This window comes from Eschrichtius robustus, chromosome 7, assembly GCF_028021215.1.
Source record: "Eschrichtius robustus isolate mEscRob2 chromosome 7, mEscRob2.pri, whole genome shotgun sequence".
Lineage (NCBI taxonomy): Eukaryota > Metazoa > Chordata > Mammalia > Artiodactyla > Eschrichtiidae > Eschrichtius > Eschrichtius robustus.
The window spans coordinates 132,867,493-133,790,580 of NC_090830.1; the positions used below are offsets into that span (position 1 = coordinate 132,867,493).

Genomic DNA, 923,088 nt, shown 5'->3' on the forward strand with positions numbered 1-923,088 from the left:
GCCGTGTGGGAAGGCGTGTTGGACCTGGAGGGGGATGGGAAGATGGCATCACAGCTCAGAAGAAGAATCAGCAGTTCTTGGACACTCAGTGTGGTGCTGGGCAGCCAGGGTGTGAGGGGTCTGCGATGTCACCAGTGTCCAAATTCACTGTAAAGGCTTAAACTCAGTGACCATAGAGTAAGATGGCAATAGAGCCTTTCTGCAAAGAAAGACCCAACTTAAAAATATCAGACTGTTTTAGTTTAGTTTTTTGCTGTGCCTTTTCTTAATCCACAGATAGGACAGTGATGCCAATGGGCTCTTGTGCTGTAACAGACTTGATTTTCAAGTGAACAGCTCCAATCCAGCATCTTTGAAAATCTGAAATGTCCCACTTTCCCTGCCAACTAAAAGTACTGCATTAAAAAAAAAAAAAAAAAAAATCACCATTTTCAGAAAGTCTTTTTAGTTTTCCTATCAGGACAAAGATTTCTGAAAAGACAGAGGCAACCTCCTTTAGACATCACATAAAGCTAACTACGCTCAAGGGACAATTGCAAATGAACTAAGGGAAGCTGCGGCCAAACAAAATGCGACAAACAACTGTCACATTCCAAATGGTCAATCAAAAGCTGGAACAACTTGAATGTAACACAAGTTTATTATGATGAAAATAATGATCTCAGGACAAGAGATACTTAATGATTTGCAGATTTAAGTACGAAATAAATATTCATCCATGTCCAACGGTAACTTTCAAGCTCTAACCATTTTGTGTGGCTGAGAGTATCACCTGGAACTGTGGGGGCACTTTTAAAGTGAAAGGGGAAGCAAATAATTCATCTTCATTTTAATTTCAATACAATTGCAGAATACACTGCTACACTAGAAACATGAATGATACACTGAGGGGTATCTTTTTTACATTCCAGAGTATCTCACTGTTTGGGCAGAATGGTTCTCTTACTGGAATTGTTCACAAAGCAACCTATTATATGGTGAGAGGTACCCTCCGGGCACCATTGAAATTAATATGAAAGGAACAATCAAGAATGCCAAGTGCAGTGCATAAAACGCAGGTAGGTGGTGGAAGACAGATAAGCAGCCTAGGAGGTTTAAGTTGCAGAATCTGAGGCTGCAGAGAGATGTGTTATACAATTTACATTACAACCAGTCACAATTTTAGAATGGGCAATGAAAAGCTCATATAGTTAAGTACTGAGTCCATAAAAAAACACAAAAAGCTTTACAACACAAGGGAACTAAATGATGGATAAACAGACAAAGAAGATAATCAGAGAGCAGGAGGAGAAAGCTTTCACAAAATTCCTCTGGTTTTGGCAACTTAACCCACACATCACAGGTAGCACTGTCTCTACAGTGGGATTATTTTAAAAGAGGCTTTCTCAGCCTTGGAACTATTGACATTTGGGGCCAGATAATTCTTTGTTGTGTGGACTGTCCTGTGCATCATGGGATGTTTAGCAGCATCCCTGGCCTCTGTCCATTAGTTGCCAATAGCACCTCCTCCCTCAGTTGTGACGACCAAAAATGTCTCCAGACATTGCCAAAGTCCCCTGGGGAAGGGGGAATTGCCCCCATTTGAGAACCACTACCTTAGAGAAAGCAACAGTATAAACTACTCCAGTGAATTATTTCCCCCTGGAATCATATGCACTTTGCCCTTTAAAGAGTATTAATTATAACCAAATGCTAATTTTAGTCAAAAAGTCCCATTGCACACCAAATTAATATGAAGGGTAACCTAATAGTAGTTTAAAATAACCAGTTTCCATGAGGTCTAGAAAATCTCTTTGCTGCTTTATCCCTCAATCTATCTTAAAACACTGGGAAAGTATTTGGTTTCCTATCCATTTGTGGAGCAAGCAATACTTTTTTGTCGCAAAATAAAACCCCAGACCGGCACCCTCCTAGGATATAGCAGCTAAATAGTAGTTCAACACTTTCTCCACTTGATGAGATATAAAGAGAAAGCCAGGTGTATTTTGTAGATGAGAGAGTGAGGGAGAGGGGTTTGCATTTACCCTGAGACACTGAAGCAGCAGCAATAGTCCCGTGGTCATCAGGCTATCAGAGATTTCAAGAAGCCATTTTGATTTTTCCTTGGAGGTTACTTTCTATTCATTTATTTTTTATTTTAAATATTACCGTATTTTTATTTGTCTCACTGATGGATGTTCCTTCGTTGCGGCGGCAGCGAGGTGAAAGAGGACAGCGGGGAAAAAAGGAAACAAAAACAAAAGTCATCTTTCTTCATGCACGCACAAGGGTGGTGATATTGGCTGAAGGTGATGGCGAAAATCTGTCGACGTGCTCGCGCCGGCTGAGGTCAGCCTGCTGTAAACCTTGGATGGAAGCGCATTCCGGGGCCCGGAACTGGCCCAGCATGGGGAGTGAGGAAGCCGTTCCCTCCCCAGCAGTCAGTCGTACCTCGCCCAGCGACGGTCCCGGTCCCCCGTCTCCGGCCGTGACTGAGCGGAGAACACGCACCAGGAGGATGGGGTCTGGCAACGAGTCCCCTCCGCCCTGCTCTCCCGATGCGGCCCGCTCACTGGACTGCCGGTTGTTGAAGGTTACTTTTTAAAACTGCATGCTGTCTGCATGGTTATTGCTGTCAGTTAAGCTCGTTTCTCCTGGTCTTTTTTCTAACCTAGCAATAGGGCTAGATTTTAACTCTTCGAGGGCAGGGATCATGTCTTGTGTGCCTTGCTCACCCCTCTATCCATAACACCTAGCCCAGTGCCGGCACTATAGCAAGCATACAACGCACGTTTCTTGAATGAACGAGGACAGAAATGCCAACTTTGAAGCAAACAGATTAGGATGCCAGCTCCTTAACAACAGGGGCCTTTTCTTATTTCTGTGCCACCGCCAGCTCTGTGGTTGGTGGTTGGTGCACAGTGGATGGTCAGGAATGTTTGTGGAACTCGTCTGAATGTCAGGTCTCTGCCCGTATCTTTTGGGCAGCAAAGCACATCAGGGCAGCACAAAGCCGAGGCAGGCGTGCTGCCTGAATCTGGTGACCACGCTCATCCATTTGGTTCTGTCCAAGTACAACACAAAGACATATTCCACCATGAGGAAACAAATCAAGACATCTGAGCGGAAAGATTTCAATACGCGCTTTGCAAAACCACATTGTCACCCTTCTGACAGATGAGGAGGTGGATTTGGTCCCTCAGCATCATGGTCTCACTCCTGGAGAATTTCTCAAGTGCCATAATAGCCACCCATAGGGGATGTGCTATCGTTGGTCGTGCTGCAGTCTAGGCAAAGGCTGGGAACATACTGTGCAAATTATATCACCACAGGCATCAAGGAGCTTATCCTCATCTTAAAAGGCATTATCTCTCATGTTGAAACTTTAACAACACATCTACAACGAAAAATCAAAAGTGTGGGGCTTCCTTGGTGGCGCAGTGGTTGAGAATCTGCCTGCCAGTGCAGGGGACACGGGTTCGAGCCCTGGTCTGGGAAGATCCCACATGCCGCGGAGCAACTGGGCCCGTGAGCCACAACTACTGAGCCTGCGCGTCTGGAGCCTGTGCTCCGCAACAAGAGAGGCCACGATGGTGAGAGGCCCGCGCACCGCGATGAAGAGTGGCCCCCGCTTGCCACAACTAGAGAAAGCCCTCGCACAGAAACGAAGACCCAACACAGCCATAAATAAACAAATTAATTAATTAATTAATTTAAAAAAAAAATCAAAAGTGTGCCAAAACGCAGAGCTGCTGGAGGAATAAGATGTGGCTCTTGGGGAAGGCGTGGATTCTCTCTAAGCACAGAGGGCCGGGCCCGTGGCACTGGGGTATGCACTAGGCTGCTGGAATGACAGTGCCCAGAAGCTACTGTGAATGGTAATGACAGGCAATAAAATACCCCTTTAAAAATCCAGCCAAAGATAAAGACATTAGATTGTAGCAATGCTCCCAAAACCAACCATTAGTACGTTAGCATAGACACAATGAGAAGACGCAACTAAAAATTACTTTCAATCTTACCAAATACTTGCAGGGAAACTAGGCCAAGAAAGCAATCAAAATCAAATAGAAGCAACGTGAGTTTATATAATCCAGAAGTTCAAAAAAATCAAGAAATGCATCGCAAAGATATTTCAAGAAAAAAAAAATTAATGAAAGCTTCATTAAGATGAAGAAAGAAGAACACAATTCTTCTCTATTCCCCCCAACCCAACCACTGTTACTAGGAACAGTGTCATATTTTGTGTGGGAATTCCAGGACGCGATCATAAAATACAACACCAATTTATGCAATTTGAGTTAAGTTTGATTATACAACATATGCAACAGACCTCTTGAATTAACTGCATTAAACGTTTTCAGTTATAGAAAGAAGATTCATGACTCACAGAGGCCGTAAATGAAATACGGCACAGGTAGTAATGACTTGAATTGCATTCTTGAGTCTTTAAAGATAAATTAGCCAACAATGAGAATGTGATAGGTAACGTTGCAGTTAGTTACAGGGATAACGCGGCGACCTACATAACTTACTATTTTTTAAAAATTTTAAATTTACACAGGTTAATAGCATAAAAGACTCTTCACTCTCACGGCAGCAATGCAGTTCTATTAATGCACTAGTGTGGCCTTCTTATAATTGCTTAACTCTTCACACGCAAGTAGAATTACTCATGTTAATTCTCTGACCAGGAAAGGCGCAGATCAAACTAACGTTCGCTGAACATCGCCTCATCCTAGGCACTTGGACAACTGACATCACATTCGATCTTTCCACTGCTCCTCTGTGGTTATGTCACCGGCAAAGCCCATTAACAATTCCCAGGAAATAAAAATAGAATCTGGGCAATAAAATAAAGTCTAACCTTTTTTTTTCTCCTTATGCTCAGTCTGGTATCACTTGCTCACAGGGGGTCGCGTGCAGACAGAAGCCTTGCACTCGGCGCTTCAGACCAGAGTTCCCGGCGCGGAATGGCTGCGCCGGTACCTCAGAAGGCGCCACACCACACTCGACTCAAGATGGCGGCGGCAGGCCGTGCGCAGAGACACTGCGCCTGCCGGGCGCTGGATCTGGAGCGTGAGCCGCGCACCTGCCCCGCCTCGCGAGAACCCCGCCCCCTCCCCTCCCCACTGACAAGATCCCTGTACAGCAGCCCCGCCCACGGGCTGTCAGGAGAGCGCGTGCGCCAGAGCCCAGCTCGACCCAAACTTGCTCTCGTTCTAGTGACACGAGCAATACCAGGCAGAAGGACCCTTGTTGGGGACTGACTCGGGCGGGGGCGGGGGGGTGGTGTTGGTAAGTTAGAGGCTCTCCCATCCTGCAGATGAAGCAACGGGGGTGGTGGTGGTGATGTGGCTTTCCCGAGGCCACGTGTAGCTGCCCTTCAAGCCCTCTTGTCACTGGGCTAGATTTGGGTTGTGTCATACTGTGTCCCTTCTTCTGGGAAACCAGCTGCCCTCAGGCTCCAATAATCTTCCTGGTCTATGTGTAACTGACGGCTGAATCTTAGTCCAGGAAGAAACAGCTGACCCAGGCAGGATGAGGTATGGACAACTGGAGAATCTATTCTGGGTTCTCAAGCCGACACGGACCACATGTGCCTAAGCTGCAGCAGCCTCATTGCTTTGAGTAAGATAAGTCTGCCTGAGAAATGACCAACACGGGGAAACGATGGAGAGATGGGGAGAGAAACATTATCAACATCATTTTCATTGTACCCTGAAGGCAACTCTATCTCAAAAAAAGAAAATTTTGTTGATGTTAACTGAATTCTGTTCTCTATTACAATTTCGTTAGTTTTCCTCTAATACCCCTTTTCTCTTCTAGGATCCCATCCAAGATTCCACATTACGTTTAACCTTCAGGTCTTGGACCTCTCTGGGCTGTGATAGCTTTCCAGACTTTCCTTGGTTTTTGTTGACCTCGGCAGTGTTGAGGAGGACTGGTCAGGTATTTTGCAGCCTGTCCCTCAGTGTTGGCTTGTCTGACCCTTTTCCCATGCTTAGTCTGGGGTTGTGAGGTTTGGGGAAGGAAGACTGCAGACTCGTCATATTTTATCGAGGGTACATGATTGTCACTGACGATGCTGTGAATGCCCTTCAATCAGCAACCACCAAGAACACTGCTGCAGTTAAACGAGTTAGGTTTGTCACTCCCTGCACTGAGGGAGCACACACCATGGAGAGCTGTGGGAGTCTCAGCAGAGGGTGCTAGAAAGAACCTACCACAGACTTTGGGCTTTGGTTGGATGGTTTGGGGGCCGGTCTAAGGAACTGAGGTTTTCCTCTACACTGTAAGCTCTAGATGGTCAGAGAGCAGGGCAATTCTATGATTGGTATCTATAGGGAGAGGATTCTAGCACAAAATTTTTCCTCCCCATAATTAATACTTTGTTGAAAAACTGACAGCAAAATAGAAGATCACGGCTGTAAAATAAAACTACACTATCTGGTTAGATTAACTAGAATTACTGAACTGATGAAGCTTTCAGCAACAGAACGCAGTCAGGAAGGAGTGTGGGTGACTACTGTTGCCTTCTTCTAAGTGAATAGCCTTCCTTGAGCCTGGCTTTTCCTTCTGCCAGCCGGCACCAATACCGCTGGACATCCTGCAGAAAGAAGTGCTGTCTGAGCACGGCTGGACATGATGAATATAAGCTGTATTCATCTTGTAGCAGCCTGGACACTTTACATCTATAAAATCAGAATTTGGATTTTAAACTAGCTATTTCTTTTCATGCTTTTTCTTTTCCTCTTCCAAGGATGGATATAGTAAATCTCTAGCCAAAGGCTATTGATCCTTATCTATACTTATCTACCTACATAGACAGATAACAGCTATATCTACATCTTATCTATGGGGAGGCTGCACACGGAAAAAGCTGTCATGGTGACGAGGTGCAGTCACTCACTCTGGCTGAGAGAGCTGGGGTGTGTGGTATTTTGTGGGCGGCATAGTGACCTCGTTTTTGCCCGTGCTTAGATAAAAGTATAAAGTGGCCTTGCTTTGTCTCACTTAATCATGGTCTCAGAATAACTGAGTTTGGTATCTGTGAGACTGGATCTCATCAGAGAAGAGCATGGTCTAACTGTGAGAGCCAGACCACCTTCTGAATGTCAGGGCCGTCTTCTCTGGCAGTGGTAGCCTCCATCACCTCTGTCTGCCAAGTGCCTCTGCTGCATCTTTCCTTCCCCACCCCAACCCCTTTCCACACTCTATTCTTTGGAAGGAAGTCACAAAGTGTAGGGGTGGAGGAGGATGTCCTTGAACTTTGAAATCTTTTTCACTTGAGCTGGTTTGAGTTGGATTTTGGGAACCCCGGACAGTTCTGATGAGTGTTCTCAGGCCTCCGTGTTCTCGTTATTAGGCCCGTTGTGCTTATTTCAGGTCCTCTTCTTTATGAAAACTTTACAACGAAGTCACCCAGGAGATTTCTTTGGAAACAGATTAAGGAAGACGATATGTCTGGACTGATGAATTGGGTTCTAGGTCTTTCCAAGGTTTCCTGTTGGCAGGTCCCCTGTATCAGCTAAGAACCAAATGTGCTCCTGGGAGGCTGGGTTGTCCATCATGCTCCAGACAGAAACTTACTTCGAAAATTCAACTTGAACAGAAAACCAAGTACTACTCAATGTGTGTCCGTCTAGAAACAACAAGATGCCATACTAATGGGAGAAGAGTTTCGAACAAATGAATGAAGCAGCATTCTGGCCCTGAGCTGGAATGATCTGAAGAAAACAGATTGCTCTTGGAAAGAAAAAAAAAAAAGGCGCTTTTGTTCTGCACTAGAGTTCTTTCACTTCAGCAGTCAGTTTCTATTCACCACAAGCGTTCTCCTGTGTAGGAAAATCAATAAGGACAATAAATAAATGGCAATCTTATTGAGGGCTGCTTACTAAGTGATTAAATGTTTCAAACCCCCAATACTTGCATGCTTCAGGGATACAAATCTAAATGAACATATGTAAATGGAATTAATGCTCAAATAATTTTCTAGTTACTTAGCACAAATGTGCAATTATTAATATTGCCATAATTTATGTTTGAATATTTATCGCCATTTTCCTAAGCATAAAATCTTTAATCTGCTTTTCTGACATAATTTGAAAATAGACCTGGGAATCTTTTTAATTATCTTTTCCTTTGTAGTGGAGAGAGAAAAAAGACCAAGAAAAGGAAGACTTGCAGGAACGCTCATTCTGAGGTGAGGGGGGATCATTTCTGATGTCTCCATTCCCCCCACTGGAAAGGGAAGCATACGGTCTTCCCAAATCCATGATGAATTTGGTACTGGGATGTCAGTTTATACTTCACTCTTTGTTGCAAAGACCATGCAAATAAGGGTTTTACGGGTTATTTTTAAGAAAGGTTCTTTGAGTTATAATGAGGTGCCTGCAGGAGGGATACAGTAAGAGTCTTCTGACACATTGAGAGGAAGGTTTACACCGCAGCCAGGAAGGTGTTTTCTATCTGCTCTTACCACCTCCCACCCCCCCACTCCCGCCTCATGCTCCTTGGTGAGCGTGAAACCGAGCAGCACCCTGTGGGGCTCCTGGGCACGGAAGCCTGTCCGTGTCCCTCATTCCTTGTTCGTAGGGAACAGACTCCAGCCTCCATGACCTTCCCTGAGTCCCAAAGGGCAGATTCATAGCACAGGTGCTAATCAGGGAAGGGAGGGGATGCAGAGACAAGGGAGGAGCAGCCAGGAAACGATGGTGCAGCCTTGGGACAGGGTCCTGGTTCCCCCTCAAGGGATACACAGAACAGTATCTTTGAGCTCTTTATAGAACTAAAACCCCCAACACATGGAAGATGTCAGCATTCTTCATTCCAGAGAAGGCCACCTGAGGCCAGATTATAGGAACTAGAGAAGCTCATCAAGAGATTACCTGAGACAAGATTAAAGGAGTGCAGGCCCAGCACACACCCTGATCTTATCGGCAACCCTGCCCTTGACCAATTGCTATAAACACTCCTCATCAAAACACACAGTTTTCAAGGGCAGGAGCTCACTGTCTCCCCCTCTGCCTGGCAAAGCAAGAAAGCTATTCTCTTCTACTTCACCCAAAACTCTGTCTCCGAGATTCGATTCGGCAGCAGTACACAGAGGCCACGTTTTTGGCATCAAGCACAGGTGGGCCCTGAAGGCTACCTTCTTGGTCAGTCTGCATCATGCCTAATGCCAGCAGGGGTTCGTGTCCTGTTTATCACTCCCAGCCTGCAGTCACAATGCCTCAGCTTGAAAACTATGGTCCTTTAGATGCTATCCAACTGTTTTCTAGACTTTGATACAGGACAGAAAAGCCTCCATGCCCAACCTCTTCACCTACCCTTCCCTGCCTGCCATCCCCACTGGAAGGGAAATAAAGCAGACACTGAGAAAGGTCGAGAAGACAGGGGAATAGCCTCTTATATCTGCATCCTTTTTCTGAGAAAGAAGACTTGGGTCTGAATTCCCACTCACTTGCTGGATGATGTTGGAGAAAGTTATCTTTGAACCTCTGTTTCATCATCTCCTAAGGAAGGAGGGAGGGAAGGGAGAGGGAGAAGATGGAAGGACAGAAGAGGGAAGCAGGGAGGTGGGAGGAGAAAAGAGGAGTAACCTGGATAGTCTCTAAAGCTTCCTTCCAATGAGATTCTATGGTCCTGAAATTCCCAGATACTTCAATCCTTGTTTGCTATGCCTTCTACACTTCTCATGTGTCCTGCCAGCCTCATCTCTCCCATGTACTGGCTGCACGGTGGCCATGGTCCCACTCTTTAGGAAAGTCCAACAAGTTAAGATTAGTATGCAGAATTTTCATTGTCTACAAGCCTCCAAAGTCCCAGGCACCTAAGGACTGGAGGAAGTGAGCTGGGTTTGGATGTCAGTGAGATAAATGTAGTTCTAGTTTACTGAAAATTAAACTATACAGGATCAGGAAATATTGTTGACATTGACTTTAATAACAGAGAATGGAGAACCAGGTAAGAAGAGAAAAACCACAGAAAGTTGGTTTGGTTATAAAAAGTAAGTAATACTGTCATTTATGGAAATTCTAATCATATCTCATTACTACACAGATACTTGTTATCTTGAAGTATATGTTAAATTGTTTAAATTTAAAAATGTGTATTATTTATTTTGAATTAGGCATTTCATTCACTTTGTTCAAAGTACCAAAGTTTCAAAGTGTGTACAGTGAAGAGTCTTCCTCTGACACTCTCCCTCAGGGATGCAGTTCCCCTTTTCAGGGGCAAACAACATTACTAATTTCTTATGTGTCCTTGTTTATAAATGCAAATATATAGATTAAATATATAGATTATTTTTCCTCTCTTTTTACACAAATGATGATACACCATAAGTTGTGTACATTTTATACCATTAAAAACATCAGCAGGTCACATGGGCTCAGCTTTCATAATTGCTCATTTGCTTAAGAAATACTTGGCATATTTTGATTGTCATTGACTCTATTTGTTTATGTATATAATAAATACATGTACAGAGCTTACAACATGCCATGCCTTGTTCTCAACTCTTTATAAATATTAACTCATTTGATGCTCAACTACCCTGTGATCTATTAAAGGTACCCTAAAGGAGGACTCAGTTTATTTAATCAGTAGCTCTTGAGGGAGTTGTCCCACCCCCTAGGGGGCATTTTGGAAATTTCCAGTGGTGATTTTTGCTCATTACAGTGATTGGTTGGCACCACTGGCAGGTATTTGGTTAAGAGGTCCTGCAATACTGGGCCCGTGAGCCACGACTGCTGAGCCTGCGCGTCTGGAGCCCGTGCTCCACAACAAGAGAGGCCACGATAGTGAGAGGCCCGCGCACCGCGATGAAGAACGGCCCCCACTTGCCACAACTGGAGAGAGCCCTCGCGCAGAGGCGAAGACCCAACACAGCTAAGAATAAATAAATAAATAAATAAATCTATTAAAAAAAAAGAAGCAAGGGAACTTACATAGAGGCTTGTCTTGGGTGGCTGCAAGATAAGTAGATTCCAACAGCCCATTATAGAGCACAGAGCAAAAGTTCAGTGACATTTTAGATGTCTGGGGGCAGGAAGAAAGGAATGAGCTGAAGCAGTAGGTCCTTGAGAGCAGGGAAAGCCCAGGCAAACAAACGGAAGGCAACGTTTTTGAACTGACAAGCTGGAGGTGGTGGATTCCGGAGGCCCTGGGAAAAATGATTGCTGGCTGCCTTGGATCATGAGTATTAGGCTGTGTTTCTCAATCTTCTCCCCTTAGTGGTCTCACCACTCATCCTATGAGACCACAGTCCAAGGCTATCTACACATGGATTGAGTGAAGACTAGTGTTAGCAAAGCAAACTTTGTGGGGAGGCCATATTTTCAGATTTCCTTGCTTATTCTCATAGTGAAAATTTTATTTTGTTAAATGTGTGCTATGCAGTATTAAAGTTGCCCTTTAAAATAGAAAAAAAAAAAAAAAAAGAGGTCCTGCAACGGATGGGATGGTCCCACTTGACAAAACATCATCCTATCCTTGGTATGACCTCTAAATGTCCTACTGCACATTCAGGTAGGTAAACACCCCACTCATGATTATCTAATCTTAGAATCCAGCACTGTTCAATGCAGAAGCACAAAATACTTTTTGCATGGTTTTCACATACAAAGCAATGTCCAGGAATGCAACAATGATGAAAACTGAGGGAAGATTGTATTTTGTTTCATTGTTCACTTTATCACGAGTGTTCCCCTATTTCAGAAAATCATATCACTGACAACAATTCACCTTATGAGATTTGAGTCCTCAATGCAGTACACCTGTATCAGAGCAGACCATGTCCTTGCTAAACAGTCCACATCACCAAGTGGCTCGGGCGCACTTTTTCTCTCTAACCATGATTTGGAATCAAGATACCTAGAGATAAGTGTCAGGATATGCTTTCAAACACTGGTCAAATGTTTTCAATTCAGTAGACCATGACAACACCAAAACCAGGAGTCACCCAAGAATTGCAGAATGTGTGGGGCTGTTATCTTAGGACTCGCAGTGTGCCTTGCATTGCTCCTGAGAGAGCGCCTCACCTCTGGGCAAGTGGGAGCCTGGGGTTTGGTGCAGGCAGGACTTATAAAAGCCAGGGTGTGCGAGGGGGCAGGACCAATTATGTTTCTCTCCCTGGCAAGAGTTGGCCCTGGAAGAAAAGAAGGACCCAAACATCTAGAGTGAGTGGACTGGAAAAGGGAACAGAAACTGTGGAATCAGGAAGCAGAGCTGAAAAGACTCTCGGAGAAAGCAAAGGTGGAGTGACCTTTGTGATAACCTGAGGGGGAACCAAGGAACAGGAGGGAGCTGCAAGGACCCCGGGGGTGGTTCCCCTTCCGGAACCAGCCTGGGATGTCAACCAACCATGAGGATGCACACGGCCACTTGCTCTAACTAGCTAAAGCCAAGGTTAAAGACTTCACAATCTGTTTTCGCAGAGGTGCTGGTGGTTTAATTACCATCCTCTACATGGACAATACTACTGCTTGAATTTGACAAAGCACTGGAGATAAAGGAAATGAACATTTAACTTAAAAAGACTGACAACTTTTTAATCGACTCTTTAGGGATTTAAACGTAGGATGAGCTATTTAGCCAGTAGTGTGTGTACATTTCTCGTAAATTTAACCTAAAAACGCTGGACTATTCTCCTTTAGTGTAAGATTGAAGATGAGGTTAACGTTCCTGGTATTTGCATCCCTACTGGTTCCATCTCATTCTCGCTTTCCTCTCCAATCCATCCTCAGCGTTCAGCAAGAGTGAATGTTTTTTTTAAACATACATCATCATGTCCCTTGCTTAATACCATTCAGTGGTTCCCCATTGAACTTAAAACCAAGACAAAACACAATTCCTTAGCATGATCTGTAAGTCCCTGCACAATCTGTCCCCTGCTTCCCTCTCAAGCCTCAAATTATACTGTTCTTTCCCTCACTCACCATTTTCCTGTTATATAGGCAACCATCACCTCTATTCATATGTTCCATAAATGTTCCAAGCTTTCTTCCACCTTGTGCCTTCCCATGATCTGCCATCTACAAGCTGGAGAACCAAGAAAGCTGATGGTGTAATCTAGTCCAAAGGCCTGAGAATCAGGAGTACTGGTGTCCAAGGGCAGGAGAAAACGGATGTCCATTTCAAGCAAAGAGCAAATTTGCCCTTCTTCCACCTTTTTTTCTATTCAGGAACTCAGCAGATTGGATGTTGCCCACCGGCATTGGTGAGGGTGGTCTGTCTTAGTGTGATTTAGATGCTAATATCCTTTGGAAAGACCCTCACAGACATACGAGAAATGTTTTACCAGCTATCTGAGCATCCTTAGCCAGAGAAGTTGACACACAAAATTAACCATCATACTGTCCATCAAATCAGCTCACTAAATACAATGAAAAAACAATGATCAACTACAGGAAGATATATCTGGGGGAATTTATTGAACTTTAGAAATAAAGAACACTCCACACAGAGAAAAAGATAAGACAAGCCTCTCTGAATGTGAAAAGTTAAGCTGGCCTCAGAGCTCAGGTCAGCAATATTCAATGCCAACAGACAGTAGAGCATCCATTATAGATTCTGAGGAAAAAGATATGTGACCCAAGTCTCTATGTGCAGCCAAACTGTCATTCATATATTATGACAACACAAAGACAGTCACAAGTACACAAGGACTAGGGAGATAAATTGCCTTTCTATGTGAATCAAAAAAGTCTGCTTAATGAAGAGGGGATGTAAAATGGAAGCTATAGTTCTAAATGATTAAAGGTGGGCATTGAATCCACATAAATAAAGTTAAATAACGTGGTAGTGATGTTATTAAGTACAGAATATAAATTTATATGTAAAAATTTTTAATTTTTTAATGAAAAAATGAAAAATTTTACAAAAACTGTTACAAAGAGAATACAAATGTTTCATGCAAAAATAAAAACATAATGATAATAGACTGAGATTTAAAAATATATACCAATTAAATATACTAGAATGTACCAATTAAAATTAGGAAGAAAAGAAGTGAAGCAAGCAAAAGAAATGTAAGGGTACTAATTTCATCATAATGTTTTCATTTTCTAAATTGAGAAATGAAGAAAGATTTTAAACTATTGTTTAAAGTTGCAAAGGTAGCCATTTGTTAGAAATTAAAACAGATTGTGTGTCTTCTACATGCCTCCCAGGGCAATAAACAATCAAAAACAAGCCAAAATATATAGTGAAAGAAAGAACACAAAGAAAAAAATCAAGGAAACAAAAACCCCAGAAAACATTAAATAGAATTACAAAATTGAAATGAAACGTAGTTATTATAAAATTCAATGCAAATGGAATCAAAAACTAAAGCCAGCTATATGTCCTTAGTGACAAACTTTGAAAGTAAAAGAATGGCCAAGGATACACCAGGCAGCTGCAAACAAAATAAAAGAAAGCAGGGTTTGCAATATTAATATTAAGTTGAATTCAAGGAGAAAAGTATTATAATGCTGAGGTACAAAATTCAAAATTAAAATATACATTTTATTCATTTTTATATACTGAAATATATAGCATCTAAATAGATAAAGTAAAAATTGCAGGAAATAAAAGGATAAACTAATTGAAACAAAATAGTAAGGGGAGACTTTAACACACTTTTCTTAGTCACTAGTGACTTCCATAGACTAATATAAGTAAATAAACAGACACACACACACACACACACACACAGACACACACACACACAAACCACTGGATCTCATATAATTAATAGCAATTTCTTTTTAAGTGTCCATATATTTTTCAAAACTTGGGTAACAGATAAAACCTCAGCAAATTCTAAGAAAAATAAAAGGTACAGATTTTCTGACCATAATTCAATAACAGTAAAATAGAATAGCCAAGAAGAACAATAAAAATAAAAAGCTCTCTGTGGGATTTCCCCGGCAGTCCAGTGGTTAAGAATGTGAGCTTCCACTGCCAAAGGTGAGGGTTCAATCCCTGGTTGGGGAACTAAGATCCCACAGGCCTTTTGCCCAAAAAAAAATAAAAAAGCTCTCCTCTATTAGTAAACGTACAAACATCTCCTAAACTACTCTTAAGCCAAAGGATAAATCAAAACCATAAATGTAGAATAGCTAAAAATAATAACAACAACAATGCAAAATAAATCCTAAAGCTGTACCCAGATGAAAACATGCATTTTAACTTCTTTCACTACCAATCATTAAAAAATGAAGCAAATGAATTAGGCACCCAAATCAAGTGTTTAGAAAAATAACAACAAAATATACACAAACAGCAAAAGTAAGGAATTAATAAAGATAAATGCAGATATAAATGAATTAGCAAACAAAACTCGAAGAATTGATACCTAAAATCAAGAGCTGTTTCTTTAAGTGGAAAGAGAAAAACTCCAGAGTAAAATAAATAAACTACTTGATAGACTAATCAACAAAAAAGTGAGAAAGCATAAAAACACAAAATTAGAAATAAGAATAGAAAAATAACCATAGATACAAAGGGAGTTAAAAGAATTCAGAACAATATTTTGCACAACTCTGGCTAATACATTTGAAAACCTGAATGAAAAGTCAATCATTATATTTCTGTCCCCCAGGTTGCCAGCCTCCCTTGCCAAAGGGACATCTGCTGGGGGCTTTTGGGAAAGTGTCTGCATTCCAGATAAAGGACAAACATGGATGCCGTAGCCCTTCCTCTTTTTGAACACAGATGTACTCCCAGAGATGCCGCAGTTTCCTTGTAACCTTGAGAGAAAAGCGGAGACTCAGACGCGGGGCAAGGTTGAGTCACCGAATGAACTAACACCTTCTACCTCCAGGCTTCTAGTTGTTCATTTATCATTATGCTAGAAGTTTTAGTCAATGTCATTAGACAAGTGAATTAAATAAGAAATATAAACAATAAATAGGAGAAGGAAAATTATCATTATTTTAGATGCTATGACTGATAGAGCACCTGAGGGAATGAACTAAAAAATATTATTAAATATATAACTTAATAAGGCAGCTTGCTACAACATTAATATACAAAAATAAATGGCTTTATCACTTAAATACAATCACTAATTAGCAAATATAATGAAAGAAAATATTGGGACTTCCCTAGTGGTCCAGTGGTTAAGACTCTGTGCTTCCAGTGTAGGGGGCGCAGTTCAATCCCTGGTCAGGGAACTAAGATCCCATATGCCAGACGGTGTGGCCAAAAAAAAAAAAAAGAAATAAAATATCCCATTTATAATAGCAACAAGTTGATAAAATAACTAGGAACACATTTGGAAAAACAGGACTTAAGACTGCAAAAATTTACTAGATATATGCAGAAGTATGTGCCCAACAAATGGAAAATTGTCATTCTCCTCAAAACCATTTCAAATGTTCATGTATTATACCATAAAGAAATCTCAGTTCTCAAAGGTAGAAATCATAAATTCCACTTTCTGACTATAATTGTTAAACTAGAAATTAGTAACTCTAAAACTTCGGACATTAAAAATTCTTTTCTAGATAACATAATTAAAAAAGAAAATTAAAATTAAATTATAGACTATTTAGAAACTGACAAAAATCAAGACACTACAAATCAAAGTTATTGAGATGTGGTCACAATACTATTGAAAAGAAATTGTATTGCCTTAAGTACATTTATTAGGAAATAGTGAAGACTAAAAATAATAAATGACTAAGCATTTTTTAAAGAACTAGAACAAAAAAATCTTAAAATTTGTATGGAGACACAAAAGACCCCGAATAGCCAAAGCAGTCTTGAGGGAAAAAAACGGAGCTGGAGGAATCAGATGCCCTGACTTCAGACTATACTACAAAGCTACAGTAATCAAGACAATATGGTACTGGCACAAAAACAGAAATATAGATCATTGGAACAGGATAGAAAGCCCAGAGATAAACCCACACACCTATGGTCAACTAATCTATGACAAAGGAGGCAAGGATATACAATGGAGAAAAGACAGCCTCTTCAGTAAGTGGCTGTTAGAATGGGCATCATCAGAAAATCTACAAAGAGCAAATGCCGGAGAGGGTGTGGAGAAAAGGGAACCCTCTTGCACTGTTGCACTGTTGGTGGGAATGTAAATTGATACAGCCACTACGGAGAACAGTATGGAGGTTCCTTAAAAAACTAAAAATAGAACTACCATATGACCCAGGAATCCAACTACTAGGCATATACCCAGAGAAAACCATAATTCAAAAAGACACATGGGCTTCCCTGGTGGCGCAGTGGTTAAGAATCTGCCTGCCAATGCAGGGGACACGGGTTTGAGCCCTGGTCTGGGAGGATCCCACATGCTCCGGAGCGACTGGGCCCGTGAGCCACAACTGCTGAGCCTGTGCGTCTGGAGCCCTCGCTCCGCAACGAGGGGCTGCGACGGTGAGGGGCCCGCGCACCGCAATGAAGAGTGGCCCCCACTCTCCGCAACTGGGGAAAGCCCTCGCACAGAAATGAAGACCCAACACAGCCAAAAATAAATAAATAAATTAAAAAAAAAAAAAGACACATGCACCCCAATGTTCACTGCAGCACTATTTACAATAGCCAGGTCATGGAAGCAACCTAAATGCCCATCAACAGACGAATGGATAAAGAAGATGTGGCACATATATACAATGGAATATTACTCAGCCTTAAAAAGGAATGAAATTGGGTCATTTGTAGAGACATGGATGGATCTAGAGACTGTCATACAGAGTGAAGTAAGTCAGAAAGAGAAAAACAAATATCGTATATTAACGCATGTATGTGGAACCTTGAAAAGTGGCACAGATGAACCTGTTTGCAGGGCAGAAATAGAGACACAGATGCAGAGAACAAACGTATGGACACCAAGGGGGGAAAGTGGCGGGGGCGGGGGGTGGTGAATTGGGAGATTGGGATTGACATATATACACTAATATGTATAAAACAGATAACTAATAAGAACGTGCTGTATAAAAAATAAATAAAATAAAATTCAAAAATTCAAAAAAAAAATTTATTTAGGTACTCTGCCCTCAAAAAGGTGGAGCATAACTCCCTATTCCTTTCACGTCAGCTAAGTAGGGTAACTTCCTTCCAAAATGTACAGAATGGAAAGGGGGCAAAGAAGAGTAGCTTTACGGTGGAGATCTCCCAAGTACTACCTCAGCCAGGTAGTCAAAAGAGCAGCATCTACGATCATAAATCATGTGGAGAAGATGTCGTCTTGACATGAGGTGATGAACACGGCCCTTTACCTCTATGATCTTCCTCCCAGTAACCCATAACTCCAGTCCTATCATGAAAAAAAAAATCACACAAATTTCCAGAGAGGGGCACCCAACAAGATGCCTGACCTACACTCTTCAAAACTGTAGAGGTCATCAAAAACAACGAAGTCTGAGAAACTGCCACAGTCTACAGGAGCTCAAGGAGACACAAGGATTAAATGTCATGTGATGTCCTGGGTGGGATCTTGGAACAGAAAAAGGACATTGGGAAAAAACTAAAGGAATCTAAATAAACTATGATCTTTAATAAAAAGGTATCAATATTGGTTATTTAATTGTTACAAGTGTGCCATACTATGTTAACGATAGGAGAAACTGGGAGCCAGGTATATGGGAACTCTCAATCTTTCTGAAAACCTAAACTGTAATAAAAAGTAAAGTCTATTTTAAAAAGACTGGTAATTGATGGAGCTAGGATATGGACAAAGCAGCTTGACTCCATTGCTTGTGCTATTAACAGAAAATAATTTTCTAGAAAAATAAAAATTATCACAATTTTCTTAACAAAGAGAATAAAAAAACCTAGATAGAACACTAAGCTCAGATAAATGTAACAGGCTGTCAAAATTGTATATCTCCACTTTTCCCCCTCCCTACAAAAAAAGGCAACAGGCCCGAACAGTTTAATAAACAAGTTTTTTCCAAAAGAACCAATGACTCCTGTGACATTTACGTTGTTCTAAAAAAAAAAAAAAAAAAAAGGATGGAAGTTTTCCCAACTCATTCAAGAGAGCCAGTATAATCCTCACACCAAACAGGACAAAAACAGCAGACACACATACAATAAACCAATGCTATTTGTGAACACATATGCAAAATTTGATGTAATAATCAATTTTATGCTGAGGAAGAGCAGAGGTAGGCCAGGGTGTTACCAGAGAGGCCTGGGGGCTGCTGCCATTTAGCAACTAGTACAGAACTAGTTCAATATTTAATAGCTTTCCTTATATTCTGGCTGACTGTCAGCCCTGGTATCAGCCCCTTTATGTTGTATATCTGAGCATACCTGTGTTTTCAGGTCTGTAAGTACAAAGATCAGGGGCTGGAAGGACACAGACCAAACTGCTAACAGGGGTGAGAGGACTGAGACCAGAGCCATGGCTGGTAAAAAAGGGAACTTTTGCTTTAACTCAATAATCTTCTGTTATTTGGGGAGTACAAAACTTGCCCTAACAGATATTAAGATATATTATAAAGCTCAGCATTTAAAAAAGTGTCATACTGACTCAGGAATAGGTAGAAATGTCAGTAGATCAGAATACAGTGTCCAGAATAGACTTGAGCATATATAGAAATTTAATGCATGATAAAAGTGGCATTTCAAATCAGTGAGGAAATGATGGATAACTCAGATGTCTAGCCATTTGGAAAACATAAAGTTAAATCTCTATCACATTGTTTACATTGAAATAGATTCGATGCTTCAAAGATTTAAATGTAGACGTATAAAACCATGAAAGTACTAAAAGAAGTCATGAGTGACTTGTATAATACTGGCATGGGGAAAGCGTCTCTGATACGGCAAGGAAACTAAAACCCACCCAAAACCAGACAGTTAGGCTCCCGAAAAATTAAACACATTTGCACAATAAAGAATACCATAAACAATCAAAGATAAAAGATAAGCTTGGGAATGTATTTGCCACACATGTAGGATAAAAATGTGTATGCATTGTAAAAAAATAAGAAAAAGTGAAAAATCCCAAGACAAACTGGAAAGAGGAAAAATGGTGGAAGGAGAAACAGGCAAAATCCTGCTGGAGTGCCATTTAGCGATTCTTCCTCACATATAAAACATGCATGCTCTTTGGTCTAGGCATTCCACTTCTAGGAATCGATTCTCTAGACACACTCACAGGAATTGTGGCATTGTTTGTAATACGAAAAAAATGTAGAAAAACCAAATGTACACTCTAGGGTATTGATTAAAGAAATTGTAGTATATCAATACAATGAAATACTCTGCAACCATCAAAAATAAAAAGGTAAATCTAGGTGCACTGACATGAAAGTCTCCAAGATAATTATTTAAGTGAAAAAAAGTTACATAGCAAAGTGGCCACATTTTTATAAAATAATTAGAATACATACATTTGCATAATTATAGAAAAGGATCTTGGAGGAGTATATACCCATCTGGATACAAGGATGATTTCTGAGAAGTGAGAAAAAAGTGGAGCGGAGACATCTCTATTCTGCTTCTTACACTTATGCATAGTTTGAATATTTTTACAGTTTGCATTATACAATAATTAAAATTCAAAAATAATTTTAAAATTGTTAAGATTCTTTTCTCCCTTCCATCTTCTGCATTATTAGAAAAATTAAATTTCTAGAACAGAAAAAGGCAATCAACCTCATTGATTAGTCAGCTGAAGGAGTTCAGCGTCACAGGCAGTCTCAAATTTTCAGCCAGAGTGCTAGCTCATTCATAAAGAACATTCAGAGATGGGATTAGGAGAAGAGCCCCAGGGAAAACCATCACAATCTCCCCTACAAACTGGTCCCTAGTCCTTCACTCTCCAAGCAGACTGATGGCATTAGCCAGGGACAATGAGTGGAGAATAAACGGCTTTGGACAGGAAGCTGCCATTCTGAAAGGAAACTTGGCAGGAGAGCTGAACGAATGGAAGCTTTGTGAAGTGGAGAAAGCCCACCAGCTGTGGAGCACTGCTGACGACTGTGGTGTATGAAGAAACACTGGACTTGAGAGTCATGATATTTGTGTTGAGGATCTCCATTGATGCTTGAGTTAGAAAATCAGATAATCTCTTTGGGCCTCGTTTTCTTCATCTGAAAAATGGGATGAATGATACCCATCTCCCAGGGCTGTGATGAAAGATTAAATTTAAATATGTATATGGAACACTTTGTCAATAGAAAGACAGTGGGCATGTGAAAACTGTTTCTCCACTACGTGTGGAATGCGTATGCCAGTAGAAGGCAGTGGCGGGACCATAACTCTCAGCCCATGAAGATAATGCACCATGGAAAAGCTAGGGCTGCTGGATAAAATACAGGATGCCCAGTTGAATTTGACTTTCAGATAAACAATAAATACTTTCTTAGTATAAGTATGTCCAATGCTAACTGAGCACAAGTTAGCATTTAGTTTTAACTGCTTTCTAGTGTTCTCTCCTCATTTCAAACAAATTAGACACATCTCCCCAAGCATTTTGAAAGCTCTGGGGGAATACAGATCATATCATATATTTATCTTGGATCCTCCAGGATGCTTGAACACTGCGTCATGCACATAACTAGTGCGAAATAAATGACAATGAGAGCAAGGATTTGGTTTGGGTGTCATTAGTTCCACTAATACCTTCAGGGCTTGAAAACATATGCTAATATCCTCAGGGTCCTGCCTCTCATCCAGCTGCCCCGAAGCCTGTGAATCAGCTAGGGTTCACAGGCTCAAATACTGGCCCATTTCTGAGTTAAGGAAAGAAGGTCTCAGAAACTTAGTATGATATAAATGGCACTAAGCTCATTCTTATCTGCTCCCATACCACTGCATAACTTTGCTGTGACTTGGGTTACCCACACTTGGCTTAAAATCTTAAATTCTTCCTATACTCTGTTTTAGCGTTGCGACTTGGTCATGTTTCACTAAGAGATAAATAGAAAATTTTAGACTCTTTTTGCTTTATTAAAAAAGAAGAAAGATAATTTATACCTTTAAACATGGAAACTAACTCAAGTTTGGCTGGGTTTTAGGCTACCAGATTTTGAAAAGAAGGCAGCCTTTCCCTGTCCCTGTCATTCTTCTTCCTTGGCTCTTTCTTGCTGAAGTTTTCAATGAGGTTTTGGAGCTGTCACAAATGTCCCTGGGTTAAAAGAACATATTAAATCCGTGTTTGGTTAGAAGAAGGGAGAAAAACCAAAGGATATAAGAGTTACTCTATCCATAGCCAAGATGATAATCTGGATGCACTCTGCATAACACGTGGTGTTTTTTTTTGTTTTGTTCTGTTTTTTTTTATTTTTTTGTTTTCTGAGAGAAGATACAGAACTTTCTCTGGAATTCTTTGATGAAATATACACTTGAATCACACAAAAAGAAAATGTGATGAGGAAATACTTTGCATACTGAGTTGTGGCCATGATTATGTAGGAGTGTACACCATTTCCAATTAAACAAAGAAATAGGCAGTAGAAAACACTTTCTGAAAACCAGAGAGTCTCTTTGAAAGAAGAGTGGAATTTGCACTCTACCTTATTCATTAACGTTAGAAACTGCCATCCCTTTAATGAGCAGCCTGAGGGCGGAGAAAGTGTCTTGAATAGCTATATTCCAGGGAGCACTTGGCATCGTCACTGAAACATAATGTGGGATCGCAATTGTGTGGGTTTTTTTCCCAGTGAATAGGAAGTGATCAAAGATAACATTGCCTGAGAAAGAATTAAAATAGTGTAACATTGCATCAAGTTATAGCCAATGCCAATCATTATATGGATGAATGAACAAGATCCTTCAAATAATGGTATAGACGTGCTGTGGCATTCAAAATATAATGACCAACTTCAGTGGGGTTTAAATAAAAACGCGAAAGCATGTGCCCACTCATCTGGCCAGAACGTTGAAGTATAAGCACGTCTCTTTAAATAGATCTGTAAGCCACATCCTTCATTTACATCATCTATAAAACATTGGACTACAGGAAGTAAATTAATTCAAAAAAACTGCCTTAGGAATTTTATCTGAGCAATGGGAAATGTTATCTACTAGGAGACTGGAAAAAACTAGGGGCACAATCAGAAAAAAAATAAAGTAAAAAGGACTTCTATAATTACAGTGTGATCACCTTTCCCTCCGTGAAAGGACAGGAAAGGAAAGCACAATACAGGAATTGAATTCATCATTGTGTAGATGAGAGTTCCTGGCATACAATGCTAGACGGAGCTATTTACTGGAAGAAGTGTTGGTTTATTTACATGCTTAACAGCACCACCTTCTAGCTTCGGCCAACTGACAAATAACAGCACAGCAAGGAAGAGAAAGAAAAGGCCATCGTCCCTATTCCAGAGAGAATCAGAACAGAACAGACAGGGGCTGTCACAAATCCATACATCTTGACCCGTCATTATAAAATGGAATGTCCAGCTTCTCCAAACATCTCCAAAGAGATAATCTTTCCTTTTTCAGTAACAAGAATCATAGCAAGGAAACTTGACTCTGCATCCAAAAGGAGGGATGAGAGAGGGGGAAAAAAATCGATACTCGCCTAATCTCCATAGCACAACTCTTTCAAAAAATGAGAAAAATAAAATTTAATCTTTGTCAGAGGACTCATAAATAAGGCCAAATGCACCCTTGTGCACTTGACTAAAACAAAGGTGCAAAATATCTGATTTGATGAACAAAGATTGGCTGATGAATGGAGTGAATTGTTTTAATACAGTAAACAGGAGATCTGAATAAAGAGATCAAAGGAGACCAGAGAGCACAATGCACCCACAATTGCAACTGCTCCCCAGGGAGTGACAAGAATACAATTGGAAGATTTTGCTCAGAGAGATACTACCACTGATTCTAATCTAGTTGTCTATGCTAATCAAGGCACAGCCTTTGAGCTTCCTCTAAAAGTTTCCACTTTTTTAACTTAGAAAATAATGCTTGAACTTTCAGTTGTTATATATAAATTCTGACAGATATCAAGAGGGGAAATGAGGGCAGGAAAACAGAACATTCAGGACATTGTTCTAGTCTTGCTATTCCTTGCTATGCAAGCTTTGGCAAGTGATTTTTATCTCTGGGCAACGATTTCTAAATTTTACCTGTTTACCTTATCCTAAATATTTGTATTTAGCAATAAAACACACTACCAAAAAAAAAGGCTTATTTTTTTTTCCCCATTCAAAACAGACCTGAGTAGAGAGAAAATTCACATGAACTGTATTGACAGGGTATCTATATTTTTCTCTTCTTGTTTGACATTTAGTTTGCTGAGTGGGATAAAGTCTATAAAGAGGTTATCTGGGTAACATTTACTTGTATTATTTTAAAATTTGTTAACAAGGCTATAGTTAATTGGACAGAGATAAAAAATGAATGTGCCCACAATTCTGTTTGAATTTCAGTTGAAGTGGCCCAAGGAATGATGATAAGCCCACAGTGAAGCAGCGCTTGGGAAGGTGGTGATGAAAATGGCGGAAAAAAAGGGGGCGGGGACCGGTCATTACCTTCCTAGAAATCGTTAATGCATCCTTCACAGATTAAAGCATTTAGTGTGTTCAGGAAGGGGCCTCACAGACGATAAGCACTCACCAAGGATGTGCCGCATGGGGAACTAAACCCCATGTGGCCATCTTACCCATGACGCAGGCTGAGCCTAGGCTGGGCCTAGGCCAGGGGCTAGGCCATTGCCTGGCAACTATTACCCAGCAGTCTTTGCCCAGCCGCCATTGTGCAGCAGCCATTGCCCAGCAGTCTTTACGTGTCAGTCATTACACGGTAGCCATTAACTGCTGCCGTTAGCTGCCCTGTGACCAGGAGGCCACTACCTCCTGCCAGGGTGCAGCAGCCATCCGTGTCCGTCCCCAGTGACCCAACTGCAGCCGCAGAGCCACCCATGCCCCAGCTGCGCTCCCGCAGGAGGAGCTGGCTGCGGAGTCTCCCTTCCTGACCCAGGAATCCTTTAGAGCGGTAGGGCCCAGCCTGAGGACCCGGGGCCACTGTTCCCTGAGGAGTTCTGGCAGTCAGGCCCCACTGGGATGTTTTCACAAGGGATCCCAGGTCCTGAGGGGGATGAACTCCTTGGGAGGGAGAGAAAGTGACTTCTCACCTGGGCAGAGGCTGAGACCGAGTGACGCCTGACCACGTGGGCAGTTGTCCAAGGCTCCAGCTTGTAAGCAACCATAGGAAGGTCTGGATCCTTCCAGAATTCTAAAGAGAGTCATATTTACCACTATGCATCTCACTTCTGGGGTTGGATGATTTCTTTGAGATGCTGATTTTGGTAAGATTATCTGCTTAAGGAGGTAGATTAACTATAAACTTCTGACTTGCCCAAATAGGTGTGACCTCAGCCTGCCAATCCCCATCATCGGTGGTTGGCCCACTTCTGCCCTTCTTCCCTCCACCCCTTCACCTCTGCAGTGCTGTCTCACCTGTAAGTAGATGCCGGACTAAACAGTTATAGGATTGTGCTACCCGTGGAGGAAGAGGACTTGGGGGTTAGCAGGAGTGTGTCATTTTCATTTTACCCCAGCCCAGAGCTTTGTCACTTGGCTGTGGTGGGACAAAACCCAGGTCACCATGAACTCAAAGAGAACTTGGAGCAGAGCAGGGCCCCAGAGCAGCAGGAGACCTCAGTCACAGCAGCTGGAAAGGAAGGGAGGAACATGGCAAATAGTGCAAGGGCTTCTCGACTCCGTAGGTGGTAGAATTAGAGAAATCTGTTTTGTGACTGTCATTGTGACTCTTTTCTCCCCAGGCTGGGTGGCCTGGGAAACATGGAGAACTGAAGCTGCTGTGGTACCTCAGAACTTGGACGTTTGACAGACAAGTGCTGGCAGAGAGACTGCTGGCTTTGGGAGTCATTTTGTAAATAGGCCCCTGTTTGTGCAAGTGTTTGTGGAAGGTCTTAATATTCAGCTTCTTGTGCAGAATGGGTGACTTAGGTTTCAGAACCCTGGACCAATCCAAGGCACCACACATTCCCAAACTCCTATGAATGAGCTCGCCCGACAATCTGAAGGGGTAGACAGACTTCTATGAAGAAATCAACCAGAAACTGGATTGTTCCTATTAATGAACTTTCTAAATCCATGACAGACCTAAATACACATCATGGACCAGAACTGTATCCTAGAATGGCATAAAAAGAGGAAAGGTTTTGGGTAAAAATATGGCACTTCCATCCTGGAAACAGAATTTCATCTTGGAAGCTTAAAGTTCCAAGCTTTAAACATTAAAGTTACAAGCTTATCACAATATTTCCAGCGTTGACTGATTATGCAAATAAAGTGGTGAATTTATCATTTCATTTTTAAAAGAAAATGTTCTACATCATTTACATCCCTTGGGTTAGGTCGATTTTTTGGTTTTGTTTTGTTTTTTACATTTTTAGGAGAAGGCATTTCTGATGAAAATAAAATTCACGAGGAGAACTCCGTAAGCTCTAGCCCCGAGAAGATTAGCTGCAACTACAAAATAGCATGCCTGACAAGGTTACTTCAAGTTTGTGTACATCCTATTCTTAACACTGTATTCTCTAAAATCGGTGATCTTCAAACAGGAAGAGTGAGACAGAAAAAGTGGAGGGCATGTTGCAATTTCCAGGGTAAACTCCATAGTGTGCCAAAGAAAGATTATACTTTAGACTTAATACTTTAATTTTTTTAAAGAAGTACTTTTTAAAAAATAATATTTATTTACATCGTTGCACCAGGTCTTAGTTGTGGCAGGTGGGCTCCTTAGTTGTGGCAGGTGGGCTCCTTAGTTGTGGCAGGCAGGCTCCTTAGTTGTGGCATGCAAACTCCCAGTTGCGGCATGCGTGTGGGACCTAGTTCCCCGACCAGGGATTGAACCCAGTCCCCCTGCATTGGGACTGCGGAGTATCCTCCACTGTACCACCAGGGAAGTCCCTAGACTTAACATTTTTGTCATACAAATTACAGAAGTTAAAGCTTGACAAAATCTTTCTGGCTTATGGAGGATATGCAAAGGTTAAAGAGGAAAAGTTAAATTAATTAAAATAAAAAAGACTGAGGAACTATCTTAATACTAAGCTGGTTTGAAGAATTTATCTACTAAGAAGAAAGGTGGAGAAAATAACCATGTGAAAGCCTAAAATATGGTACAGACTGATGGAAACGTCCTGATATCTGAATTAAAAATCAATATTGCATTAGAAAACTTCAACCATAGATGTTAAATGATAGATTGTAGATTTCCAAAATTAAGGGACTAAGATGATTAAATTCACCTTTTCATTCTCATTTTTAGACCAAAATAAACTTAGATTTAAATTTGAAAGCACACAAGTGTTCAGGTCCTTAATACTGTGATTTCATTCTGAATAATTGCCTTTTATTTTTGATGCCTATTGTGTCTTTACCTCATGTCACAATTTAATTTCTCTTTAAACATAATTTAATGCCCAATTTAATCTCAATATGACAGCCAATAATTAAGAGAACTCATGTTGTGTAGCTTAATGTTTGGTTGTGTTGGTCATGTATATGTGTCATGTATGATATTGTTTCATACCATGCAATTTAATGAACAGCATCACTTGATATGTTTATTTCTAAAGAACAAAAAACCAAGCTACCATGTTTTGAGAGTCAAAACATAGGTTTTCATGGTGATGTTGTGAACAGCAAGATATTTTATACACTACACTTTTAGTATTTGTACATTACATATAAGAATGTATAAACCTCTAGATTATGTGTATTTTACACATACAAATCTGAATATTATATGCACAAATATGAAATAACCATTTTGTAATTACAGTAATTACTTGGATTAATATTTTGTATCAGTGGTTTTCAACCTTCCTCCCCTTTTCATTCAGTGAAATCTTTCAAAGGAATTCTTATTTGGAAGCCCAATTTGCAAAACAGACAAAGGTGGCTCTGCTCTGATCAAAGTGTTTGTAGGGCCCAAGAGGCAGCAGCCTTTTAGGTTCGGTCTCAATGGCCCTCCAGCCCTTTCACAGGGTTTCTAGTTCTGGAACACTGGAAACCACTGTCATATATAATGTCCTACATTTGTAGTGGGCTTTTATATAGGTTACAGCGTTTCATCCTCATAATATTGTCAGTGTCATTCCATTTTGCAGATGAGAAAATGGGAAGTCAGATCAATTCATTTTCCCACTGCCACATAACTATTGAGTGATTAGACCTAGGACTTGAACTCTAACCCCTGACTCCAATGTTATTCCCGTTATTTCCTACTGTCTACAACAAGAGAAACGTGTTCAGAGTCTCACCACAAGTAGGATGAGATAGAATTCATGTAAAGCATCTTTCTTAATGTTGTCTCTCTTCAGCAGATATGACTGATGGTCTGCACATGGGTCACACCTCTGTGGTTTACCCAGATTACTGATTGCAGAGGCTGTGTGATGTGTGTAATTCCCAGCCCGTAAACCTGGCCCTTTCTCTCCCACTTGAGAAACTGTACGGGACTAGAAGGCATGACGGTGATGTTATTATCTGGATCTATTTTTATTTATGAACAAGGTGAACAGTTCACAAATTTCGGTATTTTAATTAATGGTGGAAACAATTGATTTTCATCATCCTAGTTGAGAGACAGTATATCTAAAGAAGTAGAATTAGTGATCATCATCTTGAAAAATATTATTAGAATATAATAATAGAATCAAAAATTACCTTGGTGGGAGAAGAGACTCAGTAGGGGCCAAAGAAAAGAGGAAAATTAAGAAAGAAAAATAAACTGCTTGGGTGTAAGATGGGAAGGGTTTAGTATAACTGGAATTAATGTAGCAATCAGAATTATAACATTTAATACCAGTCAGTGATGAAGCACTTAATTTTGCATGTGGCAAATATATTCAATACTAGTCAGATGTTCACCAAATGAGCTTTCCCAGTTCTACATTTTTTCACTTCTGAGGATCTAAAAGGATCCTGTAATGGAGTAAGAAGGAGCTACAACTATCAAGGAAATGCAAAACAAAACCACAAGATATCACTTCACACCTGTTAGAATGGTTACTATCAAAAAGACAAGAAATGACAAGTGTTGGCAAGAATGTGTAGAAAAGGGAACCCACGTGAACTGTTGGTGGGAATGTAAATTGGTGCAGCCACTGTAGAAAACAGTACGGAGGTTCTTCAAAAAATTAAAAACAGAAGTACCATATGATCCAGCAATTCTACTTCTGGGTATTTATCTGGAGGAAATGGAAAAACTAACTGGAAAAGTTATATGCACCTCCATAGTCATTGCAGGATTATTTACAATAGCCAAGATATGGAAGCAACCTAAGTGTCCATCGATGGATGAACAGATAAGGAAAATGTGAGATATATATATATATATAATATATATATTATATATATATATATATATATATATCATGGAGTATTAGTCATAAGAAAAGAAGGAAATGTTGCCATTTGTGACAACATGGATGGACCTTGAGGGCATTACGCTGAGTGAAATAAGTCAGATAGAGAAAGACAAATACTGTATGATCTCATTTGTGTATGGAGTCTTAAAAAAAACCCAAAAACTGAACTCATAGATACAAAGAACAGATTGATAGTTGCCAGAGGTTGGACAGGAAAAATGGGTGAAGGGGGTCAAAAGGTACAAACTTCCAATTAAAGTCACGGGGATGTAATGGACAGCACAGTGACAATAATTTATAATATTGTATATTTGAAAGTTGCTAAGAGAGTAGATCTTTAAGGCTTTTATCACAAGAAAAAAAAACTGTGACTGTGTAGAGATGGATGTTAACTAGATTTATTGTGGTGATCATTTTGCAATATATACAAGTATTGAATCATTATGTCGTATGCCTGAAACTAATATAATGTCATATGTCAATTATATCTCAATAACAACAACAAAAAGGAGCCACACCTTAAAATCCCTGAGAAAAAAATAGAATGATTTGAGTCTGGAGAAGGGAAAGCTGAGGTTTCAAGTGAACCAGTTTGAGGAGAGAAACATAAAAATTATGAAACCATCTTGTCTCAGTCTCTTGAAGGGCAGGATGAGACGTTTATAGGAAATAGATAAGAGAATTTTGCCACGATGAGGGTGGCAGACAAAATAAGATGGGTGAACAAGTGAAGCTGCGAAACTCACTAAATACAGGAAAAGTTCTCACTTATCTAAACAATTGAAGTTTGTTCTTAAAGACAAAGGTACGGACCAATGAGTCCCTTTGGATCCCTTATATATGGTTTTATGACTCCTGTGGCCAACAGAATACAAGAGAATTTGTAGCGGAGGAATTATAGACATGTGGCAGTAGTCATGTCCCATGGTATGTTAATAGATGCTACGGGAAAGTTGGTTCTGGTTCAGATAATTTTGGGGAGTACCAGGTTTACAAAAGGTATACAGGTGTCTTCAGGACAAGACTTCTCAGAACCCTTGATATGTTCATGTACGTTGTAAAGCTGTCAACACAAGAGAACCAGAAGCATTTTACAAACTTAGTTAAATAACCTTTTTTCCTCCCTCTTTATAACTCACAGAACACTAGAGTTCTGGGGAACATAGTTTGAGAAATGCTGATGTACAGCACTATTCATAAGCAAGGATGCATAGTCAGAAAGTTGGCAGATTGCTCCTAATTAATAAGAAAACACAGTATGTCTGGGATCAAACTTAGTAATTTCACACTATCTTTCCCTACCCCAAATCACACAGAACTAGGGTTCTATGGAATGCCCTTAGTCCTCTGGGTCGTGCTGTTCTAGCCCAACCGTTTTTCCTCACCCAACACAACTTACAAATTCCCACCTTCCTTCGTTTAACAGACTTTCCCCAGTTAGAATGTCCCGCACTGAGCCCTTGCTAGACACAAATAGAGCACAGAGCTGGTGGCAGGAGAGAAAGAAGGAACTGAAGGATCCTGTCCTGAAGAAGCTTCCAGTCAACACACAGCCTCTGACCTGAAGCCTTGCCAATGTTTCCTCTGTGGATGTTATGTTTACACCTCTCTTATAACTCTTACTATATTGTGCTTTGTACAATAGTTATTTTAGATTTAATATTAATTGAGTACATTTTCCATGCCAGGCACTGTGCTCAGTGCTGTAGAGGACAAGAAAATGAGTCTTGTCTTCAGAGCAGTTAGCATTCAGGTAAAAAACAATATGTTAGAAAAGTCGTCTTTTTTTTTTTTCTTTTTTGACAAATTGACAAATAAAATTGTATATATTAAAGTGTAAAACATGATGATATGTGTACATTTTGAAATGATCACCACAATAAAGTTAATTAACACATCTATCACACCCTATAGCTACCTTTTTTAAAAAAAAATAAAGGAGCTTCCCTGGTGGTGGAGTGGTTAAGAATCCGCCTGCCAATGCAGGGGACACAGGTTCGAGCCCTGGCCTGGGAAGATTCCACGTGCCACGGAGCAACTAAGCCCGTGCGCCACAACTACTGAGCCTGAGCTCTAGAGCCTGTGAGCCACAACTACTGAAGCCCTCGTGCCTACAGCTCGTGCTCCGCAACAAGAGAAGCCACTGCAATGAGAAGCCCGCGCACTGCAACGAAGAGCAGCCCCCGCTGCCCGCAGCTAGAGGAAGCCCACGTGCGGCAACGAAGACCTAACGCAGCCAAAAATAATAAATAAATTAATTAACAAAAAAGAATATGGAATGTGAATTTGCATGTCATTCTTAATGAAGGGGCCATACTAATCTTCATATCATTCTAATTTTAGTGTATGTGCTGCTGAAGTGAGCACTAGTCATTCATTGTTAACACAAGTCTTAGGTCTCCTGACTTACGTAAAATTTTCCATTAGTTTTAGACATGTAAGTATACAGATACACCCTCATGGCTGTATTTTCCTTCACCACGCCCCTCCCAGCCTCTAGTCCCATACAGGAAATGAAAGGCTGTTTCCTAATATAGCTTCGAATACGTTTCTTTGTACACAGAAAGTGACCATGTCTAACATGCCCTGAACATATTTTTAAATTGATTTGAAGGAGAAGTAGGAAATTTAATATTAACGTTGCTCAATATTATATCCTTTTTTCTTTACAATCTTTTGGGCTTACCCTTTATTGCTTAGTTATTTTCTTCTTCCATATTTTTTCCACTTAAAGCTAAATAACACTATTTAGTTACTATTCCACTTAAAGCTAATAACAGGAAGTGAAAGTGGAAATATTTTAAAAAATAATTATCAGTATTACCCCTTAGAATTTTGCTTTATGAAAACATTTTTAAAGCTATTACTCATGTTGAAGTTTTAGCATTCATTAATATATGTATTTTGTGCAAACTCTACATTCCCGGTTTGGCTGTTATACACACAAATTAATGAATGTACTTTAATGAATTTGATTAATATGCAGCAGTTTAAGATCCATTTTGTATTATTAGTACAGAAATGTTCCTCATTGAGTGCTGCTGAATCGGAATGGTGTGTTTGCCTGGGAAGGCTGACACGCACGCACACATGCACTTCACAAATAATGTAAAGCTAAGATTTTCGTAATTATCATAATTCACTCATTAAGATATTAGCAAACTGTCGCATCCACAAAAGATTCTCTATGCATGGAATTTTCCATCTTTTGCCTGCACCCAAGATATACATGCAGTGCCAGTGCCAGAGAGTGCAAATGGAAACCCTACTTCTGCATTTTATTAGCAAATTTTGCAAACTACAAACAGCTTGATTGTTGTATAAATTTATAGTTGTACTTGCACATTTGTGATGGTGGTTTTCAGCATGCAAGTTTTATCTAAGAGCTTTTACTTGGAACTGCACAGAGCAATTCCAAAACCTCAAAACTAAAGGAAAATAAAATTGAAGTGCCTTTACAATTGAGTGATTTATACATTAAAGTATTTTTTTTCAAACAAGATTAAAAATACTGCGCTCCTAGAAACATTCTCTCCTGGTAGAAGCCACTCAGATGGAAAATTTCATCTATTTCAAACTGATTTTTTGCCTGACTGACTCTCACATATTTTCCTAAAACCTGGTCATGGCAAATGATTTATTCTACTTTAACAATACTGTGCAAGTAGCCAGGAAGAGTCAAGTGCTGAAGTGGTAGAAGGCAGTTGTCCAATTAGGTGCTCAACTATATTTTGACTTTTTTATGCTTACACATACTTATTCTTTTCTTACCTTCTGATCCCCTACTCAGCAGCACTTTCTTCTAGATGAAAATATCTGCATATTTCTGTACTAGGAATACTTAGCCAAATCTGAACTATAGAATGCATTTTAGATCAAAATTCCAAATAAGGATAAGGTGGGAAAACCCATTTTCCTATAGTTTAAGAGCTAATAGAGGGAGCTCAGGTATGGTGTATAAAGGGTGCACATATTTTCAATGTCCTTCCCATAGTAACCCTCCCCCCTCCTCGGCGCAGTGCCATCTGTGCCACCACAATGCCCCTAGTGACGGGGATGCTCTGCATCTTATTAAAGATGAATGGTCTAAACGGAGCTACCTGGCTACAACACACAAGGCCATTCTTCACTTAGATAACTGATGCTTTTCTTCAGATTTTAATCTGTCTTAATTGAAAAATAACTTTTTCTTCAACTATTATTGTCATTGACTCACCATCCTCTGTGGCGACATATATTCCTTTTGAAAAATTGATTTTAAAGAAAACAAACAGCATGCAAAATTTTCTTATAGAAACAATTGCTAGGTGAAAACGTTAATGGGAGTCTGCTATTCTCTGAATGGGTTCATGTCATAATCTTAAAATAAAAAAAGAATTATGATCTCAAGTAGTATGTGAGAAAGCTACAAAAGTAAATCCAAACTTTGATATTTGGAATTTTCTTTGGCTATAGCAATGGCTGGTGAGTTTTCTCCAGGGGTAGACTCTCAGCTATTTTGATTCTACTAAACAAATCAAAGGAGCCACCATTATTTTTGTAAATAGCAGTACAAAACACACACACACACACACACACACACAAAAACAAAAACAAAAAAGCCCCTCACATTCCAGAACAGGTTCTTACCTTGATCCACTCACACTCATGTAGAAATTCCTTGAGTGAAGGAATGTGGAGCTTCCCATGGCTGCACTGGGCAAGCCACAGAGAAGGGTGACTTGGTCAGTCAAGCCCGCCTCAAATGACCATGTAACTCATTTCCTGATGACAGAAAATGAAAAAAGGCATTAAGGCTCAAGCTTCTTCCTTTATAATGCCTCATTTGAAATAAAGAGGTCAAGAAAAAGAATTCTTTCTTGCTACCCTGACACAGGCCATCAGGGACTAGAGAGAGATAATGTGTTAATACTGTTAACCAAATGCTACTGTGGCCCTTATTACCTCAGGACTGTTTTACTAATTCCAAGATACTTTAATTAAAATGAAAAAAAAATTATGATGCTCTCTAGAAAGTCACTTTTGTCTCTTTCCAGCTGTCCAGTGACATTTTTAATCTTGTAAAGTCACTTGTTTATAATTTAAACTGAAGTTTAGTTACGCACAGCTTGTTTACCTGTACATACTGGCTAATCTGTAATGACAGAAGAGAAGGATAACAGAGTACCACTAACTCTTGTGAAGAAAGTACAATTAATAGCATTCTGCCCCTGATTTGGGGAAATATATGTTGTGCATACATCAATCAGGGTACTGTTGTAAATAATAGAAGGTACTTTTATTATTTTAGGCAGAAAGGGATGTTATACAGGGAATTAGAAACTTAAACATTCATTAGAAGCCTTAGAAGAGCAGGCTCTCCACTGACCTTCAGGAATGACTCCCAGGACAGTTTTGTAGAACCTAGCTTCCAAGGGCAGTGAGTCAGGAAGCTGCAGCAGTAACTGCCACCCCCAGGGTCACTGCAGATCTCCAATTTTAGTGGCTTTCCAGGGATCACGAGGCCACCACTGCAATTATTGGCTCTAGAGAGTCACCACTTAGGCTGCAATCTGCTGATGAGAAATTGCAGCCAGAACTCCTAACCTCAGGACCGCACTGTGCCTGCTAAATGCACAGGAGGAAAATGGATGTCTCCTTGCATCCCGGCCTCTGTCTCCAATGAACTCAGCTCCGCATGCAGGTCTCATGAAGGTGCATCTGATGGGTCAGACCTAAATCACATTGGTTTCTTTAGCTGCAAGGGAGTCTGGGAAATGTAGGTTTTGTTTTCATTTTTTGCCGTGACTCAAAGCTTAAAGATCTGGTTCTGCTGTTCAGTTTCTCAAACTGAAACTCATTGGAAAAACAATGTATAATGTTACTTGTTTTATTACAGCAATTCCTAATTAAAGCAGTATTTAATGCAATTTCCAGGATTTTTTTTTTTTTGAGTATTCTGTTATTACTGCATTACCTTGGGCATTGGGAAGATGTAGTATATGTTGCTTGTTCCTTATAAAAATAAGTAAGCACAATAAAGAGGATGCTAAACATCAAAAAAAAAAATTTTTTTTCAACCCAAGAAAGCATACTAGCAGGAGATAAGAACAGAATTGAGATATTCAGCTTATCAAATCTACCCCCAAACTCATAGACTCTCTACTATGTTAGCCATGCATAAAATCCTTCATAGTTTCTTTGCTTTTTAAAATTGGTATTATTCCTACTTTTATCTTTTGGGGGCTCTTACAGATAGTTATTGTAAAGTGATTTTTGAGATGGCTCTATCACTCCCATTTTGTCAGGAGCAAATCGGTCTCCTGATCTAATAGAGAGAATAATGTCCCCCTACAAAGATGTTTACATCCTAATTCTGTGAATATGTTACATAACATGGAAAAGGAGAATTAAGGTTGCAGATAAAATTAAGGCTGTTAATCAATGGACTTGAAGACAGAGAGTTTATCCCAGATTATCTAGGTGGGCCTGATATATTCACAAGGGTCCTTAATGTGGAAGATGAAGAAGACGAGTTCAGTGTGATGCAATGTGAGAACTTGACCCACTGTTGCTGGTTTTGAAGGTGGAGGAAGGAGCCATGAGCCAAGGGATGCAGGCAGCCTCGAGGAGCTGGAAAGGGCAAGGTAATGGATGCTCTTCAGAACCTCCAGTAAGGAATAAGCCTGCCGGCCCCTAGCTTTTACCACACCGAGGTCCGGTTCAGTCTTCTGAACTACAAAATTGTAACATAATAAATTTGTGTTGTGAAGTCACTGAGTTTGTGGTAATTTGTTACAGCAGCAATAGGAAACTAATACGTCTGACATTTGAGATTGGGGGGCTCCTTTTCTGAGTGTCGCTTTTTTGACATTTTAGCTTGCAGGTTCACCTTGAGTGGTGTTTTCCCCCTCGCTATATACTTCCCCTATCCTGTCTCGCTGTTTGCGGACATTAGGAAGCTCCCTGGGACCCCAGGTCTTAACCTAGTAATTCAGTGTCCATTCCCACAGTGACACTGGCGCTGTCCCAGGGCCAGCCACTGGCCCAGAGGACAGCTTGGCCCAAGAGTTGCCAGTGCTGTTGCTCTGCTTCCTTCTGCCACTGCCACAGTCAGTGAATGGCAATTAGGGGCTTTGGGGGCTCCTTTCACATATTAAGAGCATGACCCGGCTCTTAGTTGTGTGCAGAAAGCCCAACTTTGTCCCCAACTGTACGTAGGATACTCCTGTCCAGGTTACCCCACAGGAGTCAGATCTTTACCACCCTGCCTGCTTTAGTGCTCAAAGCCCCGGAGACTTCTGGCTCATGACACTTTCTGCTTTGTAGTTCTGTTTCTGGTCTGTTAGGATGTTTAGCTTATTTTTCAGCTTAGCCATATTCTTACATTTATAATATATATTTAACATTTAATTTAATTTGTAAAATACATATGAAATATTGGCTGCGTGTCTTGTCATTGCTGTGTTTGGAGCAGAGGGGAGACATTCCAAGCACCACCTTCACCACAAGACCACCATATGCTGTATGTACGATTAACACTTCACAGAGCACTGTGTCCCAGGTCTGCACCATGTTTTAGTTGAAGAGAAAATACAGTGAGGGGTTAGATATTTCCATTGCTCTCAGTGATTTGCTTTCTGTATTCTCAGGGATGTCACTTTCTCCAACAAATAACACCCTCTTGGCAAAGGCTTGGCTGGTTGAAAATTATGAGAAAATTTCATTGTATGGCACCTCAAGGAGGTTGTTCCAGAAATTCACCTTAAAACTTGCTATTTCAGGGAACTGGCTCAGCTCCTCTGCTTTTTCTGTGGTCCGTCAATTCCATAAATTGGCTAGGCGTTCCTGGAGGATGATTGTTAAGGTCAGGAGCGGGGAGGAACAGAACACCAGGTGTTACGTTAAAAAAGGTGGCATAAGTCCCTGGTTTCGTCATGTGCTTTAAGAGTGTGGAAAATAGCTGTTCACAGTTAACACCAGAAGTGCTCATTAAACTGATTTTCTGTTGACAATGATTCCCCCTCAAATGTCTCAGGCTATCAAGTAGCTAAAATTCTATCAGGATTATGATACCCACCAAGTTACAAGTTATAAGAAATGATACTTGAAATAAAGGCTTTGCAGGCAAATTAAAATAGTAATAATTTCAGTTAATGTAATGGCATCTTTTTTTTAATCCCTTAATATTATTCAGCCAAAATTACATATTTGCAAAAAAAGAAAATGAGCTACTAAAGAAGATTTCCTAATTGTATGTAACATGCCTGAAGGCATAATGTAATTCAGATGCCTGGACAGAGAGGAAGATGGCTCTGATGATGATATTGTGCAATAGAACTACATTTCAGTCACAAACAGTCATAACGTAAAATAATTTCCCAGAAAAAGGAAGCTGGGAATATGTTACAGCTTCCACAGTAAGCTCTGTAATCCTGGCTACACTCTGAAGATCACAGAACTACATGCGCAGGTTTCTCTGTAAGCCCCCTAACCTTGCAGATCAAATTTTGACATCTAACATCTCAGTATTTCTCAAGTGATAGCACTTATTTTTCCTGAAATTCAGTCGAGTCTCTTGCCTTCTTTGATTAGTTTATGCCAATGTGGTATTCTCTCAGCTGGCTCATTTTGACTCATCCCGCCTTATCTACAGCGAACACAGCCCCAAAGCTGTTTCTTGAGGTGAAAGGAGAATTAGTTAAACCAAACATGAATCCTTTTAACTATTTATAAGTAGGAATAACTGTTTTAAGAAGGTTTTTTTAAAAAATTTTATCTTGTTGAGCTACACCATGTTATCTATCCATCTATCAGTTAAAGTGTCTACATTTACAGTTCAATGGCCACAGGCTTTTGCATAGAATTTCAAAAAGGCATACATGTGATCTTGACAAATGACTAAAAACCAAAACTTTAGGAAACCGTATACTGTTTTGCAGTCTAACTCAGGTGAGTAAATCTGGAATATTTTTTTAATGTTCAGGCAGGGTTCGTAGACCAGAGGGGCAAAGGCTCCTATAAAATAAGTCTCGTGGTGGTGACCCTTTCCCTTCCCAAATCCCATGGTTTCTTTTCTTGCCCTTGCTGACTCAGGGGTCAGATGCCATCACCTCTGATTTTAGAATTCCCAAGATAAAGGCTCAGAATCCATCTGGGCCACACTGTTGTGAGCTCTGCTTCCTCACTGGCCTCAGAGCTCACCATGGTTCTTTCTCCTTCAAGGAGGCTGACTCCCTTCCCACCTTCCCATCTTCCCCTTACACTGGGCCAAGTGCATTCCTCTGGGGTGGCTGGGACAATAGAGGCTTCTGGGGTAGCCTGAGCTTCCATACAGGCTTCTGGGCTGGTGAGTCTGTGTTCACAGTCGTCTTCCTACTGGGCCTGTAGTCTATTTACGCCTGTCTCCACAAACCCTCAGGGCCAGCTTCATGACTGCTTTTCAGCTGGGTCTCAGCACTAGCAAAGCACAGCTGTGGACTCTAGCCTGCTATTTGGCCAGGGTTGTCACTGGCTTGGGCTTAATACACCCAAGGGAGAGACTGGAGATGGGAGAGCAAAAAGGAATAAACAGTTGTTTCTCTGGCCTTGGTCAAAAGTCTCTCCAACGGTTTCCAGACATTTGGAGAAGCACTCAATGTTCAGGATCAGCTCAGGGCTCAAGTCTTTCCAGAAGACAAAGGAAGATGGACACCTGTCCCTAACTTCAGCCCAGACTTTGTAAGAAGGCCTCCACCTCACTGCAAAGGCTGGGCAAGGTACCTTCAGAACAGAAAAGGTCCCTGCTTTTGCTTGTTTCCTAGAAGGGCCCCCTGAATAATGGAATCATCCTAGCTAAGAGGAGGAGATAGCTAACACTAGCAGGCATAACCAACACCAGATACTGTATGAGGATCAAGCTGTGGTTCTTCAGATGACAATGGAACACTCAGACCAAGGCCAAGAATCAGGCTGAGCTGGGATGGTACAGAGCACCCTCTGACCTCTTACCATTTCATGATACCAGAGATCTGCCTTCCTGTCTTTACTTTCCCTGTGAAATAAAGATGATGGATATAATCCATTTTTCCTCACAAGAGAAAGGGTCTGTGCAGATATCTATCTACAGTTTAACTTCTTGTTTGTCAAGCTATATGTGTGGAGCCTTCTGTGTGCAATGGGGGAGGAAAGAGAGAGACATTTAGTGTTGGGAAAGAGTCCTGCTCTGAACAGCTAGGACTGGATTTGTCTCTCATGAGCCGATGCTCCTGAGTTCTCACTTTATTCCTCTGCAAAGAGGGTTGAAAATAAAAAAGCTCTGTTGACTCCCCGATTTTGTCAGGAGGAGCAGGTTGGAAAAGGGATGTGTAAGCTTGCAGAAAAGTTTACAAACATGTTTAAGAAATATCTCGTGAGCATCTCTGTGCCAGGCCCTGGAGATCAGCAATGAGGAAGACCCTGACCCTACCTCCTGGAGACCCACGGTCTCAGCCATCGAGAGGTAAAGTCACTGCCCGCCAAAGACATGACATTATTAGTATTATCCTCTGCTAGTGACTTTAGTCCAGTGTCCATACTGCTGCAGGGTTACTTTTTTTCAGTAATGATCCAGAAGTTTTTTTCCCCTCCCCTCTGCCTAATTCTTTCCTTGTGTCTTCCTCTTCTTGCAAAACTGAAGGTAGTGCTTGGGGGAAATAAGGGACAGTTGGTTCTGGGAAATACTGCAGGGATCAGGGATGGCTTGCAGGCAGAAGGGACATCTTAATTGAGGCCTGAAGGATGAGCTGGATTTGATCAGGCCGAAGGGGGTTGGAAGTGACAGAGGAGGATGTCCAGGCTGAGAGAAAACAGCGTGTGCAAAAGCCTAGGGCCGAGAAAGAACATTGGGCATTTGGAGAAATGTTAGTGATTAGGGGTGATTGTAATAAAGAGTCCAAAGGATCGGGGAAAAAGGGGTGAAAACGATGAACATTTTCAAACATCTGGACGACAGGCACATGGAAGAGAGATTAGCAGCTAGCTAGCTCTAGGGGGCAGAACCAGAATCAAAGGGTAGAAATCCAGTGAAAAGGACACTGACTAAAAATTAAATTATAATAATGGCTTCCACTTAGCTTTTACAATATGCCGGAAACTGTGTTAAGGGTTTTATATCCATTATCTTGTTGGCTCCTCAAAACAACCCTTTGAGGTAAATGCCATGAGGAAACAGGGACAGGTTAAATTAAATAGCTCAGGGTCACACAGGGAGGACAGTGCAGAGCTGGGTTTCCAGAGTTGATGCTCCTAGTCTCCAACCTCCAACTGCTTCCTTGTGAGAATTATGCAGTCACAGAGCAAATGTGTAACTCTGAGAGTTTCCCATCACTGCAGGTGTTTAACCATGTGGCTGGGGTATTGTGGAGAATCCAGACATCAAGGATAACCAGTAACTTTCTGAGAGCCTTCCTTTTGTGAGATTCAGGGATTCAGTGACGTGTCAACAGCTACATGTGTAAACTAGCCCTCAAAGACAACCACCTGCTGCGTTTGGGGCAGCTTCATTGTCGTGTGCAATGGGCTCTCCTGGGGTACCTTTAAGGGGGGCGTTTGTTATCAGTCTCCGTTGCAGAAGAGAAGGACATAGTGAGCACCAAAAAGGAGGCAGAGTGAAATGGACGGAATTAGGGCAGCTCAGACCTCCAGTAAAGACATGCATCTTTCACAAACATCTGCTTTAGCTAATGCTGGCCTTGGGCAGGATTAAATTATGTATTCAGCTCCTAAACTATCACAGATTCATGTTTCAAGAACATAACCACGAGAAAATACTGCACCAGTAGCAGAAACAAAACAGTCTAGCTCATTTTGGATTAAAAAAATTTTTGGTGGATTTCTATAATTCTTCATTTTCTTTCAAATTAAAGGGCATTGTGGGAGACCAAATAGGCTAGAATGCATAGAATTTTTTGCACTGACTTGTTGAAAAAAAAGAATAAAAAATCGTTTCTTTTGCTCACCATTCAGTGGAGGGTATCCAAATAATAAACAACAATAAATTACACAATGAATTCGGGAATCTTAGGGATAGAGCCACCTTAGAAAGCATTTTGATGTATTTTCTAGAACGTGGGAACTGCCTTTTATTTATAATGAAGTGCTCCTCTAAGGTCTCAAATCATGATCTATGTAACCTGGGTAGCCCAACTCCTATCCTTGTACCAGCATTTTCTTAAAACAGAAAGAGTCATACACTATCACAGTATGAGGACTTTACCTGTGAATTAAAGCTGGGGGGGGAGGTGGATGGAGGAGGACTCTCTTTTATCATCAGTCTTGACACATTTAGTGGTTGGTAGTCAGAGAACAGTATCTGAAGTTTACCAAAATGTGTGTTTTTCAGAAATCCCAATAAATTAAAACTGAGTCACCGACAAAAATCTGCTTTGTAATGGCAACCCGAGGTCCTTGTATGCTGATGGAAGATATCTTCCAGAGTGATAACATGCCAGGTGTTATCTCAAGCAAAACTCAGAGTTGATTCTCTTCTCTCTTTAGCATGAGCAAGATATTTTCATTCCCTCTCCCTTTCCTCTCTCTCCAAACACATAACAGCTTTCATATCCCCTAAGTACTTACTCATTTAAAATCCTGCCTTCTGAACTCTTTCTGGTTCTTTCATGAAGGAAAAAATTAATCTCTTATGTATGTTATCAGCAATACGTGCAGAGCATATGCTCTTAAAAAAGTTGGGATAAACCAAATTTTTTAAAACAACATTCAAAGTCATTACTCCTGCAGCAATCGTTTCTTACTTTACTCCTTCCATAAATACTTAAATAAATGTTTAGATCATTTTTGTTTAAAGAAAGATATGCCACTAGCCTTATAGAAAAGAATTTTTCTGGCAACTTGAAAATGTAGTTATTTACAATAAATGGATAGTAAAGATTTTACAATAAGCGTCCTATAAGTAACAAAATATCTCAGCTGTCAAGGAGCAGGCAGGTGGGCAGGTGGTTCTCCTTAAACAGAATTCAACCCACTGACGCCAGACATGGTCCAAATGAGGGGACCGCTGTGGATCAGGGCAGGGAAGACAGAGTTCTAAGGAGACAGTTACAGCTGCAGCGAACTGAAAACATCTCTGCTCATTTCCTCTCTGGTCTAAAGCGCACAGGAGAAGGATTGATCTTTGCCAGCCAGCCCCAAACACACACTGGAAGAGGAAGATGAATTAAACTCAGCAGAAGCGCGCTTGCTCCCATGGCTGCTGAGGAAGCAGGGAGGATTTTGGTGTGGGGGACGGCAGGACTGACGGTGTCTGAGGTGGGCAGGTGGGGTGATGCTGGTCGGTGCCCAGAGGCCATCAGAGGCTGGGACTTTCGGGCCTGCCCCCACGGGTGCCCAGCAGCAGTGTCTCAGCACGGCCGTCCGACCTTCCAGGGCTTCTGGACACCTTGATGCCTCTGTGCCAGGGATTACGTGGCTGGAAGAGGTGTAGGAACCAATCAAGGTTCTTTCTGACAATGACATTTCTCTCTGAGGTCTTCCACTGGTTTAAGTGACTGACCATCACTGAATAGTATCAGTCATGTCAAGCTGTCCAAACTCACATGAGTGTCTCCGTTAAGCACTTTATTCCTCCAAGTCAGCACAAAATTTGAGGTCTGAAGGATGTTCTGCCAACGTTTTTGTTTCCTTTTTTCCCCCAAAAGCCATTTTTCAGGTTGCGTATTTGTGTATGTGTGTTAAAACTAAAGACGTCTGTCAAACATGGTTCATTTAAATGGTTTTTGTGTTTGTCTCTTCATGGATAGGGAACTGTTTTATTTTCCTTTGCTGTTTGTATCCCTTCATTTGGCAAAGCCGTCCCCTCTTGCCCCAGTGATTTAGAACAGAGAGGAAAGTAATATCAGGCCTTAATTTAACAGCGGCACTACATCTGCCATTAGACAACTTTTACTTCCTCTCCGAGTAGCAGAGAAACTGTCTTTCCTCAACAGAAATGTCAAATGAACACAGTCTTCAAATAAGAACACGAATTTGACCTTTACCGGATGTCTTTATTCTTTAACATTCTTCAAAGATACGCACTTGAAAAAGTTAAGACTTAACTGATACCCAGCATGGATGTTTTATTGTCTGTTGTTTCTAAGCTGCCAGAGGCTTTCTTATGTGGACAAAATGACTATTTCTGTCATAGTGGAGCACAATTATTTATTCACCTAGCGGAGCAGAGGAAATAATTTTTAAACTAAAAACACAAAATGGGTTGTTTCTACCACAAACTTCCCACAAAAACGGGAATCTTACTTCCTAAGTAGAACCAGACCCTCGCTCCATTCTCTGCCCAGCAGAAAAATTACATGGCTTTTAGCTTTAATGGCCTTTTAGGCTTGTCGCCAAAAGAAGTTCCAAAAAAACTTTTCTGGTCCCAATTTGCCCTCTCAGCCCAGTTCTTTCGTAAGCAGGGAGGAGAGATCCTGGAGAGTATCCAAAGCCAGGCTCTATGAAACGAAGCCCGAGGCCAAAGAACCGCTCCACACAATTGAGAGGAGAGAAAAGGGAGGCCCACGACCACAGAGAGTCCAACTCTGACAGAGCAGGTTTCAGGGTGGTGGGCACGGCTTAACTGATGGAGTGACTGCCGGGTATGTGTGTTATTGACGTTGTACAGACTGATACGTGGCTGCCGAGGTGGGGCTGGGGGAGCACCTGGACCAAGTGCATGTAGACATGTGGCTGACGCCCTTGTCTGCTGTCGCTGTGCTGTGTTATCGTCCATTTCGGTCTTCAGTAAACAAACACTGCTTTATTTTTTTCTTTAAAGCTTTGCATTTTTACCTGAACATTTCACATGTCAGTCCTGAGCTGTTCCTGATGATGAAGCAGAGAACACTTCTCTGATTCTTCACAGGCATCTCCAAGCTACAGGAATTTCAGGAGAAGAACATAAGAGTATTCAAGCCAAGGCCACAGGGGAATTTGAGAGTAACGCCCATACGTGCCTGGTTAGACATTATTCTGTTAGCTCAGCTTCCTCACTCTTAAGACAACTGTAACTGTTACAGCTGTAGCCTCTGTGATAACTATGTCACACGTAGGCTTCACCCTCCAAAACTCTGGCATTCCGTCTGCTTCTCTTTTCTTCATTCATTCAACACCTGTTTCCACGCTACTGAGGCACTGTGAGAGATTCAAGGTCGAATTCCGTTCAGTACCTGCCTTCAAAGAACTTAGAGTTACCCAGGGAGATCATAAGATAGCACAAAGGACAGGAGTAGCCATCACGATTTGCCCAAAGCAGCGAGGGCCATTAGGAAGGCACTGGAAAAGAGCAGTTCTTCAAAGGAGGGGAGGGTTGCTTCCGCTGTGGTGATCAACGATGACTGCAAGGAGGGACCTGCACCTGAGGAGGCCTTGAAGGATCCCTGGGCTGAGATCTGCAGAGGCTGAGGGTGGGCATTCCAATTTGAGCTGAGGAAGCGTGGAGCACTGTTTTCTTTCCACTTCCTCCAGCCAGGTCGGTTCCTGACGGAGCCGGGAAATGCCTCAGTAATGCTGGTGGATGTGCTCCAGGCACTTGCTTCCTCCAACACAGCCAGCCAGGTTAAAAAAGTGTAAAGCTGACACGAATAGACAAAAAGAAAACAAAAGCTTGAAATGATCTGGATTTGAGGAACTTTAAAAAATCTCTCCAAAACAAAAAAGGGGGTGCCCTGTAGTATCAATGCGTAATTTGGCTGGGTTCTAAGTCATGCCTGAGTGCCCCCTGAGCCTGGCTTCGAGTGACTGGAATGTTCCTTATGTCTGCGGGATTCTCAGACACAACAGGAAGATGAGAGCCCTGCCCTGGATGCCTCTGGAGATGGAGCATGTGTGCCTGTTTTCAAAATAAAAGATGACTCCCGAGAATCAGAAAGCTGCAAATGCTGTGACAAACTTACACCTCGGGTTTTGTATGAACAAATCTGAACTTGTGACTGGAATGTTCTCACAGTTATTTAAGTTCCCAGAGTGTGTCGAGTCTTCCTCCTAACCATATCATTATTGTTGAAATGTAAGAAAAAGAAAGCTGAGAAATGGCATCCTTCAGAATAAGTGTCAGAGAGCCAAAAATGTAATAGTCCATCATAAGCATTTCCAAACCTTTCAAATATAAGACAACACAGTTAAATCATTTTTATTACAGGCATGAAATAAAAATTAGTATAAAATATTAAATGTCTATGAGCACAGACTCTGCTTTTAACAATCTACAATTTAGATGGGATGATTTAGCAGTTAAATTATCCCATAATTACTCTCCTTGATACATTAAGTTCACTAAATTTCACCTTCAGTCATTTAATGGCAAAAGACAATGGTATTTTTAGTCCTATTTAAAATATTAGATCTGTAGTCAAGAGAACGCTTCAACCAGAAGCCTTTTCCTTCTCAGTCCACTAGTCTCTAAATGGTGCACAGTGAGACAACGACAAGGTTTAAACCCCTGGGGTGGGGGGTGGCAGTGGGCAGAGAGTGCATTCCATTTCATGGCCAGTATGGCAGCTACACCCTGGAATTTCTGTCTTCCACCCAACTTAAGAAAGAGTGCCTTGGGGAAAGGCGGCATTTGCAATGCAGAGAGTTGTGAAGGTTGCACAGGCCCTTTGTGCGGGCCTCCCAGTGCACAGGAGCAGCTGACTGCTCACATTTATATTACATGTGTAGCAGGGTGACAGCTTTCATTCTGGTAGGCCAGGTGGAGCAGGAGAGTGGACTGTTTCCTTCAGGCCATATTAGAAGGCTCCATTACCACGTCCCCCCCACCCCCCTTTCTGAGACTATGCAGCCTCCAGAAAGTCCACTTAGGTTATTACAATATCTTACTAAGGCAGTACGAACAGGTAAAGAGGTTGATAAAAATCCAGTGCAAAAGTTGGTCAGTGGGCTTGAGCAAAAAAGCATCTGTGAGTGGTAGGTGGAACTGCAGTGTCCCAGAGCAGGGGCTTGCACTTGACTGACATGAGGAGGGTATCCGTGCTTCCAGGAAGGCAGTTGCCCAGTGCAGGATGTCAGGATGGGCAAAAAAGGCATCTTTGTGGGAGGGCAGGGGGTGGAGGTGGGCTGATGAAGAGGGTCAGAGACTGAATGAGTGAAGAGGGCATTCACATTGGATTCTGATTAACTAAATACTGTGTTAAGGATAATGGGAGCTAGGTTTCTCATTGTCTGAGAAGGGAGTTACAATTATGGAAAAGAAGAGAGCTAAAAGTTTTCACATGTTGGTGTGAACCATGGTTTTCAATACATCTAGAGAGATATAGAAAAAAACAACATGTGTATGTATATGTATATATATTTCCTACTTCTGTCCACCAAAAGGACCTGGAAACAGGGACATCTCAATAGTACTGAGCACATCTAGCACTCAGATATTGGTTTCTAAATACCATTCTTTACTGAAAGAAACCAGGGCACCTTGGGGAAATGGTTGATTCCATGGCTGGTACAGAGAAAGAACAAAATGAGCTTGGAGTTTCTTTTTGTGCCCAGAAGTAAGAAAGTGCCTAAAGAATGATGAGGACATGCCAAAAGGACACAGGAACCAGACTGAAGGGGCTCTCACTGGCCAAATCTGGTATAATTTGAGGATCAAACTAAATAATTTTAGTAATAAATTATAACCCATTACATAAAATAGGAAACCATGAGTTCACAGTGATATAAATAAATGAATGAGTAAATTGAAAGTATGATGAGGAATTAGATGTTTACATAGTCTCAAAACACCTCCCCCCAAAATACTTATTAATTACAAATAGAAAAAGAGAATTTCCACAGTGGAGAAGCCTGGCAGATTCCACCCTAATCAAAGGATCAAAGTAGGCAATATCAGTAATGGAACAAACTGAGACTGTATGCCACCTGATAAGATCCAAGAGAAGAACACAGCATCATGCCTATGGTTTTCCTGCCACAGATATGTATTGTGACTCTAATCACGAGGAAATAGGAAACCCAAATAGAAGGAAATTCCACAAAATAACTGGCCTATAATCTTTAAAGTGTCCAGGTCATGAAACTCAAGGAAAGACCAAAGAGATGAAAAGAAATGACAAGTGGGACTTCCCTGGTGGTCTAGTGGTAAAGAATGGCCTTCCAATGCAGGGGACATGGCTTCAATCCCTGGTTGGGGAACTGAGATCCCACATGCCACAGAGCAACTAAGCCCTCGCACCACAACTACTGAGCCCGTGCATCTCAACTGGAGAGCCCACATGCCACAAACTACAGAGCCCACGCTCTCTGGAGCTTGTGCGCCACAACTAGAGAGAGGAAACCCACACGCCACAACTAGAGAGAAGCCTGGGCACCAGAACTAGAGAGAAGCCCGCACGCCACAATGAAGATTGCTTGTGCCGCAATGAAGACCAAACACAGCCAAAACTAAAATAAATAAAGATACCTATACCAACCAACTTCTAAAAGAAAAAAAAAGAAAGAAAGAAATGACAACTAAGCTCAACCTGTGACTGTGAGCTGGATCCTTTTGCTATAAAAACGTTATTGGGATAATTAGGAAGACTTGAATGCTGCCTGACGGCCAGATAGTAGTATTATATCAATGTTAATTTCCTGATTTTTTTTAGTTGAATTGTATTTCTGTTGGAGAACATCCTTGTTTGTAGGAATACACAATACATTCAAGATATTCTGGGATGTTGGGAGCATGATGTAGGCAACTTTCTCTGAAATTGTGCATAAAAAGAGTTATTTGTACCATACTTACAATTTTTTTGTAAGTTTGAGATTTTTAAAAAGCAGTTAATTGAGGGAGGAACCAAGATGGCGGAGTACAAGGACTTGCTCTCACTCCCTCTTGCGAGAACACCAGAATCACAGCTAGCTGCTGGACAATCATTGACAGGAAAACACTGGAACTCACCAAAAAAGATACCCCACATCCAGAGACAAAGGAGAAGCCACAATGAGATGGTAGGAGGGGTGCAATCACAGTAAAATCAAATCCCATAACTGGTGGGTGGGTGACTCACAGACTGGAGAACACTTATACCACAGAAGTCCACCCACTGGACTGAAGGTTCTGAGCCACACGTCAGGCTTCCCAACCTGGGGGTCCGGCGACGGGAGGAGGAATTCCTAGAGAATCAGACTTTGAAGCCTAGTGGGAACTGATTGCAGGACTTCGACAGGACTGGGGGAAACAGAGACACCACTCTTGGAGGGCACACACAAAGTAGTGTGCACATCAGGACCCAGGGGAAGGAGCAGTGACCCCAGGGGAGACTGAACCAGACCTACATGCTAGTGTTGGAGGGTTTCCTGCAGAGGCGGGGGGGGGGGACCTGTGGCTCACCGTGGGGACAAGGACACTGGGAGCAGAAGTTCTCCTCAGTGTGAGCCCTCCCAGAGTCTGTCATTAGCCCACCAAAGAGCCCAGGTAGGCTCCAGTGTTGGGTTGCCTCAGGCCAAACAACCAACAGGGAGGGAACCCAGCCCTACCCATCAACAGTCAAGTGGATTAAAGTTTTACTAAGCTCTGCCCATCAGAGCAACAGTCGGCTCTACCCACCACCAGTCCCTCCCATCAAGCCTCTTAGATAGCCTCATCCACCAGAGGGCAGACAGGAGAAGCAAGAAGAACTACAGTCCTGCAACCTGTGGAACAAAAACCACATTCACAGAAAGACAGACAAGATGAAAAGGCAGAAGGCTATGTACCAGATGAAGGAACAAGATAAAACCCCAGAAAAACAATTAAATGAAGTGGAGATAGGCAACCTTCCAGAAAAAGAATTTAGAATAATGATAGTGAAGATGATACAGGACCTCAGAAAAAGAATGGAGGCAAAGATCGAGAAGATGCAAGAAATGTTTAACAAAGACCTAGAAGAATTAAAGAACAAACAAAAACAGAGATGGACAATATAATAACTGAAATGAAAACTACACTAGAAGGAATCAATAGCAGAATAACTGAGGCAGAAGAACAGATACGTGACCTGGAAGACAGAATGGTGGAATTCACTGCTGCAGAACAGACTAAAGAAAAAAGAATGAAAAGAAATGAAGACAGCCTAAGAGATCTCTGGGACAACGTTAAACGCAACCACATTCGCATTATAGGGGTCCCAGAAGGAGAAGAGAGAGAGAAAGGACCAGAGAAAATATTTGAAGAGATTATAGTCAAAAACTTCCCTAACATGGGAAAGGAAATAGCCACCCAAGTCCAGGAAGCGCAGCAAGTCCCATATAGGATAAACCCAAGGAGAAACACGTCGAGACACATAGTAATAAAATTGGCAAAAATTAAAGACAAAGAAAAGTTATTGAAAGCAGCAAGGGAAAAACGACAAATAACATACAAGGGAACTTCCATAAAGTTAACAGCTGATTTCTCAGCAGAAACTCTACAAGCCAGAAGGGAGTGGCATGATATACTTAAAATGATGAAAGGGAAGAAGCTACAACCAAGATTACTCTACCCCACAAGGATCTCATTCAAATTCGATGGAGATATCAAATGCTTTACAGACAAGCAAAAGCTAAGAGAATTCAGCACCACCAAACCAGCTCTACAACAAATGCTAAAGGAACTTCTCTGAGTGGGAAACACAAGAGAAGAAGAGGACCTACAAAAACAAACCCAAAACAATTAAGAAAATGGTCATAGGAACATACATATCGATAATTACCTTAAATGTGAATGGATTAAACGCTCCAACCAAAAGACACAGGCTTGCTGAATGGATACAAAAACAAGACCCATATATATGCTGTCTACAAGAGACCCACTTCAGACCTAGGGACACATACAGACTGAAAGTGAGGGGATGGAAAAAGATATTCCATGCCAATGGAAATCAAAAGAAAGCTGGAGTAGCCATACTCATATCAGATAAAATAGACTTTAAAATAAAGAATGTTACAAGAGACCAGGAAGGACACTACATAACGATCAAGGGATCAATCCAAGAAGAAGATATAACAATTATAAATATATATGCACCCAACATAGGAGCACCTCAATACATAAGGCAACTGCTAACAGCTATAAAAGAGGAAATCGACAGTAACACAATAATAGTGGGGGACTTTAACACCTCACTTACACCAATGGACAGATCATCCAAAATGAAAATAAATAAGGAAACAGAAGCTTTAAATGACACAATAGACCAGATAGATTTAATTGATATTTATAGGACATTCCATCCAAAAACAGCAGATTACACGTTCTTCTCAAGTGCGCACGGAACATTCTCCAGGATAGATCACATCTTGGGTCACAAATCAAGCCTCAGTAAATTTAAGAAAATTGAAATCATATCACGCATCTTTTCTGACCACAACGCTATGAGATCAAAAATGAATTACAGGGAAAAAAACGGAAAAAACACAAACACATGGAGGCTAAACAATAGGTTACTAAATAACCAAGAGATCACTGAAGAAATCAAAGAGGAAATCAAAAAATACCTAGAGACAAATGACAATGAAAACACGATGACCCAAAACCTATGGGATGCAGGAAAAGCAGTTCTAAGAGGGAAGTTTATAGCTATACAAGCCTACCTCAAGAAACAAGAAAAATCTCAAGTAAACAATCTAACCTTACACCTAAAGGAACTACAGAAAGAAGAACAAACAAAACCCAAAGTTAGCAGAAGGAAAGAAATCATAAAGATCAGAGTGGAAATAAATGAAATAGAAACAAAGAAAACAACAGCAAAGATCAATAAAACTAAAAGCTGGTTCTTTGAGAAGATGAACAAAATTGATAAACCATTAGCCAGACTCATCAGGAAAAAGAGGGAGAGGACTCAAATCAATAAAATTAGAAATGAAAAAGGAGAAGTTACAATAGACACTGCAGAAATACAAAGCATCTTAAGAGACTGCTACAAGCAACTCTATGCCAGTAAAATGGACAACCTGGAAGAAACGGACAAATTCTTAGAAAGGTATAACCTTCCAAGACTGAACCAGGAAGAAACAGAAAATATGAACAGACCAATCACAAGTGATGAAATTGAAACTGTGATTAAAAATCTTCCAACAAACAAAAGTGCAGGACCAGATGGCTTCACAGGTGAATTCTATCAAACATTTAGAGAAGAGCTAACACCCATCCTTCTCAAACTCTTCCCAAAAATTGCAGAGGAAGGAACACTCCCAAACTCATTCTATGAGGCCACCATCACCCTGATACCAAAACCAGACAAAGACACTACAAAAAAAGAAAATTACAAACCAATATCACTGATGAATATAGATGCAAAAGTCCTCAACAAAATACTAGCAAACAGAATCCAACAACACATTAAAAGGATCATACACCACGATCAAGTGGGATTTATCCCAGGGATGCAAGGATTCTTCAATATATGCAAATCAATCAATGTGATACACCATATTAACAAACTGAAGAATAAAAACCATATGATCATCTCAATAGATGCAGAAAAAGCTTTTGACAAAATTCAACACCTATTTATGATAAAAACTCTCCAGAAAGTGGGCATAGAGGGAACCTGCCTCAACATAATAAAGGCCATATATGACAAACCCACAGCAAACATCATTATCAATGGTGAAAAACTGAAAGCATTTCCTCTAAGACCAGGAACGAGACAAGGATGTCCATTCTCACCACTATTATTCAACATAGTTTTGGAAGTCCTAGCCACGGCAATCAGAGAAGAAAAAGAAATAAAAGGAATACAAATTGGAAAAGAAGAAGTAAAACTGTCACTGTTTGCAGATGACATGATACTATACATAGAGAATCCTAAAGATGCCACCAGAAAACTACTAGAGCTAATCAATGAATCTGGTAAAGTTTCAGGATATGAAATTAATGCACAGAAATCTCTTGCATTCCTATACACTAATGATGAAAAATCTGAAAGCGAAATTAAGGAAACAATCCCATTCACCATTGCAACAAAAAGAATAAAATACCTAGGAATAAACCTACCTAAGGAGGTAAAAGACCTGTACTCAGAAAACTATAAGACACTGATGAAAGAAATTAAAGATGACACAAACAGATGGAGAGATATACCACGTTCTTGGATTGGAAGAATCAATACTGTGAAAATGACTATACTACCCAAAGCAATCTACAGATTCAGTGCAATCCCTATCAAATTCCCAATGGCATTTTTTACGGAACTAGAACAAATCATCTTAAAATTTGTATGGAGACACAAAAGACCCCGAATAGCCAAAGTAGTCTTGAGGGAAAAAAACGGAGCTGGAGGAATCAGACACCCTGGCTTCAGACTATACTACAAAGCTACAGTAATCAAGACAATATGGTACTGGCACAAAAACACAAACATAGATCAATGGAACGAGATAGAAAGCCCAGAGATAAACCCACGCACCTATGGTCAACTAATCTATGACAAAGGAGGCAAAGATATACAATGGAGAAAAGACAGTCTCTTCAATAAGTGGTGCTGGGAAAACTGGACAGCTACATGTAAAAGAATGAAATTAGAACACTCCCTAACACCATGCACAAAAATAAACTCAAAATGGATTCGAGACGTAAATGTAAGACCGGACACTATAAAACTCTTAGAGGGAAACATAGGAAGAACACTCTTTGACATAAATCACAGCAAGATCTTTTTTGATCCACCTCCTAGAGTAATGCAAATAAACCCAAAAATAAACAAATGGGACCTAATGAAACTTCAAAGCTTTTGCACAGCAAAAGAAACCATAAACAAGACGAAAAGACAACCCTCAGAATGGGAGAAAATATTTGCAAATGAATCAATGGACAAAGGATTAATCTCCAAAGTATATAAACAGCTCATGCAGCTCAATATTGAAGAAACAAACAACCCAATCCAAAAATGGGCAGAAGACCTAAATAGACATTTCTCCAAAGAAGAGATACAGATGGCCAACAGACACATGAAAGAATACTCAACATCATTAATCATTAGAGAAATGCAAGTCAAAACTACAATGAGGTATCATCTCACACCAGTCAGAATGGCCATCATCTAAAAATCTAGAAACAGTAAATGCTGGAGAGGGTGTGGAGAAAAGGGAACACTCTTGCACTGTTGGTGGGAATGTAAATTGATACAGCCACTATGGAGAACAGTATGGAGGTTCCTTAAAAAACTAAAAATAGAATTACCATATGATCCAGCAATCCCACTACTGGGCGTATACCCTGAGAAAACCGTAATTCAAAAAGACACATGTACCCCAATGTTCTCTGCAGCAGTATTTACAATAGCCAGGTCATGGAAGCAACCTAAATGCCCATCGACAGACGAATGGATAAAGAAGTTGTGGTACATATATACAATGGAATATTACTCAGCCATAAAAAGGAGCGAAATTGAGTCATTTGTTGAGACGTGGATGGATCTAGAGACTGTCATACAGAGTGAAGTAAGTCAGAAAGAGAAAAACAAATATCGTATATTAACTCATGTATGTGGAAACTAGAAAAATGGTACAGATGAACCGGTTTGCAGGGCAGAAGTTGATACACAGATGTAGAGAACAAACGTATGGACGTCAAGGGGGGAAAACTGCTGTGGGGTGGGGATGGTGGTGTCCTGAATTGGGCGATTGGGTTCACATGTATACACTGATGTGTATAAAACTGATGACTAATAAGAACCTGCAGTATAAACAAACAAACAAAAAAAACCAACATACTAAACTTTGGGTTATTTGTATGGAAATATGTTAATATAAATGTTTCAGACATTACATAAAATTTCTAAAAATCTTACATGTTCTGGTATAATGTTGTAAGTCATAATTGTAGTTACTACTTTAAAATGTATATCTCAGAAATAACTAAATTTCCTTGTCAATTGCATTATTATGAACTTTCATCAAATCTTTAACCGTGGTCATTTTTAAGTGTTTTGTCATTTACAGACAGTTCTGGGTGTACTCTGATGCTTTTGCAGAAATGTTCCTATAAAAGGGTTTCATCTTCAAGGAATTCATGTAAAAGACTCTGACAAGTACAGGTTTCTGGTAAGTGACTATACTGCTGAACTGAATGAATAAGCATTTTCAGAACTATAATGGAAAACTGATGAATTCATAAAAGTGATAACAAAAGATCAGGATAAAAATAAAATTAATTACATGGGACTGAGTGAAATGATGAGGATGATTATAATTTTTGTGACTTTCTGTTTGAGTGGAAAAAAAAAATCCCACAAGGACTCAGAGGCAAAAACTATACAAATCAATTTTCACTGCAAAGTAAAGGAGCTGTTACAGTGGAGGATTACTGGACTGAATGTCAATATTATGACATAGTATGAGTGTGTTTCGTGTTTGGTAATTGCAATCATTGTTGCTTTTGTTGTGGTCATCCATTTACAATGCTTGGTGTCAGTTTATTTATCTCTTGTAAAAATAAAATACTGTGTGTGTGTGTGTGAAAAAATAAATAAATTTTTTTAAAAAAGCAGTTAATTAATTACTTCTCTCTTCAATGAACGTTGACTCTCATTGTGAAATAGGCGATGGTTACCCTCATCAGGATTTGCACAATCCGCCATTCTCAAATACACATGTTGATGAGAAGATGGAGTTTGGAAACATTAGGAACATTTGGCTGTACAAACAATTCAATTTCTTTCCTTATAACAACAAATAGATAATTTTCTTTGTTTATCCAGTCTCTGTTTATTATGGATTGTTACATTGCAGAAGTTTTCAAGCTAGTGACTATGTTCATATGAATGCATCATATCATACTGAATATAATTCTTCAGTAGATGTGTTAACAGATCTTTTTTGAAAAATGATATACTAATGATGCAAATTATTTAATTACAGCATTATGAATGGGCCTATCATCTTGATTTACAGAACTTTGTATAAATTCTCCTGGTTTATGGAACTTATGTACATGAGCCTTCGAGCCTGATATTCCCACATAAGTAAAAACTTTTTGGCAAGCAAATTTGCTAGCCATTTACTACCTTCTTGATCTAAACTATCATTTATCTTAAAATCACATTATAAATTTTGGAGATTAATCCTTTGCCAGTCGCTTCATTTGCAAATATTTTCTCCCATTCTGAGGGCTGTCTTTTTGTCTTGTTTATGTTCTCCTTTGCTGTGCAAAAGCTTTTAAGTTTCATTAGGTCCCATTTGTGTATTTTTGTTTTTATTTCCGTTTCTCTAGAAGGTGGGTCAAAAAGGGTCTTGCTATGATTTATGTCATAGAATGTTCTGCCTATGTTTTCCTCTAAGAGTTTTACAGTGTCTGGCCTTACACTTAGGTCTTTACTCCATTTGGAGTTTATTTTTGTGTATGGTGTCAGGTAGTGTTCTAATTTCATTCTTTTACATGTAGCTGTCCAGTTTTCCCAGCACCACTTATTGAAGAGGCTGTCTTTTCTCCATTGTATATCCTTGCCTCCTTTGTCATAGATTAGTTGACCATAGGTGTGTGGGTTTATCTCTGGGTGTTCTATCCTGCTCCATTGATCTATATTTCTGTTTTTGTGCCAGTACTATACTGTCTTGATTACTATAGCTTTGCAGTATAGTCTGAAGCCAGGGAGTCTGATTCCTCCAGCTCTGTTTTTTTCCCCTCAAGACTGCTTTGGCTATTCAGGGTCTTTTGTGTCTCCATACAAACTTTAAGATGATTTGTTCTAGTTCTGTAAAAAATGCCATTGGGAATTTGATAGGGATTGCACTGAATCTGTAGATTGCTTTGGGTAGTATAGTCATTTTCACAGTATTGATTCTTCCAATCCAAGAACATGGTATATCTCTCCATCCGTTTGTGTCATCTTTCATTTCTTTCATCAGTGTCTTATAGTTTTCTGAGTACAGGTCTTTTACCTCCTTAGGTAGGTTTATTCCTAGGTATTTTATTCTTTTTGTTGCAATGGTGAATGGGATTGTTTCCTTAATTTCTCTTTCTGATCTTTCATCGTTAGTGTACAGGAATGCAAGAGATTTCTGTGCATTAATTTCATATCCTGCAACTTTACCAAATTCATTGATTAGCTCTGGTAGTTTTCTGGTGGCATCTTTAGGATTCTCTATGTATAGTATCATGTCATCTGCAAACAGTGACAGTTTTACTTTTTCTTTTCCGAGTTGGATTCCTTTTATTTCTTTTTCTTCTCTGATTGCGATGGCTAGGACTTCCAAAAGTATGTTGAATAATAGTGGCGAGAGTGGACATTCTTGTCTTGTTTCTGATCTTAGAGGAAATGCTTTCAGTTTTTCACCATTGAGAATGATGTTTGCTGTGGGTTTGTTGTATATGGCCTTTTTTATGTTGAGGCAGGTTCCCTCTATGCTTACTTTCTGGAGAATTTTTATCATAAATAGGTGTTGAATTTTGTCAAAAGCTTTTTCTGTATCTATTGAGATGATCATATGGTTTTTATTCTAAAATTTTTAATATGGTGTATCACATTGATTGATTTGCATACATTGAAGAATCCTTGCATCCCTGGGATAAATCCCAGTTGATCATGGTGTATGATCCTTTTAATGTGTTGTTGGATTCTGTTTGCTAGTATTTTGTTGAGGATTTTTTCATCTATATTCATCAGTGATATTGGTCTATAATTTCCTTTTATTGTGATACCTTTTTCTGGTTTTGGTATCAGGGTGATGGCTTTGTAGAATGAATTTGGGAGTGTTCCTCTCTCTGGAATTTTTTGGAAGAGTTTGAGAAGGATCATGTTAGCTTCTCTAAATGTTTGATAGAATTTGCCTGTGAAGCCATCTGGTCCTGGACTTTTGTTCGTTCGAAGATTTTTAATTACAGTTTCAATTTCACTACTTGTGATAGGTCTCTTTATATTTTCTAATTCTTCCTGGTTCAGTCTTGGAAAATTGTATCTTTCCAAGAATTTGTCCACTTCTTCGTGGTGGTCCATTTTATTGGCATATAGTTGTTTGTAGTAGTCTCTTATAATCCTTTGTATTTCTGCAGTGTCAGTTGTGATTTCTCCTTTTTCATTTCTAATTTTATTGATTTGAGTATTCTCCCTTTTTTTCTTGATGAGTCTGGGTAAGGGTTTATCAATTTTGTTTATCTTCTCAAAGAACTAGCTTTTAGTTTTATTGATCTTTTCTATTGTTTTCCTCATTTCTATTTCATTTATTTCTGCTCTCATCTTTAGGATTTCTTTCCTTCTACGGACTTTGGATTTTCTTTGTTCTTCTTTCTCTAGCTGCTTTAGGTGTAGGGTTAGATTGTTTATTTGAGATTTTTCTTGTTTCTTGAGGTGAGATTGAATTGCTATAAACTTCCCTCATATTTATTTATTTATTTGGCTTCACCAGGTCTTAGTTGCAGCACACGGGATCTTTGCTGCAGTGTGTGGGATCTTTAGTTGCACCATGCGGGATCCTTAGTTGCTGCATGCGGGATCTAGTTCCCTGACCTGGGGCCCCTGCATTGGGAGCGCAGAGTCGTAACTGCTGGACCACCAGGGAAGTCCCTGAATCTTGCTTTTTTGAACTCAACAAAACCTCATGGAAATCCTTCCAAAACAACTGGTATGACTTTAATTCATTTTAAAGTGTTGCATAATATTTCATAATGTGGTTGTGCCATAATTTATTCAGTCACTCTCCTACTGGAAGGGTTTAATTTAATTTCCCCCTTTTATTTTTTTGCTAAACAATGTACAAATAAATATTCTCTTATATATGTGCTTATGTCCTTCTGCTTTTATTTCTGTGGATTAGATTCCCAGGAATGGGATAGATGTTTCCAGATAGCATCTTAAAAAAAGGGTTGGAACAATTTATAATGTGTGCATATCTTTTAATGCTCATCCCTAACAATATTAAGAATTAATTTTGAGTTATTTAAACTTCTTGCTAGTCCAGTGGCTGTAAAGTGATTCACTCACTCCTTCAACAAACACTTACTGAACACCTATATACCAGATGCTGTTGTTGGGAGATGTATACAGCTGTGAACAAAACAAAGCAAGTCCTTGTGCTCACAGAGCTTCCACTCTGGAGAGGTCGATGGACAACAAACACGTAAATACATGGAAGTCAGAGGGGAGCTGAAGAGAAGGGGACAGGAGCGACAGAGGCAGTGGAGCAGACAGTGCTATTTGAGACAGGGTGCTCAGGAAGGAAATCTCCGAGGTGGCATTTGAGCAGAGACTTGGAGAAAGTGTGGAACGGGGTCACGGGACGAGTGGACAGCTGGTGAAGACTCTGAGGTTGGTGCGTGTTTGGCACGGCTTGCTGGAGGAACAGCAAGGGGCCAGTGTGGCTGGCAGGGATCTCTGTCACTGTATACCTCGCAACTCCTGGAAGCCACCTGCTGAAGTAGGGCCACTGAAACTCACTGGGGGTGGCACCACTGGTGTACTGTACACTGCTGGCTGCTGCATACAGCAGGAGCATGCTGAGAATACACTGGAACAGGAAGAAAGACCTCTATCTGCCCCAGTTTTGCTCCAGAGTTTCCACTGGCAAAACTGGCACCTAAATACATTACAAATATTTTTTCCAAAATTACCATTTGTCTGTTGGCTTTGTATAGAGCCCAGTTTGTTTTCCCAGTTTTAAAAACCGTGTGTGTGTGTGTGTGTGTGTGTGTATATATATATATATATATATATATATACACACACACACACAGTTTATATATATATTTATATATATATAAAATTTATACATATATACATTTTGTCTATAACTTCTAGGTTTCCAGTGGTGATTAAGAAGGCCTTTTCAGTCCCTAGATGGTATGCATACACCTCTAGATTTTTTTGAAATTTTTAGAGTTCCACTTTTTTACTTTCAAATCTTTAGTCCATCTAGATTATATTTTTTAATGTGATGTAAATAAGGATCCTGTTATATCTTCTTTCAGACATCCATTGTACTGACACTATTTATTAAATAATCCATCTTTTTTCCACTGAAATGAAACCTTGTCATCTATTATATTTTTGTACTTGCTGGGATCTAATTTTGTCTTCTCTGTTTGGTACCACTGATCTCTTTGTCTCTTCTGGAATCCATGCCGACTTGATTGTAGAGCTTAGATCACGACCCATTATTTTGCAAGGAAGTGTACTCACTGTTCTTTTCCATAATTTTCTTAGCTATTCTAGGGGCACTTATTCTTTCCTTTGAGCTTTAGTATCATTCCATCCAATTTGGAAACAACTCATTGATATTTTAATTAGAATTAGAAGACTTTCATATATTAATTTAGAATTGACTTTTTATGGTATTAAGTTTTCCAATCCAAAAAGAATATTTGTTCAGATCTTGTTTTATATCATCCAATATGAGTCTTTGGTTTTCTCCTTTTAGAGACTGCATTTTTTTGTTAAATTCATTTCTAAGTATTTGTGGCTTTTGTTACCATTGTGAAATATATTTTCTAGTTTCTATTTCTAGGTGCTTGTGGCAGTGTCATGGAGAGAAACACATGGTATACTGAAGTGAGGTAGTGAAATTTAAAAAGAAAGTGTTTATAAAGGTGTGGGCATAAGTAAGAGAAGTCAATGAGTGAGTGGAGAAGCGTGCCAGGGTGAGCCAAAGCAGAGTTGGAAGGGAGTTGGAAGGGTTGGAAGGGAGTTATGTACAGAACTTGGAGGGAAAGCTACAGCTTCAGGGGAGGATAGCTGGAGAGGAGCTTTTGGTAGAGGAGCAGCCATTGCCCATCCACAGACCAGCAGAAAGGAAGATACCCTGTCTCCCCCTCCTGCCACCCTGCCACCTCTGGCCAGTGGTTCCCATTGGCTGAACCCAGCTGGAAGCCAGAGGGCAAGGAAGTCCCTGCAGGTGAGCAGAGCCAGGCAAGAAGGGAGGGCAGAGGATCAAGAAGGCAAATGGAGAGTATCCAGCACAATGCTCAAATTTAGAAGAAAGGAAAGCTGGTGAATTTTGTGACTTCATCTTGTATGGGGCCACCTTACATATTACCTTATGAATTCTAGTAACTTTAAAAAAAAAATCAGCTCTCTTGCACTGTTTGTGGGAATGTAAATTGATAGAGCCACTATGGAAAACAGTATGGAGGTTCCTTAAAAAACTAAAAATAGAACTACCATATGACACAGCAATCCCACTAGTGGGCATATAACCTGAGAAAACCATAATTCAGAAAGAGTCATGTACCACAATGTTCATTGCAGCAGTATTTACAATAGCCAGGACATGGAAGCAACCTAAGTGTCCATCGACAGATGAATGGATAAAGAAGATGTGGCACATATACGCAATGGAATATTACTCAGCCATAAAAAGAAACGAAATTGAGTTATTTGTAGTGAGGTGGATGGACCTAGAGTCTGTCATACAGAGTGAAGTAAGTCAGAAAGAGAAAAACAAATACCGCATGCTAACACACACACACACACACACACACACACGTATATATATATATATATATATATATATATATATATATTCTAAGAGTTATTTCTTTTCATTTAAGTCTAGAATAATCAGAAATTTTGTAGGCTGTCTTGATGTCTCCTGAAATGATCACTAGATATTTTCCTAATCTTTCAATGTAATGATTTACATTAATAGATTTCTTAAATTGTCTTTGCATCTTTAATTTATTTTACACCCTGTTGTAATTGATATGCTAAAATTTTCCTTTGGATTTTTGCATTTTTGTTTAAAAGTGAATGACCTATAGTTTTTCTATCTTGAGCTGCACTTGTCTGGTTTTGATATTAGGGACACATTAGTCATTTAAAATGTGTCTGAAAGGCATTCCAAATGTGTTTTTGCAAAAAATATGAACTATTCTAATTCTATTGAAAAGTGTCAGTCATGCTAATAAATTCTTGAAAAGAAAGGATTCCATGGTCCAGCAGTTCTGGGAAGTCTATCCCTCTGTTGGAGATTCACAATACATCATGTACGAAGGCTCTGAAAATTCCTGCTGGGAAGAAGCTTATTTTTTCAACCCAGCCTTTACCAAACTTATATGAGCACAGAATACTTTTTTTTAAAGTTTATCTATTAAAACATCCTACAGGACATCTCTAAAGAGATACCAGTTTTAGAAATGCCATTTTAAGCACAAAGACATTTCTTATAAATTATTTACAATAAAAAGATTAGGAAACAACCTAAACAATAGGGGAATGTGTAGGTGAATTATAGTGGAACAGAACATTATGCAGTCATAAGCTGCTGCGTGCAAAACTTTCATAAAGGCATGAAAATGCATTCATTTCAATGTTAAGTGAAAAATCAGGATAAAAATATACTATGTGATCACATGTATATTAAAAACAAACAAAGAAATGCAAACAGAGAAAGTGATTAGGAATAAATTCACCAAGATTCAAGTAGTCACCTTGGATGGTGGTTGTTTTGTTTGTTTTAATTTTCTTCTTTCTGTTTCTATAAGCATGTATTGCTTCCATATTTGGGGGGAAACGGTAATACCAAGATAATAGAAGCCTCCAAGTTTTACCCGAAGGGAGCACGGAGGTGGGAGTTTGTTGGCAGAGGGAGGACTGTCAGCAGATGTTGGGTGCCAGGGCCTCTGCCTAGGGTTCTTTCTTGCCTCCTGCCAGTGGGCTTCCCAGGGCTGGCCATGTCCCTGGTGTGGATGTAAGTGTGAGCAGCCGCTCCTACACTGCAGTGCCAGGTTCTAACTTAGCAAGACAGGCTGCTGAGCACATATTCCACCCCTCCCTCACTCCCTTTCCATCTCATTTTTGTACTAACTATATAAGACTCTCTTTCCCTTTTGACCACAGCTTCTCCAAGTTTAAGGGCAGTGTCTGATGGACCTCTGACTCTTACTGGCAATTAACACAGGGTGTTATGAAGGACAGAGGCGGGCACTTGTCTGTTCATATTCTAAAGTAACGTAAGTGGCGTCATCCTCTTTAGACCCCCCGCCCCCCGCCGCCAAGCCCTGCTCAGCAGAGTCTAGAAGGAAGCGAAAGGATTCTACAGCTCCAGGAAGAACAAGTGTTAAGAGGCACAAGGAGCTCTATGGGGTCACTGAGGCCACTGCAGATTCTCCCTTCTAATCCAGTTTCTCCATTCCTGCACACTGGATCCCCCACCCTCGAAGCAGAGATTTTCTACATTATGGAATTTTAATTGATTACACATGACTATTACCCAATTTCAGAGTAACAGCGAAATGCTGTATATTGGATAATCACCCAGCAATGGACTTTTTTCATTACAGAGAGAATGGGGATATCTAGTAACAGCTCCAACTCCTGCTATAATTATTAATGGGATTCTGATTCTGACTAATTACACAAAGGTTTACGTAATTCTTGACCTTTTCTAACACAGAGAACATTTCACTAGGCAATTTTTGAAGGCTAAATATACAGAATCTCCTATAAGGGCCGAGTCCACACACACACAAAAAGATCAAGAGCTAATTTTTCAAAGAGTGATCTCTTTCCTGCTTTCAAAATTCACATGTGCATTCCAGAATCTATTCAACCACTACCTCACTCTGTGTTATTTTTATTGTCTCTGTCAGATTAAGACAAAGCCTAGTTTTCCTAAGATTTTAACATAGTTTTCACAAACGACGACTTAATCCCGAGAACAGGATGATCTTAATGGCTTCCACGGACTGAGTTCTTCCTTGGGGCTGTGCACCAAGTGAGTGCTCCCTTGTTTCATCCTCAGAACCCCTGGGTGGTGGGTTCTGCTATTACAGGTGAGCAAACCAAGGCTCAGGGGGGTTAAGTCACTACACAAGATGGCACAGCTAGTGAGTATGCACTAGATCAGGGGTTCAGGCACAGGTCTGACGTTCTTCAAAGCCAGACCATTTGTCTGTAACTGCTACGTGGGAAAACTGGAATTAGCATATGAATTAGACAATACTCGTACAGTGTGGCAATAATAGGAGGAAAACTCCAACTCTTTACCCCCTGAGCAGCACCAGGCACTGGTCTAAGCACTTGTCAGAGATGAATTCATTACCTTCTCAAAATAACCCTAGGAGGTGGGGACCACTATTGTCTCTGGTTTACAGGGGAAACAGTGGTTAAGTCAGACAACTCGCCCAAGGCCATGCCTCTGGTGGCAGCCGGGCAGGGCTTGGATCCCAAGGATTCTGGCTCTAGATCTGGGGAAGAAGTAGCTACTCTCCCCTGCATGAGAGCAACAGAAGCCCTGGGACTCTCTTCTCGGCTGTTGGTCATCTCCATTAAAAACTGATTAATCTAACTCTTGCTCTGCCATCCTCAGCTTGAAGAGATTTTTGGATTATCTTTGGAAATTGGCAAGACATGTCTGTTCTGGGCTAGTCAAGCTATCCCAGACTCCCTTCAACTGAATGTGTATCTTCAAGCACCCTTAGGGGTAAAAAGCAGTGGGAAAAATCTGGCTCTTGACTCAGTATTTGTAAAATCTGCATGTCACTTTGGTATAAATTGGGCTTTGGACTGAATTCTTGGTTTAATCAAGCATCTATACCCGTGTGTGTGTGTGTGTGTGTGTGTGTGTGTGTGTGTGTAAAAGGACTTTCCTTCAGATTTTTTTGAATCCAGCAAATAATAAGATGGTTAAGGAGGAAAAGGAAAGTTCTGTACTTTAGAACTTCACATTTTGGGGCACCAGCTGCGTTAAAACCATATTAGTGCTACTTGTGAAGTGCTGTTTTTCCAAGAGATTACTATCATCAGAAGAGCACCTCAAGTTAACATTTTCCAAGAGTTTCCCATCCCCTTAGTATTTATCATTTGGCTTCAAATTACCTCAGTCAATAAAATTACGATTGTTGGTTCGCACCTTTCAGAAATTTTGTGTGCATTAAACACTTTGGCAATATTTATTTATTCTGCCATCTGTCTCGCTATCTACACATGCTCAACAGTCTGGCCTAGAAAGCGCCCAAAATCACCTGAGCATCATAAAATTTGTCCATGGCTGTCAGAGTAACGCATGGAGAACACAGCTGCTGTCCTGCTGCCTGATTTAATGAGGTTCCCAAAGTATGTGGACAAGGATCCTTTCCCTTGGTTACCATGGAAACAGGACAGGCACTCAGAGCAGGTGTCAGCAGCATCGAAATCAAGATGAATCAGCTGATGGCTCAGTCATCGGGGGGAGGCGATGACCAAGCCGAGGTGGTTCCAGTGTGCGCATCTTCTCACCCTCCTGTTCCTTCCTTCAGACAAACTCCAGGACAGAGACCCAGACTCCACCCGGCCTTTTTTCTGAGCATACTGTGTTGCCGTATTAGCTCTGAGTCTAAAAGGACTTACACTTTGAGAATTTCAAAATTAGAAATGCCTGGAGTACTTCTGTTCTTTCAGAGACTAATTAATTGGTGATCTGTTGTTTTATCTGAAAAGACATAAACAATTATACAATCCACCCTGGCACTTCCCTTCCTCCAACATTGGTTTATTTGATTTCATTCAAAGTCAAACTCACCTCTGAAGGAAACTTTGTTTTAATGAATAGAATAGGATATCCAGTGCTTCTGGCTAAATTCACCATCTCTAGGGTCAAAGGCTTTTTACCCAAAGCTGGTTTTCATCTTAAATTATGTTGTCACCAGTGAAGCAGCATAATTTATAAATTTTAGTGTTAGCTCCGTGAGTCACTAAAGTTTATATTCTTTACATCACTTGTAAAGAACAGAAAATTGAATATAAAATTATTCTCTACAATTCATTCTATATTTATGGAAGTTTTCAGGTGAGAAGGTATGAATGGAGAATGCAGCTAACTGAGCTGAAATATTACTGGAGAACTAGGAAAAGGCTTGAACCCCATTCTTCAGAAAGTTCCAATTTGGCACCAGAAACTTGAAGCAGAATAACCTTTCGTAAATATAGATCTCTTCCAACTTTTGCAAAGAGAAGGCATCTTTAACTTCTTGGCTTCATCTTCTTAAGATTTTTCTCCCTCTTTGTACAGGGTCAAATAGAATTCATTAGCCAATTAGCTCAGAGAAAATAAGGCAGCATATATGCTATTTCATGTAGAAAAAGAGCAAAGTGTTCAATTTTTCTGCTTTTCGGCTGAACTGACAGATATTCTTTGTTCTCTAGGAATGTGATGATTTAGGCTAAAATTCTGCTTCCTGAATAATTCAGATAATTGCCTCAACCCCACAGTTTGCTGGAGCTGGAAAGACTTGACTTCAAAAGGCAGGTGATCAAATTAAAATCACGTTTTGATGGACCTCATTTGAGCTGTTTTTGAAAGAAAAAAGATAGATATTCACTGCTTAATTAAACATTTCTGTGTGTTTTGAAAACATAGATGAACCATACTGAATGTTATTAGTCTAATGTTAAGTGGTGAGCAGTGAAAAGTCTCTTTTGAAATGGAGTGGAGGGTATGTTTGACATACTAGACTTTGTTCCATTAGAATCATCCAACCAGACGTTTTTTGTCGAGCAGATGTTACAGTTTAGATGTTGGAGGAGACAAAGCTTTCATCCTGGCCCTTAGGAGTTGTGTGCACAAAGTCATGCTTGTTACGCAGCTCTGTAGCTGCCAGTCTGTGTCACGTCACTTAGTGCCATTGTCTTGAAGAGTCTGAGGGCTAGAGTTATACCAAGCATTTCTTGGGTGTTATTGACATAGGAGCATCTAATTGCACATGAAAAGAAATTTAAAAGATTTAATTTAAAGAAATGGTATCGCTGTCAAACTTGCCTCCTGTGATAGAATAAGAGCTTCATTTTGGTATCATGATGAGATTGTTTACTCACTTTGTGGACATATTCTCAAGCCCTTGGATAATGCGCCTAACTCAGAACTGTGGTTTGAGCACAGGAGTCGTTTGCCCGGAGGACACATGATTCAACCTGTGCCATACGCACACCTTGTCCCGAGTGACCCAAGTGCGGGTTTGCTGCCTGGGGAAAACGTACACTTGTAGCTGCAGAGCAGAACGAAGCCAGAGAGAGCGGAAGCAAAGGGACTCATCTGTCCGTGGTGCCTGCTGCACAGGCCCCACCTTGGACACACCCAACTCTGTGCCAGCTCTCTGCCGGGCCCTGGGCTGCTCCTTGGTGAGGTCATACCTGTGGCAGGTTGGAGCTTGGACTTGGCGCACCTAACCTCAGCTGGGCTTCAACACTGCCCCTGAAGCCCACAGCCTTTGAGGGGGTGACTCCCCCTCAAACGCTCAGTGAAGACCACTTTGAATCTTGGCCTCCTCCTCAAACGTCTGCCCAACTCTGCCAGGGTGGCCCCTCCTCTCAGCAGGTGACCTTGCCCCCCAGTTGACAGAGAAAACGGAAGCCCTCAGGCAGGAATATGACCAGCCCTACAGACCAACCTGCCTTCCTCCATCCTCTCTTCATGTTCTCCTGTTGTAATGATAACACCAACAACAGATAATGCTTACGGACTGCTTAACATGAAGTCTCTACATGTGTTACTTAACCCTCATGATAACCTGATGATGTAGGTGCTCGAGTCATCCCCATGTCACAGGCAAAGACCTGAGGGACACAGAGGTTGAGACCCTTGCCCAGGGCCACACTCATAGTGTGTGGCAGAACCAGCATGTGACCACTGTTTAACCACTATGCTAAGATGCAGATCAGCTTTTACTCTCAGGCCAGTTCCTCCCCCAGGCCCTGGATCGTAACCCATCCCCCCTTCTGAGGGACTCTCTCCGAGGACTATTTCCACCTGATCATCAGCCTCTCCTTTCCTACTGGTCCCTTCCCATCAACAGTTAAATACACTCAAGTCCTCCATCCTTCAACCCGTGTTTTAAAAATTCTGGATCCCTCTTCTATTGTCTTCCCATCCTTCCCTTCCCTTCCTTTCCCTTCCTTCTCCTCCCCTCCCCTCACCTCCCCTCCCCTTTTCTCTCTCTCTCTCTCTCTCATTTTCTCCTACCCTCCTCTCCACAACCAACCTTCATACAAAAGTCCCCAGCACTCATGGGGCCCATTTCCTCGCCTCCTCTTATTCAGCAAACTGGCCTGTGCTCCCATTGCCGTATAGAATGTCCCTCAGGTTGCCAGTGACCTCCATTAGGTTGTTTCAGTCTTTTTCTTGGCATGTAATTGGTTTTAAATGTTTATGTAAACTAAATGAAGAAACGGATAAACAAATAGGTGAATATATAAAATCTTATAAGAAAACCTCAGCTGACTTCTCTCCACTCTGTTCCCCGTCCCTCTAACCAGCTCAGTTCTGGAGATGCCCCAAATCAGCACACCCCCATATCACAGTTTCTCAACCTGAGGACCTGGGGCCACCCGCATGGGAATTTCATGCCCACCGCCGCCCCCCAAGACCTGCTGAGTAAGGTTCTCTGGGTGGGGAGTATATGCGCGCTGTGAACAGACACCGGAGGTGGGACTCAGGCACATGACAGTTGGAGGGCCAGTGCTCCCATGTCTGCCCTTCTGTTAATCTTTACGATTCAGTGCTCTCCTTATAAACAAAAGATTTAAGACTATAAGAAGGGATTATGCCTTTGGAAATATTCACAGATACAAAGGAAAAATAAGTGTTATCTCTGGCATGCAATAATGCTCGTGGAATTTCATCAGTCCCTGCCGTTTGCTTATGACACTTACCCTTTTCATCAAGGCTGTTATTAAAGGCTGCCACAACAGAACAATAGCAGGCGCAATCAAGACTTCAGACGTGCGCTCTGATCAGCTTCTGCCTGGGAGCTGACATCTTGGAGACTGATGATCTATTTTCTCTGCTCCCACTTTTTGGAACAAGAAAGTCTTATTTAGAAGGCAGAATTGCTTCCCAGACAAATGCAGATCAGGGAATACTTTCCCCTTATGTGAAAATGCTCAGTGTTTTGCGTTCTGTGTAATTAATAACTCTGCTCTTCCCGCTTGTATGTTAGTTTGCCATTTACACCACACACTGTGTACTTTAGCATATTTGACTCTGGTGACAATACAGAGAAGTGGGCAGGGCCTTCGAGGCACACGAGGTTCCTTCCACAGAGAGATGCCTGACAGGTGCCTGCTATGTGCCCAGCCCCAGCCTCGGTACCATGGCAACAGGGAGGAGGGTCTGACTTGGATGCCTCTGCTGTCAGACACCTTGCAGGCTAACGGAGGAGAGAAGCCATGGGTGCAGCATCTGGTACAATCTAGAAGGTGCTGGGGCCTTGAGACTAGATTGTAAAAGTCCTGAAGGCAAGAGCCGGCTCCACAATTTGGACCTCAGTGCCGAGCACAGGGTCTGGCAGGAGACAACGCTCACTAAACAGGGTTAAATGAATAAGACGGATCAAGTGCTTCGGAAATTCAGAATCAGGTTGGGATTGGGGAGTGGATCATGTCCTACTTGGGGTGGGCCAGTGGATTGGGGCTTCCTGAAGAAGGGGATGTGTGGACCCGGCAGCTCTCGCTATCCCATAGGACTTCACTGGATCTCTTTGCTCTTTACAGATTAAGTGTAAATTCATGGTATCCTTGGAAAGACAGTGTCTTTCTTCAAATGTCAACCTGCATAGCTTACGGCTTGTATTCGGGTGAAAGGCTTTCTCCACCCCAGTGCACACCCAACATTCAGTAGTCTCTTGGTATTAATTTCAAAGGCTTTTCTCCTCCTTTTTTTGTTTTTATTTGTTTTTACCTTATTTTCTCATAAGAAAAAAGTAAAGCAGTCTCACTATAAACAATCTGGAAAGTAGAGAAACATTGGAAAAATTAGGGGGGAAATCAACCATAATCCCATTACCTAGAGGCAACTATGATTATTATTTTTGGCGTATTTCTTTACAGCATTCATGTGTGTATGTATTTTTAACATTGTTAAGCACTATTAAAAACAATTTAGAGTCCTTTCCACTGTCATTAAAAACTCTTTTTAAAACACCACAGAATGTGACATTGTTTGATTATGCAATAACTTAAATTTCCATCATGTTTGATATTTGGATTGTCCAATTTTACGTTAATATAAATAAAGCTGAAATGAAATCTTTATAAAGTATTGCCCACACTTTGAGTTATTTGCTTAGAACAGATCCCTCAACCTATTGGAATGGTGGAATCTAATGGAATCAGTGGAAACAAATATCTTAAAATCCTAATTAGGTACGCATTACCAAACTGCTTTCTAGAATGTTTTCCTCAGTGTTTCCTGCTCCCACAGGGTTTGAGAGTGCTTTCAACACTCCACTTCACCAGCTTTTCCAGTTATATACCACTCCAGAACAAAACATCCCCAAAGTAAGCAATTAAAGCTATAGGCATTTTATTCTCTGACAATGGTCAGGAATTCAGTCAGGGCTCAGCCAGCCAGCTCTTCTGCCCTGCATGGGCTCCTCTAAGGACTGCCATTTCTGAGAGGCTCTTGGAAATCTTTATGTCTAAGTGATTGTATAAGATCAGCAATAATGAATATATAATCTCAAAAGATAAATAAAATATTCTTAAAAGGGGAGAAACTCCAGTACTTTGGACTGGGGTTTCTTGGAGGTGTTAGGCTGGCAGCTGGTCTTGTCTGGAGGTTTAGGGTTAGGGTTAGGCTTCCCCACATGTCCCGCACGCTTACAGGCGTGGCTGGAAGGCTGGGCTCTGTCAGATCCTTCCCCATCTCTGTGTGGTCTCAGGGCAGTCAGACCTCTTACAGGGTGGCTCAGGGTGCCACAGGGGAGCCAGGGTTCCCAGAGACAGGAAGTGGAAGCTGCCAGTGTCTTAAGGCACAGCATCACTTCTGTCATATTCTGTAGTCAAAACTGTCACAGAGCCCACCCAGGTTCAAGGAGAGGGTTCCGAGACATCATTTCTCAGTGGGAGGAATGTCAAAGAATCTGTGGCCACCTCTAATTCACTACATCAGCACTGAGTATTATTATAAGAAATATTTATTTGCTTGCTAATGTGACAGATAAGATATGGTAAACCAGTGTTGCTTTCATTTTAACTTATTCCAGTCTTCAACTTTTTCATATGTTTATTGCCACTTGAATTTTCCTACATGTGAATTGTTTGGTCCTGCCCTTGGGTCTCTGCTAGCTCTGCCACTTACAACTTGGAGATGTTGGACAGGTTATTTAAACTCTATGAGCCTCCACTTCTTCATCTGTAGAATGGGGGTAATAATATTATCTATCTGAAAACCTGCGAAAGTTGCTGTGAAGCTTAAGTGAGAGAAAGAATCTCAAGTGTTTAACCCATGCCTGACACCTAATAAATACTCAGTACACACTGGTGACTACTGCTTGTTCAGAATCTTGTTGTAATACTCAGGTGCCAGCCTGGGAAAGTGCACATGGAGCGGATGCAGGGGTCCTGGGTTGCTGGGGGCACCAAATAACTTCAGGAAAAGGAAAAGCCGAGCATCCTCTGTGTTCTGCTCGATGCCAGTTTACAGCCCCAATTCCCTGGCACCTCTGCCCAAGGGCAGGGAGCTGATGGCTTGTGAGTGGGCACAGTGCCATTCTACGAGATGGGAATGAGAAACAAGCAGCCAGGGGCACATGTAAGTGTCCTGCCGTGTTTGTTAAACAAACCATTCCCAGCTGGGGAGCACTCAAACAGCTGTCAGTCCTCGTCTTACAAACCCTGGTAACAGGAGGCATGCAATCATTAATCCAGTTCTGGGAAGAATTACCTTTCAAACTTTTTAAAGAAACAGTATAGTACACTCAGCAAATGCAGAGAAGTTGATTTATACCTCATCCATCAAACTGAAATAAATGTTATTCCATGGAAACGAGACCAACACTTTGAGATTGGAGGTAGTAAATTCATTTGCTGAGCCCTACTGAGGGGTACTCACATTTGTTACTTTTCCCTCTCGTCTGAAGGTGACACTCTGCACCCTGCCACCAGCAGTACAAGTTCTTTTAGTGGCTTTTCCTTCCTACGAGTGATAACGGGCCAGGCACACACTCCTTTTCTGATTTGAGTCCGGTGGTGCCTGGCCACAGCTGGTAGCCCCTTTGGGTGACATTTTGGACCACAAGTAGACCAAACGTCAGCCTTGAAAGCCTTTGTCAACTCAGGATGTTTTAGGCGGGTGATGGGCCTGGACAGAGCAGACAGGTGCTGGATGCAACAGGGAGGGAGAATCAGGCCATGAGGACTCAGAAGGCAAGGGCTCCCCTATCATCTATCAATCATGGAACTTCCTGAGCCTCAGTTTCTACACCTGCTAAATGGGGACACAAATGCCTGCCCCGCCTACTTCACAAGAATGTGAAACCACACAAAGCAAAAACCTTACTACTGTATGACATGTAATCATAACTGAGGCAAACACTATGTATTCTTTCTGTATTGTTCTTTTATGTCGACTTTCACATCTAGTATATATTTTATTCTTTAACAGCTTTGGAAGGGTTTAATAAATATTATTTTTCCATTTTACAAAGTAGAAAGCTGAGGTTCATTGAGTTTGACTCCCCAGGGTCATAAAGAGGAGCCCAGTTCTCCTGGTTCCCAGCAATTCCCACTGGACCACACTGTCTCCAAATGGCACAAGGATACTGGGGCCTGGATATCCTTCCAAGGCCTTGTTTTCATGCTCCTATAGGTCAGTTCCAGCCGGGCCTCAGGGAGCTGGGACTCAACTTGTATGACTGCAGGCTTCTCACCTGCAGGAACTCCTAGGAGCCTCATCTTTCTCAGTCCACAGAACTCTGCACACGGACAACTGGCTTGTTCAGAGAGGCTCAGATTGGCAGTATGGCATGAGGCTTGGACAGGCCAGTGCCCTGCTGTAGAGAGGTCAGATTTGTCAAGCAGGTAGAACTGGGTTTTAATCTCTCCACTTACTGGTTGGGTAAGTTACTCAACCTCTCTGAGTCTCAGTTTCCTCAACAACTGAGGAAATCACGTAAATCATGAGTGTGTGGTTATTGGAGGACTTGAGAGCATTCAGTGTGCGAAGTATCAGACCTAGTGCCTGGCTCAGGGCAGGTGGACGATGTTGTCTTCCTTCTTATCTCGCCTTCTTTCTTTCCTTTCTTTCACTTTTTCTTCCTTCCCTAGGGGTCTGGAAAATATCTCAGATATGCACCAGACATAATGTGAACTTGGGGATTTCTTGAGCAGATATGTTCACATTCATGTTCCGCAGATACACAAAGGCAGCACCAATGGTCAAGTAGATAAAATGGAAAGGGCCTGTTCCGCAGCCTCAGGAGGAACCAGGCTGGCCTCCGAAGACAGAGACAGAGCAAGAGGGACCTGGTTGTTCAGACAATTCAACTCACATTCAGGTATTTCTTAATTGGTCCACAGCTCCTCACATGCAGGGTAGCAAAATAACCTCAGAAGCCCTGGAGGCTGCTCCAGCTTTTCCAAGACAACCGTGGATAACCTGAGTAAATCCTGCGGCCTCACACCGTCTACTCTCAGACACCGTCATGTTAGAAACTGTCAAGCAACAACAAACGACTACAAACAACTCCAATCTCCTCTGCAGGAATATTGGAGGAAATCCAAATTACAGTATCTGGAAACACTTCTGAAAACCCCCTTTTCCTTCCTCCCCTTCTTCTCCAGTTTTTACATAGTCCCTGCAGGGGCTCTCAGACTATAAACACTTCACTCTCAAAATTCTGCTTCCAAGTGTCCCAGATCCTTAACCCACGTGGCTTTTGAGTCTATTCCTGCTACCGAGTCCCTCTTCCCTCTCACCACTGCAGCCTGAGTCTCTCTATCCAGTCTTGGAAGTCTGGGAAGCACGTGGGGAAAGGCAGAACCCTCCCTGGAGGACAGAGGAAGAAGAGAAGAGGAGCAAGGGACGTCAGGGGGATGCAGGGGGTGTGGATTGTGGCAGGTGACAGGGGGCAAGCGTCGCACATGGATATCTTGTTTCCATTGCACACGCCTGTGGACCAGTAGAGCTCCCCAGCGGGAGTGGACACAAGACACGGTGAGCTGGTGCCCCTGGACTTTCCCCTCTGTGGCTGCGGTGGAAATGGCACACAAGGGTCCTGTGTGCATAAAGGGGCTGCAGTGAGATCCCCAGGACCGTACAGACGGATCAGAATTCTTCTCATCTCTTCTTTTTGAATAGAGGTACTGGGTAATTTTTAAACTACCTGTGTAACCAGGAATTCGCTTTGTAAATTTCACCAAGACTTAAGATACCCGGTTTCTAACCCAACCAAAGACCTTTTCATAACTCCCTGAATGTAATAAAGCTAAATCAAAGCTTATCCTATTCTGGCTGGAAAACAGTCTTTCCTCTGCTGGGTGACTTAGTAATTTCACCTGTTTCAGGCCTTGTGCTCGCTGCTTGCTGCCGCTCCCAACTTCTGCCTTCAGCTTGATTTTGCTGCCTTGAACTGCTGCACTTCACGCTGCTGAGCTGAGATTCGAGAACGCTGGCTCATGAAATCCCCTGCCCTTTCATCGACCTTAATGGTCAGTGAGCCTAGGTAGGAGCAACCCTATCTGAAAGGATGGGGGATATTACGGGTACCACTGGATATTTTTAGAATGGGGATTTTTTTGGGGGTGGGGGGGAGAATGTAGCCTTTTTGATACTAAATATGCCACATAAGTAACATAGTGTATTAAGAGTGTTCGTGTGGTGTGCATGTTTGTGCACGTGTGCGTGTGTGTGTGTGGGGGGGGAGGGTTCAGTAGGCTAGGAGGACAAGCGGGGTCTGGCCCGTTAAGCTCACAAACGGCTTTATTACCATTGCAGTCACTACTACTACTATCTTCCATTGCTAGGGCACTTTATGTTAGAAGTATTTGACCTGCATTATCTCATTTGGTTTCCTCAAAAGCCCTCAGGTCTTTCTGCTGATATTCTCTTTTGCAGAAAGTTAAGATGTTTAAAGTGGGCTTGGGAGGAGGAAGGCTGTACCTCATGTTCTAGGCAGATGTGTCCCCCCAGACGTTTCAGGTAAGCTGCAGACTTTTCCTGCCTGAGGGGGCTATTGTGAGCTCTGGCTCGGCCACCTACTGGCCAGGCCACTGGTGTGGCCCCAAACCATCACTTGGTCCCTTGGTTTCCTCCCTGAGAAATGAGGGGTTCAAACTGGATCCTGTAATGTTAGTGCCAGAAGTGAATTTAAACTCACTTAATGTAAAGACTGAGAGGTCACATGATTTGCCCAAGGTCACACTGAGGGCTGTTGACAGGGCTGGGACCAGACCCCTGCTCTCCTGGTTCCCACTGCCCTGGGCGTCTTCACGGCCTAAACACACAGTAGGCACCTTTTCAAAGGAACTCATAATTACACCTCCGGAGATGCAGACACTCACCCCAATTCTAACCACTTCTGCATCTGGGACGTCATGCTTTCTAAAAATGCAGCGCTCTCCTTTTTAGCCCTGACCCTGGAGTGTTTTTTTATCCTCTCCTGCCCCCAACCTGCTGAACGGTTTCTATTGTCCCACTTCTCCCCACTCTAATCTGCAACCCAGAGGCTCCGAGTGCTTGGTCGGGTGTGTGCTGCTCTCTCTCCTGCCCCCAGGGCTCGGAATCGCCCCACTGCTCTAATTTCTTAGGACAGACTGGGCCTTCATCTCACAGCCTGCTGCTTCCTCTGGGTACAACTCTGCCCCTCATCCATCTTCACCCAGCTGTGGCCAACTCGGCGTCAGCTCCCCAGGAAGACTCTCCGACCACCCTCATCCCACCCAACCCCACATGGTCCAGGAGGGGAGCCCCTCCTCGGTCGGCTCCTCCCGATGTGAGGGCCCTGGGCTGGGCAGGCAGATGCAAAGATGAGCAAGACCTGGCTTCCGCCTTCAGCGAGCAGTGAGGTGGGGGAGACGGACCGTGCTGTGCTCGCAGCGATTCCTTCCCCTGCAAGTCACGCTGGCTACTTGTCTGTCTCCCCACTGTGCACCCCTGGAGCCCGGGAGTGGGTCTTAACCTGTCTGTGTCCCTGCACCAAGGACAGGTCCAGGCGTATGCAGTCCTGTGCCCTCAGCGCATGCACGAACCACTGAATGAGTGAGCAAACTGACTCAGCCATGAAGGTACGTGCAGGTGCGTTAAGGCGCCGTACAACCCTCGGTGCTACCTGCAGATGGACTGTCATGCTAGAGGCTGATAGCCTGTAGGGCATATGTGCTGATGGAGAAATTCATACTTTGGAGTTCCCTGAGCAAACACTCTGCGCAGAAACAAAGGGGTCTCCCTTCTCAAGAGATTCCTGCTGAAATACTCACTTCCTGCAAACGTGCACTTTTCTTACAAACTGGAGTTATAGGTTAGGTTCGTCCAGGATAAGAATTCGTGTGAGGGATATACGAAAGGAGTGCTCCTGGGGACCCAGGTGGCAGTGGGACAATTTCAGGGACAATCCCAGCCCCAACCCCAGTCCTGCAGGGAGTTCTGGAGCATGCAACATCTGTGATGGCTTATTTTGTGTGTGCACTTGGCTGGGCTAAGGGGGCCCAGATAGCTGGCAAAACACGATCTCTGGGTGAGTCCGCGAGGGTGTCTCCAGAAGAGATTACTGTTTGAATTGGCAGACAGAATAAAGAAGAGCGCCCCTCCCAATGCAGATGGGCATCATCCAATCTGTTCAGGGCCCAAAGAAAACAAAAAGACAGAGGAAGGGCAAATTCTCTCTCTGCATGAGCTGGGACATCCATCTTCTCCTGCCCTTGGACATTGGCTCTCCTGTTTCTTGAGCCTTCAGACTTGGACCAGAACTCACACCATCAGCCCCCCCTGGTTCTCAGATCTTTGGACTCAGACAGAATTATACCACCAGCTTTCCTGGTTCCTCAGCTTGTAGACAGCAAATCTTGGGACTCAGCCTCCATAGTCATGTGAACAATTTCTGTAATAAATCTCCTCATACCTATATCTGTATTTTTATCTGTATCTATACCTATACCTATCTATCTATCTTATTGGTTCTGTTTCTCTGGAGAACCTGACTAATGCACCTCAAAGCTGACTCCAGGGGAACACAACCTCAAAAGCCCTTTGGACCCCAGTAGCTGGCAGACAGGCCTCTAAAGGAGGCTGGGCCAGGAGAGGCAAAGGCCAGGAAGCTGGGGGTCTATGAGGAACATCTACACTTTGTGGGGACAAGATTGTTCGAGAGCTCTGGGGTGGGGGACCCCTTGCTTCTATTTTTACTTCAGAGTCTGTTTGACAAATGCCGACAGCCACATTCGGCCTCCTACATGCTAAACACCCTGTACACGTCCTGCAATCACACCATCTGGTTGGACAGCGAAGGTCGATGCCACAGGCATGGGCTGAACCCAAACTTGTGCTCCCTTGTCCAGTACTAAGAGGAACGTCAACTGTGCCCTCAAGTCCTCTGCTAAGGACTTTATCACACTGTGTCAGAGTAGGCGGGGTGGCTTGGGTAATCCAAGAAGGCAGAGAAAGGTCTTCCTGAAGATCAAAGCAAGTCTCTGAGATACCTGGTAAACTGCCAGAGATGATGAACGAAGAAGGTCGCCACGGAAGCCCTGAGGGCTAAGCACAGAGAGATCAGAGCTCTCTTTCCTTCCTTGTGAGTTTATTTCTAGAAAACATTACTGTTTAAAAAATCATGAAAAGCTATATCCATGGAATGCCGTGGCCAAAACATTTTAGTAGGTTATACCGTTCACCTCACTCCCTGCTGTCTCTGGGTCCTAGGAATGAAAGCGTTTTTCTCCAGAAAAAATGAAGGCTAATGTAAGAAAGAAGTGCTTGGGGAATTATACCACTTAACTAATTTCTTAAGTGTTTACAGCAAACACAGCCTCAGTGGAAACTTGGAGAGGAAGAGGAAGCCTTTCAAAGCCTTCATAAAAGGTAGCAGCACCCCCTCTGACACTGGGTAGGAGGCGGGCATCACGAATAAAAGTGCATCTCAAAATTAAAAAGAAGGAAAGGATAGCTGGAGCGGGTGAGGGGAGGCAGAGAACACATGAAAAAGACATCATTCCCACTTTGCTGATTACAGACCTCAACCAAATCCTCCCAAGCTGGAAAGAACAAAGTACCCTTTTCTAGCAACCCCAGAGGAGAAGAAGGGGATATTGGCAGAATCCCTTCTTATTAAGGAGCAATTAAGTTATTAGGAGATTTCAGATAAGTTCCAAGGGAATAGAGCCATTTTGTTACATTACAAACTACTTCTGAGCCCCTCACAAAATCACAAGATACAACACTGTTGTGTTACTTGTTATTTTTTGGCCGTTATGTTCATACATTCACTCAACAAACGTTTATCAAGTGACTTCTATGTACAGGCCATTGACAACGATTTTAAGGACCCACCAAAATGCTGTAGAAGAGAGAATCCGATCTGGAGTTAGAAAACTAGATTCAAGTCCCCACTCTGCTGGGTGCATGCTTTTTCACAGGCATTTAAAACTCCAGGGTTTCAGATTTCTCCCCTGTAAAGTAGTAACTCTGATAATGCTTCTCAGAGCAGGTGAAATGGCTCTGTAAACCATAAAGTCCTTTACAAAGGTTAGTTATCATTATTTTTGTAAAGCTCCCTGACGGGGCGGGGGGGGCGGGCAACCACATACCCTGGTTTGCCCAGAAAAGTCCCAGGTTACACGTGTTTTCCCAGCCCCTTTTCACTCTTACAGGTGTCCCAGTTTGGGAGATAAATTATACGATCCCCTACTGGTAGGATCATCTGTGCAAGAGAAAAGCATGAAAGGAGGACCAGGGTTCCAATGTGATGTTCTGTCGCAGGAAATTTCCATATCTCACTAGCTATTCACAGAGGCTCCTCTCTGCCTGACAATACCTGCTCTTTTTGAAGTTGCAACCAACTCAGGTGTGAAAATTAAATGTGTTCACAGAAATGAGTACTCTGCTGCACACTTGCCTAAAGGTTTCTAAAAAAGAAAAGAGGAAAAAAAGTGATTTGTGGAACACCCATTATGAATGCAGAATCTGGGCATAAGGAAACGTTTTCCTGCACAAAGGCATTCTTGAGTTCATAAACCGAAATATTGTATTTCAAGGCAACAGTGCTGCTGGCCTGGGCAATAAGCACAGAGCACTGGCTGAGTCTGGCTGCAGCTGAAACCCAGGAGATTTGGGGCTTACCAAGCGGAATTAGGCTGCTGAGTTGTGGTCAGGTGGGAGACACTGCTGAGGTTGGGTCTTGGATTTCAATTCGCGGCTCTCCGGCCCTTGGCTGTGTTTCTCAATCCCACTTGCTTCTGTTTCCTGACTTGGGGAGCGGGTATAGCTAGTACCTACCTCTTAGTGCTGTTTTGAGGGTTAGGAGGGCTGGTGCATGTAGAGTGTTTACACAGCCCTTGACACAAGGCAGATTGTCTGTCAGTTGTAGAAAGGCTTGTCATTCTCAGTTTCTGCTACTCCCAACAGAGTGGTCTGCAGGGGTCAATGAGCATTTTCATGGGTAACAAATACATGGCAGAAGTAAGGGGCCAGCCCCTGCTATACCTCCTCTCCTTTGGCCTTGATTCCAAACACCTGTGAGTGTTGTCCAGAACAAAGCCTTTCAAATGTGGTCAGTGAATTTGGATCCTATCTGCATCAGTTACCCATTATCCCAATAATGCTGTGTAACAAAGAACCCCAAACCTCAGTGGCTTAAGACAACAGTGATTTATCCTCACCAACGTGTAGGCGAGCTGGTGTCGACTAATCTAGGCTGAGCTCTGCTTCCGACTGCTCTGGTTGGGGGAGATTTCAAGGTAGCTCTGCAAGGACCTGTCTCTCCTCCTCCTCCTCCTCCTGCAATCTGGGGCTGATCTAGAGGATACTCCTCCCATAACAATGGCAGGGGCTAGAGGGCCCGTGGAAACCCCCCAGGTCTCCCAAGGTCTAGGCTCAAAACCAGGCACTTGTCACTTCTGTCCACGTGTCACTGACGAGAGCAAGTCACAGGGCCAAGCCCAAAGTCAGCACTCCCCCAAAAGGGCCATGACAAGAATGTGGTGGGAGAGAGGAGTAAACAACTGGGGCCAATTCACAACATCTCGTTTGCAGAAAACGATGGAGCAAGCAAATTCTGAGCACCACTCATGGGCTAGGACTCGTTTCAGCTTCAAGAAACCCTATGAAGTAAGTAATTTCTCTCTGCTTTATAGACGAAGAGACTGAGGGCTAGGACTGAATCAATTAGCTTTTGCTACATAACAAAGCCCTCTCAAACTTAGTGTCTAAATGGCACCATTTATTCAGCTCACAATGCTGCCTGTCAGCAACTTGGGCTGGGCTAGATGGACTCTTGCGAGCTGATCTCAGCTGAGACCACTAGGCACCCATGGTCAGCTCGCAGGTCAGCTGGAGGCTGGCCGGTCTGAAATAGCCTCGCCCACCTGTGTGGTGGTCGGCTGGCCATCGGCTGGGCAAGAGAGATGGCCTGAGCCATGTGTCTCCTCACCCAGCAGACAAGCTGGGGTTTGTTTACACGTGGACATCCTGGTTCCAAAGGCAGCAAAAGAGCAGTTCCCAATGGGCAGGCACTCTTTCCGCCTTCACTGGCTTGTTTTCTAATGTCCCAGTAGCCAAAGCACGACATGAGGCCAGCCTAGAGCCAGCGTGGGAGGGGATGCTCCAGGGTGGTAGACAGAGGAAGTCAAATAACTGATGGCCATCTTGGTCATCTACACAAGTACCTTGCTTGGGGCACAAAATAAACGCATGGCTGGCTTCCTTCTTTGGTGCTTTGGGCGGCCAGGCATGTGGTAAGCACAGTCTGCGAGTCGTCTGTGTCCCTGATGTGTTCCAGGCATGCATCACCTCCCACAGGGCCACATAAACTGCCTGGTCCTCACTGGACTCATACGCGGCCCAAGAGGCTCACGTCGCAGGAGTTAAATAAAAATTAGACAATACATGTATTTTCATGACCTTTAAAAAAGCAATGTGAATGTCTTACGGGCAAAATTTACTTTCAGAAAAAGAAATCTTGCATATGTGATTCTAGATTCATTCTCAAAAGGCATTTTTATAAATGGAAGTAGGGGATTCTGTAGGTCTCTGCCCTCACGCCCCAACAGGGCACTAACTTGTCAGGCTATTGCTGGGCCTGGTTTCTAGAGGAGTGCCTAGGATTGGCTAAACGTGCTCAGGTCTTAGCATCTGAGCTTTTACTATGTAAATATGTTCAAATGCACTCACCCGTTTTGCATCATATATCTGGAAAAGGGTAAAATCAGTTTCCAAATTGGAGGGAACACGGAGTGTGGGAAATGTGTTCAGTGTTATTGCAATTAGTCACGCTTTGGAATATCCTGGGGAAAGCCTACTCTCGGGTTATTATTGACATGGTGAAGTGGAGGAGGTTAAAAAGAAGTCTGCAGGCACCATTAATTAACCTCTCCATTATTTTTATTTCCCCATGCATTTTTCTGACGGATGGGAGATCACGGGGTCAAACCCTGTTAGAGCTGCAGGCATCCCAGCATTCTCCTGCTTCCCAGAGACGGAAGGAGTTGAGGGCAATCTACACAGTCACAGCGGGCTACCAGGTGGGCACAGATCCTGGCCCCACATTGTCTGTAATGTGGTTCCTCCTCCAAATCCTACAAGTCCTCCAAAGGTTGCTTACATGCTACTTCTCCAGGAAGCCTTCCTGGAACGGAGTTCTCCTTCTGTAACTCTTTGTGCCTCCTTGCAGTGGATACTGGGGTATTCTGCCCAGTTCCACTCTTCAGGACGAAAGCATTCGTCCCCCAGCTGCTCACAGCAGCAGCCTTCACTGGCAATTGCCTTTGGCCACAGAGAACAGACTTGCTCAAGGTCACATGCCTCAAGCGAGCCTGCTGCCAGTGACAGGCTGAGGCTGGGAGACCAAGTTCAGCCTATTTCCCTTGATTGGGGCAGATTCTGGCTTCAGAGCTCCTGTAGGATCGTCTGGGGCCTGTGCTACACCTGCATGGTGGGCCCACTTCTCCTGCCCCATCCCTGCTTTCTGAGATCCAGTTCCCAATGATACTCTCCAGGACATGTCTTCATGCAGCTCTCCCTCTCAGAGTCTGTTTCCAGGGAGTGTGACCTGGGACACTCCTTCATGGCACCTGATGTTTATGTTTGCTAACTGAGTGCTCTGGGGCTGAACTCACACTGATGTTTATTTTTCTGAAAACCTGATGGCTAAAAAGGAGGAAAACTGCAATTTTAAAGTGGCCCCCAGTTTCCTCCTTTGCTAGAAGTGGAGGCTGACCTTGTCCCTGGGAAAAGATTGTGTGTCTGTTTGTTTGGGAGCGGGAAGGACATGTCAGTGTCCTTGTGGTCATGCAACGTGGAGCCCCAAGCCTGCTCTGGGCTGGAGAGGCTGAGGCCACAACACAATTAAACACCGTGTGCTGATGTTCCAGGATGTCTCTGCCAGGCAGGGAGCTGCATCTTGTCAGTGAAACCAGTCAGGGGGCTGGGTTTCTTTCCTCCTCTGGGCTGAGAGGAAGCACACAGCCTTGAATCAATTCTTATTAAAGGAAGATGATCAAAATCATCCCCTCACTCCTGGGAGGAGCCAGCTGGCCCTGCAAAGTGTGGCCGTCTGCGATGGACACCTAAGGCGAGAGAGAGCCAAAAGGGGGCCCCTGCCAAGGGCATGGCCAATGGACTCTAGGAGATATTCGTTCTGGGGTCTATTTAAAAGTTTTCTTCCTTCACACTGCGGCCCTGATGTTACCCCCAAGCCTCCATGGCCACGTAGACATAAGGGAGGAGCCTGTGTCTGCAGCTGGGTGGAGGAGGAGTGCTCCAGCAGGCGGGACAACAAGAGTGACGTAGGGAGTGACTGCACCCAGCCCAGGCGGTAAACTGTAATTCAGTCAAGAGTCTCCTGGGAGCAGACGGCTGGATGAAAACAGGACTTGTTGGCTGAGTGCTGTTGGAGAACTGGGTCTGTGGACTCTGGCCGGTGACCTGTATCCCTACTCAAGGTCGTAAGCTCCTTGAGAGCAGGCGGCATGCCTCATTCCTTCCTTGGGTCACCTTCATTGCCTCGCAGGGTGTTTGCACACGGTAGGACCTTAAAAGACATTCATATTTGGATTCTAAAGCAGTTATCCACTACAGAGAGCACAGTGATGCCACCTGCCCAGGGTCCCAGAGTGAGTGAGTGGCAGGGCCTGGGCTAGAACCTGGATCTCCAGATCCCTGGGTCTGTGCTCTTTCCATTTGGCCATCCTTTATTGCTTGGGAACTATGAGTGGCCTGAGTAGAACTAGGTTCAGCTTCAGCCTTCTGGGAGAAAACAGTTAGTGGGTTCTCTCGAACCAAGGGTGCACCGCTAAGCACTCAAGGGCCAGCAGTCCCAGCCCATGGTCTGTGGTGGGCAGAATTCTAAGATGACCCTCACTCTCATGTAACCCCTGCCTGTGTATATGACGAGCTGTCACTCCTGTGATCATGGTGTGTGATGTGGCAGAGGGATTTTGCAGCTCTAATTAAGGTTACTAATCAGTTGACCTTGTGATAGGGGGGGTATCCAGGTGGGCCTAACATAATCTGAGACTTTTCTCTGGCTGATGGCAGATAGAGAAATCAGAGAGGTTCAAAGCACAAAAAGGCTTCAATGCATTGTTGTTGACTTTGAAGGTGGAGAAGGCCACATGCAAGGACGGGAGAGTAGCTGGGAGGAGCCAAAAGCAACACTGGCCAACAGTCAGCAAGGGCATGGGGACCTCAGTCCTACAACCACAAGAAACTGAATTCTGCCAACAACCTGAATGGGCAGATTCTTCCCTAGATAAGAGCCCAGCCAGCTGACACCTTGGTTTCAGTCTTGTGAGACCCTAAGCTGAGACCAGCTGAGCCCAGTGGACTTCTACTTATGGAATTGTGAGATAATGGGTGTTTTTCTAAGTCACTAGATTTGTGAAGGCTTGTTATAGAGCAAAAGAAGACTGATACAGTCTTCTTTGAAAGCTCTTTGTGGTAGGTTTTGGAGCATGATAAACTATGGATGAATTCCTGTTATTCTTATCAGCTGTACAACCTCTGAGCCTCAGGTTCCTCACCTAAAAGTGATGGATATAACTCCTACCTTTCAAGGTGGCCCCATTTACTGGAGTCTGAGGTAGGTGGCTGCTCTTGGGAGAGTCCTTAACCATTCCACACCTCAGCTGTCTCCTAGTAAAACAGGGCCCCATTAATACTCACCTTACCATTGTTCTAAAGATCATATCACATGAGACAATGGAGAGCGCAACACCTATGTTTTTTATTTACACCACCAGCCTCAGCACAAACCACAGACATCACACACCCAGAAACAGGCCATAAAGGACCATTTCTTGCAAGCATATCATCAAGCACCAACATTTTTGTGTAGTTTAGGCCCCTCTAATTAAGAAATTTATTGAACGTTCAAGAAAAAAATTCCTAAATATCATATAATCCTCTTGAGTAGCCAAATATCTCAATGCAATGTTTCATTTGCATCAAAAAAATAAGACACCATGAAAGTTCAGAGGAGGTCCTAGGCTTTGAGCCTCTCTCAGCAGTGAGCACGACTGGCTTCGTTATTTTATCAGGAAAGAATCTTCACCAAAGAAGCCCCATCACCAAAGAGTTTTTGCCATAAGAAGTCATCAAATCAGAAACTATGTTGTCATCCATCTTTTCATTCAGATCCCATCCCTCACTGTCCCACAGGGAAGCCTCCTAACTAAGACACAGGTGGGCAATAAATTAGGAGAAGCCGCTGACACGTCAGCATGAAGAAACCACACGGCTGGCGGAATGAGCTGCTCCGGATGTAACTGTTTCCCACTCGCCGTGCCGTATCTGAGCGCCCGTGATTCATGGGTGCCCCGATCACAGGCCCCATGTTATCTAATAGATTTCTGAAGTTTTCCACCAAGCATTTTACTTTAAATGACAGTTATTTCTATTAATGGGTGGGCCCTGTCAGTTTCCTGACCCTGGTAGGGAAGGGCGTCTTTCTGTTCAAACGGCAGTCATCATTGCTGTGAAGTGATACATGCCAAGGAGACAGCCAGTGCAAGGCACCTCGCGCGGGGCTGTCACTCACGTTGACATCTCCGTGTCGGCACATTTTCTTGAAGTTTTCTCCATGTGACCTGCAAGTTAAAGATCAGGGGGCCCCTTTCATCTAAGCCATCCATGTGCCAATCATCCTTACCTAAAAATGAAAGTTACAAATAAGCCGGAGCGACTATTTATCCTCTTCTGCCTGGCCCATCTTTTTCCTGTCAATCTCACTCCTTCATTATGGATACATGGGGCCTCTTCTCCCATGCTAGATCACAGACCAGCTGCTCCCGTTCTTCTGCTATTTGTTTTCCCTTACCTTCTGTGATGATTTATAAAATAATCGTGTCCTACCGGCCTTAATAGGAGAGGAGGAAATTTTCCTCTCCTTCTCTTCCTTCCTTTCTTCTCTCCTCCCTTCCTCCCATGTTTGCTCCCTCTCTCCTCTTTTCTTCTTTCCTTCCCTTCTCCCGTGTCCTCTTCTTCCTCTTTCCTCTCCATTCCTTCTTATTTCTCTTTCTTTTTCTTGTCCCTCCTTCTTTATTCCCTCCCTGTCCTGATGACTTCACACCAGGAAGTTAAGGTTTGGCCCTGCTCTGCCCAGCTCCTTTTTCTTTTTTTTAAAGATTTATTTATTTATGTATTTTTTTGGCTGCATTGGGTCTTTGTTGCTGTGCACGGGCTTTCTCTAGCTGTGGCGAGCGGGGCTACTCTTTGTTGTGGTACGTGGGCTTCTCACTGGTGGCTTCTCTTGTTGTGGAGCCCGGGCTCTAGGTGTGTGGGCTCAGTAGTTGTGGCGCACAGGCTTAGTTGCTCCGTGGCATGTGGGATCTTCCCAGACCAGGGCCCGAACCTGTGTCCCCTGCATTGGCAGGCGGATTCTTAACCACTGCGCCACCAGGGAAGCCCCCCCAGCTCCTTTCTATACACCTGCCCACTGCCACCCCGCACGCACCTGCCCCAGGGCCTCTTCCGCCTGGCAGTCTGAACCCCTGGCCCACCTGACGTCTTCCTCTTGTCCTGACTGAGCCGCCCACTTGTGACTGACTCCCTTCCAGGATGAGGATTTGCCTTTTCCCTTGGACCAGCCTCACCTCTCCACCCCGGGCCTCTGCTTCCCTTCACAGCCACCACAGAGAGTCTTTCTTAGCTCCCCCAGTAAAAATGGTCTTCTGCTCATTCATTCAACAGACACCAAGCCAACATCTGCCAACATGTGTTCATCACATGGTGACATGTGTCACAAAGGAAGAGTCTGCCATCCATCCCACATGTGTGCCCGCTCCGTCAGGGTCACCAAAGGTGCTGCTCCTTGAAAACCACATTCTGCTTTTAAGACCCTCCCATCCCTGAGGATGGAAGGAGGGCCCATCCTCATGGGTGGACGATGGCCTCCACTGTTCTCGGACTTCTTCAGGATGCTGAGCTGAATGCCACAGGCTGGAATGGGGAAAATAACTGCTCTGTGGTCCTTCCCTCGGGAGGGAGCTCATCCTGTCGCCACCCCCAAGTGCTCTGTGGGACTCAAGTGTGTTCTCAAGTGCTTTGTGAACACGGCCCATTTTCCCAGCCCTCTTTCCCACTCCAACAGCTGCCTCCCAGCCTTTGCCATTTGCCTTCACTGGGGCAAAGCTTGACCATGAATTTGAGGACACAAGTGTGAACACAGCTATGACAGTCCCAAGTTCCTTGCTATCACAGAACGAAGAAAAAAGTGAGAGTCTTTAAAAGCCTAAAAATAGTGAAGAATGGGAAGAAAATCACTAGCACCGTCGGCCCCAGTTTCCCGTGTGTGACATGGGATGGTGAGAGCACAAGATACATTTCCAAAGCACTGTGCACATTGTTTGCCCCCCAAAATGTCGACCCCCTTTCCCTGATACGTGCGATTTCAAGGTCCCAATTGAGAACCTTATGCTAACTTGGGGGGGGACGGGCTCTGGAGGCGCCACCAGCTGGGAAACACGCACAGATCTCAGCACCTGAACAGCGCTGGGAGGGAGAAGAAGGTGCGCACATGCGCGGTATCCTTTTTCTAATCATCCTCCCTTGTGCGTGATCACTCGGAAGGAGGTAAACTGAGGGACGTGGACCTGGCAGACTGTGGGAAATGAGGTGTGTGCTTTTGCACACTAGCCTTGATGTCTTCTACACAGATACTGGCAACGTGAGATTCGCGACAACTTTATGAACTTTCCACGACACGAGTCTCCTTGCAATTCAGAAATTCATATATGTGCAAAACTGCAAGGAGGCCAACGGTGCTGACCCCACTGACCAGGTGTCATTGGGAAATGGAATGCCTTACCTGGACGACCGGCTTGAGGACATTGGGAAATGGAATGCCTTACCTGGACGACCGGCTTGAGGACATTGGGAAATGGAATGCCTTACCTGGACGACCGGCTTGAGGACACTAGGAGTTAAAACAACAAAACAGCACTACTCTTAACCTTTACACTAAAATAGCAACCCGAAGTCAGACAATTAAACAGGGAAACCCTGCACAAATGTCATACACAGAGGAGGAGATCAAAGCAAACGGCGATCTCTGATAAAGATCAAGAGGGACAACTCAGATTTTTATGGCATATGCTGACAAATGGCTGAAGTGGAAAAAAACACCCGGTAACTTGATTTCTCAGTATGCTGCAGAGATCAAAGGCTGACCTCAGAAGCGAAATACCACACAAAATTGCATACCCTTTGTTTTTATTATTATTTTGGGGGGGCAGTTTGTATTTCAGACCCATAACTCAAGGGCTGGAAATTCATGAGCCAGTGTCAAGAGAGCTCAGTCAGCTGGCTGAACGGCGAGGAATATTGCACTTAGAAATGCTTTTCATGCCTCTCATCCTACCCCCTCCCCAGTAAAGAAGGCAATACAAGACCACTGTAAACTATATGGGATCCCAATTAAACCCTCCATGTCCGAGAATGCTGCTTTTTCTGAGTTCGACACTATGTGACTGTATGTGTATATGTCAAATATCCCATCATTATTACTTTCTGGAATATCATCCTCTCATAATATATCCGTATCCCCTGGACTTGTCTCCCTGTAACTTTCTCTTCAGCATCATCTTTATCATCTTCTAAGGGTGGTCTTCTTTGAATCGCCTATGGTTACATCTGTGTCCGCAGCACTGAAAATGATCCATCTCTCTGTGATCTGTCCAAATGTATAGACATTTGGACAGCAGGTAAATAAAACATCCAGATGTGCACTCGCTTCCATTTGCATCTGGAAATTTGGCATAATGTAGAGATACTTTGGATGAAAGCTAGCCTATCCTTTCAATCTTCCACATTTGGTTAACATTACATTGTTATTTATTATTCTTTTTATATAATTTACCAGCTCACCAAGGTAGCCATCAACGGGCATAATAATGTGGTTAATATCTTACACAAGTAATTATCCTTCAAATGTAAGTTACTAAATGGATTACGAATGAATCCAAGAATATTTTGGCAAATATCCCCGGGAAGCTGCACTGGGACTAAAGCCATGGTAACAAAGCAACGTATTCAGGCTGGGGGATCAATGGTGTGTTTGAAAAGCTTAATAAAACATCAAGACTGTTGATATTGCTGATTCCAGGAAGGTAGGCAGAGAGTTTTCATCAGGTATCAGGTAAATAGAATAGATCAGAAATACATGTCCTATAATCAGTTTATTTGCGTCTCTCCAATAGAAAACTACAGAGTTAGGGTGATGCGCAGATTATTGTCGGGTATTAGAGGAACCTGAGAAGTAAAAATGGGCTGCCTACTGTTGCTGACTAGGTTCCTAGCAGGTGTGGTCCAAGGTCTGATGGGCAGCGCTGAACTCTCTCCGTGGCCGAAGGTGACCCAAGTGCAAACCGGTGTTGCAGCCCATGCTCACGCGTTCTCAACCCCTTTGGATGTTTCAGAAATCCAGATCCTCAGTGGATCCTCAGAAATCCAGACTTCTCAGTTACTTTTTTTACAGAAAATTCAAGCACTCTAAAATCGAGACAGCAGCCTCATGAACCTCTGTGAGCCTCCTCCCATCACTATGCTTCACCAACTAGCAATCTTTTACAATCTTACAGCTGATTTCTTTTTTTATTTGGTAAAAAATTCATAACATAAAATTTACCTTCTTAACCATTTTTAAGTGTACAGCTCAGTAGTCTTAAGTATATTCACATTGTCGTAAAAGAGATCTCCAGAACTTTTTCACCTTGTGAATCTCTATATTCATTAAACAACATCCCTCTTCTCCTGTCCCAGTCCCTGGAAACCATCATTCTGCTTTCTGTTTCTATGAATTCTACTACTTTAGGAACCTCATGTAAATGGAATCATACAGTATTTGTCTTTTTGCGACTAGCTTATTTCACTTAGCAGATTGTCCTCAAGGTTTATCCCACGTTGTAGCATGTGACAGGTTTTCCCTCCTCTTTAAGGCTGAATAATATTCCATTGTATGAGTATACCACATTTTCTTTATCCATCTGTAGGTGGACACTTGGGTTGCTTCCACCTTTTGGCTATTGTGAATAGTGCTGCTATGAACATGGTACTCAAATATCTCTTCAAGACCCTGCTTTCAACTATTTTGGGTATACACCCAGAAGTGGGATTGCTAGATCATTCAGTAGTTCTTTTTTTTTTGAGGAGCCTCCATACTGTTTTCCATAGAGGTTGCACCATTTTACAATCACACCAACAGGGCACAAGGGTTCCAATATCTTTACATCCTTGCCAATACTTGTTATTTTCTGGCTTTTTGATAGTAGCCATTGTGATGGATGAGAGGTGATACCTCACTGTGGTTGATTTGCATTTTCCTGATGATTAGTGATGTTGAGCATCTTTTTATATGCTTGTTAATCATTTGTATATTGTCTTTGAAGAAATGTCTAGTCAAGCACTTTGCCCATTTTTTAATGGGGTTACTTGATTTTTTAATTGTTGAGTTGTGATTTCTTCTTTTTTTAAAATTTATCTTATTTATTTTATTTTTGGCTGTGTTGGTTCTCTGCACGCGGGCTTTCTCTAGTTGTGGCGAGCTGGGGCTACTCTTCGTGTGGTGCACGGGCTTCTCATTCCAGTGGCTTCTCTTGTTGTGGAGCACGGGCTCTAGGCGCATGGGCTTCAGTGGTTGTGGCATTCAAACTCAGTAGTTTTGGCTCACAGGCTCTAGAGCGCAAGCTTGGCAATTATGGTGCACGGGTTTAGTTGCTCCGCGACATGTGGGATCTTCCCAGACCAGGGCTCGAACCTGTGTCCCCTGCGTTGGCCAGAGGATTCTTAACCACTGTGCCACCAGGGAAGTCCGTGATTTCTTCTTAAGTAGAGACATAAAATGGTTTCTGTTTTGTTTTTAACCATAAAAAATTGTAAAAGAAAGACAATGACTAGATTCCTGTAATGGAGATCCAGATAATTATACAGAGGTGGTTGCCAATATAAGCCAGAGAGAATTAGTAGGTGAATATGAACTATCCATATGGCTAATGTGAATCATCATTCAGTCCTCAAACATTTACTGGCACCCTGCCAAGCCAGCCCTCCTAAAGGCACTGGGATACTAGTGTGTTCAAAGAGCTTACAACAATTGAGAAGGCAGGGTTTTTCCTCTGATTTTTTTAACAGCTTTACTGAGATACACCTCCCATAACCATATAATTTACCCATTTAAAATATATAATTAAATGGGTTTTTGAATATTAAATTTTAAGGTTATGATAAAATATATATATAACATAAAAGCTGCCATTTAAACCAGTTTTGAGTGCAGGTCAGGGCACAAGATTTGGGGGTATACACTCCATAGGCTGGCCAGCAACCTTCTAAGTGATTGGGGGTTCTTCCTGCTACCTCAGGCTCGATGGTCAAGTTTTCTTCTTGAGTTGCTTGGGAGAGAAGGCAAATGCGTTAGCCCTTATTTCTGCCTTAACTGTTCCCTTCAGCCAAGGAACAAATACTAGAGAGAAGCTGGTAGGGTATCTAAAGGTGCCCCTCCTTTGTTTAGTCACTAATCACCAATTACTTGGTATGGAGGTTTTTAAATTAAATAATTATTTGTTTTTTTGTTTTTTTTTGCCAAATTATTCATTCATATGGTTCAAATGTTAAAAAAATCCCCAAAGGATGCCAATTCCTCATCTCTCCCAACAAGGGAAAAGCATTCTTAGATTTGTTTTTTGTTTTTGTTTCTTTTTCCTTCCAGAGATTTTTAAAGCATTTACAATCCAATGCAGATATATATTCCTCTCCACCTACTTTTATCATAAATGGCAGCATATTATGTACCTTGTTCTGCACCTTGTATCTTTCACCTAACAATATATTTGGAGTGCTTTCATGATGAGTTTTTTTTATTTTTTTATTTTTTAACATCTTTATTAGAGTATAATTGCTTTACAATGGTGTGTCAGTTTCTGCTTTATAACAAAGTGAATCAGTTATACATATACATATGTCCCCATATCTCTTCCCTCTTGCATCTCCCTCCCTCCCACCCTCCCTATCCCAGCCCTCTAGGTGGTCACAAAGCACCGAGCTGATCTCCCTGTGCTATGCGGCTGCTTTCCACTAGCTATCTATTTTACGTTTGGTAGTGTATATATGTGCATGCCACTCTCTCATTTTGTCCCAACTTACCCTTCCCCCTCCCCGTACATGATGAGTTTTTGATCATCATAAATAGTAAGAAATCAAGACGTCTGATGGGAGCAATTTTTTTCAAAGTATTTAGTTATTACTGGATGACTAATGTGTGAGTCATTTATAATCAGTGTCTACCAGCGCACACCAAAGTTCATAGCCTAAATTACCTGGATCATTTAGGTGAAAAGAGACCGCATTTCTACCTGAATTAACCAGGCAATTGTGGTTGATTAGAGTGGATCTAAAAATACATGGCCCCTTTTCCCTTTCCCATCAGGGACATACTGCTTCGTATTTTGATCCCAATTTATTTTCAAAATCAGCATCGCTGTGGCTTGAATTGCTTCACGGACACGACAAAAGTGAGGCAATGGGTCAGAAAGATGAGAAATGGCTGAATGGGGAGAATTTTGTATTCTAGAACACTAACTGAACTCTCTGAAGAGGAAATAAGGAGCACCCAAAAGGTGAAAACCATTCACTTGGAACGTAAGCTCCTGAATTCCTGATCCTGAATCAGTAGATCAGCTCCTCCAAGCAAAATGGCATCATTAATCAAAAGGGAAAGAAATCCCCTTGCAAGAGTGATATGCACTGTGGGAAACTGAACTCAACTTGAAAATTCACTTCCCCACTGCAGGTGGGCTCTTCCTGAGGAGAGCTTCTGAGGATTATCAGCTGGAGAGCTCAGGACACACCAGGAAGGTGAATGGAATTAACTGCATCAAAGGAAACAGTGGGGTACAGAGAGAGGTTATTGAGTATGAAAAGGGACTAAATTTGTTAGATCTCAACTGATGGAACTTTCCTCTTGACCTTATGTAGGGAAATAAAATAAGAAACTTGGAAAGTATCATTTTTGGCTAAAATATTCCATCTACGGGCCTCTGTGATAACACTCCCCATCACCCATTAAATTATCCTCTCCTTGTTAAATTATCATATGAGCCAGACCACCAGCTATCTCATCCCACCCCCCTTCATTCATTCATTGCATCTCAGCCCCCAATCCTTTTGAGACAGATACATCCAAAATGATCCATCTCCCTTTAGTTCTAATGAAGTGGACAGGCTTCCTACAGGTATGCATGTCCTAACCCAGCATGGACCCCGATCCCGAGGCTCTGTTTCCATCTCAGATTAATGGAGCCAGCTGCCTTGTTCGTCAGTCCTACACGCCTCTACTTCCAGTCTTCCTCTGGCATGCTCAAGAATTCGCAGAATTTTAATAGCTTCCCCCATATGTCCCACAACTGTGCCAATTCAATGTTTTAAAAATAATCTATATTTTATTTCCTTAATTCCATTAACAGATTTATGATTTAACATTTCATCAATAGCACGAACTTGTGGGTTTTTTAACCAGAGAAAGAGCGTCTAATCACTAGAAATTGCTGCAACATACTCTTAAACCTCTAGTGGGAGGAGCTGGTTGGAAGTGCGGTGCCTTCCTGGGGATGGATCCGTTTGGGCACCTGCCCCAGAGCTGCGGCACGCACGGCTTGAGTGAGGAGAACACTGGGGTTTGTGAGCGCATTGTTTTGGAGAAAGATAACGTGGCAGGGGGTTGTTACTTAATAACCAGTTGCCTTCTGAGCTGGAGAGTTAATCACTACCATTAAGTAGTGATCGCTCCAGGTGAGATGATGAGAGCTGCTTCACGTCTGAGAAAGTTTGGAAGACGAACAGCTAATGGGCTGATGCTGGGGAAGCTTGACAAGAATGCTGTTTTCAGTTCCAATTGTGTTGGAGCTTCAGCGCCTTCACAATTGAGTTCTTTTATTTAAATGGAAATTAAAATAAAACAACTTGATATTGGGGACTGCCCCTTTCTGGGTTTCACCTGTCCATCATGTTTGAAAGTTTTTACCATCAGCCTGTATAATTTCTGTAATTAGAAAAAGCAGCTGACATTTTTTAACACAAAGGAACACAACTTGTTTTTTCACGCTTGCTTTTTGTCTAGCTCGGTCTTCTGTGGAAAGCAGTAGCAGCTCAGGGTTCAAGGATGTTTACCCAATTGTGGTAAACAACAGCAGATTTTTGCTTTTGCTTTCTGACTCTGTGAGACAGCAAAATCACAAACAAGGAAGATGGAGATAAAATGGTCATGATTTCTATCCTGTTGGCGTCTGTCTTCAGCTTGTCTTTCAGTTCCCCAAAGCCATTCCATGCACGCTGCCGGGAATCAGCTCTGACGTTAAAAGCCAGAGAACTTAATGTACAGGGATGGGAGTGGTGTGGTTATGGAAGGGTAATCCGCTGATACTGGCTCAGAGACACGGCCATTCAACCTTACCTGCAGTTTTAACCACCTAGGGAGCTTTACAAGACACTGATATCTAGGCCCACCCCCAAAGATTCGGATGTGATTGCTCTGGATGCAGGCCAAGTGATTCTACCGTGCGGCTGAAGCCAAGAACCTTTACTCTTCTCCTCCCATCTGCACCTCCTGCTGTGGTGAAAGCCCTCCTATTTAGTGCGGTCCATGGGCCGCCAGCATCAACATCGGGGAGCACGACAGACATGCAGAACCTCAGGCCCCACCCCAGTCCTTCTGAACCAGAATCTGCATGTTTACAAGATCCCCAGATGCGCCGTGTACACGTTACACTTTAAGAAGCACTGATCTAAGCCTCAAAATCTCTTGCCCGAACTCATCCACAGTGTCCTAGGGGGTCTTCTAGATTTCTCTGTTCTCTCCCATTTTAAGGCAATCACCACAGTGTTGAAGGGGTTCAGAATAAACCACTGTAAAATTATTTTGAGCTGAGACATCTGAGTTCCTGAAATCTCCTATCTGACTAAAAGCAAAGCCTCCCACAAGAACTCAGTGGTCATCAATCCCCTCTCCCAGAGCAACTCTAATCTTCCCTTCTCTGACCCAAACAGACATTGCCACAAGACTATCATATCTCCCATCTATTCTCCCAAGGGCCCATTTATCTTTCCAAAAAGTCATTTGCTTTTCCATAAGTGCCCTTTTTTCCCCTCTTCTAAGGAGTCATTTGTTCTCCCAGAAGTATCCCTCTGCCCCATCCCATTCCCCCAGTAAGATGGTATATAAGCCACAAATTCTAACCACCTCCTTGAATCATATTTCTTTGTGAACTCGCCTGTATGTATCTAATGAAATCTGTTTTTTCTTTTGTTAATCTGGCTTTTGTGAGTTTAATTTGCATGATCCCCATCACTGAACCTAAGAGGGTAGAGGAAAAGATTTCCCTCCCCAACACTATGATCATGTCATGCTGGTGCCTGTAGGATAAAGTACAAACTCCTTCACCTGGCAGCAAGGCCATTCAAAAATAGGCTCCAGCATACCTCTCTAGATTTATTGTGTGTTCCTGGCTCCGTGGAATACTGCCCTCCAGCCTTGTTCAAACCTAGACATCAAAGTCCTTTCATGAATCTGTACATTTGCACAAACTGTTCACTCTAAATAGTCTTTCTCCCTCTTCTCTCCCTGGGCATCTCTCACTCCCAAAAACATGTCTGATATTGCCCCATCCATACAGCTTTCCCTATTTTCTTCCAAAAAAGGGTTCTCAATGCCCCAACCTCCAGCACCTAGCACAGTACCTGGTACACAGGAGGTACTCAAAAAGTAGGGTTTTTTTGAGTAAATGAGTGGAAGAAAAGATGGATGGATTGATGGATGGAGAGACTAAGTTTCTCCATCCATAAAAGTATTTAAAGTTCAGTACCACCCTTAGTTTCAGGCAAGAGGGGCCTCTGTCCTGGATTCCGAACTTCTGAGGGCTCTGCATATCACAAACACACACACACAATGTTTTAAAGAACACATGGGTGCCTCTGTCACTGGAGATCTGACAGGTGATGCTGGTATTGTGCCACCGGCAACTCTAAACATCCGCTCAGGTGAATAACGTGGCTCAGGCCCTAGGGAAACACTTCTTTACACCTCTTGCTCTATGTCCTTGAAACAAAAAGTACCAGAGCTCAAATGCCATGAAGGTCTGGGGTTGTACCTGTAGATGTCGGAAATAGACACAGCTTCAGAACAGGGGAGGATTTGAGCAGCAGAAATGCTTAGGTAAGATAAACAACTCATTCATTACCTTGTCAAATGCATTCTCCTAGACAGGACAACCAAGAGAGGTTCTTGCATAATGAAGCATTCTGTGTGATGCTGACAGTCCGTTTTCCTGTTTCTCTTCATATTCCAATTCGTGACCCAGACGTTCTGAAAAACATTTTGCAATAGTTAAATAATTCACATTACTTTTAAATTTGCATATATATGGATCAAGATATAACATGCATGAAGTGTGGTATCAACTCCTGTGCTTGCAGCTAACTGGACATTGAACACTAGAACGGAAAGTAATCCTGTATTTGTGAACTATTTAATATGAGTAGCTAAATTTTCAAAGTTAAATAAAAATTCAACTTTAAAAAATACTTTCACGGGCTTCCCTGGTGGCGCAGTGGTTGAGAATCTGCCTGCCAATGCAGGGGACACGGGTTCGAGCCCTGGTCTGGGAAGATCCCACATGCCGCGGAGCAGCTGGGCCCCTGAGCCACAGTTACTGAGCCTGCGCCTCTGGAGCCTGTGCTCCGCAACAAGAGAGGCCGCCCGCGATAGTGAGAGGCCCGCGCACCGCGATGAAGAGTGGCCCCCGCTTGCCACAACTAGAGAAAGCCCTCGCACAGAAACGAAGACCCAACACAGCCATAAATAAATAAATAAATAAATTCAAAAATCTTTTAAAAAGTTATTAAAAAAAATACTTTCACTTTTTACACTCGTTTATGATAGTTTCCATTTTCCCTTTTAATTGTAATAGATATTTTTACTATTTTAAAAGAAAGTAACTTAAAAACATATGAAAAATGTTGATTTTTTTGGTCACATTTGCTTTCATTTCCTTTTTGATATAAATATATTTAAATTACATTTACTTTAAGTACAACTACATTCTATTTTTAATCTTTAAATCACTGAGAATAAATATAAGGCAAGATCATGATAGGAATAAAAAATAGAAAGGGGAGCTCAGAAAAACACTGAAAAGAAAAAATAAATAGAATACCTTCAAATAAGTGGTCTGTCTAAATTTTTTAAAGCTAAGAATAATAAAAGTGAGAAGTCTGTGTCAGGCATGACCCATCTAAAATTTGCTAGTAAGATATTTTAAATTATATATTTAATAAAGTTTTAATTACTGATCAAAACAATGAAAATGAGCAAGAAAATTATTCAAATAAAATTCACAACTTCAAGAGCTTAGATGAAATCCCTGGAACCTCATATTCTTTACTACATGAAGATTTAATTACTGATCAAAGCAATGAGAATGAAAAAGAGGATTGTTCATAATGAATTCACAACTCAGAAGCAGCAAGTGCAATTCTGGCCTATCCATTGGAAGATGTAGAAAAATCCATTCATGACATTAGCAAATTGGATGAGACAGATGAACTCTCTGGAGTGTCACTCATTTATTGTAGGACGATCCTAACACTGGTGTCAAACCCTCTTTGACAGCATGGAAATGTTTCTAGCAAAACACAATCCAATTCAAATCAGCTAATACGATTTTTCATTGGATGAGTATGGCAGAAAACTCAGAGTTTTAATTTTATACCAAAATTCTTTCAAATGGAAAAATAACCTCTGAAAGCAGGTTTTCATATTCCAAGGAGAAAGACAAAGTGTGTTGTTACATAATGTTACATAATTCACAACCAATTTTCAAGATCAACTTTGGCCAAATAAGTTACTTGTGACCAGAAACATTTGGATATTTTATTAAAATAATAAAAAATGTCACTTGCACACATTGAAAAAAGTACACATGCAAGCACCAGAAATTTAAAAATAGGCTGAATAAATAGCAAACCACCAATCATGGTCAACAATGACAAGTAAATGCCAGTTTGGAACTCTGATGTGATGTTCTGAAAAAATATTGTTTTGGGTCCAATATTTATCCAAGAGTTATGGTACTTTTTACTGTAGTAACAGCACAATATTTATAGAAGGCAATACAATTATTCTAGGTTTAATAGAAATAATTCCAATTTTTATGTTAGGGTGGCCAAAAATTTTTATTTATGTTAGGATGGGTAAAAGTAATAAAACAAGCAATCACTATCTAGGATGAATAATTTTAAATGAAATTACTAATGTAGCAGGAAACAAAGTGAGAGAATCAATCATATGTAACATAAAAACATAAGGAAACATTACTCAATGCAACTAGCTGTCAGTGCAACCACTGACAAAAGTCATATTGAACAACAAACATTTGCTATATGTGTTGTTGAAGAAGAAAACAAGAACATATGGCATTGTTTTCACACCTAGAAGTACAGTTTTTGATTTAAGTAAAGAACTGGAAAAAGAACTTTCAATTTTAGGCATTGATTTGAAAGATTGTTGAGAGTAAGTCTATGAAAATGGCACAAACATAGTTGGTAAGGAAAAAGGTGTATGGGCCAGAATTTTGTCAAAAATTCAGAAACACCCCACATGTAACTCACAGTTTGGATTTGTCACTAACACATGATCTCAAGTTGGTCCCTAGTGATGTGTCCTTCAGAATAATTAAGCAAGTATAACAAGTATTTTCTGGATCTTCCCAAAACGGGAAGAGCTTGATCAAACATACATCAAATTTGACCTTACAACCTCTCTCAGGCATACAATGGGAACGCCAAGAAATTGCTGTTCAGTTTAAACAAAATATGAGAAAAGTTAAGCAAAACAACAAAACCTCCACCAAAAAAACGAATGGGTAGAAAATGAAATAATCTTGAATTTGCATTATCCACTGTTGCTTGGTATATATTATTGCTTGCTCTCAATAATAGTATCAAAAGCTTCAAAAAGAATAGTTTGTGTAGCTACTTCATTTTTTAATTATTAAAAAAAATCAAAAGAAAATACATGTGAAATATGTGGCATTGCACTAAAATATAAAGAAATTAACACAAGGAAAAAATAATTGGATAACTATGAAGATCTACATAAAAGTAATTCCCAAATTAGTTTCTATAGAGAGTATTTTCTGGTTATTATGGAATAAGGAATAGTCTCAGTTGAGTAGAGATGTGAAAAAGTTGAGCCATTTACTGATATTTTCAGTTTTCTTTATAAAAGCCCAGCACTGAAAGACTTGAAAGAAGGAATTAAGAAATATTGAATAAATCTAGACACTGCTTTAAGAGATGGCTAGAATTGCTAAATAGATGATAGTAATTTATATGATAAAATTATATTTTCTGCAATAATTTATCATATTTGATGCCATTATAATATGTGAACGTGACATGTACAGTTCATGATCATTTTGGACTCTGTTGCTTGAGGTTTATTGATGACTCTAGTAGTTATCACTTCACAAAGTTTCTCCAACTTGAAATTAATAAAAATCTAAGAACTATGGTTAACTCGAGAAATGTCTAATATGGCATTATTCCATACAATATGTAAGTTATATGAAAATCTCTATAATGACAATAGAATAATTTTGCTGAAATAAAAATAAGAAATATAAACTTTATGCTGTAAGTAATCTATGAATTACGCATCTCTATTTTATTACTTACCATCCATTACTGACCCATCAGCAAAATGTGTACACATACACAATAATTAAATTTGGTCATCTTTGATATTTTGCTAACTTTCTGTCATGTAAAAACTATAGTCAAACATATTTTTAACATATTACAACATATTTATTTTAATGGGTTAATATTTAACATATATCTAAAATTTTAACATATTTAAACATATTTTTAAATTTTTCTTATGACGGTGCAGCTCTCAAGTGAGGAGGATGGGACATACTTTAATAGCTTGTTAGATTGATGGTATTTTGAATGATTATCATGGACATGTGGTATGAGGGCTTCCACTTGTGCTCTTGTCCCAAGAAGAGAACTTTTCTGATCCAACGACAGAGACATCTATCCCCAGTTCATTCAGTGACATTCCTGGAACTCCAACAACCCTTTCTCTTCTCCTCACCTTGACTGGTTTTAACTCAGTGTCTGTGAGGTGGAAACAGGGGCTGGGGGAGCATCCAGCACTGGCCTGTCCCCAGACCCCTGGGACTCAAGCTGCCCGGAAGGAGTACTCAGCACCAGCCCCTGGACCCTTCAGCTGACCTCCTGTCTGCTGATGGCTCCCATACAGCGGAGCCCCTTTGCCCCAGGTGCCCTATTCCTGCAGGACATGGTTGGGAAGATGGCCCACTTGTGTCACCCAGAGTGACTGACTCTCTCTCGCTTCAGTTCATTAATCCCAGGGCCCAGTGTGTACCCCTAGAACTAAAACTGTGTGCTTGGAGCACCAACACTGACAGGTCCCCCTGAATATCGTAGCTGCAATGGGGAAGGCGGGGTTCCCCCAAATCCCCCCCAAGGTGGGGTCTGCAGCCAGCTTGTTGCTCTGCCTTGGCGTCCTGACAAAGCCCAGGCTCCCCACACATAGAGGTGGCTCTCTCCTTCTGTATGAGTTTCCTGCTGCTGCTGCAACAAATGACCACAAACTTAATGGCTTAAAACCATACAAATTTATTTGGAAGCCAGGAGTCTAAAATGGGTCTCACTGGGCTAAAGTCAAGGTATTGGCAGGGCTGCTTCCCTCTGGAGGCTTGAGGGTGAGTCCATTTTCTTGCCTTTTCAGGCTTCTGGAAGCTGCCTGCATTTCTTGTTCTGTAGCCCCTTCCATCTTCAAAGCCAGCAGTGGCATACTGAGTCTTTCTTACAATGCATCACTCCGACCCTCTTTCCTGTCTTCCTCTTTGACTTACTAGGACCAGAGGACGTACTGTGTGTGACCTGGCTTGATTCCTATGCCCGTGCCTGAGCTGGGCTCAGGGAACGGGGTGGCATTACTAGCTCAATTTGAGTCATGTACGTGTCCATCCTTCCAGCCAGACAGGTAGGGTGCAGTAATGGGCGGCCCTCAGCAGGAGCACAGGGTTGAAGCAAGGGAAGAATTTTCTGAAAGGTCTCACATGCTCTTTCTGAACGAACAAAACAATACATACCTACTACAAATATTCATTATCTAAAATCATGGGAAAATATTAAAAATTCAGAGTAAAAATAATCCTGTCATCCCAAAACAACTGTGGTTAACACTATGGAATATTTCCTGCAAGTCTTTTTTCTTTTTTTCTAGGCACGTGTGCATGTTGAATGCAGTCTTACCAGACTGTATTGGCAATTTTGCATCCTGCTCTTTTTACTTGAAATTATAACAGAAGGATTTTCTCATGTTGTTTCCTTTGACTCTGTGCCCTGCACAATCACTTCCTTTCCCACTCAGCTCTTTGGCAGCAGAATTTGTAGACTGCACAAATAACGGGAAGGAGTAGGGGCTTTTTTTGATCTGGGGGAATTTGAGCAAAGAGAGGAGAAAGAGGGAATAAAAGGACAAGCCTCTCTGACCTCACAGAGCTGCTAAGATGAACAAATGACATATTATGTGTGAGAGTGCCTTGGAAATGGCTTATGTATCAAAGGTATATTCATTAATCACCAAATGCTTTTTTCCAAATTTTAAAAATAATTGTGCCCACCGGAGAGTCCTGAATGCCAATGGGAAGCTGTGCTCCCCCAGCACAGAGTCCTGCAGGGAAAGGAGTGATTTCCCAGAGAATCCATGGATGGCTGTGTGTGGTGGAGGGAGGGGGAAGCGGGGAGGTAGTAACAGGGTTTTCCAAAAGCACTTTCAGCTTCAGGTGGGGAGAGGATGCAACTCTGAGAGCTGCTGATAGTACATGCATCCAAACCCACAGGCTTTGAAGCTCCTTAATTGAAATTCACATCAAAACCTAATTCTGGCGTAGCTCAACTTGACTACTATGAATGATGAAAATAAATCCCTGGGTCACTCAAGGATAGTGGTTGAGTAAAACTTGTTTGCTGGCACAGAGACAACATTTCAACTGGAATTAAATTGTCTTCATTTAACAGCACTAAATTTTCTGTCATTCTCTGAGTTGGATTTTCTTTTTTCTCAAGATAACATGGACAGGACCCAGGTATTGTCAGTGCCTCAGAGAAGACAGTTCATATATGCAGCCAAATGTGGCTGCAGGCTTAGCTGGTATTCAGTGGGCTGTGTTTTCTTTGAAGAAGAGCCAAGGGAAGCCATCCTCACCCTGTCCATCCCACCCATTAACAAGTTCTGCCACTTCTCTCTCTAGATTCTCCTCTGCTACCACCCGTAGCAGACCAGACCAGTAGCTGGACCGTGCTCATCCTACCTGCACTCCTGCAGGCTAGCCTCACAAGAGCAAGAATGACCTTTCAAAAACCAAGACCACATGTGCCATTCCCCTGCTCACAGCCCTCCAATAGCTTCTTGTTGCAGTGAGATCAAAATCCCCACTCCACCATGGCCCTGATCCTGCGATGGAATGCCTTTCTGACCACCCCCATCTCCCTTTCCCCACATACCACAGCCCAGACACTTGTGCTTCCTTTTTAGTTCCTGAGCACCCCACACTGCTTCCCGCCTCAGGGCCTTGGCACTTGCTGGTGCCTTGCCTGAGCTGCTTCCCCCCAACTCATCACACCAAAGACTCAGATTATTTAACTCTTGACTCAAAGTCCAGATCATCCTTAGTGAGACTTCCTTGAACACTTCCTGTTTTATTGCATTTCTTGTTTTTTCATTCATGCATGCTTATCTTCTGTCTCCCCAACTCAAAGTAAGCTCCTTGAAAGCAGGAATGTTATTGATCCCTGTCAACACAATTTATTAAGAACCTGCTGGATATTTAATAAATATTAGTTGAAGGAAAGAATGAATGAACGTCCAATTCTGAGAAGACACATTTCTTATTAGACATGGAAAATGATATTCTGGAGAATCAGTTTCACTCCAATCAATGTCCCTTGGTTTTTACCACTAGTTTTCTGCATATTGTACTTGTCTTTGAGCTATGAAAGGATCCCCTTAACACTCACTAGGTCAGGCAAGTGAAAGTCTTATTTCCAGTAAGGGAAGAGAAAGCATGAATCTAACTAAAATGTCAATTTGCCCTACTACGGTGTGAAAAACATTTTTAAATTCTCCATTCACTCTTTTGTGGTAGTATCCTTTGTCAAAATCTTTTCTCCAAATTTTGTTCATGCCTGATAAATGGAAGAAGAGAGTTTCCCCAGTATACCATAAAAACATACCCAGCTAGATGGGGTTTATGAGTTTTAAGCACCTTCTTAACTTGCAGGCCTTGGTCAGTTGGAAGTAAAAGTGGAGAGGGGGGAGAAAAGGGCTAATTTAACTTTAGTGTCCAGAAGCCTTCTGAGAAGGAAGGGATCAAGGCCCCAAACTCTCCTTACCAAAGTTCAAAATGTCTGAAGCCTGCCAGGTGGGCTGTGTGGTCCTGGCCAACATGTAATGGGGAAAGTGCCCAAAAGCTTCTTCTGGCCTCACATTTCCACTTCTGGGAACATACCTCATCCCTCTGGCCAGGCGTGGGTAAGTGACCCATCCTGGGCCAATTATAATCCTCCATCACCTGGACTGCCCAGGGATGGTCACACGATCCTACCAGGCCAATCAGAGTCCTTCCCTGGGACTTTGATGGCTGGAGCCAGAAGAGAAGAGTCCTCTGTGATGGACATCAGCCCAGAGGGGCTTGAGGTCAAGTTCCCTGAAGAAAGCCTTCTTGCTGTCAGAAGGAGCAAAACAACCAGAGAGGCCGACAGACAGACAGGAGACAGAGAGTCCCTAGGGCACCTGGGCCCAGAGCAGGAGGAGCCTGTGCCCACTCCAAAGCCTCTGGCCCACCTGGGTTCTCCAGCAGCAGAAGCAGCATCCTGGGGCCAGCTTCCCACCTCGAGTCCTGGCCGCTTTCTTCTTCTCTGCCTGGGCTTTCCCCAGCAGACAACCCCAAGGTACAGCGAAGCTTAGGTTCCCAGGGGCAGCCCTCAGTCAGCAGGGGAAGGCAGTTGGCGGATAAGTGCCTCAGCCTCCCCAGCCTGCACTGGAAGAGTCTGGCTTCTCCAGGGTCCCTGCCAGAGAGCCCAGTTGTCCGAGGCAGTAACTCAACACTCACGTGCGTCCTCATGGCTGTTCTTGCTTCCCTGTTGTACTTTCCCCTACATCCTCACTCGGGCTTTCCGGAAACACCTTCTAAATAAATGACCTGCAGCCATGTCCCTGTCTCAGGCTCATCTTTTGGGGAACCCTAACCACAAGTGGCCTGGCTATGGTCATCCCCGCAGCCAGTCTGTCTATGCCCTTCTGGGGGCTGTATTGCCTGAACCTAAAAATTCCCTTTTGGCCTAAACTTGTGGAATTGAATTTGGCTTCTGTCACTCTCAAGGAACCCTGAAAAAAACAAAAACAAACACAGATGGACAAGTCACCGCAGAGAATGGGCTTTGAGGGAAGTGGCCGTTTGCTAGAGGTGGGGAGTGGCGAACTTCTGACCCTATCCGGGCTCATGCATCCCCGTCTGTGGAAGTAAGTGGGTCTGAAAAGCAGCAGCCCTGGGAGCACAACCAGCTGGACACAGTCTTGCGTGGGGAGGGGACTGTCCGTCCTCCCACCAGGAGGAACCTATGGCCACAGTGCAGCAGGGAGACTAGGAGCCTGAGCTCCACTTACGAGGCTTCAGTGACACGTTCCACAGGGCAAGCAGGGCTCTCCCCAGACCGCGGCTCCAGACGTTGGAGTCAGAGATGGAGTGGCACGCCTCCTGAGGCAGCCAGCTGGAGCAGGCAGGTCTGAGTGCCCTCCAATGGCAGAGGCAACTGAGTCAGGAAGCAAAGGGACATGTGGCCCCTCGGGCCTGACAGCTCACGGCCAGGGAGGTGGGCAGGCAGGGGTGGGGTGGTACCTGCCAGGTCACTGCTGGGCCTGTAGCTTACATCCTAAGTGCTATGTCATCCATAGGAAGAGCCATGGCTTTCACCGCCGGGATGTCTAGCAATAAGGCACTTTCACACCCATTATCCAACTCTGTGTTCTCAACCTGGAATCTAGAACACAGACTTCAGGCACATTTCACAGAGGAGCAAGCTAAGGCTCTGGGAGGTGAGGTGGCTGCCAGCACCCCCTGGCTAAGGTGCGTCCCTAAAAAGAGAAAAGAGAAAGAAGCTTCCCCAGGCTCCAGAACTTGGGCAAGTCTTTCAAGTACAGGTGAGTAATTTCACGGTCAGTTCTCCCATTCAGCTGAGTGCATACTTACAGATTGGAATTGGTGACCAAATGTACTACATTTTACTGTTTATTTGTGTGAACTTGGCTATTTAATTAGCTGCTTAAAAGTTTAGAGAGTGACTCAGCTGCTAATATACCTATAGGCACAAATCTACCATTTGTTCATTCAGATAATCCACAAATAAGCCCTAGGAATTTACTTGGATTAAGAGCCCAAAGTCTTCTTGAGATGTCATTTTTCAGTGCTTATTTCACTTTGGGTTGCTAGGAGATAAATTGGTGTTTTAAAAAAGCAATTTGCATAAAGACCAGGAAAGCATTTTAATAATGTCAATATATAGCCAAATGGACTGAAGTGCTAAAGTAACTATTTTTCACTGGATAATTAAGCTTCCAAATTTAAATGTTATAAAAAGAGATATACTTGTATTCCATGGAGGTCTACCCACTTAGGTAGCTAATTATTTCTCAAGAACAACACTGAGTCATGTTAGACATCTTCTTGCTAATCTAATAACATTAAGCTATGGGGAGATGGTTCCTATCCTATCACGTAATCAGGAATGGAAAGCGGGTACGGTTTTAATTGCAGATTTGTGAGAAATTCATTTTTCTGATCACTAGCACAAATCTGACAATCTGTCTGGCAGCCAGGAACTAAATTAAAGAAGTTTTCTTTCCCTGATACATATGCTGTAAATCTCACTAATTCAAACTGATGGAGAGGAACAGCCAATCTATTTTGGTGAAAAATATTCACCGCAGGACTTGCTTAATACTTGAAAATTTTTTTCTTTCAAGTCCAAACACAATCTTGAGTCTGGTACAGAATTATCAATACAAAAGTGTTAACCATTATTATTGTCTCAATATAGGTACACAGACTAGAAGAAACTTTTAGAAGAAGAATCCCTTAAAATGGCACAGTAGATTGCTTGCAAATGTTTACCAAGAGAACCTGACCATTCCTTCCATCCCTGGACACTAGCCTCTTCACACCATGACTGTACCACTTCTCTCAGACAGAGGAGGGGTCTGCTTCCCCACCCCGGAATCTGGGCGGCCTTGTGACTTGCTTTGCCCAACAGACTGGGGTGGAAGGGACACTGGGTGACCTCAGAGCCTAGGCCTTAAGAGGCCTTGCAGCTTCTAGCTCTACCCTCTTGGAATGCTGCTGCTGCCGCCCTTTGATCAAGCCCCAGCCGGCACTTTGGAGATGAAAGAGCACTAGGAGAGAGAGGCCTAGCAAACGGTACCCACCACCAGACATGTCAGGCTACCTTGGACCAGACAGCCCCAGGAAAGCGCTAGACCACTGGAGCCACATGAATGACTCAGGAAGACCAGCAGAACCACCCAGCAGAGCCCAGCCCAAACTGCAGACCTGCAGAATCACGAACAAATAAAACATATTGTTTGAACCCACTAAGTTTTGGGGTGGTTTGTAATACAGCAATAGATAACTGGTACAACTGGTTTTTTTTTTTTTTCTATTTTTTTTGGCCGCGTCACGCAGCACGCGGGATCTTAGTTTCCCGACCAGGGATTGAACTCGTGCCCCCTGCAGTGGAAGTGTGCTGTCTTAACCACTGGACTGCCAGGGAAGTCCCAAATGCGTTTTTTGTTTTTTTTTTTTAATAAATGTAAAAAATTCAGAAATTAAAAAAAAGCACAAAGAAACAATCTTACCTCCAATGTTAATTACCATTAATATGTCAGTATTTTTCTTCCAAATTTTTTCTTTTGTGTTTATTTTTTACATGAATGGAAACATATTAATGTTGCTTTATAAATGTGCTTTTTGGATAAAATGTGAATGTTTTTCTGGGTCATAAAAGTCTTTGTTCAGAGTTCTTTTATGTGATGGTCAGTTGGGTACAGACCCAAGAGGAGCTGCAGGAGAGACCCAGGAAAACAAAGTTATTACACTCACAGGTCTCAGACACGGGAAGCACCCCACACCACACAGGGCCACACAGGGAAGCACCAGGGTGGTCAGGAGGCAGAGGGGCAGAAGCCAAGGGAGAGCAGAGGCCACAGCCTTTATCAGAGTTTCCTCAGGAAGAGGAAGGCAGGGCAGGTAAACAGCTTAGGTAGGATTGGCAAATTTGAATAATTTTGGCAGGCTTTGGGCTATGGGGGTGGTCTCCAGTTGTCTGGTACCTGGCCCTGGGAGGAGTAGGGCCAAAGAATACTGCTTCCTGGGGTCTGCAGGCTAAGTTTGTATGTCAAACATATACTCCCAGCTGAGCCCTTTGCTATCTCTAACAACTGGCTAGCCCCAGGAGGGACAGCCTCTCCCCAGCCAGAAAGGTTCTTAAGATATCAAAACATCACAATATATAGAAGATAAGAACTATATATAAACAATACAGTCTTAACATCACTTCAAATAATGGCTTATTGTAATGTCTTCACATGGGTCCTCTAGAAAACACAGCCTTAGGCAAGGATTAAAATGATGATGGTTTATTTGTGAGGTGCAGGCCCAGAGCCCAGACAATGAAAAGAAAAAAAAAAAAAAAAAACACAAGGTAATGCCCTATAATGAGTCACCATATGCTGGCCACGATCTCAGGACAAGCTGCAAACTGATGCAATAGGTCCCTCAACAGACACGTTCCCTGGGCATTGGAGCTTCCCAGAAGGGCTGCAAGGAGGAAGCTCACCATAGGGTAGTTCCTGAAGGGGAGAAAGAGGATGGGATGTATCTGCCCTATTCCCTCCTGTTTCTCATCTCCAGTAAGTCTAAGGTCACCCCCATAGGGAGCCAGTTCTCCCATACTACCTAGTGGTGTTTGCTCAGGAAGTTCTAGCTTGTGGTGTTTTGTCTAAGTTCAGTAATAGAGGGTGACTTGTGCAGATGGGATGCCAAGCCCAAAAGACAGTGGTCATCCTTATCTTCTACTTGACTTTAATGAGAAGGCTTCCAGCATTTCACTAGTAGTGAAATGATACTGATTGACAGTTTCAGGTAGACACTCTTTACCGTTTTAAAGGAGTGTCCTATTCCCCATTTACTGAGAAACTATTAGTAATGTTTTTTAAATATAATCAATATTGGACATTAAATTTTATTAACTATCTTTTCAGAATATATTCAAATAATCTTTTTTTTTGTCTTACGACAAATTATATTAATAGATTTCCTAATCCTGAACTATATTTGCATTCCTGGAATGGTGCTTTTAACAGGTTTTTAATATAGTATAAGACCCAATTGCCTAATATTTTATTTAGGATTTCTGCATCTCATATATATTCATATGAGAAGTTACTGTATGGTTTTCCTTTTGGTAATATCTGTAAAGTCTGGGTATCACAATCTATTAGATTGTTCTTGAGCAATCTTCAACTTTGAGCCTCATTTTGCTTTTTCAAATCTGCATAATTTAGGCCCAGGTCTCTTTTTTCACAATCCCCATCACCTGTCTGCAGAGTGTCAGCAGACATTATTAGGATTGTAATGACTTCAGGCAAGTTCCTAATCTCTCTCAGCCTCATTCTCCTCTTTTATTTAAAAAAAGGGGATGGGGTTAATAATAAATACTATCTCATGGTGACAGGACTTTGTGAGGATTAAATGAAATAATGTTTATGAAAGCCTTTAGCACAATGTCACAGAGTAAGTGCTCAAAATGTAGCAGATATTATTATTATCATTAGGCTAAAGGTTTTTCTTGATAACCACTCCCACCTGATGGAAGTTCATGTCAGTAATGTGCTAAGTGTCTGCTGAATGCTCAAATATGATGTTCGTGAAAATACATTGGAAACGAAAGCACTATACTGATGTTAGCTACCATCAATGACATTGTCTGGTGAAGAAGTATGATTCACATTATGCTGATCTTTTGAACGATGTGGTTTACAGGAACACACCGTGACACCACACAGAGATTCATTACATATAAATATTAAGCAATCGCGGGTACAAAAGTGCCAAAAGTTCTCCTATTGCACGGTTTCAACGTGTCTCTGCAGTTTTGTCCCATTAGTAATTTTTTTTTAAATTAATTAATTATTTATTTTTTATTTGTCTGCGTTGGGTCTTCCTTGCTGCATGCGGGCTTTCTCTAGTTGTGGTGAGCAGGGGTTACTCTTCGTTGCAGTGCGTGGGCTTCTCATTGCAGTGGCTTCTCTTGTTGCGGAGCAGGGGCTCTAGGTGCGTGGGCTTCAGTAGCTGCGGCACGTGGGCTCAGTAGTTGTGGTGCATGGGTTTAGTTGCTCCATGGCATGTGGAATCTTCCCGGACCATGGCTCAAACCCATGTCCCCTGCATTGGCAGGCGGATTCTTAACCACTGCGCCACCAGGGAAGCCCCTCCCATTAGTAATTTTAATGGAATATGTTTTTCCCGAACATATGGCCCAGAGGTAAATAGTCTCAACAACAGAATTGGCCTGGGTCTCACTACACTTAAGAGACAGTACAGCTCAGCAATTAGGAGCATGAGTTCTGGGACTGGGGTTCATTTGGTGGGGGGGGGGGGTTGTCTTGTTTTCTTACTTGTAAACTGTGAATGATGACGATAGAAACCACGTCATTTGCAATTGTGAGAACTGAACACTTTACTGAAGGTAACATGTTTAAAATAGTGCCTGGCCGATGGGACGTGCCCAATGAGTGTCTGATGTCATTCATATTCTTCCTATGACTGCACTGCACTCTTGATTATCAACAGGAAGAAAGATGCAGGGGGTGGGGTGGGTGGTGGAAGTTTGGGAAATTGTATATAACTGGCTTTCATCCGGGATCCCAGTCCCCAAATCCCCAAAAGGCTGGCCATTTAGTTCTACCTGTAGTAACTGGGAGGCAACAGGGTCCAGACCCAGAGGTGAGGGGCCCCAGGCTACATGGATTTGGCGGTAAGATCTCTCCCACAAGAGGCAGTCGATGGCTGCCTGGATGCCTTCACTCTGCGTGCAGAAACACGCTGGGAAACCCCCCTGACAGAGGCCCTGTGTCCCCACAGTTCTCCCTACACTCTGGTTTACTTAAGTCCATAGAAAATTAGTATCCCCGTCTCAAAGCAGATCTCAGTCGTAACACTGAAAGTGTATGTACCTGGAGCTGCCATATGAAAGAGGAAAACCCCTCAAACTCAGAGGATCAAAGAATCAGCAGGTGCATTCATGGTGGTCTGGCTTCCTCTGCTGTTGTCGACTGTTCTTTGTTTAAATCAACCTCCCCCCCACCTTCATGACAGTCTTTAGTGCCCAACGAGGGAAGGTGGACCTTCACATTTCACAAGTCAGCGAGCTTTCATTTCCCAGCAGGGTTTTCACAAAGTGACAGCTATAATCAATTTCTAACAAATGACCGTCCTACACAATAGAACTGCAAATAAAACTCTAGATGTTGAATACGCTTATTGTCCTTTCTTGTTTGCAAACATGTATCCAGTGAGGTCTTGATTATTTCAGAGTTGGGAAAAACAAAATTATCTTCCAGCCTGTTTGTGCACTAGTTGATTATTCTGGCTCCTGGAGAAATGCCTTTTTGGAAGAGCTTGTACGTCCTAAACCCACCCCCTGGAAGAAAACCCTGGTAAAGACGGTGGGCCTGAAGAGCGTGAAGGTGCAGGCGGCAGGTGGAGACCATCGACATGAAGACAAGATACCCACGTGGCACCTCTGGCCCACATCTGGCCCTCCACCAGTGGGTTCTGACCCTACATAACAAGTCTCCCCTAACCACATGCTCATAAATTCAACATGATTCTTCCTTTGTTTGTACAAAATGTAATTACTTGAACTTTATGTTTAGATTCCAAAGGAAAGGAATCATTCCCAACCTCTGAGAAGTTGCCAGACTCTAGAGAAGATAATAGAATCTGAAGACCTGGGCTTCTTATCCTGGTTTGGCCACTTGTTGTGTGACTTTACACAACATAATTAGCTTCTCTGGACTTCGGTCTCATTAAGGTAATAAGGTCTGCTGTGCTCGCCTTAAAGTGTCGTTACGATACTCAAACAGGCTAATACATTAGAAAATTCTTAAAAGGTACAAAGTATCACACAAACGTAAGGTATTTTATAATGACCTCGTGTGAGGTTAGCTCCTATGAAATGCTTTGATGATGAAATATAAAATAAAATTTAGAAAATGAGCAGATGCACAGAGGACAAGTATTATACTATTCCACTTATATGAGGTACCTAGAATAGGCAAATGCACAGATACAGAAGCAGAATAGGGGTTACCTGGGGTGGGGGAAGGGGAATGGAGAGATAGTGTTTAATGGGGACAGAGTTTCTGTTGGGATGATGAAAAAGTTCTGGAGATGGATGCTGCTGGTAGTGGTTATACAACATTGTGAATGTTCTTAATGCCACTGAATTGTACACTTAAAATGCTGAATTTTATGTTATATACATTTTCCCACAATGCAAATAAATAAATAAACAAACAGATGGCTTTGGAGACACAGGATTATTTACAAGCAAGGAATTTAACTTACATGTAATCAGAAATGGTTGTGTCCATGTTGGGCATGTTCTCTTTCTGTGGTCAAAGCATGTAAGTAGCCAAATCATCATCAGAAGACATTTATTCTTTTGCCTTTTGACTGGTAATATTCATGTTCATTGATGACCATCCCTGCCCTTATTTCCTCATCAAGAATGGTCTGGCTCCATTAGCCAGGACAAACTCTCCTTCCTTAGATGGACATGAACAAATACCACCACCGTTTGCTCACTCTCTCCTTTATTTCGTGTCCAGGGCTGACCACGTCTCCTGCACAGAAGAGTCTCTTTCCTTAGACTGGTTGTAATTGAAACAGGGAATGCACAAACTCCCTAGTTATAGATGACCTTATAATTTATCCTCCAAAACAGGGTGTTTTCAAGAAAGGGGGACCACAGCCATAAGTTGGAACTGTCTCAGGAAAACCACGATGTAGGATCATGCTGTATCTCTCCCAACCCATCGATGCTGCTCTTACAGATAAAATCCTGGCCATTTCTTTCCCTCTTACCTCACTCTGTCCTCTCTCCAAGGAGGGGATCCAGGGAGAGAACTGAGTTATTCAGACGAATTTTGATAAACACCTTGGAATGGAAGCTGAAACCCAGGAAGATGCCTTGATGTGAGTGGGAACGGTCTGTGGCCGGTGAGGTGAAGAGCATGTCTGTTCTCCAGGGAAATGGAGAATGAAGAGGGGTACGTGGGGTGAAACCCACAGAAAGGCAGAAGGCCGCCTGCTCGGTGGTTAGAACACCCCAAGCCCAAGCACACACACCAAACGCTGAGTGAAGCTCCCAGAGGCAGGAAGTGTCATGCATCTGGGTGTTTCGGGAAATCAGTAAAGATGGGGGTCTTTACAAGCTACAACACGGATGAACCTCAAAAATATGATGCTAAGTGCAAGATGCCAGACACAAAGGCCTCATATTACATGATTCCATTTATATGAAACACCCAGAACAGGTAAATCCACAGAGTCAGAGTGCAGATCAGTATCTGCCAGGGGATAGGAGGGGAAAGGGTGAGTGACGAGTTAATGACACGGGCTTTATTTCGGGGTGATGAAAATATTTTGGAGCTAGATAGAGGAGGTGGTTGCACAACACTGTGAATGTAATTAAATGCCACTGAATTGTTCGCTTTAAAATGGTTAATTTTATATTATGTGAATTTCATCTGAATTGGAAAAAAAAAAAAAAAAAAAAAGACCTGGTCTCCCTAGCAGAGCCGGCGCAGGAGTGTGTTGACAGAGGAGCACACAGCACAGGCCAGCAGGGCTGGACTGGGAGCTGAGGGTCTCACACGACCAGACTTCCAAGAAGCGGGAGGCCCAGCTGCCATCTGGGTTAGGCTGCAGGGAGAGAGGCTCATCTCACTTTAGCCCACAAGAACTTAAATGTTAAACTTCTGGTTTCCCACACATAGTAGCTAGCTGTCTTCTCAAATACATAGAGCAATAGACTGTTTGCTGGGTACACATTTAAACAAGAAAAGGTTGAATGTAAAGGTATGAAAAAAAAGATGTCCCAGCTAAGCGAGCACAAAAAGAAAGCAGATGCAGTAAAATTAATACCAGACAAAATTGAAAATCATTAAAGGAGGCAACAGGGATGTTTTATGCTGATAAGAAGTTTAAGCCTGAGCTTTTATATACTTGACAACATAGCTTCAAAACTGTGAAGCACTTAGAAAGATCAGAAGGGATTGGTAAGCCTGCATTATAGTTTAATACGCCTCCCTCAGAAATTGATCAAGTAGACCAAAAGTTTTTCCCCCCAAAAGAACACCCAAACCCACATTTTTAGAAATTTTAAAACAAAATTCAACACAAAATATCAAAATCTATGTGTTTTGCTAATGTTTTACCTAGAGGGAAAGTCAGAGTTTTAAGTATATATATATTAGAAAAAAGAAAGATTAAATATGGATAAACTGGCTTAACAAGTGAGAAGAAGAACAGCAGCATAATCACAAAGAAAGCAGAAGAAGGAAATTATAAAGCCGGCAAGAAATACATAGAATAAAATAATAGAATCCACAAAACCAATATCTGTTTTTCAAGAGATTAATTTAAATAGATAAGTTTATGGCAAGTTTGGGTGAAGAAGAGATAGAAGGAGATAAAGAAAAGGCACAATACAAACTGTCAGGCATGAAAGGGGGAATATAATTATAATCATAATTAAGATTTTAAACATCAGAAGAATACTTTGATGTAAAAAAGTATTCTTTACACCACGGTTTGAAAACTTAAGTGAAAATGACTAATTTGCTAGAAATACGTATTACAAATAGTAAATTTAGAAAAAAACAGAAATTGGAACAGATCTATTAAATAAATTGAATCATAATTAAAACTCTTCTCACACAAAAGGCCTCTGATCCAGCATGTTGACAGGTAAGTTTTACCAAACCTTCGAATGATAAGTAGATTATCTCTCACTGCTGTAAACTATTCCCCCTCCAAAATACATAAATAAGTAAATAGAGGAAAAGTTGCCCCAAATCATTTTACAAAGCTAGCATCATGTTAACGTCAAAACCAGACAAGAACATTTAGAAAAGGAAAAGTATTGGCCAATTTTACACAGCAGCTTCCTGGCTAAAACTCCTGCTATTCTTGCCCCCTTAGTTTATTCTGCTTGAAGCCCAGCATGATGCATTTAAAGTATATCAGATTATGGCACCACCTATATACTCTGGCCCCCGGCCACCTCTCTGTCCTGTCCTCTACCTAGCTCCCTTGCTGCTCGTCATGCTCAGCAAGAGTACTCCTGCCCCAGGGCCTTTGCACTGGCTGTCCCTCTGCCAGGACCACTCTTCTCCCCACATTCACATGGCTCTCTCCCCACTTTCATTCAGCCTCTGTTCAACTGTCCTCTGCTCAGAGGCCTCCCTGACCACTTTGTCTAAGATAGCAGTCATCCCCCACCTCTCTCACCCTTTGTAGAAAGTATGGACTTTCTACACCATCGACAGCATTGTCTATTGCTATGGTCTGAATTGTGTCTCCTCCCCCTCCCTCCACAAATTCATATTGAAGTCCTAACCCCCAGTGTGATATTTGGAGATGGGGCCTTTGGGAGGTAATTAGGTTTAGATGAAGTCATGGGGGTGGGGCCCTCATGATGGGATTAGTGCCCTTATAAAAAGGGACCCTAGAGAGCATAACTGCATCTTGACCAGGTAGTATTTATCTCAGGAATGCAAGAATAATTTAACATGAGAAAATTTGCTGATGTAACTGCTATGGGCTGACTAATGCCCACCACCTCTACTAAAGATATCCATGCCCTAATCTCTGGAACCTATGAATATGCTACCTTGTGTGGCAAAAGAAATGCTGCAGGTGTGATTAAGTTAAAATGTGGAGCTTGGAAACCTATCCTGGATAATCCAGGTGGGCCCAATGTAGTCACAAGGATCCTTATCAGAAAAGACAGGAGGGTCAGAGAAGGAGATGTGAGGACAGAAATAAAGATGTGAGAGAGAGAGAAAGAAAGGGATGGCGAGAGGTGTTGCTGAACTGTTGGCTTTGAAGATGGAGGAAGGGGCCATGAGCCAAGGAATGTGGGCAGCCTGTAGAAGATGAGAAGAAAACAGATTCTCCCCTAGAGCCTCCAGAAGGAATGGAGTCGGGCTGACACCTTAATTTTAAGGCTTTTGACCTTCAGAATTATAAGGTAATAAATGTGCTGCTTTAAGCTACTAAATTTGTGGTGATTAGTTAGAGCAGCACTAGGAAACTAATACAGTAACTTACATTAACAGATTAAAGGGAAAAAATCATCTCCATAGATGCAGAGAGAGCACTCAGCACCTGCTATGACGTGGGCAGGGCAGGCCCTTGGTGCTACTGGCAAGGCCAAGGTTAGACATTCGTTACGGAGCACTGTTCCCTGTGCAACTGAGTATAACGGACGACCTGGGACTCTTGATTCTGACATTTCTGGGTGGGAATCTTGGCTCACGATGCAGAGTGTAAATTTGGACAAGTGACATAATTTCTTGCATTACTTTTCTCATGTGTAAACAATCAACCTACATTGAAAGCCATCATGGGGTTACATGAGGTGGACCACGTAACACTCCTGGAATGCAGCCCATACTCAGTAAGTGCTCAAAACCGGCTAGCTCCTGTGGGCTGCCTGCCCTGGGATGGTGCCCTGCGGGTTTAGGGGAGTGACCCCATCACACTGTTGGCTTCACCGTCCATCACCCAGATCTGCCAAGTGCCGCACCGCCCAGCTTCCTATTCCATCCAGTGCAGGTGGGGTCTGGACCTCAGGCTTGGGCTGACCCTACTTCCCTCTGCAGGTGAAGTCAGCGCACTGTCCCACTGGATGAGGCCCCTCCAGAGCCCAGGCACCTCCTCAGGCTTCAGGCCACCTGCAAATTTGATTCCAGACTCTTGTCCAGCATTCGCAGGACACGTGGATTTCCTACCCCTCCCCCATGTGGCTGTTTGCCATATTCTCCAGACTGCCTTTGAAGATCCCAGTGCCAATAACAATCTAACAATGACAATAATAACATGCATTGGTTGGGTTACAGCCCAGGGCAGGCCCCGCCCATCTGTTATTTGTTAGCTCACAGCAACCCTGCAGTACAGCAACAGTGGAGGAAACCAGGTCACCTGGGTGACACCCAGGCCAGTGCTCTTTCTCTCTTCATTCCCCCCACCCCTTGGTCGGGGTTTGCACAGCTCAGCAGCCAGTTCACATTGATCAATAAAAAGTGGGACCTTAGGAAAGTCTGTGCTTGGGGCCCATGACAAGGCCAACTCTCTCCAAACCCACAGAGCCCAGCTGATAAACATCTATCGCTCAATGGGCCTAATTTTTGTGCTCAGAAAAAAAACCCCAGAAAGTGCATTCCTGCCATTCTCAACATTTAACTCCATACTTCACTAATCAGTAGATCTCACTGATTTTTCACTTGAAGGTTTTTAGAAACCCAGTGGATTGATTACAGGAAATCAAATCCACTCAGAGAATAGCCGAGCCCTGTTTCATCACTGGCCAGGGTCAGAATTGTTTCAACAATAACTGACTTTACCTGAATTAAACAGCACATTTTCTGTAGGAAAAAAAATGACTAACACTAAATAGTCTTGAAATTTCCATACCATTGTTGGAACTCCTAATCCACAATTATTTCTTTGGTCCCACTGACCAGCCCATTAACAATAACGTGGAGCTAAAGGTGAAGTTGACACTGTCAACCATGTGCTTCCGAAAGTGGAAACTCTCTGTGGAGTCTTATCTCTCTAAACCATCACCTTGCTGCCCTTCTCGTGTACTCTCTGTTCGTCACCTGAAAAATCACTCACTTAACGGTTGAAAGGTGTACTCATCGTGGATTTTTCTTCTTAAAAAAAAAAAAAAGAAAAAAACACTCTTTCATTATGAAATGTAACCACATTAAAGAAAATTTGCAAAATGGAAAAAAAGAAAACAAAGAAACACCCATAATCCCAGCAAGATGAGCCAGCTAATGGTTTGCGGTGAATGTCCACATGGTGATCCTTGCAGATGTCCACCTGAGGTCCACCCGCGTGGTGACAGGCCCCACTGCTTCCCAGCAGGGGTGGCTTCCTATTTGGGGTGTGCACATGCACACACGTGCATTCTTGTTGGTGATGCTCTCTCCTATTCATTTTTCATTTTTGGTCTTGTTCTTCTGCCTCCCCTTCCAGGCAAAGTTCTTTAAGAGATGACTCTCTCATTAACGTGCTCTCAATTCCACACATGCAGGAGGAAATGAATACAGAGCGGACGGAACCTACCCCTCTGCCTGCGGGAAGAGGGCCCACGTGTGCATAGGGTTCACCCACCCCTAGGGGCCACACGACTCCCCGGAATTAGTAACACCTCACTGCTTCAAACAACTTGATGAAAAATCCTGCAATGAAACCTCCCCCGAGTTTGTGCAGATACAGCATGGTAGCCCAGTATTTCAGGGTGAGCACTGGCCAGAAGCCCCCAAAACGTGAATCAGAGTCCTGACTGTGATCTTCCACAAGTGGCTCACTGCTCGGAGCCACCTGTAAATGTGAGCATCAGTTTCCCCATCTGTAAATGTGAGAAGTCGCTAAGGACCCCTGGGGGGGCTTTCCCGGGCTCCCCAGCCGCCGCAGCTCTCTTGTGGGAGCTGTGACTGAGACACCCACCCCACGCTGGGCCCTGCCCTGGACTCCAGGACCCATGCTGGCCTGAGGACCAATGAAGCTTCAGCTCCTCGTTCCAGGATGTGCCATGTGTCCAGCCCTGACATCCCTACCCCAGGTCAGGGAACTGGGCTTAGGTCTGATTTATTTAGGCAGCAAACACAATTGAGCTTCTGCTCCGAGCTGGGCACTGTGCCAGGATGCACAGAGAAGTGGTCCTCGTCCTACTCAGAGCAGCCAGGGGGAGGCAGACAGGACAGCACAACACTGTCCTAATGCCTGCCTCTCTACCTGTGTCCCTGTGCCCAGCCCAATGAGCGGATCTGCCTGGCTCCCTGGCCTGCAGCTGTGACCTGCCTAGCAGCCACCCCACACTCCCACTCCCACCTTTGACTGTGACCTTCTTCCTGGGAGACTCCGACTCCAGCCCTGAGCCTGGGTCTGGGGGCCTGAGGCCAGGATTTCTAAGAACTCACTCCTCCCAGCTTCCCTGACTCTGAGCTGCCCTCTCTTGATGAGATCCCAACACTCAGGGTTAGGCATCCTGAGCAGCTCGCAGCCTGGGAATAGCCCCACACTGTGGGGCATCTGCTTGGACCCTCGTCTCTCTGAACTGTCCCTCTCACCACAGGGGCAGTGCTCCCAGCAGCCACTGCACCCTGGCCCTCTGGCCATAACTGACCAGCCTAAGCGGGAACATGTGGCCTAGGTTAGGACTGCCAGAAAAACACTGGATGCCCAGTTAAGTTTAAATTTCAGATAAACAATGGGTCATTTTTAGTATAAGTATGCCACTATGTAGTATTTAGGCATCCTTAATTTTTATTGGCTAAATCTGATCACTCCACCCAAGCTAGGCCAATCAAATTCTCTCTGGCAGGATTTTGAATCTAGAGTTCAGCAAGACTACAAGGTAATATCTTGCAGTGAGAGTGGGGCAGGTAGAGTCCACCAGGCAGGAAGAGAAGAGAGGAGTTAGATCGGCAAAGAGAGAGAATGACGCTGAAGGAGGCAAGAGGCAGCCACTTTCTCCTGTGTCATGATGGGGACGTTTCCTAAGAACTGGCCCATTCCTGGCTTCAGTGCCCTAGGATGCCCTGGTGTCCTTGTAATTAATACCCTCTTCAGGTGAGGGGTCTCGCCCAGCATGTTTTAGGTATAACTCGTCCCTTGGAATCCGGACAGACTAGCTGGTATGAATAGTGCTTTGTTTGCTGCTTTCCACCCCAAACACCAAGATGGTCCCCTCCATGTCCAGGCATCACTCTAGACTCCTCTCTCCCCTCACCACACCCCGCATCCAAGTCCTGTCTACTCCATCTCCCAAGTCTATGTCAGCTCTGTCTTCTCTCCATCCCAATGCCTACCACCACCCTGCTTCTGGCCACCAGCATTTCTTGCCTGGATTAGTACAATGGCTTCCTATTTTTCTCGCCTCCAGTATTCTCTACCCTCCAGCCAAAGCAATCGTCCTAAGACGTAAATCTGACTTGCTCCCCAAACCCTCCGCTTGAAACCCTTCAGTGGTTTGCCCTCCAGAGGCACAGAGGCTCCTCCGTGACCTCGCTTCTGGTGAGCCGTCCAGGTTCACCTCTTACCTTGTTGTCCCCACACCCCATTCCAGGCTCTGGCCACAATGATCAGCTTTCACATCCTCCTCCAGACTCTCTCTCACCTCAGGGCCTTTACACCTGCTGCCCTTCCTACCCCTCTTCACCTGGCTCTCCCCCACCTTTGGGGGACCCAGTCTGGGGTCATCACCTGCCTTGACTCTGTTCACCCTCTTCCTAACGGGTGCTTCCCCTGCATTGTGCTTAGTGTGTCCTCCGTGGTCCCCGGATTAGCAGCAGCAGCACCCGGGAACATGTTAGAGATGCAAGTTCTCAAGAGCCCCCCAACCCAGACTTCCTGAATCAGAAACTCTGGGGTGGGGTCCAGCAAGCAGTGTTTCAACTAGCCCTCCAGGTGGGTCTGACGCTCACCAATGTTTGAGAACCACTACTATCCTGTAATTGTATAATTATTTGTTTGGAAGCCTTGAGAGGATTAGAAAGGCCATAGCATCTTCATCAGCAAATATAGTAAGTGGCACGTGACAGATTCTTTGTAAATGTCTGTGGATGGAAGGAAATGGAAGAAAAAGTGAAACGAGAAGGAAGGACAGGACGAAGACAGGCAGGCAGCCACAATCCTGCCAACAGCACACTTGGTCTTTCTGACCCTCCAAGTGTTTCTAGACACAGCCAACCCCATTCTGACATTTCCCTGGATCTCCCCTCCGCTTGCCATAAGGCTGGGCATAGAGACAGTGCAGGATTTGGGCTCTGGGCACCTGCCATCTCTAGCTCAGAGGGGGCAGCAGGACTTGCCCAGCTACCAGTGGGCCCCACAGTTCTTGCATGGAGTTGGGTGCTTGAGGAGGCCCAATGAGCTCTGCATTTGCACAAATGGCTGGAGATGGTGTTGGAGCTTGTCAGCAGGAAGAGTCTACCGCTCTGTTGCCCCTTCCCCCCAAGGCTACTTCAGACCGTGTGCTCTGGCATGTCTTCCATCTCTCCCACCTGCGGCAGGAAGAGGGGCTCTGAGACGAGCATCCACTCCTTCTGTTCTCGGTGGCACGCACTGACCATCGTCCCTGACTGGGCGGTCCACGGAACCCCTGATGTCCTGTTTCCAGTCTCCACTCCCCAGGCCTGCTTCTGAGTCATCACATCTCTAGTTGCCAGGCCTGAGCCGTTACCAGCATAGCTAAAGGGAGTGGGCAGAGGTCAGCAGGAAAACTCAAGAAGTGAGTCATCCACAGGGGAGGGAGAGGGCTGGCCTCTGGTGCAGAAGCTTCCGGAAGGGATTTCCCGACTGGCTGCCATGAGCACCCCTCCCTCACACAATGAGAAGGCCCTAGGAGTACAGGCTCAGGCCCACTTTCCCAAAGAGAGGAGCTGGGAGGACATGGGGGAAATCATTTGCTATTGAGTGGCAGCAAATGGACGCTTCTGCAGAGGAAACAGCAGCCGTCTTCCAACTGGCAGTAAGACGATCTGGTCCAGTTACAACCACAGCCCCCACCCCTGTGGAAAAATGAGACCCTCACTGCAGAACTCCAACCCCGGGTGGGGCTCCTCCAAAAGGAAGAGGTTCCCTTCCACTTTCCCCTGAGTTGTTAACGATAAACTCACACTTGAAAAGCTCTTCACCAATTTCAAAGCCTGTATCTCACCTAATCCTCGCCAAAACCCTGAGAAGATGCAAGATTTCAATACATCCTGTAATAGATGAGAAAACTGAGGCTCACAGAGAGTAGGGCCCTGGGTGAGGAAGGAAAGGAGTAGAGAAGGGAACTCCTCTTCGGATGCACAGGCCGATTCTCATTCCCCTGCCCAAGCCCCTCACTCAGACAAGGGCAAAACTAACACCACAAAGAAACAATCAAAAAAGCCTGCATAGAGCAGGCACTGATGGAGCTGGTCCAAGTAGAGAGAAGGCTACAGAGGTTTTCTTAAGTGTCAACACCCTCTCAGCATATGGGAAGGAGGTGGGAATTGGAGGATATAAAGGCAGGACTGGTCTTTGGGTATTTTCTGGCTGGGTTTCACGCTGCTCGCCCACCCAAAAGCTTGTGGAGGGAAGTGCATCCTCCTCTCTCCACCCCAGGCCACAGCTGATCACCCACCCCTCCCCCCAACCCCGGGCAGGCAACTGATCCAAGGGGAGCCCTCTACAGGCTGGTCGGTAACTTAGGACCTATGTCCTTCGTTTGATAAAACAAGCTGGGCCAATCTGATTCCTTTCTCAAAAAGTCAGCATGAGAAAACTAAGAGATTGGGACAGTTGCCTGCAGGGATTAATCACGAGTTTGTGTAGAGGGGGCCGGGGAGGTCGTGATGGATCCCGTGTGGCTGGTGACGGAGTGGAGACTGGGAACCCACGGAAGGGAAGAGCGAGATCTGGGCAGATGCACAATGAGATGGAGGGGGGGGGGCTCTCAGGAAAGACCACATGGCTGTCCCACCGCTGTCCCTACTCCTGTGAGAACCATTCTACCTGGAAACTCGAATTCCTGAGCCTTCCTGGCTGCGCTTACAACAGACCTTCCTCTGCTGAAGCTACTGTGGGTGAATTTTTTAAAATCAGAGAAAAGGAAGCACTCAGTTCCAACCCACTTTCAACGTCTGTGGAAACCAAGGACCACAACTAATCAAGGAGCTTGAACCCAGGCTGCCCAGTGATACCCCAGGGTCCCAATCGCAGCCCTCACGGTGATGGCCTTAGAATTACAGAGCTCAAGAGGGCAAGATACAGGCTTCCATTTTTAAACTAAACACAAATCAGTCTGTTTCTAAATACAACCCCATGGAAAGACTTGAAAATCTCTTGGCATCTCATTAGTATTTCAAGGAAGCAGGACATGAAGCATTGTCTATGAAGAAGTAAGAGGACTTGATTTTGTAAATGTGAGATGCTGAATACCACCTGGCCATTTCTATTTGGGTCTTACCTGAAACGCATGAATAACAAAATCCTAGCTGATGACCTTAGCCTACAGGAGCAACTGCTGAAGAATACAACATATTTGCCAAGTCTGAAAGCAGTTTTGTTTTAGCTTTCTTGCTTGGCCAGAGGAGTTGGCATGTGTAAGTGTTGATTCAATTTGGCTCTCTTGTTAAAACATAGGACTTGGAAAAATTAAACATATTTGTGAAATCTAAGCATGCTTCTATCTATTAATGTTCACATCCTAATATTTTTTATTTAATTTTCAGTTAATAATAGCTAACATTTATTATGTGCTTAGTATGTGCAAGGAACTTTTAACTAATAATCCTATTTAATCCTCACAGTAACCCTATGGAACAAGTATACTACTGCAGATATGAAAATAATTATTATATGGGTACCTCCCAGGAACCTGCCCAAGATGCACGGCCAGGAAGTGGCAATGCCAGGCCTCCACCTCGGAGGCCCAGTCTCTCTCAACCTTTCAGCCATCTCACCCCAGGGGAGGTTAGCTAAGGAAACAGATGATTGCTTGTTTGTTTGAGGTACAGACAGGGAAGATAATTCAGGAATTTGTAATTGCTCATCCCTGCTGGGGGATATTAGCTAGACATTAGCCGTGACACGTGAATCATGACACTTGTTTCCGGCTGAGTTATTACCTATGCACAATGCTGCTCACCAGCTTGCCCGCTTGCTTTAGAATATGCTGGAAAAAGATGGTCCTTGATGCTTCCAGCTGCTCCCCAATGCCGATGGCTCAAGCAGGAATCCAGGAACCGCCCCACCCTCCCCGGACAACCACCACCCTATGTTGTTAACGGGCAATCCCTGGCTTCACTTCTACATCTGTAGGGTGAGCTGCGGCCCTGGTGCATTTTTTAGGGATGTCGTGAGATACCTTCTGGGAACACTGACTGCAGATCTTCGGGAGCAACAGCAGATGCTCAGCAACCCTGGATGGAAATGCATCGTCAGGGTCCTCAGAGTCCCCTCGCCTTGGCTCTGGACGGGGCCCAGGCGCAGGAACTGACCTCTGGGAGCCTCCTTTGTCCCTAGTCCTGATGTTCTGTGGGAGACCTGGGCCACACATCCAGGGGCCGCCCTGGCTGCCCCCGAGAGGGAACTGGACAGGTTCTTAGTGAGATCCAGCGGGGAAAGGTCTGGCCAGGTGCTGCCCCTCCTGCTGGGCAAGTCACTACCCCTCTTCTGTCCTTCAGCTTATCTGTCCAAAAGAAGGGGTGGCAGTGGCCTGGGGGAGGGGGAAGGGTTCAGCTGTGACTTAGTGAGGCAGAGACACTGTCCTGCTTACTCCTGGGATACAGGGCAAGCCCAGGGCCCATCTCCTAGCAGATCCTCCACCAATATTTCTACCCCATTTCTGGGGATACGCTAGCCCTTCCCTTTCATCATAAAATCTGGAGTGAAAATTGTCATTCGTGCTTTAAGATATAGCAGGGGAAGCACTTTTTATCTATTAAAAAAAAACTCAGCTCCCAATACATCCCGCCTGGTGCTTTCCTGCCCTTTCTCATTCTGCCCCTCCTCCCTGCACTTTAGAAGTCAGCCTGAAGCCCCCTGTGAAGCTCCCACCTCTGGAAGCCTCTCTACCTGGAATTCAGGCATCCTCCTGTGTGCCCCCTGCAGGGCATTGTATTACTCTGGCTTGTATTTGAACCATTCAGTCATTCATCAAACACACCGAGTGCTTCTTCTGTGCCCAAGAGATGCTCAACAGAGGCCAGAGAAGCCACGTGGCATCCAAGGCGGGTAGAGGGCACAGGTGGAAACATAACCAAATAAGCCTACATATCCCGAAACTCTCTCCATCCAGTTTATATTCTTGTTTGTATTTCTAAGCTATATAGAATTTCACTCCTTTTTTTAAAAAAAATTAACACTGTTGTTCTTTCCATGGAATACGTTTCAAAGTGTACCATCCGAACGTGGCACAAATGAGGCCTTCCAGTGGAGTCTGATTATTAAAGGGCACCTGGAGATTTCCTTCTCCCTGTATCTGCATCTCCTGGGCCCAGGCCCTCCTGGTGCCCCACCATACAGGAAAGGCATGAACAGCTCCCCTGGGCAGAAAAGGGGCAGAAAGAGATTAGGACAACTTCTCAAGTGTAAGTACTGACTGGGGCAAGGCCGAGTGGTCTTCCTGTCACTAAAATGATTTAAATACAAGTACCACCACTCCTCACCTCTCCCCTCTAGAAACTACAGAAACAGATGGTTTCCACTTAGATTTCTCCGACATCCAAGGACCCGACCCTCCCATCCCCACACCAGAAACCTGAAGACAGGGGGGTGCGGTTCATAGGAAAGCCCTTGCCCCCCATTACTCCCCCTCTGTCTCCCGCATCTTCCCCCCCTGCACCACCCCCCAGCCATCCAGCATTTTTCTCCTTTAACACGACCCCCAGCCATATTGATTAACACTGAAACTTCACAGCCTACAGGAATAAGGCTGTGGGATGATTCTCACCTCTAAAAGGTTGGTGGGGGTTGATGGCAAAGTCGGGGACCCGCTAAGCCGCGGCCGGAACTCAGCAGCGGTGGAGGGGGTCCCGGGTTGGGGGTGCACGGCCAGTGCAGGGACCTCGCGTCCGGGGGGGCAGCGGGGCAGGCCCCCGTCTCCTCTTTCCCCTGAAGGACAGAGCGCCCACGGTTCCCCACCACCATCCTAGTGTTGAAGATGACAGCCCGCCCTCCGGCTGCCAAGCCTGAGCTGCTCCTGCCCTAGCTGAGAGCACATGAGAGTGGGGCCTCAGGGGTGCCCTGTGCCTGCGAGCAAAGGGGGCGCTAATGGGGCGCAGAGGGCGGGGTGTCGGGGGGAAGAGGCTGCTCCTGGCCCATCTCTGGTTCAGTCCAGGCCTCTCCCAGGACCCACTAGGGACGTGGAAAGCACCTGCGTGAGGAAAAGAGGCACGATTTCCCCAGGGAGAGGGGAGGAGGATGTGTGGAGCGGCCAGGTGCTAGCCCCAGGCCAGGGCACCACACTCCCTTGCTGTCCTCTTCCCCCTCCCATGACCTCCTCTCACTTTACTTTTCTTCCCAGACAGACTGTACATTGTGAGGTCAGGACCATGCCCTCCCAGTTCATCTCAGTATCCAGCATAGTGCAGTGATGTGTAAGTTCTTACTAAAATTTTTTTTGAATGAAAAAAAAGTGTACGAAGGAATGAATGAAGGAAACTCCTTGAATCCAAGATTGGCTTATGTTTAGATTCTAGTTACAGAGAATCTTCTCCTTATTTATCAAAAGCAACTTTGTGGGTTAAAAAAAAAAAAAAAAAGATGCATTTAATTCACTCATCTACCAATGAATCACCTACTATATGATTTTTGTATTTGGGAGTTTATTGGCCCTGAGGGATCTTTGTATCTGAGAACAGTCTTAGACTCTCCTGTTGCCCTAAAACTGAACTCCTGGAATCCCAACAGTCATATAACCAGGAGTAGGAAAGAGACAGTCCTTTTAACTGAGCATCCTTGTAGGATTTTTTCCCCCTATAATGAAATATATTCAAGAATGACAAGATGTCAATAGATTCCTGTTTTCAAACCTCTCTCCGAAAATTCAAACCCTGGGCCACATCTCCCTGTCTGTCTAAACAGGTAATTATACTTTGTGTACTAAAGTCTTATATCTCTGACTTATCCAGTGCACAAAAAACAGTTTAACCTTTAAACCAAGTCATGTACACCATTTTACTGCTAGAAAGATCAATTTATGTTACTCCGTCAAATCAGTATCAACCTGACCTTTAAACACATCAGTGTTTCTTGGAAAAATATTATGGCTGGGATGCCTACCGATGTAAATAATATTAGCTGCTCCTACCCAGCGCTGAGCCATGCTGCGCAGAGGCCTATCAGAATAAGGGGGCGGAAGGCAGCAGGGCCCAGAGCTCTTCTGACAAACTCCGCAGGATATGAAGAACAATGTAAACGCACCAGAGTTGGCAGATATATTTCTACATTACTGTTCCAGAGATAACAGCTAAGGTGAATCATTTCCCACCACCTACCATTCCAAATTATTTCAAATTCTGAAGGGACCCTATTTATTTCATTGGTAGCTAGCAATTTACTTAGCTGAAGATCATTATATTTATGTGTCTGTGAAATCCTCACAATAATTACACATTTGAGCTGCCTCGGATGTGCTATACGTAGTCTCATTAGTCATATACTTGGAAGGATGTTATCACATTTTGTAGCAACCTTAGCAACGTACGTGTAAAGCATCCAACTGGATGTGAACTTTGATTCTCGTGCTTTCCTTACATATCTGATTTATCAAACAGCAGGACAGCCTGCATTCACAAGCAAATGCTTACACAACGCTGGGAAATTGTCTTAATTTCTCTTTTCCCTAGATCGCTTCTGTGCGGCAGCCCGGAAAGATATTGTATTGGGCAGCAGGGAGAACAGAACTAGCTGAGATCTAAAATTACTTGAGGAGCTTACCAGAAAGTTCCATAATGGGAAATATTTATAAGACAGTATGCTTCTTCCCTGACCGTAAAGTCACTGAAGTGTAGGGGGAAGGCAGTTGAAATTTCCAGTGTTCTCAAGCAAGTGTCCCCAGGTTGAATTCTCAGGACAACTTCTGTGAGGCTGCTGGGTTTATCTGAAAGGTCTATTTTGTCATTTTAAAGCCAGAGATTATTAGAGGGAAGCGACCGCCTGCTGGTTTTGCCCATTTCTGCCTTCCACACATTTATTTCAGAAGAATCCACTATTATTATAAACAGGGTGATTCTCAGAACATCCCTAGCCTTGATAGCAAATAACCATGATAGAAGACAATTCCCCTCCTGAGCAACGATTCTAACATGGCAATTCATGCGCCAGAGAACATTACAGAACCATTTAGCTCAGGACTGGGGGGCTTCTATGGCACGTACCATCGTTTACCAGGGCACGTAATCTGTGTGATCATTGCATTAACATGTGATCCCCCAAGTAGCTGGTAAACTCCATGAGCACACGGACCGTATCTGCTTATGTTCCCCTTCACATCCTCAACACCTAGTACACACTAGGTGCTCGATAAATATTTATTAGAAATTGAGATATAACTGAGGGAGTTATCTGGACCAGCTCTGTGCCTTTCGCCTTTAGCTGGGTAGTATGACTATCTGATATTCAAACGGCACGAGGCTGAGCAGTCACGTCACTTTCTCACGCATGATTGAAGCCGGAGTCTCCAGACCATCAAGCTCCATCACATTCCATTTACTAAACAATGATTTAATGAGCACCTGCTATGTGCCAGGAACTATGCTAGGAACAACTATGCAGCCCACACAGAGCTTCTGGTCTAATAGGAAAACAGACCTTTAGCAAGAGCTCCCAAGAGAGGAGATTCCCAGAGCAGGAAAAACAGTCATCAAACGAGGACATAATAGAGCCAAGAGAATGTGCTCCCTGTTACTACTGCTGTGTGACAAAGTAGCCGAAGCTTAGTGGCTTAGGAGGGGACTTTGAGGGATGATGGAAATGTTCTATCTATCGGTTGTGATGGTGGTTTCATGACTATACATTTGTCAAAACTCACCAAACCATACACCTAAAAAGGGTGAATTTTACTTAATGTAAGTTATACCTTAATAAACTGACTTTAAAAGTGAAAACAAATAAACAAATACAACTTCAGAGGCTGTAAACAACAGCCATTGATTATACTCATGGATACTTTGGATTGGAATCTGGGCTGACCTAGCAGGGAGGCTTATCCTGGGGCTTCAGCGGGGAAGAGCTATAGGCTGGACGTGTCTAAAATGGCCGAGGGCTGAGTCACTAGGAGGCCCCCGCTCTCACATGTTAGGCGCCTGGGTTCTAGGCTGGGGTGACTGGAAGAAGGTCACCTGGAGCACCTCCATTCAGCACATCCTTGCTGAGTGCCTGCTGTATGCCAGACATTGCTGTGGACACTGAGACTATAGCAATTACCGTAACAGACAAATATCCTTGCCCTGTTGGAGTCGACAGTCAGATGGAAGACAGACAATAAATAATAAACATTATAAATAAGTAAACTGATGGTATGTTGGGGGTAATACGTGCATGGAATAAAAACTTAAACCAGGTGAGGGGGATGGAGAGGTGGAGGAGAGACTATTCTATGTGCATGGCGCCTCGTCCAGTCCTGATACTTTGCTCTGCCAATGCCGTGGTGTAAAATGATGTCTTGTTGTGGTTTTAATTGCATTTTCCTTATCACTGGAGAGCTGAGCATCTCTTCAGATGTGTGGCAGACTGCTAGCTGGTCACCAAACGAGGTTCCTCTTTTTCCCGGGTCCACGTGGATTACACTTCCCAGCCCCCCGTGCCGTCGGCTGTGGCCTCATTGTTCCACCCGGTAAAAGGCGATCAGTAGTGTCCTCCCCATTTCCAGGTCCGGCCCATAAAAACCTCTTTTCTTCTTCCACCTGCCCAGTTCCTAGGGCACCTTTGCAAGTCCCATAGTGAAGATGGCAGGGCTTCCAGCAGCCTGGGCTCCTGGGGGCTGTGAGGGGAGAGCCCCGCCGCTGCCCCTCACCTGCCTAGGACATGTACCCCGTTTACCTGAGCAAGAAATAAACTTCTATCGTGGGGCCTCGATGTGACAGCAGAAGCCCATCCCAACTAAGACGCTTTAACGGCTCATTGGGTTTGTCCTGTGAGCTCTGCCTGCTCAGACCCTCTGCTGGACGTAGGATGGGCTTATTTCTTCTTTCTTAGTCATCTGTAGGAGTCCTTTATATCCTTGCTACTCAAAAGGTGGTCTGTGGTCCAGCAGCATAAACTTCACCTGGGACCTTGGTAAAAATACAGACTCTCAGGCCCCACCCACACCTGCTCAACCAGAACCTGCATTTTCAAAAGTGATTGATTTTGTGCACAGTAAAGTTTTTTTTTTTTTTTTTTATAAATTTATTTATTTTATTTATTTACTCTTCGTTGCGGTGCGCGGGCTTCTCATGGCAGTGGCTTCTCTTGTTACAGAGCACAGGCTGTAGAGCGCAGGCTTAGTAGTTGTGGCGCACGGGCTTAGTTGCTCCGTGGCATGTGCGATCTTCCCGGACCAGGGCTCGTACCCGTGTCCCCTGCATTGGCAGGCGGATACTCAACCACTGCGCCACCAGGGAAGCCCCACAGTAAAGTTTTGTCACCTGCAAAGCCCATTAACAATTCCTGGGAAACAAAAATAGAATCTGGGTAATAAAATAAAGTCTAACCTTTTTTTTTTCCTTCGTGCTTAGTCCGGTGTCACTTTCTCACAGGGGGCCGCGTGAAGAGGCCGCGAACTTGGCGCTTCAGACCAGAGTTCCTGGTGCAAAATGGCCACGCAGAGACCTCAGCCCGAGGGTCGTGGGCAGAAGCACTGTGCTCGACACCACAACTCAAGATGGCGGCGGCGGGCCGTGCGCAGAGAGGCTGCGCCCGCCCCGCACTGGATCTGGAGCGTGAGCCGCGCACCTGCCACGCCTCGAGAGAGCCCCGCCCTGCAAGAACCCCGCCCCCTCCGCTCCCGGCCGACAAGACCCTTGTACGGCGGCCCCGCCCAAGGCCTGCCTGGAGAGCGCGTGCTCCGGAGTCCGGCTCGCGCACCTCTCCTTTCCATGATAGAAGAATAAAGCTCTCCTTTGCTTCTGAACCAAACTCGATCTCATTCTATTGACTTAGCTGACACAGAGCAGAAGGACCTTTGCTGGGGATTGATTCAGGACAGTCGGTACCAGTTTGAGCAGCACTGCTTCACACATTCTGCAGTAATTCATCTTTTATGTGCATTGAATTCATTGCCTTCCAGTCTGTCGCTCTTTCCGTTTTTTGGCTCTATTGTCTCGTACAGATTTTTTTTTTTTAATTTTATTTATTTATTTATTTATGGCTGTGTTGGATCTTCGTTTCTGTGCGAGGGCTTTCTCTAGTTGTGGCAAGCGGGGGCCACTCCTCATCGCGGTGCGCGGGCCTCTCACTATTCGCGGCCTCTCCTGTTGCGGAGCACAAGCTCCAGACGCGCAGACTCAGTAGCTGTGGCTCACGGGCCCGGTTGCTCCGCGGCATGCGGGATCCTCCCAGACCAGGGCTCGAACCCGTGTCCCCTGCATTAGCAGGCAGACTCTCAACCACTGCGCCACCAGGGAAGGCCCCAGATTTTTTTTTTTTTTTTTTTTTTTTTTTTTTAACGTTTAACATTGTAGTATTTACCAAAAGTTTGTTTTATGGTTTGTATGTCCTCTTTGTTTTTTAGGAAATTCTTCTCTTCCTGAGATCATACAGACATCATGCTATATTTTCTTCTAAAATTTTAGTTTCTTTTCACAGATTGTCCTTCCACCTGGAATTTGTTTGTCTGTGGTGTGCCGTAACACTCTCATTTTATTTTTTCACATGGATAATAATTACCCCAGAGCCATTCATTGAGTTATCCATCTATTCCCTACGGGTTTGTAATGCCACCCGGCCATAGGTCATATATCAAGTTTGCATACACGTGTAGTTCATGTCTCTGGTCTCCCTACTCAAATTCTTCTGTTGTGTAACCTGCTTTTTTCTCAGGTAACCAAATATTGCAACACATTTTGTCCCCGTAATGAGGTTCTTTTACAATGTAAATTTCAGTGGCTGCCTAGTAGTCTGCCATCCTTCATTTTGTTAGGCTGTTAACGTTTTTTCAGTTTTGCTCTGTTGTAAATAACATTGGGGGTGAATATCCTTCACACGATCTTTGCTCAAACGCATATTGATTGAAGGTAAATTCTCTGAGTGAAATTAGCAAGTAGGCATATTTTTAAAGCATTGGATAGATTTTGCCAAATTGCCCTCCAGAAAAATTGTACCAATTTATATTCCCACCTGTTCCCTGCCACCTTCCTAACATTTTAATTCCTCAGCATTTAAATCCCTGCCAATCTCATGGGCAAAAACAAATAAATAAAGACATACTGTTGTAATTCATGTGCCTTTTATGACAACTGACGATGAACATTTTGTATGTTTATTGGCCTTTTTATTTACTTATTTTAACATACATGTGTGAAACTGTCCTGTTTGAAGCCTATTTATGTGTAGGTGCATGTGTCTTTTTCTTGTTTATGGATAAAGCTCTTTATATATGAAAAAATGACAACTCTTGCTTATGTAGATTGCAAATTGTTTTTGCAATTTGCACTTTACTTTTTACTTTTGTGGTAGTTTCTCAACATGAAGAAGCTTTAAGTGTTGATATGGTCAAGTCTAGCAATGTTTTCCTTTAATATTATACTAAGAGAAAAAAGAAAGTCCTACCCAAAATCATTCCTTGATGTTTTCTTTCAGTTCTTTTAGATTTTGTTCTTCATTGTTTAATTCACTTGTTAGTTACACTCACTCTGCAGGTGGCAACTGTGTCTTTCCTGACTTCTCCAGCGTGGTGAAATCCCCTTACTATATGCTTGCAGAACCCCGGGTACCTTCCCTCTTACCACTTTCTCGATGGTTATGTTTCATGGTGTGTGATTCTTTGACTAATATCTATGTCCTTCCATGGCATGCAAGTCCCATGAAGGCAGGATCTCTGTCTCTCTTCCACTTTTGTGTCCCCAGCACCCATAAAAATGCCAGGCACCTGCATCCACTCGTGTTACCGTTCTAGCTTTGTTTAGGGCACCTGATAATTTCCACTTATTCTTACCGGCCCTTACCTGTATCTATTTAGCTTAACTAATATGCACGTATACACACACACACACACACATATATACACATATATATGTTTATAGTTTTATAGTTATATAGTTGTATCCTATCCATCCTTCTTATGAGTCTGCAGCCAGACAAGGGGCTGCCTTGGCTCATTTGACCGTGTCATTCTCTTCTCTGCAGTAGTTCTCTAGGTAGTGCCCCTGGGCTTTATAAGCAAGCAAACATAATATCTAAAAATAATTTAGTTTGTCTTATTTCTACCACTCATAATTCACATTTTTGATTTGTTTATTGCATTGGCTAAAACTTCCAGAACTTGTGGTTCTTTTATAAACAAGAAAAAAAAAACTATATAAAACCAAAATAGAAGATGGCTATATTGTATTTAGGTTGCAATTTCTTTCAATTTTAAATTTCAAAAGATATCTAGATGGTCCCCTGATGTGCACATGAAGATAATTTTCATCATTCTCATACCAGTACTAAAAGCAGCCACCACCTTCCCCCACGTTCCCAGCAGCCTGCCCTGGTCTCCTTTTGCACCACTGCAGTGAGTCCAGTGTTCCAGGGGAAAACGAGGGTCATGCCCCTCCAGCAGCACCAGGGTGCACACCGCCTGGGTGTCAGGAAAGCTAGCACCGAGTCCCGGCTCTGGCCCTGAGCTGGCATCCTGTCTGGGACAAGTCACTGCCCCGCTATGGGTGTTTCCCCACTTTCCAATCAAGGCACCTGCCTCCCAGCTCTGCAGCATGGGACTCCAGGCTTGTGTTGAAATGGCCCTTCAGGCAGTGTGGGTCCTGCCACCTCCTAGCCCCTGCTCTCTGAGCAAAGTGATCCTTGCCAGGGTGGATGCAAGCCAAGTGATGCCTTAAATAAGCACTGACGTGAAAGCCTGCTGCAGCCATGGTATTAAGGAGATAAACCTTGTAGAATATCCTATGTTGGCTGAGTTGAACCTACATAGATCACAAGAGAGAATAAACCCTAAAGCACTGTCAACCCACCATAAGAACAGAGTGCCCAAGACGAGCGATGTCAGGGAAAAAGAGGCAGCGGGAAGCACTACCAAGCCCAGTGGAAGCAGAGACAAAGGTTCAAATCCTTCACGGCTGCCCAAGCACCGCCCCTCTGCAGAGACTTCCCTCGCCCTGTCCAGTCACCCGCACACCAACGCTCCTAGCATCATGGTGGAGGCCTCCCCACCCTGCTGTCTGCTGCTTGATGACAGGGACCATGCCTCGTCATTTTTGCCTTCCCTGAGCCCTTTTAGATGCTTAGATGGTGACATAATTTGTATGGTTTTCTAATCATATTTCTTAATTAGAAAATATCAAATGCTTATTTTAGAATATTTAGGTGATATAGAAAGGTACAGGAAAATCAATACTAGTCACCTCATCTAGAAATCAAGCATTACATTTTGATGTATTTCCTCTCTGTTTTCAATGTGTGTTTTTTTTTTTTACAAAACCAGTCTTATTACATGCATAATCTATATGTATATATCACTGTAACAATTTCTTACATCATTCAATATTTTTCTAAGATATGATTTTTAGTAGCTACAAAATTTTTCATCTCGTACCCAGGAGTTTTCCATTTGCCAGATATTTAGCTCTGGTCTTTGAGCTATTATAAATGACTCTGTAATAACCATCTTTGCCCCTAAATCTTTGTCTAAGTATCTTATCAATTCCTTAGGATATGTTTTTAGATAGGGAATTATTGGGTCAAAAGATACGAATTTTTATAAGAGCTGTTCATATGTACCACTACATTTCTTATAGAAATGTATCAATTCTGTCTGAAGTTATCCATCTCAACAAATCCTTGCTAGCATTAAGTATTTAAATTATAATAATAAAAATCTTTGCTCATTTCATGGTGAGAAATGGAAACTCATTGTTTTTTTTTTTGTTGTTTTTTTTTTCACACACACTGTATTTTATTTTTACAAGAGATAAATAGACTGACACCAAGCATTGTACATGGATGACCACAACAAAAGCAACAATGATTGCAATTACCAAACATGAAACACACTCATACTATGTCATAATATTGACATTCTGTCCAGTAATCCTCCACTGTAACAGCTCCTTTACTTTGCAGTGAAAATTGAATTGTATATTCTTTGCCTCTGAGTCCTTGTGGGATTTTTTTTTTTTAATTCAGACAGAAAGTCACAAAAATTATACTCATCCTCATCAGTTCACTCAGTCCCATGTAATTAATTTTTTTTTTCATCTTGATCTTTTGTTAGCACTTTTATGAGTTCATCAGTTTTTCATTAGAGTTCTGAAAATGCTTATTCATTCAGTTCAGCAGTACAGTCAGTTACCAGAAACCTGTACTTGTCAGAGTCTTTTCCATGAATTTCTTGAAGATGAAACCCTTTTATAGGAACATATTTGCAAAATCATCAGAGTACACCCAGAACTGTCTGTAAATGACAAAAGACTTAAAAATGACCACGGTTAAAAATTTGATGAAAGTTCATAATAATGCAGTTGACAAGAAAATTAGTTATTTCTGAGACATACATTTTAAAGTAATAACTAGGATTATTACATATAACATTATACCAGAACATATAAGATTTTTAGAAATTTCATGTAATGTCTGAAACATTTATATTAACATATTTCCATACATATTTCCATACACATACAAATATAAGATTTTTAGAAATTTCATGTAATGTCTGAAACATTTATATTAACATATTTCCATACAAATAACCCAGTGAAAGTTTAGTATTAGTTGTTTGTTTTTTTATACTGCAGGTTCTTATTAGGCATCAATTTTATACACATCAGTTGCTTTAACGGGCTTTTCTTTGATTACTGGTGAAGCTGAAACTTTTCTCCTTTGGTTACTGCCCTTTTGTAATTTATCTTTTGTGGATTTTCTATTCATTCCTTTTCCCCTTCCTCCCTCCCTCTCTCCCTCTTTTCCTCAGACATTCAGTAAAAGTGTGCTGATCACCTATTTGCCAGACCCTGTCCAGGGACCATGGTGGGCATGGGTCAGGAAGATACAGTCAAGGACTCAGCACACCTGGGTGACACACACTTGAGCGGGACACTCCTGGATGGTCAATGACAATTACAGTGGGGTGGCAACCACATGTAATTTTTTAAAAATTATGGTAAAATACACATAACATAAAACATACCATCTTAACTATTTCTAAGTATTCAGTTGAGTATTGTTAAGTGTATTCACATTGTTGTGCAACCAATCTACGCAACTTTTCATCCTGCAAAACTGAAACTCTGTCCCCATTAAACAACAACCCCCCATTTCCCCAGCCCTGGCAACCACTCTTCTACTTTCTGTCTCTAGGATTTTGACTGCTCTAGGGTCCTCATATAAGTGGAATCATACAGTATTTGTTCTTTTGTGCCTGGCTTATGTCACTTATTGTAATGTCCTCAAGGTTCATGCATGATGCAGCATGTGATAGGATTTCCATCCTTTTTAAGGCTGAATAATATTCCATTGTGTATATAATATATATATATATTTCACATTTTCTTTATTCATTCATCCAGTGATGGACACTTAGGTTGCTTCCAACTTTTGACTATTGTGAATAGTGCTACTATGAACTTAGGTGTACAAATGTCTCTTCAAGACTCTGTTTTCAATTCTTCAGGATATATACCCACAAGTGGGATTGCTGGATCATAAGGAAATTCTATTTTTAATTTTTTGAGGACCCACCATACTGTTTTCCATAGCAGCTGCACCATTTTGCATTCCCGTTAACAGTGCACATGATTTCTCCACATCCTCACCAACACTTGCTATTTTCTATTTTTTTTGACAGTAGTCATCTTGATGGGTATGAGGTGATATCTCATGGTGGTTTTGATTTGCATTTCCCTGATGATTAGTGATGTTGAACCGGGTGCTTGTCGGCCATTTTTATATCTTTACGATAGGTGATTTTTGACATCGCATTTGCCGTCATTGTATGTAGCATTAACAATGTTGGGAGGAATTGTCTTTCTGCGTTAGCTCATTCTTTTTTTGTAACATCTTTAATATGAAGCTGACTTGAAATCACCCCTATGATTGGCCAATTTCAAAATGTGAGAGAAAGCTTGTGTCAGTCCCCGATCAACCAAATCCTCCACAGACCCTGAAACATCAAGGTGTGAGGCTCTATAGAGAGCTGATAGGTAGGTTTGAAGTGACCCTGTAGGTGTGTGAAAAGTATTTTAGGTTCATTCCAGCTCTTTGCAGCCTCGCTATGACTGTTATATCGGCAAATTTGTACACAGGGATATAAAAACACATTAAAGAGAAGATTTGAGGTCAATTACTTTGAATGGCAGTCTACGCAGTTTGAATTTACAAATAATCAGTCGCCTCCTTGCTCTGGCTCTGGAGATGGGGCTCTGGAGGGGACAGACATGTGAGAATCAGCTGGGTTGACGTGTGTGGGCAGGCTGGAAGGCTTTCTATGGCAATGATTATTTTCCCTCTTGGTATCATCACTTCTTAAGTCTCAGCCTTTCAGAATTATCTGCAGTGACTTTTTTATTCTAAGCTGGACAGATGTTGTAGTCCTGGATCTCTTTTCCCAGCTGTGAATTGCGGCAGGCTCAAGAAAAGCAAATGAATTCCAGGGTTTGTGGAAACAAAACACACTCTGGGGCTTCCCTGGTGGCGCAGTGGTTAAGAATCCGCCTGCCAATGCAGGGGACACAGGTTCGAGCCCTGGTCCGGGAAGATCCCACATGCCGCGGAGCAACTAAGCCCGTGCGCCACAACTACTGAGCCTGCGCTCTAGAGCCTGCAAGCCACAACTACTGAGCCTATGTGCCACAACTACTGAAGCCCGCGTGCCTAGAGCCTGTACTCTGCAACAAGACAAGCCACCGCAATGAGAAGCCCACGCACCGCAACAAAGATCCAGTGCAGCCAAAAATAAATAAATAAAATAAATTTTTTAAAAAAATTAAAAAAAAAAAACCACACACTATGGCTGCTGAGTGTCCTCATCTCCCAAGACCCCCTGCTGCCCAGGATTACTCTGAGAACTTCCCAAACGATAGTGAAAGGATGCGGGGACAACGCCTGATGCTCCAAAGATCGTTGGCAGGACACTCCTTCCCCTGGAGCTGGGAGCAAGGCTGTGGGAGTGTTGGGAGTGGGCAGACAACAAAGTGAAAAGCCCAAAACGTCACCAGTGTGTGTCCTGTGGTTTTGAGGCTGTTTGGGGTCTGAACGGAAACAAAAGATCTGGTTCTTTACACCTTCCTGAGCGAAGGGATCAGTGGGGCTGAAGGAAGAGGTGGGAGGGTCATTGCTGGTCAGGCTCAGTCTGAAGGTGTCACTCAGGCCCTCAGGTCCCCCAGGCTGCCCCGCCCACCTTGGTATTGTGGGCTAATCTTACATGGAAGTTTAAGAGGACTGAGATGAGGAAGGAACCTTCCACAAGGTGAGATGTACAGTTCTGCCGTTTAAAAAAAGAGACCAGAGAACAGTAGCTGACGCTGTATGAATTTAATGGAGCACCGACCAGGGAACTTGGGGACCCTGCAGCGAGGGCTTTGTGAGAGGAGACTCGGGTGCAGAGGATTCCAGGGGAAGCCACTGGCCCTCCAACAGCAAGCCCGGGGATCTAAGGGCAAGCGCCTTTTTGCACAGAAAGATAAGGAAGGGCGTACAAAGGCAAGAGTACAAACGCACAAAGGCGACATAGGAGCCATCACCGTGGAGTGGCCAGGGAGATCTGGAGTTTGGAGAACAAACACAAGCAAAATGAGGTTTCCAGGAGACAAGCCAGACCATTTAGATCACAGTTTCTCCAAACTGGCAAGGGAGAACTTATTCCAGAAAGTCCATGCTGATCCTTGTCTCCCCCCAGCCCACGCACCCAGCTCGGCCACTGCATAGCTGGCACGTGTGCATGGAAGCTCCCGTGTGCCCCTTGTGGGCAGGGATTGGGCCTCATTCACCCTTGTTTCCAAGCCCAGAGCCAGAGCAGTGGCTGGCAGAGTAGAGGCACAGTGAAAGTTTTGTGAAAAGAACTAAAAATAGTTGCAATCCCAACTCCCCACAAAAAAAAGTTTTAAATTTTTCTTTTGAGTGAGATGGGAGGCTGTTAAAGGGTTTGAGTAGAGAATGGAGAGGTGTCCAAATGTAAAGTGAAATTCAGCTTTGTGCCAAAGATTATTTTGACGTTCTGGCTCAGCTCATAGTTTAGTTTTAAAGTGTTTGTTTCCATCTGGGGGTTGGCAGAATTGTGCGTCATAAAACCCCAATGATGTTTTCTCTTTTAAAAGGAGAAACAGGAGGCAGACTGGAAGATTGAACATGACACATTTCTTGCAAACTTTTAAAATAATTTGAAGAGCATTACTGAGATGTAGTTTACATAACGTATATAGGAAAGTCAATGTCATAAGTGCACCACTTGATGTAACCCCACACTCAGAGCGAGAGACAGAACGTTCCAGCACCCCAGAGGCCCAGTCTTGGACTACTGAGGGTCCCAGCACCTGGCCTAGTACAGAACCACTTTAGCAGCAAAGACCCGCCCCCCGCCATGTATACACCAGGCTGTGTTTTTCAAGCTCAAGGCTGCCTCCACTGTGGGTGAAGGATTCACCAAGCCCAGCTTCCTCAGCTCCAAGTATGCTCCCTCGGGTCATGGATTCCATAAGAGCAGGTGTAGTAGACTCTGTAGTGCTGCCAGACATACCCCCCGCCGCACACACCTTTGGGGATTGAAGGACTGCCTGGCCCAAGGTCGTGCCCCTTCCTGGGCGACCCACATCCGATGTCTGATCAGTGCAGGGGCTAAAGGCCAGGCCATCTTGACCCAAGTCAGAACAACTCTGAAGGGCCATCCTAGCTCAGGTCTCCCCATGGGGACAGCCAAGGCTGTCATTGGGCCATTAGCGTCACAGCCCGACTTCTCCCTCTGCCAGTCCCACTTCCTGCTCCTCCCTCCCAGAGGTCTGGTGCCACAAGCTCTCCCAAGTGAACATCTGCACACTGAACGGCACCGGAGTCTCTGCTTCCTGGGGGCCCAGCCTGCCGCCGTGGGCTCCCTTCAGCCTTCCAGACTTCATTTCCAAAGATGGTGCTGAGCTCCTGCTCTGTCCTGGGCAAGGCCCTGGCAGTGGCGGATGTAAAGAGAATAGTCACTGATGTTCATGTGCTTCGCCTAGTGCTTTGCTGTTTACAAAGCACTTCCGTGCACACTCTCTCGTTTGGTTTCTGCTCATTCATTCGTTCACTTTTCCAGCTAGTGAAGGGCCTGCTCTGCACCAAGATTAAAGATCTGAAGAAGAAAGCGAACTTTCCCTCCCTCTGAGAGCTCACAGGCTAGAGTAGAAGGCTGATGCCAAAATGGAGAATTCTCCCTGGCTCTGAAGGCCACGCTAGGAGAGGCCACGAAGTGGGGAAAAGGACGGTGACCAGAGAGCGGAGATTTCCCGGGGGATGAGCTACCCGGCTGAGCCAGGAGCTGCAAGGCAGCACCAGTGAGATCACTCAACCCAATACCAACACTTACAGTCAGGCCCTGGCACTGATATATCTGCATACACACTGAGCCACCCTGAGGTCTCCACGGGCTTACCCCAGGATGGCACAGTCTGCGGAGCCCAGGGGCCTCCCCCTTCCCCCTGTGTGACCTCCCAGGGGTCTCCTTTCCTGCTTGGCACAGGTGGTTGGGACCCCGTGCAGCTAGATGGGAAGAAAGAAGAGAGGAGAGTAAGAAGGGAAGGAGGGAGCTTCCTGGCAGTGGGTGGTGGGTGGTAGGATTCCAAACAAAAGAATAACATGATCTTGGCAAGCTGCCCCGGGTCCCACTTCAAGCACTGGATTAACTTAAATCCGTCTTTGTTACTTTCCAGAGTCAACAGGATTTGTTGAATTTTGTGTCTCCAGTCGGGGAAGAATCTAGAGAGAACAAGGTTAAAAAAATACACGTAAGTGAGATGTTGTCACTAATCTGAATTTGGGGCATATTGACACTTGGAAAAAATTTCGATTGCTTAATTGGGGGGTCAGACCGTTCTTTAGAACATCTCTGCATAGAAGAACAATGAACATCAGATTATGCTTTTAGATGTTAAAAAGATGAAAATATATCTTGGATATTTATCAAATTAATCACCCTATAATCTAAAGACAAATGGGATTCCTAGGGCAGTATTCAGCCAGTAATTTAATACCTAAGTTTTCTGATCAATAAACCATTGGCCTGTTAGAATATTTAAGTCATGCTTAGAGTCATTCAGAAAAAAAAAAATCTATTAACTCAAGTTCTTTGAAAGCATGACTTTAATTTAAAATGTCATTTTCTATTTAAGCATTGCATTTTACATTATTATAAAACAACACCAAACTTAACTGGAATAAAAATATTTAAAAAAGTTTTGAATCAGGAATATGTTATAATTTATTAAATGTCTTATTCAACAAGTATTTGAGTGCTAATAAGATGGGCCACCATATCGTACAACTCCAGCGGGCACCATTCATGTTGTGATCTTGGGAAATGGTCCAGGTCTGTGTGAGGCTCTTGGGATACTGTTTTGGACTGCATGTTTGTGTCCCCCCAGAATTCATGTGCTGAAATCTTAACCACCAGTGTGATGGTATTTGAAGGTGAGGCCCTTGGGAGGTCATGAGGGTGGAGCCCCCATGATGTGGTTGGTGCCCTTATAAGAAGAGTAAGAGACCAGAGTGCTCGCTCTCTCTTCCTCTCTCTCTCTCTCTCTCTCTGCCATGTGAGGTTACAACAAGAAGACAGCTGTCTGCAAACCAGGAAGAGAGCTTTCACTAGAACCCAACTGTGCTGGCTTCCCAGCCTCCAGAACAATGAGTAATAAATGTTTGCTGGGCTTCCCTGATGGTGCAGTGGTTAAGAATCTGCCTGCCAATGCAGGGGACACGGGTTCAATCCGTGGTCCAGGAAGATCCCACATGCCGCGGAGCAACTAAGCCAGTGCGCCACAACTACTGAGCCTGTGCTCTAGAGCCCGCGAGGCACAACTACTGAGCCCACGTGCCACAGCTACTGAAGCCCGTGCACCTAGGACCTGTGCTCTGCAACGAGAAGCCACTGCAGTGAGAAGCCCGCGCACCGCAACGAAGGGTAGCCCCCACTCGCTGCAACTAGAGAAACCATGTGCGCAGCAACAAAGACCCAACGCAGCCAAAAATAAATAAATAAAATAAAATGAATAAAATCTATCTTAAAAAAAAAAAAGAGCCCCGATTTAAAAATAAATAAATAAATAAATAAATAAATGTTTGCTGTTTCAGACATACCAGTCTATGATATCTTGTTACAGCTGCCTGAACTATGACAGATGCTACAGTGGTAAGACACAGTCCCTGTGCTTGAGGAACACACCGTGGAGTGTGAGACTAACCAGTGAGGAGAGCCTCAGGGTCAGAGGAGCAGCGCCCAACAGAAGGGAGCCCAGGGCACCCTAGAGCCCAGAGGAGGGCACCAACCCCGCCCACCGTGGGATTTGGGAAGTGCCCAGTGTGACTCCGGGAATGTTAAAGCCACAAAAGTCTCTTCAAAGATTCTCCAGCTGAGAGGTTAAGAGATTTGTCCAGGCTAACCCAAGTGGCTTTAAGACTAGAGTCACAATTTACTGCCTGTCCAAATTTAGCATGTTTACACTCACAGGTTAAAGGTTATGCAAGTTACTGGTGCTTTAAAAAAAAAAAAGCTCATAGTAAAATATATTTGGGACCATGAAATGATAAGAAACATTTGGCATGTTGAAGGGGAAAAAATGCAGCTGTTGTAGAATTCTCCTGTATAAAAACATCTGACTTTGTGTGCTGGCCTGGAAGGGAGCATAGCTTTAAAGAACTCCATTTGGAGTCACTGCACAAACCAGGTCTGCTTAATGCAAACAGTGCATGTTCTGTCGTAAATGATTCCCACCTCAGCACCTCGGACATGGAAACACAGCTAATGTCCCTCTACAGCTAATTTGTTATTGTGGCCTCTGATGTGGGTTTGTGGCAGTTGTGTGAAATCTTCCTAGAATCCCTTTGCAGCAAACCTTCAGAGGGGAAACCAGCAGATGGGCTGCTTTGGAAGTCGCTGCCTTTTGTAATAGATCAGTGTGTCCGTCTCCACCATCACCGACCAGGAAAATGGGACTCAAGCCTTCATTGATCTGGGAGTTTTTCCAGTGGTAATAGTTGTATCTTCAGATGCAGCATGGAAGCATGGAAAGGAACACCCGTTCTGGAGGAATCTTCTAGAAGACTGTAGAGAGGGCATGCATTTGTACACAGCTAGTAATGGAGATGCAACACTTGTTTAGCATCTTCGCTTTCGAAATCATTTTTAAAGATGTTTATAGAACAAAAATCAGGGCAGTAATCATAGCTAACTGTCTGCCAAGTGCTGCTATGTCCCAGGTAATGTAGTAGATGCCCCACAGGTGGTGTGTGGTCACAGGAGAAGCATAGCTGGGGTTGGGGGAGGTAGAACAGCCTGCTATATGCCAGGCACAAGGTCAAGTGCTTTACATCCGTATCTCATGCCATCCTCACAACATCCTCTTGAGAAAAACAGAAGTAAGAGCTCCATTTTACAGATGAGACATTCAGAGCGGCTACTGAGTTGTCCAAGGTCACAGGACTCCTAACCCCAACACTCTACCGCTAAGCTCTAGGGCCTCCACTCGGCAGCTCTGGGTTGGTGAGGGGCAAATTGCAAGTGAGCAACCCATTAAAGCCTTCAGCGTTTCAGCGCTGTTGGTACCATAAGTGCAATTAAACTGTGCACTGACCAGCCACAAAAAAGTACTGAATGCGTAATGTATAAGAAGCACTCCATGAGCGAGGCTGTCTGGAGTTTACAAGAAACATTTTGAGTAAGACAATTTGCAATCAGTAAAACCCCAGGGTCTGAGAAGCCTATTTCTTCATCTTTCTGGAGAAATTGAGGCGACTTTAAATTACCCAACAAATTAGTTCATTTTAATGCCAGAATGCATTGAGGGAGGGGGGCTCTGAGGTGAACGAAAAATAAGTGTAATTGCTTCTTTTTTCAAAATCACATATTACTTTGTTCATTATGAAATAATGAAGCATTATTTAATCCCATTATGAAATAAATGAGATTGAGTAAATAGCACATCTGCATTCATGCAGTGATATAAAGTCAGGAAATGTTTATCCCACTGACATTTAAAAATAGCAGCTCAATTTTTCTTAGTAATGAAATTGTAGGTGTTTTCATTACAAAAATATGTTTTATAAGAAATACACATATGGCTTTGTTAAATTAACTGTTAGGGAACCTTTCCTACTGAAGTCTTTCCTAGATGGTTGCGTTTTGAAATGTAGATTCACTTCTTCAAAATGAAGCCCATCTGTAGGCAGTGATCAATATCTAACGAAATCATCAGTGAAATGTAAAAAAAAAAAAAAGTCAACATGAGAGACTAGGGTTAAGTCCATGAAAGCCCTATTTCCATATGTACACCTGCCCTCTTGTGGTATTCATCTGTATGGTCGCCTACCATGCATTTTTAAGACTTTGAACATGGGTATCTTAACCAATATCCTACGCAGCTGTCTGTCTATACATCTAACTACAGAGCCTCGTCTGTGAATAGTTATTCTTTCCAACAGGCATTTATCAGACATCTCTGCTTGACCTTAGAGCCTGTGAGGCATGCTCACATTTGGTGATCACAATACTGGGGAAAAATTCTAATTACTGGCTTTTCACTATCTTGGTCCAGCTGCTGAGGCTGCATAAAAAATTACCCCAAAACATAATGGTGCAGAACAACCATTCGGTGAGTCAGGAATTCAGGAAGGGGATGGTTTCTCTGGGGTCTTGTGTGGAGACTTAAAAACTGAGGGCTGGAAACATCTGAAGGCTTCCCTATTCAGATCTGGTGGTGGAAGCTGGCTGTAGGCTGGGGGCCTCAGTTTCATCAGCACAGGGCTCTTCATGAGGGCCGGTTTGGGCTTCTTCAGAGCCTAGCGAGTGTCCTAAGAGACAGAGAGAGAGAATGCCAGGCAGAAGCTCTATCCATTTTCATGACCTAGCCTCAGAAGTCAGTATGATCACCTCCACCATTTCTGTTGGTCACAAGAAGCCAGCCCCGATTCAATCTGGGAGGGGACTACACAGGGCATGAATACAGTGAGGCATGCATCTTTGGGGACCGTCTTGAAGACTGACTGCGAACATTTCAATAATGAACCTACGTTGTGTTTTATTTTTAGGTGAGGTATGACTGTCATCATCTTCTGCCCCTAGTCCTAACATGCTCTCCAGCCAACTGTGGGTCAGCATGTAGGATTGAAGGCCCCTATCCTTCCTGATCAAGTGTCTCTAGAAGAAGCACCAAGGGAGAAGTCCCAATTAGAGTAAATCATCCCAGAGAAGAAGTGAAATTGTATAGGATTTTGTTCTTGAAGGAAAAAAGGGAGGGCAGTGGAGGGGCTCTAGCACAGATGGGTGGGAGGTGGTCAGGCTCCAGGAAGGGAGGGAATGGGGACTTCTCTCTACTCTCCTCTTCTGAGAAGTGTCCCCCCACACGGCCCCTGCCCCCATTCCCGACTCCCACCTCCACCTGCACTTTAAGAGGATTTCATCAAGGACTCTGGGAGAAATACGAATTACTAATACACATTGAAACACACACACCTCAATTTCATTAGTAACCCTGGAAACAGACATTGGAGCAACAATCAGATACCCTGAAAGGATTTTTTTAGGCGGGAAAGGTGTGGTCAGAATGCTTTCTCAATGAGTGCAACCTCATTTAATCTGCAAATTTACTGCTGCCTATAATTATCTGAGTATATCTTGAGTCTTAATTAAGATTTTTTTATTTTTAAAAACATGAGTATTTTTTAATCTTAAAAAATTTCCTAGTACTCAGAAATACCAAAGCCTGGTATCGTGATCCCTACCCACAAGCTTTGCCGGGGACGATTCTGTAGCTAGAAGCTCTCTTGGTGTAGCTAGAAGATCTCTTGGAGATCTCACTCCTGATGGCGAACACTTTCTGTGTTTTTATCAGAAAGGAGACACCTTAGGGGCAGGACTGGGGAGTGAGAGGATCCTGAGAAGATGGCACTGGACTTGGGACCCGAACAACAGACGAACAGGATTTTTCCCAGGATTGCTTCTTCTGATAGGATGTGGGGGAAGCAGTCTAGGTAGAGAGAACAGCATGAGCCAAGGCTCAGTGGTGTCCGTGAGTGCCATGTGCTTGGGAAATGACAGGCACTCAAGGCCCAGAGGTGGCGTAGGAAGTGTGTGGTTAGAGGCTGCGCGTGGAGGTTGACGTTAGTGGCTGAGGACCACGGCAGGGAGGTGAACTTGATTCACTGCCTGGAGCCTTCAATGTTTTTCAAGCAAGGGCACCATGCAGTTAGGCGTGTTTTAGAGTAATTACTCGGAGCCTGGTGGCCATGGAGGAACAAGAGCATATGACAAAAGATGATGGCAAATGAGGGACGGCTGTACCCCAGTTGTGGTGGGAATGGAAAGAAGGAAATTATTAAAGAGACGTTCCTAAGGCAGAAAGACAGGATGCTGGGGGTGAGAGAAGGGAGGGAGGCATCTAGGTTTGGGCTTTGGTGACTAGATAGATGGTGGTGTCTTTAACCAAAATGTGGGGTACAAGGGGGAGGGGAGCTTGAGCTAACATTTGGACTTGCTGAGGTACGTGTTTCTGGGACATGTAAGGAGCCAGCCCAAGCCAGGCCCTGCCTTGGGGCATGTATCTGGTTAAAGTTAAATCATTTCTGCTGGTCTGCATGTCTCCTCCCCACGGGAATGTGCCCTCCCAGAGGGAAGCCACTCTCCTTTTTCTTGAAGCTGCTGTGCACCTGGAGAGGGTGCAGCCAGTTTTGCTGAATAAATGGTTGTCTAGCTGAGTAACTGACCAACAAAATGCATGCAAGTGAGAGGAGGGAGGGGAAGGAGAGGGCGAGGAGCGGAACTCTAAGGACCACCCTTTGAGAAATGGTTGGAAAAAAGGGAAGCCAGTGAAGGTGATGGGGAATAGCAGAAAGGAGGAGGCAAGAGAGCCAGTCCAGCAAATGCGTCGCCTCCAGCTCTTCCATGTCAGCTGACACAGCGGCAGCCAGCAGTGAGCCCCTTGGACATAGTCTCTGGATGGAAAGCTGGCGCTGACCTGCTCAGCCTGACAGTGTGGGCTGCAATAAGTCAGTGCATGTTCTGTCCACTTTCATGCAGGGTCTGCTCCCTGTAAACAGTCCATGTGAGCAATCCAGCTAGTCTCTCCCAAGCTGTTTTCTAAACAATGGGAAATGACGAGAGATAGGAATTATACACCCGGTTCATTGCCTCATCTTTCCATATCAAACTGAGGGAGAAAAAGTTTCCTAAATATTATTAAGTACCTGATAGAATTCAATAAGTGGAAAGACCTGATGAAGGATTATTTTTTATTAATGGAGTTACTTTGGACATCTGTAAAAATCAACCGTCCTCCAGATGAAAGCTAAGACGCTCAGTCCTCCGAAACTTAATTGAATTTCTTGGTTTTTAGTTGATTCGCTTAACGTTGGAAGCCTCATGTGACGCTCTTTGTTCTGAGGAACAAGATCTGCTAAACAATTAACTAATTGTTTTACCGATCGATGTCTAATTTTTTGTTGCTGTTGTGAAACGAAAATAGCAGCAGAAAATTTAGAAAACAGGGAAAACAGTCTCCCCGAATCCTGCCCCCATCACGAACGTCTCATAGCAATTGGACATTTCCAGTCCTTTGCCCTAAGCAGATAGTTTTGTAGTTGTAAACACACGGGACGTTGTACCCTGCTTTTTTTTCACTTAACATAATCTGATTCTCTTTTACGAGCAATGAAATTTGATACGAGGTGCTGCTCACACGGTTTTTTTTAACAGACTATCATTGCAAGAATTGGTGAGTATTTTCTAAGCCCCATCGACTTCAGGGAATCAGGAAATTAAACTTTTTATTTATTGGTCTTTGACTTTCCCATAAATGGACACAGTTCTACCTAGTTTGACTGCATTGTAAAAGCAGGCACTGGCTGAACAAAGGCCATGCCGATGAGTAATTAGGTATCAGGCAGAGGCAGGGCAGTGCTTTATGGGTCCATTAGTACTTGCCCAGCTGCTTTCAGGTTTCCAGTTTGCTCCTTGGGCATTAGGTACCTTTAGTTTCTTTGGTTTAAAAAAATTACCTATGTGGGTTTTTTTGTTGTTGTTGTTGTTGTTGTTTTTGTCCGAATGTTTAAGAACAATGAACTGATCTTTGTAGTCATTTAAGGGAAAGGGTAAAGGGAGTTTGCTGCATATGTGATTTTTTAAAAGCCACGTTCTGAATCTGATTAATCTTGTGTACACTTGAGTGCTTAGGGACTTAAAATATAGATGGAGTGATTCATTCTGCAGAGCCCAGGAAGGCAGTTCCCAGCTTTCTGGTGTCTCTTTCATGCTGAATGGAGGAGGTGGTCTGACCTCCGCACGTTTTTATGACATCCCTGAGAGACTACGTTGTTATGACATGTTCCTCTGAGAGCCCACTGGGGTTGTTCATCTTAACCAGAGTTCTGGGGGGAAAGCGGTTTTTGCTTTGGGCACTTTTTCTCGTGAAATGTATCTCTTCATATATATTTAGTCCAGAGCAAAAATTGTTATCTTCTCTACCTGTGATCACAGCTATTAAATAAATAACTAAAGGGAATCTATTTTCAGAGGAGAAAAATTGGAGAGTTCTTTTCCACCAATATGACCTCAGTAAAACGTTGTCATCTTTGTAGACCCATCTTTACTTTACCTGCGGCAGCTTGGTAAAGCAGAATGATCATTGCCACTTCTAGAACGGAAAATGTCCATTTTGTTAAAATTAAGAAGGTTAAAAAAATGCCCATATCTGCATATACTTGTTTTAGTGGTTGGTGTTTTGAAACACTCCCTCGTTCATTAGTGCAATAAATCGTTGGTGAAGGTCAGACAGAGAACTAAGTGCTGTGACAAGGTAAAGGTGAAAGGGATGGATGTGAGCCTGTCCCTAAGGCCCTGCAGTCTAGGAGGAAAATGAAGTAGATACTTAACAAAGCAGTGGGCTCAGGGCTGTGAGGGAGCTCAGAGGAGAAAAGAGAAACGTTACCTCCAGCTGGGGGTCGGGGTGGAATGGCCAGGTCTTCCCTTAGCAAGGCAGGATGAGGGGTCAAGACCACATAAGACCCAACACCCACCCAGTGTTCCTCAGTTCTATAGGAACTAATGCAATCCACTCTTGGTGCAAGAGAATTTAACTAGGGACCCGATTTTGTGAAGATTTAATGGCAAAGAGTCTTGATAACAAGTGGGCACCGCCCCACAGCACCATGCATCCAGGAGAAGGGACCCAGAGGGGTCACCCTGCCAGCCTCACCGACTGGCCATTGGAACCTTCCAGGTAGCCAGAGTGCCTACCCGCAGAACTCTCACCCTTTCACCCGACACAGTGAAAAACACTTTGCATGCATCCTCTCATGTAATCCTTAATCCTAGGAGGTGAGTTTTATAAGTAGCCCCAATATAAGAATGTGAAAACCATACTTAGGAGTAACTTGCCAGATTCCACAAAGATAATAAATAACCGAGCTGTGTACCAAAGCTGCGCTAACCCAGCAAGCAAAGACCAGCCTTCATAACTGTCCACTGCAAAGACACTCTGGATGCTCTTTTGGTAGTCCCTTTCAAGAATGCCTGTATGCTGGGCAGGTGTGGTGTCTTGGGGTCTGGGGGTACAGCATAGAGGGGGAAGTGCATGGTCTTCTTCTGTCCCCAGATGCTGCCATCATCCAGGCCTGAGAACCTCGTCATGTCCTGGTGTCATCTCATGCCCCAGCACCCCACCTACTTTCTCACATTTCCTCCTGTTTTCCTTGCACACCAGCCAACGCTCCTTCTCTGAGTCATGAATGAGTTTGAAGCTGGGAGTTCCTTTGCAGCGCAGACTGGACCCCAGTTTCCAGGACTCTTTAAATCTCTCTCCTTCGTGATGGGCAGCCTGAACTTCTAGGACACTCAAATATTTACTCCTCATGTTTGCTCAAATATTTTATAAAGGTGATTTGTTAAATGAATAGTCAAATGAGATTCAGTTTTGATATCTTTGTAAAAGATCCAAATACACTCACAAATACACTTTTCTCAGTCCTGTGCTCCAGTTCTACAAATCTGCTCCACGTGCTGAGCCACCGTCGTACCACTGCTTGTGTGCACACGCATGCGTGTGCACACACGCCCACCACTCACTCCTGTGCATGCTCAGGTGAGCTCCTCTCATTTCCTCCCATCTTCCACGGCATCCTCAGTCCCCTTCTAGCTTCTCCAAAAGTTCTGGTGTGTTGACTGTGCATTTCCTTGTGTCCCACCAGCAGTTCTCAGCTCTGACTGGCCCTGGAATCACCTGGGGAGCTTTTAAAATACACCAAAGCTGGCTCCCACCCCAGACACCTGACTTAACTGATCTGGGTGGGACCCCAGCCCTGGCACTGCCGAAGCCTCCCCAGGAGACTAACTGGGCAGCCAGCCTCAGGAAGCTTGCCCCCCGGCCTTCTCGTGGCTCCATCTCCTCACTTTTGCCTGCAGGAATGATTTTCAATCCCCTCCCATCGTTTTCTCCCGTCTCACTCCAGATCTGCTGAACCCTGTTAGGAAACCCCAAAGCAGGATCACGGACCCTCTCTAAATCCAGACCACCTCCCAGCTCCGGGGCCTCCTCCAGCTGGTGGCGCCGCCCACCTTCTCCAAGGTCCCACCTGAGGCACCTTCTTCTCAGATGAAGACCCACCCTCCACCTCCATATGAGGAAGCGGTCACTCCAGAGAGACTCAAGTCCTCCCTCTTCCCCTGAAGGTTTCTCTCATCTCCTCCCCCCACCCACTCATGCCATGTGCCCCTCACCCAGAAGCGGGTCCCCCTTCCAGGAGCACACCCCACCCAATATGCACCAGCCTCACCTACTCCTCCTTCATCCTTAGGCAGCCTAGTGTGTCCACTTCCATTCTCTCCTTTGCCTTGGTCTGTAAGCACCACTCTTTACTATGTTTAAAAAAATCCTAAAAAAGAAAAATAGGGGGGTTGGAGGGGGAATCTGAATACAGAACCAGAGAGATGGTCGTGTGGGAAGGACTCAGACAAACACTGCTGGCCTTGAGGTAGGAGGAAGAGGCCACAAACCAAGGTTCTGGAAGCTGGAAAGGGAAAGGAAATGGGTTCTCCCCTAGGGCCTCCAGAAAGGAGTACAGCCCTGCCTCCACCTTGATTTTTGCCCATTGAGACCGATTTTGGACTCTGACCTCCAAAACTGTAAGATAATAAATTCGTGTTGTTTTAAGCCAAAAAAAAATCCTTCTGCTGAACCTTCCTCCATCAAGCTATCATCCCATCTCCTCCCTCATATCCGGTCCCCATCCTGAGCTGACCCTCCCTGCCCAGCTGTCTGCTGGAGGGCTCTCCCTGGCTCCCCCAGGCACCTTAAATGGAACCCAGCTGCAACCACACTCATCACCTTCTCCCCCAGCTGGAGCCTTTTTCCATTTCTGAATAGCTCGATTTATTTGAACAGTGGCTAAATGCTGCGTGACTTTACCCAAGAGCAAACCCTGTAACTTCACATTCCCAGCTATAAGGAGGGAAAACAGCAGACCTCATTCCATCTGCCAAATAAACCCTCACTATTACACTATTAACTCTTAATTTCACCTATCATTATGCTTTCAGTAAGCAAAGGAATGAAACCCAAATAACTGCTTATATCCATAAGTAATCAAAATGTATTTAGTGCTTTAGTAGTTTGTTTTTCTCATTCTCCTTTTTAAAAATGTTTATTATTATTATTTTATTTCATTATTTATTTGGTTGCACCAGGTCTTAGTTGTGGCTCGTGGGCTCTTTAGTTGTGGCACTTGGTCTCCTTAGTTGCAGCCACGGGCTCCTTAGTTGTGGCATGCGAGCTCTTAGTTGCAGCATGCATGTGGGATCTAGTTCCCTGACCAGGGATCGAACCCAGAGCCCCCTGCATTGGGAGCACAGAGTCTTAACCACTGCGCCGCCAAGGGAGTCCCTCTAATTCTCCATTAATTAGCAGAGAAAGAATTAAAATCAATTCCTCATCCAGCAGATAAAAAAAGAAAAATAGACTCGGCTTTTGCCCTTAAACATATCCAAATTTTAATGTACACAAGATACACAAATTCATAATTGTTCTGTAACGTAGTATGTAACCAATATTAAACACATTTCTATGACATTTATCTTATCTCCCTGATCACAGCTTAATAAAATTATAATTATGACCTTTCAAAGCGTTATCACCTGATCGACATTTAATTGGCATTCTTGGCTTGAAATCTTGGCTATCGCAAGGGGGGTTGCAGCGTTTTGTCCTCGGACAGACAGTCTAGATTGCACACATTTTGAGCAAGGACGCGTCTGTTGCTGCTCACCCTTGTAGTTCAATGGCCAAAGCAGGGGCTTGAAAAATAGTCACCGAATGATAAGTAAATACATGGGGTGTTCGGGCATGTCTTACGTGTATCCACATTGGTACCCATGAGAACGTGGCCCAAAAGGAGTGGGGCAATTGAGAGAGGGTTTGGGGCAGGGCCATATTAGGAATGAGCTGGAAATCAGCCCTGATTCTGTTGGCCAACATACCTGCTTTAACCAGAACTATTCTGATTGACTGAAGACGCTGGAGGCTCAGACGGCTGTGTACCGGCAGAGCCAAATCCTTCCTTTAAAGCTCTAGAATGTCACAGATATTAGGCATTTGTTTCGATACAAAATATGCTTTGGAGGAACAATAAGATTTCTCCCGTGGGATTATGTTGAGACTTTCCCATCCTCTTTTGGAACCGCAATGACATTTGTTGGCGAAGGATTGGCTATACCACTCATGGCTGGTAACAGTCACAGAAGCTTAGACGAAGGTTATAAACAGCAGGAGAATGTTTAAGACAGGTTCAGTGTTTCTCTTTCAGGCCTAAGGAATAGATAGCAATGTGTTCTCGGGCAGAGAAGGCTGTGTTCCGCTATGGTCACTTATAACCCTGTGAACAACTGCATGGCACGTGGGTAATGGGAGGAGTTGTTCTTTCTTCTGGGAACTAGGATTGCCCACTGCAAACGATGCAGCCCAACCGGTGATCAGGTAGAGTAGAAATAATGGTCCTTGCATCTGAACATTGTGCTGCTAGCTCCTATTTGGGCAGGAGGAGGGGTAGAAGAGAAGAAAATGTGATTTGCACTCCTGTGCCTGTATTACCCGATTTGGGAACTTGCAGATCTGTTTGATTTCGATTGGGAGAGAGAATAAAGCATTTGAAGTTATTTTGGTAACTGTGTGCAGAAATCACACGCTACACCTAACAAATTCAACAATTTCATAGAGCCGTAGTCAAACGCATGAGTTACAATTTTATTCATTCCATTTATTCAGTGAGTCAGGCTCTGACAGGGGGTTGATTTGTTGTTTAATATTTGGGAGGATTATTTTGGTGTAGCCGTAATGTGTTTACTTAAATACTGTGTGTTAAATGAGATGTTTTCATTTGTTTTGATAGGTACTTATAAAGGCAATGTACAGCATTTCACACTTACACAGCCCTTCCGAGTCCGCAACGCGGCACCAGGATTCCCACAAAAACTACCCTGTGTGTTTGGGAAGTGCCAGCCTCGTTTCACCCAGAGGAAAGCAAGGATTGAGCAGTGCTGTCAAATCCCAAAGCCCAGAGCTGAGCTGAAGGGGGTCTTCCCCCCATTGCTGGCTCAAGACACTACGCTGGGACCAAGGATTGTGGGCGGCAGCAAAGAGCTCAGATGAGGAAATTTATTCTTCTTGCTTGTTTTATGGTTCTTAGGGTGTTACCATAACAGCATGGATTCTTCCCTGAACTCAGCAGAACATATGGGAAACCTATACTTAGCTTATCATTTCAAACTCTTCCTCCCCCACACCTATTTCCCCCCTCAGAGGCCTCAATATGGTACCAGTTCTGTAGGTAAAAAAAAAAAAAATGTTGAATTGAGTGAAATGTCTGTTCCCCTTGACCCATGGGCCAGCAGTGATGTGTCCTGAGCTTTGACCGGAGTTACAATTGGCCACTAACCTGCAAAGAGGAAATTGTTCACACAATGGTTGTCGTATCAGCCGTGGAAGGGAAACACAGCCACCACATCTGACTCAAGTGTGGAGCCATCAGAACAGAGACGGCCGTGGCCAAAGACAGCCACAAAATATGCAAAACAAAGAGAGGGCACAGAGCAATCTTTAAAATTAGTCATAAAAGTCAAAACAGACCAAATGAGAGTGTGCTTCTCTGCCTAAAAACAGAGTTTAAGAGTTGGTCTCATACAGGAAATCATCACTCTGCTCTTTAAACTATCGTGTCTAAGGGTCTTTAGATCTGATTTTTGCAAGTATAAATTAGAAAGAAAAATAGCTATGCACATGCCTACAACATGCACAGTAATTAACTGAAGCTTCCTGGTTTGGGTCTAGAATGGATACAAGGCAGCATCACTCCAAAACGTTATTGCTAAGTCATCAGCCATTCTTTTAGTGTCTAAGTCATTTCTAGGATGGCACAAGTCCAAGTCTAATTCATTAAAACAGAAGAAATCTATAAACACCTGCATGTAACTGATTAGTAAGTTGGGGTTTCTTTAACTGGTTGTTTATTCCTCTGTTCAAAACAACACACTAAAACAAAGAACCAACGATGGCAAGTCACTGACATTTTGCCAAGTTTCTTCCTTTTTTTTTTTGAACATCTTTATTGGAGTATAATTGTTTTACAATGGTGTGTTAGTTTCCGCTGTATAACAAAGTGAATCAGCTATACATAAACATATATCCCCATATCCCCTCCCTCTTGCGTCTCCCTCCCACCCTCCCTATCCCTCCCCTCTAGGTGGTCACAAAGCACCGAGCTGATCTCCCTGTGCTATGTGGCTGCTTCCCACTAGCTATCTATTTTACATTTGGTAGTGTGTATATGTCCATGCCACTCTCTCACTTCGTCCCAGCTTACCCTTCCCCTTCCCCGTGTCCTCAAGTCCATTCTCTGACATTTTGCCAAGCTATTAAAGACTTATTTTTGCAAAGTGGGTTATTGTATTTGGGGCATCAACCCCGGAGCCCCTAAGACCAACCCCTTCATTAAAGTGCTGTATCCTTTTGTTCTTGGTTCATTGGACTGAGACCTGTGAGGTCATTGAACAGTGTCATTTATTTTTTTACATAGAAAACAATTAAGTGGAAAAAGACTAGTTTTAAGGGCAAATTATCTAATTTGTGTTTCTAGAGACAGTAAATATACTCTTCAATCCCAAAGAGTAGAGACTGATCTTCCCCATCCTCACATCCCTGCTTCACATACTTGCAGATTTGGTTCTATATACCTTTTTGGTAATTTTTTGAATTTCATCTCCAGTACGTTGAATTTGGGGTCACTCTTGTTGGAGATTGTTGGCATTTGAGCAGAGAAAGGTGAGGCAAGGCAGGGGTTCAGTCAGTGAGGATTTGTGAGGAGACCTTGGGAAAAGAAAACGAAATAGAAAGAAATGTACCTGGTGAAGAACAGCAGTCCTGAATGTCAGGGAGTCAGACGGTGACTAGCAGAGAACCTACCCCAGACAGAGCTAACGTCATGTAACCCTGTGCGTGGGGATATGGACTTGAGAGTCAGGTACAGTGCAATCCCCCCAAAATGTTCAAGCATTCAATTATTTTGACTATCTGGATCAGGGATCCAAGAAGCAGCACTGGACATCAGAAGCAGCTCAGGTATCATAAAATCTGCCTGTTAATAGAATCTGGCATTCTATTAAACCAAAACAAAACAAAAACAAAGCATCTCTTTGAAACTGGGGGCAACAGGGATCACCTACAGTTTTCCTCAAAAAAGGAACAGTAAATGGAAATGCCCATGATTTAAGATGTATAATGTGTCACTGGATAGTCTCTTTATTTTAGTGTGTCATTTAAAAAATTTTATTTAGTGACTATAAAAACACTTTGTAAAGGCTGTGACAGGGTTGACTATGATTCCACTGTCTCATTTCTATTTTTCTCCTAAGATTGGAAGTTCTTCAACCGTGAATTCTACCAGAGGTGGGGCCGAGGTGAGCCCAACCCTCCTTCTTAGATGGGAAGTCACCACTGTAACTTCAAAGTCAACACAAAGAGTCTAAAATATTTGGTTTGCTAAACATTATGTAGTTTTCAGGGTAAAAAACTGTTATTCACTCGATTGTCCAGATGTGAAATCATATATTACAGAAAAGAAACCAACGTTTAAGGGTTTACAAATTACTCCCAGCAAATTGTGATTAACATCCACTGAGCCTGCCCTGCATGTGTCACCTGTATGCCACAAGGATGGGGGTGTCCTGAAGTGTAACTGAGAGCAGGGAGCACCTTCAAGGGGAGGGACATGACTGGTACAGACAGAGACCTAGTCTTTCAGTGTCAGAAGACAACTTTGAGGACATCCATTCCCAACCCTTTCCTGAAGTGTAGGAGACACGTTTAGGTGGCTGACCGATGCAGCACTCAATAATATTGGCTTACACATTAAGAAATTTTTTTCTTTTTCTATTCCATTCTAAACCTTATGTTTGAGCTGGGGAGAAAGCCCTGGGTTTGGTGATAGCGTGTCTAAACCTCCTAACACTTACTAACATCCCTTTTCAAAAATCCATGGGCAGGCCTCAGACAAGAAGTCTTGAAGAAGCAATGATGTTTGGGTGGAATTTAATCACTTTGGATTCATTTTTTTTTTTCCCCCACTGCATTTACTTTTAGGTTACTTTCTATTTATGACACGTGATCTTGATTTTCTATGAGATGGAAGGGAGGAGTGAAGTGTGCACGTCAGGGATGCTCCAGACTTGGTAACTGCTCCAAGGGTACTAGTGTGGTGGTAGCGGATTTGGGAAGAGGCAGCACCCAGGGCACTTGGTGGGGTTACTTACAGAGATCATCTGTCAGAGCTGGTCCTCATCACATTCTCTGTATCAAGCAGTGAGTCGAATCTGAGTCTGTGCCAAAGCAAAAGGATTGAGAGTGCATGTTTACCTGGGCTGGGGGTCAGGGCAGTGCGCTAGGAAGAGGGCAATAGATGAACTGGGAACCCTCTCCCAGAAGCAGAGCTGGTGGCCACACCCCAGGCAGTATGTCCTATCTCTCACCCATCCTCATGCCAACAGTGTGAGAAGAACATACACACTGTTCACATAAAACCAAAAATCACTAAATGTTTGCACCACACTAGAAAGGCAAACAGACATAGCAATACCCGAGGCAACAAAATGGAGAAAAATAAGACATTAGAATAAGTAAAATTGTTATCAGACAGAAGTAAACATTGCATCCATAAATAAGAGCCAAATAGAGACCTTGAAGATTAAACTGTTGTTTGGTTATAGGACAATCTTAGTACACTGGCTAAATAGCAGAATGGGTCACTGAAGAGCCCATTAGTAAACTGGAAGACAAAGTTTAGAGGCTCTTCCAGAATTCAGTGCAAATAGACAAGCAGATAGAAAATATAAAGGAATGCTGGAGAGTCAAGGAAGAGAGATCCAGATATTTCAATATCCATCTAAGAAGCATTCTAGAATAAAAAGGAGAAAATGGAAGCAAGAAAAAAAGAAATAATTGAAGAAAATTTTCTACAACTAAAAGAAACCCCCTCAAAATCATAAAATTAAAAATAAAAACCCGAGGATCCTAAAAGTGAAATATCCCACCCAGTTTCCAAGTATATATATCATGTAAATGTTAGACTTGATTAGCCAATCAACAAGCTAAGTATAATCTATATATAATTTTGTAGCCAGAAAAGGAGGCTACACACATAAAAATATAAACACACACACACACGTGCACACGCATGTAAAGTTGGTAAAATCTGAATAAGGTCTGTGGATTGTACCAACATCAATCTCCTGGCTGTGATATTTGTGGTAGGTAGGATTCTAAGATGACCCTGTTGACCCTCATTTTTGTGTAATCCCCTGGATGTGAGTGTGGGCAGAACCTGTGAATATAATGCAATATAATTCCCATACTTAAGTTATATAGAAAAAGGGATTTTCCATATATAATTAAGGCCAAAGGGATTTTCCATACATAATTAAGGCCCCAAGTCCATTGACCTTAAGGCATGGAGTTTGCATTTCTGCCACGTGAGGTTAGAGAGAGCACAAACACTCACCAAACACTGAACCTGCCCCGCCGTGATCTTGGACTTCCCAACCTCCAGAATTGTGAGAAATAAATGTTTATTGTTAATAAGCAAACAAACAAAAAAAGATATGGAGATCATCCTGGGTGGGTCAGATCTAGTCATATGATCCCTTAAAAACGGACTGGACTCTTCCTGGTGAGAGAGGTCACAAAATGTGAGAGGGATTTGAACTCCATCACTGGCTTTGGAGCTGGAGGAGGCCATGTAGCAAGGAAAGCAGCAACTTCTAGGAGCTAAGAATGGCCACTGGCTGATAGCTAGCAAGGGAGCAGGGATCTCAGTCCTACAACCACAAGGAACTGAATTCTCCCACAACCACGTAGGTTGAATTAGGACCCTGGAGCACTGGTGAAAGTGCAATACAGTCAACCCTTGGTTTTAGCTTGTGAGACTGAGCAGAGAACCCAGCTACAAGTGCCCAGACTTCTGACCTACAGAACAGGGAACTAGTAAATGGGTGTTGTTTTAAGCCACTAAGTTTATGGTAATTTGCTGCACAGCAATAGAAAATTAATACACCCATTTACTATACTTATGCCAGATGTTATCATCAGGGAAAAGTGGGTGAAAGAGACACAGAATGTCTCTATACTATTTTTTTTACAATTTTCTATGAATCTATAATTATTTCAAATAAAAAAGGTTTTAAAATGGAAGATTGCACATTCTTTTCAAATACATGTAGAACAGTTACAAAAATTGACCATGTGTTAAGCCACAAGAACATTTAAAATTTTTCAGTAAGCAGAAATCATACAGTTCTTAATCACTGACCACAATGCAAAAATTAATCAATTAATAAAATATGGGCAATGAAAAATAACAAGAAAAAATAAATTAGAAAACACCCTTCTCAATAATTCTTGGATTAAGAAAGAAAACAATTACAAGCTACTTAAACAATCATGAGAGGCCCATGATGTAGCTACACAGTGGCATTTGAAAGAAATAGCCTTACCTGCATTTACAAGAAAACAGGAAAGTCTGCAAAGAATTGAGTTATGCTTTCACCTTGAGAAGCTAGAAAAAAATCAAAATAAGCCCAATAACAGAATTAGTAAACATGAAAGCATAAATTATCAAGATCAAAAGCAAACAACAGCAACAAAAATGTAGTTTTGGTGAACAGAGCAAAGATATGTGAGCAACATACAGCATGTCAAAGGACAGGATGTAACTTTAAAGCATTAAAAAGACTATATTAAAACATCCAAAATTTTAAAATCCATATAAAACAGATGACTTCCTCAAAAACTAAAAATGTCCAAAATTAGGGAAAAAAGAAATAGAAACACCATACAGACCAATCTCCATAAAGTATATTGAAAATATTTTCAAAGATCCACACCTGGGGCTTCCCTGGTGGCGCAGTGGTTAAGAATCTGCCTGCCAACGCAGGGGATGTGGGTTCGAGCCCTGGTCCAGGAAGATGCCACATGCTGCGGAGCAACTAAGCCCGTGCGCCACAACTACTGAGCCTGCGCTGTAGAGCCCGTGAGCCACAACTACTGAGCCCGTGTGCCACAACTACTGAGCCTGCACTCTAGAGACTGCGTGCCACAATTATGGAGCCCACGTGCCACAACTACTGAAGCCCATGCACCTAGAACCCGTGTTCCACAACAAGAGAAGCCAGCGCAATGAGAAGCCCGTGCACCACAACGAAGAGTAGCCCCTGCTCGCTGCAGCTAGAGAAAGCTCGCGTGCAGCAAGGAAGACCCAACGCAGCCAAAAATAAAATAAATTAAATAAAATAAATTAAAAAAAAAAAAGATCTGCATCTGTAAACAACAACAGGTCCAAGAGATTTCATGGCAATGGCAAATTCTATGGACATTTGCAATTTATATAAGCAGTGTCAGAGCATAGTAAAAATACATTTTAAAACCCTAAATAAAATATTTGCATATGAAGTCCTGAATTTATCAAAAGAACATTACATCATAAGCAACTAGATTTTGTCTTAAGAATGCTAAAAGGGCTCAACATTAGAAAATCTATTAATATATGTTATTACATTAACAGATTAATATAGAAAATTTATATAATCATCTCAATAAATGCCAAAATACCATTTGCTATAATGTCACCTGATACATGAACAATAAGAACTACAACAAAACTCTTCAAATTATTTAATAATCTCAAAAAAAGGAGGTCCTAAGTAAGGCATGATATCCAGAAGCCATTAAATAGGAGACTCATACATTTCACTGCATTATAATATATGCTGGGCTAAAATATGGTATACACCACACCAATGCAAGATGTTAATAACAGGAGAAACTGTGGGCGGTGGGAATAGGGGGGAGAGTGGGTATATGAGAACTGTCTCCTTTCTGTTCAATTTTTTATAAACCTAAAAGTGTTCTAAGAAATAAAGTCTATTAACATAAAATATATATGTATATGTATGTATATGTACATATATCAACAAAGAGGAACAAACAACAACAAACTACAGAAAACACTTGTAACGCATCTATCTCATGTTTTGTTAGTGAAATTGTAAGCTGAAGCATGGCCTCTTTTAGAAACTTTGAATTAAAATTAAAAATCCACATGCTCTTTAGTTGAACAAGTTTATTTTTATGAGTTAACATATAGAAATACTCATAGATGAATACAAATGTTTACGTATAAATGTGTTTATTCCAGATTGATTGCTTATAGTAGGAAGAGGCTGAAACTGCCTAAATGGCCATCAAAAGATTATAGGGACTATGACATATCCATGAAATGAAATACCAGGCAGTCATGTTTTTGAAAAAGAAGTAGATTTATAAGCACTGATATGGAATGACATATTCAAAAGTGTAGTTGGTAGTGCTGTGGCAGAAAGCAACAGTGGCATGGAACCATTGGTGTTTGTTAAGGGTGTGTGTGTGAGAGAGAGACAGAGACAGAGAGAGACAGAGACAGAGACATAGAGAATCCATGCAGAGCCTACCTAGAGAAGGATGCACATAAAAAAATGTCAACAGGCAGATGAATGGATAAAGAAGATGTGGTTCATATATACAATGGAATATTACTCAACATAAAAAAGAATGAAATAATGTGGTTTGCAGCAACACAGATGGACCTAGAGATTATATACTAAATTAAGTAAGTCATACAAAGACAAATACCATATAATATCACTAATATGTGGAATCTAAAAAAATGATACAAATGAACTTATTTACAAAACAGAAACATACTCACAGACATGGAAAACAAACTTATGGTTATCATAGTGAGGGAGGGATAAATTAGGAGTTTAGGATTAGCAAATACAAACTACCATATATAAAAAGCTAAATGACAAGGTCCTACTGTATAGCACAGGGAACTGTATTCAATATCTTGTAATAAACTATAATAGAAAAGAAAATGAAAAAGAATATACATATACATATAAATTTACATATGACTGAATCACTTTGCTGTACACCAGAAACTAACACAACACTGTAAATCAACTATACTTCAATTTAAAAAAATAATAACTTAAAAAAAAAAAGGCGACAGAACCAGTGCTGGGAGAGAAAATGGGGACTGAAAGTCAGGGATGTGAGGAAATTATTTTTCACTGTTTATTTTTATTTTCTTTGAAGTTTTCCCATGTACATATACTTAAAAATATATATCTTAGGGGGAAAAAAACCAGGAAACTATGAATATAAGAGAATATTCTTAATTAGATAAAGGTTATCTATCTCAAACCCACAACAACAGTCAGACATCAGAGTGACACATTAGAATCAGTCCCATTAAATTCAGACATAAAATAAGGATATGTACTATTTGTGCTAATATTCAAATTTTACCTGATGCAATAAGATGAGGGGGAGGTATAAATGCTAGAAATGATAAAAATTATCACTTTCACAAATGGTATAATTATCCACATAGAAAATCCAAAAGAATCAACTGAAAAATTATTCAAACTTTTAAATTTTATTAGAATATTTTTTATTTATTGTAAGAAGTTTATCCAGGTAGTCAAATAAATATAAGATTCACATACAGAAATCAGTAGCTTTTTTATGCATCAGACAAAACCAACCTAAAAGTGTAACTTAAACACACACACACACACACACACACACACATTCAAGAGAGCCACGTTTCAAAATATACAGGACTAAACACAGAAAAGAAACATACCATACTTATGTAAAAACAGTTATAAAGCTTTACCAAAGAACAGAAAATAAGATTTGAATAAATGGGGAGATACACCATGGTATAAAGATGTCGATTCTCCTATAAATTAATATCTAAATTCAGGGAAATTCCTATCAAATTGCCAGTGGATTTACTTGACAAGCTTATTCTAAAATTCATCTATAAGAAAAATATTTAAATAGAAACAAGAAAATTTTGATATAGAATGATGGTGACATTGCTCATTTAAAGGGCAATATAAATGGCCCCTGAGTGGGAAAAGATGGCCAACTTCACTAATAATCAGAGAAATGCAAAATAAGAAAATACAAGATACCATTTTTTTGTCCTTAAATATCCTTAAATATCTAAAAGATAATTTGAGGGGGGAGAGAAACAGAAACTCACAGATACTGTTGATGGAAGTTTAATTGGTCCAGTCTTTTTTGAAGGTGGTTTGGCGGTGTTTATTAATACTCTGTGCATGTGGGCCAACTTGGCACTAAGAAGGTAACTTTCAGAGATGACTACAGAGCACATTTAAACATGCACCCAAAGAGCCCGGTAAAGCATGTTCAAGTAGCACCACGTCTGGCAGCCAAAAATTAGACATAATTCAAAGACTCATTAGTCAGATAGTTTTTTAAAACATGGTACATCCATATTAGGGGATACAGTGCAGTAGTTTATTCATACTGACACTGCAAGAACTTCAAGATCAGTTATGTACTCCAAGAACATATGTACTGTGTAATACAGTTTATGTTCAAAATTTGTATGTATTAATAGTTATGCACATGCATCTGATTGTAAAAACACAGAATAAAAACAAATGGTTAGGGACTTCCCTGGTGGCGCGGTGGTTAAGAATCTGCCTGCCAATGCAGGGGACACGGGTTTGAGCCCTGGTCCGGGAAGATCCCACATGCCACGGAGCAGCTAAGCCTGTGCGCCACAACTACTGAGCCTGTGTTCTAGAGCCCGTGAGCCACAACTACTGAGCCCGCGTGCCACAACTACTGAAGCCTGCATGCCTAGAGCCCATGTTCCACAACAAGAGAAGCCACCGCAATGAGAAGCCTGCGCACTGCAAGGAAGAGTAGCCCCCGCTCGCCACAACTAGAGAAAGCCCGCGTGCAGCAACGAAGACCCAACACAGACAAAAATAAATAAATTAAATAAACAAATTAAAACAAAACAAAACAAATGGTTAGCTTACTTCTGGGGACAGGACAAGGATTAGAGATGTGGTGAAATCAAAGGGGACTCCTGCTTTCTCTGTTTGTTTGAAATTTCAAGATGAAAATGTAAGCCTATATTAATTATGTAACTTAAAACCTCTCCCAAAAGTTAATGTGGCAATTTCAAAATTTAAGCACATTTTTGTTTAAAACACATTCATTTAAAATGTGTATGTCATCACGTATCTTTATTTTATAAGGACCTGAATATTTTTCAACCTTATTAAAATCATAAAAATACTTTAAAGGTGGGGGAGTGGCAACATTACCTGTTGCCTTTCTGGTTTCTCTATATAAGGACTTTATGTTTCTTTATGTTATCACTGCAAGAAAACTTCACCTCAGCATTGAGGCACATACAGTCTATATTCTCTAATCCTAAACAAATCTTATGTCAAACCTCAGTGCTGGATCAGAAAATACATACTTTTAGAATGTGCGATGAAATAACAATATTGCAAAACTCATCAAGAATCTTCTGGAAGGGTTAGGGCTCCAGTGGAGAACCAGCCTTTTTGTTAATCATGAACCTTACTTTTGGATTCTTTTTCAGATACTCTGTATAGCTTTGCTGGGGAATAAATTTAAAAGTGTTCCATAACTCATTGTAATGTCTTGGAAAGCGTCTGAAAATTGGGACCACCACAGCTTCCTGACAGACATATGATATTTGGTTATTTGAAAAGCCATCGAGACAAGATGGAACATAGTCACATGCCCAAAGATTGAAATTTGTTGAAATGTGTTGCCTTTTTTCTGGGGAGATCTTCTTACATCCCAGGCCCTGGAGAAGAATCACAAGAAGGTTAGGAGAAAAATATTCAAGGTCACACAGTTCAGATGTCTTTAGTAAAACCACCTTCGTGACACCCTATCTCTAAATGCACAGCATGACCACTCTTACAAGAGACATCCTTTATCAACCTGTTGAAGGCTATAAATTGACACTCACAACATCCTGGTTCTCGCAGCCTTCCACTCCCACCAGGAGGACTGGACTTCTAGAGACATGGAGGGCAGAACCGGAGAGACCACAGCCTGGACTCCCTGGGACCCCAAGTAGGTTCTCTGCACCCAGGTGGCTCCTCAGCGTATCCACCCCAGGCTGCATCTCCAGCACTCAGTGGGATGGTTCTTACACCGAGAGATCCATAGATTCTTTCCCATCCCAAAGGATTCCCAATGAAGAAAGCAGCACCTTTGGGTCTCTGATCACAGGTTTCCTCATCAACTCTTACTAAACTGGCCATTAGAAAATTTTAAATTACATATGCGCTTGCGATCTCTTTTCGTTGCCCGGTGCTTTGTTAACCGCCACTAACCAGTGCTATCAGACTTTATTTTCTTCAGTGATGGGGAAACACCACCTCTGGAGAAAAGACAACTGCAGTTATTAGGACGTCCTTCTTTATATCATGTAAGCTCCCCATCCATTCCTTTGACTCCTCAAAGATCCTGGCTCTGCCATTCAGAGACACACATAGGCAATCCGTCCTTCCCATGACAGATCTTCACAAGAAAGCTCACAAATGAGACAGTTTATGGGAAAGCACATTGATGAGCATGAAATTCACAAAAACCTAGGCAGAAGGAAGGCTGGTGTAGATTTTGAAAGCTACGTGGGACTCCGAGAATTTTATGCTTTTTTCCCCCCTGGTAACCTGTTATGAGGCTTTAATCTTGTTCCAATTTTGAGGTCAGTCCTCTATCTTCAACATGTCTCAGAAAATCAAGAGCCCTAATGTCGCTCATTTTATTAGCAACTTGGAGAGAAATACTCACAGAGTCAAGGTAGAATCCAGAGTTCTGAAAGCTGTGACGATTGTCGTGTACAGAGAAGGCGAAGTTGTTATTTACTTCTTGCTGGAAAAGAGCAAGGGAAGAGATAAAAAGGCACACATCAGAACCCCAGTATGCTTCCAGAACCGACCTATAGTGGCATGGAAGGAAGACGGAGGAGGCAAAGTGACCTCTAAGTAAGAATTAAACCCATCAGGGCTTCCCTGGTGGCACAGTGGTTAAGAATCCACCTGCCAATGCAGGGGACATGGGTTCAAGCCCTGGTCCGGGGAGATCCCACATGCCTCAGAGCAACTAAGCCTGTGCGCCACAACTACTGAGCCCACGTGCCACAACTATTGAAGCCCGTGTGCCTAGAGCCCATGCTCCGCAGCAAGAGAAGCCACTGCAATGAGAAGCCCGCGCACCACAACGAAGAGTAGCCCCCGCTTGCCGCAACTAGAGAAAGCTCGCGCACAGCAACAAAGACCCAACGCAGCCAAAAATAAATAAATAAAATAAATAAATTTATTTAAAAAACGAAGAATTAAATCCATCGACAGCGATGGCACACACGGCACAGGGTGAGGTCTTGGGTGTGTGCATCAGCTCAAGGCTTTGAAACTCAACCTTATTGCCAGCTTGCTGAAAATCATAAAAAATTCTCTTTAAAACATCTTATTGAGAGACAAGGAAGGGAAAGTCTGTAGGCATGGAATTGAAAGCTGGAAAAGAATTTTGAGGCCATCTTCTTCTTCTGCCCAATCAGGATCCTAGTAGACCAGAGCTCTCTGGTTCAGGGCGGCTAAATGTGAAGTTAACCCTGTTTCTCCCTCCGGCCACTTCATGTCCCTAAAGTTGCTCATGAACTGGCCAGCAAGGAAGAATGTGCATGTTAAGAACTCTGTCCATAGGGACTTCCCTGGCGGTCCAGTGGTTAAGACTTCGCCTTCCAATGCAGAGGATAAAAGTTCAGTCCCTGGTCAGAGAGCTAAGATCCCACATGCCTCACGGCCAAAAAAAACCGAAAACATAAAACAGAAGCAATATTGTAACAAATTCAATAAAGACTTCAAAAATGGTCTACATCCAAAAAAAAAAATCTTAAAAAGAAAAGAAAAGAACTCTGTCCATAGAGGAGCCTAACTTTATTGTCTGGACCAGAGGTAGTTCCTTCTAAAGACTATTTGAGGTATCGTACTGAACAGTGTATGAGGTAGGATGCTACCAGAATTTAGGGGTCCAGGGAGGGCAAGTGAGCAGTTCCCTCCGAGAAAGAGTTGTCTGGTGGCAGCGGTGCCACCCCCTTGAAGAGCCAGGGGGGCACATGGCCAGCTCTCAGGACTCACCTTCTCCCGCACTTTGTAGATTGGCGGTAGCTTCTCCTCCACTTGCCGAGATAAACGTGGACTATTGGACTCTTTTAACATTGTATGTGTGATGGATTCTGGTGTCTTTTGCATTAGTCCAATGTGAGGGAACTGGAAAAACAGCACACGCCTTGATTAAAACCAGACACATCTGAATCTCTAAGCCAAGTATCAGGGCTTCCTCTGTAAAGGGATTAAAATGCAATTTGGGTGCTTCTGGCATGCGATGGAAATGGCATAATTTTTGTAATTTTCAAGTATTCTTTCCAAGACAAAAAATATTGTCATGGCCCGAGGCCACCACTGCCGGTTGTTTCAAGTTACAGGGGCCACCCTGCTGCTCGGAGCCTGGAAATGTTTCCGAGGCCTGGTGAGGAGGGTGTGGCCCCGTGAGAGGGGGTTGATGTACTCTGAGGAGACAATGATTATTTGAGATCTTCCTTGTGGTAAGGGAGCTCTCTGCACTTGGGGCCAAGGATTCAGCCCATGTTCACAGGGGTGAGCCAACCTCCTGCAGGTATGAAGTGGACCTTAGGACACGGGGAAGGGGAGGAGAGAAGGGTCGCGTTGAGTCTCCACAGAGAATGTAGAATGGTAGAGGGTGGGAAGATTATTTGGATGGCTGGGGGTGGGCTTTAGTATCTCTCTATGAACAGAAGGGAAGGAAACAGGACTGGGCCTAGGGAGGCAGTCCCAACAAAGGCCTGGACCAACCCCACAGGGAGCTCTAGACATGGGATGCCTTCTCAGAGTCAGCCTGATGGAGTGAGAGGACTGGGCCTTTGTGAGCCTTTGTCAATCAGTCACTGGGTAGAAGAGGACAGTGGGGACCCAGGAAGTGACCTTGGGGCAGCAGCTCTTTTCAGCCAAGGAATATCTAGGGGTGGGCCTCCCAAGCCACACTTTCAGCAGCAGCACAAGTAGTCCATTCCCGAATTCCCCCTGAAGAGGGATGCGAGTGGTGCTTGACAGCCACTGTAGCTCACCTCAATTTTATATAAACAGCACCTCTTAAAAGCCACCCCAACAAAGTGGACTTTGAAGCAGGGATCTCAAGGAGAGGAATATGAATGGAAACTACAATACAAACAGAAGGCAAGACCCTGACTCTTAGCGAAAATTCCTGAAAAGGGAGGAAGCATAATGTGGTGGTGGGTCACAGAGAGTAGATCCAAATGCCCTGAGACCAATCCCAGCTCTCTCTCCCATGAGGTCAGCCTTCCGCAAGAGACAATTTTTCCAGGCCCCAGTTTCTTCATCTGTAAAATGGAAATAACAATACTTACTTGATAGGGTAGATGTGATTAAAGGAGAAAATGCACGCACCCAGAGAGTGTACAATAGCTGTTGGCAGGTTCTATTTTTGCTCACAGCTGTCCCCTCCCTTGTCACCAAACCCATTGTCACACCCAAAGCCAGTCTTTCCTTCTCTTTGGGATTATAATGGTATTGGCTAACACTGCCATTCTCTCCCATTCCTTCTCAAGTCATGATATAACTGCACATATAAGTATGGTTTTTGTTTAATTTCTGCACAAGAATGCATTTAGTATGCTACTATTTATGTCAAAAGGTAGAGAGATTATGTCATCTATGTGGTATACTTGGTGGGGCATTGTTGGCAGAGAAAAGGAGAACCAATCGTCCAGATGACACATAGCCTGAGAGAGATCTTGTAAACTCAGTGCTGAGTGGAAAGAAGAAACAAAATGAGATCTATAACCCAACACCATTTATGTAAATAAATAATCCATGCACACAAAACAACAATACATAATTTACAAGAACACATCTCAGTAAAAGAACTCCCATTAAACACGTGTGAATAGCTGCCTGTGGGGCGAGCAGAGTAGGAACCGGGATCAAGGGCAAGGAGACAACCACACAAACCAACACACCATCATGTGGACGGGCTCTTCCACGGCCGAGCAACAGGGTCACCTCGGAGGAGGGCACCAGGGAAGGAAGAACACTTTTTTTGCCGTAGTTTATATGTTTCTTAATGAAGCGCATCTATTAATTGTCTCGTTTTTCCAACGAAAATAATTGTATTTGTTTCTGATTAGAGTTGTAATACATGCTTATGGTTTTTAAAAGTTCAAACAATAAAGAAAAACATAAGGAAGTAGAATTCCCTTGAAATCCCATCACTCTTTCCCCTTAACTTTTTCTTATCTATTTTACTTTTCTTTTCTTTTTTTTAAAAATTAATTAATTTATTTATTAATTTTTAGCTGTTTTGGGTCTTCGTTTCTGTGCGAGGGCTTTCTCTAGTTGCGGCAAGCGGGGGCCACTCTTCATCGCGGTGCGCGGGCCTCTTACTGTCGCAGCCTCTCTTGTTGTGGAGCACAGGCTCCAGGCACGCAGGCTTCAGCAGTTGTAGCATGCGGGCTCAGCAGCTGTGGCGCACGGGCTTAGTTGCTCTGCGGCATGTGGGATCTTCCTGGACCAGGGCTCGAACCCGTGTCCCCTGCATTGGCAGGTGGATTCTTCACCACTGTGCCACCAGGGAAGTCCTCCCCTTAACTCTCTGGTGACCAACTTTGTCATGCATCCTTGTGCAACTGTACACCCATATATATGCATAATTTGCATATATAGGATCGTATTATAAATGTGGCTTCAAAAATTATAAATTTATAAAATTATAAATGTGACCTTTTTATTTTTCTGATCTTCTGTTTTATTTTTTTATTTGAATTTTATTTATCTATTTTTTATACAGCAAGTTCTTATTAGTTACCTATTTTATACATATTAGTGTGTATATGTCAATCCCAATCTCCCAATTCATCCCACCATCCCCCCCAACCCCGCTTTCCCCCCTTGGTGTCCATACGTTTGTTCTCTACATCTGTGTCTCAACTTCTACCCGGCCAACCGGTCCATCTGTACCACTTTTCTAGATTCCACATATATGGGTTAATATATGATATTTGTTTTTCTCTTTCTGACTTACTTCACTCTGTATGACAGTCTCTAGGTCCATCCACGTCTCTACAAATGACCCAATTTCGTTTCTTTTTACGGCTGAGTAATATTCCATTGTATGTATGTGCCACATCTTCTTTATCCATTCATCTGTTGATGGACATTTAGGTTGCTTCCATGCCCTGGCTATTGTAACTGGTGCTGCAATGAACATTGGGGTGCATGTGTCTTTTTGAATTACAGTTTTCTCAGGGTACATGCCCAGTAGTGGGATTGCTGGGTCATATGGTAATTCAATTTTTAGTTTTTTAAGGAACCTCCATAGTAGCTGCACCAATTTACATTCCCACCAACAGCACAGGAGGGTTCCCTTTTCTCTACACCCTCTCCAGCATTTGTTGTTTGTAGATTTTCTGATGATACCCATTCTGACTGGTGTGAGGTGATCCCTCATTGTGGTTTTGATTTGCAATAAATGCCTTTTTATAATTTAATAGTAACTTTTGGTTTCTGTTTCCTTCCCCTTCTTGTCACCCCCACCAACACCCCAGATAACAGTGATAACAATAGTAATGACAATAGCTCTCGTATGATCCTTTACAAACACCCGTACCTACAAAAGGGACTTACACTGCTTTATAAAAATTGGACCATATGATACATACTATTTTACACCTTGCTTTTCTCACTTAACAATATACCCCAGAAATATTTCAAAATCAACCTATACATTTCTAATTCATCCTGTATTATATATTTTTTAATGTTTTTAAACAATTTTTAAGTAAATATAAATAATACAGAGGGCCTCCAGACTCAGAACCTTTCCCTTTTCCCCTCCTCCAATCTGATTTTCCAAGTTATGGAAAATCAGGCCAAGGTGGAGAGTTTTTCTACATCACGAAGGATCCCTCTCACCAGCTAAATGACAACTGACTTGAGTTCATTTGTATTCTGCAAGTCTGTGGACTGAATCACTGTAAAAAAATAAATGGCTCTAGCATTTTAATTTCACTCTTTTAAAATATATATTTAATGGCTATAACATGATAGCTGTGAAATAAACCCTTCTGTTAGATATTGTAACCGTGAAATACAGCTTTTTAACTAGTTGGCAGTGAAATTTTTGCTGCATTCAATCACTCAGTGACTGAAATATTAAATAGGAAGGTGAAAGTGCGTGCAGAGAGCCTTTTCTACCTAGCAACAGCCAGGTTACCACCAGCAAGGTCAACTGCGAAATGACTGTCACCTCCAATGTGGCAATTAGTCTCCCAAAGGGGCTGCTGCTGACGCAAAGCCAACAATTTCTTTAATTTTCCCAACAAGTTACTTTGGGAAACTTCACGTCAGCACTATTCTCTTTACGCTCTTAGGTGCCGGCAGCAGAAAGGACCCACACCAAAGGCTCCCCACTTAAACTGGGCCCAGGTACTTTCCTGGGACACCAGTGGGAGATGCAATGTTCTTCCTCGATTTCTGCCTTATAACAGAACCCTGACTTTGTTTGGGGTGGCAACGTGGTTGGTTAAAAAATACCCCCCCAAACTCCCTTGCAGCTAAATTGGCCATGTGACCAGTTGAAATGAAAGCAGAAGTCTGTGGGTGGGGTTCGTGGGAAAGAGATTGTTTCCCCCAGAAAAAGGGGCCGACTTAGCTGACAGGTGCCTTCCATCTATTTATCCGTTGACTTTCCTCTCATTTACCTGCCTGAGTTGACACACTGCACTAAGGATGACAGGACAGGAGGCTGAAAAGAACCTGGGCCTTTGACAACGCCCTGGGGCATCTGTACCAGCCCTGAACTGCCTCCCTCTGGACTGATTGTTACTTGAGAAACACAGACCCCTGTCTGGATAAGGTACTGTAGTCAGCTTTCTATAATATTCAAACACAGTCCTAACTGATACTGTAGGTGATAAAAAGAGGCCAAGCTATTTAGTCTGAGAAGCTTACGTTGTCTCTTCCTAACCAATTAGTGTATGTAGTTCACATTATTTCCCATTTTACTTTGGCTTCCAGGAAACTCAGAGTCAAATTTGATGTCCAAATAGCTACTGTTTAGGCCATATGGCCTGCATATCTATGTTACATACTTTCCCAGTCTCAGCCTCTTAAAGTATATTTAAACTGGTTCTGAATTCTTATTTTTATATACTTTACTACTTTATTGTGAATATTTTCCATTCATTACTTTAAATCTGTGAAATAGAGCAGGGTATACAAGAAAGAATATCAGTATAAATATATACCCCTTGGAATCTGTGGGGGATTGGTTCCCCCCATCCCACCCTGTGGGTACCAAAATCCAAGGATGCTCAGGTCCCTTAGTTTCCCTTCAGTATCTGTGGGTTCTGCATGGTGGACATATATACATATATATATTACATATATTATATATTATCTATATAATAGTTAGCAAGTATTGAGTGGTTACTATGTTTCCATGCATTATACTAAGCACCTTTGTACAAATTATCTCATTAATCCCCACCATGGCCTCTAACCTTAGTATATTATGCTCCCATTTGACAAAGAGACTGAGATTTAGAAAGACTAAGTTGCTTAGGGTTTTTAAAGCCTTCAGCCGCAAATTTTCCAAGATGTTTTCCATTTTTATTTTTCCTTTTAAACAAACAAATTTTTAAAAAAATTTTCTATGTATTACTGCTTTAGAAGAGGCTAGTACCACAATTTTCTCTGATACAACCAGTGGGGAAAAAAAAAGACAAAAAAAAAAAAAAAAAAGACAAAGATAACCAGCCTCATGGAGTTTATATAATAAATTATATAGTATGTCAGAAGATAGATGTTATAGAAAAGAGAAAAAGCAGGGCACACACCAATTACTGCTTAGTGAACAGTCACAAGTTGCCAGCCTGCTGAGCGTTTTATACTCAGATTAATTTCATTTGGTCCTCCCAAGGATACTATGAGATTCCCATTTCACAGATGAAGGAACTGAGGCTGGGTGAAGTGATTTGTCAGACGTCATACTATAGTAAGTAGCAGAAGTGGGATCCGAACTCAGTTCTGTGTCCTGACCACACCCACGTGACCTGAGAAAGATGAGAGAGGGCACCATCCTTCTTACCCATCTTCCATCCTTGTCTAAAGGTGGGTTGAAGCGTCTCCCTTTGGCCATTTTCTGCAGGAAGCTGAAGGGGGCTGAGGTTGGCTCTCTTATCCCTCCATCGCCTCACGAATTCTACACCTGGGAAGCCACTCCTCCTTGTTCCTGATCTTTAATTCTCAGCCTCTACCAGGAGGGGAAGTCCGGGAGTGGTCCCTGTTGTCATAGCATCAGAGCCCACCCATCACAATGGGGGAGGAGTGCGGGTCTTCCAAGCCCCCCAAGGGCTCCTGCCTCGGGTCCCTTGCAGCTGTCGCTCCCCAGTGTGTAAGCCTCCAGGTCCCAGGTGAGGAAGCCATACACACAGGTCACACAGGTGTGGACCAGACAGCCTTGAGACAATGGCGAACTCTGTACCCTCCAAATCCTCTGATGACTTCTGAGTTGAATATCCTCATGGTAACCATCTATTCCAACCTCTTAGTTTTCAGAGAAGTGAGTTGACTCTGCCTTGTCTACACCCAGCCAGGCCTCAGGCCTCCCCACGTGCTCCTTTCCTGGCTGCCTGCATGTCCCAGCTCACTCACTGTGACTCCCCTTACTGCCCACTGCTGAGGCCATGACGAAGCAGCAATCGTGAGTAGTTATTAAATACCAGGTGCTGTGCTGAGCGCTTTCACGTGTTTTACTTTTTCTCCATGAACCTTTGGGGTTTACAAATGAGGAAACAGAGCCACGTACCCAGTGGAGGGGGCGCCGGGTCACGGGACAGCTCCAGGGCTCGCAAGCCTTTCGAGGGCCACCTGGCGTCTCCCAAGTTGCAGAGGTGGCTCCGGAGAGCTGGCCTTCCTCTTGGGGCCCGGACACTCAAGTCCTGCCTCACTTCTACTCAGTCACGTGATTTCTGCTTTTCTTTCCCCTCTTCCCTCCCTCCCTACCTCCCTTCCTTCCTTCTTTCCTTCCTTCCTCCCTTCCTTCATTTCTTTCCTTCCTTCCTTTTATAAATTCTGTGTCTTGACAATTCTCTTGGCTACTCCATGTGAAAATAAGAGTAAACACCAATGGGAGAATCTGTCCAACTCTCTTTTTTTTGCTAAGAAATTGTGTCCTCAAGCCCCTCTTCCCCTAATCATCGGCGAGGGTGTCCTAACAAGAGTTGCCGGGTTAGTGATATGGGACCTCTCCTCTGGCCAGCACCGACGGCCCAGAGAGGTGTGTTCCTGGATGAGATGCCTGAGGTGGAACACGGACTGAAACTGAGCAGGTGTTAGTAAACATCTCCACTTACAGATGAGGAAAGGGAGTCTCAGAGAGGTGGAGGGACTCACCCATAGTCACATAGCTAATTTGTAGCAAAGTCTAAACTAGAACCCAGATGTACTGAGGCCAATTTCAATGCCAGCATCAAACAGGATTCGTTTCACTGCACTTCCCTGACCACATTAAATTATTGGGCAGTGAATTTTCTAGGATTGCTTTTAACCCCCTTTCTTTAATCTGCATGAAACTGGGCCTCTTAGCCATGATTCCTCCCCACTGTGAGCTCTGGCAGGCCAGGGGTCAAATGACTGCCATCATGTGCTCCTCCGGTGGCCCTCCCTCCCCAGTAGATGTCATGCCAGGGAGCTCTGCACAAATGGAGGGGAAGGATGAGTGCAGAATGCTGCTTCTCCCACATCAAGAGACTGAAAGTAAAGCAATAAGGAGGCAGGGAGCCTGAGACTAAAAACCTAGAAACAGTGCCATTTCCAAACCATAGTATTTCACAGACATTCCCTTTGTCTCCACCAATGGAGCGGAAAATCCTTTAGATCTAAAATCTCGTTTCTAAATATATTCTGCATCTCCTCTGTATTTAGTCTTATGCTCTATTAAACAAGGTATACAATCACTGGTCAAGGTGTATTCCAATTTTCCCCTTTTGAACGACTGTTTAAAATTCTAAAAAATTTGTCCAAGAAAATCAAAAGCAAATAAAGAAAACCCGGCCAGCAAAAATGAAATTCAATTTTTCTTCAGCTAGGATTTCCTAGCTGCAGATTGGGGTGGGGTTGTTCATTGTTGATGTTATTCTTTTCAGAGGTTTGAATTACTGAGCTGAACTTGGAGACCGATTCTGAAAACCAGTTCTGTAGCACTCAGGGCACTAAGATCACTGGGGCTGAGAACACCGGAGGGTTGAGCTCCATCCTGCTTTGGGTCTTTGCACGAGCTGGGCCCTGCTCGGAATGCAGTGTTGCAACACCGCCTGTTAAAGGTAGCTGCGAAGGCAGTGCTGAGACATGGGCGTGTTCATTCAACAAATACTGACGGAACACCCACTATGTGTCAGCACTGTGTTCAAACAGTGGTAAGACAATCACCAAAATCAGTTTTTCATAAGTAGTAAATCATGGATTTGCCAATACATCAGATGACTAGGACCCCCAATTATTGATTAACCAAAAATTATTTTCAGTGAGCTATCTACAACATTTGTATCTAATTGTTCCACCCAGTGTATTTTTCGAAATGACAGCTGTTGTGTACTTTGACTTTTAGATCTTTTACATCTGAAGTGTTAAGGACCTTATGAAAAGCAGCTGTGCCTATCTCTTCCATGTGTTTTCAGTGCACTGTGCCATTCCTTGTTTTAATTAGCAATTTGCTGTCTTTGGTGGGAGAGAAAGTGGTGGAACCACGGGTGTGTTTTCACACACGCATCGGCCACGTGCCCAGGTGTGCTGCCCGCACAACTCTCAGACCTGCACACACAGGCATGCTGCAGTTCATCATGCCACCAAAAGTTTCACATCCACCTTCACGTCCACAAATCCCGGACGACTTAACTTGCATACGGGAAAAGCCGAGCCATCTGCACGTAAAGTGTTAAGCATCTGAGAAATTCTCAGGCATCTGAATTATAAAACACATTTTCTTTTCACCCTGCAATGTAAACTATCTGGATTCTTTCTGCAAATAGCAACAGAATTGAGGTGACTCAATTGTACGTTTTTATTATGGTTCATGATTCGTACGGAACTCATGGAAATTACAATGGATGCACAACCCATTTGCACATCATCTTGAAAAGTACTCAGGCATCTGTCACGTGAAGCACATTGTTTGTTTGTTTGTTTTACCCTACATTGCAAACTATCTGGAAAATTAACTGCACCTCTCTCCCTTCCACTCAAGAAAACAATTCCTGGATCAAGACAAGTAAGACGAATTGAAAGACAAGAAGGAGAACTTGACCAACCTGGAAGTTTGTTCAGTTGAAAGGTAGAAACAGTAACATTTATAAAAATGCTTGACTCTGCTGACACGCATGAGTTGGTAAGGATGTGAGACATTGCCCAGGTAATGACAATTTTTGATAACCTTGCTGAAACGTGAATTGCTATAAACTTTTCAAATCGTGTCTAGAGAAGCTTTTGGTTCATTGATAACTTGGAGAATTGGTCGCTCAAAAAATTGCTGCAATCTAGCAAATTGTACTGGACACAGTGAAGGTCACAGTAGATACTGTCGCTGTCCTCACGAAGCTGGCTCTCTTGTGGGGAGACAGACGTACCACCCAGATAATTGGTTATAGTTATGAGAGGTACTGGGTGCTCAAGACCATGTGACAGTGGGACCTGCATGAATCTGAAGGGTGACCAGGAAGGTGATGGGGAGCATGTGCCAGGTGGATGGAGAGCCCGTCAGAGGCCCTGATATTGGGTGGAGCTTGACTCACTCAGGAACCAAAAGGAGGTCAGAGGACCACGCAGGGTGGAGATGATAGAGGAAAAAGCAGAAGGCGGGCCACTCAGGGCCTCCAGGCCATCCGAGAGCTGTGGACAGGCACCTTGCCCTTTGTGACCTTGACCAGCTGGCCAGTGTCGGTAGCAGACAGAGACTTGAGGAACAGGTAACAACAACACACCAGTTGAAAACTTTGGCTTTTTTAGAAAAATCACCTTAGAAATAAGACGCACCCTTAGGATGCAGCAGGCGCGCCGAGTTTATTCTTTCTCCAAATTCTGAAAAAGACAGGCAGAAATGTTTAGTTTGATTTCCATTTCTCCACTGGATGCATTTATTATTCCTATTTTCACTTCTGTGTTTCCGTGTTTGTTGAGGTTTACGTGAAGACTCGATGCTATTGTTTCCACCCCCTGGAAAGACAGCAGCTTTTGTCCTCTCACAGTTTGAATGGGACAGTCCTCTGAAGACACAGAATAAAAGACAGCAGTAATTACAAGTGTGGTTCAGAACGGAGAGCACTGGAATGGAAAATGCCAGCCTCCACAATCGTAAAGCAAAACAGCCAAATAAATATATATTTTTCAGCTGAAGAGGAAATGAACAGTGCCCTGGAACGTGATGGTAAGTTCATCTCCATCCCACGCAGGGAGAAGAGAGAGGAGGCGAGGTCCCTCAATGAAGAAGAGATCTGTAGGTCTTTTAAAATCTCCTCTCTCCTCTTACCGTGTACCATAAAATATAACGGCGATTTCATCAACTTGGCAGCAAACTGTGAGCTAATAAAAGAGCCTTGTTACAAAGATAATAAGAAGACAAAGTCATAAATGACAGACGTGGGCTGAGTCCTGACGTTAGACCCCAATTTCTCCAGCTCGACCGGGATCCGAGGTTCATCAATTCAGTTAATCGTGCGGATGACCACCAATTTGTCCTTTCTTGCTTGCTCTTTCTTCACATTCCAGGGTATTTCTGTCCACCAGGGGTGCCTTGAAAAGGCAAATAGGAAATGTACACAGCATCTAGGCTTGCGATGTTGCCTTCGCAAGGTCTTTTTTTCCCTACTTCCTTCTAAGTTGGCTGTGAGGTAAGGAACCTTCCCACCACCAAGGCCTCACTGCTCCAGGTGTGGTCCTTGGACCAGCAACCCAAGCACCACTTGGGAGTTTATTAGAAATGCAGAGTCTCAGGCCCATGCCCAGACCTACTGAATCCGAATCTGCATTTTAACAAGACACCCGGGTGATCTGTGTGCACATAAAGTTTGAGAAGCACCACCCTGGAGAATCTCAAGGCCCTGTTCAGTGCTTGAGACTTTCTCGGTCTTTCTGTGAAAAGACAGAGGATTCAGGGCACCCGTGGGCCCATTTGACCTTGTACCTACAGAGAAGAATTGCAGCCTAATTCTTGGACAAGGTTCACTGTCCTTTTAGACTTTTAAAGATTTGGAAACTCAAGTAGGAGGCTAAAAGAGTTTACATCCTATTTACCTAGGAGGTTTTCCCTTCGGCGCTTAAAACCTTTTTAGAAGGCATAACACCGACCTCAGTGTGCCTGATATGGAAGTAGGGAAGTAGAGAAGGTTTTCCCCCAGAGGACCCTGAGACACATGCTGTTTCTTTGCACAGTTATATAAACAGGCTGCAGTGTGGTTGTCTTAACGTTTCATTTAGATTCCTACCCCACTGATTCAACGGTGGCTCAGGCAAGTGATAGTAAACCAAACTCATGGTTCTGCCATGCCACGGTCCAGTCGTTTTGACGGTGGGAGAATGACCCCGTCAGGGCTGTGCGCCGAATTAAGTACCTGGTCAATAACCCGCTCCCGCTGGACCAAGCCATTTGCTTTCTCTACTGTGGGAACAAGATCAAACTGGGCAGTGAATGTGGGCAGTTCATGCAGGAAGAACTCATATGAGGTGAGGACGGATTGATTGGAATTAGTTATTTCAGAACCAGTGCTGGAGATGGCAGAGAGATAGCGCTTTCCTTCCTCGGGTGATTCCAATCCTCCTTCACAAAGGTGAGACAAGGACCACGTCCAGCTCGCCAGGGGCACACGCATGTGGACCATTTAGAGCAAGCATCCTAATGTGCAGGCGTGTATCTCTCCAGGGAGGGCTCAGAAATTTGGGAACAGACCGTCGTTGGTATGTTGGTATGCACACAGCTCACGGCTGCACGAGGTCTCTGATTGTTTTGCAGTGAGATAAGAACCCTCCGTTTTATCCGAAGTCTCAGGACAGCTTATTGACTGCACTGTCTAGCTGTACAGCACATAACAGCATTGTTAGGGGAAATGTCAGCAAAGGCACTGAAGGGTGGAAAAACATGAAATCAGATTTCTCACATGACGAGGGCTTGGACAGTTGCTGGGCTTTGGCTCCCACTGAATGGGGCCGAGGATTCTTTTCAGGCTGATTCAATCAGACACCGCATAGCGTTTGTCCAGCCAACCCACCGCGCAGTTAACACATTTTAACAAGTCACCTCCTCTTCCTCCTCCCAGAAAGAGGTCTGTAACGGGCGGACACTTTACCAGTCGCTTCACAGAGAAATCATTTTCATAACATCCCGAGCCTCCTAAGACTTCATGTTGTATTCTTACATCAGCCATCTGCTAGGGTAGATGCATCCATACGACATCTTCTTCCGCTGGCACAATTAAAAGAGATTCTCTCCGTTCGAACCTTGTGTTACATTTACATTCAAAGTTACGTTGCTCTCTCTTTGCCCTTGCCATCAAGGAATTGTGGGAATTCAAGTTAAGAGGCTTTTAATGGTTTTGTGATAACTGTGATTATAAACTGTGAATCAGGTTGCGGGAGCATCGAAGTTCAGCTGCATCTCAGGCAAAGACGTCACCGTTGCTTTTGATCCTCGGTTGAAATTTGGTTTCCAGTGTTCAGACGCCACCATTGTAAAAAAAATAAAAAATAAAAGCCACCTCATTTGCTTTACAATTGCTTTGATAACAATTTTAAAGCCTCTAAACACACATTTTCCTTTTGATATATTAGCAGTATTTAGAAACACATCCTGTTGCTAAAAATTAAATTTCAAAGGCTACAATTGTATTTCCTGCTTCCTCTTAGATGCTGGGTTTATTTAAAACACATGCAACATGTTAGGCACGTGTGTGCGCACACACACACGCACTCACACGTACTCACGCGCTGCCTTCAACATTTCACTGCCAAATATTTAGAAATAAATTTTTACTGAGTTCTCTGAACATGTAATTACTGCTTTGAGGCTAGTTAATGAAAATATACTTTTCTTTGAAACATGTTGGCTCTACTAAATGAGACTTTCCTTGTGAGTCCATAGATGAATCGATGGTGAGCCTCCTTGAAAAAAAGAGGCATTCTGATCATTGTTGCCAGATGTCTCAAGCAAGCCTGCCAAGCTGGGGCCAGAAACACAGCCTTAAAATAGTAGGCACGGAACTGCACCATCAGCCAATTAGGGCCCTTAGAGCAAATTAGCTCTCATTTCCCATTGGCCAGAGCAGCTGGGACTTGTGCACGGACAGCCCGGGAACATTCCAGTGAGCATCTCCTACTGTGGCCAACTGTTGCTGGCATCCGAAAAAGCCGCAGAGAACAGTCAGACCCCAGTTTTAAAAAACTGCCTTGCTGAAACACCTCAACTCCCTTCCCAATAAGATCCCCATGGCCATCCCTGGAGAGCAGGGCATTGTCTAAGGCAAAATAATCCCTGTGGGTAGAATAGTTCCAAATGGCAAAGCCCTCACAAAGTTGGCCCCTAGAGAGAAGGTCTTACTCTCAGGTAAGAGAGCCCTTACCTACGGGCCATCCTTGAGGAGAAATCAATGAGGTTGGTTCAGTGGGAAATCCACAAGAATGGAAGCTGAGTGATCGAGCAACAGACAGTACATGATCTCCAGTTGGAGGTTGCATTCAACATCAATTTTAAAAGAGACATTTGAACAAAAAGCCATGGGAAGCATCGAACCCTTAAAGACCAGTTCATCTGTAAGGAACAAAGGACCACTGAAGCAGAAAGTCGCATCTACAAAGGTCAGCTCTTGGCAACACATACCCCACTGGGCAGCCAGAAGCACGTTAGACACTGTCCAGCGATGCCGCCAGCACTGACATCAGGACCAAGAATTAAGAAATTACTATTGGCAGCAAAGAGTGATTTGGTTGCAATAGCTCTCCAAAAGCCTTAAAAATATCCATGTTTGTGATCCAGTAATTTTACTTCTGAAAATTTACCACAATACCCACATGTTTGCACAAAGATGTATCCCGAAGTATGCTCATTATACTATTTGTTAGAGAAAAAAAAAAAATCGAAACATAAAGCTGAACCCAATGCAGTCATGAAAAACATAGAAGAATGACAACAGAAAAATGTTTACATTCCATTGTACAGTCAAAAAGAAAGGTAAATACTTCTACAGGATGATCCTCTTTTGTAAAAATGTGCATACGTATTCATGGAAAGTGGAAAGTTACACTAAAATTTTAGAATTAATTGAATTTCTTTTTTTTCTTCATTGAGCTTTTCCAAATTTCCATAATGAGCATGTCTTGCTATCGTGGTAGGAAACAAAGCTAAAAGAATTTAAAAAGAAGGTATAGCAAAGCAAGTAATGCACGATCAATGTCTTGCAACAGTTCAGGCCCGGACAAGGAGAAGGGCACGTAAATTAAGCTATAAAGTATACAGAATCCGTGATGTCTGCTTAGAGCAGAGAGGGCTAGACTGACTAAGGTCAAATCATGAATTTACATGTGTTCCAGGAAAGTGTTTTACAGGCAATCCTCCACATTGCGTTAGGTGCTGAAGGTACCACGGTCAATTATCAGTGGTTCATACTCTAGAGGGCCCACGGCCTGAATGAGGAATGCGTCCACACTTCCAAAGAAGCATTTCATTCCACCCTGGTGGCAGGCAAAGTTCCCCCGTCAGCTCTAGTGGAATCCACCTTAATAAGCTTTGCATTATGGAAAGTAAAATCATATAAAGCTTAAAGTCAGCAGCAGCATGACCCTTGGCCTTAACCCAGACTTTTAAGAGTAAGACCTTGAAGTCAAACAACGAGGAATAATGCAGTTCCAAGTTCCAGCAGTAGCTCTGGAAGCTCTCTAGCTGCTGAGATCTTTAAGCAGGAATGCTAAGACATGCTCAAACGTCTTCACGGGCTCTTCTGAACACAATCTGAAACTTTCAGTGCTTCGCATCCTCAAGAATCAGACCCCAAAAAGGTAGATCACGTCAATTTGGGATACCCCTCCTCTCCACTACTGAAAAGCTTTTGCCATGATTTCTTCCATACAAGCGTTAATTTTTATAGTTAATAGATCACCTGACAGACTTCCACCTGACAGGGGGTTAAGGCAGGCCCCAAGGGCACTGGCCAAGTGATCAAGGCCAAGGCTCAGTCCTAAGGACCAGAGTTGATAACTTCCATATTTGATTTATTCCATTATTAATCACCCTATCAATATCATTAACATAAAGTAACATATTTCTCTGTTAAACAAAATAGGCATTTTCATCCTGCATCTTTGTTGACCATGTTTTCTGGATTTTAGTGCAGTTGGACTCTTTGGTCTGAAAATATTGCCAACCTCTGTTCTAACCCAATCCAGTGGAGTAAAACAGAGTTTTTAAAAGTGTGTCTTGAATTATCTGTTGTGTGTTCTCTAAGTTGTACAGTAAAGCAAAAGCCACCTGAATGCTAATACCTCAATATTTCTCTGTATTTCTCAATATTCTCAATATTTCTCTGCAGGACAAAAATTCCAACATTTAGAAATGTATAAGCAGTGGCAGGGATGGCGTCTGGAGGCAGCGTTGGCCGGTGGGTGAGAACACAGCATGGGGTGCTTGCACCCCAGCACCGCTACTTACTTGGTGTGTGATCTTGAGCAAGTTACTTAATCTCTTTGTGCATCAGTTTTATCACCTGTAAAATGGAAATAAAAAACTAGTACCTACCACTTTGGGTTATTGTAAGGATTGAAGCTATTGATACAGGTCAAATGCACACAAAAAAGTGCCTGACACATAGTTAGGTGGAAATAAATGTTAGCTCTTTTGACTATATGTTAGTGGTCCCCCGAAGTGCATGAATTTTGTCAAGAGGCCCATGGGAACTCAACTCAGTGGTGGTGAGGGCAGAAGGAGGAGGGGGCCTAGGAAATCAGAGATGGGCAGGACCAGAGCTAAGGACCCGTTTTGAGGCTCTGGAGGTCTCTCCATAGAGTCGGGGCTTTGGGATGTAAAGGAGGCTGTGGCAGAGGCAGATGCTCTCCGGGCCAACCAGAAAAGCCCACCAAGAAGACATCCTAATTCTCAAAGATGGCTTCTCCAGGATTCTCCCAGGCCCTGACCTTGGATTCTGCCTTTCATTCTCTTCCTGGTTCAGACATGAGACCCCATGCAGCTGTGTTGGCATCTGTTCTTCTTATGACTTGGAGGTGGGGGGTGCAGCCAGGTGGCATGTGAGTGGGTTGAGGGCGAGGAGGAGTGCTGTGCAGAAGGGGCCCCCCGAGCACCACACGGGGAGCCTGGAAGTCTCAAAGGCAAATACGGATTCTGCACAGCTTTGCTAATGGAAAGGCTTGCTTCGGTCTGAATTGAGGTCTTCCAAGAAAAATCGCCAGCAGTGACAGGCTCTTCAATATGGGATCTAGCCACAGGCCAAAGATCAAGCTTCGCTGAACCAGAGAGAGGGAAGAAATGACAGTCAAACATCTTCTTTTTCCGCACACAGACTGTAATCAGCTCTCCACAAGGTCATCCTGGAACTCCAAGGACAGTCCAGAGCCTCCTGGCTCTCCTCAGTAATGGACGGAGGCAATGGTGCAGATAATCCAGCCAAACGGTGTGCAATCCAAAAGCCATTTCCATTTGGCCTTGGGAGAAGTTTCCGTGCTCATTCTGAGTGTGGGTGTATGCGAGCCTCCCCGCCAGATCTGGGGCGCACGTTGGGGTCTGGGCAGGTCCCAAGCTGAGGCTACCCTCAGAGGGAGGCATCTCCCAGCAGCAGTTGTGTGGACTCTGGTCACTGCAGAGCACGGGCGGCTTTGCCGGCCAGTCAGGATAGGATGTGGGTAGGGGTTCTCCACCTGCCCCCCTTCCCTGGTCCATTCTCCATCCTTGTCTGACTTGTCCAGAGGGCTGACCCTGCCAACAGCATCACTTGGGCTCCTTTGCCTTCTGGCTTTCTGGCAGGTTTGAGTGATAGGACGCGGGAGAAGAGAAAGGAGGGAAAACCTGGGATATCTCTTCCCTACTTCCTTCCTCTTCTGACATAATTTCTCTGGTAACCTCTATTTTCCTTCCACCTCTGCCCCAGTTCCAGTCTTCACTGAGCTCCAGAACACCACTCCCTCCCTTATGCCTTTGGTCCCCTGGTGGTAGGGACAAAGCCTTGTAGTCCCACGTGTGTCCATGAGTGATGCCTTCATTAACGCATTTTCACTAAACCATCTGGAGTGAGCTCTGTTTCCCGCTGAACCCTGGCGGACAGAGGGTGGTACAGGATGGGGCTGAAGTTGGAGCTGGAGCTGAGAGCCTGGGAGGGCTGAAGCAGAGAGGCATCTCAATACCTGCTCAGAGCACAGCCCCTCCCTAGATCTGACTGAAGCCCACTGCCCCTTTTTGTGTAGAGGCCGCTTGGCTCTGCCTAGCCTGCCCCCCATTCCAGACAAGTGGCATCAGGTACAACCCACCTGAATAATTCAGTGTTGGAGGCCAAGCCATCTCTTCCTTGTGATCATCTGGGATGACCAACTTCCCTTGGAAATGGAGACATCACATTTTAAAAGGAGAGACTTACATGCGGAATCTAGAAAAATGGTACAGATGAACCTATTTTCAGGGCAGGAATAGAGACGCAGACGTAGAGAACGGATGTGTGGACACAGGGCAGAGGGGAAAGGAGGGTGGGATGAATTGTGAAATTGGGATTGACATATATACACTGCTGTGTGTAAAATAAATAGCTAGTGGGAACCTGCTGTATAGCACAGGGAGCTCAGCTGGGTGCTCTGTGATAACCTAGATGAGTGAGATGGGGGTTGGGGAGGAGGCAGGTCCAAGGGGGAGGGGATATATGTATACATATAGCTGATTCACTTCATTGTACAGCAGAAACTAACACAACATTGTAAAGCGACTACCCCAATTAAAAAAAATAAAAAGATAAAAGGAGTGACTTACCCAACATCCTTGAATTTTCCTTCTGAGCCCCCTTCTCTAATCCTGTCTTCTTAAAACTGGGATTGGGATTGTATGAGAGGATCTTTCATTGATCACCAGTTCCTTGACCTTGACCCTGACCCTATCTTCTATAATCACCACCCGCGTTCTTTCTCCTTAGTCTGCTCAACTTTCTGGCTTCCCGTTGGTTGAAGCCATAGCTGCTCCAACTCTGCCTCTGTGACAATCCATTTGCTTGTTCTATTGCTGGACAATTCAGTTGTTTCTGATAGTTCTAACATCTAGTTATATTGCAGAGCTTCTGGCCTCTGTGAATGGCACCACCATCCATCCAGTTCCACACACCAAAGACTTGGGTGTCATCCTCGTACCGTTCTTTCCTCCACTCCCCAAATCCAAGCCATCCCCAAGTCTTGGCATATCTCTCTAATGAACCCACCTCTCTTGAACTCTGCTTCCAACACCCTGGTTTAAGTGACACTATTTCTCAACTGGGTGGCTGCCTCCTTCCAGGAATCCCCACATCCACACTGCCCTCCTCACCAAGCCATCCTGCACCCCGTGGGCTTTGAAACTGTAAATCAAACCATGTCAACTCTTAAAACCCCTTCAGAGGTCTCCATTACGCTGAGCACAAAGACAGTCTTTCCTGGGTCCATAGACCCCTGGCCGCTCTGGCCCCTGCCCTTGCCTCCGGCTGCGTCTTGCACCATCTTCCCCTCCCTTTCTGCATTCCCTCCACAGACCTCAATCTGTTCCCATTGACCTTAGTACACTGCTCTGCCCCATGCCCACCTTACCCCTTTATCTCCCTGACTCCTATTCATCCTTCAGATCTTAAACATCACGTCCTCTAGACCAAGTCGGTTCGCCCAGGTAAGTGTAGAAACCTGAACCTTCCTTCAAAGCTCCCATCACAGTTTGTAATACGTCATGTGTTCTACTAGCTTCATAAACCCAGGAATTACCTTTGGTTTTGCTCTCACCCCCACATCCTGGTACATGGCAGATGCTTAATACTCTTGAATAAATGATAGGTTTTTTCTATTAAAAATATGCTACAGACAAATTTCTGGGTCAACATGGCCAACTTACCACATGCTTCTATTTCCTCTCGTTCTGGAATCCCTCCAATAAAGGAATTTTTCAAAGGTGTAGACCCACAAGAACGAAGAGAACTAAAGAAGAGACAATAAGGAAAGAAAGATTCAGCAGATTTTTTTGGAATATACAAAGCAGGTGGAGAAACAGTAGCAGATGCAGCAAAGAGCAGCAGTTACATCTCAGGTGCCACTAGGAAGTTAGCCAGGTGACACACACAGAACTGGGAGACACAGATAGTGTGGAAAGTGGGGGCAGGGCAAGTCGGGGGCTGAAAACAGAGGATTGGTTGAAAATTTGTAGACAGAAGGGTTAAACCCTCACTCCTTTCCCACCCTATGTAGCCAAGCAACTATTCCTCCCATCTCCACTCTGACATCACCAGCAGGCTAGCAGAGGCTTATCCTCCAGATAAAATGAACCTGAGAGCCTCCACAGGTGAGACATGAGACATGGAGGTGAAGGAGCACAGGACTAAAAATGGGCAATTCAGTGAAAGGCTAATAATCACAGTTAATCTGGAGAAAAGCCCTTAGGCACAGGGACACAGCTTCTGGCAGCCACAAGTTGGCCAGAGCACACTGAATGGTCTCCAGACAGGGGCAGGGCACAGATAGAGTCCATTACAATGAACACATGTGATGTGACAGCCGCAATTTGATCCTGGATCAGCAAAAGAAGTAAGGCAGCTATAAAGGATGACATGAGACCATTGGGGAATTCAAATACAGACACTATATTGGATTTTATTTTATGATAATAGTATTATGCAAATATAGGTGAATGTCCTTGTTCTGAGAAGAGCTATGCTGAAGTATTTAGGATGGAGGCATCACAATACCTGTACCTTCCAAATATTCAACAAAGGAAATTACACTCATATAGATATACATGTGAATATATGTATAGAGAGATAGAAATATAAGTGGGTGGATGGATGGATGATAGACCAACTGACCAGGAGAGAAAAAGACAAAATCAGAGGAAGCTGATGTGGCAAAATGTTAACAATAATGAGGCTAGGTGTGGAGTATTCAGGTGTTTGTTGTTCTGTTCTTTAGGTTTTTTTAATAGTAGGCTTGAAATTTTTCAAAATAAAACAGAAAAAAAAAAAAAGAATCCAAGTAGCATAACCATTTCTCAGCAGCAGCACTGAAAGCTACAACCAATAACAAGGGTACCTTATACTGAATGATTTTTCAGTTCAGGTTTCTATTCCCAGCCAAACTATCTTCCCAAATAGTAAGGGTAAAACAAATATATTTTTAACACATGCAAAAACTCAATATTTTTATATCCCATGTAAATTTTCTCAGGAAACTATTGAAATATGTGCTTCGAACAACACAGATGGGATGCGGGAAATAACAGGAGAAAGCAGGGAAGACACAGGATGCAGTGGTGCAAAGAAACATCCACTCCAGACTGGAGCAGGAGGATATTGGGCTTCTGCAAAAAGACGAAAAACAAAACAAAACAAAAAAGAACTCTTGTGCCTGCCCCAGTGGAACTTGTTATCAGTAAACATGTAGCAGGGCATTAGGAAAATGTAGTGATGATAGTACATACAAAACTGAGCAAATGTAAAGTTGATGTCACTGTTAACTCCAGAAAAAAAAGAGTATTCCGGAAAATAGACAAGGGGCTAGAGCACGTCTGGCTCAGCAGCTGACAACATTTGTAGTTACAATAGACAAAACACTGATTTATTATTTAACCAAAACTATGCGAGGGTGGGGGTGGGGAGTGTGTAGAAAAGTAGGGAGTTGTTGTAATTAAGTCCTCACATGTCTGATTTAACATGTCTGGAAATTAAAAGATAATGTTAAAAAATGATTAATCAAGAAATAGCCATCCAAAACAACTGAAAGCAGAGGCTCAGATGGATATTTGGATATCCATGTTCACAGCAGCATTTGCAGCAGCCAAAAGGTGGAAACAACCTAAATTCACAGGCAGATGAATGCATAAACAAAATGTGGCATATACATACAATGGAATATTACTCAACCTTAAGAAGGAAGGAAGTTCTGACACCTGCTGCAGCATGGATGAGTTTTGAAGACTTTACGCTCAGTGAGATAAGCCGGTCACAAAAAGACAAATATTGTGATTCCACTTCTATGAGGTACCTAGAATAGGCAAATTCATAGAGACAGAAAATAGAGGTTATGAGGGGCTGAGGGGATGGGGGAGTGGAGAGCTATTGCTTAATGGGCACAGAGTTTCTGTTTGGGAAGGTAAAAAAGCTGTGGAGTTGGATGGTGGTGATGGTCCCACAACATTGTGGATGTGCTTAATGCCACCGAACTGCACACTTAAAAATGGATTAAATGGATTAAAAGAAATACTTGTATAAGAATAATATTTGGAGTTACAGTGGGAACCAACAGGAGCAACAGCCAGGAGTTGTGAGTGACATGGGGAGACGGGAGGAACGTGGCCAGAAACTGCTCCTTTTTATTACAGTCCTTTCTGCACAGTTTGACTTTTAAAAGTACAGTGTTCACATTCCTACAGGCCTGCTTTAAATACTTTATGTATATGCTCATTTAATTCTCGTATCACTATGAGGTAGGTGTCTGTTCCACATTTTGGAGAAAGAAAACAGATCGAGGGAAGTGGAGAGGGCTCCAGCCTGGGCAGGCTGACTCCAGAATCCCTGCTCTCAATTATTCTACTTTGCTGCCTTTAATGCATTTGTATTACTGTGATACAAGTAAAAAATTAATTTTAAAAATATGCTTGTATACATATTTTATGCGCTAGTGTGAGAATACCAGATTCCTGGGAGTGGAACACCCCCAATATCTATAAAAGATGAAACATGGCATTCAGTTCATCATGTGGGCATAAAAGCTACTGGAATAACACTGATACTGACATTATGCTCATTTTATTATGGAACTGAAGCACAGAAGCAAATGACTTGTCTTTGTATTATAATTTTTTTTAACATCTTTATTGGAGTATAATTGCTTTAAAAAGGTGTGTTAGTTTCTGCTTTATAACAAAGTGAATCAGCTATACATATACATATATTCCCATATCTCCTCACTCTTGTGTCTCCCTCCCACCCTCCCTATCCCATCCCTCTAGGTGGTCACAAAGCACCAAGCTAATCTCCCTGCTCTATGCGGCTGCTTTCCACTAGCTATCTATCTACACTTGGTAGTGTATATATGTCCATGCCACTCTCTCACTTTGTCCCAGCTTACCCTTCCCCATCCCCGTGTCCTCAAGTCCATTCTCTATGTCTGCATCTTAATTCCTGTCCTGCCCATAGGTTCTTCAGAACCATTATTCTTTTAGATTCCATATATATGTTTTAGCATATGGTATTTGTTTTTCTCTTTCTGACTTACTTCACTCTGTATGACAGACTCTAGTTCCATCCACCTCACTACAAATAGCTCAATTTCATTTCTTTTTATGGCTGAGTAATATTCCATTGTATATATGTGTCACATCTTCTTTATCCATCATTCATCTGTTGATTGACATTTAGGGTGCTTCCATGTCCTGGCTACTGTAAAGAGAGCTGCAATGAACATTGTGGTACATGACTCTTTTTGAATTATGGTTTTCTCAGGGTATATGACCAGTAGTGGGATTGCTGGGTCATATGGTGGTTCTATTTTTAGTTTTTTGAGGAACCTCCATACTGTTCTCCATAGTGGCTGTATCAATTTACATTCCCACCAACAGTGCAAGAGGGTTCCCTTTTCTCCACACCCTCTCCAGCATTTATTGTTTCTAGATTTTTTGATGATGGCCATTCTGACTGGTGTGAGGTGATACCTCATTGTAGTTTTGATTTGCATTTCTCTAATGATTAGTGATGTTGAGCATCCTTTCATGCGTTTGCTGGCAATCTGTATCTCTTCTTTGGAGAAATGTCTATTTAGGTCTTCTGACCATTTTTGGATTGGGTTGTTTGTTTTTTTTGATATTGAGCTGCATGAGCTGCTTGTAAATTTTGGAGATTAATCCTTTGTCAGTTGCTTCATTTGCAAATATTTTCTCCCATTCTGAGGGTTGGATTTTCATCTTGTTTATGGTTTCCTTTGCTGTGCAAAAGCTTTTAAGTTTCATTAGGTCCCATTTGTTTATTTTTGTTTTTATTTCCATTTCTCTAGGAGGTGAGTCAAAAAGGATCTTGCTGTGATTTATGTCATAAGAGTGTTCTGCCTATGTTGTCCTCTAAGAGTTTTATAGTGTCTGGCCTTAAATTTAGGTCTTTAATCCATTTTGAGTTTATTTTTGTATATGGTGTTAGGGAGTGTTCTAATTTCATTCTTTTCCATGTAGCTGTCCAGTTTTCCCAGCACCACTTATTGAAGAGGCTGTCTTTTCTCCATTGTATATTCTTGCCTCCTTTATCAAAAATAAGGTGACCATATGGGCGTGGGTTTATCTCTGGGCTTTCTATCCTGTTCCACTGATCGATATTTCTGTTTTTGTGCCAGTACCATACTGTCTTGATTACTGTAGCTTTGTAGTATAGTCTGAAGTCAGGGAGCCTGATTCCTCCAGCTCCGTTTTTCTTTCTCAAGATTGCTTTGGCTATTCGGGGTCTTTTGTGTTTCCATATGAATTGTAAAATTTTTTGTTCTAATTCTGTGAAAAATGCCATTGGTAGTTTGATAGGGATTGCACTGAATCTGTAGATTGCTTTGGGTAGTATAGTCACTTTCACAATGTTGATTCTTCCAATCCAAGAACGTGGTATATCTCTCCATCTGTTTGTATCATCTTTAATTTCTTTCAACAGTGTTTTATAGTTTTCTAGGTCTTTTGTCTCCTTAGGTAGGTTTATTCATAGGTATTTTATTCTTTTTGTTGCAGTGGTAAATAGGAGTGTTTCCCTAATTTCTCTTGTATTATAATTTTTAACAGGTCTCCCTGGTTTTTGCAGCCCCCCCAATTTTCCCTCTCAGCTCCCCTGTCACAGTGATCATCACCATAATGGTACCTGTGGAATAAAACACAAGAAAAATGAGCACTGAGACAGTAAATCAAGCTTCCTTTACAAATAGAGGAAAGCAATTTTTCAGTTAGAAAACATGTTGAAATATTATTTTTACAGTGAAAATAGTTACATCACAATTTAAAATTACATTTCCACTTGAAATGGAGTCGATTTGCACCACCTACTGGAATATACGGATCTATATATTCAGAGGTTTCAAAATTATAAAACCACTTTTAAATTTTAGAGTTACATGTCTAGTTATCTTAAAGAGATCAGCCCCTTTGACATGCTGGAAATACCAAATGCTAATTTACTTCAGGGACCATTTTCTAAAACAAACTTTCTTTAAAAGCCAAATTTAATCATCTAAATTAACAAATTGTACAGCTGCTTATAAAAATGAAATGATTAAGCCAAATGCATCAACCAAAGAGATAAAAATGTAAATTAGAAGCAAAACTGAAATCAATACACATTATCAGTTGCTAACTCACTATTAAAAAAGAGGATTCAAACAGACAAATGGAAAATGGCAGGAAACATATGCAAACAGGATAATAAACAGAACATAACTCAACATTAATTTAAAAATAACTCACCCAATGAAAATTTGATAGTGTTTATACCCAAAGTAATAATCATTGTCATGGCTTAAATACAGCCAAACATCAACACACAAAGTATTTGTATTTAGGTTTTTTGACATTTTAAAGGAAACATCCACAGAAAATTTCATGTTTCATTACAAACTACTCCAAGCAATAAACTTCTCAGAGAGAATTTCAAGATGGCAGAGGAGATGTGGAGATCACCTTCCTCCCCACAAATACATCAGAAATGCATCTACATGTGGAACAACTCCTAAAGAACACCTACTGAATGCTGGCAGAAGACCTCAGACTTCCCAAAAGGCAAGAAACTCCCCACGTACCTGGGTAGGTCAAAAGAAAAAAGAAAAAGAGACAAAAGAATAGGGATGGGACCTGCACCTCTGGGAGGGAGCCATGAAGGAGGAAAAGTTTCCACCCGCTAGGAATCCCCTTCACTGGCAGAGATGGAGGGTGGCAGGGGGGAAGCTTCGGAGCCACGGAGGAGAGTGCAGCAACAGGGGTGTGGAGGGCAAAGCGGAGAGATTCCCGCACAGAGGATTCATGCCGACCAGCACTCACCAGCCCGAGAGGCTTGTCTGCTCCCCCGCCGGGGCGGGCGGGGGCTGAGAGCTGAGGCTCAGGCTTCGGAGGTCAGATCCCAGGGAGAGGACTGGGGTTGGCTGCATGGACACAGCCTGAAGGGGGCTAGTGTGCCGCAGCTGGCCAGGAGGGAGTCCAGGAAAATGTCTGGACCTGCCTAAGAGGCAAGAGACCATTGTTTCAGGGTGCGCGAGGAGAGGGTATCAGAGCACCGCCTAAACGGGCTCCAGAGAGGGGCGCAAGCCGCGGCTATCAGCGCGGACCCCAGAGATGGACACAAGACACTAAGGCTGCTGCTGCTGCAGCCACCAAGAAGCCTGTGTGCAAGCACAGGGCACTATCCACACCTCCCCTCCTGGGAACCTGTGCAGCCAGCCACTGCCAGGGTCCCATGATCCAGGGACAACTTCCCCGGGAGAACACACAGTACGTCTCAGGCTGGTGCAACGTCATGCCAGCCTCTGCCGCTGCAGGCTCGCCCCGCATTCCATACCCCTCCCTCCCCCCGGCTTGAGTAAGCCAGAGCCCCTGAATCAGCTGCTCCTTTAACCCCGTCCTGTCTGAGCGAAGAACAGATGCCCTCAGGCAACCTACACACAGAGGCGGGTCCAAATCCAAAGCTGAACCCCGGGAGCTGTGCGAACAAAGAAAGGGAAATCTCTCCCAGAAGCCTCAGGAGCAGCGGATTAAATCTCCACAATCAACTTGATGTACCCTGCATCTGTGGAATACCTGAATAGACAACAAATCATCCCAAACTTGAGGCGGTGGACTTTGGGAGCAACTGTAGACTTGGGGTTTGCTTTCTGCATCTAATTTGTTTCTGGTTTTATGTCTATCTTAGTTTAGTATTTAGAGTTTATTATCATTGGTAGATTTGTTTATTGATTTGTTTGCTCTCTTCCTTTTTTTTATATATAGATATAGATATATTTTTTCCTTTTTCTCTTTTTGTGAGTGTGTATGTGTATGCTTCTTTGTGTTATTTTGTCTGTATAGCTTTGCTTTTACCATTTGTCCTAGGGTTTTGTCTGTCCATTTTTTTTGTTTGTTTGTTTTTGGTTTTTTTAGTATAGTTTTTAGCACTTGTTATCATTAGTGAATCTGTTTTTTGGTTTGGCTGCTCTCTTCTTTCTTTCTTTTTTTTCTTTTTTTAATTTTAATTTTTTTAATTTTTAATAATTAAAAAAATTTTTTATTTTAATAACTTTTATTCTTTCTTTTCTTTCTTTCTCCCTCTCTCTCTCTCTCTCTCCCCCCCCCCCTCTCTCTCTCCCTCTCTCTCTCTCTCTCCCTTTCTTTTTTTATCTCCCTTTTCTTCTGAGCCATGTAGCTGACAGGGTCTTGCTGCTCCAGCTGGGAGTCAGGCCTGTGTCTCTGAGGTGGGAGAACTGAGTTCAGGACATTGGCCCACCAGAGACCTCCCGGCTCCACGTAATATCAAACGGCAAAAGCTCTTCCAGAGATCTCCATCTCAACGCTAAGACCAAGCTCCACTCAACGACCAGCAATCTATAGTGCTGGACACCCTATGCCAAACAACTAGCAAGACAGGAATACACCCCACCCATTAGCAGAGAGGCTGCCTAAAATCATAAGGTCACAGACACCCCAAAACACACCACCGGATGCAGTCCTTCCCACCAGAAAGACAAGATCCAGCCTCATCCACCAGAACACAGGCACCAGTCCCCTCCACCAGGAAGCCAACACAACCCACTGAACCAACCTTAGCCATGGGGGGCAGACACCAAAAACAACAGGAACTACAAACCTGCAGCCTGGGAAAAGGAGACCGCAAACACAGTAAGTTAAGCAAAATGAGAAAACAGAGAAACACACAGCAGATGAAGGAGCAAGGTAAAAACTCACCAGACCAAACAAATGAAGAGGAAATAGGCAGTCTACCTGAAAAAGAATTCACAGTAATGATACTAAACATGATCTAAAATCTTGGAAATAGAATGGAGAAAATACAAGAAACGTTTAACAAGGACCTAGAAGAACTAAAGAGCAAACAAACGATGAACAACACAGTAAATGAAAATAAAAATTCTCTAGAAGGAATCAACAGCAGAATAACTGAGGCAGAAGAACAGATAAGTGACCTGGAAGATAAAATAGTGGAAATAACTACTGCAGAGCAGAATAAAGAGAAAAGAATGAAAAGAATTGAGGACAGTATCAGAGACCTCTGGGACAACACTAAATGCACCAACATTTGAATTATAGAGGTCCCAGAAGAAGAGAAAAAGAAAGGGTCTGAGAAAATATTTGAAGAGATTATAGTTGAAAACTTCCCTAATATGGGAAAGGAAATAGTCAATCAAGTCCAGGAAGCATAGACAGTCCCATACAGGATAAATCCAAGGAGAAACACGCCAAGATACATATTAATCAAATTATCAAAAATTAAATACAAAGAAAAAATATTAAAAGCAGCAAGGGAAAAACAACAAATAACATACAAGGGAATCCCCATAAGGTTAACAGCTGATCTTTCAGCAGAAACTCTGCAAGCCAGAAGGGAGTGGCAGGACATATTTAAAGTGATGAAAGGGAAAAACCTACAACCAAGATTACTCTACCCAGCATGGATCTCATTCAGATTCGACAGAGAAATTAAAACCTTCACAAATGAGCAAAAGCTAAGAGAATTCAGCACCACCAAACCAGCTTTACAACAAATGCTAAAGGAACTTCTCTAGACAGGAAACACAAGAGAAGGAAAAGACCTACAATAACAAACCCAAAACAATTAAGAAAATGGGAATAGGAACATACATATCAATAATTACCTTAAATGTAAATGGATTGAATGCTTCAACCAAAAGACATAGACTGGCTGAATGGATACAAAAACAAGACCAGTATATATGCTGTCTACAAGAGACCCACTTCACACCTAGGGATATATACAGACTGAAAGTGAGGGGATGGAAAAAGATATTCCATGCAAATGGAAATCAAAAGAAAGCTGGAGTAGCAATTCTCATATCAGACAAAATAGACTTTAAAATAAAAACGCTTACAAGAGACAAAGAAGGACACTACCTAATGATCAAGGGATCAATCCAAGAAGAAGACATAACAATTGTAAATAATTATGCACCCAACATAGGAGCACCTCAATACGTAAGGGAAATGCTAATAGCCATAAAAGGGGAAATCAACAGTAACACAATCATAGTAGGGGACTTTAACATCCCACTTTCACCAATGGACAGATCATCCAAAATGAAAATAAATAAGGAAACACAAGCTTTAAATGATGCATTAAATAAGATGGACTTAATTGATATTTATAGGACGTTCCATCCAAAAACAACAGAATACACTTTTTTCTCAAGTGCTCATGGAACATTCTCCAGGATAGATCATATCTTGGGGTCACAAATCAAGCCTTGGTAAATTTAAGAAAATTGAAATTGTATCAAGTATTTTTTCTGACCACAACACTATGACACTAGATATCAATTACAGGAAAAAATCTGTATAAAATACAAACACATGCAGGCTAAACAATACACTACTAAATAATCAAGAGATCACTGAAGAAATCAAAGAGTAAATCAAAAAATACGAAGAAACAAATGACAATGAAAACACGATGACGCAAAACCTATGGGTTGCAGCAAAAGCACTTGCAAGAGGGAAGTTTATAGCAATACAATCCTACCTCAAGAACCAAGAAACATCTCAAATAAACAACCTAACTTTACACCTAAAGCAATTAGAGAAAGAAAAACAAAAAAATCCCAAAGTTAGCAGAAGGAAAGAAATCATAAAGATCAGATCAGAAATAAATGAAAAAGAAATGAGGGAAACAAATGCAAAGATCAATAAAACTAAAAGTGTTTTTTTGAGAAGATAAATAAAATTGATAAACTGTTAGCCAGATTCATGAAGAAAAAAAGGGAGAAGACTCAAATCAATAGAATTAGAGATGAAAAAGAAGAAGTAACAACTGACACTGCAGAAATACAAAGGATCATGAGAGATTGCTACAAGCAACTGTATGCCAATAAAATGGACAACCTGGAAGAAATGGACAAATTCTTAGAAAAGCACAACCTCTGAGACTGAACCAGGAAGAAATAGAAAATATAAACAGACCAATCACAAGTAATGAAATTGAGACTGTGATTAAAAATCTTCCAACAAACAAAAGCCCAGGACCAGATGGCTTCACAGGAGAATTCTATCAAACACTTAGAGAAGAGCTAACAGCTATCCTTCTCAAACTCTTCCAAAATATAGCAGAGGGAGGAACACTCCCAAACTCTTTCTACAAGGCCACCATCGCCCTGATACCAAAACTAGACAAGGATGTCACAAAGAAATAAAACTACAGGCCAATATCACTAATGAACATAGATGCAAAAATCCTCAGCAAAATACTAGCAAACAGATTCCAACAGCACATTAAAAGGATCATACACCATGATCAAGTGGGGTTTATCCCAGGAATGCAAGGATTCTTCAATATACGCAAATCAATCAATGTGATAAACCATATTAACAAAATGGAGGAGAGAAACCACATGATCATCTCAATAGATGCAGAAAAAGCTTTTGACATAATTCAACACCCATTTATGATAAAAACCCTCCAGAAAGTAGGCATAGAGGGAACTTACCTCAACATAAAAAAGGCCATATATGACAAACCCACAGCCAACATCGTTCTCAGTGGTGAAAAACTGAAACCATTTCCCCTAAGATCAGGAACAAGACAAGGGTGTCCACTCTCACCAGTATTATTCAACATAGTTTTGGAAATTTTAGCCACAGCAATCAGAGAAGAAAAAGAAATAAAAGGAATCCAAATCGGAAAAGAAGATGTAAAGCTGTCACTGTTTGCAGATGACATGATACTATACATAGAGAATCCTAAAACTGCCGCCAGAAAATTACTAGAGCTAATCAATGAATTTGGTAAAGTAGCAAGATACAAAATTAATGCACAGAAATCTCTTGCATTCCTATACACTAATGATGAAAAATCTGAAAGAGAAATTAAGGAAACACTCCCATTTACCACTGCAACAAAAAGAATAACCTAGGAGTAAACCTACCGAGGGAGACAAAAGACCTGTATGCAGAAAACTATAAGACACTGATGAAGGAAATTAAAGATGATACCAACAGATGGAGAGATATACCACGTTCTTGGATTGGAAGAATCAACATTGTGAAAGTGACTATACTACCCAAAGCAATCTACAGATTCAATGCAATCCCTATCAAACTACCAATGGCATTTTTCACAGAACTAGAACAAAAAATTTCACAATTTGTATGGAAACACAAAAGACTCCAAATTGCCAAAGCAATCTTGAGAAAGAAACACAGAGCTGGAGGAATCAGACTCCCTGACTTCATACTATACTACAAAGCTACAGTAATCAAGCCAGTATGGTACTGGCACAAAAACAGAAACATCTGTCAATGGAACAGGATAGAAAGCCCAGAGATAAACCCACTCACATATGGTTACCTTATTTTTGATAAAGGAGGCAAGCATATACAGTGGAGAAAAGACAGCCTCTTCAATAAGTGGTGCTGGGAAAACTGGACAGCTACATGGAAAAGAATGAAATTAGAACACTCCCTAGCACCATATACAGAAATAAACTCAAAATGGATTAAAGACCTAATTGTAAGACCAGACACTATTAAACTCTTAGAGGAAAACATAGGCAGAACACTCTATGACATAAATCACAGCAAGATCCTTTTTGACCCACCTCCTAGAGAAATGGAAATAAAAACAAAAATAAACAAATGGGACCTAATGAAACTTAAGAGCTATTGCACAGCAAAGGAAACCATAAACAAGATGAAAATACAACCCTCAGAATGGGAGAAAATATTTGCAAATGAAGCAACGGACAAAGGATTAATCTCCAAAATTTACAAGCAGCTCATGCAGCTCAATATCAAAAAAACAAACAACCCAATCCAAAAATGGGCAGAAGACCTAAATAGACATTCCTCCAAAGAAGAGATACAGATTACCAACAAACACATGAAAGGATGCTCAACATCACTAATCATTAGAGAAATGCAAATCAAAACTACAATGAGGTATCACCTCACACCAGTCAGAATGGCCATCATCAAAAAATCTAGAAACAATAAATGCTGAAGAGGGTGTAGAGAAAAGGGAACCCTCTTGCACTGTTGGTGGGAATGTATACTGATACAGCCACTATGGAGAACGGTATGGAGGTTCCTCAAAAAACTAAAAATAGAACTACCATATGACCCAGCAATCCCACTACTGGGCATATACCCTGAGAAAACCATAATTCAAAAAGAGTCAAGTACCACAATGTTCATCACAGCTTTATTTACAATAGCCAGGACATGGAAGCAACCTAAGTGTCGACTGACAGATGAATGGATAAAGAAGATGTGGCACATATATACAATGGAATATTACTCAGCCGTAAAAAGAAATGAAATTGAGTTATTTGTAGTGAGGTGGATGGAGCTAGAGTCCGTCATACAGAATGAAGTAAGTCAGAAAGAGAAAAACAAATACCGTATGCTAACACATATATATGGAATCTAAAAAAATAATGGTTCTGAAGAACCTAGGGGCAGGGCAGGAATAAAGACGCAGATGCAGAGAATGGACTTGAGGACATGGGGATGGGGAAGGGTAAGCTGGGACGAAGTGAGAGAGTGGCATGAACTTACATACACTACCAAATGTAAAATTGATAGCTAGTGGGAAGCAGCCGTATAGCACAGGAAGATCAGCTCAGTGCTTTGTGACCACCTAGAGGGGTGGGATAGGGAGGGTGGGAGGGAGACCCAAGAGGGAGGAGATATGGGGATATATGTATACATATAGCTGATTCACTTTGTTATACAGCAGAAACTACCACAACATTGTAAAGCAGTTATACTCCAATAAAGATGTTAAAAAAAATAAATTTCTGGATATATAGTAGCCACATTTATTATTGTATAATTGACAGAGATTCAGAAAAAAATTACATCTACAATATCTACCATTCTAGATGAAATTGCTTTAGAATAGAAGCCTAAATATATTACATTTTAATTTCTTGAAACTTATTATAGCATTCCACTTATTTTATGGGTATTTTGTCTGAAAATTGATTTTATTTTTATATGTCAATTAAATTAGATGTCAACTAAATTAACTGAAGCATAAAATATGCCAGCAAGATATATTTACAAATACACATGGCAAAATGGTGTGCATGTAACAGGAATCTGATTTAAACTCACAAGCACAAAAAGTCCCCATGCAACTGTGACCAACTCATCCCTAATCCTCTTCGTTGTTGCAGGTGATTTGTGCATGACAAGCCTGTTTACAGTGACCAATGTCATGAGCAAGGTTGCTAGAAGGTTTTTCTTTGTCATTTTAGTTCACAGCTGGTGTGATTCCATTCTTAAGGTTCTCATCTGCATCAGAAAGCTTGGGTTGTTTAATTTCTACCAGGTGAGTGGACAGTCTCTCCCCAGACATCACATCCGTGGACCCTAATCCTAAGCCTAAGGTTAAGGTCGGCTCACCACCTCTGTGGAGATGACTCCCACACCTAAATCTGCAGCCCTGGCCTCTTTTTACTGCTCAAGTGGTATATCCTCCTGCCTGCTGAGGACCGTCCTAGGTGCCCCAAAGGTACCTCAAACCTATATGCCCCAGAGCCAACTCATGACCTATCCCTCCAACCTCACCTTCTTTCAGTGTTCCCAGATCGTCCACCCCATTTATCTGACCAATTACCCCGATATGTATTTCCCACTTGTCCCTAATCCAATCCCCCCGAAGCCCTGGCCAGTTTACTTTCTAAATCTCCCTGGAGCCTGTCTGCAATTCGCCATCTCCATCACTATCCCACTGGTCCAAAGAACCATTATGTCTAGCCAGGACCAATTCAAGATGGTGTAGCCTTGTTTACCGTGATCCTGTGACCCTTTGCTCAAAGCCTTTCACTAAGGATCCTGAGAAATTCCTTAACAAGGTCACGGAGACCTCCCCTGGTCAGTGCGCACCTGCCTCTCCAGCCCCGCCTCCCATCTCAAGCTCCTGCGGCTCCTGTCCCAGCCTTACCACCGTGTTCCCCTGCCTCACAATGGCTGTGCCTCTCTCCGCTGATACCAGGACTTCACCTATGCTTTTCCCTCTGCCTGGAATTCTCTTCTCTGCCCTTTTTGCCTAGTTACCTCCTCCCTGACTTTATTGACTGGGTCAAGTCATAGTTGCAAGTTCACATTTGGGAGAGGGAACTTACTTGACAACTTCTGCATATGCCCCCACTAAACTGTTTTCACTCACCTTTGTGTTCCCAGCACCCAGCACACCACCTATACATAGAAACATGGAATAATTCACTCAAATCAGAGTCAGAGGGGCGCCTGCTCTGGCTTTCCTCTGGCCACCCCTGCCCTAACTCCCCTGCAACACACAGGGAGACAGGCCCACCTGGAGCTCCTGAGAGCCTGCCCTAATGGCTCCAAGCCTGCTTCGGGGCCCACACAGTGTGCTTCCCAGGCCTGACCCCCAGAGGACCTGGTGTTTGTACCCCTATGCCCAAGGGGTGGCCAGGGGGCACCTGTTAGAAGGGTCAGAGGATAGAACATTTTAATAGTCTCCAAGGGGTGGCTGTGATGAAGGTGTACTAGCCAAGCAAGGAGGAGAGGACATATGTTATTTAATAATTTGTTGGCTTAATATATAACTTAGATATTTAGCCATATGCTCAGCAGACTCCATTTACAGTCTTCCCCAGGCCCTGCAAAAAAAAAGCAAACAAAACAAACGAAAAACAAAACAAAAATCAAAAAACAAGCACAGGGCTGGTTTCATGCATATCTGAGAATAAACTTTCTCTCTCATTCAATATCGAGATGATCCCCTGTATCCCATCTGCAATCTGAGCTCAAAGGATGATTGACTCTTAAAGTCAACAGAGATAGAAATATTAATGCCAAAACTCGATAAGCACAATGAATGGGGTGGGGAGGGGGGCGGGGTGAATTACTGAAGTCATTCAGTATCAAAAACATGTTCCAAAATCGTCATATGACACAAAAACATTAAAAATTATGTTCTTTGGATAGTGGGATGATGCATTTTCTTGCCTTTTTGCGTTTTGCTACGTTTGAATTTTCCAACATAAACGGGCCCACATTTGTAATGAAAACCTTATTCTTTTGAAAAATCAAGTTACTGTTCTGTTTCATTTACAAAACATGAACGTTTTGCCAAAGCTCACCATCTTCTTTGCCCTCTCTTACATGGAAGCAATGCTAGGAATTTTCTGTCCATGTATTTATTTCACTGGCAGAGACAAAAAAAAACCCCATATTTTCTCAGAACTCAGCAGCAAAAGACTACAGTCATACTTACATTTTATGTAGTGGGGAATCACAATAAGCCTCATTTATAGGTTTAAAAAATGCATCGCCTGGCTAGTGGAAGCTGGGTCCACTTTATTTCAGGCAGCTACCTGAGTTTTCTTATACCACCCCTGCTGCCTAACTTCCATTAAGCCCACCTTGATTTCTTCCGGTTTCCTAAGTGTGGTCTGCAGTATGTTTTTCATAGCCATGCCCTAAAAATCCAGTTTTGGTTTTCCTTACTTAGAAATAAGTATTATCTAGTTCTTAACCTAAGAAGAACCAATTGCCCTCCTCCCCCCGCCACCCCTCCTTCCCCCGTTCCTCCCACCAAGCCCCTTGCACCTTGTGTTCCAGCCAACTGGGGGACTACCACAGCTCCCTCAGCTATTCCCACCTCCACGTTTTGGCAAGTGTTTTTCCTTCACTGTCCCACCCCACACTCAACCCTCCAAGTCCCTCCTCAACACCTCAGGCTCCACGGCCCTTGCTGACCTCCCTGAACCCTCACCCCTCCCAGCCCAGTGTGTCTATCTCAACCTGGAATGTCCCCCACACCTGGTCTTTTCCCTTCCTCAGTGGTTACATCCGCCTTCTATTGCTGACTACTTGCTACAGCCCTTGTCCTCTTCCCAGAACTAGATCATGTGCCTTTGAGGTTAGGAACCCTGTTCTGCTGACATCCTTAACCCAGCACTGTGCCTAGGACTAGACGCCTGTCTGTCGGGTGGAACTGAATTAAGCCTACGTCGTTTGGCCAGTCTCAACATTTCTCCCTTGAGAAATGTCTGCCTAGGGCTCCCTTGAGAAAGGTGTCTTTTCATAGCCAATCCAGGAGACTGACTTAAGACAGTGATTGACAGAAGAAAATGGCCAGAAAAATGCAACAGGGAGCATTAAATTAAAAATAATTAAGGAAGGCTTCCCTGGTGGTGCAGTGGTTAAGAATCTGCCTGCCAATGCAGGGGACATGGGTTCGAGCCCTGGTCCGGGAAGATCCCACATGCCACGGAGCAACTAGGCCTGTGTGCCATGACTACTGAGCCTGGGCTCTAGAGACCACGAGCCACAACTACTGAGCCCATGTGCCACAACTACTGAAGCCTGTGCACCTAGAGCCCATTCTCTGCAACAAGAGAAGCCACCGCAATGAGAAGCCTGCACACCACAACGAAGAGTAGGTCCGGCTCACCGCAACTAGAGGAAGCCCGCGCACAGCAACGACGACCCAACGCAGCCAAAAATAAACAAATAAATTTATTTAAAAAAAAAAAAGTATGAGCTAATTTCAATAATCATCAGAGGAAGGGGAGGGTGTGTGGAAGGAGATTGGATGGTGTTGGTCATTTTTCAAGGTGGATAATGGTGATGGGTACATGGCGGTTCACTTTACTGTTCTCTCTGCTTAGGTATATATTTGAAATTTTTGTGATGAAAAGATTTGAAGAAGGCGGCAAAGGAGGAGAAGCAGAAGCTGATTTGCAGATTCAGAAGGGATCCTGGGCAGAGGAAAAAAGGCTTGGCATATGGGTCTCTCCCTTTGGGAACCATCTCTCCTGGTAGCAGCACTCCTGCTCTCCAAGCATCTCTCCTCCTGCATCTATACACACCGCCCCACCACTCATTTATATGGCCCCCCACGCTCAGACCTTTGACCTGAGTAACACCATCCCAGGTTCTGTCTCTTGGGTAATGCCCCATGTTCTAGAACATTCCCAGAGGGGCATGGGAGCCCCTCCAAGCCAGGCTCTACTTTAACTAATCCAGTTGGCAAACCCTCATCCATGTGTGTGATGTCACACACTGAGATCTTCTGGGGCAGAAAGTCCTTGATGCTTCTTAAATCATACCAAGCAGGGCCCCTGCAAGAAAGGATCTGCCACGGGTCAAAGGAGCCATCATGGTGGAAATTTCTCCACTCCGGAAGCTAGTAGAGAACTGACCACCCTCTGCCCAGAATGGCTCCATTCTAAATGACCCCTCAGAAGCTCTTCCCTATGGCTGTGATTCTCCCATGAGTCACTGAAGTCAGATAATACACATTCACTGCAGCCAAGATGCACAAAGCACTGTATTGATTTCATACTCAGGTCTTTCCAAAACAATTCATGACATCCACAGCCATCATGTCCAACCAGTTTTAGGGATAAACAAGCAGGAGACCCTCCAACATGAGAGCTCACTCTTATGCAGTCCCTTTCTTACTTCCAGACCATTAAAGGAGAGATATTTGTAATGTAGATGAGGCCAGTCCTTTTGCACAATGTTGACAGACACGAGGAAGATTCCAGAGAGAAATGCCACAGCAGCAAATGAATATAAATGATGCTTTTTCACTCTGTGCTTATAAAATGCCTTTTGTACCTGAATCTCAAAGCGCTCCAAGAAGCAAGTCTTTGGCACTTCCACTCAGGGTAACTGTGAATGGTCAGATCTTCTCAAGTCATTTGTGATAAGAAAGAACAAAAGTCCGGACACTTTTAAAATGCAATATTCTTGCCTTCTGGGTAGTAAACAAAAGCGTGCAGATGGATAATGACATCTGTGGATTCTGGCTTCATTTCCTGGAGAGAACAAAATGTAAATAAATATGTAAAAAATTGTCATATGTGGATAACACTCGTGGTCCATCCAGTAGTTACCATTCTGTCCAACATGCTCCTGCAGTGGATTCCATTCCTGGGTGCAGCCTTGTGACTGCATTACACTGACAAGGTAAAATAGATCTCTTCAATGTCCACAGGAAGACAAATATAGAAATGTTTAGTGAAGAGGTCCAGTTCTGACACCGGACACTTTTGCACTAAGTGATACCTTCCTTTTGTTCTCTCCACTGGAAGCTTCCTTGGAAATGCTTAATGGCTAAATGATTCATTAGGGTCTGCAAAGGCCAAGCCCTTAACTGGAAAGGCAGAGGCCTGCCTGAGGGATTGATTTGAAGGTTCATTTGAGAATTCTTTCCTTCTCACCCTCAGCCTAAGGTGCGTGCCCAGCATGAATCACCACTAGTGCTCCAGCCACCAGTGAGGTGCCTGGAGAGCAGTCGTTAGTGAGTTTGGAACTGTTGCTAAGATTCGTTTAGAGTAATAATCAGCTTCGGAGGATAAAACTCACAAAGACACTAAGGACGTTTCTGCTGGGAAAGTAACACCCAGCAGAGACAACCTGCCCCTACGATCACCTGTGTTCGATTCTGAAAGTCAAGGCTAATAGCTTGCAAAAGAATTTGAGTTCATCGTGTATCTAGAAAAGTATCTGCATTGAGTTCAAATGCAGTCGAAATGATTTCCAAATAGTTTCAAGTATTTTGCTTAAATGTTATTAGTCTACAGAACAACAATTAAATAATTATCAAGAATAACTATGTAAGGTATCCTGTAATTGTAACTGAGTGTTCCTTGCTATTACACTGGTAAATTGCACATCAAGGTTTGCATTATCTTATACTCTAAAATTTTTCTACTCTGGTCAAATTAAAGTATAAAGGAAAATATAGATTATTAATTTACTAACTGTTCTTGACCTAAAGAGTAGCCAGCATGTGGTTTTTGGTTCTAAAAAGCAGTGGTCTATAAACTCTTATCATATACTATTATTAGCTGAAAAAAATTCTGAACATGTAGCCCCAATATATGCATCTTAATTTATTTGTAAATAATATACTAGCAGTAATACATTAGCATAAAAACACAAAAGTAGAAAATGTTTAAAGTCTAAAACAATATTTTAAATATTTTAATTTTATTTGTTGATTGCAAACTAGTTCTGCTCTCACTAGCATTTTTTTAAAGAGAGTAAAGTGGTCAAATAGGTTTATTTTTGTGACTCTTGGCTGAAAATTCTGCGATATAACAATTTGAAGTGTGCTTCTAAGTTCCGTTTATTTTAAAACTTGGTTTTAATGGCTGTCATTGCTTAAAATATCTCAAAAGATAAGTAAACTAACTAGGAAGAATCACACCGCTTACCAAGTCAAACTGCTCATTTCAATTGTTTCCACAAATCATGCAAAGGTTTTAAATGAAATGTGGCTAAATTTCCATCTCCTCTGAAGTCCACCAATCCTCCTTTTACAAACCAATTAAATGGTGTCAAGGAATAATTCAGAGATGCTTAGCTAGTTGTTTTACATGCAATTCATTTACTTGTACATGAGGAAGAAAGGTCAATTGACTGTTGTCATGGAACACAATTAAAAACAGGATGTATAAAATAGAGGAGAGGAAAAACCCTGCTGGCAGCTGGGAATGGTGAATCTTACACGCACATTTTGGGGGTAAACAAATCAGTTGGAGGCTGACAAAGAGATCAGTCTGGGCGTTCTGAGTAGGCCAACTAGCAGTATCAAAGAAAACAATTACGACGTGGATCCAAAAACTCTCCATCTGGGAGATCTCCTGGTGGCGCAGTGGTTAAGAATCCGCCTGCCAATGCAGGGGACACGGGTTCGAGCCCTGGCCTGGGAAGACCCCACATGCCGCGGAGCAACTAAACCCATGCGCCGCAACTACTGAGCCTGCGCCATAGAGCCCACGTGTCACAACTACTGAAGCCCGTGCTCCACAACAAGAGAAGCCAGCAGAATGAGAAGCCTGCACACCCCAATGAAGAGTAGCCCCCACTCACTGCAACTAGAGAAAGCCCACACGCAGCAACGAAGACCCAACGCAGCCAAAAATAAATAAATAAATTTATAAAGAGGTGAGAAATTTCAGTTTCTAAGTTTTGTGTGGATATTTGTCTTTTTTTTTTTTTATATAAGCGATACATGTCATTTTTAGCAACAAAATCATGTAACACTGGAAAGATCTGCAAACCTCTATTTTCAAAAATGCTCCTCCTGAGAAGAGAAGGATTCAATTCTTTTGAAAACCAATGAGTTTCTCACTCATTGTTAAAAACATCACCGTTATCATGAAGGAACAGATTAAGTCTGTTTATTTTTGTGAAACTCTCTCCTACACCATCCTAATGACAGCTACTTGTCATCACAGAAAAGATGAGGAAATGTGGAATACTTTCTGTAAAACAAAATATAGCAACTCATTTTTTAAGCTTGACAATTCTTTCAAGTGCTTTGTCACAAGATGATCTGTGATCTGTGTGGTACATGAGATTTTCAAGGTCACCCCTCATCTTATTACAAAACTCTGAAAAGATTCTTCTAAAGGTCTTTTTTTTTTTTTAAGTCTTTATTGAATTTGTTACAATATTGCTTCTGTCTTACCTTTTGGTTTTTTTGGCTGTGAGGCACATGGGATCTTAGCTCCCCAACCAGGTATCGAACTTGCACCCCCTGCATTGGAAGGCAAAGTCTTAATCACTGGACCGCCAGTGAAGTCCCTAAAGGTCCTGTTTTGTCATCATATTTTACCCTGTGGATGGCATTCGGTGGCCCACCCAAGCCACCATATGCCGTGGTAGACTGCATAATGGTCCACAGACACCCAATGTCCTTCCTTAGGGGACCATTAGTCTTCACCACTACCTGGATGCTAAGCTTGGCCATGTGTATCATTTTGGCCAAAAAAAGTGAGAGGCAGTGTGTTTGTCACTTCTGAGCAGGAGCTTTAGGAGCTAGTTTACGGTTCACCAATCTCTTTGTTGCCCCACCACCCCTACTAGTTCCAGATGCAGGTTGCTTCATCAACCTGGGTTCTGGAGTAAAAATTACCTGGACCAGTGAAAGTCTGTCCCAAATGTCACATGTGACATACTGCTACTAAATATTTGGAAATTCTTACCCCCAATTTTTTCTGTTTATCTTAAATTTATTTATTTTACTTGGCATCCCTAATTTAAGTCACTGACATCTGGGAATCATTTGTTTTGGCTGCATAACCCAATCATACTGGACTGATACACCAGCTGACCATGGCCCAAGGAAGGGCACCTGTGTCAACCTGTATGTTAAGCATTAGTAAGGCTTAATTTTGCCTTTACTTTCCAGATTAAAACACAAAACAAAACAGAAGCCACAGTTCTTCCTGCACCCCAGGGGATAATCCTTGGAGATCACTGTTCTAAGTTGTGGTCTGCAGGCCAAGGCGGTCAGACACTAGTAACTCACTAAAAACGCAGATTCCCCAGCACTGGCCTAGCAATACTGACTTAGCATCTGGAGGTGGTTAGAGAATTTGCTTGCTTAACAAGTTCCTCAGGTGATTCAGAAGCAAATTAAAGTTCCACTGGCCAGTGTTTGCAATTTGACTGTTTTAAAGACTAAGTGTACTAACTAGTACTCCGGGACCTGGGCACCAGTCCTGCCTTTGCTATTTAAACTACCTTTGCACGATATTCAACAGGTCAAGTCTATCCTCCTTTCTGGACTGCACTGCTCTCATCTAAAGAGGGACAGGATTGGCTCAGATAATCTCAAATCTCTCTTCCAGCTCAAAGTCCAGGACCAGGAATCAGAAAACCAGGGACTTTCAGTGACCAGCAGGCAAAGTACACAAGCGAGGCTGAGTAGGTATAAGACACTAGGTCATGGAGGGGACGGTGGCAAACAGACCAAAGGGCCCAAGCCTCAGTCTAAGCGCTCCCTGAAGTTTCCCTCTCTGCAGGCGGGGCTGTTCAGCAATTCCAAGGGCCCTAAGCATATCTGCCTTACATGCAACTGTAAAAGTTTTAGAAAAGATTTCGAATTTTGCTTTGGAAAGTACTGTGTGCTACGAGTAACTAAATGAATTTTTGATTGGCATTTCTCTGAAATCATCTTGGGTGCTGGGAGGATTTATATAAGCAGAGAAAATCTAACATACAAATTGTTTTAGAATGGAACAAACTGTGTGAATACTAACTTTAATAATTAATGACAGTGACACTGCAAATTTTGTAGCTACTTCATTAAACATTTTAGCTTTCATTTTGCAAGATTAAAAATATGTATATCTTGGGGCCAACAACATTGTTTTTATGTCTCGAACATTTTGATAAGCATTTTAAAAGCCTGTTGGCACCAGTCATTTTACCTGCACTAGCCTAAGGGCTAAAACAGTTCTGTGGGCTGATGCTGCTCTGGCGTCGGTAAAACAGATGATCAGACAGAACATTAGCCCTTGAGGAGCTCACAGTCAGCAAGGGAGGTAGATACAAGTAAGTAATTTTTCTATAAGGGGGCAAGTGCAGGAAAAAGCTACATACAAGTTTTGGGAACAAAGAAAGGGACTCTATGGGGTAAGGAGAAGGAGGTGTCAGGAGAGACTTTTTAGGGATGATACCTGTGACGGATGAGTCTTTAGGAATGAGCCAGATGAGGAAGGGAAAGGTATTCTAGGCAAAGGAAAAGCACCAGCAGACACAGGTTATGGGACAACTTGTTGAAGCAGCAAACTATAAGCAGTTCATTCATTCAGCAAACATCTCTTTAGCGGTGATGGCATCAGGCACTGGGGAGAGGTAAACACGTGAGAGCACTGATTGGTTACAAGATCCAGCATAACTGCCCCTGCAGGGCAGAGCAGGCCACAGATGATGAAGTACACCTTGACGGGGGCTGGGAGCTGGGGGGCAGGGAAGGAGGGGAAGGCAGACACTGGGAAAATATAAAAATGAACATAAATAAGTGTCTTAAAATGTGAAGTTCTGGAAGTAATGACCCATGTTTTCCCACATTATATTTCAATCACAGACATTAAAAACAATGATATTAACTTAAACCCAGAGCACATAAACGTTTTTGAAGAGGGAAAAGAAAAAAATTAATAAGCACTTAGAGCTAGAAGAATGTGTCAACTTTGTGTAATTCAGATGTGCTCAGTTTCTCCTGCCATCAGGGACCATCCTCCTTCACTTTCTAAATCTCTCTAGTCCTGCCCTGTGAGAGGCCCCAGGATATCTGGTCCCTCCTCAGGTTTCCTTCCACAAACAGTTCCTGGGCGTCCCTGGTTCCCCCAGCCCAACGCCTGCTCTCATGGTCCCCTTGGCCACTGACCTCTCTTTTTCTGTGCTGCGTTCCTGGCTCTCTGTGTTTCATTCTTCTCGCTGCCTTTTCACAGGCTGTTTCCAGCACATTTTCTCCCTAAGCATTTATCAACAAGGGTTCAGGCACTTACTTCTCAAGCGGCCTGCAGTATATATGAGTCCTGAAGAAAGAATCACTGCTACGTCAGGAAATCCCTTCTTGCAAACACAGAATTATACAATAAAACAACAGAATTCAAAGATCATTAGAAGCTAAATTATATATGTATAAAAGCTTAATAAAATGACATTTTACTATAAAATAATGCATAATCAGAAAGAAAAATAGGAAAATGAAGCTTTAAAGAATAAATTTTAAATCATTTCATTTTACCCCGTAGAGATATGTTTTTATGGACATTGACACAGAAATAAACATGTCTGTGAAATTAAGATCTTATCATAGGTTTGCTTTAAATTTTTTTTTTTATCACAACATCACGCGCGATCTTACAGTACAGGTACACTTATAGTACCATACAATGTGCAATTTAAATGTTCTTGAATATTCTTGAAAAACAATTTATTGATAATAGTTGCACAAGTTAATGGTATTATGTACCAAAAGTAGACTTAACCATCCTCCTAATGTCCTTAGACCTTTAAGTTGTGTTCAACTTTTTACTATAATGTAAAATAACGTGTTACTTGCAAAAAACGAAAAAAGAATTGACTGCAAAATATAAACAGAAAATTATAGATATCAAAACCAATACATGTTGATTTAAGTGCTACAAAATATACTATGGTATTAAATTCACTGTTAAATATAAATCATAAAAATGTTTTGTTACAATTGAAAACAATTTGTAAATTGAGTTTGCTAAGTTACAAGGACTTCTAAATCTGCAGATAATTAGTGTATTATCAGCACCTGATGTAAATTACAAATTGAGACAGCCAAATAATTGCAAAGGCAAAACTAATTTTTCAAGCAACTTTCAATATTTTACTGCATAACAAAACAGTTTTATGAAGGCTGTGGCTGCATGGAACGATACGATACTGGGTTTCGGCTCAGAGGATAAGAGAGCCTAGCACCTTCGAAGCTTTAAAGCGGCCTTGGCTATTTCTCTACCTCTTTGCTACTCAAAGCACTGGCATCATCTCCTGGGGGTCTGGTAGAGATGCAGAATCTCAGACCCCTCTCAGACCAACTGAATCAAAATCTGCATGTCAACTAGATCCCCAGGTGTTTCCTGAGCCCTTTAACGCTCGAGAAGTCCCTGGACCACCGGAATGCCCTCTGCTAGTTCCCTGGGGCCCGACAAATACGGGGCTCTCCGTAGATGCTCCAGGCGTCACTAAGCAGCAAACTCTGCACCTCTGGGGGTGCCGTCTCCTCTGAAATCCATCCCTTCAGCAAAGGCGGAGGGCCTCCTCTCCCCGCGGAGCCCCGCCGCTCCTACACTCGGGACCGCGAGGCCCATGCACGCACTGCGATGAGCGGACAGGACGCCGAGGCCCGGCTGGCTTGAGTCTGGACGGCCCCTCACCTAGGCATGTCTTTCCCTTCCTGGGCCTGTGAGCCCGACTGCAAACCGAGGGGGCACTGAAAGCTGGGGCGAGAAGAGTGCTGACACTTCACTACTTTACGTGCCGGGAGCCGCTGGTTCCACCTACAGCCTCTCTTCCCCGCCCACGCAGAGAAGACCTCTAAGGCTTTGACTCCGCCCAAAGCCCAAGTCCCGAGGACTGTTGGCCAACAAAGACCGGCGTGCAAGGGGTGGAGCCTGGGAGTCAGATAACGCGAGAGGTAGTTTCCCTCTTTCATCGGCGCACGACAGTTCCCGCCCCCGCCGCGAAGCTGGTCTCTACCGGGGGAGGCGGGGCCGGGCCTCTGGAGCAAACGTCGCGAGATTTGAACGCGTCCGCGCCAGTTCTTCCTGTCAGAGGCCGGAAGTGCGGGGCGTATCTGGCGCCTGCTCTGCTGGGCAGCGACGCCTCTGGGCCCGGCAATCTGCGACGGCTTCTCGGGTCGAGCCTCGCCTGGCCTCGCCTCGCCTCACCTGGACCGAGGTGATGGGGGACTCTAAGGAGGCCGGGACCGAGGCTCCGCAGGCCGGGACCGCTGTTCGGGGAGGGCTCAGCCTCTTGTCCCAAGGAGAGTCCGAGGAACCTTCAGCACAGGTGAGTCCGCGGTGGGGCGGGACCTGCAGGGCTCCGTGGGCTGCGGGCCCGCTTGGCCCGTGAGGGATGTCACGGTTCCCGGCGGCTTCTGGCGCCTTCTCCACGCCTACCCGACGGCCCCCCAAACGGAGTGGAGGTCCGTGTGCCTGTCGGTGAGTACTCAGGCATGTACTTGCAGGTCATTCGTATCAAAAGCAGTCCTGGCTTCCCAGTCGATGATAACCGACAGGTGAGTTAGACACGACCTCCGCTCTCAAGGAGCGTACGTGTAAATATGTGGTTCCCAAGTCGGCACCGCCTTGCAGAGCTGAAGGGAGAAGAGAGCGAGCTCACCGAGATGGCACTGAGCTAATTAATGTTAGAAGGGCGCAAAGTGTTTGCCAGGCCGAAGCGGGGCTGCGTGAAGGAAGGTTGGAAGAGTTAACTTAGACCCTGAGCTTTCTTGGGGGTGTGCAAGTGAAATCTGTGCGCACCCCCCAGGGACTTGCAATGAAGTTAGACATTCAGAGTATGTGTGTCGTAAACTGACTAATCAGTTTCTAAACGCTTACTTAAAAACAAAAAAGGCCCAGGTATCTCACCACAAACTTTCTAAATGACGTGTGTTATTGAAATTGAAATACATCTTTAATATTGAACAGAGGTTTTATTAAATTTTGCACTTAGTTAACGTGCTACTCTTGACTCCTTGGTTTCTGCTTCTACACTTTCTTATGAATGTTTTAAAAGATAGTTCGGTTGGCCTGTTTCCTAGCTAATAACCGTACCCATCACACTCCTTGACTCACCTTTTTTTCTTTGAAATTATGTGAAAAAGAGCTAAGTAAATGGTACACATTTACGCTCACATTTATTAACTGCTGTTAGTAACATGTAGTATATGTTCTTGTAAGCCTGATGTGGTAGGGTTTTTATTATTATTATTAAGGTGGGGTTTTTTTATTCCTAGTAGTGTACGTTAAAATTTCATTTAATATTTTAATCAGGGATCAGCTTTATTTCTTGGAGGCAATGAAGTGAAGAGCCGCGCTGTGGTGAAATACTCTTCTGCCCCTCCTCGGACAGCATTTGCACGCCTCCAAGAGAAAACAGACTTGAAACTCCCACCTGCCAACTGGTTACGAGAGAGTGCCAAGCTAGGACCAGCAGGAACTACCATTCTTGGCAACAGTAGGAAAAGCAAGCCATTTTCAAGGTAAATATTAAATGATGGCATTTTTACCTGACCCTCAACCCTCCACCTTAAAACTCTTAATACTTGCTGTTCAGTTTAATTTGTGATGCTCATCAACGTGCCAAGATTTCGCTTTGGTAAAAGATTATATTTGACTTTCAATGTTCTTTTTCCCCCTGATAATAGGACTCTGTTAAAATATGAAGATATCAATCGCATATGCTTCTTTCAAGTCTGCATCATGTTAGTAACAAAGATGAGTTTTGACCACTAAAATTCCATCAGCTGTTTTAATTTTAGCCAATTTACATACCTTTTGAATATGTGACTGCAGAGAATCAGGGTGGCACATGATGAGGAAAACCCTTAACACTGCCTAACCTGTCCTGTGGAATTTTTCATTAAATGGTGGTGGATTGTCTGGGCTGAAAAAGCAGTGATGTAAAAACACAGCATGTCCAGTGATGTACACCCTTGACTTTGACACTTGCTGGTGGTATTTAAAGTTGAAAGAGTGGCCTGGGTCTTACAGAGAAAAATGTACTGATGTCCATATTCTTGTAGACCGTTTAATGTATGGGGTTCTCTTTTTTCCTCTCAGCGATTGAACCTAAAATATTTCTGCATAACATATAGCAAGAGCCATAAATACATTAGTACCTTATGTGCCAGTAGTTTGGAAATTATCCTAATGACTCAGAAGGTAAAAGTTATATTTGTAAAATGTTGCTTGTTTGTAGCATTATTTATACTAGCAAAAAAAAATTGGAAATAGTCTGCATATCTTCTTTTAGAAGAATGGCTTAATAAATTATAGGGCAAGAGAATTAAATGTTATAAAGTGATTTAAATGATAATTGTGTACAGACACTGTGCTGAGTACTTTATATGTTTATCTCATTTCATTCTCACAACAACCCTTTGAGTTTGGTACTGTTAACTAACTTTCCTGCGGAAAACTGAAGCTTGGAAAGGTTAAGTAACTTGCCTAGACCACATGGTAAATCATCAGCATGCTTTGAAGTGAGGCAGTCCTAAGTAAGTATCTTGACTCTCTGCCACCTACTAACTGAAAAATGGTGACATCAGCTGCCTTTCAGGCTTGCAGATTATAGATGTGCCTCATGTGGTACCTGGCACGAGTTGGGTGCTCAGTTAGCTGTTTTTTCTCTTTCTGGTTGAATTGGTTTCATGTGCATTTTTTTCTCATATATTTTTTAAAAGGGTAGTAGTGTTTATCACTGGGAACATAATCCTAGAGACTAAAATTCTGATAACTGTTTCTGTTGCTATTTTTCTCATCTCCCCACCTAAAAAGAATACTAACTCGAACTGACTGTTTTCTATTGGATATTTTTTAGACTTCATGACTACAAAAATAAAAATAATTGTTAATTGTTTTTATTCTAAATATTTACTATTAATTGCTTCTATTACTATTCTGTTATTACTATCTTTTATAAAATCCAAGATGCCATTGATTTTTAAGTCACCCCATTATTTTAATTTTTTTTAACTTATTTTTTCTTGAACTATAGTTGATTTACAATGTTGTGTTAGTTTCTGGTGTACAGGAGAGTGATTCAGTTTTATACATATATATACACACACACACATACACACACATATGTACGTATTCTTTTTCATTGTGGTTTATCACAGGATATTGAATATAGTTCCTGTGCTCTACAGTAGGACCTTGTTGTTTATCCATTCTATATAGTTTGCATCTGCTAATCCCAAACTCCCAATCTATTCCTCCCCCACCCCCCTCCCCCATGGGAACCACAAGTCTGTTTTCTATGTCTGTTAAGTGACCCCATTATTTTATGTACCATTAAGAAGGAAAAACTAGCCAACTGTAATGGTGATAGGCATACTGATTTCGGAGGTGTTAGAATGTGAAAAATGTGTATCCAAGAAGCGATGAAATATAGTATTCTATTATAAACAATACCTGCACCACCACGAACGTGATTTTTGTGGCCTTTGTTTTCTCCTTCAGCTTTGGGATGGCATACGACTTTATTGATTCAGTGGGAAACGATGTGGATGTTGTCTCTGACTCTGAAGTAAGTGTCCTTATTGCAAATGTAGTTGGGATGTTTGTGCTGGGGATTTATAGCCTGCTTTGTCTGCAGTCTTGGAAAATTAGTGATGAAATAAGCTACAACTATCTGATTATTGAATACCTTTTTTATTAAAGTGACACTGTTCACTGCATCTTTCCTCAAAGAGGAGGGAACAACCCCCCAAATAGTGGCAGTGGTAATTAATATTAGTATTGATGGTTGTGTTTTAATGATAGCAGTTTTGATGATAGCAATTATAACGTTGGGTTATGTAATGTTACTAGTTGGGAATTAGATGTGATACTTCTGGTAAAATCTATTGATCCTTAGTTGGCCAATTTTATCTGAGATGCTAAAAGCCTGGGTCAGTGCAACAGTGTGACCTGTACATACTTTATGAAATTCCATCGTGTACAAATAAATCTTTGTCATTTACATTAACACAGGGTGACTAGTAAAGTGTAGGTGATTTTGGTTCTAAAGCTCTGTCTTCTATGTGTTTATAGGTAGCTCTTTGTGTAAAATACAGTTTGTATGACCTTAAGGAAATAAGGTTTATTATGCTTTAAAGTTGAGTGAAGTTAAAATTTGAAAGATTCCAGATCACACTACAAAGGTCTTTCTAAATTGTTTTTTCCTCTTGATTTTTTTCAAGAACATAAAAAAGCTCCTGAAGATTCCCTACAGCAAATCGCACGTGAGCATGGCAGTGCACCGCATAGGAAGGACTCTCTTATTAGACGAGTTAGATATTCAAGAACTCTTTATGAGATCATCTCAGGTAATACTTGAAAAATAACAAGAAAAGCACTATTTTAACAACTTAAGGGAACTAGAAATGTGATTTTGTTTCAAAGAAAGGCCAAAGTGGAAACGTGGTTGAGTACTTCAACCAAGAAGTGAAAAGTTTCGCTGAAGATAAAAAAGCTTTAATAAAGAAAAAATAGGAAAGAGAACGGTGAAGAAACTTACTTCATTGAAACCAACAGCCAGGATTCTTGCAAGGAGAAGGGTGAAGTGAATGAAGGAAGTTGTGAAAAATCTGAAATTTAAGGGACTGGTTAAATTTTTGAAAAATCCTTTGATGTCTCCATTAAAGACATTTTCATGAAACATGGCTGCCAGGAAATGTGAAAAATGTTTAAAAAATTATTCCTATGAATATATAGTTATATTAGAATTAATTGGTTCTCTTCAAGTAGAGCTTCTCAAACTGTATGTGGTGAATGACTATTACCCCCGTTATTTTGTAAAGTATAATAATGTAATAATATTGCAGTTTCTGAAAGCTTACTCGGTACTTCTGTATTTACCTTGTCATTACCAATAGTTCATGGTTGCAAATAGTTCATGGTCTTGCCACTCCCATAGTCTACTCTTTAAAGAATATTCCTGCAGTGCTTTGATAGAGGAAAATAAGTTACAGTGATTTAAATTGACGTTTTGAATAAATGTTTTTCCATTTGAAAAGACCACAGTTCAGTTCAGTCTGTATATGTTAGCCCCTGGGCAGGATCTTGAGAATCACAGTACTTGCTTCCTAACGGCTTATAATTTGGGGGTTACAAACACACAGATAATTTTAATGCAGTGTGCATAGTGGGACTGATTCCAGGCACTGAAGAACATGTTATAGAGAAGAGTCACCTCTCCTTGTCTGGCTTAAGGAGAGGAGGAAGACAGGGAGATTTCCAAAAAGAGGTGATAGGGACTGAGTCTAGAAAGGTAAATGTTTTACGAGTGTAGGTTTATGAAGCGGTATTTAAAAAAAAGTATTTCCTATAAGAGGGCAATAGGTAACGAATTGTTTTGACTGCAAGCTTGGTTAATTTATCAGTTTCTTATGTTTGTTCTATTTATCAATTTCTTATGTTATTCAGACTGGTGATTGGACGTGGTTAAAAGAGTTTTATCAAAGACTTATTGATCAGAAGTGGCAGAGGAAGAAAAAAAGCAAAGAACACTGGTATCAGAAGGCTATTCTTTCGAAGTTTTTATATTACAGGTACTTGGCTACTTGTTTATTTTTATCTTAAGAGGAAAAATGAAATTCTGATCTAAAACGTAATTTGAAGCCAGCAAAAGTAATTTAAGTTTTGCTGCTATTATTGTTGACATTTGCCCTGTATTGCTTTTTTAACGAGATTTGTGCTTGATTATAGAATCTGGTTTTTAAAAACCGGTGGCCTGTTACATAAAGTTAACTTCAGTAACAGTGTGGTATTTTTTCTTTCTGATTTGGCCAGTATCAATGGTGATGGAGCTGCTCAGCCTGTCCCATCTGCCGCAGAACAGCAGGAATCGTCCAGCGCAGATCAGACAAACGATTCGGATGGGGCTTCTTGGCCCGCCCCCTTTGAAATGCCTTCTTCAGTCTCTGAAGACCCCGGTGCTTCCAGCCAGGTTAGTTAGTACCTAGATGCTAATTCAGCAAGCTCATCTAAGGAGACAAAATCAGTTATTCTGTTAATAAAAGTAGACGAACCAGAGTGAAAAATATTCCATCAATTTATGTCTTCACAGTTACAAAAAGTACTTTTTTTAGTTTTTCAATATGGAGTTTACAAGGGCTGTCGTGAATGGCTAGATGTGATGTTTTTTAAGAAATAATTCAAAAGCATTTAAAAGTTTTTACCACATTTAAGATAGCTTATCAATATGTTTATCGATACTGATTATCTCCTTAAAGTCATAAGGAGATAATGGTATATTTAAACTGTAGAAATATTAAATGCCTATCAGATATTGAGACTCACAGGCCTGTTTGTAATTTAAACACTGATCTTCTGCCTTAACTTTTAGTCAGATTGTTAGGCCTGAAATAGCCCTGCAGGTTTTCTAGATGAAGTTGTTAAGACTTAAGCTACATTAATGTTATAAAGCTTTTAGAAAGGAAGAGAGAGTAGACTGTTATCTCTTTTGTCTCTTATATTCTTGGTTCTTATTGTTCATTTGTTTTTGTCCTTATTGTGTCTATCAAAGAAAAAAATAACTCCATAGATGTAAATTGTGCATGTTTATTTTTAGGAAAATATATTGACAAGCTTGAGGAAGGTAAAAATAAGATCTTTAACTTGGTAAATTGTGTTTTTCCTCTTGCTGTGTATTCTCACACGTTGAACATTCAGCATTTGTCCAGGTACTATCTATCGTCACACCTTACAAGGTTATAGGGGACAAATAGCTTTAACTTGATTTTAGTTTTAGTAGGTTTCAGATAGAGATGCGTCATTAAACTATGTAGTGACCTTAATTTTTTTCCAAAGTTGGGAAAACTGTAAGGAAAAGGAAGGGAGTAATTACCATGCACGTCCATATAGTGATAACTGTAGGAGGTGGGTATGTCACCTAAATGAGAAGGGATGTGGGTGCTGGGTGCTAGGAGGGTCCCATGTCATGACTTGGGTAGTGGTTACATAGGTAATTTGCTTTCTAATTAGTCATTATACTATATTCTGTATTATTTGTTTTATGTATTTTCCTATATGTGATTGTACGTCACTAAAGGAGTTTCTAAAAAATTACTTAGTATTCCTTGACTTCAAAACACACACATTATAAAAAGACCACATAATAGAAATACTAGTGTTCTACCACCCATTTCCTCCTTTATGAGCCTTATCATCTGTCCTTTAAGGGTTACTATGAAAAACCTTGGAGGCTTTTGAGAATCTGCAGGCCTGCATGTGGAGGAAGTGAACTGGAATCTACTTAATGCCTCTTAGGCCATGTACTTTACTCCACGTGTGGCGTATAAACTTGTTTCATCCTTGGAGCTGCATATGTATTGTGTTGATGGTATCATTTTACAAATAAGTAAATAAAGCTCATGAAAAGTAGATGTTTGAAGTTCCAGCTAGGGTTTGAACCCTGATATTTCTGACTTCAGAGGCCTGTTCTCACAGCATTACTCCAGTGTGCCCATGTATTCCACACATTTAGAAGGGCCCTGTAAGCAGTCGGGTTGTCTTAGCAATGGCGTATTCCTAAGTAGAGCTACCCTGCCTAAAAATAATCTTTTACAGAATACTTTTTATAACATATTTAAATCTTTAAATTTCAACATTTAGAGATTTATTTTTGTTCGTAAGCTATCACCTCACGATTTCTTGCTCCCAACACTGAAATGGCTAGTTTGAGGCCTGTGTTAGGCAGTAACAGAGTTTAAGTAGGTCTCTGGGGTATGGCCGTGGAGCCAGACCTTTATCAAGGACATTATAACCTAGAGCCCGAACTCCCACTAAAGCAGCTGCCTGGCAAATACAGTTTTGGGGGTTGATAACTTGTCTGTGTAAATAAACAGTATAATAAATGTTTGAAATCCTTTAAGGACCCTTTGAGAGGAAGACAAGACATAGCAGAAGCACTGGAGATTTCCCCCCATGCTTGCAGTTATACGTACTTTGCCGGCGGGTGCTAGGCCTGTTAGCACACACATAGGAATAAGCAACGCACACGCATGCTCACGTGTGCATGCACATATGCATGCTCATCTTGGTTTAAAGTATTGTTTTTTAATGGCAACTGCCCTATGGTTGGAAAGTTGAGTGGTGGACTGCGTTTACCCATGTCAAAGATTCCTCTTCCTATGTGTTTTCAAAATATATTCCACAGAATCTAATAAAAATAAGAAAGTGTTATGAGATCAAATAAATGTGAGGACATTGGATTATACAGAGGCGACGTAGGTTTTCCAGTGCAGGACCTCTTAGGGGCTTTTTAATGGTAATAAGAATTGTTACTCTCCAAAAGCAAATCCTTGGTAAGCAGTGTTTTTCAAACCTGACTCTAGAAATTTTTCACCCAGTGACTAGACTTCTGTGAAACACACACTAGGAAATGTGAAACTGGAGGCTGTTCTGATGACCAGTGTCTCAAAAATATGGCTGAGTTTTCTTAGGAATTTTTTAATCCAATAGGGATGGGGTATGCTGAAAGAGCAGTGCTATTCTGATTCACCCAAAAAAAGAGGAAAAAGCTTGGAAAGCTTAAAATAATCTTTCATTGTTATTTGAATAAGATCTAACTGTGATTAGCTTATTATAGTAACCGATAATTAGGAGCTGAAGTATGTCACCCAGTGATGAGAGTTAATGATTTGTATTAGCCCTGATTTACAAGAGTAGATTTGAGGTGTACACTTTGAATGTTTAGGTGATACTCTGTAACAGTAGGCCATTTTAAAGTAATTACGGCAGCAGAATCACTCCTTATCCTTGCACTTTTCACAGGGAGGTGAGCCTCTTGAACCCTCATACATAGTGGGGCATGTGGCCTCAGCACCTAAAGAACAAACCCTGACTACTTTATTCAATGACGGGGAGAACAGTCAGGTACGCTTTTCGTGGTGTCCAAGGTGAGACACCTAATCCCCAGTCTACTTCGTCACTTAAAAACTAGTCTAAATTGGATTCATAGGGGAAGAAATCCACTTGATCCTGAATCTCTTTCTAAGCATCTCTGTGATCTTATAGCTCTGTGGCTTTAATTTACCTTGCCTCCCTTGTCTTTTCCTTTTTCTAGTCTTTCTGTGGATCATGGGGGGAGACTACTGATCTCCTGTTTATTATATAATCTTTCTATTTGATTTTAAATCACAGGGTCTTAAAAATGATTTTGCTCGGAATATTTTATGGACGTTTGAAGACATACATATGCTAGTTGGCTCCAACATGCCTATATTTGGAGGAGGCAGATATCCAGCAGTCAGCCTACGTCTCAGGTAACCAGGCTTGTGTCCCTTTAGAATCAGCCTTCCATCTGCTTTCACCTCTCCATTCCAGCATTGTTTCCTTTTCTAGTTTTTTTTCACTTCCCTCCTTGCCCCACCAGTTGAAATGGCTGCAGTAAGGAAGGAGTGTTTTGGCAAATGCTGAAAGCCCTCTGGCTGGCTTTTCATTCTAGTCCTCAGTGAGTGGAGTCAGAGATCTGCTGTGCTGACCTAGTCTTAAGTCTGAATCTACAGCTTGTGAGAATATAATGTAGTTTATTTAACTAGTCAAGGAGATGGTCTCCCAGCTTTCTGTTAACTAATTGTGAGCATTTGTTTAATGTTCCAGGTGTATGTGTTCGTACTAGTCCATGTGAATTCTGACTTGGGCACTGTGGTGCACGCTGGTCAGTCTTTCACTTCAGGTTGTGTGAAGAGCGTGCAGTAGGCTCCCGGTCATCCGGTCTCATAGTTCCTCCTATTCTTGCTGAAAACTCTTACGGACACCCATTAGAAGTCCAAGAAAAGCTTGTGGAAGGATGTTAAGTACAACACACCACATAAGCTACATGTGCGTGTCTCATCAGAAGAGAAAGCATAAATGGCATTCTCCAACTAGGGAGAATAGATTAAAATATTTTAATGGGGGAGATAAGTCTCAGATGATTGATTATGGAACAGCTTAATTAAATCAAATAACGCTAGAAATGTGTATTTTTAGGGATAACAACAAACCAATTAATGTGCTAACTGGAATCGACTATTGGTTGGACAACTTGATATGCAATGTACCAGAGCTTGTCATGTGTTTTCATGTAAATGGAATTGTACAGGTAAGATAGATACAGTGTGACTTTTAAAATAATGTCTCAAATACAGATTGGAGCAGAAAGTACCTCACTAAAGTTTTTAAGGCTCTTAAATACTAAGGTGTATTTTGGCAAGGAAGATAGCTATGGATAAACTCAAATTTGAGTGTTTTCACGTTTGAGTTGGTGATATCAGAATTCTAGATGTTATAGGAGTCTAATTTTACAGGTAATTTGTGGGCAGGTCATAATACAGTACTAAAAACTATATTTGTAGCCAGAGAACTGTAATTTTAATGCCAGGCACCCATAGTAATTACCTGAAAGTGTCTAAACAGTGGAGGTGTTTAGTCAGTATACAAATACCTACTCAGTTTATGCAAAGTTTTAAGGAAAGGCCCCAGCATTGCATAAAAGTAAATAGTTTATATAGCAAATTGTTATTGAGCATATTCTATTTATGAGGGACTTTGTCCCCATCAGAAATGTTGGAGGAGGCTTCCCTGGTGGCGCAGTGGTTGAGAATCTGCCTGCCAATGCAGGGCACACGGGTTTGCGCCCTGGTCTGGGAAGATCCCATATGCCGCGGAGCAACTAGGCCCGTGAGCCACAACTACTGAGCCTGCGCGTCTGGAGCCTGTGCTCCGCAACAAGAGAGGCCGCGATAGTGAGAGGCCCGCGCACTGCGATGAAGAGTGGGCCCCGCTTACCACAACTAGAGAAAAAGCCCTCGCACAGAAACGAAGACCCAACACAGCCAAAAATAAATAAATAAATAAAATTAAAAAAAAAAAAAAAAGAAATGTTGGAGGAAAAACAATAAGGTTTGGTCACTACTCAGAACGGTTTAACCTAATGGGAAATAAGAATGCGCAAAGAGAAAAATTGGAGACAGTGGGTGAAGGATTCAAAGTGTAGTGCACACAGCAGTCTGGATGATCGGAGAACGGTGAGATCACTTCTGTTTTGATCTGGTCTGTTTTCCAACTAATTTGTAGTTTCTAGTCTTAGAGTACTTCAGAAAATATGGTAAGAGGCCTTTAGGGAAGTGTAAGCAGAAGACAAGCTAAAGCTACAGAGGCGCTTTAAAAATCGTGATAGTAATAGCCTTGCAGACTTTACTCTTACTGTTGCCTCCACGCTCCATGCTCCATTTCTGTAAAAGAATAGAGTCCATAGCTCAAGGGGAAAAGAGGATATACTGGAGACACCGCCCAGATGACTATAGTGTCAGGGGAAAGAAAAAGCCAGAAATACATATTTTGAGAAAGCTTACTGGGCGAAGTCTGCCTTCATTTACCACCTTCCCAGCTGAAAACCATTAGGGTAGAATAGAAGAAAGTGTACAGCGTGACTTGTTCCATGGTTAGGACAGAAGTGAGATCCTGCCTAAGTGTGTGCTTCAAAATCTGGTGATGACTCCCCCTTGAGAATTATTCCTGTGGTAAACCACCACATTGCTGGCAGGGATGGGTCAGATTTCTTTGGAGTATCAGGGCAGAAAAAAGACCAAAAACCAGTGCCTTAAACTCTCATGCTGCGTAGGTCTCTAGCTGTGGGATTTGTATATTTGGTCACTTTTTAATAGGAGAAGTGTTGCTGTGTAGGTTTTCTCTTAAACTATCTTCTGTCTGTTTTACAGAAGTATGAAATGATAAAGACAGAAGAGATTCCCAATTTGGAAAACTCTAATTTTTCTACTAAAGTCATAAAAGATATTGCACAGAATATTTTATCATTTTTGAAATCTAATTGTACCAAAGAAGGACATACCTATTGGCTATTTAAAGGTAAGCTAATTCTTGAATGAATAGTAATTGATTTGAGTGACAACTGTAAAGTGAGGTTTATTTGGTTTTTTTGGTTTTTTTGTTTTTTCCCAGCAAGTGGCAGTGATATAGTGAAGCTCTATGATCTCACTACTCTTTGTGAAGAAACTGAAGACAAATACCAAAATCCATTCACAATGCCAGTGGCTATTCTCTTATATAAGTGAGTGCTTTAAGAAGTTAAGATGAAGAATTAGCCTTACTTACAATTGTTAAGTGTATAGCCACATTATCTACGCCAAGGTTTTAAATACCTTTTAGATTTTCATAGTTTAAAAAAAGTGTATGTATGTATGTATATATACACCTATATACTGTTCCAAAATGGGAAGGGGGAGGGCAGGTGTATAAAACACAATATTTAGTTGTTTCTTATGGCCCTTATTCCACTGGCAGGAAAGAAGAGCGTGCCTAGACTTGAGTATTGTAGAGAATGATGAATGGGGAGTAAAGTTGATATGAACTTCTTTTAGGGTTGCTTGCAACATGATGATGAAGAAGAATCAAAATAAGAAACACTATGGGACTGTTAGAACCCTGCTTCTGAATTGTGTTAAATTGCTGGACAAAAGCAGGCATCCTCAAGTAAGATTAACGTATGCTCTCTAAAAGAATTCTGGCATTCCGATAGAGAATTGTTGCCTGGACATTAAAGCTGCCTAATTCATAGTCTGTAACTGCCCAGTGGATCCAGTTTGGTAGCCAGGTACCGCGTGTGGCTCTTGAGCACTTAAAATGTGCTTCATCTGAATCGAGATGTGCTTTCAATGTAAAATACACACTGAATCTTGAAGAGTGTGTGTGCGCGCATGTGTGTACACATTACATGATGAAATATTTTGTTTATTGAATCAAATGTAATATTAAAAATTGATTTCACCAGATTTTACTTTTTTTAATGTAGCCACTAGAAAATTTTAAATTTTGTGTCTGGCTCTCATTTCTCTTGGATAGCACTGTTCTATAAGTTTAGAATTCACATAATTTTAATAAAGTAGTGCTGTTTTTCCTTTGTATTATCACTGTTAGAAGGTGGGAAACTATGGTCTCTTGAAAGATCCATTTACATGAATGTCAGTATGAATAAGGTCCACATCCTGTACCTCAGTATGTAAAAGCATCTCTTAAAACAACCTCAGTTCTGTGCCCATGGTTTTACACCACCCTTATTACCCTCAGGTGCCTGAATTTGACAACTGTATGTTTCAGTGTAAGGATAGTTGTTGTGTCCTGTTTAAATCAGAAGAGATACGTAGTATCTGTGATTTTTTTTTTTAAAGATCCAAGTTCATTTTAATTGTGGCCACATGCAGTTTGGAGATAAAGATTATCCTAGAGACCAAACCAAGATAAACTGTTTTTGAAGAAAAATGGCAAAGCAATTTCTGGCTTAAATATCTAATTGCTGATTAAGGTGATGGTGGTTAATAAGTTAAAAATAGTGTTAAGACTATTGCATGTCTGAGACTAAGAATTACTTAAACAGTAGAGTAGAATAAATGCTAATTTTAAGAGAAACCAGATTTTCTGGACTTTTTCCTCATTAAGCTAGTGGAGGTTTTCCCCCTGGAACCATATTAGTTGCCTATTAAAGATAAACTAATTAGTTAAACTAGTTAGTTCATAGCTTGTAAAGAGATAAACTAATTAGTTCATAGCTTGTAAAGAAAAATTCTGGTTTCTTGGTTGATGAGGAGTGATGTGTTGCTAACATTTTAGTTATGACACTTTACACATGAAAACTTGTCTCCAGTGAAATACATTTGCCACTTTTTCTTAAGAGAGAGGGCTGGGAATGGAATAATTTTAGGAAATAAACATATCAACCCATGAGGATTTTACAGAGTATGTTCAGAGTATTGGTACTTTGAATCAGGAACATTTCAGTGTGTATTAACAGTCTGTGGTGGAAACAGCCTGTCTGCAGGTCTCCTAAAATTTGTTAGTACAGTAGTAAAATTCATTCCACTTTAGAATGCTCAATTTTGATGAGTTACTTATATTTTTTTTCTTTTTGTAAGATTATTGCTTCAGCCAATTACATGCTTTCAGAACTTTTCCAATTGGATGAACCTAAAAAAGAAGAAAGTTCAGAATCTCCATTAAATGAGAATTCTGATGAAAGTTATAGTGAAGAGGAGGAGGAGATGCCAGATAGTGATGAAAACGGATCCTACAGCACCTGTTCTGATCCATCAGATGATAACAAAGCAGTAGCTATAATTAAGTCTGTTGGAGAATTGTCAGTTCCAGAAAAATACAAATCCATTCATCAGATCAGAGTAAGCATATTGAAATTTGTATTAAAATTTCATCAGTGGAAAAACAAACAATTGTTAATTGAATACAGTTAGCATCTCAAAAGATGGCATTACTTCAGTAAATCTTTTACGGTCTAGGGTCTAATAATCATTAGCTCTATGAATTCTGAAACTTGGTTTTATAATTGTCCCAGGGTAACTGATCCACATGCAGACCTATGGTGGGCTGATGTGTAAACCACATCAATATGTTAATTTTTATGTGGGAGATTTTCCTTTACAGTGACCAGTGTGCAGCCCTGGCTGCTCACCACAGTACTTCTTCCCGGTTGCTGTGTTGCTGGGAGACTGAATGTATAGGTTGCTTGGTGAACGTAGAATCAGAGCATACGGGTGGCTCATTGATCCATATGTGGAGAGATCTGGCACATTGTCCCTGAACTACAGGACGGTACTTTTCAGTGACTGTGGCCATGTCAGCTGGATTGGACGTGTCTCTTCTCCGGTCACAGCCCGATAGACCCTAAGAGCTTCCTGCCCTTTTGGTTTCTGTTGATGTCGATTGTGTTGACTGTCATACCATCCATCTTTTTCTAGACAGTGTAATTATGTTTCATTTTTCTAAACTATAATTACTTTCCTGTCATATTTATAGATAATCTCTTAAGCTCTGAGTTTAACTTTCAGTTGGAAATTTTATATCCAGATAGGTTTTTAGAGGACACCTCTGTGTCACCCCAAAACATTGCCTGTCCTTCTGACCTTCTCTTCCTTCATTTCTCCTCTCATTTACCTTAGCCCCACTGCCTTTTTTTCTGTCTCTCATAAACCATCTTTCTGAATTTTAGTGCACTTGCAGCTTGAACCTTGCAGTACAGTAAAAAAATGTTTCTGATTATAAACAAAAACATTGATTGTAAAAGGTACCTGTATTTGGGAAACTGCATTGTAACAGAACGCGATTACATTTGGAGAATGGTATGCTTACAGATTTTTTTTTTTTTTTTTTTTTTTTTTTACAGAGACAGCACTTTCTATCAATATTGAAAGCACTCAGAAATACAGTCATAGTATTCATATAAACATGTCTTTCGTGGTAGCTTTGCCTTATCTCAGTACTTTTTGAAGTACAGACAGCATGGCTCCAGAGCCCCGGCCTCAGCACTCGCTCACTGAGTGCTTGAACACATTACTTAACATCTGTGTTTACTTCTCTGTATAACGAGAATGGTAATTCCAGCCTCATAAAATTCACCAAATGGAATGCCTCGCAGAAGCTCTTACACATGATATCACTTAGTAGATGGAGGCTATTAACTGGTTCTCCTCCTAATTAAGTATATAAATTATACAGTGAGACCATTGGCAATACTTGTTAACTTATTGCTAAATTGATATTGTTAACTGTGTGTTACCAAGAACCAGTGCTGATTAGGAGTCAAGCTCACCCATCGGATTAGGTATACATTTATTTAAAACATTACTCCTTCCATTCTTGCTTTTTTTGTTGTAATAGAATTATTTTTTTGAATTTTAAGTACTTAAAGCAACATGTATGCTGGAAGATGTTTTTAAGCAAGATTTTTGTTGATGATTATATCAGTTTACTCTGCAATTAAACAGTGCATTAGCCTTAAAATGTCAGATACCTCACTAAGCTGAATATACAGAAAATTACAAAATTATTGACTTGCAGAGTTTTACTAATTCCCAGGAGATGGAATTTGCATATTGGTGCATATTAATAATTTTACATGTTTGTTTCTGAAGCCCAGTTGTGCGTTTCCAGTTTGCCATGACACAGAAGAGCGCTGTAGACTTGTGCTTAGCTACGTTCTGGAGGTAAGTTTCAGTGTAGACTGCACCGTTTCAGTAAAACTTGTACTTGATATGCAAATAGTGTTTGTTTATTGGTGCCTAAATGTTATTCTGAGTGATATTCTACTGTGATTTTCCCCCCCTTTAAGCATAAGTTGAAAATTAATGTCTCCTAATTTTCAAGTCAAATGTAGTAGTTTTTTAAAGTCTGTTTTCAAAATTTAAATTCTCCTAAATGTATCTAGTAGTCCAGATATTGCCTTGATATTTAATTTCCAGTTGGTGTTCAGTGACATGTATAGTAAATGTTTCTCTTCTTTTAAAGGGTTTAAAATCTGTGGACAGCAGCATCAAAAAAGAAAGTGACCTCCCTGCCGCTGACCCCAACACCCCAATCCCACTAAAATATGAAGATGAATCCACAAGGGGGGGTCCTGAGGGTCTGGAGAAGCAGATGGCCTTGTTTTTGGACAAAAGTAAGTTGAATTGAAGTGCAAATAAGGCCTTTTCAGTGGAATAATATAGTAGGCCTTTTCAACAGCAGACTTAGGTCAATTAAGGCATTCATTGAAAGGAATTCAGAGAAAGAATAGCATGTGAATGGAAAGTAGGGGAAGATATCCTTTCATTCGAAATATAAAATAAAACAGGATAATTTTGATCCTTTATAGATAGTTCTAAGAAGAACATAAGGAACCTGCTTCCTCCTGTTACCTGCTGTGAGGAACTAATGCCTTCAGCGCGGTGGGGTTCTCCTGAGAAAGCCCCGCTTCAGTAGACGCAGTCAGGGATTTAAGCACAAGGACTTCGGAACCAAACCGCACAGCTTCAGATCTCGGCTTCACTAGGGCAGGTTGTTTGACTTTTTTGAGCCTTGTTTTCTCTCTCAAAGTAGAGACAATAGTAGTCCCTACTTTAAAGGGCTGTTACATGGATTCAGTGAGTTAATGTATGTAACGTGCTTAGAACTGTGCACATAATGAGCACCTTAGGAGTGGTAGCCGTTGTCCCCTCACGGCACTTGAATAAGCTGCAAGAGTCACTTATAAAGGGTCTGATTTGTTCCTCAAGAACATCACTTCATGAGGAACATGTGGACTTTGAAGTCAAAGTCCTGAATTTCTCGTTTATTTTAATCTAAGTTTTGTTTCTTTTTCCAACCTTATCCCCCTCCCTTTGTTTTTTTTAATCGGTTTCAGTTATTTTAAAAAGTGCTTTGAAAGCCTGTATGTTTAAAATAGTATCAAGTGCTTTCTAAAAGGTCTTTTCTTCCCTTCATGAACATAAGGGGGCGGGGGGCAGCGTGCGTGGCAGGATTCATTTCCCCAGCATTTATGTAGTGCTTCCTGTGTGCCAGCCTGAGTCTCCCCACAGTGAGGAGGACCACACCAGCACTTGAGACCCCTGTCTCTCTGCTTCCTTCATGGTGTTCTCTTCTCTGAAATGCCTTTTCTGTCTCCTCCTTCCTCCCTATCTCAGCTGTTGAAAATCCTGCTCTTGTTTAAGGTCTCCGTCCTCACCTCTATCCCCAGAATTCCTTGGTTCCCTCATCACTCTGTCCTGTGAGCACTTAACTGAAGCCCGCTTTAGTCATCGTCAGCTGTGTCTAATGGTTTTACACACACACACGAACACACTTGTGAGCAAAACTTCATCTTCTTCATCTTTGGTTTTCTCACAATGCCTCACACACAGAAAATGCATATAGTAGCAGAGGAAAAAGAAATACATGCACAAATAAAACCATAAGAGACTAAGTACTTTTCATTGCTTTGAAAGACTCAAGTGTTGGAGCTGATCAAAAAATGAGACATCTTGAAGCTGGGAGATGATGGGGGGTGGGTTCCCACAGCATTTTGCTCTTCTCTCTGTCATTGCACTTAATATATTTTGTTGTGGTTTATGTTATTGGCCCATCTCCACCCCTGGTCTGTGGGGTCTTCAAGGACAGAGGCCATATAACTTCATGTCACTGTTTCTGGTGCCTAGCACGGTGCTTGGCACAGAAGTGGTCATTTGTTGGCTGAAGTGGGTAGTAATGGGCTGGACTTTAGAAAGTATTCCTGGTGGAGGAAGCAGTAAACCCAGATGGGATACAGGGGAAACAGGGTCTATGTAGGCAACAAGCTGCACCTTGATTTTGGTTGGTGGAGAGTAGGCGTGGAGTACAAGGAGGTAAGACTAAAAAAAATGGAGCTTAGGAAGTGGGCTAAGATGCTGAGACATGATTGAATAAATGGTGAGAAGCCATTTTAATGTTGTAGAACAGGAATTCCACTGTGATTAAAGCTGTGCTTTAGGAAGGTGAACTTTTTGGCAGGTCGATGCATAGACTAGAGAAAGAACGTAGATGTCAGTTATGAGCTTAGTTATGTTAGTGACCCTGAAAGAGTGACAGAGTTGACAGCTGCGGGGAAGCAGGCCTTTGGAAATCCCAAGTGAGAATGTCAAAACACTGCTATTCTACTTCATTGCATTTAAGTAGTAAAATACAGTATTTACCAGTTTTGTTGTAGCTGTTAATAGTACCTAGGCCTGGAGTGTTTTTATCAAGAAGCAAAATTTTTTTTACAGTGAGACTTATATTCAAATAAAATGTGCTGCCTTTTTTCCCTCATGTCGTAGTGGGCTCCCTTCAGAAGGGTAATTATTCCAGTCAGTCTGGAATGATCCCTGGTTCTTGGCAACATAAAATGAAACTCCAGCTGATTCTCAAGTCATCAAAGGCCTATTATGTTTTGTCTGATGCTGCCATGAGTCTTCAGAAATATGGAAGAGCGTTACGATACATTAAATTAGCTTTGCAGAGCCATGGTAAGTCACTATAAATGAAAATATTTAATAGGCATTGGGAGGAGAGAATGGAGAAGGCATCTGAATCACAGTGAAATTTTAATCCTATTTCTGTTTTAAATTTAATTAAAATTTTTTTTTTCTAATCTTGTGTATGTTTCCTAGTATTTTCCACTTTGGTTTAGCATTGCTTCATTTTGAAATACATGAAGTCATATGTGATATCTGACATAAAATAAACTTAGATACAGTGGTACAAAGCTTTCAGCTGGTAACAGATTTTCTTAATTTTTACTGTATTCCTTCATTTTTAACATGCTGTGTTTTTTCTCCTTCCTACCCTTTCCACATAGATACTTACTGCTGCCTCTGCACCAATATGCTTTCTGAAGTGCTGCTATTTCTTTCTCAATATTTAACACTCTGTGGTGATATCCAACTAATGCTGGCCCAGAATGCAAATAATAGAGCGGCACACCTTGAAGAGTTTAATTACCAAACAAAAGAAGACCAGGAGATACTACACAGCCTCCACAGGGAGTCCAGTTGTCAAGGTATGCCAGTGAGACTCATCGTTTGATTCAGAAAAATGCTAGCAATGTTAGTGTTTCGGTATTGCTGTTTTGTTTCATCATTTCTTAATGTTAAATTGAACGTGATCCTGTGTATTTGTATATAAAGTGGTTTTGAAGTATTTTATAAGTACTAATTATACAACTAGAACTAATTAAAAAATAGTCTCTGGAGACAATCGTATTGACTTTTTACACTTCTCTTTTTGTAAGGTTTTTCTGGGAAACCCTTTAGTCAACTAACCAAGCCATGATTTTCTTTTGAAAAGAGTAACAGTTGGTAAAAGTGGATGAATTACTTTTTGAATGGTTCACCTTTTGAATGGTTCCTGAGGGCTAAGATACAGTGATCATTATTTTTTAAATGTAGTTCACAGCTGTCTGTTTTTGGAGTTGTCAGATTTTAAACCTGGAAGATAGGAGAATTTAGTCTGCAGAGCAGTATCCCTCCCTCTTAGCTCAGTACAGTTATATAAGCACCTTGCAATTAGGGCAGTAAATGAGACATGAGGTGCTTTTGTAATGTATCATGGAGTTGTTTTATTATGCTCTTAAATCGTTTGTATCACTTTAAATCCACATCCCAAAAAACTTTGGACTGTTAACATCTAGAGAAGTATACTGGGGGAGGAAATGTATTATTGTGGGGTTTTTTTGCCCTCTTTCTCCCCTTCTCCCCTTCTGAGTTTCTCAAATAATCATTTGATTTTAATAGACATGGTGATAAAATCCTTAGTTTGTTTTTGCTATTTCCATCATGTTAATTTCATATAAGGTACTTCTTTGTAAGAGTGATGTGCTCCTTGAAAGTTATCAGCAGGAGTACTACCCTTTTTCTCCCTTGAATTTTTGGGCCCTGCACCTGAGTTTACTCCAGTCTCCACTAGATGGCACGTTTAAGTCTTTGAGAACTTATCTGTCAGCTTCTTCAGTGACTTAAACTTACATTGGCAAACTCTAATGCACATAACTAGCCTCTGTAGCAATCCGAACTTTATTTCAAGAACTGTTTCCAGTAATTAAAAAGGAAAAAATGGTTTACCTTGTATCAGTGGACAACTTTAGGTCTGTACCAATAAGCAGTGGACCTGGTAAAATCTGGGTCTTGGGAGTTGTTTTTAGGCAGGAAAATATTTCTTTTAATACAATATTAATGCCCCAAGAAAATATAGTTTTTTAAATAAATTCAGAGATCTTTTCTTTTGAAATTTAAAATTTTAGTTGTATTAATTGAATCTTACTATGTTTATACTATATTGCATATTATAGTATAAGCATAATTTTACTATATGTTAGTTTGTCTTAAAAGTATTAGATTACTTAGATACTAAGGAGGAAGTGTTCATATGACTCATGGTGATGTTTCCTTTTTTTTCTTTTAAGGATTTGCATGGGCAACTGATTTGTCTACGGACTTAGAAAGTCAACTTTCAGTTAGTTGTAAATGTTACGAGGCTGCTAATGAAATCTTGCAGTTTAGTGACTTAAAAAGTCAAAATCCAGAACAGTATATACAAGTATTGAAGAGAATGGGTAACATTAGAAATGAAATCGGTGTCTTTTACATGAATCAGGCTGCCGCATTACAGAGTGAGAGAGTAGGTGAGTACATCTCTGGGGTCCTGTCTTTATTGCCTGCTCTCTTAGAAAATCATGCTGATTTTACATGGTTCAAGCCAAGAACTGTGGCATTTGATTTTATGTCATAAAGGGTGCACTATTAAAGAATCTTTTATTATTAAATTCTCAAGGAATACAAGTAGGAAAAGACATTATTTCCCCTTGGGAGTCATCATTTCACTGTCCTCCATCCTCCATCTGGTCAGTTCAGAAGTGAGTTGGACAGTCAGCCATGTGCTAGGCTCTATACTGGATGTGTAATTGGCTAAGACATAGTTCTCCGAGCTGAGAAGCCAGATATGAATACAAATCTCTGAAAAATGCTGTAAGTACAAATGGCGTACAGTAGAGGAGTGGGGAAAGGAGACGTTCCTTGAAGTTGTGGTGTTCTTGGAAGGCTTGTGGGAAGAAGGTGTAGTTTGGGCAGATTGCAACATGATATGATTGCAGCAGGCAGATGTGGGAAAGGTGGGATGTCTCGACCGGAGTAGGCAACATTAGGAAGGAGCCAAAGATATAGTGTCCAATGGGTGTTTAGAGGAGCAGCGAGTGGTCTTCAGTGATTCAGGCAGAGGGGGTTGGATTCATCTGCGCCCATGTTGAGTTTGAGAAGCCAGTGGACATGTACGTGAATGGTATGATTTAGTAGTCAGTTAGAAATGTGTGCTTAGAGCTCTTTCGGTTAGCAAGGCATAGGTTGGGAACCATTCACATAGGGGTGATAGTTGAAGCCATGAGAATGGGTGAAACTGTAGAGGCTGTACACACAGCATGGGAAACCAAAAGGGCTGAGATAAAACTGAGGACAGCAGGTAGGTTGAATAAGTTATTGTGTGCCTGTTGATCTGTGAGCTGTACTTGGCACAGGGATACAGAGGTCATTGCCGGTGGGAGACCCTGTGCTTTTTGTTGTTGTTATTTATACGTATATAATACATTTTTAAAATTGAGATATAAGAACCTATGCTTTTAAGGTGCCTCTGGAGGAGGAAGTTGGTGAAGGTGTATGAAAAGTGGTTGTCAGAAACCTAGGAGAATTAGAGAAGACACAGACTGTGCCTCTTGAAATTCATGGGACCATGTCTTTTGAATCTTTATAAAATAGTGCTTTGCTCGATGTTTTTATTTGCCCGCTTTAATATCATCTGGTTAATAGAGAAGAGGACTCCGAGTGTTGTGTCAGTCTGCCCGGCTGCCATAGACTAGGTGGTTTCAACAACAGAAATTTATTTCTCACAATGTGGAGCTGGAAGTCCAAGGCTGGGTTTCTCTGAGACTTCTCTCCTTGGCTTGCAGGTGGCCACTTTCTTGCTGTGTCCTCACCTGGTCTTTTCTCTGTGTGTGTTCCTGACGTCTCTCTCTCTCTTATGAGAACACCAGTCATTTTGGATCAGGGTCCCACCTTATGACCTCATAAATGAGACCTTAGTCACATTTGTGGTTAGGGCCTCAACATGAATTTGGGGCGGGGGGCGGGGGGACACAGGTGTGATGAGAATAGTGCGCTGCAGCGGGTCCAGGTGGCTGGTGGTCCGCTAGACGTCCTGTCACTGCCACGCTCTCATCATCTCATCGAGAGACAGTGGTGGGTTTATGCTGATATCTGCTTACGCAATTGTTTTCTTTCTTTTTTTGTGAAGTGAGCAAAACTGTGTCTACTGCAGAGCAGCAGTTGTGGAAAAAAAGCTTTTCTTGTTTTGAAAAGGGAATTCACAACTTTGAGTCAATTGCCGATGCCACAAATGCTGCCCTTTTATTATGTAACACGGGACGACTCATGCGAATTTGTGCACAGGCGCACTGTGGTGCGGGCGATGCATTTAAACGTGAATTTTCTCCAGAAGAAGGCTTGTATTACAATAAGGTAACTTGCTTACATGTTGGACCGCATCTGTTCACACCTGATTGTCCTTTACACTTTGCTACAGTGCCACTAAAAGGTTATAAAACTAAAATAATTAACAACTGTGGTGATGGCACAGGACTAGACAGATCATTAAAACACTTAGAAACTGGCCTAAGAATACTGAGAATTTAGTAGTGAAGATGACAGGTTGAATTGGTAGGGAAAGATGATTGATCAGTAAATTACATTGGTGTAGTGAGAGCACGTCAGATGGATTAATGATCGGCACGGAGAAGTGAAACTCTGGAAGTTCCAGAGGAAAATACAGGTAGGCGGTTATCTGATGGGATGGCAAAGGACTTTTGCAGCATAACACAAACAGCAAAAATTGCGACATAAAAGATGGATAAATTCAAATGCATAAAAATTGTTTTTTAAATGCACAACAGAAAGCAAAATTGAAAAGCAGTCCACAATCCAGGGAAAATACTTAGAGCACACATGACAGATCAGAGGTTAATAAACCCTTAATATATAAAGAACAATTAAGAATCATTGAAAATAAACTGCCCCAATAGAAGAACAAATAACCTTGAACAAAAAAGTCATACGTGTAAAAAAAAAAAAAAAAAAAAGTAAATGGTTAATATGTAAGAAAAATTTCAAAATTTAAACTTTTATGAAATTTAAAAATCAAGTTTTTTTAATCAAATTGTGAATATTTTTTGGCAACGCTGGTAATATCCAGCGTTGGGGGAGGTACAAGAACACTCATTAGTCGAGAACTTTGAAGCTGTTTAAATTACGTTAGTGAGCAATGTTCATTGCATAGAGAACTTAAAAAAAAAAAGTGATCTTGTTTTTCTTTAAGCCTACATATACACAGAAAAAGTGGATAAGTACACACCAGAAATGTAGAAATTATTGCTGGGTGATGGAATTCAGTGTGATTTTATTTGATTACATACAATGACCATGTATTTCAGCATGGTGGTGACAGAGGTGGGAAGGGTTGCTTCTTTATACAATCAAACCCAGCAAATTTTTTATCCATAGACTTGTCAGATTATTTTGTCTAGTTTGCTAGTTATATAAGCTGTAATTCTCACTTAGAAAGAAAGGAAAACAAACGAAAAAAATGCATCCTCATGCTTCACATGAGTCATAAAACACTCAGATGGGCTGATGATAGACTCGAGAGGAAATGTGGGCAACATGCAGTCCACTTTAAATCACTTTCTTCATTGAAATTGTGTCACTGATTTACTTTTTTCCTTTACTCATGATATCGGTCTTTTATAAATTCTCTCAAATTAATGTTGGGGTGATTGTGAGGCATGTTTTACTTTATGGTGTATATTTAAACTGAGTCACAACGGTCCTCTTTCCTCCCTTGCAGGCTGTTGATTACTACTTGAAAGCTCTAAGATCCTTGGGAACACGAGACACACACCCAGCTGTTTGGGACTCAGTGAATTGGGAATTGTCCACTACTTATTTTACTATGGCAACTCTACAGCAAGATTATGCTCCGTTATCTAGAAAAGCTCAAGAGCAGGTAATATTTGCTGAATTATAAAGAAGTCTTAACCTTATTTATTCCTTTGTTTGACAGATTTTGAGCATCTGTTATAGTCTTTTCGTTGACAAGCAGTATTTAAATGTTTTTAAAATTCTTACATAAGATTATGGGATTGTCATTTTTTTCCTCCCCCTTAAAAAAAATACACAGATTGAAAAAGAAGTCAGTGAGGCTATGATGAAGTCCCTGAAATACTGTGACGTGGACTTGGTGTCTGCTCGACAGCCTCTTTGTCAGTACCGAGCTGCAACCATCCATCACAGGCTGGCGTCCATGTACCACAGTTGTCTGAGGAATCAGGTATTGCCATTTCGATTCAAGTTAAGTGCCAAGTCCATTTAAAAGTGTTCTGGTGCTTTTCTTACATTTCTGTAGACATTTAAAATGCCATCTATTCTTTTAGCCATTTGAGAAAAACTTGGACTGTAGGTATTTTTCCCCTCTCTCCTATGCTATATATTTTTCTATTATAATTGGGTCTTAGTTTGCAAAATTATGTGTTTGCCTGGGTGTATTATTTAGATTTTTTTAAAATGTAGTTAGGCTTTATAGCAACAGTTCTATGCCAATTTTAAAGTATGCATTGCTCATTTTAAAAAATTTTTATTGTGAAATAGAGCATGCATATAAAAGCACATAGAAAATGTATGTGAAGCATTTATACAGTTTAAAGAATAACAAAGGAAACCCCTGTGTACCTCACCTTGAGGTTAAGGAACGGAAGAGTCCTTCAGGGATCCCCTGTGTACCCCTCCCTGTTGAGTCTCTCTCAGTACCCACCCACATTAACTACTGTCCCTGATTTTCTATTATGTCTGTACCTTTTCTGTCTTTTACCACCTAGATTAACTACTGTCCCAGATTTTCTATTATGTCTGTACCTTTTCTGTGTTTTAACACTTAAACAGCATGTTTACATTTTACCTGGTTGTGAACTTTATAGAACAAGTCATACTGTACATATTCTTCTGTGGCTTATTGCTTTTTAGTTAACATCATGTTTTGGAGATTCTTCCAGGTTAATACACGTAGCTGTTCATTTTCTCAGCTCAATAGTATTCATTAAATGAATATATCACAGTTTATTTATCCATTCTATGATTACTGAACTTTGGGGTTGTTCTAGTTTGAGGCTGTTAACAATAATATTATGAACAGTCTTATACCTGAATCCTGGTGCTCAAATGCATGTATTTCTAAGGATAATCTGAGGCCTCAGCTGAAGGCGCCTTCCTTCAGAGAGGTTGCCTTGCTCCTGCCAGGAGTCTTGTGCGTATAGTTTCTCAGGGATATTTTTTTTATTGTTTTGTTGTTCTCCCTTTCTTACCTCAGCACCAAGACAAATTATCTTGCAGTTCCTTGGGTGTGGGTTTACTTCTGGGACGCCTTTATCCTGGAAATACTGTCCTTTGGGGTCCAGCTGAAACTGGAGAGGGTTTTTTTCCACTCTGAGCTGGCCCTAGACTCTTTTCCCCTTGCCACAGAGGGCCCCCAACCTAAATTCACATTTGTCCAGATGGCCTAATATCCTCCTGGCAAAAGCAAGCTTGAGAGAATTCCAAGACAGTTCACTGGGGGAAGAATTGTCTGTTCAGCAGATCATGCTGGGGCAAGCGGGCACCTGCGTGCAGAAGGATAGGGTTGGACTCCTCCCGCACGTAACATACAAAAATAAACGGAAAGGGGCTTCCCTGGTGGCGCAGTGGTTGAGAATCTGCCTGCTAATGCAGGGGACACGGGTTCGAGCCCTGGTCTGGGAAGATCCCACATGCCGCGGAGCGACTGAGCCCGTGAGCCACAACTACTGAGCCTGCGCGTCTGGAGCCTGTGCTCCGCAACAAGAGAGGCCACGATAGTGAGAGGCCCGCGCACTGTGATGAAGAGTGGCCCCCACTTGCCGCAACTAGAGAAAGCCCTAGCACAGAAACGAAGACCCAACATAGCAATCAATCAATCAGTCAATTAATCAATAAAATAAATCTTTAAAAATAAATAAATAAATAAAATAAACGGAAAATGGATTAAAGACCTGAATGTAAGAGGTAAAACTCTAAGACTTATAACAAAACACTAAGAAGTATTTAGTGGTCCAGAGACTTGCTTAAGTAGTTACTGTGAAATCAAAGCCTTAGGATTTATTTTATTTTTGGTTCTAGGTTGGTGATGAACATCTCAGGAAGCAGCACCGGCTGCTAGCGGATCTTCATTACAGCAAAGCTGTAAAGCTTTTTCAGCTTCTGAGAGATGCTCCATGCGAACTACTGAGAGTACAGTTAGAAAGAGTAGCATTTGCAGAATTTCAGATGACCAGTAAGTCTCACTTTTTTGTTTCCCAGATTTGTATGCATTGGCTTAGTGTTGGACTGTCTTAGAGTGAGGCAGACTGTGGATCTCTCTTGGATGTAAGCAATATTGTTTTCTTTCGAATCTGCCCATAGTTAATGTCTTTGGGTAGGGACAGTTTTTGAAATGCTTTTTAAAACTTAGAGAAATGCATTAGCTTATGTTTAGTGACTAGAAATACTGAAATATAGCCCAGGATTTCTTACTTGAAAAAAAATTATGACAAGTTAGTTTAGACAATTAAAGATTTTAAGCATCATGAACAAGATGGGAGTGGAGAAGCAGTGATGAAGAAGTGGTGGGCCTCACTGAGTCCCTTTGAACAAAGAACCAAGACTGGCAGCTTTGGATTGTGGTTCTAGAACAGACTTTAACTGCAGATCCTGAGCAAGGTGGCGATGAAGTGGGAGGGCAGGGAGGGCGAAAGCGAGGCGCTTCACTTATCCTTTCCCACGGCGGAGTAAGCTGGCCCTCCACCGCTGCGCCATGTTTTCTAAGTTCCCTCCTCGCCCTTGTTCACCTGCTCCCCTTCTGCACAGGGATCTTTTGAGAAATCTCTCTTGTGTGGTAAAGAAGCAAGAGACATTTATTTGAAGTACAGTACAGCAATTCCATTGGTTTCATTTCAGTTGTTTTCTTCTATAAAATTAAAATAAATTTAATATTTAACATATGCATGACTATATAGTATCTCTGGAAGGATGGACGAGAAACTGACGGCATTGTCACTTCCGTGGCTTTCAGTGTATGCCCATTTGGACCTTATACATCTTGACAGTGTATTACCTATTCAGAACAGTTTTTAGAAATACTTTTTACTAAAAGCATCTTTTTAAACTTTTTGCCAGTATATAGTGCCTAGCTGAATGTCTTGGGTGGTCACCCAGGATTAATAGTAGCTCTTTCTGGGGGCAGTCTGGGGTGATCTTCTTTTCCAATTTGCATCTTTGAATTTTCTGCCATGTTTGAATTCCTTAGAATGAGCAGACATCGTTTTTATTAAAAAAAAAAAAGTAGATACTGCGAACAAATTTGCTAAGATGGTAAGTATGCTTAATTCCCTTTTTAAAAAATGTTTAATATTGTGACTGTAAAACCAGATAGTGAGGAAGGGAAACAATGATTATTTATTGCCTTGTCTAGTCTTACTATTTTTCTTTAGGGATAATTACTGGACAAAAGTTGGATTTAGAAGATTTCTTGGGGTGCTCATGAGCTACCTTTACAGCATTTGAAAATCGGAATTTTCATTAATACATTGACATTGGATGGGTTTCTAGATTTATATTTAAAGGAATGATCATTTTGTGTTTGACACTCTAGGTCAGAATAGCAATATTGGAAAATTAAAAACACTTTCTGGGGCTCTTGATACAATGGTGAGAACTAAGCACGCATTCCAGCTCATCAGAAAGGAGCTTGTAGAGGAATTTGACCAGGTAAATGGAAAAAAGATTTATCATTGTTTTTTATGTGTCTTAAACTAAATGCTACATGACTGTGTATAGTGGGCATATGGGATGCGTGTATGTGTATATATGTATCTGTATATGCATTGTGTGTGTACAGATACATACATAAATACATATGCTCTGCATAAAAACATGTTAACAGTGATTTATTACATTTTCTTGGTGGAATTATTAAACTCTAATTTACAAGTGTATCTTTTATATTTTAAAATTATTTCTTGTGGGCTTCCCTGGTGGCGCAGTGGTTAAGAATCCGCCTGCAAATGCAGGGGACACGGGTTCGAGCCCTGGCCCGGGAAGATCCCACATGCCGCAGAGCAACTAAGCCCGTGCGCCACAACTACTGAGGCCTGTGCGCCACAACTACTGAGGCCTGTGCGCCTAGAGCCTGTGTTCCACAACAAGAGAGGCCACCACAATGAGAAGCCCGCACACCGCAATGAAGAGTAGCCCCCACTCGCTGCAACTAGAGAAAGCCCGCGCACAGCAATGAAGACCCAACACAGCCAAAAATAAAATAAATTTATTAAAAAAAAATTATTTCTTTAAATAACCACATAGACCTTGGTTAATAATAAGGCCCTGGGAGTATAAAGTCTGTTAAGTTTTGCTTTTGTTTTTTTGTTTGTTTGTTTTTTTAAGAGAAAGGTCTGTGCCTTCTTTTATAATTTCCACTAAACTGTCTGCAGTTGAACAGTGATTGGGCTTAAGCAGGCTCCTTGGGAAGGCCTTCCCGGTTTGCCAGGCATTCCCGCATTCATGCTGCCTTCTCCTGAAAGCTTGCCTGAGTCCCGGTGGCCTCCAGCCTATTTCCAAACTCTGGTTCTCAAACCATACGGTACCCATTTCCATCTTGCTCCTTGAGCGTCTGACGATGGAAAGTCAGGAGGTTTTTGTTCAGGATTAGTTTCTTCTACGTAAGTGCCTTTTAGGTCTGAGACATTTTTTTAACGTGGTTTAGTCTATCAAAATGTTCTCAGGGGAGGGAGGAGGAGGAGGAGGCCGTGATGAGGCTGCCAGCAGGCTGGCCCTGAGGGAAAAATCATCTCAGGTTTGCTCTGTTTTGCTTTTGGTTTAAAAGTTTACTGGATTATTGAAATGGCGGTTCCCTCACTTTAGTATGAAACTGTGAGGTAGCTTAGGTGAAATAACTTTTTGTTGCTTCTAGCCTAAGAGTGAAGAGACCCCTCCAGCTGCTGATTCTTCTCCTAGTCTCAATCGAGAAGAAGTGATAAAACTCCTGGGTATATTTGAATCTCGCTTGTCATTCCTTCTTCTTCAGTCCATCAAACTGCTGTCTTCAACTAAAAAGAAAACAAGGTAAATTTTGTGGAAATTTCTTTCCAAGCACCTTACCTATATACTTTTTATTACTGATACTGTAAAAGGATGGGCCCCATTCTTTGCTGTGTTTTTTAAGTGGTGCTTTTTTGTGATTTGTTAAATTGAGTGAGAATCATCTCCATGTGGCCTACTACGTGTTGAGATTATAGAAACAAAGAAATCTTGCTGCCTAAGGATAAATACCCTATAGGTTGTAATATTTTCCCTGAGAGAGATGAATGACCTGGAATGAAGACCTTGACTGTTTCTTGTAACGCTTCTGAGCATTGTGTTTAATGGGAAGTCAGAACTATAGTTTAGATACTCAGGGCCAAGCGCATCATAAAAGGTAGGTGACAGAACATCAAAGTCTCTCTAAAGCCCAGGAAACTAGTGAAGAGAAGAGTGAGCATCTCGGCAAATACACCTATAACATCTTATACAATTATGTTGTTTTCCAGAGTTATTAGGTTGGGATTAGTAATTTAATTTGAAATTCTGGTACTAGATCAGGAAAATAATATAAACAATATGCCTTTTTTTTTTTTTTAGTATAAGTATAATCCAGCCATATTACAAAATTTGAAAAATAGAAAAAGGAAAATCATTTATCTTAATATATTCATTCTTGTCAGTTATCCTGTGCATATTTTACCAATTTATAAAATTGGGATACAGATAATTTTTGTCTCTTTTTATGTTTTAGTTATATATAGTAAAATTCATCCTTTGTGGTGTACAGTTCTTCAAGCTTTGACAAATGCATAGATATGTATGTCTACTGCCAAAATCACGGTACAGAGCAGTTCCATCAATCCAAAAATTCCTTCTTGCTGCCTCTTTATAGTTAATTCCTCTCCTGATTTCAGTTCCTTAGTATCTCAGGGAGAAAGCATTCTGTCTCCTGCTATGAAGTGTGACATCAGCTACAGGTTTTTGTAGATCAAGTTGAGGATGTTCCCTTCTATTCCTAGTCTGCTGAGAGTTTCTATCATGAATGAATGTTAAATTTTTGTCAGATGCTTGTGCTATATACGTTGAAATGACTGTATCATTTTCCATCTTTAATCTGTTAATATAGTGGATTACATTGATTTTTTTTTTTTTTTTAATGTTAAACCAGCTTTGAATCCCTGGGATAAACTAGTACTTTGTTGTGGTGTATTGTTTTTTTTTATGTATTGTTGGATTCCATTTGCTAATATTGTGTTGAGAATTTTTGTGTCTGTTTATAAGGGGTATTGGTCTATACTTCTCTTGTAATGGTTTTATCTGGTTTTGGTATTCAAGCAATGCTGGCCTCATAAAATCAATTGGCAAGTGTTCCCTCTCCTGTTTTTTGAAACAGATTGGAATTTATTGGTGAAACCATTTTAACATAGAGTTGGCTTTATGAAAAGTTTTAACAATTAGTTTAATTTCATTTCATAGATATAATATTATTCAAGTTGTCTTTTTTTCTTCTTGAGTTTCATCTGTTGTCAAATACATAGGTTCACAGTATTCCATTGTTAGCCTTTTAATATCTAAAGGAGTTTTTAGTGATAGCCCTTCTCTCATTCCTGATATTAGTTTTATCTTCTCTTTTTTTTTTTGGTCTGGTTAGAAGTTTATCAATTTTATTGATCTTTTCAAAGAACTAGCTTTTGGTTTGGTTTCTCTTCCTCCATTGTTTTTTATTTTCAGTGTCATCGATTTCTACACTTATCTATATTTCCTTGCTTTTGTTTATTTTGGGTTTAATCTGCTCTTTTTCTGTATTTATTTATTTATTCATTCATTCATTCATTTATGGCTGTGTTGGGTCTTCGTTGCTGCGGGCGGGCTTTCTCTAGTTGTGGCGAGTGGGGGCTACTCTTCGTTGCGGTGCATGGGCTTCTCATGCTGTGGCTTCTCTTGTTGCGGAGCACGGGCTCTAGGTGCATGGGCTCAGTAGTTGTGGAGCACGGGCTTAGTTGCTCCACGGCATGTGGGATCTTCCTGGACCAGGGCTTGAACCCGTGTGGTCCACTCTCTGGTCCTTCAGTGCTTTGTAGCTGTTAGGGAGGGGAGGGGGAGTTGGCCAGGCTTCTCACTTGTTTTGGGTAAGCCTCAGTCTGGGGCCGACCCTGTGTCCCTGAGTGTCAGGGGTGTGGCCTTCCCCCTGCTCCCGCCCCTCCCCCAGGGCTGGTGTTTCTTCTCTTCCCTTCCCCCGTCTGCACTGACCTTCACCACCAGCGCTGCTCCCTCCCCACCCCCGCCCCACCTATTCAGGCTTCTGGTTCCTGTGGAGAAGGGTCCGGTGGGTTTGGGTTGCCTGCCCCGCCCTCTCCCACGCTGCAGCAGCTGTCCCCCTTGCCCAGGCCTGCACCACAGGAGCTCGGCCTGGGACTCTCACCAGGCTCTTACGGCAGCTCCTGCTGGGGCTCTCGAAAGCCCCCTCCCTCACCAGCCCTCTCTCGACTTCTACCAGCTCATTAACTGTTTTAGCTAAATTCTTCTTTCCGTGTCCAGCTGTGTCCGCCCCAGGTGAGGAAGAACTTTCCTGTCTCTCCCAGTGTTAGCCTCTCTGTCCTTAGTTTTCAGACTAGTTGGTGGCCCTGCAACCCCAGCTCTCTGATGGGTTCAAGCAAAGTCATGACCTTATAGGTTGTCCTGCTTTTATTGCTGTTTTTGTCGTAAAGGTGGGAATGATACTTTTTCCAGCTCTCTACATCCTAAGCAGAAACTCCCTCTCCTAATTGTTTTTGAGTAATTCTCTCTGGTCTAAGAAGAGCATTCGTTTTGAGAGGAGCACTGCGTATTGGGTGCACTGCCGTCTCAGCCCCATTGTTAACCCTGGGCGGCTGCTCCGGGTCCTGTTACTGGTGCACAGCAAGGGTAGCCGACACACCCATCTTCTGAAGAACCAAAAGGCAAAGGAGGTGTGCGTGTAGTGACGCACAGTTGGAAAAACTCATGGTTTTTCCTGTTTAACAGCAGTGGGTAAATTTTGAGAAATTTTTTACTGGTTTCCACAAAGTGGCGGTATAAATATATATGAGATGTGAGAAACATAGTGATTCATTGGTTTTCACAAATCCATGGTTTAAGTAATTGGCTAACACGTAACAGTTCAGTCTTATAGTATCCTTTATACTCATTAACAGTCATATGTGTATGACCTAAGTCATTTTTATTTTAGTGGAGGGTCCTCTAACCTTCTGTTTATTCAAGTTATTACTATTCTAGTTAAAAAGTTTTAACCTAAACTTTTTACACGTGATGCATAAAGTCCTATTTAGCTAATCTGTGTTAGTTTCTTAAGGTTTATTAAATAAAAGACACTTAAATGTGCTGCATGTGTTAATACGGTTAGTATGTTGACAGGTTGCACAACATAAGAGACGTATTGACTAGTAAGTCAATGACTGTTTCTCTCATGTTTCACTGATACACACATGAACATCTATAATTTTATTGTGGAGAGGAGAACATCCTGTGCTGCAAGCCCAGTTATTTCACCAGGAATTAATGAACATTCCTTTTTGGAGTAAAGGGAAATCAAAATTAGCCTTTAAAAGAAAGGAAATAGTCATATGTTTTTATTTTGACTGTTTCTTCCCTTCCCTCCCACCAAAAAAAAAAAAAAGAATAGAATAAACTGAGCTTGGTAATTTAATTCTTAGAATCCTAAAGAATTGGAAAGAAATCTAAGAAAATTAAGATGCATTTAATTTAAAACAATTTTTGTTTTCCTTCTGAGATTGTGTAGGCACTTACGACGGCTGTGTCAGCACTGTCCTGCCAGAAATACTACTTTTGTCTGTTGGGTTGTGTTTTTTCTTTTTGGATCAAGAATTTATTTGCTCTTGTACTGCATTTTAATATTCACTGCTTTAGCCTCTTGACCTTTTGCTGGCTTTGGGGTTTAATATAATGAAAAAGTATAAAAAATAGAAGTAGTCTCTGAGGGTTTGGATGCCCTCTGCCATAGTTAGAGAACAGACCCTTTAGATTTGTGGGTTTTCCTGGCCAGGTATGTCCATCTAATATTTGGTTAAGAATAGTATAAAGGAAAATAAAAGAATGTAGGTTACCTTCTTTTGGAAAAAAGGTAACCCTATGAAATAATAGGACGCCTCAGAATACAGAGTTCATGGTTTCATTCACTTTGTGTGTGTGTGTGTGTGAAGATACCATAATGTTTATTTCTGCAGGAAAAATAAACATGAACAAAAATCAATTATAAAATTAAAAAGGACAATACCATTGTAAATCCTAAATAACACAGCTAGAACTATACTTCATGTCAGTTTTTAATAAGCATGGTCAATTTTAAAATGGTCAAATACTGGCAATTTCATACGGTTCAATAAAATTTGAAGTACATTATAGAGAGCTTAATGGCATAGGATAAATTCTTTTCTTTTACTTCAGGTTGGCTTTTTCACCTTCCCAGTTTCTAGACTGAACGATATGGCTGTTGACAATACCTAAGTTTTTGCAGTATAGAGAGAGAAAGAGAGAAAAAAAGATACAGAGAAATGGAAGCACAGTGAGACTAAATGATAGAGAAGAGAGACTGAATTTCTCCTTGGCCTGAACCTGGTTCCTAGAGAAGCGACTTTGAGCAGCTCCTGCTCTTGGACCAGTCAGCACAGCTAGTGCGGGGTGAGGGCAGAGCCCCTGCGGAACGGGGCTCTAAGGGTTCACCCCTGCAGGTCAGAACTGAGTGGCGACCAGGACGGTGATCACTGACAGGTGGACACACAGCCCCATAATCGTCCTCCAAGGATGTGAGTCTTGGAGCTGCTGTTCCACTGCTCTGTTAGGGCTCTGTATGAGCCCTGAGATAAAGAAGTAATACTGAAAATATTTCACATCAGGTAGCAATCAATCAGAAATCAGACCCAGGTTGTGAACAGCTGGCTGAGCCATCCCAGTGCATTCCCCTGAAGAGAGCGTGAGGTCCTTTCATAAACAGGAATATCACTGTTCCCAGAGTTAGTTATTTTGTGGACCTGGGCAGGTTTCATTAACTGTTGACGAGAGTTGCTTAAGGAAGGGAATAATTTGTAGAAATTGGAAGATAAAGATTTAACGTTCAGAATTATGATCAGAACAAATCAAAGGGTTCTATACTTACGATCTCAGAAGCCCATCAGTTATGCTCAGGCATCCCGCTGAAACGACGGTGTGATGTCCTTGTCCACAGAGACCAATTCATATTTCAGCCGGTGTTTCTAATTGCTAAGTGCTACTGCCTTGATTACTGTCAGATAGGAGTTTAAATGTCTTATAAGGTTATCAGAGGTTTGTGAATGTTAACCTTCCCCCCACAAAAAAAACCAAAACATATCCATCTTAGGCCTGACCTGCAGAGAGTGAATACGTTTTGAACAGTCATTTTTACTGTGCTGCGGGTGGTGTTGGGTGGGCGTGGGGCGGAGAGAGGAGGAGATGTGCCTGGTAAAAGTCGGAGCGAGCGGGAAGGAGAAATGGGTCTGTAAGAGGGGAGTGTGAGGGGGCTCTCATTGGCTGCCAGCCCGGGCCTGTGGTCAGGCCGGCCGCAGTGCGGAGGAGGTGGGTCCTGTCGAAGAGCAGTAGTGGAGCTGTGAGAGAAGGGGGGCTCCTGACAGCCTGAGCCTTGATTTGGGGCAGAAGGGAGGGTCCAGGCTGCTGGTTTGCTCTCTGGCAGGCCTGACCAACAGGCACTCGGGCAACGGTGGAAGATTTGCATATTGGAGAGTGGAAAGAACGTAGCATTTGAAGTCAGAAAACATTTTGACCTTGAACCAAATTATTTAACCCTTCTGGGCTCAGTTTTCACATCATGTAGTTTTTCATTACAAAATACGAATACCAGTCCTTGCTCTCCCGTGGTGACAGGGTCACGGGCAGATCTCGTGTGCATGTGCGCACTCTCAGCTGTTCTCTGTATGTGTGGCCAGGGCTCTGCATTTATTATATCCGGACTCAAAAAATAAAAAGGATGCTAGAAATGAACTGCCGTGTGATTACTAGTCTTTTTCAGTAACATAAATATAATCCATCGATCTACCCTACCGGGGAGATATTTTCAAAATAAACTGCAAACTTAAGAAATTTTTGTTAAGACAGTTGTGAAATGGAAATTCCCTCTAGAACTCTCCAGCCAAGGGGCACTCTTCACACAGAAGCTGCGCGGCATTTCAGCTAGATGCGGGGCAGCGCGTCCGTCTCCGGCAGTGCTCGCTCCAGGGGAGCAGTCCCGCAGTCGCTCTAGGTGTGTGCCCGGAAGCTTTACCGCGTGGCTTCTCGCCGTCGCCTGGCCCCACTGTGTTTTCTTCACAGCACGTGTCATCTCACAGTCTGTTCTCTTCACCGTCTCGACGTGTCTTCCCCCAGCTCTTCCCTCAGTAGAATGTGGATTCCATGAAGGCAGGGGCTCTGGGTCTGTTTTGTTCATGACCACGAGTAGTTCCTGGTACATAGTAGGCGGTTGAACATTTATAAAAAGAATAATCATTGGCTTTAATTGATGTTTTGAAATAAATGTTTAAAAAACGGGCCCATAAGCAGTCGATGGAGTCGGCATTAATAGAACACCTGCTTCCACGTGAGAAGTGATGACAGGGCTGCCCGTGTTCAGTTTTTGGATTTCTTTTACAGCTCTTGGTGGGCATCACTCTTTGCTTCATCGCCCTCTCTCTTTTTTTAACCCAGTAGTAACCTTGAAGAAGATGTAGTCCTCAAAACCAACAAGCAGATTTACTCCCAGCTTCTAAGAGCTACTGCGAACAAAAACGCATCTCTCCTGGAAAGAATCGACGTTCTCGTCCATTTGCTGGACCAGCTGGCTCGTGGCAGCGGCGGAGGCGGCGGTGCTCTTCAGTGACTCCGCCTGGGGCTGCACTCGCAGAGATGCTGTCAGTGCCTTCTGCACTCGGGGGCTAGTGTGTCCATTTGGTGCTTCGTTTCATTAAATACGAGGGAAATACCCACTTAAAACAGGCACGGCAGTGGAAACAGAGCTCTCATTTCCCATGGCAAACAGTCATGGTTGAGTTCTTTGGCTTCTTCATTGGAGGTGCCAACATCAGAATCAGACCTAGAGCTCCCACATTCGTTTCTTTGAGAAGCATGTGGTACCTCAGTATTAATAGACTTGCTGTGAGGCAGTTAACACTTTTAAATATTTTTGAAGTATGTTAAGCTACATGGGTTTAAGAGATAATTATCTTGGATAAATGTTACTTTGGTCAAGGGAACTTTTATCCCAGTGATTCTAGTGGTTCAGGTCAGTTAAAGAAACTTCCTGTACGTCCACAGTGTTTCCTTCTCAAGTGCACAGAAAAAGCCTGCCCTTTTTAAGCTTCAGTACAGGATTTTTCGAAGACTGGCCATTGTGCAGTTCTCTCTTTAGTGCATGTTCTGAACGGATCTGCTTTTCTCTGACTTTGTATGACAGTTGATCAAGAATTGGTACTCCCCCCCCCTTTTTTTTTTTCATTTTAAACTTGAAACTGTGAATAAGGTAAGAAAACTATTTTGAATAAATAAATTATTTATTTAAAATGTCTTTGTAGTTTTCCATTTCACATTCTTCACATTGAGTTCTGATGTGAACTGGCTTAATTAATTTTACAAAGTGAAGATTAAAACATTAAAAATAAAATTCTGCCATCCACTAAATTCTCACTAGGATATTATACTTACTACTTGCTGCTACATGGTTCTTGTCCAGTTGCTTAAGACATACTCTATTTTTCCAGTGCCTACAGCATGCAAGGCTGTACTTGTCATAGTTAGTTAATTAATCTCATTTTCAAGAAAGATAACGTAATCTACAGATCCAGCATACTCTTTCCTGTTGGGTTGATGGTTTGGATTTACGTGCATGATGCCTCTGTAGGCAAGAGCCTGCCCCGCCACCAAGTCCACTGGCCTGGCCTAGTGTGGGAAGATGTGCTGCTGCCGACCCCCCTCGGTGCCACGTGCAGATGATTTTCACTGTGCAGCCCCCCTCCACTCACTAGCCACACACTTCTGAAGAAATCTGAACTAGACTAGAAAACTGTCTGGAATAAACTTGTTTTAAGCTGAATTTTTACAGACTCCTTTTTCATACACTGAGATTTTCAGATGTTTTCCCTGGTGAGTTGACAGCTCTCATAGCCTGGCAGAATTATCACTTGCCATTTGTCCACTTCCTTGTAATTATGCAGTTTGCATAAATCTGTCCTCGGGACAGATTTGCATCAACTAATCATTGAAGCATTGAAAGTTTTGCCTAAATTGTAAAGCAGTTGTACAATATCAACGATGTCTCATGTCAGGACAGCTGTCATTCTGTTTCCCCTTGTGGCAAGCACACACACAGAATAAAACTCTTGTTGGTTAAACCGGGACATGTCCATTGATTATACCTAATTTTGGGGTTAATGAATTCCAAAGGATATTCTGCTTAGGCAGAAAGAAGCTGGAGTTCACGATATTAGAGTTGCTCATCTTACCTCTCTCCTTAGCCAACAGCCTTTCAGTCAAGAGGAAGATGTGCTTTAAAAGCAAGAAGAGATCAATTCCAGCTCTCTTCATTTGTCAGAGCAATAACATGAAAGTTCCTACAGGGGAAGAAAAGGTCCTTTTAAAATGTTTTTGTCATTTGCTGATTTTAATTTAAATTAAAGCTTTTTAAAGTGCCTGTGTTTTAGCTGTGTCTTTAGAAGTATGGGGTATTTGTGGCCTGATCGTTGAGAGTTCTTTTTCAGTTTAACTTCAGTGCCCAAATTTTGTCCTTATTACATATGACTTTGGGGGGTTTGTTTACGTTAAGAACAGGTAATGGTGGCCATATTATGTATTACGTAAAAGTTAAAGGAGCATGATGCCTGAGATAACTGATACAGGAAGAATGAAGTTATCCAATTAGCTTCAAGAGTCTCATTTTGGTAGTCTAACCCTTGGAACATAAATAAGCTGCCATATAAAGTGTTTCCTGCCTTGAAGAGGGAGGAGCACATTATAGGAGTTACAGCGAGCTGGAAAGCTGTTCTGTTGACGGCCATTTGGGATGCAGGTGTGTATATTCAAACAGAAGAGCACCACGGGAATGGAGACAGAGTGCAAGGGCACTAGGCTGGGGTGAGGAGAAGGAGGGGCAAGACCGACAGTGGCGGTCGACGTTTGGCCAGACACAACTAGGGAACTTTAGCTTCTTTACCTAGAAACGTGCACAGCAGTATCTGTCCTGCCACTGACCAGAGTTGTGAAGAGCAAGAGAGAAATACACATGAGAACCTTTTGTACACTGTCAAGTATTAGAAAAAGATAAATTGTTGTTAGGACAGGGATTTTGGAGTGTAGTTAATTCAAATTCTCTGATCTTTTCCATTGAATCCCCGAGTTTTCTCAGTGCAGTAAAATCATTTCCATGCCCTTGGGGTTCAGGGGGCGAGTGGCATCTCCCGTAATTGGACCCATGGTTATGGCTGCCTTCCTGTCTCCCGGTGAAATTGGGGCCGAGGTGGGTGGAGGGACAGATGGTGGGTGTTGGGAACGTGGCTACAGAGCCCTAGACAGTGGAAGGCAGACAGCGATTCCTCAGGATGCTTTTTCTAACCTTTCCTAAAATTTTTGTAAAATTATTTGTCGAGAAATTTGATTTTTCAATCAAGTAATTTAAAAGCTCAAGTAATGCTTTTCCCATTGGGTTTTAAGGAGGCATGTTTGCTTCAGTTACTAAAAATCTGGTTTGTTTTCTTTGTAAAAGAAATCGGACTTTTTCTCTTAGAAATCCTCTGGCTCTCCATTTGCCAATTTTTCTCATTACGAGTTCAGGATGCAGGAATCGACGTCACAGACGTCAAGCCACTGCTCTGAGCTAGACTGCTTGGGAAATAAGCCATTTGAAGGGAGCCAGGAATCTGTTGTTTGTCCCTGCTATTGACAACTTTCCAGCACATGCTGCCTTTGCAGAAGGCGAGCGGTGGAGTGCAGGAGTAGTCAGCTGAGTCTACATTGACAGAATGGCTTTGTGGCTCTATTCCCGGAAAAACCTTAATAGTCTTCATCGGATAAGGGTCAAGGACTTGATTTCTGTTCACATCGATGCAAACACTTGCAAACCAAAGTTAAGACTGGCTTTTCTGGAAGTCATTGATTTTTAGGTTAATTTATAGCAATGAGGTAAGCAAATCTGTGGCTTTGCACCAAATTTTTTGGGCTTGAAGTTCTTAGTAATTTTCTGTATGACGGGATGATCTGCCGTGGCCGTATATATAGGTCTGCAGTAATTGAAAACAGCTTTTAACTAAGAACTTGGTCATCTGACAAATTTCAGTCAAGGATGACAGAAGCAACACCAGGCTGGAAAGCCTTCTATTACCAGGGACCCTTTGAAGAAGTAAAAGAACTGCTTGCTTCGGTCATAAAAGGCATCGTCCAGGGACTTGGGATGCCAGGAAATCCTTCTGAAATCAATCTGGGGTAGCTTCTTCCCCGTGCATCTTCTGTCTGGGCCTGGTCCTGGTCACTGTCATATCTCTGGTGTTGATTTTCTGAGAGCCAAACAAGTTGTAATGTGTTCTACTACCATTAAGTCACAGGAAACGACAGAGACAGCTTTCAGTGTGGGCCCCAGCCATCCGTGCTGTTCTGCCATGATTCCAGGAGAAAGCAGGACTTGCAGCATCCATCCGAGTGGCCTCTGCTCAAAGCAACGACTCCCCAGGCCTTGAATCACCTCTAGATTTAAGCCCAGGAGTCGATTTCTCTCTCACGTCTTCGCTGCCGCTCCCAGCCCACTGGTGCACATCAACAGCAAAAACAAAACAACAAAACCACGCCGTCTTCTTCACATCAACGTCTTATTTTTCTTCTCCTTCCTTTATAGTCTAAAGATTTTTCTGTCACATGTTAGGGGCCCATGGACTGTCCCGAATCATTTTCCTATCCTAATTAATATATCCTCTCTTTTTAAAGAAAAAAATCATGATGCTTATTATTGGATTCTTCTTTATTCCAGGGTTTTAGAATCATCTAGTTCCACCACCAGCCCCGTTTTTGCAAATGAGGAAACTGGGATAGAGTTGGAGCAATTCACCCCAATTCAGACAGCCTAGGTTGAAGCAGGGATACAGCCTGGGACTCCCAAATTTTACCCAGGTGACTTTACCCACGGTCCTATGAATATTTTGTAATTTTGCTTCGTTTCATTTTAAGATCCAAATGCTAATTTCATGCTCTGAAACAGCGTAGGATTATTTTAAGCGGTCCTTATTTGTTCCTTGCCCTGAATATTTGGTATATTGTCGGCGTGCAATAGAATAAATCCACTGAGTTAGATACTTTTGAGTTCACAACTCACAAAGCATCACAAGCAGTTACGTTCCTCAGCAACCAAATATTCAATCTATTTGGAAAAGTTTACCACTGAGAAGAGCGTGACACGTCTGGCTAAGGTGCGATTCACTCTAACCGGGATGATTTTTGAATTTAGAGTGTTCACAGCAAGTTAAATTTAAGATGTTTTTTAAAGCTCCAAGAATGAAATACAGCTGTAATTATAGAAACCCCCATGATGACCTAATTCTGTAATTGAGATTCTTTGAGTGTTCCCAATATAAATTCTGGACTTCTTAAGGCACAGAAAGATGTGCTTCCAACTCCGAAAGATCTGAACCATCAAAGTCCACTCTGAGGCCATTTCTTTATGTCACTGAACTGAAATAATCCTTCCTCTGTGTGATGTGAAGGAAAAGGACAACCAGATTCACGCACAGGTCTCTTATGGCAATAGTTGTGTGCAGAGTTCTTTCAGTTTGGCTCTGGCCTCAACTCTTTTTGAGCAATTTAAAGAAATGTTCTATTACTAGGATTCAGGTCAAGGGAGGGCCCACGACTTATTTCTGGGTGGCCAGAGGAAGGAAAAGCAGCAAGCACAAAACCGTGTGTGTGATTAGACTGTGCGCATCTGGTTTGCACACGTGGCCAGCCTCCGCCCCGGGCACGGAGGCCGGGAAGGCCCCCGGCCGCCTTCTCTGTGTCACCGCAGGCCCCACCTCAGCTTCTGTCTCCCGGCCAAACACTGCTCCTCCCTGCTCAGAAACTGCCACTGATTCTGCTCAGTGAAGTCCCCCCGACCCTGGCGTTCCATTTGCCCAGGCTGACGGGTCTCTCCAACCCGGCCTCACCTGGGGTGAGGGCCCTGCCGCCCCTCCCAGGGCTCAGCTGTCTCGCAGCTGCGCCTCATTCCTGCTCAGCTCTGAGGCCTTCCTTCTGCTTCCTGAGTCTGTACCCGGGCCTCACCTCCCAAGACAGACTGAAGAAAAAGAAAAGCATCTGACCTACCATTACTGTGCCTTAAAACTTAGCAATAACCCTTTAATCGTATCACGTTTACCCAGGCAGCATTCACACTTTCAACTGTGGTCTCGTTCTTTATTAAATTTGAAATTAGCTCTTGATCGGAAGCTAAAAACTTTCTGTAAAACAAAAACTACGAAGATGAAAGGCAGAATGAAATTACGTAAGGTGTCACGCCGGCATCTTGTACTTCCCATGTGACTGTGACATGCGACATTTACACAGAGCCAGAGAGAGATGGCCTGGAGCCTGCTGGCTGCCGGTCCCCATGCCTGTGCCCGTGAGGTCCGCTCTACTCCCCGCCTGCCCCTGGGCTTCTGTGAGGAGCCTCATGTAGCTAAATGAACCCCCTCGTCTAGTGGAATTGGCTTGGCAGGCTCTACATACCTTGTGATCAGAGAAACGTGACCAGAACCAAACTCTAGCTGCTTCTCACCGCACGGTATGTTATCGACGTCAGTGTACAGTTCTCAACTATAGTGTCAGTTGTATGCTCTTTGTATAACGTAGATAACCATACATAGAACTCTGACATATATGTCAATTGTATGTTTTATATATATAGTCATTTATAAAACTATGTATATAGTTATAGGGACTTCCCTGGCGGTCCAGTGGTTAAGACTCTGTGCTTCCACTGCAGGGGGCATGGGTTCAATCCCTGGTCAGGGAACTAAGATCCCACATGCCATGTGGCACAGCCAAAAAAAAAAAAAAAAAACCAAACAAAAATTATGTATCAATATATAGTTATACATATCAATGATATATGTCAGTTATATTTATCAATTTACTTAATCAGATCAATATATGTCAGTGAACACAGATCTGAGTTGTGATAAGTGGCTACATAGTGTCCACCATGTGGCCATAACTCTTGGGTCTAAGGACACTGTTTGACTCCCCCCCACGTGGCAGGGTTTTTCTTCCATCTTTTTATCAAAATCTCAAACTATGTTTTGGGAAGACAAACCCTAAATGTTTTCTCTGAGGGAAACCAGAACATGCAAAGCTGCAACACTTAGAACAAAATGATGCAAAAATTTCATCTAGGCATTCTGCATCCTGGGAGGCGAAAATAAACCTAAATGCAGGACAGAATTGAGAAGTCTGTGATTGGGAGCTGGTGTTCTGAGGGCTGATGTCACACAGCCTGCGTCCTGACGGGTCTCAAAGCCCCAGAACCTGCCTGTCCCCCCCTTGAGCTCTGGCGGAAGACGGCGCATCTGGAAGTCAGGTCTCCCTCGAGATGACAATGAGATCCTTCTTAGGATCATAGGAGCAGGGGATTTATTACTGAAGGGTCTTGTTCCCTACAATTCATTTTATTTTTAATTTATTTTTATTTGGTTTCATGCAGCTCAGGACGCCTGGACTCAGGGAGGTATTGCTGACCATTCGAATCATTGGCTTTTCTCAGGGAGTTACTTCTCTCCTCTCCAGTGATTACCAAGCCTTTGAAGGGACTGGCTTCTCAAGGTTCAGAGTGTTTGAGTAACCAAATTGCTTATTCCAGGTAAATTGGATTTTGAGGAAATCAGTTGGATTTCAGAAGAAAACTAGCTGAGGGAGGCGTGTGATCTACAATAAAGAGAGAAGAAGGGAGAGGGGCTCCTGGCGAAGGTGTTTCCTGGTCTGTCTGTGCAGGACACTCTCCGCCTCGGAGCCGGGGGAAGGGTTTGGCGGGGAGCTTCTAGAATTTCCTTAAATACTAAGATGGCATGACCTACTTGTCATTGGGAGAACTGACATTTTTTTTCCCCTAAAACACATATCATTTACAAAGTGGGTTTGCACATTCTCAGCACTGCACACACAACATTTTTGAAAAACAGACATTCCCTTAGTTATTCCCACAGGAGATTTTTAAGCCTGACTCTGAAAGTGAACATATTTCAGGAGGCCCGGGGTTTGGGGGCAAAGCCACTGGCTCAAGTGTAGGTCTGTCTGTGATTTGCAACTGCACGTTAACTGCCTGTGAAAGGGGAAAAAGAGTCCTCCCACTGTGTGTCCTTCTGATTTCCTTCTCTCTAGACTTCGCATTTCAGTCCCTTTTCATCCACAAATAAACCCTTTACCCACCCTGGAGCAGCTTAGGAAGATTTATCCACGTTTTACACGCACAAGGCACTGTGGTTTGGGCTCACGCTCCCTCCACTGAAGGAGGCATATTGAGGTTGCTAAGTGGCTGGGGCACGGTTGAGGGCACTTTCACTGCTTCCCAGCGCTTCTCTGCCCAGGTGTGTGCTTGACGTCAAGATGATAATTGAGAGGCTTGACTTCAAGATTATGATCGCCATGGCTGGAGGCTTACTGATCGTTGCAAGCCTGCTGATATGCTGTGTCATCTGTCTTAGCTGCAGAGTGACTAGGGCACTGAAGTGAGCAACGAGGGTAAGAGTGGCTAAAACCCCCCCAAAGGGGATCCTGGGGCTCTGTGCTGAGCGGGGTCATCCCTTGCCCTGGTGGCCGCACCCCAGGTGAGGTCAGGAACAGCAGGAGGGTCTGAGAAGACAGAGGCAGTGCGTGTAGAATCTTGGCTTTTCCCCCTTCTGGTTTCGGGCTGTGAGCTCATAAGTAGAATGTTCTCAGCCGGGTAGCTCTGTGCTGCTTTGCTGTCACTTGGCCTCATTGAGTTTACCCTCCGCTGGCTAATTCCACAGCACTGCAGACTGAAGACTGTGTGAATGAGTCTCTGCCTCTGTTCACCCAGAGGACAGGCCGAGCTGATCTCCTCTTGCTTGAGTTGGGGAGCTCTCAGGGTGTCCTCTCATTCATGGCCTTGGGGACGGTGAGGTGGGCCTACAGGACTGGGGAAGCTGAGCGGTGTGGAGCTCCTGGCTGACCTGACCATGGGGTGCAGGTCAGGATCATTAACTTGCAGCTTTTTCCAAAATGTTTTTCACTTTATCTGGAGCTGAGGAGCAATTTTCCAGGAGGTAAAATGAACGTTTCCAGTTTGGGGGAGTTAAACCTGTGAGGAGGACGGGACCCCAGGAGCCCAGTCTGGCGGCCTGCGTGCTGCCTGCCCTTCTCGCCTGCACCTCCTGCCTGGAGCTGGTGCACACCAGGCACTGATGGTCAGGCCCGTCAGCCCTGGCGCCACGTCCCTTCTCACTTATAAAATGTTTGGGGAGGAAAGGATTGGGTAAGGACTCGGGAGAGGGGCAGAGAGGTATAATCGAGGGCTGAAGTCACATGATACCATTGCCCAGCCAAGAACCTCTGACAATTGTAAGAAATGGATTTAAAGAAAAAAAAAAGAAACCTAATTTTTAAAATAAAATCTCTGAAGGAAAATATGACAGTCAATGACACTGACACAACAGGCAGGCGACTCGGTTTCGAAGAAGGCCATCCTGGGACTCCACTGTCAGGCTCCTGGTGACAGAGCCTCGGAGAGTGAAGCTGTGGACTCCCCCCCCTCCCAGCCAGTCCTGCCGAGTGAAGTACAGACCAGCTCCGCTGAGCTCAGCTGCCTCCTGACTTTGTCCCTTCACAGTGTTTGCAGCCCCTTGAGGGCAGGAGCCGTGCTGTCTCTGACCCCCAGGTTCCCAGCACATGGCCCAGACTCATTAGGTGTCAGGGGTCATGACCTGACGTCACCTTTGCACCAGATAAACCTCTCAGACACAGCAGTAAATCCTGAATAGCATTATTTTGCTTATTGGTAAGAATATGTTACACATTAGAATTTTTAGTAAAATGATTTCCTGCTAGTTTATTTTCTAAAAAACCATATACATCGCAATGTTTTTATTTTACCTTCCATATTCACAGTTAACATAATTGCATCAACATTTAACATAATAGTTGGCATGGAGCCATTATTTTAACTCGTTAAGTGAGTTATTACACGTAACTAATGAGTTAAAGCATCTAAAACTTGGAACAGCGCCCGAGAACGCATCCCATAATTACGAGCTCAGCTATAAGGTCCAAAGGGAACACCTTCAACTCACTGCTGACCACCCCGGGCCCGAGGCCCAGCACTGGTTCGGCGCGCAGATTCCCGCACGATGCTTTTTACTCTCTTCCCAAAGGTCTTCCTGCACCGACACTCTGCGGCACCGGCTGGGGTGGGCGCACAAGAGCCCATGTAAAGAGCGAACGCAGAATATGGCGAACCCTCTACGGCACCTCTGTTCAACGTCTGCTCCCTGATCTGTCCTCTCGCACCTCGTGTTCTGTCCCTTCTGATCTTCAAGGACACAGGAAACTTGGGGCTGGGGGCTCTATCAGGGTCGTGTGGGACTCGTGCCTCATGCCGGCTCCACGGCCTCAAAGCTAACCCTTCCCAGGCTGGACCTGTGCCTGTCGAGCTGCTGTCCTGAGGCTGCCATTCACTCTCTTCCACCAGCCCGCAGACAACGAACCAGCGTAACTCGGGGCCTTAGGAGGAACTGTCAGCCTCTGGGAAAGGGTGAGCAGAACCAGGTGTGGCCTCTCTGGGTTTAACTTTCCCGAGCTGAAAGTTACCGAGACTCTGCCTTCTGCCGTCCCAGTATCTGCAGAACCAGGGGTCCTTCCCCAGTCACTTTAAAACTCATGTTTGCCTCCTCAGCCCTCACGTTCTAAACTGCTAACAGGAGTCACCAGCCCAGCTGCCAAAGCCCAGGTTCCCCACTCACAGCGATGGCCAGGAAACCTGCACCCTCGATGCCTGGCTCACCTCCCTCCGATGGACTGAGTCGGCTGCAGCCCTTCCAAATCCCAAACCGATCTCCATCTTTCCAAATCTGCCCCGCCTCTCCTTAAACCCTGGTCACCTCCTCTCCAAAAGGTCACTTCAGGCTGCCACGCGGATGAAAGACATGTAGCAACTCCTTGTCGCCTGTGCCCAGCCCCGCTCTCACCCTCCCTGAGCCTCCTCCCGCCCCTGCCCCCGTGGGGTGATGCGGCCCCTCTGCTGCAGCCCACGCACCCTTTCTCACCTTTGTCTCCCCGCCCGCCTCCAGCCGGGTTTCTCGTCTCCTCCACTGCTCAGCGCCTGTTTCGTACTTCTCCGGCTTCTAGACGCCACCAGGGACTGCACCCTGGCCAGGTGTGACGGTTTTCAAACGTGGTTGCAGATGAGAACCACCTGGAGGGCTTCTAAAACGCCTGCTGCTTGGGCTTTGCCCTAGGAAACAATTAAGTAGAATGGGGGTGGGCGAAGCAGCGCCCTTTGCCGAAGCGCGTCACGTGGTTCTCACGTGCAGCCAGGGTTCCTGATTCGTGGTCTAACCTATCTCACTTTGATATTACAGAGAAAAACGTGTGTATAACGCAGTGCCCTCCAAATTATTTTACGCAGTCCTCCGGGACAAATGGCCTCCCTGTGCGACCAACGCCACGATCGGTTCTAGGACACGCCCGTCGCCCCACAAGTTCCCTCTGGCCCGCACCCTGCGTCCCCCTGGTCTGCGTCGGGCCGGCACTGCACCGCACTGCCCCCCATCGGCTAACCCAGTCCTTCTGTGGAGCTCCCGTCCCCACGAGGTCCCCGTTCCATTTCTGACGGTCTGCTGCTCATCCCAGCTGGGACCACAAGCTCAGACTAGCAGCGCTGCAGGTTTTCACATTCTCTTCCTACGGGGTTCACCACCTTCCACTGAAAACACCCTGGTTTTCTGCTCCTGCCCGGATCGAGGGCGGCAGAGCTGCTGGTCCCAGCAGTGGGTACACAGGCATAAGCAGCATCTCTAGGCCACGAGGCCACGCCCGCTGGTCGGACCCAAAGAGCGGGCTTTCGAGAGTAAACGCTTCTCCATCTGTTGTCTGACTCAGGGCAAATTCCAGAGCCCTGAGATGGTTGTTTGTAACCATTGTGCTCCAATGCTACCTTTGTTTTCTACTGGAGAGGATAAGCCTCCCCCTCCCGGCCCTCGGTCCTGCACGTATTCAGTGACGCAGTGAGGCGCGCACGGGGCTCCGCCCCGGGTCAGAACAGATTCCCTTCTGCTTCCTGCGCCATCCACGCCTCTGCTCTCAGAAGGGCTCTGAGGCCATGGCAGTGGCTTCAATCCTTGAGAATAATGCAAAGAAAAGGAAAAAATTAAAAAGGAAAGGAAAACTATGTTCGTTGCGCTTAGTAACAAAGCAGACTCCCGTGGTTCAGCATTATTAAAAGGATTTTTATACACAGCTTTATAATTTTCAGTTCTGCTCATAATCCTAAAGGTTTGTGCTTGCTACTCTGCCTTAGCCAAAAGTACAGAAACCGCTGTTTCTATAGCAACTTAACCTTGCTCTGACCCCCAAGCATGTGATCAGGGGACCGGCTCACCCAGTCCGGGCATCATCGACCCCACAGGATAGTCTTTTATGGGACCGAGACAGGCTGGGACCTGGGCCCTGGGACCCTTTGCTGCAGTGCTTGCACCTGGACAAACATCTCCTTGAGCAACAAAATACAAAGAAACTATCAGGGACTAAAAATAACTGCGTGCATGAGCAGTTGGGGCGAATTCTGGGCAACAAGATACAAAAAGACCCCAAAAACCCAACTGCAACTTCTGAAGAGCCGGGAGCAAAAAACAGGGCACTGCGCATGCCCCCTGCACTCAGCACCACCAGAGTGGTGGGCAGACCGCCTAAGGCAGCCCTGCAGCCCGACCCCTGGTCACACCCCTCCCCTCCCCCCATGTAAGGAACCAGACGCCCCCGCCCCCCTCGAGCTAATGTCCATCTGACGCGAGGTGGTGTATGAACGTCACCGGTCCTGGTCTACGTGCTGAGTCCACAAACCCCTTCTAATTCATCCTGGTTCTGTCACTCACTAGCTGTCACTTAACTTCTTGAGTCTCCTTTTCTTCACCAGAGAAATGGGAATACTAGTGACATCCACACCCGAGGGCTGTTAACTGGAATGGACATCGGAGAGGCAAAGCCCCTGCACGGGGCTGGAGTCGCTCAATAGAAAACGCCTTCCAGCGGGACCTGCCGCGTGTGGGGAGCACAGGGGTCTTTCCTACCACAAGCTCACGTGACTGACAGGCAGACACGGCTTTCATTCAACCCAGCTCAGAAACCAGGCCAAGATTATAAAAATGGGAATAAAGTTCGGGGACGGATTCCCGAAACCCCCCTGCAGGCCCTGCATCTGCACAGGAGCCCCTCGAAGTAAATCAGCCTCCCCAGCCTCTGGGAAGCCCGGCTGACTGACGCGGTTTTTCTGTCTCTGAGGGAAAGAAAGCCTCTCTGTATTCGAATTACAATTGTCCACAAAGCAGGAATTTCGAGGTCCTTCTGTAAGATGAATAAAACTCCTTCACACACAGCAGACTTTATTATTCATACCAGGTTTGTCAGTTCTCAGAACGTGGGCACCAAACACAGCTTTGCACTGAAACCACAGACAGCAAATAACAAGGCACAGTCAGCATGAGTGGCCAGTGCACTTTATTTGGTCTCCTTCCTGCTGCCAGAGGAGCCGCGTGCGCCAGGCGGGGGTCCGAGCTGGACTCCACGAAGGGACGTCAGGCGCACGTGGGCCTGACGCGGCCCCGGGTCCCGGCCCAGCCTCGGTGTTGGCGGCGGTTCCCCCGGGCGCGGGGCAGGAGTGTGAGGTGGGGCGGTTTCCCGGGAGCCCCTGCCCGATGCCCGGCTCCCCCGGGACGCGGTAGCACCTGGCCCTGGGCCCACAGGGGCAGCTCCGCCCAGGGAGGGCGCCGGGGCCTCCGACTCAGCATCCGTGGGGCTGGAGCGCCGTCCTGATGCCCGCGGCCAGGGCTCGCGGCGTGGGGCTCTCTGCGGTGCAGCTCACGGGCAGGCCCTGCGCGGCCAGGGCGTGGGCTGTGGTGGGCCCAATGGCCACGAACTGCAGGGAGAAGACAGAGGGGCCTCAGTGCACCAGCAGGGCGCGATGGGAGCAGGGCCTGTTGCCTCCTGTCTGTTAGGAGATCGCTCTTCCCTCATGTGAGAGCTTATAAACGAGATGACACCTCCTGAAGTGAACCCAGCTCTACCGCCTGCAAAAAGCCTTCGTCTCTTTACAGCCTCACCATCGGCCTGAGCAGCTCTCGCTAGCCCTGCGGCCCGGGCGCGGGGCAGGAGAGGCCTGGAATCAATCAGCGCCTGCCACGGGCGGGGCCGGGCGGAGCACAGAACAAAGTCTGAAAAGGGCTCTGCGTGCCGCATGGGGCGGTGGCTGGGCCCTAGGAAAGCAGAGCAGTCAGCACCAGGGCCCGGAGCCAGAGGGTCGGGTTCACATCGCAGCTCCACAGGACGGTGGCCTCAGCAAGTGACCCACACTCTCTGGGCCTCCGTCCCCTCCTCCGTGAAGCAGAAAGGTTAAGAGGTTTCCTCATCAGGCTGCTCTGAGGAGTAGATGAGCAATGCGTGTAACCACTCGCATGGCCCCGTGCCTGGCACAGACAAACGCCCAGTGACCATCAGTGGCTGCTACCTGTAGGACCATCGTTATGTTATCCCAGATTAGAAGCTCCAACGGCCTGGGCCTCGTCAGCAGGACGCCCCTCTCCAAACAAGCTTGTGTCTGATGGTCCCATCCAGAGCCTCACTTTGGGCTGAACAGGATTTTTCGTTGTGACTCTGGCCCTTGCTAGCTGTCATTACAAATCACTTGGCCTTTTTGATCCTCGGTTTCCTCATCTGTGAAAGGGGCACAATTACCCTGCCTCTCAGTTGCCAGAGCAGGGCTGAACTGAGCAGATCGACAGCTTCTGGCAGAGAGAATGTGCTCATCCCCACCCACCTCTGGACTAACACCGCGGACATGGACCCGCCTGGGAGTGGTCTGTGAAGGTGAGCCCCCGACAATGGCAGCCCCTGCCCAGCACCCCCTTCACCGCCCTCCCCAGCCAGGCTGGCGGTAGTGCGAACAAGATACCGCCCTTGCACAACCTCAGGACGCTGTGGCCTCACACTCCTCCCCAGGGCGTGTGGGAATGAGAGGAAGAGGCTGCTGTCTCACAGAAGCTCGGGCTCCTGTGGCTCCCACGCTCCCCCCCATGAAGCAGCCAGCCCTCAAGAAACTCCCCGAGGAAAAACATGAAGCTGGACCCCCACCTCACATCATGTACAAAAATTAACTCCAAATGGATCAAAGGCCTAAATGGAAGAGCTAAAACCATAGAACTAGAAGAAAACATAGGAGTGAATCTTCATGACCTTGCATTAGGCAATGTTTTCTTAGATACATGACGAAAAGTACAAATAATAAAATAAAAACTAGATAAAGAAAACTTCTGTGCCTCAAAGAACACCGTGAAAAAAGTGAAAAGACAACTCACAGAATGGGAGAACGTTTTTGCAAATCACATATCTGATAAGGGACTTGTATCCAGAAAAAAGAACTCTTACAACTGAACAAAAAGGCAACCTAGTTAAAAAGTGGCAAGGATGTGAACAGACATTTCTCTAAAGAAGATATAAAAATGGCCAACAGCACATGAAAAGATGCTCAACATCACTAGCCATTAGGGGAATCCAAACCAAAACCACAACAAGAAACTACTTCTGGTATATTCATAGAATGGACTGTTACCTGGCAATACAGAGGAATGAAGTACTGACACATGACGATATGGGTAAACCCTGAAACCATTATGCTAAGTGAAAGAAGCCAGTCTCGAAAGGCTATATACGGTATGATTCCATTTATATGAAAAGTCCAGAATAGGTAGATCCACAGAGACAGAGATTGGATTAGTGGTTGCTAGGGGGTTGGGGAGTGACTCTAATGGATATGCAATTTCTTTCGTGGCTCTGAAATGTTCTGGACCGAGAGGGTGATGGTGGCATGCCTCTGTGAATTTACTAAAAACCACTGAATTGTACACTTTAAAAGGGTACATATGCAATTCATAAAAAGTGAGTTTTATCGTACATGAATTATATCTCAATAAAGCTATTTTTTAGGGAATTCCCTGGTGGTCCAGTGGTTAGAACTCTGCGCTCCCACTGCTGAGGGCCTGGGTTCGCTCCCTCGTTGGGGAACTAAAATCCCACAAAGCCGTGCAGCGTGGCCAAAAAAAAAAAAAGCTGTTTTTTTAAAAAAGAAACATTAAAAAGGAAAGAAAGGTGGTCTTTTCTCCATTTTATATTCTTGCCTCCTTTATCAAAGATAAGGTGACCATATGTTCGTGGGTTTATCTCTGGGCTTTCTATCCTGTTCTGTTGATCGATATTTCTGTTTTTGTGCCAGTACCATACTGTCTTGATTACTGTAGCTTGGGGGAAAACTGGACAGCTACATGTAAAAGAATGAAATTAGAACACTCCCTAACACCATACACAAATATAAACTCAAAATGGATTAAAGACCTAAATGTAAGGCCAGACGCTATAAAACTCTTAGAGGAAAACATAGGAAGAACACTCTATCCCATAAATCACAGCAATATCCTTTTTGACCCACCTCCTAGAGAAATGGAAATAAAAACAAAAATAAACAAATGGGACCTAATGAAACTTAAAAGCTTTTGCATAGCAAAGGAAACCATAAACAAGACAAAAAGACAACCTTCAGAATGGGAGAAAATATTTGCAAATGAAGCAACTGACAAAGGATTAATCTCCAAAATTTACATGCAGCTTAATTATCACAAAAACAAACAACCCAATCCAAAAATGGTCAGAAGACCTAAATAGACATTTCTCCAAAGAAGAGATACAGATTGCCAACAAACACATGAAAGGATGCTCAACATCACTAATCATTAGAGAAATGCAAATCAAAACTCAATGAGGTATATCACCTCACACCAGTCAGAATGGCCATCATCGAAAAACCTATAAACAATAAATGCTGGAGAGGGTGTGGAGAAAAGGGAACCCTCTTGCACTGTTGGTAGGAATGTAAACTGATACAGCCATTATGGAGAACAGTATGGAGGTTCCTTAAAAAACTAAAAATAGAACCACCATATGACCCAGCAATCCCACTACTGGGCATATACGCTGAGAAAAACATAATTCAAAAAGAGTTATGTACCACAGTGTTCGTTGCAGCTCTATTTACAATAGCCAGGACATGGAAGCAACCTAAGTGTCCATCAACAGATGAATGGATAAAGAAGATGTGGCACATATATACAATGGAATATTACTCAGCCATAAAAAGAAACGAAATTGAGTTATGTGTAGTGAGGTGGATGGACCTAGAGTCTGTCACACAGAGTGAAGTAAGTCAGAAAGAGAAAAACAAATACCGCATGCTAACACATATATATGGAATCTAAAAAAAAAAAAAAAAAGGTTCTGAAGAACCTAGGGGCAGGACAGGAATAAAGACACAGACGTAGAGAATGGACTTGAGGATGCGGGGATGGGGAAGGGTAAGCTGGGACGAAGTGAGAGAGTGACATGGACATATATACACTCCCAAATGTAAAACAGATAGCTAGTGGGAAGCAGCCGCATAGCACAGGGAGATCAGCTCGGTGCTCTGTGACCACCTAGAGGGGTGGGATAGGGAGGGTGGGAGGGAGACACAAGAGGGAGGAGATATGGGGACATATGTATATGTATAGCTGATTCACTTTATTATACAGCAGAAACTAACACAACAATGTAAAGCAATTATACTCCAATAAAGATGTTTAAAAAAAAAAAAAAAAGAAAGAAAGAAACTCCCTGAGATTGGGAACCAGCAAACAGCAGACAATTTCAGGAGAAGCAGTTTGGTCACAAGATGACTTTTCCCCGTGAGCCTTTTATTCCCTCTGAAATCGTCTGGTCACAGGAGAGAGGGCGTCTGGAGAGCTCCGCTCTCGGCCTCCCCACCACGGGCCTGGCCGGGCCCGCGGAGCCTGCCTGCAGGGCTGGACCCGGGCTGCAGACAGTGCCCCGGACAGCCCTGTGCTGATGCCCGTGCTCCGTCTCTGGGCACCGACCGGAGTGAGCATGCCAGCCGGGGAGGAGGGAGGGGCCGGCAGTGTCTATACAACTGAGACAGTCCTGACCCCCCAGGGGTGCTGGGAGCCGCACCTGTCATGAAAGGTAAGGGCCTTCACTGCTGGCTGTGTGAGTGCCCGCGATGCTAGCGGCCTGTCCTGGGCGCTCCCAGTCATACCCGCGCCCCCTCCTCAGTCCCCCTTGAGCCCTTTGAGATCATCCCCATCCCAGGCACCACAGGGCTGTGACTACTTGTAGACTCCTAACAAATAGTCCCTAGAGAGTGCGAATGGAAATCCTTTGAATTAAAAGACGTGAAAAGGGGAATCACTTTTAGAATAATTTCAAGACAGTTAGATGGGAAAAAAGGGAAAGGATGCTAATACCTGTGCCAGGCCCTGAGCTAAGGACTTTGCCTGAATTCTTTCATCTAATCCTGAGACTAACCTATCAGGGAAGACCATACACATGTCTATAAAAGCCACAAAGGGATAATTATCTTCATGTTACAAATGAGGAGACAGGCTCAGAGAGGTTAAGTAACTAGTCCAAGAGCACCAGCCAGGAAGTGGCACTGCTGAGCTGCAAGCAGGGGCCTGGGACTCCTAAAGCCCTGCCTTTTTTTTTTTTTTTTTTTTGGCCATACCGTGCAGCATGTGGAACTTCCCGGACCAGGGATCGAACCCGAGCCCTCTGCAATGGAAGTGCAGAGTCTTAACCACTGGACCACCAGGGTAGTCCAGCCCTGCCTTTTCTACAGAGCTTCCATCAGGGCGTCTGTGAGATCAGGAGTGCTTTGACTTCACAAGGAAACTCTAGGCTAGTGAGTAAAAGTTAAAAAAAAGAGCATCTGAAAAAGATCAAAAGCCCACTGAATACCTCACCTTAATCTGGTCAATGTTGTCACCAGATAATTCTTGAATATGCTTGAGACTGTGTGTCAGGCCAGAGGGACTGAAAAACGTGATGCTGGCTGGAATGCCCTGCAGGCAGAGAGAACAAGGTCAGCCCCTTGCCTTGGGGCCGAGGAAAGAGATGCTCCCCACCCCGTCACCATCAACCCCCAGAGCCCCAGGAAGCAGCCCCAGGCAGCCCAGGTACATTCACAGCAGGAGGGTCCCCACTGATGCTGGCGTTCTGGGCTCCACGGAGGCGGAGTTCAGGTCGGGAACTGTTTAGAGAGGGGAGCGATGGGAGAGGCTGGGTGCTGTTCCTTGGTCGCTCTGCAGGCACCCAGATCAGAGGGCACAGGCACCGGGGACCCAGCGCCCAGGAGAGTGGACAGTGCCTCTAGCTTGTGCGGCCAAAGTGCACTGATCAAGTAAGGCAGCAGCCTGGTCCCCCACCAACTCCCTGTCCCTTCCGGAAATGGAGCAGACAGCAGACAGACTGGCCCTCTTGGCCTTTCTGAAAGCTTTGGTTTGTGCTAACAGGGTCTCCGAGTACCAGCCAGGCATTCAGAAGCCCGTCCTGGGAGAGGAAGGGGAGGCGTCTTACTGGATACAGATGTGGAAAACCCCGATCAACCCAAACAAGAACCGTTCACCCTTCTGCCTGAAGCCTCCAAAGGTTCCCGCGGCCTCCCAAATTCAATCCAGACTCCCCCGTGGGCCCTGAAGGCCTTCCCAGTGTGGGCCCAGCCCCTCTCCAGCCTCTGCCCTGCAGCTCCACCAGTGCCCCACACCATGAAGAATGACATCAGGGCCACTGTTGACCCCAGGCTGTGCAAAGGGCTTTGTATAAATTATCTCCTTTAATCCTCGTAAAAACCTTATGGATAGGTCTATTCCTACTTCCCAGATACAGAGATGGAGCCAAAAGATGGCCTCCTCAAAGTGGCACAGCTGGGGATGGCAGAACCAGCGTCAGGAGGCTTGCGCCCCTCCGCCCTGCCCGCCCCAGTTCCCTGGAAACCCCACACACCTGCTGGGAATAGTAGCTGTTGAGGTTCCCCTGGATTCCTGGGTGTGGGATCGTCTGGTAGACAGTTAAGCTCTCCACGGGAATCCCTGGACACAATCGGGACACAAACCAGGAGACAGACTTCACTGCCCCGGGACCACACTGCGGGGCACAGGTAGTGGAGACCCCCCAGTGCTGCACGACCCTCCCGGAACAAGCCGCCGGGAGCTGCGAGGTGTGGGCTCAGTGCCAGCAGACTTGGCCGGCCCTCTGCAGCCTGCTTAACACTGCGGAGTGGCTCAGGCGGTAGAGGAGGCTGAGATGACAGAGGAAGGACGAGGATCCTGAAAACTCAGCCTTCCTTCATACCACGGACGCCTTTTGTTCCCGTGTTTGCGTGGGTTGCCCACAGGATTGGCCCTGGACGCTCCCCCATGGATGCTGTCCGTGTGGAATCCCACACTGAGGGCCAGGGCTGCAGGCAGAGCTTGGAGGGGGTTTTACCAGCCTGGGGGCTGAAGCCACGAGCCTTCTAGGTCCTGGATACCTTGGTCCCTGGCACCTTGGGATGGAGCCCGGGGGGATGGAGTTGGAGCGAGCCTAGGTTGGCCGGGCTGGCGGACGCTGCTTTGAGTGCGTGATGAGATCAGCTCCCGCCTTGGACTGGTTTCCACACGTGCCCGCCCCGGGGTCGCCACCACGCCACTGCCCACCCGTCCTCCTGGGGAAGGCTCCGTGCCCCTCTGCATGCTCCCAGCTGAGCTGAGCGGGTGGACGGGAGCGGATCTGAAGCAGGAGGGAGGCCTGCACCCCGCACCTAACGTGAGGGGCGCCCGCCTTCCGGCCTGGCTGGTCCATCCCAGGCCTGCTCTCCCTGTAGGTCCCCAGGGCTGACACCCCGCCACCGCGAAGGCTCTCGGTGGACCCCAGAGAGGCGGGGGAGTCACCTTTGTCCTTGAGCATTTTCGGCAGGATTTCTCTTTTGAGGGTTCCACAGGGAAACAGAAGAGGCAGTGCTGACGACTCCCCTGCGGATAAACAGGCAGACTTTGTAGATGGAGGGGCAGCCCCGGGCCCTGCCCTGCGTCTTTGGCTCCAGCACCGTGAGCGGGAGGAAGCTCACGGGGGTCACGTGGGCAACAGCGCGTAGACAGCTAACATCCACAAGCCCGGGGCTGCTGTCACCCCTGCTCCCTAACCCCCGCCCGTCGTGGTGGCTCCAGGCAGCGGTCACCACTTAGAGTGCAGTGACCAGAGTCAGGTTAGAGGTCAGGCCTGGTGGCGGCCTTGGAGCCACAGTTTCTGCCTCTGGAGGAGCCCGGATGGGCCGGGAGGCGTTTGGAGCCTGGGCTCCCGCCGTGAGGAGGCAGGAAACGGCAGCCGCTGCCGCAGCAAAGACAAGCTGCAAGGACGCTTCTCGGCCGCCAGGCCAGGAGCCCGAGGGCTGAGGGTGGGCCGCGTGGGGGCCCAGCCTCTCGCGCCCGCGCGCATCTCCGCCCTGGGAGACTGAGCCGCAGGCCTCGCTCTGCAGAGCCGTGGAGACAGCATGCGAGACGCCACCTCCCGGCAAAACTGACGGGCGGTCAGATGGGACTCCTCCGCACTGTGAGAACAAAGCACTTTAGTGGAAGCGACCGCTTTCCCCTTCCGTCTGTCCATCAGATGTAAGGAGCCGTAGCGAGTGCTGGTCAGGCACAAACACGCATTTCCCCACATCCGTAAGATCTCTCTGAACACATCCCCTTTCGGCGCCTGCAATCAGAGGGAGGAACAAGCCAAGCTCTCCCCCTCCGGCACCATCTCCACGAAGGCCCAGCTAAACAACAGGAATGACTGTAGGCGTCCTTATTTCAAGTTGTCCAATAATTACAAACCGGCGAGTGTTTTCTTTATTTAAACGGCTCTGTAAGTATCAGTACCGACATAAAAGAACACAAGCAATTGGAAAACTTTAAAATATACTGTAGATAATAGATGCTCACCGCTTTCTCTTTTCCAGTGTGAGGAAATGTTTTCACGCAGTACAGATGCCACCCCTCGTGACACACTTTCAAAGCCATGACCAGGTGCTATTCTGAGCCAGAGCCCAGGCGTCCCTCCAGTGTCTGTGTGTCCGTGTGTGTGTTGGGGGGTGGGGTGTCCAGGAGCCTAGGGGCCAAAGCGGCTCCCACAGACCCTTCCCAGCACCTGCTGTGGGGCAGCTGTAGGACCGGCAGCCAAACCAAGGGCCTACTTTTCCTGCAGGCTCAGCCCCAGGGGTGTGCAAGGGGCTTCCGGAAGATTCCAGAATCGGCCCTTCGCAGCCTCTCTTCTGCGGGTGCAGCAGAGCACTGAGCTGCTCATCTGTGTGCTCTGACTGCTGGTCACTACTAGGGAGACGGGGAGCTGGACGCACACCCCGGTGCAGGGCAGGCATCTGTCTTTTTCCCACTGCACCCCCAGTGCCCGGTGGAGAGGCAGGCCGAGCAGGACCAACCAGCTCAGCTGGCTTCATGGAAAAGCACCACCGTAGCAGCACAAAGGAGGAAAACCTGAAAATGTCCTGGTTGAGACCTGCCGCAGGGGAGGGGAGACATCCCGTGACTGTACTTCCTGGGTGCTAACCTCCCAGAAGTCAAAGGCAAATAATCAGCACTCCCAAATGGATTGTGTCCTGAGCAAAACTCCTCATGGGACTCTCACGTGACGGAAAGATGTAGCAGATTACTTGTTACATTTACGGGAAACAACCTCTGGTGGATGAGGACGTCTATGGCCCATCTCATCACCATGTAAACTGACAGCATCTCCAAAAACGGCCAAGCTCAACCACCCAACCCTTCCTGTTTGTCATAAGATCGTTTATGGAAAATAAATGATTCATTATTTAAAAAAAATTTCTTTTTTGGGATGAGCTCACTGCTTACTGATTTTTAACCCAAACAGGCCAAAGCTAAATAGGCCAATGTAAAAGCCGGTTGATTACACAGGGGTGAGAGGTGGGGTGTCCCCAGGACGACAGGGGACGACAGGGGGCGACAGGGGCCCGGCAGGGGTCTAACCCGACGCGGGATGGTGAGCCACGGGGCTCAGACGCTCTGCTCTGTGTTCCTTTAACGGGAAGGGGGCCTGGCCCGCTGGGCTGTCGGGCTGAGGACAGCAGCTGTGCTGAAAGGCCTAAGAGGACGTTACGCAGCGGGGGCGGGGGCTCTGCAAACAGTCACTGCTGGTGATTAAGAACTAGACCGAGCGTGTAAATGTCATTTCGCTGGAGGAGATGTGCGAGTCTGTGAAACTCTCGCACCTTCCAGGCCTGCGATGACCGCGCCCTCTCAGGCCTGCTGCGAGGGAGGGTCCAGTCATGCAGGCGGTGGGCACTTAACGTAGGTAATTAGGACCACGAGACTGACTGGGGGACGGAAGGAGAGCCCAGCAAGTGGGCGAGGCTGCAGGGACGAGCCCTTGGTCAGTCAGCGCAAGTCCAGGGGGACAGTTCAAATAACCCGCACAATCTGTCTGCCTCTGACACCCTCCCCCTCCTCTGCTTTCTCTCAAAATGTTGAAATTGTCTTCTACCTTGGACCACTTAACTTGTATTGATACTTTCTTTTCCCTTAGCGGAGATATCCCAGGAGGGAAGAACTGTCTGTCAGAATGACGAGCTTTCAGATTAAATGAGGTAATAGCTTTAAGCACTTATAACAGTGCCTGTCACAGAATAAATAAGTGTTTAAGTAAAATAAATTAGCAATAACTATGAACTGGCCTGTTTACTCCAAGCACTGGACGTAGATTCTTGGCTATTAAAAATCAAGCTTCAGAGTTGATTGGGGGAGAAAATCATGAACGCCTGGGTAAAACCAAGGTGAACGTCCTCGCCAGCAGTCAAGATGGACTCTTATTTGGATGTTATTCCAAGTGCGAACTGAAGATTCATTAGGACCCATGGGGTGAACACTGGCCGTGCCGTGTGGAGTCTGCCCTCCGGCCTGTCCCCTCACAGCTCTGGGACCTTGGATGGTCACTCGGTCCCCGTAGCCTGGACAACAGCACCGTCGAAAAGAGCGCTGGGTGATGCTGGGTGCCCCTGGGCTGTCCCTGGGGTGCCTGAGCCGCCAGTGACGGCTGAGCTGTGGCCTGTGCCTGGTGTGACGGGGGAACCACATTTTTATTTTTTTTATTTCGATTAATTTAAATTTAAATAGGCACATGCGGCTCCTGGCTGCCATACTGGACCGTGCAGCCTGCAGTGGACGGTAGTGAGGACCAGATGAGACGAGGCAGGGGCGTGCCAGGGACACGCTGACCACCCAGGAACGTCTCGTCCTCGACGTTAACACAGCGCATACAGTGACCCAGGAAAGAGGAAATAAAATTATTCTTAAAAGAAAAGTGGAAAAAGGAGAGCCAACTGGGAACGTGGGAAGTCCCTCTGCCATCCCCTGCCTGAGCTCCAGGGGTCCTGGTCCCCGGGGAAGTGGAGGATGTGGGACTTTTTCAGGTCCAGCTCCTAGGGGTCAACAGAAGCACACGAGCTCGAGAACCTTCACCAACAGCACTGGCTCGTGACAGGAGGCCTCCTAAGACTTGAGAGGTCGTTACCTGGAGAAATGCTCTTACCCACCGCGCCCAGACACAAACCCACGCACCACGGTCCCAGAAGCCGTACAAATTCCTGGTTAAGGTGTCCTCGCCCCCTGCCCACCCTGAAACCACCACCCCAGGGGCAGAGAAGACACCCCTCTCCCGGGACCACCTCGGAGCAAAACCTCAGGCGTCAGCAGCCAACCCGGCCCTGTCTCCTAGCTCAGCAAGTTCTAGGAAGGGTCTGCAAACCGCAGCCCCAGGTCAGAGCCCAGCCCACGGTCTACGGCTGCTCTCGGGCTACGACGGGCAGAGGCTGTGGCTGCAGAGACGGCGTATCTGGCCCCTCATAGACAGTTCCACAGCCCCGATCCCAAGGAGTGAAGCTCCGATTCCCTCTCAGTGACAGAAGGCAAGCTGGTTCTATGCCATCTTTCACGTCACACATCTCTCAGGGAGGGGCCAAAGTGACAAGGACACAAGAGCATGTGTGTGCAGTTGGATCAGACGTGTAGGGGAGAGGCTGGGACACACAACTTGGAGGTGGGGCTCCCTTACACGTACACATCGAGCCTCTCTGTCCTCTCTCTCAGAGAGCTCTGCTCCAAAAATCTTGGCTCATATTTCGTCAGAAGCCGAAAATTTCATAATTAATTTAAAGCTTAATCCTTATTTAAATACAAGCATCCCCAGAACCCTTGCCATTTTAAGTCTCAGCCCATACGCTGCCCAGTGATGAGCTTATGGGGGGGGGGGTGAGTGGGCTCTTTAGGGGGAGCGGGCTTTGGGGGAGGGAATTAGGAATTTGGGGGAGGGAAGAGACTCCCACCAGGAGGGCGGGGAGCCGGCAGACGGAGGGACGGTGCCGGCAGCTTCTGCTGCTTCCTCTCCCCTTACAGCCCCTGCACAGGGTCTTGCTTCTGGTTTTGTCTCCGACCCTTTTATTCTGTGTCATGTTCAAGTTGCCTCAAGTCCTTGGGTGGAGGGGGTGGAGGGCAGTAGGCTGGATCTCAGACCAGCACAGACAGATGCAGGTACAAGGCAGCCACGGTCTCACCAGCCACGCCATCACCATCGTCACCGAGAAGGCACCGAGGACGTGGCCCTTTCCCGAGGTGCTGGCTGTGAGACCAACCAACAAAAATAAATGGGCTTCATTTGGGGCGACCTTGTTCTACTTACTAGAACAAATGTACTCTGCAAGCTTTTCTGCATTTCCACAGTTTTCTCCTTCTGTATGCAGGCCAATTTTATTCACTGGAAAACAACAACAACAGAATATGTTTCTTTACATGGTTATTAAAGTCCTGTTCCTGTGTCATTTTTTAAATGTGCAAAGACAAAGGCACATGCTTTGCAAATGACATGGAGCAAGTCTCCCCTTGGAAGCTGGTGTAGGGAGGTGAGAGGGAGCTGGGTCCCAGCCCCGCCCTCCCTAGACCTGTGGCTGCGGATGGTGAAGCATCGTTATCAGCAACTTAGTCTCAAAAGGCTCAGGAAAAATTGTTCTTTGCCTTGTATTTACAACTTCTCTGTAAGTTTTCTTCAAAATAGCTTGGACAGATTACCAGAAAAGGGATTAGTGGGCCGAAGGGTACAACTATTTTGGCAAAGCTTTTGAATACATGCCGACCAAGTACTTCTCAAAAGAGGTAAACCAATTTTCAATGCCATTTAGCAATATTTGAATACATTTGTTTCACCGCACCCTTATCAGCAGCATTATATAGTTAACTAATTAATTACTTTTTGTAAATTTAATAAGGAAAAAAAATCACGTTTTAACCTGAACTACAGTGTCCAATGAACAAAGCTAAGTCAGTGTGGAAGGAAACCTCCTCTTTTCCTTCTCTCCTCTGCTCTCATCACCACACCTCTGCACTCTGGTTACCCAATGTGTGGGTTTTCCACACCAGGCAATCCTCCAGTTCTCAGCTGGGTGTCCTACAAGTGGACTCAAGTCTGACACTCTCTACCGGGAGGTAGCGTCAAATCCCGAGGATGGAGGGCCCAGTCCCACAAACTGCTCCCACTTCAGACCCAGGTCTCTGCTTGTGCTTCTGACTGACCAGCTCTAAGTCGGAGGTTCTCACAACCCACTCCTTGGGTTGGATCATTTGCTAGAACAGCTCACAGAACTCAGGAAGATGGTTTACTAAGTACTGCAGATTTATTACAAAGGATATTTCAAAGGGTGCAAATTAACAGCCAGAGGGAAGAGATGCATCAGGCAGGTATGGGGGGAGGGCCTGGGCTTCCATGCCCTCTCCTGGCTCCAGCCTCCCAGCACCCTCCGTATTACTGCCCTTCTGGATTTTTATGGCGGCTTCACACATAGGCACGATTGATTAAATCATTGGTCACTGGTGATTAATTCAACCTCCGGCCGATGTCTTCTCCCTGGAAGTAGGAGGCAGGGAGGGCATGAGGCTGAAAGTTCCTACTCTAATCGGAGGACCGGTTCCCATGGCAACTCGCCCCCAATTTAAGGGGCTTTCCAAAAGTCACCCCATTAAAGTCAACTCAGGGGGAGTTGAAAGAGGTTTGTTATGAATAACAAAATACACCCTATCTTTTTTATCACTCAGGAAATTCCAAGGGTCTTAGGAGCTCTGTGCCAGGAACAGGGACAAAGACCAAATATATATTTCTTATTATAATCACAATATCACAGTCATTCTTTGGTGTTTTATTTGTACCTTGACTGCTTACCTAGAGAAGCAGTAGCATTTCCCACCACATACACTGACTTAGCATTCCATTTTTCTTTCAGAGACTTTCTCCAGACTGTAAAACATGAAATTTGATGTGAGTTGCAAATACCAAAGTGGCCATTTGGACTGCTGCCCAAGGCTGTCTGTTCATCCTAAAAAACTTGTGAGCAAGGCAAATTATTAATAACCAAATATAAAAAACAGCATCTCAAACTAAAATCCATTTTTATATTCTGTTCATATTCTGCAGGCAAATTTTTAAATCACTTTGGCAAATGTTTCAATATGCCTTCCTTATTGAAGGCATTAAGTATTAAATCATTTCCACAGTTGCACTAGAAGCATTTTTAATGTATACTAGTAAACATAACTTGAAGAATTAATTTGCATGGTAATATTAAAATTAAAAAATCTAGACTTTTTTCTTTTTTTTGGGGGGCGTGCCATGCAGCTTGCAGGATCTTAGCAAGGGACTGAACCCGGGGCCATGGCAGTGAAAGCGCTGAGTCCTAAACACTAGACAGCCAGGGATGTCCCCCCAGCATCTAGACTTTTAAAGAAAAAATTACTGGTCGTGAAAAAGAGGCAACTTAAATGTCTAATAAAGCAATATGACTGGTTTTATTTGGGATATAAATCTGAAAGCAGTCAAGAAACTGTCATCTCAGATGGGAAGGCTCATCTATCTATTAGGTCAAAGAAGAGAATAAATTACAGGTTCATAAACAAACACAATTTAATAGAGAACACTATCATTTTATGACAAAAAAATAAACATCTTTAAATATGGATTAAAGAAAAACCAAGAGAAAATGGATAGTATAAATGTATCACAAGGCCACTTGGCATTCAACATCCTTTTAGAAGATAAGGAAACATTAGTTCTTCCTTCCTAAGATCTGACTATGAGCATAATTTTCCCTTAAATTCAATAGTGTTAATCTACCCTTTACACTCCTACGAGAAATTCCCTTTTAAAAAGCAGTAAAAGACTGAGTTTCACCTTCTTTCCTTTCCTACCCCACAAACGTAAATAATATTTATTTAAACATTATCTACAGCATGTGAACAAACCATTCTCCAAGCATCATAGTAGATATCAGCTGGAGCAAGCCCTGGGTGAAATCAGAATGCCCGGCTTCAGAGCTGGCTCTGCCCCTTAACTTGGGTTCGTTCCCGGCAAGTCAGCTGACCCACCTCCTCTGTTACCCTGTCGAGATAATGGGGATTAACTACACCTCTCCTGCCTGTATTCATAGAGCTGTTGTAACAATCAAAATAAGAAAATGTATGGACTATATTGCACACCTGTAACTTATATAATATTGTACATCAACTATACTTCAATTAAAAAAAAAGAAAAAATGAAAATGCATGGGAAAATGCTTTTTAAACTATAAAGCACTATAAAAAGTTATGGTGTCCATGCTGGGTTTTTTTTCTTTTTCATCATCTTCATCCTCAAAACACATACAAAAGGGAAAGCACAACTGTGAGACCAAGACGCCCGAAGCACCACTGGGAGAGAATACACATGCTTCTCCATCTCGAGTCTTCTTTCTCCATTTTGGAAGTAACAGTACTTCCGGTTCTGAGTTGCCTTGTGGATTGGACAGCACAAGTCCTCATCCCTAAGAAAAGCGTTAGACTTTCTCCTCAACGGGAGGTACCTGTGTATGTGAAATCACCGAGGTGGTGATTTTTCTGGCTATGGTGAAAGCCTAACTAACTGTAAAGAGAGCACATAATGACCACTCTGCACTGTCACCTACTCAGTGCTCACCACGCACCAGGCGATGTCCTGAATGCTTCACTCTGGGACTCAGACTCCGCAGCTGGAATCATAGACCTGTGACTTAGAGACCGCGTGGTCTTGGAGGGTTTCATGCCCTCTGCTCTACAGGCTCCTCATTTGTCAGGTGGGGATACTAATCATACCTACCTCAGGGATAAAGCATCTAGGGCCCGGTCTGGCACAGAGTAGGCCCTAGAGAAGCTCTAACTAGTAGTAGAAGTGACGATCCTGGGATGCAAGTATTATTGTGCCCACTTTACAAACAAGGAAACTGAGGCTCAGCGAGGTCAAGGAAGCCGCCAAGGTCAGAATGGCCATCTGAGGCCAGGCCTAACTGGCCGCAAAGCCCTTTGGTAACCACCCGCCCCGCTGCCTCCACCTGTTAGTAAAACTGGAGCTGGTCCGGCCTGACAGACTGGCTCCAGGGCCTTGGACAGGTGCTGACTCTCCCCAGGCCTCAGCGTTCTTATCTGTAAAATGAGGACCATGGTAGGTGAGCCTCTGGCTGGTCCAGGGTTGAATGAAATCGTGAATGTCAAGCTAACATAGAGCCTGGTATACAGCAGGCACTCCATACATGTTAGCTCAAAGCTGTCTGATGGGACAGACTAAGGTGGTGTTCAGTCTGAGAGCCGGGCCCTGACAGAGAAGGAAGGAAGCGAGAAGGAGGCCTGAGCGGGGTCACATCATCGAGTGCTGGCTCGGCACACACTGTTCTCACGTGCTGTTGGACCTTCCCATCGTCCCTGTGAGGAAAGAGACTGGTGCCCATATACTGTGACCACCTGGTGGGTGCACATGGAGACCCTCCCAGCGGCACCTGTCTGGGCGTTTAGGAGGTAGCACCGTCTCCTGCTTCCTGGTGACACAGTGCCACGAAGAGCTCACCCCCGTCAGAAGGCTACCACGTAACATATTCTGTGTGGGACACTAAGAAACAGCTTAGAAGAAGGAATTTCATCTTCTGCTCCCTCCAAAGGTTCCACAAACATGAAGTAACTTGGTACCTAAATACTTTTTGACTAAAAGTCATTGTACTTTCTCAAACCTGAAGTCCAGCTATTTCTGGAATCTAGTATCACCAATGGGAGAAAGCAAAGTCCAGTGGCATTCACAGCAGACCCACCCTTACCTTCGGTCTTATTGTCTTTCTCCAAACACAGCTCCACTGCTTCCACTGCTCTGGGGCTGGTAAAAATGAGGCCCCCGTAACCTTCAGGGTGAGACAGCTGCACATCAAACAACAGCAAAGGCACTTTATATGATGGCCAAGTTCAACATTTTCCAGAATTCTAAATGCTTCACAATTAGTAGTAGGCAAACTAATTCCATCCATCCATCCATCCACTCAAGACATGAGAGCTTACTATGCGCCTGGAACTACTCTAGGCCTTTAAGGACATAAGGTAAATTCATAGCATTTCCCTCAAGCAGCTCACAGTCTTGGGGAGGGAGAGGCCAGTGTGATGCAGGGTGGCAGGTGTAACGGAGCCAAGGGACAATGTGACGCAGCCTGGGTGTGGCTGGGGTGCAGGCAGGACGGTAGACTTGACCTGCATCCATAAGAAAGCTGGAATATTCAAGGAGCGATATCCATGCTGAAACCCTGGTTTTTGACGATAAAAATGGTGATAAAATCTACTGAACACGTTTTCTGAGCTGGGCACTGGGCTGTTATACACATAATCCTGCACTGAATCTGTGAAAGTGCCCTGTGAGATGGGTGGCACTATTTGCATCGCACGGATTAAGACACAGAGGCTTGGCGAGGATAAAGAACTAGTCCAAGGTGAGGGGCAGAGCCGGGACTCGAGCACACGCCCCTATGATTCCCAAGCCCGTGCGCTCGCTCACTGCCCAACGGGAGCTTCAGAGAGGGAGTTCAGGAAGCCCCTCATGAAACAAACTGGCTGGGGGTGATGGAGAAGCTCCCACAGAGACTCTAGTATTCTTCTGAGCACAGCGTCCTAGCAAAGATCTCAAATGATGAGCTCTGGTTCCCTGTTAAAGCTGCTTACAGAAGAGCATGCGATGTGGGTCCCTTACATAGTCCTCACAGCACACAGACCCAGGGCAGATGCCAAATCAATGTTTGCTGAGTAAACTGTTGAATGAATAATTCAATCTTCAGCTCAAAGCAAAGGGAGATAGCAGAGAGGTCCTCCACAGAGTGACGGGCAGGCTCTGACAGGCAGAGCACCTGATGCTCACAGTGGCCCGGGAGCCCGGTGGGCAGGGCTGGGCACACCAGTCCCATGAAGCCGCCCTGGCTCTGGGCCCACGTGTCCAGAACGGTGCCCCTGGGGAGATGTCCGGTGACGGGGTGCACATTGATGGGGCCTGGGGTGCTGGGCCCTGAATCTTTAATCGGAAGCATTTGGAGGGCTTTCCTGGGACTGTCCCTGGCCATATCTATCGCTCTAATACATGGAAGCAGTCCCAACTCTCCCTCTTATCTGCTGGAGAACTCCGCCACGCTGCCCAACCTGGGGAAAAACAACAGCTGTTCGGTGCTTTGCTGAGGTCAGGGGCGTGGACTGAATGACAGGAGGGAGGTGGAGGGTCTGCATGGCCAAGAGCAGCACAGGCGTGGGGCCTCAGCACGACTGGCTCTCCCAGGCCTCCTTACGGGCCCACCTCCAGGTTGGGTGGCTTTCTGGGGGCGCTGGTAGAGGCTCAGACTGAGGATCCAGTAGCGGCCACGTCCTGGAGCAGGTGAGCTCGTGCCGTCCTTGTTTCACAGTTGGGTAGTGAGATGAGGGCTAGCAAACGAGTCCTTCCCCTAGAATTCTGTAGGATTCTACAGAAACCAAACGTGTCTCATTCAGAAACGACGGTGCTCAGACACTGATGAATCTTACCTTCTCCGAAAAACTGGGAACAGACAAAAACTCAAATGATAAAACAGGGATCAAAGTGGCTTCGAGTCCATATAATCCTAATTCCTGCAGGTAAAAGAATATAGTTTTGAATTGGCCAGGGTTGTTTGGGAAATAAGGAAAAGGTCCTATTTCACAACTTACTCTGTGCCAGTTCCTCAGAGTTTTAGCAGATGGACCCTCCCCTTGACTGCAATCACGAGGCAGTGTTGGGCTCTCAGGGACCAGGCGCGTCAGGTACTTACCCTGATGTAGGGATCCTGGCCACAGTCGTCCTCCTTAGGGTCTTTCAGTAAAAGAACCTTCATTATTGCCTGGCGGTCTCTACAGGGCGCTGTGACAGAGCAGGGAAACGGATCTTAATTAGATCTCAAAGGCTCTTCCTAAGCAGCGTCAGCTGGCCTGGGCGCCAGAAGCAGGTAATCAGCTGCTGGCTGAAGCGGCCTATCCCTGGCACACAATGACACGGCGTTTATGGGCTTGTTCCTTCTGAAGACCCTGTCACCGATAAGGCCCAGGGACAGCATGCTGGCACTTGATATCACTTGGAAAGGCAGATGAAAGCCATTAGGGAAAGGCAGTGTCCTAGTTAAACATTTAAGGTTCACAGAAGAGAACTGATGCGAATTCTGGGTTGTATCTACAACAAATATAGAAATGAGCATCTTATATTTTAAGGAAATAAATAATTACTTCCATTTCAAGATAAATACACTCAGTTGCTCATAAGCTCTTTAGGAAATGACTATACTGACTCTTCTATTTCTCAAATGATGTTTTATAAATGTGGTCGAGCATCATGAGAGAATTTTTCAAAAATTTTCTAACAACCCAGAAACCAGTTGGTTGATATTTATCAAAAGGCTTATATACTTCATACCCCTTCTTCCTATAATTTCACTTCCAAGAATAAATTCTAAGGTGACACTCATAAATGTGTGCAAAGATTAACATAAAGATATTCATCCTGGTATTCTTTTTTTTTTTAATTGACATATAACATTGTGTAAGTTTAAGGTGTACAATGTGATTTAATACATTTGTATGTTGCAATATGATTACCACCGTAGCATTAGCTAACACCTCCATCACCTCACATAATTATTTCTTTTTTGTGGTGTGAACAATTAATATCTAGTCTCTTAGCACCTTTGAAGTTTATAATACAGTATTGTCGACTATAATCACTATGCTGTGCGTTAGATCCCCGCCCCCTACCCCCCCACCCACCCAGAACTTATTTAACTACGAGTTGCAAGTCTGTATCCTGGTATTCTTTATAATTGCAAATAGTTGGAAACAATGTAAACATCTAACAATGAGAGAATGGTTAAATAAATCATGGTACAGTTATATGAAATCATTAAAATATTCATAAACAACTTAATTATATGGATTATTTAATCACAAAATAATGTTAAGTTTAAAAAAGCAGGATTCAGAATTGCATTAAGGTACGATTTATAGATTTTATATATACATATATATGAAAGAATATTCTTTGGTGGTAGGTTAGGGTGATTATTTTCTTCTCTACCTCTTTCTGTTTTACCCCCCAACTTTTTACAATAAATATTAAATTCCTTTTGTGTCAAGGGGGTAAAAGCACATTATAACCATCCCAAAAGCCTCAAATCAAATACTGTCGAAGACCTGTAAAATAAACTCTGCTGGAAATGCAGACTGTATCCCATAAGTAGCATTAGACTACCAGTTAGTTACTTAATAAATATTACACAGGGGTTGATAGTAGTCAAAGAAAGTATATTGCTTGGAGCAGAAATGTGTTAACTCTGGGAGCCATTACTTATAAATTATTACTGAACATATTTCTGGGACATTATAATATCTGTGGGACATCTTAGGAAAATTGTCTCCAAATGAATTGCTTTGTATCTAAGCAACCAAACCTGGGTGAACTAATAATAATTACGAAATCAAGTTCAATTAATGCTGCTGTCGAGCTGTTAGCTAGAGAGACGGGGCATTTGGGGAAATGGGCAGTAGCGTCGTTTCTATCACTTCCTGAAGTTATTCAGAATGTGTCTCCCACAGAAACCAGGAATCTCCCTTTCGGTGATGGTCACTGTTAGGTGTCAACTTGGCGAGGATATTTTCCCCATTTATTCACAAATGCTAACCTAGGTGCTGCTGGGCAGGTATTTTAGAGATGTGATCAAGTTGACTTACTGAAAGGATCACACAGAACAAACCAAGTGTTTAGGTGGGATTCAAAGACGGAAGACATTTATTTTCATTCTGGTCCCAACCATTTCAAACAAGGTTGTGGAGAGATGGTCTCACGTGGAATTATGTCGGTACATCCTGCTAACTCTGCCTTCAACATGAATCCACGGTCCAGCCACTTCTTCACTTCTCTGCTCCTGAGACCACCTGCACGCTGGCTTGTAGTAAAAGGGATGATCCTAGGTAATCAGGGAGGGCCTGGTTCAGTCAATAGAAAGGCCTAAAGAGCAGAACTGAGGTTTCCTTGAGGAGGAAGAAATTTCGCCTGTGGCCACAGCTGCAGCTCGTGCACTAGCCTGGCCTGCCCTTCCCATCAGCTTGCATGGTGAATTTCTGCCCTGCCTCGCCAGCCCTCAAGGCTGCACAAGGCGATTCCTTGCACTAAGTCTCCTGACATATATCCCCTACTGTTCTGTTTCTCTGTGGACCCCTGACTGATACACCTTCCAATCTGGGGGCTGCAGGAGTCTGGCATGTCACTGAGTGGCAGGTAGAACTTGGCATTTTCTGCATAAATCTTTCTGCGGCATGCAAAGCAAGCAACTATTGTGGGGATTAAAAAGTGGGAGCGTAATGCTGTGAAGCAGGCATCCTGCGGCCACAGACCCCTACTCAGCCCTATCATGTTCCCCCCACCTTGGTTCTAGGCTCCAGAATACACATCCCCAAGTTTCCAGAGCATCTGTTACTACTGCTTTCAGATAGCAGGAGCCAATCTCTCACACAAGTGTTTCTACAGTGGTTTCAGGCAGTGACGCCTGGGACCCCCCTCAGGGAGGTGCGGTCTGCATTATTTGTTGGAGGCGTGGACAAGTTCAAGCACTCCAGGCTGTGAGGTGACATGGCAGAGGTGACTGGGGTGTGGGTTTACGTCTCCAGGGCGACCTCTCTGAGCAGGAGAATCTGAGTTGAGATCTGAATGGTAACAGCAGGGGCAGAAACGTTCAAGTGTCAGAAAGGGGCTCGGGGTGTCCCCAGGGGAGAAGGGTAGGCGTGGCTCAAGAGCAAAGGATAAGGGAGGCTCTGGTTCCATGAGAAACGGGAATCCACTGGAAGGTTGAAGCAGGAGCGACAGTGGTGGGATTTACACTTCAGAGAGACCTCAGGCTTTGGGGCAAGGCTGGCCACCACAGACGAGGCGTGCAAGTGGCCTCAGGAGCGGGGAAGTTAAGATGTGGCTGGACCGTGGATACACGCTGAAGGCAGAGCTAACGGGAGGTACCGACGTAACTCCACGTGAGACCGTCTCTCCACAGCCTGGTTGGAAATGGTCGGGACCAGGACGAAAATAAATGTCTTCCTTCTTTGAATCCCACCTAAACGCTTGGTTTGTTCTGTGTAATCCTATCAGGAAGTCAACTAATATTCGTAGACAGTTACTGTGAACCAGGCACTGGGTATATAATACGATTCCTGCCCTCATATTAATGGGAGGGTAAAACAGATACATTACAAATAAGTGAAAAGAGTGACAGAGTCACAGTGCAATGAGCATTAGGAAAGAAAAGTCAGGATGCTGTGGAAACATAACTGGCAAGTCTTATCTGGACTAGGAGGGGTGGCAGGGATTGCCACTTGCCCCCAAACATCCACTCTTCCCTTCTCCCTCATATGAATGGAACCCCTCATAATAACGGGGCACGTGGTTGCCCAAGATAAAAACGTGTAGCGGGATGTGGCCAGGTGACTAGGTTCTGGCCGACAGGATGGACGTCGAAGTGACGTGCACAATTCCAGGTCCTGCCTTAGCAGGAAGTGCTGCGCCCCTGCCCTCCCCTTCCGGCCTCCCGCTGGCGGGAATGTGGGCTGGCTGGAATGTGGACCAGGTGGCCAGCGCCTTCTACTGCAGGGGAAGGTAACGTCCTGGGGGTGATGGAAGGAGCAGGACCCCTTTGTATGGCAGAGGCACCAGTCAGCCAGGGCTTTTACATCAGAGAAAAGGAAAGTTCTATCCTGTTTCAGCCATTGTTATTTGGATTTCTGTTAGAGCAGTGAAACCCATACCCTAACTAATACAGAGGCCAGAATGGCTTCCTTGAGGACCTATCGCTTAGACTTAGACGTGGTGCCTGAGTAGGATTAAGCTCCAAGGTTGGCATGCCTGAGGGGTGGAGAGGTCTGCGGCAGCTGGAATGTACAGGGGAGAGTGGGGAGACAGGCCTCATCTGGTCCTATTAGGGAGTTTGGATTTATCTTAGTACCAGTGGGAGGCGTCTTGCTGATGGATTTACTTCTCCTCTCCTTCTCTCGTTTCTGCTTGCCCTTTTCTCTTCCCCTTTCTCTCTGGGGCAACACAAGGAGGGACGTGTGGGGTCACAGAACAATCACAGGATGAAGGGCCAAGAGACCAGCTTTACTGTCCATGATATGATCTTCTTTTCTCCCCTGTCAAATGGGAATAACCTCTGCCCTACCAAGGCCACTGAGTGACTCAAAGGAGACAACAACAACAGCTACCCAGTTATTGAGCGCTTACTACATGCCAGAGACTGTTCTAGGAGCTTTACATGCATTAAAGCTATGAGGTTTATCCCACTTTATAGATGAGGAGACTGCAGCATATGGGGGACAAAACTCACCCGAAGTCCCCGAACCAATGAGTGGCAGAGCTGCCACACTCAGGCAGCCCAGCCCCAAAGCCCGTGCTCTTACCCCTGCGCTGTGCTGCACACCCAAGTGCTTGGGAAGACAGACAGGTATAAAGACATAAAGGACTCCCCTGGTGGCTCAGTGGTTAAGGATCCGCCTGCCAAAGCAGGGGACACGGGTTTGAGCCCTGGTCCGGGAAGATCCCACATGCCGCGGAGCAACTAAGCCCGTGTGCCACAACTCCTGAGCCCGCGAGCCACAACTACTGCAGCCCACGTGCCTAGAGCCCGTGCTCCGCAGCAAGAGAAGCCACCGCAATGAGAAGCCCGCACACAGCAATGACCTGGTCACCGCAACTAGAGAAAGCCTGCACAGCAATGAAGACCCAACGCGGCCAAAAATAAATAAATTAATTAATGATAATTTTTAAAAAAGACATAAAGTATCACTCTAGTGCAAAGTGCTTCGTTTGGTAACGAAAACATGTGAGAGCAAAACCAATCTACCCACTGCAAACAGAAAATATTCCTTCTGGGTTCTACTCTGTGGTTCTCTCAGGTAATAAAACTGATGCCTTCTGGACAACAGTTAAGAAATTCCATGAGACGGGCTGCAGGACTTGACAAACAAAAATCAAATACTACCCTTGTCCCTTTTCTGCCGTCGCTCAAAGCATCTCTAACGTAAAGTTAAGAGGAGCCGTTGCCGATGCTTCTTGGCCACGCCAGAGCCCATGTCGGCAGGTTCACTGAGAAAGGGTCCAACTAACAGGTGCACACAGATGGCCGTGCTAACACCCTGGTACTCTTCTCAGTAACTGAGAGTTTAAAGCTGACAGTGTCCCCTCACCCCGACACCCCGTAATGGACAGGTCCTGAACTGCTGGGCACACCGAGCCCAGGGCAGGATCCAAAGGCTCAGAGAAAGGCCTACAGACACCTTCTCAAAAAGGGAAGGGCATTCCCAAAAGGTCCTGCAGTGCCCAAGGGTCCGCAGCAAAGGCCCAGGGACCGGGTGACAGAAACAGCTCGTAGCGAAGGAAACACTCGCCAGGGGAGGCCTGGCTCCCGGGGCAGCTGGGCCCCTGTGAAGGCACACGTGATCACCAGCCGCTCTGTGAACCAGGAACGACCTCCCTGCCTGGAATCCCCAGCTTCTGTTCAATGGCTTGCTTTCTACAATCATGGGGGCTTAGATGGTGGCATTATTGCAATTTCTCACAGGCCAAAGGAAGGACCGGGATATTTCTAGAGCTCAGCGCAGACTGTCATTCCTAGCTCAAGAAATCCACATTCCTGTCATCTCCAAAATGTAGCCAGCAAGAGTGAGAAAGACAAACATTGCTACTTCTCACCCACACAGTTTCCCATCCTTAGGACCACAGAGGAAACACAGCCAGCCCAAAAGGTGTAGGTGCCCTAGCTCTCATGGAAGACACAATTGATTGAACTGGGTTCCCTCCAAAGAAGTCCTAACCCTTGGTACCTACAAATGTGAATTTACTTGGAAATAGGGTCTTTGCTGATGTAACTAGGTTAAGCTGAGGTCATGGTGGATTAGAGTGTCCTATATAACTATGACTAATCCAACACGACTGGCGTCCTTAGAGAAGAAAATCTAGACGCAGATAGAGACAGACAGAAGGCCATGTGAAGGAGGCAGAGACTGCAGAGACGCTGCCAAAGCCAAGAAACACCTGGGCCCCCCAGCAGCTGGAAGAGGAAGGAAGGATCCTCTCCTAGAAGCTTCAGAGGAGGCATGCCCCACGGACACCTGGACTTCAGACTTCTGGCCTCCGGAACTGGGAGAGAATAAATTTCTTTTGCTTAAGCCATGTGCTCTGTGGTATATGTTACAGCAGCCCTAGGCAACTAGACAGAGGTGAACTGATTTTTGGTGCTGTCTACAGGACTATGTCTCCTAAGAAAAAGCACCTGTGTGTGTGCTCCCAGCATGGCCAATCCTTCCTTTTCAGCTGAGGAATTTGAGGTTGGGGTGTGGCAGGGGGACCTGCCCGAGCTCACACGGGAAGTCCGAGGCAGAGCCAGTACTGAGCCCAGGACTTGGGGTCTGAGTTCAGTTCCCCCCACCAGCTCATGCCCATCACACCTTCTAAAGACTGGAAGAAGCAACACAGCCTTTCCTGGTGGGTGATACAGCCTCCATGTGAACTAGTACTTAGCATGACATTTTCACTCAGTTATGAAGCTTTTCATTTGGGGTTTAACCGTAATTATTTTTTATTTATTTCCCTCTACCCCGAGTCCCTGCAACTTAACACAGGAAGGGATTTTACCACAGCCCTCTTCTATTCTGGGGCAGGAAGAGTGGGGGAGATGTCAGAATTTTTATCCTTATAGTTAGGGGGAAGTTCAGCTGCACCCTGAAGGCTTGCAAGCCCTGTACTTGCCCAGCCTCAAGACCGAAGAAAGAGCCCAGAGTCAGCGACAGACATCAGGGGTTGAATGGATGGGGGATCTTACGTGTCTGAAGCGGGGTCCTGGAGTGACACCCCACCGTGTGTGGCAGGCTGCGGGAAGGACATGGCAGCAGTCCTTGCTACCTGGGGAAGAGGGCGGTTACCAGTTATGGGGAGAACTGACGTCAGGTTGGCTCATCAGTTGCCAGAGAAACCAGCAGAGGGGCCGCCCCTCGCCGCCCCTTTGATAAATTATCATAGTGGAGATAGTTCTGATTCAAAGATTTCAAAAATCACTAGCTGGCGCCAGGAGCAGGTACGGAGGCATTTACTGATTATGTCATAGGCGCTGTGACTGAGAGGAAAGGTCAGTCAGGTGAGTAGGGTGTAGGTGAGGCAGGCAGGGCTGGTTGAGCAGGGGACGTGCAGAGAGCAAGAGAACAGTCATCTGGGTGGCCTGATCATACAGGTGACCATGTATACCAGTCTGTCCAAGACAGTCCCAGTTTACAGCTGTTGCTCTGGTGTAATTACTGACAGCACCCAACTACACTCTCAAAAGTCTCCCATTTTGGACAGTAAATTATGGAGTCACTTTCCTTATAATAGCTATGGATGTTCACAAATGTTTTACACAGCTTGATGGAATGGAAAAAATGCAGGACTAGAAATGAGGAGACTCTTATTCCTGTCCAAGAAATATGAGAGGTTTCAGTAACACAGTGTCTGGCAAGTATGAGAATGGTGGCCAGGCAGTAGGGCCAGAGCGCAGGGAGCTCCAAGGGGGAGCAGACGGGCCCCGGGCTCAGAGCCACCGTGCAGGGCCATTCAGGCTGTGGTGAGGACTTTGCCTATTATCTGAATGAGATGTGATACCACTGGAGGATTCTGAGCACAGAACTGACCTGCTCTGACTTAGTTTCACAGGACCACTTGCAGGTGTGTGGAGAAAAGCCTGAAGGTAGAAAGGAGTAAAATAGGGAGGATGCTGGAACAGTTTCGGTGAGAGATGATATGGGCTTGGACCAGATTGGCATTTGAAGTGGGGAAAAGTGATTGCACTTGGATATATTATGAAGGTGTAGCCAACAGCATTGACTTGGACTGGACGCAGGGTAGAGAGAAAAAGGAATCAGGGTGACTCCAACCGGACAACTGCGAGAACGGGAGCACCACGGCAGGACGTGAAGAACGACACAGACTACACTCGAGAATGCCTCTTCTCTGCCAGCGCACCGCAGCCCGTCAGAGTCCTGGGAATGGGTTCACAGGTGTGCCTGGGGTCTGGGTCCTCTCAGCCCTTGGGGCAGCTGGGTAGAGCCCAGGGCAGCCAGAACTCACTCCCACTGCCTCCACGCCCACCCCAGCCAGGGCTGACTGCCTTTAGCTGTAAACTGTAAATCCTCGTCTATTTATGGAAATGTGCTGAATGCATATTACCACTTACTAGGTGTGCCATAGTGCTAAAAGTTGAAGCGTACTGGTATTAGACGTCCAAATGGAGAGATCAGGCAGGCGCTTTGGGCTTGGGGAAGGAGTCAGGTCAAAGGACAAAGATTTGGGAGTCATCAGTGTACAGATGGTATTTAAAGTCCTGGGACTGGGTGAGATTATGGATAGGAAAGAAGGGGGCCCAGGACAGAGCCCTAAAGCACTCGAACAATGTCAGTCAGGGATGCAGGGTAGAAGGGATCCTGGCAAAGGAGAAGGAAAACAGATTGGAGTGTGTCTTAGCTTGGGCTGCCATTAACAGACCACCACTGACTAGTGGGCTTAAACAACAGACAGTTATTTTCTCACAGTTCTGGAGGCTAGAAGTCCAAGATCAAGATGCCATGAGGGTTGGTTCCTGGTGAGGCCTCTCTTCCTGGCCTGTAGACTGCTGTCTTCTTGCTGTGTGCTCACATGGCCTTTCCTCTGTGATTGTGCAGAGAGAGACCCCTGGTGTCTCCTCCTCTTCTTATAAGGACACCACTGGTCCTGTAGGACTTGGGCTCTACCCTTAGGACCTCATTTAATCTTAATTACCTCTTTAAAGGCCCTATATCCAAAAACAGTCACACTGGGGGTTAGGGCTTCAACATAGGAGTTTGAGGGGCAAAATTCAGTTCATAACAGAATAAGTTACAAAATAAAGTGGACATAGAGATGTAATTGTAGATAAGAAGAGTACTGCTATTAAGAAGAGTAGGAGAAATAAGGCCATAACTGGCAAGGGAGGCAGTGAGGTCAAGAGAGGTTCCAGAAGCGTCCCCCCTGCCCCACATACACACGTGAGAGACACCAGAGCGAGGGTAGGCGTGGAGAAGGGCATTCCAGATTATAAGCAAGTCAGGGAAGAATGCCATGCAATGCACTTGGGGAGCAAATGAGCAAGGCCCTTTGGTATGACTTTCTCCTTGAGGTTCCTGGTGTACCTTGTTCTGCCTTGTCCACCTTGTAGAAGCTCCTGAATTTTAGCCACAAGGAGAACTAAGAAAGGACAAGCTGACCCTCCAGGCCAGAAAGTTGGCTCTCAATTAGGCAGGACAGGGGCTCTGCCATACTGCTTTCATTTACCCAAGAAACACTGAGGCCCTTCTTCGTGATGCTGGGTACTGGATGCTGGGCAAGGGACAAGTCAGACTTAGTGCCCACCCTCAAGGAACTGCAAGGCTGGTGGGGGAGGATGGACAACCACAGAACTGTGAGTGAAGTATTGAGAAAGAGACAGTCAAGGTACTTCCTACTGCGAACTGCCAGGATTTGGAAGAAAGGCTTCCAAATCCAAAGGCGCCTCTGGGTCTGGGGCTCCTCTAATTCAGATTTTGTATTCTGCTGGGGTAGATGATTTAGGGTGAAGTATCCTTATTCTAACCACTTTGTATAGAAGGTCTGTTGGGATTAACAAATAAAGGAGTTCAGCATCAAACTCATGTGGAATACGTTTAAGATGGGTAAAGCCAGCTAAGATGCTTTTCATTTACTAGAGCCTGGAGTATTCTAGGGATTGGGGCAGGCAAGGGGGTTCACAGAAAGTGAACAAACCAACCTCTTCTCAGCAATATGTCGCTGTGGCCAATGTACACCTTCACACAGAACTCCTTTAGCTGTTCCCATCAAGAAGTTCAAACACCAGTCATCCAGTCACTTGCTACGAAGAGCAAGCAGTGAAAGGGCAAGTCCCTGTACTTGGTCTCTGTGGTGGATTGAATCCAAGATTTATATTTTGAATTCTTTTAACCCCCAGGACCTCAGAATGTGACCTTATTTGGAAATAGGCTCTTTGCAGATGCAGTCAAGTTAAAATGGGTCATTAGGGTGAGCCCTAATCATTTATGACTAGCATCCTTATAAAAAAGGGAAATTTGCACACACAGATACATACAGGGAAAACGTTAAGTGAAGATGAAGGCAGAGATCGGGGTGATGCATCTACAAGCTGAGGAATGTCAAAGATGTGCCGGCAAACCACCAGCAGCAGGGAGAGGGGCCTGGGACAGATTCCCCCTCACGGCCTCAGAAGGAACCCACCCTTCTGACATCGTGATCTTAGAACTTTAGCCCCTGGAACTGTGAGACAGTACATTTCCTTTTTTTAAAAAAATTTATTTATTTTTGGCTGCGTTGGGTCTTCGTTGCTGCACACGGGCTTTCTCTAGTTGCGGCGAGCGCGGGCTTCTCATTGTTGTGGCTTCTCTTGTTGCGGAGCATGGGCTCTAGGCATGCGGGCTTCAGTAGTTGTGGCATGCAGGCTCAGTAGCTGTGGCTCGCGGGCTCTAGAGCGCAGGCTCAGTAGTTGTGGCGCACGGGCTTAGTTGCACCATGGCATGTGGGATCTTCCCGGACCAGGGCTCGAACCCGTGTCCCCTGCATTGGCAGGCGGATTCTTCACCACTGCACCACCAGGGCAGCCCGAGACAGTACATTTCTGCTGTTTACGCCATCTAGGTTGTGGTACTCTGATAGGGCAGCTCTGGGAAGAGAATACAGTCTCGTCCAGGTTGAAGCTGCAAGTGTGGTGGAAATACAGCACGGGAATTCCTTTCTCCCTGCGCTTCTGTGACCAAGTTGAAAGCTCCCTGCTGTAAGAAACTCCTGTGCTAGCTGAAGAATGTCGTTCACCCTCTGCCTCTACAAGAGTGAAGTTACCAGCCACTGCAGTTGCTGACCTCTGACACACCCTGAAAGGAGTTCAGGGCAGAGATCAGGAATGAGGCGCTCTGAGCTCTGGAAAATCTGGCAGAATAGGTCTTCAAATAGATATTTTCAGGAGGCCATGTTATGAACGCAATTTCTTGCATCTTCTCGTACCTATAAACGCACTCAAATCAGTCACGGAGATGTCAGCTCCTCGTGACTAGCAGCATCCTTCTACCGGTGTGTGTGCTTGGCTACATGTACCCCCTTTACCAGAATCATATATTTGCTGACCTCCCCCCTACCTCCTCCGAGAAGCTCCTCCAAGCTATCTGAAAGGCTGTCTCCTGGGCTACAGTCCTCAGTAAGCCCCAAATGAAACTGAACTCACAGCTCTCATGTTGCGTGGTTTGTTTTTTTTAAATAAATTTATTTTCTTTTATTTATTTTTGGCTGAGTTGGGTCTTTGTTACTGTGTGCGGGCTTTCTCTAGTTGCAGCAAGCTGGGGCTACTCTTCGTTGTGGTGCGTGGGCTTCTCATTGCGGTGGCTTCTCTTGTTGCGGAGCACAGGCTCTACGCGTGTGGGCTTCATTAGGTGTGGCTCACGGGCTCTAGAGTGCAGGCTCAGTAGTTGTGGCGCACGGGCTTAGCTGCTCCGTGGCATGTGGGATCTTCCCGGACCAGGGCTCGAACCCGTGTCCCCAGCATTGGCAGGTGGATTCTTAACCACTGCGCCACCAGGGAAGCCCTGTTGCGCGGTTTTTGTTTTTGTTTTTCAGTCGACACCTGTTACCTGTATTGCAGCAATACGAGGAAGCCAGGAACAGAAGGAGAGGCAGGGGTATTCTCAGGCTTTTAGACAAGGAGGATTGTATGTGAGCCACTTTGAACTTTGACGAGAGGCCTGGTGGAGTGGAAGAAGCTTGTGCTAGAGGGGCTGAAGCCTGGGTTCTGGTCTATGTTGTTCTCCTCTTGGTCTCAATTCCTGCATCTGTAAAATGGGCTGGGTCCTCTGAACCACTGGCTTTTCTGAGAGACTTTCTTCTCCATAGTAGATGCTCAGTAATATTTGTTCGCACTTTAGATTTACCCAGCGACTTTTGGAGCAGGGGGGATGGTCACTTTTCCTTAAAGAGACAGGGAACTGACTTGATTAAGGCCTCTTTGCTGGTAAGAACGAGCCACACCTCAAACCCACACTTTTTAACCATGTCCTGCTGCTCTGAGATCAGCAATAACAGCAGCCACCCTTTTACCCAGCACAGACTCTGTGTGATTTACCAGGCTAAGCATTTTACATGCAAGATCTTAATCTTCATTTAAACCACCAAGGAAGGTATTATTATTCCTTTTTTACAGAAGAGGAAACCAAAACTCTGAAGGTTGGGTAACAGGCTCAAGGTCACACAACACAGTAAGTGGCAGAGGTGAAGTTTCACCTCTTTCCAGGTGAAGTCTGGAGCCCATCCCCATTCTCCCAAGCACTTGCTACCACCTCTCTGCTCCTTTAAGATAAATTCTGAGCTGAAAGTGAAGATTGGGCCAGCAGGTCAGCAATCTAGTCTCTGACTGAGCGAAGTTCCCTGGGGTCAGTACCATATTTTCTTGAATGACAAAACCATGGTAGTCCATTTATTCACATTTGCTACTCATTCACACTCTGACCATGAGCTCAACACTGGGTACTAATCCGAGGGCACAAAGTAAGGCTTTCCCCCCCTTCTCATATCAAAGCAATACATGCTTATTGTGGAAAATTTGCAAAATACAAAAAAGTATAGTTCCTCAAAAAATTAAAAATAGAATTCCTATAGGATCCAACAATTCCACTTCTGAATATATACCCCCCAAAATTAAAAGCAGGGACTTGAACAGGTATTTGTACACCCACGTTCATAGCAGCATTATTTACAATTACTAAAAGGTGGAAGCAACCCGTGTCCATCCATGGATAAATGGATAACAACAAAAATACATACAATGGAATATTATTCAGCCTTAAAAAGGAAGGAAGTTCTGACACATGTGATGGCAAAGATGAAGCTTGAAGACATTATGCTAAGTGAAACAAGCCAGCCACAAAAGGATAAATACTATATGATTCCACTTATACGAAGTCCTAGAATAGATAAATTCATAGAGAAGGAAAACCACTTTCCAGGGACTAGGGTAGGGGAGGTTGCAGAGTTAGTGTTCAATGGGTACAGAATTTTGTTTTGCAAGATAAAAACTTTCTAGAGAGGGATGGTGGTGATGGTTGCACAAAAATGTGAACATACTTAATGCCACTGAACTGGACACTTGCTTAAAATGGTAAATTTTATGTTCTGTGTATTTTTACCACAAAAAAAGTGTAGAGAAACAGGGAAAAAAATCACCCATGACATTTCAGTGCAGCTCTATTGATAGGCTGGCACAGTGCCTTCTGAGTCTTTTTCTAATCGTAGCGTTTTATAGGTCTTTCTTTACAGCTACCTCTCTCGTGCATTACTGGAAGATGTTTTTACATTGTTGTAGGACCCAAAGAGGCCATTTTAAGCTATGCCATCATATGTGAAGCCCTCATGTTTACACGTATTATATTCCATGTTGTGGCCTGGTAGACAAGACTGCTAGGAAAGACAGAACTCACAGAACACAATCATGGGGACTCTGGCTCTGAGGACCCTTAAGGTATCCTGCTTCCATTTCCTGCTGCTGAAGGATCATTGAGAGGTTATCACACTTCTGCTTAAACTTCTCCAACATCCAATCTCACAACTTGGGGACAGCTCATTCCATTTTTGCAGTCACACTCATCCAACCTACTCTCCTCATTTTACAGACAGAAAAAAAGGAAAGCCATAGACCTCACTCTCAGAAAGCAGATGTCTTCTCTAATTTGTGACTTTCTCTCCAAATAGTATTCTTTACAACAGGCTGCAAACTGGCAGTGTGTGGGATAAACCTGACCGGTAGATGAATTTTATTTGGCACAAGTTTTACAAATCAAGATTTTTTTGGTAAAAGTCCAGAACTCCAGGTTCTCTTGAAATGTGAGAACTGACCACACTGGGCGGCATTTCCACTCGGCCACAGCTGGCAGCAGCTGCCCGGTACACGCTCTCTACCTTGCCAAAGTCCCCTGCACTCTGTTCTCTCCAAAGAGGCTCAGGTCTAATTTAGAAATCCCCACTGGCCCTGAAGCATACAAGGTTGATCCCTGACTTTAAACTTTCAGATTGAGAAATGCACTCAGGATCGGTTTCATTCATCACTGACAGAGCTGTGCCACCGACTGTGCTGGGGCACGCCCGCAGGGTTGGGTCTTAACCAGGCGTGAGGGCATCTGCACAGATCCGGCGACCTTCCATTCGGGGCCGACCACTGCCCGCGGACTACGGCCCAGCACCCAGGCCAGCACTGGCCTCAGGGTTCCGCTCCCGACTCGTCACACACCGGCAGGGCAGCAGGCTGGCTCCTGCGGAATGCCGCGTAGTCGTCGGTACCGTGCGCGGGCGACACCTACCTCGTCTGGCTGATGAGGCACTCGGCAGGCGCCCAGTCGGGGGCGGAATCTCACGGTTCCCACCAGCAGGCAGCGAGGCTGCGGGAGCGACCAGCCGGGAGGGCGGCCCCCTCACCGCGTGGCCGGCGCTGCCATGGCGACGACCCTCCCCCGGCCCCAAGCACCGGCACTTGCGCCGTGGGTCGCGGAGCCCCGGCCGCGCTCAGCTGGAGCTCACGCATGCGCACCGACACCCAGGCCCCCGATACCTAGCGGAGATGGGTCGAACCACTGCACGAAGGGGAGAGAGAACCTTGGAAAGGCTTGAGAATGGATGGAAGGAGGAAGAAAAGGCCAAGATAGGAACCCAGATTGGACTTTACTCTTAGGTATCAAGGCTGTGGAATCCACCAGGGGCAGTGGGATTGACGCCGACTCCGCGCCGAGGGTCTTCGTGACCTCCTACCCCCTCCGCTTGTAATGGGTGGGTCCGGAAGGGCGGGCTCATGGCAGTTGCGCAGGCGCAGAGGGGCCGGCAGTATGGCGTCCAGGCCCAAGCGGCGTGCCGTGGACAGCGGGTCTCCGGTTCCTCGCGATGAGGACGAGGATGATGAACTCGAGGATGAGGACGAAGACAACGAAGACAGTGACGAAGAAGAGGATGAAGACGACGAGGTCGTCAATGAGGTGAGAAACACACGCGACCCCGGTTTGGCTTATGTCTGGGAAAAAGCTTTCCGACAACCAAAGCCATGTGAGTGTGTGAGCTGCTTGGAGTAGCGACTTCCCCGTACCTGAGGGTCCTTAAGCAGAAACTGGAGGTGAGAAAAGCTTCTCACTCAGGTTTCACTTCGGTCTTTTACACATTGCAGCCACAGAAAGTTATTTTCAAAAGTCCTGTCCCGGCCGGGTGCGTGGGCCCTCCCACCGCCGCAACGGCACCGTCCTCGGAGGCCTTTTTTAGTTCTCAGGCTAAAGCCCCAAATCCTTCCGGGCTGCCGGGGGCCCCGAGTTCATCCTCTGCCCTCCCCGCGCAGCCCCCCCGCCGGGTTCGCTGTGCCTGCCTCCCTCACGGCGGCCCCCTTCTTCCCGTTTCTCGAAGGCCAGCCTCCTGCTCCTCTCTACGCGCTGCGTTTTTCCTGCAGTGTTTTCCCTTCCTTGTTCAGATCTCAGATAAGCTGTCTTTTCTGCCCCTCAGACCAAGTCCTGGTGATATGTTCTCCTAGAATTGGGTCCTACCGTAGAGCCTGGCATTAGAGGTAGTTAACACTTGTTGAATGAATAATTAGGACGGAATGGTCCTGAAGACCCCGGAATGTCTAATAGGTAGCCCCGAATTTAACACCTGCCAGGCAGGATTGGTAATTTATGCCCCTGCTCCTAATCTTTGCCATTTCTCTAAATGTTACCTGAAAACTGGGTTCACCTCTTGGTGGGTGATCGAGCCAGTAAGCACAACCAAGCTGAAGATTAGGAGAAGGAAGGATTTATTACTTGCAGCAAGTAAGGAGAACACCGGGGGTCTTTCCCAAAGCAGTGTCTCCCCCAAATAGCAACGCTGCTGTTTTAAGCTAAGGGTACGTGCATATTCATGAGGGGGCTTGAGCAGGGGCGAATTCAGCATAAAATTGGGGCAAAGGTCAACAGAGTCCAAGCTTTAGCTGATTGAAGTCTAGGGGGTCAGCATCATCATTCGGTTCTCCACCTGGGTGGGGGCCTTAGTTCCTGCAGAACTCAGATATTACGGATATTATTTGAGGAGGAACTAGGACTTTTATGTCAAGAAAGCGATTCCTGGTTCTTTTTCTCAGGGACCCCCTAACGTATCTGCTTACATAAATGGTTGCCAAATTCACCAGCTGCTCAAATCCAAATCCCGAAAGTTAAGTGTAATTCCTCCCTTTTCCTCATCCCGCATCAGTAAATTCTGTTGGCTTTACCTTCAGTATCCAGACGTTTCTCATCAGTGATTCTGCAATGGTCAAAGTCCACCCTTCCACCATCTCTTGCCTGGACTTATGTAGTAACTTTTAACTGGCACGCCTTTTCCTGTTCTTGTTTCCCTACAATCTCTCCTCCACCCACAGCAGAAAGATCTTTTAAAAATGTAGGTCTGGGGACTTCCCTGGCTGTGCAGTGGTTAAGACTCCCCGCGCTTCCATTGCAGGGGGCATGGGTTTGATCCCTGGTCTGGGAACTAAGATCCTGCGTGCTGCACTACGCGGCCAAAAAAAAAAAAATGTAGATCTGTTCTCACTTCCCTGCTCTGACCGCTCCAATGGCTTCCCATTTCATTTGTATGAAAATCCAAAGTCCTCATGGTTATTGGACAGAGAGACAGCTAATACGGCGGGATCAGAATAAGGAAGAGAGTGACGGGGGAATAAAGTCAGAGATAAACATGAGCAGGGCAAGCATGGGTGCAGGATTAGTGCTGTGACTGTGGTGTGGGTATATAAAATATTTTCCATGGAACAGAGCTTTCCCTTACAAAGCAGCTCTTTACTTTGGCCCATTGCCTTAAATGTGGTCTCACCATTTTTTATTTAGATCTTTAACTGGCTTTTGCTAACTTTGGGTTATAGAACTCAGCGCTTCTTGCGTTAACATGGATAATCTGTCAGTTTGCCAGTGGTTGGAAATTTGTGTAGTAACCGTCACTGATGATAGTGTAAGAAAATAGGCACTTAAATATACTGCTGGTGGGACTATAAATTGATGCATCCTTTTTGGGGGGCCATTTGACAACATCAAAACTTTAAAACGTGTATAAATCCTCTAATTCAGTAATTCTGCTTGTGAGAATCTACCCTCCAGCAATAATAGTAATACTAATAACGCATGATTTAGGATCCTCAAGGACTGATCTTATTTAGCACTTAAAAGCCTTTAAGTTTTTTTTTTTTGGAGTGAAGTAATCCTTTCATTTATTTATGGAATATTTCAGTGGCATTGCTTCTTAGAGTCTGTTATTATTGTTGTTTTACAGAGATAGATCAGGGAGCTACACACACCTTTTAGTTACTTGTACTCACCGTATTTCCTCCTGCCTCAGGGCCTTCGTCTGTGCTGTGCCAGGAACTCTCTTTACTGGTCCTAGGTTCCCAGCTCAAGTGTCACTTCTCTAAGGGAAGCCTTTCCTGAATTTCCAACCTCTTATTTCTTAAGCTGTTATAGCACCATTCACCTGTGTTTTATAGCATGCATAGTTGTAAGCTTATATTTATTTCCATGACTATTTCCTTAATGTCTGTATTCCCACCTAAACCGTAAGCTCCAGGAGGGCATGATCATTCACGTCTGCTTTGCTTACCTTTTCATCTTGAGTGCCTGGCACAGTGCTTGGTACAGAGGGGTACTCAGTAAATTCTTGCCCAGTGAATGAAGCGTGGCCTCAAATGCATGGGCTGAATCAAGCTCTAGGCAATGCCAAGGACTTTTGAAGTGGTTTTCTTCTTTGCTCACTCTTACTGCAGTCAGGTAAATAATAATTTCTCATTTGCTTTATCCAGAACAGACTTTCTCAACATCAAAACTAGGTTGCTCTGAATGCTTTGTTCTTCTCAGGCTTTTGTTTCAAATGAGGAGATGGTGTGAAGGTGCTTTGTCATCTGTGCAGATGGCAGTCTTGGCAATGTTTGCTTATTTTGAAGCCTAGGCAGTTATATTTCTTTTGGTAACATTTTCTTCTTCTTGTCCTTTTTCTGGCATGTTCCGTAGATGGAGGTAGAGCCAAAAAGAATGAGGTGGGGAGGGAAAATAATGCCTGAATTATCTTAGTGAGTTATGTATGATGACCTATTTTGTGTGTCATTTACAGGAAGTGAATATTGAATTCGAAGCTTATTCTATCTCAGATAACGATTACGACGGAATTAAGAAACTACTGCAGCAGGTATTGTCTTTTATTCATTACACATGCATTTGCTCTTCTAAGAAATTCCAGGCCATTCAATATAAGTTGTGTCAGATTTCATTTTTTCTATTTTAGAATCCCCATTCCTACCGTCTCCACTTGGCCTGGAAGGAAGAGTTGTTTTCTTTTCCACGGCTGGCTCCCCTATTTGTGCCTCTGGTCCCAGACCCCTTCCTTTGCTTAAAATATTTAAGTATTCTGTGTTCTAAATTACTCTCCCTTTCATATTTTAATTACTTGAGCTATTATTCTGTTTTTCTCTAATTCACTTCTAAGCTTTGTGGGGTTAAAGGAATTTTCACGTAATGGCCCTGTCACTGATTCCACCATCTGGTGCCACAAGCAGCAGGCTTGCTGCTTCTCCGTATTCCTTTACTCCACATAAGGTGGCTTTGGTTCGCCACCCTTTAGAGCCTCCAGTGTCCAGCCCACCCTCCTCCCCTCTCTTCTCCTCTCTGTCCGCTCCCGTCCCCAGCACCTCCTGTATTATCACCACCTGCCTCGTCTCACATTTCTGTGCATTGACTTCTTTGATTTGCTCCAGCTTTTCTTTCCTCTTGGGATTGCTTTTCTGGGTCATCTTCCTGGTCAAATCATTGAAATTTCATTATTTTTATTTGAATATGGAAATTAGAAGTTTTATTAGAAATCATACCTTGGTGTTTTTTTTTTAGGTTTTTTTTTTATAAATTTATTTATTTTTATTTACTTATTTTTGGCTGCGTTGGGTCTTCATTGCTGTGTGCAGGCTTTCTCTAGTTGCGGCGAGTGGGGGCTACTCTTCGTTGCGGTGTGTGGGCTTCTCATTGCGGTGGCTTCTCGTTGCAGAGCACAGGCTCTAGGTGCGCGGGCTTCAGTAGTTGTGGATCTCGGGCTCAGTAGTTGTGGCACACAGGCTCAGTATTTGTGGCTCGTGGGCTCTAGAGTGCAGGCTCAGTAGTTGTGGTGCACGGGCTTAGTTGCTCCGTGGCATGTGGGATCTTCCCGGACCAGAGCTCGAACCCGTGTCCCCTGCATTGGCAGGCGGATTCTTAACCACTGTGCCACCAGGGAAGTCCCATACTTTGGTTTTAATTTAAAATATATTTTTTTTTCTCCTTTTAGCTTTTCCTAAAAGCTCCTGTGAACACTGCAGAACTAACAGATCTCTTAATTCAACAGAACCATATCGGGAGTGTCATTAAGGTAAGCAGGACAGTTGTGTTTATTCTGATTAAATTAGTTCTTTATCCTAAGTTCCTCCTGTTTTATAGCAAGTAGGCCAGAAACTCAAATTGGAAAGTATTACTGGTTAGAAGGCCATCTCAGCAATTCAGGGTTATTAAATGCAGTGATCTAGGTTGTGGCAGCGGATAGGGAGAGAAGTGGGCTGATTCAGAAGATATTGGGGAGGTGAAATACGACGGGGCTTAATGAATGGTTGGGTCTGAGAGTGAGTGGAAAGGGAGTTGAGGATGATACCCTAGTGTCTGGCTGGAGAACCCAGATAGCAAGCATGGAGGAGGATCAGGTTAAGAGGGGAACACGAGTTTGGATTTGTACGTTTTGCGTTTGATTTGCCTGTGATACGTGCAAGTGAGATGTTGCGCAGCAGCTGGAGCCTGGGGCATTTTCAGCACATAAATGGTCACTGAAGTCGGAGTAGTTGAAGTTGTCCAGGGAGGGCAGGGACAGAGTCTGGTCATAACAGCGTTAGTTGGGGGGGTGAGCTAAGTGGCAGAACCTGCCAAGGAGACTCAGGAGTGACAGGAGAGGGAAAAGGGGGAAAGCCTTGAGCGGTGTCATGCAAAGCAGGGGGTGGCACTCGGAGGAGGAGGGAGCAGGACTGGGACGAATCCCGCCTCTGCGTGTACCCTCCGCTGGCTCGACGTTTCTTCTGCTGCCTGACAGACTGCCCTGCAGCTTCGAGTCTTAGGACAGCAACAGTACTCGTTTGGCCCGTGACTCTGCACTTTGGACAGAGCTCAGTGAGGACAGCTCGTATTCGCTCCGGGCACATTAGCTGCAGAGGCTCAGCGCGGGGCTGGCGGATTTCCTTGCCAGATGGTTCACTCCTGTGTCTCTGTTGGGAGCCCAGCTGGAACCATGGGCCTCAGTCTCTGTAGTGTGGGCCTCCCTACCCAAGAGAGCCAGGCAGAAGTGCAGAGCCTCTTATGTTACCAGGTGATTTCCACCATTCATTTGATCAGCAGACGTGATGGCCTGTGCAGGTCCAAGGGGAGGGCGCATGGACCGCCCCCCTCGGTGGGAGGAGTGTCTAGGTCACTTTGTCAGAAGAGAATGTGGGTGGGATAGGAAAAATCGCTTCAGCCGTCTGTGGAAAATACAGTCTGCACGGTGACCTTCATCTTTCTCTGCGGGCATCTCTGACGATGAGGATGGTGCCTGCTTCGTAGGTGGGGGGGGGTGGTGAACGAGAGAAGATGCTTAGAACAGCATCTGGCGCGCGGCTCATGCTCTGTATGCGTAACTGTCCCCGTTGAAGTCTTTTTTTCTATTCCCAGCACCTATCGTCTAGCTTATTGTAAAAAAGCAAAATAAACAACTCCACCTCAGTCTAAGGTTCCACTCAAACGACCTCACCTTCAGGCATCTCACTTGGTTTTCAAAGCCAAAATTCTTGAAAGATATTTTGCGTTTGGTTTCCACCTCCTCTCCTCCTAAACACCTTAATCTGGCTTTTACCCCCAACACTCTCCTGGTGTCCTGAAACTGATGGGATCACCAACATCTTCATGACTAAATACAACAGACGCTTTTCAGACCTGCTGCCAACATTCAGAACCTGTAGCACACAACGTCAGGAAAATGGGAGGGTGACACCTCGGCAGCTGCCTGCTCTGTCATCAGACACACGTGAGCTCTAGCTGATTGGTGTCCCGAGACCTGATGCATACCGATGAGAAGCAGTCGCTTTTATTTTTGAAAAAGCTTAGTATTCTCTAGTCGGGGGATTCAGCCTTTCATTGGATAATTACACAAATAAGTCTAAATTACAGTTATGGCTTCCTTGGCTTCCAAGAGACACCTGAGGTGTCCCAGGGACCGAGGCTTCTTGTTCCTAGGACAGGGACTGCCAGAGCTTTCTCTGGAGGCTGTGGAGCTGGGGGGATTTGGACTCTTCTAGAGAAGGCGTTTCCGAGAGAAGGGGACGGGGGCTGGGGACTGCGTGTGCGAGGCTGGGCGCGAGGCTGGAGACTCAGGGCCCGGGTGTCATGCAGCGGGTTGCTCAGAACTCGGCTGCCACGAAGAACTGTGTTGAGCGAAGAGGCTCGGGAGAGGCAAGGGGTGGGCTGGGAGGGGGAGGCCTCGGGCCAGGCGGGGAGGCGGGTTGGGGGGGGGGGAGACGGGGGCGGGGCCCGCGCCTCTGGAGCGGCGGAGCCGGGGCTGCTGGCGGGGCGTCTGGTGGCCTGTCCAGGGGAGGAAGGCCGAGTGGGTTCCGGGGTGCTCATTGCTTTTCACCGACTGGGGGTTTGGGGGGGTCTCAGGGCTTCACACTGAGGGGCCTTCTTCCTGCCCGGGCTTTCTGTCCGTCGGCACCACGCAGGTTTTGCCACGCTGGCCGGGGTCCCCCAACGTGCACGAGAGCTGCCGTGCTGCTCTCGGAGGACCAGGGCGGGTTCACGCAGTACGTTCTTCTGCGCTCCTCTCCCCTCTCCTGCAAGAGCCGACGTGCCCTTGGCCCTCTCGCCGGGACTGCGTCAGTCTCTCCTGAGCTGCCTGGGCGCCCTCCTGCGTTGCTGAGCTCCAGGCACCCCCGCGTCTGGCAGCCCCTCTGGCGGTGACGCAGGCCTTCGGGGCCTCGCCGCAGCCGCCCCCCTTCGTGTTCCCGCACCGCCAGCTTCCGTGGAAGTGTTCTGCTGTGAAGCCTGGTCGCCCCTTCGCCTGAGGCCCCCTCCGTGGCACCGTCAGCTTGGATCCGGGAGCCCAGGCCCCTCCCGCAGCTCTGTCTGCTTCGACTTCCGCCCCTCGGGCAGGCTCCGCTCCGCTCTCTGTTCCTGCCCTGAGGCCCCGGCCACCGGGGGGCACCCTGGCGCTGCCGACCACACCTGGCTGAGCCCGTGGGCTGGTGCCCCTTCGCACAGAGCAAGTTCAGGGACGGACGGGCCGTCGTGGGTCCCTGCTGGCCTTCGGTGGAAGAGCAGCAGCCTCATTTTATGTCATTCATTCAGCACTTGTTCCCCAAGGACTTAAGTCTGGCCTGGCTCCGTGCTGGGGGCCGGGGATGCTGCGAGAGGAGTTTACAGCTGGGACGAGCAAACAAGCAACAGGTAAAAGAAGATGTGGACTCTGCGTAGAGTACAGCCGAGCCAGGAAGTTCAAGGTGGAGTCAGGCATCTCACTCTTAGTTCTGTTTTCTCGATTCCTCATTTCCTCTCTTGCCCTCGTTTTCTTCTCTCCTGCCCATGCACACGGAGGCATTGCTCACCTTCAACAGTGGTCGGGACCGGCCGGTGCTCAGGAAGCACGGGTTTCAGGTGAGACAGTGTGGCGGACCCACCGAGAAACAGGGCCGGGCTGGCTCCAGCCAGACCGCTCAGAAAACAGACTAAAACGGTTTCCTTCATGAGGTCTTATCTGTTCTGGATTTATAAGACATTGAGGAAAATGTCTTAAGAGTCTAGTAAAAAGAAATTTAGAGCAGAAGGAGATCATCCAGAATGTAAGAAGAGGACAAAATCAAGGGAGGTAAAGTGATGTGAACAAGACCACACAGTTTTAGCCCACGGTGCTTTTCTGAGGTGATGACAGTAAAACAAAGTTATTGTTTGAAAACTGGAAAGATAAACGAGGCCTGGATTCCAAGACTTGGTATTGCACTTCTCTCCAGCCAAATATAAAATTAATTTTTTTTTCTTTTTAAAATAGCAAACGGATGTTTCAGAAGACAGCGATGAAGATGTGGATGAAGATGGGATTTTTGGTTTCATAAGTCTTTTGAATTTAACTGAAAGAAAGGTTGGTTTCCCTGGCTGGCATCAGAATGGTTATTCCTTAGGCCAGAACCTCAGGAGTTAATTTTATTTAATGCATGATAAAAGTATCTTTTATATCAGACAATGATATTAACTATAAATATGTGTGCTTTTGTGAAATCTTATTGTAATCCTTTTTTCAGTATGAAGGTGTTTTTGTTTTCCTTTGAATACTTTGTACCCAGTTAAAGTCATTTACTGCCTGTGGTATAGAGAATCGTCACCTGGCTTTTCAGGAATGGTGTCCTGATGTTGGTGTTGACACAGGAGCTGTTTTGCTGTCTCTGCAGCTGTTTTGATTCTGAGTCTTTGTTGCTTTCTGAAGTTGAGGACACTTACTGACATTTATTTGTATTTTCATTCATTACTTTTTATTGACTCATTGATGAGTTCTAATAAACAACCAGCAGCTTCCCCTCCTTAGAATAAGATGCAGGCTATACTTTATCGTAATTTTTAATTGAACTTTTCCAGTTACTTCCATCTGTCTTTATGAGATGGATTAGAATTTCCATCCCAGTATGTCTGAGTGTTAGTATAACCTTCTCTGACCCCTGATTATGGGCTGGTAAATAACCAGGTGTAGTTACTTTAGAGAAATACTTAAGCAATCAACACTGATGATATATAAGGTTTTAAAGGTTTTGGCAGAAAACTGCCCTTACCTGTAAGATAAAAAGTGATAGCTCTCACTTTGGAGTTTTCTCCTGTAAGTGATGGCCTGTAATAAAAAGCGAGCCTTCTCTTTGCTTTCTAGGGTACCCCGTGTGCTGAACAAATTAAAGAGTTTATTTTACGCCTCTGCGAGAAGAACTGTGAAAAGAGCATGGCTGAACAGCTGGACAAGCTTTTCAATGACGCCACCAGGCCTGTGGGCTTTCTGCTGAGTGAAAGATTCATTAACGTTCCTCCACAGATTGCGCTGCCCATGCACCAACAGCTTCAGTAAGACACTTTGGAAAATGCCTTTGAACAGTAGTTTTTTCCCAAGTGGATTCAGAAATGTGATTCAAATGGAATATGTTGTTATAGAAAGAGTTCTGCCCTTGGTTTGAGCACGAGTGGTGAGAGTGCCTGTGAGATGCATGCATTATTAATAATTAGCTTTTTAAAAGAGTTTTAATTACTTAGGAATATTGTGACAGTAGGCTTAATAATCTTAGAGATTAAAATGGTATAAAGATAGTTGAGTTTCATGTAGACTTTTTACCTCCATTTGACTAAAGCTTTTAACCCTCTTCACAGATAGATTTCTGTAACACAAATAAAATGTTGAATAATTACAACAGTAACAAACAGTACAACTCCTAAATTTCACTGGGATATTTTATGACTAATGCAGCCATGGTCCTGATACTGCATCTCTGGCTTCTCAGGGTTTGTTATTTTGTTTTTTAATTCAGGAGTTTTAAGTTTACAAGAATATTTTAAATGTAAGAAGGGCTAAGAATTGACATTGCCCATGCTTTGAAATAGAGGAGGATAAAATTACAGGCAGGCCCCCAGGCTTTACAGAATATTGTTTCTCAGAGGTCATGGCACTTCTTTGTGATCTCCCTGGAAATAGTTGGTGCGAATGTAACTATAGTCTGAAGACCTTCAGGTTTCCCATTTTTCCTTTATAGATGCATTGCTTTTTAGTTTTACTCTCATACTCCTCCTTACCCCTCAGCTAATACTCATATTGTACTTCTGGTGCCTAAGTGTTTTTTGTTTTGCGTTGTCTTTTTTTCTCATCAGCTGGAGCTCATGTTTATTTGGTTTCAGGAGAGGGTGATCTGCTTTCTCCCCATCCTCTATTGAAGAAAGCTGCAGTGGGTTGTTCTGAGTTTCTTTACATTTTTGTTTAGTCAGATGCACAGGGTTATTGTATGATTTAAAGAAAGGAAGAAAAGAATTAAAGGCTTCATTGCTATCTCATTGACTGTGGTAGTTTGGGGCATCTTTCTGGCCATTCCTGCAGGAGGTCAGAAATGAGTCCCAGACGTGGTGATTGGAGATTGTAGCGGTCACATGCTGTAATGGCATTGGCCATGGCCGTGTGCCTTTGTGTGCTTCAGTTAAATGTTTGTTGTTTTAGAAAATCCAGATCCTTAGGTATTTTTACCAGAGCAGTGACGTGTGAACTTGAGATTCCTCTGTTAGTTGCTGTGTATCCACAGCTCAGAGCATAATCTGAGAGTCATCGTACCACTTATTATAAAAGGCGCTGCCACAATCAATTGAATGTGCACCTGGATGCATAAAGAAAACTCATTGCTTTAGAAGCGTCCAGATCTAATGTCTGTCCATTAAGCCTGCGTCACAGCAGAGCCCAGAGAAGAGGCCTCACCGGTTTTCTCTGTGCTCTGGTTTGTTGATGGATCTCGCCTCACCCATCAGCCAAACCTTGTGTGTGTGTATGCCTCGTAGGAAAGAACTAGCAGAGGCGCACAAAACTAACAAGCCATGTGGGAAGTGTTACTTCTACCTTCTGATTAGCAAGACGTTTGTGGAAGCAGGAAAAAGCAATTCCAAAAAGAAATGGAGCAGCCGAAAGAAAGATGAGTTAATGTTTGCAAATGCAGAAGAAGAATTTTTCTATGAGGTAAGACCATCCTGTTCCATCTCTTTGTTTAGATGTAAATAAGGATTTTCTTGATAATAATCAGGATTTATTGCTCTCCCATTTCATGTCCAAGTCCTGCGACTGTGGCCATTCTGTTTTGAAACCTCCGTATCTAGAGCAGCCAGGAGCTAGTAACACAGTGAGAGTGGGGAGGAGGTGATTACCATGCTGACGACATGCCTACTGTGAGATCTTTATTCTCAAAGCGCTCTGGGAGGTGAACATCGGCCTGTGTGCACAGACGGGGACGTTGAGTCCGGGGAGCTTGGAGCCGCTGTCTGGTCGGTGTGGAGGACGGGGTGGACCCTGCTCTCCTGGTGCCGGCTCATGTGCTGCCCTGTGCCCTTAGTCCTGGAGGCCACCCCATGGGTGGGATTTCTAGCACTTTCTCCCTGTAAAAGCTTGTGCTGTGACGGACAACCAGATACCAGAGCATAAACTTTCTTATGCTGCCTTCCTCTCAAAAATGTTAAATACATCTCTGAGGAGGACATATTTTCCTGGATTGGATGATATCACTTATTTTAAGGCGTCCACTAAAGACTAAACCACTAAACATTCAGCTCTGCCCTTGTTTTTCAGGAAGTAAATAAGTGAAAATTAAATTTTTAAAAATGTGTGCCTCAGTACTTCAGGCAGACCATGTCAGGGACGTACGTAATGGGTGTTTTAAGATGGGCTGGTTACGCAGACCTCCCTGTCTTCACACAACAGCTTTATGCTAAGGAAGCAGCTGGGACAATGGGTAAGACCAGCATTTAAAGATGATTCTTCTCATTAACTGTCAGATTTTATGAGTCTTAATTTCACTTGTGTATCATGAGATTATTTTGAGAATCAAATGAGATTATGAATGGGAGCGACTTCAGAATTATAAACAGTATATAGGTGGGTAGTAGTGTTAATATTACTTAGCTGCTTGTTCCCCTCTTAGAAATGGAACACTTCTATCCATACTCCTCATGTAAGTTAGAAATCTATTTGGTGAGCGTTTTATAACGTCTGCCTGACTGTCCCATTTGAGCTTCTTTGATTCTGTGTTTTGCTTCCTTTAGCTGTCAGTCTTATTACATATGCCAAACATAGTATTTTTTGTTATCAATTAAGTGAGTTTTGCCTTTAGCTTGTCTGAATTTTAAATTTATGGTTCTTTGGTTTAGAAGGCAATCCTGAAGTTCAACTACTCAGTGCAGGAGGAGAGCGACACGTGTCTGGGAGGCCGATGGTCCTTTGATGATGTACCAATGAAGCCCCTGCGAACTGTGATGTTAATTCCAAGCGACAAAATGAATGAAATCATGGATAAACTGAAAGAACATCTATCTGTCTAACCCATTTCCCATGGACAGTGCTGGGCTTGTTTTTGTAAAAATTACCAGAAGACTCAGTGGAGATTTACTGAAAAACTCATGACTTTATTCAGATTAAGGTCCTCTACAAAAAGTAGGGTTCTGTCACCCGTGTCTGTGACACATTTACAAAATATCTTTGCTTTTTAAAATTTTGGTCAAATTAAGAATGGTTGATTAAAAACTTTTCCAATAAGAAGAAAAACATGGAGTAGTAATTTAAAGAACTCAATAAAAACTTCTATTTTTAGTTGTTAAATAATATGCAAAAAGTGTTATTCTTTTCAAGACTATCCTGTGTGGGGTATGACATCCATCTTCACGTCGTGTCTGCACATCACTTCAGTGGACCAGCTGTTAGGCTGCCTTTGGGATATTTATTGCACATCAGGTTTTGTGTAGAAGGTTCTTGAGAGTCACTGTATAGTGCATCTTTGTTCAGTAGTTTCAGGGCAGTTCTCACACATTTTCTGTTCCTTTTTCATTGTTGAAATGGGTGATAAGTGATCCATCACTTGCTGTAGAATATCCTTACTTTCACTAGGAGGCAGATTACTGAAATAGTATTGTGGTGCCAATTGCATAAATCTGTTTAAAACAAAAAATTATTATTTTTGGTGAGAGGTACCAAACATGACTGGACACTTCCCAGGCCTGGAGAATCTGCTTGTAGAATTTTGATTAGTTTGAACTTCTCAGTGGCTTGGTCTGCCTTTGTAGAATGAATACTTTCTGTGGTTTACATGGAAACAATCCAATTGCATTTCTAGGATAAGTTGGGTCCTATAGGGTTATGCCACACAGCGGAAGTGATACCACCCCCCCTCACCACCGGGGGGAACGGGTACTTCCCCCAAGGCCCATCACAATTTTGCAAGAGATCAGATCAGATGCTTGGGAGAACTCTGGGTGCATAAGAGGGAGTATCTTTGTGTCTCGTACTAGTACCATACCATATCCATTTGCTGAAGCTGGACACACCTGTAGTTAGTCCTGGTTCCTGCCTAGAACATCACACTGCCCAAGCGGTAGTGGTACCTTCACAGTGGGTCTAGCATCTGCAGCAGCCTCTGAGGCTAGTCTCCATTCTCACTGCTGTCCCTATAGCCCATTCACTTAGCAGCCAGAGGGATCTTTAAAATATATGGAGAAGAGGTTACCCTTGCTTAAAACTCTCCAATTGCTTTGTACTGCACTTAGGATCAACTCCAAACTCTTTATGTGGCCCGTAAGCCCTACACCTCTGCTACCTGCCTGTCTTCAACCTCGCCTCCACCCCTTCTCTTCCCCACTTGCTCCAGTCTCAGTGGCCTGTCTGTTTTGAGAGGTTGCCATGCTCCTCAAGGCTGCACCTGCTAGCCCTGTTCCTCTTAAGGTGCGTCACGCTTTGCTGTACATTTCTATACTGTGTTCTCTCTTTATGCTGTAATCTCAGAGGCGTGAACATTTCTTAGTCATCTACGGAGACCTGCCTTTAGTAGGTACTCTCAACATAATTTAGATTGGTAGCAGTATAAACTTATATTGAAAATGTAAGAAAAACCAAATTTGTCATTTGCTCTTCATGTATGAATTCCAAGAAACCCCCTTTTTCTCCGTTAAACTTACAGCTCAGGAGAGATTTCTGAGGCGATCCTGATGTAGTTGTTGTCAGATATGCTGAATTTATGGAAGAGAACCCACTCTGGCATCTTCTTGGTGACACAGTAACAAGAAAGGGGATGCAGCTGTGCAACTTGCTTGTGCGTCAGCATTAAGTAATTACCTGACCCATCAACATCCCGAGCAATCTAAAAGGCAGCGTTTTAAAGAAAAAAGGATTTTGTATTAATACGGAGATCGATACACAAAAATATTTTGTTTTAAAAATTCCAAAATACTTCATACAGAATGGTTAAAACTACAAATTTGCTGCCCATGTTTTCTAGTTTCAGATATAGAAAATAAGACATAAACATGTTTTGCTCAAAACTTGGAGCCAGTGATGATGATAATGTTAACTAATTTCATCAATTTCAGGGCAGCATGCCAAAATAGTGCAGCTACAGAGGTGAATGTTTTGGTCAAGAAATAAAGCTAGCACGTTCCCTGTCACATTATGGACCACGCTTGCAAACGTCCAGTGCTTTACACTTGACGTTTAAGCTCATTTAATCCTCATGATAACCCTGTGATGCAGGTAACCTTACTTCTTCCATACAGATGAGGAAATCCATGCTAAAATGTCCTTTTTCTCCATTAAGAGTGCTTTAGAGTTTAGGTGGTGCATACTTATTCTGTAACGTGCTTTAGTTTAGAGGCGCTACGTTAGTCAACCTCCACGCTGGGAAAGAAACAAATGGGCTGTTGCCTTTACTTCTTGCTGGGCATTAATTACATCACCAGGTACCTGGGAGTAAACAGGTGAGATGCGGGGCTGTAACTGTTCAGCCGGAGTGCTGTGACAACTCCTCTGTGATAGAAAAGGTCTTCCGGACAGAGAGAACGTGCTAGCTTAGTCCTCCATTCCCCTCAGGGGAAGTGTATTTAAATACCAAATCTTTAATAACATAGAAGGGTTTTTAGTTTTATTTTAAAGTTAACATCAATACAATAATCATCCTAAGTGGGAGGTTTCTGACAGGATGTCCTGAATACGTGAAATTTTGTAAAGCGCACACTACAGGTGGCCTTATCCATTCTTACCTGCATAAAATAACCAGACAGAAGAGCTTTCCTTATGTTCAGAGTGTTTTCCTTTGAGCCAAAAGCAGGTTCTGTGTAAGGAAGCTCGATTCGCTTGATGATTTCTAAGAGTTCGGCTCGGATAACATCTGCCATCCTGAGTGCAGAGCAGTTGAGGAAGTAATCGTGACACCACTTTTCAACACAGTCTAGGAAGGAACGAACAAAAAGCTATTTAGAAATGACTTGTCATAACTGAGAGAGCCCAGGCGGGAAGGCGCGCTGCCTCTGCTTCCCTCTGTGTCCTCTCCTAACAAGGTTGTCACATGAGTGAGTGGGAGGGAGGCAGCAAGGACGGGGACCTCCGGTGGCCGCGGGAGTGGCTGTCCCTGGCACCGCTGGGAAGGGAGAGGGTGCCGGCTGGCAGGACCTGCAGTGGCTGCGGGGGACTCCACGAGCCCACCAACTGTAAAGTGCAGGTCCCTAGCGCTGACCAATACTATAGCACCCTCATCTGGCTTGTAAGGGGCAGAAGAGACTGTCTCAAGATCAACATTTCGTCCAGTGTGCGTACGGCGAGGATGTACGTGCCCACGACATTCAATCAAACTAGGAGGGAAAAAGCTTACAGTACAGATAGCTCTGATGCATGAAAATATCTCACATACTTTACTTAATTATAGGAAAAGGATTACTATTAGGCTGATGTGGGAATTAATGATGTCACAGTTAAGCTCGCCTACCCTAGCTGCAAATTTTGTATCGAAATTCAGTCCCCCGGATCAGTGTGAAGTTATTCTTTCTTGCCGTCTGTGATTAGCTGGACCCAGAGTTTTGCCGTGGCCTGGAAGCGCACGTGGCCTCGGCGCAGCGGGCCGCAGACCTCCGTCGGTCCTTCCCGTCCACTCACTCAGGCCCGTCTGGAGCCACAGGAGTGCGTGCACTTGGTCCAACGACGACCGCCACCGACTTGCCCTCCAAAGATGCCAAGGCCCTCACGTACTTTCTGGCTCCGCTGACAACTTTTTCTGCTCAGCTTTGAAAAACTAACTCCCTGCTCTGCCACTCTGACTGCTGTCATACTTTTCACTTCACTTTAAACATTTTTCACACCATCTGCTGGAGCAAAGGAGGTAAAAGCAGCATCGTGGAGAACAAAGGTGAGAACAATCCTCCTGGTAGGAAGGGAGCTCCCCTCCGGCTGTGTCCGCCTCACTGCTTTGCCCCGTCTGCCCCTGGAGACCCCCTTCCTGTCTTTAAGGCCCAGCACGGGAGTTTCACGTGCAGGAGTTTTCTGTTCCCGCACCACTGGGAACGGGAACATACCCACCGTGGTTTAGACGTACCCAGGACTTCTGCCGCAGCTCTGCACCAGGCCATTCTACTCCCCTGGACGCCCTCCCCGCCCCTCTCCCCTCCTCGGCCAGGCTCCAGCCTCCCTCAGCTCATCAGCCTATTCGTTACTATTACCTGGAGCTGGGGGTTTTGTTTGTTTTGTTTTGAATGCTCCATATTCTCTCTCCATCCAGTAGTGAGCATGCCACGTTATGAAAGGCACAAAGCACAGCTCTGGCCGGTGGGCACCTAGAGATGGCAGTTCCTTTCCTTCCTCCCTGGACCCTAGAGGACAGGAGCCGTGCTGTGCAAGTCTGTGTCCCCCGTCCCTGTGGCCCCAGCGAGCTCGCTCTGAAGGCTGCCGGGCTGGGTGCCGGGTCCGTGGATGCAGGGCCGCCCTCTGTGGGAGCAGGAGGCGTGTCTCTACTGCTCACCTGCGGGTGTCTGAGGGCCTCAAGCGCCATCCCACTCAAATGACCAAGGGGGCTGGAGAGAAAGGGTGTTGGACGAATAACAACCCAGCTTTGTCTGGGGAAGGAAAGGTGGAATTCGGAGGTAATTTCTGAGACGGCCAAGCATTCACTTACGTTCGCTGGTGGAATTCAGAGCCATGTCCTGGTAGGCCTTGTAAATGTTGATGAGGGTGAAGTGATCTCCTTCAGGATGTAAGAACTTCTTCCAACAAGACAAGGCGCCCTCCTCCGCTCCCGGGGGCAGATGCGAAAAGCAATTAGGAGCTTTAAGATGCAAAAGGACAGAAGGTCAGCAATAATGAGATGTGCCCTTTAGCCCTTTGGCACGACAGGCTGCGGGGGGAACGGATGGGGGCTCACTGCTGTTTGTAGCCCTGCTCCTGTCTTACTCTGTGAATAACATGCTATCCTGTTTACTTAGAAATCAGAGAACTGTAGGGTGGGCTGTCATCTTGTGCTTCTCCTTGCTCCTGTGTGTTAGCTTTTCTCAGGTCTGCTCAGCACAGTGGACACCCTGCTTGTAAGTATTACAGCCCCTGGTCCAGGGACAGGATTAGAACTCAGGTCCTAATGCAGCATAGCCTTTGGTTTGTCCTGCCAGTAAAAGAATCAATTAAAACCTATAAACCAAGATGAATGAGGTGGTGGGAAATAAAAAACACACACACGTGACACGTTTTTCTTGATCTGTACTGATTACTTCAGCAAAAGCGAACTTGGTATGCTTTCACCTGTCTGATTTAAGAAATTCACTGGGCTTTTATTTAGGTTTTTTCATATTAAGGCAATTCTTATAATTTTCTACATTTTTAAACTACTAAAATATTTCATTATCATTTCTAATGGATCTCATTTAAATCTATACCTGCTGCAGATACACAGTACAAAAGAGCTGTCGAAGGAATACCTGTTACCATGGCAGCGATTGTTAGCATTTCATCTACACAGTCAAATTCACAGGATGCTAAGATAGACTTGGAGAGTTGTGGATCAAGAGGAAACTCTGACATGATGATTCCAAATTCGGAAAGATTTCCATCATTGTCCAGCGCTGCCAGATAATCTAAGTCTTCCAAAGCCTGCATCAAACTTTCCGGTGCTAGGGAAGACAAAATTAATAATTAGAAAGTCTCATACAATCAAGATGGAGTAACAGGTACTGGATTTTCCCTCCCACACAAAACAACCAAACAATGAACAAAATATATGAAACAAGAGTTCGCAAGACAGAGAACATCAGGCAACGAAGGACAGTGATTCCTGGGAGGGGGACACCTCAAGAGGTAAGCCTGAGGACTGCCCAGTTTACTGCCTTGAGAGAGTCTCCAGGCTGTGGTGCTGGGAGGGGACCCAAGGGGAGCTGCCAGACTCCCCGAATTATGGAGAGGGTGCTGAGGGTCCAGGGAGACTAAGGTGGCCAGAGCCTGCAGGTCGGACCTCCTGAGAGGAGAGAGCTCTAGAGCGAGGACTCAGAGGATGTACGAGAGCCCCTCAATCAGTCAGCAGGGCCCATTCACTCCACTCCAGGCCAGAGAAGGAACCATCCAGAGCAGCAGAGGGTCAGTGCCTGGTGCTCACACGGGATCCAGATATATGCCCGTTCCCACCAGCCAGGCTGCAAAGCCTCATGATTCATGGGACTCTCAGGGGGAAACACAGAATAACTACACCCCACATGTACACTGTTCCAGTGCCACCTAACTAATCCTAAAGTCAAGACCTGAAAGGATCACTCTGCATCCCGGGACAAAGCTCAAGAATATTTACAGGAATACAAAATATCCAGTATCCAACCCAGTAAAATGTACAATGTCTAGCATCCAACAAATATCATGAGGCATGAAAAGCAGGAAAATATAATCCCATAATAAAGAGAAAAACGAATCAATTGAAACTGACCCAGATGACAGAAATGGTAGACAAGGATGTTGAAAGAGCTATTTGCCAGTACAAGTAAGGACCAAAGGCTAATTTTCTCCATCCCTTTATTTCCCTTATAAGTTTATATGACATCAATAATGGCGTAGTTTTATTATATATGCTTAATATCCACCTACAAAGATAAATCCATTTATTCAAAGTGAGGTATTCTCCTTGTCCTTGCAAAATAAAGTCACATTAAAATGAATACATGTGTTTTTCACCAGGCCTCACAAAGAAGCAAATCACACAGCATGAAGCTGCTGGATTGTTCTACCCAAGAAACGGAAGGATTTATGAGCTACTCAACGGCTTTCACTTGTCTCACTTCCAACATGTTCCTGGCAGGCGGGAGACAGAGCCTGTGGGGACCTGAGAAGCAGTTTAACCTCCTTGTAGCTGGGAGTTCAAGGTAATGAACAGTACAAATTTACTTATTTGCTGCCCAAACTTTGACCACTAAGCTATTTGTCAAAATTACAAGCAAACTGTGTAACTCAAAAGGCAGTCCCAAATTCAGATTTGATAAAGTCCCCCCATTCCCATCAAGAGACCTGGGAACACTGGGAGAGACCCCCGCTGCGGGCTGGGTAAGGACCCCCGGTGCTGCACGCAGCTCCTTGCATCCCCAGGCCTCCTGCCGGAGGAGAGAGCGTGGAATGGGCCTGGCCTCCACCTCTGACACATGATTTGCCAGTGAAAGATCAGTTACTGGGAAAGCAAGTAAGTGTTGGGCTGAGGGGGGCTATGAGCAAGCCTGCAGAGAACCCAGGCATCTGCTAGAGGACTCGGGCGTGGCTTTCACCCCACCTGGGAGAAAAGAAGCTGAACGTCCCTGTTTTTGGTTTCTTTCAACAAGATTTAAAACTGAGAAGAGCACGGCCTCAGGGGATTCTGTTCTTGGATTCTGACCCCTTGGCCTCTCCAGGGCACTAGCCAGGAGCACTGGTGGACTCCTTGTTCATTTGGAGACCCTGCGGCAAGGATGAGACCTTGAGAAATCACAGTCCCGGGAAGTAAACAGATGGGCTATTTAGAAAAAAAGTCCGAGCCATCAGTGAGCCATGAAATCAAAAGTAACAGAGATGGCCTCATCCACCAGAGGGCAGACAGCAGAAGCAAGAACTACAATCCTGCAGCCTGTGGAACAAAAACCACATTCACAGAAAGATAGACAAGATGAAAAGGCAGAGGGCTATGTACCAGATGAAGGAACAAGATAAAACCCCAGAAAAACAACTAAATGAAGTGGAGACAGGCAACCTTCCAGAAAAAGAATTCAGAATAATGATAGTGAAGATGATCTAGGACCTCGGAAAAAGAATGGAGGCAAAGATCAAGAAGATGCAAGAAATGTTTAACAAAGACCTAGAAGAATTAAAGAACAAACAAACAGAGATGAACGATACAATAACTGAAATGAAAACTACAATAGAGGGAATCAATAGCAGAATAACTGAGGCAGAAGAACAGATAAGTGACCTGGAAGACAGAATGGTGGAGTTCACGGCCGCAGAACAGAATAAAGAAAAAAGAATGAAAAGAAATGAAGACAGCCTAAGAGACCTCTGCGACAACATTAAACACAACAACATTCGCATTATAGGGGTCCCAGAAGGAGAAGAGAGAGAGAAAGGACCAGAGAAAATATTTGAAGAGATTATAGTCGAAAACTTCCCTAACATGGGAAAGGAAATAGCCACCCAAGTCCAGGAAGCACAGTGAGTCCCATACAGGATAAACCCAAGGAGAAACACGCCGAGACACATAGTAATCAAATTGGCACAAATTAAAGACAAAGAAAAATTATTGAAAGCAGCAAGGGAAAAACGACAAATAACATACAAGGGAACTCCCATAAGGTTAACAGCTGATTTCTCAGCAGAAACTCTACAAGCCAGAAGGGAGTGGCATGATATACTTAAAATGATGAAAGGGAAGAACTTACAACCAAGATTACTCTACCCGGCAAGGATCTCATTCAGATTCGACAGAGAAATCAAAAGCTTTACAGACACGCAAAAGCTAAGAGAATTCAGCTCCACCAAACCAGCTCTACAACAAATGCTAAAGGAACTTGTTTGAGTGGGAAACACAAGAGGAGAAAAGGAACTACAAAAACAAACCCGAAACAATTAAGAAAATGGTCATAGGAACATACATATTGATAATTACCTTAAATGTGAATGGATTAAATGCTCCAACCAAAACACACAGTCTCGCTGAATGGATACAAAAACAAGACCCATATGTATGCTGTCTACAAGAGACCCACTTCAGACCTAGGGACAGATACAGACTGAAAGTGAGGGGATGGTAAAAGATATTCCATGCAAATGGAAATCAAAAGAAAGCTGGAGTAGCAATACTCATATCAGATAAAATAGACTTTAAAATAAAGAATGTTACAAGAGACAAGGAAGGACACTACATAATGATCAAGGGATCAATCCAAGAAGAACATATAACAATTATAAATATACATGCACCCAACATAGGAGCACCTCCATACATAAGGCGAATGCTAACAGCTATAAAAGAGGAAATTGACAGTAACACAGTAATAGTGGGGGGCTTTAACACCTCACTTACACCAATGGGCAGATCATCCAGACAGAAAATTAATAAGGAAACAGAAGCTTTAAATGACACAATAGACCAGATAGATTTAATTGATATTTGTAGGACATTCCATCCAAAAACAGCAGAACACACTTTCTTCTCAAGTGCGCACGGAACATTCTCCAGGATAGATCACATCTTGGGTCACAAATCAAGCCTCAGTAAATTCAAGAAAATTGAAATCATATACAGCATCTCTTCCGACCACAACGCTATGAGATAAGAAATCAATTACATGGAAAAAACCCCATAAAAAACACAAACACGTGGAGGCTAAACAATATGTTACTAAATAACCAAGAGATCACTGAAGAAATCAAAGAGGAAATCAAAAAATACCTAGAGAAAAATGACAATGAAAACACGATGATCCAAAACCTATGGGACGCAGCAAAAGCAGTTCTAAGAGGGAAGTTTATAGCTTATACCAGCCTACCTCAAGAAACAAGAAAAATCTCAAATAAACAATCTAACCTTACACCTAAAGGGACTAGAGAAAGAAGAACAAACAAAACCCAAAGTTAGCAGAAGGAAAAAAATTTAAAAAATCACAGCAGAAATAAATGAAATAGAAACAAAGAAAACAATAGCAAAGATCAATAAAACTAAAAGCTGGTTCTTTGAGAAGGTAAACGAAATTGATAAACCATTAGCCAGACTCATCAAGAAAAAGAGGGAGAGGACTCAAATCAATAAAATTAGAAATGAAAAAGGAGAAGTTACAACAGACACCGCAGAAATACAAAGCATCTTAAGAGACTACTACAAGCAATTCTATGCCAATAAAATGGACAACATGGAAGAAATGGACAAATTCTTAGAAAGGTATAACCTTCCAAGACTGAACCAGGAAGAAATGGAAAATATGAACAGACCAATCACAAGTAATGAAATTGAAACTGTGATTAAAAATCTTCCAGCAAACAAAAGTCCAGGACCAGATGGCTTCACAGGCGAATTCTATCAAACATTTAAAGAAGAGCTAACACCCATCCTTCTCAAACTCTTCCAAAATATTGCAGAGGAAGGAACACTCCCAAACTCATTCTATGAGGCCACCATCACCCTGATACCAAAACCAGACAAAGAGACTACAAAAAAAGAAAATTACAGACCAATATCACTGATGAATATAGATGCAAAAATCCTCAACAAAATACTAGCAAACAGAATCCAACAACACATTAAAAGAATCATACACCATGATCAAGTGGGATTTATCCCAGGGATGCAAGGATTCTTCAATATACGCAAATCAATCAATGTGATACACCATAATAACAAATTGAAGAATAAAAACTATATGATCATCTCAATAGATGCAGAAAAAGCTTTTGACAAAATTCAACACCCATTTATGATAAAAACTCTCCACAAAGTGGGCATAGAGGGAACCTACCTCAACATAATAAAGGCCATATACGACAAACCCACAGCAAACATCATTCTCAATGGTGAAAAACTGAAAGCATTTCCTCTAAGATCAGGAACGAGACAAGGATGTCCACTCTCACCACTATTATTCAACATAGTTTTGGAAGTCCTAGCCACGGCAATCAGAGAAGAAAAATATAAGGAATACAAATTGGAAAAGAAGAAGTAAAACTGTCTCTGTTTGCAGATGACATGACACTATACATAGAGAATCCTAAAAATGCCACCAGAAAACTACTAGAGCTAATCAATGAATTTGGTAAAGTTGCAGTATACAAAATTAATGCACAGAAATCTCTTGCATTCCTATACACTAATGATGAAAAATCTGAAAGAGAAATTAAGGAAACACTCCCATTTACCACTGCAACAAAAAGAATAAAATACCTAGGAATAAATCTACCTAGGAAGACAAAAGACCTGTATGCAGAAAACTATAAGACACTGATGAAAGAAATTAAAGATGATACCAACAGATGGAAAGATATACCATGTTCTTGGATTGGAAGAATCAATATTGTGAAAATGACTATACTACCCAAAGCAATCTACAGATTCAATGCAATCCCTATCAAATTACCAATGGCATTTTTTACAGAACTAGAACAAAATATCTTAAAATTTGTATGGAGACACAAAAGACCCCGAATAGCCAAAGCAGTTTTGAGGGAAAAAAACGGAGCTGGAGGAATCAGACTCTCTGACTTCAGACTATACTACAAAGCTACAGTAATCAAGACAATATGGTACTGGCACAAAAACAGAAACATAGATCAATGGAACAAGATAGAAAGCCCAGAGATAAACCCACACACCTATGGTCAACTAATCTATGACAAAGGAGGCAAGGATATACAATGGAGAAAAGACAGTCTCTTCAATAAGTGGTGCTGGGAAAACTGGACAGCTACATGTAAAAGAATGAAATTAGAACACTCCCTAACACTATACACAAAAATAAACTCAAAATGGATTCGAGACCTAAATTTAAGACCAGACACTATAAAACTCATAGAGGAAAACATAGGAAGAACACTCTTTGACATAAATCACAGCAAGATCTTTTTTGATCCACCTCCTAGAGTAATGGAAATAAAAACAAAAATAAACAAATGGGACCTAATGAAACTTCAAAGCTTTTGCACAGCAAAGGAAACCATAAACAAGATGAAAAGACAACCCTCAGAACGGGAGAAAATATTTGCAAACAAATCAACGGACAAAGGATTAATCTCCAAGATATATAAACAGCACATGCAGCTCAATATTAAAGAAACAAACAACCCAATCCAAAAATGGGCAGAAGACCTAAATAGACATTTCTCCAAAGAAGACATAGAGATGGCCAAGAAGCACATGAAAAGCTACTCAACATCACTACTTAGTAGAGAAATGCAAATCAAAACTACAGTGAGGTATCACCTCACACCAGTTAGAACAGGCATCATCAGAAAATCTACAAACAACAAATGCTGGAGAAGGTGTGGAGAAAAGGGAACCCTCTTGCACTGTTGGTGGGAATGTAAATTGATACAGCCACTATGGAGAACAGTACGGAGGTTCCTTAAAAAGCTAAAAATAGAATTACCATATGACCCAGCCATCCTACTACTGGGCATATACCCAGAGAAAACCATAATTCAAAAAGACACATGCACCCCAATGTTCACTGCAGCACTATTTACCATAGCCAGGTCATGGAAGCAACCTAAATGCCCATCAACAGACGAATGGATAAAGAAGATGTGGTACATATATACAATGGAATATTACTCAGCCATAAAAAGGAACGAAATTGGGTCGTTTGTTGAGATGTGGATGGATCTAGAGACTGTCATACAGAGTGAAGTAAGTCAGAAAGAGAAAAATAAATATCGGATATTAACGCATGTATGCGGAACCTAGGAAAATGGTACAGATGAACTGGTTTGCAGGGCAGAAGTTGAGACACAGATGTAGAGAACAAACGTATGGACACCAAGGGGGGAAAGCCGTGGGGGGGTGGGGTGGTGGTGTGCTGAATTGGGCGATTGGGATTGACATGTATACACTGATGTGTATAAAATTGATGACTAATAAGAACGTGCAGTATAAAAAAATAAATAAAATAAAATTCAAAAATTAAAAAAAAAAATTAAGGATTTCTGTTCAACAAACAGCACAATAGAAAACCTTAACTGAGCATAAGATTTGGGGAAAAAAAAAAAAGTAACAGCTGACATGCCAGAGAAGGTGCAAGAAGCAGCAGCAGAAATAAGCATCTCAGATTAAACAGAGTAGGAGGGCACTGGGAGCACAAAGTTAATTATTGAAAGTTGTGTAGAAACCGATTTCCATAAATCAGCAAAGCTGCTGCATTGTAAGTTACAGGATCTCTGGCAACTGTCCCTGTAAGCGCATCTGGCTTAACGGCCAGCCTCTGTCCCCAAAGGGCACCTACTTCTCATTTTTATGTCCTGGACTGGAGTTGAGTTGGCTGCACACAGAGTTACTAACGGACAAACTTCATGATTCGGCTCTCGGTCCGAACACCAGAAAAAGACAGGAAGTTCTTGGGGTTTCTTTATATTAGAAAGAACAAGTTAATGAATGCAGATTATACAGGTGAAGGAATAATAATAAATAACCGAATAGGATTTGCTAATATTACATTCTGCATTTTAAGACATCTCCCCAGTATGGCCCATAAAATTGTCTTAGATAAAAGCAGAAGGGTTTAGATGAGGGTTCTTTATGGCAGTGCTATTTAAGTGTAATCCATGGTAAATAATGCTGACAAATGGAATATAAATGTTTCAGTGTGAGGCCTCTTCTTTACAGCAGTGCAAAATCACACTGCTTTATTCCGAAGGCAATTTCAATATGGACAAATCATCATTTTTATTAAGTTCTATTGCCAATGGCAGCCGTACTCCCTGTAGGATAGCTCACTACAAGGTCACACACCTCCCCCACTGCCATCACTCAAAGTAACTTGAAGGGCAATTATCACACTATTTTGTTACAGTGCCCTTTTTCCATGGAACCCCAAATGCCAGGCTCCAATACTGGATCTGCGTTTTCCTGCCACGGCATCTGCAGAAAGGCTGCTCACAAACAAAGAGGCCATTAATCTGGAACAAGGGTTAAGTCCACCAGCCGGAGGGAGGGACTGACCCAGTGCTGATTCTAAGCAAGAGTGCAGGTCAGATGAGGAGTGCAAGGCTCTGCTGTGTCATTTCCAGAACCAACGGCCTCACATGGCATCTTTCCTATGGCCTTGAAAAGTCTTGCCAACATTTTAGATGTCACATAGCAGGAATCACAGGCTGTTCCCCTCCCCGTCACGGGGACATTTACTCAGGCACTCAGCAGGAGAGAGAAGAACCAAGAGACAGAGACGAGAAGCTGAGTACCAGTGCTGTTCAAGCCTCTGTCCTTAGGTGTCCCTGAGGCACTGCCACATTCTCATCTTGGATTTCATATGACACCCCAAGTTCCTTATCACAACGCACTTTGGCTTATGCCAGTTTGAGTGGCATTATGGCACTGGCACCCAGAAGAATCCTATACATCAGAAATTCTGTCACAAAGGAAGGGTGTATCAAAGTGCCACTGGGACTTAGAAAAGGCAGGGACGAAGCTGGCCCGGGGAAGGATAGCTGGGCTCACACAAGGCTTGCCGTGTGCCTCGTACACATGTGAATTACACACACGTACACATGTGCAGATGGACATGGAGAAAGAGAGTGACAGCTGGACAGGGCGGAGGCAGAAGATGAGGTTTCTGGCCCGGTGGGTTTTAGGACTGCAGCTTGGGCACTGTGTGCACGGAAGTAAAGAGCCCACACAGGGGAGAAACGGAAGAATCGAGACGGTGCTGGTTGGACGGTGTAGATTCTCAGTAGTCTTGGGACTTTTAGGGAATAGGGTTAAGAGTTTGGCTCTGAAGAGGAGAGAAAGGAAAGGCCTCTATTTCGCTTAATTTCACAAGGACATGCTCACAAAAGCTGGCACGTGCCCACCTCCTACCCTACACGGTACACAGAGCACTTCTGCATAAATAATCTCATTTGAACCTCTCAACAACCCCCACGATACAAGAGGGCAGACCCTCTATCCTCATGTTACGCGAGTCCCGACAAAGGCGGCAGGTCCGCTGCATCTGCGTATTTCATTCACAAGAGGAGCTACATGCGGCAGCTGCAAGCATCATCTTTTTCTTTTTCTTTCAAAACGATGAGTCAGAGTTAATCCACAGTTACATTTCCCCAAGCACAGCAGAAAACAGTTATGTGCGTACTGTCAGGGGACAAAAATAAATTGTCACCCTCACCCTTCTGTCCCCCGTTATCAGCTCTAAGCCCCGTGGAGTGAGCAGCAGAGGTGACCACTGAGAGACACGGGAATTCCTCTGCACGGCTGTGGTTTGCCGTTTGCTTTTGAAAATCTTCGCTGTTACGAGGCCTGCTCTTCTCTCTTCGCGCTAGTCCACCAAACAGCGACTATCACGACAAGAAGATGTCCAGGCAATCAACACGTGGTGGTTCTTGGGCTTAAGAGGCGAGCAGTTTTCAAAAATGAAACCTGTTTCTTCAGGGGGTGGTCTCTGGAGTGGTGACTGGCCAGCCGACGACAGAAGCCCTGGGGTCAGCGGTGAAAGTCGGGAGAAATGGATGCAAGTGACACACCCTCACCTTCTAGACTCCTTTTTTCTCAGGGACCGGAGTGAAAGCCAGGAGCAGAGTGGCTTCACTACTTGAGAGTTAAGGGATCACAGCTAAAGGAATCCTGCAGCCCGTGTTTCCCAGCCTTTCTGGGCCGCATCACCCTGCCCCCAGCCCCCCACCCCGGGGCCCCAGCCATCCCCGCCCCCTCCGCTCCCCCCCAGGCCCCTGCCTACACCCTAACTTGCCACAGTCCTGTCACTCTGGCCATTGCTATCAAAGAAAAATGCACTCAGCCTGAGTTTGCTACAGATACTTTACCACCTTACATCACATCCTATGACTGTTTCTTTCCTCCAAGCTACTCCCTCCAGGTATATTTATCACTAGCATATTCATCCTTGCAGCTAGTTAGGAAGGGGCCGGGCCTTTTCTGGGACCTTCTCTCGGGTGGGGACGCTCTACTGAAGCCAAGCTGGCTAGCATCCTCAGAGGCGGGCGTCCGGCTGAGACTACTTGGCGGTTCTCCAGGCGATGTGCTAATCTCCCCAGGAACCTAACTGCCAAGGCCTTCTTGACATGCATTCGATTTAGACCTCTCTTTCCCGCATGCCTCTGAGCTTCCGCTGGAGAACAGCAAGCCTTTTCCTGCAAGAACAGACAGCGCCAAGGGAGGAGAGGGCTCCAGAGGAAGGAGATCAATCTTAGACGAGATAGGAGCTCACCTGGACCCTTTCCTCCTGGAGATTCCACTGCTCCTTTAGGGAAGAGTCTGTTCAGAACGTTAGATTCCAAAGAGTTTCCCAAAGTAATTGATTTTCCAAAGTGTTTGCTGGGAGAGTTTCAATATAAAACTCCCTGCGGTTCTAGGGGAGGACTCGCATCGCGACCTCTAGGTGAGGCCCTGACACTGCCCCTCAGGACCATCCAGGGTTGGAGTCTTGGACCGTCCCCTTGGCTGCTCTTCTTGTAATGAGAAACTGTCTCCTCCACACTCTATTTTCTCTTCTACCTTTTCATGTCAAAGGTTAGCTTTCTTAGGGGGCCCTCCTCTTACTTAATCTACTCCAAATTCTATGCGCTATTTTAAGAAATACTTGAGAAAGAGTAACTCTAATATAACCTATATTTCTCAAGTGCTTGTAATCCTAATGGCACCACTGGACAAAATGACTGAAAAATATAGGAACTGAGACAAAGTACAGCAAAACAGTAGAAATTCTTCAGTTTCCATTTTAAGTACACTCTGCTTACAAGGTCTTTTGGCTGGCTGCTCTCTCGTGCAAATTTGATAAATGCCATGAATATCCTAACACTAAGATTAATACACTGCCCATCACCCCCTTTGACAAACACAGTGAAAATTTTAAGCATGGGCCTAACGTGTGGAAAGAATTAAGGATGTTTTCTTTTATTAATGCACGAGTGAAAGCTAAACATCAACTGAAGGGCAATCAGTACTTAAACCAGAAACCTTTGTACAGGGACTCGAGTACCCACTTGGTTGCAGTGAAGCTAAGCTGCCGCTCTGGCAGCCTCGCCACACGGGAGGAGGGAGGAGCGCCTGCCCTGGAGCTTCCTTAGCCTTCTGTCCAGCATTCCTGGTGGTTCCCGCGGGAGCAGCCCAGGTCCCAGCCGGGTCTGACACTAGTGGGGAGGACGCCAGCACCCCTCCCATGGTAGAGGGCCCTCCTCAGTGAACTGGACGGCAGGGGGGAGCTCCCCAGGAGACGGACGCTCAGACTGTAATTCTAAGGCCTCAGTCCTACGCTTAACAACCGTACCCCCTTCATATCTCCATTCACCCTTAATTACAAAGGCGTGAACTTCGAGTGGGTTTTCCCCAGGTGACAGCATGATTCATGAGGAAGGGCCATTTGCCTACAAGTTTTCCCACCGAGAAACACTAACGCTGCCAAGAATCCTCCTCTGTTCGGTTCGGCCTTACACCCCCTTAGCCCACTATCCCCCGCCCCCCCGGGTTTCTACTGGCCTGGCCCCATCTCCCTATGTTCCAGTGGCCAAGGGCAGACACTTTTCCAATGTCAGAATAGATATTTCCTAGAGGGTAGCTTTTTTAAAAAATTTTTAAAATTACTTTAGGGAATGTTTACCTCTAGTGGGGAAAATGCTTCAGGACAAACCAACGCCCCGGGCTTGCTTGCACCACCAAGGGCCACTGCTCTTAGGACTGGGGACGGGCAAGAGGTACGAGGGTAAGGCTCAGCCAGGCGCCTGCTGACCCGCGGGCACACGGCTACCTGGTCTGTTCACGAAGTCACAGTGGCCTAAGCCCGCGATGTCGATTCTCTTCATAAAAAGCACCATGCTGGTTAGGTTGGCTTCCTGCATTTCCGCCGGCTTAAGTGGCCGCATGTCTTCGGAGGCAAATTCTTCAGAGTACAGACAGAAAAGTTTTCCTAGAAGAAACCAAGGAAAACGGTTTTAATGCTTCTGTGTTGCCTCCGGACAGGAACTTACGTGAGTTGGTTTTGGGGTCTGCAGTGCTACCTGAAGAAGATGAACCGAGAATCTGCTTGCGTATCTCTGCTTGGCTCTGGCTGATGGGCTGCATGACGAGTGAGTTTGCTCTTATTCTAGGGTTGTACACCTTTAAACGAAAGACAGCATCTTAAGCATCAGCTCACTCAAGATTTAGCAGGCTCGCTGGCCCTGAAGTGACTGCTGTTTGCACACTTTACTTCACGAAATGCTCTGCTACTGACTCATTTCTTTTGTACAATATTTATTATTGTTTCACTTGCCTTGAGATGGAAACTGCAAGAGCTTTGATAAATGGATTTAAGGGTTGTCTGCTTTCATTGTAGCTTCAATAAATATGGGAGCTCTGTATCGTCTGCTGAAATACAAATGCCACTTCTCAAAGCGCTATACTGCTGAATGATGACAGATATTCACTCGTGTGCCACGTGGAGAAAAGGATGATCATCTGACAGTGCTGCATTTCCTCAAGGTTCTATTCAAATTGACTGTGATCCCAGGGGTCTCATCTTTATTACATATGCTGGGTTTTTCCAGTCCTATCAGCTAACACAAAAACTGCAGGTGGCACTAACAGTGATTTTTCTTAGGCGTAGTTTAAAGGTAAGTAATAACCCTGGGTTCTCTGAATGGTGGACTAATTCAATAAGATCAATCCAAACTGGTTCCAAGGGAACCTTCCTAATGGCTGGAATTGCTCTGTCACAGTAAACAAGGATATTTAAGAGACCCATAGTTTCCTGGAGGGGTAAAAGCTACATAACATCTAATAATGGTAAATGGATCAATACTTGGGTAGATTCTTCTCAGTTTAAAGGCTATGATTTCTGAAGTCCCACTGTCTTTGAGAGTTTGAGATATCCTATTTCCATTTTTCCTAATTTTTAATTTAAGGATAGTGATTAAAAATATACAGACGTTTTTTAAAAATTTAGGATGGAATTTTATCATGTCAACTGTAAAGCCAAAATTTGCGAAAATTAAACTCAGGGTACTTGAAACTAATTTCTAGTAAATCACCTGGGGGGAGATGCTAATTACTTCGATAAAGGGGCTACCAAAAATACCCAAGGGATGTTTAGAAGAAAAGATCAGTTTAGGAGTCAAGTAATTTGCTTTAGTAGTTGTCTTTCCTTAAAACTTTTTCCTCTGGCCCCTCAACCAATTTAATTTGTTTCCAGACTACCAACCTGCTAATGACAGGCAGTTACATGTGCTCAAGACTTTTGTTACTGGATGCAATAGTTCTTCTTTGCACACATGGCCAAATAAGAGAGAAATCCCCAGATCATAGAGTTCATCCTCACTTTCTGGTCAGTAAAACGGTAGGAGCCCAAGACAATTAGCAGCAGTCTATTTAACCTCAACAATAATTACCTTTCTTCTCTCCACCCCGACATCAATAACAAATTTGACTGTGTTGCTACAGATCAAAGCTTCTCCGGAGCTAGCCGTTAGCACCACTCGTCTCTGATAAACTTGGCATCTTTTTTCTGTTTCATCATTTGGCTTGAACGACGCACATTTCTCTTTTGGATACAAAGGAACAACTATCAGCTCTCCGAGATCTGGGTTTAAGTTAGATCCTTCTTGACAGATAATTTCATAGGCTTTTTCAATATCCTAGAGTAAAAGAATAACATCATCCATGAGGATAAAGTACGTTACAAACAACTTTCTCCAAATTATATAAAACTATAGGCAAAAGCTGCATAATGTATACAGGGAAAGAAATACTTGTGTCATTTTCTATAGGTATCGTTAAATATGAAAAGGAGATATAACTGCGTAAGAACATGTCTTGGGGGAAGTTAAATATAATTTATAAATAATTTCAGTGCTTTTAGTCCAAATGTCTCTCCCCTTGTGAAATGTACCGTCTTTGCCTTTATGCATTCATCCTGCTATTTTTCTAGCTTGGTGCAATTTCTCATATCCATTAACAACGACAGGTGAATAAAAGTTACTCTCACATCAGTGACGATGCATCACTGTGCTCTGATGGTGGCAGAACTAAGAATTCTAAAACAATCTCTAGATTTCCAATAGAAGCATAGATGCATCCACATTCCACAATCAGGGTCTCTAATCTGGGCCATCTTGAAAACTATTATTACCCATTAGCACTTCAAAAAAAGCAGAAATGCAATGAAATAGGCAGGAAATATTCACTGCTATTTATATATTTGCAAGCTTCAGGAATTTAGAAATACTCTTTAAAAATGCTTCACTGTCAAATATACTGAATAAAAGAGTAAATTATGTGCCCTAAAACCACAAACAAGTAAGTATATTGGTGTAAAATGCTCAAAAAGCAAGACATTTTACACAGTACTTTTTAATTAATTAATTAATTTATTTATTTATTTTTGGCTGCGTTGGGTCTCCGTTGCTGCACGCGGGCTTTCTCTGGTCGCGGCGAGTGGGGGTTACTCTTCATTGCGGTGAGCGGGCTTCTCACTGCGGTGGCCTCTTGTTGTGGAACACTGGCTCTAGGCACGCGGGCTTCAGTAGTTGTGGCTCGCGGGCTCTAGAGTGCAGGCTCAGTAGTTGTGGCCCACGGGCTTAGTTGCTCTGCGGCATGTGGGATCTTCCCGGGCCAGGGCTCGAACCTGCGTCCCTTGCATTGGCAGGCGGATTCTTAACCACTGCGCCACCAGGGAAGCCCTGCAGTACTTTTCTATTTCTCAAATCACAACCAGATTTTTAGGACCTCATATAAAAAAGATGTCACTTAATGTAATTCTTACTCCTCTTAAATTTGTTTCCAAAATTTCTATTTTTTTAAGGGCCTAACTCATTACCAGATGGAAGAAGCCCCATTTCATTTCATTACATACATTAGATTTCACTAAAAATCTGAGTAAAAAAGATGCCTTCCCATGACTGTTAAGTCTGAGTCCACTGTCCAGCGCTCTAGCTCACCTCTCCTTCCTTCCACGCCACCTGTATAGTGGGATTGAACTAACTCAAGGGCTTTGTAGGTGCACAGATCTGCCTAGAAAAATAGTGAGACCTCGCGTGAGCTACTTGAAGGTTATTCCTGAGCTGCTGAGAGGCCCCAGGAAGCAGGGCAGAGGCTGCCCCCTGGGGCCCACACAGCAGTTATCCCGGTACCTTCTCCTGTTCACACTTCCCTTTTCTGCAGGGTTGGTTTACTTGGGGCAGATTTTTTTTTTAACCAAGCAAAGAGTAGGATTATTGACCGTAATGAATGAAAAATTGCCGGCTGGAATAATCAGAACAAAGCGATTTCTTCCAATTTTTATAATTCTAATCATGTCATCATTTTAAGTGAGGAAAGCTTAGAAATTTCTACGGAGGAGAACAAGTCCTCGAGCTGCGTCTCCCTGCACAGGACGTTCACACATTCCTCCTGGGTGGCAGGTGGTAACCTCCGCACGCGGTGCTTCATCTTCCACAGCTACCCTGGAGCTGGAAGAGATTTGATTCCAGCAACCCACTCACAAATTTCCAATCAAAATAACCTTCAAACTGCACTGAAATATTGTACCTAGTTTAGATTCCTAAAAAGCTGACAGAAAACTTTGAGGCCATAATCTTCAGAATTTAAAAAAAGTACTTAAAATATTCATTCAGTGCTTCAAACTGTTTACTCATTTCCTTTCTATTCAATGTGTTCAGAGCATTTACGTACGTGGGGCTTTCCTACAGTACCTGCAAAACTCAGGAAAACACAGCAACCTGCATTGAAGGAAGATATCTGCCCCCAAATGAAAGGCCCACAACTAGATGGAACATTTCACAGGAAAACCTTCAACCAAGAGCATCTTCATTGTGACAGCTTCAAGCTGCTCGATAGTCTGGCTAGATAGTGTCATTAACCTTAATTTGTTTTCTATTTAATCTATTTCACTTTTTTTTCAGGTTACAAGATGGTGAAGTGATAAGGAACAACACACTGTAAACATGCAGGGCTCCAAGTCTCAATTAAGCGCAAGAGCCAGGGGAGCGCGGGGTTGTGGGTATTAATTCACAGCAGGTGAGGGGCTAAGTGAGCAGTGCGAGAAAATGTGAGGCACCTAATGTTCACCAAGCCAAACGTGAGAGTATTTCTGCAACTTTAAAAGGATTTCTTAAGAGAAAAAGCGACAGTTAGTACACTTTTGTTAGACTGCTTGGGTTTGTTTTCCTATGACATTTAGTTGCTATGGCAGATTTTAAAGTTTGATATAGAAATCAAGAAAGCTTCAAACAGCATGGGGAAAAATGATCAACAGCTGTTAACATGGATTTCGGAGCAAGACAAAACTTTCCAAAAGACAAATTCCAAGACCATAGGAGAGTGTTAATCCTGACGTAAGTAGTAAAAGAGAAGAAAGTCCATCAGCATACTGAACTATGTTCAGCTGTTTAGGTGGTAGATGGGGAAAAGAAACCCAGATAATACCTGTGGAATCTGGGGCTGAACTGTGAGGAAAAACACTGGTTCCCAGAGAAGGTATGCTCCAGCCCGCAGAACTGCTGCCCCACCCGCTGGGCAGCCTGCTGGGAGCCTCTAGGCAAGGAGGACCCCCCCTGCCCCCCGAGATTCCAGTGCTGGACCCGGGCCACATGAGCAGCCCCTGCCAAAATGACGAATCCGCATTCTCAGAGGCTCAGAATTGCAAAACCCGCCCAGAGCTTTCACTACACCATCACGTCCATGACTTTCAGGACTGATGGTTTCTTAATAGGAAATGTCTTTCTGGTCTGACTTCGAGGAAGATTATATAATTTTCTAAGCCCTGTGGATTTTATAGTTTCTACCACTCTCCTAGGCAAAAATGCATCTTCTAAAGTCTGACAATTCAGAAGTCACTATGCCATTAATTATAGCTTATATTAAACTTGTAGGAATCAAATACTTTAAGAATCAAATACTACCCCCAATTCTGTTATGAGCTTTATTTTTCAAAAATCAATTTTGGAATTTGACTAAAGATGACTACTACTCATCCTATCAGTCTTAATTATACTGTCCCCCACCCGATCCACCCCGAAATGTATGCCTTCTTTTCACCTGGCAATTCTAACTTTCAAATGTTTCAGACTTCTAATTCTGCCATTCCTCCCTTCCTTAGGCTTCAGCCAGTTATACTGAGAACCTCTAATTGTTTTCATAAATCCTTCTTCTGTCTCCTTAATCATTTTGTTACTTCCCTCAGGACTTTCTTGAGTATCTTGAATCATGCGGGATTAGGGAATGATCATAGAATAAATCACTGTAATCCGTAGAAGATTTACTATTCAAGAAACTGTGTATAATCTACACAGGAAAAATTGAAAATATGCTGTAGTTATCATATATTTGAGATTCTAAATTACTTTCTTTATGGAAACAGATAAAATCTAAGTTGTGAGAAAACTGTCTAAAGTTCCCCAAACTAAAGGATCAGTCATCCTTTATGCTTTGACTATAAAGCAGAATAAATACTCCTGAAGGTACTTGTGAAAGCATGTGAATACTTAAGAAACGGCTCTGGTAGAGAGCTGAGGTACTTGTCTTTGTTCAGCTGGTGGCTCAGCCAATATCATACAGTTTCCTTTTGGTTTCTGTTTAATCACTGGAATCACTACATATCTGGGTCATGGTCTAAAAGCTAGTGCTTTTTTTAGTCTCTGAGTGAGATGACGGGTAGGGGAAAAAGGCCAGGAAATCAGTCTCTAAGAAGGAAGGTCTAACTCTTCAGATTCTGGAGGCTTTTAGATTTGGTCCACAGAGCAGTGGAGAGAGAAGCAGGGCCACAGTAACTGCATTAAAAAAAAAAAAAACAACCCCAAATGACATCTTGACTCTATAAAAGCAAAAAGAGACGCTCAGCTGTACATTTCCCATTGTTCTTTTGAAAGACATTGTCAGATATCGAAGTGAAGATTTTTCTCATTCATCTTTTTAAGAAAAGTATAGGGAGATAGCCTTCTGACTATGCTATAAATTATATTTTCCTGCCTAACACTCCACTGACTGCTGTAGGAACATTGTGGGTACTTTTTTGTTCCCTGACTCTATGCCGAGGACTTAGCTTATGTCCCGCATCTCCAGCACACGTGCCTGCCATGAGGGAGGTGGCCGTGAGTGTGAGATGAGTCAGTGTGTCTTCTCTACCGAGACAGTTCACAGCAAGCCTTTGGGGCAGCCCAGGATCTCGCCTGATCCTATGGAAGGAGATCAGCTCTGGAGATCAGCTCTGGAGATCACCCCCAGGAATTCCTCAGAGTCCCCACCTCCCCACCCCCATTCTGTGTTTCAGAACAGCTCCTGGGGTGGTTGGTTGGTTGGTTGGTTGTTTATGTATGTAGGTATGTATGTATTTATTTATTTATGCTGTGGCTTGTGGGATGTCAGTTCCCCAACCAGGGATCGAACCCGTGCCCCCTGCAGTGGAAGCACAGAGCCCTAACCACTGGACCTCCAGGGAAGTCCCCAGTTCCTGCTTTTAGAAGCACTTCCTTGTTTGCCTTTCAGCATAGGTTTTATTTACTCTATATCAAGGATTCTTCTAAAGTATGAAAAAAGAGGTGTGATGGAACCAAATAGCAGTTCCACCAGTTAATTAGTAAACTGAAACCTGTATGTTAGTTATTAAAAGCTTCCCAACAAGGTTAAAAGGTTCCCAATAAGTAAACTTATTACTCTCTTAGGTTAGAATGAATATTACTTACTTACTTGTTCACAGGCCAGAAAGACTACAATGTCACCCTTCTCACCGGAGTGGTGAATTTCAAAGATAAGGCGTAAAATAGACTCAAAAGACTCCTTTTGAGCCCCACTAAGGTACACAACCTCCACTGGGTACTTATTTTTCACTTCTATGAGAGGCACGTTTCCATAATAAGAACTGAGTTTGCTGATCAGGTGAGGTGAGGAGTTAATTATGAGCTTCAGTTCCGGTCTTGCCAGTAAAACATCTTTAAGAAGTCCAAGTAACACATCAGTTGCAATGCTTCTTTCATGAATATCATCTAAGATGATGACCCCATAGCTACCCAGAAAAGGACTGGACATCATTTCTCTCTGTAACATATCATCAGTACAATACCTACAAAGAAGAAACATGAAAGTTAGAATACTCTCATGAAAAAAATCATATAAAAAAACTCCTAACATAAACAACAAAAATGCCTTTCCTATATCCTTTTGTCTAAATCAGGAGTTTAAATCTTTATCGGGGGCCAAGATTTCTTCAAGTTGATAAAATCTACAGGCCTTCAAAATACAAAAATACACGTGAACAAATTTTAAGCAGTTTCCATGTGTTCACAGACCCTCTAAAGACCGTCCCTGAGCCCTAGGTTCCAGACCTCTGCCTTACATGTTCACTACAGATATTAACAAGAGCTACACTTAACATCTGCCCTGAGCTTTTTTAAAAAAAGTAATTCAGCAAAATACCCTTGTTGGGTAAGAGTTCCCCCGGTTCCATCAATGTTAGAGTTTTGAGTCAGAGTACACACTTCAAGGGAAGGATACACGGATGACTGTCCTCTCTCAGGCTCACGGCCCAGTGAGTCCACTAGCAGGACTCTGTCAGTGGCACATTGTGGGAGATGACGTCACCAGGGTGTTAGCACCAACGAGTTGGAAATGTCGCCCAAATAATAACCACACGAAAGCATCTAAAAAGTAACCACCTATTTGAGGGCAGCGTTCCTGGAGGAGGAATGGGTCATTAGTGATTTTCATGGATTTCCAGTAGTTCTTGGGGTGTAGTTAAAAATAATAGTAAAAATAAATACCTATTAGTCATCCAGCACCATACAAACATCACCTTTCTGACACTGTTTACATATCTACCTATATTATTCCTTGAGGAAGCCAATTTCATAAGTTTTCTACCCATTTAAGGTATTTATTTTATGTGTCCCTGTCTATGGCAGGTCTGAAACTGCTATTCTTAGAAAGGCCTGCTTGCAAGGTTGGCCCTTGGCTGGCATTTGGAAACTTAGATTTGGGAGGGTTCTCACCATTCCCAGAACTGATGCTTACTGTTTGTAATATGGTCTAACCTGCTTTCCTTCTGAGAGTCTGGGACTTTAGAATACAGTAGGAGGCAGAGGGTGCCTATGTGACCAGCCCCCAGTAAATAGCTGGGCACAGTCTCTAATGAGTTTCCTTAAACTCGTTGCTACAACTCACAGCTGGAGGAACTAAGCATATCCCGGGTGAGTCCACTGGGAGGTGCTCTCGGAAGCCTGTGTCTGGTCTCCTCCGGACTTCACGCCTTGCACCATTTCCCTGTGCTGACTTTGCTTTGTATCCTTTCACTTCAGTAAATCTGAGCTGTGGATTAACTATATACTGAATCCTACGAGTCTTCCTAGCAAATCATCAAACCTAGGGGTGGTCTTGGAGACTCTGAAACAGTCCTCAATTAACCCTTTTCAAGGAAGAAAGAAAAAGGAGAAAACATTTATAAGTTCCTACCTAGTGTGCGCCAGGCATTGTGCTGATAGAATAGTTCTCATTTAACCTTTAGAATAAATCTTCAAGGTAGACATTACTATCCCATTATTTATAAATGAGGAAACAGGTTCAGAAAGGTTAAGTACCCTGCATAAAGTCATAAAGCCAGGGAGAGAGTCAAGATTTAAGCCTGAATGTCTATTACATCTCATGCCACTGTCAAATTATAAAGACGGGTCCCTTGGCCGCCATGGATTGGTAACAAAGCCCATGTTCTCCCTCTCTGCACCTTGACGAGATCAGAACATTTGCTCTCTGCCTTCCTCCTATACTTGTTCTCATTCTGTGTCTGTCTTACCAAAAGAGCAATGATAAGCTGCTGATTATTCCTTTTCTCAAACTTAAGAAAATATATTGAATACTACAGTATTATACTTTGTGCAAGATGCAAACAAACAGAGATGCATCCAAAATCTAGGTTCCAGGTCATCTTCTGCTGAGGGTAATTAGTATGATATAATAATATAAGTACTATTGACTCTTGCCTGAAAACAAGTTGCTTTAATCTATGCTACTTCCTTAATGTTATTCCCTTCTGAGCAAAACTCATCTAAGCACTTATCTGATAGGAAGAAATGCTTCCTCTCTGCCAGGCAGAGGAAGTGTGTGTGTTATGTAAATACATCCAGGCTTAATTAAAAAGGGAGCAGATGTGACTCACCTAAAACTCTATGAGACTCAGCAAGCTAGACCTGGCCTTCCAAATGATTATATAAAACTAAGGGAATACTAAGGATCCACCCTAAAACTTACCATACAAACCTCCAGTTTTCTACATAAGACAGAGATCTATTTCTTACCTTTATATTAATAAGATCATGTGTACAGTGCTTAAGAAAATACTGTTCCTGATAACTATGTAAAAAGATGGATACATTTTGGAAATGTAATTTATTTTTTTATTTATTTTTAAAATTTATTTTTATTTATTTATTTTTGGCTGCATTGGGTCTTTGTTGCTGTGTGCAGGCTTTCTCTAGTTGTGGTGAGCGGGGGCTACTCTTCGCTGCAGCGCGTAGGCTTCTCATTGTGGTGGCCTCTCGTGTTATGCAGCACGGGCTCTAGGCATGCGGGCTCAGTAGTTGTGGCGCACGGGCCCAGCTGCTCCAGGGCATGTGGGATCCTCCCAGACCAGGGCTCAAACCCATGTCCCCTGCATTGGCAGGCAGATTCCTAACCACTGCGCCAACAGGGAAGTCCCTGGAAATGTAATTTATATTCTAAATTCTTAAGACTGAAATTTTGAAAGCTACGAATATAATATAGGAAAGTTTTATTAATATTTTCTGAAATTATATGTATTGAATTTGACCTTAAAAATCTGAGTAATTTCTAAAAAATTCTGTGTTCTAGAGGGTCCATATTTGAAATGTATGTCACTTCCACAAGATATTGTGATATCTAGTTCAGAAAGACTATTTTAGGTATATAATATTCAGGTATCCACTGTTTTGAAAAAGGCCAGAAAAAAGCTTAAAGAAGAACTAAGCTGTTCTATATAGAATCCAGAAAAATGGTAGTGGCATAAAGATTATATTTACTAAGTGCCTATTATGTACCCAACAGACTAGATGCTAAGGAGTTACAAAGAAAATGAAAACGACAATATCAAATACAGAACACTACCGTCTATAATCAAGTCACCCTTAGATCTTCTTGTTTAAATAGCTATTCAATCTGAGCTTATCAAAAATAATGGCTAGGGCTTCCCTGGTGGCGCAGTGGTTGAGAGTCTGCCTGCCAATGCGGGGGACATGGGTTCGAGCCCTGGTCTGGGAAGATCCCACATGCCCTGGAGCAACTGGGCCCGTGAGCCACAACTACTGAGCCTGCGCGTCTGGAGCCTGTGCTCCGCAACGAGAGGCCGCGACAGTGAGAGGCCCGCGCACCGCGATGAGGAGTGGCCCCCGCTCGCCGCAACTAGAGAAAGCCCTCGCACAAAAACGAAGACCAACACACCCAAAAATAAATATATTAATTAATTAAAAAAAAAACTTATGGCTAGCACGTGTCTCCAAGGAAATGAATGCGGCCGGAATTTACCTTTTCACCCAAATCACCCAAATCGCTAACAGGTGCGTCGTGCTCCCATCCACCAGTCTTGGGCAGCAGCTCCCTGAGTCCTCACAACAGCCCTGTGAGCTGGTGTGTCAACCACCGCGTTTCACGGACGAGGAAGCGTAAGCAGAGAGGCTGGGGGACTTGTGCAAGGTGACAGGTGGGTGGGTGGTGGAGAGACTCATTTTACAGCCATGCCGCCTGCTCTTCAGAGCACAGAGCACCAGGAGGAAAATAAGGGACGACTTTCTTTTCTCGTATCACATAGAGCTTTTCACTCGCTTTGGCCCCTTTGCTGCAACTCAAACCCTGTTAGCAACAAATCAGAGTATCTGCTGACTCTGCACTGGTTGGGGGATGTCAGGGAGGAAAGTGCAGCATCCCAGCAACAAGAGTGACTGTAAAGTAAAGATGAGACGACCGGGCAGCCCGGCAGAGGCAGAAGGAACCAGAACCCGCAGTGGCCGAAGGAGGTTGCTAGTTCCCTTCCACCTTCTAAGGTGTACCTGCGGTTCAGCTCCTCCACACCTGAAGACTATTTTCTACATTAAGGAAGGAAAGCTACATGCAGATAAGAGCTGAAAAAAATTTTCAACAGAAACTATAGTCCTTCCTTGGGCTGTTAGGATTGAATGCTTGCAGGGTTTTCACCATAAAGCAATGAAAGCCAAGTCCCAACACATAAGAGATGCTTAAAAGGTGAGATGTGTCTTTGAACTACTCTGACAACATTATTGGGTTACTCCATAATTATTTATCTCTATGACTTTCTTAAAAAAAAAAAAAAAATATATATATATATATATGCACACGATACATATCAATAAGATAAAAAAAATCATAAGATTTCATTTTAAAAGTGACTACATCCAAGAGTCCTTTTCAAAAGGTTTCCAAAGTCTAGTCCATCCTTTAATTAAAACCATGACCACTTGAGAGGTCACTTCAAAACGTAAAGGATGAGGAATGAATCTGCTAGGCGTGGGGATCCTTCACCCTTTCAGGGTTGCATGTCCTGTCCTGTCCAACTCTCCAACTAGTCTGTGAGTTCCCAAAAGCAGGGAGGTTTTTACGTTTATTTGTATCACTATTGGACCATTTGCATAATAAATAATTTATAAACATATACAATGACTCGGGGACATCATGGCTAGAATAACAGAAGGTTACGCATCTTCAAGAAGTTCAAGTCATAGTGCTACTGATCGAAAGATTCCCTATGGTTTAACACCAGCCTGAAGACCGATGTCCTCTATTTTTGAAGATAACATTTGAGGGAAAGCAGCTTAGTACAAACCAAATGAGTTATACAGGCTTTCTGAATGGGAGAAGAACTGCACCAGAGTCTGCAGCAGCCAGCTGGGACCAGGCACTCGTCTTTCCTTCCGTTATCAAGTGTGTTAAACATCTTCCATGGGACAAGCATGTCAGATGCCGGGGATACGAGTATGCAAAAACCATCCCTGCTATACTGTACTGTGCTATGCTGTGCTGTGCTATACTGTACTCTGCTATGCTATGTCATACTATCCCTGTTACACTAGCGTAGGACGTCCCCAGTGATGTGCCAGGGCACTCTGGTGTGCCCCACAAGAGGGTTAGAGACACGCAGATACACTGAGGCTGAGACACTTGTCTCCTCAGACCTTGGGGCAGTCAGGCAGTGCCTGGGACAGCTGAAGCCCTTGAGATGGTCATCTTTGGCTGCAAGCAGCTTTGACCATTTCCTTAAGGTGCCATAAGATACTCTCACTTTCAATGACGGCTATGATAGAAAACTGCTTGAGAAACTGGCCCAGAGCAGTGATTTTTTCCACTTCTCTTTTTCCTTCTGTTAAGCTCTTGGAAACCACTGTGTAAAGGAAATCTCACAACTGTGGTAGCTACTGAGAAGGGTCCTTGGAACCTGTAAGAATCTCAAAACTAGAGTTTGAAAAACACTGACCTACACTGCCATGATGAAGGCTGAGACCAAGTTTTACAGAAGCCCAGCAGAGAGTTTTCTAATTTACACTACGGGAGGGTCAGGGAAGCTTTCCTGGAGCAGGTGACCTCTGCATGGGATCTTGTATGACGGGGAGGAATTAGCCAAGCCCGGAAGAGGCACAGACATTCCTGTGGAGGGAAGATCATGTGTCAAGGCACATGGCACATGGAGAACGTGTGTCAACACAGCTGGCACACAGACAACGCATATGGACCCACTATGAGGCGGAGCTCCGGAAGCACAGCTTGAAGGTATTTGGGGCCAACCTAACAAGTCATGACTTTTTCCTGAGGATTATGGGGAGATACGGAAGAAGTTTAGACAAGGAATCCCTGACGGTGCCAAGGTGGGAAAATGACTGGTGCGTGTCAGGCTGGTGACAGAGAGACGAGTTACTGTCACACGTTACAGGTGCGTAAAGCAGAGAACGCAAGAATACGCTCTTCTAGGATCGCAGAGGACAAGTCAGGAGTCATCAGGTACAGCAGATGAAAGCCCCCCAAACCAACCTCAAGATCGTTTCACTGGTGCAGCAGTTCTCAAAAGGAATCACGTAGCCGACTTCATGACCGATGTTAACATCCATTTCGTCTGCCACCCGGAGGGCGAGCTGGACCGCAGTCTGCTTGTGGACCTGTGTGCACACCACGCCCCCGTGCTGGTAGTGGATGGAAAGGCAATATTCAGCACACCACTGAGGAACCTTTAACGGGGACAAATGAGACAGGATCAGCCCCGCTAGGAAAACAACACCACCACCACCACCAAAAAACCTCCAAGGGTTCATCTTATAAATGATTTGTTTTCTTCCACCAGTGAATCACTGGTGGGCTGCATTACAGCTTAGTTAGTGAAACTGAAGAATTTGTATTTATGCATAGAGTTAGTACTAGTAAATAAAGTTAGGAATAAATAGGAGTTAGCAGGGACTGTAAAAGTTAGACTCCCAGATGAAAAAAAAGGAAGATAAAAATAAAAGGCAAGGTAAAAAAAAATTTTTTTAACCTCAGCTGTTCTGAAAAGACTAATGTATTTAAGGTTATTATTTTCTTTCTGGTTAAAAGAAAACACCATCAAAGATATGGCTTCTGGTATCAACTCTTATGCTTTAAGCAATGTAAATATTAAATAGCATTTAGATGAAAAATAGTTCAAAATTAAAACATTTACATTTAAATCTAAATGACCATAACAAAATAACCAGATAAGCCTACTTTACATTTCCCTGGCAATAAAAGCTAAAATACATTGCATTTATCATCTAAATACAATGAAAAATAAGCTCAGTGAGATAATTAACCAATCCATCCAGATTTGGAAAGAGCCAATTCCAAGACTGCTCTTGAGTTATTTATTTTTAAATCCTTTTACTGAAAATGTATTATGGTTCAGCTGATTTTAAAGAGTTCATTTGCATAAGAATTATTACAGTAGAAAGTACTGAATTCATTTGTATGCTGGAATCTTAGGGCACTGTCAGTAAGTTACGCTTTGTTACATGTATTTTTAAAATAAATCATTCTGAGTGTTTTTTAATAGATCCAAGGTATTCAAAAGTTTTAGCATTTTTAATTATCTTCAGATTTGCTATTTACTAGACCCATCGTGGAATTCTTAGATTTTTTTTTTAATATAAATTTATTTATTTTTGGCTGCGTTGGGTCTTCCTTGCTGCACGCGGGCTTTCTCTAGTTGCGGCTAGTGGGGGTTACTCTTCGTTGCAGTGCGTGGGCTTCTCATTGCGGTGGCTTCTCTCGTTGCAGAGCATGGACTCTAGGCGCACGGGCTTCAGTAGTTGTGGCATGCGAGCTCAGCAGTTGTGGTGCATGGGCTTAGTTGCTCCGCGGCATGTGGGATCTTCCCGGACCAGGGTTCAAACCCGTGTCCCCCGCATTGGCAGGCGGATCCTTAACCACTGTGCCACCAGGGAAGCCTGAATTCTTAGATTTTAATACTCACTATAACTTGAAAAATAAACATAACTTACTAGAAATCAAGTAACTCCAAAATGAACACCTGCTGCAGACTGCAGAGTCCCGATGATTAAAAGTGTAAATGTAGTTCCTCTGTTTCAAGATGAGTGTCAGCCTTGTCAACAGGTTGAAAACTATCAGCAATTATTTCCTCAATAACCCACTTTGTTCTATGAAAGATGAACATTTAACACACTAAGCTCAGGAAATCTGGAATCAAGGTACACCACAAGTGACCAAAGTCAGGAGTTCTAGAACTGGTGTGCCACTAGTTTGTTATTTGTAAATCACCATTTCTCTAAGCTTCAGTTTCCTTTCCTGTAAAATGGGTTGAACGGATGAGACCTACCCTTCAAGTCTGAGCTCCTGTGCCATTTTCTCCCCAAGGCTTGCTGTGATACCTCCCCTCCACCCCCCACCAGGAAGGAGACCCCACAGTGTACTTCCTGACGACCATGGCATGGACCACGGACCACACTGACTGCAGTTGCTGGTCTGTTCCAGTGCAGATCTGTTCACCCCACTAGACTATGAGCTCTGGGAGAACAGAGATCTGTCTTGGTCACCAAATAATCTTAAATAAGTTTATTCAATAAATATTTGTTAAATGGACAAATTAATTTCTTACACTTTCCAGAAATATTTTTAAATTCTATGATTCGATATATTCTACCTTGAATTGCTTCACAATCACACCTAACTGGGAATTCACATAAAAGTTTCTATCTCCCTCATTCCCTAGGAAGTTATTTTTTATCCTTGTCAAATCCTTACTTTTTAACCCGATTCCCTATTCCCTTCATATCTAGGTCCTCAGCTGAGACCTCGAATAACACTTTTGTGAGAAATTATATTAAAACTGTTTGAATCTTTGTCTCCCCACTAGAGTGGAAGATCCTTAAGGTGGACATGCGTGGTTCATATTCCCCCCACTACTTAATAGAGGACCTGACACATAAGAGGGATAATAAATATTTGGATGGAAGGATGGATGAAGACATTAGAATAATTGAAAAGAAGGGAGAGAAAGGCTTAGACTCAGGACTTAACATGGGAGAGAAGTAATAAAACCAAGGGACATTTATTTCTAAGGAAGGATGAACAGTACTCACTAGCAGACTAATTATGCGTAAGAGGAAACAAATATTTTAAGATCTCTGACTTAAAATACTAGGGTAATGGCATCGTTAACAACCAGAAATTTAAAAGTAAAATAAAACAGAATGAATGAATGAAGCTAAACAGTAGCATAAAGTGCTTCAAGGGGGAGCGAGGTGTTCAAGGGGAGGGAGAGAACCTTCAGGAGAGCCGGGAAAGTGGTCAGGGTTAAGGTCATCTTGATGGGAGGACATCCAGGTGTAGCCAGCCTGAGATCAACTGCAAAACAGGCCAGGAGCCTAAGTGAGGGGCCAGAGCTAGAGATACACACAGAAGTCCTAGAATTTCAGAGCTGAAAGGAATCTCTGGAAGGCATGTAGGCCACGGCCTCATTTTACACACGAGGAAAGTCTTAGAAGGGTGACTTGCCCCAGTCATCCTGCCAGTAAACAGCACAGCCAGAACCGATCCAAATCTTCCAGTTTCTCGTTCAGCATAATCTCCGCCGGGCCAGGTTGCTCCCGAGAATCTTTATACAAAGGTAGTAACATAAGCCATCAGGTTCTCAACAGTCACCACTTTTTACTACTCTTTCTAGCCTGATAGCAATGTCAGGGGACAGTACTACGAGGACAGCGGGCACTACTTTACACAGCTAGAACTGCTGCTGAAATGACACCATCCAGTTTCACTAAAACACCTGGATATACTCAGTCTGGTTATTATTCTAAGATCCAGGATAGCTGCTTTCAAACTCTAGAATTCTACATGATTCAGATGATTATGGGCCACGTTCCCAAGGTTCTGATTTTGTTTTCTGAGTACACTTCATTTATTTCTATTTACTCACATAAACAAATTCTGCAAGATTAGACTATTACAGTATGTTTATAATGTTATAAACATCATATAGGCCTGGCAGTGGAATAAATATAAACAATCCAACAGTCCTCACTGTTCTTTTTGCCCTCCTCCACAATAGAGCAAATTATTTCACCTATGAGGCAAAGAAAATAATTCAGAAATGGGACAGCTCTTCTAAACATCAGTTCAAATAACCAGCAAAAGACTGAACACATGCATATTGGGCTTAATGTAGGGATGTCTGCTGACACAGCCAAGCTGAAAGTTGAGCACAAGTCACAACTAATTGCAGAGCACTCACCCCATGCAGCTCTGACTGCGTACGATGTATTGCCCCTTTCAGTAAGTCACACATGGATGACGACAGTAAGTGATGCAAATGCAAACTGAAAGGGTCGTCTCTGAACAAAAAGGAGAGACATATGAAATCACCTCTCCTAATTATAACAACTTCCGTGCTTTAGCAGACCTTCTGTGCTTTAGCAGACCTTCCGAATCACTCCAAGCAAGCTACGGCACACTGTGAAGTCTGACGCCTTCGCAAACTCAAAGTATCGGCTGAAAAAAAGTATGATTCAGCAAATGCCAGAAATGTGAACATTTCGTCATTTCAAGGGGCACTAAGATTACAGCTTCACAGGGAACTCTTGCATTCTCTGCACTTATAGCAAATACCGTACCATTCTGCACCCTGATTCTGATTCTCCTCTGGGAGTGGCTTTTTCTTTGTCCCAACAGTACCTTACCCTTCTCACCAATGCATTATGTGCCTTGAGATTTCATGTCTCTCTCTATAGTTTCTCTTTGGAAGATATGCCCCCCCCCCCCGTTCCCTGGCATCTAGAACATACTTTAGTACTTAGCAAAAGGTGTGCAATTTGGTGAACAAAACAGAATACTGTTCTTTTATAACTGAAAAAAACAAACCTATTTACAAATTTACCTGGGCCTTTCAGCAATAGATAACACCCACATTTATATATTTGGTCTAGGAAATTTCCCTACTAGAAATCACAGCTTCACATATTTTCATTCTGAACTCATCCAACAACTTTTTCACATTCTCTCAATCCAGTTTTAAAGGCCATTTTCTGGACTGTGTGACGTGCCACACGTGCTAAAGCCTGAGCGGCGAAGCGGGCTCCGGGTCGCGCAATCAGGATCAGCACAGATGCTGACAGAGCGCGACCGGCTCCTGGCTCTTATCTCCTCCCTGAAAGCAAATCACCGGGACTCTGGCCCATCTGCCGCTACGAGAGTAGGTAAGAGGGGTCCTCCAAGTAACCAAAACCTAATCTACATCAAGGCTTCACCAGCTTGACTTCGTAACTGGAGCTCTACAAGTTGTACAGATTCGGAACGCGAAGCCAAGACGCTCCATGCCCACCCCGGGCAACAGGCAGGAGGCTGGGCTGCTGGACTCTGGGAGGCTGGGGCCCAGGATCCTCGGCTGGTCCTGATCCAGATCGGAACCAGGAGGGCAGCAGAGCAGTCTCATTGCTGCCACCGCAGCAGGAGGACAGCCACATGAGTCACACTGGTGTGGAACCTCCTGCCCCTCCGTCCACGGCTAGAGATTGCGTCCCCTCCTCTAGTGGATATACGAGTAAAGGACGCGAGACAAAAGTCATCTGTGAGACACAACGCTACTACAGTTAAACAAATTCTAGTCCCAAAGGCCCTCAAGCCCTTGTTTTATGTCCCCGGCCTGCCCATGGTGACTGATTCCTCTTCTGGGCCACCCAGGGCGTAGCTGTGCCAAGGTCCCAATCACTCACTTTTATTTAAGTACCAGAATCATGAAATCCAAAGTTGAAAGGAACCATAAGGACCAGCAATTCACCCAAAGGCATGAATCTCTACAGCAACATTCCTGCAGGCGCCCTAAGCTGCCCGATGTGAACCAGAATGTCAGAACTCACTCCTGAGGTGTGGGTCCCCTTCTGCATTAAATGTCACATGTCCCTGGATACCATAATTTGTATACCTCTTGAGTGAACACAGGTAGACTCTGCCAGCAGAAAATGCGGGGTAAGTTACTCAGCTAATAAGGTGGAGTTGTTCTATACCATCCAGCTTCTTAATTTAGGCTAAAGCTCAGGTACGTCATGCTTATTCAGCTCACTAACCCAACCATTTCAGGGGAAATTTCAGGACAAGTAAGTAAATAGATGGTTCTAAAAATATTTCATTCTCTTTTAGACTTTTTCATAAATCTGCCCCAAAAAAGGTAACAAGAAAAGGCTCTATAAATGTATGAAAAGTTGTCCTCTTTTCCAGAGGGCAGTCACAAAATAGCCTTCATACCATCTGCACTAAAGAGAGGTGGAATTTTTAGGATCCAGCAAAACACTTGTGGTCCTCTTTGGAAAGCTTGGGTCTAAAGACAGACTTTTCTTTGAAAGGTTTAAAATGCTGAGGAAAAAGAAAATAGTCTTAGAAGCTCTTTAAAAAATAACCAAGTTGTTTCCAGAATTAAGAAAACAACTGATGCTCCCATTATTTAAATTGGTTTAGAATTTGATTTCTCCTACCCTGAAGATACATATTGCCTTCACACTTAACAGAAACAAGCATGATTTATTAAAATGATCAAGAAGTTAGAGATGACAAGAGAAACCATTGCTAGGTATTAACATAACATATTACATGATAACAACTCTTGCCCTTTAAGATCACAAATTCTAAAAGAAAACTCAAGGAGTATATATTAAAAAAAAAATTTTTTTAAACAATATTGTGGGTTAGCAATTCTGAAACTAAAATTTGAGCATTCTAAAATTGAACAAGTAAAGATATTATGAATAATGAGTGCTAAGTTTCTCATAGTGAAGGGAGTTACAAATATGGAAGTGCGGAAGGCTAGAATGAACGCTGTACAGCTGAACTGGAATCAGAGACATCAGTAGGAACCCATGGTTTTTAAGAAGAGAGAGACAGAAATACAGATAAAACAGAAATATACATAGAGAAAGAAATACAGAGAAATAGAGAGAAACAGAGAAAGACAGAAATCGAAAGAGCTAGAGAGATAGAAGGAGAAGCAGGAGGACCTAGAAGCAACGACAAGTCAATGACCAACGGGCATTTAGCACCCATCTCCTGGTTTTTAAATACAATTCCCCACTAAAAGGAACCACCAGGGCTCCTTGAGAAAAATGGCTGTTTCCAAGACTGGAGCAGGGAACATACTAGATGAGCCTATAACATCTTACTGGGCCAGAAAGCAAAGAAATGCTCAGAGAATGATGTCAAAAGAACACAGAAGGCATCCTGAAGGGGTTCCCATAGGCCACATTGGGGACAATTTGAGCAACAAAATAAATGGGCTTCGTAATGAATTATCACCTACAGAATAAAATAAGAATTCATGAGTCCACACTGACATAAATAAATGAATAAATAAATAAGGAAGAAGAAAAAGCTCAGTTTTACGGAAGAATTCCAAATATTAAATGTATTGATAGAAGGAATTTCAGAAATAGAAAAATCACCATTTGGTTACTACCGTGTAATAACGTCAAAGGTAAGAATCATCCAAGGATGCTAAAATTAGTAGCTGGAGGCACGACAAGAAGCAGACTCTACATAGTCTCCAAGTATCTCCCCATATCTCTTAAATGATAGGGGGGGAATTGTAACTTGACGATAGAGATCAAGACAGTCACCACCTTACCAAGTTATCAAATTTAACATCACCAGTCATGGGAAAAATCTTCTGTCTCCTGCTACGATGTCCTGAGGAGGACACATAGCACTTCCTGTGCTCTTCCTGCCACAAACGCAAAATTGGAATCTAATCCAAAGGAAACACCAGACAGATTCAAACTGAGGGATGTTGTACAAAATACCTAACTTGTACTCTTCAAAAATGTTGCGGTCGTGAAGGACAAGGAAAGACTGAGAAGCTGCTTCAGATCAAAGGTGATTAAGGAGAAATGACAAAGAAATGCAATGTAACTTTGGATTGGATTCTGGACTAGAATTTTTTTTTTTAATTACAAAGGTCCTTAGTGGGCAAACTGATGAAATTTGAATGTTATAAGTTAGATTTTGGTAATTATATTGTGGCTAGCCCTGTTTTAGTAGATATTGCTGAAGTATTTGGAGGTGAAGGGTATCATATCATCAACTGACTCTTAAAATGTTCAGAATAAAAATCTGTGTGTGTGTATGGAGAGAGAACGATAAAGCACGTGTGGTAAAATGTTAACTTTGGTGGAATCTGGGTGAAGTATATGTGGAAAATCTTTGTACTATTTTTGCAACTTTTTGTAAGTCTGAAATTATTGCAAAATAAAAACTTTAATTTTTTTTTTTTTTTTTTTTGGCTGCGTTGGGTCTTCATTGCTGTGCGCGGGCTTTCTCTCGTTGTGGCGAGCGGTGGTTACTCTTCATTGCGGAGCATGGGCTCTAGGCCTGCGGGCTTCAGTAGTTGTGGCACGTGGGCTCAGTAGTTGTGGCTCGTGGGCTCTAGAGCGCAGGCTCAGTAGTTGTGGCGCACGGGCTTAGTTGCTCCACGGCAGGTGGGATCTTCCCGGACCAGCGCTCGAACCTGTGTCCCCTGCATTGGCGGGCGGATTCTTAACCACTGCGCCACCAGGGAAGCCCCTAAATAATTTTTAACTTGCCACTTGTCCACAGAAACCAGGAAAATTATAACCCTTCAGTTTTCATCATTAGCTTCTTATGACAAACTAAATCATTCACTGTAGCAACAAGTCATCACAACAAACAGAAAATCATAATAAACCCTTGATACTGGCAGCTATAAACAAGATTAAAGAAAAAAAAATACCTATTGTCCATTTCACCCCTCTTCAAGTTCCATTTAGAACAAGTAAGCCTCAGAGGTAATAAAAACCTTAAAGCAGCAAAGTATAGTAGAAAGAGTTCTTAGAATTCCAGCTCAGAAAGTTATGTGACATTCATTAGACAAATTATCAAACCCCTCTGGGCCAGGGTTTCATCATCTGAAAAATGAAGGGGTTCTATCAGATTATCTCTGTGGTCTACTCTAATTCTTACATCATGAGAACCTACAAATGAATTTCATAATAAAAATACTTATTGCTTGCTTTACAATTTAAGAGTAAAATAGAGATCTCACTCAAATCAAACTTCAAGTTCAAATATAACAACAATAAACTGGCCAGTAAATAGTCATTAGCTATCTATCCTAATTCTTTCCTCCTTTTTAGATCCTGAAGTGTGTGGCTCTAGGCCTGGATCATATTTGGCCATTCAGTTATTTCTTACAGTCTGGAAAATAAGAATTTCCTTGTGCTTTTGACTTTCTGTAACTTAACCAACTTCACCAATAAGCATATCCGCACATCCTGATTATCAGACTGCTGGACATGTAAACATGGCAGTTAATCCCAAAACCTATGGCAGGCAAATAACATCTATCACATCTTTTAAAATATAATATGCACAACAAAATAATTTGAATAGATTTTTCTGCTATTCTAAAGAACATTCAGTGGTACAATAAACATAATTAATATCCACATAAGTATTAACTTTTATTCAGCTGGCTTTCATAAAGAAATTTAGGGAAGCAACTTAATTGTTGTGCTTGAATTGCTGATGCTCTTTTTTGTTTTGTTCTTTGGTTTAGATAATATCATTATTAGAACAGAACACTATGCTGTGACACTGTAATTATTTAAGTAATAAAAAAGTACAACATACAAAGCAAATGCTTTTTTGTAGCGGCTACTCACCTGAGAGCTCTTGCCACATTTAGCATCTCCTGAAACGATCACAATTTGACTTTGAAGCAGATTCTCCATAAAGGAGTATTTTTCCTTCCATATTGGAAGATCTTCTCTTTCTTTCAGAAGTTTATAATAACGTGATGAATATGGCAATCCATCAAAAGGGTTAAGTTCCAGATCCTCACAGGCCAAAATCCCCTCCTCATCCCCCTCACTGGAATCGAGGGATTCAGGAAAATAGCGTTTTTCAGAGGAAGAGTTTGGACATTCCAGTTCTTCTTCCATCTTGTCCAAGTGAGCTTAAGCAGGTGGCATTCTACAATAACCCACTGCAAATAGAGTTGAAAGTCCACATATACAAACTCAGATGTCCCAATCTCTAGGACTTCAGTTCAAGGTTTTAGCAAGCTGAATTCCTCAAATCTGCGTCTGTTCTTCTTTGCTGCATTAGCTACTGTGCTGGCTCACCAGCACTCTTCAGCATGTTAAGTGATTGTCAATAAACCACGCTAAACAGAAACAAAAAAAAGAAGGAAAATCAGGTACATATACATACAAGATGTTCAAAAGAAAAAGCATACGCATTCAAAAATAAAACATGATTTTTCCTGTTAACTGGTTACTGTCTGTCATTTCTGCTGTCTGTTTAAAAGGCCAGGAATAATATAGGTTAATTCTTAAAGTCTGGTTGGCTGCAGTTTTTTCCTGGCCAGTTTGGAAAACAATTCCACACTGGACCTGGTGCTCTCTGCCTGATCTGCCTCTATCACAGGTCCCTGCATCTTGATTGGCAGTGAATAGAAAGCAACAGGGGGACATTGTGAGTGTGAGCCTCAATCACGTGGTCACTAATCCCACTACAAAAGAGATGCCAGACCCTATAAAAGGGAAAATTGTGAGGGCCTGGGGAGTGTTCTCCAACACTGGCTACAAGAGTCTACTATTTATTTATTTATTTAGTATTAAGAACTCCTCTAGTTTAAAGGAGAATATTAAAAAAAATACTTCATTTTACATTTGCTTGTGCCAGTTTACAAAGTCAAGTGAGTGGGTTTCTTATTTTTTTCCATCTGAGGCTATGGCTAGCTTTTGTTAATGAGGTCTTTGTTTGCTTAATTAAACCAGTAACCTCAAGCATATTTCTCGAGATTCCTGGGTCTTGAGCCCAGTAATGTCATATTCAAGAGGCAATAAAATACATTTAATTTAAATGAAGAAGTGAAAAATTGCCTAAGAAAAGGTAAAATTTACGCTAGTAACACTCCCTACGTGTCAGGTAAGGGGTCCTTCCTTTTCCAATCACTGGTGATTTTTTAAAACTCTAATCAGTATTGCTGGAAATAAGCACCTTTTCACGTCAATCAAGGGAAAACTAAAAAGACAGAAAAACTCGAGTATGAAAGAACAAATAATAAAATACATTTCATGATATCTTGTCACTCAGATCACTCTTTTTACAGCACCCCATTTATCGGAACTATTGCTTTTTTTTCTTTTAATGTATAACACACCACTTTATTTTTTTAACTTCCTTTTTAAAATTTTTTTCAAATTTATTATTTTTTAAATTTATTTGGCTGCGCCAGGTCTTAGTTGTGGCATGCGCAGGGTCTTTCTTTTTTAGTTGCGGGATCTTTTTTTTTTAGTTGCAGTGTGTGAACTCTTAGTTGCGGCGTGCGAACTCTTAGTTGTGGCGTGCGAACTCTTAGTTGCGGCGTGTGGGATCTAGTTCCCTGACCAGGGATCGAACCCGGGCCCCCTGCATTGGGAATGAGGAGTCTTAGCCACTGGACCACCAGGGAAGTTCCGGAACTATTGCTTTAGATTGTCAGAGTTAGTGGGCTCAAACGGCTAGCTCCTAATCGTAAGTAATAAAAAAAAAAACCTCCCCATTGGTCAAGCCAGGCTCCAAGGAAACAGTCAATCACTTAAGAAACATTCGCTGAGTGCCTTTTCCGGGCTTAAATTAATAAACTAGGCACCGGACACCCACTTACTTTGGGGGTAGGATGAAGAGTAGGATAGAATTTTTAAAAAGTCACATACAAATAGGCCAAAAGAGGGAGAAACCAGAGCGGGGAAAGGACGTTTTGGCTCTATGAAGGTAGAGTTCTTCAAAATTCATTCTAAAAACCATTGTTTCAAAATTATAATGGAATTATAATGTTGTGATAACACAAATGCAACATGGATTAACTCTACAATTCTTCACTGCCCCATGGCTGAGACCAGATCCACAGAATAGCTCCGAAAACACAATAGCCTGAGATCACAGGACAAGCTAACTTTGAGAAGGTATCCAAGAGTCAGAAAATTCTACTGCTTAAGAGAAGTTAACATTTAGTTTTATATTCAATTTTTGTTTTGTTCTGATTAGAATCCCTTCCAAGGATCTCATCGTACATGTAAATTAAATTACTGTAATGACCAATGATTGCCTTAGGTACTATTTCTGAATTGTTTTAACTTAAAAACAAACAAAAAAGCAGAGCTATTATTTTTACCAAATATGTGTCCTTGAAATGTTTCTCTTAATTTTATAGCACTCCCTAAAAGTGTAATGATCTTGTAATTAAAGTAAAATCTTACTTATAAAGTATTTACCACTTTGAATCCTCGGGGAACAGTCACGTTTTCTGAATAGTCATCTTTCTAGAGATGTAAGGCTCATCTAGCCCCTTCATAACACATACAATGTGTACAGATACATCACCCACTTCTCTGTTATGGTGATTAAAAGATGACCACAGATTCTCTACCACTGCTCCCATGGAGAGGTGGGGCCTATTTCCTTTCCCCTCGAGTCTGAGCTGGCCCTGTGACTCACTATGACTAAAAGAATGCAGTGAAGTGATGATCAACTACTTCCAAGGCATTCACATGCTTGAAACACTTCCCGTTGGAGCCAGCTGTCATTCTGTGAGATGCGCAAGGCACAGGGAGAGGCCACTGGGAAGAAACCAAAGGTTGGCGTCTGTTTTCAGAAAGCACAGACCGCCAACCATGTGGGTGAGCCGTGGAAGATGCTCTAGCCCAGTAAAGCCTCCAGATGACCACAGGCCCAGCCAACAGGACACCCAGCAGAAGGAGCCAAGTCAACCCAAAGAACCATGGGAAGGGTACATGGTCACTGTCATAAGCTGCCAAGTGCCAGCAACAGATAACCAGACTTCTGCCTACTAAACAGAGTACACTCAGAATTCAACGTTTTCTTCATAACTCAACATCACCAGTACATTGGTTCCTATAACACAATGATGATTTCAAATTTCCCTGAAGTGACAGGGGTCAAACCCAGACTGCGGCCCCAGAGTCCTCCTTTCTCTGGGGATTCAGTACCCACGTCACACTGTGGTCAGCTCATTTACCTGGTGAGGCCATTCTCTGCTTCTCTAACCTGCTCTCCTACTTGGCATTTAGAAACCAGTTAGGCTTGTTTGACAGAAATACTTGTAATGGTTGAGTCCACAAAGGGCTCTACGCTGAATCCAATGAATCTGAAGGGTAAAGCTATGAAGTCTGTGACCTCTATTTCCAGTTCTCTCAGGACCTTTTTACTGCGATATAGACTGAGTTCCAGATTTGGAGGGGGGGAGTGGCTGAGTTTTGAGCCCACCCGACTCCCACGACACACCTCTCCTCATTTACCCAGCAACTGGCATCAGTCATGTCAATGATTTTCTCCTAGATGTAATTAAATACATACAAAAGATCCATGTCTTAGCCTTTGGCAAATTTAATAGTACTAACCTAAATAAAGGAAAACACATAATACGGTAGGCTACATGCCACTCAAAATAGAATTTAATAAAAACTGTTATCAGTATAAACAACATTCTACTACAATAATTTTAAACCTGAAAGATTGGCATTTGCTCCTTTTCAAAGCTATGCTACCTGAGATTGTAGATTACAAAACTCATCAAAGACTGCCCTTTGAAGTGAATCTATTACAACTCTTCAATGAGTATTTATGATAATAATACATATCTAGTGTAACATGAAACCACCTCACCAAGGAAAGAATCAGAAGTTGATGTAAGATGAGCTATGTGTTAGCCATTTATATTTTGGCTCTGGTCCAGTAATTCTAGTAATGTAAATGTAGTTCATAGACAACGAAGGATAGTTTGCAAGGGACTAAGTGAAACAAGATTGTGAAATTTGTCCTGAATAACTGTTTCACTGTTCAATGCTCCTCTTCAGTATTTCTCTCCATGTTCAATTTAATATAAATGTGTTCTTCAGACCTACCAAACTCTCAAATGTACCATTTTAGCAATTGCAGAGATCTGGAGATTTCCCAACACTTAGTCTCTGGACCTCTTCCCTTTTCTCTCTATAATAGGGCCCACATGGTCTCATCCTGTTTCATGGCTTTAATGCCATCATATGTGGAGGACTCCCATTTATACATCCTGTCAATCCTCTCTCCTAAACTTCAGGTCTCACATATCCAACTACCTACTTGTCATCTCCAACTTGGATATTTAACAGGCATTTCAAACTTTACGTATCCAAAACTGAGCTGTGATATTTGCCCCAAAGCCATAAACCTGGTCTTCTCATCTTCTTCCTTTTAATTGCTCAGACCAAAAATTTTGAAGTTATTCTTCATTTCTCTTTATCGCAAATTCCACATCTGGTCCTTCAATGGATGTGCAGAATAACAGCCTCCAAAGATGTGCACGTCCTAATCCCCGGGATTTGTGAATATGTACTTTGCTTGACAAAAAGGGCTGCAGATGTGATTAAGTTAAGGACCTCGGGGATAGGGAGATTATCCTGGGGGGTCCAAGCTAATCATAAGAATCTGAAACTCAGAGAGCCGTTCTCAGCTATAGTCAGAGGGAGATATGACCATGGAGGAAGGGTCAGGGAGATGCAACGTGTTGGCTTTGAGGATGGAGGAAGGGGCCGTGAGCCGTGATGTGTGTGACCTCTAGAAGCTGGGATTCTCTCCTACTGGCTCTAGAAAGCAGCACAGCCCTGCCGACCCCTTGACTTTAACCCAGTGAGATCCTGTGATGGACTTCTAACCGAAGCACTGTAAGATAATAAATTACCACTAAATTTGTGGTAATTTGTTACAGGAGCAATAGTGAACTAATACATCTGATCATGTCAGCTCTACCTTCAAAATACATCAAGAACCCCATACGTTCTACTGTGAACAGCTGGTCTGAGCCACCATCCTCTCCCCTGGATTACTGCAATAGCCTCCTGACTGGTCTTGGTTCCACCCTTCGTCTCTTGGAGTCAAAGTGATCCTGTTAAAGTCAGCTCACGTCTCCTCTGCTCAAAAATTTCTAATGGCTTCCCATTTCATCTTACTCCAAGGAAAAGCCACAATCCTTAATAGGATCTACAAGTCCCGTGGGACCTACAGCCATCACCTGTCTGCCCTCGTTTCCACCGGCTCCCTCCCTTGCTCACTCTTCTCTACCACGTGGCCCCTCACTATTCCTCAAACACACGGCACATGCCTGCCTCAGGGACTTCACGCCTGCTCTTCTCTCCTTCTGAAATGTCCTTTCCTCAGATATCCAAATGGCCAGTTCCCTTACTTCCCAAAGATCTTCATCAAATGTCAACTCTGTGAGGGCTTCCCTGCCACCTGGCTGCCCTGTCTGAACTTCTATCCACACCCCCGTGCCCCAAACCCACTTCCTAGCTTCTTAACCTGCATTATTTTACCTCTTTATTTTGTTTATTGTTGGTGTCCTCCACCAGATTGCAAGCACCCTGAGTCAGGGATGTGTCTATTTTGCTCCCCACACCTACAGCAGAGCTGACACATAGAAAGCATTCAATAAATATCTGTCGAATGAATGAGTGAATGACGTTATTAGCACGTCAGGGATACTGTTGTTTGACTTTCCAGGTTGCCCTCGATTCAGTCAGTGACCAAGTCCTTCAAAATTCGGGATTCTGTTCCTTCCATCTCCCTCGTCTTTCATCCCCAGATGCCCGTGACCACCTACCTTTCTCCTCAGTCTCTCCACCGCAATCTCTCTTGCACAGATTTGCACTTTCATTATTTCACTCTCCTCAAAGTTCCAGTTAGCTTGCTACTGCTGAATGAACAGAGTTGAAACACTTCTGTCAGGAACTCACTATGTTTCTGGATTTCGGTTACTTTTCTGTCCCCTTTCATTAGTGATATAGAATAGACCCCTGCTGTTTTTAAAGCATATGGCCTGAAATTTTGGTGAATCACCACAACCATCAACTGAAATATTTGTGCAAGCTCTTGAGTTTTCCCTTGAACCACATACCCAAACCACAGATTAGCTCCTTTTGTAACATTTATTAAGGCTGTTTCTTTCTTGGTGACTTGAGAAGAGGGATTGTGTGGAAAATCACAGAGCTGCACTGAGATTCACATAACAGCGTTGTCATGCTTGCTCCAGCAGACACCTGATCTTTCGGGCCCCTTGTAAATAACCAGTATGAGGAGGCAACATCCCTAAGTATTAGGGAACTACTGAACTATCTGTACTACTTACTGTCTTTCCCCCATATTTTCAGTCTCTCTACTTGAACCATTATTGAGCTATACCTTCTTTGGCAATTTCCAGAGTCTGAACCCAAATATATGGGTACTCGGTTAGCAATTAAAGGCTGCGTAGATAACCAATCACTTTCTGTTCTTTGGGGGTTTTATGCTTTTAAGAGTAACATCTGATTGTATTTTACTACAGGTATTATTCTTAATCTAATTAAGAATTAAGTTTTCTCTATTCTCTATTCTCAAGTTTTCTCATCTTCAATGCCTATATTTTCATGGCTTCCATTTTCTTATTCAACCAATACCTGAGTGCCTACTAAGTACCTGCCCTGTGAACATGGGGGTGACACATGTGAACAGGCAGGGCTGGGTCCTGTCCTCATGGGGCATATAGTCTAGCTGAGGATGAAGGTGAGGTGTGAAACAAAGACTCTTAATCTTATAGTCAAGTAAGTAAAAGAAGGAAAAATGGCAGGTATAGAATAGGAAAAATAAAAAGACCCTGGGACAGGTAAGTTCATAGATGAGACAAGGGCCACATCACAATAGACTTGATATGCTATGATAAAGAGACTGTGTTTTATTTTAAGTGCCATGGGTCTAACTCACCGAGTCATTTCTTGATCAAAATTTTTATTTTTTTACTCTTTTTGCTTTTCTTTACAATTTTCCAAAATCTAATGTATTACTCAATTTTCTAAATATTATCTATAATTTTTCTAACACCTACCTTCAATTTTCTTAAAGTTATTACTGAGATCAAGTTCTAAAAGAGTTGGTGACAGTTGAATGTAAATGGCAGAATAGAACAGATAGTGGGGTTATGAGCAAGCTTACCAAATAGGGCAGTAAGAGAAACCAATGAACCATTTTCATGTGAAAAATTATAAGAATTATTAAAAACTAAGTAACATTTCTTGACTTTGAGTGTTTATAATTATTTTCACTTAGGTCTGGGAAAATAGGCCTCTTCTATGATCTAAGTCACAGCCAATCGTTTTTCATCTCCATTGTTTAGGGAAAGGGTTCTTTCCCTAAACACACCCAGACTTTGCCTTTTAAAAAATTATTCTTTTAATATGACTCCCAAATTTGTTTTGACACTATTTACCAATGCATTTTTCTTGAAGAATCTGTGCTAATTTTTATTGAAAGTTTTAAAGTAATTTAATATCTATTTAATGTCTCTTCATATTCTGCAGAACAGGAAATTATTTGTTATTCAAATGTTTGCAAACAGGATCAAATAGACAATCAGTAATGTCTTAAAAATCCTAGAACCTAAGGATGAATCTTCTATAATACTAATATCAAAAAGTTATACTTTTGTCAGTTATATTTAAAAACTAAGATATTCCCTAGTGTTGCAGATTTCTGAATCTCCCAGGAAAAACACAACCTTAATAAAGTAAACCCTGATCTCCATTATGAGAGTACAAATGCTGAAAAAATAAAGGCATTAATTCTGTCCTTTTACAGGCGCAGGTCAGCAAAAGGAGACATCTGCCTACGTGGAACCTTTGGAATGAAGCTGTAACACTAACACAAACACTCACCACACGTACTCAACACATTTACTCAGGTTTTCACTTTGTGTCCTCTAGCTCTAGGTTTATGATAGACTTCCTTAGGTCAAGATCCGTTTCGGAGCCATCCTTGCGAAGTCTACAATATATAGGGCTTTGCACAGATTATGTGATCAATAAATATTATCTGAAATAATAAATGATATACTTGTGAACCACGATTATAATGTTTAGAAGAAAGAAGGTTAATGAGGCATTACGAGTGAATAATAACTCTTCAGGATAAAGGGCCATTATTTTTTTTGGAGAATGGGATCATTAGTCCCATATTCCATGCCAATTCTATTCAAAGTGCTTGTTTGCGGCAAGATAAGGAGCTTAAACCAGAATGTGAATTAACTCACTGCTCCCTTCACTGAAGAAGTCTTGCTGTTAAACTGAAATAAACAGTATGATTAGTGCCATAGTCTATTTACATGCTGGTACCAGCTCCTAATCTCACTGCAAACCAGTAACAGTTTGTGGACGGGCACTGGTCTGCAGACCACACTTTGAAAAGAAAGGTTCTATACAACCACTGAAGTTGGACTAGTACTAATGATAACAATAATAATGATGAGAATTCTACCAATTAGCCTTTACAGAGTGCTTACTGGGTGCCAGATGCTATAAGTACTTAAGCACTTTATATGGATTACTTCATTTAAACTCTTAAGGACCCCATGAGGGTTTACTTTATTATTTCCATTTTTTCAAATGAGGGAATTTAAGCCTTCAGGAGCTTAGTTAATTTATTCAGCTTTGAGATGCTCATCTGTGGTGCTGCAGGTGCTGAAGTCCTGCAGTCTGAGCTCAGCTTCGCCCCAGGTACGTGTACAGCGTGCGCTTAACGACATCGTACCACACTGCTTCCTGACTGCGCTGAAGAATGTGGGCTCCCACTGCAACACTGTGGGGTGAAGAAATACTTGATATTATGGGAGATGTCAGGCAGGGTGGTCTGCAAAAAATACCGTAAAACAAATAATGTGCAGTTCTTTTACGGGAAGAAAAACATAGTTGTAATCACCCACGTGAAGTTACAGTCAAATACCTAATATGTAAACTTTATTTTCTAGGCGTGTTATATTTTAATTGAAACAATGGACTTAACGTTACTGGGAGTTTTAGAAGATTACCCCTTTGCTTTCCTTTGTTTTAATTGGCTCAGAGCTCCCAAAAAGCACATCCTACTGGTTTCTAGTATCTACTTAAAACCTTTCTTGAACAAGGTAAGGTAAAAATTCAGAACTTATTTTAAAAACCTTATTTCTAGACTCCTAAAGTTGACTTTGTCTTGATTTTAAGTAAGTAAATCAAATTAATCAGCTACTTAAAAATACTCAAATGAAAAATGATTCACTTTTAACTCAATATTGGCTCATACCAAATACAGCTTGAATAACCAATCCTGCACAATTAATTTGTTAAAGAATCCTACATTCTGCTGGTAGTCTGCATCTACAGAAAGACTTCCCAAGCTCAAGCAATGCTTATGTATCATAATAACATATTACTCCCCACATATAAGTTTGTAAATCAAGGGTTTGGTTAGACTCTCAAATGGCTGGGTCACTCAGTGCTTTTCAATATTATTTTGGTGTTTTTTTAACTGAATAATTTTCTAAAAACTAACATTTGAGTAAAAGCAGAGTTAATGAAGTATGCTAAAATATTAATTTGGCTCATGTATGTAGTCGAGTTAGCTATCTGAGCAAATGGGTGGGAGCCAATCACAGCTGAAATCTAAAGAATAGGTTACTGCTGGCCTCCCCGGGGAAGTCAGCGTATTTATTGGACCTCCACCGCACACGAAGCCAACTTTGACCCATTTTTTTTAAAGACAGTATTTGCTTGAGGCATTATCATATCTCCTGGAGTTACATTTTGCTCTAAACGGAGATCATGAAAAAACCACAAATCAGGAAGTTTTGTTCTTTGCGAACAAAGCAATGGGTAGCCGTTTTGCATCACCTTTAACAAAGCAATAATAAACTGATAAACTGTGTTGTGTGCTCTGGGGCAGGTGGAGGGAAGCACTGGGCTGGCCAGAAAGTTCGTTCTGGGTTTCCCATAGGTGCTATGGAAAAACTCGAACGCACTTTCTGGCCAGCCCAGTGTAATCATTTCAGGGAATGCTGGTACATGAGCCCTCTAACAGCAGGCATTCTGTTTTATTAATCTTTCCAGATTTTCAGCTTACTTTTCTGGTCCCTCCTCTTTAGTCTCCTTGTGTTCTTCCACCGCACCCTGCTCCTCATACAAGATATCTGTGTACCCCAGAGTTCTGTCCTTGACCCTCTTCTCGTTCCACACCATCTCCCTGGGGAATCTCATCACATTTTAACTTCAATTACTGAATGCTTCATCCAAATTTCTATCTTCATCCCAGGCGTCTTTCTACAGTTCCAGACACACATGTCCAACTACTGCTTATGGGACACCCCAACTCAGATGACAGGCAATTGCAGTGTTAACATTCGGAACTGAGCTCATCATCTGCCCCATTCCTTACACTCCTGAAAAAGAAAAAGATGTCTTTCCTTCTTTCCTGTTCCAGATTCAACAATTGACAGAACAATCCCCCCTCAGCGGGGAGACAGCCCTGGCTTCTCCCTCACCTTCACCCCCTCCCCAACACCAACTCCGCCTCTCTCAGCCGTCCCTCCTCCTGATTCCCACCAACACCGCCTTAGTTATGTTAACATTTTTTCACGGGATTACTGCAAAATCTCCAATTTTTTTTTTTTCTGCATGTACTTTTGGCTCTCCATCAATGTCATTCACAGGCTGCCAGTGATCTCCTTCAAATGCATAACTGATCATGTCGCTGACTCAAGTACTTTTTATTGCCTTCAAGATAAAACCTCACTCCCAGGTTCTTTCTGATTTAGCCTGCATTTGCCTCTCCAGCCTCACTTCCTTCCACTCCCTTCTAATAAGTTCTCTCTGCTCCAGCCACAATGAACTTTTGCCTAGAGTTGGCCTCCCATGCCTCCCTGCCTTTGCTCAAGCTCCTCCTCTGCCTAGGAAGCCCTCCTGCCCCCACATACAATCCATCTGGGCATTTCCTAGTCCCTTTATGAACAGCGACTCCGGAACCGAGGAAGCACCTAACACACTATGGATGCTCAAAATAAATGTTTGCTGTATGCTGGAATCAATAACAGCCCTCTACATTTAATAAATTCTTTGCAATATAGAAGGTATTTTCATTCATATCTATAATCACATTTACTTTATTTCTATTCTCACAACTTGACTATTAGACAACCATTGCAGGTTTTATTATCCCCAGTTATCAATGAGGAAATAATAGCTCCTGACTTTCCCAAGGTGGCAGACCTAGAAATTAATGCAATCATCCCTGACTAAAGGCTTGTCCTCTTTCTATTCTTATTCTACTTAAATTATCAGGTACATGCCGAAAACCCACTATGAGCTAAAAGGAATACAGAAGAAGCCTAGGTCATGGACTTAGCTCTAAAATGTTTAATCTAATCAGAGGCCAAGACCCACACACAAAAAATGAAAGAAAACTACACGAAAGTAGAGTGTGTGTGTGTGTGTGTGTATATATATATATATATATATATAAAACAGCCAACAAAGACCTATTGTATAGCACAAGGAACTATACTCAATATTTTGTAATACCGGTAAGGGAAAGAATCTGAAAAAAAAAAAAAAAATATATATATATATATATGGCTGAGTCACTGTGCTGTATACCTGAAACTAACATGAAACTAACACGATATTGTAAATTAACTATACTTCAATTAAAAAATAATATTCTAAGAAAAAAAAGAAAGTATAGTATAGTATAGGGATAAGTGCCAAAGCGCCCCCAGTAGGAAAGAGAAATGCATTCAGTGGGCAGTCCCCTAACCTGGAAGACTTCCCAGATGGGAACTGGGGGTGTGGGTGCCATGGCTCTGTAGCCCGATTATACTACGAATGATTGAAAGAGCTAAGAGATGGGCATTTCTTGAGTCCAACAATTTGAGTGCAGACCATGACAGGTCTGGAGAACAGAAAGGAAACAGCAAAAATGGAAATATAATTGTTTTCTGCCTTTGACTGAACTCCTTATGAGTTTCAGAAAGTAACAGAGAAAGAGGAAAAAGTATTCTCACTCTGGCAAAATAACAAACAAAAATCCAAAAACAAAAATGAAAAACTTCCTCTGACTTAAGATAGTAAGTTTACTAAATGGAAATAACACATTCATTTGCTTTGTTTTCTTTCCTTCCTTCTTCTTTTTTAAATCATCCTACTCGGATTAAATAATGTTAACTTCCTACTGGAGTTACTTTTACTTTGAATTCTGATGTGGACAAGAGATTTAAATAAGAAAAACAAAGGCTACTCTTACTGGCTACCTTGCTATTCCCTGTGACAGTGCTTTGGCTTGCTACATTTAGTTGAGCATCAATCAGCAGAGTAAATAATAATGTAACTATTCTATCCAGTGATGAGCTTGGAAACTTTTCTAAAAATCAGGACTTCATTGTTTTTAACTTGACCACCAGTAACACCCTGAAAATGACAGTGAAAAGAAACAGAAAACAAAGTAGTAGAAAATCCCCAAAGGGACAACCAATACCTTTACCATTCATCTCTACTCCTAGGACATTAGCAACCTTCTGACCTCAGGATATTTCCTCCAAAAATAAAGCGCATCCTTTACCTAGAGCGATTTCTCTAAAGCTCTTCTCACTCATTCAACAGACATTTAACAAGTACATTGTACTAGGGCTGGAGGAAGAGAAACTGAATGTTGTCCCTGCCTTAGACATCTTTGTACCTCCCCCTCCTCCCACTCCCCCCCCCACCACCAGTCATTTCTTCCATTGGTACACTATCCCCTAAAATCCAATGTTGCTTTTCAGTTGCCAAAGTCACCTGTTACCTAAAATATTTCAGTGCAAGATTTCCTCAATGTCAAGTTCATAACTACTGATAAAATCATTCATCTATAATACAAAGTATTCACCAATGCATAGCTCCATTTTTCCAACCTTAAAAATCTGCATGCAACTACTAAACTCCTGAGTCCTTGTTACTCTGGCACGAAGATCTACAATGTTGCTTCTTATTTTTAAATACAAATGCCTAATCCTTTACTATATGGGAAATTTTAACCCTACTTCTTTTTTTTTTTCCTGCTAATAAAAGCCAAGTTTTCATCACTATCTTATCACATTGACTAAGATATTATTAATGAGCACCATTATGTTTGTTTCTTGGATGAAAAGACCAATTCATGATTTTGCTAATGATGTGAAAACTAGAGTTTGAAAAGACTGTACTACCAAAGTACTGTTGATCTTAGATGCTTTCTGTCTAAAAACCCATCCCCTGTCTCTACGTAACAGGAACAGGTATTTAAGGTACCATGAAGTGTTTACTTTCCAACCTCAATTTATTACTTTAATATTTTAGCTTATGAATTACGGATTCTGTATATACCACACTGCTTGTCGATATCCACACAAAAACCTTCTTGCTGTGACAATTAATCTGAAAATGTCCCCATATAGTCTGGGAGGGGAAAGCCTAATTTGGTGGAATATAATAAATGTCCCTTTTCATCACAGGATATATGCTTCTCAGGTTCAATTAACCTCTGAATGATTCTAAGAGAAAAGTAATTCTCCTTGATGTTCCTTGTCTACAGAGTGTAAATCTCTCTAGCGGCAAAGAATGAGTAATCACTTACATGGCCGCAAAAGGCCTCTTTTCATTTCCCTCAAGTACTGTCTAGAGCAGCAGGAGGAATTGATGGAGGGGCCATAATCTCCAGCATGAGTACTAAATCAATCATGCCATTTTCCTCCCACCTGCACTTTCATTCTCGTCCTTTTCCTTCTCTCTTCTCCATTTTTCCCTCCTCCTTACAATCGTTTTTCTTAACCTACAGCACTCTCCCCGTGGTTTGAATTTTTACAACCTACCAGATAAAATCCCTGGTGACCCTCAAAGCTTCCTTACCTGCATCAGTGTTTTAAAAACAAATATTAGGAAAGACTACGGTGTGGGATCACGTTACACTTGTTTCACATACCTATAAAGTTTTGGTACAGAACGTGTGGGCTGATGCCACAACTCAATCGAACACCGGGAGGGCTGAAACAAACACACACACACAAAAACTAACTCAACCGGAAAGATCCGACTCGGGCCACCGCCTGAAATGTGACACTTGGGATGACAGTGCAATGCGGAGTGAAGGAATTCTCCCGGGTTTCAGGATACAAGGGACACACTCGGCCCACTGCTGACGACAGAAGAGGCTCTCATGTGCTCCATGCTTCCCGCAAATGTGACACGAGTGACCCAACTCTTCCCTCCCAAGGCGGGGCCGGGGCCCAAGCCCCCAAACCCCACCCCCGCGGCCGGGGCCCCCTGCTTGGAGGGCTGGTGTGCACAGGTTCGCTCCCCGCGCCGAGACGCGGCTCCGGGAAGAGCGGGGGGAGGCCGCTTCCTCCGGAGCGTTTTGCAAGTCGGGGCGGGGTCGTCCCGGGCCAACGGGCGGGCAGGGGGCCCCAAGCGGCCGCAACAGGTGCGCCCGGGCCGCCCACCCGCCCCTCCCGCCGCCGGGCCCGACCTTTACCTGCAGCGGCGGCTCCCGAGTCCGGGGAGGGAGGCTCAGGCCCGGCCGCCCTTCCCCGCGGGGCAGGCCGAGCTCGCCGGATGCACGGACCGACGGACCGACGGACGCCTAGGGTCGCCGACGGAGGGCCAGCAGGCCCCCAGCCGAAGGCCCGGGCACCGGCCCCGCCGGGGGCGCGAAGGCCGCCAGGGAGGGCGCGACCGCCCGATCAGGCCTCAGGGGCAGAGAGTCTTCAGCCGGCGACCCCGCCGCCACCCTCGCTCAGTGCTCCGGCGACGCGCGGGTCCTCGCGGCCGCCTGCGTTGCCTCGCGGTTTTTGGTCCCTCCCTCTCGCCGTCCTTCTTGCCCCTCCTCCCCCGCCCTCCGGGTTGTCAGGGCAACCGGAGAGACGCCGGCCCTGGAGGAGAGGCTTTAGGAGAGGCGGTGGCGGCGGCGGCGGCGGCGGCGGCGGCGGCGGCGGCGGCGGCGGCGGCGGCGGCGGCGGCGGCGGCGGCGGCGGCTCGGGGGGCTCGGCCCGTGGGGCCCCAGGAGCAGCTGACCATGGAGCCCCAGAGTAAGGGGGCCGGGACCAGGGCCGGGGCGGGCGGCCGGGCCTGCCCCGAACGGGTGTGGGCGCCCTGCGCGCGGCTCCGCAGGCTTTTAATGCTTTTGACATGGAAATACGGTCTCTTCCTTGAGCTTTCTTCTCTTGGAGAGACAAGAAGGGGGCTAAGTCCTGCTAAGTGTGTCCGCCGGGAGCCGGAGGGCCGGGTGAACTCGGTAGTGTGGGCAGGAGGATGCAGCGCCGCCAGTGTGTTCCTGCCTGAAATGACCCCCAAGCAAATCCATTTCTTGTTACTATTACTGTCATTGTTGTTGTTATTTTGTTTGGTAGTTTGATTCATTAACTGTAAATAGCCATTCTGCTTCTAAAATGCCAACAATTAAACATGCAACAAGGCTAGGTCTTGTATTTATTGGAAGAGATCCCGTCCTCTTCCCAGTGGTCGGAGATTTGAAGGAGAAAAAAATTTTTGAGCTTTGTCCAAGACTGTTAAATTCGTTGCTAGAGGTTCTACGAGGTAGGCTTGGACACAAACACAAAATTACGATTTCTTTTTCTGTTTCCCACATTGTTTGACAAAAGGTGGGCAGTCTGGAGTTATCAGATCTAACACAAGCTTTAACTTACTGTGTTGATTGTTGTTGTTATTATTATTATTAACTACGACTACTACTACTCAAACCTCTCTAGAAGGGCAGTGCTCCGTCCTTCTTTCCCAAGCTAATGTTTTATTGCTCCTTTTGTTCTTAAAATAAGAACAGTGTTTTATATGGATGGACACCAGAAAGCCCTTGACATACATACATACATACATTTATTTATTTATTTATTTATTTATGGCTGTGTTGGGTCTTCGTTTCTGTGCGAGGGCTTTCTCTAGTTGCGGCAAGCGGGGGCCACTCTTCATCGCGGTGCGCGGGCCTCTCACTATCGCGGCCTCTCTGGTTGCGGAGCACAGGCTCCGGACACGCAGGCTCAGTAGTTGTGGCTCACGGGCCGAGTTGTTCCGCGGCATGTGGGATCTTCCCAGACCAGGGCTCGAACCCGTGTCCCCTGCATTGGCAGGCAGATTCTCAACCACTGCGCCACCAGGGAAGCCCCCTTGAACTTTTATAGAAGGATGCAGTTTGACTCTCAAAACCAAGTCATCTTTTCTTGCACAATTTCAGAAATGGAAGTACTCAGACCAAATCCAAATTCTCTGGGGTATATGCTGACATTATTAAAGTTTCCAAGAAGGTTTTTAAAAACTTTTGCCTTTCTTTTAACTCACTTGCTGAGGAGAAAACTTACAAGTTGAGAGAGTTGTTTAAGTTGATTTTATACAGTATTCTGTCACTTGCACTTGTAACTCTCTGGATTCCACATTTTATCTAACCTATTGAAAGAAATTTACAACAATACTAAAATTTTTGTTTCATTTCAAACTGATGCCAAGGTGTGTATGTTTTCTCTTTAGAGAAGAAATAAATCGAAGTGAAATACATCTTTTAAAACAGTAACTTTATTTCTTCAGATTTATGTTACTGTTTAAATGTGTAAACTATAACTTTCAAGTCCATCAGTGCTCAGACTGTTTATCCACTCACTTGTTCATGGTATTCGTTATGCTCCAAACACTGTCCTAGGGGTGGAGGATTGAACAATGAATAGGACCATGTTGGCTTTGGTTATCCCTGGAAAACTGAGCAGACACTTGCCCAAGAATTTCTGAAACCTCTCTGGGGTCTGAGATTGGGGAAAAAGAGATGGGCAGAAAGCTTCCGGTAGGAAGCAATAGTAGGCCTGCAGAATGACCCAGCAAAGAATGAGGGAAAGGGATTCCAGACAGAGGGAATCCCTTGGGTATAGGCCCTGAGATCTGAGAGAGCAGTGTGGGTTTGAGGCTCAGAGTTCAAAGATCAGTAAAGCTGTAACTGAGAGAAGCCAGAGGGGTGGAGGGGAGGAGAAAGAAAAGAGACAAGCCTGGAAAAGTGAATAGGAACCAGATCCCAGAAGCTCTGTAAAACTGTGAGAAATTTATTACTGCTATGAATTACACATTTATATCTCATCTCATTGGATTTTAAGGTGGAAAATATTTGTTAAGGAATCTATGCCTGGGACACAACTATAAATTTATTCTTTCTCACATACTCTCAAATGCTGTTATCAATTTAATTTTAGATAATTCAAACAATAACCATTTACGATAGGGAATTCTTTCACAGCCTAATACACACCATTTCGGGTGTTAGTAAATATTTAAAAGGACAAGATTAAATGATCTTTAAGGTCCCATTTAACTTGAAGATTCATACCCAACCAGATTTCACCTGAGACTCAAGTTGCTATTTTATTCTCTCAAAGGTATTGGAGAATGCCATGGCTATGATATTAACAAATATTACAGTTATAGGGTCACCATATATTGTTGTGCCAATGTTATCTGACATATTTTAAGCCTCGTGTGTACGTGGTACCTTTTGTTATTGAGGGGTTTCAAATAGCATTTTACAAGGGTAGTTGAGTATAGCATCAGTGACTTGATTAAAAGGAAGGCTCCTTCTTAATTGTTTTTAAGGATTAAACATATATCTAAGGACAACACCAAGGAACTACTAGGAATAACCCCCAAGTCAGACTTATCCATTCTGTTTCCACACACTCAGTTTTCTATTACTTTTAGCAATGACCTTTATTAACTGAGTCATTAAAATCCAATAAACATAAACGCTTCAGATCCCACAGCTGGATCATACTCTGGCACTAGGCAGAGGGTGACAAGGGCTACCACTGTTTTACAGAATGATAATAAGTCAATGATCCAAGAAGTGACTCCTCGGGGAAAGGGCAAATAAGCTCACAACCTTGGGCTGTTCAGAATGGTTTTGGCTCTTGGCTTACACATTTACATCTTTTTTTTTTCCTCACATTTACATATTTAATTATTTTCTTCCTAAACTAACAACACTATTGGAAAGCTAACCCATGTATGAAATAACATGGCAAATGTACATCAAATTTTTTTCTTTTTTAAGAAAATATTTAAGTTCAACAGTACTATCTCTTCCCTAAGTTTTTAGTGAGTGACAATGCCAAGGGGTAGCTTTGGGGGTCTTTAACCCTCCCCCCCATGATCTTCCCTAGTCCACCAAATCACCCTAAACAAACACATAATCTGAATTTTAAAATGTATATATATATCAACTGCAGCATCAAGATAACTCCCCAGCTCCCACTTACAACCATATTGCCACCTGTCCCCTAAACTCTCCCTATATAGAATAATCTGGGCCTAGTTTAGGCCAGGCAGCAGTTTCTTGATACACACCTACCTTTTAAAAGAAATGCTAAATGGGATTCTAAGTTATTCCAATGACTAACAGACTGAGGCATATCCTTAAAGGAGTGAAGACTTCTTTCTCCAAACCAGTTTTCCCACTGGTCTTCCCCATATGTGAGTAGGATTTCACCACCTTCCCAGTTACTCCAGCTGGAAATCTGAGAGTCATCCTTAACTACTCTCTTTTACTCGCCACCCCTCCTACTCACCCCACCCACCAGAATGCATGTTTATTTTATTTTTTATATATCTTTATTGGAGTGTAATTGCTTTACAATGTTGTGTTAGTTTCTGCTGTACAAAAAAGTGAATCAGCTATATGTATACATATATCCCCGTATCTCCTCCCTCTTGCGTCTCCCTCCCACCCTCCCTATCCCACCCCTCTAGGTGGTCACAAAGCACCGAGCTGATCCCCCTGCGCTATGCAGCTGCTTCCCACTAGCCATCCTTTTTACATTTGGTAGTGCATATATGTCAATGCTACTCTCTCACTTCATTCCAGCTTCCCCTTCCCCCCTTGTGTCCTCAAGTCCATTCACTATGTCTGCATCTTTATTCCTGCCCTGCCACTAGGTTCATCAGTACCGTTTTTTCAGATTCCATATATGTGCTAGGTCCATCCACCTTATTCCAAACAACTCATTTTATGGCTGAGTAATATTTCATTGTATATATGTGCCACATCCTCTTTATCCATTCCTCTGTTGATGAACACTTAGGTTGCTTCCATGTCCTGGCTACTGTAGATAGTGCTACAATGAACACTGTGGTACATGACTCTTTTTGAATTATGGTTTTCTCAGGGTATATGCCCAGTAGTGGGATTGCTGGGTCGTATGGTGGTTCTATTTTTAGCTTTTTAAGGAACCTCCATACTGTTCTCCATAGTGGCTGTATCAATTTACATTCCCACCAACAGTGCAAGAGGGTTCCCTTTTCTCCACACCCTCTCCAGCATTTATTGTTTGTAGATTTTTTGATGATGGCCATTCTGACCGGTGTGAGGTGATACCTCATTGTGGTTTTGATTTGCATTTCTCTAATGATTAGTGATGTTGAGCATCTTTTCATGTGTTTGTTGGCAGTCTGTATGTCTACTTCGGAGAAATGAAACAGGAAGAATAGAAAGGGGAAGACCTGTTTAGGTCTTCTGACCATTTTTGGATTGGGTTGTTTGTTTTTTTGATATTGAGCTGCATGAGCTGCTTGTATATTTTGGAGATTAATCCTTTGTCAGTTGCTTCGTTTGCAAATATTTTCTCCCATTCTGAGGGTTGTTTTTTCATCTTGTTTGTGGTTTTCTTTGCTGTGCAAAAGCTTTTAAGTTTCATTAGGTTCTACTTGTTTATTTTTTATTTTATTTCCATTACTCCAGGAGGTGGGTCAAAAAGGATATTGCTGTGATTTATGTCATGGAGTGTTCTGCCTATGTTTTCCTCTAAGAGTTTTATAGTGTCTGGCCTTACATTTAGGTCTTTTCTCCATTTTGAGTTTATTTTTGTGTATGGTGTTAGGAAGTGTTTATTTCACCTTCAGAATACACCCCAAATGTACGTCTTTCTCTCCCTCCCTGCTGTAATCACTGGTACTCCAAGCCATCATCTTGACTAAACCATGACAGGAGGCTCTGCTGATTTCTGCATGCCCTTTCCCCCAGCTGTGCTCACCTGAGAGCCAGAGTAAGCTTTTCAGAATACACAGGTCATATCAAAAAGCCCTCCAGAGTTCTTATCTAGCTGCTTCTTCAAACCACCGTGTACATGATCTTGGATACATTATGCCTCAGGCATATTGGTCTTTTAGTCCCTTAAACATCTCAAGCTCCTTTCAGGACTGCAGGTCTTTGCACAAGGTTCTCCCTCTGCCAGGGATACCCCTCCATCCTGCTCTGGCAGGTCTGATTCAATGTCCTCTGGTTTCAGCTTAAATGTCACTCTTGTTGAGTAAGCTCTGACTCCCTAAAGAGGGTTGGGCCCCTCTCTATGTCACTCCTATCTCTGCTATGATCGCAATCTGTAATTCTTTTGTTAATTTTCAAAATCTGTTTTCTCCGCCGGGGTGTAGGGTGGTGGAAGAGGGCCCTGTCTGCCATTCTGTCTCCAGTGCTTAACATGGAATGAGCCCCAGACAAGCATTTATTGAATGGATGGCACTGCTGTTAACACCTGGGCGCCTTATTTAATTTTATTTCCTTAAGAGCATTGCAGTGTGCTGAAAAAGAAAACCATTTTACTCTATAACAGAAAGGGCTGTGCTCCAGTGAAACTGAAGTACCTCTTGTGGAGTACACTTTGGGTAAAGTTCATTTAAATCAGGTGCTTATAAATGTTAGGTGAATTACAAGTATGGCATTCCTTTTTCTTCACTAGCTTAAAAGAGGTGTTTTAAGTATCTCATTCTATCCAGTAAAATTAAGGAAACAGGAAGGTAATCTTATTTGGGGTACTAAAGGACTGCCAGATCATAGACTCGACAAAATCTTTGCACTGCCATGGAGTACTTGTTCATTAATTATCTGAGAGACTGGTAGGAATTTAAGAGTAATAAATTACTGAAGCCCAGGAGTGTTTTTAAAAGTCTGTGTAGGGGCTTCCCCGGTGGTGCAGTGGTTAAGAATCCGCCTGCCAATTCAGGAGACACGGGTTCGAGCCCTGGTCCGGGAAGATCCCATATGCCGCGGAGCAACTAAGCCCGTGAACCACAACTACTGAGCCTGCGCTCTAGAGCCTGTGAGCCACAACTACTGAACCCATGTGCCGCAACTACTGAAACCCACACGCCCTAGAGCCTGTGCTCTGCAACAAGAGAAGCCACCACAGTGAGAAGCCCACGCACTGCAACGAAGAGTAGCCCCCGCTGCCCGCAGCTAGGGAAAGCCCACGTGCGGCAACGAAGACCCAATGCAGCCATAAATATAAATAAATAAATAAATAAATAAATAAATAAATAAATAATAAATCTATTAATAAAATGGTAAACTAATTTTTAAAAAAGTCTGTGTAACAATTTTTTGTCAAGTAGTCTTAGTCTCTAAAAAATATTAATTCTATCAATTAGGTTATAATTCAGAGGTTATTATTAAGAAATAAAGGCTTATATAAATCAAGTTTAAAACTTAAAAAAAATTCAAAGCAACACCTTTTAAATAGCTGTAGTTTAAAATCCCCATCAAAATACTAAAGTTCAGTGCAGTCCTGACCTTGGGATGCTCAGCCCGCAGGGCGGGGCAAACCGACTTTATGGGTGCAGCTGTGTCTCACCAAAAGCTCAGCATTATCCCCAGACCTAGTCTATACCTGATAACTTGGATTTCACCTCCTCTTGACAGGAAAAGGAAGCACTACTATAGCCTGCTTGGTCTGGGGAACCTGCCCAGACACACCCAGGAACCGAACTAACCCAACCAGTTTACTGCAGGGGCTTTGTGCCTAAGCATCGCCCAAGAATGGCCTGAATGACTCATTAAGTACAGAAGGTGGTGCAAAGTCATTAACAAGCAAACAACTCACACCAGTGTTCTGTGCCTTTCCCTGCTCACAGCGCTGGGGCAAGCCAGGGGCAAAACTGGAGACGCTTATCCTTCGGACCCTGCAGAACTCTGGGGACATTTCTCTCCTGAGCGGCAGAAAGAAACGAGGAGGCATTTCTTGCTTTCAGATTCCTTTAGCTGTGACCCGCCCCCTTCCAGGTTGTCAGGGACCCTTCCCTGGCCTCACCTTCTTGGGAGGGTCCTCTCATTCTCATACTTTCCTGCCTGCTTGTTTCTGCCTGGAACCTACTCACTGCGCATCCATGTATCCATCCTTTAAAACATCTCTATAACGTTACCATCTCTTAAAAATGTTGCCTGTTTACCCTCCTCCAACCCAAATCAGAGTTAATTTCTCCCTCGTAGGCACTGTGTCTGCATTTTATTACTACTTTTATTATTCTAACACGTTGTAATTGATATATATTTATATGTTCAACCCTCCCGTTAGAAGTTAACTTGAAATGGATTAAGGGCTTAAGTGTAAGACCAGAAACTATAAAGCTAGAAGAAAACATAGGGAAAGAGCTCCTTGACATAGATCTTGGCAATGGTTTCTTGGATATGACACTAAAAGCACAAGCAACAGAAGCAAAAATCAGCAAGTGATTAGTTTGGCCACATCAAAGTAATAAGCTTCTGTACAGAAAAAGAAACCATCAACAAAATGGAGAGGCAACCTAAGGCAAAGAAAATATTTGCAAACCATCCATCGGTGAGGGGCTGATATCCAAAATACATGAGGAACTCATACAACTTAATAACAGAAAAGCAAACAATCCATTTAAAAAATGGACAGGGGACCTGAATAGACATTTTTCCAAGGAAGATATACAAATGATCAACACATGAAATGATGTCGAGTGCATGAAAATGTGCTCCACATCACTGATCATCAGGGAAACGCGAATCGAAACCACAATGAGATACCACCTCACACCTGTCAGAACGGCTGTTCTCAAAAAGATAAGAGATAAGTGTTGGCAAGGTTGTGGAGAAAAGGGAACCCTGGTCCACTGTCGGTGGGAATGTAAATTAGTACAGCCACTATAGAAAACAGTGAACAGTGTGGAGCTTTCTCAAAAAATTAAAGATAGAACTACCATATGATCCAGTAATCCCACTTCTGGGTATATATCTAAAGGAAATGAAATCAGCATCTTGAAGAGGTATCTGCCCTCCCACGTTCATTGCAGCATAATTCACAAGAGCCAAGATATGGAAACAACTTAAGTGTCTGTCTGTGGATGAATGGTTAACGATGTGATATATATGCATGATAGAATATTATTCAGCCACGAGAAGGAAGGAAGTCCTGCCACTTGCAACAACATGGATGGAACTTGAGGGCATTATGCTAAGTAAAATATAAAATAAGTCAGATAAAGACAAATACTGTATGATCTCACTTATATGTGGAAGCAAAACAAGCTGAACTCATATAAACAGAGTAGAGTGCTTACCAAGGGCTGGCGGGGTGGAGGAAATGGGGAGATATCGGTCAAAGAATACAAACTTCAGGTTAGAAGTGGAATAAATGCTGGGGATCTGATGTGTATGGTGACTATAGTTAACAATACTGTATTGTATGTTCAAAAGTTGCTGAGAGAATAGATCTTAAATGTTCTCATCACATGCAGACAAAAGGTAATTATGTGAGGTGAGAGAGGTGTTGCTGGACCTACCATGGTAATTGTTTCACAGTTTATAAGTGTATCAAATCATCAGGTTGTAGATCTTAAACTTACACAATATTATGTGTCTATTATATCTCAATAAAGCTGGGGGGAAAAGCTGTGAGGTCATCATTTTCTTTCCTGGAGCTCTCTAGAGTACTGGAAAGAAACTAACTAGCCCTGTTATACCAATTACTTTTCCTAAAGAGTTCTAACACAGCAACTATTTGGTTATCCTGAGCCTTGCTTTATACAGGATTGGATTGTAGGTAGCTGGTTTATATATATATATATATTTTTTTTTTTTTAAATGAAGCGTGCATGGACGTTCCCAGTCTTCCCTCATTTGCTAGCATGGTTTCTTTCTTTTTTTTTTTTTTTAATTAATTAATTAATTAATTAATTAATTTATGGCTGTGCTGGGTCTTCGTTTCTGTGTGAGGGCCTTCTCCGGTTGCGGCAAGTGGGGGGCCACTCTTCATCGCGGTGCGCGGGCCTCTCACTCTCGCGGCCTCTCTTGTTGCGGAGCACAGGCTCCAGACGCGCAGGCCCGGTAGTTGTGGCTCACGGGCCCAGTCGCTCCGCGGCATGTGGGATCTTCCCAGACCAGGGCTCGAACCCGTGTCCCCTGCATCGGCAGGCAGACTCTCAACCACTGCGCCACCAGGGAAGCCCTGGTTTAGATTTTACGTAACTTGTTTTGCTACTGTAAGCAATGGACTGCCAGGGTCCCTTTAGCACTGGGGGTCATCAGTGTCTTTAAATCAAATCAGATTGAAGAAACAATTGTAGATAATCCAGTGCCAATTCAGAAGACAAATCCTAAAGGTTCTGTTCTCTGGATCTCACTTTTGTATTAATATTCGTATCAGTCAGGGTTTAATCAGAAAAGCAGAACTACTGTGAGTGATATAGGAGAAGGGGTCTAGAACAGAGATTAGACTTTGTATAATTGTGGGAGCTGGTGAAGAAGTCAGTGCAAACTGTCGTCTCTGTGACTCACGCTGGGCCTGATGGTGCCCCAAGCGGGCGGGACCAGCAGTTGGGGCGGAAAGCTGGATGTGAAGGTGGGAACAGATTGGAGCCTGCCAGGTCAAACTGGAACCTGCAAGGATAAACTGGAGCCCATGTCTGTCTCTCAGCACCGGCAACATCAGTGATATGCATGACCTGCGAGAGAGCTGGCCACCTTCCCTGAGGAGCCCTGCGTGTGTCTGGCACAGTGCTCTGAGAACTTGAAGGAGGAGATCTGTCCAAATTTCAGCCGCTGCTTCCCACCCACAAGGTGAGCAGCCGACGAACAACCACATGAGCCTGGTGCCCTGTACTGTCCTCTAGAGAGTAAAAAACAAAATGGGAAATGCTGTCTCGCCCCCACTGCTAAAGCTCACCTGTGTGACCCAGAACCGAACAGGGAAGGGAATTCTTCAGTGTAGCCAGATTGGCCCAGTACAAAACCACCAAACCCTTTAGCCCATTTATCAGGTTAGGGAAGTTCCCTTCTAGTCCTAATTTGCCAAGGCATTATTTATTTATATATTTTTAATCATGAAGAAGTGTTGGATTGCATCAAATGCATTATTTCCTTTTTGTCTCCATTAGTGTGATTTACCTTGATTGTGTTTCAAATGTCAAACTAACCTTGCATTAATGGGATAAACCCCATATGGTTATGGTGTTCTATGTGGTGAATAGAGTGCTGAATTTAATGCTCTATTTTTTAAAAGGATTTTTGAGCTGTGTTCATATGAGGGATTGGCCTGTAACTTTACTTTTTGTGATTTCTTAGTCTAGTTTCAGTATCAGGGTTATCTTAGTCTCAAAAAAATGAGCTTAATCTCAAAAATAGAGGCTGTATTCCCTCTATTTTTGTTCTCTTTCTGTCTTTATTCTCTTAAAAGGTTTTGTAATGCTGTAATGTTGGTGTCATTTCTCCATTACATTGAAGAATATACTAGTGAAACCATCTGTAACTGGGGTTTTTCTTTGTGGGGAAAGCTTTTAATTGTGAACGCTATTTACTTACTAGATGTAGGGGTACATATACTTCTATTTCTTAGTTTTGGTAAGTTGTGTCTTTCAAAGACTGAGCTCTTTTAATATAAATTATCTAATTTATTGCCATAAGTTTGCTTATAATAAATTCTTGTCTTTGTAATAGTATCTGTAGGATCCGTAGTGATAACCCTTTTAAAAAAAAATTTATTTATTTAATTAATTTATTTTTGGCTGTGTTGGGTCTTCGTTGCTGCGCGGCCTTTCTCTAGTTGTGGTGAGCAGGGGCTACTCTTCGTTGCGGTGCGCGGGCTTCTCATTGCCGTGGCTTCTCTTGTTGCAGAGCACAGGCTCTAGGCACGCAGGCTTCGGTAGCTGTGGCACACAGGCTCAGTAGTTGTGGCTCACGGGCTCTAGAGCTCAGGCTCAGTAGTTGTGGCACATGGGCTTAGTTGCTCTGCGGCATGTGGGATCTTCCGGGACCAGGGATCGAACCTGTGTCCCCTGCATTGGCAGGAGGATTCTCAACCACTGCACCACCAGGGAAGCCCCCATAGTGATAACCCTTTTAATTCCTTATGTTATTCATTTGTGCTTTATCTCTCTTTTTCTCGTTCATTCTTGATAGAGATTTATATTAGTTGTCTATCACTGCATAACAAATTATCCAAAACTTAATGTCTTCAAACAACAAACATTTATTATGTGTGGTAGCCAGACTTCTAAGGTGGTCCCCATGATCTCCATGTCCTGCTGTTACACCCTTTATAACCTCCTCCCTCTGAGTGTCGGTGGGCTCTATGACTTGCTTCTAACCAATAGAACATTGTGAAAGTGCTGGATTGTTACTTCTGTGTGTGTGTGTGTGTATGCATGTATCTATGTGTACGTATAGACATATATACATTTAGATATATAGATGGGGAGGAGGGAGAGAGAGAAAGAGATAATACACACATAAATTAGACTTCATCTTGCTAGCATGCACTGGAGACACTCTCCTTGCTAGTTTGATGAAGTGAGCAGCCACGTTGAACATGTCCAACTGCAGGTTGGCCTGTGGGACCTGAGGTTGGCATCCAGTCCACAGCCAGTGAAAAGCCTGGGTATTCAACCATACAGACACGGCGAAATGAATTCTCTCAGCAACTTGAATGAGCTTAAAGGTGGATTCTTCCCTGAATGCCTGCAGATAAGAATTTAGCCCAGCTGACACCCTGACTGCAGCCTTGTGAGACCCTGACAGAGAACCCACTTGAGCTGAACTCAAATTCTTGACTTGCAGAAAATGGGGGACAATAAACATGTGTTTTCTTAAAATGTTCACGTGTGGTAATTTGTTATGGAGCAATAAAAAACTAATGTGTTATCTCATGTGGTTTCCGTGGGTCAGGATTTCAGGAATACATTAGCTGGGGGTTCTGTCTTGGATTGTAGTCAGTATGTTGGCCAGGGATGCAGCCTTCTGAAGGCTTGACTGAGGCTGGAGGACCTGATTTCAAGATGGCGCACTCAACATGGATGGCAAGTTGGTGCTGGCTGATAGCAAGAGACCTAGTAACTGAACACGTTAACCGCTCTATAGAGTTGCTGGAGTGTCCTCACAACATGGTACCTAATTTCACCCAGAGTGAATGATCTAAGAGAGAGCAAGGTAGAAGCTGTAGTGTCTTTTATAGTCTAGCCTAGGATACCATACTCTGTCATTTGCATTATTGTCTTAATAACAGGTCAACCCTCTTCAATATGAGAGAGGACTACACAAGGGCACGAATAGCAGCAGGTGAGAATCATTGGGGGCCATCTTGGAGGCTGGATATCATAGAAATTATAAATTGTGTTATTCTTTTTAAAGGCTTTTATATTTTATGTTTATTTTCATATTTTTACATTTACACTTGTATTTTATATTTTCTCCGTTATGCATTTGTTTTCTATTTCATTGATTTCTGCTTATATCTTTATTTCCATCATTTAAGTTTGCTGTTCCTTCTAAAAAGTTTTGTGATAGAGATGCTTACATCATTGCTTTTAGCCTTCTTTTTCAAATAAATGTGTTTAAGGCTGTGAATTTCCCTCTGAGCCCCAATTTAGCTGAATTCCACAAGTTTTCTTTTTTTGTAAAGTTGTATAGAAGTATGACATATGTATAAGAAAGTACACAATATTAAATCTCCAGGTTGATGAATTATCACAAAGTAAACACACTCAGTTACTAGCACCCAGATCAAGAAATGGATTACCACTAGTTATTTTAAAGTCTGAGTCTCATAGTATTGCAAACTGCTTTAAAGTTCATATCTGATCATTTCAACACCTGAATCACTTATGAGGTTTGTTTCTCTTTTCTGTTTTTGCTCTTAGTTTTCAGTCATTTCGTCATGTATCCTGGCATTCCTGGTAATTTTTGATTGAATGCTTGACATTCTTTTTGAAAAATCATAGAGGTTTTGGTAGACATTATCCATAGAGGATTTTATCTACTTTTGGTTGGCATTTAGGGTACAAATAAATCACTGTACTTTAGTTGAGGGCAGTCTATGTTCAGTTTGCCCTTATTCCTAGGATGTAGCCAGCCATTTCAGGGATGTTGGCTGAAAACCTGGGGTCTTCACTAGTGCCCTTCCTTTTCAGCAGGACTTATATTTCAATTTTTGATCCCCAGCACCATGGTATTGCCAAAATCTCTGCTTGCCTATGGTCAGCAAACTCCTCAAGGAGGAGTTGCTGGGCTCATTTCTCTATGTACCCTTTTCTCTAGGATCTTGGCCCCTTAAGCCTTGGTTGCTTTGGCAGTCTTCAGCTCCAGTGTTTCTGTGTGGCTGTTGAAGCTCTACGATACCACTTTCTACTTGTCTTGCCCCAGCTGTGAATCAGCAGATTCCCCAAGGACCAATGTAAGGGAAATATATGGCCAACCTCAGTGCTCTTTTCTGCTCTCTGGGACCTTGGGCCCAAATCTCGTCTACATTTTTGGACCTTGATGCCTTCGTACAGCTGTTTTTTATGTTATCCAGTTTTTGTGCTTTGTGGAATTATTAGTGTGATACCTGCTGGAAGCAGAAATTGGTAATTAAAATTTTAACAGAAGATCCTTAGACATTTAATTCAAAAGAATTAATCAGTTTTCAATATTTATTTCATAGCCTTCTATTTTTCTAAGATCTGAAAACATATGTAAAAAATTTATTAATCCAGCAGCAATTCCTATCTTTTAATCATTCAATATGTAGTTCGCAAGTGAAAAAATGAATAAATTTAATACATAATATCTGTGTCTTCCAGTTTGTGATCAAATAGCATAAGTCCTAGTTAATAAAGATAACTTGAAACTTCAGTAGATGATATTTTTTGTGCTAATTCCTTGAAGATTAAAAGAGACTTTTATAACTATTTTATGTACATTTCATAGAAAGCACTTTTGATGGTTAAAAAATTATATATATCAAAAATAAAGTAAGGCCAAAGATGACTAATGGGATGGTTTCTCCGGGGGAAAGTAGTCTCTGCTATTTTTAATATTTTTTCTGTTAATTTCGTTTAGAATGTGTTCGGGATATTCCCTGAGTTGGCTAAATGTGTTACTTCAGCCTTTTTTTTTTTTTTTTTAATTGGAGTACAGTTGCTTTACAATGATGTGTTACTTTTTGCTGTACAGCAAAGTGAATCAGCCACACATATACATATATCCCCTCTTCCTTGGATTTTCTTCCCATTTAGGTCACCACTTCAGCCTTCTTGAATCTACTCAGATGGTGGTGGTCTCTTCTCTCTTTCTCTGTTGACTGGCTTCCTCTCTCCTCTGTGCATATTTTGTGATAAGGACACCACTAGCTCCCAACTATATATCATCAGTTTCAACTGCCCAAGGAGAGACTGAATTTTCTTTCTTAATTTGAATTGTAAAATCCAAGGGCAGGATTCTTACTAGACCCGCTGTATCGTGTGCCCACCCCATCATGAAGGATGGAGGGGAGGGATGTCCGTGACAGCTCGTGCACAGGGAAGGCTGCAAGGATCTGGAACGTCAGGGCGTCATCAGCCAAGGTGACTGTGCAAAACCACAGTGGTTCTCTACTGTGTCCAGTGGGTCGGCTACTAGTTGCTGTGGTTCGTCAGAGGGAGGCCTGTTCCTCATTGATCATCTCCTCCAAAACTGTTACCATAGGCGCAGCAACTCACTCTTCATTGAGTTACTTCTAAGATCCATTCACAGAAGCAGGGACTTTTTTTTTTTTTTAATGACTCAACTGCTTTATCTTAAGGTGACAAAGATGAGTACTGCTCTAAAATCAAAGTATTATTGCTGTCAGGTCTTGCTGACCAGTAGAAAATCACCTCTTATTCTTTTATTCAGAGCACTTCAAACCTAAAGGTATTCAATCTCCAAACCAAATTTATTAAAAAGTCTCCGTTCTTCCCATTTCTCAGAATAAAGTCCTCATGACAGTGCTCTTTAGGAAATTCTCTGGGCTTGTACCTACTTTCTTGTCCTCTGAGGTGAGAGAGTCAAACTGAAGTTTAAGAAATCTTTTATACAGATTATCATGATGAATTTAGTCAGGCACAATGAAATCTAAGACACGAAGTAGCCACAGTATTCTCCCTTTTTGGTCTGTAAAGTGAAAATGACTTGTAGTTCAATTTACTATATAACCCTAAGAATGAGGCTGATCTAAGTATCATAACCCTGGCATCACAGCCTACAGCATGGGAAATGTTCACTTACGCCACAGCCTTCTTTGAGCCGGCACTCTCGATACAGTGCAGCTTTGTCTCTTTCACCATTAAAGACCAAATATGACAAAGTTCAGGACAAAACTTCCTGGTTTAGTTCAGCAACTGTGTGATTCAAGTGAACTTCGAGTATTTGGAACATGTCAACTTCACAGAAGGTTGTGTATCACCTGTCCTGATGGGATAAATAATAAGGTCTGCATCCTGCCTTCCAAGGCTCAGGTACTTCATGGCAGTCTGTTTTGGGGTTAGTAGTGCCCCCCACTGTGAATTATGAGGTGGGATTTTCAGATCTTTAAAGGAATAACAATTGCTATTCAAGACGGGCATTATCCCATTTGTGCTCTATATCTACGTGAATATGAAGCTTGTCTTAACTTACGCTTCCTAATATTACAAATATGTATTACACAGAGATACATAAATATGTACTTCTTATTTTGAAACTTTTCAGAGTTATAAAGTAGTTCAGAGTCATACAATGAATACTTTTATTCCCTTCATGGAGATTTGATTGTTTACATTTTGCCACACTGGATTTCTCTTTCCAACTCTCTTTTATTCTTATTCTCTCACTCTGCCTCTCCCCACCCCCACTCCCACTTCCTGTACACACACACACACACACACACAAACACACCCTTTTGCTGAACCATCTGAAAGCAGTTGCACATATCACGATGCTTCAGTCCTGAACACGTCAGCACGATATTCCTCAGAACTAGGACATTCTCCTGTGTAGTCACGATACAATTACTACATCTTCCAAACTTAACGTTAATAATATCTAATATGTGCTCCCTATTCATAGTTTCTCAGTTGCCTTAATAATGTCCTTTATGGCTGTCTTTTTTCCTTTTCAAGTGACCAGAACCTAATCCAGGATTATGCACTGCATTGAGTTGTCACATTCCTTTAGTCTTTTTAATCTAGAACAGTCTCCTGTACTTTTTTTCTCTCATGACACTGACAGTTTTGAAGCGGCCAATTGTCTTTACAGAACGTTCCATGCTAGATTTGTCTGATTGTTGCCTCAAGACGTTTTAAGTCAGATACTTTCTCAAGGAATGTAACATTACACTGATGTGGTGTCCCTTCCATTGCCTCATATCGGGAGGCCCATGATACCAGTTCTGTGTACTATTTTGATGCAGTGTCATTGCTGCAGCTGAAAAGGAAGAGACTAATTTTCTGGAAAGCAAGGGAATTACGAGTTGGGGAATCTCTGTTAAGAAGAGAAAGACTAGTTTCTCCAGGTTGTCAGGACTGTGCTACAGGAACTGGTCAATTCTCATTGCTTAAGCCACAACTTGGTGCTTCCTACCATTGTAGGTACGGGGCATCAGGGCGGCAAGTAGCGTGGAAATGAAAGGCATGCCTGTCTTCTCTGAGAAATCTTCTCCTAGGGCTTCCCTGGTGGCACAGTGGTTAAGATCCCACCTGCCAGTGCAGGGGACACGGGTTCGAGCCCTGGTCTGGGAAGATCCCACATGCCACGGAGCAACTAATCCCGTGTGCCACAACTACTGAGCCTGCACGCCTAGAGCCCGTGCTCCGCAACAAGAGAGGCCGCTGCAATGAGATGTCCACACACCACGACGAAGACCCAACGCAGCCAAAAAATAAAAAATAAATTTATTAAAAAAAAAAAAATCTCCTAGCAGAGGAGAGAACCTGACAGATATGAAATTATTTTCCAGTGGGATAAGACAGTGTTTTTCAGCTTAGGTCCAGGGCATAGATATGAGCATGGCAAGAATCAGTGGCTTGTAATTGGCCAGTGCCGCTCTCTGTATCTGTTTTATACTGCTTCCCAATCTACACTTATGACTCTAATTAGGCCTGTCTCCTTGCTGCCTTGCACACTCACCACAGTCAGTCACCGTTTTATTCCTTCACCCGGTGCCCTGCCCTCCAGTGCTCTCCACTATCTCCACTGGTAGCCAGCCTCTAGGACGGCCCCCGGACCCCTCCCCCCTCCAGTGTTCCCGCCCTGGTCCCCTGCCTCATTGCGCCAAGGTTGGCCAGTGTGGCCAGTGGCGTGTGGCAGAAGTGCCGATGCCGCTCGCTCCGTTAGGTTGTTTCTGCCTCGGGCGGATCTTCAGCCTCTCTCTCCCTCTTGCTTTCTCTTACTCTCTCTCTTTCCCACCACCTGCCAGCTGCCGTGGCGTGAACCCATTCAAGCACCCTGTGGAATGGCTTACCTGGTAAGGAATAGAGGCCTCTGGCTGAGCCAGCGAGGACTGACTCCAGCGACTCAGAGAGCGAGCTCCCAGCCAGATTCTCCAGGCTCAGCTGAGCCTTGAGGTGAGGGCAGCCCTGTCTGACAACTTGACGGCAAACTCACGGAGGCTCCGAGCCAAGTCTACCCAGCTAAGCCATTCCCAGGTTCCTGACCCTCAAAAACTGTGAGATAATGTGTATTTGTTGTTCTGAGCCATTAAGTTTCGGGGTAATTTGTTATGCAGGCTTGGAATCAGATACCGTCTTGTATCTGCTACTGTAACCCTGGGCTTTCTGATTCCAGGCTGCACTGATCTCTCCCAACTAGAACTCCTTTTGCACTTTGCTTTCTTTTCATTTTTTCTAGAGTTTATTATTTTACTTTTGAGATAATTAATATAGTTAACAAGTTTCAAAAATCCAAAGTTATAGAAGAGTCCATAGTAAAAAGTCTCCTCATTCTGTAACACTGCCCGCCAGTTCCTGCCCTGCAGGCAACCACCATTGTTGGCTTCTGGTATATCATTCCAGAAATAGTTTAAACATTATAGATACAAGCCAATTATGTATACTGTATTCCTCTCTCTGTTCTGTACTGTGATTTTTTTTTTTCACCTATTTTGGAGAGCTTTCTGTTTAGTCCATAATAAGTTTTTTTCATTTATTAAACAACTGCATAGTGTTCTATTGTATGAATTTACCTAATTTATTTAACCAGTCCACTACAGATGGGCTCTCAGTTTGTTTCTAGTCTTTTGCTATTGTGATAGGCAAAACGAAAGTTGTCTATATCCTAATCCCCCAAACCTGTGAATATGTTATTACCTCCCGTGGAAAACGGGGCTTTGCAGGTGTATTAAGTTAAGGATGGTAAAATGGGAAGATTAGCCTGTATTATCCAGGTGGGCCCAATGTAATCCACCACAAGGGTCCTTATAAGAGGGAAGGAGGAGCGTCAGAGGTTGGAGTATGCTGTGGGGATCAAAGTGGGTGTTGGAGCGATACCAGGTCAGGAACCGAGGACGGTGGGAAGCCTCTAGAAGCTGGGAAAGGCTCGGAAATGGACCCTCCCCTAGAACCTCCAAAAAGGACAAGCCTTCGATTTTCATTGGGCAAGACTCACTTTGGACTTCTGACCTCCAAAATGGTAAGATAATACATTTGTCTTGTTTTAAGCTACTGTGTTTGAGGGAATGGGTTACAGCAGCCCTAGGAAACCAGTACAGCTTTTGTTACCAACCACTGTAAACAAAGTTGTACTAAAGTTGTGCACCTGACGTTTTGCATTTGTGCTGGTATATTCGTAGAATAAATGTCTAGGTGTGGAATTGCCCCGTCAAAGGCAGTGTTAGTGGTATAATGTTCACATCCTCCATAGGGCTTAACACTAATCTACATTTCCAATAGCAGCATAGGTCTCTCCTTTTCCATACCCTCTATACCACGTGCGTTATCAAACTTTTGGATTTTTACCATTCTGCTAGTGAAAAATTCTAATTTGCTAGAACGACATGCTTATTAACTTTCTCTCATCTGCCCAACACGTTTAGAATGTCCTTCAGAGTTAGGATTAGGTGCTTATTTCTATTTTATCTTCCACTGTTTCCCTTTGTGTCCCTCCTACTACCTGACATAAAGTAGGTTCTCCCCATAGACTGGGAAAAGGAAATAAGTATCTAGAGACAGGGATAAGAAATGTGGTGTAGAATCCATTTTCTATATTTCTCTATCCATCAAGTTCCATTTAGAAAACAAAGTGTCTGTTTTGGACTAAAATATCTTAATGGCAGTCATTGATGAGTGAAGCGTTAAGAAATGGTTGCCTGGCAGTGTTGGATCTTTTTTGCCGTTTGATCGACATGGGGTGGGATCAACAAACACAGCTTGTGTATGGCCACACCCTGCCTCTGACTGCAGACCTTTCCCTCAAAGGTCAACACAATCCAGGCTCCTGGCCAGTCCTTGGCGATTGTTTGCACACCCGATAAAACCTGTTTGTTGCGCCCTGTTCAAGGACTAAGAGCTGCCCCAGAAACTGTAACTCAAGTGCTTTTCCAGTGAAGGAAACAAATGGGAACTTCTACCACTTTCCTCCTCTTCCCTTCTCTTGGGGCTGAGTTATACTCCAGTCCTCATGTTTTCTACTTTATTTGTACTGCCGGCATCTTTAGAAGAATTTCTTGTTTCCAGTTTCCAGCATCTTTATTTACTTTTTTGAAATCTTGAAACTTAAGGGAAAGGAAAATCTGTCACTGTCTTAAAAACATTGGAGACTTAAGTTAGTTGCTTTTGTTTATAATGTAGCCTGGTTGGTTTGAAATTTAATAAAAAATGTTATAGTGAAAGTTCTGATCCAAGAAATCTCCTGGTTAATAATTTGAGCTGTTAGCTAAAATTTTTTTTATCCGTTTAATACGTAGTGTTCAGCTTCAGTGTGAACCAATGTTAGAGTATGGGTTTAGGATTTTCAAAACTTCCAAGAAATGGCAAAACTGAGTGAATCAAATAAATCACGGAAGGACAAAAGAAAATCTGACAATGAGTCCAGTTATGAAATATTTTTGTTTCTTGAAAAGGAAAAAGGATACCAAACGGTGAAACCTTTCAAGAGAAACATGTACCTTCTGCCTCTTTGCTACTCTGAATTGGTAATTATTGACAGAAATACCCAATACATGATTTTAAAGGTAGACCGGTGATTCTCCATTTTTTTCCGATCACGCGTCCACATTTTCATTGGCGCTTATTCTGCATGACACCTAAACTTGAGTCCTTTAGCGTCTGCCAGAAGGAGGGCACACCCGTGACACAGACGCTGTCTGAAGGCCTGGCTCTCCAGGTGCTCCATTTGCTAATCAGTTGTCAGATGGTCACTTGATTACAGATAACTTAGCGTGAGTCAGGCTGATTTGCCACAGCTGTTTCTACTAAAGCTTTCTTATACTAGTCATTGCCACCACTACTGCCCAATGGCATCTGTTTTACTTTTGCGTTGATTTTAGATAAAAACAAATTGTGATAGTGCCAACAGCTCAGTAAGGCAGGGCAGCACGATGGCATTGGAGTCGGTCAAGCCTGGGTTACTGTTTACTGGCTGTGAGGTTTGGGACGTTTCCTGCTTCCCCTGTCTCAGGGGGATGGTAAGCTGACCTTGCAAGGTTCCTGTGAAGGTTAAATGAGATAGTGCGTGAACTGTGTCCACCGTTGTGGTGCCTGGCTTGTTAATGACTCTGCAGTTCACGCAAAAACACTGCACAAACTATGAAGCAAGGTTTGGAAGAAAACATAACGTAAACCCAGACTGATCAGACAAATGAAAGGCTGTCTAAGAACCAGCAAAAAAGGGAGCTCCTGGGCTGAGTAGGGGCAGATCCATCATGGGGTGTCTTTACCTGAAGTCAACTCTTATTATAATTGTTCAAATATTTTCTGTCAATTAAGTCACCATTAGAATGATTATTTCTAAACTCCCTAGTGCCCATGACAGTATGGGACACTACTCTCTTTCCCTCAGGAAAACAACTTCCTATGGATAGTTCCCTCCCTCCCCCAACAGACTATGTCACAGTCATTTTCTGAGATGTCACATTCTAAATTTGCATTACTTTTTCTTCATTTTCTAAAGCTTCCTTATGCATCACTTTTTATATTTTTAAAAAATCTGAGTAGTCTCTTTATGTGATAAGTTGCTCACTCATCCTCAGCTAGACTGTAAGCCCCGTGAGGACAGGACCCAGGCCTGCCTGTTCACATGTGTCACCCCCATGTTCACAAGGCAGTTACCAGGTAGGCACTCAAGTATTGGTTGAATAAGAAAATGGAAGACCTGAAAATGTGGGCAGCATTGAAACCTGAAGATAGAGAAACATCATAGAGAGATGGGTTAAGAAAGGTTTACTTATGGCTGTGTTTCTTAACCATTTTCACTATCCCCTAAGGAAAAGAAATTCTCCCTAACAAGAGAAATTAAATACTAAGGAACAACATGTTTTCATGTATGGTTGAGCTTTGACAGGCCACAGCCATGGTGCTGTCCAAGACCCTCCCCTCCCCACCAAGAACAAATTTGGGAGGATCAGTGGGAAGTGCGTGATGATCTGAGGCCTGGTCTCTGTCTCTGTGGGCACACTCCCACTTCCTGAAGGTTCAGGTCGCTGTGGGAGGGCGGGAGGTGGTGGTGGTGGTAAGAAGTGTGGTCTGTGGCTCCTGGGTTGGGCTGGGCGTGGAGGTGAAAGGGGAGCGCGCTTCTGGCAGTGACCTCGCCTCCACTCAGAGGGAGGCTTGCTGAGAAGGAGCCAGGAAGGCAGGAAGCCGCTGTAAACTCCCTGGGACGGAATGGCCGAGGCTAGCAGAGCCAGTCATCCCAGGCTGGGAGGTGAGTGAGCGATGTGTGTTATAACCCACTGCAGCTCTCACTTCAGTGTGTCCTTAAGGGGGGGGTCCTGTTAAAACCCAGTGCTTCTCGTGTGGGGCCCAACTGTCTGCATTTCTAACAGAGCATTCCAAGGGGTGCCCAGGATGCTCTGCCACAGGCCGTGTTTTGAGTAGCATGGAATTAACTCACCCAGAGTTGTTGCTTATATTAGCTAAAGGATAATTTTGCAAAACACTGTAAAATTTTGACTCTCATATAGATATAAAAATACACGTTAAATATTTAATTTATTAATGAAATAACCAGTAAGATGTTATAACCAATGCAAAGGGGATCCAAAGGGCAGACACATCTGTGATCAGAAATATTGAAATAAAGTTGAAAATGATGCCCAAGTGGCTGTGCCCTGTGGAGGGAGGGAGGGTTGCTACTCCATGGGACAGTTCATTTGCATATCCGTAGACCAGAATCCTTTGCATTGCCATCTGTTCTTTTCAACTTAACCCATAAAACAGGTGAAAGGCAATGCAGTGCTAAACTGGAAAACCCAAAAGGGTGTGATCTGAGCAATGTGTAGTTTTCCCGTTGAAGCACAGATCTTCCCCTATAATTTGTAATTGATTGGCATTTTCAAATTTTGGATTGCTCTGTGTATTAACTTGACAGATTGTATTAACTCTTTGTGATTAGCAGTTTGTTTCTTTCCTCATTTTGCTCCTGTGGGTAGTATGAAAAAGTAAAGAGCTCTTAAATAGGATTTCCATCAACAGAAAGTAGGAGGTATTAGTATTCCCTGCAGATAGGCTTATGAAGATATTCTAAAAAGAGAACCTTTGTGAGCCTGGGACAAACTGTCTTGATTGCTTAATCTGTTTTTTTGACATTTAAAAAAAAATCTAGTTAAAACACTTGCCATTTGCATTATTTATAACAGCTAAAAGATGGAAGCAACCCAAGTGTCCATTGACAGATGAGCAGATAAAATACTATTCAGCCTTTAAAAGGCAGGGAATTCTGACAAATGCTACCACTTTTTGTATTTTTTTAAAAAAATTTATTGAAGTATAGTTGATCTACAACATTGTGTTAATTTCTGCTGTACAGCAACGTGATTCAGTTATACATATACGTACATTCTTTTTCATATTCTATTCTGTTCTGGTTCATCCCAGGATACTGAATACAGTTCACTGTGCTCTGCAGTAGGACCTTGTTGTTTATGCAGACACACACTACAGCTTGACAGCATTATGCCAAGTGGATAAGCCAGTCACAAAAGGACACACACTGTAGGATTCCACAGTCAAATGACAAAAATAAAACAGCTTAGTAATCAGTCTGATGTCCTTTATTCAAAGAGAAAAGAATCCATGGATTTGGGGGTTCAGCACCTCACAAGCAGTGGAGCACTCTTCCCCAGGGATGTCGGGCAAGAGCAAGTTTTATGGAGTTGGAAGCAGTAACGTGGAGACAGGGCATGGTTGGCTGGGGGTGCATATCTGACCTTATTTAGAAATACCAGGCAATGAAGAAATCAGTTATAGAGCCTGGAGCTGGATTGGCTAACTGGATACAATATGTTTCTGGTCAAGTGGAACATTTACAGGAACACGAAAGTTCATTTTGCTGACCTGGAACCCTGGCAGGAGTGGCTCCATTTTGGGCCTAGAAATTTATTTCCACACCTCTTACCTGGAGTAGTTAAATTCATAGAGACAAGGTAGAGTAGTGGTTGCCAGCAGCTACGGCAGGGGTAATGGGGAATTTAATGGATGGGTACAGGGTTTCAGTTTAAGATGATACCAAGTTCTGGAGATGGGCAGTGCTGATGGTTGTACCACAGTGTGAATGTCCTTAGTGCTACTAAATTTTCCACATAAAAATGGTTTAAATGGTAAACACTGTCATATGTGCTTTTTACCAGAATAATAAGATCCTTAAATATCTGCCATTTAAACACCAAGTAAATGCTACGTGCTTCATATACATTTCCACTGACTCTAAAAACTGCCTTGCATAGTAAACATCATTCCCAGTTCACAGATGAGGGAAATGACCCTCAGAGACTAGTTATATATCCAGGGTCTCATAACTGGTGTGACTTAGGCCTTGGTAATGTTAAATCACATACTTTTCCTACCCTACCGCACTCATCTCCAGATAGCTGGAGAAATTTCAGTGGATAATCCCAAAAATAACTAATAGAATTGAAAATGTAACAATAAAGAAACAAAAGTATATTGTTTGAATAGAGACCAGCTAAAGATGGCTGGGACTGGTTTAAGTCTACATATCATTGAAAAGTAAATCAATAGGAAAAGGAAGGAATTTTCAAGTCTTTGAGATGAAAGAGAAGCCATGAGAATTGCATAAATTTAAATCCTAGTTCACTGAAGAGAGCTAGGAGTTAGCTACTGTTTGTCATGGAATGTTGAGTAAGGAGCTAACTTATATCATGGACATAGGGGATTGTTTAATATCAAATATAAACAAACGCTGCAAAACACTGGAGGTAAGAATACTCCTTTGATTCTCCTTTGCCTGACCTGGGAGACCTTGAGGAATGAGGGAAGGAATCATGCCTTAGCTTTCGATTCACATGAAGCAGTTAAGACGAGCCAGCCCCTCAAGCTAACGGTGGCTGCAGCTACTCCACTGTGGGACTTGTGAACCATGACATTTAGAAAGGTCAATTCTCTGTGGGATACGAGGGACATGAAGTGGGTCAAAGGTGTGCAAACCCAGCTGACCCTCGCTGACCTTAGCTGGTGGAGGTTCTGTTTTTCTGGCTGGGATTCTGCTGGGCCCTTTAGTGCCTTCCTTCCTCCTTCTGTGACCCTGGGTCCATCATCTGCCCACAGCTGCTGTAGACTCCTTACCCTGCGTGTGTGATGAAATGCTCTGAGGTTGGCCATAAACCTTCAGGTGAGTTTTTCCACTGAATTTGATTATTTTCTGATTTCTTCTTTCTTACCTGACTTTTTAACCAACCACAAAGCTGTTATGGTTTTACTTTCGTAATTGTATGAATTCTCTTGGGGCTGCTTATTCTTGATTCCTTACTTCACCACCCAGTGAGTATATGACTTACTTGTTCCTGCCTATACTGCTTCTGGAGTTCTTTTTTTAAGTACTGTGACTTTTCACAAGAAGAATATAGATCTTGCTATTGCTACAATCAGTATTATTTCCTTTCAGTTCAGATGACACTGAGACCATGTCAAATAATACAGGGGAAGAATATGGACTTAGGAGATATCTACTGCCTCTTATGCCGTCTATGCCTGGGCTTTTAAACATTTTATTATTTTCAGCTTCGTTTGTTTTTCTCATTGCTGAAGAGCATTGTCAAACATAAAATGGAATTTCATAGTACATCGAAGAAGCATGATATAGAATGCAGAAGAAATCGGCCATCATTTGGCCTATACATTTTGCTTTTTATTTTCCTGGATTTAAGATAGGGACCAAACCTTGCAATCTCTGGTTTGAGTCTTTCAGAACTGTGATGGTACCTTTAGCTCAGTTTGAGATATGACATTGGACTAAGTGTTTCCTTACAGCCATCTTCTTAAGGTGTCCAAATGAATTGATACTGCTCATCAGAATTCACTAGATTTCTTAAGTAGGAAATTTAGGGTAGTTTTTCTCTTTCAGTGAAAATGTTTTTCATAAAGCTTCTAATAAAAAGAGAATTTTCTGTCTCTTGGAGTAGTCCTAGTAATAAGTGCAAACCCTCTGGAATGATCGTTTTTCGTCAGAAGGCCATGTAAACGTGGCTATCTCTCTGTGTGATTCATGGGAAGGGCTGCCAAACATGGTTAAAACGGTGATCATAAGTAGAGAGTGTGTCAGAGTTTGGGCTCAGCCACTGTGGGTGCTGTCGGCCCAGAACAAGCACTGGGAAACCGATAGGCCAGGGGGCACGGAATTTACAGCAATGGTTTTGCAGCTTGGTGGCCAGAACTCAGATCCATCAGTAGGCCAATACTTCATGATATTAGGTGAGGCTTTTTGGTTAAGGTTTCTTTTTTTAAAAAGAGGCTTAATATGGGTTTATATCCATTTATAGAACAAACTTGGAATAGTTATAAATGCCTCCTATTGTTCTTTTGTGGTGTCACATACTGGCTTTGCTGACCATCTGATTATTTCATTCATTAATATGAAAACATTTGTGTCTACACCCTGCTTCCTCTCCCTCGACCTTGGCCGCTCTTGGCGTTTTGCACTTAAGTAGAAATTTTGATGAAACTAGGGACTTCTATTGGGATTAAGTGGATAGGTCATTCTGGCGAGAACTTTAGAGTATCGAATCTTCTAATCCATGAATTTATCGCACCATTTATTATGTTTTTGCATTCTAAAATCATGTGATTGTTCTCTGTGAAGGTCTACACGTTTTGTAGATTTGTTACTAAGTTCATTGCTTTTTTGGTGTTTTGTAAATTATATAATGAAATATAATTTTGAATTGTTGGTTGTATGACTAGCTAACTTGCTATATTTATCTATAGAATTTTTAAGATTATCGATGTACATAATCACATTATCTATAAATGAGGTTTTTTTCCTTCGTTGGCAGTCCTTTTGCTTTTTATTTTCCTTATTGCACTGACTAGGACCCACAGTAAAATGTTGACCAGTGGTGCTGACAGTGGTCATCTTTGTCTTTTCAATTTCAGAGAATACTTTCAGTGTTTCATATCAAGAATGGTATCTGTTATTTTTGATCTCCTTTATCAGAATAAGGGAGTTCCCTTCTATTCCTAATTTGCTTAGTACTTTTTAAAATCATGGAATGGGTTTTGAATTTTAACAAGTACTTTTTATGCATCTGAGATCATTTTCTTCCTCCTTTAATCTACTGATATGTTGATTATCTTTATTATTTTTCCATGTTAAAATCAATCAAGCATTCTAGTATAAACAAAACATATTATCCTTTTTATATATTGTTCACTTTAGTTTGCAAAAACATCTTTAAACTTTGTTTTCAAATTTACATACAGTACATGTTATCCTATTTGGTGTATCGCTCTATGATGTTGCCAATTTTGTGTGAACATAGGTTTCCATTTCACTTGGGTAAGTACCTAGGAGTAGGATTACTGGATCACATTGTCAGTATATGCTTGACTTCATCAGAAACTGCCAAATTGTTTTCTGAAGTGGCTGTACCATTTCAGTTTCTTTAAGGATACAGGAGTATTCAAGCAATCTATTCTTCAGTTTAGTAGTGTAGGTGAGGCAATACTTCATGTGTTCCATCTTAAGTTTCCAGCTGGGGCTCTTTAACAGAGAGATTAACAAAAGAAAGTTTATTAACTTGCACAGTGTACATCACACAGAAAAAACTTCAATGAAATGTAACTCTAAGTGGTGGCTTTGAATTCTGGCTTACATAGCATCTTCAACAAAGAGCAGTACCTTTGTAGAGAAATGACAGGAGAAAGGAAAGCAGTTTTCAGCTTCCAAGGGCAGCAAACTATGGTAAGGCAAATACATGAAAGGAAAACTTAACGGAGTAATTTTATCTGTAGATTCCTCTGGTGCCATCTCTGGCTGTTAAGTCTCTCTCCAGTAAAAGAACTTATATCCTGCCTTTAGGCAGAAATGGGGGAGGTTAGAGAGCTTTTCCTGTCTATGCTACTGTTTACTTGCGTTCAGCTCGAAAATAATTTTTATTTCAGAGAGGCACATTTTTGAGGTGACATTCTGGTTTCCTTCAGTAATTTGCCTTTCAAGCAGTTGATCTATATTATCTAATTTGTAGATGTATAAACAAATGTATTTTATTTTAGTATCCCTTATTAACTTCCCTAATATCTGTAGGGTCTGTAATGATGCTCCCTTTTTCATTCCTGGTGTTGATTATTTGTGTTTGCCCCTTTTTTTCTTGCAGTCTAACTAGAAGTTTATCAACATCTGATTTTTTTTTTTTCTTTCTTCAAAGAACAAGCTTTGGGTTTCATTGATTTTTTTTTCCTCTATTGACTTTTCTGTTTTAAATTTTATTAATTTAGTCTCTTTATGTTTAATTTTCCTACTGCTTGGTTTAGATTTATTCTGCTCTTCGTCTATTTTCTTAAAGTAGATACTTAGATAATTGACCTGATATTTTTCTTTTCCGATGTAATAATTTAGTGCTATAAATTTCCCTCTAAGGAGAAATTTGGATAAGTTGATGTTTATTCAGTTAAATATTTTCTAATTTTTCTTGAGACTTCCTCTTTGACCCATGGATCATTTAAAGTATACTGTTTAAGTTCCACATATTTGGTAGTGTTCCAGAAATGTTTTTACTGATTTCTAGTTTAATTCTCTTATTAGAGGACGTACTTTATTTGATTTCAATTCTTTAACTTTGTTAGGGTTTGCTTTATGACCCAGAATATAGCCTATTGAACCCTGGTATACTAATCATTCTTCAAGTTTTGACTTCTTTTCCCAATCTGCCTGCTATTTACCTTTCAGAATCCCCAGGTCATTGTTTATATTTTGTCCAGAGTTTTTCTTTTAATCAGTTTAAAAGAATGACAGGAATGACAGGCTATAACACCCATACTGCATCTTGGGTAGCACCACAGATTGTCAATACATTAAAAAATTTTTTTGATCCACATTGAATAATATCGGCCGATAAATATCTTTTCTCGCACTTGCCTTGTTGGGTTTTGGTATCAAGGTTATTTTTATTTTAATCCTATAAAACAAATTGGAGTGTTTTTCTATTCTTTGAAAGAGTTTGTGTTGGACATTTTTTTTAAACTTGTATGTTTTGTGGGAAATTTTGGTGAAGCCACCGGGGCCTGGAAATTTCTTTAAAGGAAGATTTTTTTTGACTACTGATTCAATATATTTAATATGATAAGATTTCTCATCCTATTTTTGGGTCAGTTTTGATGTTGCTTTTTACTAGATATTTGTTTTCCATATATACATTAAAGTCTATTGGCTTAAAGTTATCCATAATCGCAACTTATGTTTTCAAAGTCTTCAGATCTATAGTGCAAGCCTTTTTTAATGCTGTATATTTATTTTTCTACTGCTTTTTTCCCTAATAACCCTTGCTAAAGGTTTGTGAATTTTATTATGCTTTGTAAAGGACCAGGTTTTAGCTTGGTTGATTCTATTGTGTGGGTGTATGTGTGGGGTTTTGTGTGTTTGTATTTTATTCACTTCTATTATGTCTTCCCTGTTTGAGTTTATCTTGTTCTATTTCTAATTTGTTGACCAATGCTTAGTTTATAGGTTTTTGCTTAGTTTATAGATTTTTGCTTGAAGTTCCTTTTCTAATGCTCATATTTAAGATTATAAATTTTCCTTTAAGAATGGATTCAGCTGTATCCTATAGTTTTTGAAATGTATAAATGATAATTTTTCTTATAATTTTATCTTTGATCTATGGGTTATTTAGAAGTGTGTGTCTCAGTTTCTAAAAGGTGAATTTTCTGGTTTAGTCTTTTGTTTCCCATCGTTAACTTAATTATGTTATTGTCAGAGATTGTGATCTGTATTATTCTACTTCATTGAAATTTATTTGCTTTACCATACAAATATAGGGTTAATTTTTTGAAAGTTGTTTCACATTTACTTGAAAGGAAGTATATTTCTGGAATTGTTAGATCCTGTGTTCTAATATGTCCATTGAGTATATTTTTTTCATAATCTGTTAAAATCTTCAACATCTTAATTTTTATATTTTTTCTATTTGCTGAGAGATATTTTTCTTTCTCTTTATATTCTGTCAAGTTTTGCTAATTTTTGAGACTATATTTGGGTACATATGATTTAAATATACATACATATATAATTTTTTTTTCCCCCACACCGCACAGCTTGTGGGATCTTAAGCTCTCCGACCAGGGATCAAACCATGCTCTCGGCAGTGAAAGCGTGGATTCCTAACCACTGGACCTCCAGGGAATTCCCAAAATATATATATCTTTGTAATTTGAACTTTTATCAATGTTTTTCTTTTATGTATGTGCTCAACCTTATGATTCATATAGCTACAGTAACTGGTTAAACTGTGCTGTGTGTATGTATTACATGTATATTTACATGTATTTTTACTTTCAACCAATCTGTATCTTTATATTTTAGATATAATTTTGTAAACAGCATAGAATTGGATTTAGCAATTTAATAATTTTTAACTGGATCATTTAGTCAGTTTGCATATATTATGTATCCTGATATGGATTCTGTACTTACGGTTGAGTGTCTGATATGTATGTATATGTGTGTGTATGTATGTGTTTGTATCATCCTATTTTATACTTTCTATTTGTCCTACTTTTATGTTCTCTCACCCCCATTTTTTTGCCTTCTGTTGGATTACTGTGATATTTTTTCTTTAGTTATTTAGGAGTTTTTGTTTGTGTTCTTTCAGTGGCTATCATACTAATCTAAACATGTATATGTAAGTTATAAGTGTCTAAAGTTGGTTATCCTTCTGGGTGATACGAGAGCTTTAGAATGCTTTAATTGCCATAACTCTTGAGTTACGCTGTTATATTTACATTTATTTTCAACTTTTTATTGAGATAATTGTAGAGTTACATGCGATTGTAAGAAATGGAGATCCCATATACCTTTCACTCAGTTTCACTCAGTTTCTCCCAATGTTAACATCTTTCAGAACTATAATATTAACACAATATCACAACCAGGAAATTGATGTCAATGCAATCTACTGATCTTACTCAGATGTTACCAGCTTTACATGTACTCATCTGTGTGTATTTAGTCCTATGTGTGTTTATCACATAAATGAACACTATAATTGTCCACACACAGAACGACTCCATCAGAAGGACCCCTTGTGCTGCTCTTACAGCCACAGACACTGCTCTCTCCCCCTCACCCCTGGCAACCTCTAATCTGTCCTTCATCTCTATAATCTTGTCACTTCAAGAACATTACCTGAATGAAACCATACATAATCTGATCTTTTGAGACTGACTTTTTCATTCAGTCTAATTCTCTTGAGATTCATTCAAGTTTTGATATACTTTACTTTTACCATTTTTCATTTTATATTTCATGGGAAATTACATTGTTTTACATATTTAATATTTAGTTTTAACCACAGTTTCACCATTTTTTTGTTTTTGTTCATTCCTTCTTATATCTCAGATCTTCCACTTGGGATTACTTTCTTCCTGCCTGAAATACACCCTTTAATGTTTTGTTTAGTAATGGTCTCCCAAGGCAAACTCCCTAAATTTTTGTGTACTGTAAACTGTCCTTGTTTCATTCTCAAACTTTTAGAGAAAATAATTTTAAGGTACCTATGGGTAAGTACATACAGGTATAAGAAACCTACAGGTGAGATTATACATGTATGACTTGATGGATTTTTTACATAGTTAACATACAAGACTTGGAATATTACCAGCACCCCCAGAAGCCTCTCTTAGACACCCTTCCAGTTGCTACTCTCACCTCCTCCCCAAAGAGATCTCCCATCCTGACTTTCTACACCATAGTTTAGTTTTGTCCATTCTTCACTTTGTAAATAGAATCTTACTTTTCTTGTGTCTGGCTTATTTTCCTCAATGTTGGCCTTGTGAGATGCATCCATGGTGATGCTCATGAATAGTAAGTTCACGTTCATTGTTGTATGCGTTTCATTTTACTAATATTCCACAAGGTCTTCATCTCTTCTGCTGGTGGTGGACATCTGGGTTGTTTTCATTTGGGTCTATTATAGGAATGTTGCTGGAACCTTTCTGTACACATCTTCCGGTGCACACGTGTACACTTCTGCTGGATATGTAGCAAGAGTGGGAGGGTGGTTTTTGTTTTTTTTTTTTAATTTTTATTCTTGGCTGTGTTGGGTCTTCGTTTCTGTGCGAGGGCTTTCTCTAGTTGCAGCGAGCGGGGACCACTCTTCATCGCGGTGCGCGGGCCTCTTCACTATCGCGGCCTCTCTTGTTGCGGGGCACAGGCTCCAGACGCGCAGGCTCAGTAATTGTGGCTCACGGGCCTAGTTGCTCCGCGACATGTGGGATCTTCCCAGACCAGGGCCCGAACCCGTGTCCCCTGCATTAGCAGGCAGATTCTCAACCACTGTGCCACCAGGGAAGCCCGGGAGGGTGGTTTTATAGAGTATCTGTGTGCTCAGTTTTAGGAGATAACTGCCAAAAATCCTCCACACGGTTCTGTCAATTTATACTCCCACTGCTTGTGTATGATGTCCCAGTTTTTTCCCCGTCCTTCCCAATACTTACTATTGTGTCAGCTTTAAAATTTTTAAAATTTTGATTTACTCGTTCCAGTGGGTGTGTAGTGTCTCACTGTGTTTGTAATTTGATTTTCCTTGATGTCTAAATAGGTCGATCATCGTTTCATGTGTTTTAGTACTGGCCACTCGGATATTCTCTGTCGGGAAGAGCCTGCTCGAGTCTCTTGCCTAACTTTCTATTGAGTTGCTTGTCATTTTTATTACTGATTTTTTTATTATATTGATTTGTAGGCATTCTTAAATATATTCTAGAACAAAGTACTCTGCTTATATTTTCTCCCACTTAGTGGCTTGCTTTTCTGTTCTCTTCATGGCTTCTTTTGATGAATAGAAATAATTTTAATCTATCAATCTTTTCCTTTATGGATAATGTTTTTGATGTTCTTTATAGAATTTTTTGTCTAATCACAGGTCTTGATATCCTATGTTTTAGAAGCCTTTTCACATATCTATAATCTATATGGAATTTTATGTATGGTATAGATTTAAAAAAAAAAAATATGGCTGTCTGTTGACTTAGTGCTATTTATTAGAATGATCATCTTTTTTCCATTCTTCAGTGTACATTTTATTATAAATCAAGCACTATATATAGATAGAGACCATAGAAATGTCCATATCTAAGCTCTTTCATTGGTTAATTTCTATTTTCTTCAGGGAATAAGAAACATAATAAAACCGTCTCTGCTCTTCAAGTGCTTACAATCTGACATAGGAATCAGTTAAGTAGATTGCTAATTTCAATGCGATGGGGGTATAGAAGGAAAGCATGTTAAAATTGTGCTTGCATTTAAGTTTAGAATTAAACTGTTAAGACTCACTTTAGTAAAGAAATTATAATTCAGTAGTAAGATGATTCTCATAACTGAAAGATATTTTGCATTTCGTTTCGTAGATTTTCTTTATAGTTCACCATACACAGATACATCCCTAAACAGACATTGTTTAGTTTTTGCCTGTTTGGCTTTAATGTAAAACAGCATCAAGCCACGTATATTCTGTACTGTTGTGGTTATGGTTCAACAAGCTTTTAAGACCAATTACATTTTAGTGATGGAATTTCAGGCAATGGGAAAAATTTTGTGCCAATTGCTTCCATTAAATCAGTAGTTCCTAAAATCTGGTACATAACGTGACTTTAGGCATTAACATTTTAAAATGTTGATCATTTTACATTTATTTTTTATAGCTACTTTCTGGAGTTGATTTTTAAAAAAATGGTGCCAGCTTTTTCATTTACTTATGGCATAAAATTTCAAGATGATTGTTCAATAAAATAATTAAGTGATATCTTAAAAAAAAAAAATTTAAGAACACTTAATTTAAGAACACTTAAGTCAAGAATTTTGCAGGTGGTAGATGCTGTGTGCGTCTATGTAGCGTGACAGAAGTTTGAGGTGGTGTGGGAATGACATCCTTAGGTAACCCTGCCTCATATATCCAAGTAGGGCCTTTCTCTGGCCCCGGGAATGGGCAAGGAGGATTTATCATTGCTTCCTTTTGGCCGGGGCCGCTCTCTGGCCAAGGCAAAGTTACTCCCTAGGAAAGTTACCGCTGGCTGTGACAGCAACAGTACACTAGGCAGTATTGTGAAAAAGGTGAAAGGTAGCTTAGGTTTGCCATTCTTCTGCCATGAATGCCTGTTAAGGATGCTCTTAATTGAATGTCAACAAGTTTATTTCTTTGATTACAAGATTAAATACCACCTGTGTCTGGTCTTCTTCCCTGACAGATGGGGAGGTAAAGGGTGGTATTGGGGTACTTGTTAGCCTTTTGGATTGAGGAGTGTATGTGCTAAAACTGAGCTCTATCCTGAGCGGGGGGAGCCTCAGTTTCAGAAAGAGTGATGCTTGGAGGGCAGTTGTCAAAGGACACAACAGAAGCCAAAGGTAAGGCACAGAGCCAGAGCAGGAGGTGGGGGTGGTGGAGGAGAGTGACCTTGGAGAATATTCTCCATCCAAAGTGAAAACGTGAGGCCGCAATGCATTTCAGTGGTAAACTAGAGCAGATTTTATCACGTGCTTAAGGGGCATGGTCATCTGCCTGTAGGAAAGAAGCGAGAATCAACAAGGCCTGTGACTATGGATGTGGGAGAGGAGAAGTACAGTTAGTTTGGGAGGGATAATAAGAGTTCAAGTGTGGGATGGTGGAAGCATGATGATCTATCCGTGATAGCAGAGAGCTAACTGGAGGGGAGTTGATGTGGACGGAAAGATAAGTCCAATTTTTAACATAGGAAGTTTGAGGTTATTGGGGGCCAGCGCAAGAGGCTAAAACGGTCAACAGCACAAAGCTAAGCGAACGTGCCGGGGCGGGGTCTTAGCCGGCTGGAGACCGTAAGGCAGAGCTGTGGGGTCGACATAGGAGGGAGACAGATGGACAGACTGCACGTAGCTCGGGAGAGAAGCAAAGGCCACAGCTGGTGGAGCTGTCTAGTACGATGCCTTCTTGCACATAACGTCTCATAAATATTTGGTGTAATATTTGTTAAATACCTGTGTAGATGTTGGATGTTAGAAATTTAAGAGATGTGGTGAGAATTCGACTTTGGAGGTGGAGCTTGTGGCAAGCGTAACCTTGGAATGTGGTCCTTACATGTGGATTAAAGACCCTTCAAGTTCTTGTAGCAGTCAGCTTAACTGAAAGAGAGCCCGGAGCTTGACTCCCACTCAGAACCTCGTATGGCTCTTATTTAACACATACTTTTTATTTGTTTAATTAATTAATTTTTTTAACATCCTTATTGGAGTATAATTGCTTTACAATGGTGTGTTAGTTTCTGCTGTATGACAAAGTGAATCAGCTATACGTATACATATATCCCCATATCCCCTCCCTCTTGCGTCTCCCTCCCACCCTCCCTATCCCACCCCTCTAGGTGGTCACAGAGCACCGAGCTGATCCCCTTGTGCTATGCAGCTGCTTCCCACTAGCTATCTATTTTACATTTGGTAGTGTATAGATGTCAATGCTACTCTCTCACTTCATCCCAGCTTACCCTTCCCCCTCCCCGTGTCCTCAAGTCCATTCTCTGTCTGTGTCTTTATTCCTGTCCTGCCCCTAGGCTCATCAGAACCTTTTTTTTTTTTTTAGATTCCGTATATATGTGTTAGCATACGGTATTTGTTTTTTTCTTTCTGACTTACTTCACTCTGTAGGACAGACTCTAGGTCCATCCACCTCACTACAAATAACTATTTCGTTTCTTTTTATGGCTGAGTAATATTCCATTGTATATCTAACACATACTTTTAAATCGGCATGACTTTCTAGTGCCCTTTTCCACAGTACATTAGAAGTCAGCAGTAGCTGTTTATAGGCCTGAGGTGACAGCTGGCAACCTGGTTTGGAGAGAGGAGACAGGAAACAAAATCAGGTTGCGCTTGATGACTATACGTTTCTAAGGATGCTGGGCTCTTCCAGAGGTGAGGCAGGTTACCTGGTAAACAGACTCAGCAGGATGGGATGAACAGTGGGCCAGGTCCAGCATGCAAGTCCTCCAGGTAACCCTGCCGGACGGGCCAGCAGAATCTGACAGTGCTGGGGAAGGCCTGGGAGGAACCTGGTCCTGAGGGAATCTAGCCTAGGCAGTAGGTGGCAATGTCTGCAAGCAGATGAAGGCCTCAGGGTTGCTCGGCTATTCCTAGGGATTGAGTTGTGGGCAGAATTCCAGTCCCGGATGAATTAAGGCTGATCCCAGAAACCAGTGGAATGGACAAAACAGACTGGGGGAGGGGAAGGGCCACACGGAGGGCAGCTGCTATTTATTTAGCATTGTGTGTGCTGAGCATTGTGTGTGCTGAGCTCTGTGCAGAGCACCTCGAGGATTATCATTGCAGTAACTCGGCTCCCCCCAGCCAACAAGGAAATTTCAAAGGTAGTTGAAATGGGGCAGAGCCAGGATTCCATTCCAGTTTGACTGTCTTCATCACTCTTGCTCTTCAGGACGCCCCTGGTGGTCCAGTGGTTAAGACTCCGTGCTTCCACTGCAGGGGTCACGGGTTCGATCCCTGGTTGGGGAACTAAGATGCCACACGCTGCATGGAGCTGCCAAAAATTAAAAAAACAAAAAACAAAAAAAAAACACACACAAAAAAACTCTAGTTCTTCATCACCAGGCGATAACCGTCTCTTGCTGGAACTGTCCGTTGTTGCAGCTTGGGTACAGTTGGTGCCAGCCCTGCAGGCATGTTGCCACGGACCTTGCTGAGCTGTGGATCTCAGCATAATGCTGTTTTCCCCTCCAGGTCTGCTCAGTGCTGGAGCCCAGCTGGGTTGAGACCACCCCCTTCTGGCATCTGTGGTGGTCTCTACCTGGGGGTATGGGCAGAGCTGCTTTTTCTTTTTAAAGACTGGGGGGCTTTTATATTTTTTAAATTTTTTATTTATTTTTTGGCTGTGTTGGGTCTTCGTTTCTGTGCAAGGGCTTCCTCTAGTTGCGGCATGCGGGTGCCACTCTTCATCGCGGTGCGCGGGCCTCTCACTATCGCGGCCTCTGTTGTTGGGAGCACAGGCTCCAGACGCGCAGGCTCAGTAGTTGTGGCTCACGGGCCTAGTTGCTCCGCGGCATGTGGGATCTTCCCAGACCAGGGCTCGAACCCGTGTCCCCTGCATTAGCAGGCCAGATTCTCAGCCACTGTACCACCAGGGAAGCCCCAGAGCTGCTTTTGTCTCTGCTTCTTTCACCAAAGACCTCCTCCTCCCCTGATAGAGAGACCCTGCCAAGGGACATATCCCCCTCCACCCAGCCGACCTGCTGCCCCATTCATTCCTTCCCTGAAAGTCATCCAGTTTACTCTGTGATGGTCTTCTGTATAATCTTCCTTCACTGCATTGATCGTTGTTTGTAATGGGGAGATTATCTGACTCTTCTTTCTTTGCCCCGTGGAACTGTAAGTGTCCTGAAGGCAGAGCCTGTCTGTTTGCTCACCTTCATGTCACCAGAGCTGCGCACACTGCCTGGCACCGAGAAAGCATTTAGCACTATTTGGTGAATGAACGCACGAGTGACTGCCTCAAATTAACTTTGATCATCCTTTAGTTGCCAGGTGGTATATTATCACAGCCCTGTCTCCCTAACTGTGTTCAACATGGTAAGAAACTGAAGGCTTGCTAGTAACTTAAATTCTGTTCAGAGGTAAATCAAGCTTTTGTGGGTTCTGATGTAATTTGGGGAGCCTTCTTTAAGAAAAAGAATGCAAATTATAAATACGAAATTGGTTCTAAAGCTATATGTTTATAATGACAAAAAGCACAACTAATTAAAAATATAAACAGCTGACAAATAATATCACAAATGTAAAAATCCAGAAAATAACATTTTAACTAATTTCCCAATACATTTGTGTTATATTTTGTCCTATATATTTTGGCTGCATGTTACTGTATCATCTTTTGTACAAAAATGGTTTTATAATTATATGACTAGAATAGAAAGATAATTTAGTCTTTATTAATATAAACTATTTTGGTCTAAACTATTTGGTCTAAAATTATTAAGCTTATTGCATAATGTTCTTGCTATATTGTATAATAACTGTAATTTTTTTAAAGCTAATGAAGGCCACCAGCAGGAGAAAGGTTTGCATTCTTTCTTTACCTTCTCTGAATGCATCATTCTGAATGCAGGGAGTAGTTAGCACAATTGTTTTCGAACTACAGGAAAAGCATGGTCTCTCTTCCCGGAGCATCAGTTTTACTTGTATACTAACAAGTATACACACTTGTTAGTATACACACTGAAACATTTTTATATTAAGAGTTAAAAATATCCTAGACTTGAATGAAAACTACATTAAATTTTAAAGCTCAAACACCAGGCTTCATGAGACTATAATTCTGAGCTAATATGTCAACACTTTTGATTCTATGATAGTCATCTTGGTTTCTGTTATAGTGCTTCCACTTATTTGTAGATCTTTGGTTATTTAATTTAGTGATCTTATTCTTTTACCTCATCACTTAACTGGAATTTAAAACGTACTTTTTCTTGAAGTACACAGCATGCACAGGAAAATGCACGTATCAGCATGTGGCTTGCTGAATTTTCATAATGTATACACACCTGTACATCCTGTACACACCAGAACTCAGGTCAGGAGACAGAACATTGCCACTACCCCAGAAGATCTCCTCACATTCCCCTCCAGATACTGTCTCCACTCCTGGCAAGGTAAATACCCCTGAGTTCTAATAGCAGAGCTTAGTTTTGCATGGTCTTGAACATTATGTAAGTGGAACCATCCAATTTGTACTGTTGTATCTGCCTTGTTTCCCCCAACATTCTGTTTGTAAGATTCATTTATATTTTTGTGCACAGTTGCAGATTCTTCATTCTCATTGCTATTCCCTTGTGTGATACCACAATTCATTTATTCTGTTGATGGGCATGTGGGTATTCCTAGATTTTGGCTATTAGGCATAGTACTACTATGAACGTTGCACTCCATGTCTCTTTGTGAACATATGTATGCATTTCTGTTGAGCATATAACTAAGAATGGAATTGTTGGATTAAAGGGTATGCATGTGACCAACTTTGGTTATTGCCAAATATTTGTTCAAAGTTTTTCAAAGTTACGATTTATACTCGGCAACAGTATTTGAGAGTTCTGATTGTTCCCACTCTTCACTAACACTTGGTGTTTTCTGTCTTCTTAATTTGAGACTTTCTAGAACCTGTGTAGTGTTATCTCATTATGGTTTTAATTTGCATCGCAACTTTAAAAAATTGACAGTTTAGAAAAGATTCTGCTTCACAACTTGTTTTTGATAATGTGTAGATTTTCAGAATTGTCAGGTATGGAAAGACCTCTACCCATCTTCTTTCATGTATAAGCTATAACAATTCAGGGTATTTCCCATACATAGGTGTCTGGATGAATAATCTGATACATTGACACTGTGGGGTACCATGAAACTTTAAAAAAAAAAAAAAAAAAAAAGATCTCCATGAACTGATATGGAGTGACTTCTATAATAAGTGGAAAAAGCAAGCTGTAAGATTATAAATAGTATGCTACCTTTTGTATATATGTATATTTTCAGAATATTTACAGTAAATATTTCTGTGTATTTACAGAAATAATTAAAAGAATCAGACACTAAAGAAATCAAACATTCACGACATGAAGTGAGTGGGAAGAGTGGGGAAGGGACAGCTAAGTGAGATTCAAAACTTCCTATAAAGGTAACTACTAGCTGTTAAACTGTGTTAATGTTTTACATATTAAAGCATAAAATAAAATTTACAAGGATGGGTAAAACTAAAATTTAATACAAATAGAAACAAGTGGACCTGTTTATCAAATTAACAAACTACACAGAAAAAGAATTCATTTAATCTTTGAACACACTTTTCAGTCTACAGCTCAAGTGGTATATACGCTAAAGAGAAAGACTAGAGGAATATCCGACTTGCTTAGTGAGTTTGTTGATATCGATTTTGATACTCTTTTGGATAGATTCTGAGACTGAGCAATTGAGAGAATAAATTGATGCCGTTAGAGTTCTCCCCATGGAAGAAGGGATATATAAAGGTGGAAGGAGCAGAATAATCTCATGTGGATCCAGTTATCATTATGAACATATTTTAAAAACTCCTGTCTACTGAAAAGTCCTGGAAACAATGACTTCAAGTAGGAATGAGCACATTTAGTGTAAGACCTTGGTTTTTCTAAGTGTTTCCCACTAAAAGGAAGTAGGAGAAATGGCTTACGGAATCAAATAATACCGGTATTGGAGCATGAAAAGAACAAGTTAAGCCTAGGACATCCAAATGTGCCCATAAACGGAAGAAGGTGCTTAATCTATACAGACAGGCGAAAATGATACAAGAACCAGCTTGCAGGGACTCTCATTAGCCAGATTTGGGACAATTTGAACATCAAAAAGGATAGTGGTAATACATTTCCAATGGAGAAATCTGGCAAACACCACTGTAACCAAGTAATCAGACTTAACATCACTAACAACAGACACTCCAGCATTACCTGCCACCTGACATGCGTGTAATTAATGCACAGGAAATGGGAAGCATTTAGTTTCACCTATGCATTCCTTTCGCTAAAAATGTTCAATGTGAATATAATTATGAATATGTAATCAGACAAGTTCATATTGTGGCACATTTTCCAAAACAACTGACTTAGACTCTTAAATGTGAATGTAATGAAAGACAAAAAAGGAGATCTGTTCAAGAAAAAGGGAGACTAAAGAAGTAGCTAAATGCAATTCTTGATAATTGATTGACTCCTCAATGGTTTGAGGGGGAAAACCTAGTTAAAAATGACACAAATGGGACTGTTTGGGGAAATTAGAATACAAACTATATATTAGATAACATTAATTCAAAGTTTAACTTTTTGTTTAGGAGAATACTCCTCTTCTTAGGATATATATTCTGAAGCATTTAGAGGAGAAGTGTTATGATTTTGTAACTTTTAAATGGTTCAACAAAAACCCAAAGAGAATATATACATATCTCAAAATATTGCCATATCTGGTTTATTTTAACAATTCATCAAACTGTTCTTTCTGTAAGTTTGAAATTTTGTGAAGTGAAAAGTTGGAGAAAAATTATTGCAGGGCATTTCAAGTGTTAGTGCAGTGACTGACCCTCATATCTCTTTAAATTAATACTCATTTACCAGTTTGTCATTGATGGTTCCATAACAGGAAATCTGTTCATGTAAGTCACAGTATTAATAAATCAAAAGAATGGTGATAAAGCATTTCATGAAAGTAAACATCCTCTTCAGAGTTAAACACCTTTAAAAGTAGGAATATATAGATGATTCCTTTACATGATAAAATTATATTTCATTCTTAAATGCCAGCATCCTGCTTAAGGAAGCAGCACCTAGAAGCATTCTCATTAAAGACAGGGTCAATAAAAGAATTTCCACTGTCACTATTCATTCTTATAATTGGATGGTAGTAGCTAATACAGTTAGACAAAAGAGAATAAAATTTGGAAAGGAGAGAGACATTTTTCATTGGAGATATGAATATTTAGCTAGAAAACCTGAGAGAATTAAACCATTACATATAATTAAGATGTCCAGATTAAAAAAAAAAAATAACAGAATTCTGCTTTCAGCATTATGGAAAACAAAGTATTTGGAAAAATCTTGCCTCCCCTTATAAAATAACTAGATCCTGGCTATGATTGATGCATTCTGGACTTACAGGAAGTGAGGGAAATTTCCAAAGACCTGCTCCCCTTCTGAAAAGGGAGTACCAAACCATGAGGGTGAAAAGTGGAAGCAATGAGCTTTAAGCTCTAAGACAACAGTGTTTAAAGTTAATATCACAAACAAGTTGTGTTGCTTTCAAAAGAAAGCAAAGGGGCTGAATATCAGAAAATCTATAAATGACATTTACTACATTAACAAATGAAAAAACATCATTTGATCATTTTTTTTAAAGTGTTACTTTAGTAATGATTATTGTAGTTAACATTTTTTTTTTAAAGATTGATTGATTGATTGATTGATTGCTATGTTGGGTCTTCGTTTCTGTGCTAGGGCTTTCTCTAGTTGTGGCAAGTGGGGGCCACTCTTCATCGCGGTGCGCGGGCCTCTCACCATCGCGGCCTCTCTTGTTGCGGAGCACAGGCTCCAGACGCGCAGGCTCAGCAGTTGTGGCTCACGGGCCTAGTTGCTCCGCGGCATGTGGGATCCTCCCAGACCAGGGCTCGAACCTGTGTCCCCTGCATTAGCAGGCAGATTCCCAACCACTGCGCCACCAGGGAAGCCCCATTTGATCATTTTAATAAAAGCAGAAAAATCATTTGAAAGTCAACCCTCAAATATGGTTTAAAACGCTAAGCAAATTAGAAATTAGGAGTAGGAAGTTTCTTAACCTGATAAATGGTTTATGTACAAATTTTTTTTATGTTAAAAGTATTCCCTTTAAAATCAAGATCAAGACAAATATAATGTTTGAGCATTGCTGGATAAGAAGAGCAAAGGCTAAAGACTAGAAAGGATGAAACCACCAAATGGTACTTTTATTTTTTGCAGATATTATGATTGTCTACCAAAATGGTAGTTTATGTCATATACTATAGAAACCAAACACAAATCATCTCAGAGTGTCACACGGTAGCTACCAGAAGATCAACGTGCAAACATCAATTGGTACGTTTCTATGATACAAGTAAAAAATTGTTAGGAAGCACAGTTTAAAATATCATTATACAAAATTAAAAGGAACCTTAGGAGTACACGTTTTGTTAGATGTAAATCTGGTATGCATAAATCTATCCAACTCCACTGAAAAACAGCACAAAAGACTCACGAATATATTTCACAGGTAGGTAGACTGAGAACTGTAAAGTTATTAATTTCCAATCAAAATTGTTCTGGGACAACTATCAATATGTGGGGGAACCTATGAAATTGGATTGATAGCTTTATATATAAAAATCAATACCAAATGCGTTAAGAATTAAATATGAAAGGTAAAATTTTAAATGCTTGGAAGGATATATAGGAAAATATATTTCTAATCTTTTTTTTTTTTTTTTGGCAATGTTGCTGTTTTCTTTTTTTAAAAAATTTATTTATTATTATTATTATTTTTTGGCTGTGTTGGGTCTTTGTTTCTGTGCGAGGGCTTCCTCTAGTTGCGGCGAGTGGGGGCCACTCTACATCGCGATGCGCGGGCCTGTCACTATCGCCGCCTCTCTTGTTGCGGAGCACAGGCTCCAGAGGCGCAGGCTCAGTAGTTGTGGCTCACGGGCCCAGTTGCTCTGCAGCATGTGGGATCTTCCCAGACCAAGGCTCAAACCCGTGTCCCCTGCATTGGCAGGCAGATGCTCAACCACTGCGCCACCAGGGAAGCCCTATTTCTAATCTTGAGATGGGCAATAACCTCTTTCATAAAGAAACCATAGAGCAAGGAAACAACTCAGTCTTGCAGAAATTTCACATTTGCAACCTATCTGATGAAGGATTAGATTCCAGTATATATAAAGAATTTCTACAAATCAATTAAATATAAACAACCCAATGGAAAAATAAGCAATATATAGAGAATGGACACTTTGCAGAAGAGGGAACATGTTTGGCAAATAAAGTCACATGAAGGCACTTAATCTCTTTGGTAAATGGAAATAAAAATTAAGATCACAATGAGATATCATTTTGCATCTGAAGGATTGGCAATAATTAAGTCTGAATGGTGTGTTGGATAGATTAGGGGTCAATAATTTTTATACTTCTAGTGAATGTAAGTTGTTATAAGCACTTTGGGAAACAATTTGGCATTATCATATAAGGTTAAGTACTGTATACTTACAATCAGACTTCACTCTTAGGTCTAGACTCAGAGAAACTCTTGTGTGTAGACATCAGGAGGCCAAAAATGTTCACAGCTGGACTGTATGCAGTAGCAAAACTTGGAAACAATCCCATGTCCATTGTCAGGAGAATGGCTGAATAAATCATGGCATACGCACATAATGGAATATAATACGATAATGTAAAAATGTGAACCACAGGTACTCACAGCTTGATAAATCTTAGTAACAACATTTAATGAACCAGCCAATTGCAGAAGATAATGCAGTTTAATATCATTTTCATAAAGTTAATGTACCAGCAAAACTAAACAAGTAGAGATTCACAATACAATGTTAAACTACTTTTACAAATCATAGGAATAGTGAACAGAAATTGATAGTGTCTTTGGAGGGTTAAGGGCCAGCACGTAAGTAGAACAACTGGAATTGGTACTGTTCTAGGTCTTCAGAACAGTACTGGTGGTTGCTTTCCAGTATCTGCTTGATTGTTTTATTATATATATTCCACATACTCTTATGATATCAAATATCAAGATGAAAAAATTACTAAGAAATAATTAGCTTTCATATATACAAACAATAACCAATTAGACGATATAGGAAGGGCACTTCCTACGTGAAATGATAGGAATAAATCTCATAGGAAATGTGCGAGATCTATGTGAGGACAATTTCGAAAGGCTACTAGAGCCATTAAAAGGAGACTTGAAAATGGAAAGGCATAATTTGTTCTCAGAAAAATTGATTTCATAAAAATGTCAATTCTCCCTGAATCTGTATATTTAACATTTTGTAAGAATTCTGAAGTTTGTTTTCAGTTCAGACAAGGTAATTCAAGAATTCACATGGAAAATGTGTATAGGAACATGCAAGGAAATTATGAAACAAGTCTAGATAGAACCAAATATAAAGCTTTAGTAAACCCATCTGGTATGGGTATAAGAATGGATATAAGGTGCAGAAAAAGACCCCTAATCTTATTAATATTTGACAAAGATAACATTTCAAATCAATGATAAATTTGGGATTGTTCGATACATGATGTTGAGAGGACCAGATAGCCATATTTTAAAAGTTTAATCCATACCTCATTTCTAAATTCCAGAAGGATTAAATATTTAAATGTTAAAAAGTAAATTTTAGAAAAAGAAGAAAACATGAAATCAAAATAACCTTGGAGTGGGAATGATCTTTCTTGTCATGAGACAAAGTGCCATAGAAGATTGATAAAATTTGACTGTATAAAGGTGAAGAAAGTATGAAACAGTAAAAATGTGACAAAGTTGGAAACATTTAGTTCATTTCATGAAGAACTAATTTCCTTAGTATTTAAAGGATTTCTACAACTAATACGACCAGCTATACAATAAAAAGGCAAAAGTTTCAAACAAGCGTTTAATACATTTTCTAAAAGGACATGCAAATAGCTTTTAAACATGAAGAAAAGTTCAGTCTTAGTAAGAGAGGTCAATTAGAATGACGAGGAGTACTCAAATAGGAAAATGAACAACCCAATTAAAAATGGGGGAGGATCTGAATGGACATGTCATCAAAGAAAATATACAGATGGCAAATAAGTGTACGAAAAATGCTCAACGTCGTATGTTATTAGGGGCTGCAAATTAAAACAACGAGATACCACTATATACTGTCAGAAGGATGAAGACCCAAAATGCTGGCGAGGATGTGGAACAGCATCAACTCTCATTCATTGCTGGTGGGAACCCAAAACGCTGCAGATGCCTTGGAAGACAGCTTGGTAGTTTCTTACAAAATTAAACCTACTCTTATCCTATGGTCCATGTTTACCCAAAGGAGTTGAAAACTTACATCCACACAAAAACCTGTACACAGATGGTTATAGCAGTTTTTATTCATAATTGTCAAACTTGGAAGCAACCAAAATGTCCTTCAGTAGGTGAATAGGTAAACTGTGGTACATCCAGACAATGGAATATCATTCAGCGCTAAAAAGAAGTGAGCTATCAAGCCCTGAAAAGACTTGGAAGAACCTTAAATGCATATTGCGAAGTGAAAGAAGCCAAGCTGAAAAGGCAAAATTAAGGAGACAGTAAAAGGATCAGTGGTTGCCAGAAGGTAGTGGGAAGAGAGGGATGAATAGGTAGAGCACAGAGGGTTTTTAGGGCAGTAAAACTACTTTGTATGATACTATAATGATGGGCACACGTCCTTATACATTTGTCCAAACCCATAGAATGTACAACACCAAGAGCAAACCCTAATATAAACTATGGACTCTGCATGATAGCAATGTGTCAATGCAGGTTCATCAATTGTAACAAATGTACTACTTTGGTAGGGGATGTTGACAGTGGGGGCAGTGAGGGCATATGGAAATTCTCTGTACTGCTCAGTTTTGAAGTGAACCTAAAACTGCTCTTAATAAAAGCATATTAAAATAATGTCACGGAGATACCATTTAAAAATGATCTGGAAGTTTGACAACATGCTCTCTTCCTGGGGGTATGGCAGTAGGCATAGATTTTGCTGGGGTGTGGAGGTGGAGTCATATTAATCCAATTTAACCATGTATGTTCTCTGGCTTAACAATTGTCCTTCTAGGAATTTATCCTCCGGATACATTCTTACATGAATTAAAAGGTATATGTACACATTGTTTACAGTAGGAAAAGATGGAAAACATTCTAAATGCCCTATAAAAGGGAACAGGTTAAATATAGTGCATTCATATAATGGCATACTTTGTAGGTATCAAAAGAAAAAGGAGGATAATTCAGTCTTTGGTTGATTGGGTTTTATTTTTTAATGCTTTAGAAGAGTTTCATCTTTGCAACTCATTATTCGTAATTCCACATACATTTTTAGGATTTTGCTGTCAAATTTGCTGAAACTTCTATCAGGTTTTCTTCCTATTTGACCATTTCACATTTTCTTGGGTCGGGGTCATCATAAGTACTCATTAAATAGAGGACATGTTGTTAAACAGTTGGTCACCAATGTCTTCATAATAGTGGCAGTTATGAGTTTCATTTTATCTTTGAGTTGTTATTTTAGGAAACTTCAGCAAAAATTTCAGTATTTTCCCAATGTGTTCCTCTGACTCACTTCCCTCTGTTAACTGGATTATCAAAAAATCCAAGGGTCTATTCATTGTGATTGAAATTTATCCCTTCCCTTTAATTACTGCTTTCATTGAGATCTGAAAAATCTTCTCTTACAATTTAGTTTTTTTGTTTGTTTTTCATACTGCAGGTTCTTATTAGTCATCAATTTTATATACATTAGTGTATACATGTCATCCCCACCGCACCGCGGTTTTTCCCCCTTGGTGTCCACATGTTTGTTCTCTACATCTGTGTCTCAACTTCTGCCCTGCAAACCGGTTCATCTGTACCATTTTTCTAGCTTCCACATACGTGCATTAATATACGATATTTGTTTTTCTCTTTCTGACTTACTTCACTCTGTATGACAGTCTCTAGATCCATCCATGTCTCAACAAATGACTCAATTTCGTTCCTTTTTATGGCTGAGTAATATTCCATTGTATATATGTACCACATCTTCTTTATCCATTCGTCTGTCGATGGGCATTTAGGTTGCATCCATGACCTGGCTATGGTAAATAGTGCTGCAATGAACATCGGGGTGCATGTGTCTTTTTGAATTATGGTTTTCTCTGGGTATATGCCCAGTAGTGGGATTGCTGGATCATATGGTAATTCTATTCTTAGTTTTTTAAGGAACCTCCATACTGTTCTCCATAGTGGCTGTATCAATTTACATTCCCACCAAGAGTGCAAGAGGATTCCCTTTCTCCACACCCTCTCCAGCATTTGTTGTTTGTAGATTTTCTGATGATGCCCATTCTAACTGGTGTGAGGTGATACCTCATTGCAGTTTTGATTTGCATTGCTTTGGGTAGTATAGTCATTTTCACAATATTGATTCTTCCAATCCAAGAACATGGTATATCTCTCCATCTGTTGGTATCATCTTTAATTTCTTTCATCAGTGTCTTATAGTTTTCTGCAGACAGGTCTTTTGTCTCCCTAGGTAGGTTTATTCCTAGGTATTTTATTCTTTTTGTTGCAATGGTAAATGGGAGTGTTTCCTTAATTTCTCTTTCAGATTTTTCATCCTTAGTGTATAGGAATGCAAGAGATTTCTGTGCATTAATTTTGTATCCTGCAACTTTACCAAATTCATTGATTAGCTCTAGTAGTTTTCTGGTGGCATCTTTAGGATTCTCTATGTATAGTATCATGTCATCTGCAAACAGTGACAGTTTTACTTCTTCTTTTCCAATTTGTATTCCTTTTATTTCTTCTCTGATTGCGGTGGCTAGGACTTCCAAAACTATGTTGAATGATAGTAGTGAGAGTGGACATCCTTGTCTCGTTCCTGATCTTAGAGGAAATGCTTTCAGTTTTTCACCATTGAGAATGATGTTTGCTGTGGGTTTGTCGTATATGGCCTTTATTATGTTGAGGTAGGTTCCCTCTATGCCCACTTTCTGGAGAGTTTTTATCATAAATGGGTGTTGAATTTTGTAAAAAGGTTTTTCTGCATCTATTGAGATGATCATATGGTTTTTCTTCTTCAATTTGTTAATATGGTGTATCACATTGATTGATTTGCGTATATTGAAGAATCCTTGCATCCCTGGGATAAATCCCACTTGATCGTGGTGTATGATCCTTTTAATGTGTTGTTGGATTCTGTTTGCTAGTATTTTGTTGAGGATTTTTGCATCTATATTTATCAGTGATATTGGTCTGTAATTTTCTTTTTTTGTAGTCTCTTTGTCTGGTTTTGGTATCAGGGTGATGGTGGCCTCATAGAATGAGTTTGGGAGTGTTCCTTCCTCTGCAATTTTTTGGAAGAGTTTGAGAAGGATGGGTGTTAGCTCGTCTCTAAATGTTTGATAGAATTCACCTGTGAAGCCATCTGGTCCTAGACTTTTGTTTGTTGGGAGATTTTAAATCACAGTTTCAGTTTCATTACTTGTGATTGCCCTGTTCATATTTTCCATTTCTTCCTGGTTCAGTCTTGGAAGGTTGTGCTTTTCTAAGAATTTGTCCATTTCTTCCAGGTTGTCTATTTTATTGCATAGAGGTGCTTGTAGTAGTCTCTTAGGATGCTTTGTATTTCTGCGGTGTCTGTTGTAACTTCTCCTTTTTCATTTCTAATTTTATTGATTTGAGTCCTCTCCCTCTTTTTCTTGATGATTCTGGCTAATGGTTTATCAATTTTGTTTATCTTCTCAAAGAACCAGCTTTTAGTTTTATTGATCTTTGCTATTGTTTTCTTTGTTTCTATTTCATTTATTTCTGCTCTGATCTTTATGATTTCTTTCCTTCTGCTAACTTTGGGTTTTGTTTGTTCTTCTTTCTCTAGTTCCTTTAGGTGTAAGGTTAGTTGGTTTCTTGTTTCTTGAGGTAGGCTTGTATTGCTATAAACTTCCCTCTTAGAACTGCTTTTCCTGCATCCCATAGGTTTTGGATCATCGTGTTTTTGTTGTAATTTGTCTCTAGGTATGTTTTGATTTCCTCTTTGATTTCTTCAGTGAGCTGTTGGTTATTTAGTAGTGTATTGTTTAGCCTCCATGTGCTTGTATGTTTTCCAGAAGGGTTGTGGTCAGAAAAGATACTTGATATGATTTCAGTTTTCTTAAATTTACCAAGGCTTGATTTGTGACCCAAGATATGATCTATCCTGGAGAATGTTCCATAAGCGCTTGAGAAGAAAGTGTATTCTGTTGTTTTTGGAAGGAATGTCCTAGAAATATCAATTCAGTCCATCTTGTTTAATGTATCATTTAAAGCTTGTGTTTCCTTATTTATTTTCGTTTTGGATGATCTGTCCATTGATGAAAGAGGGGTGTTAAAGTCCCCTACTATGATTGTGTTACTGTTGATTTCCCCTTTTATGGTTGTTAGCATTTGTCTTATGTATTGAGGTGCTCCTATGTTGGGTGCATAAATATTTACAGTTGTTATATCTTCTTCTTGGATTGATCCCTTGATCATTATGTGTAGTGTCCTTCTTTGTCTCTTGTAATAGTCTTTATTTTAAAGCCTATTTTATCTGATATGAGTATTGCTACTCCAGCTTTCTTTTGATTTGATTTGCATAGAATATCTTTTTCCATCCCCTCACTTTCAGTCTGTATGTGTCCCTAGGTCTGAAGTGGGTCTCTTGTAGACAGTGTATATATGGATCCTGTTTTTGTATCCATTCAGCCAGCCTGTGTCTTTTGGTTGGAGCATTTAATCTATTCACGTTTAAGGTAATTATTGGTATGTGTGTTGCTATTACCATTTTCTTTTTTGTTATTCGTTTGTTTTTGTAAGTTCTTTTCTTCTCTTGTGCTTCCCACTTGGAGAAGTTCCTTTAGTATTTGTTGTAGAGCTGATTTGGTGGTGCTGAATTCTCTTAGCTTTTGCTTGTCTGTAAGGCTTTTGATTTCTCCTTGGAATCTGAATGAGATCCTTGCTGGGTAGAGTAATCTTGGTTGTAGGTTCTTCCCTTTCATCACTTTAAATATGTCATGACACTCCCTTCTGGCTTGTAGAGTTTCTGCTGAGAAATCAGCTGTTAACCTTATGGGAGTTTCCTTGTATATTATTTGTTATTTTTCTCTTGTTGCCTTCAGTAATTTTTCTTTGTCTTTGATTTTTGTCTGTTTGTTTACTATGTGTCTCAGCGTGTTTCTCCTTGGGTTTATCCTGCCTGGGACTCTCTGCGCTTCCTGGACTTGGGTGGCTATTTCCTTTCCATGTTAGGGAAGTTTTTGACTATAATCTCTTCAAATATTTTCTTGGGTCCTATCTCTCTCTCTTCTCCTTCTGGGACCCCTATAATGGGAATGTTGTTGCGTTTAACGTTGTCCTAGAGGTCCCTTAGGCTGTCTTCATTTCTTTTCATTCTTTTTTCTTTATTCTGTTCTATAGCAGTGAATTCCACCATTCTGTCTTCCAGGTCTCTTATCCGTTTTTTTGCCTCAGTTATTCTGCTGTTGATTCATGCTAGTGTGTTTTTCATATCAATTATTGTATTGTTCATCTCTGTTTGTTTGTTCTTTAATTATTTTAGGTGTTTGTTCTTTAATTCTTCTAGGTCTTTGTTAAACATTTCTTGCATCTTCTCGATCTTTGCCTCCATTCTTTTTCCGAGGTCCTGGATCATCTTCACCATCAGTATTCTGAATTCTTTTTCTGGAAGGTTCCCTATCTCCACTTCATTTAGTTGTTTTCCTTGGGTTTTATCTTTTCCTTTATCTGGTACATAGCCCTCTGCCTTTTCATCTTGTCTATCTTTCTGTGAATGTGGTTTTTGTTCCACAGGCTGCAGGACTTTAGTTCTTCTTGCTTCTGCTGTCTGCCCTCTGGTGGATGAGGCTATCTAAGAGGCTTGTGCAAGTTTCCTGATGTCACGGACTGGTGGTGGGTAGAGCTGGCTGTTGCTCTCGTGGGCAGAGCTCAGTAAAACTTTAATCTGCTTGTCTGTTGATGGGTGGGGTTGGGTTCCCTCCCTGTTGTTTGTTTGGCCTGAAGCGACCCAACACTGGAGCCTACCTGGTCTTTGGTGGGGCTAATGGCAGACTCTGGGAGGGCTCACACCAAGGAGTACTTCCCAGAATTTCTGCTGACAGTGTCCTTGTCCTCATGGTGAGTCACAGCCACCCCCTGCCTCTGCAGGAGACCCTCCAACAGTAGCAGGTAGGTCTGGTTCAGTCTCCTATGGGGTCACTGCTCTTTCCCTTGGGTCCCAATGTGCACACTACTTTGTGTGTGCTCTCCAAGAGTGGAGTCTCTGTTTCCCCCAGTCCTGTCGAAGTCCTGCAATCAAATCCCACTAGCCTTCAATGTCTGATTCTCTAGAAATTCCTCCTCCCATTGCCGGTCCCCCAGGTTGGGAAGCCTGACCTGGGGCTCAGAACCTTCACTCCAGTGGGTGGACTTCTGGGGTATAATTGTTCTCCAGTTTGTGAGTCACCCACCCAGCAGTTATGGGAATTGATTTTATTGTGCTTGTGCCGCCCCCTACCGTCTCATTGTGGCTCCTCCTTTGTCTTTGGATGTGGGTGTCTTTTTTGGTGAGTTCCAGTGTCTTCCTGTTGATGGTTGTTCAGCAGTTAGTTGTTATTCCGGTGCTCTCGTAAGAGGGAGTGGAGCACGCGTCCTTCTACTCCGCCATCTTGAACCAATCCAGGACCCAACAGTCATTATTAACTTTTTGAATAAACATTTTTGTGCCATATTTGTGTTCAAGTTTTCATTCTCACTCATAGAAAATATGTTTTAGAGTCATTGAAATGTCATTGTACTTTACAGTGTTGTTGTGCTACAAGATTTTACTGCTTTAGAATGGGCAAACGATCTCACTACCCTTAGACTCTTTAAAAGAAAAATACAGTTTTGTGTGGATGTTTAAAATACTACATCTAACCTAAGAAAGAAACCCAAGAAAAGAGCGTAAGGGGTGTAAGATCCTGAGGTAGTCAACAATTTCAGGTATTGGGAGGCAGCTTTTCCTGATGTGATTTAGGGATGAGCAGCATCCAGAATATATTTTAAATACCTACTAATGTTTTTCAAGCGTGCTTGAAACTAACCCCTCTCCTGCCAGTCATATTGTCATTGATGAGTGGCAGGTGTGGAATGTAGGTTGTTGTGTGCAGTTCAGAACTGCATTCATTCTGTTGAAAGGCCAAAGCTGCATTTGAATAATTCTTGCGTGTGCCTTAATTTCAGATGAATTTTGCCGAAAACTTAAAAATGGGTTTTCTGCACAGCAGATTGGTTTCCTGTCTTAGAGTAGCACACATAATGGCATACACAAAGCAGTTCACTATTGTAGAATCTGAAGCAATAGAGTGTTATTTGATGTTGGGTTTGTTTATTTGATTTCTCACTTCATTTAATTCAAGTTTTCCCCTATTTTGATGAATTCTTTATGAGCTGTTTTGGATAAATAAGTCACATTGGTCCTTTTCATTTTGATGGTTTTCCAAGTGCTCATGTAAAAATTGATCAAACCCAGTAGTTTGATTCTCTGAAATTTCTGTTATTTGAAAGCATCAGTTTTCACTGTGATATCTGATGGGTAAACCTTTTTGATTTAAGCATTTAATATCCTCAACTACTATTTAATACTTCACAATAATGCTGAATGTTCTTTCTTGTCTGTTCTTCAAGGTAATGGTAAAGTACAGTTTAATTCAATTTATGTGTAATCCAAGTAAGCACAGACTCCTTGTGATCTGTGACATCTGATTTTTGAGAGCTGTCAATCAATTTAATTCCACCTGAAAACGTATCTGGTGTAAGTAATACGTCTTATAAAAATATTTAAGAGTATCAGCAAAAAACCCAATATATACATTCATCAAAAAAACCAATATGTACGTTCACCAGTTGTGGAAGAGACCAAACAAGATCTGATAACAATCTGTTCGTATTTAAATTTGTTTTATAATACCTGTTTGAGAAGCATTTTAACAAATTCTTAATATGTTCCATTTGATTCTCTGTGAATTGGGATAACAATTTCGGTTGGAAAACACCTTCATTCACAGTATGTAACAGACCAGGATGAAAGTTCAGGGTACTTATGGAAGTCAACGAATTCATTAAAATGACACTCTGCAGACAGTAGTAATAGTTTACTCTTTGGAAATTCTGTTTCATCTTTAGGAATACTCCGATTCTCATAATCTTATCACTTCTTTTGTCGTTGTTATCAGTACTTTCTTGGCTATCATGATTCTTTTTGAAATACCTAGTTCTGCATACCATTTCAGCCATTAGATTTTAAAATTGTATTGTTAAATAGGTTCTGCCAATCTTCATTTTTTTCAATTTCCTCCTTTAGCTTCTGCTAGAATCCTTGCTTTCCACTGTATTTGAATTTGGGAATGATCAATAATTGTAGAAAAAAGTGGAAAATTTATCTGAAATTAAGGTAAACAAGAGAGCAGTTCAAATGCATTTAAAAATTGCCACTGTGGTAATTGAGCCCCATAATTGTATAATCAAATTATTCTTATACTACAAATATTGAATTATCGATGGGATACATGAAGGAGTTTTTCACTGGAACATTTGTTTCTTCAGGCTACTTGGTTGTATTGGTGGCAATTTCGCATGCCGTTTTATCTGGAACTGTCAGACTTTGTGAGGACAGGATGCATCAGATAAGTTAAGGTGTGCATAAGGAACGCATAAATCATGCAGCCTCGTCTTTAGTTATACTTGCTCTTTGCAATAATACTTAGTGTCCTACAAAGCAAGAATTATGACGAATTTTATTTCCTGTGATTTGCTGCAAAAAAGAAAGTGTGGTGTGTTTATAATGGTATACACTGCTCATTGAATATATTTCTGACAGGTGAAAACTTGTGTTTTAACTAGATATTAATGAGATCCAAATCCTCTGCTTGAGATTTTAAATATTTGATGTTTGGAAGAATTTTCCAGAGACTAGCTACTGAAGCTATATACTTCAGTCTCCTCTGTTGTTCTTATGGCAGTAGGACTTTTCACCCCAAACCCATGTGATGGGGTATGAGCCCAGTTAGATGGTAAGGAGTATCCTTGGAAGTGATTGCCACAGAGGGGGAGGCCAGCAGGACCTCGGTTAGACGTGGGAGTGACTGCAAACTGCACAGCTGTACCTTATCAAACCAAACCAAGTGCATTTCCACCTCCACGTCCCTTTAGTCCTGCCCCAGGAATACCATTTCCTGCCATACACCAGACACGGGGAGGTGGCTAGAGGGGAAGTTAGGGTGGGAAGGGGGTGCTCTCCTAACAGCCTGGAGTTCAAACATTGCAGATTTTACAGGAAAATTTTTTACCACGTGAACACATTGCTAGGACGCCTCCCCGAGCCTTGCAAGGGGCCTGTGCAAATGAGAGACCCCAAAGATTCAGGCTCCATTAGCTTTATAGTATATCTCTCTCTGGTCTACTTATTTCGTGGCTTAGGGACCACCCCCCTCTGCCCCACCAAAATACTTAGTAAATATGGGTTCAGCTGGACAATATTTGACTACTGGGCCCACGCAAAGTCCAAGATCCCTCGTGTAAGCATTGTGTGCTCCGCCGCTGTGCTGGGGAAGTGCTTTCCTTCATGCTGCCTCTGTCTCCTGCAGGATTTTGCCCCAGTCTGCTTAAAAGTTTGTGGACAAAGAGCCTTAGCCCAGTCTTGGGGTCTGGGGAGCAAAGCAGAACCATTGTCTGTAACAGGAGAAGCCCCTTTAATGACCAGTTCTGGTGAGGAGCCAGGAACCACACTTTGAGAACCGCTCAGCCCATGGCTGCCAGGGCTCCCTGTGCTGGGTCCGGCCTCTGCTGGGCAGGCTCCTGGTTTGCATCAGCTTCCCTGGCTGAGGTGGAGTCTCAGAGAGAGAGAGAGAGAGAGAGAGAGAGAGAGAGAGAGAGGGGCTGCCGCAGCACTGGCCTGGCCTGGCCTGGTGGCTGGCTAGTGATTTTCAAACTTTGCTCTCTATACCCCTGAAGTAGAAAGGAGCTGCCTCAGGCTGACCTCTGGGGGGTTCTGGGAGATTGTGTGGGCATCTTCAGACACCCCTCCTCCGCCCCTCACTGCCTGCTTTTTCACTACATCAGCTCTTGTTCTGTGCCTTGTGTATTGGAATCTTAAAGGTGAATATGTTTGCAGAATGAGTTCCACTGCAGGCAAAAAAATTATTGCAACAATCTGGTTTCTGGGCTCTGGATAATGAGCAGCTTGTGAAAGTTCTCTGAGATCCAGGTCCCAGGGAGCCTGCAGGGCCAGAATCCCTCTTGGTTGCTAATTTGTATTCTCTTCATTTCACCCGGAGCCACACCCCAGATCCAAAAGAGCTTTGTGGTGTCTGGAGTCGGACAGACGAGGGAAGGTCTCTGTGTCCCAGGCTGTGATGTGGGTAAGGGTTCTGCTTTCCTGCTCCGGTGTCTGTGAACCTGAGATGAGATAGTGGCTCCAAAGCACTTAGACGGCATCTGGCCCAATGTAAGTGCTCAAATAAACATTAGTATTGCCACGATCTTTTGTTACTGTGGTGAAAAGCAGAAAATGATTCTTATTAGAGTCAAGAATTTTAAAATAAAATCATATAAATTTGATATTTCAGAAGAATTTTAATACTTAATCGATTTTTTTTTTCCTGCGCTAGGCAAAGTGGATTTTTAGTTTAAAAAGACAGGGAGGGCTTCCCTGGTGGCACAGTGGTTAAGAATCCACCTGCCAAGGCAGGGGACACGGGTTCGAGCCCTGGTCTGGGAAGATCCCACATGCCGCGGAGCAACTAAGCCCGTGCGCTACAACTACTGAACCTGTGTTCTAGAGCCAGCGAGCCACAACTACTGAGCCCAAGTGCCACAACTACTGAAGCCTGCACACCTAGAGCCCGTGCTCCGCAACAAGAGAAGCCACCACAATGAGAAGCCCGCGCACCACAATGAAGAGTAGTCCCCGCTCGCCACAACTAGAGAAAGCCTGCACGCGGCAAAGACCCAACACAGCCAAAAAAAAACACAAAAAACCACAGTGCAAGGGACTTCCAAGGCAGTCGGGTGGTTAGGACTTGGTGCTTCCACTGACTAGGGCTTGGGTTCAATCCCTGGTTGGGGGAAGTAACATCTAGCAAGCCACACAGCATGGCCAAAAAGAAGAAAAAAAGACAGGGAAAGGGAAACTAATTAATAGAGCATTTATTTAACTAAGAGTGAAAGATAGTTTAAAAAGAACAGTTGCCTAGAATGATAACTTCAGCAGAAATCACTGGTATTTTTTTTTGTCAGTTGCTTTGCTTGATGAAGAATTTCTGTGAAACACTTACAATGCTCATTTGATGCGACTATCTTATTTTTAATGACATTTTAATAAAAACCCAGTTATATGCTTCATATCACGTGATTATGTAGCTCCCAAACAAAATCAACTTTCTTCCAAGTCAGAAAAAATATACCACCTACAGCAGTGGAATAATGCCGGGGAGGCAGGGGTGGTGTGGAGGGAATATATCATACTCAAGGAAAATTCAAATAATTAAGGTTTTGAAAGTTTTCTATTCAAATGAACTACAGTCAATTATCCTGATTGTGGCAGAATGCCATCTAAGGCCACATTCTTATTTATTCACATCTTAAAGGTAGAATCAGGAGGAAAATGGAGTTTGATATAAATAACTTTGCTGTATAACAGTTTGGCTACAAGGTATTTGTTCTTACGAAGAATGCAAACACTTTACACAGAATACATAATAGTAGCTCTTAAAGCTTAAACCAGTACTTTCATGGTACTTTTTTTAAGGTAGAAAGGGGCAACAGCCAAGATGAGGATTGAATATACTTGAAGGGGGATTCAAAGTGATGTTTATTGAGGACCTCACTTTAAGAAAAGCAAAAAAAAAAAAGTCTTTCTTAAAGATTGTAGAGAAAATATGATTTATTGGAGATATCCCTTGCTTGCATGCTCTAATATGAAGCCTCCATATATAATGCAAGTTATACTAGTATAGAAAATGGAAAGGAACAGTCAGATTTATTATGTATGAGCATGAATAACTTTTCTTTTTATTGCTTTCCCACTTCAGATCAAGTTGGAATTTTTCACTTTTGACCAAAGGCTTTTGTTGGGTTTGCAGAAAATATAGCAGAGGTACAAGAAATGTAATATCTATTGTATATGTTTGTAATGGTGTAAAGTAATTGAAGTAATAATTTAGTAGTTATGGTTAGGAATTTTAAATAAATTTAAAGTGATAGTTTAGTAATTAACTTATAAGAGTTAAATAATTGTGTGATAATCTGTGAGTACATTCATTTAGTGATTTCAGTGACCAAGAAGGGACACACTCAGGCTCCTTAAGAAAATATCTGACAAACTAGAGGGAGATAATTTTCATAAACAATTCAGAGGGAGAAATGAACTACTATAAACTTGTATAAGGGTGGGTCCTGGGTAGTAGCGAACCTACCACAATCTTTCTCTAAATAATGCCATACCATTTTACATTATGCATAAGAATCTTGCAATAGCATACTTCTATCCTCCATATCCTTTGTACTCGTTGTATTTTTCTCCTATATATCCTATTAACCTCCCAATACATTTCTGTAAATTTTACTTTAGGCAGATGGTATATTTTATATTTACCCACACATTTGCCATTTTTAATGTTCTTTATTCCTTTGTGTAGATGCAGATTTTCATCTCGTATGAATTCTCTTCTGCCTGAGAAACTTCCTTTAACATTTTTTATAGTTCAGGTTTGCCGGTGGTGAATTCTCTTAGCTTTCGTTTATCTAAAAAAGCCTTTGTTTTGCTTTTATTTCTTAAAGAGATTGCCACTGGGTAAAGAAATTCAGTACTCCATGCTTTGACGATGTCTCTACACAGTGATCAGCTTACGTATTTCTGAGGAGAGATCTGCTGTCATTCTTATCTTTAGTTTTCTGTACTTAATTTTTTGTTGACCTATGGCTGCTTTCAAGATTTTTTACTGAATTTCAACAATTAGATTAGAATACTATTTGCCATGGTTTTCTTAAGTGTACTTTGCTTGAAGTTCTTGAAGTTCTGTGGGTTTATACTTGTCATCAAATATGGGAAAATTTGGGGAAAAAAATGGGAAACTTTTGGCTTTTTTTTTTTTTTTTTTTTTTTTGCTTAAAACAACACAAACTTACTATAGTCCTGGAGGCTCTGCTCCCCCTGAAGCCTGTAGGGGAAGATCCTCCCTTGTCTCTTCCAGTTTCTGGTGTTCTCCCGGCAATCCTTGATGTTCCTTGGCTTGGAGATACATCACTTCAATCTCTGCCTCTGTTGTCACATGGCATTGTCCTTGTGTCTGTCTGGGTCTCTTCTACTTAGGGCATCAGTCATGCTGGACTTTGGTCCCACTCTACTCTGTTATGACCTCATCTTAACTAATTACATCTGCAATTACCCTATTTGCAAATAAGATCACATTCTGAGGTTCGGGGGATTAGGACTTCAACATACCTTTTTCAGGTATACAGTTCAACTCATAACAGGGAAAGAAGCGAAGATGTAGGTAAAAGAAAGTCCTGAGTTTAGTTTTCTATAAGAAAAGTAGAAAAGCTAAAATTCATAAGCAAAATTAAGTGGCATATGATGGGCAGTCAGTTTTTAGTACTTTACTTTGTATTTCCAGCTTACTTGCTGAAATGTAGGAAATATTTCCACATGTTTTATACTTTATTTTATTAAAAAAAATTTTTTTTGGCTCCTTTATTTAACATCTTTATTGGAGTATAATTGCTTTACAGTGGTGTGTTAGTTTCTGCTTTATAACAAAGTAAATCAGCTATACATATACATATATCCCCATATCTCCTCCCTCTTGCATCTCCCTCCCACCCTCCCTATCCCACCCCTCTAGGTGGTCACAAAGCACCGAGCTGATCCCCCTGTGCTATGCAGCTGCTTCCTACTTGCTATCTATTTTACATTTGGTAGTGTATGTAAGTCCATGCCACTCTCTCACTTCGTCCCAGCTTAGCCTTCCCCCTCCCCGTGTCCTCAAGTCCATTCTCTACATCTGCGTTTTTATTCCTGTCCTGCCCCTACGTTCTTCAGAACCTTTTTTTTTTTTTTTAGATTCCATATATATGTATTAGCATATGGTATTTGTTTTTCTCTTTCTGACTTACTTCACTCTGTATGACAGACTCTAGGTCCATCCACCTCACTAAAAATAACTCAATTTCGTTTCTTTTTATGGCTGAGTAATATTCCATTGTATATATGTGCCACATCTTCTTTATCCATTCATCTGTTGATGGACACTTAGGTTGCTTCCATGTCCTGGCTATTGTAAATAGAGCTGCAATGAACATTTTGGTACATGGCTCTTTTTGAATTATGGTTTTCTCAGGGTATATGCCCAGTAGTGGGATTGCTGGGTCATATGGTGGTTTTATTTTTAGTTTTTTAAGGAACCTCCATACTGTTCTCCATAGTGGCTGTATCAATTTACATTCCCACCAAGAGTGCAAGAGGATTCCATTTACTCCATACATTCTCCAGCATTTATTGTTTGTAGATTTGTTTGATGATAACCATTCTGACTGGTGTGAGGTCATACCTTATTGTAGTTTTGATTTGCATTTCTCTAATGATTAGGGATGTCGAGCGTTCTTTCATGTGTTTGTTGGCAATCTGTATCTCTTCTTTGGAGAAATGTCTATTTACGTGTTCTGCCCATTTTTGGATTGGTTTTTTTGTTTTTTTGATATTGAACTGCATGAGCTGCTTGTAAATTTTGGAGATTAATCCTTTGTCAGTTGCTTCATTTGCAAACATTTTCTCCCATTCTGAGGGTTGTCTTTTCATCTTGTTTATACTTTCCATTGCTGTGCAAAAGCTTTTAAGTTTCGTTAGGTCCCATTTGTTTATTTTTGTTTTTATTTCCATTTCTCTAGGAGGTGGGTCACAAAGGGTCTTGCTGTGATTTATGTCATAGTGTTCTGCCTATGTTTTCCTTTAAGAGTTTTATAGTGTCTGGCCTTACATTTAGGTCTTTAATCCATTTTGAGTTTATTTTTGTGTATGGTGTTAGGGAGTGTTCTAATATCATTCTTTTACATGTAGCTGTCCAGTTTTCCCAGCACCACTTATTGAAGAGGCTGTCTTTTCTCCATTGTATATTCTTGCCTCCTTTATCAAAGATAAGGTGACCATATGTGCCTGGGTTTATCTCTGGGCCTTCTATCCTGTTCCATTGATCTATATTTCTGTTTTTGTGCCAGTACCATACTGTCTTGATTACTGTAGCTTTGTAGTATAGTCTGAAGTCAGGGAGCCTTATTCCTCCAGCTCCGTTTTTCTTTCTCAAGATTGCTTTGGCTATTCGGGGTCTTTTGTGTTTCCATACAAATTGTGAAACTTTTTGTTCTAGTTCTGTGAAAAATGCCAGTGGTAGTTTGATAGGGATTGCATTGAATCTGTAGATTGCTTTGGGTAGTATAGTCATTTTCACAATGTTGATTTTTGCAATCCAAGGACATGGTATATCTCTCCATCTGTTTCTATCATCTTTAATTTCTTTCATCAGTGTCTTATAGTTTTATGCATACAGGTCTTTTGTCTCCCTAGGTAGGTTTATTCCTAGGTATTTTATTCTTTTTGTTGCAGTGGTAAATGGGAGTGTTTCCTTAATTTCTCTTTCAGATTTTTCATCATTAGTGTATAGGAATGCAAGAGATTTCTGTGCATTAATTTTGTATCTTGCTACTTTACCAAATTCATTGATTAGCTCTAGTAGTTTTCTGGTAGAGTCTTTAGGATTCTCTGTGTATAGTATCATGTCATCTGCAAACAGTCGCAGGTTTACTTCTTCTTTTCCAATTTGGATTCCTTTTATTTCTTTTTCTTCTCTGATTGCTGTGGCTAAAACTTCCAAAACTATGTTGAATAATAGTGGTGAGAGTGGACAACCTTGTCTTGTTCCTGATCTTAGGGGAAATGGTTTCAGTTTTTCACCATTGAGAACGATGTTGGTTGTGGGTTTGTCATATATGGCCTTTATTGTGTCGCGGTAAGTTCCCTCTATGCCTACTTTCTGGAGGGTTTTTATCATCAATGTGTGTTGAATTTTATCGAAAGCTTTTTCTGCATCTATTGATATGATCACATGGTTTTTATCCTTCAATTTGTTAATATAGCGTATCACATTCATTGATTTGTATATATTGAAGAATCCTTGCATTCCTGGGATAAACCCACCTTGATCATGGTGTATGATCCTTTTAATGTGCTGTTGAATTCTGTTTACCAGTATTTTGTTGAGGATTTTTGCATCTATTTTCGTCAGTGATATTGGCCTGTAGTTTTCTTTCTTTGAGAACATCTTTGTCTGGTTTTGGTGTCAGGGTGATGGTGGTCTCGTAGAATGAGTTTGGGAGTGTTCCTCCCTCTGCTATATTTTGGAAGAGTTTGAGAAGGATAGGTGTTAGCTCTTCTCTAAATGTTTGACAGAATTCGCCTGTGAAGGCTTCTGGTCCTGGGCTTTTGTTTGTTGGAAGATTTTTAATCAGAGTTTCAATTTCAGTGCTTGTGATTGGTCTGTTTATATTTTCTATTTCTTCCTGGTTCAGTCTTAGAAGGTTGTGCTTTTCTAAGAATTTGTCCATTTCTTCCAGGTTGTCCATTTTATTGGCATAGAGTTGCTTGTAGTAATCTCTCATGATCCTTTGTATTTCTGCAGTGTCAGTTGTTACTTCTCCTTTTTTATTTCTAATTCTATTGATTTGAGTCTTCTCCCTTTTTTTATTGATGAGTCTGGCTAATGGTTTATCAGTTTTGTTTATCTTCTAAAAGAACCAGCTTTTAATTTTACTGATCTTTGCTATTATTTCCTTCATTTCTTTTTCATTTATTTCTGATCTGATCTTTATGATTCCTTTCCTTCTGCTAACTTTGGGGTTTTTTTTGTTCTTTCTCTAATTGCTTTAGGTGTAAGGTTAGGTTGTTTATTTGAGATGTTTCCTGTTTCTTGAGGTAGGATTATACAACTTATTATACAACTTCTAAGAGGGATTATAAACTTCCCTCTTAGAACTGCTTTTGGTGCATCCCATAGGTTTTGGGTCGTGTTTTCATTGTCATTTGTTTCTAGGCTTTTTTTTTTAAAATTTATTTATTTATGGCTGTGTTGGGTCTTTGTTTCTGTGCGAGGGCTCTCCCTAGTTGTGGCAAGCGGGGGCCACTCTTCATCGCAGTGCACAGGCCTCTCCTATTGCAGAGAACAGGCTCCAGATGCGCAGGCTCAGTAATTATGGCTGACGGGCCCAGTTGCTCCATGGCATGTGGGATCTTCCCAGACCAGGGCTCGAACCCATGTCCCCTGCTTGGCAGGCAGACTCTCAACCACTGTGCCACCAGGGAAGCCCTCTAGGTATTTTTTGATTTCCTCTTTGATTTCTTCAGTGATCTCTTGGTTATTTAGTAGCATACTGTTTAGCCTCCATGTGTTTTGTATTTTTTTCAGATTTTTTCCTGTAATTGATATCTATTCTCATAGTGTTGTGGTTGGAAAAGATACTTGCTACGATTTCAATATTCTGAAATTTACCAAGGCTTGATTTGTGACCCAAGATATGATCTATCCTGGAGAATGTTCCATGAGCACTTGAGAAGAATATGTATTCTGTTGTTTTTGGATGGAATGTCCTATAAATATCAATTCAGTCCATCTTGTTTAATGTATCATTTAAAGCTTGTGTTTCCTTATTTATTTTCATTTTGGATGATCTGTCCATTGGTGAAAGTGAGGTGTTAAAGTCCCCTACTATGATTGTGTTACTGTCGATTTCCCCTTTTATTGCTGTTAGCATTTGACTTATGTATTGAGGTGCTCCTATGTTGGGTGCATAAATAATTACAGTTGTTATATCTTCTTCTTGGATTGATCCCTTGATCATTATGTGTAGTGTCCTTCTTTGTCTGTTGTAATAGTCTTTATTTTGAAGCCTATTTTGTCTGATATGAGAATTGCTCCTCCAGCTTTCTTTTGATTTCCATTTGCACGGAATATCTTTTTCCATCCCCTCACTTTCAGTCTGTATGTGTCCCTAGGTCTGAAGTGGGTCTCTTGTAGACAGCACATATATGGGTCTTGTTTTTGTATCCATTCAGCCAGCCTGTGTCTTTTGGTTGGAGCATTTAATCCATTTACATTTAAGGTAATTATTGATATGTATATTCCTATGACCATTTTCTTAATTGTTTTGGGTTTGTTATTGTAGGTCTCTTTCTTCTCTTGTGTTTCCTGCCTAGAGAAGTTCCTTTAGCATTTGTTGTAAAGCTGGTTTGGTGGTGCTGAATTCTCTTAGCTTTTGCTTGTCTGTAAAAGTTTTAATTTCTCCGTGGAATCTGAATGAGATCCTTGCTGGGTAGAGTAATCTTGGTTGTAGGTTTTTCCCTTTCATCACTTTAAATATGTCATGACACTCCCTTCTGGCTTGCAGAGTTTCTGCTGAAAGATCAGCTGTTAAGCTTTTGGGGATTCCCTTGTATGTTATTTGTTGTTTTTCCCTTGCTGCTTTTAATATTTTTTCTTTGTATTTAATTCTTGATAGTTTGATTAATATGTGTCTTGGCGTATTTCTCCTTGGATTTTTATCCTATATGGGACTCTATGTGCTTCCTGGACTTGATTAACTATTTCCTTTCCCATATTGGGGATGTTTTCAACTGTAATCTCTTCACATATTTTCTCAGTCCCTTTCTTTTTCTCTTCTTCTTCTGGGACCCCTATAATTCGAATGTTGGTGTGTTTAATGCTGTCCCAGAGGTCTCTGAGACTGTCCTCAATTCTTTTCATTCTTTTTTCTTTATTCTGCTCTGCAGTAGTTATTTCCACTATTTTATCTTCCAGGTCTCTTAACCGTTCTTCTGCCTCAGTTATTCTGCTATTGATTCCTTCTAGAGAATTTTAATTTCATTTATTATGTTGGTCATCATTGTTTGTTTGCTCTTTAGTTCTTCTAAGTCCCTGTTAAACGTTTCTTGTATTTTCTCCATTCTTTTTCCAAGATTTTGGGTCATCTTTACTATCATTACTCTGATTTCTTTTTCAGGTAGACTGCCTATTTCCTCTTCATTTGTTTGGTCTGGTGGGTTTTTACCTTGCTCCTTCATCTGCTGTGTGTTTCTCTGTCTTCTCATTTTACTTAACTTATTGTGTTTGGGGTCTTCTTTTCACTGGCTGTAGGTTCTTAGTTCCCATTGTTTTTAGTGTCTGCCCCCAGTGGCTTTGGTTGGTTCATTGGGTTGTGTAGGCTTCCTGGTGGAGGGGACTAGTGCCTGTGTTCTGGTGGATGAGGCTGGATCTTGTCTTTTTGGTGGGCAGAACCGCTTCCGGTGGTGTGTTTTGGGGTATCTGTGACCTTCGTATGATTTTCAGCAGCCTCTCTGCTAATCGGTGGAGTTGTGTTCTTGTCTTGCTAGTTGTTTGGCATAGAGTGTCCAGCACTGGAGCTTGCTGATTGTTGAGTGGAGCTGGGTCTTAGCGTTGAGATGGAGATCTTTGGGAGAGCTTTTGCTGTTTGATATTACGTGGAGGTGGGAGGTCTCTGGTGGACCAGTGTCCTGAACTCAGCTCTCCCACCTCAGAGGCTCAGGTCTGACACCCGGTCGGAGCACCAAGACACTGTCCGCCACACAGCTGCTATTAGAAGTGCCAGAAGGCTCCTAACTGTGGTCTCAGCCATGGAGTGTCAGCTTACTGCCATGCTCTGTGCCTTTGTAGGAGCCGTGACCCCTGCCTGGCTGCGGGCTCTTCTGGCTCCGCACCAACCCTCCTTTCTCCAGGTGCTGGAGGCAGCGCCCTGGGCCCTGTATGCCTTTTACATGCGGTAAATGGAGGCTCGGAGTGCAGGTCAGCTGAGGTCACGCCCCGACCCAGGGCCAAACGAATGGGGAGTCCACTAAGCTTGAAGGTCCTGCCCAGTTCACAGGGTCGGCTGGCTACAGTGAGCTGGAAGCTGGTGAGTTCCACATGTTTTCTTTTCACCAGCTGCTGTGATAATGACACTCTTCCTCTGTATGCATATTTCTATTGCATTTCTATGGATTTAATAATAATAAACATTACCTATAATGGAGACAAGAGTGATAAGGAGTTTCCTACACAAAGTTGTTATGATAATCTCACCTTGGGAAAAGAAGAAATAAAAGATTAGACGAAAATGTTTTGTTTTAGAACGTTATGTTGAACACATCAATTGAAATCAGTGCTGCTACTGCTCAGCATTACCTGGCCATGAAGATGCACAAGCAAGATTTGAACATTTGAGCCAATAACGACCCTCAGATCTCTGAGTAGGTCTTAAAAGTATGGCTGTTATTTCTTTAAATAATTTTCTGTCTCCTTTTTCTCCTCCTTCTTGAACTACAATTACATGTATGTTGAACTGCCTGATGTTCTTTCAGGTCAGTGATGCTGTTCTCATCTTTTCTCTCATGATCCTTCATTTTATCAATTTTGTGTTGCTATGTCTTCTAGTTTGTTGGTATATTTTCTGCTGTGTATAATCTGCTGTTAAATCTATTCAGTTTTTCATTTCAGATTGTATCTTTCATTTCAAGAAGTTCCAATTTGGTATTTTTATGTCTTCTGTCCTCATCACGTTCATGTTTTTCTTTATCTTCTTGAATAATAGTTATATTAGGTAATGTACTTGTTTATGAATTCTGGCTCTGTTATTTCTGGGTTCATTCCTATTGTTTTCATGACAGGTCATATTTTCTGCCTTTTGCATATTGGTGATGTCCTTCCTAAAATAAAGATTTTTTTTTTATTACAGCTTAAATTTACAAAAAAATTACAAAAATAGTACACGATTCCCACATAATCCACACCCAGTTTCCCCTATTGTTAACATCTTACATGTATATGGTACATTTTTACAAATAATGAACCAATATTGATAATTATTATTAACTAAAGTCCACACTTTATTCAGATTTCCTTAGTTTTTACCAAATGCCTTTCTTCTAGTCCATGATCCCATCCAGAATACATTACATTTAGTTTTTGCGTCTCCTTAAGTTCCTCTTGGCTGTGACAGTTTCTCAGGCTTTTTCTCGTTTTTGATGACCTTAGCAGTTTTGAGGAGTGCTGGTCAAGCGTTTTGTAGAATGCCTTTCGATTGGGATTTATCTGATGTTTTTCTCATGATTAGATTTAGCTGATGTGTTTTGGGGTGGTAAACCAGAGGCGAAAATGCCATTTTCATTACATTGAATTAAGGATACACACTGTCAGCATGACTTAGCACTATTCATGCATTCATGAATACATCATGCATACATGAATACACCTCGTCTGAGGTCCTGCTTGTCAGGTTTCTCTGGTTAATGGTAAAGTTACTCTCTTTTTTCCCTACTTTCCCTACTGAACTCTACATGCAGCCCACACTGAGGGAGAGGAGTTCTATTTCCTTGAGGGCAGAGTATCTCCATAAATTATTTGGAGTTCTCCTGCATAGATTTGCCTCTTCTCCCACATTTATTTATTCATTCCTTTATTTATATTAATGTGGACTCATGGATATAAATTTTATACTTTAAGTTATAGTCCAATACTCAATTTATTTTGTCACTCAAATGTTCCAGCTTTGGCCTTTGGGAGGTTTTTTGTTTTTTGTTTTTTTTCCCAGTTGCTCCTATGTCTCTTTGGCATACCTTTTGGCCATGGTGTTTCTTTGTTTTTGTTTTTGTTTTTCCCAGCATTAACTCACTTTCTGGCACTCTAAGATGCTTTAGACTCATCTCATCCTCCATGTTTCCTGCCCCATTTCTAGAATCAGACCTTTCTCCAAGGAGTCCTCGTTTCCTTAATTGAAGAATGGTGTTAGAAACCAAGATCTCTGTGCTAGATGAGCTTGTTGCTATTGGCATGTCTCTGCTTTTAGACCCTCTCATCTGACAAAGCAAGGAACTATATGAGTGTATATGCATACACCTAATATTTGTGTATGTAAGTTAAGTTAAACATGTGTTCATACTGACGTCTCCAGCTGTATTCACTAACATATGGATCATTCTAACCTCCTCTCCCTGCTTATCTGTAAACGCCCACTCCAACAGAGAGAAATCTGGCTCCTACCATCTGCCATCCACTTACTTAACTATCTACATCTTATATGCATGCACATCAATATCAGAATGGTTAACCTGTACCCGTGTGAGAAAAAATGTTATCAACTAGCGTATAGTGCTTGTGTACAGTTTCTTTGGCCTGTAGTTTTAGAGACTCTGCTTGTTTCCAAAGTTACTTAGGGCAGAACCCTTTCCCCTACCTTAATTAGGTAGTTTCACACATTTGTAATAGAGTTAGATTGTTTTGTCACATTCTGTTTTCCACCTTGAGATTCTGCAACCACCTGAATGATTTTTTTAAATTTGCATACGTTAAGCTTCACTCTTTGTGCTGTAAGGTTCTATGGTTTTTGACAAATACATAGTGTCATGTGTCCACCTTTACGGTACCATGATAGTTTCACTGCCATAAACAATGCCCCTATGTTTCACCTATTCATCCCTCCTTCCCTCTCCTGAAACCTCTGGCAGCTATCTTTTTACTGTCTCCATAGTTTTGCTTTTTCGAGAACATCATAATTGGCATGATACAGATGTATCTTTGTCAGACTGGTTTCTTTCATTTAGTAATATGCCCTTAAGATTCTTCCATGTTTTTTTCACAGCTTGATAATTCATTTCTTTTCATTGCTGAATAACATTCCATTATAGGGATGTACCACAGTTTGTTTATCCGTCAAAGGCCCTATTGTTTCTAGTTTTTGGCCATTATGAACAAAGCTGTTGTAAACATTATCATGCAAGTTTTGGGTAAACATAAGTTTTCAAGTCAACTGGGTAATTACCTAGGTGCATGATTGCTGAATCATATGGCAAGACTATGTTTAACTTTGAAAAAAAACTGCCAAACTGTCTTCCAAAGTGGCTGTACCATTTTGCATTTCCACCAGCAGTGAATGAGAGTTCCTATTGCTCTGCATCTTTGCTAGCTTTTGGTGTTGTCAGGCTTTTGGATTTCAGCCATTCTGACATATAGTGTATAGTAGTGTCACGTTGTTGTTTCAATTTGCAATTTCTTAATGATGTATGATGTTGAGCATCTTTTCATGTATTGTATGTCTTTTGCCATCTGTATTGTATGTCTTCTTTGGTGAGGTATCTGTTCAGCTCTTTTGCCAGTTCCTTAATTGGGTTGTTTTCCTATTGTTGAGTTTTAAGAATTCTTTTTGTATTTTGGGTACGAGTTCTTCATCCATCATGTGTTTTACAAATATTTGCAAAATGCTTTCATTTTTTATTGGTAAGTGTGTTTATTCTTGTTCCTGAAGGGAATTTTTACTGACTATATGGTTCTAGGCTAACAGCTAGTTTTTCTTTTCTCTCTGAAAATATTACTGTATTGTTTTCTGGCTTCCATTGTTGTCCTTGAGAATTCTGCTGTCATCCTGAGGTTCCTTTTTAAGGGGATGTGTGTTTTTTCTCTAGTTGCTTTTGGGGTCTCGTCATTGCCTTTGATGTTCTGTTGTTTCATTTTTGTGTCTAGGCATGTTTTTTCCTATTGATTCTTCTTGGGATGTGTTTTGCTTCCTAAAGTTGTAAATTCATATTTTTAATTAGTTATGGTACATTTTCAATGATTATCCTTTAAATGTTGCCTCTCCTCCATTTTCTTTATTCTTCCTTTCTGGCACTTTGATTAAATATATGTTAGATCTTCTCATTCTATTTTTTTTTTAACCTCTGTTTTATACATTCAGTCTTTGCTTTATTCTGGGTAAACTGGGTAAGTTCTCCAGATATATAATTATCTTTTCATTTCTGCTTACTTTGCCATTTAACCCACCTACTTAGTTTTGTATTTCAACGATTATATTTTCACTCCTAGAATTTCCATTTGCTTTTTTCCTCAGATATTTTTGGTTATTCCTAATAGTTTTTTGTTATATATTCAACTTTGGAAATCATTCTTTTATTTCTTTAAAACTTTTGTACCTGGCTCTTAGATATTCTGAATGTGACAATTTCAACCTCTTCAGTTCTTGGAGGGTGTTTTTAAGTGGGCTCTGGATTGGTTATTTTTTCCTAGGAAAAGTGCACTGGAGGGCAAATTCACCATCTCCAGGAATCAGCTAGGCCTGGGAGGGGCGGTCTCCCCAGGGTCAGTAAGGCCCCAGATGTCTGAACAACAGAATAAAAAGACATGTTTACTACAAGGGCCTATGTCTCTGACTCTGTGCGCCTGCTTGCCTTCCTTTGTGTTTGGTGATCTTTGACCTTAAAATGTGTGGCTAAGCTGGGGACTCTTTCCTTAGGAGATCATTTGCTTCTGCCCTGGAAGCAGCAGAGGGGCTTGTGGGAACTGTGACCGCTTTGGAGCCCCTGGAGACTCGTTCAGAACAGGAGTCTCTGGCTCAGCTGCTGCTGTGTGCTGCTTTCCAAGTTCAATATCCCGGCAGCATGGTCGCTGTGTTACTCTGGCCTCATGGTAACCTCATGCCCTGCTGCTTACAGGCCAGGCCAGCTCTGGTTCTCCATCCCTCTGACTCCCTGCTTCTCTGGTCCTGGTTCTCTGCCTCTCTAGGTTCCTTTGCTCCTGTTTTCTGGGTGTCCCTATACAAGCAGACCTCAGTGATATTGTGGGTTCAGATCCAGACCGCTGCAGTAAGGTGCATATCACAAAGTGCATTACTCAAATGTTTTGGTTTCCCCGTGCATATGAAAGTTATGCTTCAAATATACTGTTGTCTATTAAGTGTGCAATAGAGTTGTGTATGAAAAAAACAATGTACATACCTTAATTAAAACATACTATATTGCTAAAAAATGCTAACTGTCATCCGAGCCTTCAGTGAGTTGTTGTAACATCAAAGATCACTTATCACAGATCACCATAACGAATATAGTGATAATATAGAACAGGTTTGAAATATTAGGAGAATTACCAAAATGTGACACAGAGACATGAATGAATAAATGCTGTTGAAACAATGGCACAGATAGGCTTGCGCAGTGCAGGGGTGCCACAAACTTTCAATTTATAATTATTTTTTAAAGCCAAATCTGTGAAGCACAGTAAAGCCAAGTGCAGTTGAAAGGAGAAGCAGTATGCCTGTCCTGGCTTCGGGAAGTCGAGGCACAGATTTCTGTTCCCTCTGGTTCCTGAATGATCTGAACCCTGCTCATATTTTAAAAATTTTTATGGGGTGGGGAGATGGGGAAGAGGTGAGCTGTCTCTGGGTAATTCTACCTTTTGCGAGACCAGCAATGTCTCAAAGGATGTGTCCCATCCCAGGTCTAACTGTTGCGGAGTGGAGGGTCCTTCAGAGAGTCTGCTAGTTTTTGATGCCTGAATCCGATCACTTTTCATGACCTGTCCCACTACCTCCAGAGCCCTAACCGACCACCATGATCTTTCCACCTGAATTACTGCAGTTGCCTCCTGGCTGGTCTCCCTGCTCCAGCCCTTACCCCACTTTGGTCTATTTCCAATATGGTAGCCAGAGGGATCCTGTTAAAACCTAAATTGGATCACGTCTCTACTCAGAATCTTCAAATTGCTTTCCATCTCATCAGAACAAAAGTCAAATATTTTACAGAGACCAAAAGGCCCCAGATAGCACTCTCCCACGCTCTCTCCCCTGGCCCTCTTCTCCCGACTTCTCTCCCTCATCCCCTACTATTGCTGCTTATGGTCCTATGATACCCTGTGCTCCTTGCAGTGCAAGGACCATGCTGGACTTGCTCCTGCCACAAGGGCTTTGCACTGGCCGTGCCTGCTGCCCAGGGGGCCCTTCCTCCAGATGTTTGCGTGCTTTGTGCTCTCAGCTCCATGAGCTGTCAACTCAGAAGTCATGTCTTCAGTGGAGCTTTCCTCTGCTGCCCCAATCTAAAACTGCAACTGACTCCAAACTCCCTCTTCCCATTCTCTGCTTTATTTTTTTCCTTAGCACTTAAATATCATCTTATTGATACATACTATATATTTTCTCTTTTAAAAATCAACTTTGAGATATTATATAATTTACATATAATAAAGTGTAGCCATTTTAAGCATACAGTTAGATGACTTTTGCCAAATGTATTCACCTGTGTAACCACCATTGCAGTCGAGAGAGGGCATTTCTATCACCAAAAAAAAAAAAAAAATCCCCTTAGGTCTCCTTACTACCTTCAGTCACAGCTCAAGGCTACCACTGACCCGATGACTGTCCCTATCAATGTTTGCCTTTTTTAGAACTTCATATAAATGGAGTCAGTCTGTATGAACTCAGGTATCTGGCTTCTTTTACTCAGCATCATGTTTTTGAGCATCTATGTTATGGCTCGTATCAATAGTGCAGTAACTAGTCATTAATTATTATGCATTAACTGATCATTCTTTTTTTTTTTTGGCTGATCTGATTTCTTTTATTTATAACAATGTTAGATGCAATTTTCTTTTTTTTTTCTTTCACACACACACACTGTATTTTATTTTTACAAGAGTTAAATAGACTGACACCAAGCATTGTAAATGGATGACCACAACAAAAGCAACAGTGATTGCAATTACCAAACACGAAACACACTCATACCATGTCATAATATTGACATTCAGTCCAGTAATCCTCCACTGTAACAGCTCCTTTACTTTGCAGTGAAAATTGATTTGTATATTCTTTGCCTCTGAGTCCTTGTGGGATTTTTTTTTTTTTTTTAATTCAAACAAAGTCACAAAAATTATAATCATCCTCATCGGTTCACTCAGTCCCATATAATTAATTTTTTTTTCATCTTGATCTTTTGTTAGCACTTTTATGAGTTCATCAGTTTTTCATTAGAGTTCTGAAAATGCTTATTCATTCAGTTCAGCAGTACAGTCAGTTACCAGAAACCTGTACTTGTCAGAGTCTTTTCCATGAATTCCTTGAAGATGAAACCCTTTTATATGAAGATATTTGCAAAAGCATCAGAGTACACCCAGAACTGTCTGTAAATGACAAAAGACTTAGAAATGACCACGGTTAAAGATTTGATGAGAGTTCATAATAATGCAATTGACAAGGAAATTTAGTTATTTCTGAGATATATATTTTAAAGTAATAACTAGGATTATGACTTATAACATTATACCAGAACATATAAGATTTTTAGAAATTTCATGTACTGTCTGAAACATTTATATTAACATATTTCCATACAAATAACCCAATGAAACTTTAGTATTAGTTGTTTTGTTTGTTTGGTTTTTTATACTGCAGGTTGTTACTAGTCATCAGTTTTACACACATCAGTGTATACATGTCAATCCCAATCGCCCAATTCAGCACACCACCATCCCCAACCCACCGCGGTTTTCCCCCCTTGGTATCTATACATTTGTTCTCTACATCTGTGTCTCAACTTCTGCCCTGCAAACCGGTTCATCTGTACCATTTTTCTAGGTTCCACATACATGCGTTAATAAACGATATTTGTTTTTCTCTTTCTGACTTACTTCGCTCTGTATGACAGTCTCTAGATCCATCCACGTCTCCACAAATGACTCACTTTTGTTCCTTTTTATGGCTGAGTAATATTCCATTGTATATATGTACCACAACTTCTTTATCCATTCGTCTGTCGATGGGCATTTAGGTTGCTTCCATGACCTGGCTATTGTAAATAGTGCTGCAGTGAACATTGGGGTGCATGTGTCTTTTTGAATTATGGTTTTCTCAGGGTATATGCCCAGTAGTGGGATTGCTGGATCATATGGTAAATCTATTTTTAGTTTTTTAAGGAGCCTCCATACTGTTCTCCATAGTGGCTGTATCAATTTACATTCCCACCAACAGTGCAAGAGGGTTCCCTTTTCTCCACACCCTCTCCAGCATTTGTTGTTTGTAGATTTTCTGATGATGCCCATTCTAACTGGTGTGAGGTGATACCTCATTGTAGTTTTGATTTGCATTTCTCTAATAATTAGTGATGTTGAGCATCTTTTCATGTGCTTCTTGGCCATCTGTATATCTTCTTTGGAGAAATGTCTATTTAAGTCTTCTGCCCATTTTTGGATTGGGTTGTTTGCTTCTTTAGTATTGAGCTGCATGAGCTGTTTATATATTTTGGAGATTAATCCTTTGTCCATTGATTTGTTTGCAAATATTTTCTCCCATTCTGAGGGTTGTCTTTTCATCTTGTTTATGGTTTTCTTTGCTGTGCAAAAGCTTTGAAGTTTCATTAGGTCCCATTTGTTTATTTTGGTTTTTATTTCCCTTACTCTAGGAGGTGGATCAAAAAAGATCTTGCTGTGATTTATGTCAAAGAGTGTTCTTCCTATGTTTTCCTCTAAGAGTTTTATAGTGTTCGGTCTTATATTTAGGTCTCGAATCCATTTTGAGTTTATTTTTGTGTACGGTGTTAGGGAGTGTTCTCATTTCATTCTTTTACATGTAGCTGTCCAGTTTTCCCAGCACCACATATTGAAGAGACTGTCTTTTCTCCATTGTATATCCTTGCCTCCTTTGTCATATATTAGTTGACCATAGGTGTGTGGGTTTAACTCTGGGCTTTCTATCTCGTTCCATTGATCTATGTTTGTGTTTTTGTGCCAGTACCATATTGTCTTGATTACTGTAGCTTTGTAGTATAGTCTGAAGTCAGGGAGTCTGATACCTCCAGCTCCGTTTTTTTCCCTCAAGACTGCTTTGTCTATTCGGGGTCTTTTGTGTCTCCATACAAATCTTAAGATGATTTGTTCTAGCTCCGTAAAAAATGCCATTGGTAATTTGATAAGGATTGCATTGAATCTGTAGATTGCTTTGGGTAGTATAGTCATTTTCACAATGTTGATTCTTCCAATCCAAGAACATGGTATATCTCTCCATCTGTTGGTATCATCTTTCATTTCTTTCATCAGTGTCTTATAGTTTTCTGCATACAGGTCTTTTGTCTCCCTAGGTAGGTTTATTCCTAGGTATTTTATTCTTTTTGTTGCAGTGGTAAATGGGAGTGTTTCTGTAATTTCTCTTTCAGATTTTTCATCATTAGTGTATAGTAATGCAAGAGATTTCTGTGCATTAATTTTGTATCCTGCAACTTTATCAAATTCATTGATTAGCTCTAGTAGTTTTCTGGTGGCATTTTTAGGATTCTGTATGTATATTATCATGTCATCTGCAAACAGTGACAGTTTTACTTCTTCTTTTCCAATTTGGATTCCTTTTATTTCTTTTTCTTCTCTAATTGCCGTGGCTAGGACTTCCAAAACTATGTTGAATAATAGTGGTGAGAGTGGACATCCTTGTCTCATTCCTGATCTTAGAGGAAATGCTTTCAGTTTTTCACTGTTGAGAATGATGTTTGCTGTGGGTTTGTCATATATGGCCTTTATTATGTTGAGGTAGGTTCCTTCTATGCCCACTTTCTGGAGAGTTTTTATCATAAATGGGTGTTGAATTTTGTCAAAAGCTTTTTCTGCATCTATTGAGATGATCATATGGTTTTTCTTCTTCAGTTCCTTAATATGGTGTATCACATTGGTTGATTTGTGTATATTGAATAATCCTTGCATCCCTGGGATAAATCCCACTTGATTGTGGTGTATGATCCTTTTAATGTGCTGCTGGATTCTGTTTGCTAGTATTTTGTTGAGGATTTTTGCATCTATATTCATCAGTGATATTGGTCTGTAATTTTCTTTTTTTGTAGTATCTTTGTCTGGTTTTGGTATCAGTGTGATGGTGGCCTCATAGAATGAGTTTGGGAGTGTTCCTTGCTCTGCAATTTTTTGGAAGAGTTTGAGAAGGATGGGTGTTAGCTCTTCTCTAAATGTTTGATAGAATTCACCTGTGAAGCCATCTGGTCCTGGACTTTTGTTTGTGGGAAGATTTTTAATCACAGTTTCAATTTCATTACTTGTGATTGGTCCGTTCATATTTTCCGTTTCTTCCTGGTTCAGTCTTGGAAGGTTATACCTTCCTAAGAATTTGTCCATTTCTTCCAGGTTGTCCATTTTATTGGCATAGAGTTGCTTGTAGTAGTCTCTTAGGATTCTTTGTATTTCTACGTTGTCTGTTTTAACTTCTCCTTTTTCATTTCTAATTTTATTGATTTGATTCCTCTCCCTCTTTTTCCTGATGAGTCTGGCTAATGGTTTATCAATTTTGTTTATCTTCTCAAAGAACCAGCTTTTACTTTTATTGATCTTTGCTATTGTTTTCTTTGTTTCTATTTCATTTATTTCTGCTGTGATCTTTTTGATTTCTTTCCTTCTGCTAACTTTGGGTTTTGTTTGTTCTTCTTTCTCTAGTTCCTTTAGGTGTAAGGTTAGATTGTTTACTTGAGATTTTTCTTGTTTCTTTAGGTAGGCTTGTATAGCTATAAACTTCCCTCTAGAACTGCTTTTGCTGCATCCCATAGGTTTTGGACCGTCGTGTTTTCATTGTCATTTGTCTCTAGGTATTTTTTGATTTCCTCTTTGATTTCTTCAGTGATCTCTTGGTTATTTAGTAATGTATTGTTTAGCCTCCATGTGTTTGTGTTTTTTACGTTTTATTCCCTGTAATTCATTTCTAATCTCATAGCGTTGTGGTCAGAAAAGATGCTTGATATGATTTCAATTTTCTTAAATTTACTGAGGCTTGATTTGTGACCCAAGATGTGATCTATCCTGGAGAATGTTCCGTGCGCACTTGAGAAGAAAGTGTAATCTGCTGTTTTTGGATGGAATGTCCTATAAATATCAATTAAATCTATCAGGTCTATTGTGTCATTTAAAACTTCTCTTTCCTTATTTATTTTCATTTTGGATGATCTGCCCATTGGTGGAAGTGAGGTGTTAAAGTCCCCCACTATTATTGTGTTACTGTCGATTTCCTCTTTTATAGCTGTTAGCAGTTGCCTTATGTATTGAGGTGCTCCTATGTTGGGTGCATATATATTTATAATTGTTATATCTTCTTCTTGGATTGATCCCTTGATTGTTATGTAGTGTCCTTCCTTGTCTCTTGTAACATTCTTTAAAGTCTATTTTATCTGATATGAGTATAGCTACTCCAGCTTTCTTTTGATTTCCATTGGCATGGAATATCTTTTTCCATCCCCTCACTTGCAGTCTGTATGTGTCCCTAGGTCTGAAGTGGGTCTCTTGTAGACAGCACATATATGGGTCTTGTTTTTGTATCCATTCAGCCAGCCTGTGTCTTTTGGTTGGAGCATTTAATCCATTCATGTTTAAGGTAAGTATCGATATATATGTTCCTATGACCATTTTCTTAATTGTTTTGGGTTTGTTTTTGTAGGTCCTTTTCTTCTCTTGTGTTTCCCACTTAGAGAAGTTCCTTTAGCATTTGTTGTAGAGCTGGTTTGGTGGTGCTGAATTCTGTTAGCTTTTGCTTGTCTGTAAAGCTTTTGATTTCTCCATCAAATCTGAATAAGATCCTTGCTGGGTAGAGTAATCTTGGTTGTAGCTTCTTCCCTTTCATCACTTTAAGTATATCATGCCACTCCCTTCTTGCTTGTAGAGTTTCTGCTGAGAAATCAGCTGTTCACCTTATGGGAGTTCCCTTGTATGTTATTTGTCATTTTTCCCTTGCTGCTTTCAATAATTTTTCTTTGTCTTTAATTTTTGCCGATTTGATTACTATGTGTCTCGGTGTGTTTCTCCTTGGATTTTTCCTGTATGGGACTCGCTGCGCTTCCTGGACTTGGGTGGCTATTTCCTTTCCCATGTTAGGGAAGTTTTCAACTATAATCTCTTCAAATATTTTCTCTGGTCCTTTCTCTCTCTCTTCTCCTTCTGGGACCCCTATAATGCGAATGTTGTTGTGTTTAATGTTGTCCTAGAGGTCTCTTAGGCTGTCTTCATTTCTTTTCATTCTTTTTTCTTTAGTCTCTTCCACAGCAGTGAACTCCACCATTCTGTCTTCCAGGTCACTTATCTGTTCTTCTGCTTCAGTTATTCTGCTATTGATTCTTTGTAGTGTAGTTTTCATTTCAGTTATTTTATTGTTCATCTCTGTTTGTTTGTTCTTTAATTCTTCTAGGTCTTTGTTAAACATTTCTTGCATCTTCTCGATCTTTGCCTCCATTCTTATTCCGAGGTCCTGGATCATCTTCACTATCATTATTCTGAATTCTTTTTCTGGAAGGTTGCCTATCTCCACTTCATTTAGTTGTTTTTCTGGGGTTTTATCTTGTTCCTTCATCTGGTATATAGCCCTCTGCCTTTTCATCTTGCCTATCTTTCTGTGAATGTGGTTTTTGTTCCACAGGCTGCAGGATTATAGTTTTTCTTGCTTCTGCTATCTGCCCTCTGGTGGTTGAGGCTATCTAAGAGGCTTGATGGGAGGCTCTGGTGGTGGGTAGAGCTGGCTGTTGCTGTGGTGGTCAGAGCTCAGTAAAACTTTAATCCACTTGGCTGTTGATGGGTGGGGCTGGGTTCCCTCCCTGTTGGTTGTTTTGCCTGAGGCAACCCAACACTGGAGCCTACCTGGGCTCTTTGGTGGGGCTAATGATAGACTCTGGGAGGGCTCACACCAAGGAGCACTTCCCAGAATTTCTGCCGCCAGTGTCCTTGTCCCCACGGTGAAACAGGTCCACCCCCTGCCTCTGCAGGAGACCCTCCAACACTAGCAGGTTGGCCTGCTTCAGTCTCCCCCGGGGTCACTGCTCCTTCCCCTGGGTCCCAATGCACACACTATTTTGTGTGCGCCCTCCAAGAGTGGGGTCTCTGTTTCCCCCAGTCCTGTCAAAGTCCTGCAATCAATTCCCACTAGGCTTCAAAGTCTGATTCTCCATTAATTCCTCCTCCCGTTGCCGGAACCCCAGGTTGGGAAGCCTGATGTGGGGCTCAGAACCTTCACTCCAGTGGGTGGACTTCTGTGGTATAAGTGTTTGCCAATCTGTGAGTCACCCACCCACCAGTTATGGGATTTGATTTTACTCTGATTGCGCCCCTCCTACAGTCTCATTGTGACTTCTCCTTTGTCTTTGGCTGTGGGGTATCTTTTTTTGGTGCGTTCCAGTGTCTTACTGTCGATGATTGTCCAGCAGCTAGTTGTGATTCTGGTGTTCTCGCAAGAGGGAGTGAGAGCACGTCCTTCTACTCTGCCATCTTGGTTCCTCTCCCTAATCATTCTTTTTTATTGCTGAGTGATATTTCCTTGTATGGATATACCATAGTTTGTTCATTTATGTGCTGATTGGCATTTGGGATTTTCAGGTTTTATTGATTATGAATAAAGGTGCTCTGAATGTTCAAGTCCAGGTCTTTGTGTGGACATATGTTTCATTAACTGTGAATACCTAGGGGTGGGATTGCTTGCTCATTACACAAGTCTATATTTAACTTTTTAGGAACTGTTGAACAGTTCTTTAAAAGGATGGCACAGTTTTGGATTTCTGCCAGGACCGCGTGAGTTACAGTTGTTCTGCATCCTCGCCGACACTGGATGTCCTCAGTCTCTTATTTTAGGCATTCTAGGCGTCTCATCATTTTAATGTGCATTCCCTGATGACTAATAATATTGAACATCTTTTCATGTCCTTATCAGCCATTTGTAAATCTTCTTTTGTGAAATACCATGTCAGTTTTTATGCTTGTTTTTAAATTGTGTTGTGTGTCTTCTTATTACTGAGTTGTAATATAAAATATATTAATAATTATATTCTGGACACAAGTCATTTGTTAGATATATGTATTATTAATATTTTCTCCCACCCTATATTATCTTTTTATTTTACTAATGGTGATTTTCAAAGAGTAGAAGCTTTCCATTTTTTTGAAACTCAACTTATCAAATTTTTTCCTTTTATGGTTAATGGTTTCTGTGTCCTGTGTAAGAAATCTTTGTGTAGTCTATGGTTGTAAAGATATTTTCTCCTAACACTCGATGTATTTTGCTTATTTGTTAAGTGTCTTTTCCCCCCAACCATTAAAACATAAACTCCCTGAGGTAGAGATTTTTGTTGAATTTGTTTATTGCTCAATCCCCAGTATTGCATCATTCATAGTAGACTCTCAGTAAATATTTACTGAATGAATGAAAGTATGTTTTTATAATTTTCTTACACATGTATATATAAACAATACATTAAATTATTTTGCATATCTTATAAGGTAATATAGTGAATATGAACTGAAGAAAGAAGCACAGTGGTTCCAGGTGGCATCTAAATAGAAGATACCATTTATTTTTATATACAGTATTCTGTAATATAAATGAACCTCACTCTATTTGTTCTCTTGTTGAGAAGGCTATTTCTAGTTTTTCATTACTATGTTATTAATAATGTGACAATGGTTTTACCAAGTTGTCTTGTACATTTGTGTGTATATGTTTCACCTCACACCTGGTTTAGGGGGTTGATAATATTCTTGTTTGCCTGGATGGGAGAAAACCAATCTGTCCCACACAGTTCGTACATTGATAATTGCTCCTTTTAAAGAGCAATTTGACAATATGCACCAAAATTAAGCATATACACATCCAAAGACTCAACAATTCTACTTCCAGGAATTTGTCTTGTAAAAATATTTGCATCACTGTGTAAAGTTAAATGCAAAAAAATTTTTAATTGAAGTGTTGTCTGTAATAAACGATTGTATACAAAGAGTAGTTTGTTTTTAAAAATTGAGTTAAAGTCACATGTATTAATATGCAAGAATCTCAACCAATAGCCTGTTAATTGAAAAAGGCAAACTGCAAAACAGTACCTTGAGTATAATGCTATCTTTGTAAAATTTTATATATCTTTGCTAAAGAAATCTTTGAATTTTCACCAAGCTTTTGCTGGTGGTCATCTCTGGGGAGGAGGTTATGAGAGAACTTTTATTTCCTGTTTCAATATTTCTGTATTGCTTGATTTCTAAAAACTCAGTGAGTAGGTATTGCTTTTATATTAGAAAAAAGTAATACTATCACCTTTTGGGGAAAATGTGCTTCATTGAGAGAATTAGTTTTTCAAGTTTCCAACATCTGAGTAACTATCTTTGTTTCTTTTTCGAGATAGTACAGCATGCTTTTTGAACTTATTTTACCAGACGGTATTTATTAACTTCCTTGTTAATTGAGGTTATACTTGAGTGCCTAACATGTGCCAATTTTCATTTGTTGGATTATTCTGTAATTTTGGTTTTTGAAAGGGACATACATTTACATGCTATAGTAAGACAGTGTGAATGAAAACAAAAGCTATGGGTTAAAGATAATTTCAAGTAGAGATCTCCTAAATAATTTTAGGAAGTTTAAGGAAAGAGTTAAAGGTTGGGGACAGGGTAGGTGTGAGAACAGTGGGAGGAGGTTGAGGGGGGAGGGAGCTGGAAAAGGGTGAAGAGGGAAGCAGCACCCGATGGGAAGATTAAAAAGATTTACTTGTGTTCAAGCCGAGATCAAAGCTACACATTTGTAACTAGTGCAGAGAGAGGAAGTAAATCGATTTTCAAACCGTTCCTTAGACATTGGAGGAGAGACTTTTTGGAAGGAGAACTCTAACATACTAGCTGCCTTTGAATTTTGTTCGCTGAACGGGTTTACTTACTATTTATAGTGAAGGGGCTGACAATGAATCTTGCCTGTTAAGACATGCTTAGAGGCAGGAAACAGGTGAATATGAAAGCAGTCCCATAGTAGAAGCAGGGGATTTCTTATTCAGGACTTCATTCTGATAAATGCAAAGAACAATGACCATTCTTTATAATTAATACTCGATTTATGATCCTGGTTCTTTCATTAGTGGCTTTGAAAGTACAATTTATTTTTCCATGTACACCCTGGTAACCTATTTAGAATGAGTTTGGAGAAATTTATGGTTAAAAATTTGTTTTTATATGGTAAGTTCATTCAGCCTTTCTGTTTGTTCTTTTTATTGCAAACCATTGCTGTTGGAGAACCAGGGGCATGGTTATAAGTTCTAAAAGAACCTCATTTGGAAGCACACAGTATGTGGCAAATATTATGTATTGACATATAATGAAAATTGCAGTGATTTCATTACAACTCTTAAAGATTCCTATTTATCAGCTATGTTGATAATGAGGGTTGAATTTTTCTATGGAGGTCTTAATGTTAATTGGACCACTCGTCCTTTTAAAATTATCTGATTTATTTTCAGGTTTGGATTTGCATTCCGAGAAGGTTGCACTGCATGTTACTGTCAGCGTTAAGTGGAATGATGTGTCCTTTTTCTTGCTGTAATGTTCTTCATAGCCCTTTCTGGGCTGCATCTTTGAGGCATCAGCTCAAATGTCTCTTGGCACCTTGGTCTTTTTTTCTTTAGAGCAATGATCACAATTGTAGGAATTGTTTTGGGTTCTCTTGTCATACGTTTGCATCAGCTGCAAGACCAGACTCAATGAGAACTGGACCCGCCTGTCTTGTCCTCCCATACTCTCAGTACTGAGCAGGGTGTCTACCACATAGTAACATTCAAAAAAAGATATTGACAACCAAAGAACAGAGAATGGTTAGAAAAAGGGAGATTGGTGGGAGAGGGAACAGAGAAGGAAAGCGGCGGTTGAGAGAAATTTAAGACCATAACCCCTGATGTAATCACTCTTTAAACTGCAAAATGTGCTAAAAAGCTGTAGGGTTTCAAAGATTTTTGTGTCAGTATGCTTTATTCCATTATATTTGTGTGAATAAGAGAGGTCCATAACAATATAGTCGATTTATGCTATGAGCTGGATTGAGTTAGTTTTTATAGGGCAGCATGGAAGGCAACTGACAAACATGAGAGTCAAGACACAAAGCATCACATCCTATGGGGTGACCCATGTGAACTAGAAGATGGGCAACATGATGATTCGAACTCATGAGACAAACACTGGAGACCTCTCTTTGCTTATTGGAAGTTTCTATTTTTCACACCTACTGGTAAATAATATGCAGTCTAAGTATTGATAAGCATTGACAGCTGTAGAATAAAATATGCTAAGTTATATATTGTAGGTTAAGACACTACTTATCTTTCATGGTTAAATTATTTGCAACATATTTTAAGGAGTAATACAAAATCCCTTGAATATTTGAATAATGTCAGATCGGCTTGGATCAAACAGTAATTGAATGGTTTTGGGGGTAGAAAGTGAAGGGACCTCAGCTCGTCTCCTCAAGGAGCTTAGAGTCTAGTTGGATTGAATGTGTCATTGGAATGTAGAAAATATTCTAGACTTGAAACTCCCAAGGATTTCTGAATTTTAAACTGGACCACCTTTATATAACATTTTAAGGTAGTTTTGAAGAACAGGTTACCTGGAGACCCATTTACTTGGGAGATGAGTAAGACAGTAAGGATATAAATACATCCATGCATGCAGTACCTTGTTCTGTTCTCTTTTTTTTAAAATTTATTTATTATTTATTTATTTATTTTTGGCTGCATTGGGTCTTTGTTGCTGCGTGCGGGCTTTCTCTAGTGGCTGCAAGTGGGGGCTACTCTTTGTTGCAGTGCACGGGCTTCTCACTGCGGTGGCTTCTCTTGTTGTGGAGCCCGGGCTCTAGGCGCATGGGCTTCAGTAGTTGTGGCACTCAGGCTCAGTAGTTGTGGCTCACAGGCTCTAGAGTACAGGCTCAGTAGTTGTGGCGCACGGGCTTAGTTGCTCCGCGGCATGTGGGATCTTCCCAGACCAGGGCTCAAACCCGTGTCCCCTGCATTGGCAGGCAGACTCTCAACCACTGCGCCACCAGGGAAGTCCCGTTCTGTTCTTTTATTAAATAGCTCAGGCATAACATATATAAAATAATAAATATTCATGTGCCACCACCCGGCTTAAGAAACAAAACGTTGCCAATAAAATTATTTTTCTGCCATTCCATTCCTTTCTCTCCCTCCTCCTTTTGATATAGGTTTGTTTTCTCGAGGCTTAGGTAAATTGTATCATTCTGTACATATCGTTTCACAACTTGCTTTTGTGATTCAACCCCTCTCTGCCCCGATTTATTAATGTAGATATATCTAATTGTAACTTTAATCTTAACTGCTATATAGTATTCCAGTGTGTGATTTTATTCATAATTCATCCAGTCCTCTCATGCCAGCCATTGAGCTGGTTTTCAATTTCTCCCAGCTGCAAACTTTCCGTGAATATTCCTGCATATCAACGACTGTAGCTGGGAGTGGAATTCCCACTTCCTGAACTTTACTTCACTTTGCCAAGTTGCTCTCCAAAGAGATTTCCCAACTTGTGCTTCCACTAGCAGTTTAAGAGTGTTGCCTCTCTTTCTGTTCTCTGCCATTGGCAGATTTCAGTTTTTGTAAGTTTGATGACTGTGCAATCTCACTGTTTGAATTGCATTGTCCTGATCATTGGTGAGACTGCATGTGCTGCATTTGTATTCTGCTTCTGCTGAGTGGCTTGGTCAGACCCTTTAGTGGTGGGGTTTTCTTAAGAATGTATGTAATCTGTAAAAAAAGAAAAAAAAAACCCCAAATAAAAAACAACCCAATCAAAAAATGGGCAGAGGACTTAAATAGACCTTTCTCCAAAGAAGACGTACAGATGGCCAAGAGACACATGAAACGATGGCCCACATCGCTAATTATTAGAGAAATGCAAATCAAAATTACAATGAGGTGTCACCTCACACTAGTCAGAATGCCCATCATCAAAAAAATCTACAAATAATAATTGCTGGAGAGGGTGTGGAGAAAAGGGAACCCTCCTACGCTGTTGGTGGGAATGTAAATTGGTGCAGCCACTATGGAGAACAGTGGGGAGATTCCTTAAAAAACTAAAAATAGAGCTACCATATGATCCAGCAATCCCACTTCTGCACATATATCCAGAGAATACTCTAATTAGAAAAGATACATGCACCCCAATGTCCATAGCAGCATAATTTACAATAGCCAAGATGTGGAAGCAACCTAAATGTCCATCAACAGATGAATGGATAAAGAAGATGTGGTATATATACACAATGGAATATTACTCAGCCATAAAAAAGAATGAAATAATGCCATTTGCAGCAACATGGATGGACCTAGAGATTATCATACTAAGTGAAGTAAGTCAGACTGAGAAAGACAAATGTATGATATGATTTGTATGTGGAATCTAAAATATGATGCAAATGAACTTATTTACAAAACAGAAATAAACTCACAGATATAGAGAACAAACTTAAGGTTACCAAAGGGGAAGGGGGCAGGGGAGAGGGAATAAATTAGGAGTTTGGGATTAGCAGATACAAACTACTATGTATAAAGTAGATAAACAGCAAGGTTCTACTGTATAGCACAGGGAACTATTATTCAATATCTTGTAATAAACTATAATGGAAAAAAATCTGAAAAAGATACATATATAAAACTGAATCACTTTGTACACCAGAAACTAACACAACACTGTAAATGAACTATACTTCAATTAAAAAAAAAGAGTATGTATGCTAAGCAGACGTGTTGTGAAAAATGCCCTATCACCACTGTTAACACATCCTGCCATTTCTCACTATAAATTCATTTTAAACTTCAGTGACATGCTCTGTGTCAAAAGAAAATAAACAGCAATTTGATTTTGCCTGTCTGATTGTGGAAGATGTTGTCGTCTCACGGGGATTCATTGTTGGTTTCCATTGAAGAGCTCTGAGGCTCCACACCACGAAGCCTGAGCCTGAGAGCACAGACTCTGAGTTAGAGGCCTGGGCTGACAGCCCTGCTCCCCACTTGCGGGTTTTGGGGACCTGAGCAAGCTGCTTTACCTCTTTGAGGCTTGGTCAGCTCCTCTCCCTTCCTTGTTGTGAGGTTTAGACACATGGTTGACTGGTCCAGTACGGTGCCTGCTCTGAGCCAGCCCGCAGTAACCTGTAGTTATTATAATTAGGCAAAAGAAATAGCTTGGAAGAACACTTCTTTACCTATTACCTATTAAACATATAGAATTCCAAGCAGGGTTTCCATGTAGCAAAAAGTATAAAATAGGTGAACATTTTCAAAATTGTTACCACTACCTTATATCTGTGAAGCCCTTATCCATGTCAAATCACTTTTCAGTATTTTTTAAATCACATTATTTTTTCTTTGCAGTAAATCTGACAGGGAGGGTGGGAAGGTATTATCCCTGTGTTCCTGATGAGGAAAATCTGTGGTGGAGTCAGGGCAAGAGGCAGTGTTTCCTGATTCTTTTACTCTAGGAGGTTTTGTCTTTTGTTTTTTGCTTGTTAGTTTAGTTTTTTTCGTTTGGTTTTTGTTATCTGAAGTGACTTTTGCCCTTGAAGAGCTTACTAGCAAGGCTGGGAGAAGCAGCTTCCAGCAGTTTGCATTTTATATTGTTTTCTCTTAAAAGATAAGGATGCTTGGGAATAAAAACATGAGAGAATTTTCTAAGGAAACTAAAATGTTTTCAATAAATGATGTACTGTCTGCCCACAGGCTCTGCTAGACTCATCCCCCTGATCCTTCAAAACTCACTTAAGGGCACCTCACCCCCCAGATTAGATGAGGGGCCCCCTCTGCACCTGCCGCCTCCCCTTTCCCAGTGGCACGTCTCTGGTTTGTATTTGGTGCCAGGGTTCCCTGCTGGTCCCTTAGCACCCTCCCCCCTCCTTGGTGGTGCTTGGGCCCTTGGGACACAGAGTCAGTGTCCCACCAATGTGCTGAATGAATGGATGAAAACTTACTCCTTGGAAATAAATGTGATGTAGAATATCTGCTTGACATCAAAATGGTCAATAAATTGAACCAGAGGGTAATTGAAATGTCTCATGTATGAAGCACCCACGTTGACTTAATTCTTGATTTACTTTTATCAGACTTGTTTTGGTTATATACATACAAGCTCAGGGAGGAAGAATCTAGACTGCTAGTTTATCTTGGCTGAATTTTGTTTTCATTAAGAATAAGTGAAAATGCGTAATTCCATTTTTCTTATTCAATGCTATTACAACATTAAAATTTACCAAAAAATGAGCCATAATTCTACCACTCTAATTGTATTTCAGTTTTCTAAATTTTTTTCAGTTCTTCTGTCCATATGCATCTGTAGATTTTGTCATTATAATCAGTGTCTGTGCAAATCTGTATTCCTCCCTCAGCATACCAAACGTACTTACATTAGTATATATTATCCCATGTGGCTTTTTAGTGGCTAAATATTTCTGCATTTAAATGATGTACTACAGTGTATATAACAAATTCTATATTCTTAGACATTTATATTGTTTTCAGTTTTTATTGCTATCAATGATGCTAAAGTGATTCTCTTGGTTTTTATTTTATGTTATCATTTATGTATCTATGTACTTAAACACAGGCAGGTAGTAGATCGCATGTAGAGAGCTTGAGGGCATGGTTCTGGAGTCACGTTGCCTGGGTCCAAATCCTTGTTCTGCTGATTCCTGGATGCCCTCCCTGGAAGGCTGTGTGACCTTCGTGTATCTATGGTCCATCTCTAAAATGGGGGAAATTCAAGTGCTTCCTAAGGTTGCTATGAAGATTAAATGATAAAATATATGTAAATTGCTTAGGACACAGTCTGATACAAAGTGAAGGCTAATTAAAATTTAGCTATTAAAACAGCACTATTTACAATAGGCAAGGCATGGAAGCAACTTAAATGTCCATCAACAGATGAATGGATAAAGACAATGTGGTACATATATACAATGGAATATTACTCAGCCATAAAAAATGAAATAATGCCATTTTCGGCAACATGGATGGACCTAGAGATTAGCATATAAAATGAAGAAAGAGAAAGATAAATATCTTATGATATTACTTATATGTGGAATCTAAAAAAAGGATACAAATGAACTTATTTATAAAACAGAAATGGACTCACAGACATAGAAGACAAATTTATGGTTACCAAAGGGGATAGTGGGGGAGAGGGAATAAATTAAGAGTTTCGGATTAAAATATATACACTACTACATATAAAATAGGTAAACAACAAGGATCTACTGTATAGCACAGAGACCTATACTCAGTATCTTGTAATAACCTATAATGGAGAATAATCTAAAAAAGAATATATATACATAAAATGGAATCAATTTGCTGTACACCTGAAACTAACACAACACTGTAAATTAACTATACTTCAATAAAAAATTTTAGCTATTAAATACCTCCATCCGTCCCTCAAACGTGGATTAAGTGGAAGTATAGATGAAATAAGATGATTATCAGCCATAATCATGCTGATAATTGACGAAGCTGGGTGTAAAGTACAAGGGGATTCACGATACTATTGTTTCTACTTTTTTATATGTTTGAAATTTTTTAATAAGTAAAAGTATACATAATAAAAACATTTTAGCTTTTATGTTTATTTTTTGGTTTTGAATTATTTTCTTTGGACATGTTTCTAGGAGTGGGGTCACCAGGTGGGATATTTTCATAATCATTGTTTTGAATATGGCCAAATTGCTTTAGTAAAGGATTGTTTGATATATGGTGCTATCCACAAACTCTAAGAAGCCAGTTTTATCACAATCTTAAACAGCATAAGATATTACCATTACATGTTTGTCATCCAGTTTTATAAATAGAATGACACGTCATAGTTATTGCCCCCCTTTTATTTTTTTAAAATATTTGTTTATTTTTGGCTGCGTTGAGTCTTTGTTGCTGTGCGGGCTTTCTCTAGTTGCGGCGAGCGGGGGCTACTCTTTGTTGTGGTGCCTTCCCATTACAGAGCACGGGCTCTAGGTGCACGGGCTTCAGTAGTTGTGGCACACGGGCTCAATAGTTGTGGCTCGTGGGCTCTAGAGCGCAGGCTTCAGTAGTTGTGGCGCACGGGCTTAGTTGCTCCGCGGCATGTGGGATCTTCCTGGACCAGGGATTGAACCCGTGTCCCCTGCATTGGCAGGCGGATTCTTAACCACTGCGCCACCAGAGAAGTCCTCCCCCCCTTTTAAAGTTAGTAGAAACTTCAAGCATTTTGTTAATTGTGGTTACTGGTAGTTACCATTTATAAATTTTTAAATTATTTACTTCTATCCTTGGTCCTTTCATCTATAAGGGTTTTATAAGATTCATTTTATGAAAGCAGTATAATAGGTTGGTGGAATTAAACTCATTTTAACTGACTGTCATATTTCATTTTTAAGTGAAAGGAGAAACTGTCATCACTATGCAGGTATTGTGATATTTGATTGAAAAATTCCTTCTTTAATATGTATTCATGGCAAACATATTTTTTGACACTTTTAATGATGATGATCTCCACATCTTATTGATCTGGAATATGTTCTTGATTTATGGCTGCTATAAATGTGTGGTCAAGCTATGATGAATTGCTCTGAGGTGGCCGCCACCACTGTTCTTTATATAGCGTCCCCTCAGTGTGCCGTCATCCTGATTGTGGACCATCTGCCACCAGAGACCAGGCTGCAGATGTCCCTTGAAAATGAAATTTGACCTCAGTAAATTTGCAGGTGTCTTTGGAAGGGCAGGGAAACTACCATTCTGCTTTTACGGTATTCCACGTTTATAATGAACATACTCATGTTTGCTTTCTCTCTTCATCAGTCCCTGCTTCTCATGATACTAATCAGAATTGCTAATTCCAATACAGATCATGATCACAAATTCTCTGTAGCTCTTAAAATGTGTTCAGCTGCCTATCATTAAGATACTGAGTAATGTTTTTACTCATCTTTTCAGTTTCCTCCTATGGGGCTGGCACATTTCTGTTATATCATTACAACCTACATATTTAAAATTTTAGAATGCTAAGACCTAATATTGTACAGTGGTTTATTTAAACTTTATAGTTTTCTGTGTTTAAACCTATAATTTGTAAATGATAGCTTTTAAAAATGGATTTCTGGTGTACTGGAGAGCCACATTTTATGCCATCTTCGTAACCATAGGGACTGAAAGGTGACAGTGTATGAAGCCCTCTATATTTCATTTTCATATTATTTATTACTTGGCAAATGGCAGAGGGGCATAAAATTGTTTTGTCAGATTTGCATAAGAACTTTCTTACAAAAAGCTTTCATAGGGGTTCCCTGGTGGTGCAGTGGTTGAGAGTCTGCCTGCCAGTGCAGGGGACACGGGTTCGAGCCCTGGTCTGGGAAGATCCCACATGCCGCGGAGCAGCTGGGCCCGTGAGCCACAACTACTGAGCCTGTGCGTCTCGAGCCTGTGCTCCGCAACAAGAGAGGCCGCGATAGTGAGAGGCCCACGCACCGCGATGAAGAGTGGCCCCCGCTCGCCGCAACTAGAGAAAGCCCTTGCACAGAAATGAAGACCCAACCCAGCCAAAAATAAATAATAAATAATTTTTAAAAAAAGAAAAAAGCTTTTATAGTACGTAAATTCTCATATAATCGTCCTTTTGAGATCAGCCTGGTAGTTTTGTTGCTGTTTTTTTCTTTTTTCATTTTTTTGGAAAACTTTTTTTTAGTATATATCTATATTTATTTTATTTAGGAATAATTGACACCAGGTGTACAACATAATGATTCGACATTTGTATACATAGCAAAATGATCACCATGATAAGTCTAAGTAACATCCATCACCATAGAGTTATAAGCGTTTTTCCCTTTTTTTCTTGTGATGAGGACTTTTAAGATCTACTCTTAGCAGCTTTCAAATGTGCAATGTTAACTATAGTCACCATGCTGTAGGTTACATCCCCGTGATAATTATTTTATAGCTGGAAGTTTGTAACTTTTGACCCCCTTCACCCATTATACTCCCCCCCTCCCACCCACTCCCACCAACCCCTGGCAACCACTGTCCTCTGTTGAAAAACTTTTTAAAAAAAAATTTATTTAAATTTTTGAACTTTATTTTATTTTTTTATACAGCAGGTTCTTATTAGTCATCCATTTTATACACATCAGTGTATACATGTCAATCCCAATCGCCCAATTCATCACATCACCATCCCCACCCCCCTGCCACTTTCCCCCCTTGGTGTCCATACGTTTGTTGTCTACATGTGTGTCTCAATTTCTGCCCTGCAAACCTGTTCATCTGTACCATTTTTCTAGGTTCCACATATATGTGTTAATATACGATATTTGTTTTTCTCTTTCTGACTTCACTCTGTATGACAGTCTCTAGATCCATCCATGTCTCAACAAATGAAATGAAAAGAAAATCTTTTAAGATTAAAAAAATCTGCCATGATGGAAAGAGCCTATCAGTTGTTTAAAGTAAAGATGCGAAATTGAAAGTAAGACTTTTTCCCCCGCTTTTTTGTCAGTAATCTTTAGAAAAGTTCAAATAAACTTTAAGCCTGAGTTTGACATAAGATTATGTGTTTGGCTAAATGTGGATACTGGTTATGAGACTTAAATAAGCAAAAGCACCTTTTAAAAGATCTGATACTTACAATCAGGAAAAATAGAGTTCTAAAACTTCTATATAAATCTAAATTGTGTCTACGAATATGTGTTTGTGGGTATGTTGTATATATATTTTATAAAACTTATGAAAACAATTCCCAAAATAGTGCTTCTACTTAGATAAATATAAATACAAATGTGGATATAAACATCCTGGTTAAACAAATTAATAGCAAAAAGGTGGGCTTTTGAGGTTTTCAAAATGTTGATTGTAGTCATTTTAGGAAACATGTATTGTTACTTGTCAAACAGCCAGTAGGTTCATCCCAGGGTAGAGTGAGTCAGGGCTGTCCTCCTAGATATACTTACCTCCCCTTGCAATTCTAGCTTCACTGTGAAACTTGACGATGATAACATTTAAAATAGAGGAATTTATAGAGGAATTTGTTCATGCGTTGGTAGTAAACTCAATTTAGCATTCTTTCCTGATATGGTCCCTGTTCCTTGCCCTGGTACACTCTTCTCAGATTATCAATGAGTTATCTCACTAATTGTTTTACCCACATTCGAGGACCTCTCCTCCTCTGCATTCCATGCTGAACATAAAGAGGCACCTGTCTGACTTCCTACCCACTTCACAGCGTCAAGGTGAGTGTGGCCAAATCTGTCTGCTTCTTGGCCTCCTGTGGTCTTCCTAGACCATCTTATCTTCCTTTTTATGGACCGAATCCCTGAAGACAAGCAGCCTCCTGACCCCGGGGCTGAGAGGGAGCTGCCCTCGCTCCCTCCTCCTGCTTGGACATCCCCACACTTCATTCATTCAAACAATCACCTGGCTTTCATTGTCTTCCTTTTCACTCGTTAAGTTCTCTTGGTCATTTAAAAATACGCTTGGGGTTCAAGCGGGTTCACAGGTCAAACCTGATTTAAAATGAGTGGCTGGAGGAAATCTGGAGATCTAACCAGTAGTAGATTTTTCACTCAGGTCTGCATATTGCATCTCTGTTGCTGAGAGGGAGCCTGTGTTTTAACCCTGGTTCTGCCAGGTACTGCGCTGTGATCTTGGGCAACTTGCTTAAACTCTCTGTGTCTGAGATTTTTTATAATGGAGATGATAAAAATCCTTATAACGTATAGAGTTGTAGTGGAAATTAAATGAATGAATAAAGCATCCATGATGGCGCCTGTCAGAAAGTAAGTGCCACGTAACTTGTACTGTAGTCATTGCTGTTCTCCTCCCAGGAGTGGGCCTGTGACTTGTCCTTTCTGTCAGCTCTCCTGGAGGCTCGGAGCTGACCCGGGCCTCTCTTCCCTTGGCACAGTGATGTTTGCACTTTGGCTAGTGACCTGTTCCTATGTTTATTTTAGAATCCATCCTAAAACTAACATCCTCAAATACGTGTATTAGCCGGTCACGACAAAAATACCAGAATTTTTATCAAAGAGAAAACACAAGCTGCAGTATATGGGCACAACGCTGTAAGAGTTAAAACACACCTGTCAAATGACTCTAGGCTGGCTGAAAACCAAAACAAAACAAGTTTGCTTTCATCCCCTATTTATTTTTTGGCCACCTAGAAAGCCATCAGCTGTCACCTGATGAGGACATTCACTCATGGGCTGACCGTCTGGGTCCTGCGTGGCGTTAATAGTTTTCTGCCCAAAGCGGCTCTTGCCTAGATGGAGAACTGCATCTTGATAAGCTGTGCTTCAAAGTAAAGAAGACGTAGAACATCATTGCTGGTCAGCACACTAACCTTCAGGGTCTGGGCGAGTAAAGTGGTGCAAAGTGGTGTCTCGGGGTCAGCCAAGTCTGTGCTATGACGGCCGTGCCTTCAGTCAGTTTTCATTCATGGGTGCTGAACCTCAGAGAGGCTGTGGGTCTGAGAAACTTGGATCACTCCTTAAAAAAAAAGTGAGTAACAATAAATCAACTTTCTAGCACCACCGCTTTTCCGGTGTACCAGATCTGGAGGGGGTGACGGCTAGCAGGGAGGGCTGTGACTCTCTCCTGAGCCTGCAGCTGGCGGTGGGCATGTTGCCGGGGCTGGTGGCGGTGGACATGTTGCCGGGGCTGGTGGCAGTGGACCGTCTGTGGCCAGTGCCAAGCTAACAGGTAGAGGTCTCTGGTTATGTGCCTGTATCAATGATTAGTAAAGAGCAAAAGGCATGAGAGACACGTGCATAACTGGGAATAGTATCTTTTTATTCCTCATATAAATTTGTGGTGAACCATTTGGTTGGTCCCTTTGGAGATCTGGCATTCGTTGAGAATTTCTTACCTATCTTAATTTACAAAGGGATTGTTATTTTTCTCTCTCTTTTATAAAATTGAAGTATAGTTGATTTACAATATCATGTTAGTTTCAGGTGTACAGCACAGCGATTCAGTTATACGTGTGTGTACATATATATATTATATATATATATTCTTCTTCAGATTCACTTTCCTTATAGCTTATTACAAAATATTGAGTATAGTACCTTGTGCTATACAGTAGGTCCTTGTTGGTTCTCTATTTTATATACTGTAAAGTAGTGTGTATATGTTTTTTTTTTTTTTTTTGGATACAAGTCCTTTATTGGATATATGATTTTCAAATATTTTTTCCTAGTTCATGGCATGTCTTTACTTTTTTTTTTTTTAAACATCTTTATTGAAGTATAATTGCTTCACAATGGTGTGTTAGTTTCTGCTTTATAACAAAGTGAATCAGCTACACATATACACACGTTCCCATATCTCCTCCCTCCCGCATCTCCCTCCCTCCCACCCTCCCCATCCCACCCCCCCGGGCGGTCACAAAGCACCGAGCTGATCTCCCTGTGCTATGTGGCTGCTTCCCACTAGCTATCTATTTTACATTTGGTAGTGTATATATGTCCATGACACTCTCTCACCCTGTCACATCTCACCCCTCCCCCTCCCCATATCCTCAAGTCCATTCTTTAGTAGGTCTGCGTCTTTATTCCCATCTTGCCACTAGGTTCTTCATGACCTTTTTTTTTTCCCTTAGATTCCATATATATGTGTTAGCATACTGTATTTGTTTTTCTCTTTCTGACTTACTTCACTCTGTATGACAGACTCTAACTCCATCCACCTCATTACAAATACCTCCATTTCGTTTCTTTTTATGGCTGAGTAATATTCCATTGTATATATGTGCCACATCTTCTTTATCCATTCATCCGATGATGGACACTTAGGTTGCTTCCATGTCCTGGCTATTGTAAATAGAGCTGCAATGAACATTTTGGTACATGACTCTTTTTGAATTATGGTTTTCTCAGGGTATATGCCCAGTAGTGGGATTGCTGGGTCGTATGGTAGTTCTATTTTGAGTTTTTTAAGGAACCTCCATACTGTTCTCCATAGTGGCTGTATCAATTTACATTCCCACCAACAGTGCAAGAGTGTTCCCTTTTCTCCACACCCTCTCCAGCATTTATTGTTTCTAGATTTTTTGATGATGGCCATTCTGACCGGTGTGAGATGATACCTCATTGTAGTTTTGATTTGCATTTCTCTAATGATTAATGATGTTGAGCATTCTTTCATGTGTCTGTTGGCCATCTGTATATCTTCTTTGGAGAAATGTCTATTTAGGTCTTCTGCCCATTTTTGGATTGGGTTGTTTGTTTTTTTGTTATTGAGCTGCATGAGCTGCTTGTAAATCTTGGAGATTAATCCTCTGTCAGTTGCTTCATTTGCAAATATTTTCTCCCATTCTGAGGGTTGCCTTTTTGTCTTGTTATGGTTTCCTTTGCTGTGCAAAAGCTTTTAAGTTTCATTAGGTCCCATTTGTTTATTTGTGTTTTTATTTCCATTTCTCTAGGAGGTGGGTCAAAAAGGATCTTGCTGTGACGTATGTCATAGAGTGTTCTGCCTATGTTTTCCTCTAAGAGTTTGATAGTGTCTGGCTTTACACTTAGGTCTTTAATCCATTTTGAGTTTATTTTTGTGTATGGTGTCAGGGAGTGTTCTAATTTCATACTTTTACATGTACCTGTCCAATTTTCCCAGCACCACTTATGGAAGAGTCTGTCTTTTCTCCACTGTATATGCTTGCCTCCTTTATCAAAGATAAGGTGACCATATGTGCGTGGGTTTATCTCTGGGCTTTCTATCCTGTTCCATTGATCTATATTTCTGTTTTTGTGCCAGTACCAAACTGTCTTGATTACTGTAGCTTTGTAATATAGTCTGAAGTCAGGGAGCCTGATTCCTCCAGCTCCATTTTTCTTTCTCAAGATCGCTTTGGCTATTCGCGGTCTTTTGTGTCTCCATACAAATTGTGAAATTTTTTGTTCTAGTTCTGTGAAAAATGCCAGTGGTAGTTTGATAGGGATTGCATTGAATCTGTAGATTGCTTTGGGTAGTAGAGTCATTTTCACAATGTTGATTCTTCCAATCCAAGAACATGGTATATCTCTCCATCTATTTGTATCATCTTTAATTTCTTTCATCAGTGTCCTATAATTTTCTGCATACAGGTCTTTTGTCTCCTTAGGTAGGTTTATTCCTAGATACTTTATTCTTTTTGTTGCAATGGTAAACGGGAGTGTTTTCTTAATTTCACTTTCAGATTTTTCATCATTAGTATAAAGGAATGCAAGAGATTTCTGTGCATTAATTTTGTATCTTGCAACTTTACCAAATTCATTGATTAGCTCTAGTAGTTTTCTGGTAGCAGTTTTAGGATTCTCTATGTATAGTATCATGTCATCTGCAAACAGTGACAGCTTTACTTCTTCTTTTCCGATTTGGATTCCTTTTATTTCTTTTTCTTCTCTGATTGCTGTGGCTAACACTTCCAAAACTATGTTGAATAATAGTGGTGAGAGTGGGCAACCTTGTCTTGTTCCTGATCTTAGTGGAAATGGTTTCAGTTTTTCACCGTTGAGGACAATGTTGGCTGTGGGTTTGTCATATATGGCCTTTATTATGTTGAGGAAAGTTCCCTCTATGCCTACTTTCTGCAGGGCTTTTATCATAAATGGGTGTTGAATTTTGTCGAAAGCTTTCTCTGCATCTATTGAGATTATCATATGGTTTTTCTCCTTCAATTTGTTAATATGATGTATCACGTTGATTGATTTGCGTATATTGAAGAATCCTTGCATTCCTGGGATAAACCCCACTTGATCATGGTGTATGATCCTTTTAATGTGCTGTTGGATTCTGTTTGCTAGTATTTTGTTGAGGATTTTTGCATCTATGTTCATCAGTGATATTGGCCTGTAGTTTTCCTTCTTTGTGACATCTTTGTCTGGTTTTGGTATCAGGGTGATGGTGGCCTCGTAGAATGAGTTTGGGAGTGTTCCTCCCTCTGCAATATTTTGGAAGAGTTTGAGAAGGATAGGTGTTAGCTCTTCTCTAAATGTTTGATAGAATTCGCCTGCGAAGCCATCTGGTCCTGGGCTTTTGTTTGTTGGAAGATTTTTAATCAGAGTTTCAATTTCAGTGCTTGTGATTGGTCTGTTCATATTTTCTATTTCTTCCTGGTTCAGTCTCGGTAGGTTGTGCATTTCTAAGAATCTGTCCATTTCTTCCAGGTTGTCCATTTTATTGGCATAGAGTTGCTTGTAGTAATCTCTCATGATCGTTTGTATTTCTGCCGTGTCAGTGGTTACTTCTCCTTTTTCATTTCTAATTCTATTGATTTGAGTCTTCTCCCTTTTTCTCTTGATGAGTCTGGCTAATGGTTTATCAATTTTGTTTATCTTCTCGAAGAACCAGCTTTTAGTTTCATTGATTTTTGCTATTGTTTCCTTCATTTCTTTTTCATTTATTTCTGATCTGATCTTTATGATTTCTTTCCTTCTGCTAGCTTTGGGGTTTTTTTGCTCTTCTTTCTCTAATTGCTTTAGGTGCAAGGTTAGGTTGTTTATTCGAGATGTTTCCTGTTTCTTGAGGTAGGCTTGTATTGCTATAAACTTCCCTCTTAGCACTGCTTTTGCTGCATCCCATAGGTTTTGGGTCGTCGTGTCTCCATTGTCATTTGTTTCTAGGTATTTTTTGATTTCCCCTTTGATTTCTTCAGTGATCACTTCGTTATTAAGTAGTGTATTGTATAGCCTCCATGTGTTTGTATTTTTTACAGATCTTTTCCTGTAATTGATATCTAGTCTCATAGCGTTGTGGTCGGAAAAGATACTTGATACGATTTCAATTTTCTTAAATTTACCAAGGCTTGATTTGTGACCCAAGATATGATCTATCCTGGAGAATGTTCCATGAGCACTTGAGAAAAATGTGTATTCTGTTGTTTTTGGGTGGAATGTCCTATAAATATCAATTAAGTCCATCTTGTTTAATGTATCATTTAAAGCTTGTGTTTCCTTATTTATTTTCATTTTGGATGATCTGTCCATTGCTGAAAGTGGGGTGTTAAAGTCCCCTACTATGATTGTGTTACTGTCGATTTCCCCTTTTATGGCTGTTAGTATTTGCCTTATGTATTGAGGTGCTCCTATGTTGGGTGCATAAATATTTACAATTGTTATACCTTCCTCTTGGATCGATCCCTTGATCATTATATAGTGTCCTTCTTGGTCTCTTGTAATAGTCTTTATTTTAAAGTCTATTTTGTCTGATATGAGAATTGCTACTCCAGCTTTCTTTTGATTTCCATTTGAATGGAATATCTTTTTCCATCCCCTCACTTTCAGTCTGTATGTGTCTCTAGGTCTGAAGTGGGTCTCTTGTAGACAGCAGATATATGGGTCTTGCTTTTGTATCCATTCAGCCAGTCTGTGTCTTTTGGTGGGAGCATTTAATCCGTTTACATTTAAGGTAATTATCGATATGTATGTTCCTATTCCCATTTTCTTAAATATTTTGGGTTTGTTATTGTAGGGGTTTTCCTTCTCTTGTGTTTCTTGCCTAGAGAAGTTCCTTTAGCATTTGTTGCAAAGCTGGTTTGGTGGTGCTGAATTCTCTCAGCTTTTGCTTGTCTGTAAAGGTTTTAATTTCTCCATCAAATCTGAATGAGATCCTTGCTGGGTAGAGTAACCTTGGTTGTAGGTTTTTCTCCTTCATGACTTTAAGTATATCCTGCCACTCCCTTCTGGCTTGCAGAGTTTCTGCTGAAAGATCAGATGTTAACCTTATGGGGATTCCCTTGTGTGTTATTTGTTGTTTTTCCCTTGCTGCTTTTAATATGTTTTGTTTATATTTAATTTTGGATAGTTTGATTAATATGTGTCTTGGCGTGTTTCTCCTTGGATTTATCCTGTATGGGACTCTCTGTGCTTCCAGGACTTGATTAACTATTTCCTTTCCCATATTAGGGAAGTTTTCAACTATAATCTCTTCAAATATTTTCTCAGTCCCTTTCTTTTTCTCTTCTTCTTCTGGGACCCCTATAATTCGAATATTGGTGCGTTTAATTTTGTCCCAGAGGTCTCTGAGACTGTCCTCAGTTCTTTTCATTCTTTTTTCTTTATTCTGTTCCGCAGCAGTGAATTCCATCATTCTGTCTTCCAGGTCACTTATCCGTTCTTCTGCCTCAGTTATTCTGCTATTGATCCCATCTAGAGTATTTTTAATTTCATTTATTGTGTTTTTCATCATTGCTTGGTTCCTCTTTAGTTCTTCTACATCCTTGTTAAATGTTTCTTGCATTTTGTCTATTCTATTTCCAAGATTTTGGATCATCTTTACTATCATTATTCTGAATTCTTTTTCAGGTAGACTGCCTATTTCCTCTTCATTTGTTAGGTCTGGTGTGTTTTGACCCTGCTCCTTCATCTGCTGTGTTTTTTTTTGTCTTCTCATTTTGCTTATCTTACTGTGTTTGGGGTCTCCTTTTCACAGGCTGCAGGTTCGTAGTTCCCGTTGTTTTTGGTATCTGTCCCCAGTGGCTAAGGTTGGTTCAGTGGGTTGTGTAGGCTTCCTGGTGGAGGGGACTAGTGCCTGTGTTCTGGTGGATGAGGTTGGATCTTGCCTTTCTGGTGGGCACGTCCACATCTGGTGGTGTGTTTTGGGGTGTCTGTGGCCTTATTATGTTTTTAGGCAGCCTCTCTGCTAATGGATGGGGCTGTGTTCCTGTCTTGCTAGTTGTTTGGCATAGGGTGTCCAGCACTGTAGCTTGCTGGTCATTGAGTGGAGCTGGGTCTTGGTGTTGAGATGGAGATCTCTGGGAGATTTTCGCCATTTGATATTACATGGAGCTGGGAGGTCTCTTGTGGACCAGTGTCCTGAAGTTGGCTCTCCCACCTCAGAGGCACAGCCCTGATGCCTGGCTGGAGCACCAAGAGCCTTTCATCCACATGGCTCAGAATAAAAGGGAGAAAAAAATAGAAAGAAAGAAAGAAAGAGGATAAAATAAAATAAAATAAAGCTATTATAATAAAAAATAAGAAAAAAAGAATAAATGTATTCAGAAAAAATTTTTTTTTAATTTTTAAAAATAGATTTATTAATTTTTTATAGTAAAAAATAAGAAAAAAATTAAAAAATTTATTAAGAAAAAATTTTTTTTAATTTTTTAGAATAAAAAATATGAAAAAACTTAAAAATATTTTTTTTAATTTCTAAAAATAGAAAATAAGGAAAAAATTATTAAGAAAACATTTATTAGGAAAAAAATTTTTTTTAAGTAAAAAAAAAAACAAAAAAAAAACGGACGGATCTAACCCTAGGACTAATGGTGAAAGCAAAGCTATACCGACAAAATCTCACCCAGAAGCATACACATATACACTCACAAAAAAAGGAAAAGGGGAAAAATTAATATATCCTGCTCCCAAAGTCCACCTCTTGAATTTGGGATGATTCGTTGTCTATTCAGGTATTCAACAGATGCAGGCACATCAAGTTGTTTGTGGAGCTTTAATCCGCTGCTTCTGAGGCTGCTGGGAGAGATTTCCCTTTCTATTCTTTGTTCGTACAGCTCCTGGGGTTCAGCTTTGGATTTGGACCCGCCTCTGCATGTAGGTTGCCTGAAGGCGTCTGTTCCCCGCCCAGACAGGACGGGGTTAAAGGAGCAGCTGCTTCAGGGGCTCTGGCTCACTCAGGCCGGGGGGAGGGAGGGGTACAGAGGCGGGGCGAGCCTGCGGCGGCAGAGGCCGGCGTGACGTTGCAGCAGCCCGAGGCGTGCAGTGCGTTCTCCCGGGGAAGTTGTCCCTGGATCACGGGACCCTGGCAGTGGCGAGCTGCACAGGCTCCCGGGAGGGGCGTGTGGAGAGTGACCTGTGCTCGCACACAGGCTTCTTGGTGGCAGCAGCAGCAGCCTTAGCGTCTCCTGCCCGTCTCTGGGGTCCGCGCTGATAATCGCGGCTCGCGCCCGTCTCTGGAGCTTGTTTAGGCGGTGCTCTGAATCCCCTCTCCTTGTGCGCCGGGAAACAAAGAGGCAAGAAAAAGTCTCTTGCCTCTTCGGCAGCTGCAGACATTTTCCCGGACTCCCTCCCGGCTAGCACCGAAGCCCGAGCCTCAGCTCCCAGTCCCCGCCCGCCCCAGCGGGTGAGCAGACAAGCCTCTCGGGCTGGTGAGCGCTGCTCGGCGCCGAGCCTCTGTGCGGGAATCTCTCCGTTTTTCCCTCTGTGCCCCTGTTGCTGTGGGATCCGCGCTGATAGCCGCGGCCCGCGCCCGTCTCTGGAGTTCGTTTAGGTGGCGCTCTGAATCCCCTCTCCTTGCGCGCCGCGAAACAAAGAGGCAAGAAAAAGTCTCTTGCCTCTTCGGCAGCTGCAGACTTTTTCCCAGACTCCCTCCCGGCTAGCACCGAAGCCCGAGCCTCAGCTCCCAGCCCCGCCCGCCCCGGCGGCTGAGCAGACAAGCCTCTCGGGCTGGTGAGTGCTGCTCAGCACCGATCCTCCGTGCGGGAATCTCTCCGCTTTGCCCTCCGCACCCCTGTGGCTACGCTCTCCTCCGTGGCTCCGAAGCTTCCCCCCTCTGCCACCCGCAGTCTCCGCCCGCGAAGGGGCTCCTAGTGTGTGGAAACCTTTCCTCTTTCACAGCTCCCTCCCACTGGTGCAGGTCCCGTCCCTATTCTTTTGTCTCTGTTGTTTCTTTTTTCTTTTGCCCTACCCAAGTACGTGGGGATTTTCTTGCCTTTTGGGAGGTCTGACGTCTTCTGCCAGCATTCAGTGGGTGTTCTGTAGGAGCAGTTTCACGTGTAGATGTATTTCTACTGTATCTGTGGGAAGGAAGGTGATCTCCGCGTCTTACTCTTCCGCCATCTTGCCCCTCCTCCCTAGTGTGTATATGTTAATCCCAGTTTTCTAAGCTAGATGTCTTTGGAATAGAAATTTTACTCAGCTTCTACTTGTACTGAGGGTAATCCACAACAGTCTACCAGTACTGGTCTTTGAATGGTTTTAGGGGGCTCTGAAGGAGAAAAAAAAGAGTTGCTCAGCGGCAGTGTCATAATGTAAGGGTGTGGGTCACCATTATGTTCCCCAGTCAGAGTTGCTGGGACAAAATGAGATGAGTCATGTTGAAAGACCCATGTCTGACACGTGGTATGTGATCGTTAATTCCTCTCCCCACGGGGTTAATTAGTACTTAGAACACTGAAATAGGTTTTGCTAAGAAAACCAACAGCTCCATAAGAGTAATGTATAGCATTTCTTTTTACAGTTATTTCTTAAAAATCAATATTGCAAACATACCAAAATAAATGAAAATCAGCGTATACCCCAATGTACCACATAGGTTTCAAATGTTAACATTTTGCCATAAATGCCTTAAATTCTTAATGACATGAAACCTTACAAATATAGTGGTAAGTCACCTTCCCTCCCTTAGCACACACCTCATCCTTTCCCTGACTTTTGCGAGAGAACTGTATCCTGGCCGTGTGCATTCTTCCCATCAGTGTTTTTAACTTAGACTACATACCTATGTATTCATACATAATATATAGTGTTGTATGTTCTAAAAATTTTACATAAGCAGTATAATAATGTAGTGCATCCTTTGAACCTGTGTTTTTTACATACTCATTTGAGGTTTGAGTGTAGAACTACTTCCTTTTTGCTGCTGTGTAGGATACCATTGCCTGAAATATTCCATAACTGATTTAGATACTTCATATATGTTATGTATTTATCACAAAACACTGTGAGGTGTTTTCAACTTGGTTTCAGAGCATGTATTCAAACCCAGGTTTCTCCAATTCCATTAAGCCATGCTTTCAATAAATATCAGGAAAATAAAGTTGGAAAGAATGAGCTGGCAGGCTGTCTGCTAGTGTGTATCTCTGGGATCTGAATGTAAGGGAAGTTGGTGATTATCTCTCCTCCTGGCCTGGGGCAGGCAAGATCAGGGCAGCCTAGTCTGCACTGGGGCTGCACTGGGGCTGCACTGCAGGAGGGCCCAGGGTCGGCAGAAGTCAGCTGCAAATGTGGTAAATCAATGACATTTAGAAAAAAATTGAAGTTGATTTACAATGTTGTATTTCAAGTATACAGCAAAGTGATCCAGTTATACATATAAAATGCGTACATATATTCTTTTTCAGATTTTTTCCATAGATACTGAGTATAGTTCCCTGTGCTATATAGTAGGTCCTTGTTGTTTACCCATTTTATATATAGTAGTGTGTATATGTTAATCCCAAACTCCCAATTTATTTCTCCTCCCCACCCCTACCCCCTTTGGAAACCATAAGTTTGTTTTCCACGTCTGAATTTATTTCTATTTTGTAAACAAGTTCACCTGTATCGTTTTTTTAGATTCCACATAAAAGTGATATCATATGAGACTTATCTTTGATTTTTTTCACTTAGTATGATAATCTCTAGTTCTATCCTGTTGCTGCATATAGCACTATTTCATTCTTTTTAATGGCTGAGTAATATTCCTGTGTGTGTATATGTGTGTGTGTGTGTGTGTGTGTGTGTGTGTGTGTATACACCACATCTTCTTTATCCATTCATCTGTCAGTGGACACTTAGGTTGCTTCCATGTCTTGGCTATTGTGAATAGTGCTACTGTGAACATTGGGTGTATGTATCTTTTCTAATTAGTGTTCTCTCCAGATATCAATAACATTTTTGAGGCCTGAAAGACCCTGAGGGACAGAGAGAGGTTTTAAAAGAAGTGTAAGTCATGGACCCAGCCCTCAAGGAATTTAAAATCTAGCAAGGGAGACAAAACTAACATGAAACAGAACAACTGGATGCAGAACAGCTCAGGTGCCTGCTGTGCCCCCTGCCATCTTTTACGGAAGTGGGATATCCTGTACCCTGTTTTTTTCTCCACATCTTGATTCCTCCCTCAACAGTACCTTCTGGAAATCCTCTCAAGGCATCTAGCATAGAACTAATTTATTTTTAAAGCCTGTGTAATATTCCATGCTATGGACATATCATCATTTATTTGACTATTTTCTTATTAATGGCTCATCTCCTTTTCACTGTTAATGGCTAAAAAACTGTAACAGTTAATGTCCTCGTATATATGTCCCTGTGTGCTTAGATTTCTGCAGGAGAGTTTACCAAGAGTGGCATGATTGGAGGGGAGAGTATATGTATTTTTAATTTTAATTGATGATGCCAGATTGCTTTCTAAAAAGGCTAGAATTCATATTTCCCCACCACCAATGTATGAGTGTCCTCTCCTGACATTGTCACTTCTAACAGTTATATCTCTTTTTACATGTCTGACAGTATATAAAGTTATATCTAATTATCATCATTTTCTACAGCCACTAGGGAATATAAATGCCTTTTTTGGACATTATGTTGGTTATTTTTGCTGTGTTGTCTACTGCTTGTCTTTTGCCTGATTGATATTATTAGCCTTTGGGCTTTTCCTTGGTTAGTTTGTAAGAGCTGTTTATATAGAACAGATATCAACACTTTGTCATCTGTGTTACAAATATTTGGACCAGCAGTATCATTTGTCTATTGGCTTTGTTTACCAGCCAGATCACTGAAGGACAATAGCAGCAAACTGAGTTTCTTCAGCTCAGAGAAAAATCTAAATAGTTCCATAAGTTAAGTAACCTTTTGGAAGGGTCCATGAGTAAAGTATGATGTCAATGGGTATGGTACAATCTGCTCGTTGAGGAATGTGGTAACTCACTGCATCAGCTGAATTTTCTATCACTCATGCTTTTCTGATGTTCTTCAAGCCACAGGGAGGAATACTTACATGTGTGCCTGATGTATAGGAAAACACAGTTTGATTTTCAAGCAGCTCTAATGCACTCAGCTGATCTCACTTCCTTATGGAAATAGAGTCCTGAAATACTGTATCTTTTAAAATTTTTATCTTTTTAGAAATCACACCATCCTCAAAGCCTCATCCACCTGTTGTGGGCAAAGTGACTCATCACAGCATTGAATTATACTGGGATCTGGAGAAGAAAGTCAAGCGGCAGGGACCCCAAGAGCAGTGGTTCAGGTTTTCTATTGAAGAAGAAGACCCCAAAATGCACACTTACGGTATCATTTATACGTAGGTGCAATGTTGACCTGCTTAACATTTTGCTTTGATTTCTTGATTAGCTGGAATGGTTTCTATTGTCTCCAAGAAGACTCATTTTGAAATTGAAGGAATGAGTCAGCATTATTTGCATTCATTCTTTTCATGAGTGATGACTTTTGGAAAATAAGGGTGAGCAGTCGCTTTGAAATTAAACCTCCTAGACCTTTGAGAGCTCCTTAGGCTTCTGAAATATTCTAATGGTATATTTTAAAAATCCAAAACGTAGAGACAGAATCAAAGGAGAGTTGGATGAAATCAGATGAGGTTCCCCTAAGGCTGTTCTTTCTGTTCACAGATGTGACAACTTCCCGACCTCGGGTCACACCACTGTTCCCTTGTTAACTCTTTCCAACCAACCTGCTACCTCTCTCAGCCTCCATCAGAACCTGTCTTTTTTGCCTTTTCCTTGAATGCATTTCCTTCTATTTTTATACAGCTGGTTCCTTTACATCATGCACATATCATATCAAATACTGGCCCCTCCTCAAAAGGCCACCTGAAGTAGCCGTTCTTCCACGCAGCTGTCCTCTCTGCCATGACCTTGTTTCGTTTGCATTGTGAAACCTAGCTCTGCTGGAGTCATTTTACTGTTTACTCTTCGTTTTCTGTCTCCCTACCAGCATCTAAACTCCACGAGAAGCAGGTAAGATTCCTGTTTGCTTGAGTCTCTTTCCCCAGCTCCTCGACAGCGCCAGCACATAGGAGGCCCTCAAAATATTTGTTGTGTGAATAAATAAATGAATGCAACAGGAATAATCAAGAGGTCATTTTTTTTTTTCTTAGCCTTCACATCAATCCTTATTTCTTCCTTTGACAGCTTTACTGCTTGCAAAATGACTTTGTGTTTTAGGAAGAAGACCAGAGATGAGATGCAGATACGGTTTTATATTAAACTTTTAATTTTGACATAATTGTAGCTTCACATCTGGCTGTGAGAAATAATACAGAGAGATCCCAGGTACCTTTTACCATTTTCCCCGGTGGTAACATTACGGAAAACTGTAGGGCAATATCACAGCCGGCATCCTGGCACTGCTGCAGTCAGGGAACAGTTGCAGCGCTTTGCTGGACTTTTCTCCAGGTGGCATTGTGGTAAGGGTGCTGATGTGAGGGTACCTACGCAGGCTTCGACTGTTACCTGAACCATGGTATCCCTGCGATTTGATGAACGATTCTTTGTACCTAGAAAGGAAAACATGCATTTACCTGAAATGTAGTTGCCATATGAAAATAATTCCTGGCCCGACTACTTGAAATGTTATTTTAATCATGTCATGTCATGTGTTATTCTCTGGTAAGTAGTTTCCACCCAAAAGCATGAATGATGATATAACAAGTATTTCCGTGGAGAGAGAAAAAGGTATTTCATTTCGCCTGTTTCTCTTGCACCACAAGCCATGCTTGGGCAGGTTAGGTGGGGCTGTCCTGGGTGCTCCTTTGTGTCTCCGTTTCTCCTTTGCTGGGTGATCAGCCATGTCCACTGGCCTCCAGCCTGTGTGTCTCTGTGTTGTTATGTTTTCCCCAGAGACCTGAGTGCTGTCTGGCCCGGGAACTCACCTGGATGGTTGCCTGGCATTGCAGAGCCAGCAGCGAGGCCTTCAGACCCCCAACTCTAAGCGAGGTTGTGAGATGCTCACGTTCCCTCAGAGAATTAGCACAAACCTTGACACTAGGTGGCAGAGTTAGACTGTGTTAATCTTGACCTCTTCTCTCCATTATATCACTTTTCCCTAGGTGTATCGTTAAAACTAGCAAATGCCTTTCTTTGAAAAAGCGATTATCTAGACTATCTGACCCTGGGATTGTGGATTTAAGAACTTCGTTTTGACTTGTCAGTTTCTGATCATCTTCTCCAACAGCCAGTCTTGAATCAGTGCTGTTGTCTTTGACGTGGGCTCTCCTCACAGCCAGTTATATCTAGTTTTCATGACCTCTCCCTTTGCACATCCCTTCTACGCTTTCCCTTGTTAGATTGTGGCATTTCCCCTACTAGGATGCAAGTAGGATCTGTTTTCTGACTAGTCATTGCTGAATCCCCAGGTCCTACAACCGTCCAGCTTATTTGCTGATTGAATGAATTGGCCATATCCCTCTTTTCTTGCCCTCTATCCCTTTCTTCTATCTTGTTAGGTTAATTTTCTTTTTAATCTTCCTTTTGTCAGATTGTCTTCGATGGGTTTCCATTGCTTGAAGAATGAAGGTCCAACTCCTTACACTAACATCTGATGCTTTTCACAGTTTGCCCACAACCTGCCTTTCTTGCTGTTTCTTATTTCTGGGCATAAACCTTCCGACGAAATCTGCTTTACTGTCCTTTGAGTATGCCTTGACTTCTCCTGCATGTGTGTTCAGCTGTTTTCTCTGTTCAGACAAATCTCCCCTGCTCCATCCTTTCTTCCACCCAAGTCAGATTCTGCCTCGACTGAGAAGCTCCCTTTACTATCCTATTATCTACCCCTCTAAATTCCTGTGATAATTGGTACCCTTATCATGCATTTCATTCATTCAGTCAGCACCTACTATGTGCAACACACTGTTTTGGATGCCAGGGATACAGCACTAGACAAGCAGACAAAAATTCGTCCCTCATGATGAGGAAGACAAGTGATAAATAAGATACATAAGTAAGAATATAGTGTGTCAGATGGTGGTAAGTACCAAGTGGAAAGCAGAGGAGAATAGTTGGGGGCTTGGAGTGGAGGTGAAGAAGCCTTCACTGAGAAGGTAACATCTGTGTAAAGAAGCACGTGATGGGTATCTGGAGCCTCGTGAGTATCTGGAAGAACATTCCAGGCAGAAGACACAGCAGGCAAAAGTGTCTGGAGGTGGGATCCTGCCTGGCGTTCCAGAAACACTGAGGAGTGAAGTGAATGAGTAATGGGATGGGGCCAGTGTGGGGACGGGTCTTGGGGGCTGTCACTCTGTGAGGTGAGAAGCCACTGGACACTGATAAACTGGGGAGGGGTGTGGTGCTTATGCTACATGAGGGTCACTCTGCCTGCTGAGTGGAGGACAGGCTGTGAGGAGGGAAGGCGGCCAGAGCAGGGAGGACTAATTAGGAAGCTTCTGCAATAACTTAGGTGGGAGATAACAGAACACAGTGTGAAAAGTGGTGAAATCAGGGCTTTTTAAGATTGATTTGAAGAATTTGCTGGTGCACCAGATATGGGATGTGAGAGAAAGAGGGTAGTCAAGGGGCCATCAGTAGACATCTCAGGATCGGCCCCATTGGGCTGCAGGAAGCAGCAGCTCCAGAAGCTCAGTGGCTCCCAACGGCAGCTGCGTATTCCCCACACGGAACACCCGTGGTGTGTCGCCAGGCTGGTGGAGTGGCCTCTGCCTGAACGTGGCTAGTCATGGTGCCAGCAGAGGCAGAGATCGGGGCTCCCCGTTTCTTGAAGCTTCCACCTGGAATGACACACTGCACCTCTGTTTATACTTCATTGCTCAGAGCAAGTCCCGCCACGTCTGAGCTCAACAGCTCTGGGATATAGAATCCTTGGGGGAGGGCACCAAGTACCTGTGAACAAAGTCCGGTCTTCCACAGGTGGCACCAAGGTTTTGGCCTGAGCAGCTCAAACCACGGAGACTCGGGATGGAGCGGGAGCTCATTTGGGAACGATCAGGCATCCAGGTGGAGACATCAAGGAGGCAGCTGGGGAAGAACCAGCCAGGGGAGAGTCTGGGCTGGAGAAATGGATTTCAGAGTCATCAGCAGGTGGCGGGATCGGAAAGCTGGGGGTGGAACATAGTGGGAGAAGAGAAGTCTGGGAACTGAGTCTCTGGGCATTTCAGTACTTACTTTGTTATGTTTCATGTTTGCTCCGCTCTTGCATCAGGTATTTGCTTTGGCTGATAACAGAAATAACGGTATGCTTTATACTTTGATATCTTTCCTCTACGGGAAATAGAACTTGGAAAAGTTCTAAGATTGCTTCATCCTTTGAGCTACCATGCCTGGGCTGTGTAAAGAAGTTCGATACACAGCTGCTCTGAGACGTCCCTGTGTCTGTGCTGCAGTCGGTGTCACCCTTGTGTCTGCATTGTAGTCGTGGAGGACCCCAGTGGGCAGCTGTGTCTCTGGTCCTCTCTGTGGGGCCACCTCTACTGATGCTGTGAGAGCCTCCAGCCTCCAATCGCTGTGCCCAGTGGCGTCTGTTTTCTAAGACAGTTCTGTAATTTATCTTTCCAGGGGTTATGAAGGTGCTGTTTGCTTCATGGTGATCTTATGATGTTTAGCACCACTGGATTTTACTGGGGGCACTTTTATTTTGGTCTAAAACTATGTTAAGTCTTTGCCACCTGGCAATTAAATTCCATTGAGGTTTGAGCATTGCAGTCTCACTGAGCTCCTAGAGATCTTTTCAGATGCCACAAATTGAGGGCTCAGTTTCTGTGATTCAAATAGCTATAGTTATGCACCTCTGCTCATGTAACAATAAAACCCACCCACTCACAAGATTACTTTGTGCCAAGCTGATATATTTTAGTTTATTCTTGTTGTTATTTTTTTTTAGACCATGCAGTTTTTCTGAACATTTATCTTGGTTTCAGAGCTTTTTCTTTCATGGTAAATATATTTGTATCTAGTTTTAACACTTCTGTGCTTTTGGCTTCTTAAGGCTGTTGGTATCATTTCCTAATTGTCTTTATTATAGTTTCTTTGTTGTTGGTACATGATGTATCAGTTATCTATTGCTGCATAACAAACTGTCCCAAACTTAGTGGTTTTGCTCAAAGTGTAAAATACACGCTTGCTCATGATCCTACAATTTGGGCAACGTGGGGAGGGCAAGTTTCTGTTCCACGTGGTCTTGGCTGGTGCAGCTGTTTTGGGGCTGAAGGATCCAAGTGGTGTCACTCATGTGTCTGATGCCTCTGCTGGGGCAGTGGGGACAGTGGGCGGCTGACCGGGCTGCTGTGTTTTCCTTCATTGTCTGGCATCTTCCAGTGACTCTCACCAGGCAACCTCTCCCTCCAGTGGGGAAGTTGAACATCTTTACATGGCAACTGGCTTCCAAGGGAGCAAGAGCAGAAGCTACCAGGCGTGTTAAAGCTGGGCCCAGAATTGCACAGCATCCCTTCGCCACATCCCATCCTATTTAAGGGGAGAGGAATTTGACTCTTAACAGTGGGAAGAGTACGTGCACCTGCAGGATGGGAGGGGTAGCTAGAGGCCACTTTGACTGACGTGGCTTCTTTAGGTGGAGAGAAATATGCTTCAAGGAAAGGTAGTCTCAGTGAAGAGGGCTGCGTCCACCCTCGAAGGGCAGGAGAACACAGACGAAGGTCAGAAGGGCCTCAACGTCCCCCGCCCCCCCCCCCACACCATCTTTTTCTTGGCTCAGTTAGAGCTCCGCCCAAGAAGTCATTTAGGTTTTGGTGCCTGGAGTAACTTGTGATGCAGAAAAGGGGGATCTCCGAGTATTCTGGACTTCATTTCAGCTTAAAATTTTATGTTTTGGATAATCGACAAAGGGAGAGAAACACAAAGGGCAAAGGGTCTTTGGAAATCATTTCCTGTTTTCAAACATGGTCCTCTAGGTCTCTGAGCTGAGACTCCTCTCAGGAGCGCAGATCCAGACCTGCCTGATTGCCCGGTGCTAGATTTTTCTGTCAGTTACCCTTTGCTCTCACCTAACCATTCATCCCCCTGGGATTCCTTGTCTTTCCAATCCTTGTGGCTTTCTCAGACTGCCTGGGTCCTTCCTTCCCCTGCCTATCCTCCTGTCTGTTCTGGAAGTTGCTTGCCCCGTGTCTCACTTTACATCAGAGGCCTCTCTGCTAAGGACACGCTTTGGGGCCCCCTCTCCCCTCACTCCTCACGGTAGAGGAATTACTTGTCTGATGGGTGAGTTTGGGAGATAGAAGGCCTTCTGGGTCGTCTTAAACTATCCTGAAGGGTTCTCCTCCCCCTGGAGCAATGGTGGGCTTGGCTGTCTATGCACTGGGCACTGTGCCTGCATCTTTGGGCAGACACTGCTTTTCCAGTGGGTTTATCAGTAATGATGGCAACTCCAGCACTGTCATTTCAGCCTGATGCAGCTGTCACCCCTCACTGTCCTGGACTGCCCCTGTTCTTGCACCCATCAGCAAGAGTTGACAGATGCATCTCGGCCCTGAACTGGTCCAGGGCTGCGTCCCCAGCCTGGCCCAGCACCTCCCAGGTAGTGGGCACTAGATAGGTTTGGTGAGTTGCACGGAAAGGAATTGATGTATAACTATTTAGGTAGCACATCAACATTTTTGAAAGATTAGTTGTGAACCCCAAAGTATGATTCTGGCCTCTGTACAAGTCTGCTGAGAATGAAGGGAAAGTTATAGACAGAAAATGGGAAAAACGATGGTAAGCTTGGCATCCGAGGGGCTGTGGAGAGTGTCCTGAAGGGAGGAGGGCAGGGCCTGGGCTCGATGTGGAAGCAGGAAAGAAGAAAAGAGCTGGAGATAGTACATCCTCACCCCCTCTCCGCCCGCCCTGCACACACACAGATCAAGTCTTTTGAGGTGTAAGGAAAGAAAGATTTAGATGAAGGCTTTGAAAAGAGATACATGGAATTTAATCAGATGCTAATGAAGGTTTTTGGCAGCAAAGGGGAGCTGAGATTTTGGGACTGTTGGGATAGACATTCAACTCCTTGGACCTTTGGAGACCTGGTATCCTAGAAAGTGCGGCAAGTCAAAACCAGACCCCCAGGCCCTGCTTCACGGGCAGAGGGCCGGGGTCTCGGCACCTTCACTGGGTCTCAGCGTCTCCTGAGCCGGCAGCACTGCCCGCCTGCGTTTTCCTGGTGCTCGTTTTTCAGCTCCAAACGATCCGACTCAAGTCTTTCTGCCTGGAGGCCTGCAGATTTCCATCGCAGCCTCTAATCAGTTTTCTGTTCTCCAAGTGTTCAGCACCTCCTTCCCACAAACGTTTTCCTAGGTGAACCTGACCGTGTGGCGTGATAGGAGAGTCATTTCTGTGCTGCCCACCTCCCCAGCTGCTCGGGGGCTCTGAGCAGTCACGTCCTCTCCCTGCAGTGGGATTTTGCCCGCAGTAGGTACACAGCGGCGCCCATCCACCCGAAGACCCCACCCAGCCATCACGTATGTGCTACTTGGACTGCCGAACTTAGCTTTCAGTGGTGAAACTTTGCCATATGAGGACAAAAAAAACCAAAAAAGAATCATGGGTTAACGTGATCATTTCTCCAAAGTACAAAATCGCGAGCCAGCTGTGTGTCAGCCCTGGGGGAGGGGGGCTGCGGCATCGAGGGCACCTGCCGGGCAGGGGTGGGCGCCTGTCCTGTCCTTCGTGCTCAAGAGTTCAGCCCAGGGTGAGAGACGGACAGCCACCAAGGTCAGCTCTGTACCGGGGGTAGACAGTGCTCAGAAATCCCTTCCACCTGCTCTTCTAATACCTTTCAGAGGACGCTGCCCCGATTACCTGGTGTCATCATCATGTGTGTCTCCTCCCGTCTAGGGGATACGCGACTAAGCATGTTGTGGAAGGTCTGGACCCACGGACCCTGTACAGGTTTCGACTGAAGGTCACCAGCCCCTCCGGAGAGCATGAGTACAGCCCGGTGGTCTCGGTATCTACGACCAGTGAGTATGCAGAACTCGAAACTCATTTATCTAAAGGTGACAAGCAATGTGAAGGTGAAGGTATTCTGCTTTCTGCTTGGCCTTACTGGAAGCAGAAACCATTCCATTTTTAAGCGCTGTGATAACATTGTTCACTGGCCGGGCCTGGCCGTCGCATAAGGGAAGTCTAATTATGCTTGAACAAATGCAAGAGCTGTTTTTGTGCCAGCACTTCCCTGGGAGGGCACGTTCAGAAAAAAAGGATGGAGTCACCTTTCTCAGGAAACGGGCCAGAGGGGTGCGGGCCGAGCAAGGGTTCCCACGCGGAGAAACAGGCTGCCCCCCGGGCGACCTCAGGTGAGAGGTCCACTCAGCGTTTCGTCCCTTTTGGACAGCTTCAGTGTATCCGTCAAGACTTGACACAGAAGTCTGATCCCTGGGAACCTGTGGGTGAGGAACAGTGAACAGCGCTGCTTCTGTCCACAGGACGCGGGGAGGGGGCCCACACAGAGGTGGGGGACAGAGGCCGCATCCTTTGCCCAGGGCAGATCTAAGGGTACAAATATTTTCTGGGATCAGTATTTTATTTTTTTTAAAGATTTTTTGTTTTTAATTGATTTATTTTTGGCTGCGTTGGGTCTTCGTTGCCGCACATGGGCTTTCTCTAGTTGCAGCGAGCGGGGGCTACTCTTCATTGTGGTACACGGGCTTCTCACTGCGGTGGCTTCTCTTGTTGCGGAGCATGGGCTCTAGGTATGCGGGCTTCAGTAGTTGTGGCGCGCAGGCTCAGTAGTTGTGGCGCAGGGGTTTAGTTGCTCTGCGGCATGTGGGATCTTCCCGGACCAGGGATCGAACCACGTGTCCCCTGCATTGGCAGGCAGATTCTTGACCACCGTGCCACCAGGGAAGTCCCTGTGATTGGTATTTTAAAACATTTTGAAGGTGTGTGTGTATGAAGTCCCATCTTTGAACTAGAATATTGTGAAGATGAAAACGGTCAGAAGTGTTTTTCACTTCTGAAAATACCCACCCACTGAAAATACAGACAAATCTTTTTTTGATTGCACAAAGGGAGTTAAACATTATTTAAAATGTTTGTGAGTTAAACATTATTTTAAAATTTCAGTCAGTGTAGCATTTGGCCTGTATACATATATTTTCTGTGACTTTCAGTTGTGTCCTTTAGGCATTTACTGATGGACATTTTTGTGCAGATGAAAGATAATTCAGATTTTGAGTTGGTTCATAACATCTTCCGTTGCAAACAAGGCATTAGGGGATTGGATCTCAGTTTAGCGAACTGAGAATTTAGTTAAAGCTGAGGGTGGTGATGCCATATACATCCCCCAAACAGTGCCCAGCTAGCCGTGGAGAAATAGAGCTTCAGAGGAGACTTTTGACGTGAAATGGTCGATTCCAGAGATGCAGGTCAGGAAAGAGGGCTTGGCCCTGAATCTGGTGAGGGTGAAAGCATTTGCTTTTCTATGGGAGATATTGAGCTCCTGGAGTTTTTAGGGGCAAGAAAAGAAGGCAGAGCAGCAGACCATGCCTTACTTCTTTGTGTGTTGAGGGAAGGCACAGAGAAGGGAGGAGAGGGGGCAGGAGAAACCTGGGCAAAGGGAGCCCAGCGTGTGGAAAGAGACTCTGGAGGGCGCTCCTCCAGGCCGCCGTTCGGCTCCCTCCCGTCCTCCCTCACCCCCAGCCAGTGCTGCCCTCCTCGGGCTCTGCCCCTGCATTCTGGGGTGCCCTCCCTCCCCACCGCTGGGCCTACCGAGCCCACGCCGGGACAGAGCTCTGTTCCAGGCCATTCCTCGTGTGGCTTCCCCTTGTTTGCCCCGCACTCTGCTCCTCCCCGGCACAGAGCGGTGTCTCACCACCTCTAGTAACGCTCCTTGCCTCTTATTTTACGTATTCGTTCATCTCCTTTGTCTTCCACCTACCGTGTGTGCTCCTGAGGGGCCAGGGTGATGGGTCAGTCATGTCTAGTTATAGAAGATCCTTAAGAAACGGTTGGATGGATGGCGAACGAAAAGCCCCCAGTCTGTACTGGGGGGAGGAGGAGCTCTGATTGGCTCAGCTTGCCTTCCTGTCTCTCGGGAGATGGATCTGGTTCCCACTGGCTGGGTAGAGGCCCCCTGAACCTGCCAGGTGAGGGTGAAGTGGGCATAGAGCCCATTGCGGTAGGCGGCCCCTAGGATCCTTAGTACCACGTCAAAGCCAGGGCAGGGGCTCCTGGGCCTTTGGCCAGAGGTTACATGGAGTCAGGGCACCATCTGGAGCTCTTCTGGGAAGGCAGAGAGCGTCATAGCGCTCGGTCTGTCAGCTGATAAGGGTGGTGCCTGCAGGCCAGGTGTGCCTTTTCCTTGCTGAGCTGGCTTCTGAGAGGCAGCCGTGGAAAATTGGTCCAGTGGTCCAAGGCCTTTGTCACTGCAGTCCGTGGCTTCCGTGGCTCATCAGACAAGACCTCCTGTGGGGACGAGGGTGGGCTGGAGATGAGGGTCCTGGTGATGCCCTGGGAGCCGAGTGTCAGGTCACAGCACACGTGCCTGCAGCCAGGATGCGCTCGCAACCTCAGGACGCTCTCCTGGGTGGGAAGGATCAGGTAACCCTTCCTTCTGGCTGGCTGCTGCTTCCTTAGGCTGTTGCTGTTATAATATCCAAAGCAGACACTCTTAAGGAGGCAGATCATGCTAAACAAAGAATTAAAAATGTGCACATTATATAAAACAAGTGAAAATGCTTCTGTGGGTTGATAATGTGCATTCGGTTTGAAAGTGCTTTAATGAATCACAAAAGCATGTACTTTGAATAAAGGATGCTCAGCCTTTTTCTACCCCCCCCCCCGCCCCCCCCAGGTAAAGTACATAAGACTCTTGTTTAAATGAGGCAGCATGCAATGTTAATCAGTTGGGCCCTTAAAAAGAAAGGAAAACAGCTGCTGCTTGTTAATTGGCAAATATTTTTTGCCAATGAGCTCATCATTTATTCACTGTTTTTAATAGAGACTTAAATTCCACCAGGAAAGGTGTCATCACCACATTTTAATATCTGTCGGGACATCTGCAGCTACATGACCCTCGTGCAGAGCGTGAGCAGTGGTTTACCGTAGACCTCTCTGTACCCTGCCTGCTCCTAGCCAGGCGTCCCCTCCCGGGGTCCTGCTCGACGACGGGCGTCCTCACCACGGGGCAGCATTAGTTCTATATTTGTAATAATGGTGACACCCGGGTAACCATTAGAAAAGCAAACCCACAGAGGCAAAGCCTGCCTTTTTCATATCCCATTGCACTTGCCGATAGCAGTCCCTTGGGCCAGGCCCACGAGGTCTTGAAGGATTCGGGGGCGGAGGACCGGAACATTCTGCCCCCACCCCGGAACGTCCTCTCTGTTCTTCATGACCCCCGCCTAAAGTGGGAGTAGAAAGAACTGCTCTGCCCTGCAGACAAGAGCCTCTGCACTTCTTTTCTGTTCCCTGTCAAATTCCTGTAACCTGTGAGACTGTGTCGTGCCTCGGTTGATCCCTCTCTGGGCTGGCGGTCGTCCTCAGTACCTCGTTGCCTTCCTGGCAGGGGTCTGAGAGGGTTAATGAGTTAATGCTGAGAAAGAGCTTTCATGCCCCAATGATAGTTATTGCTGGAACTCAGCAAGCAGGGAATGATGAACAATTATGTTGTCTTCCTTCTCTTCCGTGACATGTCCCTTTGATCTCAGAATAAGTTGGGAGGGCGCTGATCTCCCAGAAACTGGAATAGGCAATACATTTATTGAAATTATATCGTAATATCAAGATACCCTGGTCTCTGCTATGCACGGTCCTCAAGCTTCTAAGCACGAAATGAACTTATTCTGTTTTCTGATATTTGCACGCTGCAGAGCTCCCTGGGTAGGATGGGAAGTGCCCGTACCGGGAGAGCCATGCTGGGCAGGTAAGAGGGATGATGTGGACAGAGGTGGTCAGGGCGTAATGTGCCGGGTGCTGCGTGTGCTTTTAGAGCTTTCCCTCAAATGCCAAGAAGTTAGCACTTTTCCGAAGCTTTCTAAGCTTTAGGCCTCCCCTTGCACTTCGCACTTTGCAGGGGCTGGGGGCTCATGTGTGTGTATTTAAGATGTCTGCTTGTATACAGAATTTAGTAAGAGTGGAAGCATAGAATGGATTGGTCAGCTACCTCGACATCTATTAAGCCCCAAACGAAGGAGTGTGGCCTTTCGGAAGACCTCCCTTTGAGCTCTGATGTAGCCCCCTCCTATCTGGGTGACCTTGGACAACTCACTCAGCCTTTCTGGCCCTGTTTTGTGGTCTGAAGGAGATTAAAAGCATCATGTGATGCTCTCGAGACAGCTTAGTGAATAGGATCTAGTTAGGATTCCATACTTTAAAATTCAGTAGAAATAGGATGAGCTTCCTATGCTCTTCTAGATGATTCTGTGCAAATCACTTATTTTGGTGTTTTTAGTGGCATTCGACATTTGAGAGTCACAGAAGTAGGGGCCGTTTGGTGGGATAATGGAGACTTTCCCACCACACCATCCTTCTCCTCCTTTCTGGGAAGCGAGAGGGAAGAGGAACTTTCCATGGGTTTCATTTGCCCGCTAAAGTATGAGTCATGTTAAGTCTGTATGACTCTAGTGCAGGGATTCTCAGCGTCTGTGCGGTCGGTGACTGGGGCTGCCCCGTGTCTGTAGGACGTTTAGAGGTATCCCTGGCCTCCAGCCACTAGATGCCAGTAGTACCAATCCTTAAGCTGTGACAACCAAAAATGTCACTCGACTTTACCAAATGTCCTCCAGGGGGCAAAACTCTGCCCCCTCCCGTAGCCCCTCGTGAAAGACATGACCTCCCTCAGAAGGCCAGGGACTGCCGTGGGCCTTGTCCTCTGGTGGGTTATCATGATACATTTATTTAGAGGCTTTTGGTCTAAAACTATGTGTGGAATGATGAAAAGGAAGTATAATATGGCTAAGACATCTTGAGGAGATTGGCAAGCTCAAGCAGACAAAATTGTTATTTCAAAACAGTTTTAACTTGGCTTGAATTTGTTTTTACCAGAACAGAAGAAAAGGGTATCAGCTAAAGGTCACTCTGACAGGGATCCCTTCATTCTTCTGCCCCACTGTTTCCCGGTTTGTACTTTGTCCAGCGGAAAATCCTCCAAGGAAACCAGGAGAAAATCGGCTCCTGTGCCTGGGAACTGACGTCCCAGAGTTTTTCCACCACGAGGAGCAGGGCTAGGAATTTTACTTCCCAGCTGGCTGCGATGGCCGGGGACCTCTGCGGGCCAGACTGTAAGAGGGAGGTTAAGGGGTGGGGTGAGCCCCAGGGGGTAGTCTGGGGTGCGGTGGGAGGATAGGGTGGAGGGGATGTTTCCTCTCAGGGTTGAGACTAGGAACAGCTGAAAGTGGGCCCTGCAGTGTGAAGGGCAAGAGAGGGACATGTGTGTCTCATTCTCTCTGGGGCTCCCAGTGTCAAGACTAGGCATGTAAGGTATACATGAACCTTTGTTGGGGGGCACGGGTTTGATCCCTGGTCGGGGAATTAAGATCCCACATGGTGTGGCCAAAAAACCCCACCACCAACAAAAAACGAAACAAATTTGTTGAATAAATGAATGAGCCCTTTGGAGATGGCTGAAGCCAGGGGTTATCAGCCCAATACCTGTGAAGGCTGGTAGGGTGCTAAGTGTGGGAGGGGGCTGGGCACCAGGCAGGAGAGAAAGGTGGGCTGCCCGGGACCAGGGCAGCTGCCACTCTGTTACTATCACCTTGACAACAGATACTTAACGACGTGCAGGTGCTAGTCTAGCACTTCACTTGTATTATTTCATTTAAACTTAATCCTAATCATCAAAAAAAGTCAGAACGTCATGGGAGGTGAACCAAATGAAGCCATGAAACAAACATCCTGATGGACGGGCTTCTTTCACTTGGTCCTGAGCTCACGCACTGCTCATTTTTGGACTTCCGCCCCATTCTCTTCCACGAGGAGTCGATGCACGAAGGGCTGCCCCTCTTCCCATTGTTCCTTTACTGTTTCTCAGAATCCCTCGCCTGCTCTTCTCCACTTGGCAGGCTCGCTCCCACAATCAGGCTTTCTCACAGTGTTCCACCTCTCCGGGTATGAGCCCTTCTGCCTCCACAAGCTCACAGGAGGCAAGGCCAACGTGAATGTTATGTTCCCGGGAAGGACTGAAATTGTGGATTTCCAATGTTGAAGCAATCTGTCTTGTTTCGTTTGTTGTTCACATAGTTTAGTGACTCCTTGGCAAACAAAACCAGCACAGCGTGACAACGGTAGAGCTTTCCCTTGCTCGTAAGAGACATTTATTATGTCTTATGAAATCTGAAAGGATTATTTTCAAATATCAAAATAACATCCACACAGCGGTACTTTTATAACTTGAAAATGTCCCAAGCCTTTAGGACAATGTAAATGTTCTTCTCTTAATATGTGAAAACAAGGTCTATTTTCAGTAAAAGGAGGAGTGGAGAGTATGTCATGTAAGAGATACTCAGCGGAATTGCCAAGTGCCTTCTTGAAGGTGAACATGAACTTCCACTCGAGGCCACAGGAGGAACAGAGCTGGAATGAACCTTCTTTCATTATATTTTGGATGACTGCTTTCCAATCTACTTTCTTCAGGAGAACCCATAAGTAGTGAACACTTGCATAGAGCTGTCAACGTGAACGATGAAGATTTGCTGCTTCGAATACTACAAGGAGGGTGAGAGAGCTCTGCCTTTTAAAAACTTAAATTTTTTTTTTTTAAATGCCCAGCAAGTGTTTAGAAATGCGTTCATGCAGCTTAACTTTATTTCCCTAAAATTCCCCACGGCTTTGGCTCCAAAATTGATCTCAGGTGACTGGTGTGAGTGCAGCACGGCTCATAAAGATGACCGTAGACACAGCCCCATGTAAATGGGATATTTTGTCATTATTTAATGAACATTGAAAACAGACATGACGAGTCTGGGTGTCATATATTCTTCCCAGAAATAACTTATGACTCTTGCTTATATGCCGTAGCATTTAGGCAAATTTTGCCCCTAAATGCCCACCCACGTCTAATTCCTGATGAAATTAAGGAATCAGTAAATCAGCTGTTTCTAACTCAAAAGGCTGATAAAACCCTAGAGGGGAAATGTTGAATACAGTTGCCGCCAATGAGATACTTGAAGCTGTCTCCCAAATGAAAACAGGACAACGTTATCTAGATCGTTTTGGGATTGATAGTTTTGAGTGCCTTAGAAGACAAGTCATGTGTGAATTGAGGCTCTGTAAGTTGGAGAAGGTTCCCGAAAAACGCCACAGCTTCTAAGCTGCTATTTAAGAGCTGGGCTTTCTTCTTTGAGCAGCAGTGCTTTATGCCCAGTGGGTGCGATGGGGACCAGGCTCGTGCTGGGTGGAGCTGAGAGCCTGCAGTGAAGCCACTGTGTCCCCCGCTGGTTTAGAGGGGCCGTGCTCGTCATAGAGGATTTTAGCAGATTATGTAATGGTTCTGAATTGAAGGAAATGCCTACTTTAAGTGAAATTACAGCAATTTCCTCTTCTTTCCTTGTGAATTTGAATCCTTTAAAATATTAGGCAGGGCAGTCTAAGACAACAAAAACTTAATGGCGCAGAAGGAACTGGAATTTTCAGGAAAATGAACCATTTTAACCACCTGTGCCCTGAAAGAGAAGTCAGCTGTGAATCCGCAGGGAGCCGTGTGGGCACGTTCATCTCTTTTTTTCCCTCTGTGTTTCCCCCAAGCAACGTGAAGGTTGATGTTCCCAATAAGTTTGGCTTTACCGCTCTGATGGTCGCTGCCCAGAGAGGATACAGCAGGTATGGCGCTTCCCTCTGCATCCCTTAGGGGAGGGGTTGAGCCCCTCGCTCCCCCCAAAGGCTCCTCTCAGGACCGGGATGGGAGGGGAAGGGCCGTGGGGGGGGGGGGGAACCCAGCTTCAGTTCTCTTTCCCAAACTGAGCCATGTAGGGGCTGAACAGAAGCTCAGCTGCTTTTATCATAAAGTCACACAACATGCAGGAGAGGGTATAAAAACGTATAATCACGTGATAAGGAAGAGAGGTAGCCATTTTAATCACATTTTGCAAGGTATTTTTTATGTCCTGGGAAAACTGGTTATTGGAATGTGAATTTCTTTTTTTTTTTTTTTGTTCATACACACACACTGTACTTTATTTTTACAAGAGATAAATAGACTGACACCAAGCATTGTACATGGATGACCACAACAAAAGCAACAGTGATTGCAATTACCAAACACGAAACACACTCATACTATGTCATAATATTGACATTCAGTCCGGTAATCCTCCACAGTAACAGCTCCTTTACTTTGCAGTGAAAGTTGATTTGTATATTCTTTGCCTCTGAGTCCTTGTGGGATTTTTTTTTTTTTTTTAATTCAAACAAAGTCACAAAAATTATACTCATCCTCATCAGTTCACTCAGTCCCATGTAATTAATTTTTTTTTATCTTGATCTTTTGTTAGCACTTTTATGAATTCATCAGTTTTCCATTAGAGTTCTGAAACTGCTTATTCATTCAGTTCAGCAGTACAGTTACCAGAAACCTGTACTTGTCAGAGTCTTTTTTCCATGAATTTCTTGAAGATGAAACCCTTTTATAGGAACATATTTGCAAAAGCATCAGAGTACACCCAGAGCTGTCTGTAAATGACAGAAGACTTAAAAATGACCACGGTTAAAGATTTGATGAAAGTTCATAATAATGCAGTTGACAAGAAAATTAGTTATTTCTGAGATATACATTTTAAAGTAATAACTAGGATTATGACTTATAACATTATACCAGAACATATAAGATTTTTAGAAATTTCATGTACTGTCTGAAACATTTATATTAACATATTTCCATACAAATAACCCAATGAAAGTTTAGTATTAGTTGTTTTGTTTGTTTGTTTTTTCATACTGCAGGTTCTTATTAGTCATCGGTTTTATACGCATCGGTGTATACATGTCAATCCCAATCGCCCAATTCAGCACACCACCATCCCCACCCCACCGCAGTTTTCCCCCCTTGGTGTCCATATGTCTGTTCTCTACATCTGTGTCTCTACTTCTGCCCTGCAAACCGGCTCACCTGTACCATTTTTCTAGGTTCCACATACATGCGTTAATATACGATATTTGTTTTTCTCTTTCTGACTTACGTCACTCTGTATGACAGTCTCTAGGTCCATCCACATCTCAACAAATGACTCAATTTCGTTCCTTTTTATGGCTGAGTAATATTCCATTGTATATATGTACCACATCTTCTTTATCCATTCGTCTGTCGATGGGCATTTAGGTTGCTTCCATGACCTGGGTATTGTAAATAGTGCTGCAGTGAACATTCGGGTGCATGTGTCTTTTTGAATTACGGTTTTCTCTGGGTATACGCCCAGTAGTGGGATTGCTGGATCATATGGTAAATCTATTTTTAGTTTTTTAAGGAACCTCCATATTGTTCTCCGTCGTGGCTGTATCAATTTACATTCCCACCAACAGTGCAAGAGGGTTCCCTTTTCTCCACACCCTCTCCAGCATTTGTTGTTTGTAGATTTTCTGATGATGCCCATTCTAACTGGTGTGAGGTGATACCTCATTGTAGTTTTGATGTGCATTTCTCTAATAATTAGTGCTGTTGAGCATCTTTTCATGTGCTTCGTGGCCGTCTGTATGTCTTCTTTGGAGAAATGTCTATTTAGGTCTTCTGCCCATTTTTGGATTGGGGTGTTTGTTTCTTTGATATTGAGCTGAATGAGCTGTTTATATATTTTGGAGATTAATCCTTTGTCCGTTGATTCGTTTGCAAATATTTTCTCCCATTCTGAGGGTTGTCTTTTCATCTTGTTTATGGTTTCCTTTGCTGTGCAAAAGCTTTGAAGTTTCATTAGGTCCCATTTGTTTATTTTGGTTTTTATTTCCATTACTCTAGGAGGTGGATCAAATAAAGATCTTGCTGTGATTGATGTCAAAGAGTGTTCTTCCTATGTTTTCCTCTAAGAGTTTTATAGTGTCCAGTCTTACATTTAGGTCTCTAATCCCTTTTGAGTTTATTTTTGTGTATGGTGTTAGGGAGTATTCTAATTTCATTCTTTTACATGTAGCTGTCCAGTTTTCCCAGCACCACTTATTGAAGAGACTGTCTTTTCTCCATTGTATATCTTTGCCTCCTTTGTCATAGATTAGTTGACCATAGGTGCGTGGGTTTATCTCTGGGCTTTCTATCTTGTTCCATTGTTCTATGTTTCTGTTTTTGTGCCAGTACCATATTGTCTTGATTACTGTAGCTTTGTAGTATAGTCTGAAGTCAGGGAGTCTGATTCCTCCAGCTCCGTTTTTTTCCCTCAAGACTGCTTTGGCTATTCGGGGTCTTTTGTGCCTCCATACAAATTTTAAGATGCTTTGTTCTAGCTCCGTAAAGAATGCCATTGGTAATTTGATAGGGATTGCATTGAATCTGTAGATTGCTTTGGGTAGTATAGTCATTTTCACAATATTGATTCTTCCAATCCAAGAACATGGTATATCTCTCCATCTGTTGGTATCATCTTTCATTTCTTTCATCAGTGTCTTATAGTTTTCTGCATACAGGTCTTTTGTCTCCCTAGGTAGGTTTATTCCTAGGTATTTTATTCTTCTTGTTGCAATGGTAAATGGGAGTGTTTCCATAATTTCTCTTTCAGATTTTTCATCATTAGTGTATAGGAATGCAAGAGATTTCTGTGCATTAATTTTGTATCCTGCAACTTTACCATATTCATTAATTAGCTCTAGCAGTTTTCTGGTGGCAGTTTTAGGATTCTCTATGTATAGTATCATGTCATCTGCAAACAGTGACAGTTTTACTTCTTCTTTTCCAATTTGTATTCCTTTTATTTCTTTTTCTTTTCTGATTGCCGTGGCTAGGACTTCCAGAGCTATGTTGAATGATCGTGGTGAGAGTGGACATCCTTGTCTCGTTCCTGATCTTAGAGGAAATGCTTTCAGTTTTTCACCATTGGGAATGATGTTTGCTGTGGGTTTGTCATATATGGCCTTTATTATGTCGAGGTAGGTTCCCTCTGTGCCTACTTTCTGGAGAGTTTTTATCATAAATGGGTGTTGAATTTTGTCAAAAGCTTTTTCTGCATCTATTGAGATGATCATATGGTTTTTCTTCTTCAGTTTTTTAATATGGTGTATCACATTGATTGATTTGCGTATATTGAAGAATCCTTGCATCCCTGGGATAAATCCCTCTTGATCGTGGTGTATGATCCTTTTAATGTGTTGTTGGATTCTGTTTGCTAGTATTTTGTTGAGGATTTTTGCATCTATATTCATCAGTGATATTGGTCTGTAATTTTCTTTTTTGGTAGTGTCTTTGTCTGGTTTTGGTATCAGGGTGATGGTTACCTCATAGAATGAGTTTGGGAGTGTTCCTTCCTCTGCAATTTTTTGGAAGAGTTTGAGAAGGATGGGTGTTAGCTCTTCTCTAAATGTTTGATAGAATTCACCTGTGAAGCCATCTGGTCCTGGACTTTTGTTTGTTGGGAGATTTTAAATCACAGTTTCTTTAAAAAAAGAAAGGGGAGGGATATTCCTTCTAGAAAACAAATTTCCCTGATAGGTTGCTCAGATATAATTTCCACTGACACAATCTATTTTCTCTACTCCTCACGGAGATACACATAAATACTAAGAGCTTATTTTTTCCAACATATTTACATTTTAACTACTAAAATGCCATTTTTAAAGAAATAGAAATGGATTTTCATTAGATTCTACCATTTGAAAATGTATTTCCAATGGTCATTAAAGTGAGAGTGAGTTAGTTTCATAGTCTAATTTGTTTCATGTGGTATAGTTTTTTGTTTTCAATGAATAATTCACGTAAAGGGTAAAAAACTTGTTCGTTTTTGTTTTTTTTTTTTTGGTGTGGAGAGGCAGTTTCCTGGTTTAGTAATGCCCTGTCTTTAAAGCCAGCTGCCTCTGAAGATGGAGAAGAGAGAGTTGTCAGGACAGGTCTTAAATATAGAGTTGTTCATTTTTACTGGGTTATCGCGGGTTCCTATTCATCAAAGCTGCTTATCCAGCGACTCTGAAATTTGTCTTGTTTAGGCTTGTGAAAATCCTCGTTTCTAACGGCACAGATGTGAATCTGCAGAATGGAAGTGGCAAGGACAGGTAGGTATGAAACATGCCCTGAACTGTTCCCATACTTGTGTTACTAGGCTTGGGGTTTTGATTTACCCAAATATTTTCTTGTTTCTTTTGACAGTACTGAGAGGTGATAGGTCTCAGAGGAACGATGGCAACTCAAAAACTGGCTTATTCACTTGTCCACTTATTCTTCCGTTCAACAGGGTATTTTGGGGGATATCCATTATAATGCGTCTGCCTTCCCTAGCTTGAGCCCAGCAGACACTAAGCACTCAGTAAGTGATAGTTATTGAAGCAGTTTTCTCCAGCCGGGTGCTGGGCATTTGGTTGTAAGTGCCTGTGGCACTTTGTACCTCCCTAAGGGCTCTCATTGCATTTCGCCTGACTCTGTTAACTAGAAGTCTTAGGTGTTTCCAAGGAAGCAAAAGGCATTCACAAAGATACAACCCAATTACTTCCCTGAGGTGAAAGGGCTGAGTGCCTTGCAGGAGAAGTTTGTGGAAAGAACATGATACTTGGAAACTTGTTCTTACAATGATGAGAGAATGTTTTAGAAAGACATAAAAATAATCACTAATCTAGTAATTAAGTTTAATTAATTAATTCAAATCAACCAATATTTATTGAATGACTACCACATGCCAGGCTCTGTGCTTGGCACTTGGGTAGAACAGTGAATAAAATGCAAAGCCTTTGCTCAAGGAGCTTATAGTCACGTGATGTATGCCGATCAAAGGTTTACGCACTGCAAACTAGTATGTAAGGAGTAGCTACGAAACACTGATCAAATACGGTAGGCCACAAAGAGAACATCAATTTCTAAAATCAGAAAACCTACCTACCACGCTCTCTGGACATAGTGCAGCAATAGATTTTAGTAACATTGAAAAAATCACTTATAAGTTTAAACAGTAGTTTTTCAAATAACTCAGGTAGTTTTGGAAGTAAGCCATCAATTCAAGAAGTTTGAAAAAATAATAGTGCCATTTTAAAAAGCAAAAAGAAAAACTTGAGAGGTATGAAAGAGAAGAATTTTTGAAAAGTAGAAATTGTTTATAAAGTAACGATCGTTGAGAAATGTAAGAGCTACCTCTTAAACAAAAGTTACACAATAAAATGGACCAATTTTGTAAATCTCAGAGGAAAGAAAAAATTAGAAATCTGAAAGGATTCATAACAGTATAGAGCAAATTTAAGCATGAAAAGAAAGTGATACATTTGCATCTAAAATAGATTTGATCAAATCATTGAAATGGGTACTTTTTTAGAGAAAATTTAAACTATCAAAATCGACTCAAGAAGTAGAACATCCAAAATAACCAATATCCATACAAGAAATTAGAAAATTTATTAAAAGATCACTTCCAAAATAGGTTCTGTGGTTTGTCTGTTCTACCAATGAGCTTGTTCAGATTTTCTAGGTACTGATAATAACCTTGAACTTTTCCACAGCAGAGAGGAAGCTGGAAAGCTACAGAGGATAGCCTTATTGATAAAATCTGATAGAAAGAAAGCTATTTGTACATCTTTATGTGAAGACATTTATGTATCTCTTCCATCCTAGTTAAGGGATCATGCCAGGAGGGTAAGGATGTCTAGATTAGGAAATTTCTTTTTTTTTTTTAAGATTTTAATTAATTAATTAATTATGTATTTATTTTTGGCTGTGTTGGGTCTTCGTTTCTGTGTGAGGGCTTTCTCTAGTTGCGGCAAGCGGGGGCCACTCTTCATCGCGGTGTGCGGGCCTCTCACTATCGTGGCCTCTCTTGTTGTGGAGCACAGGCTCCAGACGCGCAGGCTCAGTAGTTGTGGCGCGCAGGCTCAGTAGTTGTGGCGCTCAGGCTTAGTTGCTCCGCGGCATGTGGGATCTTCCCAGACCAGGGCTCGAACCCGTGTCCCCTGCATTGGCAGGCAGATTCTCAACCACTGTGCCACCAGGGAAGCCCCCAGGAAATTTCTTAATATAATACTTCCCATCAGTAGACTGAAGGTGAAAACCTGTGTGTGCGTAACTGGTCCTCTGTCTCTTTTTTTATTTAAAGAATTTTTTCTTATAGCAATGACTTTTGAGGAGACGGGATCAATTATCTCAGAGGATGCCCTATGTTCTTGATCTGCTCAGTTGTCTCCTAGGTGTGAAGGAGGCATTTAACTTGTTCATTATTTCCAATAAAGTTAAAATTAGGCTTGATTGGATTCAGGTTAACATTTTTAGCAAGAGCACTTCAGAGCTGGTGTTGTGACTTCAGTTTGCCTCTGTCAGGCCTGTGATGCAGGTTGCCCCACAGTTGGTGATTCTAGTTTTGATCCTTTGGTGAGGGTGTAACAACTAAATCTTTCCTTTGTAAAGATATAGCTTCCCATTGCAATTAGAAAATAATCTATGGGTTAGAAATCCAGTACAGTGTGAATATCCTGTTCTCCATTAAACTTTCATCCAAAAATTTTAGCATCTACTATGATCCTTGCCTGAATCAATTATTTAATTGGGACTTGCCAAAAAGTGATTTTCTAATTCCATGATTCCTCCTTTATTTATTAGCTGTGTAGTCTTCTGTTGACAAGAGCTTTCCCTCATCAACTGGGGATGGACTACATTGTATTCTATAAAGACAACATAAATGTTTATTTAAGTACCAATATTTAGAGTAAGGAATTGGTTTAATAGTTATCTCTAATAGTGTCCAATGAGATTTATTTCTTTTTCTTTTTTGAATATCATCATGGACTGGTAGATGTTTTTAAATCCAACATTTTACTCAATTACAGTGATTATTCATTTTTTGGAGGTATAATTTCACATACCCTAAAATTCATTCTGCTACAATGTACAATTCAGCATTTAAAAATATATGAAGTCTATTTATCTCTTGTAAAAATAAAATACAGTGTGTGTGTGTGGAAAAAAAAATATGAACAAAGTTGTGTAACCACCATCACTATATAAATCCAGAGGATTTTCATCAACACAGAAAGAAGCCCTATATTCATTAGCAGTCGCTTACCATCTCCTCCTTCCAGCTTGAGCGACCACTAACCTGCTAGTTCTGTCTCTATGGATTTGTCTATTCTGGACATTTCATATAAATGAAATCATACTATGTGGCCTTTTGTGTCTGGCTGCTTTTATTTAGCGTAATGTTTTAAGGTTCATCTACATTGTAGCATATATCAGTACTTCATTTCCTTTTTATGGCCAAATTATATTCCATTGTATGGATATACCACAATGTGTCTATTTCTCAGTTGATAGACACATACATTTTATGTCAATGATTTTCATGGCTTTTCCACCCAAATTAGGATTTCTCTCTTAGGTTTAAGCCAGGGAGGGTAAATGTAGACCTGAGTGTGGAGACCGCACTTACAGCCAAATGCTTCTTCTGCTGTGTGTTGCAGTCTAATGCTTGCGTGCTACGCAGGACACCTAGATGTTGTGAAATACCTCCGAAGACACGGTGCTTCTTGGGACACTAGAGACCTAGGAGGCTGTACAGCTCTGCACTGGGCTGCAGATGGAGGCCACTGCAATGTGATCGAGTGGATGATAAAGGACGGCTGTGAGGTACGGATTGTCCTTGTTAACTACACACGTACAGTTAAGAACCTAAATGCTGTTCCATAGGGTTTAGGACAAGCAGGGCCTTATGTGGATGTCTTTTGAGTTGTTGAACCTAGAAATGCTGGAGAAAGTTCTCTGACTTATGAGCAAGAAAGTTCCTGAAGCCTTGGAAAAAAAAGATCATTATAGAATTGTTATGATAGTGAGGCTTCAGATTGTCATGGAGGTTCATCTCATGTGGGGGAAGAAGAAACAGTGCTGAATCCAGAGCTGGACCTGATGCTTCTTCTACTTTGTTTATCCCTTTGTTCATTCCCTATGCCAACAAAGCTTGATGGGTGCCTCTATAACACACCAGATAATGTCATAGGTGCTGGACACACCAAGATGTTCAGAACTCTTACAGCCATAGTGCTGCTTATTGCTTTTAGAATTAGATTATTTTTATTCTTGGTTTGCTTTAAAGATTAGTCATTAAAAAAAACTTCCAAAGAGCAAACACTATATCAAGAATAGAGCATTCCAGCTCTCGTGTCTTTGCTTTGAAGCAGGCAGTTTGGTTTGCTTCTGGTTTCATGTCATCAGAAAGCACAAATTCTACTTGGCAAATAGAAGTAGAGTTGTTTGGACTTCTACAGATATTTGAAGATGGGCAAATAGAATTAGCTCAATTAGGGTAACTGCTGATACCTTTGAAAACTTTAGTTCAAGATTTCAAAGAAGTTAAATAAAAATTTCAGGGCATGGAAATAAGGAATGATGAACAAAATTCTCTCCTAATTGTGATTGCCAGATGGTGTAGACTACTGAGAAGTTAAACTGATGACCTGGAAAATAAACTCGAATGGAGAAGAGTTATGTCTCCCGGATGATGTCTGTAGATTTGTCCTAGTTTGTCTCTGAAGTGTGATTGAGCAAAAGCAAGGCTTAAGTTGTGGGATCTCACTGGTTCCTGCTGCTGCTTTTAGGGGGCTGAGAGGAGTGCCCCTTGAAGGAAGAGCCTCAATCAAGATAAATCCCTTTTATTACATTTCTTGTTTTGTTTTAGAGACACGCACAAAAGGTCAGAAGGACCAGCCTGCGCGCCTTGGTGGTTCGGGCCCACACCTGCCTTGGGTGGTAGTGACAGCCGCATTCCTCTTGTTTGGTTTATGATGAATTCTGCTCATGCTTTGGACCCAGTAAAAGTCTGTAGCTGAAAATGAAGTTTGACCTTTGCTGAAAGAAGGGCAGGTCTCTGCCATCAACATTTAAATACTGGAATTTTGGAAGTGTAGGCTCTCTGGTCTTTAGTTATGGACACACTCATTTGGGGTGAATTCCATCTCTTTCTGTAGCACTGGAACTCCATAAATGTGTCCACAAAAGATTTCTGTGTGGCTGGCAGGTGGCTGGTAGATGACGTCAACACGAGTCCCTCTCTGTTCCTGGCAGGTGGTTGATCCGATGCTTTGGAAGACAGTGGGTTGGATCTGGGAGCAAAGTGGGACATTGTCACCCTCTTCTCGAATCGAATGATCTATACTGAGAGCGAGTTATTTGCATGGGGGAAGCATTTCTACATTTAATGAGCCATGTGACCTCAGGGAAGGTATTCGACTTCTCTGAGATTTGGTTTAAACATTTGTAAACCAAGAATAAAAATAGCTACCCGTTCAACCCCTCAGGACCAAAAGAGAAAATGTGTGTGGAAGTGCGTTGAAAATGCATAAAGTACCTTGTAGTACGAGGCGGTTATTTTATAATTATTTAAATATAATGGAGTTTTCTGCCCAAAGGTTATTTGTTATTTGCAAGAGGAAGAGCTGCACATCTTAACGGTGTTGGCAGTGGCTAATCTCATACACACAAATCACCTGCAAGGTCCTAAGCCCCTACTGGCAGTTCCTTGTTTGTTATTCCGGTCTGATGCTTCATACGAAAGCTGCAGATAGCTCTGAGTAATTCTTCTGTAAGTAATTCTTCTGAATTAGACCTGTGTGTGCATTCCATGCATCCGTCTGTGCACATGTGTATATGTCTACTTCAGAACCACTCTTCATGGGTGGATGAGGTCTTCGTTGGGATTGGAGGAGGCAGTATCTACATTTTATCATTCTAGAATATGTCTTAAAAAGCATGAAATTGAAGGATCTTAATGTCGGGCAGATTATTAGAAATGGCCCATCTTACTACCAGGCAAACTACATTTTGGACAAGGCATTAGGTTGGCTAACTTTTCAGACTGATTTCATGGAAGAGATCTGGTTGCTTTGTATTTACTCCAGCTGTAGTTCTCCTGCTTAAAATGAATACCTGTTGGTAAGTATCAGGGTGGGTGTTTATATTACTGTCTTGTTCCAGAAGGGATTTAAAGCCACTTACAAAAGACACTTAAAAGTAAGCAGCAGACACTCTTTAAAAACCAGACGAGGAAAGTTAGGCACGAGAAAATAAGGCAGGGCTCACATGGGGCAAAGGAGAAGGTGATTATGTTTCATTTTTCTGTCCCATCTTTTTTCCATTTGAACAAAATGTAAATGAAGATGCCAGTGGGTGGGGAGGGGCCTCCTGGGGGCCTCTCAGCACCCTCTAAAGTGGTCCAAACACAGCTGCTCACTGTGTAAATGTGAATGAAATCAGCACAGTCCAATCAACTCTCACCAGGTCTAGGAAGACTGCTATCTAAATTGGGGGAATTTGGGCAAGTAGACATTTCTTTATAAGTTTCTGATGAGTGATTTTCAGGAAAAGAAAGTGGGCTAAGAGCCGCTCTCCCTGTGGCTCTCCAGGTGGACACCACGGACGCTGGCTCAGGGTGGACCCCGCTCATGAGAGTCTCTGCGGTCTCGGGGAACCAGAAGGTCGCCTCTCTGCTGATTGACGCAGGCGCGGATGTGAACATGAAAGACAAAGACGGGAAGACCCCTCTCATGGTACGCCTTGCTCCACACAGCAGCCTGGCTTGACAGGTGGAATTAAGGTCAGAGCTGCCCCTGTAACAGAAATTCTTGCCGGTGCAGCCACATAAGAGCACGGGGTTTTGGTTGCGTGTGTATTCCCTATCGGCCTGTGAATTAAGATATGGCAATGTCACCGTAGCATTCTTTTGGGAGTGGGTGGGGGGGTCACTCTAGTATTTTTGTTGTCTTTTGACAACTTTCTTGAAGGATTACCAACCCCAGTCCCTGGGGCCATTTTAGGATAAAAACAAAGAAGTGCTATTCTCTGTCCTGGTTTGGCCTAGGACTTGTCAGGTCATCCTACATGGAGAAAAGCAGATTTCCTTTCCTCTTCCCTTGCAGTTGCCATCGCTGTGCAGCGGGGCACACGCACCCATCCTGCAAAGCCACAGCGGCCCCAGACAGCTCTGACTCTTGAGCATGCTGCTGGTGGGTGTCCTGGACCTGTCCCACCAGGCACCCCCTTCCGCTCACCCCCGCTGTTTGTCTTCTAGGTGGCCGTGTTGAATAACCATGAAGAATTAGTCCAGTTACTTCTCGACAAAGGGGCAGACGCAAGTGTGAAAAATGAGGTATGTAACTCCATCTCCAGCTAAGGACTTTTCCTGGCGAGGAGGAGAGAACATAGACACAAAAGAATTTTTCTTGTTTTCTCTTGCAGTTTGGCAAAGGTGTCCTAGAAATGGCCAGAGTTTTTGACAGAAAGGTTGGGATGTTCTTTCTGCCCTTTGAGGCTCATTTTGCAGCACTTAAAAAAAAAAAAACAAAAAAAAAAACCCAAACCTTGGATCACATGCACCTGTTTTTGTTTATCTAGAATGTAGTCTCCTTATTAGAAGAAATGAAAAAAAAGCAAATGCCGAAGAAGTCATCTGTTCGCTGACCGCGGGGCACCTCTTACCTCCCTCCGAAAGCCAAGTGAAACGAAGCAAAACGGGACTTGAACTAGAGAGATGAAATTCTGCATCTTTGAGGGCTATACATTTGATTAATTATTTAGTGAAGATTCACAGTACTTTTGTAACATACAACTGTTCTCACTTTGAAATACATCTTTCTACCTAAGTACGCGTGGCGGTGGTGTCATCATCGGGCGTCTGCAGAACGGGGATGTTTTCTTGTGCTCGGGCCTTTTGGAGTTAGACGTGAAGCAAAATATTTTTGTCCCGGAGCTGCACAAACATACACGGGTCTCCCACTTCCCGCTCCTGCCCTCCAAGCTGTCCTCCGAGCCACTCCAGGACCCGGTGGAAATTCCTTCTCCCATGTGTTTTTAATTATGTCCTTCCTTCCCAACCTAAGGCCTTCCAGGCCGTGTGGTCAGGCTGGTGCTCCCTCCTGAGAGACGCTCCTCCTGAAAGCCCAGGAGGCCATGTGAAGAGTTTTCTGCTCAGCCGTTGGCCTCACATCAAAGCACAAGATACGTATTTCAAGACCCCGATTCTGCTCCATTAGAGCAGTGCTTTTAGAACAGACCTGTCTGAGGACGTGTTTGCATACACTCAGGCCCTGACAGTGAAAGAGCCGGCCTGCTGGCCTGTTGACAACTTTGCTGAAGAGGAGTATATTATTACATCGAGTCCTCAGAGCAGAAAGGGTTTTGATACTGATCACTCAGTTCTAAGACAAGTAGGAATGAACAGGTCTGCTGGTTGGGAGCTCAGACACAAACGTGTTGGAGCTTTAATTTGGCAGACACACTTAGAAATCAGCAAAGAGGGGAGCGAGCCGACCGCGTGCATTTCGCGTCTCCAGAGACAAGCTGGTTAACTTGACCCCAGGAGAAGACCAGCTACAGAGGTCTGCACGGGACTGGAATTGTCTCTGCAGGGAAAGAGCATTGAAAAGGTTATTAAGGTGCCAAAGCTCTGGGGGAAGGGCATAGAGAATAAAACACACCATCGGTTTTTTGATGTTGGCAATTCTCAGCTCTATTCCATACAGCTTATAGACTGTCCACCTTAGGAACTGGATCTGTGGATCATACGCAGTCCTCTCCTTAGATATTTCACTAGCGTTTTACCTTTTGTACAAATGCTTATTCCTTTAGATTTGCTGGACTAGATTTAAAAAAATCTCTCTAAAAATCAGAGCATTGTCACGGCGTTCCAAGGCTCCTTTTCCCCCACCATGATCAATGTTGACTCTCACCTCCACTTCACTCCTTGGTCTGTTGTGTATAATATTCATGACCTATGGGAAGAGGGCACACCCCTTCTTGTGGAGGTCAACCTTGGCCATATAACGGGGCTGACTTTGGTCAATGAAACGTGAGTGGAAGTGGCTCCTGTCCCTCCGAGAGGAAGCTTTAAGAATCCCCAGGTCCCTCTTGCCTCTGCCACAAGACCAGCCGTGATCTGGATGGTGGCTACTCCATCAGCCCAGGGTCCTGAGACAAGAGCCAGAGCTCCCCCAGGATGGACATGACATGTGAGTGAGAAATAGCCCTTTCATGTCATAAGTCGCTGAAATTTAAGAGTGGCTTGTCATCGCAGTGTAACTTAGCCAAAAACGACTGCTTGTAAGGTCCTAGCTCGTATCTGTGAATTTAATTTTCCACTGAAGCACCTCTCAAGTCCTTTGGTTTCCAGTCTTATTTTATTCAGACTTTAAATTTTTATCTCTCTAATTTTTATCTATCTACCTACCTTTCTTACCTATCTATCTATATTCGGACTTTTTAAAATTCAGGAATGGATGTTGAATTTTATCAAATGTCTTTTGTAGCATCTCTGGTTATCATAATATGGCCTGTTTCCCTACAAGCTATTAATTTGCTGACTTGGATTACTAGATTTTTAAATATTGAACCATCCTTATACTCCTGAGATGATCTCATTGGGTTACAGTGGGCTGCTGAGTTCTATATGCTCAGGTGCTATGTGTGTTTGCTTTTTAATATTTTTCCTTAATAAGATTAGATTGTGGTTTATCTTGTGTTTTGAATTTTCCCAAGGAAGCAACCCATGCTTTTATTAGCTTCATTTTTCCCAAGTAATTTATACTTTTTATTTCTGAATTGGAATTCCCTCTGGATTGGAATCTCTCGGGAAAGGGCATGAGCAGTGGATTGTCACAGGCATCCCAGGTGAGTGCTTATAATTCAAGGAGTCTGAGAAACATGGCTGTAGAGTGTGTTAACACAAATGGTTCCATTTGCTATTTGCTAGATAATCTGCTATTCAGCTTTGACTCAAGAGTCATTGCATTTCTAGGGCATAGATTGTTTTTCTACTTTCAGTGCATTATTTTATATATATATATATAAAATCAATTGAGCTACATTATTAACTATGAGGTCTTCTATGTACCTATTTTTTGCCTGCTTGGTTTGTCATGGGTAGAGGGTGGTAAGAATAAGGACACCTGTTACCATTCTGTAAATCTATTTTTCTCGGTATTTACTGCAGTTCTTTATGAAATTGGATGCTAGTTAAAAAAAAAATGTGTAATACATTCCCATTGCAATTAGATTTTTATTCTGGATATGCCTGATGTAAATGTTTCTAATCCTGCTTGCTTTCTATTTGAATCTCTCTCTTCTATAAATAAGGTGAGTTTTAAAAATTTATTGGATAGGTTATGTATCACATCGTTCAAAGAAGTATTAGGTTCCCCCCCGCCCCATAGTGTGTGTGAAAAGGCATAAAGGCAACTTCTTCCATCCTTGTCCCATCACCTGACTGGCTCATGTGGACTTGCAGCATGCATCCCCCGACCCTACAGCTCACCATCCTTCTCAGTTTCTTAGGCATCTATAAATGAATGCGAATATAGATACATTTTTCTACATGAGAGTTCCCCTCCCCCCCATTTTGGTAACATGCTCAGTAATGAATGAGACACATCTTTATATTAACCTGTATACCATTTATTGGATATAATATGCGTAACATTGACTTTTTTCTATGGAAAAGCAGGTTGTATTACCTGTAGACCCCCAATATGAGAAATGTGTACAAAGGTAACAGACCGTAACATAAAAAGGTATGTGAAAAAAATTAGCAAACCAAAGCATGATAAATGGATGAAGCACTATAAAAATGAATGTACTGGTTTAGTAGCTGTAACTTTGTACTGTGCTGAATAGCCTGTAGCCAAGTTTTACAGAGTTATACTTATGTGCCACACACATTCAAACAGTGCACCTTCCTTAAAACCTCCCCACTTGACCTGATAGACGGTACAAGAGCGCAATGAACTCTGACGCTACTTGTTCTCCTTGGACTCTTAGAGGGTTTTCTCTTTCTAGTTTGATGTATTTTTTTCTATCACTGTCCTTCTTACTTAAGTACTTGCTTTTATAGGCCATGAACATAGATATCATTCCACTTCTTTGTAAAACTAAAACGATCACATGAGATTTATCCTTTTTTCTGGATTTACAGTGTGCTAAATTGAGAACTAAAAAATTATCTCATGGAAGGAGAATCACAGGGAGAATACAGGACATGATTTTTGGAGATGATGTGGAAACATCAGGGTTGGTTACAGAGTATTGAGCCTGGAAGAGCCAAATCACATTGAGAATTCCTTTGTGTGTTAAATCTTATGGCTAGCACAATCCATTATTGAATATTATGACAATTTTATATGCAGTGTTTCTTCCCCTGATTTTTCTCGTATAGAACAGGCTCTTAATGGCTAGATTCTAAGCCACCCACTGCTGTCCCAAAAGTAAAGAGGGGGTTTTCTTTAAGAAAGGCAGGGAAACAGTTTATTCACGTGCAGGTAAATGGCTTCTGGAAGCATCACTGCACAGAAATGGTTCTCAGCCTGGGGCTCACGAATCTTTCTTAGCTTGTTGTTACTGGTGTGACTATCAGAGTTTTCAAATAGGTTTAAAAGAAAGAGATGTCAATGGGAACTGTAGAGTGCGTCAAGAGAATTTTGTAATTAGAGGTGAACTGATTTTCTATGGCCAACTCCCCCTTCCAATAGATAGATAGAAGTCTTTAGCATCCCTCCTGGGGGAGGGACGCTGCTGGAGTCCGGGCTGGCGGGGGAGCCGGCAGGGCTGCTCCAGGCTGCGGCGCTGGAGAAGGCTGGGCTTTGGGTGTCCGATGGGTGGACTTGTGGGGGAGCCACCACTCTGGCTGACCTGAAGTAGCTAAAAACGCAGAGATCTGTCAGAGATTGGAGAGGCCTCGGTGCTGGGTTGGGCCTGGGGAAGGAACTGGTGTCTGGGTGATAAGGAGTGGCCAAGGGACGTATTAGCCTAGGCTGCCTGTGTCCAGATGTGTTCACGGCCTGCTCGTGAGTTGTGGGAAGGAGAAGAGATGGCAGCTGCCAGCCAGCCATCGTGCGGGGGACCCACAGCCTGAGTCACCCCTGGGGGTCAGCATCGGCACCGGGAGACTTCCGGGTGTGACGTTTATCTGGGTTACTTGTGTTTGGTTGGGGTCAGTTTGCTAACAGTGAGGAAGGATCTCCAGACCGAGTCTGCCCTAGGCTTCCTGCTCCCTGCGCACCTCGGGGAGCCCTCCAGAGCAAACGTTTTAAATGAAATAAGCCTCATGCTGAAAGCCTGCGAGGGGTCAGGTTGCTGCCCAGGCATCATGCCCTCTTGGGTGTTGGGGTCTCAATGGCTCAGAGTGCTTTGTAAACAGCAGTGGAGAGATGGCAGGGAGATGCTTGAGAATTCCCGCCGGGCCAGCACCAGGCTCTGTTTAGCACCACGGAGATCACAGGCTCCTAAGAACGGTCCGCCACAGAGCAGAGTTCGAGATGTTCTGCTCTTAGGGGTTACGCTGATGTGTCGTATTGATTTGCCGGAACGATGGGCTCTGGTTTCAGACTAAGAATTCCTAATAAAGTTAAGAAGGCATAAAATTGTCCCCTTTGAGACTAGTCAGGAGTATTTATTCTCATGTAGTTTAATTTGTTGCTCTTGTGGTTTTTTTGTGATGTCATCCCACATGTGTAAGCTGGAAAAATTCACACTGGGAAGTGTAATCTCTATGTGCATATTTTGACAATGGAAAATGTTATGTATTGTTTCTCTTGGTTGCTACACATCTGATTCCATGTGTCAGGAAAACACACTGTTACACAAAATTTCAGGCGATAAACTTTTCAGTGGAATGCCTGGAAGATTAGCCATCTGCTTCCCAGTAAAGTGGGGTCATACAACCTACAACAACTCTCATAAGATGGAGGAAGGAAAGTGACTACCCTTAGGGCCTGCTCTGTGTCGAGGCGTGCTGACTTTCTCAGCGAGGGCCTTCTAAGCCCCCATCAACTCTATTATTCATGCCTATACAATTAAAAAAACTATTAAAAAGAGACTGCCATTGAAATATAAGCATTAACTTTTGTTTCTATCATCTATGAGGATATAAAAAGGGGGAGGAATAGCTTCCCCCCCCCCCCCAAACAACCTGGCTATTGGTTACTTTCCTAAGTTATATTAAAATGAAAGTTGTTTAATATGCTTCATTTGATAAGTATTGCATTGGGAAGTATTGTTCCTCTAATAATATTATCTGTGTATTGTAAGGGGATATTAGGTTTAACTATGTTCTTTTCCAGAAATAAATTGCATGGCTCTATAGAAGCACTTAGTACTATAGAGAGAGAAGAATGTGTATCAGCCGTGGCCCCTAAGTGGCCATTGATGGTGCAATGTAAGATCACAGCATTAATCTCCTTTAATAGCAAACTATTCCTGGTTCTCTGAAATAGAAGCATAGGAACTATAATTAAGGACAGACAAAAAAAAAAAAAAAAAAAAGTTCACATCCTCTTCCTTGCACTAGGAGGAGGGGCTACAATGCCAGATCCAAGGATTTGGGCATCTACAAAGACAATACCCACATAATGCACCATAAAAATTCTGTAAACTTTTCAACAGCATATGTTTTGGCCTTAGTATAGTTACCAAATATAATACCAGTGATAGTAATTCTGTATGTACTCATCAGCAGTAATAGTTTCTAACATGGCTTTATAGTTTTAAGAAATTAATAAATGTATAATGAACAGTTGCATGCTATAAGAGTTGGAATGTATTAGAGCCGAGTTCCCTTTTGTGTGTGTGTGTGTGTGTGTGTGTGAGACATGGATTTATTGAGTTTATCCATGATCGTGAATACTATGTTCCCTGGATACGGTGGGAACACGCGGAGAGTTAAACGCACTCTTGTTTCTGGAAGGCAAACCAAGATTCTTGGTACGTTTTGTCTTTCTGCTTCAAGGCATAGAAAGACCACTGAAATGACCCCAGATGAAGTCCCTGTCATAAAACAGAGTGGATTATGGAACTGCTGTCAATTGCCTTCTAATGTGAAAACCAGTCGCATATGACCCCACTAGAAGACAGACAGAGGCATAATGGCATTTTTACCTTGTCTGAGTCATTTTGTCATTTTCATGCCATCAGATACAAGCATCTTCAAGATCTCCTTTTGGAAATGGCTCCCCAGTCAGACCTCTAAAGGGTGGAAGGCTGATGGGGCTGCTGCCCAAGACTGCACTTCGTGAATCCTGAGGATGAGGACTTTGTTTCCTTCGCCCATTTCTGTGATGCTCAACAGGTAAGTTGTAAGTAAGTGCTTAGGAAACAGATTCAGACTCTGTGCCAAAAACATCTTTCAAAGATTTCCTCAGCCAAGTTGGGAAAATAAGATGCCCCAAAGAGAACTTACTAGTAACTTAGGGTTCTTTGTCCAACATATACTAACAAGGATAGCAGACCATAACCTGTCCCAGTGAACACAGCGTTCCATTTGGTTGTAGTTTTTGCAAGCATAGGGATTCTGCCTAATTTTTAATAAGTTGAACCTTGCAGTAAAAGGAGATTTTTATCTACAGAATTGAGTCACTAGATCTGGTTACTGGTTCACATCTGAAAATAGTTAGTTATACTCTGTGGAAAGCCTCATCTATCTGTCGGAACACAGAATCATTGTATTACAGTCAGTCAGTCAAGAACACAAGGTGGTAATTTGTTTAGCTCCAAACAGTACAGGGAGATGGAGGGTTGCAGTGCTTGGGCAGTAGCTGTCTTTGTAGAAACACACCACCTTTCCCTATCTAAATAAGGTGCGGATGCCAGCACTCCTTAAAGGGCAGCCAGCGAAAGAAGTTCTTGGTGTTTCTATAAAGCAAACTTCTCTGCCTGCTCTCCAAATGCGCTCAGGGCTGGTGAGCTCAAGGTCAAGTTTCTGCCTGGCCTCGTGTTCCAGTCTCTATACTGGTGTGGCCACACCTTAAAATTCCTTTCCGCAGCCCAGGTTCTCTCCAAAGCTTCCCGGCCAGAAGCCAGGCTCTGGGGTTCCAGAAAAATCACTCGAGGTCCTACCTGGGGTCTCTTGAGCTGTGTCTGGTACCATAACCACAGCCATGGGTAGCTGGGGAACTGCTGTCCAATAAAGCCTCCTTCAAAAAGTAATACATCCTGTCCAGAATCCCAGAAAGCATGATATTTCAAGTTCACTAAACTATTAAAAGCACAAAAAGCCTTCCTTCCATGGAAAACTCAGTGATGGTTTAAAAAAAAAAAAAAACAAAAAAAACACGCCCACTACAGCGCACTGCGCTGTAGCAAGCATTCTGCATAAATTAATAATTTACAAGTACCTGAGCAAGTAAAAGTATACAGAGCACCATAGCACAGCACAGCACCGACGGCAGTAGCTCAAAGTTCTTCAAATCATGGTGTTTGAAACATTAAAAAAATTCTAAAAGTTGGTACAAAAAATAACTCCAACTGGAGTTGAGAGATAGATAGTGCAAACTTCTGTCTTCATTGTTGAACAACGGTGTTGGCTTGCTTCTCACTTTGCATAGGCGATGTGGGTGGCTCTGGGCACTTGATGGGGCTGTTTGGAAGCAGGTCTGCAGGAAGAGCAACCAGAGAGGAGAAAACAAAACAACTGTAGTTAGAGGCCCTGCCAGTGATTTCTGCAGACACAGACGCCCGGGTTGGAGATGCCTTTTCTTGCACTGTGATGTCCTTCCAGGATCAGACCCCCCCACCCCCTGCCCTGGGGGCTGGAGACCCCTCTTGCTTTCATCAGGAATTGCAGGTCCCAGAAGGGATCTCGCTGAGAGCTGCAGCATCTTCAGCCGTTTATGACCCTTTCCAAAGCTACTGCTCCCGTCCGTCCACAGGAGAAGAGTGCCATTCAACAGAAAAATGGTGCAAGCCACAAAGGTGAGCCTCATGTGTAACTTTAAATTTTGTAGCAGTCTTAAGTAAAAATAGATAAAACTAACTTTAGTCATATGTTTCACTTAACCCACTCTATCCAGAGTAATAGTATTTCACTGTGTCACCAACATACAGATTAATGGGATAGTTGACATGTTGGGGTACTGACCCTTCAAAATCCAGTGTGGGGAATTTCCTGGTGGTCCAGTGGTTAGGACTCCGTCCTTCCACTACAGGGGGGCACGGGGTCGATCCCTGGTTGGGGAACTAAGATCCCTGGTTGGGGAACTAAGATCCCGCACGCTGCGAGGTGTGGCCAATAAAAAAAAAAAAATCCAGCATGTATTTGCATTGCCAGCATATCGTATCTTCCACCAGCCACAGTGTGCCCAGCGGCTACTGTATTAGTGCAGCTCCAGAGCAAAGCTGGGCCTGTGGGATCCCTTGGAAATGAACATACAGAGGATTCTCCTTCCAGGAGGAGACCAAAACCAGCTCGCACTGACGTCAGCAACTGGCCGCTGCTTGAGGTCATTTAAAAAGAGAGCCTTCCCCAGAGGATCTAAACAGACATTTCTCCAAAGAAGACACACAGCTGGCCAAAAAGCACATGACAAGATGCTCAACGTCACTAATTATCAGAGAAATGTAAATCAAAACTACAATGAGGTATCACCTCACACCGGTCAGAATGGCCATCACCAAAAAAATCTACAAACAAATGCTGGAGAGGGTGTGGAGAAAAGGGAACCCTCCTACACTGTTGGTAGGAGTGTAAATTGGTGCAGCCACTATGGAGAACAGTATGGAGGTTCCTTAAAAAACTAAAAACAGAGTTGCCATATGATCTAGCAATCCCACTCCTGCTCATATATCTATCTATCTGGAGAAAACCATAATTCGAAAAGATACATGCACCCCAATGTTCATTGCAGCACTATTCACAACAGCCAAGACGTGGAAGCAACCTACATGTCCGTCGACACAGGAATGGATAAAGATGATGTGGTTATATACACAATGGAATACCACTCAGCCATAAAAAAGCATGAAATGCCATTTGCAGCCACACGGATGGACCTACAGATTATCATACTAAGCGAAGTAAGCCAAAGACAAATATCATCTGATATCACTTATGTGTGGCATCTAAAATATGGCACAAGTGAACTTATCTACAAAACCAAAAAGACTCACGGAGAACAGACTTGTGGTTTCCAAGGGGGAGGGAGGGTGGGAGAGAGAAGGGGGAGTTTGGGGTTAGCAGATACAAACTATTATATGTAGAATGGATAAACAAACAACAAGGTCCTACTGAATATTCAATATCCTATGATAAACCACAATGGAAAGAATATATGTATAACTGAATCATCCTGCTGTACAGCAGAAATTAACGTTGTAAATCAACTATACTTCAATAAAATAAAAAAGAGAGGCCCTTCCCCTCTTCATGTCCATGTAAAGTGGTGTTTTTTCCTTTTGAACAAGAAAAGTAACTTCAAGATCAGTGTACAAACCACAGTGAAATAATTAGGATGCTCTGCAGTTTTTCTGTACTTGTGTAGTCGGGAATTAAACCACTGTCCTGACCCTTTGACCGGCTTTATCTGAGCTATATTAGGCAGCTATCTCTTTCGTGGGCCAAACATTTTTCCTAAGAGCTGTAATGAAATCACGAGTGTGTGCGTTTCCCTTCAGAGATGCTGAATTATTACTGAACCCAGGGCCTGGCCAACACCTACCTTTGGTTCTTTGGAGCTCACAAAGCAAGCTGCCTGCGAAGGGGGTATATGTTTTGGCTGAGGGTTTAACCCATCTGTGTGCTGGTAAATGTTTAACTACCCACCACAGGGGGGAAGGAGGAGGGCCTGATCTATAGCGTTTGCTGATTTCCATGGTATAAATACTCATGCTCCCAACATGATGTGGCTGAACATGGAAGAGATGTGCAGTGGCCACCATGGCATAGCATTTTCATCACACAGGAATGGCAGATACAGTAATCTCAAGAATGTGGGTTGCGAGAACTACCATATGACCCAGCAATCCCACTACTGGGCATATACCCTGAGAAAACCATAATTCAAAAAGACACATGCACCCCAATGTTCACTGCAGCACTATTTACAATAGCCAGGACATGGAAGCAACCTAAGTGTCCATCAACAGATGAATGGATAAAGAAGATGTGGCACATATATACAATGGAATATTACTCAGCCATAAAAAGAAACGAAATTGAGTTATTTGTAGTGAGGTGGATGGACCTAGAGTCTGTCCTACGGAGTGAAGTAAGTCAGAAAGAGAAAAACAAATACCATATGCTAACACATATATATGGAATCTAAAAGAAAAAATAAAATGCTTCTGAAGAACCTAGGGGCAGGACAGGAATAAAGACACAGACGCAGAGAATGGACTTGAGGCCACGGGGAGGGGGAAGGGGAAGCTGGGACGAAGTGAGAGAGTGGCATGGACATATATACACTACCAAATGTAAATAGATAGATAGCTAGTGGGAAGCAGCTGCATAGCACAGGGAGATCAGCTCAGTGCTTTGTGTCCACCTAGAGGGGTGAGATAGGGAGGGTGGGAGGGAGACGCAAGAGGGAGGGGATATGGGGATATAGGTATACGTATAGCTGAGTTACTTTGTGATACAGCAGAAACTAATAGTTCTTGCAAAGCAGTGTGGGCTGGCTCCAGCACACCACTGGGTTAAACCTCCCTGCCCAAGTCCAGATTCAGGGCTGTGCCTTCCTCATCCCCTGGGGGAGGGCGTAGGAGATGACCACAGCTGCAGCTCAGTCTTCAAAGGTGATTGATTCCTTTTGCCGGCCGAGGGGGAAGCTCCCACTTACCCCCGCCCAGCAGCTTCTTTAGCCTGACTTCTTACATTCCCCCTTATTTCATCCATGACCCTCCAACCTCACCTCGTTTCTCGGGATCCCAGGGCTTGGGCAGAGGCCATCAAGGTCCAAGTGGGGTTTCTGGAGGTAGGTGTCCAGCCTTCATAATATCGCACCACTTGCTGGCTTTCTCTCCTTTGGGGGGGGCATGGCCCAGCCCAGATCAACAGCCACAGCTTTGAGGGAGCTGTTCTACTTGATCTTGAGTCGATCTCATGGGTAGGCTGGGATCATTGCTACGAGTGACATGTGATGCCTACGATTATAGCTCCCTGCTGCTTCCTGCTTATTCTTTACATCCGCCCTCACGTGTGTTTTATATTGTTCCCAGGGGTGGGGCGTGCAGGACACACAGCCGCCACTGCCACCCCCATGTCCTCCTGTGGCTTGAGAAGCATGGCTCGGTGCAGCTGCGCCCACATAGTTTCGGGGAGAAAAAGAGGGACATGGGTGCATCACACCAACCTGATGGGCGCCAGGCGGAGCCCAGACTCCTGCTGTCCCAGGGTCCTGGCAAGCCGGGTTGTCCTGTTCAAAGGATCTGCAGGCAGAGGCTTCTGAGGAGGGTTTGGCTTACGAGTTCCCTGCAATAAAACCACAGGATTATGTCTGATCACCATCTCCGTGAACTCGGACAAGACACTGACCTCAGGAGCTGTTAGAGTCCCCTGGAGAGTGGGATAGGGAGAGGAGAGTGGTTAAGTTGCTACACAGCCCAAGTTTCACTTACTGTAAACTTTCTGAATACGATCCTCTAACCATACAGGTGTGGTGGTGGTGCGTGCGTGTGCGCGTGCGTGTGTGTGTGAGGGTGGGTGACCTGTGTTAAAGATTTAACCATAGCATCGTTTAGTTTCGTTTAGTCACTCAAATATGGGTCTTCAGCTGCCATGCTGTTCCCAGGCCTTGGAAGTATAGTTGATGCTGGTGTTTCTGGGCCAGCGTTACCCAGGGGATGTAAACTTTCCTGTGCTTTTAGGCTTCTTTTCAACTTATAAAGGCCTAACGTGAGAAGTTGGTGAAAATCTTTTCAAAGAACACATTCATTGCTTCAAATTTGCCAGAATCCCGTAACAGAACTTGTTCAGCTGTGGGCGAACCAGACAATGAAGGTGACCATCTTTCACCCATCAGTGTGGGGTCGGTAACATCCCTCCATGAAATACACAAAGGTTCTGCTACCAAAAGATTTTCTAATAGTTCGTTCAGAGAGTCACAAACTGGCTTGGAAAATGACACCCAGAAGGAAAACCCAAGACACCGTGGTTCGAGGGACAGATATTGTTCTGTAAGGAAGCTGATGGGGGCGGTGCTGTATCGACCAGAGGCCAGTGAGGGAGTTGGCAGTAGAAGGTGGGCAGAGCATGAACTTGGAGTATCTGCTCTGGGTTTTGTACAAATACCAATACTCTGGGACTCGTGCAAGTCACCTGACTTCTCTGAACCTCAACTTCTCTGTCTGTAAAGTGGGAGAAAACAAGACCCATCTCATAGCACTGTTATGAGGACTAAATAAAATAATGTATGGGAAGCTCCCAGAATATAGATAACAATGATTAAAAGTCACTTGTGGGACTTCCCTGGTGGCACAGTGGTTAAGGCTCCGCGCTCCCAATGCAGGGGGCCCGGGTTCGATCCCTGGTGGGGGAACTAGATCCCACATGCGTGCTGCAACTAAGAGCTTTCATGCCGCGACTAAGGAGCACACCTGCCGCAACTAAGACCGGGCACAACACCCCCCCCCCCCAATAAAAGGCACTTGTGTTCCTGGGGTCCCTTCCTTGGCTACTGTGAGAGTGGGGCTCACTGGAGCCAGGCTGGAAAGTCAGTGAGTGTTGATAACACTCTCTTTTGGGCCCAGGGTGAACATAGGCATCAAGGTACCACCTGCGCTGGTCCTTGGAGCATAGACGCACTCACACATGTACAGAAAGTCTGTAGGAAATCGTGCTAGAAACTCAAGGAAGACAGGACATCCTAATAAACAGATGACCTCATCCACTGTCATGGAACTCAGTTTTCCATACCTCCAGAATACTCAAGATGATTTAAACACATACGAGCTGAATTTCTCATAGTACTCATCCCACTAAAATTATATCTCCGCAGCAATCGGAGCTCAGTTAAAAGAAGGCGACAATATAGTCACAATTTAACGTAGCTTTGTAAAGCAAAGGAAGCTACCACAGGAGTCTGTCAACCACAGCTGTATGGAAAATACAGCAACTTGAAACAATGGGGAAACTGGGATAGGAAAGAGCCACCGAACAAGGAACAGACTTAAAAGTGCCATTTCTACATCAGCTCTCATTAATGGAAATATTAACAGCCTGTTGAATGTAAAATAGAACACAACCTTCACTAGAAATACAGACCATACAATGAGCACAAGCACCGAAGTCAGGACGTTTGTATATCCAACCAGGCTCTGCGCTTACAAGCTCTGAGAGCACACAAGTTATTTAACTTCCTTAAGTTGCACAGAGGAGATGATGTGAGGGTTCAGGGAGAGATTATCTATGAATCTCTTAGCATAGAGCCTGGCACACAGCGACCAATAAGTGTTAGCTGCTACTGCTTCACAACTACTATTATTGAAGAAGTGAATTTAACCATCTAAAAGCACCATAATCTTCCCAACAAACACTGGGTGATAAACCATGGCACTAAATCAAGCTCCATTTCCTATAAGGTGGTAGAAAACAATGAGCACGCTAATATGTGCAATGTAAAAATGAATGCACGCACCCACATTTGAGGATTAAATAATTCATTACTAAATGATATTAGTTTTGCCGCTAAGTATGAATAAATATCTAGCCTTGGTAGTAAAGACAATGTCAGGTTTTTATTACACGACTGGAGAAAAAGGGAGATGTATGTTACAGTGTATCACAATATATTTGGATTTATCATGGACGCTTAGGAGATAGGTTGGCCATTCATTCTGGTTTTGCCTGGGACATTCCCAATTTACGGCTGTGTTTTAATTTATTAATCATAGTCTTTCTCATGTGCCCTGGTTTAGAGGACAAATTATATGGTCACGATAGTGATAAAAGCCCAAACAGTTGAGATATTGATTGAAAGTTCTGATTCAAACCTGGGCTCAGCAGAGGCACCAATTCCCCTCCCTCCTGCCGTGCCCATGACATGGTTTTGATGGAAACATGAAACAGGTAGCTGCCTAGGTAAGATGCCAGCTTCCCACCAGGCCCAACTGGGACAAACTGGCATCATGGAACACCGGGGTTAGTCAAAGGTGATGTATCCTCCCTCCTCAGGGATCAGGCATGGAGCCCATGAAATATTTGGGTAGAAGCACCAGCTGCATGTGCCTTGACCTTGCAGAAAAGGGTGGGGCTTCCACACTCCCTTTTAGGCATTGCTCTTCAAGCTGCCTTTGCAAAACCTGAACCTGGGCTTTCCCAGTGACGTCCAATCCAGCCTGGCCACAAAGAGCCATGGGAATGGAGCTGAGGAATGACTCCAGGCCAAGTTGCTCACACTCAATAAACATTTCTTTAGATTGATTTTCATTTTAAACAAGGAAATGAGTTCAGACCCCCATTTCTCTTCCCTCTCAACTTCTAGGTACCGGAGAAAAATCGAGATCTGTTATTACATAGAGTTGTCTCATTTCTCCATTTTTCTGCTCATGTTTTAGCAATAGCCACATATTTAAAATATTATAGAGGGATGAGAACAAGTTTTTAGATCCAAATATAGCCCCTTGCTTTGATCATCACAGAGAATTCTCAGCTGTTATCTCCTGCATGATCAGCAAGAATAAGTGCATCCTGCTTATCCAGAGGGATCTCCCCAGGAAGACTGGGTGTTATCACAGGAAAACGCCAGAGATGCCACAGAGATCCCTGGTGAGCTCGTGCAGGGCCGGGGGGCAGCATAAACATTGCTCACCATCTGGCCCATCCCTGGCCCTGTAGAAATAGACACTTCACGATAACACCAAGGACAACTGGTTCTCTGGGAAATGCCTCAACTTCTTTTTACTCTTTATTCAGAAAAAGCAGGGGTCCCTTAAAGAGCACTTTTACACCTAGCTGGAAGATGTCCCTGGTCCCTTCTTTCTGAAACCACCTGAAAACAGTAAAGAAAATGCACAAGAAGGAGCAAAACTCCACCTCTGAGAAAAACGTATAGCCCCACATGAATATATGAGAAAAGGATGCAAAGTGTCCAGCAGGCTGGGCTGAGGAGAGACCACGGAAGGGACACCTGCGTGGCCAACCTGGTGAAATGCAGAGGGGGAGACATCCACCTTGCCTGCCAGGGATAAGAGTAGAGAGTGAGCAGATGATGTGTGTCAGGGCTGAAGGAGCAGCAGATGAGCCCAACCATCTGTGCACACCTGGAGCAGGGGAGGGGACCTGGCAGGGTCTCTGCTGAAATCAGGGGAGGCCAAACCACCACCATCCCTCAAAGCCCGCTGTCCCATGGTCCCCCATGAGGTGGGCAATTTGGAGGTGGCCCTGAGCTCTGACCTGGCCTTTCCCACAACTGTCCTGCAACTGGTCGTTTTTTCCAGGAAGACCTCGCTTCGTTTAAAGAGGAATTTAGATACATTAATCAAAACTACTGAAAGAAGGAAGGAAGGAACCATGATAAACAAAAGGCAAACTAAGAAGCCACTGGCAAAAATGTATACATAAGGACATGAAAAAGGAGCTGGCAAAAGTCAAGTGAAAAGGGAAAGGAAAAAAATAAAGCAACAATGCAAACCAAGGACCAAGACAGTACTGAACACAGTCAGGGCTGTGGGGACCAGCTTGAGGGAAATGAGGAGGAGTTCAACGGTAAATGACAAAGACCACAGACAAAGGTGATACAACATATACATAAATGGTGTCACTTAAGGGATCTGAAGAAATAGTAAAGAGAGAAAAGATACCCAGATTTATTTTGTAAAAACTTTTCTGGAAGAGTCAAGTCTATGGATTGAAAGTATACACTGTTTCCCTGGGTCAAATGAATCAGACTCATCAGAATTAAGACATAATTAATAGGATACAGAGTCATGTCACTTACAAGGGAAAAAGATATAAGCCAGCTTCTGATTTCTTCAGAGCAGATAGAGGAAGCATGCATCTAAGAGTTTCAGGGAAAGAAAGTGTGATCCATTAATTTTATGCCTAAACTATCATTGAAAAAATAAAGCAACAGCCAAGTGTCTTTGAACATACAAAATTCGGGGAATATACTTCCTAAGAGCTCTTCTGGAAGGAATTCTGGAAGTCCAATAGAATGAACTTCAGCCAGCCAGGAAAAGAATGGCTCAGTGGCAAGGAGATTAAGCACTAAATCCCTTCAATGTAGACCTAAGGGTAACAAAATTGTGGGAATTATGGCTACAAAACAGAAAGTAAATGTTATTAGCCATAATAATATAGACATTCTAGAACTAACCAAAGTTGGGAGGTGGATCATCCGTTTCCAGATATATGGCAGGCTGAGTTATTTTGACCTACCTTCTCTCTAAAATTGTTGGATAAAATGTATTTAATAGAAGAAATGGACAAATTCTTAGTAAGGTACAATCTCCCAAGACTGAATCAGGAGAAACAGAAAATATGAACAGACCAATCACAAGTACTGAAATTGAAACTGTGATTAAAAAACTTCCAACAAACAAAAATCCAGGACCAGATGGCTTCACAGGCGAAGTCTATCAAACACTGAAGAAGAGTTAACACCTATCCTTCTGAAACCCTTCCAAAAAATTGCAGAGGAAGGAACACTTCCAAACTCATTCTATGAGGCCACCATCACCCTGATACCAAAACCAGACAAAGATACCACAAAAAAAGAAAATTACAGACCAATATCACTGATGAACATAGACTCAAAAATCCTCAACAAGATACTAGCAAGCTGAATCCAACAACACATTAAAAGGATCATACACCATGATCAAGTGGCATTTATCCCAGGGATGCAAGGATTTTTCAATATCCACAAATCAATGATACACTATGTCAACAAACTGAAGAATAAAAACCATATGATCATCTCGATAGATGCAGAAAAAACTTTTGACAAAATTCAACACCGATTTATGATAAAAACTCTCCAGAAAGTGGATGTAGAGGGAACCTACCTCAACATAATAAAGGTCATATATGACAAACCTACAGCTAGCATAATACTCAAAGGGGGAAAGCTGAAAGCATTTCCTATAAGATCAGGAACAAGACAAGGATGTCCACTCTCACCACTTTTATTCAACATAGTTTTAGAAGTCCTGGCCATGGCAATCAGAGATGAAAAAGAAATAAAAGGAATCCAAATTGGCAAAGAAGAAGTAAAACTGTCCCTGTTTGCAGATGACATGATACTATACATAGAAAATCCTAAAGATGCTACCAGAAAACTACTAGAGCTCATCAATGAATTAGGTAAAGTTGCAGGATACAAAATTAATACACAGAAGTCTGTTGCATTTCTATACACTAACAGTAAAAGATCAGAAAGAGAAATTAAAGAAACAATCCCATTTACCATCACATCAAAAAGAGTATAAAATACCTAGGAATAAACCTACCTAAGGAGGCAACTACTCCAAAAACTATGACGCTGATGAGAGAAATCTTAGATGACACAAACAGATGGAAAGATATACCATGTTCTTGGATTGGAAGCGTCAATATTGCCAAAATGACTATACTACCCAAGGCAATCTACAGATTTAATGCAATCCCTATCAAATTACCAATGGCATTTTTCACAGAACTAGAACAAGAAAATTTTAAATTTGTATGGAGACACAAAAGACCCTGTACAGCCAAAGCAATCTTGAGAAAGAAAAACAGAGCTGGAGGAATCAGGTTCCCCGACTTCAGACTATACTACAAAGTTATAGTCATCAAAACAGTATGGTACTGGCACAAAACAGACATATAGATCAACGGAACAGGATAAAAAGTCCAGAAAGAAACACACGCAGCTATGGTCAATTAATCTATGACACAGGGGGCAAGACTATACAATGGAGAAAAGGTATTCTCTTCAGTAAATGGTGCTGGGAAAACTGGACAGCTACATGTAAAAAAATGAAATTAAAACATTCTCTAACAGCATAAACAAAAATAAACTCAAAATGGATTAAAGACCTAAATGTAAGACTGGATAGGCAGAACACACTTTGACATAAATCGCAGCAAAATCTTTTGTGATCCTTCTCCTAGAGTGATAGAAATAAAAAGAAAAATAAACAAACGGGACCTAATTAAACTCAAAAGCTTTTGTACAGCAAAGGAAACCATAAAGAGAATGAGAAGACAACCCACAGAGTGGGAGGAAATATTTTCAAATGATGTGACCGACAAGGGGTTAATCTCCAAAATTTACAAACAGCTCATGCGGCTCAATATCAAAAAAACAAACGACCCAATCAAAAAATGGGCAGAAGACCTAAACAGACATTTCTTCAAAGAAGATATACAGATGGCCAAGAGGCACATGAAAAGATGCTCAACATTACTAATTATTAGAGAAATGCAGATCAAAACTACAATGAGATATCACCTCACACCAGTCAGAATGGCCATCATCAAAAAGTCTACAGACAATAAATGCTAGAGAGGGTGTAGAGCAAAGGGAACCCTCTTACACTGTTGGTGGGAATGTAAATTGGTACAGCCGCTATGGAGAACAGTGGGGAGGTTCCTTAAAAAAACTAAAAATAGAGCTCCCATATGATCCAGCAACCCTACTCCAGGGCATATATCCCGAGAAAACCATGGTTCAAAAGGATACATGCACCCCAGTGTTCATTGCAGTGCTGTTTACAATAGCCAAGACATGGAAGCAACCTAAATGTCCATCAACAGATGAATGGATAAAGTTGTGGTACATATTTAAGATGGACTATTACTCAGCCATTAAAAAGAATGAAATTTGCAGCAACATGGATGGAACTGGGGACTATCATACTGAAGGAAGTCAGACAGAGAAAGACAAAAACCATATGATATCGCTTATATGCAGAATTAAAAAAAATTATATAAATGAACTTATTACAAAACAGAAACAGATTCACAGGCTTAGAGAACGAACTTACGGTTACCAGGGGTAAGGGTGGGTGGGGGAGGGATAGATTGGGAGGTTGGGATTGACATATACACACTACTATATATAAAATAGATAACCAACAAGGACCTACTGTATAGCACAAGGAACTCTGTTCAATATTCTGTAATAACCTTAATGGGAAAAGAACTTGAAAAAGAATAGATACACGTATATACATGTATAACTGAATCACTTTGCTGTACACCTGAAACTAACACAACATTGTTAATCAACTTTACCCCAACATAAAATAAAAAATTTAAAAAATAAAAATAACACTAATAACTCATTACATGTTAACATGAATAACATTTCTTAATGAAAAACTATAGTTTTTGATATAAAAATAAATTCAGTGAGGAAAAAAAAAAATTAAAATGTTTCTTTAAAAGCATCAAAGAGCTACAAGATAGCAAGATGTTATCAGGCCAACAACTAAGTGAAAGGAGAAGCCCAGAGGGGTAAGTAGTACACTGAAACTATCGGCATTTGCCAAATTAGGGAAACCTGGGTTTTGGTTTTGATACCCTTTTAAGGTGAGGGATGCAGGAGTCGAAGGTCAGCACCAGCCTCAGTTCAGTAGGGCACCATTCTCTTCCTGACCTCTCCTTGATAAAGCTGGGCCCTGCAAAGGACTGTACCTCAGGGTAAGAATGTTCTAGAAGTAAACACATACTACTGTCCATCCCTAGCAGACACAAGGAGAGTTCTCTTGGTGCTGGGCAGACCAACCTATAACCACAAATTGCTCCTGAGGACCTGAAGCTGACATCACATCATGTGGGTGGCTCCTAAGCCCTGAGCCATTTCAAGGGGCCTCAAGCTGGTGCTGCCCTGGGCACCTGACAGAGGCAAATTACACACTCTCTGGAGGAACGGACTTCATCCTAGACCTGAAAGAGCTCCCAGAGAATTTTCCAGAAAAGTAAGTAGCTCACAGTAAATGACCAAGCACCCAAAGAAGCAAGGAATCATGAGAGAGAGAGACAGAGAGAGAGCGAGCAATAAAAAAAACTCAGCAGTAACACACCCAAAGAGTTTAGATTTGGGAATTATTGGAACAAATTTTCCTACTGTATTTAAAATAAAAGACAAGCCTCATGCCTGAATAAGAACCAAAGAGAACGTCCAGAAACAAAAAGTAAAACACAGCTGAGTTTAAGTACACATTTTGTTATGCTTAGTTTCATACCATTTATATAAACTGAAAAACACAAAATACTATATATTTTCACAGATACCTATTTACCTAAAAATATTTGAAAAGTGCTATAGAAAATCAACACCAAACTTAGGACAGAGATTATACCTGGAGGGGGGCTGAGGTAGTCTATATTGTTTAATTTTTCCTGTTTTTTAAAAAAGAAATGTATGCATATTATATATCTGAAATTTAAATAGGTGTATACATAGAAAAACAGGTAACAATGGTTATTTCTATGTAGTATAAATATGGGTGAATTTTAGATCATTTTTACTTTTACATATTTTAAATACAGGTATTCCCCAATTTTTGAAAGTTTGCTTTACCTCACTTTTACAAAAGACCTACATTAGTACCTGTTTTCACTTAACTGAAAGAAATCCAAAGAGGATCTTTGCTTTTACAAAAACGGGCAAAAAGCAAAAAAAAGCTTTCAACGTTGTTTTGGGGCAGCAGCTGCTGTAGAGGCAGCTCACCCTGAGCAGAGGGAGGGGCCCCGCCACGCTCCTTCCCCGTGAGCATCAAGCTGCCAGGGCTTCGAACCGTGTCTGTGAGCATCTGTGCTTTATCGCGATTTATTTTTTGCATCCCTTAACAATATGTGTCCCAAGGTAATCGCTTCTTTACTTTATGCCATTTTGGCTTATGAAGGGTTTCACAGGAACGCTCTGCTTTCAGATAGCAGGGAAATCTGTATTTAAAATATTAACAATAACAGAATTAATTTTCTTTTTTATAAATTTAGTTTATTTTTGGCTGCATTGGGTCTTTGTTGCTGCGCGCAGGCTTTCTCAAATTGCAGCGAGCGGGGGCTACTCTTCGTTTAGGTGCGCAGGCTTCTCATTGCGGTGGCTTCTCTTATTGAGGAGCATGGGCTCTAGGCACGTGGGCTTCAGTAATTGTGGCACACGGGCTTAGTTGCTCCGTGGCATGTGGGATCTTCCCGGACCAGGGCTTGAGCCCATGTCCCCTGCATTGGCAGGCAGATTCTTAACCACTGTGCCACCAGGGAAGCCCCAGAATTAATTTCAATCTTTGGGCCAAAGGAGAAAACAAAAGAGAAAACATAGACTATTTAAAAATTATAAATATGGAAAACACTACAAATTAGAGTAAGTACAGACAGAGCAGTGTTTGGGAAATTCCTAGACTTACATGCCGTGTAATCAAGTATGAATAAAAGTATGAATAAAAATGAAATAATGATCTAAGAAGTTAGAGAAAGAAAATAAACCTAAAGATGGAAGTGATAAAGATAAAAGCAGAAAATAATTAGTAAAATAAAAAATTAATTACTATCATTTAGCAAAGACATTACAGACATTCTAATAATGTTAGATATTTTCATTTAATTATCACAAAGTCCAATGAGAGAGATACTATCTCAGATTTGTAGAGGGGAAATGAAAGTAATGAAAGTAATGTTTCTGTGGTCTAACAATAGTAAAAGGAAAGTCATATATAAAATCTAGAGCTGGTTCTTTGGGGGTAGGAGGAGTTGAGGAGAAACCAGGTAAATCTAATAAATAAAAGATAAGCCAGTAATGGACAAATAAGTACACAAATACAATGAACAGTGTTGAGGATTAGTTAGGTGGTCATCTAGAAAAATAAAGTTGGATTCCTACTTCATTTTATACACTAAAGAGCAGATGGGTCAAATATTTAAATGTGAAGAAAAGATCATGAAGGTATAAGAAATAGAAAAACATACTTGTAATCTTTGGGTAGACAAGCCTTTCTAAACATGACAATAAAAAGTGGCAAAGGAGGGGCTTCCCTGGTGGCGCAGTGGTTGAGAATCTGCCTGCCAATGCAGGGGACACGGGTTCGAGCCCTGGTCTGGGAAGATCCCATATGCCGCGGAGCAACTAGGCCCGTGAGCCACAACTACTGAGCCTGCGCGTCTGGAGCCTGTGCTCCGCAACAAGAGAGGCCATGAAAGTGAGAGGCCCGCGCACCGCGATGAAGAGTGGCCCCCGCTTGCCGCGACTAGAGAAAGCCCTTGCACAGAAACGAAGACCCAACACAGCCAAAAACAAATAAATTAAAACAAAAAACAAAACAAAACAAAACTATGTAAACTTTGATCTTTATAAAAAAAAAAAGTGGCAAAGGAGGCGACAACACAGTTTATGAAAAAGGGAAAAAAACAAATGGATTTTAAACCTGTGAAAAGATCCTCCATCTCATTTTTAGGAAGAAAAATGTAGATACTTTTTTTTCCAACCTGTCATGTTGGCAAAGATAACAAAATCTCTGAACGCACTATATTGGTGAAGACTTTGGGAACAGAAATTGGGACGACTCCTTTAGAAGCATTTCTGCCTCATCTACCAAATTTCTAAATGCATATGGCCTTTGATCAGCAATTGTGCTCCCAGGAATTTATCCCACGTCCATCGTCATGCATCGGCCCAAGGTACCTGGGCAAGAATACGCCTGTTTGAAGTAGCAAATGATTGGAAACCACCCATGTGGCCATCAGTAAGGGACAGGTTAAAGAATTTACAGTGTGGTTCTACCATGAAATACTACACAGCCAGTGAAAAGGATGAGGTGGATCTGGAATAACCAAAGTGGAAAGAAGTACAGATTGTGCTGCCATTTGAATCCAAAATAAGGATCTAAGGTTTGAAATAAGAGTGATAGCAAGGTGATGGTTGCTGAAGATGCGTGACGGGCGGCCAGGTTTCACTGTACCTTCCTCTCCAATTTTGAGTGTCTGAAATTTCCAAATTTTCCATAATCTCTCACTCTGCAGAGAGAGACAGGTAGAAGAGACTTTTCACTGTATTCTAAATTACATTTTACAAAAGCCTAGTAGCAATGATTGCTCCTGGGAAGGGAGCCTGGTGACAAAGGTGGGAGAGAGACTGTTTTCTGAATAACCCTTTACACTGATGGAATTTTTTACTTATAGGCATCCATTGCCTGTTACGAAATATAAAGGTAAAGTATCAGGCATCCATTTTTTTCATGTACAATCTGGGTGTTTATAATAACAGAAGTGAGTGGAAAACAAACATGCCGTTGAATACTGTGATGAGTTAAACAGCTTCCCTCTGAAGTTATTTCTCTCCAGGGAGATAAGGGTGCTTCCACGTGCAGTACCTTTAGAGACATCAGTGGGTTTGTCATGTAAATATTAGTGTATTTTCTACAACACTGCATTTCTTGTGGTTGTACTGTTACTGGTATAAAGTCAAGTGCCTTCAATGCTATAGGCTCAGAAATTTTTCTTAAACTGATTTCATGTCCTATGCAAGTGTTTTCTACAACCTGCATGACTAGTACTTTGTAAAACTTGTTTATGCTTCAATTGTACATAGTATTTTTTAAAGAAATGTATTTTTATTTAGATGCCTTCAAAGTTGAATTCCTCTGTGTGAAGCATTGTAAAATGATACATTTCTCTTTTGAGTATCATTACGGTTGTACAAAGGTTTTCACTGGTTCTGTATTTCTACAGTTACTGACAAGCATGTAACACTGACTTTATCCTACATATAGTTGGCGTTTCAAATAAATGGCTTGGATAGAGAAAAAAAATCAGTGTATCATATGAAACCCAAAAAATTTTAGCTGAAGTTTCTGGAAGTACTGGGCAGGCAGAGGTTAGCAGGAGTCCAAAACCTTGGTAACTACACTTTACATTTATAGGCGTAAGTGGCTCAAATTTCTGCTAACTCATGACTCACTGATATGGCAGCCCCTCCCGCCCCCCCAGGGAGTAAGTGAGCCAGTGACAAGGCTTATTATTGACTACTGAAAACTCACATCAATTCAGCATATTTCCTACACGTCTACTGTGTTCAAGGGCCTGGGTTTAGGTGTACCTGGAGATGAATAACTCAGTCTTGTGCCTTCTGAAATGGGGCAGGACAGGTGTCCGGGTAACTCTGGGCTGAGGCAACAGGTGAGTACGGAGGCCCCTGAGAGGACTGCAGAAAGGGTCAGGAGGAGGGGGTCTCAGAGAACACCTGGGCAAAAGGGTGAAATCTGGGGAGCAGAGAGAAGGCACAGAGGACGCTTCCCAGCACGTTTTCTCAGTTATTAGCTTTAGGTTTCCCTGTAGTCACGAAGGCTTTTATAATGATTAGTTTTCTTGTATTTCATCTCACTTCCTTGGGAGAACATCTTGGCGAATGGATTCTTGCGAGTGCTGGTTTAAGTATCGGACACCCACACAGGTCACAAGGGTGCAAATCCTTTTTCAAATCCATTCAGATACTGAATTCATTCTGTTGAAGGTGACTTTGAAAGTTTGGGCTCAACCTCAGAGCGACCAGCTATCACCTGATGGTTCCTAAATCATGGTCTAAATTAATTTTTTTTTGCTCCTATTTATATCCTTATAAAGCATTTATGAATGAGTAGTTATTGCTCACGAATAAGAGCCTGTGTTAATTGTTCATCACTCTTTGTGTGGTTTGGGAGAGGGAGGGCTCCTTGAAATAGCTCTCCCCCGCTCCCTCTGAGGCTACTTAAGCCAAGTCTGATTGCTCTACAGTGTTAGAAGAGACGTACAAGATTGGCCAGTCTTGTTTTACAAAATACGGTGTGTTGTACGTTCTACAGACACAGGTAAGGTGTGGATGAGGAGAAATGTCATGTTTGTCAGAAACGCTGAACTGAAAATCTCCACCTCTCCAAAAAATCCACGGAGGATTTTTCATTTAAGATGCTGCGAATATCCGGAATGCAATGCAACTACTGCTATGGTTCTGAACAAGGGCTGGTTCCAAGAAAGACAATATTAGACAAGAATGGCTGGAGTATGATGCTGTTACAAGCAAAAGCAAAGAGAAATGCAAGACTTTCTCGTTACAGTCTGAGGCTCTGCACGATGCCAGAAGGTACCCCCCGCACTTCACCTTTATCTCTGTGGCAAATGAATTAAAGGTCATAAAGGCAGCTAGTGATCTGACACATGCTCACCATCCTAGTCTTCTGCAGTTTCTGCCTCCCTCCCCTCTCTCCATCCACCTGCTCGGGCACCCATTTTAAGACTGCAGGTGGAGAACATGGGTTTGAGCCCTGGCTCTCCTGCTCTGGGGGGTCTTGCTATTTAGCCTCACTTTGCCTTGTCTCCTCCTCTGTAAAATGGGGCTGTTGGCAGTATCCGCCTCCTAGGCCTCCTCGAGAGCATTAGAAATGCCTGCAAAGTGCTTAGCCCGGGAGCACCAGCCACATAACTGGCGCTCAGTACGTGCTCGCTATTTTATAACAATTCAAAACACAGCTGAGAAGCTCCTTATACCAAAACACTTAGTAAAATAACTCCAACACACATAGGCATTTCTAGACCACTTGGTTATAAGAATAAAAATAGAAATTAATTCTGCCGTTGCTGAAATTTCTGCAGCACAGACCAGTTGTGCCAGAAATAGGGTTGGAAAATATTCTCACAGGCCCATCTGCTGTCTCAGGAAAGGACTTTAATTCAGCAAAAATCAATCTAAGAGACAGATGCGGTCGTCGTTTTTTGCTTCCTATTGTTCTAGTGAAGAAGCTAATCTGACTGGAAAAACAATCTTAACCAGTCATGTCAGTAGTATAACTCACTGATAAGATTCTACGGAGAAAAAGCACGTCCTAACGTTTTCCAGGAAACTAAGGGCTTAAAAAAATAAAACAGTCCAGATCAAGTATGACCACACATCAGCACGTATAGTTCAAATGCCATTTTAAGGGGCAAACCTTAACAAAAATACAGATAAATGCTAAGTGATGCTTTCATGCGATTTTTACATGTTAGAAGAATGGCCCATCTACGGATTGAAGGTGCCACTTACACTCCCATTAGAGTCATGGCACATTTCAGACTGACAGCAGAAAACTGCGTTTCGATCTCCAACTTCTTAGCACAGCCGTCTCTAGACATAATTCTGTGAGCAGAGAAATCTGTTTCGTAGATGTGACATTGAACGTGTTTTTATTTAAACTTTAAATAAAACTTTAAATGAATGAATGAAGCCTATTAATTATAATAAACTGCGTAAAGGATTTCAGTTTGCCACATCCTAGAAATTTAACGAAACTCCCAGAGTTTGTCCCCGATCCTTTCCTTTTCTCATCTGGGAATAAAGTTAGGCACACTGGTGTTGGTGGGTGAGAATGTCACCTGAATGTCTTCACATTTTCTAGTCTTTTGAGTCACACTTATTTTTAAATTCATATTTAGTAACTTGAGACCCTCTCTTGTGTGATGGTATCAGGGTCCCTGGGTGGTGTCTGTGTTGGGGGGCTGCGCCTGCCACCTCCCACCCTGGGCTCCTCCAGGCTGCTGTCTGTCTGGGTCCTCTCCCTGCAGCTCAGGCCTGCTTCTGCAGGAGGCCGTCGTCCCCCTGCACACGTGCCCCTGGTGAGACTGCAGCCTCTCCTTCATCTGCCGACCAACTCAAGACCGGCACGAGGCCGCGATGGTTAGCCCCCCGCACTGAGGTTTGGGGATGTACGGGCAGAAAAGGGAAACGTAAAACTCGGTGTCCGATGTTATTTCTCCTAGAGTCGCTGGCTCGGCCCAGTGCTTCTCGGGCCCCCTTCCCTCCCGGAAGTCAAGTCGGTTGACTTTACAAACGATGTCTGGGGTGAGGGAAAGTGATCCTTTCGCTCTATGAAGCACAGCTCTTGAGCTCACGTGCCCCCATCTCTCCCCCTACCTGGGCGTCAGAGCTCAGGCCTGCTGCCCGAAGATGCCCCTCCAGAATTCTGCTCAAGACACGTGTTCGGTGTGCATGTGTATTTCCTCCCCTTATTATACATTACTCTTTAAAAAACGATCATACAGTAAAATTGACTTTTCTGGGGTACAAAGTTGGATGATTTTGAACACTTTTGTAATCAGAGAAAAAACATCTAAAATACCTTAAGATTAACCATCGTCAGAAAGCCTCTCAAAACCCTCTGGGATCCTTCTTTAGCCACTCCTGGAACTTGCCCTGTTTTCCTTTCCTCCTCTTTCCCTTCCAGAGCCTGAGATAAACTCTCTATCCAGCAGCTGTCAGTGCAGAAGACCTCCCCTGGTGCTTCTGTTGTGGCTTATAAGATGGAAATGGATGCTGGTCTGTCTGATCTCCTCATTTAAGGGCCCATTCCTGGTGGATTGCTAACCTAATATACAAGGTAGGGCAGGGCCAATGCAATGCCAAGCAGAGCAAAGATAGTCTGTCATGCTCCCTGCCTATGCACACAATTGTAGGTGACCACACACCCTGTGACCTCTGATTTTTTTCATCATTTTTCTAGCCTTTTCTCAAGCCCACACTTTGCCTTTCATGCTCAGGCTGTGGTTCAGGAGAACTTGGCAGCAGTCAGCTAAAAGCTAGATGAATACACTGAATTATTTTCCTCTAAAAGAGCTGACAGGATGAAAAGGAAATGAAAGTTCGTTTCCTCCATCAAGGCTGAGGAGTTAGTTTGAGAAGCTTGAGTTCCAAGGCTCATTTCCCCGAGAAGGAAATGGTAGCCCAGAAAGGCCCATTTGTGGACAAGAGAAGGAGTTGATTCAACTGTCCTTGATTTTTAAAAATCACACAGAACATTTGATGGAAAGATCAAACATTTTCTATAAAGAACTAACTCACCCTTCAGATGTGAGGCCGACCACTATTGTGGTGTTTATGATAGCACTTTCCTTCCAGAAAGTGTAGATGGTAAGTCTGGATGAACAAAGCAGGGCTGGCCATGTAGCTGTGTGTCTGTCATGTCATGTGGGACAGGGCACTAGTTAATGCTAAAGTACAAAGTGTCAGTGGATTCAATCCGTGTTGCCGAACCAGAGCCACCTCCGAATAGGCACCGCACTTGCATGGAATTAATGCCAGTTCCCTGTGTGATGGGAGGGAAAGTGCGAGCTTAATCTGTATCATATGTCTCGGAAAAGCTCCAGACAGACAGACACCAGCCTGGAGTGAGAAGTGTGGATTTTTCAGTTACTAATGTTTAAAGGGTAACATTTCCTCAGTTTCATAAAACAGAATGAAGGCCTTTTTCGGGGCCTGTTTAAAGGAACTCTTGAAGGCGTCGCTTCTGTAGGCATTCACTGCTGGTAGGAAAAAAGACACCAGCAAGTAGAAATATCTTTCCTATTAGAGACAGTCCTAGTTTCACATGGTACACAGGCAAGCTGCTTAAACAGAGACAGGAAAAGCCTCAGTACCAGGGAATCCTTGGGGAAGCGGCTTATGGGCTCTGTGAATATCTGAAATTTGCATACAAAATATTGAGTAGTGGTGCATCTTCTGACGGTTCATAGCCTTCATCAGATTCTCAAATAAGTCCAGAAGAGTTTAGAAGGTGCCCACCCCTTCCACCAATGTAAATCCAAGACAGGTTCAAAACCAGTGTTGACAGAATGGTCAACAGACAACAAAATAAACAGAAGTTATAGGTGGATCTTAACTGACTGAAATGGGAGAGGACTTCGTAAGCACAAAAGGAATGGGCGAATTCACCAAAGATTAATAAATTAAATATTAAAAACTGGAATTCCTTTTATACCAAGAAATGGCATAAATAAATAAAACTGAAAGACAAATTAGATGTTTACAGTAAATTACTGGAAAAGGGTAAATATTCTTAACCCATTAAGAAAATGAACTCTAAAAAGAGGGAGGAGATATGTATATGTATAGCTGATTCACTTTGTTATAAAGCAGAAACGAACACACCATTGTAAAGCAATTATACTCCAATAAAGATGTTAAAAAAAAAACCTAACAAATCAGGAAGAAAAACTCTCTCTCACAGAGAAAAAAAATAGGCAAAGGATGGGAACAGACAACTTACAGAACAAATACAGTTAATAGCAGCTGTATGCTGGAGCCGGCTGTAACCAGCTCATGTCAGCTGATTCTCTACTTCTTGTTCAGTGACATCATGTTAATAACTTGAAATTGATCATGGTGGAGTTTTTACAGCAGAGAAATCACCTACAAATCAAGGCTTTTTTTTTTTTTTTTTGGACAGCCAATTTACCAGCACACCATTTGTTAATAGATATACAAAAAGCAGTTCAAGTGTCCTGGCAATCAAAGAAATGCAAAAAGAAATGAGATCTGGACAAGATGGAATAAGCACATTTCACCCTATTCCTCCTGCAAATTATAACAAAAAAGCCTGGAGAAAATTCATAAAGCAGCTGACACTCTAAAAGTTGCAGGAAAGTAAATGGACTGGCTAGGGACCTCAGAACTCAAGGAATGACCCAGTAGTGAGTCCTTGTTGTTTGTTTTCCCCTTCTTTATATTTCGGCCTGGGCTCTGGAGAGCCCCCCATCTGGAAATGCCAATAGCACTAGACACACACACACACACACACACACACACACACACACACACACACACACACACACACACACACACACACAAAAGCCTGCTATCTTTAGCTAAAAGAACAGGAGAAGGGTGACCCAGTAAGAGCAACATTTGACCATACCTGACCTTACTCTACCTCTGGGTGAGCACTAGGAAAAAGCCATGCCCTGCTGTCCCCACTGGGCACCACATCCTGGAGCTGGCAGAGCCCTGCTTTCCATCCCTCCTTGCAATAACAGACCTCATCTCTTCCCTGGAACAGAGACTGTGGATGGAATTTTTCAGTGGATTTCTCATCACCATAAAGGCCAGAAGGAAGCAGAACAACAGTTTTCAAATGTTGCAAGAATAAAACAGTTCACCCAGAATTCTATATCCATTGAAAATATTCTTCAGGAATAAAGGTGAAACAGACATTTTCAGATGAAGGAAAACTAAGAGAATTTGTCACCAGCAGACCTGCTTTCGAATGGCTAAATCGAATAGCTGAAGGAAGTTTTTTCAGACAGAAAGGAAATGATAACAGAAAGAAACCTGGAACATCAGAAGTGAAGAAAGAATGGAAAGGGTGACTATACGAGTAGATACTGTAAACCATTCTTCTTAAGTTTAAAAAATTATGCTTGGGCTTCCCTGGTGGCGCAGTGGTTGAGAATCTGCCTGCCAATGCAGGGGACATGGGTTTGAGCCCTGGTCTGGGAAGATCCCACATGCCGCGGAGCAACTAGGCCCGTGAGCCACAGCTACTGAGCCTGCGCGTCTGGAGCCTGTGCTCCGCAACAAGAGAGGCCATGAAAGTGAGAGGCCCGTGCACCGCGATGAAGAGTGGCCCCCGCTTGCCGCAACTAGAGAAAGCCCTCGCACAGAAACGAAGACCCAACACAGCCAAAAATAAATAAATAAATAAATTAATTAATTAATTAATTAAAAAAGAAAGTTTAAAAATAAAAAATTATCCTTGATGTTTGAAAGCAAAAGTGACAACATCTGAAGTGGTTCTCACTACATAAACGTAACACTTAAGACATCCATATCTTAAAGGGAGAGGGATAAAGGGACCTAAAAGGAGGTAAAGTTTTTACTTGAAGTGATGAAATATTGATACTAGTAGACTGTGATAAATTATGTACCTATATTGTAATCTTTAGAGAAGCAGTTTTCAATCAGGGGTGATTTTTGTCTCTCAGGGAACATCTGGCAATGTTTAGAGACATGATTACACATGCTACTGCCATCTATAGTTGGTAGAAACCAAGATGCTGCTAAATATTCTATGATACACGGGTCAGTCCCATACAACAAAGAGTCATCCAGCCCCAAATGCCAACAATGTTGAGGTTGAGAAACCCTGCCCTAGGGCAGCCATACAAAAAAGTGCAGACAGACATATCTCATAAACACTGTTGATGAATCAATATGGAATAGTGAAAAATGTTCAAGAAACCCACAGGAAGTCAGGAAAGAGGAGTATGATAAAAACATTAAAATGGTAGACTTCAATTCTAACATATCAATACTTTCATTAACAGTAAATGGTCTATACACATCAGTTGAAAGACAGTGACTGACAGAACAGATGAAGAAATACACAACCCAACTATATGTTGTCTCTGAGAAACTCATTTCAAGTAAAGTGACATAGGTAGATTAAAAGTAAAAAGATGGAAAAACACATACCTTGCAAACCCTAATCAAAAGAAAACTGAGGTGAATGTATTAATGTGAGATAAAGTAGATTTTAGAACAAAGTCATCAAAGCTAAAGAAGGACATTACATAATGATAAAAGGGTCAATTCACCAAGAAGACACAATAATCCTAATTGTTTTGTACCACGAACAACAGAGCTTCAAAACACATGAAGTAAAAACTGATGGCTGAGAAGAGACACATTTATAGTTGGAAACTTCAACATCCCTTTCAGTAATTTATAGAACTACTACACAGAAAAAGATATTTTGTTTTATGTATCAAATGTGCAAAGCTTTGAAATGTTAATACTTAGTACTAGTATGCTCTGTACTAGTATGGGAATGTAAGTGCGTATCCATCCTGAAAAAATGTTTAATTTATACATTAAGACGCTTAAAATGGTTATACCATTTTTCAACCCAGTATTTTCACTCTTAGGAATCTCTCCAAGGGAATAATTAAAGTGGTCCAAAATTTTATCTATCTAGACCTTCATAAGAGAGCTATTTATAATAGCAAAAATTGGAGACATCCAAACATGCCCACTAATTGGCAAGCACTTAAAAAAGTATTCTATATACACATACAGTGCTGTCGATAAAATAACATTTTAAACAATTTTTAATGCCATGGTAAATGGGAATGACTTTAAGGCAAAGAAGTAGTATATATATAAAGCACTGTACATATAGAATAATCTAAACTATGTTAAATAGACATTTAATTATAAGTATACAAAAATTGATAGAAGAAAATATAACATTGATAGCAATGAAAAATGACCAGCGATTATACCTTTGTGCTTTTCATTTGGTTGCTTTTACCTTTTTCCCCACCTCCAGTTTCCTGTTGTTCATGTTGTTGTTTACAACAAACAAACTGTTACTTCCACAAACAGCATAAAAATGAGATCATATACACAAAGTATCTTATACACTCTTGCATCTGGTATGGAGAAACTAAATCGGTGGTAACATTTTTGTAAATAATTTTTGAAGGTGAAAAAGGTAAGAAAGTATGCCCGTTATCATTCCTAAAGTGATCATCTCTGTTTTATTGCCCAGGCCTAATTATTCACAGTGCCACCTGTCATTCTCAAAAGTGTCATGGTCTAGATGACAAGTTGAATGGGCACCCTCACTATTCTGAATAGAAAAGATAAAAATATTCCTAATAATAACTAAAATATATTGCACCGTAACTAGACACCAAGCACTGTACTAAATGCTTTACCTGGATGATCTTGTTTATCCATCTCAGGAGCTGAATTATCTCCATTTTATACAGGTGCTGAGAACTTAAGCAACTCGCCCAAGTTCAGACTTTAGCAAGTAGCAGAGTCTGCATCTGAATGACCTCCATCAAATTAACAGCTGAGGGCGTACCTGGGCCTGTCTGAGTGCAGGGTTGGCCGGCAGGGGTCTGGCAGGGACGCAGGGCACACGAGCAGCCGGGTGCAGGGGCGGGAGTCCTCGCTGAGGAGAACTGGGCAGAGGGGCGTCAAGGGCTTTGAGGGGTCTGCTGATGTCCACATGCTGACACTGTGGCAATCTCCTGGGATTGTCCTGTGGGGTCAGAGCAAAGAGCCATGATGTGGTCATTACTGTGTAATCCTTGGAGGGACAAGCCGTGCAAACTCATCTGCTCTAGCTGCAGGGGGAGGGCAGGTGGAGGAGGGAAAGAAATCAAGGAATTACAGCAGAGGGAATCTATTATTATTGATGTCAGCTTCAGAATTCTAACAAACCACCCTCCCCCACCCCCAAACCTGGAATAGTGGGATCGCTTTCTATCTAAATGTTTAAAAACTGGTTTAATTCGTTAACAAGTAGGTGCAAGGCAACCTCAGGAAGCACCAACACGTATGAAGACACAGACCAGATCTTAAGGAAATTCCAAAGGGCTTGTGAAAATGAGGCGTAGTTCAGCGTACACAAGGCTCGATGAGAACTGAGGAAAACTCCTGGGGAAGGAGCATCGGGGCGGAGGTGAGGGTCTGGGTCTGGAGGACCGTCTCCTGCCTGGTGGCCTTGTTTTTAGCGACAGATGAGAACGGATGCAGCATGGGTCTCATCATGCCCCCTGCCCCTCCCTGCCTCCCTCTTGTCTTCCTTTCTTTCTATAAATAGCTTTATAGAGGTCTCATTGACTATTAATTGCATATATTTAAAATGTACAATTTGGTAAATTTTGACATAGATTCACACCCATGAAACCATCACAGTAAGTAAAGCGATGAACATATCCACCACCCCGTCATCCTTCCCTCCCACCGCCCCCCTTTCTCCTTCTCCCAGCAACTATTGATCCGATTTCTGTCACTATACATTGCTTTGCATTTTCCAGAATTTTATATAAATGAAATCATCATTTTTGGTCTGGCTTCTTTCACTCATCATAATGACTTTGAGATTTATCCAAGATGTAGTGTGTATCAATAGTTCAGTTTTTCTAATTCTGAGAAGCATCCCACTGTGTAAATATACCAAAGTGCGTTTACCCTTTTACCCGTTGATTGATATTTGGGTAATTTCTGGTTTTTGGCTCTTCAAAATAAAACTGCATCTTTGGCTCTTGCAAATGAAGCTGTTTTTCCTGTCTCCCACGGGTAGGGGTGAAAGGTGACAATGCTCATTAGGAACGGCTGTCTCCTCTTTGCAACCCAACCCTCTACACTTTTTGGATCAAGGGAGATAAAACAGTTTTTTATTGCTGTTGTGGTTGTTTTTTGCTTACTGAATACCTGATGATGATTTTAAAAATCATTTGTCATTTTCTGACACCAACACCTTTCCCTGCTACAATCTGGACTCTTGTTGAATGAGTTCAATATTCAAGAATTCTTACAGGTACATCAAAAACACTTGGTGGGGGAACCTAAATATCAGAGTGAACACTAGTCATAATTCACCAAGGTAGCAGGAAAGTGAAGGGACAGTAGGGAACCATGAGGTACTCTGGTTTGAGGATCCAGCTCTTTGGAGCCATAGGTTGGACAGAGCTTCCACAGCCCAGGGCTGGAGCAAAATGGGCCCGACCAAGGGTTCAGTGTAACTCTCAGAAATACCCTGGGAGTAGCAGCGGGCCATAGAAGCTCTCCCAAACCCAGTCAGTGGCATTCTCAAATCACAGAAGGGGTCCAGCATCAGGACCCTGCCTGGTCAGCATACCCAGGGGGCCTCCTAGGAATGTGGCCACCTGGGTGACCGGAGGGATGATGACCATCTAGCATGTCCTGCAGGGCACATGGCCTCAGTGGCACCTGGCACCGTGTTGCCCCTAGGGTGCTGACCCAGCGTTCCACAGCAAGAGGCTGCGGGGTCTAGTCCTGCTCAAGCTCTTATTGAAAAACCCGCGTCTTCATGCGCTTGCTCGCTTCTTATGTTTGTTCAAAACTCACCTTAGGTGTGTTGGAAGGTGGCGGCTTCCTCATCGGCCCTTTGCTGAGGTGGGTGAGGTGAGCCTGGCTAGGCTGGGAGCCACTGGACGGCCGGGAAGGGCGCACACACCTGCAATGCAATCCCAGACACGCTTGCCGAGGGCGCTGTCCCCTCTGCTTGACTTGACTTTTTCTATTTTGTTCACAGTGACACTCAAAATGCAATGCACTTCTTTTAACTTAGTGTGGTAAACATGCACGAGAAAAGTTATCTAACACTCTTACAAGATTAAAACATAAATATTGAGTTTTTTCCCCCCTAAGCCATTATTCTGTTAAATTAGTTCTTGCAATCCAAAGACACACAGCTTGGGACACCTGGGAGACATTTTGCATAAAGCTGGCATTTTAGCAACGATGTCTCGGAATATATTTGGATCGAAAGCTACCCCATCTGATAAAAATGTTTTAATATTCCATCTTGTAAAAAGTACCAAAGTAAGGGTGGGAAAAATACACCAGTGGAATTAATCAAAACCCTGCTTATTTATGTAATAAATTGCAAATAGTTTGAAGGGAAAGTGAAGGGGGCAGCTGGTCTGGCAGAAATGTTAACACACCAAACCAACAGAAAATCTGACCTCTTCTTTGCTAAGGAAACACAGTGAGAAGCAGCCCATTGCACATTCTTTCAAATGCCATTTCTTGAAAAGATGACCCTAACCCAGGGTACCTTAGCTTTTCAATGGTGGTTTTTTTATCTGTAAACAGCAGTCGTATCAATGTCTTCCTTTTGAGATAAACCACAAATCCAGCAGCAAGAAGACACAGGATGGTCACCAGAATTCCTATCGTTAAACCTTGGTTATCTGAAACAAAGCACATTTGACTCAGAGAAGGAGGCATATAACTAAAATATGGGGAGTATCAAACTGTGACATTTACGGCAAAATGAACTTTGAAGGAAGGAACAGAAATGGAGTGAGTAAATCCCTGAATGGTGTACTGATAAATTAGTCTCACTTCAAAGGTCATGTCTGAGGTGCAATCTGCCCTGCCATTATTCATTTCTGACAAGTCTGGAACTTGCTAAATGGGAATACAGTCTGGCCAGTGGGACCATATCCCTGGTCACATGGGCCCCCCAGGCATGACAACAGCAGGGGAATGGTGGCGAAAGTAACAGGGAGCTGTCACTAGAATCCCATCAGAATTAAAGTGGTCCCCAAACTGAAATCTTCCCAGCCCCCATCACAAATATGCTCCTGCAGGCTCTTTCCTTCTCTCATTCTTTGTTGTTGGCGTCTGTTTTTTGTTTTTTTGTATTTTTTTTTAGACCAAGACCTTACTTCTGGGTATCATCCAATTAGAAGGTGAAAAAGCAAACTCAGTTTAAATGCCCTTGGGTTCTGTTTCGTTATGTTAGGGACTTAAAAACGCAGCCTGTGAGGGGGGGGGCAAACCCCTTTCTCTGGGAGGATGCTGTTTATTTTATCTAAGGAAACATCCCCCCTTTCTGTGATATGATCCCATTCTGTTTAGTGCAGAGACACGAAGACTCCTCAAGGGTGTGGAAAGGAAGGGAAAATCAAACCATCCCGTTGGTTGCTAACTGCAGCCGCGGTCAAGGGCCGTCTGCGGAGGGCTCTAAATGTCGGGATTTGGAGGACCTGTGTTTGCAGTTTCACCAGGGCGGTGAACTCCTTGAGAGCACAGGTCTCAATTCATTTGCCTCTGTTCTCCCGCCGGCAGCCATCCGTCTGTGCGTCCCCTGGTAGGTGCCCTGCAGTCCTTTCGAGCTGCTGGTGACGGCTGTGGAGGTGGCTTCTGTCACCAGGGCTCTCCCACCCCACCTCCGACCGGGACATTCGGCTGGCTGGGAACCAGGGCAGTAGCAGCCCCCACCCGGGGGGAGAAAGCCTTCATACCCTGTTTCTGGACTTCGTCCCCAGCTGACAAGTCCTGAGAGGGGTGTGTCTGAGTCTAAGGCAGACGATCAACACAGGACCGTCTTGATTCACTTGTATTACTGGAAAAGACTTGCTCTGGTTTCCTGGCCCAAAGGTCCCTCTTTCGAGGCTGTGAGCTGGCAGTCACAGGTACCTCTGGTTAGGATTCTGTTGTCTCTTAACACAGCTCATTAAAAAGCGAGCAGCAAGAGGCTTCAGCCATACTTTCTAGTTCCGCACTTCCAACTTCCGAAGTCTTAAACAGATGAGTTATCAGTCAAACACCGACAGGGCCGCCCGCTGAGCTTGCCCCCCCTGCCCCCTGGCTGCCTGTCTCCTCGAGCTGCTCAAGCCAGAGCCCCAGGCAGTGCCATCCCCGCATCCAGTGCAGGCGCCGTGTCCCACTGAGCCTGCCCCCCATGTCTCCTCCGTCCCGTGGCCCACCTTCCTGAGTCTCACATCACCCCGCCCATCACAGCTTCTCGTCCGTGCTGTGCCCGCTGAGTGTCTCCCAGGGCCCGGAGGAGCGGCTGGCAGATGCCGGAGAAATACTTGCATCATGAACTTCTGAGCCCCAGTCGGGCGGGCGGGCGGGCGGGCGGGCTGGGGGCAGTGAGGCCCAGGGCGCGGCTGTGCCCCATGCAGCCATCAGCCGGCTTCTCGTGGCCCCTTTTTAGTAGGTGTTTTGGGGGGAGGTGTGTAAACTTACTTTCTTTTATGATACGACGGCAATGGTGGATGAGTCCGGCTCTTCAGTTGTTTCCATTTTTAAAATATTCTTACTTGGTACAACGAAGAATTGGCAACTCTGTGGGTTCCCCCAAAGTTTAGGAAACCCCCAAACCTGAGTCCCCCTGGTGTCCACACCGAAAAGGGACCCAGAGCATGTGGCCTGTCTCCCGCCATGCTGTCCAATTCCTTGAATGCCATCTGGCTCACTTGGATGCGGAGGACGGAACAGGTGGCAGGGTCCCCGATGCATTAAAAACTAAAATGCTGCTATTTTTTAACAATAAACTCTTAATGGCCAATTAGAAAATTGACTAAGTTGCAGCAAGAGGCCAGCCATCAAGGCGGGGACGCTGGGCCAGGCCTGGCTTATTACCCCCTGGGATGGATGTGTGCTAAGAGGAAAGAGACCTTGGCGCCCTTTTCCCACTTGCTGCGGGGCTGGAGCCCGGGGCGGTCTCGGGAGCAGTGTCGAGGCACGACCATCTTTAAGCAGAAGGATGACCGGGAGCTCACCTCCCATCCTCACAGCACTGTTTCTCCAGATGTGGCTGCCCAGAGGGTCTCTCCCTCCTGGCCCTGTGCCTCCTGCCTGGTCCTGTAGAGCAGTGTTGTGTCTGTTGTCATGGAAACAGTGGCCAAGCCACAGATTCAACCCCGCCAGTCACAGCGGGACTCGGGACGTAGGACGTCCTCCGCAGTGGCGTTAGCCACCGTCCGAGCGTCCAGGGGCTCAGGTGGGCGCCGCACAAGTGGCAGCACAAGCGTGCTCGGGACATTCCTGCCTGCCCACACCCCCCCACCCCCGGGCTCGCGGTGGGCTCTCTGCACCACTGGCCTCGCTTCTTTCGCTTTAAGGTGGCATCACTCAGGCCTGCCCCTTAACTGGCTGACAAGAGCTCAGAGAAGACAGTCCTGCACTAGGAGACCACCTCTCAACGTCTTTGAGGAGGAAAGGACCGACAGTCCCAGCACAGCCACCCTTAGGGGCTTCTTCACGGGTAGACTGTGCCTCAGTCTTAGCTGTGTGACTCTGTGAAAGTTGCTTAACTTCCCTGAGCCTCGGGTCCCTTGTAAGGAAAGAAGAATACTGCCAACTTTTGTAAGGATTCGATGAGCTAATACATATAAAACGTGAAGCACGGCAGGTAACAGCAGCACAGCAAAGAGAAACTGCTGCTATCTCTGCTGCTACTGCCGGGACCGGTCCCTTTATGAAAAGGAGGGTGTCTTTCTAGCAAGAGCTTGAAAAGGCATTTGACTTCACACCTCTTAGCCCTGGTAAACAGAGGCTGGCCTTGACAAAATCCTTTGATCCGACAATGAAGTTCATACCCAACTTGGCCGTCTGCGGTAGAATGACCTTAGCTAAGAAAATGTCACAGGCTAAGACCCGGCAAACTCAGCCTCTGAGTAAAGCAGAGCGAGGAGTCTCTGCAAAGATCAGGCAAGGACTAGGGAGGGTCTGGAAACGGAGAGGCCGCGGGCTGTGTGAGGTCTGCGTGGGGCCCTCACTGGGTTTCCGGCTGTGCACCCACCCGACGGCTGGTGAGCCCTCAGTCTTGCTTGGAAGGATCCCCCAAGGGCCTGGCTTCCCACTGCCCCCAGGAGCTCAGCCCACTCCCTGGGACGCGCCGTCACCACTAACCTGCTTGCCGGGTGGGGCCACTGTCCTTGCTTCCTCCAAAGCCAAACTTGTCACAGAAGGGAGGAGCCCAGTGGGCCTCGCAGTGACAGTTCTTCCTGTTGTTACACACCTTCCGGGCAGCAGAGGAGAAAGACACCAAGAGGGAAGCAGGGTTAGGACGCACCTCCCCCTGGGGCAGCGCTAAGTCTCTGAGCCCTAATTGAGCCCGAGAGCAAAGCAAAGGCCCTGTGGTCAGAGCCCCCATCACACCGATACAGTCAGACTCCGTACATGCGGCTGTGAGGATAAACCCTAAACCCAGCACCACACAGGTGAGCCCAGAGCCCGAGGCTGCAGATTAACATAATGCGCTGTTGTTACATCAGCAGCTATTGAGAGAAGGATCGAGACTATTAGGGCTCACCCACTCCTTTCAACCCCTTTTTCTTCTCAATCTGCATGTCCTTCTTTTTAAATCCAGGAAACCCTCCTGATCTGGCCGAGATGAGAAGCCCTCTCAGTGGTAAGGAGGGGCCCTGCTTCAGGGACATGGAATCCATGCCCTTGGGCATCATGGGCCCTACAACCCTGGGTACCTTCAGATGGGAGGCTCGGGGAGGCTGTCACACATGGAATTTGCCGAACTACTACCGGAACGAGTGGAGTACGAGCGTGAAAACGAGAGAGAATTATTTCTATGACAATGAGGCTGAACGCTTTGGGAACGCTGGAAAAATGCAAGTCACTAAAAAGAACTTTTGACAAATTTGGAATGGGCGGAACAGCTGAAAAATGGTCAGGAAAAGCCGCAAAAGACAGGAAGGTTGCTCGTTGAGTGTCTAAGTTTCCCTTCCGCTTAGAGAAACAAACGGTACATCATAGATGGTGCACGTTGGATGATTTGTATACTGGAGTCAGGGCCGAGCTACGGATGCTGGATGAAGCCAAACACACACTTTTATATTTTAAGACACGATAAATGTTCCGGGCATTTCTCTCATTTGTGATGTTTCCCTGCTTTCACAGACTCTTTTTTTTCTGAATCAACCACCCGCCCCAGATGCTTCCAACAAGAAGCCCAACAGCCAGGAAAGCCTGCGATAAGTGAGAAAGTGTGTTTCCATGAAGCTGACGCTAAGCCGAATTAACTACCGTGTAGCATAGCCCATGTTGCCTCGAGTCTGCGTGTCTTGCCTGTCTCCTCAGAGATGGTGCTGCTGAGGTACGACTCCCTGGGATTCAGGCAACTGTCCTGCCCGCACTGGTCTCCTGATGCACATCACAGTCATGTGCCCTTTTGGCAGCTTGTGGCAGAGAGATTACAGCCCTCACACCCCACTTGGAGGCGCTGCTGGTGAGCCCAGCCTCGCGAGGGAAGGACCGGGGTCCTTACTTGTTCCCAAGTCATGGCCTTTCCAGTGCGTGGATGGGACCCAGGATGTTGGAGAGGGAGGAGTCCAGGGTCCCTGGCACAGCCTTGCTACTAACTGGTCATGTAACCTTGGACGTGTCACTATCCCCACCGGGGCCTGGACGCCTTCATCAGCCAAATAATAAGGCTGTGCTAGGTCATTTCTTCCAGCCATTAGAAAGAAATCTATGATCCAGTGAAGACATGAAAGGATTCCATTTTATATAGACAGTCAGCTACACTCACCATCAACAAACCCATCTGAGGTGACACTGCAATCCTTTATGGTTACAGCACAAGAGTAATTTTATGCAAACCTCCATAATTCTATGTTACAATCATTGGTGAGTGTCTATTTTAAAAGTAGAATTTGGAGCACAATATCTGTAGAAAAGCTTTCAGAAAAACAAATGAACCCCTGGCATAGCTAGGCAAGATTAATATGATTCCACTGGAAACAATTAAGCCCATCAGAAAAAATAAATTAGGTTTTAAACAATTAGAATCCTCTTCCCCCCGCCTAAAAATTCTCTGAACTAAAATAACAGCCTTCTTTAGTTGACACCCATTGTATGTGATTTCAAGAACATGTGGTCAGTATGTTCTGTCTTCTTTGTTTTAATTCCTTTTGGAAATATTTCAGTTCAGACACATATTCTGAATCTTGGCTGTAGGAGGGACAGCTCTGTTTGAAACGCTAATGAAAAACTCTTCATGAAGGAAGGTTCATGTTAAAATTACTTTGAAGATGACAAAGTCCTTTTTAAAAAAAAATCCAGAATGTTAATTTAAGAGATAATTATCACTCAATCTGATTTTCTTTGTTAAATAAAAATCCCATTTCTTACGCTATGTAAAGGTCAAAGAAAATGAATGTCTTCAGAAGAAAATATTGAGGAGACACTGACTGCTATAGTTTTACAAAGTTATGGATGCCAAAAATCCTTTACAAAGGAATGATTTAGTGCTGAACTTGCTGTGGGCCGGCTATACAAAGGCAGTTCACCTACTTACCCCTCTGCCGTGGCATTGCACCGCACATTCGTGAACACCAAAGACACTTACGTTCTGACACCGACGACTGAGGCAAATCTGGAGAGGAGGGAAACACAGCAAATATCTCAGTCTGTCTACAACCACACGCACATGCATCTATCTGTGTATTTAAGAACAGAGGAATGGATAAAGAAGATGTGGTACATATATACAGTGGAATGTTACTCAGCCATAAAAAAGAACGAAATAATGCCATTTGCAGCAACATGATGAACCTAGAGACTGTCGTACCTGAATGAAGTCAGTCAGACAGAGAAAGATAAATATCATATGATATTGTTTATATGTGGAATCTAAAAAAAGGGTACAAATGAACTTACCTACAAAACAAATAGAGTCACAGATGTAGAAAACAAACTTATGGTTACCAGGGGGTAAAGGGGAGAGAGATAAATTGGGAGATTGGGATTGACATATACACACTACTATATATAAAATAGGTAACAATAAGGACCTACTGTATAGCACAGGGAACTCTACTCAATACTCTGTAATGACCTATATGGGAAAAGAATCTAAAAAGGAGTGGATATATGTGTAACTGATTCACTTTGCTGTATACCTGAAACTAACAGAACATTGTAAATCAACTATACTCCAATAAAAATTAAAAAAAAAAAAAAAAAAGAAGAGAAAGCAAAGGAAAGCTTGGGGAAGACGATCTTTCATTTAATATGAATAATGCACTTTGCCTTGGACCCGGATATGGAACCTGATGCCTGCCTCCAAACTCAGCCCGTTTCAAGACTCACATCAATGTGGACACTTTGGAAGTCGTCTATCTTCATGGCATTTTATATGGTTTTGGTCAATCCTGAAATTATGGTGACTGATTTTCTCATGATTTTTGTTTAGAGCTTGCAATGAAATCTGCATATTGCAGCATTTCCCCCCTCCATTAAAAGATGTAGGAGAGAACAAAAGAGACTAGCCCTTCACCTGGGCCTATGCAGACTCAAAGACTCCAAGAATCCGAGAATCTGGTAAGGGAGATATTAAAATACGGGAAATTTTCCAAAATACCGACTGACAAGTACTATCGTCGATGACATAAACCATCAACAGAAATGCTCAGCGAGTAAAACAGACGCTTCCCTTGTATTTCTCAAGCCTCTGCAGAGGCAGCAATTTGCTAAATGGTACTGGGCTGGTTGAAAAAGTTTAGTCTTATTTCAAAGGTGCATAATATAGTCCAGACTCAAGGGATCAGGTTCTTTATCTCCCATAAGATGTTACAAATTAGTGGAGTCAAAGGGAGAAAAGTCTCATTTTTAGATTACAGAAGCATTTTAAATCAAATAGGACCTTCCTATGAGACATTCACCATCTGACCCCAGCAGTTTATCTAAGGCAAGATTAACGCCCTTTGAAAAAAGTGCTGGTCCAAGCAGCTCTCAGAGCTGGTGGGAATCTTGGCCAAGGGGACTGTCACATTCCGGCTGAGAAAGGAAATTGTCTGGGGTTGCAATGAACACAGCAGGAGCCCAGGCAGAATCACAGCATACGGGTGCTGCCCTCCCCCAACCCATGGGCTAGGCTAAGGAAGGCTTTCAAAGAACTAGTGTTCTGCAGGAAGGAGATCAAAGCACATTGAATCCTGCACATGAAGGGAAAAGCTCACTGATAAATTGAGTCCTTGGAATTTCAGTGTTCAGATGCACCTGGCCTTAGCTGTTCAGACCACAGTTTAAATGGTGTCAGTCTAATGTCAAGGCTTGAACATAAGCGAATGGGTGTGGTTCAGGAGACACCCAGAATGTATAACATGTTTCACTTATCATCCTGTTTCCTTAAGGATAAAAGCATTTGTGGGGGAAGGGGGAGGGGGTGCCGTGGAGGGAACTCCTGTCCTGGGGACTCTGCTACAGGAGATGACTCAGCACCTTTCCTTTCTGCTCTGTGACCTCCATGTTAGGAATGATTTCATAATCATTTTGAAAAGGAGGAGCCTAATGAAAGCATCTTCTTTCCTAAAGTGTTTTATTAACTTGCTGTCATTCAGTCCGATGAGAAAGTTTGGTGGGAAAAAACAATGTGGCAGAATAGAAAAATCTCAAAAATTTTTTTTGTCGTTTTGGACTTTATTTCTAACTGCCCGCCCCCCAACCCCCAGTATCTCAGTCTACCTTTCCCCCTGATCTCCAAAAGAACACCCTTTGGCTTTAAGCTTATCCTATCTCGTCGCCTCTCCTGTCCCTGTATGGGGGGTCTCTGAAACTACATCTGACTTCCCATTCTGTCCAGGTGAGAACAAGTCCCCACCGTGCCAAAAACCCAAACCACGTTTCCAAAAACAATATAATATGCTGCTGTGTTTCCTTCCAGAGTAATTTCCTGGCTGGAAACTCTCATAACATCCAGAGTGTAGACATGACTTATTAACACTAAAGAGCTGAGAAAACAAGCTTGATTTTCCCAAATCTGCATCTCAATGGTCAGACCAGAATCTAGGATTTATTGACTTTTTCTTCTAGGTGCAAAGAACGGAATTTCAGAGGCAACATTCTGAGAAGCGGATTTAGGAAAACAAACCAACCCTGCAACTCAGTTCTCCAACAGGACGTTTCTCAGTGGGCCCCCTTCCAGACTTACATTTGTGATGCAAGCGAGCATATGGGTCTTACTTTTCCATCTGCACACTTTGTGCCGGCAAGCACAAGCCCTGGGTCCGGCATGTCATCGCCCAAGTACACGTGGGTCCCACGGCACAGAATCCGACCTCCTTCCTGCAGGGGGATATTCGTTTCTATGGAAACGGCATTTGTACCGATGACTGGTCGGCTGGCACCTCCTTGACACTGGATTTTTCCACATTTAGCATCTCTGGAAAGGCAAGAACAGACAGCGCTCAAAGAGGGAAAGTCTGGAAGCAGCCCTAAGTGATCTGGGAAGTTCAAAGCCACGGCGCGGTCAGGAGGCAGACCCCACCTCATCTCGCACTTGGCGAAGGAGCTCTTGGAGTCTTTGCCGCAGTTGCCATAAGGGTCGCCTGCAGAGTTGACTCTCTCGAAGCAGATCCCGGGGGCAGGTTTAGCACCTGAAACAGAAGCAAAGCAGCACTTTCACCTCCTGCAAGTGTTTTGAACATTTTTCTTGGAACAGCACGAGGCTTTCAGGTTAAGGGAAGATGTGTTCAGCATCCCGAGAAATCACACCTGGCATCTTGGCTGATGCCTGATACAAGCCCGCCTCAGCTCACAGCAAAGCATGCATTTCATCCCTCCCTCTTCTGGAGGGCTGCTTACCGGGCCCATGGCACGTGCGGCCTCTCCAGAGATGAGGCCTGGCTCTGGGGCCACACCTGACCCAACCCCAAAGTGGGTGGCTGGCCGGCTGCGGGGGAAGGGGAGGCTTGCTCTCTTGAACAACTCCCACACAATTCTGGTGAGAAAATGCAAGTTAAAGCAGGCTCCAAGGAATAATGATGACTCATGTGAGGAAGCAATGAGAGAGAGAGAGAGAGAACGAGCAACGCAGAGGTCTTACACCACGTTTCCAGCCCCACAAAGCTCCCTACAGGAGCAAGCACTGGCTTCAACGAATGCCTGTGTTTGCAAGGCAGAGACTGCTCTCAGAGGCCATGGAGGCATAAAATCTGATGGTCTTTTTACACAGCAGGACAGTGCCTGGAACAGAGGGGCATGGAGCCAGAGAGCTCAGGAAATGGCCATTTTTAGCACATCTTCCGGTCAAGGAAAGAGAGAACATGTACCTGGGGTTTGCGTTGCCAAAGTTCGGAGGGCTCTCGAATCCTATCATAGTGGTATCTGTTGAAGACTATGTGAGAAATTCAGGAAAATGGTCCCCACTCTTCAGATAAGCTGTGCCCTGTGTGGTGCCCTGGGACTGCCTTCCTGCCCACACCGGTGTCCTGTCTGGGCACTTCCTCTCACATCAGCCAGGATGCCAACTTCCCCAAGCCCAGCTCTGCCCCCTGCCCTTCTCTGCATCCTGCTCTGGGGAGGCTCCGCGCACCTTCCAAGGTGACAATGTCATGATGGGCAATGCTCGCCTCCTCCCAGGGACCAGATGGTGTTCTTACTACTAAAAAGTCCATCTTTCTGCAACCTGATTCCTCATCAGACACGTTCAGCATCTCATTAAACAAACAAAGAAGCAGACAAATCAAACCAAACCCCTGCAGCAGTCAAGACCAGCAACAGGTTCAGCCATTGACCTCTGCACTAAGTTGCCCCCGTCCTGGACCTCTTATTTTCCCATTCTCTGTTTTTTTAAAAACCATTTAAGAGAGTCTCCCAAACTCCTCCCATAGGGCATTTCCCTGAACTGGACACAAGTCTCTGTCCTAACCAGATTAACAAATGGGCAAAAGAACTGTTAAGACATTTCTCCAAAGAGGACATTCAAATGGACGACATCACTACACATTAGGGAAATACAAATCAAAACAACAGTGAGCTATCACCTCATGCCAATTATGGTGGCTGTTATCAAAAAAAAAAAAAAAAAAAAGATAACAAGTGTTAGTGAGGATGTGGAGAAAAGGAAACCCTCATACATTGTTGGTGAGAATATATACAGCCACTGCAAAAAACAGTATGGAAGTTCCTCAAAAAATTAACAATAGAACTATCATATGATTACCAGTTCAACTTCTGGGTAAATATCCAAAGGAACTGAAATCAGGATCTCAAAGAGATACCTGAACTCTCATGTTCATTGCAACATTATTCACAAGAGCCAAGACACAGAGGAGACCTAAGTGTCCACTGACAGATGAATGAATAAAGAAAATGGTAGTATATATGTACAAGTGAATATTATTCAGCCTTTAAAAAGAAGGAAATCCTGCCATTTGTGACAGCATGGATGAACCTGGAGGACATGATGCTGAGTGAAATAAGTCAGATACAGAAAGACAAACACTGCATGATCGTGGAATCTAAAAAAGTTGAACCCATAGAAGCAGAGAGCAGAATGGTCATTGCCAGGGACTGGGGGGAATGGGGAGGTATTAGTCAAAGGGTACGAAGTTTCAGTTGTGCAAAATGAATAAATTCTAGCGATCTACTGTACAGCATGGTGCTTATAGTTACTAACACTGTATATTTAGAAATTTGCTAAGAGGGTGAATCTTATGTTTAGTGTTCTCATCACACACACAGAAATCGTAGTAAATAAAGAGGGTGGGAGCAATATTTAGGAGGTGGCGGATATGATTACAGCATGGACTGTGGGGATGGTTTCACAGGTGTACACTTACCTCCAAGCTCATCAAGGTGTACACACTAAATACGTACAGCTTTTTGTATGTCAATCGTAACTCCATAAAATGGTTAAAAAAAGTCTTTGTTTTCCACAGCACATTCCCTTCATTCACAGCTTATTTTGACGCTGACCCTTTTATTCTGTTGTGATGCTGTCACGGGGAATCTTATTTTTAGGCATAAGTACCCACTCACCGAACAGTGAGTCTTTTGATTTTACTTTTTTCTATTTGCTCAGTGGGTGTATATTCATGATCTCCACAACCTAATCACCCATCCTGTCGCTTGCCAAAGTGAGCTTTTAAAAGCTCTTTTACCTGAAAAAAAAAGTGGAGGCAGGAAGTCACACCCTAGGAATAATAATTAAACACGTGATAAATGTTCTTGTCTTTTCTCAAACCCAATTTTGTCAGTTGACCTCAACGAGCCTCTAAACCAGCATTGACACAGGTTCACGAGGTCCAACGTGCTTTCTCAGCTGGACTGTGAGATTCAAAAGACACGACTGAGAGATTAAGAGGTCAGTGCTACTCGGCCATAAAAAAGAATGAAATAATGCCATTTGCAGCAACATGGATGGACCTAGAGATTATTGTACTAAGTGAAGCAAGTCAGACAGAGAAAGACAAATACCATATGATATCACTTATATGTGGAATCTAAAATATGACACCAACGAATCTATCTACGAAACAGGAACAGACTCACAGACACAGAGAACAGACTTGTGGTTGCCAGTAGGGAGGGGGCGTGGGGGAGGGATGGATTGAGAGTTTGGAGTTAGCACCTACAAACTATTATATAGAGAATGAATAAACAACAAGGTCCTACTGTAGAGCACAGGGAACTATATTCAATATCCTGTAATAAACCATAATGGAAAAGAACACGAAAAGAATATCTATATATGTATAACGGATTCATTTTGCTGTACAGTAGAAATTAACACAACATTGTAAATCAACCATACTTCAATAAAATACATTTAAAAAAAAGAGGTCAGTAGTAAACCATTCTTTCCGATGCCGAATCTTTTGGGAAAACTGTTTTATATTTGCGCATGTATGGGATCTAAGAAAAACAAAAACAAATGTTTATCAAGTCTCAATTCCTTTTGAAAGGCGGCCTCCTGTTTGATTTCTACACCCGGTGGCCGTGCTGCAGTACTGGAAGAGCCGGGGCTTGGGACTCAGAATAATGGGCTGATCTGGTGTCAACCCTACACACTAGGAGATCCTGGTCAAGTTATGGGAACTTTTTGAGACTCTCTTCCCTCATTTCTATGATGGGGACAAGGACAGCACCTGACCTGAGGTGCTGTGAGGTTCAGTGAGTCCCCCAGGCTCTCAGTAAACCTGAGTTACACTGAGGATGGCCATTGATCATGGGGAAGGGGACAGCTTGGCCCCTGAACATTAAGGATGTGAGGGGAGGAGAGCTCCTTGGAGCTGACCTTGTTTGCAACACTTGCCGTGTTTTAACACTGTAATAGTTCAGGATGGTGTCGGTAAGGGCTTCACACCTGTTTCCTTCACAGAGGGGCGTCCCCAGTTACTAGCACATCACAGGAAGCCAATGAAGGCTGCTGAGTGACTGGGTGAGGAACTCCTGGACCCACCTTGGGAAACGAGAGGGAAGAAAGAGAATCTCCTCGTCGGAAACCCTGGGAGGTTCTGTACATACTTTGTATATTAAACAAAAAGTATAGTCATAGCTCAAGGATCTCAGCTTCCCTGCATCCATCTCCTCCTTACTTGTTTCAGTGAGTGAGGTCCTGCTTCCCTGAGTCCTGTGCTCATTCTGGGCGCCCCCCCAGCCAGGCTGGACTGGTCCTCCAGAACCTCACCACACCGCGCAGATGCCGAGCACCATTTTGAAAGGGGCAGTGGGAGACCTCAAGGAAAGACACCTGAGTTTGACTCCTCTTTATTCCACTGAACTCTGGGAACAAAGAGCGTCTTCCCTGTAATTCCCTTCCTTGCCCTTAAACCAACAGACACGCTTTGGATGAATGGGAACGTTTGGCTCACTAACATGCCATTTGTTGGGCATCCGCACTATTAGTCACTGTGCTGGGCACAGCATGCAGTAGCAGTCAGTCCATAAAGAAACAAAGCTGAGTGGGGTCTGACCAGTAAAATTTACTCCACTCTGGTATTAATTTGCCCAGTGGCTTGAACAATGCAGAGTTCTAAAGGTTAACTTTCTGTCTCTTGCAAGAAAGCAGTAACTGTCTATTTCCAAGAGTTTTGTTCATTTCAGCTCTTATCCCAAACTCAAGGGAGCAGGAGATGCCACATCACACTCTACTGTTGATGTATCGGCAGGACATGTCATCGGTGGGGCACAGCAATGACACTGCTGGCTACAAAGTGGCAAAGGAAACTCACAGCTGGATGAGTAGCGGGTCATGATTTCATCAGCTGCATATGCTTAGGGATAGGCTGGATAGATCTCTCTCTGTGAAATCAAAGACCAGAATGCATACCTGATCCCTTGCCACGTAATTCCTTCATTCTTTTATCTGGAGGATTGAGGGAAAGTACACTATGATGGGTAATTCATGGTCAACCTTGATGCATAAGCTCTTTTGCATCTCCACCCTCAAGTACTTAGGGATTGAAAACTTCCATCAACTCCGATCAACTTTCATCAATACTCTGAAACTGCTGTTGTTTCAATAGCATGGGGGAGGTGAGTGACAGAAGTGAGAGGAGGATGGGGCAGAACCCTATTTACAATGCTCATTCTCATCCAGTTGACGTACATTTTCTTACCCTGAAGTCACCATGTTGGGATGAGAAATCTTGCATGAGAAACATGATGCTTAAAGACCAAGGGGTTTAATAAATGAAACTTAAAATAAATGAAAAAGTATATAAGCAGTTGAAACTTGATCCAGATTACAACATGCCCTATTGCTGCCTCACCTCCAATTTCAAGCTGTAGGACACTGTCACGCAGGGTTTCGGGCCACCTCCTGGGGCCAGCAAGCTCCCAGCTAGAGGTTGGGCACTGCTCAGCCCCACCTAGTACCACCAGCGGCCCACTGGCCACGCCCCCTCCTAGGAGGTAACCTCTCTTTATAGGAGAGCGTGTGTGTGTGTGTGTGTGTGTGTGTGTGTGTGCGTGTGTGTGTTTCCTCTGGTGGTTTGGAGCAACCATAGAGATTTGTGAAAAGGAGGTGCAGAGTAGAAGGCTTGTGATTATTCAATTGTTAGTTTTGTCTAATACCTCTCCCATATCCCTTTTTCTAGGAACAAAACCCTTTTTCTCATGGGAAACCCATTTTATATGGTTCAGGTGAGGCTAACGTTCCCAACCAATGCCAAAGGGATGGGCATGAAATTCAAGTCTGGCCCATCGAGTGTGCCACGCCACCAGTCATAAGACTGGGCCAGTGATGGATACGTGACCAAAGCCGGGTGCCTCAGCACCTTCCTTGGAACCCAACTGCTCACGCTGGTTGGATGAGGGGCCTGGGCTGCTGTGTTGCCAGCCATCGCTGGCTGAGTCCTTCAGGGTCTCAATCCATCACCACCTTCCCTTGAGCCTGGGTACCCTGCTGCTCTCATTCACCCTGCTGGGCTGTCCCCTCTTTGCATCTATCACACTTGCTTTTGCCTTTTGTGATGTCTCGAGGCTCCTGCCTCACTGTAAAAACCCGTGTGGACTGAGATGGTGCCTCAGGCCTGCACAGAGCAGGTGTGTTCCAAGAACGAATGAGTGAAAACCACAGGGAAAGCAATTTAGGGAAAGCACATCCTGTCTCCGCCGCCCTCCCCAGAGGAAGTCAGTTGCGGTTTCCACAGAACAAAGCATCTTGGGTAAATGAACACTGTTCTCCTGGTCTGCCTTTTCTGTGACTCTGGGTCTTCACTTATTCATTTACATCAAATGAAGTATTACCGTGTTGTCTTAAGAGGAAAGAAGATATAAAGTCACAAAAAGACAGACATTTTACTTCCTAGAAAGGAAAACTCTCATTCCCTCAAAGTTTAGACGAAGTCAGAAATCCTATAAGCAAGGAAACCAGAAAGGGGGTTCCGTGCTGACCTTGGGAGCAGGGAGAGCTCTTGCAATAAAAGAAAACATCATTATAGGAAACAGACTAGAAGACGCAAACCCTGAGCGCCCTGGCTGTCAGGACCTGCTGGTGCCAGGAAGGACCGTGGAGGAGGGTCCAGCCAAGAGTTTCGCGTGGCTTTTGTGTGTGAGCAGCCAGCTGGCGTTTATCTTAGAGACAGAAGGGTCAATAATCTAAAAGGTGTAAATGACTTCTATCCACTTGTAAGACGTTATAAAGGTACAGACCTGGCTTCAAATTTGCTGCACTTAAAGGTGTCTGTCTTCATGAAGACGAGAGACTTCATGTCTGTCTCATGAAAAAAAGTGACAAGTTTTCTTATCACCACTATATCAATTTACAGCCTTTGAATTCTTAATAATGGAGCTCTTAGATGTTCTGCCATTATCAAAAGATGAAATTTAGCCTTTCAGAGGGAATTTTGACATCGTACCGTATTTTATAATTCTATAAGAAGTGATGGAATTTAATTACCAGGTTTATCTTCAGAGTTATATAACAATTATATTTATAATTGTAGTCTGGAAGTTCCCGATGTCATTATGTCTTTTGAAAGAGAGATGATGACATCTTGTACTAAGCCCACAATTTACTTGATCTAATCTTTTCCTTAAAATGACGCCGTTATGCAAATGCACGTCCCCAATTCAGTCACCTCGGCTCCTCCCCCATCACTAATTTCCCCAACCCCCGTCACTAATGTCCACAGACAAAGGCATCTTCACAAGCAACTGAAGCCTGCTTGTCCTCCCCATAATTCTCCCTCTGTCTTGCTTTTCCACATTGACCTTTACATCCATCAGAAAATGAAGTCCAAGCAAACACATTCTATCATTTCTTTCTCGCACAATGGGACAAAAAGGAGACTTCCCTGCCTCCTAAACACTATGACTCTTGGCAAAAATCCCTTTTCTTCCCATCTGTAGCCACCAGAGTTGTGGATGATTAGTAATTGTACTGCTCCAGGTATGTCGTCATAAAGCAAACTCATTTAAACTAGCCTGGCAGATAAACACTGAATATGCCCGTAAAAATCGTCTGGCCAGCTCACACTGCATCAATCAGGCGACACTATTTTCTGGTGAGTGATAAAATAGATAGAACTAAGATATTTCAGGACTTCCTCGATGCAGACTGTTTGTGGTTCTAGACACACAGTTATCTGTAAGATTAATTTCCAATCCTTTTCAGCGATCATGCTAGTGGTTTGGATAAATGACGTTGGCAAAAATAAATTTTGTGCCTGAAGAAACACATCCAGCTGTGTTTTGGAAGGAATAAAGGTCATGTCACATTGACAGAAAATCTTTGTGGATATTAAGACTGAAGTGGACAGAGGGCTAAATACAAGGTACGGTGTGAGCTGCAGATAACATTTATGGATTTGACATCATCAGATAAAGTCTTGAGATGCAAGATTTGTGGAAGAAAAATCAGTGAGAAAAAAAAAAATGTCAACTCCGAGCCAGCAAGAATATCATCAACAATAATAACTAGGAAAACAAGCGGATGAACAAAAGCCCCAAAAGGTATTCTATATTACTTTGCCAGTTACGAGTTGCAGACATATGTTTTGAATTTTCTATCATTTATTTGTAGAAAGATTTGGAAGCAGGATTATTTTATTGAAATATAATGCTGGATTGAGAAAAGTCCATCTCAAAAGGGAATAGTTAGCTGGAAGGAAGGGCTTCATCTGGTCAGTGTTTGGGTAGCCAGATTTGGGGAGTGAGCAACTAACTGACTTCCTGAATGTAACAGAGGATTCTAGCCAAGTTGCCAATGGCAAGGGCAGGCAGAGCAAGAGCTCAGCAACTCCTAGATTTATGAGTTACTGTCTTCATAGGGGTTCAAAAATGATCCCAAAGCAAATGTGGTCCTGATCCCAGAGCGTTTGCTAAAGGATGGGAGATGAAAGATTGCAAATGTATCCTTGACAATAAGTTTTCCTCTTCTGAAACATGAAAAGCTAATTCAAAGCAACCACTGTAACACAGCAATACACTGCCCTCAGCCTGGCACATCTAGATGGCCAGGACCTGGCCGAGGAAGTGACCTCTGCCCCTGGAACTGTGACGGTCACGTCCCGACTCTACTGCAGGTCTAGGCTAGAGGGCACTGGGACTGGGGGAAGTATGTCACTCTGGCAGACCAGGGCTCTTGGTCAGCATCTCACAATAGCAGGACATCGTTCAATAGCTAGCAAATGAGAGAAGGGGGTGGCAGACGGGGTTCTCTGCTCTCCAGGTCACAGCCCAAGCTCTGGACAAGCCGAAGTGCCCGCAGTTCCCTGCGACGGCCCCCTGTTCCTGTGCACCTTGGCCCTTGTTGTTCCACACGCAGGAAATCTCCTCCTCTCCCACCCCGGCAATGACTACTCCAGGGCAACCTCGGCCTGGAGGCTTCCTGCTTGGCTCCCCTACCTCTTTCACCCCAGGCTGAGCCCCCTCTCTCTTCCCACCAGATCTCAGCCCTCCCCACGGCCCCAGGCACTGCGCAAGCTGCATGCTACTGCGTGTGATATATACATGTAATATACTCACATATATGAAATAGATAATAAGCTATGTTGGAGGACAATGATACACCCGTGCGGTAGACATATTACTCTCCCCACTTTACAGACGAGGTACAACAAGGTTGAGTAGCCTGCTGAAGGTCACCCTGCCAATAAGTGGTCTGTTCAATGCCTATGGTAGCCAGAAAATGGCCCCCCAAAGGGGTCCATGTCCTAATCCTTGGAACCTGTGACTATGTGACCTTACTTGGCAGAAGGGACTTTGAAGATGTGATTAAGTTACGGATCTTGAGATGGGGAGACGATGCTGGGTGATCTGGTCCAATATAATCACAAAGGGTCCTTTACCAGAAGGAGGCAGGAGGGCCAGAGTCAGAGAAGGAAATTTGACCACAAAAGCAGAAGTCAGAGAGAGACAGAGATTTGAAGATTCTGTGCTGCTGGACTTGAAGGTGGACGAAGGGGCCAGGGGCCAAGGAATTGCAGGCGGCCTCTCAAAGCTGGAAAAGGCCAGGAGACAGATTTTCCCCTAGAGCCTCCGAAGGTAACACTGCCCTGCCAGCATCTTGATTTTAGGACGTCTGACCCCAAGAACTAGAAGATGATAAATCTGTGTTGTCGTAAGCCACTGAGTTAGAGCACACACAGGAAACTCACACAGTGCCCTTGAACCGGACAGTGAGGCCGCCACACTGATATAAGGAAAGGAGCACACCACATTTGCAAAGGGGGTGGGTGAAGGCCCTTCTAAGAAGCCCCCTGGTACAGAGGGCCACTGTACCAGTGCCACAGCTGGTGGTGGCACTAAGTTCTCTGCTCTCCCGAGGAAGTCTGTGTGGTGATTGGAAGAACTACGAAGGGGTTGGCCGAGGTAGACGGAACCCCAGGAAGTCACCAGCCTGAGGGGCTCCCCCAAGCCTGGTCCCCGTGCTGGTTGTTTCCAGGAACTCGGAATTTCTGACGTCAGAGATGTTCAGTCTATGTGCCACGGCCCCCTCACGGCAAGCCCACCGTCGCCCGGGGAAAAGCGTCCTCAGTCACCAGGGTGACGATGGGAGGGGAGAGGAGGGGCCGGCCCGGAGCCCCGGGGAGGCAGTCCCTGCTCTGGGGGTGGTGCGGTCCCCGGGGTCCCCACCCTCGCTCACAAGGATGTTGAGGGTTCCAAGCAGGTAACTGCCTACTGCTTTTGAAAAGCTCAGCCTGTGAGTCACGCTGTCAGTTTGTCTGCCTGTCTGGGTCTGTCTCTGGTCAGGCAGCTCGAGGAGGACTAATCGGATGAGATAATGAATACCAGCCTTGGTCACCATGAATCAAAGGCACGCAGCCAGCTGAGTCACTCGGTGGTGGGAGCTCAGAGGGGACGGCGGGGCTCCATCTGACCTCACTCTGGAACTGGGGCCAGACGCTCTAATACAGCAGGGCACCGAAGACCACATTTCACTCCAAAAGCTCCAAGTGCTGTGTGTGCTCTGGCCATGGAATGCTCCTTGGAAGGGAATGTTATAAGATCCCTTGTAACTCGAGAAGGGGAGATTACCGAGTCCGGAGAAAGGCTGGGAAGGGACGGCCACTAGGGATGCTTCAGGCCATGAAGATTTGGCCTGCAGCAGGAGCCACTGTCCCAAAGTGACCCCACTTGGCTAAAAGCTGTCTGAAGTCACTAAGCCATTCAGAGCCCATACAACCATGTGACATGTGTATAGTGAGTGCCTACTTTGTGCTTGTCATTGAAAAGCTTTGGAAGCTGTAAGCCCTACCTTGCCTGGGCCCTCCTGCCTAGCCAGGGAGGAGGCCAGGGCCCAAAGACAAAGCACTAAGGCTCCAGGCACCACCAGCTTCTCCTTCCACCTGCCCAAGCACATCCGTGAAACCTGAGGCATTGGAAGAACTCTCCAGAGAACGGGATAAATGGAGGCTGTGTTAGCCCTTGTTGCTGCATCCAGGCTGCTCTCTCTTCTCCCTCAGAAAGTTCCCAGTGCACAAGGGCATCTTTGGCTTGGGGGGGTGGTGGGTGGGCTCCATGACTGGCCCCAGCCCCAAGAAACATCTGCCCTGTTCCCAACGCTTGAGTCACTGCTTTCACGTCACATTGAAAACCCAAGCTCTGAGGTGTAGTCATTGTTTTCTGCCCTCGTTTACTTCCTTCATCACCGCTAGACCCAAAACCTCACCATAAAGTCTGACAAAGGCCCGTATCGGACTTCTCTCCCCTGCAGAGCCTGAGCTTGCCTGGCCCTCTGCCTGGGCCTGGCTGGTCACAGTGCCCTTGCCACAGCTGGGGCCTCTGGCCAGAACTCAGGTCACCCTGCCACCAACGGGGAGAGGGAGAAGAACGACAAGATAGTTTGGGCCACAGTATTGGAAAATACCCTGTGGGATTCACTGCCAGAATACTCAACGCAGGAGACAAGCGGCCAACCCTGGGGTGACAAGCCCACGCCCTGGCCTGCCCACCAGGCCCTGGATCTCTGCCCCCAGAAGACGGGGCAGCGGAGGAGAGAGACACAGGGGACTCAGTCTTCCCCCTTTCACATCTGTGCATCCATTTAATTGTAGAGCACCTGTGGGACTTCCGTTCACTGGCTCTTTGGGGTGACGGCGCAGTGTGAGAACGACACCTGGGCTCTGGTCACAAGGACCTGGGTTCACATCCCAGCCTCATGACCTTGGGAAGTAACTTCCAGCCTCTGAGTCTGAGCTTCGCCTTCCATAAAGCTGTAGTCATTGTCTCTCCCTCAGGGGTCATGGGAGGGTTACAAGGGCCAAACCACATGGAGCCCGGGCCCAGCGGCCCATGCCTGGGAAGTGGTGAACAGTCTCTAAGGGATCCAATCACGCAGCGGCCGCTTCCTGGCCACCTTCCCACCTGGGTGCTTTTTCTGGGACACACGTTGTCACTCTGCCTTCAAGAGCCACAGAGGGGGGCTTCCCTGGTGGCACAGTGGTTAAGAATCCGCCTGCCAATGCAGGGGACACGATTCGAGCCCTGGTCTGGGAAGATCCCACATGCCACGGAGCAACTAAGTCCATGCGCCACAACTACTGAGCCTGCAAGCCACAACTACTGAGCCTGCATGCCTAAAGCCCGTGCTCCGCAACAAGAGAAGCCACCACAGTGAGAAGCCCGCGCACCGCAACGAAGAGTAGCCCTCGCTCGCCGCAACTAGAGAAAGCCCGCACGCAGCAACAAAGATCCAACGCGGCCAAAAATAAATAAAACAAAATAAATAAATTAAGAAAAAAAACTTGAAAAGAACCTCAAAGGTGTTCAGGGCCGTTAAACATCTGTCTCCGTGTTCTTCCTCTGGAGCCCGGGCCTCCCACTCTGGGCCACCCCTCTGCACATCCTTCCCCATCACAGACTCACACATCAGGTCTGCCCTGGGCCTTCCCAAGGCAGCCCCCCGGCCCTCCAGCAGCACTGACTTTCTCTCCAGCACCCTCTGCCCTTGGTTGGGGTCCTCGCTTGGGCTCTAAGAAGCACTAACACAGTCAGGGCGGTGGTGGGAAGTTCTGCCGTCTGTCTGCCCAACTCCCTGATAAGCTGTCTGAGAGCAGCGGTCCTGGCTGGTTTATCCCTCTCACCCCACAGGCACACAGTAGGTGCTCACACATCTCTGGCTGGACGGGACTGAGCTCCTTGGGGCGGGCTCTGGGCAGCACCCACTTCTGCGTGCCCAGTGCCTGGCAGGGCCCCAGTCCCACCAGAGAGCCAATCGCTCCAGCTGAACAGAAGGAAGCTTTTTCGAAAGCGCGCTCCAGGAGGGATGCTCGTGGAAACAGAGAGCGGGTCCCCTGGCCCCGGCCCTCTGCGCCCAGGTGGTGGTGGCCACGTACCTGGTCCCCAGAGGGTGATGCACTGCTGCTCGTGGGTCTGGCAGATGCCGTTGTAGCAGTAGCCGTCCACCCCCTGACACGGGTGCCCATCGTGCAGGTACACGTTGGCCGGGCAGTGAGGACTGGCCCCCGTGCAGAACTCCGGGAGGTCGCAGGAGTTGCTAGAGTCCCTGCACGCCGTTCCTGCAGGTTTCAGCTGAAAGGAGAGGGCCGTTTATAGCTCGTGACTGCGGGAAAGGGCAGGGTCTCAGCAACACTCCGGGGGTGGATAGGAGCAGGACCACCCTCTTGCAGCTTCATATAGAGGGGCGAGGATTTCAAAGGAAGTTCCCTTCACCGCAGAGAGAGCTCATTAAATAAACAGTCTTGCTCTGGGCTCCAAGGCTCACCTTTCCATTATGGGGGGTAACTGAGATCAGCCTCTTTTTAATTTCACGCAACATCAGGGTTTTCTGGTGAGCAGACAAGCTGGTTGCTGGCACCTGGCACCTCAGAGGGGGGGAAGCGGGTGCTGCCTGATGGACCCATTGATTCTTAAGAACAAGATCTCTGGACACCAACACCATCATGTGTTTTAAGAAGACGTTTGAGCTTAAAGCGTTAGCCTTTGCGGGCAAGGTGACAAAAATAATTCCAAGGGCACACTTACAACAGCGATTTTACTTTGCCATCAAATCAGAGAGCTAGAAAGCTGTCTGTAGGACTTTACAGGGGCGTGTAGAGAAGCAAAGCAAGGGAGCTGTACAGGATGTTAGGAACAACAATGCCAAACAATGCCTCATCATTTTGCGGTTGAAGAACTTACGGCTCAGGGTGGCTTGTCTGAGGTCACGCAACCAGTGACCTGCTCCACCCCCAAGCCTCCTCCAGGCACCTCCACCACCAGCTGCTGTGTGCAAGGGGTGCCAGCTTCTTTCAACCTTCGTTCGCCATAAGTTAATTACGAGTAAGAAGGGGATGAAGGATACTTTAAAGCTGAATGTAAAATGTCGTAATGCACTTCTCAAGCACTGTGCTCTACTTGGGTCACTAAAAGGGAGTTTCCTGCAAGCAGAATGCCAAGATCAATTGCTTAATTAAAAGGAAATAAAAGTCTACCCTTGGAACCTTGGAATCAAAAGCTCAGGCTTTGACTCTGGCAGATCTCAGCTCTGAATAATGAGACAAACAACGGAATTGCCAAAACGAATGCAGGCATGGTGGCAGAAAATGGCAAAAGTATAAAACTGCCACTCTTGGCTGGGCTGGGTCAGCCAGCACCTCCTGTTGGGGGCACGTCAAGATCAAGACGTTGACACGAAATCCCTGGAACAATCCACGCAGCTCCTCACCCAGCAGGCACATGTTCTTGGGATGGAGAAGAGGGACCCGGCGTGAGTCCCCACAGCAGCGGGGATTGGTTCTCGAAACCTTCCTCCAACAGCAGACCCGGAACACTTAACGTGGAGCTGGAGTTCTTCGGTCTACTTACTTTTCAGCTCATAAATAAATACTTTATCGCAGATGACTTAGCATTAGAATATGCATTTCACAGGAGGATTGGAAGATAATAAAAATAGGAGATAGATGGTACCAACTTGCGTAATAAGGATTACAGTTTCCACAGCAGCGAGTGCTGGGAAGTCGCCCTGTCCAATGGCTTGCCCTGCGTCACTGTTGAACCAGCTGACTGCACGGGTGACCTTGGGACCGGCAGGACTCACCTGGCAGTTTTCACAGCACAGTCCGTGCGCGCAGACAGCATCTGGCTTCAGGGTACAGGTGGTGGCGTTGCAGCAGAGATTCAGACACTCCTGGAGACGGGAACGGGTTTGACAGGGTCACATGGCATAGATACTCACAGAAAGCAAAGGTCGCACCTTAAGTGACTGAAAAGGGAAGAAAGAACCAGAGGGCCTGGCTCTTGAGATGAAAACTAGCCGGACTGAGGATTATCTTCCTCTGGAAGAAAGCAAAGCTTCTGGTAAGTGTTTATGAACTGCCCGGGAGTGCGTGTCCCTGGGAAAAGTCAGTAGCACTCAAGCATCTTTCATGATGGGGTGAGGGACCCGGACAGGAAGGCTGGTTGGCTCACGAGGCCATTCATGTCAGCAGCGGGTGAGGCTGTGTGTGTGTGTGGGTCTGTCTGATGACTGCCGGCCTTAATGCAGTGAATCATACCAGGACCACTGGAGTCCTGTGAACTTACTTATTTAAAAATCTACATAGATGCATACAAACTTTACCCTTCAAAGACTGATCCAGAGTTTAATCTAGAGCATATTGGCAGGAAATGAAGTCCAATCAATTGCGTTTGAACCACGGTTCCCTGCAATCCAACCAGACCTGGTAGCTGGACTCTTGCTCAGCACAGGTGGGCTGTCTCACCTGATGAGACCCTCCTCAGGTCAGAAATGCACCTCAGAATGAGCAAGGGGCGGGAAGGAGATCCGTGGGCTGTGCCCATTGATCTGCAAAGGATTTAAACAGATCAAACAGTAGCTGGATTGTCCTCTGTGAAATGAACACGAGAGAGGAAGTGAACTCCTTTGTTATGCTGTGCTTCACAGCCACCTAATTTTTTCTAACAAAATGAAACAAGAGATTGATACCTTTTGCTTAGCTCTCAACAAAAGGCCTATACGTATCTATCCAGTATATTTATGACATCTGGTGCTTTAGAACATTCCAGTAACTCGGAGTTTACACATTTTAGAAGAAATTGATTATCATGAGAAAGAAGGGTTCAATAGAGTCTTCAGGATTGAATTTATCAATGTCCTTTTATTTTATTTAATATGATATGTGCTGAAGAATTTATATACTATGGCTAGAGTGAAGCCCATCACATACTATTTTAATAGTATAATAGTTTACTCCCCAAAACCGTCTTCCACGAATGAATTTATTAGTATCATAAATGCAATGAATAAAACGTTGATAATCCAGACGATTTATGGCTCACCAGATATCTGAACTGTACCCTTTGTAAAACTCTATGACTGACGCTCCCTTTTCCTGTTTGCTCCTATTATACATACATCCCAAATTATTAAATTTTAAATTTGCTCAAGGACTTTATAAACATCCGGAGTGTGTAATATATACAATAAGATAAAACTGCCAACCAGAAGTCATAGCTTTCAGGACGGTAAAGGTTTCTAACTCATGGACTTACAATCCTAAAACATTTAGGAACTGGTTTTGTTGTTTTAAACGGAGGCCATCAATGGCACTCCTGGTCAGTACCATCACACGTACAGCAGTACTGTCCTGTACATCATGGTCTAAATGGCTCTCCCAATAACACATTAGCCAAATTACAGACTTCCTTGCACTTCTAAGTTAAATCAGCCATCCTAAAACTGGGTCCTAAGATCCTTTAAGAACTAACTCCCACCTCCCCCACCAAATCGCTAAATAATATACGCAGCAGTTCAAATGGAAACGCAGCCAAGCAGAATGGTTTTGACTTCAAAGGGGATTGATAATGTGAGAGAGATAACTAAGTTTAAAAGATATTTGCAAGCTACTGGCGTCCTATTGACTTTAAACAAGGAGATAAGGCTGCTTTCCCAACCCTATTAGCTTGGAAGAATGAGCAAGTTGTCAGGATATCCTCATGGTGGATGTAAATCCAGTGCCCTGGACAGAAGACTTCAGCATTCATTTGCCTTTTAACTACCCAGAATCTGTTCCTTCCGCAGAACTCTATTTATCAGAAGAGACAAATTCTTCATCTGTTGATGCATTTATTAGTTTAGTGCTCAATAGAGAAGTTCAGCAGAGCCAACGAACACTAAGTCTCCAAAGAAGAAAGAGTAATGAATGAAGCCATTAGAGAATTCTCAGCAAATGCCCTAATTGTCATTCTTGGGTTGTAGGTAGTAGACAGAGATTCTTAATCACAATGAACTGGAGTTAAGACAATAATGCACCTTCTTGAAAATAGTGGCCATTATTTCTGGGAGCAAAGGAACAGAAACTGGTTCCAGTCATGAGCTGGGGCAGTTGTTCTGACCCCGTTTACTCACTGACGTGGTGACACTGGACGTCTTTATGGTCCAGGGGATGCGTAGGCCAATATGAAACAAAGGCATGATGGATATTTCCAGGGCCTGAGCACTGAGTGGGGGGTAAAGAACCCAGGTCCACAGGTCTGACTAAAAGTTTTGGTCAGCTTGGAAACTGGGAAATGGGCTTTCATACCCTCAGACACAGTTTGAGCTTAAACTTTAAAAAGAAATTTTTAAAAAAATGAAAGAAAACTAAGAATTGAGGCAAAAGGCTTGCCTGCGACTTTGAAAGATTTCTTGGAAGAAAGAACTTTGGATGAGGAGAACGAGAGTTCTCTTCAGATAGCAAGAACTTCTCCTATTAAATAAGGACCCTAGGGGCTTCCCTGGTGGCTCAGTGGTTGAGAATCCGCCTGCCAATGCAGGGGACACGGGTTCGAGCCCTGGTCTGGGAAGATCCCACATGCCGCGGAGCAGCTGGGCCCGTGAGCCACAACTACTGAGCCTGCGCGTCTGGAGCCTGTGCTCCGCAACAAGAGAGGCCGCGATAGTGAGAGGCCCGCGCACCGCGATGAAGAGTGGCCCCTGCTTGCCACAACTAGAGAAAGCCCTCGCACAGAAGCGAAGACCCAACACAGCCATAAATAAATAAATAAACAAATTAAAAAAAAAAAAAAAAAAGAATCCTCAAATAAGGACCCTAAGCACAGAAATATACAGTTGGGAATTACATGGAGGGAGAACACAGCTCTTACGTAAGCAAAGAGTTTGAGTTCTTCAAAGCTGTCCTGCAATGAGCTGCCTGGAGAGACAGTAAACACCCTGGGAAAGCTGAGTGACTTCTTGATGGAGGTAAAAGAGAAGACCACAACAGCAGGCTGGCGAATTTCAGGCACTCAAGCATTTGCTGACATGATGGTGGCGGTGGTGACGCTAGTGGTGGGGTTGAGGTGATGGCGGTGGCAGTAGTGGTGATGATGGTGGGGTGGTGGTGGACATGGTAACAGTGGTGATGGGGAGGGTGGCAGGGATGCTGGTGGCAGTGCTGGCATATGGAATAAATGATGGCTAATAGAGTCATTCCAAACCTGAGAGTTCATGGCTCCAGGAAGAGCTGTCAAATTTATTTAGATTAACAAACAATTACAAGGAGTTCAGATAAAAGATAACCATTTCAAGTCAACATGACCTCTCCTGAGAAATAGGGGTAATTTAAACTAATTTTGTTTTTTTCTTTAAGCAATTAGAAAAAGTCTCCAAGCAATTTCCGCTTTGCATAACCCATCCCATGACGGTTTCAAGTTTTCCTCTGCTAATCTGAAAAAGAGTTTCTGTGAGGACTTAGGACTTTGTTCCTGCATAGTAACCATTCTCTACGCACTGTGAGCAAAACTGAACGCCGCTGTGGACAGCACTGTGACCTTGGATGAATCCTGATTTTGGCAAGGGCACAAAAACATTTCATCAAACCATCTCTGCAACCCCCATCCCCTAGAACTTATATTCACTCCCAATATTCTTACAGAAGTGGTCAGATGGAGACCAGGATCATTCCTGCTGATGTGGGAAAGCTCAGAGACCTGGAGATTGGACATGATGAAGGTTCTATAACCAGCTGCTTGTTTGATGAACACAGGAACACAGAGTCTCAGCACAAGTTCCCTTCCATCCCCGAATCCCCCTTTCAGAGCAGCCCTCCAAGACATGCTCTTCCTAAGCCCTCATCAAGCCGGTTTGTGAATTTAGCTAAGCCCATCTTGAACTTGACTACCACTGCAGCTTGCACAAGCTCTCAGGGAGGGACTCCCACATGGAGACAGCCTGCTATACAAACGACTGGCTTTGATTTATTCTAAATCGACCTCCAAGTTTTGAGGGGGTACTTCTTTCACCAGGTGGTCTCACTGTGTCCTGTCTTTCTCTTTCCTTCCCAAGATTATTCAGAGATTTAAAAATGGCTGTTATAATTTTGATGTTGATTAACTTTATCTTGGGCCCTACAGAAATGAGAAAATGCCCTGACACTGGCTGGAAAACAGGGTTAAATACGCCTTTTGCTGGATAAGAATGTTCCCCGCTTTCGCTTATTTCTTCTGAAAGCTAACAAGAAGACAGGCAGGAGCCTGGGCGCCTCAGGTCGTCCATACAGAGGAAGCTGTGGCAGCTGGAGCAGAATTTCAACTTGGGAAGAAGCTCTTGGTTAAAAACGAACACTGCTTATTCAAATTCCCCTCGGGTGCACCCCGTACAGAGAGAAAGACTTGGTACTTACTAGCCATTTGAAGCCAGCATTCCAAGGCTTTCTTCTCTATCAAACTCAAAGCTAAATGCTTTTTCGTTGTTCTTGCCCTCATCCTGCCTACGCTACTGCGTCCTTCAACAGAGAAGATTCTTTATCTTGTTAAACCAGTGAGACAACTTATTCTATGCAATACTTAAAATTCAAGAAGGCCACCCTGGCTTATGAAGTTTGTTCAAGGTGGTCATGTAGGAGTTTTCCATCCTGCATTTCTAGCACTTTCATTCTACCGCACAATTCCTTCAAGGTCTTGCTTCTTGGCCCAGCCGCGAACGCGAGACCAACATTCTGGAAACGTCTCTCTCACCTCCGGTTCCCCACAGTCACACTCCTCTCCTTCTTCGACGTATCCATTCCCGCACTTCCGGCCCCCGAAGGACTGCGTCACTTCCGGCAGGTTAAAGAGGCACATACCCATGCCCTTCTCCAGGCTGGCCTCCAGGTCCTTCCTGCTGCAGCTGCTGAACACCATGGGGAACGGGAACCTGCAGGGAAGAGCCAGGACATCAGTCGTCAGGGCACTGAAAGGCCTCACGCATCCTTCTCGTGCAGCTGTGCGTGGTACCCACGGGCGCCATCTGCCTGGGTGGCCACTGTTAGTCTCAGTGAACAAAGGCTTGAGCGGTGTAAAATGAGGCACCTTCGACTACACCCTGAGGTCCAGTCCTGCACAGTTCCAACACCACTGATGAGGAAGTGCTTTATCCAAAAAGAAATGACCTTTGGATGGTTTTCAGATCAACAACTTTAGATTGTGTCTCATTACAGACACCATTAATAGTTCTGTGTGAAATGATATAATGGAAAGTGAATGCTTAGGATCTGTAGCTTGTAATACGAACGCTATCTATGTTCACATTGGAAAGTACAAAGATGAAAAAAGTACATTTAAGTCTTTAAGCCATTTTGAGTTTATTTTTGTGTATGGTGTGAGGGAGTGTTCTAACTTCATTGATCGGAAAGGCCATCATCAAAAAGTCTACAGATAATAAATGCTGGAGAGGGTGTGGAGAAAAGGGAACCCTCCTACACTGTTGGTGGAAACGTAAGCTGGTACAGCCACTATGACAAACAGTATGGAGATTCCTGAAAAAACTAAAAATAGAGCTACCATATGATCCTGCAATCCCATTCCTGGGCATATATCCAGAAAAGATGAAAACTAATTCAAAAAGATACGTGCACCCCAATTTCATAGTAGCACTATTTACAATAGCCAAGACATGGAAGCAACCTAAGTGTCCATCGACAGATGAGTGGATAAAGAAGATGTGGTACATATATATTGACATATACAATGGAATAGTACTCGGCCATGAAAAAGAATAATGCCATTTGCAGCAACATGGATGGACCTAGAGATTATCATACTAAGTGAAGTAAGTCAGACAGAAAGACAAATATCATCTGATATCACTTATACTTGGAATCTAAAAAATGATACAAATGAACTTATTTACAAAACGGAAACAGACTCACAGACATAGAAAACAAATTTATGGTTACCAAAGGGGAAAGGCAGGGGGAGATAAAGTAGGAGTTTGGGATTAGCAGATACAAACTACTATATATAAAATAGATAAACAACAAGGACCTACTGTAGAGCACAGGGAACTATATTCGATATCTTGTAATAATCTGTAAGTGAAAAGAATCTGAAAAAGTATATATAACTGAATCACTGTGCTGTACACTAGAAACTAACATAACATTGTACATCAACTATACTTCAGTTAAAAAATAAATAATGAAGGCAATCATTATCCCAAGGGAGGAGGAAGGTACAAATGACTGAGCTTATCAACTCCACGGCTTCACAGACACAATCCCCATGGTGGGTCACAGCCGGCTGATACTGGTTTGGGCCTATAAAGGGCAAACCACTGTCTCCCCAGGCACAGCTCTGAGAGAATGGAGGTGGTCAGAAGTGCAGGTGCTGCCCTTGCCTCGAAAAACCAGGGCTACATAGGGATGTGGCCGAGTTGGCCAACTTCCCTGCAAAGCTCGTGCTCCCCCTTCCACGGTCCGGAGGGGCTGTGCCACCCGCCTCGCTCCCGGGTGGGCTGTGTGATAATTCTTGGTGATGGAATTAGCAGAGGGGAAATGACATGCGTCACTTCTGGCCGAAGGCAGTTAAGTAGCTGTTCCTTCCTTTCCCCTGCTGCCAGCTGGGCTCAGACCAGTCCAACGTCCCAGGAGGGGGACGAGCCAGACACAGCACCTGGTCCTGACTCACTGACAGCACAGAGCGCCGTGGCGTCACATGCAAGGGAAACACATCTCTATGACGGTAAGCCCCTGAAATTAGGGGTTTGTTTCCCACAGCAGCTAGTGGTCCCTAACGTATATAAAGCATCTGACTCTCTTTTACGAATGCGTTTTCCCAGGTCTTAGGCAGCGATTATCATAAGGGCTACGCACACCAGAAAGCCAGGTTTTATTACTTAGTGAGGAAGCAGGACCTGCTGACCAGCAAGCCCAAGCACCCTCTCCCATGAAGACAGGATGACATTATAATTGGACCCCAATCAATTGGCCAAACCCATGTGTGCCGCTAGGTTTCCCTGAAGACCGCCGACTAGCCACCATTCATTGATCGAGTCTGGCAACACTTCAAGATCATGATGAGTTCCAGGGCCAAACTGGTAACACCGCACTATCTCCCCAAGTGTTCTCTATCAATCTCAGGTTATTAACTCTGAAGTATAATTCTAATCTACAAGTAAATCAATACATGCAAGTCTTGCTCTTGGATACAAAGACAATAAACCAGGACTTAGCTGTAGTGCTGTAACAAAGTTCCTTTCGAAACCTTTATAACTTTCCTGGGCAGACAGATTGATTGTTCCTGGTATCAAAAGTGATACTGAATAGGTTCAGATGATGAGCCACAAGAAAAAGTGTAATTTTGTCCATTTAGAAGAGCTTTGTGTTGAAAAGATGACAATACATCACACAGGGAATTGAGAGCAGTACTTCGCTTTGCAGTGGAAGAGATGGAATCTTCTCCAGTGTAAGCATTTCCCAGGATGCCTCTATCTCAAGGCCTGACCCAGGAGACTAAACCTCATTCTCACTCAATGATACCCAACCAGGTGCTGTGATGAAATCTGACCAGTTCATTCTGGGAGGGCACTGATTTCTAGAAAATGTTAAAGTTAATTAGGAAAGACACAAGGAGAAATTGTAAGCCTCGGGAATGGTTTATAAGCAAGATTAACAGCAGTTTATAGCAAGATTAACAGAAGCGCAGTGAAAGAGGGGTATCAATCACCCTGCTTCGCAAGTGAGCAGAACATGCCCACGAGCGTCCGGGGATTAGAGGGCTGAAGCCAGCTCCAGAAACAGCTCCGACGAGCCCGCCCATCTCACTGTCTTTCAAAACAACAAATACATTTTGGGTTTTTGGGGGGATTGACATTTAAAAAAAAGGGATAGAAGCAAGATGAGTGAGATCAGTTTAAGTCCAGGATTTAAAATTCAGAGTATTTGGGAGAGGAGAACAGATCAACTGTTAGCAAAAAAAAACGACTCTTTTCGTGTCTGTGCTGGATGTGGTCAGATAGAAGTCGAGTTATCTGCATAATAATACATTTCTAGTTCTCTTAGTTTTTTCCTATTCTGTTGAAGGACAAACCCCAGGTGCTTTTAAAGTTCTCTCTCATTTAGAATCGTGGAGGAATAGCACCCACCCAATTCACAGCTTTCCAGCCTTGCTCCGAGGAAGAGCGTCCAGGCGCTAATTCCTCCAGGTGCCTCTGCTGTAACAACAAAGCAGCAACGTTCTCCTCAGATGCCAAACAAGGTGTGGATGAGTTCACCGACACTGAAACTGACCCTTGCTCACCATCACTCACAACACAGAGCCGGGCCTCGCAGCGTGTAACCCGATTTCACCAGCAGGACGCCTGCCTTCGAAGTCAGTATAATTAAAACCTCCAGCAGCTGCCGGCCATGGCTCACAGCTCCTGCGCCAAAAGCACATGTGAACAGGTCCTCTTTCCCTCCAATCTGGGCCTTTCTGACTCTCTCAGAGTGACCCCGGGGAGGCCCCTTGCGAAGGCCAGCGACCCTTCCCCACACCTTCCTGCCCTCTCTGTGGACTGGACCGGTCAACATTCCCACCTCTACGTGAGGATGGAGAAACACCTCTGCCATCCTCCACGACCTCTCTTTTGATGACAAATGGCAATGTGTCCAAGGAGCATTTTGTACCTGCAGAGTATCTTTACTGCCTTCATCCTTTCATGATTTCTCATCATGGAGAACAGGTGACTATTTCTCTCTGAGAGAATATTCCTGAGCCCTATTTGGGCATTTAGAGAAAGCCAGGCTTTAGAGGAAGAAAAGCAGAGTAACCTGTCACTCATCGTTCAATTATTCTGCAATTATTTATTCAATACCTACTGTGTTCCAGGCATTGTTCTAGGCTTTGGGCAGATGGAATGAATAAAACATACACAAATCCTGGCCGTGGTGGAGCTTGCATCTAGTGGGGCAGACGAATAATACAGAAGATAAGGGAATCAATTACCTTATTAGAAAGGAATGAGCATTAAAGAGAAAAATAAGACAGGTCGGGGGGAGAGGATGTGCGAGGTGCTGACCTTTTAGGGAGGGTGGTCAGGGAAGACCTCACGGAGGGGAAGGCCTCTGGGGCTCTCACCAGAAGGATGTGAGGGAACAGGTGGAAGACCATCTGGAGGAAGAACGGTCCAGGCAGAGGAAGGAGCCAGTGCAAAAGCATGTGGGCAGGTGTGAGTGGCCTGGAGGACTTTGTTCAGCAGAAAGCAGCAGGCTCTTCTTTCAGTAACACACACCCAGAGGGGCGACCCCCTCCCCAGAGAAGACCCCTGAGCCCTTGGAGGTCAGGCTGATGGCAAAAGACTCCCGTGGAGCATCATTCAATGGGGGAGGGAGCTTTGCCCTGCATGAGCCAAGCACTGATAATGGCTGAAGGTACTTTTCATAAGAATTTCAAACTCTTGTTCCCCCACACTTTTTTTTTTTTAAATTTATTTTAAGCAAACTAGTGTTGATTGACAAGCAAGGGTCTGCCTATCATCTCCCTTCTGCTGGGATCATCTTGGTTGATCGGTATGTAGGAAGGAAGAAGAGAGTAACCAAAAACTGTATCTAACCCGATGGCCCTCCCTCAGTAAACAGAATTCAGTGATCTAAAATGATTTCATGCAAATCAAAACTACACCGAGATCCCACCTCACGCCGGTCAGAATGGCCATCGTTAAAAAGTCTACAAATAACAAATACTGGAGAGGGTGTGGAGAAAAGGAAGTCCTCCTACACTGTTGGTGGGAATGTAAGCTGGTGTAGCCACCATGGAAAACAGTATGGAGGTTGTTTCTCAAAAAACTAAAAATAGAGTTGCCATAGGATCAAACAATCCCACCCTGGGCATATATCCAGACAAAACTATAATTCAAAAAGATACTTGTACCCCTATGGTCACAGCAGCACTATTCACGATAGCCAGGACATGGAAGCAACCTAAATGTCCATCGACAGATGAATGGATAAAGATGTGGTACGTATACACAATGGAATACTACTCAGCCATAAAAAAGAATGAAATAATGCCATTTGCAGCAACATGATTGGACCTAGAGATTACCATACTAAATGAAGTAAGTCAGAAAGACAAATACCATCTGATATCACTTATAGGTGGAATCTAAACTATGACACAAATGAACTTATCTACGAAACAGAAACAGACTCACAGAGAACAGACTTGTAGTTGCCAAGGGGAAGGGGGGGTGGGGGAGGGATGGAGTGGGAGCTTGGGGTTAGCAGATGCAAACTATTATATAGAGAGTGGATAAACAACAAGGTCCTTCTGTATTAGCACAGGGAACTATATTCAATATCCTGTGATAAACCAGAATGGGAAAGAATATAAAAAAGAATGTATGAATATGTATAACTGAATCACTTTGCTGTACAGCAGAAATTAACACAACATTGTAAATCAACCGCGTTTCAATTAAAAATAAATAAAATGATTTCAAATCTCAAGAGATAAGGGAATTTGATGATACCAAATATCAGAGTCCTGTAACTACAATAGAATCCTAATTTATACATATTTAAACACCTTTTACAATACGTCTAAGTGGTCACTGGTTGCACAGTGCCTAGTGCACAAGAGATGTCACTGATTGTTGGCTTAAGGACTCAATGAGCAGTTCATTGGTTTGCATGAAAAATGGGCCAGTGGACCTTGAACAAGACATGGAATCCACTCCCCAGCACGGTGTCAGGATCCACAGACAGGATCTATCAGCACAATGATTATTCAGACTGCTATTTCTCCAATGTGCCCACACAAAAGAATGCCTCCAGGGAAATGCTTGCTCATCTCCCTGCTTCCCAGACACCAACTCTGCTTCTGAACTTTTGATGATAGCAGAATGAAACTTTTGGGATAGTATGTTCACTACTCCTTCATTCATCCACTCACTCACTGGAGAAGTAATTATTATATTTAAAGCTCTGAGGAGGATCCTATGATGACTAAAGTATGGCCCCAGCCCTTCCCACTCTCCCCCTGCTGGACCTTTGCCAAGGGAACTACTGGACACGCCTACTCCCCACACTGCCTCTCCATCCATATAAGTAAAATATTGGAAATACAATACATTCACATATATAAATGCATCATGCATATTTATTCACATATAGAAATTATATAAAATATATAAACATATATAATTATATTGAACTGATATACACTCTACATATTTTTTTGGAATAACTGTTTGAGAGCCTGCTTTAAGCTAGATGATATGATGGGTACTTTTTCATTGTAATATTTTCTTCTTCTTTATACTCTCTTTTTTAAATTTACATTTTAAAACAACACAGTGAGATAGGTATTGTTATTCCCATTTTGCAAATGAGGTGAAGGGACTTGTTTAAGAGTTCTCAGTTAGGGGATGGAAGAGACTAGATCTGATCCCAAGTTCAGTTACTTAAAAAACTTATGTTCTTCACTGCAGATATCATTTCAGCCCTGGATCACCTGCAGTAAACTCTTGAAACATGGACGGGGATCAATACAGCCTTGATGTGCTGATTTACATACGAAGGAGGAATCCTTCCATCACTCAGACCACCTGCCTGGATCAGAGCCCCTCAGAGTGTGGTCCCACCTTCAGCATCACCCAGCAACCTACCAGAAATGCAAACGTTCAGACCCCATACGGACCTGCCGCCTGAGAAAAAATCGGGGGTGGGGTCCAGCAACTGTTTTAACAAGCTCTCCAGGTGATTTCATTTTAAATTGAGGTAAAATTCACATAACATAAATTCACCACTTAAAAATATATAATCCCTCGGCTTTTAGTACATTCACAGTGTTATGCAACCATCACCACTAATTCCAGAACCTTTTCCTGAGCCCCCAAAACAACCCTCACCCCATGAAGCAGTCACTCCTCATCCCCTCTCCCCCAAGTCCCTGTCAACCACTAAGCTGCTTTCTGTCTCTCTGGATCTGCCTAGTCCAGACATTTCATATAAATGGAATCATCCAATATGTGATCTTTTACGTCTGGCTTCATTCACTCAGCATGAAGGTTCATCCACGTTGTGGCACTATTAGTACTTCATTTATTTCAATGACTAATATTCCCTTGTAAGTAAGACTACACCACAATTTGTTGATTCATCAGTTGATGGTCCAGGTGATTTATCAAATTATCAAAATTAACGCTTGGGAACAACTGACCTCAGTTTAAAATTCAAAAGTTGTAAAGATCATATATGGACAAATCCACACCTATTTGTGTAAACAATAAGAAATGCAAACTAGGTGCGTTATAGGTCAGCTTTCTTGCACTTAAATTAGAAATAGTTCTACTTTCCCCTGTGGTTCCATTTTCTAAGAAAAGCTCGAGGTACAGCGTTTTGAAACCTCATGTGATTGTAGGCATGTGTTAAAAATTCCAAGAGAATCTGTCTCTTAAAGCCAAATTCAAATCACAAATGAATTTTTCAAATATCTTTAAGTGTTAGAGCAGGTTAACTGATTAATCATCCTACTCTATACTAATTAAGGTACCAGCAAAGGTTCTGTGAACAGAACGATGTTTCTGTTCTGAAGTTCCTTCCACTTGTTTCAAACTCCAAAGTATGATAGTTCTGCTTCCCTTTGGCTCATGTTGTTCCTTTCTTATTTCATAGCTTTATTCCCTGGACTGTTAATGAAAAGAACATTGAATTGGGCCATACAGTTGCTCATGACATTGAAGATCCCGTGTAGCCCATGGTCGGTAGTTTTAAAAAGACAAGCCTCAGTTTCTTCTACAGCTTTCAGCAAACTCATCACAACGTGCTTTTTAATACTTTTCATAAATTATCCCAAATATGCCAGGACAGCAGCTAATTGAATTGACATATAGCAGTGACAGGCTGGTGCAAAGCAATAAAATTTGAGAATTATTCAGAAAAGAACCCCCTTTGCATGATACTTTCCCTTGGCAACAAGAATGCTTTAAAATGGTATACCTAGGACCCAGAAAAAAGTGCTGCTTTCAGCTCACGGGCAGAGAATTTCTTGCAGACACCCTGCCAGGGTGCCTGGCTCCTGTTCAGATGTGACCCCTTTAGTTACACACATCTGCCTTTTTTCCTAATATTTACCAACCAAGGACACTTGGGGGCAAGTTTACCATGCTGAATGCAAGGTTAGAAATAAAAAGCCAATGAAATAGACAACCAGGTGATTTTGGAAAACACACACACACACACACACACACACACACACACTTTTCAAAAGAGGAATGCACTTATGGCTTCCCACCGTAAATGCAGTCACAGCTTAATATTTCAGCCCATCACCAAGTTGCCAAGTAAAACATTATTAGGGGTTACTTTTACTTTGACAAATCTGCAGTCAGAAAATTCTTTTCTTGTAGGAGCCTATTGTGCATCTCACGGCTGTATTCTTGGGGGTGAATCATACTAAGCCCATTTATCAATCTTGACAGTGGAAGTCGGGAGTTATCTGCCTTGCAAAAGCTCTCTGGGAATTATCTTTTCTTGTTGGCAATTAGGCAGCTAGGGAAAGCAGCTGCAAGCAGGCTGGATTCACTGGGGCTGCAGGTCACTGTTCTTGATGTTTCCTTTGACTGCCCTGCCTCATTAATAAACGTGTGCTGGGTCCCAAAGAATCCATGTTCCTCAGCTCCAAGCTCTGGTGGGCGAGGGTCGGGGGGGGGAGGGGGACAACAGTCCGCAGGCAGATTGCAGCAAAGAGAGGCAAGTAACCAGAGGAAGAAGGATGGAACAGTCTGGGCAGCTGCTGAGAACAGCTTGGAGCTGACATAACCGTGTGACAGGAAAAGCCAACGTTGCAGGAAACCAGGGACGGGAAGCCATCCAGATTTCTCTGTTTAAATCGATTGAAAAAAACCAAAAAAACACCTCACATCTTCTACAGCTGGTAAATGATTAGATGGTAAAGGGATAACTGGTTTGGGGAAATATGTTGCTGACATTCTGCCTCCCACCGATTTCTTCTTGCAGACTGAGATGGAGTTTTATTGTCTCCTGACAGTGGAAGTGACAGAGGCAGCAGGCCTGGGAGGCTACTGTCGATCTGGGCACATGGCACAGAGCAGCTGGAGAAGAATCGAAATTGGGAGACTGAGTCTGAGCGCCCCATCTATTAAAACTAAAGCTCAGTTTTAAAACCAAGCCTCAGTTTTCACACCTGCAAGCCGGGAATAATAACTACCCTGCACGCTGAGGGAGAGAACAAACGAGCTTCAAACACAAATTAACACAAAGTAATTAATTTGGTTAACTTCCAAGATGCTAGCTGCCAATATTTGCCTGAGAAAGACGTGTATCTCTTCCTTATTTAGAGGTGCTGTTTTGGCTATTTCAAATTACGGTTTGCCACTGCCTTGTACGTTCTAGGGCTTAGAAACATTTTCCAATACGGTGCAGAATGTATTACAATTGTAGCCAAAATGTAGCAATCTTTAAACTGTAAAACCACAAGTCAGCTTGAGAGAAGGGTGATTCGGGAGGCAAAGGAATGCTCAAGCAGTTAAATAGGATCCCTCCATTTAATACATATGTGGTGTTAAAGAGTCTGTTCATTCTGGAAGGGCCGAGCCATCTCTAGCTCAACCAGCACATGGGCTTAGGAAGCATAAACAACCAACCGAGCCACCAACCAACCCAAACAAACAAAGACGCTGTTTACATGACTGTTACCCGCCATGCGGCTGGCAGTGGTGGTTCTGAGTTGTTGGAACTTTTTCCAAAGGACTTTCCCAGAGTTCTAGTGACATGAACACCCTCCACGTATTCTTCTGACCTCTTCCTCCACAGCCAAGCTGCTGGGCGGGAGCTCGGAGGGAAATGTGGCCACAGACAGACCAGACCTGCCCTCCATTCTCTGACAACGCGACCTACTGACTCTTCATCACTAAATCTGCAACCAGCTTGAAGAGCTTTTCCAAAAACAAACAATAACACACAGGTCAGGGCCAAGTTCTATGCATTCCTAGATCCTCCAGGAGCACAAGCCTCACACTGTCACCAACTTCTCTTCCTAGGGGAACGCAGGGCCCACGGACACCAATGGGTGCAAGAAGTCTGGGTTGGGATGGATTTGCTCCGCCAAGTGTCAACCCCAAAGTTCTCGGGCCATCTTGAGAAAAACCGTTAGGTTTTTCACAATTACGCCCTGGAATAAAAGCTTGCAATCACCATGCCCAGAATTTAGGAGTGACCCAGAGGCACGTCCTGTTGGGGCAGGCAGTGGTGTCTGCGCCCGTGGCAACTGGCCCGGTCTTCAACAGCCTGGCAGGACTGAGGTGCAGCCCAAGGTCACTCCGTATCAGGGGATTTTGACTTCATCTCGTCCTGCACGCCCAGGATAATGAGTAAAAATACCAACAGCACTTACCATTCTTGAGCAAGGGCCTGCTGTGGACCAGAAGCCTGGTGGGCATCCTCGCTCACCGACTGCCCGGTGAGCCAGATTATATCATTCCTGTTTTACAGATGAGGAAACTGAGGCACAGAGCAGTTAGACACCTTGCCACAGTCCTCTGGTTCCAGGGTCAGGACCGAAAACCCAGCTTCCTGACCTGAAGGCCTGTGTTTTCCCTCTGCAGCCACGCTGCCTCAAGGGCAGTCAGGAGGCCTCCGGGCAGCCTCAGGTGTGACGGGGTGCAAACGGCCCGGAGCCAGCATCAGCATTCAGGAAGAAGAGGGCAGTGGTCCAGGAATCTCTGGCTCCCTGGAGTCGGGGGCAGGTAACAGTGGAGCCCACGGTCCTGCCGCCGGCTACGCGGAGGGCACGGTCGAGCACCTCCCGGAACGGCTTTGAGGCCGGGAGAAATGGTGGCCGGAAACTGGGATTTATGGAGCACACCTGCGGCCACGCACACACCTGAGGGAGGTTGTGAGCCCACGCGGGTCTCAACAAGCTGCGGGCAGAGGGAACCGTCGCCCACCGGGAAAGCACGGGACTCCGCCGGAGGACTTTCCCTGGCGTGCCGGGAGGTGGATGTGGGCCCGCGTCCCACTCCGCCCGGCCAAGGATGCCCGGCGTGACCCTGAACACGCGGGCTCACTCGACAGAACGGAGCCCCGGCGGAGCCCACGGGAATGGAAAGCGACTGCATTAGGACCAAACGCTTGACCCCGTGGGCTGCCAGATGGGCCGCAGACGTTGAGGCAAACCACCGGGCCAGGAGCGAATGATCAGAAACGTCCTGAGAGGACATTTCCATTGTTAATAGCAAACACCTGGGGCCCAGAATGGAGCCATCTGTGGCACGTTATAATTCATGCCTTTAACACGTGAACTCTGACCTCTGCTCCTCCTCCCCGGAAACCAATTAAAGTGTAAATGTAATTTCTCAGAATTTTTAATAAAGAAGGAGACCAACGAGGCCCCGGCCGGTTGAGAGGTGCACAGGCGGCCTCTAGGCGTTATCAGAAAGTAGACCTTTCGCTTCTGTGCTCTGACGGCTGTTTCCTCCCGAGCTCAGTCCCTAAAGGCAGGGGACTCAGGGCAGGGAACCAGCACCCCACTAAAGGAGCCCAGCCCATCAGAGGCAGTGTCTCAGACTGGCTTCTCAGCTTCATCACAGGAAGAGGCCGCTGTCTCTGCGTGGGGCTCCTCAGGGATGAGATTCTAGCAGATATAAACAGATTCAGGGGTTAATAGAGGGCAGTTTACACGTCGGTCGAGATAACTCCGCCCTCTCCTCCTGCCCCAGGAGACAGACCTGTATAGATCATGCCGGTTGCATCTGCTGACTCTGCAAGTCTGTAACACTTGTAATCAAACATGATAGGAAAAGTGGTCATGGTAGATACTTCCAAGCCACCCAACGAGGGCTGAAGTCTTTTTGGCCCTGTTCTTACCTCGCTGAGCTCCTGATGCTGGGCTGGCCATCAGGGCAGCCTGAAACTCAAGAGCCGTAAAGACTGGCACCCATGTCCCCCTCCCCCTCCCGCTGCCGCTGGGGATTGGGAACCGAAGGTTCCTTTGCTCACAGGAGCCAGGGGATAGGCCAGAGGCAGGAGCCAGAGGCTGTGGGCTGATCACCTTGAGTCTGGCCCTGACCAACGATGGGGCCTCTGGCCTTTCTGAACCGCAGTTTTCTCACCTGTATGATGGAGGTGATTGTATCTGCCCTTTCCTCTTAGAACTGTGACAGTTAAATGAGAAAGGAGATGTGAAAGTTCTTTGTAAACTGGAGAGTAATCTGTGAGGTCTACAGGGTCTTATTCTTACAACTACTTTTAGTTTTTATATTTTTAACTTCCCACCTCCTACTTTAGCTAAATTAAGCACAGGCTTGCAGGAGAAGCCACTTAGGGAAGAAGTCCACCTTTTGAAAGTAAATTGCTCCTTGGTCTCCATGGAGTTAAAAAAAAAAACAAAAAACAATGGACTCAGCCTCCTATTTACCTGGGGTTTCTCAGTCCTTATTCTTTTTCATTTTGCTTTTGTTTTTCTCTTTATTGTATTGTTTCTGTTCTTGTGAGTTATCATAACTCCATTGTAGATGATGTGGAATATACAATAAATGACATTGGCAATGCTGCAGCAAATGCTATAGTCTAAAAGACGATGGCCTCAGAATCTTCTCCTTAGAAGTTTAGCCACTACATGAAAGGTGAAATGTGGCTTCACTCTGCACACATCTGATTGTGCTGGAATCACCATCCGTCTGTCCATCCACCCAGCCGCTCACTACCATTTATCCATCTGCTATCAGCTCACTCAATCATCCACCCATCCGCTCATCCATCATCCATCCATCCACCCACTCACCCTCCCATCCATCCATCCATCCATCCATCCATCCATCCATCCATCCATCCATCCATCCAACCATCCATCCTTTCAGTCAAGAAGAATTTACTGAAATCTACTATATGTTCCAGGTGCTGGGGCTTTAGCAATGAACCAAACAGACAAAATTCCTGACCTAGTAGAGCTTAAAGTGAGTCCTTCTGAATACTGTTGGTCACAGACAGGCCCAGAATTTACCCTTGACCTCACTCTGTGGTCTCTGTGCCAAAAGTCCTGGAGAAAGGAGGAAGCCGTGTGTGTGTGTATATGTGTGTGCGTGTGTGTATGTGTGTGTGTGTAAGTGGGGAGGGGTTGGCAGAATTTCAGCGGCAATGTTTTCACACATGTTCTACCACAAATAAAATGCTGGATTAACGAGCAATGACAGGAAATAATTCTCTGCTGTTGTAACCTAAGTTGAAGGAGATTTGCAGAACTAAATGGCTTAAAAATGGGCCAGCCTTCCTGCTTCCCAGAAGTCACACAGGGACAAAGCTCTGTACCGAGAAGGCTTCAGTTCCCGCCTGGAGCCTGAACACGGCAAATACAGCCGAGGTGACCTCCACATGGTAAGGACCCCCGGGAGGCAGGATGGCACGGCCGCCCCAGTCTCAGCCTCAGTCTGGACCACAGAGCTCCCTCGAAGCCTGCGGTGGGAAGCCAGCACATCTTCTCTGACTAATACCCCAGGATAGATGCCCTTCTCCTCTTCCTGAGGTTTACGGCTGCTGCATATTTTTATCTGAGATAAGTAATAGGAAGGTGGAAAGTCAGAGGCTTGGCTCCTGGTGACTCAGCCTAACGTCTTGGGGCTTCTCCTTGGGTAGTTTTGAAAACATAAGCAATTCATTTAACTTTCTGAGCTCCAGCTCCTCATCCTTAAAATGGGTATAACCACACCCACCTCACACCGCTGACTGATGAAAGATACATCCCCAGTCATCTCTAGGGCCAAAGTCAAGTCTGCCTCCGTTCACTTCCCCCAGACTGGATATTCAAGGCGCAGTGCCATGCGAACCAGTCTCCCTAGCTTGACCTCTGTTTTGCATCCAGCTTAAGAGGAGAGGACATTCTACCACGCCCTTGGGCAGTGACTTTTACTATCCCAACTCTGCATTAATTGCAGACAAACTCCTTCATTTTCCAGTGAGCAATATCTAATCCTACAGAGAGGAAATAAGAACATGGTCTGTATCGAGGGGTCCTCTTGAACTGCTGTCAGGAATATCTCCTGCCAGTTCCTTTCCCCCTTATCGTCATGTCGGTAAGTAGCCAACTCAGTTACTCTAGCTGGATAGTTAAATTGATTCTGCCCTGTAGCGTTTTAATGTTACTAGAGTGCCTCATTTTGTTGTTGTTTATTTATTTGTTTTTTACTCCTTGGATAAAGATTTCCATTGTTTTCCCTACTGCACCTTGAAGAAGGAAGTGAAGACTTTCTTAAACTTTTCATTGAGAAAAAATAATAATCACCTTCAAATGAAGAACTGATATGGGGAAACAATTTTCTCCAATCCCATGCTCGTAAAATCCCTTTATAATAAGTGTATTTCATGACCTCAGATAGATCCTCAAACTTCAAATGGGGGTGAGTTTTAATTATGTATATTCTGCACTGATTTTCAAGAAAGCAAGTGCTTCTTGAAAGGGGATAGCCTTTCCAGATACATCGAATTTCTATCAATTCCTACCACATCTGAAACTTGGGAACTTTTCACTGAAAAGTGCAGTTGATTTTAGTTTCCCGAATCACATTTTCAGATAGAGGGCTCCTCAAAAATAAATCCAAATTTCCTGTAACATGAGCTAGGAATTCTCGAGGAGGGTCTGCCTAACCCTATGCAATTCTTCTGGGATGGGTTCAGACTGGACTTTACTCCAGAATGTTCCCTGCCCACCACCCCTTCCAACCTTTGCTCCTTGTTCACAATGAATTATTGGTCATTTTTAAAAAGATGTGAGATGCTATTATGGTGATGTTTAAAATTTTCTCCTTATCTTTTAGAGGCACAACTGAAGTACTTACAGATGATGTTATGATACCCAGGATTGTGTAAATAGATGAGATTAGGTGCCCCTGTGGTGAGCCCCATGACACCCCAAGATGTCCCCTATCAGCCCTGAGCTTCCAGTCTGTAATCACCAGTGTACTTGCCTGGGATCCCTACCACAATATAAGGGCCTAGAAATCGAGGTTCCTGCCTTTTGTGTCTGTGGCCCCGCTCTGCTCCTTGGAATCTGGCACACAGGTACCCAGTAAATACGAGCTGAGTAAATGAGTGGTTTTGCTATAATTGGTCACCCAGCCCTGTTTCCTGAGGTGGAGGCAGGGCCTGTGTCCTCTCAGCTTTCCTGAGAGAAGGTTGAACTTGGGTGGAGGCTATCCAGCTGTGATCCACGTCCAGACAGCTGTGCAGCAGGGAGGTATGCAATGAATGTTTCCTGAATTGAATTCTACGGAATCGAATGAGCCAATTATCCACACTGCTGAGGAAGTGGAATGGCAATGCTTTCACCTTGAACGTGGCTATCTGATCTAGTTGCAGATGTTATTCCTGAATGCCCAACCTCAGCTGAATGTAAATTATCCACACCCCTGGTGAGCAAGCGGTAACCCTCATTCGCTTATTTTCTCGGCCCACATTCTCCAGGGCGCTCAACGCACTGCCCCTCCACTGTCCCTTGGCAGCCAGGCAGCACATTCTTTGCTTGAGAGCCGTTTGCCAGTCTGGATTAAACAAAACCCAAACAGCCCCGAGCTCTGAATCTTAGTATCAGCATGAAAACTATGGCACCAACTCCCTTCAGATATACCAGATATATAGATCTGTATATATCTCTTCAGATATACAGAGTGTGGAAGCGCTCTTTCGTGGCTGTTGAAGCAGAGCCCTTGAAGAATCTTACTAGAGGAAAAGCAAAGTGAAATCCTAAACAGAAGAGAATCTTTGACATCAAGTCTACAAGACTGCTGAGGTGAGCGTGTGAAGCTGTGGTGCGATCCGCCCCCCGGGATGCTAGCTCAGGCTCCTTCTTAACGGATTCCAAGTGCCTGTTAATTACACTAAAATAAAACGAGAGTTTACATACCATTTCTTTTTTAACAAGAAGCTCCCCCCTATTTTTTACAGACAGTAAACCCCTTAATTTGGCAAACTACAATAGTTCAGATGCTACGCCATCTTCTTAAAAGTGAAGAATTCTGAAAAGAAAACTCAGATCATGTTACTGTCCCGCCTAAAACCCTCCAATGATGGTTCCCTGCCCTGGAGACGAATCCATGTTCCTACCGCGGTGTGGGCTTTGCGTGCTCTGGCCCCTCCTTTCTCTCCAGTGGCATCAGCACCCAGCACCACTTCCCTCCAGCCCCATCCCGTTCCGATCCAGCCCCACCAGCCACTGGCTTCCCGTCAGCGATGCTTTCCCTCTTCATGGTGTCCCCCCTGCCCAAGCCCACGTCCTTCCATCTCTGCAGGCTCTCCATTCCTCTCTTCCTGTTGGTCTTGGCTTAAACGTCATCTCCACAGAGAGGTCTCCCCCAAACCACTAATTAACGTCGGGCCCCCCAGCCCACGTGTCTCCTTTCTATCCTCTTCCTTTTCTTCCTTCATAGCACTTCTTCCAACCTGCAGTTTTTGATTTACTGTTTTTCCAGACTGTCTTCCCCACAAGAACGCAAGTTCCATGAGGGCAAGAAAAGGGTCTGTCCTGTTTGTGGCTGAAATAACCCCAACATCTATCAAAGCAGGTGGCACATTGCAGGAGCTGAGTTACCGTGGGTTTCCGATCCAGCTGCATCCCCTCAAGAGATGGCTCTTTGACTCCAACTCTCACTGTAACAGAAAATTTTCCACAAAAAAATAAAAGGGAGCTCTGAGAGTAGTTTTTGAATGTTAATACTGCCTTTTTTTTCTACTCTAGGAAGTGACATTTACTATTATGGTAAGTATTCTTTTCCCTAAGTGCTCAAATTATTCACGTTTTTCTTACTCCCATAAATGTGGCATATTTAGTCCTCAGCCCCTTTAAGAACAAATGCTCCAAGAAGCTCATCAATGGATGGACTCAACTGAGTTCAAACTCCCACACGGATCCCCAGATATTGTTTTTGCCAAGGAGTAATTTCCAAGACAGGTCTTAATGTTAACTATCCAAAGACATAAAACACACTCTCACACACACTCAAAGACTTGCAGTAATTAATGATACAACCTGTAAGGACACCCCCTCCAACTATTCCTGTAACACGCAACTGAAGTCATGACACCCATGTTTAAAAGAATTCTCCTCCATCCTCGTATTTTTAGGCCTTTGGGTCCAATTCGTCAACGATGGCAGTTGGTGAAATTTCAGGGTTAGGATTCTGGAATGTTTTGATAAAGAATAAACAAAGGGTATTAAGGGATGCATTTCTTTCCTTTAAACCATCTGCAATACATGGTTCTTTTCGATTCTGGGAGACTTTCGTATCATGAAAGCAGTCCCTGATTCATCTCTTTGCAAGTCACCTTTGGGGCTGAGACTTAAATCACATTTTTAACACATTTGCCACTCATGTCTGAATCAGCAGTGGGGAGGAAGTTGGGAGGAAGGTTCGGGTGTGGGCCAGTTGAAAATGAGCCATTCACACAGAAACCACGGGCACTTACATGGCACTAGAAGTGCTTTCCAGCAACTATGAGCAGGAATTCTGAAAAAAAAAAAAAGCCTTTAACTCTTCAATGGTTCCAAGGTCCCTGTAAGCTAAATAATAATAATAATACCTCCATATATTTGTGGAGTGATTTACAATTTACAAAGACATATGATCTCATTTAATCCACTCTTCCACTCTCGTGGGGACTCTAAGAGGTAAGAGAACGACCACGTCGAGATAATACTGGAGATTAAAAGCAGCCTGGAAATTCTAAAATGGGTGATGGATGACTGAGATGGCCGGAACAGCTTGACCTCCTCCTTACTGTGGGCTTTTGTGATTAATTCACCCACTTGCTTAGGAAGTTTCTTTCCACCTGAGAAAATTAAAAACACCACCCTCTGGACAGGAATGTGGGATCATAAATGAGAACCAAATAGAAAAGATTTACACGAAAGCACAAGCTCAGCAAAAGAGGAAACTCAGAAATCGCTAATAAGGTATAAATCAAGGAAAGGCTATTAGCAAACCCCTGGTAAGAAAAAAAATGCTTTTTAAATGATTTGCTGAGCTCTTAACAATACCATTTCTACCTATGATTTTCAAATATCTCCAGGGTAATTTGGCTTGCAATCCTTAAACGCTGCCATTAAGACTTTCCAATTTGAAGGGATTTACACAAAATTACAGAGAGTACCAGAAAGCAATGCCTTGTTATTGTGCCTCCAGAATTGAAGGACTCTTAGGGCTGTAGGGTCTTCCTCATCTGTGCATTCTCCACAACAACAAACACAGGGGTCAAAGTATTTGTTTAATGTGTGAACAAACAAGTGAAAGAATAGGTGGATGAATGGATGGATGGATGGATGGAATGTTGAAAAGATGGATAGATGGACGGATGGGTGGAAGGACAGATGAAATGAATAATGAATAGACGGATGGATGGATGGATGGAAGGAAGGACAGAAGGAAGGAAGGAAGGACAAATAAAGACTAACTCACTCATTTTACTGATAAAAACATAAGAGCCAGAGGGGTTACTAATTTGCTTGTTTTACCAAAAACAACTAGTGTCAGAATTGAGGCTACCAGGTGTCTTCAATCCCAGTGTAGTATCCCCAATCCAGATTTTCCTCTCTTCCATTCGTCTCTTTTATCAAGAGTTCTGAAACATTAACAGTATTAACAATCTAATCTTCTTAGTCTTTGAGAACCACTTTTGGAGGCATATAGGCTGGTGTGTTTGTGCCTACTTAATAATCAGGGAGATTAAGCACAGAGTGAATTTTCCGTGGCCACTTGGAGCTCATCAAGAATGAGAAAGCATGAAGACCACTCAGTTTCACGTCACCTTCCTGCCAATCTCCTCCCCAGAGATTCTGGACCCTATCTGGGCTGGCGGAATATTGGAAACAGAGGACACCCACAGGCCCTGGCCCAACCTCACCCCCTAAGAAGGGATTCTTTGCCCCAAATACCCAACAAGCAGCTATTCTGCCCCTGCCCGGGGAGTTTAAATGACAAGGAGCACGCTACTTCTGGGAGCAACCTGCCTCCCTTTGGGGAAGCGCCCCGCATTGAGTTTTGCAACGTTTCACTTCCTGTTGGTGTTGGGCCTAAGATACTTTCACTTCCTGTTGGTGTTGGGCCTAAGATACTTTCACTTCCTGCTCAGGTTCTCGGCTTCTGTCATCACAGACTCAGAGAGCAAGTTCCTCTACTAGGTCTTGGTGAGTCCCCGGAATTGTGCTTAAGACAGAACCTCAAGCAAAAACAATGCACACCTGAAGGCTTTGTGCTAATGGTGGTGATGGACCGGAGAAGCAGTGCCTTGCTGGGAAAAGACGCCTTAACGACCAGCTCACGTGAAATGCCATGATGTGAGCCATGGAGTTCTGCCCTACAGGCCATTCAAGAGGAGGCCCACGAGGCTACTGGCTGTAAAAGCATAACCACGTTCTGTAACAATCTATCCCTCTTCCGGCACTTTTCCTCCTCTTTAAGCAGGTGCCCTGCCCGCCACGTACACCGTGACTTCGCAGAGGCCAGCCTTCGGGCTGCCCGTCCGCGCTTGCTTCTTGCTCCCAGAGCTTCCTTTCAGCAAACCCAGAGAGCAGACTTGGCCTGGGAAGTGCCGTAAAGATAAGCACTGGGAAGGTCTCAAGGTATTAAAAAGAAGCCGGCATCATAACAAGTGCGTGTTTTCCTTCACTAGTGAAAATCTTCCTACGTTAGCACAACATTCTAGTTTGGGAGGGGCCCGTAGAGGTGTAGGGACACATCATAATCTGTAATCACTCCAAGTTGCATCTATTTCTACCTCCTCTGAATGCTGCAGTAATGAAACTGTCTTCCTTTTTTTCTGGGTGAATCAAGTCTAGCGTTTCAGAAAGGCATGAAATGAGGAAGAATGACATAATTTACTGAAAAGGAAAAGTCCCATCATTTAAATCTTTAAGATCTGAGAAGGGGATGTGGTATTAGAGACGGGGACCCTACAAATCCCCAAGCTACTGACACATTTCAGCTCCGCCCCAGGGCCAACCCAGAGGGAAGACGCACGTTCCCACACGGGACCCATCTAACCGCACCCGCTTTGCCCCGTGGCTTTACCACGCCCAGACGGAGCTGTAGGTGCGAATCAAAACCACGTGCTGGGATTGTACGGTAATTCGCGATCTCTGAACAAAGGCAGAATCCATGCCCACCACTTCTCAGGGAGGCGCTCAGGCCTCACGCCCTGTGCTCTGCAATCTGGGTGCTTCTCTCAGGGAAGCACGGTCCACGGAATTTCTTTCGGGAAGCTTCCATGGGCGCTCTGGCCAGAAAACCAGGGAGCTCTTTGCCCAGCTGTTTCCCAATACATATTTCAAGCTGCATCCCGACTCTCAGAGCAGCTGGAAGCATCAGTACTTGCCCGGTTGAGGGGTTCATGATGCAGCCTCCTTTGTCGGCAGCCGTTCTGCAGCTACAGCCCCTCTCCAGGGTGTCATGGTTCATCCCGAAATTGTGTCCCAGCTCATGGGCCAGGGTCACAGCCGCGCCAAGGGGACTGTCTGAATGATCCTCAAAGAAAATACAAGAGCACAATGTATAGTTCACATTTTTTGGCCTCTTTCCCAGCCACCCGCCTCCCCTCAGCCCTGCCCCCCAGATATTTATCTTTTATAAACATTTAATGGAGTCCAATCTCCTACAAGGAACCAAGATAGAGCCCCATTGTATAGTTCAAACTTAAAAAAAGATTTGATCTATTTTATTCAACTAGTTTGGGGCCCCCTCTGCTGAGGAACGCATTCCTCATGAATACATGTAGGATTCCTTGTGTCTTTACATGAAATAATCAAGGCAATCATTTCCCTCTCGCTTCCTACAATCTCTCACAAGACACCATTCTATTGAATGAAGCAAAAAGTTGTCCTGTATCATAGGAAGAAGCAGCTCGTTCCTTCATGGGTAACGAAAGTACCATCTTATCCTTGATTGAGATGATGCTGGTATAAAGTCGTTAGAGGAAGCATACTTTGAACAGTCTAAATAAGACCTGAGCAATTGTTACTGAGTATGCCTCTTGCTGTCTACTTGGTAGAGAAGGATACTTGGAAAATTCATAAGAATTCGCCATAAAAGCTAACGACATTGAGTAATCTGTTTGAAGACTCATTGGACTAAGATTGTAATCCAGTTATGCCTTACTCTTGCTGGCCCTTTGTTTTGTCAGGTAGACTTTGGAAATGGATGGAGGCATCCTGACTCTCTGACTTTTGCTCTTGGGAGTTCACTCAACCTTTTGCTTGGTTTTGGAAGGCGGGTTCTCCACCCAGCAAGCACTGCTTGGCCTCCCCTAACTTAGTGGAGTGCATGCATGGCTTGGCTAAAGAGATATTAGAAATTAATTTTTAAAATATCATTACTCAACTTTAACAAACTAAAATTAGTTGATTTGCAGAAATGGTGCCCATGATTGGTGTTTCTGCAAGGGCCTGCACACCACAGAGTAATAAAGGTAACAACACTGAATCCCGCTTTGTGCTACCCAGGAAGGCGATAAGAGGCTACCCAAGAGGTTTCCAGGAAACAGTGACACTGTGCTTTAGAGAACGCATTATTCCTGATACAGACAATCTTTGTGGGGCCTCTTGATACAGGTGTGTTCATATAAGATTTTATAGGCTTGTTGGCGGTTACAGCTGTAGCTGCCTTTCTCACTGGCCCTCAGGCTAAGAAAAGAGTGGCATGTCAAGGAACCAAGTTATTCTTAGAATAGATGAAATTCCTAATAAATTACTTTGTTTAGATTTTAGTTTCCTGTTGTAGGAAGCTTCACAAACATGTTTCAGGAAATCGATTTTCTTCAATCTAAGAATGCTGAGGGCTGAATTTAGCATGCTTTGGCACAAAAATTCAAGGAATTTATCCTTAAAAAATGACTCTTTATCAGATTTTTTTGTATCACTGAATATCTTGGTTTTGTCTTGAATTGCCTAATTGTTTCACATTTTTTCACGCATAGGTGATTATACACAGAATGTCTCTTAAGAGACCCCGATAAACAGTTCATATTTCTAATAAGACAAAAACCTATTTCTTTATTTCTGGAATTATCTCCAAACCAAGACTATTTTAGTCCAGTTAGATACAAAGGCACGGCTTGACGTGACTAAAATTAATGATCTGTTCTATCTTGGAAAAATAGAGAAACAGTACAGAACTCAAATTTTCAGTGTGATTAGGATTTCTGCTTCCTTGCGACATGATTTCCTTCCTCTTAGATTTGCTGAATCCTTGAAAGAGGCACAGTCGTATGTAACACCCATGAATTCAACTTTAGAGACACAATAGGAGAAAGTCTAGACGTTTTAGATCTGGTCAAGATATTGATTTTGTTGATCTCATGAATTTTATAGAAACTAAAGGAGCTGTGGACTTTCAACCTACGTGATGCTTCTCTTCTATGTGGAGTAAACAAAGAGTGAGCCTAAGGATGGTCTTTACTGCTGGCCGGCCCATCAAACATATTTCTTATTGATTAACTTTGGTCTTGACTTGATTCCTATTGCAGTACATACATCTGCTTCTATTTCCCCACATTCATTTTTATCTTTTTTTTTTTTTTTCTTTAAATAGGCTTCCCTGTCTCCTTTCAAAGGAGGAATCTTGACCAAATGCTTGCATGGAAACGGAATAAAGGACGTGAACTTAAAAAAGTTGCTTAATACCATCAGATCGGTTATAAGAACCTCTGAACACTCCACAGCTGCAGAACCTGCCATGCTTATAAGGAATTCAGTTTCAGCTCTAAAAAATATTTACGCCAATTTTAAGTGGCAAAGTCAGTAGCGATGGACCATGGAACCATGAAACAGAAAATGATTCCCTCTTAAAACTTTACAGGCTGCTCTGTAAAAAGACAGTTGGGATCTGACTTGAAATGAACCTGGCACCAACAAAACCCAAGCTTTCCAGTGACTTCCATGGTGGAGATCACTGGAAGTCTTCCAGGTTCAAAGGGAACCAGAGGGCAGACCGTTTAAGCCAGAAGTCCACTGGGTGGGTGCCATCCCTCCAAACAGCCTCCTTACACATTTAGTGAATGTTTATGTTAATTACCAGCTCCACCCAGAGAAGAGGAAAATATTCATTGTGGATATTCACTAAGAAGATAAGGTTGGGCAGTATGTGGAGAGCAAATAAAAGTCAGCAGAACATTACTCCTTCAGCCCTTTAATACAATGGAATATTCACAAATGTTCTGTTTGAAAAATGTGGAGGAATTCATGGTTTCTTGGAAGGGCAAGCTTCTGTTTGTTTAACAGAGAAGGCGGAATGGTCTCCGAGGACACTCCCTATCTGAGGGCTGGTGCAAAGGGGACACTATGTCTTCCCATCAGGGACAGTGACAGCATGGGGTGAAAACCTTTCCTTTAGTTACCTGATGAAGGGGAACCTGTCAAAGTTACCTCCCTCTTCAATTCATAAGAAACAAGTCCCCAATAGTCTAGTCATTCTATTTCCCTTTACAGACATATATAATATGACAAAATGATCCTTGTAAAGCAATAAACCTAGGCCTCTGCCTTCCAAGAATAAGGTTAGTATAAAGACAAATTGGACACTGGCTAGGAGGTATGTCAAGCATTTGCAGCGGTAAATAGTTAAAAACCTCAGACTTTTGGCTATCGTGCCTGGAGGGAGAACCATCAGAAAGCCATTCTAACGGCAATATTTGGTGAGATCACAGCCCATCCCAGAAGCTGAGCGATGAGGGCAACCCCAGTGACCAGGCTCATCCCAATGCTGGGAGGAATTCCTGGATGGAGACGGGTGGATCAAAATCCCACTTGAAACTTTTTCTCCGCAAAAGGTGTAGACTAGCTTTCACTGAGCTGTTTTTACACACTCAGCCTTCCTGTGTGCAGCCTGATGTGTTTTATAAACAGTCCCTAGAGTACTGTCGGGTACGGAAGATCATAAGCAGAGCTAGAAAAAGGGTAGAATTATATCTAAGAAGCATTAAAGAAAAGGACCTAATTTTACAAAGTCTGATGAAAGTAGAGATTTCCTGGGAAATCATCAAGAGAATTAGGTCTGGACATCGCTGTCGGATTCTTGGTGCCCCTGGCTTACCATGACGATTCCCCCGGACTGTTCTGCCGTGCACATGCTCATGATGGGTGCCATGCCGATGGTGGTCCCTTGGAAATAAACGCCACTAGAAAGAAAAGAAAGGACTTTCTCAAATCAGTATAAGGACATTTTCTAATATTTGAAATTCTGTTGGACATTCCTACATTCCAACAGGAAAACTGCACAAGCATACGCAAAGACGAAAATAGCTGCATGAGAGTATGTTTACAGGTGATTTTTATCTTTGGTTCTTCTAAAATTTATCTTCCAGTTCACCATCGTCTCCTAATCCTTTCAGATTTTTGTTTTCAAGACTCGGGACGACAACTAGTCACGACTTATATATTTATAAGTTGTATCCTGCTATTTTCCAATGAACTGGGCGGGGAGCTTTTCCTTTTAAACAATGTCTGCTGATGTCAGGGCTGAAAAGAGTCACAGAGAATCACTGTTAACAAATGAAAGGCATTAGATGCTTTACTAGATTTTCTGTTGCAGCTGAATTTTGCTTTCCTGGGTAACATTACAATTAGGCCAGAAACCCAAACTCTTCCAAAATGTCCTGCTAATATAGCTTGCAAAGGGAAATTGGCAGAAAAATGATTGACCCTCTGGAGATAGTGTAGAAGTTAGCACCCACAAAGCCTTGGCATCCCAGGAGGAAGCTTCCGGAAGGGGAGCTCATGGCTTAGGTGTGGCTTTTCCCCTATATGGAATCTTAATCAATGAGTAATGACATCAAGGCCTCTTTAATGCAATGCTATTAATTCCAACCTCATGCATTAAAAATTAAACACTGTATTTGCTGAATCTCCTTGAAGGGAAAAATTGACTTACCCATATTATCTTGGCCATGTACATATATAGATATTACACATATTATTTGAAAAGTTAGATACTTAGCAGTGCTCAATTGGATGAAATGGGATAAGTATATACAAAATATAACCTCACCTATGTATGTATGCATGTATCCAATCATCCATCTATCCATCCAGCCAACCAGCCATCCTATTACACGCATATGTACAGTACTAGTGATTGCAGCTTTTATATTTACATCTATATAGACCGTTTTAACAGATACAATTATACCTATATATATAAAAATAAGGTTATATAAGAGGCTAATTTACTTCCAGATGTTCAAGTTGGACAGACTCCATTTGGGGGAAAAATATCAAAACAAAACACTCTGACTCTATTTTTAGTAGCTCAGGATTAATCAATGCATAAAATATGAGGCAACCACAAATATCCAGGGTGGGAAAAGAAAACAACCCTATGAAATGGCCAAAGTAAATTATCAGGGAATGCCAACAGCCTCAGTTCAGATGTAGGCCTTTTCAAAAGTGAGGTTAGGGTAGGACTGCTTTTCAGCTTCCCATAAATGTTCAGTAAACTAGATCCAATTTGTCAAAGAAAAGTGTCTCTGACCCTAAAGCTTTCAACTCAGTGATACGAGCTACATGAGAACATAATAATGGCATAAACTGTTTAAGAATTTTAATAAAAAGCTGTTCAGTTTAGGAAAAAGCTACTCCATACCAACTTAGATTATGATATTTTTTGTTTAAATATAAAGGTGTCTGTAACATGTTACCAATGTATTATATTATATTATAGGCGTGCTTTCCCTCATTTTATTATCTTCACGACCCTTATCACGCTCTGAAATGTCTTTGTTTATTATTGTCTTCTCCCAGTAAACTGGAGACTCCCAAAAGTGGGGAGGTTTACAATGTTGGTCACCATTACGTTCAAATCCCCTAAAACATGTTTTGTTCCTCGTTCGTGCTCAATACACATTGATTGAACAACAGAACACAAGGTCAATCTGCGATACTGCTGGTATTCTCTGATCTAGAAAACCAAGAGTAACGGCAAAACAGGAGGAATAAAGATTTTCTTTCTCCGGGCAGCTGACAATGATCACACTAATGTACTGCCTTCAGATCTTGCATAAATATTTTTCACTAATAATGACAGAAAATGAGCTTTTAAAAAATATACTACTCAGGACAACTTTACATCAAGACTAAGCCTAGAGGGAGGGACAAATTGGGAGTTAGGGATTGACATATACATGCCACTATATTTAAAATAGATAACCAACAAGGACCTACTCTATAGCACAGGGAACTCTGCTCAATATTCTGTAATAACTTAAATGGGAAAAGAATTCAAAAAAGAATAGATACACGTATATGTATAACTGCATCGCTTTGCTGTACACCTGACACTAACACAACATTGTTAACCAACTACACTCCAATATAAAATAAAAATTGAAAAAAAAAAGAAATGAAAAGGTCAATAAACAAATAAATAAAAACATGAGAGAAAAACATGAAAAAAAGAAAAGTATTTGTGAATATCAAAATGTTATTTCGATTGTCTTTATGACACATATAATCTGTAAATTAAATTTGAGAAGTCATAATAAAAACCTTCATGGATTAATAGTATTAAAAAAAAAAAAAGACTTGGGACTTCCCTGGCGGTCCAGTGGTTAAGACTCCACGCTTCCACTGCAGGGGGCGCGGGTTCAATGCCTGGTCGGGGATTGAACTAAGATCCCGCATGCTGCGCGGTGCCGCCAAAAAAGAGAAAGAAAAAAGACTAAGCCTAGAAACAGTTGCATAGAGGAGATGTCCAGGTGTTAGACAAAGGAAATAAGACATCAGCCAGAGGGATAGTTTTCCCAGGGTATGCAAAGAAAGACTTTTCCAACAGCCCCCAATTTCAATCGAGATGGCCTCCCCCTCCCCCCACACCGCCCCCGCAGTGTGGGCTGAGAAGCCCCCTTTGCCCCTGGTCCAGTCAGTGTGTTCTGCTGAATGATGTGCAGCTTCATGGACTGTCAGGTGAGGCTAGGAGGGAGCGCAGGTGTGCTGAGATCACTCTTTTATTTTAAGCAAAGGAGAGACAACAGATGCCTTACCTGATAAGCTGTGCGTTGTCATGGGATTTGCGAGGTAGAAGCTTCATCTTTCTCCAGTCCAGAAACTCGTGGAGGCTCGTGAATGGGTCCTGACTTATGGAGCATTTGTCGATGTCATTCCACACCTCTACGCCCACCAACACGATTCGAATGTTCAGCGGTCTGTAAAACTGAGGGAGACAGAAGACGCGCATCCCTGGGGGATCACGTGAATGAGAACTTACCATGCCGAGTAGAACAGACTGGCAAGTTCTGAACTTCATCGCCGTGACATGAAAAATCTCTCTGTGCTCCCTTGTTCCCGTGGCATTAGAATTGAAGGAATATTTTCAGTGTCTGATGCAAAGTGATGTGCTAAGTGGGTGCTCAAATGTGGGTGACCAGTTAGATGTTAGAGTTACCAGCCTTTTTGATGTCTGCCCTTATTTGTAGGGAAGCACGCATTTCAACCGATTCACTGGTGATTTGAAATGGGCGTATAGATGTGTTATTATTGCTAAAGTTGTCACATTACAGCTAAAGACTGCCAGTTCGTATCTACTGCAAGAAAAACAGTAAGTGAATTAGGATCTTTCAGACACTCTGCCAAGCGCAGTAATTTGTTCATTTTAAGAGAAATGTTCTACCTATGAGTTACTGAAAATGAATCTGTATTAAGTTTTTCAGCAAAGACTCAGATTTTGCTGACCCTATCATATTCTGTCACCTATAATTGACCCAGAAGGTTTTCATTGAATGAACAGATAAATATCTTGCAGGATGATAAAGGCATACACAGAACCCTTCTTCAGGAACTTTGAGGACCATTCTTCCCACAGCCAGCTCACCAACAGCGTCATGGGAAAGATCTGGTGAAGGAAATTTCTCTTTTCTCAGGCATACCACTCACTTCAAGTCTTCTTGCTTTTCTGCCCCCCCCCCCCATCTTTCTGTGCCTGACTTCAACCTACAGCCCTTTCTCCACAAACAGATCGTCTTGGGTTGGAAGCAGGTAGAGCAACTCTTCCGATGTCTATGGGATAGTTTTGTCCCAGACGAGCTTACTAGGGCAGGATGAGGGGTCAGGGTAGAGGTAAGAACTCCCCATTGCCCCCGACTGCCTTGCTACCCCCATGGGATCACACAGACACGGAGACGGCTCTTTGCTCAGGGTCCGGGGGTAAGGAGGTGGGACTCATCTGGCTGGCTGTACGCTCTTCCAGAGCCTGCAGTGTGTAAGGCAGGGCGCAAACATCTTCATCTTCTGATACTCCAGGCAGCCAAGGAGGAAGATGTGGCAGCTACAGTCAAGCTCCAGATGGGAGCAGGTCCTATTCTTAGTTGCTAGAAGCCTCGGAGCCAACAAATAACAAAAATCACAGAAGCTCCGCATCTGATAGTTAAGCCCCATTCCAACGTGCTGAGCTCAAGGGCAATAAACTCCATGAGGCTCAGCACTGACCCCGGGTTCTGACCCACAAAAGGCAGGTTCATCTTTTCCCTTGCTGATCTCTCCCTAGTCATCTGGTGAGCATTAGGTTAGCAGAAGAATGTGACTGAAGCACAGACTACATCACAGAGTCTAAACTGATCACAGCGGTCCAAGTTGGTTTCAAGCAGATAACAATTATGGGCATTACATGACTAAGTTAATGAGACAATTATACGACCTAAATGCTGTCTGACAGCTTGTTTTTAATCAAGAATTGCTTGGCCTGTGGTATCCACTTGCGAGCTCCCAGCCCAGGCTTTCCAGGCAAAATCAAGGTCCTGGCCCCATCTGGACTCTCAACGCGCACGTCTGGCTGCTGTACTGCACTGGAGAGCTTACACTTTCGGCCGTGTCACAGACAACAGTGATCAGAGGCAGAAACGCAGGCGATCCAGTGCCGACGTCCACACCAGCCTGCCAAGTGACATCCTCAGGGTCAGATGCCCCGTGTGGGCTGCAGGGTCGTCATCTGTGCTGGGGACACTATGTTTGCCTCTGGAGAGTGTCATATGGAAGTGGTCACTAAGGTCTGTCAAGGTCTAACTGTCATCATTTCTCAGAGCTGGCTTGGGGGCTTACTAATCAAGGGTCTTTTCATAATGATAACGGGTTGTAGTTTCCATTTATTAGCCCTCTCAAATCACAGAACAGATTTCATATCTAGAAGCATAAAGTGCCGTCCCTCCTCTCGAAACTGGTGCTATTGATTACCTGTCGCATATGCTAAACCCACATCATGTCATCACAGTATCCCATTGCTGCCTGTTGGGATGCTCTTCCCAGGGCTCTGCCGATGGCTTCCTTTTGGTTCTTCCTAATAACAGTGACCACAGCTAACACCTAATGAGCATTTCCAACGTCCTAGGCACAGTGCCACGTGCTTTCCAGGCCGTAGCTCTCTCAGTCCTCACAACACTCTGCGACTTAAGAACTATTATTATTTCCGTGTTACGGTCAAGGACGTTGAGACAAGGAGGGACCAGGTAGACCACTCGAGACATGACTGGCATAGCCGGGTTTAAGCGTAGGCAGGCTGGTGCCCAGGTTCTAAACCACTAAGTAACCCAGCCAGGTAAGGGCGAGTACTGAGATTCCCTTCCAAGATGATCCACTGTGACCCCAGGCCCAGAGAGAAGTACAACTGGAGCTTGGCAGCTGCCCGCCCGGCCTAAGAATCCCAGGATGCATGTGGACACCGTCCAAGACCAGCTGAATTGATTCACCCATTAACATAGCCACGGCAAGTATCTGGCTGTATGCTAGGCTTGGCACTGACACAAAGAGCAAGGGTTAGGATACCCTTGCCCTTGGTTCCCAAATGCTCAGAGGTCAGCAAGAGGCTCAAGGCAGGGGATACTTAGCCATTATTCCAGTAAATGCCAATCGAGTGAACTGCCAAGAAGGATGCAAACAGGAAATTCAGGGAATGCTGGGCTTGAGGGCTCAAAGAAGGCTTTCTAGAGGAAGCGGATCTGAGAAAACATGGGTAGGATTACAGGGCGGTCTGCTGGGGTCCAACACGGGAATGTGCACCCCTCAGGCAAACTGGTTTGAGAAGTGGGGGGACGAAGACTCACACAAGAGGGAAAATACCTGAAGTTAAATGCACGGAAGATGAGTCCTTCAGAAGCAGGTCACAGAGGTGCAGCCTGCATGGATGCGCAGCTGTTGCTAACTTCGTCATGAGTAAGAAGCAGGACAGATTGGAGGGGAGAAGCCAGAGAGGCTATCACTTAACTGGGAAGCCACACACCCCGCCGCTCCCGCCCTGCAGTGTAACTGGGGCCTGGGGGAATGTCTTGCTTCCCACGTAAAGGGTTTGTCTGCCAGCACAGCGTCGGACACACTCTCCGTGTTTCACACGCAGGGGAACTGCCTGAACGTTTCTGAATGTCACCTCTGTCCCTAAATCACTTCTCGGACTCTCAGTCCGGGATGTGCTTCTCCCTCTTCCCTTCAAGCCAGTGCAGCCGGCCAAGCAGTTATTAGTTAAGAATAGCTAAGAAGAGCCAAGAGTTCCGCAAATGAGGAAGTTGCCACTGGAACAGTCATTGTTTTTTAAGCCAAGATGCTCCCACTTGTAGTTGCAAAACTAAACTTTGGCATACTTGCTAGAGCCCAGGGCCCATCAGTTAGTAGACTTGGGTGAACAGAACATCCCAAGGAGCCTGGGTACCCCCAGTGGGCCTTCAGGGTCTGCTGGGGACAGACACATATGTGCACTCAGCAATTCAGCTTTCTCCTTGCCAGAAACACGAGAAGAGGCAGGCTGGTGAACTCCACCGAGTCTGTCAGGACTTTTCTCAGATATATTGTTCTTTAATTACCAGGGCAGATTATTACCAGACCCCCAGTTGCTCATTTCTGGTTTTGCAAACTGAAGCAAGATATAATACAGAATAATATGTAAAGAAACACAAACATGGAAGACCAAGCACATCACCTTAAAATAGGATTTCAGCAGTTACCAGCCCGAGTTTAACATTGTTCATGGTTTCTGTTTACTTCCAAGGCCTAAGAAGTACTTGAATTCTTTGTTTTCATCTGGATGTTGTCCCATCTCACTGGAGGCGTCTGGAATGTACTCGCCCAAGGCCCCACCCAGGCCAATCAAACCAGAGTCCCTGGATTGAGACTTGGAATCAGCATTTTGAAAGCAAACATATAGACAAACACACACACAAACAAACAAACAAACCTTGCCAGGGCATTCTAATGCCCAGCCCAGACTGGGAACCATGTCTGACTCCTACGGTCTCTGGCATAACCTCTGGGATCCATCCCTCACCCTTCCCTGCCAGAAGGACTTGCCATTTACAAAAATTCTCCTGCATCCACTTGACTTTAGGATAAAAGTTTAATTTTCAAAAAGTAGCTATTCAAAATATATCAGCAAGCGTGGGCTGCCTGGCAGTCTGACCTGCCTAAGAGTTCTGGTGGACGAGGACGGTATCATCTCAGGGTGCCATCAGCCATCTGTGTTTTTTTCCCGCTTCCAGAAAGTTCCATCCAGCCATAGCCTCTCTCTGAGCACCAGGCCCTGATCCCTGACTGCTCAGGGTGCCCCAGGAGACTCCCGCTTTCGCTTCTTTGGGTACGAAGCCTCGTTCGCCTGTCATCCCAAACTTGGGCTCACTGGGACCCCTGCTCATCTCAGCCTCTGCTTTGGCTCGGTCAAGGAGGGCTGGGATCCACAGTAAGTGGGTAGAGTCAAGGTCAAAAACTCCTGCAGAGGAGACCAGGGCTTATTCCTGGTGCTGCCTTTCAATGCTGTTGGAACATGTGCTGATTACTTAACTAGCCTCTGCAAACCTCCGCTATAAAAATGGGAATACTGGTATCCACCCGGGAGTGTCTGCAAAGCACTTAGAGCCTGGCACATAGCAACTGCGCAATACATTTATTAGGAACCATCCCTTCAAATGTCTCTAAATCCTCGTCTTTCTCACATCCCCACTTCCCCAGCCCCGGGTCAGATCTTCATAATTTCTATACAGTAGACGCCTGCCAGCTGTATTTGTCTTTGGTAACTCCATCCTCCACACTAACTGCAGGCACAGCTGTGTGTGATCCTGTGTGTCTCCCCTGCTTAAAAACCGACGGCAGAATAAAATCCCAATGGGGTCTAGATGGCTCCGCAGGGCACTCAGGGCCCTGCCACTGAATCCCTGCAGCTTCATCTGCTCCTGCCCTAGCTGTGCACACACACACACACACACACACACACACACACACACACACACACACACACACACACACACACACACACACCCCGCTTAGTTAGACGTAGTTACTCGCCATGTCCAGACGCATGCGGAGTAAGCCAGGCCCTCCCCGCCTGTGCTCCTGGTGAAACTTTACTCACCTTGCAAAATCGCCTCCCTGCAAAGCCTCCCCGACCCCCAGGAAGAAGTAAGCGATGCTCTTCTGCATCCCCATAGCACCTGATTGACAGCATCGACCTGGTTCCCATCACGCTGGTCCATGCTAAGTGGCTTATGGGTCTGCTTCCCAACAAAGCTGTGACCTCCCTGAACAGATGGACCACATCTGATACATTCCGAATTCTTGATGCACACTCCTCGGTACCGCCCATAAGTCCTCGTAGAATGGAGTTGAATCTCTGGAAGGCTTTTGTTTTCATTTTCCCGAAAACTTTGAAAACTCACTTTAAATATTATACAATAGGATTGTTTGGAAACATAGCTATCGTGAAGCATCCACAAACTGCTATGTGTAAAATGTGAGCATTTCAGAGAATCCCGGCCATGAGAGATTCAGCAATGAGCCGGGGCCCCTTTCCTCTCCCACTGTCCTCAGAGGCAGGAGACAGGCTATTGCTAAGAATTATGGTTACGTTCAGACAGGGGCTGCCAGCCACATAGCACGTGAGAACCACCTGGGAGCGCCTACAAAGCCTGACGTCCAGGCCCCACCCAGACACCCGAGCAGCAAGGCCTTTGAAAGCTTCCAGGCAACGCCAACATGCTCTGGGCTGAGAGCCCTCAGCACCGAACAGCCCGACACTCTCCCTGCAGGGTCTGTCGCTGAAGGCAGGTGGCGTAGATGGTACCATCTCCTTGAGAACAGATCTCATAAGGAGCGTTGGCGAGCAAATACACCTGGGTCAGAGCAGACTTTCAGGATCTCTTCCAGCTCTGAAATCACCTTTGCAAAGGTGAGCTCCCTCCCGAGTTCTCGGCGAGGAATTTTCTGATGGCCGATTGAGCCGAAAGCCGATTTCTGTGTCCTGGGACTGTGGAGCCCATGGGTCCCTTATCAATGAGAGCTCACCCTCAGGGGGCCTGTGGGACCTGCCCAGGGAGACCTGGGAAGAGGCCTGCTTGGAGCTCTCAAGAGGGCCAGATGCACCCTATTGGGGTTCTGGATCTAACTGGGGACGTCAAAACGCCTTCCTGGCCAGAAGAGAGCCTGGCGGGAGATGGATGCCAAGGCCACCGAGGTCCAGACAGCGTGGGGTGGCATCTCCTGCAGCTGCTCCAGGCCCCAAGAATTCTCAGAAGAAGGGGAAGTTGGGTACCAGCCCAGGACCGGAGGCAGAACCCGACCTCCCTAAGTCAGATGGGATGTGTTTCATTCCTTCCACCTCATTCCCAAACATTTACATGCTGTGAGTGATCTAATTACCCCCAAGGAACTTACCTTGTCAACGTGATTAGCGATCTCTATTAATCGTTGTTTGACTTTTTCCAGGTCTTTTCCTTGCCTCTGAAACTTAATGATTTTAAATGTCAGCATTAACAGTGGCAAGACTATCAATCAAATCTCATCTTCCTAGCTCCTGGAAATGTGAAGTCTCAGGCTCTGCAAATCCCCCAGGGCCCTCCCTGGTTTATGGTGAAGTAAGCTCCCATCCTGCAGAGTAATATCCCCATCCAGGGACTTTCTGAAACTCCCCGAAATTCACTCAAGCCAAGTGCTCAGAAGATAGTAACTTTTGTGAATTTTCCAGCCTCATAAATGATGGAGGCAGTGACATGTTTTGGCATAGAGAAAACAGACAACCAGAAAGCAGTCCAAAGCCATTCTTCATATCATCAACTTGATTTTAACTTCCTCTGAAATCTCCTTTGTATTTGTTTTTAAAAATTAAAGAGTGAAAGTAATAGAAGTGCATGGCAACAAGTCAAACAATACAGAGAATGGATAAAAAGTTAGTAAATTCCCACTTCTCCCGGCTAATCTGAACTTCCAGAGTGGGAACAGTTGCCTGTGAAATTGTCAAATCTGTTTCATTCATATGCCTTGAGCCAGTCTGGGAGAAAATGTCACCTAATTCATAATAGGTAGTAGAGGCAAGAAAAGAACACAGAGAAGATAATCTAAAAAAAAAAACTAATTAAAAATTAATTAAAAGAAAAAAAAAACTAATACAGCATCAAGCTACCTACTTTGGAAGGTAGGGTTTTTCTGCTGTGTCTACAGCCTTCATTCATTCATTCATTTTGGTTTAGGACATATCAGACATTTTTAAACTAAACTTTTCCCAAAAGTGTTTTAGAATACATTCTAAAACCATCTGCCATTTCCCACAAATAATTCTCCCTGTTTGGAGAGCTTAGCTACGTGGCAACTCTGCAGTCCTTGCTAATATTTTGTAATACCAGATACATTTTTAATATTTTATACTTTATAATATCAGGAAACCACTTTTTTCAGTGGGTTGTTTACAATGCTTTTAAGGCCTCCTGGAAAATGAGGTTAAATAAAGCAAGTAATAACTTGCTAAACATTTTCTTTTCCCTTTTTTTTTTTTAAACCAACCAAGAAATTTCAGAAAGTTCTTACCTCTCGGTTGTCTGCCACAATAACGAGCTCTACATACTTGGTCGTCTTGAGGGTCTCTCTTTTTTGCTGCCAAAAGTAAACATGGGTTTAATTTCCCTGACTGCCTCTCTGGGGCTACCCGAACACTGTCAATGTCTCTCGACTCAAGCACTTGAACTAGGGCACCCCCGCCCCCTTACCGAGATCACCGGCTCCCACACCCCTGTTCCACCTAGAAGTTCACCTCCAACCCCAAAAACCTCTGTAAAACCTTCTCAACGTGAGCAGCCACTTTCCATTTCCATCTGGGAAATCCTTAAAAAGGAATCTAACCTTTCTGCTGAATCACTGATTATAGGATCAGAACAAGTTGAGATCATTATTAAACAAAACACAGATGTAAACAAGCAAAACCAAAGCTCTCTCTGGCACAGGAGCCAATGAACTCTTCATTTCGGGCTGGACGTAGCACATTTGAAGATCACTACAGACGATGATGGAATTAGGGTCTCACGGGTGTTCCCTTTGCCTTTGTGGTCCAGTTTTGTGATGTGGGAAAAGCCGATATATAAAGCGAATATATTTTGAGCAGGAACTGCATAGCCCTCTGGGGAAACACTGAGTAGTCCATTCCAGGGAGCTGATTTCTTGCAGTTGATCATTTAAAAATCTGGTTAGAAGCAAAGGAAGAATAGGGAACAGCCAGGCGGATAAACGGGGAACAGAGCCAGGCGAGAAGAAGGTGCTAGGAGGAAAACCAGAAAGGAACAAGAGAAAAGGAATAGGAAGAAACAATGTCAAGGAAAAAAACAAAAAAACAAAAAAAAACTGAAACATGCCACTGGAGAAAAAGGATTGGTAGGAGTGCAATCGTTGAGAGGAAGACAGAAATTGTGTATGAAGGGGTAGGGGCCGAAGATGATGCAGAGAGCCCAATATGAACTCCCTCCCAAATCAAGGCAGCCTCTGAAGTGGGTGACATTTTAATCATGTTTCTTCAAAAAACATTCGTCCTCTTCCATGAATTACTGGGAGAATCCCAAAGGCACTTTTAGGAGAAAAAAGAGCAATTCATGGAGGGTGGTCTCAAGAAACAAACATTAAAAACAAAAAACAAAGCCTTCAGTTTCTGCAATAAAATGCAGTCGGAGGAAATGAGGGTTGAACTGGTCTTGGTCCTCATAACTGATATCGCTGCTGTATGAATTAACTACACACACTGCTCAATGTTGAAAACTTGCATGTTATAACCACGCTTTCAGACAAAAGCAAAAATGACCAAGGCATGCTTTGAATCAGCTTTCCAGTCACATAATCCTGAGGGAAACATCTTTTATAAAACAAATCCCCATCAGTCCGGGATCTTCCAAACAGATTTTTACAGGAAAAATGTTTGTACCATAGCAGTGTTCCTCCTCGGGGCCCAGCTGTGCTGATTCATGAATTTAGGTATCCCTAAAGAAATCTGGAAACCTTATGGAGGAAGGAAAAATAAAGCACCATGAAAGGTATAATTTCTCATACTCTTACAACGTTACAAGGGAAAAAAGTTAAGCTTTGTAACTATACGTTGGAGGCATGCTTTATGGTAATAACTACGTACACACGAAGGAAAGAAGATCAGCCCCAGCGGTCCCCACTGGTATATGCAAAATGAGGCACCTTCTCGAAGTGTGAAGATCTTGCCCCTTCTCCTTATTCAGGTGCGGAAAGCAGAAGCCTCTTTTCCCCCCATAATTCCCTGATTTACCGTTACAGATTCAGCTCATCTTACAGAAGAAAATACAGCTCTATTAAAGAAAAAATAAACTAGCCTCCCATTGAAAAACTCATAGGGAGAGCCCTGGTTGTTCAGATGTTTACACCTTTCGGACGGCAAAGCGGTGAAATAAACGACCAGGGGATATTTCCAAATGGCCTTGGATCATCATTTAGAAAATACACAATTCCAGATACTGAAAACAAACACGTGAACCCAATTTTCCTGTCTCTGCAGTTTTCAGAGAAGTCCAAATTTTCTCATGAATGCAGAGAATTGCTAGCTCAGAGAGAAACCTAACCACATTAATAATAGAAAGCCATGGGGGAGTGGCGGGCTCATGGCTGCAAAGGTTCCTTCTTCCCTCAGCTGCACACACAGAGAGGCTTAAATTACCTCCACATGATTTCCACCTATCTGGGCTATCCGGTTAAAAAAATCATATTTAAAATGTTTGATATACAGAGCAACATTCGAAACTGGTTGCTTGAATTTTCATTTTGGGGGGTGATGATAAACAAAAGCTCTTCCCCAAACAGATAAGAGTATATAAGCCTCCGAGAATGGCCCAACCATTCTCTGCTCCGAGGTGCAGACCGAGGGGTTCTTTGAGCCTTGCTCAAGCGGGAAGCTGTTCCTGGGCCTCTCAAAGTCATCACAGCCAAGTTCTCGGGGAGAATGACCCCTACACATGTTACAACAAGAACTATGGCATCGGGAACTTAACTCAACCCGAGTCAGAAAACAAGTTGAGAAGAGGGTGACAATAAAGTCTCATTGCAACTCTCTCTTCCTATGGGCCAGGTCCCTGAAACGGTGTTTCAGGGAGACGGGCTAACACAGCACAAGTCCTGAGGCTGGGGAGAGCTTGGAGTGTCGTAGCAGCGGGCAGGATGGCAATCGTCTGGTGAGTGAGGGAGAAGTGTGGATGAGATATGGCTGAAGATGGAGACGGAGGACAGGGGCCATGGTGAGGAGGCTGGCCGGTAATCTAATTATCGGAGACCAGTGGGGGACCCTTGAATGTGAGGTTCTTTACACATCACTCTGGCTGCTGGGAGGAGAATGGATTATCGGGGGACCATAGGGGAAGTGGAGGGCGCAGGTGAGCGCTGGTGACAGTTTGAGGCTGTAAGGATGGAGACAGGCAAACAGATTCAAGTTGGGTGTTTTAACCAAACAACAACAACAACAAAACAATAACAATGGAACCAGGACCATTTCCATAGACGGTAAGATCAGCAAATTTGATGAATCAGAAGTTTGGTTTAACTTCCTCTGAGTAAAGAAAGATCATTGTTGGCTCAAGCCAGGCTCCGTGCCTTGACTCTAAGGCCACTTTATGAATATGTATGAACTGAGTCCTGGTCTCTGCTGTGAAAGGTCATCTCTACCATCCTTACCAATGATTTGCATGGGGACCAAGCACACAGATCATATCTGCGTGGGGTACAGCCTCTGAGGTCTGGCTAATAACACAGGCTACAGAACCAGCAAGCAAACGAGACAAATGCTGGAAGAATGGGCTGAATCTGATGAACTGAATGTTAATGGGGACAGATGCAAAGTATTGAAATTGAGTCTAAAACGCCAGTGGCAGAAGTGAGAGCTGTTATTTACCCATCTAGAGTTTCAATCGATTCAAGACTCAATAGGAATCCACACCTGGATATTTTGGAACCTCGGTTCACACTGAGAGATGCTCAGAGCTCAGGGCCAAGGAGGCAATAGCAGTGCTGGCTCTTGTTATCCTCCAAGATTTAAGAACGACCAAGGCAGTAAAGGAACTTGGTATGTATGGCTTCTTAGAGGAGGTACAGAGGTGAGGGTGGTTATATTAGAGGAAAATTAAACATGCCTGCTCTAATTAACAAGTTTTCCAATGGTTCTGGCCAGTTCCAGATATTCAACTATTACTAGACTCTACAGATAATACACATTACTGTTAATACTACTCCCACCATCACTACTGTGACTTCTGTTAAACCAATATGGCAGCCTGTCTAGAAACCCAAAAGCAACAGCCCTGGTCCATTTCAGAGTGGCTGCCTTTGAGGAAACTACAGGGTCTCCCTGACCAGATGTCCTATTTGAACTCAGTAGCCCAAGCAAACATGGCTTTCTAGAGAAGGCACTGACCTTTACATTTGACTCCTAATTATCCATACTAGTGGAGGGGAACAATAGCACAGATAATCCCCGGAGAGGATAATTCAAAAATAATTTACATCTGCCTTCGGGATGTATTATGTGATTTTCTCCAGTAGCAGATTTATGGCCTTCACCTTCCTTATAGTCTGCTCAGGCTTGTGTTAAAATTCGTTTGCATTTTTGAATGAACAGCTGATGGAGAGGGAGAGAGCAGCCACAGGAGGGCTGAGTGGCAGGGGCTCTGCAGGCTGGACTTAAAAAGCTGCAGAGGAGGGAACCGGCGAGGAAGCCCTCTGACTGCAGGCACCCTTCCAGAAGCAACTTGGGTTCTCACTAAAATCTAATGTAAAGCCTTGTAAAAATGACAAACAATAGCTCAAGCTTATATTATAGCCAGCGCATACCCCGAGTGCAGATTTATCCCTGCTGCTCGTTGAAGAAAAACACACACGTCTGCAGAAAAATCTCACTCTGCAAGCCAACCTGTGCAATAGTTAACATTTAGTAGGGGCAGAAAAATGCGAAAAAGCAAATGCAGTTGCTGCAGTGCATAAACTAGATGAGTCAGATGCAGTTACACTGATTTTTGAGTATAAATAAAGGCAGTGTTAAGTCTGGCAGGTAAGGGGCATAGAACATGAGTATTTCCCTTTCATATTTCCCATAGGTACTGCCCCAAACTGTCTTGTGTATAATTTCAATTCTCACATATTCCACTTATTTGAAAATTGTTTTTTGTATTGTTTTCACAATATAGATGTGCTTTTTAAGTCAGAGACATTTTCTCTTCCGTAAAAACAATCCCGACTGTTTCCAGAGAGGAATATTGAGAATGGGGTTGAAGTGCATGCAAAGCCTCCCCTTTACAATTTAAAGGTTCATTTACACTTGCATATGCATAATTAACAAAACAACATTGTTATTCAGGTTTCCTCCATCTCTCTACACGTCAAAATGACTGGAAATTACTGTGCCAATCCTAGTTCTAGGGAGCCGTAAGCTTAGTTAAAGAATTAAAATATGGCTGGCAAGGCCTGACCAAGTCAGGACTGACTTCTAAATGAAATGGCAAACATATCTGAGTGCCGTTTAAACTGTCAAGTTATAAATCTCACAAGGTGGATAACGTGTGATCAACAAGGTACTCAAATCAAGGCGCCTGGAAAACAAAATGCAAATGTTCTACTTGTTTATGACTGTGAAAGCTACGGCCTCATCACATCTTATCTGAGGTCTGGAATCAAAGACAAGAGTAAGCGTGAAACAAACATGCCCTGGGACCACAGAGGCCAGTCTTTGGGATTCCATCTCTTAAATCTGTCACTCTAAGATGGCTCAGGGGAGGAGAGCAGGAAGAAGATTCTGTCAAGCTGTTGCTGATGGTGGAGGTGGGGGCACTTTTCAAGTCCTTTTCCCAGGGATTCAGATTCAGCCCCACTACTGAGTGTCATCGTCAAAGTCAGCCACCGTGCCTGACGGGGTGTGATGGGGAAAAACAAGAAAAAAAGAGGTTGCAAGCACCTGCTGCAGAAAACCTTGGGAGCACGTTAACAAACAGAGGAAGTTAGGGTCATATAGGTGGAAACAGGATGGAAAGAATGAATGTAAAGTTAAAATGAAAAGTCCTAAAGCAGTTCAGTTAAAAGCAGGTTAGGGGAACACACACCTCTCCACAGGTAGGAGGAAAATTTTAAGAAGGAGAAGAAATCGCTTAGGATAACGTTTACTGTCTGAATTGAGAAAAATGATTAGGAATAAAAAGAGGCACAATATTTATGAAGTGTTGAGTGGTAAGCAGTGTAACACTCAAATTAAAGTCAGGAAGGACAAAGAGTGTTAAATGGAACCTTGAAAACATGTCCCCAGACCATCAAATGTAAGCACATCGTTAAGTGACATCGTATCTAGGAATTCTTCATTTCTTGTCAACAGAGGAACAGGAAAGAGAGATGAAAAATCAGGAAGTCGTTGATAACTTCCTATCGGGTTGTAGTTCTTTGAGTTCAGGGCCTCCAGCCAGATGTGGCTACCCTTACTCCTTTTTAAGAGTTCTGCTGCGGTCTGTGGAGCCCACGTGATACTGATGTAAAAGGGTCAGGCAGCCATTCAGGGTGCAGGTTTCCTGGTGCTGCACTAGGGGGGGACCTCTTAGTCGGGAGGGACATCTGTGGTCCAGACTCCATTAGGGTAACTACTCTCTCCAGTCCTGCAGCAGAAGGGAAGACCTGTGATGAGCAGACCCAGGGGCAGGTGGCCAGAAAGCAGAGACCCCTCGAGGGAAGTGGGACAGGCGCCCCCTAGTATGGACTGGGGGTAAACACCACCCCTCAGCCGCACTGCTGGACCAAGACCCAGGGCAGGCGAGTGGGCAGTGGCAGGGAACGCTGTGCAAATCCTAATGAAGACCCTAATTATAAAGCAGACTTGCGTTGGCAAAACCTCCATATTGTCTGTCTCTCCCCGTAGAAGGGAGAGCTGCCCAAGGGTGTGGAGGTTCCGGTCCAGTTCTGTGTACCACGGAGGGGCCCAACGGTGGGGCTGACTCCTGGGTCTAGGCCCAGAAGGTTCTCACCGGAGACGTGATTTTGTATCCTCTGAGCTCAACTCTACCCAGCGTAGGTTAATGAGTCTGAGGCTGACGTTTAACTACAACGATGGAGCTTTCAGTATCTGATTATGTTCTGCCCACATCATAGCAACCACCTCCAGATAAACTGGGTAATAACGCCATCCCTCAGACACAAATGGCAAAATTTCTCCAGATGGCCTAGCAGTGGGTGTCCCTAGCTGGAGCCCCCAGCTCCCCAGAGACACCACGTGGGGTTGCCCTCCTACCCTTCTTGCCCAGGTCTGGGAGGGCGGTGGGAGCCTGTCATGCATGGCGAGGGCCGTTGTGTTTGATCCACAGGGTCCCCGGGTGCTCTGCAGGTTCTCCACCGGGAAGAGTCTGTATCTGTTGGTTTCATTCTTCATTGGCTCCAAAATATAGGTTTTATTCTCAAATGTAATAAGTCCCCTGTTGAAAAAGAAAGAAGAAAAATTATGTAACTTTTAAGGGCAGTTTCTTGTTCATGGCTAAAACCCAGTTCTTATTCAGAGAATAAAAGGAGAAATACCAATTTATTTATATTCTCAGGTCTGAACTGGAAAGGACATTCCTGTGCCATATGTTGGCATTGATTTATTTTTGCAAATCTTTTGAAAACCAAGTCTGCGAAGTTTTTTGTTTCAAATATTTGATGGTAAAGAATCGACTGTGTTTAGTCTTTACATTTTTCGTTTGTTTGTTTTTTACTTCTCAAGGATATATTGCTGGGAAGAAGAGTTGAGAGAAAAGATGTTTCATCCGCTTAGAAAATAACTAGATCTGGATTAGCAGACATGATTCAGAAGGGAAATCTTTTTTTTTTTTTTAAGGAAAATTCCTGTACCTGAATTATTCATCCTGATCAACTAAATTTCCTAAATAGTTGAAAGGATTCTGAAATAAGGTTAAGTATAAACCTATGCTTTTTTCGAACTTATGGTTATCAAAGGGTAAGGGAGTGGGAGGGATAAATTAGGAGTTTGGGATTAGCAGATACACACTACTATATACAGTACAGATAAATGACAAGGTCCTACTGTATAGAACAGGGAACTATATTCATTATCTTGTAATAACCTACAATGGAAAAGAATCTGAAAAATAACATATATATAATATATATAATTTATATATATATTTACAAAAGTAAATACAAGTATTTACTTGTAAATACAAGTAAATACAAGTATTACAAAAGTAAAACCAAATCACTGTGCTGTACACCAGAAACTAACACAACATTGTAAATCAACTATACTTCCAAAAAAAACAAAAAAAAAGAATTAAAAAAAAGTATGCTTTTTTTGGTATTTTACTTAGTTAATTTGTGGGAGTACTGGGCATATACCCTGAGAAAATCATAATTCAAAAAGAGTCATGTACCACAATATTCATTGCAGCATTACTAAAAATAGCCAGGACATGGAAGCAACCTAAGTGTCCATCGACAGATGAATGGATAAAGAAGATGTGGCACATATATACAATGGAATATTACTCAGCCATAAAAAGAAACGAGATTGAGTTATTTGTAGTGAGGTGGATGGACCTAGAGTCTGTCATACAGAGTAAAGTAAGTCAGAAAGAGAAAAACAAATACCGTATGCTAACACATATATATGGAATCTAAAAACAAAATGGTTCTGAAGAACCTAGGGGCAGGACAGGAATAAAGACGCAGATGTAGAGAATGGACTTGAGGACACGGGGAGGGGGAAGGGTAAGCTGGGACGAAGTGAGAGAGTGGCATGGACATATATACACTACCAAACGTAAAACAGATAGCTAGTGGGAAGCAGCCGCATAGCACAGGGAGATCAGCTGGGTGCTTTGTGACCACCTAGAGGGGTGGGATAGGGAGGTTGGGAGGGAGATGCAAGAGGGAGGGGATATGGGGATATATGTATATGTATAGCTGATTCACTTTGTTATACAGCAGCAACTAACACAACAATGCAAAGCAATTATATTCCAATAAAGATGTAAGAAAAAAAAAAAAGGACACATTTGCTAAATATTTTAACTTGCAGAGACAGAGGTGGCCTTATGCCATGGATCCCAAGGCATGTCTGACCTTCTGGAGCAGGACAGAGCTCCAGTAGGCTGTGTCCTACTTCCTGGAAATGAGCCATGTCAGTTTCTTTAAGTGATGGGGGAACATCGGCCTATACACTGGTTTTCCTTTCTCTTTTCCAATGTGGAATAAGAAGTACTTTAACTTAAAAAGGCTCTTCCTGATGTTGAAATCATTTTTTTCTTTAGAGAAATGAGAACTTGGGTAACGGTAAACTAGCAGCTCTGAGAGTTCCCACACATCTAGCAACTTCTGTTATTGATCAAGTTGACCGCAGTCATAAATGCATACAATTTTCATGCAAAATTCATCTGATTGTAAATAGACGCTTCTAACACAGTGACTCAACCTTTTCTGAGACATGAACCTCCTTATACTCTCCCCAGAAGAATTTACATCTACATAGATCCACAGTATTTTGCAGAAAATTTCAGGAGATTCAGGACTATGGATGAGGTCCATGGGCTCCAGGTTTTAGGGCATCAGTTCCAAGGATTTAAGAAATAGCTTAGTCCTTAAGAAACAGCTGAAAAAGTCGGGTGCTCCACCAGTTTCTTTCAGACAATCTGAGCTTGTTTGCAAAGGATGGAGCTTGAAAGGTGTTCCTATAACATCCACTATTGCTCATTTGTTCAGCCATTCACTCATCCAATGCTTATTGATGGCCCATTTATAGGTGACTATTTAATCATTCTTAAATTTTAATGGAACAACAGTATTTCAATACTCAAATAGTATGGAAGGAAAAGGTTTGATTTGGCAAATATTTATTTTGAACGCAACCGGTGAACCCATACAAGCTAATCAGTTCATTATTATTCAGCTGGTTTACTCCACTAGCCCTGTTTTGTGAAGTGTTACAGGCAGTGAAAGAAACAGCAAGATCACGTCCAGGACGACCGCAGCCTAATTGAGAAGATCGCACCGAGACACACGGGGCAGCTGGAAAACACTGGAGAGTTAGGCTGGGTGTTACCAATAATCACGACACTTAACTGTTCAGAGATGGGGGAGCCAATGTGGTTTGGTGTAACTGAGAAGTTTTGGCTACTTTCAAATCCCACAGATTGATTAAAAGTCATTACATACAGCTGTTCTCTTATACACCCTGGCCCCCTACTCCCAACCCCCCAAACTAGAGTCTTCATGTATCTCCAAGTAGATCTATTCATATAGACAGGACTTTGGTCATCAGCTCTGGGGTGGCTTGTATTTTTTTGTTTGAAAAGTTCTTTATGAACTAAAACTTGGATTTCTCAGTTTAGAATGGGTAGTAGGACATTTCTGTTTATTAAAGTTGATTTTGAAAAACCCTAAATTAAGAAAAAGATCTTTAAAAAAAAAAGGCCAGGGTAAAGTGGAAAATGAATACACTTGAGGGGAAAAGAGAGATTGGCTAGAAAGCTGACTTTCCTGCCCTAAAAAGAAAATGACACGACATTTCATTTTGCATTGCAACATTTTCTATTTTGCATTGGATTTCAATAAGCTGAACACTTACAGTAAAATCTGTCACCAAGTTCTAATCACGAGAAGCACATGACTGAAAAAGATTTTCTACTTAATGGAAAATTTCTAGAAATTGTTACTCAGTCATAAAAATGTTCTGGTATCTCCTTTTATCTTTTAAGTCATCCAAAGGCCAGATGTTGAGAAACTGGGGTGAAGCCTTTCCCTTTGCTCCAAACAATTGGCAGCCTATAATACATCTTAATTAAATAATTGCTTTGGACTGTCTTGTGTATAATTAATCATTTAGCTCTTGAGATTGCTGGAAACCACAGTGGACACAAAATTCAAGGATTCCGGGTTTCTGAGATGTGAAAATTTGATGTTCTCACAGCCCTTTCTGGCCCCAAACTAGATAAGCGAATGTAATTTAAGTTGAATGTCATAGGTATTTAGCTGTCAACTTGGAGTTGGGAGTATCTCAGAGTGTGGAATTTAAATCCAGCAGACTTTGAAAGTGGGGTTCTCTTCCCACTGGTAGAGCAGGGGGAGAGAGGTTAGAAGACAGTTGCCAGTGTTTGGGGAAGATGAAGACTGTGGGTATCTTCTCTATGGGGAGATTAAGAGGATCAGGAGAACACCGGACTGGCCATTATGAGGGAAGGGTGAGGCAAACTTCCGGGGCAGTGAGTGGTGGTGAATGGGAGAAGCAGAAGAGAGGGGTGGTTGAGATGATGAGGGCCACCCGTCATGGCACTCTGCCTGGGATCCAGGCTCAGTGGATCCTCATATAGCGCAGCTCAGGTCATTTTCCCTGCCGTCGAGGGCACACAGGTAGCTGGAGGTACAGGTGGGACCCAGTCTCCACCCAGGTATCCGAAGCTTGAGATGTTCAGCCCCTGCGCTCTCCTGCCTGCCTCCCTCCCATGCTGCCTTTTTTTTTTTTTTTTTAACATCTTTATTGGAGTATAATTGCTTTACAATGGTGTGTTAGTTTCTGCTTTATAACAAAGTGAATCAGTTATACATATACATATGTTCCCATATCTCTTCCCTCTTGCGTCTCCCTCCCTCCCACCCTCCCTATCCCATCCCTCTAGGTGGTCACAAAGCACCGAGCTGATCTCCCTGTGCTATGTGGCTGCTTCCCACTAGCTATCTATTTTACGTTTGGTAGTGTATATACGTCCATGCCACACTCTCACTTTGTCACATCTTACCCTTCTCCCTCCCCATATCCTCAAGTCCATTCTCTAGTAGGTCTGTGTCTTTATTCCCGTCTTACCACTAGGTTCTTCATGACCTTTTTTTTCTCCTTAGATTCCATATATATGTGTTAGCATACTGTATTTGTTTTTCTCTTTCTGACTTACTTCACTCTGTATGACAGACTCTAACTCCATCCATCTCACTATAAGTAACTCCATTTCGTTTCTTTTTATGGCTGAGCAATATTCCATTGTATATATGTGCCACATCTTCTTTATCCATTCATCCGATGATGGACACTTAGGTTGCTTGAGAGGGTTGTGGGGCCCGAAATAGGGATGACTGTGACAGAGGCAGAAGTCAAAAGGGAAGGGGCCGAAGAAATGGAGCTGCTGCTTTGAAAACAGGCAGGCTTACTTTAAATTTCAAAACCCTATTGTTTTTCCTTCAATGGAAACAAAGAGGAATCTATTACAATTTTAACGGCTTAAATATTAAATGGATTTACTATTTTGTTAGCTTTCAAAGTGATAACTCAGGGAACCTACACTTCCTCAAGATAAGTTTCGGTCTTTCTCGAAATTCAGTTTTTAATCTCCAAAGCAATGGTGAGTCAGGAAATAGCACAGCTGAATGGCGTTGTTCTTCATATGATTTTTCTTTCTACTCCCTGGCAAGCAGGGTAGTGGCACATGGATTTTGACGACCTGTAATCAGATGATGATTCAAAAATGGGAATTAACCTTGTTAATTCTGTGTTCAATTGCTAACTGAATTTTCTTGGAAATAGACTTTGCGGCTCAATACTGTGCTGCCAATCATGTTAGAAATGCAGTTGGCATGAAATTTAATTTCAGTCCTTTTTGGGAGGAGCTCGTGGGTAAAAGCGGTATCCCACCTCATCTGTGTTTGATACACAGTGATGGCAGCAGTATTAGTGAACACAGTAGCACCATCAGGCTTATTTTCAATAAGTAATTTCCATGTGAACTACTCATGTGTAATCAAAACAAATATTCGTCATCCCCTGCTACGTGCAAAGCACCAGGCTAGCTCCCATGGAACCCATAAAGGCATCTCACCCATGGTTCCCATTTCAAATGTAATTCATAATCAGGTTTGGGGGACACGACCAAAGAGGTAAAACAAACTGTTATAAAAAATGCTAAGAGTATGCACTGTTGGTGGGAATGTAAATTGATACAGCCACTATGGAGAACAATATGGAGGTTCCTTAAAAAACGAAAAATAGAATTACCAGATGACCCAGCAATCCCACTACTGGGCGTATACCCAGAGAAAACCGTAATTCAAAAAGACACATGCACCCGAATGTTCATTGCAGCACTATTTACAATAGCCAGGTCATGGAAGCAACCTAAATGCCCATCAACAGACGAATGGATAAAGAAGTTGTGGTACATGTATACAATGGAATATTACTCAGCCATAAAAAGGAACGAAATTGAGTCATTTGTTGAGACGTGGATGGATCTAGAGACTGTCATACAGAGCGAAGTAAGTCAGAAAGAGAAAAACAAATATCGTATATTAATGCATGTATGTGGAACCTAGAAAAATGGTACAGATGAGCCAGTTTGCAGGGCAGAAGTTGAGACACAGATTTAGAGAATGGACATATGGACACCAAGGGGGGAAAACTGCGGTGGGGTGGGGATGGTGGTGTGCTGAATTGGGCGATTGGGATTGAAATGTATACACTGATGTGTATAAAATTGATGCCTAATAAGAACCTGCAGTATAAAAAAACAAACAAAACAACTAATACTAAACTTTCATTGGGCTATTTGTATGGATATATGTTAATATAAATGTTTCAGACATTACATGAAATTTCTAAAAATCTTATATGTTCTGGTATAATGTTATAAGTCATAATCCTAGTTATTACTTTAAAATGTATATCTCAGAAATAACTAATTTTCTTGTCAACTGCATTATTATGAACTTTCATCAAATCTTTAACCGTGGTCATTTTTGAGTCTTTTGTCATTTACAGACAGTTCTGGGTGTACTCTGATGATTTTGCAAATATATTCCTATAAAAGGGTTTCATCTTCAAGAAAGTCATGGAAAAGACTCTGACAAGTACAGGTTTCTGGTAACTGACTGTACTGCTGAACTGAATGAGTAAGCATTTTCAGAACTCTAATGAAAAACTGATGAACTCATAAAAGTGCTAACAAAAGATCAAGATGAAAAAAAAATTAATTACATGGGACTGAGTGAACTGATGAGGATGAGTATAATTTTTGTGACTTTCTGTCTGAATTAAAAAAAAAAAAATCCCACAAGGACTCAGAGGCAAAGAATATACAAATCAATTTTCACTGCAAAGTAAAGGAGCTGTTACAGTGGAGGATCACTGGACTGAATGTCAATATTATGACATAGTATGAGTGTGTTTCATGTTTGGTAATTGCAATCATTGTTGCTTTTGTTGTGGTCATCCATGTACAATGCTTGGTGTCAGTCTATTTATCTCTTGTAAAAATAAAATACAGTGTGTGTGTGTGAAAAAAAAAAAATGCTAAGAGTAGCTATTACTACCGTATGCTAACACATATATATGGAATCTAAAAAAAAAAAATGGTTCTGAAGAACCTAGGGGCAGGACAGGAATAAAGACGCAGATGTAGAGAATGGACTTGAGGACACAGGGAGGGGGAAGGGTAAGCTGGGACGAAGTGAGAGAGTGACATGGACATACATACACTACCAAATGTAAAACAGATAGCTAGTGGGAAGCAGCTGCATAGCACAGGGAGCTCAGCTCAGTGCCTTGTGACCACCTAGAGGGGTGGGATAGGGAGGGTGGGAGGGAGACGCAAGAGGGAGGAGATATGGGGATATATGTATACATATAGCTGGTTCACTTTGTTATACAGCAGAAACTAACACAACAATGTAAAGCAATTATATTCCAATAAAGATGTTAAAAAAAAAAGAATAGCTATTACTGGCATATCAATAATAATAATAGCAGCTACGATTGATGGTTACCCTGAGCCAGGCTCCTTTTTAGAAATAACAGCTCTATTGAGAAATAATTCACCAACCATTACGCTCACTCTTTTAAAGCATGCAATTCAATGGTTCTTTAGTATATTCACTGAGTTGTACAAACATCACCACCGTCTAATTCCAGGATGTTTTCATCACCCCTAAAGCAAACCCTGTACTGTTAGCAGTCACTCCTCACCCTTCCCCGCCCCCATGAACCAGGCTCTATTTTCTCTAATATTTACAGCAGTCCTCTAAAGCAGGTGTCATGAGCCCCTTTCATTAACAGGAAGCCAATGACGAGAGCCCATGGTCTCTGTGCTTCCCCAAAAGATATATCCAAGTCCTCATCCCCGGTACCTATGAATATAAACCTTCAAAAAGGGGGAGGGGACTTCCCCGGCAGTCCAGTGGTTAAGACTCCCATGCTTCCAATGCAGGGGTCGAAGGTTCGATCCCCTGGATGGGGAACTAAGATCCCACGTGCCGCGTGGAGCAGCAAAAAACAAAAAAACAAACAAAAAACAACAGGGGGCAGTGGTTTGCAGATGTGATTAAGTGGAGGATATCAAGATAAGATTACCTGGATTGAGGGTGGGCCCTAAATTCAATGACGTGTGTCCTCATAAGAGACAGAACAAGGAGAAGACACAGACACACAGGGGCGAAGGCCATGTGGACAGAGGCAGAGATTGGAGTGATGCGGCCACAAGGCCAGGAACGCCGAGGAGTGCCAGGAGCCAGGAGAGAGGCATGGATGGATACTCCCTCAGAGCCTCCAAAAGGAACCAACCCCGCCAACACCTTGATTTCAGGCTTCTGGCCTCCAGCACTGCGAGAGAAGACATTTCTGTTGCCTTAAAGGCCCCCAGTTTGCGGTCATTTGTTACGGCAGCCCTAGGAAACTAACACAGGCACACAGCTGGTCAGCGGCAGAGCCAGGATCCCCCAGATGGACCTGGCTCCCACGCCTGCTCCCTTGTCTTTGGCCACTCTGGATGGTCAGCCCCTCTCCTGAGTCACCAAGGACTTGTGCCAGGGTGGGCGCAGCTGAATTCCAAGTGCAAAATGCCAGAGAAACTCAGAGCTGCCCAGAGGCTAGGCAGTCAGCCCAGCGCTGGCCTAGGAATGGTTGATAAACAGCCCATGTGAAACGGGGGCCTTGAAGGGAGTTCTGGAGGATGGGGCGGACCTGGAGGTGTGGGGAGCTCAGGGGCCAGGTGAACGGCCTCGAAGAAGCAAGAGTGCAGGTGAAAGAAAGGTCAGCGTGTGCTCAGAAAGAAACACTGCGGCTGAAACGGAGACGCGCGCAGAAGGGCAGCGGGGCCCCAGTAGGAGGGCGGGAGCTGGACCTGGGCGGTGGTCAATGCCAGGCAAGGCGCTCACCTTGGCTTTAGACCTCGGGCTGCACCTGTGGCCTCGTCACTCACCGTGCCGCACACGCTTTGCGCAGAAGACAATATTGCCTCCTCTATGCACTTCCAACTCCCAACTGCCGGGACTTTGCTCTTGCTGGCCCCTCTTCCTCTGCCTTTCCCCACCTCCAGCCCGGGACCTCTATCACATCCACCGGCTCCTTGCCTTGTAACCGTTGGTGGCCACCCCTCTGGCCTGCGGGATGCAGCTGCTTTGGGGCCACGTTGTCACCCAAAGGCTCCCACCGTTCCCGGGCAGCCCTCGGGCAGAGGCTTCCAGGCTGAAGCATAACCTCTGAGGTCCAGGTTAGCCATACCTTCCTGCAGGATTCCCTGGGCCCTTCTGCCGAGTTTCTCGTGTGGTTTTGTGTGCACCTACTTCACGGCACTTGCTTCCTCGTATTAAAATGATGTCTGGCTGCAGTGATCAATGTGTGAGGAGGTGATGGGTAAACACCCGTGGAAACACTGTTGCACGAGCACGTGAGCGAACAGGGGCTCTGGCATGTAGGCTGTGGGGAGCCGTGTGGTTTTGAGTGCAGAGGGTGGCGGGACTTATGATCGAGCAGTGTTTTTGAAACACGACCTTCTGGAATGTGCAAGATGGACGTGAAGGGAAGGGTGGAGGAAGCATGGGTGAGAAGCAATTTAAAAATCCTGGAGGGAGGGAGGGCTGCTCTGGGGTGGCGATGGGGGAATGGGGAAGGGGAGACGGATGAGGGAGATTCTGTAAGGGGTGGGAGTGGGAGGGGCTGGTGCCTGCCAGAGGTTATCAGAGATCCCCCCGGGGGCCAAGCTAGGAGCCTGGGATGGGCTGGACCTTTAATGGAAAAAAGTTCAGGACGGGGGCCAGTCTGGGGACCAAGGAGTTGGGATTTGGACATTCTGAATTTTGAATGACAGTAGAGCCTGGGAGAACTGAGACTTGACCTTGGGGGTCCTTCAGGGTGGGGACCAGAGCAGCCTTGGAGATGGTGCAGAAGGGCTCCAAACCCAGCTGTGGCTCCCACAGATGTTTACACAGGATGACGGAATGAATATCTCCACGGAGGAAGAGGAAGGGAGAAGGAGAGCCCTCACCAGAGGTGGCATGGCCTGCGGGGTGGAGGGGAGCCAGCGTAGCCCAGCCTGATAGAAGTTATGGGAGCAGAAGGTCACAGAACAGAGGTCAAGGTCAAATTAACTTCACCCACCTCCCACTCTAAGCTAATTTCTTTCCTAACGTGGTCTACTATACTTTAAAGATTTTTTTAAAATTTGAACTGGCTGGGATTAAGTTTCACTGACCACTTGCTGGCTTGGGGAGAGCACATTTATTCCACCAATGTTCATTGAGCACCTATAACGTGCCAGGTTCTAGACAGTGCTAGGGTGGGCCCAGGGCCCTGCTTTCCTAGCAGACAGGACAGCAAAGGCAAGGTCATCTCCATGTGCCCGACTTTTCGGCCCCTTAGACCACTTTGCCATGGGCCATTTAGGTTGAGCTGTGACATCTGGAAAACCCACATCCACCCAGATCAGCGAACACTCAAGTCCAGCTGAGAGGTACCAGGGAGGATGGCGGGCAACTCCTCGGCATCCTTGGACGTGGCCAGTCCTTCAGGAGGGCTGAGGCTCATTTCCCAGCACTCACCTCACTCCCTCTGACTTGTTTTCCTCCTAAGATCCTTTTTTCACTTTCTCAGCTGAGATTTCTGGTCAATTTCTTCAAATGGATCAATTCAACGTGTTGGTTAAGTGATAAATAACAACACTGCATCAAAGCAGAACTTTTCCTTTCTTTCTTTTTTGAAAAATGATGGTTGTGATTGCCCTGATCGCTAAATTGCAAATGATTACTTTCATTATAATGGTTATTTCTGATTCCATGGACCATAACACTGGTCAGTTCTACCCTTTGAAAAATAAGTTCATTGACTATTTTTCAATAGTGTGGTGGAACAAGAAGTATTCCTGCATTTTGTGTTATATTTGATCTCATTATATAAAACTTAGTGCAGTAACTTTATATTACATAATTAAAATCAATGCAAGACATTAAAGGAACACAGCAATGTGTGTACTTATTCAGGTACCAAATAACCTGGCATCTGAGTATTTTTATTTAATTGAATTTTTAAAAGCATTTTGTGCTGTCTCCCACATCTAAGGCCAGTGCTAAGAGCTTATCAGACATGTTCCCTATCCTGAAGGTCCTTACAGCAGAGTAGTGAAAGCACAAGGTACAGTAATCGACTGTAAGTGAGCCAAAGCAGGATGGATGCCTTAACCCAGGGGTGTAAACAAATCTCTAGGAAGTGCCTGCTATGCTACAGGCACTGTGCTGTGGAAGCAAGGGCTGTCTATGATGGAACAGGCGAGGCAGGGTTGAGCTGCATGGCAAGGAGTGGCTGGGAGGCCAGGGTGGGCTTCGTGGAGGAGGCATCATTTGATTTGGGCCTTGGTGGGAGAGTGAACCTTCCAAAGCCACTGAGAGATGGGGAGAGGAGGGTGTCCCAGGCCGAGACACAGCAGGGATAAAGGCAGTGAGACACATGTAGGGCATGTTCCAGAAAACAGTGGGGCTGGAATGGGGGAGGGGTTCCTCAGGGTAGAGGATGATGGGGCTGAAAAAGAAGGTTGGATCCAAGTTGTGCAAAAGATCTAGTGGGGCAAATATGGAACAAGGAGTCAGCCAGACTTGGGTTTGAGATGGAGTTTTGCCCATTACAGCTGAGGGACTCTGGGGAAGCCACTTTCCCAGGCTTTGCTTCCTCATCCATAATCTGAGGAATGTAACACCTGCCTACAGCTTAGTGAGCGTCGCACGAGAACGTGCCAAGGCTTGGTGTCAATGCACGAGATGCCTCTCTCCTGAGACAGCCGCTGTGACTAGGAAGGGGGTGACAGCATCCTTTGACATGAGCACCTGCAGCTCTGAGCTGCAGCATCAGGACCAGGCTCCTGGTGACTGAGCCTCAGCTGCTCGGTAAAGCAGTGGCACTAACACCTGTCCCTGCCCTCCTGAAAGCAGAGATTGTGATGACGGCAAAGAGCAAAGTATGACATAGCCTGCTTGTCATCACCTTGGGGGTGTGTGTGTGTCTGCGTGTGTGCGCCTGTGTGCGAGAGCATGTGTGAAAGCGTGAGTGTGTAGGTGTGAGTGCGTGTACACCTCGTGCTCAGGCATCCTAAACTCCGCTTAAAAATGAAGTTGTCATCACAACGAATACCTAGTTTACAACTCTAGATACCAGTTTCCTCATCTGTTACGTGAATGCTTCCCTTAAGTCTATCAAAGCACAGGTGATTCCCTAAGAAATTAAGCCTCATTTTAACCACCATGCCCGCAGGGGATGGGAAAACTCTTGGCTCATTCCAAAATTGTGAGCCCCCAAGAGTCCTTATGCCAGATTTCCAATCAGAAGCTCGGAGGTGGAGCAAGAGAAGAGGAAGAAATGGTGAGAGACAGGCTCTTCCCCGCTAAGGATCTCATGCTCTAACCAGGGAGCTGGAAGGGGACAGCAATGTGTTTGTGAATCAAATCAGGACACAGGGACATGGCTATTTGGATGCCCTGGCAGGAGCGAGCCAGGGCTGGACGTCTGTCCCATTACAAAACACAGCGGCTAAGCTCCTCTGGGACAGGGGCAGAATTCTCTCCCCATCACTGGAACATGGTACCCATGCATGACAGTGTCAAGGAGCATCTGGTGCTCACAGGAATGCTCGTGGGCTTAGGGACTCAGGAGCAGGGCCGAGGCATGAAGCAGAGAGGGCAACAACAGAGACCAGGAGAACCATGAACGCTGCGCCGACACTGTGCTAACAAGGGCTGGGCATCTTGGGGAGACATATGATATGGTACAAAACTAACTTATGGCCCGAACTTCCCGTTTGACTTGGAGTCCTTTCAAAGGAAGGATGAGCTCTATGGCGGCACTCGTTTTTATGACCTATTTTCCACGTTGCACTTCATTCCCTCCGTTCAAGAGCTGTTTCCTCTTTAATCCCCCTTTCTGCTGGGATCTCCATGCGTTTCTCTCTCCTTATCTTTTCTCCTTCAAGCTTCAAATGAAGAAGGATGACTTGTTTGCTTCCCTCCTCTCTTCTCTCTTCCAGAACAGAGCTTTCCTTGCCTGCCCGTCTTTGATCAGCCTTTTTGAAGCAAAGCAGGATGTTCCTTCTCTGCTTTTTCTCTGCAAAACTGTAATCTGCTGGGCTCTAATTAATGCATCCCCTAGGACACTCCAGTTTTCCTCCACATTCCTAGCTCTGAATGTATTTTGGGGTCACACCATATTTCACATAATTTTTAATCCTATATTCTTTCTCAAAATCTACCAGGCTGGTGCTACTCTAGTTGCATTTTTATTTCCCCTCTCGATTGATTCTTCTGCCAGGAAGCAGTTGATCGAACACAGCTTTGTCTCTGGTCTGATTCTCTCCTCGCAAGATCATAAAGTTGACTACATAACTCCGGAATTTCTCTGTTGATGCACGGTCTACTGCTTTTGTAACAACAGCACAAAGATCTGGGAAATTAAAATTCTCAGGAGCTCCATCCCCACGCAGCAGCTTGCTCCGTCAGTGTTCCCACCCCGTCTTGGTGGTCGACACCAGACGACGCAGCACTCACTCCCCTGACTCTTCCTGGAACCCCAGCCATAAGTATTTCACAGTATTCCTCTTTGCCAAGTTGTGCTCTATGCCAGGTACCCGGGGTGGGGCGGGTGGACATTCTCCAGGTGCCGGAGACAGGAGGTGGTCACTGAGACTCAGACGCTCTGCAGAATCTGGTCAGAGAGATGGACCCCTCTGTGAAGGAGAAACCGGGGACCCTGACAGTTACCTGTGCCTTTGGGGGGCAGGCCTGGGATGAAGGACAGGGAGTAGAGAGCAAGTGGCAAGGCCAAGCACAGAGGGCAGATTTGTCCTATTTAAATGTTACTCAGGAATACTCTACCCAGTCGTTCATCTTCATAATTTAAAACTAATTAGTTAATGTCACTGGTTTGCAGATTGTTTTATTTAGTGTAAAAAGGAGCTATTAGGAATTCCCTTGAAGATACCCTCATCTCTTTATCCATCAAGGGTTTGATACCCTATGAAAACCACCTGAAAGTTATCAGACCAACCCGGACCTCTCCGTTTACGCCTGGTCTCAGTTTCGCTAGCTTAGAGTTTTCACAAACATGTGGAAGCTGTTGTTGGAGTTGGCCTGTAGTTTCTGTGTGTCCCTGGCCCTCATCTGTCCTTTTTCTGGTTTTCCTTCATGTACCCACCCTTCTCTGCCACCCGCACCAGCCCCTGAGGCTGGGTGTGGTTCACACTCAGCCTGGCCCAGGGGTCGGGCACATAACCTGTTAAATTAGAGCATTCCACCCACCGCTGACCACGGTGATTGTTTCAGGGAGGGGCCCATGACCCAGTGAGGGACGATAAGTTGCATTTTGAGGTCTTTTGCTGAGCTTAAAAGAAGGGCCCTCCTTCTTCTACTTGCCCTCTGAGGGTGTAAGTCTGGAGCTGCCTGAAGACCCTCTGTCACCGCAAAAATAAACAGTGCCTGAGAATGAAATCAACACAGAAGAAGGTAGAGGCCAAAGACGGAGAGAGAATGGATTCTGATAACATCAGTTAGGCCCTGGAACCAGCCATACCTGAAGCCGTCTCTGGACTTTTCGATAGCATGAATCTACCTCTATGCTTGGTCTTTAAGCCAGTTTGAATTAGCTTTTATGTTCTTTGCACACAGTGACCTCTATATTAATTTGAAGGTTGGAAATATCTAGCCTTCAAAACAGGTCCATCTTTTAGGTTCCAGAGAGGTGCGACAGTAAAGTGCCGACTTCCCATGTATGTGTTAGAGACTCTCTACTTTCAGGTGTATTGGACACCACACAGGAGAGGGGTGACTGTAATTCTCAGGTGTGTGTGGTCCTGTGTGCTCCACCCGGCTCTCGTAGGAGCAGTGTAGCTCTGCATGGAATTAACCCAGGAGCACCGCATGTTCACGCCTCCCTGACTGGCCCAGTCCCAGAATCAAAGAATGTAAGACTGTCTCAAGTGGCTGATGGTTTTTCCACTGGCTGCTCACTCAAGGTCAGGCACAGGGCTGGGCTTTCCTATGAGTCACTGTACTTATTTTCACAACCACCAGTCTCAGCTAGAGTCTTTAGCTCCATTTTAAATACAAGGCAACTGGCGCTCAGAGAGGCCCAGTGATTGGTCACTGCTTGGGCTATTGTGCTCCGGGGCATGGACATCTATCTGATGATCCCAGAGGGCCTACCTCCAATTGGTCACTCACCTTGGCCCAGATGCCAGCGGGTCTGACCCCACCCTGTCCTTCATCTCTGTGTCCTCCAGGTGCCTGTGCCCTGGTTTTCCAGGAGAACTGGGCCCTTATCCCCACACAACTCTTCAGTCCTCTAACTGATCCCACCCTCCTCCCTCTGCCCCTCAAACCTTCCCACTGTGCCCTGGGGACTCACGGTCCCCCCTCAAACTACCCTCCCCCTGACGCGCTCCTGAATGTTCCCGTCACCTCCTCACCCCAGCCCACGTTTGCTGCTGTGGTTTCCCTGCGTGGGACTGGAGCAGGCGAAGGGGGAGGGGAGCCACGTTTTGAACAGACTGTTAGATTCCAATGGTAAATACTTAAGAATGAATCCGGTATCTCAAGGACTGGGGGAGACGTGAGGAAACAGAACCCCCGTCCTCTGATGGTCAGAGTGGAAACCGGGCGGGCACGCTGGCAGGACACGGTGGCAGGACTGGGCAGGTCACACCCTTCCCTCCTTCGGGGGCCTCCAACCGAGCCGCGCCCGGGTCACGGAGCCCGAGGCCTGCGGGGCCGGTTGTTGGCAGCTGAGAGAGGCTGGAAACCACCTAAATGCACGTGGCGGAGAAAACGAGGAGAGGAAACGCGGGTGTTTGTGGAACGGAAGGCTGTGCGCAGTGAGGGAAGAGGCCGCCCCTCACGCGCCCGGAAGGACGACGCCAAAACGATGCTGAGCACGGACACCGACTGCAGGGCGCGCTGCGCTGCCCTCCTTCCCGTACATGTAAGGCGCGCAGGTGGCCCACGCCACGAGGAACGGCAGCGGCCGGGGGGACACGTGCTGGGGGTCGGCGGGGGGTTGGGGGCGCACGTGGGGCAGGCACGCCCCGGGAAAGGACGGGCAGGGGGACGTGCGGCCGGAGGCCTGGCTGCACCCTCCCTCGGGCCGGTCCAGCCTCCAGCAGGGCCCAGGGCTGTGCGTGCTGACCAGGCCGCGGCCAGACTCGGGTGCTGTTATTCTGGAGAATTCCGTCCACTAGCGGCTGTACTGTCTGTCCGTAAGAGCTGCCAACGCGATTACTCATTAATTCAAGAGTACCTGTAAATGCTCGCAGCGCGGCAGGACTCACGGGAGGCAAGGTTTCCAGGAGCGCCGCTTCCGCTCCCCTGCGCGGGGCGTCTGTCTCCATCCACAGCCGCTAAACCCCGCCCAGCGCCCCTGATCGCCACTTCGCTCCCGTCGTGTGTAGTGTGTTACGTGTGCTGAGTTGTCCAACGTGCACTGTGTGCCTGGGGTATGTTGTGTGTGGCATGTTGTGTGTGTGTTGTGCTGATATGTGTGGTATGTCGTGTGGGATAAATTGTGTGTGTGTTACAGGGTGTGTGTGGTGCTTGTACTGTGTGTGTGGTGGTGTGTGGTATATAGTGTGTGGTACGTGTGTGCTAAGGTGTGTATGTTTGTGGTGTGTGTGGTATATTGTGTGTCTGTGGTGTGTGTGTGGTGTGTGTGGTATATTGTGTGTGTCTGTGGTGTGTATGTTTGTGGTGTGTGTGGTATATTGTGTGTGTCTGTGGTGTGTGTGTGGTGTGTGTGGTATATTGTGTGTGTCTGTGGTGTGTATGTTTGTGGTGTGTGTGGTATATTATGTATGTGTCTGTGGTGTGTGTGTGGTGTGTGTGGTATATTGTGTGTGTCTGTGGTGTGTATGTTTGTGGTGTGTGTGGTATATTGTGTGTGTCTGTGGTGTGTATATTTGTGGTGTGTGTGGTATATTTGTGTGTGGTGTGTATGTTGTGTGTGTGTGTGGTGTGTGTGGTATATTAGGTATGTGTCTGTGGTGTGTATGTTGTGTGTGTGTGTGTGTGTGGTATATTGTGTGTGTGTCTGTGGTGTGTATGTTTGTGGTGTGTGTGGTATATTATGTGTGTGTGTGTGGTGTGTGTGGTATATTGTGTGTGTGTCTGTGGTGTGTATGTTTGTGGTGTGTGTGGTATATTATGTGTGTGTGTGTGTGTCTGTGGTGTGTATGTTGTGTGTGTGTGGTATATTGTGTGTGTGTGGTGTGTATGTTTGTGGTGTGTGTGGTATATTATGTATGTGTCTGTGGTGTGTGTGGTATATTGTGTGTGTGTGGTGTGTATGTTTGTGGTGTGTGTGGTATATTGTGTGTGTCTGTGGTGTGGATGTTGTGTGTGTGGTGTGTGTGCAGGGTGTGCACCGAGGTTCCTTCTCCGCCATGGCACGCAGTACTCGCAGACCCACGGCGCACAGTCCCGCGTTCCCTGGGCTGCCGCTGTCCCAGGCCCTCCGTCCTGCCCTCCGCAGACCCGCACTCTGGTGGCAGCGGCCAAAGCAAAGCAGGACTTTGAGAACACAAGCTGCTAGTTCACAAACTAGATAGATAAACCCAGTCAAGAGGCTGAGGCAGCTGGGAATCTGTCAACAGACTGGTTTTCCTGGGGAGCCCGCAGAGCCCACCGGGCCGGTTGCTGCGAATGGAAGGCGGGGCTGGCTCGTCCTCGGCAGCAGAAGGGATTGTTTCCTGCGTCGGGCAGGGGCCCCTGCCGCCCAGGCCCGTACTCAGCTCACCTGGATCTGTGCTCAGTCAGCCCCTCACTTTGTGTCCTAGTGAGAAGAGGCCCTTTTCATTTTTATTAAGCAAGCAGCTGAAATGCTAATACCTAATGTCCTATTTTTTTAACACTGGGAGTTGTTTGGCATTGAGCTGCAGAAACAAAAGATATTCCCCAAATCCTTGGCTGCTGAACCCAGCCAACCTACCAGGTCTGAGGACGGCCTCGAAAGAGGAGCAGCGAAGGAAGGCGAGCTGAGATGGGAGTGGGGGGGGGTGCGGTGCCCTCCGCATTGCCGGGCAAGGGCTCCTCGGTTCTGCCAGGCAGGGGCGAGGTCCGTCACTCTAGTGCTTTAGAGCGATCGGAGAAGGGGGTGGTCTGCAGTAGCTGTGCTTAAGGCCAGAGGTGCCACTGTCAAGGTCACTTACCTGAGACCAGAACAAGTGCTGAGACTGACCGTGGAACCAGAATAGCCCTGCACGTGTCCATGGTAGTAACAGTGCCCCTGAAAGAAGAAAGTCGGTTCAGTCATGATGTCTTCTTGCCCACTCACAATAAACCAACGGCCTCCAATCATCTTGTTTTCAGCTACAGAATTCCCTTTTGCATAAAATGTTGAACCAGCGGTCTTAATGTTTCATGCCAGCCCCACGTGACCCAGCCAGGATCTATGGCAGGAATATCTGATTTACTTAGAGATTATCAACAGGGTTTCTAATTGCATCCCGGTTCCATTCTCGTCTCTCTGACACCCTTCAGGAAAGCCCTGATGCGGAAGGTTTTACAAACTCCAGCAGCTGAACAAATCACATTGCCATTTTCCGCATTACAAATTGTCTTTTGTAATGAGATGAGGAACCGTGTGGGGTATTTAAGCACACTGTGAAATGCAATAAAATGAGGCCAAATCTATGGCTTATGAAAACAGAAAAGGCTATGAGAGGAAGGGGGTCAGGAGAGATAGCGGGTACCTCGATGAACTGCCCAATTGAGAGCAGAAAGACTCTCTTAGCAGGAGAGAAAAATAGGAAGGTCTTCTAAGACAAAAGTCCTTGGGTGACATGCCTGCAATATGCCACTTCTTTAATAATGTCACTTGCAAAAAGAAACCACAGCACGGACACATCCTTAGTGAAGATAGATATCCGTCCGGAATCAAGGATAATTTTATTGTTGAACAAATGTTATGTTGCAGCCCCAATTAAGTGGCTGGCTGGCAAGAAACGCTAAGTGCACTTAGTGCTCCTCATTCAAGGCCTCTGGATGCCAGCGGCGTACGGTCCCGAGGCAAAGGGCTGCGTCTTCTAAGGGACAGGAGAAGTGGACGCTGGGGTTTCAGCCTCAGCACACAGCTCCTTCAATCAGGACCACAGTTAATCACTTTTTCCAGGGCAGGGCAGGGTGTCCAGTTGTCCTGCCCGACAGGGACAACATTCCAAAGACCACCTTGACTTTGCTGAGAAAGAGGGCTGGATGGGATTGAGTGGCCAGGGAAATCCCATATCATGAAAAAGAGGCCAAGATGATCTCTTTGTCACTGAACAGAGGACAAAATTTTGGGATCATCTGAAAAGGCAATTACAGGAAGGGAGTGCTGCAGAACATTTGTTATTTTGACTTTTTCTTATTGATTGTGGAAGTTCTTTATATATTCAGGATATTAATTATGTGAGAAATGTCTTCTTAACTGACTTACGGTATCTTTTATTATATTTATTACAAGCGTTTCCAATTCTTATACAATCAAATTTATGCATATTGTGTATTGCTTAAGATGGCTTTTTTCAACGTTATACATATGTCCTCTCTTATTTTCTTCTATTTCTTAGAATTAGTTATTTAATCTAAATTGGAATTCATTCTTGTGGAGGTATGAGGTTGGAATCCAACCTTCCCCACAAACTAAGAGCCAGCTCTTCTTCACCACCATTTTCCTTTTCTTACTGATTTGAAATGTCACCTTGTCAGATATCGAATGCCCACATACGTATGTGGCTTCACCTCCGTGTTCTCTATGCTGGTCCACTGAGGCAAACCTCCATCTGTCCATTCCTGAGCCAACACCACACTGTTTTAATTCCTATTATTCTATAGGAACATTTTGATATCAGAGCAAGTTCTCTTTTTTGATTGTGATTAAGTTCACATACCATAACATCCACCTTTTTAAAGCATACTATTATGGGTGTTAGTACGTTCATAATGTTGTGCAGCCATCACATCTAATTCCAAAACATTTTCATCACCCCAAAAAGAAACCTCACACTCATTAGCAGTCACTTCCCATTAGCCACCCCTGGCAACCAATAAACTACTTCCCGTCTCTATGGATTTGCCTATCCTATTCATTTCATTTCATTTCATTTCATTTCACGTTAAGTGGAATCATACAAGATGTGGCCTTTTGTGTCTGGCTTCCTTTACTTAGGATAATGTATTCAAGGTTCATTCATGTTGTAGCAAGTATTAGTACTTCATTCCTTTTTTTTGCTGAATAAAATGACATTGTAGGGATATACCAAATTTTGTTTTCCCATTCATCGGTTGCTGGGGATTTGGGCTGTTTCCACTTTTAGACTATTATGAATAATGCTGCCATGAACATTTACGTACAAGTTTTTGTGTGGACATATTTTTTTGGTTCTCTTGGGTATACTCTATGGGTAGGTATATGGTTATATATCTGTAAGTGGGATTGCTGGATCTTATGGTGACTCTGTTTACATTCTGAAGTACTGCCAAATTTTTCCCAAGCAGCTGAACCATTTTACATTCTCAGTGTATGGGATGAATGTATGAACTTGTCCACATCCTCACCCACATTTGTTATTGTCTATGCTGTTGATTACACCCATCCTAGTATATGTGAAGTAGTGTCTCACTGTGGTTTTGATTTTCATTTTCCTAATAACGTATGACGTTGAACATCTTTTCACATGCTTATTGGCTATTTATACATCTTTTCTGGAGAGATGTCTATTCAAATCCTTTGCCTATTTTTTAATTGTTTTTTTTTTTTTTTTGTCTTTTTATTGTTAAGTTGGAAGAGTTCTTTATATATCCTGGATTCTAGACCCTTACCAGAGACATGATTCGCAAATATTTTCTCCCATTTTGTGGGTTGTCTTTTCACTTTCTTGATGTCTTTTGTAGCACAAAAGCTGATCATTTTGATGAGGTCCAAGCTCTCTATTTTCTTAATTTGGTTGCTTATGCTTTAGGTGCCATATCTGAGAGACCCTTACCTAACCTAAGGTGATAAAGACTTACACCTATGTTTTAAGAGTTTTATAGGTTTAGCTCTTACATTTAGATCTTTGATTCACTTTGAATTAATTTTTGTATATGCTTAAAGTAGGGCTCCAATTTCACTCTTCCGCATGTGGATATCCAGGTGCCCTGAACCATTTGTTAGAAAACTATTCTTTCCCCAATTTGTCTTGGCAACCTTGTTGAGAGTGAGTTTTCTTTTGATACTATTTTTTCTTCAGAAGTTTCTACAGTATTATCACCTATTTTCTCTTTCAGGTGAATTTTAGAATCAAATTTTAAGCTCTGCAATAATCCTTTGAGATTTCAGCTTGACTAATTTGAATGTAGAGGTCAATTTAGTCAGGATTTGTAGTTTTCAAATAAAAAGTTTTTCTATTCATATACACGGTATGTCTCTCCACATAATAAGGCCATTTTTATGTCCTTCTGCCTAGTTTTAGATGTTTTTTTTTTTGAACGGCTTTGGAAAGTTTTCACTTGGCTTATGTCTAGGTATTGTATAGGCTTGTTGATATCATAAATAGGGTCTTTTTTTCTATTACATCTTATACATGGTTATTTTTAATGTAAAGGAAAGCTTTTTTATTTTTTAAAGTTGATCTTGTATCAGAGACTCCTGCTGGGCCATCTTATCAGCTTAACAATTTGTAGCATAGCTTGGATTTTTTATGTTGTTGACTATACCAGCTGGAAATAATGACATTTTCTGGGCCTCCTTTTTGACCCCCATACAACGTTGAGGAGTGGGGTGGCCCGGTGGCCAGGGACAGAGGTGGGAGAGGGGATTGCCCACAGAGGGAAGGCACATGCACAAAGATGGGCAATGGGGGAGGGGGACAGTTCAGGGAGGGGCTTTGTCTGCTTGGCTGGGAGATTCAGGCGCGGAGGCAGACTCACTGCCCCATTTCTCCTCTGGCGAGGGCGTCCTCTTCAGTGAACACGTGGCCCAGGGAAGGGGGCACGAGGGACAGTGCTGGGGGACACTGCCCAGCCAGCCGCCAGGCATCCAGCCAGGCCATGGGGGACCCTTGCTGCCAGCCTGCCTCTTTGGCTTCCATGGGAAGTAACTTTTGAAAGGCTCCATGTTTCCCCCTCTCTAGGTAACTTTAGCTTTGGGTACTTAAGGGAGTCATGATAATAATTCTCTAAACATGGGGAGGTTGTGTAACTGGATTGTAATGCCCCAGGGCATCAGGGGGGCCTGGTCCCCTCTGCACAGGGTGGGGGGATTTCAGCCCTGGGAACCCAGCAGACGTGTTGGAGCTGAGATGACTCAGGAAGTGAAGGGACCCAGCTGGCGTTATAAGTTAGGCTGCCTGGGGGAACAAGCGTCACTGGTTTTTGACTTACCCATCTTTGAGGGTCTTGTACATTAAATAATTTGCTCCATTTTAGACAACTGTGAAATATTGCTATAGGAAACCAGGTATTGGTTAAAAAATTAAAAACCAAATGGTGACAATAGTCTTAATGACCGACCTCTGGAATTTCAAACTCATTTATTCTCAGTGTTGATTTACTTTTTAATAGATTACTTATCAAATGTGCTTTCAAAGTAAATACCCAGAAATATAAGCTTATTAAAGAATGAGCTGAGAACAAATTAGTATAAAATTAATTTCTAGTTCAACAACTAGGCTGAATTATTGCTTATAAAAGAGGAGGGGGTGAAGAAAAAAAAGAGGAGCGGGTGGATTCTAGCTCTTGTACTCTGGTCCTTAAACAACCCCAACTCTCTTAGTCAGTACCAGAGTTAACACCTCATTTCTTGGCTCTAAAACTACCTTCTGTTCATCTTCAGACAGTTGACTAGCAAGCCCATTTGCTCTCTCTTGACTATTACTAGAACTCCAAATTCCAGATCCTCCAGGACAATTGCAATCTCATGAAGTTTTGTTTTTTTCAATATGATTAACTAAACGTTTAAACACACGTGATTTGGTTTTTATAATATAGAAGTCATCATATAGATAAATTGACAAATCAGAGAGAAAGACTCATCACACTAGGTGTCACATAATTGGCTGGGGAATTTGACCGTGGGGAGTGGAGGAGATGTACGTTCCTACTCCTCTGGGGGGGCTTGATCCCCTCTGGCGGTGGCCAAGGTCGAGAGAGAAGTGCAGGCAGCACCACATGGGGGCCAGCAGTGCCCACTCAGCAAAATCTCCAGGTGAGTGTGTGTCCCCATATCTGAGGGCCAGGTTGCCTCCTATAGACTGATGTTAACAGGCAGGAACCTGCCAGGCCTTGTAGATTTGCAAACATGTGGCCTGTTGGATCTGGATGTGGCCACATCTGTGAGAGATGCAGGCATGCATCATGCCTTGGAGGTCTTGTGCCCCAGGGCCCACTGGATCTGTCGATCACAACAATTACCCTTGCAAGCCTCCCCAATTGCCTCAAGAGAGGCAAACCATACCGTCCCTTTCTTTCTCTCATGCCCACGTCTCTAAAGACGTGGCTGAACGAGACATCATCTTATTTGCACAGTCGTCTTGGCCTAGTTCTGCTGGTCCAATACATTCTCTTTCCACCAGCAAAACATAACAGAAAATAGTCCCAAACATGCATAACCACAAAATTACATCTTTTCCTTTACAAAACCTCTAACCATTTATTTTATATACTTATTACTTAACCTAATGCATTTCTCCCCTCCAGTAAAATAAACTCTCCTTCTGTTTAATACTATCAATCAAATATAATGGTGGGGAAGAGGATATAGAATAAGAACACTTGAGCTTGAAAATAGTAGCCCTCAACTCTATGCCATACGGGAAGTAAAATAAAAATTCTGTTACCCAACTCTCAGTGGACTAGAAAGAAAGGAATTTTATATGCTAAATTGCTACCAAAAGTGGCCTGACCTCGTGATTAAAAAGGACCTGTGAGCAGACAAATTCCATTAGGGAGTAAGCTGAGCGAAAATGATTTTCAATGTTCTTTTCCTTGGGAACTTGAAAGGGCCTCCCCCGCTACATGCAATGTGACCAACTGTCTTGATTTAGCATTTGAAATCGCACAGCGTTCTAGCTGGAAGGGAACTTCAGCCCGTCCAAGACCAAACCTTCCCTGAACAGATGTGGAAACTGAGGCCCTGACTGGTGAAATAACTGTCTAAGGTCACAGAGCTGGTTCATGGCAGAGCAGGGACTAAAGGACAAGCCTCTCATCCCCAGGCAGGACAGCTTCCTTCCACATCTTGCTGCTATGAACGTGCGCCCTCGCGAGGAAAAGTTATCACCTAAAATCCAAACTTGGACAGAATACTTTTTCAAGTACAGCAGAGTCTCATCACTCAGGGAATCCGAGGAAAGTAAAGTCATTTCCAGACTCAGAAAGATCTGCAGATCGGAGGGGTGTGAGGGTGAGTGTGTGTGTGCACACGTGCATGTGCGTGTGTGCCTGAGCTGCTGACCTGCGTTTCAGCACACCTACGGTCCAGCCTTTCCTCCCCTGTGTGGAGCATCAGGCCCCCACATACCAAGGGTTTGCTTGAGACTGAAAGAAGGTGACAGTGCATTCAAGCAAAGCAAAAAGTGACTTTGCAGCCTCGTGTGTTTCTCTGACTGAGTGACATTACGCTTTCCCCTGAGAGTGTACGGGATGGATTGCTGAGAAGTCAGTCAGCCCACCCATGCTCCCCGGGCCATGTCTGCTCCCAGCTCTAACGAGAACCGTGCCTGCTTAAAAGATTGGGAAGGATCAACCTCAGGGGCTGCTCACGTTACTTTGTGGTGCTGGCATTTGGCACGAGAGAACGCAGCTTACAAAACGTGTTCACGATCTTTGGGAGTGCCCTGTAACCTGGGCCAGGAAGCAGCACCGCTGTGATAGTGAGAGCACTGGACCAATCTGGAGTCGGAAGTCTTGTGCTTTGAGACTCAGTCTCTATTTTTAATTTGTAAAACGGGATTGACACTTGCTGCCCGGGGTCTTAGGGATCGAATCAATCTGTGAAATGTATGTCCTTGTCACAGATCTGGGATATGACAACATGTACTTAAACCCATTATGCTGTAAGCGCTGTGTTCTGCCTGTCTGTTTCCCTCTGCACTGGACCCCGGCTCAGTGTATGTTTGCCGAATGAATGAATGAACACGTGCAAGAACAGCTGACCCCTTAGAGAGCAGGGAGTGTGGTTTTCTTACACTGCCGCACTAGTTCCTGACTCACAGCTCTCAATCTTCTTGGCTGTCGTGCGGGATTGTGTAGATAGATGAACGGGAGCAGGAGCGACTTGAGGGGCTTGGTGGGAGCGGGGTCAGAGACACGTGCCTTCAGAGCCTGGTGTCCGGCACAGCTCACGGACCCCTTTCTTGCCTGCAGCTCCCTCTCTCCTCCTATTATCCCGATACATGAAGGACTTCAGAAGGAATGGATGGTCCAGGGTAGTTAAGAGATGTTGTGAATCCATCATCAAGGCAGAGCAGTGGCTACAACGGGCTCACTTTTCTAGAAGCCTGACTGTGCGCCAGGTTCAGTGTCTGTCTGTTTCATGTTCACGGTCCCGGCTGGTTCAGGGCTCAAGCTGGGATTTTAGCCTGGGCAGCCTGCCTCCCTGGCTTCTGAACCCACCCTCTACACACACTGCTTCCAGACAGAAGGCTGTCCCAGAGCCTCTCCTGACACCTTTAGAGAAGGAAAGTCACCACACCTGGAGCTCCTCTGGGAACCCACCGCACATTCCACGTGGATTTGGCTCTTCCACTGTTTGGCTCCTAAAGCATCTTTGCCATGGGTGCATCGTGTTGTCTGTGGTCAGACAGTATGTTCCTTGAGGATGGAATGTATCCCCCTCCCTCCTGTACACCGCCACGTGGCACTAGACCTTACTCAGTTCCACTGGGCTTCAGAGTGATGCACTCAGCAAATTCCCAGAGGGCTTTCTGCCCCTGCCCGTATCCCAGGACAACGGGTCAGCAGAGCATCCTCTGCTCGCCCCAAGAAGTACCTGCTGGGTCTCTCTCTTTGCAAACGCCAGCCCATTCCTGAATCCACCTTGCTACAGTTTTATGTACTAATTCCACAACGCGAGCAGCACGGCCATGGACATACAACAGACACACTCCAGTGTTTTGTCTGCATTATAGTGGCTAGGAGCTCAGATTCTAGACTCAGGCCGTGTGAGTCTGAATCCTTATTAGCTGGGGGCTTAGTCTAGTTACTCAAGCCCTTCATGTCTCAGCTTCCTCATCTGGGTGTAAAAATAGCAAAAACTTACTGGTTGTGAGGATGAAACAACAAAATGTACGTAAAGCGCTTTGCACAATGCCTGGCGTGTTGTTGGTGCTTACTTCATGTTACGCTGGGCACTCAACAGACATTTGTTGTTTAATGAGTGTATAAATGAATGAGTGAATGAATGCATGCGTGAAAAGGTATGTCACCATAAGAGAATGGGAATACTGGTCTCAGAACTTTGGACTCGACTAAGGAGGCATTGAGGAAGCTCTTGATGATTTGTGAGGACTGAAACACAAGGGCAAAAGGGAATGGCCTAAATAGAAAGATGCTCTAGAAGGATCACGTAGGCAGGAGTGGTGGCTGGATTCAACACAGGTGAGATTAGAAGTGGGGAGAAACGTCAGGTGGCCATGACAATCTTCCAGCCAAGAAGAAGGGAGGAGTTGAGCTGCAGCAGCAAGTGTGTCAGTGGATCAGGGAGGGGGGTAAGACGGCTGTGAAGGCGGAAATCAACACAGGACACGGCGAGGACCTGAGGGGAAGAGGGGGTGCTTAGTGCCTTGGTCAGTGAGAGGATGGAGCAGCCTTTTGAGGCAGAGGCAAGCCCGGAAGAGCTGATGAATTAGACGTGCAGAGAGTATGGAGATGTTAGGGAAAGTAATTCCATTTTAAATCATTTTTTAAGAATGTGATAACAGGCCTAGCTCATACCTGGTACCTGTACAAGACGGGAATGGTCTCTGCCTTCCCTCCTACCCACCAGAATCATCTTCCATCCTCTTCAGATGCTCTCTAGCAGAGATGGGATGTGGCTGACTCCCTAATACCCATTTGCCCTGACATGTTCAGTCCAAGCCGATTGTAGAAGGTTCTACTCCTTTTTGATAGGAACATATTTGCCGTGGAAATGAATGGGATGTCACTCAAACAATACTTTTGTTCAAGATATGGGATTTCATGCCTGTCTGATGGTCCAGCCTCAGTTAATACTGAAGGTCCCCTTTGGATGTCTATTATAGCAAATGTTTTCATAAATTTTTTGAATGAGAAACACACACAACAAATGGAACCCTTCAGGTGTAGAAGGTCAGATCTTTTTCCTTCTCCCCATCTCCATGCCCCTGGTCTCAGCAGCCGTCTCCTCTTGCCCGGGATTTGGGCTCTTCCACGAGAGCCAACTGCCTGACCTTGCTGGATCTCTGCTCTTGCCCCTCTGATGACCTTCAAGCTGCAGCCAGTGGAATCTTCCAAAGTCTATCCCTAGTTATGATATCCCCTTGGTTGACACTTTTTAGTGGCTTCCCCATCTTCCTCCATGACAACCAAATTGTCACCTTGGCCTCCAAGTCCTACATACTCTGGTCCCTGTCAAATTGTAGCCATTTCTCCACCTCCAAGTAAAAGTTGGCATCAGCCAGAAATGTCCTTCCCTTTCCCATCCCCTGGTTCATGCCTCCTTAAACTTCAGATCTTGGTTCACATGTTCCTTCCTCCATGAAGTCTTCCATGATTCCTTAGACTAGATTAGGCCCCTTCGCCTTTCCTTCAGTGCACTTAGCACAGATTTTAATTTGGTCTGTGATTATTGGAATAATGTCAGCCTCTACCCTCCAGCTCCATGTGGGTCTCCTGTCTGTTTTTATTGTCAGTGGGAGTCACAGGGCCTGGCACAACGGGGATGCTCAGTTAACATGCATGTAATAGAAGGATGTGTTTGGACCAAAGCACTGAAAACATTTAGGAGACTTTCTGGAGGGCATTCTGGCCTTTCCCAGAGTTGTCTTTTGGGATGTAGATAGCATAAATATCATGGGCATTGTCTCCCACAGGCCTTATTAAAAGAGACAGTATAAGACATAATCTTCCCTTAGATGTGGCCAGCAAAGGCTTAAGCCACAAATATTTCATCCTGTCAGGATAATAGAGAGATAAAAGACAGGGGATCAATTCCAAAATTAAAATCAGCCACTAGTTTGCTTGTCAACCAGCTTACACTGATTGTTGAGAGATTAAATTAAAAAAAGAAAGATGCTAGCCAAAAAGTGGTTCTTATTTTATGTATAATTTTAAATTTAGGGAAATCCATTGTGTGCTGACTTTGGGGAAAAAGGGGATGAGTCAGCACATTTCTTTTTGTTTCCCAGCCTGATTCAGTAGAAACAAAACCCCCAAAGCTGCATCTGTCTCCTCACCACGAAAGACAATATGAGGCCTTGAGCTCCCCTTAAAGGGTTTCTGCTGGAAGATGGGCTGTCTAGGGCTAAGGGTTTTCTTTAGTGAACGAGATTGTTCACTCATCTTTACAGTAACGTGGCTGACAGCTCAGAACAGGCACTCAAAGGAATGGGGGAAGGTGGCCCCAGATTACGAGAAAAGTCATTGTTTTTCTAATTGTAAAAGCAACATATGCTTGCTGTTTCTGGAGGTTTCGGGGTGCCAATTAACCCAGCCTCCAGTTGGTTCACCTACTGAAGAAAGATTCAAAGAGTCCAATGAAGATCAAAATACACTATGAGCTTATCTACTTCTGAAAGACGGGTTTCTGGTATATTCCATCAGAGGACACAACTTAGGTCAGGGCAGAAGTGAGCCTTCCTGCAATTTCTAACCCTCGTCTCCCCTCATCTCCCCACCCTGCTCTTATTAGCCAGGCCTGAGGACCCATCTCGGTGAAGCTGGTGCTGCAGGAGACCATCGCTTGGAATACTCCACAGAGGGGGCGGCAGGGCTCACCCACACTCGACTGAAGGAAGACAGCAAGGCTAGCTCATGGCCTTTCCAAGGCAGGGGCTCTACCCCCTCCCCAGTTAGCAGGGACCAGCGGTTGCCAGGGCTTGCTTCCTCCCGCCCTCCTCTCCCTGAGAAGATGCTTCCATGGGGAGGAGTGAGGGCGTGAGTCGGGGGGGTGGGTAGGTGTTTGCCTGTCTATACAGTTACCTCGTGGAAAGATGAGGAGGATGAGAAATGTAACCCCCTCCACCACCCCATATATACATCAGTCACCCCAAATAGAAAAATACAGAGAGTCTCCACCAGAGACAACTACTATCAACATTCCAGTGCCCTTCCATCCAGGCTGTTTTCTAAGATGCCTGGCTTTATAGCCTTCAGCCTTCGCAATCCAAGTCCCAAACAGCCCCAGCGGCTGTCGGACCCTCGTTTATCTAGTCCTCTATTTCTTCTTCTCTCTTATCATATGTTTTCTTCCCAGATTAGAAAAAAGGACCAAAAATGCCCTAAGAAGAGGAAATTGGTCAGGGAGATGGAGACAGAAAACGTGAAACTATTAAAATAACTTTGGAAGCATATCTTACATCTTCTAGATGGTCTGTAATCAATAAGCACCTTCACTACCGTCTATAAGGGAGATTTGGAGGATTTGAGCCTATTGTCAAGTATTTCTAGGATCTCTTTTTTCTGTTTCTATTTGGAACAACAATTTACACCGTAAGGAGAGCTTTTGTGCTAATTCTAAAGGCGTATAAATGACATCCTCTTAGGAGAAAAAAAGAGAAAAAAAAATGTCAATTGAAGTCAGGGCACCAATGATTACTTCTATCTGAGATGGACCCTCAGGTCTTCTTTTGTGGCCTCCATCCTTACCCTGTGCTCCAGGGTCATATAGCTATCTGCCTACTGAGCACCTTTACTACGCTGTTCCACCACAAACTCAACAGGGACAAATCTGCATTCACTGTGCCTTCCTCCTTCTAAAACCAACAGCTGGTCCTTAATGACACCACCGAGAAACAAACTGCCCATCCCATGGCTTAAGCAGAAGGGGGAGCGTTGTTGGTGCTTCTTTAGTTTTTTTTTTCCCCTGTATTTTCACTCTGGAATTTTTATTGGACCTATTCTGTTCTCTTTAAAATATTTCAGATTTTTCTCTGACTTTTCCATTATCTCGCATTCCTGGAGGTGCTAATTCTCGTTTCCCTTGTCATTTATGCTGGCTTTTGTTAATTGTGTGTTTTGTAAGTTTGATTTGGGTCATCTTTAATAATATTCCTCTTCTTCTTTGTTTTTGATGTGGGAATCTCAGGTAACCTGGGCTGTAGAAATATCCCTATAGAACTATTTTTGGTTGACTTCAGCTTGGGCCCATGGGATGCAGGGTTGCTGATTTGGGACCAGTTTTGAGGTCCACATTTACTGGGAATTCCATTCCTAGGCTGGTATTAGAAATTTGAACACCAGTCCACCCCATTCCAAATATACGCTTTATGAGGCTAGCTGGGGTTTCACTTTCTCTATTTTTTATGAAATCTTTGTTCAATCCAGGACACCTGGAGACAATTCTCTCTGTTGCCCCTTTTCTGGACTGAAGTTTTACTTGTCCCTTTTTTTCACAGAGGAAGCATCTCTCTGGGGCCCCAGCCTCCGTGGAATTCTCATTTGCAGACGCCCACTTCTTTTGTCCCAACCCCCAAGCACGGGGTCCTCTCTCTGGGTCCTGAATAGCCCGTTGGGGTCCCGTAACCTCAACTCACCAGCTTAGTGCTCTGAGCTTACATCCCTGATTTGTTTCTGCTTCCCAGGGATTTCTTTGACTCTCCCAAGCTTGGTCAGGCATTAACAAAAATTCTGCCGACAATAATGGCTACTTGACGACACTTCAGTTGGAAATGTAAAGCCTTTCTCTAAGCTTATTCTTTTTAAAACAAATATCCACAGCTCTTTTTTTTTTAATTAATTAATTAATTTATTTATGGCTGTGTTGGGTCTTCGTTTCTGTGCGAGGGCTTTCTCTAGTTGCGGCGAGCGGGGGCCACTCTTCATCACGGTGCGTGAGCGTCTCACTATCGCAGCCTCTCTTGTTGCGGAGCACAGGCTCCAGACGCGCAGGCTCAGTAGTTGTGGCTCACGGGCCTAGTTGCTTCGCGGCATGTGGGATCCTCCCAGACCAGGGCTCGAACCCGTGTGCCCTGCATTGGCAGGCGGATTCTTAACCACTGCGCCACCAGGGAAGCCCTCCCATAGCTCTTTAAAACAAGTAAACTTCCTGGTCCTCACCTCAGAGGGCAGCAACTCTCTTTAATGCCCACATTCACACCTGGGCCTGAGCACACTAAGCGTTTGTTAAGAGGAATAAATGAACAAAGTTAGCATCTTGTCTAAGTTACATATAAAATTTCAGATACTATAAAAGCTAAGAGGTGATAAATGTCACATTCCAGTAACAACCATGATATAGAATCATATGGACACGGTGGATACATTTATGAAAGGTTAAGCAGAGTCAGTTTTCCTTTGAATTTCTTTAAGGGACTTGCCAGTTTAATGCAGCCAAGTTCAGCCCAGGGGTGACTGCTTTCTGAGCCATCTCTAATTTGGGCTTGGTTTCCAGGAAGGATTTGCCCAGCTTAGCATCCCATGGTCACTGGCAGGTGGGTTCAGTGTCAGCCTGCAGTCAAGCCATACCTTCAAGGACTGTCCTGGCACATGCCTAGCCAAAGCCAAGTTTTTCTGGAGTTATAATGGAATGCCCAAACCATAAGCAATGCCCAAACTCTTCTCGGGGTCTAAGTGAAAGATCTGGGCCTGTGACTTTGCTTAGAATAAAACAGCTACAGAGTTTAAGCACAGATCTGATAGCAGAGTATCATGGTGGTCCAAGCATGCATGACTTACTGTGTAATTTCGAATGAGGGAGACGTCAGTGCCATCTTGCAGATAGTGGGTTTCTGTGAAACTGCTGGCAATGAGACCTCTGTGGAAAAATAAAAACAACATAAAAGATGAGCGTAGAATCGCAATGATATGTCGCTTGCGGATGTCTAGGCTGTAGGGTGGCATGGGTCTGATTCCCTCCTTATTTTATAGATGACCTGCTGAGGCTCCCATAGGGCCTTCACCTGTTCAGGTTACCCAGGGAGAGCCAGGATGAGACTCAGACAGGCGAGATTCAGACGCATGTGCTTTGAACAGTGGCCCCCAGAGTGCCCGTGGTGCCCTCCTCACCCGCTCCCGCCTCATGCCTCCAACACACACAGGTGTGTGTGTACACGTGCACATGCACACACGTGCACACACCCTGCTACGAACAGCACACACAGATTTCTGACTTGGGAGAACCACCCTTCTGGAAGTCACAAGGCCCCACTATCTAGAATCAGCAGCTAAGCTACCTGCTGGAAAAATAATTTTGGACCCGCAATATTGGCCCTGCTAGTTCTCCTGCAGGTGAGGGAGCCAGCTGTCAATATTAAAATGTCAAAGGATAGTTTGAAACAGCGATGAGGGGCTTCCCTGGTGGCGCAGTGGTTAAGAATCTGCCTGCCAATGCAGGGGACACGGGTTCGAGCCCTGGTCCGGGAAGATCCCACGTGGCGCGGAGCAACTAAGCCCGTGTGCCACAACTACTGAGCCTGCACTCTAGAGCCTGCAAGCCGCAACTACTGAGCCTGTGAGCCACAACTACTGAGCCCGTGTGCCTAGAGCCCGTGCTCTGCAACAAGAGAAGCCACCACAGTGAGAGGCCCACACAAGGCAACGAAGAGTAGCCCCCACTCGCCGCAACTAGAGAAAGCCCCCACGCAGCAACAAGGACCCAACACAGCCAAAAATAAATAGATAAAATAAATAAATTTATTAAAATAAAACAACGATGAAATGTTAGAAAGAGTGCTGTAGGAGGTGAGGACAAATGATTTTGGACACGTGGAAATACTGAATATCTAAGATGACTTGGTAGAGAAGCAACACCTCTATTTACCCTAACTAAAATTGTGTGCAAATACTACATCTTCACTGATGGTAGCAAAGCCTGAGTTTGTTTAGGTTTCAGACTATTTTGTGATTTCTGCTGTCATATGCACATTCTATCCTTCTCAACATCACTGCAACAAGTATTTCCTGTGCACCGACTACGTGCTGGGTGCTATACCAGCTGCTGGGATATAAAGATAAATAAGGACACTGCCTGGTGAGGTGACAGACAAAACATAACACAGTGAGGGGAGGGCTGTCACAGAGGCAGGAACAGAGTCTTACTGGGTGAACGGACGCACAGCAGGTGGAGGGTAGTGAAAAGGGGAGGCTTTAGAGAGAACACAGGGGGAGTCAGCCAGGCAAAGGAGGGCTGGGAGAAGGGGATTCCAGACAGAGGATGGCAAGGCCCGGAGACCCAAGGGTCTAGAATCTGGGGAGCCAGGTTGGTGGGAAGCAGGGAAGAGCTGTAAACACCTCTGGATTTTATCTGTCTGGGCAATAACGAGTCGAGAGTTGTTTTAAATACTGGACTTTGCAGGAGGTGCAGCACGCAGCAATGATGCTGTCCGCCTTCCCTGCCCAGGGAATGCACTTTGCACCGCTGGGTTCTGCTGGGGTCGCTCCACCCCCAGTCCCGAGATGAGTGTGGGACCCGAGCTAACCAATCTCTAAGCTTCCCTGCAGCCTGCCTGGAGCTAGGGCTTCTGGAGAAGAGGTCTTTCTTCTTTGTTCCCAAAGCTACACACAAATGCACTCAGGGCCTCCTTCAGCCTGGCCCTGGCTGCAGGGGGGCGCTGCCAGGGGGAAAACGCAGCCATCACCAGCTGTGACAAAGGACAAAAAGAGGAAATCTTCCAGTTGCCTCGGGGGCCCACTTTGCCTCTCCTTTCCCTCAAGAAACCCCTCTCTTTTGCTTCAGCTGGTTCCAGTTGGGTTTTGCAACCAGAGTCCTGATAAATATGGAAGGGAAGAAATCAAAGTGGCAACGCTGCAAATGTAACAGATGAGAGAGTGTCTCTTACAAAGTCAGATTTCTCAGACCCTTCCCCAGCCGAGTCCAGAACTGAGAGTCACCTCCCCGTTTTATACGGGTTTCGATTTATTTAGGACATGCCTGGTTTAAATCAGTTAGACCCTCACAGCGGGTCTGAGTTGCGCTCTACTTAACAGCGAGTGTTTGAGAAGAAAAGTGCCAGAAATCTAAAAGGCAGACAATCTCTCACGCTCACTGACAGAGCTCACGGACTGTTCCGCACCCCTCACTTCTCCCTCTGCTCGGGAGGAGAGAAATCTGGCTGGAGGAGGTTAACCTCCCTGCAGCTTTTGGCCTCAAATTCCCATCTCCTAAGTGTCCCTCCTCTGGGTGTCACAGGGCCCCCGGGGCGGGCTTACTGCCAGCAGCCCCGCCTGGAGGATCAGGAGCAGAGGAAGGAGAGCGGGCAGGGGAGGTGATGGGGGTTTGGAGAAGGAGCTGGTGGTCGTCCTTCACGTGGAAGAGAGTTTCAGGAAGGGGTAGGAGGTTGGTGACCTTGCCGGGGCAGCTGCAGGGGTGGGCCCAGGAGGTGGGGACAGGGAAGGTCACGGACATTTTCCAGAGGGTGGTTCTAAAGGGGAGCAGAGAGATGGGGTGTGAAGAGGCGAGGGGGTCATCTAAAGGGACAGGCTGGAGAGATGGGGGCAGGGTTGCAGAGCAACAGGTGGCCGGTGCCCAGAGCACAGGTGACAGCGAGGACAGAAGCCATCGCCTGAGTGAGGTGGGACCCGTAAAGGCCTAACGGTTTTGGTGAAGGAGGGAGCTTAGTAAGCTTCAAGGTCGCAGAGAAAGGCGAAAAGGAAAATTTAATATAATTGAAATTATGATTACTTATTACTGCTTTACTATTCAATAATCATTTTATTTTACTTATCTCTTATTCATAATTTAGTAATTCTGTTCCTAACAATGTTGGACCCTCCTTTCGGACAAATCAAGGTATATGAATACCTAATACTAAGAACAGTAGCACAAAGAGGAGGAATTTGTAGACCAAAGACAGAGAATTGCACGGCTTTCTAACTGAAAGATGGATGTCCAAGAAGACGGTTCCCTTCACAGATGAGAAACACGGAAAATCCGTCTGGAGAGCCGGAGACGGGGGTGGGGGTTGGTAGACTGCAGTCAGCGAGCTGGCGGACAAGAAGAATGTGGGCTTTAATGGCAGTCAAATGAATGATGAGGCTTTAAAATGTCACTCAGTCCAGTAAGACAAAGACCCATGAATATTCCTGCCTAAGGAACCCCGCTGTTTTTCATTGTGTCCAAACGCCACTTAAACAGAAGTACAAGCACCATCATACTTTGAGCTCTAGCGAGTTCTTAAGTCCTATCCTATGTCTCCTTTTATTGACAGAGGTGGAAATGGGGGCTCCTGAGGACAGCCTGAGAGTGTCCCCCCACAGCTAAGACACTGAAGGACACACCCCTTTTTGAGTTTTCCTCAGAGTCTGGAAAAGAAATGCCGACGTACAGCTCAGACACACTGATACCACTGTGAGTGGCACATCCTCCCACACGGAGCCCAGATGGGGGCTGATGTTCCGTGAGGACGCAGGCTCGGCCTTTCCCACAGCAGCCCCAGTACGCAGAGCTCAGAAGATCCAGAGCTTTCTCAAGCCTCAGCTTCCCACGAGAGACTGGAACAGGAGACGGAGGGAAGCCGCATGGCCTGGCCTCTGAGGCCGGCGCCCCGTCCCGTGGGTCTGGGAACTGGGAGTTGGAGATCCCCACACCGCTGTCAGAACCCATCTCCTCTCGACTCCGATTTCGTCTCAGTGCCAGGCGGTCCACTGCATGTTTCCCTTAGGCTGTGAAGAGCCCAGGGCAGTGACAGTGCCCAGGTCCCACGCTGGGGTCATACCACTGCCCCGCTGGAAACCCCTGAACGGCTCCCCATCCCACTTGGATACAATCCCAACGCCTTCCACCACCTCCCAAGCGCTCCCAACCTCACCCTCCTAGTGCATGATGCCTACCTTCCCTGTGGCTCGCTCTCCCCCAGCCAACACGCCTTCTCCCTCGTTCTAGAACATTCCACACCCTCTCCCCCCTTAGGGCCTTTGCATTTGCTCTGCCTTGTGCCTGGGCCATCCTCCAGCTGGCTCTTTTCCATCCTACAGGTATGAGTTTAAACATCTTTGCAGAGGGCCCTTTCCAGGTCATCTTATCTCAGTAGCCTCCACCACCAGCATTCTCCACATCACAGACCCCCTTCGGTTTCCTATTTTGTTTATTCACCTGTTTATTTATTCATCTATATCCCCTCAAGAATTTAAGCCAAAAGAAGGCTCTTTGCTCACTGTGACCCCACCCCCAGCCCAGGCACTGTGATAAGCCCTTTATACGTACTGCTGGGTTCTGGCTCTGTGGGTTAGATGCTAATTTTATCCCAATTAAAAAAGGACGCCAAGAGACAGGGAGGTTAGCTGACCTGCCCAAGGTCACACTGCATATGGCAGCATCCAGGTGGTTTTGCTTCAGAACTTGCTTTCTTAATTACTGTGTGGCGCTGCCTCTGGGGGCTGGTCAAGGATAACTGCTGAGTGCCTGCTATAGGCGCTCTACCAGGTGCTGGATAAATACACGCTGAGCGGGATAACCGATGGAGGGACCGGTGGGTGGGTGGGTGGGTGGACGCATGGATGATTGGATTTGAGGGGAATGCTGCAGGCACACTCTCCCTTTGCCTAGGGCTATCCCTTCCCAACCCTGGCAACACATGACTCACATCCCTCTTAGGTACCATGACCTGCCAAGGAGCCATGGATGAAACTGGGAAGGCACTCAGTCACAGTTTTCTGAGATGCGTGTCTAATTTAAAAGGGGCCGGAAGTCAAAGGTCCCTTGAGAAAGCTGAGAAAAGTGGGTGGACAATGGCCATATTGGAAATGTGACAGCAGTGGACCTATTTCCCCTAGATTTCCCCAAGGAGAAAACCCAATTACATGGATTCTGTATGTCTGCAAATGGAGACAGAAGATGAATGCATAATTTCATGAGAACATTCTTTTTCTCTGCTTATTAGATTAGCTGATCTAACGAGGCATTCTGTTCCTCTCTATGCCAGAAAATAAAATGCCAGGAATTGATTTTGCTGTTCTCCATTTGTTTTTTGTTGCAAGTGACACCTCAATATTCTCTCATTTCACCAACATTTATTGTGTGGGACTTTGGGTATAAGACCGCAAGAGCTCCCCATCGAGTGGAGGACAGGCCCAGCGAGTGATCAGAGCCCCGTGACAGAGATACACCTAACGCACTGTGGGAGTTCAAGGAAAGGCTTCTAACCCCGGGGAGGTGGTATCCAAGTGAGTCGTGAAAGATGGGGAAGAAGGAGTCAGGCTGAGAGGGGCTTAGTGAGGTGGGGAGGTGGGGAAGAATGAAGAAGAGAGCATTCCAGATAAAGTTACTGCATCCTCAAAGGCATGGAGGCATGGAGGGTACAGAAACAGCATGCTAGTGAGGGATGGGCACAGGGGATGTAAAACTCTATGGTGTATCAAGTTGTTGAGGTGCAGGGTTTGAGGTAGGGAGACGTGCTGCTGTTCAGATGGGCAGGTTGGGGACAGGAGTCACTGACTTTATCCCGCACGATGGGGAACCGTGGCAGTGACCTGAACAGATGAAAGTTTTGGAGCTAAGCGCCACTCTGACAGTCGTGTAGATAAGGCTCTGAGGGAGAAAAGACAAACAGGCAGCGGGAAGGTTAATTAGGAGGCTGGTGTGAGCATACGAACAAAGGGTCAGACCAGGACAGGAGCCTCTGGCATGGGAAATTCAGGAGATGGGCAGAATTAGGAACCTCAGCTGTCAACTGAGACGGGTAATTCCTAACGGAGGGAAAGAAGAGGGTGAGTTCAGCCTTGGCCGTGTTGAGTGCGAGGGGCCTGAGCCCAGTCTTCTAGATATTCCAGCAAGCAGCCAACTCTGTGACCCTAAGGTGTAGGAAGGGGCTTGGAGTGAAGACAAAGATGCAGACGCTCAGACAGCACACGCTTGCTTTATGTAAGGACGAGTAAAATCTTTTCCTTTCCAGTCGACTATTGTGTTTTCTGATTTCAAAGTCTTTGGGTGGATAGGGCTGAAAACGATCATTTAGAATTTACACTGAAACATTATGATGTAGATACCGTACCTCCTTATAAAATTTGTTGCCTTTCTGAAATGATTTCAGTATCGAAATAAGAACCATTATGCCCCAAACTGCTTCTTTTAGAACAATATTGAAATGATCCTACTCTAAACTTACCATTGTATAATTTAGTTATATTGTTAAATGAGGTGGATTTCACCAAAATGACATTTTATTCCCCAAAGCATAGGAAAGCAGGAAGAAATACCTGCTCAGTTTTACATCTGGAAGGGAGCCCTTTCTCTACCCAACCTTTGGAATGAGTTAACTATCCCACTCTTGTGCTCTGCCAAGGTTCTGTTACAGAATTTCCCCTGTTCTGTTCTGTTTCTTGTTGGCTTGTCTTCGCCCACGTTGGGTTGAGCTAAGGGGCAAAAACTACATCCCTAAGCCTAGCATAATGCCTAGCTCACAGTAAACGCTTAACCAATAAACAGAGGGCACAAACTGAATCGTTATCACAGAAAAGCAACTCAGTTTGGATAGAATGTATTCAAACTAATTGGATCAATTAAAAATTGAAAGAAATTTCTTTCATTTTTTAAATTTCTATCTTCTCTTTTTGGTTTGAAATTGTTGTCACCGATAGTGGAGGGGGTGTGTGGGGTGTGGATAATCACATTCACTTCCTTGTTATTTCAAGAGTTTCCCAGTGCTGTCAGGTCATCAGGACCAGCCCTGACAACTTGACCTCAACGTTAGAACTGCTTAAATGAGAGAAACAGGGAAAGGAAAGCTTAAAGATTGGCATCAATTACTTAGAATATGAAAATCTCATTGATGACATGTCACCTTTCTCCTATTATTTCTTTGAGGACTATGTGTATGGTTTGCTGGTTTAATTATTCTATGCAGCATATTCAAGCAAAAGCATCACAAGACAGCTCTTGTTTGTCAATTAACATCAGAAGGCACTTCAGATACTCTCTGCAATTAAATCACGCAAACACTGGAGGCTTCAGTGATCTTCCTAGTGAAACCCATTTGGTGTTCAAAGGATCCAACCCAGTTTTCTGCTGAAGATTTACTCCACCGCAAGTTATTATTCCACAAATTACAAAATCATTCATATATAAATTTGGGTAATGGTTTTCTTTTATGAAAATTTGGAAGTACAGCTACAAAGGCGTTCACACGAGGGATAAACTGCTTGGAGCGTTAACAAAACGCAGCGCACAATAAAAATCATAATTAAAAATCATGATCAGGATTTTCCCAGTTACTAAAAAGAATATCCTTTATTGAAAATTATCTATTCCTCAACCAGAGCTAAGTAAATATAGAGAAAAGATTGAGGAAAAAAGCCAATATGTACCCAGACTGGATTCTGGATTCTTTCACACTCTGGAAGAACTCACTCTGGTTTTTAGTGAAAACGTTAGCCTGGTTAGAATCATGGGACTCAACACTGATGTCATTGGATCTTCTGGACTATTTTATGGAGAGATCAGACAACTGAATAATTCCCTATAAAGACAGTGAATTGAGGTATGAAATGATAGGAAGGAAATGGAAACTAAGAAAAAGAATCAGAGATCTGGTACTTTCTACATCTGAGCTTTGGCTGAATTTCTTTCAGAACGTGTTTTTTTGCAAATATTTATGAGTTTTGTTTTCCTTGTGGGAAGAGTCATCATAACCTGTTAAATAACTTATGCTCTGGGTTCTCGATTTGGGGAGTGAAAGCAAAGCACCACCACATCGCCACCCCCGTCTTGTCACTTTCATCAGCTTGTCCACCTCCCCTCCAGCTCCTGCCATTTGTTGGATCAGAGTGTGTCGGGCCCTGGGCCACCTGCTTGTCAACTGCATTTTCTTACTCTTCCTGGGCAAGAGACGCTGTGTGGTAGGAACTGTTATCAACTGCCTAACCAGGAAGAGGAAAACACTCAGAGAAGTGAAGTGATTTGTCCAAAGCCGCATCTCCGTGCTGGTAGAGACTGAACTTGTCTCTCTTTGGCTCCAAAGCCAGCCTCATCCTAACCACTGGTCAACACTGCCTTGCCAGGAAGACATGATTCTGAAGGTCTGAAAAAAAAGCAGCAGCAAATCATATTCCCTCTTTTTCTGAAATCATTTTTCCCACAGAGCTAATGGGGCTTATGCTGTTTCTCTCAGCACTCAATTCAATTTAGCTAAAAAATTCAAATTATTTTTGGTTACAATTTCAGCATTTTGGGATCCCAACAATTTAGGGATCTGTACATCTGTACAAACAGTGAAGCATTTACATTTGGTTTTCTTTTGTTATTTTCCATTTACTAAGAGACTCAAAATGATCAAAACAACTTTTTTTTCCTGGAATTAAAAAAAAAAAAAGTTCCCTTTCTCCAGCTCTTTCTCATTTAGTTTCACAAACCATAATAAATAAAACTGTTGATACAGCATTTCAGAAACTGTAGGGGACAATTACGTTTCCTGCAAAATAATTTCTTACTATACTGCTTCCATTTTAAGTCACAAGTACACAGAATTTTGGATCCAATCCTGTGGCACTGACACTGAAATATGTTGCTATTCCTGACATTTCCGACTATTCAGATGACCCTCTCCATTCATGAAGCGAACAGATTACATATGCCACTGTGGACAGTTTTAGACTCAGTGGAAATCTCTTTAAGAACAGCAGGGCTGATTTGCCAACTGCGTTTTCCAGCTGGAACCTGAAAGCACGTGAAAAATGGTGGGTTCCTGCCTTTATAGCTCCACAGCTGTCATTCTACATGGGCCTAAAGCTTTGGGCTACTTTTCCCCCTTTTAAATGACCATCTGTGGTTCGAAAGTCTTTTTGCCTGTGGGCTTACAACCGTTCTAGGCTGTTTTTTTGGGGGGGCTATGCCACGTGGCTTTCGGTATCTTAGTTCCCCGACCAGGGATCGGACCCGCCACAGCAGTGAAAGCGCAGAGTCTTAACCACTGGACCGCCAGGGAATTCCCTGTTCTAGGCTGTTCTTGATGTGATAAGACTGTCTTCATAGTATGAGATCTATGAAGCTTAATTAACATAATTTTTAGAAAAATAGGGCTGTAAAACAGGAAAAGTTGAAAACCCAGTAAACTATTATTTCCAAAGGTAAATAAAGCCCCACACCCACTTCTCTCAGAAAGGATTCCAAGAATAGATTCTATAGGTTAGCTTCCATTGTGTTCTTCAAACATCACTGCCAACATAGGCAAAACAGCCGTTCTTTTTAGGCTTCAGAACTTTCCCCTTCCTTTTGAAAAATACCAGTTGGCTGTAATAGCAGCAGCAGTAGATAATATTTGTTTGAACTCTTACTAAGCAAAAGCACCTTATAGGCATTGTTTTATTTAACTTTTACAACAGCCATAGTCGGCAGATGCCTGTTTGGAGATGAGGAACCTAGGCTCAGAGAGGTTAAGTGACTCATCCATGGTTGCACAGATAGTACTGTATAGATTATCCGACTTTGCCGTCCAAGCTCTTCCTACCACACTTACACACTTGCCTCTTGTGCTCATCTCCCCTTAAATGGACACTGTATTTAATATGCCAATACCTGACTTTGAAAACAATTAGAAATTGTAGCTTGGCTTGGGTGGGTCTGTCCATTTCCCATTTATTGCCATGGGTTCCAAATGGAAAGGCACAGTTAGGAATGATACGAATCAGGATTCTGTTCACCTCTAGTCTGAGGAATAATCACGTAAGTGTGGTGATTTTATGTGTACTGGTGTAGGGAAGGTTGACGCTATTCCATAGAGAGGTGTATGTAAATTTCAGTAGCGCAGGTAAATGAAGAATCAAGCCCATTTATATTTACTCACTGGTGCTAACCATCATTTGAAAATAATCAAGTAAGTTTGACACCAGAAGCCGAGTCAACTTTATTCATTTCCTAGTTGCCCATCTTGCCCTCCACGGAGGTGGTATTTACGAGCTGCTGCTCACCAACCCCCATTTGGTCCACATTTTGCAGAGACATGTTACAACCAGTGGTTCTTTAAATCTTTACAATAACAACGTGAGGTTGGCATTCTGGCCATTTTACGGATGTAGAAACTGAGGCTCAGAGGTGTTAGGACATTTGTCCAAGGTCACAGACCTACCAAGTGGCAAGAGACTGAGGCTGTTAGATGTTAACATACGTTACACCCAGCCTGTGGCCATCACTTGTACGTGGAAAGACATGCTTCCCTCCCCTCCAACAAAACCCTTGATTGATTATTTGAAGGACTGCTTTTACCGTATTGAATAACTCAATGGAGGGCACAGAGGGACTGAAGCTGAGAGAAGAGTCTCCCCTGGGCTCAGTGCTACAAGGGTTGGGGTGGGCTGTTCCTTAACCACTTTTGGGGCTCTAGCCTCTAAGTCAGTTCCCAGCTCCCCAAAGGCTTTCAGTCAATATCTGTGGAATGCTTGGGTTGATATATTTCCAAGTAATAAAAATGTGAAGGTAGACAAATCTACCTTCAAAATACACCTTTGGCAGCAGAGAAACAACAGTGGTTGAGGGCAAATCTGGTTCTGCCATTTTCTTCTCTTGTGATCTCGGGCATAAAATTTGACCTTGTGTTACTGGAGTTTCCTCTTCTAAAATGGGAATAATAGGACATCCTCGTAGGGTTGTTGTGAAGATAAGATACATTAAACGCCTATAGCCATGTGCTCAGTGAATGTAAGCAATGATTATTTTTAGTAAGCTGGTCGGCTTCTACCAGTCTTCCCGCCCATCTCCCTGGTCCGAGTGACCGTCTCCCGCACCTGCCCTTCTGTGATGGCCTGTATGCCAGCCTCCTGTTTTTACCCTTACCCCGTTCCCATCCAGATTTCACGCAAGAGCCAGGCTGTCAAGTTTTTAAAATAAAAATCAGATCACATCACTCTCTCACTTAAAATCATGCACTGCTTCTTCCAGATCCCAGAATCAATTTTAACTTCCACAGAGTGGGCTGCCCCCCTGCCCCCAGGTCCAGCTCGCTTCACTTAGGCGCTGTTCCCTTCTATCCTTCTTCTCTTAGTCTGGAACATTCTTCCCTCTTTCTCTGCCCCGCAAAGACTACTAGTAGCCCTCACCCTAAATGGCGTTTCCTGGAGCAGCCGTCCCTGCCTGACCCTTTCTATGTCTGGTTCTCCTTTGTCGCCCCTCTTGCAGGACCCTGCTGTTTCTCTGCTCATCACATTTACTGCTTATTTGCTCTGTGACTTATTTGAGGTGTGCATCCCCCATTAGGGCAGGGGCCTCACCCGTCTGATCCCCTCTGTATCGTCAGCCCTTAGATTCGGGCCTGAAACACAGTAGATGCTCCACGAAACATTTTTTGAAGGAATGTAAATATCAAGAATGAGAAAAATACATCAAAGGCACTCAGAGACAATACTGAGTCACTATGGAATTGCTGCTCTTTTAGGGTATGAGAAAGTGTCTCTTCCTACTCCTGAAACCAAAAACCACCACTGCCCCCCCAAAACACACACACACACAATCTCACAGATAAAAGATAATTTGACCCTTAAAAGTTCTGCCACCTAGAACGGATCTGGCCTTTTCTTCATACCGTGGAACAAATAATATACTTTTTTTTTTTTTTAAATCTTCAAAGAGCATTTTCTCAATTTCTAGCTTTAAAAAAAGTCTATTCAGATTATTTGGAACCACCAAATCAAAACACCTTTAAATCCTTGGACTCACAGCTTTAAACCTGAAAAATAAGACGACTGGTCTGCACGGACCTTCGTCATAGCAGCCGATACTTGAGGGGCTTCGGGTGTCACCTGGCATCTTCCGCTCGGCCCGAGGCTGGGAGCCCAGCAAGGCTGCAGGTCTGATGACCTGGGAAGCTGTTCTACAGAAAGTTGGATGCACTTCAGGCCGCTTTCCCCACCCACATCGCTCAGTGAGGAACTTTATTCATTGGTGCTCTGAGGCAGAAGAGGGGATGTCCTTGGCCCCAGCAACCGCCAGCCCGCCAGCTCCCAGGCAGACCTGCAGACCAGCAGCTGGGCTCTCTTAAACACTGACCTACACTGAACCAAACTCTCAGAATGTGTGTTCCATTAAATGCGTTCCCTTCTGCTTGCTCAAAGAGAGTTCTGCTCTGCAAATTTTCATACCATCAGCACCAAGAGAGAGAAGCCAGGAGTGACCCAGGGTAGGGAAAAGGACCCTCACTTTTCAAGCTCCCTAAATCAGCCATGGAACTGCTCAGACGCTCCTGCTGACGCTAGCAAGTGACGTGCTTGGGTTTGAAAATGGGTGTCTTTTCCCTTTTTTAAAAAAGGCCTCCAGGTGTGAACCTGGGGGTGTGGAGCCCAAGTCACTGACAGCACCCCCTTTCCTGCTCTGAGTCTGAGAGAGCCCCAAATGCCATGGATTTCTGCCAGCCCGGAGTGGGCACCAATGCCCGTGAGAGACCTGTTTAAAAAATACAGATCTTTGGGATTCAGTGAAGGGCTGTAAAATATAAAATTATAAAATGAAATCATAAATCCCATCTGAATTCTAGCTGCTGTATTCTTCACAGGACGTATTCTTCTGTTTTCGTTTAAAAAAACAAAAAAGAAACCACAAAAGAAAGTACTGTAAATACCCAAGGTGAATATTTCTGTTTGCCAGTATCTGTTTTCTAAATGCTGAGTGGATTTACTAGCTGATCAGCAACTGGGCCTTTTTTCTTTTTCTTTTTTGTATCTGGAAGGGATCTGCATTTAGACCTGATGCTGGGGAACTTTCAGAGAAGAGGGACCAAAGAACAGACACGGATGACGATGGGCCATTGATGGATTTCTCTCCAGGAGAAAGGCCACACCAATCAACATCCCCACAGCTGGGTGTCTGAACTCTTCGCCTCCTCCATGGGGGCCCTGCAAGGGTAAATGGACACTTTTCACAGTGCCTTAATTTCTTATTCAATTGCAACTCCCTAGGTGACGGAAGAGTTTGGCTAATTCTAACAGCTAATTTTCTACAAGTACTTAAGTAGCTTAGTCAGAACGATGGTTGGGATATATAATGTTGCTTTCATTATTCTTAAGATAGGGTGATATGAATGACCTTGTTGATTCAGTTAAGTAACGCAATACATGGCAAAATATCACCCTAGGTCACGAAAAACAGAGATCTTTAGTAGGTATCACGGTTTCAAATTGTGAAATTGGTTAAGAACCACGACCTGGGTGATGAATTGGTTCATATTTGATTGAAGAAGTAATCCATTACACTTATGAAATCTGCAGGGCTCACCGGCTATCCAAGAATGTATTCTTTACTTGGAGTGCGTTAAAAAAAAAATTAAAAAGCTGCTGGTGTTACAGCAATGACAAACTTTATAGCACTCAGCAAAGAGTTAGAACGTTTTTCTTCTAGATGTAACCTCTCCACTGTGAAGTCTCCCAGATGTCCTGGGTACAGGGCAAAAATGGATACCTACTCGACGCGCCCAGCCCAGAGCATTACTTCGTTTCTCTGGACAAAGTTTGGCCAGAAAAAACGACAAACATGCTTCCAATATTTCTGGCTTCTCAGCCATGGATCTGTTTCTCAGATGACAAAGAACTGTGGTTTCTTTAAAAAAAGGAAAACAGAAGAATACTTCCTCTAAAGAACCCAGCAACTAGAATTCAGATGGGATTTATGGTTTCATTTTCACACAACCATCTTGCACGCAAAGTTGGGAATTGGGATTACATCATGTGTGCTACTAAACTCATATTCTAAAAACATGCTCCAGAAAGGAGTTCTTCATTAAAAGCTGAAAGCTTTCCATGTGTCTGGGGAAAAAAATAGCCAGATATATTGAGGAGGAGGAAGGCACAGCTGAATGATGAAAAAATGTAATTTACAATGATCTGTCTCAGTAATCTCTCCTAATGGTTTCACGAATTAAAAAAAAAAAAAGAATATAATCACCTACAAGCTTACTGAATGAATCAGCACTTCTTGGGGGTCAGAAAACAATTACGTATCCTGTACTCAGAAGACTGAGGAAATGGATCAAACTAGAAAATGAATAAAATGTCAAGTTAGCGCTCTTTATTTTTCCCATAAGCCTGGACGTTTCCAAAAGTCGATAATCACATTTCAACTCTCTGGAGGTCTGAGCATTGTTTGTCCCAGGACATGTGAATCTGGACCGGTTATTATCTAGACCAGTCCTGGGGAATTATTATTCATTTCTCTGGGTGTGACAGCGGCACCGTGGTTACATAAGAAAATTCCATTTTATTGTAGAAACACATATGAACATGTGGAGGGGTAAAATGACATGATGTCTGATGTCTGTTTAAATGACCTCAGTCTTAAAGCTTACTGAATCCGGGTGATGGGTGTCTGGGCAGGTCTCTCAACCTTGGTACTGTTGACTTCGGCACCGCATAACCCTGTGCTGGAGGCTGTCCTGTGCAGGATGCAGGATGTTTAACAGCATCCCTGGCCTCTATATACCGGTTAACAATCCCCATTTGTGACAACCCAAACTCTCTCCAGACATGGCCGAACCTCCCCTGGGAGACAAAGTCCCCCGCAGTTGAGAAGCACTGATATCTGGGAGGATGAATATTTTCTGTGTTCTTGAATATACTTAAAAGATTTCAGAATAAATAAGTTTTAGTTAATGGAGGAAGAAAAGTGTGAAAAAAATCACGATGCTGATTCAATCTCTTGGACTGTTTGGAGAATATTCCCAAGGCGTGTGTCAGCAGACGCTTGGGGCCCAGACATCGGAGAATTTCGGACTCTCGTCCTGGACCTCAGCCTCAGATCTCAGAAGGAGCCTGGACCCACCTCAGGCCAGGGAGTCAGTATCTTGGGTGACCTGGGCCCAGTAATGTGCATTTAAATAAAAAAGAGCTTTAGTCTGTTGTTACATTTTATCCGTTTGCTTTATCCTTTGTGCTGGCGCATGCTCTGACTTGCTCGCTGTCTCTCTGTCTCTGTCTCTCTGTCTCTGTTTCTCCCCAACCCACCCCCTACTCCACATGAATGCACCACACACACACACACACACACACACACACGTTTTTTTCCTAAACCATTTGAGGGTAGTTACACACATCATGGCCCTTTGCCCCTACATACTTAGCCGTGTATCTCCTACAAACAGGGCTGTTCTTCTAACTGCGCTACAGTTGTTAATGTCAGTAAACGTCACAGTGATGCAATACTTCTCTCTGCCCTTCATTCATATTCTGACGTCCACAGCTGACTCAGTGATGCTCTCTGTAGCATTTATTCCGCTCCAGAATAGAATCCAGTCCAGCATCAGGTATTGCACTAGGTGGTCCTCTCCTCTTGCTCTCTCTCTTTTTTTTTTTAAGTATTAACAACTTTGAGAAATAATTCACATACCACACAATTCACCCATTCAAAATGTACAACCTCGTGATTTTCATATCTTTACAGAGCTGTGCAACCGTCACCACAACCTGATCTCAGACCACTGCCATCCCTCTGCTCTTGACACTGCACCATGACCCTTAGCCTTCTTGAATTTGAAACATTTCTGCTGCATTTCTTTTTAGCTGACTTTGACGTTTAGGGAAGAATACAGTCCCTCTCCCTTTTTAAAAAAAATGTTCCTCATTTGGGTTTGTCTGATATTTCCGTGTGATTCGCTGAGGTTACACATTCGCAACCAACATGCTTCCTAGGTGATGCGTCCTCCTCCAGGGAGCCCACGTGGAGACACAGGGTGTCCATCTGTCGCTCCTGCTGATGTTAACGCTGATCACCTCGTCCAGGTGCTGCCTGACTTCCCCGCTGACCCACTCCATCACTGGGGGCTCATCTAGGTGGGAATCTGGATGAGGAGTGAGATGACGGCATGGACTTCAAGTGTCTCCTCACAGACGGCTTGTGCTTTGGAAGGAGGGAAACCAAGCCGTTATTTTGGTGCTGCCCGCTCCCTGCTCTGGGGCATAGCTCCTGGAAGGTAAAGATGCTCTTTGGGTGCCTGCTGGCGGGAAGGTGGGGTAAGCTGGCCCCAATCTGCACAGCCACGCTGCCCAACAAGAACCTGAACGCTGGCTGCCCGGTTGGTAATACCTCTCTGAACACACCTCATCCCATGTGTGGACGCTTCGCCATCCCTCCAGGGACCAGCGGAGGAGGAGGGCACACTCTGGAAGGACAGAGGCTGTCCTTCTTCCCCAGAGGCACCCTGGGCGTGGGAAAGAGTAACCTAGCCATCCACACCCCCTCCAGTTCGGGAGGCCTCACCAGCGGTTTCCCTGGGATGCTCAACTCCCCTGGGATGAGCCTGAACGCCCCCCCCCGCCCCCCTCCCCGCCCGAGGCAGTTCCCCTTCTCTTTTGCTCTGCATCAGGCCCTTCACCACTTCCCTTAAACGTCCACAGCACCACGTGGAAGCCACGCTGGGAAGCCGCCTTGTCTCGCGAGATGAGAGGCAGCAGCGGAGAAGGTGAAACTGAATCGGCCGCTGATGGCCCCAGAGGTGGCAGGCAGCTGGTTGTGGATGAAGTGCCCTGCGTGCTTCGTGCGGGCCGGCTTGCTCTTTGGGCCGGAGTAAACCGTCCCCTCTTTGCTCTTGGTACAGCTGGGAGCCTCGGAAGTGGGGGGCCTGCCCCAGGCGAGCAGGGCACTGCGGCTCAAGAAGTGTGAGGGCTGGCCTAGGGGTAGACGTGGAGCCCGCCTGCAAAGCCAGAGTCTCGCAAGAACGGTGGGAAACACAGTGACGCAGCCCACGGCATCACTTCCCAAGGACCCACGCCGAGGAACCGGAGCAGCGCACACAAGGAGACGGTGTGTTTACAAAGAGAGGCAAGAACACCGCGGAGCATAACAAACACGACCTTCCCAAGACTGGTCTACGCGGCCGGCCAGCAGGCCACACAACCGGCTGCTGAGACTTTCAACTCTCCCCAGCCTTGGCCTTGCCTGCTCGCGGGGCAGTGTTAAAGGATATTATTATTATTCAATCGTAACAATAACAATTGCTCAGAAAATACAAACCAAACCAGGCGAACCACTGGAACACCAAGAAGAGATTTCTAAAGGTTTTTATTTTAAACATATGTCTCTAAAACAGTCGGTGAAGAGTGCCAAAAACACAGCATCGAGTCTATTTTTCTTTTTCTGTGTACATGATTTGCTTTGGAAACTGCCTATAAATGCCCTAAAATTCTTGTCTCTCATCAAAAACAACTGAGGAACGGTACAAGGAGTTCTGAGGCATAACCTAGTTATTTCACTCGAGTGGAGTGAGAGTGAAGGGATGGGATGGTCGGGTGACACGAAAGTGAAGTTGTCGGTGGTGGGGGGAGGCGGGTTTCAGGAAAAGGGTTGACTCATCCCATCGGATTGCACGGAAGAGGCATCATATTGTACAGCCTTTTGGAAAACCAGCCCAGCCACTGGCTGCCCTGCAAGTTACTGGTGGAGGGAGAGGAAAGACCCTCCATCTCCATTCTGGAACTCCACAGGGGCCATGGCATCATGCAAGGCAGCCCAGGTGGCTTTCAGTCCCCAAAGGTGGGCAGGATATTCTATTCCCTTCTTTTGGCATAGGGGCCCTGGAAGACCTCTCCTCAAACCTGTGGGTTGGAAATCCACACTCCCTGTGTGTGAGCTTAGCATCAAGAAACGGCTCTCCTCATCCTGACCCCGCACACCACAAAGAGCTTCCCCAAGGGAGTCAGTTCACCATGGTCCTCAGTCCATGGTCAGGGAACTGCGTGGCTAATAAAATAAAACAGACCATTCACCGAGTTAGGTCAGTGATGTCACTGAGCACGGACAACAACTGCACAACAGTCCCCAGTGAAGTTAAGAACATTTTTGGGAACTCCCTCTGAAAGAGCATCGCATATTAATATGCATTCAAGACCTTCTCAGGCCCCACCACCCTTTGCTTCAAAGGTTCACAACTCGAGTGAGAAGGGTAAACAGTGCTCTCTGCCCAAAGCCATGATTCAAACTTCTGGCTTTGTTATCCCTCAGCATGGGATTAATTATCACAAAGTCTCCTAGGGGATTCATTTATATATAACATAACGTAGAGTTTACTGTCATTTTAAATAAAGACACTGGATGAAATTTAAGACATGTGAAAGGTAGAGAGAATATAAAACCAGACGTGGCAAGACATTGCAATTCCGAGGAGAACTCTGAATCACTGATCTAGGGCATATTCCATCTTGTGTTCAGAATAAGTAAATAGCTGAATTAAGTACATTCAGTATTACTTTATTTCAGAGTAATACAATTATTTTCTTTCAATTGTAGAGGAAGCAATAGTGTAACTAAAATATAATCTTCTTTTAGCTTAAAAATAATGAACTTATAGAAAATTAATTGGAATAAAAACTTAATTCAGGAGGGCTTCTAACAAAATCGCTCACTGTTTCCTAACGTATGGAGACTTACATGGTTAAACATAAGGTAATTCTTTAATGTGATGTCAAGGGACCATAGACTCTTTTCCTCTAAGAGTTTAGAAAGGAATCTGAAGTCATGGCTCCTAATCTTTCAGAAACGGGCTCCCTTTAAATAAGAGCCATCCCATTTGTATAGAGCTACTGTGAATCTATAATTGTGTCATTTTTTTAAGAAGGGGTGTGCCAAGCAGAGAGCAAGACAGAGTAAGAACAGGTAGCTTGGGTCGAATCATGTATGGCTGTCCACGGCTGCAGCTGCATTATGAGAAATATCTATGAGCGCCTTGTATGAAAAAAGAGGCCAAGTTGTCAAGAAATACTAAGAAATGTAGAATTACTTTACCTAGGAGGAAAATAGAACATAGAATTAGACTGTATAGTAAAAAAAAAAAGAAAAGCAAAGGTCAGAAGATAGGAGATCTGATGTTGGTGAGATGTGGAATGCTGATTATTATAATTATGGACTAATGATAGTGGCCACCATTGCTTGAGCCCCTGCCATGTGTCATGAAGAGTGCTAAGCACACTTTCCTGAATACTTAAAAAGACTCACAAGGTCCTGTAATTCTTCTCACTTTTACAGAAGAGACAAGGCCCAAAGAGATGATGCATTTTGTAGTCAAGTGCAGATGCAGGATTGGGACCTAAAGTAATCTGACTCCAGACCTACTTCAAAGTTTCCTACTAAACATTTGAGACTCTGATAGGAATAGGTTTTTTCCAACTGATTATTTAAAAGATAAAAGTAAACAACATTTTGGTTTAAGAATGTGGTAAGGAAGCCTGGGGAGAACCTAGATACAGATCTGAAAAAAAAAACCAAACAAAAACTAAATACAATATGATGAATGAAATAAAATAAAATAAAATAAAATATCAAAATCAAGAATGACCTCATGCTTGATTATATTGCAACAGAGGATGGGAATTCAGCTGCTGCAGAAGCCCTCCTTCATTACCAGGCTTTTGGCCAACAAGACTTGGTTGGAGGGACTTGGAGTCTGCCACTCAAGTCTTTGTATCTTAATTCAGGTTCATTAAATAAGAATCTCTATATGTTCATTCAATTTAACTTGTTAACCTCAACGTGAATAAAATTTTAGATTATAATGTAATTTTGGAACTTTTTTTGCTAACAATAACTGGGTAAGCTTTTGTGTCTTACTGATGGTTATCACTGACATGAAAGATGGCTTTGTCAGTATCTCAACATCTGTGTTAGACAAACATTATAACCATTTAAAAAATCTTTCCTGTATAAATGGGATCTACTCTCTTGTGTAGAGAATAAACATACAATTGTCTTGATTGTCTCAAACAATCAAGAAAAAAAATTATAGTTATGAAGCTCCATATCAGAGGATTTTTGTTTATGATAACATAGCACTGTTATCAACTCAGATTATGGAAGTAAGAGGATTTTACACCTTAAATTCAAATCAAACTTGTTAGAAAAATTGAGAAATACTCCTTATTTTTCCATTTTGGCTTTCACCGTCCTCATTCGAGGACACCATTTTTTTTTCACCTATAAACATCTTCAAGATATTTCGGTAAATAGCTTACACAAGTAACAGAGTCTCTTTTATGTAAAAGAGCAATATACAAAAAAGCGACACATTTCTTTGTATTCTTATGAAAATAACTTTATTTATTACTCTTTCTTTTATGGTATTAAAAGTATTAGAACACAATATAAACAGGCTGCAGACAGAAAAAAGAAATCAAAGGAGATAAAAAGGTGAAATCAGAATACTTCAGAAATAATATTTCTTTTAGAATAGTAAGAGAGAAAATGTCTTCATTGCATGTGAATTGAAAAACTTGACATGCACCTGTCAATATCCCCTCAAGCAGCCCCCCATCAACATGATTGTATCATTTATTTCATGAATATAAGTGGAATGTGTGAGACTCTTTCTTCATTCCTGCCAAGAGCTGTCATAAGTATCCATTAAAAAATGTAGCAGTTCTGAGAAGGAGGTTTATAGTGATAAATGCATATTTTAAGAAAACAGAAAGATCTCAAATAAACAACCTAACTTTATACCTCAAGGAACTAGAAAAAGAAGAACAAACTAAGCCCAAAGTTAGCATAAGGAAGGAAATAAAAATCAGAGGGGAAATAATTGAAATAGAGACTACAAAAACAATAGGAAAGATCAACAAAACTAAGCACTGGTTTTTGAATAAATAAACAAAATTGACAAACAGAAAAGAGAGAGAAGACTCAAATAAATAAAGTCAGAAATGAAAAAGGAAACATTACAACTGATACTACAGAAATACATAGGATCATAAGAGACTTCTACTACAATTATATGCTAACAAACTGGATGACCTAGAAGAAATAGATAAATCCCTAGAAACATAAAACCTGCTGAGACTGAATCAGGAAGAAATAGAAATTCTGCAGACCAAAGAGTACAGAGATTGACTCCATAATACAAAAAAACAAAAAAACCAAAACCAAAACAAAACCCTCCCAACACAGAAAAGCCCAAGACCAAATGGTCTTACGGTGAATTCTACCAAACATTTAAAGAAAAATTAATGCCAATCTGTCTCAAGTTCTTCCAAAAAATTTAAGAGGAGGGAACACTTCCAAACTCACTTTATAAATCTAGCATTACCCTTGATAAGGTAATCAACATTGTCCTAGTCCAGATGAGGATACTAAAAGAAAAGAAAACTATACATCAATATCTCTGATGAATATAGATGCAAAAATTTTCAACTAAATATCAACAAACCAAATTTAACAATACATTAAAAAGGTTATACACTAAGTGAGATTTATCCCTGGGTTACAATGATGGTTCAACACATGCAAATCAATAAATGTGATACACCACATTAATAGAATGAAAGATAAAAATCATTTGATCATTTCAATAGATACAGAAAAAGCATTTGACAAAATTCAACATCTTTTCATGATAAAAACCCTCTACAAATTGGGTATAGAAGGAACACAATAAAGGCCACACATGACAAGCCCACAGCTAATAGCACACTCAACAGTGAAAGACTGAAAGCTTTTCCTATAATATCAGGAACAGGACAAAGATGCCCACTCTTACCACTCTTATTCAGCATGGTACTGGAAGTCCTAGCTAGAGCAATTAGGCAAGACAAAGAAATAAAAGGCATCCAAATCAGAAAGTAAGAAGTAAAATTGTCATTATTTGTATACAATATAATCTTATATATAGAAAATCCTAAAGACTCAACCAAAAAAACTGTTGGAACTAGTCGACGAATCCAGTAAAGCTGCAGGACATAAATCAACATCAGAAATTAGTGGTGTTTTCATACACTAATGATGAAATATCTGAAAAAGAAATTGAAAAACCTATCCCACTCACAATAGCATCAAAAACAAAACAAAACAAAAAATACTTAGGAATAAATTTAACCAAGAAAGTGAAGGATCTCTATAATAAAAACTACAAGACTTTAATGAAAGAAATCGAATAAGTCACAAACATATGGAAAAATATCATATCCTGTGTTCATGGATTGGAAGAATTAATATTGTTAAAATATCCATACTACCCAAAGCCATCTATAGATTCAATGCAATCCCTATCAAAATTCCAATGGCATTTTTCATAGGAATAGTAAAAAAAAAAATCCTAAAATGTATATGGAACCACAAAAGATTACAATGAGCTAAAGCAGTCCTGAGAAAGAAGAACAAAGCCAGGGGCATCACACTTCCTGATTTCAAACTATGTTACAAAGCTATAGTATTTAAAACAGTATGTTATTAGCCTAAAAACAGACATATAGACCAATGGAACAGAACAGAGAGTCCAGAAATAAACCCTCACATATACAGTCAACTAATATTTGACACAGGAGCCAAGAACAGTCAATGAGGAAAGAGCATCTTCATATCAAGATACTGAAGAGCATCTTCAGTAATGATGGCAGGAAAACTAGTAACCGCATGCAGAAAAATGAAATTGGACCCCTATCATACCACCCACAGAAGTTACTCTGGAATGGACTAAAGACTTAAACAGAAGGCATGATACTATAAAACTCCTAGAAGAAAACATAGGAAAAAAAGCTCCTTCACATTGTGGACTTAGCAATGATTTTTTGGATATGACACCAAAAGTACAAGTTACAAAAGCAAAACTAAATAAGTCAGACCACATCAAACTATAAAGCTTCTGTACAGCAAAAGAAACAATAAACAAAATGAATAGGCAACTAACAGAATGGGTGAAAATATTTGCAAACCATATATGGCACAAGGAGTTAATACCCCCAATATATAAAGAACTCATACAACTAAATAACAACAACAATGACAAAAACAATCCAATTAAAACCCACTAAAAATGGGCAGAGGAACATTTTTCCAAAAAAGATATCCAAATGTCCAACAGGTACATGGAAAGATGCTCAAGATCACTAATCACCAGGGAAATGCAAATCAAAACCACAATGAGATCTCACTTCATACCTATTAGAATGTCTATCATCAAGAAGATAAGAGATAATAAGTGTTGGCAATGATGCGGAGAAAACGCACCCTTGTGCATTGTTTGTGGGAATGTAAATTGGTTTAGCCACTATGGAAAACATAGAGGTTTCTCAAAAAATTAAAAATAGAACTACCATATGACCCAGCAATCCCTTCTGGGTATACATCCAAAGGTATATATAATGTTGCAATGAACATGAAAATGCAGATATTTCTTCCATATCCTTGCGTGTTCATTGCAGTATTATCCACAACAGCCAAGATACGGAAACAACCTGTATCCGTCAATAAATGAATGGACAAAGAAGATGTGGTATGTGTATACAATGGAATATATTCAGCCATGAGAAAGAAGGAAATCCTGCTATTTGTGAAAACATAAATGTCTTGAGGGCATCATGCTAAGTAAAAATAAGTCAGAGAAAGACAAATACTGTATGACCTCACTTATATGTGGAATCTAAAAAAGCTGAAGGCATAAAAACAGAGTAGAATGGTGGTTCCCAGGGGCTGGGAGGTGGGGGCATTGGTACAAATTTGCAACTAGTTGATAAGTAAGTCCTGGAGAGCTAATGCACAGCATGGTGATTATAGTCAACGGTATTATAAACTTCAAAGTTGCTAAGAGACTAGATCTTAATTATTCTCACATGATGTGACAGAGGAGTTAGCTAATACTACAGTGGTAATCGTACTACAACATAAAAAAGTATCAAATCAACACCATTGTACACCTTAAACTTACACAATGTTATATGTCAAATTCTCGATTCTATGTGGGTTTAGCGGCTCTCCTTTCCTCTTTCTGCTTACTTTGGCACCGCTGTAGTTATTACAAAGGTCACAACAAGTCACTGCGTTTTCAGTCCAGGTCATTTCCCAAATTGTTTCTATTCTGGCTTCTTTTCTGTAATCAATTCATTCTACAAGATATGATCAATCAGCACTGCTTTCTTTATCCACTGGACTCAAAATGAGCTGGTTGGATTGGTCAGAATCAAACTAGGTTTCTAACTCTTTTAATCTATCAAGAGTGGAGATGACTGTGATAGAACAAACAAGACCAATCCTAGAGAGAAAGCTGAAGCAATTTAGAAACATTTTGACCTTGTGGGGAAAAAAACAAACAAAAAAAACAGGTCTTGCCTTTCAAATGCTAAAAAAAAAATCGAGTCACACCTACTCTTTCTGTATTTTGACTGTGTTCAGCATTATGAATTAATTCATTCCATAAACACGGAGTGGCTACAAATGCCAAGCTTGGAGCTGGGGATACAAAGATGAATTAGACAAGGTCATATATTCTAGGATGCTTCTAGTCTAGTGAGGGTGACCTAGATGTGAATAAGTAGAAATAAAGTGTTATGCTGGGCTAGCAATTTGTGCGCAGCTGAAAAGAGAGAGTAGTCCACTGTCACTGGGTAGGAGAGGGACAGGGAGGAGAGCTGAAGAAAAGCTTCCTGGATGTGATGACTGGACACTGATGCCTCTCTTGTCTTGTTGTTGCCTTCAGAGGAGTTCTTTTACAGTATTTTGAAACCCATGCATAAAAGTTAGTTATTCTTCAAAGAGGAATATTCTTTAGGCTATAACATCTAAATAATACAGATACGATACAGACAATATTATTATAAAGAACAGAAATTATTTGGGATGATTTCTATGTCCCTGGTGCTCTATTAAGCATTTAAAAATCCTTATAATAATCCCTAGCACTATTATTATCCTAGTTTACACATGAAAACTGATGCTTGGAAAGAGGAATAATGTTCTAAAGGATATTATCTAGTAAGCGGCTGAAGTAAGATTAGAATCTGAGCTTTCTGACTCCAGGATTCAAGGTCTAAGCTACAGCGAGGCTCTTGGTAAGGAAAACCTTTCTGAGTGTTCTGTATTCAAGGACCAGGCTCTGTGATTCTGGAGGGACACACCAGCAACCAACCACAGGTATCATGACATTGGTTTGACACTTGCAGGTGTGCATCTCTGTACATGGGTGATACGTAAGGCTGATTAGCATAATCAGGAAAAAGTAAAAATAAAGCACTGAAATGCTAAACAGGAAAAGTATGGGAAATCTGAATGTAAAAAGTAAGCTTGATAATTTTTACAATACATGTCTTAGTCTGTTTGCGACGCAATAACAAAACACCACAGACTGGGGGCTTATAAGCAGCAGAAATTTATTGCTCATCGTCCTGGAGGCTGAAAGTCCAAGATCAGAGAGCCAGCATGGTTGAGCGAAGGCCCCCTTCCTAGTTCACAGCCAGTGCCTTTTCACCGTGTCCTCACGTGGTGAAAGGGGTTAGGGAACTCTGTGCGGTCTTTTACAAGAGCGCTAATCCCATTTATGAGGGCTCCACCCTCATGACCTAATCACCTCTCAAAGGCCCCACCTCCCACCATCACTTTGGGGGTTGTTATTTAGACATACGACTTTGGGGGAGGACACAAACATTCAGGCCATAGCTATATGTACCATTCTTTTTTTTCAAAACAAGATAAGCCTTAGTATCTATCTGTCTAGCACATGGTCCAAAAGGACTTAAAACCAAGTAGCGAAGAGCCTCATTGTCCTCATGTAAATATTTATGAAGTCTTAATTTGCTTTTGCACTGGAAATTATTGATCTTTTTCCCTATTCAATTATAAAACTTTATCCCATGCAAAGAACCTTCTTAGAAAGAAAATTAATGAAGAGCAAGTTTGTTATTTTGTTGGTTTTCATTACCCAATGTGGCACTGTACTTGGAGAGAGGGCCATCATGATTGCAATTATACTAAATACACTTACATTATTGAACAATCAGCCAAAAACGTTCTGGAAGAGGAAAAAATACAACTACAGTTCCAATGAAGAAACTTTAGATGTTACTTTTAGCCTGATAATTTAAATAGTGGATACTATTTCATGAACAAAACTATACCAGCTTATTAACATAAGAACTGATAAAGTAGCTAATGAATATAAAAGCAGATTGTGTTACACTGGGATTTTGGTCATGGTTTTATTAATTCCTCAAAATAATTCCAAGAGTTATAGACTTACATTGATTTACATTACATGGCACCTATGCCTACTGTTTCATTAGTAAGAATGGTATTTGTGTATATATCCATCCATCCACCCGTCCATCCATCCACCCATCCATCCATCCATCTATCCATTCATCCATTTACACGTTCAAGAAATTCTAAATAAGTGCCTGCTAAGTAACAGGCACCGTGGTGGGGAGTGAAGGACAAATGTGACGTGTGAATCAAAGAAGAAACAGAAGGAGAACCAGGAGAGCTACGTATTGTGGGATTTCATCTCTACTGCTTCTTTGGTTAAAATTGCAGCTTTGTGTTTGCCTTAACTGGTATTACATTAATTCACCTGGAAATCAGCCAGAAGCTTTTGACAGTCCAAGATAGACCCTGAGTGGCAGTCCTTCCGGTTGCATGAGTTATACGGGAACCTCGCCTGGCTGGTAAGGAGCTGAGATGCACTGGGGAGCTTCGGCAATTTCTACTGCCTTGAATTGCATCGCCTGGTCAGTGACCATCAATCTGCTGTGTACAGAATGACTTTTCTCTGGGAGCAGCAGCAACAGCAAAGCATAATCCTTCTGAAGGCATTGAATGTACTTAACTAGAGAAATAAATCAAGATTGAAATTCAACCTCACACGGTGCTGGCAATGCAATTCATCCCATGAAGGTGATGGGTGGCTGGCTGGCTGGCATGTATAGGAAATTGTGACCATGTTAGGACATTCTAATCTGCGGTGTGGCTGGTGAGTTTCCTTTGAGGTGGCTTGTCAGGAATATTTCTATCTCAAAACCACAAAAATGTAAAGGGAAAGAGCGTGGGACAATCAGAAATCTGATATTTAGGTTCATATTTATATGATGGCAGAGAGTACTTATCTGCAGTGTCTAGAACATAGTAGACATCTAATAAAAAAGTCAGAGACTGAAGACACATTTCATATATTCTGGTACAGAAGGAAGATCTTTAACAAGGGAACTAGATTTGTCCAGCAAAACAACAACAAAAAAGTTCACTACAAATTATTCTCTTGCATGCGTTCACTTACTTAAGATTGGTTGAATTCTTGATCTTTCAAAGTGTCATTTGTGTGGGGTGAGAATACAAAAGATGGAGAAGCATAAAAATAACAGAATTTGTCTTTGGGAAGTCTGAAATTTCTATGGAGTTGTAAGATTATCATCACACACGAGACAGAGGAAGGATATGAAAAGCCTAAACTTACGCAAGTTACTGCGGGGATTCCAAGTAAATATTGGCCCTGTGAGACAGAAATAAACACCCTCAGAGACCCATAGAGGTGGACTTAATGGGTGCAACAGAGCAGTCTTGTTCACATGGCATTTCCTCTGTCTGGGTTAGTTACTCACCAGTCTGCTCTCTCTGGGCATCGTGGATTTACGTAATCTCAGCAAGATTCAATCCACCACTCAGTGCTTCCAACCCTCATATCACATGAGTGTGGGATCTACTAAGACACCACCAGTGTGCAATCAGTGCTTTGTATTTTTTCAATTTGACTTTAATGAGTCATAATTTACAAATAAAATTGTAAGATATTTAAAGAGTACAAAGTGATGATTTGATATATGTATACATTGTGAAACGATCACCGCCATCGAGTTAATATAGCCATCACCTTATATATTTTATCCTTTTTTTTTTGGTTAGAACACTAACGTGCTACTCTTTTAGCAAATTTCAACGATACAGTACAGTGTTATCAACTAGAGTCACCATGTTATACATTCGATCCTCAAACTTTATTCATTTTAGAACTGAAAGTTTAAACCTTTTTACCAGCCTCTCCCTACTTCCCCCATCTTCCAGCCCCTGGCAACCACTTTTCTACTCTCTGTTTCTATGAGTTCAACCTTGTGCTTGTTTATTTTGTTTGTTTTTAGATTCCACATATATGTGATACCATGCAGATTTTGTCTCTCTCTGTCTGGCTTATTTCACTTAGAATAATCCCCTCCCAGGTTCATCCATGTTGTCACAAATGACAGAAATTCCTTTTTTTTTTTAAGGCTGAATAATCATACACACACACACGCACGCACACACACACACACACACACACACACACCACATCTTCCTGACCCATCCATTCATTGATGGACACATACGTTGTTTCCATACCTTTGCTATTGTGAACAATGCAGCAATGAACATGGGAGGGCAGATATCTCTTCCATATCCTGTTTTCATTTCCTTTGGATACATACCCAGAAGTGGGATTGCAGGATCATATGGTAGTCCTATTTTTAATTTCTTGAGAAACCTCTATACTGTTCTCCATAGTGGTTGGACCAGTTTACATTTCCACCAATACTGCACGAGGGTTCCCTTTTCTCCACATCCTCACTGTTATCTCTTGTCTTTTGATAACAGCCATCCTAACAGGTGTGAAGTGACATCTCACTGTGGCTTTGATCTGGCTTTACATTTTAAAACGCTGCACCCTAGTCCTGGGATGATGACTCTGAACAGGTAAGTCTGGCTTCTTGCCTTGCCATTTACACACCCTCCTAACACAGTCCAATAGGTAAAAAAAAAAGCATCTGGGGGCAAACACTAAAGCACAGGTTTTCTGAAGACATATATGGCAAGTATGTGATATTGGATTTACACACTTGTTCCATACTCTTACTTTTAAGATGTCTACTTTTATTAATTTACTCAAATATTTCCTGGATGTCTCCTCCGTCCCGCCTTAGTACTCATGCTAAGTACCGAGGGCATGACAAAGACAAAGAATTAGATGTGGTTTCATCTTTCACCCAAGCACCTTGAAGGCAGAAACAACAGCTGTTCTCCTGGAGTCCACACAACAGGCATTCAGCAAAAGTTCAATGAGCGGACGGACGGATGGAAAAATGAATAAATGATAGGATGTGTTGAAATCCAAACAGAGATGTTATGGCAATTTTCATGTAATTGTAGAAGAATCTATTACTGAAGCCTGTAACTAGCATGCAAAATCCTGGCATCACAACATGTTTCCAAAATGCACTTAAAAAATGATTGTATAACATGATGAATTATCTAATAGTCTTTCCTTACGTTATTACTATCCTTATATTCTGCTTGCTTTGTCCAAAAAGAGCATGAAATCTCTATTTAACATCATAATTCGTGAGCCAAGGAATCTGGATTTAGTCCTGCTAAATCTGTACCAGGACCAGAGCTTTGTCCCACTGAAGGGACATATTTCAGCCTTTTCCAAGATCAAGTCTACCCACCCCCCTTCTCCCCAGCACCTTCTCCATCTAGAGAACATCTGAACTGAACTACCAGATAAAAGTGAAACTGCTCAATTATATTTCAGTATCATTAAACTTTGTTTTGTTACATCAGCAACTTTCAGATAATACTAACAAATGAATCTACCACAGGTTTTATGATTTTTTTTCTAAGTAATGAAGGGATTCTCTAGGGAAAGTCCATGGCTCTTGAGGATTACATAAAAATAGTCTCAAATTTTCAATATGGCACAAAGCTTATTAATCCTGCTCAGATTTCATGCTTAAACATCCATGATTACATTAGTCTTCCAAATATGATTTATTTAGACTTAAGTACTTCGATTTTTATGAAGAAATGGCAAATGCTGTATTGTATTTCACAAATTACAAATGACATTTTCTAGACTAGACTGAAGGGATTCAGCACCAGACTTCAGTTTTATAGAGTGTGATTTTGTCAAAACTGTAGTATTTGGGCACCTTACAAACTCAGTGACCTTTCTGTTGGCCACCATTACTGTTGTCTTTCAAATATTTGCACCTTGTCTGTTGATAGCTATGCTAGGGCAGCACAGGGCAGCAGAAAGTACAAAATAAACACCTTGGCAGGTCAGAGTTCAAGTCCTGACCAGCTACTCACCCTACCCTCTGCCCCTGTACAACAGGGATAACGAGACAGTATCATCCTGCCATCCCTCCAGGGCCACGTGAAGATCAAAAACTAAATGTCAGTGGCCAACACCATCCTGTGTAGCAGGAGTTGCCCACAGCAGGGAGCCTCCTGCAAGAATCAGAGAAAAAGCCAACACTGCAGCCTGGCTACAATCTTCTATGGGATTAAATCCACTCATCTAATGAACCATGCGCTGGATTCTCAAATTCTCTTTCTGGGTCTCCCGTCTTATTCAGGACTGCCTTCCACACAGTGTGGATTTTACAACGCAAAGCTGAGTTCTAGCTCACGTCTGCGGGTGGTGATGTGTGATTGCTGTGGGGTTGTTGGCTCATCTGTCCTTTAAGTCATTAAATATTCTTTACTCTGATATGCATGAAGAAAGAAAGGTGTTGCGACCACACTGTGTTTTCCAAACCTATTCTCATACACTACAATGTGTAAAATAGATAGCTAGTGGGAACCTGCTATACTAGCACAGGGAGCTCAGCATGGTGCTCTGTGGTGACCTAGATGAGTGGGATGGGTAGGTCCAAGAGGGAGGGGATATATGTATACATATAGTTGATTCACTTCATTGTACAGCAGAAACTAACACAACACTGTAAAGCAATTATACTCAAATAAAAAAAAAGATTAAAAAAAAGAAAACCCAAACAACAACGGTGCAAAATAGAAAGGGTTGGAACTTACTAAAGGGCTTTCATGATTGGAATTTCTGTTTCCTAGTCCAGGCTGTGCTCTGTGGTCGAAGAGAAATGCCTTTGATAGTTTTAAGGAATCAGACTAGAGACCCTTTTCTGAACACAATGCTCCCACTTGGCAAGAGTTAAGGGTCGTTGGACAAGAATGTCCACTCTTGCCACAATTATTCAACATAGGTTTGGAAGTCCTAGCCACGGCAATCAGAGAAGAAAAAGAAATAAAAGGAATAAAAATTGGAAAAGAAGAAGTAAAACTGTCACTGTTTGCAGATGACATGATACTATACATAGAGAATCCTAAAGATGCCACCAGAAAACTACTAGAGCTAATCAATGAATTTGGTAAAGTTGCAGGATACAAAATTAATGCACAGAAATCCCTTGCATTCCTATACACTAATGATGAAAAATCTGAAAGAGAAATTAAGGAAACACTCCCATTTACCACTGCAACAAAAAGAATAAAATACCTAGGAATAAACCTACCTAGGGAGACAAAAGACCTGTATGCAGAAAACTATAAGGCACTGATGAAAGAAATTAAAGATGATACCAACAGATGGAAAGATATACCATATTCTTGGATTGGAAGAATCAATATTGTGAAAATGACTATACTACCCAAAGCAATCTACAGATTCAATGCAATCCCTATCAAATTACCAATGGCATTTTTTACAGAACTAGAACAAAATATCTTAAAATTTGTATGGAGACACAAAAGACCCCGAATAGCGAAAGCAGTCTTGAGGGAAAAAATGGAGCTGGAGGAATCAGACTCCCTGACTTCAGACTATACTACAAAGCTACAGTAATCAAGACAGTATGGTACTGGCACAAAAACAGAAATATAGATCAATGGAACAGGATAGAAAGCCCAGAGATAAACCCACGCACATATGGTCACCTTATTTTTGATAAAGGAGGCAAAAATATACAATGGAGAAAAGACAGTCTCCTCAATAAGTGGTGCTGGGAAAACTGGACAGCTACTAGTAAAAGAATGAAATTAGAACATTCCCTAACACCATACACAAAAATAAACTCCAAATGGATTAGAGATTTAAATGTAAGACTGGACACTATAAAACTCTTAGAGGCAAACATAGGAAGAACACTCTTTGACATAAATCACAACAAGATCTTTTTTGATCCACCTCCTAGAGTAATGGAAATAAAACCAAAAATAAACAAATGGGACCTAATGAAACTTCAAAGCTTTTGCAAAGCAAAGGAAACTACAAACAAGATGAAAAGACAACCCTCAGAATGGGAGAAAATATTTGCAAATGAATCAACGGACAAAGGATTAATCTCCAAAATATATAAACAGCTCATGCAGCTCAATATTAAAAAAACAAACAACCCAATCCAAAAATGGGCAGAAGACCTAAATAGACATTTCTCCGAAGAAGACATACAGATGGCCAAGAAGCACATGAAAACCTTCTCAACATCACTAATTACTAGAGAAATGCAAATCAAAACTACAACAAGGTATCACCTCACACCAGTTAGCACAGGCATCATCAGAAAATCAACAAACAACAAATGCTGGAGAGGGTGTGGAGAAAGGGAACCCTCTTGCACTGTTGGTGGCAATGTAAATTGATACAGCCACTATGGAGAACAGCATGGAGGTTCCTTAAAAAACTAAAAATAGAATTACCACATGACCCAGCAATCCCACTACTGGGCATATACCCAGAGAAAACCATAATTCAAAAAGACACATGCACCCCAATGTTCAGTGCAGCACTATTTACAATAGCCAGGCCACGGAAGCAACCTAAATGCCCATCAACAGACGAATGGATAAAGAAGATGTGGTACATATATACAATGGAATATTACTCAGCCATAAAAAGGAACAGAACTGGGTCATTTGTAGAGACGTGGATGCATCTAGAGACTGTCATACAGAGTGAAGTAAGTCAGAAAGAGAAAAACAAATATCGTATACTAACGCATATATGTGGAACCTAGAAAAATGGTACAGATGAACCGGTTTGCAGGGCAGAAATAGAGACACAGATGTAGAGAACAAACGTATGGACACCAAGGGGGGAAAGTGGCGGGGGGTGGTGGTGGTGGCGAGATGAATTGGGAGACTGGGATTGACATATATACACTATTATGTATAAAATGGATAACTAATAAGAACCTGCTGTATAAACAAATAAATAAAATTCTAAAATTAAAAAAAAATAAGCTATAAGGATAAAAAAAAAGAGTTAAGGGTCGTTAGAATATTTAGGTTCTATTCACATCTGTTTTTTAGAACAGAGGGAAGGCAAGTTTTAGAAAATATATAATGGGGCCAACTGTGATCTATTATATGCTTAACGTGAGCACCACAAAGGAAAATTATCGTGAAAGTCTTCCCGAAAGACAGGATGGACAAACAGAAGCACATTCAGGGGACAGTATGTCGGATGGCAGAAGGACCAGACGCACCATCCTGTGGGGGAAAACAATGGAGGAAATGGACAGGATGTGAGTGACAAAGAGCAGACAGGGGGCGGGAACTACACCAGCCCAGGCAATGCATCTCAAGCGATAATTTTATCAGCATTGTTACTGTCTTGTGAAACAGGCCACCTCAGATGAGAGCAAGTTCCCCGGCTCTGGGATGAGTGAACCCTTGGAGGGAATGTTTTCAAAGATATCCGAGATCAGCCGGAGGAGTGAATTAGGTGACTGTCAATGTCCCTTGTAATCCTGAAGTTCACGATGTCTTGTTTAAATGTTCTGTCTAGATTTGCACTGTAATTGCGAATCACTGACCTCTATCTGGAACGCTGACTGCTCCGGCCCCAGCAGAGCGAAGGAGCTAAGGGAGGGGCTGCCTTTGCCCTGCATTCCCACGGATTCTGGCAAGAATGATAGTCTGTCAGCCGACACCAGCCAGGTCTGCGTCAGCAAACTCATCCCTACAACCCTTTCTGACGCCTATCTTCCACCTGTGTACGTGCACAGCTCCCAGGCCTGCGGGCTGTAATTCTATTAAACCTACTTAGCAACCATTAACTTTGAGAGAATCATTTAGCCAACACTGAAGAAACAAGCATCTGTTACCGGACAACACGGTGCTTTGTCAATGGCAAAGTTCGAGCAACATGTCTGGCTGGGCAGTTTTCTCAACAGAGAAGAGTTTACTACACTTGGAAACATCCCTCCAATTCTTTAAACAAGGGAGCACCGTCTGAGTCTTGTTACATGAACTGACATTTTGATGGGATGGACGGCCTACAAACCCTTCCATCCAGGCATGGTTTTCCTTCCATCTCATAAACAGCTATGAGATATACGAACCAGCATCTTTGTTTTCTAGATGGGGAAACGGAGGCTCAGTGAGAAATATGCTTCCCCAAGGCCACACGGTCTCCAGGGATGGGCAGCTGAGTCCCCGCCTTTGGATTCCAAACTGTGTGGTCTCCTCGTGGTACCACAGCCACTTTTCCTGGTCATGGTGGCTTCTCTCTGTCCTATTTTTAAGCTAATATGTGAGCACTATAATAATTAATTACTCTATTCATTGTACTGTTTAGATGCTGCTTACCTTTAAGAATCTATTGCATTGTGGGAATTACTACATAGATAAACTTTTAATATTTTGTCTTAAAGTACAGATACAATAAAGGCATCCCCTGGGAAATGACCCTCTTTGGTGAGATCGTCACCACATGATTTTTATTGTTCTCATTCCTTCTCTTTTTTAAGCTCTCCCCAGCTGTGAAGGAAATGAAATTTAAAAAAAAATGTAACGTTGCAAATGAAATATCAAGTGCCTTTTTGCTGCTCGGGGTATTTCAGTAAATGATTTTGACCTTCCTTCTAGCTCCTTCTGAAGGCCAAGGAAACCAAGATGCTGGCACGCAGGCACCTGGGGGGCTGGGCAAGCGGGGGTGCCCCCCCCCCACCGTCTGTACACAGAAGGCTCGGGTCTAGGGTCACCGTTAGGCAACAGCCCATGTTGGGTGCCCTGGCTGGAAACTCCACCGCTGAGGCAACGCCCTTCTTGCCATTGAGGGTGGTGGTGGTGAAGCATGATAGCCCTTGGCCACTTCAAAGGGACTTCAAAGAGACCACCTACAGGAGGAACGGGTCCCAGGCGGGAATAAGCCAGACATCACACACCTGCCAGTGTCCTGGGATTTAAGTTCTTGCTGGAGCTAAAGTTGAAGTCACTTCAAAGACACCTGGCTTTGTGTTCCTCCAGGTCTAGAGCTAATATGCACACAGCATCACCCTCTGCCACCGGGTACCAGCTGACACCACCCCCAGCCTGTTATCCTGCTGCTGCCTGGCAGCCCAGTGAGCAGGACCAGCATCTGAGGAGAAGCCTCACCTGCTTTAGCTCAGAGATGCTCAGCTCTCACCAGACACCTGGAGAAGGAGGTTTAGGGTCCTGCAGAGGGGATTTAAGGCTCTGAGACAGATGCCATCTGAAAAGACAGATTATGAAGGGGGCGAGATGCAGCAAAAATCTACACTGTGACCCCTGTAACTTGTTCTCAAAGATATCCGAGATCAGCCGGAGGAGTGAATTAGGTGACTGTCAATGTCCCTCGTAATCCTGAAGTTCATGATGTCTTGTTTAAATGTTCTGTCTAGATTTGCACTGTAATTGCGAATCACTGACCTCTATCTGGAACGCTGCCCTCTCTGCCACCCTCTTCTTCCTCCCAACTCAAGTCCCCACGTCACTCACCGCTCAGTTTTTTTCCCCTGGCAAATCTGGCTCATGAGGGAAAAAATACGTCGAGAGCAGATTCCGAGGACCAAAAGTGGAATTCTAGTCTAAGTTTACAACCCACATCGAAGCCCCCTTCTGTGGATCTTTATTAGAGGCTGTATGTACCGCTGAGCCTGTCCTAGTTTTCTTGGCCACATCACTGCTGAAAGGGACTTCAGGATTGAGTGTGGGCTCATAGAGCTGCCTCAACAAAATGCACATCCAAATTCCTTCTTATCCAAACTTACCGAGTGGAGCATCTGAAGATCAGTCTGTCTGCCCGTCTGTCATGTGGGGTTACTTTAAGCCTATTATGTGTCAGGCATTCTGCCCAGAAGGAAAAGCACACAAGCCTTGCCTGCATGTGACCTGCATGTCAGTGCTCCAGAACATTCTTATTTCCTAAGTTCTATGTCAGGGACCTTAGTTAGTCATAGGCATCCGCTGAATATGGAAGCATTTCTCTTATATTTGAGTCCATGACATCTCTTTATACACCTTTTAACCTCTCATTCCACCTTTGGGATCCTTTCTTCAACAACATTTTAATTTTCTTCTCTATTACCATTGATCATCCATCCATCTATCCATCCATCCATCCATCCACTATCCATCATCTGTCTATTTAACACCTATCCACTCATCCATCATTTCCATCCACTTACCCACTCATGCATTCATTATCCATCCATCCATCCATCCATCCATCCATCCATCCATCCATCCATCCTCCACCCATCCACACGTGAACATGTTCTATGCAGCAGGTACAGTGTGAGCCCTGGCTGCACAAAGGTCCGTGTTCTCAAGAAGCCTGCAGCCTAGAGCAGGGAGACACATATGCAAGTGTGGTGAGGGCTTTAGGAGCACTGAGGAGGGAGCCCTGGGCTTACTCAAGGAATTAGGGAAGGCTCCACAGACCAAATGACACAGGGAAGAGCCATGATAGAGAAGGGCTCACCACTGTTGGAGAGTAGGAGGTTTAGACAGCGGAACAGCACATGGGAAGGAAATGAAGCAGAAAGAGCACAGGGTATGCAAGGAACCGGGAGAAGTTCAGCGGGGATGAAGTGCGAGGTGCGCAGTGGGAGGTGCAACCAAGGCAAGAAGGACCAGACGAGGCCAAAGCGGGAAGGATCTCGAAGGCCAGAGTCAGCCTCCACCTCATGGTCTTCCTTATCCTTTCTTTGACCCTAATTTTATCATCACAACAACAGCGGCCATAACCATGTCTGCTCCACTCTACTCTTACCACTGACTATTATGACTATTTTCCAAGTCCCGACTATGAGCCAGGCATGCGCTAAACACGTACCACCTGTTTATTCCTTTCAATAACCTATGGGGTGATACTATAATTATTCCCGCTTTATAGATGACAAAGTGAGGACAGATTGGGCTCCCTGTCCCAGGCCACACGGCAAGTACTTGGTGGCACTGGAATCACACACTTGCTGCAAAGCCCGCTGGTTAGGCTGTCACATCTGCAAAACCTCCCTGAAGATGGCCCCATGGCGATTCCCTGACCACCCAGGTTCTGTGGTGGCCCCTCTCACTCTGTATTTCAGACACACGTTCCCACTTAGTTCTTCGTATCCTGTAGGTCTTCCTCTCTCTTCCTCAAACGGTTGCTAAAAACACAGCATCTCAAATGGGGCTGCGAGCTCACTTTTTCAAGTGCAGCAGCTGATGCCGGGCGGTTACTAAGGACCTGGGGCTTGTCTCCTCCACCTGCCGAGACACCCCGATTGGTGTCAATGCTCTGCCCACCATCCGGCCTGCTTGGGTTGGGGCCAAGGGGACTGGCATGGGGTATATCCATTTCTGCATCCACCTCATTCATTCACTTAGTAAAAACCTCCCACACGCCTGCTGCACACGGGTGCTGGGGATGCAGCAGCGTCAACGTGCATGTTTCTGCCCTCGTGGAGTTTAAAGTCTGGTGGGGAAGCAAACAAAATGCAAAAAGCACGAATTACGACTTGCAGCTCTTTTTTCTATGAAAGAAGCAAACGTGACTTGGAAATTCAAAACGAGACGGTGATGAGGGACAGACCCCTTTAAAAAGATGCCGTTAGGCTGAAGCCAAAAGTAGGAAGATGCTGGCCTTGTGGATGAGTGTGGGGAGGAGTATTCCAGCAGAGAGCAGAGAGGAACCAACATAGCCCAGAAATGGACACAAGAGAGGGGAGTCGGAGCCCATGGGCAACGGGAGGGCATGGGAAGATGCTGGTAAAGTCAGCAGGGTGGGGAAATACCAGGGTGAAGAGTTTGGATTTCGTTTTAGGTGCAGGGGCAGCCTTTGAAGGGCTTTGCGTTGAGATCGTCATGGTTTGGTTTACGCTTTAACCCCTCTAAGTGTTCAGGGAAAAACAGATGGGAGGTGGCAGGGGCAGGAGCTTGAAAAAAGTCAGGAGGCCACTGTGTGAGTCCAGGAGGAAGTCAATGGTATTTGGACTGGATCACGGTGTAGTCCATGGGGATGGAGGCTGCTGGGTGGATTCAAGACTGATGTGTGTGGGAGGAAGGCGATTAGAGGGGGTGGGGGAGGAGAGAGAGGAAGCACGGAGGGCTCCTGATGTTCTGGTGTGAGCAGCGCTGTAGATGACACGTGTCTGAGATGGGGGGACGGAGGCCAGGGCTGGGCAAAATGCCAGGGTCCCAAGGCTAGTCGACAAAGAAAATCCAACAATGTCCAGTGTTGTGGGCAACAGCCTAACATAGGGCTTGAGATGGTAGAACTCTGGAGCCAGCAAGTCTGGGTTTAAATCTTGGCTCTGCTAATGACTAGCTGTGTGTCTTTGGGAAAGTTGTATCACTTCTCTGTGACTGACATTTTTTTCAATTTTAAAAATGGAGATAATCTTTTTGCGGTCCTTATGAAAATTGCATGAGTTAATATATATAGAAGGTGTTTAGAACAGAGGCATCCGGTCCATGGTAAAAAAGAGCAACCCAACAAATGAAAGCCATTACTGCAATTAACAAACAGGCGGAGCCCCCCTCTGCTCGAGGCCTCATCCTCTTGGGTGGATATCAGCTTTACCTTCTGGGGCTTACGTTCCTGTTGGGGGTAACACACACACCAAGGCCCTCCCACCAGCTGTTGATCACGTGACTTCCAAAGTGGTTATGGAATACTGTAAAAGATCAAATTTAAGCAAGGAGTCCAGTGGCATTTTGTACGATATACCAAAGGTCCGTTTCGTCATGGGACTATCTGGTCCTCCTCCAATGGCATTAACTTTGCTGCTCTCAAGCTGTGGCTTTTCACCTTGTAATCCTGCAAGAGGCAAAAACATTCAACCTACTTCTAAAGGGAGAGAGTAGGCAAACTTGGCCACAGGATTTATTGTCATGGTTTATTGCAAGAAAAGAAGGCAAAACAGAGGCGATGAGCTCGACTAAGCAAATGATTCCAGGAGACAATGAACTCAGGTAACTGATGTGATAAAAGGTTTTCCTTAATTTGCAAAGTCGCTGTAATCTGATGGCACTGAAGGAGAAAAATCTATCGATCCTGCCACAGGTTAAATCCATTAGAGAAATACACTTACTGTGCACAGTAAAACTGGGAGCTCCAGATAAAACCCAGTCGTGACACCCAGAAATAGGACAGATTCTTTCAAAAGATAAAGCAACAACAATGGCATTAACATCTCTTAGGTAAGTGAGAGAGGCCAGAAATGGGAAACCAGTGCGGAGAAATTGATTTGGAAATTGTTGGGGGTTGGGGGGTGGGAGCAGCTGCTGTACAGCCTGAAATACTTTAGAATCAGTGTTTCTCTTCTCGGAGAATTTATATTTGTGAAATGAAGAGACTGCTACTGAATAAAACTCCAGGTGCTTATCAGGGGAAGATTAAAAAAAAAAAAAAAAAAAGAAAGAAGAAGGCTCCAAATACAGAGTGTGACGTGAGCAAATGCAAATCAAACTTCAGACTGACCCTCGTTTCAAACAAGGAAGTAGCCTGGGTGCTTCTGTCTTCTGCCATCAGTCACAGACACCTAATAAGAAGCTCCCAGGCTCGAAAAAAAATGCTTTCTGGAAGCTGTCAGCCCATCTGCGTGGAGACTAGAGAGGAATGCTTTCAGCTGTTGGAGACAAATCGAAGGCAAAGGAGAAAAAAGGGAATATACACCTCGCCACTTACCCGGGAGCAGACGCAGGTATTTTTGCTGAGCCAGTGACAGAGAGAACGTGTAGTCTCATGAAGCCTCTCTCATAGGCAGAGAAAGACTCTCCAATTTTAAGAGACCCCTGGTGTTGACTTAAATGATTTTTATTCTAATATAATTTAAATGTATACAAGCAAAAAACTAGGTATTAACGTTTGCTTATGGCACTTAACCCACCAAAGACAGATGTATAAGCAGAATACCAACTGAAGTACCCACCCGAGAACATTCAACTGAACGATATTCATCCAGCCTAACGGGTAACGTGGTTTTGTTGAAACAAAATTGCTCCCATTGAGTTTCAGAAAAATATGACCCTGGTTCTGGTTCTACATTGAATGTTTCTGTCTTTGATTTTAATAATACTCGTGCACATAATGGCTGTTTACATACTTTGGGAATACAGAGTGGTACACAGATCTTCAGAGCTACGTCTGTCTGACTAGAATAATCAGACCTTCTATGACTCTGAAATTCTTCCAGTAAGTAGTCCTTGAATGTCTCTGTCAGTGAGGTAGAATTGGATCACCTTGTTATTTGAAGCCAAGGCAGTATGATTACAGTATAAAAAAAATCTGCATTAAATATGTACCCATCTTCAATATTGTTGGACTCCTGGGAAACATTTTTCATTTTATTTTTACTATTCTATTTACAAATAATAAACCCTTGGGAACTGGTATCTAAAAGGTGAGCGTCCATGAAATTGTTAAGAAAATGACCTAAAACTTGGGAAAAAGGCAAAAGCTTACTACATGTGTTTTCCGAGTCAAACCAGAGCACCACCTGACAAGCCTGCCTGGGCTTAATCTGGCTATAACTAGGGTAGGGGGTAGCACACCACCACTGGTAGCCTGACTTTTGTAAGTAAAGTTTTATAGAAATACAGTCATTTCTATAATATATATAGTCAACTATAATATGTATAAAGGCAACTTTGTGCTGAGTAACTGTGACAGAGACTGTGGCCTGCAAAGCCTAAGATATTTAATACCTGGCCCATTGCAGATAAAGCTTGCTGACCCTTAATCTAGGGGATGCCATTTGGGTTGATTTACTATTTGCTAATGATTAGGAATCAGATTCTGTAAAGTTAGATGTTAACTTGTAGAAGACTGATAAATTGCAAGTGATTTCTGTTGGGTAGAAAAGATAACCCCCTAAAGTTACGGTTTTAGTGCCCTGAAGGAAATTGACCAGTTTTGGATCTAAGTTAGCACTCTGAACTCATCCTTCTTTATTCTCCTTTGAGCCACCTTTGTCATCCTGCTGGTTCCCTCCTGAATGAGCTGTCTAAACCCTTGACAGTTGCTCACCACATATTTGTATTTGAGTCATGTTCTTAACTTTCTGAAATGTGTACTTTGACATACCTTATTTGTTTACATCTGATCAGTGAGTGCACATTTACTGACCAGCTCTGATTGATTCAATGACCCACTGAGCCCTTTCTACATAGAAGGGTTATGTTAGGTGCCACGTGGGATACAAAAGCAAATAAGGACTGGAGTTGACAGAACAGTGAAAAATAACTCCAAAAACTATTATAGATTAGACATGTGTGCCCAGAAAAAATATGTATAGTAAAAGTCATATTCTTTGTAACTGACTGCTGAGTTATAATTCTTTACTGATGGGTGAGACTATAGATGTTTAAAGTTTTCTCCTTTCTTCATTTTCTGTAAAGAGCATCTTGTAAAATTTTTAAAAGGTGGTGGGAGGGAGAGAGTTTTAATTTTACAAACATTTCAGTTCAAGGTAAAAATAACAAGGCGAAAGTTGTAGGCAAAAGCACAAAGAGCTAGCTTAGTTTCAAAGGGGAAGAGGTGTTTTTTTGTTTTTGTTTTTTTCTCCCGAGAAAACTGTGGAAGGCCATGTGCTTTCAGTGGGAAATTAGGAAACAGAAAAAAATTCAGACAGGGCCAGGGAGCCAGACGAGAGGCCTTGGAAGCCAGACTGGCAAGTCTGACCCATCATCTTGGTTAAGACAGAGCCGCTGTGGCCTTAAGACTGGAAGGAAGAGAGCCAGGTAAGAGCCTGCTGCATCGTCCAGATCTGAGATGAAAACTCAGCACAGTTCTTGGCAGAGGCACGGATGTAGGGACCACAAAAATAGTTGAGGAGCTACTTCCGAAGACAGACTGAATGGTGACTGAAATTGCTCTGGTGATGGGCTTGTTGGGAAGAATGCCCATCAGAGGTGGCAAGGGGACAGGGATCTTCCAGACACACCACATTAGAGATGTAGCTGATGCATTCCAGTGGTGAGTCCTGACAAAGCCAGCAGCATCTTAGCCATCCTGGGATCCCTGAGGCTTAGCTACTGGGATGGTCTTAGCTACCTTGGCCTTGACACTCTCAAAAGATTGGATGAGAATCGGGGAGTTCTCAGCTGTGGGAACTGAATTCGACTTAAGAAAACCTGTTCTGCTGGACATCCCAGGACACAGAAAGGGTTGGCATGAAGGAAGCCGTGGCACTTATTCATCATTGGTGACCAACAAATGCCCCATCAATGAGTGTGGACATTTGTTCATTATACGTGGAAGCAACCTAAATGTCCATCAACAGAGGAGTGGATAAAGAAGATGTAGTACATGTATACAGTGGAATATTACTCAGCCATAAAAAAAGAATGAAATAATGCCATTGGCAGCAACATGGATGGACCCAGAAATTATCATATTAAGTGAAGTAAGTCAGACAGAAAAAGACAAATATCATATGATATCGCTTATATGTGAAATCTAAAAAAAATGGTACAAATGAACTTATTTACAAAACAGAAATAGAGTCACAGATGTAGAAAACAAACTTATAGTTACCAGGGGGGAAGGAAGGGAGGGATAAATTGGGAGATTGGGATTGACATATACACAGTACTATATGTAAAACAGATAACTAATAACGACCTACTGTATAGCACAGGGAACTCTACCCAATAATCTGTAATGACCCCTATGGGAAAAGAATCTAAGAAAGAGTGGATATATGTATATGTATAACAGATCCACTTTGCTGTGCACCTGAAACTAACACAGCATTGTAAATCAACTACACTCCAACAAAAAATTTTTTTAAAAAGATGTGTGTCAAACAGACTCACAGATTTTGAAAAGAAACTTATGGTTACCGAAGAGGAAACATGGGGGAGGGGGGAGGGATAAATTAGGAGCTTGGGATTAATGTACATACAATCCTATATGTAAAACAGATAACCAACAAGGCCCTACTGTAGCACAGAGAACTCTACTCAATAGTCTATAATAACCTATATGGAAAAAGAACCTGAAAAAGAATGAATATATGTATATGTATAACTGAATCACTATGCTGTACACCTGAAAATAACACAATAATGTAAATCAACTATACTCCAATAAAAAACACTCAAATTGAAAAAAAAAATAAAAGATAGGTGTTGAGCATCTACTATCCTGGGCATGATTCTAGGCCTGGGAACACGGCAGGGAACAAACAAGTGAGATCACTGTCATCACAGAGCTTCCACTGCAGCTGGGGAGATAGAAAATCAAAGGAAGAAAGTCTGTATTATATCAAAGGTGGTCAAGTGTTATGGAGGAAAAGAAAGCCCTAAGGGCAAGGGGAGTCCTGGCTGTGGTGGAAGAGTTGCTCTTTTATCCAGCGGGATTAGGGACGGCCTCTCCATCAGAGTGACTTTGGCCAAGGACAAAGAAACAAGCTATGTGGATCCCTACAAGACTAGCGGTTTGTGCTGAGTGATGTGGGGAGTCAGGGGAGAGCTGTGAGCAGAGGCCAGAAGAGCTGATTTTCATTTTTCAGGGTCACACTAGCTGCGGTGCTGGGCAGAGCCTGGGAGGCCTGGCTGGAGAACGTTCCTGATCCAGGTGAGAGAGGATGGTGGCTTGGACCAGGAAGGGTGTGGTGCCACTGGGGAGATGGCTTCGGGTCCAGGATACAGATATTTAAGATCAGACTGATACGATTCACTGCTGGATTGTCCGTGGGGTGTGAAAGGAACAAACGAAAGTCAAGAATGTTTTTTAAGGAACCTCCATACTGTTCTGCATAGTGGCTGTATCAATTTACATTCTCACCATCAATGAATGCATGAGGGTTCCCTTCTCTCCACACCCTCTCCAGCATTTACTGTTTGTAGATTTTTTGATGATGGCCATCCGGTGTGAGGTGATACCTCATTGTAGTTTTGATTTGCATTTCTCTAATAATTAATGATGTTGACCATCTTTTCACGTGTTTGTTGGCCATCTGTATGTCTTCTTTGGAGAAATGTCTCAAAAATAGACACATGCAGCACTATTTACAATAGCCAGGACATGGAAGCAACGTAAATGTCCATCAACAGAGGAATGGATAAAGAGGATGTGGTATATATACAATGGAATATTACTCAGCTATAAAAAGGAACGAAACTGGGTCACTTGTAGAGACATGGATGGACCTAGAGACTGTCATACAGAGTGAAGTAAGTCACAAAGAGAAAAACAAATATCGTATATTAACACATATATGTGGAATCTGAAAACATTGGTATAGACGATCTTATTTACAAAGCAGAAATAGAGACACAGACATAGACGTAGAGGACAAATGTATGGATGCCAAGGGGGAAGGGGGGGGTGGGATGAACTGGGAGATTGGGATTGACATATACACACTATTGATACTATGTATAAAATAGATAACTAATGAGAACCTACTGTATAGCACAGGGAACTCTACTCATTGCTCTGTGGTAACTTAAAGAGAAGGAAATCCAAAAAAGAGGGGATATATGTATACGTATAGCTGATTCACTTTGCTGTACAGCATAAACTAACACAATATTGCAAAGCAACTATACTCCAATTAAAAAAAAAAAAAAGTCAAGAATGTTTCCAAAACGTTGGCCTTGGTGACTAGATAAAGAGAACTGCTTTTTACTGAGATGGAGAAGAAAGGAGAAAGGAAGAATTCCATCTTGGACATATGAAATTAGAGATGCCCTTTCCTGGTACAAGTGGAAATGCCCAGTAGGTCACTGGACACGTCAACCAGAGAGTCAGGTGTATAGCTGGAGGTATCAGCTATGATTCCTGACTATGATACGTGACTGAATGAGGAGTGAGCATATAAACCAAGGAGAAGAGGCCTGGGGACTGAGCCCCGGGATGTTCCAACATGGGGGGGGGTGGGTCTGGGAGAAAAGGAAGAATGAGCAGGGGTCTGAGAAGGAGTGGCCAGGGCAGTAGGCGCTGAACCAAGATGCCAAGCAGATAAAGTTTCTGAATCACAGTTAAGAAGGTCAGGACTGGGGCGTTCCCTGGAGGCCCAGTGGTTAGGACTCCGCACTTCCAATGCAGGGGGCACAGGTTCGATCCCTGGTCAGGGAACTGAGATCCCACATGCCACTCGGTGCAGCCAAAAAATAAACAACAAACAAACAAGCAAAGAAGGTCAGGACTGAGCACTGACCTTTGAATTTAGCCACTCAGAGGTCATCGGTGACTGAGTAAGAGCAGTTTTGGTAGAACGATGGGAGCAAAAGAGAAAAGGAGGAAAGGAATTGACGATGTCAAGGACTGGGGACAAAGCCAGGAGTGATGTTCTACATGGGAGCAACTGCTGACATGGATGTGATGGGAAAGGAGGTTTCATCTTGTTTTTAAATTGAAGTATAGTTGATATATACAGCGTTTCAGGTATACCTATTTCGTTTTCAGATTCTTTTCCGTTACAGGTTATTACAAGATATTGAATATAGTTTCCTGTGCTATGCAGTAGGGCCCTGTTGTAGGGAGGCTTCACCTCTTAAGATGAGGGATATCAGAGCTTCATCGACCCAGAGTTGCCCAGGACAGAAGCCAAACCTGAGGATGCCGGGGAGAGTGGGGAGGGGGAACCACAGGATCCACGTTCTGGTGCAGGTGAGAGAGGATGGGGTTGGGACACAGGTGGTGCCAGAAACTACTGCAGCAGAGCTTCTGGATGTAGACACAGGCAAGGGTAGACCAGGAGATGGGACTTGTGGACGTCTGAGGAAAGAGGAGCGTGAAAGGAACTGGGAAACACAGCAGAATCACCAGGCGGCTCTAGGGTTCACTTGAAACAGGTGGTTAGGGCAGCATGGACGATTAGCAGCCTTAAGGTGGGCAGTTTCCAGAGTGGACTGGCAAGAGCCGGCCCGGGGGTGTGGGCGGGGTAAGGGAAAGGGTGACACCTGCACATCTGGAGGCGGATGGGAGGGATGCTTCCGGTGGCAGAAGTTACAGAGAGAGGCTGTGTGGTGGCAATGTCTTCGGGAGGCAGGAAGGATGCAAATGGAGGAAAATTCTCGGGAGTCTGGGCGCCCGGGAAGAGGGTGGGCACCTGGAAGGCCTCCAAGTTCTCTGCCATGCATCAGGTGACATCACCTTCCACAAGCTACAGGAGCGGGTGGAGAAGGGGCTGGGGATTCAATGTGCAGTTCACGGCACTCGCAGCCTGCCACACGTTCAAATATGACATCACTGACTCATAAGAAGCACGCAGAAGTGCATGAAGCATTCCCCGCACGGGATGGGGCCGGCCTGCAGTCAAGACCAATGGCCGTGACGGGGAATGATCTCAGATGGCTCTGCAGCCTCCCTGGCGAGTCCCTGCGCATAGAATCTGCAAACGGGGGATGGGAGAGGGTTGAGTCGCCGCTGGTAGATGCCACATGACGTCCAGTGTCAAGAGACACATTTCAGAGAATTAATCTCAACTCTGCCACGGCTGACGAGAAGTCACACTCCCTGGGGAGAGGGCTAATGAAGTGTCAGATGACAGAATTTATATGAGCAGGAGAAGGACCAGAAGGGTCCCGGTGAGCTCCATCTCCCACCGGCTGGTCTGTTCCCAGCCCCTGAAAGGGAGCCACTGGGACGGGCCAGATGTTCTGGGTTTCACTGGTTCTTGAAAGGAAATATTTGCCATATGGTCTGAGGATGTAAAATGTGCAGCCAGGGCAAGCGCAGCCTCTTTGGTGAATATTAGTCCTGTGGCTTCTGTTTCGGGGCCTGAAGACCAGAGAGTTCCCCGCCCAGGCCCTGCCGGCCCCCTGAAGCTGTGGGTACCGGGTGTCTCTGCCTCTGTCTTAGGGCTGAGTGCCTGGCATCCGTCCTTGCAAAGCAAATGAACAACCCATAAGAAACAAACTCGTTTCTCCTCTCAAGGTACATCTGGGCTTAAACCTGACAATATGCTCTTTCAATTCTATTTTTCTTTAAACCCCACCAAATTTCATGTGTATTTATGAATATAATGTTACGGCCAAATTCCTGGCGATTTATTCACATTCGAAACGCCCAGCTGTGGTGAGAAAAGAGGAGCGCATTTTTCAAGAGGGGAAGAAATGACTTTTCCCAATATATCAAAAATATGTCCCATTTTATTACCACATATCTGATATCAAAGAGCAAAGGAGGAGGCTTGAGGAGAAGGTCTGCAGACTCCAGACTTCTCCAAAAGGGGGGCCTGGCCCTCTTCATGGTGAGCGTTTGAACTTGCCTCCTCCAGGAAGACGGGGTGTCACGCAGTCAAATCCTCAGCCTCACTTGTAAAACTCCTTCCCAGGTTGAGGGCCCTCATGTACTTAGACTAACCACACGGAGGTCTGGTTTGGGGCAATTCTCTGGATGATTCACTCATGGAAGAAAAAGTGATTTCAAGGACCCAGATGATGTCGGGGAGGCGAGGGGAGGCGAGGCGATCCAGCGATGCTGGTAAACGCAACCTACTCGCCACTGCCGTTGAGAATAGCAGAGGTAACCTCGCTGCTGAAACGACCCCGGTCAGAGTCACACCAACAATCCAATCTGCTTGTGCCTGTGTCATTGCAGGTCCGAGGGCAGCTGGCCAATCCTTAATGATCATCCGTGATGTAACAAACGGTCCAGTTCACAGCCCCCTCCGGCTGCCAGTGAACCCCAGGTGGTACCCCGCCATCATGTCTCTGGTGCCCACTGGATGCCAGGGAGGGTCCACTTAAGTCCTGCCCTCAACCTGCTCCCACCATCCACCACAGAAAATCTCTGTTCCGGGGAAAGTGGCGGGAGGGATAAATGAGGAGTTTGGGAGTAAGATATACACACTACTATATATAAAATAGAGAACCAACAAGGACCTACTGTATAGCACAGGGAACTACACTCAATATTTTGTAATAACCTATAAGGGAAAAGAATCGGAAAAAGAATAGATATATATACATATATGTGTGTAGATATATGTATAACTGAATCATTGTGCTGTACACCTGAAACTAACACAACATTGTAAATCAACTATACTCCAATTAAAAAAGAAAGAAAGAAAACCTCTGTTCAAGGCTGTTATCAGCAAAATGTGTCTTAAGTATCATCCAACCCTGTGCTGATGTGAAGCTTCATAAATGTACCAGGGCTTGTACACTTCATGTGACCAATACATCTAAACGAAACCAAGTGTTCATTTTTAGACTTCCATGAGGTATTTTCCATTAAATCAGAAAAAAACGAGTATTTTAAATTATAAAAAAATACAAAAAAAAATTAACGTTAAGCTTCCCTACATGTCAGTAATATTCCCTGATAATGGAACCCAACAAGAAGCATTCTTTTAAAATAAGTTACTTGCCCTTCTCACTCTAGCTAACTGAGATGGTACATGATCATGAAACAAGAATTAAGGTTTGTTCTATTAACAAACATAGGCAGTGACTATCTGATCAAAGGAACACTTTTTGGTCCAACAGTTGGCTAGTAAGCACAGAAGTTTCACTAGCCAACCCTAGCACTAAATGCAGGCATTTGATGGGCCCACATATGATACATGGATGGGGTCTTCCACACACATCTACACAATCCATCAACAGCAGGAAGGATGGTGATAGCAGTTAACTCAAGGCAAGAGGGATGCTGTGAGCAGAAACACAGATACTGTAAATGCATATGGAATGTTCTGGAGACCATAAGTAGATCCGTCTGGGCAGGGCACAGGGCTCTTAAATCTGGGTTGATGGGAGGTTAAGACTAGAAAGGTGGGCTTGGCCAGACTGGGAAAGAGTATGAGCACCCAGCTAAAGCAGTCAGAATTTCTCCCACAGGAAAGAAGGTTTCTGAGCAATGGAGTGATAGGCAAGGGGAATTCTGAGAAAGAACAACATGATGCTGTAGGTTGAACTGTGTCCCCCACAAAAGGATGTATTCAAGTCCTAACCCCCGGTACCCGTGATGGTGATCTTGTCTGGAACAGGGTCTTTGCAGATGTAATCAAGTTGAGGAGGTCATAGGGAGTAGGGTGGCCCGATCCAGTGACTGGTGTCCGTATAAGGAGACGGAGATTTGGGCGCAGACACGCAGAGGAGAATCATGTGAAGAAACAGAGACACAGGGAAGAAGGCCGTGTGCCCATGAGCGGACACTGGAGGGCTGCGGCTGCTAGCCAAGGACCACGAAGGGTCACCAGCAACCCTCCGAGGCAGGAAGAGGCTGGCAAGGATTCTTCCCTGCAGGCTTTAGAGGGAGCACGGCCCTCCTGGAAGTCAGAAGTCCTTGACTGTAGACTACTGACCCCCTGAACGATGAGAGGATACATTTCTGTTATTTTTAGCAAAGTACCAATGTGTGGTACTTTGTCATGCCAGCCCTCGGAAAGGAATAATTGGGGGGCTGTGCAAGGTGGAGCAGAACGGGGAACCGGACATAAGACCCAGAGATGATGGTGGGCAGAGCTGAGAAACCGTTCTCCCAGCAAATCGACAAGGACTGGGAGCCGTAGAAGCTGTGCGGAGAAAAGGAGAGCGAAAGAAGTAAAGATCCAGAGAGCCCCGGGGCTTCCACTGATGTGAAGACAGACCAGGAGGGAGGGGATGCTATTCTGCGAGCTGGGCCGGGGCCCTGGGTAGAGACCTGTTAGGTGCGGAAGCAGTATGTTGGTTTAGGGATTATGTAATTAACATGCAGGATGTCCGGGAGAAGAAGGTTGGCCCTCTGTATTGTAAGGACAGAACTCGTGCAGTGGAAAAGCGCACAAGTCATACGGGTAGAAGCACCAGAGGCCAGGCCTCCTGGACTCCCCACTCCCCTAGCCCCCTCTTGAAACGTGCCAGGGTAAATCACAACTTCCAAACGGCTCTGCTGAGCTATTCTTTCACTGTGGCTAGAGATCCACCCCATGTGGAGAAATTAGGCTCCAAAATGCATTCACATGGGTTTATAGCTGTTAGTACCTGTGGAGAAATTTTGCTTTATTTCAAGATCTTTAGAAAAATAAACAAGGCATGCCATAATTGTTGGTAATTTGTTTTCAGTTAATGGATTCCAGATTTTGGCCTTTCTGATTATTGCCACTTTTACCTCTTTCGGTCTGCCCTTAAGTTCTCTGAACTATAATTTGGTATGAATTTAATGACTATCCAATGACATTGTGAAGTCTGAAAATCTTCCTTTTTCATTTTGAGGTGTTTTACCCCATAATCCGAGGGCTTGAAAAACCCCAAAAGTGTTCTATTTCTTCCTCTCTCTTTCTCTGTCTTTTTTAACCAGAAGAGAATAAAGGTCACTCTCCAGTCAGAATAATTGCTGGAGAGGAGAAAAGCTACCTTTAAAAACTTTCTCACAAAATTACAGATTTAAGACGACAATGAAAGTAAAATTGCAGTTGAACTCCAAAGGAAAACCTTCAGCTAAAAATACAAGCTGCTCACAACATGCAATTTGGCTGCGGCCAAGGGGCAAAAAGCCTTTGCTTCAGCAGAATTCTCATCAACTCTGAGTGTCTACAGAATTCAAGTGGCTTCATGAGGTTCCCAAATTACTGGAGGTTCGCATACCTAGGTGTCTCTGAAATGCTGTTCTGACGTTTTCCCAAAGGTCAAATTGAGACTCAGTCCTCAAACTACTGAAAAGAAAAACATGTCTCCACTCAAGACATTTTTCTTTGATTTCACATGGTTGCAGATAGTACAATATAGGGGAATTATGTATAAACTTTTGTACCGATTCCTTTCAAATGTGCCACAGAAAATTACAACTTCCAAACATCTTAGTTGAACTGTTTTTTTTTACTGTGACATCTTTGAATAGACATTTTCTGTGATAGTGTAGGCGTTCAACAGGACGTAACTTTAATCAGGGGAGGCGTTCGCAAGGAGAACAGAAGTATGGAGATATTTACAAGTGGGATGTTAATATGGTAAAAACCATGTAGAACATTCACTTCTAAATTGAAAGTTTCTTACCTTAATACCTAACAAGAGTATGAATTTTATTTAATCCGTAGGAATCACAGTAGTGATTTTCTATAAGGAACTAGAAAGCATTCTTTCTTTGATATGTATTGTATATTAATGATGTATGCCATCTTACCAACCTCTATTTGAAAGAATTACAGGCTGAAGGAGAAAAAAAAACTACCGCGGTTCAATTGTAACTAAAATCGTATTTAAGGTAAATACCGCAACAGACGTTTTAACTTTATTTTATAAAAAGCAAGTATAGTGGAATTCCTGTATGGAATGTAGGTGTTTCAGCCAAGAAAAATTATGTTTTACAGATTTCAGGCGTTCTTTTTTGAACAAATATAGAAACATAAACATGCGGAAACACAGAAGTCAGTGAGAAAAATGATTTGGGCATAAAACTCTATCAATGTATCAAATACCATTTTACTGAAGAGCCATTCAATCTTTAGACAAGAAATCATGCTTCACAAACGTACCCTGAATATCCTTTACTTATCCGACAGAATCTGGCCAAATATCTTTCTAGGCACATTTTCCCCACCTACTCCCACAGATTCCTCAGAAACTGCTTTGCAACACTAAACAAAAGTTGTATAACTTTGGGTGACAGGGGGGTATGACCCACTGAGCTCCACCCCGACCTTCTCTTGGGAGCCTCGCTGTTCCTTATGGACCTTCCTTTCCGTGGTAGATGCGTTCTTGGAAAAATCGAGTAAGTCAGATTTCTTTGGTGAACCAAGTCATCTTTTTGGTGCCCCCAGGAGTTTACGCAGGAGGTGAATAAATTGTACAAAGAGATTTTTTTGCAAAAGAAGCAGCCACTGCAACACAGCCTGTGACGGACGGCTTGGCTGCCCAGCCTCTAGCCGTCCCTGTGCTTCTGGCTACCTCCGGTCACTGAGGCTGGAAATGGCCAGTCTTCCTGCGTCTGTGATCCAACCCTGGTCAAGGGGTCTGCTGGGGAGCTTTCTGGAAAGGTTTTCTTCCCTAATGGAAAGAGCAACGCAAGGGAGAAAACAAGTGGCGTTTTGGAGACACTGTTGGGTGAAGGTGTGATGCGCAGGTGTGTGTAGTATCACCTGTGACCACGAGGGGAGCCCCAGAGCCCGCTCAGGAAGACAGTTTACATGAGATCATACACTCCTCACTGTCGAGGCCACGTCGGGTTGGGTACTTTATTACTCACGCTGGAAAGCAGATAACTGCTTCAGGTTCTGTCTCCACGGGCGAGGGCCCTCTGGAAAATCCCTCTCATCCCTCAAGGCAGCGTCAGTGAGCAATTTGAGGGAGGCTTGTCCGACCCCGAGGCCAGGCTAATCACTCCTTCCCTGGTGGCCTGGGCACACAGGTGGCCTCGACTCTCTGTGCCAACACGAATTTTGCTTACTGGCAGGACCAGCTACAAAACTTGTGGTTCCCAGTGCAAAGGAGAACGTGGTGCCCTTGTTCACAAATTATTAACAATTTCTAGACAGTGACATCAAGCATTAAACCAGGGTGGGGCTTATGTGACCCGTCGGTTGGCACACCCATGAAGGTGGCCCTGCTTCCGAGTTTATCTTACCTACGAGAACAGAGCTCAGTAAATCTTCTCTGTAAATGGCTAGATAGCAAATAGTTCAGGCTTTGCAGGCCACACAGTCTTTGTCACAACTGCCTGACCTGCCCTGGTAGTGTCAAAGCAGCCACAATCAGTATATAAGTGAATGGACCTGGCTGTGTTTCGATAAAACGGTATGGAGGTTCCTTAAAAAACTAAAAATAGAGTTACCATATGATCCTGCAATCCCAGTCCTGGACGTATATCTGGATAAAACTCTAATTTGAAAAGATACATGCACCCCATTGTTCACAGCAGCACTATTTACAACAGTCAAGTCATGGAAGCAACCTAAATGTCCATCGACAGAGGAGCAGATAAAGAAGATGTGGCACATATATACAATGGAATATTACTCAGCCATAAAAAGGAATGAAATAATGCCATTTGCCACAAAATGGATGGACCTAGAGATGATCATACTGAGTGAAGTTAGTCAGACAGAGAAAGACCAATGTCATGTGATGTCACTTATATGTGGAATCTAAAAAAAGGGTACAAATGAACTTATTGACAAAATAGAAACAGACTCACAGACATAGAAAACAAACTTATGGTCACCAAAGGGGATAGTGTGTGTGTGTGTGTGTGTGTGTGTGTGTGTGTGTGGGAGAGATGTTAGGAGTTTGGGATTAACATATACACACTACTATATATAAAATAGGTAAACAACAAGGACCTACTGTATAGCACAGGAAACTATACTATTTATCTTGTAATAATTTATACTGGAAAAGAATCTGAAAAAGAATATATATGTGTGTATATATATATATGTATATACATATATATATGTGTGTGTATAACTGAATCACTTTGCTGTACCCTTGGAACTAACACAACATAGTAAATTAAGGACAAAAAGACTTTATTTATAACAAGTGGATTTGGCCAAGGGGTCCCTGTTGGCAGACCACTGATCTAGAGCAGAGCCTCCTAAACTTTAATGTGCACGTGGATCACCTGAGCATCTTGTGAAAACGGATGCAGCAGTACAGAGTGTTCCTGCAGCCTGATCTGCATTGACAAGCTCCCAGGTGATGTTGACGCTGCCAGCCATGGGACCACGCTTGGGGAATGCATGTTGGTGTCTGAGAAACACTGGCCTAGAACTGGAAAGTGGGACCATGTGATTCACCTCTGTGATCAGTGGCCTGCACAGGAAGTCCCCTCTAGATTCCCCCAAGGAGTCCAAACTCCATAAAGACAAACCACCTGTTTTAGTCACCACCACTGTATAACAAGTACCCAGCACAGTGCCTTGTGTGGTTAAATATATGTTCAGACATGTAAATTAATTACAGGGACTCCATAAACACAGGCTAAATGAATTCACTAGGACTCAAGCTCCCAAGGGATCAGGAACTATTTCTTATACTTCTGGAATCTTCTAGACTTCCTAGGAAAGAGCCTCTGTATTATAGACTTTAAATAAATGTTCGTTGACTATTTTTAGATGTATCTTACCCAGATTCTATGTTTACACTTCCACCACTGTGGTTCTAGTCATCCTTTTTCACCTTTGTGTCCATCAATCCTTCCCCCTTCTGCTGGTAACATAACCCACACTCCTGTGGACACCCTGTTCTAAGTGGCTTAGGTAGGTCTGACCCCAAGTCATCGTCACATGAATTGGCATGGAAACCATGTTGGCCCAGATATAGCCCCAGTTTCCTGGCCACGGTGATTGGTTCAGAGACAGGCATAGAATGAGAGCCAGGCCAAGTGGACACCACTGCAAGCCTTTGCTGCTGGCTCCTGGGAGAGATGGTATCTTTCACCTGCTGCTCCAAAGCTGAGACCTTGAGTCTGGGAATGCCGATGGCCTTCGTGACCATCGTGGCAAGAGAGCCTGAACCAAGAGACAGCCAGAGAAATAGGGCCCTGATGATATTCTGAGGCCTTGGTTCCAACCATGCCTGAAGCAAGTTGTATCTTGCTTCCCAGTTATGTGGTGCAAAAACTTCCTTCTGTTTTCATTAAGCAGCTTGAGTTGGTTTTCTGTCACTTACAACCAGAAGAATTCTGACTCTATAGAAAAAAAAAAAAACCTCTATGTACTCTGAGCCAACTTTATTCCTCTTAAGTTTCACTAGTTTAGGTACAAGAACCTACTTTATATAGGATGGCTAAAGATTTAATTTAATGTTAGTAAAAGCTATAAAACCTGTAATGAATGAGACCACCCACATCCACTGATTTGTTACTATTTCTTGAAGCTCAGCTCAATCCATAGCAATTCAGGATCAGTACATTTGTTAAACATATCTTTCACATAGAAAGTCCTTTTGCAAGGGATAGGCATCCATAGATCAAGTGGACACCTGGCATCGGGTAGGTGAAATGCAAACTCACGCTGTATTTTCCAGAAGTGAAGACAAAACCCAGGCTAGGATACCCTGTCTCAGATTTTGTAAACTCCTTGTATCATCTCTGCCCTCCCATCACTTTATGACTCTCTGTGTCAGGCCTAGAGAATGCACAACATGTTACTGCTTGGGAAACGCTGATCAGTGTATTGTGGTGATATTCTTTTTTATTGTTGTTGATACTTTAAAAAAATTTGAGATAGTCTGGTCACCAGATGATCAGTTTAATGAGCAAAAACATCTCTGGGATCTGGGTACATTCCAATAATGTACACTAATACATACACTCATCTACATTAAAAGAAAATAACACATCATAGTCTAAAAATCTTTGAGGGAAGGCTGTAATCCAGCCTTCCCAGCAAGACTTCATGTGTCTGGAGAAATGCCTATTGTTTTTTCCAGCAGCATCGAAACAAGTTACCTTGAATACAGCAAAGCTGGGCCTAACCTAAGCTCAAATAACTGGACCTCAGAAATCTCTGACAGTGTGTTGTTGTTAAATTTTCTTTATGGGTGAAAATAGACTATAAGAAAACAAGGTCATTCTGCAAGTTAAGACCACTAGTCTCTAGAACTAGTCTACAGACACTGAATTTCTTTCTTACCCCTTTCAAAAAATATTTGCCATACACACCGGAGAAGATTTCAAGACCCTAAATTCCATAACAACAAAAAACCATTAAATTATACTCAGTTGGGACATTCTCCTACCTGGTCTAGGAATATGGACTAATCCTACTTTGAAAACATTTCGAACACAAGCATTAAAGGAAAAGAGTTGACTCCTTAACACTCGGCCAGGGAATTAAGTTAATCACAACATCACATGAATATAGAGAAACAGTCTCCTGCTTCCAGAACACGTGTATTCACATCAAATGTTGACAAAGACACTAACTGTCTCCTGTCAAAAAATACTGTTTTCTATTACAGAATGTTTGTATCTGCTAAGACCAAATATTAGATAATGACAAGATTATCTGGCTAATACCACCATTTAAAGGAAAACAGAACAAAACACAAGCAAGAAGCACGCTAAGTTCTAAGTGTGTTACGGATGTGGGTTTCCTTTCTCCTGAAGGCTTTACAATTCTCTGAAGATATGAAAGAAGGAAAACAAGGATTAAGAACATGAACTGGGAGTCACTTCAGATGGACCTTCTGTGACCTTGAATTTGAAAGCTTGGAGAAAAAGAGGAGAGAAAAGGACACAGAAAAAGGAGAGGGGGTTGTTAAGCCTCTTTGTCCGCGTAAGGGAACGCTGCATGACTTCAAGAATATTAGCAGAGTTGACATACTTTTGATTTCCTAAGAAAGAAATAATGATGCATTATTTCTTTTCTTACAATCTGAGCCACATTATAGCACAGATTATGCCAACTATAATAACTCAGTTTGAGGTCAGATATTTATGTGAGACAACATTAAAAGGATCATTTAAGAGACAATTCTCAAAGAAGAGATCAACATGCATCTGTGCACTTGAGATATTATTTTCTCAGATTTGAGATGATATTGATAGTGAGGATTTTTTCCAGGCTCTTGTCCACCACTAATAAACTCAATATAAAATACGATTGCTTCCAGTCTAATAATACTGACTCACATAGCAATTGGTTACTAAAATATAATTTCTTTTATGGCTCCCTAACATTTTTGCAAAACTTTCAAAGTTTATATTACTCCAGATCATTTACTGATTAGAAGATTATAACTGCTGTTATTGATATGGTTACTCAACCACCCATATTCTTCCAGATTCTCGTTCCACTCATCTCCTTATCATCATCCCTCAGGAATTAGAGATTAAATTTCAGAATATCTTGTTAGATAAGATTACAAACATATACAGAAACCTTTACATGGTTTAACATGAATAACACTAACAGGAAAAGTCGTGGACAGCTGGCCTTCCAAGTGACTAACACATTTCCATTTCTCTGTAATTTTTTTTCTGGTAATGTATTTTTTATAGAAAGATAGTTGTTATTCACAGAATTGCAACTTGTGGATGGGATTATAGGTTTGCAAACTTCGTAGTTTTTTCTTTCTTTCTTTTTCTTTTTTCCTGTTAGCTGCACTGTGCGGCTTGTGGGATGTCAGTTCCGGACCAGGAATTAAACCAGGGCCACGGCAGTGAAAGTCCAGAATCCTAACCACTAGGCCACCAGGGAACTCCCGAACTTTGTGTTTCTTGATTTGCTGCTCTGACGAAGAAATACTTCTACTGACTGAGATAAGGGAAGGAGATCCCTGGAGAATCTGAAGAAGCTGCCATAAAAGTTCCTTAATTTAAAAATCACTGGTGCTAAACTGGGGGTGATTTTGCCCCACAGACGGCAACAGAAATACAGCGGACCCTTGAACAACGTGGGTTTGAACTGAGCAAGTCCACTTACACGTGGATTCTTTTTCAATAAATATGTGCTACGGTACTGTACGATCCATAGGTGGTTGAAACCGCAGATGCATAACCGTGGATACCGAGGGCCAACTCTAAAGTTATACATGGATTTTCAACTGCATGGGGCGGGGGTCAGCGGCCCTAAGCCCTGTGTTGTTCGAGGGTCAACTGAATTTGGAGACATTTTTGGTTGTCACAACTTATGGGGCAGATCGTGGGTAGAGGACAGGAATGCTGCTAAACATCCCATAATGCACAGGACAGCTCCCCTCTGCAAAGAATCTTCCCCTTTTCTGCAAAAGTCAATAGGGCTGAGGTTCAGAAACCTTTTCTAACTTCGTCAGCCTCTCATTCTTGGTTGGCTGGATGGCGCTCAGAGCTCCTGAAGATTCATACGTAATTGTGTCCACAAACAAATAAATGTGGGAGCCACAAGAAAGGCACACCATACAGAGAGTTCTTAACAAAGGTACTAAGTAAAGAGAAAGAAATCAAATAGGATTTAAGTTTGCTTTTCAAGGATGGGTGATTAGCCAACAGGAAATAGACCACATGTTCATTGTGGGACAAAATCAACACCTCAAAATGCAGTTGGAAGAAACCAGCAGTTCACAACCTAGGAAGACTGAGCAGAAAAAAAGAACAGTCTAAGCATCCCAGTTAAAACAATCTTTTGACTGTAGCAAGAAAAGGCTACGAAACCCAGCGGGTGAGTAAACTTCTTTGAATCGTATCCATCAGAACTCTTGTACTGCAGGGGAAGAAAAAGAGAAGAGATATTTTTTCCTGTTACTTCCTATGACTTTTTGGTGATCACTTCCCCTAGCCAACACCAAGTGAGCTTTTTCTTGATTATGTGCCAACTTTTTGTCATAAGATTATTCTCTGAGAATTGTCAAATGACAGACATTTCTTTTCAAGAATTAATGAAAAACTTTTCTATTACTCATTATACTGCTGTCAAAATTGAGACCAGTGAGAGCAATGAAAGGAGGAATTCTGAAGGCAAGAACATTGTCAGTTCACAGTCGGGAATTCTGGCAAGGAACCCAAATCCTATCAACACAGGAGCTACATTTTTCATTCTTTAATTACTTCTCATGGCTACTTCCAGAAAATGTAGACCGTTCACACCTTGATGAAGAGGGTGAAAAGACAATGCAGCTTCTGAAATCTTTATTCTGGTCGCCTCCCGGGGTATAAATTTCTTTAGACACCTCTGTAAAATTCTGTTGGACATGGAAATGGTTCCAAACTGATAAAAATGAATAAAAATTACCTGATTGACAGGGCTCTTCCCTTTCTTGTCTTGGCACAAAAGACAAAACTGCCTTAAGCAGTGACTATTGTTTAGAATTCACAAGGGTAATTGATGGTGATAAAATAAATGACTGAGGTCTTCTATTGTCATGTAGAATTTATTAGGATTTGTCACCGTGATATGATGATATTGTCATGCTTCGATTGTGACAAATGCAACAGTCAGATTTTATAAACTGTAGCGTTTGAGACACTGCTCGCATGATTATCAAAATAATCCAGGTATTTCAGCTGCATTCTGTCAACATCTGTTCAAGAAGTTTGCAGGAAGAGGAAGACAAAGCAAGGACTATACCATCACACTGGATAAAGGCTTTAAGCCATAGAAGACCCAAGAAAGATTTAATAACGCAAGAAGCTTTTTATTCTTTCTTTACTATAACTCCCAGTCCAACAGCATTGAGCTCAATAGCAGAACATGTGACTCAACAGATTTAGGGGTCTGGACCCATAAAAGTTCAAAGTATAGCTGATTATCCTAGTGAGCATTCAACTTCACTGGGGCATATTCTCCTAAAAATAGCACACAGGTATAACTTTCCTCCTTAATGCTTTTATTAATGCAGGATCACATAACTGTATCTTGGGAGTCTTCAGACACTAAGTTAATTCACACGTTTGATTCTCTGGGGACAACAGAGAACTTGATTACGGAATGTCCTGTCTTCCCCCCACCCGCCAGGTGCATCCACGTCCCTGACCTCCTCCTGAGCTGACCCTCTATGGGGAAAGTCCATCCTTCATCTCTGCCTTGTGAACTCCATTTCATCCTTCCAGAAATGGCACAAGACATTCTGTTGACTGATGCTTTGCTCTGCGCCAGGGGCTGTGCTGGGAGCTTTACAAACATTATTGCATTTTACTCTCAAGTGCTCAGCCCGAGAGAGAGAGAGAGAGAGAGAGAGAGAGAGAGAGAGAGAGAGAGAGAGAGAGAGAGAGAGAGATAGCTACAGAGAAAGAGAGACAGAGAGAGAGCGCTACAGAGAGAGAGAGACAGCCCTACAGCAACTCCTTCCCCCTCCCTGGGTGCCGGCCCCACTAAGTCACCTTGCCCCAGCAGGTCCCAGCTAATGACCGCACGGCATGCCAGACGTCAGATGGGAAAGAGCCAAGTGTGACCCAGTGGGGAGGGGGAGGGGGAACATCCCAGAAGACGTTCGGGCTGACAGGATGTGCAGGTGAGTCTCTACTAAAGGTTGAATAGACGAGTCACATGAAGAAGGTGGTGGAGGAGATAAAGGTTTGAAATGACTGGTGTGGGAGATGGGGAGGACGACATGAGGATGGTCACCAGCGAGCCAGGGATGACATGGGGGTACCTGGACCGGGAGGAGAGATTGCCCTGCACTGAGGGCGGCAGAGGGAGAGTGCAGAGGGCTGGGTTGGTTCTGAGACAGGGCTTTTCTGGACATCGGGGTAGATCACTAGGGAAGGAGGAAGACCCTGAGAGCTCTGACAGCCTGGGAAATCATGGAAGGGAGGTGGGGACATACATGGGTGGCTTCCAGGTAGGTGGTCCTTTGGTCCCTGCTTCTGGCCAGCAGTCCCGATATTTTCCATTGCGTACCTGCCCTTTTCCCATCCTCAGTCTTGGTGGTTTGGTGGAGTCAACTCCACCAGCGATGGGGTCTTGGTGTTCCTCAGGCCAGTGTGACCAAGGCGCTTCCTCCCTTCCCCTGCTTGGGTGATGTGGTATCACAGTGTGAGGCCGGCAAGAGGGGCATCTGCATTTGCCATCTGCCACCACACGGGGCGCACGTGAGCTGCCAGAGGGGATGCTACGGAGAGAATGAAGACGGGGCCGATTCCCCCGAAGGGACACTGGCCAGGTGAGAGAACCCATCCCTGTGGTATCATATAATGGCATCTAAACCTGCCTGAAGTGTGTTTCCTCCTCTGCTCCTTTCACAATGGGAGGGTCTATTGCTGTGTTCTGGTTCCCCCTCCACCATTGTTTGTGGGGTGAGATGGGTTGGTTAACTTATATTCTGGCCAAAGGTTGATGGGCCATGTGGGGCTACATGCACACCCGACTTGGGGCACGTTCCCCAGGCTAGTCAGGCAGGTACCCACCCTCCTGGGCTCTGTGATTGGTCTTCAAGGGATGGGTGCCTCACTTAGGCTCTTCTTCCTTCCGTAGAGATGGTCACGGAGACTGGGAAAGAGAGTTCGCATAGTCTCAAAGGAGAGGGAACCTAGGACCACGTGACCCTGGCCCCCCCTAAATGCCATCCGTGCTTCCTGTGGACAGATGCAGATGGCTACTGAAGCCCACAAAGAGGAAAGCACAGACCGAGGGAGACTGCGCGAGCTGATGGACACCCTTTGTGCATAAGCTATTTTGAGTTGGTATTTCTGTTACTTGAAACAAACCAGACCAAATAATACTCTTGGGCTGAAGCAGTCGTGAAGTCCAGGGTGGAATGCAGAATTTAAGTGCCAGGAACGGAAAAAGGAGTTCCTTGGGGCTTAATCCTTGCCCTAGGAGATGGAACATGGGCTCCATGAGCTCCTAGCCAGCTCAGCAGTCTGGCCATGCATCACAATGGCAGGTACGATGATGCTGATGAAGATTCAGGCATAGATGCCTATTTTCCAAATGAGAACTTTTCTCCTCTTTTATGCGTGCTCATCCACAGACTTGAAAAAATGTTTCACACACAGATATGAAAATTCATTGAGTATGTGGTATCAGTACTGAAGCAACACAGCTCGGGTTCATTAATTAGAATTTTGAAAAAAATAATGATTTTGTTTTTTTCTAATAATGATCAGGATGGTGCTGTTTTCCAAGGGACTAAATTCTATCAACATTATCTTGGACCGAGGAATAAAAGGTATATTCTGAACACACATGTATCCCACCCCTAGCTTTATATAAAATTAAGGTAAACTTCTCTTGATAAAACAGTTCATCTTTTGTTCACAATCTCCAGAAGCAAATAAAATTAATGATGGCCAGTTAAGTGGCAGCTGTTCTTTCCTCTTTTTATTATTTGGGCCAATCAATTCTCTCCTGTATACATGAAGAAAACTGGGCTGTCTTGGTTTCACATGTATTACTAGACCTCACTCTAGCTTTGCTCATCTAATTTTATAGATGATATAGCATCTCTTAATCATAAGCATTTGGATTCTTTGGAACTTAATTAAAAGATTGCTTTGATTATGGAGGGATCAATTCTTTTCAATTTTATTGCAATAGTAGGCAAAGGACCTTTCCTCTTTGGTCATGACCAAATACCCAAGGATGCATTTGGACCTCTGAGCTCAGTCCCATCAGCTGCTTCGTGTGTATTTTCCCTTATGCACCCAAGAGGGATTTGTTTTAGCAATAGCATTATTGAGATATAATTCACATACCATAAAATTTGCCCCCTTGAACAGTTGTTTAGTATATTCATAGAGTTGTGGGAGGGATCTTTTTAAAAATACATGTCAGATCTTATCCCCCACCCCTCAAAGCTCTACAAGATTCATATGTTGTCCATCATTTTTCTCCCCAAATGTCCAGCAGATAATAGGTGTTCAATAAATATTTAGAGAAGAAATGTACCCATTATTTTAGAGGCAGGCTAAGCTCAGAGATCCACTAAATATGGAAACATTTGTGTTCTGGCAGGGGTATTATAAACCAGAATTTTATAAACAATAAAATGCTATAGGTTATCTTCTTTTCATTTGACAGTAAATAAATTGTATACGATGTAATGTGTATATGCTTTGTTCTTGAAAAAGAACACACTTCCTTTATCTAATTTCAGACTAGGACAGTTCAGAGAAGATGCTCAGACTGAACAGTGGGAGGGATTCTGTTGTACATTAAAGATTCTTAAGTGAGTGTCTTAGGCAGACAGGCAGAAGCAAGTCAGCCAGTAATCGATCAAACATTTGTTTCCACAGGACTTTGCAAACGAGACTTACCAACTCATTGAAATACATAAGGCGCCCACAGAACGCCCTCAAACATTTTCTCTATGAGGGTTGCAGAATAACTGCTGAGGATAAAAATATGCACAGGCTAAATAACCCACCGACATAAGACTGAATATTTATTCTTAATATTGAATCGCCATGTGACTAAAACTAATTATTGTTGTGCTTGATAATCCATATTTTGAAGAGCTCCCAGGATGTCAAAAGCATTCAGATGGAAGCAGGTCACCAGGAACATGTTTCAACAATGTTCTTAAAAGGTTTCCATGCCGAATGCTGGAATGAACTCTCCATGGCTTATCCCTTCAAAGTGGAGACCATGTGTCGCCTTGACTTGCCATGATACCGTAAAAGCAAACTGAAACAGGTTCCTTCTTTAAAAATCCAGCTTTGTGAACTGAGGTGAATTCCACGTTCAGTGATAAGCAGCTTACAAGTGTCTCATTACTACTCTTGGGAAAATAGCATAGTGACTACAAAAGTCCAATTTTATGGCTTGACCCAATAAATCACTTGAAAAATATGGTGAATTTAGAAGACTGGAAACAACTGAAATGCCCATCGATAACAACCTGGTCAGACAAACTAGGGTTGGCCAACACACGGCATTCTGTACGGCCATTAAAGCCATGAGGTAGAAGCCTGTGGCTGGTAGGGAGGGGCCACCCGCAGATAAGGGCACAAAGCTGAAGCCGAAGGACCAGCACCAAGTGGTCACGTCCCAGCTCTGCCCTGCATGAGCTGCATGACTCAGGAGAGCGACTCCCTCCGCTGTTTCCTCATCTAAAATGGGGGGATGGTAAGAGTTCCTACCTTGGAGGGTTGCTATGAGGTGTCTCAGTGAGAAGACACTTGTGCAGCACTTAGAATGGCACCTGACACACAGTAAACCTTGCAGAAGTATCTGCTGCTATTCTTGACCCGTCATCATCGTTATCGTCAGCAGTAGCACCATGTAGACACGTGACTGTGCGCATGGATTATCTCTGGAATGGATACAGGGCACTGGAAACCTGCCTCCCAGAGAAGGTTCTGGAGGGTCTGGGAGCAGGGGGTCAGAAGAAGATTTGCTAATTCACAAATCCCTGTTGTAGTGATAGAGTTTCTTTTTGCATTCGTTACTTAAAAAAAAAAAAAAAAAGGCACTACAAGTTTTAAAAATAAAGAAATAGGGCCACTGAGAGAAGCAAATGTGTTTGAGATGCGTGCCCATGACTTTCATAATGACTCAACATAGTTGAAGGCTGGGGGCCATGCCTAGGCCGCTTTCGGCCCCGGAATAGCCAACTCCCTGGAACGGGACCCTGGGCCCCGTCACGAGCCGTTAGGCCCCTTGCGTGGCCGCTGCGTGGCTGAGGGCACTGCTCTTGCCCTGGCCTCCCAGGCCTCCACCTCTGACTCCCTCCCTCGTCTTGCCGACTCTTGTCTGCCTGTGCAAGGTGGCCTGGAACTCACGGGGCCATTTTCCTACTCAAAACCCTCCTCTACAACCCCTATCCCCCGGCGCCTGCTCCGAACTCGTGGATATGGCCTTGGAGGTCCTCTAGCTGGTCTGACCGCACTCCGTCCGTCCAACCTGGTATGTCCTGATCTTTCCAAACAGGCCGGCTCAAGCCAGCCGCAGGGGTCTCCTGGGGCTCCCGCTCCTGCCGTCTGGTGCTCAGCTATGGTTCCAGGCCACCTGCGTCCGAACGTCACTCTCTGCCACTGGCAGTTCTGGTGTCCACACCGGGCAGGCGCCCTCCCCTTTCTGGTCCTCAGCCTCCCCAGGGGGACACAGGGATGACACCACCACGGGCACCGCTGGCAGGAAGGAGAAGGGGCCTGTAGTATGCCGGCTCTGGGACAACCCCACACTGTGTTTCTCCCTCCTCTTGCCCCTCCCTTCTCCTTCCAACGACTCTGGGTTTAAACCTGTGTTAACTCCGTGGGGAGATCACAGGACAGGGCTCTCCCCCGAGGAGTGAGCAGTTCAGTTCAGGGCCGCCTGACACCGCAGCACAGGATGAAGCCAGTGACACTGGGGCTCCGCAGGGAATTAGGGGGGAGAGGTGGTCGGCTAAAGCCCTGGGGCTGTGAGGGGAGGTGTTACGTACAGTGGACACACAGCAGGTAAATTGAGGGCACGAGCAACCAGGAAAGGTGCAGGAGGAGAGAGACGGATACCCATCAGAGGCACTGAGCTGCCTGAGGAGCGCACCAATGCGAAACTCCAGCCCACAGTGGAAAGCAGTCCATTTCTCAAAAGCAGAGTGTGTGTTAGTGACACACTAGCAAACCGTCTACCAGTCACTCTGGCGTAACCACAGCTCGAAGGCTTGTGTAAACTGTACAAAAAGTCAGGTATGCTGGCCGAAGGTCACCCGATCCTTGAACATGTCACTGATTTAACTACTGAGAGCTCACGAACCGCCCTGCTTTTTTGGCTAAAGTTCTCTTGCTGATGTTCCTTCAGGACATCTGCATTATTGCCTTTGATGTGACCCCTAGATCCTCAGACGGCAATGACCGCAAAAGGATTTCACCCTTTTGTTTTCCCTTTTGCATTCTTGCTGTGCCATTTGCTGTGAAGAATGTCTGCTCACAGCTTGCTTCTTTGAAAAGGATTTGAATGATTAGAGAGAAGATGGTGAAACTCCCCAAATGATGCACTGATGTGTCCTGTCCAGATGTGTCTTCATGTGTCCTGCCAAGGATTCCAGTCTTCACTCCATGCCCCCAGTATTCGATAGAGCTGGGGAGATAAAGCTTGGCTCTACTCAATGAGAACAAGCTACAGCCTTTCCTGTAACTGTACAGCTCACTCCGAAGTTAAAAGAATTCCCATAAAGATTAAAAAACAAACTCCACACAAGCAGCAGTCAGCTTGCGGAGGCTGAGCCATTTGTTTCGTAACTGGACCAAACTCGAAAGCTCTCATTTTCGCCTCTAACAAGATGTATTCCATCAGAACTTTCTACATAAATCACAGCTTGTGATAGACCTTTTGTTTCAGCCTCAAGAAACTGTTAGGCTTGAGTAACTCCAGGAAAAGGGCTTATCTTCCAAGACTATAAGTCTTCTCCTTCTACCGTAATGTGAAACGTATCACATCACTTCAAATGTTTCTTCAGACTCATCCTTTATTAATGATGCCTTTGGTTTTGACCATTCGGAATGTTGAACATATATCAAAAAACTAAAGGGCTTAATAGGTCAGGGAGGCAGCCTCGTCCCTTCCTGGAACCCAGCCAGGCTGCCAGGGTGACCCTGGCAGACGGCCAGAGGACACTGCCTGGGGCCAAAGAGAGAATTCCAGATTTTGAAAGATGATCCTTGAGAGGCTCCGAAAGGGGTTCCAGATCTGCATCCCCATCCACACCTTGAACCTTTAGTCTTTGGAGCCTCTTCCCTGGAACTTTTCATATATTGTGGTTTCTCCTGAAATCCCATGTGACAACTGAGATGTTTCTGTTTCTGTTCTCTTGGTGCTCAACTTTCAGACTCTGAGCTAAAGAACTGGGGATCATATATTGTGGTTTCTCCTGAAATCCCATGCGACAACTGAGATGTTTCTGTTTCCCTCTGTTCTCTTGGTGCTCAACTTTCAGACTCTGAGCTAAAGAACTGGGGATAGTAGCAAACAAACCCTTATACGTTAGAGAAGCTTAATTAATAAAATAATCAGAGTAAGTGAAAATACCTTTTACAATGGAGAAGGCTGAGTAAGATGAATGCACTTCTACAATAATGACTATTAAAAAGCTAAACTTTAGTTACCTAATGAACATCCTAAAGGCACGTGATCTTTGAAAAAATGAATGAAAGTTTATCCAGCAGGGGGGCAAATGTTATTGAGAAAAAAATAATCAGTCCCATAGGTTTCTATAGGAAGAAAAACACCCTAAATCTATGAAGCCATCAGAGAGAAATAGGAAAAGCTTATGTATTTGGCACATTTTTGATGCATATAAATTATGATATTTTCTAATGAGAAAAATGAGAAGCTTTTAATTGCGTGGAGACATAAGAAACTTTTTTTTGGTTTTATGTAATTCAGTCCCACCGAGCTGCCAGCAGTCACAGTGACGCTATTACGATATAATCATCAATCATCAACCACCAAAGCAAACACAGTTGTTGGCTATCTGTACATTTAAGGTGGCCATCGTCTGAGTTGGGACACCTTTGACAGTGAAAAGGGACACAGTTAGTAACCGTGACCTGACAACAGACACAGACCAGGCTGTACCAGGCAAACCTGGACACACAGACGCCCTAACGACGCCATCCGCCTAACTCCACCTTTACCCACCGAGGTAGGTATTATCGTCCCCTTCTTACACACAGGAAAACACAGGCTCCTGCAAGGTCACCTAGCTAGTAAATGGAAGAGCTGGGCTTAGAACTGAGCCCACAGCGTGGGCTCTTCCGGGCAGACTCACTGTGGCATCTTGGTGCTTTGGGTCTGTTAGAAGGGCTGAGGCAGAACAGACGAGAAAACGCTCAGGCTCTGTGAAAGGGTCCAGGAATGGGTTCTGTGGGCAGTGGGGCATGAAGGCCACCAGGCAGTCGGGCTGCCTCAGTGGAGCCCTGGCCCATTCACCCCACTGCACTGGATCTGTGCCTGCTCTGTTTTCCTCTGTTCAAACAATACCCTCACGTGACACGTGACTGCACACAAAAGCCAACCTTAGGAACAAACCCTGCAAAGGGAGAATGTACCGCTCAATCCCATTTTTCATGTGTCATTAGGATGAGCGTGGCAGCTGCCAGGTGAGGATCTGTAGAGATGGCTGGGGGTTATGAATGACAGCAAGCAGTTTAGGTATTTGCGGTAACATTGACATCAATGTTTCCCATCAACTGCACGCTTGTTCCATGCCGGCCCTTGTGCCAGATGCTCTATAGACATCATATTCAATCTTGCCAATCCTGCAGGAAATGTTACCCCAAATATACAGGTGAGGAAGATGAGATGCAGAGGTTGCAGGCAGTCAGTAACGGGGCCCAGATGTGGTAGCTGGTATGGAAGCCCCAGAACCCATGCACTTTCCTCTACTACTGTGCAACCCGCATGGCTTAGCCTCTTTGGGGTTGCCCTTGAATGAAAAAGTACAAAACCAAAAGCCAACCCATGGCTTCAAGCCTTCCAAAGGATTTTTAACTCAAATGCCATGTTGTGATGACCCTGTACCTTTGAGCTCAGGGCCTGTGTGCCTTGTCCTCTGTGCCCTGCGTGGCCATCCCGGTGATTCCTTTGAGAAGCTGCTCAGACGGAACCGTCACCGTGGCAGCCACAGGACTGCGGTGCCCATGCCATTCCTCCCCGGGGCATGCTGGAAGCCTTCGCTAATCTGGATGTATACTCATCTCTTTAGCTCTGTGAAGCATGGATACCAATGGTCTTCTTTCTTTTTCTTAAGACTGGCAGAGCTATAAAGCGTCCATGTTTTACAGAGAAAAGGAATGTCCATAAATCCAACTGTAAGTGTTACTATGATACTATATTTTAACAACTCAGAGAGGTCTGGTGAAAATCCTTACGGCTGCACGGCCTTAGTCAAATATAGTCGCTTATGATGGAAAGAGACAAACCATCACTGTCTAGAAATCATCTTTTTTCATGTACCTTTGGGTTCTGTGAGACGATCAGTAAATTTTGGTGATGTCAGTTCAACTGTCAATTTAACAGGTTTGCTACATTAATAAACTCCACCTATTAAAAAACATTTTTTGATAGACTCTTTTTTCTTTGCTAGTACCAGACAACTCTGGGTAATTGAAAAGTTTTTGTCAGTTTGTAGGGAAAATAGGAAATAGGTGTTTGGCTTTGAATTAGATAATCAATGGGCATTGACCTGGATCACATTTGTCAAAACTAGGCCACTGGGAATTGGAAATAAGGTGGACAATGGAGAGACAGGGGCTGGATAAATCTGGAAATCACCACGGTAATAAACAGCATGCTACCAGTGGGATGTGTCCGAACCTTGAAAGAGACCACGCCTGTCACGCCTGTGCTCGGGCCGTTAATGGGTCTCCTTTGGGAGACACTCGCAGAGTCAGTCAACTACTAGGGATCTTCCATCCTTCAGAGGAAACAGACTGTGTCTCTGTACGGCTACCTGAAATATGCCTGAAGTTCATGAACTCTAAAGAACTGGGTTCTTTTTGAGACTGTAACTGCAGTAGTAAATATTTATTGAGGACTTGCTAGTTCCAAGCACCTTACAACACTCTCTGAAGGTAAGTGGGATGCTAATGTCCTCGTCCAGCTAAGGAAACAGTGGCTGGGGGCATAAATCACCCCTCTAAGATCTCGCCCTGAATGAGGGCGCTGGGCCATGTTCATTACACCTGGACGGGACTGCCCGATAAAATGCAGGACACCCAGTTAAGTTTGACTTTCAGACAAACGATGAATCTTTTTTTTTTTTTTTTTAGCATAAGTATGTCTCATGCAATATTTGAGACCTATTTATATAAAAGATTATTCTTTATCTGAAGTTCAAGTTTAAGTGGGTGTCCATATTTGTATTTGTTAAACCTGGCAGCCCTTAGTATCTTCCCTTCCTCCATGATGCTAAGGACTGGTCCAAAGTTATGAATGTTTCACTTATAAAACAACTGGCTTTGAAAGCCTCACCCAGCCCGAGCAGTCAGGAAGGACATGAATGACTGTCACGTGTTAGGGAGCTGCTCCTTCCCAGAGGCAAGTCTGGCAGCATCCGCTCCTGAGAGCATCCTGAGGCTCTTGCCCCGGGGCACCTGCTGGTTCGTGGGTGAGACTTCCTGTGATCAGTGCCTCAAGGCAGGGAAAGCAGCAGCTCTGATCAAGCATCTCTAGCAGGCCACTGAGGCCCAGAGGCTTCGGGAACACATTCTGATCCCACCCCTTTATGCAATGAAACACTGGCTGTCCACGTCCCTGGAGCACGGACTCACAGAGCCCCGCGGAAAGCAATCTGGCAAAACACATCCAGAACCTTTTTGGCCCAAGCCCCACCGTACAACCTGTGACTCTGTCTCAAGGGAACAGCGTGCTGGCCTCCAGGGTGTGTGTAACAACGATGCTCATCCCAGTATAGCTTATATTATAAAAATTACACACACCTAGATGCCTAGTAACAGAGGAATGGCTTAAAGAGATGGCAAACGCACTCCATGAACTAGTCCTCAGGCATTAAAGAATACGGTTTGGAGGTCTATGCAGCAACATACCTATGGTATATTTAAAAAAAAAGAAGGATGCAAGTCATATTGACATTATGATGTAATATACACATATATAAACGTTCTGAAGGGGACATATAAAATAACAATTATTATGCTTGAGTTATTGGATTATGGGTGATTCTAATATGTGCCAGTTTCCGCTCTTTTTTATAATGCTAAAACATGTGGACAAGGTTAAAATACCTAAAATAAACTCTTCGCCATCTGTCTTTTCTCTTCCGCTTAAGGAAAACGAATCTGGCCGGCGAGCTGCTGCTCACCATTCACGTGCAACACAGAGGGGAGACAGAGAGGGGCCGCCACCTGCCATGGGGGAGCGGGAGGCAGGTGTGAAGTGCAAAGACCCGGCATCGAATCTCCCCTTTGCCCGGAAGACTAGATGGCCCTCATTCTCCCTAAAGAGCAAACGGGCTGAGCAGCATCTTTTCTCTTCTTGATGCCAGTGTTGACCTCTGAATCACTGAACGTACGCAGACCCTCAGAACCAGAAAGGCAGACCGGGTCTCAAGAGGTCATCTCATCCTGGGCCACCCAGAGGGCACCCACTGTCCATCAGAAGCCCCTTCTCCAGAGGGCTGTCTCCCGAGGTCCTCAGAGGCTGAGTTCACCCTCTTCTGAGCTGTGATGCTGGCCGCCTGGCACATGCCAACATAGGTATTACATGAAATCATGTTATTCTCTAAACAAGGTAGGGGGTGGGCAACACTCAGTCATAGGGACAGGTCATCGGCTCCTAGCCTCTGGGATTACTGACTGCATATTCTGGCCTTCTGCATAAAGCTTTTGGTTGCAGAGAGGATGCCAGGTAGGAGAATTTCGTCAGCACACCATTCTCCCTCCTAAAAAAGCATCGTGTCCAAGGCGTTTTGCCTCTGAGGTCTTACATGAAATTGAACTGGCAGGTTTCTAAGGCGTGGCTGTACTCCCAGCTGTGTGTCCTTGGGTTAATCCCTTAGCCTCACGGTGAGTCAGTTTCCTCATCTGAAAATGAGCTGCTTAATCCCATCTGTTGGAGGAGAGCTGAGCACAGCCCTGACTCATAGTTAAGTGCTCAGCACACAGGCTTACGACGTCTCTTCTTACAAAGAGCTGTGCCCGGGTCCCAGCAGCCACAGAACAGGCTGGTGTCTGACCAACCCACCGACGGCAGATGCTTCAGTGGGTCTGACCAGCCCGCTGATCCAGACGCTCGCTTAAAGCTTCCATTCTGACCCTGCATTTCTGGGTGTTTTCTAACCATAAAGAAGCTAGGAATTGAGGTAGGGACTTCAAGTTTTCAGGAACGGTCGGTGATAGCAGAGATTGCTGAGAATCTGTAATTTCACACTTTCCTAGTGTGAGAAGCTACAGATATAAAGCACGCAGCCTTCCCGTCTGCGTGCACGCACTCTCCCATCCCAAGTTGCTCTGTGACTCTCCTTAGAGACTTGAGCCTTTATTCAATACACACTCCGATTTCTTGGGAAATTAGACTTGCAATAAGAAATTTTCCATCGTTTCACACAGAGCCAAGGAAGAAAAGCCTTTGTCAGCTGATCCATCACACTTACTAATTGTTGCTCCGTTCCCCGGAGATTCAGAAAGCGCAGCTCTGGCACACCTCCCGCCAATGCTTTATTCAAATAAAAAAACATTCTTCATTTTGCCTCTGCCAGTTTTTCTATCAATTTACCGTTTATAAGTTTTCACAAGTCCTTCCATTTAGATCGGACACAGTCTGGGGGGAGGTAGTTTGCCTGTAATGCGCACAATTCCGAATAACCTTGTACGATGTAATCCAGTAATTCTTGCTTCCTTAATAAGTCTAAAGTATAACGCTCTGACATAGATTCAAACTTGATTTCAAGGAAGATTTTCTCACATTTCCTCTTCTGCCTGTCATACTCTTCTGTTCTTGCAGATCAGCTGAGGTTATCAGCCCCGGGAATGTGAATACTACTTGAGAATGGGTGATATTTCTCCATGGAAATCATTCTGCGGTCTGTCTTTGCCATACACATCACATGCAGTAAAATGGAGAACAGCTTTCCACTTTAAACGTCCTTTGAATGTCTGAGCTGAGACTCTATTAGGTACGTATATACAATTTTTAAAAAGCCACGACTCGGGCTTCCCTGGTGGCGCAGTGGTTGAGAATCTGCCTGCCAATGCAGGGGACACGGGTTCGAGCCCTGGTCTAGGAAGATCCCACATGCCGCGGAGCAACTGGGCCCGTGAGCCACAACTACTGAGCCTGCGCATCTGGAGCCTGTGCTCCGCAACAAGAGAGGCCGTGACAGTGAGAAGCCCGCGCACCGCGATGAAGAGTGGCCCCCACCCGCCGCAACTAGAGAAAGCCCTCGCGAAGAAACGAAGACCCAACACAGCCAAAAATAAATAAATTAATTAATTAAAAAAGAAAAAAAAAGCCACGACTCAAATCTGAGAGAGGACGGTACAAGCAAGCAGTGCTGGGAGAATTCCCTCGGCTGCACCGCAAGCGTGCACCCGGCACTGCGGGAAAAGCGGCCACGGGTTCCCTCCTCATCACTCTGCAGTGTAGGAGCGAGCTGACTACTGCAGAGCCACGCACACACGCGGGCCGCGGCCTTCAGGGAAACACCCCACGGCCTCTGGTCAGAATGACTTCGCCTGGGTGCGAGCACCGAAGTCTGGTGGGAGAGGACAACCGTGCGTGGGGTGAATGTGGCTGCTCTGGGTGTCATGGTAACAACTAGGGTGCCTGGGCCCTTGCTCCATACGAGGCCCAAAGCTGACGGTGGTACCACCGCTTCCTCCTCGAGCCCGCATAGCACCCTGTGGGGAGATGCTCAGTTCTGCTGACGACAAACCACTCCCCAGGGAGGCTGGCTGACAGTCTGGGGCCAGATGTGAACCCAGCACTGTGCCCTCAGAGGGGTACTCACGACCCCACCCCAGCTAAGGCTGTGGGCTCTGGACATCCGGGGTCCTGGGGGCTGGGGAGGGCACGGGGGCAGGCAGCTTCTGGGTGGGCCTCTGGGTGACCCCAGTGTCACGGTCCCCAGTTGTTGCCACACACAGAGAGGTCTGATACGAGACCGATGAGGGCAGCCCCGCCAGAAGGCCTGACTCGGGCCTCCCTCTTTGCTTCTTCCCCATCCCCCTGGGGCTGGGGTCACCCCATGTTCAGATCCCCCCATTCTGTCACAGCCCCTTGCAGCTCCCAGCTGGGGCTGTGACAGAGGAGAACCCCAGGAAAGAGAAAAGCCCTGGTGGACACGTCTCCCACCTCCAGGCACCTCCTTGCACGGGGCCTCCTTCTTGCCTTTCTGGACCTGGGAGCCCGCGGTTTCTGGGGACCCAGCCCTATTCCCTGGGGCCCTTCTGGAGAGTGGACCCCGCAGACTCCCCCATAATACATGGCACTCCAAGGCAGGCCCTGAGAACTGGCCCAGGCAGGAGAGGGAGGAACAGGAGTCAGGAGGATGGAAGGTGGGTCTTCCAGCTCTTAGGAAGGTTCTAGAATGGGGTGCCTGACGCAGTCACAAGGGAAGATCCCAGGGGCATCTTCTCACACCACAGTCTCTAGCCCATCACCTTGGCCAGATTTCAACACATCACCCCCAGAGCTCCTCTGCTTCCTGCCTTCCCTGACCCACCTCGGCTCTAGACGGCCACGGCGCCATATCGTGATGTCTTCTACCCCTCGCGTCTAATGTGAAAGTGGGCAGGGAGGGTCACAGGGGAGGGGGCTGGCCAGCCCAGCTGGGGGAGGGGAGCTTCCGGAGGTGTTCTGTAGCCCCTGGCCAGCTGGCCCTTGGAGGATCCCGGGCAGGCTGCTGCAGCAGGAGATAAGGGAGCAATTACGAGGGGGAAACTGGGCATCAGGGAAGCACCACCTCCAACCAGCCCCAGCCAGCCTCCCTCTCCACACAGATACGGATGACTTTTGTTTCAGGCACCTCCTGCCACCCGTGACTCAGGTTTGGGCGCAAGAAGCAGCTCTTTAGAAAGGAAGCGCCCCAAGGGGAGGGAGGGGACATCTGATTCCACTCTTCCAACTGCTTTCAGGAGATGCTATCCTGGTCAGGGGGATGCTTCTCTGGGGATAAAGAAAGTTCCTAGCTTGGTCCAAGACCCCTGAAAAGGGAGGATGAGAGCTGGTTGCATTTGTTAAAGCACGATTTACAAATTATATGTCCCATTCTGAGGTTACAAAGCAAGGAGGCGGAGGTGAAATGATGAGAAAGGAACTATTTAAAAATATGTCACACGCTCAGGGAACATGATCTGGCAGTCACAGAGTTTCAAAGCTGACTGATCTCTGCACAGTTTTCTAGTTAACTGTCCTTATTTTATAGGTGAGGAAACAAGTCCAGAGAGGTAAAGAAACATGTTCAAGATCACACAGCAACAGGGTGTAAGGTCAGGACAAGAACGCGCCTGACCCTCGTATTATCTTGCCTGATTATTTAGTTGGCTTTTACTTTTCAGCCGGGAGCCGGGCTTCTCCGAATAAGTGGGTGGAGACCTGCAGGTTTCACACACGGGGTAGGGAAGCAAGCACACATTCAGGGTGCAAAATGATGGTGGGGGAGCCCCCTTCACAAAGCAGGCTGGTCTTATCTGCCAGTCTGATAACCAGCTGGGATTTCTGTACATTGTCAGCTTTTACCACCGAAAGGAGCAAAAGTCTTCCTACGAACCCCAGTTCATGGAAGTGAGGCCGGGAACTGTGCTCCTCTCTGAGCTTTCTGGAATTGCAGCTGGGAGTTCCCGGGGTCCCAGAGCGACCGTTCCAACAACCTTACAACAGGATGTAAGAGTCCACTGCCCAGTAACTCCAGCCTACCTCCCACATGGAACAAAGTTGGAGCTTTTCATAACTTTAACAGAAACAGGGATGTGGAGTGAAGTTCTCTCTGAAACCTGAAATGGGCAGCTGGGGTTCAGTCTGAGCACCCTCGGAGGCCAGCAGGGAGGCGCATCTCGTGGAGGACCCGCTGCAGACCTGGGCACCTGGCACACATAGTCCCTGCAAGCCAGGATCATGCTCTGTGTACACGTGGCAGAGATGCACTAGAGATGACGGCTGGCCGTCGGAACGAAGAGCTCCATGTGATTCCCACGGGTCCCATGCTGTTACTCAGCCCCTGGATGTCTGCCTGACCACATCTCTCTAGGACTGAATCAGGACCAAGTGGGGAGGATGGATGGATGAGTCCAGGGACACGAGCGGGAACGAAAGGAGGACAAAGGTGCACGTGGATGTGACTGGTGAGCGCTCTGCTTGCCTGGTGGGAGCTTCTGGGTGGAGAGGAAGACACTGCCCTGCAGCCATCCTGCCTGCTGACCAAATGGGTGGAGAGTCTGAGGGTCCCTCAAGCAGACTGACACACACTACATGGTGGAATCTGGTGGACCTGAGTTTGAATTCCAGCTCTGCCCCCCACTTACTGAGTGACCTTGGGCAAGACTTAGTTTCTGCATCTGTAAAATGGGATTAATAATCTCCCCCCCCCCCGCCAAGTTTGTTGTGAAGGTAAAATGAGAAAAAAACATGTAGGGTGCTTGGCATATAGTAAGTGCTCAGTAAATGAAAACAGTAGCCAACATTGATTGAAGGATTACTCTGCTCCTGGTACTTTCGCCAGGTGCCAGGGTCCGGGATAACAAAGACTGACTTGGTTTCTGCCTCTAGAACTGACGGTCTAAAGAACTAGGGCTGGCTTTCAAACTGTACTAAATTCTTGGGTAGAAATATGAACACATCCTTTACTGGCTGAGGTGAACGAATTCCTGTTTTCTGCTCTCTTTGATGATATTTTTATAAAGATAAATGTTTCCTACTATCATCAGCATTATCACCATCACCACCATCACTACCACCTCCACCACCATTACTACCATCATCATTATCATACCATCACCTTCACCATCATCTTCATCATCACCATCATCTTCACCAGCACCATCACCACCATTACGATTATCTTCATCATCATCTTCAAGCACATTATTAAGTAGGTACTACATACCAGGACCTTGGCTTAGCCCTTTGCATGGATTATCTCATTGACTTTCAAGTAAAGCACGCTTTGTAAGCAGCACCCTTACTGCTCAAAGCATGGGCCAGCAGCCTGTGTACCACCTGGGAGCTTGTCAGAAACACAAAATCTCAGGTCCCACCCTAGTCCTACTGATTCAGAATCCGCATTTTAACAATATCCCTAGTAATGTGTAGGCAAGTTCAAGTTTGAGAAGCACTGGTTCTTAGTGGCAATTATCTCTTGGCAAAAAGCGACTGGTTTGGAGAGAGTCTCCCATCATGCCTTCAGGCCCTTTCACTCTTCCTTCCCAGGGACCCCACTGACCAATCCCACTGACAACCTCACAAAGCTAAGAAAACAAAGGGGCACAACAACAAAAATCACAATACTTTTACGAGGCTGAAAGAGAGCTGGAAGCAGGGAGGAGGGTGAGAGGAAGAGTCCTGGACAGAGGGCTGGCAGCCCTGCAGAGTCCCACCCATCACACTTCTCTAAGGCCTGAGGTCCCTGGGGGAGGCGTGGGAGGGCGCCTTCCTGTGATGACACCCCTGCGTGAGGGCCTATGGTCTGGGAAGGGAGGAGCTTCCACAAGCCAGGAGAGGAAAAGCGGGCTGAGGACCACCCCAGACTCTCCCAGCACCCCCCTTGAAAGGCAGACGAAAGATGGACGATTTGGGGCAGCCTGCCAATGGACAACTTGGGACCCCTGCTTGCCCCAACTCTGCCCAGGTCCTGTTGGCAAAGGCAAATGAACGCTGACTGAAAGTTTACAAAGTCTTAAGAATGCCCCAGTATACTGCCAGCAAACAATTAGCATGAATGAAAGCCTGACACTTAGAACGTGAGACTTTTTGCTCCATTAAATATGCAACCTAAGAGTTTTCCCCCATTCAACTTCTATTAAATACAAGATTCCAAGAGATCATTTCATTCAAGCCCAAGGACCAGGCAGCTGAAGGAACAGAAGCAAAACAGATTTCCGAAAAGTAACTTCAAATGGATGATGTTGGGCTCAGATAGAAGGATTTAATTTTTATAAAACCCTAAGATGGTTTAGTCATATTTTTTAAACACATGTTTTTTAGAAAAACTTAAATGGAAAACATCCTCCTCTTGAGTCTATTTCATACTAGAATGAAACCAGATAATTAGAAATCATGTTTCTGGTAGGGTATTTTTATACTCTAGAAATGCGGGACAATTTCATACTAAATGAAATACCTAGTTACACAAATTTGTCCTTCCTCATGGTGCTTTCAAGTTGGGATTATCAGGAGGAAGGGTGGGTTTCAAATTCATTTTTTCTGCCCATAAATCACAATCTACAGTAAAGACAGGCCAGCCCACCTATCCATGCATGGCTCTTCTGTTGCGTCCAAATGTCCTCTGTTCTTTAAATGAAAAAGGCTGTCTTCTTTGCAAGTATGTAATAAATCTATTTGTAAGTCCAGTGATTATGCAGAGTGGGATTTACATAGAATATTTTTTTAAGATCAAAAATCTTATTGGCAGTGCATACAAGGGTTGTTAGAGACCATTCAAAACCACTGCAAGAAGAAGGAAAAAGTCCAGTACCTTTCTGTGATTCCCCTGTTTGCCCAGGAAAAAAAAAAGAAAAAAAACCCTGGGATAACCATATTCATGAAACACGGAGCCCAGGGGTTTCCTTATTCAAGTGACCACCCATATGGATGCCTTCTGAGTATCCCCCAGCCCTGGAGGCAGGCAGGGACCCATGATGGACAGAGAAGGATGGTGAGAGGCAAATACTCTTAATTGAACTGTACGCTCTTAATTTTCCTTTTGAGAAAACGTCTGTAGAAACCAAATCCAAGTCTTGTTTGGTTCCTGTGGCTGCTCGGCTGAATTTTGGGTTTGGCAGGTGCTGTCCCTTCTCAACTGGCTGAAGGATAAATTGTGTTAGGTGTATTAAAACTTTTATTCACTGTAATGACTTTATAAGTAATAGTTTTTCAATTTTTTTAGAATTATAAAAGCTATATATATTAAATAGAGAAAAATTTTAAAGCAGACCATTTCAAGTTCCCAATAATATAACCTGGAGAAGACTAATTAGCACTTTATAGATGTTTTCCATCTTTTTCCCCATATGTATGCACTCTGTCCCTCTCTCTCTCCGGCCCCTCCCCAACCTTCCACTCACCCTCTCTTCTGCCATTGGCAAGGCTCACATTTTCCTTGGGAACATTGCCCCTTCTCATGCTCATGACTGAGGTGCAGGTGGAGCTCTGCTTTCTATTCTAGTAAATGCTCTGAGACAAGATTTTTTTTTTTAAAAATATCTTTATTGGAGTATAATTGCTTTACAATGGTGTGTTAGTTTCTGCTTTATAACAAAGTGAATCAGTTATACATACACATATGTCCCCATGTCTCTCCCCTCTTGCATCTCCCTCCCTCCCACCCTCCTCATCCCACCCCTCTAAGTGGTCACAAAGCACTGAGCTTATCTCCCTGTGCTATGCGGCTGCTTCCCACTAGCTATCTATTTCACATTTGGTAGTGTATATATGTCCCTGCCACTCTCTCACTTTGTCCCAGCTTACCTTTCCCCTCCCCGTATCTTCAAGTCCATTCTCTACATCTGCGTCTTTATTCCCGTCTAGTCCCTAGGTTCTTCATAACCATTTTTTTTTAAGATTCCATATATATGTGTTAGCATACGGTATTTGTTTTTCTCTTTCTAACTTACTTCACTCTGTATGACAGACTCTAGGTCCATCCACCTCACTACAAATAATTCAATTTCGTTTCTTTTTATGGCTGAGTAATATTCCATTGTATATATGTGCCACATCTTCTTTATCCATTCATCTGTCGATGGACACTTAGGTTGCTTCCATGTCCTGGCTATTGTAAAGACTGCTGCAATGAACATTGTGGTACATGCCTCTTTTTGAGTTATGGTTTTCTCAGGGTATATGTCCAGTAGTGGGATTGCTGGGTCGTATGGTAGTTCTATTTTTAGTTTTTTAAAGAACCTCCATACTATTCTCCATAGTGGCTGTATCAATTTACATTCCCACCAACAGTGCAAGAGGGTTCCCTTTTCTCCACACCCTCTCCAGCATTTATTCTTTGCAGATTTTTTGATGATGGCCATTCTGACTGGTGTGAGGTGATACCTCATTGTAGTTTTGATTTGCATTTCTCTAATGATTAGTGATGTTGAGCATCCTTTCATGTGTCTGTTGGCCATCTGTATATCTTCTTTGGAGAAATGTCTATTTAGGTCTTCTGCCCATTTTTGGATTGGGTTGTTTGTTTTTTTGATATTGAGCTGCATGAGCTGCTTGTAAATCTTGGAGATTAATCCTTTGTCAGTTGCTTCATTTGCAAATATTTTCTCCCATTCTGAGGGTTGTCTTTTGGTCTTGTTTATGGTTTCCTTTGCTGTGCAAAAGCTTTTAAGTTTCATTAGGTCCCATTTGTTTATTTGTGTTTTTATTTCCATTTCTCTGGGAGCTGGGTCAAAAAGAATCTTGCTGTGATGTATGTCATAGAGTGTTCTGCCTATGTTTTCCTCTAAGAGTTTGATAGTGTCTGGCCTTACACTTAGGTCTTTAATCCATTTTGAGTTTATTTTTGTGCATGGTGTCAGGGAGTGTTCTAATTTCATACTTTTACATGTAGCTGTCCAATTTTCCCAGCACCCCTTATTGAAGAGGCTGTCTTTTCTCCACTGTATATATGCTTGCCTCCTTTATCAAAGATAAGGTGACCATATGTGTGTGGGTTTATCTCTGGGCTTTCTATCCTGTTCCATTGATCTATATTTCTGTTTTTGTGCCAGTACCAAACTGTCTTGATTACTGAAGCTTTGTAATATAGTCTGAAGTCAGGGAGCCTGATTCCCCCTGCTCCATTTTTCGTTCTCAAGATTGCTTTGGCTATTCGGGGTCTTTTGTGTTTCCATACAAATTGTGAAATTTTTTGTTCTAGTTCTGTGAAAAATGCCAGTGGTAGTTTGATAGGGATTGCACTGAATCTGTAGATTGCTTTGGGCAGTAGAGTCATTTTTACAATGTTGATACTTCCAATCCAAGAACATGGTATATCTCTCCATCTATTTGTATCATCTTAATTTCTTTCATCAGTGTCTTATAATTTTCTGCATACAGGTCTTTTGTCTCCTTAGGTAGGTTTATTCCTAGATAATTTATTCTTTTTGTTGCAGTGGTAAAAGTGAGTGTTTTCTTAATTTCACTTTCAGATTTTTCATCATTAGTGTATAGGAATGCAAGAGATTTCTGTGCATTAATTCTGTATCCTGCTACTTTATACCAAATTCATTGATTAGCTCTAGTGGTTTTCTGATAGAATCTTTAGGATTCTCTATGTATAGTATCATGTCATCTGCAAACAGTGACAGCTTTACTTCTTCTTTTCCAGTTTGTATTCCTTTTATTTTTTTCTTCTCTGAATGCTGTGGCAAAAACTTCCAAAACTATGTTGAATAATAGTGGTGAGAGTGGGCAACCTTGTCTTGTTCCTGATCTTAGTGGAAATGGTTTCAGTTTTTCACCTTTGAGGACGATGTTGGCTGTTGGTTTGTCATATATGGCTTTATTATGTTGAGGAAAGTTCCCTCTATGCCTACTTTCTGGAGGGTTTTTATCATAAATTGGTGTTGAACTTTGTCGAAAGCTTTCTCTGCATCTATTGAGATGATCATATGGTTTTTCTTTTTCAATTTGTTAACATGGTGTATCACATTGATTGATTTGCGTATATTGAAGAATCCTTGCATTCCTGGGATCAACCCCACTTGATCATGGTGTCTGATCCTTTTAATGTGCTGTTGGATTCTGTTTGCTAGTATTTTGTTGAGGATTTTTGCATCTATGTTCATCAGTGATATTGGCCTGTAGTTTTCTTTCTTCGTGAAATCTCTGTGTGGTTTTGGTATCATGGTGATGGTGGCCTCATAGAATGAGGTTGGTAGTGCTCCTCCCTCTGCTATATTTTGGAAGAGTTTGAGAAGGATATGCGTTAGCTCTTCTCTAAACGTTTGATAGAATTCGCCTGTGAAGCCATCTGGTCCTGGGCTTTCGTTTGTTGGAAGATTTTTAATCACAGTTTCAATTTCAGTGCTTGCGATTGGTCTTTTCATATTTTCTATTTCTTCCTGGTTCAGTCTCGGAAGGTTGTGCATTTCTCAGAATTTGTCCATTTCTTCCAGGTTGTCCATTTTATTGGCATATAGTTGCTTGTAGTAATCTCTCATGATCCTTTGTATTTCTGCAGTGTCAGTTGTTACTTCTCCTTTTTCATTTCTAATTCTATTGATTTGAGTCTTCTCCCTTTTTTTCGTGATGAGTCTGGCTAATGGTTTATCAATTTTGTTTATCTTCTCAAAGAACCAGCTTTTAGTTTTATTGATCTTTGCTATAGTTTCCTTCATTTCTTTTCCATTTATTTCTGATGTGATCTTTATGATTTCTTTCCTTCTGCTAACTTTGGGATTTCTTTGTTCTTCTTTCTCTAATTGCTTTAGGGGTAAGGTTAGGTTGTTTATTTGAGATGTTTCTTGTTTCTTAAGGTTGATTGTATTGTTATAAACTTCCCTCTTAGAACTGCTTTTGCTGCATCCCACAGGTTTTGGGTCACAGTGTTTTCATTGTCATGTGTTTCTAGGTATTTTTTGATTTCCTCTTTGATTTCTTCAGTCATCTCTTGGTTATTAAGTAGTGTGTTGTTTAGCCTCCACGTGTTTGTATTTCTGAAAGATTTTTTCCTGTAATTGATATCTAGTCTCATAGCATTGTTGTCGGAAAAGATACTTGATACGATTTCAATTTTCCTAAATTTACCCAGGCTTGATTTGCGACCCAAGATATGATCTATCCTGGAGAATGTTCCATGAGCACTTGGGAAGAATGTGTATTCTGTTGTTTTTGGATGGAATGTCCTATAAATATCAATTAAGTCCATCTTGTTTAATGTATCATTTAAAGCTTGTGTTTCCTTATTTATTTTCATTTTGGATGATCTGTCCATTGGTGAAAGTGGGGTGTTAAATTCCCCTACTATGATTGTGTTGCTGTCGATTTCCCCTTTTATGGCTGTTAGTATTTGCCTTATGTATTGAGGTGCTCCTATGTTGGGTGCATAAATATTTACAATTGTTATACCTTCCTCTTGGATCGATCCCTTGATCGTTATATAGTGACCTTCTTTGTCTCTTGTAATAGTCTTTGTTTTAAAGTCTATTTTGTCTGATATGAGATTTGCTACTCCAGCTTTCTTTTGATTTCCATTTGCATGGAATATCTTTTTCCATCCCCTCACTTTCAGTCTGTATGTGTCCCTAGGTCTGAAGTAGGTCTCTTGTAGGCAGCATGTATACGGGTCTTGTTTTTGTATCCATTCAGCCAGTCTATGTCTTTTGGTTGGAGCATTAAATCCATTTACATTTAAGGTAATTATCGATATGTATGTTCCTATTCCCATTTTCTTAATTGTTTTGGGTTTGTTATCGTAGGTCTTTTCCTTCTCTTGTGTTTTCTGCCTAGAGAAGTTCCTTTAGCATTTGTTGTAAAGCTGGTTTGGTGGTGCTGCATTCTCTTAGCTTTTGCTTGTCTGTAAAAGTTTTAATTTCTCCATCAAATCTGAATGAGATCCTTGCTGGGTAGAGTAATCTTGGTTGTAGGTTTTTCTCTTTCATCATCACTTTAAATATGTCCTGCCACTCCCTTCTGGCTTGCAGAGTTTCTGCTGAAAGATCAGCTGTTAACCTTATGGGGATTCCCTTGTGTGTTGTTTTTTTCCCTTGCTGCTTTTAATATTTTTTCTTTGTATTTAATTTTTGATAGTTTGATTAATATGTGTCTTGGCATGTTTATCCTTGGATTTATCCTGTATGGGACTCTGTGTGCTTCCTGGACTTGATTAACTATTTCCTTTCCCATATTAGGGAAGTTTTCAACTGGAATCTCTTCAATATTTTCTCAGCCCCCTTCTTTTCCTCTTCTTCTTCTGGGACCCCTATAATTTGAATGTTGGTGCGTTTAATGTTGTCCCAGAGGTCTCTGAGACTGTCCTCAATTCTTTTCATTCTTTTTTCTTTATTCTGCTCTGCAGTAGTTATTTCCACTATTTTATCTTCAGGTCACTTATCTGTTCTTCTGCCTCCGTTATTCTGCTATTGATCCCTTCTAGAGAATTTTTAATTTCATTTATTGTGTTGTTCATCACTGTTTGTTTGCTCTTTAGTTCTTCTAGGTCCTTGTTAAACGTTTCTTGTATTTTCTCCATTCTATTTCCACGATTTTGGATCATCTTTACTATGATTATTCTGAATTCTTTTTCAGGTAGACTGCCTATTTCCTCTTCATTTGTTTGGTCTGGTGAGTTTTTACCTTGCTCCTTCATCTGCTGTGTGTTTCTCTGTCTTCTCATTTTGCTTAACTTACTGTGTTTGGGGTCTCCTTTTTGCAGGCTGCAGGTTCGTAGTTCCTGTTGTTTTTGGTGTCTGTCCCCAGTGGCTAAGGTTGGTTCAGTGGTTTGTGTAGGCTTCCTGGTGGAGGGGACTAGTGCCTGTGGTCCAGTGGATGAGGCTCGATCTTGTCTTTCTGGTGGGCAGGTCCACGTCTGGTGGTGTGTTTTGGGGTGTCTGTGGCCTTTTTATGATTTTAGGCAGCCTCTCTGCTAATGGATGGGGTTGTGTTCCTGGCTTGCTAGTTGTTTGGCATAGGGTGTCCAGCACTGTAGCTTGCTGGTCATTGAGTGGAGCTGGGTCTTGGTGTTGAGATGGAGATCTCTGGGAGATTTTCGCCATTTGATATTACGTGGAGCTGGGAGGTCTCTTGTGGACCAGTGTCCTGAACTTGGCTCTCCCACCTCAGAGGCACAGCCCTGGTGCCTGGCTGGAGCACCAAGAGCCTGTCATCCACATGGCCAACCCGCAGTCCCCAGGACTGTCGCGGCTTTGGCCGCTGGGGCCCCTCCAGAGCTGGCAGCCTCAGTGAGGCCGCCCTCCCCTCAGGCTCCGGGGCAGTTCAGTGACGGCGGAGGGAACTGAGACAAGATTTTTCGTCTCTTATTGATTTCATTCTTTTGCTTTCACTGTTGAAGAGTGAAAGCAGGCCTACCAAGACCTTTGTGGCCTGTTCCTGGTTCACACCCTTGTGGTCCACGTGCATGGCAGCCCAGGAACTGTGCTTCTCCAGCATCGTATTCACCACCAGTGTGCCAACCCACATCCTTGGGCCCTGCCAATCCTACCTCTTCCTTAGACGTGGCCAACTCCGACTAAGCCTTTCCATTTTGGCTGAGATGTGACGTCCTCCAGGAAGCCTTCACTGGGCACTGCCTGGTCCTGTCTCTCCAAGCCCAGGGCAGGTGTCTGTGGCCTCCGTGTAATCATCCAGCGTTGGGTTGTCATGGTCCGTTCACACATCTGTACCTCATGTGCAGGGCGCAGATGGTGGAGGTCCAGAGGTGAGTAAGTTTCCATCCACCCTTCACCCATTACCTCCCCTGGTAATGAATATCCTTTTGCATACAATGTGGAATACAGTAGCTATTTTCCTTAAAATAAATCCCTGATGTAAAATTGCTGATCAATAGGTATAAATATGTTTAATAGTCTTAATATTCATTGTCGAACTGCTTTACCAAAAAGTGCCTAATTTCCATTCTTCCAATGTATGTCAGAGTCCGCCTATTATCCTGAAACCTCATCAGCACTGAATTAGGAGTCTTTTTAATCTTTGCTGATCTGATAAATGAAACAAGCCCCTCATTTGAACATGCATTCAAGCACAAATCAATTTGAATATTTCCCTATATATTCATTAATCATTTGTACTTTCTTTGTGATTGTCCTAAGTCAAGTTTTATTTCAGTGTGAATAGTTTCTTGATTTGCAAAGTTCTTTATATATTGACTATATTTATGCTGACAATACTTTCTTCCAGTGTATGTTCTGCTCTTTGCCCTTGATTTTTATATTTTAATATCCGTAAGCTTTAAATTGTTATTTAATTAAATATTGCACTCATATCCTTTAGAGTTGTTTTTTTTTCCTTTAACTTTATGTTGAGGAAGGACATACATAAAATCTAAGAGGATTGCATCCCATGTAGGTTGCAAAAGATTGCATTTTAAAAGGTTGTTAGTTGAATTTTAGCAACCAAAAACATTGTATTAAGATATTGCTTCTATGTGGAATCTTAAAAAAAATGATATAAATGAACTTACGTACAAAACAGAAACAGACCCACAGACATAGAAAACAAATTTATGGTTACCAAAGGGGATAGCGGGAGGGGGGCAGTTAATTAGGAGTTTGGGCTTAACATATACACACTACTATACATAAAGTAGATAACCAACAAAGACCTATTGTATAGCACAAGGAACTATACTCAATATTTTGTAATAACCTATAGGGAAACAGAATCTGAAAATGAATGGATATATATGTATAACTGAATTACTTTGCTATACACCTGAAACTAACATAACATTGTAAATCAATTATACTTCAAAAAAAAAAGTTAAAGAAAGAAAATTAAAAAGAAAAAAATCCTTAAAAAAAAAAAGAATGTAAGACATCAATTCAAAAGGAATTCTTTGATGCGTTGCTCTGTCAATGAAGTATCCTCCATGAGTCCTCTTCTGACTTTTGCCCACCACACACAATAAATCTGTATATTCTCGCACCTTAGTAGCTTTAGTTTAAAAAAAAATATTTCTTCAACCTACTATAGGCTGGGATTTGTTAGAATAGGACATTCTACTCCACTAAGCCGAGGTTACTAAACGTTTGCTAGAGAGTTATTTTCTCTGTGTTGGAACATTTTACCTTCTTCTCCCAGCATTTCATAACAGTGATGCTTTTCCAGGAACTTAAAAATCTTAGTAGGGAGGAAATAAGGGGAACAGAAATAGGATATTAGTAGACAAACGACTCAAGCTAATGGGTCCTTCTCATCATACAAATATGTTTCAATAACATCCCTCTTCTAAACAGAACTGTCTCTGTCTCCAGTGCTCGCTCGCACCCCACTCATAGCATCTCTCCTCCAAGAGCTGTCTTGATTTGCTGGGTCTACTTCCTCGTCCTTCACTCCCGCCCTCACCTGCTGCAGTGGGACTCCTGTCTCCACTCCCAGGGTATCAAGGTGAGCGACTATCCCCAGGTGTCTGAGGACGCCTCCCTTCCTCTTCTTGCAACAGGCACTGCCTGGGTCCAAGTTTCCTTCCCACCTCCCAGCTGCCCCTTCTCCTTCTTCTCTGTGGGATCCCCCTCCTCTTCTCCACCTCAGCACGTTGGGGATACAGAGGGATACAAGGGCTTGGTCCTTGTCCTGCTTTTCTTCCATATCTTCTCTCTTTAGGTGACTCAATCTAGACTCTAAGTATGTTCTTTGATGCCCAGCCTGAATCCCAGACTTATATCCGATTGCCTTTTTGACATCTCCACTTGAATCTCTAGCAGACATTGTAGAGTTCATACAGACAAGAGAACCTCTTGATATCAGTATCCCCTCACCCCATTATCCCCTGTCATGGGCTGAATAAAGCCCCCTCCCCAAGATGTCCATGTCTTGATTTCTGGAACCTATGAATGTGTTGCTTAACCTGACAAAAGGACTTTGTTAATGGGATTAAATTAAGGAACATGAGACAAGATATTATCCTGGATTATCTGGGTGGCCCAATGTAATCACAAAGGGTCCTTATGAGAGACAGGCTGGAGGGTCAGAGTCAGAGAGAGAGATTAGAAGATGATATTCTGCTGGCTTTGAAGAGGGAGGAAGGGGCCAAGAGCTAAGGAACACAGGCAGCTTCTGGAAGCTGGAAAAGGCAAGGCAAGGATTCTCTCCTACAGCCTCCAGGATTTTAAGATCATAAATTTGCGTTGTTTTAAGCCACTAAGTTTATGATAATTTGTTCAAGCTGCAATAGGAAACGTATACATCCACACCACTGAAACCAAACCAAACCAAACGCTGCTCCCTCCTTCCCTCCTCTGCTACCGCCTCCAGATTCCAAAAAGCTTAGGTGTCAGCCTTTCGTTAATTTTGTCTCTCATGTTGCACATCTAATAGGTCATCAGCTGACACGCTGAAAGCAAAACAGGTCAATCGTGTTAGAACTGCCTCCTATACAGTCAGACAGCTATTCCGCGGCCCAGGTGAAAATGGCTGAGGTTGGAACTAAGAAAATAGTAGTAAGACTAAGACGGAGGGAAAAGAACATAAAAATTGCTTAAGATGTAAAATCCACAGGACTTTGGGAAAGGATGGGGTGAGAGGGCCGAGTGGGTGGGGGGGGGTACTGGGATGACCAGTGGAGACAGAGAAACGGGCGAGGAAGCCTGTGGGGCAAAGACGTGGAGTCTGGATTCTTCCTGCTGCATCTGAGGTGTGCGTGGACATCATCTGGGGAGAGACCTCCAACATCCCATTGAAGGTGCCGGGGGGGCTGAGCTTTCGGGCCAGACGTGGGCCAGGCATGTGATTTGGGCTTCACCAGCAAAGAGGTGGGCATTCAAAATCACGCCAGAGGACGGGTCCCCAGGGACAGGGTGTGGGATGAGAAGGATACAGCCAAGGGCAGACCCCAGGGCTCCCTCCTTTGGGACCTGGGAAAGGGAGAGGCAGATGAGGAGGAGGCAGGAAAGAAGCCCCGAGGGTGACCAGAGGGCACTAGGAGAGCCCTGGGGTCATGGAGTGAGGTGAGGAGAAGTTCTGAAGAAGGAGAAACAGGGCCGGTGCCAAACGCAGCCGAGTTCACAAAGGTCGGCACCAGGAAAGGTCATGGGGCATCATGTGAACGGAAGTAGCAGAGATCCAGGCTGACGGCGCGGTGGAGGCAGATGAGAAGGGATGGAGAGAGATGGAGGAGACCACGTGAAGAGGCACTGCGGGGCCCACGTGTTTCAGGTGGGCGGGGAGAAAGGCATAGTTTCAAGGTTGGTATATTTCACGTGCTGCATTAGGAGTTGGGAAGGAGGGAGAGGGTGGAGACGCAGGAGACAGACTCTTTACACAGGAAACCCTAGAACAATGAAGGCTGGCCCTCCAGAAGCCCCAAAAGTCCAGCAGAAAGGAGAACAGTCTGTAACTACTGAACACTTGTGAGTCAAGTGTTTCTAACCAGGGGCTCCCCTCACTAGCATATTGTAAGGTGACCCTGCCTGTATTAGAACTGCATTTATTCTGCAGTAAAGCGGTATTTGATTTAGGACCACAGATAAAGAGGTAAGTGGCAACTGTATTTATACATTGCTCTTGGTGTTTTATGATCCTTCTTATACACAATTCTATCCCCAAAGGTTCTATAAAGAAATGAGAAGAGATTAAGCAAGGGGCCACATATCATTGTTATCTTTGTAGGTGCAAGATGAGAAAATAAACACACACCTGTTTGACTGTAAAGAAGGTGTAAGCCAGCGGTAGCTAGCCCTCCTGAGAAAAGCCATGAAGGGTCTGATAACCCACAGCAGGCTGAATAGAGACATTCCCCAGCTAGCCAGCACCTAACACCCTTCCTACCCAAGGCAAACCACTAGTCACAAGCTCAAGCATGTCATAGAAAAAAGGCTGGAAGGAAGTACACTGACGTGGGATGAGGTTATGTGCCGTTTCTCTTTTTTTTCTTTTTTCTTTTCCATGTTTTCTAGGTTTTATGTCATTATCAGGAGTTGCATTTGTAGCAAGAAAAAATAATAGCCGTTACGATAAGATGCACGTCAACAGAAACTCAAAACTGTTCTTTAATCAGACGTTAAGTGGTTGTGCGATTTTGGTTTGTTTGAAAGCTAGTTAAATTGCTGCTGCCAGCTCCAAATACACAAAGGCAGATGTCACTCTGCAGCGGGGACGATCTGTACAAACACCTGCACGTATAAAGGAAGAACACACTCCTGCTTCTCTTGACTCTCACACGACTGGACACTCAGCACTTCTGACACCAGGTGTGCAGGGCTTTCCCCCCCCCCAAGCGATTCTCTGTGACACCAGCTGGGTGACCTACAGTTCAATTCAGCTCTGACAGTAACCAGAGTTAGCTCAGACCCCTCAAGTGAAGGGCTCTGTCTCCCAAGGCTGCCCCCCACCAAGATGCCAATCACAGGTCGAAGGTCCCCACGTTACCTATAACCTCTGTCCAACTCAGCTACAAATCGGAGGTTCCCACAACCCCCCACCCTTGGATTTATTTGCTGGTACAGCTCACAGAACTCAGGGAAACACGTACATCTACCAGTTTATTTTATAATAAAGGATATGATAAAGGATACAGACGAACAGCCAGATGAAGAGGCATGTAAGGTGAGGTGCGTAGGGGCTCTGAGTGCAGGGGTTCCTGTCCCTGGGGAGTTGAGATGTGTGCCTCCCCCGCCAGGATGTGGATGGGTTCACCAACCCGGCAGCTCTTTGGACCGCCTACTATTGGGATTTTTTAAAAATTAATTAATTTATTTGTTTTTATTTTGGGCTGTGTTGGGTCTTTGTTGCTGTGCGCGGGCTTTCTCTAGTGGCAGCGAGCGGGGACTACTCTTTGTTGTGGTGAGTGGGCTTCTCATTGTCGTGGCTTCTCTTGTTGCAGAGCACGGGCTCTAGGCGCGCAGGCTCCAGTAGTTGTGGCACGCGGGCTCAGTAGTTGTGGCTCACAGGCTCTAGACGCAGGCTCAGTAGTTTGGCGCACGGGCTTAGTTGCTCCACAGCATGTGGGATCCTCTCGGGCCGGGGATCGAACCCATCTCCCCTGCCATTGGCAGGCAGACTCCCAACCACTGCACCACCAGGGAAGCCCTACTATTGGGATTTTTATGGAGGTTTCATCACGTAGTACGATCAGTCATTAACTCCATTTCTAGCCCCTCTTCCCTCTCCAGGGAACGAAGGTGGGGCTGAAAATTCCAAGCTTCTAATCACGGCCTGGTCCTTCTGGTGACCAGCCCCCATCCAGGAGCCCACCCAGACTTGCCTCACTTAAAACAAAAGACACTGCTATCACCCAGGAAATCCCAAGGGATTTAGGAACTCTGCTTCAGGAACTGGAGCCAAAGGCCAAATATTAGAACAAGGGATGCTCCTAGTAGCTTATCACTCCAGAAATTACAAAGGTTTTAGGAGCCCCGTGTCAGGAACTGGGGAGGCAGAGATCAATATCAACATTTTCTGTTATTTCACAGCATGTAAACCACACGATCCAACATACAAACAGAGGCTTAGAAACCAGATCGAATTATATATATCATTTATAGTTCAACAGTATGACTCTTTTATTATTTTTTGAGTAGCTGGTCTTTGCCAAATAACGGGCTGAGTGCTGTGAAGGCTATGAAGGAAAATACGGTGCAGGTAGTATCAAAATTCAAGACACGCCTGGCCTGGCGGACACAGAAACACACTTGGTTATCCATGCTTCTGCTGGCCTGCTAGGATGCTGAGTCTTTAAAGCATCGATCTGTATTTTCCTCCATCTCTGAAAGGAAGGGGGAGGGAGATCCAAGTGTGGTGGTAGGTCAGCCAGCTCTGGAAAACAGGAATAATTCCCAAAAGAGGGAGGGTTGATGACGCCAATGCTCACCCCAGGAAATAACCAGGATAGTCTGTCCACAGGTCACCGGATGAGGGCTTCAGTGCCTAAAGGAAGTCCCTCAAATCACAGGTGCAGAAGCACGTGGGTGGGAAATCGAGGCCAGGCAGCCTGTGACTAAGGCTGGATGGACTTGGAGGAGAGGGCAGGAGTCGACAGGGAGCTGGAGCTGGGACGGGAAGGATCGGGGACGGTGTCCCTCCACAGGGCCACTGAGTCCAGGCCCGGCCACCACTGGTCGGTGGGTCCCAGGCCAGGGCGAGCCTGAGGAAGTCGTCACCTCCAGGGAGGGACACAGAGCAGCACAAACATGGTCATTCAAAGGCAAGAGAAAAGACACCTGGAGGGAAACAGGACAAGCTCAAGATGCGAGAAGCATCTGATGAGGGCTTGGTGACCCAGCCCGGGGCGGGGGCGAGTCCAGGGGCTCGGGGTCGGCCCACGTGGCTCTGAGCCCAGGCCCTGCACACACCGGCTTCTGGACCTTCCTCAAGAAGTTATGTAAACTTCCCGCATGAGTGTGTCCTCATCTGCAAGACAGGATTGAATGGCCCCACTGGGCTATGGGGCATCGAAGGGCTAAGGCCTATGGACGCGTAGAGCAATGGTCAGCTCAGATCACGCTCGATAAACATTGTAACATTCATCCACCTCCTTCTCCAGCCTCATCGTCCATTACTGCTCCCCTCCCACTTTCTGCCCTGGGTTTCATTTGAAGGAAAGGGCTCTACTGTTTTAAGAAATGTTTAAAAACAACTGGTTTACATGGAAAATAATGGAAATGTTCAACTAAGGTGGTGGCATCGGGAACCTGAGGGTAAGATTCCAGGACCTGGCAACCTGTTGGATAAAGAGGAGGCAGGGATGCAGGTGAGACAGGGATGCAGGTGAGGCAGGGACACAGGTGAGAGAGGGTTGCAGGTGAGGCAGGGATGCAGATGAGGCAGGGATGCAGATGAGACAGGGATGCAGATGAGGGGAACAAATGGGAGGAGGTGATGGCTGACCTGCATGTTGGCAGGCTGTGGCCAAACCAAGGGGGAAGTGGAGAGTGTGGTGTGTGTAAGGGCAGCTCAGGGGACATCCCCAGTTCGGGGTCAGGCAGGCAGGGAAGTGAGAGCCGGGGCTGGCGTGCGAGGGGCTCAGGCAGGCTGATGGCAGTGCTGGGGTTTAGGTTTCATCCTGAGAGGGAGGAGGCATCACTGTGGGAGGATGAAGAACACATTTGCGATTCAGAAGCAGAGAATGCCTGCAGACTGTGGCCGAGCTCCCAGGGAGAGATGATGGGGCTAGACCGGGTGAGTGGCAGTGGAGACAAGAGAGGGAATCAAGGGATATGCCGAAGACGGCACCAGCAGGACCCGGTGCACGGAGGAAAGGCACGGGCCGATTCGGCTGACTCGTGGGCATCCGGCTTGGACCACGGGTTGATGGAGATGCCGGAGCCCGAGATGGGGGCCCCAGGGATAAAGGTGGGGTAAGGAGAGCAAAACCGTGAGCTCAGTTTTGGATTTACAGAGTCTGAGTGCCTGTGGGACAGCTGAGCATGGACAATCTGGTTTCCAGAGATTTCCGGACTGTTCTGGAACTCCAGAGAAATGGGAGCCGGAGACACAGGTCTGTGTGTCATGTGGACAAGTGTAGAAAGGGAGGAGACTGCAGCCGAGGAATACCCTGAAGAGCACCAGCCTGGAGGAGCCTTGGGAGGGTCTACGGAGACATCAGATCACAGAGGAGGGAGAGAACCCCGGGGTGTGGCATCGCCCAGGCCCAGGGAAGGGGCCCTTCCGAGGGTGGTGGCCATGGGAGCATCCGCCCTGGGACAGGCAAGAGCGGGCGTTGTCTGCAGAGAATCTAAAACAATTCAAACTGACCAGAACCACTCTGCTTCTTATTATGGCCGTGCGTGGCAATTCTAGGCAGTGTCGGTGATAAAACTTCCCGGCGCCCAGCAAACCTCTCCCACAGCCCTTCGCCCCGGCCTCCCATTAGCCACTGCATTTACTAACACACTTCCCAGCAATCTTTAAACAAATACCCTCTTGGTGTATTTAATGTGGAGACCTTCTTGAAAGTGCCTGACTTCCTTTTCTGGACTATGAGAAATGCATAGCCCACTGTTTTATTCTTTGTCTTGGCTATTAGAACGCTACAGGAATTTTTGGCTGGTTTGCTGGTCTGCAAGGACAAAGCTAGCTACACAAACGATGCCCCTCCAAAGCATACCTGTTAAAAAGGCATTAAGATGGTTTTATTTGTATGAATTCAAGTTTTGTTCTTTTCCAGGGGTCCACATAGTATGTAAAAGGAGAGCCTTCAAAATTCTTGCTACCACGGTATTTCAAGTTATAATCTGAAAGTTTAAGATATAAGCCCCAAAATATATAGAACATTCTAGAAGTTAACACAAGAACGTGGAATTTACTCTCTAGAATAGGAATCTGTGTGGCATTATGCTTAAATATCGATGTCACTACTTCTTGCAGTCAATAGCTCGTTTCAAAAACCTGTAGTTATCTGCTTGGTAAAGAGTCCCAAAAAATAGAAACTCCTTTTCTCCCTCAAAAATCTTAACCTGGTTTCTGAGGGCAAACGTGAAATTTCACTGGCACTCATTCTGCCCTTCTACATTTTTTCCCCCTTTTCTTTTACAAAGTGGATTTGCTTCAGAGGCCATGCAGACAAATGAATTATTCATAGACAAAGAGATAAAATAGAAGGTTTCCAGGACTAAAATATTTAGGCCTCAGGTTTTATGAGTTTGATCACATTGACTAAGTGGGCACCTTGGGAGCTGAAATTAACCAAAATTAAGATGTAAAAACGGGGGGCTTCCCTGGTGGCGCAGTGGTTGAGAATCTGCCTGCCAATGCAGGGGACACGGGTTCGAGCCCTGGTCTGGGAAGATCCCACATGCCGCGGAGCAACTAGGCCCGTGAGCCACAATCGCTGAGCCTGCGCGTCTGGAGCCTGTGCTCCGCAGCAAGAGAGGCCGCGACAGTGAGAGGCCCGCGCACCGCGATGAAGAGTGGCCCCTGCTCGCCGCAACTAGAGAAAGCCCTCGCACAGAAACGAAGACCCAACACAGCCAAAAAATAAATATAAATAAATAAATAAATTTTAAAAAAAAAATGTAAAAACGGTGTCTACATATTTTTTAATTATTTTTTTTGTGGGAGTAGAGGAGAAACAATCCCAGCAACATTGTCAGTTGAAAGATTAACTTCATGCCGAACTAATTCAAACAGCATTACTTGCACACATAATTTAACAATGTTTTTTTAGCTAGAGGTAGGACAGGAAAACTACAGAGATAGAAGTTGCATAGGAAAAATATCATTTTCCATGAATCTGTGCTATTACGTCCTATAGAGAGGGCATGGGTAGATACAGCCTTTCCTTTAAGACATAATGTAACAGTGAAGCTCTGTTGAAAAGTTCATCAACAGGATCGGCAGGCCACCTCTCACTGCATTTGCAAAATCTGTCTTTGGATTTCCAACCATCCATCTTCTGGACCAATGGGGCTGTCCAGCCCAATGGGTAACTCAGAGCTTCTGTTCACCGGGAACAGACACCACGTTTCTAAGATAATGGCTGTGGCGTGTGACACGTGCTTTTCAGAAGCTAGTTTAAAGCATACAGTATCTATTTCGCTCTGTATTTTCTCTATGAGGAAACAAAGGTCATCTGAAAAGGACGAAATACAATAGAATTCTTCCCCGTGGATCTAAGGAGGGATGTAGCGCGTGGCTGAAACTTTTTCATCTCCGTGCCGGGCTCCTGAAACCTTGTGAGGTTGAAGAGGACCATTCACTTCATTTGGAACTGTCTGATCACGTATTCGTGATTTTCTTTTTTTTTTAAATCTTCTTTTAAATTGAAGTATAGTTGATTTACAATGTTGTGTTAATTTGCTGCTGTACACATATATACGTTCGTTTGCATATTCTTTTCCATTACGGTTTACCCCAGGAGATTGGATATAGTTCCCTGTGCTCTACAGTAGGACCTTGTTGTTTACGCATTCTAAATGTAATAGTTTGCATCTACTAACCCCAAACTCCCAGTCCATCCCTCCCACGGATTTCCTAATGGCAATAAGGATCTGGTCCCTGTCTAAAGAAAGGCCAGCAGCTCCCCCCGAGGTGGGCAGGTGGGGGCTGTGTGGGAGGGGCACCGGGATTTTACCGAGGATTTTACACTCAGTTGCTGGGTGTCCCTGCTGTCTGGTGCCTCCTACCCTGTCCTCCTCCTCCACCCTTCTAAGCCCAATTCAGGCAGCACGTCTCCAGAACACCCGCCCCGGCTTCTGCCCCGAGCGGGCTCAGACCCCCGAGCCAGGCGTGTTCTGGCACGTGTCCACCCTGCCCGCTGGCACACACGCCGCTCAGCAGGGGGCGTCCCATCTGCTCTGCACGGACCAGCCCGAAGGCAGAGCCCTGGCTCAGCACCTCGCACTCAGACAAAGCCTGGGGTGTCCACTTCTAAGGACTCTGCACTAGCTGAAGAAGAGTTACACAAGTCACACACACCCTTTGTAAACACTCATTTGACGGCACAGCGGTGAACACTGTGGGTGCAGGTGGTGGATGGTGGACGTCGGCCCCTAAGAGGAGAGAGAAACTGAGCTCTGTGATCTGAGCTTTCGTGGGCACGACGAGATGTTTGTGATTTAAACAGAGTTACTGATGTCAGGAAATCTCTGGGGTGAGTGTCAGAGGCCCCTAGGGGTCTGTCGAGTGTTGTGACATGGAGACGACCCACTCCCCATGGCTGGCTGGAGGGGCTCATGTCCTTGCTTGAGACATCAGAGCAACCCCACGGGGGCGCAGCTCCCTCTCCTGGGGCTGGGCTGACGCAGGCCCCAAGGCCAGACATCGGCCACCACCTGGAGGGAACTTTCGGAAGGATTTGACATCCTGGCGCTAAATGAGCTTTGGTTTTCTCACTATACTTGACATGGGGTCACGTTACTTTTCAACAGCAGGTGTGCACAATTAAGGGACCACAATTAGCATCCCCACGGCCCTGCCTCTCCACACCCGCTCTGAGCCTTTCCAGGGAACAGCCAGCACCCAACAAATGTCCTGAAGATGCTGTCCCAGGGAAAGGGCCAGAACTCTCCAGCCTCGGGGGGCGGCCAATGGCAAAAGTCTAAAGATGCACTTATTTCCTAGGACCTGCGGGCTCCATACGGGCACGGAAGGAAGCACCATACTTTGCAGGAGGCCTGGGCGCCATATTTGTTTCCACCTTCACTGTGTGTCTTAGGAATCTCTCCTACTTCTCTGGGCCACGTACTGGGCCCAAAAGGCTGGACTTGGGAGAGGGAGGTTGTAACACCATGGGCAGTAATTAGAGTGAATTTGGGGCTATTTCCTACACCAGTGCTTTTCAAATTTGAGTAAGCATCAGAATCACCTGGAGGGCTTGTTAAATCTCAGATTGCTGACCCCTGGCCCCAGAGTTTCTGACTCAGGAGGTCATGGGTGCGTCCTGAGAACTGGCATTTCCACTAGTTCCCAGGTGCTGCCGCTGCTGCTACTCTGGGGACCACTGTCCTGGATGCAGGTACCCACGTGGATACTGACTGAGTCCACATATCGATCCAGCCAGGCCCTGGAGGTGAAGTAACAACGACAAAAATCGTGCTGTCAATGGCGATTACAGGTAATGGAGGAGGTGGACATAAAATAAAGAGACACACAATTATAAATTATGAAATCTGCTGTAAAGGAAAAGAAAGGGGAGCAGGAGGAAAAAATTAGGGGTGGGCTGGCCTGTTTCAGACACAGCGGTCAACTGTCTTCTTTCGATATTTAGGCTGAGGCCCGAAGGCCCAGGAGAAGGCAGCCAGGCAGGCAGTAGCTGGAGGCAGAACTTTCCAGGCAGAGAACAGACCCTGAGATGGAAAGGACACATATTTGAGAACTGAGAGAAGAGCGGCTGGACCCCAGTAAGCGAGCAGCTGGCAGCAGGATACCAGCCTGGAAGGTCCTGGAAGGTCAGGATCTTCAATGTTATTTCACCAGCAACAAGCAGCCTCTGCTTTACTTGCTGCAGCTGCCACTAGGTCACTGCTATGCCTCTATTTCAGAGCAAACGACCTTACTTTGTTGGTTTGCCAAGCCTTACGCCGAACTCTTTGGAACAAAAGTTAGAGTGGCCTCAGAATGTCCTTCAGTCACTGATGAATGGATAAGCAAAATGTGCTGTATCCATGCAATGGAATATTACTCAGTCTTAAAAAAGGAATGGAATTCTGACCCACGCTGCAGCACGGTTGAACCTTGAAAACAGGCGGAGTGAAAAAAGCCAGACACGAAAGGCCACATAGTGTATGATTCCATTTAGAGGAAATGTCCAGAATAGGCAAATCCACAGAGGCAGAAAGATGAGTGCTTGCCAGGGGGTGGGGGAGATGGACGATGGGAAACAGGAAGTGACTTTAATAGGTATGCGGTTTCTTTGGGGGGATGATGGAAATGTACTGGCATGAAATCGTGGTGATGAGTGTACAGCTTTGTGAAAATAGTAAAAACTGCTGACACTGTACACGTTACAAGGGTGAATTTTATGTGATGTGAATTATACATCGATCAGAAAAATCATAACTAGGAAGTAAAACTGTCTTCTAAAAAAATGTCATTCAGGAAATGGTGTCCTCCCATCTCTTAGAAACATGACTCTGTTCAAAACTGCAGCGTCTCTATCTGGGGCCACATCTCTTCCACCTGACAAGCTTGCGTGCATCGGGTCAAGGTTCAGTCTACTCTTTGGAAGACACGTAGAGGCCACGACAGGAAGTGGCTCAATCCTGTCCCTCACTTGCCTGGGAGGCCCCGGCAAGCCCCTGGAAAAGCAGATATGTTTAAGGCCAGGGTAAACTGAGTCTGAACCCTGACTGGTACTCATTGTCTGTGTGGCCCGGGGCAAGCTGTGTAAGCCTTTCTGAATCGTGTCCTCATCTATAAAATGGAGAAAGAACGCTTGCGAGATTACTATACGGGTTAGTGACAACACATGCGCAGAATAAAAAAGAGCAACAGATACGTAGTAAGTCGTGCGATTAATCGTCTTGTTGGTATGCTCTACGGTGTCTTGGTAGTTAGTGCATTTTATAAACGCCCTTTGGAATCCCTCATGGCACAGAAAGAGCTGGTGGGGGGAATACTTTGTAAAACACAGCATATTTTTTCAAATCCAATAATCATCTCCTGACATACATGTTTGGAATCTTAGACTGATTCCCCCCCATCCCCCTCCCATTACGTGCGTATGTCTGCCTGCTTCAATTCATGCTTGTAAAGCTCTGTTTCTGAAAAGTTGCATGCAAATCAGATTTTTACAATTCTGATAATATTTTCCCATTGTTCCACATTATATGCTCAGGGGTGATTTATCTTCATTTGTGATTCATTTTCAATTGGCAGCAGCTCCAAACACTTTAGTTTTAAGCCTCTCTTTTCCCCAGACTCTGTCAAGTTGTAAAAAAGTACTTTAAAATACCCTGGACATTTGAAGGAACCCCCATGCACCTATTCTGTAAAATACAACTTTTACTTCTAAGGCTTTTTCTACAAGCAGGGGATTGAGTTGTATTTCTGGTTCGGCAGTCAACACTGAACAGGCTTGCTTATTTTCCACTGAAATTCCCGAAAGACTTTCCAAATCAAGGCAAAATGATGCAACATTAAGTACAACGTAAGCAGTTCTGGCATAGCATGGGGGAGGGGGGGAGGGGGTCCCCCCTCCGTGAGATTGTATGAGCACAGCGGTCTGTAAATCACGAGCTTCCCCCTCATCGGTCCACAGCGGGTCCCCCACAAACCCTCGGACAACACGCTGAGCAAACCCCTTTAACGAAGACCCATTCAGCTTTACTTGAGTTGAAGTAGGTACAGAGGTTCTCTCTCTCGATTTTCTATATAAACAACAAACAAAGCGATGGCTGGTGTCCCAGGCTCTTCAGGGTCCCAAGATGCCTACGTTTGGGCAGAAAGGAGGAGACGCAGTCAGACTCCCAGCTCTGGGCTTAGTCATGGTGAGAAACAGCGCTTGTTGGCTCCTTGTGATGCCTTGTTTTGACATCACAGAGTGCTGTGGACTTTTAGGATCTCAGGGAAGGGCACATTCCTTTCTCCACATTAAAGCTGTCCCCCAAAAGGGACGTGACCCAGCCGAGGCCGTGACACCGGGGCAGAGGACAAGCAAGGCCGTGACACCGGGGCAAGGACAAGCAAGGCCGTGACACCGGGGCAAGGACAAGCAAGGCCGTGACACCGGGGCAAGGACAAGCAAGGCCGTGACACCGGGGCAAGGACAAGCAAGCCCAGGCGGTGGTCCCCCGTCCACCCGCGTGGGACTGGAGTGACTTCATCCTTTTGCTTTTCCCCTTAGACCCATGCATCCCGTCTGCAAGCGCAGAGCATCTGTGTGTGGTGACTGCAACACGTCGCGGGGAGGGGGCCAGGAGGACCGCGTCACTGGACCAGCAGCTTTTCAGTGAGCAGCACCAAGGCTGCCGTCTGTATGGGAGACCCCGGCGCGAGGGTCCCATCCCGAGGAGCTGATGCCACCGCCTATCAAATCCTCATCAGAAGTCTCGTGCCCAACTCGTAATTGTTTAAGCAGCATAGAAGTAAAATTGATAGTAATTATGGATTGCAATCTTGGGTGTGCAATTATAACCAGAGTGAACATTTACTGATTTCTTACTCTGTCCCAGGCACTGTGCCAAGCTCTCTTCATACATCAACTTATTTAATTCTCTTGGCTCCCTGTGAAGCAGAGACTAATATTATCCTCAGCATGGACCAGTGGAGAGCAACTTTCTGTGTGTGTGCGGGGGGGAGGTCATTTAGGCCAAATGAAAACATTTATGGGATGCATTTTTCACTTTCAGGGTAAATATATTTTTATTGACTTCTTTTAGGGGGCATAAAAGTGGAACTTTGCTACAGATACCTGCTTTATGAATAGAATACTAACGAGAAAACATACTCTGCTTTTTAGACACTTCTGTGCAAATCTCTAGGCATTTGGGAGAAAGAGCCGAATGGAAGCAGGTTATAACATCTTTTGCCCTAGAATTAGACCATGGGTATTTTGCAGAGCTGGGAGGGCTTCTGACTGCCCTGAGATGGTACAGACATGGATACTGGGTAATTTAAGACTCAGCCTCAGTGACTGTCCTCTGCAAATAAGCTCTTTTAAATTCTAGAGTAAACTAGTTGAGAAGAGATTTGTAGCTTTATTAAAATCTGGTGAAAAGCACAGTACCAACTGGATTGGGCTGGGGGCAGAGGGTTTCTGTTGCTCAAATTCTAGTCATTTCCAGACTCCTACTCATGTTTTGGCAACTTTGTGATTAGAGCCCAAGGGTTCAGCCTTAAAACTGTGGCTCTGATGGTCTTAAGTTCTTAGAAATGCCTTACGAGATATCTAAACGACTCATCAAGAATGTGATATACAGCTATGCGCATACCGTGAAGCCAACATTGGTAGAATTCACAACTGCCCGGCATGGTCTTTGTCTTCCTTCAGCTTACACAAAATCCTGGGAGATAAGACAAATAGGGAAAGACAGCTGGAGAGCACACCGGGGTCTTCGCCAGGCCGTGTACCAGCTGTATTTGAATGGTAAGTGCAGACAGCATGGAAGAGGGGGGAGGGAACAGATGGTGAAGAAGCACAACTCCTATAGAGGCAGAGAAAAGAGGGGCCACAAGGAACCCACACGTGTGGGAATGGGCCCAGGGTTTTCTGGAAAACTTGGACTGACTGTGTACTGCGGAATCATGGTAAATACAGCGGAAAGTTGGGACTGGATAAACCAGTTCATAGGGACCCAATGCTGTTCCTTCAGCAGGAAGGGGTCACTGAACATTTAATTCAATTGGTGTTTATTGGCATCTATTAATTTACAGGTCTGGGGCTGGGGATTCAAAGGGAAGACATTGTATGTCAGATCCCATGTAGTTCATACTCTGTGAGTATGAGCAGGCCTATTAATAGATGTAATAAAATACATGTGCTATGATAAAGATGTACGGATCAAAAGAAGGGGAAAAATCCTATCTGAGTTGGGACAGGGGTAGGGGGACTACAGATTAAACAGGAAACACTTTTGAAGGTTACATCGGAGTTGTACATTAAAAAAGAATATGTGGATGCTAATTCACCAGGCAAAGGTGATGACTGCATTCTAGACAAGAGAGCTGTATGAGCAGAGACATGGAGGTGTCAACGTCCAGGCATGTTTGAAAATGAAGGATAATTCCATTCAAGTGAAACCGAGTGTATGTGATCTGAACGGGGGTGGCCCTGAGGTGGAAGAGGATGGCGAGCAGCAACACAGATGAACAGGGAGCCTGGAGTCATGACACTAAGGGACTTACGAGCTCTCCTACGGAACCAGGATTCCCCTTCCCAGAACAGGGGGACCATGAGAGGTGAGTGCATCACAGTGACGCGCTGTGCTTGAGAATGAACACTCAGCTGGCAGGGAGAAGACAGAGGGAGGGCCATGGCAAGCCTCAGATTCTAGTCTGGCTTCTTTATAAGATAAATCGGTAGTAGGAAATTTCTGGAAGGTTGTCTAGCAGACTGTTGAAAACCCAGGTGTGCAGGATGCAAATCTGGAACAGGGCAAGGAAGAGGAAGGACACACCCAAGACAGACTCTGAAGGAAGAAATGTGAGCACTGAGACCAGATCTAGAAAGTGAAAAAAAAGTTCCTGCCAGCCTGAGAAGAAGGGATTGCAGTTGGGAATGAAAGCCCATTAAGCGGAGCTGGGGGAGACTAGGAAATCATGTTTGGAGGGCCTGGCTTTGGGAGGCTAATGGGACATCCCTGAATGACTGGGCAGTGAATGGTAGGTCAGGACTGGGCATTCATTTTGGAATCGCTGGCATTGGGAGACAGGTCCCAGAGAAAGCCTACGAATTAAGACCCCAGGGCTGAGAACTGAGTGCCTTGGCATCCATCCACACTTAGAGGCCCAAGGAGAAAGAGAAGCAAGTAAAGAGAATTAGTAGTGGGACAGGCTGGGGACACTGGGGAAAAGATCACTGTGGAAGAGAGTACAGGGTACCCTCAAGGAGAGGGTGACAACAGGGACAGAAGGAGAGAGTGGATTGAGAAAAAAGTACTGGATTTGACAAGAAAATGGTCCACCCTTTGGGACCTCTGAAGGGTGGGGGGTGGGGTGTATGAGAGGAAAACGGATGGAGAAGAGGGAGGGCAGCAGAGCCTACAGGCATGCAGAGTTTGGCTATAAGATAAGAAAAGTCTGGGGATGGATGGATGGATGGATATGGATTTTTCTTTAACAGTGGAGGTATCAGAGCATATGTAGAAGTCAAATGGAAGGAATAAATGGAGAAGGACCTAGGAAAGACGGTAAAAACAAAGAAAATAAATAAGGACACAGAATTCTGGAGCTCTGGAAGAGAAAGGGATAAATAGGAACTAATATACAGGCAAAAAAATGGCCCCAGAGACAAAATGATAGCCCTCTTTCTCAGAAATTGAGAAAAGGATGAAAAGACATCTACAGGGATGGTGATCTATTCATGCAAAGGTAAGAGGAGTTGCTTAACTCTCCATTTTATTTTGAACCTGTTATAAAACATCTCAGATTTAATTGTTCTATCCTCAAGGAAATGCCTACAGATGACCCAAGGTAAACTCTACTAATAGCCAAGCCATCCACGCAGGTACATATTTAAGCTCTTATTTTTCTAAAGCAAAGAAGAAATGCCACTTGATATTTAAATGAAAATAGTTTCAAAATTGTATAAAATCATTTCTCTTTGGAAAATAATGCCAATTATCCTTTGAAAGATCTGAAAGTGGTTCCTCAGAAAACCCTTTCTGGGTCAAACCTCAAACCATTGATCTCAAATCAACTTCACTGTCTCTTGAGTCAGAATGCCAGGAGGTTTAAAGGGAATCAAGTGCCTGCTTTATTTATGCATTACCACCTTTGGAGATGGTTTTAAAAGATCACTGTATACAATACTCGGGATTACAATACTCTTCTCACCCTTTTTCCTAGACAAAATAGCCTGGATTCCACTCAAGTACAATGTCAACAAAACCAGCAGTGAGAAAAATTTCACAGCAACTGAGATGCTAAGCAAATTTCGCTCACGTATCACAGTAGTAGTAGGAACTTGGAAGCCCTAATCCACTCAACGATTACCGTCAGATATTAGGAGAGGGCTTGCCATCAGTGACGCATGGGCAATCCCAACGTCCGAATTGGTCCTGAGAAACTCACGTGCTCTCTGGCCCCAGTCATCAGGAACTGATGGCATTCCAGAGCCAAAGAAGAGAGTGAATCATTTACGACAAGGCTGGGCGCCAACCTTGAGTATAAGTCACCAACCAAGAATTCTTTGCTCTTATCTAGTTTTTGGTACTAGTAAAAACGTCAAGCATGAATAATGAGTGTGCGACGCTAAAAATACCTCTCAAATCAGCATGGTGGCAACAAACAGATCATACGGTCAGCTCACAGAGGCCACAACTTCACCTCCCTTTCTGTCTAGCCATTCACTAAAACTCTGAGGAATTAAAAACAAAGCCTGTTTCCTGAGCCTTCACTGTGACCCAACGACTCAGGGACAGGCTTTTTGAGCTTTGTAATTTCTTCAAACCAAAGACTTGAGAATCAGAAGGGCCTCTGAGGGCCCCGATGGCAGCGGGCCCTGGCGGAGGATTGCAGGAGAAAGCATCAGACGCGGGTTCAAGTCCCAGGCCCTACCCACCTCACCACTGAAATTACTTTGTATTTCACTCTGAGTCATGGCTCCTACACATGTTATTTTTATTTTTATTCTTATACAGTGTTTAAAGGTTACTCTCCATTTACAGTTATTACAAAATATTGGCTCTGTTTCCCATGTTGTAGAATACATCCTTGAGCCTGTCTTACACCCAACAGTTTGTACCTCCCACTCTCCCACCCCCAGTTTGCCTCTCCCACTGGTAACCACTAGTTCTCTATATTTGTGAGTCTGCTTCATTTTTGTTATATTCACTAGTTTGTTGTATTTTTTAGATTCCAAACATAAGTGATATACAGTATTTATCTTTCTCTGTCTGACTTATTTCACTTTGCATGATACCTTCCAAGTCCATCTATGTGGCTGCAAATGGCAAAATTTCATTCTTTTTTTATGGCTGAGTAATATTCCATTGTATATATGTACCACATCTTCTTTATCCATTCACCTGTTGATGGACACCTAGGTTGCTTCCATACCTTGGCTATTGTAAATAATGCTGCTGTGAACATTGGGGTGCATATATCTTTTTGAATTAGTGTTTTTCACATATTCTTTTTAGAATAAGGCCTAGTCTATGTGCCAGCTTTTCATCTAGGCACTGGGACTCAGAAATGAACAAAACCAGCAAAATTCCCCACGCGACAGCACTTAGCACAGAGGCTAGCACATCATAAATGATCATTTCTGTCTTTCCTTCTGCCTCTGACTCTGACCCAGGACACACAAATGCTACTACGTCATTACTGGGCCTCCCCCGAGGCAGCTCACTTTTGTTTGTAGAGCTGTAATCACACATGCACCCCTCGATTTCTCTGCTTATACTTTGTATTTTCCACTCGCTGGTCCATTGCAACCCTCGGTGGCCAATCAGAAGACATCTCTGCCCTCTGACAGGCTCGTCAACATGTAAAGACATTTCAGTATTTTTGACCATTATCGAGAGTGTATCACAAGCGAGGCACTGTTCTAAGTGCTTCTCAGCTATTTACTTATTTCATTCCCGGAACCACCCATTGGGTCCAATTACTACCCCTAGTTGACAGTTTGAGGAAACAGAGGCACAGAGCAGTTAAGTACTCTGCCTGAGACCACACAGCTTGTGTTTCTTCTAAGTCTTGCCTCCTACAGGTGAAAACGTTCCCGTTCTTTCTTTCCAATTGGCTCTGGAAGAGATTTTCTTCCTCTGTAATCAATTTCCCCTCCTAATATCTAGCCACTCCTGACAGTTAATGGAGTCAAATCAAACCCTACTCCCCACCACCTCTAGAGGGGTGTATTTAAGTTTGCGGGTTGGGGGGAAACGGAGGACTTACACACTTGTAGAAGGGCTTTGGAAAGCCAGTGCCACAAGGAGCCCTTGCCTACAACGTAATTAAACTTCAGGAGCACTAAATGCTTACGTGGCTGAATTCACTTTCATCCACTTGAATTCACTGAGCATTTTGTTTTGCGCCCGGGACATGTGGACCCACTGCTTTGACTGGTCACTATAGGGGCACATGTCATGGTCCCCCATTCAACTATAACTTCCTCAAAGGTAGGACTCTGCTTAGCACAGGGGCTTATGGGCTATAGACCACCAATAAATGTGGGCAGGAAGAACTAGAAAGGGGAGAATGAATGAGCAAAAATCTGGTGTGTGGCCAGATCCCACCTTCCACCAGGGCAGGGGCTCCCATCCACCTGGGGTGACGGAAGATGAGCACACTGACCACGGGCTCTTCAAAGTTCCTGGATGAGGTTTCTTGTCCCGGGATAACCGCAGAGTGTATAAACACGGACCCAGGGACCCAGTAAACCTAAAAACACTCCTCACAAGCTAACCCTCACCAGGGCCTGCCTCTACTTAAAGGAACCAGCATTTAGGAGATATGGCCTGAGGGTAAACAGCTCTGCCTAAGACAGACCACTGGGGACAATGCAGGCTGACATTTTGTTCACATTTATTGGGAGGGATCCTGTGTGTGTGTGTGTGTGTGTGTGTGTGTGTGTGTGTGTATGTGTGTGGGGTAGGCAATTTCATCAAATGTCCAGTAATGAGGATTTTTAGAAAGGGAATATTTTGATGCTCTTTTATTGTATCATATGTGTTTCTCAAATGTTTAAAAAGAAGGTTTAATCCTTCAGGACTCTTACATTGATTGATTGATTGATTGACCATTTCTTTTTTTTTTTAATTGAAGTACAGTTGATTTACAATGTTTTGTTAGTTTCAGGTGTATGGCAAAGTGATTCAGTTATACATGTATATGTACACACATATATATATATTCAGTTATACATATATATGTATACATATTCTTTTTCAGATTCTTTTCCCATATAGGTTATTACAAAATATTGAGTATAGTTCCTTGTGCCATACACTAGGTTCTTGTTGGGAATCATATTTATTTTTTTATTATTTTTTTTAAAATAAAATAAATTTATTTATTTATTTTTGGCTGCGTTGGGTCTTCGTTGCTGCGCATGGGCTTTCTCTAGTTGTGGTGAGTGGGGGCTACTCTTCGTTGCAGTGCACAGGCTTCTCATTGCAGTGGCTTCTCCTGTTGTGGAGCACGGGTTCTAGGCATGCGGGCTTCAGTAGTCGTGGCTTGTGGGCTCTAGAGCGCAGGCTCAGTAATTGTGGCACATGGGCTTAGTTGCTCCACGGCATGTGGGATCTTCCCGGACCAGGATTCAAACCTGTGTCCCCTGCATTGGCAGGCGGATTCTTAACCACCGTGCCACAAGGGAAGTCCCGAAACTCATATTTAAACAGCATTTTTCTGATTATTTTTCTGGGGGTGTGGATGGGGAATTAAAACAGTGAACTCCAACAGGGACAAAAAAAAAAAACTTCTTGAGATTTTGGAGTCATCATTAGCTTTTTTTTTCTTTCCAAACTGAAATTTTTATCATGTAAATTCACATGCAATTGTCAAGCAATAATACAGAGAGATCCTCTGTATATCTGTATATTTTTCCCAGTTTCCCTCAATGGTAACATCTTTGCAAAACTGCAGTATGATAACATCACAGTCAGGATATGGACATTGATAGATTCCACTGATCCTCAGATTTCCCATTTTAATTGTACTCATTCGTGTGTGTGTGCATCCTGTTATTTAGAATAGCTTATATTATTGATCTGCTATCAATCATTCCGATTTATACTCGTTCATACACACTGCTGATTTTTCAGCTCTTTACAGGGTGGCAGGCATGGTGTCAAGAACTTCATGTGCGCCAGGTCAATTAATCGCCATAACCTTCTTGCCTTGTTCTTCTGCTAAGAGAAACTCTGCCTCCCCCACTGGCCAAAGAAAGTGCTTTGTTCTCCTCCAGCCCAAAGGTGGGGAAGTGACTTAATGGGCCTATCAGATACTCTTTCTGAAATACGACACTGACAGGATGACACAAGGACTGGACTTATCACATCCTGACAAGCTTGCCCACCGGTCCCCCCAACGAGATCCGAGTGGCCCTGGTCTTTGTCCTGTCTCAGATCTGGTTCTTTGTACCTTCCTCTCATCCTGCCAGCTACTCCACGTCCTTCCTTTACATCCCCTTTCTGCAGAAGTCAACAGAGTCTGTTTCCGTTGCCTGCAATCAAAGAAACCTGTCAGTTGAGTGGCGTGCTGTGACTATGTCCTCTCTTTAGAAGAGGAAGCAGCCTATGGAAGTCGGGGAGCTGCCCCAGGTCATGTGGTTAAGAAGGGGCAGAGCAAGGACACAGAGCAGCCTGCCTGATTAAAGAGCCGCTGCTCAAGGCAACGAGCTAAGTGCCTCCTCATGCTTTTAGGAACAGACACAGGACACAAGCAGGCATTTGTGACTCTGGGTTCCTTCTCTGGGACATCTCTGGATGGTACGTTCAGCCATGCTCTGATACGTGTTCTGCAGACTCCAAGCAGACACCCTGTTACAACCACACTTTCATGGCCAGACATGCCTGTGTAGGACCATGATTCATAGTTCTGCTGCCATTACAGAATGACTGCACCAAACTGCACTTAGCACTCACTGATTAAAAGGATCCTTTCCAACCTGCCCTTCCCTGAACCTCTCCCCGCAGGGTCCCACACAGGAAATGTTGTTTCACCATTCTTGACATTTACTGCGATTTTTTAAAAGAAATAAAAGAGGGAGAGGGAAGGGGGGAAATGCATACATTACACTCTTGAGTCATCGCAATGCATTTCTTGGGCATTAGCTTGTGCTTTTACAACTGGTCTTCATCAAAGGGTTTTCATCTACTCGCCAATGTGTCATCTGTCCTAATAACTCCCGATGAGGACGCATTCCTTTCGGCGTGATTTATGCTCGCTTATCATTTCCTCCTTCTCGGGGGTGGGGAAGCTCTACGAGGCAGCTCAGCCCACGTAGGGATCATCACTAACCAGCCAACTCTTCGTGTTTAGGAAACCAGCTAATGGCTCTGTCCACAAATGACCCCCCTGGGAGACTGGGACACGTGTGCTCACTGTCGATGGTAGAGACTGGATAAGATGGGGGAACTCCTGTCCCCAAGGGAAAACGCTGGGTCCTCTGATAGCTCTTGGACTCACTTTGCATTAGAACATCTTTGGGGGAAGGACGGTGCGGGTCTTCACGCACCACCCAACTTGTCCCTGTGGAGGGGCTCCTGGGCCCAGGGCACCGTGTGGGGCTGGGATAAGCCGTGAACGAGCCGCGGTTCCGGTGTGGCCTGAGCTTGCACAGGTGGTGAGAGAAGCCTCACACACAGTGAGCTGGGTCCTCGGCCTTCCCCATCTTTCTCCCCGGCAGGTCCACCAGCCCCCGTCCTGCCCTTAGACTTGAGAGAGGACAAGGCACAGCCAGATGCTGAGGGCCAGAGTGCCAGGCGGGAAGTCACAGCCCCTCACGTGGCCCTGCTGTCTCTCTGGTGGAGCCATTTGGTTGCTTCTCCAAGGCTCCCCACCCCGCCTCCTGGGCAGGACTATTCACCCCACCAGGCCCGTCCCTCCCCTTGGAGGCCCAGAGGATGCCAAGCCATGGGAACACAGGACCAGCCTGGGCTCTGCCCGCCTGGGTCTGGGTCCCGGCTCTCTCCCTGATCAGGTGCTGGGCCTCAGCTTTCATGTCTGTAAAACAGGGAGAGTAACAGCAGGCAACTCACAGGGGTGGTGTCAAGAGTGAATACGAGGGGCTTCCCTGGTGGCGCAGTGGTTGAGAGTCTGCCTGCCAATGCAGGGGACACGGGTTCGAGCCCTGGTCTGGGAAGATCCCACATGCCGCGGAGCAACTAGGCCCGTGAGCCACAACTACTGAGCCTGCACGTCTGGAGCCTGTGCTCCGCAACGGGAGAGGCCGCGACAGTGAGAGGCCCGCGCACCGCGATGAAGAGTGGCCCCCGCTCGCCGCCACTAGAGAAAGCCCTCGCACAGAAACGAAGACCAACACAGCCAATAAATAAATAAATAAATAAATAAATTTATTTAAAAAAAAAGAGTGGATACGATGACGTAGATGAAAATGCTTAGCGTGGATCTGTGCTCCATCCACATCAGCTGTTTCCATAACCATTCAGCTCCAGGGCCAACCTGCAGCCCACCCACTTGACCTGGCAACTCCTGAGAGCAGAGACAAGCTCCTTCTCAGCCTGGGGACTCAGCCCATTCCCAGGCGACACTCTCTTGCCTCCTGCCCTCCCCTCCTCACCTTGCTCACGGGGTCCACCCCCTGCAGTCCTGTTACCCACTGTGGATCTCAGACTTGCCCAGCCCCCTCCCTGGTGCTCCCAGACCGTCATTCCTGCCCTGGGATTCCAATGGCTGGCCCACAGGAGCTGCCACCTCCCAGGGGAAAGAGCCACCAGCTGCTCTGCCGTCACATTCCCAGGTCTCCCCGGAGCCGCTGGGCATGCTGCCGTCTCCGGGAGCCACCCTTTCCTGGTGGGCATGTTCTCACATGTGCAGAAATCATATCAAGACAATAGGCCTCAAAAATGTCCCGACAAGGTAAAACTGTAATTTGAGGTAATCTCCCCTCCCTGACGTCGGCCCCCTCTCAAGGATCAGAGCACGTGCATTCTGGCCGTGACCCACCCTGGGCATGGAGGCATTTGGGGGGCGGTGCCCTCTGAGCACTGCTCTCCAGCCACCAAAATTGGGGTCATCTTGGACAGCTTTGGGGGGCTCCTTTTTGAGCTCATCTGCTGGCTTCTCCAGCAATGCTTCACTCCTGGGGGTTCCTAACCCAGAGCCCCAGCTCAGGGCAGCCTTGCCGCCGAATGCCACTCATCAACGTCGTGTGCCTGGTGGGGCTTCCTTTGTTTCCCTTCGTTGCTCAACGGGGGTTTGTGAGACTTGGTAACTGAACACGGTCCCTAGGCTCTGACTGACTTCGGGAAGCAGAGAGGGCTCCCTTTTATCCCAGGAAGTAACCTCAGGTACGGGATAACCCCAGACTGCGTCCTGAGTCAGGTTCACGGCTACATTCAGCCTCAGCCTCCCTCCGGCTCCAGCCCCTCAGATCACACACACAGTCCTCACAATGCCATCCAATAAGGCTCTTTAAACATTCATAAGGTGTTGATGGCCGTGATAGTCAAGTTTAAGAAAACAAACAGCCAAGGTTTCCAGGAAAACTGATTTAGAAATCCCAACAGAAAACGAAGGTGCTTATGATGCCCTAGTTTGTAAAATGAACACCCAGACATGGCTTCCCTCATGTAGCCAGAGCCCCTCAGGACCACAGGCTGCATCTTACCCTTCTCTGAATCCCAGCAAAGCACCCAGCTCCCTGAGGGCTGTGTCCAGGAACAGCTGAGTGACAGTGCAGAGGGGATGAGGCTCATTGCCCAGATTAGAGGCGTCTGCACAGAGGCAGCAGATGTCTGGGGGGCACACGGGCCCGAGAATGATGGCATCACCTCTGCTACCCCCACCAGGAGCCACTTTCCAAGCAGTGTGGAGTGTCCAAGGGCTTCCTGGACAGGAGGTCAGGAGCGGTGCAGGGCGGGAGGTGGCCACTGGTGGGGTCTATGGGGCGCTTACCACCCCGACCAAGAGCAGCCCCTTTGGGTCAGCCCTCCCTGGAGACTGTTGACTTACACCAGCCTGGTCCTCCCTCCATGGTGGCCCTCAGCTCTGCTGCCTGCTCAACTCACCTGGGACACTTAAAAAAAAACACTGATGCCCAGAGAAAAGTAAATCAAGTCAGCCTCCCCACCTGGGGACCCTTTTTATAAGCTCTCCAGTAATTCCAGTGTGCAAGCAGGATGGAGAATCATTGGTCTAACACACAGCAACCATATTTTCTGAATGAATGAACGGACACACATCAAAGCCAGAGTTCCACGGCCCTGCAACCGCACAGTAGGAATACCAATGTACCAGGAAACAACCTCCGCCTGGAACACTTGGTTTAGTTTCCAGCCACACTACTATCTGAACCACGTGCACTTGGGCAAGTGCCTAAACCTCCATGCTCTTAGGGTCTCCATGTGTAAAAAGGACAAGGTGACCCTTGAGGTCCCTGCGTTCACTGTACCCTCAAGGGTCTGGCACTCCCTGTGTGCGAGGCTCAGGTCTGGGTGCTGGGGATTCAGCTGGGACCACACCAGATCTGTCCTCCTGGAGCCTACTTTCCAGCAGACGGTCTCACTTCCATTTACTTGCACGCTGGAAGGTCTATGAATCTGGGATTCTACTTCATTTATCTGGGCAATAGCCCAGTTAGGGACACAGAGACTGTACCAAATAAAAAATGAAGAACTGGAAGAAAAGTTCCCCTGAGTCATGGGAGGGCCTGAAAATGATGGAGATGAGGTTAAGTAGGAGCCATAGGGGATGGGGAGATGGCGAATGTACCCAGAAATCTCTTTCATATATTATCAAGATGGCAAAGGCTGGTTCTTTAAGTACCATTTCAGCATATTTATTCCTAACAAGTAGTGTTCCTGCGGCTTTGAAAGGGGAGTAACAGTAATGATGATGATAATGAAGGGACTTCTGTGGCTTTAAACTCTCCAGTCATCCACTCTCAGCACTGCCCATCCACTGCCCCCCCACCCCGCCCAGCCGCTCAATGCTTCCCGGTCCACTTCTGCATCCCTGCCCACAGCCCCCAGCCCCTCTCCCGCGAACATTTATGCCTCTGCGTATGTGCTGCCAGACAGGATTGTCCTACACTCGACAGCAACCACCTGACCTTGATGTGCCTGCAAAATACACTGACACACAACAGTCACGACCCAAGGACAGACCAGGAAGGAATGACGTAAGACAATGACGTCCTGAGGCCGAGATGTCAGTTACACTCACCCCAGTCTTCTCACAAAAAAATGCTTCAATAAGTAACCTTGGAACATCCGTGTCATGTGCAGTTCTGGGATCAAATGCTCCAGTTGTATTGAGATAGTCTTCGCTGCTCAGAGAAAGCAGGAGCTGCTCTGATTTTAGCAAAGTAACTCTTTCTGATCCGAATAAAACTTAGAACAGAGAAGACCTTCTGTATGCACATAACAATCTATTATTTTCCCCAACTTTCTCAGGTTCACAAGTGGTAATGTACATCTATGCTGTATTAAAAAAATTTTTTTTATTGACTCTTTAAATAAAATTCTATGTACAGCAATAAAAGAAAAATGGGGAAATATGACCTGTCATGGCAATCACATAAGAATTATATCACATATAAAATACTACAACTGCTTTGTAAAATAACTTTCATCTGTCAACCGTGGAGATGGCCGGGGAATATAACTGTCCTCATTTTATAGAGGTGAGAATAAAGATAAAGATAAAAATATATAAATGCATAGGTTAGAATCTTTTAAAAATCAGCCCTTCCACGGATTCAGGAAAGACTCAGCTGAACAAATGATGCCAGGCATTTATAAGCAGCAGGTGACTTTTTAACCAGAGGTCTTGGATTTCTGGACAAAGGGAGGTGCCCTTATGAGCACAGAGCCTGGGGACAGCTAGGAAGCTTGGTACCTGCCACAGTTGCCAAGGTTAAGGGCAATCCCAGAGAGATGATTTCTCAATTTTCACAATGAGAAGACACCAAAAGGATCTCTGACCATTATATATCTACATATTTGTATTTATATTTGATTTATATAGATATGTATATACACCATGGAAACAGTCCACTGTCTACTTACAATATTTAATTTGTTAGTTCAGTTACATATTTCAGATGTACTGCATAAGTGAATTATTAATAAGCTTTTCCGCATTCTCACAAAACACTTTTATTTGAAATCGCTGTCATCCTTGTGGTCTGAGTCATCTAACAGTTCTCTAGACCTAGCATCTTCACCTGCATCTGAATAGCCTGGGATTCAGTCATTTCCCCCTAATTATTTCTTAAACTCCTCCACTTCACTCCAGCTCCATGGCCTCCGGGCTCGATGAATCCCACCAACTCTTATGTCATGTCTCCACGGGCCTCTAACGCCCACGCACAATGTCCTACATTTCGTTCTCAGCACAGCAGTCAGGGTATCATTTTTAAAGTACAAGTTGAATTCTATTGCTAGCCTGCTTACAGCCTTCAGTGGCTACCCACAGCGCACAGGACAGAGTCCTATCAAGGCGCTTGGTGGGGTCTGGTCATTGTCAGCCCTTGGCTGGCTGCCAGGTCATTCTCCAAGCCTCCACCATCTGGCCCTCAGCCAGAGTCTCCAGCCACAAGCTCAGTCCCATGCGGGTCTGTGTGTCTCTGTCTGCTCTGCCCAAAACTCACCTGGCTACTCCCACAGGTGATGGTGCCTCCAGCCTGTGGGCCTTGCCTGGCTTGCCAAGACCAAGACATCTTTCCTCCTCTTGTTTACACTCTCAGAAGCAAAAACAGTGTAATTCCTGATTTGTAGCCTTACCCGTTTGACATCTCTCTGCCCCACGAACCTGCAAGCTTTCAGGGGACAAGACCTTCTCCTTTGTTCCCCACTGTACCCCAGTGTTTGCACAACGCTTGCCGTATAAGGGGAGGGCAAAAATATTGGTTGAATTAATAACAGCAGTACCAGCTAACATTTAAGGGACACTAATTATGCCTCAGGATCTATGCTAGATCATTTCATGGATGGTTGCTTTAATTCTTTAAACAAAAGGATAATCTTGGTGATCCCCATTTTATAGACATCAAACTGAGTCTTACAGAGGTCAGTTCCTAAATTCACACAGCACAGCCCGGTTTCATCAAGATGATCTGATCATCAAGATGATCAGATTCCTGGCCAAGTGCTTCCAACTTATCTAGTAAAATAAATAACCTTCTTGGCTATTCAAGCAAATGTGACACAGAAGAAAAATACCTTAAAAAAAAAAGAAGGTCTGAGAAGACAAATCAGGCTCAGTAAAGCTGAATCCTAAGTTCACAAAATGAGTTGTAGCCCTTGGGGCTCCAAAAATCCTCTTTTCAAGATTTTTGCAGAGTTTGTTTACTAAGAAGAGGCATCACATGTTTTCCTTAATAACAAAAAACAGTAAAGTCACTCATTTTTGTTTATCTGTTTGTTCACTTACAAGTTCTCAGGCCCATGATCTGGTCTAAGATAGTAAATATTTTACATGGGAAAATGCAATGCTAATATTTGATACTCAGATGTGAGCGTGACTTCCTGATTTCTCTTGTTCTCCATCACTGGCCTCGAGTAGTCCTGCATCACTGCCCACACATGGGTTTGTGAGGCAGCAAACACCAGTACAATTGACCCAGCTGGCTGATCTCTTCCAGAAAAAGTTTTAAAACCCTCATAGTAAGATTCGGTGGGCCAAACACTTAATACTGAAAAAAGATATATTTAAACTAAACTGAAGGAAATAGAGTTGGCCCATTAGCGGTTGTAGGAAGCAGTGGACATGCTATGGTGAAGGGTTCTTTAAGAACTTAGAAATAAAGAAACATTTACTCTTCGGGTTGAACTGGTAAATCAATGAAAAAGGAAGGAATTCTGTCAATTATACTTCAGAAACAAATGAACTCATGGAAAGAGAAACCAGAATTGTGGTTACTAGAGGTGGGGTGTGGCGGCTGAGCTTTAGATGAGGGTGGTCAAAAGGCACCAACCTCCAGTTATAAAGTAAAGCAGTACTAGGGATGTAATGCACAACACGACAAAGATGATGAACACTGCTGTACATTACAAATGACAGTTGTTAAGAATAAATCCTAAGAGTTCTCATCACCAGGAAAATTATTTTTCTGTTTCTTTAGTGTCGTATCTAAACGCGATGATGTGTGTCCACTACTTATCGTGATAATCATTTTATGATGTCTGTAAATCAAATCAGTATGCTGTACACCTGAAACTTATACAGTGCTGTATGTCAATGGTATCTCAGTAAAACTGGAGAAAAAGCGGGAGAAGTTCTGGAATCCGCAGAAGTCCCCCTTAACCAACGAGCAGCCTCCCAGGTCTGAAGCTGGAAGGCGAGGCTGGAGACCTCGGAGGCTTGGCTGAACTTGCGGGCCAGCAGGAGTCGGCCGGGGATGACCACGATGGCCGACAGAGGGACGTGTGAATGGAAAAGGCAGCTATGAAGAAATCCAGAGTGGGATGTCCAATGACACAGACAGGAACAGGGAGGGCTTATCCAACACAGTTGCAGAAAGAAAGACACCAAATGTGGAGGCCGCCAAGGTCCTGTTCCCTAGGACAGGGGCCCGTTGTGGGGCAGGAATGGCTTACTGGGCCTCGCTCGGCCCTGAATTAATAATTTGAAAAGACACGTGCACACCAACGTTCATAGCAGCACTATCAACAACAGCCAAGATATGGAAACAACCTAAGTGTCCATCGACAGATGAATGGATAAAGAAGACATGGTACATATACACAATGGAATACTACTCAGCCATAAAAAAGAATGAAATGTTGCCATTTGCAGCAACATGGATGGACTTGGAGGGCATTATGCTCAGTGAAATAAGTCAGACAGAGAAAAATAAATACTATATGACATCACTTATATGTGGAATCTAAAAAATACAACAAACTAGTGAATATAACAAAAAAGAAGCAGACTCACAGATCTAGAGAACAAACCAGTAGTTACCAGTGGGGGAGGGTAACATAGGGGTGGGAGAGCAGGAGGTGCAAAGTACTGGGTGTAAGACAGGCTCAAGGACGTATTGCACAACATGGGGCACAGAGCCAATATTTTGTAATAACTGTAAATGGAAAGTAACGCTTCAAAATTATATAAAAAATTTAAAATTTTTAAAAATTAAAAAAGATTTTTAAAAGAGCTAATTTATTCAGCATTATTATAGGCCGGGCACTAGGCAAAATGCCCTACGAGAATCACATAATTTAATCCATCCCAACTCTAGGAGGTATTATTCCCATTTTATAGATGAGGAAACTGAGGTTTAGACAAGTGTTTGACGAGAGTCCCACAACGAATAAGTAGTGCGGAACCTTTGAGTCCCACCTCTCCCTCCAGGGCTGTGGCTTAGCCACCTGACTGTCCCCGCCATGCACCTCTGGATGGCTTATCCTTCCTCTGGTCCTGATCACAGAGATGACTGCCCAGGGCTTCTGAGAATGAATTCCAATCTAAACGTCTGTCACATGTGAGTTTGATCCCTGTGACTCAGACCTCATAAGTTCTGTCAAGAATAATTTCTGGATATGCAAAGTCAAGATGACCTCCCCGAGGTCACGGTCCAGCCTTTGAGGTCAGCTGTCACCCCAAGTGACCAGGTAACACCTGGGTCCCACCGTCTGTAAGGGCACCAGCAGTTCTGCTATACACGTTGCCTGACCAAGTTGTCTCCGCTCTGCTGCCCAGATCTGTCCTGGGAAAGGAGAACAGGTTACCGGGAGCCAGCACTCCAAGCTGCCTGCTGAATTATCTGCACTCACAGGCAAACCTGGATGCAAATTTGCATTTGAAAAGTTGATGTCCATTCCTGCCTGTGACTCTCATAAATCAAAAACGCTCAGTGTTTATAGCAGAGTCCAAAGGGACAGCTGTTGGGACAGCCCCAAACACTTAAAACTTCTATATGGGAACCAAGGAAACTTCATGTGAGGACAGGAGACTGGAGGAACTAATCGCCGGTTTTCATCTGGTTCTCATTTAGGAAAACTGGACTACTGGGGAAAAGGGTAAAAAAATAAAAACTGGAAGCACAAAAACATTTAAAGGCAAGCAGATCCCCCATTCTGAACATGGAGAGGTCTGCGCTCACAATTCTACTCTTTCCTTAAGGCCAGTTCATTGTTCTGATAGCTTGTCAGGCTGTAAAGAAGGCGACACGAAAAACTGACAGACAATGGGGGATTATGGCCACACTACCAAAGAGAAGAGCTGTCATTCAAAACCAGAGATCATCAGTCTTAAGACGGATGGGGTTCGCTTTGGCAGTGCCACGGTAACGACGTCCGCCTCTGTCATGACACCCTAAAGGCACCATGAGAGACCACCCATACATCATACCAGAAAATATAGAACTGTGTTGTACGTCTTATATATTTAGTTATATATTTATGTAGATATATATACACAATATATATACACATACATACACACATACTATACGTATTGGTAAATTTAAAGCAACTATGATTATACTTAGAAAAAGGCGAACGTTACTCAGTTCTTTGGAGAAGAAGGTGTGACAAAGATTGGAAGTGTAAGAGCAGTATAATGTTTATCTAATTTCCCTATTACATTAATCAGAAATCTTAATTTATCAATACCCACATAGTGAGTATTTGTTTTAAGTCAATTCAGACCAGTCTATCCTTTGTTGGTCTATAAAATGCAGGTGCATCAAAGATTGAGAAGGACAGGAATCCTGTGTTAGTCTGCTTTGTAGCCCAGCCCTCAACACAATGTCTGGAACATGGTTTGTTGAACGGATGAACGAATGAACAAACATAAATGAATAAACAGTGCGTGTGTTATGGACAGCATCAAGTATTTTAACATCAAAATGTGAAAAATAAAAATGGCAGAACACATCCCAGATCAAAAGTCTTTTTCTCTACTAATAAAAAAGGACTGATAACATTTTGTAATACTCAACACATAAATGTCGGAAGGAAACAACGTTCAAATTTTACCTTCTCAGGAGCCCTAATTTCTGTTTCTAAATCAAAGTATACAGATTATTTTCAGTGCATAAGTCACATTTACACTGATGTAGAATTTTTTTGAAAAGTCACTGAAAATATAGCCTGAACGAATAGATTTTTCTAAACACAGCACACTGGTCACTGGTTCAACCTGATAAAATGAACCGTTGCATTCCAAAATGACTGATATTATGTAATATTATATTACATAGGATGTGTGTGAGGATATATAAGTGTATTTATGTACGTTATGTCAGTATAGAAATTTAATTACAAATACATTCTCAGAAATCCCACTCTTTATATAATATTTGTGTTTGCTTTTACTAGTTCCACTTACAAGAATCCCATGCTAATGATTAAAGAAAAAAAAAGATGTTAATTCATCAAAATTTTAGTCAGTTCTCGTCCTTGGCAACAAACAGTGATCCTTTTCCTTAAGCTCATTCCAATGACAGTGCCCTCTGCAAATCAATTAGGATTTCTAACCAAGGAAATCAGCAGGGAAGGAGAAAACAAACTTGTTCAAAAGGAGCAGTACGATAGCTCTTTGTGGACAAAAATGTGGGTAGGTCACAAAAAATAGTGTTTAATTTTTAACACTATATAAAAGAGTGTGAAGAACGAACACTAAAATGATCACTCATGTACCCATCACTGGGTTTAAGAAACAGAACATAACTAGCATCCTGGAGGCACCTTGGTGTCTTTCTTCTATCACCATATTTGTTTTTAAAATAATTTTCAAATTCTTTAAGGAGACTAAGGTTGCGATCATGTACCAGTAGGTGATGAAGGTTGTCTGACTTCCATCAAGTGCCGTCTACACCCGAGGCCACGGGGTCGCCTCCTCCATTGGGTACTTCCCGCCAGGTCTCCATCCCTGGGTCTTCCATCCCTGCCTCATCGTGTTGGCCTTGAGTTTCCCCTGAGTTCACACATTTCCCTCTGATATGTAATCTCATGTTTAAAACTCCCAACAGACGGGCTGTTCTGGGTGCAGAGATGCACGCTGGAATTCTCAAGTCTCAAGGGAAAAGAGCTCAGTGCCACGTGGAAGGAGTTACTGACTAAAGGTTTCCTGGCTCAGTAAAATACCACTAAATAGGAAACCTTGGCTCTCATAGGAATTGTTCAATTGATCTCGATGCTCAAATACAACATGCTCTACATGACTCCTCATCTATTATTAGAAGTACAATTTCTCCCAGTATGATCAGTTCAAGAATTCCTCTGAGTGAAGCAAGTACATATGCTAATTCAGGAAATTACTGAGGCCATAGATCTTAGAGTGAAAATGTGCCCTTTGAAAACCATCCGATCCAGTCCCCAAGCTGATAAGGCATCATTATCTTCAGATTACAGAGGAGAGAAGTAAGGAACAGAGAGGTTGATTAACTTGCCTAAACTTACAAATCATACAGAGTGAACCATGTTTCCTTCTCCACGGAAGGAGGAGACTAAATCTTTTCGCTTTAAAAACTAATAAGTAAAGCAATGACAGGCATACATCATTCTTCCCCATATGGTCAACTTCATAATTTCTATCAATATGAACTAGAATCACTGCTCTGAAAACAGAATAAAATGCAAAAGCATTAGTTTGTCAGGGGAGGGGATATTCTATACATCTGGAGAAAGTCAATCAATTAATTAATGTCTCTTTTTAGGAACCTTGATTCTTCTCCAGAATATGATAGGGCATAAACCAATTAATTAATTAACTAATTAATAATACACTGCCATCTATATCAAGGATTATACTTAGTTTCTAATTTGCAAAAATTACTTTGGAAAAAGTGTCTGTTTTGAATAAATAATTTTCTAAACAAAAAGAGATCTGTGTAATGTCTACATAGGTAATCTACGGTCCAATGTAAAAATACAGGCTTTTAGATGGAGAAGTGTCTTTAGAATACAAGGAATAATGTAATCAACTCATAAGCATCACTCTATCTGGTAAGATCATTTATTTGATTCATAATTGAAATGTACTTAAATATAGTTATTAAATTGTAGGAACAGTACTTTTAAAAATTTTTATTTGTTTTAATTTATTTTTGGCTGCGTTGGGTCTTTGTTGCAGTGCGCGGGCTTCTCACTGCCGTGGCTTCTCTTGTTGCGGAGCATGGGCTCTAGGCGCATGGGCTTCAGTAGTTATGGCATGCCGCCTTAGTAGTTGCGGCTTTCAGTAGTTGTGGCTTGCGGGCTCTAGATCGCAGGCTCAGTAGTTGTGGAGCACAGGCTTAGTTGCTTCACAGCACGTGGGATCTTCCCAAACCAGGGCTCAAACCCGTGTCCCCTGCATTGGCAGGTGGATTCTTAACCACTGCGCCACCAGGGAAGCCCCAAATTGTAGGAATAGTGTTTTTTACTTTTAAGGTCATTATATATTTTTTCATTTAACCAACCTCCTAACATTCTATATATTTTGTCAATATTAATGTACAGTAGCATCAGGACTTTACTAAAAATATTAATAATTCTTTCCTTTGTGAAAACTGCACATAAAAACCGTATCCCAGAGGAGCTTCAAGATGGCGGAAGAGTAAGACGCAGAGATCACCTTCCTCCCCACAGATACATTAGAAATACATCTACATGTGGAACTGCTCCTACAGAACACCCACTGAACGCTGGCAGAAGACCTCAGACCTCCCAAAAGGCAAGAAACTCCCCACGTACCTGGGTAGGGCAAAAGAAAACAGAAAAAACAGAGACAAAGAATAGGGACGGGACCCGCACCAGTGGGAGGGAGCCGTGAAGGAGGAAAGGTGTCCACACACTAGGAGCCCCTTTGCGGGCGGAGACTGCGGTTGGCGGAGGGGGGAGCTTCGGAGCCGCGGAGGAGAGCGCAGCCACAGGGGTGCGGAGGGCAAAGCGGAGAGATTCCCGCACGGAGGAGCGGTGCCGAGCAGCACTCACCAGCCCGAGAGGCTTGTCTGCTCACCCGCCGGGGCGGGCGGGGCTGGGAGCTGAGGCTCGGGCTGCGGTCGGATCGCAGGGAGAGGACTGGGGCTGGCGGTGTGAACACAGCCTGAAGGGGTTAGTGCGCCACAGCTAGCCGGGAGGGAGTCCGGGAAAAAGTCTGCAGCTGCCGAAGAGATGAGAGACTTTTTCTTGCCTCTTTGTTTCCTGGTGCGCGAGGAGAGGGGATTCAGAGCGCCGCCTAAACGAGCTCCAGAGCCGGGCGCGAGCCGCGGCCATCAGCGCGGACCCCAGAGACGGGCGTGAGACGCTGGGGCTGCTGCTGCCGCCACCAAGAAGCCTGTGTGCGAGCACAGGTCACTCTCCACACCGCCCCTCCCGGGAGCCGGTGCAGCCCGCCTCGGCCAGGCTCCCGTGATCCGGGGACAACTTCCCCGGGAGAACGCACGGCGCACCTCGGGCTGGTGCAACGTCACGACGCCTCTGACGCCGCAGGCTCGCCCCGCCTCCCCCGTTCCGCTCCCTCCCCGAGGCCTGGGTGAGCCAGAGCCCCCGAAGCAGCTGCTCCTTTAACCCCGTCCTGTCTGGGCGGGGAACGGACGCCCTCAGGCGACCTACATGCAGAGGCGGGGCCAGATCCAAAGCTGAAGCCCGGGAGCTGTGCGAACAGAGAAGAGAAGGGGAAATCTCTCCCAGCAGCCTCAGAAGCAGCGGATTAAAACCCCACAAACAACTTGATGTGCCTGCATCTGTTGAATACCTGAATAGACAACGAATCATCCCAAATTCAGGAGGTGGACTTTGGGAGCAGGATATATATATATTTTTCCCTTTTTCTCTTTTTGTGAGTGTGTATGTGTATGCTTCTGTGTGTGATTTTGTCTTTATAGTTTTGCTTTTACCATTTGTCCTAGGGTTCTGTCGGTCATTTTATTTATTTTTTTATTACTTAAAAAATTTTTTTCTTAATAATTATTTTTTATTATTTTTTTTAATAACTTTATTTTATTTTATTTCATTTTAGTTTATCTTCTTCTTTCTTTCTTTCTTTCTTTCTTTCTTTTATTTCTCCCTTTTATTCTGAGGCGTGTGGAGGACAGGCTCTTGGTGCTCCAGCCAGGCACCAGGGCTGTGCCTCTGAGGTGGGAGAGCCAAGTTCAGGACACTGGTCCACGAGAGACCTCCCAGCTCCATGTAATATCAAACGGTGAAAATCTCCCAGAGATCTCCATCTCAACGCCAAGACCCAGCTCCACTCAAGAACCAGCAAGCTACAGTACAGGACACCCTATGCCAAACAACTAACAAGACAGGAATACAACCCCATCCATTAGAACAGAGGCTGCCTAAAATCATAATAAGGCCACAGACACCCCAAAACACACCACCAGACACGGACCTGCCCACCAGAAAGCCAAGATCCAGCCTCATCCACTAGAACACAGGCACTAGTCCCCTCCGCCAGGAAGCCTACACAACCCACTGAAACAACCTTAGCCACTGGGGACAGATACCAAAAACGATGGAAACTACGAACCTGCAGCCTGTGAAAAGGAGACCCCAAACACAGTAAGTTAACCAAAATGAGAAGACAGAGAAACACACAGCAGATGAAGGAGCAAGGCAAACACCCACCAGACCTAACAAATGAAGAGGAAATAGGCAGTCTACCTGAAAAAGAATTCAGAATAATGATAGTAAAGGTGATCCAAAATCGTGGAAACAGAATGGAGAAAATACAAGAAACGTTTAACAAGGACCTAGAAGAACTAAAGAGCAAACAAACAGTGATGAACAACACAATAAATGAACTTAAAAATTCTCTAGAAGGAATCAATAGCAGAATAAGTGAGGCAGAAGAACGGATAAGTGACCTGGAAGATAAAATAGTGGAAATAACTACCGCAGAGCAGAATAAAGACAAAAGAACGAAAAGAATTGAGGACAGTCTCAGAGACCTCTGGGAAAACATTAAATGCACCAACATTCGAATTATAGTGGTCCCAGAAGAAGAGAAAAAAAAAGGGACTGAGAAAATATTTGAAGAGATTATAGTTTAAAACTTCCCTAATATGGGAAAGGAAATAGTTAATCAAGCCCAGGAAGCACAGAGAGTCCCATATTGGATAAATCCAAGGAGAAACACACCAAGACACATATTAATCAAACTATCAAAAATTAAATACAAAGAAAAAATATTAAAAGCAGCAAGGGAAAAACAACAAATAACACACAAGGTAATCCCCATAAGGTTAACAGCTGATCTTTCAGCAGAAATGCTGCAAGCCAGAAGGGAGTGGCACGATATATTTAAAGTGATGAAACAGAAAAACCTACAACCAAGATTACTCTACCCAGCAAGGATCTCATTCAGATTTGACAGAGAAATTAAAAGCTTTACAGACAAGCAAAAGCTAGGAGAATTCAGCACCACCAAACCAGCTTTACAACAAATGCTAAAGGAACTTCTCTAGGCAGGAAACACAAGAGAAGGAAAGACCTACAATAATAAACCCAAAACAAATAAGAAAATGGTAATAGGAACATACATATGGATAATTACCTTAAATGTAAATGGATTAAATGCTCCAACCAAAAGATGTAGATTGGCTGAATGGATACAAAAACAAGACCCGTATACATGCTGTCTACAAGAGACCCACTTCAGACCTAGGGACACATACAGACTGAAAGTGAGGGGATGGAAAAAGATATTCCATGCAAATGGAAATCAAAAGAAAGCTGGAGTAGCAATTCTCATATCACACAAAATAGACTTTAAAACAAAGACTATTACAAGAGACAAAGAAAGACACTACATAATGATCAAGGGAGCAATCCAAGAAGAAGATATAACAATTGTAAATATTTATGCACCCAACATAGGAGCACCTCAATACATAAGGCAACTGCTAACAGCTCTAAAATAGGAAATCGACAGTAACACAATAATAATAGGGGACATTAACACCCCACTTTCACCAATGGACGGATCATCCAAAATGAAAATAAATAAGGAAACACAAGCTTTAAATGATACATTAAACAAGATGGACTTAATTCATATTTATAGGACATTCTATCCAAAAACAACAGAATACACATTCTTCTCAAGTGCTCATGGAACATTCTGCAGTATAGAGCATATCTTGGGTCACAAATCAAGCCTTGGTAAATTTAAGAAAATTGAAATCATATCAAGTATCTTTTCCGACCACAACGCTATGAGACTAGATATCAATTACAGGAAAAAATCTGTAAGAAATACAAACACATGGAGGCTAAACAACACACTACTTAATAACCAAGAGATCACTGAAGAAATCAAAGAGGAAATCAAAAAATACCTAGAAACACATGACAAAGAAAACACAAGGACCCAAAACCTATGAAATGCAGCAAAAGCAGTTCTAAGAGGGAAGTTTATAGCTATACAAGCCTACCTTAAGAAACAAGAAACATCTCAAATAAACAACCTAACCTTACCCCTAAAGCAATTAGAGAAAGAAGAACAAAAAAACCCCAAAGTTAGCAGAAGGAAAGAAATCATAAAGATCAGATCAGAAATAAATGAAAAAGAAATGAAGGAAACGATAGCAAAGATCAATAAAACTAAAAGCTGGTTCTTTGAGAAGATAAACAAAATTGATAAACCATTAGCCAGACTTATCAAGAAAAAAAGGGAGAAGACTCAGATCAATAGAATTAGAAATGAAATAGGAGAAGTAAGAACGGACACTGCAGAAATACAAAGGATCATGAGAGATTACTACAAGCAACTATATGCCAATAAAATGGACAACCTGGAAGAAATGGACAAATTCTGAGAAAGGCACAACCTTCTGAGACTGAACCAGGAAGAAATAGAAAATATGAAAAGACCAATCACAAGCCCTGAAATTGAAACTGTGATTAAAACTCTTCCAATAAACAAAAGCCCAGGACCAGATGGCTTCACAGGCGAATTCTATCAAACATTTAGAGAAGAGCTAACACCTATCCTTCTCAAACTCTTCCAAAATATAGCAGAGGGAGGAACACTACCAAACTCATTCTACAAGGCCACCATCACTCTGACACCAAAACCAGACAAAGATGTCACAAAAACAGAAAACTACAGGCCAATATCACTGATGAACATAGATGCAAAAATCCTCAACAAAATACTAGCAAACAGAATCCAACAGCACATTAAAAGGATCATACACTATGATCAAGTGGGGTTTATCCCAGGAATGCAAGGATTCTTCAATATATGCAAATCAATCAACGTGATACACCATATTAACAAATTGAAGGAGAAAAACCATATGATCATCTCAATAGATGCAGAGAAAGCTTTCGACAAAATTCAACACCCATTTATGATAAAAAACCCTCCAGAAAGTAGGCATAGAGGGAACTTTCCTCAACATAAAAAAGCCATATATGACAAACCCACAGCCAACATCGTCCTCAAAGGTGAAAAACTGAAACCATTTCCACTAAGATGAGGAACAAGACAAGGTTGCCCACTCTCACCACTATTATTTGACATAGTTTTGGAAGTTTTAGCCACAGCAATCAGAGAAGAAAAAGAAATAAAAGGAATCCAAATAAGAAAAGAAGAAGTAAAGCTGTCACTGTTTGCAGATGACATGATACTATATATAGAGAATCCTAAAGATGCTACCAGAAAACTACTAGAGCTAATCAATGAATTTGGCAAAGTAGCAGGATACAAAATTAATGCACAGAAATCTCTTGCATTCCTATACACTAATGATGAAAAATCTGAAAGAGAAATTAAGGAAACACTCCCATTTACCACTGCAACAAAAAGAATAAAATACCTAGGAATAAACCTACCTAAGGAGACAAAAGACCTGCATGCAGAAAATTATAAGACACTGATGAAAGAAATTAAAGATGATACAAATAGATGGAGAGATATACCATGTTCCTGGATTGGAAGAATCAACATTGTGAAAATGACTCTACTACCCAAAGCAATCTACAGATTCAATGCAATCCCTATCAAACTACCACTGGCATTTTTCACAGAACTAGAACAAAAAATTTCACAATTTGTATGGAAACACAAAAGACCCCGAATAGCCAAAGCAATCTTGAGAACGAAAAATGGAGCAGGGGGAATCAGGCTCCCTGACTTCAGACTATATTACAAAGCTTCAGTAATCAAGACAGTTTGGTACTGGCACAAAAACAGAAATATAGATCAATGGAACAGGATAGAAAGCCCAGAGATAAACCCACACACATATGGTCACCTTATCTTTGATAAAGGAGGCAAGCATATACAGTGGAGAAAAGACAGCCTCTTCAATAAGGGGTGCTGGGAAAACTGGACAGCTACACGTAAAAGTATGAAATTAGAACACTCCCTGACACCATGCACAAAAATAAACTCAAAATGGATTAAAGACCTAAGTGTAAGGGCAGACACTATCAAACTCTTAGAGGAAAACATAGGCAGAACACTCTATGACATACATCACAGCAAGATTCTTTTTGACCCAGCTCCCAGAGAAATGGAAATAAGAACACAAATAAACAAATGGGACCTAATGAAACTTAAGAGCTTTTGCACAGCAAAGGAAACCATAAACAAGACCAAAAGACAACCATCAGAATGGGAGAAAATATTTGCAAATGAAGCAACTGACAAAGGATTAATCTCCAAGAGTTACAAGCAGCTCATGCAGCTCAATAACAAAAAAACCAACAACCCAATCCAAAAATGGGCAGAAGACCTAAATAGACATTTCTCCAAAGAAGATATACAGATGGCCTACAGACACATGAAAGAATGCTCAACATCATTAATCATTAGAGAAATGCAAATCAAAACTACAATGAGATATCATCTCACACCGGTCAGAATGGCCATCATCAAAAAATCTAGAAACAATAAATGCTGGATAGGGTGTGGAGAAAAGGGAACCCTCTTGCACTGTTGGTGGGAATGTAAATTGATACAGCCACTATGGAGAACAGTATGGAGGTTCCTTAAAAAACTACAAATAGAACTACCATACGACCCAGCAATCCCACTACTGGGCATATACCCTGAGAAAACCATAGGTCAAAAAGAGTCATGTACCAAAATGTTCATTGCAGCTCTATTTACAATAGCCAGGACATGGAAGCAACCTAAGTGTCCATCAACAGATGAATGGATAAAGAAGATGTGGCACATATATACAATGGAATATTACTCAGCCATAAAAAGAAATGAAATGGAGGTATTTGTAATGAGGTGGATGGAGTTAGAGTCTGTCATACAGAGTGAAGTAAGTCAGAAAGAGAAAAACAAATACAGTATGCTAACACATATATACGGAATCTAAGGAAAAAAAAAAAAAAAAAAGGCCATGAAGAACCTAGTGGCAAGACGGGAATAAAGACACAGACCTACCAGAGAATGGACTTGAGGATATGGGGAGGGGGTGGGGTGAGATGTGACAGGGTAAGAGAGTGTCATGGACATATATACACTACCAAATGTAAAATAGATAGCTAGTGGGAAGCAGCCGCATAGCACAGGGAGATCAGCTCGGTGCTCTGTGACCACCTAGAGGGGTGGGATGGGGAGGGTGGGAGGGAGGGAGATGCAAGAGGGAAGAGAAATGGGAACATATTGTATATGTATAACTGATTCACTTTGTTATAAAGCAGAAGCTAACACACCATTGTAAGGCAATTATACTTCAATAAAGATGTTTAAAAAAAAAAAAAAAAGATGATACAAATAGAAGGATAGATATACCATGTTCTTGGATTGGAAGAATCAACACTGTGAAAATGACTCTACTACCCAAAACAATCTACAGATTCAATGCAATACCTATCAAACTATCACTGACATTTTTCACAGAACTAGAACAAAAAATTTCACAATTTGTATGGAAACACAAAGGACCCTGAATAGCCAAAGCAATCTTGAGATAGAAAAACGGAGCTGGAGGAATCAGACTCCCAGACTTCAGTCTATACTACAAACCTACAGTAATCAATACAGTATGGTCCTGGCACAAAAACAGAAATATAGATCAATGGAACAGGATAGAAAGCCCAGAGATAAACCCACGCACATATGGTCACCTTATCTTTGATAAAGGAGGCAAGAATATACAGTGGAGAAAAGACAGCCTCTTCAATAAGTGGTGCTGGGAAAGGAGGACAGCTACATGTAAAAGAATGAAATTAGAACACTCTCTAACACCATACACAAAAATAAACTCCAAGTGGATTAAAGACCTAAATTGTAAGGCCAGTCACCATGAAACTCTTAGAGGAAAACATAGGCAGAACACTCTATGACATAATCACAGCAATATCCTTTTTGACCCACCTATTAGAGAAATGGAAATAATAACGAAAATAAACAAATGGGACCTACTGAAACTTAAACGCTTTTGCACAGCAAAGGAAACCATAAAGAGGATGAAAAGACAACCCTCAGCATGGGAGAAAATATTTGCAAATGAAACAACTGACAAAGGATTAATCTCCAAAACATACAAGCAGCTCATGCAGCTCAATATCAAAAAAACAAACAAGTCAATCCAAAAATGGGCAGAAGACCTAAATAGACATTTCTCCAAAGAAGATATACAGATTGCCAACAAACACATGAAAGAATGCTCAACATCATTAATCATTAGAAAAATGCAAATCAAAACTACAATGAGGTATCATCTGACACCAGTCAGAATGGCCATCATCAAAAAATGTACAAACAATAAATGCTGGAGAGGGTGTGGAGAAAAGGGAACCCTCTTGCACTGTTGGTGGGAATGTAAATTGATACAGCCACTATGGAGAACAGTATGGAGGTTCCTTAAAAAACTACAAATAGAACTACCATACGACCCAGCAATCCCACTACTGGGCATATACCCTGAGAAAACCATAATTCAAAAAGAGTCATGTACCAAAATGTTCATTGCAGCTTTATTTACAATAGCCAGGACATGGAAGCAACCTAAGTGTCCATCAACAGATGAATGGATAAAGAAGATGTGGCACATATATACAATGGAATATTACTCAGCCATAAAAAGGAACGAAACTCAGTGATTTGTAGTGAGGTGGATGGACCTAGCGTCTGTCATACAGAGTGAAGTAAGTCAGAAAGAGAAAAACAAATACCGTATGCTAACACATATATATGGAATCTAAAAAAAAAAAAAAAAGGTCAGAAGGACCTAGGGGCAAGACGGGAATAAAGATGCAGACCTACTAGAGAATGGACTTGAGGATTCGGGGAGGGGGAAGGGTAAGCTGGGACAAAGTGAGAGAGTGGCATGGACATATATACACTACCAAATGTAAAATAGATAGCTAGTGGGAAGCAGCCGCATAGCGCAGAGAGATCAGCTCGGTGCTTTGTGACCACCTAGAGGGGTGGGATAGGGAGGGTGAGAGGGAGGGAGATGCAAGAGGGAAGAGATATGGGGACATATGTATATGTATAACTGATTCACTTTGTTGTAAAGCAGAAACTGACACACCATTGTAAAGCAATTACACTCAAAGATGTTAAAAAAAAAAAAAAGAAGAAAGAAATAGCATTCAGTAGGCAACCGTTTCAATCTGGAGCAATAATTCTTTGTCCAAAATACAGACCTTTAGTAGTCAAACTCTATGCATGGAGTAAACAATTTTCTGCATGATGTAAAAATAAAAGGAGCAAAATTTAAACTAAAAAACAAACAAACAAAAACATATCCCAGAGCTCCCAAGGGAGCTTCTGTGGCACTGAGATTTGTCATATGGGTGCTGCTTGGCCGCCAACATAGCACAGAGGGAATCTCCACTGGAGCCTGTCAGATTTTGCAAAGAACACCAAGAAACTGACCAATAAAATCCTCTAGGCCAGTTGAGACCGAAGAGGTAGCGTTAGAAGGGCTGTGAAAACAACTCTGTGCTTAAATGAATCATCTCCCCAAATAATTTCCCTGCTGTGGAGGTTGGCTTTACATCATCTTCTATCTGCCACATGTTTTTCATAAGGAAGAAAATCATAAAAAAATAAAGAAACTCTTGTTCTCCACTTATGTTAAATCCACTTTATCCCACAATGAAATCCACCAGCACATTGAGAGGAAAGAAGTGACGGTTTCCTAACATTTTTAGATAGAGGTCCTCTTTCTATTTTTCTCAGGTGTACCTGAACACACGTGGCTAGCCTCGGCATCTTTTCAGGCCACGGATCTTTGAGGAATTTACTGCCGTTTTCCTTCAGTGTGACTAAATCTGCTTGCCAATGAAACAGATGCTTTAATTTGCCGTTGTTGTTGCCATGGAAACAGCCCTTGAAGGGACAGGCAACGTCTGGACTCCAATTCAGACCTCTGGTTTTCATGCCAGTGGTGCTGGGGCCAGATTCTGCTTTCCTATTCTACCCCCTGAGCATCTGCTTCCACACAGGATGCTGGGATGCATTTGATTTTTTAAAAATTTATTTATTTATTTTTGGCTGCGTTGGGTCCTCGTTGCTGCGCGTGGGCCCTCTCCAGTCACGGCGAGTGGGGGCCACCCTTCCCTGCGGTGCGCGGGCCCCTCACTGAGGTGGCCTCTCTTGCCGTGGAGCACGGGCTCCAGGCGAGCGGGCTTCAGCAGCCGTGGCTCATGGGCTGTAGAGCGCAGGCTCAGCAGCTGTGGCTCACGGGCTCAGCTGCTCTGCGGCATGTGGGATCCTCCCGGACCAGCGCTTGAACCCGCGTCCCCTGCACTGGCAGGCGGACTCCCAACCACTGCACCACCAGGGAAGCCCAGGTGTATTTGATTTTAAAAAGACAAGAAAATCAGAGTCTCAATGGAGTGGTTTCAGAGTTAGGCTGAAACCTGCACTCCAGCAGCTGCTCAGGGATGGGCTCAGGCACACTTCTGCACCCTCATGGCATCTGTCACAAATGTGGGTGCTCAACAAGGGGCTGTGGAATGAACTCCCAAGAGTGAGGTGCTAAGTTTGGGGAATACAGCTGACTACCAACAGGCAAAGGCAGAGCAATGATTAGCGGTGTTCCCTAAAGAGTATCCTGCCTTTTACCTCGGACCTCGGGGTAAACCAAGAGTTGATGGGGAAAAGTTCTTCTCTAGAAGAATTCCAGCTAACAAATGAAGGAACCATAGAATAAGAACATCACCCCCTTTGCTAGACCGAAAGAGAGAACTGATCTAGGCATTCATTGTTACTGGCCACTGACTCTGGCAGCTAGAGGTTGGTGCGGAGCTTTATAATGGAAGCATTAGGATGATCCCTGAACCCAGAGATCCATCCAGCATCGCAAAAAAGAGACAAGCAGAGGTCACAGAACTCCTGATGTGGTGCAAGAAAAGGACAGAACATCCCTCACGATGTAGTCCTGCCAAAAAACCAGAACCTGAATCTGCTCAAGGCTGTAGCTCTAACTACTGGTTAACAGAAAACACAGGGGACAAAGGAATGGGCGAGATGACACCATGGGGATGATATCAGCAAAATCAAGAATGTGGAAAATTCTACTGGGCAAGCAATCTGGTTTCACTCACAAGGATTACAAGATTTCAATTGCAAGAATTAAAAAAAAAGGAACCAGGAGCCTATATATTAAAAAAAGACTTAGATGTAGTAACCAAACCAAACCAAAGTGTTTCAAGCTCTCTGCAGGGTTAGTTTTATTTATTGTCTCATGTGATCAATGAAGAGTCATTATGTCACACAAACAGAAGCATCGTGGTCTTTCTGTTGAGGACATGACAACTAGAAAAAGGCAAGAGACTCGCCATAAATACACCAGCCTGCACAGTACCTGCACACAACCACCCCTGGCCACCTGGCAGGGAAGGGGACGGTGAAATGACAACCACAAAGCCAGTATCAGCTCTCCCCTAGGCCGCCAGAGACCATCTGGAAATGGTCAGGACAGCCATTATTATCCATTTGGGATGCAGTTCTGGAGAGGAACCCCGAGGACACAGCAGGGTTTTCATCAGAAAATCATACACCCACAGCACAAGAAGTGAAAGACGACAAGTGACGTAATTAAACGTGGAGACCCACTTCCACATCAAATGCCCTTTTCAAGTCCTTCTAACTTCACAGAAAGTGCTCAAGGCTGCCACGCTCTCAAATTGGCACCCAGAGGGGCACCGTTTTGAAAAGGTTGATCTTAACTGATTTAGGCTCTTTAAAGTTAAGTCAGGTTGAAGAACAAAAACTCTAAAAATGGTGTTCTGACCTTTTCCAGTGTCTGTATAACTTCAAAGACTGACATGAGGAGGGAAGCTCAAGGGAATGTAGTTCTCATCCAGGAAACAAAATTTAGTCCAATTAGAAAGATCTTAAATGTTCAGGCTGAGAGATTGTAACTGAAATTGGAAGTTTAGTCTAGTTACAAGATTGCTGATGTCCATGTAGCTGGCGTCAATTCCATGAGTCTACAGTCATGCTTAGAGAATTTTCTCCCATCCTTTCCTGCCTTCATCAAAGTGTAGAGGTGACCCCTCTGGTACTGCCCAGTGAGGGATGAAGCTTATTAAGCTGCAGGAATTAGGCAACCTGAAGAAGTGTGTGACTCCCTGTAGGAAAGAACATTCCCACTGGGCATGCGTCAGCCAAGACCCCAAAGTGGAAGGAGCTGGCCAGCTGGTGTTTCCTGCCAATCCCAGCAATGCCCAACAGCCCCTCTTGCCATGATGGAAACGTTCCTAGAGCCAAATGTGATTACAGAGCACTTGAACCATGGCTAGTGTGACCAAGGAACTAAAGTTTTAATCTTTTAAGATTAATTTAAATAGCTTCGTGAGGCCAATGGCTCTCTAATTAAAGTATGAATATAGCTCCTTGAGGAATACAGAATACAGGCCCTATCGCTGGGGATTCTGGTTCAATAGAGAGAAGCGGAGCCAGGCATCTGTCTTTGGAATAAGCTCCCCAGGTGGTCGTGATGCTGGTGGTCCCCTCAACCGCCCCAGTCTTGAAGGACAGTAGGAGTCTGTGCGTGGTCCTGGTGGAGGGGCAGACCCACTGCACGGAGACAGACCATAAGAAGGACACAGAACTGGGCTTGGGAGTGAGCCCAGAGCCCACAGGCTCGCCCCACCTGGCTCCCGCCTGGAAGATGCAGGAAGCACTGACGCTGCCTGAGGCTGTGATGGCTACTCAGATACTCTCAAGGCCACGGCCAATGTCTCGTGATGTTCCACCCACCGCAGGCTCGTGCTCTCCAGCTCAGAGCCCCAGCCACTGCCGCAAACATCCATGGATCCCAAAGAAATGCCATGTCCAGGTCCACGTGAGAAGACTCCACAGGTCACCTCCAGAGTGGATTCTGTGAGGCCCGAATGTCCACCTTCGCCCAAGACTCGGAGGACCATGACCACCACGATCCGTATCTTTGTGTCCCTGACCCCTGCTCAACTGGCAAGTTCTTGGTCCTTTCCTAGGGTTCTCTCTTCTGATCAAAGAGCATCACTGTTCTTCCAGCATTTCACGTATAAGAATCAACCCCGACACCTTCCTCTCCATATTACACCATACATTCGACTGCCCATCAATTTCTGTCCATTCTCAACATTCTCAACTATTCCCTTCTATGAGCGTCGGTGCCCTGCTTACAGGCCTTGCTTCCATGAGGCACCATGGTTCTTAGGAGAAAATACAAGGTCTTATCATGAAGCCCAGGATCCCACGTGGACTGGTCTCCACTCTTCTCTCCCCATCTCCCTCTTGCTCACCAGCACACGGACCTTCATTTCTGAAACACTTCAACGCTCCTTCCCCTGCTTTGGGGAACTTTCCGTATGCACATCCTTCTCTCTAGAACCCTCTACGCTCTACCCTCCTTTACCTGGCTCACCCCTCTTCATGTAAAGCTTAAACGCTGCTTCATTGCATGGTTCCTTCCTGAACCAGGCTGGGCCACCTGCTTGTCTTTTTAGCTCTCAGCACCACTGTCATTCAGTATTGTCCTGTGATGACCTGTTTAGCGTTGGGCTCCTTGACTGACCTCCAAGAGGACAACGACTTTACCTTGTTGATGACTCTATCACCAGTGCCAACTGTAGTGGCTGGTATGAAATAAATGTTTGTGCTAAAAATAGAGCTGTCATATGATCCTGCAATCCCACTCCTGGGCATATATCCGGACAAAACGATAATTCAAAAAGATACATGCACCCCTATGTTCATAGCAGCACTATTTACAATAGTCAGGATATGGAAACAATCTAAATGTCTATCAACAGATGAATGGATAAAGACGATGTGCTACATATATACAATGGGATACTACTCAGCCATAAAAAAGAATGAAATAATGCCATTTGCAGCAACATGGATGCAACTAGAGATTATCATATAAGTGAAGTAAGTCAGAAAGAGAACAACAAATACCATATGATATCACTTATATGTGGAATCTAAAATATGACACAAATGAACTTATCTACGAAACCGAAACAGATTCACAGACATAGAGAACAAACTTGTGGTTGCCAAGGGGGAGGAGGTTGAGGGAGGGATTTATTGGGAGTTTGAGTTTAGCAGATGCAAACTATTATATAGAGAATGGATAAACAACAAGGCCCTACTGTATAGCACAGGGAACTATATTCAATATCCTGTGATAAACCATAATGGAAAAGAATATGAAAAAGAATGTATATATATGTATAACTGAATAACTTTGCTGTACAATAGAGATTAACACCACACTGTAAATCAACTATACTTGAATAAAATAAATTTTTAAAAAATAAATGTTTGTGGATAAATGACTAAGTAAAAAGAGAAATAGTCTGATTGATTTATTGTTGATTAACATTAGGAATCATTTGAATTAATAAAGACTGATAAGATTTGTGAATGGCGGAAGGGAAGTTGAGAGATAAAAACATAAGATGAGATAGTAAAGTTTCTATAATACAGTTCTGCCTTCAATAGTTTAGTCAATAATTAGAACCACCAGGCAAATTAAAGCTGGAGGCTCTGACAGGCAGGTGAGGCTTCTTCTGCAAGAGTAGACGTGGAAAGAAATAGCACTCTGCACGCAAACAAAGATTTTAAAATTCTAATTCCTGAGGATGTCAAGATTGTGAAATTAAGACCATGACCACAACAGGAACCCCAAGGATTAGCACACGAATCCTTTCCAGCTCTTGTCAGAAGTGAGATGTTCGGCCAGCGTCAAGCCTTACGGGTATAGAGTAGTCATAACCCGATCTCTATTAATTTAGGACATTTAAAACAGGACACAGTTACAGTGAAGCCAAGGATACAACTGGGTGAAGTAACTAATATCACTGGGCCCACAAGAATATGTCACTGAATCATTCAAACCTGATCATCAGAAAGAACATGAGCTCTAACCTCTTGGCACTGACTGTACGCAGACTTTTATTCCATTTTGCAGATGAGCAAACAGAGAAAATATAAGCACCTTGTTGCTGGAAGCAAAGCTGGGTTTCTGAACCTGGCTTCCTGACTCCCGCCCCAGCATTCTTTCCAGAAGCTTTCTCCTTGAATAGGTAGTTTCTCTCACCACCCAGGACAGACCTTTAACCTCCTGCTGACTCACTCCTGGCCTGATCCAGGCCTTCCACGTCCCATCCTTCACTCTTTGCTAAGTGCTCAGAGAGTGCCCACCACAGGCCAGGCCACAAGGAAGGGGATGGAGGGGGAAGTAAAGACCCTGCCCCCTGACCTTGAGGACACCTCTAGCTGGTGGGAGAGGTGACGAAAGTCCAATAGTGGAGGCGAGCACGGCGGCAGGCAGCTTTCAAACATCGCGCTTGAAACGGCGCAGGGGTCAGGGTTCTGCGTGTGGCCTGACCAGGGTCATGCACAGCAGAACGGTGGCCTCTCCAGCCCGGGACGCACCTCAGGGACCTGCGCACACCCAGACAGCAGCCATCTTTCAGCAGCCGCGTGGCCTCAGGGGCTCACATTGAATTTTCACGTCTCGTTCGCAAGAACTACTAGTCAATTTCCTTCTGCACTTACAATGTTTATTTTTTTGTTAACCCAAGAATAGGACTTTACATTTATCCCCATTAAATCTCATCTTGTTAGTTTTGGCCCATTGATCCAAACTGCTGAAATCTCCATAATCCAGATTCTGCCATGCAGAGCACCGTTATTCCCCGCCAGCTCTGCGTTGCCGAGAAACGTGATCAGCACAACCTTTTATGTCTTCATAGCGATGGGCTGACAGAATTGTGGGCCAGGATGAGGTCTTGTACACTGTCCTGCAGCCACTGACGGCAATCTCGGTCCCGCTGTCCAACACGATTTGGTTCAACCTGAACAACGGATTAATATCCTCCAGGTAGCTATTCAGCCAACTGCTAATCTACCCAGTCCTACCTCTGCACCGGCTGCATTTCTCTACCCTACATCATGACATTCTGAGATACCGTCCAACAAATGCCTTCTCAAATATTTATGCCCACGTTTGACAAATTTAAAACGCTCCTTTCTGCAACTGTTCTAGAGTGAATATTAATTAGAGTGGCCCCTGAAGAGATGTCTGGAATTATTCCAGACAGAAGAAAAGTCAATGCCAAAGTTCTTCTAGCTCAGAGACGCCCCAAATATAAATCAAGTGGGCCGTGGACTTCCCCCGGCAATTGCCTTCAACCAGTGATGGACAGTGCTTGAAAACAGAAAGCTCGGTGCGAACGATCTACCGCCATCAGTTTTAATTATCCTAAACTGGAAAAACGGATGTCTAAGCTGGCCAGCCTGTCCAATAAAGCATTTTGATCAAAGATGCAGTTGCACAGAGCACCTGTTTAAGGAATGGCCTGGGTGCCCATGGGGATGCAGGAGAGCTACGGAACTTGTAAAGCTGGTCCCCGCAGTTCCACAGGCAGACAGCAGCATGGTGAAAAATGCTCCTCCAGGGAAGCTTTGAGTTTCTTTAAACATTCAATTATGGCTCTACAAACAGATTTTAAGTGAACAGCATCTGATCTCTGCACAAATTAGAGATGCTAGAAGGCAAATAAAATAGATTCCCTGAAACAACCACGTAATACAAATTCAGCCCTGTTTCATGAAGAATTGGTTTACACACGAAGAGTTTTGGAGTGGGGTTACTTAGGTGACTCTCTTTTTGCATTTGCTTTATATGATGATTTTTATGATTGAAAGCACTGAAGACACCTTTATATTGGTTATGATTTTAAAGCAGGTTTTTAATTAAAATAGATTCCTGGATATAGTCCATGGGTAGAGCTTTTTAGCCCTTGGAAAGTTGCTGGGGGCCTTTCTAACATCCACCATTTTTAAAAAAAAATTTTTATTGGAGTATAGTTGCTATACAATCTTGTGTTAGTTTCAGGCGTACAGCAAAGTAAGTCAGTTATACATATACATATATCCTCTCTCTTCAAGGTTCTCATTTCTTTTTTATGAAGAGTAAATACTTCAACGTTCTTCATTACAAGCATTTTCAAGTTTTTAGAGCAGCTTTTTTTCCTTCAAGATAAAAAGTTTTCCTAATCTTAACAGTAATATTTTCTTGTTATAAAACATTAATAAAGAAAGTAAATGTTGTCCAAATCTTTCTAGCATACATGTACATGAGTATAATTTTAAGATAAAAACTGAATGCCATGTAAACTACTATCCAACATGCCGTTCACACTGGTCATATTATCAATGCTATTTACAATAATAAAAATCTCCATCATCATCTTTAGATGTACTACTGTGTAGTATTATCTCATAGCTGAGTCGCAACTTATTTAATCGATCTCCTATTGACGTATCTTAGGTAAAACTTTCTGCAATGAACATCCTTGAACACAGGGCTGACTCCCCCGTAGGCTCTAAAGCAGGGTACCGACCAGGTTACCTGCTCGGGCTCTCTGTTCTGTTGGTTGTTAAATATTTACATTTATCCTGCTTCCTCGTACATTTATCTTTGGGTTCTTATAGCTTCATTTGGATAAATTCTCCAACTGGATCTACTGGGCCAAAGGCTATGCAAATTAAAACTTCTATTTTAATTTTTCATTTTGGATAGGTTGATTACCTTTTGTGCCTGACAAACAACCAGTAGCATACAAGCATTTCATTCTACCTATAAAGTTGTAGAATTTTTTGGTATTCATCATTTCAAAAGTGAAGTGCTTATGGAACAGACATGTCACCATCTTCAAAAATTTATTATACTGAAGTAATTGGGGGAAATGGATTGGAAATGGATTATTAAAATAGTCATATTACCATGCTCTAATTTTGAAAATGTCATTTTTAACAGAATGAAATTTCCACAATGAGTATAAGTAGGATAATTAAAATAAAGCTACAAAATGTTATAGGAACACATTAAACCATCTCCATATACTTTTCTAAAACATGCTTTGCCAGTGAAGTTGGGAAAAGAAATAAACCAAGAAGAGACAGTTTTAAGTTTACAACTTTTCTAATTTTGAGATTATTTTGTGAAAGGCCCAGAATTGGAAATGAGCAAATTAAGGTACCTTTTAAAATGATCTTTTATACAAATTAGCCACTGCCTAGTAGTCAGCATGCACTATACTTCCCGCCTTAATGGAAGGTAAATCATTTTCAAAGGGAACCACGAATAAGGCTATTAACCCACTTTACAGACTCAGAGAACCAGAGGGGCTCGAAGAAATGCATTTCTATATAGAAAAGGACGTCATTATAAAGCTAAATGAAGAAGTAGGATATCATATTACACACAGACTACAATATCAACTAGGAAGACAAAAGAAGCAAAGCCTTTTCTACAAGGAAAAAAAAATCTATATGAACATTCACCAGAATGCCAACCAACGTTGTGCTTGGTGGTAGGGGTACTTTTTTGGGGGGGGGCGGGGACTCTTGATTTTTTTCCCTACAGTTTTCAGTTTTCTGCATTGGACACATATTCCTTTTAGAGTGAAAACAAATAACTTCAGGTTTTTATTAAGTCAATTTCCATTCCTCTACCTGCAGCCCTATTATCACGTAAAGGTCCAGGATCAGTCTCACTCATGCCATTTACCACATTCCTCCAACAGGCTAACAGTAAGAACAGTCGCAATAAAGACACTTCCCAAATCCAGCTGCCAATCCTAAAACCCCATCTAGGAAATGCATCACCACCAGAAGCCTGATTTTCTTTTGCTCTTTCAAGGAATACCAAGTTTCGTCCACTGAGATATTTTCAAAACCACATACAAACAGCAGTGTATAAAAATGTAAATGTCCTATGATATTCTTACATGAAAAAAAAGAGCATGAAAATATATACTTTGCTAAGAGAGACGTATCAAAAGCAATATTCAAGTTTCCGTTCAGCCCCCTGATTATCCAAGATGTATTCCTGAACCTCTAGTTTAAGATCACCAAGTCACAGAAAAGCTAAAAACACATTACTTACTGCTCATAAAAGCTTTTAATCCATCTAATGGTAAGGGAGAAACATGCAAGAAATGCAAAGAGGCAGGCTGCAGACCCCCAAGAAGCAGGCCATGCTATTTTACATATACTCATTTAAAATATATATTTAATATATATTCATATGCATTTTAAAATGCACCTATTTTTTAATAATTGCTGTTGGCCATGGTGTCAGATACTGAAGGTGAGACTTGGCCATTCATGATCCCGTTCATCTGATTTGCTCAGGACCCTCAAACCAAAGTAAGTATAAGTAAGTGATCTGACTCGTTTACACAGAGATGCTGAGACAGATTTTTGTGACTCAATATCTCTGGCAGAACTCATTTCAGTGAAGCTGTCTTATCTACACTGTCATTTCAGCAAAAAATCAGCATTTCACTGATGGGTGAGAAACAGGGACCAGTAATTCTTGAAGACAGAAACTCCAATTTTGAATCAAGCATGACTTGGGAACTTATATCTTTAAATACAGATTGCTTATTAGGAGAGCTCGATTCTTTTCTGGTACTAATCAAATAGAATAGTAAGGGGTCCTTTAGATCTGAGGAACCCATGGGGAGAGCCACAGTATAAAGGATGACAAGAATATGAGTTATTTTTACTTGTGCCTTGAACCAGGCACAGTTTTCTCCTGGGAAGGCATACAAAATATGTAATAACATCCATGTGCTACAGAAAAAAAAATATAATACTATTTTCTGAAAATATATATAATTTTGCAAAAAAAAAAAAAGGGCCAAATTTTTAAGTAAAAAGATAAAATAAATACTTCATACCACTGGAGACAAGGTCTGAAAGATAAAATAAACTTTTGGTATTTCCCAAGGAAAAAAGGGCTTCTACCCATTTGAAGCTGTTTCTCCTTATATAACCCAGGAACTGCCAAAAGTCAACTAATTATGGAACACTGTTATTGGAACAGAACAGAGGATGCTTAAATTCTATCCTTGAAACATCAGGCTCTGAAAAAAAAAGAAACATCAGAACTATGAGAAAAACCTGCTGAGCTAGAAAGTTCTCTTTTAGAGCGATAAAATTCTTTATTTTTCCATTGGATCATTTTTTGAAGTTAATTCCAGCCTCACATCCAAATTTGGATTATGAATCCACACATTTAGTTCTGTGTCTCTAAATGCCAACATCAATTACACAGCAATCTCTAGTCCCCATGTTGTAACTTTCTCCTATTGTGTCATAAACAGGAATTAACTCGACTTACTTGTTTCTTTCCAGATTTACAATCAGTTCTTTGCTTTCCAATTGTATTCGAAAATTCAACACTCCTGGATGATTCTGAAAGATAAATAAGAGAAGTCAGTTGAAGATCATTTCCCTTCGATGTGCCAGTATCTGAATATGCTCTGTAGGCATAGTCAATGGAGGGAGAGAAAAATACATTTTCTTCCCGGGACCATTCTGAGATCCTGAGTAGAGGAGATCAAAACAAGCAGGACAAGAGTCTGGAAAACTCATCACCCTCCCAGGTGGTACTGACACACCTGCATTCCTGGCCTCTGCACTCCTTTCCTCGGGCCATGTACCCTTGGGATCCTTCTTGACTCAACTTCCATCTCCCATAATCGACCCCTTCCTTGGTTTCCCTGTTTCTAGAGAAGGCACTTTCATTTCCCCAACTGCTCATGTCAGAAATTTGAAGTCCTTCTCCCTCAACAACTCCATCTGATCCATGAAGAGGTCCTATTGAGTCGCCCTCCAAAACACAGCTCCTGTTGTCCGGGTCTGACATCTCTCCACCTTGCTCTGGATCAAGCCACAGTCATCTCTCACGGGAATGCTGCAAAACCCTTCTACCCCGGTCCCTCCACATCTACCTGTACTTTCCTCCCATTCATCCCCCAATGGCAATGGGAGGATATTTTTAAAAACTCAACCTCATCCACCTACCCCTGGTCATGACAAGCCTGCACTGATGTCCCATTGCACTGATGATAATATGCCAACTCTTTTAAAAAAAAAATTTATTGAAGTATAGTTGATGTACAATATTATATAAGTTACAGGTGTGCAGTATAGTGATTCACAATTTTTAAAGGTTATACTCCATTTGTAGTTATTATAAAATATTGGCTATGTTCCCTATGTTGTACAATATATCCTCATAGCTTATTTTATACCTAATAGTTTGTACCTCTTAATTCCTCTTCCCCTATGTTGCGCCTCCCCACCTCCCTCTCCCCACTGGTAACCACTAGTTTGTTCTCTGTATCTGTGAGTCTGCTCTCTTTTTTGTTACATTCACTATTTTGTTGTATTTTTTAGATTCCACATATAAGTGATATCATACAGTATTTGTCTTTCTCTGTCTGACTTATTTCACTTGGCATTATGCCCTTCAAATCCATCCCTGTTGCTGCAAATAACAAAATTTTCATTCTTTTTTATGGCTGAGCACTATTCCATTGTGTGTACACACACACACACACGTACATATGTGCGTGTGTGTATATATATGTGTATATATATGCATATATATATATATATATATTATATATATATATATATATACACACACATATATACATATCTCACATCTTCTTTCGCCATTCATCTATTGATGGACACTTAGGTTGCTTCCAAATCTTGGCTTTGTAAATAATGCTGCTATGCTACGCTATGAACCCTGGGGTGCATCTCTCTTTTTGAATTCATGTTTTTGTTTTTTCCGGATATATAACAAGGAATGGAATTGCTGGATCATAGGGTAGTTCTATTTTTAGAGTTTTTTGAGAAAACTCCATACTGTTCTCCCCAGTGAATATGCCAACTCTTCAATGTGGGCTATAGCTCCTGTATGGCCTGACCTTCATGTCCCTCCACACCCACCTGCGTTGCTCTCCTCCTCGCTCACCCGGCTCTAAGCCACACTGACCTCACCCGCTCCTCAAACACACCAAGCTCCTTCGCAGCTCTGAGTCTTCGCACAGGCTGTTCCCTCTGCCTGGAATGCTTTCTCCCAACTCTGCTACTCGGTATCAGCTTAAATGTCAATGATCCAAAGAAGCCTTACCTCACTCCCAGTCTAATGACATCCACCTCTCCCCAGGTAGTCTTTCACCCAGTCTCCTGCCCTTTTCCTCTTTGTAAGGAGGAACTCCCTTCCTGCTCATTAAAATTCAGTATGTTGACTTGTGGGTCCACTTGTTTATTATACCCACGAAGGTACCAGACAAATAATAGAAGCTCAATTAATATTTGGTGAAGGAGAGAATCAATCAATGAATAGGGCAAACAGCTCTACCAACCTCTTCTCCCTCTTGTTAGGCAGACGCCATCTTCCTCCTCTCCTCTGGGCCCCAGGAAACCCTAGTCTGTGTGTGCCCAGCTGTCAGTGGGGGGCAGGAACCTATATTCTTTGTTCTGCCCCAGAAATCCCAACAAGTTTCTTGCCCTGCCCTGGGAATGCAGCCATGTGGCAGTGTCCCTAAACCCACACCCCTACCCCAGGTTCTCTCCCACTTAAAACGGGGTGGCCGAACACGCCACACTCTCTCTTGCTGAGGCCAAATCAATGATTCAGAATCCTTACCCAAGTCAAAATTGATGTGCCATCCTAAAGTTATTCTACGAAGCTCTCCATTTGCTTCCCCTTTCCCTGGGCACCCTCAGTGATTCTGGGGGTGGACAGTCAATTCTAACTCCCCCCAACGCCGCCACCGGCTAGCATGTTCAAGTGGAGGTTTCACATGTCCCTCAGGCATTTCTCTCCGAAAGAACTTAAAATTTTTAATGTTTATTTTAAAAAATGAATGCTGTGTTTTCATTCCGATGATGTGGAAAGAGAGTTCCCCCAGCATGACCACGCTCGCCCTGACCCAGCTCACCATGGCTGCTGTGCTCAGGTCGGGGCCGGGCAGGACAGCCTGACTATCTAGGCTGATGTGAGAAGGGCAGAGGAGGGTTTAATTCACAAATGATGCAGCCAGGCTAAGCAAGGGCCGAATGCCATCACAGCCCAGTGCAGAAATAAAGGTTCCTTAGCAGCTTATAAAGAGCACAGTGGAGGAGAGACGGGTCAGGACGCAACTGGCAGCACAAACTCCAGATCGCCTGCACCTCCCGGGTAGCCTTGCCCTGGCGCTGCAAGTGGCGTGTCCGTCTTATTCAAACGTCATCACCCGCATTAAATCAGTGCTGCTGACTTCAGTGTATTGGTCATGTTTGCCTTTGCTTCGTAAGATTGTTTGGTCTTATGCTTGAATAAGAGATAGAAGAATACGTTTATACGTAGTTCTCTAACAGTCCATATTTGAAAGACACTATTATAACTCCAGAGCTCAAGGGCCTGTTTTCACAACACAGCATTTCAGCTCTACTATGAATTAACAAACCACACGCTACTATGTTCTAAGAGAAAAGTGGATTGTGAGTTCCAACAGCCAACCTTAAAATAATGAGTTAAGAGGAAACAAAATTGAAACAAAACCTGCAACAACATGAGTTGTTGGGTCACATGAGTTTTGGGAAAATGTCACAAGTTGCATTAACTAACGCCATATAACTGGGGTAGAGTCACAGAGCACGAAACATTACTCACTTTATTTTTAGGTCAGCCCTTGGAATGGCTTTCTGTAGTTTCCCATGTCTAATACATATGGCTATTGAAATTTAAATTAATTAAAATAAAATAAAGATTAAAAATCAGTTCATCAGTCTCACTGGACACATTTCAAGGCTCTAAAGCAACACGTAGTTAGTGGTTACCTCTGCTAGACAGCCCAGACGTGGAACATTTCCATCTTCACAGCAAGTTCACAGAAATTTCTATCTTCATTGGACATGCCTGAGTCAGTAATAAAGACCTAAAACTTGCATCATCCAATAGCTGCCCAAGAACTAGACTATTTTTAATATTGGTGCCTTCAGGGGATAGAATTAAGTGCAAACCCAAGCTGGATTTCTTTTTAATGTCCTTTAAGAGAGCTCTTCTCAATTTTAATTGATGGGTGATATTATTTTTTAAGTGGTTACTTAAGCTTGAGAGTTAAACTGTTGTATTCCCATATACATAAGATGCTTAAGTATATTTTCTGAGTTTAAACATATCTTGTTTTTTATGGGTTCATTCTAGCAAATGACTATTACAAACATCAGTGATCTAGTGAAAACCACAATTTTCCTTGTTATATTTTGATACTGTCTGGTGTTTGTAACAATTGTACAGGTTTCTGAGTGTTTGCTGAACTTTTAAATTCAATATCACTATTCCTAAACACACATCACTTCTTTTGATTTTAATATAGCGTACAAAAGTGTTTCTCAGCCCTGGATTTGCTTTCGAGTCCGTCACAAGGACGTTTACCTAAATTTACCTATATTTTCTGACACCTGAATTTAATTACAAACACATATAAGAATGTTCTCGGGGGGAGGGGCCGCCAAAAAAAAAAAAAAAAAAAAAAAAAAAAGAATGTTCTCTCCAGGGTCTGCAATTTGTACTCATTAATTATATCTTAGAAAAACAAGATTATTAATTATGCTTACAATAAAATATTAGAACAAAAATACATCTCAATGTTCTGTCAAGATGTGTCCAAAGAGCATATGTATGAATATGTCTGTTTATTTGTATGTGTTCTATGTATATGTGCGAAAAGTTACTTTAATTACAAATTGTGTTAGCCTAAGAGATGGACACACACATCACTATTTTATTTTGTTTTTTTCTTACACATCACTATTTTAAAGATAAATCCTGACAATTATATTTGTGAATAAAAATAAAATATTTGCAGCACCCTTTTTCCCCCATGAAAAATTCAGCTAGCTTGAACATGAACATTGGTAATAATTCTACATAAAGTCCCTACGGGAGCTATTAGAATGTTCTAATGTTAACATATTTCAAATGAATACATTTTCCCCCAGGGTGGTAGAAAGAGCTTTATTTGTATATTTTACTTGAGATCTGAATGGTATAGGAGAAATCAATGGAGAAGGAGAACAGAGAGCTATTTTAACTCAAAACCACTCATTGCATTAGATTTCTTAGTTTAAAAGCATGTATTCATCCATTTTCTTTTGATTTTTAGACATTGGAGATGATGAACTAATGTTGGTTAAATACAGCCTTCCTTTTTAAAAATGAGACATTGATTGCCCTAATGAAACCGTGTCCTTTACTGAATGCTTAAAGAACTGCATTTGCTGAATAAGTCAATTAAATGCTTATCAATAGGCTAGAAATGTTTTGACAGTCATTATAATTCTATTTTTTTAATTGGCAAAAGTATATCCAAAAGAGTATATAAAATGTATAAGTACAGTTTAAAAAACAACAATAAAATAATCATCAGGGTACCTACCACCCAGCTGAAAAGTCAAAATATTACCAGAGTCTTAGAAACCCCCCGTATTTGTTTGCTAAGGCTGCCATAAGAAAATATCTCAGACTGGGTAGCTTAACTATCAGAAATTTATTTCCTCGCGTTCTGGAAGTTAGAAGTCCATGATCAGGGCAGGTTTAGTTTCTTCTGAGGCCTCACTCCTTGCAAGTTCCTCATGGAAATGAGTTTGGGCAGGCTCCCCCAAATGGTTTGCCCAGGCAGGTCTGCAAAGTAAGGCTCTGGCCAGACACTACTGCCCGTCACTCGGACCCTCAGCTGCTCTGTGCTCTTTCTCAAGTTTCCCACAATGCACTTGCCCAGCACATCCCACTTAACTGGAAATATAAACACATATTTAAAAGGTGATCTTTTGATTAGCTACAGTTCTTTTTTTCTTCTCGGTATTATCCATTGGGCCACCTTTATTTATTTATTTATTTCTTGTTAATAACATTTTTAGTCACAGTAACCTCTTAAGTGATATCCTATAACAATGTAAATTATTTTCTCTGCTATCTGTTACTTACGAGCAATATTATAACAACAATAAAGGAATCTTAAAAGTGATCTAATTTCACATTTTACTCCAAAATGTTGGGCTGTCATTCTTTAATCTGTGTAAATGGGAGCTCACCCAAAATTGAATTTAAATTATTTCACCCATGATGGGTGCAAAATATCCCAAGTCAATAAATGTAGCTTTTCATGGATGCAGGAATGCTTATGATTTTTTTTTTCCTCTGATGGATGGAATGATACACAATATCGTCTCCTTGGTGTTTCTATGTCCTTAAAGAATAGCCATTTTCAACGACTTAGAAAAATCTGAACCTGACTGTGAAGTTGAACCTGACTGTGAAGTTGAAAAATCTGAACCTGACTGTGAGCCTGCAGAAGGAACGGGATTGCATTAAAAAATCAGATGCGGGGCTTCCCTGGTGGTGCAGTGGTTGAGAATCCGCCTGCCAATACAGGGGACACGGGTTCGAGCCCTGGTCTGGGAAGATCCCACATGCCGCAGAGCAACTGGGCCCGTGAGCCACAATTGCTGAGCCTGCGCGTCTGGAGCCTGTGCTCCGCAACAAGAGAGGCCGCGATAGTGAGAGGTCCGCGCACCGCGATGAAGAGTGGTCCCCGCTCGCCGCCACTAGAGAAAGCCCTGGCACAGAAACGAAGACCCAACACAGCCAAAAATAAATAAATAAATTAATTAATTAAAAAAAAAAAAAATCAGATGCGGGGACAATAGCCAAGTCCACTCCCATCACCGCTTCTAGGTTATCATTTCAAAGACAATGGTCACTTCGGAGCCAAAGTCGTTAGTCTCAACCACTGATACTAGAAACTCAGAGGGACCTAATTTTTCAAGCAGAACAACAATATTAAAATATTGCATTCAAGGGACTCCGAAATAACTGGATCCCTCTCCAGCACTAAATAAATGCTTCAGGCTGCTGCCCTGGCACTCATGGGGCACGAGAGAGTCATTTATTGCTATGAATATTTAGAGGCAATCTTGATTACCACTTTAATATCAGTGCAGCAGTTCCATAGCCGGGAAGATATGGGCCCTGTGGAACTGAGAGAGGACAAAATTGAATTAGCTGGAGAATAACACAGTAAGGAACGAGGGCACTGCCGCACCATAAGGGGCGTCTCTGGCTTGAGGCCTTTTAGTTGTTACGTAAATGACAATAATGTTTATTCATGAGTCATTGATACTTTTCTCTGACGGCAAATTTACATCAGCAAACCACTTGTTAAAATGTGCAGAATGGCACACATTATCTTAAGGTAAAAAGCGCTTTTGAAAGACGTGGAATGTAGTTTGAAGTTGTTTGTGTGTTACAATGTTAGGTTCTTTTTCGCACGGATTCTTCTTACTGTATTTCCCTGCATGATGGGTTTACCAATTTCCAGCCCACTTCTCCCTTCCCACCAAAAAAAGGCACGACCTCCCCACCTTTGGCTTGTGTGATGCTCTGAATTCAAGCTCTTTAGGCTGTTGTTACTGGTGGGATCACTAATGTTTAAATTTGCAACAGACATTTTAGATTTTCATTTTTGATTACTGTGGCTATAGCCAGATCATCTTAAAGCCTCATTAATTCACTGAACTATTGCCATTCTGCCCCCATGCATCTGTACGCTATAGGATTACAGTTCCTCATGCTGTGTCCATCTGAGGACAATGGCAGATTCTGAGCAGACAACGGTCATCTGTCCCCTCCCAGAGCTCACTGTTGGGTTGTCAGAGGAGACCAACAACATGACTTAACAGAAAGCGATATAGAAAGAAGCACAACAATGCAGGTTTCTCAAACTTAACCCATCTAAATTTCAACTGATGTTACCACCCCTCCCCAATCCAATGCAAAGGGGAACTCGGGGAAAATTCACAGCAGCTCCCCCAGAACTCCCCAGCTCAGTTAACAATGCACCTTCTTAAACCCCTTCAGCAATGACCCACTGTTCTTAGAATAACTGTGGTCTTCACACCACCAACAGTCTGGCCTCTCTCACCCCTAAGCTCCCGGCACACGGCTGAACTGGTCAGGCTGCAGCTGGCTTCTGGGCCTCTGCACCAGCTGAGCCTTTGCTGGAAGGCCTTCCTGGGCTCTCGAGGGGCCTCACCTCCAGGTCTCAGCCTGGATGTCACCCCCCCAGGGAAGCCCCCCATCCCCGTGGGCTCTTTGCCCCACACACCACTTCTCTCTCTTTCTAGCCATCTCATTTGTGATCATGTATTGGTGTGTTTATTTTACTTGTTAATTGTCTATCTCCCCTTTTCACAAATAGAAACTTTGTAGGAAAAGGGAATTGTTCTGCCTTGTTCCACACCCTGTTCCCAACACCCAGAATGGGGCCACCTAGAAACATCTGTGGGATGACAGAAGACAGGCGCGGCGGTAGCAGGAGATGGCAGAAGCGATACTGATTCAGGGGGCAGCGAAGGCATAAGTGTCACCTCAGGAGGTATGAAGGGCCATCTGGGCTCTCCTCCCGGGTCACTGCTGACCCAAGCACAAGGCCAAAGTCCACGCATCTGAGCCCCACCTCACTCTCAGAGGCTGACGGCCCACAGATGCAAGCAGCTGCACAGAGGACCCCTTGGTAGTGAGCGAGGAACTGAGCCATCGAAGGTGCCTTGGGTTCTGTTCCTCTGTGGAGAGGAAGAGGGGCTTGCTGGGAGCTGGACCACCTACACTTGGGGCGGCCGAGAAGGCCAGTGAGTGCGAGCTCCCAGCCTGGCTCCTGGCCCCTCAGGGGACGCCCGCCCCTCCTGCTCGGTTTCTTTGGACCTCAGTGATGGAGAGCCCAAACCAGAGCAGAGGGGCAGAGAGCGCGCTGCAGGAGGAGGAGGGGATGAATCAGCGGAAATCAAGGTCAAACACAAGGTGGTGGGTATGGGGGCTGCAGAGCTAGAAATCAGAGCCATGCTGGGAAGGGGGAGGGCAAATCAGGGTAGGAGGCACTTGAGGACGTCCTATTCTGCCACTTAATGGTTCTTAACTGCCCTGGGCTTGGGGGCTGAACCCTGGACACCGTGTGGTGACATGGTGGCCTAGGAGCTGAAACGTGTGGCGAGACTGTGTTGCTGAAATGGGCCCCTGACATCAGATCCCAGCAGGCTGTGCACTGGCCCTCAGACCTCTGCTGCCCTCCCATCCGCTCTGCCTTCAGACATCTCGATTAGCAGGAAGGAGAAGACAGACTCGAGCTCCACCTGGCCGCCTGCTCATGGCTCAGGAACATCAGGGCGCCCAGGGCAGGAGGCCAGTGGCTAAGATGGACTTCCCCATCAGCCATGCACCCGATCACTCAGAAGACCATCCACAGCCCTAGTGCCATGGGCCCGTCATCCCGCCCACATGAGGTACCGGCCCCTCCTGAATGTTCAGCGTCAGTGAGGTGGCACCACCGAAAACAGGGCTTGTGATGAGGAACGCTGTCATGAGAAGGAGGCCTTAGCTGAGTGCCAGGGCCCAGGTTCACTTCAGCATCTTCAAACTACCTCCAACAGCTAGGAAGAAGGTCACTGAGCCCCTGTGCGATGGCTAGGGACATCTTAAGTTGGATATTTAGGAAGCAAACAGGTAACAATCCCTCCTCCTTTGAATGCAAAGGAACAATAATCCCACCTAGGAGAGAACTATTTCATTGCATCTCAGAAACAGTGTTTTTCCATTTAGGAGGCTGAACCTGGCAAGGGGTCAGGCCAGAGATGTGTCCACAGACAGTCTAGATGCTGCCACTTCGGCTGAGGGACTACTGGTTGGTCATTTCACTTTGCTGGGCCTCGGCTTCCTCACCAGGAGACCGGGGATAACAACACTGTCTGTCAGTGTGGTCGGCAGAATGATGGGCCCCCAGAGATGTCCTAATCCTGGGAACCTGTGACTATGTTACCTTACCTGGAAAAAGGGACCTCGCATATGTGATGTGATAAAGGGGGACAGGGAGATATTATCCTCGTTTATTCAGAGGGGCCCGGTGTACTCACGAGGATCCTTAAAAGCAGAGAACGTTTCATTGCTGGGGTTGGAGAGATGCCACAGGAGAAGAACTTGACCACTTTGCTCGCTTTGAAGATGGAGCAAGGGAGCCATAAGCCAAGGAAGCAGTGGCCTTGAGAAGCTGGGAACGACCCTTAACCCTCAGCTGGCGAGAACACAGGGACCGTGGCCTGACAACCTCTAAGAGCGGACTTCTGCCAATATCTGAAATGAGCAGGGAATGGACCCTCCCCTGATGCTGCCATCATAAAGGGCAGCTCTGTGATCACTTTGATTTTAACCTGGTGAGATGTGAAGCAGGAAACCCAACCAGGCTGCCGGCCTTGTGACCTTCACAACTGAGAGATCAAACATGGGTATTGTTTCAAGCCACTTAAGTTGTGGTGGTTTGTTAGAGCAGCGATAGAAAACTGAACCATCAGGAAGGTTGCTGTGAGATTCAAATGGTAAAATGTCTGTTTGGAAACCATCCTGCATGATGAAATGGAAATGCATTTTTATTACGGAAGTCCAATCACAAACGGAGCTGCTGCTTCCCAGCGTGACAGTGACAAAACACCATTTCACTTATTATTTATTGCTATTTACCCGAATTACAACCCTTTTATGCTTTCTGTATTTTGATCTAAATGGGCATAATAAATTAAGTTTTTTAAAACGCTAACAAGTTTTCAAAAAGAAATATAATATGTTCATTAATTGGGGGCCTGTTTATAAGGCAGGCACCAGGCCAGTTCCTGGGGAGATGGCACAAAGCAACTTATCCCCTCCCTTGTGTTAGCAGCTCTTTGTAGGAGGTCCTTTGTCCTGTCACTTTAGCAGCAATATTTCAACTTAACCTTTACACCAGGTGTCCCCATGCTTCACTAACCTCTGACCCAAGCACACCTTTCAAATCTTTGGATCACACAATGCCTTACCTAACCAATTGATTCTTTTCGTAAAGAAGTAGAGATGAAGAATAAGCAATTAACGGATGACTAGATCTTTCCCCCAGCTTCCCCTTCAGTAATCTCATGGGCAAACTGCATGAACAAGACAGCATCTAAAGAAAGATCACAAGGAGTCAGCAAGTCTGCACACAGTGAAAGATGACAAAGACTCTGACCTCCTCTCGAAACGATTAACTGCGCCTAGCTTCCCCTTTTACCCTTAAAAAACTTTCATGGCCAAGCAGAATCTTTTGAGTTGGTTCTTGGACACCAGTCCGCATTCTCACCAGGTTGCCGGCCTCCTGAATAAAGCAGACTTTTCTTTTCCAACCAACACTTGCCTCTTGAGTATTGGCTTTCGAGCAGCAAGCAGCCAAACCTGAGTTTGGTAACACTTGTTGAGTATGGAAAGAAGATATTATACCTGTATGACCAGTGTTACGGAAGGGGATAGAAGGTTCTGAAAGACCCACATGGACACAACACAAAATACACGCATGCACTTCATCTTGACGTGAAATATTCTAAAGATAATACTTTCTAAGATTTGCTTACTGATATAATCAGGGATATTATAATATTAGAAAATAGAACAGAGCATTACTTTTTGGAATGACTTGCCTAGTATTACAGGACACAGCTGTAAAATAATATGCACTGTGTTTATTAACTAGAAAGTTTGGTTTCCAATTCAAAGTTCATTTATCTAACTAATTTTATGTCTGGAAACTTGCATATACCATTTTTTTTTTTCCTACAACACCATTTCGAAACTGTCAGTCAGAGGAAGTTAATAGCTTAAGTTGCTAGTTTGTTTGCATGCAAGCTGTCTTCCAGAGAGAATATCCCATTCATATGTTGACTAAGGGCCATTTACAAAGCATCACTGTAATCTCTTTCAAATAAACATTAGTGGAATATAATAAACTCTTTAAAAAGTAATCCTGCTATCGATCATGGAGACACTGCCAAATCATTCTGTCCTAACTGAAGCCTAGTGCAAACAAGTTTTTCTACTGCAAACAGAATTACAGCTAATTGCTAACTTTTTATAAAACATACCCTAATTGCCCCGTGAAAACTCATGCTAAAAGCCTCACGGAAAGCTATGAGAATTCACATTTCACAACTTCAGACAAAAATTGCAGTCTGACTGTCTCCAGCTTTTCCCATCGCTTGCCCTGTCACGCTATTTCTTGGGGGCATTTGGGCCTCAGAAGCAGGAGGGAGAAAGCAGGAAGGAGAAGGGTTGCTGGCAGGGGCTGGAGGAGGCCTCCAGGGGCAGAGTTCGGCGATGGAGCCAGAGGGGATGGCGCTGTGGACATAGATGGGTGCAGCCCTGCGACAGAGGACACGAGAAGGGCAGTGGAGGACTCAAGTGGCCACTCACTCCACTGGGTTCAAAGGACTTTGCACCCCTTGAATATACAGTTTTCCATCTTCATCCTAGCTCGGTTCTGGGATAGAGAGGTCCTCAATCAGTGTACTTGGCTGAATGAAAACTTGAGTTCAACTTTCTTTTCTGTTAAAATACTAGTAAAGTCAACCAATCATAAATCCAGTGACACTTATAGGCAACTTTGTCTTCTACGTAGAGGACCCTCAAGTCCAAATCTCCAGCTCCAACCTCTATCTTGTGATGGGAACGCCCACAAGTCAGGTCCAACAGATCCCCTACCAGCAACTCAAATGCTACTGGGTTTAAAACGCCACCCCCCACCCCCCGCCCCATGTTTCCCATCATCTCCACAACTTCCTGAAGTGAACTCCTCATCCCGGACCCCTTCTTTTCCCTGCTGTTGCCACCATCATCATCCTTTTGTGCCACATTCGTACCGTCTTCCGACTCTTGGCTTTCTCCCCATCTCATGTTGAATTAGTGGTCAAGCCCTGTGGACCCCGTCTCCGGATATCTCTGGAATTCTTTCTGTTCCTGTTGCGTGGTCCTCACCCCAGCTCTCCTGACCACTCTTGCATCAACCAGTCCTAGACATGGTTCCCTGAGCTCTTTTACGAATGCAGGGCTCAAATTCTACGTCTCCCCTTCATCTTGGTCTGAAGCAGAGGTTCTTAGCTTTTCATCTTCCTCAGTCTGTCCACTCTCCCTCCCTCCCCCACTCAATGCAGAGTTGACAAACATTTCCTATAAAGAGCCAGATAATAAATATTTTAAGTTTTGCGGGCCACTTGGTCTTTGCCAGGACTACTCAGCTCTGCCCTTGCAGGCGAAAACAGCCACAGACAACAGCTAAATGAATGAGCGTGACTTTGTGCCACTAAAACCTTGTTTATGGACACCGACCTATGAATTTCATGTAATTTTATATATCATGAAATACTCATCATCTTTTGATTTTTTCCCCCGGCCACTTAAAAATGTAAAAAACATTCTCGAACCCGAGCTAGGATCCAAATCACCTGGAGGGCTTGTTGAAATGCAGATTGTGGGGTCCATCACAGAGTTTCTTATTCAGTAGATCTGAGACAGGGCCTGGGCATTCGGACTTCTAATAAGTACCCAGGTGATACCGCTACTGTTGGTCCGGGGATCAGGTTTTCCGAACCGCTGCGCTAGACCAGGTTTCACAGGGTGACAGTTCACAGGCTCCACTCAGCCTGCAGCTAATGTTGGTTTGGCCCCAAAGTGCATGCCACCCAATTTGTCAATCTGATTTAATTGCTAACCTCTAAGAGTCAGGAGAATTCTCAGACAAACCTGGATGTGTTGCTTCTCAGAGGTAAAAAAAAAAATACCAGAAAAATGGCAACCCTGGGCTTGCACTTCATGGGACAAGAATTGGCTGAAACTGAAGAGAAGCTGCCTGTTCTTCCAGCCCCACCTGCCCTACGTTATCTGCACGTGGAGGCCAAGGGGCAAAGGTGATCTATCGTCTTATGCCTGGCCAGCTTTGCTTGTTTACAACACCAGCCTGGCCCCTTGCAGCATTTGAATTCGCAATCTCTGGTCTAATGTCAAATAGGATGTTGATACTAGTTGGATGATTAGAAATATGCGTGGAAGGAACGGATGAGCTCACCTTTCCTTCTCTTGCCTCCTCTGGCCTCCCGAACTCCTCCTCATCCCACAAGGCCCCTGAGAGGCTCCTAACCTTTGAAGCCTTCCCTGATGGCTCAGGCAGAACTCTCCTCTCTTCTCCCTGCACGTTACACCTCCACATTCTGCCTGGACTGTACTTATTTCTGTTCATGGCAAAGTGCTCACTAGGCTACAAGCTCCAGGAAGCCTTAGCCAACTTTGAATATCCATCAAGCTGCCTCAGGTGCTACTTTCTTATACATCCAAAGCACGAAACCAACGCTTATTGGTTTGATTAACTTGAACTTGATCAATACATTCAAAAATGTTGCTCATTCATCTTTTCGTCAAATAGTTCCATGCCAGATACTGTGCTATGTTCAGGCAGTCTACCCTGCTAACCAATCTTGACCCTCACTACAAAGTTCAGAGGCATGGAAATATCTTATTATACTGAACAAAAGAATATACCAGCTACTTTGTTACTGACGCTGTGTTGACAAAGTTCCGTATTTAAATCCACCCTTAATACAGACAATTTTTAGACCAATATAGAAAATCTCGTCCTTGCTGAGAACGAGGCTGGAGTTATCACAAATGTGTGATCAGCAAATCCTTAGGCTATTTTGAGCTTTCCTGGATTAGCCATCTGAAACTAAACCACAGAGTGTACATGTGACAGCATTTAAGAGGCTACTGTGGAAACTGCAGGATTTCTACCAGGGCAATACTAGCTGCCACCAAGTGGTCATAACGAATGAAGTTCACAGTCACCACTGTGCCTTCATGCCCTTCGCTGGCTGTCCATGGCTTTCGCTTTGTGAAAGGCCAGCCAGGAGTGCTCAGGGATTCCTTTTTGTCCTGCTGGGCAGAAAAAAGAGCAGCTCCATTCCTATAAACGACCTTGTAACATCTATGCAAAACTGGACCAATAATCAATTACCTGGACTATAAAACTAAGTAATGTCGACTTAACAAAGAAGAGTCAAGACAGCTAACAGATGCAGCATGGGGTATGAATAATTTATAGCTGACTTACAAGGTTTTTAACCAATGAAAACCAAAATTCCATTATTTTCTAGAGACAGAATGTCATACAGGGATACCTGCTGAGGTCCTGCTGAAAAAATCTTTTATTTGTAACAGTTTCAAGGAGAATAGTTCAGAAACGATTTCAGATGAGTTACTTGCTAGAAGACATTTTGTATAAACAAAATTGTGCATACGTATATGGATTTTTCTCAAACAGAAAATAGGATCTTACCTAAAGGTGCAATGAAATAAGGAACAATAAAAACTGTTGCATGGTCATCAAGTTTAAATTAAAGGTTTCCCTGCTAATTCTTTATAAATAGAAAAGCTGGGCTTACACAGGGAACTATATTCAATACCTTATAATGACTTACAATGGAAAAGAATCTGAAGAAGAATATATATACGTATGTAAAACTGAACCACTTCACTGTACACCTGAAACTAACACAACATAGTAAATCAATTACACTTCACTAAAGAAATTTTTTTAAAAAGCTGGGCTTAGTGGAAGATAAAAGGAAGTGATCAATTAAGCCCATCAGTAGCTTTACCCTAAACCAGAACTCTATTTTTTCATTATAGCCACCTTCCCCTCCCTAAAACAACAAAAAAATAGGATCACAACAGACTCGGGGTCAAATTCAAGCTCCATGAATTACTACCTCTGCTGTGGCTTAGTCCCTGTTAGCCTCTCTGAGCCCATTTCTTCACTTGTAAATCATAATAATATCAGCTGGGAGCATTAATGACATGGTTTATATCAACACGTGGACAGGGCTGGCACATAGGAGGCACTTAATGTGACTGACAGTAAGAATTACACCACAGTGCTGCTTGTATTGATGACACCTCCGTTCCTTTTGCTAAGAATATATTTTTGCCTTCCAATCCAGCAAAGCAGTCCCGTTCTTATAATCTACTTTCCATTTTGTTGTAAACCATAACATCTGATAGCAAAAATACAGATGCACGCACATATTTATTTCTGTTCTTCTATTGGAATTGTTGAGAAAAAGAATTCCTCGTAAGAGCCTTATCCAAACTGTCAATCATGGTTACCTGAATAAGAAAAGAAAGATTAATAAATCCCTTCTCAAAAATTTAGGGGACTCTGTCCCCCACCCCCAAAATATATACATGCTCCTGCCCCCGTTCCACCATTGGAACATTGTTTTTGGCCCATCCTAGAAGGATGCTGTTTGTAAAGAAAAGCAAAACAAACAAAACTATGGGATGTGGAGTGGACAGAAGGCAAGCCAATCTCTCTTCATCTGAGAAGAAGAAGCTCAAAATAAACCACTGTGATGAAGCACTGAGTAACAGGGAAACACACATGCACTTGATGGGTAAATTGTGCATCTACACACCGTGTCTGCAGTAAACAATGCAAACTGCTGGCAGGTAGATTTCATGAAAGGCAGTGGCTGGAGAGAACAGCGGGCTTATATCCGTCCCTGTTTGTGGGGACCATCAGGACGTGTGCACCAGAATATATTTTACATTAAAACGCTTGGTAGGTAACTGTCTGTTCCTCCATTTTAAATATCCTGTTGAAAAGAACTATATTTTCAAAGTCATCATTCCCTCCTCAAACACATCTTTTGTGGGAGCTACACACCCCTGTTCCTTCCACGGTTTCCCACCAGGTATGGTTATCAATGAGTCACTATTCAGGGACTCTGCTCTGGAACCACATCATTTTTAAAAATTTTATCATTTATTCTTTATTGTGTTGTATGAAGTCCCTGTGTAATGCAAGTGTGTACTGTACGAAAATACCCATATTTCCAAATCACATTATGTGGTGTAGACCACAGCCTGCAGAAGCATCGTGTGTAGCCTTTACAATCCATGGTTGGATTTACACTTTACAATCCACCGTTGGCTGCTGCAAAAAGTATGATAACAGATGAAGGCGGGGGGTGGGGAGGAAAGCTAAGTATAAATACACTTCGCCAAACATACACAGCTTACAATGGAACCCTCATGGAAACAAGTCAAATGACCACATTTGATGTGATATCTATAAAGTGTAGACTCTGCAATAAAAAGCCAAAGGCACATAAAAATATATTTTAACTTTAAAACTTACAGTAATTCTTTGCTTGTGTCTTACCAATATGTATCTGACAGTCAAAATTTCACAATATAGATATAATAGATAGAGCTATACTGTATAAGAGCAACAAGAAAATCCCCCAAATCCATAAAGTCGTTCAAATGTGAAAACAGAGAACAGTTTCAACAATGGAGAATTTGCTATGGTGAGCCCAAACCATCTAATATAGAAAAGAGTCTAGAAAAAAGTCTTAGATGTTAAATAAATTTTGACTTCCTCTTGCTCAGAGAATGTTCTTAAAATGCAGCCATGGTTGTAATATTTCAGATATGAGTCACCAAATTTAGATTTCAGTGCCACTCCTTATCCTCCTAGATCTGTACCTTAAAGGTCTGTAAGTTCGGTCCAGGACTGCTTGTCACCTACTATGATCCTGTGAATTGCTATTATCCCAGATTCTCCCTTCCTAAACCTGCTTAGCTATTTTTTTAAGTGAACTGCAGGCCTTGTCATTTTGCTTATTGATTTATCTTATGAATTCTGACCCATAGTTCCAACTTATTGAGAACTTTTAAAGCCATGACTCTTTTGGCCAACCTAGTAGCTACTCAGTGCCATGTCAGCCTTATTAAAGTATGATATTACAGTGTTGGTGAGATGCCAAGAAATGAGCACTTTCATGCACAGCTGATACAAGTGTAAATTGGTACAGCCTTCCATGAAGCAATCTGGAAATAGTTATAATACCCCTTAAAAATGTACATATCTTCGATTCAACAATTCCAATCTTAATTCATTTAAAGGAAATAACCAGAAAAGTATGTACAGATACAAGCAGAAAGATATTTAGCACAGCTTATATTGAAAAGTTACAAAATGCCTATATGTCCACCCCAGGGGAATGGTTTAAAAATGACACAGGAAGCAAGTGATAACGATATTACAGTCATTAAGCTGATGGTCCAAGAATGGAGAAGTTCTGCTTCTGCTGATGACAGTCTGAGTAATTTGGACTCATCTTCCCACTGAAAACAACTATAACAGCTGGGAAAAATTACAAAAATTCTACTTGAAGACAATGTAGAGTTTCCAAAGAAATAAAGAATCATGGGACCATGACCCAGGGAGAGAAGAAAGCCCAAGGTGTGAACCCAGAATTTGAGGCTAATTTTCCCACCCAAGGCATGTGCGGATATTAGAAGAAGCAGTTTAGAGGCTGAAAATTTCAGCAGAACTTTCAACAGACTCACAGGGCCGAGGGGACAAAATTTGGATATCAGAGACTGCTAAGAAGGGATACTGACAACTCCCCATTCTGGGCTTTGGATTGGGATCTCTAAATGCTAAGCCCTAGGAGAAAGGGTGAATCATAAGTAGAATAGTCCTCAAGGAGACTGAAACTTGCTCAGTCCCTGATCACAAGCACTCCTGGCTTAGGCACCAGTCATATAACATCAGTGTCTCAAATTATCCTTAAGCTTTTCATATACGATGTCTGACACTCAAAAACTAACTGGACATAAGTGGATGCCGAGAAGAAGAGACTGAAATTCAGGAGAAACCACAGAAACTGATCTAGAGGAGATCCAGTTAATGGAGCTAACAGAGACAGACTTTTAAAATGACTATGCTTAGTAGGTTCAAGGAGTTAAAAAACAAAAATTTCAGCAGAGAATTGGAGCTACATGGCTTTCTAGAACTGAAAAATATAACTCACTGAATAGGTTCAACAGCAGTTTAGACATAGCTGAAGAGAGCAACAGTGAGTGGAAAATAGGTCTGAAGAAAATATGCAGGACTAAAACATAAAGAGACAAAGGGTGGAAAATTTAGAACAGAGCCTAAGAGATGTATGGGATATGGTGAAATGTCTATGCATGTGCAGAGATGCAGGTAAAAGAATATGAGAGAAAACACAGCAGAAGCAATATTTGAAGAGAAAAAAAACTAGGAATTTTTCAAAATTGGCAAAAGACATTGAGACCCACATTTTTAAAACAGCATGAATTCTAAGCACTGTAAATAAAAGTAAAAACCACACATAGACCTAACATAGTAAAATTTCTGAAAAATAGAGATGAAGAAAAAAATACAGTATCTTAAAAGGAGCAGCAATAATTAGCAGATAACATCACAGAAAATAATGGAATATATTATAGTGCTTAGAGAAAATAATTTCCACCTAGAGGTCTATACCCCATGAAATATCCTTAAAAATTGAAGGTGAAATGAAGGCATTTTCAATCAGACAAAAATTGAAAGAACTCATAAGCAACAGATTGCATTAAGGGAATACTAAGGGCTTTTCTTCAGGCAAGAGGAAACTTACCCTTGAAAGCTGCTTGGAGATGTAGGAAGGCATGAAGAGGTAAGATTAACATGTGGGAACCTCTAAATGAATATTAAAGGCATGATACAACAATAATAAGAGAGAGAGGAAGTAAATATAACCCAATGAATGAGTTTGTAGCAGTTTAAACGTAGCCCGTGTTCACTTTCAATGCCTTCATTTCCAATGATGTATTTTTCAAATGGAAGATTTCATGACCCAAGGCCTTGGTGGTCTTACCTGGAACTTCAGTCACTAGAGATATAGTCTGTATTTCTTCTGGCCGCACCCATTTCTACAACAAATCTGCTGAGCATCTATTATGTGCACACTGTGCAGGGTGCTGGGACCACAGAGATGAGAACACACATTTTATAGGTGAAGAAGAGAAACTCAGGGAGATTAAGCAATTTGCTCAAGGTCACTGGGCTCATAAGTGGCAGAGCTGAACTCTAGGTCTATTTCCTTGTCATGGATATTTTACTAAGCAGCTCTTACTCCCAATCAAAAATGATGTACATATGAAGGCTCAGCTGGAATGTATCCACATTATGGTTTTATTGCTATTAACACTCAGCTTTTTTCTCTCACATCCCTGCATCACTGTCACTCTCTTAACTATCTCCAAGTTATTCCCTTTAACCATTTTTCCTACTCTCTGTGCCTTTGCAGCACAAAATATCTTGAATTCATTCATGAAATGTGCAATCTTCTATTTACTCAGATGTCAAGCCTACAGAATTCTGCAGTTGAAAGAATCCCACTGGGATTTCCAGCCATTTAAGGTCACTGCCCAAATCATGCACAGCTGCTATCCACTTACCCTGGCCAAGAGCTGGGGCCAGGGTCAAAGCCGAAGCTCCAAGGTGGCCCAGGAAAGAAGGAAGGAGGCTGCTGTTTCCCTCCACCTGCCTGAACCCATCCCACCGGATGGCACCTGGGCAGACGGGAGAAGGCCAGTGCTGATGCTATCAATGGGGCTCCTTTCTGCTTCGCATCACCAAATTCAGTGCCTCCAAGCTAAGAGTTAGCCCCCTTAACTCTGGAGATAACTTTTGCATATATCTGCGTATATCTTTAACAACATGGAGGGGAAAATCCCTTCTACCAAGCAATAATCAATCACTTGTCTCTACATAATTTACAGTCAAGACACATTTTTAGAACACTGAAATACTGCTTCAGCGTTTCTGCTATTAACATAAGACCCTGATTTTATTTGCTGGAGAACTTATTAGCACAGGACCTCACATTTTTTATTCATAGGGAACACAAAAACTGACCTGACTAAAGAATAACATTCTGAACAGAAAAATAAAAACCCTTAAAACCCAGATATAAAAGTCTACATAGGTTGAGTGTTGAATTCTTCTTACATGTCCACAGATGAAGTGCTGCTCATGTACAAATATTGCTTTGAGATCCCACAACTATATTATGATGAAAAAGACCAACTTCTGAGGGGGCCCAGAGGTTTCTGTCAGCAGGTCTTTTGAGTTTCATCTGCTGAATAAAGACAAATATTCAAAATAAGCAACTATTTTAATAGGTAGGTTGAAATCAATGCTTATCAACCTGGGGTGATTTTGCCCCCAGGGCAAATGTGGCAACATCTGGAGATGTTTCCGATCGTCATGACTGAGTGAGGGACGCTACTGGAACAGGGTGGGTAGAGACCAGGGACGCAGCTAAACACCCTACTGTGCACAGGATAACCCAGTGTCCCCCCACTCCTCCAGCAAAGAATTATCCAGTCCAAAATGTTAATAGTGCCACAGTTGAGAAGCCCTGATTTAAAATTCTTCTTCATGAATAGCTGTATTTAACCAGATGGTCTATACGTTAATAAGTACTAACAATTCCCTGCTTTACATAGCACTCCTCATTATTTTACTTATATATGCAAACAGATGGATTATGTATTTTTTAAGACCACCTTTGAATGGGAGAAAACATGCCAAGATACAACTACATTCAATCCATGTCAGCGTGAATGTAGTTTTCCTCAGCCCCAGAAATGATGGAACATTGGAAAATAGATCATTGTGTAATAGATTAAAAGCCGGGGAGGTTTTCTGGAAGAGATAGGTCTTCAGTTCTCATTAAGGGAAGACCAGGGCATGCTGGTGGGAGGATAGAACTTTCATGCTTCTGAGTTAAATGTGCAAAAACTTGGAGACAGGCAAAAGGAACATGGGGGTGGGAGTTGTGGTATATAGCTGGAGCAGTAGATTTTGGGAGGGGCGTGTATTTATTTGAGATCAAGGCCTATAGGGTGTGATCACTTGGCAGGAAGATTTGAAGACAGTCATCAAAAGTTTGCATTTAATCCTGAGCAATAGAAAGGCAGGGACCATTACAAGTCCACTGAGAAATTCTCAGAAGATAAAAACACATCGGTCTACTCTCCCTTCATCCAAGTGGACAACATCGCCCTTTGCAAACACTCTCTCCTAATTTTAAGGCACAGTTAATACTCTGCCCCCTTAATCCTAGTTTATTCTCTGTGACTGGGGACTAATCACTTAATCTTTTTCAAATTTAATGAACATATATGGGCAGCATGTATCATACCATGGGACAGCTTGAGCCATTTAAGAAAAATTTCAAATCCAAGTAGTGTACAAAAACATCCTGGCCTTATCTAAAATTTCAACATTCTCTGGAGAAGCAACAATCTGTGGTGTGTTCTCCGGAGGGATTCTCAGGGTCATCCAGTTCTGATGCTTAAATCAAATAATCATTTGGCTTAATTCTCTTATTGTTCCTCAAACCCTACCCTCACCCTCCATGCTTTCATCATTCCAAACTGCTCATTCTGCTTTACCATGTTTGTTTCTATGCCAAACTCTGCAAGTTCAGCCTCCAGCCCTCAGACTATCTTCACTAACTTGCTATTGTGATCACAGATGTGCTTCTGGATCTGTGTTCCTTTTGCGTGCAGTCTCATGGAGTTTAGGCTGAAAATGGAAAGTCAGCATTTTTTAGAAAGTAATTGGTCTTTAATAATATTTTGAACATGATAAATGTGTTTTAGCAAAACCAGAAATTATTATGATAAGAAAGAACACAGATAGTTGGGAAGAATTCACCCCTTGCATGAGGACATAGGACAATGAGTAGAGGTCCAAGGCACAAGAGAGTGGTAGGGGTCTAAAGAGCTGGAAATCATCTCTATAAATTAAAAATAAAAGCACAGTTGTCTCCGGTCTAAAGCCAGTTTGTACTCAGTTGTTTTTAAAAAGGAAACCTCCAATAGAGAGGATCCTCTTATGCTGAATTATAAATCACCACTGAAAAATAACTTTTAGAAAGAAAGCAAAAGGTTTTTCAAACAGGTTACCCGTACCATTATCAAAGAATGTATCTTTCCAGAATTGTAAATGCCTGAACCGAGGGTATTTTTCAGTCTTAATAAAGTAAAATCCATATTACTTCCAATTTCCACTAGTTGAGTACAATCACTGTGACCTGAGAAAAGAAGTGACTCATACAAAAGCAGAGCAAAGGAAGAGGTGATGCAGCTTTGGAACAGGCTGGGCATTATGGATAAAAGAAGAATGCAAGCCAAGTAAGGTACAAAGTGGAAATCTCGGTGCCTGGAAGGACACTGATGCCTGGGTGAAAATAAGGGAGTGAGGAGAGAGGGTTGATTTGATAACTTTACTATGTGATGTGTTAAACACTTTTACATGTGTGAAATTAATGTTTCTCTATGTACAGTGTGATCTATTGCTGTCTCAGGAAACACAGATATTCCTTTCTGCATGTTGGTTGTAAAAATCCCCATTCATCACAATGTGCTTTTCATCCTTGTGGTATTTCCAGTTGCTCATGCTAACCTATGCGTGTCACTAATATAACAACAGCTGTTTTTATTACTGCTGTCATTGGAAAAGTACAAACATGTTTGTACGGTTTTCCTAAGCAAAACTGTCGTCTTCCCTTTTATTAAATTGGGCTTTCATGATTAGTGGGAATAGTTAAATAGCTGTAGAAATCCAATTAGAAAGAGTAATGTAACAACCTATACAAGGGTCCCAGGCCATTTCCCGAGACAGGTCGTTAAATTACTTCCTAAGAAGAGAAGATTCACATATACCACTTTTTCTTCAAGTACTCATTCAGGGCAATTAAGAAGGTCCTACCCTATTCCTAACTCTTGGGAATTTTTTGAGGTGAGGTATTATGCTTTGAGTAAAACCAAGGAAGATGATAAAGGGAGATTACTTCTGCACAGCAGGACAGGAAAACAAGCAACATGTTTGAAACTTGGTCTAGGTATACACATGCTTTGAGACAGACTGACTGTGCATACCACAGCCTCTTTAACCTATGATGGTTTGGGTTCCTTAATTCACTGCAAGGTAATGCTTCACTTTGCTTCTCCTAATTTCAAGACCACTATTACATTATACCTCAAATTGGCTGATTCATAGAAGAGTGAAGATCCTAGGCCAAAGCTATTTTTAAATTCTCCCACCATGGTATAATATTATTTGAGAATAGACTATGAATAAGTTAAAGAAGCATACTGTAAATTCTACAGGCTTTCTCAAGCCAACTTCCTCCAGAGGTTAAGCTGTAATGCCTTAAGGCATACATTACACACGATGAATTCACTTTTTTCCTATACATTTAAGTGGTGTTGGTTATGTATCATTCTTGGGAGAATTGAGAAAATAGACACAAATCATTTTTTTGTCTTCTGTGTTTCAGATGTGTTTCTCTCATTGAGAAAGGCTGTGCTTCACACAAACACCGTCAGTTAGCTAATCAATCAATCAATGAAGACAAAGAGACAACAGTGTAGAAAACTAGAATACTAAAAACACAACAAAAACTCTACATTAATCCAAAACACAGTAGTAAAAACAAACACAAAACAGATGGAGAAGGAGAGAATAAATGGCAACCACTTCAGTATAGTTAACCCTATCAATAATCACATTAAATATAAATGGTCTAAATACTCTGACATTAAAAAAAAACAGAGGTGGTCAGACTGTGTAAAAAAGCAAGTCTTTAATTATATGCTGTCAGCAAGAAACCCACTTTAAAGAAGCAGACAGGATAAAAGTAAAAGGATGGAAAATAATAGACTACAGAAAATAAAATCCTATTTGATTAATTGGACTTCAAATTTTAAAGATTCTTTTCATTAAAAGACATCAACAAGAAAATATAAAGTTAAGCTACTGAATGGGAGAAAATATTTGCAATACAAAGAATTTGTATCTAGAATATATATATAAAAAAAACTGTTACCACTCAAGAAGAAGAACTTAAATAACCCATTTAAAAATGGGCAAAAATTTTTGAATATTTACCTTCCTCCCCCCAAAAGATATTTGAAGAGCCCATAAGTGTATGTAAACATGGGCAATCTCAATAGATATTAAGGAAATGGGAACTAAAACTACAATGAAATACCAATACTCATCCATTAGAATGACTGAGATTAAAAAGACTGAGAATACAAGTGTTGCTGAGAGTTGGAGCAACTAGAATGTATAAACTTTGCTGGTGGGAAAACAAAATGGCGCACCACTTTGAAAAACAATATGACAACTTCTTAAGAAGCTAAATATGTACTTGGCACTTGAAATAGAAATTCCTATATATTTTCCCAAGAGATATAAAAATATATGTCCACATAGCAATTTACACAGAGATAAACATAACAGCTTTATTCTTAGTAGCTCAAAACTTAATAGCTCAAATGTCCATCAACAGGTGAATGTATAAACGAACTGTGGCGTATCCAACAATGACTTACTATTCATCAATAAAAAGGAATGGACTGATACCAACAACAACAAAAATGAATCTCAAAAACAACGCTAATAAGAAATGAGACACAAAAGCATACATATTGTATGATTCTGTGTATATGAATTTCTAAAATAAAGAACTCTTTAGTGATAAATACTGGGGCCAGGGAAAATGGGAGGGACTGACTGTAAGGAAATTTGGGGGATGATGGAAACATTCCATGTCTTAATTTTGGTGGCGGGTCATAGCTGTATACATTTGTCAAAATTTACTGAAATACACACTTAAAATAGGTGCATTTTAGTGTTTTTTTACTGTTTTATTTCAAAGATTTTTTAACAAAAATCTCCACTGTGATATGTTTTGTCTATCTCTACTTTTAGTTTGATTTTTGTAGTATATATTTTGTGCAAATTCTAAAAGCAGTTTTTCAGATTGAGGGCAAATGATTCCAAATAGAATTATGGCAGGATAATTGGACCCGTTTTCACTGGGAAATATCCTTCTTTATTTCTAATGATACTTATCTTAAACCTACTATATTTGATATTATTACAGCTGGTCAGCTTTGATTAGTATTTGCATGGCATACATATTTTTCCATCCTTCGTTTCAGTTGAAATTTCCATATTTCTCTATTCTATATTTCTATATGTGTTGATATTTAAAATGTATCTCTGGTAAACCATATAAATCATATATGATTTCTTAATTCCATCTGATAATCTTTGATTTTCAATTTGCCCAATTAATTGTTTTAAATTAATTTTATTTTTTTATACAGCAGGTTCTTATTAGTTATCTATTTTATACATATTAGTGTATATATGTCAATCCCAATCTCCCAATTCAACTAACCACCACCACCACCTCCCTCCCTTACTTTCCCCCCTTTGTGTCCATACGTTTGTTCTCTATATCTGTGTCTCTATTTCTGCCTTGCAAACTGGCTCATTGGCACCATTTTTCTAGATTCTACATATAAGCATTAATATACGATATTTGTTTTTCTCTTTCTGACTTACTTCCCTCTGTATGACAGCCTCTAGGTCCATCCACGTCTCTACAAATGACCCAATTGTGTTACCTTTTATGGCTGAGTAATATTCCGTTGTATATATGTACCATATCTTCTTTATCCACTCATCTGTCGATGGGCATTTAGGTTGCATCCATGATCTGGATATTGTAAATAGAGCTGCAATGAACATTGGGGTGCATGTGTCTTTTTGGATTATGGTTTTCTCTGGGTATATGTCCAGTAGGAGAATTGCTGGGTCATATGGTAATTCTGTATTTAGTTTTTTAAGGAACCTCCATACTGTTCACCATAGTGGCTGTATCAATTTACATTCCCACCAACAGTGCAAGAGGGTTCCCTTTGCTCCACACCCTCTCCAGCATTTGTTGTTTGTGGATTTTCTGATGATGCCCGTTCTAACAAGTATGAGGTGATACCTCATTGTAGTTTTGATTTGCATTTCTCTAACAATTAGTGATGTTGAGCAGCTTTTCATGTGCCTCTTGGCCATCTGTATGTCTTCTTTGGAGAAATGTCTATTTAGGTCTTCAGCCCATTTTTTGATTGGGTTCTTTGTTTTTTTAATATTGAGTTTCATGAGCTGTTTATATATTTTGGAGATTAATCCTTTGTCCATTGATTCATTTCCAAATATTTGCTCCCATTCTGAGGCTTGTCTTTTCGTCTTGTTTATAGTTTCCTTTGCTGTGCAAAAGCTTCTAAGTTTCATTAAGGCCCATTTGTTTATTTTTGTTTTTATTTCCATAACTCTAGGAGGTGGGTCAAAAAAGATCTTGCTGTGATTTATGTCAAAGAGTGTTCTTCCTCTAAGAGTTTTATAGTGTCCAGTCTTACATTTAGGTCTTTTATCCATTTAGAGTTTTGTTTTGTGTATGGTGTTAGGGAGTGTTCTAATTTCATTCTTTTACATGTAGCTGCCCAGTTTTCCCAGCACCACTTATTGAAGAGACTGTCTTTTCTCCGTTGTATATCCTTGCCTCCTTTGTCATAGATTAGTTGACCATAGGTGCGTGGGTTTATCTCTGGGCTTTCTATCCTGTTCCATTGATCTATATTTCTGTTTTTCTGCCAGAACCATATTGTCTTGATTACTATAGCTTTGTAGGATAGTCTGAAGTCAGGGGTTCTGATCCCTCCAGCTACGTTTTTTCCCCTCAAGATTGCTTTGGCTATTCTGGGTATTTTGTTGTCTCATATAAATTTTAAGATTTTTTTGCTCTAGTTCTGTAAAAAATGCCATTGGTAGTTTGACAGGGACTGCACTGAATGTGTAGATTGTTTTGGGTAGTATAGTCATTTTCACAATATTGATTCTTCCAATCCAAGAACATGGTATATCTCTCCATCTCTTTGTGTCATCTTTGATTTCTTTCATCAGTGCCTTATAGTTCTGAGTACAGGTTTTTTGCCTCCTTAGGTAGGTTTATTCCCAGGTATTTTATTCTTTTTGTTGCAATAGTGTGAACGGGATTGTTTCCTTAACTTCTCTTTCTGATCTTTCATTGTTAGTGTATAGGAATGCAAGAGAGATTTCTGTGCATTAATTATGTATCCTGCAACTTTACCAAATTCATTGATTACCTCTGGTAGTTTTCTGGTGGCATCTTTAGGATTATCTGTGTATAGTATCATGTCATCTGCAAACAGTGACAGTTTTAATTCTTTTCCAATTTGGATTCCTTTTATTTCTTTTTCTGCTCTGATTGCCATGGCTAGGACTTCCAAAACTATGTTGAAAAATAGTAGTGAGAGTGGATATCCTTGCCTTGTTCCTGATCTTAGAGGAAATGCTTTCAATTTTTCACCATCGAGAATTGATGTTTGCTGTGGGTTTGTCATACATGGCCTTTATTATGTTGAGGTAGGTTCCGTCTATGCCCATTTTCTGGAGAATTTCTATCATAAATGGGTGTTGAATTTTGTCAAAAGCTTTTTCTGCATCTATTGAGATGATCATATGGTTTTTATTCTTCAGTTTGTTGCTATGGTGTATCACATTGATTGATTTGCATATATTGAAGAATCCTTGCATCCCTGGGATAAATCCCACTCGATCATGGTGTATGATCCTTTTAATGTGCTGTTGGATTCTGTTTGCTAGCGTTTTGCTGAGGATTTTTGCACCTATATTTTCAGTCTGTAACTTTCTGTTTTTGTAGTATCTTTGTCTGGGTTTGGTATCACGGTGATTGTGGCCTGGTAGAATGAGTTTGGGAGTGTTCCTTCCTCTGCAATTTTTTGGAAGAGTTTGAGAAGGATGGGTGTTAGCTCTTCTTTAAATGTTTGATAGAATTCACCTGTGACGCCATCTGGTCCTGGACTTTTGTTCGTTGGAAGATTTTTAATCACAGTTTCAATTTCATTACTTGTGACTGGTCTGTTCATATTTTCTATTTCTTCCTGGTTCAGTCTCAGAAGGTTATACCTTTCTACGAATTTGTCCATTTCTTCCAGGTTGTCCATTTTATTGGCATAGAGTTGCTTGTAGCAGTCTCTTATGATGCTTTTATTTCTGCGGTGTCTGTTGTAACTTCTCCTTTTTCATTTCTAATTTTATTGATTTGAGTCCTCTCCCTCTTTTTCTTGATGAGTCTGGCTAAAGGTTTATCAATTTTGTTTATCTCCTCAAAGAACCAGCTTTTAGTTTTATTGATTTTTGCTACTGTTTTCTTTGTTTCTATTTCATTTATTTCTGCTATGATCTTTCTGATTTCCTTCCTTCTACTAACTTTGGGTGTTGTTTGTTCTTCTTTCTCTAGTTCCTTTAGGTGTAAGGTTAGATTGTTTATTTGAGATTTTTCTTGCTTCTTGAGGTAGGCTTATATTGCTATAACCTTCCCTCTTAGAACTGCTTTTGCTGCATCCCATAGGTTTTGGATTGTCATGTTTTTGTTGTCATTTGTCTCTAGGTATTTGTTGATTTCCTCTTTGATTTCTTCAGTGATCTCTTGGCTATTTAGTAACGTATTGTTTAGCCTCCATGTGTTTGTGTGTTTTACGGTTTTTTTTTCCCTGTAATTGATTTCTTATCTCATAGCGTTGTGGTCGGAAGAGATGCTTGATGTGATTTCAATTTTCTTAAATTTACTGAGGCTTGATTTGTGACCCAAGATGTGATCTATCCAGGAGAACGCTCCGTGCGCACTTGAGAAGAAAGTGTAACCTGCTGTTTTCGGATGGAAGGTCCTATAACTATCAATTAAATCTATCTGGTCTATTGTGTCATTTAAAGCTTCTGTTTTCCTTATTAATTTTCTGTCTGGATGATCTGCCCATTGGTGTAAGTGAGGTGTTAAAGTCCCCCACTATTATTGTGTTATTGTCAATTTCCTCTTTTATAGCTGTTAGCATTCGCCTTATGTACGGAGGTGCTCCTATGTTGGGTGCATATATATTTATAATTGTTATATCTTCTTGTTGGATTGATCCCTTGATCATTATGTAGTGTCCTTCCTTGTCTCTTGTAACAGTCCTTATTTTAAAGTCTGTTTTATCTGACATGAGTATTGCTACTCCAGCTTTCTTTTGATTTCCATTTGCATGGAATATCTTTTACCATCCCCTCACTTTCAGTCTGTATCTGTCCCTAGGTCTGAAGTGGGTCTCTTGTAGACAGCATACATATGGGTCTTGCTTTTGTATCCATTCAGCGAGACTGTGTGTTTTGGTTGGAGTATTTAATCCATTCACATTTAAGGTAATTATCGATATGTATGTTCCTATTACCATTTTCTTAATTGTTTTGGGTTTGTTTTTGTAGGTCCTTTTCTTCTCTTGTTTTTCCCACTCAGAGAAGTTCCTTTAGCATTTGTTGTAGAGCTGGTTTGGTGGTGCTGAATTCTCTTAGCTTTTGCTTGTCTGTAAAGCTTTTGAGTTCTCTGTTGAATCTGAATGAGATCCTTGCTGGGTAGAGTAATCTTGGTTGTAGCTTCTTCCCTTTCATCACTTTAAATATATCGTGTCACTCCCTTCTGGCTTGTAGAGTTTCTGCTGAGAAATCAGCTGTTAACCTTATGGGAGTTCCCTTGTATGTTATTTGTTTTTTTTCCCTTGTTGTTTTTAATAATTTTTTTTGGACTTTAATTTTTCTCAATTTGATTACTATGCGTCTTAGCATGTTTCTCCTTGGGTTTATCCTGCCTGGGACTCTCTGCACTTCCTGGACTTGTGTGGCTATTTCCTTTCCCATATTAAGGATTTTTTTTTTATTAATTAATTAATTTATTTATTATTTATTTATTTATGGCTGTGTTGGGTCTTCGTCTCTGTGCGAGGGCTTTCTCTAGTTGCGGCAAGCGGGGACCACTCTTCATTGTGGTGCGCGGGCCTCTCACTATCGTGGCCTCTCTTGTTGCGGAGCACAGGCTCCAGACGCGCAGGCTCAGTAGTTGTGGCTCACGGGCCTAGTCGCTCCGTGGCATGTGGGATCTTCCCAGACCAGGGCTTGAACCCGTGTCCCCTGCATTAGCAGGCAGATTCTCAACCACTGTGCCACCAGGGAAGCCCTAAGGAATTTTTTTACTATAAGCTCTTCAAATATTTCCTCGGGTCCTTTCTTTCTCTCTTCTCCTTCTGGGACCCCTATAATGTGAATGCTGTTGCGTTTAATGTTGTCTCAGATGTCTCTTAGGCTGTCTTCATTTCTTTTCATTCTTTTTTTCTTTATTCTGTTCCGTGGCAGTGATTTCCACCATTCTGTCTTCCAGGTCACTTATCTGTTCCTTCGCCTCAGGTATTCTGCTCTTGATTCCTTCTAGTGTATTTTTCATTTCAGTTATTGTGTCGTTCTTCTCTGTTTGTTCTTTAATTCTTCTAGGTGTTTGTTCTTTACTTCTTCTAGGTCTTCGTCAAACATTTCTTGCATCTTCTCGATCTTTGCCTCCATTCTTTTTCTGAGGTCCTGGATCATCTTCACTATCACTATTCTGAATTCTTTTTCTGGAAGGTTGCCTATCTCCACTTCATTTAGTTGTTTTTCTGGGGTTTTATCTTGTTCCTTCATCTGGTACATAGTCTTCTGCCTTTTCATTTTGTCTATCTTTCTGTGAATGTGGTTTTCGTTCCACAGGCTGCAGGATTGTAGTTCTTCTTGTTTCTGCCGTCCTGCCCATTTTTTTAATATAATTACTGATACAGCTGAGTTTAAGCCTACCACTGTATTTAGATTCTTGTCCCGTTAGTACTTTGCTCCTTTATTTTTCCGTTCCTTTTTTAAAAAATTGAATCTTGCATTTTAATTTTATTTTCTTCCTCTAGTACCTTCTTAAGCATTTCTGTATGATTATTTTAGTGATTATTTTAGAGATTAAAATATTCACCCTAGACTTATTACAGTATACCTTAAATTAGTATCTTTACTGCTTTGAAAACAATGCAAAAATTTTACAGCAAATGTTTAACTGGAGTTTAAAAGGAGTTTAACTCCATTTGCCCCTCCCTTTGTGCTAATGTCATATATTTCACTTCTACATATGTTTTAAACTTCTTGCTACTGTTGTTTTAAACAGTCAATATTCGTGTTTACCAACATATTTACTTTGTTTCTGTATTTCTATGCTTCCATCTGGTATAAATTTTCCTTCAACCTGAAGGGCATCCTTTTATAGTTCTTATAGTTTGAGTCTGTTGGGGATGAATGTTATCATCTCTTTTTGGCCCTAAACACCTTTACTTCTCATTAATTTTTGGAAATTATTTTCACTGGGTTTGAATTCTAGGCTGTCAGTTTTTCTTAGTTTCTGCCCTTTCTCTTTCCAAGTTCTTCTGGTCAGCATGTTTCTGTTGAAAAGCCAACTGTAAGCTTTAACTTTACTCCCTTGAAAGTCTTTTTTCTTCTGGATGTTTTGAAGACTTTCTCTTGAACTTTGATTTGATTTGATGGGGTTTTCTTTGTATTTATCCTAATTGGGATTCACTTAGCTTCTTGAAAATATGAGCTGATCCTTCTCCTGACTTAAAACAATTTTCAGCCATTATCTTTTTAGATAATGCGTCTGCCCTAATTTCTCTCTCCTTTTCCTTATGGAATTCCAATTACATGTAAGTTAGGCTTTTGACTGTTTCATATGCTCTGTTGTGTTCTTTCCATTTGTTTTTCTATATTTGTTTCATTTTCTTCTATTGCTCTGCCTTCAACTTCATTATTTCTAACTCCTGTTTACATTCTGCTGTTAAACTTTCCAATGAATACTTAACTTTAGATATTGTATTTTTTGGTTATGAAGTGTTCATTTGGATTATATTGTAGATTCCAAGCCACTGTTGAAATTCTACATATTTTTCTCCAATTTGAGATTTTTTTTTAAACCACACCAATCCTAATTAATTTTAAGTCCTTCTCAACTAATTCCAATATCTGGATCACCCGTGAATTTGCTTTAATTATTTGATTTTTGTCTCCTGATTGTCAGCCACAATTTCCTGTCCCCCTCTTCTTTTCAGCACATCTAGTTATTTTTTATTTCATGGCAGACATTGTGTATGAAAGTACCATAGAGGCTCCAGATGATACTCCCCATCAGAGAGAGGGCAGCCTTTCCTTTGTGGGCATATTAAAGCAAAGTGATAGGTCCCTCACCTGTTGGGAATTGAGCTGGATCAGGGCTGGGTCGCACTCTCAGTAAGACTCAGCCCACCTCTGGTTAGTTCCTATGCCTTAAAGGTGACCCTCCTAGGCTTCTGAGAGTCTGGAGGATTTCTGTCCTCCCATCCCCAGAAGACTGCAAAAGAGGTTCAGTTCTATCTTTTGGAGGTTTGAAGCTTACTCATTAGCTTCCTTACCGATGCAAATTTAAAATATGGCATGAGGGGGAGACCAGTCGTGTGATTATTGCAAGCCCTATCCTCTAGTGGATCTGGTCTCCCAACCACCACAGAAGTGTGGAAGACTTTACTCTGCCTTTCCCACCCAGCATCCCAGTTTCCTAAACTACACCAGAACTTACATGTAAATTTATACTACTGAAGCCAAGGAAAATTTCAACAACACAAACCTTTTCTTTACTACTTTAAATATCCTCATAAAAATCTTGCTTTCACTACTGATTTACTTAGCATTTTTAAAGGATAGTATAAAAGTCAACTTTTACATAGCCACTGTTTAAAAATCCAAGTTTTAAGAAAAGTGGTGTTTTGCCTACTTTTTTCAAAACTTGCTTTTCTATTTGAGGAAATGCCCTCAAACTATATCCTAGAAGTTTAAAAATATTCACTGCAAACTGGCTGACGTCTGGTGTGCTTTGTAGTGAAGGACATCTGAACATCTCATCTCAGATAAGAAGCGTTATCATCCCTTAGTTAGCAACTGCAAATAACAGCTGTGAAATGTTGAAGTCCTTTTAATATTATATCCATAGCTGAAGGTCAGATCTTATCACTTACGGTCCAAGAATGATGCATGTGTCAGCTGTCATGAAGCCTCTTCTGGGATAACTGGAGAGATGTTTATATAGTTGAGCAGACATCTGCCATTTTTGCCTTCTTGCCTTCCATTTTCCCCTTATATAGTCCCAGAACCCAGGGTTCTTTAAGGGAATCACCACTCTCCCACTCATTCCTTGTGATTATGGTTGACTGCCTCCTCCTCCCAGTGCCAAAGGCAGACATATGGCCCAAGCTTGGTCAGTTACTTATTCCATGCCTCTGACCACACTGATCATTTCAAATGTTGAAACATGACCCAAACTAGTTCTCAGAGGCTCAATTTGAGGATTCTTGTTTACATTGCTGAGGAAGAGAATGTCTGCAGCTGGGGTTAAGGAGGAGGAGATATGAGACTGTAGCTGTTGGCAGCCATCTTGCCACCATGAAGATAGGGCCTCTCTGAGAACAGAGCTAGTTGAGAGGAGCAGAGCTAGAAGGTGAGAGAATGAAGACCAGTTTTGAGGACACTGGTTGAGACACTGAAGCCTGTCATGTCTGAAGCCAGGAAATACCCCAGGACTTTTCAGTTTTGTGAACAGAAAAAAAAAATCCCTATTTAACACAAGCAGGCTTTAGTTACTTCTCTGTCACTCATAACCAAGTGACAAGTGGTTTATTCTTCAGGTAATTCTCAACAATGGATCACCATTCTCAGCCAGAGTCCATTCCAAAACAAAGGCTAGAACGGTGAGCAGGGTCCAGAGGGTGGAGATATAATTAAAGTGCTCTGGATTGCATTTACACTGAGTAGGATCCATGCTTAGCAACTGGCTGTGTCACAACCCAAACGTGGATGTGAGTAAGCCATTCAGCTTTCAAGAGGAAGTAGAAAAACTCACTTTTGGGGAAGGGCAGCTAGAGACAATGGCATGATATCCAGATTGAGATGATCTAAATTGGAATTATGGACCTGAAACTTGCAAAAGATCAGGGCTGGAGATAAGGATTTTGTTATGATAATAGAGGTGATAGTGGGAATGTTGGAGTATGCTGAAGGGATCCAGAGGGAGAGTGATGAAAAGGAAGTAGACAAAAGACAGAACCTTTGGAGTTGCATAGTTTTAGAAGGCTGGTAGAAGAGAACAGGACTAGGAGAAGGAGGTAGTGGATCAGGCAGGGAGATAGGAGGAGAATAAGGAAAAAACCTGGGGCCAAGAAATCCAGGGACAGCAGTTGAAGGAAGAGAAAGAGGTCACCAACTACAAATACCAAAAAGTTGAAGACCCCAGAGACTGAGAAGAGCAAGGAACTTACCAAGGTCATTGTTGACCTTGCCAAAAGGTATTCCAGACAAGTGGTAGGGTAGAACCAGGCTGCAACAGTTACAGAGCAAACCCATGAAAAAGCAGACCTCATGTGCAATCGGCAGCCTCTGAGATCCCTGGGGGCTGAGGCAGGGGCAGAAAGGCAGGCATAGAGAAACTGGAAGGTGGATGCCAAAAGAAACAACACCATGACATTATCTTTGACTGCAAATTACAGCTTAGGATGCCAGTCTCATTTTCATCGGGATGGTATTAAAAATCCACTCCTGGGCATATATCCAGAGAAAACCATAATTCAAAAAGATACATGCACCCCAAAGTTCACTGTAGCCCTATTTACAATAGCCAGGACATGGGAGCAACCTAAACGACCATCAGCAGAGGCATGGATAAAGAAGATGTGGTACATATATACAGTGGAATATTACTCAGCCATAAAAAGGAATGAAATAATGCCATTTGCAGCAACATGGATGGACCTAGAGATTGTCATACTGAGTGAAGTCAGACAGAGAAAGACAAATATCATATGATATCATGTATATGTGGAATCTAAAAAAAAGGGTGCAAATGAACTTATCTACAAAACAGAAATAGAGTTACAGATGTAGAAAACAAACGTATGGTTACCAGGGGGTAAGAGGGGGTAGGGATAAATTGGGAGATTGGGATTGACATATGCACACTACTGTATATAAAATAGATAACTAATAAGGACCTACTGTATAGCACAGGGAACTCTACTCAATACTCTGTAACGGTCTATATGGGAAAAGAATCTAAAAAAGAGTGGATATATGTATACGTATAACTGATTCACTGCGCTGTACACCTGAAACTAACCCAACATTGTAAGTCAACTACACTCCAACAAAAATTTTTTTTTAAAACTTAGTAAATAAAGGTGTGAGGCTAATATGCAGAGTAGAACATGTTCAGGAAAATTACCAAGAGCTGAATTATGTCTGTTGAGAAGAAGGGACCAAAATAGGAAACTGCGCACCACGCAGGGAATAATACATTTTGGGCAGCATCCACTGTGTAAGGTGATACCTGGATCCTAGAAAGCAGAACAAGGTTTCCGCCCCTAGGGGAAGCCACTCTACACTGAGGTTCAGTGCGAGATAAACCCTCCGGGAAGCCCCCCTGCTGGTTCCCCCACCCCGCCCCCGATGCCACATGGTGTAGCACAGCTCATGAACGGTGTTTTCTCTTAGGTGTCCTGGACTTGCCTGTTTGTGTTCCGTTGGGCTCTGGGCATGGGGCTCTGGGGGAGATAGGCTTGCTGTATTGGGAGGCATGGGTTCCGTCTTGGACTAAATGATGCTTGCAGTGTAGCTCTGTCCACTCCTGTGCTGTACTGAAGTCATGGGGACTAGACTGTGCTGCAAATACATCATTTTGTTGCTGTTGTTTAAAAAAAAACTTAGATGAACTTAAGTGTTCGTCTCTTCTACTGGGCTGAAAACTCCGATCATACAGGGATCATATTTTATTCATCTTCATAGCAGAGAGTAGACAGTCAATTAGGGTTACCAGATTTAGGAAAAAAAGGAAAAATATAAACGACACAGAGTTAAATTTGGAATTCAAATTCAAATACGGTGTGGGACATACTTTTATACAAAAGCTATCTGCTGATCGTCTGAAACTCAAATCTCACTGGGCGTTTTCTCTGGTAACCCCACATCCCGCCCATGTTTGCTGGATGAATGCAGAAGGGTAACTGGGGTGGAATGAGGAAGGAGAGACGCGGGGGAGGACAATTTCTCCATCTAAACTCATTCTCCAAAACCAGTAATTTGTAAAACTAGCACGATGCTGAAGGTGATACGTTGGCAGTACAGTTAGGACCATAAGAAGAAGAGATGAGAAAAACCCATAGCAGGAACGCCAGCTGGGGGGACCACGAGGCGGGCGAAGGAGGGGCCCCCCTCTCCCACAGCTGGGTCCTGCCCTCTCCCACCCCCAGGATCACAGCTCCTGGCGTTAGAACCCGGCTGCACCTCTGCACGAATGTGGCTGAATTTAGGTGGTATCTTCCTCAACACACAAATACAAAAGAAGAAACGCTGTGTGCGGCTGGGTGGTCCTGCCCACACCGGGGAGGGATTCGGAGACCGTGGGGTCAGTGGAGCCTGGGTGGTCCGGGAAGGCTTCAGGGAGGAGGCGGGCCTGCGGTGGGGCCTTCAAGGAACAGGAAAACATAAACAGACAGAAACCTCTTCTTAGGTTCTAATTCTGCATTCTCTGTAATTAAACCTAAAAACCAAGCCAAACGAGACCAAGATAGTGGCTGGCTTCCTCCAAACCTCAGTTTGTCTATTGGTTTAGGCTTTTCCCTGCTTCAGTAACAAGTGACTTTTCTCTTCTCCCAGCAGATGACAGTCCCACCAACCCTGCCAGGATCAGCACAACTTAGTTTCTGACAAACTGTGACCTTTGCCCTCTCACTGCTGGCCACGTGCACACACATACACACACCTTGTGAAGAAGCATTGCCAGGCCAACGGCATGTGCAGTCAAGTCCTCAGACTTTGGATTTTCTTCTTATCTTTAATTTTAATTGACACCTTCTTACTTGCTTCATTCTTACGTGGGAGGTAACTATTTTGGTTCAAACGAAGAGAGCATTTAACTTGCTTACAGTTTCCGTAGGGCAGAAACTTGGAATATCTTAGCTGACAGGGTCTGTCTTGGGGTCGCTCACGTGGTGTGGCCCGATGTCAGTAGGGGCTGCAGTCCCCTGAGGGCTTGGCTGGGACCGGAGGATCCGCTCAAGATGGCAGGTTGGTGCTGCCCGTTGGCCGGAGGACTCGGCAAGCCGCGCAGGCCTCTCCACGGGGTTGCTCCCGCATCTTAGTGGCTTGGCAGATGGCTTCCCCCAAAGGAGAAATCCAAGAGACCAAGATGAAGTGTAAGGTCCCATACCGTCACCTCTGCCTTCTTCTACTGGGGACACAGACCAACCCTGACTCAATATGGGAGGGGGGCATCAGAAGGGCAAGGACCATTTGAGAGGCTGGCTACCACAACGCCAGTCCAGAAAATTCAAAACATGCTCTTTGAGGGCAAAGCCTCCCACCCCGGATACGGAAGGACATTTTGAGATCTTATAAGGAATGGCCAGAGGCCCAAGGAGCCCACATAAAAGGGAGGCAGAGAACACAGAAGCCTCAGTAACACCATCTGCTTCCAGGTGATGGTGCCATCCACCCATCACCCACCCACCCACCCATCACCCACCCACCCATCACCCACCCATCACCCACCCACCCACCCAGATAGCATTGGTATTTATCACAAAAGCTTCTGTGGTGGACTCTGGGGACTCGTGGTGAGCAAAAGAGATATGTCTCCATCCTCTTGCAACAGACAGTCCAAGCGGGAGGCAGACATTAAACCAGGATACAAGCAAACAAAATGGCGAGGTACAATGTGAAAGACACAGAGAGCAATTATAGCAGCCAACAGAGTGGGTACCTGCTTACGTGAGGTGACCGGAAGGCTTCCCTAAGAAGGTGGTTCTAAGGCAAAGAAGAGGCTCACCCGCCATGTGATGAGGTGGGTGGTGGAGGGACTCATGGACCAAGGTCAGACTGGATATTAGTTCACAGCAGGGTTCCTGGGCCTCTTCTGGATAGAAGCCCAGAGGAGAAGCCAAGCCAGGAACAAGATGAGAAGCCAGGTGTGGAAGATGAGACCACCAACTTTGTCTTGAATCGCACGGGGTGGCGGGGGGGGGGGGGGGGTGGCATTTGGGGCACAACCATGGGGCCGCTAGAGGAGCTACAGGGGGAGAGGGAGTCAAACCTGGGGAGAGGGGCGTGAGCGGAAGTCCCAAGAATGTGGGAAAAGAAGCCCGTCTGATTCCTAGAGAGGAGACCAGATGGCCCAGGTGAGGCAAAGCAGAAACCAGCTGAGAGAGGTGCGGGGGCAGGGATGGCGGGGAATGAGTGCTCTAAAGGGAGTTTTAATGCAGAGAGAGTACAGCAGGGGTGAGCTCAGGGCTGCAGGCCAACTCTGGCTGCTGTTTACAGCCATGGGAGCACCTCCCGCCGAGTTCTGCGTCTCATTTGGGACAAACCTTGGGAGCACCATCCACTTACACACTGGGACACACCGGAGTCAATCACGAGACTGACACGTATATTTCTAGGAAAAGAGATGTGCCTAAGAGCTTGCTGTTTATAGTCACATTTTCAGTAATTTGAAGATGCAAGTGCCTAAGGGAAATGCTTGATTGCTAAATAACTTATGAAAATGCCTGACTGCTAGATGATTGATGAAAATGATTTTTTATTTTTCGTGGCATTCATCAAACCCAAATAGAAAAGCATTAGACCCAACTAAAATCAAGATAAAAGTAAATGAAAAACAAAGGCCTCTCAAAGTAAACATAAACATTAACTCAAATGTCTTTGGGCACCTACTGTGTGTCAAGCACGGCTAGACGCTGAGGATACTGAAATGAGCAACACATAGTATCTGCCTTTAAAGGTTGCAGAGTTTCCCTAGGAAACCAATAAGAAAACCAAGTATTATGTGTGGATAGTATGTACCATGATGGATGCACGACTGGGTACCTGGCAGCAACCAGATGCTGACAAAGGGTGAGGCCCTGACAAGTTCAGGAAAAACCAACTGTCTTAGACTGCCTGGGCTGCTATAACCAAATACCATAACCTGGGTGACAAACAATAGACATTTATTTCTCACAGTTCTGGAGGCTGGGAAATCCTAGATCAGGGTGCTGGCAGCATGGTGGGGGTCTTGGTGAGGGCTCTCCTCCTGGCTTGTAGACAAAAACCTCATCACTGTGTCCTCACCGTGGCGTAGAGAAAGCTCTGGTTTCTTCCTCTTCTTCTAGGGGCAGTAATCCCATCGTGGGGACCCCACCCTCGTGACCTCATCTAAACTTAATTACTTCCCAAAGGCCCCTGTCTCCAAAAACCATCACACTGGGGGATTAGGACTTCAACATGTAAATCTGGGAGGGACATAAACATTTGGTCTGTAACACCAACCAAAAAAGGTAACTTCTGAGTTAAGTCCTGAAAAAAGGAGACATGAGGGAGGGTCTTAGGGCAGGGAAGGAAAGAATGGGCAGAAAAACTGCAGAGCACAGAAGCAGCAATGAGCCTCTGTAAGTAAGCTGTTGTAGCGGCATACAGCATGAGGAAGGCAGAGGGGCTCAGGTCACCAACAGGGGTGTCGGCCCCATGTTAAAAGTTTGGGTCTTATTCTGAAGGAAATGGGGAGTCACTGATAGATTTTATGCAGTTCTAAGACATGGTCAGATCTGTGTTGGAGAAAGACTCATCCACAACAAGAAAGATGGATTTGAGGGGGCTCGAGAGTGAAGAATTCACTAAGATGCTACCTACAGGCCGTGTCACTAAAAACCAGACTTTCCAAGAACATTTCATGCCATGGGACGTATAAATAATAACGACAACAATAATAATAAATCATAATTATAATAAACATGGTGAATCCTGGCAGGTGCTAGACACTTAAACATCATCTTATCAGTCTTAGTGACAGCCCTCTGAAATAGGTATTTTTTTATTTTAATGAGGACACAGAGGCTCAGAGAGGTCATGTAACTTACCAAAGGTCACACAGTGAGGAAGTGGCCGTGCTTGGTTTGACGCCTGAGGCCCTGCTCCTCATGACCACGCCAGCTGTGAACAGTCAGCTTTGATGGCCTCAGTGCCGGGGAGGGGTGGGCCGGCGAGGAGGGGTCCACACCACCACTGGACCTGCCACTCTGCATGACAGTCCATGACCCAAGGAGAACCTGCTAGGGTGACATCCCTGGGAGTGGCCTCTTGGGAGCGTGTGGGCTGTCTCCTCACCCCCACCCCAAAACCACTGCAGGGTGATGATTTTGCATATGCAGTGGGAGTGCAGTGATTTGGGGAATGATATGGGTGCAGTATATTTTGTTTAAAAAGACCAACTCCACTTCCTCTCCCCAGATGGTTGCAAGGGGTACGGATAATGCCATTTTGCTCAGATGTATTTATCCAACAGTGGAAATGCCTCAGCCGGAAGCACGAGGCTCTGGGGAAAAAGATCCATGACAGCAAGGCCCCGGTCTTTCGTCCTTCACCAGCAGGGGAATCAGGCCCACAGGTCACACTGCCATCCTGGTTTTATCTTCACCGAGGCAACGCGATGGGGTTGCATGGGGTCTGCAGAGAACAAGAGCCCCTCGGCTGTCTCCCTGCTCTGGTCGTCTCCCAGGCCTGGACGCTGCTTTCTGTCTCCAGCACAGCCTACCTTCCCCACTGCCAGCACTCTTCTTCCTAAAACAGATGTTCTATTTCAAACCTCTTCTAAAACTACAGCCCCAAATGCCACTTGACTCCTCAGAAACCTTCCGTTGCTTTCCAGTGCCTTCTGAGTGGAATTCTAACTTCTTAGCAGGACATCCAAGGCCCTGCTTCATCTGAAAACTCCTCACCCCAAACCCCAAACCTGATAGTGCCTTATCTAATAGGTGCTTAAGAGTCATTTGTGCAAGTACCCAGAGAAAACTGCAACTTGCCACTCAGAGCACAGGCGATGCAGAGCACGGCTCCAAATCTCCACTAAGATCCTTTCTGCATCAGGAGGCAGAGGCAGGGAGGGTTACCATAGGCTACTGCGGTTTGTATAGAAGCTAGAACTTGTCACTTAATTAATGTTTCTTCCCATTTGATCCAGAAATCTAAGCAAGGAAATTCTGAGGCTGGCTATTCCAGTCTCAGCTGCTTCAAATAAAACAGTGAAATTAATTTGCCGTCATGGTCATAAGAATTTCTTGAAAGGAGTTGCCTCTGAGGTTAATGAGTAGAAGAGGCCAGTTCTGTGTGTGCGGAAATTCTTGGAATCTGAAGACACGGGCAGTTGGAACTGGGAAGGTTTCACAGAAAAATGTATATGTGTTGTCTTTGAGGTATTTACTTAACTAAAGACGTACGTTTCTACAGCTTCTGGACACTGATTTTATGGGAAAAGATCTTTAAAGCTTCTCCAATTCATTTCCCCACCTGCCAGGGTCGCCTGCCAGCTCCTTCCTCATAATGCCCGCTGGTGCCAAAAGAATGTGCCCACGAGCCTGTCTGTTAGAACCAACCAAAATGCACTCAGTGTTTTGTACTTGACTTCAGCACACTGTTTCTGCCCTTCCCCGCAACAGCTCCTTCTAAGCCGGTCTGGACACAGCTGAAGTTTGCGGTATGAAGATGGGTCTCAGTTTAGTCCTCAGAACCCAGAGGAAGACCGGTTTGTGTAATGCCCATTACAGGCGTTTCCCGGGGCAGCTGCCTTCCCAGAAACGCTTCCAGACTGAACCAGACGGAGCTCGCTACCTGCCAGTGAAACAGCAGGCTGGAAAAACAGCTCTGGGACTCCACCGAGACTGTTCCGGAGATGAACCTTAAAAAGCTCCCTTCTCCCCTTACGTAGGCCAGGAGGCAAGGGGGTCTACAGAACCGGATTTCTGAACTCCTCCAAGACAGTGCAGACATGAAAATGCGAAGACAGCGATTGTCTGCAATCTGCACTCCCGACGGGCAGAGACACATACATAGGAGGCCAGTGTTAGCCAACCCGGAACTCTGGGGATCTCATGCTTTCCCACGTATTCTCCTTAAGACACTAAAACCAGCAATAACTCTTGGCAATGCAAACACATTCCTATTAGCTGAATAGGCACAACCGAAGATTATATGCCCCAGTGGTCTTGTTTTGAACTGCAAAAGAAGAGGCTAGATTTCAAAGGAGCTATGATAAAATTCTCCACCCCTGGTGGGCTCTTAACTCTTCCTGATGTTTGTACTACAGAAGGGGTTGACATTTCCTAGGGTTCTCTTTGAGCAAGCTTCAAAGTCATTCTGAGATGAAATTGCCAGCTTTCATGCATGTTTTAAAAGGGCAAAATACCTCTAGTGCCTAGCACGGGGCCTGGGATACCATGAGGTCTCAATAACTATTTACTGATTAAAGGAACATGCAGAAAGAACTCAATAGAAAAGCAGGATCATCTTTAATCAGCAAAATTTTTCCCCTCTAAACTGTGAGACAGAATTCCACCGAAGGGTGCCTGGTTCCTAGGCAGGGCCACCACCCTCAAATCTAGGGACCAAATGGACCCTGCCTCCCCAAGCTATGCAGGACTTAATTTGCATAGCTGTACATGGCACCCCTGAAGCACTTATTGGATGGAAAAAAGTAGAGAATTTGCTGAAGGTCTGAGACACTTTTCAAATGGCATAATGTGTTTCCCTGATAACAGACTTCATTTTAATCATTTATATTCTTTTTCTGTGTTTGAGGAAAAAAATCAGTATGTACAGCAAGCATATATAAACTATTCAGTGTGACTTGCTTCTGTAATTAAGCTAAAATCTTGCATGTGGGTCGTGGGTGACCAAAGTTAGGGAAAAGTATGTAAAATATGTCACCTACCTATACAAATATAGCTCTGCTAATCCATCAGGGATGGGCAATAGAGTATGCATAATGGTTTCTGAGTTTGCCTTCAGAGGTCCTTTGTGAGATGCCTGCTGGGGTTAGACATGCTGGGGAAGGCCAAGGAATGGAGCCAGGCTAATGGCTCCCACAGGAACCAGGGATCCTAATGGAGACACAACCCATAACCCTGGTCCCGGTCTCATTAATCCTGTGCTCTCACCAACTCTGTTCTGGGTTTATGACTATGTCTTTAAATCATATGCTCAGAAGATTAGTCGGTTCAAGCAAAAGGAAGAACCCTTAGTACCTTTGCTGAGTAACAGTTGTACCTAAAAATGGTTATGCCAGCTGAAGAAAATCTTTTTGTTGCCACTTTTAGGAAAAGGTCAAATGAATTTCAAGCAATTAGCAGAAAGGCAGCCTTGAGGCATGGACCAACTCAAGGAGTGTGAAAAGCCAGAGTTAGGTCAAATGCTAGAGAGTTGGGAGTTAAATTTTTAAAATAACATTTTAGGGAAGAGAACAAATGATTGGGTTTGATTTCAAGAATTGATGCAGTTTATTGAAAAGAGCCACTCTTCTTTTTTGACCTGTATAGTTATACCTCTTTTAAAAAAGCCAAATTCCTGCTATATTTCCTATTTTACAATTTTAAAAATTAAATATATGGTGTGCCTCAGTCATGATCCAGCTTTCGAGATTGGTTTGTTTTTTTTTAATCTAGCAAGAGCACATCCATATATTTCCTTGTTTTGTCAGCTGACAAAACCAAGAAGCAATGACACTACAGTAGCAGTGAGCACACCCAGCACCCAGATCTTGGTTTCTAATACCATTTCCCCAGAAACCAGGGCTCCTTGGAGAAATGGCTGATTTTAGGACTGGGACGGGAAGTGTATAAGATAAACCTGGTGCATCTTGTTGCAACAGAAAGTAAAAAAGGGCTCACACACACAGACATACACACACAATAATGGATATATATCAAACGGACACAGGAGCCAACTGAAAGAATCCTCAGTGGCCAAAGCAGGAACAATTTGAGCAACATAAAACAGTGCTAGATTATATCACAAAATATAAAATAAATACCCCTGAGTCCAAGCTTATATAAATAAAACAATTGACTATATAAATAAACAGGGAAAGTAGACAACTCTCACATGCAGAAAAATTCAAAACAACTTATGTAGCTACTTCAACCTTCAAGGAGGTGAAGCATAATTCCTTAAGTGTGGGATGTGCACAGTGACTTCCTTCCAAAGAATTCAGTACAGAAAGGAAGGAAAAAAGAAAATTACAGTGGAGAAATTTGACAAACAGGACTTCAGTCAGCTGGTCAAAGTTGACATCAACAGTGACAAGTCCTGTTGACAGTATGTGCCCTCGATATGGTGGAACGGGAGCAGTACTTCATCTCTGTGGACTTCTCCTCAAAACAGATAAGCCCAGTTCAATCAGGAGAAGAACATCAGACAAATCCCAGTTGACGGATATTCTACAAAATCCTTGACTCATACCCCTCAAAATTGTCAGTATCAACAAAAACAGAAAGTGTGGGAAACTGCCACAGCCAAATAGAGCCTGAGGAGAGATGATGACTAAATATAATGTGGTACCTGGATGGACTCTTAGAACAGAAAAAGGACATGAGGTAAGAACTAGGAAAATCTGAATAAGGTATGGACTTTAGTTAATAACAACGTGTCAGTGTTGGCTGTGACAAATGCTCTACAATAATTTAAGATGTTAATAACAGGGGAAACTGGATGTGAGGTATATGGGATCTCCGTATTATCTTTACAATTTTTCGGTAAACCTACAACTGTTCTCATATAAAACACTTATTTTTAAAAATCTAGCAAAAGCAAACATTGTAAAGCAAGTATACTCCAATAAAAATTAATTTAAGAAAATCTAACAAGGGCAGCCTTTGAGGGAAGGAGAAATCAACTTTTATTCTTACCTGCCCCAAATCTCCAATGGGCATATTTCTGTAAATACATGGAGTCCTGGGAGACACACATTTCCTTTTGCCCATTTATGTGCGGTGCCCATCATGCATTCTCAATGGGTGGATATTTGCCCTCAAAGGAGCAAAAATTGGTACTGGGGGAGGAGGTGAAAATTCTTAGGTATTACAATGGTTTATTCCACTCCAAAGCTTAAAACTACCCAACAAAATCTTATTCCTTAGTATTTAATTTCCCTCTTTAAAGAGAAATTAAACTTAATTCAAATTTTAATGAATTTAATTTTTCTCCTTAGGCAGGCAGTAATGAAAGTCCGATTGTAAAATACTGGTATACGTCACTGAGAAACACACATCTTATGCTTACAGGGATGTGTGTGAGAAATGGGGGGATCATAAGCGTGTTTAATCAACACAAAAGGAAAATCTCACACGAACTCTCTACGTAGGCATCATGTCACAGTCACATAATAGCACTCAATTCTGTTGTTTTTAACATGATTTTATGGACTTGGTTGTAGGCACTCTCGTGATAAGTTTAAAAATATTTCACAAAAATAGGAGGATTTTTTTTTTTTTTAATCTGAGCTTTAAATTTCGACTGAACAAAACAGCCTCATCACCATCAGGACTGTTTATTGAGCAACTGTGAAGGAACAGTCCTCGTTGTTTATGTTTTAACTGCAGAGAAATTCTAGAGTCAAGGCATAGGCAATGGCTTCCTCAGCCTTCACGTGATATGAAACTGTTAAATGCAATATTGATACACATGAATTCTCTCTTGGGAAGATAGGCTTTTTAGTCTAAACTCTGATTTATAAACTATCATCCTTTCTAGAAATTATATGTTCTTCTAAATGTCCTCAATCTCCAGCACCTTTCTCTCTTATTAAAAGAGTTCAGGTTAAAATATAAAAAGCCATATATCATTAATTGTTACAAATGCACCAAGCAAATGTAAATCTGACTAATAGGAAAACTGGGTGTGCGGAGTATGGGACCGCTCCATACTATCTTTGCAATTTTTCAGTAAATCTAAAGCTACTCTGTTTTTTTTTTCTGAAAAAAGAATAGACATATATGTACGTATATGTATAACTGAATCACTTTGCTGTACATCTGAAACTAAGACAACATTGTAAATCAACTACACTTCAATTAAAAAAATAAGAAAATGAGCATCAAGCAACTCCTTGAAAAAAATAAAGCTATTCTAAAATCATTTATTTTAAAAATTACGTATCTCTTATTAAATACTTACTTAAATTTATTACCACCATTAGTTCACTAAACTTTGAGGTCCTCAAGGGCAGGATAAAGTCTCACCCATTCTTGGGTCACAGGAACTTGACCTTGAACCTGAGACACAGCAGACACTGACATATCCTTGGACGAATAGATGAAAAACTGAAAACAGAATTCATCCAACTCTTTTTCTCCTAATATCAAATATGCTCAACACATCAGTCAAACACGGAGAGTCTTACCCAAGGATTATAAAAAATATATATTTTATAACGTCTCTCTGTTTAAATAATGCAAACCACTCTATCTCCTAGCATTATCCAAATTCGTTATTTTAAAATATAACTTTTTAAAAAAGACCCAGTTCTATGATGACGCTACAAGCTTGGGGAAGGAAAAAAAGTTGCAGAAACTGTTGGGAGACCTGATTCAATAGACAACTTTTTGGAAAATGATATTAAGGGCTTGCTAAGAGGTCACAAGAAATGAATGAGTTAGCAGAGACCACTGTGGAAATGTAGCCCAGAGCCCTCCTTGACTGAGTGGTGAGCAACCAGAAGGGGGGACACAGTGGAACCAAGCACAACGTGTTGGCTTGCTTCCTGCCCTTTGTGTGCTGACCAAAGAGGAAGCAAGAACACTGAAAGGCCTGGCGGGGAGCGAGGACAGAGCCCTCACATGCGGTTGAAGAAAGCCAGGGCTGCCTCGGAGGGCAGGACTGACAGCTGGGGGAAGCGCTGGCCAGAGACCTCCACACTGTCCCTCTGAGCCGAGACCTTGCCTCTGGAGTCCAGACTGATGAACCAGTCCTGATACAATGCACAAGGGAAAGAAAGCTAAAGATCTTCTGGGAGGCAGCCGAGTGCTACGGAAAGACTAGACTTCAGAATCTAGCTGTCAGCCCTGTCACTTCCTGTTCTGTGAGCTTCTGCATCTTCACCTACAAAATGCACACAACGTCCACCTTGCAGGGCTGCTGGGGGCACCCGGTGTGATCATATCTAGAGTATGTCTAGCCCGGAGGGGTCACAAACTACAGTCTGAGGGCCAGGTCCAGCCCACTGCCGGTGAGCTAAGAACGGTTTCACATTTCTTAATGGTTAAGAAAAACAAAAGGAGAATATTTCATGACACACGAACATTATAAAATTCTAATTACAATGCCCACAAATAAGTTTTATCAGAACACAACCACACCCATTGGTTCACTTATTATCTACGGCTGCTTTTACCTTTTAAGCTGCAGTGGCAAAGTTGAGTAGCTGTGACAGAGATCATAGGACCCACACAGCTGAAAACATTTACTGTCTAGCTCTTCATTAAAAAAGTTTGCCAATTTTTGTTCTGGCTCCATCCAAAGCAAAAGTCCTCAGTAACTGTTTCCTTACCCTTCTCGGCTTTCCCTTAGTGCAGGGGTTCTTAACCTGGGGAATTATGCACACCCCCGACGCCCCAGCCCAGGGCCTTCTGAGTTGACTTGGCTGGGGAGGAGGGTGCTCCTGGCATCTCATGGTAAAGACCAGGAATGCTGGCAAACATCCTACAATGCACAGAACAGCCCCCTTCCCCTACACACATAACCGAGAACCACCCACGCCAGTGGCAACAGGGCTGAGGCTGAGGGGCCCTGCCCTAGTGTAAGGAGGAAGGCCAGAATGAATGAAGGGAAAGGAGAGTGGCTGAGATTTACTGAGCACGCCGGGGGCACTATGTCAGACAGCAGGGTAACCACCACCATCTCCTTTGCAAATGAGGAAACAGACTCAGCAAGGGCTAGTCACTGGCCCAACATCACACAGCAAGGCAGAGGCTGTGCAGGAGTCTGAAGCCATTTCTGTTATGTTCCAAAGCCTTTTCTCCTTCCACTCTGCCTGCCATCAACTCTTAAAAAACAGTTGAGTTCCCAAAGATATAGGGGTGCCAGCTTTTACCTCGCTAATCCCTCTCCCAGAAGGGTGGGCAGAATCTTGGCTGGGTAGGTTATGTGAGGCCGGAACAAGAGCCTCCTGTGTGGCAGACATAGCCTCATGGGGACTGTCAGGCAAGGGGTGGGGTTGGGAGTCCAATGGGAGTTAAGAGACAGGGGGTGGAGGCGGAGAACAGACCATCCTAAGAGACCGTACAGTCTAGAAATAACGCTCCAACTTCGGAGCCACTGTACGTTTCTTATGAGAAGCCTCACAGGAGGTATTTTAATAACATTATATTCCTAAGAGGAAGCGCTACTGGCTGGCTTGTAAGCTAATGTAAGCTCAATGTTCCATAAGTCAAAAGGCTAACCGTTGAGCTTACTCAGCCAAGCTCAGGCACCACCGGCTGGCCTGCAGCAACTCCTGCAATGACCAGAATATTCCCTTAGAGAAGAGGAAACTCATTCTCTCTAGGACTGGCCACGTAAACCCCTGGAACAGAGAGGCACACATGGGGAGTTACTCCAGGGAGGACACTAGCAGCCACAAAAGAGAAAAATGTCACGTTCTTCCAAGCAATAAAAGACCTCCGAAATGATTTTAAAAGCACCTAAACTCGCTACAAGGAGGTCAGCAATGTCTGAAAAGTCCAGGTCATCCAAGAGTGGTTTGCACCTCTCTGCAGAAATGGAGAGGCTCTCCAGGCACCCTCTGGCGTTCGAACAACACGCAAAGGTTGAGTTTTGTCCCCTCTATCTTCTGTAGCACGAGGCACCTCCACGCCAGTGAGCGACACAGCCCCCAGGCACAGAGGAAGGCTCAGAGCCCGTATCCTCACCGGATGCCGAACACTGCACTAAGGGACAAGGAAGGAATAAAGCTGAGGCCACCACCCGCGGGGAGGGCACAGGCTGGTGAGAGAAGCACAAATATAAACTAGTGATGACAGCCCAGTATGATCCATGCCAAAGAGCTGAGTCCCAAGTCTCGCAGAGTTAGGGTCTAAAGCCAGCACAGAAGGCGAAGCGGTACCCAAGGCAGAGTTAACAGTAATCTTCTAAGTACCTTATGGTTTTTGCGCTTTTCTGTAAGTTCAATGTGGCCATTTCTTCTCTCCTGAACCCCGCTGGGTTGAGCACAGTTGCATTTGCTTATTTTGGGGTCCCTGCTGTATAATGACACCCAACTGAAAAACCAGACTCGCTCTCAGGGAGCGAGAGACTTGCCCTGTTTCAGGTGGAGGAAGAGAGGAAACAGCAGACACCCGATCTCCCGTCACGCCACCCCCCCGACCCCAGCCTATCCCCCGGCCACATGCTCCTCGGGGAGATCAGAGGATGGATGTGTGATTTAAGCTGCATGTCCTTAGCTTCTGTTTCTGCCACGTCCGCAGGCTCAATGCGCACGAGTGAAGCGTGTGCGTGGTGTGCCTGCACGTCACGGAGATGACTGATTAGGACAAAGGTCCGGGAAGGACAGACGTGGCTGGGGAGGTCAGAAAGAGCTGCACAGAGAAGGTGCTGGTTAAGCTGGGGCTTCAGGAATGAGGAGGACACAGGTGGCAGGGACAAAGCAAATGCCAAGCACGGCAGTAAAGAACGTGGCATATTTAGGCAACAGGCTACCACTGAGGAACAGGATGGCTGAGAGATGGGAGCTAAGCCTCCAGAGTGGGTACCAAGTGAAGGAACCTGAGTCAGATATCGTGAGAAGCTTCTGAAGGATGAGAAGTCTCCAAGCTCATGATCTGAGGGGAGCTGGGGGATGACAATCTTATCTTCCAGGGGCTACTAAATAAAGTGGAGAACATGGCTGGGGGGCTGTTTTCACATCGGGACACAGTCCATTAAGGCAACTGGGAACTTCCGGCTGGAGGCGCCTAAAATCCATTGGAAGTCAGTGACCCGATCTCAGGCGTCAGAGCAGGGTGGGCGATTTGGATCGTCAGTCAGTGTATGTTGGAGGACGATGGTGAGGTGATCAGATCCACGTCCCACGTAGTAGGAGCCCGTGTGTGGGCGGTGGCTGCTTCTGTCACTCACGGGAGCTCCCGCCCCTCCTTCCACAGGTGGACGGACGGTGAGGCCACAGGACGGACTGACACGACCCGCAGGAGCCCTTAGTCAGAAACGCACCGAGGAAGAAACTCAGGGGAAACCAACAGTTAAGGGACAAGGCCAAGAAGAGGAACCAAAGGGAAGAATTCAAAACATATGAGAGCAAACAAGAGTGAACAGGGTCTCAGGAGCCAAAGGAAGTGAGAGTTTCAAAGGAGAGTGAATCAGCGTCGAGATAAGTAAAATAAAGAGCGAGAGGCATGCTCTGGCTTCAGAGGTTGAGAGGCTACCCATGACCTTGGCAAGAGCAGTCGTGATGAAGTGCTGGGGGTGGAAGCCGCTACAGCGGGCTGCAGAGGACCTGCGGGAGGAGGTGGGGAGGGGGAGGAGGCAACCCCTCCGAGAAGAAGTCTGATTGCGGAGGCGTGAAAGGGGATGGTTCCTTGAGGGAAAAACAGGGCTTGGTTTTCTCAGCCGTGAAACAAAGCAAATGGAAATCTATGCAGCAGACTCTACCTCTGCCATTTTAATTAGCAGCTATTTGATCTTTCAGATCCTCAATATGCTATGGGAAGCTTTGGTTTCATGTTCTAATCCTTTTGCCTTTTTATTTTCCATTTCGCCTACTATTTCCATCATTTCATTCTCCTGTGAGAAAGCTGGAAATTGGAAATTTCCTGGAGCATTCAAAGGCTGAGCTCAACTGAGATCATCTCACAATCAACCCCATCTTGATATGTCTTCCCTGGATCCAGAGTAAACTGTTTTAGGACATGAAATTGGAGGTTGGTCCCTAAAGAAACTTTAAATTCTGCATATCAACTTACATTGGGGTGGTAATTTTTAGTTAATGTATTTTCACACCCATCATTTCATCTCATTCTTACAATGACCCTAAGAGGGAGGAAAGAGCAGATAAGCTTATACTCATGTTATAGATCAAAACAACGGCAAGCAAACAAACAAAATGCTGGAAGCTCTCCAATGCACACAAGGTCACGTTCTTTCCCCATCCTCTCTTCTTTCAACTACGTGATCAGTGGCAATGATGGCTTGACTCTTGATTTGTAAAGGACATAATAGTACCCCATCATAGATGAGAGAGAGAGAAAAAGAGAATCTGAGTACTTTTGTCTGAATCGAGTTGATGCCTGGGCCTTCCCTCAAACCAATTAAGTCAAATTGTCAAAGACTGGCTGAATGGAAAGAAGGCAGCAAGGAATAAAACAGGGGAGCAGGAAAGCAGGAATGCAAACCTAAAAGCCTGTATTCTAAGGTCCAGCAGGCATAGTTGTGCAGCAAAAATATTCATGAAGTGGGTATGTTTTGCATACTTGAAGATACGCCCTGTTAATGCAGTTTAAAATTACAGTTACTAGTAGTATTACTTATATCCTATCTATTTTATAAGATTGTTGTCTCTTGCATTGCTCAATATTTAACGAGGCCTCCAAAAAAGTAATGATGACTAAATGTCTTGAGGCCATCAATCATATATATACCTCTACGTAGAATATTTGTAATAGCGCAACTCTAGATATGGGCAGAAGGAACAAGGGAAAACTTTCCCAGATCTATTATGACTAGTAAGATGGGAGATCCAGAGAATTTTAGACTGTCAACGGGGCCTAATCTGAAAATTAGCACATTGAGGGGCCTATCCACAGAATCCTCCTCAATGTAGGAATAAGCCCTCTTAGCACCAGGGGACAAAATTGGTCATGGTCTGCCTCCCAAAAGTTGGTCAGATTTATGACCAAAATGAGGCACTGTGGACAAAGTTTGTCCCCCGCTATTTAGTGAACAAAAGATGTTGTGGCCAAAAAGGCATCAGCCACTGCAGCTGCCCCCAACTGTGCACTCTGAGGGGAATTCAGGATGGAGAAAACAGGATACTGGTCCTAGATATTGAAGATGCACAATAAAGGAAAGATTTCAATAAATCCCACCCCCCAAAAAAAATTTTAAAAAAATAAAATAAAATTACAGCATTGACTGTTATTTTGATGACGAAGAAAGACGTACACAAACAGGCCATTTGGCAGAATCCTTATTCCCACAACAAACATACACAGCTGCCCCGTGAAGAATTACGGCACGCAGGTACACGCACGTTAACAGACATTTACATGCACCCTGTTCATGCAAGGTCTTAGTGGTTAACCACCAATTAAGGGGGCGCATGGTAATTACAGAGCCATAAGGCTGACTCCACAGCCACACGCTGAGATGAGCCCCACGGCAGTACGACAAGATGCTGTTCCCCAAACCACCCAGGTCGCTGTTCCCTTAAATAATGTCAGTGACCTGGAGTTATTTTAGTCAGTAGGTATGTGCCTACTTCCTGCCTGGTTCTATTCCTGGATGCAGACCCCTAGAGGAGGTGGGACAGCATTCAAACAATAATGGCTTTTCCTAGTTTTCTACAAAGATGGTGCTGGTGGCCCCCGGCCATCAGGTTGTAAGCTTGGCCAGGGCGGATGTGCCAGTTCCCCCTCTGGTATGCCTCCTGATGTCTGCGAGGTGGCGAGCTGGTAGTAAGGATGAAGCTGGAGGTCACAAACTAGAGCCGACCTGAACTAGTCCATTCCAAAGGCATACTGAGAACCTTCATCAGCTTGTTGCTCTGATGCCCTCCAAGGTGGGCTGCCAGATAAAACACAGGACGGCAGTTAAATCTGGATTGTGATAAACAACAATATCCCAAATAGTGCATGGGATAGACTTACGCCAAGAAATATTCATTGTTTACCTAAGTCCAAGTTTAACGGGGCATTCTGTACTCTTATTTGCCAAATCTGGCAACCCTACCACCAGGGAAAAACTCCCATAAAGGCTTCCACCACCCAAGTAACTTTAGATTGTTCCATATTTTTATATTATTAATTAGTGCCTATCAATATTTTAAAGATATACTTTCTTTATAACATAGTATACATCTCTTTTTCTGAATCTACCGTATCATTTCTCGTGTTGTAAATTAGTAGCATGATGAAATTTTCTTTAGTGTCTTAAGTTTTTCTTCTAGGAAACAGTATCAATGTCACCGTGATTGACTTATACTTTGTATATTCCATCTGCAACAGTCTCCATGAAGCAGAAATATTGAAAAAGTTTAGATTTGGCATTTGGATCCTTTAACCCAACCTTTCTGAATGCTCACTTTCAGCTGAAAGCCTCTTTAGAAAATAAAATAATGATGTAAATCATATTATCATTATGGACACAAAGGTGGCCCACTGCAGCCCTTCCAGAACACTACAGAACATTTTCACAATCTCAACTGCTCTTTTAAAATAATCTGTTTTCTATTATAAAAAATACCCTAAAAATAGTTCCACATAACACAAGGACAAAGCCATCTGTATGATCTCTCCAAAGAGCTCATATTTCTATAGATTTTATCCCTTTCCAACTGTTCCAACAATTCTGAAATTTAAGAAAGTCACTTATATTTGTCAGACAAAACTCATCAAAATATGATATTTAATCACTAATATTTCAATTATTTTATATTATTCTTTTACGTCATAGAAGACTCAAATCAAACATGTGTCAAAGTAAACAAAGCATAAAACTGCATTAAAACTCATTACAGAGACTTCCCTGGTGGCGCAGTGGTTAAGAATCTGTCTGCCAATGCAGGGGACACGGGTTCAAGCCCTTGTCTGGGAAGATCCCACATGCCGTGGAGCAACTAAGCCCGCGCGCCACAACTACTGAGCCTGCGCTCTAGAGCCCGCGATCCACAACTACTCAGCCCACGTGCCACAACTACTGAAGCCCACAGCGCCTAGAGCCCGTGCTCTGCAACAAGAGAAGCCACCACAGTGAGAAGCCCGCACACCGCAACAAAGAGTAGCCCCCGCTCGCGGCAACTAGAGAAAGCCCGTGCACAGCAAGGAAGACCCAACACAGCCAAAAATAAATAAAAAAATAAATTTATTTTTTTAAAAAACTCATTACAAACTTTTTTTAAAAGTTGCATTAAAATGTTTCTACCAATAATTGATCGATAAAACTGAAATGTTAATGAAATAGATATGAATGAAAAATATCCAGCACTCAAGTAAGATGAGCTTGAAAGTTGCATATCTGGAAATGTTATCCCTGGTGTGCTTGGAAAAATAAGTTTCCACAGACACAAACAGTGTTGAGAGACTCATCAGAACTGTCACATCAAAACCAGTCTGTATTTTATCTTCTTAATAATGAAGATTTCACTTTATAAGGAAGGATAAAGTTGGAATTAAAGTAGATAAAGACAAAACTTGAATAAGAAAATATGAATGCAGTTAATGTGATTTTTAAACTTCAGTCATTGAAAAGTCAAGAAGAAAAACGAAACCAAAAAAACTGACCTTTGTGTCCGCGTTTGTCACTGGGTTCCACGGGTCTCCATTCAAAAGAGAGGCACTGACCACTTCGTAAGCTCCTCTCCCGTCCCTCGCGCCGGCCTGTTGCACGGAAGGTACGAATCTGCTTCCCAAGTTCACCCCTGCAACACAAAGAAAAATCTCCATGCTTATTCCAGTCTGGAAGAGTTTAGCATCAGAAGTGTGACATCAATGACTCAATGAAAATATCTGGAAGTTGAATAAGGCCAGGGAAACACCATAATCTATTAAATCATAGTCAAGTGTTAAAACTGATTAATTCTCTGTCAATCGAACACAAAAAATTTTGTAACAAAGAAAACAAGAGCTAATTTTTTCCTTCAAGCCCTGCGGCATGTGCTGGGTGATTAGCATCGTCAAAGTATATAATTCTGTCCTTCAACGAGCAACAAAAACCCACGAGCCGTGACTTTTTAAATGATGAATTAATGCTTTGCTTAAGATCAGCTCTATTTAAAGTCTCAGGGCTTTAGCTATATTAAGACTAAATCCATTTACTTAAGTTCCAGCAAATCAGTTAAACACAATGCCAACTCTGCTCTCTGTACTTATGGAGGCTAATTTTATGTGCTTGTGGGAGTGATTCTATAGACAAAATTAATTTGTCAAGTTCAGACTGACTAGACTGGTTCACGGAAAAAAAAAAATAAAGTCCTTCTATCAACTATTATGTGATCTTGTTTCCTGGGGTACTGTCAAACCAGCTAATATACTGACCCAGGTTCAGTGTAGCCCCATTTCCATAAACAATCCTAATGGAAAGTGTAACATTTTTCTCTTCTGGAGAATGTATTGCTTTCTTAACAAATACAGTAATTTCTCCGGGCTAGCTCCCCTATGAGGTCACCCTCCTGCTATTCGGTGCGACCACAGTCTATCCCTCAAGGTAAAGGACGGGAGCTGATTCCTCACATGTTATTCCCATTTCTTCAACCAGGACTCATAATTTTCAGACCTGAGTCATAATACCACAGTTTCAAGTTACTAAAGAGTTCGCATTTATTGGGCACAAATGGTATTGAAATTTTAATCCTAGACATTTTACAGGTCCCCAAATACTTTTAAATCCACACCATTTTATCATCCTCAGTGTGGAAGTCTGCAGTTATATTCAGGTTACAAAAGGATTACTACTTGAGTATTAACTGTCTGACACAGCCTCTCTGGAAAATTCTCAAGCTGGTCACGAAGCATTTAAAACTCCCAGTCGTTGAGCGCCAAGGGACCAAGGATGAACCGAAAGTTGGGACTATGGCCAATGGCAGAAGGGATGAGCTGGGGCCGTCGGCCACATGGCGCTCTAGAGGGAGAGAGAGGACCATGGGCCGGGGGAGCAAGGAGAGGAGGGCTTATGGTCTCAGGGCTGGGATGAGCTGAGTTTTCACGGATGAACGTGTGTTGGAGAGATGAGGGTTCCAGCCGTGCAAGCGGAGGGGGCTGGCTCCAGGTGGTGACATCTGTGGACATTAGTGGAGGGCAGGATGGAGGAAAGAATGGCTGTCTGCACGGAATTCATCAGAAGTCTTTCCTGGCTGCAGAGGGGGCAGTCACTGATGGCACACAGATCTTGAATAAATGAACTTCATCCAGTGGCTTGATTTCATGCCCTTCAATGTGCTCCAAGATGGTACAGAGTCGTTACAAGCATGGGCTTTGGAGTAAGACAAACCCCAGAATCACTACCAACCCGACCACGTATTAGCCATCGGTCCTGGTCCAGTCGTTGGCCCACTTATCTCTTCGTTCACTCATTCACTCACTCACTCATTCACCAACTATCTATTAAGTGCTTGCCTTGTGATGGGCCCTCTAGACCTGATGTCTTCCATTCAAAAAGCCCATTCTTCCCGCTTCAGCCCAGGACACCCTCATGTCACCTGGAGCCAGCCCCCTCTGCCTACACTGTGGGGACCCTCATCTCTTAAATACAGCTTCGTCCCAGCACACTTGGTTCTCTCCATCCTGTGTGTCTAAGAGAGGGACACAGATCAAGCTGCCCTCGTGATTTGTATTATTATATTGGGAGAGAGACGGCTGAAGGAGTAAGACCATTTCAGAGAGTAACCAGGACCCTGAAACAACAGGGCTACGGGGACACCCCATGCTGTCCTTGTAACTCTTCTGTAAATCGAAAATGATTTCAAAATAAAATTTAATGAGAAAAACAAGGTGGTGGTAGAGTGGGGGGGAGGGGCTACTTCTGATGCACAGGGAGGAGAGACCTTTATTTGTTGGGATGGGAAGCACAGAAATGAGACGTGAAGATGAGAACCTTCCAGCCCCATCCAGAGCCGTGGGAAGAACATGTCAGCAGAGGGTCAGCAAGTGCGTTCCTTTTCCATAAAACGAGGCAAAGGGCGGGGAGGCCCGAGGTAGATAATACATAGGAAGCGTGAAGAACACCAACTGGTTTCATCAGCATTGCTCTCTAAGGTTTGCCAAGCCCCGGGTCTCTTGCTCAGGACCCTCAGTGGGATTCCCATGTTGGAATTCACTGAAACAATGTGAGTTCTGATCCAGTTACACAGCTCCTGCAGAGCAGGACTAAGAGTGCCTGCCATTAACTGAACTTATCCTGAAAGAGTGCTGGTGTGTTGTTTGAATTGGATTAAGAAGGCTTTGAAATACCCACAATCATGGGGTGAAAACGGCAGATCCGTCTGAACTTTCCCCTCAGCCAGTGAAAACCATGCCACGTGCCAAGAGTTACCCTGGCTGACATGTTAATCTTCTGAAAAGTCAGGTAAAACTGTTCAGAAAGCGATTGCAAACATTTTTCAAATTTCCTCTACATAAACAAACCAATTGGATTATAAGCTACTCCTGGCAGTTCTGTTAGCCTAAGTTTCCAGTGCAAGTAGGTTGTTAAATTGAGTACTTAATCGCAAATCCAATTGCCCAAGGCTTGTTAAACCTAAAACCGGAGTCCTGTATCACCCACCACCCAGCCGCAGAAGACGAGAGGGTTTTCATGGTTATTCCAGCCACAATGCTCAAAGGCATGGAAGATTATCACCCAGGCCTCAGAGACCTAGAGAAAATGTCTTTGCATTTAACAGGACTCATTCAGAAGCTGCCTGTCTTAGAAGAAAGAGATGGTGCCATGAAATTCAGGTCTCTTGGTTGCATCACTAGCTTGCCTCTGCCAGTGGGGGAGCCGGGAGAGGCAGCAAGGCCACATCCTTGACTTGGGGGAAGCTGGGCAGGGGACCTTCATGGGGTTTACTATTCGATAATCAAACTGAAGCTGCATGAACCAAATATAAAGAACATTCTTAGTCCCCTGGACCTTTATCCTCCAAGACTCCTAGGAGCAGAGAAAGACAGTTATTTACTCTCCTAAAGGCAAAATGTTCCAACCACTGAACATTTCCCGTTTCACCTACATATTCCAACGTCTTAATCAAAAGAAGTCCTTCGGGGCTGATTTTTCTTCCCCCCTCTAAGAGGCTTTATTTTCTAAATATTCCAAGGAGAATTGAGAGGCAGACTGTGCCAGCACTTGGAGAGTGTTGTGCAACCTTTTAAAGAAATTGAATAACTATACTATTTGCTGAGTACAGTATTTATGATCTATCTACATGGATAATGAAGCCATCTCTCAGCTTTTTAATTGGTTGCACAATATCCCCCCAGCAGTATATGGAGTCAGAAGATGGTTTCTTATGAGCTTTGCTTATATATTTATACACTGGTATTTCTTTTAGATGATGCAAATAAAAATTTTATTTGTGCTGCATGGATAGACAGAATAAATTACACACAGCTGTGAGATATCAGAATGCATTTTATGGAGTGATCTTGTTGACAAACCATAAAAGCAGGCCACACATTCAAGCCCTAGAAACCCAGGGGAAAAAATATGACCTTAGAAAATATACAGTTTGCACACATTTTGTTTTTCCAAATATTTGGGCATCAACAAAACTCAGTTGACTAAATAAAAAATGTGAATGTCAATAGCTTATCTTGAGGAGGAACTTCCAGCTTTCTGTCTGTTGCGTAACCAGATACATGACTTGTCCTTTTAATAAAATGGCCAGTTTGCCTCAGTCTCATGGTGGAAAAAAAGCATATGAGAATATTTGGGTTCCTACCACAATTATCGTCTGTGACAATCAGCTCTGCTTTCCCATGAGGTATGTGTGTGCCTTCTTTGCTTGTCTGAGTTTGTCATCTTCAGACCTGATTATGGCTGGTGAAAAAGGAAGTTATAGACCCAGTTCCTTAGGCAAGAATCTTTGCAGCCATGGCTTTTAAGGTCTTGGAAAAGCCAGCAATGAAGACACCCCCCAAAGTGACTTCAGATCCCCCCTCCGTGTGAATCACCCAGAGCCTGGCTGCCCATGGAAGTCTTGCCTCGTTCCTGCTGCGGCCAAGCCTCCTTGGCCTAGCTTACTAAGGGAGGTCCAGACTACCCTAATGCCCACCTAAGGGCTTCAGCTCACCAGAGGTGAAGATTGACACGGAGTTCTGAGATCATGAACAATGAACACCTTGGAGCCACAAGATTTGGTTCTGGTCTTGACTCCTCTTTGATTTATTGCCTTCAGTCAAAGTACGCATCTGAGGTTCTGCCCTCTACAAAATGGGGACCACATTCTCTCCCCCACTAATTCTCATAGGGTCAAGGAAGCTCAAATAAGTCAGTGTAGTCAAAGGGCTTTTGAAAAGCTTAACGCATAAGATCAGACTAGGATGTCAGAAGCCAAGTTTCCAGACTCCTAGACAGTGGTTCTCCAACCAAACCATGCTAATAGTGTGAAGGTGACTTCATATCCATCATTAGAAAATGTGGATATTTAGGTAATTGGCGGGTATCCATTCAAGCTGCCCAATGGGCCACTGGGGTAACAACCTCTGATAAGATTACTAGTCAAGACAAAACTTAAAACATCATGCCTGGAATTCTGGCTTTAAAGGGAAATCACTATCAATCCCTACATGAACCTAAGAGAGGAGAATTAATCTGAGGTACCAAAAGTAGGATTAAGATAAATATTCCTGGGCTTCCCTGGTGGCACAGTGGTTAAGAATCCACCTGCCAATGCAGGGGACATGGGTTTGTGCCCTGGTCTGGGAAGATCCCACGTGCCGTGGAGCAACTAAGCCCACGTGCCACAACTACTGAGCCTGCGCTCTAGAGCCCGCAAGCCACAACTACTGAGCCCCCGTGCCACAACTAGTGAAGCCCACGTGCCTAGAGCCTGTGCTCCCCAACAAGAGAAGCCACCGCAATGAGAAGCCCGCGCACTGCAACGAAGAGTAGCCCCCACTCACCGCAACTAGAGAAAAGCCCGTGTGCAGCAACAAAGACCCAATGCAGCCAAAAATAAATAAATAAATTAATTAATTAATTAATTAATTTTATAAAAAGATAAATATTCCTTAGAAAATCTAGCTGGGGGGAAAATATTGAGGCAACCATTATGAACTGCAAAAGAATCTGGGGACAAGGCCCTGGAAATGCATAAAGCATTTTTATTAGCTCCAAATATCTGAGAGCTAAAGAAAATCTTATAAAATTGACTGAGCAGCATCTTGGTTCAGAGAAATATGGTGGCAACATTCCCATAAAGGACAAATATATTTCCTTGGTTCAGATTCCTATCTATAGTCTTATCCAAATAACAACGTCAATCTCTCATCTCATCTGCAGACTCCATGGGTGATAATTAGGGATGTGACTTTCATTTTTAATTTTTTAAAATTTTAATTTAATTTTTTTCTTTATTTTTGGCTGCATTGGGTCTTTGTTGCTGTGCACAAGGCTTCTCTAGTTGTGGTAAGAGGTGGCTACTCTTCATTGCGGTACATGAGCTTCTCATTGCAGTGGCTTCTCTTGTTGTGGAGCGTGGACTCTAGGCACGCGGGCTTCAGTAGTTGTGGCACGTGGGCTCAGTAGTTGTGGCTCATGGGCTCTAGAGCGCAGGCTCAGTAGTTGTGGCACACGGGCTTAGTTGCTCCGCGGCATATGAGATCTTCCCGGACCAGGGCTCGAACCCGTGTCCCCTGCAGTGGCAGGCGGATTCTTAACCACTGTGCCACCAGGGAAGCCCGGGGGATGTGATTTTTAAATGGTATAGCTCGAGGATGTCTAAAAAGAACCATGGCAAAAGTTAATCTAAGAAAGAGTAATTTTACAGTGGAAAAACCTGAAAAACACTACGTCACCCAGATGATAAAGGTCAACATCAACAACCGTAGTCCTGTACTCTTCATAGGATATGACGAAAATGACGCTTTACCTCTGTGATCCTAATCCCTAAAAACCATAACCCCAATCTAATCTTGAGACAAATGACAATACAGTGCATCCTACAATAGATTTGACCAGCGCACCTCAAAACTATCAATGTCATCGAAATCGTCACAGCCAAGAGGAGCCTAAGGAGACATAATGACTAAACGTATTGTGGAATCCTGCCTGGGACCGAGGAACAGAAAAAGGACATTAGGTAAAAAGTAAGGAGACTGGAATAAAGTATGAACTGTAGTTTAAAATATTATGTCAATATCGGTTCACTAATTGTAACAATTGTACAATACTCAGGTAAGATGTTAATAATAGGGGGAAACTGGTTATGGGGTGTAGAGGAACTTTCTATATTGTCTTCTCCATTTTCCTGTAAATATAAAACTATCCTTTAAAATAAAGTCTATTAATAATCATTTAAAGATCTGATCTGCATCGTGCAAGAAGAACGTCATTCTAGAGCAATTCAGTATCAAAAGGCTCAGAGATGAATGGCTGTTATCGCTCATGGCTCCAAATACCAGCAAACTGGAGTCTTTACCCTTCATCTCTCTTCTAACATTGCTATTTGTTCAGATGGAGGAAAGATGCGGTGACTGCCGTCAAGTGAAAAGCATAAAGCAATTGACAAGTTTTCCTAGAGTATAAGAAGACAGAGGTATGGTAAAAGTAGTTGATCCTTAGGCAGTAGAAAGGCCCCTCTAAGTACCTCCAGAGAAGTCTATGGAACATAGACATATTTTTTTGGTTATTGGTTACAAGGCTCTGAAATGGTACAGAAATTAAAAGTTGGTTTAGGAAGGTGACACCACATAACTACTTTGGTAAAAGTATGTTGAAGTGACAGTCACATAACTACGTTGGTAAAAGTATGTTGAAACAGAACCAGATTTGCTCAGACCCTAAGATTGTAATTATCTACACCGGAAGCCTGAATTATCAAGACACAGCCTCATGTAAGGGAAGAAGCTGCAGTATTTTGAGTCAGGAGAGGCACTGTGCATCCCCCCACAGGCTACATGGATGCTCTTGGGCCAGTCTCCTGCCCTCCTTGATACGCAAATCCTTTACATGTCCAGGAAGGCTACCGACCAGTGTCTACCGCAAAGGGCTGGCAAGAGAGCCAAGTGACATCATGGATGCAAAGCATAGGTGGCTGTCATTTAGCTTAGTTTTTTGTTTTTGTTCTTTTTAATCAGTTTTTGGAAATAAATACACCAAAATGCTCTTGCAGGTTTTTTTTCTGAGTGTTAGGGCTATGAATTCATTGTGTTTCTTCTTTATGTTTGCATGTAACTCTGATTTTCCTATAATCAGACATATTACTTTTATGATGGATAAAAAATTTAAAAAATCATTTGGACTCATGATGACAAATCAACTGATTTATGATGTTTTACTTTCTTACCAGCTTTCCTGGCATCACAGATGCACAGCCCTGGGCATTTCTGAGGACACAGCCCATTTGGAAATAAACGCAATCAAGTACTATGGAACAATTACAATTTTGAAACGATGTTTTATATGTCATTTCAAAATTCAAAGAAAGCTAGTTACTTCTTCCCATTAATGTTTCAAATGGATTCATATCCCAAGCACAAGTTGTCTCTACTACACATAGAAATAACTTTTCATGTCTAAAGTGTCTCCTATCTGTGGGGAGCAAAGTCATTTACAACATTAACTTATATTTTTATATTCCTTTGCTGGTCAGTGGAAGCTAATGCAAGTCCTATTTTATGAATGGTGAAACTAAATTATGAAGTTATATAGGTTATTTCTAATGTTTCCCAATAATAAGTGGCAGAATTAATGACAAAACCCAAGCCCTTTGCATTTCAAATGCAGTCATTCACTTTGTCCTTCATCACAGGGGCAAAGACACGCTGCAGGAATTCATCTGTAGTATTTTTGGGGGTGGAGGATGGGGGTCAGAATTTTCCAAAATTGACTTTGCAAGAAATAAGGTAAGGGAAAAATGGAACCAATTATTAAAATCTTACCCCAGGAGCAAATTTTGGAAGTGAACAGCAAAAGGACTAAAATAGAAACTGGTTTATCCCATTCACTACTGTAAACCTACTAGATGGAATTAAACAACAGTGATAGAGCAGCCATTTAGCATCTATGCTAAAGACCCCGTGCCATCTAAGGGCAATCATATCCTCGCTGCACCACTGTCATTATCGACCACCTCCTGCTGAAATATACTCCCAACTCAGCAGCACTTAGTGACTCTGGTTTTCTTCCACTTCTTCAACCAGGGCTCTTCTCCACTCATACTCCTTTCCCCTGCCTCCCTTCCTCCTGGGGGGACTTGAACGTCTCCCAAGTCTCAGCTCTTGGAACTGATCTTCCCTCCCTACTCTTACTGTCCCTGAGAGAACTCATTAATTTTTAAACTGATGTTGCCCAAATCAATATTTTTCCATCTGGCCAATTCACCCAAGCGCAGTCTGTATTACAATAATCTGCTGGACACTAATTTCAATGTCTTGTCACCGTCATCACCTCAAACTCAGCCTGTTTAAAAACCAAAGGCTTCCCTCCATCCCCCAATCAGAAAACAAAACATCTTCCATCCTACATGTCTTTCCAGAGCCACCACCATTCACCATCACTCCTTAAGTCACATGGCTGGGCGACATCTTGGGCATGGTCTTTTTTTTTATCGCCCACATTCAACAACTCCAGTTGGGTATTTTGTGCTTTGATTTTGCTTTCTTCTGTTTTCTAAAAACTCTACTTTCTAGCTGAATCCTTCTTTGTAGCCTCCTCACCTACAGGCTACCACTCCTCCAATCTTAAAGGAGAGGATACATTTGATAAGAACAAAAGTCTACGGTGGGGTTTTCCATCAAGAGAACGTGAACACAAATGCCATAAGGCAGTAGAGAGCTTAGTGTGTTCTAGAGGAGAAAGGGTCAGTATGGCTAAAATGGAGCGAGAAATGGGACGGACAGAGGTATGAGCAGAAGTATAGAGGGTAAATGAGGCCTAGAGCATGCTGGGCCTGCTAAGACAGTGCTTGGATTTTATTTGAGTACAGTTGAAAGGCATCATAGGATTTTATGCAGAGTAAATCTAATTCAGTTTGAAAAATTCTCTGCCTGAGAATGGAGTGTGTGAAGATTGGAGAAGAATGGATAAATGAGAACTATTCATAGGGCAAAATGCAATGTTGAGCATAGATTTCATAACTAATAAACATTTCTAGATTACAGTGGTGAACACTAGTTAAGCAAGTGCTATGCACCAAACCGCATTCTAATCTTTTATAAATTTCACCTGTTTAAACTTCACAACAGCCCTAGGATATTTTTCCCCATTTAGTAGATGAAGAAACTGAGGCACAGAGAAGTTAAGAAACTCCCATGTCCAAAAAACTGTGAAGCCAGGAAGTGAACCCAGACAGCCAAGTTCAAGGATCTATGCTCCAGCCACACCATACGATAAACAAACAATCACTCTGGCCAGGAAACACTTGGAATAAAATTCACATTCCTTCCTGAGTCCTGTAAGTTCTGGAACCTCGTGCCCTGAGAGCTCCATCTTGCCACCTCTGCTGTGACCACACTGACCACCCTTCTGACCCTTCATATGTCCAGCTATGTCCTATCTCATTATCCTTTGCATTTGCTGTTCCCTCTCCTGAGAAGACCCTACTCTCAAACCTCTGCTCACCCTCAAAGCTCATGATTTATGTCTCAGCTCAAACATTACCACCTCAGAAGGGCTGCCCTAATTTATACCCTTCCTTCCATCCGAAGCTTCTCTCCAGCCCGTCATCCTATTTTGTTCCTTTTATAGCACTTACTAGCATCCAAATTTGTTCATTTACCCTTTTGTTTCCTCCACCCCACCCCCAAATATAAAATGGCAAGTGGTAGGGCCCTTATTTGTCTAATTTACTGCTGTGTCCTCATATGCAGACAAGCACCTATTTAGTGAATTATTACCAAACAAATAAAAAGTTCACATGACCTTGGGGTCATAACAACATCAGGGAGGGGTCCCAAGGCATGGTTCTCCTCATGGAGGTTCTGACAGGTGATTGACCTTTAGCTCACCCAGCAACGTCTGGCTCCTTACAGGTTGATGCACAGAACCAAACCCATATGAGCCTTATTTATAAGCCAGAATTCCAACTTACTTATTTTTAATGAAAAAGAACTGGCAAGTCAACCAGAATCCTCATCTAAAGCATTTTGCTCATTATCTTCCCAGCAGAAAACCTTCCTTGAAAAGCCAAATTAAGATCAGAACAGAGAACTAAGGGACTAGAATAGAAATTGTCATCATGGAAGCCTGACACTTCCTCCTCTACTCGAAGTGTGTACCTGCCATGCTAACCAAGGGAGCACTAAGTCCAGCATGAATGCAGCTGCACACCAAGAGTATGAGCGCAGGCTGATTATTTGAACTTGAATGCCTTTTCTACAGACTTGGTGATTTTCTGAAGGCTGGTTCTGCAACACTTATGAACTCATAATGTGCTTGACTCTCATATCACCATTTAGAAACACTTCATTTTCTTTATGAGAAAGATGCTCTAAGTTTTCACTCAGCGAAGAGCTTATAGACCTAAACCCCATGTGTGTTTATGAGAAAATATATTCAGAATTCCACAATGCAATACCACGGCCGTATCCTCTACCTCCTGCCCCTGCTTCAGGAACTTCCCCTTTTCCACTTCTCCACCTGCTGGGAACTCAATTGTAGAGAGGCTGTGGCTTGGGCCACATGGTGGGGAGGAACAGGGCAAGAGAGGGAGTCTTGGACTTGAAGGAGAGTGAGGATGGAGGTTGCTAAGTTAGGGAACACCTGCCTAAGTCCTAACGACCAAGGGGAAGGAAAATGTGGCTATCAGGAGGCAGGTGCCGATACGATTTTTATGACTTTAATTTTCTAGTTATTGACTTTGCCCACTGAATTCGGGGGGCCCTAATTTAAATAGTCAAACAGGACACCTCAAATGATTATGACATAGGATTGGAGTCCTGAGCTCAGAGAGGTTTTAGTTCTATTTGACTTGACAAATATTGACTAGGCTTCTAGAATGAGCTAGGATGGTGTTTAATAATTTTGATTAGAAATATTTTTATTCTCAGTTTGTTGAAACTGAACAAGGTGCTTACCTGTCTTTAAGTCTTTGCTTCACCTCACACAGATAAAGTCAAAAAAGTAAAGAAAACTGTTCAGTTTAAGAGTTTTCCAGGACTGGTTCAAGATGGCGGAGTAGAAGGACGTGCGCTCACTCCCTCTTGCGAGAGCACTGGAATCACAACTAACTGCTGAACAAACATCAACAGGAAGACACTGGAACTCACCAAAAAAAAGATACCCCACATCCAAAGACAAAGGAGAAGGCAAAATGAGATGGTATGAGGGGCACAATCACAATAAAATCAAATCCTATAACCGCTCGGTGGGTGACTCACAAACTGGAGAACACTTATACCACAGAAGTCCACCCACTGGAGTGAAGGTTCTGAGCCCCATGTCAGACTTTCCAATCTGGGGGTCCGGCAATGGGAGGAGGAATTCCCAGAGAATCAGACTTTGAAGGCTACCAGGATTTGACTGCAGGACTTCGACAGGACTGGAGGAAACAGAGACTCCACTCTTGGAGGGCACACACAAAGTAGTGTGCGCATCAAGACCCGGGGGAAGGAGCAGTGACCCCATAGGAGACTGAACCAGACCTACCTACTAACGTTGGAAGGTCTACTGCAGAGGCGGGGGGTGGCTCTGGCTCACTGTGGGGAAAAGGACATTGGCAGCAGAAGTTCTGGGAAGTACTCCTTGGCGTGAGCCCTCCTGGAGTCCACCATTAGCCCCACCAAAGAGCCTGTAGGCTACAGTGCTGGGTCACTTCAGGCCAAATTAATAAGGAAACAGAAGCTTTAAATGACACAATAGATCAGATAGATTTAATTGATATTTATAGGACATTCCATCCAAAAACAGCAGGTTACACTTTCTTCTCAAGCGCGCATGGAACATTCTCCAGGATAGATCACATCTTGGGTCACAAATCAAGCCTCAGTAGATTTAAGAAAATTGAAATCATATCAAGCATCTCTTCCGACCAAAATGCTGTGAGATAAGAAATCAATTACAGGGAAAAAAACCCGTAAAACACACAAACACATGGAGGCTAAACAATACGTTACTAAATAACCAAGAGATCACTGAAGAAATCAGAGGAAATCAACAAATACCTAGAGACAAATGACAACAAAAACATGACAATCCAAAACCTATGGGATGCAGCAAAAGCAGTTCTAAGAGGGAAGGTTATGGCAATATAATCCTACCTCAAGAAACAAGAAAAATCACAAAGAAATAATCTAACCTTACACCTAAAGAAACTAGAGAAAGAAGAACAAACAAAACCCAAAGTTAGTAGAAGGAAAGAAATCATATAAAGATCAGAGCAGAAATAAATGAAATAGAAACAAAGAAAACAATAGCAAAGATCAATAAAACTAAAAGCTGGTTCTTTGAGGAGATAAACAAAATTGATAAACCTTTAGCCAGACTCATCAAGAAAAAGAGGGAGAGGACTCAAATCAATAAAATTAGAAATGAAAAAGGAGAAGTTACAATGGACACCACAGAAATACAAAGTATCATAAGAGACTACTACAAGCAACTCAGTGCCAATAAAATGGACAACCTGGAAGAAATGGACAAATTCTTAGAAAGGTATAACCTTCCAAGACTGAAGAAACAGGAAGAAATAGAAAATATGAACAGACAATCACAAGCAATGAAAATGAAACTGTGATTACAAATCTTCCAATAAACAAAAGTCCAGGACCAGATGGTTTCACAGGTGAATTCTATCAAACATTTAGAGAAGAGCTAAATCTCTAACCCATCCTTCTCAAACTCTTCCAAAAAATTGCAGAGGAAGGTACACTCCAAAACTCATACTATGAGGCCACCATCACCCTGATACCAAAACCAGACCAAGAAACTACAGAAAAAGAAAATTACAGACCAATATCACTGATGCAAAAATCCTCAACAAAATACTAGCAAACAGAATCCAACAACACATTAAAAGGATCATACACCATGATCAAGTGGGGTTTATCCCATGGAGGCAAGGATTCTTCAATATATGCAAATCAATCAATGTGATACACCATAGCAACAAATCAAAGAATAAAAACCATATGATCATCTCAATAGATGCAGAAAAAGCTTTTGACAAAATTCAACACCCATTTATGACAAAAACTCTCCAGAAAGTGGGCATAGAGGGAACCTACCTCAACATAATAAAGGCCATATATGACAAACCCACAGCCAACATCATTCTCAATGGTGAAAACTGAAACCATTTCCTCTAAGATCAGGAACAAGACAAGGATGTCCACTCTCGCCACTATATTCAACATAGTTTCGGAAGTCCTAGCAATGGCAATCAGAGAAGAAAAAGAAATAAAAGGAATACAAATTGGAAAAGAAAAAGTAAAACTGTCACTGTTTGCAGATGACATGATACTATACACAGATAATCCTAAAACTGCCACCAGAAAATTACTAGAGCTAATCAATGAATTTGGTAAAGTTGCAGGATACAAAATTAATGCACAGAAATCTCTTGCATTCCTATACACTAACAATGAAAGATCAGAAAGAGAGGTTAAGGAAACAATCCCATTCACAATTGCAACAAAAAGAATAAAATACCTAGGAATAAAGCTACCTAAGGAGGTAAAAGACCTGCACTCAGAAAACTATAAGACATTGATGAAAGAAATCAAAGATGACACAAACAGATGGAGAGATATACCATGTTCTTGGATTGGAAGAATCAATATTATGAAAATGACTATACTACCCAAAGCAACCTACAGATTCAATGCAATCCCTATCAAACTACCCCTGGCATTTTTCACAGAACTAGAGCAAAACAATCTTAAAATTTGTATGGAGACACAAAAGATCCTGAACAGCCAAAGCAATCTTGAGGGGAAAAAATGGAGCTGGAGGAATCAGACTCCCTGACTTCAGACTATACTACAAAGCTACAGTAATCAAGACAATATGGTATTGTCACAAAGACAGAAATATAGATCAATGGAACAGGATAGAAAGCCCACAGATAAACCCACACACCTATGGTCAACTAATCTATGACAAAGGAGGGAAGGATATACAATGGAGAAAAGACAGTCTCTTCAATAAGTGGTGCTGGGAAAACTGGGCAGCTACATGTAAAAGAATGAAATTAGAACATACCAATTAGAACAATTAGAACACTACACACAGAAATTAACTCAAAATGGATTAAAGACCTAAAGGTAAAACCGGACAGTATAAAACTCTTAGAGGAAAACATAGACAGAACACCCTCTGACATAAATCCCAGCAAAATCTTTTTTGATCCACCTCCTAGAGCAATGGAAATAAAAACAAAAATAAACAAATGGGACCTAATGAAACTTCAAAGCTTTTGCACAGCAAAGGAAACTATAAACAGGATGAAAAGACAACCCTCAGAATGGGAGAAAATATTTGCCATGAAGCAACGGACAAAGGATTAATCTCCAAAATATATAAACAGCTCATGCAGCTCAATATTAAAGAAACAAACAACCTAATCCAAAAATGGGCAGAAGACCTAAACAGACATTTCTCCAAAGAAGACATACAGATGGCCAAGAGGCACATGAAAAGCTACTCAACATCACTAATTATTAGAGAAATGCAAATCAAAACTACAATGAGGTATCATCTCGTACCAGTTAGAATGGGCATCATCAGAAAATCTACAAACAACAAATGCTGGAGAGGGTGTGGAGCAAAGGGAATCCTTTGTACTGCTGGTGGGAATGTAAATTGATACAGCCACTATGGAGAACAGTATGGAGGTTCCTTAAAAAAACTAAAAATAGAATTAGCATCTGACCCAGCAATCCCAATACTGGGCATATACCCAGAGAAAACCATAATTCAAAAAGACACATGCACCCCAATATTCACTGCAGCACTATTTGCAATAGCCAGATCATGGAAGCAACCTAAATGCCCATCTACAGACGAATGGATAATGAAGATGTGGTACATATATACAATGGAATATTACTCAGCCATAAAAGGAAAGAAATTGGGTCATTTGTAGAGACGTGGATGGATCTAGAGACTGTCATACAGAGTGAAATAAGTCAGAAATAGAAAAACAAATATCGTACATTAACGCATATATGTAGAATCTAGAAAAATGGTACAGATGAACCGGTTTGCAAGGCAGCAATAGAGACACAGATGTAGAGGACAAATGTGGACACCAAGGGGAGAAAGGTTGAGGGGGTGTGGTGGTGGTAGGATGAACTGGGAGATTGGGATTGACATGTATACACTAATATGTATAAAATGGATAACTAATAAGAACCTGTTGTATAAAAAATAAATAAATTAAATTAAAAAAAAAAAGAAGACATGCAGATGGTCAAAAAGCACATGAAAAGATGCTCAACATCACTAATTATTAGAGAGATGCAAATCAGAACTACAATGAGGAATCACCTCACACCAGTCAGAATGGCCAACATCAAAAAATCTACAAACAATAAATGCTGGAGAGGGTGTGGAGAAAAGGGAACCCTCCTACACTATTGGTGGGAATGTAAATTGGTACAGCCACTATGGAGAACAGTGTGGAGGTTCCTTGAAAACGTAAAAATAGAGCTACCATATGATCCAGCAGTCCCACTCCTGAGCATATATCCAGAGAAAACCATAATTCGAAAAGATACATGCACCCCTAATGTTCATTGCTGTACTATTTACAGTAGCCAGGACATGGAAGCAACCTAAATGTCCATTGAAGATGAATGGATAAAGAAGATGTGGTAGGTATACATAATGGAATATTACTCAGCCATAAAAAAAGAACAAAATAATGCCATTTGCAGTGACATGGATGGACCTAGAGACGGTCATACTGAGTGAAGTAAGTCAGACAGAGAAAGACAAATATGATATCGCTTATATGTGGAATCTAAAAAAATGGTACAAATGAACTTATTTATAAGACAGAAATAGAGTCACAGATGTAGAAAACGAACTTACAGTTACCAAGTGGAGGGGGATAAATTGGGGGATTGGGATTGACATATACACACTATTATATATAAAATAAATAACTAATAAGAACTTACTGTATAGCACAGGGAACTCTACTCAATACTCTGTAATGACCTATATTGGAAAATAATCTAAAAAAGAGTGGATATATGTATATGTATAACCGATTCACTTTGCCATACAGCCGAAACTAACACAACATTGTAAATCAACTATACTCCAATAAAAAATTGATTAAAAAAAATAAAAGAATTTTCCAGCAGTTTCCTCTCAGTAATACCCAGTTCTGTTCTGACCTATTCCCACAGACAAGAGAACTAGCCAATCCTTTGCTGGCCAATAAGTATCTTTTGAGAGCAGGTGCATTGGTAGGCTGAGTGTCACTGCCCTGGTTTAAAATTCACACTAAGGATGCATTCATTATTCTAAATGGACTTTCCATTCTCTGTAAAATTAGCACTGATATGCCAACCAAGTGCCACCCTCGTGAGAGGGCTGCTGACAACACCGGGAGCTGGTCCTGTCTTTTCCTGTTTCAGCTTCTGGTCACACAGTATGGCACAGTTGACTCAGCACGAGGAGGGTACAATTTTCTGTTGCTTCCCTGAACTGATGGTCGTGGTCGAGGGGGTAGGAAGTGGCCAGGGCTCCCTCCCGCCCTTGCTGGATCTGAACTGTGACTGCTTCCCATCTATTCAACAATGACCAGGCCCTGGCAGGATGACGACCCAGTAGACAATTATTATAAAGAAAAAGTCCTCTAAAAAATATATGACCATTGGTAAAGAAAAAAACATATTTCTTTGTTGTTTCAACGTGCATTTATTCGTCACTGAGGTTGAACTTTTTCACTTTTTTTTTTTTTTTTTTTGGCAGCACAGCATGTGGGATCTTCGTTCCCGACCACGGATTGAACCCACGCCCCCCTGCATTGGAAGTGTGGAGTCTTAACCACGAGACCACCAGGGAAGTCCCTCACATTTTTATCAGATATTTTCTTTTCTTAGTTCGAGGATTATTTGCTCATATCTATTTTTTTTATTCTTTTCCATTATGGTTTATTACAGGATATTGAATATAGTTCCCTGTGCTATACAGTAGGACCTTGTTGGTTATCAGTTCTATACTGCCCATTTTTAATGGGTCTAATTTGTTCTAATTTATGCATGTGAAACTATGAGTTAAGAATATTAAGCAGGCTTATTTCTAAAACAAACAAACAAACAACTGCTGAGTCAACCAGAATCCTCCCCTAAGAGTAGAGGCTGGTTGTCACACACCCAGTGGGGAGTTGTCTTCTGCTGTTCAGCGTGGTGTGTTGGTAGGTGGTGTCGGATAAAAGCCAACAGCATTTCAGGGTTCCATGTGGATCAACGACAGTTCAAGCTCTGCCTTTCACCACAGGTGGGACCTTTCTAATGTGTACAATGGAGTACACAGTACTGCACCCCTGGAATAGCTGAGAAAATTCAAGGAGATGGTTTGTGGAAACACCTGGTACACAGTAGCACTCAATTAGGAGTAGCCATTACAGAGGAAAGGAAGGAAGGAAACAAACCTTTTCCGAGTGTCGATTTCCTGGCAGCTTTCATGCTGTGTGTTCTTTCCTGAGATTAAACTTGACTCTGCCCTCAAGGAGCAGAAAGTCTAGTGAAGAAAAGGATAAACGTCTTTAAGAGCAACCAGAGTTGAAGCAGAAAACAAAATGTAGTTGAGATGGTCCAGGAAGTCTCCACCAAAGGGGTGCCAATTATACCAGGCCTTGAATAGGCAGGATTTGGGCATTCACGCGTGGGGGGAAGGGATATGAAGAGGAGAAGGGAGGGAAAAAAAGGCTTCTTAGACTTATACCCCAGGTCCATCTACACAACACAGAAACAAACAGCAAGGAGGGGAAATGTGAGGAAATGGACGTATATGAGGAGAAAAAAGGTAATGGCTCAGCTCAGTGCTCTGTGACCACCTAGAGGGGTGGGATAGGGAGGGTGGGAGGGAGACGCAAGAGGGAGGGGATACGGCAATATATGTACACATATAGCTGATTCACTTTGTTATACAGCAGCAACTAACATAACATTGTAAAGCAATTATACTCCAATAAAGATGTTAAAAAAAAACAGAAGGTAATGGCCTGACTCCAATCAGAAGTGCAATAGATGTGATCTACTCCTGGTCTGCTTTCTGACTTTGTTCAAATAGAACATTCGTTTTTATTATATGGAAGAGCTGGACTGAGATCTCCTCCACCTCCAGCCTTCATCACTGAGTAAATTTTCTTTGATAGTCACTGTTTATGACAGTGAATAATAAACTGGGATCTATGTCAAGTTGCCAGATGTAGCAAACAAAAATCTGACTTCCAATTCATTCTGAATTTCAGATAATCAACAAATGATTTTGTAGTATAAGTATGTTCCATGCACTATTGGGGACCTACTTACACTGAAAAATTATTCAATGTTTATCTGAAATTCAGACTGAACTAGGAGTCCCGTTTCATCGGGTAGTGCTAGATTTAGGCTTCCTTGAATAGTTCACTGGCCCCAAAGCCAAAAAATTTCAACCAGTTCTTAGGAACATGTCCTAGTTTCAAAATTTGAAGTTAACATGCGAATACCAGAAACTAGTGATTCTCCATCAATACAGGGTGTTTGACAATATTTTCTACAGCACAGAATTTGAAACCAAACGACCTAGTGACATATTTTAAAGGAGGAAAAGAGATCTTAAGTTCACTCGAGAACACACCCCTTAAATACCAGGATCCTCGTAATCTCCCGACTTGTCTAATGCAACTGCTAGAAGACAAAGTCTATACAAAATAAAGAGTTTCATTCAAGGGTCCACATGACTCCATCTGCCACCAAAGCACATGTTTGGCATGGACTGAAAGCCAAAAGCAGTCTAACAAATATTTCAAAACTGAATTTATATCTTTCTAACACATGGTTTATCTACGGACGGAATACCTAGAGAGCTTCACAGTTCTCAAATAATATCCTGGCTAAAGTACAAATGATGTCTGCAGCAGACCACAATACCAAAATTATTTGCTTTTTAAACATGTTAAAGAAAGCTAAGTTTAGGAGCGGGCCACTGCCCAGAGATGCCTGTTTTAGTATGCAATTGTTAGAAGAGACTAGAGCCCAAAGAGACCCAAGACCCACTAGAAGCCAAATATTTGCATAATTCCGTAAACAAAGAGGATACTGCTCTCAAAAACTCCACCTTTAGAATGAAATTATCAAGGGTGGCAACTCGTATTTTAATAAAGGTCAAAAGTTCTGAATCTCTCTTCATCTAGGAAAACCACTTGAACATGAAATCTATAACAATGCATATACTAATATGTTCGCTTCTGCTAGTCAAAAGCAGAAGAAGCTAGCATCATGCCTTTTTTGTACGCAATCATGCTCAGGTCTACTGGACTGTTCTTCTAATTGATTTTCCCCATAAAACAAATTTCTAGAGGAAACCCAAAAATTATTGAAAAATAGATATTTAGTTTACAGTGTCCAGAAAACACAGATTTGTAAACTTCCCTTTTTCTTTTAAAATGTTTCATTTTCCCCCCAACTGTAGACACAGCTCCAGTCTCTTAGAGAGAAGACATATTTACCACTGGCTGGCCTATGATATTCTTGTAAATATTTCAATACCTCCCTGTTCCCAAGCTGAAAATGGAAAAATTGAAACAACTCAAAGAAAGCAGGGTCCACGGGCTGGCACGCACTGTAATTCCACTAACTCTTCCAGTGTGTCCTAAAGATTACTTTTTGTGAGCAGGGCTGGGCGGGGAGCAAAGAAATTGTCACATTGATTTTCTGTGGAAATAATACAATTTATATTTTGTAACTTGACAGTATCAGCGTAAATCAGAGCCATACGGAGAGAAACTCTCCTGAAATCTCACACACACACACACACACACACACACACACACACACACACACACACACTCAGTCGGCAGAGCTCTCTAGAGGCCTGGAGGGCAGACTTTGAGAAAGGGAGGGGGAAGGGAAAGAGGCATTCAGGCCTGGGGCAGTGACAGCTGCCTGCAGGGTTGACAGACTCACTTTGTCCTTCACTGTCACCAGCATTGAAGGCAGCTCCTGCCCCAGAGCTCGACTTTGCTCATTTCTTAGAAGATTTTGTAGACAGACCTGGGTGTACGAGCGTGTGTGGTCCTAAACGACAGTCTTCTACCAGGCGTCTCCCAGTTTACAGTTTACAATATGCTTTCCCTATATGCTAGCTCACTCAACTCAACAATGCTGCAGTAGGTTGTACGGGCCCCTTTTTACCCAGGGGTGGGCATGGGGAGGGGGTGGATGGGAGTGAGTCTTGGGGAAGCCAAATGCCTCGTCAGAGCTCACACCCCTGGCAGCTGGCAGAGCGTCAGCGCAAACCCCGGGGCTTCACCTTGCCGTGGTCACCTGAGACCCAGAGTCACTGTGGTCTGGGCTGTTTGCCGATCCCCTTTAACCTTCCAGGCTTTCATGCTCATGCTGGCCTCCCATCTGTCGGGGACAGCACACTGCCACCTCCTCCCCAGTGTGTCCAAATCAGCTGCTTATGTTAGAGGAAACAGGGCTTGGCGATGGGCAGGCTTTCAAGAGAAGCTGGGCTGTTGGCAAAGAGGCATCCAAGGACCACGGCTCTCAGGCCCTGAGGGCCAGGCTCACCTCTCCAAGCGACTGAGGCCCCCTGACTTTTCACCTCTGTCCCCTGGCTTTCCCCTCCAGCTTCAGATATCCTGCAGCCACCTGGACCTCCCCAGATGTGGTCTGGTTGTGACTGGCACTCCTGCCAGCTCTGCCCTCTGCCAGCCCCACGCACATCCATGGGGTCTCCCATCTGATGGACAGGATTGGTTCTCTGCCTCACTGGATGTCACCTTGCTTGCTCGGGGTACAGCAGACCTCTATCCACCTGGAAAATGACCCAAATCCTTCCGCCAGGAGTAATTCCATCCTGCCCTGGGCCCTCTGAGTGCTGTGTCTGCTCTTCCTGACACAGAGTCTGAGCCAGGGCAGGTGGTCATCACCTGGTCACCTGGGAGCTGGCCTCTTGAGAGACAGATGGTGTGACTCTCCTCTATGACCACAGCCCCAGCACATCACCTTGGTCCTACCACATGCTACACAAACATGTTGAATGGACGTGCCAGAGAGAGATGAGTTCCAGACGATGTCATGTGTTGTGCATGAAAATGCTCCCTGGTTCATGGTCTGGGTCCAGGGTCCAGGAAGGAAATGCCAGCCTCCCCATTAACAAGACACTGCTTCCATCTGTGCCCTGCTTGCCCAGCCTCCTCACCTCCAGTGAGGGACACTGAGCCCCTATAGGCTCCAGTTGGCTTCAGGTGTTGTCTACACATCCCCTGATTCCAGCCTTTAGCCTTCACCTGTCTTGGGACTCACACCCAGAGGTGGACCATGGAAAGCTCTCGCAGGTCACAGGAGGGCTCTGGACCCTCCCTTCCATTACTGTAACTTGGCCTTCTCCCCTCTACCAAGTTGTCTAGGATTGCCACTGAAGGAACTCAGACCTCCATTCTCTTGGGACCCAACACACATAAGGGCCCCTTGAAGGCTCAGACCCACTAGCGGGCTGCATGCCAGATGCTCTCGGGCATAACATTAGGTCAATGAGGCGACAAGTTACTGCCTTCTGGGTGCCCTCCCAAGTCTTCCAATGGAGACAAAGGCTGTTGGGTACAATGTGCCTCCAACCTCCCTCACCCCTGGCTAACCCCCCTTCTCATGGAGGAGCAGGTCTCCAGCTCAGGGACATCAACAGGCACCACTGTTTGGAATTTAAAAGCAGTGTTTTGTTTTCCTTTACTTGATTTTTATAATATTTATGATAAGTGAAACTGGCCTTCTACTTATACTATGGAAGTACAATTTTCTTCTTAAATAAATTTAAGTAAAATATGTATATTGACTTAAAGGAAAATTTAGGATAAATTAAGAAAAAATGATGTAAGTAAACAATAGCACAGGTGATACACACAAATAAAACAATCATGGACTTGTGGTTGCCAAGCGGGTGGTGGTCGGTGAGATGGATTGATTGGGAGTCTGGGGTTAGCAGGTGCAAACTATTATAGAGAGAATGGATAAACAACAAGGTCCTACTGTATAGCACAGGGAACTATATTCAATATCCTGTAATGAACCACAATGGAAAAGAATATGAAAAAGAATATATATATATATATATATATATATAGCTGAATCTCTTTGCTGTACAGCAGAAATTAACACAACATTGTAAATCAACTATACTTCAATCAAATAAATTTTAAAATTAATTAATTAATTAATTAAAAATTAAAAAGTCATGGAGAACTCAACACCAAATTGGGAAACTTGACAGTGGATGGACTGCTTAGACCACAGCCGGTCAGCACTGCTATGAGCTGAATTACTTAAGAGGCTTGATAAACAAGCAGCACCCCCAAAAAACAGCAGAGATGAGATCCTGAATCAGGGTTGGGTACCAGGTGGGGTATGAATCTGCATTCTTAACAAGCTCTCGCAGGTGATTCCAATGCAGGTCATCTGGTGGACCAATGGTCTTAGAGACCCAGGCCTTTGAACCAACAGCCCCTGACCACCACCCTAAAATAGAAGCACAAAGGCTGTTTTTGCTATGGACATGTCCCTATTTGGTGATTCCCACCATGATCAAAGCAGGCTTCTCTTCACTTCTCCAGAACATCCATCCTTCATCCTTGGGACGTTTGAGCATCTCCTATGTACTGAATACAGCCCACAGAGTCAAAGGGAATCACCATACACTCTGCACCCTTAAATGGATGCAACGCCTGATAACAGGAGATGTCTGAGACCTGAACTCTGGTATCAAGGAGCTCACAGCATCATGAGGTCAGTATTTAAGCTGCCGGCCTTTATGGAGCACCTGCCCTGCCTTGGGGTCGACAGTCATAAGTCACTAGCCCAGCTCTGAAAGATTTAACAGTATAAGTGGAGAAGACAATGGTGTCAGACCAAGACGGTGGAGCCCCCAGGGAGAATGCCCACCCCGACCCGGAGAAAGGAACCCGTGGTGGAGGCAAGAGGACAGGACTGTGGTCAGGAGGCTTCTGAGGGACAGAGGGGAGAGGCACCAAGAGGGGGCACGCAGGACAACACTCAGGACCGAGAAAGCCACACGTGTAAACAGACACACAGTGAGAAAACTCGGCTGACGCTGTGGTTACATGAGATTGTCGTTTTTTTCCCATTTGATTTGCAGAGAATCTCAACCTGTTTATTAAAGAGCTGAGCTACATGAGGGGCTCTGGTCACAAAAAAAACGCAAATAAGAGATTTATGACTCTTCTAATGCTGCCCGCTGTTTGTGAGTAGACAAAGCTAATGCAATCCAGGTCTAGCCTGGCCCTGCTCATGTACCTTTGGGAAGATTTCATAATGAACCTTCCAGAGTCCCGAAAATGAAGGGGAAACTGCCTTCTGTAACCAATTGACTGCTCTGGCACAAAGAGCTGACCGTAGGCATCCAGGTGCCCTGACTTGTGGAAACCCATTCCCCAGGGATAACGCCCCCTCACAAGTCTACAAGATCATGTCTTAACCCTGGCCAGGGAATCATATTTACAGCAACTCCCACAGGCCCAAAGGCAATGCCAAAGGAAGGTAGCCATTTAAATTTGATGACAGATTTTATAGACATTTCTCCAAAGAAGACATACAGGCGGCCAATAGGCACATGAAAAGATGCTCGACATCGCTAACTATTAGAGAAATGCAAATCAGAACTACAATGAGGTATCACCTCACACCAGTCAGAATGGCCATCATTAAAAAGTCTACAAATGACAAATGCTGGAGAGGGTGTGGAGAAAAGGGAACCCTCCTACACTGTTGGTGGGAATGTAAGTTGGTACAGCCACTATGGAGAACAATATAAAGGTTCCCCAGAAAACTAAAAACAGGAATACTATATGATCCAGCAATCCCACTCCTGGGCATATTTTAATTACAGACAAAACTGTAATTCAAAAAGATACACGCACCCCTTTTTTCACCACTGTTCACTAGCATCACTAGCATCACTGTTCACAACAGCCAGGACATGGAAGCAACCTAAGTGTCCATCGACAGATGAATGGATAAAGAAGATGTGGCACATATATACAATGGAGTACTACTCAGCCATTAAAAAGAATGAAATAATGCCATTTGCAGCAACATGGATGCAACTAAAGATTATCATACTAAGTGAAGTAAGTCAGAAAGAGAAAGACAAATACCACGTGATATCACCTATATGTGGAATCTAAAATATGCCACAGGACTTCCCTGGTGGTGCAGTGGTTAAGAATCCACCTGCCAGTGCAGGGGACACAGGTTTGATCCCTGATCCAGGAAGATCCCACATGCCACGGAGCAACTAAGCCTGTGCGCCATAACTACTGAGCCCACGCACCTAGAGCTTGTGCTCCGCAACGAGAGGCCACCGCAATGAGAAGCCCGCGCACCACAACAAAGAGTAGCCCCCGCTTTCTGCAACTAGAGAAAGCATGCACACAGCAATGAAGACCCAAGGCAGCCAAAAATTAATAAATAAATTAATTAATTAAAATAAAATGTCCCACAAATGAACTTATCTATGAAACAGAATCACAGACATCGAGAACAGACTGGTGGTTGCCAAGGGGTAGGGGGTTGTGGAAGGGATGGAGTGGGAGGTTGGGATTAGCAGATGCAAGTTTTAATATATAGAATGGATAAACAACAAGGTCCTACTGCATAACACAAAGAACTATATTCAACATCCTATGATAAACCATAATGGTAAAGAATATTTTTTTAAAAAGAATGTGTATATATATATATATATATATATATATATATACACACACACATACACATATACACATATGTGAATTACTTTGCCGTACAGCAGTAATTAACACAACATTGAAAATCAACTATACTTCAATAAAAATATTAATTAAATTTGATGACAGATTTAAAATAACTTTTATACTGATAACAAAACTTTTTTAAAAGCGAAAGATATTTGCATGTATTTACTTAGCTTACTTTCCCATTGATACTCCATCTACGTCTCCATAAAATCCTGCTCCTTTACTTGTTTGGCATCTATCTTTGGACAGTCCTTTGACCTTCTCAGCCTTACCTTCCTTATCTGAAAAATGACAGATTTACAGTTTGTCACCCTGGCTTCTTGGAGTTCCAAGGATGTAGTATCAGGGTGCTGGGAGTCATTTTTATGAAAATAAAAGCCCCAGAATGCATCCCACGATAATGCTGGTTTGTCTATTGCAATCGGTTCCCTGCAAACCTTGGCTTTCAAATAACTCAATAACTTCCTCCTCTGCTCTGGAAGGAAGGGCTAGGGAGGATTTGGAAGTAACTTGCACATGGTGTCTGGGATGCAGTAGTTGCTCAATAAACATTCATGTAGAGAATGATGAAAAAGGTCAGTAATCACAGAACTGGGTGAGTTTCTTCCACATTCTGAAATCCCATAATTCTTTATATTCTATATACCTTACTGGCAATTATACCTGCTAATGACATTTCAATTTGACTAAAATTTTATCATTAATTTTTTTAAGAGTAGGGTTTTAATGGAAACATCATGCTTAATGATGAGAACAAACTGGTTGGCTATTCAAAATGAAAGCTCTGTGGACGTAGTCTTTGGAGAGAAAAAATATTCATGAACATCCAACTCTTCTACTGCATCCATTTGCAAAGTGAATGCCATGGAATTGACCACGTCAAGATATCAGATATCCACTGCTAAGAAAATTTTTTTGAAAAGAGGAATACTCAAAAGAGACACTCAATTGATGGAATTCTAAATCTATACTCATTTTTTTGTAGTGGTGGCAAAATAAGGAGATGTGGTTTTTCACATATTTCCGTTAAAATTTGCCTCAGTCTTGGAATTTAGTAGTTCACAGAATATCTGTCCTCCAAAAGATTTATGTCAATCTTCAAACAGCAATTCTTGACAGAAACAAGGAAAAAAAAAGGTAGAAAATGTTTTAACTTCTGTCTAAAGAATGCTACACATCAAAGTATATGGTGGGTGGGGGGATCCAAAAATTTACTAGCAGGAAAAGGCATAGTTTTAAAATGCTTTTATGACTAAGAGATATGAATATAAATGAACTAAGCATTAAACTAGAAAAAAACAAAACCAAAACAATGAAACTTAAGAAGAAGGAGTTAAGAAATAAAAGCAGAAATTATTAAATTAGAAGCCAGAAATAAAAGCAATAGATTTGATTAATAAATCCAAGTCTTAATTCTTCAGACAGACCAAATACCTATGTAAAACTCTAAGTCCAAACAAGGAGAAAGACAAATTGTAAATGAGTATAATTACAGGTACAAAATTTAAATTACCACCAAGTACTATGCATTATTTATACTAACATGTGAAGCATGAATAAATAAAGATTTTCTAGGAAAGGCTAAGTTTAAAAAAATTGGCTAAGAAATGGCAAAACCAATGACCACATAAGAAGTTGAAAATCTGTACAAGATTTATGTTCCATACAGATGCTGGGCCCAAAGGAGAGCTTTTAAAGCCCCCAAAGGCAGATTATTCTCATATTATTTTTACTATCCCCCAAAAATACACATGCACACCCACAGACAGGACAAAGGAAACTTTAGGATTACAGCTGGTTGCTAGAATGGCCCTAATACTTCACTGTCCCTCTATCTTCGCCCCAAGGACCCTGTAGCTTTGGGGCTGGGATATGACTTTGCCCATTTCCCTATCCCTTGATTCTGGGTTTGACTACCTGACACATAATGGAATGTTAGCAGGTAGGATCCAAGCAGAGACTTGAAATGGGCTTTCGCATTAGGGCTTGTTCCATCTTGTTCCTCCACCTTCCTGTGAGAAGGAGCCTGGGCTAGCCTGCTGGAGGGAAGGACAGACATGTGGAGCGGAGCCCAGCCACCCTGTGGACAGCAGACGCACAAACACACCAGCAAGCCTTGCAGAGACCAGAACTGCTCAATGTCAACCCCTGACTTACAGACTCACGAGCCAAAGAAATCTTTTATTGTTTGAAGCCACTGACTTTGGGGCAGTTTATTAAGCAGTATATGTCAATACACAACTGATATAAAACCACTTTGCCTACTTAATGGAGATGTGAAAAATCTTAATTAGAACATTAGGAAATTAAATTCAGCAGCATGTTAAAAATATGATACAGAGTTGGATATGTCCCCAAGATGTAAGGATATTTTTTTTTTAATTTTTTAATTTTTTTTTTTAGATTTATTTATTGATTGATTGATTGATTGGGTCTTCGTTTCTGTGCGAGGGCTTTCTCTAGATGCGGCAAGCGGGGGCCACTCTTCATTGCGGCGCGCGGGCCTCTCACTACCGTGGCCTCTCTTGTTGCGGAGCACAGGCTCCAGACGCGCAGGCTCAGCAGTTGTGGCCCACGGGCCCAGTCGCTCCGCGGCACGCGGGATCCTCCCAGACCAGGGCTCGAACCCGTGTCCCCTGCATTAGCAGGCAGATTCTCAACCACTGTGCCCCCAGGGAAGCCCAAGGATATTTTGATATTGAGAAATCCATCAATGAATAATTACAGCTATAAGCCAATGAATATTTATATCAGTAGATCAAAAGATTAAAAGGGGGGGAAGATGCAGTGCCTCATTAAGGGTCTAAAAGGCAGTTAGTAAATTCAAAATCCAATACTGATTTTTTTTTTAAAAAAATTCCTACTTGAAAACCAGAAATAGAGTTTTCCTTAAAATAATGAACTTGCATCTTAAATCTACAGTCAATATCATAATCAATGGTGAAATGCCAGGGGCCTTCACATTAAAGACCAAAACATAAGAGGGAGTCCTGCTATTTGCACAAGTGCTTTTAAACTGTTCTTTATGTTTGAGAGACTGCAATAAAACAATAAAAAATAATTCAGAGAAATAAATGTTTAAAAAGAGAAATTACTTATAGGTGATATGATTAGTTACCTAAGAAACCCAAGAAAATCAACTGAACATCTACTAAAACCAGCAAGACATTTTAATAAACACACTAGTCCCAGAATTTATATATATAGATCAATACACGAAAATGCCATTACTAAAATAACATTGAAAATGGGATCCCATTTAGTGACAAGAAAAGAAAAATAACTAAGGCAAAAAACACCTAAAAATGCTTAGTAAGAAATGGATGATAGTGCTGTTCATCCAAAAGTTTGGCTCACAACAGAGCAGTGCCATAATATGTAAATAGCTCTTCACAAGTCAATAAGAGAAGACAAATAGCTCAACAACAAAGTGACCAAAGGATGTGAATTACGATTCAAAAAAAGAAGAATCACAAATAGCTGACAAACCTAAGGGGGAAAGTTCAACTGCATTATTAAGTATTTAAAGATAATATCCTGCCCCCAACTCCTTCACCTGCCCCATCCTTGTTTCCGTGTGCAAGAACTTCTATTAGAGAAGTACTCCTGACCTCGCCTCCACTCCCAGCTCCTCCAGGGAAGGAAAGGTGAATATATGACAGAAGAGACTGGGAAGAGAAACTGGGCTTCATGGCTCCGTTTATGGGTTCTCCTTCCCTTCTTGGATCTGTCCACTGCGCATTCATCCTGGTCTACTCTCTGCCATACGTTAAGGGTAGCAACCCTGTGAGGCAAGTCTGACACTGGCCAGCAGGACAGATGACTCTCAAATCTGGAAGTGAAACAGCAGCAGGTCCACTTGGCCACAGACGGAAACTAAATCCTCCAATCAGCTTTCTAGTAATAACGGATGGTTTGATCTCTTACTGTTGTGAGCAATCAACGAGCTCTGAATCTAAGAGGGGAAGAGCAGTGTTACTTATTGGACTCCTAAAGCCCCAATAATAAATTTAAAATGTGAATTAAACTATTTTAACCTAGAAAATTGGCAAAGAAAATGAGATGATAACTGACAACCATAAGGCCTCTAGCTGGTGATAAAGAGGCTTCAGAAAAGCAGGCAGGAAGATCATAAGCATGATGAGTGTCACCTTCTGGAAGGCAAACTGTAACACGCAATACACATTTTAGAAGGCGCTAGCCCCTCTCTGTTTATCCACAACTTTAATGCAATCTGGTTCCCATCTATCGTGATTTCTCTCTAGATTCTAACGTTTATGTGGAAAATAAGTGAGACGGTACAGAAAAATACTGAAAGAATTGTATAAGGGGTTTCGATCTACCAGATATTAGCAATATCAAGCAGCAATACTTAAGTGTGCAGTACTGGTATGTGACAGACAGATCAATAGAAGTGAATGAAAGTGAGGAAATGGAAAATTTAGTATACGATCGAGGTAGCATTTCAAATCAACTTAAGTAAAATAGTGGTCATGACTGGGTAGCCATCTGAACAGCAGATGGATTCCTATTCTCACTCTTAATATCAAAATAAATGCTAGGTGGATCAATGATTTACTGTAAGAAAAATAAAACTATAAAACTACTGGATGAAAATGCTGGTACCACACTAACTGCACACAGCCTTTCTGGATCTCACAGCTGGATGCAGGCTCCTTCTCATGACTCCTATGATAACTAAGGGTAGCAACCCCGTGAGGCTAGATCTGATATTGTCCAACAGGACAATAAGTTAAAAAATATACATTCTAATCTCTGTAGCAACCACTAAAAAATAACCATAATCAAATTAGGAAATATAGCTAAAAATAATGGAATACTAAAACAACTCCATCAAAAAGAAAAACATATTGGGCAAATATGAAAGAGTAAGATAATGAACTTAACTCCCCATAGGAATAATTACATTAAATGTAATTGGATTAACTGTTCCACTTTAAAGGAAGAGACCCTCAGAACAGATTAAAATGCAAGGCCAGGGCTTCCCTGGTGGCGCAGTGGTTGAGCATCTGCCTGCTAATGCAGGGGACACAGGTTCGAGCCCTGGTCTGGGAAGATCCCATATGCCGTGGAGCAACTAGGCCCGTGAGCCACAACTACTGAGCCTGCGCGTCTGGAGCCTGTGCTCCGCAACGGGAGAGGCCACGATAGTGAGAGGCCCGTGCACCGCGATGAAGAGTGGCCCCCGCTTGCCGCAACTGGAGAAAGCCCTCGCACAGAAACGAAGACCCAACACAGCCAAAAATAAATTAATTAATTAATTTTTTTAAAAAAATGCAAGGCCAACTATTTACTATCTATAGGAAATGCACTTTAAGCATCAATACAAAGCCAGGTTGAAAATAATGAATAAATACATAAATATAAACGGAAAAAAAAAACATTCCATGCATACATATGCATGCAATAAGCATAAGAAAGCGGAGGTAGCTATATTAATATTAGTCAAAGTAGACTGAAAGACAAGAATTAGCACCTGAGATCAAGGTGAATTAGCACCTGAGATCAAATTTCATAGTGATAAACTGGTCAATTCATCAAACAGACGTAACAATCCTAGGTGTACATAAACCTAGTAAGAGTTTCAAAATACATGAAGAAAACTGACAGAATTGAAAGGAGAATTAGATCAACTGACAACTCTAGTTAAAGGTTATACTACCTTCCCTGTAACTGACAGAAATGGTAAACAAAAAAATCAGTAGGCTTATAGAAGATTTGACAACACCATCCACAAATTTTGCTATTTATAGAACACTACCCCATCCAACAGCTACAGAATACGTGTTCCTTTCAACTGCTCATGGGTTATTCACCAATACAGACTATAAGCTGGGGTATAAAACAAGTCTCAACAAGTGAAAACAGGGAAATCATAAAGACCCTATTATTCTTTGATGACAAGAAAGTGAAATTAAAAATTAAAAACAGAAAGACAGCTCAGTGGTTTGTGACCACCTAGAGGGGTGGGATAGGGAGGGTGGGAGGGAGGGAGACGCAAGAAGGAAGAGATATGGGAACACATGTATATGTATAACTGATTCACTTTGTTATAAAGCAGAAACTAACACACCATTGTAAAGCAATTATATTCCAATAAAGATGTTAAAAAAAAATTTAGATACCAAAAAAACCCCCAAAAAGCAAGATATCTTTTAAAATCCTCAAGTACGTGGACATTAAGTAATGTATTTCCAAATAAGCTAAGGTCAACGAATTAACTTACAAGAAACATAAATATATTGAGCTGAATGATAGTGAAAATACAGCATATAAAAATTTATGATATGCAACTAAAGACTTCAAGCTAAGCAAATAAAGATGTGATTACAGGGATGCTTATATTTTCAAACGCTTATATGGGAAAAGGAGAAAGGTTTTATGTCAGTAATCTAAGGATCCACCATAAGAATAGCAAATCAGAGACAAAGTAGAAGGAAAGAAATGCTAAAGCATATAAATAATTGAAATAGAAAACAAAAAAAAGAGAGAAAAATCTTTGAAATCAAAAGTAGGTTGTTCAAAAACATTGATAAAATTGTTAAATTCCTAGCAAGATGAAAGAAAAAGTGAGAGAAATCACAACTTATCAGTTTCAGGAATTAAAGAGAGGGCATCAGTATAAGCATGCGCATTAAAATGGTAAAAAATTAGGGAAAATGTTATGCCAATAAATCTGTTAACTCGGATGACATGGACAAGTTCTTTAAAAGGCACAAATTACCAGAGACCTCCAACATGGCGAAGGAGTGAGACATGGAGATCAACCTCCCCCACCCAAATACATCAGAAATACATCTACATGTGGAACAACTCCTACAGAACAGCTACTGAACGCTGGCAGAAGACCTCAGACCTCCCAAAAGGCAAGAAACTCCCCACATACCTGGGTAGGGCAAAAGAAAAACGAAAAAACAGAGACAAAAGAATAGGGACAGGACCTGCACCAGTGGGAGGGAGCCGTGAAGGAGGAAAGGTGTCCACACACTAGGAGCCCCTTCGCGGGTGGAGGCTGCGGGTGGCGGAGGGGGGCAGCTTCGGAGGCCACGGAGGAGAGCACAGCCACAGGGGAGCGGAGGGCAAAGTGGAGAGATTCCCACACGGAGGATCGGTGCCGAGCAGCACTCACCAGCCCGAGAGGCTTGTCTGCTCACCGGCCGGGGCGGGCGGGGCTGGGAGCTGAGGCTCGGGCTTTGGTCGGATCGCAGGGAGGGGACTGGGGTTGGCGGCGTGAACACAGCCGCCACAGTGAAGGGGCTAGTGCGCCACAGCTAGCCGGGAGGGAGTCCGGGAAAAGGTCTGGAGCTGCCGGAGAGACAAGAGACTTTTTCTTGCCTCTTTGTTTCCTGGTGCGCGAGGAGAGGGGATTCAGAGCGCCGCCTAAACGAGCTCCAGAGACGGGCGCGAGCCGCGGCCATCAGCGCGGACCCCAGAGACGGGCAGGAGACGCTAAGGCTGCTGCTGCCGCCACCAAGAAGCCTGTGGGCGAGCACAGGTCACTCTCCACACCGCCCCTCCCGGGAGCCGGTGCAGCCCGCCACTGCCAGGGTCCCGTGATCCCGGGACAACTTCCCCGGGAGAACGCACGGCGCGCCTCGGGCTGGTGCAACGTCACGACGCCTCTGCCGCCGCAGGCTCGCCCCGCCTCCTCCGTACCGCTCCCTCCCCCCGGCCTGAGTGAGCCAGAGCCCCCGAAGCAGCTGCTCCTTTAACCCCGTCCTGTCTAAGCGAAGAACAGACGCCCTCAGGCGACCTACAGGCAGAGGCGGGTCCAAATCCAAAGCTGAAACCCAGGAGCTGTGCGAACAAAGAAGAGAAAGGGAAATCTCTCCCAGCAGCCTCAGGAGCAGAGCATTAAATCTCCACAACCAACCTGATGTACCCTGCATCCGTGGAACACCTGAATAGACAACGAAACATCCCAAAATTGAGGCAGCGGACTTTGGGACCAAGGATATATATTTTTTTTCCCTTCTTCTCTTTTTGTGAGTGTGTATGTGTACACTTCTTTGTGTGATTTTGTCTGTATAGTTTTGCTTATATCATTTGTCCTAGGGTTCTGTCTGTCCGTTTATGTTTTATTTTTGGGTTTTTTTTAATCTTGCTTTTTTTTTAGTATAGTTTTTAGCAGTTGCTATCATTGGTGGATTTGCTTTTTGGTTTGGTTGCTCTCTTCTTTCTTTCTTTATCTTTTTGTATTACTTTTCAATTTTTTTATTTTAGAAATTATTTTTTATTTTTAATTTTCATAACTTTATTTTATTTTATTTTATATTTCTCTTTCTTTCTTTCTTTTTCACTCCCTTTTCTTCTGAGCCGTGTGGCTGACAGGGTCTTGGTGCTCCAGCTGGGTGTCAGGCCTGAGCCTCTGAGGTGCGAGAGCTGAGTTCAGGACACTGGTCCACCAGAGTCCTCCTGGCTCCACATAATATCAAACGGCGAAAGCTCTCCCAGAGATTTCCATCTCAACGATAAGATGTTGAGCTCCACTCAACGACCAGCAAGCTACAGGACTGGACACCCTATGCCAAACAACTAGCAAGACAGGAACACAACCCCACCCATTAGCAGAGAGGCAGCCTAAGATCATAATAAGGTCACAGACACCCCAAAACACACCACTGGACACGGTCCTGCCCACCAGAAAGACAACATCCAGCCTCATCCACCAGAACACAGGCAACAGTCCCCTCCACCAGGAAGCCTACACAATCCACTGAACCAACCTTAGTCAATGGGGACAGACACCAAAAACAAAGGGAACTACAAACCTGCCGACTGGGAAAACGAGACCCCAAACACAGTTAAGTTAAACAAAATGAAAAGACAGAGAAACACACAGCAGATGAAGGAGCAAGGTAAAAACCCACCAGACCAAACAAATGAAGAGGAAGCAGGCAGTCTACCTGAAAAAGAATTCAGAATAATCATAGTAAAAATGATCCAAAATCGTGGAAATAGAATGGAGAAAATACAAGAAATGGTCAACAAGGACCTACAAGAACTAAAGAGCAAACAAACAATGATGAACAACACAATAAATGAAATTAAAAATTCTCTAGAAGGAATCAATAGCAGAATAACTGAGGCAGAAGAACGGATAAGTGACCTGGAAGATAAAATAGTGGAAAAAACTACTGCAGATCAGAATAAAGAAAAAAGAATGAAAAGAATTGAGGACAGCCTCAGAGACATCTGGGACAACATTAAACGCACCAACATTCGAATTATAGGGGTCCCAGAAGAAGAAGAGATAAAGAAACGGACTGAGAAAATATTTGAAGAGATTATAGTTGAAAACTTCCCTAATATGGGTAAGGAAATAGTTAATCAAGTCCAGGAAGCACAGAGAGTCCCATACAGGATAAAGCCAAGGATAAACATGCCAAGACACATATTCATCAAACTATAAAAAATTAAACACAAAGAAAAAATATTAAAAGCAGCAAGGGAAAAACAACAAATAACATACAAGGGAATCTCCATAAGGTTAACAGCTGATCTTTCAGCAGAAACTCTGCAAGCCACAAGGGAGTGGCAGGACATGTTTAAAGTGATGAAAGGGAAAAACCTACAACCAAGATTACTCTCCCCAGCAAGGATCTCATTCAGATCCAATGGAGAAATTAAAACCTTTACAGACAAGCAAAAGCTAAGAGAATTCAGCACCACGAAACCAGCTTTACAACAAAAGCTAAAGGAACTTCTCTAGGCAGGAAACACAAGAGAAGGAAAAGGCCTACAATAACAAACCCAAAACAATTAAGAAAATGGTACTAGGAACATACATATTGATAATTACCTTAAATGGAAATGGATTAAATGCTCCAACCAAAAGACGTAGACTGGCTGAATGGATACAAAAACAAGACACATATATATGCCGTCTACAAGAGACCAATTTCAGACCTAGGGACACTTACAGACTGAAAGTGAGGAGATGGAAAAAGATATTCCATGCAAATGGAAATCAAAAGAAAGCTGGAATAGCAATTCTCATATCAGACAAAATAGACTTTAAAATAAAGAGTATTACAGGAGACAAAGAAGGACACTACATAATGATCAAGGGATCAATCCAAGAAGAAGATATAACCATTGTAAATATTTATTCACCCAACATAGGAGCACCTCCATACATAAAGCAAATGCTAACAGCCATAAGGGAAAATCGACAGTAACAAAATCACAGTAGGGGGCTTTAACACCCCACTGTCACCAATGGACATATCATCCAAAATTAAAATAAATAAGGAAACACAAGCTTAAAATGATACATTAAACAAGATGGACTTAATTGATATTTATAAGACATTGCATCCAAAAACAACAGAATACACTTTCTTCTCAAGTGTTCATGGAACATTCTCCAGGATAGATCATATCTTGGGTCACAAATCAAGCCTTGATAAATTTAAGAAAATTGAAATCATATCAAGTATCTTTTCTGACCACAACGCTATGAGACTAGATATCAATTACAGGAAAACATCCGTAAAAAATACAAACACATGGAGGCTAAACGATACACTACTTAATAACCAAGAGATCACTGAAGAAATCAAAGAGGAAATAAAAAAATACCTAGAAACAAATGACAATGAAAACATGACGACCAAAAAGCTATAGGATGCAGCAAAAAAAAGTTCTAAGAGGGAAGTTTATAACAATACAATCCTACCTCAAGACACAAGAAACATCTCAAATAAACAACCTAACCTTACACCTAGAGCAATTAGAGAAAGAAGAACAAAGAAACCCCAAAGTTAGCAGAAGGAAAGAAATCATAAAAATCAGATCAGAAATAAATGAAAAAGAAATGAAGGAAACAATAGCAAAGATCAATAAAGGGAAAAGCTGGTTCTTTGAGAATATACACAAAACTGATAAAACATTAGCCAGACTCATCAAGAAAAAAGGGAAAAGACTCAAATCAATAGAATTAGAAATGCAAAAGGAGAAGTAACAACTGACACTGCTGAAATACAAGGGATCATGACAGATTACTACAAGCAATATATGCCAATAAAATGGGCACCCTGGAAGAAATGGACAAATTCTTAGAAAAGCACAACCTTCTGAGACTGAACCAGGAAGAAATAGAAAATATAAACAGACCAATCACAAGCACTGAAATTGAGACTGTGATTAAAAATCTTCCAACAAACAAAAGTCCAGGACCAGATGGCTTCACAGGCAAATTCTATCAAACATTTAGAGTAGAGCTAACACCTTCCCTTCTCAAACTCTTCCAAAATATAGCAGAGGGAGGAACACTCTCAAACTCATTCTACAAGGCCACCATCACTCTGATACCAAAACCAGACAAAGATGTCACAAAGAAAGAAAACTACAGGCCAATATCACTGATGGACACAGATGCAAAAATCCTCAACAAAATACTAGCAAATAGAATCTAACAGCACATTAAAAGGACCATACACCACGATCAAATGGGGTCTATCCCAGGGATGCAAGGATTCTTCAATATATGCAAATCAATCAATATGATACACCATGTTAACAAATTGAAGGAGAAAAACCATATGATCATCTCAATAGATGTAGAGAAAGCTTTCGACAAAATTCAACACCCATTTATGATAAAAACCCTCCAGAAAGTAGGCATAGAGGGAACTTTCCTCAACATAATAAGGCCATATAAGACCAACCCACAGCCAACATCGTGCTCAATGGTGAAAAATTGAAACCATTTCCACTAAGATCAGGAACAAGACAAGGTTGCCCACTCTCACCACTATTATTCAACATAGTTTTGGAAGTTTTTGCCTCAGCAGTCAGAGAAGAAAAAGAAATAAAAGGAATCCAAATTGGAAAAGAAGAAGTAAAACTGTCACTGTTTGCGGATGACATGATACTATACATAGAGAATCCTAAAGATGCTACCAGAAAACTACTAGAGCTAATCAATGAATTTGGTAAAGTAGCACGATACAAAATTAATGCATAGAAATCTCTTGCATTCCTATATAGTAAGGATAAAAAATCTGAAAGAGAAATTAAGGAAACACTCCCATTTACCACTGCAACAGAAAGAATAAAATACCTAGGAATAAACCTACCTAAGGAGACAAAAGACCTGTATGCAGAAAACTATAAGACACTGATGAAAGAAATTAAAGATGATACAAACAGAAGGAGAGATATACCATGTTCTTGGATTGGAAGAATCAACACTGTGAAAATGACTATAGTACCCAAAGCAATCTACAGAGTCAATGCAATCCCTATCAAACTACCAATGGCATTTTTCACAGAACTAGAACAAAAAAATTCACAATTTGTATGGAAACACAAAAGATCCCAAATAGCCAAAGCAATCTTGAGAAAGAAAAATGGAGCTGGAGGAATCAGGCTCCTGGACTTCAGACTATACTACAAAACTACAGTAATCAAGACAGTATGGTCCTGGCACAAAAACAGAAATATAGATCAGTGGAACAGGATAGAAAGCCCAGAGATAAACCCACACACATATGCTCACCTTATTTTTGATAAAGGAACATGAATATACAATGGAGAAAAGACAGCCCCTTCAATAATTGGTGCTGGGAAAACTGGACAGCTACATGTACAAGAATGAAATTAGAACACTCCCTAACACCATACACAAAAATAAACTCCAAATGGATTAAAGACCTAAAGATAAGGCCAGACACTATAAAACTCTTAGAGGAAAACAGGCAGAACACTCTATGACATAAATCACATCAAGATCCTTTTTGATCCACCTCCTAGCGAAATGGAAATAAAAACAAAAATAAACAAATGGGACCTAATGAAACTTAAAAGCTTTTGCACAGCAAAGGAAACCATAAACAAGACCAAAAGACAACCATCAGAATGGGAGAAAATATTTGCAAATGAAGCAACTTACAAAGGATTAATCTCCAAAATTTACAAGCAGCTCATGCAGCTCAATATCAAAAAAACAAACAACCCAATCCAAAAATGGGCAGAAGCCCTAAACAGACATTTCTCCAAAGAAGACATACAGATTGCCAACAAACACATGAAAGAATGCTCAACATTACTAATCATTAGAGAAATGTAAATGAAAACTACAATGAGGTATCACCTCACACTGGTCAGAATGGCCATCATCAAAAATCTACAAACAGTAAGTGCTGGAGAGGATGTGGAGAAAAGGGAACCCTCTTGCACTGTTGGTGGGAATGTAAATTGATACAGACACTATGGAGAACAGTATGGAGGTTCCTTAAAATACTAAAAATAGAACTACCATACGACCCAGCAATCCCACTACTGGGCATATACCCTGAGAAAACCATAATTCAAAGAGTCATGTACCAAAATGTTCATTGCAGCTCTATTTACAATAGCCAGGACACGGAAGCAACCTAAGTGTCCATCGACAGATGAATGGATAAAGAAGATGTGGCACATATATACAATGGAATATTAGTCAGCCATTACAAGAAACGAAATTGAGTTATTTGTAGTGAGGTGAGTGGACCTAGAGTCTGTCATACAGAGTGAAGTAAGTCAGAAAGGGAAAAACAAATACCGTGTGCTAACACAGATATATGGAATCCAAAAAAAAAAAAATGGTTATGAAGAACCTAGGGGCGGGACAGGAATAAAGACGCAGATGTAGAGAATGGACTTGAGGACACGAGGAGGGGCAAGGTTAAGATGGGACAAAGTGAGAGAATGGCATGGACTTATATATACTACCAAATGTAAAATAGATAGCTAGTGGGAAGCAGCCGCGTAGCACAGGGAGATCAGCTCCGTGCTTTGTGACCACCTAGAGGGGTGGGATAGGGAGGGTGGGAGGGAGACACAAGAGGGAGGAGATGTGGGGATATATGTATATGTATAGCTGATTCACTTTGTTATAAAGCAGAAATTAACACACCATTGTAAAGCAATTATACTCCAATAAAGATGTTAAAAGAAAAAAAGAAAACTGAAAAAAAATTTAAAAATTAAAAAAAAATAAAAGATCCAAATTACCAAAACTGGCACAGAATGAGAAATGTCTATATGGCCATATACCTGTTAAAGAAATTGAATTCATGATTAATTCCCTCTCCCAACACACACACACACACACACACACACACACACACACACACACACACACGGGAGAAGAATGGGCCTGCTATTCTGTAAACTTAAATAGTTCATATTCCCAGAACTATACCTAAATAGGCAACCCAGTTCTTATTCATAAAAACTTTTCAGCAACATGAATTTCACTCTTCCTTTGATAACCTACTTCACCTGTTCATGAGCTGGGCTTAGCTTTTATGCTATTTATGCAAAGCACTGATGGTAAACCACCAAGAGAAAAATGTTTTATAAAAATAAATAGGGTACAACCTTAAGAAATGTACTTAAGAAAATTACTGTGAGTTTATCAACAATAAACTTTGATGTTTTCAAACGTTTTTCTATAAAAATGTTTTTCCCGGGCTTCCCTGGTGGCGCAGTGGTTGAGAATCTGCCTGCCAATGCAGCGGACATGGGTTCGAGCCCTGGTCTGGGAGGATCCCACATGCCGCAGAGCAACTGGGCCCGTGAGCCACAGCTACTGAGCCTGCGCGTCTGGAGCCTGTGCTCCGCGACAAGAGAGGCCGCGATAGTGAGAGGCCCGCGCACCGCGATGAAGAGTGGCCCCCACTCTCCGCAACTAGAGAAAGCCCTCGCACAGAAACGAAGACCCAACACAGCAAAAATAAATAAATAAATAAATTTATAAAAAAAAATGTTTTTCCCCAAACCACTGAAATCACCCAACATGGACATAAATAAAAGGATAACCAAGGCCAATATAAGGAAACAATATAAAACAAAGTAAAATGCGTGATTTGCAAATTAGGCTGTTGTGAGGTTTTGTGGTTTGTTTTTTGTTGCTTTTGTAGATGCTGAAGTTGAGTCCGTTTTACAAAGAGTCATTTAATCCTCCAATTGAATATTGACTCATTTGGGTCAAAACCATTTGAAAAGTTTAAAATGTGGGGAGAGGGACTAAAAAGGAAAAAATGAATATGCAGTTCGGTTTATCTTCACCAGGTCAGTAGATATTGCTAAGGAAAACTCAAAGCCAAATCAGTACACAGAGTCATTCATATCCATCCTTCCATCTGTGTGCTTCTCAATGAGATGACAGGAATAAGCTAAAACTGATACAGAACTCTTCAACTTTTATTAAATGATCAGCTCCTATTTTCTAGCCAATAAAAATAACGTTCAAAGAAGAGTTTCATAGTATTCCCTGGAGCTGCTTCTTTTGGATCACGCATAGATACTAGCTGCCTTTTCTGTACCAAATATTGGGACACCTGGTCTTCTTAAAACAGATTTTCCAAATGTGCTCATTTATTTACACGAAAGTTTGTACAAAGACAAAATGTTTCAGTAGAGTCTGGCTTCAGTGAACCACATTTGCTTAAAAGAAAAAGAAGCACATGAAGTGGGGCTCTTCCCTCATTGTGCCAATATTTATTGAACAGCTGGGGTGTGCTAAGCGCTGGGGACAGCAGAGAGGAAGATGGACATGGTCTCTGTCACCACAGAGCTTAAATTCTAACCAGGAAGACGAACGGCTCCTCTGATAGAGAAACAGTACTTTGAGGGTGCTTAACAAGGGGACCTCTCCTCCCCTTGAGTGGGGTGAGGACCAAGAACGGGGTGCCCTGAAGCAGTGATGTCTATCTAGCTAAGTAGGAGTTAGGCCAAACGCTGTCAGGCAGAAGCAAAGAATCCACTGCAGCTCAAAAGGACACACAACAGTTGAACAGCTAAGCAATAAAAAGGCAGAAACACACAACCACCTTACTAAGAAGATACTGTGACCAGTTCTGGCACCTGTACCTAGTAAGCTGATAGCTCTGCAAACAGAAGCTTCCAGCTGTCAAGGCCACACTGATATTAACAACACTCATTACCAAGTAATTCATGGTGGTGGACAGACTGCTGAGATGGTTCCCAAAGACCCTGCTTCCTGGTACTCACTCCTGGTGTAATCTCCTCCCCGAGAGACAGGCTGGCCGGGCGCATGGCTTCTGCCCAGTGGAATAGGGCAATAACTTCCCTGATTAGGTTACAACGACTTGTGACTCTTTTCTTTCTGGCAGATGCTCTCTACTGCCTTCTCAGCTTGCTGGCTTTGATGAAACTGCAGTGTTGGAGGGGTGACTGTCAGGGACATGGGAGAGGCTTCCAGCCAGTGGTCAGCTAGGAGCCGAGACCCCGGTCAACAACTCTCCAGGAACTGCATTCTGCCAACAGCCACACGAGCTTGGGAGCAGATGCTTTCCCCGTGCAACCTTCAGACAACAGCCCGAACCTGGCTCACCCTGGATGGCAGCCTGGGAGAGAAGCTGAAGCAAAGGTCCCACTAAGCTGTGCCCACATTCCTGCCCCACAAAACTGTGAGGTCATGAATGCGTGTTATTTGAAACCACTAAGTTGTGTAATTTGTTACACAGCAATTCATAACGAACACACTCACTTATGTGCATTTAGAATTTTAATATTTTCTAGAGCCATCCCAGAGAAAAGTGATCAGGGTGAGTCCTGTGGTTTATTTGTGAGTGAGAACAGAGGGCCGTGTGCGTAATCATCAAACAGTAAGTTTCCCCTGCAGAGACAACATTTTAGCTAAGTCCACACGTCCCTTTCATGAAGAAACAAAGGGTCAAAGATACTGGACTTTGAAAATGGGTCACTAGGAACTTCCCTGGCGGTCCAGTGGTTAAGACTCCATGCTTCCACTGCAGGGGGCACGGGTTTGATGCCTGGTCGGGGAACTAAGATCCCGCACGCCACACAGCGAGGCCAAAAAGAAAAAAGAAAACACTAAATGGGTCACTAGTCCTATCTTTCCTGTGACTCGCTGAAGGTCAGGACCCACCCCCAGGAAAAGACCCCAGGGTCTACACAGTAGAAGTCTCAAGTATTGCTCTACTCAGTGCCTTCCTAGAAAGATGAGCTCTTCTCTCCTCAAACCCTGATGCCCGCATATCAACACAAGATGGGTCAGCTGCAAAGGGTTCTGAATCTGGACAGACTCTTGGAAATTCTGGTTCCTCCCATGGTAGCCCAGTGGTTGATCATGTGGACTCTGAAATCAGCTGTCTTGTTTGGTCCCGGCTCAGCCTCTCATCAGAAGCAGGGGCTAAAGCAAGTCACAAGTTCTCCTTGCCTTAGTCCCTGCTTCTGTAAAATGGATATAAAAATGGCACACACCTCCCAGGGCTGTGAGATGTTAAAGAGAGAATTGATGGAAAAGGGTTAGCCCAGTGCCTGCTGCATGGTAGGTTAGTTGCTGAGTCATCACTGTGACTGCTAATAGCGTCTGTTCCATTTCTGTAGTTCCTATTTGTACAGTAATTCAGGTACAAAACTCCAGTTGTGCTAGCTGTGTGTCTTCGTGCAATTTTAACTTCCTGAGCTCAGCTTTCCTATCTGGAAAAGACAGTGACCATGTATCTACCTCCCAGGTGAGTGGCAAGGATGGACTGAGAACAAAGTAAAGCTCACGGAACAGTGCCAGTATACAGAAACCACAAAAGCAAAAACGCCTGTATGGAATCCCTTAATTCTGTCCTCAAAGTATGAGCAATTACCATAAGGAACTATGACTGTTATTCAGGCACAAAGGTAAAACTGTAACCAGGAGCCCTTGGGTGTTGTCTGATAATATATTGAACTAAGACTGAGTGGACATTTTTGAAAATGCATTTGCTTCTTTGTAACTCAGGAGAGATGGTAGCTGGAACCAACGTTTAAGAAAGATTACGGAGATAAACAATCTTGGCAGTGGGGGGAAATATCTTACCATTGACTTTTTTTTTCCTATAAATTGGGAAAATAACACCATTCAGTCTTGGTGGAACATTTCTGTCAGATTCTGGAATGTTCTAAATTTGCATTCACTGGAACCGCAAGGATGCAGAGCCTCTCACTGGCTGCACTGCTGTAATCACATACTCTAAGTGGTAATTCACACAAAATTTAAGAGCGTACATCTATGCTTCCCCCATAAAATGGGAAAGATTCCTTTCTATCCCTACAGCAATTCTTAATAACACCTACCCAGCACCCCAATAAGCATGTTCAATTTTATTTTCCTTGCAATTCTACTCTTAGTCGTCCTCCCAAACCCCTTTCTCGAGAAGCCAAGAAGCTGGGGGGGCTGGGAAAATGACCCTGGCCTGGGTCTCCTTCTCCAACCCTGATGTCCCACCCATAATGTGCCCCATACAATACAGAAGTAGGAAACTAACACACATGTTGTTTGCCCTGACTAAATGATATTTGCAAGAGTTGACACTATTAAGGCAATCTCAAATGGTCCTTGTTAACAAAGACATGCCCTAACCCAAGGTCAATAAAAGCAAAGAATGAAACATGAGATTTAAGGTGGGAAAAAAAGGAGCAAAAGTGTCTGGCTCTACCAAACCTCTGTTGACCTTTGGGGGTAACTTGTACACCCATCTACCAAGAGCAGGAGGGGAGGGTGGCTGATGTTGAGAAATGCACGCCTCCCAAGACAGGAGAGCAAATCCACGTCACTGAAGGACCGGGGGGACCACGTGCCCCACAATCTAAAGGGCAGACTTTAAATTACAAAATGCTTTACATACACAATTGATACTATGTATAAAATAGACAACTAATGAGAACGTACTGTATAGCACAGGGAACTCAATGCTATGTGGTGACCTAAATGTGAAGGGAATCCAAAAACGAGGGGATATATACACGTGTATAGCTGATTCACTTTGCTGTACAGTAGAAACTAACATAGCATTGGAAAGCAACTATACTCCAATTAAAATTTAAAAAAATAAATAAATTACAGAATGCTTTTTCCAACATTTCCCTCATTCAATGGTCTCTGCAACCCAGTGAGATAGGCTATCTCCTTACTCTTCTTTGACGAATAAGGAAACTGAAGTTCAGACTGAGTAGGTTTCTCAAGGTCACACAGCTACAAAGAGGCCAAGTCAGAACTCAGAGCCAGGCCTTCTCACTCCAGAATTCTGGCCAAGATCCCAGCGAGCTTTCAATTTCATCACTACAGCAGGAGAACACATGAAATCCACATGGAAGTGACATCAGGGGAGGTAAGTCAAAGAAATCTCATTATTTGATGCCATTTATGCCCATAAGAGAAGCAGAAGCTTCTCTTAGGGATCTTTTGTGCTCTAGACAGCTGTCTTGACTTGGCTTTTCAAACTACATCCTAGCCAGTCCCTTCTGCCACCCTTGCTGGAATCACTTTCTTACTGGGCCTCTGTAACCAACAGTGTGGCCCTCAGCTGTGTTGAGTGGAGAATGAGGGTTAAAAAGCACTTGAAGGGTGAGTAGAGACAAGAAAAAGAGACTGAAACGTGTGTCAGCTTTGAGAGGAAGTTTCAGGAGGACCATCTATTACAGCTGAATAAGACTTTCCCTACTAAGAAATTGGAAACAAATCTTAATGAACTGAGTAGACAAAATCTGACACATCCAAATTTTCATGACAAATCAGGCATCTGATTTTTCTAGATAAATCAGCAGAGTCATCAATCTCTATGGGATCATAATATTCATTCCAAAAGGTACAAAGGTATACAGATGAGGGTTTCAATCATCAGCTCACCCCATTATACAATCCACTCTCTGTATCAGAATTTTAAAGCATGGAACAAATTTGATATATGCTCCTGGAAGGCTCATATGAATGGAATTCTGTTGACACCTGCACTGGCAGAGGAATGGCTTCTGGGAGGGTGTGCCGGCCTTGTTTCCCAGCTGTTCTCATTTTGCCTCAGCCAGAGGGAGATGGGAACAGCTGATGGCTTCACCCCCAAAGCCCAGCTTGGCCCCATCATCAGCACATCTCACCCCTGCAGCTGCCAAGGCAAAGACTAACATACCAGCAGGAGAGCAGCTGACTCGCTTTTCTGACCGAGCTTTTGGAGCAGTATTGGAAGCCAAGAATCAGGGTACTGGGCGGGTTCGACTCCTCTTCTGTACATCCTTAGGATCCACTCACTCCACATGCCAGGGGGTGAAGGTCTGCATTTGTTTTTCTCACCATCGTATCCTTAGCCACTGGTACAAATCCAGGATGACAGCAGGCAAATATACTGACTTAGAGAATCAAAGAATCAATGTTGGGGACTTCCAGTTCCGAAAGCGTGGTGGTGAACTGAACTAATGCAGATAGAAAACCTTCCCACTGCAAACACATAAAAAATGCTAAATAAAATGTGACATTTTTATAGTACATACATAACTAAACTAGAAAGAAAGGAAAGGAAATTACCAGGACCCATAAATAAAAAAGGAACTCATAGCCAGAGCATTCAAACACTGCCAACACCATGGAAATCTAGGAGACACAGTAGATACAGGCCTTCAGTCTAGGAGCTGTAATTTTAATGACAGGAGGTATGATTGGAACACACGAGATGGGAAACTGGAGCTGAGATCCTTGCAGAAAGCCAGCATTCTGCAGGACTGCCCTTCCCAAGTTCAAGGGGCTAGAAAAACTCTACCAAATGCCCCAGGGAAACTGCAAAGTGGCTATGTTTACCCAGACTGCTGGTGAGAGTTAGGCAGTCTCCCGAGAGAAATCAAAACTTCAAGCCTCCACATGGGTGTGGAGACCAAAATTACAATAACTATGTGGTGTAAGATTCCCAAGATGAGAAATTAACATAAAAACTGGCCTCAGATGAGTAAAACCCTTGAAACACCTGTCATAAGTAAAACTCTGCTCTACTGGTCCTTTCACAATCCCAGGTGCATAGGACGCTCATGGAGGGGATAGTGGTGGAAAGGAAAAAGCTGAAAATGAGTTCACAATTCAAAATCGCAAGGCATTAGAAGAGATAATTTATGACAATACAGATTCAGCACCCTAAGAACTAGAGACAACAGAATAATCTAAGAGGGATAACAACATATGCATCCCAAAGTTTTAAAGATGTAGAAGAAAACACAGAAGCCATAATGGGAGACAGCAAAAGGACATTATTTTTAATGATCTATCAGGTTTAAAAAAGAACCTTAAAAATTAAGTTTCTATAAATGAAAAATTAAAGGCATTGGAAATTGCAAAGTAAGTCCATAGACTGTAAACAGCAACCTAGACACAGCTCAAGAGAGAATTATGAAATGGACTCTAGATTGGGAGACATCACCCAGAATGTAAAGCAGAGTGATAAAGAGACAAAGAGAAACAGCATGACTGAATGATAAGATCCAATTACATATAAAAAAGTTCCAAAGGAGATATAAAGAAAATAAGGGCAAGACAGTCATTGAAGAGATAATGACTAAGAACTTTCTATATTTGATTGGATTTAAGAAGCATGGCAAGGTCAGATATACATAAAATAAAAATGAGTCCATATCAGAAAACATGACAATAAAACTACAGAACCACAAACAAACAAAAGACAACCTTAAAAGGAACCAGAGTCTAGTGCAAAAGAATAATCATTAAACTAAAGATGTCTCAACAGTGACAGTAGAGGCCAGCATACCATTGGTAATACCTGCTAAAAGACAGTAACTGTCAACCTAGAATTCTGTATGTAGCTAAGCTAACATTTCAGAAAAAGAGAAAACAAGCATTTTCCAGTCAAACAAATACAGAGCATTTGCTATTCACAGACCTTCAACGCAACATGATTTTGATAAAAAGCAAACTGAATCCCAGAGGCAGAAGAGGTTTGCAAGAAGCCATGATGGAAAAAAAAGGCACTGGTTACACTGGATAAATCAAAATAAGCCTGCACTACTAAAAACAAAAGCAAAGTCTACCACCACCCCACTATATTTTTTTGATGAGAGATGTGCTTCAAAGTGGTAGACTAAAATGCTAGACAGCAATAATAATAAATGGGAGAGACGATGAAAGACACGGAAGCATTCTTGGCCAGTGGTGGTATCTGGGAGGTGGCCAGAGTCACTGGCTACCTTTACACTTTGTTACTTGAAGCTCAACGTTTGATATTTAACAGTACTACTAAATTGTGGAAACCAGATATATAACCTCTAAATTAACAGAGCTGGAGAGAAGTAGGTGTAAATAATCCTTCAGCAATATAAAAGGAGACAGAAAAAAAAAAGTGCCTAAAAATAGCAAAATTCAGTAAACTTTTAGTAAATAGAGAACAAAATGGAAGATGAGTTCAAAAACATCAAAGGTCACAATACACATGAAGGGATGGACCTAGTGAGTTAAGAGACAGCAATTATAAAGTTTTCAAATCTAGGCATATTTTGTTTATAATAGACATATGTGAAAGATAATGACATGGAAAATTTGAAAGTAAAGAGATAGGAAAAGACATACCAGAAAAATATTAACCCAAAGAAAACTGATACAGTAATATTTGTCTTAGACACATCTGGAGCTGTACACAGTTGAACAGACCCAACAAACTAGCCTCAAAACGTATGATGCAAAAACTGACAGAATTACAAGGAGAAATGGAAAATCCATGATTATATTAGATTCTTAAAACCTCTCTTAGACACAGAAATACTGAATGAGAAATGTTAGTCATAATATATGATATGACATCAGTTAACAAGCTTAATGTAATTGACATATCTAGAACCCTATACCCAATACTTAGAGCATATACATTATTTTTAAACACACATGTAATTTTTATAAAAATTTACCATGTATTAGCTCATAAGGAAAATTTCAAATGCATGAGAGTCAATAGGACACAGATCACTTTCTTTGACACCAGTGTAATAAAATCAGATATCAACAACAAAGATAACTAATCTTACCCAACCATTTAGAAAGTAAAACATGCACACTCTCTCACATACACACCAATCAAAACATATGTCCAAATAACTTCACACTCAAAAAATCATAATGCAAGGTATAGATTATTTTGGCCATGATGATAACACAAACCTAACAGCAAAACAATGAAAGCAGTAATTGGAGGGAAAAGTTCAGCTTAAATGAAAGAGCTTTCAGAAGAAGTGAGAAATAGAATAACAGTATAAACCCCAAGAAAGTAGAAGAAAGGGACAGAAATTAATAGAAAACAAAAATGAAAGATCAACAAAAGAAAAATGCAGCAAAATTATTTCAGAAAGAAAGAGATCATATGAATAGCACTATAACCCTTGAGGAGATTAAATCAACTGTCAGATTTCTGATGAAAAAACACCATGCTTTGATGATATTAAGTCAAGTTTCAACAACTGTTAAGGAAAAAATAACCTCTTATACCTAAGCTGTCCTAGGAATAGAAAAAGATGTAACTAAAACTCCCTAACTCACTTTCTGAGGCTAATAGTAAAGCTTTGAAATGAAAACTAAAAGATATTTGGAGAAAGGAAAATTAAAGACTAATGGTGGTTATCAACATTGTCCTACAGGGGCTAAAATCCTAAACAAAATTTTAGTAAATGGGATCCAACATTGTATTTTAAAAATGCACCCAAATCATGGAAGATTTATTCTAAGAATTCAAGGATGGTTTAACAACATAAAATCTATTAATATAATTCACTACACTACTTACGGAATAGAGGAGGGGTAAAAAACCCAACAAATGAACAACTAATCATGCCAACAAGATGCTGAGGAAAAGTTTTTTAAAAAAACTAAACAACCATGTTTATATGTTAAAAAGAAAACATTTTAGCAAACTAGCAGTATAGAGAAATGTTCTTAGTTTATATTAAAAAAAGATTAAATGACATACATAGCAAAATTTTGCAGTAAGCATCTTAATAAATGGTGAAAAGCTATTCTCATTAAAGTTGGGGGAAAAAAAACCAAAGACATTTGCAATCACCACTTTTGTTTATCATTGTAGTGGAGGTACTAGCCAATGAAAGAAAAGAAATAAAAGAGGTAGAATGTAAAAGAACTGTAAAGGAAAAAACAAAAATTACCATCATTTTTAGATGATAATTAGAATTTCTATGAAGTTAGTCTACAAACTATTAGAACTAATAAAAATCAAGCATGGTTGCCGAATTCAAAATCAAAGTACAAAAATCAGTAACATTTATTTATACTGAAAAAGAAAATATCAATTAGAACTTTTTAAAAATAGATAATTCCACAGATAAAGCAAGAATAGCCATGAGCTGGTACTTGTTGAAGCTGAGTAATAGACACATGAGTGTTCATTATACCAGTCTGTCGACTTTTGCATATGTTTAAAATTTGCTGTAGTAAAATTTTTTAATTAAAAAAAATAGTGATGCCTTCAGAATAACAGTGAATCTAGTAAGTACTTAGAGTACACTGAAATATATCTTACAAAGATGTGCAAGAACTTCAGAAAATTTTTTAACTTACTGAATAAAATTAAAGAAAACATGTAAAGAAACGACCACATTTATGGCAGGAAGCTTTGATGTCATGGGAATGTCAAGTCTCCCCATATTAATCTGTAAGTTCCCACTGAGTATTTTGAAGAACTTAGCAAGGAGATTCTAAAGTTCATATGAGATACTAGCGTTTCAAGAATACTCAAGACAAGTCTATAAAGGAGAGGAAGGGAGACCGGAAGAGGAAATTAACCTTTTTGAGCACTTAGCATGGGCCAGGCCCTGTTCAAAGCACTTTCCATGTATTATCTCATTTAAATCTTCCTCACAGCCCCCCATGGGGGCAGATACTATTATTATCACCATTTCATAAAGGGAGTAACTGGGGAAAAAAGAGTTTTCATAATTTGACTGAGGTTTAGGGTGACCAACCATCATGGTTTGCCCAGCTCTGAGGGGTCCCGAGATGTGGGATTTTCAGTATTGAAACTGGAAAAGTCCTAACAACACAGGATGGTCACTCACCTTCCCAAGGTCACATGTCAGTAGGTGACAGAGCTGATATGCAAACCACGCCAAGCTGACCCTACTGTCTGTCCCCTAGACCACCATATACCAACCAATCTAAACATGTAAGACTCGTTATAGTACAGAATACTGAAAATAGTATGGTACTGAAAATAGGATAAAAAAAATAGTCCAGCAGAACAAGGAACCCAGAAGCATATCTGTCTAGACTTGGTGTTTATCAGAAGGAGGAAAGGATTCAATAAATGTTACTAGGATGGTTGGTTATCTTATCTATATGAGGCAAAATAGACCATGCCCTCATACAACAAATAAAAATAAGTTCCAGTTATACTAAAAGTGAACAGCAAAAAGTTAAAATTTAGAAGAAATTATAAAAATCTCTTTTGGAGCTCAGGAAAGAGAGAAGGATTTCTTAAACCACACTTAGAAAGAAAAAAATGGGCAAATAATAAGTGATCCAAAGAAGAAACATAAAGAACAATATAAACACATTTCTTAAGAAAAGTCTTAAAGTCTCTAGGAATCAGGAAAATACCAATAAAAACAATGAAATATTTCACATCCAGTTTGGCAACATTTAAAAGTCTGAAAGTGCCAAGTATTGGCAAAAATATGGATAACCAGAACTCTCTAACAAGTAGGCATGAAAATGGGTACAACCAATTTAGAAAGCAAAGCAGCAATGTATATCAAAGTAGAAAACTGGCTTACCCTCCGATTCAGCCATTCATTTGTAATAGCTTCCCTAGAGCTCACGCCTGTATATGAGGAGATAGGTACAAGTATCCTTGCACCAGTGCAGTATCAAAAAGTAGGGGAAAACAGATATTTATCCACACAGGAGTGTACTATTTATGGTTTAACCATGCAATTAAAAGGAATGAAGCAAGCACATGTATCAGTAAGAATAAGTCTTTAAAAACACACTGATTTTTAGAAAAGTGAGTTGCAGGACTTCCCTGGTGGCGCAGCGATTAAGAATTTGCCTGCCAATGCAGGGGACACAGGTTCGAGCCCTGGTCCAGGAAGATCCCACATGCCGCAGAGCAGCTAAGCCCATGCGCCACAACTACTGAAGCCCGCATGCCTAGAGCCCGTGCTCCGCAACAAGAGAAGTGACCACAGTGAGAAGCCTGCACATCGCAACCAAGAGTAGCCCCCGCTCGCTGGAATTAGAGAAAGCTCGCGTGCAGCAATGAAGACCCAACGCAGCCAAAAATATTAAAAAATAAATAAAGCAAGTTGAAGAAGGCTGTTGTATACAGTAGGGTACCATTTATATAATATTTAATACATAAATAATATCAAATATTGATTAGAGATACATGTATATGTATAAACACACATATATATATTCTACCTACCAATTTCAGAATAGTGGTTGTCTTTTCAGAAAGAAGGTGAAGAATTGGATGGCTGGAGAGAATCAGGAGTGGTTACAGATAAGCTTTAACATTTTACATCTTTAAATTTTAAAAATTCTGAAGCATCTATAGGAAAATTTGGTTGGCAACAATATGGATGTGTAACTTATTCTATGTCTTTTTTTCAACTTTTACAATATTTCACATTTTGTGAAGGAATGGATAATGGGGACAAAATTCTTTTTCATGACCTTTTTCATGATTATATCTCAAATGATACTGAAATTGGCTGAATAAATTATTTCAGTTTAGAAATTTTGCTTAGCTTGCCTCATTTCAGGAATACATGTATTCCATCAACCAAAGTGCAGCTGCATTTTAAGGTATAACCTAGACTCTTAAGTTCTGATGCAGGTTCCCAAGAACACCACCAAAACCCCCAGGATTTAAGAAAGTAAAACCAGGTTCTCTGATGACATTCAGATTCATGTGAACATAGATCTCATGAGAAATGCTCCATCCTATCCTGGCTTTAATCACAAATGTAGCAAAACACAAAACAAGGAAGCTTTTGGTCAAATTGCAGGCCAGTATTTACCACGCCCTGACAAAGGAAGATGTCAGGGTATAGCAACAACAGTTCTAAGAATGAATCATCTAAAGGGATCAGGGAGGTCAATGCTTCCAGGACAGACGGAAGGTCCAGAGTTAATCCAATGAGGTTAAGCGGTTGCCTAGAAACTGAGCTCTTAGTGTCACCTGGGGATGACATAAAAGCTTAAAGGATAAAAAAGTATCAGTATGATGCTGAATTATTTGGCTTCTCCATCTCATCGATCAATTGGAGGCAAGGTATACTGAACATTAAATAAAGCACAAGGCACCAGGATGAAGAATGAGCTGAGGTAAGTATAAGGACTGAAATGGCAGCTTGTCAGAAAGCATGATATTCAAGGCACACATTTCAACTGGCAAGTAAAGCTTATTTGAACTGCGTTATCATTCCGTTTCAAAGCAAACTACGTTACAATCTCACTGCTATAGACATTATAATTATTTCAAAGATAAAGTATATAGACGACAAAATGTTTACTACGCCTAGGCTAAGACCTGGTCCCCATCATGAGAGCACCTAGAGATGGCCCTGCATCGGCCACTTAGCAGACACTCAACCATCCGAAGCCATAGTTTCCTCCTCTGTAGAGTGAGGGCAATAACAGGACCAATGGCAAGATTCTTCCCCAAGGACTGAATGAGATAGTGCATGCAAAGATCTTGCAATAGCTCCTGGCACCAAAGCACTCAACAACTGCCTTTTTAAGTAACCGTGTGCTGGTATGAAAACTTTAGGTTTCATAAAATACTACAGAAACACACATAAAGAAACAGCTACTACAAGTGCACAGAAACTATTTCCCAAAACATTCTGTATAGATTATATCAACTTCACTTTCTCAAACCCAGAGAGCTGATAATTAAAGGACTGTACATATAGCAGAGCTGTTTCATATAGCTTTCAGTGGGCATGCAGCCAAAGGACTATAGGCCTAGCCATTTGGTACAGAAGGAACATCTGAAGATGTTTCTCACACCTGTCTTTATAAATCATTGATAGTGCAGGAACAGTTTAGCTTTAAGAGGCCTCTGGAACATACTCTGATACAAAAAAAAAAAAAAAAGTTTTTTGCAACTGTAATGAATTCATTACAGTATCATCTACACCAAAAAGAAATATGCTTAGCTTCTTTAGATGATGTAGTTGCATTCCTTAGGAAAAAAAAAATCCTTATAGTTTCCACAGCTGCAACATCTATCCAATTAGGTATATGTTGACTTTGAGTATTTATAGATTTTTAAAAGAAAGTTTTGAAACATTTAAAACTGGATGTAATTTTCGTTTCCACAAGGAAGGAGTAGAAAGAGCCAAATGACAAGTGAGAGAGAGGGGGAAAAAAAACCATGTCTGTGTATAGAGTGCCGTAATAAAAGCCTGGGCTGACTTTTAAATGTGCATGGCAGACTCACAGGTGTTTGTCTGCACTCCCTCCTGAAAGCCTACAATATAAATAATAACATAAAAATACTTTTAAAAAAGCAAAGAATTGGAGAGAAAATAGGAACAGGTAAGAGAAAGCAACAAGGCTTTTGAAGAGGTGAGACAAGTGGTTACCTACTCAGCAGAGGAGAGAGAACTGGAAACCTGTTGCCTGGAGAAGAGGGAAGCCATCTAGAAGGCGAGATGGATGAGAAGAACCTTGGAAAGACTTGGGGATGGAAGGCAGTGGGCACCTCTGATGGTCAGTACAGGCTGGGCTGAAAGACCGTCCAAGGAAAAGTTAGAGCTGTAGGTCCCTTGCAAAGCCAGCACAGCTAGGTGACTGCCCCTCCCACTTCATCAGACAGGAGATGTATTTTCTGCAGACACTAAAGCAGAGAAATTCTGTACACGAGGACGCCCAGCATAGCTGAGAGTGAAGAAGTGGTAGCAGAGTGCCAAACTGAAAGCAAAAGGATTTAAAAAAAAAAAAAAAAAAAAAAAAGCAAAGCACACTCATGGGTGAGACAACCACCTTAACCCTGTTCTACTACTCAGCTCACAGGCCCTATTAGCCAGGCTTAAGTCCTCAGCAGGAACCTGCAAAATTCTTCTTTGGGGAAACTGACCAGCCTACGAAAAAAGACAGTCAGTGATGTATGGAGGTCCCCCAACCCAGTGAAGGCCGACCAGTTACTAAGCCCCTCTTTGAAGCACACAGAAGTTTCAATCAGCTTTTTAGTGTCTAATTGTTAAATATAAACAGACAGCCAAAATACAGACTTTTGAAGAAAGCCAGAGGCTATAACAAACAGGAGTTGGGGAGGATCTGAGAGCTAATAGTGAGAATAAAGTCAGCAAAACAATGTTTAAAAAGTAAAAGTTAATACATGCCAAGAGTTCGCCGAAACCTTACATCCATTATATATATAAAAAAAAGAACAAAACCTTATTTTAAAAAAAGGAACATTCATGGAACAAGAAACATTTCTTGGAAATTAAATATGCAGTAGCAGAAATAAACAACTTGAGTAGCAGGTTTGGAAAGTGAAATTAAAAAAACTCTCCCAGAAAGTTGAACAAAGAAGACAATTAGAGGATGTTTGCAGGAAGTTGGGACATTCAGCTAAGAGCAGTTTCAGAAAAAGCATGACAAAAACAGTGAGGAAGAAATCATTGAAGAAATAATAAAAGAAAGTACACTAGAACTTCACAGCATGAAAGTTCAAACAGAAAGTCCCAGCACGACTACTGATAAGAACTTAGCTAAAGCACATTATCATGAAATGTAAAAATACTGGGGATTAAGAGAAGATGATAAAAGCTTTGAGGAAGAAAACAGACTACATATAAAGGATTAACAATCACCATGCTATCAACTTCCCAAGTGGCAATGGGCATAGAGACAATGTAGAAATGCCTTATAAAATACTGAGGAAATATGACTTCCATCTTGAAATTTTATTCCTAAATAAACTAACAATCAAAGGTGATATATATTACCACCTTTAACATATATATCCGGGGTGAAATACATATATGAGTGTATGTATATATATATATATACATACATATATATATATATATAAAATTGCTGGTTTGCATATATATATTTGCATGCAAGACATACATTCTAAACTTCTTTTTTACTCATAAAACTCTGTTTCGATTGAAACACCAAAGTATACAACTAAAAATATTTACTTTTCTATCTTCCCATGCAGCAAGCAGTGGCCCTGTGTCACAGTCTAGCCAAGAGAAAATCTGCTACAAAGGTTTCTGGAAATACTTTTATTTTCCCAATAAAAGAGATTTGCTGACTCTGCTTTTTGCCTCTTTTGCCTTATTACGACCTAGGATGCAGGTATAATGCCAAAATGTACAGCAGCTATCATAAGACCATGAGGCATTAAGCATAAAAGCAAAAGCCAACATGTAAGTATGGCAGACACAAGCGAAAGTAAAACCTCGGGTGCCTAGTAGTATCACTGACTCGCTACACCAGCTACTACACCGCTTCCTTCACAAACGATCGGGATGTAAAGATTAAAAAAAAACTGCTGTACAGTAAGTCCCCTACACCCAAACCTTCAAGCTGCGAACTTTCAAAGACACGAACATGGGTTCCACTAACATCAGGCGTGAGTGAAATTGCAGCTTGCCCTCCTTCTCCTATTGCTGATGATCCTTCAGCTCTACCATCTCCCACCTCCTCTCCCTCCTCCAGTCAGTGACTCTTCTTGCCTGTTCACTCGATGCCAGCCCCTGTATGCCAGCTGTTGTACTGCACTACTGTACTTTTCAAGGTACTGTACTGTAAGATTAAAAATGTTTTCTTTATTTTTTGCATTTATTTTTTTTAAGTATTATTTGTGTGAAAAGTATTATAAACCTATTACAGTATGGTACTATATAACCAATCGTGTTAGTTGGGTACCTAGGCTAACTTTGTTGGACTTATGAACAAATTGGACTTACAAACGCACTCCCGGAACGGAACTTGTTCGTATGTACGGGACTTACTGTGGTCAGGTTTTCTGTTACTTGCAATGGAAAGTATTTAATCATTCCTAACAAGTTATCAAAAAAATTTACCTCCCACATGCCCTTTTAGGAAGTTACTAGAAGATGTGCTCCACAAAAATAAGGCATAAACTAAAAAAAGAAAGTTATGGTGCTCAGAAAACAGGCAATCCAACACAGGAAGGATGTAAGAGGAGTTTTCAGCATCTTGGCAAGAGAGTAGTCCTGAGACAACAGTTGACATGCAAGCCTAAAAAGTAACCAGTTCACACTGGAGCAGGAAGAAAAGGGCTCCAAGAGAGATAATACCAAGAAAAAATAAATAGTGAATAGATTACCTGATGTGTTTGATCATATTGGAAGGAGTTTACCGATTCTCCCAGAGGGTTTGGAGGTAGAGAGATTGGTACACAAGAAACAAAGCAAAATGGTAAAAAAAACAAACAAACAAAAACAAAGCTATTATTAACTCTAGGAAAAAAAGTTGAAATAGTTATGAAATGGAATTACAGAACACTGTGTGGCTCAACCATAAGCAATATTTGCTTCATGGTGCAAACATTAAATATTGGTTTTTTATTACGGCGGTATTACACTGGAAAGTCAGAAAGAAGAGAAGCCAGTGTGGATGGAGTCGTGAGCACGGGAGAGAGTGGTGAGAAAGGAGATAACAGAGGAAAACAGGAAATAGGTTATCCTGAGGTTTGGATTTTCTTAAGAGCCCTAGGAAGCCACTGGAGAGTTTTAAACAGGAAACCAGCATGATCCAACTCATGACTGAGACTGATGACTTTGGCTGTGGTGCTGGGAAGAGTACACTGAGCAGGGACAAGAGGGGAAGCCAGCAGACGAGTTAGGAGGCTACTACACTAGGGATAAGAGGCTCTGCAGAAGAGATCAAAAGAAGGGGAAAAAAAGCGGCCAAGGCTGGGGAAGGCCACTTGAAACAGGGGGAAGCGGGTAGATGAGAACACATTTTGGAGGCTGGTGGCTTGTGGAGGGAAAGGAGAGCCTCAGGATGACTTTCTACGTGTTTGCATGAAGCATCTGGAAAAGGCAGAGGCTGTTATTACCGAGTTGGAAAGATGGGGGCACGGGGTGGAAAATGGATTCAGGAGTAGACAGTTTGGGATCTAGGGTTCTGTTCTGGACCTGTTAGAGCTGACATGCCAATGAAGGGTAACACGCAGAGAGACAAACCCCAAAATATGCTCTGCCTTCAACAAGTAGTAATTCCTCCCTTTTTCTTGCCAACACAAAGAAATGTTTCATTATATGCTGTGATTTGGTGCACTGATTGATTTAAAACTCGATACCGAGAATCCAAGGATAAACAAGCAGTGAATCCTGGGATACCACAGCATGTAACCCATTCTAAATGTTTAGGCTTAACTAGCTTTCTATTTTGAGTCATATCTATCCTAAGGAAAAACTACCTCTACCAAAGCTGTAGTCATAAAATAATAAAAGTCCTTCCTCCATGAAATAATTTCCCATTATTAGCTTGATTTAGCAAACATTTTCCTCTAAAAAAAAAAAAAAAGTATTGTCCATGCTCAGTGGACTTCTGTTTATGTGTACAGAGCATGTGTCAAGTCCAAGACCACCTCAGGCACACTTTGAGATTCTGTTTCAGTTTTTTAAAAGTTGTTTCTCAATAAATACTCAAAAGGACCCATCTGTACAAAAGTCTTTCAAACCATTTTTCACAACTATTATTTTCACTTGCAGGTCATAGAGTTTTTTAACTAAACAGTCAGCAGTATTCTTTCTTGGCGTTCTCATTGCTTCTTCCTTGCTTTGAGCAATCTTTTTACTTAATCATTAATTCCCAAATTGGTCTTCGTTGCCGTGTGGATTTTATCGAGAGCTGGGTTTTAGCCACATTACAGTAGATGCGGTGGGGGACGGAGGTGGGGTGGGGTGGAGGGTAGCAGTGGCAATTACAAAATTAAACGTACCATAAGGTGGTAACGGTTCGTGATTGAGGCCAGCTGTTGAAAAATAATGCCTGTTACATAGAATCACAGAAATTTAGAGCTGGAGGCCAAGGCAAGTCTTTCATTGGTGGGCCGACAGCGCCTCTAGCGGCAGAAAGACGGCGGTGGCGGTGACGGCGACCGGCAGAAACTTCTGAATTTTTAAAAAGGCACCTGCTGTTTGAGTTCTCATTGTGCAAAAAGAAAAGATCCACAGGTACCCATTTAAGGGGATACAACTCGGGAAAACCTAGGTCTATAAAACAGCTATAATAGCCACACTTTGGCTTAACGTGGAAATGAGTTGTCGCTTTACACAAGGTTGATTTAAGCGATTATTTAGGTGAGAACCTGACGGAGTGGCGGGAAACAAAGATTCTGCTCAAATCTAGCCGCCCCTGACAACTAGGGAGCTATCCGGAATTAGAAAAAGAGGGAAAGAAAATTAAAGAAGTAGGTAAAAGAGTCCATTTTTAAAATGGAGAGCGCCGTGGAACGCCGCAGGCACACCTGCGGGCACGCGGATGGCTCACCTGCGCGGTTACTGTGCGTCCCCCCAGGTGTATCCGAGGGGGAGCAGGGGTGCACAGGAAACCTCACGGAGGGCTGACCAGTCAGAGATGGGGGGATTCACTAAGGGACAGGATAAGATGACCCGAAGCGCATCATCCCGGGCGACACGTGTAACTGTCAAGACACAGATACCCTGGCAAACGATCCCCGAGATGGGAGAACACGCGGCAGCGGCCCCGAGGCTGGGCCACCCGGGCTACGCGCTGGCGGCTTCCAGGCCCGGAGCCAAGGGCTCCCTCCTTCCCCGGGGAATTGGCACCTGGGGTGGGGGGGCCCGGGGGGGCGGGGGTCCCCTCCGAGCCGGGAGCCCGAGCCCGGGGGCTCCGCAGCTGCGTCCCCGCGCGCCGGGTCGCGGGGCAATCCCGCCACTCGGCGTCCCCCCCAGTGCGGCGCGTGGTGCCCCCGGAGGGCGAGTCCCCAGCGGGCGGGCGGGGACAGCGGGGGACCGGCGGGGAGCCGCCTGGGCTCGGCGACTTACCTCGGGCCGCACGCGGCGCCAGCAGAGCCCCGGCCAGGGCGAGCAGGAGGGCGCGGGCGGGGGGCGCGGGCGGCGGGCGCGCTGCCATCGTCGCCGGCCTTCCGTGCAGCAGCAGCTCTCGGGGCCGGGCGGCGGGCGCTGCACCATCCCCCGCGGGCGCCGAGCGGGGGCCGGGCGTCGCGGCCCGAGGGACTTCCTGCTGCGGGGAGTCAACTCCGAACCCCTCGCGCAGCGCCCGGCCGCTGAAGAGCTAGTCTAGGCTTTCATTTTTTTAAAAAAGTTTTCCCCGGCGCGCGTGTGTGTGCGTGTGTGTGTGCGCGCGCGCACGCTGTTCTGGCACGAGCCAGCCTTGACCGTTGCAATAAACGAGCAAACTGTCCGAGTTGGCCCGGGGACGAGGAAGATCGTTAGGGAGAGGAGGCAGGCCTGTGAAATGGATCCACAGCCAACAGTCACCGTTCTCATCACCACGGAACAAATTATGGTCTCCCCCGCACCCCCGCCCGCCCGCCCGCGGCGTCCCGCGGGTCCTAGAGACCGGTCCGGGGCCCCCGCCAGGGTCCCGCCCAGAGCCGGCTCTGGCCCACCCCCGGGGCGGCTCGGGGCAGGGCGCCTCCCGGGCCGCGCGCCCCGGCGGCGGCACAGACGTGGCTCGGTGGCGGCGCGGGCGTCCGGAGCGCACACATCCCCGCCCCGGGATGATGTGGCCGCGGGGCCCCGGGCGCCCGGCTGCCAAGAGCACACGCGGCTGCACCGTCCAGCTTTCCAGTCTGAGGCTGGAAATGATGACTCGGCTGCGCTCTCCCGGAACGCGGGTAGCAGGTCGGCGAGGCTGTCCGCCGCCCAGGCGGGCGTCCCCGGGCCCCGTCCCCTAAGCCCCCACACGGACATCCCGTGCGAGAGAATGAACTTGGACCTGCAGGCACGCGACGTCTGGGCATTCTGCTTTCGATGCACTGCTTTAGGTTTTACGTTGATAGATTGGATCAAGTTTCTCCTACATGGCAGGACCCCCCAAAAAAAAGCGCACGGCGATTTTCCCCAGACTCTCCTGATCGTGAGAAACGTCTGGGTTTGTCTGTTAAGAATACAGAGTCCCAGGTGCCCTCCCACGCCCTTGAAATGAGCCTCTACAGGCCGCGGGGCCGGGGGCCACCGGTGTTTGGGAAAAACCAGTGAAGTGAATGGAGGGCCTTGCCTCCCAGCCCGAGTTCTTGGCGGTCTCCTCCTCTTCTGCCTAGGAAGGCCTCAAAGAGACATGATAGCAATTTTAACAACAGGACTTGCCCTCTCCGAGACCGCGGGAAGCAGCAAGGAGAGGGCTACACAGACTACAGGAGCAGGAGGGGTCAAGGATGGGTGGCCCCCACCTTGTGGAACCACCATGATCTCCAGCCGTGGCCACCTATCGGAACCCTAAGGGCTAGGGAGATATTAACACCGCCACTCAGGTTAATCAGAATCTCCAGCCATGGACGGAGCCGGAATAGTTTCCAAAGCCCCAGGTGATTCTAATGTGCAGCGTGGAGGGAGAACCACCAGCAGAAATCTGTCCTGTGACCTCCCACCGATTTCTGAGGGAAGCCCCATTCCAAGAGGCGTTTAGGCAGCATTTGAGGGAACTCCCTTCCTCACCATCTCTTTTTACTGCAAAGTGGCTTTTCTCCTATCTTCCTCCCACTCCCCAGGTTTCTGCAGTGTTCCCAAGAACCAGCTCAGCCCCTCTGAACAACATGAAGGCCTTTTTAAAAAAAAAAAAAACCAAAAGTCAGAGGCACTGGCCCCAGGACCACCTTCTCAATGCCAGGACATCTCAGCACTCCATCTGGAAGCCAGGCCTGGGTCCAAGCCCCAGTTTAAATCCAGCCCTACTACTCACCCCTTTGCCTGTCCTTGCTTTGTTCATTCATTTGCTCAATCAGCAATTAGCAACGCTCTGGTAGGGACTTGGGAAACCAGACGGATGAGAAATACCTCTTGCCTTCAAAGACTCTTCTGTCTGGTAGGACAAACTGATCAGTCACAACTATTGAATGGTGTGAGCTGGTTACATGGCCTCTTTAATAATCATTAGGCTGTTTGTTAACCACTACGTTATTTATTACATATTCGTATAATCGGAGTATTGTGCTAAAGTGCTTCCCGTGCATTGTTTCATTTTAAAATCCTGAAGATCCAGATGAGGAAATTGCAGCGTCTAGAGGTTAAGTAGTTTTCCTGTGGTCACAGGGCTAAGAAGTAGGTCAGAGCCCACACCAGATCTATTTGCAGATGCAGCCTGTGTCTTTAGTTCTGATTTCCAGGCTTCAGGTTTAGCATCTGTTAAGTGAAAGTAAAATACAAACCTCCCAGCTGTTAGTGAGCATTAAAGGAGCTAGGACGCCTCCCCAAGCCACGGGATTCCTGATGTTGGTTAAGAATTCAAACCCTTTGGCATTTACACTGGCCATCCTTTTTTACAGAGCTCTGGGAAGGACAGTTTTAGCGAGTACCCAGGTGATTCTGATGTTCCTGCTCCAGAGAACTTTCAGACACGGCACAAGAGAATTTTAAATTGTCTCCTTTGAGATCAATGAGGGAGACTCACTTTAGGATGACCCCAGCTGCTGGCCTCTTGAATCTTTCTGACGGGTTAAATTGTTTACTCATAGTGGAAGTAATATGCACTGTGCACTGGACCGGGGGCTTTATACACTGTCTCTCCTAACGGTCCATTTCTTTTTCTCCTTTAATATTCAGCTCTTGACTATAGAAGTCCAACTTTTTTTTTTTTTTAAACCTGGAAGCTGCAAAGCTCTCTCCAAAGGGCTAAATGTGCCCCCAAGACTGTCCTTGGTTTGTTTTTGACTGAATGAAACAAAACAGTCAATGCAGAGGGAAAAAAGAAAGATAGGGAAGAAAATCCTATCCACTAGCCCTGGTTTTTCAACCTTCTAATCCACCATCTCTGTGAAGCAAGTAGCCTGGGCTGACACTCTATCCATGATGACTTCATGACCCTCAGTAACAGCCAGCTAGGCAGAGGGCGGATCCCATGTCCGGCAGATGGCCGGCCTCTGGCCGGGAACTCTGCCTCCGCCCCCGCAGGAAATGGAAGCTGACATGGCATTCAATACTGGATTGTTGGGTAATGGCATGAGGTCAGAGGCCAGGGTCTGCTCATTAAAATTTCAGATAGATGGCTTGTTGTCTTTTCCTTTCCAGAAGAATTGACCTTTGCAATACCGTTTCCTGTGTGCTGTTTTTGCTCCGCAGCCTGGGCATTCACAATGAACAGGGCACTTATTTCTCACCCAAGCTCACATTTAGCTCAATCTTCTTTGAGTCCAAGCAGGTGAAAAAATGGAGGCAAATGTTGCTAAGGCAGGACGTTACAGGCAGCCCCTCCTGATTTCTGCTATAAGGGAAGGGTCAGCCTCCTTGCCGCTCTACCTAGTGATGGAGCTGCAGACACAGGCTCGCAAAACAGCTTTTATCTCTCCAAGCACAGTTCCCAAGGCTTGCTGCAAAAGTAAATAAACACAATCGCCCCATGATTAAGATTCTTGGAAATCGCTTTAATTCCATCTCTTGGGGAGATTGAAACCCATGATCCTCTCAGCCTATAATAACATGAAGTCCACTTTTGTTTTCTTAGATCTTCTCACTTCAAGAGCCTATGCCTTCACCTCCAGAAACATGCCCCCAAAGAGCCTCCTCTGGACAGATTAACCCCTCTTGGCTCTGATACTTCCATTATTGCACAGAATCGGTGCTTAAGTAGCCCATCCGAACTCCAAAGGAAGAATGCTCTTGGGGGGGATCAGGGACTCAAGGATGCTCAAGCTAGAAGAGACATGGAAGGTCACTTAGGCTGGCTCCCTTCCCCCATCCATACTTATCTGTGTCACCCTGTCAACTGACCATCCAACTTCCCCTTACATGCCTACTGTGGTACGGAACTCATTACCCCCCAAGAGAGCCCATTTTAAGTACTGCAAGTGATTGGCAACACCCAAGAGAAGAGGAACAGAGAGCCACATGGCCAAATTGCCAGCTGCTCAGATAGCCCCTTGGCTGCACTGGTCCATCCACTCCCACCATCACTAGGACAGGCAGAATGTAATGACAGTACTCGGAGAAAGGCAAACAGGGAATCTCGAAAACAAACATAACTCACAACAAGAATGACCAAATATTTGTAGATCCTCCTTCATTCAAGAAATCAAGGTTCACCTCCTTCCCTTTTCATGCAGGCTGGGCTTAGACACTCATTCTAATAAATGAAATAGGGCCAAAGTGACTGTATGTGAGTTTTGAGACAAGTCCTGAAAGGCATGAGTGACCCAAATCACTCACTGATGGGGGGGGTGGTGGAAACCAGCTGCTGTGTGGTGAGGACACTCAGGCAGCCCAACGGGGAAGAAATGAAATGAGGAACTGAAGTCTCCAGCCACTGGCCACATCAGCACACCATCTTGGAAGTGGATCTTCCAGCCCTGGTGGAGTTTTCAGATGATTGTAGCCCAGGGCAGCAACTGACTGCAACCCCCAGAGAGCCCCTGAGGCAAACCCATCCAACTGAACTGCTCCTGAATTCCTGACCCACAGAAACTGCATGAGATAATGACTTTTTGTTGTTTTGAGCCACTAATCTGGGGGACAATTTGTTATTCAGCAATAGAGGACTAATGCATATTTAATAAAACAAGCATTCCATTACTATATTTTTTCTAGCTTCCAAGGATTGCTGATAATTTCAATATCAAGGGAACCTCCCTTCTTGTCTTTGAGCTTTGAATAAGAGTTATAGATAGGGTAGCCATAGGTCCCAGTTTTATCCTAGCATAATTGTCAGTGGTGCCCCCCATTCACTTTTACAAGGGTCCTGGTTTACTCACAAATTGCCCTGTTATCCTATCTGTAGATACGTATGTCTTCTGTATGGTGTTTTGGGGGCAGAAAGGGGAGACAGGCACATAAGCTTCATTCTACATCTTGACTCTCTTCCTTCTATGAATGATGGTTGAATGAGGGACTGAACTCACAGTGATGGATAGCACACCTGAGCATGCCAACGGTGATGACAACCAGAGCAGGCCCTCCAGCAGTATGGAGTTCCACAAGGTTCTCTGAGGATTTTCACTACATGGTTGGCCAGTCACGCAGTGATCTGATCTAAACTGCCACTGCCGGAAGTTGTAAGACATTTTTTACCAGGTGCCAAAGAACTTGCAGGCATTTGCTGTTGACTGTATTGTGAACACATCAACGAGAAAATGTGATTAAAGGTCATGGAGGAAGAGACTCACCAGAGGAAAGCAAAGACGCTCCCACTGTCCAGGCTGGCCACTCACTTGTCATCTGAAAAGATGCCTGGGCTCCCGGAAGCCAGGAGAGCTGGGATTTGGGGTGGGGGACAGTGCTTTGGAGACAAGCCAGGGCCTCCACACCTCCATGTCTCCAGCAGGTTTTCTCCCTGGGGAGGCCAGCCTTATTGTACAATAACTCCACGGGAGCCCACTCCAAGGCACGCAGACATTTATGAAACCCTTCTTTACCTGATCTCTCCTGTGACAAATTAGGCCATTTGCCTCGCATTCTGTGCTCTTGAAATTGGGGAATAACTGGCCAGTGGCCCCTCTTCACGTATTTGAATGCAGTTCCCATTTTGTCTTTACTCTTTTAGGCACGTCAGCCCCAATTTCTTTAACTTGCCTCTTGGGTCCTATTCTTACTCTCTTTAATCATGTTTTTTTGCTCTCTTTTGGATCCTCTCCAGTTTCTTGATTTCTCTTAAACTGCGGAGGCCAAATGTGCCCACGGAGCTCCAAGAAGGATCTGCATGGGGTCGAGGGAAGCAAAGGGCGGGTTTCCTGCATCTGGTTTATTGGGCAGAGCGGGGTGTGTCTCTCTGTAGTTGAAACTTTTAACTTCTCTTCGGAGGCCTGGACTGGTTTCTACTTTGGGGCAAAGGAGCAATTCTGGGTGGCTCTGGGGAGGCCGGCTACTCTGATACGGGTGTGTTTGGCCCTCCATCCCTCCCTCCCTCTATCCGTCCATCCCTCCATCCCTCCATCCCTCCATCCATCCCCTGCACAGCCCCGCTTCTTCACCATAGCTATTTCAGTCCACTTCCTGGACCTCAACTTCCCACGCTTCTTTGATGGACACTTTCAGGCAGGGCTCTTGTCTGCCATTAACTTCTTGATGAACGCAGGCAGAAAAGCCAACTCCAGTTTCTAGAGCCTGGGGTCCATTGTTCCTCCTGCACTAAGCTCCGGTCTAGGGTCTGATGTCACTTCATTTTTTGGCAGTTACCAGGCATTTGACATTTTTCATTACCATCACATCCTGACTCAGCAGGTCCCCCGTTACCATCAGCCTACCAACACCTATCAGTGGGGAAAGCACACCACTGCCTGCCTGGGTATAAGCATTGCTGGCATTCCTTTCCCTCCACTATTCTGAAGCAATACTCACAAGCAACTTTTCAGCTTTCTTTATCCTTGGCTGGGCTGAAAAATAAAGAAAAGAAGTTGAGCAAACATCCCCAGAGCTCCTTCTGTATCCTGCGCAGGTTAGGGAGACAGACAACGGCCCCCATTCTCATGAGCCCCTAGCTGGTGATGCAGAGAAGACCTAAAATGATCACAACAGACAGCATCTGTCCTGCATCTACTTGCCCCAGGCCTCCAGGATCTGCAAATCTTGCTAATTACTCTTCTTTTAAAAGAGGAAACAGAGGCTCTGGAAAGTGACTTGTCCACAAATGCAAAACTTGAAAGTGGTACAGCTGGGATTGCACACTGGGTCCTTCTGACTCCAAGGATCCTCTGTCTCCTTTCCTCCCTGCTGATTCTGGCCCAGAACACAAGTCATATCTGACCCCTTCCTTTCTCTCTCCCTCAACCACACCCTTCTAATTAGTTATCACCTCCTGTTCATTCAACCTCAGAAATCCATTCTGAGTCTGACCCCTCCACCCCCTGCCCCTGGGCCCCCCGGGTGGCGGAATCATGGTACCTCCCTCAGTGAGAGTCACAGGCTTCTGGAGCTGGTCTGCTGTCATTCTATTTTTAAATGAAAGTATCATATGATATCACTTATATGCAGAATCTAAAAAAAGTGATACAAATGAACTTATTTACAAAACAGAAACAGACTCACAGACGTAGAAAACAATCTTATGATTACCAGAGGGGGAGGATGCGGGGGGAGGGATAAATTAGGAGTTTGGGATTAACATATACGCACCACTATATACAAAATAGATGACCAACAAGGACCTACTGTACAGCACAGGGAACTCTACTCAATATTCTGTAATAACCTAAATGGGAAAATAAATTGAAAAAGAATGGATATATGTATATGTATGGCTGAATCACTTTGCTGTACACCTGAAACTAACACAACATTGTTAATCAACTATACTCCAATATAAAATAAAAGTTAAAAATAAAAAGTGAACATCTGACAACCTTCACTGGATCCTCACTGCCTTCAGTAATATATTGAGTCTCCTTCATGGAATATCCAAGACTGTCTGGGATTTGACCACAGCCAATGTTTCCAGCATCATTTTTCTCCCACCCCTGATACACAGCCCCATCCTTCAGCCACGTGGGACCGCTCAACATTTGAAAAGTGTTTGACCCTGCACGGTTTTCCATGCGCTTCTCTCAATGTCAGAATGTCCTTCTCCCCCTTTCTACCAACTGATTCATTGTTCAAGGTCCAGAGAGGTTCCCTTTCCTCTGTGTTGTCTTTTCTATGACTCCAGGCAAAGGGGGGCCTTCCTCTTTTTGCTTGCACAGTTCTGGGGATCCACTGCTGGTGTTATTGTTGTCTAAGCTTGCCCGCCTTACTAGACAGGGAGCCCCTTGGCGGCTGGCCTCCTTCACTGGCTCACCGTTACACCTGATATGCCCGAGCCCAACCCCGAGCCTGGCGAAGAGATGGGACAGCAATTTCTGGTTGAGTAGGTAAATGAACCAGTGTGTGACCACGTTCCCACTTGGGTCTTTACTACTTTTCCTCTCTATATGGCTTTCCACTCCAGACTCAAGAACAGTGATTCCCTGCAAGTGTATTTATTGCTGAGGTCTAAGAAGGTAAGTAGGCAATATTTCATTTCTTTCCCAGCCAATAACCAGCATCTCCCAATAACCTCTATAATTATTCCAGTTAAGACCCATTACCATTGCAAATCAAGTTAGATCTGATTTCCACAGAGCTTAGCAATCTGCACCAGGACATGTTTTGTTTTCTAAAATCTTCAATTTTTAACTAAGTCTGTTACTTCTGGTACTATTTTCAATTTAATAGAAACAAAATAAAACTCTCTTAAAACTCCAAACAACTTCAAACTGTGTTTTGTTCTGGTAATCAGACAATGGATAAGGATTGTGGTTACTTGGAGAAATTGCCAACAATGGAAAAAACAAGAGCATGAGTCAGAATAATTTAAAACCAGAAATGTGTGTTGGTAATAATTCAGAAAGTCACATGGAAGAGCCTGGGTCACAAAATCGAATTTGATGGTTTTTTACAAATCATAATCTCATATATTAGAGAGCCCCTTGCACCTGGGAGAGTGCCAAGATACCTTACAAAACCTAGTCTTGGGAAAGCAAAATCCCGCACCATCAGGAAAATGCTGTCTCTCTTAGGACAGGATGTAGACAGTCTCACGTGCCGTATGGAAAAATGAGCCACCGTGGTGAGGAAGCAACGTATCATTAAAGAGGAGACCATTGAAGTAAGGTAAAAGCCATTCCTGCAGCCTAATCCGTTAGGCTCCTTTCCAGCAGCCCAGAGGGAACTGCAGCATCGCTCTGGGCGGGGGTGATGTGGGATTGGATTCTGTGTCCAGCTGCAGTGCATCGGAATACCAGAAGCATTACCCAGAAGTGTGGTTTTGCTATTCAAAGCCAGCTACTTCCCTACCTACCAACGGAGGGGAATAAAAGTCCCCTGCTTATCCATCCTCAGGCAGCATGTTGTTCCCAAGCCTACAGTGGGCTTTCTAATGACCATCAGGCTTAAATCTACCATCTTGGTCCTGATGCCCAGCACCCATGATCTCCATCCTAGAGGTGGCCAACTGGAAAAGAAAATGCATGAGGTCAGCAAAGGTACAATAGAGTATCTGACGTCCCCCTCCCCACAAATGGTCCTTTAGGCATTAGCAGAGCAGGTACCAGAGGTCTAAACATGCAGTCTTTCTGGAGCTGAACCCCACTTCCTCCTTCTGCTTGGATTTATGGCAATTGACCTATTTCACAGCTCTTTTACTGACCTACTTCTGAGTCCTATTTTGGAAAGTGGCACAAAATTTCTCAGATCCCTGGAAAAGAAGAAGAGGAAGAAACATATGCACAGGCGCACATGTACACACACCTCAGAAATCAAGGCTGCAGTAATTTTCCTCAAAAGAGCGTTTTGTTTTTTTTTTTAAACTTGTCAGAAAGCACTTGAAAAGTGTCCACAGTCCTTTCAGAAGTAAAACAATATATAAGTTAATGTATTAGATGCTTATTTTCTGGTAAAATACCTACAGGGTAACCTCAATGGCTGCTGATGGAAAGCCTCATCTTAAAGATGCCAGGAACTGATGTGTTAGTCCAGGAGACTGGGCTATAAATGGCCCCTTAAAATCACCCCTGCTTAAGGCCACTTAATCGGAGGTTGCATATCTGAGTTGTAACCCCATGGTTAGCTGCTGGGATAAAAATTGCCTATCTTTTTTATAAGAGAGAATTATATTCTGGACAGCAGATGACCAGGCACCCAGTCAGTCCCCAAGTGCTAGTTATAGGTCTACCCAACAATGATGCTATGAGAACGACTATTATCATTTATTGAGCTCTTCTTATAACCAAACACCTCACACATATCATTTATCCACTTTCATATTACCCTGTGAGGTATATTTTAGTTTCCCATTTTACAGATGAAAAACTAAGGCTCCGTAAATATTCAAGACCTCACAGCTCCTAAGTAGTAAACCCAAACGAGGCCTCAAAACCAGGTCTGCCTAATTCCAGAGTCTGCATTTTCTTTATCTAAACCAGATTGTCTCTTATAAAAGCAGATTCCACCGAGATCTGGACTTGAATCCTGTGATCATTGCACTGCCAGTAAGCCGTTTGGCTTCTGTCCCTTATCACCTATAAAATGGGAACGCTCTTTAACTTTGATTGATTTTTAGGTCAATTAAAAATGGAAAGATATTAAACGCAATGTGGTATCCTGGGTCTGATCCTGGAACAGAAAAAGGACGTTAGTGGAAAAATTAATGAAATTTGAATAAAGTCTGGAGTTGAGTTAACAGTAATGTACCAATGTTGGTTTCCTGGCTTTGCCAAATGTACCATGTTATTTTAGATGTTGACAATAGGGGAAACTGGTAAAGCGTATGCGAGAACTCTCTGTACAATCTTTGCAACTTTTCCGTAAATCTAAAATTATTCCAAAATTTAAAATATTTTTTAAAGGAGGACATCTAAACAAATAAAACAATTAAAAATCAGTTGTTCTTCTTTTGTGGTTTCTGATTGTTGAGATTTGTACCAAGTATTATTTATTGTAGGCTGAACAGACATGTGGACTAACATTCTCCAATTATACATCAATGCATTAGGATTAATAAATTCATTTAAATAAATCTATTTCAAAGTGCTACTGAATGCAATGAAGTTTTTTCCCTTGTTTATTTTCTTAATCAATGAATGCCCAAAGTGGAACTACTAACCAATGTTAACATTTTTAACATTATAAAGTGGTGTCAAGAGCTAAGTGGAGGGCTTCCCTGGTGGCGCAGTGGTTAAGAATCCGCCTGCCAATGCAGGGTACATGGGTTCAATTCCTGGTCGGGGAAGATCCCACATGCCGTGGAGCAACTAAGCCCGTGCGCCACAACTACTGAGCCTGCTCTCTAGAGCCTGTGAGCCACAACTATTGAGCCTGCATGTCACAACTACTGAAGCCTGCGCACCTAGAGCCTGTGCTCCACAACAAGAGAAGCCAATGCAACGAGAACCCCACGCACCACAATGAAGAGTAGCCCCCGCTCGCCGCAACTAGAGAAAGCCCAAGTGCAGCAACGAAGACCCAACGCCGCCAAAAATAAATAAATTAATTCACTAATTTAAAAAAAATTGGATATATTAAAAAAAAAAAGAGCTAAGTGGAGAAAAGTGTGTATAGTATACTACCATGTATCCAAGAAGATGTGATATGAATGTATGTGTATGTGTATAATGTTATACTATTATTATGTTGTTTTTTAAAAGAACAAAAAACCATAAGTATTTTTAAGTTATTCCATATAAGGGCAAGAAAGGATCATGACAGAGGGGAAGGAATAGGTGAGACTTCTTTGAATATACTTTGATTTGTAGATTTTATTTTGAAACTGTAAAAATATTCTTACATAATTATAAAACAAATTGAAATCTTCAAAAAAGGAGTCCCTAAAAGTCAAAAGCAAAATGAACAAATAAACCTAGCTATGTATTGACTTGTGGCATGACCTCAAAAGTAGAAACTAGGCCATGTGACTTTAAAATTTGACCATACATCCTTAAGACATACCCTAAGAATAAAAAGAACATACAAAAGATAAAACAACTGAAAGGGTTTTTAACAATCGTATTATTGACTGTAGTGAGGGTGGTGATTCTGAGATTTAAGATTGATGGGATCAAGTAAAATATCCTCTAAATTCTAACTGAAGTAATCTTTAAACTCATTACATATTTTATTTAAAAATTTTTTTTCTACTTTTATTCCCTGAAAAGCTCTGGGAACAATGACCAACCCATCACTGATGAATGCTTCTACTATCTAGACTGTGGTCTCTATGTACCATTTCATATTAAATGCAACCAGGGCTCCTTGGAGAAATGGCCAATTCCAGCTGTGGGCCAAGAAATGTATAAGGCAAGCCTGGAAAATCTTGTCATATGAAAAGAAAGGAAGCTAGTGAGTCACTAGAGTCATGTGACAAGGACCCAGGAGCTAACCTCACAAGGCTCCCATCAGTCAGAGATGGGGCAGTTCGAGCATCAAAAACAATAAATGAGTGAGTTGAAACACACCAACGTGTTTGTATTTATGAATTCACTAGGATAGATAAAAACAAGCAAACAAAAAACATCTCTTTAGTGTCTCAGGATGCTAGGGAACCAACGCACTGTTTTGAAAATGGGTTAATGAAGAGAAAGATTAAAGCATTTATCCTGATTTCTGTATAAACTCTATCTTGGGATATTCATATGCTTGATGAGGAAAAGGCTCTCTTTATAGAAGTAGACACCAAGTAATAAATGAAGAAGAAACAACAGTATTAGGGTGTCACCATTTTGCAACCCCTAAGGAAATTACAGATCTAGGAATAATCATTGGAAGCTACTAATGAATGTCTCAAGGAGAGATGACCAGACATTGTGTGTCTTGATGAAAGCACACAAATACTATGTTCAAATGTAGCCAAGTAAATTTTTTAAAAGTATAAAGAGCAGAGAAACGTATTCAAAGACACCCTGGAGATGCAGCTAGTGAAACCTGAACTGTGGGAAACCAGAGCAGTGCTAGTCAACATGGGTTCACAGACTGGCATCAGCATCGCTTGGGAGCTTGTTAAATGCAAATTCTCAGGCTCTACCCCAGAGCCACTTATCCTGGGCTGGGGCCCAGGGATCTGTATTTTAAGAGGCTTTCTAGGTGATTCTATTGCATGTTAAAGTGTGAGAAACACTGATATGCAGGACAAGGCTACTTCAACAAAGAACTGCACGAAAAATAAGGGAAACATATGGATTCAAAAAGAATTTTTAAAAATAGCAACAATATGCAGTATGTGAACTTTGGCTCCTGACTTGAACAATCTGTAAAAAATCTTTTATGACGGAAGTGTAGAAATTTGAATATTGAATTCATACTCGATATTAGGAAGTTATTATTAACTTTTAAAGGTATAATAGTGGTCTTGTGGTTATATTTTAAGAGAGTTCTTTCTTTTAGCAATATGAACCTAAATATTTGTACATGAGATGATTTCGTATTTGAAATTTGTTTCTAAATAATTTGGGGACGGGAGGTGGAAAAGTAGGTGGGGTTATAACAGAAACGAGATTAGCCATGACTTCATAATTACTGGGACTGGGTGTTGGGTACATGGTAGTTTGTTACACTATTCTCTCTTTTTTATTTTTAATGTTTCAAACTTTCCATAATAAGATGGATTTTTTAAAAAGATTAATTCAGGAAAACAATATAGCAAATATAACAAAATGTCAACATTGTTAAATGGCTTGATGGATGTACTAGTGTGGTTATTATACTTTTCTTTCTACTTTTCTCCATGCTTGAAAATGTTTGTAATTAAAAGTAAAAAAATTCGTTGGAAAAAATTGAAATAGGTTTTCACACTTAAAAAATGTGGGAGTCACTATGGAAAACCCTGACATATTTGCTTCAGCCATTACTGAAGTTTTTATGTGCAGATACTATATTAGAAAATTTCAGATGTTATTAGCTTAAATGTTATTAACGCCAATTTAAAACTGCAGGAAGTGAGGTCCAGGAAGGCATTGTCCAGGGCCACTGTCATGTGGATGAGGTCAATCCCAAGGTGCTCTCTATCCCGTGTGTGCTCTTCCTAGAACTATAACATTTACATTTAAAAATAAAAGCTTTTTTTCCCCCAGCATATTGTTCATAATTCCTACAAACTTGGGGATCCTTTGTGTGTTCTTTGACATTAAGTGATCACATTCTGTGTTTTGTATTTGTTACTTGATTTTTGACTTTAAAAAATTTTATTGAGTTATAACATAAATGCAGTAAAGTGTCTAAATATTAAGTATACAGATTCATGAGTTTCATTTATGTATGAAACCCTTGTACCGTCACCTAGATAAAGGTGTAGAATATTTCCAGCACTTCTGCCCCAGGTAATGACTATGCTGACTTCTACCACCATAGATATAAATAGGATCCTAGTGGGTGGTCTTTTATGTCTGGCTTCTTTCACTCATCATTGTGTCTGTGAGAGTCACACATGTTGCCTGTGGCAGTAGGCACATTATTTCTTTTGTACTGCTGCATAGTAGTCCACTGTATGAATAGGCCTCAATTTCTTCATCCATCCTATTTGATGAAAATTTGTGTTGTTTCCAGTTTTAACTATTGTGAATAAACCAGCAATGAGCATTCTCGTAAACGTCACCTGGTAGGTATACGCACACACTTATCGTGGGTATAAGCACAGGAGCGGAATTGCCGGGTCATAGGAATATGACCATATATTTACCTTTAGTAGGTAACTTCCAAGGCGTTTCCAACAAAGTTGTACCAACTGTTACCCCCACCGGCAAAATATGAAAGTCCCAGTTGCTTCATATTCACAGTGACACAATTGTCATTGTTTCCAACTTTGTGATATCACCCTGTTTTGGAAACCTCCTCTGAATGGACCTGTGTTCTCCTGCAGAATTAGCGCCACCTCCTCTGGCCCCACAGCATTTTGGCCATCTCTGTCACAACTCTTAGCACCTCTGGCAGAATCCTTTGTTTCCTGTGTGTCTCCAGATCCCTCGAGGACAGGGCAGTGTCTTACTCTTTTTGGTATTCCAGGATTTAACACAGGGCCTGGGACACAGTCATTGCTCAATCAATGTTTGACCCAATGAAGGAGTGAATGAATGAATGACTCAATCAATTGATCAATCAATATTCTTAAGAGCCTAAAACCTACTTACCTGGGAGGACTTGGTACACATTTTATATAAACAGCTAAATTCTTTGGACCATGGGAACCTATTTCCATAGCTATAACACACAGGGAGAATTTGGCCCAAAAGTCTCAGAGCTCTCAGGGATTGGGAAACATTTTCCATCCCCAAGGCCACATTTGCACCGGGCCTGGAGTCACAAAGGAGCAGAACTCAGGTCCCAGGAGGAAGTTGCCCTGGTTGGCACAGAGCTTCAATAGTTAGTGTGGATCTGTTCGGGAAAGTCCACCTCTTCCCCTCCAGCCACCATATTGCCATGATCACAGAAAACGGCATTTACGCACTCTTACATTATCAATACTTGCCAAGACCAGCAATCTTCTCTGTATGGAGGCTTGATGGGATGCAAATACCATGCCTGCCCTGGTTCCGTGTCTGAGTTCAGAATTCCCAGCAGTGACTTCATGGTCCAAATGCACACGCCAAGAGGAGGATGATCACGGTCTTCTGTAATAGACACGTCCACCTAAAGCTTGCCATTTGCATAATGGGGGACTGAGAATCCACTGCTGTGTTAAAATCACCTGGGTGCCTACGTAGATAATTGTAACCACCGCCAATTAAATGGAAAAGCCCATCTTTCAGGCAAATATTTGCTTTCATTGAACTTCAGCAAAATGATTACACCAGTGGGCTGACATCTGTGACTTTGGCTGTGAGCATTTCATGAGCATTTCTGCATGTAGGGACTACTACAGAATGAAAACACAATCAGAGAGCTTGAGTGCTGACAAGAGCAGAGCTAGGAGAGAGATTGAGGAAATGGAGATGAATGTAATTCCAGTCTCATCAGTGTTTCTTTAAGTCACACCAGCCTGGAGGTGAGAACGAAGCTGCATTCTACACCGCATTTTACTGCATTTATCTGGGTCTTTTCTGCATTTCCTAGGCTGGCTCTTATGCCCACACAAGGGCACAAGACTCAGCCCTTCACTTCCAGGGGGCCCCTAGGACTGTCACACGTGTGCTTTTGAGCAAATGCCCTTGGCCTCCACTTCCCCCACCCCAGCACTGCCTTCAGCCCCAACTCCCTGGAGCTGTGTGCAAGCAGACACCAGAAGGGCCGGGTGACCTCTGCTGTGACACATGACACCAGTCCGGCGGCCCTGTTTCCAAATGTCTCCTGGGAATTTTAGAGACGCTAACACTTGCCAGTTCAGGCTGAAAAAAATCTATGGTTGTGGAAGTGTTCTCATACTTCCCTTCCCCGCTCCCACAAGGAAAGAAAACCCTGTGTGGACGGCCCTCACTCCTCCAGCCTGCTGAGGATAGTTGATTTCTGCCGGGCAGATTCCTGGGTTTTTTGTTGCAGGAGGAGAGGAGGAACAGGAGAAAGGCCAGCAAAAGAGGAAAAGACTTCCCCCTGAAACTAGTCAATATGATTCGGAACACCCCGCCATCCCCACCACGGACTGGACTGCCTATGAGTTTGTTTGTGGCTCTTGAACCACGTTTTTTGAAAGTGACCCCAGCTGTAGATCACATTCAAGGTGCCTCTTCTCCTAGGTCTCGGATGGGAACAAATCTAAACCCAAGGCCCGTCCTCTTAGAGAAGCCAGGCCTCCCTAGGAGACCTGTGGCTGGAGGGGCTGGCTCCTCCCCCAGAATGAGTTCCATGCAGGAGGTCAGTGTCCCAGCAGTGAGTGAGGCTGGGGGGTAGGCTGCTCAGGAGTAAACACCCAAGAAGGACTTCATCCCCGCAGCTTTTCCTGCCCACTCAGGCTGGGCCCTGCAGCCAGGGCGGTGCACACATCACAGGAAGGCCAAGGTTGTGAGAACTGTCTCCTGCCTCCAAGGACAGCTTTGCCCAATCAAAGCTCCAGTCCCAGTCAATTATTCAGATACATTTGGACAACATCAGATGGCCAGTAAAGGTCTGTTCCAGGAAAAAGCGGAAGAAAGTTAGGCCAAGAGATTTGGGATTTTGGTTGAGAGTTCAAGAAGCCAGAGGTTTCCAAGAAAATTAGATATTCACAGAAGTGATGAGCCCTCTGTAGCCAAACTAGACTATTATTGATTTTACAAAGTCTAAGGGATGGTGGCCACTCCTTCACCTCATTGAACTTGGCTCCCTTTTCAAGGACTTATTTTCATTAATTAAAAATAAACGTTTGCGGGAGGCAGGACTCGGTCCCATGATCTTCATTGCCTGCGAAGAGGTTAAGTTACAAGGCAGAGGAGGATTAAGCTTGCAGACGGAATTAAGTTTGCTAATCAACAGACTTTAAAACAGGGAGATTGTCTGGATTTGTTGGTGGGCCCAGTGTCTGTAAAGGCAGTGGAGTTGGACTGAGAGATGAGAGGGACAAAGAGGCAGGAGAGATTCAAAGTGGCTTTGAAGACGAGAAAGGGGGCTGGGAGCCAAGGAGCGTGACCAGCTTCTAGAAGCTGAGAACGGCCCTCAGCTGACGGCCAGCAAGGAAACAGGGACCCCAAGGGACCCATACCACAAGGCACTGGATTCTGCCATCCACCTGAACGAGATCACGAGCGGATTCATCCCCAGAGCCCCCAGAAAGGAATGCAGTCCTGTGACACCTTGACTTTGCCCGGGGGAGACCCCTACCAGACGTCTGACCTACAGAACTGTAAAGTCAAATATTTATGTTGCTTTAAGTTTGTGGTTATTAGTTACAGTGGCAATAGAAAGCGAACACAACGTTCATGATAAAAATTCTTAAACTAGATGAAAGTACAAAGAAAAAGAGCAAAAACCACCTCGACTTCTATTATCTCTAGATAATCACATTTTAGTCCAGAGATATTTTTATACATTTAGCTAAGTAGACAGGGCTGCACTGAAGCGCTGGGAAAGCACCTCTGAAAGGCCATCCTCTTATCTGGGTCTGATCGCTGTTTCCTTCAGGAGATGCCTTTTTGAAAACTGACTTATGACTTCCCTCTGAAAAAGAGCCCCCATCGCTATTCCAGAAAAGAACTGCGCCAACCAGATTTTCCTAGAACAACACCCCGACACCACAAAACCACATTCCAATGACAGCGGCATCCATACAGTCATGACCTTGAAGGCTTTTCTGAAAGATGGAGATCATTCTAATCTTGTGACAACAACCCGCTGCGGAAGTGAAATTCGCTGACACAGAAATAAGCACGTTTAATTACTACCAACTCACACGCATGTCTCGGCAGAAAGACAGCCTTCATCAGGTACGATGCGCCAGCCTTACAGGTTCTGGAGCCATGAGCCACAGGGCGTTTTCTGGTCTGCATTTTCTTAGAAAAACTTGACTTCCAAGCAGCTGCTTAAACGGGCAGCAGACGGTTGGGTGGGGAGTTTGTTTTCCTCCTCTGAGCCACCGGAAGAGAGTCGGGGACTCTCCGCCAGGGCTCCCTTCCAGGCCAGGTTTGCTCATCTTTGCCAAGAGCTTCAGCCCTAGAGGCCACTTTTCCTCGCTCTCTCCCCAGCAGAGGATGGGAACTTCAGTGTCTCTGTTCATCGTAGTTGGAAGACTTTCTATCCTGGAGTAATGAACCAATTCCTACTCTGGTCTCCAGACCTGGGGGGCGGGGGTGGGTGGGTTGTGCTGAACATCACTGCCCTTCTGGTCCAGTTTCGCATCTTCCCAGGCAGGGGAGACAGCAGACAGCTGCCCGTGGCCCTCGCTTTCTCTGGGGCGTGTCCACGTGTCACACTGTTTGCAGACAAAGTCTGGAAGTGTCAAATGCTTCCTCTCATCCTCTTTCCTCAACTCTCCTGCCTTCAGATCCAACCGTAGTTCCACCTGGGCACTCTGTCTGCTGCCCTTTCAAACATCAAAGAACAGCGGCTCTGGCCCACATGATGGTTGTTTTTGTTCCTCCTGAATGGCTCAAAACTTTCATATGTCACTTCCTTGCAGATCTCATTCTGTATAAATGAAACTGATTTTAAAGTTTAAACTTGCACTTGGAAATTTATTCCTGGGGATTGTGTCTTTTTTTGCCTTTCAGAGGGCTCACCCCTTGGATCTGACATCCTGACATAGATGTAGAGGGCTTGCTTGCAAATCCTTGAGACTCCTGCAGTTTCTAAATCTTTCCAATCTGAACTTAAAGAGGCATCCCTGAGGACATTCAATTGCTGGGATCATGTGTTTGGCATTGAGAATATCTCTATGTTTCATGATTTTCTTTTCAAGCAACAGTTACGGTTCTGTTCATTTTAGAAATGATTGTTTTTTGTAAGATTGGACGAATCATATTAGAGAATGACCAGTTCCTTCACATCCTGGCCTGGCATCCACCAGAGTTGTGTCAGCAAGTCTTTCTGTTCTGCCGGGGGCCATTGGCTATCTGTGGTCTGCTCAGGAGTGACAGCCTGCATCCCTGTGTTTACCCTGGACCCCGGCAAGAAGGATGGCAAAGAATAGCATCCCGATTTCAAAGTCACGGCTGCATCAGGCCATGTTCACATACAGCCGAACATCCACTGAGCAAACCAAAGGGCTGTGCTCAGGACCTTGGGAGACAGCGGCCCCTCCCAAGGGCACTAAATCAGGTCATTAATGTAGCCTTGAGAAGAAGGGTGGGAGCAACCAAAGAGGGCTACGTAGCCTAGAGTGAAATGAAAATGAAACCATGGCCATGCACATGATTCTTAAAGAAATATTATCCCCAGGTCAGTGACCACTGTTTCTGAAAATTGACATTTTTGGAGGTAGGCCTTTCCTATCACGGTACTGATGGCTCTGGTCGTGGTGAACTTGCCCCTCCACCAACACCCTCCGCCGGGATTAATGGCCCATGAGTCTCCACATGCACTTTTACCTCCAAGGCTTGGCTCGCAGCTTTATTTCACAGGGTCACTTCCAGGGGGCGCAGTACCTTCCAGAATGCTGTATGGAGAATGATTCTGAGGTTGCAGATGGATTTAGTGGGAGAGAAGGCAGCCGTTGGTTATGGAAGGGCCTTGGGCAGGGAATGAGGAGAAAGGCAAGTCCTCTCTGCTGTGCTCCTGGGGGGTGGGAGCCCCTCCATGCTCGCTGGCCCTGGCAGAGGGGTCTCCCGGCAAGCGTGGCTTGGGACTCAAGGGTTCTCTCTGGCCTCTCCTTCCCAACAGGACCGCTGAGCCTGGCCTGCAGACCAGGTGGCCTCCCCATTTAGGGGGGGTTCTTTCTGGGGCCCCCCCCAAGCCTTTTCAGGATGATCCCCCCTACACACACCCCACCCAGCCAAACCATCAGTCACATGTTGCCACTTATTTCCCAGTGGTAATAAGTTCTTCACACGTGTGATTTTAACACATATATAAGGTTTCTTCAAATGGATAGACTAGTTTTCACTTCTCTCTTATTGAACATCTGGCTTATTCAGATTTTTTTCTCTTAAAAATGAATACTGTAATTATATTTTTTAAATAACGCCCTTTTGAAATTTAAAGGAGTTTCTTAGAATAGAATCCCAGAAGTAGGATTATTAGTTCAAAGTACATGTATATTTTAAAGCTTAGATGTGTATTTCTAAGCTGATTTCAAAAGAATCAACTTATCAACTTATTGTGTAGCCAGTAGTTTTTAAATTATTTTAAAAATTTGAGAGGTAAACAGTTGTGAGTTATGTCTTAGGACATAACAATAAGTTATTTTTATCTAATTACAGTGGTAGAAAGTTTGGAAAATATAGAACAAAAAAGAGGAAGAAAATAAAAACAACAGATGCCAAGACCTTCAACATGGCGGAGGAGTGAGACGCGGAGATCACCTTCCTCCCCACAAATACATCAGAAATACATCTACATGTGGAACAACTCCTACAGAACACCTACTGAACACTGGCAGAAGACCTCAGACCTCCCAAAAGGCTAGAAACTCCCCACGTACCTGGGGAGGGCAAAAGAAAAAAGAAATAACAGAGACAAAAGAATAGGGACGGGACCTGCACCAGTGGGAGGGAGCCGTGAAGGAGGAAAGGTGTCCACACACTAGGAGCCCCTTCGCGGGCGGAGACTGCGGGTGGCGGAGGGGGGAGCTTCGAAGCCACGGAGGAGAGAGCAGCCACAGGGGTGCGGAGGGCAAAGTGGAGAGATTCCCGCACAGAGGCTCGGCGCCGAGCAGCACTCACCAGCCCGAGAGGCTTGTCTGCTCACCGGCCGGGGCGGGCGGGGCTGGGAGCTGACGCTCAGGCTTCGGTGGGATCGCAGGGAGAGGACTGGGGTTGGCGGCATGAACACAGCCTGAAGGGGCTAGTGCGCCACAGCTGGCCGGGAGGGAGTCTGGGAAAAAGTCTGGAGCTGCCGAACAGGCAAGAGACTTTTTCTTGCCTCTTTGTTTCAAGGGCGCGCGAGGAGAGGGGATTCAGAGCGCCGCCTAAACGAGCTCCAGAGACGGGCGCGAGCCGCGGCGATCAGCGCGGACCCCGGAGACGGGCAGGAGACGCTAAGGCTGCTGCTGCCGCCACCATGAAGCCTGTGTGCGAGCACAGGTCACTCTCCACACCGCCCCTCCCGGGAGCCGGTGCAGCCCGCCACTGCCAGGGTCCCGTGATCCGGGGACAACTTCCCCGGGAGAACGCACGGCGCGCCTCGGGCTGGTGCAACGTCACGATGCCTCTGACGCCGCAGGCTCGCCCCGCATCTGTACCCCTCCCTCCCCCCGTCCTGAGTGAGCCAGGGCCCCCGAAGCAGCTGCTCCTTTAACCCCGTCCTGTCTGAGCGAAGAACAGACACCCTCAGGCGACCTACACGCAGAGGCGGGTTCAAATCCAAAGCTGAACCCCGGGAGCTGTGCGAACAAAGAAGAGAAAGGGAAATCTCTCCCAGCAGCCTCAGGAGCAGAGCATTAAATCTCCACAGTCAACCTGATGTACCTGCATCTGTGGAACACCTGAATAGACAACTAATCATCCGAAGTTGAGGAGGTGGACTTTGGGAGCAATGATATATATTTTTTTCCTTTTTCTCTTTTTGTGAGTCTATATGTGTATGATTCTGTGTGTGATTTTTTCTGTATAGCTTTGCTTTTACCATTTGTCCTAGGGTTCTGTCTGTCCATTTTTTTGATTTTTGTTTTTTTTTAGTATAGTTTTTAGCACTTCTTACCATGGGTGGATTTGCTTTTTGGTTTGGTTGCTCTCTTCTTTCTTTTTTTCCCTGTTTTTTAATTATTTTTTATTTTAATAACTTTATTTTATTTTATACTTTCTTTCTTTCTTTTTTTCTCCCTTTACTTCTGAGCCATGTGGCTGACAGGGTCTTGGTGCTCCAGCCGGGTGTCAGGCCTGTGCCTCTGAGGTGGGAGAGCCGAGTTCAGGACACTGGCCCACCAGACACCTCCCAGCTCCACGTAATATCAAACAACGAAAGGTCTCCCAGAGATCTCCAGCTCAATGCTAAGAGCCAGCTCCATTCAACGACCAGCAAGCTTCAGTGCTGGACACCCTATGCCAAACAACTAGCAAGACAGGAACACAACCACACCCATTATCAGAGAGGCTGCCTAAAATCATAATAAGGTCACAGACACCCCAAAACACACCACTGGATGTGGTCCTGCCCGCCAGAAAACCAAGATCCGCCCTCATCCACCAGACACAGGTACTAGTCCCCTCCACCAGAAAGCCTACACAACCCACTAAACCAACCTTAGCCACTGGGGGCAGACACCAAAAACAATGGAAACTATGAACCTGCAGCCTATGAAAAGGAGACCCCAAACACAGTAAGTTAAGCAAAATGAGAAGACAAAGAAACAAACAGCAGATGAAAGAGCAAGGTAAAAACTCACCAGACCAAACAAATGAAGAGGAAATAGGCAGTCTACCTGAAAAAGAATTCAGAATAATCATAGTAAAGATGATCCAAAATCGTGGAAATTGAATGGAGAAAATACAAGAAATGGTTAACAAGGACCTACAAGAACTAAAGAGGAAACAAACAATGATGAACAACACAATAAATGAAATTGAAATTCTCTAGAAGGAATCGATAGCAGAATAACTGAGGCAGAAGAACGGATAAGTGACATGGAAGATAAAATAGTGGAATAACCACTGCAGAGCAGAATAAAGAAAAAAGAATGAAAAGAATTGAGGACAGTCTTAGAGACCTCTAGGACAACATTAAACACACCAACATTCGAATTATAGGGATCCCAGAAGAAGAAGAGAAAAAGAAAGGGACTGAGAAAATATTTCAAGAAATTATAGTTGAAAAATTCCCTAATATGTGAAAGGAAATAGTCAATCAAGTCCAGGAAGCGCAAAGTGCCATAAAGGATAAATCCAAGGAGAAACACGCCAAGACACATAATAATCAAACTATCAAAAATTAAATACAAAGAAAAAATATTAAAAGCAGCAAGGGAAAATCAACAAATAACATACAAGGGAATCCCCATAAGGTTAACAGCTAATCTTTCAGCAGAAACGCTGCAAGCCAGAACAGAGTGGCAAGACATATTTAAAGTGATGAAAGGGAAAAACCTACAACCAAGAATACTCTACCCAGCAAGGATCTCATTCAGATTTGATGGAAAAATTAAAATCTTTACAGACAGCAAAAGCTAAGAGAATTCAGCAGCACCAAACCAGCTTTACAACAAATGCTAAAGGAATCCTCTGGGCAGGAAACACAAGAGAAAGAAAAGACCTACATAACAAACCCAATACAATTATGAAAATGGTAATAGGAACAGACATATCGATAACTACCTTAAATGGAAATGGATTAAATGCTCCAACCAAAAGACGTAGACTAGCTGAATGGATACAAAAACAAGACTCATATATATGCTGTCTACAAGAGACCCACTTCAGACCTAGGGACACATACAGACTGAAAGTGAGGGGATGGAAAAAGATATTCCATGCAAATTGGAAGTCAAAAGGAAGCTGGAGTAGCAATTCTCATATCCGACAAAGTAGTCTTTAAAATAAAGACTATTACAGGAGACAAAGAAGGACACTACATAATGATCAAGGGAGCAATCCAAGAAGAAGGTATAACAACTGTAAATATTTATGCACCCAACATAGGAGCACCTCAATACATAAGGCAAATGCTAACAGCCATAAAAGGGGAAATCGACAGTAACACAATCACAGTAGGGGACTTTAACACCCCATTCTCACCAATGGACGGATCATCCAAAATGAAAATAAATAAGGAAACACAAGCTTTAAATGATACATTAAACAAGATGGACTTAATTGATATTTATAGGACATTCCATCCAAAAACAACAGAACACACTTTCTTCTCAAGGGCTCATGGAACATTCTCCAGGATGGATCATATCTTGGGTCACAAATCAAGCCTTGATAAATTTAAGAAAAAGTGAAATCGTATCAAATATCTTTTCCAACCACAACGCTATGAGACTAGATATCAATAACAGGAAAAAAATCTGTAAAAAATACAAACACGTGGAGGCTAAACAATACACTACTAAATAACCAAGAGATCACTGAAGAAATCAAAGAGGAAATTAAAAAATACCTAGAAACAAATGACAATGAAAACACAAGGACCCAAAACCTATGGGATGCAACAAAAGCAGTTCTAAGAGGGAAGTTTATAGCAATAAAATCCTACCTCAAGAAACAAGAAACATCTCAAATAAACAACCTAAACTTACATCTAGAGCAATTAGAGGAAGAAGAACAAAGAAACCCCAAAGTTAGCAGAAGGAAAGAAATCATAAAGATCAGATCAGAAATAAATGAAAAAGAAATGAAGGAAACAATAGCAAAGATCAATAAAACTGAAAGCTGGTTTTTTGGGAAGATAAACAAAATTGAAAAACCATTAGCCAGACTCATCAAGAAAAAAAGGGAGAACACTCAAATCAATAGAATTAGAAATGAAATAGGAGAAGTAACAACTGACACTACAGGAATACAAAGGATCATGAGAGATTACTACAAGCAACTCTATGCCAATAAAATGGACAACCTGGAAGAAATGGACAGATTCTTAGAAACGCACAACCTGCCGAGACTGAACCAGGGAGAATCAGAAAGTATAAACAGACCAATCACAAGCACTGAAGTTGAGACTGTGATTAAGAATCTTCCAACAAACAAAAGCCCAGGACCATATGGCTTCACAGGCGAATTCTATCAAACATTTAGAGAAGACCTAACACCTATCTTTCTCAAACTCTTCTAAAATATAGCAGAGGGAGGAACACTCCCAAACTCATTCTACAAGGACACAAACACCCTGATACCAAAACCAGACAAGATGTCACAAGAAAGAAAACTACAGGCTAATATCACTGATGAACATAGATACAAAATCCTCAACAAAATACTAGCAAACAGAAGCCAACAGTACATTAAAAGGATCATACACCATGATCAAGTGGGGTTTATCCCAGGAATGCAAGGATTCTTCAATATATGCAAATCAATCAATGTGATACACCATATCAACAAATTGAAGGAGAAAAACCATTTGATCATCTCAATAGATGCAGACAAAGCTTTCAACAAAATTCAACACCAATTTATGATAAAAACCCTCCAGAAAGTAGGCATAGAGGGAACTTACCTCACCATAATAAAGGCGTTATATGACAAACCCACAGCCAACATCATTCTCAATGGTGGAAAACTGAAACCATTTCCACTAAGATTATGAAGAAGACAAGGTTGCCCACTCTCACCACTATTATTCAAGATAGTTTGGAAGTTTTAGCCACAGCAATCAGAGAAGGAAAAGAATAAGAGGGGGCTTCCCTGGTGGCGCAGTGGTTGAGAATCTGCCTGCCAATGCAGGGGACATGGGTTCGAGCCCTGGTCTGGGAAGATCCCACATGCCACAGAGCAACTAGGCCCGTGAGCCACAACTACTGAGCCTACGCGTCTGGAGCCTGTGCTCCACAACAAGAGAGGCCGCGATAGTGAGAGGCCCGTGCACCGCGATGAAGAGTGGCCCCCGCATGTCTCAACTTGAGAAAGCCCTCACACAGAAACGAAGACCCAACACAGCCAAAAATAAATGAATTAATTAATTAATTAAAAAAAACCCTCACAATGTGCATGAATATATATATATATATATATAAAAAAAGAAAGAAAGAAATAAGAGGATTCCAAATCGGAAAAGAAGTAAAGCTGTCACTGTTTGCAGATGACATGATACTATACATAGAGAATCCTAAAGAGTCTTCCAGAAAACTACTAGACCTAATCAACGAATTTGGTAAAGTAGCAGGATACAAAATTAATGCACAGAAATCTCTTCCAGTCCTATACACTAATGATGAAATATCTGAAAGAGAAATTAAGGAAACACTCCCATTTACCATTGCAACAAAAAGAATAAAGTACCTAGGAATAAACCTATCTAAGGAGACAAAAGACCTGTATGCAGAAAACTATAAGACACTGATGAAAGAAATTAAAGATGATACAAACAGATGGAGAGATATACCATGTTCTTGGGTTGGAAGAATCAATATTGTGAAAATGACTATACTACCCAAAGCAATCTACAGATTCAATGCAATCCCTATCAAACTATCACTGGCATTTTTCACAGAACTAGAACAAAAAATTTCACAATTTGTATGGAAACACAAAAGACTCCGAATAGCCAAAGCAATCTTGAGAAAGAAAAACGGAGCTGGAGGAATCAGACTCCCAGACTTCAGACTGTACTACAAAGTTACAGTAATCAATACAGTATGGTCCTGGCACAAAAACAGAAATATAGATCAATGGAACAGGATAGAAAGCCCAGAGATAAACCCACACACATATGGTCACCTTATTTTTGATAAACGAGGCAAAAATATACAATGGAGAAAAGACAGCCTCTTCAATAAGTGGTGCTGGGAAAACTGGACAGCTACATGTAAAAGAATGAAATTAGAACACTCCCTAACACCATACACAAAAATAAACTCCAAATGGATTAAAGACCTAAAGATAAGGCCAGACACTATAAAACTCTTAGAGGACAACATAGGCAGAACACTCTATGACATAAATCACAGCAAGATCCTTTTCGACCCACCTCCTAGAGAAATGGAAATAAAAATGAAAATAAACAAATGGGACCTAATGAAACTTAAACGCTTTTGCACAGCAAAGAAAACCATAAACAAGACGAAAAGACAACCCTCAGAATGGGAGAAAATATTTGCAAATGAAGCAACTGACAAAGGATTAATCTCTAAAATTTACAAGCAGCTCATGCAGCTCAATATCAAAAAAACAAACAACCCAATCCAAAAATGGGCAGAAGACCTAAATAGACATTTCTCCAAAGAAGATATACAGATTGCCAACAAACACATGAAAGAATGCTCAACATCACTAATCATTAGAGAAATGCAAATCAAAACTACAGTGAGATATCATCTCACACCAGTCAGAATGGCCATCATCAAAAAATCTACAAACAGTAAATGCTGGAGAGGGTGTGGAGAAAAGGGAACCCTCTTGCACTGTTGGTGGGAATGTAAATTGATACAGCCACTATGGAGAACAGTATGGAGGTTCCTTAACAAGCTAAAAATAGTACTACCATACGACCCAGCAATCCCACTACTGGGCATATACCCTGAGAAAACCATAATTCAAAAAGAGTCATGTACCAAAATGTTCATTGCAGCTCTATTTACAATAGCCAGGACATGGAAGCAACCTAAGTGTCCATCATCGGATGAATGGATAAAGAAGATGTGGCACATATATACAATGGAATATTACTCAGCCATAAAGGAAATGAAGTTGAGTTATTTGTAGTGAGGTGGATGGAGTTAGAGTCTGTCATACAGAGTGAAGTAAGTCAGAAAGAGAAAAACAAATACTGTATGCTAACACATATATATGGAATCTGAAAAAAAAAAAAAAGATTCTGAAGAACCTAGGGGAAGGACAGGAATAAAGACGCAGACATAGAGAATGGACTTGAGGAGAGGGGAAGGGGGAAGGGTAAGCTGTGACAAAGTGAGAGAGTGGCATGGACATATATACACTAACAAACGTAAAATAGACAGCTAGTGGGAAGCAACCGCATAGCACAGGGAGATCAGCTCGGTGCTTTGTGACCACCTAGAGGGGTGGGATAGGGAGGGTGGGAGGGAGGGAGACGCAAGAGGGAAGAGATATGGGAACATATGTATATGTATAACTGATTCACTTTGTTATAAAGCAGAAACTAACACACCATTGTAAAGCAATTATACTCCAATAAAGACGTTAAAAAAAAAAAAAAGCAGCCCAAGACCGAAGCAGGGTCTCCGCTGGTGCTAGGGGGGAGGGGGAACCCTCAGGGGCTCCAACTGCAAGGAGGTCAGCCTGGCATTTCTGACCTGGAGGGCCGGGAGCTGCCATCTGACTGTGACCTTCTGCAGCCATCTCCCCGCCCCCCCACCCGCCTCTTGGCAGCCTGGCGGCTTCGTGGCAAAGCTCCGAGTTCTGATTCTCTCCACCGTCACTCCAAGGGAGTCTTTGGCCCGCACTCTGGGCCTTGCAGCTTAGCTACTCCTCATGTGAGGGCAGGTGGGCAGGGGGCTGGGCAGGGGACAGATGTCTTCGATCTGGGCAGGAGCAGGGAGGTGGTGACCCACACCTTGGAGTCACATTGTTCCCTGTGAGTTCACTACAGTTTTTGTTCAATGTTGAAAAAAAAAAGGTAAAAAGGAAATGTTGACAGGTTTAGCTGTTTCATCATTTTATAAGCAGATAGGGATCACAATAAAGCAACCATTGGCAAAATGGGAGTAGGGGGTCCCCCGAGAAAGAGAACCAGGCATGGCTTTCTTGACATGAGAAGCCGTTTTTGGCCTAAGCCACTTTGTGATCTAAGCCTGGCCACAGTGCTTGCCCTTGAACGGCTCGCAGTAATCAATGGTCTCAAGGGAAGTCAGGGAATGCAGGAACAAAGGAAAAGCAGTCAAGAAACAAGAGGTCAGAGATAAACAGTCCTAGCTCCTCCTCAAGGGGTGTACATAACATCTGATCCAGTCTCTGAGTTCTGCAGGAACTCAGGCCCCCACCCAGGGGGAGGACGGCATCACGATGCTGACCGCCCAGACTTCAATCAACCGAAGATCGGACTCTGTTGACCTTCGGCCCAATTCTAGGCTGAATTCTCCTCTGCTCAGGCCCCTTCATGAACATGCACGTACCCTTAGCTTAAAAGTTCCCCAGTTTGCTGTTTGGGGGAGACACTGCTTTGGGAAACATCCCCAGTGTTCTCCTTACTTGCTGCAAGTAATAAATCCTTCCTTCTCCTAAATGTGGTTGTGTCTTTCGGCTCGACACCCAACAATAGGTAAACCCAGTTTTCAGCTAACAGTTTTAATGGCATTTCTTCGAATACTCGTGATGTTTAGCATTTGTGTGAGTTTCATGACCGTTTCCCTTTCTTCTGTAAAGGGCCCGTCGGTGTCCTTTCATCGTATTTCTATTAGAGTGTTTTTTCCTTCATTGACCTGCGTGAAGCCTTCGTAAAGGCTATTATTACCCTTTGTCAAGTAGCTCAAATATTTGTCCCACTTTGCTATTCACCTTTTAAATTTTGCTTAGTGTCTTTTGACATTCAACAGTTTCTCATTTTGTACAATCAAATCTTTTTTTTTTTTTTTTTTTTTACTACAGCTCAACATTTCTAGAAATGCTTCTTCCTTTGCCTTCATCTGAGAGGTTTTGCCTTCCACATGCTTATACATTATGTATCTATATGTTTTCTTCCAGCCACTTTGGTTTTCTGCCCTGAATCCCCTCTGGTTCACCCCCACGGTACCCCAAGGAGGCACTCGATCAATGAGTGATGGCTGTTGACTCTAATGTAGGGTAATGAAAACTCTCTCTGGTCTAATGACTTATGAACACTATTTGCGAGGCCGCAAATGAGAATTCAAGAAGTCATGTCCTCAGCGATACCCTAGTGCCTCTCAGAGGATCTGGCTAATTGAATTCAAACCATATGTGGGAGCTGCCCTTCCCAGGGTGACGTGCTCAGAGGCAGTGGTACGAGATTTTTCCAGATCCTGGGAGCCCCACAAGAGGAGCAAGTGAATCTGGAAGGCAACAGTTTCCTTCTTTCCCTTCAGAGATTTGGATTATGATGTGTACCTTCTAACAGTAACCGTTTCTGAAAATCCATACAGAGTTGATAACATGCGACGCTGTCGGCAAAGAGCAAAGCCAGCTCATTGTTTTCAAGTGGAAAATGGTCCACACTCTCAAGGCAATGTGTCGACTGTTACTACTGATCTTTTCACGATGTCTTTGAGCACATACATGGGAGACAACAATAGCGTCCCCGTGGTGGGATTCACGGTGGTTCCAGGACCTTAGATCCTATTTTTAAAAGTGCCCGCAGAAAACGAAAACAAAACCAGAAACCATGTAGTGCATTTCTAAAGACATACTACTCCCACAGTGTCCCGTGCTTTCTCAACTTTGGGGAGCAATCTTTGGTTTGATATCTTGCTTTTTTGACAGAATTATTGATTCTGTCTTGACTCCTTGACTACAAGTTCATGAATCATTACAAATCAACAACTGTAGGATGGTCTCTTTCACCAACATCAGGAAAAAGGGAGCTTGGGTTTTCTAAATAAAGTGTCTGGAGAAAACCAATGTGTGTATTGCACAGATTATGTTGTTAATAATGCATTTTTAGGTGAAGTTAATATTTTATGGGTTATTAATAATATATGGATTTAGGGAAATATATATTTCTATAGAAAGAAGAGAAAGTTATAAACCTTGAACCTCACATCTTTGTAACAGTGCAATTGTGACCTGTATTTGATGAAACGTTGCTGTTACTTTTTTTTTTTTTAATATTTGTTTATTTATTTGGTTGCACTGGGTCTTAGTTGCAGCTGGTGGGCTCCTTAGTGGTGGCATGCAAACTCTTAGTTGTGGCATGCATGTGGGATCAAGCTCCCTGACCAGGGGTTGAACCCCGGGCCCCCTGCATTGAGAGGGCAGAGTCCCAACCACTGCACCACCAGGGAAGTCCCTGCTGTTACTTTTTATTGAGAATTTTAAGTTCCTTCACTGATGTAAGCTGGAGGTTTCAGAATCCGGAAGTTTGTTTCCACTTCTGGTCAAGACTGTGCTGATGGTACCTCCTCCCTTCCTTGCCCGTCGTGCACGTCACTCACGGCTCTGAGCACGGTCAATGCCAAGACGTCGGCTTTGAAGAATCAAGCCAGGGCATGTGAATGTCACTTACCAACGTGTATATACAGGAAGTCTTTCTCACTTCTCAGAATGTGATTTAAACTTGGCAACTTCTGTTTAGAACTTGAAAAGGCTCTGTCTGTCCTATTACCTTCGACTTTGAAGAGAGACTTCGTGCAGTGTTCACTTTCCCAGGCGGAGCAAGACACAGAAGGAAGAAAAGTGAGGAACAGCTGGTGAGGCCCAGATGTAACGGAAAAAAGTAAGCCCAGATGGCTGATAACTTTGAAATGAGAACATCCTAACACCCATGGGTGCCCAGCTCTCTGCCACGTACTGGGGAGGAGAAGCAAGACATACGCCCGCCCCCGGGGTGCTTTCAGTCTGTCTGAAACATCACATTTTTCCCAGGTCATGAGAAACTTACTTAATTCTTCCTTACTCTGCCATACCTAACATCTCACTGCTAAGGATGCAAATTTCCAAGGCAAATGTTTTCTAATTTTATTTCCCTGAAGCTGTGAGAATTCTTCTACCATAATTAAAGTCTGCTGGAGTTCAGAACGTGCTACCCCAAAATATGGTGCACTGAATATTTTAAGTGGAAGGAATTTGAGAAATGGCTGGTGCAGGTGCTTCCTCCCTGAAGCAGTCATAAGAACCTCATGTGAGAGACGCCCTCTCTGTACCCAGAGGAAATGAGCATCCTTATCTCGCAGAGGGACACAGAGGGGAATCCGAACGAACAGGCCTCACTAAGTTCCCCCCAGTTTCCCACTCTTAGCTCAGACCCTCTGTCCTACTATGTTTTCCCATGACTTTCACTCTTCATCAAAGCTAATAAAAGGCTCAGGGTTAACCATTTCATTGACTGTTCTTTTTTTTTTTTTAACATCTTTATTGGAGTGTAATTGCTTTACAATGGTGTGTTAGTTTCCGCTTTATAATAAAGTGAATCAGCTATACATATATCCCCATATCTCCTCCCTCTTGTGTCTCCCTCCCACCCTCCCCATCCCACCCCTCTAGGTGGTCACAGAGCACCGAGCTGATCACCCTGTGCTATGAGGCTGCTTCCCACTAGCTATCTGTTTTACATTTGGTAGTGTATATATGTCCATGCCACTCTCTCACTTCATTCCAGCTTACACTTCCCCCTCCCCATGTCCTCAAGTCCATTCTCTACGTCTGTGTCTTTTTCCTTCTTCAGAACCATTTTTTTTTTTTTTTTTAGATTCCATATATATGTGTTAGCATACAATACTTGTCTTTCTCTTTCTGACTTACTTCACTCTGTACGACAGACTCTAGGTCCATCCACCTCACTACAAATAACTCCATTTCGTTTCTTTTTATGGCTAAGTAATACTCCATTGTACATATGTGCCACATCTTCTTTATCCATTCATCAGTTGATGGACACTTAGGTGGCTTCCATGTCCTGGCTATTGTAAATAGAGCTGCAATGAACATTTTGGTACATGACTCTTTTTGAATTATGGTTTTCTCAGGGTATATGTCCAGTAGTGGGATTGCTGGGTCGTATGGTGGTTCTATTTTTAGCTTGTTAAGGAACCTCCATACTGTTCTCCATAGTGGCTGTATCAATTTACATTCCCACCAACAGTGCAAGAGGGTTCCCTTTTCTCCACACCCTCTCCAGCATTTATTGTTTCTAGATTTTTTGATGATGGCCATTCTGACTGGTGTGAGATGATATCTCACTGTAGTTTTGATTTGCATTTCTCTAATGATTAAAGATGTTGAGCATTCTTTCATGTGTTTGTTGGTAATCTGTATATCTTCTTTGGAGAAATGTCTATTTAGGTCTTCTGCCCATTTTTGGATTGGGTTGTTTGTTTTTTTGATATTGAGCTGCATGAGCTGCTTGTAAATTTTGGAGATTAATCCTTTGTCAGTTGCTTCATTTGCAAATATTTTCTCCCATTCTGAGGGTTGTCTTTTTGTCTTGTTTATGGTTTCCTTTGCTGTGCAAAAGCTTTGAAGTTTCATTAGGTCCCATTTGTTTATTTTCGTTTTTATTTCCATTTCTCTAGGAGGTGGGTCAGAAAGGCTCTTGCTGTGATTTATGTCACAGAGTGTTCTGCCTGTGTTTTCCTCTAAGAGTTTTATAGTGTCTGGCCTTACATTTAGGTCTTTAATCCATTTTGAGTTTATTTTTGTGTATGGTGTTAGGGAGTGTTCTAATTTCATTCTTTTACATGTAGCTGTCCAGTTTTCCCAGCACCACTTATTGAAGAGGCTGTCTTTTCTCCATTGTATATTTTTGCCTCCTTTATCAAAACTAAGGTGACCATATGTGTGTGGGTTTATCTCTGGGCTTTCTATCCTGTTCCATTGAGCTATATTTCTGTTTTTGTGCCAGGACCATACTGTCTTGATTACTGTAGCTTTGTAGTACAGTCTGAAGTCTGGGAGCCTGATTCCTCCAGCTCCGTTTTTCTTTCTCAAGATTGCTTTGCCTATTTGGGATCTTTTGTGTTTCCATACAAATTGTGAATTATTTTGTTCTAGTTCTGTGAAAAATGCCATTGGTAGTTTGATAGGGATTGCACTAAATCTGCAGATTGCTTTGGGTAGTATAGTCATTTTCACAATATTGATTCTTCCAACCCAAGAACATGGTATATCTCTCCATCTGTTTGTATCATCTTTAATTTCTTTCATCAGTGTCTTATAGTTTTCTGCATACAGGCCTTTTGTCTCCTTAGATAGGTTTATTCCTAGGAATTTTATTCTTTTTGTTGCTGTGGTAAATGGGAGTGTTGCCTTAATTTCTCTTTCAGATTTTTCATCATTTGTGTATAGGAATGCAAGAGATAACTGTGCATTAATTTTGTATCCTTCAACTTTACCAAATTCATTGATTAGCTCTAGTAGTTTTCTGGAAGAGTCTTTAGGATTCTCTGTGTATAGTGTCATGTCATCTGCAAACAGTGACAGCTTTACTTCTTCTTTTCCGATTTGGATTCCATTTATTTCTTTTTTTTCTCTGATTGCCGTGGCTAAAACTTCCAAAACTATGTTGAATAATAGTGGTGAGAGTGGAGAAGCGTGTCTTCTTCCTGATCTTAGAGGAAACGGTTTCAGTTTTTCACCATTGAGAACGATGTTGGCTGTGGGTATGTCATATATGGCCTTTATTATGTGGAGGTAAGTTCCCTCTATGCCTAGCTTCTGGAGGGTTTTTATCATAAATGGGCATTGAATTTTGTCAAAAGCTTTGTCTGTATCTATTGAGATGATCAAATGGTTTTTCTCCTTCAATTTGTTGATACGGTGTATCACATTGATTGATTTGCATATATTGAAGAATCCTTGCATTCCTGGGATAAACCCCACTTGATCATGGTGTCTGATCCTTTTAATGTACTGTTGGATTCTGTTTGCTAGTATTTTGTTGAGGATTTTTGCATCTATGTTTATCAGTGATATTGGCCTGTAGTTTTCTTTCTTGTGACATCTTTGCCTGGTTTTGGTATCTGGGTGATGGTGGCCTCGTAGAATGAGTTTGGGAGTGCTCCTCCCTCTGCTATGTTTTGGAAGAGTTTGAGAAGGATAGGTGTTAGCTCTTCACTAAATGTTTGATATAATTCGCCTGTGAAGCCATCTGGTCCTGGACTTTTGTTTGTTGGAAGAGTTTTAGTCACAGTCTCAATTTCAGTGCTTGTGATTGGTCTGTTTATAACATCTATTTCTTCCTGGTTCAGTCTCAGAAGGTTGTGCTTTTCTAAGAATTTGTCCATTTCTTCCAGGTTGTCCATTTTATTGGCATATAGTTGCTTGTAGTAATCTCTCATGATCCTTTTTATTTCTGCAGTGTCAGTTGTTACTTCGGCTTTTTTCTTTCTTTTTTTTAAAAAATTTATTTATTTTATTAATTTATTATTTTTGCCTGTGTCAGGTCTTCATTGTTGCGCACAGGCTTTCTCTACTTGCAGCAACTGGGGGCTACTCTTCTTTGCAGTGCGCAGGCTTCTCATTGCGGTGGCATCTCTTGTTGTGGAGCACGGGCTCTAGGCACGTGGGCTTCAGTAGTTGTGGCACACGGGCTCAAGAGTTGAGGCATGTGGGCTCTAGAGTGCAGGCTCGGTAGTTGTGGCACACGGGCTTAGCTGCTCCGCGGCATGTGGGATCTTCCCGGACAAGAGCTCGAACCCGTGTCCCCTGCAATGGCAGGCGATTCTTAACCTCTGCAGCACCAGGGAAGCCCATTACTTCTCCTTTTTTCATTTCTAATTCTATTGATTGGAGTCTTCTCCCTTTTTTCCTTGATGAGTCTGGCTAATGGTTTATCAATTTTGTTTATCTTCTCAAAGAACCAGCCTTCAGTTTTATTGATCTTTGCTATTGTTTTCTTTGTTTCTTTTATTTATTTCTGTTCTGATCTTTATGATTTCTTTCCTTCTGCTAACTTTGGGGTTCTTTTGTTCTTCTTTCTCTAATTGCTTTAGGTGTAAGGTTAGGTTGTTTATTTGAGATGTTTCTTGTTTCTTGAGGTAGGATTATACAACTTCTCATACAACTTCTAAGAGGGATTATAAACTTCCCTCTTAGAACTGCTTTGCTGCATCCCATAGGTTTTGGAACATTGTGTTTTCATTGTCATTTGTTTCTAGGTATTTTTTATTTCCTCTTTGATTTCTTCAGTGATCTCTTGGTTATTTAGTAGTGTATTGTTTACCTCCACGTGTTTGTATTTTTTACAGATTTTTTTCCTGTAATTGATATATAGTTTCATAGCATTGTGGTCGGAAAAGACACTTGATATGATTTAAATTTTTTTAAATTCACCAAGGCTTGATTTGTGACCCAAGATATGATCTATTCTGGAGAATGTTCCATGAGCCCTTGGGAAGGAAGTGTATTCTGTTGTTTTTGGATGGAATGTCCTATAAATATCAATTAAGTCCATCTTGTTTAATGTATCATTTAAAGCTTTTGTTTCCTTATTTATTTTCATTTTGGATGATCTGTCCATTGGTGAGAGTGGGGTGTTAAAGTCCCCTACTGTGATTGTGTTACTGTAGATTTCCCCTTTTATGGCTGTTAGTATTTGCCTTATGTATTGAGGTGCTCCTATGTTGGGTGCATAAATATTTACAATTGTTATATCTTCTTCTTGGATTGCTGCCTTGATCATTATGTAGTGTCCTTCTTTGTCTCTTGTAATAGTCTTTATTTTAAAGTCTACTTTGTCTGATATGAGAATTGCTACTCCAGCTTTCTTTTGATTTCCATTTGCATGGAATATCTTTTTCCATCCCCTCACTTTCAGTCTGTATGTGTCCCTAGGTCTGAAGTGGGTCTCTTGTAGACAGCATGTATACGGGTCTTGTTTTTGTATCCATTCAGCCAGTCTGTGTGTTTTGGTTGGAGCATTAAATCCATTTACATTTAAAGTAGTTAGTGATATGTATGTTCCTATTACCATTTCCTTAATTGTTTTGGGTTTGTTATTGTACGTCTTTTCCTTCTCTTGTGTTTCCTGCCTAGAGAAGTTCCTTTAGTGTTTGTTGTAGAGCTGGTTTGGTGGTGCTGAATTCTCTTAGATTTGCTTGTCTGTAAATATTTTAATTTCTCCGTTGAATCTGAATGAGACCCTTGCTGGGTAGAGTATTCTTGGTTGTAGGTTTTTCTCTTTCATCATCACTTTAAATATGTCTTGCCACTCCCTTCTGGCTTGCAGAGTTTCTGCCGAAAGATTAGCTCTTAACCTTATGGGGATTCTTTTGTATGTTATATGTTGTTTTTCCCTTGCTGCTTTTAATATTTTTCTTTGCATTTAATATTTGTTTGATTAATATGTGTCTTGGCATGTTTCTCCTTGGATTTATCCTGTATGGGTCTCTCTGTGCTTCCTGGACTTGATTAACTATTTCCTTTCCCATATTAGGGAAATTTTCAACTCTAATCTCTTCAAATATTTCCTCAGTCCCTTTCTTTTTCTCTTCTTCTTCTGGGACCCCTATAATTCGAATGTTGGTGCGTTTAATGTTGTCCCAGGGGTCTCTGAAACTGTCCTCAATTCTTTTCATTCTTTATTCTTTATTCTGCTCTGCGGTAGTTATTTCCACTATTTTATCTTCCAGGTCACTTATCCATTCTTCTGTCTCAGTTATTCTGCTCTTGATTCCTTCTAGAGAATTTTTAATTTCATTTATTGTGTTGTTCATCATTGTTTGTTTGCTCTTTAGTTCTTCTGGTTCCTTGTTAAATGTTTCTTGTATTTTCTTCATTCTATTTCCAAGATTTTGGATCACCTTTACTATCATTACTCTGAATTCTTTTTCAGGTAGACTGCCTATTTTCTCTTCATTTGTTAGGTCTGGTGGGTGTTTACCTTGCACTTTCATCTGCTGTGTATTTCTCTGTCTTTTCAATTTGCTTAACTTACTGTGTTTGGGGTGTCCTTTTCGCTGGATGTAGGTTCGTAGTTCCCGTTGTTTTTGGTGTCTCCCCGCAGTGGCTAGGTTTGGTTCAGTGGGTTGTGTAGGCTTCCTGGTGGAGGGGACTGTGTTCTGGTGGATGAGGCTGGATCTTGTCTTTCTAGTGGGCAGGACTGCGTCTGGTGGTGTGTTTTGGGGTGTTTTTGACCTTATTATGATTTTAGGCAGCCTCTCTGCTAATGGGTGGGGTTGTGTTCCTGTCTTGCTAGTTGTTTGGCATAGGGTGTGCAGCACTGTAGCTTGCTGATTTTTGAGTGGAGTTGGGTGTTAGCATTGAGGTGGAGATCTCTGGGAGAGCTTTCGCCGTTGATATTACGTGGAGTCGGGAGGTTTCTGGTGGACCAATGTCCTGAACTCGGCTCTCCCACCTCAGAGGCACAGGCCTGACACCTGGCCGGAGCACCAAGACCCAGTCAGCCACACGGCTTAGAAGAAAAGGGAGAAAAAAAGAAAGAAAGAAAGAAAAAATAAAATAAAATAATGTTATTAAAATACAAAATAAAAAATTATTAAAAATTTTAAAAAAGAAAGAAAGAAAGAAGAGAGCAAGCAAACCAAAAAACAAATCCACCAATGATATCAAGAGCTAAAAACTATACTAAGAAAAAAAAAACAAATAAACCCAGACAGACAGAACCATAGGGCAAATGGTAAAAGCAAAGCTATACAGACAAAAATCACACAAAGGATACACACACACACTCACCAAAAGAGAAAAAGGAAATATATATATATATCTATATATAAAAAAAAAGGAAGAGAGCAACCAAATCCATAAACAAATCTACCAATGATAATAAACTCTAAATACTAAGATAAACATAAAACAGAAACAAATTAGATGCAGAAACTAAACCCCAAGTCTACAGTTGCTCCCAAAGTCCACCGCCTCAGTTTTGGGATGATTCGTTGTCTATCCTGGTATTCCACAGATGCAGGTACATCAAGTTGATTGTGGAGGTTTAATCCGCTGCTCCTGAGGCTGCTGGGAGAGATTTTCCTTTCTCTTCTTTGTTCGCACAGCTCCCGGGGTTCAGCTTTGGATTTGGACCTGCCTCTGCGTGTAGGTCGCCTGAGGGTGTCTGTTCCCCGCCCAGACAGGATGGGGTTAAAGGCGTAGCTGCTTCGGGGGCTCTGGCTCACTCAGGCCGGGGGGGAGGGAGGGGTACGGAGGAGGCGGGGCGAACCCGCGGCGTCAGAGGCATCGCGACGTTGCACCAGCCCGAGGCGCGCCGTGCGTTCTCCCGGGGAAGTTGTCCCCGGATCACGGGAGCCTGGCAGTGGCGGGCTGCACTGGCTCCCGGGAGGGGCGGTGTGGAGAGTGACCTGTGCTCGCACACAGGCTTCTTGGTGGCGGCAGCAGCAGCCTTAGCGTCTCCTGCCCGTCTCCGGGGTCCGCGCTGATCGCCGCGGCTCGCGCCCGTCTCTGGAGCTCGTTTAGGCGGCACTCTGAATCCCCTCTCCTCGCGCACCAGGAAACAAAGAGGCAAGAAAAAGTCTCTTGTCTCTTCAGCAGGTCCAGACTTTTTCCCGGACTCCCTCCTGGCTCGCCGTGGCGCACTAGCCCCTTCAGGCTGTGTTCACGCCGCCAACCCCAGGCCTCTCCCTGCGATCCGACCGCAGCCCGAGCCTCAGCTCCCAGCCCCGCCCGCCCCAGCGGGGGAGCAGACAAGCCTCTCGGGCTGGTGAGTGCTGCTCGGCGCCGAGCCTCTGTGCGGGAATCTCTCCGCTTTGCCCTCCGCAGCCCTGTGGCTGCGCTCTCCTCCGTGGCTCCGAAGCTTCCCCCCCGCCACCCGCAGTCTCCGCCCACGAAGGGGCTCCTAGTGCGTGGACACCTTTCCTCCTTCACGGCTCCCTCCCACTGGTGCAGGTCCCATCCCTATTCTTCTGTCTCTGCTTTTTCTTTTATCTTTTGCCCTACCCAGGTACGTGGGGAATTTCTTGCCTTTTGGGAGGTCTGAGGTCTTCTGCTAGCGTTCAGTAGCTGTTCTGGAGGAGTTGTTCCACATGTAGATGTATTTCTGATGTATCTGTGGGGAGGAAGGTGATCTCCGCGTCTTACTCTTCTGTCATCTTGAAGGTACTTCCAAGTGTTCATTTCCTAATGAAGGCTCCCATGGCACGGAAACCTGAAATAAATTTGCTTTCTCCTATTAATCTGTCTTTGCCAGTTTAATTTTCCGGCCCAGCCTGGGACCCTAAAATGGTCAAGGAGAAGCTATTCCTCCTGGTCTCTTCATTGTCAGTAATGTCACTTAAAATGTTAGTGAAATGCCGAAGTACGTCTGTACCTTTCATTCGTAGACACATGTGCACACGTGCAGCATGGTGTCAGCATGAAGAGCTCGAACATTCTGGAGGGAAGTTGGCGTGGTTCAGAGATCTCAGCCCAACCCACCCACATGAAGTTACCTGGGTCACTTACACCGTCCTCCCTCGCTTACTCCATTTCCTCATGTAAAATGGAGATTATTCCGGGGGTCACACCACACTCGCGGGCTTTTCTTAATTCAGAGGCCAGCTCAGGGGAGGGAGGGGGAACAATTTAACCAGCAAGGGGTGATGCCCCAGGCCTCTGCCCTGCTGGAGGACCAGATGGGAGGTGGGAATCTCTGGTCTCGCCTCACTGTGCTGAGTGGGATTCTAGTATTTTTAAAAGAAACTTTTTGTGTGTATCACATCCCCTAAACATGCCGGTTTCTTTAGCTGGTGCTCAATCGATCTGTTTCAGAGTATGGAGAGAAGTTAGTCTGCCTTCCAGTTAGCACTTAGGGATTTTTAAGGGTGATTTTAACATCGTAACAGTCCATTCTTATCTGACTTAGAAACTATCCCCGCCCCCCAGCCCACACACATGCACACACACACCACCACTCCATCTCCTATAAAAAGGAAGCCAGTTCAGTCAGAAGCCTACCCATCTACCCGCCCATGTGAAATGTGCATGATTTGTCAGTGTGTCTGTTCATTAGCCTTGAGACTTCTTCCCCCCAGGAAAGAAAGGAATGGCGATATCTCAGAAAACAAAAAGAGACCCTGGAGCAACTTGAGCCCTGAAACCCACTCTCTCAATATCTTTCATGACACAACAGTCTTGAAAGCCAAGCTCTGTGGGGGAGGAGAAGGTAATTTTCAGAATTCCTTGGGGTTTCATTAGCATGGCAAGGGCTCCACCTAAGAGACTTGATCTTGGAGATTATCTATCTATATGTCAGAGGCAGAGGAAATCTAGAATATGACCTAGAGGAGAAATCCACTTCCTCTAGTTTGGACAGAAGAAGGGCTCTGTTTCTCCTGCGTGTTTCCAGACCTTTCCATGGGGCATGCAGGAAGGTGTTGGGAAGTTCCTGTATGCTCCATGGGTAGACAGGGAAGCTAATGGTACTGGTTGGCAAACTAGCAAGGGAGCTCTGCCAGTGAGAGCAAAGTGCCCTTGTAGACAAGGGATGCAGAGCACAGGGACCGGGGGTCTCCGGGAGTCACCGTGTAAGCAGGTAGGTTAGGGGTCCCCGGAGAAAGAGAACGAGGAATGGCTTTCTTGACATAAAAGAACTCATTTTGGCCTAAGCCATTTTGTGATCTCAGCCTGGCCGCAAGGCTTGCCCTTGAACAGGACAGAGAAAAGTCAGTCAAATAAGACTGCAGTGATAAAATAGAGTTCTGTGCCTCCTCAAGGGATATACATGACAAGATATCTTTGAGTTCTGCGGGAACAAAGGCCCCCCAGGACAGAATGATGATGTTGACCCTCCTGACTTCAATCAACTAAAGCTTGGACCCTGTGCAACTTTGCCCCAATTCTAGGCTGAATTCTCCTCTGCTCAAGCCCCCTCATGAATATGCATGTACTTGTAGCTTAAAACTTTCCCAATTTTGCTGTTCTGGGAGACTCTGCTTCAGGAAGGATCCCCAGTGTTCTCCTTACTTGCTGCAAGTAATAATAAATCCTTCCTTCTCCCAGTCTTTGGCTTGGTTGTGCCTATTGGCTTGACACCCACCAAGAGGCAAACCCCCAGCTCAAGCTCAGCGGGCTCACCTGCTAGGGACTTGGGTAGCAGATGCCGGTAGAACAAGCAAGGAACAGTGTGGATGCAGAGGACAGCAAGGGTCCCGTCTTAGTCTACTCGGGCTGCCGTATGAAATAGCACATACTGAGGGGCTTTTCTAACGTAAATCTGTCACATTTCTGGAGGCTGAGAAGTCCAAGATCAAGGTGCCAGCAAGGTATGTTTCACTTCAAGGTCTCTTCTCTTGACTTGCAGGCGGCCACTCTCTTGCTGTGTGCTCACACGACCTCTTCCTTGTGCCCTCGGAGAGACAGAGTGCCAGCCCTCTGCCATCTCTTCTTATAAGGACACTAGTCCTGCCAGATCAGGGCCCCACCCTCGTGACGTCACTTAGCCTTAATTATTTCTATAGTTGCTCCATCTCCAAATACAGCCACAGGGAGTGAAGGCTTCACAAAGTGAGTTTGTGGGGTTACAAACATTCAGTCAGTAACGGGTCCATTGCTATCCGAGGACCTGAAAGTGGATCTGAGACTCTGTTTTACTCATCCCTGAGTTCCTCCCATGTGTATACGAGACTACATGTTAATAAACTTGTTTGTCTTGGTCTTGTTAGTCTGTTTTTTGTTACAGAGCCCTGAGAACCTAAGATGGATAGAGGGAAAATGTCTCCCTGTGTGACATGTGGTTAACACTCAAGAAAAAAAAAAAAATTCTAAGCTATCATTTTTAGAAACACTTGGACGGGATCCTGGCTTCAGCAGTTTTCTGTTCAAGCTCTCCTCTTTTCTGTTCGGAGATGCTCACTGTTGACCAATCCAAGACCACTTCGTGTGGGGCGGGGCTGGGAGGCAGAGGAATCTTGCTCAACTGCTAATTGAGGATTAGGGTTGA

General features: G+C 43.2%; 7 protein-coding genes, 2 long non-coding RNA genes and 1 pseudogene across 18 annotated transcripts; 4 read left to right on the forward strand and 6 right to left on the reverse strand.

Annotated features, from left to right (window-relative positions):
• Window positions 1–31,566: 31,566 nt before the first annotated feature.
• On the reverse strand, window positions 31,567–31,666 carry LOC137767921 (U6 spliceosomal RNA; annotated as a pseudogene).
• Window positions 31,667–161,850: 130,184 nt separating this feature from the next.
• TEX36 (testis expressed 36) lies at window positions 161,851–170,588 on the reverse strand. Its single transcript, XM_068549076.1, has 4 exons — window positions 170,538–170,588; window positions 164,492–164,623; window positions 163,146–163,226; window positions 161,851–162,147 (listed from the first exon to the last, which is right to left on the reverse strand). The coding sequence occupies exons 1-4, from the start codon at window positions 170,586–170,588 to the stop codon at window positions 161,851–161,853; spliced, it is 561 nt and encodes a 186-aa protein (XP_068405177.1).
• A 16,065-nt stretch (window positions 170,589–186,653) lies between these two features.
• LOC137767536 (uncharacterized) lies at window positions 186,654–208,745 on the reverse strand. 3 transcript variants are annotated; one of them, XR_011074538.1, is made up of 6 exons: window positions 208,568–208,745; window positions 207,043–207,193; window positions 206,330–206,497; window positions 204,334–204,402; window positions 201,471–201,670; window positions 186,654–188,526 (listed from the first exon to the last, which is right to left on the reverse strand). It is a non-coding gene; the product is annotated as an uncharacterized lncRNA (long non-coding RNA). The 3 variants fall into 3 exon arrangements; XR_011074537.1 differs by lacking the exon at window positions 186,654–188,526 and having other exon boundaries at window positions 201,154–201,670; XR_011074539.1 differs by lacking the exon at window positions 186,654–188,526 and having other exon boundaries at window positions 201,154–201,670; window positions 207,043–207,230.
• Window positions 208,746–208,985: 240 nt separating this feature from the next.
• EDRF1 (erythroid differentiation regulatory factor 1) lies at window positions 208,986–245,945 on the forward strand. 4 transcript variants are annotated; one of them, XM_068548743.1, is made up of 25 exons: window positions 208,986–209,201; window positions 210,188–210,396; window positions 212,381–212,447; window positions 213,103–213,228; window positions 214,328–214,452; window positions 214,694–214,850; window positions 217,679–217,780; window positions 218,048–218,169; window positions 218,879–218,990; window positions 220,609–220,756; window positions 220,850–220,958; window positions 221,269–221,380; window positions 222,817–223,077; window positions 224,827–224,898; window positions 225,200–225,350; window positions 227,500–227,688; window positions 228,021–228,221; window positions 229,623–229,841; window positions 231,500–231,723; window positions 233,105–233,263; window positions 233,438–233,587; window positions 235,444–235,597; window positions 236,954–237,069; window positions 238,271–238,422; window positions 245,092–245,945. In XM_068548743.1, the coding sequence occupies exons 1-25, from the start codon at window positions 209,094–209,096 to the stop codon at window positions 245,261–245,263; spliced, it is 3,717 nt and encodes a 1,238-aa protein (XP_068404844.1). In that variant the 5' UTR covers window positions 208,986–209,093; the 3' UTR covers window positions 245,264–245,945. The 4 variants fall into 4 exon arrangements, with proteins under 4 accessions (XP_068404844.1, XP_068404845.1, XP_068404847.1 ...); XM_068548744.1 differs by having other exon boundaries at window positions 245,095–245,945; XM_068548746.1 differs by lacking the exon at window positions 222,817–223,077.
• A 12,152-nt stretch (window positions 245,946–258,097) lies between these two features.
• UROS (uroporphyrinogen III synthase) lies at window positions 258,098–291,503 on the reverse strand. Of its 2 annotated transcripts, XM_068548754.1 has the most exons (10): window positions 291,309–291,503; window positions 276,671–276,759; window positions 276,408–276,491; window positions 274,679–274,775; window positions 271,750–271,824; window positions 270,220–270,294; window positions 265,422–265,502; window positions 264,496–264,581; window positions 263,457–263,555; window positions 258,098–258,532 (listed from the first exon to the last, which is right to left on the reverse strand). In XM_068548754.1, exons 2-10 carry the CDS (start codon window positions 276,731–276,733, stop codon window positions 258,398–258,400), a joined length of 795 nt encoding a protein of 264 aa, XP_068404855.1. In that variant the 5' UTR covers window positions 276,734–276,759; window positions 291,309–291,503; the 3' UTR covers window positions 258,098–258,397. The 2 variants fall into 2 exon arrangements, with proteins under 2 accessions (XP_068404855.1, XP_068404856.1); XM_068548755.1 differs by lacking the exon at window positions 276,408–276,491.
• Window positions 291,504–291,796: 293 nt separating this feature from the next.
• BCCIP (BRCA2 and CDKN1A interacting protein) lies at window positions 291,797–304,212 on the forward strand. The gene is made up of 7 exons (XM_068548753.1): window positions 291,797–291,974; window positions 295,108–295,182; window positions 296,308–296,388; window positions 300,073–300,162; window positions 300,937–301,124; window positions 302,592–302,766; window positions 303,948–304,212. Exons 1-7 carry the CDS (start codon window positions 291,828–291,830, stop codon window positions 304,116–304,118), a joined length of 927 nt encoding a protein of 308 aa, XP_068404854.1. The 5' UTR covers window positions 291,797–291,827; the 3' UTR covers window positions 304,119–304,212.
• Window positions 304,182–358,908, reverse strand: DHX32 (DEAH-box helicase 32 (putative)). 2 transcript variants are annotated; one of them, XM_068548747.1, is made up of 13 exons: window positions 358,598–358,908; window positions 349,887–349,979; window positions 343,909–344,411; window positions 334,754–334,947; window positions 328,403–328,775; window positions 323,110–323,355; window positions 321,742–321,841; window positions 321,492–321,650; window positions 309,516–309,707; window positions 308,723–308,872; window positions 306,822–307,009; window positions 305,745–305,926; window positions 304,182–304,724 (listed from the first exon to the last, which is right to left on the reverse strand). In XM_068548747.1, exons 3-13 carry the CDS (start codon window positions 344,185–344,187, stop codon window positions 304,553–304,555), a joined length of 2,235 nt encoding a protein of 744 aa, XP_068404848.1. In that variant the 5' UTR covers window positions 344,188–344,411; window positions 349,887–349,979; window positions 358,598–358,908; the 3' UTR covers window positions 304,182–304,552. The 2 variants fall into 2 exon arrangements, with proteins under 2 accessions (XP_068404848.1, XP_068404849.1); XM_068548748.1 differs by lacking the exon at window positions 349,887–349,979.
• A 192-nt stretch (window positions 358,909–359,100) lies between these two features.
• Window positions 359,101–491,067, forward strand: FANK1 (fibronectin type III and ankyrin repeat domains 1). 3 transcript variants are annotated; one of them, XM_068548750.1, is made up of 11 exons: window positions 359,101–359,150; window positions 462,581–462,758; window positions 470,251–470,375; window positions 476,992–477,073; window positions 478,102–478,176; window positions 482,470–482,535; window positions 485,911–486,076; window positions 488,845–488,988; window positions 489,510–489,587; window positions 489,677–489,721; window positions 489,833–491,067. In XM_068548750.1, the coding sequence occupies exons 1-11, from the start codon at window positions 359,138–359,140 to the stop codon at window positions 489,896–489,898; spliced, it is 1,038 nt and encodes a 345-aa protein (XP_068404851.1). In that variant the 5' UTR covers window positions 359,101–359,137; the 3' UTR covers window positions 489,899–491,067. The 3 variants fall into 3 exon arrangements, with proteins under 3 accessions (XP_068404851.1, XP_068404852.1, XP_068404853.1); XM_068548752.1 differs by lacking the exon at window positions 359,101–359,150 and adding an exon at window positions 368,863–368,959 and having other exon boundaries at window positions 489,677–491,067; XM_068548751.1 differs by lacking the exon at window positions 482,470–482,535 and having other exon boundaries at window positions 489,677–491,067.
• A 1,803-nt stretch (window positions 491,068–492,870) lies between these two features.
• Window positions 492,871–881,320, reverse strand: ADAM12 (ADAM metallopeptidase domain 12). The gene is made up of 23 exons (XM_068548756.1): window positions 880,843–881,320; window positions 821,720–821,856; window positions 767,171–767,244; window positions 627,421–627,499; window positions 613,755–613,831; window positions 595,568–595,748; window positions 588,844–588,909; window positions 587,698–587,769; window positions 581,064–581,233; window positions 578,120–578,204; window positions 574,410–574,558; window positions 553,810–553,987; window positions 548,912–549,001; window positions 547,209–547,404; window positions 534,467–534,575; window positions 534,163–534,361; window positions 531,497–531,574; window positions 529,093–529,201; window positions 525,500–525,635; window positions 524,788–524,896; window positions 522,773–522,952; window positions 501,547–501,665; window positions 492,871–497,853 (listed from the first exon to the last, which is right to left on the reverse strand). The coding sequence occupies exons 1-23, from the start codon at window positions 880,928–880,930 to the stop codon at window positions 497,793–497,795; spliced, it is 2,742 nt and encodes a 913-aa protein (XP_068404857.1). The 5' UTR covers window positions 880,931–881,320; the 3' UTR covers window positions 492,871–497,792.
• LOC137767544 (uncharacterized) lies at window positions 727,201–732,792 on the forward strand. Its single transcript, XR_011074540.1, has 3 exons — window positions 727,201–727,411; window positions 727,957–728,223; window positions 729,832–732,792. It is a non-coding gene; the product is annotated as an uncharacterized lncRNA (long non-coding RNA).
• Window positions 881,321–923,088: the final 41,768 nt, after the last annotated feature.

What these genes read in the sequence shown, in the direction of transcription:
- FANK1 (XM_068548750.1), top strand. An exon ending in ACTTACGGTATCATTTATAC is followed by an intron (nt 462,759 to 470,250) that starts GTAGGTGCAATG and finishes CCTCCCGTCTAG; the next exon opens with GGGATACGCGACTAAGCATG. An exon ending in ACGGGAAGACCCCTCTCATG is followed by an intron (nt 488,989 to 489,509) that starts GTACGCCTTGCT and finishes TTTGTCTTCTAG; the next exon opens with GTGGCCGTGTTGAATAACCA.
- UROS (XM_068548754.1), bottom strand. Translation starts at nt 276,733, where the DNA reads ATGAAGGTTCTTTTACTGAAAGACCCTAAGGAGGACGACTGTGGCCAG. An exon ending in GCCAGGATCCCTACATCAGG is followed by an intron (nt 276,492 to 276,670) that starts GTAAGTACCTGA and finishes TTTTACCTGCAG; the next exon opens with GAATTAGGATTATATGGACT. An exon ending in ACAACATTGACCAGATTAAG is followed by an intron (nt 258,533 to 263,456) that starts GTGAGGTATTCA and finishes TTCTCCCTGCAG; the next exon opens with TTCGTGGCCATTGGGCCCAC.
- EDRF1 (XM_068548743.1), top strand. Translation starts at nt 209,094, where the DNA reads ATGGGGGACTCTAAGGAGGCCGGGACCGAGGCTCCGCAGGCCGGGACC. An exon ending in GTGGCTATTCTCTTATATAA is followed by an intron (nt 220,959 to 221,268) that starts GTGAGTGCTTTA and finishes AACTTCTTTTAG; the next exon opens with GGTTGCTTGCAACATGATGA. An exon ending in TCAACTAAAAAGAAAACAAG is followed by an intron (nt 238,423 to 245,091) that starts GTAAATTTTGTG and finishes TTTTTAACCCAG; the next exon opens with TAGTAACCTTGAAGAAGATG.
- ADAM12 (XM_068548756.1), bottom strand. Translation starts at nt 880,930, where the DNA reads ATGGCAGCGCGCCCGCCGCCCGCGCCCCCCGCCCGCGCCCTCCTGCTC. An exon ending in TGACAAACGCGGACACAAAG is followed by an intron (nt 767,245 to 821,719) that starts GTCAGTTTTTTT and finishes TTTATCTTTCAG; the next exon opens with AATCATCCAGGAGTGTTGAA. An exon ending in TCGCTAATCACGTTGACAAG is followed by an intron (nt 581,234 to 587,697) that starts GTAAGTTCCTTG and finishes TGTCTCCCTCAG; the next exon opens with TTTTACAGACCGCTGAACAT.
- TEX36 (XM_068549076.1), bottom strand. Translation starts at nt 170,588, where the DNA reads ATGGCCAAAGGGAGACGCTTCAACCCACCTTTAGACAAGGATGGAAGA. An exon ending in TAGACAAGGATGGAAGATGG is followed by an intron (nt 164,624 to 170,537) that starts GTAAGAAGGATG and finishes CTGTTTTTCCAG; the next exon opens with TTCCCTCACATTGGACTAAT. An exon ending in CTGGATTCTACCTTGACTCT is followed by an intron (nt 162,148 to 163,145) that starts GTGAGTATTTCT and finishes ATTCTTCTCCAG; the next exon opens with GGCCTGGGATGTAAGAAGAT.
- DHX32 (XM_068548748.1), bottom strand. Translation starts at nt 344,187, where the DNA reads ATGGAAGAAGAACTGGAATGTCCAAACTCTTCCTCTGAAAAACGCTAT. An exon ending in TCTTTCTGGCCTGTGAACAA is followed by an intron (nt 323,356 to 328,402) that starts GTAAGTAAGTAA and finishes CTTTTACTCTAG; the next exon opens with GATATTGAAAAAGCCTATGA. An exon ending in TCTGAATTCCACCAGCGAAC is followed by an intron (nt 307,010 to 308,722) that starts GTAAGTGAATGC and finishes GTTCCTTCCTAG; the next exon opens with ACTGTGTTGAAAAGTGGTGT.
- BCCIP (XM_068548753.1), top strand. Translation starts at nt 291,828, where the DNA reads ATGGCGTCCAGGCCCAAGCGGCGTGCCGTGGACAGCGGGTCTCCGGTT. An exon ending in TTAAGAAACTACTGCAGCAG is followed by an intron (nt 295,183 to 296,307) that starts GTATTGTCTTTT and finishes TTCTCCTTTTAG; the next exon opens with CTTTTCCTAAAAGCTCCTGT. An exon ending in AAGAAGAATTTTTCTATGAG is followed by an intron (nt 302,767 to 303,947) that starts GTAAGACCATCC and finishes TCTTTGGTTTAG; the next exon opens with AAGGCAATCCTGAAGTTCAA.